The sequence below is a fragment of the Balaenoptera borealis genome (genome assembly GCF_965194805.1).
Source record: "Balaenoptera borealis genome assembly, chromosome: 11".
NCBI lineage: Eukaryota > Metazoa > Chordata > Mammalia > Artiodactyla > Balaenopteridae > Balaenoptera > Balaenoptera borealis.
The window spans coordinates 8344632-9447980 of record NC_138868.1 but is presented as its reverse complement, the minus strand read 5'-3'; the positions used below and the strand labels follow the sequence as shown (position 1 = coordinate 9447980).

Sequence of the window (1103349 nt, the reverse complement as noted above, 5' to 3'; positions counted from 1 at the left end):
TGTAGAATGATACTATTATGGGCTGGTTTTTCTTTCTTTCTTTTTTCTTTTTTTTTTTTTGCCACACCGCGTGGCATGCAGGATCTTAGTTACCTGACCAGGGATCGAACCCAAGCCCCCTGCATTGGAAGCATGGATTCTTAACCACTGGTCCCCCAGAGAAGTCCCAAGGCTGGTTTTCTTATATTTGACACTCACCCCCTCCCCCCATTCATTCTCCACCTTTCCATGATCTACTCTACGTCCCTGGAGGCTGACCTCTAAGGGCCACAAAACTGGGGCTTCCTTGCTGGTTGATGCCAGTTGGTTAGGCCAATGGAAGGCTCTGGCTATAGATCAGAGGACAGGACAAGAGAGAAGCTGGGGTATTTCTTCTCTCTGGTCCCTCCCTGCCTGTTCGGATGGTGGCTGTGTTCTGCTATGGCCACAGCTGCAGATATTGTGAGGCCCTATTAGTTTTGATGTTTCTATCCCATATCATATCAAACACATTAAAATATATACTCTTCCCACAATAAATATAATTTTGGCACATTGGCCACAATAAATAAATATTGGCCACAATATTGGCCACAATAAATAAACTTTTGAAAGAAGCTTGTATAAATTTAATAATTCTGATCCTAAGACTGGATTATGCATTGGGTTCATACAACTTAAAGTTTACTGCATCCACATATAACTATATCATAGTTGAACAGAGTCCCAGTAAGCTAGTGGAAATAATGTTACCTAGATAAATATACATTAATAACAATTTTGATTTTCTTTTTATACTTGGAATCCAACAGATACATGACAATTTTTTAGGTGTTCTGAAAGCTCACAGGCCCTAGGCATCATGGCCAGTGGAGTTTTGTTCATTCTGGCTGGAATGTGCAGAAGTTGCCAGACCCCTCCTGGTAGGGCTGGGTCAAAGCAGGGGCCATCCCCAGGAGCCACTGAGGCAGAAAAGAATGAAGCAAAACCACAAGGGAAATTCCGCTCTGCTCAGGGGCTGTTTCCTGAACGGGCATGGAGCCAGAAGCCCAGGGTGGAGGGAGGAGGCTGAACATTCTACAGCTTGCCCCATGAGCTGACCCCATGAGCCTATGGCCTGACCAGTCCCAGTCTGGTGGCCCAGCCGGATGGATAGGATGAGCATGGCCCTCCCACAGCCTCCAACCTGTTTTCTGGGCCAGGCTGGGACTTGCAATAGGCCAGATGCCAGCCCAGGCTGCACCCCAGCTTCTGGCTCAGAGTCTACCCCAAGCACCAAGCCCAAGGGCGAACAGCAGGTCACAGTCAATACCTTCCCTGGGCCGCTTCTGGCCTAGGCCTTCCCACCACCATCCCTACCGGACCTCTAAGTGGGGACGTGGGCAGGCTCCCCAAGGGGCACTAAACAGAGCTCACCAACCTGGCAGCCACGTGTGCACACACACACATGCCGCTTGCAGGGGAGAGGGACCAGCATACCTTAAAATCCAGATCCCCAAGCAGGGCTTCCAGATCCCCTGGGTCCCTCCCTCCCTCGGGCCCCAGCGGAGGCTGGAATCAGGCACAAGGTGCTCTCACCCTCTGAGCTGGAGCCCAGGGAAGGTTGCACCCAGGGCAGGCTCCTTGGCCACTGCCCTAGCTGTGGCCAGGCCCTCTCCCTGAAGCTCCAGAGCCAGGCCCAGGCAACACAGGGTACAGTCTTTGCTAGGGGGACCCAGCAGGAACTGTGCCAACTCACTGCCACACCCATGGTGCTAATAACCAAGAGTCTTGTCTTCCTGCAGACAGTTTGTCTTTGCACAGTGACCAGATGACTGCCCACATGTGGCCAGAATTGGCTCTCACCATGTGCTACGGCGGGCTGCAGGTTCTGGCCTGGAATTCGCAGTGCGGGGGTGTTTAAGGATTTGAGGAGCAGTTGTTAGGGTCTAAGAAGCCCTGGGCTCTGAGCCTTGACTGACCCTTTTTGCCTAACTGCCCACAGGACAAGGCAGAGAAGCAGCTGTTCTGCAGGCTCCCGGGCGGGGGAGAGAAATGCCCCTCCCCCCGATCCCACCAAGGGCCAGGATGGAAGAGCCCATCTTGGGACACTTGGAACCAGGAACGGAGTATCCAGAGAGAGGAGCAGGAGCGACACCAGTACATTCACGATTCCCCACGACACAGCCCCGGAGAACGGCACACGGACTGCTCCGGAGGGATTAGATCAAGGTTTTTCACGAAGGCTGAAGGTTTTTGACCTGATGAACTGTCTTGATGACACTCATAGGGCCCTTCTCTGCACAGCCCCTGGGCGGTGTCACTAAGGAGACAGGCCATGTGTCCAGAAGGTCCTCCCTGTCTGACAGCCAGTTGGGGGGAGGCTTCATGGAGACACCCTAGTTCTATGGCTCAAGGATGAGGATAAGAGGGAACTAAGCCTCTTTACGTGGCTTACCTACCGGGGCACCTCAGAACTACTCTTTGTTCATGTAACCTTGCCTATCAAGCCCTGCCCTGGGGTCAGGTCAGGAACGTGGGAGTCAGCTAAGCCCACAGGTGTATGTGACGGACACAGCAGTGTAGTAGGAACAAAGGAAACACTCATCCTGGGGGCCCAAGCCCAGCGTGAAAGCAGCGCAGTTTACCCAAGATCCTCTGCATCCCTCAGAGTCACGTGTGTGCATTTGAACAAGGAAACTCAAAAAAAATTTTTTTAATACCATGCATTTTCTTTTTTTTTTTCTTTTATTTATTTATTTTATTTTATTTTATTTTATTTTATTTATTTTTGGCTGCGTTGGGTCTTCGTTGCTGAGCACGGGCTTTCTCTAGTTGTGGCGAGCAGGGGCTACTCTTCATTGCGGTACGCAGGCTTCTCATTGAGGTGGCTTCTCTTGTTGCAGAGCTAGGCATGCGGGCTTCAGTAGTTGTGGCGTGCAGTCTCAGTAGTTGTGGCTTGCAGCCTCTAAAGCACAGGTTCAGTAGTTGTGGCGCACAGGCTTTGCTGCTCCACGGCATGTGGGATCTTCCCGGACCAGGGCTCGAACCCATGTCCCCTGAATTGGCAGGTGGACTCCTAACCACTGCGCCACCAGGGAAGCCCAGGAAATTCACAATTGAAAGGACTTTCTCTTGTGCCTTCAACGTGGAGACACGCCAGTATGATACTCGCCAACATTCACTGAGCACTTTCTCCATGCCAGGCACCCCTTAACGTGCATCACCCAGGTTTAATCCTCATGGCCAGATGCAATAGATAATATTATTATGCTCATCATACAGACAAGGAAATCGAGGCAGAGAGGAGTGAAGTACTTTGCCCAAGAGAGTACAACTGGTAAGCGATGCGCCTGGGATTCAACTCAGACAGGCTCATTGTCTGAGCTGTTCTCTCCTTTTTATTATTATTCTTTTTTAATTATGGCAAAACACATACAACATGAAATTTACTATCTCAACCATTTGTTAGTGTATATACTTCAGTAGAATTAAGCACATTCACATTGTTGTGCAATCATCACCACCATCCACCTCCAGGACTTTTTATCATCCCAAACTGAGACTCTGTCCCCATTAAACAAAAATAGCTCTCCGTCCCCTTCCTCCCAGCCCCTGGCACCCAACATTCTTCTGTCTCTCTCTATGCATCCGACTACCCTCAGTACCTCGTATAAATGGACTCACACAGCATGTGTCTTTCCGTAACTGGCTTATTTCGCTTAGCTCTGTGTCCTCAAGGTTCATCCATGTTGTAGCAAGTGTCAGACCTGTTCTTCCGTTTTTATCAATAATATTTTTATATAATTCCTGATTCAAAGGGCACCAAAGTGTGTTACAGTGAAGTCTCCTTCTCTGGGTCCCCTCCATGCACCTTGTGGAAGCAGCCGGCACCATCCACTTCCAGAGATGTCTTCTGCAGAGACAAACAATTACATATGTGGATTCTTCTGCTCTTATATTCTGTTTATTACTCTGTTCCACTTTGTTTTTCTTTGTCTGCTTTCTTTATAAATTTATTTATTTGTTTATTTTATTTTTGGCCATGTTGGGTCTTCGTTGCTGTGCGCAGGCTTTCTCTAGTTACGGCGAGTGAGGACTACTCTTTGTTGCGGTGCGAGGGCTTCTCATTGCGGTGGCTTCTCGTTGTGGAGCATGGGCTCTAGGTGCACAGGTGTCAGTAGCTGTGGCACGCGGGCTCAGTAGTTGTGGCACACGGGCTTAGTTGCGATCTTCTTGGACCAGGACTTCAACCCGTATCCCCTGCACTGGCAGGCGGATTCTTAACCATTGAACCACCAGGGAAGTCCCCTGTTTGTCTGTTTGTTTGTTTGTTTGTTTTCCCCCTTTGCAGCCTGCCTCGGAGATCGTTTCATGATCAGTTCAGAAGACCTTCCTCTCCTGATCTTTCAGCTACACAGTAATTTACTCCATGAGTCCACATGATGGCAACTTCAGAACCTGTGCTTTTAACCGTGTTAAGGCGGCTCTGAGCCTCCAACTCTCACATTCATCGATTAATGCCACACGGACTCCTGTTTAGCAAACATTATGTAAGAGGTTAGAACAAGTAAAGAATTGCAAAGTTAAAGCACAAAACAGAGGGACGCAGAGGCTGACAGTGAGAGTGATGGCTGATGGGCACCGCAGGTTGGAGAACACTTCGCTCTGATCCCACCCCCATCCTATTCCTCCGGAGTCTTTTCTAGGTCAGGAAATAGCACCCCCGGCCCCTGGCTGCCCCAGCCTGATGCTTCCCTCCCCCACCCATCTTATTCTATCCAACGTCAAGCCTGTCCCTGGGTCTCTCACATCCTCACCCCACTGCCATCAGCTGGTCCAAACCAACTATCCCTTCTGAGCCGCTCAGTCACTCCCACCCCACCCCATCCTTTCCCCTCAGAGCAGTAGTCAGCGACATCTCACCAAAAGGGAAATCAGACCCCGTCACTCCCTATTAACACCTTCCAGACTGTACACCCCTGTTCACAGCAGCATTATTCACGATAGCTAAAATGCAGACACAACCCTAGTGTCCATCGACGGATGAATGGATAAGAAAAATGTGATCTAGACATAAAATGGAATCTTATTCTGCCTCAAAGAGGAAAGAATTCTGCAATATGCTACATGGATGAACCTTGAGGACATGATGCTGAGTGAAATAAACCAGTCACAAAAAGACAATTATGGCATGTATCCACTTTTATAAGGTACTTAGACTTGTCAAAATCATAGAGATGGACAGTAGAACGGTGGTTGCCAGGGGCTGCAGGAAGCGGGGTGGGGAGTTGCTATTTAGCAGGTGTAGAGTTTCAGTTTTACAAGATGAAAAGAGTTATGGGGGTGGATGGTGGTGATGGGTGCCCATCAATGTGAAAGTATTTAATACCACTGAGCAGGACACTTAAAAACGGCTCAGATGGTAAATTTTATGTTATGTGCATTTTAACACAATTTTTTTAAAGCAATGAAAAAGGAAACCCTTTCCAGAGCATAAAGAACTTCATTGGAGGCCCTTCGGGATCTGGTCCCCACTCCCCACTCCAGGCACAATGCCCCTCAGTGCTCCGGACAAGCCCAGGTCCTTCCCACCTGAGGGCCTCAGTGCTGGGCACCCCCTCTGCCCAGGCCCCTCCCCTGTAGATCTCGGCACCGAGTCACCTGCTCAGAGAGGACCGCCCCATCCCCCCACTAAGTAGTCTCACTCTCCTTTTCCACCATAGGGTCCCCGCTTCGTTCTCCCCTAGCGCTTAGCACACCTGCGAGTGTTTCATTTGTTTCACCGTCTGCTTGTCTGTCTCCCCACCAGAGTGAAGTTCCACGGCAGTGGGGACCTGGGCCCGCCTGGTTCATTCCTGCATCCCTGTTGTGGGTTGATGTTGTCCTGACAGCAGATGCTGAGTTGGAGTCTGGGGTACAAGATTATTACTAGGGATCAATAACTGTGAAGGGAAATGGGCGGAATCTGGGTGGGGCAGAGGGGAAAACCGGCCTACAGGCCACGCAGGCCCAACAAAGACTTGGCCAGCCAGGCACAGCGCTCTGGAGTAAAAGGACCACCTGCTGGAGCTGTCCCGCACGGCACAGAAGTGCCGTTCTTGCTCGGTCACCAGGTGCGAGCGCCCCGGGGAGGATGTGACCTTGAACAAGGTAGCTCCCTGCGGCTGCAGCAGACCCCCAGGGCCTGGGCAGACCCCTGGGACTGGTCACTGGCTGCTCTCTGCTGACCTCACTCCTCGAAGCCCAGCGGCAATTTCGTCTTGAAGGGGCTCCAAAGCAGGGCTGCTTCATGTCTAAGCCAACACCTAACTCCTAGCACAGGGCCTGAAACTCCTAGCAGGTGGTCAGCACTTATTGAATGAATGAATGAATGAACATTTGATTGAATCTTGAAGTACAGATAGGATTTGGAAGAGACAAGGCAGATGCATGTTCCAGGCACGAGGCACAGCTTGTACAAAGGTAAAAAGGCATGAAGAAAAACGAGGCATGTTCCCAAATCGGCAAATACTAAGATAGGGTTAGATCCCCACGCAGGTGAGCAGAGGAATAAGGCTGAAATGGTAAGCAAAGGCCAGTGGACGAGGGCCTTGTAATAAATCACACTTGAATTTTATCCCATCCGCCCAAGGAAGCTTTAAAAGGGCTTCAAGAAGGCGGAGGATGTGACCAGCAGGCTTTAGGAAGGTCATTCTGGTGGCCTTTCCCAGGATGGCCAAGGAGGACGAGTTAGGAGGCAGAAGGCCGTTTAGGAAGTGACTTTGACCCGGGCAGGCCTGTGTTCTAAGGCACGGGCACTGCAGAGAGAAGCAGGCAGCCTCTGATGTAGCGTCAGGAGGCCAGAAGGGGCCACGGCCACAGCCTGGAACCACCAATACGTAAGCTAAGTCAGTGAAGAATCAACGTCTAAAGAACAAGAAGGTCGGTCAGGGAGGAAAACAGGAAAGGACTGAGTCGTGGGAGCGCAGGCGAGAGAACAGTCCAAGAAGGAAACGGCAAGAGGGTCAAGGCCATTAAGAGGTCAAGTGCAATAAGGCCCAAAGTGCCCGTGGATTTGCCGTCAGGAGGGCAGGACTCCAGACCCAGCTGGTGCAGTGCGTCCTCCAGCCTGACCTGGGGCTTGGGACTCCTTCACCTGTCAACGTGCTTCAGTCCAGGGTCTCCCCCAAGTCTGACCACGAGATGCTCTGGACCGTGGGACCCTGGAAGCTTAAGGTCCAGCCATTTCCTTGGAGAGGAGCCCACTGAAGTATCAGGAGTCCCGAGTCCTAGTCCTGTTGCTGCCACTGCTATGGGGCCTTAAGCCTCAGTTTCTCCCAGGGTGATGGGCCCAGGTGGGCTCTACAATTGCTTCTGTCTGTCGATCTGGACTGCCCAGTGCTCAGGTTCAAAGAGAGTGGCACAGGCGGCCAGCTCTCCAGACCCTCTGACTTGGGAACCCTTGCTGCCTCCGCACTGGACCCTGGGTTCCCCCCTCCCAAATGGCCTAGTGTGTGAGCTCAGCTTCCATGGGGACAGAAACCCCATGGTTTCTGGGTCTGGGTTGAGAAAGGAGAATGTTTACTTTTTCCACCGAGCTGATGCCCATGTAAACAGTGTGGTCCCATAAGTGGAGCCCTCGCCCTGCCCTCCCCGCTCCAGGAGCATATAAGAAGATACCCGGATGGGCACATCTCCCACAAGACCACCAGATTCAGAGACAGGGACAGAGCCTCCCTCACCAGCCTCCCTCCCACCATGAAGCTCGCCATTGCCCTCACCCTGGTCACCCTGACTCTCTTCTGCAGCCCTGGTGAGTGTCCAGAGCCCTCTGCCCCAAGCCGAGCTCAAGAACTCTCCCAGTTCTGCTCGGGAGAGGGGACGGCTGTCCGTGCCCTCTGTTTAGCTGCCGGGAGCAGCTGGGAAAGCTGACTCCCAGCCAGGAAGCTGGGTCTAGCAAGCAAGCTCCTCTTGGGAACTTGGGGAGAGCCCCGAGGCTGTGGGGAAACCTGAAAAGGACCCCATCTTCCATATCCAACAACCTCAGAAGTGCAGGGAATGGAACAGACTGGAGGGAGGGATGGAGAATATCCCACCTAGATGCAATGACCAGCAGAATAAGAGTAACAAACAAGCTTCTCAAAGCCCAGGCCTGGACAGACCCCGAGATGCCAAGAGACCTGGGTGCTGCCTCCAGATTTGGGGTCAACACACCACTCTGGCAGCCAGAGGGGCTGGAAGGAGCCTCATGGTTTCCAAAGAAACCCAACCCAAGGCAAGGTCTCCCATTCTGGGCAGAGAGGAATATTCTAGAAAGGGCTCTTCCCTTTGGGAAGCTGCCAACTCAGAATGGAGATTTCTAAACATTTTCTGTCCTCTGCAAAAAAAGGGTTAGGAGTCTCTGAAGAGTTGCAGCTGTCACTAAGAGGAAAGGAATGGGGTGGGGGGTGAATCACACCTCCCCGGAAACCCCCTGATCTCTTGGGAGCTGGGTTACTGAACTGTTTTTTACTCTGTATCAGCCTCTTCTACAACAAAAAATTTTAAACAAATTCCTGTTAGTTCACTTTCAAAGTTTCCTGACAACCATGGAGATAAGTTTTATGACCTTGGCGAGGCGGGGGAGTTAGAAAACCAAGACCAAGAGGCAGTGGGAACAACTATGGTGCAGAGATGTCTATATCAAAGGGGAAATAACATCATTTGGACTGAAACGTATGTTAATTAGAAGATCTCAATGCCAGGTACAGAGGAGGGTGGCTCAGCAAGACAGGACTGAAATATGTTAGGAGGTGGGGCTGGAATGTGTTGGTATGTTCCTGTGTGTGCACATATAATAATACCAGTAATAAGGTCTAACATTTATTTAACACTTACAATGTGCCCATCACCGTGCTGAACCCCGTTCACAACAACCCTATGAAGTGGGGACATTATCCCCATATTACAGATGAGAAAACTGAGCTAAAGAAAGATAAAGTAACTTGGCTGATGACATAGTAAGTTGCAAAGCAGGGATCTAAGTTCTGGAGAGGGCCTGACTTGGAGTGGCCACTTTGAGTGGGGCCCTGGAGCCCAGGCAGGGGAGTTTGCACACAAGGCAGCTAATTCAAGGACGGGGATTTGAGACTCAGTAGGAAAACGGGCAAGCAGTGAGTAGGGGATGGTGACTCTCCCCACATTCCTGGGGGCAGGGACCTAAAAAGGAGCACAACCGGAGGTGGGGGAGGGAGAACTCTGGCGAACGGAACACGAAGGGAACACGGCAGGGCCAGGAATAGACGCAGAGGTGTGTCTCTGTGTGGATGAGACCACAAGGCCTGGCGCCCACAGCGGATTCCTCTTCTGGGCCAGGCTCGGGGGCTCATGCTTGGCTGGTACAAGTGCCTCTTCCTGCCAGAGCCTGACTTTGTCACGTGTGGCTCAGACCATCACTAACCATCGGTAAGAGGCATATTTCTGGTGGGAGCCAAAACCCTCGACGGCCTCTTCCCAGCCCCCGCACGGCACACCAAACAAATCAGATCAGCAGCTTTTTTTCTCAGTGCCCTGCCTAGAACTCTATCAGAAAGAGCCAGTAGCACCTTGCCCACCGCAACCCAGGAAGTACAAGGGAGGCTCAGGCAAGCCACGGAAAGCTGGCCGCAACCCAGAAGGCATCCACATGGCGTCGAAGAGTCAACTGCTTGGAGCGCCACCAGGTCTCACATTCAAGGCCGTCGATGAAAGGGCCGCTATCTCTTGCTGACAGGCCCAGCTATGTGCATCTGGGCCAGGCCCAGGCAGGAAGCTGGCCAGTGTAGACAAGGGCCTGGATACACGCGCTCTCTCTTTTCTGTGCTCCAGCATCTACAGAGGTCTGCCTGAACTTTCTACACGTCATTGAAAACCTCTTCATGGGCACGCTTTCCAGCTATGAGGCTGCCCTTGAACCCTTCAGCCCTGAGGAAAACATGAAAAATGCAGGGGCCCAGCTGAAGATGCTGGTCACACCTTCCCCCAGAAGGCCAAGGACAGCATGATAAAGCTCATGGTACACGGCTCCCTCCACTCTCACTACCCAGCGGGGCATTTCCCACATCCCTCAGCTGCAGTGTCACCTCCCTTTGGGGACCCTTTTCTAATCCAGAGAGGAGAGTCACAGTGCAAATGTCCCCAGGGAAGCAGGCACAGCCATCTTACCTTTTTTAAAGAAGCTTCTGGGCTTCCCTGGTGGCACAGCGGTTGAGAATCTGCCTGCTAATGCAGGGGACACGGGTTCAAGCCCTGGTTTGGGAAGATCCCACATGCCGCGGAGCAACTGGGCCCGTGAGCCACAACTACTGAGCCTGCGCGTCTGGATCCTGTGCTCCGCAACAAGAGAGGCCGCGATAGTGAGAGGCCCGCGCACCGCGATGAAGAGTGGCCCCCGCTTGCCACAACTAGAGAAAGCCCTCGCACAGAAACGAAGACACAACACAGCCATAAATAAAATAAATAAATAAATAAAATTAAAAAAAAAAAAAACCACTCTTAAGAGCCCACTCTTAGGAGGAGTTCCCCACACTTTAAAAAAAAAAAAAGAAGAAGCTTCTGAGGGACTTCTCTGGCAGCCCAGTGGTTAAGACTCGGCGTTTTCACTGCAGGGGGTGTGGGTTCGATCCCTGGTCAGGGAACTAAGATCCTGCATGCCGTGCGGCCAAAAAGTAAAAAAAATAATAAATAAATAAATAAAATAAGAAAATAAAAATAAAGAAGCTTCTGAGAAATAGTCTAAGCTTAGCTCCTCCCAGAAATACCGAACCTCTTAGGTGACATTAAAGTTTCTGGGTCTGACTTTGACGTTCATTCACTATTGTACTGGGTTTTTTGTTTGTTTGCTTTAGGACAAAATAATCAAGAGCCCACACTGTGCTTAGGATTTAGAAGCTGAAGATTTCCACCTGCCGAGGCCCCGCCACTCCCCGGATGTTTCCTTCACTCCATCCCCACCAGCCCTGCCCGGCTCCCTGCAATAAAGTACAAGCATCACACCTCTGTGTCCCCATCTCTTTTTTATTCACCTGCTAGAGTGAGAAGGTGTCCCGTTGCTGGGGTAGGTTTAGAGCAAAAAAAAGCAGTGGCCATGGAAACACATCCCCAAGGGGCCCAGGCCCTGTCTCACTTCCGGTCCGCAGGTGGCCAGACCAGCTTCTAGCACATACTCCCTTCCATGGGCAGAGAGCTGGCCTGGAAACGTTCCCAGAGCCTTGCTCAAACTTGATCTATGGGGGAAGGCAGGGGGAGGTTAGACAGGGTGGCAGCTGACCTCAGGCTGACCCCCCTAACACCCATTTCATAATGAAATTAAGTGTTCTGTTTCTTCCAGACCCTTTGGGATCCCACTCTTGGGTGGAAAAAGAAATATTTCAGGTGATTATGCTACCCAGACATGCCTGCAAACAAAGATGGAGCTTTCCAGAGAGTTCTGTCTCCCAAAGATAAATGGTGGACGTTTCAAGCATTTTGACAGAGCAGTAGGGCGCTATGAGGGGCTGAGTGGCCCTGTGACAGTCCTGCAAATCACACCCAGCACACGACGACGCCCTCCACCTACAGAAGGATCAGATTCCTAAGAAACTTAGGAAACAAAGGCTGGAGGGAGGAACAGACTCGATTCCTTGATCAGGGATCCAGGGTCCCTGGGGGTGATTTCAAGGAGCAGCAGACTCTGAGGAGCGTCCCCAGAGAAGGCAGGTTGTTTCGCTCACTTCATATTTGCTACATGAAATTATTTGTCAAACTATTGTTTAAAGCAAAAACCCTCTACTCATGCATTTTCTAGATCCTTTATCAGTCATCATTGTTAGGACATCCTATTTCCAGGCTGAAATTGCAGAGGCCTACGTGTCAAACTGTCCATTCACGTCAGTCTCTGCCCAGAAGAGGAGGCTGGGGGGTGGGGGTGGGGGGTGGGTCGGGACCAGGCTGGTCGGCACCTAATTACTGCCGTCCACTGGCAATGATGCTCTTGTTCGACCCCGAAGCCCCTCTCTGACCTGCCCCCGCCTCCCGCCGTTCCCCGAGTCCCCTCCCAGCCAACTTTCAGGCCATCCCCTTTTTTTCTTGTGGCGAAGGAGTCTTCAGGCGTGAAATCAATCCCTGGGTATTTACCGGCACTCGCGACGTGTTCATAGTGGTGCTGGGTGCTCTGAGGAACCCGGGAGCAGATTTCGTAACCCAACAAATATGCATGAAGCCCTTGCTCAGCGCCAGAACCACACTGAGGCCCAAGTAGAGCAGAGTGAAGAAAACACTGGTCTCTGCCCTCAGGGAGCTGGCAATCTAGCAGGGAAGATGGTCAGCGCCCTGCAAATCAACAAGGAAACAGACAGATAGACAGAACTCTGATAAAAGCATAAAAGAAATACAGGGAGTGACGCGAGCAAGAGTAGCATGGACAGGCCAGCCCGGGAGCCCCCCTGCTCAGGGTCTGAGCAGGGATAGGAGGAATTCAATGAGATGGGGGGAGGCGGACAGAGCATTGCAGGCAGAGGGTGAAGCAAGAGGGAAGAGGGGAGGCTGCCTGGGCTTCTTCCCGAGCCCCTGCCCTTCTTGAGACCCCACTGAGCCCTGCCCTTGGACCCCAGGAGAAAATTCAGAACCTTCTAAAGGGAGTTCCCTGGTGGCCTAGTGGTTAGGATTCTGGGCTTTCACTGACAGGGCCCAGGTTCAACCCCCGTTGGGGAACTGAGATCCTGCAAGCTGTGTGGTGCAGCGAAAGTAAAAATAAAAAAGGAAAGAAAGAACTTTACCTCCAGGTTTCTATCACCTGCCACCAAAACAGCCCAGACCTCTTCCCCTTATATCCTACCGTCTACCCAACATCTCAAACTCCTCTTGTCCAACAGAAGTCTGATTCCCCCCACCCCACCCCACCCCCATCTCTTTCCAATCTCTGTAAATTCTATCCCTAGCCTCCCAGTTGCTCTGGCCTGAAGTCCGAGGGGCATCCCCGGCCCTTCCCTCTCCAGCACTGTCACGTCCAGCCAAGCAGGTTACCTCCAAAGCACCTCTGGGAACTGTCTCCATGTCCACAGAGGCCCCCTGGGCCACACCACCCGTTCCTCCACCGCACAACTCGGGGGAGGGGAGCCTCCTTACTGGCTCCCAGCTCACACTCCAGCGCCCCTGCCGTCCACACTCCACACTGAGGCCAAAGCAGTTTTTATCAAATGAAAACCCCCTTCCTGGGCCACTTCCCCCACCCCAACCAAGTAAAGCCCTTCACAGCTTCCCAGCACTCTTCTCATAACTCCAAATGCAGGTGCTCATCGCTGGCTCTCATCTCCCACCCTCCTCCCCACTGTTCACTCCATCTCTGCACTCCACCCCTCTGGCCTTTAGTTTTTTTAAGAACCAAGCCACCAAGCCCCTTCCTACCTCAGGGCCTTTGCACAGGCCACACAGCATAAACTGCTCAAAAACTATTGATGATTGCTGTAAAAATTCCCCCTAGGGACTTCCCTGGAGGTCCAGTGGTTAAGACTCTGCGCTTCCAATGAAGGGGGTGCGGCTCCCATCCCTTAGTTCCATCCCCTTAGGGGGAACTAAGATCCCACATGCCTCCTGGTGTGGGGGAGGGGGGGATTCGCCCTAGAGCAAAATGGGCAAAGGCTAGAACTCTTCCTAAAGATGGGTCCCATGGGGATATAAATATTCCCCCAAACATCCCCCATCCCTGTGGCAAATGGTATCTGTCCAGGCCACACCATCCCCAGCAATTGAATGAAAGTGGAGGACACGCACAGGGGAAGCGGGAATGGAGAGGGCATAAGCAGAGAGCACGCAAGGAGAGGTCTGAAGAGAGAGAGAAACCTCTTCCGTCCGGATTTTTCCAAGAAGCAACGTGGTCCCACGGGGACGCGCCTTCCCCGCCCTCGGCGGCCGGTGCCGCCGAGGCCACTGGGGGGCAGTGTCGACCAAGGTGTCCCGGAGCGGACGCGCTGGTCCGGCCCTGGAGCTTCTGAGCCCTGCCGCTCCACACTGCCCGGCTCACTCCGCGGGACAGATGATGAAGCACAGTTCCTTTCTAGGGATCTTTTCTTTGATTGCTTTAACTTGATTTTTCAGGGGTTTTTTTCATCAGAATTCTGAGGAAAAGCAAGGGCAGTCACACAAAGTTGCTGCCCGCTGAACCCTGCCAGTGATGTGTCAGCACTTTTGGAATTAGTAATAATTCCATTCCCAAACAATTCCACTGGCAAGTCCAACGTAATCTACAATGATGTCCCCGGAGGTACAGAGGACCGCGGGACGCTGGTGGAGCTGACCTTTGACCTGCATCCACCCCATTTTTAAAGTCTCAAGTAACCTAACAATTTCTTTTATTGATCGCTTACTCGCTGGCAGGCATTTTTGCAATTTCTTGTTTATTCCTCACACAACCCGGATTCCAGAGCCCAGGCCCCAACCCCTGCCCTACAGAGAGTAGGATCCCAGATGCAGGAATTTCCTGAGCTAATAACTGAAGTGATACCGGTAAGAAATGTCCACCCACCCTGCCCCAAACACACACATGTGTGCATGCTTGTGCAGACACACACACACAAACCGTAAAGCCATTGCACCCCTCCCTCATTGTCTGCCACAAAAGAGGGCCTGTGACTGTAAAAATTCCAGAGCAGGTCAGGGGGATTGGCAATTCTAGAAGATTCTTGGTAGAGGGTGGGGCCTTGGTGGGGGGCCTCCTGCCTCCCCCTCCTCCCCCACTTCCTCACTGAGGAGTCCCCGGGGCTCCTCTGAGCCATCCACCTAGATAAGTATTGTTCAAACAGATAAGGATCCAGGGTCATAAAAGGTTCAGAATTTTAATTACCTATTCACAACTGGGGAAATATTTACCTAGGGCAAATACAACAGGTATCTTCGGATAAAAGGGAGTCTCCACCTCAAGGGAGCTGCAGAGGCAGGCAATCCAAAGAATGTGAGCTGTCAGCACACAGAAACATACATTTAGTTTTAAAAGAGCAGAATGCAAGATGAACTGATCACAGCCACAGAAAGAGCACGTATCTGTGTGACGCATGTTGCCAGAAAGCAGAAGGAGATTAGAGAAATGAAGGTATGTCACTGGGTTTCTTTTTTGTCTTTTTTTTTTTTTCCTGGCCTACGTTATAGCGCGAGTCTGCAAACTATGGCTGGCAGGCCACACTCAAGCCATGGCTTATTTTTGAACAGACCTCAAGCTAAGAATGATTTGTACATTTGAAGAAGGAGGAGGAGAAAAAGTGTGTCCAGCCCTGGATCATATAAATATATAATTATATAATCAGCCTTTTTCACTATGAGTCTGCCAAACTCTAAAACACAAGGAGGCCAATGTATGAATATAAGCTTCCTGCATTTGAGAAGTATTATGCACAAACTGTGTAAAGAAAAAAATGTAAAATGCATCTCAATAAAGCCAAAAAAAGATTAAAAACAAGAAATGTATTTTTAGCACTATATTACTTTTAGCATGTTTTAGCATTCATACCTCTGAGGAACCCAGGGGAAAGACCACATTTTTTCTTGATCACGTTGTCAATGAAACCGTGAATCTGGGTGAAATTGATCTTTGAAAAGTATATTACTCCCGCAATCTGCCACCAAAGGGACATTTACTCTTCTTTTTTTTTTAAATAAATTTATTTATTTATTTTTATTTGTTTATTTTTGGCTGCACTGGGTCTCCGTTGCTGTGCGTGGGCTTTCTCTAGTTGTGGCGAGCAGGGGCTACTCTTCGTTGCGGTGCGCAGGCTTCTCATTGCGGTGTCTTCTCTTGTCGCGGAGCACAGGCTCTAGGCACGCGGGCTTCAGTAGTTGGGGCACGCAGGTTCAGTAGTTGTGGCTCACGGCCTCTAGAGTGCAGGCTCAGTAGTTGCGGCGCACGGGCTTAGTTGCTCCGCGGCATGTGGGATCTTCCGGGACCAGGGTTCGCACCCGTGTCCCCTGCATTGGCAGGCAGATTCTTAACCACTGTGCCACCAGGGGAGCCCGGAACGTTTACTCTTGAAGAAAGCTAAAGATATATGTATGCATATAGCTGATTCGCTTTGTTATACAGCAGAAACTAACACAACATTGTAAAGCAATTATACTCCAATAAAGATGTTTAAAAAAAAAAAAAAGCTAAAGAGGAGTGGTCATTACCAAACATTGCCACCACGTTACAAAATCCAAAAACTTGCCCTTGCTATGTCAATGCCTAAATTGATGGATCAGTAGGAAAGCTGCAGTTTTACACCCCTCAACATGTGAGTGGATTGATGTTAGCCTGGCAGAAAAATCTATAAATGATTCACAAGGCAGGAAGAGGAAGTGAAACCAGCCCTTACCAACTTTATGAAGATGATGTGGATAAAATGATGTCTAGTTTATGGCTAATGCAAGCGTGCTGTTGGCGAATGCCAGGGTATTTGTGGGTAGTAATTCACCGTAGGGTGATTGCTGTTCAGAATGGCTTCAGACAAATGATAAAGAAAACCTTGATTGATGAGGAAGGGGCCACACAAACAATGCCTTCTGCAACGTGTAATTAGGGAACGTTCCTCCCAGGCACTTACGGAACACACCAGCGGGCACGTGGAAACAGTGTGAGCATGAATCATTAGGAGTTAGCCACCCAACGTATTTCTGTGAGCAAACTAAAATTATAAAGCTATAGTACGTGCAAATATAAATAAATCTGAAAATAGATTCAGCTTAGCATGCACGGTTGCAAGCATCAGAATGGATAAACCAGGCGTTTGGAACTCAGATTTGTCCCCCATCAAGTGAATGGATTCCTAGTCTATGACAGTAGCCTAGATAACTCCTAAAATATCTGAAGTTATGTGCCTGCAGCACCCAAGTATCCTGTGTGACTGCGAGACATGTAGCTACAAAGAGTCCTTTAAAATTCCCTCTTATGGCCCTGGTGACATATGTAGATACTCCTCCAGCTCTGGGACAGGATGGAGATGCTGGTCAGGGACTCCCTGGGAGAGATAAGATGAAGGCCAGGCCTCGGGGCACTGGGGCCAGAGGAAGGATCTCTTGACCTCTGGCCCTATGCGTCCATCGGTCTCTGAGTCCGTCTCTTCTCAATTTACCTTGAATGTGTCCCCTTCTCCCTACTCTGATTCCAATAGCAGGTCTTTACCATCTGTGGCCTGGAGTATTGCAAACAGCCTCTAACCTAGTTTCCTATGGCTCCTATAACAAATCATCACAAACTTAATGGCTTTTTTTAAAAATTCACATTTATTATCTTACAGATCTGGAGGTCAGAAATTCAAAATGATTTCACTGAACTAAAAATCAAAGTGTTGGCAGGCTGTGCTCCTTCCGGAGGCTCTAAGGGAGGTCTGTTTCCTTGTTTTTTCAGTTTCTAGAGGCCACCTCCATTCTTGGCTCGGGGCCCCTTCTCTCACCTTCAAAGTCAGCAGTGCAGCCTCCTCTTCTGCCTCTGGCCTCCTCTTCTGCCTCCTTCTCCCATGCGGAAGGACCCTTGTGACTGCACTGGGCCCACCCCCGTAATCCAGGATGATCTCCTCATCTCAGCATCAGCTGATTAGCAACCTTAATTCCATCTGCAACCTTCATTTCCCTTTGCTAACAGGCTCCTACAGGATAAATTCCAGACTCTTCGCCTGGCCCAGGAGGCCCTCCTGAGAGCCTGGCCCTCCCCGGTGCTCTGGACTCAAATCCTGCTGCTTCCCCCACCTACGCTGCGGGTACAGCAGTGGACAAGGTTTGGAAATAAGATTGCCCTCCAGGAAATGCAAATCAAAACTACAATGAGGTATCACCTCCCACCAGTCAGAATGGCCATCATCAAAAAATCTACAAACAATAAATGCTGGAGAGGGTGTGGAGAAAAGGGAACCCTCTTGCACTGTTGGTGGGAATGTAAATTGATACAGTCACTATGGAGAACAGTATGGAGGTTCCTTAAAAAACTAAAAATAGAACTACCATACGACCCAGCAATCCCACTACTGGGCATATACCCTGAGAAAACCATAATTCAAAAAGAGTCATGTACCACAATGTTGATTGCAGCTCTATTTACAATAGCCAGGACACGGAAGCAACCTAAGTGCCCATCAATAGATGAATGGATAAAGAAGATGTGGCACATATATACAATGGAATATTACTCAGCCATAAAAAGAAACAAAATTGAGTTATTTGTAGTGAGGTGGATGGACCTAGAGTCTGTCATATAGAGTGAAGTAAGTCAGAAAGAGAAAAACCAATACCATATGCTAACACATATATATGGAATCTAAAAAACAAAAAGGGTCTGAAGAACCTAGGGGCAGGACAGGAATAAAGACGCAGATGTCGAGAATGGACTTGAGGACACAGGGAGGGTGAAGGGTAAGCTGGGACGAAGTGAGAGAGTGGCATGGACATATATACACTACCAAATGTAAAATAGATAGCTAGTGGGAAGCAGCTGCATAGCACAGGGAGATCAGCTCAGTGCTTTGTGACCACCTAGAGGGGTGGGATGGGGAGGGTGGGAGGGAGACGCAAGAGGGAGGAGATATGGGGATATATGTTTATGTATAGCTGATTCACTTTGTTATAAAGCAGAAAATAACACACCATTGTAAAGCAATTATACTCCAATAAAGATGTTTAAAAAAAAAAAAAAAAGATTGCCCTCCAGGTTAGGCTGGTAAATTCACAGATGGTGGATGGGGTGAGCTATCTATGGGGATGAACCAAGAGATTGTCTCTAACTAGGAGAAAAGAATGCAGCCACACCCTACACTCCAGCAAGGTGATGCGGGAGTCATCTGCGGGGCAGGACCAGAATCTGGGTGTCGTGTAGGACGTGGAAATCTAACCTGATATCCTGTGCCAAAGAGGAGGGGATGGATAGCAGTGCGAGGGAGGCACAGAAGTCCTGAGCAGGGAGAAAAAGCAATGGAAGAACGCTTACTGGTTCTAAGTCTGTTCTCACTTCCCCACCTTCCTGACGCTCGTCCACAGGGGAGGATACGCCGTCTGGTCCACCAGCCTCTGATTGATTAATCCACCAACGTGCTTCTCGTTGAAGCTGTCAGTGTGGATGCTCAGTTAGCGTGCAGCCGCCTTCGGGACATGGAGCCCTTCTCATTGTGTCCCTCAGGCAGGTCCTGATGCCACAGAACCACAAGGCAGACCCGGGCAGTGCTGTCTAGGGACAACCAGGACCCACTTCTCATCTGTCTCCCGCCAACCCAGAGAAGGGAGAGCAAAGGGTCAATCTCCTGATGCCACCGGCTCAGAACAGACCATCTTCCTGGCGGGCAGACCTCCTTCCTCGGGTGACACTTCCCTGCATTACCATGAGGCACACACATTAATATTTAAACAGGCAACAAACCCATGCTGTTCCCACCTCCACAGACTATAATGTCTCCCCTTCCCAAAGTCACTTGAAGACCCAAGCTCCATCCTCCGTGCCCTATGCAATGTTTGGGACATAGCTATACTTAAAAAAAAAAAAAAATTCATTATTTATCTAAAATTCAAATTTAGGGACTTCCCTGTGGTCCAGCAGTTAAGACTCTGATCTCCCAAGCAGGGGGCCTGGGTTCGATCCCTGGTCAGGGAACTAGATTCCACATCCCGCAACTAAAGATCCCACATGCCACAACTAAGACCCAGTGCAGTCAAATAAATATATATATTTTTAAAAACCTAAAAAAAAATTCAAATTTAACCTGACATCTTGTATTATCATCTGCTAAATCTGGCAACCTTAAGATTCCTTCAAGACTCAGCTACTAGGCTCTTCCTCTAGTGGCTAAGTTAAGACCCATCTGGAAACTAAGACAGTAGATTAAGTACATTACAGTACTGGAGAGCCTTTTTATTCCATCTCTCTACTTCCCGGTGGGACCACATCAATAACCAAGTGGTCCCAGGGAGATAACCCTGACTCCCAAAGATCTGCCATCACTCTCTGGCCAACCCATTGGAAGAAGGCAAGCACTTCATGGGCAGGAAGTTCTAACCAAAGTCAACACATTCCCAAGAGTTAGAAGCTCATTGTTTCCCATTGCTCCCTTCTTCATTCGTGTTTCTCATAAAGATGAGATCAGCTTATGAAACTGGATTCTCTGAAACCACAAATCCAGCTGAAATGTATTCATTTCACGATCAATAAATTTCAAGACCTGATTATTTTGCAATTATATTGACGCTGAAAATGTTAAATATTAACCAGATAACCAAAAATTTATCTTTCGCTATCTAACACCATAGACAAGAATTTCAGACTGTACCCCAGTGACCGGAAACTTTGAAAAATCCTTTGCCTGGAAATTCCCTCGCTGTCCAGTGGTTAGACTGCAGGGGGTACAGGTTCCATCCCTGGTGGGGAAACTTAAGATCCTGCCTGCCGCGTGGCGTGGCCACAAAAAAAATAAAGAAGAAGAAGAAAAGAAAAGAAAAATCCTTTGCCTAAAGAAGTGTATTGACTGACATGTTGAAAATAGCGGTTTTACTTCTGTTGACTAATAAAGAAAGAAGAGAAAGGAGGGAGAGAGGGAGGGGAGAAAGAAAGGAGAGGAAGGAGAGAAGAAGCTGATGTTCTCTCTGGCTCCCATCATCTGGGGGCAGAAGTCAAATACTGACTCTGAAAAACAGTGTCAGAAAGTCGCTGCCTGTAGCCAACGCTCCCAGTAATTTTAACAACACCAGGGAAGGGAGTAGTGAAAACCACCAAGACTGACCCAGCACAGATGCTTGATAGATGTTTACTGAGTGAATAAGTGAAGGACCATCACCCGAGCCCCATCGTTGCCAAAGCCCACTCTGGTTACAAACCCGATTCCCTTAGAAGTGAAGAAATGCACCAAAAAGAACTGGTGCAGCAGCCCTTCGTCCAGAGCTGGCTGGGACTCTAAAAGCCACCTTGTGGAAGGTATTCCTTTAACTGCAGGTGTTTGTTTCCTTTGGCACAGTGATATGTAATTTCCCATTTTTAGAACAATGCTCCCAAGAACAGTCACAAAAACAACCTTCTGAGGGGGCGGATTTCTTCCTGGCCACGGCTACAGCTCTGTAAAACAACAATAACAAAGGGATTTTTATTCAAAACACTGCATCTCTCCATAAAATCGGACGCCTTTCGTTAACTTTTCACAGGCTGAATAAAAAAGGTCCCCCCACCCCTTGGAAGAGCACCTCAACAGACTCTTACTTTGGGAAGGGGTCTATTTGGAAACGATTCTGCTGTGGGATCTGTTTGGGTCTTGACACGCCTCCCTCTGTGGGTTCCCGTGTGGCAAGGGTGGAAAGGAAGCTTGTAGAAAGCCAGTGTCTGTCCTTCGGGTGTCCTGTGCAAGTCTGAGGCCAGAAGAGGACAGTGTGTTCTTGAGAATGTGCCAACAGCAGGCCGAAGGAGGTGAGGAACCAGGGCGAGATGAGATGCACGCCCTCTGGTCTTAGCCATTAAGGAATCCCTTTCATCATCATCTCCAAACTGACTTTCTCCCTGCTTCGTAAGCTCAGAAGAGTGGCTCCCAGATTTGAGGAGTCCTTCACCCCCCCTTCCCCATCTACCTGCACCTTCCTTCCATCCCACCACCTCCACCCTGAGGTGCACCCAACTCATCTCCACCTGGACCCGCACGTTTCTCTCCTCACTGGCCTCCTGACCGAGTCGATTTCACCTCCCATGTGGGTGTGCACGTCCGGGCTTCCTCGTACACCTCCCTACTCAAAAATGTTCCACGACTCCAGGTCCTATAGAAAATGTCCACATTTCTTGGTGGGACCTCACCTGGAGCCAACCTGATCTTCCACAAGTCCCAACATAAATCTTAGGTGCCAACCAAAATGGCAGGCTCACCATTCCCCAGCCCCCACCTCCTCTAGGTACCACCTCCTCCCCTTCCCCCAACTTAGAATGACCTTCCTGGTCCTCTCTCTGGGACGAAATCCTACCTATTTTTGAAGATCCACACAAATAATACCCTCTCGCTGATACCGATCTACTTGAAAATGACCTCCCTCCCCTCTCCCTCACTGAAGCACTGAGATTCTGCCCCCTTCCTTCTGCATCTCCACTTTCTGCAGAAATCATAAGCATAACTTTTTTTTTTTTTTCAAACATGTGTTGAACGTTTAGAGGAGCAAAGTGCTAAGTGTTTTTAAGAGTGTCGGGGGACGTCCCTGGTGGCCCAGTGGTTAAGACTCCGACCTTCCAATGCAGGGAGTACAGATTTGATCCCTGGTTGGGGAACTAAGATTCCACATGCTGGCGTGGCACAGCCTACAAATTTTAAATAATAATAATAATAAGAAGAAGAGGGTTGGAAGGAATTGGGCATCAATAAAGGGAAAGTCCTGACATTTCTACACCACCCTTTTCTGAGCACTTGCTATGGGGCTGCCACAGAGCTGAGCACTTCTGACGTAGGACCTCATTTTACCCTCACAATGAGACTGTAAGGTAAGTACCACTGTCCCCTTTGTACAGACAAGGAAACAAGGGCTTTGAGAAATTAACTTCCTGAGAGCCTCACTGTTTAAGGGGAGCAGAGTTGGCGTTCAAGCTTGACTCACAACATTGACCGCTATAGCCAATACTCAATGCCTCATTCTCAGAGAATTTACAACACAGAACGATTAAAATGAACGGGTTGGGTAGGAAACCATGAGTTCTTCTGATTGGAACAAATTCATGGAAAGGATGCATAAAGGGGATTTTTCTTTTTTTTTTTTTAAAGAAGGTAGAGGGATTTGTGTTCCTGGAATATCAGGATACACGATGAAGTTCTCTTTAAAATATGGTATCTAAGGCTTCTGTGTTTGGGAGGAGTAACAGGTGAAACAGAGAGCTTTGATGGTGAACCAAGAATCACTCTGAGATCTCAAGCCGAGTGGCAAGAGCTTGGATTGTGGAGCTCAAGTCCTGGCCCCTGCACCTACTAGCTGTGAGTCTCAAACAAGCTAGTGAACCTCTCTAAGTCTCAGTTTCCTCACGTGTAAAATGAGAATAGTACCTGGCCGACAGGTGAGTTTCGGTGGATGAAGTGAAATAATCTGTATAAAGCACCTGGCACATATAAGGTATTCAATAAATTATTATTGTTGTTATTACTTCACTTGGACATAAGAATCTGCATCTTTTCATTTTTTTTTAATCAAAGCATAATATATATACAGTAAAGTACATAAAACTCACTCATCTTAAATGGACAGCTTGATAATCATTTACATTTATATGCATGTATATACCCACCACCCCAGTCCAGATATAGACTATTTCTGCACCCCAAAAAGTTCCCCCTTCCACCATCTCAATCCATATGCCCGCCAGATACGACCATGATTTGACTCATATTTTTGCTTTGCCTCTTCTTGAACTTCACATGAATGGACTCAGGCAATGTGTATTCCATCATGGTTGTGTGTGTAGCACTCCACTGTATGAATATACCACAATCTATGTCCCATCTTCTGTTGATGGGATTTGGAGACAACTCCTTTGAACATTCTTTTTTTTTTTTTTTAATCTTTTGTCCGCACCACGTGGCACGCAGGATCTTAATTCCCCGACTAGGGATCGAACCTGTACCCCCTGCAGCGGAAGCACGAAGTCCTAACCACTGGACCGCCAGGGAATTTCTCCTTTGAACGCTCTGTACATATCTTTTTGTCAGCTCAGGCACTGGGTATGTGTACCTGTGAGTGGAATTACTGGCTTCTAGAGTGGGAAAGCTTTAGCTTTACTAGAATCTGCTAAACAATCTTCCTAAGCGGCCGTGCCATTTCTACACCCCGCACGGCAATGCATGAGGGTTCCAGTGGCTCCTTATCTTCAGTGACGCCTGGTGCTCGCTCTTATTTTTGCCATTCTGGTGGCTGTGTAGTGGTAGCTTCCTGTGGTTTTAATTTGCATTTTCCTGATGAGTAATGATGTTGAGCACCTTTTCATAGTTTATTTGACCATCTGGATATGCTCTTTTGTGAGTGTCTGTAAGGTGTTTGCCCAGTTTTTATTGGGTCATTCGCCTTTTTCTTACTGATTTATAGTGGCTCTTCATTTGCTCTGGAAATGAATACTTTGCCAGTTATATGTATTGCAGACATCTTCTTCTGAGACTGAGACTCACCTTTTCATGTTTTTAATGGTGCCTTTTAAAATTTATTTTTTATCGAAGTATAGTTGATTTACAATGCTGTGTTAGTTTCAGGTGTACAGCAAAGTGATTCAGACACACACACACACATATACACACATATATATTCTCTTTCAGACTCTTTTCCATTATACGTTACTACAAGCTATTGAATATAGTTCCCTGTGCTATATAGTAGAGCTTTATTGTTTATCTATTTTATACATAGTAGTGTTTATCTGTCAATCCCAAATTCCTAATTTATCCCTCCCCTCCCTTTCCCCTTTGGTAACCACAAGTTTGTTCTCCATGTCTGTGAGTCTATTTCCATTTTGTAAATAAGTTCATTTGTATCATTTTTTTAGATTCCACATATAAGCAATATCATATGATATTTACCTTTCTTTGTCTGACTTCATTTAGTATGATAATCTCTAGGTCCATCCATGTAGATGCAAATGGCATTATTTCATTCTTTTTTTATGGCTGAGTAACATTCCATTGTAAATATATGCATATATACCCACATCTTCTTTATCCATTCATCTGTTGATGGACACTTAGGTTGCTTCCATGTCTGGGCTGTTGTGAATAGTGCTGCTGTGAACACTGGGGTGCGTGTATCTTTTTGAATTAGAGTTTTCGTCTTTTCATGTTTTTAATGGTACCTTTTGATGAAGAGAGCCTTCTAATTTTGATAAAGTCCAATGTATCCATTTTTCTTCTATGGTTAGAAGTGCTTTTGGTGTTCTCTTTTAGAAATGTTTGCCTACCCCCGCGGTCATGAATACACTCTATGCTGATTTCTTTTCATCGTGTCTTCGTGGTGTCTTCCTCTCGAGTTGGAGAGAACTGAGTGGTTGTTAATTCAATGAGAAGCAAAGGTCTCACAGAAAAAGCGAAGCATGACCGACTCACATGATAATGCTCACATGGTAGTGACTGCCTAAGTCTTTGGACCATCCAGCCTGTTACCTTAAAGCCACTCGGTGGCATTACCAGGCACCATTGCTGACTGGCTGCACTGCTGAAATTCCACAGGGGGGCCTGCAGAGGAGTGGCACCTTCCAGAGTGACCAAGGAAGGGGGATGGCAGTCCCCCCAGCGCTGGTTTATACTCTCAGGCCAGCAGCTCGCTTTCACAACCCACACCGTGATCGCCTTACAAACACCTCCTTCTCCACCCTAGCGATGTTTTCTCTCCCCATTTATAAACCTTTTTCCCGTGCATTTCCTTTGCTCCCTGAATTTTCCCTTTCATTATCATTTGTCTAATCACTTATCATCTGGGGGGCATTTGTTATACATTTGCGTTTTAAATCATTTCTTCCCTTCTGTCTCTCCTTCCCTAAAAAGCAGGGTTTCTCAGCCTCAGTACAACTGACACTTTGGACCGGATACTTCTGTGTCGTGGGGGCCGGTGCCTACACTGTAGGATGCACGGCTCTCCCTGTTTCTCTCTTTTCCTTCCTACCTTTCTTCTCAGTGTCAATCAAGAGGCCCGCGGGAAAAGTGAGGGGGTGGCTGAGAGGTGAATCATAGCTTTCTCAAGCTCAAAGGGGCCTCAGATACGATCTAGTGCAACCCCCACTTTTACAGATGAGGAAACGGATTCGAGAGGGGGAGGGAGAGGATGCATCGGAGAGGAATATGTGGTGGGCTGGGGGAGGGGAGGACAAGTGCCAGGCCAAACAGGAAAGTAAAATTCCAGGGCCTGAAGCAGTATTTCCAGTCCCACCGGGGAACCTGGGATTGCTTCCCACAGCTCCTTTCTCTCTCCAAGCTGTGAGTCCCATTCCAGAAACAACACGGGGCTGCTCAGATGGAGGTGCAGACCCAGATCCAACACGAGAGCCCTTCCCTGGGAGCCCATGCCAGAGCCTCCAGTGGACATAGATGACCACCAGTTCCAACGGGGATGTTTCATGATGACTAATGCCATGACTGCATCCTAACTTAATCCTATAATCATGAAGGAAATGATGGTCAGGCCACCCAGCCACGCCTGTCCCAGTGGAGAAGTTACAGAGCAAGAAACCATGAGAGGGGGAGGAAACCCCAAGACCATGTCAGTCCCGGCCCTGTCTCCAAGAAGACAGGCGATGGGATGCCCAAGGCAGCCGAGAGCCCTCAGCCAGAATCTCCCAAGTCATGGTGGGCGTTAACACTTGTTGAGCCCTTACTATGCACTGGACGCTGTTCTAAATACCTTGTAAATACATGAATTCAGTCCATCCTCCCCCGGAGACACTGTCATTCTCCCATGTTGGAGATGCGATATGGGGCCTGGGGAAACCTTGGTCAAGCAGCAGGACGCTCTCCTGGAGCATCTTTATGGGGTCACAGGTCAACACAAATCACCCTACTCCTTACTTGTAGCTAATGTCAACCTCACCCCCATCAGACACGCGTGGACCCCCTGGTGTGTAAAAGCCTACACCAAGATATATATACACACAGTGGAATACTACTCAGCCATAAAAAAAAGAATGAAATAATGCCATTTGAAGCAAAATGGATGGACCTAGAGATTATTATACTAAGTGAAGTAAGTCAGACAGAGAATGACAAATATATGATATCTCTTACATGTGGAATCTAAAATATGACACAAATGAACTTATTTACAAAACAGAAACAGACTCACAGACATGGAGAACAAACTTATGGTTACCAAAGGGGGAAGGGGGGAGAGGGATAAATTAAGAGTATGGGATTAACAGGTACAAAACAGATATAAAATAGATAAACAACAAGGCCCTACTGTACAGCACAGAAAACTATATTCAATATCCTGTAATAAACCATAATGGAAAAGAATCTGAAAAAGAATATATATATATATATCTGACAAAGAATCTGAAAAAGAATATATATATATATATATATATATATATATATATATATATGACTGACTCACTTTGCTGTACACCAGAAACTAACAGAATACTGTAAATCAACTATATTTCAATTAAAAAATTGTTAAATAAAAATAAATTTCAAAAAGAAAGCCTACACCAAGAACTTACACAAAGCTCTGGGTGGCAGTCAAAATTTTAGTGGTACACGATCAATATTTTTACTTTAACAGTTATGAACTTGTTTCAGTGCTTATTAGAAAAATTCTGGGTTTCATTTATGGTAATTACATAAAGATTTTTTTTTCTAATTAAATGTAAGGTTTTTTTTTTAAAAAAAAAAATAAGGTTTTTAAAATAAACCTACTTAAAGACAGTTATTAAACAAATAGTATACGATGGCATGTGAATGTGGCAGAAATTGTGATGATGACACTGGAGTGACTTAAGCTTGGGCAACCCTGCTCTGGTCTTGTCTCATCCTGAAGACAGCTGACCCCTGCCCTAGTCCCTGCAGGGCTGTGTCGCCTCCTCCCTCCTCTTATTCTGACCTGCCATCCTCAGAGCCTCTTTCTCAATAGACTTGAAGATCATAATCCAATAGCCCTCCGGCTGTCTCTGCCCCTTTCCACATGTGGGTCAGTCACTTTTGGATTCTCTCTGCTTTCTGGTGATGAAAGAGTAATCCAGCAAGGCCGCTAAATGTACTAAAATCCACAAATAAGAGGCCAAGTGTGATGATAGAGAGGAATGAGGAAACCCCACCCCATTCTTTGGACACAGTCCTGGGCCTTCTACCCCCAGCTGGCCTTATGAGGCACCAGCTGGGGAAACGCCAGCCCCGGGGTCCTCCGCAGAGGGTCCCTCCCCGGCTCTGGTCTGTGAGCTGGACGATGTGCTCGAGGACCCTGCACTCTCCACCTCCTGCTGGGGACACAGTGGCAGGGAGCAACCTCGTGGCTCCAAAATCAAGAGCCCACAGGGAGTCCCATGTGTTCGACGGCCCCCTCTGCTCACCCAGCCTCTGATGGTACTGCCTTCCTGGTGGTACAGGAAGGACTGCTCTTCCTCAGCAAATAGAGAAAGTTTTAAAAGAATACTCGTAAATGAGATTGGGAGGACTCACTCAAAGCCCCAGGGATATAGTGATAAATAATAGGCTGGGATTCGAACCAGCCACCAAAACCCAGTGTCACCAGAGATTCTCAGAAGACGGGAATCAAACGCCACCTGCCTGCGAGTGCCCAGCTGGCTGTTGCATCCTTCTGGGCGCTGCCTCCCCCAGAGCTTGGCGGGTACCTGGCCAAGGAAGCCTGAGCCTCTTGGGCCATTGTCCTCCCTCAGAAGAGGATCTCAAAAGCAGAAGGAAATCAGAAACAACCACACAATGAATACCAGATTCTCCTTTCTCCCTGCCTCGGCTGCCAGGAGGTTAAGCAGGGCCGGCTGACAGCGCACCCCACCCAGCAGCTGCTCGCCCTCCAGGACGTCCTCGCCACGGGAAAGGCTGTTCCCCCAGGCCTCACTGTTCTCTACTGATGTCCACAGTGTCCAATTTTCCTTCTCCAGCTAGATGCTGGTTCCTCGAGGGCATAGACGCATCTGGGGCTTTCTTCCCACAAGTCACAACAGGGACAAGTTACAGGCACTCTGTGTTGGTTGATTGAGTAACTGATTGCCTCTGGGCACCCTCCTAAACACTTCACAGGTATAAACTCATTGACTCTCCACAGCCATCCCGTGACAGAGAAACTATCGTTAGTCCCATTTTACAGATGACGAAGTGGGGTCCAGGCGACCCAGCCAATGGGCAGGACTGATCCAATGACAGCAGCTTTAATGGGATCAAATGATCCTGCTCCCCACTTCTTACCCACATCAGCCTCCCCCAGCGACTCCGTGAATGTGTGTGGAGCCCGAAGTCCTACCGCACGGGCTGGATAGAGAGGGTGACCACATGGCAGACATGTCCCCTTCAGAACCCACACCCCGAGGCAGCACATGATGGGGATGGACGGGAAGGAGATTTTGAAGGGGAGACACACAGAACTAGTGTCAGTCTTACCAACTCAGCATCTGAACATTCCTGCTAAGAACTTTTTCTTAAAAATGCATTTTTTTTTTCTGTTGGGGCTATTAGTCATTTCAACATAATATTGTGTTCTATGCCTCCTACGTAAGCAGACACGAGCTTCCAATGTTGTGGAATATTGAGCTCATGCATCTAGTCAAACTGCTGTTTGCTTTTTGCTGCAGCCATAGCTACGATCTGAGTAAACAGAAGAGAGGGTTTGGCTCCCAGTTCTACGAGCTGGGCGCTGTGCCATCATCCCGCAAAACAAAAGGGGAAAGATGCCGGAAGTGACAGGCCAGGGCTAATGGGGAAGAAAACTGCCATCCTATTCCAGGGGCTACTGAGCAGGGTCAAAACTCCCCATAGAGGGGTGGTGACGGGGCAAGAAGGCATTCCCTTAATCCCTGTGAGGAGCCAGCACGTTTTATAACTGTGGGCAGTGGAGGGAGGAGACAAGCACCATAACCCACCCACCCCTGCAGATGAGGTCAGGCTTGGAAGATGCCAGCGAACCCCAGCTTGTAAGTGGTGGACCTTGACCTGGATCCCAAGTCCTCTCTGTACAGCCCAGGACTCTCCCTCTCCACCCTGCTGCCCGTCGGCTACAGGATCTGGCAGCTCCATGCTGTGTGTGAAGTGACCTCCACCCTCTGGATTGCATCATGTAATAGCCACGCCCCTGACCATGTCCTGGGTGGCTGCGTCCATCTGAACAAGAAAACTCAAGGATAGGTTTTGTCCTTGGACTTTCCAGTGTACGACCACACGAACGTGATCTGTCTCTTTAGAGTCTATTATATCAGATGTTAAAATGATGGGTTGATGGAAAGATCAAGATCATGAATTCAATCTCTAAGTGAGCCCATTGTCACATCAAGGAAAATAAGGAATCTTTGTCCCTCCTGGGGGTCTTCACCGTCCTGCCCTCCTTCCCCCCAGTCTCAGAAGGCATCTGAGTCTCTTCAGAAAAGCCTCCCCACTTGTTCCAGTAACAGCCACCAACTCTTGTGCACTGATCCCATTCCCATGCTTCTTTCAGAGCACAGGAATCAACTATCCCATCTTGCTTCAAAATCCCTACCCTCTCTCTCCTGCTGGCTTCTTTTGCTCCGCCTATAAACATCTTTATGTCTGTCCTGGATGAAAAGTCAGACCTCCTGTGTCTGCCTCCTGTGCCCAGAGACCGTCCCATCTCTCCTTTTAGCTTTAACTCCAAACTTCCTGGTAGCCCACTTTCATCTCCTGAACTTCTCCCAGGGATTCCTAAGCCCCTGCCGGGTGCAGCACGGCCCGGCCAATCGATGGAAACTGCCTCTCAAGGGCCACAAATAGTCTACAAGCATTGAATCCAGCGGCCACTTCTCAACACCCATCCCATTTGACCTCCCTGCAGCAGTGAACCCAACGGAAAAGACTCTTTCTTGTGAGATGTACTTGGGGCCAGCACTGCTTGTTGCTTACTCAAAGCCATTTCCCTTCTCTTTAGCTGGCAGAATCCCAACTTAGTTCAAGGACAGGAAAGAGATTCTTTTATTTCAGCAAGATGGGCACAGCTACTGGTCCAAGGGCAGCATGGTCCCTTTCTGACCAGTGGGATATAGGGGGAGATCAGTGGGGGTCTTCTGGGGACAACCCCTCTATCACCACCCACCCCCACCAACAAGAGGGAGCTGTGAGGACAATGTCTGCCCAGGCTGCTCCCTTTTCTGTCTTTGAACTCAGTCATGTGAGGATGTGATGCCTGAAGCTGAGGGAAGGTCAAAAGGACCTCAGTGACACTGACCAGCGATTTGCTACCGACCATCTCAACCACGAGAAAAATAATCCCTCTTACTCACAGACAAAGAAAACAAACTTATGGTTACCAAAGGGGGAAGGGGGTGGGGGGAGGGATAAATTGGGAGGTTGGGATTAACATATACACACTACTATGTATAAAATAGATAACCAACGAGGACCTACTGTATAGCACAGGGAACTACACTCAATATTATGTAATAACTTATAAGGGAAAAGACTCTGAAAAAGAATGTATATATTCTGAATTGCTGTGCTGTATACCTGAAACTTACACGATATTGTAAATCAACTATACTTTAATTTTTAAATTTTTAAAAATAATCCCTCTTGTCTACATCACCACTGGACACCTTTGCTGTTACCTGCAGCCAAAAGTATACCCTACCAATGTGGCACTCCTCTCTTTTTACTGACACTACCTTCCTATCCCTTGGTCTCAAGTCCCCTTGACAGCCCCTCTGCCACCCCTTGACTATCAGCGTTCTCCTGGCCCCCTGTGCTCCTTAAGTGCATAGCCCCATCAGCCACCTGTTCCTCGATTCAACAAATACCTGTTGGCACCTTCTATGTGCCAGGCTGCCCTATAGGCTTGACACTGCAGTGGGGGAGACAAACAGTAAACAAGATGAACAAATGAAAATGTCAAGTTGTGAACAGTGAGGGCTCTGAGCGAAATGATTGGCTAAAGGGGATGATGAGAAGGATGTGGGGCCTCTTTAGGTCTTGGGCAGTGAGCTGAGAGGGAACACTTAGGCTGAAGTTTGAAGGACGAGAAGAAGCTGGCCATGCAAAGATGAGGCAGAGCATTCCAGACAGTGGGAACCATGATGGACCCAAAGAAGGAAAGACTTGGCGCGTCATGGGGACCCCAAGGAAGCCAGTGAGGCCAAAGAAGAGTGATGGGAGGAGGGAAGTCAGATGAAGCCGAGATCCAGGATAGAAAAGTGTAAGCCATGGGATGGTGGTGATTGTCATGCTAAGTGCAGTTGGAAATCACTGGATAAGAGGATTAACGATCAAATTTGCGTTCCTAAAACAAATGGCTGGAATTTGGAGCCAGAGTGGAAGCGGGAGTCCAGTGTGGACTCACGGTCTCCCAGGTGAGAGATGGTGGTGGCTTGGCCTTGGATGGTGGCAGTAGAGATGGAGAGAGATGGTGTGTCTCCTTTGTGATGTAGTCCCAAGATGCACATGATGGGACTTGCTGGTGAGTGGAATACGAGGGATGAGGAAGAGGGAGGCATGGAGGGTGACACTCATATGTTCTACCTTGGACACAAGGGAGAGGAGCACAATTTACTGAGATGGAGAAAAGAATTTGGGAGTGAGGGAGGCAAGCCATTTTTGGAGTTTCATTTTGGAAATGCTGAGTTTGAAATGCCTCCAGAGACATCCAAGTGAAGGGGGCAAGGCTGGAGTTCAAGGAGTTGAGAATTTGGAGATTATCAGCCTAGAAACGGTCTTTAAAGTCACAGGATTTGATGAGATCCATTGAGTGAAGCATAGAAAGAATAGAATAGGGCTTTTCAAGTTAGAAGTATCATTTATTTTTCACTTCTTCTCTTCTCTTCATGTGTTAGAATGCCACATCCTATCAGTTCTAAATTCAGAACACTTCTTAAAGCTGTCCTCTCTCCCTTGCCATGGCTGGTGCCCTTCCAGCCTTCACCGTGCCTCCCCTGGAGATTTTCAACCAACACCTGGCCTTTGGTCCCTCCAGTTCACCCTTCACTCTGCCACCTGTGGGGTCTGCCTCTGCTCAGCTGGAGCAAAACTGAAACCAGAGCGTCCAGGAGGGGACCACAGAGAAGCAGTCATGGAACGACACCAGGTTGGAATGGGGTCACCTAGACCTGAGCTGGAGAGGCACCAGCAACAGAGAGAGAACCAGGTGCCCAGGTCAGTAACCACGGCAACCGGGGAGGGCGCGGCAGATGCTGGTCATACATCCTATTAAGCATCCATCTCTGGCCGGGGTTGGCTTCACTGGCACAGTTCACCCGCACCAGCCAATACCCAGCATGCCAGGGGGCCCTCTCTAAAGCAGACAATAGCAACAGTAACAAAAATAGCAATGGCTAATGTTTATTGAGCACTTACAACGTGCCAGGCACTGTGCCAAATGCTTCACGTATGCTCCCTCATTTAATAATAAGACAACCCTATCTAGAAGGCAAGGGGAAAACTGAGGCTGAGGAAGAGCAGCTTGTAGCGGGTGGGGGGGCTGGCACTGGATGCGGGCAGCCCCCCTCTGGAGCCAGAGGTCCTACCCACGGTGCTGCACAGCCTGTTCCTTTGCACTGTCTGCAGAAGGGGTTAGTGGACTGGGGGTCTGTTAGATTCCTGCAGTTTCTTCCTAGTTGCTATTATTTGGGGGGTGGGGAGGGTGGGAAGGAACTGGCAGAACAGCCTCCCAGCGACTCCCTCATTAGAGCCACCACAGTCCCTGCCGTGTTTTTATCTTGGAGACCCAGCTAGTCAACAGCAGAGCCAGGATTTGAACCCAGCACTTGAACTTGGCACTGCACCACTGTCTTCCAAGAAGGTCACAGTCTGGTGTCCACAGGAGGGGAGAGAGCCCTCAGGGGGGTTTCAGCTCACCCAGAGGAGTGGAGACTGGAGGAGACCGGAAGCAGGAGTTGGAGTTTGAATTGTAGGTCCGGACGTAGGGGCTCTGCTCCCGGAACACATCTCAGCGAGAGGACTATGTCTAAACGCACTGCCATGTGCACAGTCAGAAGCTCTAAGTTAGGGCTTCCCTGGTGGTGCAGTGCTTAAGAATCCGCCTGCCAATGCAGGGGACACGGGTTCAAGCCCTGGTCCGGGAAGATCCCACATGTCGCGGAGCAACTAAGCCCGTGTGCCACAACTACTGAGCCTGCGCTCTAGAGCCCGCATGCCACCACTACTGAGCCCATGTGCCACAACTACTGAAGCCTGCGCGCCCAGAGCCTGTGCTCCACAACAAGAGAAGCCACCACAATGAGAAGCCTGTGTACCGCAATGAAGAGTAGCCCCAGCTCGACACAACTAAAGAAAGCCCGCACTCAGCAATGAAGATCCAACGCAGCCAAAAATAAATAAATAAATTTATAAAAAAAAAAAAGAAGCTCTAAGTTAACTCTGAGGCCACCAAAGGATTTGGAAAGAATATCGTCTTCCACCACCAACCATCACCCTCAGAATGACCATGGACAGAGAGACTCTGGAAAACCAAACCATTGAAATAACAACGCAAGGTGTGAATAAGAAGACATCAGGAACTATACTCAATATTTAGTAATAAACTGTAAGGGAAAAGAATCTGAAAAAAGAATATATATATATATCTGAGTCACTTTGCTGTACACCTGAAACTAACACAACATTGTAAATTAACTGTACTTCAATTAGAAAAAGAAAAAGAAGGACATCTCTGCCACTTTAGCCTTTGGCATCAGGGACGAGGGAGCATCCCCGAACCCAGAGAATAAGTGAGCCCCTTACAGCCACCCGACCTCCAGGTCCTGCTCCATCATCCCTATCACTAAGGGCCCTTGAGGACACCGGAGCGTCACTTCACCTTAGTATAAGGCTTAGCTTGTAAGCGACAGCAGTGACAGCTGCCCACCAAGAATAAGGACAGGGCTACTTCCTCACCACCCGGGGCCAGAACGTCAGAGCTGCAAGTGGCTTTAGTGATGGTCCCCCGCAGTCCCCTCACCAGAGGGGTCACCCGGTGCAGGGGTGTTTTGAGACAGGAGAGTCTGATGTGAGCCTCAGGCAATGGCCATTTCATGCAACTAACTCACCCTCTGTGCAGGTCCCCTGCCAAAAAATGCCACGTCAGCCCTCATAATGAACAAAGCCAAGCTTTGTAAGCACTGAATGACTTTGGAGGGTGGGAGGAGGGGGAAAAATTGGCCAGTACTCATGTTACTCACTTGACAGTTCTGATTTCATTCCCCTGCATATCAGAGGGAGTTCTGGCTCTACCTGGCTCCTGCCTGTGTCAGAAGAGCAGGAGCTGGCTCTGTCTCCTCCATTTCCCCAAGCCTAGCAGGTGTGGTACCTGAACCACCTGCCCCAGACCCACCTGGGGGCCTGATAACATCAAATTCCTGGCCCCCACTTCAGATCTACTGACTCAGACCCTCCAGGATGGGGCCCAGGAATCTGTATGTATCCAGAACCCCAGCTGATTCTGAGATTCACTGCCCTGCTGGCTCCTTTATTTAACCGTGGCCCGTGCCACTGAGGAAATCAGCCAGGCCCTGATGGGGACCACAGGGAGGGGAACCAACCATCCTGGTGTGGACTGAGGGGTTTCCTGGGACATGGGACTTCCAGGGCTAAAGCCAGGACAGTCCAGGGCAAGCCGGGATGGTTGGTTATCCTAGCCCCTTCAAAACCCCACTCAGGGACAAAGAGCAGGGGTTCCCAAGCTCACAGGTGAGAGATTATCTCCCAATCACACGTACTTGGGATTGGAATGGCGTTGGGATGCACTCAGAGCCGAATGTGCGCGTGGGTGATTATGCTGAGATTTCACAACACTTCAAAGGAAAAAAGGAAGTCAGACCATGAGGAACTGACTCAGGGGCTCTAGAAAAGGGTCCATCTTCCCCAGACTGTCCCCTCCCCAAAACCTACCATCGCCACCGTGTGCTGAAAGCAGCAAACACCTACGCTGAGCTGACTCTTCCCTTAGGATCAGAGGGGTCACCCTGGGCAGGAGGAGGTCGTGAGAATCATGGGGTTCAGATGAGAACCAGAACGTCTCCTGGAGATCAGACAGCCCTGGTCCCCCATTTCTCAGATGAGAAAACTAAGGTCCAGTGGACCACATGATTGGCAGGGTCACACAGCTAACAGCCCAAAGGAGACCTCAGCCTTCCTGTTCTCCACACTGCTCCACAAGCCCTTCTGCTGGGCAACAAAATGACCCGTGCAGGAAGGGAAACTAGAAATATTAATTGAGGAGGAGGCTGGACGCAGAGACTGATCAGAGCAAAAGAGTGTGTGAGGGATCATGGTGTTCTAACCCACGTTACAGATGAGGAAACTGAGGCACACAGAGGTCCAAGGTAGTTCCCACGGTTACATACAGGAAACCTGCCTTGCAGGTCACTTAAGGCCTGTCCACAGTGGCTATAGAAGTGGATTCTGCCAGCACATCTTAAGATTCGCTGTATCTGAAATGAGGGACTCTCGTGACAGTGTCCAGCAGAAATGTGGGCTGGACCACAGGGAGCTGGAGCTGGACACCTGGATCCAGAGACCCTGTCCCGAAGCCTTCAGCCTGGGAGAGCTTTCCCAGAAAGAGTGCCTACCCAGGCCAAGTGGGGCTGACCTCGGAGAGGGCATCGGGGGTGACGTCCACCTTTCCCTTTCAACAGTTTTGAGTTGTCTGAAATAATTGGTAAAAGCTTGGCTTTTTTGTCATATCTTTAAAAAATGATCGTATAGCCCAGGGAACTATATTCACTATCTTGTAATAAACTATAATGGAAAAGAATTTTTTTTAATACATATGTGTATATGTGTAACTGAATCACTTTGCTGTACACCTGAAACTAACACAGTATTGTAAACCAACTATCCTTCAATAAAAAAGAAAAAAATGATTCAAGGGAAAATAAGTCTTTCTTTAGTGGATAGAGAGGAGCAGGAGGCTAAGCCCTGAGCTTTGGAAACAGAGAGGTGAGGACAGTGGGATTTTAAGGTCGAGGCTGAGATTACAGAAAGAAGATCAGGGCTTCCCTGGTGGCACAGTGGTTAAGAATCTGCCTGCCAACGCAAGGGACACAGGTTCGAGCCCTGGTCCGGGAAGATCCCACATGCCGCGGAGCAACTAAGCCCCTGCACCACAACTATTGAGCCTGTGCTCTAGAGTCCGCGAGCCACAACTACTGAGCCAGTGTGCCACAACTACTGAAGCCTGTGCACCTGGAGCCCGAGCTCCGAAACAGGAGAAGCCACAACAATGAGAAGCCCGCGCACCGCAATGAAGAGTAGCCTCTGCTCACTGCAACTAGAGAAAGCCCGCACACAGCAACAAAGACACAACACAGCCAAAAATAAAAACAAAATAAATAAGTAAATTTATAAAAAAAGAAAGAAAGAAGATCAAAGGATCCCCCACTAACTGGAGGGAAGGTGGTTGGGATGTCCTGGAGAGGGGGTGTCTGTATCGCAGTAGGGTTGGAATCTAAATTGCCTTTTTAAGCACATTAAGATTATTTAATCTGGAGATCATAAAACATTTCCAATTTTCATACTCAAGAGTAAGAGAAGGACAATACCTAAGGATTTTAGAACTAATTTCTAAAAAAGTGTTTTGAGTTCTCCATAATTAAGAATTCAAAAATATTCCCTCCAAGTCCATGACAAAATGGGAACAATCTTCCAGGAATGGACGTCTCTGTGGTTGGCCCAGTAAAACCTTGGCATTGTGGAACCCTCGGGGAATGAATGAGTCACTTTATAGAGTAGAATTTCCTGAATGGCTGAAGATGAAACCTTTAAGGGATAGACATTTAAACTTTTAAGTAGAAGTCTTTCTAAAATGGCCTCTTGGCCTCCTGCATTCTAAAACAGGGTAGCTGGGACCTCGTTTCAGCAACCCCATTTCTAGGCGGCACCCTAGGGCTTAAGAGGGCCTGAAACTACTCCACTTTCAGTATCTTACATGCAGAACCTTCCCTCTATAACCCTCCTGCACTGCTGGTAGGAATGTAAGTTGGTGCAGCCACTATGGAAAACAGTGTGGAGCTTCCTCAGAAAACTAAAAATAGAATTAACATATGATTCAGCAATATTCCCGGACAAAACTATAATTCAAAAAGATACACGCACCCTTGTGTTCATAGTAGAACTATTCACAATAGCCAAGTCATGGAAACAACCTAAATGTCCATCGACAGATGAATGGATAAAGAAGATGTGGTACATATAGACAATGGAATACTACTCAGCCATAAAAAAGAACGAAATGATGCCATTTGCAGCTACATGGATGCAACTAGAGATTATCATACTAAGTGAAGTAAGTCAGAAAGACAAAGACAAATACCATATGATATCACTTGTATATGGAATCTAAAACATGGCACAAATGAACCTACCTACAAAACAGAAACAGACTCACAGACATAGAGAACAGACAGGTTGAGACATAGAGAACCACAGGTTGCCAAGGGGGAGGTTGGTGGGGGAGGGAAGTGTGGGATTAGCAGATGTAAACTATTATATATAGGATGGATAAAAAACAAGGACCTACTGTATAGCACAGGGAACTATATTCAATATCCTGGGATAAACCATCATGGAAAAGAATATTAAAAAAAGAATGTCTGTGTGTGTATAACTGAGTCACTTTTCTGTACAGCTGAGATTGCCACAACATGGTAAATCAATTATACTTCAATAAAATAATTAACAAAAAAAAAAAAAATAAGAGCTTTCCCTCTATAACCACAGCTCCCCGGCCGGCCACTGGCTGTTCCTCACTCCCACCACCCCTGCCCTCCCCTCTCATTTCATCTCTGGCCTCTAGTCCTGCACCTCATCCTTCCTTAGGACTGACAGTTATTGAAAACTCAGCTGCCACGTCCAGTGGGTCAGCAGTTTTCTCTGTCCCTATTTATTAAAGCTACAGAACTGAAAACTACTGAAGAAAGTCACGGAACTGTGTTATAAATTATCATAGCAACAGCCCACGTTCATTCAACATAGGACACTTTCATTTATAAATTATTATAAAGCACTTACACCCCCGAAGTAACCAGCACAGGCAGTTTTAGCCACATTTTTATGATGAAACTAAGGTCTACAGGTTAGAGGAGTTTCATAAGGTCACCTGACCAATAAATGGCGGGTGGATAACGTGAATCCAGGCCTTCTAACTCCAAATCCATATATTTTGCTACTTTTTGAATCACCAACTCTGAAAATATCTGGTATCTAAAATCTGCCAAAAGAATGGGCAGAATAAGTAAAAACTGGCAATCCAGCTGAGCTCCTTTGATATGAAGATCAGTGGAATCAAGCCTGACAATGACTTTTTACTCCCATGAGTGTTAAATCGTTGCTCATGCAAATCACTGTAATTGTTAATTGCAAAGAAGTGTTGGGTATAAACAAGCCACCAACGCATTTCTGCGGATGAACCAAAGGGTGATGTGGTTTTAAAGGGTTTGCACTAAAAGTATGAGCAGTCCCTCATGGAAGAAATCCAAGGTGAGAGTGAAGGTGTCATTCTCTCTGTTTTTATCTCCAAGTCCTATAGACCAGGAATGTGTTTCTAATGATGTATCCATCTTCAGCTATTCCAGGACAACACAAAAGTGCCTTACGTTGAAACAAGTTAATTATACAGAATATTAGCCATTTGGATTTTTGCAACCCTTATCACGCCTCACCTCACTAGAATGTTCCAAGAAGACAAGGACTTGATCTTGCTCAGTGCTATCCCCAGGGTCTGGAACATAATGGGCTTTCAATAAATACTGGTTAGATCAATGAATGAAACAAAAACTTATCAATTCAAACATGCCAGGACTTCCGTTGTGGCACAGTGGTTAAGAATCCGCCTGCCAATGCAGGGGACATGGGTTCAAGCCCTGGTCTGGGAGGATCCCATATGCCGCAGAGCAACTAGGCCCGTGAGCCACAATTACTGAGCCTGCGTGTCTGGAGCCTGTGCTCCGCTACAAGAGAGGCCGCGATAATGAGAGGCCCGCACACCGCGATGAAGAGTGGCCCCCACTTGCCACAACTAGAGAAAGCCCTCGCATAGAAACGAAGACCCAACACAGCCATAAATAAATAAATAAATAAATAAATAAATAAATAAATAAATAAAATAAACCCAAAGTTTAAAAAAAAAAAAAAGAATCCGCCTGCCAATGCAGGGGACATGGGTCCGAGCCCTGGTCCGGGAAGATCCCACAGGCCACGGAGCAGCTAAGCCCGTGTGCTACAACTACTGAGCCTGTGCTCTAAAGCCCGCATGCCGCAAGTATTGAAGCCCGTGCGCCTAGAGTCCGTGCTCCGCAACAAGAGAAGCCACTGCAATGAGAAGCCCCCGCACCCCACGAAGAGTAGCCCCCACTCACCACAACAAGAGAAAGCCTGAACGCAGCAACAAAGACCCAACGCAGCCAAAAATAAAAATAAAATAAAAATAAAAAATAAAATTTTTTTTAATGTCCCTGATCCAGTATTTGTGATCGTTTAAACAGAGGCTATTAAGCAAATTGACAGTATATCTAAAATGAGGAAGCATTTAAACTATATGGGATAATAAACTATTTACAAACAACATGCCTGTTAATTATGAATCATTTGTATACTCATTACGGTCCCCAAGTTTCTCTTCTAAAAGACCTAGTTTAGTTGGTGGTTATGCAAAGCCTAGGTCCTTCCTCGCAGCTTAGTTCAATTACACTTAGTATAGTCTTCAAAGTAATATAATTGCATTTCTTTAAAAGAAAATACATATTCTACAATTCAGACTTTTGCAGTGATCTCACCAGAAAGCATATCCTACAAACATCTTAAATTCTCGATGGCTAGCCCAGTATTCCAAAAATGCATCTTGAAACACTCAAGCCTTTTGACACTGAGGAATGCATGCTAGCAGCTGTAGTTGGTTTGAAAAAGAAAGATGGACACGCTCTCAGGCAGTTTCCAACGTACCCTGCTAGAACTTGCAGCAGTGTCTTTCTTTCCTCCATATATATATCGAGTGGCCCAGATCTGCCATTTTCACCATCAAATTGTTGCATATGTTTAACTCTTTTGAAGTTCAGTTCAGCTCAGCAAACACTTCCTGCAGCTTGATCCTGGGTCAGATGCAGCCCCTGTACTGAGGGCTCAAGGATGAGAAAACATGTAGTCCCTCCCCTCCAGAATCTTCTTCCATTGGGGAGAATTGTATGAGTTATATTCATTATATTGGGATTATATTGACATAACCAGACTATAATGAGAGCTATGGGCTCTCACAGCATAACGGGCTGTGTGGGTACAGGTAAAGGAACAGGTCATTCCACAAGAGGGAGAGGTGTCAGGGACAGAGAAGGTGACATGTGAAACCATTCAAGTTTACAAGGCGGACAACACGGGGAAAGCAGAAAGTACAGCTCAACCACATATGAACGCTGGATCATAAACAAAAAATTATGTGGAAAAACCCCATAGAGATTAGAAAACACTCCCGTAACTAGGGCTCTGGTTCCTAGCCACCAAAACCACAAAAGTTGAGAAGTTTAAAACTCATCTAATCATCCAATTGCTTTGTCATGCAGCCACAGAGTGAGGCTTGAGTGCTGAGTAAAGGGTCCAATGAGTGGCCATCGCAGGCGGGCAGGTCAATAACTTGGTGAATGACCCTTCGCAGCAGATCATCATCTCCTGACAATCTTCAACTCATCTCTGTTCTTTCCGAGTGGGGAGGGGGGAGCAGTGGGACGTCTAAACAGCCCCGTTATCCACAATAACCCTGTGCCAACCCAGCTGGTGAATGTCAATTCAGTACATAGATAATACGAGATAATGGGTCTGTTGCAACCCCTCGGGCCTAACCCTCCCTGCCACGCCCCAGATGCCCACTCCACCTGTGGTCTACCGCTGCAAGTTAAAGAACTTCTGAGTTTATTTGCACCACTATGGGAGAAGTTGGGCATGAGCTTCAGCCCCCTGCAGCCATAGGGATGAGGACCAAGGGGTCACTATCTGGAGCCATGGGGAGGCCGGCAGTCCTTGGAGGAGTGCTTTCTGGCTGCAAGCACAGCTTGAGCTACCCTAAAGCAGGACTTCCCTGGTGGTAAGTGGTTAAGACTCCATGCTCCCAATGCAGGGGGCCCAGGTTCAATCAGGGAACTAGATCCCGCATGCCACAACTAAAGATCCTGTGTGCTGCAACTAAGACCCGGTGCAGCCAAATAAATAAATATTTAAAAAAAAAAAAAAAAAGCCACCCTTGAGCAGAGTTTCTCGAAGCGACATTCCGACATTTCCTGCTGTGACTTCCCTGGTGGTCCAGTGAGTAAGACTCCGCGCTCCCGATGCAGGGGGCCTGGACCCAGTTTCGATCCCTGGTCGGGGAACTAGATCCCATATGACACAACTAAGAAGTCCGCACGCTGCAACTACAGACCCCTCGTGCCATAACTAAGACCTGGCACAGCCAAAATAAAATAAAAAATAAAAAACATTTCGCGCTGGATAATTCTTTGTTGTGGGAGACGGGTCTGTGCACTGTAGGATGTCTAGCCCCATCCCTTGTGTCTCAGTCGGTTTAGGCTGCTGTGACAAATACTGTAAACCATAGACGGGGTGGCTTAAACGCCAGAAATCTGTCTCACAGCTGTGGAAGCTGAAAGTCTGAGATCAGAGTGCCAGCATGGTAGGGTTCTGGTAAGAACCCTCTTCCCGGTTTGCCGACGACCTCTTACTTGCTATATCATCATATGGCTGAGAGAAAGAGAGGCTGAAACGAAGCAGAAGACGAGGCGCGGGCTCAGGCTGGCAAGGGGACCACCCACAAGCGCCCACCCTCACCACCCATGTTATCAGTACACTCTGCGGCTACAAGTCCTCCACCTCCTCTCTGAGTCTGTATTTGCGTTACTATGAAAAAAACAAACAGTCGGGGCAAATCACACCCCCCACCAGAAACCTGTGCGTTATGATGGATATTTATTGGCCGCTTAATCTGTGCCAGGCACTGTTCTAAGCCCTTGCAGGAATTCTCTCATTTAATCCTTACGACACACCTATGCGATTGGTACTGTAACTATAAATGTCATAAATGGGGAAAGAGCGATACAGAGACGGAGGGAGACCTGCCCGGGGCCAGGCAACCAATAAGAAGCCAGGCAGACCGCAGCCAGGTCCGCGGTTTGGGGGCGGAAGAGCGCGATGCGCGCGCAGGGGCAGTGCATGCGCGCCTCGCCTCCATCCTCCGTAGCAGTTAGGAGAAAGAGAAGCTAAGAAGAAAGGGGGAGCCAGAGAAGAGAGAAGAGCATGAATAAGGAGAGATGAGACGGGAAAGGCCGTCTGGCCATGCTCCTTGTGGTGGGGGGAGGGGTGCCCTCCTTGCCACTGTCACGCCCCACGAGGGCCCCGGACAGCTCCCTGGGGTCAGGAGTCTGCCTCTTCAAGAGGAAGGAGGCAGGGGCTTCCCTGGTGGCGCAGTGGTTGAGAATCTGCCTGCTAATGCAGGGGACACGGGTTCGAGCCCTGGTCTGGGAAGATCCCACATGCCGCGGAGCAACTAGGCCCGTGAGCCACAACTGCTGAGCCTGCGCGTCTGGAGCCTGTGCTCCGCAACAAGAGAGGCCGCGATAGTGAGAGGCCCGCGCACCGCGATGAAGAGTGGCCCCCGCTTGCCGCAACTAGAGGAAGCCCTCGCACAGAAACGAAGACCCAACACAGCCAAAAATAAATAAATAAATAATAATTAAAAGGTGTTAATAATTTAAAAAAAAAAAAAAAAAAAGAGGAAGGAGGCACAATCTCCTGGTTGAGGCACAGGGTTGGCTCCGTATCAACTCCTTCTCCTGTGCCCACAGGCCCCTTTCCCACAAATCCTAAGCCTGTTTGGCCTTCCCACGTGGTCCAGACCTGGAGCGGATCTGGCGCCTGCTTCTCTGGGTGTCTCCACTTGGCTTGGCCCTCGTGGCTCTCGCACACCAGCGCCCCTGATTTTTCTCACCGCTGTGGACCCCACATACCCCTCCCCACCCTGAGCCCCTGCCCTACTCTGGCCTCCCCTGGTGGGCTCCTCACCCTGGCCTGGGGCCCATGGCTCATGAACCCTCCCTGAACTGACCAGTCCACACAATTGTCCCTCCCGTCCTCCCGCCCTGAGCTCTTAGGCCTTGGTCAACACCCTACCCTAAGCAATACCTGCCAGAAACCAGCCACTGCCCACCCCAGGGTCCCTCTGACACCATACAGTCACCCCTCACTTCCTACCTCTCAACCAGCACTCCCTGACTCATCCCAGCCCTCCCGTGCATCTAAGCTCAGCCAGCACGGCCTGTGCCAGGAAGGCATTTCCCCTCACCCTCCTCCCAGCCTCTGCCAGAATTCCTCAGAGAGGTCCAGACCCCTACATGAGGATTGCCAGGGGCCCTTGTTTAAAATACTGTGACAGTGAAATAAGCCAGACACAAAAGGACCCACAGTGCATGATTCCACTTACAGAGGTCCCTAGAGTAGTCAAATTCAGAGACGGAAAGTAGAGCGGTGGTCACCAGGGACTGGGGGAGGGGGAGGGGGCGTGGTTGTTTAATGGGGGCAGAGTTTCAGTTTGGGGAGATGAAAAAAGTTCTGGAGATGGTTGGTGGTGATGGCTGCAGAACACTGTGAATGTACTTAATGCCACTGAACTATGCACTCAAAATGATTAAATGGTAAATTTTCTATTCTCTATATTTTACCACAATTTTTTTAAAATGCTGTGACAAAATCAGAATCTTGAGAGTGGTGCGGGGAAACCCACGTTTTTAACCAGCTCCCCAGTGGTTCTTATGCCCCCTCAGCATGAGAGCCGGGAATGTCATGGCCTCTTAGCTGTGCGACCTCAGTCAAGTCACAGAACGTACAGATCCCAAAGTCCCTTGTCTGGAAATGGACATGAGACTTTCCTCACCTGTTCTTGTGCGGATTACACGAGATGAGGAATACAAAGTGCCAGGAGTGTGGGAGCTGCCCAGCAAAAGTGAACTTGACAGTTGGTCCACAAACGCTTACTGAGCAGCCTGGGTACCAAGCTGAGCCGGGACCTGCCCTCAGTCATCCCTCAAGTCCCAGCGCCTGCACACCGCGGGGCTCTCCCTTCCCCCATGCTCAGGCCTCCGAAGAGTTACCTGCCAGAAACAACATCTGGCAACAGGTAAGGAGGTTCCTGACTTCTCAGAGGCCTCGGCTTGGCAGGTCCGATCCGCACACACATTCCATTTCTCCCAGCAAGAGCCCAGGGGCTGGGAGGGGCGGGGCAGGCCCCAAGGCCTCCTCACACCAAAGCTGGACCCCTCCAGCCCTGCCACTGCTCCTCCCGGCCTCCGTCACCGACCCAGGGCACTTGGTTCAGCTCTCACTCGGGCCATTTCTACCAGCTTCTAGACCTCAGGAGAGCACTGGTAGGAAAGTGCCTCTTCTTTTCTTTTTTTCTCCTCTTTTACTTTTCCCAAATTGACCACCTCTAGCCATGTTTAGAAAAGAAGAAAGTCTACACTAGTACAAAAATAGCTTTAAAATAATACCTCCCAGGCCTTTTGGGATAAAAGTGTTTCACTAATGTCGACAGCTAAGATTACAAAGTGCATCTACTTCAGCACTTACCGTAATAAAATAGTTGGATGTTTTTAATATCTTTATTTTTTTTAAAGAGGTCCATTTACTTGCGTAGTTTGCGGTCTGTAAAGGAGTAAATGTGCTAGGAAATTACCTAACGAGTCACATCAGGCCAACACTTTTGTCTTGGGTACCAGGAGGGTCGGAAGGCTGCCAGGCTGCTCGTGACCCCTTTATGAAGGTGTCTCCCCAAGGGCCTGTCACGTCCAAGGAGGACACCCTGGAGAAGGGCCATGCCTCCAGCCCTCCAACCCAACCCTCCCGCTCCCTTCCTTCCCTCTGCGTGAGGCCGTAGCATAAAATCAAAGTCCTCTTTCTAGAACCGGCTTTCCAAGTGGGTGATCCAGCCCTGTGTGCAATCTTGTCCTTTTCCCTGTTTTGCCTAAGAAACTATTCTTGAAAATTTTCCAAAATGGCATTGGAGAATATTCGTATCTCGAATATTTCACTTCAGTGAAGTGTTTTTCACTTTAATAAAAAGCGATGGCAACTTTGGCAGGTGCCAGGGAGCTGGAATCCAGAGAAGAGGGAGTAAGATGCCCGGTGCCCTTGTGGCTTGATTCTGCCAGATCTGTAGAAGGCTGTCACCCGCTCTCTCCCCATTTCCAGCAGGAGGACAGTAGGCAGGGCTTGGGAAGCCTTGCCTCGCCCAGACCCCCCCTTCCTGCCAGGCAGGCAGCCCTCTGGCCCCCACTGGTGCCCGCTGGGGGAGCAGACTGGACCCAGTGGCCTGTCCTGGACCCTGAGAGCCACAGAACCCTCCCCTTTGCCAATCTTGCCTCTCTACTCCTTTCTAGATCCCCCAGTGACTGATACTCTAAGGGTGGAAGAAAAAAAAGCTCAAGGGTTACATTAAATCATTGGTTGTGACAAAGTGCATCATTCTAGGTACATCAATTCAGAGGCTAATCAAGCAAACAGGATTAGTGAGAGGAGGGCCTAACCCTTTCTCAAAGGGTTAAGCCTCCAAAGCCTTGATCTCTGGCCCCAAAGAGGGCTTTCCTTCCTGAGCTCTCTGCTATGCCAGGAATTCTGCACACAGTAAAAAAAAAAAAAAAAAATCTCCCCTGGATTTACTACTTTCTGATCTGACCAAGTTGGAATGCCTGCATGGAGAAACGCTCCTGGCCTGGAGAAGGGCAACACTGCGAAGGAAACCGGACCTCAGTAAATAACACCCTTCACAGAAAAGCCCAGAGGCTGTCTCCCATGAGGGACTGGATGTAAGAACAGCGCAGCCTGGGTAGTTGCTGGGCTGACTCTTCACCCTGAGGTAACTTGGATGAGAAGGAAGGTGTTATGGGCTGAATTTGTCCCCTGCCCCCCAAATTCACATGTATAAGTACCTCCAGTACCTCAGAAAGTGACTGTATTTGAAGATGGTCTTTAAAGAAGCAGTTAAGTTAAAATAAGATCATTAGGATGGGCCCTAACCCCATAGGACCAGTGTCCTTATAACAAGAGGAAATAAGGTCACAGACAGTTACAGAGGGACGACCACATGGAGACAGGAAAAGACCATCATTTATAAGCCAAGGAGAGGGGCCTCGAGAAACCCACGCTACCACACCTCGATCTTGGACTTCTAGCCTCCAGGTTTGTGAAAAAACAAATGTCTGTTGTTCAGCCATCTGGTCGATGGCACTTTGTCCTGGAGGCCCAAGCAAACTAGTACAGAAGATGCAGCTGTAGAAAACTACGTGCCCCGGATGCGAGTGGCACAGATGAAACTTCAGGAAGTTCAGAGAAGAGGTGAGATTTATTAAGAACTTGCAGGGAGGGTGGGAGATCCTCAGATATGATGTTTGGCTACAACTGATTCACTGAGAAAATTTATGCTGCATCTGTGGAAGTCCTTTCAGTCAAATCGCTGAGGAGGAAAAGAGAAGAATGAAAGAAAAGTGAATCTGCTCTGTATGTGGAATTTCCAGAATTCCCCTCCCTGTGGGGTCCTGGGTTGGGGTGGCCACGAGGAAGGTGTGCAGGACTTGGAGGGTGCAGGGGAAGCACAGCCCTTTTGTGCTCTGAGGATGGAGCAGGGCAGACAGATGCGGGGCAGTTCAGGCATACTTCTTAGTGTTGGGGCAGCCACTGGCCCGAAGCCCCTCCACTCCTGGGCCAGGTGTGTGCAGCTCTGGGGTGCGGGGCCCCTGCTTGCCCCGAATGTCACTGCATCATGGTGATCTCAGGTGGTGAGAGCCCTTCCGGTCTGTCCCCCATCTTTCCCACTCTGCGTGCATCTTCCCTCCCAAGCTGGCCCAGCTGAGACCAGCATTCTAGGCTCGACCTTCCAGCGCCTCGTTCCTGTCTCCGCACCTCCTACCCTCAGACCTACCACTGCCACCAAAAAAACCTCCCCAAACCTCTGCTTCTAGCAAGTCATCCTTCAGCACACTTCAAAGGCTGGGTCCTTCCAGATCAAGTCTAAACCCTCTGACTAGATGCTAAGACCTTTTATAACCTGTTCCCAACTTACTGCCCCGCCGTCTTCCCTGCTGCTCCCCAGTACATGCGCTCTGCCGAGTGAGGCCAGTCCCTTCCTCCCTGTTGGGGTCTGCCATGCCCACTCCATCACTCAGATACGTCCCCACGCTGTCAGACCTTTCCTTCTTCAAGGTCCAGCTCAAGTCTCATCTCCTTCACAAAGCCTTCATCAAGGCCATTGGGTGCAGTATTTAAGAGAAAAGACCCAGAGCCAGGCTGTCTGGATTCAAATCCTGGCTTTGCCCTTCCAGCTCTGTATGACTTTGAACAAATTACTTAATCTTTCTGTGCCTCAGGTTCCTCCACTGGAAAATGGAGATGAACAGGGTTCACAGGGTTATTGTGAAGATTAAATGAGTTAAGTCACGTAAAGCATTTGTATTGTGCCCCACACATAGAAAGCACTTGATAAGGGTTAGTTCTTATTCCATTTTTATTATTACCTGACCATTTCATCCCTCTCCAAGACTCTTTCCCCTGAACTTCTACACCTGGTATAATAGAGACCACATCATTCAAGTACTTAATTATAGTCAGTCTTGTACTGTTTGCTGCAATTTCATGTGTAACAAACAGGAACAAGAACATTTTATCTGTGATCAGAACATCAATAAGCAATAGCTTATTCATGAACATAAACTATTCCTCATTCTTTACTTGCAGCGTAAGGGGGAGAACTTGCCCTGCTTCTTCCTGGTAGCATTTAACCCCTAAGAGACCCAGGAGGAAAAATATAGGGACAAAGTGTCAGGAACAGGAAGACATGAAAATGCCCACAGAATGGTCCTGAAACCCATCCTCCTGGAACATTTGAACACCAAGAAGATGACATTTTGACAGACATGGTTTTCACATCAAGAAGAACTGTCTGGGGGGTGGTCTGACCAGAGGCAGGGCCCTCAGCCAGTGTCTGCTCCCTGGAAACTGAACAGCACCCAAGTAACAGAAGACCCCGAAGGCCCAGGGCCCAAGGGGCCAGCAGATGGCCATAGTATCAAGGTAGGGTGGGCCCCTGACGCTGTGCAGGCTCCCAGCTTTGCTGCCAAGGGCCTTCTGGTTTACCACCCAAACCACTGAAAGCTCATGAATCAGTCCATAGATCAAGACAATACAGGAGTTATGCAGCACTCAGCTGTTTCAGGTCTCTATTTCTTCCACTTTAAAATGAAGGGATTGGTGGAACCAGAGGATAGCTAACAAACCACCCAGTTCTGCAGTTCTGCACAGTGAGTTCTTTGCACAGTCAGAGCAAGCAAAGGCAGTCAAGGAGGACTCTGAGAGTTTGATTTCCATCAATACTACCCAAAGCACTCTATAGATTCAAAGCAATCCGCATCAAAATTCCAAAGGCATTTTTCACAGAAATAGAAAAAAAAAATCCCCAAATTTTTATGGAATCACAAAAGTCTCCGAATAACCAAAGAAATCTTGAGAAGGAAGAAAGTTGGAGGCATCACACTTCCCGGTTTTAAACTATATTACAAAGTTGTAGTAATCAAAACAGTATGGTATTGGCATAAAACAGACACATAGATCAATGGAACAGAATAGAGAGCCCAGAAATTAAACCATGCATTTATGGTTAATTAACTTACAACAAAGGAGTCAAGACTATACAATGGGAAAAAGATAGTCTCTTCAATAAATGAGAGTTTAATTTCCCCTTCCCCGTACACAGAGCTGCACAAAAGAAGGAAAAAAAGAGCCACAGAATAGCTCATCTCTGCTTCACGCATTTGGCACTAGAGCCCTCCTGGCTGAGAGGTGCCAAAGCTAGGGATGAATACAACAAGGTGTGCAACTTACCCAGGTTTAAGTTTCAGCTCTGACACTTACAGGCAAGTTACCTGGTTTTTGTGAAGCCTCAGTTTCTCAGCCAATACACAAGGCTAATAATAATACTTACTTCATGCACTTATTGATTAAAATGTAAAGCACCTTGCACAGGACCCAAAGCAGAGGAGGTGCCCAAATCATTCAGAAAATGTTGATCAGGTACCCACTAAGGGACAGACACCATTCCAAGGCACTGGAGCACAGTCTTGCACACACACAAAAAAACTCCCCCTTATAGAGTTTACTTTTAGAAGGAGAAGACAGATAATAAGAAACAACCTTAATAAAGGTCAGATTTCCTCAAAAGCACAGGAGAAGAATATGAAGAAAAATCAACTAGGGTAAATAGGATAGAGAAGGAGGTGTGATTTCTGGGTAGAATCCTCAGCAAAGTCCACTCAGAGAAGACGAGCCTTGAATGGACACCTCAGTAAATGTCACTATTATCCTCATGGCCAGTCCTGTTGGCGCCAGGGTTTGGTGCCAACAATGTATTTTTCCTGGTGTCCAAGTGGGCATTTCTCCCCAACATATCTCACAAAAGAGAGTGTCAGAGTTGGAAGAGACTCAGATTCTCTGGTTCATTTTATAGAGGAAGAATGAAACCCACAAATGCGGGCCGACAAACCCAAGGTCACACGGTTAGTTCAGAGACCGAGATTGGTGCCACCTCCAGTCTCCTGACACTAAGACCAATATTCTTGCCTCTGCTTCATACCCTGTTGCCCTAAGCTGACTCAGACCCATGTAAAATTGAGGCCTGGAGCCTGGAAGATTTCTAGCCTGGTGTTGTATTTCAGCCTGCACAGTAGCTCATGGTTATTAGCTGTGCAGCCTGAATATATCTCTTTCAGACACGTTTACAGGGGAAAAAATTTATCATGGATTTGCAAGAAGACATCCACGAACCAGTGACCCCAGTTTGAACAAATAAAAATTAAAGACGATCTATTCAGGGCATCCCTGGGCACCAAGAATACCACACACGCAAATGCAACCACCCTGGAACCACTTATATGACACTCCTCAGCTGTAAGGCAGTCATCAAAAGACCAAGAATTTGTTGCCTTTTTTTCCCCTCAGATTGTCATCAAAATGTAAAAACACTATTTGATTTGTGTAGACTCTTTGAGCCCCTGAGAAGATACCCACAGAGTCCAGTTTGGGGAACTCAAATATGGCACAGGTTTTTGAAGGGCTGTTTGTTATAGGATAAATCCTTGCAGTGATCGGGGCCTTTACAAGAACTACTAAGGCTAAAGGGAGCTGCAAAAAGTGATCAACCCAGTTTGCTTCATTTTGAAGCTGCCCTGGGCCAGAAGGATGAGACTGGAGCCTGGTAGTCATGGGACTTTCATACGTCTGCATAACTCTCAGAGACTAGGAACATCTGTGGGCCGTTAAGGGGGGGACCTCAAAGCACCATCCATCCATTCATTGAACAGATACTAATTGAGCACCTAGTGCGTGCCTGGCACTGTTACAGGCACTGAGGCTATGACAGGAAACCAAACAAAGCCCCGGACATCATGAAGCTTACATTCTAGTGAGGAGGAAGGAAAGGAACAGATTAGGGAGTGAATATGTGTCAGACAGTGATAAGTAAGTGGGTAAAAGGCGTGGGTGATGCCTGGAATCAGGAGAGCAAGGGCTTGTTACTTTAAGTAAGTTTTCAGAGAAGGGGTCTCTAGAGAGGTGAAATTGGAAGGCGAAGAGTTTGTCAAGGGAAGAACATTCTAGGCATAGTTCTCCGCAAACTCAAAAGCCCTGAGGCGGAACAGCAAGGGGACACTTGTGGCCTGAGCTGATGAGAGAAGGAGAGCTAGGGTCAGAAGAGCAGTGAGGGCTAACAGACCTTAGCAAGCACTTAAACTTTGCCTCGAGTGAGATGGGGAGTGAGATGCTGGAATGAGGAATGACATTATTTGACTAATGTTTTTAAAGGGTTGAACCTATTGCTGTGCTCAGAAGAGACCAGAGGGGAACCAAGACTGAAACAGGGAGAGCAGTTAGGAAACAATTGTCATAATCCAGATGAGAGGTGTGGTGGCCTGGATCCGGCAGCAACGTTCGGGTTGGGGAGAAGTGACTCAATTCTGGATAGGGAAGATGGAGCCGATGGGAATTGCTCATTGTCTAAACATGAGCTGTAAAAGAATTCGAGAAGTCCAAGATGACACCAGAGTTTTAGCCTGAAGCACCTGAGGGTAGAGTTGACATTGATGGAGATAAAGTCTGTGGGAGGGCCTGGGGTGGGATGGGGGTGGGGGAGAAGGGAGGTAAAGAGAAAATTTTCCCACCAGGTGTTCAAGCTCTGATCTTGATTTATAAAGTCAACCTTGCATAAGAGATGGACCATATGATCCCACAATTCCACCACAGGGCATAACACCCAAAAGAATTGAAAGCAGGGACTCATACTTGTACACCAATGTTCGTGGCAGTGCCATTCACAGTAGCCAAAAAGTGGAAACAACTCAAATGTCCATCGACAGATGACTGGATAAGCAAAATGTGACCTATACATACAATTCAGCCTATAGAAGAAAGGAAGTTCTGACACATGCTACAGCATGGATGTACGTTGAGGACATTATGCTATGTGAAGTAAGCCAGCCATCAAAGGACAAATGTATGGGGCTTCCCTGGTGGCGCAGTGGTTAAGAATCCGCCTGCCAATGCAGGGGACACGGGTTCAAGCCCTGGTCCGGGAAGATCCCACATGCCACGGAGCAACTAAGCCCGTGCGCCACAACTACTGAGCTTGCGCTCTAGAGCCCGCGAGCCACAACTACTGAAGTCCACGTGCCTAGAGCCTGTGCTCCACAACAAGAGAAGCCACCGCAACGAGAAGCCCTCGCACCGCAACAAAGAGTAGCCCCCTCTCGCCGCAACTAGAGAAGGCCCGCGTGCAGCAATGAAGACCCAACGCAGCCAAAAATAGTAAATGAATAAAATAATTTTTTTTTAAAAAGGACAAATGTATGACTCCACCAATATGAGGCACCTAACGTAGTTAAATTCATAGAGACAGAAAACAGAATCGTGGTTGCCAGGAACTGGAAGGAGAAAAGGGGAAGTTATTGCTTAATGGGAACAGAGCTTCTGTTTGGGAAGATGAAAGTGTTCTGGGGACAGAGAATGGTGATGAGTGCACAACAATGTGAATGTACTTAATGCCACTGAACTGTACACCGAAAAATGGTTAAAACGCTAAATCTTATGTATATTTTACAATCAAAAAAAAATAGATGGCAATCTCACAGGTTAGTCCACTGGCAAGGGCTCTATAAAGCTTTAGAGGGACTTCCCTGGAAGTCCAGTGCTTAAGACTCCACACTTCCACTGCACAGGCCACAGGTTTGATCCCTGATCAGGGAACTAAGATCCCGAATGTGCAAAACATAAATAAATAAATAAATAAATAAAGGCTTTAGAGATTTATAAATACAAACTCAAAAAAAAAAAAGAAAACATCATCCTAGAGTTTCCCCATGGTTAGTGGTGGTTGCAGGAATATCTGCACCCAATCCACCAAGAGGGCTTCAACAGGGAGAGACAGAGCACTGGGGGAGGGGCAGAGGTGAAATAGAAGCCAATTCCAGGCAGAAAGAACAATATGAAAGAGATATGACTGGGAATTCCCTGGTGGTCCAGTGGTTAGGGCTCGGTGCTCTCACTGCCAGGGGCCCAGGTTGGATCCCTGATCGGGAAACTAAGATCCCACAAGCCACGGAGCACAGCCAAAAAAAAAGAGAGAGAGAGAGAGAGAGAGGACTTGAATAAGACGGCCAGAGAAGCAAAGAAGATTGAAACAACGGGAGCAGGGATGCTGTGAACCACCAAAGGTGGGGAGATCTGATGACGGCTTTGGGACCCAGAGAAGGTCATCGTGCTTAACATCCTGTGTGAAGCTGATAAAGGGGCATAATTACAAGAGCTCACATTACTGAGTACTTACTCTGTGTCTAAGCCCTGCACAGCTACTTACTGGCTTAATCCTCACAACCACCACACAAGGGAAATACTCTAATCATCCTGATTTCACAAATGGGGAAACAAGAACCCATCCCATCAGAAGGTTAGAGTAGCAGAAACAGGATTGAAACCCCGGCAGTCCAGTTCCGGAGTGGAGCTCTTAACCACTAGGCTACCCAGCTCCCAATGCCAGACAGTGTGACGTGCAAACATTGTGACTTTGGGGGTGGACATTTATAGATTCAACTTTCCAGCATTTCATCTTTCAAAACCCTCTTAGGCACTTAAGACACCACGTGGCCAGAGAGATGTCTTGAGCAAAAGCCCCACTGGTCTGAACGTCACAGTCTTATCTCAAAGTCCAGCCATGGCTCTCTGATCAAACGCACTGATTTTCTGCTTATTTACCAAAATGGCTCTTTATGACAACAGCTGACAGCAAGTGTTGCTGTGAGAAAGCCGATCCCAAGCTCTGTTCTGTTTTTTAACTATTAAGGGACACGGCAGAATCCTCTTGAGAAACTGAAGTAGAGAAAGCCAGAGGCCAATGGCAGGGGCAGGAAATGTTCGTTTCTGCTGAAGTCACGTTTACCTGAAATTCCGACTTCAAAGTCCATGAAAGTGAGGGCCATGAAAGAAGGTTTCAAAGGAAACATTTGTGATCAGGGAAAAGCCTGTGACCTGGCCAGTAGAGGAGTCCCAGCAAGGATAGCTGTAATCTTTCTCCTGCCGTTTAAAGCAAAGCTTGTGAAGATGAAAAGCCACAGCAAGTTCTTCTAAGCTCCGCAGACTTTATGTGAAGCCCCGTGCCTGGCTGCATTAATTCTACCTCCTTCTGTGCTGGCTGTTGGTAAATGCTTACTGAATGAATAGATGTGACGCATCCAGTGTATAACAAGTCCTCTGGGGAAAGGGGTCAAATCCCAATCATCTTTAAATCTTGAGACACTTAATAAATGTTGAAGTACGTCGTACTAGAAAAAAGTGCTGCGTTGGAAACGCAAACACTGTGAGGGGCCAGAAGCTGCTCCCAAAAGGACGAGAGAGGAGTATGCAGCCGCATGAGCGCTGGGAGGCCGGCCAGAAGCTCCTGCCATCATCTCTCTATTTTATGTGCCAGGCATGTTGTGCAGGGGACCTTCCCGGGTCCCCAGGGGATGTGAAGTCTCGCAGAAGCCCAGTACTGTGGGAGTTGAAACGGGGGTGCCCGACACCACAGGAGGGCACTGAGCCCAGACCCAGAGGCTCAGGGGGTCTGAGGTAGTGACTCAAAGGCCCAGAACAACGAGGGACAGAAAGAGTGTGGGGGAGAATTGTGAAGACAGGAGCAGGGACCAACATCATGAATTTGGGTACCAGCAAGCACTTTGGTATGCCTGGGGCGAAAGGTGCACATGGGAAAGCCATGGGTGCTGAAATGGAAGCAGGTCATGGCAGCCTTGGGTGCTAAGCCAAAGACATGAACTTCACCCTGAAAGCCAAGAGGAGCCTCTGAAGAATTATAAGCAGGGGAGTAACATGATCTGATTTTTATTTTAGAATGGCCTCTACTTAAAGCTCACTCCCTCTGTGGAGGAAAAGGTCTAAGACAGGCGGACCAGTAAATAATGGTGGCGACTGCAGTAAATAATGAAAACCTAAGATGTCAGGGATGTTAAGGAGAGGGGGTGCTGGTGTGGCGACCAGATGGTTACAGAGCTGATCAGAGACAGACAAAACTCGACGGGGGTCCGGCTGGCAGGGTGAGGGGAGGCGGAGGTGGGTCCAGTGCTGGAAAACAGGCTTGAGAATCAGCGGCCCCAAGAGGTTGCCCAGAGAGTCCAGAGCGAGAAAAATAAAGAGCCCAGGACAGGTCCTCGGGAAATTCTGCTATTTGTGAGCTCGTGGGAAGAGAGGGGGCCATGAGGGGCCTGGGAAGAGGGGGCAAAGTGATCCTAACCATGCAGACAAAAGAGAAATCACTAGGGAATTCCCTAGCGGTCCAGTGGTTAGGACTCGGCACTTTCACGGCTGCAGCCTGGGTTCGATCCCTGGTCGGGGAACTGAGGTCCTGCAAGCTGTGCAGTGAGGCCAAAAAAAAAAAGAAAAAGAAAAAAGAGAGAAATCACTAAGCCAAGGGAGGAGGGGGATTCCAGGAGGGAGAGGACACAGCACCAAGCGCCCTGAGACTACCCTGGGCAGAAGGAAGGCTGAGCAAGAACAGGTCTGGGGGGAGACGGGGGAAGCCCCATGGCAGTGGGTGGGGCACTGGCACGAGGAAGAGGTGATAGAGAAAGCAGGCGACCTTTTCAAGCAGGTCGGCTCTTCAAGGACAACACCACGGCAAGAAGGGGGGGTGGGCGCTGAAGGAGGGTTGCTTTAAAGGGGGAAGGGAGAGAGCATATGTATCTGCCGAAAGGAGATGCCAAGATAGAGGTGGGGTGCCGAGGAGAGCAGGGGTGACTGAGGGAGGTGAGGGAAGTGTATGCACAGAACTCCTGGGGGGATTAGCCTCGGAGCCAAGATGGGGGGGGGGGCGTCTGCGGGGGCGAAGGGACAGGAAACCCCAATTCCCCAGAGACGAACAGTGGCTGCTCCAGCTGGTGGTGCCATGTGAGATGCAGGCTGGGTGAAGATGTCAACATTTCAAGAGAAGCTAGGCTATTCCTCTTGAATACGTTCCCGATTTTCTGGAAATCTCCTGATTTTTAAATGTTCGCAACTACCTCAAATACAGTAAGCCCAAAACCTGACTACGGCCCAAATTAAGATCCTTATGACCAGGATTTCCACTTCCCACAGTTACTTCTCCCTCTCATCTCCCCCTTCATGTGGGCGTCTCCCCTCCGGAGAAAGCATTTCCTTTACAGGATCCAAAATACTTTTTCCTAAACTCTGTGGATCTTCACTAGAAGTAGCTACTAACCCTGAAGTTCTAAGTCTCTGGTCTCTGCCCCACCCTGAATTCAACAGATACTGTCCTATAAGCCATGTAAATGTTCCACATATGCCACAAATGTTAACAGCCCTACATACAAAGAAACCCTTGAGACTCCTTTGGAAGGAGTCAATTATTCTTCTATATTCTTCTAATTCTTCTGTGCATTTTCCACAGGCTTTTCAAACAGCTGAAAGGAGAGAGGAAGACTTGAATTTCTCGGTCCTAGAGAGGAAAGGGCAGGGCCCCTGGTGTTCCGAGCCAGCTCCCTCCTGAGTGTGACTTCTGGTCCAGGGAGGCAGGGTCATCTGCAGAGGTTCCCATGAGCCTCACGTCTGGATGGAGGTATCATTATTACAGTTAAAGTTATCATTCTTTTGGTCCCCACGAAACTCCTCTCACCTGTTTTTGGGGTGGAGACTGACTCTGCCAGGGCTTGGCTGGTGGCTTCCTCAGGTTTATTCTGGTCTCTGCATTCCAGGGCTGATGGCTGTGGTGCATTCTAACAAGGACAAGGATTGTTACCAATCACCCAACCAATTAACGTTTCCCAAATGCCTAATATATAAAAAAATGAGGGGTCCCACATTTACGCCCCACCGCATCTCAGTCCAGCCCACCCATCACTTGGAAGCTCTGCCTGTAGAAGAGATAACAGGATCTTAAGAAGGGAGCTGGCATCAGCTGAAAGACATCCTTCTGTGAAAGTCCAGTGACCCTCGTACAAAGGGGACAATGCCATCTCAGGTTCATCAGTACGGCAGACCCAGTCCCTGGCCTCAAGGATTTGGCGGTGGCAGAAGAAAAGAGATAAGGTGCAATTCAATACTGAGGAACAAGATGCTGTCAAGTGAGGAATGTGTAGAAAGGAGGGTGTGAGTTACTATCCACTGTGCATCTTTTCTCTGTACCACAACTGACCTGGATTCCATGTGGCAGGAGCTCTAACCAGTGGACTGAATTCCACTAAGAGTTCCTGAAGCCTATGTGGTAGATCTCCAATGCAGGGGTCACCACCATGGCAGAGTAGGCGGTCCCCTGGGGAAGGAAAGCCTACCTGAGCACGGGATTCCCTGGCCAATGCCGGAATCCTGTCCCGCAACAACATGGAAACCGGTTTGTGGAGAACAGAGTTACTATCAATAGCTTCCACAGGCTGTTCTTTTCATGTGTTTGCTCAAGTTGAACATCATCCCAAGAAATTACTCTTTCTCAGGAGAAAGTAACTTGGAGATTGATGTATGGAATGAGTCTGGATCTTCAACTTCAAATTGGTAAGTTTTCTTATTCATGCTTTCTTCTTCCAGGTGCTCTATCCTCACCATAAGTAACAAGAAAATCCCTCATTAGACTTTCCTAAGGGCCGAGACCATGGATTATTTGTCTTTGTATCCCTGTTTATAGAGCCTAGCACATTGTCCCAGGCACTCTGGAAAAGTCTGTGGCTTGGATAGATGACTGAAGAAGGAAGAAAGGAAGGAAGGAAGGAAGGAAGGAAGGAAGGAAGGGAGGGAGGGAGGGAGGAGGAAGGAAGGGAAGAAAGGAGTATTTTTTCGACTGAATGATACTTGCATTTCTTTAACAACCACTGACATGAAAACTGAGACACAGAGAGCTTAAGTAACTTGCCCAAGATCACACAGCTAGGAAGTCACAGAGCTGGGATTTGAACCCAGGCCACCTGGTTCATGAACCCACAGTCAAAACTATTCAACCATCTACTTATGTTTCGCAGCATATACTAGAAAATATGAAAGAAAAAAAAAAGTCCAAAGCAAAGTTACCAAAATATCCAAAAGAAGAAGTTATCCTAAAGAAAATATGGTTCTTAGCTACTTATATAGATTGCCTCACAGTGTCCTGTTGGCAAAACTCATAGCCAAAACTAGAGCACTTTAGAAACAAGAGAATAATGTTACTAAACTAGCAAAACAAAGATTCTGTAGTAGTTGGACTGGATAAAGGGGTAAAAACCAAATTCGGTTTCAATTGACTTTAGGAAAGGAAATAATCAAATCATCAAGCAAATGGTTTTCTGATACAAATACGAAATTAATCTGATACAAATAGGAAATTAATCTGAAACCATCAGAACAAGTCACCCTGCCTTAAAATCCTATGATTCCTCTAAAAATGTAAACCTCGGAAGGAAGTCATTATTAAATCCAGCCATACTGAGTGGTGAGTCCAATTCAATCCCCAGAGATTAATATTAAGGCACTAAGTGATTCTAACGTGTATCTTGTTAGTAACAGAGAACAGTGCCCAGAGGAAATTTTCAGGGAGAAAAATCCTTTCACAGCCACCATTTTGGTGTCTTCCTGAATACAGAGGATGAGAAAAATAGAAGAAAGAACCCAAGACATCGAGGTGGGGATGGGGAAGAGAAAGAGTCATGAAATTAAATGGTGTAAAAATTTAAATGCTCTTAAAGCTTTTCCTTTTAAAAGGGACTCCCCGGCACTTCCCTGGCGGTCCAGTGGTTAAGACGCCATACTTCCACTGCATGGGGCACAGGGTTCCATCACTGCTCAGAGAACTAAGATCCCGCATGTTGCACACCGCGGCCAAAACAAATAAAAAATAAATAAAAGGGACTCCTCTGTGGAAAACATTGTACTAGATGACGTGTGAGCTTGGAAAAGATTAAGGCAGGATCCAGCCGGTGGTACAGCTTCTGATGTACCAGAAGATGGGCCTGGTATCATCTAAGTCAAGCAAGGGACAAAACCAACGACTTCTGCTGACGTGTCCCACGCTGATCAAAGGAGAAACCCAGCGGCCGGGAGCCGAGAATGCACTGCTGTGTCAGACCAGACAATTGGCTTCGTCATTCCAGGGCATGACCACTGTGTGGCAGGAACGGACGTGAAGGAAGGGCAGGCTGTGGCCAAAGAACTCATTGGAGCCATTCCAGAGAAGAGAGGATGGGGGGCTGGGTGGGGCATTCCCCAGAGGCCCTCCAAGACCCCCACACGCTGGCGTTTTACATCTAAAAGGTACAGTGAACTGTGTGGAGAAAACTGATACATAACGAGATTCCCCTGCAACAGGGTAGAGACCGGCTTAGTTACTCACTCCGTGTAAAACAGTAACAAAGCACATAGTGGTTAAATAGTGTTATTACTATACATGTTATTATGCTACTAATGTGAATCACTCACAGTTTCCTGGCCAGGAAGACTGAACTGAAATTTTTATTTTAACAATGAAATCATGTTTTTTTTACCAACAGATTGGTAAAAAATAAAAGAGCTCAATAAAAACAAATAAGGGTATAGAGAAAGCAGGGGCTTTCATACCCAGAATGTACATAGATACTGCCTTTTGGGAGGGCGATTGGGAGCAGCTATTAGAATGTTAAACGCATGTGCTCCTTTGCCCAGCAATTCCATTGTTAAGTATCTGAGTGAAATCCTTGTACATGTGCTCAAAATGGCATGTGCCGGGATGTTCCTAGACACGGGAAACAACATGCAACATACAATATTTCATCTAGGCTATGCAATATTTCACAACAGTGAAGGAGAATGAAGCAGATCTGTATTTACCTACACAGAACATCTCCAAAACATATTGTTAAGGGGAAAAAAGCAAATTGCAAAACAATATGCTATGGTCTTATTTATGATTTCTTTTAACCCACCAGACTATAGATGTCTGGGTTACACTACAGGTATGCCCAAAAGCTTCGAGCAAAGTCTGCAGCGGGCATGCCAAGATTATGGCAGTGGTTAGCACTATGGAGGAGCGTGCAGGTGGGCTTGGGACAAGGAGAACAGCCCTTTTTTAAATTTTTTATAAAAATGACTTGCTATGAGGTGTAATTAAAAATTAAATCTTTGAAAATGTTAGCTGTAAAAATGTCTACCTGCCCAATCGAGTGTCCATCAGGGTTGGAAGTATTTTACCAGCTGTAATTACTTCAACAAGAGGAGGTTCATTCAACAGATATTTATTGAGCACCTACTATGGGCCAGGCACTGTTCTAGACTCTGGGGAATATTAAAAATATCTGCTTTCATGGAAGTTTATATTCCAGGGGAGTTTATGACATCATCTCCTTGGGGCGGCAGGGGGCAGTGTCTCTGGGAGAGAAGCTGGGGGGTTGATAAAATATGCCCAGAGACAGGGTCAGCTCTTCTAGGCCAGGGAAAGAGGAAGAGGTGTCTGCAGTTGGGCAGCTCCAGTGCCACTCCCCAGGCCTTGTGAAGGGATTGAGAACCAAGTATGGAAGGAGGGAAGGGGACAGCCAAGCTCTGGTCTGGCTTAGGAGGCCTGGGTCCTCAGGGCTACCAAGGAGAGTTCCCTTCCTGCACGGGGCCACTTAGAATGATGATGGCTGAGAGCCAACAGGTAGGGGGACAGAGGGACAGAGAGTGAGAGGAAAGTGAGTAGAAGGAAGTAAGATTAGAGAGGAAAGGAGCTCGTGGAGGAGGAGGCGTTGCTCCACCTTGGTCAAAAGCGGGGAGACCATCTCTCCCTTCAAGTGTCATCTGGCGCCAGAGCAAGGCCCAGCAGCCCTGAGTGTGCTGGGAGCTACGTGAGAGGCTGCCATTCCTCAGCATCCTCACTTCCCCCCCTTCTGCCCCTCTGTCCCCCACACCAGGCCACCTGGCTTCTGCTTTGTTTCCTGTCTGAGCTGAATGGAATAGGGAATAGGATAGGTGAAGTGACTCCAGAGAGGTTTAACCTGAAAAAGCAGAACTGAGACTAAGCTTACCATAGTGATCATTTTGCAGTATATACATAGATCAAATCATTATCTTGTACCCCTAAAGCTAACACAGCATTATGTGTCAATTACGTGTCAATAAAACTGGAAAAAGAAAAAGTGGAACTGAATTTGTGGTTTACTCAAGAGATTAAACATACAGTTGAAGGAGAGAGGGTTAAGGGAATCCTGTAACCCAGAACAACCTGCATCCACAGAATGATGGCAAGGAGGGGGCCCTGGGGTACACACAGAGGAATGACTCAATAATAGTGAAATGGCAGACATCCTTAAAAAGCCAGTAAGGGAGAGATTTCAGGCTCGGGCAGCCTCTCCTGAGGCCTTCAAATCATCCCTCAGAGGCCCCAGGGATGCCCCAACTGACCCTGACCCAGCCAGCGTCATGTGATACCAGTTCACATGGGTGCTGGGAGGCAAAGGTAATCTGATTGTTCTGGAAAGTCATGTTTGCTAGGGAAGACTGGCTCTGTTAAAGATCAGTGTCAGGTTTGAACCTGTTCTCCCCAGACCCACGTGCTGTACCTCAGAGAGCAAGACGGGGAGAAACGCAGGGCGGTGTGAGCTGCTTTGTAGAGGTCTGATGATTTATAAGATCCAAGTGGGTTTAAAACTGCCATGCCCAGTTGACCGGACTGGACCTCAAGCTAAAGAATCACCTCCACTTCATTTCTTTTCCACTTTGAACTCAGAGAATCAACCGGGAGATTCCTGACCCACCACTTCACATAGTAAATAATCCTTTCAATAGAGAATGGATAAACAACAAGGTCCTACCGTATAGCACAGGGAACTATATTCAATATCCTGTGATAAACCATAATGGAAAAGAATATGAAAAAGAATGTACATACATGGGGCTTCCCTGGTGGCACAGTGGTTGAGAATCTGCCTGCCAATGCAGGGGACACAGGTTCAAGCCCTGGTCTGGGAAGATCCCACATGCCGCGGAGCAACTAAGCCCGTGTGCCACAACTACTGAGCCTGAGCTCTAGAGCCTGCGAGCACAACTACTGAGCCCATGTGCCACAACTACTGAAGCCCACGCGCCTAGAGCCCGTGCTCCACAACAAGAGAAGCCATCGCAATGAGAAGCCCGCGCACCGCAACGAAGAGTAGCCCCCGCTCGCCGCAACTAGAGAAAGCCTACATGAAAGCAGCAATGAAGACCCAACGCAGCCAAAAATAAATTTATTTTTTTTAAAAAGAATGTGTATATATATATATATATATCTATAACTGAATCACTTTGCTGTACAGCAGAAATTAACACAACATTGTAAATCAACTATACTTGAATAAAAATTTTTTTTTAATTTTTAAAATAATAATGCTTTCTTCTCGCTCTCGGCTGGCAAGTCCTTCCCAGCTCAGAAGTCTGCTCTGTGAACAAGGAACCAGCACAGGACACCTGGGTCAGCTACCATTTGCACAAGTCTGCATGGGGCTGGCAATGGTGTTTCTCTCTTGGCAACTCGAGGTGTACATTGCTGAAACACATGGCATTGCTTTAAAATACACAATTCCCCAGGAGATTTCTGATCTCAATGCTTCCAAATCTTTCTTTTCGTTTTTTTTTTTCTTTTTTCAAATCTACTTTCTAGAAGGACTTTGCCCAAACCTGAGAAAGATAAACACATTTGGCAAACCCCAGCCTCACTGTCCTCAACAGAGGCTTGGAAACGCCCTGAAAGGCGTGGATGTGACTGCCATGTGTTCAGACACCGCATATGCTCCCCTGCTCACATGTCACTATTTCACAGCCAAGTGCTTCCCAGCAAAATACACAAGGGCTTTGTCTCAATCTGCAACAGTCTGCACTGGCATCGGAACCACTGTCACTGTGTCTGTCCAGCTCAGAAAGAACAGCTGGGTGGAGGGTGGCAGTGAGCTGCCATGGAGAGAGGGTCAGCCCCACCTTGCTTCAGGGGGAAAACACAACTCTGCACATCCTGGCTGGGATTTCTGGTCACAAATCTCACTAGGAAGGAAGGGATGGGGGAGAAAAATGAAGGTGATTTTTTTTGTATTACTCTCTTAATAAGACAAAGCCTAGGGACTTCTCTGGTGGCACAGCGGTTAAGAATCCTCCTGCCAATGCAGGGGACACGGGCTCAAGCCCTGGTCCAGGAAGACCCCACATGCCACAAAGAAACTAAGCCTGTGTGCCACAACTAACTGAAGCCCGCGCGCCTAGAGCCCGTGCTCCGCAACAAGAGAAGCCACAACAAAGAGTAAACCCCACTCGACACAACTAGAGAAAGCCCACGCGCAGCAAGGAAGACGCAACGCAGCCAAATAAATAAATAAATAAATAAATAAATAACAAAGCCTGGTCAGGGCATCAGAATCTCACCCGAGGGACTTCCTTGGTGGTCCAGTGGTTAAGACTCTGTGCTCCCAATGCAGGGGCCCCAGGTTCGATCCCTGGTCAGGGAACTAGATCCCTCATGCCACAACTAAAAGAGCCTGAATGCCACAACTAAAGATCCCGTATGCCCCAACTAAAGATCCCACTTGCTGCAACAAAGATCCCGTGTGCCCCAACTAAGACCCGGCACAGCCAAATAAATAATTTTTTTTTTTTAAGATTTATTTATTATTTATTTATTTTTATTTTTGGCTGCATCGGGTTTTAGCTGTGGCACGCGGGATCTTCGCTGAGGCATGCGGGCACTTCGTTGCAGCGCGCAGGCTTCTCTCTAGTTGTGGCCTACAGGCTCCAGGGCGTGTGGGCTCTGTAGTTGTGGCGCGCAGGTTCCAGAGTGCGTGGGCCCTATAGTTTGCAGCTCGCAGCCTCTCTAGTTGAGGCGCGCGAGCTCAGTAGTTGTGGCACGTGGGTTTAGTTGTCCTGCGGCACGTGGTATCTTAGTTCCCTGACCAGGGATCGAACCCGCATCCCCTGCATTGTAAGGCGGATTCTCTACCACCAGACCACCAGGGAAGTCCCTAAATAAATTTTTTTTTTTTAAAAAAGGATCGCATCCGAAAGATGCATTTTTTAAATAAAAACAAAATAATCAATTGGGAACAGAATAATCAAAAGTCACATTTTCCAGACTTAATTGACATTTCAGATGTCAGTCACCGGTACTGGACCAAACTGATCAGATTTGGGGACCCCCCTCCTCCTCCACACCCCAGCTTTCTTCCCCTCCCCCTTCGTCAACTACAATTCTTGGCCATCAAATCTCTGCTGTAATTCTGGTGGGGGCCATCTCCAACTCACCCCTGACCTACCTGCGTCTCCCACCAAAGCCCCACAGGTCTCTTCCCCACTCAGCACCCCCTCTGAAGCAGCCACCCCACATTTCTTAGATCAGCTCTTCACTTTTTCAGTCTCCAAGCTTTTTTTTTTATTGAAGTATAGTTGATTTGTATACAATGTTGTGTTAGTTTCAGATGTATAGTTAAGTGATTCAGTTACATATATAAATATATATATATATATTTCTTTTTCAGATTCTTTTCCATTATAGGTTATTACAAGATTGAGTCTCCAAGCTTTTGCTTTACCTCCTTTTCCACCCCAACAAGGCAGTCCCACATGCTGGAAAAGTGTGGGTTTTGAAGTTTGCTGACTTTCCATCCTTTACTGAAGTTAAATCAGGCTCGTCAACAGCTCAAGGAGAGCAGCTGATTTGCACAACTTGCGTAGTAACTTATTAGGGAATCATTTCTGGTGTTTGTTTCTTTTGTTTGCTTTTGGATTTCATTTTGTTTGTTTTTGTTGGATCGTTTTTACCCGAAGTCTAAGGGAATGCATTGGAGATCAGAGAACTATGCAGTAATGGACAGAAGGAAAATAGGAGTCCATGTCGCTAAGGGGAAGTGTATTAAATGATAAGACAGGGATAGGAGGGCTGATGGAGTTTCTGCCACAAGCTGTGCACCATGTGCCCGGCACTGCGCTGGCGATATGATGGTGGATGAGCTGACCGCCTCCCTCCCTCACGGAGCTGACAGTCTGGTGCGGAGGCAGCTAGACAAGCAACCAGTTACTGATGATCTAATATGAAGAGTGCTGAGAACAGGAACGTACAGAGCAACGCGGGTGCACAGACTGTGGGGGGAGCATGTGGGGGGTGTTTGTGTGTCAGGGGAAGAAGACTTCCAGGAGGAAACGCTCCCTAAGCTGAAACCCGAAGGATTGCGGAAGAGAAGCTTGTTGAAAGCCAGTGGGCCAGAGAGCAGGAGATGAAAGAGCTGGGTGTGGCTGGAGAGGCCGGGCTTGAGGCTGCAGGGGCTGACAAGGACCAGAGTTAAAAAGAGGGGAGTGCCAAACTGGAAGTAACCCAAATGTGTTTCAACAGTTTAATGGATAAACAAACTATGGCAGCATTCATACAATGGAATACTACTCAACAATAAAAAGGAATGAATTATCAATATACACAACTTGGATACATTTCAAGTTCATTATGCTGAGTGAAATAAACCAGTGTTAGGTTACCTACCACATGATCTGTGTGATTCCTTTAATATGACATTCTCAAAAAAACAAAACTATACTGAGGGAGAACAGATTTGTGGTTACCAGGGAATCAAGGGATGGTGTGACTATAAAGGGAGAGCTCAGGGTCTCAGGGGGTGAGGAGGTTTTCCTGATTGTGGTGGTAATTACATGAATCTATACATGTGTTATTGAATAAAATTCATAAAAGTATAAAAAAAAAAATAGGGGAGTGCTTGAGGACTCCCTGGGGCCTTGGGTGGAGCCGGAAAGGCTGAGACACGCCCAGAGCCACCTCCAAGACCTTTTCTTCCCTCTGTGAACCTACATGCTGTCTCTATAAAGCATCCCTAGCCAACTCTTCACTCACTTAGTGAGAAGCGGCCAATCCACGTCAGAGCAAAGGGAGCGGGAGACACGCCCCACTCCCCATGTTTTTTCCTGTACTTATTTCGGCCGCCAGAAAAGCCCTAGCAAAGGTTCTCCATGATTACATAACAAGAACAGGGCAAGCAAGCTTTGGGGGACACACGGAATCCAGCCGTTTCCCCTTTAAAAATCGCAAAACACCGAAAGTGTGTGTGAGCAAAACATTCAGTGCAGGCTGTTTCCCTGGGTCGCTGGCAAGGTCTGGAATCACCATCCAGCGGCAAGAACCCTGTTAGCCCAAGGTGTTTATTTCCTTTTGATAAACAGTAACGTGTAATTTCCCATTTTTAGGGACAATAATTACTTCAAACAAAGGGCAGTTACCAAAGGGCGGTTACATTATTTAGAGGGACAGGTTCTCCTCCGTAAGAGAACTGCAGCTCAGCTTTTTAAAATAATAATAATTTTTTTTTAACTTTAGCTAAAAGCATTCATTTCTCTCTTAGATAAGATTCAAGAAACAAGTACTTTTTGGAACACAGGGTGTTTAAATAGAAGAAGGAAAGGAAAAAACCACCTCTTCCCCTCCAGGCCTCCTGGACCACCAGCTCTTACCCCAGCCACGCTTGGCACCGACAATGCCCACCTGGCACTTCTCCCTCCCGCAGCTAAATTCCTAGAATTTATTTTCTAGGAATTTAGTCAATCCACACCGAATGCCTCCACTCTCTCACTTAACATCCCTAATCTGCCTGAAGGGCCCACTTGAAATTCAAGTTGTGAGCGAACTTGTACTCTTACAAGCAGAAAAAGCCCTGGTATTATTCTCTCCTGCCTGTTCACATTCCAGCCCTCCCCACTGCCTGGCCACTAAGCCAGATGATGGAGGCCAGGATGATGGCCCTGCGCCCCGGTGGAGACCACACCCCCAGATAAGACCCCAAACCCAGGCCACAGGGCACTGGCTAGAAAGCCAGGGGTTGTCAAAAGCCTTCTCCCTCACCTGGCCTGGAGTGGGGGACCTTAAGACAGGCAGGGGACAGGAATTCCCTGGCGATCCAGTGGTAAAGACTCTGGACTTCCACTGCAGGGGGCATGGGTTAGATCCCTGGTCGGGGAACTAAGATCCCATAAGCCGCGCGGCGTGGCCATACAAAACAAAACAAACAAAAAGACAGGCAGGAGTCTGAAAGCCGGGCTACAGACGAGGGGCCATGTCAGGCCCCCAGAGGGGAAAGCAAGGCGGGCACCTACCCATGCTGTTTGTGAGGCTTTGCTAAAAGGCTCTCCAGGCCCAAAATACCCAGAGCTGGCCTGCCCAAAGGCCTGAAATAACCACCAAGAGGGACCCACATCTCAGGGCCCAAAAGTCCTCTTTTTAAATGTAAATATCCCAAAGAATTAACATACAGGGCCCTGGCACTCTCCAGCACAGCAGTTTCTCAGAGTACAAAGCTGTCGATTGACTAAGGGAAAAGCTTGTGTCCCTGCAAGGCTTAGGGCTTAGGGACCCACCGGGGTAAGGTGGCTAGCTCCCACGGCCGCGCCCTCCCTGGGAGGTGTGAACCTGGCCTCCAGCAACTTCCCGACGCACCGCCCCCCTCACCCACCCCCGGTCTTCCTTCCCCTCTTTCCTCCCTGCTGTGCCCCGCGCCCTACCCCACTCGGCCAAAGCAGGGCTGGTGGCTCGCAGCAGCCCAGAGGTGGATAGAAATCTGCCTGGCAACGAGTCACGGGGACCTGGATGCGGCCTGGCAATTGGCAGTTCGGCCGAACGGGGCGTGGCGTCAGATGCTCCCTAGAGACTGTCCTGGGGGGGGGGCCCTCCCCCCCCCGTCCCTCCCTCCCACGCTCCCTCTCACTTCTCCGGGACCGCGAGTCTCCGGAAGGCTCTCTTACTCCCTGGAAAATGGCGGCCCCACGATTACATTATGGGGGGCTTAAGGGTGTCACCTGGTTTCTGGTTGGAGCGGAAGAGCTTGAAGTTGCAAGAATGCTGTTTTATTTAGGTGGTAAATTCATTTGGGGCGCTAGGAGGGACTTAGATAGGGAGCGGGGCTAAAGTCCCCTCAGAGCCCTTGGGCGCAGCCCCTGCTCCCTGTAGGTCCTCTCTCCTGTCCTTCCCTCCGCACGCCCTGACGCGCTCCCAGCTGCTCGTTCCAAATCGTCCGCCTTCCCGGGGCTTTGCTCCTCCCCAGCTGCCTTCTCCCTCCCGGCACCGGCCACGCCGCATCCACCTCTGCCCGGTCCCGGGCTCGCTTTTCTGTTTTCCCCATAGATTGCTTTTTACTTCCCTCTCCCCTCGGGCCCCCATAATCTCCAGAGCAAAGAGCCAGTGGTCCAAACTCGTGGAGGCCTCAGTTCCTTCCCCTTGGGCGGGGCGCCGCTGGTGGGTGGGACAGAGCAAGTGCTCCGCTCAGCCGCTCACACCGCTGATGGTTAGCGAGTTCCCAAGCTGGGCTCCGATTGGCCTCAGCTGTGGAGACCAGGAGGCCGGCAGGCGAAGGGATGAGGGAGACTGTCCACGGTTGGGAACAACTCTCCTGCCCAAAACTCCTCTCTGGGGCCCCCTCACATTCCCGGGTTCTCCCCAAGACAGGATCCCCAGAGGCCTCAGCTGGCCTGCATTCCCGCAGCTGGGGGACAGCCAGCCCAGGGAACGGGGTGGTGGAAGGGGCCTCCAGGCTTCCTGGACGGCCGTCAGGGACAGTGGGTGAGGTAGTTATAATGCAAGTGTTTTGACTGTCTTCTCCCATGTTTATCATCATCCTGGAAGAGTGAATACTCAGGAGGGGAAAAGACCCAGGGTAACACTGGGGAGGAGGGGCTGGCAGCAGCTGACAAGGTTGAACCTGGGCCAAGGGTTCACTTCACTTCAGGCCTGGAGCCTAACCCCTACCCCCCAAATGGGCAAGTGAATAAGAGCCTTTTCTGGGCTGGACCAGAAACCAGCCAAGTTGCCGGGGTCTCCAGTTTCTGCTACTTACTAGCTGTGTGACCCTGAACATAATTGCTTAACCTCTCTGAGCCTCAGTTTCTATGTCTGAGGAAAGTAATACCCACCTCATAGGGTTGTAGAAATCAAAAGAGATAAAGTGCGTACAATACATATACAATGCCTAACACAAAGTAAGTATTCAATAGAAATGGCTAACACTTCCAGTACTTACTATATGCCAAATACATTATACTGTATGTGTTAACTTACATCATCCTCACAGAACTGCTATGAGAGAGATAATGTATCATCCCTATTTTATAGATAAGGGAAGTGAGGCACAGAGAGGTTCAATAACTTGCCCAAGATCACACAGCTAGGAAGTGGCAGAACTGATAGCTACCATCATCATCATCTTTATCATCATCATCATCATCATCATTATTCCCTTATTCCATCATCATTATTCCCTTACTTATTCCCTTGTAGGCTCCTTGAGGAAACGGGCTTTGCCCATAAGTATTTATTAACTGCCTCAGTTCTCAAAAGGTCAAGGCCCTACAAATTTTGAAAGACAGCTTCCATTTCCTAAAACCTCCCCAGAAAAAAATTCCCGGGTTCCTCAGGGAAGCAGCAACGGCATCAGGGAAAGGGGGAAAAATGCTTTTTTAAATTTTTAAAATTTTTAAATTTTTTTTTTTTTTTGGCCGCACCCTGACATGTGGGATCTTAGTTCCCCAACCAAGGATGGAACCCCTGCGGTAGAAGCATGGAGTCCTAACCACTGGACCACCAGGGAAGTCCCAAAATGCTTTTTTTTTTAATTAGAAAGCTTGGATTGACCTAGAGAGAGTCACCTCTTCCAGCTCTAAGGGTGGAGACGGATTGCTTCACTTCTCTGAACCTCACTTTTCTATAGCCTTCTGGCCAGGGGCCGAGTGAGAACTCAGCATGAGATCTCAAGAGATGGGCACCTTGTGGACCACCAGGCCCTGTCCCGAGAGAAGCTCTTCATTCTTAACCCTTTCCGATCCTCGGCCCCGCTGCTGGGAGGTTTTTCCATTAAGGCCAGGTCTCAAGTTCGTGGTGGAAAATAACAGAGATTTTTAAAGGGAATTGAAACCACCAGCCTCAGCAGAATGTTCCACACACATTTGCTCTGGCCCATGCACGGCAGCACCTCTGCTGGCATCAGTCAGCCTTGGGAAGCGCTAGCAAATGCCTGACGCCACGGGGCGATTCAGAGGCCGGTAAACAGCTCTGGCATTCCCAACCCGTGGCAAGCATTCATGCACTGAATTCTTTGTCCTGATGAGGACGGACAGAGAGCTGCTCTGTCCTGCAAAGCCCAAAGCCAGAACTCCCGTTTCCAAACCCCAGCCGTAAAGCACACCAAGGCCGAGGCATGCAGGCCACCAGCCCTTTCAAGTGTGCTTGCAGAATAAACTTGCCCAAACTTGGACTTCTTTCTTGAAAACTTGGGTTTACTTGTTAATTCCAAAGGGGAAAATAACACGGCGCTGTTACGATGGAGAAACTTGGCAATCTCCTCCTTCACCAAGGGATCCAAGTCATGAGGGTCCTGAGCAGTGACCCCACTCCACTTCTGTGGGATCCCTGCCCCAGAACACATAACCTGAACCCAAGCATGAGGAAATATCCTCAGACAAACCCACACCGAGGGATGTTTCTGCAAAACAACTGGCCGTGTACACTTTCAAAAATCTCAGTGTCACAAATGACAGCAAAAAGCAAAGGAACTGTTTCAAACTGAAGAAGCTAAAGAGACCATGACAATTAAATGTCACATGGGATCACAGATGGTTGAAGCCTAAATGGGAAAAAAGACATTGATACAAGGAAATTGTAAGTACTGGGGCAATTGGTAAAATTTAAATATGGGCAATATGTCAGATAATAATAACAATGTTAAGTTTCCTGAATTTGGCTCTTATCTTGTGGTTATATAAGAGAATGTCCATACCTGCTGAAGGATTTAGGAGTAAAGGGTCATGATGTTTGCAATTCACTTTCAAATGATTCAGCAGATATAATGATAATTATAACATCTAGAGAGAGAGAGATTAAAACCAACAAGGTAAAACTGGGAAATCTAAGTGAAAGTTATATGGATATTCACTGTGTCATTCTAGCAACTTCTCTGTAGGTTTGAATTCAAAATAAATACACTGTAAAAAAAAATAGGAACGTCAGTTACAAGCTGAGCAGCATCTCTCACGTCACAGCTAATATGCAACGCCAGAGAGCTAAGATGGGACTTGAGAAATGAGACGCACGTGCCAGCAACATGCAAAGTCCTGGGGGTGCAGTGCCTTGGCTTTGGGCCACTAGAGACATAGCAGTATTTCAACAGTTCTGTTACTCAAAACATTTGAGTTGGCTTACCAGCCACATGGGAAAATTAGTTGCACTACATTATAATCATGCCTTGCTTTTGACCCCAAACAGCCCCAGCCACCTAATTAACCAGCCTTGCTTCTGAAAATATCATAGACTATTGGAACTGGCAAGGACCTTAGAGAATGCGTGCCGTATCCATGTTACAAATGAGTAAACCGAGGCTCAAAGAGGGACCTTCACTTGTTCAAGGTCATGGCGAATCCCACTGACTCCCAGGCTAGTGGTCTTTTTCAGGGTTTTGTCCTGGGAACCCTGGAGGATCTTCCAGGCCCTTTGGCTATTTGCAGGCCTCAAGAGAGGAAGATTTGTGCTTCCCCAAGGAAATTGTTACTTTTTTTTAATGCACAAGTGATGTTGAGGGCAGTTCCAAAAGAGAGGGGACAAAAATATTCTTAACAGTAAAATTTTCACAGAAGTAAGTGTAGCACCTCCTAGTATAAGTGTGTTTGTTTAAAACAAAAATTGTCATATTACTTTATGATCATACCTTAGATACATCCCACATAACTGTGGCTATTTTAAAAAACCTCAGTACATAGAAAGTCACACTTGCCAAACAGAAAAATGAGGATGAGGGCATTGTCCTGGTCGTTCTCTATCTCGCCATCCACCCTGAGGCCCCTTCTCCCTGCTTCTCTGCCCTGCTGTGTGCCTCCAGAAGGCCGATCCCTCTACCCGCAAGTTCTGGGATTGGGACTTCCCCGGTGGCGCAGTAAGACTCAGTGCTCCTAATGCAGGGGGCCCGTGTTCGACCCCTGGTCAGGGAACTAAAACCCACGTGCATGCCGCAACTAAGAGTTCACATGCCGCAACTAAGAGTTCACATGCCGCAACTAAGGAGCCCGCCTACTGCAGCTAAGACCCCACACAACCAAATAAATAATTTTTTTTTTTTTAAAAAAAGACCTGGGCTCGCTTGCCCTTCAGCGCAAGGCACCAGCAGAAGGAAAGGTCAGGGTGCTTATTCCTGCTTCTCATGGTGGGCAGTTCTGGCAGATGCTGTGGCCCCTCGTGGCTAGATTCCAGGAATACCATCTCTTCCCAGGGCCCTTCAGGCCCAGGGGTAGCACCAGCCTCCCGCTGTCCCTGGGGGCCTCACCACCCCTTGTTGGCTGCTTGGTCCTGGCCCACTACTGCATAAACAGCCACTGTTAAATTCTCTGTGGCCGAGTTGTCTTCACGAACATTTCCTGTAGGGACCCTGACGTACAGAAATAAGTTTGAGTTGCTGAAAAACATACACTGCCTTTTGTGAGCATGGGGTGCATTTCAACATAATTGAATTTGGGACTTCCCTGGCGGTCCAGTGGTTAAGACTCTGCACTTCCAATGCAGGGGGCTCAGGTTCGATCCCTGGTCGGGGAACTAAGATCTCACATGCTGTGGGGTGTGGCCAAAAAAAGTAAAAAAAAAAGAATTGAATTTGCCAAATGTCCCCTTAGCCACGCCCACAGTCAGTCACACTGCTTAAAGCAAGGTGCACTGCCAGACGGCAGGCCCTGCCGTGGCTCCGCGCTGGAACTCCAAGGAAGGACCCTGAGGAGCCCAGCCCAGCCCCCTCCAGGTCTCCTGAGACCACTCCCACCCTCAAATGCAGGAACTGGGACCTCAGAGTATTAAGACCTCCTGAATCTGGGCCCTGCAGGACTTTGGGGAATAACTTGGACCATCCCCATCAGGTAGGCGGTGAGAAGGCGTCAGGAAGAACGGAGGAAGGGGGGAACTCAGAGTGGGTGGGCAGAACAAGCAAAGGAAAGCTCGCTGGGATGGGCCCTCCATATGCATCTCCACCCCCTGGCACCTCCTCCATGTTTCCCCTTCCGGTGGTGACAGTCATTGCAGCAGGGAGGACTCCTGTCCTGTGGTCACTGCCTCCAGCCTGGGTCTGATGTGGGAGGAGGGCAGCTGGGAAGTTTCTCACATTTGAATGGCCCGTTGCCATGTTCCTGATCCACCTGACCCACTACCCCGACTGTCCCAGCCAATGAGGTCTCACCCTGAGGGTCCAGGAAACATCACCATCATCCTCATCATCCCCGGTAGAAGCGTCACTTACACGTGTGTATTTCCAGTCTTCCAGTGTCCCACATCCATCACATCATTTGGTCTGTGGAGGTCAGCAGAGGAGGATTCTGAGACCGGGGGTGGGGGGGGGGGGGGGCAGGGACAGCATCTAACCACGTGATGCTCTAAAAATACTTGTTGAATGAATGGACGCTGAGGGCCACACTAGTGTACATCACCCCTTCCTCAAGCTAAAAAAAATTTTTTTAATTGCCATATTATTGGACAACCTGGGTAGTTCTGCCCGGGAGATCTTTCCAGCGTCCCAGTGGGCATCCCCCTGGCTGTGTACACAAGTGCACCGCACTGTCACCCACTTATCCCCCCTCCAGATGCCAGGACCACACATCTCAGGCAGCAGGCACACTCTGTCCCACTCCACACTCATCAGCTTCAGAACTGAGAACTGGGATTTGAGCCGTGGTTGAAAGAAGCACACTTGTGGGGAGCCCAGACCTGGTTAGGACGGAAGGCAGCTGCGTGTAGGCACGTGTGCCAGTGGGCGTGTGCACACTCTAGCTTTTCAGTGTGTGTGCAGGGGCTCACACCCACCTCTCTAGGACTCCATGCGCACCCTCATGCTCTCAATAAACAAACATATGGCTGTGACATGAATGCTATACCCTTAAATGCGACGCCCTTGCACAACAGACAACCCGAATACCTGGACAGACAGACTCTGGTCCTGTGGGTGCTACCCCTGTTTTATGGGTGAGGAAACTCTTGCCCAATTCACACAAGCAGCTTTTAAAAAGCCACGGGGGCTGGGGGAGGGATAAATTAGGAGTATGGGATTAACAGATACACACTACTATATATAAAATAGATAACCAACAAGGACCTATCGTATAGCACAGGGAACTATATTCAATATTTTGTAATAACCTATAAGGGAAAAGAATATATATATATATATATATTATATATATATTTATATATATATATATATAAATATTTATATATCTAAAACCGAATCACTTTGCTGTACTCCTGAAGCTAATACAACATTGTAAATCAACTATACTTCAATAAAAATATAAAATTTAAAAAAATTTTTTTTAAAAAGCCACAGGGGATCAAGCACCTCCCTTGTTACCTATCTCTTTCCAAAACCAAGAGCCACCCGTGAGCTCCAAACCCCCCCCAGGGACACAGGCTCTGCTGGCTGAGGTGGGAGTGGATGAAGCTGGCAAAGGCCCGTCTGAAATCCAAGCAAGGGCAGGTGCTGCGCTGAGACCCGCAGACAAGCTGGCTCTGGAGAGGGCAGGAGGGGGTTGGAGCTGGTATCTCCGCTCCAGGGCTGATGGGAGAGGTACAGAGCTGCTTCCACTGGCAGAAAGGAAGCAGCTCTGGGGAATGGCAAGGGGGATGAGCTTGGTTCTATCATTTTGGCCTAAGAAGGCACTGCCCTCTGCCCAGCAATGACCAACATCAGAAGCCAGTTTCTAGAAGGCCCCCCCCCCCACTGTGTATTGTCTACAGAGCTGGAAATCAAAAGGGGACTTTTGGACTTCCCTGGCGGTCCAGTGGTTAAGACTCTGTGCTCCCAATGCAGGGGGCGTGGGTTCGATCCCTGGTCGGGGAACTAAGATCCTGCATGCTGCCAGGGGAAGGCCAAAAAAAAAAAAAAAACGGTGGGGGAGGGGACTTCTGTCAGAAGAGATCTTTCATAAAGTTTAGCGCTCACAAGGACTAGAAGGAACCAGAAACACATGTAATTCGAGATCAGCACCCTTATTTCAAAGAAGAGGAAACTGAGGCCCAGAAGGGCAGGTAACGAGGCCAGCCAGCAAACCTACAGCCAAGTTCGGAATAGCTGGCAGGCCTGTGACCCACGGCCAGATCCCTTTCTGCCATTCCAATAGGCCTTTGTTTCCATTCATGTCTGAACCATTTCTGAATCATATATTCCTATCTGAGGATGCCAAATTGGTGGGCAGGTCCTGGGGCTCGGGCTGCCAGTGTGCCCAGCCTCTCTTGATTTCTCAGCAGTGGTGCAACCAGCCTCACCATGAGAATCGAGAAGCAAAGAATCCCTCCCATTACCCACTAATGCAACTAGCAATGCCCCTGAGCGGACCCAGTCTGACCTGTCAGGGCTGGATGGGCAGCCTCCCTAAGCCTCGTCCTCCCATCACAGAATAGAAAAGGCCCAGGACATCCGGGTTAATAAACAGCTTTATTTGCCCTTGACAGCATCAATTTTCTTACATTCTCAATTAATTTGCCATTAAAGTGCTGGAAATTTTCTTAATCACGATAACATTGGTTAAAAGAAATCAGAATTAATATCAGGAACGTGGCGATCACAAAGAAAACATTTCTCTTACAACACACAGAATGGAAGGCCCTCGTGTTGAGTTGGTGGGTTGGCTAATTTGCAAACAGATTCTAAATTCCCTCTCACCTGTGAGCACCAAACGGGCTGGGACCGCCACCCCTGGGGAAGAAAAAGCAACGCTAAAGAGTTCTAGAAACACCCACACGCCCTGCCTGGCGGCTCCTCGCAGCCATCTTTGGGTGTTTCCTGTTTGAGTAGATCCGACGGTAGGAGAAATGAAGGTCTGGCCCCCCTCTACTGCCTTCTCCACCCCCCACCCTTACTAACATAAGCCCCAAAAGTCATTACAATGAAAAAGTGGGTTTCCATGACCCCAACACTAACAATGTTCAGTAAAAATGAGGATAATAAACACAAAAGCTTGCTTAGTAAACAGGAGCTCTCAGCGTTCGATGCAAAAAAAAAAAAAAAAAAACGGAAATCTTAAGGCAAATACTGTTGACTCTGCACACGGGCTGGACGAAGAACTTAGAACTCTTTACCTATCCATAAAGCTCCAGGAGGCGCCTAAAGGCGGTTGGCTTTTCAGCGCTTGCCCCTGCCAGAGGCCAGATGTTTGCGTTATTGCTGAGGCTGTCGGCGTGTTTCTCTTTGGAGTTTATATACAAACACACCCAAGGCTGATGTATTTTTATACATATATGTACACACACACACACACACACACACGGAAACCTGCTACTCTTTCTTTGTGGAAACTGCCAGCTCCACCTCGGGAAGCTGGATGCCAACCTTAGTCCCACTGTCACTGCTAGAAGAAGATGACAGTCGGGACTTCTTAGAGGCCAAGGACACTCCACTCCCCTGTAACTTGCCTGCCTCATCATCACTCCCAGTCACCTCATAATGACCTTTGCTCTTTGACCCCAATCCACCAAAGGTACCAAATTTCAGCTTCCCATGTTTCCCTTTGACTTTCCCGCCTTCCAGCAACACTTCCCCACCTTCGAACTCCAAAGTTCCCGGAGGGGTAGAAGATGCAGAGGGCTCCCTTTCTTCACTGAAGGAATTTGAGCGGTGCTGTGGCTTCTTGCTTTTGAATAAGGAGAATTTGCCTTTGGGCGAAGATGTTTCGACTTCTGCCTCTCCTTCCAGAGAGCCTAGGCTGGCCTTGGAGCTCTTCAGGTCACCTTTGGACACTGAAACGGATGCTTCCGGTGAGCCGGTGACACCAGCTTTCCCTTTAGGTTTGGAAAAGCTGAACTTGGGCATTTTGATTTTGGACTTTTTAAGTTTTACATCAGACTCTTCCCACTCGCCCTCTCCGGCACCAGACTGGACACTGGCCTCCGCTTTAGGGAAGTTAATATCCACCCCTACTTCTCTGCCAACCAGCTCACGGCCAGAGAAGGTGAACTTGGGGATCTTCATCTTGGGGAATGTTACTTTTCCAGATCCGCTTTCCAAGTGACCTTGAGGCCCAGACACGCTCAGCCCAGGACCCTGAAGTCCAGTCTGGCCTCCTTTGACACCTCCTTCTATCTTTGGTCCTGAGAAATGAAGTCCTCCGGCAAACTTAGGTGCATCCAAGTTGAGAGCAGAGGAGACCTGGGGTCCTTTCCACTCTACCCCGGAACCTTTGACGCTCACATGCCCCTCGCCCAGGCTGATATCTGGGGCACTGACACCCCCTGAAACGTCCATGCCTCCTTTGATTTTCGGGCCCTTCAAGCTGACACCTAAATCTGACTCAGGAGATGCCACGTTAAATGAAGGCCCTTTCATGCCAATGTCAGGAAAGGCCCCGTGGAAACCCATTCCTGAACCTTTCAGATCACCTTTGATTTCAGGACCAGAAATTTGCCCGGTTGGGAGTTTCACATTCACACCTGGCAGCTCCACCTCACATCTGGATGACTTAATTCCAGGCATTTGGAGGTTTCCTTCTAGGCCTTGAACACTGATGCCCGGAAGACCTCCTCCAACCGTGGGGCCTTTCATCTCACCACTGGCCCCGAGGCTGCCTTTTACTTTTGGTCCTTCCAAGTTCAAGTCCACATCTGGTGCTGAGATTTGAGGGCCAGAGATCTGAGGCCCTTTCAGGTTCAGGCCTCTGAGGTTCAAATCTATGCCGGGCCCCTTTAGTTCTCCAGCAACTTGTGGCCCCTTGACGCTGATGTCCAAGTCGGACCCTGGAGCGGAGATGCCAAACTGGGGCAGCTTCATCTTAGGAAGTTTGATACCACCTTCAGGTGCCTCCAAGCTTAGATCAGGAGCACCTACTGATACTTCAGGACACTTGATGTCACCAGAGACAGCCAGGTCTCCCTGCAGGCTTGGTCCCTTCAGGGTCACATCCGGCGCACCGACGTCAAGCATTGCTGTGGCATCGATTCCAGGCACTTTCACACCATCACCTTCCACCTTCACCTTTCCACCGACACCTCTGAGGTCAAGCCCGGGAGCATGCACCTTCATGCTGGGAACAGATACATCCAGGCCTCCCTTCAAACTTGGTCCTTTCAAGTTCAGGTCAAGGTCAGGTCCAGAGACTTTCGGCGCAGAGAGGTTCACTGAAGGCAAGTCTACTTTTGGCCCTTTCAGAGACACATCGGGCCCTTCAAGCTTAACATCCGGTGCGCTCAAGCCTCCTTCTAGAGAGGGCAGCTGGACCTCAGCTCCCCCACCCTCCATCTTCACACCAGGGACGCCGATCTTGGGCACTGAAAACTTGGGGAACTTAATTTTCGATGCTGGACCTTGCAGATCTACATCTGGTCCTTCCAGTCCCACACTGGGGACATCACCCTTTATCTTTGGTCCTTTCAAGTTAACATTCACATCAGGGATGGAGACTTGAGGGGCAGAAATGCTGAATGACGGTGCTTTGACTTTAGCATCTGGGCCTTCAATGTTGATGTCAGATGCATCCAAGTTTGCTTGCACCCTGGGGCCTTTCAAGTCGCCCTCTATTTTTGGCCCTGAGACATCCACACCTGGCACCTTGAACTTGGGAGCCTTCAGCTTGATGTCAGGACCTTCCACATTAATCCCTGGTGAGGAAATATCCAGGTCAGGTGCCTGGATTTCACCCCCCATTTTGGGGCCAGGGAGGGAAGCTTCAGCTTTAAATTTAGGTGATTTAATGTCAAATTCTACATCTGGAAAGTACATTTTTCCAAACATAGGTTTCTTGGTCTTGGGAGATTTCATGTCGACTTTAAGTGAGGCATCCGGCCCTGCAACGTTGACATCTGCATCAGGAGACTTGAGACTGGCATCAATCTCACCCCCAGGAGCATTCAAATCAAATCCTTGTTTTTTGGCCTTAATTTTAGGACCACTCATGTGAATTTTAGGCATTTTAAACTTACTTTTCTTGCCCTTGCCACCAACACTAATTTCAGGAGCCTCAACATTCAGCTCTGCCTCAGGAACTGTCACATCAAGCGAAGGTGATTTGAAGTCAGCTTTGGGGCTTTTTGCCCCAAACCCAAACTTGGGTTTCTTAAATTTGGGAATTTTCACATCTGGCCCCTCAGTGTTAATATCTGGGCTCTCCACGTGTACATCTAAGCTTGGAGCTTCTAAATCAACTTTGGGTCCCTTGAGGTCCAGTTCACCGCCTTCTAATTTGGGACCAGAAACTCCAATTTTGGGTGCCTTGAGATGCAAATCAAGATCAGGAGCAGTTACTTTAGGGGCAGATATATCCAGTGATGGCATCTTCAAATGTGGGCCACTGAGTTTGGCATCAGGGCCTTCAAAATCCAGACCTGGACCTTTAAGGTCTACTTCTGGGCCTTTGAAAGTCCCTTCAATCTTAGGGACAGACACATCGAAATCTCCTTTGCCTGTGGATCCTTTCAAATCCAGGTCGACATCAGGCATGGAGATTTTGGGAGCTTTGATATTTATCTCCGGCATCTTGAACTTGGGGCCTTTCAGTTTCGCATCTGGACCTTCAATATTCACATCTGGAACATCAACGTCCACCTTGGGTCCTGAGACGTCAATGTCAGCTTTAGGCAGGTTCACATCCACTTCGGGGCCCTCTCCTTTGAAGCCAGGCATGCTGAACTTGGGCATTTTCACCTTAGGCATCTTCAGGTGCCAGTCTGGGCCATGCACGTCCACATCTGGGACATCAATGTCCACTTTGGGGCCCTTGACATCAACTTCAGGGCCCTTGAGGTCACCTTCCATCTTAGGCAGAGAAACATCCACATCTCCCTTTACTTTGGGTCCTTTCAGGTTTAAGTCAACGCCAGGCATGGAGATCTTAGGAGCTTTGATGTTCACCTCTGGCATCTTGAACTTGGGGCCCTTCAGTTTCGCATCTGGACCTTCAATATTCACATCTGGAACATCAATGTCCACCTTGGGTCCTGAGACGTCAATGTCAGCCTTGGGCAGGGTCACATCCACTTCAGGGCCCTCTCCTTTGAAGCCAGGCACACTGATCCTGGGTGCCTTGAGATGCAGGTCAGGCATTTTAAACTTGGGGCCCTTCAGTTTCCCTTCTGGACCATTAATGTCAAAATCAGGAGTGTCTATGTCCAACTTAGGGCCTTTAACATCTATTTTCGGGCCTTTCAGATCTCCTTCCAGTTTAGGGATGGAAGTGTCCAAATCTCCTTTTATCTTAGGTCCTTTCAAGTTCAAATCAATGTCACTCATGGAGATTTGTGGGGTTTTAAAATGGACATCAGGCATCTTAAATTTGGGTCCTTTGAGTTTCCCTTCAGGACCTTCAATGTCCACCTCTGGCCCTTTCAGATCGCCTTCTACCTTAGGCAGTGAAAAGTCCACATCCCCCTTTACCTTTGGCCCTTTCAGATTTAAGTCAAAGTCAGGCATGGAGATCTTGGGGGCTTTAATGTTCATCTCTGGCATCTTAAATTTAGGCCCCTTCAGTTTTCCATCTGGACCTTCAATATTGATATCAGGAGTGTCAATGTCCAGTTTGGGGCTCTTGATGTCCACCTCAGGGGCCTTGAGATCACCCTCAACTTTGGGCAGAGAGATATCAACATCACCCTTCATTCTGGGGCCCTTCAGGTTAAAGTCAAGGTCAGGCATGGAGATTTTAGGGGCTTTTATGTTCACCTCTGGCATCTTGAATTTAGGGCCCTTCAGTTTCGCATCTGGACCTTCAATATTTACATCTGGAACATCAACATCCACCTTGGGTCCTGAGACGTCAATGTCAGCCTTAGGCAGGTTCATGTCCACTTCGGGGCCCTCTCCTTTGAAGCCAGGCATGCTGAACTTGGGCATTTTCACCTTAGGCATCTTCAGATGCCAGTCTGGGCCATGAACGTCCACACCTGGGACATCAATGTCCACTTTGGGGCCCTTGACGTCAACTTCAGGGCCCCTGAGGTCACCTTCAACTTTGGGCAGAGTAACATCCACATCACCCTTGACCTTGGGGCCCTTCAGATTCAGGTCAACTTCAGGCATGGAGATCTTGGGTGCCTTGAGGTGCAGGTCAGGCATTTTAAACTTGGGGCCCTTCAGTTTCCCTTCTGGACCATGAACATCAATGTCAGGAGTGTCTATGTCCACCTTGGGTCCTGAGACATCAATGTCGGCCTTGGGCAGGTTCACATCCACTTCTGGGCCTTCTCCCTTGAAGCTGGGCATGCTGATCTTGGGCATTTTTATCTTGGGCATCTTCAGGTGCCAGTCTGGGCCATGCACGTCCACATCTGGAGCATCAATGTCCACTTTGGGACCTCTGATGTCAACTTCAGGGGCCTTTAGGTCACCTTCCACCCTAGGCAGAGAAACATCCACATCTCCTTTCACCTTAGGACCTTTCAGGTGCAAATCAAAGTCAGGCATGGAGATCTTGGGGGCTTTGATGTTCATCTCAGGCATCTTGAACTTGGGGCCCTTCAGTTTCACATCTGGACCTTCAATATCCACATCTGGCATACTAACGTCCACCTCGGGTCCTGAGACATCAACGTCAGCCTTGGGCAGGTTCACATCCACTTCTGGGCCCTCTCCTTTGAAGCCAGGCATGCTTATCTTGGGCATTTTTATCTTGGGCATCTTCAGGTGCCAGTCTGGGCCATGCACGTCCACATCTGGGACATCAATATCCACTTTGGGGCCTTTGAGGTCAACGTCAGGGGCGTTTACGTCACCTTCCACCTTAGGCAGAGAAACATCCAGATCTCCTCTCACCTTAGGACCTTTCAGGTGCAAATCAACGTCAGGCATGGAGATCTTGGGGGCTTTGATGTTCATCTCTGGCATCTTGAACTTAGGACCTTTCAATTTTCCCTCAGGTCCTTCAACGTTAACATCAGGGCCTTCAATGTCCACCTTGGGTCCTGACACATCAATGTTGGTCTTGGGAAGGTTCACATCCACTTCTGGGCCCTCTCCTTTGAAGCCGGGCATGCTGATCTTGGGCATTTTTATCTTGGGCATCTTCAGGTGCCAGTCTGGACCTTGAATATCCACATCTGGAGCATCAGTGTCCACTTTGGGACCTTTGATGTTGATCTCAGGGCCTTTCAGATCTCCTTCAGTCTTTGGAAGGGAAACATCTATATCACCCTTCACCTTGGGCCCCTTCACGTTTAAATCAATGTTAGGCATGGAGATCTTGGGCGCCTTCAGGTGCATCTCTGGCATCTTGAATTTGGGCCCCTTCAATTTCCCCTCTGGGCCTTCAATGTTAGTATCAGGAGTTTCAATGTCCACTTTGGGGCCCTTGATGTCCACCTCAGGGGCCTTGAGGTCACCTTCCACTTTTGGCAAAGACACATCCATATCACCCTTTAGTTTGGGGCTCTTCAGGTTAAAGTCAATGTCAGGCATGGAGATTTTGGGAGCTTTGATATTCATCTCTGGCATCTTGAATTTGGGGCCCTTCAGTTTCGCATCTGGACCTTCAATATTCACATCTGGGGCATCAATGTCCACTTTGGGGCCAGAAATACCAATGTCAGCTTTGGGCAGGTTCACGTCCACTTCAGGGCCCTCTCCTTTGAAGCCAGGCATGCTGAACTTGGGCATTTTCACCTTGGGCATCTTCAGCTGCCAGTCAGGGCCTTGAACATCCACATCTGGGACATCAACGTCCACTTTGGGCCCTTTGATGTCCACACCTGGCACGTTCATTTCACCTTCTATCTTGGGCACAGACACATCCACATCCCCTTTGACTTTGGGGCCTTTCAAGTGTAAGTCCACATCAGGCATGGAGACCTTGGGAGCTTTGATATTCATATCAGGCATCTTGAATTTGGGACCTTTTAAGCCTCCCTCTAGACCTCCCACATTGATTTTTGGGCCCTCAATGTCCATTCTGGGACCCTCTATGTTGAGATCTCCTTTTGGCAGATCCACAGCCATATCTGGCCCTTCTGCTTTTAAGCCGGGCACACTGAACTTGGGCATTTTCATCTTGGGCATTTTCAAATTCCAGTCTGGACCATGAACATCCACATCAGGTGCATCAAGATGAACTTCTGGTGCCTTAATGTCCACTTTGGGTCCTTTAAAATCACCTTCTAAATTAGGACCTGCAACATCTAAGTCTCCTTTGACTTTAGGACCTTTCAGATTTAACTCCACATCAGGCATAGACACTTTAGGAGACGAAATACTCAGAAAAGGCATTTTGAACTTGGGTCCTTTCACTTTTCCTTGGACCTCAATATCGGGAGCATTAATGTCAACTTTTGGACCTGTTACATCAATATCTGGCTTTTTGACTTTGACATCTACCTCAGGTGTCTGAACTTTGGATCCTGAAAAATTAAATTTGGGAAGCTTAAAACGAGATTTCTTTGACTTGCCTTCAATATTGAGCTTAGGACCAGAAATGTCCACTTCTGGGCCCTTTATATCTAACTTGGGAGCTTTAATGTCACCTTCCAATTTGGGTCCAGAAACATCAACATCTCCCTTAAGTTTTGAGCCTTTCAAATTCAGGTCAATTTCTGGCATGGAGATCTTGGGCATGTTTGCATGCATATCAGGCATCTTCAGCTTTGGACCTTTTAATTTGCCGTCTGGGCCATGAATATCAATATCTGGCACATCTACATCTAACTTCGGGCCTTTGATGTCAAGAGAAGGCCCTTTCAAATCACCTTCTACATTTGGAAGTGAAATATCCACCTCTCCTTTCATTTTAGGGCCTTTAAGATTAAGGTCCAAATCTGGCATTGATATCTTAGGACCTCTGATATTCATCTCTGGCATCTTGAACTTGGGACCCTTCAGTTTCGCATCTGGACCTTCAATATTCACATCTGGAACATCAATGTCCACCTTGGGTCCTGAGACGTCTATGTCAGCCTTGGGCAGGTTCACATCCACTTCTGGGCCCTCTCCTCTGAAGCCAGGCATGCTGATCTTGGGCATTTTTATCTTGGGCATCTTCAGGTGCCAGTCTGGGCCATGAACGTCCACATCTGGAGCATCAATGTCCACTTTGGGGCCTTTCATGTCAACTTCAGGAACTTTAAGCTCACCTTCCACTTTTGGTAAAGACACATCCACATCACCCTTCACTTTGGGGCCCTTCAGATTAAGATCAAGGTCAGGCATGGAGATCTTGGGGGCTTTGATGTTCATCTCTGGCATCTTGAACTTAGGACCTTTCAACTTTCCCTCTGGTCCTTCAATGTTAACATCAGGGCCTTCAATGTCCACCTTGGGTCCTGACACATCAATGTCAGCTTTGGGCAGGTTCACATCCACTTCTGGGCCCTCTCCTTTGAAGCTGGGCATGCTGAACTTGGGCATTTTCATCTTAGGCATCTTCAGATGCCAGTCTGGGCCATGAACGTCCACATCAGGGACATCAATGTCCACTTTGGGGCCTTTGATGTCAACTTCAGGGGCCTTTAGGTCACCTTCCACCTGAGGCACAGAAACATCTACATCTCCTTTCAACTTAGGACCTTTCAGGTGTAAATCAAAGTCAGGCATGGAGATCTTGGGAGCTTTGATGTTCATCTCAGGCATCTTGAACTTAGGACCTTTCAACTTTCCTTCTGGCCCTTCAATGTTAACATCAGGGCCTTCAATGTCCGCTTTGGGTCCTGACACATCAATGTCGGCCTTGGGCAGGTTCACATCCACTTCTGGGCCCTCTCCTTTGAATCCAGGCATGCTGAACTTGGGCATTTTCATCTTAGGCATCTTCAGGTGCCAGTCTGGGCCCTGAACGTCCACATCAGGGACATCAATGTCCACTTTGGGGCCTTTGATGTCAACTTCAGGGGCCTTTAGGTCACCTTCCACCTTAGGCACAGAAACATCTACATCTCCTTTCAACTTAGGACCTTTCAGGTGTAAATCAAAGTCAGGCATGGAGATCTTGGGAGCTTTGATGTTCATCTCAGGCATCTTGAACTTAGGACCTTTCAACTTTCCTTCTGGCCCTTCAATGTTAACATCAGGGCCTTCAATGTCCGCTTTGGGTCCTGACACATCAATGTCGGCCTTGGGCAGGTTCACATCCACTTCTGGGCCCTCTCCTTTGAATCCAGGCATGCTGAACTTGGGCATTTTCATCTTAGGCATCTTTAGGTGCCAGTCTGGGCCTTGAACATCCACATCAGGGACATCAATGTCCACTTTGGGGCCTCTGAGGTCAACTTCAGGTACTTTAAAATCTCCCTCTACCTTGGGGCATGTGATATCCACATCTCCTTTCATCTTTGGACCTGTTAGATTAAGATCAATATCTGGCATGGGTATCTTTGGAGTCTTAAAATGCATTTCAGGCATTTTAAACTTTGGACTTTTCCACTTTTCTTCTGGCCCTTCAATGTTAACATCAGGGCCTTCAATGTCCACTTTGGGTCCTGACACATCAATGTCGGCCTTGGGCAGGTTCACATCCACTTCTGGGCCCTCTCCTTTGAAGCCAGGCATGCTGATCTTGGGCATTTTTATCTTGGGCATCTTCAGGTGCCAGTCTGGGCCGTGAACGTCCACATCTGGAACATCAATGTCCACTTTGGGGCCTTTGATGTCAACTTCAGGGGCCTTTAGGTCACCTTCCACCTTAGGCAGAGAAACATCCAGATCTCCTTTCACCTTAGGACCTTTCAGGTGTAAATCAAAGTCAGGCATGGAGATCTTGGGGGCTTTGATGTTCATCTCTGGCATCTTGAACTTAGGACCTTTCAACTTTCCCTCTGGTCCTTCAATATTAACATCAGGGCCTTCAATGTCCACCTTGGGTCCTGAGATGTCAATGTCAGCCTTGGGCAGGTTCACATCCACTTCAGAGCCCTCTCCTCTGAAGCCAGGCATGCTGAACTTGGGCATTTTCATCTTGGGCATCTTCAGGTGCCAGTCAGGGCCTTGAACATCCACATCTGGGACATCAACGTCCACTTTGGGGCCTTTGATGTCCACATCTGGCACTTTCATTTCACCTTCTATCTTGGGCACAGACACATCCACATCCCCTTTGACTTTGGGGCCTTTCAAGTGTAAGTCCACATCAGGCATGGAGATCTTGGGGGCCTTGAAGTGCATCTCAGGCATCTTAAACTTGGGACCCTTAAGCTTTCCTTCTGGCCCCTCCAGGCTCACATCTGGGGTTTCAATGTCCACTTTGGGTCCTGAGACATCAATGTCAGCCTTGGGCAGGTTCACGTCCACATCTGGGCCTTGGCCTTTGAAGCTTGGCATGCTGAATTTAGGCATTTTCATCTTGGGCATCTTCAGGTGCCAGTCGGGGCCCTGGACGTCCACATCTGGGACATCAACGTCCACTTTGGCACCTTTGATGTCCACATCTGGCACTTTCATTTCACCTTCTATCTTGGGCACAGACACATCCACATCCCCTTTGACTTTGGGGCCTTTCAAGTGTAAGTCTACATCAGGCCTGGAAATCTTGGGGGCTTTGAAGTGCATGTCTGGCATCTTAAACTTAGGGCCTTTCAACTTCGTATCAGGACATTCCAGATCAACGTCAGGCACCTCCACATCCACACTAGGACCTTTGATATCAACTTGTGGACCTCTGAGATCACTTTCTAGTTCTGGCACAGAAGCATCCATCTCTCCTTTCAGTTTGGGTCCCTTCAAATTCAAGTCCACATCTGGCATGGATATCTTGGGAGCTTTGATATTCAACTTAGGCATCTTAAATTTAGAACCTTTTAATTTTCCTTCTGGTCCCTCAATATCCAAATCAGGAGTATCAATGTCCACTTTGGGGCCAGAAACATTAATGTCAGCCTTTGGTAGGTTCACATCTACATCAGGGCCCTCTCCTTTGAAGCCAGGCATGCTGAACTTGGGCATTTTCATCTTGGGCATCTTCAGATGCCAGTCAGGGCCTTGAACGTCCACATCTGGGACATCAATGTCTACTTTGGGTCCTCTGACTTCAACATCTGGCACCTTCATTTCACCTTCTATCTTGGGCACAGACACATCCACATCCCCCTTGACTTTGGGGCCTTTCAAGTTTAAGTCCACATCAGGCATGGAGATCTTGGGGGCTTTGAAGTGCATCTCAGGCATCTTAAACTTGGGACCCTTAAGCTTTCCTTCTGGACATTCAACATCTATATCACCAACATCCACATCCATTTTAGGGGCTTTTATGTCAATTCCAGGACCTTTCAAGTCTCCTTCCACTTTGGGAAGAGAAACATCTACATCAGTTTTCAGTTTAGGGGTTTTCAGATTAAGTCCAACATCAGGCATAGAGATTTTGTGTGTTTGTATATGCATGCTTGGCATCTTGAACTTGGGACCCTTTAGTTTCCCCTCTGGACCTTCAATATTCACATCTGGAACATCAATGTCCACCTTGGGTCCTGAGACGTCAATGTCAGCCTTGGGCAGGTTCACATCCACTTCTGGGCCCTCTCCTTTGAAGCCAGGCATGCTGATCTTGGGCATTTTTATCTTGGGCATCTTCAGGTGCCAGTCTGGACCATGAACTCCCACATCTGGTGCATTAATGTCTACTTTTGGACCTTCGATGTCAACGTCAGGAGCTTTAATCTCTCCTTCTACTTTTGGAACCGTAACATCATAATCTCCTTTCACTTTATGGCCTTTCAAATGCAGACTAACATCAGGCATGGATATCTTCTGAGGCTTTATATTCATTTCTGGCAACTTAAATTTAGGACCTTTTAGTTTTGCATCTGGACCTTCAATATTCACATTTGGAACTTCAACATCCACCTTGGGTCCTGAGACGTCAATGTCAGCTTTAGGCAGGTTCACATCCACTTCAGGGCCCTCTCCTTTGAAGCCGGGCATGCTGATCTTGGGCATTTTTATCTTGGGCATCTTCAGGTGCCAGTCTGGGCCATGAACATCCACGTCGGGGACATCAATGTCTACTTTGGGACCTTTGATGTCAACCTCTGGCCCTTTCAGACCCCCTTCAACTTTGGGCAGAGAAACATCCACATCACCTTTCACCTTGGGGCTCTTGAGGTTTAAATCAATGTCAGGCATGGAGATCTTCGGAGGCCTGAAGTGCATCTCAGGCATCTTAAACTTAGGACCCTTGAGCTTCCCTTCTGGACCTTCAAGGCTCACATCTGGGGCTCCAATGTCCACCTTGGGTTCTGAGATGTCAATGTCAGCCTTGGGCAGGTTCACATCCACTTCAGAGCCCTCTCCTCTGAAGCCAGGCATGCTGAACTTGGGCATTTTCATCTTGGGCATCTTCAGGTGCCAGTCGGGGCCTTGAACATCCACATCTGGTACATCAACATCCACTTTGGGGCCTTTGATGTCCACACCTGGCACTTTCATTTCACCTTCTATCTTGGGCACAGACACATCCACATCCCCTTTGACTCTGGGGCCTTTCAAGTGTAAATCCACATCAGGCGTGGAGATCTTGGGGGCCTTGAAGTGCATCTCAGGCATCTTAAACTTGGGACCCTTAAGCTTTCCTTCTGGCCCCTCAAGGCTCACATCTGGGGCTTCAATGTCCACCTTGGGTCCTGAGACATCAATGTCAGCCTTGGGCAGGTTCACGTCCACTTCAGAGCCCTCTCCTCTGAAGCCAGGCATGCTGAACTTGGGCATTTTCATCTTAGGCATCTTCAGGTGCCAGTCAGGGCCTTGAACGTCCACATCTGGGACATCAACATCCACTCTGGGGCCTTTGATGTCCACATCTGGCACTTTCATTTCACCTTCTATCTTGGGCACAGACACATCCACATCCCCTTTGACTTTAGGGCCTTTCAAGTGTAAGTCCACATCAGGCATGGAGATCTTGGGGGCCTTGAAGTGCATCTCAGGCATCTTAAACTTGGGACCCTTGAGCTTCCCTTCTGGACCCTCAAGGCTCACATCTGGGGCTTCAATGTCCACCTCGGGTCCTGAGACATCAATGTCAGCCTTGGGCAGGTTCACGTCCACTTCAGGGCCCTCTCCTCTGAAGCCAGGCATGCTGAACTTGGGCATTTTCATCTTAGGCATCTTCAGGTGCCAGTCGGGGCCTTGAACGTCCACATCTGGGACATCAACATCCACTCTGGGGCCTTTGATGTCCACATCTGGCACTTTCATTTCACCTTCTATCTTGGGCACAGACACATCCACATCCCCTTTGACTTTAGGGCCTTTCAAGTGTAAGTCCACATCAGGCATGGAGATCTTGGGGGCCTTGAAGTGCATCTCAGGCATCTTAAACTTGGGACCCTTGAGCTTCCCTTCTGGACCCTCAAGGCTCACATCTGGGGCTTCAATGTCCACCTTGGGTCCTGAGACATCAATGTCAGCCTTGGGCAGGTTCACGTCCACTTCAGGGCCCTCTCCTTTGAAGCCGGGCACGCTGAACTTGGGCATTTTCATCTTGGGCATCTTCAGCTGCCATCCGGGGCCTTGAACGTCCACATCTGGGACATCAACATCCACTTTGGGGCCTTCGATGTCCACATCTGGCACTTTCATTTCACCTTCTATCTTGGGCACAGACACATCCACATCCCCTTTGACTTTGGGGCCCTTCAAGTGTAAGTCCACATCAGGCATGGAGATCTTGGGGGCCCTGAAGTGCATCTCAGGCATCTTAAACTTGGGACCCTTAAGCTTTCCTTCTGGCCCCTCAAGGCTCACATCTGGGGCTTCAATGTCCACCTTGGGTCCGGAGACATCAATGTCAGCTTTGGGCTGGTTCACGTCCACATCTGGGCCCTCGCCTTTGAAGCTTGGCATGCTGAATTTAGGCATTTTCATCTTGGGCATTTTCAGACTCCAGTCTGCATCCTGAACTTCCACATCTGGTGCTTTAACATCTACTTTGGGGCCTTTGATGTCCACATGTGGAGCTTTCATCTCACCTTCTATTTTTGGTGCAGACACATCTAGATTCCCTTTCATTTTGGGTCCTTTAAGATCCATGTCAACATCTGGCAGGGTCATCTTGGGAGCTTTGAAGTGCATCTCAGGCATCTTAAACTTAGGGCCTTTCAACTTCCCTTCTGGTCCTTCAAGGCTCAGATCTGGAGCACTAATATCTACCTTGTGTGCAGAAATGTCGACATCAGCCTTGGGCAGGTTCACATCCAATTCTGGGCCCTCTCCTTTAAGGCTGGGCCTGGTGAATCTGGGCATTTTCATCTTTGGCATCTTTAGGTTCCAATCAGGACTGTGAACTGCAACATCTGGGGCACTGACGTCTACCTTTGGCCCCTTCAGGTCCCCTTCCAGCTTTGGCACTGTAACATCATATTCCCCCTTTACCTTGGGACCTTTCATATGCAAATCTACATCAGGCATGGAGATCTTGGGGGCCTTGATATTCACCTCAGGCATCTTAAACTTGGGACCCTTCAGCTTTCCTTCAGGTCCTTCAATATTCACATCTGGAAGTTCAACATCCACCTTAGGTCCAGCGACGTCAATGTCAGTCTTGGGCAGGTTCACATCCACTTCTGGGCCCTCTGCTTTGAGGCCGGGCATGCTGAACTTGGGCATTTTCATTTTGGGCATCTTCAGGTGCCAGTCTGGGCCGTGAGTGTCCACATCTGGAGCATCAATGTCCAGTTTGGCACTTTTAAGTTCAACATCAGGAACTTTAATCTCACCTTCAACCTTCGGCACTGTGACATCATATTCTCCTTTTACACTAGGGCCTTTCAAATGTAAGTCCACATCTGGTATGGAGATCTTTGGGGCTTTGATATTCATCTCAGGCATCTTAAACTTGGGTCCTTTCAATTTCCCCTCTGGTCCCTCAATACTCACATCTGGAGCACAGACATCTACCTTGGGCCCAGAAATGTCCACATCAGGCGCAGGCAGGTTTACATGCGCTTCGGGGCCCTCTGCTTTGAACCCTGGCACAGTGAATTTGGGCATTTTCATCTTGGGCATCTTCAGGTGCCAGTCTGGGCCATGAACGTCCACATCAGGGGCATCAATGTCCACTTTGGGGCCTTTCAGCTCTCCTTCAAGTTTTGTTGTTGTTACATCATACTCCCCTTTTACCTCTGGGCCTTTCACGTGCAAATCTACATCAGGCATGGTGATCTTTGGTGTCTTGACACTCACTTCAGGCAGCTGAACATCAGGGTCTTTAAGGTTGCCCACCAGGCCCCCTATGTTGACATTTGGGGCTTCCACACTGACCTTGGGCCCTGAAATACTGACATCACCTTTGGGAAGATTCACATCTACATCTGGCCCTTCCCCTCTGACTCCTGGAGTGCTGAACTTGGGCATTTTCATCTTGGGCATTTTCAGGTTCCAGTCCGGACCATGAACGTCCACATCTGGGGCACTGACATCCACTCTGGGGCCTCTGACATCAACTTCAGGGACACTGACTTTCCCCTCTACTTTTGGAAGCATGACATCCACACCCCCTTTCACCTTTGGTGCAGCCACATTTAAGTCTACGTCTGCCACAGAGATCTTGCAGGTTCCTTCTTTCCCAGAAGTACCACTAAACTTGGGGTCAGTCACGGTCCCCCCTAGGCTGGGTGTCTCTATGTCCACTTTGGCGCCTTTAACTGCCACTTGAGGGCCTTTAACATCACCTTGAACCCCAGGAGCGGAAACCTTAATGTCTCCTTTCAGTTTAGGGGACCTGAGGCTCAGATCCACATCCTGCATGGAGATTTTAGGTGTCTGAACAACCGTTTCAGGAGTCTTGATTTTAGGACCTTTCATCTTCCCTTCCAGCCCCCCAGAAGCAACCTCAGGCAGGCCAACATCCCCAGAGACCCCAGGAAGTGTCACATCAATGCCAGCTCCCTCTCCCTTAGAACCTGATACAGAGAATTTGGGGGCCTTCACCTTGGGCATATTCAGTTTGCCCCCTGGCCCATGAATATCAATGTTAGGAGTTTGAACTTCCACCCTGGAGCCAGCGATGCTGCCCTCGATTCTGGGCACGGAGATGTCCACCCTTGAACTCCCCTGTGGCTTGGTACCCTTCAGGCCCAGGTCACCCTCAAGGGATGGCCCAGTGATTTGGGGGCCCTTCAGCTTCCCCTCAAGCCCCTTAATACTGGCAGAGGGACCACTGACTTCTAGCTGAGGGGTCTGGATGTCCCCGCCAATGGTCAAGCCTGGCTTGCCACCCTTGTGCCCCCCAGAGAATTCAGGGGCAGAAACACTCAACCCTGCCTCTGGGGCCTGACCCTCAAGCCCTGTTGAGACACCAAATTTTGGCAGCTTCATGGAGGGAAATTTAATTTTCCCATTATTGCCACTCTCAAGAGCTGGGTCCTGCCACTCTGCTGCCCCACCCCCAAGAGAAGACAAAACGTCCACCCCTGGGACTTGGACCCCTCCTTTGCTACCTAAGTCCAAGCCCTTTGCACTGACACTAACACCCGGGCTTCCCACCTTTATCCCAGGCACGGTGACCTGGACCTTCGAGTGGCCAGCACCTTGGAGCTCTGGTCCTGAAGTGGAAATGGACCCTGCTTGGATGTCCACAGTGGAGCCTGTGGTGGGGGACAGTGCCCCCGAGCCCGAGGGCAGTCTGATCACTGTCTTCCCAGGCTGGGTCTCCACATCCACAGTGGAGATTTCAGTCAGTTCGTGCCGTGGAATCTTGATCTTGAACTCAGGGCTGCTGATGTCGATGTCCTTGGCTCCTTCGCGGCTTGTCACATCCACGGTGTAGGCTGTGACCCTCCTAGTCACCGTGATGGTGCGGCTCTGAGTCTCCCCAGGTTCCCCTTCCACTCCATCCTCTGACTTCAGCCGAGGCTTGATCTTCGTGGCGTAGATGCGCTGGTACTCCTCGTCATCCCCGCTCTGCAGAAACACACGCCCCCCCACAGGTTGCAGCGGAGTCTGCGTGAGTGACAGCCGCCTGGCCGCAGCCCAGCCCACAGCGTGGTTGCCTGTTTCCCAAAGAAGCCGGGACCATAACGGAGGCCCACGGAGCCTCCTGGGACACAGCACAGGGGACTGAGAGAGGGGCTGACAGCCACACCACAGGAGGAAAACAGAAATTACTTGGGGAATCTCTGGTAAGCAAAAGCCATGGGGAGTGGGGACAGGCAGACTCCTGGACGGTGGAGTCTGGGAGAAGGATTTACAATCAATTTTAGATTCGAATCGGCCCAGCAGGTCTCATGGACACCTCCTGGTGACTAGTTCCGTGTTGACTGCACCTTCAGCTCTCACCTCTCACCTCTCACCTCTCGACTGCCTGGCTTGTTTGTTTAATCTGGAGGGGAATCCTCCCAGGGACCCTTCGGAAAGCACTTGTTGAGCCTGGTTGTGCCGGGGTTAACACTTCCACTTTGAGGACTCATTATTTGTTAAATAAACAAGCCATCAGAAGGAGCAGAGAAATGTCCCTCAGGCACTCTGATGCCCAGCCTCTGACTCACAGATGAGTCCAGGCCTCTGGAAGTAGAAAAATGATGTCTGTGAGGCAGAGCTGGGCACCTGTGAAACCATTTCAAAGATGCTTGCAAAGCAGCCAACTTCCTCCTGGCACCGAGGACCAGACCAATGAGTGGGTCCCCAGACGGGGACCCTCAGAAGAGACTGAAGGAAGACTTTTAGCGGCAGCCACACGTGAAAAGGAGAAACAGGCTGGCTCTACAGAGAGCAGGAGAGAAGCCAGGAAGGACGAGCGAGCAAGGTCCAGCAGGCAGACAGAGGCTCAGGAAGGGGGACCGGCCCGTCAGCGCGGTCGGGGGAGCTAAGGGCACGGCCGGCCAGCCAGGCACTCACCAGAACCACTTCAGAGCTGTGGGAGCTGAAGACTTCGTGGGTCCAGGTCTGGCCAGGCTCAGGGGAACGGTCCCCCTTGCGATGCAGCTTCAGGCCCACGGTGTGGTGCCCCATGGTGTTCAGCAGCTGGGTCACCTCTCCCGACTGCAGGTTGTCAAAGTAGATGGTGGCACCCACAATCTGGTCCCCTGAGCAGGGAGGAGCAGGAAGTGGGTAAGACCACCCAGGGTCTCGGGGAAACAACACACAACCACTCTGTGCTGGGCCCTCGGACTGACGTGCAGGTGTGGTAACACCCATTGTAGAGATGAGGAAACTGAGGCAGAGAGGCCAACTAATTTGCCCAAAGTGGCAGAGCTCATGGGTGGTGGAGTCAGCACAGAGGATGACGTGTCCACCAGCCCTCAGGACCACCTCCCGCGAGGACTGTGAGGGAACGAGGGCTAGAGAGGGGGCAGGGGAGGGCAGGGCTTAGGTACCGGCCACCCTGATGCCACTGGGACCCGGCCCTCCACAACCACCCACCCGCTTGTGCTGCCCCTGCCTTTCCCTCCACCACCCTCCCCCACCCCACCCCCGCAGCAGCCCGCACCCCGAGGCGACTCACCCTCCTTGACCACCCCAGTGCGGGCCGCAGGGGAGTTCTGCATCACCTCCTGCACAAAGACGCCGTCGTCCCTCTGGGTGATGGTCAGCCCGTGGGAGCCACTGCCCTGCCAGTTGGGCAGCAGCAGCTCCCGGGTCGTCTCTTCCTCCTTCTCCATCTGGATGAGGTAAGGAAACGGAGCAGTGGGGGCATGAGGGGATGAGGAAGCCAGGGATCCCCCTGGGCATGGGGCACTGTCTCCGAGGTGCCTGCCTCCACTGTGGGTGGGCTCCCAAGGTGGATGGTGGACACAACCGCAGCGGAGGTAACCAGCCCCTCGTCCTGTCCCCCCCGGCTCTGCCTCCCGATAGCACGTGCCTTCCGGGTCTCTACCCTCCCCATCCTCTCGCCTCCCCCGCCCTCGTCACCGTCCCTCCTACTGACCTTCGCAGGACGTGGTTCAGGAGCGGATGCCTTGCCAGAAGCCCGCCCCTCCTTCCTCTCCTCTCCTCGGAGCGTCTCTCTCTTGGGAATCTCGGTCACACAGCCTAGGGAGAAGGTCACAATCAGGCTCACACTCAGCAGTCGGCTTGTCGAAACCCCGACCAGCTGCTGTGCAAGAGATGGCTGGATGTTTTGCCCCCCGGGCCAAACCAAATCCCCAACCCCGCTACTGTCATCAACTCCATTCACACATGACTCTCCAGCCTGGGAACACAGGAAGGGGGTTTGGAAGAGGCAAGACTCAGATTCAAATCCTGGCTCTGCATCTTCCCGGCTGCGTGACCCGGGCCAAGTCACTTAACTTCTCTGAACCTCCATTTCCTCACCTGCGAAAATGGAGACGATAAAGAATTCCCATGAGGACTGAAGGAGCGAGAGAAAGCATGTGAGAAAAGCTCTGGCCCACCGGAGCCTCCCAACATCCACATTCTCATTAGGTCCTTTGTAACAGCTTCAGGCGGGAGATGTTACTGCCCGCATAGTGCAGGTGGGGAAACCGAGATTCGGAGAGGCCAGCCGGCCAGGGGTGCACCGTGAGAGAGCAACTATTATTGGGCTCTGAGCCTGTAACTCTTCCTCCGATGCCATATCAGGCCTGCCGCTCTAACCGGTGCGAGACCCCTCCTCAGAGTCTCCAGCACTGGGGGCCGCTGGCCACCTGCAAGCAGGGCTGGTGGTGCCCTCCCTCCCCCAGTGGCCGACGGTGAGTGACTCTGGGTCACCCTAACCCCGGCCTCAGAACCAGGGGGACGCTCGCCAGCTGGGAGCTCCAGGAGCCCTGCCACAGGCAGAGGCCAAACAATGGAAGCCCCAGGCCCCCCAGCACCGGCCCAAGCCCAAGAGGCTGCGGTCCAGCTGTGCTGCCTCAAGGACGTGGTGAGTCAGGGCCCATCTGGTTGCACCTGCTGGGCCCTGAAACCAGGCCCCCATAGGTGCGGCCGCTGAGGAGCAAAGACACCCTCCAGCCACAGGATGAACTGTCGGCTGCAGAGGCGCCGGGGAAGACACCAGGCAGGCCTCCAGCCTCCAGACACCCAGAAGTACGCCTGTGAAACCGTGCGGGGGGTGCTATAAATCGTGGAGAACCTCGCCCAAAGCTCCGCCCTAAGTCCGCTGACACTCAGAAATTAGCCAACCAATCAATAAATACATGCATGCTGATCGTCTCCTGTATGTCCAACGTTGTACAGGACACTCTGCCGAGGAAACTGGCAAGGGACGGACACAGCTCAGCCCAGCACTGAACTGTACACTTCATCAGGCTATTACCTAACTTCACTCATGCATCCTCCAAACATTTATTGAATGCACTCCACGTGCCAGATATGGAGAGTTAAAAGACTTAGCTCCTGTCCCGGATATAAGTTATGAGCAAGGTGCTCTGGGCGTGACCAATTTAGCCTCTGAATGTTCCGGAAGGCTTGGGAGACTTCTGGGGGAATGAAATCTACATGGAGTCTTGAAGGTGCTGAGTTTGCCTCTGAGGACGGGATTCATGGAAATTCATAGGCACTTAGGCCTTCCAGTGTCAGGCAGATCACAACACCGGTGAAGACAGCCGCAGACACCCTATTCGCCAACCACCTGCACTCGCTCACGCAGTATTTATGTCAGCACAGGTGCCGGCTAGGAGGCCAGCAGGCAGCCAGTAGGCACAGGTGTGAGCTGTGGAAATCACCTCCTCCCTTCCTACTGGAAGTCCCGCTGACCCTACCCATAGTGAAACAGCAAGCTGGAGCTGAAATGGTGCTTTCCCCCGGCGTCCAGCACTGAGAAGCCAGCCCTGCAGACAAGGAGCCAGGCAGGGCAGGGAAGGAAAGGGCTTCCACCCGAGGGCTTCTCAGATCTCCGAAGCCACCGACTGCACTGGCACGCCCCTCTTCCTCCTTGAGCAGGGCCCCTTTTTTTCAGCCCAGCATCCTGGTGCTGAGCCAGCAGGCGGCGATGGGGCAGCAAGCCAGACAGCTCACCCTCGCCCACATCTCAGCCCCACCTTCCCTCCTTCCCCAGTGAGTCACTGCGGCCGCAATAGCTCCAGACACGCCAAGGGTCAGGCCTAAAACCCGATCGACCAAGTGCTTCACGGGCCAGACCCCCGGGTGCCAGAGGGGCTGGGGCCCGGTGAGAGGCAGTGGGCTTCCCTGCCAGCTGCTCGGCACAGAGCCCCAGGCCCGGAGCCCCGGGAAGCACAGCTGGGAGGCTCAGGAGGGACCTGCCACATGCCTCAACCCCTGGGGCTAGTGAGGAGGCCATCGCGAGCAGAGAAAGGGCCACAGTCCGTGAGAAGAGGAGGCGCTGGGCCCAAGGCTGCAGGTTGGCCCTGGCAGGGCACCCGCTGGCTTCCCGGCCAGGCAGGGCTGCCAACCACCATGCCTGCTCTGCCTCAGGCCTCACCTCCTGGCACAGCCAGGAAAGACTCCCCTCCTCTTTCATTTGACCTGGCTGGACACGGGGGTGCTGATAGGGGATTAGAGGCCACGGTGGCAAGGGCCTATCTTCTGCACTTGGGTCCCAGCCCTCCATCTCGCCCACTCCTGGGGCCTGTACCGAGCCCAGATGGGCCTTCCTTCTCCTCTCGCACAAGTCAGGTTAAGCCAGCTACCCGGGGGGCTGGGGGCTCCGCCTCGCTGCTACCCAAAGCAGGGTCTCTGGAGCGTTGGGGAATTCCGCACATTCAGTCAAGTGGCATAAGCACTCGGAGTGGAAGAAACCTTAGGCCACATGTGGCTGCTTAAATGTAAGTTAATTTAACTTAAACATTTAGTCCATTGGTTATAGTAGCCGCACTTCAAGAGCTCAACAGCCACTCAGGGCTACCGTATTAGAAGCGCAAGTACAGAACATTTCTACCGCTGCAAAGTCCTGTGCGACAGCACCGCCTGCTATTTACAGACGGGGAGAGTGAGGTCCAGAGCCCTGAGAATGGGGGAGTGTTGGGGCCCTAGAACCCAGGACTGCTAGCTCCCTGCCCGCAGTCCACCTGACACTGGCTCACAGTAACCTTCGTGATGGGCTGGGCTGGAGTGGAGACCCTCTAAGACACAGGGCTGCCTGAAGGGCAAAAAAGGAGTGATATGGTGAGGCCACTCCAGCTTCAAGGCAGAGAGGACACGCACCTGAGGCTGCAGGGACAGAGTATAATTCAGGCCAGAAGCAGCTCGAGAAGAGCGAAGTTGCCCTGACAATTCAAAACCGCAAAGAGGATGTGCAGAGCAGCAGGGCTCTGCCCGTGCCACCTCTGCAGACTGGGGGCAACGCCCAGGCAGATCCGGGAGAAGGCCCAGGAAACAGACTCTTTGCCCCAGGAAGATGGTCTCCGCCAGGTGCTACCTCCAGAGGAACATGTTCTCCCACTGCTCCCAGGAAAGAGAGCCCCTTCTGCCCAAGAGCCAGTATGAAAACAGCCAGGGAGGGGGACCCAGCCTAACTGCTGCAGCAGCCAAAGACAACCTCGCAGCCAGCGTCAGTGTCAAGATGACAGGAACTGATACATACACACACCCGAGAGTCAGGCCCACGGGCCTCAAGGCCTCCGCGCACCGACCCTGAAGTCAAGATACACAGCAGAGGGACAGAAGTTGGTTCACATGCCCAGCACAGGCGGGACGTAGGAGGTGACACTCCAAGGCAGAAAGAAGCACACCCACCCACGGTGGAGAGGACTCTGACAGCAATGAAACTTCCACCCAGCACACGAGCAAACCGACCCACCACGCACACAGGCCAGGGAGAAGCAGTCCCCAAGCTCAGAACAATGAGATGACTCACAACCAGAGCCAGAGACTTCCACCAGCGGGAAAGCTGTGAACACTTATAACCAGGACCAGGGGCTGGGATATTCGGAGAAAAGAGAGACACACCCGGAGAGGCCATCTACGCTCCTGAACACTCCCCGGGCAGTAAAAAGGAAGAGAAAGCTCCACATTAAAAGAAACCGCCACCGCCAGCCCCCCCTGCCCCAGGGGGAGTGAAAGAGAATTTTGCAGAGCTCCTATGGTGCCCCAGGACTGTGCTTGTTCCATGCCTGGGGCACCAAGGGGTCCCCTTCCTTCCCCAAACAACCCTATGTGATTAAGAATTGATATCCTTATTTTAGAGTGCGGAAATAGGCCCCAAGGTAAAATGACTTGCCCGAGTATGAGACAGAGTTGAAATGCAAGCCCGGGGTTCTCTGAATCCATGGCCTCTTTACCCCCTGACAGGAACAAAGGCACAAATAAACACACACAGAGGATGAGAAACCACAGAGAAAGATGCACAAGGGAGATACACGGGAGGGAGAGACCGAGAGACCCATACTGGAGGGGGGCAGAGTGAGAGCTGGAGAGACACATCCACAGGAAGGCGGAGAGGCCTCCATGCTCATCCAGAGGGAGGCAGACATGGTGCGAGGAGGTGTCTCCGAGGGACAGAAACACACAGAAGGAGAGGGGCTGAGATTCGGGTAGGGGCGCGGGTAGAGACCCCAGGAAGCAGTGACGCGCATCAAGCTCCACAAGCACAAGAGGAAGGGTGAGTGGCCATCAGCTTCCTTGCCCACACACCAGCCTTGTCCCAGCCCAGCTTGGAGACAGCTAACCCAGAATGGGCAGAGTCCCGGGCATCCCGGAGCCCAGGATCTGAGGGCCCTTTTGGTTCTGAGGTTCATCAACGCTGTGTCCCCAGGAGTCAGAAACCCTGAGCCACCCAGAACCCAGCTCACCTGTAGACTCTCTGGACCCCTGAAGACCAAGAGAATCATCCCCTTCTGGGGCTTGGCAGGCACCAGGCCCACTCTAGAGACAGGCACCGGCAGGGCAAGGCAAACATTTCCACTCACTGGGAAATCCCAGGTCCAGAGGAACAAGGAGGAATACAGGGGCGCCCCTCTTCCAGGGCCGAAGCCTCCAAATGGACCTCCACATACGCAGCCGCCAGACCTTGGTCTGGAAAACAATCTGCCCCATTCTAACTGGAGTAGCACTGCGCCAGTTATATTCAGAGTCTAAGCTGGCACCAAGAACTTTGAGGTCAGCTGATTCTGGACGGCACACCCCCAGGGGGCACTTTCAACTTGAATGGGATGTGTGTGTTGGGGAGGTCGAATTATCAGGGAGAATTTGACGAACATGTTGCAAGACACGGGCAACATGGGCACTGGAGAAACAATCAAAGAAAGACACACAAGGAAGCACCCACAACCCGGGCGCGCAGACACACTCCTTAGTCCCCCCTCCTCACAGCCCAGAGCAGGCCCACAGCCCCTGCCTCCCCCAGCTCACCACAGACACCTATCTGGGCAGCCCCAGGCCCTGCGCATCACGGAGGGAGCCTATACCTGTTAACCTGGTGCCCAGATTCCGTGCCTCCCGCTACCGCGTGCGCCCGCCTAGCTCCTCCCTGGCTACCAGGGCTGCTGGCCCCGCCCACACCTCCCACCTGGAGGAAGTTTTTCCAGCCTCATCACTCCAGCCCTCTCCTCCGCGTCAGCCCCTTCCCCTGGCCCCTCACCATCACGCTAGAGTTTCCTGCCCCTCGACTTCCAGGGCAGCCCCCCACCCCCACTCCAGCCAGCCAGCCAGCCAGCCAGCCAGCCGCTTTCAGGGCTCCGCCCAGCCGCCTTTCTCCACCTCTGTCCCCTGGCCTCTCCCACTCCCGCAGCCCCAGCGCTCCAAGTTCAAGCTTCCAGCAGGGAGAGAGATTCCTTCTTCCTCCCCTGACCAAGATGGACTCCCCTCTCCTTGTGGCAGGGACTGGGGGCAGCTTCCATTCTCCAGCGGGCAGTCCCCACACCTGGCCACCTCGCCAGGGAAGAGTGGGCCTTGACCCTGGATGGCTGGGATTAAGACAGCAGCTTGGGGATGGGGGATGGGGGGGCGGTGCTCCTGACTGGGGCAAGGGGTGAAGAAGAGCTCGCTGTCTCACCGGGTCTCGCCCGGGAGGTAGATTACAGTTTGGGAGCTGCCCGCGGACAAGACCAAGGCGGATCTCTCCGCCCAGCGGTCGGGTCACGCTAGTGCAGGGGCTCGGGGCCAGGCCACTCGGCTCAGCTGCCAAAGAGCCAACCCCCCCAGCCCGGCCAGGACGCAAAACCAGGCGCTTCCCCTTCCCTAGAACCTCCGCTCCAGCCCCCGGGGACCGGGCAGGATGCCCCTCCCTGACCGGCCCTGTGCGGCGCCTCGCTCAGCCCGGATCGGCTCAGCCCGGAGCCTCGCTCAGCCCGGATCGGCTCAGCCCGGATCGGCTCAGCCTGGAGCCTCGCTCAGCCCGGATCGGCGCAGCCCGGATCGGCGCAGCCTGGAGCCTCGCTCAGCCCGGATCGGCGCAGCCTCACTCCCACGGCTGTGCTCAGCCTCCCTGGGGCCTCTGGACACAAACTCCAGGGCCTGGAACTTGTCCAGGACGGAGAAACTTACTTGAGTCCTTACCTACAGCCCCTGAAGCCCCCATGAAAGCTCCACCACTGGGACAGAGTCCCACTGTTGTCCCCTGCCCTATAAACCCCAGACGCAAGCAGAGGTGACACATCCAGGACCAGTGAGCACAGCCAGAGACACCTTCTCATAGGTCATAACACATATCTCTCTCTGCTGTGACACTAGCGGTCACAGGGATTCAAGGCCACAGTGAAACAGGGACCCCGGACCCAAGACCTCCAGTACCACAGCCCAGCGGGTCCCCGGGTGTGGACTGAGGCCAGCAGGGAGGAAGAGGGGCTCAATCAAAACACACGTTCCTGCTGAGCCCGCTGTACCCCCTCCCCCCAATGTGGTCCTCACAACTCCTCCGGCTCGCCCAGGCCTGGAGGAAACCGCTTGTTCTCAGGAAGGCCTGGGAGCCCAGCGGGTGGCGGGAGCCCAGTGGGTGGTCGGAGCCCAGGGAAATGCCAGCTCCCTGGGAGCCTGGATAAAGCCCATGGGGGTCAGAGGGAGAACAGAAGGCCCTAGACACCCACCAGCTGAAACGTCCCATTCTCACCGCTCTCCAGGGGCCACCTCCTTTCCTCGTGTGCACACGTACCTGGTCAGCCCAGCTTCAGGGAGAGAAGCTTGGGGCTTCCAGGTGTGGTGGGGAGGACACAGCCGGCATGGGAGAGTTCCCAGCAGGAGTCAGACTAGCTCTCCCAGTCTGCCTCTCTGTCCGTCCCCCAGCGGTTCCCAGGTTCTGAGCAAGGTGACGGCCACACCCCAGAGCCCCACACACTCCTCCACTCCCACAGCTTTGCCCCAACCTCTCAAACAAGCACCTCAGGCTCTGGGTGGCGTGCTCTGCCAGGGCCAGCCAGCCAATTCCAAGTGAGCCTAAGAATCCAGCCCAGCGGTGCCCGGGCACCTCCACCCACGGCCTTCCTGGGACTAAGGTGACCCCGGGGACCCCCAGCCCATTCCCTGCCCTTGACTGATGCTGGCTTTCTCCTTCCACAGGTCTCCCATGGTTCACTCTATTGGGTCCCACTTTGAGCCCTGGACCTGTAGTCGCATGCCCCTCAACCAAGTCTGGCTGGTACAAGTTCTCAGCTCTGTGGGGTTAGCTCTGCAAGAAGTTGCCCAAACCAGGACCCCTGAATCACTGCTGTGGGCCCACAGCTGCAGCACTAAGCCCCACATGACTTCTGTGGCTCCCTCTGTGTCCTGGTTCTCTGAACAATGTCCCTGCATATAACCTTTAAAGACAGGGCTTTGGAGAGGGGCTCAGACACCCTCCAATCCCCACTGCCAACACTCCAGACCCTTTGACTTCTGCTAGCCCAGCTCTCACGGTCCCAGGTCCTCTCCCCCCTACCTCATCCCACAGCTCCCAGCTCAGAGCAAGGAGGTACCCCCTCAGCCTGGGGTTCCCTTCTACTCCCCACTCTGCACACACACCAACCAAGTGCTGGCCCAACCCATCATCCCTGGGTGCCAAGGAGAAGGAAGCTGCCCCATTCAGCCTCAGAAAGGAAGTGAGTGCCACACCCTGCCCCAGGGATTTCCCTCATGGGGGGCAGGGGAAGAGAGGGGGAATAAAAGCAGAATCTACTCCCTGAATTTAGACCCATTACAGGTGAGGAGGCCCTAAAATGCCTTCCAAGGCATCTTCAGTCTCTCCCTTCTTTCCCCGAAATCCCTCACCGTCACCTGTCACCGCAGCCCTCCAATGCGTCACTGTGTCCCACAAAATCAATCCAATCCCTATCATGTGCTAGGCTGTGCACAGGGCATGCGATCCCTGCAGTCAGAGGTTGGCTTCCAATAAACTGTTTCAAAACCAATTATTGGCAGCCCAGCGCTGTGCTGGGGACCCAGAGGTAAATATCTGGGTCCCTTTTCCTCCTGAAAGTCCAGGTCATTCTCTAAGGACCTCACTGCCATGGGAGGATCCCACTTTGCCTTTCCACAAATCCACTCCACAGAGCAGGGCACCCAGCGGCAGGCTCCCTGGGGGCGCCTCACCTCCTCCTCGGTGGCAGCCACGCCCTGTGAAAGGCACACACACAAGGCACACAATTCTCCGTGGCCACGACGTGCAGAGGCGCCAGAGCTGTCCCCACGTGGTGCTGGGGCCCAGCTAGTGCCGTGAGATGCCCCACTGCCCACTCGGCTCCCCTCCCACGCATGCGGCACAGTCAGCCCTGCTCAGAGCCCACGTGTCCCTCGTGGCCGGAGACGCCAAAGGGCTGCGCCCCCGCCTCCCAAGGCCCTGGCACTGCAGGGGGCGCCGAGCCCGCCAGCGGAGGGCCGGCCCTCGCACACTGCACACCCTCTCCCTGCATGGGAAAGCCTTACATAACACAGTTCTCTGAACACACCCTAAGCCCAGTGCCTTTCCAACTCCACGGCAGGACCTCGCCCCCCAGCCGCCTCTCCAGGAGCGCGTCTCTGGAGAAGAGGGCTCCAGCCAGGGAGGGCAGCTGAGCCCTCCTCCCACGCCAGCCGGGCTCCTGCCCCCGCCTCCCTAACCAGCCCCTTCGCCCCCCTCCCCTTTGCCCCTCACCACTCCTCCCCGAGTTCTGGTTTGAATTAGTCACCGGCTCCAACCACCACATTCCTCAGGCTGCTGGCGCCGAGCCAGGCGCTGGGGCGGGGGCCGTCCCACCCGGCCGGGTCTGGGAGTGGGGTTGGGGAGAGAGCACCGCCTCGGAAGGGGAAGGGGCGGTCCCGAGGGCTATGCCGCGGCACAGCCCCCCTCCCCGCCCACCCCAGTGCAGGCATCTCCCCAATTATGTCCCCCCGCCCCAACTCCCACCCGTCCCGCTGCCGGGCGAGCTGCAAACTCCTAGGCTCAGCGGCCCCAGCGGAAGAAGAGAGTTTTCTGGAGCTGGGAACACAGAGGGGCAAGACTAGGGCGGGGCAGCTGGAGGGAGGCTGAGGGGCCGCCCGGAGCAAGAAAAGGAGAGGCTAGTGGTGCAGAACTGGGTGGGGCCGGGAGGACCCGGGACGCGAAGTCAGGGGCGGAGGTGTGGGGCGCGGGGAGGGACGGCGGAGGGGGTGCGCGGCGCGGGGGCGCTGGGGCGCCGGGCGGGGCCGAGGGGCCGCGCCGCGATCTCGGAAACTTCTCCAGTAAACATGGAATAGGAACGGAGCAGCGCGCTGAGCCACCGCCCCACAGAGAAGGAGGGGGTGGGACAGGGGCCACCAGGCCAAGAACGGGCGCCTGGCCGTGCAGCAGGGACCACAGTCAGCCCTCGAGAGAAAGACAGACTGGAGCAAAGCGCACCTCGGAGCGATTTTCCAACTTTGCCCAACTTGCGCCCCTAGCAGCGCCCCAACTCCGGAGGCAGAGCTCGGCTCCCAGGGCGCGACGCGTCGCCTCCCCGAGCTGCCCGGGGCTGCCCACCTTGCGCCGAACTGAATCTTCCCAGTGACACCCGCCAAGGCGCCTCGCCCAAGCCCTGCCACCCACCTCCCCTCGCGCGTTCCCGGAGTCCCGTTCCCCGATCGCGCCGAGGTGCGCCCGGCGCCCCTACCTGCGCGCTCAGCCCCAGGGCACAGCCATAGCCAGCGCGGGGCCCGAGGTCGCGGTGCTGCGGCTGCTGAGGGCGGCGAGCCCCGGTCGGGGCGGGTCCGGCAGGGCGGGCGGTGCAGTCCCCGCGGCGGAGCTGCTCCGAGTGGCCGGCCCCCGCCCGCGGAGGCGGCTCTTGTAACTACGGCTGGGGCGGGCGGGCGGGTCTGCCCTGAGCGGTGGGGAGAGGGCGGGGCCGGGCGGGGCCGAAGCGGGGCTGGGACTGGTGAGCGGGGCCAACCCTGGAGGCACCAGGGAACGGCCTGCTGGGAGGGCACTGGGGGCCGCGGGGACCCGGGGACGCCGCACGTCCGAGGTGCTGCCTTCCCCTCCCCCCATCCACTGCCCCCCGGCCTGGCCCGGGCCTGGATCTACCCCGAAAGGATGCGCTATGTGGCTTCTTCGGCAAGAAACTCCTCGAAGCTCCCTGAGGTTCATCCTCACAGCTGGAACTGCGAATCAGCCCATTTTTTCAGGAAGGACCAAGGGGTTCAGGCTGCGGCTGGGGGGCTTGGGTGATTCAGCCGCGACCGCCAGCCTGACGCGGACCTTTGAGTTTTCTCTCAACACGGGCAGCTACCCTTCAAATCCTCGGCCCCAGGCTCCTCACGGTTCCCAGGCTCCACGCAGCTGCGCGCATTTCTCGCCTTCCCTCTTTCTGGGGGCCCCTAAGCCCCTCCCCCCCAACAGAACCGGTCTGGAGACGCTCGCCCCACCTGCTGGAGTCAGGGTCACCAGTGCCCCCCGTGCCACCGTGCTGCTCCGGCCGCTGCAGCGACACCGGAGTCAGGCCTGCACCCCTTGGAGGAGCAGAGCCCGCTGTCTACCTCCCTGTCCCCCGCTTTTCTCTTCCTACCTATTTCTTCTCCGATCCCCTCCCTCCACCGCCCCACTGGCCAGACGCTGAGTTTCCAAATTTAAGCCATTTCCCACAGGCACTTCTAACTACACGGAGATTTTATTAAACGCTTAATGACGGGGTGCAGGGGCGTTCTGGCTACACCCTCAATCGCTTCTCCCCCGTGAATTCTCTTATCCTCCTTCCTGGATGGCCACCCACTACCCACGCGAAGCCAGTCTTCCTTCCTTCTGGAATGCTGCGTGCAGAAGGGAGACCCCAGGCTGGGGACCTGAGAAGACCTGGCCCCGGCAGGGAGCGCCCTCCTCGCTGTATGATCATGAGTGGGCTGGGGCTGAGACCAGCGGCCCTGTCCTCTGAAATGGCAAACATGTTTACAGGCTAAAAATACCCAGCAGCCAACTCTGCTGCCAGCCCTGGGGGCTGTGTCCCAGGTCCAGTTACCAGCACAGGGTACAGGCGTGGGGGAGGGAAGAGACAGCCAAAGGAGCCACAGACAGGCAGACACTCAGATAATGGACACAGAAAGGTGGAGACACATGTGTAGACATTCGGACAGGCATAGACATGCAGAGACACATAGTCAAAGCACAGACTTGGGCACCAGCATTCTCTCATTCTCTCTCTCTCTCTCTCTCTTTCACACACACACACACACACACACACACACACACACACACACACAGTGACTCAAACCCACAGCAGAGGCGGTTCCACCACCCATATCACAAGCACACAATCAGAAACCCAGACTTTCTGAAGAATCACCTCCACCTCCATTGTGGTCTGCACCCCTTTCCCAGCACCTACTTTATTGAAAGAAAAAATCTAAACTTTTCAACTTTGGGATGCTTTAAAAAATAAAAATAGAGATCAAGAGCTAATTATTTCCTATACTAATGGCTTTTTAAAGTTTATCTCATTTTAAATAACATTTACTCAGTTTTTAAATATGAACCAAGAATATAAAGTGGCCTGTGATCCTACAAGTCGGATAATCCTTGTTGCTGTTTCTGAAACAAAATCAATACCTCTGTAGGGTGAAGAATGTCAGTACAGAAAAGCAGAACAATAAAAAGTAGACATCTCCCCCCCACACCCAGTCCCTCTCCCCAAAAGTAATCACTGTTAACAGTTTACCAGAGGATTTTAACTTTATGAAATGAATCATTTGGTTCCTTGAAAGTACAAAGATTTCCAGTGCATATTAAGATGGGAGCTGATTTACAGCTAGGTTTTTCAGAAAGATAGCTCTGAAAAGATGGCCATGGGAGTTTGGAGGGAGGGGCTGGAGCAGGAAAGGAAGAGTGGGGAACGGTGTGGATATTGTCCCCTCACCTCATCTTGGGGGCCATCAGCACCCCAGGAGTGAAAGAACAGAGGCTAGTGTCCTGGGCTCAGAGCCAACTTATCTGCTCCATTGTTTGTTCTGGCCACCCTCTTGGTCAACAGAGAAGGCGGGAGAGGATGGTCTGGGGAGCAACCACAGAGCAGGGATTACTGGCCAGGTACTTCATTCAGGGGTAGGAGGGTCAGGATACCTGCTGGGAGGTGGTCCTGGGGACTGGCTTCTGCCCCATTCTAGGCTAGGACGGTAGATAAGGGGTAACCTAGGCCCTGCCCCCTAAAAAACCATGATCGTGCCTGCCAGACGAAAGCTGGGGTTTCTTAGGGTCAGCCTCCTCAGCCCAGGCAAAGGGAATATTGTCAACAGTTTTCAGTGGTGCAACTGGAGACACACACTTTTAGAAATTTCTGCCAACCCTGCTTCTCCTGCCCACTGCTGTAGCCCCCAGCTTTCACTCCCCAAAGCTACCTCAATGGTGATTGTGCCTGACACTGCTGCAGGGACTTGACGTGTCAGCTCGTTTAATCCTCACATGCAGGAAGGAGAGGGTCTCAGAGAGGGGCCGTGATTTACCTAAAATCACACAACCCTCAGAAGCAGGAGTCAAAGCTCCCACCAGCATCTAAGCTCCACGGGGGCAGGAATTCTTTGTTCTCTGCTGTGTACTCCGTGCCTAGAGCAGTGGCTGGCACCAAGCAATCACTCCAGAACACTTCGTTAAATGAGTGAATGAATGAATGAACTACAGGTATAACTGGCCCCAAAGCCCCTGTTCTTTATACAACAGCATCCTGTACCCCATGATTCCCATGAGGGGAAGTCAGCTTCCCCTTGCTCTCAGCCCCAGGGAGCACTTCCCCCCCATGTAGTTCTCTCATGCAGCTGCACAAACATTCACTGTGTCCAGCACTGGGTCAGGGGCCGATGGGGGTGGTGGTGCTGGTGCAGGTAATGGAGTACTTGGCAAGATGGAATCCCTGCCCTCAAGGCGCTCAGTCCAGAAGGAACTATCCTCTGATGCCACCTTACCTTGTACTCTGAGTCCTAGGCTTTGGAAAAACAGGACATTATCTTTTCTTACAGATCTTTTACACCCCTACCTTACTTCCCCCCACACAGACACACTATTTTTTAGTTATGAGTCCCCTCAGTTGGTTCCAACATCGCAAAGAAAACCTTGTTTCAGACTTCCCTGTCAAAATAAGGGCTACCCAGGGATCTGAGAGAATGTGAGCCCTCCCCTGCCACTACACCATCCTTCAGAAGCATCCCACGCCACAGTCCTCCAGACTCACTGGAAAAGCTAGGTAAGCTCTAGGACTCCTCATCACTGGGATACCCCAGCTTCCCCAGAAGTGTCACGCCCTCCCTGGGGGTTCCCTGATATGTATGTAGTATGTGTGTGATGAACCCTGGGCTCCTTTGTTGCCAGGCAACGTGCCTCTGTTTTGTTCTTATTATGCCTGTTTCCATAGCAACCACAAAGGGGAGCTCCAGTGGGCAGGCCCCATGCCAGGGGATTCCCCTTCCCCTCCCTTCTCTCCACAGTCCTCTGAAATCAGTGTGTTACGAGGAGGAAGAGAAGCCAACTGCTCAAAGAGTCATCATGGCTTTTAAACTCTGATCCCAGAAAGGAAGTGAAGTGTGCAGTCTGCTTGCAGTCTCTTTAAAAGCAGACTTTTTCCCCGGATGAGGGCCCTTTGGCATGTCAGCCTTAGAAGCACAGAAATTACTGTTACCCCTTCTTCGAGCCATCTGGGATCTCCCAGACCCCAACTCTACCCCATACCCACACCAGCCCAGAGATGAGCAACGCTACCAAGCACCAGGTCCTTCTCCATTCACTTCCATTGATTCTAATCTATCATCTTCCCTAGTGGAACAGCAAAATTATTGGGCGATTCTGGGATCCAAACGTTATTTTCTAAGCAATTCTCAAACCCCAAACTCCTAACCCAAACCCAAAATAGGAAGCCAAATCGAACCATCCTCCTCCAGCTCAATTCAAATCCCAGCCTGTGTTAAACCTCAGGCTTCAAATAAGGAGTTCCTGAACTACGCAGATCAGACAGATAGGATACCGGAAACCCTCCCGTTACACTCAGTCCTAATTGAAATCTTCAGGCCCAAGCAGAACCCAAGTTAAAGCTGACTAGAGAACAACAGATGAGACACAGGGCCCTGAGTAGAGACTCTGGGATGTAAGAAGGCAAAGAAAGGCTGTCCAGGCAAGAGAAGGGGAACAGATGTGAGCAGGGCGAGTAGGGCAGGTGGCCACATCAAGACAGCTGGATTCCCAGCGGCAGAGAGAGATGGCCTAGAGGCACCTGAGCTGTGGGTGCCGGGATTCTGAGGGAGCAAAAAGATAATAGGAAATGGGGACCCAAGATTAAGGAAAAGAAGTGGCAAAACAGGACTGAATGAGGCTGTACAGGGAGGGAGGGAGAGAGAGAAAAAAAGAGCCCAGAGCTGAGCTAGGGACTGGGCGGATGGACTTGTAAACAGGAGCCGAGGGAGGGAGCTGGAATGAACAGAGCAGCCAACGCCCCAGGCAGCTCCCCTCCCCAGCAGGGAGGGAGGGGCTGGGAGAGGGGCACACCAGCCTCCTCTCTCCTTTTTTGGGATCTGCCTTTCTGCCGTCCTTTCCAAATTCCTCTGCTTTTCCCCCAGTTCCCCAGGGAAGGGAAGACCAGCCCAGGGTTTCTCTCCCTCCTGTGCCCATACTTCCCAAGTCCAGTTTAAGGAGAATCAGGCTGAGCAGGGAAGGAAGGGCCTAGGCTGCCCAGAGCCTGAGTCACCACATAGCTGAGGTTCCTGTCACTCGAAGTCCCGCCTCTGCTACACTCTGTGCCCTCTGCCCGCCCCAGGACTTGGATCACCCCAGGACTTGGATCGCTGGGCCTGACCCTGCCCCAGGACCTGCTCCACTTCCATGAGCCTTTCCCGGGTCAGGGCTGTCTTACTCGGGCTGCTGGCAGCCTTAGATACAACCCTCTCCTCGCTTCCGAAACTACTGTACTTTGTCCACAGCTTTTTTTTTTTTTTTTTTTTAGTTTTTTAAATTGTATTTATTTTTTGGCTGCATTGGGTCTTTGTTGCTGCACACGGGCTTTCTCTAGTTGCGGCGAGTGGGGGCTACTCTGGTGCGGTGTGCGGGCTTCTCATTGCGGTGGCTTCTCTTGTTGCGGAGCACGGGCTCTAGGAGCACGGGCTTCAGTAGTTGTGGCGCACGGGCTCAGTAGTTGTGGCTCGTGGGCTCTAGAGCGCAGGCTCAGTAGTTGTGGCGCACGGGCTTAGTCGCTCGTGACATGTGGGATCTTCCCGGACCAGGGATCAAACCCATGTCCCCTGCATTGGCAGGCATATTCTTAACCACTGCGCCACCAGGGAAGTCCCTGTCCCCAGCTTTTGAGGGAAGCGTCCTCCTGCTCTTCTTAGGAGCAAAAGTGACTCAGTGAGCGGCTGCAAGAACTGTGGAAAGAGAAGCATGCACCCTTGATAAGTCACTTCCCCTCTCTGGCCTCCAGTTTTCTCTTGGGTAAAAGAAAGGGACTACTTGCTGTGGTCTCCCCGAGGTACATTCTGTAAGACTGAGTCAAAGAGATGGAAAGTTGCTATTGAAGAGAGTGGGATAAAAGGGGCGTGTTTGCTAACTCCTGTCCTAACAGTAGGAGTGGATGGGGTACGGGCACAGGAACCGCCACTATAGGGCAGCCAACACTCTAGGCAACTCGGTGACTCAGGTCCCGAATCCAGGCCAATGGGCAGGAAAGCACCCCGTGGCTCTCCTGCGAATCAGGGGAAATGCAGATCTCCCTGGAGAATGACTGGCCAGGGTCCCGCTATAACCAACTCTCCCTTACACCTAGAAAGCTTCTGATCCCAGTGTGGGCCCCACGTCTTTCGACGAGCACCCTAACCTCCCTGGCCTAGCTTCCACTCCTCCTGCCTGGCCCTGGCAAGCCCTCTGCCCTCAACTCCGTAGCCCTCCCTACCCTCCAACGGCTCCCCTGCCCTGCCGTGTCCCCTCATTTACCCCTTGGCTCTGCCCATCCTCACTATCCACCCCCATCCAGGCAGAGCCAGCCAAATGATTGCAAAAGGGCTGAGCCAGCGGGAGAGGCCCTCACATGACAGCTGTTCCTGCTGCGGAGGGGAGGGGGCAGCTGGAAGTAGAGGGAGGCACATTCCATGGGAGATCTGATCAGAAATAGCCCCAAACCCTAAATGACCATCCAGCTCCGGCTCAGCGCAAGGCCTGCCCATCGTGTAAAACAAAGTAAGGTCAATAGGCTCCCTTGGGAATCCTGAGGAAATCAGCAAAACAAAAGGGAGCGGCTACATGAGGGGAGAGGGCTACAAGAATGAAAAAAATCCAGGAACATGTAGAGATCCAGGGTCACCAAGGATACCTTTGCCACTGAACCAGCCCCACCTGCCCAAGGCATTCTCTCTCTTACAAGAGATTCAAATGAATACAGGGCTACTCCCCAGCAACCGCCATTATCCCCCCACTCCACCCACCCCTTGCGTGCTGAGGCACCGGGACACCCCAGTCATACCACTGGAGTAAAACAACAGCCTCCTTGGGGAGCCATGCCAGCCTGATTAGAGCAAACAGACAAGAGCAGGTGGCATAGTTTCTCTAACCTTTCTGGAGCGCCAATATTTTAGCTCCATGGCGTTAGGGGAAGAATAAATAAGGTGGGTGCCCCAGAATTACATTAAAACATACAGAGAGGGGGCTTGCCTGCTGGCACAGTGGTTAAGAATCCGCCTGCCAATGCAGGGGACACAGGTTCCAGCCCTGGTCCGGGAAGATCCCACATGCCGCGGAGCAACTAAGCCTGTGCGCCACAACTCCTGAGCCTGCGCTCTAGAGCCCACGCGCCACAGCTACTGAAGCCCACACACCTAGGGCCCGTGCTTCGCAACAAGAGAAGCCACCGCAATGAGAGGCACGCGCACCACAACGAAGAGTAGCCCCCCTCGCCGCAACTAGAGTAAGCCTGCGCACAGCAGCGAAGACCCAACGCAGCCAAAAATAAATAAAATAAATTTATCTTAAAAAACCCAAAACCAAAAAACATAGAGGACCAAAGCAAGTTGGAGAAGTTACAGTGTCCTGCAGGTACTACTGATGGGGTGAGCCGGGGAAGCCACAGTCACCCAGGAACACCCATCTGATGTGTGGAGGGAAAGTTCGGGTTCTGAAGACATGCCATGAAAGGTTGCCATGAAAACCACGGTATTAATTTCAGAAATGACTGGGTGGAGTCTTCAAAGCACTTCATTCCTCTCCCTTCAACATTCTAGACCCTTCCCCCACCCTTCAAAAGGGGAAGTGGCACATTTGGGGCATGTGGGCAGCTGGTGGGCTGGATGCGTCTGACCCAGTGTGAGCAGCAGCTGTCCAGCTCCAACCAGGACGTGAAGAAAAGACAACCTAGGTCTTTCTTGGAAGAACTTTAAAGGCTTTTGACTTTTTAATAAGTGACTTAAGCAGAAACGCCAACAAAGCTAAAATAAACAGCCGCTTATAACCAGTATCTACTGGTTTATCTACGAGCTAAACCAAGTGTCGGCCTCCCATTCACACTCCAGCCTCTGTGAAGATTGTATCTGCAGTCAAACGCACGTCTGAGCCCCGAACCCCTCTCCAGTTTCTCACCCTCCGTTTCTGGAGGCTCTGAGATTTTGCTCCGTAAGTGGGTGAAATAGCCTCCTCCTTCCCGCATCCTATCCCATTTCTCCAAGATCCTGCCCTGTCCTCAGCTCTCCACCCACTCGCAGCAGCCCCTTTCCTTTCCGCCCCGCGACCCCAGCCCCTGCCGGTCCTGAGCAGCACCGTGGGCGCGGGGACGCCAGCTGCAGCATGAGCCTCCCCGGCACGTCTGGAAAACGACCCCACCACGGGGGACGTCCCCACGGCGCAGGCTCTCACTGGCTGCGGCGAGCGAGCCGGGCGGGGCCGAGAGCGCCCCCACCCCGCACTGGGAGGAGCGGGGGGCGGGGCTCTAGCTAGCGGCGCGGAGGGCGGGGCGGGCGCCCGGTCGGATCATGGAGAGATCCCGAGTCCTCAGGCGGTGCGATGGTGACTCAGGGCTCCCCGGGGTAGGGCGGGGACCGACCCAACTACAGCTGTACTCCCCCTTCCCCCGCCCCACATCTGCCCTAGAAACTCCTGATGTTAATCTCTTTCTTGCCCACCCCGGCAGGGTAGAGGCCCTCCCTTCTCACACCGCCCCCCACCCTTTGGAGGCCAACAGCAAACCTTCCTGAGGCCACAACCCCCTCTCCTCTGGGCCTCCCACCCAACCTCCTGCTTGTGGGTCCTGGCCCTCCCCCAAGCGCAGGCCTGGCCTCAACCAACCTGGCCACACTCCTCGGCACCAAACCGCCAGAGCTAGAGGCACAAGAAGCAGGACGTGTGGATGAGTCACTCTTCCTGCAGTCTCAGAGGGAGGCTAGGAGGCGGTCCAGCCCCCCCCAGGCCAGAACCGCACCCCCAGGCACGTGGGCTGCCAGGCCCGCCGCTGCCCAAGCCGCCCCCTTTTCCCCGGGCCTCTCAGGCCTAACCCTGCAAACCTACTTGCACAGCTCAGTCTCTCCTGCCTCCATCTTCAGGTCCTGGGAAGATTAAGGATACCAGGAAGGTCGTGAAAATTACACAAGCCAAGGAGCAGAGGGTGTGGAGGGAAATGGAATCCGGGAGGGGAGTCTGACCGGTTCTGTGAGGCCCAGGCAACCAGCGAAGGGCACACCCTGGCCAGCACCTAGCACTTTTAGCTCTTATCCTAGAGGAGCCCAGAATGCGCAGAAGCAAGACAGGTGGCAAGTCTGGAACCAACTCAGAACTACCAAGGAGCAAATTCTGAGCAAGAATCAACCCATCCTCACCCAAGTGGATTCCAAATCACCACTCTCCCCTTGCCCATTTGTTCACAGAACCCCAACTGCAGTTAAGGTACCAGCGAGATTACAGTCCTACTCCCTCAAAAGCTAGCAGCCCCCACCTATACTGGGAAAGATCACCTTCTTCCCCTCCCAAGCCAAGACCCCCTGCCCTTGCTTTGTGCTTGGACTTCAGGGATGGCAAAAAATAACCACTCAGAAAACCACAACCTGGAGACCAAAGCCTCAAAATGTGAATCAAACCAGGTTTCCAACTTCATCTGAGCTGTTAAATTTACAGGGAGATCCTTAATGCTCTTCAGAAGACACAGAAAAGACGATCAGAGTAGGGGCAAGTTATCTGTGAAAAGGGTATAATAAGAAATTAAGCTCAAAGGAGAAAAAATAGCAACCACTGATCTGAGCAGGGTTGTTAAAAGACATTTATGACTGCTCTACATTGCAGGAAGCGCTAGGGCGTGTTTAGGGTACAGGCTCCAGTGACACCCACTGGGTTCAAAATCCTGTCTCCACCACCTAAGATGTGTGATCACAGGCAAGTTGCTTAAATCTCTGAACCCCACTTCCTTGTTGGAAAGTAGGGATACCCCAGAGATGATCCACAGCCAGGTTAGGGGGCCACAGGCCAGTATCTGTTCCAAGGAGTCTCTTCTCGCTGTTTGTCTGAAGTGTTGAAACTATGACTCTTGGATACGGCTGCTGCCCCACCGCACAGGGCAGTTGCGGGAAGCAGTGTCAAGTCGCTCTGCATGCTGTGCTCTCACCCCGTCGGCAGGTATTCTCCCCCTTCACGCGGGAAGGTCTGGAGTTAGGTAGTTACAAAGCCCCGTGTCACCACCTCCTAACTACATCCAATCTCTCCCAGCTAGGCTAGAAGATGGTCATCACAGGAGAGGCAAGGCAATTAAAAAAAAAAAAATCAAAACTGAGGAGAGGCCTCTCTTTCTGCTCTTCTGAAGACTTCTCTCCTACACAGGGAGGTCCTGCAGGTATAGACAACACCCTGCTTCAACATATCTACTCCCCTTTGAAGAAGCCATCACCCACAAAGGAGGCAGGGCAGGAAAGGATTCAATGTTCAGTTTCCTTTAATGACCCCCATTCTCCCTGAAGGGCAGGTGCAGGCAGCTAGGCGATGGCAAGAGACGTTCACTTGAAGATCTTGCCCTGATTGAAGGCTTTGCCCACATGCTGGAAGGCCCCATCCCAGGAAAAGTATTCTCGAACCAGCGTCTGGGTCTCCTCGCTGCTGGGATCCAGTTTCCGCCACGTGTATGACTCATAGTCCACCTGCCAGTCTGGACTCAGCTGGGGAGAAAAGCCAGGTAGAAGCATGCGGTCAGGTTACTGGCCGCTGTCCCACACATGGTACTTCCAGCTCAGACACCCGTCATCAGACCCCAGGACTCCTGTGAACATGACAGCTCCTTCATGGACACATTCCTTGAACTCTCTGGAATGCCCACCGGGAGTGCACTTCCCAAATCCTCGCCCCACCCTAAAGAGGCAGACCCCTCCCCTGCACCTTCCTCACCGGAAAGGCAAGCTCCTGGCCTCGGAAGACCCAGACTCCAGAAATGGAGCTGCTATTGTTGGTTCCAAACAGAATGACACTGGCAAAGGCATTCTTCCTCAGTTTGTCCAATCGCTGGAACATTCCTGAAGGGCAAGAAGAACATTCAGCCTTTGAAATCATGTCACCCACTACCTTGTCTCCTCCCTTCCCCTTCCCAGAGCCCCCCTCTGCTCACCGGTGATGAGGTTGCAGCTCATGAAGGTCTGGGTGAGCTCTTCAGGGAAGCGGTAGTCAGAGTACCACAGGGACCAGCCATCTTTATCAAAGTGCTCCCAAAAGTACGGCAGCGCCACGGAGAGTGTGTCCTCGTTGGAGTACTTGCGCTTAAATTCATCCAACACAAAGGTACTGAATGAAGGAAAAAAAGCAAGGAGATCAAGGTGGAGAAGGTCCTACTGCGGCAGCGGCAACGTTGCCTTGCTAAGAGAAGCTAAGGGTGTTTCCACTCAAATTTACTGCTTTAAAGGTAGAGTCTCTGGATTGGCAGATGTGTATCACCTTCCAAGGGAGGAGAGCTGGGGGGAGGAGAGCTGGGGGGTATGAGAGGCGCCCAGGGCATTCCCTTATCCCCCCACCCCCAGCCTAAATATGCTAGGCACGTGGAGGGTGGGGCCCAGGATCTGCCCCAAGAAAGGCATGGCGAGCTGCTGCCCCCTGGTGGAGACTCACAGCGAGGACTCCTTTTTTTTTTTCCTGGCCGGCCCCTCCCCGGGCTCTTTTCCATGAGTCACACTCAGTTCCTGACTCACCCAAGTCACCGCCCCCACCCCTCCCCATCACACAGGCCTCTTCGGGTTACACACACTATAATATGACAGCAATGTAAGTGAATGTTTGCAAAGGGCCTCCACCCCAAATCCTACACCCGTGTCCTTTAGTTACTCTGCCCAGAAACAAGTTCAAGTGATCTTTGAAGCAATCTGGCACACTGAGCCAAGGATGCCAGCATCAGAATAGGAGAGGTGCCTCCCCCCATGGTAGGGCTTCTGTTTTTTTTTTTCTTTCCTTCCAATTATAAAAACACATACTGACTGAAGAAAAACACTCACTATGCCAGCAAAGAAGGTAACTAATATTTTAATGTATTTCCCACTGGCAATTTTCCAAAGATGATGCATGTAATTCTGTGCCTTACACAATTTGCTCACTTACTACTGCCTGGCTATCGAGAATGTTTTGCAGATGTTTTAATGGCTAAATAATCTTCTGCATGAATGTGCCATAAATCTATTAAACCCCCTTATACTGAATGTTTAATTGGTTCAATTATTCATTAGTATATAATTAATGTCAACAAACCCTAGAGTCAGAGAATGTTACCATCTCACTGCTGCAACGTAGCAAAGCAGAGAATCTGTCCTTTAACCCAAGGTCCTAGGTTCCTTCCCAAATGCACATCAGAGACCTCATCTGAGGTGCTTTACTTCCTCAACCACACAAAAAGTAGGGCTGGGGAGTTTTTCTTCACTCTCTCCTGAGCTGTTATTATTTATGACCATGTGTCCATTTTTCTCCCAAAACTGACCACAGGTGGGAGATTGGGATTGATATATGTATAAAAGGGATAATAAGAACCTGCTGTATAAAAAAAAATAAAAACAAACAAACAAAAACAACTGACCACAGGCTCTTAACAGCTCCCAAAACAAGTTTAGCTGGAAGGCCTTAAAAGGACTAAAATTAACTCTGGACAAATGAGTCTTGTCTTTGAAGACATCACCTTTGAGTCATTAAGAATCCTGGGGAAAATCATCTTGGCAGCCCAGGAGTGCACCATGGTAATGCAACAAGTAAGTACTAATAAGCATTCCCAAATGATACAAAAAAAAAAAAAAAAAAGTGCTGGGGCTTCCCTGGTGGCACAGTGGTTAAAAATCCGCCTGCCAGTGAACTTCTGTAGTGTTGGAAATGTTTTAAAATTGATTTTTTGTGGTTACACAGATCTATAAATTTAGTTAAAGGCATTGACCTATGTAATTATAATGACTGAATTTTATATGGAAAATTATACTTCATAATGGAAATTATACTTCAATAAAACTGTTTAAAAAAAAAAAGAATCCACCTGCCAATGCAGGGGTCACGGGTTCAAGCCCTGGTCCGGGAAGATCCCACATGCCGCAGAACAACTAAGCCCGTGCGCCACAACTACTGAGCCTGTGTGCCACAACTACTGAAGCCCGCCCGCCTAGAGCCCATGCTCCGCAACAAGAGAAGCCACCGCAATGAGAAGCCCGCGCACCGCAACGAAGAGTAGCCCCCGCTTGCTGCAACTAAAGAAAGCCCGTGTACAGCAACGAAGACCCAATGCGGCCAAAAAAAAAAAAAAAAAAGAAAAAAAAAGAAAAAATTTATTTTTTAAAAAAATGCTAAGTTTATTAAAGATTTTAAGTTTACTGCCTGATTTATTTTATGCCCAGTGTACAGACCCAATATATGTGAATATCTCTAGCTATTAGCAGTACCTGTGTTACGAGGGCGTACCTAATTTGGGTTGGTTATCATAGCTTACTTACAGATACCAAAAATCCTGCTCACTCTTGACCTGCCCCTGTGCTAGATTCAAGGTAATCACTTTGGTTCAGAAAGAAATATATCCTTAAAAAGCAGCTGCGTTAGGAGCCTTCTTGTATGAAGTGCCTGGGAGTAAGAGCTCTCAGCTACACCCCAAGTTGCTCCCCAAATGGGGAAGCAGCAGTTCCTAACGACAACCATCCAGTACTATGTCGCTTACAACTCCACATACTTCTTATGCCTACCACCAGTGTGTGCTCCTTCATCCCATATACAAACCACTACCAAATGGGGAGGTCAAACACTGTTGCACCCCAACAAACCAACTAGTGAAAGGATAGATGGCTTTAGGAAAAGCAGAATGGGCAAGAAAAACAGAAAAGAGAACTAAGTGACGTGACCATGGAAAAGACATTTCTCATATTGCTTGAAATTCGAATAAGGTGACCCGGAGCAGTGACTGAAGAAAGATTTGATGGTAAACAACTGGGCAAGTACTGGCTGTCCCACTTTTTTCACACTAAAAATCCCCCCTTTACTGTATTTTTCTTCCAAGAACCCCTATGGTGACTGAGAAGAGGACACAGACGACCACCCCATTTACTTCCTTCTCCTTGCGGGGTTTAACTCCCCCACACTGGGAAACAATAAACCAGACAGGCACTACGTAGCCATGGTCATCATCCTTTCTCTTAAAGTGAGCAATTTTTATATAGGCTGATGCATCAAAACAGCAAAAAGACAATCAAAGGATACTGACATGGTGTCTGCTGCCTCAGCAAAGCCAGCAAAGCAGAGCAGGTGGAGGCTCTCTGCATTTTCTTCCTTCCTGCACCCCTCAGTGTTATTAGTTCCGAGCCTTCTCAATCTCAAATCCTAACGCGTGCACACAAGACCAATCAATTCACCTCCACACCGAATTCTGGGCCCTGGGCCCATCTGCTTTCCTTGCTAGAAAGGCAGTTCTGATATCCTCAAATACCAGATGCATTAGGAACTTTTCTACTTTCAAAAGTCACCCAACTCTTGATGGTAAAGTCAGGAAACTGCTGTATTTGCAACTAAAATATATCTTTCAATTTTGTATGGACAACCTAAAGTCCTAGGCCCTAGCAGTATGAGGGGGGATGCACACAGGGGAGCACAGGCCTTCCTGGGTCCCATGCCCTCTACCCTCCAACATCCGTACCTCTTGGGCAAGTGAGCAAAGGGGTCCTTGGCCTTCGGCTCCGCAGCCAGCGCCTGCTCACATTCGTCCAGCTCCTCCTCAGGAGCAGGGGCAGCTGCCTTCTTCTCCTCTTTCCGCTCGGCCTGGGGCTTCTGCTTCTCTTCTCGAGAAGCTTTCTCTTTCCGTGGGGTGTCCTTTTTAGGCTGGCTCTCTGCAAACTTTTTAGCTGGTGCAAAGGGAAGGAGAAAAGTCAACGTCTGGCCTCTTTCCACAACCCTCCCAAGCCAGGCACAAGCAAAGTAATGGAGGAAAACTGCTGGGTGGGACAACTAAGGGATCTAGACGCTACACTGCCTGCCACCGGTTCACAGTACATCCTTGAGCAAGAATGCAACCCTCAGCAACAAATACATGTGCATCATGATTCTACATATTAACACAAATGAGTGGGAGCGTGTGTGTGTATAAGACAAGTATCACAAAACGCTAGCTGCTACGTGCGATGCCCTACGTTCTGTGGGTCCACATAACCCAAAAGCTAGACGGGAAATCAAGGGGTTAAGACTGAGCAAACCAGTCCCCTGACCCTGCCTGCATGCTCCCCTACCTCCTCAGACTTACCATCAAATTGGGCCATTTTCTCACAGAGTTTCACCTCCCCCAAGACCGCCCGGAACTGGGGCTGGTTAATGCAGGTGAGGAACCAGCGGTTTGTATTAGTGAAGGCCTGGCGGAAAGAAGGCTCCAGAACCTGCCAGGATGCAAGAGTGGACATAAAGTCAGTGGAGGGAAAAATGCTGACGAGTTTCCAGTCAGAGCCCCTTGTTTCTTTCTACACCAAATCTCCAACTTCCTTTCAGCCCCCAGAACACCAGCTTTCCCTGGAGGGCCACTGCCCACTTACCTTCCTAATCTTCTCTCCTGCAGTCCAATCCAATTTAATGGATGCTTGGTCCCACCCTCTATTCACTATGAATCTACCTGGTAGGAATATTTATATTGTGCCTTACTCCTTTTACAAAGCCATTTCATACCTATAATTTCACGTGTCAATAAAACTTAAAAGGTTGGGACCAACAGAGAGCTATGAACTACTCACTTTGCCAAACAAATAATGAAAACTATCTATATGAACTATGTGATACGTGAGAGATATATACATGCATCATCAAACTTCAGAAAGTAAATATTCAACAGCAAAAAAGTTTATTTCAGAATAAGAGTGCTTAAACTTAGCTTCATGAAAAATTCATCTACCATATTTTCAGTTTGCCAAAATCAGAGGGAAAATAATCCTGTCAAGGATACATCACAGTCAGTTCTGTAGTGCTGGTTCTGCAGTACATGGGTTCAAATCCTACTCCACAACTTCCGGGCTACATCTCTTTCACCCACACAACAAGCAAAGACTCACTAAGATTGTCCTTGTTACGCCCTGGCACAGGCTCTGACACAAAGTAGGTGCTTTTTTCTTTGCTGTTATCACATTACTATTCTGGTCCAGCATCAGTCCAAGAGCTGCTGTTTAGCAACCAGCAATATGCCATCTTTAACCCAATAACCTCAACAGTGATTATTACTACCTTGGTTTTATAGCTTCCACAGGGGAAAAAAAGAGGACTAAATGAATCCACATACACCCTCCCCCCAACAACCAGTAAGTACTGAAGCCAAGAACTGATCCTAGTTTTGCCTCCAAAGATCTTGATGCTGAAGCTATCACCTCTACCTCTGTCTTCACAACTAAGCACAACCAAGCAACCTGAGAAACATGGGAACAAACTAAACATATTAGCTGGCAAACAGAAATTAAGGGCAACAGAACAGGACCAAACTTCTCAGGAGGAGGGAAAGCAGTCATGGTGTAAGAAGACAGGGTAGAGGGTCTGTGGAAAAAGAGAACCAGGCACTTTCTTGACATAAGAGAAGCCATTTTTGGCCTAAGCCATTTTGTGATCTGAACCTGGCTGTAATACTTGTCCTTAAACAGGTCTTTGTAATTAATGATCTTAAGGGAACAAAAGAATGCAGAAAACTGGGAATTCCCTGGCGGTCGGGTGGTTAGGACTCCGCGCTTCCACTGCAGGGGGCACGGGTTCGATCCCTAGTCGGGGAACTAAGATCCTGCATGCTGCATGGCGTAGCAAAAAAAAAAAAAAAAACACAAAAATGCAGAAACAACTATTATCAGGCAAGAGAAGTAACAGCAGCAAAGACAGTGTATCAGTAGTAAAGACTCCCAGTTGTTTCAGTAGTAAAGATTAGCCTGAAGCCCTCAACCACCAGATCAACTGGAACCTAAGGGATGATGATGACGACATTTTCTGACCCTCATGACTTCCATCAGCTAAAGCTCAGACTCTGTCAACCACCCAAGGCCCATCATGAGTATGCATGTACCCTTAGCTTAAAACTTCCCCAGTTTTGCTGTTGAGAAAGATCCCTGGTGTTTTCCTTACTTGTTGAAAGTAATAAATCCTTCCTTATCCTCATCTTTTGCTTGGTTGGGTCTTTTGGCTCAATGCCCATCAAGAGGCAAGCCCAGTTTTCCAGTAACAGTGGTACTCAGTCCTGCAATTCCTAAAGACTAGCTGTTGCCTCAGACTCTCTCACATCAGCAGGATACTGATAACCTGGCAGACCTGTCACTCTGTTGCTAATCCCCACCTACCCTCTGTCAACCCAGATTCTTTATAAACTTCACCTGTTTATAAAGCCACAACAGGGTGCAGACAACTGTGATGTCAGCCAGCGTCACACGTTCGCCCACCAGAAAAGTCCTGGTCTTCAAGTGAGCATCCAGCAGCCCCAGAATTCGCCTCACCTCCTCCTTTGCATTCTCTGTGGCCTATTGATTTAAAATTATCAGACTTGGCAGTGGGTACCAACCCTTGTCCCTGCCCTTCTCCCCCAATAATAGAACTAAGGTAGCTATTCCACTGCGTCCTGGCTCCTTCCAAACGTATCGCAAATGAAGCTCTCAATGTTAAATTTCTTCATGGCGCAGTCTGGCTTCATTTCCCACTGTACTGATCGTAGGCATATATCTTTGAATTTTAGAAGGAACCTTAGAGGTCATCTGGTCTAACCACTCCCTTACCATTTGGTACAACCTTTCTAGAGCAGAGGTCTCTCGTCTGGCCACTCAGACCTCCCACCTCCACTGGGTCTGTCTGACAAAGAATCCAGATACCATCAACAGCCCAGCGCTCCAAACTGAAAGCTCAAAGACTAGGTATTTATTAGCCACATATTCTTGGCATCACCCTTCCTCAACCTTTCTTATTTCTTCCTCCCTGATACTGAGGAGCTGACACCACCCCTGCTCTTGGTTTCTCCCCAAGTTCCAAGGCTCACCTGCTTGTTGTGGTGCATGATGCCCAAGGTGGGGAACACCCAGGTACTGGCTGGGGGAACTATGTCGCTATCAGCAAAGCTCACCCACTGCACCACCTGGGCTGCTGCTTCAGGAGTACTTCCCCGCAGCTCCTCGTTGCTCACTGCAGAGGCGGAACATAAAGGTCAGAACTTTGGGGCTGTATCAAAGCCAGTGCAGGTCCCTGAAAATTCCTCTCCTTGCCCGCTCCAGCTCCCCTCACTCTCTCCTGCACCCCATCACCTCCAGACCTTCCCATCCCCCAGCCACTGCAGGTTACCATAGTAGGCAATGGCATTGCTCTCGAACACACAGAACCCATCGTCACCCTCAAAGGCTGGAACCTGGGGACAAAGCAGTCATAAGTAAATATACAGCAGTTTCTCACTAGTCAAGCCCAGGGACTCAAATCGTTTTGAATAAAATTTTTTATATAAGGCTGAGAACCCTTGCTGACCAAACTCTTGACACTATCCGAAACTCGAGAACCAAAATTGTATGAGTAACTTACCATCCCCTACAACCTGAACTCACATAAGAGACCTCCAAAATTTAGATATTAGATATTTGTATATAATCTCAAATAAGCAAAAGGCAAGAAACCCGAGTCCTATATTTCTGTCTATATTATCCCAAGTATTATAGTACTCCCCCACTGCACTTGATCTCTTCTACATGTAGCATGGTTACTCATCTATCTCTGTTAAGCCTCTTGGGGCAAGAATTCTACTCATAGCAGATATTTGATCTATTTGCCCTGAAATCAGTCAAAACTGATCCTCTCTCCCACAAATACAAAAAAGCCTGTGAATTTCATAGGAAGTGACTGAACAGCTCTGTACTATTTTTAACAACAAATAAATCACAACTGTCTCAAAAAAAAAGTTTTTTTAAGTCTCTGAAACGTGAAAAAAAAAAAGTAACATGGAAAGCTCCCTTTTAAAGATGGAGGTCATCTTCCCAGTGATGGAATCTCAGTTCTCCTTGGGTTCTCAGGACCAAAGGCCCCTCTCCACTTCCCTACTCACCTTGCCAGCAGGAAATTTACGGAGAAATTCGGGGGTGCGGTTGGTTTGGCCAAAATGGAAGTGGGGTGGTGCGGAGAGCACGCGGACCTGAGCCCCGCTGTACTGAGCGGCAATGAGGGCCTTGAAGGCCCTCCAGTTTTCAGGATATGTGTACAGGGTCTGTGGGGAAAAGGCGGGGAATAAACCATTAATGACTAGAAGGGTCCCAGTCCTAAGTGTTACTCGGGAACAACTTCCCCGAGTAGTCCCAATCTGTTTCGACTCACTCTTTTACTCCCTTTGGTGAACCAAGTTAGTTCTTCAGTATCTGCAGTCCTGTGTAATCAGAGTCCTCCAAAATACAAGGACAGAACTACACACCAACGGCTAAATAAAGCTTGTTGACAGATGTGACCTTCCCTAAGGACGTCTCTGGAAGCGTTCTCTTCCCCTCAAATACATCTCTAAGAAATGCAGAACTTCTAGATCCCTCACACTCCGTCGGCCGACAAATACACACCCCTCCCTTCCCAGAGCCCTTGTTCATTCATTGCTGGTCACTGAGCGCCTGCTTACTCTACTGAGCCGCTCACCCTTCAAAAGCATCACCCTTGTTTCCAAGACACACACACCAACCAAGACATTTCTAAGTCCCCCTCCGAACAGCCACGAAGAGACCGAATGCCATCTTCTCTTCCTAAGCCAACTCGGTCTCCCTGAAAAACCTTTCATTCCTTGTCACGCGTACCATCCCTCCGGTCCTGTCCCGCAGTGAGTTCCCAGGGGTTTCCTTCTCTCCTTCTATTAACGTGGCCAGCGGGGTCCAACTGGTCTGACTCCAGCGTCCGGAGGCTCCTCTCGCTCCCAAACCTCCCCGCGGGACGACCCTTAACCGTGGCCAGCCGTACGTGCCCACAAAGACCCTCCTCTTCCCCTGTCTCTCCTGTTGCCCCACAAAACGGTCGCAAAAGTTCTGTCAACCTGCCCGGATCCCACGTCTCGAAAAGGTAACGAACCGAACTCCGTTCTCAGGTCCCAGACTGCCAGGATCTGGCATCCCTGTTCTCTTCTACCCCAGACCCTTCCACCTCTTTGGCCTCCCAGAGCCCCAGCCTCAGTTCCCCTCCTGGGCCTGGAATTCCTACTCTCCAACAGTACGGTCTCTAGACCCCGGATCAGTTCCCCACTCGGCTCCAGAAACCCTCTGACGCCGGCTGGACCCACTCCGGCAGAGGATGGCGTCGGATAGGGTGACCTGGATTGCCAGAGCCGGCAAACTTACCCCAGCCGCCATGGTGATTCCGCAGAGAAAGGGGGTGGGGCTCTCCGCGCTGCCGCAAAGTAAGCCGTCAGGGAGAGAACGGGGGGTGCGGGGGGAGGGGGAGAGCCGTGGAGAAACAGCAGCCGGAAAGCGAGGACGGCATAGAAGGCTTACGCACGACAGTTCGGTATCCCGCGGCAGCTGAAAGGAAACAGGAGGTGGGGCCTGGGGCCTGCGCGGAAAAAGCTCGCGCCTGCGCGGTGAGGGATGGCCAATCCGAGTCCCGACATGGAGGTAGAAGGCGCGGAGGGTGGGGAGACTGTGAGAACTAGCTGGAAAGCCGCCCCTCTGCAGCTACGTGGCAGAGCTGCCAGCCCGGCATCGCGCCGGGCCCCAGAGGCGTTTCCTTCCGGGTCGCGGGGCCCGCGGTGATTTGATGGAGGTCCTGCCAGACCCCTAACATCGTGGTTGTGTGACACTCATAGGAGCGGAAGCAACTGCGTGGAGGTGGCGGGGTGCCACGTTCCTTTTGTTCCGGCTCTTTCTAGAGGAGAGCTTGTACATCTAACCCGAGCCCAAGTCCGAAGCCCTCTGTAAAAGTGAGGGTTTTTTCCATTAAACGGCCTCACAGCTCAAGGAGGCTGTTACTGCTTAGAAGAGGCACTAGTCCTCGGGCCTGCAACAGGGGAGGGGCTGAGGGAGAACCCAGCCACGTCCTGCCTCCCCGGAAGGGCTGACAATTCAATGGATGGTTCGCCCTTTACCCATGCTCAGATCTGAACCCAATTTAAGAACAGGATGAATTCCATTAAGTGAGAGAATGAAGAACCCTGAATCCAAATTTCAAGGCGTCACCGTTCATAACTCTGGGCAGTAAGGTAAATGTGGAAACAAACTTGGTACTTCTCAGGTGCTGCTCAAGCCACCCACCCAGCACTCCATCTGTCCAGAACTCTACTGAGTGGGTCCAGGTGCCAGACGCACACTCCTCCTGGGCTCAGAAGGAAACATACTGAGAGACCTATTTTAGGGTGGCGAGAGAGGGTGCCTGTGAGAGGCTGCATTAAGCACTGGGGGGAAGCAGGATTATTACCAGGTGGAAATTAGCAGAAACTAGTGTTTAATAAACTAGCAGCTTTATTGCCCTTTAGGGTCCCCATCTTCACTTGAGCAGGTTTCGAAGTGCTTGAGGGAGGAAAACCTGCAAGAAATGATGGAGATCAGGGAAGAGGCCTTGAGAATCCCGGAGTGGGGTCACAGTGAGAGTCTGGTCAGCCTGGGAGACAGACACCACGAAGGTCAGGAGTGGCTCGGCCCCTGGCGCCTGTTCAGTACTGCTCAGGCCTCTCAGCTGCCGGGTGACCCGAGCCTCAGTTGCCAGCCACTCTGCTCCTGTGCCAGCACCAGCTCCACCTCCTTCCTTGGTTTGCTGCTGCAAGCGTCTTCGGGCACGCCGCCGCCCCTGCCACACTCGGTGGCACAAGGCACAGCGCCAGCCCACCGAGGAGAGCGACGCCCCCTTCCCTGCCTCGGCCCGAGACCCTTCTCGGGCTGCCTCAGGTCCTCTGGGCCCCTGCTCGGCCAGCGCTGCGGGGCCTGACTGCCCCTCTTCTCCAGTGCCTAGATGCCTTCCGGCCATCGGGGCCGGCTCCCCTGGCTGCCCAGGGCTCCTCATGGCGCAGTCTTGCACCGACTCTCCAACCTCTATCACCATTTCTTCCACCCCCTCTTCACCGTGGTCCCTTGCACATCCCTGCTGCTCCTCCTGCCCCTCCTCACAGCTTTTTTTCTGTCCGTCTAGTTTCAATCTTTTGCTTGTCCCTCCCTGGGGAGGCTCCCCAGTTCCACCTCCCTCTGACCGCAGTCTCTTGGTTCCCTGTTCTATATGGCACCCCAAAGCTTCCTGTAACACCTGGGCAAGGGCAGCAGTGAGCTGGGTGAAGGGAGCGGGGGGTAAGGGGATGGGTGTTGCAGACAGCAGGGAGCTAGGGGAGCTGGGCTGCAGAAGGGGAAGCAGCCCCCAGTCCCGACCCCGGGAGGAACGGCACTGGTACTGAAGGCTTCGGCAGTAACTGGCTGCCGCTTGGCAGCAGTTCTGTAGCCGCCCGGCCACCCGGCTGGTCACATTGGCTGCCACATTGTGACTCAGGTCAAAGGGGTCCTGGAGATTCATGGGACCGAGGCGCAGACCCTCCCAGAGATTAGAGGGCAGGCCCCCTGCCACAGGCAGTGCCTGACCCTCCCGCAGGGACAGCAGTGAGCCACGAAGATCCCAACAAGAGACGCAGGAGAAGAACTGGGCCAGCAGGGAACCTGGAGGAGGAGAAAGACCAGGGAAAAGGGGTCACTTGGAGGCCAAAAGTGAGATCAGCCCTGTGCCAGAGCCATTCCCTTAGCTGGACTTTCTTTTTCCCTCCCAAGCGGCTCAGAAGAGCGCCAGAGCCAGGCTCCTCTGATCCCTATAAACAAGAGGTCAAACTTCTCTCCCGTGGTGCCCCAGATACTGCCCCTTCCCCTTGCCAGCAGCATGACCTTGGGCAAGCCACTTAATTACTCCAAGGCATGGTTTCTTCATCTGTAAAGTAGCAATAACAATATTAGCTATCCCACGAGGTTGCTGTGTGCCAGTAACTGTGTCATTAGCACCATCTATTAGTCCTCTCCCAGGCTCCCCAAACTCACTCAGGGACTCCTTATTGGTGCTGGGTTCCAGTCTCGAGGCATCCCTGGGGAAACTACAGTCCCAGCCATCAACCTCCACCTGTTCGCCCTCACCTATGAACGTAAAAAAGGTGAGGGTGAGCCTGGAAGCAGGAAGATTAAGGGGGGCGGGGGAGGGTGGATATGGGAGTGATAGCAGAGATCTCATTCCCAGGGGAGCTCAATATGTCTAAGTGAGATGAAGAAGAGAGACGAAGCTCACGAGACACAGCGGGTGGAGGCCGGGCTACTGTACCTGCTTTCTGGGTGAGCTGGGACACAGTGGGCAACACAGGAGGGTCCCTGGTCTGAAGGAAATAGATCACGAGCAAGGTCAGGGCGTAGTTATTGAGAAGTGGGCCACTCCCTGGGTAAATAATCAATTCCGGTTAGATTAGAGGCGGTTCTGATACCCTCCTTGGCAGTTTTCGCAACCCCGGTTCCTGTACCTGCCGCCTTCCTTCTCTCCCTGAGTCCCTGCCTTTGCCCCGACACGAACACAGCCCCAAGTCTGTCCTGATTCATTCTCACCTGACAGCCCTCGACCCTGAGCCCAGCAGCGCAGAGTGTACACAAGGGGCCGTACTCGCCCATCCAGCTCAGAGCAGAGGCTCAGGAAGCGGGAGTTATGCAGGGCCAGCCTGGGACAGAGGGGGGACAAGGGTGTTAGGGCTCAGGAACCTATCACCCCCAGCTCTCATTCCAGGCTTGTGTAATGGGGGCCAGCTGGAAGAAGGCCAACAGAGGGTTTCCCGAGGAGTTTTCTGACATGGTTTGGAGAGAGTATGTACAAAAGAACATCAAATGTGTCTGGGAAACACTACATCCTATAAATGTCTTAAGACAGTTACAGAGCATGTTATTGTAAGACTGATCAGAGCCTTTACTATGCAAAGAAACAAAGATAGGAAGGGAGGGAGGAGGAGGAAAGAGGAAGTGGGGGAGAGGGAGGGAAGGGAGAAACCTGCCTGTGTTTAACTTAGCATTTCCCAATGCTAAAACTTATTCAACCATGGAACTCTTTCCTAAATCCTTAAAAACAGTATCCCAAGAAACACACTTTCCAAACATTGAAATGAAAGCCAGACATGAGATGAGCATCAGAAAGAGAGACAGGACCAAATAAGGACAACCTCAAGGCTCAGCTGGTGCAGGGCGCCCTCCTCAACCTCCCCAGAGTGCCCATCTGGCCTTCCCCGCCGCTCCCCAAACAAAGGCACCTGTTACTGAGGGAGATGTCACCGTGGAGACCTGAAGGCCGATGGCAGAACTTGACCACAGGGCGTCGGGCAGAGGGCACGGTTTGGACTCGGTACACTCCAGGGACACAGCCCCGAAGAATGGATCCCACCAGCTCCAGCATGGCTCCCCCTTCTGCTTTCTCCCCCTTCAGGGCCTCTGCCGGTTCCATGGCCTTCCCCAGGCCCCCCTCTCCCCGGTCCTCCTGCAGTGGCGAGGATGTGGGCAGAGACTGGGGAGAGGCGAGGGTCTCAGAGGCCAAAGCAGAGTCTGGAGTCCGGGGTGCCAGGGAGGAGGAAGGGGCTTCACAGTCCAGGGCTTCCGAGTCTTGGGGAGAAGCTGGAGGCTGTGAGTCTGGAGGGGAGGCTGGGGTGCAGGCCAGGGCTTGAGGGTCCAGTGGGGATGCAAGGGCCGAGTCCAAGGATGGAGATTCTGCAGCCTTTGGAGCTGGCTGTGGATGGAAATGAGCTAAGTAACTGCCTCACCTGCGGTCCCCTAACCGGGGAACATTCCATCCCTAAGATATATCTATTACTGCTTATTATGTGCCAGGCCCTATTCTAAAGGCTTGATAAATATTAACTCATTTAACCTTCACAAGCCTTTTTTAATATTAACCTTTTAATGCCATAAAATAAACGGTCAGTATTTTACAAAAACATTATTGTCATGAAAAACAAAAAAAGGCAGAGGAACCGTTCCAGATTAAATAAGACTAAAGAGGGAATTCCCTGGTGGTCCAGTGGTTAGGACTCCAGTGCACTTCCACTGCAGGGGGCACGGTTCGATCCCTGGTCGGGGAACTAAGATCTGCAAGCTGTGAGGTGCAGCAAAAAAAAAAAACAAAAAACCTTTTGTGGGCGAGAGATATATGGGAATGCTGTACTTTCTGCTCAATTTTGTTATGAACCTAAAACAGCTCTAAAAAATAGTCTATTTAAAAAATAATGACCCTTTCCTATTCCCAAGGCAGGATCTGTACATTAGATGTTAGAAAACACAGATAAGCAAAAACATAACCCCTTATCTCCCCAAATAAGATATTATGCATGCTATTTTGAAATCTGGTATTTTTCCTGTTACAAATGCCATTTATCCCATGTTGATTCATTTTATCCTATCCAATATCCATACACATTCACATTTCTCCAATTATAATAACCCTTTCAGGCAGGTCCTATTACCCCCATTTTATAGATGAGGAACTAAGGCACGAGAGGTCAAGTGCTTGCCCAGAGTCACATGACCATTTCCACTGACTCTTCACAGCTGCCTCCATGGTCACATACCTGGGGCTCGTCCAAGTCCCCCAGATCCAGGAAGAGGTCAAGATCACAGCCATGGACGTCAAAGCTGTTTATGGAAGAGCCAAAAGGATGGACCACACAGCCTGGGTGCCGAGCAGAGAATAAAGGTCAAGAGACTCTGCAGGGAGTAAGTGGTGGAAGAACAAAGTGGGGCACAAAGATGGAAAAGCAGGCAAATGAACACCACTAGCTGAGGGAGGACTGGGGATGCAAACACAGGGGAGGAAGGACAGGGAGGGCTCAGACACAGTGAGGGAGGTGACTCACCAGGGAAGAACTCTGTGAAGACCTCCTGCACCAGGGCCACCACGAGGCTCCGAAGCTGCCGCTCGGCCTCAGACAGCTCCCTCAGCCCCACGAGCTTCACCATCTGCGCCTCCACGTCCGGGGCCTCCGCTAGTGCTTTTGCCAGCTGGTGACTGTCGGGGGCCACTCCTTTGGGGGACTTGGAGGCTGGGCTCTGGAACTCTTTCTGCTCCCGTGGCCGGACCCTCAGGCGATGTCCTCCCAAGCTGTGCTGGGGCTGTGAGAGGACAGCTTCCCGGGCACCCACGTCCCCCATCTCCACAATGGCAAACACTCCCTGTCAAACCACAACAGGGACAATGATGATGGTTTTGGAACCTAGAATCCAAACACATGGTCTGACAGTGGGTGAGAATCTTTAAAATGGGGACCACCATATAAATTGGGAGTATTTGTTTGCTGTTTCCATAACATCAGGGAACTTATTTATTTATTTATTTATATTTAGGCCACGCCTCAAGGCTTATGGGATCTTAGTTCCCCTACCAGGGATTGAACCCACGCCCTCGGTAGCGGAAGTGTGGAGTCCTAATCACTGGACCGCCAGGGAATTCCCATCAGGGAACATATTAAGAAAAGCAATTATCTCCTTCACTCAAATCGCATACATTTTATTCTCACCCAAGCCTGCCTCTGAAAAACCTCATTTTACCTATTTTATAAAACCCCAGTCTTCCCAATGACGTTTCACTGGTAATACCATGACTCACCCCCTAACTTTTCCTGCTTTAATTAGACTCTTTTAATATTAAGAATCCATGTAATGATCACTGTGTTAGGCATAAATATAAACACATAAACCCTATCTTTGACGAACTTACCAGCAATGTGACCGCAGTGCTGCTATGATTTGGTTGAGTTTAATGATATGCATTGGGTCATTTTTTAAGGTAAAACGTTAGCAGGAGCAGAAAAAATATAACTGCTCTGGCAAAAGGCCATTTTTTTTTTTTTTTTAAAACGTCTTTATTGAAGTATAAAAGGCCATATTTTTTTATATTCTCTTCAGTGGTAAAGCTAGAACCTCATCCTGCTTATACAAAGGTACTCTCTACAGTAATCAAGACAGTGTGGTACTAGTGACAAAACTTTAGCTAGACTCACTAAGAAAAAAAAAAAAGAGAGAAGCCTCTGATAAATAAAATCAGAAATGAAAGAGGAGAAATAACGATGGATACCACAGAAATACAAAGGGTAAGAGAATATTATGAATATGAACAGCTATACACCAACAAACCTACAAAGGGACAACCTAGAAGAAAGGGACAAATTCTTAGAATCACACAACCTTCCAAGACTGAATCATGAAGAAATGGAAAACCTGAATAGACTGAGTACGAGTAAGGAGACTGAAACAGTAATCAAAAAGTTTCCCAAAAAACAAAAGTCCAGGACCATCAAAGACTTAATACCTATCCTTCTCAAACTTCCAAAAAATTGAAGAGGAGGGAACACTTCCTAACTTATTTTTACAAGGCCAACATCACCAATACCAAAACCATACAAAGACAACACAAAAAAAGAAAACTACAGGCTAATATCTCTCGGGAACATAGATGCAAAAATGTGCAACAAAGTATTAGCAAATCCAATACAATAATACCTTAAAAGGATCATACACCACCATCAGGTGGGATTTATTTCAGGGATGCAGGGATGGTTCAACATCCGTGAATCAATCAACAAGACACACAGTTAAACAAACTGAAGAATAAAAACATCATCTCAATAGATGTAGAAAAAGCATTTGACAAGATCCAATACCCATTTATGATAGAAACTCTCAATAAAATGGGTAGAGAAGGAATGCACCGCAACATAATAGAAGTCATATATGACAAACCCATAGCTAACATCATACTCAATGGTGAAAAACTGAAAGCTATCAGGAACAAGACAAGGATGCCCACTCTCACCACTCTTATTCAAAACAGTATTGAAGTCCTAGCCAGAGCAATTAGACAAGAAAAAGAAATAAAAGGCATCAAATTGGGAAGGAGAAGCAAAACTATCACGATTTGCAGTTGACATGACTTTATATATAGAAAACCTTAAAGACTCTACCAAAACCCACTAGAAATAATAAATGAATACAGTCAAGTTGCAGGGTACCAAAATCAACATACAAAAATCTGTTCTCTTTCTATATGCTAACAATCAGCCAGCAGAAAGAGAAATTAAGAAAACTATTTACGATCACAACAAAGAGAATAAAATACCTAGGAATAAACTTTAAGGAGGTGAAAGACATATACACTGAAAACTATAAGTCATTGTTGAAGGAAACTGAAGAAGACACAAATAAATAGAAAAACATTCCATGCTCATAGATTAGAAGAATTAACATTGTCAAAATGTCCTAAGGCAATCTACAGATTCAACGCAATCCCTATCAAAATCCCAAGGACATTTTTCACCAAAACAGAACAAAAAATTCTAAAATTTATAGGAACCACAAAAGACCCCAAATAGCCGAAGCAATCCTGAGAAAAAAGAACTGGAGGTATCACACTCCCTGATTTCAAACTATATTACCAAATCATAATAAGCAAAACAGCATGGTATTGGCAGAAAAACAGACACACAGATCAATGGAACAGAACTGAGAGCCCAGAAATAAACCCACATGTATACGGACAATTAATTTACAACAAGGAACAAAGAACATACAATGGAGTAAGAACAGTCTCTTCAATAAACGGTGTTTGGAAAACTTGACAGCCACATGCAAAAAATGAAACTAGATCACTATCTCACACCACACACAAAAATCAACTCAAAATAGATTAAAGACTTGACTGTAACACTTGAAACCATAAAACTCCTAGAAGAAAACACTGGCAGTAAGCTCTTTGATACTGGTCTTAATGTCTTTCTAGATATGTCTCCTCAAGCAAGAGAAACAAAACCAAAAATAAACAAATGGGACGACATCAAACTAAAAAGCTTCTGCACAACAAAGGAAACCATCAATAAAATAAAAAGACAACCCACCAAATGGGAGAAGATATTTGCAAATGATATATCTGATAATGGGCTGATATCCAAAATATATAAAGAACTTATACAACTCAACCAAAATTTTAAAAACAAAAAGACTGGACTTCCCTGGTGGCCCAGTGGTTAAGAATCCACCTGCCAATGCAGGGGACATGGGTTTGAGCCCTGGTCCGGGAAGATCCCACGTGCCGCGGAGCAACTAAGCCCGTGTGCCACAACTACTGAACCTGCGCTCTAGAGCCCATGAGCCACAACTACTGAGCCCACGTGCCACAACTAATGAAGCCAGCATGCCTAGAGCCCGTGCTCCACAACAAGAGAAGCAACCGCAAGGAAGAGTAGCCCCCGCATGCCACAACTAGAGAAAGCCCGTGCACAGCAATGAAGACCCAACACAGCCAAAAAGATTTAAAAAAAAAAAAACTACAATGAGATATCACCTCATGCCTATTAGAATGGCTATTATCAAAAAGGCAAGAAATAAGTCTTGGCGAGGATGTGGAGAAAAGGGAACCCTCGTGCACTGTTGGGAATATAAAGTGGTGCAGCCACTATGGAAAACAGTATGGAGATTCCTCAAAAAAATTAATACTAAAATTACCATTCAATCCAGCAATTTCACTCCTGGGTTATTATACAAAGAAAATGAAAATGCTAATTTGAAGAGATATATGCACCCCTATGTTCACTGCAGCATTATTTACAATAGCCAAGGTATGGAAACAACCTAAGTGCCCCTGCATGGATGAATGGATAAAGAAGATGAGGTGTATATATACAATAGAATATTACTCAGCTACTAAAAAAAAATCTTGTCATTTGCAATAACATGGATGGACTTTGAGGGTATCATGCTAAGCGAAATGAGTAAGACAAAGAAAGACAAATACCATATGATTTCACTTATATATGGAATATAAAAAACAAACAAAAAACAAAATAAATGAACAGGGACTTCCCTGGTGGTCCAGTGGGTAAGACTCCACGATCCCAGTGCAGGGGGCCAGGTTCAAGCCCTGGTCAGGGAACTAGATCCCGCATGCATGCCGCAACTAAAAGATCCCACGTGCCGCAACAAAGATCCCGCGTGCTGCAACTAAGACCCGGCGCAGCCAAAATAAATAAATAAATAAATAGTTTAAAAAAAAATAAAATACTATATGTACCATAAAAACAACTATTAAATAAATAAATAAATGAACAAACCAAACAAAAACAAACACATAGATACAGAGAGGAGTAGTGATTATCAGAGGGGAAGGAGCAGAGCAAAATGGGTAAAGGGGATCAACTGTATGGTGATAGATGGAAGCTAAATTTTTGGTGGTGACCATGCTGTAGGGTATACAGAAATAGAAATATAATGTTGTACACATAAAATTTATATAATGTTACAAACCAATGTTACCTCAATTAAAAAAAAATTTTTTTTTGGCCGTGCCACACAGCTCACGGGATCTTAGTTCCCTGACTAGGGATTGAACCCAGGCCCCGACAGCCAAAGCACCGAGTCCTAACCACGGTACCACCAGGGAATTCCCAAGCAATTTTTTAATTAAAAAAAAAACAAAACAAAAAAACACTGTGGTACTGGCATAAAGACAGACATTCAGGACTTCCCTGGTGGTGCAGTGGTTAAGCATCCGCCTACCAAGGCAGGGGACACAGGTTCAAGCCCTGGTCCAGGAAGATCCCACATGCTGCAGAGCAACTAAGCCCACGAGCCACAACTACTGAAGCCCGCGCTCCTGAGCCCATGCTCTGCAACAAAGAGAAGCCACCGCAATGAGACGCCTGCGCACCGCAACAAAGGGTTAGCCCCTGCTCGCCACAACTAGAGAAAGCCCGCGTGCAGCAACGAAGACCCAACGCAGCCAAAAATTAATTAATTATTTTTTTTAAAAAGGACAGACATTCAGATGAAGAGAATGTAATTGAGACTCCAGAAATAAACTCGTACATCTATGACCAACTGATTTTCAACAAAGGTGTTAAGACCATTCAATGGGAAAAGAACAGTCTTCTCAACTGGGATAACTGGATAACCACATGTAAAAGAATGATGCTGGACCCCTACCTCATGCCATATACAAAAATTAACCAGGGGGATGGCTTCACCAGCACACAGGCCTGAATCACAATTGGAGAATGACAGATAATAGGTTCACAGTTTCTCTTTGGGGTGATAAAAAACATTCTGGAATTAGATCATATGATGGTTGCAGAATCTTGCAAATATACTAACAGCCAGTGAATTATATATCTTAATAATATATGATATCAATTGACAATACAAGGCGGGGAAAAAGAAAAGGGGGTCCCCTGTCTACCCTCACTTCTACCCTATGTCAAACAGCACAAAGAACCAAAGTGAAACTAAGGAGAAAGGCAGCCACTTGGGCCTGCCCTAGCCAATCTTCTGATTCTCTTCTGATTCTGAGGAATCACACAGCTCAACAGACTGCAGTGCAACACCAAGTTTGCAGCCGAAGCCTCAGCTAGCAATTAGGTGTCTCTTTGCCTGGCCTTGTCTGTGTGCACATATTTCTCTCAAGAACTGCACAAAAGGCATCAGGGAGGGCAGCATAAGCAGATTCAGAAGGATGTGTCCCCGCCATTTTTCTCCTCTCAATACCGGCATCCCCAACTAGAGCCACTATTTACTGAGGACTTTTTTTTTTTTTTTTGCAACTTTTTTGTTTTTTGTTTTTTTTAGGCTGCGCTGTGTGATATGCAAGATCTTAGTTCCCCAACCAGGGACTGAACCCGTGCCCCCTGAGGGCTTATTATTAACCGAACAGTTCATGTAAGCTGTTCTCGAAGTCTCATAAGATTCCCACAACAAGGTATGTATTATTATTCACTTTTTACAAATTAAGAAACTGAGGGGCTTCCCTGGTGGCGCAGTGGTTGAGAATCTGCCTGCCAATGCAGGGGACACGGGCTCGAGCCCTGGTCTGGGAGGATCCCACGTGCCGCGGAGTAACGGAGCCTGTGAGCCACAACTACTGAGCCTGCGCGTCTGGAGCCTGTGCTCCGCAACAAGAGAGGCCGCGATAGTGAGAGGCCCGCGCACCGCGATGAAGAATGGCCCCCGCTCGCCGCAACTAGAGAAAGCCCTCGCACAGAAACGAAGACCCAACACAGCCAAAAATGAATGAATGAATTAATTAATTAATTAATAAAAATTAAAAAAAAAAAAAGCAACTGAAACTCAGAGAGGTTAAGTAACTCGTGACTGCCTCCCAAGTAGGGACTCCCCCAAACCTCCAATTTTCCCAGTGATGATCTCAAGGAAATGTTGTGGAAATAAGATATACAGTACTTAGCATATAATTGGTGCATAATAATTGCTCAATAAAAATTTTAGTCATTATTGTTATAATTATTGATAGAAGCCTCAAAAACTTGAGGTTTAAGTTCAGAAAAAGATCTTTCTTTACAATTGAAATAAATATGAACAAAAATGGTGGCATTGAGCTTTCTGAAGAAGTCACTTGGGACAGACACTGCCAATTGCCCACCCAATATACATTCTCCTAACTTCCTTACTAACAGAACCCTGCTTTTTGCTCAGAGGGGCAAAGTGCCCAGCTAAAAAAACTTCATTTCCCAGGCTTCCCTGTAGCTAGGAGTAACCAGGCGATAGACAGAGTTCTGGACAATGAAATATAAGGAGATGTCTGCTGAAGAGGCCTCTGAGAAATACTTTCCTGGGAAATAAAGAAAGCGGGGGAAGAGATCAGACTCAGATGACCCTAGCCTTTGATAGTCTGCCCTTCAACCTGCTTCTTCTTGCCGGAAGATGTGGAACCAGCATAATCACAACTAAGAAGTGAGAGCCATATGCCAATAATGACAGAGCAGGAAAACAGTAAAATCTTGGACGGCCCAGGTCTGGACTTCTTGTTATAAGAGAACAATTGAACCCTGTTTGTTTAAGCTATTGTGAGTCCGTTGCTGAATGCAATTTCTAAGAAAAACAGACCCCATGGCGCGGTAAGAGAAGACCTGGGCTGCTAAGTAGATTTGGGGTCATCTAAGCCCACAAAACCAGAGTGTAGCCTCAGAGCTACAATATGACCACGGAGCACAGCACCACAACGGCAAACTTTTTCCAGGGGACTAGAGAGACTCTGACAAAAGGTCGGCATGGAAGCAAGACAAAAAGGACCACAAAGAACAAGTCTGTTTGTCTTGCATTGTCCAGAGGACAGGGTGTTCTGACCGATGACCTCAGTACCTTTCAGCATAACTTAATAAACTGCTAGCTGGTTTATCAACCAGTCTCTTGAAGGGTTAGGATAGATCTCCCAATGGTGTGGTCTTAAAGCACCCACTTCACTGTAGTAGTTACTCATTTAATTGTCTACTTCCTCCACTAGACTGTACGGTCTATGCAAGCAGGCACCATGACTACCCTATGCACTACTCAGAATGCAGTTCTAAGCAGTGCCTAGTACAAAGTTAGCAGCTAATAAATATTTGGCAAATAAAAGACTGACTGAATAAACAAATGACCAACAAGTTCCCCAATGACTAATTCTGACAAACTGATAAAATCCAAGCAGGGGTGGGGGGCGAGGGTGAGAGACTCACAAAGCTGGACTAGCCCAAGTACTGGAGTGTCCACCAAGGGCAAGCCACATTAGGAACCAGCAGAAACAGGCTGCTGGTCTCCCTCCCCCGTTTCTTTTGGTGTGCAGGACATCTGACTCATTCTTTACCCCCAGAGCCACTCACTCTACCTTGTCCTTGTCCATGACAACACTGGCCACAGGTCCAAATGCCTGGAAGTACTCAGAGAGCTGAGTAGAATCCACATCCCGGGGAAAGCCACTGACAAACACGCTTCGAAGTCCCTGGGCCTTTCGAGCAGCTCGTAGTTCTACCAGGTGCCGGTGCTTCCGGCCTCCCAGGTGGGCCTCTAGGCTGGGTCCTGCAAAGACAAACGTGAGGACAAAAACATCCGAATTGCACTTCAGTGTACCTACCCCGACTTTGTTCTCGGCATACCTAGATCCTACTGATGCTTCCAAGCCATAGAAAATGTGACCTTTGAATGACAAAGTCCTGGCTCCTTGCAGCTTCCTCTCTTGTCCATTTGTCTATATAAAGCATTTTAAGTGGTTCCCAGGAGAACTGGCTGTACACAAGTATTTCTTTTTTTTTTTTTTAATAGAAACACATTTCTTTTTTTTTTTTCAATTTCATTTATTTTTTTTTTTGGCTGCATTGGGTCTTCGTTGCAGTGCGCGGGCTTCTTATTGCAGTGGCTTCTCTTGTTGTGGAGCGCGGGCTCTAGGCGCACGGGTTTCAGCAGTTGTGGCACGTGGGCTCAGTAGCTGTGGCTCGCAGGCTCTAGAGTGCAGGCTCAGTAGTTGTGGTGCACGGGCTTAGTTGCTCTGCGGCATGTGGGATCTTCCCGGACCAGGGCTGGAACCTGTGTCCCCTGCATTGGCAGGCGGATTCTTAACCCGTGCGCCACCGGGGAAGCCCCACAAGTATTTCTTAAACTATCTACAAGTGCTAGGTAGAGCAACACCTGCACACTGCAAAGAAATTAACAGGTAACTTATCTAGGTCATTTATAGAAGAACTAAACAAATCAGGACCCTAGACTATTTCCCATTTATCATTTCTGAGTATAGTATAGAGATTACAAGTGCAGGATCAAAAGTCACACTACCCAGAATCAAATCCCAGCTCCGTCAAGCTGTGCGAAATCTTGGGCAACTTACTTAACCTCGCTGTTCATGTCTCCTCAGGTATAAAATGGAGATAATAATAGTACCTACCACATTGATATTATTCATATATAGCACTTGCCTGAGAGTCTGGTACATGGTGAATGCGGGAAAACTTAGCTGATTTTTAAATTTTTATTACATTTTGAGTCAGCTGCTTGATGTCACCAATGTATATGTGGGGCCAGAGAAGACTATCCTGGATTTCTGGCTTGCCCTACTGGACAAGTGGTAGTGCCATTCACAAAGGAAAAGGAGAATGAAAGATCATGTTTAGGGGAGATTATGATTCCAGACTTCAAGAGTGGAATATGAGGTTTCATTGAGCCTCTTGCGCTGTCATAAAAGGACCTTGTTTCCTTTTCCAAACCCACGTTCCAAACATGCATACCATGCTACTTCCCCCATCTCTGCCTTTGGGAAGCTCCTCTGTAGGGCTTCCCTCACTTAATTACTACCTTCTCTGTGATCCTGAAGCTTTCCAAACACATCTATAGGGTACTGAAATTGTCTCCATCTCTAGGTGGTGGGCTCCTTCATCTCTAAATCCCCTCTCCCCGCGCTAGAGCCCAGCGGAGTAGCAGGCACAAAGGGAATATCCAGTAGATGACGGTTAAAGAGGAAATAACGAAACTTCTGTCGTCGAGATTTCGGATACTGGGAAGCTGGGGTGTAAGGTGGTGGGACTCTCCCCCACTCTGTAAACCCTTCGGACAGCGGAGAGAAAACGGAGGTGAGACCCTACGAACCGACTTGGCAAGAACTATGACCTATAACCCTAACCTTCGCTAGGACCCAAAGACGAAAGCCCATAAACACCCCCCTCACTAGCCACCGCTTACGGTTGGCCGTAGTGACGTGGCAGAGGCAGCAGCGGAAACCCCCGCGAGGCAGCGGTTCGACATCCGAATCCACCGCAGCCATCACAACCGTCCGGTACTAACAAAATGCAACCACTTCGGCCACGACCGGAACTCACTTCTACAAATTGCAGCACGCTGGGAAGCAACTTCCGCCCGTCCGATAGGAAGTGACGTAGCCGCCGCCCAATCGCGCGGTACACTCCTCCGAAAACCGAGCTCTTTCCGCTCGAGGTTCCGTTTCCAGCCCGACTTAAGTCTCTACGAGCTTTAGGAATACCATCTACGATGCTTATCTGCATGCGGTAAGCCAATTGGTGTGCTCGGAGCTGTTCAGACGTTGATTGGCCCAAAGGTCGTGAATATTCATAAGGCAGCCACAGAGTGTGCTGGGTTTCTTGCCGGGCCCGCTGCCTAACGGCCGGCGATTTCCCTGCTGGGCGGTCGAGAACATGCTGTGTCCTCCTTCAAGGGGCAGTAGAGACTGTATCCTCAACCCCATATTTACCTAGTGAATAAAGGCGGATCCTCCACGAAGCCCGCACTGTCCCTAAACTCCCAACCTCCTCAGGGCTGTTACCCTCTCCCTCTGCCGTCGGTCCTCTCCCGGAATGGGAGTTCTGCGACCTCTTCCTAACCCTCGTTGGGGAGCTCTGCCCCCACCGGGCACATTCCGGACTCCACGGGCTACAGCCAGATCGCCTCTCTTCCGCGTTAGCGGGCTGCGTGGAGTGCACCCACCAGGAGACAGAGCCACCGGCCCACTTAAAGGCATGCGGCGGAACGTGCTACGGTGGCAGCTGAGTGAAGACACTGGAGGGTGCTGCTTCCCCCTAGACTGTTATAGTGGTCAGTTCCTCCCGACACTATCGAGGTGTTGGCTCAGGCCAGGGAGGGAGTAAGAGAGCTAGGGAGGCCCCAGGGACAAGGACCACGAGATGGAGGGGCCTATCAGCTGGGCTAAGCAGCTCCTGCTGTGTTTGATCAACCCACAGCTTTCCACAGCTTCCGGCTGTGGAAAGAGCAGCGGACCTGAGGCAGACATCTCAGGATCTAACCTTGAGCAAGTCACAACTGAGGCTTTTCCCCATCTCTAAAGAAAGTGCTCAAGGAGCACACAGTAGGCTTAACTTCTCCTTCTCTCTCCTAAAGTGCTCCTCTTGTTGGGACCAGCTCAAATGTCTAATCTGTCTCCCAAACCTAAAAAGGGAGGAAACAGCACTAGAGTTGGCCCCAATATCAAGGCAGTTGCTGAGGCTGCCCTTGGGGATCCTTGAAGCAGCAGTCTGTGCAAATACACCACAGAGCTAGGTGATACGATCCTACAGTACACCCCAAAGTGGGCTACATCCTGCTCTGGCCTCTAACAACTCCCAGAATCCCCTAAGTAAAAAGGAGAGGGGAGTAAGAGTTAGGAAATAAAGAAGCACCTTCACACACACACACACACGCACACGCATGCACACGGCAGAGAATAGCTGAGCCAGGAGGAGCTGAAGAAAACAGCTTTTTATTTGTTACTATAAGAACCAATTACAGAATCCGAGGTTAAAAAAACAGACAAAAGGTCTTTATTTCTGAGAACTGGCGTACAAAAGGCAGAGGGGACAAGGGGAGGGAAGGAAAGAGCGAGCATAGGCTGGAGTTGATACCAGCTTAGGGACCTCAAACTCCAATTAGGAAAGTCCGGACACCGGACAGGAAGAGAAACCCTCAATTAGGAAAAAAAAAAAAAAAAAGACATGGCAGTCATGGCAGTGCACGCCCCCCCTCCCCCAACCAGATACCACCACCTGATATCTGTTTACTCCTCCCCTCCCCCATCCCCTTTCACAAAGGGAGGCAAAATTTTTAAAAAATTTAAAAACCCTCCCCCCAAAACTGTCCAAGACAACTGTGGGTCCTACCCCCCAAAACAGGCTAGGTTCCCACAATGGGCCAGTTCCTGCAGTCTGCCCTCCACCATCAGGCATGGAGAAGCACTGGAGGGGGACAAGCCTCCAAGTGCTAACACCAGAGGGCGTCCAACCCCTCCAAGGACACACTCACTTGCTCCCTCCCTCCTTCACTCCTCATTCCCTTTGATACTAAAGGGAAGGGAGGCTAGGTGCCCTGTGCACCCACCCTCTAGCTTTCAGCCCACCTCCCTTCCCCACAGGTGCTCAATCTTCCAGGACAATGGGCTCACTGGTGCTGGCAGGATGTGAGGATGGAGGAAGAGGGACTGGGGGCCGCACTGCAATCAGTGGTGGCTTCACCTTCAGGGGCAAGTTGGGCCGGCGGGCAGCTCGCCGCATTTCCAGGTGGGTCAGAGCCTTCCGCAGGGCTCTGGCCAGGAAGAGAAGGGGGCAATAAAAAAAGCAAAGACCTTCAAGATGAAACCCCACATTCCACTACAATTCTACCTTCCAGCCCATTCCTTCCTAACATCCCCACCCTGCACCCAGTCTTCGTGGAGCTGGTCTTGCTCAGATACTCCTTCCTATTTCCTTTCCCATATCCACCAATCTAGGTTGTCAACCTCTCAGCCCCTCCCATGGAGGGCTCCCTACCTGGTATCTTTTGTGGCCACAAACACCACAGGATTGGGTGCATCAGCTGGGTTTAGTTTCTGACGCTTGGCTGCTGGCTGTGAGCTTGAGCGAATCCCTGAGGCCAGAGGCCTTCCATTGGCAGAGAAAGGGACTCCTGCCATCTGGAAAAGGATGGGGCAGCACAATGAGAGAGGGGACTCTCAGACACCTATCAGATATAAAAGCCCACCCAACTCAACTTGGCCCACTCCAGTCTGTCAACTCACAGTCTCATAGGCCCGTTTCACCATGATGCCCCCCAGTCCCCGGTTCTGGGTCAGCTGGTTCCTGTTGATCGGTGTCTTGGTACCCCGAGGTGTTTTTGGTTTCAGAGGTGCCTGGGCCACTGTCAGGGAAAAAAAAGAAAGGAAACCTTAGAGAATGTTCACACTTTCTCTTCTGTATGCATCCCCAAAAGCAGTGATAGGGGAGGGGTCTGGAGAGTAATCACCAGTATTTCAAAAGTCACACGTGAGTATGATCTTATCAATCAGTATATAGTTATACTGGATAGCTTGTGAAAAATAACATTTTTAACCTACAAAAGTACAGTGTTAGACTAAACCTCTTTGGACTCAATGGGAAAGACAAAAGCAGGGGAAGAGAAGGATCTTGATGATACAAGGACCGGGAGCCGGACACCACCCTAAAGATTTCCCATCCTATACCCACCCTTACCCAGATCTTTGACGATAGTTGCCAGGGGGAGCCGCACCAGAGGGTGAATCTTCAGTGGAGTCTTGGCGGCCTTAGGGAGTCGAATGGAGCCTGGAGAACAAAGATGAACGCTTTTGAAGGGGCTTCACTATTCAGGCCTCCTCTGGGGCCAGGAACCATGCCTAACCTCGTAACAAATCCTTGTGACGTACTCTCTCTACTACTGTCCTTAAACACCCAGAGAAACACTGGTCTCTGGCCAGAGCAACCCCGAACCTGCCACCAGCCCCAGCACTCCTGCCCTTACACTCTGCCTTGATGGCATTGGCGTTGATAGGGGCATAAGGTCGTCGGGCAGCCCTCCTCGGTTGTAACAGGTCCCTGCACATGCGTCTGGCAAGACGGGTCAGCTTCGTGGTCTGGAGCAGGAATGTTTGCCTGTTCTTAGCCAGCAGCTTGGCCCGGTTGGCGCTGGTCGTATAGGGGGAGAGACTTTGGGCTTCGGGTCTGGACAAATGACCCCTCGAGTGTGGCTCCTGGAAGAAGGACATAGGAAAAGGGGAGAACACAGTCAGTCACCAAGGCTCCCTTCTTCCATTCTTGATGGAGAGTCTTTTATTCCTGCCTGATCTCTTTGCTGCCACCCCAACCTGCCTGGCTCCCCAACCACTGTCTAGTACCACCCCACCCCCACCCCCAGTCAAGCCATCACCTTACTGGAGCTGGGTGTCCTGGCCTTCGCTTAAAGCTCACATCAATTAGCTTACTGCTCTCCCCAACCTGTCCCTCATCATCCATCCTTACTGTGGTGCCCCGAGCAGCCCCCTCAAGCTGGGTTGGGGTCTTCAGTCCCCCGTACTTCTTCCAGTAGATCCAACAGGAAGCACAGAGGCGGCACTGCATGTTGGGTGGGCCCCAGGCATACCACTGGGCAGACTGTGTGGCTGCAGGAGCATGGAGAGGAGGGAATGGTCCGGAGGCTACCTGAGCCTCTCAGGTTGCTGGGCCAGAGCAAACGCCCGGCTCACCCCCGGCATCCCTGTCCCTCCCTGGAACTCACTGTGGCAACTCTCACAAGTCAGGCCCTTCTGGAATCCAGCCCCATTCATGCCAGGTTTTGAGCCCACAGAGATGATCTGGTTAGGGTTTGGTTTGGTGCTAATGGGGGAGAAACCAGGAACTGGTCAAGGAAAAGAATCCACTTCCACTTTGTCTCTATAATTTGACCACGTCTCCGGCCCACCTCCCAATCACTTAGGAAAGCACAGGTTAGGGGCAGAGAAGGGAAACATGCCTGTCTCCCCTACCCATCACACTTACTAGGTGGGGATGTAGACTTGTTTTAGTTTGCTGTCTGCTTCAGCAGCTTTCAATCTTTTCTGCAGGAAGGAGAAAAAGAAAAAAGGATCAGAGCATCTCAGCAGGGAGGATGTCATCAACTTCAAAGGCAGAGGTGAGCAGGAGGCCTCTGGTCCAGCCTCCCCAGCCCAGACCTTACCTGCTGAATGTATCGGTCTGTGGTTTTCCACATGTAATAAAATTGAACTATGCTGGCCAGTGACTTCCAGGGTAGCTGAGGAGGCATAAGGAAGAAGGTGAGCTGCTCTCTGGCCACTGGTCCTGGTGCCCTCACCTGTCACCTCTTCCACCTCTCCTCCTAGCCCCATCCACTTACAAAGTCCTGGCGAATATCATTGAAATCCTTCCCGTACTTCTCCAGGGCCTCCTCAAATAGCATGGCCTCTGAGGCTGACCATTCCTCCATCTCATCCCGACACAGCACCGGGCCCCCCTGGGGCACCAGGGTCGACATGGCCTTAGCCAGGTCGTAGCCGTTCCTTTGCAATGTATCCATGGCGTGAAACTACAGGAAAGGTGGGAAACAATGCTGATGACCTGAAACCCTCAGCACCACTCCCCTGTTGCTCTTTAAATACTCCCACTCCCTCAGAGATACCCTCCTCCCTGCAGAGTCCCAAGGCTCTGCAGGTCCCCACAAAGCCCAGCCTACCCAACTACCCACCAACTTCTGCTCACCAGAGTGATATCTCGGGAAGCGGCGGCTGCACTCATGTGCAAGCTTGGCTGCCGAATGGAGCTGCTGCAATCTAGGGCTCTTGCGAAGGTCCCCACAGCTCTAAGGGAGAGAGTGAGAAGTCAGGGAAAGAAGAAAGCACGAGTGGGCTGAGGAACCAAGCCAGATGAGAAAGAAGGACAACACCCAGGCCAAAAATAAATAAAGTCCATCTCTACGAACATGAATCAGAACTATGTCCACACCACCCCCAGCCCATCTGCCCCATCCACCCACCGCTCACCGGGCCACCACGAGAAACTGGTCAATCTGCCGGTCTGTGAGAGGGTTGTCCGGATCCCAGACTTTCATCTCCATCTTCTGTTGGTTCCGATTATCAGATTCTCCTGAGGAATGGGGAAATGGTATCGTCAGGAAGGATAATAGATGTCTTGACAAAGTAACACCTCGTCTCCTCCTTGGATTCTGTCAGCCACCTCAACTCTCAGACTTCTCTTCCCAATGTGCCCATTTGCCCCTTTCCGGTTCCTAAGGTCCCATTCTGCCAGGGTCACAACATAGAGCCATGCAGACTGTACACCACACAACGCCAGGGCACACCGTTCAGAGACTATGATGTTACACAACCCCGTAGCCATAATACAGTGTCTCCTGCTGCATACCCTCTGCCAGGCGATCTGGGATCTCAGCTTGGTATTTGCAACCAACTCGAATCTCCCCCTGATCAGCTAGAAGTGTCTTCTGCACAGGGTCAAACACCAGTGAGTAAAAAAAGCAGTCCTGGAGATGGAAAGAGAGAAGGTAAGCAGGGCAGCAGTCCTCATAGGCAGGGGGCAGTGGGGTGTATCCAGAGTTCCCAAGACAGGCAGCCTGTCAACCTGTACCTCATCCCAGTCAGACCTTCTTCTTGCCTTTCGGGGCAATACCCACTTCCCTCCCTCTTCTCCCGACACCTCTTTCTCACCTCCTTTTCCAGGTACTGGCTCAAGATATCTGTCTCATTCAAGAGGGTCACACTGCATTTCCCCCTACAGGAGAGAGGTCAGAAAACCCTGGGTGAGCTCCTCATTTCCTCTGTACAGCAGCTCCAATACACTAGCCCCTCCTTTCCTCCTTCTAAATAAGTGCATGCAGGCCACAGTGGCCCTGATTGTCCTATACCTTATGTGGGTGGCTGGTAACGATTCGAATTGCCGAGAAAGAAAAAGCTCCCGGTGCTTCAGTTGATGTCGCTGCTGTTCCGACACCCCTGGCTGCTTTGATTCCTCCTCAAACTCCCCTGGGAGATTTAGGAGGAAGACGCCGAGTCAGAAACTAATTCAGAAAGAAGCCACCTTAGAAGCTCTAACCCAGGGAAAATATTTCCTGTCTCACTTGTTTTTCTCACATTCCCGAGGCACCTGCCTCTCACACCACCAGCTTTCCCTCTTAGCTTCCCCACCCCCACCCCCGTTACAGATACTCCCAACTCTCCATTACTAACGAATGTTTTTAGGGAAGAGCTGCTGAGAGTACAAAGACTGCCACAGAAATACATCACAGACCCAGGTGCCAATGCTCAGACACCACTCATACAGCACAGATCTGCTCACATGACGCCCAGCAAGAATATCCCACCTGTCTCTTGCTAAACTAGCCTGGGGTCCAGAAATCCAAATAAAATAAATAAATAAAAGCACCACACGGGAGTGTGTTTACCAGTTCCTCTTTGCAAATCTCAGGAGACTTTGCTCTTAAACGTCACATGCGACCCTAACTATCCCTTGTTTTCTACTTGGCTAACAATCGTTTGTTTGTGGGGCTTTCAAGGACAGTACCTCTCAAGCCAGTGCCAACACCTTCCTCCCCAAGGAGCTGCAACTTGCCCTGAAACCTTGGTGGAAAGGGTTAACTTGGCTGGGTGCCAACCAAACAGGGAGGGGGCAAAAGAGCCACAGGCCCAGGCTCATTGGTGCATTGTTCCCAACCTCAGGGAGAAAGGGGGGGTGGGGCGGGGGTGTGCAATAGGCTCCACCCCTCGCCTGTGTGCTCCGGAAACGCGCTAAGGCAAGGGGGACCACACCCCCCACACCCTTTCTGATTGGACAAGGCCAAGGTCAGCCCCTGCCAGATGGGACTGGAAACCCCAGAGGGCCGGAGAACTTGGTAGGCCCAGGTCCTCATTAACCCCTTCATGTCCAAGGCCCAAAAAAGCCCAAAATGAGAAAAATAATTTAGGAAGAACAAGAGGAAGGGGGAAGAAAGCCAAAGCAGAAAAAGAAAAAGAAACTAAGGGAAACGGGAAGAATATGTATCTGAAAAGATGATGAAAGCATAAAGAGAAGTAGAATAAGGCAAAAAGAAACGGGAAAGATGTAAAGTGGAGTAAAGGGGAAGCCAGGATAGGTGAGAAAGAGGAAAAGTGCAAGAAAACTTTCCTGGCTTCCTATTTATTCTCTCCCATCCATGTATCCTTACCACCTCATGACCACAAAAAAAAAAAAAAAAAAAAAAAAAACCTGCTTCCCTGTTATGCAGGCTTCTAAGTACGATCTCTTCCTCTTCACCTGACCTTCACAGTCACCACCCATTGTCCCAACATAACCAAAACTGTCCCCCAAGAGTCCTGCTTCTCTAAAGCTCCTCCTCATCCCCTATTTAAATACTATCATCTCTTAAATACACACTCACACACAAGCCAAATTCTGGCTTTCCTTATCATGGCCTCTCCACCCTGCTTCCAACCCAACGTGTAAAAACAGGCCTCCCTCTGCAGACCAGGCATTTCCCACCCCCAAACTCACACCCCTGCCTTGGGCATGCTACCAAGAGAAACACCTGCAGGGACATGCGCAGGCTTCAGATCATGGGCAGGGGGAGACGGGGGCGCCGGGGGTGGGGTACAAAGACACTTACTGGCATTACTATCAGCCAGGCTGTTGAGGCTACTAGAAATGTCCCTTCGCCGGAAAAGGCACACAACCTTTGCCTCCACGTTTCCATTTGCAGTCTAAGGAGAGAAAAAATGGTGGTGAAAACTAGTCATTTGAAAGTGGAAATGCGTAAAGAAGAGACTAACAACAGTGAACAAGTCTGAAGAATGTAAGAAAAGCTCAAGAAATTATGAATCAAGAGATTTCCATTTAAGGACAGACTTCCAAATCCCTTTCCTTGGCCCCCAAGAAACAGAATAGCAAAGTTCCCACTAAGCTCTCAATAGCCTTTCCTGAATGTGTGGAATGAATGAATAAATGAATGAATGAATATGAATGGGTACTTAGGATAGGGTTTGTGTTATCTCTCTCTCTCTCTCTCTCTCTCTCTCTCTCTCATTCACCTGAAGTTAGAGACCTCAGAAGAAAGAGGAGGTTGCGGGGGGTGGCGGGACTCTGCTCCACTCACCTTGTTGAGCTCTTCAATCCTTCTAACCAGGTAAGGATTGCTGGAGGAGTTCTCAAAATAGACGTAATCTGTAGGAGGGGGTGGGGAAGAACCGGGAAGATCAGAGGAGTAGATGGGAGAGCCGAGCACCAGGGTGGGAGGAGCGAAAGCAGGCCCGAGTAGACCAAAAGGAGATAAGGGTCTAGGTAGAGAGGACGCTGAAATGTGGAAGTGGAAAGACTAACAGAAAATAAGGGAAGGATGCCCCACCCTCTACCCTTAATCACCTAGCTCTAAAATCAGATCCTTCACTCAAAAGTGAGCCTTCAGGAGGAGACAAGAATCAGGGGGTTCCCCAGCAGTCCCCACCACTCAGCGATGGAGTTGCATCCCAGTCTGGGCCAAGCGAGCAATTGTTCACTCCTGCGCAGGGCCCCCACCTTTGCGAACCGAGGCGCACAATAACGCCTGGGAAGAGGAAACCTCCCAACGGCTCCCCCGCAGGTGGCAAAGCGGTCGCCCCGGCCCTTCGCGCCCCCTGCCTGCCCTGTCAATTCCTTCAGAACCACTTTCCCAAGCCCACTCCGCGACACCGGCGGCCCCAGACTCTGCCCCGCGAGTGCCGTCGGGCCGCCCGAAGCCTCTCCGGGAGTCTCGGTGCCCAGCCGAGTCGCGATCCCCGCGCCCTCCCTCCCCGTGCTCCCGGTTCCGGTTCCGGTCCGCGTTCTAGACCACGCCGCCCCAAACGCGGCTCCCCGCGCCACCGGGTGCCGAGCCTCTCCGATCCCGGCCCCCAACCTCTCCCGCCCCGGGCCCCGCAGCCCCTACGCCCGGTACTTACCCCCCACTCGGTACATGTTGGCCGCCATGGCCGTTCCCGCCGCCGCCTCCGGCCGCACAAAGGGGTCCGGGAGGCTCACTGGGTCAGGGCTCGAAGCGAAGCCCGGAGCGCGGGGCTGGTGCTTCGCAGAAGTCTCAGTCGGGCCCGCGCAGCCGGCACCTCCGCCGCCTCAGCCGTCGCGGTTCATCCCGGCCCGCGCTGTCGCCGCCGCCTCTACCGCCTCTAGCCCGGGACGCCGAGGCCGGCGCCGGCCCGCTCGGCTTCTTCCGGAAGGAGCTCGGCTCCCGCCGGACCGGAGCCAGGCTGCAGCTCCCCCCGCGCTCGCCGAGCCCCGCCAGACGTTGGACTCTTGAGGGTCGCCGCGAAACCTTGCCCTGCCCGCCTGGGGGTTCGCCTCCTTCCGGAACACCTTCGGCGGATCCGCAGAACAAGGCCCAGCGCTCGGCTCCGGTCGGAGAACGAGACCGCAAAGCTCGGCTACTTCCGGAAGAAGTTCGGCTCCCTCCGGCCAACCGCGGCCCGGCGCTCGGTTTTTTCCGTTGCGGCTCGGCCCCGCCCCCGAGGGCGGGGAGAGGAGTTGGGCTTAACACTTTCCTCGCCGGAGTGCTGCAGCTCCGCATGCGGCCGCGAAAGACTCGAAGCGGCTTTGCGCTTCGCGGAGTTATTTGCAAGCGGCTTTGCTTGTTATTTGCATGAAAGGTCTACGCTCCCTCACCCTTTCCGCATTCCCCTTTTCCTTCCTCCCCATCCCCACAAAGGCCCTAGGCGCCCAGCCGCGCCCCACAAAAGGACCGGGAGGCGACTTTGCTTTTGGTTTATTGCCCCTCAGCAGGCAGCGGGAGTCAGGGCCCCGGCTGGGGCTGCCCGGCTCAGCCAGCGGGTCTATACAGTGTGTGCAGGGGTGCCGTTCGCCCCCTCCAGGGAAATGCGCTTTTGGGAATGTCTCGAAGTCGAGGACAGGGTCGGCCCCGGTAATGGGGAATTTGGGTGGGGCGGGGCCACGCTGCAGGGCCTCTGGGTCCCGTCGGACAGCGGTCAGACGTCGAGAGAGGAGGCGGGGGACAGGGAGGGGGTTCGAGAGGGCGTTGCGGGCGGCGGCCCCGCGCCCCCAGGGCCCAGCACTCGCCACTGGAAGATGCTGGCGTCCTTGCCGCCCAGCGAGACGAGGTGCGAGTCGTCGTGCGTGAACCGGACGCTGGTCACGTGGCTGCCGTGACCACCGTACACGAGGCTCGGCGCCTGGGCAGGAAGGAAGGTTGAGCTACAGCGGCCGCGGAGCCCTTGGACCCCTCCCGTCCGGCCCCGGAGGCCCCGGGAGGCCATACCTTGGCGCGGGCGCATGGGTACTGGAAGAGGTGTACTTTGCAGAAGTCGTCGGCCACAGCCACCACGCGCTCGTTGTGGGAGCGGCACAGGGAGTTGATGTCGGTTCCATCCGAGCCGTCAGGCCACACGCCTAGCACAGCGGCCAGCCTCAGCCCGGCCTCCCGGCCGCCACCCACGGTTCAGAGCGGCACCATTTCCGGCGCTCAAGCAGCCCGGCCACCCACCCACCCACCCACCGGCCGCGCGTTCCAGGCAATCCTTCCCGGTCCCGAGGGCCGGCCGGAGGGGCCTCCTGGGCTGGATCTGCCAGTTTCTTGACGCCCACCCCTCTACACCTATCCAGCATTGCGAACCCGGGAAGGGCTGCACCTTGTCCCCGCACCTCTCCCGCAGGGTTCCGTGGCCCTGGGCCCCTGCTCACCATAGACATGGAAGCCCAGCACGCAGGTGTAGGTGGCCCACTCCCGGTCTCGGCTCTCATAACGATTCCTCAGCAGCTTACAGCCTCCAGCCACGTCCCCTGGGGAGAGGGAGCCCACCCAGCTCAGCTCTCACCCTGCCCTCAGTGGGGAAGATGCCATGGAAGGGTTGGAAAGACTAGCTTGAGGCGGTGGCACGTGATCTGGTCCGGTTGGTAGCCCTCAGCCCAGGGCAACACCCAGCCCCATGTGCTTCCTGAGTTCTCAGCTGAAGTTCTCCTGTTTCTCATGAGTTCCTCCTCCCTTGATAATCAATCCCTCCACACCTCTCCTGAGAAACTTTTCCAAAACAATCTTTTCTTGGTGCATTTTTCAACTCCCCCAAGGCCTTGTGGGAACAAGACATGGTGCAAAACTGTGTGTGTGGTTTTTTTGTCCAAATGACAACATTTCTCCTATGTGTATAATTCTGACTCCACTTCAAACCCATCTCCACCTCCCTGTCTGACTGCCCCTCCACCTGGAGTTCCCCCACATCTTCTCCTTCATCCCCTCCCAACCATGAGCCCCCTCACATAAATAAAACCTACCCCAATTACCCTCTCCCCATGCCCTCCCCTAATGTCACTCACAGTAAAGGATCTCATAGTCCCCAGAATTGGACATGATGAAGTTCCCATCCTTGGACCAGTCAAGGTGAGTGATGAAGCTGGAGTGACCCTGGGAGCAAGGGTCAAGAGACTAACAATGTAGCCACCATGTCCCATCCCCTCACCCTCCTAAAGTACATTAGTTTACCTGCTATGGCAATGCCCCGCCCTCCACCCCAGCTTCCTCACCACACAGCGGCCAAAGCGGCTGGACTTGGCACCATCACTGGAAACGCTATAGATGTAGATCATGTTGTCATGGGAACCGATGGCCAGGTACAACCCATCTACAAAGACAGTCACTCAGAAAGGGAAGGGCCAGGGATGAGTCTAGGTCCGGGGTGGGGGTGGCTCCCACCTGGGCTGTACCGGACCACTGAGAGCTGCTCATTGCCATCGGTGATGTCGGACACGATCTCTCTGGTCTCTGTGTCCAAAACTAGCCACCTAGAAGGGAGGGGGGTGGAAAGCAGGTGTGAGGACACCTGTCCTGAGCAGGGTAGGGGTTGGCAAGTCAGAGAGCCTCAGAGACACCAAAAGAAAGGCTATGATGTAGACAGAGAGGTTATCTATCATTGCACTCTTATGCTGGGAAGTGGGAAGGGGCTATGGGCAGATAAAAGCTGAGGGGCTCCTGATGCCGTCTGAAACGGAGAACAGGGGCCCAACTACCAGGGCCTTGTGGAGTCTGTTAAGCTTGTCACTTCCCTGTGTTAGTCTCCCCTATGCCCCTCCCATCCCCGCTGCTTCTCTAGCCTAAGCTGCCACCTCCTCCACTCCCAGGCTTGGAGGGGAGAATGGATGGGGGAGGGTGTGATGACAGCTGCCATAGGAGAGCAGGGGAGACCCGGGCTGCAGGGAAAAGCACTGAGAAGAGGGAGGGTGCAGTTGGGGCTCCTGAGCAGGCAGCGATCACATTCCTCCACCCCCGCCATTACCAGAAACCCTTCCCATACCTCCTGCTTTCCCCTCCCAGGAGTCCTGGCTCCCTCTCACCTCCCTGTGTTCAGTCCTACGGCCACAACTGCCCCACTGGGGTGGAAGTCAGCACAGAGACCAGTCTCCTGGGAGGGGGGAAAGGTGAATTCAAGAAGATGCCTTTCTAGTGAGGGAACTAAGATGGATACCTTGTCATCTTGATAACAATGTCAAAGCCTCCTCCTCTCAAGGATGAGAGGGACAGGAAACCTGGGATGGAGGCAGGGTATCACTGGAGCCTAAGCAGACGTGCTACTCAAAACACTTAACAAGCAGAAGTGACACCCCCCAGCTGTGCCGGAGATTAACCATCAGTCGCTGGATCAAGAGGACATCTAAGGGCTGGGGGGAGGGCAGTGCTCAGGGGGCACTGGAGGCATCAGTACAGAAGAATGAATACTTTAGCAGCCAGTACAGCCACACCAGTACAAACGGGCTGCCTCTGGGAGCAAAAGGGAAGGGGGTGTTGGGGAAGGAGTGGCGGCCACAGGAGTCATGGTGGGCGTGACACTGAGGATCCGGGGACACAGAGCTCTACCTTGAGGTCGATGCTCCAGGCCAGCGCATGGCCCTCCCCATCCCACAGGCAGAGCTGCCGGTCATGGCCACAGGTGAGGAAACGGTTCTGGAAGGGATGTGTGCAGAGCCCCCAGAGCTCATCCGTGTGACCCTGCAGCAGAGCATGCGCTGTCACCTCTGCCCCTCCCCGACAGCCCTTCCCTTCCTGCTCCCTCGAATCCTTGGCACCCCCCCCAACCTGGATGACAGGGGAGAAGCCCTGGTCCAGATCTCCCCTCAGCAACGCATTCTTCGTGGTTCCCACCAGCAGCTCAGAGCCAGGCCCCTCTGCAATGGCCCGCACGGCCCCAAAGTGTTCAGGAATCTGCAGAGTGATGGCAGAAAGTCAGGGGCCCACTGACCATTCCTCTTCCCTCGCCTTCCCTTGACCCCAGCCCAGCCCTCACCTCAGCTTCCTGGAGGGCCACCAACCCGGGCTCCCACTGGACCAGCCGGCGGTCCCGCCCACCACCACTCAGCACGGTCCCGTCCCGCCGGAGACACAGGGCGAAGATAGAACCTTCGTGAGCGTGCGCCTGGGCCACAATCCCATAGGTCTCTGTTGGCAAAGTCCTGGGTGGGTCATGCTTTTGGGGTGCAGGGAAGTAGGGAACAGGAGCAGCCCAGGCCGTCACAACAGAGTAGTAACTGCCAGCTGCTGAGTGCTAGTCGGATCCTCGGCTCTTCTCCCCAGTTTACAGACTGGACCACCAAGGCTCCAAGAAGTGAGGTAACTTCCTAAAGGCCAGACAACTAGGGGCGAAACTGGGATTTGAACCCAGGATCTGGCACACTCCAAAGCCCCAGCCCTCTCTGCCATGCTGCCCCCTGCCCTCCTAGACTAGCCCCCCAGAGGGCCCCACCCTCTGACAGAGCACGATCAATTCTCAAGGGAAACCCTCTCCTTTGTTTTCACAGACCCTCTGGGGAACTAGCCTTCCCAGGTGCCACCCCCAATCACATACCTTTGGCCCCGCCCCTTCCTGGGGTCCTGGAATCTGAGAGGCTCCGCCCCCAGGTGAGAATGTTCCCCTCTGAGTCCCCTGTGAGAATGTCTCCATCCGGAAGGAACACAAAGCAGGGGATAAACTTGGGTTTCTTGTATTTCTAGGGGCCAGGCGAGCAGAGAGCAGAGGTCAAAGACACTACAAGTCTCGGGACAGTTGGGAGTTGGGTAGCATCAGGGTCCACAGTACTCAGACCAATACTTCCATTGCCACTCTGCCCTCCCCCACCACCCTGCACCCATCCACACCTCACCCCAAAGACACCCTGTTTCCTGGTGAGGGTCCCGTTCCCAGGAACCCCTGCTCCACCACTCCAGTTCCAGAAGTGGACGTGGGATTTCCCGCTGGTGACAATACAGCTGCTGTCGCGAGGGTTGAAGCCAACGGCCAGGACTGAGTCATTTGTACTCTGAAGGGAAGATACTAGATTCAACCACCCCAAGCCCTGTGCACCTTCGTGCTACCAGACTCTCTTCAACTGGCATCCTGCCAACTGGTCTGCTACCAGACTCTCTTCAACTGGCATCCTGCCAACTGGTCTGCAGAAGTCCAGAACCCTCAGGACAACCCTTCCTCCAAGGCCCTGGTCCCCCAAGAGCACTGCTGTCAGTCACTCACTAATGCCTAACACGGTGTCTCTCACGAGGTCAGAACCTCCGTGGTCCCCACTTCATAGCCTCAGAGAGGGTAGGAGGCTTGCTCCAGGGGACCAGGCCAGAAAGGAGGTACATGTACGGGGAAGTCTGGAGCTCTCTGCGCTCCACCACTCCCAGCACCTCAACCTCAGCGCCCCACCAGGCCACCTGGACACCTCACCTTGATCTCAGCCAGCTTCGTTCCCCGGCTGCAGTCCCACACAGACAGCATGTGCTCATTGGAATCATCCACCACACAGAGGAAAGCGCCCAGATCCTGAAGATGGGGGACACATCAGAGGGGCCGAGTAAGGTCTGGAGGTCTCAGGGTTCATGGTCTAAACTAGGCAAGGGGTGCCACGACAGGCTGAGAGAGCACGAGAAGGGGCCACATTGTCTCTTAGGAGAACCGGCTGGGTGGGGCTCAGGAAGGCCAGGACTTCTGAGGCTTCCTGGTGAAGTACAAGGAGGGGGTTCCCGGACAAGGAAGATGGGAGTCTCGAGGCGCCAGGGCCAGCTCACCGCAACTGAAAAGGCCAGGGCCCCCACACCCCGCTCGAAGGCCCCCAGTCCAATCTCCTGCAGCTTCAGCAGCGTCTCTGAGTCCCAGACGTGAACCACAGGCTGCAGGGGCTGGTGGAGGAGAAGGGGTCAGGGGTGTGAAGGACAGCTGGGCTGGAATTTCATCCTGTCTGCCTGGCGTTTGACTGTGGCCTTACCTTTCCATCCTTATCCACTCCGGCTGTCTGTCCTGAGGCTACACGCACACCATCAGGGTGAACAGCCAGGCTAAGTGGGGGAGGAGACACTCTAGGGAAGGGGGTCGGTCTCCCAAGACCACCCAGGCCACTCTCCTCTCCTGCTCCTCCACACCCACCCAGACCCTCTTCCTGCCAAGCCCACCATCCCCATGCCTAGAGCTGCCCACTCCCAAGCCTCCCAAGCCTCACCATCGAACGCAGTCCGTGTGCCCCCGGTAATGTCTCTGGCCGCCACCTCCAGGACCCCCTGGGCCTCCCCCGGGCCGGTACAGCACCACCACACAGGCGATAAAGTAGACCACCTCCCCAGAGCGCAGCACAAACAGATTAGAGCGGGAGTCACGACCCCGGTACCCGTAACTGGAGTGGGGATCATGGTCAAGGAAAGGGTCAGATCAAGGGCACCATGAGGAAAAGGAGAGAAAGACAGAGCTCTGGCTAGCAGCGCCATTGGCAGAGGATGGAAGGGGAGGATTCAGAGGTCTCACTCTCCTTGCAGACCCAGGAGGAGCAAGGGGTGGGGACGTTCCATGATGGGAAGGGTGGTTCCCATGGGACTGGAAGGGGCAGGATACACCCAGTCAAGGCTGAGGGTCTCCGGGGGTGGGCCGCTGGGCAGCTCCTCGAGGCTGCGGATGCCAGACGGGATGTACATGGTAATGGGGCGGCCGCGAAGGAACATCTTCACTGAGATGCCTTCTACAGAAAAAAGAAGGGGGTGTCAATCACCACCCTGTAGCTTCCCTTCCAGGAAAGCCAGAGCAGAACTCAACCCGCCATACCTCACAGGTCCCCCAGAATAGGTCCTGGGGCTGCAGCCCAAACCCTAACCCCATCATCCAAGTTCTTCCAGATCCCTCCATACGTACCTAAATTGTAATTGCTCCTCCGAGATCCAGGACCCCCAGGGCTGGAGAGGGGGTCTTTTCCCCCACGGCTGTTGCGAAGAAAGAAAAGCACAGGGATTGGGGTCAGGTCCCAAGACATAATCGTGGAGGGGCAGGACATAAGAAAGGAGGTTACCCTAGAGATCACAGTCACCTCTGCAGACTTTCAGTTTGTATCGTGAGCAGTCAGGGCTCAGATGGGGACTTTTAGCTCCATTTAAGGCATGAGAAGACTGAGGCTAAAGAGGCTGAGTAAGCCTGTAAGAGGCAGGGTGGGGTGACACTTTCCTCCAGACCACCAGGCCTCTGGCTATCAACCGCTTCATTTCCCCATCTGTAAAATGGGCCTTTAGTGAATCCAGAATGTACATCAGCCCTGCCTTTCAGGGATCTGAAAGGTGAGCAAAAATAGTCCTTATCTCTCAAGGGGAAAGTGACAGGTGAATTCCAGAAATCACTGCCTTTAGATGATAATAAGGTGACAATCTCTCTTCAGAGAATAAAAGAGAGGCCAAGGATAGGGCTAGAATGAACACTTAGGTGTCCTGGAGCCTGTACACACTCTGAGACAACTATGCTAAGCCACTAGAATTTCCCCTTGCTCTCTAGAAGTAAAGTTTGGTACGTTGGGGTGTGGGAGAAGGCTGAGACTCTGAGGACCGTCACCCATGAAAATCATGGGTGCTTTTGGAAAACCCTCTTGGAATCTTGGAAGGTATGTTGTGATATGGTGGAAAGGGCAGGGGAACTGGAGTCAGGAAGAGTTGGGTTGGAATCCTGGCTCTAGCTGTGTGACCCCAGGCAAATGACTTACCCTCTCTGAGCCTGCTTCCTCACCTGGGCAATGATCAGCATGAGACCACCTACCCCCCAAGGATGTCGTGGGGACTGAATGAGATGGAGGAGGTCGAGGGCTTAGCACAGTGCCGGGTACACAGCAGGCGCCCCAGAAGTGCTTGTTCCTTTCTTCCTGTTGGGCAATGAGGTCCCCCCACCCCACCCAGGGAAGTGAGGTGAGGGATGTGGAAAGTCAAGAACCTGAGCCTGGGGTGGGGCGGGTTGGGGGAGGGGAGCCTCGCCCACCTCTCTGTGCTCCCTGACCGCAATAACAGGTTAGCCGAGGAAGCTGCCTTCCGGGAGAGTTTCTGGCGAGGCCGCTCTGAGGGGGATGAGGAGGAGGAAGAATTTCTCCGTGGCCTGGTCGGAGCACAGTGAGCAGGTGAAAGTCATTCCCTCTGATCGTGCTCCCCACTCCTCCCTCCCCTCCCAGCCTCTGCCGCAGGACACTTACGTGTCAGTACGCTGTGGGGGCTGCACCAGCCTGAGGAGCCCTGGGGGGCCAGGCGAGCCAGTGCCGCTGCTGCTGCTGCCCCCTCCTTCAGACTGGGTCCCACCAGGCTCTTCACCGCCCCCCTGCGGGGCTGCGGGCCCGTTGCTCAGGCCAGGGGGGCCAGGGGATGGCTCCGTCTCCACCTCTGTCTCTGTCTGGGTGCCTCGGCTCACCGAGGAGGGGCTGCGTGTGGGTGGCAGTCCCGGGGGAGCTGCAGGGCTGCTGGGGAGACAGTGCATCAACCCGATGCCCCTGGAGGCCCCAGCAAGGGGGAGGAGGAGGGTTTGACAGCATGCATACCTGTCCCTTGTAGGGCCTGGTGTGCCAGGGTCCTGCAGGGAGGTGGGAGGCGCCTGCAGCCGCAGCAGGCGAAGAGCTTCTGCCAAGGCTGCCTTTACCAGCTCCATCTCCTTCTCCTGCACCTGAAGCCGCCGGCTCAAGGACTGCAGGGCCTCCTGAGCCGGGCCCTCACCTGGGAAAGGGGCAAGAAGCAGTCAGAATGTACCCACCACCTGGGGAAAGGCTTGAGGGGATTCTCTCTGCCCCCAGCTGTGCATTTGTCCAATAGGACCTGCCCCCTTCGAGCAGCTCCAGGCTTGGATGCGCTCCCAGACGGGAGGAGACGGGTGGTAAAGGATCAAGGGCCTCCTTGTGGCAGGGCAGGCGAGGAACCTGGCAAAGCTCCCTTCCTGCTGCCGTCCCAGCCTCCGCAAAGACAGGGAGTACCATGGAGTACCAGGGGGAAAATATGGAGTACTGGCGAGGAACGTGGGGACCACAGGCAGAGGCGCAGTGCTGGCGAGGGACGACAGGGCCCAGCCCAGAGCAAGCTCAGGTCTCCAGAGAAGGCAGAGAAACTGAGAAGAAGCACCAGGAGAAAATAGGGGGGGACACAAGAGTACAGTCATCCTGAGGACTCAGAGAAGGAGAAGACATCTAGAGTGACAGGAGAGGGTATCAGTGGAGAGAAGAGTCATAGTGAAGGTCCCAGGGTAACACTGGGGGTCAGAAGTAAAAAGACCCAAAATACCAGGAAAAGAGGCCCAGAGTAACACAGGAGGTAGGGAAATTTTCGAGGGGCCCAGAGTAACACGGGAGGTAGGATGACGTTGGGGAAGTCCGAAATGACAGTTGGAGGACCCAAGTAACTAGGGAGCGCGACCTGAGGAACAGTGGAGGATGCTCAGAGCCCCCGGGGCCGAGGAGCACGCGGGGACGCCCCGGACAGCCGTCGAGCAATGGCAGCGCCCGACCGGCCGGCGCTCCGGGAAGGGGCACGCCGCCCGTCCCTCCCCGTACTCACCGGGCCCCCCGGCCCCGTCCATCCTGCCCCCGGCTTGCTCCGAGCGGCGGCGGCGGAGGAGGAGGCGTCTAAGCCGCGGGGGCCATGGTCAGAGAGAGGGGAAGGGGAAGCACCCCGGGGCGCGCGCGCAAGGGAGCCGAGCCACCCCCGGGGGCGCTGTCGGGCGCGGGGAAAGGGCCTGGAGGGGGCGCTGTGGGGCGGGGGCCGCAGGCTCCGGGGCCCGCCGGGGCCTCGGACTCTCCCGGGGCCGCTCTCGGCTCCCGGGGGAGGGGTGGCGGGGCCGTCCTGGGCCCCAGCGCCGCAGCACAAACAGGCGCCGGACGCGGAGCCGCCAGGAAGCGCGGGAGGGGGGGCGGGACGACGGGGGGGGCCGGGCCGCCTGGTAACCCCTCCCTGTCCGGGCCTCGCAGCTCGTTTCGGGGGCGGGGCCAACCCTCTGACCCCCCCCCCCGGCCCCCTCCGGCCACCGCCCTCCAGGCCCTTCCGGGATCCTGGCCCTCGGAGTCCCTGGGGACCTGGGAAGGAGCGGGGGCCGTGAGGTCTCCCGCCCCCAGCCCCTAGCCTGTCGAGGCAGAACCGACCAGCCCCTCCCCACTTCCGCGAGGAGGCAGGGGCGGGGTCACGAAATAGGCCTTTTGCCCGGGGGCGGGGCTTTTCCTAAGGGGCAAGGCCAAGGCATCCCGAATTGGGACTGGCAGGGGACAGGGCAGAGGGTTATTAAGGCTGTGGCGGGAGGATGCCCAGGGTATTGGGGTCAGGGTGGCATTAGCCCAGCTCAAGCCGGGCTGGGCTGACGCAGCATCCTGCCGCGGCCAACCCCCGTCCCTGACAGCTCCGCTGTCCCTTGGGCAGAGATGGGAGATGGCGCCGGTGCTGGCCCTGGCGCTGCCCCTCCAGCCCCGCATTCGTCTGGCGCAGGGCCTCTGGCTCCTCTCCTGGCTGCTGGCGCTGGTCGGTGCCCTCACCCTCCTCTGTAGCGGGCACCTCCTGGTCCAGCTGTGGCACCTTGGCACCTTCTTGGCTCCCTCCTGCCCGGTCGCTGCCCTGCCCCAGGTTGCCTTGGCAGCCAGTGCAGTGGCTCTGGGCACAGGACTGGTGGGTTCAGGAGCCAGCAGGGCCAGTCTGGATGCAGCTCACTACCCTCCCTGGCGAGGGGTCCTGGGCCCGCTGCTGGTGGCTGGCACAGCTGGTGGCGGGGGGCTCCTGGTTCTTGCCCTGGGGCTAGCCCTGGCTTTACCTGGGACTCTGGACACAGGACTGGAGGAGGGCCTGGGGACTGCCTTGGCTAACTACAAGGACACAGAGGTCCCCGGACGCTGTCAAGCCAAGCGGCTGTTGGATGAGCTGCAGCTGAGGCACCACTGCTGCGGGCGCCATGGGTACAAGGATTGGTTTGGGATCCAGTGGGTCAGCAGCCGTTACCTGGATCCCAATGACCAGGACGTGGTTGAGTGAGTGATTTGCTTCTCCTCCTCCCTCTTCCTTCTTCTCCTCCTCCTCCTCCTTCCTTGAAACCCCACCTCACCCAGACAGGCAATGAATAGAGTCTAGTGATTGAAAGAATGGGGCACAGCTCTGCCATGTTTTAGCTGTGTGACCCAGGGCACGTTTCCAAACTGCTCTGGGCCCATTTGCTCGTCTGTAAACTGGAGATGATAAAAGTACCACCTTACAGAGTTGTTGTAAGGATAAATGAATTATGCATGCCTGGCACATAGTAAAGCAGTCGGTAAATGTCTCACTCGTTTTTTCCCTTCTCAACTCCTGTGCCCTGCAGCTTCTCCCCCAGGCCTCTATCACCAGACATCCTAACGCCCCTGCCCCTCCCTTTGCAGCCGGATCCAGAGCAATGTGGAAGGCCTATATCTGATTGATGGGGTCCCTTTCTCCTGCTGTAATCCCCACTCACCCAGACCTTGCCTGCAAAGCCAGCTCTCAGACCCCCATGCCCACCCCCTCTTTGATCCCCGACAGCCCAACCTAAACCTCTGGGCCCAAGGATGCCATGAGGTGCTGCTGGGGCACCTGCAGGGGCTGTCGAGCACACTGGGCAACATGCTGGCTGTTACCTTCCTGCTGCAGGTGAGTCAGCAAAGTGTCTAAGGCCTCCTCTGGGCCTCCTCACCGCCTCCAACCCAGGGGCCCCTGGAACTGCTGACGCTCATTGACCTCTTGCCCCTTGCTTTCCCCACAGACTCTGGTACTCTTGGGCCTGCGGTACCTGCAAACGGCACTGGAGGGGCTCGGAGGAGTCATCGATGGGGAGGGAGAGGCCCAGGGCTATCTCTTTCCTGCTGGGCTGAAAGACATGCTGAAAACAGCATGGCTACAGGGAGGGGTGGCCCGCAGGCCAGCACCTGAGGAGGCCCCACCAGAAGACGAACCTCCCAAGGAGGGTCTACCTGAGGCCTAGCGGCCTGGAGCTTGGGGTGGGGACGAGGGGTGGGGGGAAGGGGAGGGATGGACAAGACTGGAAACCTCACAACTCCTTATAGGCTCCAGGTTGGGGAGGGGGGATCTCTGGGATTAGAGGGTTAAGGATAGTCAGTGAGCTGGACTGGGGTAGGAGAGAAAACCAGGTGTCCTAGGGCCTAGCCCATGGCCAGAACCACCAGGGAAGAACAGAAAAAAAACAGCGTGGTGGGAAAGTGACATGGGAAGGACTGGAGGCTGCTTCTGGTGCCCAGACTCAATAAAGCTTTTGGACTGAAGCCACTCATCTTTCTCTTCAAGGGGGTAGGGGCCCTGAGAGAACTGATTTCTGTCTGATGGAGAAGCCAGGACTCCAGGGTTTTGACCTGGTAAGGATCAAATGCAAGAAACTGACATGGGACGTGAAGGAAAACAGAAGCCCTTCCAGGTTGAGAGTTTTTATTCTGGAGGTGGGAGGGGGGGGGTCAGCATGCTCAGGTGGGGAGGGTCCAGCCCAGCTCCTCCAGCCCCCCAGTGCATGCCCAGCCCCAATAAGTTACGCAGTCACTCAGCCGCCCTCCCTCCCGAGACTCTCTGTTTTCTGCTCCGCCCCAGACAGGGCCGATCTGGCTCAACACAAGGGCCGCTTGTCCCTAGCCTGTGGGCAGTGCCACAAGGCAGGCTGGGGGAGGGGAGAAGCAGCTGGGCCACGCCCTGGGGTTGAAGGGGCAGAAGGGCCGCCCCTGGCTCTGAGGGGTCAGGACTTGGAGAACCACATCCTGGGCAGGCCAGGGATCCAGTCCCACAGATCTGTGTCTGATGAGGTGGTGGGCAGGGTAGGGCCGCCATCACACCTCGACAGCTGGGTCTGAGCCTCGGCCCTGCCGCTGTAGCTGCTCCTCCTGCTTCATCTTGGGCTTCTCTGTCCGCGTATGCCACACCAGAACCTGTCCCGAGAGGTTTCAGTTAGAGCCGGGCCCAGCCACAGCCAAGCCTCTGGGGCACTCGGTGTAGAACGGGTTCTCCAACCCCCTCGACACACACCGGGTTGGCTGCCCAAGTATGAAGGGCGGGTGGGGGGAGGCTTTAGTGCCTCTAAAATGGGGCTTAATCCCTTACCCTCTCTGTGTCACATGGGTGCCAGGAGACAGAGTGGCAGGAAGACCACTTTCCTTCCCTGCCTCCCAGCTTCCCCTTCAGGAGAGCAAGCAAGGTTGAATCTGAGCCCTGGAGGGTCTCTCCTGGTTCAAACACCCATCCTTGATCCTACTCCCCAGGGCCTCATTCCACTTCTCCCATCACCCGTCCATCCCACAGTCAGATTTCTGTGCCCACCTCCATCCCCTTACCCGAGTGCAGTTGGCAGCCCGCGGCTCCAGGTCCTTGGGATCTACGAGGTGGCTCAGGAGACTGCTCTCCAGGTGGCCCCGAGGAGCAGTGGCATCAAACCGGGCGTTGGGTTTAGCCAACAGCAAGGGCAGGGAGACAGCAAATCCCGCCATATCCACTGGGAAGGGCCTATTGGGCTCCCATGCCGTGTGGAAGCCCACAACCCGGCCATCCTGTACGCGAGGGCCCTCGAATCGCAGGCCGCCCACCAGCCCCACTGGCCACACTGAGACTCCACGGGTCCAGCGCATCTAACAGAAGTCAGGAAAGAAGAAACAGACAGGAGGTGGCCCAGAGGAACGGGAGCAGCAGGAAGGACCACTTGAGTCACTCTGCCCCACCGCTCCCCACTCCTCACCTAGGGAAATAGATGACGCGGGCCCCACTGGCCTGTCTCCCCAGCCCCGTGTCAGTGCTCACCTCCTCGAAGAGCTCCCGGCTGTAGGTGTTGTCATCGTCAGCAAAGTACACAACTCCCCGGGTGCCTGGTGGGGGTGGATCCTTCTCTCCCGCCACAGCACCCCCTCTGCTCCGGAGCCAGTCCAGGGCCCTGTTCCGTTGCTCTACACCTCGGGGCCGAACCCAGCCTGGCTCGCCCTCCCGGAGTCGCTGGGCCTTGGGGGTGAGGACCGCCAGGTGTGTGAAGAGGAGGCCAGAGGCAGCCAGCAGCCCCGAGACCAATGGGGTGGGGCCCTCAGCATCCTCTACCAGCAGCCAGTGCAGCCGGGGCACCAGGCTTAGGGTCTGGGACAGCCGCACCAGCTCCGCCTTCTGCACCAGCCTGCAGGGGGAAAGATGCAGGAGGGAAAGGGGTAGGCACCATTTGCCCACTCCAGAGGGTACATATGGCTTCTCCTGGGCCACTCCTAGCACCCCCACACACACCCCCCACCCCGTGACCTTTCCCCGACCAGCACCCAAACTCCCTGTTCTTTTGTCTTGTTTTGTTTTTTGACCGAGCCACTCAGCTTGCAGGATCTTAGTTCCCTGACCAGGGATGGAACCCATGCCCACTGTAGTAGAAGCGCTGAGTCCTAACCACTGGACCGCCAGGGGATTGACTCACCTGCCCTGTTCTTAATGTCCATGTCTGTCACTCACCTCAACCCCAGGGATCTGACTATAAATTAAGGGCACAGGCTTTGAAATCAGATCTGGGTTTGAATGCCAGTTTTGTAACTTATTAGGTGAGACATCTGGGGAAATGGCTCCATCTCCCCAAGCCTCAGTTTTCTTGGCTTTAAAATAACAGTACTTTACAACAATGTTGTTTTAAAGATTAAATAAGATCATGACTTTTTAGAATACCAGTAGGACCATGTTCTTTGCCGCCTATGCTTGGATTTCCAGGTAGAAGAGTTTAGAGGAGCCCTTTGGCTCATTCCTCTTCAGGGGACGAAGATTTATCCAAGTTTAGACAAGAAACAGGGAAGGTAGGGGCCCAGTCTCTTGCAGGCTTCTTTACCCTTCAGATGGGCCTGCCCACCCCAGGCTGATGGTGTGTGTAGGGAGGTGGAGAGGGTCTAGAGATGCCCTGGCGTAGGTGGGTCAGCCATCTGATTCCAGGCAGATGTCAGCAAGCCCTTTTGGCTACAGATTCAAAACCACATTCCCCAGTTGGTTTGTATCACTAATAACGCTATGTTTTATTAAAAAAAAAAAAAAAAAGGAACACACTTAGCACAGTGTGGGGCAGAGAGTAAACACACCGCAAATAATAGCTGGCGTAACTATTTCTAGACCCCCGTATGACTGTAGGGCCAAGTCCTTTTCTACTTCGATTTAGTCAAGGGGTTCCCAAACTTTCTCACCAAAGGCTCCCTAAGGAGAGAGAGTGAACTCACTGGCAAGTTCAGAATTTCTTTGCGACTTTATTGTTCTATCTTAAAATTTCTCAGGAATATTGTATTCTACTTCACAGCACATCCCTGTCTATTTTAATAGAAAAACATTTTCCCACAAATCTTTGAGTAATGATGTGGTTCATTTAGCCTGTCATTTGGCATGCCTTAGCTTGAGGAACATCCCCTGGCCCAGCGCCTCCCGAAACTCATCATCGACCCCAGCCTCTTGGTCCATGCAGATCTTGGGTGCATCACAGCCCATACCTGGCATAGGTGGGGGTAACAACATAGATAGTAGGCAGAGCCTCAGGTTCAGGGGGCTGGGCAGGGGCAGGGGGTGGGCGGCGGAGATCGGCTTGCAGCTGGGAAATCCTCAGATCCTTCTGCCGAAGCTGCTCTGCTGCTGCCCGCAGGGGAGAGAGGCAGTCACATGGCTGGCCTGGTCCCGGGAAGCAGGGATGGGGGCAGAGAACCACAGTACGTTCAGCATCCCAAAGGGCCATAACCTTCTGTTCAACTAGCCAGTGCCGGGCTCTCTTTACAACTTCTCTAAACAGCTTTTCTACGCCTTGGGTGGTGGGGAGCTCACTGCCTCAATTAGCAGTCCCTCTCTGACTTCAACAATTCCATCCATTACAGTTTTCATTTGGCTATTGAGCTGATTATCTGCCTCCATCCTTTCTACCTGCTGGTCCTAATTCTGCCTTCTGGAACCATAAAGAACAAGTTGATCTCCTAAAACAGGACAGTCTTTCAAATACCTGAGGATCATGCAGTGGCCCAGTCTCTAAATCCCTGCATAAGAGGCAGGGTTCAATCTGTTCCGCTGGCTGTGTGACCAAAGACTCATTAAATTCATTGATTCCATCATTGGATAAATATTTATTGAATGCTCCTCCTGGGAGGCACTGCCTTAGGTGCCCGGGATGCAGCAGGAAACCAAACAGACATGGTCCCTGCCCTCATGGAGGTTTCAGTTTAGTGGAGGAGCTGGACACTAAGCAAAGAAACAAATTAATAAAATTATTAGAAACCGTGGTAAGGGCCATGAAGGAAACAAATAGGATAGAGACTTAAAGAGAATCCAGATTAAGAGAGTTACTTTAGCTAAGGTGGTCAAGGAAGGCCTGTGAGGTGGTGACATGTGAGCTGAAACCTGAAGGATGAGAAAGAGGCAGCTGGGAAAGAGCTGGGAGAACAGCACCACAGGCAGCGGGGACAGGTTAAGTGCTTGGAAGCAATGAGCGTGGGGTTTTCAAGAAACTGTCATGAAGCCAGTGTGGCCGGAGCAGAGCGAGCGAGAGGGTTAGGAAATGGGGTTAGAGAGGCAGACCGAGGCAGGATCCTGCGGGGCCTTGCAGGCTCTGGGAAGGAGTCTGATTTCACCCGAGGTGCGGCGGGCAGCCGCGGTGCGTTCTAGAGAGGGGACTGCGCCCGGCGGCCGCAGAGGGCTGTCGGAGGGCCGAGCCGGATGAATGCGGTCTGCGCGGGGGTTCATCCCCAGGGCGGGATGCTCGGCGGCGGGTGCCCTCGGGCCGACCCGCCGCACCCCCGCCCCGCCCCGCTCACCGAGCTGCACCAGCGCGTAGAGGAGGCCGGCGATCGACACCAGGAAGTAGGCGAGGAACACGTTCTTCAGCTTCAGCTTCATGGCCGCGCCACCGCCAGCGCCTGGACAGGCGGGGGCCGGCAGGCACGAAGGTCCCCGCCCCCAGCCCGCAAGCCCCGCCCCTGCAGCGGCCCCGCCCCTTGTCCCGCCCTCCTCACCCTCCTCTCGCCCGGCTCCCAGGAGCTGGAGCTGGCAGCAAACGTCGCCGCCCACTTCCGGTCAGTCTGCACACTCCCTCCCTCCGGGTTAATTTCCGCTCCCACCACCTAGTTCTGGGAACCACGGGAGTGGGTGACGTCATATCCGGCGTATCAAGCGCACGTGGCCGGCGGTCAGAAGCCAGGTAGGGTACTTGGGAGTGGCTTTGAGACCCTCCCCTTGATCTCTAGTCCCTCTGCGCAGATTTTCTCCTGATATTCATTCATCCATCAGTCACTGCAGGTAGTAACAGTAGTTCAATACACACTTGTTACATGAATGAGTGAAATCTAGGGCCTATCATGTGCCAAGCCTGTGCCCTGGGTGTCTCATACAATCCTCACTATAATCCTTTGATTATAATTTTAATACAATTTAGGATAGTACCACTCTAAAAATTGATGTTGCAGAATTTTGATATTTAACAAGATACTCCTGGCAAAAATGCAAAAAATACATAGTAATCTAATAAATTAAACCAAAAAATAGTAAAGGGGTATTTTTGATATTTCATTAATTAATCAACCTCTTATATTCTAATATTTCTTGGAATTTCTTTTTTTTTTTGGAATTTCTAGTATGACTTGGAATCAGGTCCCTTTCTGGGATGAAGAGTTTATATCCACAGTGTTTCTCCAGCACATCTGGCAGTAGTTCAGGAGCAAACTGCTATTCTTCAGGGTTGTCACAGTATCTTGGTCGACTTTTGTGTAAGAGATAGGTATTGTCCCCATTTTACAGATAAGTAAGTAAAACTGCGCCAAATCATGTAATTCCTTCCCATTGTACAATTTTCTATGTCCCTTCTAGATACCTGACTCCAGGATCTGTACTGTCTCCTCTGACCCACACTGAAACAGGTGACAGTAGGGGTGGGGGTAAAATGCCAAGGCAATGAGCTATCTCCCAGGGAATTAACTGGAAATTTCTTTTTTTAATAAATTTATTTATTTGTTTATTTTTGGCTGCATTGGGTCTTCGTTGCTGCCCGTAGGCCTTCTCTAGTTGCAGCCAGCGGGGGCTACTCTTCACTGCGGCGCGTGGGCTTCTCATTGCAGTGGCTTCTCTCGTTGTGGAGCATGGGCTCTAGGCACGCGGGCTTCAGTAGTTGTGGCACGTGGGCTCAGTAGTTGTGGCTCGCGGGTTCTAGAGTGCAGGCTCAGTAGTTGTGGCTCACGGGCTTAGTTGCTCCGCGGCATGTGGGATCTTCCCGGACCAGGGCTCGAACCGGTGTCCCCTGCACTGGCAGGCGGATTCTTAACCACTGCACCACCCAGGAAGCCCCTGGAAATATTTCTTGAGCTGAGGAATTCCATGAACACATCCCCTAACTCCTCACAGGCATAAACCATCCTGAGCAGTAATTTTTCCAAACAGACAAACCTAGTTTCTTGTTAAAATAATCTCTAAGACTTGTGGTCAGTCAACAAAATGGAGGAAACTATTTCCTGTCACTAACACAATGGGAAATTTTTTTAAATGCTGCTAGCTAAAGAGAAGCAGTCTTTAGTATGAGAACATCTGACATATAGCTATTTCTATTCAAGAGGGACCCCATTAGCTCTGGTCACCACTATTAACTAGGCCTACTAAAATCTGATGACCTTGCTGGGCTCCTCTATGAAAATACTGGCATCAGGGACTTCCCTGTGGCGCAGTGGTTAAGAATCCGCCTGCCAACGCAGGGGACATGGGTTCCAGCCCTGGTCCGGGAAGATCCCACATGCCGCGGAGCAACTAAGCCCGTGTGCAACTACTGAGCCTGCGCTCTAGAGCCTGAGAGCCAGAACTACAGAGCCCACGTGCCGCAACTACTGAAGTCCATGCACCTAGAGCCCATGCTCCGCAACAAAGAGAAGCCACCGCAATGAGAAGCCCGCGCACCGCAACGAAGGGTAGGTAGCCCCCGCTCGCCGCAACTAGAGAAAGCCCGCGTGCAGCAACGAGGACCCAATGCAGCCAAAAATTAATTAATTAATTTAAAAAAAATATTGGCATCAAGCAAGCTGAAGGAGGCTTGCACTCACTCATTTTGCTCAACCAATGAGGCTTAATGCTGAAGCTAAATGAAAATGTCAGGTCCTCGGGCTTTTAGGGGTCTGTGGTTCAGGCCAGAACTGGAATCCAGACGCCAACAGTTATTTATGGTTTCTCTCTTTATTGTTTCTCCTTTTATCAAAACCTGTCACAGCTGGGGGCCAAAAGGAAGTAAAAAAAATTCCCACAAACATTCCCCATCGTCCCCAGTTAGTCCTCCCCCACCCCCCACCCAGGGCCCTGGGCCAACCCTGAGCGCACATGGTCATCTCCCCCACCCTCAGCCTTCCCCCAGCAATAAATACAGGTGACCATGATTCGATGAAACCACAACTGATTTCTCCATCTGGAAATGCCCCTCAAGGGGACAAAATTTTAGGAGGCAAAAGAAGTCTCGCTCATCCCCTCTTAAGGAGTGGAAACTTCTTTCCCCCAAGGGACAGGGGAGGTAGAACTGCCCCTGTCAGAACCGCAGCTGCTCTAGAGAGAAGCAGGGAGAGGAAAGGCTGGGATGCCAGGGAAGAGGATGTTTTCCAGCAACCTCACTCCTTTGATCCATTCATCCCTTCTCAGGGTAAGGGGTGGACCCAGTGCATCAATGGGGCATAAAAAGGGGAGGCCTGATAGAGAAGAGCCAGGAGGAAGAAATAAAAGGAGGGAGAACAGTTTGGTGGGGAGGGAAGGGGAAGGAGAAAAGGAGCCCTAAAGCTCACTGCCCTCATCTTCTTCTAAGAAATGGCATCAACACACAAGAGACATGAATGGAGAGGGTATGGAGGAGATTCAGGGCCCCCAGAAGAAAGAAAAGAGAAGGGAAAGCAAGGGCCCTGTGGTCCCCTGGTCTTCACAGGTGAATGTGCTCCAGTCAGAGCAACAGAATATTTGGGGATGAAGGGAGATTTGGTGTCAATGGGGTGGGAGAGGTCAGGAGATCACAAAATGAATTCAGAGCCCAGGGAAAGCCCTCTCATCCTGCCCAGATGTTGGCAGAATGTGGATCTTGAGATAAGAAAGGTGAAGTCTGGGGAAGGTCAAGCTCCAGGGCAGAAGGAAGAGTAACTATCATGACCATCACACCCCACCCCAACATCCCTTGGGTTATCGCAGGTGAATACTCCAGTCGGATACCACACTGACGCCAGGCTTGCGCAGGATCAACACAGAGGTCTCAGGGTCATGCTGGAAGGACAGGCGGCTTTCAGGAGATCCTGGTGGAGGAAAGAGAAAGAGTGCCAGAGTCAATAGCAACTACTTTCCTATACGCAGGGGGTCCCCAACCCTGCCCCTGCTTCTCCTCTTTCCCCACCTGGGGGCCAGATCACTCACCTTTTGTCTGGAGTACCACGGTTGCTGGCTTTCCAGCCCCTATTATCACCACCCGCTCAATCCAAATTGGTGTCTCAAAGTGGCCTTTGGGGTCGGCTGAGCTGGAGGAAGCAAAAATGGATACCCGTCAGGAAAATAACTGTCAGAGCAGAAAGGAGGAGAGCAGAGCAAGGCCATGATGTAAGAGCACAGTGAGCTGTAAGCATCCCAGAGGCTGCCAGGGAAGAAAGGGTACCTCCTCACCTGGAGACAAGGGTGTTGCCAGAGAATGAGAATCGACGCAGCAGGAACTCATGGCGAGTCTGATAGTTGAACGTGTGCCCATCATCTAGAAAGAGCTCTCCTTGGGCCGTACCCTGAGCAGGAAGTGGGATAGGCGAGAGCCTGAGCCCAAGAGGGAGTGAGGGGCACATCCCCAGGGGACTGAATCCTAGGAAGGTAGGCAGATGGTTGAGGAGGCTCCCTGCCTATGCGCTCACCTGGAGGCTGAGTGCAACGTAGAGAGTGATGGGGTCATCCTTCATGCAGTCCGAAGAACGCCGCACTCGCATCCATCGGGGCACAATTGTCCCTCCACGCTGGAACACAGGGATCTAGGGCAAGAGCAGCGCTGGGATGAAGTAGCCCTGTTGTTCAACCCTGGGCCCTGCAATATCTTTTGCTCGTGCATATCTGTGTCCCCTTAGGAACTGGACTCCAAAGTATACACTCTCTCCCCTTCTGGAAACCTACAGGGAGATGGAGCTGGCAGCTGGGCCAGGCATACTCACACTGCTTAGAGTTACAGGCAGATACAGGGTCTGGGGACCATGATGCTTCTGGTAGCTATGAACGTCATACCACACCTGTGGGTGCAGAGGATATACTCGGTCACTCGCTGCACAGAGGACCCCCACTCTTTTTACCCTCTCTGACCTCCACCACCTTTCCCCACCACACCCTTCCTTAACTCACCTCCCCTTGGCCAGGCAGATAGACCTGCACGCCATGAGCCTCAGAGTCTGATACAGGGTGAACCAGCAATGCATCCCCTAAGACACAGCAGAATCAACTCTGAATTGGGGAGATCAGTTCCCAAAGAGGGAGCCCTAGAGCACCCACCCCCTTGCACCCCTGGCCTCGTTCACTCCTCCCTCCCTGCACATCCACAGACGTATCTCTCACAGTGCTTGCTTCTTCTCAGCCCTATCCCAACCCACCACTAACTGTCCCCCTTGTTTCTCACCAAGCAGGAACTGATCATCTATACTGAAGGTGGTCACATCCTGAGGATAATGCACCCACAAGGGCCTAGGAAGGAAGCAGGACAAGAAAGGAAGACACTTGCTGTTTGGCAGAAGTCAAAGATGCTACCCCAGGAACTGGCAAGAAGACCAGCACAGGGGAAAGACCCGCGAGCTGGCAGCCAGACAGCCCAGCAGGCTTAAGGACTCAGCTCTGCACTCTGACCTTGGTCTAGACATTTAACTTCCCAACCCGTCTCCCTGCCTCTTCCCACCTTGCTCCCTCTGGAAACTGCTCTGCATAGCTACCTCCCAGCGGCCACTGCATTATCCTGGCCTGAAAAGCCCTCCAGTTCAGGTTGAATTTTCCACTCCACCTCATCTACCTCTCCCTCTGGTTCTTTACCCCTGAGACACACTGGTTTGTTCCTACTCCTGGAACACAACAAACTCATTTCCATTTCATAATTTTTGCACTTGCAATCTCCCCTGCTTGGAACATTCTTCCTCTGCATCACAAAAGTCTGTCTTACTCATCAGTCAGGGCTCAACTTTACGTGGCCTGTTTGTGGAACTTAACTCCGTTACCCTGTTCTGTTTTTTTCAAAAAGTCTGTCAGTTTTGGCAGTTTTCCTATTTCCATATTTGTATACATGTCTCTCTGTCTTCCTCCGAAGAATGTAAGTTCCACAAGGGGAGGACACTTGTCTGACTTGTTTCTGGCTCTGGGGATAGTGATGAGTAATGCCTGGCACGTCATAAGCACTCAGTAACGTTTACTGCTCTTCATCTCCCCACTGGTCTCTTCTTACTCTTGACCTTGCAGTCAGATTTCCCTCCTTTACAAGGCCCTGGCGAATGAGGCAAGAGGCCCGGAGATGGAGCCCCGTCTCCCAGCCATCTCAGTCCACTCTACACAGACCCAACTGAATGCCTCACCTCATGATAGGAATCCCTTCACGATGGGCCTGATAGAAGAGGGTGTACCAGAAGGGCAGTAAGGAGTATCGCTGACCCAAGGCATCTCGGATTATGTCATGGTACTGAGACGGTAACAACCACGGCTCTCGCCGACCAGTGTCCAAGTGGGCATGTGCCCGGAAGAATGGCTGGTAGGCACCCATCTGGTACCAGCGCACAAGCAGCTCTGGCTCTGGATTTTTGAAGAAGCCGCCCACATCCGCTAGAGAGGGGAGGGAGGAAACCGGTTGGAAAAGAGGGTGAAGGAGGGCTGCTGCCTAAGGAGCCCCCCAAGGCCCCATCGTGGACTGTCAGTTCTCTGCTCAGGCCTAGGTTTTATGCCCTCTACCTTGCCCCTCTCCCGCCAAAGCAAGGCTCCAAGTTCCTTGCCCTCTCACCTCCACAGAAGGAAAGTCCCACCAGCCCCAAGCTGAGACACATAGGAATAGAGATCTTCAAATGGTCCCATTCGGCAGCATTGTCGCCTGTCCACACGGCTCCTGAGGAAGAAAAGAGGGAGGGAGCTTGCAAACAGTGAAGGGGCTCAGCCTTTTACATAGCTGACCTCTCTAACCTGCCACATCTCCTCTGGGGCCCCCAGAGTCCTGCTGAAGATGGCAGAGTTCACAAGAGCACTTCAACAGGGACTGGCCCTCCCACTCCCTGCCTCGCTTTTAGTGAACAGCTGGAAGGAAGCACGTAACTCTCAGAGGATGGACAGACTTCTCCAAGAACCAGGCCCAGGTCCCTCTGCCACGGCTTTATTCTCCAAATCTTACCAAAGCGCTGGGAGCCAGCAAAGAAAGCCCTGCTCAGGACAAAGGGGCGTTCTATGCCCCCGGAGCGCAGCACCAGCCCATCAGCAGTCGCCATGTGCTGCGTGGGAACAGGAAAGAAGGGTAGTGAGGAGCAAAAGCCAGCTGTCATCGGTGCAAGTTCTCGGCCCTTGGTCTCTCCTCTCTCAGTCCCTTACCACGTAGAGGCCATAGATGTTATGCACGTCTCGGTGCTCCCAGCCCCCATAATGCTGGGCATCCTTGAGCATGGTGACCTCAGGACCATTGAACACGGATGGTTCATTCATGTCATTCCAGACATAGAGGCTGGGAGATGAGCCCTGAGAACACAAGGCAGAAAATGGGGACAGACGACAGAGGGGAGGAAGAAGACAGTGTCAGAGCAGAGAGCTCCTAGGAATCCAGAAAGATGCATTTCTCAGGGCCCTCCCAGGGTCATCAAGGCCACCTGACATCTTATGAGCAACCAACCATAGCAGGGCTAGCAGGCAGAGAATGACTGATTCCAAGAGGTAGAGTGGGAAAGACAGAGGCAGGTCGGGAGGGGCTGCCATACCTCATAATTGTCAAAGCGAAACATGTTAGCCCACCAGGCCCTCATCTTGGGATTGGTGAAATCAGGGTAACCAGCTGCGCCTAGACGAAATCAAGGATGGCTTTCAACCCCTGAGGGGCAAAACAGCCTCCACTCTAGCTCCCTGGTCTCCCAACAGCCTCCTTCAATTCCGGGCCCACCTACCTGGCCAGCACCAGCCTTCATAGTCAGAGCCATCCCGGGTTTTAACGTACAGACCCAGGTTCTGCAACTCTTCATGTACGCGGTAGCCAGAGTCCACCTTGATGTGGGGGTCCACGATGGCCACCAGCTGGGGGCACGGAACATGGGTGGTCAGAGTTCTCCAGGGATATCATGCCTGAGAAAACCAACCATGGCTGCGGCCTTCTTACCTTCCGCCTCTTGGAGGCCAAATGCTCAAGCATGGTGAGGGGCTGGGGGAAACGGCTGGGGTCCCAGGTGAAATACCGCTTGCCATCAGCATGCTCAATGTCCAGCCAGATGACATCGCAAGGCAGGTTGTGATCATCGAAGCCCTGATCGACTTCCAGAACGTCAGCCTCATCCCGATAGTTCCAGCGGCTCTGGTGGTAGCCGAGGGAGAAGAGCGGGGGCAATACCTGGGTCCCTGCAGGTTCAGTGAGGGATGGGGGTCACAATGGGGTCAGGCTCAACCTGGGGCCAATGGGGATGCCCAGAAATTGAGGGAGATGAAAGGGCACAGGGCTAGAGAACAGGCCGAGGCACAGGATTTCTGAAAACGCAGTCATCCCTCTCGAGAAGCCAAGGACCAGAAAGGGAGGCTGCAGGCTGACAGAGTAGGGACACCGCGTACCTGTGAGACTGGCGTACTGCCGGAAGACGTCAAAGACAGACGGCCCAAGTAGCAGGAAGACATCGATGATGCCACTCTCCGATATCCAGCGAACATCTGTCTGTGGGGTCTCCCCAGAGCCCTGCAGGTAGTCCAGCATCTTCCCAAACAGGGTCTGCAGAGGGGACCAGGGAGAGGTCTGACACCACCCTCTTGCTTCCCAACCCAAAGACAAAGTAGCAGTGTTCTCCTCAGAGTCCTCACGCAGCTGGCTCCTTGAGTCACTTCGGGCTGAGATTAAACGTCACCTCCTCAGTGAGGCTTTCCTGGGCCCCATCATAAGCAGCACTGCCCACCCCCATCACATGACCGCTGCATTTCTTTCTTAGAATTTACCACCACTGAACTCATCTTCCCTCTGTTACCTGTTTCATCTCTGCCTTCCTCCTTTCCTAACTCAGTGAGCAATATATCCCCAGCACCTAGAAAAGGGTCTAGCTCCTAACGCATACTCAATAACAAACGTATTAATAAATGCAGAAAAGGAAGTACCTTCCCCATGAGTCTGTGTCTTCTGGGAGTGTCCGGGGAACTCATATGCTGCTCACAAGGCCCAGGGCCTGTCTGTCACCCAGTCCCCAAACAGGTATCCAAATAGGCCACCCTACCAGCCTCTTCAAAGCAAATGCCCCTAACACACCCATTTGTCTCAAGGCCTGACGATTCCCTCCCTTATTGCTCCCCATGCCTGTGCTCTCACCTTGCCTGCAGTGTTGGAGGATATATCAACCCAGGTCTCCGCGGCGTTGAGCCAGAAGATGCCCAGGTCCCGATGAGGGCTGTGTGCTAGGAGCACAGGCACAGACCCATACAGGGCCATGCGGTTGTACAGCTCATACTGGAACACGTCCAAATTGTACAGGCGATATGGCTCCCCACCCCTGCAGGCAGACAGACAGACTGGCCCCGGGCCATGGCACGCACAGCCCCAGCCCCACAGACACAGATGAGGGATAAAAACTGGCCCCTCCGCCCTTTCTCAAAGCAGAATTTTCTGATGACCAAAGGTCCTCTGGCACAGGAAGTGAGCCACGCTTGTCTGCAGTGCCTAATCTGTATGCACATCTCCCACAGCCCTGACTCCTGACCCCTTCCCTCCCCCCATATCCTGATGTCACTGTAGGACTCACTCAGTGACTTTCAGCCTCAGGTTGTCTGCATGCTCGGGGATCCCATACACATGCTCCATGCCTGGCAGAGAGAAGTCCAAACTAACAGACGTGGGGCCTGGAAGAAAGGCAAAAGATGAGCTCCAGAGCTCCTGCTTGGCAAGGACTCCCTGTCCCCCTGCCCAAGGCTCTCCCAGCCGCTCACCATAGGGCTTGCTGTCAGTGTGAGTTTTAAATGTCTCTTCCCAGGCTCCTGGCTCATCTTGCTCTGCCTTCCCCTGGGTCTCGTCTGGCTGGAAGGAGAAAGCAGACCACTACTCAATCACACACCAGGTCCTCTCTCTTCCCTTGCCCATTTTCTAAATCCCATCCGTGATGGCAAGACTAAGCTCAAATTTCTTGTGGGCCTTTCCCCTCCAACCTCCCAGCCAGCCCTGTGCTCCAACCACCCACCCCCACCAACTTGCCTTGTCACCATCCCCAGGTGTTTCCTCGGGCTGGGCCCCATCGCCCTCAGCTGGGTCTTTTGATCCTTGCCTGGAAGGTAGGAGAGCTGTCTGCTCCAATCCAGAGGGGGCAGGGACGAGGGGCTAGTGGAAGGAGGGGTGAGGGAATAGAGAGCCAAGGGTCCAAAGGAACGAAGGCATTGGAGGAAGGGACTGAATGTTAAAGCTTGGAAAGGGACCCCCAGTGAGCAGATAAGTGTCCAAAGGACAGGGAGAGAAATGAGAAAGGGAAATGAGAAGTAAATGCCACTAAGAGGTGCCTTCCAAACACAGGCCCAAACCACCAGCCTCTGCCAGCATTCCAGAAGAGACAGGCAGACAGGTTCAAGGGCCTGGGTTCGGAATGCCAGTCCTAGCCCTGCTGCCTCTACCAAGAGACTCTGGCCCCAACTTCCGTCACTGGGCCTCAGCCTCTTGGCGTGACACAGGGTTTTGCAAAGGCAAGTGAGTCATAACCATGGTCAAGCCTCTATACGGGGACTCAAACAAGAGGTTCTGCCAAAGGATGCTTTCAAGGGCAGCTGGCAAGCAGCTCTGCCCAGAGCCTCAGTGCACGCCAGCTGAGAGCCAGGAACCCCAGCAACAGGCAGCATCTCTCCACCCCTTGGCAAAGCAAGAAGCTCCCTACATTCCTCAAGGACATCCAACATTTCATCTTCCTTCTCCCAGGGGGCTCCTAGCCAGGGGAATGGGGAACAAGAACCAGAGACCATATAGCTGGGGAAAAAGAGGTGAGTGAAGGACAAGGTATGGAAGGGTCTGGGGCACCTTCCCTGGGGGCCAGTGTGAAGGGCGGGTAAGGGCAGAGGAACAGATACAGTACCAGTGGTCATGGATTTACCTAGAGAAAAGGTTCTTGATCTTATCCCAAATGCTACCGAGCGTGAGACTAACTTTATCCGAGAAACTGGGGCAGGAGGAGATGGGTAGGGAAGGGGAAAAGGAGGCACAAAACCAACACAAAAACAGAAACATAAAAGTGAGTTTCAGTCGACAAACTTCAAGAGATGGGGTGGGGGAAGAAATTAAAAACAAAAAACAAAACAAAACAAAACAAAAAAAAGGAAGAAAATAAATCTGGGAAATGTGATGGTGTGAGAGGGGGAAGAGGGAAAAGGCAGACCCAGGCAGGCCTCTCAGGGAGGAGGTGCCCAGGGTACAGCTCACGGACAAAAGTGACTGCCTCCTGGTCTGTACAGGAAGTGGAGAAAACTTCAACCCAGGTCTGCTTGCTACCCTCCCTGATGGTCAGCTTCTCCCAGCCCCCAGCCCCGACCTGGCTCTACTACCATCCTGTCTCCTCCCAGGGACCCAGTCCCAGACCCTACAACACCCCTAGGTTCCTTCACACTAGGTCCCCTTCACTCCCGAGCCCTGTACTCACGAGACCCTGGGAGCCCTCTGGTGCTCAAAATGTAAGAGTCCTCGGGCGTTGACACTGAGCAGAAGGCTGCGGCCCTCCAGGAGGTCGAGGCGGAACGGCCGTGCCGTCAAGATGATTTTATAGGGTCCCTCAGCCATGGCTAGCTCCACGCTGTTGTCATCCCGGCCAGAGACAGAAAGCCTGGGAAAGAGATCAAAAGGGATATAAGGAAGTGCAAAGTGCCAGGAGTAGTCATGACACTTAGAAGACGGGGGACCTGTTAAGAGCTACACAGGCAGTGTGGGAACAGTACAGGGACAGATAAGTTGACCAAAGGAATCAAATAAAGAGCCTGGAAACAGACCCAAGCATCTTAGAATGTTGAAATGTAACAGATGGCATGGCAGTTCAGTGAGGTCAGGAGGACTATTCAATAACAGAGTGGAAAAACACATTTTCTGTATAGAAAAGAAATGGTATCACATTCTTACCTCATACCAGATACAAATATCAACTCCAGACAGATTATGACTTAAAATTTTAAAGTAAAACCTTTAGAAGAAAATATAAAAAAATATTTTTCTGACTCTGAGGTAGAGAAGGATTATTTAAACACAACTTAGAAAACACTAACACCAAAAGGTAAGAGACTTATCTACCTGACAACATAAAATTCAGAATTTCTATTTATCGAAAGATAAACCTTAAGGGTATTCAAAAACAAGAAAAGTCTGAGAAATTGTCCCAGTCTAGAGAAGCCTCAGGAGACATGACAACTAAATATAAAACAGTATCCTGGATGGGATCGTGAAGCAGAAGAAGGACATTAGGTAAAAACTAAGGAAATCTGGTACCTCCCTGGTGGCGTAGTGGTTAAGAATCCGCCTGCCAATGCAGGGAACTCGGATTCAATCCCTGGTCCGGGAAGATCCCACGTGCTGCGGGGCAACTAAGTCCGTGCGCCACAACTACTGAAGCCCACGCGCCTAAAGCCCATGCTCCGCAACAAGAGGAGCCACTGCAATGAGAAGCCCGTGCCCCGCAACTAGAGAAAGGCCGCACGCAGCAACGAAGACCCAATGCAGCCATAAGTAAATAAATAAATAACAAAAAAACTAAGGAAATCTGAATAAAATATGGACTTTAAGCTACAAGGATATATCATACAACGCAAGGAATGTAGCCAATATTTTATAATAGCTATTAACGGAGTACGACCTTTAAAAATTGTAAATCACTATGTTGTACACCCATAACTTACGTAATATTGTACATCAACTACACTTCAATTAAAAAAAAAATGAAATGGTGGCGCAGTGGTTAAGAATCCGCCTACCAACGCAGGGGACACGGGTTTGATCCCCGGTCCGGGAAGATCCCACATGCCTTGGAGCAGCTAAGCTCGTGCGCCACAACTATTGAGCCAGAGCACCACAACTACTGAAGCCCACGCACCTAGAGCCCATGCTCCGCAACAAGAGGAGCCACCGCAATGAGAAGCCCACGCACCGCAATGAAGAGCAGCCGCCGCTCGCCGCAACTAGAGAAAGCCCGCACGCAGCCAAGAAGACCAATGCAGCCAAAATAAATAAATACATAAAATTTAAAAAAATGAAAACACTCTAAAAAAAAGGAATGAAAAAAAGAAGAAACATGAACTTTAGTTAATGATATCAATTCATTATGTATGACAAATATACCATAGTAATGTTAACAGAGGAAAACAAGAGTGCAGGGTATACAGGAACTCTCATAATATTCTTGAAACTTTCCTATAAATCTAAAACTATTCTAAAATTAAAAAATCTTTGGGACTTCCCTGGTGGCACAGTGGTTAAGAATCTGCCTGCCAATGCAGGGGACACAGGTTCGATCCTTGGTCTGGGAAGATCCCACATGCCGCGGAGCAACTAAGCCCTCGAGCCACAACTACTGAGCCTGCGCACCTAGAGCTTGTGCCCTGCAAAGAGAAGCCCGCGCACTGCAACGAAGAGTAGCCTGCACGCAGCAACGAAAGACCCAATGCAGCCAAAAATAAATAAGTAAATATTTTTTAAAAATAAAATTAAAAAATCTTTTTTTTCAAGGCACCTTTAGAAAAGTAAAACGATAAGCTACAATTTGGGAAAAGATAGCTGCAATACATGTAAGTAATAAAGAATTGGTATCAAGACTAATGAATTTCTACAAATCAGTGACGACAAACAACATAAAAGGAAAATGAGCACAGCAGTGAACTTCCATTTCACAGAACAGTAAACCAGAATGACAGATAAATATATGAAGATATGCTCAATATCAGTAATAAACTGGGAAAGACAAGCAAGCCAAGACCACCACATGGTATCATCCTACAGCCATTCCACTGACAAAAATTAAGTCCAATAGTACCAAGGGTTGGAGAAGATGCAGTTCAATAAGCCTCTTATATATTGCTGGTGGAAGTGTAAATTGGTAAGCCACTTCGGCTTTATCTTGGAAAGTTGATGATTTCCATATTCTACAACTCTGCAGTTCTTCTCTTAGCTATACACCAAAGAGAAACTCCTGCACAGGGAGACAGGAGACATGGACAAGAATGTTCACGCCAACACTGGAAACAACCCAAATGCCCATCAACACAGAAATGGAGAAGTAAATCGGGATATATTCATATAACATAATATTATATACAGCAGTAAAAATGAGTTTCTGAAGCTACATGCAACAAAGTTAAATCCAGTTAAGTGAAAAAAGGAAATCCCAGAAGACCACATTCACTAAGATACTTTCCCTATAAAACTCAAAAACAAAATCACATAATTTATTGCTTAGGGAAATGTACGGAAGTGTGTATATGTATATACGTTCCCACGATATAACTGTGAGAACAAAAAAACAAGGGAATAATAAACTTCAGAATAACAATCATCTCTGAAGGAGTCAGGGGTACAGGACAGTGAGATGTATATGTTTGGGTTAGGTGAAGGGTTTATCATGTTATTTTCTAAGTTAAATACTTAACAAAGAGCCATGCGTGAAATAATGATGACGATGTGTCATGACCCGAGTATGTAAATAATCCTATCCTGAATATCTGAGGAGAAATTGAGGAGGGAGGAAGGGAAGGAGGGAAAGAGGGAAGGAAGGGAGGAAGGGAGGGAGGAAGGAAGGAAGGAAGGAGAGAAAGAAAGAGAAAAGAGGGAAAAAAAGAAAGAGAAGAAAAAAACAGACGAGACAAGACGGGGGACAGGACAGGAAGGGAAGGGAGGAACCAACCACAGAGACACTGTATTCCTGGAAGGCGAGCTCCATGCCCTTGCTGACTCCCTCTTGTATCTCCAGCACCTAGGCCAGGCCTGGCACAGAAGAGGAAGCAGTATTTCTTTGCTGACTGAATGAAGATAAAGGGTGAAAGAGAAAACAAGTGAGGGAATTCCCTGGCAGTCCGGTGATTAAGACCCTGTGCTTTCACTGCCGAGGGCGCAGGTTCAATCCCTGGTTGGGGAACTAAGATCCTGCAAGCCAAGCAGCTCGGCCAATCAATCGATCAGTTGAGAAAACAAGTGAAACAGAGGAACAGATGAGGGAAGGCTGAGGAGAGCGGCCGGGTGCTAGTCAGCTATTATCCCAATGTGGAAGAGAAAGTCAGCTGCCAAATAAAGGTTCATTAGGAAGGAGAAAAGGGCCATGGAGATGGATATGTTTCTCAGGAAAAATTTACCCAGCTGTGGGGGGATCAGCCACCAACACGTCTGGCACACGGTATCGGGGCCGCCGGGGCTCTAGTTCATCAATTCTGATCCGAGTCATGTTCTTTCGAAGCCCCTGGAGCTCCAGCACAAGCAACACCTGTGGAGGCAGAGGTCTGGGTCTGGAGAAAGGAGAGGGCTATACCAGGAAATGCCCTCTGAACCCATTTCTCTCCCGAGGGGGTCTCCTCCTTCTAGCCCTTTGCCTAAGGGATCTGAAATCTGAATTCCTCACAAAGTAGAAGTCCCAAGGTTAGATGGCACAGGATGTTGGCTATAGGTTTCCCCTTCCCGAATTACCCCTTAGCCATTTCTCCACCCCCACCAGACTCCTCCTTTCCTCCCCTGACCTTAGTGACTTCGTTGATCAGATGGACAGTGAGGGCATCAGGACCAAGCTGCAGAGAGTCCAGCAAGGCTCGGTATGGAGAATGGCCTGGCCGTATGCTTCGTTGTCTCCTGCCAATGTGAAATGACTGAGAACGGGGGAGGGTTCCCCAAGGCCCCTAAGTCCTTCTATCAGCTGCAGTGCCCCAAGCTACCTCATTTGCCACAGACACCTCCCACATTACCCTACTTTCCGTTCTAGTCTCCCAGAAATATCATACTTGCAGAAGGAACTCTCTTCGCAGGTCTTAAAGTTGCTTCTATCCACAGCAAGGCTAATTCCCAGGCAGACCCCTAAACAAGCCAGTACCAAACCAGTCCAAGACCTAGGGGGGAAAAGGACAAAGAGGACACTATCAGCACAGGGTCAGAAAGGGCCCCACCTTCTGAGGTAAAGGCCTCTTCCCACCACAACCCTAACAGGGGAGAAAGATAGAGTCCCATTAAACAGAAAACAAGGCAGAGTGGACGCGGGGTTAAGTGTCAGGCCTGAGGAGTTGGCTCACGCACACCTTTCCTTCAAAAGGCAGAGGAAGTGGACAAAGGATCCTTGGCCTTCAGAGGCCTGGTATTGACTCAGGTTACATCAGCCTCTCAGAGGAAAGGAACAGCAACAGCCAGTCCCAGGGGAAGTGGTGGCACCGTATGTGTGCAACAGAGAAACAAAGTAAGCCATGCCTTTTCACTGGCGAGACACTGGGGGGACCTACAGTGAAGAAGTTCAAGATGCACCCTCAGCTAGCCTGCCGGTCACAGGTTCCTGGGGTCCTGACCTCCCTATAGCACTCGAGGCACCCTGCTCCTCTCATCTCCACTCCTGTATCTTTGACATAAGTCACCACTATCGCCACCTAAGCTTGAAAAGAATAACAACAGCTAACCTGTATTGAGTCCTAATCCCCCCACCCCACCCCATCTCGGGGGGCCTGGCTAACTGCCTTATACTAGTTTTCCACTCTCCCTGCAGTTTTCAGTAGTGTCTATGCCCAGGTCTCCCCCAAAGATTTCAATCTAATTGGCCTGAAATGGGACCTGGGAATCAGATTTTAAACTCCCCTGAACAATTCTAATAGGCAACCAGTGTTCAGAACCAATTCTTTATACACACTAATAACTCTTTTCCCTTTCTTTCACTGTTTTCTTGGTGAATGTAGGATGGGGATTTTTCCCAGATGGGAACACTGAGGCATAAAAGGTTCAATAATTCATCCAAGATTGAACAGCCAGTATGAGGTGACACTGCTGAACTCAGCTCTGCCTAACTCCAGGGCCCAGGTACTTCAGGATGTACAGCACATTGCACTAACCACCAGCAGGGCCTGCCTCACTGAGGACCATCACACCAAGGTTACCACAAACTTGTCACTTCCCCAACACGCTATCAAATGACAGACAAGGGACTAACAGGCTTATCTGAACAAGTTAGTTTGTTAAGGATATATTCATCCATTCTGAGTAAATGCTAAATAGGGATTCTCACACTTTAGCGTCTGTTAAGAGTTACGTGCAGTGCTTACTAAATGAAGATTCCCGGGTCCCAGGGAATCTGCAGTTTAAACATGCTCTCCCAGTGACTGATTAGGAGAACACTCTGAGAAAGTGTTCCAAATAAGGGAGAATAAACAAAAACACAGACTTCTCAGCATTAAAACTTTGCTACCTGCCAATAGGGTAACCAAAGAGTAGGGCCTACAAACACATTGTATCCAGCATATCCTCAGTATCTGCTTCAAAGCTAAAGGTAAAGAAGATCACTAGAAAGGAGATCACAGAACACAGTAAGCCCTCCAGTTCCAGAAGAATGTGCAAGGCAAGCCAGGCCACACAGAAAGATGAGGAAAACACCAGGCTTTGTGGTTTAATAGGCCAAGCAAGAACAAGTAGTAGCAAAACAAGCAGAAGAAATGCTACCAGAAAACTCAAAAGTAAGGCATGTGGCCCAGGTCCTGAGGAGTGACTGCAGCAGACACCCCGAGCAACTGACCCCGTGTCCACCAGCCCAAAGCAGCAGTAATCAAAAGTACAATGAGTTAAATACTCTCTGGAGTCCTACTTGCACAATCTATAAAATGGGTTTGGAGAGACGCCAATGGGGATAGGATTTCTGAAAGATTTTTCAGATGTGACCTGTTGGAAGGCCCTAAGAACTCAGGAATGCCTTGAACGCCCCTGGGCAAGAGGTGGTCACAAGCCAAGGTCAGGAATGAGTCGCAGGGAAAGGTGCACCCATTTATTGTTTCAGGTCACAGGCTTCTGGAGTCGGATTTACGATCCACGCTTTTTTCACCGCTGCCGGCAGTACGTGCCTCTCCCACCCCGATACATCCGTTAGGTCCTGGTAAACACTCTGTGGCGCTGACGACTGTTTCGAACCGTCTTTTCAGTAATATAAATGCAGAACAAACCACTGTTGTGTTTGAGCAACATCATCCAGGTCGACTGTGAACTTACGGGATCCTGCCCCAGCCGTGCCCAACGACCGTGGACACCAAACAAGCCAGGGCTGGTGTCCACGTGAAGACAAGGGCAGGGCAGGGTCCGGGGCTCTCGAGGGGAGGGCGAGAAGGGCAGTGGAAGCAAGACTGCCGGCCGCGGTGCTTCCAGCGCGGCTGAGGGGCCGCAGGGCGGCAGGCTGCATTCCCGGAGGCCAGGCCGCATCTCGTCCTCTGCCCCGATGGCCCCGCGCACTGCAGGAAAGAGGCGGCAGCGTTAACCGCCGCAAGCTGCCAGGGAGGGCGGCGGCTGAGAGCGGACAAGGCCAAGAAGAACGCAAGGCTGCGGCCTTCTAGAGCCACCGGGCCGGAGCGGAGAGCCCCAGAAACAAGGGCCCCCCCGACGCGGCGAGGAGGCTGGGGGCACCTGAGGCCGCCTCCAGAGAGACAAAGAGTCCTCACGAGGCTGGGGGTGGCGGAGTCTCAGGAGAACATACAGGAAGGAGAGATACGGGATTTGGGGGTCTGGGGGCGTCCCGGGCGCGCCCCCGGGATCCGGGCTCCTCACCGCCTCCTACGCGCCGCCACTGCCGCTACCGCCGCCATCTTGTGCCGGGTTTGCTCCCTGACCCGGAGCTTCCCCTCCCCCAGCGCGCGTTGAGCCACGTATCTTAGCGCCCGCCCCTTCCGGCTTCCTGATTGGCCGGGACACACTGAGGCCTGGCGTCTGTCCCATTGGCCGAGAGCGTACTCTAAATGCTCGTGGGGGCGGGGCCAGGGCGGGGCTTGAGGAAGGGGGCGGGATTGTTCAGACCCAGGCGCTGTCCGAATTTGCCGGCTCTCCGCATCAGACAGAGGCACTGGACTCTTTTTCTCAACTCGGCAAATTTTATTTAGAAAAAAAGGTGGGGGAGGAAGAAAGTGACAGCGCTCTTTTAGGCCAAGGTCTCAGCAGAGAAACCTCCACCTTTCTGCAGCACCTTAGCCCCCTGTCTCTCCTGGCTCAACCTCCCTCGGCTTCTGGAGCATGGAAAGGCTATGTCCCCTGCCGAAGGAGATTGGACGGTGAAGGTGCCTGGAAACGGCCAGAGAAAAGGCCCAGGCGGTCAATGTTGCGGTGGAGGACACTGTGCAGAACAGCCAGATGGGCTCCACCTTCACCCCCACCCTCCCTGGAGAAGTCCCGGATGAAGCGGCCACGCTCTGACTGGAAGATGAACTTCTGGGGCAAGGGCCCGTGCTCCCGGAGAAAGCCCCAGACACTGAGCAGCAGCAGACGCACTTCAAAAGGTGCCAGTTGGCTAAATACCTCGTGCATATTCCCCAGGGCTGGTGGCAGGAGGCTTCCCTCAGCCATGACAGCCACCAGGGTGCAGGATGCCTCCAGGTGCCAGGGGGAGTGGGCTGTATCAGGGTGGCGAGAGGCTTCCCAGTGGCCCAAGAGGGCGGCCAGCAGCCCCCGCAGCAGCACGGAGCAGTAGCACAGGGCTGGGGGAGCAGCTGCTACCAACTTTAACAGCTCAAAGAGCAGAGGCTGTTCCCGGAAGCGCCGGCCAATGCGGAGATCCCGCTCCACGGTGGCTCGGGCATGCTCCTCAGGAGGCCAGGCTAGCTCAGCACCGGCTGCATCGGGACACACACTCTCCACCAAGGTCACTGCCACTGCTTTGGCTGCCTCCGGGCTCAGGGTGGGAGCCCCCCAGCAGCCCACACATTCAGTCCCCCCAGGGGCACTGCAGCAGTGCACTAGGAGGCTGAGGAGGCTCTGGGTGTTATACATCACTTCTTGCTGATTGCGTGATTGGGCAAACTTGGGTGGCTTTAGGCCACGGCCGATGACTCCAGCGTGGAAAACAGACCAAATCCCTCCAGGGCCCGGCACAGCTGCAGTGTGCCGCCGGTTTGTGTCCAACAGGGAGGCCGAAGCCAAAGGAGCTGAAACAACTGAGAGAGTCTCATTGTCCCCATCCACTTCCCCACCAAACAGTTCTGTGTTGCCCTGATGTAAGGCTCCCTCAACTAGCAGCTGCAGGACAGCCTTGAGCCCAGCCGGGGAGGTCTGGGAGAGGCGGGTAAGAAGCTGGGAGGCGGAAGCCACCCCTGGGGGACCATGCAGCCTGAGAGAGGCAAAGAAGCGATGCACTCCAGCTCTCACCAGTCCCAGGAGTTGGGAAGGGGACAGGGCTTCCGGAGGAAAGGGACAAATGGCCAGGAGGGAGGCAGAGGCTTCGGCTACTTCCTCCTCAGGATGGAGCAGGAGAGGAGCCAGGTCAGACAGATGAGCTGAGGCAGACTCCCCAAACCGGGCCCCTAGGGCTGCAGGGCCCTCACCACCCTGCTGTTCCCACCCCACTAGCAGGGCCAAGTTACGCAGGAACCGGGCCGTGAAGGGAGGCTGCAAAGTCCCTGCATGTACCCTAGCCAGGCAGCTTCGGAAGGCCAGGGGCAGGAGGCCAGAGAGACTGACCACCAGCCCTGCGTATAACTGAGTGGCCAGACTCAACTCTTCAGGGCTTCGGGCCCGGCTCAGGAGATGGCCCAAGGCCTCAGGTCCACAGCTAGGCCGGGTATAAACAGAGAGCAGGCCAAGGAGCTGGTGTTGCCAGAGGAAGCGTTTCCGTTCCAAACGTAACGTCTCTCCACACAGCTCTCCGACGTGGTTTCTTAGCGCATCTAGAAAGGGCACAGGGCGGGGAGGCGGGGGTGGGCCCAGCACCCCTTCCCCAGGAGACCCTCCCCGGTGATGAACCAGCTTTTGCAGGTGCAGCAGCAGTAGCTGGATCAGCCGGTCACAGGCCTCGCGCACGGTGTCTGGCACAGCCAGGCCCTGGGTGGTAATGACTGAGGCAGGCATGGCTGTGTCCACCAGGAACTGCAACAGGCGGTAGGCACCTGCCCCAGAGGCCTGGCTCACCAGGTGCACGGCGAGGTTCAGCATGTTGTCCAGCTCCTCTCGGGGGAATCCCTGCAGGTGTTGCTGCAGCTGACTCAGCACAGCTGGGGGCTTCAGGCAATCCACCAGCTCTCCAGAGACTGTGCCCAGCAAAGCTGGTGACATGACTGCCAGCTGCAGGAGGAAGGGAACTGTGGCCTGAAGGGAGGGATCCCCACTCCGGCCGCCAGCGCCCCCTGCCAGACTGTCATGAAACATTCGCAGGAGCTCCCGTCGGATGCTGTCTCCATGGCGGGAGGCCAGGTGCCCTAGGATGCCTACAACTGAGGCAATCTTGGGCACCCGTTTCTCCCCAGGGATAGCAGGAGATCCAGGGAAGGGGTCTGTAGAGGGGGTCTGAGAAGAGCCTCCACCACTGCCACCAGCTCCACCTCCAGCCCCACTGTGAACACAGAAGTCCTTCAGGCCACAGGAGAGAACTCGGGAGATGATGGTGCCGGGAAAAGAGGAGCCAATATGCGCCACAACCCAGTCGAAGTGTGGGGAATGCTGGACAGAGGTATCCAGCAAGGCGTCCACGCAAGCATCCGGGCAGCTACCAATGAGAGCCGAGAGGCACTGAACATAGATGTCCATTAACGTGCGTGTGGCCCGACAGCCCATCCACAGCTGCAGCAATTCGTTGAGAGAGCCAGTGGCATGGGGCACACGCTGGTGCTGGCCCGAGTAAGTGCTGCTCAGTTGCCCCATGAGGTCAATGGACCATGCACTAATCACAGGTGCCCAGGCCTTCGGGTTGGCCCGGATAAACTCAGACAGCACCTGCTGCACTTCCTGCACCACATCCTCTAGACCAGGTCCCCCAGCAGGGACATGGGAGGGTGGCGGTGGACGGAGGTGAGGTGGACCAGTCACAGGGCTTTCATCCAGGGCAGCCAGGTGGGCCCGGACACTCTCATCAAAGACACCTCGCAAGTGGTCAAGCACAGCAGCCCGAGCAGGTGGCAAAGAGCGGAGCAAGAGAAGGCCACAGCGAGCATGTTCCCGAGCAGAGAGTTGGTGGCCCAGAACAGGGTCTACACCGGTCAGAAAGGCCTTGATTTCCTGCGACAGCTCCTGAGCACTGTAAGGAAGCAAAAGAAGCAGAGTTAGAGTGTTGGGAGTTGTTGAGCAAGTTACATTCCCTCTGTGAGCTTCAGTTTCTTTCTATGTAGAAAAGGGATAACTGTACCTCCCTCAAAAGATAATGTTCGTAAAGCACGTAAGCACCATATCTAGGTCACACTAGTTACTCAGTAAATGCTAGCTATTTTTCTTTTAATAAATAACAATAGTATCAATATTAGATAACTCTTGTAATACGTCAAGTTCTCTTTTAAGTACTTTACTTGTATTATTTCAATACAGATAACAGCCCAATAAGGTAGGTACCATTATGATCCCATTTTACAGAGAAGGAAACCAAGGTAAGTAATCAGACTATAAACTCCAAGAGGGTAATTAACAGTTCTCTCCTTTTCAACACTGGATCCTCTTCTACTGGGGTGCCTGGAATATGGGAAATAATAAATATTTGTTGAATTGAGTAAGTATATTTTGTGTTCCTGTAACATCTGCTTTGAACACACCTTTCTAGCTTTACTGCACTCCCTCCTACATACAAACAAGAACGCTGGATTTTGCTCTTAATGGAAAGAAAATTCTAAGCCCAAATTTGCCCCTTATTAAGAGCTCTCCCTCCCCAAACCTGCTTCTTCCCATATTCTGCAAGCATCCTAACCACCAACCACTTGGACTCCACCACAGCAACAGCCACCACCTTCTCAGAACCCTCAGTATGCCCCAGGAATCAAGGTGCCCCAGGGCAGAGACAAGCTAATGCCCTTCAACCCTTCCCCTCCTGAAACATATGGGTTCAGTCTCAGAGGTTCAGAAGCCAGTGTTATGGGAAGAGGCAAAATCCCCTTGCTCTTATTGCATTTTCTGCCAAAGAAGACAGCATCCTCTAGAGGTTGATAAGGCTCTGACTGTGCCATCCATCTCTGGTTCCTCCAAAAAAACCCCACTCTACGGTGAGGGGAGTGTCTCCGTTGAAGAGTAAGGGAAAGGCTAGAAGAAAGCATTCTGTGGGTTTCTGGGCCTGGGTGCTCAGGGAGTCTCCATGAAGTCAGGGGACCCTGGGTTCCCTCGGGTCTAAGGGACAGGGCACCTGGGTTCCCAAGAGTTCTGATAGTCCCAACTCTTGGAAGAGCAAGGCCAGGATCTGGGGTAACTGGGCATTGGCGTTTAGGGGGAGGCAGTACCGAGATCTTGGGAGTGCGGGCAGTGGAGCCCAGAGTTTTGGTGAGGCAGTCCCTGAGTTCTGGGAAGACCCGACCGGGAATCTCTGAGAACCCTGACGCGAGTTCTCGAGGTGGGATCCGGGTTTCTGCCGAGAAGGCTGGTTATCGGCGCGGGACCCCGCGGTAGGGAAAGATGCCAGGGGCTCTGACTACCTGAGCGGCGCGGGACCGTGGGAGACCGGGGCAGGCCCGGGAGGCCCTGGGGCCCCGGGAGGGTCGCACAACGCGGACATCCCGGAGCCCTAGCCCGAGCCCGAAGCGGGAGCGGCGGAGCGCAGGGAGCGCATGCGCGCTGCCGGGAAACCCGAAAGGAACCAGCGACAAGGCCTCTCAGGAAAACCAATCCGGCGACGTCCATGACCCTCACACATTGGTTCCGAGATGAGTCGGCGTCCCAGAACGGGGCTGCACCCATGACAGCGGGAAGCCGACCCACCCTCAACACAGCTATTTCCCCCCCCTCCCCAGAGGGCCATTGACACAGGCTAAGGCTAGCTGCGACCACTTAATTGGATTTAATTAATTTTTCTAAAGCCGAAACAAAATTTTCAACTCTCGAGGTTTTAAAAAAGGAAGCACCTTAGGAAACATTTTGATCAATAACCAGTGACAATGTAAAAAGCAGTTAAAAGAGAGAAGGGAAGAGGGAAAGCGGAAGAGAGACGGAAAGAAAGGAGTGAAAGTCCGTAAGAGAAGATGAAGAGAAGACAAGGAGAGAGAGGGAGAGGAGGAAACCTGAAATAAATTGGGCTGAAGGTGTTCTCCCAGTCCTAGGTTGGCACTACGATCTTTGTCAGGCTCCCCAGTCTCCCAGTGCAGGGGGACCTTCCCCAACCTTACATCCCCATAGCTGCAGAGAGAGCTTGGTAACCTTATGAGGACATAATAGACCTCATCAAGAGCCCCCGCTCCAACCAGTCTATCTAGATCAGGTTCCAGCTATTCCACTAACCGGCTGTGTACTTCATTTAACCCCTCTCTGCCTGTTTCTTTTTCTGGAAATCGGGATGTTAATAGTACAATTACCTCACAGGCTTGTGAAAACTGAAACCAGGTAATATGTTTACTGTATAGCACTTGGTGCCTGCAATGGTAGGTAAGCACTATATAAGCAATAGCTGTTTTTATTATATTTGTTGAATGAACTCCAGCTCTTTGACAACAGGGATGTTGCCAGTTTTGTTAAAGGTTTTATCATCATCACATGCATACAACAGTGTCTTCCTGGCATGTAGCAGGGTCTTAATAGCTGGTTGGATGAATGAAAAGGAAAGTAGGTTCTGAGGCCTGTATTAACCAGAGGGCTTACTGTTCTCAGTGGAAATGTGAGTTAGAATAACACCAGATGGTAGGTTCTAAAGATATCTTTGAAGTGACTGTGTTTTAAAAGCTAAATGATTAATTAGGGTGGTTCTATATTTATTCTTAAATTTTAGAAGTTCGATCACTCCTGAAGCATATATGCTCTAGGACAGTAAATATGAGACAATTTCTGCTCCTAGCTCTGCTTCAAACTTGGACCCAACACTTCCCTTCTCTGGGCCTTGACTTTTGATCTATGAAAAGTGGCTTTTGGGGACTTCCCTGGTAGTCCAGTGGTTAAGACTCTGCATTTCCACTGCAGGGGGCATGCGTTAGATCCCTGGTGGGGGAACTAAGATCCGCATGCCTCTCGGCATGGCCAAAAAAATAAAAGTGCCTTTTGAACCCGATAAATTCTTCCAGCTATGAGACTATTATGTGGTCCTTGCCCTTAAAGATTTCACAATCTAAGGGTGTTTGTTTTGGAGTTAGACAGATCTGGATTCATGTCTGCTATTAATTAGCAATGTAACCCTGAGCAAGTGACTCAGCTGCTCGGAGCCCCTTTCCTTATCTGTAAAATGGCACATGCTGTATCGTATCTCACAAACTTTTTGCAAAGATCAGTTCAGATTATTCACCTATTTCTTTCTCTCTTTTTTTTTTTCTTTTTATTTTTTTGGCCATGCCATGCAGCATGCAGGATCTTAGTTCTCCGACCAGGGATCAAACCCGTGCCCCCGCAGTGGAAGCGTGGAGTCCTAACCACTGGACTGCCAGGGAAGTCCCACTTCAGATTATTTGTGTAAAGAATTTAGCACAATACCAGGTATAGAAACTCTTCTTTGAACACAGCAAGCTCCTTTCTGCCTTAGGCACAGGGGTAGAACAAAATTATGAAAGGTGATGGGGATCCCAAGATGTTGAAAGTCCTTCTCCCTGCAGCTTCTCCCCTCCTCTCCTTACCACATCTGAATATAGTTCAGTTTCACACAAGTACTTTTTCCTTTCTGTGTTCAAAACTGGACATAATATTGTCTCCATAGAAAAATAGCTGATACCAAGTTTTAGCCCAGGGGAAGTAGCAGGTGAGCCTGGAACATATTGTGCCAGACAGCAAGGAATTGCTCAGATACTGGTGGTGCTGTGTCAAAAGGACACAGGACCAGGACTTTCTTGGTGGTCCAGTGGTTAAGACTCTGTGCCTCCATTGCAGGGGGCACAGGTTCAATCCCTGGTTGGGGAACCAAGATGCTGTATTCTGTGTGGCCCCCCCCAAAAAAGACACAGGCTTTGGCTGGCCAGTTTGGTATGACGTGGAGCATGAAAAAGTGATAGTAACAGATGTTTAACAACCTAAATGAGATTTTTAAAAGGAAGTAGGGGTTTCCTTTACAGAATATGTAAAATGAGTAACATGGATGAATGAATGATACAATTAGAAAAATCACCATTTTGCAGCAGTAACAATTCAGATACGGATCATCATGGATGCTAAAACCATTGTTGAGAGGTCATTGGGGAATAGGGTATTCATACAATCTCAAAGTATCACTCCATAGATTGCTTATTAATTACAAAGGGAAAGAATACCTTAACCGTGGAGAAATCTGACAGACACCCACTTAACACTAGGAATCACCAATAATGAGACAAACTGATATTATATGTGTGGACAAAAAATTTGCCTGCCTGCTATATCAGAAAACAAACAATGTTGTGGCCATCAAGCAATCAGCCACCACAGCTGTCTCCGACGGTCTCCAAACAGGCTGCCCTCCATCAAACCATCAACCACTGCAGCCATCCCCAGCGGTGCACCCAGAGGAGATTCAGGAAGAAAAAGAACAGGATACTGGCCATAGGTAGTTAAGGAGCGTATCAAAGGAATGATTTCAAAGAGCCGAGACTCTTGCGTCTTCCCGTACATAGAAAGGCTAAATTAATTAACTTGAGAAGTTAAATTAATTAACTTGAGAAGTCTGATTTTCTTTAATTAACAATAATCTTTGATGTTCCGACTACCTGGTTTTTTGTTGTTGTTTTTTTTTAAAGTTTATTTATTTTTGGCTGTGTTGGGTCTTTGTGGCTGCACGTGGGCTTTCTCTAGCTGTGGCGAGTGGGGGCCCCTCTTAGCTCATTGCGGTGGCTTCTCTCGTTGTGGAGCACGGGCTCTAGGCATGCAGGCTTCAGTCGTTGTGGCACGCAGGCTCAGTAGTTGTGGCACACGGGCTTAGTTGCTCCGCGGCACGTGGGATCTTCCCGGACCAGGGCTTGAACCCGTGTCCCCTGCCTTGGCGGGCGGATTCTTAACCACTGTGCCACCAGGGAAGCCCCACCGACTACCTGGTTTTTGTTGCAAAAACTCCTCTATCCTGGCTCCTCCCTTACCTCAGAGCTATCCGAGAGGCTGTTTTCCAGGTTTAAGTTTTCAGCAAGTCTGCTGAATCAAACATAATTCTCAACCTTTAGGTTGTGTATTTTTTTTTTTCAGTCAACACTTACTTCCTAATGAAATGCAATGGGAAAAACACAATATTCTCTATGTAGAATTTTTCCCAGAAATGCTTAACCTACATCTATTGATGAGGAAACATGGAAACACTCAGACAAACCCAGGCTGTGAGATATTCTTTAATTAATTAATTTAGGCTGGACTCTTCGAAGACACCAAGTCACCTAAGACAAGGTGGGGTACTGTTCTGGATTGAAGGAGACTAAAGGGACATGACAATTAAATGCTACGTGTGATCCTTAACGGCTTCTGGATTGAGGAAACAATAAACAGCTATAAAAAATATTACTGGAACAGCTGAGGAAATGTGAATATGAAAACCTGAATTTTAGCTATTCCACCAATGTTAAATGTCTTAGGTGTTTTGGCTATATAGAAGCATGTCCTTAGGGATAAAATCTCATCTGCAATTGACTTTCAAATGAGTCAGCAAAGACAACAATTATACATACTTGAACACATACATATATATGCAAGCGGGTAAGGAGATCAAGTATAGCCAAATGTTAAAAACTCGTCAATCCAAGTAGAGTGCATATTTAAGGGCTCAGTGTGCTAATCTCTTAACTTTACTGAAGGTTTGAAAATGTCCAAAATATAAACTTGAGGAGGGGGGGGAGCACAACACTGTACCCAAACCCTCCCTCTTCCAGGAAGCCTGCACTGATTAATAGAGCAAGGAGAGAATATGCTTTTCTCCAGTTGACCACATCTCTGCACACACAGCTTCTCACTTTAATTAACCACCCCAGCCCTGGCTTCCAACAAACAGAATTTCTGAACGTTAAAAGGGAAAAATAATCTTCACTTTATTAAAAATATAATCCAGCAAAGGAAGCAGAGACAACCACGGTCACTTGCCCACCCTGCTCACACAGGGGAGCAGGCAGGGCCAGTATCAAGACCCTTACCTCCTCTGCCATCTCTACAGAACACCTTATTTTTGTCAGAAATGGAAAGTTGGAGTGTCACTCATCGGGGAGACAGGGCCATCATGGAGGATGGCTTCTTGTTGCCTTTGGTCAAGTAAGAACTGTGGGTCCTGTTTCCCAGTTGTCTTGTTTCCACACTCACAGCCCCTTTTCATGGCCTATCCCCATTCCTACATTTAATCACACACATCTCAGTGAGAATGCTAGGGCTTTATCACAAATGGAGTTGACTGCTTAGGACCCGCTCTCCAATCTTTCTTTTCTACCCTCTTCCTCTCAATACATCCCTCCAGGGCAGGTCACTAGGCCATTAGGGAAGAGGAATCTGGGGACAGTGAAAAGGAGCAACGCTTTCTCCAAAGTCCTCTGAAATAACCATCGAGTCCTCCTGGCTCCAGCTGAGAATCTTCTGGTGGAAGGGGTGTGAGATTTAGCTCTTATCTTCAAGGTCCTCCATGTCTACATCCTGGGGGGCTTTTGTCTTCTTTTTTGATTTGGGCTGTGGTTCACTAGTCCTGGCTGACTTGAGGGGGGCTTCCACTGAGCAAAGGGAAAGAGGAAGCATTAAAGAACCCAAATGAATCCAGGCTGCCCCCCCACCCCAACTTCTGTGCCCTAGCCTCACCCTCCATGGCTGCTTTCTCTTTCTGGGCAAGCCGGATCTGCTGGAGGAGTTTTCTGCGCTTCTTCCCAGACAGAGTAATGTTGGCACGTGCACTGGACCTGAAGGATTGGTAAGAGCAAAAATATCCAGGTTAACCTGAACCAATACAGACCACACAGTGGTTCTGGTTACTGAAAAGGTCTTCGGATCCAAGTCAAAGAACTGTTACTTTACCTAAAACTAGTCTTAACACATACATAAAGTAACAATAATTGCTAAAATTTAGTACATGATAGAAACGTTTCCTTCTCTTATTTTATAAATATATATATGTATATATATCTATATATCTATAGCTATAGATATAGATATATATATTTTTTGGCCATTCGACATGCAGGATCTTAGTTCCCTTGACCAGGGATCGAACCCATGCCCCCTGTATTGGAAGCACAATTGGTCTTAACCACTGGACCGCCAGGGAAGTCCCTTATTCTTGATACTTCTAACAGCAGATGTGGTGGGTGGGGGAGGTTTCCCACATCAAGTAATTCTCCAAATTCTCAATGGACATTGACTGGGTGTCCTACAAACTTAACTCCATTTGGACACTATCTACCAGGACATAGCAACAGATACCACAGGTTAAGGCTTCCCCCACTTCAAATGCCAATCACAAATCCAGGTTGTTACCTGTACTTCTGATTGATCAGCCATAAATTGGGGTTCTCATGATCCCCTTCTCAGACTCGATAATTTGCTAGAACAGCTCACAGAACTCAGGGAAACATGTACTTGCATTTACTGATTTATTATAAAACGATGCAACTCAGGAACAGTCAGATGGAAGAGAGGCATAGGGTAAGGTATGGAAGGGGCCAGAGGTTCCATGCTCTCTCCAGGTGAGCCAACCTCCCAGTACCTCCACCAGTTGACCAATCAGGAGCTAGTTCAAGAGGTTGTGTAGAGCTTAATCTACAGCACCCACCCACCCTCTTCCTACAGGCAGTGCAGAGGGAATTAAATTTCCAATTCTCTAATCACTTCATCTTTCTGATGACCAGCCCCACGCTAAGTCACCATTTGCATAAATTTAGGTGTGCTCAAAAGGGGATCCTTAGGAAATAAAAGGCACTCTTATCACTCAGGAAATTTAGCTCTTCCACAAAGCAGAGACAAGGACCAAATATATTATGCCGCTTCATAAACTAAATATTTATAATAAGTCAATGAAAGAATGGGGTGGGAACTCTGCCCCAAGACTCAGGAGGCCTTGAAACTTATATGCAAAAATCTCACATGTGCCCTTGTGAAAATTCATCGAATGGTTCACCGCACACTTATGTGTGTGCTTTTAAATTTACTTATAAAAAAATCTGTGTGAATGTATAATGTTACTTGGGGGAGGTGGGGGAGTCCACAGCTCTCCTTAGATTCTCAGCAGAGTCCAAGAACCGAAGAAAGGTTGTGAGCTACAGGTACAGTGAGAGACTAGCAGAGTTTAGGCACAAACGTTCCTTGCATAAACGTGAGTACGCAAGGAAAGCAAAAAGGTGTTAGCTGCTCCGGAGCTCGACAAAGAGGAGGGAAGGAGGCTTGGTGGGGAGGACCAAGAGGGAGAGGGCCTGGCACTCACGCCCGCTTCTTGAGGTGGTGCCTCGTGATCAGCCCTTCGTCTATCACAGCCCCGACCACCTGGTGCTTCAGTCGCCGCTCCCGGTTCAACACCCGCCGTCGCTTGAACAGCTTCTTCTTCAGCTCCTAAGGGGGAGGAAGATGCTTAATCAGAGCGGTGCCGTGCACCGCGACCCGGGACCCCGCACCCGGCGACACTGGCCCATCGAGTCCATCTCGGGCGAGGGTAAAGGGCTCCGGGACGCTTGGGAAACAGGGTCGGGCTCCCACACAGTCACCGTTCGCGGCCGGTTGATCTTTCCCCCCGGAGCACCCATTGCTGCGTTGCGAAACCAGCTCAGCGTCGAACGTTTCAGCTCTGCGCAGGGTCCGTGTGCGCCCCACCCCTCAGCCCTCCGTTAGCCAATCGCAGCTCGGGGAGGGGAGGGGGTGGGGGGGGGCGGGTCCTAGAGCTATATAAAGGAGCCCGGCCGGCTCTTTTGCCTTTTCGAGGACGGCGACCGAGTGAGTGTCGGCTCTAGTATTTTCACCGGCTGGCCGTACGGGGGTTCTGGGTGGGGTCTGTTGACCCTCCTTTTCTTGGCGGGGATCGGGCGTGCGGTCCCGGTCCGCGTAATGTACGGAGGTAGAGGGAAAGGGCTCCGGCCCCCTCGGCGTCATGTCTTCGGTACCGGCGGCTTTCAGTCCGCGGGTTCTATCCTCAAGCGCCGGGACACAGGGCTCCAAGGAGCAGGGCAGAACCGAGGTTCAGCAGACTCCTCCCCGGGGTGCTCACACCTTCTCCTTTGATTTCAGGTCTGTGGAGCCGCCCCAGGAGCCGGAGCTGTCGCATCCCCTCCTCTTCCACTTCCCGTTGCAAACAATAAAGGCCGTTCGTACCGTAGTAAGTTTGTGTCCGCGTTCTTTTTTTCCGAGGCTGCAGAGTTAGGGAGGCTGTACGCGTGATTCCGCACAGCGGATTTTGCAAATCTTCCCTTGGACCTCAGGCCCCTGCCGGAGCGCGGGCGACATTTTCACAGAAGTTTCTCTGGACGACCTTGCCGGCACCTCCGGATGGCAGCCCTGCGCCGAACCCTCCACCTGGCGAGCCTGGCGGCGGGGGCGCGTCGCGCCGTGGCGGGTAGGGAAGGTGGACAGAGGGAGGGCAAGTTGGGTTCTTCGCTACACAGGAAATTAGTCCCAGAAATTGTGCCGCTTAAAGCCCCAGGCCACATTGGTGCGGGTTTTGTCGCGTTTTGCTAGAACTGGGCGCTGGGTGACGCAAGTCCTCCACTCGTCCACAGGCTCCCTGGCTGGTAGCTGCCTGGCAGACCGCCGCCTCTGGGATAAGCTCCCCGCCCAGCCCCGTCAGGGCAGCGCCGGCACCTTCGACTGGTTCTTTGGATACGAGGAAGCCCAGGGGCTCCTACTGCCGCTGCTGCAGGAGGCACCAGCTGCCTGTCCGCCGCGGGTGTTGGACGTGGGCTGTGGGACCTCCAGCTTGTGTACAGGCCTCTACATCAAATGCCCGCACCCAGTGGACGTGTTGGGGGTGGACTTATCTCCTGTGGCTGTGGCCCACATGAACAGCCTCCTGGAAGGTGGCCAAGGCCAAACACCCCTGTGCCCGGGGCACCCTGCCTCACGCCTCCACTTCATGCAAGCTAATGCCCAGAACCTGCAGCCAGTGGCTTCCTCAGGCTCTTTCCATCTAGTGCTAGACAAGGGCACCTGGGATGCTCTTGCCCGGGGTGGTCTGCCTGGGGCTTACCAGCTGCTGTCAGAGTGCCTGAGGGTCCTAAGCCCTGGGGGGACCCTGATTCAGTTCTCAGATGAGGACCCTGATGTACGGCTGCCCTGCCTGGAGCAAGGGTCCCAAGGCTGGACTGTGTCTGTGCAGGAGCTGGGCCCTTTCGGGGGCATCACCTACTTTGCTTACTTGGTTCAAGGCTCCAATTAAAGACTTCTAAAGCCTGACCCTAGTGTTTCTGTTGGGTGAGGAGTTGGAGAAAGCTTTTGTCTTGGCAAGATGACTGGAAAATGAGGATTTGGATCCTGGCTTCCATATTTATTAGCTGTGTGCACACAGTATTGAATATTTCTGTGCCCCAGTTTACTCATCTGCAAGGTTGGAATAATACCTGGAGTTATGTGGATTCCATACAACAACAGGTGAAACATTTAGCAGTGCCAGGCACAAGATGAGTGCTGAATAAAGAAGGTACAAGTGGATCATTCCCCATCCCCAGTTAACTGAACTCCTAAAAGCACAGATAGGAATTCTTAATCCAAATTCTTTGGATATGACTTGTGTGACCCAGGGGCCTAACCTGTAAGCCTTCATTTTTCTCAACTTGTAAAAGGGGAAGATTGTGAAAGGACAGGTGGAAGGGCTTCATAAACCTAGGTAAAATGTTTGAGGGAGAGTGATACTTAACCCTCAAAGCTCCTGGGAGGCAGGAAATGGGAATATTCCACAAAGCAGCTTCTGCAGACACGGGAACCTGATGCTGAGTCCCAGAGAGGACAGGGATTGGGGGCTTCCTGACAATCTCCTCTGGAATCCAGGAGGCATCTTGATCTACCTGTTCCTGCCCCCAGCTGAGTTCTGGGTTAAAGGTTCTTAAGGGAGATTTGGGGTCCAGTGAGCTCCAAGTCCAGCCTGGGGGGTGGGGAGGAGGGAGTTAAAGAGCCCATTAACAGTGAAAAATATACCTGATATATTACTGGATATTTTTTTAAAGATAAAACATTCATGTAATTTCTTTTGCTTATAAAAATAATACAGCAATTATAATGAAGAGCCTAACTTAACAGCTTCAGTTTCCTCATGAGGGAGAAAGTATCCTTCCTCACTGGGTCCTGAAATATATATGTAAAAGTGTTCAGCACAGTGCCTGGCACATGGTAAAAGTAGCTTCTATAACGGTATATAGACATGAAGAAAAATCTGGAAGAGAAGGCATCCAAAATGTTAATCTCTGGGTAGTCGGATTTGGGGTGATCTTATTCTTTTCCCCCATGACAAAAATATCTTAAAGTATTAAAAATACATATTAAAAGGTGTCACCTATCTGACATCACAACTGCCTTTTAAAGTTCATCAACTTTGCCAACCACCTTGACTTTTATCTCCCACCTCTACATTTTTCTTCACTGTGTTTACTGAGCACCTACTGTGTGCTGCTTAATGCAAGAGACACAACTAAGTTGTCCTGCTTAGACCATCCCATTCACAACAGCCTCACCTGAACCAGCCACCTCCCTCACCTGGTTCTTCACTTTGGTCCTGGAAGAAGACCTCAACCTCCTCTTCCTCATCATCAGTGAGCAGCTGCAGCTCCTCGTGTGGCCACCGGAGCTCCCCACTCTCTTTACTCACCTCAGCCTCAGAGGCTTCCACCACGATGGAGGGGAGGCGGGTCTTTTGACAGACAACCGGGATGGGCACAGCAGGGGGCTTGGGCCAAATTGGAACATAAGCCAACAGCAAGACACAAGGTGGGGAAGTACTAACCTGAACATCCTGGCGACCTTCAACCTGGCCAATTTCTCCTCTGTCCTCCCAGAGAGGGTTGGTCAGTCTAGGACTTTCTGGTTGCTGGGAGGAGCCTGGGCTATCTCTAGGCCAAGGCCCATCCTCGCTGCTCCCTGGCACAAGGGCCATGGGTGCTGATTCTTGGAGTGCAGGGTGGTTGAACTCAGTAGAGTACCCCTGCCCAGAGCACCCCACAGACTGTTCCTTTAATCTGCTTTGCAGTCTGGCCCCTTAATCACTTCTGAGGAGAAGAGGCTGACATGCAAGGAGATTATGGGCCTTCCAGGGCAGGGGACAATCCCAAGAGGTGGGATAGGAGCTTTATTTCTACTCACTCCCTGGTGACACTGGGAAAGGCAGAAGTAGGAGTTAACGAGGGCATCTGGATTAAAGCCCTGTGAGTGAAGAGCTTTGATAACAAACTTGGAATTTCCTGGTTCTTACTGGGTCTCCCACATTGACATGTTTCTTTGTATCTTATTTAATGAATATTTTTATGGTGTATGCTATTTGCCAGGAACTGTTTTAAATGCTTTTCATATAAACTTATTTAATTATCCTAAAACTATGAGATAGATACTGTTATTAGCCTCATTTTCCGATGCAGAAACCGAGAAACAAAGAACTTAAACGATTTGCCTAGGGTCACACAACTAAGAGGTGTTTTCTTCTCCAAACTAGAATTCGGTATGTTACACAAAATCCATGGTTTTCATGGTTTAAAAACAAAACAAAAAACCAAGGTTATATACCATGAAGAGAAAGGTAACGTTTACTTTCAACAAGTAAAATAAAAGGAAAACATAAATATACCCTTCTCCCCACCCGGTACACTTGGCTTTGAGTTTTTGTTCAGGAGTTGAAGGGATTGAAGACAGTCAATAGATTGATGTTTATAAGTATCTGGATGTCCTCATGTACTGTACTGAAAAAGCACAAGTAATTGTAGGAAACTACAGAGCACAGTCCTGACCCTCTATTGATCAGGACATTGCGGAGCTGGGCAATTGTAAAACTCACAGCAACAATGAAGATACTTACTCTCCCCTTAGCAATCCTCCTCGGGATTTCATGACAAGGGGCCCCACCCTCGGCTCTAGGTGCCAACACCTCTTGACGTGGTCAACCTCCTCAGTTAAACCTAGTCTTAACACCCACGAGCTCTAGCTTCGACACGTTTCTCTGGCCAGGGCCTCTCTAGCCCGGCCTCGTCTCTATGGTTTCCTGTGTGAGGCGCTCTAGCCTGCGCAGATCGAGACGTCGCGGCGGCCTTGCTAGGCTACAGGAGACTCCGGAAAGCGCCTCGCTGGTCGCGCGGTCGGCCATGGAGACCCTGCGCAAAGTGCTGATCGCGGGCGCAGTGCTGGGCGCGGGGGCTGGCGTGGGCACCGCGCTCTTTGTCCTCGTGGCCCCGGGAGAACAGCAGAAGCAGGCGATGCTGAAGGTGTGAGCAGTTGGGAGGTCGAGGTGGGGCGAGCGGGCGGAGAACCGCAGGCTGGTAGCCCGGACTACGAACCTCCCTTCCTGCCCGCAGGAGATGCCGGAGCAGGACCCGCATAGCAGGGACGAGGCGGCCAGGACCAAAGAGCTACTTCTGGCCTCTCTGCAGGAGGCAGCGGCCACGCAAGAGAACGTCGCCTGGAGAAAGAACTGGATGAGTGGCGGCGGCGGGAAGTCAGCCTGAGGTCAAACCTGCCCCCGTGCGCGCCGGGACCTCCGCTGCAGCGCAGGAACCCGAGCCGGCCTTACTCCTCTATGGGCCGGCGGGGAGTCCAGACACGCGCAGACCTCTTCGGGACCTGGGGAGCTGCCGCCGGGTGAGCACGTTCCCCCCCAAACCCTGCATTGACTGCGTTTTAACGTCCACGTCTTGTGCCAGGTCATCGGATGTGGCTAACTGAAGGAACCAATAAATCATGTTCCTCCATCCAGAGAGTGAGCGCTGCGGCTGGACGCCCATAAGAGCCTAGAGTGTTATGGGGGTCAGTGCTGCGGGCGGGCTTGAGTGCAGCTCCTGCCTGCCCCGCCCCTCATGTGACGCTGAAGCCCTATAGGCAGAGCGACCACGTTTTCAAAACACACGTCAGGTCACGTGGTTTGCGTGAGTGTACTTTCGGGGATAACCGACTGACGTTCTTGAAATCATTAACTATCCTGGAAACTCTTGTGCAGTAAATACCCATAGAGGACACTCTGGGTGCCTGTCCTTCGAATGAGGTTGGAGAGGGGCTTCTAGCAATTAACATGTGCCATAATGCCTTCTGTGACCTTAATTTAACCTTCGGAGGCCACCGTGGCAGGAGCGGTAAAAGGAGTGTGCTTTGAGTCAGATCTTGTTTCAACTCCTGCATGTTAAAAAACCTCTGAGCCTTAGTCCTGTTCCATAAAAGGTGATAATTGGGAATTTCCTGGTGGTCCAGTGGCTAAGACTCCGTGCTCCCAATGCAGGGGGCCCTGGTTCGATCCCTAGTCAGGGAACTAGATCCCAGGTGCCGCAACAAGAGTTCGCATGCCGCAACTAAGAGATCCCGCATGCTGCAGTGAAGATCCCACTAAGACCTGGTGCAGATAAATACATAAATAAATAAATAAATGGTGACGATTATCTTGAGAGTTGTAAAAAGGTGAACTTAGGAATGTAAAGTGCAGTGCCAGGCACAGGGCAGCCTCTCACTAAATGCACTGGGGTTTTCCTCCCACAAGGTTTTCACTGTAGTGGTTTTCAATTTCTGAATCCGTCATAGGATCTATTGGCGATGCCACTGATGGGATGAGGTAAAGCTATCAGTGGGGCGGCCGCCCTACAGCGAAGTCAACCAATTCACTCCCCTTTTGTCTATTTTATGTCCTGTGGTTCCAAACAAGATTGCAATTGATCGGGGGGGGGGGGGGGCTGCTTGTATTAAGTAAAGCCGGAACACACTAAATAAAGCTTGGTAACACTGAGGTGTAAACCGAGATAAGAGCATTGGTGCAGTTTTCAGCTACTAGATGGTGAAGTCGTAAGCTGAGCACATTTGTCATGTGTGGGATGAGAGGAGGGGGGTCAGCAGCTGTTTGAGGGAGCACTAGGACGAGGGGAGCAGCCGCAGCACGAGGGGAGCTTGGCAGTTCAGAGCCTGAGCCCTAGAGTCGGGCTCCCCAGAGATGTGTCCAGGTTCTGCTACTTGCTAGCTGGGTCAGTTTGGACAAGTCATGTGCTTTGGTGTCCCAATCTCTAAAATGGGATCATTGTACCTACAGCTAGATGATACTGCCTTCATATCTCAGTTAATACATACAAAGCACTTAAAACTGTGTGGTATATATTAAGTACTCAATACTTTTTAGTGCAGAAGAGATGCAGTTGTGAAGCAGCTCCTACGGCTCCTCTCACTGTGAATGGTCACATTTTAAAAACTACCCTTCTAGTAGCTAATACTTAATTGGGGACTTACCAGGTGCCAGGCACGGTGCTAAAGCACCTTACATCAGCATTGCGTAAGCCCCCACAACCCCAATTAACAGGCACTATTATCCCCGTTTTACTAAAGAAGAAACTAGGCTTAATTAAAGAAGTCAAGGCACATAGCTACTAAGGATTTCAGGCTTAGGTACTGCCTTACCCACAGGAGCAAAAGATGCTATCCAACGTACACCCCACACTCCAGCACCTCTCCCCTTCAACCTCCCAAGCAACTCATCAGACCCAGAGAATAGAAACATGTCTCCCGTGGAAATTTAAGAGGAAGCATAGGGTCTATTCTAAAAGCCTTCCTTTTGTCCCTCCCGGCCATTCACGAAGGAGTCAGTCACATACAGAACTCAGAGGGTCTATTTATTAGGAAGGTGATGTCAGTGCTTTATCAAAGATGAAGAGAGGTCAGAGAAGGATGGTGGGATAAAGGCCTCTCAGCCGGGACATTTCTTGGCCACAATGAGGACAGCAGAAGGCACAAGTCCTGAAGATGGAACGAAACAGGTTTGAACCAAAAGATCTGCTTTTTGCCCACCCCCCCCCCACCCCAAATCCCTGGCCTCACACTATCTCCACAAAGTCCCGTCTTTGCATCCCTTCCTTTCTCAAGCATGTCCCCTATCCCCCTCCTGGTTTCGGGTCCCACGTGTCATACCCAGCTCCTGCAGAGGCCGCTCCATGTCAGCCTCTGAGAAGGCCCGCCGGGGGAAGCCACTAAGCAACTGCACAGGGTCCTGGCCCCCTCCTAGCTCCTCCCCACGGTGGAGCTCCACATAGAGCCTCACAGCTGCCAGCTGTTCCCGTGCCCGGAATGTCTGGGTCAGTGAGCTCCCATCTGGCAGCCTGACCTAGAAGGCAAGACAGAAATACAGAATTGTGAGTGTCAAAACTGAGTGAAGTGCCCAGGTAAGGAAAAGAAAAAGAGCAAAGTTGGCTTCTCCTTCCTCTTAGACTAAACCAGCATAATTACTATTTAAAGCACCTAATGAACAACCACTTAGGCTTGGCTTTACTGAACACTGAAGAGAGAGACTCCTAGCTCCCTCACAATTTAAGGAAAACAAAGACAAGATTACACAAAATATCTGGATAGGTACCACATCATGCAAACAGCTGTATAATAAGCCAAATGAAAATAGGATGAACAAGTAAGAAGTTAACTGCTGAATAAGAAGAGATAGATTTATATAAGACTGGGGCAAGTAAAATTTGATATCTTTCCTAAGAGCAGAGGAGGTAGGATTTCAAAAGTCATTTACAAAGACGGGAGAGGTTTGGCAAAGGGAACATAACTGAAAAAAGCTCTGGGCTGGGCTGGGCGCCTTACAAGCCAACAAAGGGTCCCAGGAGCAAGTCAGGAGTCAGAATCAGTACCTGTATGCGACACTGGTCATACTCTCGCTTCGTGGGAGGCTCCTTGCTGGGAGAGGAGGGAACAGGGCCTGGCTCTGTTGTTGGTGGGCATGGCTGAGAACCCACATGACCACCATACTGGAGGACAAAGTTAAACAATCAGGCACTAACCCAACCTTTCCCTCTGAAGCTAGAAAAGGGGATTTACTAGCCCCCCTACTTCATCACCCTCAGTATCTACCCAATCACCTACCTTCTTGGCTCTCTCTGCCTTGTCCCTTTCGATCTTTTCTCGGACTCTTTGTCTGGAACGCAGACAGAACAAAAGTAGGTCAGACACTGACAAAGCAAATCTTGATTCCTTTCTCATCTCTTAGCCAACACCCCCAGCACCCAGACCTGGCCGCTAACTCTTCAGCCTTTTCTCTCCTCCGCTCCTCAGCAGCCCGGCGCATCTCATCTTCCTGCAGCCGCTGTCGGGCAGCTGACAACTCTTGCCCTTGTCTCCTGCGCTGCCGTTCCCGTTCCAGTGCCTCCCGCTCCTCTCTTTCTTCACGCTCCCGCTGCTTTTGGGCCACCAGCTCCAACATCCTGTATTGCAGAGAGGAAAGAGTTCAAGAGAAGTAGACATAAATTGGGAAGGTGCGTTTATTAACAAGGGATTCAGAAAACAGAATCCGGGAACACAGTCCCAAAACACGTCTGGGGGGAGGTGGAGAATGAGCCTCAGAAACGTGACCTTGTTCCTCATACCTCTTAGTCTGTTCCTGTCTTTCCTCTTCAGTCAAAATGGGTTTGCTTTCTCCCACAGCAGACCCAGGTCCTACAAACAAGCAATCAGTATTATTACCCGTTCATCCTCCTCCTCAGGCCCTCCTGAATAATCACACTGGGTCCCTCCGTCAGGACCTTCAGGGCCACCTTGCTCAGTGGGGGTGGGTTCCCGTCCCAGGATATGTCCAAGGGGGGTCGCGAGTGGCTCGTCCACGTCTGGGTCGTCTTCATGCTCCATCAACCTGGCAGGGAAAGTCGGGAGGGAGGTTAATGTTCAGGCTGCCCCTCCTAGGAGTCCCCAGTCCCCTGCTACCCGGTCTGAGCGCTCACCAGTCCATCGCAGCCTCGATGCCCTGGTTCCCTGTGAGGGCCAGAGCCTTCTCCCTGGGGGCAGAAACACCGTGAATAGCGCCCACGAGCCATGGCGATGGTCAGGCTGGGGCGTAGAGCCTGAGGCCAGGCTGGGGTAAAGGCCTGGACAGGTCGGCGACCCCCGCGGACGGGTGTTAGGGGGCTCCCTTACGCGCGTCCCTTGGGGAAGCCCATCTCGAGGAGACTCTCCAGAGCCGTCAGCTCCGCCATGACGCCGCCACCGCCGCTTCCGCGGGGACCTGGAGGGGGCGAGAAGGCCGGAGAGGGTCAGCGCGGGGCGTCCCCCGCCGGCGCGCTATCCCGCCCCCAACGGCCCCAGCCGGACGCTCGCTCACTCACTGGCTTCGGACCGGCCCTGGACACCGACGAGAAGAAAGCCTAGGGGAAGCGGAAGTGCCCGAATCTGTTTGGGTCACGTGGAGGCGGACGTGGACGGGTGCCGCGGAGAGCCAGAAAACACAGGCCTGGCCCGGCTGCCAGGACCTGGCGTTGAGGGGACAGGCGGGGCGTGGGAGTAGCGGCCCGGGAGGCAGCCCACATTCCCCCGCCCAAGCCCGGGCGCCCGGCGGCGGTGTAGAAGAAGGGCGATGCCGACCTGAAACCCTTGGGCGAATCAAGACAGCTCTCGATATGGCCCCTTAGCGCGACCGGTTGGAAAATTATTTAGCAGTGTTTATCAGGAGCCATAGAAATGTGCGCACCCTTTGACCTGCTCATCCTCTCCGGCAATTGAGCTATCCTCCGCGCGACTGCCAAAGGGATCTTTGCAAAACACAATAACTGATCCTGTCATCACCTCCCTGATTAAGACTTCTCCATGACACCTCAGTCACCTAGGACGAAACTTAAATGTTGGTAGTCTGGCTTCCTCCTACCCTTTCTTTTGTTAATGCCCCATTTATAAAGTGAGGATAACAATAGCACCAACCTTAGGTGCCTGGCAAGACTATACTGTGTAAATGTTGGTAGTTGGTGCGGAGTTCATCTCTCACCACTTGAGGGTAACGTGCAGATTGCAAAACTCTCCCTCCTCCCGGTCTTTGCACATACCCGTCCCTCTGTGTCTGGGATGTCCTGCCTCTTCTGTGGGCTTGGTTAACTCCCAGTCGTTTTTTGGACTGGACCCTGGGTTTGCTTTCTGTCTTTTCTTTCCTTTTTTTTTTTTTTGGCTGCACCGCATGTGGGATCTTAGGTCCCCAGGGATCAAACCTGCGCCCCCTGCTGTGGAAGCGCGGAATCTTAACCACTGGACCACCAGGGAAGTCCCTGGGTTTGCTTTCTAAGGGAAGCCTGCCTTGACCACCCCCTCTCCACCTCCCAGCCCCGGTATTTACTCCATTAGCACTTGTCCCCCTGGTGTGTAGTCTTGTTGATTACTTAGCTCGCCGCCACTACCTAGGCTGTTAGGTCCCTTAAGTTAAAGCTCACTTTAAATGTTTTTTAGGAGGCAGAATAATAATAAGTTGCTGATATTGATAATATATGCACTAGAGAATTTTATATGGTTAATTCATATTTAATCATCACAATCCATATGATGTAGATACTATTATTAGTCACTGGAAACAGACACAGAAAGATGAGATAATTTACCGAAGGTCGCAGAGCTAGGATTCAAACCCATGCAGTGGGCGTTCTGGAACCGCTAGGCTGTGCTGCCTCTCTGCGGTGGAATGAAGATCATCAGCTTTGGAGTTGGGCAACTTGGGTCGAGAAATCCTAACTCACCTCCTTACTTGTATTGAATAGCTTCAAACCATTTAGAACCTCAAACTTCTCACCTGTGAAAAGGTGATACCATCTCTTAGAACGACTGTGATAAGAGATTAAGTAAGAATGCATGTAAAGCGCGTCTTTAATATTAAGACAGTAAGGAAGAAAAAGTACAGAAAAAAAAAAACAGAACGAAAAAGTGAGGTAGTAGGCCCTCATTATTTGTAAATGAATAAATGCTGAGGAAATATAGGAATCAAACTAAAGACACAAAGTATTCACGGCAATGTGGTGTGTATTCTAAATAACAAATGTGTTCTAACTTTATTCTAGAGTCCCAATAATAGAAGAATGATTAAATTGTATAGTACTGCCTCTCTCACCTACTTCAAGGTAAGTACCCTATGGAAATACACAAACATGTGAGGATACACAAACAAACAAGGATGTCCACAGCAAACGCTGAAGACAAATGTTCTAACAAAGAGCCAAGGCTATTGTCAGTTAAGGAGCATCCTCCAATGGAAAGTTATGCCTTTCACATAAGTAAGAAGGCTGTGATTTACCAACATGGAACACTGTCCATAATATATTGAATGAAAAAAGAATATATTTGCATTGCTTAGAGAAAAATTTGCTCTGCTACAGGCAATTACCTCTTTTTTTTTTTTAATTAATTAATTAATTTATTTTTGGCTGTGTTGGGTCTTCGTTTCTGTGTGAGGGCTTTCTGTAGTTGCGGCAAGTGGGGGCCACTCTTCATCACGGTGCGCAGGCCTCTCACTATCGCGGCCTCTCTTGTTGCGGAGCACAAGCTCCAGACGCGCAGGCTCAGGGGCCTAGTTGCTCCGCGGCATGTGGGATCTTCCCAGACCAGGGCTCGAACCCGTGTGCCCTGCATTGGCAGGCAGACTCTCAAACTCTGCGCCACCAGGGAAGCCCCCAGGCAATTACCTCTTGAGGAGAAGGGAAACTTTCATTTTATCCTCTTCGGTACTGAAATTTGTATGTGTTACTTTTATAATTTAAAAAAAGGTTGTAAGATCAGTAAAAGTGAGGAATAAACTGTGTAGCAACTTAGACTTTTCTACATCCAGTTAATTTAAAAATAAACTCTTAAGTATGTATACTACTCCGACAAATCGGTGTGTGGACAGGGAATTGAAAAGGATCATGAAAATGGAAAATGTCTTCCTTTTACATCTCCTTTAATGTTGTTACAGTGAATATACAATAAACACAAATGGGGGAGGGGGAGTCCTTTGTTATTATTGTATTATTATTATTATATTTTTACTAGCAAAACCGCAAGCTTGTCCCAAACAGCAGCTTGGGCAGTCCCTCTCTTCTCCACCCCATGTCAGTCATTTATTCCCACCCGCCTCAGACACAGGTACATTCTAACTCAGTGCGCATCCTCACTATCTAAACAAAAAGGCAGAAGGAGAAGGAGTGGTCTCTAGCCCCAAACTCCCATCCCGCAGCAGCTTATTCTCAAAACCCCACGGAAGCCACCCATAGTGGCAGGGCCCTTTTGAGGCTGTACGACAGGAGTAGACTAACCGTAGCCAACGGGCCGAAACTGTCCGGGGCCTGACTTGTAAGGCCCAAGAGCTAAGAATGATTTTTACGTTTTTAAATGGTTACATGGTTATGTAAGAACTACATGATATCTTCGATTTTATCCCCTGGAACCACAAAGCCTAAATTATTCTGGTCCATTAAGAAAAAATTTGCCGACCTTCTCTACTATTAAACCTAAGCTCGGAGCAGAGTGGAAAGTCTGGGGCCTGAACCGACTCAGCGGGGGGCCAGCGCCCGGCCTTCCATCCCGCCGTCTGGTCTGTCGGGGCGCCACCTCCCCCGGAGCGGCGCCGGGCTTAGCTTGGCCGGAGAGGCCCCCGGGAGGCCTCAGAGTCCCGCGCCGCTCGGGCGGCCTCGGCGGGGGCAGCCCCAGCGCTCGCGCAGGCAGAAGTGCCAGACCAGGGCGGAGCAGCCGAGCAGGGCCAGCGCCGAGCCCACGCCCACGGCCCCGTGCAGCAGCGTGAGCGGCCTCGGCAGCACGGTCAGCCGGCCGCAGGGCCCAAAGGCGGGGCCGCCCGCGCCGTCGAGGCCCTCGGCCCCGGGCACGCTGCTCTCCCCGGCCGCGTTGGCGGCCACCACACAGACGACGTATGCGCCCCCGGGCTTCAGGCCCTTCAGCTCCGCTCGGCGGACCGTCGAGTTGAGGGGGGGCCCCTTCTGCGGAGCCCCGGCGCCTTCCCAAAGCAGCAGCCAGTACTGGTGGACCGGGGAGAAGGGGGCGCACCAGTGCACCACGGCGCGGCCCGCCTCTGCCTCCATGCGCACTTCCCCCAGGCGTGGCGGGTCGGGCGGCTGCGCGGCGCTGGAGAGGCCGGGGCACAGGCACATCGTCGGGCCGGCCCTCTGCAGCTCCTGGCAGGGCACCTGCAGGTGGCGGCAGCGGTCGTAGTCGCAGGGGACAGCCGGCAAAGGTGTCTCATCTTGCTCCTCTTCTTCCGAGTCTCCCGCCAAGGGCTGCGCTCTGGGAACCAAGGAGAAGGTGACAGCCAGGAGCCACACAAGGCAGGGAGAGCCCGGCATGGAGTCTGGAAGGGAAGGAGGGGGAAGGGTAAAGGCCGGTCAGCCCTCACACCTTGCAGGCCCCCCTCCCTCAACAAAAGCTCTAGAGACAGGGAAACACGACCGGGGACCAAGAGAACAGGAAGGAGGTGGAAATGAGACGATACACCCCTTTGTCATCCAACTTCTGAACAGCCTATGTGCTTGGTTTTGGGCGAAAAAGAATAAAATGTCGTCTGACCCGACAGAAGTGCGCAACCAGCAATTCGTGAAGCATGAGAAACAGTTAATGAATAAACTGAGTGCTGAGGGGAGAAGAGGAGTAAATGATTTACGCAGCCTGGGGAAGGAAGATGGAATCGTTCCCAGCGGCCACCCAGAGAAACCATCTAAGTAAAATAAGTATCAATCAGTCAGCGACACATGCAGAAACCCAGAAAGGAGATGGAAGTGAGAAAGGAGAAGAGATGGGACACAGAGGCCCTGGAACCCTCCCTCCCCACCTATCAAAGTCCTGGTCCCTGCCTGCCCCCCACCTCCCTGACTCACAAGCAGCACCTTACCAGTGGGTAGGCCTTGATGCAGTGAGTAGCAGGCCGGGGGTCCTAAGAGGTCCCCAGGAGCACAGGCTGCACAGTCGGGTTTTCTCAATGTCTTCAATTTCAATTCTGTTTTGGCTCAAAGCTTTTATACCCTCAACTGTGATGTCACCACCTGGCCCCCCTTCCCCTGTCCCCCTCCCCGGTGAGTGCCAAGAAGAGGGCTGGTGCCTTCAGAGGGCCTGAGTCACGGGGCCAGGGGTGGGGGAAGCCACATGCAGCGGTTTCAGCTGGAGGCCGGGATGCCTGGGTTCTGAAAGAGCAGTGGAATGTGGAAGGCAGCCAGGAGCTGAGAATCCAAAGGCTGAAGTCACGTGAGGGGGTGAGGAGGGGAACACAAAGGACGGGGCCACCTGGCTGGTATCAGAGAGAAAAATAGCTGTGGACAGCATGGGGCCTGGGCTACAAAATGCTGTTTCAGTAAAAAATCATACCACATCCATGGCAGTCATTTCCTGTCTTCCGCCTCCCAATGGACTGAGAAAGGGAGGGGTGCGGAGGCCAGAATGATGTATCCCGGCTTTCCAGACCCGCCCTATGCTATCCCCCTCCCCAGAGGGAGATGAGAGTCACATGGATGGAGTGGGCAGGTTTTCGCTCCTTGGACGTCCTAGGCTGTGAATGGAAACAGCTGTGCCTAAAACAGTCCAGGGTCTGGAGGTCTTCCCCATCGGTAACCCCTGACAAGACAACCTCCTCCAATCGGGGTGGGGGATGCCTGGGGAACATCAGGTTTTCAAATGGCCCTGAACCCACTTCAGAGTCAGGGAGGCAGCTGGCACGAAAATAGTTTATTGGGGGAGCCCCGGAAAGGGAAAGGGATCAGGGGGGAGAGGGCTGGAGTGTGGGGACTCTGCCCTATTCTCTTCAGGAACTAGAGCAAATGGGGCGCTGGCGGACAGTGCCTGCCGAGGGTTCGGAGCTGCCCACGGTCTCCGGGGCAAGGGCAGGGGCAGAAACAGGCAGGTTGGCCTCCGTTAGCAGAGCTGCATCTTCCCAGGAGCCTGAACCTGGGCCAGGGGAAGGAGAAACAAAATCCCAGATGGGAAATTCCAGACCAGGGGCTCCTGCCCCCACCCAACGTGGCCTTCTCCCTATCCACAGGCCAACCCCAGTCCACCCAGGTCCCGCTGCAGAGTGCCCCTCACCGTCACTGGCCTCGGGCTCTAGCTCCTCCTCGCCACTCAGGGGCTGTGGATCTGGTTTCTCCTCCTCAGACAGCTGGCCTTCTGCAGCCCCAGGGGGAAGGCAGAGGTCAGTCTGGAGGAGGCTGAAGGGGAGGGCTGAGAGGAGTCAGGAAGGAGGTCGGGCTGCTGCACCTTACCTGGCTCCGAGGGATCTGCGCGCCTCTCACTGTCCTCTGTAATGGGTGACAGCTGAGTGGACTCCTCCTGGCCTTGGGGCCCTGTGCCACCAAAGGGGGTAGAGGACAGGGCAGGGCTAGGGCAGCTGTGCCTGGATGGCAGTGCCGACTTCACCCCATTCAGCCTTTCCCTTGACCTTCAGCTTGGTATGTGAGTACCTAAAGCCTCACACTGGACGGCGCAGGAGCCTCCTCACCCAGCCCCCAGCCATCACCTTTACCTGGCTGATGGGCAGAGATCCTCCGCTGGACTTCCTTGCGGGAACTGTCTCTGTTTCGGATGTTTACCTGTAGGGGGGAAACTCCTGAGCAGCAAGGGCTGCCTTCCCTCACCGGTGATCAGGGCCCTTCAGCCCCAGCCCCCAACATGCTCCTGCCCACTCCCCAAAGAAGGATCATGAGGGGGAGAGGAAAGGGGTCCTTTGCGACCTGCAGAGAGAGGCGGTGTCGGGGCCAGATGCCCCGCCACACCCACTGCATGTAGCTGAAGAGCACGATGACGCTGAGGAAGGTGAAGTTGCTGGCGACACCAACGAAGGCGCAGGTCATCGGGAAGTTGTACAGCAGGTACCTGAAGCAGGAAGCGGAGACAGGAGGGGAGTAGCAGCTACCAGGGGGTACCAGCCTTCTCATTTCCCAGAAATAACTTCTAGGGCGATTCACCAGTTTGGCTAGAGCTGGGCCCCATCCCCTGCCTCCCACCCACTGAGCCGATGTGTTCGAGAGAGCAGTTCTCAACACCGACTGCACCTGGCCTTTCCCTGGGGTGCTTTCAAAAAGTCTGACGGCCTGGTATGACCCTAACAAATCCTGGTCTTGGCGTGGGGCCCAGGCATCAGTATTTTTTTAAAGTTCCCCAGGGACCTGATATGCTGATGTGCAGTCAGGGTGGAGAATCTGTGGCCTAAGTAAAACCCGTAAAACCCGTCGCCTCTGCTTAGGACCCTCTTCACTTAAGGACAGCCCCACGAGAGCTGCCCAGGCCACGTCGGCGCTTCCTCACCTGAGCCCAGTGAAGTGGGCGTGGATGCGGAGGTAGGCTCCGTACAGCTGGACGCGCTTGCTGTGGATCTCGATAATGGCTCCGGTGGTCGGCACATACTGCAGGTGGGTGGGCAGCGGTGGCAGCACATCAGGCCAGGATCCTGCCGCTGTCACTCTTACGAGGCCAATCTGAGGCCCGCTTCCAGCCTCTACTGCTGTCCCTCCTGACCGAGCCCAGAAGCTCCTCAGGTAAAATTCTGGGCTTGTGGGGAGGGCTGTCTCCTAGTCCTCCTTCCCCCCTTACCGAGTTCTCCCTGTATTCTGGGTACAGCTCCACCTCCAGGACCTGCTTCTGCTCTGCAAAGCCAAACAGCAGGAGGCTAGAGAAGACCAGGGTGTCAAGCATCTGGAGCAGGTTTGAGCGGTAATGCAGCATCACCTGCCAGGGCCAGGAGGGAGAGGCTGGGGACGGGTGCCCGCCCCTCCACCACCCCTGAGCAGGCTAGGAAGGCTGCTTCTTCCCCGGTCCCTGCTCCCTCACTTTCACTTCCTACCACGCCCCCAAAACGCAAGTCTTGACCCAACCGTTGCAAACACTTGAATGACATCCTCATCCCTGCCCTGCCCTACCCGGCCACGTGTCTCTATTCCAATACAACAAAGCCCCCTTTTCTAAGAAACCCTCCTAGGTGAAGCCCCACACTGTCTCTGATCTACCTTCCCCCCAAATGGTTCTATAATCCAGAACAGACTGGATATGTTCCAGTGTACCATCTGAAGCTTTTTCCCCCATGTGGACGTTCGGGGATTTGCTTCATGATATGGTTCTGTTGATAATTAAGAACAGAATCTAACATTTACTGAACACCCACTATTTCCTCATTGAATCCAAAGTAGTTTTGTTACGAGGGAGTTACTACTATATTCACTTATAGCACTTGATAACGAAGGGGTTAAGTAAATTGCCCCTCAGCTAGCATGTTTCTGAGTGAGGATTCGAGGCCAGGTTTGCCTGGCTCCAAGGAACCCCCGTGTTCAGGGCGGCTCCGCTCTTCAGACTTTACCCCAAAGCTGGACATGCGCATCAGATGTTAGGGGGTGTTCGTCTGGTGTGGTAAACTGACACCTCTTGCCTATCCTGATGTGTCTGTGACTTCAGAGCTGGGATGTTTTCTCCTGAAGCCCTACCCAGATACTCTGACGTCTGTCATCATTCTCCACACCCTCCTAGACAGGCTAGGAATGAACACTCACGGAGCGTGAAGAGGTGGAGATGATTCGGCCGCCTCTGGTGTAGCATGAAATGGTGACCAAGAACATGCCCAAATCTTGATTCACAGGAGACTCTGGCAGCTCAAGCTCTAAGGTAACGCGGTACGGCTGTCCATACATCAGCACCTGCCCAAGGTAGCCCCGTCTCTTTAAAAAAAATTTTTCTTAATTGCGCTGCCCCTGTACCACCTCCCCCCTTCCCCTCCAAACACTCTGCCACAACCCTCCGCTCTCAAAACAGGCCTCTCAATCTCTCTGGTCCCAAGAAAGTGCTGCCCCCTTCTGGTGGCTGGATCCCTCCCACTTCTGAGATCTTCAGTATCCTGTCTGCTCTACTGAATCACTCTTTTCGAGAAAGGCTGTGTCACATTTCTTTTCCAAAAGTGAACCGTCATGTTGCCAACTGGGCCATCTGTGACTCAGGTCTCTCTGTCCCCGTGAGGCCATCTCCCCAGACCCAGCCTACCTTCACTTACATTATTAATTAACCGAGTGCCAGAAGTGCTCACCATCTCCCTAGCCAGCTGTCGCACAGTCACTGTCACTCAACACCATCTTATGTCATTCTGGGTCCTTTATCTTGGTTCTGTTGGTAGAACCCTGAGACTCACAGCAGGAAGGCTTCTTCACTGGGATTAACCTCAAAAGGTTAAAGATGTGCCACCAAACACACCCTAGTTTTTCCTGACTGTTCCTATATTCCTCTAATCCTGTATTCAGCTATGCTTGTTCTATGCATGACCCCCTCAGGGTGATACATAAGGATCACAGGGGTGATGGTAAAGTTTCTGGTTTTAACCAAAGAGGGAGTGGATTAAAAAAAAAAAAAAAAAGTTGAAAAAAACTTTGCCCTAACCCTAATAGTGTACTTGCTCCGAAATCTAGATATGGCTATGAGGGTACTTTGAGCATTTTATCCATAGGGTAATAGGTGAAAAACCACTGATCAAAGTCTTTCTTTATACAGATTCTTATTTTCGGTCTGAATTACGTCTTGACAAAAATGGATTCCATGAGATTCCTACCCCCCTGTAGAGGCCAGATGAATCTAAGCCAGTTGCTTCACTGAATTCTTTGAAACATTAAAATCGGTAGTTCTCTGGATGGGCAGGAGGGAAATGGGGAGTGACTGCTAGGTAGTGGGTATGGGTTTCTTTCTGGGGTGATGAAAATGTTCTAAAATTGATTACGGTGATGGTTGCTCAACTCTGAATATACTAAAAACGACTGAACTGTACATTTTGAATGGTGACTTGTACACTATGTGAATTATACCTCAATAAAGATTTTTATATATTTTTTTTTCTTTTTAAACCAGTAATTATGTCATCTCCTCCAAGGGCATCCACAAAATCTAATACCAGAATCTTGTGAATGAGTCCTGCCTTTGTTCGCCATTTGTCTGCCTGGTGGGCAGGTTCTCCCTCTCCTCCGTTCCCACACAGTATTCACTCTTCCTTAAAAGGCCCACTTTGAGCCTCACCATCTCCATAGTCTCACACCTGTCTAATTCTTCACAAATTCTTCTGAAATGCAGAATCTGCGTCTTTGCTACTTAATGCAATGTATAGATTTCTGTCAATCCTGTGAGATCCTTGAAAGCAGGACCACATCTTCTATTTCTAAACAAGGTGTTACACACAGAGTAGACCCATTATTTCATGCATTCATTCAAAAATGTCCACTAGAAATGAATGAAATGATCCATCTGCTTTAATTATCAGGGACTTGGGCCTCACCCTTCATCCTTCCATCCCTTCCTCATCCAGCAGCCTGGTACCCGACTGTTTTAGGCTCGTTGCGTCCCCAACCATTATGATATACGATGGGCAGCCACACAAATGCATGCAGCATCCCAGGTGCAAATGTACTGTGGCTTTGTTTCTATTCCCCTCTCAATATATTCCATTTATTATTATTATTATTAAGCCACAAAAACACATTGAACAAATGGTTTCACAGAACATTCTATGATCATCTCCAAGTTACTTTCCTGAGTAGCAGAACTAAAATGATAATCCTCTGTCTTGCAATGCCCAACATTCCACTTCACCACTGTTGTTTTTTTTTTTTTGGTCACACCTTGCAGCTTGCAGGATCTTAGTTCTCCCCCCAGGGATTGAACCTGGACCCTCAGCAGTGAAAGTGTGGAGTCCTAACGACTGGACCGCCAGGGAATTCCCTTCCCCACTTCACCACTTTGAAATCTCCATTTGGGATCCACTCATCCCACCTGGTAAGCTTTCTGGATAGTGTTACCCTGGCAGTAAACTGGAAGATGTCACAGGATACAGAATACACAGTCTCCCAGGTTATTTGTATTGTCAACCCCAGGGGGCCCCAGACTCTACAGTTTACACTCCTCCCTTCAGAGTGACCATTTATTTCTATCCTGTGTTTTTTATCTTTAGGTCAGTATTCTCCCAAGTACAATTTTTGAAAAACCATTTTCAAATGATATTTAAACTCTTAGTAAGTCTGATTTCTGATGACTTCTCATTACACTGCTGACAACTCAAAAAACTCTGGTGATCAGAAATGCTCTTGATCCTCCAAGATCCTTCTGAAGTGTTCTGGGATCCTACCCTTTTTCAGAGCCTCCAGCAGCTTGCCTAACAGAGAAGGATGCATTCCCATTCTGCATTTCCCAGGGTTTCCAGGTTTGTTGAAGGCATACTGGCATTCGGCCAGTCCTCTGGCACAGTACCCTTTGTAATGGCAGGTTACACATATCTGTCAACGGTTTCATAATTTAACATACTTTCAAAACTCTTGGGTGGATTCCATCCCAGTTCTGTAAGATAGCTGATCTGTTAATTTAGGTTCATTTACATCTAAAATACACCTTATCTAGTAGATATGGCCTGGCTGAAACAATTTAAGAAGGAGGAAAGAATAATCCACACAATTCATTTGGACTTTAATTTTTCTTTAACCTCCCTTTCCTTGAAAGCCTTCCTTTTAGTCTCTATTACTCGGTCCCTGACGTCCAGGTCTTTCTCAAGCCTTCCTGTTTCAAGTCATCAAAGCTCTCATGAAACCTCTCTTCAGCTCCCGTACTCACCCGATCACGTCCACCCTTAGCCAGTGAGACATTGGCAACAGGGAAGGAGCAGAGTAAGGAGGCGGAGGAATCGCAGTCGGTCCTAAATGAGAACGGGGATGATACTCTGCTAAGTTACAGAGTCTGCCTTACTTGTTCACACACCTCCTTGGCCCCTAGGGCTCCCTTTCCTATCCCCCATCCCTTCTCCCAGAATGGGCATGCTTCTCTGTTATAGAGAGAGATGGAGAAGAAATGCAGCCAGGAGATTCAAGACAACAGAATGAGTCTTTAATTCTCTTCCTGCTACTTACATTTATTTCCTTTCATTAGGGCAGACATTCTTAAATGGGAACCTATGGACACTTAGTTGAACAGTTTTGGACTTAAGTGTTTCTAAAGACTTACTTGGGGAGCTGATAAAAATGCAGATTCCTGGGTCCCACTCCTCCAGATTCTGATTTAGGAATTCTGGTCTGGGGCCTAGTTTGAGAAAACTCCTCCAAAGGGATCCACAGATGATCTTTAAGAGGCTTATGAACCCTTCGAATTGTAGGCAAAATTGCACATGGGCATATATATAGGTTTTTATGGCAGGAAGGGCCATAGCTTTCATAAGATCCATGCTTCTTAAAAGTTTAAGCAGGGCTTCCCTGGTGGCGCAGTGGTTAGGAGTCCGCCTGCCAATGCAGGGGACACGGGTTCGAGCCCTGGTCCGGGAGGATCCCACATGCCGCGGAGCAACTGAGCCCGTGTGCCACAACTGCTGAGCCTGTGCTCTTCAGCCCGTGAGCCACAACTACTGAAGCCCGTGTGCCACAACTACTGAGGCCTGCGTGCCTAGAGCCTGTGCTCCACAACAAGAGAAGCCACTGCAGTGAAAAGCCCTCGCACCGCAAAGAAGAGTGCCTCCCGCTCGCTGCAACTAGAGAAAGCCAGCGCACAGCAACGAAGACCCAACGCAGCCAATAAATAAATTAATTAAATTAAATTAATAAAATAAATAAATAAATAAATAAAAGTTTAAGCAGCTCTGCCTTAGAAATTACAGCTCATGACCACGGACTCAGGACAGGGGAAAAAAAAAAACAACTTTGGACCATTGATAATAGTGCCCTTATCAGCACCTCTTGATTGGTCCCGTAGTCATTGTTAAAAGAAGGGGAGAGAATTTGGCAGGGTCGGTAAAATGGGAAGGAATTGAGGCCCCAGGCAAGAAGTAGGACTCTGGGAGTTTATGTACCCAGACACCCTGTGTTTCCATAAATTCTCTTGCAGCAGACTATCCAGGAGTGGGAAGAAGTAATGTAAAAGGCAAACTACTGCTTTCCTAATACCTCCTCTACTGAAGGCCAGATTAGTTCTGAGATGACCCAAGGGGTTGGGTTGGCTCAAAAGTCTACATTGGCCCTCATCATGACAATCTAGGAGAGGGATTTTTTTTTTCTTCTTTTTAACCAGATTCCAGTAACCAGAGACAGGACTAGGACCCTAGAGCCCTACCAGCCCAGACCTGCTCCAACCTTGGGTTATAAAAGAAATCAGTATAAGGACACTGGGCTCAAGTGTCCTCCTCCGTAAATAAGGGGGTTGACCTGAATAAGCTCCAAGGGTCCTTGCAGCAATTCTCTCACAGGATTCCTCTACTTTGATAGAAGACCCCTCTCACCTGTAGTAGAAATGCACGGGGCTGAGGTGGCTGACCGTCGGCATGTAGGAATAGTAGAAGGAGCCATAGAGGAAGACAGACACCCAGAGCAGGAGGAGGATGGTACAGAAGAGCACCCCAAACTGCAGTAGCAGCTTGCGGGCACGGCCTGCCAGGACGTGGCCCATCTCCTGGGCCCACAGTAAGGCAGGTACTGGTGGGTCATTGACCATGATGGGGAGTGCAGGGGGTCTGGCCCCGGGTTCAGGCCTTGAGTTCCTAGGTGCTCTGCCACCTGGACGCCACCCCTGGCCATGGGATGAAGCAGCTGGTGGTTCCTGGAAAAAGACAAAGAAAGGGGAAAGAATGGCTCTTTTCACGGGGGAGGTGGGGACAAAAAGGACAAGCTTACCGGACTGGCTTTGAGGAACCAGAGATAGCAAGACATAGCAAAGTCTTTGTTTCATATGGCCTTTCTCCAGTTGATTGCGTTTCTCAGCCAATTATCCCTTCCTTTCCTCCACTGTGCTCTCTCCACCACCTGTGCTAGAGTTCCTCAGCTGAACCCATCCTCGGGTCACCTGATTCTGGGACAGCCACCTTGACAGTCATTCATAGTAATACGTAACATACAGAGGATGAGCACCTTACAATTCTTCCAAGGCAGTTTTACACACACGATGACACGATTCCACACTGCGAGGTGGCTGCACGGAGAGCGCGCGCGACTTGCCTAAGGTCGCACAGCCGGACCCAAAGCCAGCAGCCTCAGCGCAGCCACAATTCCCTCCCGAATTGAGAGCGGTCGCTCTCAGACAGGGCCGCGCCCCACTCCGGGCAGGGCGTCCTGCAGCCAACGGCCGCTCCCCGCCAGCCTCCTCTGGCTCCGCGGTGGGCGCGGCGCCCGGGGCCCCCACCCAACCTCAGCAACATAGAAACTAGCCAGCGGGCCGCCACAGCGGTGCAGACTCACCAGCCGCGCGCTGCCGGGGCAACGGCGAGAAGGTACTTCCGCCTCCCGGGGGAAGTCCCTCCCCCTTCCGCCGGCCCGCCCCCTCTTTGTCGCACTGGGGGCGGGGCTCGTCCGGGGCGGGGCCCGGTGCAGGGGGCGGGGCCTTCCGGGCCGCCAAATTCCTACCTCCTGGCGCCCGGCACTGTCCGTTCCTGCGGTCCGTTACCCTCCGGATACCAAAACCAAAGGGGACAGGCGCCTCCCTCCAGGCCCCAAGATATGCTCCAGATATGAGTCAGCAGGATCCCTCAGCCCGCCCCTCGAGGCCGCAATCACGGCCCTCCGCCCACACCTTCACTATCCGCCATTTAACCCCCGAAGATGGGGCGAGGCGGGCATCCAGCTGGCGCTGATTTTCATTGCCCACAGCTCCTTGGATCTGTGGGCTTCCAAGGCAGAGAGCATTCGCCCCGAGAACGCTGCAATCTGCGGGTACCTGTGCATCTTGCGCGTTGCGCCAGCGGGCTGGCTGTCCCCTATTCACAAGAGCGGTAGCATTTCAGGCCCGTGTTTTGTCTCCAGCTTTTACGATGCGTGATCGACCTCCTCCGACCCTAACTAGACTTTCCCTCCCCCACAGCGCATTATCTAGACTAGCTTTTGGCGGGTGGCACTTTCTATTTTGTATATGTCTATTCACCCCAAGTAAGATCCCTCAGAAGGATCAGTGTTGTGTACATCTTTGCGTACATCTCACAGCACCAAGCACAACACTGCAGACGTGGGAGGCAATCTCAAACCAATACACACACACACCCAGGAAGCCCATCCATTTCCAGAAACACCCACCGACTCTCCCCTACCTCGTCTTTGTCCGATTCTTTGATCTGATCTCTGCACGCCTCTTTTCCCCCAGCTGCTCCTTCTTCTCTTCGGTCTGCCATTTCTTTAGACATCTTCCTGATGGACCTCGCCGCCCCTGGATCTTCCACTCGAGTCACTTGTAGCTAGAACGTTAAAGTGGTGATCTAGAAGCTGATACCTGTAGCTCATCACATTTTCCTGGATATGGGGAATGGAGGGTCCCTGGGAGAGAAATGAAGAGTCAGGTGTTAAATGCTGTGTCAGAGTAGAGGGAGGAGGGATGGAGGGGGCGACTTGCCCAGCTGATGTCAGATTTTCAAATGAGCAGGGTCTCACGCAGTCAGTACTGACTCCACTGCAGGGGCTGTCACAGGTCCAGACCACCCCATTTGAGGGGGGGAATCTACCTGGGACTCAGCTACTTCCAGCTCCTTTGGGGAGGTCTCTAGCCCAGACCCTGGATGCCCGCAATGGGGGAGGGGCAGGTAGTGAGACAGGAACAGTGGGGGTGTGCACAGGGGCTGCGGGCAGCAGCCAGGCTCCCCCACTGGCCAGAGAGTTGGTATGTGCCAGGATCTGAGCAGCTCCTTCTAGCATCCTTCATCTTTCAGGTAACAGCCAGTGCTGGAGCTGCAAAAACTGGGACCAGCCCTCCACTGGCCTCTGACTTGACCCTCCCCAGTGGCCTTGTATTAGCTGCTTCTGCTGCTGCGTCAGATATTCTCAGCTGCAACTCCCTGCAAGGTGGGGCACCCATCTCAGGCAGCAGGTTTTGGTGCACCCCACGATCCTTCTCCCCAGGACTGTCGCTGCCCGTGGCCTCAGGTGAGTAGCGAGCATTCTGCTTTTCTCCCTTTGGGGCTCAAGGGGGCAGGTGGGGGTTCTGTGCTCTCCTCATTAGGGCGGGGCTCTTTCTAGTTGTGGTTTTCAGAGCTGGGAACACACATAACTTGAGGGCTCTGAAGCCTTAAGTCATTTGTATGTTTAATGATCTGTGGCCCAGGCCATGTAGGAGTTTGGGGAGCATCTCATCCCACTTCTCCATTTCCTTAGCTGAGGAAGACAGGAATGGGAAAGACCACGGAGGTTGGGGATAAAAGGGGAGTAAAATATTGGGGCATATGACCCGGCCTTGTAAAGGTTGATGAGGAGTAAGCACAGAGGGGGGCCTTCAGCTGAGATTGTGCAGGGCCCCCCTATCATGCTCTGAGCTCTCTCTTTTCTCCAGGATGAAAGGGGAGACCCCTGTGAACAGCACTATGAGTATTGGGCAAGCCCGCAAGATGGTGGAACAGCTTAAGATTGAAGCCAGCTTGTGCCGGATAAAGGTGGGTGGGGCCCTGGATCCCATTAGTTGGCAGCCTGTACCGTAGGTTCCCAAACCTCAGGGTAAGAGATGCTTTCTTTCATTGACTCCCTGAGATCACAGGAGGAGTCTTGGGATCTGTAAGGAGAGCTGGCCCCAGGTCTCTGTGGGTGATGAGGGAAGAGAAGACTGTCTTAAGGAGCCCTAGAGATGGCAAAAGATTATCCATTTGGGGAGGGAGGCTGCAGCCCATTTAGGGTTTCTGGCTAACAGTTCCCCTCCCGGCTGTGCCCCAGGTGTCCAAGGCAGCAGCAGACCTGATGACTTACTGTGATGCCCACGCCTGTGAGGATCCCCTCATCACCCCTGTGCCCACTTCAGAGAACCCTTTCCGGGAGAAGAAATTCTTCTGTGCCCTCCTCTGAGCTGCCCTGTCCCTCCTCACAACTCTTCACCTTTCCCTCTCCCGGGCCCTTCCTCATTTTTGTCAGGAACTGTGGTGAGCCCCCTAGGGTCCCTGCATCCCATCCCTAGCCCTTTCCCAACCCTGTGAGGTTATCTGAAGCACAAGGCCCTCCCTCGCCTATCTGCCGACCCCATTTCCTCACCCACTGAGGCGGACCCAAAGCACCCCGTGACTCGGGGCACCCTTAGCTCCACCCACAGAAGGGCTGTCAGACTCTGCCAGCGTCCTGCCCGCTTCCCTCTGTGACCCGCTCAGACAATGGAGAGAGGGATGGGCTGGGTGCTTGCTCTCAGTCTCACCTGGAACTATTGGAAGTGTAAAGCCATTTGAAGAATAAAGTCATCCAGAGTCTCAGAGGACAGCTCCTGTGTTACCGTTCTTGGGGGATAGGATCATCAGTCAGTTGATTTGGGAGTGGGTGCGGCAGGTGGAAAAGCTTGCCATAACCAGGGAACAGGGCCAGTCAAAGAGGGTTAGACATTGTCTAGGATCGGAGATCCGCCGGGTTAGGGTGGATGGCGGGCAAGAGAGAACGTCTCAAGTGGAAGAATTAAGTTACAGACAGACACTCAGAGGCTACGGAGAGCATACACACACACACACACACACACACGAGAGCAATGAAGACAAGTGAAAATGAAAACAGACCGAACGGGGTGGACTTAGGGAGGGATTCCGAAGGGCAGTCGCAGACAGGAGGTACCCAGTGAGAGGGGAGGAGCGTGGTTCCAGTTCCTGGGAAGGGGCCGTTTTACTTCTAAGATGGCGACGCCCACAGCAGGTCTCCGTCCAAGATGGCCGCCGCCAAGGGGATCCGCACCAATATGGCGGCCGCATGTCACAGCGTTTCACCGTACAGGGCTTCTCAGCTGGGCCCATACTTAAAATGGCGGCCCCAGGCATCCAGAGTTCTCAATATGGTCCCTTCCGTGCTCATCTGTCTCAAAATGGCTGCTCCTTCCCTCGTCAACTCGATACCCACTCCTACCCACCCCGGAGGCCGGAAGCTGACGTCCACCCGATCCAGGTGAAGGCACACTGGCGGCTACTGCCAAGGATCATGGGACAAGGGGGTCCCAGCAAGCACGCCAGCAGTAGGCGCCGGTCGCGTGGATCTTATGAGAGAATCTAGATCTCTATATCTTGCCTAGTAGAGACTCCTTTGGAGCGGAAACAGAAGTGTGAGGACAATGCCCGGCGCCGTTCGGCTCGGGGCGCTGTTCCTAGGTCGCTTCCTGTTCTCCCTAGGAGTTGGATAAGCCCTAAGTTGTTCAGTTTGGGCTTCCTGTTAGAACTGGGGCTTGCTGTTCTCCCACTTCCCATTGAGGCCCCTTCTGTCACATCCGCCAGGAGCAGTGTCCCCGCCCCTGGTGCGCCTACCACCCCTCGTAGTGGTCCAGCAAGCTGCCCGGCCAGAGGTTTGTCTCACGAGCGCCTCCCGGACTCAAACTTGGCGGAGGTTTATAAAGACCCAGAATACCTTTCTAGAAGCCGTTACCTTCCAAGGGAAGGAAAGACACATACGGAGGTGGGACCAGGGCCAAGGCAGAGAAAGTAAGTCTCAGGATGTCTGCTCCTCATGGGTTGTCAAGATTCCCCACCCCCTACCCAGTGATACATGCTTCCCGGGGCAAGCCTGGGCCATGCTTTGTCCTGGGATACACTTGCGGGTAGGGTCGGCTGCCAGAGGCTGCCTTGCAGAAGGGGGTGACCTGTTTTAGAGACAGCACATCGCCCCCAGCTTCCCCACACCTTCACACAGGAAGACAGCAGGGGAGGGGAACAGAGAGGAAACCAAAGGAATTAAGGGGGTTCTACCAGGAACTGAACTTAAGCTTCCTATGGACGTCTCCACAGGCTCCAGGAGTACCCAGTGAACTTGAGGCACCTTCAGGAATAGCAGCTTCCCTGCTGTTGATGAATTCCTGAGCCCTAACAGGCCCTAGAGATATTTAATTCCCTCATCCTAGAGAGGAAGAAACCAAGGGAAGTAACCTGGCTGCTCTCCTGAAGTGGGGACCTACCCCCGTTCTGTTCAGGAGCCTGCTTAGTTCTTCCTTAGTGCCCGTTGAAAACTCCTCTAAGGGTCAAGTCTGTTTAATCCCTGCATCCTGTCAGTATCTGGCATATGGCAGGCATTCAAATATCCAACGATTGTACTATACATGCTTAAATGGCAAGCAGGGCACAGAAGGCACTAAAAGAATCTTTCTCTTTTCCTAAGGTATCACAGTGTTGGGCAAATTCCAGAGGGGTAAGTGAAAATGTCCACATCAGCTCAGACTTGGTAAGAAGTCAGAAGTGCTCAATAAATGTAATCTTGATATTAGGTTATTTAAAAAAAAAAAAAAAGCAACCTCTGCTCAGTTTTTCTACACATTCAATTTTCATACTTATCAGATTAGTGGTGAATGGCTGCAACCCTAGCTGGGGGCAAAGGGGGGGGTCTAGAGGTTACTAGAGACAAGGCATGAGCTATAAATAACCATTTAAAATGATTAGCTATAACACTGAGTAACTTTAAATATCCTAGAGAATGAGCAGACACTGAAATCAAGGATAGCCTTTGGGCCCAAAGCTGTAAGCCCCTAGGGTGGGAATCTCTAACATGTACAGAGGGAGGAGTTAGAGCAGTAACTATATCTGTATCACCACTACTTCAAAACACTAGATGTCATAAGCCTGTGGGAGCCCAGCCTTAGTAAGTCCTTGACCATTTATCAGAAGTTACAATCAATATCAGTTCGGTGCTAGTAATGCAGTAGTGCTTTTGTCAATTAAAGTTACCTTCTCATTCTACATATTCACTAGGAAAGAATCCCCATCAAACATCTTCTGTTGAATAAGCAGGCTTTTCCTCTTAAGTGGTAATTACGAATAAACTTAATCTGGCTCCTAAATGGAACCCTACATTTAACTTCAAGCATCCAACTGGTTTTAGTATAGGCCAAATACACAGAGGTCATGAGTTATAATTTATTTTCTTCTATTCCAATGGCTCAAGCTCTTAGTAAAAGCAAGCACTTAAGTAAGCCAACAAACCCCGAGTGAAGGTATGGCTGGTTCCCAAGTGAAAGCATGGCAGAATAGGAAGGGAGAAAAGCCATGAAAGAGGAAAGCCGACCTTGGCTGGAACCCAGTACGACTTGAGGAGGAGCGTCAGAAATAAAGCAAGCCCCCAATGACACACTCTATCCAGTCAGTGCAGCCACAGGAGAGGGTGAATTCAATCCAAATGGTTATTTATTCTAAAACTGGAAGCTACGGTGCCTACATTTTTGCCATAATGTTGTAATGAGAACAGGGGAGGAAAAAGTTACAGATGTAAACAATGACACAGTTACATTTTTTTTAAATGGTAAAACCCTTTTTTACTGGCCACTTCCAAGAATGCTTTACAGGTTGTGCAATAACATTTACAGGCTCCATGTGGTGGTTGTTTTTCTCACAAGCTTTTCCATCTACAACTACAACAGACATCTGATAAGACACTAAACAAGTCTTCTAAGGAAAACAAGGGTAGGGATCCCGCCTGTTAATCCACATTTTCCCCCTTAACATTGTTTTTTCGTAATAAAAAAACAGACAGAAACAAAACCCAGACATCTACTGTTGTTGCGAGTGATCTCTTGGACTAAACCGACAAGGACGTGGCAGTTTCACTCTCCACCCACCTAGAAAAAGCTTTTTTTAAAAAAAATGACTTTCTAGTGTCAAAAATTAACAGCAAGTACCTCCCCTCCCCCCAAAAAAACCCAAAGCGGCTTAAGCTTTGTCCCCCTGGTCCTGAGGGCCTAGCATCCCCGAACCGTGCTGTAGACTATAAAAAGATGCTATTTGCTGGAGAACTAATGAACGTTTGAATAGGGGTGGCAGCTTCTGCCTCAGAGTCAATTTTCTGTTATAACATAATCTTGCCCTAAGGGAATTTCTTTGGGCTCCAGTTTCTACCTCCTCCTTTTTACCTCCCTGACACTATGAGCAAAGCTTTCTCAAAAACTCCCCTTAATGATAATAAAAAGTTAGTGGGTTACAGAAAAATTCATGCAATCACTTCACCCACTGCCACACACAAATCCATTTGATGGCACCACAGTAAAAGCAGGTGCCCAGAGAAAGGACATCATTATGAGCAAGCAAACGTATTGCCTATCAGCCCCCCATTCCAGCCTCCGGCTCAGAGGTCCTTGTGGAGCAGAAGGGCGACAAGAGGGCCAGGACGAGGGCCTGTGCACCCTCCTGGGCACGGCAGTAACCGTGGGAGAGGGAGAGAGAGGTCAAATCTCAGCACAACATTTTCAACAGAGGACTGCCCAGGTAAGGAAATGGAAGTGAAGTACCTTCTAGTAGCACAACCCAGGGCTCCCCTCGCCAGGAAGTGCAGCAATGTGTGGTGTTCGCTGAGTAAGCTCTTGGCTGACACAATGCTGAGCAGGAAGGTGAATGAAAACTGAAGCTCAGTACTGAAAGAGCATTCCCATAACCCACCCATATTCTTGAACCAGCAACCTGAAGCTGTCTGTCAAGAACTGGGAGGGTGCTGGTAAAGTTACAAACAATAACTCTCCCGACTGAAGTCTCTTGGCTAGAGGCCTCTCTGGGACACACAGGGAAGGCACCCCAGGAGGAATCCTGTTTCAACAAGTCGGGAAGGGGTGCTCCCTTTCATGCACACGCTGCACACGCTCACATTCATGCTCTTCCCAAGTTCCAGCAGCCCCACGGAGCTGCCTCCCACCCCCCCACCCTACCCTTTTCTATTCACTCTCTATCTGTGTATCAAAAAAGCCAGCAGGGCCCCGGCCCTCCACACTGTAGAAAATAGCTGCTATTCTCAGCGCCTGGGCCTGGTAGCCCACACCACAGGATTCACCTATATACATATCCTGCTGCAGTGAAAAGAATCCTGCTTCGTTTCTGTGTGAGCTGAAACCCTGAGAAACGTTCCTTCTCTTGAACTATAAGAGGACAGATTCTCTAACAGAGATGATTTCAGAGACTTCCCACCTGTCTCAACCTTGGAAGACAGAGAGTAGAGACTGGCAAATCACAGTCTTCAGGCTGAGGGCTGCAACCCCAACTCTTCCCCCGGATTTTATGGAAATCCATTAACAGATACAGAGAGGCTGCAAGCTATTCTGCTCTGCAATCAGGAACAGTCCCCATGCCTCCTTGGCGTGGGGATCCTATGTAACAGAACCGCCCAACTGGTAGTCTCCATGCCTCAGCCAAACAGCACAAAGGCACAGGAACGTGGAGATAGGGACAGTATGGCCTCCCAGCCCACCGGACCAGATATCCCAAGAGGGAAAGGTCGGTAAAGAAAATACAAACGGTTAGTTGGTGCAAGTGATTGATAAGAGCTGATCGTTTATTTTCACTGCCCCAGTCACAAGCTCTCCCTCTGTCCCCACTCCTGCCTGCTATGGAGAGCGCCCTGGCTCGCACGCCTCCCCACCCTCTCCGCACCACCTCGCCGTCACTCTCCCTTACTCGGCTGCCGGTCCAGCTGCCTTAGAATGTCAGAAGGGTGACATTTTCAGTTCTCTCTTCCTGTCTGACTGCAGGGTATAGGACAGGCAGCCCTAAGTGCTGCTTTCTGAGCAAATGTTTTTTTGATTACAAATATCTAACTAGGTTTGAAATGTTTTATAGAATAAGACAATATTCTTTTCAACAAACTTTAAAAAAAAATGTACAGTTTTGTTGTTTGTTTCCACCCCCCTCCCCCCACTGCTTGCGCACCCTCCCCCCACCGCCCCTCCCCGGCAGCTCAGCCCCACCCCGGCAGCCCCTGTTTTCCTTGGTTGTGTTTTGGGGGGTGCTTGGCACCCCCAGAGATTCAGCTTCATGGCTGACAGGCGACAATGGCAGGGGCTTCACCGATACCCTTGGTAACCGTAGTAGTTCCTGTAGTATCGGTCTCTGTCCTGGGGATGGTGGTAGTAGTAATTCTGCCACTAGAAGAAAGGGGAAACTCCATCACTTGGAGCCACAGCTGGCTGAGGACGGAGAGGCATGACACTCATCCCTCTGGTCCTGCCCCCCTTCATCTCTCTATCCCCAGATGATACTTACATCCCGACTGTATTGTCTGTAATAGTCTCTGTATCTGTTGTACTCATAATCTCGCCCATAGAACCGATCGTAGTCTCCCCTGTATCGATCGTAGAAATTACGGTAACCCTGAGAAAGGAGAAAGAGAAGGAGTGAAGATGTGTGGGTTTTCAGCATCACAATCCACTGCTATCCCCCGTCTTAAATGAGACACATCTTCACTTGATATTATAAACAAGCTTAACCTTCCCAGGATAAAGTCTTCCAGAGGAACAAATTAAATGGGCAAAACCCTAAGCCCTGAGAAAACAGCCCAAACCACTCTGCTCCCCCAAGCCAATAGGAATGGCTGTCACGGCCCAGAGGGAGGAGCAGAAGGAGAGCTGCACTCACCCCTCTGTTTCCAGACTGCCCCCAGTACTGCTGCCCGTAGGCCCGGTTGTCGTAGCCTCGGCGCTGCCCGCCCACTGGAAGAGAAATGGAGAGCGCGCTCAGACAGCTGGCATGGGGTCCTGGCTCCACATCTGAGTGGAAATCAAAAAGTCGGAGCCAAAGGCAATTCTGGGGGAATAGGAGGCCTGCTTCTGCCAGGCTCACACAATGTTAATTAAAGCACCAGCCAGGATCTTTTAAAAAGTCTGAGGGGGGGTAGGGCAGAGGAATAGAGACACAAGAAAACCAAGCCACCTTGGTTTCACCTTTTGAAGCTCCCCAATTCCTGCAAAACATTTAAGATGCCAAAAGCATACATGGCAGAGTTAGAAACATGAGTAAAAACTGCCATTCGTAGAGTCACAGACTTTCAGCCTTGGAAGGGATCCTGGATATCATATAACCCAGACCCATCATTTTATACAAATGAACAAAGTCTACATGATAAGCTCTTCCAGGGTAGGAACTGTTGGTATTCCCACTGCCCAGCACGTAGCAGGCACTCAAGAATTTTGTTGACTTACACTTATAATTACGCACACACACACACACACACACACACGCATTTTTAATGCACAGTGAATGCACACTGTGGCGGGGGTTGTTAACTGACAAACTAGACATTCAGGAGGGAAATTAATTCCACTAATAAGCTAACTTACTGTCTAACGCCCGCCCCAGATTACTGAATAATGCATTCACTTTCTGCTCTATACAGTTGGGTTGATCCAATAGACAAAGTAGCAAGGAAAAAGATAATCTGATTTCACTGCACAAATCCTTCATATAGACTACAACAGTGAAGGGGGAATCCATATGTAAAAATGAAAACTAGATAAATGAACAGGCTCAAGCATTGCTTTTCAAGGAAACAAATATTTTTGTTGAAAAATAACTACCTTTTGTTGAAGGATTATGGAAAAAGCACAAGAAGCTGGGAGTAAAGAACACAGGAGAAAATAAGCTCCGTAAAGAAGGGACTTCCTTATTGTTGGTGATCTGACTTGGTTTGCCTGGCCTTTCCTTGTGGGTCCTGCTGCACTCAGCACAGAGAACAGACTGAGGCTCGGGCTGGCAGGTCCCCAGGACTCACCGTAGCCTTGGCCTCTGCTTCGGTTCTGCCGGTTTCGCTTGTTTCGATTGTTTCGGCGGTTTGTCCGCTTCTCGGAGGGGGGCAGCAGCTTCCTTGCCTCCTCCTTGTACTTAGTGACAATGGGCTGAGCTTCCTCCTTCTCCAGCTCCCCGTATGTCACCTCATCCATATAGTCGCATTTTTCAGGCAGAGAGAAGTTGGCTGTAAGAGTAAGAGAGAAGCTTGTGGGCCTCCAAGTACATAGACGGGTAAGATCTCATAATGAAAACCCCACTACAAGAATAGGATTTTCTAAGCCTCATCTATTAATGCACAGAAGTGTGCTGGGTTCACTCTACGGGTTTTCCCTAAACTGTAACAGCCCCAGGCAAAGGGCTATCTGCAAACTGTAGATTTACAAGTTCTCAAGTGATCCATAATAAATTAAGAGTGAACTGGGTTAAGGTTTCTTATCAGGACAGAAGCAGGCAGCCAGAGGCTAAAAGTAACTGAGAAAGTTTTGGTGTTGGTTAGATAAGAAATACACTTTTAAAGAGACTCAAGAAGAAACTGACCCCAGCCTAAAGGCACTTACTCATCTATACAAGGAAAACAGTTAACAAGAGTACGGGGTCCTCATTAAAACCACCTGTGTATGATGGGAGAGCACACTTGCCAGTCTCTAGACATCAAGTTTAGAGGCTGAGTCCCAGCAGAATTCAATTCAATGAGGCTCTCCTGATTCTTAGATGAATCCAGTTAGCCCTCCGTTTTATAAAACTGAACTAAATTCCTCCAAGTGCTTGAGTACCAGTTATGGACTGGCTTAGTTCATTCTAAGTAAACTCAGAGAATCCAGCTCTTAAATGTGTAACCAGCTCCCATGCCTGGGCATTATCAGAATTCAAAGAGCCAGTAGTTGATAGCTCAGGTGGGATGCCAGGCGCTGAAGGCAGCAAGGGGAAAAACCAAACTCTGAGGTGAACAGCAAAAAACTAGATCAATCAAGATAGTTAATTTTGCCTTGTAGGGAACCTTGCTGTAAGGCTTTGTACCACACATATCAAAACCCAAAACAAACAAACAAACAAAAAAACAGGCCTGTGATACTAGAAATCAAAATATACTGATGAGATCATTCACCCCAACCACTACCATTTTAATTTGAACCACAAGAATGTCCCATCTCTAGAATATAAATTCAGTGAAGGCAGAGCTTCATTTCATTCATTCTTTCCCTGTGTCTAGAACAGTACTGGACAAATAGTAGACACTCTTAAGTATTTACTAAATGAATAACTGACTCATTGAAGCCTCTGCCTTAAGGCTATCACCCTGTGGTCTATCACCATTTCTCTTTTTGCATTTTATCAGAATGAATCAAGGGGTTATTGCTTCACCATTCACTCTGCTCATTCATTAACCTTCAAGTGATCACACCCATTAATTTATTCCACAGATTTACACTTTACATGTGGAGAATCCTCCAGGTGCTAAGAGGCTCTAGTGAGGTGTGCATGGACCAAGGACAGGGCCCCTAACTTGCAGCGTTTAGCCCACCTTTCATCTCCAGCATTATAGACTCAGGCACATCGTCTCCCTCCACTTCCTTCCTCAGCTCCAGCCTCTTCTTCCAGTCCTCCTCATTAGGGACGACCACCACCACTTTCCGAGAGAAAGTCTTGAACAGCAATAGCTTCCGCCGTTGGCCAGAGTTGTACACGTTACACTAGGGACAAGAGGAGTACCAGACGTTTTAGGAATAAAAATTAAACTCTGATTCAACCAACAATTACTGAGCATCTTTCACAAGTGAGGCACTAGATTAGGGGTCTTATTTACACAATCTCTTTGAATTCTTCCAAAGCTACATGATGTTATCCTGTTTTACACAACATGAAAATTGAGACTCAGAGAGGCCAAGACTTGTCCAAGGTCACAAACCTAGTAAGTGGTGGAGCCATGAATCCAAAGCACCAACGCTCTTTCCATTGCCTCTAGAATGTGTTTTATAGTCTGGGTCCATACACTCTCTGGTAAAAACACTAAAAGTTGTATCTCTGAGTTCAAAACATATTACAACCGTAACACAACCACTTGGTCATAATCAGGTAACCTGATTCTGTTACTTAATTCAGTCTTCCTCTATATACGCACCCTATTTTGACTCTGAGCAATTTATTTTAATGAGATTTTTAAAAAAATTATTTATTTTGGCTGTGCCGGGTCTTAGTTGCAGCATGCATGCAGGATCTAGTTCCTTGACTAGGGATCGAACCCAGGCCCCCTGCATTGGGAGCACGGAGTCTTACCCACTGGACCACCAGCGGAAGTCCCTGAGCAATTTTATCAGATTAAGTGGATACCAAATCTTTTATCTTTGGACCTACTGTTAAATTAGGTTTCTTTTGAATGTTTGAACAATACCTGATCAAGAATGAAGTTCCTCTTTGTCCGGGAAGCAATCTGGACCAGCTTACTAAGGCACTGGGAGGCTTGCTGAACTAAAAGGTCTCGGCTTTTGGGGTCCATCTGTGGCTCCTCGAGCCCCTTCATCTAATGAGTTTGAGAGGAAGAGAAACACAAGAAGTTACACAGTAAGTTAAAGCCCAAGAATCACTGGTAAATGCCACACCACCACCACATCAGTTCACTGACATTCCTCAGTGCTGGGAATGTTGTCCATTTCCTACAGAACTCATTTCCAGTCTCAATCTGGATATACTCCAGACTTTACCAGCTTTCAGATTTGACAACACAGCAAAGAAAACAAATCTACCATAAACACATACTGAGAACTCATTTCTTTATTTGTGGGGCCCTTGTTCTCAGACACCTGAAAGACCAACTCCACTGGGAAAAGATTATATAAGTTTCTTGGTACCTCAAGAGCTAATATCACAGCGGACTAACCCCTCCCAGCAACTCACCCTCATTTGATTGAGCACAGTCTCAGCTCCCAGGACATTGTATCTTTTCTCAGGGTTTTCTTTTGTGTATTTCAGTGCCCACTGGGTCTTTCCAGATCCAGGCAGTCCCACCATCAGAATCACCTGCAAGTAAACCAGGAATGCTTTAAAAAATAAGTGAGGGTCATGTTTACAAAGCCCAATTTAAGAACATCCTCCCCTTCCCCCAGCTGGGTAAAGTTTTCAGAAGAAAAGCGACCCACCCACCATTCCAAGCATAAGCACCAAGGTTCTGCACACTCTCCGGCATACCTCACACTCCTCTATGGTCTTGGGAGGGACCGCAGTGCGCACGCGCTCCTCCACAGGCACGGCATGGATGAACACAAACTCTTCTGGCGGTGGGAAGAAGGGCTCCTCCTTCTGACCAAAATTTAATTCTACAACACAATTTTTGCAGAGGACATGGGGTAGGAGGGCCCGGTCAGCCAGGGATTCCTTGTTGATACGGAATGCCACACCAAGGTCTTCTCCATTCTTGGAAAAGGAAAGTTCTACTTCTTCAGCCTCAAAATTCTACAACGACGAAAGACAAGAGCATTTATGGGCACACAGAGCTTGAGGTTGATTAATCTTACAATTTAATCTTTTTTTTTCTCTACTCCAACTGCTGTACTAAACAACTATGTGAGCAATGCATCAAACGCAGAAAAGACAGCAGCTGATGGGAAGCAAATTGATCCCTAGTGCCCTCTATTTACTCCTTGTTACAAATCTACAACTTTCAGGAGCACTTACAGCAAAGCAGCCAATGACATCATTCTCCCCAAAAGTCTGGCCAAATTCCTCAAACTGCCCATTCTCTGCCTTGAGTCCTCGTCCATCGAAACCGTAAGAGAATTCATCCTCACCTAGAATAATCAGCAGATTAGTTACCTACACTCAAACCTCCCACAGAGCAGCAAACACTAAAATGATTAAGTTAAAAATAACTTTACCAAGCTGTGGATGGGAAAAATCAACAGACCATCCAACTCGAAGGAGAGAAACCTCTGTGCAGCCTTCTTTCATTGGGAGATTCTGGGTTATCTGGCCAAGTCAGAAAAGGAACTTTCAGATACTCGAGCAAAGTCTGAGTTAGACAAGATTTTGATACAAACCGAAAACGACAACTATCACAACTCAACATCAGAAAAACAACTGTCAATGAACTTAAACCAAAGCCATGAGGGTCAATTTCTTGGTTACTGGAGCTACGGTTGTCATTCAAGTGTAGTGCCTTTTTCTGCACTAATAAAATACTGGTGGGCGGTAAACTACTATGTACTAGAGCCCAGTACATAGTAGTTTAGTGACTAATTTAATAAATGAATGGTCCTAATGAGCTGTACACACTACCTTGGCCTCAAAGCAGACTTTCCCCTTTGTCACTCCGTAAGTACTTCTTGCCCCAGACCAAAGGGTGGGGAACTTCTCTGAGAAAAGTGGCTGCCCTCCATAGCGGTCTTTGCTCACTTGAAAATGGAGATCCGAGGTATCTGTTAAGAAAGAAGCAATCTGTTTACTCCAATGCCCAACACTTGAAGCCACCAATAGAACACAAATATACCCAGTTCTCAAGAATGGATACAAAGTTTAAATCTCTTCAAAGTTGCAGGCCATGAAGTTTCAATCTCCAAAATCACTTTTGATTGGTTTAAAACCTCAACCTGTCTGCCTTATACATACACGTGTCCAGGTTCACAAGAGTCTGATCCTCTTCCTCATCTTTTGCCTCTTCTTCCGGGGGTGGTGGAGACTTTGAACTATACATATGAGAGAAAAACAAATACAATGTAACCAAAGTCCTCTAATTTGAAAGGTGTCTGCATGACATCAGGTCTGTTTATCAGCAAATATAAAATTCCAGCAGACAGCTTCTTTCAACAAATGTGAAAAGGGCAACAGGAGCTTTCAGGGTAGATTTAATCTAAAACTTAGGCCTGTAAAAACCTATTCCATTTTTAATCCACCCCTCTTTCCAGACTCTCTGGTCAACATCAGGTATACCAAAATCAGAGCAGACACTCCCTTCAATGAAAGGGACTATTTCCCTCACCGGCTGTGGTAAGCCTCCTCTCGGAATTCATAGTAAGCTCGGCCATGTTCATCCTTCTCATCCCGCTGTCTCTTTACCCCCCGCCGCTCACCATCTGAGCCTGCTGGTTTTGACTTTTCACTATCTTGGTCATCTCCTACAAAAAGGAGGGAAAGAAAATCAGCAGTTTTCATACTGGAGTGTAGAATAAGCTCAGAACCAACAGAAACTAAAGGAAGACCTGCATATCTGTCTAGTCAGAAGAGCCAGGTTTTTCCCATTGCATTCATAGAATGTTTTATTTCCAAAGATGATCATCTTCCTGTCATTGGTTGGGATTTTATTTAAAAAAAAAAAAAAAAAAAAAAAAAAAGGGACATTATGGGCTAATTACAGTCAAGCAGTAGATTAAAAATTTGGCAATTTTTGCATTCTAAATTTATCTGCTTAAATCAGGTCAAGCTTGCAGATTTTCCCACCAATATGACATAAAAGAAACATCCCATAAGTTTTTTAAAAACTTCATAGCTTAACTTCGATTTCTATCAGATTTGGATTTAAGCTGGACACTTAATATATGTTTTCCAACACTTTTCCACAGCTTCATGTTACAGAAGCCTCAATTTTTTTTTTTTAAGAGTTTGCCTTTCCAGCTTTGAAACGCACAGCCATCCACAGCTTTACTTACATAGCTAATGGACTATGGTGTATATACAGAGCTGTATTTTTATCACAGATTTTTACTGAAACTTGCAGGAGCAAACCATTAAGTCACAAGAGACCCATAAATAATACTGCATCTTTACTGCACATAATTTGGGGCACAAAGGTGCTGTCATACAGTTAGCAACATTCTTCACAAGAGGAGAAAAAAACCCCAGATTTTCCTTGGACTTTTTTTGGTTTGTAACACTAAAGTTTTTAATAATAACTTCTTTAAAGAAGTCCTTTATCCCTCAACCTTTTTTATCTGCTATCTGGCGGTACACGTTAAGTCAAAGGTTATGTAATGGGATTTTTGTTCCAGGACATAGGACAATCTGCAAGTTGCATGTGACTGTTGTAGAATGGGTTCCAATTATACCATCACACCAAGCAGCAGCCTAAAAAATGTATTATAAAAGGAACTAAAGCAAGCCACTTCATATTAAGAATGGGAAGCCGCTCTAGCTTTCCTCCCTACCCTGACAAGACAGTTATGGATCAGCTCCAACCATCCAATTACTTCAAAGAGAGAAAGGTCACTAACTCCCTAGGGCAACTCTATACAGTCTCTTCCACAAGGTTACTCAATGGACCCACCAACACCCCAATCATTTCAATTCAGGAAGTCAAGGACCCGAAATGTAAAAAGCTAGCTAAGTGTACAGCAATTATACAAATTTGCCCATCCATCCACTCAGATGAAAGATTAAAATTTAGTCGTAAGAATTCAGACAAGGTTAAACCCCTAGCCAAATAATGTTGATTAACATTCTAAATGCTGTGGATTAAAACTTTTTCTTCCGTAGTTAACGATTAAACTTGACACCCTCACACCACAGGCTGCTGAAGCAGGAGCTGCTGCTAAAGCAGGAGCAATGTTAGATTTCCAGATTTTCGCTGTGGCTCAAACTCTAATACTGAGCTTTCGATGGGGCGAACTTTGACGAACTGAGCTTATTGCTTAATTTCATGGCGAAAAAGTCAACAGTCGGGCCGAAGCCTCCAACAGTCGGTCTGGCTGTCCGTGTAATCAACAATTCCTCAGTGCATTCTCGGTTTAGGAAAAGATAACCAGCACCGCGGGAGCCTGCTCCAACAGGTAGCTCATAAGCAGTTCGCAAGCAACATCGCTTACTTCCATCCACTACCACCAAGCAACCAAGTTAGGCAGGAACCTCCCGCCTGCAGAAAGTGGGGCCACCAGAGGTAGTCAAACCCCCCAAAAAGGTGGGTAGAGGACGAAAGCCACCTCCCCTGGGGAGTCCCACAGAATGGCGATGGGAATCGAACCCCGCGATGCAGGGCTTGGTGCTGGGTCAGGGGCGCACCCGGCAGATTGGAGCCGGGCTCCGCTGCCAGCTCCTCACCCTGTTCCTCTGCGGCCTTGTCACCCGGCGCCTCGGATCCCGGCGTCTCGTCTCCGCTCCGATCCTCCGGCTCATCTTCCTCCCCCTTGCCGGTGCCCTGCTCTTCGCCACCGTTCACCCCACCTGACTCGGCTGTGGCCTCCTCCTCCGGTTTCTCGGAAGCATCGGGCTCGGCCGCGGCCTCCACGGCTGCCGCCTCCGGGGGCTCCGGCGGCGGCTGTGCGGCCTGGCCCGAGGCCTGGGCAGGGGGTGGCTCTTCGTCTTCGTCCTCAAGCAGCGCCTCCTCGTCCTCCTCCTCCTCCTCCTCGTCCTCCTCCTCGTCCCCGCCCGGGCCGCCGCCCGACGCGGCCACAGGCCGAGGCTCCGCCTTGCAGGCCCCGCCGGGCCCGGCCCCGCCACCGCCGGCCTCGTCCTCGAGCATCTCGGCGTCCAGCGCCTCCTGCAGCCGCTGCGCCAGATCCACCTTGAGGCCGCGCGAGTCCAGGCCGCGCCGCTGCAGCTCCGACCGCAGCTCGGTCACTTTCAGCCGCTTCACCTCCATCGCCGCCGCCGCCTCCTCCGCCTCCCGCCGCCTCCTCCCCTGCGAACCGTCGACCGAGCCCGACCGCGCAGGCGCCGCCGCCGCCCGCCTCCGCCTCACGCGCCAGCACTGAGCCCGCGCGAGCGAGTGCACGCACGTAGGCACGCAGGCAGAAGGCCGCGCGCAGCCTCCGCTACGTAGTGTTTGTTTCTCGCCCTTCCTCCCTCCCCCTTTCGGCCCTCGGAGCCCAAAACAACGCAGCGGGGAGCTGCTTCCTCTCCAGCCACCTTGGTTCCCCTGCCGCGGGCGGGCGGGCGGGTGGGCGCGCGCCGAGGACGACGGACTTCCCTCTCTTTACCTCCCGCCCCCTCTCACCCCCTGGGCCAATCGCCGCCAGCGGCTTCACGGCGCAGTCGCACCGGAGCCGGAGACGGGAAAGGCTGGCTTCGGCTCAAGTGCCTCGTAGTACCGAGGTGTGTGCGCACCCGTCTCTCCGTACTTCCAGCCGGGGCTCCGCGCAGCCGCCCGGAGCTCCCTCGCCACACGCCCCTCCCACCCCGTCACCACCCTTACTTCCGTCTGACCCGATCGCTCTGTTGTCGTAGGGCTTGCTCGCTAATCTCTGTTCCCTAGTGTCTGTTCGTGCAGCCACTTCTTGAGAGAGAAAAAAGCCAGAAGGAAAGCAGGGAAGCTCCTGCAACGTGAATGCCTACTGGCAATTGTCTTTCTGGTTAGTCAACAAAAGGGCTCTCCAAAACCTTGCAAGGACTGCAGTAACTAACCCCGGCCCTCTTTTTTTCCCCCCCTCAATCCTTCAACTTCTACCCAGCAACAGACACCCTGACCTCGCCGTATTGGCCAACTTGAATCGTCATCTGCAATTCTGATTGGTCCCTCAAGATCTTTCGGATTTTTTTTTCAATTGGCGAAGCTGCCAGAGGATTTCCGCCCACCCCACGGTTGGTCCACTGGGGAGGCTGGAGAGGCGGGGTCGTTTCTGCGGGATTACTTTTCCGGGGCCGCTTCTGATTGGGCGGCGTGGAGCAATGCGCGCCACCCTTTAGACACCAAGCTGTCGGGAGGCTGACCCTGCCTTCTTCGTACTCCCCGCCGGTAAATCGAAGCCCAGCGGGGAGACTTCGGGTTCGGCCACTTGCTGGGGGCGAGGGGCTGGCCGCGGGGCATGCGAGGCTTGCATGAGCGGCGGTTGCGGCCGCGTCACCCTCGGCCTGTGTTTGGGGTGCACGGACCGCATTCACCTCGGTTCCCCAACTCCTGGCCCGGAGGTCAACAAATGCTGGTTGAATAAGTGCGAACAAAGAGCTGGGATGGAGGCAAGCCCTCTAGACCTCTTTTAGCAGTTGTCCCCGCCTACTCCCTTCCACTTCCAGGTCAGGGAGGTGTGTCCGAAGGAAAGGAGGAAGCAAATTCCGCCGGCGTTTGTACGCCGGCCACAATTTTGTAGTACGGCCTTCGCTTTCTCGTGGGGTCTCCTCACCCCGGAGTCGCCGCTTTAGGAAATCAGTTAATCTCTGGCCTTACTCTTACCACGTCCTCTCCCTGATCAATCCCCTGCACTTCTAGAGATTGAAAAATAACTGCAGAGAGGAAAGGAAGGGGCTGTAGTAGAATCAAGGAAACCTCATTCCCTGAGAGGGCTCCTGGAGAAGGAGAATTTCCTGCTTTTTTAAGTCGGCTACCAAAATCGGTTATTTCGCTCCTATTCCCAGAGCTTCGGTTGCTCTTTCACTTCCCAATTCCTCAAGAGCACTGGGCGACAAAGTTATGGAGAAGCGCCTGCAGGAGGCTCAGCTGTACAAGGAGAAAGGGAACCAATGTTACCGGGAAGGGAAGTACCGAGATGCTGTGAGTGGGTACCATCGAGCTCTGCTGCAGCTGCGGGGTCTGGATCCAAGTCTGCCCTCCCCGATACCTAATCTGGGACCCCAGGGCCCGGCCCTCACACCTGAACAAGAAAACGTACTGCGCACCACCCAGACAGACTGCTACAACAACCTAGCTGGTAAGAACAGGGCTGAAGGGTGGGTAGAGTGTCAAGGCCGGGACATGAAAGTCTGAGAACACTGGGAAAAACACTGACGTGCTTCTCTGCCGTCGTCTAGTTATTCTGCCATGAACTGAAATTTATTTTCAATCTGTAGGGTCTAATTGAGTTTCTGTAGAGCCGTACTTCTCAGACTTCACTTGGAGAGTTTGTTAAACACAACTTCTTGAGCCCTGTCCCCACGATTCCGATTTAATGGGTCGGTGGTTTGTGTGTTGGGCGATGTGTGTACCAATTTGCATTTCTAACAAACTCCCGGTTGATGCTGATAGGTTTAGGGAATTTCGCACGCTATAGAGAAAATACTGAACCTACGTTTAGAGTATTGTTTCTTTAATATTTAAAATATAGGAAGGAAGGCACTTGCTTTAACTGGTGGTGTAAGTTATCCATCTTAGATATTTTGGATAGCTTTTCCTCATTTTCCTTCTTCCTATAAATCAGCTAGATGGTAACCTGGGTAACCAGTATCTTCCTTATCCAGCTGGCCTTGAATGAAGAGGTGGATTCCAGAGTTAGTATCGCTAGGATTAATCTGCTAAAAGAAGGGAGACTTCTTAGGTCTGTTTTATAGCAGGCAAAATAACCATAGAGCTAATTAAGTTATTTTGAAGTATATTAAAATATGCTAATGGTCCCAGTTGAGGCCACAGAAATTATTAGGAGTAGTTTTTATACTTTGTAATAGTTGTTTAAATGATTTTTTTTTTTTTTGCTTACTACACCACTCATCAGCTGTGATTTGGTGAAAATCTAGCTTTTTTACAGTGTGTGTCCAGAGCTCCTCTTAGACTCAAGTAACAGTAGTTAGAGTAGCTAATATTTCAGTTCATTCAACAATTATTTATTGGGTACTGAGGATACTGCAGTATTATAAAACAGATAAAGATCCCTGCTCTCATAGGGAGATGAACAAATAACAAAAGAGGTAACATGTATTAGAAGATGATAAGTAATGCGGAAAAGAATAAAGCAGAAAATGGGGTTAGGGACTTCCCTGGCGGTCCAGTGGTTAAGACTCCATGCTTCCAATGCAGGGGGTGCAGGTTCCATCCCCAGTCAGGGAACTAAGATCACACATACTGCGTGGAGCGGCCCAAAAAAAAAAACAAAACAGAAAAGAAAATGGGGATAGTGAGTGCCATAGGCATGGAAGTGTTAGGTAGTGGTCAGGGAAGGCTCATTAAGGTGACATTTATGAAATGCCGTGTTTAAGCCCTTTATACACATATACATGTAAACCTATTTAAGTGTCACAGCAATCCTTTGAGGTAGATTTAAGGAAACATCTAATAAGTGGTGGAGCTAAAATTAAACCTGGGAAATCTTAATTGCAGAGCTTAAGCTCTTATTGCAGAATACTGTACATTATTAGAGAATAGAATACACATTGGGGAATTGACTAGAAATGAAGGAAATGAGATGGGTACTTGTAAATATCGTGACTCTCCAGGTGGACTTGAGGGCAGAGACTGTGGCTTATCCATCTATAGACCCTCTGCTTGGGGGTGCTTGGTAGATGCTCCATAAAGACTCACTAAAATTAACAAATTTCACTTACATGTAAGTGAAATTTACATGTTGGGCAGTTTATTTATAGTATCTCTCATCTTTATAAAAATTCTGCAAGGTAGTTATGATTTTCCCCATTTTACAGATAAGGAAATCAGACCATGTCACTGTCTAAAACCATCCAATGGCATCACATTACACTTAGGAAAATATTCAAACTCTGACCTTCCCCGGCACGGCCTGACCTGATCTGGCTCCTCCACAGACCGAATTCACAAAGCATGCGTCCACCTTCCAGCTTTGTAGAATCTCTTCTGTCAGCTAGAATGCCCTGTCCCTTGAATGACCCTTGTCATTCAGATCTTGGCCCAAAAGTCACTTTCTCAGGGAAGCCTTCTGTAATCAAACATCACTCTGACCTCATTCACTCTCTGTCCCAGCACAGTTCTGTTTTCCTCAAAGCACTAATAAATAAGTGAATTTCTTAGTGCATTCCTCCTACCTGGGAACTGGGATGCAAGCTCTATTTACTCGTCAAGGTGTCTGTCTCGTTCCTCTCCTCTCCTGCTCCTAACTCCGCCTAGCACATGGTCAGTTCTCCATAACTAATTGTCGAATGAATGAATGAAGCTCAGGGATGGGTTAGCTGACCGCTTGGAAGTACCTAAGTATTGTTATAAACCATATGGCCACTTGGTGGGGATGTTGTAGAAGGGATGCAGACATCAGCCCTGATTCTCCTTCCTTCTCAGCACCGTGATTTAATAATGCTGTGTTTAATCCCACAGTTGTAAAACAGGGAATGCATTTCCCTTCTTACTTATAGAAAGGCAGAACACTGACCTGAACATTGCCTCCTAAACAGATTTGTGGTTTGAGGTCCCATTCTTTCATCCAAGGGAATAGTGAAGTAATATATCGTCATTGAGAATGGTGGTAATTTTTGAGTTAGAGAGTCCTTGGTTCAGATTTCTTACTCATTCCACCTAGAAGCTGTGGGATCTTGGACAACTTACTTGACCTTTATGAACCTTGATTTCTTCATCCATTAAATGGAGATGGTAACACATACTGACTTCAGAGGGTGGATGAGAAGATTAAACAAGCACATAGCACAGCGCTTACTATTTCCTCACACAATTAATGGCAACGGTTGTTGTTAACAGAGCTTCAGTACAAGCATTGTGGTGAAATGGGAGATTCAAGACAGAGAGCCTCGGGTAGAAGAGATACACTGAAGAGTTTGTTTGTTTGTTTGTTTGTTTAAAGATATGGCAATTTATTATTTATTTTTATTTATTTATGGCTGTGTTGCGTCTTCGTTTCTGTGCGAGGGCTTTCTCCAGTTGCGGCAAGCGGGGGCCACTCTTCATCGCGGTGCGCGGGCCTCTCACTATCGCGGCCTCTCTTGTTGCGGAGCACAGGCTCCAGACGCGCAGGCTCAGTAGTTGTGGCACACGGGCCTAGTTGCTCTGCGGCATGTGGGATCTTCCCAGACCAGGGCTCGAACCCGTGTCCCCTGCATTGGCAGGCAGATTCTCAACCACTGCGCCACCAGGGAAGCCCCCAATGAAGAGTTTTAATTAAATAAATTTTTTTTCTTGGCTGTGCCACGCAGCATGCAACATCCCAGTTCCCCGACCAGGGATCGAAGCCGCACCCCCTGCAGTGGACGCGCGAAGTCCCAACCACTGGACCACCAGGGAAGTCCCCATAAATAAATTTTAAAGTATGTTCTTATCAACTTTTATAGCTGGGCCTGACCCACACTAGGTACGTGCTAGGCATTTGGTAGATAGTGAAGTAAACTGTGAGGTATGTAAAGCTTATATTCACTGCTGTATCCCCACTGGCTAGAAGAACGTCTGGCACATGGTGGACACTTGAATGTATTTGTTGGATGAGTGAATGTTGACATCATCCTAGGTTTGGTACTGCCTTGAGTTGGGCAATGGAACTTAGTGTAATAAGGTCCTCCTCCCTCTTCTCTCTTCCTTCCATTTGGCCCCATTAGCCTGTCTTCTTCAGATGGAGCCAGTAAACTACGAACGGGTGAAAGAATACAGTCAGAAAGTCCTGGAGCGACAGCCTGATAATGCCAAGGCCTTGTATCGGGCTGGAGTGGCCTTTTTCCACCTGCAGGACTATGACCGGGCTCGGCATTACCTCGTGGCCGCTGTCAATAGGCAGCCAAAAGGTGAGAGAAGGGGACTGAAGCAGTAAGTACAAAAAATTGTTCCACCGAGGTAGTATCTGTGGGAAGGTGTTTTATTTTATCTTTCAACTTACTGAATTTTGAAAAGAGGTAATAATACAGTCACATGTTCAAAATTCAAAAAGTATAAAAAGATATATGACAAACAGGCCTTCAACTCCTGTATTCTTGCCTCCACAGGAAAGCAATATTGTACATGCTCGAGAAATAATCTTACAATGTTGTTTTTCAAGTTTCAGTTCCTAGATGGGGCCAAAAATAGGATCTGGATTCCAATGAATAAACATGATAATCCTCATTTCTACCAGTTCTCCAGCTGGGGTCTGGCCTTTGCTTAACTATCCATTTATCCTTTAGCTCAGCTAACCCCAGGTATGACCTAGAAGAAGGACAGGCCTCCTGAGAGAAAATTTGAGGCTTGTTTCCAAGGGCAAAAGAATATTGTGAAGAGAATGACAGACTCATTCCTGTGTTGGTGGTTCAGCACTGAAAATTGTCTCCCATTTTGCATTCTGGCTTAGAGCGGCTACTGAAGTAAGAGGGTCCCCAAACATACAGTAATTCAGCAAAATCTCTCTAATTGAACGGGAAAGCCATTATGAATTAATAAAGATATATGAGCCGTTGTTCACATTTCTTACCTTCAAGTACATAGATTAACTGCCAGCCATATATAGTAGCTTTAGAGACTTGCTCTGACAATAACTATTTCTTCAAGCTCCTTTTCATTATTAAGTTAGCATCCCTGTACAAGATTTTTTAATAATGCAAATAATGAATGAATGAGATTTACTATTGCATAGAATTGTTGTGATCTATGCAAATGGAAAGATTTTAGGAAATGGAAGTGTGTTCGTAATCCTCTTCTGCCCAGAGGTACGATTATGGCCTGTCTCTAATTGCCTTCTTTGCCCTGTTCTAAGACGCCAGTGTCCGGCGGTACCTTCAGCTAACGCAGTCGGAACTCAGCAGCTACCATCGGAAAGAGAAGCAGCTCTACCTGGGCATGTTTGGTTAACAAAGAAGAAAGATACCCCTCCACTGGAACTTAGGTGAACCATTAAAGACCCATCAAGGGGAAACCTGAGCCTCAGCAAGAGAAATTAACCCCATACCTCTGACCGAGGTGAACTTCTATTTTGTTTCTAGTTCTGCACGAACTCTTTATTGCTTACATAGTCTGTGTCTGTTTTTGTTTCTCCATCTATGTATTTATACGGCTTTTAATATGTGGTATTATTAGGGATATTTGCCTTGAGAAATACAACCAGAAAACATTCATCAGTTATGGGTGGAATTAATCATACCTTTGGCATAGATTTTAACGATAGATGTTGGTAGATGTAGTCATATACAAAGGAGAAGACTAGCAGAGGATGAAGTAATAAGGAAGGCAGAGAGGAGTTTCTTCCTTTGTTTCCTCAGATGCCCAAAGCCAAACTTACACAGGCCACAAACTGGCAAATATACGTACTGTGAAACTAGACAATTATAAATTGGGCCCACACGGCTCAGAATGAAAGATTTGAAATTAACCATCTTGATTAAAATAATTCCTTTGTCTTAATGTTCCACATACATTCAGATTCTTTTTCCCCCACAAAAGTATCTAGTTCCTCTTGTTTCTCTTGGTAATTTCTAGTCCTTGCTATTGTTCACACTCAGATCATTAATATAGTATACTTATTTTTTTTTTTTATTAAACCCTTCTGTCTTAAAACTTCTGGAGTCAAGCATTTAAGTATATATTTTGTAATCTTTTAAAAGCCCTCATGCCAAAAAAACACTCATAAACATTTTAATTTTTAATAGGTGCATATCTATAGTATGCTCATTTCTCTAAAAAAACATAGGAAAGACAGTTTACCAAGTCTTCTAGAAACAATACCATAAAAGAACAGGATAAAAACATAGATCTGTTCTTTACTTGTTACCTGCCCCCTTGTATTTTGCAGGAGCTCACTTCCTTAAAGAGGAGGGAAACAGTGAGGAAAGGTTCTCTTTCCTTAGGGCCTTTTAAGCACCAACGAACTTTCTGGAAGATTTGTTGGGCATGGGTGCAGGCGCAGATCTGGTGCAGTCATGGCTCAGTAGGAGGCTTCATCAACCAGGAGCTCCTTTGTCATTCTGCTAATGTCCACAATGTATGAGTTGTACAGAGTAGATAAGACCATAATAGCACTGCTTCTACCTTTATGAGTGAAGGTAATAAGCATGTGTCATTAGCCATCATACACAGACAGATGTCAGACAGAAACCCCTTAGTCTTGCCAAGTGTACACAAGCTCTTCTCCCTTTATCAGTAATGCCTCTCTTTCAATGAGCTAGGCTCATCTTTGAGTCTCCCTGTACCCTTAAATAATACAACCATCAACTTACAAACAAAAAGTTTTCATACCAAATGATCTTTTAAGTCCAAGGACAGAACTAACAAAAGTTGAATATTTTATTCCTCTTCCAAGCTTCTTAAATTTCTAAGCCTAGACTGTGGCCAAATTATGTCATGGTTGTGTGTTATGTTTGTTTGGGGTTGGTTTTGCTTTGTGATTTTCTTTTTTTCCCCTAAGACTTGATGTTACAGTAAACTATGTTCTGCATCAATGAGGAAAAAATAAAACTGATATTTAAAAATATATTGTAGAAATTTATTGCACTAACCCTTTTTTAGCACTACTAAGAGACAAAGTGGTCAGACTTACATTTCGGTCTTTAATTTGAAGGCCAGCTCCTAACAGAGATGTTAATGAACGGGAAAGTGGACAAAGGTAGGCAGTCAGATGTGGGTCTGGAGGAGGTCTGGCCAGCCCACATGCTGAAGGAATCAGCCAGAGGTGCCTCAGTCTCTGTACTCAGAAGTTTGTGGAGGGGGGAGGCTGCTCACCTTACCAATCCTTAATGGTTTCCACACAGGATTTGAGGGTTTGATTGAAGAGAAAGCATTCATGGTGATGTGAGGATTCATACTGCACATAAGGGACAGTTTAGAACAGTGTTTCCCTCCAAACCAATACCCACCATCTTTACAGTCTTGCCAAAATCACATACTACCTATACTACTTTTTAGTCAATATTTTATTTAAATATATATTTTGAAAGGAATTTTTGGACAGAGGAATATGTTAAATGATACCATGGGGCCGTAATCAGCAAACCCTAGGCTGAAACCATAAGATGAATAAACCAGTTTCTTCTATAAATTGCAAGGAAAAAGAGAGGGGAACCTATAAATTAAAAGAAGTTGAAGAGCCACCAACCAAATAAGTGTGACTCTACTTTGGATTCTGATTAGAAGAAAACAACTAAAAGTTTTTATGAGACTGTGTGTGAAATAAGAAAAAATATATATATTGGTCTCTTCCCAGGTCCTGGCACAGATCTCCTAAAACCCTTGGAATTTGGATTCTGATTTGAAAAAACAACTAAAAGTTTATGAGACAATCAGGGAAATTTGAACAAGAATTATTATCAGTTTTGCTGAGTGTGATCATGGTATTTGGTCTTTTTAAGGGTTCTTTTAGAGGTGCACGCTGAAATTGCTTACTGATAAAATTGGGGAGGGGACTTTAGAGCACTTCATATCATTTGCCAAGAAACACAAAAAACCCAAAACAAAACAACCAATCAACCATAAAAATAAATGTATTTTACAGTAAAAAAAAAAAAAAAAAAGTATTAGTGTATATTGAAGTAAACCATCTTTGGAAACACTGGCTTTGGAGAAAGGGAAATCCAATGTGAAGGGCTAAAATGGTGAGTTTTGTGAAGCTAAGAGCAAGTGAAGGCATACACTTACAAAATACCAATTAAGAAATGAAATCCTAAACTAGGAATAGGTCTCTAAAACTGGAGAGCAAAGGGTGGTTGTCTGAAAACTAAATCAGCTTGTAGCTCAAAAGCAAATAACTTCTCAGGGTTAAACTCTTAATAGCCTGGGGCCTGGCCCATCCCACCATAAAAGGAGGCCGATTTTGGCTCAGTAGAAGGAATAATTATCCAACAATTAGGGTTGTCCAACAGTAGAATATGTTTCCTTTGGGAATAGTGAGTTCTCTTTCAACACTTGGCAAAAGGAGGATCCAGTGTTGGACTAGAGGTTAGATGAGCTGGCCTGTGGTTCGTTGAATCCATGGTTGGGACTGTCAAGAGTAGTGGAAACCAGAGAAAGTTCTCTATTGATCACACCTCTACAGACAGGCCTAAACTGTTCTTGGTGTCCAGCAGATAGATAAAGTGAGGCAACTGTGGCCGTAATTGTGTTGGCTGCTGCTTTAAACATCTTGCAAATTCTTGGCTGCCACCTCCATGAAGAAAGCATTCCATGCTGGGAACTAAAGGCAAATGCTTGCTCTTCAGGAGAATCTCACCAAGTAACACATCCTCTTTAGTTAAGTATTGCACTTGGCCGAGACAGTAACAAGGTTCCTGTGTTCCCCAGATGGTCCAGAGAAATTATATACATTATATATACATGTACACATATTTATTATGCCTTGCTTTTAGGAACTGATGTTCTGAGGCAACCGATTTCTTTTTTCCCCCCTCCTTTTTTAAAAAAATTGATAGATAATTCACATACCATAAATTTCACTCTTTTAAAGGCAACTGATTCTTTTTTTTTTTTTATTAATTAATTTATTTATTTTTTATTTTTGGCTGTGTTGGGTCTTCGTTTCTGTGCAAGGACTTTCTCCAGTTGCGGCGAGCGGGGGCCACTCTTCATCGCGGTGCACGGGCCTCTCACCATCGCGGCCTCTCTAGTTGCGGAGCACAGGCTCCAGGGGCGCAGGCTCAGTAGCTGTGGCTCACGGGCCTAGTTGCTCCGCGGCATGTGGGATCTTCCCGGACCGGGGCACGAACCCGTGTCTCCTGCATTGGCAGGCGGATTCCTAACCACTGCGCCACCAGGGAAGCCCGGCAACTGATTCTTATAGGCGTTTTGATGTGATTCTTACTCCAGGAAAAGGTGCTCCAGTCAGCTAAAATAACTCTTACTGTATGTATGTATATCTTGTCTTGTTTCACCAAGGAGTTAAGGCAGTAATGTATTTGCATAAATAAAATTAGCCATTTGAAAAATAAAAGATTATTCCAACACAAGAAAAATGAAAAGCGTAGAATTCAGTCTCTCAGCCATGGAAATGTTAAGCGTCAACTTTTGCTTCCCATAATAACCCAAGTAAGGAGCTTTCTTTGGCCAAATCTTTGATGCTCAGCTCTGTCTCCTTCCTATGACTCAAAAACAACTTGCTAGTGAGAGTTCACAGGGCTGAATGTGACAAATCCAAAGAGAGAGAAGAAATTCAGAACATTCACTCATATTTTCATCTTTTTCTAAATACTCCTTCCTGCTTTTTTTGCACTCAGTTCCTTATGTGCCAAAGAGAGAGAGTTTGTGGGGAGCCCTCTGGTCCATCCTACAGACACCACTCTTCACCACAGGCAGGGGCAGACCCTTCTCTTACATTCCTAGAATGCTTTTTCCCCCCATGCCACATCAACACCCCAAATTCCCATTTCTTTGCTATCTCTACTGTCAGTAACTACCTGTGTGACCGTACATGAGTAATTTGACCTGTCTAGGCTGTCATCACACCTTTTAAGTGAGGGAGTTAGACCAGATGAACTCTAAGATTGTCTCATCTAGAGTTTCTTGCTTTAGTTTTCCCAAGCGCCCATCATTTCCATTTCACAAGTCCTCCAGCTGCCCCCACACGCCTACCACCGTGGAGCTTAGTGTTTTCTGCCTTGCAGTTTGTCATCTTCAGAGACCTCAATGCACATTTAAGACATGCAGGCAAAAATTTCAAGCCATCAATACGGTATCTGTTGTTGAAACAGTCAATCAAAGGCCTTTCTACATGGAAAGCAGAGGGAAAGGGGTAAGGCAACAAAACCAAACAAACACTCAAAAGGTCAAAAAAGAAAACAACTTCTAGTTCAAAGTTAACCATCTTCAACAGTGTTTTAAACCAGCATGGTATCTGAAGTCATAAGCCAGGGTTCAAATCTGGCTTGCCCCTTAACTAGCTCTGTGACCTAGAACAAGTTAACGTTGATTGTTCAGTCTCAAGTTTCCTTGTCTGTGGGGAAAAAAGCGGGGAGAGGGATAATACCTCATAAAGTTGTTGAGGATTAAATGAGTATTTATGTGAAGTGCCCAGTACATCCCAGGACACAGGAGGAGCTCAACTACAACAATAAACCATAATTGTGTGAAATTCCCTAATTTGTACACTTTTCCTAAGTCAAGTCTACACTGCCCTCTGCCTCTCTCACTTTTTTCCTCATAAACAACCTGACCCCCACCCCTACCCCAAGTACAGGTATCAGATTCCTAGAAGGTCTGGAGGAGAGCTGTGAAAGAATCAGCAGGCATGCAGGTTTGTGGAAGAAACCAGCCAAGACCAGTTCAGAGAGATACTTTTCACTGCTAGCTTTATGGGTCCAAATGCAGAGTGAGAAGCGATTACACCTCGGGAAAATTCCCGGTGCCCTTGGTGAGGAGTTGACTGAGATGCGATGCCCCATAAAGTCCTGCTATCTGGCTGGGAAAAGAAAAGGGTAGGAACCTACAGCCTGGGCAGAATCTTCATTCTGTCCCCAGCAGGGGAAATGAGATGCTTCCCACCTTCCGTGCTGCCCCCTAACAGTGGCAACAGCAGGCCTAGCATCAGGGCGTGCTCTCACAGATGTTAGTTTTTGGGGCCAAGTACAAAATTTTTGGGTGGCCCTCCAGCACTGCTGTTCTGTCTGTCTGCTGTCGGGGAGCCAGGGATGGGCTGCACTCCCAGGAGGGGGCCAGCCTCTGGATCCGGTTTGCTGCGTTTGGCCAGGTCCTCATTGTGAGCCTTACGGATGTGGCGGTACAGGTCCCCTGACTGCGTGTAGCTGCGCAGGCAGTAGCGGCACTCGTAGGGTCGCTCACGCGTGTGCACTGTGGCATGGCGCCGTAGCGTGTAAGAACATGAGAAGGTCTTCCCACATGTCTTGCAAGTGGGAACATCCTCAGTAAAAACCCCAAAGCTTCCTGGGGCTGCTTCATACTCAGAAGGCAGGTAGAGTGGCTCGTGCAGGGTGGGCGGAGCGGGCAGGGGTGAGGTCACCAGTCCTCGATGATACTGCCCTGGACCTGGCAGCAAATGGTAGGGTAGGTGAGGATCTGGCGGCAGGAAGTGGTCACTGGCCCCCACCTCCTCCAGTCCTGCTGCCCTTGGCTCTTCAAAGGCCTCTGGCTGTGGGGGCTGTTCACCATACATTGCTGCTCCAGGTGGGAACAGTCCCTCAGGACCCTGAGGCTGTTCCTCCGAGGCATCGGGCTCCTCATCGGAAATCACAATAGCTTCTACTTTCACCTGGACCAGCTCCGCTTCTGCTGGGGCTGGAGCCTGCGATGGAACTGGGGCTGGGACTGGGACTGCAGCCGAAGCTGGGGGATAGAAGCCTTGCAGTGGTCCTCCAGTTCCCCTTGGTTCCACCACCCTCAGATTCTCAGAAACCACATCAAGGGGAGCCAGCGGCTCCACTGAAACCGTTGGGAGGCCCGAAGAGAAGTAGTTCGCAGGGTTGGTCTCTGTGGAGCTACTGGGGCTGGCAAGAGAGACATCAGCCACTGGTGGAGGAGGTGCCCGCAGATGGAGTGAGTCAACCTCCACGCCAGGCTGTGTAGTATCAGCCCCAGCCGGCATCGGTGGCTCATCTGGAGGACAGACAGTAGGTGAGGGAGCTGCTGAGCTTTTCCATTCCCCTTTGCCCCAGTGGCCTGATGTCTCTGCAGATGCCAACGAAGGTTGGGGGCCACGGGAAGTGCTGGACAAAAACTCCAAATTAGGGTGCTGTGAGTTGGTTTCTTCCTCCTTCTTGGTACTATCCGCCTCTGCCAGGGCCCGGGCTTGCAGCCGCCGCTTACACACCTTGACAATATCATTCATGTGCAAGTAGCTGGCAGCTGCCAGCACATCCTCCACAGGGGTATCCCCCCTCAGGACCAGCTGGCCAGCATACATAAAGTCCAGAAGCAGCCCAAAGGCTGGGGCTGTGACAATCTCGTTGTGGATACACACCAGATCCCTCTTGTCCAGTTCCCGCTCTTTATAGAAAAGCTGGAAAAATGGGCTGCAGGAGGCCAGCACAGCCCGATGGGCCAAGAACTGGGTGCTACCCACCATCACCGTGCAGTCACAAAGGAAACCCTGCGACCGCTGCTCTCGGAGGCTCTGCAGCAGCTGCTGGCTGTGTTCTGGGAACTCCATAGCACCCCACGAAGGGAAAGGGACCCTAGGAAGGTCCCCACCAGTGGCTCCCTGGGAAAAGAGGACAGGGGGTTAGGGCAGGTGACCCTCCCATAAACCTTAACGTCACCTCTGAGCTATTACTTGCCACCCCAAAGCCTCTGGCAGCACCGTCCTGACCCCAAGACGCTCGCTTAAATTACTACCCTTCTTTCTCCCAGGTCACACCCAGTGGTCTACTTTTAGCCCCGCCCCTTCGGCCCAACCTTAGCAGCAGGCTCCGCCCCGTCCACAAAGCCCCTCCCCGGAAGTCCCGCCTCCTAAGCAGCCTCCGCTTCCTCGATGCCCACCCGGTAGCTTCCAGCACCTCCTCCAACTAGAAGTCTCGCCCCCAGGCCTTTGCGGGCGATACCTCTACGCCCCACTCCGGGAACTCCCTGAGCCTCTCTCGCATTCCAGGGGCTAAGAAGTCCGAGGGTGGGAACTAGCAGAGAAAGCTGATCTCTTCACTCACCGCCGATCAGCCACAGGGAGAGCTCCGCCCCTTCCCACCTTCTCAGTTATCATTGGCTCAAATTTGCCTTCCCTCGTCACGGATTGGTTCACTCTCCACTAACCATCCCCCCGGCTCGGGGCGGCGTCTCCAAATGGGTGCTGGTGGCCGTCGCTCAGGCAGCTAGGCGCCCGATTGGTTAGCGCTCCTGTCCTAAACTTTTCCTTTTCTAACCTCCTTCTTTGCCTCAGATCCCTCTGGATTGGCTGAGCTTTTCCAGCTACCTGAGGCAGTAGGAGTGCGACGCCCTCCGGATCGGCCGCGAGGCCCGCCACGGCGCAGAGCGTTGGGTCTTAGCGGACAGCATGTCACCCTCGCTGCTGGGTGACCGGGAAAAGGAGAACCTACAAGCTGGTGTGGTACCCAGGAGGCCCGAGTCTTAGACCCGGCTCTGCTGTAACCGTGGGCGATAGCTGCACCTCTCTGAACTGCAGTTGTTTCTTGTAGGTCCCTCCCTCTCTCAAAAACTCCAAGATGCCCTGCTGCCTCACTCCCTCCAGTCTGATGGTTCTGGGCTCCTGGCTCAGCAGTGGTGGTGTCAGAGAACTAGCAGCTGCGCGAATGCAGTCGTAGTGTCCCTAGCCTAAACTCTATAGCCAACTTACAATAGAGATGAGTGGCCTTCTCTGTCTGGAGCGTAGGGGGCAGTAGCTGGTAGGAAAGGAGGGAGTGGGCCAAGGCCCTAAAATGTCCCTGGGCGGGAGAATAAAGAGCGTGATTACTTCTGAAGAGATCTTCCAGTGTTCCTAGACAACAGCTAGTTGTCTAGCCACAACTACTGAGCCCGCGTGCTGCAACTCCCGAAGCCGGCGTGCCTAGAGCCCGTGCTCTGCGACAAGAGAAGCCACCGCAATGAGAAGCCCGCGCACTGCAACGAAGACCCAATGCAGCCAAAAATAATTAATTAATTTTTAAAAAACCCCGACATAAGTAACATTTTCATTTTCTAGGAAAAATAATTCTGTTTTCCAAAATCAAAAAAATATGTAGTGAAAATAGTGGCATTGTTTTACATTTTTCCAAATTTCTTTAATGTCTGGCTTTATATTAGACAGCTGGATTCTCACATCTGTTTCTGTTTTCGAACTATTATGAGATATTGTTTTGATTATATGAAGATTAAAATCTGACCTCATACAAATGGGTGGGCGTGGAATTTCATTGGCCGTGGTGAGAAGTTTGTATTGTATTCTGAGTGTAATCGGGAGCCATTGGTGGGTTTTAAGCAGGGGAGTGTTCTGATACGATTCTTGCTTTTAAAGACTTATCCTGCCTAGTCTGGAGAAAGGAGCATAGGGGATCAAAGTTGGAGCAGGGAGAGAGCTGTGGAAATTGTTCTGCAAGAGATGATGGTGGCTAGACAAGGGTAGTGATGGTGGAGCTGGGGAGAAGTGCTGGGTCAACAGAATTTGCTAAAATTAGGATAGGAGATGAGAGTCAAGAGGAAAAAGGAGTCAAGGATGGCTAAAATCTTTGAATGAGCAATGGTGTGGCTGACAGCCATTTTCTGAGATTGGGACAATGAGGTAGGAAAATGGAGAGTTCTGTTTTGACGCTTTAGGTAGAGCTTCCCCTCAGCCAGTTAGACTTGTGAGCTTGAAGATCAGGGGAAACACTGGGGCTGGAGATATACATTGGGAGTGTCATCAGCATACAGATGGTATTTAAAGCCAGGGCACTGGAGGGAAAACCCTTGTAGGAGAGAGGGCTGTGGAGCTGCTAAGCAGTGAGTAGCATAGGCTGTGCAGGAAGCTTAAGTGATCATGTTTCTACAGGTTCAGAAGAGATCAGAATGAAGATGAATCTGAGATTGGGCACAAAGACTGTGTGCTTGACACACTCTGGGGTTGCCAAACATACTGGACCTAGATTTTTAAAATTATAGTTATTTTGGGAATTCCCTGGCGGTCCAGTGGTTAGGACTTCACGCTTCCACTACAGGGGACACAGGTTCCATCCCTGGTCGGGGAACTAAGATTCTATATGCCGTGTGGCGCAGCCAAAAAAAAAAAAGATTACATTTATTTTAACCTCTGTATAAACCCCTTTGGTCAACACAGACTAGTGGCCACTGTGGCTTAATAAGCCTAGTGTGTGCTAGATTTCAGCCTCTCTCACACCCAGGTGCACCATTAAGCAGGGCACAACTTGTTGGTTTTGCTTCTCAAAACTGGAATATACAAACCCCCACCCTGGGGTACACACAGCTACAGGATGCCAGGAAGCATCTTTCTAGAGCACCATTCAGTCAGATTTTTTTGATAAAAGTTTTTATCTGGGGAATAGGCATATTAAACTGGCATAGATAGACTATGGCACATGAAAAAAAAAGTATGTAAATTTTATTTTATTTTATTTTTTTATTTTTTTATTTTTTAATTTTATTTATTTATTTATGGCTGTGTTGGGTCTTCGTTGCTGCGCGCAGGCTTTCTCTAGCTGCGGCGAGCGGGGGCTGCTCTTCGTTGCGGTGCGCGGGCTTCTCATTGCGGTGGCTTCTCTTGTTGCGGAGCATGGGCTCTAGGCACGCGGGCTTCAGTAGTTGTGGCATGTGGGCTCAGTCGCTGTGGCTTGTAGGCTCTAGAGCGCAGGCTCAGTAGTTGTGGTGCACGGGCTTAGTTGCTCCGTGGCATGTGGGATCTTCCCGGCCCAGGGCTCGAACCCGTGTCTCCTGCATTGGCAGGCGGATTCTCACCCACTGCGCCACCAGGGAAGCCCAGTATGTAAATTTTAAAGCTAAAACAGAAGAAATTTCATACTTATTGCAGTAACTTTCCCCCAAGGAAAAAGGTTGAAAAGCTTTCTTCTATGCGTTTTTGTATTAGTAGAAATTAGAAAAATACCCACCATATATTTAGTAGCTGTTAACTGCTAGCAATGTGCTAAACATATGATCTCTAATTCCATTATAGCCTTTCTTATCCCCATTAGACAGAAGAAGAGACCTAGGTTCTTGTGAGACTTGATTAAGTAACTTGGCCAAGGTCACAAAGCTAATAAAAGGCAGAGCTGAAATTGAATCTAGGTCTATCTATCTTCAAAGTCACACCCTTAACCACTTTGTAGATTTGTCTTCCTGGAGTGTCCCCGAGGTGGTCCTCAGGGTTGTTGTACCCGTGGCCAGAGGATTCAGACTCAGCTGGGGGCAGGATTATCCTAGCTGTTGGATGAGCTGGTGGCACAGAAGCAGGAACCTAGAACCAGCGAGAGGCACAGCTAGGACGGATGAGCCTTGCTCAGAGATCGCCCTCCGGGGCTGGACCTGCTGCTTGTGTATAAATCTTTGGGAGACAGGTGACAGACATCATCACAAGGGCTCCTCTCTACTACTGTGTAGGTTGGCAAGACCTATCCTTGCAGCAGACTGTGTTCTCCAAGGTGGCCTTAAGAAGATCTTCCCTCCCACATGCTCCTTTTACAATATGACATTGATGCTCCTTCCATCCGGTAAGGTCTCTCACCTTGAGCCCGGGAGGAACTGTGACCCTCAGAGAGATGTGATGCTGTGTGACTTCTGAGGCCAAGTCATAAAAAGGGATAGAGCTTCCACCTGGTCCTCTTGGGATGCTTGCTCTTAGAACCCAGCCACCATGCTGTGAAGAACCCAGGCCACACACGAAGAGGGCACCTGTAAGTGTTTCAGCCATAGCCACAGCCAGGCTTCCAGCTAACAGCCAGCTTCAACTTGCCAGCCATGTGACTGAGCCATCTCAGAAGTGGATCCTCCAGTCCCCAGCGGAACTGCCCAGCTGATGTCGCCTGGAGCAGGAGTACACCTTCCCCACGGGAGTCTTGCTCCAATTGTAGATTTATGAGATAAATAAACTACTGTGGTTGTTTTAAGCCACAAAGTTTTGGGGTGGTTTACTGTGCAACAAAAGTTAAATAAAACAATCCTTCAGTAGACTTTCTTTGTACTCCGAATCTCAATACAGCTGATAGTTCTCCATTGCTATTTTGTTTCTGTTCTAGCTTGTCTCTGATTCTGGAGCTTTGGAGGCAAAGAGATCAGGGCTTGGGGAGGATTTATCATGGCCAAACCATGCCTGGGGAGCTTGAAGAGATCATAATAGATTCAATATGAGAATGAGGTTCAGTCAACCCATATTTGTTAAACTCCATTATTTGCCAAGCACACTGTTAGGTGCTAGAGATTCGATCACTGATGCAAATAGATCCCAAGCACCTGTCCTGTGCCAGGGGCTCTTCTAGGCGTCAGGGATATAGAGGAACACAACAGACAGGAATCCCTGCCCTTCTTGAGGGGAAACAGGCAATATGCACATGCATAAATTAATAAGATGATGCTAAATAGGGCTAAGTTCTATGAAGATAAACAAAATAAAGATAAATAAAACAAAGCAATACAATAGGAGAGTGACTGGGGTGTGGCTACTTGAGTCAGGGTAGTCATGGAAGGCCTCTTGGAAGTGGTGATATTGAGCTTATAACTGAAAAATGAGAAGGAGCTCCCCCATCCCCATCAGGTGAAAATCAGAGCCAATAGCGTTTTAGGCATAGGAAGTAGCAAGTGCATTGGTCTCAAGGTGGGAGAGGAGGCCAAGTGGCTGGAGTGGAGGAAGCAAGAGGAAGAGAGGCAGAAAATAGAGTTGGCTGAATCTGGCCCCTGCCTCGTTGGTCAGTGATGGTTTTATTCTAGTGCCCTGGGAAGCCATTGGGTCTTAAGTAGGGGATTGACAAGATTTGACGTGAGTTTTGAAAAGATCACTCTTGGCAAATAAGCACATGAAAAGATGTTCAACATCCTTAAGTCATTAGGGGAATGAAAATTAAAACCACAATGAGATACTATCACACTTATTAGAATAGCAAACAAATAAATAAACCCTGCTGACAATACCAAGTGCTGGTGAGGATATCAGAGCAACTGGAACTGTTATACCTACATAGACAATTATATAACATTTACACCACACAGACACAGTAGGTGTAAATAACCTCAAGAGCATTGATAATAGTAAACTATGTTAAATAGGAAATGATGAGTTTTAAGTATTTATTGCTAATGATTCTGACTCTAATTACAATGTGTGGTTTTTTTCCCCCACACTTCCAAGCAATTCTCAAACACCAGCTGAGTGTCCTACGATTTAACTCAATTCTGACACCATCGACACGGAGATAGCATCAGATTCCACAGGTTAAGGGCTCAGTCCTACAAGACTGCCCTCCACTTCAGATGGCGATAGTAGGTCCCGGTTGTCATCTGTCCATCTGACTGGCTATAGATTGAAGGTTCCAAAGACCACCCCCCTGCCCACCTCCTTGGGTTCAATTAATTTGCTAGAGTGGCTCACAGAACTCAAAGAAACATTTCACTTACTAGATTACCACTTTATTATAAAAGATCCTAACTCAGGAAGAGCTACATAGAAACGATGCCTAGGATGTGGGATGGGGAAAGGGCGTGGAGCTTCCATGCGCTCTCTGAGCTCACCACTCTCCCCAGTTCTCCAGGTCTTCACCAACGCCAAGCTCTCTGAACCCCATCCTTTTGGGTTTTTAATGGAGATTTTCACTCCATAGGCAGGGTTGATTAATTTATTAGTCAGGTCAGGGAGTTGAGACTGAAAGTTCCAACCCTCCAGTCACTTGGTTGTTTCCCCTGGTTTAGGTGCTTTCCAAAAGTCGCCTCATTAACATAAACTCGGGTGTGGTTGAAAGGGGCTTGTTATGAATATCAAGACACATTCATCATCTTATCACTTAGGCAATTCCAAGGGTTTAGGAGCTCTGTGACAGAAACGGGGAAAAAGACCAAATATATATATATATTTATTGTAAATCACAGTATCACACTTTTGTTTCTTCTAACTTTTTATTATGAACAATTTCAAGCACACAAAAGTAGTAGGAAAAGTGTAAGAAACCACCGTTATCCATCATCTGGCTTCAAAGATTATCAATATATTGTCAAACTTGTTTCATCTACACCTCTGCCTTTGTTTTTTAGTATAATTCATTTAATTTTAAGTTGACAATTAAATTATTGTTAACATTTTTAAAATATCTATTTATTTATTTTGGCTGCGCTGGGTCTTAGTTGCGGCATGCAGGATTTTTAGTTGCAGCATGCAGGATTTTTAGTTGCAGCATGCAGGATCTAGTTCCCCTACCAGGGATCGAACCCGGACCCCCAGCATTGGGAGCGCGGAGTCTTACCCACTGGGCCACCAGGGAAGTCCCAAGACAATTAAACTTTTAATAATGGTTGTGTTTACCCACTGGCTTGCAAAATTCCTGAAATATTAACAGCTGGCTTTTGTAGGGGGCTCCAGCACACCACTGTCAGCAGGTAAGGTTGCTTTTGCGGGGAGGCTGGCTTCGAAAAGAGGAAAGGAGGGAGTCGGGGCTGTTGAGGCCCTGCCCTCCGTCCCGCCATCTGCTTCCTTATGTGGTTGCAGGTGCAGGGGATCCCCAAGGAGTCTGAGCAGCTGACTGGTGACCTCAATCATTCTAGGAAATGCGCAGCGTCAATGGAAATTGGTGTGTGGCAGCTCTAAGAAAGCATGAGATCTCTGTTCGTGCAGGAGGGAAGGTCAGGCTTTCTTACAACATACAAAAACGTAGGCAACAGGGAGTTTGCTCAAGGTCACAGAGACTGTCTGGGCTTTAGAACGAGCTGCTCTTGCTGAGCCTTTATCATAGGTCCGCGTCTCATGGTGTTTCTGCCTTTCTTCCCATGGCCCTTTTATCAGTCAGGGTCTCAGCAGGGCACAGACCGCATGCTCACTCTGGTTAACTGAGGTGAGTTTAATAATGGGACTATCTACAAAACTGTGAGCAGAGCTGAAGGAACAGACAAGGCTCACCAGTTCTCTAGGTCCTTGGGCGTAAGGGGGCGGGCGAAGGGGCGAGAGGGGGGTTGAGAGGAGTGCAGTGACTTGAGGTTCTCTTCACACCTGGAGGGGGCGCTGCCTTCTGGGCTCTGACTTTGCGGGTTTCATCTCTAAACTACCAGAGCCAGGCAATGAATGCCTGAATATGCAAGAGTCTTGGGAGTCAGGCATCCTGAATTTGAATCCCGACCCTGAGTGACCTCAACCTTCTGAGCCTGGGACCTTCTTTGTAAGTGGGAGTAATAACAAAGCCTGCCTGGTGGGGTTGCTGTATGGATTAAATGAGATAAGAACAGCTACTTACTATGCTTACTATGTGATAGCAGTCTTCAACTATTTGCTGAATGAATAGATTCTGCTAAAGCGCTTTATTTATGCCATCTCTCATTAATTAATTAATGCCTTTTAAAAGGATTTACTGAGCGTCCAGTCTACGCCGGACACTGATAATCTGTGGGAGTCTGGCATTTCGACCGCTGTTGGGCTGGACAGAGGGGAGGAGCTTCACGGATTCCCCGCCCACGACAGCGAGGCTCAATGGGGTCCGTGGAGGAGGCGAGTCCCTCCCACTTCTCCGGGGGCAGTCCCGGAAGCGGGCTTGGGTAGTTGCTGTGTTTCCGGTCGGTCTGGAGGCTCCGCTCCCGCCGCAGCTGTAGGCCCGGCTGCTGTCCAGCCTCCTCCGGGAAGATGTTCTACCACGTGAGCAGGGCACGGGGTGGCGGCGAGGGCAGGGTCGAGAGGAGGAGAGAAGCGGAGGACCGGGACTAGGGGCCGCTTCTTGCCTCACATTCCTGCCGCTTCTAGCCTGGTCTCCATCCCCGTTTCCCCGCAGATCTCCCTGGAGCACGAGATCCTGCTGCACCCACGCTACTTCGGCCCCAACCTGCTCAACACGGTGAAGCAAAAGCTCTTCACCGAGGTGGAGGGGACCTGCACCGGCAAGTGAGTGTCGCGCCCTCCGTGCCGCCTAAGCAGTGAGCACACGTCTCCCTACGCCTGCATCCCCTCCCCAACTCCTACACATCCTGAAAGGTTCTGCTACCTACCCTGGCGAGCCCTCTCACCCTCCCAGGAGCCCCAGGCAGTTAGATGCTTCCTGGTTTGGGTTCCCACGATTCCCTCTGCGAAGCTGGATAACGGAGCTCTCTTCCTTCAGCCAAGATTGGTCATTCATTTACTCTGCAAACATTTCTAAAGCTCCAGCTGTGTGCCAGGCTCTGTGTCAGGCACTGGGAACAATGCAGTGAAAAAGATAGAATGAGGTCCGCCCTTGTGGAGCTCACAGTCTCTTTTGATTCTGCTCTTTTTCTCTATCCCAGGGACCTGGCATGGCACATCTTGGGCCTCACTAAAGGTTTGTTGAATGAATGAGTGAGCAGGAAAAAGCAGATTGAGAGTTAGGGGGAGGAAGGAAGAGGACTGAGACTTGACCATCTCTGGGCTCTGCACGGAGGAGCCTCGCACACCGTGATGTAAATGAGTGAGGATGAGCAGGGCTATAGAGTACTTGGGCCTCCAGCATCAGAGTAACTTGGGGTGTTCTTGGAACATACAGGTTCCTGAGCCTCATCTCATCCCTACAGCATCACGACTTTCTGGGGGAAGGCCTGGGAACATGCATTTTAATAAGTTTCTCCCAGGTGATTCTGAGGCATCTCCAAGATTGAGGTCTCTTGGCTCAAGGACTGCAGCCCTTTTGGACATTTATTGTGAAATTACGAGAGCAGCATTTGGCATTTTAGATGCTGATCATTGTCGTGTCTCCTCTCTTGATTATTAAGCTCTGTGGGGCAGGGGTGCCATCTATTTCCCCTTTGTGCCGCCCCTTTACCCGCAGGCTCAGTGTCTCTTGTGGCAGATGGTTTTAGAGGCTTTTCCACACACAGTGCCTTTCTCTTTCTCATCCTCCTTGCAGGTATGGCTTTGTAATTGCTGTCACCACCATCGACAATATCGGTGCTGGTGTGATCCAGCCAGGCCGAGGCTTTGTCCTTTATCCAGTTAAGTACAAGGCCATTGTTTTCCGACCCTTTAAAGGGGAGGTCGTGGATGCCGTTGTCACTCAGGTCAACAAGGTAAGACCATCGGGGGGGTAGTGGAAAGGTCCATCCCTTAGAAGATCTGGGATGGATCCCAACTCGGCTTGTTAATAGCTCTGTGTCTTTGGCCACATCACTTCTTTGTGCTTCAAGCTTCCTCACCTGTCAAATGGTATGGTAATCTTGCTCTGCCTCACTCAGGGGCATGTAAGTCATTATTGATAGTCAAAACAATAGTAGCCTCCATTGACTGAGTAGTTCCTCTGGGCCAGGTAATGTGCAAAGCCTCACAGTGACTCTGTGAGGTGAGTGCTTTTATCCCTGTGCTTTTTTTCTCCAGGCTGAAGCTTGGAGAAGTTGTCTGCTGGCCAAGGTCATGTGGCCAACAGGTGTTCAAATCCCAAATTCCGACAAGTTCTAGGCCTCAGCTGTTTACCACTACACTTCCTTAACTTAAAACGAAAGCTTGGAAAAAAGAAAGAAATGAAAACAAATGCCAAACTTCAGAGTGGTTTCAAAACATGAAGAATATTATTGATATTAGGGACCAGATAAGGACGGGAAGCTTAGAAGACTTTGGGGGACAAAAGAAAAAGCAAGGTCACTCATTTCCCTTCTAGGTTGGACTCTTCACAGAAATTGGGCCCATGTCCTGCTTCATCTCTCGACATGTAAGTCTAGGCACCCTGGCTGGGTCTAAGGAGGAGATGGGTATTATGAGCATCTGTTGAAGCATCCTTTTAAAGTACTCTTACCCAGTTTCACCTTCCTTTCAGTCCATCCCGTCAGAGATGGAGTTTGATCCTAACTCCAACCCACCATGTTACAAGACAATGGATGAGGTAAGTGGGTGGGAAGAAGTCAGTGAGAGGGACAAGAGAATGAGCCACTCCGAGGGAGAGTACTGGCCTGAGGGTGTCTGAGGATACTGTTCCCTCCTCCCCAGGACATTGTGATTCAGCAGGACGATGAGATCCGCTTGAAGATTGTGGGGACCCGTGTGGATAAGAATGACATTGTGAGTCTCTTGCCTGCCTCTACCAGGCAGAGCTGATGATTTCTGCCTACCCAGAGTTCCTGGGGGTTTTGTGCTCTTCTGCCTGGAAGAAGAAATGGGTGGGCAGAAGGCCTGAGGCTGAGGGTTAGAGGATAGGTCTGTGCTTGCTCTGGCTTCATTTCCTTTTTACCTTTCCTTCTGCAGTTTGCTATCGGCTCCCTGATGGATGATTACTTGGGTGAGTGTCAGGGTCATTGCCTGGAGGAGGGGTTTGTGGGTGCAGGGGGTGGATATGGGATTTAATGCCTGAACCACAGATGACAGAAACTCTCCTGTTATCTGCTTGGGAGACCAAGGACATGTGCCTCTTGGGATGGGAAGTCGATGGTTAGGGCTGCCCCAAGCTCTGGGTCTAACCAGTGTGCTTTTCCTGTTCTCGGCAGGGCTTGTGAGCTGAGCACCATGACCTCCTACCTTGTTTGGTCCTTATCCAGGAGGTGTGACTGTCACACTTCCCGTGTTGTCCAGAGGCCCAGTCTGGCTGCTGTGGAGGAGGCAAGGAAGGTTTCTTGTCCTCAGAAGACATCTGGCTCTTCTTGTGGCTTAGCAGCCACTCCCAGATTTCTGACTCTGTGTTCTAACCGTAAAAGGTCCTTGATTCTCATGGAAGTGTCATCTCCTTCTTTCTTTGGTAAGAACAAGTCTGGTTTTTTTTTCGGCCACGCCGTGCGGCATGTGCGATCTTAGTTGCCCGACCAGGGATTGAACCTGCGCCCCCTGTAGTGGATGCGCAGAGTCTTAACCACTGGGCCGCCAGGGAAGACCCAGAACAACTCTTTTTTTGAAAAGGCTGGAGGACCAGTTGCTTGCTAGCCCCTCTTTTCTTGGCCTGATGCCTTAACTAGCTTCACCCACCAGGGGATCTGACTAACCCTTTTGCCAAGGTCTAAAGTTGACCTCACTAAAGGGAAGGCGCTCGTGTTGGGTCTTTGGCTTCCAGCAAATGATACTATCATTAGAGCCACTCTAAGCCCCAATCTATTTATTTATTTATTTATTTTTGGCTGTGTTGGGTCTTTGTTGCTGCGTGCGGGCTTTCTCTAGTTGCGGAGAACGGGGGCTACTCTTCGTTCCGGTGCGCGGGCTTCTCATTGCAGTGGCCTCTCTTGTTGTGGAGCACGGGCTCTAGGTGCATGGGCTTCAGTAGTTGTGGTTTTTGGGCTCTAGAGCGCAGGCTCAGTAGTTGTGACGCACGGGCTTAGTTGCTCTGCAGCGTGTGGGATCTTCCCGGACCAGGGCTCGAACCCGTGTCCCCTGCACTGGCAGGCGGATTCGTAACCACTGCGCTACCAGGGAAGTCCTAAGCCCCAGTCTAGTTTCAGAGTATTTGCCCTTTCCCCAGCCTTAAAAATAACCAAGAGTATAGCTGAGGAGAGGGAAGAGGAGACAGTAGGTAGGGAGAGGTGAATAATAGGACAGTAATGATACAGATTGTGGGGTCCCAGCCCTTCTTAGGATGGGCACATAAACTACAGCCTTTATTTGCTTATCAATTATTATACTAAACTGAACTGAAGATATGAAAGGGCTCATAATCTCCTTAGGGTAACACAACAGAAATACACGAAATAAGAAGATTAAGCAGACAACGCTACCCTCCCTCACACTATGTCTTTGCAGTACTATTTGTCTACCTTGGAATGCCTTTTCCCAACCTACCTGCTTGCTGCCTAGGAATCTATCAAATCTCAGTCAATTTTTTTTTTTTTTTTTAAGCTTTCCTTGACTTCCTTGGGAAACAGAGCTGTGTCGTAGAAAGCACAGTATTTGGGTTGATACAGAGCTGGGTTGCAGTCCTAGCTGGGTGACCTTATGTTTCCTCATTCTAAAATGATCATATAACCCTCTTTGGATAGTTGCTGCTAGTATCAGAGATTGTATGTGCGAGTGGCTGGCACAGAGCCTGGCCCACGATAGGTACTCAACTGTTAATTATAATTATTGTTATATGGTGCATATAAAGCCGTGATTATCACCTGGGGTGATCTTGGCCCCCAGGGGACATTTGGCAATGACATTTTTTGTTGTCACAACTGGGTGGGGATGCGACTGCCTTCTAGTGAGTAGAGGCCAGGCAGGCTGCTAATATCCTACAATGTGTAGGACAGCCACCCCACAACAAAGAATCATCTGGCCCCAAATGTCAACCGTGCCAAGGTCCAGACCTGTTATGAAGCATCCAGAATACTGCCTTTAACCTGGTAAGGAAAAGGCATTTGAATGTGTTTCCCTTCCCCTCGCCTCACCACTCCTGGACGGAGGTAGGCTCTTCCATTCATACCTCTAAAGTATGTCACAAAACACATTATTTCCTTCTTGTCTCCCTTTCCATTTTTTTATTACATAAAATTTCAATTATTTTATTGAGATAATTATAGATTCATATGCATCCCTTTGATTTTTGTATCTCCAGTTCTCAGCACTGTGCCAGTTTTCCCAAGTGTGTTGAACCCAGGAAAGTTTCTGTGCTGGATTTGTAATGAATTTTGCCACGGAAACAATGTTCAAGTTGTGAAACCACTTCCCAACACTGAGTTGATTACAGAGTTGCTTACACAGGTTGCAGGGATTTTGCCTAGGCCCTAAACGTGTCTCACTGAAAGTAAAGTTCTTCCCAAGTTCTCAAATGGAATCATGCATCCGTAAATTGTGTCGGGGATACCCCAGTAGTAAAACCAGGCCAGAAGGAAGAGACTGATGGACAGAGAAGCAGCTCATGGAACTGCTGGTGAGGATATGGGGTGTGGCACTGAGAAGGCTGGCACTGGATGGGGAAGCGAGTAAGTGGGGATGGCCTGGAGATGGTCCTGGACTCTTCTGATCTTTTAAGGTTTGGTACTAGGCGAGTCTGGAAGTTACAGCCTCTTTTTTTTTTGGCCATGCAGCTTTGGGATCTTAGTTCCCTGACCAGGGATTTAACCCAGGCCCTCAGCAGTGAAAGCACAGAGTCTTAACCACTGGACCACCAGGGAATTCCCAGGAAGTTACAGCCTCTTAAAGAGGTCATAGGCTTAATAGTGACAGGAGTATGTGCCTGGTAACGTGTTAAATCCTTTACACACATTATTGAATTTTCACAACAGTTCCATGTAACATTCTGTCACCCCACTTGACAGATGATAAAACAGGTCGGAGGGATGAACTAAACATGCCTAAGGTCACACAACTAATGAGTAGTGTAGCTGTTATTTAAAAAATTTTTTTTAATCGTCTAACTCTAAAACCATCATAGCTTTTCTTGCCAGGCATTGGGTGGCTGGGGAGTGAGTGGGAGCCACCTTTCTCCCATCTATGGCCATGTGGGTCTCATTACTGCTTTGACTCAAGCTGGAGGCACATCAGCCCCAGACAGCTTGCATACAGCTTTACTGCATCCTACAGGCCTGCAGGCCATCCTCTCTTCATTGTCTCACGCTGCCAAGGTTGCCAGTGGCTGTCCCTACCAATAACACCTTTGCAACGAGGTCTGCCAGCAGCCAGGAGATCTGAGCTGATCTCAGACTCAGAACCTTAGAGGAGCCCCCCCTTCCCTTCATGCATAGGTGAGCAGACACTCCAGTGACCAAGCACAGTCCTGAAACTACTCCAAGTATCATTCTGAATATGACTGGAAGAGACTCATCAGGGCCACAGTCCCCTTAGGTGGTGTTTCTATGGCAACCCCAGTCCCGTCCATCTGGCCTTCTCAGCTCTGGTCTCAGAGGATCTTCTTTTCTAGAAGCAGCAGCATCTAACCCTGAGAGGGAGAAGGGCAAGGATGTATACATTCATGCTCCCCTACAGAAAGCTCCTTTCTATAATAGACCATTGCAAATGGTCCCATCTTGGATGAACATAAAGGAATTAATTCACTGTCTGCCCCGTGATGTGTGAGTGAAAATTCAACTACCAACTGTCAATCTACATTTTATCTCATTTAATCTACAATAACCCTGTGAGGTGGGTATTATCACTCCATTTTGTAGATGGGGGAAATGCGCTTAGGTAATTTGCTCAAAAGCAGTATCAGAGTTTGAACCCGTGTCGGTCTGACTCACTAAGCCCACTGCTTTTCAATTGAGAACTGTCCCAATTCGGGAAAGCGTGTGCGTGTTAAGACGGTCAGGGAAGTGTGCGAGGTAGGTGAGGGCTTATATTTGGCTTATTGGACAGAAATGGGGAGGATACGAGGTAGGGTGCCCGAATGGGTAGAGCCCTGGAGTCTAGAGCTTGCAAGGGGTGTGTTTGGCCCAGTCAGAAGACTCTTTTGCCGGCAGAGAATACCTACTGAGAGCCCCATCCAACCTTCCGGAAGGGGAAGTGGCAGGTGATGTGGGAGAGGTAAGCTGATCCCCACCAAGCGGGCAGCAAAACTAACGCAGACGCCGAAGTCTAAAGCATCAATGCATTCGTGTAAATGCAAGTGCTCTGAAACTCAGGAGTAGACAAGGGAATGCGTACACTTTCCTCGAGAACATGGTTATTAAAACGTACACCGAACCATACACACCCCGCAAAGCTCCCAAGAGCTGTTGCTTTAAGAAGCGCGAGTCTTCAGCATCACGTGACCTCTGGCGCCCTGAGCCTTTTACAGCGCCATCACAGTGGCCAATCGGGTAGCGGGTAGTCTTCTGGTGGGCGGGAACTCCTCAAGGCGCTCGTCGATTGGCTGTGTTTGTAGAGGGCGGAGCCTGAGCGCCGAGAGAGGGAATTAGTGCGAGCTGGGTGAGTGGGAGCCAGTGCCGCTGCCACCACCGTCACCGTCACCGTTACCGCCGTCTCGGTAACCGCCTTCGCCGTGCCGGAGCCCTCAGGTGAGCAGGCCCTCGAAGGCCCGTCCTGCTGTGGGCCGCGCGCTCACCGGCCTGGGAGCCAGCTCCGCTGGGGGCCCGCCCCCTTCGCTGACCACGTGACCCAAGTTCGGTAACCTCTGATCTCCTCCCCCGTACCCCACCACCTCTAGATCTAGGATGAAGCGAGGCTGGGTGGGAGGATGCGCATCACGGAGACCGGTAGAGGTCAGTTCCCACGCCTCGTTAACAGTATGGCTAGTGGCTGAGGATGTGGAGGAGAGGAGGTTGAAGAGCGGGAGACCTTGGTCGGAGCCCGGACTTTGTGGATTGTAATGTGGGCACGTAACAGGGAAAACCCCTCGGCGCCTTCCGTGTGGGCAGGACTTCGTGCTCCCATTTTACAGGTGGAGAAAGAAGCTTAACAATTATCCATTGGCGGGTTTCCAACGCCAAGTCTCCTGGCTGGGAATCCAGGCCTTGTTCCCCACACAGCCCGCCGCTCCTCATGATTAGAACGATAGTTGAGTTCTTGCTCCCTACCCAGGTAGTGCTCGCCAGATGATTTTGGGAAAGTCATTTAACATTTAACCTCTTTGAGCTTTGATTTCCTTGGCTGTGAAATAGACATAATACTTACATAATACCTATCTCATTGTTAATGTGGACAAAATGAGGCGTAAGCCATATAAAGCACTTAGCTCGATGCCTCAGGCATAGCATGTGCTTAGAAAAATCGCTATTCTTTATTCGTTTTTTCAGCAAGTGTTTATTGAGGGCGTGTTATGTGCAGACGCAGTGCCTGACAGCTGGGGATGCAAAGGTGAGCAAAAAGGCGTGATCCTTGCTGGCGTGGAGCTTACAATCTAGTGGGGAGGTAGGTGTTAATCGGAAAGTTACACAAGTATATAATTACAAACTGTTAACTGCTTTGGGAGGTAAAGTACTGGCCCATGGTGGGGGTCTGAGACGAGTTCCCTGAGCAAGCGACATTTGAGACTGAGATCTGAAGGAGCGACTAGGAGCTCACTGGACAAAGGGATTGGGGGTAGAGGAGGAGAGCGTTTCAAGTGCAGGAAACAATGTATGAATGTCCTGAAATAAGGTGTTTTTGAGGAAATGGAAAGAGGCCACGGGTATGCAGAACACGAGAGAGTGGAAAGAGGTGTTTGCAGATGTAGCCACACATGCGGGGCCTTGGAGCCATGGGGCACAGGTTAGTTTTTTATTCCAAAGGCAATGAGGAGCCATTGGGAGAAATGCTGCAGGGAGACCAGGTAGGGTGCCCACTGGATTTAGGGACCTGGAGGTCACTGGTGACCCACTGAGCCTTGTCAGAGAGGAGTGGTGGGGCAGTGCCTGGGTGGGTCACTGTGAAGCTGGGTGGGCGTCGCTGCCCATGGTGCTGATGCCTCACTTTGGTCCGTGAGGGCCAACCTTCGAATTGTGGGCTGTGCTGTTGGAGTAGTCACCAGCTGCTGTTTTCGTGCCTTCTTATTCTGCCATATCCTGTGAACGGAAGAGCAGGTTCCTGCGTTTAGGGCTCATAGCCAAACTGGGGAAGACCAGACACATGGGCGGAAAGCCCAGCTACTAAAAGCCTGACAGTCCCAGATGGCACATAGGGCAGGAAGACCTCAAAGGACAGACTGCTTCTGCTTTAGGAAAGAAAGAGGAGGGTGTGCGGGCTTGGAGTAAGGTGGGGGACAGACCAGCCCAAGCCCTGGCAGTGGGGCGCAAGGCAGGTTGGAAGACACGAGGCGGCCTTACTGGGGGGACGGGTCAGCTTGATCAGCTGTGGGGATTTGGGACCAAACACGGTATGCTGAGCCAGGGAGTTGGGACTTTCCTTTTATGAGTGGTGGAGAAGTATTGAAGACTTTTGAGCAAGGGACTGTCAGGGTAAAAGTAGTCTTTTCATCAGTGTTTAGTCCGTAGCGGTTGCAGCAAGGATCAGAAGGAAGAAGGCATGAAGTTTTTGTTTATTAGTAGTGATTGTAACATTTTCCATTTGTGTAGCTTTCTAGACCCTGAGTGTCTCCTACCTCATTTCCTTTCATCCTCACCTCAACCCTGTGAGTTAGGGAGGGCAGGGATTATTGCCACTATTTTACCAGGGCTCAGGCTGATGAGGGTCTCAGCCAGGTTCACATTGGAGGTGGTAGAGCAGGGCTGGGACCCAGTTCTGTGCAACCCAAGGCCAGGCAGTTTCTCAGGTGGCACTGTTGTCTGCCCTCTGGTCCAGCTCAAGTCTGTTTCTTGCTCTGAGCCTCAGGTTTCCTCACCTGGACACTCAGAGCCATTGTGACTCCTTGTTCAGGGATTCTGGAGCAAGAGCAGCAAGACTGGTTTCGAGGGCCTTGAGTCAGGCTCCCAGGCTCTGAGGGAGCCTGGGCTGGCCTTTCACACCTCCCTCCCCGCTCCCAGCTCCATCGGGGCCATGTCGGAGCGAGAAGAGCGGCGGTTCGTGGAGATCCCTCGGGAGTCCGTCCGGCTCATGGCAGAGAGCACAGGCCTGGAGCTGAGCGATGAGGTGGCGGCCCTGCTCGCGGAGGACGTGTGCTACCGTCTCAGAGAGGCCACCCAGGTACACTCCCCCTCTCCTTGTCCCTCCCTTTGACTGCCCCCTCCCCCAGGGGTTTATTCAGCAAGTACATGTCAGGCACCTACTCCCTGCTCAGAGGGAATGCAGTGGAGGCGGTGCCCGCCCTCTCCAGAGCCCGCTTCCAGCCAGCCGGGCTTCCGGCGAACAAAGCGCTTGCTGGGCACCTCCTCGTGTGCTGGGCACCTCCCCGTGTGCTGGGCACCTCCCCGTGTGCTGGGCACCTCCTCGTGTGCTGGGCATCTCCTCGTGTGCTGGGCACCTCCTCGTGTGCTGGGCACCTCCTCGTGTGCTGGGCTCCTCCTCGTGTGCTGGGCACCTCCTCGTGTGCTGGGCAGGCCAGGCAGGTTCATAGTCACATCCTGCACGTGAGAAACTGAGTCACAGGGAGGAGATGTGACGTTGGGAGTTGTTTGCCCCCTGTTCCCTGTCGCTTGACTGACTCTGTTCCTCCCCTCCCAGAATAGCTCTCAATTCATGAAACACACCAAACGGCGGAAGCTGACTGTCGAGGATTTCAACAGGGCCCTCAGATGGAGCAGCGTGGAGGTGAGTGGGGTGCCAGCTGCGGAAGGCTCAGTTGGCACGAGCCCTCCTGCACGCCCAGCTCAGGGCTGGCAGTGCAGCGAGATGTGAAGACCCAGTGCACACACGAGGGAAGGTCACAGCCACCACAGCACATGTGCCGGGCCCAGCCCCCAAGGGCCAGGAGTTCAGAGAGGGAGAGGCGGCCACGGAGGCCAGGAGGTTAGGGGAGGTTTCTTGGAAGAGATGGAAGTTGAGCTGAACCTGAAAGGGAGGCTGGGATTAGACTAAGTCACAAGGAAAAGAGGGCATTCTGGGTGAGGGAGGGGCCTGAGCACAAGTGTAGGGGTTAGAATGTCCTGCATAGCTGTTCCGGGGCGGTGGGTCCAGGGAGGAAGATCATGTTTAGAAGAGAAGAGGGTTTTCAAAGTTGGGCACGTGTGAGGTGGAGGACCAGCAGCCTGGGGGTGGGGTTCTGAGTCCCTGTGGATCCGTGAGGAGGGACCGCATTCTACTCCTTGACTCAGCGAATACCGGATGCTCCAGCCAAGTTCCCAGTGAAGGGCCTGGATCCCCGGGCATCCCCCCTCTTCTCAGGACCTCTGGACTTCCCGCAAACATAGGCTCCGTGCCCTGGTCGGTAGAGCACCTCTTCCCTCCCTGGATTCGGCCCAATCGTCTCTTCACTCAGGCTGTGTGTGGTTATGGGTCCCAGGAGGCGCTGCCCCTGCGCCCTGCCAGGGAGGGTGAGCTCTACTTCCCCGAGGACCGAGAGGTGAACCTGGTGGAGCTGGCCCTGGCCACCAACATCCCCAAAGGCTGCGCCGAGACAGCTGTGAGAGGTGACCGCCGGGGTCCTGCATGGGGTGGGCACAGGAGTTGGGTTGTCGGAGGAGTGGTGATGGGCTGGCTGGTGGATGGGGCGGAACTCAGAAGGGTGGGTGGTATCACAAGGGGCAGAACCCCAGGCTGACCCATCTCTCCGCTCTGGTTCTAGTTCATGTCTCCTACCTAGATGGCAAAGGGAACCTGGCCCCTCAAGGATCGGGTAAGGGGCAGTGCGGGGAATGGGCCCTCTGCCTGGACGTCCCTCCCTTAGGAGCTGAGGGTGGTGCCTCTGCACCTCTGAGTCTTCACCTGACAAGAATTTTCCGTGCCTGAGGGGTGCCTGCCCTGCGTGGGCGCTGCTCCCTGCCCCGAGGCCTCAGAGTTGGAGGTAGCGCCCCAGACTTAGGACCGATCGTGATGCCATGTTGGGTGCTAGTACAGAAGTCTGGGCAGCTTGCTGGGGTCCCTGCGGTGTCACACTTCCAGGGTCTGCTGAATGGAGCTTCACAGAGCCTGAGGCTTATGACCTTGGAACTCGGGGACTAAGCAGGCGTCTGCCCAGCAGAGGGCAGGTGGGAGGCAGCGTACAGAGCTGGGCGTGGAGAGCTTGCAAGGTCAGGGCTGAGCGGGCTGCTCGGAGGGGCTGGCAACTCCGTGCTCCGGGCGTCCTGTCGGGACGGGCTCCTTGTGGGGGTGTGGGAATGGCGGTGGTTGTTGGGGGCAGGCGGGGAGGCTGGCAGAGGGCAGGGCTCCACCCTGACCACCTTCTGCCCACCCTCTGGCAGTGCCCAGCGCTGTGTCTTCACTGACTGACGACCTTCTCAAGTACTACCAGCAAGTGACTCGGGCTGTGCTGGGGGATGATCCACAGCTGATGAAGGTGCGCACGTGGGCCTGAATTGGGGCACAAAGTCCAACCTTCAGGTCCCCATGGAATTCCTTCAGGTGCCTCCTTCTGTCCTCTGAACGCCGAGTGACTGATGTGGGCAGAAGCTGCTCTTGGTGGCGGCGTGCTGCTCTGCGGCTGGCCCTCCGCCAGCGCTGACTCCTCTGCCTACTCTAGTAGGAACCCTTGTTCCTTAGGGAATGGGCAGCTCAGCAGGGCCCTGTGGGGGGCTCAGGTGGTCAGCCTCCCCACGCCTTAATCCAGAGCCCACCCTTTGGGGCATCTGTTGACCTGGAGCCACATGGGGCATCCACGTGGTAGCTTTCATTTGCCTGGACTTGAGAGGGAAAGGAGAAGAGGAAGTAGAGGGGGCCAGGTTAGGGTGCCTGGCCAGACCTCATGCCAGCCCTGCTGCTTTAGCCTCTTGGGCTCCACAGGGCCCGCTGGACAGTGCCCGTGCCAGGCCTCTTCTGTCCAGAGTCAGACGAGGACTAGTTTGGTGGTCTGCTTGACCATGTGGCCTCTCTCTGTTTGAGGGTTTTACATCTTCCATGTCTGGCTGCTGCTGTTACTTCCCTTGCAAAGTTAGGACTGTTGTTACTATACTTCCCTGCCTTAGAAACTTGGCTGCTGGTCCCCAGGCAACAGTGCAGTGGCTGGATATGGGGCCTGGGAGCTGAGCTCCTTCCTCACTAGCTGCTGTCCGCTTTCACAGAACCTGAACTTAGGGTCTTTATCCAGAGGAGTTGGAAGGGCACAGGTGGTGGAGGTTCAGGGCTAAGATGGTTTTACTCATTTACCTACTCTCTTTTTTCTGCTTATGAGAGTAGTACCAGGGGACTTCCCTGGTGGTCCAGTGGTTGAGAATCCGCCTTCCAATGCAGGGGACGTGGGTTCGATACCTGGTCAGGGAACTAAGGTCCCACATGCCACGGGGCAACTAAGCCTATGTACTGCAACTACTCAGCTCGCACGCCACAACTAGGGAGGAGCAGTTACGCCACAACTAAGACCCAACGCAGCCAAAAAAAAAAAAAGTAATACCAGCATATGTTTATAATAGAAGTACTGTAATATAAAATCATACAAAGTAGAAAGTGAAATTCTGTAGAATCACCCACTCACCTTTTTTTTTGTATGTATAAACTATACATAGTTTACCATCAACCAGTGGTATTATACTAAACGTCTGGTTTTAGAATAACTGCTTTACTCAGTTAAAAATATGTTGGACATTTAGGTTGTATTCAGTTTATTATTACATTACAGATAGTGCTATCTGTATGTGGGTATGTGTGAGTGGGTTTCTTTTGTAGTGGGTTAAATTTGTAGAATTGCTGAGTCACAGAGTTTGAACGTTTAATAAAATTTTACTACATAGGTGCTAAATTGTTCTTTAAAAAAAAATGTCAGTTTATACTTGGGGCTGGTGGACCGTGCAGTGTGGCCCCTTCCATTTCAGGTTGCTCTCCAGGACTTGCAGACCAACTCGAAGATCGCAGCGCTCCTGCCGTACTTTGTTTATGTGGTCAGTGGGGTAAGTGACCAGACTGCAGGGGAGGATGTTTCGTGGGGAGGAGATGATGCAGCAGCCTGTGGGGCTCACGGGCAGGTGCCACCAGAAGAGCAGGCTCTTGTGCACCCTTGTGTCCCCCTAAGCAGCCCTCTCCTCCCGACAGGTGAAATCTGTAAGCCACGACCTGGAGCAGCTACACCGGCTCTTGCAAGTGGCACGGAGCCTAGTTCGGAACCCACACCTCTGCCTGGGGCCCTGTGTCCGCTCCCTGGTAGGCAGTGTCCTCTACTGTGTCCTGGAGCCACTGGCTGCCTCCATCAACCCGCTGAATGACCACTGGACTCTGCGGGATGGAGCTGCCCTCCTGCTCAGCCACATCTTCTGGTAGCTGCTGGGCCTAGTGCTGATCAAAGGGCAGGACTGCTGCAGAGCTGAGTGGGTTGGGGTAGATGGGGTGAAACTTCTGGCTTTGAGGCGCTCTGTTGAGAGGTCGGGAGCCTCTTCCCTTCGATCTTCCGAGCTGGTGTGCCGTGGCACCCGGGGATTCTACAAATGGGTGACGAACGTGCCAGGGGTTTGGTCCGTCAGCCCTCAGGTCCTGGGCCTCTCGGCCCAGACGCCTCTTTCACTCACCCCAGTGTGCCATACAGGTGCTGTTTGCTCTGTGTGCTGGGACTTGAGTCCAGCTGGGCAGTGCTGTGCCTCATTCCCCTGACTGAATGTTGCTCCCGCAGGACTCATGGGGACCTTGTAAGTGGCCTCTATCAGCAGATCCTGCTCTCCCTGCAGAAGGTCTTGGCAGATCCTGTGAGGCCTCTCTGCTCTCACTACGGGGCTGTGGTGGGGCTGCACGCCCTTGGCTGGAAGGTGAGGACCCTGGCTTTTCTCGCAGAGCTGTAAGAGCTCCCATTTGTAGTTAGAAAGTCTTTCTTGTCCAAGAACCTGTCATCTCTCTCCATTTTTTTAGGTCTTTCACTGTCTTTCAGGATCCTTTCATAATTTTCCCTGAAGAGAACCTACAAATACTTTATTCAGTTTATTCCTAGATTCTTGCTATTTTTGACACTGTTGTGTCTTCTTTTCATGGTATTAATTTCTTACTGGTGTATAGAAACACAATTGACTTGTGTATTGATTCAGCTACTTTATTAAACTGTCATTTTTAACTGTGGATTATTCTGGGTTTTTAAGGTGGATCATATCATGTGCAAATAATGACAGCTTTGTCTTTTTTAAAACCTTATGCCTTTATTTATTTTTTTGAATTCTTTTTTTTTTTTTTTTTTTTGGGCCACACCACACGGCTTGTGGGATCTTAGTTCCCTGACCAGGGATCGAACCTGGGCCCTTGGCAGTGAAAGTGTGGAGTCCTAACCACTGGGCCACCAGGGAATTCCCAAACCTAATGCCTTTAATTTCTTTTTATTATTTTATTGTTAGGATCACTAATATAATTTTACATATGATGATAATGGGCATCCTTGTCTCATTTCCAATTTTAAAAAAAGTGTTAACAGTAACCTTTCCTATTTAGGCTGATGTTTACTTTGTGTGTTTATAGATAGATACCTTTCTCAGGTTAAGGAAATTATATTCTTAGTTTTATTATTACTTTTTGTTAACTTTTATCAAATGATCTTTCTGTATCTTTTGAATTGATCCTAAGGTTTTCCTGCTTTTATCTGTTAATGTGATTAATTGTATACATAGTGTTTTGTTTTGTTTTTTTTTTTGGCTGCATCACACAGCTTGTGGGATCTTAGTTCCCCAACCAGGGAATGAACCCCGGCCCCGGCAGTGAAAGCGCTGAGTCCTAACCACTGGACTGCCAGGGAATTCCCTATATAGATTTTCTAATAGTAAACCATCTTTACATTTCTAGGATAAACTCAATTTAGTCATGGTATAGTCTTTAAAAAAATGCAAAACTTTTATTGGAATATAATACATTTTTTATATACTGTTGGCTTTACTAAAATTTTATTATTATTATTTTTAAAATTATTATTTATTTTTGTTTGCATTGGGTCTTTGTTGCTGTGCATGGGCTTTCTCTAGTTGCGGCGAGCGGGGGCTACTCTTCGCTGCGGTGCGCGGGCTTCTCATTGCGGTGGCTTCTCTTGTTGTAGAGCACGGGCTCTAGGTGCGTGGGCTTCAGTAGTTGTGGCACATGGGCTCAGTAGTTGTGGCTCGCGGGCTCTAGAGCGCAGGCTCAGTAGTTGTGGCGCACGGGCTTAGTTGCTCCGTGGCATGTGGGATCTTCCTGGACCAGGGCTCGAACCCGTGTCCCCTGCATTGGCAGGCGGGTTCTTTTTTTTTTTTTTATTTTTTATTTTATTTTATTTTTTTGGCTGTGTTGGGTCTTCATTGCTGCGCGCGGGCTTTCTCTAGTTGCGGTGCGCAGGCTTCTCATTGCGGTGGCTTCTCTTATTGTGGAGCACGGGCTCTAGGGTGCGCGGGCTTCAGTAGTTGTGGCTCGCGGGCTCTAGAGCGCAGGCTCCGTAGTTGTGGCGCACGGGCTTAGTTGCTCCGTGGCATGTGGGATCTTCCTGGACCAGGGCTCGAACCCGTGTCCCCTGCGTTGGCAGGCGGATTCGTAACCACTGCACCACCAGGGAAGGCCCCAGCAGGCGGGTTCTTAACCAGGGAAGCCCTTTACTAAAATTTTAAATGATTTATCTCTATTTATGAGCGAAATCAATCATTAAGTTTCCTCACATACTGTCCTTACATGGTTTTAGTATCAGGGTTATACTGGCTTTATGGGATGAGGTAGGGAGGGAGTATTTATTTTTTATACTTTATATTTTTAAATTAAATTTTATTTTATTTTATTGAGACGCTCTTTTCCTTGAATGTCTGTAGACTGTAAATTCTGGCATGGTGTTTTGTGGTTATTTTTAACTACTATGGTTACAGAATTATTTGAGCTTTCATATTTCTTTTTTTTTAATTTCTTTCTTTCTTTATTTTTGGCTGCGTTGGGTCTTAGTTGTGGCAGGCGGGATCTTTCGTTGCAGCACGCGGGCTTCTCTCTAGTTGTGGTGTGCAGGCTCCAGGGCGTGTGGGCTCTGTAGTGGTGGCACGTGGGTTCCAGAGCGCGTGGGTTCTAGTTGAGGCGCGCGAGCTCAGTAGTTGTGGCACAGAGCCTTAGTTGCCCCGCAGCATGTGGGATCTTAGTTCCCTGACCAGGGATCAAACCCGCATCCCCTGCATTGTAAGGTGGATTCTGTACCACTGGACCACCAGGGAAGTCCCAAGCTTTCATCTTTCTTGAATCAGCATTAAGTTTTATTTTTCTAGGAACTTGTTAATTTTATCAACATTTTCAAATTCTCAGTCTGTGGCTAACCAAAGAACTTATCCATCTAAGCCTGTCACAGACATCACCTGCTCTGTGAAGTCTTAATTGCTTTCACCTAAATTAAACATAGGATTTAAAATTATATAATCAGAGTCCAGGTCTCTGATCAGTTGTTTGTTTTTGCACGAGTGGTTTGAACTGAGTTCCAGGTTACATCTACGCCAGGACATTACTTGGCTGTATAGGGTAGCAGTTGGCCACTAAATTTCTCTGTTACCAGGGGGCATTACTTACACCCTCTTAGCCTTTGGCACACATGTCAGTGATAGTGGGGTCACTTTGTATTTGTTTTGTATGTCTTTGTACCCGATCTTTGTTCCCAGTGCTTAATTAAGGCTTGGGCATCCAGGAGCTTCCAAACGTTGGCTGAATATGCCAAGCAGGGAATTTAGGATTGAGCCCTAAATTCAGTACCGGAGATAAAAGTAGATCTTTCAGGGGAAATGGTACTTGGGAGGCAATAAGCAAAAAAGAGGCACTCACTGCATTCTTCTCTCCCTTCCAGGCAGTAGAGCGAGTCCTGTACCCACACCTGTCCACTTACTGGACAAATTTGCAGGCTGTGCTAGATGATTATTCAGTATCCAATGCCCAGGTTAAAGCGGATGGGCACAAAGTCTATGGAGCCATTCTGGTGAGTGCCCGCCCCTTCCAGCCTCTCCTCCCTGCGTGAGCACAGCAGCTCAGCTGGCTTACTCTGGGACACTTGACAGGCCCAGGGTCCTCGTATCCTAGTCCCTCTGCTCTTGTAGGTGGCCGTAGAACGACTGCTGAAGATGAAGGCCCAGGCAGCAGAGCCCAACAAGGGTGGGCCAGGCAGCAGGGGGTGCCGGCGCTCAGACGACCTGCCCTGGGACAGCCTTCTCCTGCAGGAGTCTCCCTCCGGGGGCAGCGCAGAGCCAGGCTTTGGGTCTGGTCTCCCGCTGCCGCCAGGAGGCGCGGGACCGGAGGCTCCTTCAGCTTCGGTGACCCTGGCGGACATCTACCGGGAGCTCTACGCCTTCTTCGGTGACAGCTTGGCCACCCGCTTTGGCACGGGTCAGCCCGCGCCCACGGCCCCGCGGCCGCCTGGGGACAAGAAGGAGCCGGCGGCCGCCCCGGACTCGGTGCGGAAGATGCCGCAGCTGACCGCCAACGCCATGGTCAGCCCGCAGGGCGACGAGAGCCCCCGAGGCGGAGGCCCCCCGTCGGCCTCTGCGCCCGCCGCCTCTGAGAGCAGGCCGCTGCCGCGCGTGCACCGGGCGCGGGGGGCGCCCCGGCAGCAGGGCCCGGGCGCCGGCACCCGCGACGTCTTCCAGAAGAGCCGTTTCGCCCCGCGGGGGGCCCCTCACTTCCGTTTCATCATCGCCGGGCGGCAAGCAGGGAGGCGATGCCGCGGGCGCCTCTTCCAGACTGCCTTCCCCGCGCCGTACGGGCCCAGCCCGGCCTCTCGTTACGTGCAGAAGCTGCCCATGATCGGCCGCACCGGCCGCCCGGCCCGCCGCTGGGCGCTCTCGGACTACTCGCTGTACCTGCCGCTTTGAGGCGGCGCTGGCCTCTCTGAATAAATCCCGCGCCCGGAAGTGACGTCTCCACGCTCGTGGGTCGCGCCGGATGAGGCGGGGCTTGGGCGGTTGGCTCCCACAGCGGCGCTTCCTGGTGGCGAGGGAGCAATGGCTCTGCCTTGGCTGCAACGCGTCGAGCTCGTGGTCTTCGCTACCGCCTTCTTATGCGGAGCCGTGGCGGCCGCGGCGCTGACCCGGACCCAGGTGCGGCTGCGGGACGGGGCCGGCCGTCGGGCCGGGTAAGCGGGGGCGGGCAGGCCGATCCTGCCACGGAGAGTCCGCTGCTGTCCGGGCCGGCGGGGTTCTGGCACGCTGCTCCTCTCAGCCGGTGGGCCGGGTGAGGCTGGTCGGCGGCGGCGTTGCATCGGCGGTAAACGCGCTCTGTCGATCCGTCCGCCCAGGTGATACTCTGGGCAAAGGAACGAGTCCTCAGGAGAGTCTTAACAGCATCAAATATAGCCCGGCCTGGTGACTCCCTCTGCATAACCTCACCCTGGCTGTGAAACAAGTTGGCCCAGGCCCCCCTAAATCAGACACTATTGTGCTAAGCTACTTCAAGAAATAAAGCTTAGTGTAGTGGAGATGATCAGACTACCAAATGGTTGCAACAGAATGTGTTAAATGGCAAAATAGTGATGTAGCAGAAGCCAAAAGTTTAGGCTGAGTGTTTATCGCAGCCAGGCAATCATGTTAATAAACAGGCTCATTTAATCCCTATAAGTAGGCGCTATTACGCCTGTTTTACAGATCAGAAAACATCGGAGATAGCTGAAGGTCACACAGTTCTGGTTCTACTCTAGGGTTTCTGCAGGAGGGGAGACCAGAACTTGTGAGGCACCTGTGAAGCTCTTTGTATTTTATAACTACCGCCTATTTCCTGATCCTTCTGGCCACTCACTGCAGGTTTGATTTCCCCAGCAGACTCATTGATCTACTGGCCCAGAAACAGGAACTGACAATGCGCAAGTAACTCCCTAGGGCGGCCCTGGTCTAGATTATCCCCAACACCTGCCATGAGCCTGCATCCAGAGTCAGTAGCCTGAAATCTAGGACTCAGCAGCTTCTTTCCACAGGGCTCCTTCAGTGGCAGCTGTCCCCTGTATGGTGTGGCTGCCCTGAATGGCTCCTCCCTGGCCTTGTCCCGACCCTCGGCCCCATCTCTCTGCTACTTTGTGGCTGGGGCCTCTGGCCTGCTGGCCCTCTACTGTCTCCTGCTTCTGCTCTTCTGGGTCTACAGCAGCTGCATCGAGGATTGCCACAGGTGACTGCCCACTCTGAGGGCCGGGGGCTGTCGTGGGAGGAGTCCCACCTCAACCACAAGGTTTATTCTCTCCCTCCTTATAGAGGCCCGATAGGGCTCCGCATTGCACTGGCCATCTCAGCTATAGCCATCTTCCTGGTCTTAGTGTCGGCCTGTATCCTTCGATTTGGCACCAGTTCCCTCTGCAAATCCATCATCTCCCTGAACATAACTAGGTAATGGGAGGGGGAGGGAAGCCTGGCTGGGGCTGACTACCTTCCCTCTGTAGAGGGGATCCTTTACACCCCGTTTTTATATCCCCATCAGTTCTCAAAGGGGCACTGGAGCACAAGGGTATTTAGGGTATGTCTCCCCTTTCTCACAACTGTCTCTTTGACCTCACAGCTGCTCTGATGCCCAGAAAACTCCATGGATACCCCCTGGAACCACTCTGCAGTTTTACTCCAACCTACACAATGCTGAAGTGAGGTCCTGGGATATGAAAGACTGGGTGGAGATTGAGGGATACACAGATTCACATGATGAATCATATAACACAATCTGTAGTTGTAAGAGTGCTCACCAGTGTACTCTGAGCTTGGCCCACCAGTGAGGGGCTGAGAAGAGCTGAAGGCTTGACGGCCTGACAGTGAACAGCTAAGAGTGGTATGTGGGTGGAACTGGATTCGAGATGGGCCCACTCCTCACACTCCTGTTCCTGTCTCCCACAGACCTCTTCTTGGGTGAATCTGGTTTTGTGGTGTGTGGTCTTGGTGCTCCAGGTCGTGCAGTGGAAGTCTGAAGCCACCCCATACCGGCCTCTGGAGAGGGGGGCCCTGTATGGAGCTCTGAGACAGATGCTCTTGTTGGGTCACGCCTTTCCCATTCCTGAAGACTAACCAAAGAGCACTCCTGCCGCCAGACTCCGTGCCCAAGTGCCTGCAGTCCTCTTGCCCCCACATGGCCCACACGGCTGGGAGCCTGAGTTTTCCCTCCAGGAGGGAAACATGATTAACAGACCCCCTCTTCCTACAGCTGTTTTTGTACCAAAGTATTATATTACTTTCTTTCTTCATCTCAGTACTGAGTTCTTGGTGTAAAGCACTGTAGGTAGGGTGGATGGGAGTAAGGAGTGAAGGCGAAACAGACACGGATCAAAACTCTGAGGTACTGACAGGTAGCTGCCCTTGGGATGACTGCTCCTTTATTTGCTGTTAATGAATTTTTCGCCTCTTGTGTGACCCTGGTTGTCACCCCATCCCTAAGGTTCAGTTTTGATTCCCCTCTGGGAGGGGTGAGTGACCTGAGGTGGTTTCTTCACAAGCTACGGTAGGCACCCACAGTGTTGTCAAAGAGTTTCGTGTTGGGGAAATGTCCAGCTTTGTCCAAGAGGAAGTAGAATCGTCGGCCTTTGACCTTCAGAGGCAACATGGCAGGGACTTCACCCCGGTGGGCCATGCAGGATACTTGGTTCAAGGGCACTGTAAAATGGGCACCCCAGCCAAAGGGGGCATGAGTGGTGAGGGTTACTTGCTTCCCTCCAGCCTGCAGCATCACTGAGCGCACAGAGCGGAGGGAAAAGAGAAGACCAGCACCAAGTACCAGAGTACCTGCAGGAAGAGCAAAGATTGGGGTTTTCCCTGGAGAGCTAAGAAGCAACCCTTACAGTGTGCCCCCGAATAAAAAAAAAAAAAATTGTGATGATAGTAACATTTACTGAGCTCCTCTTATATCCCAATCATGTATTAGTCATTCCTCCCAACAGCCTTAATAGATGTTCATCCCCATTTTAAAACAGGGTCCAGAGCGTAAGTACTAACTCGCTCAAGGTCACAGAGTGAGAGGCAGACTTCAGCCTGAACCTGTATGAGGGCTTGGCGCTCGGGGACGTCCAACTCCAGTGTTACCACACACCTATGAGGGTGGCCTGCCCATCCTGGAGGGTCGGGAGCCCCTTAGTCTTCTTGCCCAAGCAGAGAGGATTGTGCCCGCCCTCCTCGACCCATGCCGGGAAGGCAGCCCACACCTTACCGATGGCGCCGCAGCCGACGGCAAGGCCGTAGCGCCAGAGCGCGGAGCGCAGGTCCAGGCGGCCACGGCCTGGGGACTCGGCGTCCGGAGGCCGAGTGGGGGCCGGGGGTCGGGCCAAGGCGGCAATGGCTAAGGAAGCCCAGAAGACGCCCTGGCCAGCGCAGAACAGCCCGAGGACGGCGAAGAAGCGACCCCCTTCGTGCTCGAAGAGCAGCACGTCCCGTGACGGGGCCGCGTCATGCAGGGCCCGGCGCGCGGGCAGGGACTGCAGCGTTGAGAACAGCCGCACAGCGCACCGCCGCCCGGGAGCCGCCATGGCCCTGAGCAGCGCCGCTTCCGGGGCGGGACTTCCTGCCGCTGGCCCCGCCCCGCCCCCTCGGAGTCCATCTGTCAGCCCCAGGCGAGGCGAGGCGAGGCGAGGCGAGCCGAGCCCCGGCCTCGGCCCCGCCCGCGCTTGCGAAGGGCAAGGCTAAAATAACCCAGCACACTCGACACAAAATACAATATCACTCTTTATCTTAAAAAGTAGGGAGGATCCTGGGGTTAAGTACACAAAGCACCTAAGTCCTTCGGGTAGTTTAGTGTCAGTTCTACAAAGTAAGCTTTGGCTTCCTGGCACCAGGGAGGCTCAATCTTCCCGAAGTCTTCCAGAAGGCAGGTGAGGAGAGGGATCCAGCAGCACCCCCTCCTCGGTCACAGTCACAGGGTGGCCTTGGGGCCGGAGAGGAGACATCACTACATCCAAGGGTTATTTACAGGGATCTTCTGGGGCTTGACTATGGGTCACTTTAGGAACGCCACTTCTGGGATCTCGCCTTTGGCCTTAGAAAAAAATAAAAGGTCAGTAGAGCCAGGTGGCCCATGCCCGTGTCCCAAGCCTACTTGACCCTCTTGAAGGCCTGGAAATCTCTTTTCGCCACCTATTCCCAAATCTTACCTTGAGATGAGTAAAGGCCTGGGCAGATCTGGTGTAGTCCCAGTTGTTGTCCTGAAGGCACCTGGAGTAGGGCAGGAACAGGCACCCCATGAGAACCAAAACGCAGTCACCCTGATCACTAAATGCCACTTCAACATCCACTCTATGGAAACACTCACCAACAGTTACATACATTCTTGCACTCTTTATACAAAGGAAAAATTAGTAAAAATCCATCTATCAATGGTCTTTTGAATACAAAGAAATATTAAATAGCTATCTATTTCTATTAAATAGCTAACAGAAATGAGACTAAGGTGAGTTTTATACTAATAGGGAAAGATGTTCATGGGATAAGTAAAGTAAGTTGCAGAACAGTATAAAAGAGGGACTTCATTTTGACTTTAAATGTTATGCTAATGTATGCATAGAGAAAATGTTTTTATGGACCATCTTTTTTTTTTTTTTAAGTAATAAAAAAAGTTCTGGTTTAAAAATTTTAGGGGCACTCATTATTCACCACCAGCCCTACCCCAGTTTACCCTTATTCCTTCCTACACATGACCAGTACTCACTTCTGGGACCACTCAAGGTTCATGCCAGACTGGGTGGAGAATGCCTGCAGCATCTCCTGCTGCTCCGGGGAGAGGGTGGGCACTGGGCTGGAAGACGGCGTGGGTGCAGGCATGGCAAAGGCCCTCCGGGTCTCATCGGGGCCGGCATTCCGCACAAACAGCTCATCGTTTACGATGCACAACCTTGGGGACAAAAAGCACCTGAGACGGCTGGACAGACAGACAGGTGACCTCATCCTCCCAACATCATTCCTATTCTCACTTGACACTCAGATCCTTTCAATACCCACGAGGTCCCTTTATCATTTCCTCCCTTTCCCATGGACTCCATGTATGGGATTATCTACCAAACACACGAGAATTATACATTCTCCCCCAACCCTCATTTATCTTCACAACAGACTTAGGAAGTGAATATTGTTAAACCACTTTTCAAATGAGGAAACTTGCCCTTAGCTAGAAGTGGTGGAGCCAGGATGAAAACCCCAGACAGCTGGACTCCAGAGCCAAGCTCGTCACCACTATGTGACCCTCCTTTGATCCCCCCCTGCCTTTCTGAATGTCTGAATATACCCAGAGGACCGACTCTACCCTCCCCAATTTTCACAGTGGTGGCCATGGATTGGGACTGGGACCCCATACAGTAAGTCACACACTCACCCTGAATTGCTGGCAGGAACAGCGACGAACGTCCGGGTAAAGGCTCGCAAAGAGTCCCGAGATTTTCCATCCACTGCAATGATACCAATGGTGACAACCTGTCAGAGTCACTCATGTTTTATGTTTTCAAACAGCTTCTCAAAAATCATGGTCTTATTTGATACAAAGAACCCTAAGTGGGCCAGACAGGGATGATTATGTGTGCACAGGGGAGCACAGTGGGGAGGAGTATCAGAGGTCAGGGAGGACACTAATAGTAACAACACTGTCATCCCACTAGTGGAGTGTGTGTGTGCCAGGCCCTGTGTCAAGCATTTTATACATCACTTCATTTACTCCCCACAACACTATGAGATGGCTATTACTAACCCCCTTCCTTTCACAAATAAAGACTCAGGCTCAGAGGTAATGTAAATTGCCCACAGACACAGAGGACCAAAGCTGGGATGGAAGCTCAGACCTGCCTGACTCCAAAGTCTGTGTCCTTCTAATCCTCAGGCTTTTCCCATATCCCAGACAGGAAAAGACAGGTGGAGAGGGTAGGCTTGGGGAGCAGAATGAGAGAAGGAGGTCAGGGAAGAAGAGAGAAGGTAGCTGGGAAGCTAAGAGTGCCGAGAACGACTGGCTGGGAAAGGGGCCACTCTGCAAACTCGGGGCCCCAAAGATCCCCACCTTCTTTGAAGACTCCATTGACAGAAAAACACAGCAGCGTGCTCTGAAAGAGAAGCAGCAGCGTCAGGTACCCCGTCGGCTCCCAGCCAGCGCCTGCGTCCTCCCTGCCTCTTCGCTGCCCCCTCCCCAATTCCACGCTTCTGCCAAGGAAGACACAGGTGCTTACTGTCTGGGCGCTTATGTCTACCACGAAGGAATTGACGTCATGCTGAGTTTTGGGCAGCTCATTGAGGAAGGCCACGACGTTGAGACGTGTGTGCTTCAGCAGCCGGAACCGCAGGGCTGTGGGAGGAGGCACAGCCAAGGTGAGCAGCTGCCACACTCTGAGCCCAGACTGATTCCTCCCCATCCCCTTCTCCCAACCTGTTCTGCTCACGTCACACACTTACTAGGGTCTTTAAGCTTCTTCACATTCCTACTATCCTTGAAGTACTCAGCTAAGTTGCTTCTGGGGGGAACAAGAGAAAAAGGAGGCAGTGGTCAGAGCGGTGTGGTTGCTGCACGTGCTGGCCTGTCTTTGCTGAGCAACTCTGGTCCTGGGCAGGTTCTGGAGGTGACACTCACCGGGCAGGGTTCTGGGGGGTGAAAGGAATACTCAGGGAGCAGCAGGCCCCATCGTGGTAGGCATCCAGGAGCCGCTGCCGGTCCCCGGAGTCATATATCGCATAGTACCTATGAGGAAAACAAAAGGGAAAGTCTGAGCTCCACAGTCTGGAGCCACACAGGGACCGACAGCTCCCGAGAGTGAGCTGTGCTGGGGCTGGCCCACCTCTCCCCAGCCTGAGGGGACCTGAGACACTTACTGCTGCAAGAAGTGCAGGACCAGATTCTTCAGGGTCTCTGTTCCAAAGTAGCTTCCCTGGAATCAAAGAGATATTAGGACCACGTAACCAGGACTCTCCTCCCAACGTGAGCGCTAACTCTGTGCCCCCAGCCGCGCCCCCCTCCACTCACCTTGCAGGGCGGTAACACTGTAGGGGCTTCAACGTCAAAGGCAATCGGTGGGGGTAACTCATGGCCGTCCTGCAGAAAGGAAGTCACAGCCGACGATATAAACCAGACAGAAAAGGCTGGATGAGCACTCAGATGGGAGAACTAAGAGCGAGGGGTCACAGGTCAAGTGTAAAAGAGAAATGGCAAGGGTTCATGAATCCTGATAGATGCAACTTTTGTCTACAGGTGTTTTTCTGGGAAGAATGATCATATTTTCAGCGACTGTGAAGCTGGGGAGATCCCAGCTGGGAGAAGGATGTCAGATCTCATTGTTCTACCAGCCCTTCAACCCTCCCTCAAAGGTCCTCAATAAAATGGCTTGATTCCCCCTACCCCGCCACCAGGGAAAAAAAAAAAAAAAAAAGGATTAGAGACTTTGTCAGATTCTCAAAGGGCTCTATGTCCCCAGATTAGTGATCATACAAACATGTTAGGCAAGACTTTGAGGGTGCGAGATGCTATGCTCCTCAGAAGAGAATGAAAAAAGTTAGGTACTTACCAGGCGTAATAATTTGGGAAATCGCTCTCGAACGGCGCTGTCAAGAACGGGACAGAAGTGAGTGATGTTTCAGAGCCACCGTGCCTCCTGGGCTGCTCTAGGGGCAAATACACCAATGCCCGAGGGACAGCCCATCCCATCCTCCTTGTCCTCACTCTTTCCTGGCCTCTGAGCTCCAGGAAAAACGGCCCCAACTCCCCACCTCTGCTGGGGCACCCAGAAATGACTGCCTCGGAGGACGACTCTCTCCTCTCTGCCTGCCTCTGAGTGCGCCACTGGAGCAGCACTCCCAGCCCAGGCTTTAAGCCAGGACCTCCTTTCCCTCCCTGTCCCCCTTACCTTCCACCTACTCACCTGTGCAGCCCCCAGGAGGAGGGAATGGGGTGGGAGCCCAGGGGCTCCGCTGCCTCAACAGGTATCCATCACTTCTGCCAGGTCTGGCCGTGGCCAAGACCAGAACACACCACAGAAATGGCACAGGATGTTGGGGCAGGGAGATGAGCAAGGCAGGGCTCAGGAGGGGATGAGGCCAAGGAAGAGGAGAGGGGACGAAAAGGAGAAGAGAGAGAAAATGTAGGAGAGGAAGGAGCAAAGGAGAGCTGGGGGAGATACTGGCGAGGAGAGAGAAAAAGGAAAGAGAAAGCAAAGAAGAAGCGAAAGCACTACACGGCAAGAGTCATTTAGAAAGAAGAGGGAGAACAAAGGGAAGAAGGCACCTGACACAGCCCTTTCTTTCAGCTCCCTCTTCCCTGTGATCCAAGGAGGAAATGGGAAACAAATCCTTGCTGTGGCGAGAGGGCAGCTGCTATTGGCCAGGTCTCTGTCTGCCACCTGGGTTCCGATCTGAGCTGGGCGTGGGAAGCGAAGCAGCCATGGGGGCAGGAGACCTCCCTCAGAAGGGGTGAGGGTTCAGGCCCCTGCAAAGTTGGGGGGGGTGAGGGTCTGTGCCCCACCTCTGTTGGCCCCCAAGTTCTCTCCTGATGGCCCCTCTGCGACTGTGCCTGTCTTAGGTTGTTCCTTCCCTGAGGAATCTTACCCGTCTCTGGCTAACCAGCCATCCTCCGGGGCCAAGCAGGGTGATGTGAGGTGTGCGAGTGAGCGAGGGGCAGCGCCCCCAGAGAGGGTCAGTTCTCTGTCTCCTTGGTAGCCTATGCCCCCGTGGCCTCCACGCCCAGCACCTGCCTTGGGATTCCCTCGCCAACTGGCGGGGCCCCGGCTCTGATCACATGTCTTAGGGAACCCAGGTTTCTCCTCCAGGGAAGGCCCAGCTTACAGCATTGGGCAAGAGAGACCGATTGCATGGCACCAGCCACCAGGAGGCCTCAACCTCAGCGTGGGCAGGAAAGCCCAGGCAATAGCCTTGGGCAAGGAGATTGTGAGAAGAGAGCCCCTCTTGGCAAAAGGGCAAGAGGGGCCGTTGCAGGACAGAGGAAGGAAGAACTTCCATCAGCAGGAAGTCCCAGGGAGGGAGGGCTTTCTCTGCCCAGGGATACCAGGCTCTTGGCTCAAAGCAACTCAATGTATGGGGCATAATATACAAGATGACCCCTAGTCATGGTAAAAAAGGGACATGCTCTTCTTGAAACAAAAGGGTAGGGGGAGTGTAGAAAAGGCTGTGTTCAGGAAGGGAGGAGAAAGGCCACAGAACCAGCAAACAGGCAGACAGGTGAGAAGAAAGGAAAGGAGGCCTGGGGCAAAGCTGGGTGTCACGGACAGACAAAAGGGAGGAGCACATGATCCTCCCCAAGGACAGGTGATTCCAGCTCAGGGCTGCACATCTCCTGCAGACGGGCACTGGTCAGGGTGCATCAGCTCAGCCTCCCAGGGGGTGAAGGTCCCCAGGAGGGGAGACAGAGGTTAACACTGACCTGATGTAGGTGGACTGGTCTCGAAAGGTATCACACAGGGTGTTTCCTTCAAGCCACAGCTCTTCTAGCTTCAGCCCTTTTATCTTGTCCAACTCCCGCTCAGACTTCAGCTGCAAAGGATGGGGAGAAAAGGCGGGAAAGACATGCTGGTAAAGGGAGCCAACTAGATTCCTCCCACCCCCAAGCCCCACCTCACCCCTTAAATGCCCTCCCTCACCTCTTGCTGCCACCAGGCAAGTTCTCTCCACCCTCTGCCCACCCCGTCCAAAACACAAACAGGCTCTCAATCTCACCTCATTTCCAGAAAGATTGAGGATCTTTAGATTGGGTGCTTTCTGCACAATGCTGGACAAGTCATCCAGCCTGTACAGCTTGTTATTGCTCAAGTTTAAGGACAACAGCTGTGGGGAGAGAAGAATTTAGAGGGAGCACCAGCAGCAAGGGAATTTGAAACAAACCTGCCTCCCAACCCCATCCTATCTATCTGTCTATCCCACCCTGCTTCCTCCCACCTCGTGGGACAAAGGCCTCACCTCAGGGATGTTCTCTTCAATGATTCGCAGGGTGGCTGCCATACAGCTTCTACGATTCAGGACAACATCAATGTTCTGCGCCACCAAATCTTCAGGAAGGAAAGGGAAGTCTGAGAGGGCTTGCCCAGGCCAGCGTTCCCACCAAACCAGCCTCAAACGTTCGCTGCCTGACAGACCGCCCTCTGCCTCCACCGATCTAAGACTTGCTGCTATCAACGGTACCTGGGTCTGAACGGAGGCCCTTGAGGTCAAGTGCTTGTTGGGAGCCATCGTATCGTTTGCTCATGATCAGCTACAGAGGAAGACAAAGGATTCAGCGGTCACTGGAGTTGCGTGTGGGCGTGGGGGGAGGGTGAGAACTGGCAGGACGCGGGTGGAAGCACCCATCCCTTGAGGCTGCTTCACCTTTAGCTGCTCTACTTGTTCTGGCTTCAGTTCATTCTGCACAGTATGGGGTGGAGGAGAGGAGTTGATGATGATAGATATCTGCAGGGGAGACACGCATGGGCACGGTGAACTCCAGGAAGGCCTAAGCCCCAGGACCAAGACCCAGTCCATGCCCTGAGCACCAATCCCCACCCCCAACCAAGCCAGGCCCTTCACACACACCCTGCGGTTCTCCCGATCCAAAATCTTATAGTTGACAGCCTTCAATGCAGAGGCAGTACTGGCATCCTCAACAAAAAACTGGGCCCGTGTGTTTTCATAGTGAAACTGCAAGAAGAGAAAACAACAGCATTGGACTTGAGAGCCCAGAGCACCCCCGTGCAGCTGGTACCTCCACCCGCTCCTTGGTCCCCAGCCACACACTTGGGCCTTCTCTTACCTCAATGGGAGTGAAAGGGACACTGCACTTGCTCTGAATCATGCTCAGGAGCCATGACTTGTCGTATTTCCTGCCATAAGGAATCTAGATGAGAGAAAGAGAAGAGAAGGGAACAGCACATAACTAATACTGAACAGCAGACCCACTCTAGTTCTCCTTTCGTATCATCTGCCAAGCTCTAAAAGACTTTCTGAAGAAACGGTCAATTAAAGGTTTTCTGGAGGGACTTCTCTGGTGGTCCAGTGGTTAAGACTCCTCGCTCCCAATGCTGGGGGCCCAGGTTCGATCTCTGGTCGGGGAACTAGATCCCGCATGCCACATCTAAGACCCGGTGCAACCAAATAAATATTAAAAAAAAAAGCTTTCTGGGAATTCCGTGGTGGTCTGGGTTCAATCCCTGGTGGGGGAACTAAGAAGATCCCACAAGCTGCGCGGTGTGGCCAAAAAAAAGGTTTTCTACTCAAGCCAAACACGAACTCCTTAACCTCCTTTCTGTCCATTTATACTTACTATTCCTCAAAAGATTCAAATCGTTTGATTCTAAAAGTTCCAAGACATCATTTATAACCTGCCTGCCCCTGAGAGAACTCAAGGGACCCCCAGCTCCACACTCGGCTTGAGTCAGATGGCGACATGTGGAGAGGTCACTCCACCTCCCAACCGCAGTTACCACACTTCCCTTTAGATGGCCTCCCCACCCTACCTGTCCCCTTCTCCTTTTCTGAACCTGCTCTTAGGTGTCCTAAGATATTGATTCTTAGAAGAAAGAATGGTTACCTGATTGTGGAGTTAACAGCTGAGAACACTGATTTTTTTTTTTTTAAGAAATTCACGTTCTTTTATTTATTTATTTATGACTGTGTTGAGTCTTCGTTTCTGTGCGAGGGCTTTCTCTAGTTGCGGCAAGTGGGGACCACTCTTCATCGCGGTGCGCGGGCCTCTCACCATCGCGGCCTCTCTTGTTGCGGAGCACAGGCTCCAGACGCGCAGGCTCAGTAACTGTGGCTCACGGGCCTAGTTGCTCCGTGGCATGTGGGATCTTCCCAGACCAGGGCTCGAACCCGTGTCCCCTGCATTGGCAGGCAGATTCTCAACCACTGCGCCACCAGGGAAGCCCAGAACACTGATTTTTTAATGTGAAAAGTAAACACCTTAACTCTGAGCCCAGCCCCCTAGCTCCCCTGCACCATGTACTTTCCAAGATACTCACTGTAATCTTAAACCAGTTCTTTGAGGTCCCATCCTGGCTGGTGCCAGCCCCTCCCCTCTCTGGAGCAGCTCGATCTCTCCGCAGAGGCACAGTAACATGAATTCGAGACCGCTCGTGCCAACTCTCACCCCGACGGTTGGGTCGTGCAGCATAGGGGTTGCTGTGGGGAGGGAGAGAATAAAACACTCACAAAGGTTAGGAATGTCTTCTCAAAGACCTTCCTGCACTGTTACCAGGACCACAACTAAGACTGCTCAACCATTAAGCGGGTCCTGGCATTTCTCTCTCTTCCAGGTGGGAAGAGAAATGACATGGACAGTAAGAGGGCTACATAAATGAGGGGGTCGATAAATTCAAACCAGATCAATTGGTTACTTACTATCGTACTCGGGGAACATCCTGGGCATCACTCATCGCCACATCTCTGTCATCTTCCTCCAGGCGGGAACACCGAACGACAGGACCTCCTCTTCCAGACCTCCGGTTCCCCTCACCATACTTCCACCGGAAAGGGCCCCGGCCTTTCTTTCTTCTTTGAGGGAAACTAACTCGATCATCGTGCTCTGGGGTTGGGAACAGAACATAAATGAGAAAACACATCACTGGTTCAGCTACCTAGCTTGGCAACCACAGCATCCGGCACGCCACACTATCAGACGAGCTACACAATCACTACAGAGACCACCTCCGTGCAAACTCTTCTGCCTGTCCAGGGAAGGAACCCTCTCCGTGGGATGGCAGCATCAGGGGAAAATGACTGGAAAACTGTGTAAAGTCTTTAGAAAAATGAAGCAGAAACTGGAACTACAGAAAGGAGAAGCAGAATGTGGAAGTGCGAGTGTCCCAAGTTTAACTGGATACAACTCAGAGCCCCTAAAAGTCACCTGAAGTCTGCTTTTCTCAGCCTCCCAAATCTACTTAATCCCACTCAAAATTTTTTTTAAATTATTTATTTATTTATTTTTGGTTGTGTTGGGTCTTCGTTTCTGTGCGAGGGCTTTCTCTAGTTGCGGCGAGTGGGGGCCACTCTTCATCGCGGTGCACAGGCCTCTCACTATCGCAGCCTCTCCCGTTGAGGAGCACAGGCTCCAGATGCGCAGACTCAGTAGTTGTGGCTCACGGGCCTAACTGCTCCGTGGCATGTGGGATCCTCCCAGACCAGGGCTCGAACCCGTGTCCCCTGCATTGGCAGGCAGATTCTCAACCACTGCGCCACCAGGGAAGCCCCAAAATTTTTTTTAACTTCTAATTTTATATTGGAGTATAGTTGATTAACAATGTTGTGTTAGTTTCAGGTGTACAACAAAGTAATTCAGTTATACATATAAATGTTATCTACTCCTTTTCAAATTCTTTTCCCAATTAGGTTGTTAGAAAATACTGAGCAGAGTTCCCTGTGCTATACAGTAGGTCCTTGTTGGTTATCTTTTTTTTTTTTTTTTTAAATGAAGCTGCTATAAACATCCGTGTGCATGTCCCTGCTTTTTTTTTTTTTTAATTAATTAATTAATTTATTTTTGGCTGTGTTGGGTCTTCGTTTCTGTGCGAGGGCTTTCTCCAGTTGTGGCGAGGGGGGGCCACTCCTCATCGTGGTGCGCGGGCTTCTCACTGTCGCGGCCTCTTATTGCGGAGCACAGGCTCCAGACGCGCAGGCTCATTAGCTGTGGCTCACGGGCCCAGTTACTCCGCGGCATGTGGGATCTTCCCAGACCAGGGCTCGAACCCGTGTCCCCTGCATTGGCAGGCAGACGCTTACCACTGCGCCACCAGGGAAGCCCTGGTTATCCATTTTAAATAGAGCAGTGTGTACACATCAATCCCAAACTCCCTAACTATCCCTGCCCCCCACCCTTCCCCCCTAGTAACCATAAGTTCATTCCCTAAGTCTACCCTCACTGAAAATTTGATCAGTGACCTCTCACATCTTGGAAAGCCAATCACAATAATTACATCAGCACTCAGTAAACAATACTTCTTTTGCCTACATAGCACAGACATCAGTTACAAATATGACCAATTTAAGGGCTTCTTTTAAGTCTTGTTCTCTCTTCAAAAAACTAAAAATAGAGCTACCATATGATCCAGCAATTCCACTCCTGGTTATACATCTGGAAAAAACAAAAAATACTAACTCAAAAAGATACATGCATAAATTAGGAGGTTGGGATTAACATATACACACTACTATATATAAAACAGATAATCAACAAGAACCTACCATATAGCACAGGAAGCTCTACTCAAAACTCTGTAATAACCTATATGGGAAAAGAATCTGAAACATAGATATATGTATAACTAAATCACTTTGCTGTACACCTGAAACTAACACAACATTGTAAATCAACGATATGCTAATGTAAAATAAAAATTAAAAAAAAAGGAAAACATCAAAACTAAGAAAAAGGGAAGAATACATATAAGCTTCACTTGTTTTTTTTTTAAATCTTTTAATTTTTATTGGAGTTTAATTGCTTTACAATGCTGTGTTAGTTTCTACTGTACAGCAAAGTGAATCAGCTATATGTATACATATATCCCCTCTTTTTTGGATTTCCTTCCCATTTAGGTAACCACAGAGCGCTGAGTAGAGTTCCCTGTGTTATATACCATATGAGCTTCACTTGTGTTCAGGGGGGAAAAATAAAGATACATGCATCCCAATGTTCATAGCAGCACTATTTACAGTGGCCAAGATATGGAAGCAACCCAAGTGTCCATCAAGAGACTAATGGATAAAGTAGATGTGGTATATATATACACAACGGAGTACTACTCAGTCATAAAAAAGAATGAAATCTTGCCACTGCAACACCATGAATGGACTTGGAGGGTATTATGCTTAGTGAAATAAGTCAGACAGAAAAAGACAATTATTGTATGATAGCACCTACATGTGGAATCTAAAAAATAAAACAAATATATTCAGCAAAACAGAAACAGTCTCACAGATACGGATAACAAACTAGTGGTTACCACTGGGGAGATGGAAGTGGGGAGGGGCAAGATAAGGTTATGGGATTAAGAGATACAAACTACTAAATATACAATGGATAAGCAACAAGGATATATTGTACAGCATGGGCAGTGACAGCCATTGCTTTGTAATAACTTTTAATGGAATCAAATTTATCAAATACTGAATCACTATGTCATACACCTGAAACTAACATAATATTGTAAATCAACCTTACTAAAAAAACTAAATAAATAAAATTCTTGTTCTTAAACTGCCACTCTGAAGTGAATGTGGAAGTGTGAGTGACCCAAGTGTAACTGGACACAACTCAGACTCCCTGAAAGTCACCTGAGATCAGCTGTCAGCCCACCCAAATCTACTTAATCCCAAGGTGACCTCTCTCACATCTCGGAAAACCAATCACAATGATTACATTAGCTTCCAGTAAACAATACCTCTATTGCCTATACAGTACAAACATCAGCTACAAATATGACCAATTTAAGAGCTTCTTTTGAACGTTTTATTCTCAAACTGCCACTCTGAAGTTTAGGGAGTGAGCTCTTTGTTTCCTTGGTCAGAAACGCCTCTTAACTCAGGAGACAACTCCTAAATTCAGGTTCTAGTGGCAGCTAGGGTGCTTCACCACGGGTCCTCAAATGTTCTCCAGGAATACGATCCTCTGAATCCTGGTGGGTAGGAATGGCTTCTTAAAAAAGACGCATGATTCCCCAAAAAGGTCTGTCTAATGAGTAGTACTCTGCAAACAATGAACCTCAAGAAATGACCCTAGGGAAAAAATAATAAATGATAGAAAGCGCAGCCTACGTTCTTTGAGGGCCTTCTCCAATGCCAGGCACTATGCTCCAGGCACTTGACACGAACAATCTCGTTTTAACGCACACACGGAGACAAACTCAGGAGGTAGGTACTGTTTCTATCCTCATTAAAGGGGTGGAAAATCAGGCCTAAGTGTTCAACTCACTCAAGATTGGCAAGGCCAACTCAGGATTGAAACCTCGGCCGTCGTGTGCTCTTAACCACTACTCTGGACTAAAACCCAATGTAGTGTTCGGACTAGAACATCGAGTTAGTGTGTAGGTCTAAAATATTAAGCCAAAACCGCAGCGGGGTTGGGGGGAGGGGGCAAGACCGACTGGACGCGCGGTAGAAAATAGGGCACTGGCAGCCCAAGAGCAGGGCACCGACTCACATTAAAGAGTCTGGTAGCCAAACTGAACTGACAGGTTATCAACCACCCACAAAGTTCAAAGGAATCTCGTCACCCCGCTGCCGAGCCACCGGCTTCGAGCCGCAGGTGCTCGCAACGCCAGGATTCCGGAGTTAACAAGCCGGGCACCCGCCCTCAAGTTCAGCCAGGCCCCCGGGCTGCCTCGCCCCGGGCCCGCGCCGCGCAGTGCCGCTCACCGCGGACGCCGGGCCCCTCGCGGCCTCACGCCCCGGCGCTGCGGCCTAGGCCGGCGCTGCCCAGCTGAGCCCAGATCGTCCCCTCCCCAACCCAAGCGCCGGCACTGACCATTGTACGACTTCCCCTCGTCCGCCATGGCACACCAAGAAAGGGAGGGCTCTGTCGCGAGCCGCGACACAGCTTAACGTCCGAACGCCCAGGCGTTCCAGGCCGAAGTGCTCCTACGCCGGGTACCACTGCATTTATGCGGCGAGAGCGTCACACGCCGCCGACGTCCCACAATAATAGGCGGAGCCGCTGGGAGATGCGTGTGCGCATCCGACGAGCCGACGCGCCGGGGGCGGGACTTAGCGCTGCACGCCCCGCCCAGCACCTGAGCTCTCGAAGCCCAGAGCTACCACGAGTTCGCCCCGCCCCCTACTTTCATCCGTCCGCCGCTAGACCAGCACCTCAAAGGTAGGCTCTCAAGCAGAGAGCTGGGCGCTACAGCCCAGGATTCTAAGAGGAACAGGGAAGAGGAGCCACAAGAAGGGCTGCGGAGGAATGGGAGACCAGGGCCTTGGAGAGGGAGTGACCACTCCTAGACCCCTACGGGGATCCAGCCAGGGCTTAAGTCTCAGCTCAGGCCAGCCCTTTGCCATCTGCCATAGCTATGCCTCGCTTTCCTCGCCTATAAAAAGAAATAGAAAACTAGAAGGTAAGCTCCAAGAGAACAGGGACTTGACTAATTCATGGCTTTTTTTCTCCAGCACCTGGCTCAGTACCATACCTAGCACATAGCGAGAACTCAACAAATATTTATGAAATAAGCTTCCTATCTATGCGTTCCCCCAAGAAGAGTTGCAGAGTCAAATGAGAAAAACTGCATTTGTCAGGCTTTGGTTGTCTTCACAGACCGCCCCACCCACCACCGATGTGCTGTGCTAAACCCACATCGTGGGTCAACTGGGCAGTGAAGATGCAACCAAGAGCACCCCCTGAACACAGGCCAAGGGGAGAGGAAATATTACACCACCAGGCCTAGGAAAGACCTGGGCTCTCCTAGACAAATCCCCCCCAAAGTGCTATGGCCAGCCCAGTGTATGGTGATTGTCCTCGCTATAGCTTGAGCTTCCTTTGGGTGTGTGAAATGGGGGAAATCCGGTGACCTCGGCATGATGTGGTCGTGGGTCCTGCTCAGGACTGACAAGCATATTGACCTCCCTGGAGGGTAGGTGTTCCAGGCAGGTCTCTACTTCATTCTCCTGTGACTGGCTTGGATTTGGTGAGGGGCTTCGAGGGGACCACGAGCCTCAGCTGAAGCTGCGAACAAACACTTCTCTTCACCTTTCACTCCTGGCAGCAGGCATAACTCCTGCTTCATCCAGCCCAAGGCAAACGTGGGGCCAGCTGGTTGGAGGATGCAGATGAAACAGGTCCAAGTACTTCTGGAGATGGTCCTGGAAGTTGCCACCGATCAGAGACCCACTCTGGGATCCTGCTCCCCCCTTTGAAGGGAAGTTTCCATGCTAATTAAGTGCTGCTGCACTTGGTTATCCCCTGCTGGAGACAGCTTGTGCATGGAGCCCAAAGCCTGGCCCCTTGGGGCCATCAGCCCAACCCTTTCAGTTATAACATTGGGCAGTGGGCTCACTCCACTTGCTGCCTAGGCCTTTTGACGCTCCCACCCAAAAATGACGACATGGCTAGTGAGGCTGACAGTCTTGTTGTAATTGGGAAAACAGGCTGCAGCACATTTGGCAGATTGAGAGTCACCTGCAGCCAAAGTTGGGGTTATGCAGGCAGCCGGGGGGCTCAGGGCCCCCTGCCTCACATGGTGAAGAGAGGAAGAAGAGGTCAAATTCTAACCCAGATGGGAAAGTTGGTCCCTGGACCAGTTTCACTTCCTCTCCTCACTCTCAGGAAGGTGGGGGAGGACATCACCTCCCCTTGCTGCCGAAGTTTCTTTTGCGACAGGCTGGGGAGGGTTTATAAAAATCTCCTAGTGGAGACAACCTGCGCGTTGAGCCCCCCAGTTGGCCTCTGCTCCCTTCCAGCCACTTCACAGCAGAGTCCAAATCCAGAACCGTGTGTGTTTCATGGGCTGGAGGGTGGTGAGGGGAGGACGGGGTGGCCAGAGGCAAGGAGTGGGGGATTGGGGGCAGTGGCCATTCTTAGCAGTTCGAAGGAAACAGGGCCTTTCTCCCAAGCACCCTGAATAGGCTCAGTGGCAGCTCTGGCCACCTGCCCTCCCTGGAGGGTTCCAAACCCCCATGGAGTGCCTCAGAGTGGAGAGGGTTCAGGCAAGGAAGACCACAAAGATGATGAAGAAGACAATGAGGATGAGGAAGATTTTGACCATAAGCCACCGGTTGGAGGTGACCGACTGGAAGTACTTGAGGATCTCTGAGTGGGCGGCCTCAACATCCAGCTGGGCTCCCAGCACGTTCTCGTCGATCCTGGGGATAGGGCCAGGAGGAGGGGAAAGAGAATGACACTGGATTAAAAAGAATGCTGTTGAAGTGTATTTTCTGCATGTATATATATTTGTATTGATATATAGAAAAAGCTCTGGAAGGGTAATATAAACAAGTCTTGGCTGTGGTTTGAAAATCAACTCTGCAACTTATTAGCTTATGACCCTAAGCCAGTCATTTAACCTCAAGTCTCATTTTCCTCAACTGCAAAGGAAGGAAAAATGAGGATAACACAAATCGTAAGTTTGTTGTCAGTCTTAAATGAGTTATATAAAGTGCCCAACCCATACTAAGAGGATCCAAAATGTTAGTTATATTTTTTTGCTCATTGGTATTTATTGATTTTTGTCTAATAAACAGTATTGCATTTGTAAAAAGAGGGATAAGTTCACAGACCATTATGGTAAGGAAACCCTGGTTCTGAGTGAGAAAGGAAGAAAAAGTTGATGATATGGACAGGAAGTCAAGGGATAAGAAAAGCCCTATATTAGGAGAACATGTCTCTCAGGATATAGAGAAGTTCTCAGAACAATGGCAATCTCTTGAGACACTGCTGAGGAAAATCAAACATATCCCAGCTAATCTGAATATGCAGTCCTAAAAACCAAATATAAACCCTGGTCTTTGCAGGGAGTCGCTGGGAGCAGGCACCTGTGGGAGCTGTGAGGTCAGAGAAGTTGGTGGAGCCTGGTAATCAAGTAGGTAAGTGAGAGGAAAGGCTGGGCCAGTGGCTGCAAGCCCAAGGTCCTGGTAAGGTGGTCAGGAGGACGGTGAGCTAATCTCTGTCCAAATACAGGAGCCTGGATTGTACATGACTCCCTGTTTATGTCAGGGAGGCTAGTTGAAGTATCAGGTTTCCTAGCTTTTGGCTATAATTACATTTCTCAGTGTGGATGCGTTTGTCATCTCATACCCAATTAAGCTCATGCATATTGGCAATTATAATGGCTTTGCTTAACAAAAATGGGAAAACAATGAATGCAATCTGGCATATAAAAGATTTTAAATGGGAGTCTGTGAATGAAATCTAATACAAGGAAAGAAATTACTATTATTCTATAGTAATTTTAAGACAGAAAACTTCTTTAAGGAAGAATGTCAGCTAATAAATGTAGAAGGAATGAGCAAATTAGAAAATTACCATTTTGCAACACACACTCTCACAAACGAATCAGGCAAGGACCATCAGGGGGCTAAGGAGCTGGAAATTTCACAGGGACTCAAAGCATCACTCCACAGATGACTCAGTCTGATGGTCACCACCTTGAACAAGTGGCCAAACTTGGTATCACCAATAAAAGAGATAACCTCATCAAGTGCCTACTGATATGATCATCTTCGTAGCCAGCCAAATACATGGAACTTAAATTTAATCATAGGGAAAACAGTGGACAAATAAACATGTAGGACCTCGTACGAGAGACACTGGCCTCTTCAAAAAAAAAGTAAGTATCACACACACACAAAAAACAAAAGCAGACTAAAGAGACACAACAATCAAATGAAATGTGTGAATGTTGCCTGAATCTTAAATTGAAGGAAAAAAGCTAAAAACTTGTTTTTTAGAACAGTTGGGGAAATTTGAGTATGGACTGAGTACTGGATTATGTTGGAGAATTGTTCATTTTCTTAGGCTTGATAATGGTATTGTGGCTGCTCAGGAGAATACCTATTTTTGGCAGATGCTTGCTGAAGTAGCTGGGGATAAAATGTCATGATGTTTGCACCTAATTTTAAATGATTCAGAAAAAAAAAAAAGGTGAGAGGAAGCAAATGTGATAAAATGTCAACAGTTGGTGAATCCAGGTGAAAGGAATATAGGTGTTCCTTATGCTATCCTCCCAACTTTTCTATAGTTTGAAAATTTTTAATTTACAAGTTGGAGGTAAAAGGAAAATGACTGAGTAACACTAGATCAGCAGTTTTTCTACCTTAGAAAAAAATAAGAATCACCTGTTGAGCGTCTCAAAAACGCAAATTCTTTTCCTTTTTTTTTTTTTCTGCCAAGCCAAGTGACTTGTGGGATCTTAATTCCCCGACCAGGGGTCGAACCTGAGCCCACAGCAGTGAAAGCGTGGAGTCCTAACCACGGGACCGCGAGGGAATTCCCTGGCGGTCCAGTGGTTAAGACTCAGCGTTTTCACTGCTGTGAGCCGGGGTTTGATCCCTGGTTGGGGAACTAAGATCCCACATACCACAAGGAGTGGGCAGGAAAAAAAAAAAAGCAAATTCTTAGGTCTCACATTCAGAGATTCTAGGGTGGGGCCCAGAAAACTACATACTGAGAACTTTGGACTAAATCAGTGGTTTCTCAAGAGGGTGCTCAAATCCAGATCCACTGGCATTTGCAGGAAGCAAACACAAGAATATCTGAGTCTATTTTAAAAATATCATCCTTTCAAAATTTCAGTTTCTTTTTCATATCATTGCCCACAAATTTTCTCTCCTTTGTTATTTCCCTTTTATGTTTCAATCTACTGCCAGATTGCTTCTGAGCCACTCAACTGAAATTGCTGGCACTGATCCAATTAATCCAAGCCCCCTGATCCAAGTAATGCTTGAGGATCCTTAATTCACACTTCCTTTCTCAGGGGCACCAAGAAATAACGACCTCTTTCTCCCTAAAATTCTTTCCACCTCAGTTTCACATCTCTTTGCTTTTTTCTCTCATCTCCCTAAAACTTCCTCCTCAGTCTCTTGGACAGATTCTTCCCTTCACCACATATGCCTGGAATCCATGGGGAGCTGTCCTGTCCTTATTCTCACTTTACCCATTGTCCCTGGGTAGTCTCATCTACCTCCATGGTTTCACCAAGAAGCTGCTGACTCCCAAGTCCTTATCTCTAGCTTAGGCCTCTCTTCTAAGCATTTAGACCATGCATCTCATGCCTCTCAGCTGTCCCAGAAAAAACCTCATTCTCCTCACCCAGCACCAGTCTGCGGCCTCTTGCGTTCTCTCCCTATCCCCAGATCCAGGAGGACTAGCTCACAGGAGCAACGACAAATGTTTGCTAAACCAATGAACAAATGAGTACTAACACCGAAAAATACTTATGACACTTTTTCAAGGAAGACTAGAATGTAAAGTTGTATACATACTATATAACTCTAACTTTTTTTAAAAAATAAAAGGCTTTCAGTTTTGTTTTCCGTTTGTTTGTGGGGTTTTTTTTGTTTGTTTTTTGTTTCTTTTTGGCCTCGCTGCGTGGCATGCAGGATTTTAGTTCCCTGTCCAGGGACGGAACCCATGCCCCCTGCAGCGGAAGTGCAGAGTCCTAACCACTGGACCGCCAGGGAATTCCCTAACTCTATTTAAAACACACATGCAGGGGCTTCCCTGGTGGCGCAGTGGTTAACAATCCACCTGCCAATGCAGGGGACACAGGTTCAAGCCCTGGTCAGGGAAGATCCCACATGCCGCAGAGCAACTAAGCCCATGCACCACAACTGCTGAGCCTGTGCTCTAGAGCCCGTGAGCCACAACTACTGGAGCCTGCGCACCTAGAGCCCATGCTCCGCAGCAAGAGAAGCCACCACGATGAGAAGCCTGCACACCACAACGAAGAGTAGCCCCCACTCGCCGCAACTAGAGAAAGCCCACACGCAGCAACAAAGACCCAACGCAGCCAAAAAAATAAATAATAATAATAAATAAATTCTTAAAAAAAACACATATGCATTGGGGAAAGAACACAAAGCTTTTATTGATACAAATCTGTTTCTTTGAATCTATAATATTCTAATATTCAAAATACACTGTAGGGCTTCCCTGGTGGCGCCGTGGTTGAGAGTCTGCCTGCCAATGCAGGGGACACGGGTTTGAGGCCTGGTCCGGGAAGATCCCACATGCCGCAAAGCAACTAAGCCCATGCGCCACAACTACTGAGCCTGTGCTCTAGACCCCACGAGCCACAACCACTGAGCCAGCGTGCCACAGCTACTGAAGCCCATGCACCTACAGCCCATGCTCCACAACAAGAGAAGCCACCACGATGAGAAGCCCACGCACCGCAATGAAGAGTAGCCCCCGCTCGCTGCAACTAGAGCGCGCACAGCAACGAAGACCCAATGCAACCAAAAAACAAAAACATTGTAGCCTGAGAAGCTCCAGTGTTTATGGCCTAACTCAGCAATTCAACTGAATTCCCTAGGTCTCAGTTGAACCAGATAAGAATCAGTCAATCCTCCTGGTTCTAGGATCAAGACTGCTGTCTTCACAGTGCCGTTAAATTGCCCATTTAAATATGTGAGGCTGCTTAATGCATTGGTGTTGGGAAACCTGCTTTATACAAATGCAGGTGTTCAGGCAGTTTCACTTGATGAACAACCAAGAGTACAAGCGCTCTGCTTGCTAGGTGCTGTGGGGAATAAAGAACATCCAGGCCTGGACACTGCCTGAAGGCATCAGAGCAAGTGGGCGGGAATGTGTGAACCTGTGGATTCCTCAAAACTCCCACACCTCCTCTCCTTGATTCTCTCCACTAATGGCCTTTCTTCTTACCGAACTGAGAACATAGAAGTAGTCTGAAGAATTGGGCAAGGTAAAAAAAACAGGTTCCTGGCCTCACACTTGGAGATTCTGATTCCACAGATGTGAGTGCAGTGGACTGCCAGGAACCTTCATTTTTTTTTTTTTTTTCCAGGAGAAAATATATTTTTAAATTAGGTATAGCTGATTTAAGATACTATAGTAATTTCAGGTATAAAACATGGTGATTCAAAACTTTTATAGATTATACTCCATTTAAAGTTATTATAAAATTTTGGCTATATTCCCTGTGCTGTAAAATATTTATATTCTTGTAGCTTATTTATTTTATATACAGTTTTTATCTCTTAAACCCCTCCCCCATCTTGCCCCTCTCCCTTCCCTCTCCCCATCAGTAACCACTAGTTTGTTCTCTATATCTGTGAATTTGTTTCTGTTTTGCTATATTCATTCATTTTTTTCTTTCCATTTTTTTAATTGACGTATTGTTGATTTACAATATTATGTTTTAGATGTACAACATAGTGATTCACAATTTTTAAAAGTTATACTCCAATTAGTTATTATAAAATATTGTCTGTATTGTCTGAACTGTACAATATATCCTTGTAGCCTATTTTATACACAGTAGTCTGTACCTCTTAATCCCCCACCCGCATGTTGCCCCTCCCCCTTCACTCTCCCCACTGGTAACCACTAGTTTGTTCTTTATATCTGAGTCTGTCTCTTTTTTGTCTCTTTCAGTAGTTTGTCTTATTTTTTAGATTCCACATATAAGTGATATCATACACTATTTGTCTTTGACTTATTTCACTAAGCATAATACACTCCAAGCCTATTCACTGTTGCAAGAGTTGCTGCAAATGGCAAGATTTCATTCTTTTTATGGCTGAGCAGTATTCCATTGTATACATACACTACATCTTCTTTATCCATTCACCTGTTGATGGACACCTAGGATGTTTCCATATCTTGGCTATTCTAAATAGTGGTGCTGTGAACACAGGGGTGAATGTATCTTTTCAAATTACTGTTTTCGTTTTCTTTGGATATATACCCAGGAGTGGAGTGGAACTGCTGGACCATATGGTCGTTCTAATGTTTTTACTTTTTTGAGGAACCTCCATACTGTTTCCCACAGTAGCTGCACCAATTTACATTCCCACCAACAGTGCACAAGGGTTCCCTTTTCTCCATATCCTTACCACCATTTGTTATTTGTGGTCTTTTTGATGATAGCCAGTCTGACAGGTGTGAGATGGTATCTTATTGTGGTTTTGACTTGCATGTCTCTAATGATTAACAATGTTGAGTATCTTTTCATGTGCCTGTTGGCCATCTGTATGTCTTCTTTGGAAAAATGTCTATTCAGGTTTTCTGCCTTTTCTTTTTTTTTTGGCTGTGCTGTTCGGCTTACAGGATGCCAGTTCCCTGACCAGGGATCGAACCTGTGCCTCCTGAATTGGGAGCACAGAGTCTTAACCACTGGACCTCCAGGGAAGTCCCTCTACTCATTTTTTGATCGGGTTGTTTGATTTTTTGATGTTGAGTTGTATGAGCTGTTTATACATTTTGTAAATTAACCCATCAGTCATATCATTTGCAAATATCTTCTATTTTGGTAAGCTATCTTTCTGTTTTGTCAGTGGTTTCCTTTGCTGTGCAAAACCTTGATTCGGTCCCAATTGTTTATTTTTGGTTTTGTTTCCTTTGCTTTAGGAGATGGATGCAAAAAATATTGCTATGATTTATGTCAAAGAGTGTTCTGCCTGTGTTTTCTTCTAGGAATTTTATGGTTTCTGGTCTCACATTTCGGGTCTTTAATCCACTTTGAGTTTACTTTTTTTTTTTTTTTTTTGATGCACCATGTGGCTTGTGGGATCTTAGTTCCCTGACCCGGGCCCCTGGCAGTGGAAGCGCAGAGTCCTAACCACTGGACCACCAGGGAATTCCCACACTTTGAGTTTACTTTTGTATATGGTGTGAGAAAATGCTCCAATTTCATTCTTTTACATGTAACTGTCTGGTTTTCCCAGCATCACTTACTGAAGAGACCGTCTCTTCCCTACTGTATATTGATGCTTCCTGTGTCATAGATTAATTGACCATAAGTGCGTGGGTTTATTTCTGGGCTCTCTATTCTGTTTCATTGATGTGTCTGTTTCTGTTTCAGTACCATAGTGTTTTGATTACTGTAGCTTTGGTACAGTCTGAAGACAAGGAGCATGACACCTCAAGCTCTGTTCTTCTTTCTCAAAATTGTTTTGGATATTGCAAGTCTTTTGTGTCTCCACAAAAGACTAAATGCCATTACTTCACAGGTGAATTCTATCAAATATTTAGAGAAGAGCTAACACCCATCCCTCTCAAACTCGTCCAAAAAACTGCAGAGGAAGGAACACTCCCAAACTCATTCTATGAGGCCACCATCAGCCTGATACCAAAACCAGACAAAGATACTACAAAAAAAGAAAATTACAGACCAATATCACTGATGAATATAGATGCAAAAATCCTCAACAAAATACTAGCAAACAGAATCCAACAACACATTAAAAGGATCATACACCATGATCAAGTGGGATTTATCCCAGGGATGCAAGGATTCTTCAATACACACAAAGCAATCAATGTGATACACCATATTAACAAATTGAAGAATAGAAACCATATGATCATCTCAACAGATGCAGAAAAAGCTTCTGACAAAATTCAACACCCATTTATGATAAAAACTCTCCAGAAAGTAGGCACAGAGGGAACCTACCTCAACATAATAAAGGCTATATACGACAAACCCACAGCAAACATCATTCTCAATGGTGAAAAACTGAAAGCATTTCCTCTAAGATCAGGAACAAGACAAGGATGTCCACTCTCACCACTGTTATTCAACATAGTTTTGGAAGTCCTAGCCACGGCAATCAGAGAAGAAAAAGAAATAAAAGGAATACGAATTGGAAAAGAACAAGTAAAACTGTCACTGTTTGCAGATGACATGATACTATACATAGAGGATCCTAGAGATGCCACCAGAAAACTACTAGAGCTCATCAATGAATTTAGTAAAGTTTCAGGATACAAAATTAATGCACAGAAATCTCTTGCATTCCTCTACACTAATGACGAAAAATCTGAAAGAGAAATTAAGGAAACACTCCCATTTACCACTGCAACAAAAAGAATAAAATACCTAGGAATAAACCTACCTAGGGAGACAAAAGACCTGTATGCAGAAAACTATGACACTGATGAAATTAAAGATGATACCAACAGATGGAGAGATATACCATGTTCTTGGATTGGAAGAATCAATATTGTGAAAATGACTATACTACCCAAAGCAACCTACAGATTCAGTGCAATCCCTATCAAATTACCAATGGCATTTTTTACGGAACTAGAACAAAAAATCTTAAAATTTGTATGGAGACACAAAAGACCCCGAATAGCCAAAGCAGTCTTGAGGGAAAAAAAATGGAGCTGGAGGAATCAGACTCCCTGACTTCAGACTATACTACAAAGCTACAGTAATCAAGACAATATGGTACTGGCACAAAAACAGAAACACAGATCAATGGAACAAGATAGAAAGCCCAGAGATAAACCCATGCACCTATGGTCAACTAATCTATGACAAAGGAGGCATGGATATACAATGGAGAAAAGACAGTCTCTTCAATAAGTGGTGCTGGGAAAACTGGACAGCTACATATAAAAGAATGAAATTAGAACACTCCCTAACACCATACACAAAAATAAACTCAAAATGGATTAGAGACCTAAATGTAAAACTGGACACTATAAAACTCTTAGAGGAAAACATAGGAAGAACACTCTTTGACATAAGTCACAGCAAGATCTTTTTTGATCCACCTCCTAGAGTAATGAAAATAAAAACAAAAATAAACAAATGGGACCTAATGAAATTTCAAAGCTTTTGCACAGCAAAGGAAACCATAAACAAGACGAAAAGAGAACCCTCAGAATGGGAGAAAATATTTGCAAACGAATCAATGGACAAAGGATTAATCTCCAAAATATACAAACAGCTCATGCAGCTCAACATTAAAAAAACAAACAACCCAATCCAAAAATGGGCAGAAGGCCTACATAAACATTTCTCCAAAGAAGACATACAGATGGCCAAGAAGCACATGAAAGGCTGCTCAACATCACTAATTATTAGAGAAATACAAATCAAAACTATAATGAGGTATCACCTCATACCAGTTAGAATGGGCATCATAAGAAAATCTACAAACAACAAATGCTGGAGAGGGTGTGGAGAAAAGGGAACCCTCTTGCACTGTTGGTGGGAATGTAAATTCATACAGCCACTATGGAGAACAGTATGGAGGTTCCTTAAAAAACTAAAAATAGAACTACCATATGATCCAGCAACCCCACTACTGGGCCTATACCCAGAGAAAACCATAATTCAAAAAGACACATGCACCCCAATGTTCATTGCAGCACTATTTACAATAGCCAGGTCATGGAAGCAACCTAAATGCCCACCGACAGATGAATGGATAAAGAAGATGTGGTACATATATACAATGGAATATTACTCAGCCATAAAAAGGAACGAAATTGGGTCATTTGTTGAGACGTGGATGGATCTAGAGACTGTCATACAGAGTGAAGTAAGTCAGAAACAGAAAAACAAATATTGTATATTAATGCATATATGTGGAACCTAGAAAAATGGTACAGATGAACCAGTTTGCAGGGCAGAAATTGAGACACAGATGTAGAGAACAAACGTATGGACACCAAGGGGGGAAAACGGTGGGGGGGTGGGGGTGGGGGTGATGAATTGGGAGAGTGGGATTGACATGTATACACTGATGTGTATAAAATTGATGACTAATAAGAACCTGCTGTATAAAAAAATAAATAAAATTAAAATAAAAAAAAGACTAAATGCCATTAGTATTTTATAGGGATTGCACTGAATCTGTAGATTGCCTTGGGTAGTATGGTCATTTTAATAATATTAATTCTTCCAATCCAAGAACATGGAATTTTGTTCCATCTGTTTGTGTCCTCTTCAATTTCTTTCATCAGTGTCTTATAGTTTTCCAAGTACAGGTCTTTTACTGCCTTAGATTTATTCCTATTCTTTTTGATGCGATTGTAAATGAGTTTCCTTAATTTCTCTTTCTGATAAGTTTGTTGTTGGTGTATGTATTAATTTTGTATCCTGCAACTTTACTGAATTTATTGATGAGCTCTAGTAGCTTTTTGGTGGCATCTTCAGGGTTTTCTATGTATCATGTCATTTGCAGTGACAGTTTTACTTCTTCCTTTACAATCTGGATTCATTTATTTTTCTTCTGATTGCTGTGGATACAACTTCCAATACTATGCTGAATAAAAGTGGTGAGAGTGGGCATCCTTGTTCCTGATCTCGAGGATATGCTTTCAGCTTTCCACTGAGTATGATGTTAGCTGTGGGCTTATCATATATGGCCTTTATTATGTTGAGGCATGTTCTGCCCACTTTGTGAAGAGTTTTTATCATACATGGATGTTGAATTTTGTCAAAAGCTTTATCTGCACCTATTGAAATGCTCTATAATTTTTATTCTTCAGTTTGTTAATGTGGTATATCACACTGATTTGTGGATTGAAACATCCTTGCATCCCTGGAATAAGCTCCCACTTGATCATGGTGTGTATTTTTAATGTATTGTTGGATTCAGTCTGCTAATATTTTGTTGAGGATTTTTGTATTTATGTTCATCAGTGATATTGGCCTGTAATTTTATTTTCTGTGATATATTTGGTTTGGTATCAGGGTGATGCTGGCTTCATAGAATGAGTTTAGGATCACTCCTTCCTCCACAATTTTTTGGAATAGTTTGAGGATAGGTGTTAACTCTTCTCTAAACATTTGGTAGAATTCACCTGTGAAGTGATCTGGTCCTGGACTTTTGTTGGAAGTTTTTTAAAATTACTGACTCACTACTGGTAATTGGTCTGTTCATATTTTCTATTTCTTCCTAATTCATCTTGGGAGATTATACATTTCTAGGAATTTGTTCTCTGCTTCTGGGTTGTCCATTTTATTGGCATATAGTTTTCATAGTAATCTCTTTTGATCCTTTGTATTTCTGTAGTATCAGTTGTAACTTCTCCTTTTTCTGATTTTATTGTCTTAGGCCCTCTCTCTTTTCTTCTTTATAAGTTTGGCTAAAGGTTTATCAATCTTGTTTATCTCTTCTTACTTTCATTGATCTTTTCTATTTTTTTTTTAGTCTCTATTTCATTTATTTCTTCCCTAATCTTTATTACTTCTTTCCTCTACTAACTTTGGGTTTGTTTGTTCTTCGTTTTCTAGTTCCTTTAGGTGTAAGGGTAGGTTGTTTGAGATTTTTATTTCCTGAGGCAGGCTTCTACTGCTATAAACTTCCCTCTTAGAACTGCTGTTGCTGCATCCCACAGATTTTGGATTATTGTTTTCATTTTGTCTCCAGATAATTTTTATTTCTCCTTTCATTTCTTCAGTGATCCATTGGTTGTTTAGCAGCATATTGTTCAGCCTTCACTTGTTAGTTTTTTTTGCATTTTCTTCTTGTAGTTGATTTCTACTCTCATAGCATTGTGGTTGGAAAAGACGCTTGATATGATTTCAGTTTTCTTAAATTTACTAACACTTGGTTTGTGGCCTAGCGTGTAATATATCCTGGAGAATGTTCCATATGCACTTGAAAAGAATTTGTATTCTGCTGCTTTTGGAGGAATGTTCTCTATATAAACCCATTTGGTCTAATGTGTCACTTAAGGCCAGTGTTTCCTTATTGACTTCTTGTCTGATGTGTCCATTAATAGAAGTGAGATATTAAGGTTCCCTACTATTATTGTGTTAGTGTCAATTTCTTCCTTTATGTTTGTTAATATTTGCTTTATATATTCAGGTGCTCCTATGTCTGGGTGCATGTATGTCTACAATTGTTATATCTTCTTATTGGATTGATCCCTTGATCATTATGTAATGTCCTTCTTTGTCTCTTGTTACAGTCTTTGTTTTAAAGTCTGTTTTGTATGATATAAGTATTGCTACCCAGCTTTCTTATGATTTCCATCTGCATGGAATACCTTTTTCCATCCCCTTTCAGTCTGTGTGTGTGTCTTTAGATCTGAAGTGAGTCATATATAGGCAGCATATATATGGGTCTTGTTTTTGTATCCATTCAGGCACTCTATGTCTTTTGATTGGGGCACTTAGTCCATTTACATTTAAAGTAATTATTGATAGGTATGTACTTATTGCCATTTCGTTAGTTGTTTGAGGGTTGTTTTTGTAGTTCTTTTTGTTCCTTTCTTCTTTTGTTCTCTTCCCTTATGATGTGATGACTATCTTTGGTGTTATGTTTGAATTCTTTTCTCTTTTTTGTATATCTATTATAGATTTTTGGTTTATGGTCACCATAGGTTTATATATAGCAATCTATAAATATACATATGTGGTTATTTTAAGTTGCTGATCTCTTAAGTTCAAATGTATTTTTACTCCCCTCCCCCACAGTTAGTTTTTGACATCATATTTTACAACTTTTTGTTTTGTGTACCCCTTACTTACTTATTGTAGATATAGGTGATTTTACTCTTTGTCTTTTAATTTTCCTACCAGTTTTATAAGTGGTTGATTTACTACTTTTACTGTATATTTAATTTTACCAATGAGCTTTTTCCTTTCATAATTTTCATGTTTCTAGTTGTGGCCTTTTTTTACTTAGGGAAGTCCCCTTAACATTTCTTCTAAAGCTGGTTTGGTGGTGCTGAACTCTTTTAGCTTCTGCTTGTCTATAAAATTTTTGATTCCCTCATCAAATCTGAATGAAAGCCTTGGCAGGTAGGGTGTTCTTGCTGTAGGTTTTTCCTTTTCATCACTTTAAATATATCATGTCACTCCCTTCTGGACTGCAGAGTTTCTGCTGGAAAGGTCAACTGATAGCCTTATGGGAGTTCTCTTGTACATAACTTGTTATTTTTCCCTTGCTGCTTTTAATATTCTCTGTCTTTAATTTTTGCTATTTTAATTACAATGTGTCTTTTTGTGGTCCTCTTCAGGTTGATGCTGTTCGGGACTCTCTGGGTGTCCTGGACCTGGATGTCTGTTTTCTTTCCCAGGTCAGGGAAGTTTTCAGCTATAATATTATGTCTCCCAATACGTTCTCTGTCTCTTTCTCCCTTCCCCTCTGGGACCCTTATAATGCAGATGTTAGTACACTTGATGTCCCAGAGGTCTCTTAAACTGTGCTCACTTTTTTTTTTTTTCTTTTCAGTTTCAGTGATTTCCACTACTCTTATCTTCCAACTCACTGATCCATTCCTCTGTATCATTTAATCTACTGTTGATTCCTTCTAGTATATTTTTCATTTCAGTTATATTCATCCGTTTGGTTCTTCTTTACATCTTCTAACTCTTTGTTAATCTTCTCACTGTGTCCATCCATTCTTCTCCCAAGTTCCTTGATCATCTTTATGATCATTACCTTGAACTCTTTATCAGGTAGTTTGCCTATCTCCACTTCACTTAGTTCTTCTTCTGGGGTCTTAACTTGTTCCTTTGATTGGAACATGCTCCTCTGTTACCTCATTTTGCCCAATTTGCTGCTTTTATTTCTATGTACCTGGTAGGTTCGTCAAGTTTCCTGACCTTAGAGAAATGGCCTTTCGTAGGAGATGTCCTATGCATCCCAGCAGTTCACTTCCCTCGGTCACCAGAGCTATATGCTCTAGGGCTGCCCCATATTGTGTGGGCCCTTCTGCTGTGGTGGGGCTGACTAGGCGTAGGTGGCCCAGTAGGCATGGCTGGCCCCTGGTCTGGTTAGTTGCCAGGCTCTGCCTTGTGCAGCGGCTGCCAGCCACTGGTTGGCAAGATCTTCATTTTTTATAAGCTCTATAGGGGGAGGGGGTTCCTATGAACACCCAGGTTTGGCAACCAATGGTTAAAAGGATGTTTGTTTATTTATTCAACTACTAGGTGCTGAGTCCCAGGCATTTACACAGTGCCATGAGTTCAGCTATCTTGGTCCCTCCCCCCAGCATCTGCTTTCCCAGCTCTCACCAGCTCGTCTCAAAGCCAAGTCCTCTACTTATCCACTGGATCCCACTTCCTCTCACCTTCTCAAAGACATAACTTTAAGATTCTTCCCCCTGCCTGCTATATTATCAATTTTTATTTCTCTGCTGGATCATTCCCATTAGAATACAAACATATGGGGCTTCCCTGGTGGCACAGTAGTTGAGAATCTGCCTGCCAATGCTGGGGACACAGGTTCAATCCCTGGTCTGGGAAGATTCCACATGCCACGGAGCAACTAAGCCCGTGCGACACAACTACTGAGCCTGCGCCCTACAGCCTGTGAGCCACAGCTACTGAGCCACGTATCACAACTACTGAAGCCCACGCACCTAGAGCCCGTGCTCTGCAACAAGAGAAGCCACCGCAATGAGAAGCCTGCACACCACAACAGAGAGTAGCCTCCACTCACTGCAACTAGAGAAAGCCCGTGCACAGCAACGAAGACCCAATGCAGCCAAAAATAAATAAATAAAATAAATTTATTAAAAAAAAAAAAAGAATACAAACATACTTTAATTTTCTCCCATTCTTTAAAAAAACAAAACAAAAACCTCCTGTCTTCCACTGGACAAATTGGGAACAATCTGAACATTGAAAATAATCATTATCCTAACTAATTGTAATATAAAACATAAATAAAAACCTTAAGCCCGTAATGATACTCAAAAACAAGGAAGAAATAAAACAAAACAAAAAACCTCCTTGGTCACTACTATGGCACCTACTCCATAACTATTTACTCTGAAAATACAGGAAAATAATTAAGGTTTATCCAGCCTAATTAAGATGAACTTCAGGGGCTTCCCTGGTGACGCAGTGGTTGAGAATCTGCCTGCCAATGCAGGGGACACGGGTTTGAGCCCTGGTCTGGGAAGATCCTACCTGCCGCGGAGCAACTGGGCCTGTGAGCCACAACTACTGAGCCTGCGCGACTGGAGCCTGTGCTCCGCAACAAGAGAGGCCACGATAGTGAGAGGCCTGCGCACCGCGATGAAGAGTGGCCCCCGCTTGCCACAACTAGAGAAAGCCCTCGCACAGAAACGAAGACCCAACACAGCCAAAAATAAATAAATAATAATTTCTAAAAAAAAAAAAGATGAACTTCAGCTCATGCAGTTAATAAAGGAAAGCTCTTCTTTACAGAAAAAACACACCCAAATTAGATAAATTGATTCAGACCAGAGAAGCATCATAACTGGCTACTAGAAACATTAGGTTAAAGGCTTTTTGGGAAAAAAGCCTTTAACCTAATGTTATGGGATAAAGGGTATCCCATAATCACTTGCTGATCGCAAAGAAGAAAATGTACTTTTAAAAGGAGAGATTATCTGTTACTACCTTAATCAAGTGATCAAACTTGTTCTAGATAATACAGGGTCAATCTGACATTAAATGCCTCCTAATGAGATGTAATTTGTTGATATATATATATCAGCAAAATAAATATATAGTTATAGTTGATTTTTTTTGGCCGTGCCACGTGGCTTGCGGGATTTTAGTTCTCCAACGAGGGATCAAACCCAGGCCCTTGGCAGTGAAAGTGCTGAGTCCTAACCACTGGATCACCAGGGAATTCCTACAGTTGATTATATATATGTATATATATATATATATATATATATATATATATATATATATATATTCCTAGAAGACGAAAACAGAAAGAGAAAGAGGCAGAAAAAAATCTTGAAGAAATAATGGTCAAATATTCCCTAAACTTTGTGAAAGACATAAATTTATAGATTCAAGAAGCTCAGAGAACCCCAAGCAGCATAAATTCAAAGAAGGGGCTTCCCTGGTGGTGCAGTGGTTAAGAATCCGCCTGTCAATGCAGGGGACACGGGTTCGAGCCCTGGTCCGGGAAGATCCCACATGCCACGGAGCAACTAAGCCCGTGAACCACAACTACTGAGCCTGCGCTCTAGAGCCCATGAGCCACAACTACTGAAGCCCATGCGCCTAGAGCCCATGCTCCGCAACAAGAGAAGCCACTGCAATGAGAAGCCCGTGCACTGCAACAAAGAGTAGCCCCCGCTCTCAGCAACTAGAGAAAACCCATGTGCAGCAGCGAAGACCCAATGCAGCCAAAAATTAAATAAATGAATAAATAAATTTATATTAAAAAAAATAAAAGTAAAAGAATTTGTCATCAGCAGAACTGCACTACAAAAAGTACTAAGGAAAATTATCCAGGTTAAAGGGAAGTGATGGAAACTGGGTATTAGGGAAGAAATGAAGAGCACTAGAAACAGTAAATATATGAGTAAGTATAAAAGACTATTTTTTCCTCTTAATTTCTTTAAGATAAAAATTATACTATCATATTGTGAAGTTTATAAAGTATGTAGATGCAACAAATATGACAACTAAAGCATAAAAGATGGAGGAGAGGGTTGCAAAGTTCTCACATTTTATATGAAGCTGACTGTGAAAAGTTAATGATGCATATTGTAATCCCTAGAGCAACCACTGGAAAAAAAAAAAGCAATTACATATAGCTAAAATACCAACAGACAAATTTAAATGGAGTTAAAAATTTTTTTTTCCAACTGTTCAAAAGACAGGAAAGAAGGAAGAGAGGAACAAAAAACAGAAGGGAAAAACAGAAAAAAAAATAGTAAAATGGTAGGCCTAAATCCAACCTTAGCAAAAATTATTAACTATTAATGAACTAAACACTCCAATTAAATTCTCAGCTCTCATCTTGCTTGGCCTATAAGCAAAATTTGTCACAGCTGATTCTTTCCCTGAATCATTTTCTTCTCCTGGCTCCTAGGACACCACATTCATTTATTTTTCTTCCTACCTCACAAGCTGTGCTCCTGTTCAGTGCGCTCCCTCAGAACTGAGAACTGAGTCCAGAAATAGCCCTGGGACTCAGTGCTTGATCCTCCTCTTAGAACTCCCTTGGCCTAGTTTCAAAGTCCAATTCTGCCCACTCTTGGCCCAGACCTGTCTCCTCAACTCCTTATATCTATCGGCCTGTTCACTATCTCCACCTAGATGTCTAACAAACAACGGTCCACCTCTTGCTGGACGTGTCCAACACAACTTATTTTGCCCCAAATCTACTCTACCCTGCGTAACCAGCCCTATTTCAAGTGAAGAGCATGAATCCCTCTGATTGCTCACATCAAAAGCCTGGAGTTATCATAAATTCTTTTTCTCTCACGCCCTGCATTCAGTTCATCAAGTAATTGATCCTATTGCTTCTACCTCCAAAATACATCCAGAGTGCAACTACTACTCATACAACCTTGGTCCCAGCTACCATCACCTCTTGCCTAGATTACTGAAAAGGCCTCTGCACCCATCTCCCTGCATCTATCCTAGGTCCTTACAATCTGTTCTGACTACAGCAACCAAATGATTCTTTTAAAATAGAAGTCAAAAAAAAAAAAATAAATAAAATAGAAGTCAGAGGGAATTCCCTAGCAGTTCAGTGGTTAGGACTTGGCGCTTTCACTGCGGTGGCCTGGCTCAATCCCTGGTCAAGGAACTAAGATCCCACAAGCCACGCAGTGCGGCCCAGAAAATAAATAAAGCAGAAGTCAGATAGTATAACCGTTCATCAAAACCCTGCAGTGGCTCCCCATGTCACTCAGAGTAAACGCTAAATCCTCACACTGGCTTTAAAAGGCCCCACATGATCTGGTCTCCCATTTCCCTTCTAACCTCACCCAGTACTACTCTCCTTCTCACCTGTCCCCAGATGCAGTGGCTTCTTTGCTGTCCTTTAACTCATCAGACATATTCTTGCCTGAAGGCCTTTACACTGGTTCTTCCCTCTGCCTGGTACTCTTCTCCATATATCCACATGGCAAACTCCCTTACCTTCCCCCTTCTTGGATAGACGTCATCTTCTTAATAGGGCCTCTCTTAATAACCATCCTATTTAAAATTACAACTTGCTCCTCCAAACCTAGAACTCCTGATTAGTTTACCCTACTCTACTTTTATTTATGGGTTTATCACTGGGCAAAAATATATACTGGACCATTTACTTATTATGTATATTTTAACTTATCTATCTCCCCTACAACAATGTATATTCCACAAGGGGAGGGTTCTTTGTCTCTTTCATCCTTGACTGTATCTCCGTAACTGACTGAATGAACGCTAAGTGCCAAAGAGGAGCAGATAAAATGCCTCGTGCAGTAGCAGGGGGCCCCAGGGGAGCAGAGAGGCCTTCCCGTGCGTGGGCTCTGCCTACCTCCCTCCAGTCTTATCCTGTACCTTTCTCTTCCTGTTCATTGCTTTCCAGCTGCACTGGCCTTCTTGATTCTTTTTTTAAAATTTTTTAAAAAATTAATTAATTTATTTGGTTGCGTTGGGTCTTCCTTGCTGCACACAGGCTTTCTCTAGTTGCATCGAGTGGGGGCTATTCTTTGTTGCAGTGCACAGGATTCTCATTGCAGTGGTTTCTCTGGTTGTGGAGCTCGGGCTTTAGGCGCATGGGCTTCAGTAGCTGTGGCACGTGGGCTCAGTAGTTGTGGCTCACGGGCTCTAGAGCGCAGGCTCAGTAGTTGTGGTGCACGTGCTTAGTTGCTCCGCAGCCTGTGGGATCTTCCTGGACCAGGGATCGAACCCGTGTCCCCTGCATTGGCAGGCGGATTCTTAACCACTGTGCCACCAGGGAAGTCCTTTGATTCTTTAATACAGCAAGACTGTCCCATCATAGGGCCTTTGCTCTAGCTGTCCGCACTGCCTAGACAACTCTTACCCTCTCCTTTGCATGGTTGGATCCCTCTTGTAGTTCATGTCTCTGCTTAAATATCAAGTCTTCAGAGCAGCCTTCCCTGCCGCCCAATCTGATATACCTCCTCCATCACTTTCTGAACACCTCATCCGACTTTAATTCTCAGTATAGCCCTTATCAGTACCTGAAAATTTCTTCTCAATTCTTTTTAACAGCTGTTCTCACCCACACTATTAAATTCCATACTACAAAGTAAGCTCCACAAAATAGACTTAACTGTGCTATTCATCACTGTATCCCCAGCACCTAGGACAGTGCTTGACAAGGAACAGGTGCTCAATTAACACTTGTTGAGTGGATGGAGGCAGGTGAACTTGACCCTATGGGTGGACAGGATTCACTCTTCTCTTTCAAAGGGCATCAAGCTGTCCCTGGGGACCTTTAGGATGCCAATCCACAGGGAAGAGAAGGCTCCTGTTTTTGAAGTTAAGGAGAGAAAGAATCTCACCTCTGAATGGTTTCTTCCTGTTCCTTAACCATGTGTGCCAACTGCTGGAAGATGGAGCCCAGCTCAACAATTGTGGACTCAATATTCTGCATGGTGTCTGCCCGGCTCTGGATGTAGGAATCCTTCAGAGGAGAGACAGCATACATGAGCACTGGGAGCTTCTGCAGGGTAGGGCCTGCCTCTTTAGGACCCTCCACTTTGCCATTCCACCCATGGCACATTCCAAACGCTTGCTTGTGACCACAGAGGAAAACAGAGGAGCAACTCCTCCCAAGCTCAGAGCGTGGATACCTGCTCATCAATGAGCTGCAGCTGCTGGCTGGTCCTAGAGTCCATCATGTTAATGGCCACGTCCCCAGAGGCTGGAGACTCCGCCCCCAAAACCACAGCACTGCCCCCTGGGGGAAGAAAGAAGACACAGCACTTCTTAGTGGTTAAAAGGTTCAAAGCCCACATGCTCTGGATTTGAATTCCAGCTCTGGCACTTACTAGCCTTGTGACCCTGGACAAGTCATTTAACCTCTCTGAGTCTCAGTTTCCTCACCTGTAAAATGGGGGATAATAATAGTTGCTTTCTCAAAAGGTGGTTGTGAAAATTAAATGACAGAATGGGAATACAACGAGTAAGTGCAAAAAAAATTAGAAACTGTCATTCTTCTGAACATGATTGAATTCACCCCCAACACTGAGAATGCTGGAGACTAGGTATGGATCATAAATCCCAGCAATCAGGTCTGACCTCTGAGAGACAAAGCCTAGCAACCTCCTTGGCCCTCCATTCTCCTACCAAACCCCTGCCTTTGGAAGATACCAGAACCGGAGTAACTAAGCCTTATCCATCAGGGCTCCCTGTATTGCCTGTGACTTACCTAGGTGGTTGGGGGCAAGGGGCAGGGCTGACACGGGTGCCCGGGAGAACTGCTCCCGCCGGCTCCTCTGCTGCTTCAGGTTCTAGGGTTGGGGAAGAAATGCAAAGGTCCTGAGGCCGCTGGAAAGCGGGCACATTAAAGAGATTTCTCCTGGTGCCCGTGACCCTGTTGCCCTTGCCCTTCCACGTGTCCCCTTCCCACTTCCCTCTGGGGCCCTCACCCCGATTCCTATCCCTCCTACACAGATTCTTCTCACCTCTGTCCTCACTTCTAAAACTGATTTGAAGTCATTGGACATGGAGGCCAGTTTTGACTGAAAGAAAAGGAGAGAGGGTCAGCCAGAGAAGACAACGCCTTCCTCCCTTCTGCCTCTCCCTCTCCCGGGTCCCACCTGCAGGGAGACCACGATGGTGTTGGAATGGGTTTGCAGGTGCCGGCCGCTCTGGCTGCCCTTGGCTCTCACGAAATCTTGAAGCTGGGCGATTTGTTTGTTGAGGCTATTGATGTCCTGGTGAAAGAGCCAACAGAAAAACTGAGTATCAACCATGGGGTCCTCAGCCAGCGTGTCTCCCACATGGACATCTCTGGCAGGGATGGCAGGGTGGACATCATTAGCAGGGGTGATGGTATCTTGTACAGACCGGAAGGGCCTGCTGGGATAGTCCAAGCTCTGGAGTTTGCTCAGGCTCAGTCCCTGCGGGGTAGAGCCAGAAAGAGGTGAAATATGGCCCCGTCCATTCGTAAAGACCTGAGGTGTTTACTCCCTCCACCCTGCTGTCCTACCCCCACTGTGAGGCCATGCTCATGGCCATAGAACCCTTCAAAAGGCCAAAATCTCAGACCCAGAGCATGCTGAGCAACAAAGCATCTGTGCTGTACTCAGGAGACGGGAAGAGTCAAAGGCACCATGGCTTCCCAGAAGCATCAACGAAATGCTTTTTATATACAGAATTCCTTTTAAAAATTACTACTGCAAAAGAGTGAAAGATGTGACTTGTCTAACGCTATACACGATGAATTAGTAGCACAGCCAGGCTTTCTACACCAGGCCAATGGATCACCTGCTTCCCAATCCTGCCTGCCAAGGGCCTCGTGAGACAAGGGAGATGAAGGAGGCGGCTGGGAGTGGCAGAGAAAGCTTGCCGCCCCAGGACAGCAAAGTCCAGGGAAGGACCAGAGGAAGAAGGAGGGAGAGGGGGAAGAGTTCAAAAATAGTGAGCTCAAGGAACAGGCTAGGAAAAAAACTAGATTAGGGACTTCCCTGGTGGCACAGTGGTTAAGAATCCACCTCAAGCCCATGCGCCTCAACTACTGAGCCTGCGCTCTAGAGCCTGAGAGCCACAATTACTGAGCCCACAAGCCACAACTACTGAAGCCCGTGCACCTAGAGCCCGTGCTCCGCAACAAGAGAAGCCACCGCAATGAGAAGCCCACGCACCGCAACGAAGAGTAGCCCCTGCTCGCCGCAACTAGAGAAAGTCCGCGTGCAGCAACAAAGACCCAACGCAGCCAAAATATAAATAAATAAATAAAAGTTAAGAAAAAACTAGATTAGGCAACTTCTACAGTCCCTCCAATAGTACCCCCAGGTAGTATCCCTCCAATTAGTACCCTAGCCCCCAAAGTTCTCTTGAGACCCCTGGACAATTTCTGCTGCTGGCTGCTCTGTCCCTCTGGAGTTAATGGAGCCTCCTCACAGCCATGTGTCCAAAATTGCATGCCAGGTTTTCCCCCATAAAATCTCCTCCCCCAGGAACTTAGAAAATGGCACCACTCCCCACTTAGTCGCCCAAGCTAGAAGCTTCTAAGTCACATACTGACATCTCCTTAACCCAACCTATATGCCACAGCACAACCATAACCTACACTGAGCGTTTACTACATACTCAGCACTTTGTGAACAGAACAGCGGCCTCGGGTTTGATTACTGTGCGCCATGCAACCTGCTAAGCAGCTTACGACTTTCTCTTAACATAGAAAATAACTCTTAATTTCCCCCCCAGAGCTATTCCCCCTTCCTTCTTTGCCATTTTGGTAAATGGCACCACCGCTCACCAGTTGCTCAGAAAAAAACCTTAAGAAATCATCCTCAATTCCTCTCTCCTTCCCTTAATCCACAAAGAACCCAGCTGATTCCAACATATACTCTGAATGTGTCCACTCATCTCCTTCTCTAACAGAGCCACCCTAGTCCAAACTGTCCTCTCTCTAAAAATTGCCCAGAGCCTCCTAAGTGATCTTCCTTTTAGAATTTGCCCCCTACAATCCACTTTCTACACAACAACCAGAGTGATCTTCTAAACCAAAAATAGTGCATGTCATTTCCCTGCTTCAAAATCTTCCAAGAGCTTCCCACTAAACTTAGTACACGATCCAAATTCCTTACCTAGCTTACACGGGCTATGTGGTCTCGCCCCACTCACTCCTCTGACCTCACCCCCCCAAAGCCCTCCTTCTCACTGCCTGTGCTGCAGCCACGCTGGCCTGTTTCACAGCCTTTCACATCAAGGTTGCCCAGGCCTCGGGGCCTTTCCCTTTGCTAGTCCCACTTTCTGGAATGTGCCCCCGTCAGATCTTTGGATGACCAACTTTCTCCTTACCATTCAGGTCTCCGTGTCCCTTCCTCAGCCAAACCATCCTAGATCACCCCATATAAAGTAGGCCCCTACCCTGAGGAACTCACTCACCTCATTTCTTTAATAGGATGTGCCACTACCTGAAACTGTCTCTTCTGTCTGCTTGTATAGTGTCTGGTTCACCCATTCAGCAAGGAAGTTCCCAAGGGCAGGGACTGCATTTGTCTTGTTCACTGCTGAAGCCCCAGAACCAGGCAGCCAAAGTCACTCAATAACGTGAGTGATTGAAAAAATAAACTAATAAATCCTCATAACAACCCTGTGAGGTGGGTACTGTTATTATGCCCTTTTTATTTATAAGTGAACTGAAGCTCAGAGTAGTTAGGTAGCTTACCCAAGGGCACACCATAATTGGTGAGCCTGGGATTTGAAGTCTGTCTAAATCCAGTCACTGGTTCTTAAATGCCTATGCAATGATGCCCCAGTAGTTAACGGAACCCTCTCTTTTCTACTCAGCACAGCATCTCCAGAATGTGTCTGCCCTTTGGCCTCTGCCGTAATCATCTTCATACTGGAGGACTGCACAAGCCTAGCCTCTCTGACCGTTCGTGCTCCAGGGTGTTCCTTTTTCCCCCATGGTCATTCAGTTTCTCATTTTATTCTTATTACATTGTTCCAGGAAAGAAACAAATAACACTGTTAGAACTGCTATACTAGGGTCTTGCAGACAAAATTGGAATCCAGGTTCTAATCGTCTTTGCAGCCCACACACTTCAGAGTGATTCCACACTCCTTAGCAAGCCCCCATGATGATCTTCACAGATAGCTACCAGTCTACCTTTTCAGCCTCATCTGCTGCCAATCACTCATTCGATCAACAAATACTGAGTACCTAATACACGCCAGACACTGTTACAGGCATCTGGGATACATCCATGAACAAACAGAAAGAAAAATCTCTGCTCTTATGGCATTAGCACTTTTTTTTTCCTTTTTTGAGGAAGATGAGGTAAGTGGGAGGAAACAAACAAACATAAGTTAATTATAGAGACCATTAGAATGTAACAAGTGCTATAAAAAAGAAACTAGAGCAACATAAGGGAGATGAGAGTTCGGGGCGCTGGGGTATTAAACAGCATGGTGACAGCAGGCCTCCCTGGGCAGGTGATATCTGAGCAAAAACTTAAACTTTCCCTTTTATAAGACATGCCTCTGCACACACTGTTTCCTTTGTCTGGCATGTTCTTCCACTGCTTCTCCACAAGCCTTGAAACCAGCTCAGATGTCACATCCTCAATAAAATCTTTCCCAGTGTCCCCAGACTATCTCATTCATCTTTTCATAAGATCTTTTCTGTACCACTTGCCTCCTATTCATTGTAAGTGTGAGTTTATGGGGCTGGATACCTCTTCTAGACAATAAGCCCTCGAAGGCAGGTATCTTGCCTCGTAATGTTTGTGTGGCAAGTGCCCAGCGCGGTGCTTTGTACACAGTAGATGATCACTGACACAATGGATGAGTGGGATGTTTGGGGCTGGCTCTAGAAACTTTTCTCTGGGACTTTAGAGCAAGGGAAAATGATGGAAGTGATCCAATTGAAATGCTGGGCTCTCCCGATTGCTAGTCGCTCACCTGTTTGATAATATACGTTAGCTCCTCAATTTCCACTGCTTTATCATCAAAGAGGGACTTGCGCTTTGCCACTGCAGAGACAAACAAGAAGCCACGACAGGTGAGGTCGAAGACCAGGCTCAGGAAGTATGGTTCCTCCGCCCTCCCGGGTTCACTGCCCCAGTTCTGAAAGGCCCCGGGAACACTCACAGATTGTCAGCTTCTCCAGCTTGGCAAATGTGTTGCTGAGGTCTTTCCCAATGCGCCTGCAAACGAGCATTAATGGGAACACTGCGGGAAGGGAAGGAGAGGGCCTTTCCCACATTAGCACCAGCACAACCAATCCCAGTCCTCACGGCCAAGGTCACCACAGGCAAGGCTACCTCTCCTCAGACACTGGTCATCCCACCACATAACTTCTCTCAACTCACTTGGCCATGAGGGTGAATTCACTGCGCTGCCGGACAGCACGCAGAGCTGGCTTGTTTGTCTGGATTCCATTCTGAAAAGCAACGTCAAGAGGTAAAACTTTAGTTTTCCCTCCCCATTTCCAGCTTTCACTGTTCCTCAGGTGTCTACTAAACTCACCCTCTAACACTAGCGGCATCCTCCACCAGACGGTCCATACAGGTAGACCTGGGTTCAAATCTAGGTGCCACCTCTTACTACATGGGGGGTTTGGGGCAAGTTGCTTAAACCATTCTGAATCTCTACTTCCTCTTCTGTAAAATGAAGACAATCCACACACCTCTTGTTCTTGCTAAGATTAAAAAACCTAAGGGTTGGGACTTCCCTGGTAGTCCAGTGGATAAGACTCAGCGCTCCCAGTGCAGGGGGCCGGGGTTCGATCCCTGGTCAGGGAACTAGATCCCACATGCTGCAACTAAGAGTCGCATGCCGCAACTAAGACCCAACGCAGCCAAAAACAAATAATAAAATAAATATATAAATTTAAAAAAATTAAAATAAAAAACCCTAAGGGTTGTAAGTTATTTTAGCCAAATACCAGGTCCATTCTAAGCACTAAATAAATGGTAACTAGTATTACCATTCTATTCCTCCAATCCGGGAATCAGAGAGGATAAACTTAAAACTCATGGAGATCGTACAGAAGAGCAGCTAACAAGAGCTGACCAGTAAAAATATTTTAAATTACATTTATTCAGGTTCCACTTGGATTCAGAAAGTCTGGACCAAGACAAATCTAATTTTTAAAAAAGCACTCCAAAGTGGTTTTGATTAGAACTACTTATTTAGAAACCTTCCTTCATTTTACAGATACAAAACCTGGGGTCCAACTAGATTAACTTCTGTGTTGTCACAGAGCAAACGTGGTAAAATTATACTGGAACTAGAATTCAAAGGGCTTGTCTCTGAGCTAAAAGCTCTTTCGAGAACCTGTTTCTTATCCAAACCAAATATACTTGCAGCCACCTCCTGCCCTGAGATATTCCTTCCGGAATACCAACCCTACGCTCAGGGAATTCCTGATTTAATAATAATAAAAAAAAGCCTAGATCCTTGCCTCTAGATTAGCTAGCCCACATCTTCTCTGTTGCTTGGTAGATCCTACCACCCTCCCCAAGATGGACCAGTTCTCCATCGGGCTTCCCCAAGAATTACTTCAAACAACGGTGCTAGAGCACCGCCTCTCCCAGGTCTGAGTAAGAGTCGCTCTTGCCTTTCCCACTCCAGGTCCTTACCTGACGGCTCTGCAGGGACTTGCAGGCAGACAGGAACTCCTGGGTCCGATCCCGGCAGGACATGGTGTCGGGAGGGGGAGGGACCAGGGCCACTGGGGGGGGCAGAGGGGCGATGTCGCTGCTGCTACTGCCAGCAGTTGCAGGGGACAGGACCTGTGTCTTTGAGAGACCCAGGTAGACACCCTGATCCGTGTTCTTAGATCCGTAGCGTTTCCGCGGGATCATTGAGACGCATAACCTTGGACTGTGGTGGAGGGGAGAGTGTCATTCCCCAGGCAGCCTCCTTCCCCACAAATCCCCCCCAACCAGCAGATCCTCGGGGCCCCTCTGCACTTGGCACGGACTTTCGCGCCCGAAGCCTCCCGCAGATCCTGGGGCCGAACCGCAGCGGGCAGGACCCCGCTTCTTCTCTGGCCCAAGCCGTCCCGCTCCTCAGACTCTTCTCCCAACTTGGTTCTGGCGGCCAGAGCGCGGGCCGGGCCCTGAAGTAGAGGCAGGGCCAGAGCCAGGTCCTGTGGCTCCGAAGCTCCAGCCCGGCCCGTGCAACTGCCCTAGGCCCTAACTGGGCCCTCTCGTATCCACGGGTTCCTCCGACTCGTCAGGGAGAAACGGTGACGGACCTCCTGAGAGGGACACACTTCGGTGGGCGGAGGGGGGAAATCTCTAGGTGTTTATTAGAAGCAGGAAGTACCACCCTCGATTCGCCTAAGTCCCACCGTCTGGAGGACTGCAACCACTGATTAGCTAAGGCCGACGTCTTTCTCAACAGGGGCTTTCCTGATTGGACGGCGACGTATTCGCTCACTTCGAGCCGGGCCGGCAGGACTTGCCCGCTTGCCCCTGGTTCCCTTCCCCCCAGCCCGCGCCGTCCCCGGAAAGAACTGTCCAGAGCAGACACTGCGGTCAGACTCCTCTTAGAGCGTGTCCTACCTCCTCTCTGCCGCCTGGCGCCGCCGCCGCCACCGCCACCGCCACAATCCCTCGGGTCGTCACCGCCTTCTCCCCGGGAACCGAAGCCGCCGAAACCCGACCAAAGACTAGAAGCCGCCACGTCACCCACACGTAACCCCACCCCCGGAGACGAGAGGGCGGTGCCACGCCTTTTCAAGCCCGGCGACCCGAGAGACACGCCCCTCCACCCAAACGCAAGCGCAACTCCGCTCTCCCATTGGCTAGGCCGCAACCGTGGCCCCGCCCCCAAGGAACGGGGGCTGTGGGCCCAAGGGGCTGGGCCAGCCTCGGGGGAGGAGCCTTAAAGAGCCCGCAGCACTGGTGGTGCCCGCGCCCTGTGCGCGCAAAGCGAGCCTTGGAGGCAGAAGCTCTCAGGCAGGTACAAGTTAAGAAACTTTATTCTCTGGAGGGAGGCTGGGGCGGACTGAGAACAAGGCTGGGGTCACCCCTTCTCCGGCTCCTCCTGGATCCCCTCCCGGTTGCACTCCTGGAACGTACACGCCTGCTTTGGATTCTGGACTGATTGCTTCTTGTTTGACCGCGAGGAGCCCCGACGGCTGAACAGGGAGAGCCGCCGCCACAGCACAGTGATCAGAAGCCTTTCGTGCGACCTGAGATTCCGGTTTTCCGCCGAGTCTGCATCGACCCATTCTTTGCCTGCGAGGATGCGAGGCCGCTGAGCTCTACCCTCCCCAGTCCAACCTCCGGGTGGTCCCTCCCGCACTCCCGGCTCCCTGGGCACCCTTGTGTCTCCGGTCCCACCTTCCTGAACTTCCTCTGACCCGGCCTCCTTGGCCTGCTCATCCGAAGTCTGAAAGTCCTTGCCTTGGCAGCAGCCCATGGCCCCACGCGCGGCCTCCGCACTCGGTTCCACCCACGCCAGCCCGCCGACTCCCGGCGCTGCTTTTGTGACGTCAGATACCCCCCATCACCCCAGCTCAGGGAGCAGCCTTCACTCTTTCCTTTCTGCCAACACAAAAGGCTCAGGGTCGTGGTGCGTATTAAGCTGTTTATTTACAACGTGAGCACAAGCTCTTCAGGAGCTGGTGGACCCAGGCCGCTTCTTCTTTCTCTGTCTGGTTTGGAGGGCGCCTTGGGACTGCTCCAAATCGGGGAGTTTCCGCTTGGCAGCTGCCTCCAAGGAAGCCCAGAGTTCATCTGTCTCTGTGTCTTCTGAGGGCACCTTGTTGGGCTCTTGAGGCTCTTGCGGTTCATCCTGGTGAGTGGGAGAAGAGCTTAGGAGTCAGACCCACAGGGAAGGGGAATAATTCCTCCAGGCACCACCCCTTTTACTTCCTGCTCCTGGAAACCATGTCCATCCAAGCGCCCATTTCACCCTTGGCAGTAACTCTTCTAGGACTACACTTGGCAGATGGATGGACAGTCCCAGGTCTGAGTTCCAGCTGCTTCCCTTTCCTCTTCACAGGGAAGTCCTCACACCTGTGCCCTTAGCTCCCACATTCCCAGACCCAACTGCTTACCTCCCAGTTATCCCTGCCTGACAGCAGGAGGCAGTTCAGTTGAGATTTGAGGTAAACCTGCAAAAGATGAGGGACCTTAATGGGCCAAGCCTGCAGAAATAGAAACATGAATCCGGGGCACAGGAGGCAGCAGGCTCTCACCTTATGGTCCAGGCCCCGTGGATTCCGGATCCTGTGTACCCTCAAGACTCTGTCCAAGCCACAGGAGGCTAGAAGGGGCTTTGAAGGGTGGCACTGCAACCCTCGGACGCTGCCCGCCAGCCCCTTCAGACAGACCAGTAGGCGCCCTAGAGAAGGCGGTAGGAATCAGTGCTAGCTGGCCAGCCAACAACCATTTATTGAGTGTTTACTGTTCATATCACTTTATGTTTCAACATTTAATCCTCGTTTAACATAACGCTGAGATGGCAATTACCAGTAATATCTCCATTTTTCAGGTGAAGGAACTAAGGCACAGGGAATTGACAAAGTAATCTAAGGTCACACAGCTTTTGGCAGAACCAGGATTTGAACCCGGGCAATCTGGCACCTGAAAGAGGGCTCAACAGCTCCACTGCACCTTGTCAGAGGGAATCTTGCCCTTCCTCCCCACCCCTTCCCCTCCCGCAAGGCTCCCTAGTCCACTCACCCTGCCGAAGGTCAATTTCTGCCAGCTGCCCATGAGTGTTCCCCACAATCACCGAACTGAGGAGATCAGAGGCACATGGGGTCAGCAGGGGCCCCCTGGAGTCCTTCCCAACCCTCACTTTGCCCTCTAAACACTCACTTGCCCCCAGGAGTGAGGGTCATGGCTGTCAGTGGGTACTCTCCGTAGGTGGCCTCGAGGACCGGCCTGCGCTGGGGGGAGGCTGGATCATAGACACGGACCTGGAGGAAGACTGAGGCATCACCAACAGTACCCTCACTCCACATACCCCCTCTGGCTCCTCCACATCTTCATCCCCTCCTCATACACTGCTTTGTTGACAACCCACTCTTTCAGAGAAACTCTCATTTGAAATGCACCCCTCTTCTCTGTGTGTTGGGGGGTAGAGGAGAGACAGCTGCTAAGGAGCATGAACATACAGGGCTGAGGAGAGAGGTCCCCCAGCCTGGAGGCGGCAGCATTCCCATGGTCTGCATGCATGAGCATTCCATCCCCCCGTACTCCCCTCTCGGGATGGAAAAGCAAGTCAGTCCAACTGTCAGAGTTGCTGAATTTCAAGCAGAGAAAGACGTTAAGTCTGAACAGGGAGGAGACAGGAAGCCCTCATATGTGTTCTGAGCAGAGGTGTATCACCAATAGCAGACTTCAATATGCAGGAGCAAAGGAAACAGGGCAAATACAGCCACCCAGGCCTGCCTGGGTCTTAGAACTTCAAATAAGACCAGCTGGGGGCTTCCCTGGTGGCGCAGTGGTTGAGAATCTGCCTGCCAATGCAGGGGACACGGGTTCGAGCCCTGGTCTGGGAAGATCCCACATGCCATGGAGCAACTGGGCCCGTGAGCCACAACTACTGAGCCTGCGCGTCTGGAGCCTGTGCTCCGCAACAAGAAAGGCCGCGACAGTGAGAGGCCCGTGCACCGCGATGAAGAGTGGCCCCCATTTGCCGCAACTAGAGAAAGCCCTCGCACAGAAACAAAGACCCAACACACCCCAAAATAAATAAATTAATTAAAAAAAAAAAAAAAAAAAAAAGACCAGCTGGGAATTCCCTGGCAGTCCAGTGGTTAGGACTCCGTGCTTCCACTGTAGGGGGCACGGGTTTGATCCCTGGTCGGGGAATTAAGATCCCGCATGCAGCGCAGGGCAGTCAAAAAAAGAGAGAGAGAGAGAGACCCATTGAAAAGATCCCCATGTGGACCTTTCCCGTAAAGCTGAGGAGCTGAGGCCAGTTAGTAGAGGGTCAGGCTTGGGTCCGAAAGCAAATCAGAGGCTGCATCAGGACCAGAACTCAGTTCTCTTGATACCCAGCCCACGTCTTCTCATGACACCTGAACCATGTGATTCTACTATGAAGGGGACACTCCCTTCTTTTCTCTTCCAGGTGGGAGTTAAAGGAAGAATGACAGTTCAGGGAGCTCCTTCCTAGAATGTAGTAAGAGAAGGTCACCGGCTCAGCCATTGGGCTGGAACAGACGGGGGAAGTCGTCCCTCTTCTGGGAGCTCAGGGATGGAAGAAGGATGGCAAGCAGGGTGGCTGTGCCGAATGGTGGGGACCGAGCCTGCACAGCAAGGCTGTTTCTCCAGGAGGCTGCTTAAGCCCAGAAAGAGATAGGGGTGGGGTGGTGCCTCACCTGGTGGTACCCTGTACAGGTGACGAGCTTCTGTGACTCAGGGAGGAACTGTATGTCCTGGTCCCAGATGGGAACCCGCAGGTCGAGCCAATCATTCCGTACCTGGTAGGGTGGGTAGACGGGGGACAGGGTTGTGAAGGGCTCAGTGTGCCCCCTCCTCCTGCCTTCTATCATTATCCCCTAAAGCCCAGCTGGTCTCTGACATAGTCAGTGGCCTCAGACTCCCTGGACCTCGGAACCAGCCCCTCCCTGCCCCCCATCACTCACGTTCTTGGCCCTGAACACAGGCTCCTCAGAGCCCTGCAGGTCCCACACCTTCAGAGCATTCTCCTTCCCACCTGTGGCAACAATGTGGGGGCGCGCTGGGTCTTGGCGCATCCTACACACCCCAGGGCCCACCCTCAGTTCCAAGAGCTGAAAACAATGGAAGATGAGAGGGGAGATGAGAGTCGGTTCCAGATCCTTACTCCTCCTCCCGCAAAGCCTTCAGTTGGCTCCTACCCTGGGCACCACCTTCCCCAACCATCAGGATCAGGACAGGGGAACCTCACAGGGTCAGAGGATGCCTCCTTGTCATTGTCATGCCAGACTCGAAGAATCCCAGAATCCACACATGTGATGAGGGTGCTGCTGGCAAAGGGAGGATAGAGTTAGGGTTAAAAAAAGGAGCGGGGTTGTTCTCTGGCCTCAGTCGGCCCACCCCTAAATTCATATGAACTAGACTCCCTCCTACCAGCCCTGTTCCTTTTTTAAAAAATATTTATTGGGCTTCCCTGGTGGTGCAGTGGTTAAGAATCTGCCTGCCAATGCAGGGGACACGGGTTCGAGCCCTGGTCTGGGAAGATCCCACATGCCACGGAGCAACTGGGTCCGTGAGCCACAACTACTGAGCCTGCGCGTCTGGAGCCGGTACAGCAACGGGAGAGGCCACGACAGTGAGAGGCCCGCACACTGCGATGAAGAGTGGCCCCCACTCGCCGAAACTGCAGAAAGCCCTCGCACAGAAATGAAGACCCAACACAGCCAAAAATAAATAAATAAATAAATTTATTAAAAAAAAAAAATATATATATATATATATATATTTATTTATTTGGTTGCCCCGGGTCTTAGTTGCAGCAGGCGGGCTCCTTAGTTGCAGTCCACAGGCTCTTTAGTTGCGGCATGTGAACTCCCAGTTGAGGCATGCACATGGGATCTAGCTCCCCGACCAGGGATTGAACCCCGGCCTCCTGCACTCGGAGCGTCAAGTCCTATCCACTGCGCCACCAGGGAGGTCCCATACCAGTCCTGTTCCTAAGGAAGCCTCTAGGTTACTCGGGTCTGGGCAGGGCTTGATGGCTGTTATTTAATTTCCTCAACAAGGTAAGGGTTTACCAGCCTCATAAGTGAGGAAACTGAAGCTCTGAGAAATTAAAAGATTTGCCACTCAGCTATAAATGTCAGAACCAGAGCTGGAAATCAAGTCTGATACTCCAAAGCAGAGAGCCTTTGCTATTCCACAGCTACATCTGGGGCACCTGGCCCTGCTGGTCTTTCTGAACCTTGAGTCAGTCACCAGAGGTCAAGATTAGTAGCTCTGAAAGGATTGAAAGGGGACTGTTCTGGATTTAGTGTTTGGCCAAAATCAAACACCAGCTTCTTCTCTCAAGTTCCCTGTTCCGGCTTCCAATCTCTCCCTCAGAGTATGCGTCCCATGAAGCCCAAGCAAGTCCCAGGATCTGTACAGTTCAAGCCCATACTCTTTCTCATATCTGCCCACCCTTCTCAACTCGGTTCAGGCTCTGGGCTTGCCTGGGCTGTGGCAACAGTCTCCCAACAGCCCTCTCTTCAATCCATCCTCCACATTCCTGCAGGCTCATAGCTCTGACCACAGCATTTCCTGCTCAAAAACCAGTAACTCCCCACCACCTACAGAAGTGCAGATCTCTCGGCCTGGCACTTAAAGCCCTTTACCTTTAATCCCAACCTACCTCGCCTATCTCATATTAAAATGCTTCCTCACAAATAATAAAAAAGAAAAACAAAAAAAGGAAAAACGTTTCCTCAGCTTCAACTCTCAAATGCTATTTATCTTCCTTGTGATGTACCCTGTAGCCTCACACCAATCCTTGGCCTCTGCTCAGGCAGGAGCTTCTTTCTAGAATGCCCTTATTCTTTTCTCCACATTTCAAAATTTTACCCATGCTTCAAGGGCCAGTTCAAACTTCTCACCCCCACAGAGCCTTCTACACCTCACCCGTCAGGATTAACATCACCAAACCTACACAGCCTGCTCACAGCCTCTCTCTTCATCTTCGGAAGAAAGCTAGGCCTGCAACCTAGCACTTTCCTATCTTTTACTTTGGGAGCTTCACCGCCTTGTTGGTGGTTGTTAGCCCCCACTGAAAAACATACTCGAAACTATTAAATGACTTGCTCAGGGTCATCCAAAATGTTATGGAGCCAAAAGAAAAACCCTGGCGGATGCAAACTCTATGAAGGCAGGTACTGTGTCTGGTTGACCTGAAGCCCTTGCGTTTCCCCCAATGACTATATACAACCCAGTAGGTGTTCAGTTAATGTTTGTTATAGGAATGAACGCACTTAGGCAGGACAAAGGTCCCTGTCACACAGACCAGGCCCGTGTCACCTCAAGGTTGATCGCCATTATTCGGCCATCCTACGGGAACCTCAATGCTCTCCCTACGACCTGAGCGTTTCAGCAAGGGGCTCTCGGTCTTACCCGTCGACCTGGGCGAGGCCTCGGAACATGCCCTCCCCTCCGGGGCAGTGCCTCTGACCCTGGAACCTGCCCTCCTCGGTGCTGAAGTGCTTCACTGTCCCATCCGCACAGCCCACCAGGATCTGCGGGCAGAGGAGGGCAGGATGGCGAGGAGAGTGAGGCGGCCGCGCGCGAGACCCCCCGCTCCGGCTGCCAGCGGCCGCTCACCTGAGTCTCGCCGCCCGCGCCCCAACACAGGGCGCTCACCGCCTCCTCGCGCCGCGGCTGGCCCGACGGCGTGAAGTTCGCCGCTTGTTTGCGCTGAAGGTTCACGCCTGTGGGACACGGACGTTAGTCGCGCCATGTCCCCAAACGGCGACCCCCCTGGTTCCCGAAGCCCGGCCCCGCCACCCACCTTTCAGGATGCCGGTATCGGTGCCGACCCACACATGGTTCCAGCGTGCTGCCGCAGCGGCCATAGCTGAGTCCCGGAGCCCACGGCTCGCACTTCCGGCGCAGCAGCTGCGTCACCAGCCCGCGCGCGGAGTCCGATCGAGTGGAACGCTGTTTTTGGGAGTTTAAAGAGCCGCAAGAGTGAAAAAAAATCCCTTCCGCGCCAGTTGGTTTCGCTTTTACGAGAATGAAACCTGGAGATACTTACTGGTGGAGATCTAAACAGTAACTTGACCATTTTACGCTTCGAGTGAAACGCATCCTAACTGAACCGCGGTGCCGGGTCCAGTCAGCCGTAGCCCGTTTCCCTACCCCAAAGCATCATGTTTCCTGCACCAGACAAGGTAAGAGACCATTTCAGAAACGATTGAAACGCTAGTGCAGCGCAGGGCTTCAACTTCGAGTATGAAAAGAGAAAACGGGGACTTCCCTGGTGGCGCAGTAATCAAGCAGCCGCCTGCCAACGCAGGGGACACAGGTTTGAACCCTACTCCGGGAAAATTCACACAGGCTGTGGAGCGACTAAGCCCGTGTCCAACAATTACTGAGCCTGCGCTCTAGAGCCCGCGTGCAACCACTACCTAAGTCCGCCGCCTAGAGCCGGTGCTCAGCAGCAAGAGAAACCAGCGCAACGCGAAGGCCACGCACCACAGCGAAGAGTAGTTACCGCTCGCAGCAACGGGTGAAAGCCCGCGTGCAGCAATGAAGACCCGAAGCAGCGTAAAAGAAAAATTAAAGAACGAAAAGACAACACGAATTAAGTTGGGGAAAATGAAACCATCTTACGTATTTCCTTTTGGATAAGTAAGGTGGGGCATTATTCTTCTTCACGTTGAGGTTTGGTGATCCTAAAAATCACCACTCACAGTTAAAAAAAAAAAAAAGCTGCAGAATTAACAGTACTAAGAACAAGACGCAATTTTTAAAATATAACAACAAAAAAAAAAAATCAGAACTACCCCCTTCCTTGAATGACTTATTGAGAACTGTTGTTCCAAGAAATCAAAGCTTCTCGGAAATCTTTGTTTTAAACTACGTCAGTAAAAATAAAGCAACCCACTCTCGCCGGGCCGATTTGAATCCTCAAGAGAGAAGCTAGCTTGATTTTCCACTCCGGTGCAGAAGTGGCGGTAGGACTTCACCGAGTAACACTCCCCCAGTGCTCTTGACTTCGTGTTAATGAGGAAACGACACTCTCAATCTAGCTCAGTCCAGACCAGACGTCGGTCCTCTGACTTCTCCACTCTCTCTTGAGCTTACCAGGGCACTATTCTTTCTGAAGACTTTTTATACACCTTACTTCATTTATTTTTGATTGCGTTGCGTCTCTGTTTCTGCACGCGGACGGCGAGCGAGAATTACTTCTTGTTGCGATGGTGGTACGCGGCTTCCTCATCACGGTAGTTGTTCTTGCTATTGAGCACGAACTCTTAGGCGACGAGATTCAATAGTTGCGGCGTTGAAATAGAGTACTTACGGGCTACCACAGATCGAAGGGGATTAAGACTCAAACCCGTGTCAGCTGCAGTACCACGTGGATTTTTACCACTAGAACCACTGAAGCCCTGAGAACATCATTTAAACGAGGAACATAATGGTTCTTCTGGTTCGGTGGGACCACGCGGGTTTTCTGTGATACTAAGATTCTTTTAATGGCACTGTAAACAGAAACCTAGAAATCTCCAAAAAAAACAAAAACCCTGGAACTGTCAGAGCTCATAACATCCAGCTAGTTTTTCCCCATATTTCGTGGAAACTTCAGCGCTTCCACTGTGGAAACTTGAAACGGTATCATGGACCATCTGTTTGTTAATGCAGGGGACACAGGTTGGAGGCTGGGTGTGGGAACATCCCGCATCTCAGAAGCAATTAGCCATAACTAGTGAGCCTGCGGAACCCGTGCTCCGCATCGAGACAGACGACGATAGTGAAACGCTCCCTTGCCGCCACTAGAAAAAGTTTTCACAAATAAGAAAACCGAACGAAACCAGAAATGAGAAAATTAAAAGTAAAAATCATGTGTTTGTTCTTCACCCCCCGCTAATAGATAAAACTAGCAAAAGAATATCCGGTCCTATAAAGAAACACAGCTTAGGAACATACAGTACATAAAACTACGCGATACACATTGCAAATAAAGAAAAACTCCAATTTACATACGTTCTTCTTCATCGTTTACTGAAACAAGTTACCCCCACAAAAGCTTAACACTATGTATTTATACAACCGAAAATCTGAAATACTGTATTCTTATTTTTGTTTACCAAAATGTTCCCCCAAAGGGGGGTGCACCGTTCCTGGAAGTACTGCAATACCAGGTCGATGCGTGGAGTGGACGGAGCAAGCTCCTATTCCATCTCCTAGTTCCAAAAATCCATTTAATATATTGTCCTCGGATAGAGGACGTATCAGATATTAAACTGATAAGAACAGATACTACACTTGATCTTAGCCAAAAGGCCGAGAAGCGATACCGGTAACTTTCGCTGCCGGCCAGCCTTACTCTTGCTATAGCTTTTACGGTTGTGGTGACTTTTATGGTGTAACCATTAGACTTTTCTTAATGTGTAATCTTGCTTAAAACCAATTCTTCATTATTTTTGCTTCATAATAATAACTAAATTTTTGGAAATAGACCTTAAATAAGGTTTTTACTGTTTAGCCTTCCTGCTCAAGCTCTGTGTTTTGCGTAAACCCGCCCTTCTGCTCTTTCACTTTCTGGGGATTGGTCCACATGACTAGACGTGGTTTCAATGGCCGCGTCGTCCCTTTGCTCAGAGACTGTGGCGTCCGTCTCCAGCCTTAAGGCTTTTAGGCGCTCCCTGGGGCGGCAGGGCGGTGGTGGTCGATAGTCTGTGGAAGAAGATGCAGGGCGGGGCCCTTCTCCCGGACATTTACTTGGAAAGGCCGCGGTTCCTGAGCACAGACCGGAGTTCAAAGAACCGAGTTGGAATCCACGCTTGCCAGTTCCTGATTTGATGACTCGAGGCATGTTGCTTAGGCTCCCGTCTTCTCCTCTTTTAAATGGAGGAATAATAACCCGCACTTAAGCGGTGGTTGTGAGAACTGAGGACACGTTGCTCTCGGCAACGTGGTGACAGTGGAAGTTGGCTTATAGCCTGTGTTCCCCTCTCATCCTGGGGCTCCCGGCTCCCTTCTGCCCTCCCGCCTCCCCGGCTTGTAACATCCACCCCCACCCCACTTACCTCTTGCCCTTTGTACCATCCATCACCCACCGTCGGCCCCACAGCGGAGAAAAGATGGCCTGAGAAAGACGTTTCGGAGCCGCTTGATTCATAAACCCAGGAACCTGCGGTGGGAGTAGGGGTGAGGCAATGTAGGTCAAATTTAAAAGAAGCGGTACTTTAGAGGCTCACAGCAAAGCCCAGCTGTATGAAAGGGATTAATGTCAGACTCTGGCTGAGAACGGGACTTGAAGTCCTGTTTTCTTGGAAACTGTGTTAATCTGAACGCGGAACGTTCTGTTTGAAACCTCCTTAACTGAGCACTACAGCTGTTTCTGTGTCAAAGTGACCGGCCTGGCTGAGGTCCTTCAGGCAAGAGTGGGATGTTCTATTCTCACTGATATGATTTCAACTAGCAAAGTCTGATAATCCATGATTTTAGAGAATATGGTTTCTTACAATGTGTCCCTGTGAATAAACAGAAGCAGTTTCTACAAACTCCCAAAATAAATCCAGGATCTCCAGGGAGGGGCCAAATTAAGGGGATGTGGTAGGCAGATTAATGCCCCTACATGCCCATGTCCTAATTCGTAGAACCTCTCATTATGTTACTTTACATGGCAGGCAAAGTGTACTTTGCAGATACGATTACATTAAGAGTTTTGAGAAGGAGAGATCATTCTGGATTATCTGGTGGGCTCCATGTACGTAATCACAAAGATCACAGAGGGAGACAGGAGACTCAGTGTCAGAGTGATGATTTGATGAGCCATCACTGGCTTTGAAGATGGAAGGGAGTCATCAGTCAAGGAATGGGGTGGCCTCTAGAAGCTAGAAAAGGCAGGAAAACATTCTCCCTTGGAGCCTCCAGAAAGAAATGCAGCCCTATTAACACACCTTGATTTTAGCCTATTGAGACCCATTTAGGACTTCTGACCTCCAAAACTGTAAGATAATATATTTTTTTGTTTTAAGCCATCAAGTTTGTGGTAACTTGTTACAGCAGCAATAAAAACAAAAAACAAAACAAAACAAAAAACTAATACAGAAGCAAAAGCAAAATTCAATTTCTTTCAATCCCAACCTTCTCTAAATTCTGCAGGACCCAACCTGGGGCAGGCCATGGCCCCCTGGTGGAGCAGGCTTCAGTCTGTCCAGGCAGGCTGCAGCCAAGCATCCTGAGCGCACAGATCTCTTGGCGGACTTTTCCCTGTTGGGTCTCAGCTGTCAGGTCCTCCTCTGAAGCAAAGGCAAGTGAGGAGAGCTCTGTCACTCTCATCTACTGCGACCCCCGCCTCTTGCTGCGTGGGTACAGGAGGCTGATAGTGAGGACTCCACAGGAACTTGGAGATCTATTTATTCACTGGGAGGCCATTTGTCCATTTGTTTATGCTTTTTGAGCAGATACTTTACAATGATGAGCAAAATCAGACATGGACCTTGCCTTCATGATGTTTAAGGTTTACTGGGGAAAAGTGAGAGAGAAGGCTCCTGTGATCCTCCAGGCAAGAGATGAAAGTGGCTTAGGGAGTGGGGATGGGGTGGCTGTGGTGGCAGAGATGGAGAGAAGTGGAAGAAGTCACAGCGAGTCCCTGGCTTTGAAAACAAGCAAAGCAAGGCCAAGGGAATATTCTTTCCATGTGGGTACATTTAAATTTTGTAAGTTAATGTTTTATTTTCATGAAAATGGTATAAATTGTCAAGTAGTGTTCAAAGGTTTATAACAACAACTCTCCCCAATTTACAACCCCCTTTTAACTCTTTTTTTTTTTTTTTTTTGGCCACACCTACAGTGGAAGCTCGGAGTCTTAACCACTGGACTGACAGGGAAGTCACCCATATTTATAAATTAATTGAACAATTTTAGACTTTTTTTTGGTGTTCTTGAGAGGAAGATGTTATAAACTTAAAAACCAACATAATATGAAGCAGGTTGAAGAAATGCTTAGTCAGTCTGAAGAGGTGTTTAATTTTTATTGCATCACCCAACCCTTCTGAGAATCTGTTGAAGCTTTTCCCAAATAAATGCATAGTTGCCTTATACAATTTTGCATACAATTTCCGAGGAGATTCTTAGAGCACCCTAAAGCCTGTTCACTAATCTACAAGTTAACAACCACAGCCCAAAAAAGATAGGAGGACCTGTCTGAAGGCATCCAAACACCTAAAAAGAGGCCACATCAAGTGGAGGAACAGGATCTGGAGGTCTTGGAAGGCCCTGTGGGCAGGCCCGTCCAAGGGCTGTCAGAGAGATAGCCTCGGCTGCACGACTTAAGACTGGCTGCTCTGGGCCTACATCCCCTTGTGGCAACTCTAGGTTGGAGTCGGGCCAGAAAAGAGGGACCAGCTGTCCTCTTGACCACCATCCCTACCCTCTTTGCTGATTTGTATTAGCTTCCTGGCTCCTAGGAATTCAAAATTTCTACTCCTATTTACACTCTCTGCTGAAATGATCTTATCCCGTGCCCTGGCTTTCCCTCCCATCCATCACCTGGTGATGACTGATTCCCAGCCTGACTAGTCTATGGTTTCATGTCATGCATGATTCCAGGTGCTTTATATGTATTAACAACATTAATAAGTAGTACTATCATCTTCCCTCTTTTACAGATGGAGAAACTGAGGCACAGCAGGTTAGGTGATGTCATTTTTTTTTTTAAGATTTTTTTGACGTGGACTTCCCTGGTGGCACAGTGGTTAAGAATCCGCCTGCCAATGCAGGGGACAAGGGTTCGAGCCCTGGTCCGGGAAGATCCCACATGCCGGGGAGCAACTAAGCCCGTGAGCCACAACTACTGAGCCTGAGCTCTAGAGCCCGAGACACAACTACTGAGCCCGCATGCCACAACTACTGAAGCCCGCGTGCCTAGAGCCCGTGCTCCGCAACAAGAGAAGCCACCTCATCACAACGAAGAGTAGCCCCAGCTCGCCGCAACTAGAGAAGGCCGCGTGCAGCAATTAACACCTAATGCAGCAAAAAAGAAATAAATTTAAAAAAGATTTTTTTGATGTGGGCTGTTTTTCAAAGTCTTTATTGAATTTGTTACAATATTGCTTGTTTTATGTTTTGGTTTTTTGGCCGCGAGGCATGTGGGATCATAGCTCCCCAACCAGGGTTCAAGCTTTTTTTTTTTGGCTGCGTTGGGTCTTCGTTGCTGCGCACGGGCTTTCTCTAGTTGCGGCGAGCAGGGACTACTCTTCGTTGCGGTGCGCAGGCTTCTCATTGTGGTGGCTTCTCTTGTTGCAGAGCACGGGCTCTAGGCTCACGGGCTTAGTTGCTCCGCGGCATGTGGGATCTTCCCGGACCAGGGCTCGAACCCGTGTCCCCTGCATTGGCAGGCGGATTCTTAAACCACTGTGCCACCAGGGAAGCCCGATTCCTCTTCTTTGTCGGCATTTATTATCTCAGGGTGCCTGAAACCTCAGCACTATTGACATTTTGTGTGGGGAGTTGGGGAGCTGTCCTATGCATTGTAGGGTGTTCAGCAGCATCCTTGGCCTCTACCCACTAGATAGCAGTAGCATAGCCCACCCACCACCCCCCACAAAAAATTGTGACAACCAGAAGTGTCTCCAGACATTTTTTAATGTTCCCCAGGGGGCAAAATCACCCCTGGTTGAGAACCACTCTATTTCAAATAATCTTGTTTGTTGGCTCTCATTCTGCCTCCTCCTCTTCCTCTAGAATGTAACCAAACATCAGTCAGCAAAGGCAAGGGCAGGGCCTTGGCTCTCCCAGTAAGTACACTGCTAGGTTGGGGATGGAGCAGCATGTTGGCACTGTTGACATGTACTGAGGTGGGGAGACTGGAGAGGAGCAGACATGGAATCAAGGTCTGAATGTCCGACTTGGTATCAGGTCAGGGGCAGGTTGGAGAAGTCCAGGCTAGAAATATCACAGACTGAGTCATCACTGTGTGGAAGGACTATGAGGGATTCCCTCATTTTGGAGCTCTCCCCCATTTCTCCAGATTGTCCCAGTCTCATTTCTTTCATCTCTTAGCTTAAGTAACTGGGCCTTAATTTGAATTCCTTATTTGCCACATGGTGAAAGTATTGCTTGCAGAAGGCTTCATTACCTACCAAACACTCCCATGGTGCTCGCTTCCCTGGGGTTTACAGGTCAGCACTGCAGGCTCTCTTACTGCTTGCAGTGCCTCGTTCTGGGTTTGTCCTCTGCTGTTCCTCCCACCTTTAAATACAGGTGCCTCCCCAGGGTTCCTGGGTGTGCCTTCTCTTACTTGGACCAACCCTTTCATTCTGTGGCTGATTACTGTGTTGACCACTCTTATTACTGTATGGCTACCATTTAATTAGCAAAAATGCACTTTCTTTCAGTTAAATCGCCTTTTACTTTACTATATTCCTGACACAAAACTTTTTTTTTTTTTTTTTTTTACAAACTAAGGAGATATGTTGAGTGTTCGACTATCAAGTTTGACCAACTAAGTGTAAATACTGCATGAATGAGGACTCATGAGTAGTCCTGACAACTTAGGCCCTGGTAATGAGAATATTAATGTTCTTTTTAAATTTATTTATTTATTTAATTTTTGGCTCTGTTGGGTCTTCATTTCTGTGCGAGGGCTTTCTCTATTTGCGGCGAGCGGGGGCCACTCTTCATCGCGGTGCGCGGGCCTCTCACTATCGCGGCCTCTCTCGTTGCGGAGCACAGGCTCCAGACGCGCAGGCTCAGTAGTTGTGGCTCACGGACCCAGTTGCTCCGCAGCATGTGGGATCTTCCCAGGCCAGGGCTCGAACCCGTGTCCCCTGCATTGGCAGGCAGACTCTCAACCACTGCGCCACCAGGGAAGCCCACAAAACGTATCTTATTGAGAAAAGTCTAGTAAAGTTTTAGGGCACAGCTAAAGGTTAAAGGGTCACCCAAACCCAGCAAACTTTCATACAGAACTCCTCAGCTAAGTACAGAGAGAAGGGAAAACTCCTTAAAGGTGCAAGGAGGCTCCCTGAATGCTTCCCTGGGTTAGACAGTTCAGCAGTAGGCAAACTGCCAAGCTTAAACAGGGTAAAGCCAGTAACAATCTTTCTGGGATTATCTCCTTCTGTCCAGCTAGACCCACTCAAACACAGGAATCAGTGAAGGTTTAAAAAAACAAAAAGTTTTATTTAGAAAGGCTGAAATGATTGTATGCTAATTTGAACAGGTAGGTTGTATAAGAAAATTCCATTTTTGATATCCTTCGAGAGTTGGATTCCTGTAGAGAAAAAAAAAAAGTTGAGTTTTCTTACCATATGGAAAAGTATATACCATATGGGTTTAGAAGGGCTATCCTTTAAACCAGCTAACATTAAAAGGATTGCTTCCAGATACTTTTCTATTTATCATGGTTAGTCTATTAAATATGTAACACAAGTACATGAATAGATACTTACCATTATGTGTGCTTTGTTCTTTCTTCAGACCTGAAGAAAAAAAAAAAAAACACAACCGATTTTCAACCAGTAATTTATTCCCTCCTTTGCCTTGTTGAGAAATTCTTATGATCCCTCAGACAGTTCCTTCTGGAACAAGCTTTCCTCTTCTCCCCCAGCCAGCCCCAGTGGGTTCACCTTTACAGGCTCTGGGACTAGGACAGGAGGTAAGACATGTGAATATTTCTTCACTGGGAAATTTTAACTTGACCCACCTTGTGTTTACATTTACTCACCTGTTAACTTCAGACTGGAGTTGAACAGAAATATGGCTTACTCCTTTCCCCTACGAAAGAATGATTGGGAACTAAGTCTCTGAACCACCCTCAGACAAAAGGCACATCTATGTAGGTCTCAACAGACATTTTTATAGAAACCACCACCTAGTCCACAAAGCTTCCTATTGGCTATAAAGCCCACCCAACTTCCCACTATTGTCACCTTTCACTCCAAGCCAAACTCACAGCTCAGAAAATACCTTTCAGTCATAGTGATCAGACTGGGGCGGTACTGAACTCATCACTGGTGAGTGGAAATCTGTCTGTCACAGGTGGTTCACAAATGGCCAAAGACAAACTTTGGATTAAACAAGTAATGTCTGCACAGCTATCCAAAGTGCCACAAAAAACGCTGGCAAATTCTATATAGCAGCCACAGATGACAGATTTATTTACCTCAATTCATTCTCAGGCTCCAGACAAGGAGCTGGACCTAAAACAAAAACAAGACTGAATCAGTAAGCTTACTTCCTGCATTAAAAGTTGTTCCCACCTAAGCTATGGTTCCTAGAAAATCAGATTTCCGAGTCTCAACAGCAAATCATCAGCCGAACGAGATTCCTTGTGAGTCATCATACAGACATGCCTAAAAAGGCATTTTTTCCTACTCAATACACTGTATGCACCAACGCATATGGAAAACACTCACCTTTGAGCAAACAAGCAGGTAATTGGCAATGGTACCTAGGGAAGGACAAAGCTGTGAGTGATACAAGTTCCTTACAGACAGTATCCCACTGCTGCCTTCTCCAGTTTCTCAGGTGTTCAGGTCTTTTCATTGTTTAAATCATAGTGAGCTAGTTTGATTCATCACAGAAACTGCTTACTTGGTGGTATATGCCATACAGACATTAATCAACTAACCTTTCAACTCTGGAGGCTTTCCATGAGTATACAGGAACAAGGAACAAGCTGCTCCTGAATGAGAAGATCATGTAATTAGCAAAATAGCCAGAATTATTCTAGCTAGGGTTAATGGATAAACCAAGAAAAGCTAAGCAAATGATATCCTCAGGCATTTGCTGCACCTCAGACACTTCCTTATGGAACAAGTTTTCATTCCCTCTCCCAGTTAGCCCCAGTGGGTTCACCATTACTGGCTCTGGGGCTAGAACAGGGGTAAGACAGAACGCTTGCTCTCCTCACTGGCACTGGAAACAAGCTACAACCAGCAAGGTTACAAGTACTCACCGCTCTCAACTCTTTCCAGGAGTTTGACCCTGAGCAGATGAAGAGGCATCTAGGAAATCAAGAAAGATAAAATAGGGGACTTCCCTGGTGGTCCAGTGTTGAGAATCCGCCTTCCAATGCAGGGGACAATGGTTTGATCCCTGGTAGGGGAACTGAGATCCCACATGCTGTGGGGCAACTAAGCCCGAGTGCTCTAGAGCCTGTGTGCCACAACTAAGACCCGACGAAGCCAAAGAAGTAAATATTAAAAAAAAAAAAGAAAGATAAAAGGTCAAGAAACATCACTAGAAGGAGCAAAAGAAACCAAAAAGTTACATGGACCAATCAGGGCTTTTACAACAACCCCCCCCCCCCAGATAGTTATCCAGGCTCACATATAACCTAATTTACCACAACATTGGGAGAAGTAACTTACTGTAAGACAGATGTATACATCACCATGGGAACAACCTGCAAAACGGGAGCAAATGGTTATTTCAAAATACTAGGATGGAATAAAATTTCTTCATTAACAGAAACTGCCATCAGAACTCTAACATGCTATTAAGTGTCGTACCTCACAGAGAATCAGCATTATCATTCAAATCATCTGACAGTGACATGCGGGTGAGGGAAGAGCACACCATCACAAGAACCAACCGTGCCGCCTGCTGGGTTGCCATCTCCCTCCCCAGGAAAATCATTCCAAGAGGAACAAGCTGGAAGGAGCAAAAAGGCAACACTGCTCCACTGACCATTTGCTCTCCAGGTTGTGGGGAACACCAGACAGACGACACCCTAACCCCCCATTTGCAAAATTACCTGCATTCACCCCGGGAGGCAGCTGAATTCCTTAGGATTGGTGATGAGATGCTGGAAACAGAAAAGGGAGGCATTATATGTACCTAAGAATAGCCATTCAAAACCCTTGAGTATTTGGGGCCCACTTCTCAGTAGTAAGATGACATCACTTTTGAGTTCAGGCATATGCTTGTCATTTTACGTTCATCATGGAGTGGCCACCGCAATCTGAAGCAGCAAGTCCCACTCAGATTCTGTGCCCCTACCCATGATTGCATAAAGCATCGTATACCCACCTGGAGCACCGCCATAATGCTCGATCCACACAGGGACAGGTCTTGTCCCATCCTCCCACCCGTAAGGCCTTTTGGTTTAAACCACATCTGAAAAATAAAAAGACCAAAGGACACCGTTCACTTTTATGTCTCGTAGCCTAACTGTCCCACGTCAGTCCCTTAACACCTCAGGGCTAAAGAGCCCAAACATTTGCCACAGACAGTGCTACTCAGAATTTTTATGTTTTCTCCACTAATTCATCAGAAAGAGAGAGTTCAACTTTTGAGATCATCCCCGTAGCACATCCCGGTGGACTTCCGTATATCCAACAATGAAACCAAAAAAATAAAGGCGGTAAAGGCACGCCACGAGCACTTACTGTAACGAGAGCTCTTTGCTATCCTTTAGTGTTCGACGCGCGCCCGAACCCTGAAGACAAGAGAACATCAGGTCAGCACTAGCCTATCTCGTAAACGCTTTGTTTTCCGGAGCTACGACTGCGTCGGCCGTTCAAGGCCTGTCTCCTCAGAGTCTCTTATCCTCACGGAGCTCAGTACAGGTCTGTGAAAAGATTCTCATCACAGAGAGGCCCGTCGGCACCGCCCCCCATCGCCATGTTGTCCTTCACAAAGCCCCTGTCGCTTCAAGGCCTCAATGCCATGGCCATGTTTTTCTCTCCCCTGCCCCACGAACCCAATAGATGCAACTGAGAAAGGCCAAGGCGCGAGCACGTTCTCGTGGTCTTTTCTTTTTTTTTTTTTTTTTTAAAGTGCAACCAAAGACACACACTTACCGAAATCTGTGGAAGAATGAGACCGAAAAACCTACCGCGAGACACTTAAATAGCGTCTCGCAGAGGTCCACGGGATTTGGGGGCGGGACTATGACAGGCGCAAGCGCAGAAAGAGAGGGCGTGCGAGCCTGGTGGCTCGTGGGTAAAGATTTCCAGAGGAAGCCCGGGTCGGGTGGGAGGAGGAGGCTGTGCGTTCCCTGACGCGGCGGCGCGAAAAAGGTGCGCATGCGCCTTAGGGAGTGTACAGGCGCGCCTAACGTATCGTGGTGGGGTCTCTACTGCGGCTACCTGTGGGACTGAGGCGACGAGTTCCCGGTTTCCCGCGGATCCTGGACTGACGCCCTGTCTCGGTCACAGCCGCCTGCCCCCTCTCCCTTGCCTGAGACACCCCCCCCCCCCCCCTGCGCACACACACCCTAAACCCGCGTGCAGGGTCCGACACCATGGACCGCGAACCTCATGAACCCTCGGTCGGCGTCGTTTCGGTTCCACACCAGCCGCCCAGCGAGCATTCTGGGTCTGGTCCTCAGGGTCCCAGCATGGGGGGCGACTCAGGTACTACTGGGCCCCGGGCCGAGCTCGAGTGGAGGGCCCTTGCATGGAGCCGTTTCGGGAAAGTGAATCAGGCCGTAGGTGCTTTTGAAATTTTATAACAGTCTTAGGATGTTTTCCTCAAGTGGCCACCTCTGTCCTGCTGTCCAGTCCGATTTTACTAGGAGCTTGGCTTGCAGTAGGGCTAATATTAGCTGACATTTGAAGCGCCGTTTTAAGCACATTACGTGAATTGATTATACTTTAGTTCTTCAAATCCCAAAAGAGAGGTTGGTACAGTACACGCATTTTATAGATGCGGGAATCTAGGTGTAAAGACCTCTTGCACAGCAGCCTACAACTCCCGCCTGATTGGCGAGGTAGTTCCAGTCACCTGTATACACTTGTTATTGAGGCCAACCAGCATCAATTTATTCATCGTTTGTGGTGAACACCTAGGGTACATGTGCGTTTTTAAAATTTTTTATACATGTACATTTTATAGTCATTTATTAAGGTTTTACTGTGTGCTCTCCTGTATGACCTCACCTAATACTACAACCCTAGGAGGAGATATTAGGTAATGTTAGGGATGAGGAACCTGAGGTCTAGAGAGGTTAATTAACTTGCTCGGTGTTATCCAGCTAAGAAATATCAGAGCCCACGTACAAATCCAGGCAGTCTGATTCCAGAGCCTGCACTTTTTATTTTTTATTTTTGGCTGCGTTGGGTCTTTGTTGCTGCACATGGGCTTTCCTCTAGTTGCGGCGAGCGGGCTTCTCATTGCGGTGGCTTCTCTTGTTGAGGAGCACAGGCTCTAGGCACGCGGGCTCAGTAGTTGCGGCTCGCAGGCTCTAGAGCACAGGCTCAGTAGTTGTAGCGCACAGGCTTAGTTGCTCCGCGGCATGTGGGATCTTCCCGGGCCAGGGCTTGAACCCGTGTCTCCTGCGTTGACAGGCGGATTCTTAACCACTGCGCCACCAGGGAAGCCCGAGAGCCTGCACTTTTGATCACTCTGCTTTACTGCTGTCCTCACGCTCTTCTCTGGGAATTTGGGGGGCAAGCAAATACACAGGAAACAAATGGCATGATCCCTGGATACTGTTTCAGTTTTTTTTTCATTGCTGTCTTCCTCTCTCCAGGAGCCTCAAAAAGACATTTTCCCCTCTAATCCCAACCATGAAGTTGTAATAACACTGATATACTGTATGTCTGTTTATGTTCCACGGACCTTTGGAGGGCCAGAAACCTTTTTTTTTTTTCTTTTTTTTAATATCTAGGGTTTTTTGCCCTCTCCCTGCTCTGCAGGAATCCATTTTCACTCCTTTGGGGGCAGTGTTGTCCCCATGCATGTCCCAGTGTAACACAAGTGACAAAAGAAGTACTGAAAGAATTCCAGTATGAACAAAGTTATTATAGATGGAATAAATTCATTTATTCAATAACTATTAAGTGCTTGTGCAAGTACATGATTGGAAAGTTGTAACAAAATGTATAGAATATGGAACAGATAAGTTATGGAAAATTCAGAAGGTCCAGAGTAGGCAGATAGGTCTAGGGAGGTTGTGTGTGGGCATGGGAGTTGGGGAATGCTTTATGGAGTGCCTGGACCTTGAAGGTTAGATAAACAGAACCAGGGAGGGAATTCAAGTTAAACAATTTGAGCAACAGGATTGGAGCTGGAAAAGGAAGTGTATGAATATAGTTCATGAAAGATGGGCTGAAGGGGAATCAGAATATAAAATTGGAAAAGATTTCCTGAGGAAGGCCAGATGAGGAGGGCCTGGAATGCAAAGCTAAATAATTTGAACTATAGATAGAAATAAACAGTGAAAGTTTTTGAGTAGGGAGGTGATGAGAAATTGAGGGATAAGATGAGACAAGGACATTAATTAGATTGTCACAGTAGTTTAAGCAGCAGGTAAGTGGATTCTGTACTAACAAGTGTAATGAAAGGGAAATAGGAGAGGATTTACATCAGAAGTCTTCAACTCATAGCTACAGGAATATAAGTAATGCAGTAAGCCGTAGGAACCGGGTGGGGACTCTGGCGATCTAGGTAGCTCTGTCTTAGCTCCAGCAGATTGTTGCCTTCCTAGAATATTGTTCTCTGAAAAATCTGATCAAGAGAATCCAGAAATCCAGAATTGTTTATTAATTTGCCCATTGAAAAAGTTGGCATCGGGACTTCCCTGGCGGTCCAGTGGTTAAGACTCTGCACTTCCAATACAGGGGGCGTGGGTTCGATCCCTAGTTGGGGAACTAAAATGCCACATGCTGTGTGGTGCAGCCAAAAAAACCCAAAAAAACAAATAATAAAATGTTGGCATCTAACTTAAAAATTTTAAGCATTTTCTATGAGCCAATCAAAATATGCCTGTGCACCAAGAGTGTGAATTTTCAGCATCTTTTGTAGTGATATAGAATCCACTAGAAAGGGGGGAATGTCAAAAACTGGATATTCTTTTTGGAAGCTGTAAGTGGGTTGAGGGGCTTAAGCACCAAAAAAAAGCCAATGTTCTTGGCAGTTGGAGATCACGGGCACAACCTTCACTTAACGTTTAGTCTACCAATATTTATCTGTTGAGTATCTACAAGGCACAGGAGATACAACGGAACAAAGCAGACAGTCCCCTTATGCTCCCGTGGAGCTTATATTCTGGTGGAAAACACAGACAAATAATAGGTCAAGTGCAGTTAAATGCTGTGGTGAAAATTGGACTTCCCTGGTGGTCCAGTGGTTAAAACTCAGCACTTCCACTGCATGGGGCACAGGTTCGATCCCTGGTTGGGGAAATAAGATCCTGCATGCCATGAGGTGCGGCCAAAAACAAAAAACAAAACAAAACAAAAAAACAAAGCTATGGTGAAAATTAAGTAGGGAAAGAGAGAGGGAGTGCTGGGGCAGAGGGGGAGGAATTGTCATTTCACTCAGAGAGGGCCTCTCTGAGAAGGGACATTTGTGCAGAACTCTGAAAGAAATGGAGGAGAGAGCCGTGTGAGGTAGAATGCTCCAGGTAGGACTGCAGCACTGGACTGTGCTTACTGATTTATAGGTTGTGGTTAGGATTTTAAAAACAAAACTGGGGAGGTTTTATATACGTCAAGGTGAAGTTTGGTGGAAATAATGCAAGTTTCATTACCCATGAAATAAGTGAATGCTGGACATTTTTTCCTTTGAATAATAAGGTAAAAAGAGGATGTTGCACAAGTGAAGAATGTAGTAGTCAAATTAAGTGAAACGTGTGCATGTGTGTGTAAATATACTTGCTAGAATGGTGCAAAAAGTCTGGGGTGTCAAGTAATGGGAAATGAGATAAACAAGGTGAAGCAATTGGTGGAGGGTGTTAACATCTATTAAGTGCTTTTTCCATGACACCTTCCAGGCACTGTACTGAGTGCTTTATATATATTACCTCAGTTCAAAAAATAGTAGTTTTTATGGCTACCATCCCCTTTTTACAGATAAGAAAACTGAGTTTTTTATAAGTTACTTATCCAAGGATTCATAGCTAGTGTGGCAGAGCTGTTATTCAAATCCAGTCTCTACTTTTGACCCTGTTAAGAAAAATTATCCAAAACTTGGAAATAGGCAACAGTTATTACTAGGTGTCCGTTTGATGTAAAGCAGGCCCACCTAGCTTGGGGATTATCTGGTTTTCCAGGGTGTGTGTACCTTTATTTGATGTCCTTTTTACTATTGCTTTGGGTATTTTACAATTTGGTAAGTTTGCCTTGTAAGACATTAGGTGATTTTATATCTATGTATTAGAATGCAAATTCATATCATTCTTGCCTGGACTCTTGACTGATGATACTCTTTTTCTAGAATTCTCTATTGAACCAGTTTTAAATCTTATTCATTCTCTTATTAATTAATAGGTTGAATAAAATCTTTGACATGTGTTTACTTTATATTTTTATGAGTCATGTTTTCATTTTTAAAAATTACACTTTAACAACCCCTGTGGTACACTGTCTTTTGTTGATCCATTTATTTATTCATTCAAAAAATATTTATTGAGAGTCAGAATTTAAACTCAGGAAGTCTGACTCCCGAATTGGAGCTTTAGACAGTGCGCTAGCGTGGTTCTAACACCGTGCCTCCCTCTGGCTAGCATCGTATCTTGCTTCCTCTTTCCAGCAAATGTCTTTTACTTTTAAAGAGCTGTCTACACCTGCATTACCTGGGAGCCTGTTAGAAATGCTAATCTCAGGTCTTTTCACAGGCCAAATGAATTAGCATTTGCATTTACACAAGATCCCCAGGTGATCTGAATGCAAGCTAAAGTTTAAGAAGCACTTGTTCACACAGTGCTGCCCACTTCTTTCTCAAGACACTTTTCAGTCATCCTACTTGATCTCTCAGCAGCACCTTACCCTATTGACCCATTTCCTATTTCTTAAAACACTGTTTCCACAGTGCTTGGGACACTGCCCTCTCCTAGCGTTCCTCTCATGTTTCTGCTAGCTTCTTCCTGATCCTTTGAGGTACATCTTCTGGCCCATTCCTCAAACATTAATGTTCCTCCAGTTATGTATCAGGCCCAGCTTTTTACTTACTCTGCCTGGGCCACCTTATCCACTCCCATGATTTTAATGACCACCGTTATGCCTATAGCTCCAGCCCACGATCTTTTTCCTGAGCTTCAGAGCTGTGCATCCAGTTGCCTCCTGGATGAACATTGTCACTTGGATGGTCCACCAACTTCTTAACTTTTCCAAAATGAATTCAACCTGCTTCTCCTATTTCACTCAACTGTCCAAGCTCCCCCACTGCCACTACCCTAATTGAGGCCTTTGACCCCAAGGTTTTTACAACAGAGACTCCCTGACCCTGGTTTCCTTTCTTTAGTCCATTCTCCATCTTGAAACTGGAGTGATCTTTCTAAATAAAAAGTTTGGTCCAGTCTCATGTCTCAGTTCATAACTCTTTAGTGCCCCTCCATAGTCTTTAGGTTATCGTCCAGATCATCATGATAGCCACTGAGACCCCTTTGCCCCTTTCCTTACTGCCACTCCCTCCCCAAGACAGATCCGCTCTGCCTGTCCACCATAAACTCCCTGAGTTTAGAGATGGTGTCCGTGTAAATCATCATTGTATCCCTATTGCCTAGCAGAGTAGAGGGCACAAAGTCGGACTCAATATATACTAATTTATCCCTATAAATTTTTGAATGTTCTTTTTCTAGCCCCAATTCATTGATTACCCTTCTTATCAAATGAGGTGCTTAGAGAGGTCTGGTGATTTTGTCCAGAGAGCAACCCTGCCCCCACCTGGCAGCAAGAGGCACTGCCTCACTTAATGGATGAGGAGGTATGCAAATAACCGGTTCTTTGCCAGGAACTGGGACATAAGACAGTAACTTAAGTTATTTGATAACAGAATTTCCTGGTCTCTGGGGAAGATGAGGATGTTGATGATTGTAAGGACAGGCTTACAAGCTGTGTTTGTGGACCTGAGTGAGGAAAGTTTGGGACAGGAAGAGATGATGGGGAGTTAATACAGATAATATCAATTCTAGGCCTTTTGGCTAAAATGAAGTGTGGTATCTGTTCTTATCAGTTTAATATCTATGTCCTTTACCTGAGGACAACGTATTACATTGAGTTTTGGAACAAGGAGATAGAATAGGAGCTTGTTTTGTCAGCTCCATGCATCAACCTGGCATTGCAGTACTTCTAGGAATAGTGTACCCCTTTGGGGATATTTAGTTGTTAAACAAGAGATTTGTTAGCTATAACTTTGGTGAAATTATGTTTCCCTTAGAAAGAATAAGCATGATAAACTATGGCAACTGGATTCATTAGTAAAGGATTTGGTTATGGACTTGTAAGAGGTACTATAGACCATATGAAGTAGTCCAGAACTAGGCTAACAAGCATATATGTTAATTCAACAACCAGTAATTACTTTATGTAATGGCAGAATATAGCAGTGGTCACCAAACTATTTTTTTAAATTAATTAATTAATTAATTAATTAATTTATATTTGGCTGTGTTGGGTTTTCGTTGCTGCTTGCAGGCTTTCTCTAGTTGAGACGAGCAGGGGCTACTCTTCGTTGTGGTGCGCGGGCTTCTCATTGCGGTGGCTCCTCTTGTTGAGGAGCATGGACTCTAGGCGCGCGGGCTTCAATAGTTGTGGCACGCGGGCTCAGTAGTTGTGGTTTGTGGGCTCTAGAGCGCAGGCTCAGTAGTTATGGCGCAGGGGCTTAGTTGCTCCGTGGCATGTGGGATCTTCCTGGACCAGGGCTCGAACCCATGTGCCCTGCATTGGCAGGCGGATTCTTAACCACTGTGCCACCAGGGAACTCCCACCAAACTTTTTTGATTGCTCTCTATCAGTTAAGAAAAAAACTAGAGGGAATTCCCTGGCAGTCCAGTGGTTGGGACTCTGCGCTTTCGCTGCTGAGGGCCTGGGTTCAGTCCGTGCTCCGGCAACTAGGATCCCGCAAGCTGCACAGAGCAGCCAAAAAAACCCCCAAAAAACAAAAAAACTAGAACACCCTAATAGATGAAGATTTTTTTAGGGTAAATTACATTTTATGTACATTATCAATTATTTGAAAAGGTAGAAAATTTTTCAAAGGATGAAATATAAATAGAAGTTCACATGTTTTCTTTATAAATCATTGTATTGGCTAAGATGATGCCTGAAATTAGAATCCTGGGTTCATCTTACGCTTTCTGATGAAGGCTAAGTCATTTTGTCTGTTTGGTGGTTTAGTGCTTCTTTCATGGTGGATTCTTTTTGGTGGCCTTTAATGTGTGATGCAGAAATCTTCGGCTCTGTGCGCTCTCCCGTATGTCTGTCACCATTCTCTGCCTGAGGCCTCATTGCCTTTGATCTTCTAGTCCTTTCCCTTCCGGTCCTCTAATCAGATGGCCAGGCCATTGGCCATCGACCTAGAATGTGTATATATTCTCACCTTGGGTTATTTCTCCTTCTACACAAGGTGGATCATCAGATGTATAGCTGGCAGATTTTCTGTCTCCACTGTCTTTCAAGACCACTTCTGAATGTGACTGTCATCCATTTTCAGTTGGCACTCATAAGTTAACCCATCTGTAAATCATGCTTGGGCTTTTACTTCCTCCCTTAGCATGTTATACAAGACATTCCTTATGACTATGGGTTCTTTTGCACAAGGGGTGGGGATGCTTTTAGATGTATGGTGGGTAGCAAGAGGTCTGGGCTACCTGCTCATGCAGTTTGCTTGTGTCCTCTGGTTCTGCTTAGTCTTGATTCTGGAGGTACCCTTTCCATCTTTTGAAAGACTGCTGCTGGTCTGGTCTGATTGACTTAACAGGTCCAACTTATAATGGCAGCAGTTCTGACATAACTCATAACTCATAATGGGAGCAAGTCTGACAACCGACTCATAATGGGAGCATTTCATGGTTACTTAGTGTTTCATTATGAAGTATTCCAATAACAGGCTAAGAGTTTTTTCTCAAAAGGCATGTATTTCTCTGTTGTGGACAGCCTGGCCTTGCTCTAGAACTTCAAGCCCCTGCTTTGCCCATTGGGGCTTGCCATAGGCTCCACACTGCATGTTTTTCCACCCTCTTAGGTCTCTTGGATGTTATGGCCTAAGCGGCAGGGCTTCGTGCATTGCAGCTTGGACCTGCTGCAGAGCCCTTTCCTACTCTGGGTTGCACTCAAAGTTGGCAACTTACCATGTCATCTGGTGTATAGGTGGGAGCTTTATTTCTAGGAGTGGATAAGATAGGCACCATCCACACATCCTTTCTGTCTTTTATGGTGGCACTAATCTCTGTCCCTCTCCCCTTACTCCCTAGGATATGGTCATTTCTTTTTATTTACTATCATGGCTGAAGAGTGGGGGAATTTCAAAGATTTCTACCTTGACTTTCCCACTATGATAGCTCTTCTCTCTTAGGTTAAGGACCCAAAGTAGAGGTTATACCAACTCATGAGTATATTAGTTCCACTAAACACTTGGGGACTGAAGAAATTACCTCTTCTGATGGGAATCATGATGATGCTTTGGGTCTCTAGGCATCAGTGTCAGCTCAGATCCTGTGTCTAAAATGCTGAAAATATTTGCACATTCTCCTTTTCCAAATGTATAGTCATCTCAATAGATGATGAGTTCCCTTTTGGGAAGAACTGGGAGAGTCATTATAGTTTCATGATCCTTCCCCTGGGGACTTGGTTATCTCTTCAGTAACTGAGTTTTGGATGTGAAAATTGGCTCAGATCCAGGAACTAAGGAAGAGATTTTGGCACCATTTATTTATTTATTTTATTAAAAAAATTTAATTTAATTTATTTATTTACACAGCAGGTTCTTATGGTTATCTATTTTATACATATTAGTGTGTATAAGTCAATCCCAATCTCCCAATTCATCCAACCACCACTACTCCCCCCGCCACTTTCCCCCCTTGGTGTCCATACGTTTGTTCTCTATATCTATGTCTCAACTTCTGCCCTGCAAACCGGTTCATCTGTACCATTTTTCTAGGTTCCACATATATGTGTTAATATATGATATTTATTTTTCTCCTTCTGACTTACTTCACTCTATATGACAGTCTCTAGATCCATCCACATCTCTACAAATGACCCAGTTTTGTTCCTTTTTATGGCTGAGTAATATTCCATTGTATATATGTACCACATCTACTTTATCCATTCGTCTGTCGATGGGCATTTAGGTTGCTTCCATGATCTGGCTACTGTAAATAGTGCTGCAATGAACATTGGGGTGCATGTGTCTTTTTGAATTATGGTTTTCTCTGGGTATATGCCCAGTAGTGGGATTGCTGGGTCATATGGTAATTCTATTTTTAGTTTTTTAAGGACCCTCCATACTGTTCTCCATAGTGGCTGTATCAGTTTACATTCCCACCAACAGTGCAAGAGGGTTCCCTTTTCTCCACACCCTCTCCAGCATTTGTTGTTTGTAGATTTTCTGATGATGCCCATTCTAACTGGTGTGAGGTGATACCTCATTGTAGTTTTAATTTGCCTTTCTCTAATAATTAGTGATGTTGAGCAGCTTTTCATGTGCTTCTTGGCCATCTGTATGTCTTCTTTGGAGAAATGTCTATTTAGGTCTTCTGCCCATTTTTTGATTGGGTTGTTTTTTTAATATTGAGCTTCGTGAGCTGTTTATATATTTTGGAGATTAATCCTTTGTCCATTGATTCGTTTGCAAATATTTTCTCCCATTCTGAGGGTTGTCTTTTTGTCTTGTTTGTAGTTTCCTTTGCTTTGCAAAAGCTTTTAAGTTTCATTAGGTCCCATTTGTTTATTTTTGTTTTTATTTCCATTACTCTAGGAGGTGGATCAGAAAAGATCTTGCTGTGATTTATGTCAAACAGTGTTCTTTCTATGTTTTCCTCTAAGAGTTTTATAGTGTCCAGTCTCCAGTCCATTAGGTCTCTAATCCATTTTGAGTTTATTTTTGTTTATGGTGTTAAGGAGTGTTCTAATTTCATTCTTTTACATGCAGTTGTCCAGTTTTCCCAGCACCACTTATTGAAGAGACTGTCTTTTCTCCAGTGTATATCCTTGCCTCCTTTGTCATAGATTAGTTGACCATAGGTGTGTGGGTTTATCTCTGGGCTTTCTATACTGTTCCATTGATCTGTGTTTCTGTTTTTGTGCCAGTACCATATTGTCTTGATTACTGTAGCTTTGCAGTATAGTCTGAAGTCAGGGAGTCTGATTCCTCCAGCTCCGTTTTTTTCCCTCAAGACTGCTTTAGCTATTCGGGGTCTTTTGTGTCTCCATACAAATTTTAAGATTTTTTTGTTCTAGTTCTGTAAAAAAATGCCACTGGTGATTTGATAGGGATTGCATTGAGTCTGTAGATTGCTTTGGGTAGTATAGTCGTTTTCACAATATTGATTCTTCCAATCCAAGAACATGGCATATTTCTCCACCTGTTTGTGTAATCTTTGATTTCTTTCATCAGTCTCTTATAGTTTTCTGAGTACAGGTCTTTTACCTCCTTAGTAGGTTTATTCCTAGGTATTGTTTTTGTTGCAGTGGTGAATGGGATTGTTTCCTTAATTTCTCTTTCTGATTTTTCGTTGTCAGTGTATAGGAATGCAAGAGATTTCTGTGCATTAACTTTGTATCCTGCAACTTTACCAAATTAATTGATAACCTCTAGTAGTTTTCTGGTGGCATCTTTAGGATTCTCTATGTATAGTATCACGTTATATGCATATAGTGAGAGTTTTACTTCTTCTTTTCCAATTTGTACTCTTTTTATTTCTTTTTCTTCTCTGATTGCCGTGGCTAGGACTTCCAAAACTATGTTGAATAATAGTGGCGAGAGTGGACATCCTTGTCTTGTTCCTGATCTTAGAGGAAATGCTTTCAGTTTTTCACCATTGAGAATGATGTTTGCTGTGGGTTTGTCATATATGGCCTTTATTATGTTGAGGTAGGTTCCCTCTATGCCCACTTTCTGGAGAGTTTTTATCATAAATGTGTGTTGAATTTTGTCAGAAGCTTTTTCTGCATCTATTGAGATGGTCATATGGTTTTTATTCTTCAGTTTGTTAATATGGTGTATCACATTGATTGATTTGCATATATTGAAGAATCCTTGCATTCCTGGGATAAACCCCACTTGATCATGGTGTATGATCCTTTTAACGTGTTGTTGGATTCTGTTTGCTAGTATTTTGTTGAGGATTTTTGCATCTATATTCATCAGTGATATTGGTTTATAATTTTCTTTTTTTGTAGTATCTTTGTCTGGTTTTGGTATCCGGGTGATGGTGGCTTCATAGAATGAGTTTGGGAGTGTTCCTTCCTCTGCAATTTTTTGGACGAGTTTGAGAAGGATGGGTGTTAGCTCTTCTCTAAATGTTTGATAGAATTCACCTGTGAAGCCATCTGGTCCTGGACTTTTGTTTGTTGGAAAATTTTTAATCACAGTTTCAATATCATTATTTGTGATTGGTCTGTTCATATTTTCTATTTCTTCCTGCTTCAGTCTTGGAAGGTTATACCTTTTTAAGAATTTGTCCATTTCTTCCAGGTTGTTCATTTTATTGGCATAGAGTTGCTTGTAGTAGTCTCTTAGGATGCTTTGTATTTCTGCAGTGTCTGTTGTAGCTTCTCCTTTTTCATTTCTAATTTTATTGATTTGAGTCCTCTTCCTCTCTTTCTTGATGAGCCTGGCTAATGGTTTATCAATTTTGTTTATCTTCTCAAAGAACCAGTTTTTAGTTTTATTCATCTTTGCTGTTTTCTTTGTTTCTATTTCACTTATTTCTGGTCTGATGTTTATGATTTCTTTCCTTCTTCTAACTTTGGGTTTTGTTTGTTCTTTCTCTAGTTCCTTTAGGTGTAAGGTTAGATTGTTTATTTGAGATTTTTCTTGTTTCTTGAGGTAGGCTTGTATTGCTATAAACTTCCTGTTAGAACTGCTTTTGCTGCATCCCGTAGGTTTTGGATCATTGTGTTTTCGTTGTCATTTGTCTCTAGGTATTTTTTGATTTCCTCTTTGATTTCTTCAGTGATCTCTTGGTTGTTTAGTAACGTATTGTTTAGCATCCATGTGTTTGTGTTTTTACGTTTTTTTCCCTGTAATTGATTTCTAATCTCATAGTGTTGTGGTCGGAAAAGATGCTTGATATGATTTCAATTTTCTTAAGTTTACCAAGGCTTGATTTGTGACCCAAGATGTGATCTATCCTGGAGAATGTTCCATGTGCACTTGAGAAGAAAGTGTAATCTGCTGTTTTTGGATGGAATGTCCTATAAATATCAATTAAATCTACCTGGTCTATTGTGTCATTTAAAGCTTGTGTTTTCTTATTAATTTTCTGTCTGGAAGATCTGTCCATTGGTATAAGTGAGGTGTTAAAGTCCTCCACTGTTATTATGTTACTGTTGATTTCCTCTTTTATGGCTGTTAGCAGTTGCCTTATGTATTGAGGTGCTCCTGTGTTGGGTGCATATATATTTATAATTGTTATATCTTCTTCTTTGATTGATCCATTGATCATTATGTAGTGTCCTTCCTTGTCTCTTGTAACATTCATTATTTTAAAGTCTATTGTATCTGATATGAGTATTGCTACTCCAGCTTTCTTTTGATTTCCATTTGCATGGTATATCTTTTTCCATCCCCTCACTTTCAGTCTGTATGTGTCCCTAGGTCTGACGTGAGTCTCTTGTAGACAGCATATATATGGGTCTTGTTTTTGTATCCATTCAGCGAGCCTGTGTCTTTTGGTTGGAGCATTTAATCCATTCACGTTTAAGGTAATTATTGATATGTGTGTTCCTATTACCATTTTCTTAAGTGTTATGAGTTTGTTTTTGTAGGTTCTTTTCTTCTCTTGTGTTTCCCACTTAGAGAAGTTCCTTTAGCATTTGTTGTAGAGCTGGTTTGGTGGTGCTGAATTCTCTTAGCTTTTGTTTGTCTGTAAAGCTTTTGATTTCTCTCTCAAATCTGAATGAGATCCTTGCCGGGTAGAGTAATCTTGGCTGTAGGTTCTTCCCTTTCATCACTTTAAATATATCATGCCACTACCTTCTGGCTTGTGGAGTTTCTGCTGAGAAATCAGCTGTTAACATTATGGGAGTTCGCTTGTATGTTATTTGTCGTTTTTCCCTTGTTGCTTTCAATAATTTTTCTTTGTCCTTAATTTTTGTCAATTTGATTACTATGTGTCTCGGCATGTTTCTCCTTGGGTTTCTCCTGCCTGGGACTCTCTGCACTTCCTGGAGTTGGGTGGCTCTTTCCTTTCCCATGTTAGGGAAGTTTTTGACTATAATCTCTTCAAATATTTTCTCAGGTCCTTTCTCTCTCTCTTCTCCTTCTGGGACCCCTATAATGTGAATGCTGTTGTGTTTAATGTTGTCCCAGAGGTCTCTTAGGCCATCTTCATTTCTTTTCATTCTTTTTTCTTTATTTTGTTCCATGGCAGTGAATTCCACCATTCTGTCTTCCAGGTCACTTATCCGTTCTTCTGCCTCAGTTATTCTGCTATTGATTCCTTCTAGTGTATTTTTCATTTCAGTTATTGTATTGTTCATCTTTTTTTGTTTGTTCTTTAATTCTTCTAGGTGTTTGTTCTTTAATTCTTCTAGGTCTTCGTTAAACATTTCTTGCATCTTCTCGATCTTTGCCTCCATTCTTTTTCCGAGGTCCTGGATCATCTTCACTATCATTATTCTGAATTGTTTTTCTGGAAGGTTGCCTATCTCCACTTCATTTAGTTGTTTTTCTGGGGTTTTATCTTGTTCCTTCATCTGGTACAGAGTCCTCTGCCTTTTCATTTTGTCTATCTTTCTGTGAATGTGGTTTTCCTTCCACAGGCTGCAGAACTGTAGTTCTTCTTGCTGGTGGACGAGGCTAAGAGGCTTGTGCAAGCTTCCTCTTGGCTACTATTTATTGTGGTGACTGTATTTAGCCTTCTGCTCCTTTCTTCTTTCTTTCTTCAGGTTGTAGATGTTCAGCAGCATTCTCGGCTTCCTTGGCTTCCCATCTATTTTCCCCCTAGGGATACCTTTGTTTATTATATCTACAACTGTCTTTGATGGGTCAAGGCCCCAAGGCTAACCCTCCAATCTTGCCATTCCTATGGTAATTACAGCTTTCTGGCTTCTGGCAGTTAAGCAGTGCTTCTGTTTAACCTCTCCTGTTTTACTTGATTGGGGATGGGCAGGGAGTACCATCCCCATACATCTCATCTTAAGTAGCTCAGCTCTGTGACTTCCTCTCCTCCACCATAGAGGAGAACCACCCCTGAACTTCTTAGTGATGCTGATACCCCTCTCAATAGATGGCCTTGGTGAATATTGTGTCCTCCGGGCCCTTTCTTGGAACACAATTCTCTGGTGGGTCTTCTGGCCTCACCTGATATATCCATTCTGGCATGCCTGCTTTCTTCAGCCTGTTTATTCCTTCCTCTACCACCTACTAGGGCAACTCAGGCATATCTCTTTCACTCAGCATAGGCCATTGCTTTCTCAAAGCTTCTACGAGCCACCATAGAAGTGATTTTGCCCCACCCACTGGAATCCTTGCCAGGGGTTGAGTCCTGGGTCCCAAGAAAGTTCCCTGAAGTCCTTGGATTCTTAACCAGTGATCATATCCCTGGTCCCCAAGTGCTTAATGGGATTGATATACTTGGAGTTGGAGTAACCCCCACATTGAGTCTTTGGCCTGGGAAAGACAAAGTAGAAATCTTTGAAACTGCTCGGTCCCTACTCCAGCGACTTTCTTACTACCCATTCTCTCTTCAACCCATTGCACTCAGGGTTCTGTCCTGGATTCACTTGTTTTCTCACTCTGCCTAGACCAATTTATCCATTACCATGACTTCATTAACTATACATATTCCGCCATCTCCCAAACTTCATCTCAATCCAGGATCTCCTGAACTGCAGACCCTTGTATCTGACTGCCAGACATGTTCACTGAGATGGTTCATCAACATCTGGCTCAACTTGTCGAAAACTGAATTCATCATCTTTCCCCACAAATCTGTTCCTTCTCCAGTGTGCCCTCTTTTACTCAGTTGTCCAAGACAGACATTATCCCCACTGCCTCCGTACTGTAAATGCCCTCCAGCTGAAGACTATCAGGAACATACTTGTATCAGAGCAGTTTGGATTTATTACTTGTTACAGGAGGAAGAACACACACCATGGGGGGGAGGGTGTTAGAAAAACTTACAGGATTTGGGCTGGTGTTAGGTGATTTGGGTGAGGGTTTAAGCTCGTGGGGCTTTACTCTGGGTGTTTTCAGGAAGTGGGATCATTTTATTATTGGATATCTTAATAAGTCTTATCTAGAAAGAGGGAAGACTACAATGAGGCTAAATCTGTAATTGGTAAAGTAGCAGCAGTCACTTATATTAGCCAGGATAGAGAGATGTTTGGACTTTGTGATTTGGACAGTGTTCACGTTTTCGTTTGTGTTTAGACATGATTATGTGAATGATCTTGTTCTGGTTTTTTCTTCATCCACCATGACCACAGAGTAGCCTTGTCTGATGTTATGTTCAACATGAGAACACCAAGGCCTAGCAGTGAGGGCCAGGCCAGCTTCTGGACATTAGTAGCTACTTTCCTCTTTCTCAGTACCCTAGTTCAAGCCCTTCACCCCTGGATTTCTGCTAGAGATTCCTAACCAGGTTCCCTGGCTCTGACTCTATCTACCCTCTTCTAATCCATTCTCCACATGATAGCCAGAGTGATCTTTCCAAATAAAAAAGCTGATCTCAGCTCAAAATCCTCCTCCTTTGCTCTTAGGTTAAAGTCTGTTCCTACTGTTACCAGGCCCTTTCCAGACTCTTGGACAGCAGTACTGTAGAAATGAATATCGTTTCCACAAGACTCTCAGGCAAGCAAAGCTTTTTATTAAAAGAGATAGCTTGTGCACAAGGGAGAAGGCAGGAAAAAAAAAAGAGCCAGCTCCCTGAGTAGAAGGGGCGAGCTGCTTTTATAACAAAAGGGAGGGTTTGTCTCATGATGACTGATAATTTCCAGAAATCATCAAAGCTCTTTGATCAGCAGCAGGTGGCTCCAGGTTGGCTGTCAGGAATAGGGAGTGCTTCTGTGAGGGGAAAGAAATGCATGAGAATTTTCTGCAAGAAGGCACAGGAACAGATAAGGTTAAAATTTATAGTTGAGCTTCTTGTCTTGTGGCAGCTAGGTTAGTGTAACAGAGATAAAGTTAATCTTTTATTCATGCGAGCCTGGTGTTTGTCTCTGGGACTCAGGCCCCCAGGGCCTTTGTTCTTTAGCTTGCAAGGCCTGTTTTGCCCAAGGCCGTTCCTCGGTTCTTTTCCAAAATGGCTGTACCCTTGTCTTTCTGTCTCACTACCAACAGAGCCAGCAAGGCCCAGTTTCCCTTTTCAGTTTCAATAACACCACTCCTTCCCTCCCCCTCGCTCTACCTGACCCCTTTCTGGCATATACTCCCTGAAGTCAGAAATCTTGTCTGAATAATTTATTACTTTATCCCCATCATGTATAACAAGGCATGTCACTATAATTCATTGATTACCTGCTCTGTGCTATGAAGTAAGCTCCTGAAGAGGTTGTTAGAAGAAATACTTTTGAACTTTAAACAGGTTCTTCTAACAGGAGTCTTTCTGGGAGGATGGCAGCTGCTCCAGGGAATTGGTCTGCCCTCTCCTGGCAGCAAGAGGCACTGCCTCTATTAGTAGAGGAGTAGGAATAAGCCAATGAGCAGTGCTCTGCAAGGAGCAGGCGTAGGATGTTCACCTGTAGGGCAAAAATTCAATCTGAGAACAGAATTTCCTTATTTCCTGAACCGTGGAGGAATGTGACAGTGGGAAGCTCTCCCAGAGAAGGATTAGATTGGTTTTTGGAAGAGCCAAATATGTGGAATTTTAAAAGGAACAACTTTAAGGCTGCTTCTATGGCCTTGCGTGAAAGTTTGGGAAGCAAAGCCTGATGAGAATTTTTCACTTTTTTAATTGAAGTGTAGTTGATTTACAATGTTGTGTCAGTTTCAGGTGTACAGCACAGTGATTCAGCTACATGTATACACACACACACACACACACATATGCGTAGATACGTTCTTTTCAGATTTTTTCCCTTACAGGTTATTACGAAATATTGAATATAGTTCCCTGTGCTATACAGTAGGTCCTTGTTGGTTAGGGAATCTTAATTATAGGTTGTTTCTTTGGGTTTTGGCCTAAGATCAAGGTTAGTATCTGTTCTTATCATTTAACATCTCATAAATCCTCTACCTGAGGATACTTTATTTATTTTATTTTATTTTTAAAAATAATTTATTTTATTTATTTTATTTTTGGCTGCATTGGGTCTTCGTTGCTGTGCACGGGCTTTTCTCTAGTTGAGGCGAGCGAGGGCTACTCTTTGTTGCGGTGCGTGGGCTCCTCATTGCAGTGTCTTCTCTTGTTGTGGAGCACGGGCTCTAGGCGGCCGGGCTTCAGTAGTTGTGGCTCGTGGGCTCTAGAGCACAGGCTCAGTTGTTATGGCGCATGGGCTTAGTTGCTCTGTGGCATGTGGGATCTTCCCAGACCAGGGCTTGAACCCGTGTCCCCTGCGTTGGCAGGCAGATTCTTAACCAATACACCACCAGGGAAGCCCTGAGGATACTTTATTAAGTGAAATTTTGGAACAGGGAGATGAACCAGAGGCTTGCTCCATCCGTTCCACAAATCAATCTGATGTCGCAGTTCCTCCATGAATGGTGTGGTTCTCCCTTTTGGGATAGATGTCAATTAAAGTGCAGACTGTTGGACTTCCCTGGTGGCACAGTGGTTAAGAATCTGTGGTTAAGAGTTCACTGGCCATTCTTTTATGTATCCAATTTTGTGAAATGACTGTTCGTAGTCTGTAAATTTTTTTTTTTTTCTACCAGGTTGTTGGCCTTTTCCTTACTGGTTTTCAGTGATTTATATGTTTTATGCAAGACTCTGTTGTTTTATTAGTTTCAGATACTATGTCTTCTCCCGTTTGTGGCTTGTCTTTTCAGTTTGTTGTGGTCTCGTGATGCACAGATTTTTCTTGCAGAATTTATCAGTTCTTTTCTTAATGTTTTGTGCCTTTGTGTCTTGTTTAAGAACTCCTTCCTTACCTTGAAGTCAGAAAGATATTCTAATTTTTTTTCTAAAAATTTTAAATATTTGCTTTTCATACTTAGGTCTTTTAATCACTTGGAATATATTATTGTGTTTACTTTTAAATAGTGACCTAATTTTATTTTTTTCAGCACCATTTGGTGAATAGCTATTCCTTCCTCCAGTGGTTGTAATATTATCTCTGCATATATTAAGGTTTCAAATATGCATGAGTTTCTTTTAGATTTCATATTCTGTTCTATTGGTCCGTTTGTCCATCCCTGTGGCTATAGCATGCTATTATTATTACTTTAGCATGCTATTATTATTACTTAAGAATATAAAATGTTTGGTATATGGTAGGATTTGTCTTCAAAAATATTACTTTTAAAAAAAATATCTTTACTGTTTTTGGCCCTTTTCTCTTACACATGTTATAGAATCATAAAGTTCCCAAGAACAGATATTCAGATTTGTATTGGAATTGCAGTGGATAGACAGATTGTTTGGGGATGTCAATGAAAAAATTAACCAATAGTCAATCTAAGAAAGAACTGGAAAATTTTATTTAAGCCAACCTGAGTATTATAACCCAGGAGAGACTATTCCTCTGTTAGAGGTCAAAGCACAGTTTTATAAGTTTTTGAGACAAAGGGTCATACATCAAAGTAACATAGTCCAACAAGGCAAGTTGTGAGTTATTGTGACCCCTTACAGAATTGAGAAAGGAATGTTATCTTCTAAGGAGTTACCTTCCTGGTGCCAGGAGGAAATTGCTTTGTTTGTTTGCTTTTTGTTTCTTTTTGCAAGTAAGCATTGCTGTGTGTTCTAAGGGGATCTAATTAATGCATAATGCAGATGCACAATGCACACTAAAGGGGCGGGGTAGTGGCTCAAACTGCAGAGAAAAATTTTATGTTAAATTTTTCTTATCTGTCTTGACTTAAAATAATTTTATTTCATCAGGGAGCATTAATTTCTTTATGACATCAAATCTTTCTATTCATGAATATGTGACATTTCTCCTTTTGGTCTTTACACTTGCTATTCCCTCACCTAGAAAACTTTCTTTTAGAAAGCTCCCTTGTTCCTTTACCTCCTTGGGTCTTTGCTCAAATGTCACCTCATCAGAGATGACTTCCTTGAATAAAGTAATCTCCTTCTCACCCTCCTCTATCTTTTCAAAGCACTTGTAATCATTTGACATATTATGTATGTTTGAGTATTTTTTAATTGTCTTTCTTTCACTCAGTGGAATTAAGCTTCATGAAAGCAGGGTCTCTTTCCTTGCTACCACCCCAGCTCATAGAAAAGTGCCTGGCACATACTAGGTACTCAGTGTTTTTTGTGTGAATGTGTTTCTGTAGGATATTATCTTTTCCTTCATAAAGAAGTTATCTATTTACTGTTAGATTTTATCTTAGCTCTTAGTTTTCATTGCTAGTGTATATGGCAACTTTAAAAAAAAGACATTTTCTAGTTGTTTCCTACTGGTGTACAGAACAGAATTTTGTTTTTTTAATTGAATGCAAACTAAGACCACTTGACTGTTATTGAAATGAATAGCCCAGTTTGCTTTTTTTTTTTTTTTTAAAGAAATTCACGGTCTTTTATTTATTTATTTATTTATTTATGACTGTGTTGAGTCTTCGTTTCTGTGCGAGGGCTTTCTCTAGTTGCGGCAAGTGGGGACCACTCTTCATCGCGGTGCGCGGGCCTCTCACCATCGCGGCCTCTGTTGTTGCGGAGCACAGGCTCCAGACGCGCAGGCTCAGTAATTGTGGCTCACGGGCTTAGTTGCTCCGTGGCATGTGGGATCTTCCCAGACCAGGGCTCGAACCCGTGTCCCCTGCATTGGCAGGCAGATTCTCAACCACTGCGCCACCAGGGAAGCCCCAGAATTGTTTTTGTATATTATTTTATGACTAGTATTTTATTGAACTCTTATTCTAATAATTTGTCTAGGTTCAGTTTGATTTTTCTGTACAGAATTTTATTTTCTATAAGTAAGAAAAACATTTAGGTATCAGTTTTATTCCCCAAATCAAATTTTAGTTACCTATACAAGTGTTTTGTAAATTATTGATATAACTATTTTAAAGAAACTTGCTATATGGTAACTCAATTCTAATGCTGCTTTCTAATTTGAGGATGAAAAAGGACTCTCCTTTCCAAACTTGCTATAAGATCCATTTTTCTTAGACTTTTGAGTTTTAATTTTCTCTCTCGTCAGCACCTTTAGTAGTACAAGTTTTTGTTTGAGATCATTTACTCTTTTCATGGAAGTGTGATAACCAGAATCTAGATTTCTGCTATTTAAAAATCTCTCTCTAAATGTCTACATTTCTGTAGATATTTTGTACCTTTTCTGTTGAGTGAAATGAGTAAGAAAAACGCTTCCTTAAATAACATTTCCAGATTTGAGTGCAAGGGTCTGTGAGAAGAATCTGCTTTAATGGCCTGTTTACTGCTAACTACCATGATGTTTTCTGCACAGAGTACTTCTGACACTAAATGTGTGGGTTTTCCACCAAGCAGTTCTCCAATGCTGTGGGGACACCAACTGGATGTCCTACAATTTCATTCAGTTCTAAAACTACCTGGGGTTGCACAGACCCCACAGGTTAGGTAAGGGCTCAGTCTCACAGACTGTCCCCCACTTCACACAACAATCTCAAGTAGTGGATCCGCAAGTTACCCACACTTCTATCTGAGTTGGCTAAAGATTGGGGGTTCCCACAACCCCCTCCTCAGGTTTGAATTTGCTATAACATCTCATAGAACTCAGGGAAATACTTTACACACTATTATCAGTTCATTATAAAGGATACAAATGAACAGCCAGATGAAGAGGTACATAGGGCGAGGTTCCAAGCACAGGGTCTTATGACCCTGTGGACTTGAGGTGTGACATCTGCTTGGCAAATGGATGTGTTCACCAACCTGGAAGCTCTCCAAACCCTGTTGATTAGGATTTGTATGGAGTTTCCATTATATAGGCACGATCACTGGCCATTGGTGATTACTCAGCCTTCAGCTCCTCTCCCCTCTGGAGGCCGAGGGGTGGCGCTGAAAGTTCCAAACTCCTAATTACTCAGGTTTTTCTGGCAACAAGTCTTCATCCTGGACGCCGCGCCCCGCCCCGCCCCGCCCCGCCCCGCCCCGCCCCGCAGGTCAGCCCCGCAGGTCACCTTGTTAACATACAAAATGACACTCTTTACTCTAGAGATTCCAAAGGTTTTAGAAGCTCTTGTGCCAGGAAAGAGGGATGAAGACCAAATTCCGTCCTTCCTTCCTTCTGTTTGCCGCACCGCATATGGGTTCTTAGTTCCCTGACCAGGGGATTGAACCCGCGCTCCCTGCAGTGGAAGTGCGGAGTCATAACCACTGGACCACCGGGGAAGTCCCAAATACATATTTCTTATATCGTAATATCACAGCCTGGTATTGCAGCTCCTCTGGGAACATGTGTTATTGGGGACTTATAATGGTTCAAAAGAAGCTGTGAAAATCAGGCTGTGGTAATCAGTGATTGTAAGGAAAAAGTTTATTTCCTTTCTCAGACTGGTTACATTCTAGTTACCATTTCATTAGTGTAACAGTTTCTATTTTGAAATAGAAAAGAGGGTTTCCCTTCTTAGTGATGTATTTTACTTTTTTTTTTTTAAATTTGTCTTTAGTTTATCTGTAGTCCAAATTATTTTACAGAGGGTTGTTGAAATTAACCCCTTTAGGTCCAGAGTGAGTGGTTATTTCAAATTCAGGTTTCTATTATATTCCATACTTGTCCCTAAATGTCTACTTCTCAACACTATATACCCCCTTTTCACCTTACTGAATATAAAAAAAAATTTTTAAATGTAGTCAGGCATCTATTTCCCTGCATGGAGCCCTAAGAAGATTTTTCCTATAATTGACCCAAAAAGGAGCATAGGTAGGAGCAGGGGCAGATGTGGGCGGAGCTATTCAAATACTGAGTCACTTGCCTTGAGGGAATGAAGGAAGAGTTTATGTGCAGGAAGCGCATATTGAAATCTAAGATCCCAACGTCTCATTATGTGTCTTTAGGATTGTATTTTTGGAAAGCTCTGGTAACATTTAGCCATTTTGAATGCCTGTGAAAATCAAAAGTGCTTGAGAGCTTCGTTTATTTATTAATACATTTGCTTATGCAAATATATTAATACATTGTCTTATATTAAATACAAATATATTTATTTGTATAAATACGTTTATAAGACAGGATTTGAAATACTGAATGCAGGAGCAAGAACTGGCACATTTTAAGTCTGGATGGAGACTTGGAACCATTTCCAACTTGTTTAGAGGATTGTGTGGTAGCAGGCAGCAGAAGTTTCTGTTTTTCTTTTAGTGGAGATACTGTAATTATATTAATCAGGCTACAGAGTTTATACCAGCATCTAGCTGGGCAGGGAGGATAGGGAGATGTAAGAGCTAAGAAAATTGCCCAAGTGCTTCTGGCCTAGAAAACTGGAAGAATGACAGTGTCACTCACCGAACTGTGAAACTGAGCAGGGGGACTGAGGAGGAGAGGCTACAGGGGATTGTGGGAATGGCAAGATAAGATTAATTCTGAATAATTAGAAATATGGAACTAACTAAAGATGAACAAAGATTTGGGGGTCATTTAGTAGATTTGAGAATAAATGGGGTCCTTGAGGAACTGAGGAAATGTACAGCGTTTTACTATTACCAGTTTATTATGAAGGATACAACTCAGGAACAGCCAAACGGAAGAATGCACAGGGCAAGGAGTGGGGGTGTTTGTGCCACCTCACCAGCACCCTGATGTGTTCACCAACTCAGAAACTGTGAACCCTGTCATTTAGTGGTTTTTAATGGAGGTTTCATTATGTAGGTATGAGTGATTAAATCATTGCCATTGGTGATTAACCCAATCTCTAGCCCCTCTCCCCTTCCCAGAGGTTGGGGGGTGGGACTGAAAGTTCCAACCTTCCAATCATGCCTTTCTGATAACCAGCCCCCATCCTCAAGCTTTCTAGAAGTCCACCAAGAGTGGCCTCATTAAAACAAAAGACATTCCTATCACCCACGAGATTCTAAGGGATTTAGGAGCTCTCTGTCAGGAACTAGGGACAAAGACCGAATATATATATGTATTTTAATTGTGTTACAGTTATCCATGTGGAAAAAAAATGAGACTGGCTCTCTACCTTATGCCATAAGTAAACATAAACTAGAGATTGATTAAGGATTGCAATGTCAAAAATAAAACCTTCCTTTTTTTGTGTAGAAAAACCTTCCTTTTTTTGTGTAGATGAGTATCTTTCAGGCCTTGAAGTAAGGAAAGATTTAAAAAATAGGACATTAAAGTCCATCGACAGATGAATGGATAAAGAAGATGTGGCACATATATACAATAGAATATTACTCAGCCATAAAAAGAAACGAAATTGAGTTATTTGTAGTGAGGTGGATGGACCTAGAATCTGTCATACAGAGTGAAGTAAGTCGGAAAGAGAAAAACAAATACCGTATGCTAACACATATATATGGAATCTAAAAAAAAAAAAGGGTTCTGAAGAACCTAGGGGGAGGACAGGAATAAAGACGCAGATGTAGAGAATGGACTTAAGAACAAGGAGAGGGGGCAAGCTGGGACGAAGTGAGAGTGTGGCATTGATATATATACACTACCAAATGTAATATAGCCAGTGGGAAGCAGCTGCATAGCACAGGGAGGTCAGCTCAGTGCTTTGTGACCACCTAGAGGGGTGGGGTAGGGAGGGTGGGAGGGAGATGCAAGAGGGAGGGGATATGGGGATATAAGTATATAGCTGATTCACTTGGTTATACAGCAGAAACTAACACAACAATGTATTGCAATTATACTCCAATAAAGATGTTAAAAAAAAAAACAGGACAGTAAAAAGCCCCAAAAGCAGAGTATACAAGAAAAGACTGAGATATATATAGATATAGATATATATCTATATCTATATCTATATCTATATCTATATTTAAAAAAAAAAATTTTTTTTTGGCCGCGCCGCGTATCTTGTGGGGTCTTAGTTCCTTGACTAGGGATCGCACTCACGCCGTCAGCAGTGAAAGTGCAGAGTCCTAACCACTGGACTGCCAGGGAATTCCCAAGACTGATATACATGTATATATTTAATAATATATAAATATATAACTGATATATATGTTTAATATATACATATATTTATTAAATAATACAGGCCCTTTATTTATTTGCTTTTTTAATATTTAATTAATTTATTTATTTGGCTGTTCCAGTTCTTAGTTGTGGCACGCGGGATCTTTTAGTTGCAGCATGTGGGATCTTTAGTTGCAGCATGCAGGATCTTTAGTTGTGGCACACAGGATCTAGTTCACTGAGCAGGGATTGAACCTGGGCCCCCTGCATTGGGAGTGTGGAGTCTTAACCACTGGATCACCAGGGAAGTCCTGAGACTGATATATATATATTTTTAAAATTTATTTTATTTTATTGATTTATTTTTGGCTGCATTGGGTCTTCGTTGCTACACATGGGCTTTCTCTGGTTGCGGTGAGTGGGGGCTACTCTTCGTTGCGGTGCAGGGGCTTCTCATTGCAGTGGCCTCTCATTGTGGAGCACGGGCTCTAGGCGCGTGGGCTTCAGTAGTTGTGGGTCGTGGGCTCAGTAGTTGTGGCTCGCAGGCTCTAGAGCGCAGGCTCGGTAGTTGTGGCGCACGGGCTTAGTTGCTCCGTGGCATGTGGGATCTTCTGGGACCAGGGCTCGAACCCGTGTCCCCTGCATTGGCAGGCGGATTACCGAGGCTGATATATTTTTGATGTATAACTTTTGTTCATCAAAGGACATCTGGGGGACTTCCGTGGTGGCGCAGGGGTTAAGAATCTGCCTGCCATGCAGGGGATACGGTTCAAGCCCTGGTCCCGGAAGACCCCACATGCCGTGGAGCAACTAAGCCTGGGCACCACAGCTACTGAGCCTGCGCTCTAGAGACCGCGAGCCACAACTACTGAGCCCACGTTTCACAACTACTGAAGCCTGCGTGCCTAGAGCCTGTTCTCTGCAACAGGAGAAGCCACCCAATGAGAAGCCCGCGCACTGCAACGAAGAGTAGCCCCCGCTCACCACAACTAGAGAAAGCCCGTGCGCAGCAACGAAGACCCAACGCAGCCAATAAATAAATAAATAAATAAATTTATTTAAAAAAAAAAAGACACCTGAGTGCCCATATCTTGATTTCTAATACCATTCTCCAATAAAAGGGACCAGGGCTCCTTGGAGAAATGGCTGATTCTAGGGCTGGGGCCCTAGAGAATATACAAGATGAACCTGGAGCATCTTGCAGTGCCAGAAAGCAGAGAAGTGCTACAAAAAGAGGGGGGGGAAAGGGGGAATGTATTAAAAGGACACAGTGGCCAGACTGGAAGAGCTCACAGTGGCCAAAGCTGGAATAATTTGAGCAGCAAAGCAATATAGTGTTGGATTCTAACCCAAAGTATAAAATAAGTATCCAAGAATACATACATATGTTGACTTATACTGATATAAATAAATGAATAGATAAATAAATAAATGAGGGAAAAGAGACAAATCTTCCATACAGAAAAATCCCAAATAAGTTATGAAGATACTCCTAGCTCTGGGAGGCAGAGCTTAACTTCATACCTCTTGAGTGTGGCTACACTTAGTGACTTTCTTCCAAAGAATGTGATGATAGAAAGTTTTGAGAGCACTGGAGATGGGGAAGATGACAATACCCACCAGTATTGTGTGACTAGGACTGCAGAAGGAGCTGATGTTGGAGTACTTTGGTGATCATTTAAGGAATCATTTAATCTCTTATTACCAATTAGCCTTTTGATGAAATCAGTATTCTGTCTCTGATCAGTTGAATATCTTTTTTAAAGTTGAGATTTATTTTTTTTTGAAGTTGAGTTTGTTTTTTTGTTTTTTTTTGGCTCCGTTGGGTCTTTGTTGCTGCGTGTGGGCTTTCTCTAGTTGCGGGCGGGGGCTACTCTTTGTTGTGGTGCACAGGCTTCTCATTGTGGTAGCTTCTCTTGTTGCGGAGCATGGGCTTTACGAGCACGGGCTTCAGTAGTTGTGGCTCGTGGGCTCTAGAGCGCAGGCTCAGTAGTTGTGGCGCCGGGCTTAGTTGCTCCACGGCATGTGGGATCTTCCTGGACCAGGGCTGGAACCCGTGTCCCCTGCACTGGCAGGCAGATTCTTAACCACTGTGCCACCAGTGGTTAAGAAACTGATCAGGGAAGTCCTGATCAATTGAATATATGATGTCATCTATCCAAGGGTAATATGTTAAAAGTACTTCTCTAACTCTTCCATAACTTGATCTGCTGTATCTCTGGTGTTTCTCTTTTTTTTTTTTTTTATAAATTTATTTATTTATTTATTTTTGGCTGTGTTGGGTCTGGTGTTTCTCTTTTAATACTTGGTTGCATTAGAGAGAATGGCTTGCTGCAGTGTTGTTCATTTGTCCATTGTGAGTATGAGATACTTTTCAGATATTTTCATTTCTCTTCTTCTAAGAGAAGGCTTTGGTTGCGTTTCCTTTACTCTTTCTGGCTTTTATCCCCCCTCATGTTCCTCACCCTTCACTAAGACAGCTCTGACAGTTCTCTTCAGCAGCCAGTGTCCCTTCTGCAGGATTTGTAGTAAAGTAATATTTCAACATCGCTTCTTCTAATAACAGCTGCCAAGTGGGCCCCTTCGGTTGGGGTCAGCCTCCTTCTCTGCTTTCATCTCAGCTGCACTTTGGCTTCCAAATGCTTGGTTCCTTCACTTCAGCCGTCATCCACTTTTCAAATGGCTAAACTCAAGGCTGATGGGTAGTTTAGAGGCAGAGCCTGAATGCTTTTTTTCTGGGCTTTTTGGAATCATGCCTTCAGCTTTGGCAGCATTGCCGTGTCTGTTGGACAGTCTCCTAAGTTTCTAACTATCCTCCCATCTTTGCTCTGTCTTTGGAAATCTTCTTTTTACACGCTGAGGGGAAAAATCTTCCATATCTTTTGGCTAAGATCAAGTAATCCTCGCTTGTTGGGAAACAGGTGTCATGAATTTTTGCAACAGGTGATTAGAAAGGAACTTCCTCTGTACACTTGGCCCTGTGAACTTCAGGGCCCCACCCCCATCTTCTGAGTGAGTGTAAAGTCCTGAAGACTTGTGGCCTCATTATTTGTCCTTATTGGCCTCTGGACTCTTGAACTACTTTTTTCTTTGCTTTGTCCCAGCCTTCTCTTGAAGGCTAAATTCTTCTTGAACACATTATATACTTTGAATTCTATAGTAAATACTAAGTTTTATATTTAGCAACATACATTGTAGGATCTGAGGATCTCTAGCCACCTTCAGCCCTCTTTCTCTGCAGTCTTGCCCTGTTGCTTTTCTGTCCTCTCCTTCACCCAGATTTATTCTTTGTTTTATTTGGTTGAACAGTTACAAGTTTGGGTTTGTTTTCCTACATAAACAGCTTCATCTTGATACCATACGGTGTTGTTTAAATTCCTTTTCACTTTTATCCCTTTATCTTCACATGCTACTTTTGTTTTTGCATTTTATTTTTTTAATTAAAAAAATTTAATACAATTTTAAAGGTTACTTTCCATTTCACTTATTACAAAATATTGGCTATATTCCCCATGTTGTATAGTACATCCTTGAGCCTATCTTATACCCAGTAGTTTGTATCTCCTGCTCCCTCACCCCTATACTGCCCCTCCCTGCCACTGGTAACCACGCTTGTTTTCTATATCTGTGAGTCTGCTTCTTTTTTGTTGCATAATATTTACTAGTTTGTTGTATATTTTAGATTCCACATATAAGTGATATCATACAGTATTTTTCTTTTTCTGACTTATTTCATGTAGCATAATGCCCTCCAAGTTCCATCCACGTTGCTGCAGATGGCAAAATTTCCTTCTTTCTTATGGCTGAGTAGTATTCCATTATGTGTGTATATATGTGTATGTGTGTATATATGTATATATCACATCTTTTTTATCCATGTATCTGTTGATGGCACTTAGGTTGCTTCCATATCTTTGCAATTGTAAATAATGCTGCTGTGAACACTGAGGTGCACATTTCTTTTCAAATACATGCTACTTCTGTTGAATTGTTTCTAAGAAGGGAGCAATTTGGGTTGATTGATAATAGTTCATCCACTCATTTACCAAACACTTATAAAGTGCCTACTATGTGCTACCCCTGAGCAGGCACGTCCATCAACAAATAGCACAAGGCCCCTGCCACTTGTCTTGAAGTGCCGACACTCAGACAAGGAAATGTAATGAACAAATGAGACATGAATTGTAGAAGAGATAGGTGCACAGTGGATGGAAAGTAATCCTTTTGGGGGAGTTGAGAAAAGCTATCATTTGAGCTAGGTCTGGAAGGAATAGGAGCTTATGAGGCAGAGTGGCAGAACAGGAAGGGCAGAACACAGAGGGAATGGCATGTACAAAGATGCAGAGGCCTGACAAAGCTGGGTGTGTTGTGGGACTAACAGGTGTTTGAAGGCTGATGTTGCTGGAGGGTGGTCCCTGTGGCAGGTGTGGTGGGTGATTAACTTGGGAAGGTAAGTTGTTAGCTTATTTACCGCATGCAGGAGGGATTTGTTTCATCTTTCTGGAGCCATGGGGGGCTGTGAGTGAGATACTATGTGTATGTATGGGGGTGTTATGTTGGACTATCTCAAGGAGAGTGTCTGACCCCACAGTTCTTAACTTTGAGCTTTCATGCTGGTGATAAAGTCTGTTCACAGTCCCTGGTTGGCACTTACTGGCATGCCCAGGGCACCCTGGACTTCTTATCATCATTGAGCACAGGTCTGAACTCCAACCTCTACCCGCTTGCCTGGGGTGAGGGATGGGGATGGGCTCTGGTACGAAGAAGGCAAGGGGAATGGCACAGGATGAGCCTTTTCACTCTCTTGGCTCTCCTTTGGTACCTTTTCTATTTCTTCAGATCTTGGCTTCTGCTTTCTTCCAAATACACAGCTATCTTGGCTTCCAGCCCAGGTGGGAGAGGGAGAAAGAATTTATTTCCTTCAGTGCCTCTCTGAAAATAACCCAGCTGGCACTGCTCAGGAACAAGAAGTTCCTGAGAGTGTTGGCACCTCATGGTGTTGATGTCCGGCAGTCCCTGCTGTGAATTGTCTCACTCTCAATCCAAGGACCTCTGTGGGGAGAAGTTGGGTGGTTTTCAAGGCCTCTGCAGTACCAGCTGCCTCCGAGGCCTAGCATAGTGAAGGGGTAAGGGAGGTAAGGGAACCATGTCACTGTGGGGAGATTGGGCTAATGTGTGGGAGGCCCTGCAAGGTGGGGAAGATTCTGGCCATGGCATCTTCTTTTTTTTTTTAAATTTTATTTATTTATTTATTTTTGGCTGTGTTGGGTCTTCGTTTCTGTGCGAGAGCTTTCTCTAGTTGCGGCGAGCGGGGGCCACTCTTCATCGCGGTGCGCGGGCCTCTCACTATCGCAGCCTCTCTTGTTGCGGAGCACAGGCTCCAGACACGCAGGCTCAGTAGTTGTGGCTCACGGGCCTAGTTGCTCTGCAGCATGTGGGATCTTCCCAGACCAGGGCTCGAACCCGTGTCCCCTGCATTAGCAGGCAGATTCTCAACCACTGCGCCACCAGGGAAGCCCCATGGCATCTTCTGATCTGGTGTAAGGAAAAGGTGGGTGCCTCTAACTGAGGCCCAGCCCCAGAGTGTTGTCAACCCCGAGGTTGTCCATCCGTCTCTTCTGGATGTCAGATTCCTAGCTGCCCGACATCCTGGGGCCAGAAAGTGGGGGTGGGGTAGGGTAAGATGGGGAGTGTCAGCAACTGTCCTGTCCAAACAGATTTATCATAAAATACCATGGGGAAGACTAGATTAGGGTTAATTCACTAAAGTTAATAAAGCACAGTACTGTAGTGGGCACTCAGTAAATAGTTGCCGCATGATGAATTAATTGAACTAAATTCAAGATATCTTGAAAGACTGGGAGTAGCCCTGCGGGGAATCGGAGGTCTAGCGCCAAGTCCCAGAGGCCTGAGAAGACAAGGTCTGGTGGGGGAAAGGGCTGAGTTGAGTTTGGTTGGCTCTGAGAGTACAAGTGGCCATGCGAAGTTGGGAAGACCAGGCGGTGGCCTGAGCCCTGGGCCAGGGGCAAATGGAGGGTGGTGTCCAGGGAAGTCACAAACTTTCGGAGTGGGCAAAGAAGGGCCTCGGGACCCCCCGCAGTGCTGGATATCCCCTTTACGCCCACTTTCCGGCAGCGCGAGGGGCCAGCGGCGACCTGAGGCGGGACAAAGCACAGACCCCGCCCACCTAAAGGTGGCTAAGTGCTCAGCCTTCTTTGTGTCTGAACCTTAGGGCTAGACTGTTCGAGGTGAGGAATTGGACCACACAGCCGTCAGAAGCGAGTTCCCAACACTATTCCCTCGGCCGCCGCCCACTCTTTCAGTCCCTGGAAGACCAATCCAGGATGTTCCACTTTAAGGGGCGGGCCGGGGCGGGGCTCCCGTGCCCAGTCCCGGAGACCGCGCCCGCCCGGCCGCAGACGCGGTGGCGGAAGCTGAGCGGAGTCAAGGAAGCCTGGGAGACTGTTCTGGGGCCGGGAGGTCCGGGCAGGTGTCCAGCCACCAGCTGACCGCAGGCTGCGTCTTGTTGCCGGTTTCGCAGGCACCATGAGCCAGGACGCCGAGGTGGACATGAAGGAAGTGGAGCTGAACGAGCTGGAACCCGAGAAGCAGCCGATGAACGCGGCGTCGGGGGCGGCTGTGGCTGTGGCCGTGGCGGGCGGCACCGAGAAGAATGGTCTGGTGAAGATCAAGGTGGCCGACGACGAGGCGGACGCGGCGGCCGCGGCCAAGTTCACAGGCCTGTCTAAAGAGGAGCTGCTGAAGGTGGCAGGCAGCCCCGGCTGGGTACGCACCCGCTGGGCGCTGCTGCTGCTCTTCTGGCTCGGCTGGCTGGGCATGCTGGCGGGCGCCGTGGTCATCATCGTTCGGGCGCCGCGCTGCCGCGAGCTGCCCGCAATGAGCTGGTGGCACAAGGGCGCCCTCTACCGCATTGGCGACCTTCAGGCCTTCCAGGGCCGCGACGCAGGCGACCTAGTGGGTGAGTCCGGGGCTCCCCCACCCCCACCCCGCGCTACCCTGGTTTAACTGGTCACCGGCTTCGACCCCTGGGCCGATTGACCCAGGTGGTTCTCCACCCTTACTGGTACTGGTGACCGCCCCCTGGGACGTAGCCCCTCCTTCTTTCTTCGAAGGAAACCGCCCCCCACTCCCTCTTTCCTGAGGGTGGCTGACTCAGCATCCTCCCTTCCCCCTCCCGGCGCCAGTAGCCTATCGCAGCAGGTTTCTGAAGCAATGTGCTAGTCTCCTTACATCAGCTTCTCTCGTGATCCAGCCTCACCGCCCCCCACTCCTTTCGTCTCGGGGAGAATAGGGGCGATCAGGGGCCTCAGAGAGGCGTCACTTTAAACTCTGCTTTTCCGTTTCAGGCCTGAAGGGGCGGCTTGATTACTTGAGCACCCTGAAGGTAAAAGGTTTTGTGTTGGGCCCAATTCACGAGAACCAGAAGGATGACCTCACAGGGACCAACTTGGAACAGATCGCCCCCACTTTTGGCTCCAAGGAAGATTTTGACAGTCTCCTGCAATCGGCCAAGAAAAAGAGTGGGTGTCCTAGAGCTCGCAAGGAAGCAGCTAGGAAGGGCTTGGCCTTCTGGCCAGAGGAAAGGCCGGATAGCTTTATTGTCTGGTTTATTGCTGAGTGGCTCAGAGTTTTCCTAGGGCAGGTACAGGGGAGGCTTGTTAGGCTTCAGCCTAAAATGGACTTGTCAGGTGGTTCAGAGACTTTCTATACTTGGATGTGCAGTTATTTAACTTCTGGGCTTCAGTGCCCTTATTTGCAAAATGTAGGTTTTTGCTAAATCAGTGGTTTTAAAACTTGTAAAAGAGTGGATCCTTTTGAAAAAAAATCCAAGTAAAATCTTTTCTTACATTGAACAGGGTTCGCTTTGGGGGTGAGGGGCCCAGGGCCTCATAAGCTCAGCCTTCTCTGTTACTCTACCCTCCCCCCGTCTCCCGCCCCGCCACTTGCTCATATCTCTGTTTCAGTGGAATGAGTTTTGCCAGGGTTCAAATCTAAGCTTTTGTACCAATACACAGGGAATACTCTGCCGACTTGTATTTGTCGATTTCCTCCTTTCCCCTCCCCCCCCCCCTCCATTGTCCTAGGCATCCGGGTCATCCTAGACCTCACTCCCAACTACAAGGGCCAGAACTTGTGGTTCCACTCCACTCAGATTGACACTGTGGCCACCAAAGTGAAGGTGAGTGTGTCGGTGCTTACGGCATGTGGGAGCGGGACGCTGGGGCTGTTGGGTCCTTTCACAGCAAGCTTTATAAACGCAGCCCGGTGCCAGCCAAGGGGCCCCTTGCTCCTTGGAGCCAAGCAGGCATGCTCCTCCCACAGGCAGAAGGATAGGCAAGCATTGCACCCCTATTTTTGTTTGTTCCTTTGCTGACCACTCATTTTCCTTGTTTCCCTGACTCTGAGGGTGACAGTGCCAGGAAGGGAATTTCTCAGATGTGAATTTTCTTCCTTTTGGGAGAGGAAGCCCTTTCTCTATGGGAATTCTGTCCTGTCTGGTTTCCCTTTTCTTATTTGATGTGTTTTGGAGTGGAGCCCAGTCTGAAATTGTAAGCACTGGGGTCTTCCTAAGTGTCTGGGAGTATGCTGAGTACTTTGTATAACCTTCTTTAATCCCCTGTGTAACCAAACAAGGTCCCTGTCAGTATCCCTAATCTGTAAGTGAGGAAGCTAAGGTTCAGGGGTCTTTAATGTGCCCCGGGATTTGATGTTCCAACTAACCTTATCTCTCTAATCTGCCTACTCTGAAGGCCTAGGCTCAAACTCTGTACCCTGCAGGCTGGGAGTGGGGCTTTGAATGTCATCCCAGCTCCTAATGCCTGGGTTCTAGGACACTGACCAGTTCAGAAAGGGTAGAACAAAAATGGAGGCAGACTCTGACGCTTTGCTGGCAGCCGTGATTCTGAGGTAGAATTCTGTAGTCCCAGCATTTCAGTTGACTCTTGGGGTCATTCGGTTCATTCCTTGCTACTTGCTGGAAGACCCTCTAAAAGTTACTGAGAAGGGAATGTTTTCAGATGGTGTGGCATGAGGTGTGGTAGCCTCAGATGAAGATGGAGACTAGAGGCGAGAGCACGTGGATCAGAGAGAGAAAGGGGAAGAGAGGGGCAGCAGGAGTGGGTTCTGTGTCATGTGCCCCGTGAATGCCAGGGCTTCAGGCCTGGGCCTGTTCTGCGGAGCTGTCTTCTCTTTTCAAATCTTTGGCTAAACTGCCCTGGGGCTGTGCTTTGAATTTCACTTCCTTATCCTTGGTCTTGGCTCTGACTAGCTCTTTTACTTACACCCTCCCCAGGCTCCAGGAAACTGGGAGAGGAGTAAGTATACTCTTCTTGGGATCTTGGTTAACATTTTAGGTCCCATCTCTGCTGCTCTCTGATTGTGGCCTGGGGCATGCCTCCTTGCTTCTCTGACATTGTTTCCTTATCTGTAAAATGAGTATACTAGCATTCCACACATGCGAAGTGTTAAATGAAGTTACATGTATGAACACACTTTGCTCATAGGTCTTTTCTGTAGGGGTCAAGGGTAAAGCTTTGTGATTCACCATGAGGAGGAGTAGAGAAGTAGAGCACTATATCACTAAGAGAATCAATGATAGGTTAGAATGGAAGGGAACTAAAGGCTACAGGTTTATAATAGAGGCAAGAAAGTGAGACTGTTCAAGGCAAGTGACTCTCCAGAGGCCACGGGAGAGTGCGTGGTAGGCAAGATTTAGTGTGGGCTGAGCCTTTGCATCAGAGTGTTGATATCTTTCCTCTGTTCTTTTGCCTCCCTCCTACAGGAAGCTCTGAGGTTTTGGCTGCAGGCTGGTGTGGATGGGTTCCAGGTCCGGGATGTGGGGAATCTGACAGTGAGTACCCTTTCCACGCGAGAAGCAGAGCCTGGGTGAGAACAGAAGCACCCGCCAGGGCCTGATAGTGTTCCCTGCTTCTTGCCTCTGCTCTTTTCCTTCTAGGATGCGCCTTCATTCTTGGCTGAGTGGCAGAACATCACTAAGAGCTTCAGTGAAGATAGGTGGGTACCAGGCCCTGGCTTCCCTAACTCAGCTCCTTTGTGGGAACCCCTCAGTGGAGTACTAGCCCCAGGAAGCGGAGCGTTCCTAGTCCAGAAAGCCTTCTTCCTTTCTTGCCCTGTGCTGACCTTGACTCCTGCCCTGCTCTGTGCAGGCTCTTGATTGCAGGCACAGACTCCTCCGACCTTCAGCAGATCCTCAGCCTGCTCGAGTCCACCGAGGACCTGCTGTTGACCAGCTCTTACCTGTCGACTTCCACTTTCACTGGGAAGCATACAAATTTCCTGGTCACCCAGTATCTGGACGCCTTTGGCAGCCGCTGGTGCAGCTGGAGTGTGAGTACCACAGTGGTAGGAGAGGGGGCAGGAGGCCTTTGGGAAGAAGGGAGTGTCGGCAAGTGGAGGCAGAGGCGGGCCTTGAGGTTCACCAGTGATTCCATTCCTGCAGCTGTCTCAGTCGGGGCTCCTGACTTCCTTCGTGCCACCTCACCTCCTCCGACTCTACCAGCTGCTGCTCTTCACCCTGCCAGGGACCCCAGTTTTCAGCTACGGAGACGAGATTGGCCTAGAGGAAGCTGCCCTTCCTGGACAGGTATCACTTGCTGCCTGCCCAGCACGGTGGGGGAGGCTGCGTTCGTCCGTCACGGTGGTTCTGTGGCTGGTGGTGGACAAGCAAGAGCCTTGGGGAGGCACGTGCGTTGGATTGCTAGTCGGCCACCTGCTCAGCCGCTGTGTGGCCTTGGCAGGTTATTTCACTTCTCTGACTCTTGGTCATCTCTGCCGTGATACTACTTTTTTTATAGGGCAGTTAGGACTGAACGAGGGCGTATTTTAAAATGCAGTACCTGGCTCCTGGTAGAAGTTTAGTATGGTAGCCATCGCCTGGTAATTCGTTCATTCACTGGACAGCGGGTACTCTGTGTTGGGCTCTGCTCTCCAGGAACTCAGAGTTGCGTGGGGGAACCAGATGAGTAAGAGAAGTACACGCAGCGAGTGCCTTGGTGGGGTAAGACCATGAAGGCACCCGGTTAGCTTTAGCCACGGGGTTGGAGGTTGACACCTAAGCTGATATTTATAGAACGCGTCATTCACTTATTCCACAAAGCTTTATGCAGTAATTCCTATACGCTATGCTTGGAGGATACAGCGGTGCACAAAAGAGCTGGAGGTGGTGAAATTAGATAGTAAGCACATATGATAAAGATGCCAGGTGCTGATATATGCAAGAAAGCAGGGTAAGGGGCCTAGAGAGTAGGGGATGTGGGCGGTTTTATATCAAATGGCCACAGGAAACCTGATGGAGGCACCTGAGCAGGGACCAGAGGGCAGTGAGGGGCTAGCTTGTGGCTGTCTGGGAGAAGCGCCCTCTAGGCTGAGGGGGACAGTGTGTGTGAGGCCCTGAGGTGGGGGAGGTTATACTTCTGTGGGGCTGGAAGCGGGAGGAGGAGTTGGAGAGCGGCCCAGGTCTTTTCCAAGTCCTGTTTTCCCTGCCTTTTAGCCTGTGAAAGCCCCGGTCATGCTGTGGGATGAATCCAGCTTTCCCAACACTTCAGGACCTGTAAACACCACCATGACTGTGAAGGTAAGGGTTTTAGATGGGCAGGGCCTGATCGGCAAGGGGTGAGGGCAGGTGGTTGGTAGGAGTTTGCGCCCGGGGGAGCCCTTCACCCCTTTCTGCTGTGTCCTTATCACTTTACCGTTCGCAGGGCCAGAGTGAAGAGCCTGGCTCGCTCCTCTCCCTGTTCCGATGGCTGAGCGATCAGCGGGGTGAGGAGCGCTCCCTGCTGCACGGAGACTTCCACGCGCTCTCCTCGGGGCCTGACCTCTTCGCCTATATCCGGCAATGGGACCAGAACGAGCGTTTCCTCATAGTGCTCAACTTTGGGGATGTGGGCCAGCCTGCCAGGCTGGGGGCCTCCAACCTGCCTGCCGGCACCAGCCTGCCAGCCAGTGTGGATCTGCTGCTCAGCACCCAGCCAGGCCGCAAGGAGGGCGCCCCTCTTGAGCTGGAGCACCTGAACCTGGAGCCCCACGAGGGGCTGCTGCTCCGCTTCCCCTACGTGGCCTGACCCGGGCCCCCCACCCTTCCCTTCCCCTCCCCAGGCCCTTTGAGTTCTGCTTTCTCTCTCTCTCTTTCTCTCTCTCTCTTCTTTTTTTTTTTTTTAACTATTACAGATGAACCCCAAAATAGGGTGTTTTCTGGTTTCAAATAAAAGTCACCCCTACCTGGTATGGCCTCGTCTTCCCTCAACCCGCTGTCAACGGCAGGAAATTCTCTCCCCTTCTTCCCCTCTCCCCCACTGGACGCCCCCAGGTGACCAGGACCAGAGAGGAAGGGGCCTGTCGAGGTCATAACAGCAAGGTGGTGTCAGGACGAGCTAGCATCCCGCCTCCTCACCTGGCCTGGAGGTCTCGGCTCCTGCTGACTCTTCCTTACCTCCTCAGCAGTGGTCTCCAGCCAAGCATGGTCACTTTTCCTGTTTTGCAGACTTCACCTTTCTGGGAGAAAAAGTGGGAGTGGGGTGGCCTGTTTTCTAAAAGGTACTTATAAAAGATGCTGCATGTTCTTCATTCAACAAGAATTTATTGTGTGCTCAGCATGTGCCAGGAGCTGTTCTAGTCCTGGGGTCACAGGAAGGAACAGTACAAAGATCCCTGTCTCCTTGGGGCTTATATTCTCGTGAGGAGATGGAGAAGAAAGAAGATGTATAAAATTAAGAGTATGGTGGGAAAAAAAAAAAAAAAAAAAAAGAGTATGGTGGACATGGTGGTAGTGTTCAAAGAGGAAAAAGTAGAGCAGGGAAAGAGGTAGGTTTGTGGCATGGGGGGAGTTTGGGTGAGGGCTAGAGGAGGCCTCAACAAGGAGGTGACATTTGAATAAAAGGTCTGAAAGAAGGGAGGGAGTTAACTTGCTAGATGTCTGGGAAGGAGCTTTCCAGGGCCCTGGGTGGGAGGACACCTGACTCTTGGTGAGGAATGAGGTGGGGGCAAGGTGGAGAGTCCCAGGGATGAGGTCTGGTTGGCAAGGGGTGGGCAGGTGGTGAAGGGTATAGTAAGGCACGTAGTCGGCGAGTGGCGGGGGGGGGACAAACAGTTGGCAAACTGCACCGTTGGAGGGCACGGTCCCCAAAAGACTGCCCTCATTTCAGACACCAGCTGCAGGTTCTGGGTCCCCATGACCATCAGTGGGTTATTTGCTAGAGAGGTTCACAGAATGCAGGAAAGCACTAAGATTATGGTTTTATTATAGAGAAAGGATACACATTCAAAAACCAAGGACGGAAGCACAGGACCCATCTGGGATTGGGAGGGGTCCCAGCGTGAAGCGTCTGATGGTCCTTTCCCAGTGGAGTGGAGTCCTGTCACAGACCTCCTGACTATAGCCCACAGAGTGTGGCCAAGCAGGGAAGCTTGCCTAAGCCTTTGGTGCCCAGAGTTTTTCTTGGGGCTTAATCACATATGCCCACGTGGCTAATGTTTATTCTCCAGCCCCTCCCGGAGGTTCCGGCCAATAGCTTTAGTCTCCAGCCCCTCCAGATGCCCTGTGTCCTAACGCCCTCATCATAAATCACATCATCAGGGACTTCCCTGGTGGCAGTGGTTAAAAATCTGCCTGCCAATGCAGGGGACATGGGTTCGAGCCCTGGTCTGGGAAGATCCCACATGCTGCGGAGCAGCTAAGCCCGTGTGCCACAACTACTGAGCCTGTGCTCTAGAGCCCGTGTGCCTAGAGCCCGTGCTCTGCAACAAGAGAAGCTACTGCAATGAGAAGCCCACGCTCACCGCAACTAGAGAAAGCCCGCGTGCAGCAACGAAGACCTGACGCAGCCAAAAATAAATAAATTTATAAAAAATAATAATAATAAATCACATCATTAGACTGTCTGATGTCTGAAGGCCCCAGACTAACAAAGACACTCCTATCATCAGGCAGGACATTCCAGGGGCCTAGATATCACCTCCCAGTAACTGAGGGCAAAGGCCAGACTTTGGTGGTGGTAAGAAGTGTTGGGATCCTGCATTTGTTTTGCAGGTAGATCCACAGGATTTGCAGTCATAATGATTTTTAGGTTGGCCTCACAGCCTCAGGTTGAGCTTGGCCCTCTTAGGGAAAAGAACACTCGTTCCTGTAGGATGGGGCTTGGGTCGGGACTGGGTGTCTTTTAAGGGTGTCTTGATGTAAGGGACAGATCAGAGGATTAGATGCCCCGAATTAAGGTCCAGTCCTTGTCTGCTGACCTTTGGCCTGAGGGCTGTGAGGGAAGGCGTGCACAGGGCATGTACTCTGAGACTTCAGTTCCTGAGAAGACACACTGCAGCCTGCCAGCTGGACCTCAGCTCTCTTCTGCCTGGGATTTGCCTTCCCCTCCTCACGGCCCCTCCCCCTTCTGGCCCACGTCTAATCTGGGCCTCTCCTCTTGCGAGGCTCCCCACCCCTTCCCTCCTTGGTCCGTTCCCAGGGTCCCAGCTCCAGCCCTCCCTTTCCCCCTCTCCCTCGGCCTCCTGGCTTCCCCTCTGATCCACAGTTTGTATCATGGGGTCACTACAGTTGGAGCCTCCTCATGATTGTGTGCTTTGCAACTTACTGTGGACTTAACACTTAAAAAAAATTGTGGTAAAATATACATAGCATAAAATGTACCATTTTAACCATTTTCAGGCATACAGTTCAGTGGCGTAAAGTACTTCACAGTGTTGTGCAACCATCGCCACCATCCATCTGCAGAACTTTTTCATCACGCCAAACTGAGACTGTCCATTAAACAATAACTCCCCCCATATTCTTTTTTTAAAAATAAAATGAATAAACCAAAAATTAAATGAAGACATTCACATTTCCAGCGGTGCTGAGTAATCCTGGTAATACTCTGACCTCTGTGCTGTGGAGGAACAAGTGAGAACATGAACTTGCAGGCCCTCTGAGATCTGCAAGAACTGTACCATTACGTATTTCTCCCTGACTGCTCACGTTAAGGACGGAAGGAAATAGAGCCAGATGCAGTCGTAGAAACTATCTCGTCAGCCCTGCAGCTACCCTATGACGAAGGATTTCTCACCCTTATTATCACAGATGAGGAAAGTGGCCAGAATGCCTCTCCCCAGGGCAGTCGGAGCTGACAGCACGACTCACCTGAAATGGGGGCAGAGGGCCAAGGGCAGGTGGCTTCCACAGAAAGGCGCCTCTGCTATTCATTCACTCAACAAACAGTTTTTGAGTTACTGCTCTGTTCCTGGTACCATCCTCATTTCCGGATTCAGGATGAACAAGACCCTGCCTGAATACGGTTTCCAATCTCCAGAGGACCACATACTTGGCCTCCTAAGCACTGGAGGCCACCTCTTAAGGGTTAAGCACACTTGTGTTTAAATGAGATAATCGGTTAAATAAGATTTCACTTTTTTTTTTCCTTTTTGAGTCATTGTGATACATCTCTGAGGACTGTGGGGACCTTGTTTATAGGGTAAGGGACCTCCCTCCACTCTTGGACACAGCAGTGGAGCTGCCATGTAGACCCAGGCCTTAACCCCGTAGTCAAGCCCCCGTGCCACCAGACTCGGTCTCTCCCCAGGGCCTCTAGCCAGTTACCTGCGGGTCGGGGAGGGAACTGACATTTTCCATTGGTCTCAGTACCAATCAATGTGCTATGTGTTGGGGCATAAAGGGGACTAAAAGACTGCCACTGTTCTGGGCGTCACCGATTGGAGTGGAAGCAGATGTGCAAATAATCGCAGTTCTGAGGTAAAGGCTGTGGGGCAGCTGTGAACTGGGCCCCGTGGAGTACAGACAAAGCGTTTAACCAAGGAGAGATCAGGGAGAGCCTCTTGGAGCCTTCACTTGAGCTGAGACTGAGGCACGAGCAGGCATTCATGTGATGCACGTAGAGGACAGGGCCACCTGGCTAGAGGGGACACTATGTACGAGTCACTCAGCTGAGACACCATGGTGAGTGCGGTTTTGGACCACGCTAGCTTGGGAGAGTGGTGACAGCCAACCGGAGGCTGAAGCACCAAGGGCTTTGACAGCCATGCTCAAATTAGCTATACTTTGCCTGTTTGTAGATTAGTGCTTCCCACCCTGGTTATGCAGAAGCCTCTGGAAAAGTCTCTCCCATTCAACATTCACTGCATTGGAAGCTCCAAGGGAGTGAGCCTGGGAGGCTATTTTTAATTAACTTTCTGAAATGATTCCCACAGCAGTTTGGGAATTACTAGTGCAACGTTTGCCTTGCTTAGTTATGCCCAAGGATGATGATTAGAAAGAAAAGTCCTGGTTTTTCTCCTGAATATTCTGTTTCAGAAGGTCTGGGATAAAACACGAGAGTCTATAAGAAGCTCAGATAAGAATGAGAAAGGAAACCGCCGAGATGTGCTTGGTAGGGAGTGACGCGGTCAGGACTGAGTTCTAGGAAGCTCGCTCTGGCTCGGCTGCCGTGGAAGAAGCTGAGGGTGGTCAGGACTGGACGCCGTTTAGGAGGCTGGTGGAAGCTCTGGAAGAGAGAGGAAGAGGCTGCGGGGTTGCAGAGGAGGGGATGGCTTGGACAGGTGTTTCGAGAGAAGAAGCTCCAGGATTTCATGATAGCCTAGGAGGGATGGACTTGATATGAGGGGAGAAGGTTGCTGTGTGGTGACTCCTGAGTTTCTAGCTTTAGGAGACTGGAGGAGCAGGCTGGGGCCATAGAGCTAAGCGGGGGAGGCAGGAAGAGAAGCAGCCGTGGGTGGGAAGGTGATCAACTCCATGCACATGTGCTGCGTTTAAGTGCCCTTGGACTTGCAGGTGGAGGTTTCCAGCGGAGGAGGGTCTACAGCTCAGCAGAGCGGTAGAGGTGGGGGCACCTACGGTGGGTGTGAATGAGGTGGTGGTGAGTGTGTGGGGTGAGAAGGGCAGAAGGGGGAGGCTGGAGCCTTGAGAACTGGCAACGTTCACAGGACAGTGGAAGAGGGACCCGCGGAGGAGGAGGAAGAGAAGAGAACAGAGCCCTGGGGTGGGGGGATGGGAGGGCAGGAGAAAGAGGCCAGGTCAGGGTCAGAGCAGAGCTGCCCCTGGTGGCCTGCAGTTTGGTGACAAGGAGATCACTGGTGGTCTTCTCCAGAGCCCTTCCAGCGGAGGGTGGAGAAACGGATTTTTCTAATGTTAAGGGTGGGAGGTATTGGTAAAAGTTTCGAGATAGTATCTGTCAGAGTTCCTGGTTTTCTTAAGCAGCAAAAGGACCCACTGAAAGGCTGTCCGGACCTGCCAGGAGGAGGCAGGACCAGATTTGGAAAATGGGCAGGAAGCGGGCGCCAAGCAGCAGGAAGTACAATTGTCCTCTAACTGGAACTGCCTGGGAGGCTGCCACTGGGGACGCGCTGCCAGTGCGTGTGCGGTTGGGCACAGAGCCACCGGACGCGGGCGTTGCTGAAGGGCAGAACGTGCTCCACCTGCAGTGGTCCTGAGTCCGGGATGCTGGGGGATCACCTTCTCCTTCTCACAAAGGGCTCCGTCTGGTTGCCACGTCACCCACGTGGTCCTGTGTCTGCACTGAAGGGCCGCCCTCTTCTAGTTCACATAAGGGTGCTGGTGAGCCTGGGGGCGGGGGGCGCCCTAGCTATAGAAGAGTCAAGGATGCTTTTAAGGTTTCCGGCCTGAGGAGCTAGAAGATTGGATTTGCCACTTATTGAGGTGGGGAAGATGGCCGGAGAAATGGGATTAAAAAGGGAACTGGCAGCTCAGTTTGGGCCCTGATGCTTTTGGGATCTAGCAGACATCTAAATGGAAGTGTCAAGATGTTAGTCAGACATGCTGCTCCGGTGTTCATGGCGTTCTGGGCTGGAGATGGGGATTTGGGAGTCATGCGCACGGCTGGCATTTCAAGCCACGAGATGACAGGAGATGACCAGGGCAGTGAGTGTAGGAAGGGAAGAGAAGAGGACCAAGGACTGAGGGCCAAGCCCTTCAGAGGGGAGAGAGGAGGAGGAGCCAGCAACAGGGGCTGAGAAAGAGGGGCAGTGAGGTAGGTAGGAGAGTGTGGCCTCGGGACGAAGCAAGGAGGAAATGTCAAATGCTTCCGGGGACCAAGTAAGAGGACAGAGCCTTGGCCATGGTGTTGATCAGCGTGAGGTCTTTGGTGACCTTGACAAGAGCAGTTTTGGTTGAGGTTAGGGCAAAAGCCAACTGGAAGGGGTTTAGGAGGATTAGAGGAGGGAGTTTGGAGTCAGTGACTAGACAGTGTAGCTGTTAAGGAAGAGAGAGAAATGAGGCACTAGCTGGAGGAAGAAGAGGGCCAAAGGCTTTTAAAAATTATTACTATATTCATTTCACTATTTAATTTTTTTTAACATCTTTATTGGAGTATAACTGCTTTACAATGGTGTGTTAGTTTCTGCTTTATAACAAAGTGAATCAGTTATACATATACATATGTTCCCATATCTCTTCCCTCTTGCGTCTCCCTCCCTCCCACCCTCCCTATCCCACCCCTCTAGGTGGTCACAAAGCACCCAGCTGATCTCCCTGTGCTATGTGGCTGCTTCCCACTAGCTATCTATTTTACATTTGGTAGTATATATATGTCCATGCCACTCTCCCACTTTGCCCCATCTTACCCTTCCCCCTCCCCATATCCTCAAGTCCATTCTCTAGTAGGTCTGTGTCTTTATTCCCATCTTGCCCCTAGGTTCTTCATGACCATTTTTTTTGTTTGTTTCTTAGATTCCATATATATGTGTTAGCATACGATATTTGTTTTTCTCTTTCTGACTTACTTCACTCTGTATGACAGACTCTAGGTCCATCCACCTCACTACAAATAAATCAATTTCATTTCTTTTTATGGCTGAGTAATATTCCATTGTATATATGTGCCACATCTTTTTTATCCATTCATCTGTTGATGGACACTTAGGTTGCTTCCATGTCCTGGCTATTGTAAATAGAGCTGCAATGAACATTGTGGTACATGACTCTTTTTGAATTATGGTTTTCTCAGGGTATATGCCCAGTAGTGGGATTGTTGGGTCATATGGTAGTTCTATTTTTAGTTTTTTAAGGAACCTCCATACTGTTCTCCATAGTGGCTGTATCAATTTACATTCCCACCAACAGTGCAAGAGGGTTCCCTTTACTCCACACTCTCTCCAGCATTTATTTATTTATTTATTTATTTATTTATTTATTTATTTATGGCTGTGTTGGGTCTTCATTTCTGTGCAAGGGCTTTCTCTAGTTGCGGCAAGTGGGGGCCACTCTTCATCGCGGTGCGTGGGCCTCTCACTATTGTGGCCTCTCTTGTTGCGGAGCACAGGCTCCAGATGCGCAGGCTCAGTAGTTGTGGCTCATGGGCCTAGTTGCTCCGCGGCATGTGGGATCTTCCCAGACCAGGGCTCGAACCTGTGTCCCCTGCATTAGCAGGCAGATTCTCAACCACTGCGCCACCAGGGAAGCCCCTCCAGCATTTATTGTTTGTAGATTTTTTGATGATGGCCATTCTGACCAGTGTGAGATGATATCTCATTGTAGTTTTGATTTGCATTTCTCTAATGATTAATGATGTTGAGCATTCTTTCATGTGTTTGTTGGCAATCTGTATATCTTCTTTGGAGAAATGTCTATTTAGGTCTTCTGCCCATTTTTGGATTGGGTTGTTTGTTTTTTTGATATTGAGCTGCATGAGCTACTTGTAAATTTTGGAGATTAATCCTTTGTCAGTTGCTTCATTTGCAAATATTTTCTCCCATTCTGAGGGTTGTCTTTTGGTCTTGTTTATGGTTTCCTTTGCTGTGCAAAAGCTTTTAAGTTTCATTAGGTCTCATTTGTTTATTTTTGTTTTTATTTCCATTTCTCTAGGAGGTGGGTCAAAAAGGATCTTGCTGTAATTTGTGTCATAGAGTGTTCTGTCTGTGTTTTCCTCTAAGAGTTTTATAGTGTCTGGCCTTACATTTAGGTCTTTAATCCATTTTGAGTTTATTCTTGTGTATGGTATGAGGGAGTGTTCTAATTTCATTCTTTTACATGTAGCTGTCCAGTTTTCCCAGCACCAATTATTGAAGAGGCTGTCTTTTCTCCATTGTATACTCTTGCCTCCTTTATCAAAGATAAGGTGACCATATGTGCTTATTTTTACTTTATCTTTTAATTGAGATATAATTGACATAAAACTTACCAATTTGATATTTTTTGTATATATTGGGCAGTGATCACCACAATTAGTCTAGTTAACATCTCTCATCATACATAGCTAAGAGTTTATTTTTTCTTGTGATGAGAACTTTTAAGATGTACTTTATTAGCAACTCTCAAATATGCAACACAAAGCTTTTTATTTATTTATTTAAGATGGGTGCAGGGCTTCCCTGGTGGCACAGTGGTTAAGAATCTGCCTGCCAATGCAAGGGACACGGGTTTGAGCCCTGGTCCGGGAAGATCCCACATGCCACAGAGCAACTAAGCCCGTGTGCCACAACTACTGAGCTTGCGCTCTACAGCCCGCGAGCCACAACTACTGAGCCCACGTGCCACAACTATTGAAGCCCACACGCCTAGAGCCTGTGCTCCACAACAAGAGAAGCCACCACAATGAGAAGCCCGCGCACCACAACGAAGAGTAGCCGCTGTTCATGGCAACAAAGACCCAATGCAGCCAAAAATAAATTTATTAAAAAAAAAAAAGATGGGTGCAATCACAGCATATGTGCTTCAGTGGAGAGGGGAAAATGCTGGAGACAGGAGCCTTGCTGGATGGATGCCTTTGAGGTCCGGAGAGCTGGTGGGATCTAGTGTGGGGATGGGATGGGGTGGGGCTGGCCTTTACTGGGAGCTGGTCACAGAGAAGGCGGAGTAGCGAGTTTAGAGTTGGTGGGTAGATGGGGGAGGGGTGGGGTGAGGGGTGGAGTTTGTGGAATTCCACCGCACATTGCTTTTATTTTCTCAGCCAAACAGGAAACACGGTCAATAGCTGAGAGTTCAGACTGGGGCCTCCTAAGTGTTGGAGATTTGAGGAGTGGGAGGAAGTATGAATAAATATCCAGGACACTATTCCCAGTGTCTGTTTGGGACTAAGTACATCATCTACTTGTTGGAAATGCAGAATCTCAGGCCCACCCCAGACCTCTTTTTTTTTTTTGGCCACACCATTCGGCTTGTGGCATCTAAGTTCCCTGGCCAGGGATTGAACCCAGGCCACGGCAGTGAAAGCCTGGGATCCTAACCACTACACCATCAGACAACTCCCCCACCCCAGACCTCTTGAATCGGAATCTGAATCTGCATTTTAGTGCCAGGTGACTCATGCACACTGGAGTTGGGCCAGCCCTGATGGAGTGGAATGGTAGGGCCACCGTCTGAGGGAAATGTAGATGGATTGCCAGGCAGTGTGAACAGTCTGCTTCAGACCTGACTTTGTTTCTCTTGGTGCTAACTAAGGAATTTCAGCACTTGGCCTTGAAAACTCCAGGCCCCTTAACATGGTGGCAAAAAAAAAAAAAAGAAAAGAAAAAAAATCTCAGTATGATAAGGAGAAGATGTTCCTCTGTCTTCTTCTGAAGCAGCAGAAATAAAAGTAGATTCTTTTCTGAATCATAAAACCATCCTTGCAAATGTTATTTCTAACAATGGAGTCTTGTCAAACAATCAGATTTAAGAGGCTGTTGCTTTGTCCTGTGAAAGTAACCTTTAACTTTTAAAAAGCTTGTAATTCTGATTGCTTGTCTTCCTTAATAATGTGTTGCCCTGGCAATAATATTTAAATTCACATCTCTGTTTTGTAAAAGGTATAAATTACCTGTGAGTTTTTTGTGAAGCCAGAAGGGGGGCACTGGCACATGCCTATTCTCCCACGTGCGGGAGGTAAAATAATTGCTGCAGTGACTGCAAGATTTCTTAAACAGAGTTTGAGTCTTAGCTCATTTAAATGAACACAAGGGAGGCAAGGTCACTTGTGAGCACGGAGGGTAGGGAAAGAGGAGAGGAGAACGAGGAGAGAAGGGGAAAGCTGAGAACACCTTTGGGAATAAGGCAAGGGAGCTGACTGAGGACAAGTACCAGGGTGGTTAGATGGCACCATGAGGACCATTGGCTGAGGTCAGGAACCCTGCATTGATTCTGGTGCCAATCTGCAAGGTGGCAGGACTTTTTTCCCAGCAGTGCTTGACTGCCCCTGTGTAGGACCAGGGAAGATGGATGGCTGGTGGGGTTGGTCCGGGGTGGTGAGTTTGCAGTGGAAGCAAGGGGCTGGGGGATTGTGGATATCTGTGGTGTGGATGAAAGAGGGCACGGTTCAAGGAAAAGTCATGGCAGGGGAGAGGGTTGAAGGACTGGGAGAAAAAGGACAGGGCCTGGGGGGGCCGGGGAGCAGGAGTGAGGATGTTGGAGGTTAAGCTCTGGAAGAGGGGGCAGCTGAGGACTGGGTGTGGATGACGTGAAGTGGAGAGTGAGGTCCCTGGGGCTGAAGAGAGCATGCCAGCAGCGCTGATAAGTTGAGTGAGTCACCCAGGTGGGGTGACAGTCAGGGTTAAGAGGAGGAGAGAGTGGGTTTGAAGATCCTCTGGGGGATGGACTCCTTGCTCTATCCAGATGAAACATCTTAACCTCAGTTTCCTCATTTGTGATATAATCTGAACTGTTTTTACACAACACTTCTGACACCACGCGCGTGTGTTTGTGTGTGTTTATGTGTTGTTTCTTCCCCCCTCACTCCAACCAATTCTCTGGACACTAACTGGGGGTCCTACAATTCAATTCAACTCTGACACTATCTACCAGGAGTTAGCACAGACACCACGAGTTAAGGGCTTGTTCCCCCAAGACTTGTCCCCATTTGAGGTGCCAGTTGCAAGTCCCAGGTTGTCACGGGTACTATAAATTCAGAGTGTTCCCACAATTCCCTCCTCAGGTCCAGTTATTCTTTAGGACAACTAGAGACAACCAGGACCACTCAACTCAGGAAAGTGCTTTACTTAGTACTACCAGTTTATTAGAAAGGATACAACTCAGGAACAGCCAAACAGAAGAGATGCACGGGGCAAGGTATGGGGGAGGGAAGGTGTGCGGAGCTTCTATGCCCTCCCTGTGCGAGTCACCCTCCCAGCACCTTGCTGTGTACACCGACCTGGAAGCTCTCTGAACTCTGTTGTTCAGCGGCTTTTACCGAGGTTCCATTGCATAGGCGTGATTGAAGACGTCATTGCCCATTAGTGATCAACTCAGTCTCCCCGGAGGTCAGTGGTGGGGCTGAAAATTCCAACCCTCTATTCACATAGTGGATTCTTCTGGTAACCAGCCCCCATCCTGAAGCTATCTAGCCCCCCCCCCCCCAACACACACAGAGTGCCCTCATTAGCACAAACTCAGGTAAGGTTGAAACAGGCTCATTGTGAATAACCAAAGACACTCCTCTCACCTCTATCGCTCAGGAAATTCCAAGGGTTTTAGAAGCTCTGTTTCAGGAACTGGGGACAAAGACCACATACATATTCCTTATTATGTCACAGACAGGGGTGGGGGTGGGGATGACACGGGACAATAACATCCATCTCGAGGGATTTTTAAGATTCAATAAGAGGGACTTCCCTGGTGGTCCAGTGGTTAAGAATCCGTCTTCCAATGCCGGGGATGCGGGTTCGATCCCTGGTTGGGGAACTAAGATCCCACGTATCGTGTGGAGCAACTAAGCCTGCGCGCCACAACAAAGACCCAGAGCAGCAAAAAAAAAAAAAAAAAAAAAAAAGATTCAAAAAGAGAGTTTGTTCACATGTCAGAGGGGAAGAATGCTAATAGGAGTCAGAGAAACCTATGGGCTTCCTGTCTGGTTCCCAGTTGTCTAAGGCAAGATATAATAATAAGCAGAAATATAATATACTAATGATCATTTATTGTCTACTATGTCACAGACAATGTGTCCAGTACTTTACTGATCCTGAGGGGCTGTGGTGTAACGTGTGTCCCCCCCGCCCCGCACCCCCCTCCCCCGCCCCCCGCCACTTGGCTGGGCAGAGGCAGAGGAGCATGAGAAAGGGAAAGTGAAATGCTTTTACCCACTGCAGGCGGTGGGGAGAAAGCCAGTGCTTCCTGAGTGTTTCATATGCGACAGGCCCAGCATGACTATATGTCTTTTACAGATGAGGAAACTGGGGATTGGAATAATAAAGCGATTTGTCCAAGTTCACAAACTCTGGCTCCCAAACTCTTGCCTTGTAATTTCCTGAGTGATGGGGGTGCTAAGAGCATCTTTTGTTCTAGTATTTGGTTTTCGATCCTGGTTCCTGACACAGAGCTCCTAAATCCCTTAGAGCTTCCTGGGTGATAAGGAGGAGTGTCTTTTGTTCTATTGAGGGGACTCTAGACAAGTCCTGGATGGCTCTAGGAAGGGGCCTGCTCATCAGAAAGACCAAGCCGTGATTAGATGCTTGGAACTTTCAGCCCCACGCCTCATCCTCCAGGGAGTGGAGGGGGGCTAGAGATTGAGTTAATTAACAATCGATCACACCTACATGGTGAAGCCTCCATAAAAATCCCTAAAATTTGGGGTTCGTAGAGCTTCTGGGTTGGTGAACACATCCATGTGCTGGGAGGGTGGTACATCCCAACTCCACAGATACAAATGCTCCCACACTTGGGACCCTTTGGATCTCGCCCTTTGTAACTCTTCATCTGGCTGTTCATCTGTATCCTTTATTATATCCTTTATTATATAACTGGTAAATGTAAGTGTTTCCCTGAGTTCTGTGAACAGCACAGCAAATTATGAAACCTGAAGTGGGGTCATGGAACCTCCGATTTATAGCCAAAGCAGAGAGAAGTGTGGGTAACCTTGGGACCCACTACTTGGGACTGGCGTCTGAAGCGTGGGCTGTCTTGTGGGACTGAGTCCTTAACTTGTAGGATCTGATGTAAATTTCAGTTAGACATTTTCGGAATTGAATTGTAGGACACCCCCGGCTCATGCTGGAGAATTGGTTGGTGTGGGAAAAACCCCCCCACATATTTAGTGTCAGAAGGTTTGTGAGTAGAGTGTAAAGGAAACAGAACTTTTTCCTTTTTAGGGTGAGAATACTCCAAGCAGAGGAGTAAACACATGGAATGAGCTTGAGGCCTGTGTGAGGACCAGGAGAATTTCAGAGGCTGGGAGTAGGGTCTGTGGGGTGAGGTGTCACAGACAGAAGCGGCTGAAGAAGGAAGCAGGTCTTAATGTGAAGGTTGTTGGAGGCTAAGGAGCTTGCTTTTTAATCTCAAGCTGTTGGGACTTCCCTGGTGGCACAGCGGTTAAGAATCTGCCTGCCAATGGAGGGGACATGGGTTCGAGCTCTGGTCCGGGAAGATCCCACATGCCACGGAGCAACTAAGCCTGTGCGCCACAACTGCTGAGCCCGTGTGCCACAACTACTGAAGCCCACATGCCTAGAGCCCGTGCTCGGCAACAAGAGAAGCCACCACATGAAAAGCACACACAACGCAACGAAGAGTAGCCCCCTCTGGCTGCAACTAGAGAAAGCCCATGCACAGCAACGAAGACCCAACGAAGCCAAAAAAAAAAAAGAAATCTCAAGCTGTTATTGGCTAGCTGTTTGACAGTGTCAGATCTGTGTGTTGGCAAAAGCCCTTTGGCTGAAGCATGGCGAATGGATGGGGGTGGGACCGATTTAGGCAGGGGTGGGCAAACTATGGCCAGTGGGTCTGTTTCCCCTGTGAGCTAAGAATGGATTTTGCATTTTTAAATAGCTGAAAAGCAAATCAAAAGAAGAGTACTATTTTGTGTCATAGGAAAACTATATGAAATTCAAATCTCAGTGAAATTCACATCAAGTTTTACTGGAACGCAGCCATGTTCATGTACTTATGTGTTGTTCATGGCTGCTTTTGACCCGAATGGCAGAGTTGTGACAGAGACTGTGTAATACACAAGTACCTAAAAAATATCCTTCGTTTTGCCTCTTGGCTCACAGAGCCTCAAATACTTACTATCTGGCCTTTTATGGAAAAAATTTGCTCACCCCGGAATTAAGTGATTATTAGCATTTCAGGCAAGAGGCCTGCGTTAGGATAGTGACAGAGGGGAGAGGGCGGATGGAGAAAACTGAATGAATTTGGGAAATATGCAGATTTCTGGGTTGAGCACTGCATGAATGGTGGTGCTAGTCAGGCCAGAAATACCAAGATGAGGAGTGGAACTGGGGGGCAGGGGAAGTACAGGGGCCAGGAGGGAAGAGTGAGAACAGTTTTCAGACCTACTTTGTGTGAGTGTCTGATTCGTGGAGTTACACAGTTTGTGTGTGTCACCAAAGATGCTAAGAACAAAGGCATCACCTCAAACTCTTTAGAGGCTGGAGGCTGGTGTGGGGCCCCTGGCATTCAAAAGGCTTTTGTGCTATAAAGGTGAGCAGGGGACTTCCCTGGTGGCGCAGTGGTTAAGAATCCGCCTGCCAGGGCTTCCCTGGTGGCGCAGTGGTTGAGAATCTGCCTGCCAATGCAGGGGATGCGGGTTCGAGCCCTGGTCCGGGAAGATCCCACATGCTGCGGAGCAACTGGGCCCGTGAGCCGCAACTGCTGAGCCTGCGCGTCTGGAGCCTGTGCTCCGCAACGGGAGGGGCCGCGATAGTGAGAGGCCCGCGCACCGCGATGAAGAGTGGCCCCCGCTTGCCGCAACTAGAGAGGGCCCTCGCACAGAAACGAGGACCCAGCACAGCCATAAATAAATAAATAAATAAATAATAAATAAATAAATAAATAAATAAATAAATAAATTAAAAACAACAAAAAAAGAAAGATCCAACATGTAGTCAGATTTGGCTCTTCCCTGTAAAAAAAAAAAAAAAAAAAAGAATCTGCCTGCCAGTGCAGGGGACACGGGTGCAAGCCCTGGTCCAGGAAGATCCCACATGCCACGGAGCAACTAAGCCCGTGCACCACAACTACAAAGCCTGAGCTCTAGAGCCCGCGAGCCACAACTACTGAGCCTGCACGCCACAACTACTGAAGTCCACGTGCCTAGAGCCCATGCTCCACAACAAGAGAAGCCACCGCAATGAGAAGCCTGTGCACTGCAACGAAGAGTAGCCCCCGCTCTCCACAACTAGAGAAAACCCGTGCATAGCAACGAAGACCCAATGCAGCCAAAAATAATTAAAAAAAAAAAAAAAAAAAAGGTGAGCAGCTACCTGGGAGAATTTACAATTTGGTCAGCACCAGTTCTGGGAGAGGCCCAGGAGAATATGGCGTTGTCCGTAGATGCCAGTCTTCCCTCATCCATCTCCTAGTTGCCTGGTGAGGTTGGCATACTGGACAGAGGTAGGGCCTGCCTCAGAGTAGTATCAGCCAAGTGAGCTGATCCTTCGGGGACCTAGGGTTCCTGCTGAGGTGTGGAGGTAGGAGCTGAGGTGGCCAAGACGATCTACTCTATCATTTGTCCTGTTGTCCTTCCTATTCTCTGGGAAGCAGTCCAGGCTGGTTCTAAGTGCCTCCTTTCTTGGCAGGGCTATTCCCTTGACTGCCTGCAGATGGCGCTAAAGCGACACGATGGGAATGGAGGGGTGGGGGCCGGCGGGAGGAGAAATACTCCTAACTCGCCCGCTTCTCTAGGCCTGCTCCAGCCCGGTAGCGGGAGGAGGTGGCATTCACAAAACCACCCTATTCTTTCCCTACTGCCTGCTCTGGCACAAAACGCCCTTGTTTCTGGGGCAGAGAAGTATTCCCTCAAGGCGGGAGGGGGTGCAGTGTTTGGGGTGGACGACGCCATGTCCAGCCATCCTCTCCTGTCGGGCTCCAGCCATCTCCTCCAACTTCTGGCCGCTGGCTCTGCAGGAATCTTGCTTCAGAGGCTTTCGGGGCACAGACCCCATCTCTGGGAAGCCTTCTTGGATTGCACACTCTCCCCCACCCCTATTCCTTTCTCCAAGCCCTGTTTCTTCTCCCTGGGCTGGGGCGATGGGACTCTGGACTCTTTTAGAAACCCATGCTGGAGAAGAAGGGAAAGGTGTGGGCCTGAAAATGGACTTGGTGTCTGGCCTTCACCTGCGAGCAGCCTGGTCCTATGGTAAAAGCCACTGAGGTGCTTTTCCTACAGTCTGTCTCATCCTCTTAAGGCTCCTGGAGGGCTCCTTCCCCTTTCAGGGCTGAGGACCCTGAAAGTAAGAGACATGCTTGAGAGGAGGGGGCACAGGCCTGTGCCTGGGACAAGGGACACATGTGACCTGCTAGCCCCATTCCTCACCCGAATACCAGCTTTGACCGCCCCTCCCCCCCAACTCCTGGCCTCCACTAGAGGTCAAGCCAGTCTGATTCCAACACCCCCGCTCTCCCAATACTGCTTGGCTTCCTCAGTCTCCCCTGCAACCCCTCACCCGCGTCCCAGGACCAATGCCTTCAACACAGGGCAGGGCATTGAACACGAAAGGGGGCTCAAGGCTCAGCGGTGGCCAGGGAGGGACTCTCTTAAGGTCTTGATCTGACAGCCCAGGAAGCTGTGCTGTGGGAGAGGGGGATGGGCTTTGTATCCTACAGTCATTCTCCACAGTGCTGTGCACCTGGCAGCCCTGGGCTGGGCTGTCCCGTCCACCTCTTGAGTGGATTGCCCCTGCCCATAGCTTCGGAAGCTTCCTTTTCAAAGGGTTCTGAGAGTCCTGACAGCTGTGTGTGAATCTTCACACTCTCTCTCTCTGTAAGGGTTTAGCCCCACCTGGGACCTCCTTCCTCTAGGCCAGCATTTCTCAAACTTCAGCCTGCATCACAATCACCTGGACGGCTTGCTGAAACAGATGGCTCGGATCCACCCCTAGAGTTTCTGATTCAGTAAATCTGGGGTGACCCTGAGAACTTATACATCTAATTAAGTTCCCAGGTGATACTGATGCTACCGGACAGGAGTGCTGTGCACTGAAGGATTAACTCAGCAGGTCTGGGTTGTCCAGACGCCGCACATTCCAAAGAAAGGTTTGGCCCTTGCCTGGCTCCTGGGAGACAGCCCCTAAACCCTTGGAATATCTTGCCTGATAAGAGTGTCTTTGCTTATCTGGGGGCCATGGGCCTCTCGGTATCAGTTTAGCCTCTGGAGGGGCTGGAGACTAAGTAAGGTCAGCTATGTGAGTGGTCAGGAGCCTCCATTAAATACTGGACACCAAAACTTGGCTCAGCTTTGCTGGTTGGCAATACTTCATGCAGCTGGAAACTGTGTTTCCTGGTTGGTGACTCATTGTTGCTGGGAGAATTAAGTGCTGTCTCCATAACTCCACTGGGAGAGGACAGTAGAAGCTCGCAGCTGCTCTCTCCTGGACTCTGCCTGTGCACCTTCATCCTTCGCTGACTCTAATTTGCATCTTTCACTGTAGTAAAATATAACCACTCAGCAACTTTGCTTCCGGGAGACGGCTCTGCCCACTACAGCCCTACTCACCTGAGCCGGGGACCCTAGGTGCTGGGCCCACAGGTTTCAATAGATCCAGCCACTCTGTGCTGCCCCTCCTGAGACCACTCTCAGGGCAGTGGCCCGTTTCTTACGGTGCTTGGACCCTCCCTGCCCCCTCCTGCCCTGGCTTAAGACCAGGTCCTCGAGGGAATCCCCTGGTGGTCCAGTGGTTAGGACTCCTCGCTTCCACTGCAGGGGGCATGAGTTCCATCCCTGCGGGGAACTAAGATCCTGCAAGCTTCGAGGTGCGGCCAAATTAAAAAAAAAAAAAAAAAAGAGCCAACACAGGGAAGAAGGCCCCTTAGCGCCTGCTGGTTATGTGGCTTTATTCACAGACTCAGCAATTGCTGAGGTCAGGAGGAAAGAACATTTGGGACCAGGCTGGGCCTGGAGATAAGGGTGGCTGGGAGGCCATGCATGGGTCGGATTGGGGAGCTCACAGGAGAGAACCTGTTGGCTGGGCCAGGCCGGTTGGGATGGGGCCGGAGGCAGGCAGCATGCGGGAGGCCTGGCTAGATCTGATGGAACAGATCTATCCAGGTGGCATCTGTGAGCCAGGGAGGGCGGGACTGAGGGTTTCTCTGGGGCAGGGGGTATAGGTGTGGGGCTGGACAGCAGGCACCCCTGCCCCTCACTCCCAGGGAAACGACATAGTGGGACAGTGGGGACACCTGGTGCCTGGTCCTGCTGCTGCCTCGGGACTTGGATGGGGTGACTAACCATGCTGGTCCCCTCTGGTGTCATTGTCCTGCTGATGCTTGGACATTTGCCTTGGGGGTGACCCACCTAGGGACACTCTGGGGACATGTGTAGGGAGGCTGGATAATCCCAGAGAGTGTGCCTAGGGCCCAGCAGAGTGGGCTGTGCCTGGGGAGGGAGGGGGTCCCCGGGGAGGGCGGGGGATGATCCCTTTGGGCCCAGCTTCTGACTCAGTGATTGGTGTCAGTTCCCTGCTGGCAGGGGGTGCCGCCTCCCACTCAATCCAGGCCAGCCCCTGGGCCAAGGATGACTGCACGGTTAAACCTCCTTTCTCCTGGCCCGCACTGCTGGCCCAGGACAGACTTCCTGTCTAAACACAAACAAGGAAGCCAAAGCCCGGATCCTCCTCCTGGGCCTTCTTCCTGGTGAACAGCCCATTCCCACCCCGCAGGGAACAGAAAAACCAGTTCCCCGGGTGCCCCTCCCTGCCTGGGAACAGCAAAATTTGGAAAGTTGGCAGGGTCTCCCTGGGCTGTGCAGGAAGGTGACCTAGGGGCCTGGCAAGGCCGGTGGGGCCTGAGCAGGGCCCTGGGTCTGAGGTCACAGCGCCTGCCCGCTTTCCACCGGGGCCTGGGGTGGAGGGACGCAGGCGAGGGGCCATCAGCATTGGCGGGAGGGGGTGCGGTGCACAGAGCCGGGGCGCTTGGGGATCTTGCGCCAGCGACGCTTGTCCCAGCGGCAGAGCAGCAGCAGGCGGAAGGTGTCCCGGAAGGCTTTGTTGCAGAGCGCATAGCACATGGGGTTGATGGTGCTGTTGACGTAGCACAGCCAGTAGCCCAGCTCCCACAGGGTCTCGGGAACACAGTCCTTGCAGAAAGTGGACACCAGCACCATGATGTTGTACGGTGTCCAGGTGAGGATGAAGGCCAGCAGGATGGCGCTCAGGGTCCGAGCCGCCTTCTTCTCCTTGACCAGCGAGAAGGTCTTCCGCTTGGCCAGCTGCTCCTTACCGCGGGGCTTCTGGCCCTTGCCCGCTCGCTCACGCCCCTTCCGGGTCGGCCTCTTGACCGTATTCGGGGAGCTCCGGGGCGGCTGCTTGGCGGGGGCCTGCGCCTCGGGGTCCACCATGGGCATCTTGATCACCACCTCGGAGCCGGGCTCCTCACCCTCCGAGGACGTGAGGGACTCCATGGAGCCCTCGTCCTCCTCCTCCTCCTCCTTCCAGCTGTAGGCCTGGAGTAGCCGGGGCGCTCGGCAGCAGCGGCAGCAGCGCCCTGGAGGGGTCTCCGGGGAGCCCTCAGCCCCTGGCTGGGACCTCTCTGAGCTGCTGCTGCTGCCGCCCCCCTTCCCCGGCGTCTCGGAGCCCTGCAGGGCCGCCAGCTCCCGGGCCCGGTTCTCTGTCTCCCGGTAGATGCGCCAGTAGAGCGTGCACATGACCGTGACAGGGAGGTAGAAGGCAGCCATGGCTGTGCCAAAGGTGATGATGGGCTGGGAGAGGAACTGGATGTAGCACTGCCCGGCCAGCACCGTCCGCTCCCCTACCAGGTACTGCCAGAAGAGGATGGCTGGGGCCCAGAGGACGAAAGAAACCAGCCAGGCTAGGCCGATCATCAGGGCCGCCCGGCGGGGTGTGCGCTTGGCGCGGTAGCTCAGGGGCCGGGTCACGGAGAAGTAGCGGTCAAAGCTGATGAGCAGCAGGTTCATGACCGAGGCGTTGCTGGCCACGTAGTCCAGGGCCAGCCAGAGGTCGCAGGCCAGCGTGCCCAGAGCCCAGTGGCCCATGAGCAGATACGTGGTGTAGAGGTTCATAGAGAAGGTGCCAATGATGAGGTCGGCACAGGCCAGGCTCAGCAGGAAGTAGTTGTTGACCGTCTTGAGCTCCGTGTTGACCTTGAAGGAGATGAGTACCAGCAGGTTGCCCGTCACCGTGGCCAGTGACAGGAGGCCCGTGGTGATCCCAATGAAGGCCACTTGCCAGGGACCCTTTCCCGGTGCCAGGACGGTGATGTTGGGGCTGACGGCGGGTGGGGCTGAGGTATTCATGGTGGCTGGGTGGGGTCGATGGGGGGCAGCCCCTTCCTCTAGTCACAGTACAGGCCTTCCTTGGGGGCGGTCATCACCTGAAAAGAGAGGACACGGGCTTGGGTTGGGCTGCTGGACGTCTCCCAGAGTCCAGAGTGGGAGGTGCTGGGAGCAAAGCCTCTGCCCTCTCAGAGCTGCAGGCCAGACAGCGTCACACCCCCCTTACTGGTGCCCACACCCCGTCACTTATAATGCACTTTCCCAGGCTTTAATGGATTTACCAGCAGCACGGGGCGGGGGGCGGGGATGGCTTTGGAATCCAGAGATCTGAGCCCTCATTCCCACTTCACCATTCAGACCCCGAGCCTCAATTTTCTCATCGGGAAATTGCTACTAATGCTTGTCTTGCTCATGTGGCAGGAGTGGGGGAGACTCGCTTTGTATACGGGACTGCCAAATTTTCAAAGCATTTCACTCAATTTTATTAAAGCTCTCATTTACTGAGTAGTTACTACATGCCAGACACAGTGTTAAGCACTTAACTGAATTACCTAATTTAATTGTTGAACATTTGTAGGAGGAAGGTCTCTCATGGACCCCATTTCACTGAGGCAACCGTGGCTCCGAGCAGCTCCAAGACCTGGCCGTGGCGACTCAGGTGGTGAGTGTGATCAGAGCCCACTTCCCTCGCTCACTCTCGGAGCACGTGAAGATCCGGTGGGATTCTTCCATCAAATACGGAGAGATGGGAAGGCAGGGGAGGGCTCCAGGGAAGACAGGGGAAAGAGATGGGAGCAGAGGGGTGCTGTGTGCGTGCGCCTGCGTGTGCGTGCTTGTGCGCGGTTTGGGGCTGGATCGGACCCTCTGTGCGGGCAGCAGGGGACGTTGTGCTGGGCCCGGACACTTGCCAGTGGCTGACAATCCGGAGTAAAAGCAGGCAGCAGGGGCGAGGGCCTCAGCTCCCAGATAAGCGGGGCTCTGGCCCCAGACGAGGCATGGGAGGACTCCTCCACCTCCCCACTCGGCTCCTGGGCCCCAGCTGAGTGGAGGGCAGCAAGGGGAACCAGAAGATGCCCCAGACTTTTCCTGAAGCTGGAGTCCAGCTCAGGCACTAAGGGTGGGAAGAGAGAAAAGCCACAGCTCTTAGTGACTACTGGCCGGGCAGGGGCCTCCACCGCTCAGCCATGGCCTTGCTGCTGTATGTTTTGGCTGCTTCCTTCCTGTTCTGGGCTTCAGGCATTCTTCTGTTTGTTGAAGAGATTGGGGTCTCCTCCTACCTGCAGCTGTGGCTTCAGGGGCTGTATTGTTGGAAAAATTCCAAAAGAGAGACGTTGGGCAGGGACCCAGCAAACCCTGGTGTTTCTTGGGACCTGGTCTGTGACAGAGAGACTAGAGTCTGTGAGGGGGTCGCTGCATGATGGATGCCTCGGTGGTGTGTGACCTGGGGTGTACTGTCAGTGCGTGTGACAGCGACTCTCAGCATGAGTTCGGAGTGTGACAGAACAAGCAAGAAAAGCCGTGGCTGTCAGTGCTTGTGTGTCTGGGACAATTTGCACGTGAGGGGGCACAGGTGACATCCCGGTTGAAGGACCCAGACTCTGGAGTCAGACTGTCCGCATTTGAATCCACGCTACACCACGTACTGTGTGTATGGTCTCCGCTAGCGATGTAACTGCTGTGTGCCTCGGTTTCCTCAACTGACAAACGGGGATAAAGTTAGTCCCTAGCTAATACATCGAGGAATTATCGCGAGGCTTAAAGAGTCAATAGATATAAAGTACTTAGAACAGCCCTGGTCCATGGTAAACACTAAGTTCCCATTGACTCTTAGCACGGGTAGTAACGAGGGCTCCCTCCTGCCTAGCAGTGTCTGCTTCTTTGATTAAAAATTTCTAATACTATGGGGAATTCCCTGGAGGTCCAGTGGTTAGGGCTCTGAACTTCCACTGCAGAGAGCATGGGTTCGATCTCCGGTCGGGGAACTAAGATCCCGCATGCCGAGTGGCATGGCCAAAAGAAAAAAAAAAATTCTAATACTGGGACAACAGTAACTAATAATAACGGTCATTGCTGTTATTTAGCGTCCCTGAGGGCCAGTCGCTGCTCAGAGTACTTATGTGCCCTATCTCACTTAACCTTAATGGGGAACCTATGACCTAGGGGTTGTTTTTCTCTCCATCTTACAGATGTAGAAACTGAGGCTGAGAAAAGCACGAGAATATGCACAAGATCACACAGCTAAGGTAGGAACCAGGATTGGAGCCCAAGCAGTACGTTCCAATGAAACTTTATTTATAAAAACTGATGGTCGGCCTGGGGGCCATAGTTTGCCAATTTGAACTAAGAAATATTACATTAAAATATGATTTATCTTGCTTACTGAGTTCTGTTGCATCCTCCTCCGTTAACCAAAGTCAGGCGCTGGGCGGGAGGCTGAGATCAGACTGCGGGTGCTGGGGCTTTTCCCCGTGAGGCCGCTGGTGGAAACCACCCTTGACAAGGTGACCCTGAACAACTCTTGTCCCTTTGATCTTCTGGACTCAGTGCTGTTTGTGCCCATTGCAGAAATCTAGCAACTGAGGCCCAGAGAAAAAAGGGAAGAAGGCGTTGTGTAGCCCAAGGTCTCCCGACTCCTAGACTGGGTGCTGCCTCACCCCCCCAACCCCTGGGTGCCCTGGAGCAGCTCTGTAGCCCCCAGCGGCTCCCTGGGTCAAGATGTGCAAAGGCTGGGTCAGAAGAGGAGCTTTAGGGCGTGTGAGGCTATACCCTCCACAGCTGTAGGGGCCTCCCGTCTGTCTGGGCACGTTGCGGCCAAGCGTTCTGCCATTGTACTTGGTCCTTACGCCACAGCAGGGCTAGGACTAGGGCGGGGGGAGTGAGGCACTTGCCTTGGGTGCAAAATTTAAGGAGATGCCCCAAACTCAGTCAATCAAGAAAATAACATTTTAATGCAATATTTAAAGAATAGAAATCAATGCAAAACATCCATCATGAACACAGTTTTAAACCAAGACAGGATCCATCACCCATGCCTCGCACTAATCCTGGCCCTGGTTCTGACAAAACTTGATTTACAAAAGCAGACTGCCTGTGCGCTGTAGTTTGCTATTTGATTTTTAAAAATATTACATTAGGGCTTCCCTGGTGGCGCAGTGGTTGAGAATCTGCCTGCCAATGCAGGGGACGCGGGTTCGAGCCCTGGTCTGGGAAGATCCCACATGCCGCGGAGCGACTGGGCCCGTGAGCCACAATTACTGAGCCTGCGCGCCTGGAGCCTGTGCTCCGCAACAAGAGAGGCCACGATAGTGAGAGGCCCGTGCACCGCGATGAAGGGTGGCTCCCGCTTGCCGCAACTAGGGGAAGCCCTCGCACAGAAACGAAGACCCAACACAGCCAAATAAATAAATAAATAATAATTAAAGGTGCTACTAAAAAAAAAATATTACATTACAATATTATTTATCTTGACTAGTGAGGTATTTTTGTGAGCCCCCCACCTTGAAATTTTGCTCCAAGGCGAGTACCTCACTTGCCTCACCCTAATTCCTGCGTTGCGGACCACAGCCCTAGGTTTGAATCTCCAAGCTGTCCCTTCCTAGCTGTGTGATCATCGGCTACGACTTAACCTTTCCTTCCCTGCAGCCCTGCATCCCTGAGCTGATGGGGATAATAGTATCCAAAGTGCCTGGCACTGAAATGACACTCAGTCAAAGGCCTCTGTTATTATTCCCATCTCCTCATTCCGACCCACTGCTCAGCGAACCCTCACCTGCCCCTTCCCCTCCAGACCCCAGGCACAGCCCCTCTCTGGTCCCCAGACTGCTCATTTGTACAGTGGAGGAGTTGGACCGGGCTGACATCTGGGGAGATTTTACAGGCTCCTGAAACCAAGATCTCAAGATGGCTCGAGAGCACCAAGACCTCAAAATAGCTTGAAAAATAGCCAAGAATACCCTCATCTGTGAAATGGAACCATGTCCCAGAGGTGAGGCTGCAGAGGCTGAAGGCTCACTTAGCTTCTCTCAGCCCGGGACCTGCAGGCTCCAATGCCTGCGCTCTTTCCGCTTGGTGGACCCTCTCTGCCCCACCTATGGGCTCCCATCGGGGACAGCTCGGGGAAGGAGAAGGGCAGAAGTTCTGGGGAACTGGACCCTGGTTCTTGCCACCCCCTGGACCTTCGGAGCCCCTGGGATTCAGCCCAAGAACAGGGCTGTCAATGACTCTGCCCTTCCTCCACCATCAGAAGTGGGGGTCCTCCCCCTAACCCCTCTTGGACAGTAATTTTCTCCAGAGAAGGTTCCTGCTCTGGTCCTTGCTGTGTGACCTTGGGCGAGTCTCCTTAACTCCTTATTGGGGGCAATCCTCTGCCTCTTCAAGGCTACTGAAGGGTCAGCGAGTTGATGGCTGAGAAGGAACATGGCTTCCAGTGATTGTGGCTGATTCCCCTGCGGGGACGAGCTCTGGGCTGAAAGTCAGGGTGCCAGGGTTCAGCCGCAGCTCCAGAATTTCTACGAAGGAGGGGCTTAGGGTTAGCCGTCTGGTTGAAAGGGGGGCTGGAAGCTGTATTTGCATAGCATATTCTGTGAAAACATCCATGGGGTTGGGGGAGTTGGTAAATGAGGATTGCAGGGCCTGGGGAGGAGACTCCTCAAGGAAGTCCTTGCACTGCCTCTGCTTCAAGCCCCGTCTCTGCTCTTGTCTTGCTGTGTGACCTTGGGCAAGTGACTGTCCCGACCTGGTCACCCTCCTGTAGGATGAGTGTTTGTATGTGAGGGTGTGTGCATTGCTGAGTGAGAATAAGAAATGATAAGGGTGAGTCTTTGTGAGGATGGGTTGGGACTCATCCTCTGAGGGTGTCTGGGGTACAGGAAGGTGGAAAGGAAGCAGGAGGTGCTTTTCTGCCCAGGGCTGTGGCTTCCTGATGAAGGTTGTTGGGAGCTTTTAATAATATTATTAATATTATCACAGCAACTAATATTTACAGACTGCTTCCTATAACCAGACATGGCTCTAAGCATTACATACATGATTTAATTGACCTGTTACAAACCCTTGGGAAGTAGGTTCTATTATCTTCAACTTGCAAAAGGGGCAATGAGGCTTTCAGATCTTAAGGACCTGAGAGCTCATCAGTGATGCAGTCAGGATTTGGACCCAGGTAGTCTGCCTCTGGGGCTAACCTCTTGGGCCCCTACTCTAAACTGCTGTGGGGATTGGGGGGGTGCTCAATGGCCTCCTTGCCCACTTTGACCAGCTAGATTGGCCAAACCCTAGTTTGAATCAGCCAATAGGGAGGAATCAGTCCTTCCTTTAGAATCTGGCCTGTGTGTGTGTATGTGTGTGACAGTGTCTGTCATCTCTCTGGGTGATGTATGATCACAGTGCTATGGGAAGTGGGTGGTCCAGCTGTAGCTCTTTGCTTGGCACACATCAGTGGCTCAGTAAATATCTGTGGAATAAACCCATGAATGTGTACACGGAATCCTCCTGATTGACTTCAGGACTTCGGGCATGAGGATGGGCCTGCGGTGGCGGGGGTGAGGGGATGGCAGTTTGAACTGGCTCCAGAGTGTGGTCTCTGCTCTGTCCAGTTCCTGTATCCCTGCACCTGCCAGGTCCCTGTCCCCTCGGTGAGGCCCTACCTGGCCTGAGAGCAAAATACCCAAGAACATCCTTATCTGTAAAATGGACCAAGGAAACCCTGCCTCACCTGCTGCAGGGAAGTCGAGTGAGGTAACAGGACAGGCGCGGGCGTGGGATGGCGCCTGTCAGTGTTGGGGAGGAAAACATCAGCCTGGGCTCAAAGAGTTAAGGGATGAGGTCAGAGCCTCTAGCAGAGCAGGCCAGATTGTTGACCGCCAGCGTCCTGGACCAATCCCCGGGGGCCGGGCATCTGGTTGGTGAGAGGAAGGGGGAGGGGAGAGATTGCTGGGGAGAGGGATTCCTGAACACTAGGGCTTCCTGAATCTTACCACTGGCCAAGGAGAGCAGAAGGGGAGGCAGAGAATGAGGGGGTGCTGGGCAAGAGATTCAGGAGCGGGGAGTGAAGCCATCTTGTGATTCTGGACGTGGAAGTCGGCAGAACCCTGGCTGGAGAGAACGGACGATATTGGGGAGAAGGAGGTACGAGGTGAGAGCTGTGGGGCTGGGCACCTGGGACCTCACAAGTGCATCGAGGGCGCTCCTCCGTCCAGGCCTCCTGACCCGTCCCTTCTGCTGGGGCCTTAACCCAGAAGCCAGCTTGTCAGAGGTGGCTCTCTCCCCCGGGGGTTAATTTTTCTCTGAAGGTAGCACCATTAAAGGTGCATAAAACTTCCACCTCTGATGTCTGGCCTTGGAAAGGAAGGGGTGAACTGATACAATTTATCACCTTTTCAGGCTCAACAGTCACCACTGGGAGTGCCAACTAGCCCTGCGGAGGGCAGCAGCCATCAGTTAAATTTTCATAAATGCAGGGCTGAACCGGAAGAGGAGCGTCAGCCTTAGAATCAGTGCCACATACTCTCACTGTTGATGGACCTTAACCAGTTGCCCAACTTTAGCCAGACCATGTCAGAGCCTGGCAGTTAGCAGGCTGGGCCCTAGACCTCACTTTGCCAGGTGGCATCAGAAGCGCCCTGCCCCTCGTCTACACTCCGCATGCCCCCTGCTCATGACTCCTTGCGCTCCCCTCCCCATTTCCTTTCTTGTCTCTCCCTCCCTCCCTCCCTCCTCCATCTTTCTAGGCATCACCATGGCATCACAGCAGAACGGAAACCTAGGGAGATATTCACCCACCTCTCCCCCCCGCCCGCCCAGGAGCCCAAGCTCCCGTTCACAGAGCTCGCTGCTTCCCCCACCCTGTCATCCTGCTCAGGGAGGTAGGAGTTCAGCGCTGTGCTGAGGGTGAGGAGAATGGGGTCCAAGCCCCAGCTGCACCCCTAAATATCCCTTCTGTGACCATGAGCATGTCCCTTCCCCTTCCTCAGCCTCAGTCTCTCCATCTGTACAATGGGGAGGTTCCTTTTTAGTCTGACATGACCTCTACCTACTCCCTTCTTGACACTCTGACTCCTCTTTGCACTTGGGAATCTAGTTCTCAGACCTCCAGGCCCCAGCCGAAGAGCCAAGAGTCACACCTTCTGCAGCCCCATTTCCTCCCCTGCCTTCTGTAATGCAGTGGCGATCACAGCTTGCCTAGTGGCTGAGGTCAAGGGGCAGAGAACTAACTCGTACCTGACAGCTCAGTGAGCAGCTGATTTCTCAGGGGCAGGAGACTGTCCGGCTGCTTCCGGCCAATTGGGCAGGAGGCCCTGGGTCAGTCCGCAGGTATGTTTTGTGGGAAGCAGTGAACCCCTGTCCACTGGCACTGATAACCCCCAAGCAGCATTTGTCTGAGCGACCCAATGAATGCCGCCCAAACCCTCCCCAGCTGCCAGCTCAGGAGCTGGCACTCTGCAAGAATCAGAGCTCTTGGCCTCCAGCCCATCCCCACGTTGTGCTCTGGGGGTCCTAGGATGGGTACCTGGCGTGGGTGCCCATTAGTAACTATGCATTACCTGGACTTAGGGTTGAGACCTGCCCTGTGGGAGCCCAAGGTGCTGTGGACACAGGGAGGGCCCTCTGGGTGGCTGCACACATCGGGACCACGTCCCCTGGCTGGCATGGCCACCCATGTGCCCATATCCCCCAAGAGCCCGGGAGCTCTTGACCTGGTCTCCTGCTGGCTTCTGGCCCGGCACCCACCTTGGTATCCTGCTTGTCCATCGGGCCAGCAGCCTGGTTCAGTCCATCTTGGAGGGGTTGAAGGTGGATGGGGGTGGTGGGATTCAGGGTTCCCTGAGGGAGGAGAGGAGGAGGTACTGGGACTGGCACCCCTGTTTTGGGGGGGGTCAACCTCCCACAGCATCCTGGTGGCAAGGGCTACCCCCTGGCCCCCTGCCCTCCTCACTCTGTCCCTGGGATTTGGAGACTCTGCCTGCTGTGTGGCAACCTAATCCCTTCTGGGCTCCAGGTCCAGTTTCCTAAGGGGGTTTCCATCTCCTTTCCCAGCTGAATCCCAGAAAAACATTAGGTGTATCCACTCGAAGCCAGGAGATGGGGTACTTGGAGCAGCCAGTGTCCAAAGCTACAGAGCCCCCTGGGCCTCTAGACCCCTCCCCGGCCCCCTCCTCTGTCTGGGGTCCATCCCCATTTCCTTCTGGTTCTGGTCCCTGCCTTGCTCAAGGACCCTGCTTCTCCTGCCCCCACCTTGGTGGAGCCCCTCCCAAATGTACTCACCATGGGGCTGGAGAGAAGTCTGAAGGTTCCTCAGCTCCACTGCCTGTCCGGGGGCCGACGGTGTCTCCAGGGACCCAAACACCTGGCTCCTGGGGGGAGCTGCGCCCTGTGCTGGCAGCCGGAGAGGCACAGCTAGTGATTGGCATGTCCCACCCCCTGGCACGCCAGCCTGGGGTGGGGGGGAGGGAGGAAGAGAAAGAGAGGGAGGGAGAAAAGAGAGGAAAGGAAGGGAGGGGGAGCTGGAGGGAAGCCTCAGGCAGTGTCCGGGGTTGGACCGGGTCCTGGAGCGTGGCCCCCTTCTCTACTAGGGCACCAAATTCGAGTCCTGAGAGGGAGGGTGTAGGACATGAGGAAGATGAGCCCAGGAAGGCTGAAAGTCCAGAACGGGAGAGAAGGCAGATACAGGGAGACAAACACCCACACCCAATGCACACAGACTCGGCGACACACAGACACCCTCACAAAGGCACACTGTTTCCGGGGCTCCTTCCCCCACCCAACCTTAGAGACCCCAGGCAGCGTGCACCATGCCCCGCCATACACACCCCGGCATTCACATGCCTGTTTCCCTCCACATACGCCCTGCCCCCTGCACATGCCCACGCGCCCACCCACCCAGCCCCACACCCTGCTCTTCCTCCCTGCTGCGAAGGAGCTAGATTCCTTCTGTTTGGAAATGACACATTGGGCCTCACGTGAGAGGCTCCAACTTGGAACAGACCCAGAGGGCTGGCTCACCCGCCCCGCCCGGGGCTGAACGGCTGAGCCCGCGTGCTGGGCGGTGCGCTGTTTTCTGTCCCTGCCACACAGCTGGGTGTGAGGGCACACGGGTGTCGGGTTTGCGGGGACAAGTGGGGGGCCGTATGCCTGCTCCACACGTCGCTGAGTGCCCCGCACATGTGTGTCCCTGAGTCGCATGTCAGCATGCAGCCGGTGTAAATGCAGGTGTCGCCCTGTGGGTCTGGAGCCAGGACGTGTGTGTGTCTGTATTCGGTGTGTGTCTGAGTGTTGCCCAACTGTGGAACTTGCTAATTTTGACAAGGGAGGCAGCCTCTACCACCCTGCCTGTTCCACCCCCAGCTTCCACTTGGAAGACAGACAGACAGGCAGACAGACAGCTCTCCTCCCAGCTTGTCAAACTCTGTCTCCCTGACTCCCACTCGGGGCTCACAGGTGTGCACCTGGGAAGTGATAAGCCTGCCCTTCCTCTCCACATCCCTTAGCGCAACGGCTTGGCCGGCACCCCTCTCCCTGAGGCCGGTTTGGATTTCTGTGCTGAGTTTCCTCAGAGATAGAACCCCTGGGGGCCTTTAGCCATAGAGACCTGGGTCCTGCCCCACCCTCACCTGGCCCTTGAGACCTCCAGGGGAGCTGACCGTGGAGCAGACATGGGGAGGCTGCCGCTGGGCTGCCGGGCCTTTGCTTCACTGGGCCATGCTGAAGCCCTGGGACGGAGGGTAGGAAGGACCAAGATCAACTGTTATCCCCACTATGTAGACGAGAAAACCGAAGAGCAGAGGCGTGTTGAAAACGTGGTTGGCAAGTGTCTGCACTCAGGTCCCTGGCTCTGAGCCCACGGCTCTGGAGTGGGTCAGGCGGTTGGGACCTGCCCCACCACTCGCCCCCTGCCCTTTCCCCCACCCAGCACCCCCTCTCAATCCTGATGCCTGAGGGTAACCTGGGGCTTCCTCAGGCTGGAGCCCAGTTGCCAAGGGAGTCCGGTGGAGCAGAAACTGGAGTCCCTGGGGCGTGGCCAGCGGCCATCATGCCAGCGGTGGGCACACGTGGCAGGTACATGTGGGGGCATCTCTGCTTCTCGAAGCCAGCTGAGGCTAGAGCAAGCGCCCAGTACCCCTCCCTTCTGAAGTCCAGGAGACGCTGCCGCTTAGAGAGGACTCTGAGCAACCCCCTCCCACCCCGGAGTCAGCTGGCGGGTCAGAGCTCGCCCAGTCCCTCCCCGCGGGCGCGGACTTCCGCTGCCCCTGCTGGGTTGTGCTCGGTTTGCGGCTGCGGCTTGCGCGCGCGGTGGGGCTGCGTGTACTTGTGCGCGTACACGTGGCTGAGTGTGTGGGTGTTAGGCCTCCACGCTCAACATCCATTTCCGAGTCTGAATCAGGCTCTCTCCTTGCCCCCTCCCCCCAGTCTCCTTGGTCTCCCTTCTCTTCTCCCACCGCCTCTGCACACGTCCCTTTAGAAATAAAAACACTTATTTTGTAGGCGGGAGAGGAGGGTGTCCAGCTTTCCCTTGCCTCCTCCTGAGCGCCCCTCTTGTCCCAAGAGGTTTGTTTGCGCCTTAAGTCCGTGCAGCCGCGGAGGCAGGGGGATGACGCCCCCCGCCCCACCCCTGATTGCATGGCTGTTCTAGGCCCAGGCTTGGCTAGGTCCCCTTACCAGATGGGGAAACTGAGGCAGGAAGGGAGAAGGGAGGTAGGGCCGGGAGAAGCTCTCCCACCCGGCTCTCTCACCGCCCCCGCACCCGCGCCGGATTTAGCCGCAGGGAGGCTGGGAACATTGTCTTTATTTTAAGCCACCGAGTGCGGCACGAACGCGGCTGCTCCCGACAAAGGGCTCGGCTAAGCAGCGGCAGGCGGCGCACGTGGGGGTCCAGCCGCGCCCCCGCGCGCCCCCCAGCCGCCCTCGCGCGGCCCGGCCTGACCCCAGCCAGTTCTCTTTTCTCTCCGGCCGCGTGGGACCCCGGTTGGTACAGGACCCCTGGGCATCGGCTCCTGTCGGCTGCTGTGTTTGGTCGCTGGGCGGAGGGGTCACTCCTCCAGGCCACCGAGGGAACACGGGGTCGCCCCGCGTGGCTGGGCCCCTCTCTCAGCTTCCTCGCGTGGGGGAAGAGAGAAACTGCCTTGGGTGCGAATCCAGGTTTGCCTCTTCCCAGTGGAACCGCGCAGAGCAAGTTGGTGCCCCTCTCTACGACTGTTTTATCAGTGACGGCACTTAGAACTACTTTCCTGACAGCGCTGTTTGATCGTTAGTTGCAGGTTAAACTTGGCACTGGCATTTGCTACAAGTGAAAACCATTATCATCGTTATTTATAACTCGTATTGAGCACTTACTACGTGCCAGGCGCTGCTAAGGGCTCTTAATTCATTAACTAGTTTGTTTCTCACAACAGCTCTCTGAGGGAGGTTCTATTATTATTCCCATTTTACAGATGAATAGATGTATAAGCGGCGCGCATCCCCCGGGGGTTTCGTGTGGGGTGCGGTCAGTGTGCCTGGGGGCATCCTGGGACTGGGGTCGGGGTGCGAGCGTGGAGGCTGCAGTTTCAGGGATGCCAGAAACCTGTGACAGCATTTTTAAAAGGTCGGGGATCCTGTCTGAATGCCGCGCGGGGGTGGGGAAAGGAAGTGAGCGCGCTCGTGCTGCGCGCTCGCAGCCCCTCAGTTTAACCCTCATCCTCGGCTTGGACCCCCTTTAGAACCTCAAACCCAGATAAACGTGCCACTTCTTAGTGCTGCTTCCTCCGTTCTGGGAGAAGGAGGCGGGAGTGGGCTATCCTCCTGGCCCCCAGCAGACCTATGAAGCTGAGCTGGTTGGTCCTCAGTGCCCTCTGGAATGGGCCTGGGTTGGTGGTCTCACCCGCGGTGGGAAGTGACATCCATTCCCAGCCCAGGAGGGAGGCAGCCGGTTGTCCTCAGGGCACCCTTCCTTGATCCGCCCCCATCCCGCCCCCCACCCCCCAGCCCCCATCGCTTTAGGCCCTCAGTCTCGTTACCCCCTCGGTCTCACCTTCCCGACGGCGGGGATTCCGGGAGGGACTAATTCCCAGATTTAAAAGGAGAAACTAAAATCCAGGGCGGGGCTGCGGATAGAGCAGGCCTAGAAAGGGGCTCCCGCAGTCCCTGCTGCCCGAAGGCCGGGACGAAAGTGGCCACAACAAAGGCATCATCTTGGACAGGAAATCGGGGTTTTCCGAGTCTAGTTCCGAAGTTAAGCCTCTTAGAAACAATCTCCCCTTCACCTACCGGGCGCTTCACCTCCCCGGCCTGGCTCTGTGCTGGGAGCCTCCGGGCACGTGGAGAGCCCTCAAGAGCCCGGCTCCACCAGCCCCGAAGCCTCGAGGTCAGCTTCCGAAGAAAGGATGGGTTCGGGCGGCCCGGAGAGGGGCTCCTCGCGCGGCCTGAACCTGCGGGGCGCTGCGTAGTCCTTATGGCGGGTGGGGCTGAGTTAACAGGACGCCCGGGGTCGGACCGTGGTGGTGATTGCTGCGAACCGAGGCAAAGCATCCTGGACGAATCTCTGGATCCCGGCCGGACTGGGCCGCGGGGAGGAACTGTGTTCCCACAGGGTTCCCACAGGCCCCCTGTCCTATGAGGACAGGACCTCGGAGTCCAGGTCACTTGCTGCCGCCTAGGAGTTGGACGCACTGTGGACGTGCGGCCCGGAAGGAGGGAAGGCGCACTTTTCCTCGCACTGTGGAGGCCCGTGCTTCTCGCTCAAATCTCTATGGCCAAAAACAACTCGAAAAATCTGATTAACAGAGTCGACTTTGCTACGCTTGGTCAGTGGACATTGGGCACCCATGTTTCCCGCCACATGGTATAGGGGCTCCGGCCCAGCACTAGGACGACATGAGGCTGCTGGAGAGAAATCGTATGGAGCTTTGGGCGGAAACTTCAGGCGGGATCCCGGCCCTGAGGTCCGGATGCCCAAGGCTTCTCCCAAACTCTCTGTAGCTGAGTCCGCGCGCCCAGGGAGTGACCGGGGGAGGCAGACCTATTTCGGGGTCCCCTGCCCCCGACCCAGCTAAATTTGCTTCTTTTCCTGGTAACACCCCTCCCTCCGACTCCCGTGGGCGTGTACGCTTTGTCTTCGAGTTCCCCACCGAGGCGGAGACCGAAGCTCGGAGCCCACGAAGGCGAGGAGTGGGACGGAGCCAGGCGAGTGGAGCCTAAGCCGGCTCACTCTCCCACCAACCTCTCGGCGAGAGCCTAGCCCCCGCGCGGGCGCAGCACGTCCGTCGGTGGGCAGGGGGCTGCCTCTCACCCTTCCCGCCTGCCGCATCGCGGACCACCCAGGCTCGGCTCGGGGTCCTCCCCTCCGTGCCGGCTGCCCGGGACGCGCCAGCGGTACCCACCGCGCTCCGCACCTCCCGCCGCGCCCCCTAGCGGCCCGCCCAGCTCCGTGCCCGGGAACGGGGCAGCGAGAGGCCGGGGTGCCAGGGGCTGGCGTGTGCCTGGTGCCCAGCGCCCATTTTCCTTCGCAGGGAGAGGAATGATAGTACATATTCATCCTTCATGGCCTACAGTGCGGGCCTTTCGTTGGCAGGGGTGGGTAAAGGATGGTGCAGACCCAGCTCTAGGAAGAAATAGGAGCTGGCTGTCCTTCCTTGCAGCGCTTGCTACTGGCTACCGCATTTGTAAAGGCTTTCATGAACTTTCTCATTTGATCCTCCTAACAACTCCACGCTATAGGCGCAGTTATGATCTCCATTTGACAGTTAGAAAACTGAGGCCCAGAGAGGTTAGGTTAACTCATTCTGCCCTCCTGACTCCTCCAGAGTTTGCAGGTTTTGCAGTCTAAGTAGATGAGAACTCTCTAGGCCATTTATAAGGCAGAGGAGGATTGCCGGAACTTGCTAAGCCGGTGTCTCTCCCAGTCATTCATTGTGTCGTCCCATTTATTTAACAAAACACATAGCCCCAACTGTGTGTGGGCACCGTTCTCAGTGTTTTACATGTTTTCACTAATTTAATTTTCATAGCAACCCGAGGAAGTAGGTAGAATTATTATCCCCATTTTATAGACGAGGAAACTGAGGCACTGAGAGGTTCTGTAATCTGTCAAGGTCAAATGGCTAGTAAGTCCCAGAGCTAGGCAGTTGATTCCCAATCACTGCTTTTGCCCCTATCTTAAAGATCCCCCAAATGTCAATGTCAGTGTACCCACATCTCTCCTTTCCTCCTCACCCATATCCCTGGACTGTGGGGCAACCAGGCTTTCTGCCAGGGTCTAACACGACCCTGGTTCCATGGCCCCCCTTCCCCGCCCCCTTGGCGCCTCCTGCCAGCCCCAGCGCCAAAGGAGGTCTGACCAAGGCAGGGATTGATGAGTTTGAGTGGACCTCGGAGGCCGCCTGTTTACTCCACCGGCTGGCACACGCTGTGATTAACGGTGCACAATCGAGTTAGGGGCCATAGCTCCAGGGCTGAGGCCAGGGCGGGGGAGGGGCCTGCTGGCTGGAGCTGCCTTTCCCTCGGGCACATCAGTGGTTTGCTTGAAGCTAGAGTCCCCTGGGGAGATGGAGAAGGGGATGTGCCCAGCCAGCAGGGGTAGGGAGCACACAGCCCTCAGCGGTGGGGGACCAAACTTCCCCACCCTTCTTGCCCTTCTTTCCCTTCCCACAGAGGACCAGAGGCTCAGAAAGGGAGGGATTGGGTGCATATCAGAGGAAGGAAGCCCTTGTCTGAAGGGAGACCTCCCAACAGAAAATGGCGGCAGTGCAGGGAGGGAGGTAGGAAGCCAGGCTGGGTCTGGGTTTTGGATGGTGGGAAGCAGCCTTGCTTGGGCCTCAAGCTGCCTCACTTCCGGGGTGAGTATTTATCTCTGTGTTTTTCTCCCAGGGATGTGAACCTCTTCCTTGAGCACATGCTCAGCCTGCTCTAGCTTTCCTGCCGCCAACAGCCAGTGGGCTGACTCTGCAAACCACCTGGGGTGGGGGGAGGACAGGGATAAAAGCCCACTCCAGTTCAGCCCTCCTCCTGGGGATCTTTTGCTCCCTTGCCCTACATTGCAGGGATAGGCCTCCAGAGCTGTCAACCAGTAGTCCCTGTTTAAAAACCACACAGTGCAGCCTATAACACATCCTACTTCCTCCAGATTGATAATGCAGCCCCATCCTGAGGGAACAGTCTGGAATCTATGCCCAGCACTGTGTTCAACACTGGGGAGGGAACAGGAGAAACCAGAACCCAGAAGCCGTGGGGTTGGTGAATGAGCTGAGGAGATAAAATGATCCTGAGAAAGGTACCAGGGCAGACCAGAGTCCATGAACTTCCTAAGAATAGGAAAAAAGGTGAAGAAAGGTAGAGGGATGGTCAGTGGGAGCTGGCCCTAGTGGGGCGAGTGTAGGTCTGGCTGGGGAGGATGATCTGGTTCCAGAGTTGTCAGGGCACCGGACTGAGTCAAGTTGGGGGCCCAGTCTAGACCCTGTGGGAGAGAAATAGTCATGGACCCTCTCCCAGCCTCAGTCTACCCATCCGTGAATGGAACTGAGGACAAAGGCAAAGAGAGACTTGATGCACTAGATGGTCCCAGAGCACTTTCCCGGCTCTGATGTTCTTTGAAAATGGGACACCTGGGGTTTTACTCAGCTCTGCCTCTCCTGGTCATGAAACGCTGGGCACATTACTCTCCTTCTCTGAGCTTTGGTTTCCTGGAAGTAAAATGGGAGGCTAGTCTACTGTTCCTCAAAGTCTATGTTGCAGGACATTAGTAGGTGTAAGTTATAAGAAAAAAGACTTCCGTGATAAAATAGAAAATTAATTAGGCTTTCTTTACTGTAGGAACCTATCAGAACCTTTAAATGGCAAATGCACACTAAAAATCTCTGAGAGGCAGAGAGAACATACAGTTTTCCAAACTTACTTCACCACAGAACCATTTTTCTGTAGAGCACATTTTAGGACCGGCATCTGAGGAACATACTTGACTCACTCTGGACTAGCTTATCTAGAAACCCTCCAGCTCCAGTATGTGATCATTTTAGGCATTCCCTCCATCGTTCAGTCCCCTGGACTCCTGCCCCTTTGAGGACTTTTTTCCTTGCCCCAGCCTTTCCTGGATACTTCCATCTCTGGGCCCTTGCTCTACTCACCTTAGTGTGTCCTTCTTTGTGCGTGACCTTCTGTGACTTTCCCTGGCTCAGCCCTGGAGAGCTCAAACTCCATCCAACTGCCCCTTCTCTGATCTTTTCTGGTCGCCAGAGGCCTGAGGGGTGCTGTCTGGGCCATCCTGGCAGGGTTCAATGTGATGGCTTCCCATAGCCCCAAGTTGTGTTTTCCTGGTTCCCAATCCCATGCCCCAGCCTCAAGTTTCCCCCACCCAGCCTCCAGCCTCTAGTCCTCAGTCAAGAGACCTTATTCCCCAGCCCCCTATGAGGCCTCTGGCCCCAAGTCTCCTGGTTCCCAGCCCCAGACCCCTGCACCTTGAACCTCAGCTCCCAGCCCTAGTCCCACTTCCCACCCATGGCTCCCAGCCTTCCTCTCTAAAGCCATGTCTGAGATTTTGGGTTCTAGGGAGTTGAGGCAGCACTTTCTCTCTCCCTAGCTGCATCTCTTGAGTCTTTGGGCCCGAGCCAGGGTCAAACGAGAGCCAGGGCCCAGAGGAGAGGCAGGATGGGAGGTGAACCCTACAAGTATTTAAAGTAATTACCCTCCTCGCCCCATCATAAGCCTGGTTCAAGATGAGGGAACACCTTGGAGGCAAAAATATAGATTATGAACTAGAACATTCTAGTGAGGCAAGTGGCAAGGGGTGAGGGGATGGTGGGAAGGTCAATGCAGAGGGATGAGGGTGGTAAGCCTAACTCAGCAGGTGGTCCTGGGATGAGACTGGGGATAAGGACCAGTCACAGGGTGTAAAGATCCATTTTCCAGGTGTGGGAGCTGATTCCCTGTGACTTGCGGTAGGCTATATAACCATTCACTGGCTAGTGACTAACCCAAAATTGTCTCCTTGTATTGAGATCTCAATTTGCAGTTTCCAAAGTGCTTTCTCTTCATCACTTCCTCCTTCCAGAAATAGTTTCTGTACAGAGCCTCTGAGGACCCCCCATTTTTTCTCCTGCTACATCCCTGGCTGTTGTTCCTCAATCTCCTTTGCTGATCTTCCTCATCCTCCCACTCTCTAAACTTTGGAGTATCTGGGCTCAGTCCTTGGACCTTCACACGCACTTCACAGGTGACTTATGCCACCCACACATTGATAACTTACACATTTATGTCTCCAGCCCAGCCTCTCCTCTGAACACCAGACTCGTATATCCAATATTTCCTCATCTGTAAAATGGGGATAATAATAGCTCAACGTCACAGGGTTGTTACGAGGATTAAATGAGTTAAGACATGTAAAGCGTTGGAAGAGTGCCTGCCTCCGATTAGTACTACGGCTGGAGCTATGATTATTGTTATTGCTGTCATTATTGCTGGCTGCCAGCTCCACTTGGATATCTAGAATCATCTCAGACATGACTCATCCCTAACCCAAAACTGCTCTATCTTCAGCCTTGCTTATCTCAGTAGATGCCAACCCTGTCCTTCCAGGAGCTCAGGCCTCAAACCTTACAGTCATTCTTGACTTTCCTCTTTCCCTCACATCCTGAATCTAATTCATTAGAAAATCCTGTTGTCTCTTCCTTAAATATATCCAGGGTGCAGCCACTGTGGTCTCGGTCAGTGTCATCTCTCACCTGGATAACTGCCTCCACACTGGTCTTCCTGCTTCTACCCTGACTCACTGTACAGTCTGTCCTCAACGTAGCATTCAGAAGGTTCCCTTTGACATATAAGTCAAATCATATCCCTCCACCATTTGAGATGCTCTATCAACTTATCTTTTTCAGAGTAAAGCTCCAGGCCTTATAAGTACCTGCAAGGCCCCTGTGTGATCAGCCTCTTCTCCCTCCTTGATCTAATTTCCTTCCACTGCTTCCTTGCTACTCTGCTCCAGCCACATGGGCCTTGTTATTCCCAGAACATGCCAAGCACTTTCCTTACTAGATGACTTCGCACTACTGTTACCTTTGCCTGGTAATAGTAAACAAACCATCAAGTTTCTGCAAGATAAAGATGATAAGGAGATCATACAAAGGGCTAGGGCTTGGGGCAGTGGGCACAGAGAGAGGAACCCAGAGACCTTGGCAGGGGCCAGATCATGAATGTCCCTGAATGTCTCCCGAGCAGTGGGCAGCCAAGGAAGGTGGCGTGTGCAGGGCAGGGCTGGATTCCCCTCAGGTGCAAAATCTCAGGGGTGCCAAAAAACTTAGTAATCAAGATATGTAATATTTTAATGTAATACTTAAAAGAATCAAAATTAATGCAAAAAGAATCTACGATGAACAAAATGTCAAACTTAAAAAAAAATTTATTATTTATTTATTTATTTTTGGCTGCGCTGGGTCTTTGTTGCTGCATGAGGGCTTTCTCTAGTTGCGGTGAGCGGGGGCTACTCTTTGTCGCAATGCGCGGGCTTCTCATTGCGGTGGCTTCTCTTGTTGCGGAGCCCAGGCTCTAGGCGCGCGGGCTTCAGTAGTTGTGGCACGCAGGCTCAGTAGTTGTGGCTCACGGGCTCTAGAGCACAGGCTCAGTAGTTGTGGCGCACGGGCTTAGTTGCTCCGCAGCATGTGGGATCTTCCCGGACCAGGGCTCGAACCCGTGTCCCCTGCATTGGCAGGTGGATTCTTAACCACTGAGCCACCAGGGAAGTCCCAAAGTGTCAAACTTTTAAGGGAAGACAGGCGCAGGGCGAGGCAGGAGAGGTGAGTCCAAGTGCCTTTCATCCTAGTCCCAGCCCTGGACTCAGAATCCTTCTGGGAGGATGAACTGGACATGGATACCACTGGGAAGGTCCAGGGAGAAAAAGAGGTGCAGAGACCCGGCCCAGGGACTAGACAGGACTTTCCTGGCTTGTAAACTGCGGGTAGCAGGTCTTGTCCCGCAGGAACCCAGGAGGATTAGTGAGATAATGGAGAGAAACTCTGAGTTGGTGGTGGTGCAGGTTGGGCTGGGAGGCAGGTAAAGGCCAGAGAGGGGTGGGGCATGGCACCGGGGCGGGGCTGCGTGGGGGAAGGGGCACTCACCTGGCTCACTCAGGTGAGGACAGTCCCGAACCAGTCATCCGGCCAGGAAGGGAGGAGTGCAGCAGGTGAAGGAGCTGAGAGGTGGGGCCAGGTGATGAGACTTTGCGAACCTGGGGCCAGGTCTCAGGGGCAGCGCCAAGGCCGAGAGGCGGGGCCAGGGTCGGAGACGCAGCTGAGGCTCTGAAGGCTGGGTTGGTAGAAGGAGGGGGCGGGGCCAGAAGCCGGGGGCGGGGCCAGAAGCCGGGGTCGGGGCAGGGCCAAGGCTAAGGGTCTCTAGAGTCAGAGACCAGGACCAGTGGGATTCCGGAGGGTACCTGCGGTTTCGATGCGTGGTTGCACATTTGCGCCAGCAGCTTGAGAGCCAGGTACAGGTCGCACGGGCCCTCCTCCGGCCCTCCCTGGGGCTGGGGCAATAGGTGCCTGTCTGTGGATGCGGCAGGAGGCAGGCTTCCTGGGCCAGTGTAGAATCCCACTAGCTCAGGAAGGAGCCAGAGCAGGCCTTGGGTAGGCAGCTGAGCCTGGATGAACTGTTAGCTTTCCGGGCTGGGCAGCCACAGCTTGCGTCCACACGCTCCTGCCTCTCTGCAGCCGCTGCCAGAGCCCCTCATCGCCTCCACCCCCAGCCCAGAACGGGTACAAGGACCAGGAATCCTGGGTTCTCTTCTGGACTGCAGATCATGCCATCCTCCATCCCTCTTTCACGTGGTCTTCCCAGTGCCATCAGTACTGGTTCCTGCCATCCCAGGAGAGGCAGGCAGAGGTTGAGGAGGAGGAAGGGCCTGAGGGATGGAAGGATGAGACCAGATCTCAGTGACTCCTCTTGCTGTGTTTTGCCTTCTTGGGCCTCATCAGTGCCAACCCAAGGCTCACTGGAGGCGGAGAAGAAGAGAAGAGCCTGGAGTCCAGCAGGAAAGCTTGGATTAGTTTGGAGGCTGAACTTCCTGGACAAGAGCCCAAGTGTAAGTGGCACACTGCTCCAGCAGCCAGGATCCGGCCTGGAGGGCTGAGACTAGCCTGCTTCAGCATTCTTCTCCCCTTTCTTCTTTTCTCCTTTGTTTCTAGATGTTAGCATCTGCCTCAGGGAGGGGGAAGAGTTTCACAGCCTCCTGATTGGCTGCGTTCATTTTAGTCCCTTCTCTGCTTCCAGGAAAGACTGAATAGGGAGGTGGGGGGAGCAAGATGCATAAAGGTTTTCAGTGTAACTAAAAGAAAGCCGTGAAGGGAGCAGAGAAAACTGGCGAGAAACGTGGGAGCACGGTGTGTGTGTGTGTGTGTGTGTGTGTGTGTGTGTGTGTGTGTGTGTGTGTGTACACACACATGAATTCTGCTGTCAAGTCAACTGAGTTCAAGTGTAGGCTCCGTTATTTCTTAGCTGTGTCTCACGACCTTCCTCAGCCTAAGGATAATAATACTACTTACCTTGTAGCTTATCAAGCATTTTGGCACATATAATGACATTATAGTGTCATAGAATAGTTTTCCTGCCCTAAAAATCCCCCGTGTCCCTCCTATTCATCCTTCTTCCCTCCCTCTGAGCCTCGAGCAACCACTGATGTTTTTACTGTCTTCATAGATTTCACATTTTTGATGCTACTGTAAATGGTATTCTTTTTAAAATTTCAAATTCCAGTTGTTTATTGCTAGTATATAGAAATACAATTCTTTTTTTAAAAAAATGAATTTATTTATTTATTTATTTATGTTTGGCTGCGTTGGATCTTCGTTGCTGCGTGCAGGCTTTTCTCTAGTTGTGGCGAGCGGGGACTACTCTTCGTTTCGGTGCGTGGGCTTCTCTTTGCGGTGGCTTCTCTTTTTTTTTTTTTAAAATAAATTTATTTATTTTATTTATTTATGTTTGGCTGTGTTGGGTGTTCGTTGCTGTGCGCAGGGTTTTCTCTAGTTGCGGTGAGCACGGGCTACTCTCCGTTGTGGTGCGCGGACTTCTCATTGCGGTGGCTTCTCTTGTTGCAGATCATGGGCTCTAGGTGCACGGGCTTCAGTAGTTGTGGCACGTGAGCTCAGAAGTTGTGGCTCGTGGGCTGTAGAGCGCAGGCTCAGTAGTTGTGGCGCATGGGCTTAGTTGCTCCGCGGCACGTGGGATCTTCCAAGGCCAAGGCTTGAACCCGTGTCCCCTGCATTGGCAGGTGGATTCTTAACCACTGCGCCACCAGGTTCTGCGCCAGCAGAAATACAATTCTTTAAAAATATTGATCTGATAGCCCACAACCTTGCTAAATTTGTTTTCATTGTGGTAGCATTTGTGTAGATTCCATTGGATTTTCTACATAGACGATCGCTGCATGAGTTTTTGGACAGAGGGTTAGCTGAAGTGGAGTGACCTCTGTGGGAACAGTGGGAGAAGTTGTGCATAGCTACTTTTAATGAAATGGTAGGGTGGGTCTGGCTAGGAGTGGGGGGCCCAGGGGAAGTATTCTCTGGAACCACAGGTCCAGTAGAGGTCCCTCCCGTCTTCCCCTGGCTGCCATTTCTCCATTCCTCCACTTGGTGTGGACGTACAGGAGATGCAGGGGCTCTGTCCACTCTCTGCCCCTTCTCAGTTCTCAGGAGGACTGGAGTGGGACCATCTGCTGCTCTGCTGCTTGTGCCCCGATTTCTCTTTCCACATATGGGGGAAGGAGAAGCAGGGCGTGGGAGTAGAGATGGGGGATCCTTTTTAGGTGTTTGTGCTCAGCTGTCCCATTTTATGTCCAAATCTCCCACTGTTTCCAAGAGTCCCAGAAAGGATTCTAGGGGACTCAGCCTATCTGTGAGAACAGGACCAGGAGCCAAAGGAAGCAGGAGGCCTGGATTCTGGCTTTGGCTCCACCAGAATCCAGCTGAATGACCCCAGGTAAGTCCCTGCTCTCCCCTGGGTCTGGCCTTTTTTTGTTAAATGGGGCTGGATCAAGGATTTGTGAGGGCCTGATAGCTCTGAGTGTAGGGAGGGTAGGGGAGGGTGCAGCGTACCTTCTCTCCAGGTCCTGCAGTGTGTTGGGCAGTGGCAGCCCCAGAGTCTCTGGCAGGAGAACAGTGATGGGGCAGGCAGCCACAAGGACCACACCATAGATGAAGAGAGGCAGGGAAGGGTAGAGCTCGGAGGTCATGCCCACCAGTGGGCTCAGAATGCTGCCTATGTTGGCCAAGGTGGTTGTCACACTTGGACCTCTCTGCCCATGGAGAGGAAGAGCACCTTGGTGAGGCCGGTGAGGCTTGTGGGTGCCCTAACTCTGCCTGCCAATGGTGTTTTCTCTTTTCACTTTCTGTACAGGGCCAAATGCTTGCACTTACCTTGGCTACAAGGAAAGTTGGAAGCAAATGGTTTCGGAACCAGGAAGCCTGGGTTCCAGTTCCAGTTTGAACCTGCTGTATAACAGAACAAGTCCCCAACCAACCTCTCCCCCAAACTCCAGATGCTATATCTAGCTTCCTACTTAACATTTTAATTTGGATGTCCAAAAGGCCCCTCAAATTTTATATGGCCAAGAACTTTTCGTTTCTACCTCCAAGTCTGCTCTTTGCTCAGATTTCCCCATCCTGGCACAGGGCACTTCTAACCACCCAGTTGCTCAAGCTCAAGTATCTGTAATTATCCCCGATACCTCCTGTTCCCTTATTTCCCCACATCCAAAATATGAATTTGGTTGGCTCTTCTTCCAGAACACATTCAGAATCAGTTCCTCTTCTCCATCTCTACAACCACTGCCCACCAGTTCATGCAAAGCCATTTTCACCTCTATTTTTTTTTTTTTAATTTTATTTATTTATCTATTTATTTATTTATTTTTGGCTGAGTTGGGTCTTTTGTTGCTGCGCGCTGGCTTTCTCTAGTTGCGGCGAGCGGGGGCTACTCTTCGTTGTGTTGCGCAGGCTTCTCATTGCGGTGGCTTCTCTTGTTGTGGAGCACGGGCTCTAGGCACGTGGGCTTCAGTAGTTGTGGCACGTGGGCTCAGTAGTTGTGGCTCGCGGGCTCTACAGCTCAGGCTCAGTAGTTGTGGCGCACGGGCTTAGTTGCTCCGCGGCATGTGGGATCATCCCAGAGCAGGGCTCGAACCCTTGTCCCCTGCATTAGCAGGCAGATTCTTAACCACTGCGCCACCAGGGAAGCCCTCTATTTTTTTTTTTTAAAGATTTTTTTTGGATGTGGACCATTTTTAAAAAAAAATTATTTATTTTATTTTTATTTATTTTTGGCTGCGTTGGGTCTTTGCTGCTGGGCGTGGGCTTTCTCTAGTTGCGGCGAGCGGGAGCTATTCTTCGTTGCAGTGCACGGGCTTCTCATTGCGGTGGCTTCTCTTGTCGTGAAGCACGGGCTCTAGGCGCGCGGGCTTCAGTAGCTGTGGCTCGCGGGCTCCAGAGCCCAGGCTCAGTAGTTGTAGCGCACGGGCTTAGTTGCTCCGTGGCACGTGGGATCTTCCCAGACCAGGGCTCGAACCTGTGTCCCCTGCGTTGGCAGGCGGATTCTTAACCACTGTGCCACCAGGGATGCCCGGATGTGGACCATTTTTTGGGGGGGGGGTTTTTTTTTTTTTGGTTTATTTATTTATTTATTTATTTATTTATTTATGGCTGTGTTGGGTCTTCGTTTCTGTGCGAGGGCTTTCTCCAGTTGCGGCAAGCGGGGGCCACGCTTCATCGCTGTGCGCGGGCCTCTCACTATCGGGGCCTCTCTTGTTGCGGAGCACAGGCTCCAGACGCGCAGGCTCAGTAGTTGTGGCTCACGGGCCCAGTTGCTCCGCGGCATGTGGGATCCTCCCAGACCAGGGCTCGAACCCGTGTCCCCTGCATTGGCAGGCGGATTCTCAACCACTGCGCCACCAGGGAAGCCTGTGGACCATTTTAAAGTCTTTTATTGAATTTGTTACAATATTGTTTCTGGTTTATGTTTTGTTTTGTTTTTGGCCACAAGACATGTGGGATCTTAGCTCCCTGACTAGGGATTGAACCCGCGCTCCCTGCATTGGAAGGCGAAGTCTTAGCCATTGGACTGCCAGGGAAGTCCCCATTTTCACCTCTTGACAGTACTATTGCGGTAGCCTCCTGACTGGTTTTCCCATTTTCACTCTTGGCCCTTCTATCCCTAGCCTATTCTCCATGAGGAAGCCAAAGTGATCTTTAAAACTGTAACTCAGATATTTTCACCCTCTGCTTAAAACCATCCTGTGATATCTCATCATGCTAGAATAAAATCTGACCTCCTTCTAAATCCCTACATGATTGATCCCTGCCTACCAAGTTCTTATCTTGTGCCCTATCCCTTTGTTTCCTCATTTATTCCTTAGTGTTTGCCTTTGATCTTTACCAAGGAGACCTACCCTGGTCATCTTATCTAAAGCTACCCAGTCACTCTCTTTTTCTACTTTTTTTTTTGGACCTCAGAGGCAGAGGGTTGAGTTACTCATAACCCTCAGTTCATGACCCTCACCCTCTATTATCATTTGTCCTTGAAAGGCTCCCTTATTCCCCCCCCCCTTAATTGTTTACTCCTTTTATTATCGTTACCCACTCCTAATGCCCTCCTTGCCAAAGTCAACCATTCTATTGTGTTTGATGTGCATTTTTTTTTTTAAGGTTTATTTATTTATTTATTTATTTGGCTGTGTTGGGTCTTCGCTGCTGCATGCGGGCTTTCTCTAGTTGTGGCGAGCGGGGTCTACTCTTGGTTGCAGTGTGCGGGCTTCTCATTGCGGTGGCTTCTCTTGTTGCAGAGCACGGGCTCTAGGCACGTGGGCTTCAGTAGTTGTGGCACATGGGTTCAGTAATTGTGGCGCACGGGCTTAGTTGCTCCAAGGCACATGGGATCTTCCCGGGCCAGGGCTCAAACCCGTGTCCCCTGCACTGGCAGGCGGATTCTTAATCATTGCTCCACCAGGGAAGTCCCTGAATTTTTTATTTGTATATGTTCTTGTAAAATATATATTGTTTTGTGTGCAAATATTTTAACTTACCTAAATGGTAGAGGTAATAGATCATTCTATTTCTCATTTCACTCAGCACTCTGTTTCCTGACCAGGGACTGAACCCGGACCTGGCAGTGAAAGCGCCGAGTCCTAACCACTGGACCGCCAGGGAATTCCCCTCTGTCTTTTAAATTTGTCCATTGTGTCCTTCAATAAGCAGAAGTCCTTTTTGATATAATGAAATTGATATAGCTGCCATGTTTCTCTGTTCCTCTTCCTCCCTCTCCCTTTCCTTCCCCCTCCTTTCCCCGCTCCCCGCTCCCCTCCATCTCCATCTCCATCTGCGTCTGCATCTCCATCTCTATCTGTCTATCTCCAAGCCCTCTCTTCAATTCTGTTTGTCTCTTCTTGCACCAAGAAAGCCATAGACATGCCATGGCTTTGTTGTATGTCTTAATAGATGGTAGAGTGAGACTCTCTTCTTTGCTTTTCTGTTTCAGAATTGACTAGCAATTGTGGTCTTTTTTCTTCCATATAAATTTTAGAGTAAGTTTTTGGAGTTCCTAAAAAATGATCTAATTGAAATCCTGATTAGATTCTGTTGAATTTCTATAAATTTCTAAAAGTTAACTTGGAGAGGATGGATATCTTTATCATGTCATTCTAAACAAGAGTGTGGAATGTCTCTCCACCTACTAAGATAATCTTTGTGATCTTAAAAATGTTTCAGAAATTTTCTCCATGGAAGTCTTGGATGTCCTCTGTTAATTTCCTGATAATATCTAGCTTTTGGTGTTATTCTGAATGGTGTCTTCATTTTCAAAGATTTTCTATGTTATTTTCTGGGTTATTTCTCTAGATTATTGCTTCTAGGTTATTGCTATTGACATTTTGGTAATTTGATTTTGTATCCAGCATCCTGCTGAACTCTTTTATTAGTTTTAATTGCTTATTGATTTTATTGGTTTATCTGGGTAAATGATCATATACTCTCTAAATAATGGTGTTTTAAACGCTTGTCTTTTAAATTGCTTATTTCTTTCCCAGTAGAGCAGTGTTGTCCAGGACCCCCAGTACTGTGTTAAACAGTTGATTCTAAGGTCAAAGAGAATGCACATGACTTTCTTCATTATGTATAGCGTTTGCTCAGGTGCTCTGCTTACCTCTCTGGGCTCCCAATTTCCCGTAGATGGTTGGCCTAGTTTTCCCTTACTCTTATTCCAGCTCTTTGGTGGATATTTAAAAATACTTTAAGGATATTTAAAAATACTTTATACTTTTTGGGGGTTATTGTCAATGTTATTTTTTTATTTTAATGGAAATAGAAGTCCTTTTTTTCTAATAGATTTCCAGAAGTTCTTTATAAATGCTGCATACAAATCCTTGTAAATACCTTCTTTTTCTCTTTTCACCTTGTTTATAGTGAAACAAATGACCAGGATTTAAAAAAAAATCCAACGTAGAAAACTTTATCAATGTTCCTTTTTTGGTTAGCCTTTTTTTTAATGTCTTCAGAAATCCTCCCCTCTTCAGCAGAAATTAATTTTTCTTTAAGGTTGAAATATGATTGCATTTTATTTATTTCCCACATGGGTTAGTAGATGTCCTGGTACTATTTGTTAAATAGGCCACGTTTTATCCTATCATCTGCAGTGCTTCCTCTGCAAGTTTTTCCTATGTGTGGGTCTGTTTTGGAGCTTGCTATTCTTTTCCATTGAACAATTTGTTCTTTCCTGCTCCAGCATCCACTATCTTAATTACTACAATTTTATAATAAGAGTTTATAATATGCCTTGATCTCTGGTAGGGCAAGTCCTTCCCCTCTGTCCTTTTTAAAAAAGTACCTTGATTATACTTGGTCCACAGCACTTTTATATACATTTTAGAATTTGCTTGCTAGTTTCTTGAAAATATCTATCGGGATTTTGATCAGAATTACATTGAATTTATAAATCAATCTTGGAATCACAAACATTTTAATATCATCTTATGTCAATTATGAGTTGACATATTATGAGATTTCCTCTCCATGCACATAATACATTTATTTACATTTTCTTTAATACCTTTTAATATAATTTAAAAATTTTCTTGAAAAAACTCTAATTTTTAGAAGAGTAGAGAATGCAATTGATCTTTTGTTTATTGACCTTGTATCTAGCCACCTTGCCAAACTTTACTATTTCTAATAATTTTAGATTTTTATATAGATTTTTAAAATTAATTTTTATTGGAGTATAGTTGATTTACAATGTTGTGTTGGTTTCTGCTGTACAGCAAAGTGAATCAGCAAAGTTATACCTATACATATATCCAGTCTTTTTTAGGTTTTTTTCCCACATAGGTCATTACAGAGTATTGAGTAGAGTTCCCTGTGCTATACAGTAGGTTCTTATTAGTTATCTATTTTTTATACAGACAGTTATATCCTCTATAAATAATAATAGTTTTGATTTTTCCTTTCCAGTCCTATTTCTGTTATTTGTTTTTCTTATCCTAGGCACTGACCACACTCTCCAGGATAATGTTGAATAGAGGAGGAGACAGCAGGCACATTGGTCTTATTCCCAAGTTTAAAGAGAATGCTTCTAGGGCTTCCCTGGTGGTGCAGTGGTTAAGAATCCGCCTGTCAATGCAGGGGACACGGGTTCGAGCCTTGGCCCTGGAAGATCCCACATGCCGTGGAGCAACTAAGCCCGTACGCCACAACTACTGAGCCTGCGCTCTAGAGCCTGTGAGCCACAACTACTGAGACCGTGTGCCACAACTACTGAAGCCCACGCGCCCTAGAGCCCGTGCTCTGCAACAAGAGAAGCCACCGCAATGAGAAGCCCATGCACCGCAACGAAGAGTAACCCCCGTTCGCCGCAACTAGAGGAAGCCCGCACGCAGCAACGAAGACCCAACGCAGCCAAAAATAAATAAAATAAGTTAAAAAAAATACTAAAAAAAAAAAAAAGGCAATGCTTCTAATGTTTCGCCATCAAGAAATAATATTTACTGTGGATTTTTGGTAGATGTTCCATATCAACTTAAATTTCCTTCTATTGTTGTTTTACTAAGACTATTTTTAATGGATGTTAATTTTTACTAAAGACTTTTTGCTTTTATTGGGATGATAATCTATTAATGTGGTGATATTAATATATATATATATTTTTAATGGGATTTATTTATTTATTTATTTATTTATTTATTTATGGCTGTGTTGGGTCTTCGTTTCCGTGCGAGGGCCTTCTCTAGTTGCGGCAAGCGGAGGCCACTCCTCATCACGGTGCGCGGGCCTCTCACTCTCGCGGCCTCTCTTGTTGGGGAGCACAGGCTCCAGACGCGCAGGCTCAGTAATTGTGGCTCACGGGCCCAGTTGCTCCGCGGCATGTGGGATCCTCCCAGACCAGGGCTCGAACCCGTGTCTCCTGCATTGGCAGGCAGATTCTCAACCACTGCGCCACCAGGGAAGCCCAATATATTTTCTAATGTAAAACCACCCTTGCTTTCCTGAGATCAGCTCTCCTTGGTCATAATGTGTTATCTTTTTTTATACACCACTGGATTCATTTTTCTAATATTTTGTTTAGGATTTTTGTATCTGTTAATGAGTAATATTGGCCTGTAATTTTATTTCACAACTATCCTCCTTTGGTTTCAGTATCACCTGATCTCACAGAATGTATTTGACATAATTTCCCTTTTTCTCTTTTTTGGGGAAGCATTTGTATAACATTGGAAGATTTGTTCCTTAAAAGTGTGGTGGAACTCACCTGTATTAATATCTGGGTCTGGTGTTTTCTTTGAGGCAAGATTTTAAAGTTTACTCTTCAGAATTTTTATTTATTCTAGAATTAGTTTTCCTATATTATTTTTTTAGGAATTTGTCAATTTCATCTAAATTTAAAATTTATCGCGACTTCCTTGGTGGTCCAGTGGTAAAGAATCCGCTTTCCAATGCAGGGGACGTGGGTTCCATCCTTGGTTGGGAAACTAGAATCCCACATGCCATGGGGCAGCTAAGCCCACACGCCTCAACTACTGAGCTAAGGCGCCTCAGTGAGGGAGCCCGCATGCTGCAAACTGCAGAGCCCACATGCTCTGGAGCCCATGTGCCACAACCAGAGAGAGAAAACCCACACGCCACAACTAGAGAGAAACCTGAGCCACAATGAGGACCCGATGCAGCCAAAAAAAAAAAAAAAAATTTATCAGTATAGACTGGTTTATAGTTTTTTGCATCTTTAATTACTTAATTAAAAATTTGCATCTTAATTACTCTAGATCTATAGTTCAGTTTTTTTTTTAATTCCTAATATTTATTCCTGTCCAGTTTTTAATTTTTTTATTATTATTACCAGGCATTTGTCCATTTCACTGATACTTTCAAAGATTGACTTTTTGTTTTGTTGACCCTCTTTTTTATACATTTGTTTTCTATTTAATCTGTTTCTGGTACTATTATTATTGTGTTTTATAGATAAGATGACTGAGCATTTGGACTAGTTACCTTTTATACTAGAGCCATGTTCTTTTTTTTTTTTTTGGCCATGCCCTGCAGATTGTGGGATCTTAGTTCCCCAACCAGGGATTGAACCTGGGCCCCAGCAGTGAAAGCGCCGAGTCCTAACCACTGGACCGCTGGGGAATTCTGAGCCATATTCTTAACCATTGTACTTTTTTTGGTCTTAAAGTCTATTTTGGCTTCTATATCTACCTAACTTTCTTCTGGTTAATATTTGTCTAGTATAACCTTTTCTATTTCTCCACATTTAAGATTTTCATGGTCTAACATTTTAAATGGGTCTCTTGTAAACTTCATGAACTAGACTTAAATAAAATCAACTTGGACAATCTCTGCCTCTTAACTGGTAGGTTTAATCTATTTATATTTATTGTAGTGACATATATTTTGAGTTATTGATACCATCTTACTTTTTGTCTTTAATTTGTCCTAATTTCTGTATGTTTTTGTTCTCCTTTGTTGCCTTAAAAAATAATTGATTGACCTTTGTGCCCTTTCTGGCTGGAAACCTTCTGGCTCTAGGACCTCATTGTTCCATTCCAGGACTCCTCCCCAACACCCCCACTCACTGCATTACTATGGGGTACAGCTCTCCTGTGTACATTAAGAGGCAGTTCATGAGTCCAGTCAAACAGCCTTTTCCTAACAGTGCCATCACGATGCGGAGGAATACCTGATCTGGAATGAAAAGAGGTAATGATAAGGTGTTGGGAAAAGTTTGGAGGAGGCTTGGGGTTTTCATACCCTTCCAGGTAGTTGGCTTGGGCCAGATTGGGAACTGGGCTTGGGAAAGGACCAGGACAGGAGCAGAAATGGGTCTACTCACCAGGGGTATCATTGCACAGGTCAGAATGAAGTTCCCTGACAGCAGCAAGGAGCCCATTTGGGTATGCTTGCAGCCAAGTGATTTGGTGGTCAGAAAGCCCAGGAAATAAAATGGTAGGTCCACAGTTGTGAAGAGCACCTGGGTCAGGTAGATGTTAATCCCCAAACTTTGCAGACCCATGATCAAGCCATAGAAGCTGAAAAGGAGTACAAACCTGGGGCAGAAACAGAGGGGATATGATTTGGGTAATAGCCATGCCACGTCTATATAGCAATTGCAGTAGGCAAACTGCTGTCACATTTGTTCTTTCCTTTAGGCCTTATATCAATCCTGTGAGTGGGATTTTTATATTTTGAATGCGGATAAGAAAGTCTTTCTTTAATTCTAAAAAACAGAATGTTAGCTATCATACATTTAAAAATTACCTAGGAGAAAACAATGTTTTTACCTTGCAATAGGTCCTTTTCCCCTCCTTCCAATTCCCTGCCCTAAGGGACCTGCTTTTGATAGGCGCATACTTTGATTAGTTGATTGCATTGGGAGAGGGTGTTTTGGAGAGACCCCTCCTCATGGGGAGGCTTAAGTAACAATTGATGAATTATAAGAAAGAAGGATTCATTAATGCCAGGAGTTTTGCTTTGCTGAGTGATATATGCAGATTTACAGCCAGAGATGAATTCTTAGGAGGAGATTTTAGCAGTTATGTGGAGGAAGTATCAGGAGAGAGAAAGAGGAGAAGAATAAGTGACTGTTAGCCAAGAATGGATTTGAGGGACAACAGAAATGCCTATTAAGTGTTTTGGCTGTGTGGTATGTGATATAAGCATCTCTTCTATCCCCCAAGGAGTCTTCATAAAATCAACAATGTTCAGTGACACTTTTTAGGGCAGCTTTGCTCCTTAGAGATGTGCCGAAGTACAGTGTCCTGTCTCAAGGTTGGTAAAGGGCACAGTGAGAAGCTGTCCACAGAAGACAATCTTATATGAGCTACACTGTAATTAAGAATTAAACAGAATATTATTGGCACCAGAATAGACAGACAAGTCAATGGAACTGAATAGTCCAGAAACAGTATAAGATAAGGGTGCCAGCCAGGAAAGGTTGGGCTACTCATTAATGGGTTTGGGACAATTAACTAATCTAAGAAAAAATATAGAATCCTACTCCCTTCCATATGTTCAACTAAATTTCAGATGGACTATGGTAAAATATAAAAGCCCAAACAAATACGAACATGTTTGAAGAAAATTTAGGTGAATAGTTTTATACTCAGGAGGAGGGTAACCTAAATGAATTAAAAAAAAATAGATGTGATTATATAAAGCAATAAAAGATTTCATTTTTAAAAAGTGATAAATTTAAAGGACAGACTTGAGAATGCAGATGCAAAAATACTGATCTTATATGGTAACAGTATCTTTTTTTTTAAACATCTTTATCGGAGTATAATTGCTTTACAATGGTGTGTTAGTTTCTGCTTTATAACAAAGTGAATCAGCTATACATATACATATATCCCCATATCTCCTCCCTCTTGCATCTCCCTATCCCGCCCCTCTAGGTGGTCACAAAGCACCGAGCTGATCTCCCTGTGCTATGCGGCTGCTTGCCACTAGCTATCTATTTTACATTTGGTAGTGTATATATGTCCATGCCACTCTCTCACTTCGTCCCAGCTTACCCTTCCCACTCCCTGTGTCCTCAAGTCCATTCTCTACGTCTGTGTCTTTATTCCTGTCCTGCCTCTAGGTTCTTCAGAACCATTTTTTTTTTTTAAAGATTCCATATATATGTGTTAGCATACGGTATTTGTTTTTCTCTTTCTGACTTAACAGTATTTTTAATGTAAAAGAGGGTTCTTTTTTTTTTAATTTTTAAAATTTTTTTAAATTTATTTATTTATTTATGGCTGCGTTGGGTCTTCGTTTCTGCACGAGGGCTTTCTCTAGTCGTGGCAAGTGGGGGCCACTCTTCATCGCGGTGCGTGGGCCTCTCACTATTGTGGCCTCTCTTGTTGCGGAGCACAGGCTCCAGATGCGCAGGCTCAGTAATTGTGGCTCACGGGCCCAGCTGCTCCGCGGCATGTGGGATCTTCCCAGACCAGGGCTCGAACCCGTGTCCCCTGCATTGGCAGGCAGACTCTCTACAAGAGGGTTCTTAACAAGTCAACAAAAAGAAAAAATGGGCAAGGGATGTGAACAGGAAGATTACAAGAAAGAGAAATTATAAACAGATCAAAATCATATGAAGAAAGTATTCAACTTCCTCCAGAATAAAATAAATGTGAATTAAAACAGCAAGATAGGGGACTTCCCTGGTGGCACAGTGGTTAAAAATCTGCCTGCCAGTGCAGGGGACACAGGTTCGATTCCTGGTCCGGGAAGATCCCACATGCCATGGAGCAACTAAGCCTGCATGCCACAACTACTGAGCCTGCTCTCTAGAGCCCATGAGCCACAGCTACTGAGCCCGTGTGCCACAACTACTGAAGCTCGCATGCCTAGAGCCCTTGCTCTGCAACAAGAGGAGCCACCTCAATGAGAAGCCCACGCACCGCAACCAAGAGTAGCCCCTGCTCGCCACAACTAGAGAAAGTCCGCGCGCAGCAATGAAGACACAACGCAGCCAAAAATAAAAAAAAATAAAAAATAAAACAGCAAGATACTAATGAGAACCTGCAAAAAAAAATATATATATAATATAAAAAAATGATGTTGAAGATGAATAGTTAGCGATATTTTTAAAACCTATTGTTGAGTGAATAAAAGGCACATAACAAATCAAAAAAAAAAAAAACCAGCAAGATACTTTTTCTGTTTCTCAGAGCAAGTCTTTGGTGTTGATGAGGGTATCTTATACAATTTTTTAAAACGTTACTGTAGAGTATGCGGCAATATCTGTGAAAAGCCTTACATCGTTTCATACCTTTGGCCCAGTAAGCCCATTATTATTATTATTTTTTGGCTGAGCCGCATATGGGATCTTAGTTCCCTGACCAGGGATCAAACCTGTGCCCCCTGCAGTGGAAGTGTGGAGTCTTAATCCCCGGACTGCCAGGGACATCCCTCAGTAAGTACACTTTTGAGGTTTATCCCAAGGGATATAAGACAGATGCATAGGGCTGCATGCATATGGATACTTGTTTATGATTGGGAAGAGCTGGAAAGAACCTATGTGTCCACTACTGGCAGTATTAAAATAAATTAGAAAATTATGGAATACTATGTAGTCTTTAAAAGTTCTGATTGGGGGTGGGGACAAATTTATTATAATAATAAAGGGAGAGGGGCTTCCCTGGTGGCGCAGTGGTTGAGAATCTGCCTGCCAATGCAGGGGACACGGGTTCGAACCCTGGTCTGGGAAGATCCCACATGTCGCGGAGCAACTAGGCCTGTGAGCCACAATTACTGAGCCTGCACGTCTGGAGCCTATGCTCCGCAACAAGAGGGGCCACGACAGTGAGAGGCCCGCGCACCACGATGAAGAGTGGCCCCCACTTGCCACAACTAGAGAAAGCCCTGGCACAGAAACGAAGACCCAACACAGCCATAAAAAAAAAAAAAAATAATAATAATAATAAAGGGAGAAACTTCCAGGAAAGTTAATATGTCCAATAGAAGTTCGTAAGAGAGTCTGTATGAGGTCTTACATGTTTGGCAATATTTTTTGCGTGATGTTTTGTTAGAAAGGGAAGACAAATTTTTATTCAGTACAATTGGACAAACATAATCATCTCTGTCAACAACGGCCACAAAAACCTGGGGCACAAAATGCTTGGAGACGTGTAAATGACAAAGAGGAAGTGACAATGTTTTTTAACATACGTGTGTGTGTGTGTGTGTGTGTCTCGGGAGGAGAAGAGAAAAATGAGAAGGAGGTGGAGTTGGGATGTGTTTGTGTGGAGGACAGGAATAAAATAATATGGTGGAGCACTTGAGTGGTGGATAAAAGGAATATACTCAACTTATGTGCCCCGGAATTTCTAGCGTCTGCCTGTTATTTCTGCTGCTGTCATGGCAGCAACTGGCACAAAAGAATCACACGCCTGTGATGCCCCACCTCTCCTATCTCTCAGTACCATTGCATGGAGACAACCTGGACTGGAAACAGGTAGAATCATTGTCCTGACGCCGTTCATAAGTTGGTTTGAGTTGCTAGTCACTGTGACAACCTGCTGCCTTCAAAACTCTCCCAGCCCCTTGCCATAGCCAAAGAGAATGGAGCCCGCTTGGAGGGAGTGAATCAGTGAGAACACAGGGTCAATCGTGTAGGTCTACATTTATCAATATTTATCAGTATGGAAAGAAGTTTGTGAAATATTAAGGACAAAAAGATTCTAGAACCGTAGGAGGAGTATGATTGAATTTTTGTAACTACGTGTAATGTAAATTACTGTGTGTTTGTGTGCCTTCAGAGCACCTGTGTCCTTTTCCACTGGCTGTGGGGCCTCCCTCACCTCCCACCTACACAGCCTGTCCTGTTTTCTCAGTCTGCTTATCTGCCCATCAGTTTGTCTGCCTCCTACCTGAGTGCAGATGAACCTACCACCGTGGCACGATACAGAGGAAGAGCTGGCGGATGGCAGGGGAGCGCAGCAGCTGCAGCGTCGAGGGCCAGGCTCGGCTCATGGTCAGGCCCTTCTGCAGACTCATTCGGAGCAGCTGCTTGGATAGATGGGGCTCAGGGCTTGGGTTCCCCTGGGGACCCCTCCCTCCACTCTCTGCCTGGGAAGCACCAGGTGTCCTGGCTTCTAGGATGAGGGTGGGGGCAGGCAGAGCTCTGGTGGGGTATCACAGAGGGTCCTGGGGGGGGTCTCACCTCCACACTCAGCTTGACACCCTCTTTCTGTTTACCTTTGATCTGGGCCACTCTCCGCAGGGCCTTCAGGGTGAGGTCCAGGTTCCCCAAGGAGGAATGCCAGAGGGCAGACTCAATGAAGAACCTGTGGGTGGGGGGTAGGGATGGGCATGACTTCAGCCTTGGTTGACAGGGTTGTGGCTTTCTGAGAAAAGCACAGACCAGAGCAGGAAGACATTTGGGAGGGGTGAAAAGAATTCTGGGCTGGGGGCTAGGAGCCCTGGGTTCTACTTCAAGGATTACCACTGTCTTCTTGGGAGACCTCGGATAAGTCTGGCTCCTTTCTGGCCATGGTCTTCCCACTTATCAATCTGGGCATTGGTTCTTTTTGCTTTGCTTGCTCCCCTGCCCCATGTCCCTGGCTGTCTCATCCTTGGTGCCCTGGGCAATCTAACAGCTGCTTGTAAGGCTGCCCGCCTGTGCCCTCAGGTAGATGCTGAGATGGGAGGTAGGGAATAATCGGGTGAGGGCTGGCATCTAGGGGACCTGGTGTTGGGAGGATCCTTGGGTTGCTGCTGTCCAGGGTCCTGATGCATCCCAGCATACCTCTGTGGAGAGAGCCACGCGCCTTCATCAGAATCATAGAGGGTGTGTTGGAAACAATCCGGATACCAGAGCCCCACTTAAGGCCTGTTGGATATCTGGAAGGTAAGCTAGAAACCTGATTTTTAACAAGCTCCCAAGCTTTGGGAACTACTGCTCTGGGGTGTGGTTGATTCTTTGACTCTTGGTCGATGGTGACTCCTGTTAGGAGACAGCCTTTTGTGATTTTTTTTAAAAAAATTGAGGTGTAATCAACATACAACAGTATAATAGTTTTAGGTGTATAACATAATGATTCTATATTTGTATACATTGTGAAATGATCACCACAATAAGTCTACTTAAAATACACCACCATATATAGTTACAACAATTTTTTTGTGTGTGTGAAGGGAACACTTAAGATCTACTCTCTTAGCGACTTTCATATATGCAATACAGTAATTGTCACCATGCTGTACATTATATTCCCATGACTTATTTAGCTTATAACTGGAATTTGGACTTTTTGACCCCTTTCATTCATTTTGCCCCCCCCCTTACTCCCTGCATCTAGCAACTACCAATCTGTTCTCTGTATCTATGAGCTTGGTTTATGTGATTTTTATTTCTGGGAAACCTATGCAAGGTTTATGATTTTGCAAAATGCATATGATTGTGGCTTAGATTTTATGAATAATAAAGCTGATTTTGTGTCTTTGATCTGCTATGACATTTATAATATTTTCAGATATTATTCTTTAGAAAATTGCCTCCTATTATTCATCCCATGATCTTTTTATGGTCTTGGCCTGGAAGATAGTCAAGGTTAGGGTATGAACACTGAGTTGCAGCTACTAATTTAACCCTCACCATAACCCCTATTTTATAGATGGCAAAACCAAGTCTAAGAGAGTTTGTATAACCTCCTCATGGGCACACAGTTATGGCTGATCTGAGACTTGTCTCTAGCTGTTATTGATTCCTAGGTCTTTTTTTAAATTTTTTTTATTAGCACCTTTAATTATTATTTATTTATTTATTTGGCTGTGTGGGGTCTTCGTTTCTGTGCGAGGGCTTCCTCTAGTTGCGGCAAGCGGGGGCCACTCTTCATCGCGGTGCGCGGGCCTCTCACTATCGTGGCCTCTCTTGTTGCGGAGCACAGGCTCCAGACGCGCAGGCTCAGTAGTTGTGGCTCATGGGCCTAGTTGCTCTGCGGCATGTGGGATCTTCCCAGACCAGGGCTCGAACCCGTGTCCCCTGCATTAGCAGGCAGATTCTCAACCACGGCGCCACCAGGGAAGCCCGATTCCTAGGTCTTTGTTTCTGTGACACTCACATGTCACATACAAGGCAGAGTGGTGGGAGGTGACTTCTTCAGGATGTCAGAAAATCTGGATTCTTGTCCTGCTTTTGCCACTTATTAGCTATGTGAATGTACTTTTTAAAAAACTAAACATTAAATATTTACTTTATACAATTATAAAGGTAATGAATTATCATTAAAGTTCAAATAATATAGTAATGAAAAGTGAAAAGTTCTCTTCTTTTCAATTCCACTCCTCAGAATTAACAACACAATTTTCTTGGGTTCCTTCTAGGCAGTTTGGGCAAGTTATCCAACATCCCTGAACCTAAGTGTCCTCATTGGTAAAATGCAGTTAATAGTACCATTCATGCTGGCTTCACAAGGGTAGTGTGAGGAGGAACTGAAATGAGGCAAGACATGGAAAGTGCTGATGGACGGTTGTGTGATTCCTGCAGACTTTCCAGACATGGTCAGGCTTGGGTGGATCAGTCCTGTGTCCCTCTCTGGATTCTCAGGGATGCCAGTCTCCCCTCTGTGTCCAGCCTAGAGGGCTATGCCTTCGCTCCTTGATCCAGTTTTGTTCACCACTGACCTGTCTGCCATGATCCCCAACATCAAGTTTCCGACCAGTACTCCTGCCATGATGATGGACTGACTCAGCTGTGGCAAGGTCTTGTGTGTGCATATGAGGTCCCACTGTGAGGAAGGAAGAACTGGGGTCAAGGAGGGCTGGGCCGGCCCCACAGCAGCCCATTCCCTCTCTCCTCCTGGGCTGAGGGTCTTGGATTAGGACAAGCACATAAGGAGGGCTTGCCTCCCTAAGTCACACAATCTTTCTCATCATCTTCTCCTGGTGAGAATGATTCAAGTTATTTCAAAACATGTAAGAGGTATCTTTTGGGATGACTGCTCAGACTACTCGCCCTTTTCTGAGCACTAACCCCTCACCCTCTTTCAGGGCCCTTTAACCTGTCCCTCCTTGGGTGCAGCTGAAGAAAACTGACCCTGGAGCTGGACAGAGCTAATTAGGTTTTTTTTTTTTTTTTTAAATATTTATTTATTTAGCTGTGCCGGGTCTTAGTTGTGGCATGTGGGATCTAGTTCCCTGACCAGGGATTGAACCCGGGCCCCCAGCATTGGGAGCACTGAGCCTTAGCCACTAGACCACCAGGGAAGTCCCCAGGTTCTTTTTCTTACAAATTTGGAAAAGCGACTCAGAGAAGCAAGCTTTGTAAGGACACCCAAAGTTGGGGTGGGAGGACCAAGTTTGGAATGACGTGGAAGTGGAGCTGAGAAATCATGAGACAGAGAGAGAGTGGGAAAGAGAGAGGGAGAGGGAGAAAAAAATGAGGGAGGGGGAGAAGGAGGGAGGGGAGAAGGGGAGGGAAGGAGGGGCATAGGGGAAAAGAATGCAGTAATTTAGTCAGAGGGAAGTCGGGGTGAGAGCTTAGTGCCAGAGAGGTAAAGATAGAGTGCAGCTCCCCTGGTTCTCCTCAACCACCTGATTCCAGTCTTTCATAAGGCTGGGCTCAAGTTCTTGACCTTGGGTTCTGTGAAATACCTTTGCATCCTTCCATTAACTTTCCATAAGCAAATTTGAGAGGGTTGTAGTTATTTGCAATCCTGAATAAGTGGCAATTGGATACCTCAACTAATAGTTTAAATTTTTTGCTCTTTTTAATGAATATAAGAAAAAAAAATTCTCCTTTTAAAAGTACTTCCTTTCTAGGTGGAGTAAAACAGCTCTACAGCCTGCAGGAAAATCATACTAAAATCAAAAGTCACACTGACGGATGTGACTTAAAGGATGTGACTTAAATCAAAATGACAAATAGGTGTGGTATTTCCTTTACATAAAAGCTAATTTTTGTATACTTTTGAGTGGACTTTAAAGCTCATTTCTTTTGTTAACAGAAGAAAAAGGAAAGGGGGCAGGGATGACCAGGACGTTTAGGGAATGCTCCCTAAGATGTGTTAATATATATGCAAATGAATTCATCCTTCAAGTGTAATTACTTGATAATCTTGATTTGATTGGAGAGAAATCCTTATTTGTGAATTTCATTATTACTGTGAGACTTTTAATACCCTGTGCACACACCATATGATGTAAAATTTGGGTGGTTGGCATTTGAACGCTTTCTCCAAAGAACAATGGACTTTATTGCTGTTTTATTCAAATAACTGCTATTCTGTAGTTCTCTGTGTTATCTGATATAATTTTTATTTTAAAAAGATTTTGGGGCTGTGTCAGACTGGGAGTTCATTTTTAACAGTAATTTAATGGAAACCTGTGAATGAAATACTACTGTGGAGATGCATGTGGGACACACTGTAGTGAGGAGTTAGGGATATGATAGACCAGAACTGAGGAATGGAAAGCTGAGAAGCAAGAGGATGTAGGAAAGAGGTAAGAAGTCAGAGGAGTCCTGGAGGAGGGATGGATTGGGAATCTGGGATTGGCAGATGCAAACTATTGTATATAGGACAGATAAACAACAAGGTCCTACTGTGTAGCACAGGGAACTATATTCAATATCCTGTGATAAACCATAATGGAAAAGAATATGAAAAAAAATATACACATGTGTAACTGAATCACTCTGCTGTACAGCAGAAATTAACACAGCATTGTAAATCAACTCTACATCAATAAAATTTAAAAAAAAGGGTTTATCGATTTTAGAGAAAATGGAAAAATAAAATAAGGATTTGTTAAAAAAAAAAAAGAACTAAGGCGTGCAAAGAGAACAAAATCTGTATGCAGTCTGGTGATGAAATCTGGGTGTAGTCCAGAATAGAAATTGATAAATGAGTATAGAATACGTACTCAGAAAGAATTTTTCTGCCTCTGTTCTGCCCTAAAGTGCTTGTCATCTGTAAAAGCAACAATTGGATGGGGCTTACATCGCCTTAGGTTTGGCACTGGCTTTTACTATATATATTCTCTTCATGTGCACCTGAGACTCTTGAGGCTCGTATATTTGTGTGCTCCTGGGCCTCATGTATATAGAATTACTTTATCAGTAACAGGAAACAAAGTCTAGGAATAGGCAGTGGTAGATTTGAGGGAGACTCAGAGAATTGCTGCCTAGGAAAGCTCTGCACTGCTAACTTGATAAAGGCTGTGATACATGACAGATGCTGTGAGACTGGCCTCAGGGGAAAGAAAAAGAGAAAAAGAGAAAACGAACGACAGTGGCACCAGGAAATAGAGCAGTGAAGTGGTAACTGTTGTTCATCTGCAGAACAGAAGCGAACTGGAGACTCAGGCTGGTCATTCATAACAACTCACGCCCTCCCTGCCCTACAGTCATTGGACCCAGGGGTGGACACCTGACCCAGGACAGCAAATAAGTCTTTCCTAGAATTTTTCAAAGTTGAAGCGGAGAGACAGTTATTAGGAGTGAGCCCAGAATGGTCAGTGGCCACGTCGTGAAGGATCCGTGGCAGAGTCACATGCCCAGCAGGCAAAGAAAAGTGAAGATGAGAGCCAGCAAGGGTCCTGCTCGCATGGCCCTGGGTCCCATTGCTCCTAGAGCAAGCGCTGTCTCTGCTCATCTTGTGGTTTGGTCATGGGAGCCTTTATACACTCTTTTCATGCTCAGATTAGCTTGAGTTGAATTGCAGCCACTTGCAAACAAGAGTCCTGACTAACATGGTTCAGATAGAAGCTGCTAGTTATTACTTAGGATACCTTAATTCAGAAGAAAATAAGAAGAGCTCAGACAGAGTTTTTATTAGAACCCAGAGATAACATCTTTTTCTTATTATATTTATTTATTTTTTGCTTTGCATTTAGAGTGCGGAAGTATCCCTTTGGGATACTGGGCCATTTGGGAGTGCTTTCCAAGGGGCAGGCTGGGACTTGCCTTTCTCAGGTGACCTGTGCCATTGTGCCGACCAGATACAGCCCTGTGGCCTGGGTGGAGTATCTTCACTATGACTAAGCTTCTTGCTGAAGCAACCCCTGATAACTTGCGAGCCGTTTCATTTGCTTCACAACTCAGAAGGCCCAGCTTCACGTTAGGTTATGCATGTAAGCTGCCTATTATCCTAATGAAATGGTCTCTGGTGCAGCCTTTGGCATTATTGGCCCAAGGAAGAAGTATCCTGGTTGTGTTTATGAAATACGTCTTTTAGTGCCCTATGTTCATGCGTGGTGGTGGATAATGGTCCCATTCACAGTACCTGTTGGAAGAGGATTGGATTATTCTTGCCATCTCCCCACAACTCAGGAAAACTGTGTGCATCTGGCTTTGTCAGTCATTGAAACCAAAAATGATGAGATTACCACCAAGTCTCCATTTAGAAGGAAAGCTCAGGTGCACACTTACCCAGATTCTTTGCTCCAGAGGGCAAGAAATCTGAGCTTTGGATCAAACTGCCTGCTGTTTTGAACAGAAGAACAACAGCTAGGGTGATAGTTCCCGGAGCATTGTCGAACTTGGAAAGCAGAGTGTAGAGTTTCAAGAAGGGAAGTGGAAAAGCAGAATTGGAAGCCTTGATAACATACAAGTGAAGGTGGGTGGAGGGGAATGTCTCAGAATTTGGGTTGAGGCTGGAGAATAATGAAGAAGGTCCTTCCCCAACTCTGCAGGGAGGGGATGGCGTATGATGCCTGCATGCCCAGAGGGAGGAGGACTAGCCATCCTTTGTCACCTTCTGCTTCTGCATCTTGGGTCTGTCTAGTGGGAAGTATGGCTTAACTTTTATCGCTTTCAGACAGATGCTGCATCAGGCAAGTTTGGGGGCTCTGCTCGACCACAGCCTCTTCTCAAGGCATCTTTTCTGCAGAGCCCTGACTAAAGGGCAAGGGGCCACGTAATCCCACTATATTGTCCTTTGGCATGATGATTAGATGAGGTATGGACACCTGAGCCACTTGCCGGGTTGGGGGTGGGGCTGCTCATCAGCGTGTTGGGCTGAGCCAATTGAAGCCTTTTCTGAGAATTTGAATTAAGATTCACAGAAATGTTCTGGTTGGTGGTAGGCCCTAAATCTGAGGGGTAATGGATCAGAGCTGGGACCAGTGGTTGTCTTGCAGATGGGCACACAGACGAAATGGGTTGAGGAGAGAGTTACAGAGTAAGTGTATAGGGATGTCTCTGGTGCTCCAATCCCTGGTTCCAGTTTCCATGAGGCCTGGACACACTTTGTTTCCTGCCCTTGGATTCCCTGAAATCCCTTTTCTCATGAGCTGCCTTGAGAGAGCTTCTCTTCCTTGCAACCAAAAGATCATTGACTAGAACAGATGTTAAGAGCACGATCCATGTGACAGCTACAAAGTGCAGAATTCAGCCGGATGAACCACTTAGCAGGCCAGGGAGACTCTACAGTCGACTGTGTGTGCGTTTCGGGGGAGGGGTGTTAAATCACTAGAGATGAAAGGACCCTCCCATAACCCTGTTCTCTTTCCCATCTTAGTTCCTTGGCTGCTCTCCATCTCCTGGCCCCAGCTGCCGAGAGCTATTTCTAGATGAAGTCAGGAAATTGTTTTTGTCTCTAGGACTCTGAGCCCAGAATCCCCAGCTCAGGAATACCCTCTTTGCCCTCCACTATCTGCCTGCCTCCTGTCTAGCTTCCTCTGTACCACCGCCCCTACCCTGTGGAATTGCAACCTCTCAGGGAAACCAAAGTAGAATATCAAACTCCAGTAATAGTATCTCTCTCTCTGGTGGAGGTGGAGGGGCAGGGAGCAGCTTTCTGCAAGGAGTTCCATAACCTCCTCTACCAGGAAGACCTCAACTCCAACCCTGGTTCTCTTACCTGCATTTAGGCAGAGCTCTTCATAGCTCCAGGGTCTTCAGACAAACTCAGGTCAGGTTCACACAGTCTGTGTGTGTGTGTGTGTGTGTGTGTGTGTGTGTGTGTGTGTGTGTGTGTGTGTGTGTGTGAGGGGGGGGATGGTAAGATGGGGACACAGGGGTTGGAAGGAGGAGGTCCAGGTCTCCTCACGTCAGTCACGATGGTGGAAGGGAAGGTGCTATTGTCATAGATCCAGCCGTGGGTGCAGGGCTCTGTGGCCCCCGTGCTGCTGGTCTCTGTGTCATTGGGAAAGGGTGGTCCCTGCTGAGGGGGAGGTGAAGCGGAGGCAGGACTCGGGCCGCCCCTGCCCGTCCCGGGGCAGCCAGGCGTCCAGCTTCCCGTCCTTGCTGAGGTTGGTGTCGGCAGGTGGGCGGCAGTGGTGGGTGGGGACAGCGGCGGTGAAGTTCTGCAGGGTGTTGTGCAAAAATGTTAGGAGCAGGGGCAGAATCAACAGAGTGCTCTGGACCTGCTGGCAGTGGCCGATGCCCCCCAACCTGCAGCAGGAAGTCATTGAAGACCATGGGGCAGGATCTCGTAGGGGCACTGGAGCTGAGGCCTCTCCCTCCCACAACCTGTTTCCTGTCTTTCGGTGCAGGGGGAGGAGACAGACTGCCCTTTGCCTCCTCAGCTCATCAGTTCCTGGCTCTGCTGTGGCCCTAAGTCACCTGAACTAAAGACTAGTGTTTATAACTTCTTTCGAGGCACCAAGTTAAACTGTGACTTGAAAGTGAGACGTTCAAGTATTAAGACTCATCGGGTCAGTGATTTGTTCAAGGGGATCTAAAGGGCAGGTAAAGTTGGATGGGGTGGAAGAAACCATCTTCTTGTGAAGGAGGGATATGCGTGACGCCCCAAAGTTTGGTGGTTTGAATCTCCCCGCCCCAGGCCAGAGAAAGCGACCTCCTTCTTGGAGGAGATAGGAAAGAGCAGAGGGAGGTCCAAGCTGGTTTGAGCACAAAGCCCCAACTGAATTCCCTTTTCTCAAGGCCACTTGGGCCAGATGGAGTTGGGTAAAGGCTCTGAAGAGCTCACACAGAAATGCCACTGTGCTGTGGTTGTCAGCAGCCCCCAGCCTGTGAGCACTGCCTCTGTGTTAATCCCAGAACCCGGGCCTTCGGCTAAGCCACAGCTTAACCTCCACTCAAAGAGTGAACCCTGGGAATTCTCTGGTGGTTCAGTGGTTAGGACTCGGCACTTTCACTGTCAGGGGCCAGGTTCAATCCCTGGTGTGGGGAACTAAGATCCAACAAGCATGACATGTGGCTAAAAAAAAAAAAAAAAAAAGTGAACCCTCCTCAGAGGTAAATATAAGCAGGGCCTCTTTTCTCATTATAATACAATCCACTCCCAATTTTTCTCTTTCCCTCAATTGTTAACAGCTAAAACCAAGGAAATGTCCACCACCGTCTATCCCATTAGCTGGTTAACCATCCACAAAACTGGGAAAAAAAAATCTTTATTGAGATTTAGTATATGCAATAAAATGCATCAATTTGGGGGGCTCATTTTGACAAGTTTTGACAAATTTATACGCCCATGTAACCACTATATAGAACATTTTTATCACCTCCAAATTTCCTGGTACCATACTCCAGATAGCTCTACCTAGTCCTAGGCAATAGATTTGTCTTTTCTAGAGTTTCAAATGAATGTCATACAGTGTATACTCTTTTGCGTCTGGCTTCTTTTATTGAGCCAAATGTTTCTGAGATCCATCCATGTTGTAGTGTACCAATAGTTCATTCTTTTGATTGCTGAGTAGTATTTCAGTATATGGACATACTGCAATTTGTTTATTCATTCACCTGTTGATGAACATTTGTGTTGTTTCCAGCTTTGGGCTGCTGCAAATAAAGCTGCTTTGATCATTTGTGTACAATGTGTGGACATAACATTTTAATTTCTCTTGGGTAAATGTCTAGAGGTAGAATTGCTGGGTCATATGGTAAGTGTATATTTAAGTTCATCAGAAGCTGTCAAATTGTTTTCCAAAGAGTTTCCAAATTATATATTTCCATTTGCAATGTGTGAAAGTTCCAGTTACTTTATGTTCTTTCCAACACTTTGCATGGTCCATCTTTTGAATTTTAGCCATTTTTAGTAGGATGTGTAGTAATATCTCATGGTCTAGTTTGCATTTCTGCATGACTAATGATGGTGAACTTCTTTTCATTTGCTTATTGGCCATTCCATTTATTTTCTGTGGTAAAGCGCATGTTCAGGGACTTCCCTGGTGGCACAGTTGTTGAGAATCTGCCTGCCAATGCAGGGGGCATGGGTTTGATCCCTGGTCCAGGAAGATCTCACATGCCGCGGAGCAACTAAGCCCGTGCACCACAACTCCTGGGCTTGCACTCTAGAGCCCACGAGCCACAGCTACTGGGCCCGTATGCCACAACTACTGAAGCCTGCACGCCTAGAGCCCATGCTCCACAACAAGAGAAGCCACCGCAATGAGAAGCCCCTGCTAGACACAACTAGAGAAAGCCTGTGCACAGCAACGAAAACCCAATGCAGCCAAAGGTAAATAAATAAAATTTAAAAAATTAAAAAAACATAAAGCGCACGTTCAAATTTTTTTTTTTGCCCATTTTTGAATTGGAGTACTTGACTACTTTTTATTGAGTTGTGGAGTTCTTTATATACACTACAGATTTGTGAAACTATTTTTGCATAGCTCTCTTCTCTCCAGAAGTTTGTCCCGCAAATTCTAGCTGCCTTGGCCACTCTTAACTTTTTTGTCCTCCTCAACTCAATGAGATTGCCAGGCTTTCTTTGGATTCCACTTCTCTACACTAATGTCCGGAAACTGCTTCCAGGAAGAAAGCCTGGGTGATGATAGGTAGGTCTCACATCATTTGTTTCTATTATCAAAGAAATTACAATTCTGCATGGCCTGTTGTTCAAAGGCTGACTATGGTTTCCCACATTTCCTTCAGTTTTCTAGTTGTAGTTGTTTACAGCGGGAGAGTTACTTTGGACCCTGTTATTCCCTCATGCCTGGCATAATTTCTTTTCCATTCTTAATGATTTTAAAACAACAGTGCTCCTAGTGTAATTGGAAGTGGACTTTATCCCTCCCTAAGGGGAGATGCTAGGTAGGGAGTGTTGGAGAAACCTCCATTCTTCTGGCTTCTTGTTTCTTTGTGGAATAAGGAATGAGTTATCTGATTGGTGAGTTTGGGAGAAGAAACAGGGCATGTATGAGTTCTTTCCTTCTTTCTCTCTTTTGGGGTATCCTTGCCCTCAGAGAGCATGTATTTTGCTCACTTTTGACCACACAGAAAGGTATTTGACAGCTGGGTCTATCTCTCAATAGTTTCCATACTTTGGTGCAGAAAAGATGGGTGTTTTGATAGTTTACTTCATCCAGCTCAAAGTTCAGTATTTCTGAGTAACGTTGTCTTCTTTAATTCTGTTGCTCTCCTGTCTTCATGGTATGTAGAGAAATCAGAAAATATTGTTTTTTATTTCTTCAGTTGTTCCTGTTTATAGAAATGTATCTGGCAAGAAGTCATGAGGACTATAATAATGTGTCAGTTGTCAGGACTTCCGCTTCCAGTCAAGAAGGAGCAGCACAGACTAGATTTACTCTCCTGTCTCAAACTAACAAAAAGCCTATCAAATTATATACAACAGCTGTTTTTAGACATTGGGCAACAGGAAGCACAAGACAGTTACTCCCTAAGAGAAAGAAAACCAATAAAATGAACCTTATGAATCAACTTATTGACTAGAGAAAATTTCAGGTCTGTAGAACAGTGGGTGTGGGGAGGAACCTAGTTGAGGCCTGAAGTCTCCTGGAGCTAAGGGAATGGATTTGGGAATTTGGGATATCTTGTCAGAAATCATACAAGCCAGCAGATAAAGGAGAAATATCTTTAAAGAACTGAAAAGGAGAAAAACTATCAAGTTAAAATTCTATACCCAGCCAGAATATCTTTCCAAACCATAGAGAATCAAGACTTTTTCAGGCATATACAAGTTGAAAGAATTCAGAAGCAGCAGACCTGCAGTACAGGAAATGTTAAATGAAATTAAATTTGTACTTAAAAACCATCTTGCAAGGAAAATTCCAGGCACATGTGACTTCACTGGCTAATTCTGTGAAACATTTAAGAAAGAGATAATGCCAAATTCTACACAGACACCTACAGAAATTTCAAGAGTAGACAATACTCCACAAATCATTCTATGAGGCAGCATTACCCTGTGTCTTAGGCAGCTCTGGCTGCTATAACAAAATGCCATAAAATGGGTGGCTTATCAAAAACAGAAATTGGTTTCTCACAGTTCTGGAGGCTGGAAGTGTGAGATCATACTGCCAGCATGGCTGGGTTCTGGTGAGGATCTCTCCTGGGCTGTGGATGACTAACTTCTCACGGTACTCTCACATGGTGGAAAGAGGGCTAGTTCTCTGGTCTTTTCTTATAAGGACACTAATCCCATTCATGAGGGCTCCACCCTCATGACCTAATTTTCTCCCAAGGGCTCCACCTCTAAATGCCATCACATTGGGGATTAGATTTCAACATATGAGGGAATTTCCCAGTGGTCCAATGGTTAGGACTCCATGCTCTCACTGCTGAGGGCCTGGGTTCTATCCCTGGTTGGGGAACTAAGATCACACAAGCTGCGTGGCACAGCCAAAAAAAAAAAAAAGATTTCAACTTATGAATTTTGGAGGGACACAAACATTCAGTCCATACCACTCTGATGCTAAAGCCAGACAAAAACATTGCAATAAAAGAAAACTAGAGACCGATATCCCTTATGGTGATAAATGCAAAGTTCTTACTATAATTTTATCAAATTTTAGTCAACAATACATAAAAAGGATAATGCATCTTGACAAAGTAGTGTTTATCCCAAGAATGCAAAATTGATTTAACATTAAAACATCAAGTCATGTAATTCACCTTATTAATAGACTAAAAAAGAAAAACTATATGATCGTCTCAATAGATGCAGAAAGATCTCTTGACACAATTCAATACCAACGACCTCCATGATAAAACTTCTCAGCACACCTGGAATAAAAGGGAATTTCTTCAAATTGATGAAGGACATCTATTGGAAAACTGTAGTCAACATCATACTTAATTGTGAAAGACTAAATGCTTTCTTCCTAAGTTCAGGAAGAAAACAAGGATATTCACTCTCACCACTTTTATTCAACATTGTACTGAAGGTTATAAGCAGTGTAATAATGTAAGTAAAAGAAATGAAAAAATTCCAGAAAAGGAAGAAGGAAATCTGCTTTTATTTGCAGACAACATGATTGCTTGTATAGAAAACCCGAAGGAATCTACAAAAAAGCTACTAGGACTAATAAGTGATTTCAGCAAGTTTGCAGGATGCAAGGTTAATATACAAAAATCAGGTCAGTTTCTGTATAATGGCAACAAACAGTTGCAATGAAATAAAATATCATTAATAATTGCATAAAATATGAAATGCTTAGGGATAGATTTGACAAAATGTGTGCAAGATCTATACACTTAAAAGTACAAAACATTGCTGAGAGAAATTAAAGAAGATCTAAAAAAATGGAGAACTATATCATGGATTGGAATACTCAATATTGTTAAGATGACAATTATTCCCAAAATGATCTATAGATTCAATGTAATACAAATCAAAGTTTTAGTAGTTTTTTGGGTAAAAATTTACAAGTTGATTTAAAAATTTATATGGAAATGCATACGATCTAGAGTAGCCAAAACAACTTCGAAAAAGTTAAAATTAAAGGATCTACACTGAGTTCAAGACTAGTTATAAAGTTATAGTTATTAAGACAGTGTGATATTCATGTAAAGACACATAAACAGATCAATGGTATAGAAGAGTCCAGAAATAGAGCCACACACGTAGCCAGTTTACCTTTGACCAAGATACCTAGGCAATTCAATGAGGAAAAGAAAATTTTTCAACAAATAGTGCTGGAATAATTGGTTACAATATGCAAAAAACAATGAACCACAACCCTCTTTACAAAACCAACTCAAAATGGATCATAGACCTGAATATGAGTTAAAACTATAAACTTACAACAACAAAACATAAGAGAAAATGTTAGTGTCCTTGGGTTTGGCAAAGATTTAAAAAATAAGACACAAAAAGCATGAATTATAAAAGAAAAAAATAAAAAATTGGACTTCATTAAAATTTAAAAACTTTTGCTATTCAAAAGACACTCATAAAAATGAAGAGACAAGCTATAAACTTAGAGAAAATATTTGCAAAACACATATCTGGCAAAAGATTTTAAAATTTAAGTGGAAACACAAAGTATCTAAACTAGCCAAAACAACTTTGAAAAACTTAAAATGAAAGGAGTATATTCTTGTTTCTAGAATACATTAAAAAACAGCTTCCAACTCAATCATAAAAAATCAACCGAATTAAAAATGTGCAAAAAGTTTTGAACATATGCTAAAGAAGAGATCTAGATGGAAATAAGCACATAAAATTTTCTTAACATCATTAGTCATTAGGGAAATGTAAATTAAGACTACAATAAGATACCACTACACATTCCCTCCAATGGCTAAAATTTAAAATATCAATCATACCAAGAGTTGGCAAAGATGTGGAGCAACTGGAACTCTCACATACTTGGTGAATTGTTACAACCACTTTGGAAAACTGGCTATTTCCTAAAAACTTAAACATACATCTTGCATACTACTCAGCCATTCCACTCCTTAATGTTTGCTCAAGAAAAATGGAAGCCATGTCCACACAAAAAGGGGCATGAAGAAACTTTGCTGGCAATGGCTATGTTCATTGTCTTGATTTTGGTGATGGTTTCATGGGTGTATGCATCTGTCAAAACTCATCAAATTTAACACTGTAAATATGGGCAACTAATTGTCTATTATATTTTTAAAAAGCTGTAAAAATATATTAGTTATCATGTCTTTGGCTGCAAATCACAGAAAAGCCAACTAACAATGGCTTAAAGAATCAAGAGGATAAGGAGGACTTAAATTTAAATTCTTACCTTCTACCATTAGAGTAGAGGTAGGTGGCTCCAGGATTGGTTAAATCAGTGGCTCAGTGACACCATCAACCCCCTAGGTTAGTTCCATCTTTCCACTTTGTTACTCTTAGTTACTGCCTTCATCTTTGTTCTGGTTTCCCTCTTGGGTCACAAGATGGCTGCCACAGTTCCAGACATCCCATCCAGACTCAGCATTGTCTGTCAGCTAAATCTAATCTAGCCCTAACAGGCTATTTGGTTTCTTCTCTGGGTGTGGCTTACATGGAACTTGCTACTGGGGTGTGGGTTTCTCTTGGGGGAGACATTTAGGAGAAGCAGGAGCAGACCTTACTAGAGCTGGTCAGGGAAACCGAGGCTCAAGGTCATCTAGCTTATTACTCCAGCTTTTTGCAGTGGAGTCAGCTACTGTTCCATGATTACAGCATGAACTACATGGAGACAGTCACATCTCAGAGAATAACATTAAGTGGTTTTCTTGAAAGAGGAGGAACAATGGGGCAATGGGGCCCACCCAGTGTTTTTCTTTTGCTCTCTATACCTATAACAAAAATCTTTCCTTCAACAATTTAAAAAATGTGAAAGTAAGGTAGGGGTTAAACAGAGAGGGGTCTAGGAGTCCTAAACTTAACTGGCTACAAGGGTCAGAGGGTAACATAAATATGTGAATCTGTCAGATGTAAGACAATAGGCAATGGTGAGGCCTTTGGTGATTTGGACAGTACAGCCCTATCCCCACCAAAAACATAATGCATGGGAAAATAAAAGCTCTATGGGCCAGCTGGAAACTCCTGGAGGAGTCTGAGAATAAGGGATGTGTATTTGTTTCCTACTGCTGTTGTAACACATTGCCACAAACTTAGTGACTTAAAACAGCACACATTACTTTTCTTATAGTTCTGGAGGTCAGAAGTCTAAAATCAATGTGTTGGCATGGCTACATTCCTTCTCGAGGCTTCAGAGAAGAATTCATTTCTTTGTCTTTTTTATCTTCTAGAGGCTGCTTGCATTTCTTGGCTTGTGGTCCCTTCCTGTATCACTAGGACCTCTTGTTTCTGTTGTCACATCTCCCACTACCCACTCTGATCTCCTGCCTCTCTCTTAAAAAGACTATTGTGTTGGGACTTCCCTGGTGGCGCAGTGGTTAAGAATCTGCCTGCCAATGCAGGGAACATGGGTTCGAGCCCTGGTCCGGGAAGATCCCACATGCCGCGGAGCAACTAAGCCTGTGCACCACAGCTACTGAGCCTGCACTCTAGAGCCCGCGAGCCACAACTATTGAGCCCATGTGACACAACTACTGAAGCCTGCACGCCTAGAGCCTGTGCTCCACAAGAAGAGAAGCCATCGCAGTGAGAATCCCACGCACTGCAACGAAGAGTAACCTCCGTGCGCCGCAACTAGAGAAAGCCCATGCACAGCAATGAAGACCCAACGCAGCCAAAAAATAAAATAAAATAAAATAAAATAAATAAATTTATTAAAAAAAAATCACTATTGTGATCACACCAGGCCCACCCAGGTAATCCAAGATAATCTCTCCATCTCAAGATCCTTAACTTATTCACATCTGCAAAGTCCCTTTTACCATGTAAGGTAACATGTTCACAGGTTCCAGGATCAGGATGTAGACATCTTTGGGCATCCATTATTCAGCCTACCACGTGAAATGAAAGCTTAACTGGCTGGGCATCTGCTCTCCAAGGGGCCATGTAACTACTGGGAAGTGGGGAGAAGAGCCTGATGGAGGAGCTTGGTGTGGACTGAAGCTTGAGTTGTTGGGGTGGGACATGGGATGCAAGGGTGGGGCCCTGGGAAGGTGGCTTCTGGTGAGCCCTCTACCAGCATCATGCAGGTGAAGAACCTCTTGAATGTGCCGTCCTGCCCAGGAAGTGCTCAAGGCTGTAGGCCGAGAAATTGAGGGTGGCCTCAAAGGCTCTACCTACTCTGGCTGAAGATAGGACCTTGTGTTCAAAACTGGGGACAGCATCTGTGGCCACTGGGGTGGTGCATGACCGTATTAGAACTTGGCCTTCCAAGGCAAGAGGATGAGATGTGAGCCAGTGTTTGGGGGCTGACTCCTTGGGGAGAGCGGGTCAGAAGTCACATACTGGTGACTTAAGAGTGGGAGGAAGGTAGAATTCCATTTGGTCAAGGGCATGGGGTGAGTGCAGGAAGTCTCAGGCCAGGAGCTGGGGAAACGGAGTCCGTGCAGATGGTGTAAGCCACCTGAGTCAGCACCAGGTCTTTACCAGTTGGGGGTGTATGCAGCTGGGACGGGCCAGGGACTGGCTCTGGTTGAGACAGATGCAGGTACCAGGTGATCTAAGCACAGAGATGAGAGACCTACAGGAATCAGAACATGTCAGAGCTGCTAGCAGGGTTTTGAGGCAGGGGTAGGGCAAGTCCCTGGTCCCCCAAACCCCTACATCTGCAGAAGCAGAAGATGCCACCCTAGGTGCCCCTCATCGGCCACGAGGGCAACACTGCCTGAGAAATAGCAGCAGGGGTGGGGCTGGTGGCGCTCTGGCATCTACTGGGTCCTACAGTGGCCAAGAAATTCTTGGGGAGCATGGGAATGTCAGCACCATCGGGGAACACCAAGGTTTCAGATGTTCCAGGATGTGGGGTGGGTTACGGTGATTTCAGCTCTGCCCAGTCTGTCCTCTGGCTGTCTGAGCTGCCTTGAGCTCTCCCAGGGCTTTGTGGCTTTTTCAGGGGAGCTCCAGGCCACCTCCCCTCTCCAGGTTGCCCTGACTCAGCTCGAGCCCTCGGGTCCCACCTGGAAGGCAATGTGTACAGCTTGAGAGTGTGAACTTTCCCCAGGGGATGAGGGTCTGGGGGGCTGGGTCGCTTGCAGGGGAAAGAGTAAGGGGCAGGGTGCCAGCAGACAAGCATGACTAAGCAAGTACATGTACTAGAGGGCACTGCTAGCCCCCTCCTTCCTGCCACCTGTGGGTGTTAAAAGGACTATCTTTTCCCATGGCCTCCCCACTCCAACCCCCCACCCCCACCCCCACCCCCAGCTTCCCTGAAGGGAGCTCCCTTGCTGATGCAGGTGATTGGATAGTCCTCTTTTCCTGGCTGTGATCCCTAAACTGCCTTCTATCCCTCCTTTCACATGGTTCCTACCATGTGATCTGGTCTCCTCCACCGCCCCCCCCCTTCTCTGTCTCCTTTCAGCTCAGGAGCGAGGAGTAGAAGCACAGCCCTGGGGGGTGGAAGAGGCCAAAGTCTCAGTGCCTCACAGCCCCCGGGGAGTTGGTGGGGGAGGGGGGATGTCCTGGCACACACATTCCACGTGGTCTGTTTCTAACCCTGACTCTGCAATTTAATAGCTGTGTGAATCTGGGCAAGTTACTTAACCACTCTGGGCCTTGATTTCCTTACCTGTAAAATGGGGATAATACTAGCACTTATCTCTAGAAGGTTCCTGGGAGGATTGAATGCGTTAATACATGCAAAGTGCTTAGGACAGTGCCCGGCACCAAATTAGCACTCAGAGGTGGCTCTCTGGCTGGGTTCCACCCTCCCCTTTTCCTCCTCCTTCCCCTCCACCAGCCCAGGGCCCGCTGGAGGCTGAGCAGCAAAGAAAGGCCAGGAAGTGCAGTGCGGAGGATTAGGGTAGCTAGCAGGCTGAATCTCCAGGTGCGGAGCTGCAAGTGGCAAACTGCTTTTGAGTCCAGACCCTGCTGGAATCCAGAGGAGCAGGGATCAGCATCCTGACGTCACAGCTGCTCTCTTTTCTCTCCTCCTTCGCTGCCAGAAGTTCCCAGGAGCTTTCACCGAGAGGGAGGATCCTGAAACAAAGCCTCTGATTGGCTGCTTTCATGTTAGGCCCTTGTCAGTTTCCAGCCTGATAGGGAAGGGGTGGAGAGTAAGGGATTTAAAACTCAGAAATAGCAGTATTTAGATAGGTTAGAGAAGGAAGGAGGGAAGAGGGAGGAAAGCAGGGACAGGGGAGGGGGCCGAGGTAAGAGGTTCTCCTCCAGTTGCCTGGGATGGTTTGTAAAGTCCTGGGGATTGAGGGCGGGGACTGGATTGTACGCTCTTTTGGCCTGGAAGCTGGCTGAAGCGGAGCGGCTGTTACTTTTGAGACAGGAGAGACAAAGGGAGATGGTGCGCACAAACCTTTTAATATGCGGTCTTCGTGGCGTCTATTCAGAGAGGGGGGCCCCTGGGGAGTGCTCCCTGAACCATAGCCCCAACACTTGGGCCACCATTCCCCCTTCCCCCTTCTCCTGTGAGCGGCCCAGGACCTGTAGGACCCTGTCTTCCTTCAGGGCTCCATAAGGCTCCTTTTCAGCCCTCAGAGTCCGTCCTTCGCTTGTGCTGAGGCCTGGAGCGGGACCATCTGCTTTCGCTCCTGTCGCTGCTGCCTCCTCTTCCCTCTCCTCCTGTGGCAGGTCGGGGTGGGTGGGTGGGCAGGAGAGTGGTGCCCTCGGTATGCAGCCTCCAGGCCAGCTTGGGGCTCCCAGGGGGTTCTCCATTCAGCTGTGCCCAGCTACCAGCTCTCTGCCCCAAACATCTACCACTCCCTGGAGCTGCGAGCCCCAAGAAAGGACTCCAGGAGACTCTCAGCCAACTGGGGACACAGGGACAAAGAGCCCTGGCCTGGAAGAGGAGGCCTGGGTTTGAGTCTTAAAGCCGCCCCAGCCTGGATGTGTGACCCGGGGAGAGTCCCTGCTGTCTCTGGGTGGAGGCCCACCTGTTTTCCACGTCCTGCACCGTGTCTGGCAGTGGCTGGCTCAGGGTCTCCGGCAGGAGGGCAGTGGCAGCGCTGGCAGCCACGGGGACAGCGCCGTAGATAAAGAGAGGCACGGAGGGGTAGATCTCGGCGGTCATGCTCACCAGTGGGCTCACAATGCTGCCCACTCGGGCCAGAGTGCTGCCCATTCCCAAGCCTGTCTGCCTGCGGGACCCAGGGGGATGGGTGCCGGTTAGTGTTCTGGCATGAATGCTGAGGTTCTGGCTGAATTTGGGGCCAGGGCAGCTCGGGCCCTGCCCCAGGAGACCCCCTGGTGCCTGCTCTGTTCCCCATTTGATTAGCTAACCAATTTGGCATTTATTTTGGAGATTAAAAAAAAAAACCAAAACAGGTTGGGAAAGGCTCTGGGCAGAGAATCAGGAGATTGAATTTTGACTCTGCCTTTAACTTGCTATGTGACCTTGGGCAAGTCTCTTGCCCTCTCTGGACAGTTTACTGAACTGTTGAGTTAGCTTAGTTCGGCCAGTTGTTCTCAGATCACCTGAGGGATTTGATTTACAGTTGCCCCAGCTCCATACAGACCTGTTGGATTAGAATCCCCAGGGGAAGGGACCTGGACTCTGTATGTTAAGAATATGTTAAGAACATTCTCTATGAGAGCAGAGGTTAAAAACTTTGACTAGGGAGATAAACTGCTTGGGTTCAAATCTAAGCTTCCTGACTTATAAGCTGTGTGACCTTGGGCAAGGCACTTAACCTCTCTGTGGCTCAGTTTTCTCATTTGGAAAATGGGAATTATCATAGTACCTACCTCATAAGCTTGTTATGAGGACCAAAAGAGTTGATATTTGTAAACAGTTTGACAGTGCCTGGCACATAGTACTACTTTATACTATTGTTCTTTCAGCTGAAATCCTTTGAAGGTACAGGGCAGTAACCATGACCCCTTGGGGTTCTCATTCCAAGTAGCCTAGGGAAGCCTGGCATTTCTTTGACATGTCATATGAATTTTGCACCCCATTCTTTTTTTGTTGTTGTTGTTGTTTTGCATCCCATTCTTAAAATAGATATGTGTTTCTGGTGTCTTAATGCAAAAATACCCCCTCCCTGCAACCTTGGCACTCAAAAAAGCAGTGCTGTATTTATCCATACAACTCCCAGAACCACCGTTATTAAGTGGTTGCTCTGTGATAAAAAATTACTTTCATGTTTGTGGTCTTTGGTTTCAGACATACTACTTGGTTAAAGATGGAATTTAGATTTTGTGGCAGCTTCTAACTTATGCTTTGGAGATCAAGGGGGGACTTCAATTAACTGCCTCTGAGATGTGTCTTCTTGGCCTCCAACCCTGTCCCAGTTGGTGGCTCAAATCTTCCCCTCAGATCAGGTAAGAGCTTAGTGGGCAGCCTAAGCGTGTACTGAGCGGCTGATATAGACCTTTCACTGTTAGGTGCTGGGAGGGGGCCTTGGGCTGGGGCATACTGGCCTGTGCTCTGGGTCTGACCTGTGTGCGGGGGAATGTCTTGCCCCAAAGCCCCTCCCATTAAGCTCCCACTCACCGGATCACTGTGGGGTACAGCTCCCCAGTGTACAGGAAGATGCAGTTGAAGGAGGCGGCCAGGCAACCCTTCCCCAGCACAGCCAGGGAGGTTCGGACAATGGACTGATCTAGAGAGAAGAGAGGGGGTCAGCAGATCTCGGGATTGCGGGCTGAGAAGTTGGGTCGTGTCTGGGGGTGTGGCCAAGGGTGAGGGACCAAGATGTTCATGGGTGCTCACCCTGGGGTACCACCCCATTGATCAGGATGCAGATGCCTGCCAGCAGCAGTGAGGCCATCTGGGCAGGCCGGCGGCCCATAGAGTTGATGACAAGGAAGCCCACAAGCTTGGCAGGCAGGTCCACAGCACCAAAGATCACCTGGATTAGGTAGATGCTGACCCCAAAACCCTGCAGGTCCATGACCAGCCCATAGTAGGCAAAGCTAGTGGCAAACCTAGTGGGGAGGGATGAGGGGTATGGAGTTTGTTAGGAAGATTAAAGGGGGGGGGGCAGGTGCTGATCCAAAACAAGGGTGAGCTGCACAGGTTACCCTGCTTAAGAATCTGGAATCTACCTCGCCTGATATTTCTTCCGTCATTTAGTATGCACTTTGCGTATTGGGGTAGTCCTCCAATGCCCCAGATTTCTCAGTCTTCTGATAGTGTCCCCAGTGTATTAGGGAATCTTCACTTAGTTGCCATGTAGGATGTACACAGTTTTAGTCTTTATTTTATCTATTGATACTGGACTGAGGGAGGACAAGTGGATATCCAAAGCCATATCTTTAGGACCAAGGTGTTGGGAGAGGCCAGAGTTTTCCGGGACCTGTCCGTGGTCCTGGGATGGGTGTTGTGCTTCTTAAGATGTCAAGAGCCCAGAATATAAAGCTCAGGTTGTTGGGCAGAACCCACAACCTGGAGTAAATCCCAAATTGGAAGCAAAGAATTCATTGGCAGGATTGTTCCTTCTGACCATGTTTCTCTTAACTGTCATGGGATTGCTATGATGATGGAGTTGGGAGGGTAGCACGTAAGAGGGGTAATGGGTAATGTTGCAGTGGGAAGGGAAGATTTTTGACTGGTCTCAACCCTGGCCAGAGTGCACTTTCAGAGATGAGTTTTGCCTGTGCCTGTGTTTCTGGCAGGCACCACAAGGCCAGTAATGTCTCTCAGTGTTTTGCAAGCCAGCCTTGTCTCTGCCTCTGTGATGTAATTCTGTTGACTCTGCGGGCCATCAGTACCGATGAAGTGTTTCCATATTGGAACAGAGCTGATAAAAGGAGAAGAATATGGAGAGACTGATGCCCAGTTTGGGGATTGGAGGCAAACTGAGGCTGGAGGTCATCTGGTTCTTTAAGACTCTCTCTGGTGGGGGATTCCTGCCCCTCATAGCTGGTCTGCTGACTTCCTCCCTCTTGTCTCCCTTCTTCCATCCCCTGCGTCCACTCTTTCCCCAACCAGTCTTTTGTCTCTTGGTCTGTCTGTCTGTCCATCAGTCTGTCTGTCTGGGCCTACCACAGCATGGAGAGGCAGAGGAAGAGGCGGCGAAGGGCAGGACAGCGCAGCAGCTCCATGGCCGAGGCCTGGCCCTTGCCCAGGGTCAGCTCCTTCTGCAGACTGGCCCGGAGCACCTGCTGGGATGGACGGGGCTCAGGGCTTGGACTTCCATAGGAGCTCCTCCCAGCCTAGCTCCTCACTCAGAGAAGCCCTGTGAGTCCTCGGTTTAGGGATGGAGCCCTGGTGGGGTGTCATGGGAGGTCTCAGGGGTCTCACCTCCATACTTAGACTGGCCCCCTCTTCCCGCTTCCCATTGATCCAGGCCACTCTTTGCAGGGCCTTCAGGGTGAGGTCCAGCCTCCCAGAGGAGGAGTACCAGCGGGCCGACTCGATGAAGAACCTGGGAGCAGGGGTGAGCGTGGGTGTTGGCGTGGCTTCAGTTCCAGTCACTGGGGCTGGAGGTAGGGCGTGGGCTTTCCAGAGGTCTGCAGTGGGATTTTATGTAAGATTGGGAACCCAGGACTTTGCCACACCCCAATCTCTAGGACCATAAGGCAGTGCCCAGCTTGGCGATGACTTATTCCCCAACACGGGAGCTCAGCCCTTGGGTGCTGGGTAAAGGGAGCAGGGCAGGCAGGCCGGAGAGCTGGGGGGAGCTGGGGAAGCCAGAGAACCGGACACGCTGGGGCAAGTCTTTCCGCCCAGAGCCTCAGTTTCCCTCAGTTTCCTCAGGTCACACTGAGTCACTGGCCTGGGTTTGACCTTCTCTGATTCTGTGGGCGAGATCTGGGGGAAGTCTTGTCCCTCGCAGCCCTCTGGGCCCCACGCACCAGGAGTAGATGAAGAAGGCAAAAAAGGGCACGGAGACCAGCAGCTGCAGGTAGCGCCAGTGGGGCACAGCATAGGCCACACCAGCCAGGAGAAACTGGCCCAGGCTGTAGACGTAGCCGATCAGGGTGCCCACGCAGGCCCGCGTGTGGGTGGGCGTCCACTCCACATCTGAAAAGAGGGTTAGGACGGAGCAGTGGAACTTACTGGGTGCCAGGTGGGTGGAGACCCGTGGAGCCCACCAAGACCCCTCTCTCTGTTCAAACCTTGGTCTGTCCCAAGGCTCAGTGGAAGATAACATCAAACGAGGTTGGGGGCCGTGGGAGGGGGAGTGGGGGACTTGTGATGGAGGTGGGGATGGGGAGGTCCCCAGGACTTGTCCCCTCCACTCTCCTGCTGTGTGTTTTTGCTCCTCTGCAACCTACTGTCCTGGCCAGGGTTCTCTTTCCCTTCAGAGCACCTCTGACCACTCATTCCATCCTCAACAGCTCCCGCCCCTCTGGTCCTTCTCAGTCTGGGCTGGATTTCAGCCTCAGTGGCCAGAGCAGCTCAGAGGAGACAGTAGCTTTCCTCTACTCTGGAGAGTTGAGGTGGGAGTGGGACCACCTCTCTGCTTCTGTCTGAAGAAGTCCAGTTTCTTTCCTTGTGCGCTCCTGATTTGGCAGCTGGGGCAGTGGCTTGAAGACTTAGATTGGCCTTTGGGACTGGATTCTCTAGGTGTCCTGCCCCAGCCCTAGCCTTGTCCTGGTTAATTCCTTTAGTCTGGAGAATCCCAAATCCTTAGATTCCCTTCTGGGCTTGAGGAATGAGCTTGGGTAAATCCTTTCCCTTCTCCCCAGCCTCAGGTTCCTCATCTGAGAAACAGGGAGAAGGGAGGTGACTTATCCAAGGGTGCGCACTGGTGCCTCATGGACAGGCCATGCTCAGTCCATAAATGTGTTTGGTCTATATGATGCTGGCTTGCCCTATGTTAAAAATATGAGAATTAATTGCAAATGTTAAAAAAAATTGGGATATTTTACACTGATAAAAAAGGGTGGGGGAAGATCTGACAGCCCTGAGACTTCTTGGCTGGAGCAGCTGAGTGGCTGTGGCCCCTCTGGATGGATGTGACTATCTTTCGGAGACAGTCCTCACCACTGCCTAATGCCTGTTGTCTGCTTCAGTCATTTAGGGGAATTACCTGGCCCTAACAATGGAGTCTGCAATTACATGTCTAAATGAGAGGTCAGGATGGTGTGAGCCCCGGGAAAAAGGCTGCTATGTTGGCTGGAAGGGCAGGACAGGCTGAGTGCAGGAGGGGTGGGCTGGGAGAGGAGGCTGGAAAGGGGCTGCAGGGCTGGGTGGTCGGAGGGGAGTGGGTAGGGGCCTGCCCTGCCCTTCCGGCCTCCCTCACTCAGTGTCATGCAGTTGAGGGAAATGCCAGCCAGCGACATGCCCGAGAGGAGCCGGAAGGCACAGTAGACGGGGAAGTTGGGAGCAAAGGCGGCGCAGGTTCCTGACACAGCCGTCTGCAGGTAGTTCAAGATCAGCACCTTCCGGCGGCCCAGCCTGTCGGGGGAAGGAAGACCTGCAGCAGGGGTCCTGAGGACCAGCAGGGGCCAGGCTAAACTGGGAGAGGGGCGCTTGCCCTGGGTGAGTCCCTGGGGTGGGGGTCTTTGCAGGACCCGTGACTTATCATGAGGCTCTGCTATAGGTCCTCAAACGAGCCCCAGCTGGTGATGCCAACCTCCCACCTAGGCCCCCCAAGCCCAGCTGAGGAGCCCCCAGTCCCAGCCCGGCTCCTTGGCCCTGCCCAGGACTGACCTGTCTGCCAGGTGCCCGAATATCATGGCTCCGAGAAGCACCCCTACCATGTACAAGGACTGAGCCAGCTGGCGTAAGGCCCTACGAGAACACACGAGGTCCCACTGTGGGGAGAGGGGGCAAGGGTCAGGCCAAGGTGAACCTGGGCTGCAGGGGAGGCCCTTGCCCTCCTTCCGGCTGGCCCTCTGAGGCCTGTGTCACCCTCTTCCCACGACTCTTCTCTTTGACCCCAGGAACTGAGAGACTCTTCTTGACCCCTACAACTCCCACCTCCCCCTTTCCTACAAAGACCCCCATCTTGAACCCCTTTCTCCATTTTCCCATCTTGGCCTCTGGAGAATTTGAGACAGTCTGTGTGTGTGTGTGTGTGTGTGTGTGTGTGTGTGTCTCAGAGGGGAAAGCACACTCTGGATGGTGCACAGAGGGGCCCAGGTCTCCTCACCTCCATCACGATGGTGGAAGGGAACGTGCTATTGTCATAGATCCAGCCGTGGGTGCAGGGCTCTGTGGCCCCCGTGCCATTGGTCTCTGTGCCATTGGGAAAGGACGGCCCCCGCTGCGGGGAGGTGAAGCGGAGGCAGGACTCGGGCCGCCCCTGCCCGTCCCGGGGCAGCCAGGCGTCCAGCTCCCCGTCCTTGCTGAGGTTGGTGTCGGCAGGCGGGCGGCAGTAGTGGGTGGGGACAGCGGCGGTGAAGTTCTGCAGGGTGTTGTGGGAGGCCATCAGGAGCAGGGGGAGGACCACCAGAGTGACCTGGATCTGCTGGAAGCGGCCGGCGCCCCCCACCTGCAGCAGGAGGTCATTGAAGGCCATGGGGCCAGGCCTGGCCGAGAGGCTGGGGGCTGAGGACTTCCAGTCCCGGGCCCTCCGTCTGTGTGCCGGTCCGCCTGCTGCCCTTCCCTGGAGGAGAGGGACTGCCGTTGCTTCCGCAGCCAAGCTGCTCCTGGAACTGAATCTGAGCTGGCTCTGTAGGGGGGACAGCAGCCCGGCCAGGCGGCCCCTCCTTTCTTCTCTCTCCTTGTTCCGTCCCTCCCTTTCCTTGGCAGCCTCTCCCCACTTGGTGTGAGTGTGTGGGGTGTTTCTCAGCTTTCAGGGTCTGCTGTAGCCCTGACCCCTACAGGGGCAGTATTTAATCCTTGGCCTGGAGGGAATGAGTTAAAGTGTGACTTGGTATCAGAAGGATTAACCCTCCAAGTATCCTTGTATCAGTGGAATTTCTCCACGTGGGTATAAAGGGCAGGAGAGGGTGGACTGAAGTGGGGGTGATGGGAGCAGATCGTACTGGGCATCTGGGGGCAGGAGGGGCATCTGGGGGCAGGAGGGGACAGGGTGGGACCTTTTTGTCTTCCTTTTAGTGAGGGGATTGGGCTCTGGGAAGTGTGCTGGCCTCTTGTGGGGCTTCTGTCCCTTTTAGTGGGCAGGATCCAAAGGGACCATCTTGGGGAGGGGTTGCCAGAGAAAATACAGGTCGCCCAGTTAATTTGAATTTCAGATCATCAAAGAAATTTTTTTCTTTAGTGTTAAGAATGTCCCTAATATTTACATGGGACATACTTCTACTAAAAAAGTATTCATTGATCTGAAATTCAAATTTAACTGGGTTTCCTGTATTCTTTTTTTTTTTTTAACATCTTTATTGGAGTATAATTGCTTTACATTGTTGTGTTACTTTCTGCTGTATCACAAAGTGAATTAGCTATATGTATACATATATCCCCATAAACCCTCCCCCTTGCGTCTCCCTCCCACCCTCCCTATCCTACCCCTCTAGGTGGTCACAAAGCACCGAGCTGATCTCCCTGTGCTATGCGGTTGCTTCCCACTATCCTGTACTATTTGCTAAAATTGGCAGCCCCGGTCTTTGGTCTTCTGGGGACAGCTTACATCTTATAGGACCACGGCTTTGTTCAATTGGAAGACACAATAGAGGTCAGAGGCTGCTTTTGAAGCAGTGGGACCTAAGACCAACATCTTATGTGATGTAGATTGAGTCTTCCAGTATCTCAGCTTTTACTTTCTTGCTCGTCCTGATTCAAAATTTCCCTTTGTCTTGTCTTCTGTCTATAGCTTCTCCTCCTCCTCCTTCTCCTCCTCTTCTCCTCCTCCCCCTTCTCCTCCTTCTTCTTTTCCTTCTTCTCCTCCTCTTCCTCCTCCCCTCCCCCTCCCCTTCCTTTCCCCTCCTCCTCCTCCCCACCCCTCCTCCTCCTCCCCACCCCTCCTCCTTTTTCTTCTTCTTCTTCTTCTCCTTCTCCTCCTTCTCCTCCTTCTTCTTCACAATGAGTGTGAACGTATTTTACTTTTAGCCACAACTCTAAGACATTCACTTGATTTCCCCAACGGTTTGGTTCCTGCGTCCAGGTCACTCCTGCTCAGGGCAGTACCAAGCTCTGATTGGATGGGTTTCTATGGGATCCGATTGGTTGGATCATGGGTTGGGCATGTCAAGAGAGTGGGTTACAGCTTCTTGATTTTACTTTCCATAATATATATTATATAAACCGTGGGCTCAGTTTACTTGGATCCAAATCCTCACTCCACACTTGCTGGCCATGGGCAAGTTGCTAAACTTTCTGTATCTCAGGATCCTTGTTTGCAAGATGGAGATAATGGTTGTGTATGCCTCATTGGGTTGTTGGAGGGTTAAATGAGCAATTACAGGTAAAGATCTTAAGGTGGTCCCTGCCCTGTGGCTCAGTGATCATGAGCTGTTCTTATTATTTGTTTCTGGTAAAAAGGTGACACTATCACACTGATTTTAGAGAGAAAATGTGCCTAGGCACATCTTACCCTCAGAACAGTGATTCCCGATTGGGGGAGATTTTTTCCCCAGGGGACATCTGGAGACATTTTTGGTTGTCACCACTGGGGGTGGTGGTACTACTGGCATCTAGTGGGTAGAGTCTCAGGAATGCTACTCAACATCCTACAGTGCACAGGACAGGTCTCCATAACCAATGATTTTCTGGAGTTATAATGTCAATAGTGCTAAGAAACCCTACCCTAGAAGATGTCCTCAAACTTCTTTTGTATAGTGATCAATCCCATACCTGCTTGGCAAAGGACAGTGCAGTCAGATGGATGACTCCTACCAACATATTTCTAAGAATCCCCACATGCTTATTTGAATGGGCAAATGTTTGCAAGGTGAACATGAGAACTCCTCTGCCTCCCCAGAATAACAGCAGCCTTGCAGGCTCCAAAGTGCTGCAAGTCTTCCCCTAGCTGCGCCTACCCAGCCAGTTTTGCCACTGGAGTGGCTGAATCAAGACCCTGGTCTCCCTGTGTCCAGGCCAACAGCCTTTCCCACCATGTTCTAACTCAATCGCTGGGCTTGGGTTACCATATCAGACTCTTTTTTGCCCTTCGTGGTGTGTTTCCATTTGAGGTCTCTGGCTGTCCCTCTCTGTAATCTGCCACCTGTTGACTGCTCCTCTAGCCCACTTCAGAGATTTTGGCATATGTCTGAACACAATGGATTATTAGGGTTCCATAGTTTTACAGGAGGTATGCCAGGCCCTGTACAAATTAGCTGATGCAAAGGGCCGTGAAGGGAAGGGGCATTTCTCAATTCTTCTGGGCACAAATCTCCAAGTCTTACTGAGGGGAAGCAGTTTGACTTCCGACTTCTCTTGTAAGGAGTCAAGATGCTCTGTTAATATCGCACAGTTTACACAAACTACACTTTTGTGTATGAAGTTGGGGGAGTATTTATTGTCTATCGAAGTCCTGGGTACATAAAATCTTACGCTAGTTCAAACCTATTCTAACTTCAAAGGCAACGAAGTTCTTAACTAGTACTCTGGAGGTGTGGACTGCCCAGCTAAAGAGCTCTTGGTGACCATCTGACCTCATATGTACAGAAGAGAATAGGGGAGGCCCAGAGAGGTATGAGACTCAACCAGCTTCCCTCCTCCCACCCTGTGTTGGTTCTGGGCTGGGACCCCATGGGTGTCCAGATGCCTGACAACATTTTCCAGGCCAAGGTATATAAGAACCTTGTGGCCTGGGGATGTGAGGACAGCTGGACAAACAGCTTGGGGGTTCTGGCGCCAGTCTCCTGCCAGGACTTGGTGCCCTCATGGGGGAGTGGGTGGAGTGCCAAGTTCAGTGGGGGAGATTGTGGGCCCCTACAAGCACCCTTCTTCTCTGAGTCTGTGTCCAATCCTGCCTGGGAGAAGAGCTCCCTTCCTAGTGTCTGACCAGCTCCAAGCCTGCCTAAGTCTGGAAAAGGCTCAACTGGAAATTCTAGGGACTGAACTGTGGTTGGCTCCTGGAATTATCTGGTTAGTGAGGGGATTCCCCACCAGCCTCTCAGCTCATGGAGAGTTTCTGGATGGAATTGCTCCTGTGGCAAATGATTTGTAGAGCCAGGAACTATCCTTTAGGGACATTCTGGGTCATTAAACACCCAGAGTTGGACTCCCCTGTGCTCACTGGAATGTGGACTTAAGTTCTGGCCTTGCTCACCGAGAAAGGGTCAAATCTGAGGACTTCCGACTGGCCAAGAGCCACAGAACCACGTGCCATTAGCGATGAACACCATCACACAGGTGAAGACTTCCATTGTGCAGATGAGGAGACCAAGGCCCAGAGTAGGCAAGGGATTTGTCTAGGATCACACAGAAAGCAAATCTAGAACTCAGCCCTCTTGATTCCATTGCTTTTTCTACTATGTTAGCAGCCATCACATATCCCAGATCTTCTGAGACATCCAGATTTTGTATAATTTTATTCCATTAAATAAATGGGATTTAAGGTGTGTGACTACTTATGATTTTGATGTTGATTATTTTGTGAGACTTTTCAAATAAAATAATTTACAGATAAAGAAAACACTCTTGCTCAGATCACATGCCCTAAGTGTGAGTTTGAAATGATTGACCTGGAGAGAAGTCTGGCAGACTCCAAGTGCCTGCCAGGTCTACAACAACATTTGGAGCAAGGAGCCAAATTGTGAGCTTTATGCCTTGTGGCCTGGCTACTCTGGCCAATGGGTAGTATATAAGTTAGAAATTAATCCAAAGACTGCCATTTAAAGGCTGGATATGAGTCTAGTAACCAATGAAGTGGCTCAGTATGAGGACGCCCCCCAAGTGAGGTGCTCCACATTGGGTGGCAATTCACTGAGCCAGTTCAGGGACAGAGAGAAGCGAATAGGGAAAGCGGGAGGAGCTGGAGTTGTCGAGGAACAAGCAGACATGGAGAGAGGGTGGAATCCAGATGGGGAGTCGGGAATGGCCAGAGGAATGGCGTATATGGGGGGGGGGGGTCAGTACATCCTGACACCAGCATCCCAGGTCACTAGGAGTCCTGAACATGTGACTAGGAGCTGCTTTCCTGGGCATCTTCCCTTACCTTCCTGTGTGTCTTTGCAGTAAATCCCCGGATACAGCACAGGAACAGCTAGGACATCCTGGGAGCCACCCTGAATTCTGGACAACTGAAAGATGGGGATGGGGTGAGAGAGCCAGTGTTCTTCACTGAGCCCAATTCTTCTCCCTGCAGGTTGAGACCCACTCAAGCCAAGGGGAGACGTTGGTGGTCCCATTGTCAGCTGACCCTAAGTCAAATGTTGTGGAGGTGGGATGGGGAGAAGTCAGGTGCCAGGCAGGGATGAAGGGCAGGCCTAATAGGAGCTGTTGCAGTCTAGGAACCGAAAGAAGTGAAATGCGGCTAGATTTCAGGGTGCAAGGTAGAGGGTGTGAAAAGCTGAAGCCATTGGGGCAGGTTGGGGCCTGATCATGATGGGCCTTGTAACAGAGTTTAGACTTCATCCCGATGGGACGTTACCAAAAAACTGAAGCGTGGGGGCAATATGATTTAGTTCACGTTTATTAAGTGCTCTCTCACAAATATCTAAATACAGACTTGAGAGCAATTAGCTCCGTGGCTGATAATTGAAGCCCTGCTGTGTGTCTGAGTTGTCCAGTATCGTAGCCACTAGCTACTACTGGGCGCCTGAATTGAGCTAATCCTAATGGAGATATGCTGTTAGGGTAAAATACATATGGATTTTGAAGACTCAGTATGAATTAAAGGCTATAAAATATCTCATTGATAACTTTTCTATTGATTACATGTTGAAATGGTAATATATGGATATATTGGGTTAAATAAAAATATTATTATAGTATTAAAATTAATTTCATCTTTTTAATAGCTACTAGGAATTTTTAAATTACACAAGTGGCTTGCATTATATTTTCACTGGACATTGCTGGTAAAGAATCCTAGAGGAAGAGGTCCTAGGAAGAGTTTTGAGAGATGATCATTAAGAGCTGATAAAGGAATTGCTTTTGGAATTGTTTGGTTATAAGGAACAGAAACACTTGAGTTTATCTTTGAAAAAAAGGAGTTTATTCAGAGAATTCAAAATAGTTGATAGAACCCAGGGGCAGAATGTGCATCCAGGGCTAAGAGGGAATTAGGACCTGGAATCCATTAAGAATCAATGCAGGGACTTCCCTGGTGGCGCAGTGGTTAAGAATCTGCCTGCCAATGCAGGGGACACGGGTTCGAGCCCTGGTCCGGGAAGATCCCACATGCTGCAGAGCAACTCAGCCCGTGCGCCACAACTACTGAGCCTGCGCTCGAGAGGCCGCGAACCACAACTACTGAGCCTGCGTGCTGCAACTACTGAAGCCCGCGTGCCTAGAGCCCATGCTCCGCAGCAAGAGAAGCTACCGCAATGGGAAGCCTGCGCATCGCAATGAAGAGTATTCCCTGCTCGCCACAACTAGAGAAAGCCCGCACACAGCAACAAAGACCCAACATAGCCAAAAATGAATAAAAAAAAAAAAAAATGCAAATGGTCTCACCATTTGTTTATCTGTTTATCTGAGCCCATGTCTTTTTTTTTTTTTCCCCCTCTGTGCACCTGCTTCATTCTTTCTCTGCAACTGATTTTCTCTGCTCTACTTTTAGCTGGGCCAGCCCACCTTCATACTAACCTGCCTTCTCAGGACAAGAAACAAGAGATGTACTAGAACCTCCATGACCCAGATTCCAGCCAGGAGGGAACGTGTGATTAATGAGATTTGGATCTGAAGTGCCCTCTGGTCCAGTCAATCATGACCAGAGGTGCAGGGTCATGTTAACTGTTCAGTTAGCAGGTTCTGGGAAATGTAGACCCTTGAGGAAGGTGTGGGTGCAGGACAAAGTGACCACTGTAGCATTTACAGGAAACCCCAAAGGAGACTGAGAAGGAGCAGCCAGAGTGTGGGAGGGAGCTGTAAGCACGTGGCATCTCAGAAACCAAGGAAGGAGGCCATGACCGATAGAATGAAATCTGCTGTGAGGTCAAGTAAGACAAGGGATGACAAGTGACCTATGGATTTGGCACAGGGGTTGATGAGTGTTGTTGGTGAAAACAATTTCAGAGAAGGGTGGGAGCCAGTGCGCAGTTTGGATGAGGTTAGAGAGTGGAGGCAGGGGAGGCAGACAGGAGCTTTGTGAAGTTTGGCTGTGAAGTGGAGAAAGAGACAGTGTGGCCCTGGAGGGAGGCGTGGCCACCAAGGAAGGTTGGTTGGTTGGTTTGTGTTAAGATAGGAGAGCCTTGGGTTTATTTAACTGGTGATGCGAAGGAGCCAGGAGAGAGGGAAAGGGAAGAGACCCAAGGAGACGGCAGATGGCTGCTAGTGGGAGAGGCTGGATGCAGAGCCCCAATGGGAGGACTGGACTTTCTGTTGTGATTGGGGGAAACTTGGGAAACATGGTGGCAGACGTCGACAATGTTCAGTTACGGTTGCAGTTTTCTCAGTTAAATAGGAGACAAAGCTGCCTGGTGGGCGCAGGGTTGGGACATGGATCAGAGACTTGGGGTGAGCAGGGAGAAGGAGGTCGGGATTGGAGGAGCCCTGGCTTCCGTCTGCAGCCACTCTGGGCTTATCTAGTCAAGTGCTCACACGCATGACGGGACATGTAGATACACACGTGGTATTTCCAAGGACAGGACTTGCTATAGACTGCTTTGTGACCCCCAATGTGATGGTACTAGGAGGTGGGGCCTTTGGGAGGTAATTAGAGTTAGATGAGGTCATGAGGGTGGGGCCCTCATGATGGGATTAGTGCCCTTAAAAGAAGAGAAACCAGAAAGCTCGATTCATCTCTCTCCGGCCATGTGAGACACAGTGAGAAGGTATCTGACCATCTGCAAGCCAGGAAGGGGGCCCCCACCAGGAAGTGAGTCTGCCAGCACCTTGATCTTGGACTTCTCAGCCTCCCAAACTGTGAGGAAGAAATTGTTTAAGCGATTCTGTCTGTGGCATGTTGTTACAGCAGTCCGAGTCGACTAATATAGGCTTGGCGTATACACACGTCAGTGTGCTCACACTGGACACACGTGTTCACATCAGCCCAGCTTGCATGTACCTGTGTGCCTGTACCTGTATGTCCATGCCAGTGTGGATGGGCAGGTGTGCATGCTCACACGTCCATACCAGGCCCTGCCCCCTTTCCTACCCCTGTTCCTGAGCAGCATGGCTTGAGTTCTTCACTGCTGTTTATTGAAACCTCCCATTGAAGAAAGGGGTGGGAGCAAGAAGGGGAAGGGAGTGGGAACAATGGGGGAAGTGGTCAGTGGGGAAGGGCTGGACAGAAGAATGGCAGGGCCTGGGCTGCAGGGAGGGTGAGGGCAAGGTGGGGTGTGCGAAGGCCTGTGGCCAAACTTTTGAACTGGCCAGGGCTGGGCTGGGGAGCTCCGGTGGTGGTGGAGATACCTCCACCAAGCTCTCAGAAGACTGTGTCCTAGGAGCATAGATGCACCCAGGGCCCTTCCCAAGGTGCCTGAGGAGCCCAGAGACAGGCACAGACCTGGCTGGGATTAGTCTCTGGAGGGCAGGGAAAGGAGGGTCTGTTGCCTTCAGTTGGGGCCCAGGCCCAGTTCACAAGGCTGCAGAGGGATCCTCTGGGATGCGTTTTCCGCTTCTGGTTCCTGCTTTGGCTCCTTTGCCTGCAGGGACCTAGGGAAAGAGAACTCAGGAAAAGCCCTGGGGTTCCCCAAGGAGGAGGACTGGTGGGGCCAGAAACAGGGGACTAACCAGTTTTCTAAGTCTTCAACAGTCTCTGGCAAGGGCCGATTGAGTGTCTCAGGCAGGAAGAGGGCTGCACTGCCTCCCAGGAGGGCGATGGTCCCAAAGATGACATTGGGGATGAAGGGCTTCAGCTCCCCGGTGATTTTCACCAGTGGGGCCGTCATGCTTCCCACGCGGGTCCACAGGTTATTTAAGCCCATACCTGTTTGCCTGGGAGAGTTCAGAGCAGAGATTGGCAGCCTGTGTGTGGGTTCTCAAAGAACAGCTCTGGGACCCCTGGACAGGGGCCACAATCCCACCTGCCCCTGTATCCTTTGGCTGGACCACTTCCAGGCCCAGCACCTACCTACCGGATGACTGTGGGGTATAGCTCGCTCGTGTAGAGGAAGAGGCAGCTGAAGGAGCTGGACAAGCATCCCTTCCCAAACACAGCCAGTACTGTCCTCAGGGTCAACAAGTCTGCAGAGGGAAGAAAACGCAGTAGACCTTGGGGCTCAGGAGCCCCTGAGTGTTCTCACTCCTCAGAGACCTTGTCTCCCTTTTTGCTTTGGCTGCCGGACAGCTCAGATCCAAAGTTAAAGCTTGTGTCCTGCTGCATTTGGGTTTTTCCCTGGCTCTGATTCCCTATTCTCATATTTTGTTGTATCTGTTTTTGTCCTAAAATATCTCCAGTTCCTTTGGAAGGATATAGGTGTATCAACACCCAAACATCTATATAAAGTAAAAGTGGCTTTTCCCAGGTCATGGTGGAGTAGGTTGTGGGGTGTTCCTTGAGCACTGGACTCTGATGTTTCCCCATCCAAGCTTGTCTTCTGCAGCGATGTCACCCAGGCCACACCCAAATCCCGAGCAATTCCTCTCACTGTGTAGACACCACCATACTTTGCCCTGAGTCAGATCTGAAAAAGGATCTTTGATATCATCTAGCCCACCTGTGTTATTTTCTAGACGAGAAACCTGAGCCCCAGAGAGTACAGGGAGCTGCTCAAGGTAACACAGTGAATTAGAGGCAGACTCAGCAGATCTGGAGTCCCTGGAACCCCACTTCCCAGCCTGTGAGGCCCACAGACACATTGGTCTCACGGGTCAGCCTCTTTCGGAGGGTTCTGGGGGTAGCCCCAGCTTCTCACCCGAAGGCACAAAGATGAGAGACAGGATGCATCCTCCTGCCAGGAGTAGAACAACGGCCTCCGTGGTGTGCCGGCCCAGATAGCTTATGGAGACCATAGTGATGAACTTGGCTGGGACGTCAACCCCACCAAAGATGAGCTGGAGAACATAGAGGTCGACGCCGAATTCCTCCACACCCATAGCCAAACTATAGTAGGCAAAACCGGTGGAAAACCTGAGGGTCAGAGAGTGATTGATTAGGACACACAGCCAGGTGGGGGCCTCTCCCCATACTGCTCATTGGGTCACCAGGATGATGAATAGTTTCATTTCTTGTCCCAACTGCAACAGATTGATAGGGGCTGCTTCAGTGCTGTTTTGAGGCCTCTGAGATTGTGTCTGGGCTCAGTGAGAGAGTGCGGGGATTGAATGGTTATGTCTGACATGGACATGGTCTAGGGTATGGTGACAAAGTGCCATATAATTGATTCCAGAGAATATCGGTCCTGGAGGGACTCTTGGAGACCAAAGGAGGCAGTAAACAATCTCTCTTTGTTGGGTAATGGTTTAACATTCAGATGGGGGAGGTGAAAGTCCCCAGGGCTGCACACACATGGGTCAGATGCCTCCCCTCCCCCTCTCAGAATTGTGGGATCCCTTTTGAAGAGTTCCTGGATATACTGAATCCTTTTCACATGGGGATGGCCAGGATGAGAAGGGCGTCAGAACCAGGTCACGGAAAGGGCTTTGAAGGAGATGTGGGATGTCGGGCAAAAGAGAAGACTTAGAAGAATCACAATTTCTGTCGTTAAATCTTGAAGCCCTGAGGGCCAGGCTTGTTCTGCGGGGTCCCAGAGGGCAGAGCTGGACCAGTTGGGGGCAGGGACAGAGAGGCACAGCTCACATGGTAGGGATGTGAGCTGGTGAAGGTGTTTGGAGCATTTGCCCTGTGGGTGAGGTGGGTGTGACCCCAGAAGGAAGCAGACCCTTACGGCTGGACCCGGGTGTGGGGCAGGGATGCCAGAGATTTCTGGGGTTGGGGCTGGACTGGGGCAGCCCTGAGGAGGGGATCCCTTGACTCTTCTTGCAGGTATTTTAGGCCTTGCCCTTAGGTAAGCCTGCCAGAAGCCTTGTTCATGACCCCAGCTTGGCAGGGGTGCTAGGGTGTGGGCAGGGAGGGGTGGTGGGTTACCAGGCCAGGGAAAGACAGAAGGTCACACGGCGCAGGATGGGTGTCCGGAACAGGTCAGCTATGCTGTGCTTGGCCTTGGCCAGGGTGATCTCCTTCTGCAGGTTGAGTTTGATCTCCTTGGGGCAGAGGAAGGGGAGGGGTCCATTAGCGACCAGCTGGTGGGCAGAGGAAGAAGACAGGGAGGTGCAGGCCTGGTGCCTTTAGAAAAGCTTGCTTAGGGCATCAGATGTAGGCTTGTGAGCAGGGGAAACAGAGGCAAGAGGAGGGGACAGTCCAAGAGCAGAGCCCAGGTTCGTGCCCTAGACTACAATCCCTCTGGGTCTCTACCTCCAGGCTGAGTTTTTCTCCTTCCTCCTTCTTGCCATTGAAGGCCGCCACCTGCCGGAATGTCTTCAGGGCCTTGGAGGACCTTCCAGACAGGATCATCCAACGTATGGACTCTGGCAGCCACCTGGGGGTCAGAATCAAGTCACAGTGGCTCCCAACCCCCCACCTCCCAACACCAGAAGTTCTCCTGAGAGGCTGGAAAAAGATCAAGAGCCAGGGCCAAAGGCTAGGAAGACCAGAAACCCGAGCTGCCTTGTTGCAGGTTTCATGGAATTTAAACTTGGTCAAGCTCTGCACCTGGGCTGCCTGCAGCCGGCACAAATTCCAGAGATCTCTTCTTCCCTTTCCAGAAGAGCCTTTCCCCTGCCCCCGACCTTGGGCAGCTTGTTATCCTTGGGTGTTGTTCTTAGCTAGGAGCTTCGGGCCCTAGGCCAAGGCAGGTGGGGCCTGGGGAAGGGTTGGCATGCTCGAGGCTGGACAGCTGGAGGGTCCTGCACGTCCACATCCCCAGCCGTCCTTGGGCCGAATTCCAGGTCCTGGGTGAAGGGGGGCAGGGCTGCAGTCCCAGGGCAGCTTAGGAAGGGGGCTAAGTTTAGGGTTGTGGTCTAGGGAATGGGTCCGAGGACCCTTTGATCCTCCCTGCAAAAGGCCAACTCTGCTGGGTCGGGGGACGGTTTGCAAGTGCAACATGGGGCCTTGGGGTTGACAAGTGTGTGGCCAACCTCACTCTCCCCTAACCTTGGGCTGTGCTTTTGGGGTTGGTTCACCCCTGAGCAAACCCTGAGGGTCACAAAGTGAAGGGAAATGGAGGAGGCAGAGGTGTGGGGAGAAAGGAGGGATGCTTGGAAAAGTCTGGTCCCAGGTGGGGTCCGTTCTGGCTGTGGACCCCACAGGCACCCAGGACCTGGCTCCAATGAGACCCTCAAGGGAGTGGACGCGGGTGACCTGGCCTCAGACCTTTGGTCCTGCTGGTAGTGGCAGCTTCCTGGGCCCATTGCTACCTGCCCTTCTGGCCTTGTGGTCTTATTTCTGCCCTGACAGTCTTCTCAGCCTGTGCCTACCAAGATGATGGGTGACTTCCTCCCAAATCCCATAGCCAGGGCCTGGATTCCATCCTCCTCTCCCTGAGAATAATGACAACAGTGGCTTCCAATTAGTGAGCCTTCCTGTGGACCAGGCACATGTAACTCTGGGAGACAGGCACCGGTATCTCCATTTTGCCTAGAAAAATCTTGAGGCTCAGAGTGGGTGAAGCTTGTCCCAAGTCACACAATGAAGGGGTCTGCTGACCATCTGCCCTTATTTTGCCTCCCAACTCTCGGCTCCCATCCTAGGCTGTGGACATGCCAAACTCCACTCTGGACTCTCTGACCATCTCTCTCACTGCAAGATTGCCCGTCCCCTTGGGAGCTTATTCTCATTTTCAAATGGAGGCCCCATTCCAGTCCTGCGTCTTTTTGTGTAACCTTGGAGGATTGCTTCACCTCTCTCATCCTCAGTTTCCTCATCTGTAAAATGGGAACACTAATGTCCCCTTCACACAGAGATGCCGTAAGCGTTGGTATGATGTGGGTTGATGCCCAGAACAGGGCCTTGCACATAGTAAGTGCTGGATAAAGGAGCCTCCAGGACTTCATTTCTGCTCCGGAGCTTCTTCATGATTTCCTGTTCTTTGGGCCCAGCTATCAACTACCACCTACAGATTGGTTTCCTGTCTTCCACATGTCCTCACTCAGGGTCTCTGCCCCAGACCCCTTGATTCTCCCAGGTTCTCAGGTTGGAGCTTTCCTTTCCTTTATACCTCAAATCCAGAAGTCCCCACACTCTGAAGATTTCTCCTTCAAAATGCCCCTCAGACTCATCCCGCAGGCTCCTCCTGCCCACACGGTCACTTCCCTTTGTCTCTCGTCCCCACCCACTTGGGTTTGTCCTTCTGTGTGATTATGTCATGAACGGAAGTTTGGTCAGGCCTCTCAGCACCCTGGGCACCTTCAGAGGCGTTCTCTGTCCCTCCACGTGAAACCGAGGCCTCTCTGGCTTTCTGTGCTCTTCACAGCCTGACCCAAACCCCCTCACCAACCCCCCCAGCCGAGCGCTCCCTCCCGCGGCATGCCCCGGTGTGTGGTTCCTCCTCCCTGGAATGCCCTTGCTGACTCTGGGATGGGGTGTCTCGGGACAGACAGAGTCAGCCAGCCTGGTCAGGCGTGGGCTCCTCCTGTTTGATCCCGGTGGCTCTAAGGAGGGAGCTGAAGAAGAGAGGGTCACATACCAGGACAAGAGGAAGAAGGCGAAGAAGGGAATGGACACGGTTAACTGGAGCCAGCGCCACTGGGGGATGGCGTAGGCCAGGCCAGGCAGAATGAACTGGCCACTGGTGTAGAAGTAACCGAGTGAAATCGACTTGATGGCCCGCATCCGGGTGGACACCCACTCGACACCTGCAGGAGGAACCCAAGGACCAGATTAAGACCCTACTGGGTGGTGGGCACCTCCTGAGAAGGGGCACCAGCTCCTGCCCCTCCGTTGGCTACTCGATCTGACCCTGATCCTAAGGTTTCATCGCCCCCATTTTAGAGATGCGGCGACTGAGGCTCAAGAAGGTAGGACTCAAACGTCGGTGTGACTGACTCCCAAGCCTGCAGTCTTGACTGCCTCTCCAGTGGCAGGTGACTTCCCTTGTTTTACCTACTTGTGTGTATGGGCTGAACGAGATCATGTACCTGGCAGATGCCAGGCCCGGGGTGGGTCCTCAGTATTGAAGCTGCTGCTATTATGCTTGTTGTTATGTTCAGAGGGGGCCTCTGGGGTCCCGAGAGGGGCAGCGCCTTGCTTGACCAGGGTCGCCCGGTGCCTGTGGCTGAGCCACACTCTTGGCTTCGGGCTGGTGCTCCCCAAGCTCCTGGTCCCCGTCCCCTCCCCCTGTGGCTCACTCAAGATCGTGGTGCTCAGGGTGATGCCTGAGATGCCGCAGCCACACAGGAAGCGGAAGACGCTGTAGATGGGGAGGGTGGGGCTGAAAGCTGCGCCTGAGCCGCTGGCTGCCAGCAGCAGGTAGCTGCAGGTCAGGATGGGCTTGCGGCCAAACCTGCAGCTCGAAAAAGAAGAAGAGGGGCGTTAGCTGCTGTGAGCCAGCCGAGGAGAGTGACTCTGCAGGCCTCGGGGCAAAGGGCTGGACCCTCCACCTCCCAAAGGGCCAGGCAGGGTGTGTAACTCCCTCCCCAGACAGAGCCTTGCTGGTAATTGCTTTTTTTTGTTGACAAGTTTGCAGTTAGACGTTTGAGTTAATGAGTGATCGATCTCCTCCACCCCCAGCTTAGCTACCTGAGCAGGGGTCAAAGGACCACTCCTCTCCAAGCCGTTCATCACCCACCTCCACGGCCATGCAGCCGCTACTGTGTCTGAAAACCTTGAGGCCGTTGCCCCAGGTCTGGGGAGGCTGGAAGACTCAAGCTGTAGGGCTTTTGGGGGCTACAGGGAGAAGGCTGTGGCCCCGAAAGGGGCTGGCCACACAGCAAGGACCATCTCTCCCCCCTCCCCCAGCTCTTTGCCTCTTTGGGGGTGCATGGGTGGAATGGAGAGGGGCGGGGGGGGTCTCCATGGGTTGTGCCTCCCCTGGCGAGGCCCCCGCGTCTCACCTGTCAGACAGGTCTCCCAGCACGAGCCCCCCAATCAGTATGCCCGCCATGAAGATAGACTGGGCCATCTCCTTCAGCTTGTTCGAGTTGCACACCAGGTCCCACTGCGCAGGAGAGAGGGAGAGCCACTCGGCCACCCGGCCACCCGGCTCAGTCCAGCCCAGCCTCTCAGCCGCGCTCAGCCTGTGCCCCCATGTGTGTACTCCCTCTCCCAGCACCCGCGCTTGGCTTCCCTGAGCCTGGCCCTTACTCCCGGTGCCGTTTCCCCCGTCAGGCTGGCCTGGGGCTCCCTGGGTCCCTGCCCTGTGGTTCTGTGATGACAACATCCCTTCAGCACACGTGGCCTGCCATATGGCTTCCGAAGTCTGCTCAGCTGTCACAGCCAGGTCTGTCTTCGAGCTCCTCCAGGCTCACCTGCGTCCTGAGGTTACCTGTGTGTCTGTTCCCCAACTTCACTTGTGCAAGGCTGGTCTCTCTGCTTGCACCCTCTCTCCTCCAGGGGACATTCCTGCTGCCACCTCCCTCCATCCCACACCTTCAGCCTCTCTCCTGACTCCTCCCCATCATCGTTTGCTTGTGTTCCAGTCTCTCCACTTAAAGCCTCTTTCCCTTCCACATTTGCTTCACTTCTCTCTTCCCTTCAAAGCCAGATCTCTGGAACAAGGAACCATCCTGGCTGTCACCCCGTCCTCGTGTCCCACTCATTTCCCGAGTCTGCCCCCACCTCTCCACTGAAACTCTGCTCCCCAAACCCAATGGAACCTTCTGTTTCCTGACCTGACTTCCCTTCAGCAGCCCGTGACCCCGCTGACCTCTCCCTCCTCCGGTCTTCCTCCTTTCCCTCCCTCTGTGGTATTCTTTCTCTCTATCCCTTAAAAGTTCCCCAGGCCTCTTCTTGGATCTTCCTCTTTTTATTCACTTTCCCCAGGAAATGCCACCTGCTCCTATGGCTTCAATGACTATTTTATGGTGAAGACTCCAAATCCCTCTCTTTAGCCCAACCTTTCTTCTGGCCTTGAGACCCATCGATTCAGCAGCCTACTTGAAATCTCCCCCTGGAGGGTGTCTTTTGGGCATCTCAGAGTCAACGAGACTTGCCACCCCCTCCCTGTAAAGTCTGAATCACGGTGACTGGCGGCCCTTTTTTGACTCCTTCCTCTCCCATGTTACAATCACTTCATCCTCCAGTTTCTAACTTTTTAATTTTTCTTTCTTTTTTTTCTGGCCACCGCTAGCGGCATGTGGGATCTTACTTCCCCAACCAGGGATCGAACCCATGGCCCCTGCAGTGGAAGCCTGGAGTCTTAACCACTGGACCGCCAGGGAAGTCCTTTAATATTTCTTGAATCTGGATTCTTCTATTTCCACTATTGCTATCTTAGTGCAGGCCTCATCCTCTTATGCTTGGATTAAGAATAACAGCCAATATTCAGTAGAAATAAAAGCAATGGGACCTAATGAAACTTACAGGCTTTTGCACAGCAAAGGAAACCATAAACAAAATGAAAAGACAACCTATGGACTGGGAGAAAATATTTGCAAATGATGAGACCGACAAGGGCTTAATTTCCAAAATTTACAAACAGCTCATGCAACTCAAAAACAAAAAACAAACAACCCAATCGAAAAATGGGCAGAGACCTAAAGAGACATTTCTCCAAAGAAGAAATACGGATGGCCAACAGGCATATGAAAAGATGCTCAATGTCACAAATTATTAGAGAAATGCAAATCAAAACTACAAGGAGGTATCATCCCACATCAGTCAGAATGGCCATCATTAAAAAGTCTACAAACAACAAATGCTGGAAAGGGTGTGGAGAAATGAGAACCCTCCTACACTGTTGGTGGGAATGTGAATTCGTGCAGTCACTATGGAAAACAGTATGAAGGGTCCCCCAAAAATAAAAATAGAGTTGCCATATGATCCAACAATCCCATTCCTGGGCATATATCTGGACAAAACTATAATTAAAAATGATACATGCGCCCCTATGTTCATAGCAGCACTGTTCACAATAGCCAAGACATGGAAACAACCTAAATGTCCATTGACGCATGACTGGATAAAGAAAATGTGGTACATATATACAGTGGAATACTACTCAGCCGTAAAAAAGAATGAAATAATGCCATTTGCGGCAACATGGATAGACTTAGAGATTATCATACTAAGTGAAGTAAGTCAGAAAGAGAAAGACAAAATACCATATGATATCACTTATATGGGGGATCTAAAATGTGACACAAATGAACTTATCTACGAAACAGAAACAGACTCACAGACATAGAGAACAGACTTGTGGTTGCCAAGCGGGAGGGGAGCAGGGGAGGGATGGATTGAGAGTTTGGTATTAGCAGATGCAAGCTACTATATATAGCATGGATAAAAAAACAAGGTCCTACTGTATAGCACAGGGAACTATATTCAATATCCTGTGATAAACCATAATGAAAAAAATATGAAAAGAGTGTATATATGGGTAACTGAGTCACTTTGCTGTATAGCAGAAATTAACACAACATTGTAAATCTGCTATACGTCAATAAAATAAATTAAAAAAAAAGAATAACAACCAATATTTATTGAGGGCTTACTCTGCACCAGGCATTGTTCTAAGTAAGCACTTTCCATGCCTTAATTTTTTCAATCATCATAGCAACCTTATGCTGTAGAGCTGCTGTCATCCTCATTTTACAGTTGAGGAAATTGAGCCCAGAGAGGATTATCGCAACAATCTTCTGACAGGTCTCCCAACCTTCGACCTCAGTCCTTCCTATCCATTCTTTCCCTGATAAGCTGAGTGGCTTTTCTGAAGCACCTCTCACATCAGCTTGCTGCCTTGCCTAAGGCACCCCCTGGCTTCCTCTTGCCCTCTGGGTAAAGACAAAGCTCTGTTAACACAGATTTATAAAGCCCTCAGGCTCTGGCCCCTGCCCACCTGTCTGGCCTAATCTCCTGCTAATCTCCAACACGCACCCTTTGTCCAGTTGTCCTGAATTACTTGTGTAATGAAGTGAAGAATCTCATTCACTGGAAATGCCTTACGAGAATGTTTTGGAAGCAAAACAGCGCGGGGAAAGAATCACACAGCCCAGGGAGCTCTTTCTGCTTTCCTCCCGGGAAGCGAGGGGGATTGGGCAAGGGGGAAGCCTCCAGGTCCTCCAGCTTACTCACAGTGGCCCAGAGTGGCCAGCAAACCCAGGGCTCTATCTGGCTGGAAAGGGAGCCTGCATGGTACATGTGTGGGGATGGGGGAGGGAAAAGAGTAAAGGAGGAAGTGAGGTGGTGTGAAAGGAGAAGGCCAGTGGGTGTCTAGAGAGACTTCCTGTACTGTGTAGCATGCGCTGTAAAGGGACAGGCCATCCGGGAGCGAGATGGGGCCATGTAATTCTTGACAATGACATGTGAGTGGAAGAAATGGATGCTGCTTCCACTTCATTTAAGTAAGAGGGAATCCCTGGCCTGGACGTGCGTGCTTTCTCCCTTCCCGTTGGTTAGGAATTGTGATAACTAGAGCAACTCCAGAAGCCACGTGTTGAAGATGGCGGAGCTGCTGGGTGTCTCGGTCCCCGGATGACCTAGGAAGGGGGCTGGGAACACAGGAGCACGGCGAAGAGCATGGGACCAGATGTAGAGAGAACTGGAGAGATTTTTAAAGGCATCCTGGAATTTTGGGGGGGAAAGGAAGATATTTTGAGGGATTTTTGGCATGCTTTCCGTGTTAAGAAAACCTGTAACTGAAGTCTCCATTCTTCAAGGTGTCGAGAGAGTGATTTATGTTTCCTTTGACTCTGACTCCATGCATAGGCCTGGCCACATGGGGTCCATGGTTGTAATCCGGTTACACTAGAGATCCTACAAAAGCTTCAGGCTATTGTGTTCTTCTTTGCTTTTGTACTTGATATCTTCCCCTACTCTAGCAAGGTTGTCAGTCCTTCAAAAGACATGTCAAGATCACTTACTCTGAGTGCCAGAAACATCTTTTCTGGCTGCTGGCACAAGCAGCTAGTCAGTAAATAGTCGTGAAATGGATAAATGGCTGAGAAGCACATCCAGACTCCCAGCGTAATTCCTCATTTCTCCTTCCACACTCAGCATCCTGTTCTTACCTCTAAGAGGACACATTACATAGCATGCTACCTGCCTATTTGCTTGTCCATCTCTCCTGTATTCCGTAACCTCACCGAGGGCGGAGACGTCTCATTTGACTCTTTATCCCTAGCAGCTAGCAGAGTAGTTGGTGCACAGGAAATGTTAAATGTTTGTCCAATGACTAATTAATGGGGTTGCTATACATATTTAACTGATGAGGCCCAGAGAGGAAGAGGTAACCAGCTGACTGGAGGGAACCGGTCACTCAGCTTCTATCTAGCCCATGGCATGGTCTGGGCTGACCTCTTGTCTATCAGCTTTTGGCAGCTCCACATAGAGTTCTGGCTCCCAATATCCTATCCAACGTTCTTGGCCTTCTTTTTCCTTTCTTGGAATGTTTACTCCTTAGGGAGCTGGGTTCAGGAAGGGAAGAACAGGAAGCCCACTGCCATGTCTTCCTGAGTGATGACATACCAGGAAGGTGGTGGGGGAGAAAGAGAGGGCTTACTATGCTCAGGAGCAAGCTTTGCAAATGATGCCATAATAATCCTATGAAGTGGGTACTATTATTATCTCCATTTTACAGACAAAGAACCTGAGGCTCAGAGGGTAAATAACTTGCCCAAGCACAGCTTGGTTCATTTCAAGGCAGAGACTCAAACTCAGGTCTTCTGGACCCCCAACTAGTGCTCTTGACCATGGCTCCCTGATGTGTGCTTTGCTCTGAGTCCTGAGCTGCCAGAGGGAAGGCTCAGCCCACGGGAGCTGTAGCCATGCGTCACTATAAGACACAAGCTCAGGATGGGCTGGAGTCATGGTCAAGGAGGCAGCCAAGGCCAGAGCCAAGTGGGCTGATCTGATGTCAGGCCCAAAGGGTGAGGGACAGGCTCAGGAGCTGTAGCAGCAGCAAAATCATAGGCCAGGAGGCCCCTCAGAGGGCAGAGAAGAAGGCGTGACATAAAAGGTCAGGGCAAGCCATGTGCGATCAAGGATGCGGACCCTGCTCCGCGCGCGTGTGTGTGTGGTGTGTGTGTGTGTATGTGTGTGTGGTGTGTGTGTGGTGTGTATGTGTGTGTGTGTGTGGTGTGTGTGTGTGTGTGTGTGGTGTGTGTGTGTATGTGTGTGTGGTGTGTGTGTGTGTGTGTGTGTGTGGTGTGTGTGTATGTGTGTTTGGTGTGTGTGTGTGTGTGGTGTGTGTGTGGTGTGTGTGTGTGTGTGTGTGGTGTGTGTGTGGTGTGTGTGTGTATGTGGTGTGTGTGTGGTGTGTGTGTGTGGTGTGTGTGTGTGTGTGTGTGGTGTGTGTGTGTGGTGTGTGTGTGTATGTGGTGTGTGTGTGTGGTGTGTGTGTATGTGTGTGTATGGTGTGTGTGTGTATGTGTGTGTGTGGTATGTGTGTGTGGTGTGTGTGTGTGTGTGGTGTGTGTGTGTGTGTGTGTGTGTGTGTGTGTGTGTGTGTGTGTAGGCTGACTCTGCCAGGGGACCCCACACATGGTCCATACTCCCTCCAGAGCAAGGACAAGGGAAACAGACTTCCCTAGATTTGGGGCCTTTTAGATCCAGTTTAGAACTTGGGGAGAATTGCTATGCCTCTGTCTACTCTCGGACCTCTGATGGAACCAAGGCTGGGGCACAATGGCCAGAGAGCCAGGTACCTGGGAAACCTCAAAAGGGCATGAGTCTCTAGCTCTGCCACTTAGTAGCTGTGAGTTCCTGGGCCAGTTGCTTAACCTCTCTGTGGCTCAGTCTCTTTATCTGTAGAATGGGGGTAATACTAATACCTGCTTCTCAAGACTGTAAATAAAATAGGGAATGAAGAGCACCCAGCACTATACCTGGCAAACAGTCGGCGCTCTATGTGATAGCTGTTTTATCATTATTGTCACGTCGTTGTAAGGCCTGTGCTCACAGAGACATGTGATGCAGTAGAAGGGGCATGGATTCTGGAGTCAGGACCCCCATCCCTCTTCCTACAAACACTTGATTTCACCATCATGGCTGAGAGAGCCACCTTCTGGATCTGAACCCAGTGTATTCCTCTGTAAAAAGGGGCAACATTCACAGTGGTCATAAAAGAAGATTCGCAGGGTGGTGAAAGAAGGAATGCAAAGCACCAGCCCAGGGCCCTGCACACAGTAGATGTTCACTCTGACCCTGGAGAGCCCAAGGGATGGCCCCGGGCTCCTCCTGCCCGGGATCACAGCTTCCTAGGTGAGGGCTGCCACAGGGCGGTGGGGGGGTGGTCAGGCTGGCCCAGACACGTGGCTGAGCTGGGGCCCCCAGGTCATTAGGCAGGAGTCAGATTGGAGGCTAGGAAAGGGGAGATGATAGGAGGGGTGCCCAGGGCAGGGTCCAGGGTGAGCAAGTAGGGGTGATGCAGGAGCTCAGCTGGAGACAAGAGATGGACAGATGGTCTGGGAGGTGGGCAGCCTGGGGATTTGGGGGTGAGCGTGGAGGGAGACCAGACACTCGGCAGGGGAAACTTCCAGGGTGGAGACCCACTTCTGGGAGGACCACTGAGTGGGTTCTCTGCTTCTCCAGTGGCTGACTTGGGGCCTCCAGGGACCTGTGTGGGGAGACAGGATTTCTGTGGCCCTGGAGACAGGACGGGAAGGCTCAAGGCCCAGAGAGGACTCACAGGGGCCTCAGAGGGGAGGGCCTGCTCATCCAAGGCCAGGCCCGGGCCTTCGAGGGCTGTAGGGTTGGGTTTCCGGAGCCCCCAGACTGAGCTGGGCCCCCACAGGGCTGTGCTCTGTGGTGTGGAAGCTGTGGGCTCCTCTCCAGGGAATTCAGAGTCCACAGTCCTCACTCCTCACACTTTCCAGACTTAAAAGAAAGGCCTTTGTTTCCTCTTAATGTCCTGGTAAAGCTCCTTCTGAAAAATTCCTACCTTGTCTCTGCTGCACCCAGAGAAAGGAATGTGTGGTCACCTCTGCCAGCAAAGCTTATGGGATCAGAAGGGGGAGGGAAACTCCCCGTGCTCCTGGCTGGACCCAGCGCAGTCCTCCCACCCTCGCCTCCTCTGCAGGGAAGGTCCTTATTATCCCATTCTACAGATGAGGGGACTGAGGTGGGGAGGGAGATGACTCACCAGGTCCCCGGCTGTGGGGGTGGTGGTGGAGCTGGGCCCTGCGTGCTGGCCTGTGCTGGGTTGGGGGTGGAGTAAGACAAAGCCCTGCGGCCTGGGTGAGCCGGGAAGAGCTGTGACAGCTGATTCTCCTTTTACCAGGAGTCCCCCTACTCTTCTGGGGGGACTAACCCCCTACTTCTCAGGGCATCTCTATTAATCATGACCACCATAACAGCAACAGTGGCAGCAAACATTAGTTGAACACCTTGTAGGTGCCAGGCCCTGTGCTAATGCTGGCCTTGCATTATCTCTTTTAATGGTCGTACTTGTTCTCTTACCCCATTTTACAGATGAGGAAACTGAGACTTCTGGGGTTGTAACATCCCGAGTAAATGGCAGAGTCAGAATGTGAACTCTGCTGCTTGGCCCTGGCTCATGGTGGCACGCTGTCCACCTGGGAGATGGCTCCTTGCCTACTAACCAGGGTCACCTGGACTGAGATGGTTGCCAGGTGCTGTCTTCCTCATTACCACCCTTCCCCCCAGGGCCGGCACACCCAGGTCCCTGCCTCCACGCCAGAGACACACCCCTAGGTGAGCCAGCCACTGTCTTACCTCCACCCCCTGAGGGACCGGAACCCCACCCCACCCCAAGTGATGGAGCATGGATTTGCCATGGCTTGAACCACAAACAGAAAAGTCAGAGGGGGTTTGACCTTGCTGCGCTGCTAAGAGCACCTGGCTGGGTCTGGCCACTGACATTTCCCTGACTGGGTGAGGACCCTGATCAGGGGTTCTCATGGCTGAGAGTCCTCAGGGAGCCTGGGCCTGACCAGGACCCGACCTGGAGAAGGGGGCAGACCCCGAGGCCTGGTGAAACCCTGTGTTTATTTGGGATGTAGATTCACCTGGCTGCAACTGCTGGAATGGTGACTGGGTGCTCAGCTGGCACAGATGTGAGCTGATGCTTGACGGGGTACAAGACCTGCAAGCTGGGCTTCCCTGGTGGCGCAGTGGTTAAGAATCCGCCTGCCAATGCAGGGGACACAGGTTTGATCCCTGGTCCGGGAAGATCCCACATGCCACGGAGCAACTAAGCCCGTGAGCCACAACTACTGAGCCTGCACTCCAGAGCCCGCGAGCCACAACTACTGAGCCCTTGTGCCACAAGTACTGAAGCCCATGCACCTAGAGCCTGTGCTCCGCAACAAGAGAAGCCACCGCCATGAGAAGCCTGCACACCGCAACGAAGAGTAGCCCCTGCTCGCGGCAACTAGAGAAAGCCCACGCGCAGCAACGAAGACCCAACGCAGCCAAAAAAAAAAAGACCTGCAAGCTCTGCTCTTGGCCAGGTTCCCTGGAGCTCAAGGTGCACCCTGGAGGGGAAGACACTTCCCAGCAGTCAGCCCTGTCTGAGTCCCTCCTGCCGGGCTCTGAGGGCATATGGCCTTCATCCAGCATTAACTGAGCGCTTCCTAGAACCTAGCCCAGGGTGCAGTGGTCGGGGGATGCAGTCCCAAGGAATACAGGGTGGGGAAGTGGGGGGAGGTGGCTCTGGAGCTCTGCTGCCTGGGTTTGACTCCCAGCTCCAGCACTTATAAGATGTGGTGCCTTGGGCCACTAACCTGTACCTTGGTTTCCTCATCTGCAAAAACGACATAATATAGGTACTAACCTCAGAGAGTTGTTGTGAGGATTAAATGAGTTCATATGAACAAACTGATTAGGGCCGTCTGGCAAGGGGTTAGCACGCTGTAAGGGGTAGCGATGGTTATTATTTCATTGCTCCTTGTAGGATTTTTGTTTCCTCGTCTAGGTTCTGTATTCTGGAGGACATGGATGGTGGCTTTACCCCTTCTCTCTGTCTTCCAGGGACCAGAGGTACAGCAAGTTGCCCACACACCTGGAAACTTATTTACAGATATTGGGGCATTTCCACTACCCCTACCCCCCGCCCTGTTCCTCGCCCCTACATCCATTTGGTTCCCGAGTCCCAGAGGTTCTGACTCCCCAACCTCTCTGGTATTTATTCCGACTGCCCCTGCCGTCCGTCATCTTGGTCCTGGGTCCCTGTGGCAACCTGCTAACTGGTCTCCCAGCTGCTGGACCAAAATGCTCCACAAGTTACTCTCCGCTCTGCAGTTGAGGCAGGAGATAGATGGGCCCCAGGCTGAGCAGCTGGAGTTCGTCCCCTGTGGACAGATCCTCCAAAATAGCAGGAGGGAGGAGAGCTGAGCCCTGTCCAGATAAGAGATAAAAGACTGCATATGCCTCATTCTTGAAGTCAAGGGGACCTTCCCAACTACATGTGCTCAGAAAGGCTCCTTGAAGGTCAACAACGGAGGGGGCGCCACTCCATAGTAAGTGACATCAACCTACCCACAGGCCTCTTTGCTCGAATCCATCCTGGCTAAGAGAGGCGCGCGCACACATGGGAGGACCCCGAGATAAACAAAATATGGACACAGAACCAGGCAAAGCAAGATGATTGGCCAAAGGAAACCCGGAAGAAATGCCCCATATAAGTGATTCAAACTACCACAAGGGTGCCACTCTCTCTGAGTCCGCCCACGTGTCTATCCACACGTACCCTTTTACATCCTAATAAATACTTTACTTGTTTCACTACTTTCTGTCTTTGTGGGAATTCATTTCTACAAAGCCGAAGGGCCAGGGCCTTGTCAATGGCCACTGGTCTAGTGGCCAGGATTCAGCGCTCTCCCTGATGCGGCCTGACTTCAACCTCTGGCTGGGAATCGAAATCCCACTTCAAGCCGCCGTAGGCCGAGGCCACCCGAGACCACCCGAGACCACGGTCAGAGTGCAGATCCTTAGAAGGTAATCTGAGTACGTCGCACTCCTGCTTAACACCATGCAATGGCTCCCTGTCACCTTCGAGACAGAGGCCAGTCCTTTGCCCCGGCGTCCACGCCAGGCCCTCCTGCTGGCCCTCCTCCTCCCTGTGTCCCTGGCCTCCGCACCCCGCTGCCCGCCTCTCCAGCCTCCCTCGGTCTCTTGCCGGCCTTACTGCTTTGCTCTCTTTATGCTTCTGTGACTGTGCGTCTGACTCCAGGCACACTGTTCCTTTCGCCTGGGGTGCGCTTGCCCGCGTCAGCCTGCCCCCTAACCCTGACCCCTCTTTCACACTCAGCTCAGGCTTTGCTGACTCCAGTGAGCCCTCCTGGTTTCCCCCGCCAGGCGGATTCCACGCCCCTCCTCTGGGCTCCCAGGGCACCCTGAGTTTATAAAGCTCGTATCCATTCATTACACAAATATTGATTGCACAGAGCGCCTCCTCTGTGCCAGGCACTGTTCCAGCTGCTGGGGATATAGCAAAGCAGCTGAAAACCCCTGCCCTGGGAAGCCTGCATACCCCACCACGCTGCTGGTGAGTTTCCTCACTAGAGGTGAGCACCTGGACGACAGGCGGGGCTCATGAGTTCTTTGACTCTGTGTCCTCAGTATTATGCGTGTAGCTGTCAATAAATGTTGGATGCTGGATGTATTTCAGGCACTGGGCTGGGTGCTGGGGAGAAAAAGTGCATAGGACAGGGTTGGAGTATCCGGGGCCATGAGAGTCAGCAGATGTGATGGTTAGGAGCACGGCTCTGGGGCCAGGTGCCTGTGTTCAGATCCTGAATCTGCCTCTTACTAGTGGCGAGATCTTGAACAAGCTCCTTATCCTCTCTGTGCTTCAGTTTCCCCATCGCAACAATGGGCTTATCATACTATCTTATAATGTTGTCAGGAAGGTTAAAAGGGTTAATATTTATTAAGCACTTAGGACAGTGCCTTGCGCGTAGTCAGTGCTTTATACAGAAATAAATACTCACTAGACAAATGAATAGCAATCATAGATTCTGAACATAGATAGTCCTGGATTCAAATCATTTCTCTGCCAGGTCCTAATCATATGTACTCCTGGGAAAGTCATTGAACCAGGCTGAGCCTCGGTTTCCTCATCTGAAGGTACTAACAATACTTCCCTCACTGAGATACCATCTCCAGGGATTCCAGGAGCCCACGCTCATAGTGTGCCCAGCACAGGACTGGCACCAGGTAAAGATGTTGAAATGCATCTCTTCTAAGGCGGCAAAAGCAAGATCCTGCCCTCGAGGGGCTCATGGTCCCCGAAGGGAGAATGAAAACATTGGCTTCTGCTCACTGCTCACATGTCACCCCCTCCAGGAAGGCTCCCTAAAATCCCGTGGTCCCCCCACTCTTTTGTACTGCCATGAATGATTGTCCCCCTGTGCCTAGTATGGACTTTTGCTTTAAACTCCAGCTCCAAAACTGACCAGCTGTGTGGCACTGGACCTTCACTTCCCTCCTCTGAGTCTTAGTTTTTTTTTTTTTTTTTTTTTTTGAATGAAAAAGGAGATAAAATCACCTTCAACAGAATATCATTGTGGGAATCAAAGTGTGGGAGACAATGTCTGCCAGACACCAAGACGTGACTGGCTATTTGTGGATCCTCAATAAATGCCAATTCCCATTTCGTTCTCTTCATCTGACCATGGTCTCCAGGTCATTCGAGAGCCTGATTTAACTCTGTAACTCCTGGAGATGGTGGGTAAAAGAATCAGTGAATAAATGAGGGTGTGAATGAATGGGAGATGAACACAGAAGTGACTGCGGGAACGGATGAGATGTTTTCTGGGTCTGCTCAGGCATGTTCCAACCCTCACCTCTGTCCATCCCCTCCTGCACACACTGTCCCACCTTGAGACCTTTGCCCAAGATGGAATTTTCCTCCTTTTCCCCATTGCCTGGCTAACTCTTGCTGGACTCCCTTATCTCCGCCCAGGGTCACTTTTTAAAGGAAGCTTCCCCTGGCCCCTTGCCCCCAGCCCAGGGGTAGGCTGTAGTCTAAGGTCACAACATTAAGTACTTTGAAGTTGTAATTTAACATTTCTTTGTGTGGTCCTCTCATTAATTGATGTTACCCCTGCTAGGCGGTGGACCCCGTGGGAACAGGGACAGTGCATTTTTGTATCCTCAGAGTTTGGCGCTGCGCCTGGCATAGAAAGGGCTGTTTGCACTCTGAATGTGAAGAGATGGAACCTTTTGGTTGGCGCGTCTCTGCGCCCAGGCCCTTCCTCTCTGCCTGCCCAGTGCCCTGTCCCTGGGTCCTTAGGGAGACTGGGCCCCAGCCTGCTCCCCTGTCCATGAGTGTGGGGTTGCTGCTGTAATCGGAGGGAGAGGGCTGGCCTCAGGGCATACCTCAGTCACAATGGAGTCCCTGGTGCTGACGTCGTAGGTCCAGCCATCCAGGCAGGGCTCGGTGGCCCCCTGGGTGTCATTGGGCAGGCTGGCGTTGGGTGGATATACAAAACGGAGGCACGGCTCAGGCTTCTCATTCGGGCCCATGGGGAGCACCCAGGGCCCCGCGGAGGCGTTGGGTGGCGGGCGACAGTGGTGGGCGGGGGTGGCCGCTGTGAAGATCTGCAGCAGGTTGTGGTTGGCCATGCTGAGGATCGGGAGGCCGAGCAGGACCGTGTGCAGGAACTGGAAGGGCCCTTTGCTGGCCACGCGGTCCACGAGCTCGGCGAAGGTCATGGCACCGGGCAAGATGAGCCAGAGCTATGGGTGGGGCACCAGGCCGGGGAGAGGGATGTGTGCATGGGGGTGAGGGGGGCAGGTGGATGGGTGTGGAAGCACAAGCGGGGGGGTGTGCCCAGGTGTATGTGTAAGCCTGTGTATGTATAAGCGTGTGATACAGCCGTGCGTACCCACAGATTTGCGTGTGGATGAGGATGTACGCAACTGCGCATGCAGACGTGGGGTCACAGGTGTGGTGTGTGTTCACAGCAGTGTCTGCTGGGACGTGCACATTTAGGCTGGAGTGTAAGGGCACAGCTGTGTGAGCGCGGGTGTGTCGCTGTGTGCGTGTGGGGACTTGTGGGTGTGAGTATGTGTTCAGCCAGGCTGGGCACACGTGCTGCAGGCGTGGGGCAGTGCAGGCAGGCCGCTGGGACCAAGGGGCCCCGTCTTGGACGTTGTCCCCACAGGATGGATGTCAGGAGTAAGTGGGCGAGGTCCCTGGCTGCCTTGAGCAGACACACGGGACTGGCAGGGCTCAGGAGGCCTGCTGGGAAGGTCTCCCCAAGCCCAGCGCCTCCTGGTTTTGGCTGTCCCCTGGGGCTGGGTGCACCATACCAGGGCAGCAGAAAGGGGCCAAGCAGATCCCAGAGGGCATAAGGGACTCGGTCAGTTGCAGTGAGGAAGCAAGGCCCGGCCTTGGGGGCTTCCCAGGGGTCCCTCCTCACCTGGTAGCTGGGCCTGGCTCCTCCCTCCGGTGGGGTTGGTGGTCGATGTGTCTGAAACCCTTGCTCTGTCCCAGGGTCCGGCAGCTGCTGTAGTTTGGCAGCTCAGCTCCAGCAAGCTGTGTTTGTGCCTTCCCCAGGGGGGCTTATATAAGGCATAAGCTGTTTCCCAGGCTAATGTTTGACTTTCCTTTGGGGATTAATGACACTGGCAGGGCCAGGGCTGTGGACCCACTAAGCCCAGCTTTCCTCAAAGGGCTGCCTCAGCAAAGGCTGGTGTGGTGGCGTGCCTGAGCCTAGTGGGGCTGCTGGGGGGACAGAAGCCTAGGTGGTCTGGGCAGGGGGAGTCTGGGGAGGGGGTGGGGGGCTGGCTTGAGTCCTGAGGGCCCAGGGTCCTCTGTGAGCTGATGGTCTGAAGACTCGGAGCTGAGAAGAGCCAATCAGAGAAGTGCTGCTGCCTGTGAGTGGACAATACTCTCCAGGGCACCGACTTCCCCTGCCTGGTGCCTCTTGGTAGGGCACAGGAAATAGTAGGGCACGTCCAGGCCGAAAATGTCCCCTGTGTCTGTCCCTGAGGGCTCCGGGCTGTCACCCCCTGGGCCCCTAGGGCAGCCAGGGCTCCCCTGTCTGAGTCTCAGACCCAGGGGAACGCCCACGCCCCCTTCCATCCCCACGCGCAATGGATGGGCTCCTCTTCTGATCAACTGCTTCCCTTTAAGGAAAACTTGCAGTCCCTATGGTTCTGTTTTTTCCTCTGAATATTATTTTAATTATATAATAAACTGTTTCTCGCATAAAGTACAGGAAATACAAACAAGCCAAACAAAACAAAACGCCCTGTCTCACCTGACAGCCAACCCTGTGAGTGATCTGATGTATGTGCTTCCAGCCCTTTCCTCATGAGACCGCGATCTAAGTCCCCACTTTCTTTTTTTTTTTTTTTTAATAAATTTATTCATTTTATTTATTTATTTTTGGCTGCGTTGGGTCTTTGTTGCTGTGCGCAGGCTTCCTCTAGTTGTGGCGAGCGGAGGCTACTCTTCCTTGTGTGGGCTTCTCATTGCCATGGCTTCTCTTGTTGCGGAGCACGGGCTCTAGGCGTGCAGGCTTCAGTAGTTGTGGCACGCGGGCTCAGTAGTTGTGGCGCACGGGCTTAGTTGCTCCGCGGCACGTGGGATCTTCCGGGACCAGGGCTCAAACCCGCGTCCCCTGCATTGGCAGGTGGATTCTTAACCACTGCGCCACCAGGGAAGCCCCCTAAGCCCCCACTTTCTAGCAGCCAACGTGAGTCTCGTTTAACCCTCACAGCAGCCTTGTTATTACTATTCTAGCATTATCCTAGGAAATTGAGGCACGGAGAGGTTAAGTAACTTGCTCCTGGTTCCCCAGCCAGGAAGTGGCAGGGCAGGGGCAGTGTGGCTCTAAGCCCACTTCTGTCTCTTGGAGCCAACATTTCTGCAAAGTCCGTGGGGCACTGTGCTGCCTCTCCCTTAGCAAGGTCCCCTAGCCTGGCCTTCAGCATCACTTTTGCCTGCCTTCAGCTCTCGGGTTCTTCCTCCAGGAACCCTAGGAGCTGCCCCTCCTGCCTGCTCTGGGGGCTAAGAAGGAGCCCACCTAGGGCTCCCCTTCTCGGTTGGGGAGGGGGCTCCGCATTCTCTTCCTTGGCCCCCTTCTCCACCAAGGCAACATCCAGCTCCCTGGGCTCAGGCTGGGCTCCTCCCCCTGAAGTCTCCTCCAGCTCTTCCTCCCCTACCGGCCTCCCCAAGGGCAGGGTCAGCTGTAACCCGGGTCCAGCCCCTCCTCTCCGCTCCCCACCTGGGCCCAGCAGTAATTGATGTTCTTAAAGTGGCCCAAGGCAGGGCAAGATCCGGAGTCATCAAAGGAAGATTAAATTATTCTCCGAGGCAGCCAAGGGGTTGTTTTAGGAAGGTTTTCGACTGTGAAGCTTGCAGAGAGCTGGGCCCCCGCCCTGAGCCCCCCTGTTCTGGGCATTCGCCCTCTGTGAGATTTTCCGGTTCCTAATTGGGCCAGGGTTATCTGATTGTTCCTGTCCTAGTGGAATGTTGTTTAAAGGAGCCTGGTGACTTCCCACTGCGGCTGCTGGAGCCGAGCCCGAGTATAGCCCAGTCAGGGGCAGTGCCCCCGACCCCCATGGATGTGCTTGGATTCCTGAATCTGAACTGAAGGAATGTGTTGATGCACTTGCTGTACGACCTTGGGCAAATCACCTCCCTCTGGGCCTCTTGTTTCTCTTTATTAGTTAAGTGGCTTAAAACACACACACACAGAAACCTTTTATTCAAACAATATAGTGGGTTCCTAAGGTCAACATATAAGTCAGATCCTAAAGGAGGTGGTCTGCTTAAGTGGTGAAGGGGGTGGAGAGAAGCCCCCTCCACACCCCCAGCCTCCCAGCCCATCCTTCCCTTTGGCACCTTTTGCCCCAGGCCATCCCAGCCTGAGGCAGCTCCATTATATTAGAGGATCCATCTCTTCTTACATGCTGTGATCCTAAGTTCAATATGTTGAAATTAACATTTTTTTTTAAAGAAATGATGCATTTGGGAAATCTTACATACTAGATGCATTTTTTAAAAATGCATTTTTAGGGCTTCCCTGGTGGCGCAGTGGTTGAGAATCTGCCTGCCAATGCAGGGGACACGGGTTCGAGCCCTGGTCTGGGAAGATCCCACATGCCGCGGAGCAACTGGGCCCGTGAGCCACAATTACTGAGCCTGCGCGTCTGGAGCCTGTGCTCCACAACAAGAGAGGCCGCGATAATGAGAGGCCCACGCACCGCGATGAAGAGTGGCCCCCGCTTGCCGCAACTAGAGAAAGCCCTCGCACAGAAATGAAGACCCAACACAGCCAAAAATAAATAAATAAACAAATAATTTAAAAAACCAAAAACAACAACAACAACAAAAAATAAATAAATAAATAAATAAATTCTAAAACAGGAAGGATGAAGATTAAAAAAAATGCATTTTTAATTTGGGACATGGGAATCGATTTTCTTCCTTCTTTCCTCCCTTCCTTCCTTCCCCCTTCTTTCTTTCTCTTTTTCTTTCTTCCTTTCATTTTTGCCTAAACTCTTCTAGAGCCTTTAAGCTGAACTAGGTTCAATCAGTTGCCCTGTTCTTTGCTGGGTCCCAGCACTGACATGTGTTTTGCTCTGGAAAGGCCCAAAGAGTCATCTAGTCCAATGTCCTCATCTTATATAAGGGAGGCTGAGGTCCAGTGAGGGAAGGAACACAGATCTGACTCCCCGCGTCCCTTTGCAGCTCCACACAGCACAGTCTCTAAATCTTCAATTCACTGAGGCAGGGGAGGGGCTGTGATAAGTGAAACAGGGAAATCTCACTCCCTTGGAGGGGGAGTTCTGGCCAATTATGGAGGCCATACTGAATCTCTGTGGGCCATCCACTCTCCTACCCACTCATTTGTTCATCTGTTTATCTGGTCGTCTCCCCATCCTTCCTTCTTTCTTTCTTTCCTTCCTTCCTTCCCTCCTTCCTTCCTTCCCTCCTTCCTTGCTTCCATCCTTCCTTCCTTCTGTCCTTCCTCCTTCCTTCTTTCCTTCCTTCCCTCCTTCCTTCCTTCTTTCCTTCCTTCCTTCCATCCTTCCTTCCCTCCTTCCTTCCTTCCTTCCCTCCTTCCCTCCTTCCTTCCTTCCCTCCTTCCTTCCTTCCTTCCATCCTTCCTTCCTTCCCTCCTTCCTTCCCTCCCTCCTTCCTTCCTTCCTTCCATCCATCCTTCCTTCCTTCCTTCCCTCCTTCCTTCCTTCCTTCCCTCCTTCCTTCCTTCCCCTTCCCTCCTTCCTTCCTTCCCTCCTTCCTTCCTTCCTTCCTTCCCTCCTTCCTTCCTTCCCTCCTTCCTTCCTTCCTTCTTTCCTTCCTTCCTTCCTTCCTTCCCTCCTTCCTTCCTTCCTTTGATCCTTCCTTCCTTCTTTCCTTCCTTCCTTCCTTCCTTCCTTCCCTCCTTCCTTTCTTCCTTCCTTCCCTCCTTCCTTCCTTCCTTCGATCCTTCCTTCCTTCCCTCCTTCCTTCCTTCCTTCCTTCCTTCCTTCCTTCAATCCTTCCTTCCTTCCCTCCTTCCTTCCTTCCTTCCATCCTTCCTTCCCTCCTTCCTTCCTTCCTTCCCTCCTTCCTTCCTTCCTTCGATCCTTCCTTCCTTCCCTCCTTCCTTCCTTCCTTCCTTCCTTCCTTCCTTCCTTCCTTCAATCCTTCCTTCCTTCCCTCCTTCCTTCCTTCCTTCCATCCTTCCTTCCCTCCTTCCTTCCTTCCTTCCCTCCTTCCTTCCTTCCTTCCTTCCCTCCTTCCTTCCTTCCTTTGATCCTTCCTTCCTTCCTTCTCTCCTTCCTTCCTTCCTTCTTTCCTTCCTTCCTTCCTTCCTTTGATCCTTCCTTCCTTCCTTCTCTCCTTCCTTCCTTCCTTCCCTCCTTCCTTCCTTCCTTCCTTCCCTCCTTCTCTCCTTCCTTCCTTCCCTCCTTCCTTCCTTCCTTCCCTCCTTCCTTCCTTCCTTCCCTCCTTCCTTCCTTCCTTCCTTCCCTCCTTCCCTCCTTCTCTCCTTCCTTCCTTCCCTCCTTCCTTCCTTCCTTCCCTCCTTCCTTCCTTCCTTCCCTCCTTCCTTCCTTCCTTTGATCCTTCCTTCCTTCCTTCCTTCCTTCCTTCCTTCCTTCCTTCCTTCCATCCTTCCTTCCTTCCCTCCTTCCCTCCTTCTCTCCTTCCTTCCTTCCTTCCCTCCTTCCTTCCTTCCTTCAATCCTTCCTTCCTTCCCTCCTTCCTTCCTTCCTTCCATCCTTCCTTCCCTCCTTCCTTCCTTCCTTCCTTCCCTCCTTCCTTCCTTCCTTCCTTCCCTCCTTCCTTCCTTCCTTCCTTCCCTCCTTCCTTCCTTCCTTCCATCCTTCCTTCCTTCCTTCCATCCTTCCTTCCTTCCCTCCTTCCCTCCTTCTCTCCTTCCTTCCTTCCTTCCCTCCTTCCTTCCTTCCCTCCTTCCTTCCTTCCTTCCCTCCTTCCTTCCATCTATCCTTCCTTCCCTCCTTCCTTCCTTCCCTCCTTCCTTCCTTCCCTCCTTCCTTCCTTCCTTCCCTCCTTCCTTCCTTCCTTCCCTCCTTCCTTCCTTCCATCCTTCCTTCCTTCCCTCCTTCCCTCCTTCTCTCCTTCCTTCCTTCCTTCCCTCCTTCCTTCCTTCCTTCCCTCCTTCCTTCCTTCCTTCCATCCATCCTTCCTTCCCTCCTTCCTTTCTTCCTTCCTTCCCTCCCTCCTTCCTTCTTTTCTTCCTTCCTTCCTTCCTTCCCTCCGTCCTTACTTCCATCCAATGTGTCTCACGCTCTGTGTGCATGAGGCCCCGCGCTAAGAGCTAGGGTGCCTGCTGAAACTTCCAGTCCACTTGTCAGAGAAGACCGTGTTCCAGAAACAATTACAGCATAAAGGAGACTGACCTCAGTGCCACAGGAGAGGTCCACACAGTTTCAGTGGTCTCAGGAAAGGGAGAAAATGACTAGATCTGAGGGATCAGATCAAGGTGGGCTGCCCATAGAAGGAGGCATTTACGCAGGCAGAAATGAGGAGGGACTTGCAGACCCAGCGGTGTGAGTGCAGGGCATGGTGGGAAAATGGGAGGTAAACTGGGTGAAATAGCATGGACAGAACCTCTCATCCTACCCAGGGTGGTGGCCTTGGTCACATCGCTGTGATAGTCGCAGAGGGGCTGACGATCCCTGGGCTTCTCTGTCTCCCTGTAGGTGGGAGGGGGGAGCTCCTGAGGTTGTGGCTCATGAGCTGACCGAGGCATGCTCAGCGGTGCTTAAGCTCACCTTGTACAGACTCTGGGTCTCTTGCCCCTCATCTAGGTCCCCTCCAGCCGAGTTGGCCATTTGAACTGTCCAGGTGTCTCTGTGCCTGGCGCTGTCTGCTCACCACCCCTCATGGGTTCAAGGCAGAAGCTGTAGCATGTGTGGGACCCTGTCCCGCTGCTCAGACTATAGCCCCAGGTGGGGATCGTGAGGCATTCAGTAAATCCCCAAGGGCCAGGAGCTGTTCCTCCCTGGTGGCCGTGCTGAAGCCCTGAGCCTTCATCGCTGGTTTAGGGGCCCCAGATTCTGCCCCTGTCCTTGGGCGGCTCCAACAGGATAGGTGGCCTGTGTGGGGTGGTTTCAGGCTGGACCTGGGCAAGGGATTGTCCTCTGCCCTCAAACCCTAACCAACCCCTCCTCCTCCACGGGCTGATTCTAAAATTTCCTTCATGGGAACAAAGCAGTCCAGGGAAGAGGGGTTCCACAGGCCTGGATTTGAATCATGACTCCACCACTCGCTAATTGGTTGGCCCTGGGCCCGTGATGTCTCCTGTTTAAGCCGCAGTTTCCCCACTTGTAAAATGGGGATTAATACCTACCTTATGGGATTGTTGGGATTTTAAAGTGCTAAGCACATAGTACTTAATTTGAGGGTCAGCCCTGAGGGACCAGCAAGGCTGAGCAGTCCCAGAAGAAGAGGAGGAAGAGAAGGTTGCTGGGAGAAGGGAGGGCAGAAGGGGTGCCCTTTGGCCCCTGGGTCACAGGCTGGAAGGGCTTCAAGGTGGGTTGTGGACCTCTTGAGGCTGTCCTCGGGCACCTGGAGTATGTCCTGGCCCAGCTAATCACCGCTGAGCCCATCATGTTGTCAGGCAGGCTGGGCCTCAGCTGTCACCCCAGGTGAGAAAATGCAGGGACACAGGATCATTCCGAGACCCGGGATGACTGAGGGACTGCTTTCCAGCAGCTGGAGCCCTGGCTGCACCGTCAAGGCTGGGAGTGGCACCCCCCCCACCCCCACCCCCACCCCTACCGCCCTACCGCCCTACCGCCCTGCAGCTCTGAGGACGCAGTAGGGAGAGACGCCCCCTGCTGTTGCACATCGGGAACTGCATCTCTCGCCTCGACTGAACGGCCGAAGGTTTAGAGCCCTCCCGGCACCCGAACCCGGAACACAGCACAGCGAACCGATTTAAGTGGACCTGGAAACCTCCGCACACTGGACAACTGCCGTAAGAACCTGAGGGAGGGGACCTCAGTCTGACTCTCCTTAGCTGCAGGCTGACACGACAGATGCCATGGTCCCCATGCCCCCTGCACGACTTTCTGCTCATCAGATCTCTTAAACCGGGGTTGTCCGATGCAGGTGCCCACGGGGCCAGTGATGTGAACGAGTGGGGTGCGTTAAGTGTCTGCAGCAGTGAGCCGCCTGTCCGCGGCGAAGTGCAGAACGCATGTCCAGTCACCAGGGCCGCTCAGCACCAGCTGGCGTTGCCATGGGGATATGCAGGCTCGGGGTTGCCAGATCTTCAAATATTTTAAAAATAGCTTGAAATCTGGACTTCTGTGCGAAAATTTCCAATTGTGTAGGCGACCCCCTCCTCCCACCTTCTGGAATCCCTTTGTCTTTTCTGCTTCTACCACCGACAGGAGCCACAAACTCCATCAAGTGATTCCTTGTAGAAGAAGGTAGGATTTCCTCGGGTTTGTCCTCACACTTCCTCCTTGCTGGCCCTCGGGATTTGGTGAGCAGGGCCTTCTGGAGGTTGTTCATTCGGCAAAGTTTATCTAGAGCCTGCTTTGGGCTGGGCCTTGCGCAGAAAGGTGTTGAAGATGGGAGGAAACGAAGACGACACAGAGCATCACAGCCCCACATTCCGGGCGGGGGCTCACAGACCCCTGGGGGGAGAGTGGGGGCGTCCATGGAGCCCGTGCCAGGACTCGGGCATCCTGAGGACACCGGCCCACATGCTTCCCCACTGAGGCCTCACATCAGAGCCATGTGGTTTCCTCTCTGTAATCATCCATGGTGGGGGTGGGTGGATTTGGTACCACACTGCACTCATTCTCTTTCTGCATCTTTATACTTGCTGTCCCCAAGGCCAGCTCCTTCTTGGCTCCGCAAATGTCACCTCGTCAGAGAGACCTTCCAGGACAATGCTAGCTGGAGTAGCATCCTTAACTCTAGTGACACCTACTGACATAAAGCTCTCCCTGGCTTTATGCTCTTCGTAGCATTTATCACTGCCTGAAATTATGGGCTGGCTTTATTATCTATCTCCCCTGCCCCCAAACGTGAGGCCATAAGGGCAGGGCCTGACTCTGACATATTTGCCGCTTACTGGGCTTATGGCAGGAGCTCGCTGGGTTCTTGTTCAGCAGATGCATTCTGTCCACAAGTCCCTGATCTCTTTTCAGGAAGCAGTCTTAGCAGAGGTAGTGTCCAGGCCTGGATCCCACTTGCTGCACCTTTGTCTCCTTGCCTGCAAAATGGGCACAATGATAATATTTCCGATCTTCTGGGGCTGTGAGGAGGGTGGGTGCCTGTGGTCCTGTGAGGTGGTAAGCTCAAACCCTGTCATGGGGTACGGTGTCCCTGGGTCTGGCCGGGAGCTTGGAGCCCATCTCAAACCTCGTCTCCCCCGCGGAGCAGTGCTTTATTCTGCTCATCTCCTTTCCTGCCCCCAGCCCTCGCACAGGCCTGCTCTGCAGTTGGTCTCCGTCAGCTTGGCGGAAGAGCTGAGCGAAAAAGATGGGCTGAGCCTCTGGGAGCAGACAGTGCGGGACAGCAGAAGCCTCAGGTGCAAGAGGGGGTGCTCAGAGCCTGAGAAATCCCAGCTCAACTGCCCTCTCCCGGCCTTGGGCTTCAAGTCTCCCTCTTGGGGAGGGACATTGGCAAATGGAGCTTTACCATGATTCAGGCAAGGGCCAGGCACAGCTGGGCTCCTGCATGTAGAGGACTTGGCAGTGGGGGCTGGTGTTTTGGCAAAGACGCCAACAACCAGATACATAGCTGCTTGGACGGGGAGGGAGCCCAGGGCCTGGGGTGGAGGGAGGAGAAGGGTCAGGGGGCTTCCAGTCGAGTGCATTTGTATCTGCTGAGCCCACAGGGTGCAGAGTCATAGATGGCTGTCCCTCTGGGGTAGAGGGGCATTGGTGGCTCACCCCAGGTCTCTGACCTCATCTTAGTTTCACCAGTGCTGTTGATGAAATTCAGAGAGGTGAAGTTTATCAGGTTTGCAGAGAACCCAAAGCTGGGAGAGAGGGTATCTATGTAGGAGGACAGAGCCAGAATCTAAAGCGATTGAAGGGTTGAATGCTGAGCCTGCCACTTTCCAGGTATGCCACTTCAGACAAGGCACGAAAACTTTTTGAACCTCGATTTCCCCATTTGCAAAATGGGAGCAATGCCACCTATACTGCAATGCTTCGAGGGTCAATGAGACAAGCTACATGCAGCCCCAGGACAGTGCCTGGCACACAGCAGGCCCTTGAAAACTATGGCGGCTGCTGTGACTAATGACAGTGTGAGCTCCTCAAGGACAGGGGGTCTGTCTTTCTGTGCTGCCAGTTCTTGGTATGGCGTGGGCACCGAACAAATGTTTGTCAGCTGAATGAACAAGATGAAATCTGACGGGGATAAATGTCAGCTCCTGGACTCAGATCCAAAGACCCAGCTGCACATGGACGCAGTGGGGGGAAGAAAAGGCTTAGCAACAAACAGCACACGGGAGAAAAGTTGAGGGATTTAAGCTGATGGAAATTTTGGTCAACATGAGGTGGCTGCCAAGACCAGCCACGACAGGCTTGGGTGGCATTATTAGAGGCCTAATGCTCAGAAGGAGGGAGAGCACGGTGGTCAGAGCAGCTTCAAGAGCCGCACCCCATTCTGCGCTTCCCCTGCAGAGAGACTGGCCAACAAGATCAAGTGGGGAATGAGGCCTAAAACCACACTGGGATACGGTTGAAGAAATCAGGGCACTGAGCCTGGAGAGGAGAAGTTCACAAGGCCCACCTGGCGGCAGGTGTTCGGACCTTGCCTCCTCCGCTTGCTCTGGACAAGCGGTCAATGGCTCCGAGCTTCAGTTTCCTCATCTGTGAAACGTGCAAGCCTTAGGCTGGAGCTCACGGGGCCGCTGGAGGCGAGCAGGACCGGGAGCCCGAGGCTCCCTGGACACAGTGCCCCGCCTGCTTCACTCAGCTCCTCAGCCGGAAGCTAGGGGTGCCCAGCGTTTGTTTCCTTTGCGGGTTGGACCAGGATTGCAGGGGCGACACTTCCCACCCCGACCTCCTCCCTTTCCTCCCTTTGAGGCCAATTCTATAGTTGGGTCTCTTTTCCCGCAGCCGGCTTCCCTGTCATCTGCATGTTCCTTGGTGTGGGATGTGCGTGCAAGAGGCTGAGCTACGGCTTCCTCTTCCTCCCACAAACCGCCAAGTGCCCGCAGCGCGCCCGCCTGGGTGGGTGGGGAGGGGGTAGGGGTGGGAGTGGTCTCTGTGCGCCCTCTGGTGGCCGCTGGGGGCACTGCGCTGGACTCAGCGCCAATCAGACATCTTGGTAAAAATCCTGGCCCTCCAGCAACAGACGAATGGTTAAACACAATGTGATATACACACAATGGAATATTATTCAGCCTTAGAAAGGAAGGAAATTCTGATACATGTTACAATATGGATGAACTTTGAAAATATTATACTGAGAATTCCCTGGTGGTCCAGTGGATAGGACTCATCACTTTCACTGCCGAGGGTGTGGGTTCCATCCCGGGTCCGGGAAATAAGATCCTGCAAGACACTCGGCGTGGCCAAAAAAAAAAAAAAAGCCAAAACCAAAACCAAAACCAAACAAAAAAATGTTATACTCAGTGAAATAAGCCAGATACAAAAGGACAAATATTATATGATTCCACTTACAGGAGGTACCTAGAGGAGAACATTCATAGAGCCAGAAAGTAGACCTCCATTATGGGCTACCAGGGACTGGGGTAGGGGGACAGGGGAACTATTGGTGAATGGGTAGAGTTTCTGTTTGAGATGATGAAAAAGTTCTGGAAAAGGATAGTGGTGATGTTGGCACAACATTGTGAATGTACTTAATGCCACTGAATTGCACACTTAAAAATGGGTAAGATGGTAAGTTTTATGTTACGTATATTTTACCACAATTAAAAAGAGTACCCTCCCTCCCCCTCCAAAAAATAACCCTGGCCCTGCCACTTAAAGGAAGCATGATCTTGGTCAAGTCACTTAACTTCTCTGAGCCTCAGTTTCCTCATCTTTAAAGTGGGGGCAATAATGCCTACCTCGGGATACCACTCTGATCCAAGCCACCAACCTCCCTGGCCTGGAGGATTGCAAACAGCCTCCTTCGTGGTTTCTGGGCTTCACTCTTGGGTCTCCCCCCAGGTCTTTTTCACCTGAGCAGCCAGAGTATCTAAAACCATAAGTCCAATCAAGTTACTCTCCTGCTTAAAATTCTCTCCAAATTCCTCCCCTTGGCTGAGAGAGTGGGGTCCCCATCACTTCTCCTCTCTCTGTACTTTCCATACTCCTTCTCCGCAAGCTGTCCCTCCGTGCTCCTTTATGCCTCCGGGCCCTTGGCCTTGCTCTTGACTCTGCCTTGAACACCATTCTCCTGACTGTCTGGTGTTGCTGACTTGAGGTCTCAGCTCAAAAGTCACTTTTTCTTCCTGAGGGGTTGACTCCTTACCACCCCTATGTTGTCTCGCCTCCTGGTCTTACCCTCATCACCTCTACCCTGTTTTATTTTTTTATAGCACCTGCCATTACCTGAAATGGTCTTATCTTCTTCATGTAACTGTTTTTTGTCAACTGGCTGGACTTTGTAGGGTGCAAGCTGGAAACAGCTTAATTTGTCTCCCACCACCATCCTAGCATTTGCTCTGTTGCTTCTCTAATCCCTCTCCTTGAAAGTACTTCAACCAAATAGAGTTTTACCAATTCCTTTCAGGTATTAGATCACTTTCAATTTCAGGCTTTAAAAAGTGATTCTTTTTTTTTTTTTTTTTAATTGAAGGCAAGCTTTTTTTTTTTTTTTTTTTTTAATTTATTTTATTTATTTATTTATGGCTGTGTTGGGTCCTCGTTTCTGTGTGAGGGCTTTCTCTAGTTGTGGCAAGCGGGGGCCACTCTTCATCGCGGCACGCGGGCCTCTCACCACCGCGGCCTTACTTGTTGCGGAGCAGAGGCTCTAGACGCGCAGGCTCAGTAGCTGTGGCTCACGGGCCCAGCTGCTCTGCGGCATGTGGGATCTTCCCAGACCAGGGCTCGAACCCGTGTCCCCTGCATTGGCAGGCAGACTCTCAACCACTGCGCCACCAGGGAAGCCCTAAAAAGTGATTCTTTAGGAGATGTACATTGAATGATCCAAGAGTAAAGTGTTGTGATGTCTGAGGCTCACTTTCAAATGGTTCAGTCAAACCAGGTCACACACACACACACACGCACACACGCACCCCACAATGTCAAAAATTTTTGAATCTAAGTGGTGAGTATATGGCTTTATTGAATTATTCTTTTGACTTTTCTGTGAGTTTGAAAATTCTTATCAAAAGTTGGCTAAAAAAGAAACTGTTTTTGCCAAGTTAAAAAATAAGCCCAGTCCCATCGAAGTTAAGAATATTCACCTCCCATCCAACATGTGTCTCCTATTCCAGCTGACCCAGTTTCACGTGGTGGGAAAGGCAGGCGGCGGCAGGTGGGTGGTCTTGGAGGGTGCCTTGGCTCTGTTTGATTCACCTCCTCTCCCACTGCGAGCCGCTGCTTCCCGGCTCCTTCGGTCCGAGAGGGAAGGAGGGATGAAAAGAAACGGTTAAGGGCTCCTTGATGATGGGACTGTCACGCACGTGGGGTGTGCAGGTAAGTTAGCCCCTCCACAAACTCTGCCCGCGCCCTTTCCTGACACAGGTCACACCTGCTCCGGCTGCCCTCTCACACCCTGCCCCGTCCTCCCGCAAAGCCGCTTTCTGTGGGGTCGCCTCGTGCCCACAGGCAGCCCCCCGGGTGAGGTCCTGTCGAGATTGCTCTAGCTCAGCTCTCTTGCTGAATGTCCACTTTGGCCATGGGAATTTGGCTCCTGCCCTGCCAGTGGTGGCACGCTGGTCACCCCCCCTGCAGCCCTCTGTCCTTCATCCTGCCAGTCTTGACACTGTTCCAGGTTTCTGGTCCCCTGCTCTCCCCTTGCCCTGCCCTGGTAGCAGCAGTCGCAGGCCCCTGAGTGTCAGCGGCTCAGCAGTGAGGGTGGGGACGAGGTGCCAGGGTCCCCTCTGGCGACCCCCTGTCCTCCAAGCAGCAGTCTTGAGTCCCCCTCACCTGGCTTGAGGGGTGTTTATTTTTGGGTGTGTGTGTGTGTGTAAGCCCTTCTCCCTCCTGGGCTGACAACTCTCTAGGAAGAAATTCTCATTTGGAACAGTCTTTCTTGAATTTCTCAGCCTCTTTCACGTGAACTGGGCTGAGTTAAAGGGCTAGGCTTTGTTACCTCACAGTAAGTCCAGCACAGAGCCCTGAGGGCAGGAAAGGTCCAGTTCGAGGTCCCGTCCCCTCTATTTACTTGTTACAGTCTCTGCAGAAGGCCAGCACAGACCAGGGAAGAGTTTTATTATGGTCTATCAGTTGAAGGTGAAGCCAACAGCAGCCAGGGTTCGGCAGGGCACGGGGGTGGATACACGAATCAAGAGTTCACAGCAAAGAAGCCAGATGGGCCCAGGTCCCTGGTCCCGCCCAGACTCAGCCTCACCCCTGCTCCTCCCACCCCGGCAGAACTGGCTAGACCTACTCTTAACTTTTGCTGAGTTGAGTCAGCTCAACCTGGAGGGTTAACCTGGAAAGGAAAATAGTCCAGAAAGCAAAGGCTAAGCAGAGAGTGGGTGAGCACGTGTGCACGCATGCTTGTGCACACGTGTGAGTCAGTGTGTGCATGTGTGTGCATGTCCTGCACTCGCGCATGTGGTGGCTAGCTTACAGGGTCTGTGGTGGGGCCGGCAGAGGAGGTGGATTTGAGAGGTAGTGAACGTTTGCCGTGGGTGCGTAAGGGCAGATACAAATTAAAAATAAGAAAGAAGAGAGTTTAATTCTCCCTGTAGAAAAAAAGGGAAGAGACTTCTCTTCCCTTTTCAGTTTAGAAACCTTATAGTTGTAAGCTTTGCCTCTTTGAAATGTATGTAAATCTTTTCAAATGCTAGATAAGCCTCTTGCCAGTTTCCCATCCCAGGAATGTCTCCTCAGGGATGCGCAGCTCTCTCTCTGAAATGGATCATACAGAAACTCATCTCCCACTTTCTGTGGGAAAGCAGGAGCCTAACTTGAGCTGGTGCCGGGCCCCAGGTTGCAAACCTACCTCTGGAGGTAGGTATTTTTCCTCGGCATAAAGGCAGTTAGCAAACACAGGTGGCCACTGTACTTGCCAGGCAAATGTAGCATACACGTGACAGTGGTGCCGTCCAGTCCTTTTGCTGGAGGACTAGCTGTGGTTGATCTTGAGATGTGTATGACGTGTCGTTATCTGCCTGGCTATATGAAAAGGTGAGAGCTCTTTGTAACCTCCTAGCGGATAGCCTGTGATGTGCCGCACATTCTGGTCGAATGCTAATTCAATATAAAAAGGTTCTTTCCCTCTTAATTTTTCGGAGAGGTTTTCTGGGTTGGCAGGAGATTTTGTCTCTAGTTTGTATTTCCCCAGCAGGTGTCTGGGCGCCCTCCATTTTTTTTTTTGGTCCATGCGTGTGCATCTTTACCAGACAGAGAGGTGGCAGCAAGTCTCCCGGCCTGGGTCTCCTGGACCACGGGGGCTTCCTTGGGCCAGCCATCCCGGAGGCATCTCTCTCAGAAGAGGGTGAGGGGCTCGTCGCCCAGGGAAAGGGGACGCACTCTGAGCATTCACAGCGACGGCTGCTGACCCTCGGCAGGCCTGGGGCCCTGGACAGCAGCCCCGTGTGGAATCTCAGAGTCCTCGGGGGCCCACGGTGGGGCGCTGGGGTGGGCGCTCTGCCCAAGCCGGGGCTCCGAGCCCCGCGGCCCCTCCCGCATCCGGAGCCGCGCCGGGCTGGCTCAACAGCGACGCCGTGTGGCCGAGAGAGGCAACGGTGGCTGGCCTGCTGCTTCTCTCTACCCAGCGCCAGGAAGCCAGACTGACCGCCGCCCTCCTGACAGCATCAACCTCTGGGAGAAAAGAACGACAGTAAGGCAAGCGGGGGCTTGATCAACTGATTGGGAAAAAGAATAGGAGTTATCATCTAATATTTCCCGAACACCAACGAGTTATAATGCAACAGGCATCCCGGAGCCCTGCTTCATCCCTGATCCACGCCTGGGTAGGGGTCAGGGGTAGGGAGGGTCTTAGATTCGGCATCAGGGTGTCTGTTTCCCACATTACTTAATAATAAAGACGTTGACTGTTTAGTGGCTTGTCTCTTAGGCCGTGTCAGGATGTCCCCGAGACAAAATGACAGCATCGGAGCAGCTGCAGTGAAGTATCTCACACCCAGTGGCTGCATCACAAGTTCAGGGTGGCTCATCCTCACCCCCATTCCCCCTCCGTAATATCTGGTTCTTTCTCTGTCGTTTCCCAGGAAGCACCTTTCACACAGAGAGTCAGGGAAGTGGTGCCCCAGACTGTGTAATGTGGTGGACCCTGGGAACACAGGCAAGTGAGGGCTGGACCCACCCAAGGGAGAGGGTTCCTCTGATGTGTCCAAAGGTTCCAGCTCTAGAGGGCAGGTGTTCATGACACAGGGATGGTACATGGGTAATTCCTTGGGTACCAATTCCTGTCAATTAGCACACGTTTGGAAGGATTCCATCACGATGCCTGGGTTCAGTGGGTAAGTGTGGCTGATTGATTACTGTAGGTTTCCTATTGTTGCTGCAGCAAATTACCACAAACTTAGTGGCTTAAAGCAACACAGATGTATTATCTTCCAGTTCTGGAGGTCAGAAGTCCAAAATGGGTTTCACTGGGCTTAAATCAAGGTGTCAGCAGGGCTGCATTCCTTCTGGAAGCCCTAGGGGAAAATCTGTTTTCTTGCCTTTTCCAGCTTCTAGAAGCCGGCTGGCTTGTGGCCCCTTTCCATCAATTGCATTGCTCTCACCTCTGTTTCCATGATAACATCTTCTCTGACTCAAATGCCTCCTTCTTATAAGGACTCTTGTGATTACACTGAGGCGACACAGATCATTCTGGATAATCTCCCCATCTCAAGATTGGCAAAATCCCCTTTTTCCATGTAAGGTAATGAAATGGAGCAGGACCCTATCGTCCTTCCCCCCACCTGTCCCCATGTCCTCCTCCTGCCTTTTGTCTGTGGAAAAACTTTAGCCAAAGAATAAGTTTAATCAGAGAAGTGAGAAAATGCAGAAACAAAGGAAAACAGTCCAACAAGACTAAATAAGAATAGTTTAGTCAAGGATCTTCTGTTCCCTCTCAAGGGCTATAGGTAATATTCTGAGCCGTATCCTGGGAGCTGTCTTGTAGATACTGAAAACCTTCCCAGGTGGAAGAAGTTAACTACGTGATGACCAGACTGTATCCATGATGTAAGCTGCCACAATTCCAAGAATTGTCCTCAAAGAACTGGGAACAAATTGACCCTGGAACTGAAGATTAACTGTACTTGAAACAATCAAGGTGACGCTGGTCAGACCACTGATAACCAATTTCAAGATGCCTGTCAGAGCTGACTGTGCTGTTTCTGCACGTAGCCCCCTCCCTCTGCCTATAAAAGCTCTTGCCCGCTGGTTGTGTGTGTGTGGGAGGTGGGGTCTGCCCCTCCCTTCCGCCCCGGTTGCCGACATCCAAAATAAAGCAAACTTTCCTTTCCACCAACTTCGCTTCTTTATTGGCTTTTGAGAGGTAAGCAGCCAAACCCCACTTTCAGTTACAGTAACATATTCACAGGTTCTGGGGATTAGGATGTGGACACCATGGGGGGAACATTATTCTGTCTAGCACAATTACCGTAGTCTGTATCTTGGTTTGGGTTCCCCCGTAAGCATGCTGATCCTGAGACGAAGGTCTGAGTGCAAGTGGTTTATTAGGAGGTGATCCCAGGACACCCAGTAGGGCAGTGGGGAAGTGGCATAGGGAAGGGAAGGGGTCGATAAAGGGTGTGTCATTGAGCCAGATGTCCCTGTGGACCACTGGAGCTGGACCTCGCTGGGGAACTGAGGGAGACAGCATGCAGCACATGCCTGAGTCACCCCTGCACCCCGGCCGGGGGAGCTGGGGCATTTTTCCCTGAACTCTGGTCAACCATGGGTCGAGGGCTATTGTACGGTAGTTAATTCCCCTGCACTTCCAGTCTGCCATACTTGGGCAGAGCAGGATCTGGTGGCCAGGAAATCCGTTGGCAAAGAGTTGCAGGTTCTCGGCAACAGGAAGTCAGGCTGTCAATCACTAAAATGGTAAAGGCCAATGGGATGTGCTCTGGGATTTGATGGTCTCTGCTGGCCCATCACAGGTATAGGGGGAGGGTGTGGTGGCAGTATAGCAGGTCCCTGTCCATCTCTATATTGACAGGACTCCTGGAGGGGCATGCGGCCCAGGCCATCGGGCCGTCAATCCACCTGCTTTGCTCAACAGGTGGGAGGATAGGCAAGGGCAGGCAGCCATCCCCTCCCTCAGCCTGTTCACAGCCACATTCTCCTCGGACCTCCCGTGAAATAGAGAGCCCTGATATGACTTTTTCTCACTTGCAAGTCAGGGTGAAAAAGTTTCCCTTCCAGGACCCAGGGGAGAAGGGAGGGAGTTGGGGCAGGGGGGATATTGCAGAGAGAAGTGTGAAGAGGTTGTATTGCCGGTGTATGAATGGCATTTACTGAGAGCCTACTAAGCTCTCTCTGTCTGCATGTATCTAATTTCCACAGCAACTCTTCTTCTTCATCTTCTCCTTCCCCACCTCCTTCTTCTCTACTTTATTTTTAGAACTGCCCTTTCATCCACTTTAGAATTAAAACACACACGGATGCATATACAAACACCATCGTGACTTACTTGCACCATCATTTACTAAACTGTTTCTTATGGAAATATTCAAACATATACGAAGATCACCCAGCTTCAGCAGCTATTAACATTTTGCAAATTTTGTTTCACTTATATCCTCTCCCACCCAATACCTTATCATTTCTTAAAGGACAACTTAAAAACATTACAAACATAAGAAGAATATGATCTGAAAATAAAGAACAGTCCTTTAAATGGAAGAATTCTAGATTAAATAGGAACTTTAAAATGTCTTATTCTTTCTTATTTTAATGCATCCAGTTGTGAACTTTGTCTTGAATCAGCGTTTGAGAACCACTTGTTAAATCCATTGTCCTAATTGTACAGATGAGGGAACCAAGACCCAGAGAGAGAGGGGGTTGGCCAAGATCATCCAGAGAGGAACGGCAGGGCAGACCAAAGGTCCTCCTTGGCACATAGGTCCATCTGAAGCAAGACTATGAAAATCTATTTTTTCCCTGGAAAAGAGAAAAAAATCAGGAAATGGCCCATGATAGTATCAGAGCTTTACCCCCTGTGGATGTATACATTTATCACGGAATTGAGGTGACCTTAGGAACTGTATCAGTTATCTACTGCTAGGTAACAAACAACTCCAAAACGTGGTGGTTTAAAACAACAGCCATTTATTTGACTCCTGAGCTTGTGGTTCTTCCTGATCTGATCTCTGCCTGGCTTGCTCAAGTGGATGTGGTCAGCTGGTGGGTCAGTTGGCAGGCTGGTTGGTCTAACAGAAGGTCCCTCAGGTGGTTTGGCTCACCTCTGCTCTGGTGGTCTCTCATTCTTATAGGAAGCAAGTGAGCCTGGGCTGCCAAAAAGCAGCAAGAGGGAAACCCTATGAGCAAGTACCTTTCAAGCTTCTGCTTGTGTCGTGATTGGTAATATCTCCTTGACCAAAGCAAGTCACAGCCAAGGGGTGGAGAAATAGATTACACTTCTCAATGGGAAGACCATGTCACATACAAGAGTATAGATGCAAAGGGGATGGGACAAGGGCTTGTGGCCATTTTCAATGTACTATGATGTCTTAGCCTGTGTGGACTGCGGTAACAAAATACCATGGACTGGGTCGTTTAAACAACAGAAATTTTTTTCTCACAGTTCTGGAGGCTGGGAAGTCCAAGATCAAGGTGCCAGCATATTTGGTGCCTGGTGAGAACTTGTTCTTGGCTTGTCAACAGCTGCCTTCTCCCTGTGGGCTCACTTGGCTTTTCCTCTGTGTGTGCACATAGAGAGGGAGATCGCTCTGTCTTCTCCTTCTCAAAAGGGCACTAATCCTGTCATGAGGGTCCCACCCTCATGACCTAATCTAAACCTCATTATCTCCCAACGGCCTCACATCCAAATGCCATCACAGTGGGGGTCAGCACTTCAACGTATGAATTTTGGGAGGACACAAACACACACACACACGGGAACCACAACACACGGGAACCATAGAGGATGTCTGTACATGGAAATAGACTGGGGTATTAGTTTCCTGAGGCTGCTGAAACAAATTGCAATAAACTATGTGGCTTAAAACAACAAACATTTATTTTTTTATTTTTGTTTTGTTATTGAAGTATAGTTGATTTGCAATGTTGTGTCCATTTCTGGTGTACAGCAAAATGATTCAGTTATACATATATGTATATTCTTTTTCATATTCTTTTCCATATGGTTTAATCACAGGCTATTGAATATGGTTCCCTGTGCTATACAGTAGGACCTTGTTTATCTATCTTATATATAATAGTTTGCACCTGCTAATCCCAAACTCCCAATCCAACCCTTCCCCACTCGCCTCCCCCTTGGCAACTACAAGTCTGTTCTCTATGCCTGTGAGTCTGTTTTTGTTTCGTAGGCAAGTTCATTTGTGTCGTATTTTCGATTCCACATATAAGTGATATCATGTGGTGTTTGTCTTTCTCTTTCTGACTTAACTTCACTTAGTATGATCATCTCTAGGTCCATCCATAGAAATTTATTCTCTTACAGTTTTGAAGGCCAGAAGTATGAAATCAAAGTGTCAGCAAGGCCACACTGCCTCTGGAGTCTGTAGGGGAAAACCAGTTCTTTGCCTCTACCAGCTTCTGGTGCCTCCTGGCATTCTTCGACTTGAGGCTGTATCATTCCAACCTCTGTCTCCTCCTCTTCTGTCAGTGGAATCTTCCTCCTTCTCACTCTTTTAAGGACACTTGTCCCCCTGGACAACCCAGATATGCCCTTCCTCTCAAAATCCTTAATCACATTTTTAGTCATATAAGGTAATATTTACTCTTTTATCATATAAGGTAGTTTTGAGGATCAGGATGTAGACACATCTTTTTGGGAGCTACTACTCAGTCGAAGATGATTTTGGAAAACTGGATTTACCTAGCTCAGTTTAGTAAGAGTGGAAGTAGAGGGTACAGGTGAGTACGTGAGCAGGTGCTAGGAAAGTTCAAGAGGGAGTAGGTTCGTCATGAGCCTGCTGATGGCCGTTAAGAATGTGAGTCAGGAACTTTCTTTAATGGAGGAAAGCACACAGACTCAAAAACGCATGCCTCACCACTTTGCTGCCTCGTCCATCCCCTTAATTCCCACAGCATCAGAGGGAACTCCAAACTTCAGCCTCCGAAGTACACATTTCAGATCCTTCCACAGACCCAGATTCCTGTGGAACATACTCTATTAGCTATTTATTACCTTGTAACAAATCACCCTCCAACTTAGTGGCTTAAAACACATGTTTAGTAGTTCACAGTTTCTGTGGGTCAGGATTCTGGACCTGGCTTAGCTGGGTGCCTCTGGCTCAAGGTGTCTTGTGAAGTTGCAATCAAGCTGCCGGCTAGGACTGGGGTCTTATCTGAAGGCTCTACTCAGGGCAAGGCATCTGATTCTATGTGGTTGTTCTGAGGGAGCCTTTCCACATGGTCACCTCACAACACGGCAGGCGGCTTCCTCCACAATGAATGAGAGAGAGAGAGAGAGAGAGAGAGAGAGAGAGAGAGAGGGATTAAACGGACATCAAGTGCCTCAGCAGGGTTTTGAGTTAGATGGCATTATCCCCTCCTCCCTTTGTTTTTCTAGATGAAATAGGGCTTGGAGAAGTTAAAAACGTTTCTTAAGTAAACACAGACAGTAAGCCAGCATTCAAACCCGGGTCTACACTGTTCCACCTCCTAGATGTGCCCTTTCCATTGGGCCATGATGATTCTTGAGGGGAGAGAAGATTGTATGAGGGACCCTCAGCTTCTTCTCCACTCAGTTGACTCCTGTGTTAGTTTCCCAGGGCCACTGTAACAAGGTATCACAAACTGTGTGCTTTAAAACAACAGAAATTGTCTCACAGTTTTGGAGGCTAGAAGTCCAAAATCAAGGTGTCAGCAGGGTTGGTTCCTTCTGAAAGTTCTTAGGGAAGGTCTGTTCTCTCTCTTAGCTCCGCGTAGCCCCAGACATTCCTTGGCTTGTAGGTGGATCACTCCCATCCTCCGTCTTCACGTGACATTCTCCCTGTGTGTCTGTGTCTTCTTATAAGAACACTAGTCATATAGGGTTGGGGGCCCACCTTACTCCAGTAGGACCTCATGTTAATGAAATACATCTGCAATGATCCTTTTTCCAAGTAAGGTCACATTCTGCAGTACTGGGGATAAGACTTCAGCCTATCTTTTTTTGGGAGGACATAATTCAACATAATGGACTCCCAGTGAATGGAAAAGAGTAGCATTTAGGACCCCTGGGCTCAGGTTAGTTAGAAGAACGACTTGTGTTTTACCAAATAAAGGAGGAATTTGAAGTTGTTGATTCAGCTTGACGTTTTTAAAAACTTTTGACTCCAGGGTTTGCCCGACAGGTTAAAGTCTCTCCCAGTTTTAGCCAAAGGAGGGATTTAATTGGGCTGCCACACTTGGCAATTATTCCACCTGGGCCCTTCTTGGCCCTTGAAGCTGGAGGGGCAATTCCTTTAGTAGTTGTTCCTGTCACAAAATACTGAGCTGTTGCCTGGGCATCACTGGGAGGCGGGTATGTCCCTAGGACTCCTGGGGATGACTTATTCCAAGGTGGCTCTAAAGCCTCTTGGGTAGTGGCCTTTTGGGATGAGGGACTGATGGCACCTACATGCCTGGAGGGTGCTGGAACGCTGTGGACACTTTCTCTTCCCTCTCTAACCTCCCTCCACCCCTGTCAGTGCTTTGACTCAACGATTATGTCAAGTACCAGATCATTCCACTAGAGGGCCGTAGAGTACAGTGTTAGGAGTTTGGGATTGGAAGGCAGTTCTTTAAGTTTGTCTTTTCCCTTCCAGGTGAGTAGAATGCAGACAGGAGAGTGAATCATTTTGGATCATGATGATGAAGACAACATCCTAGGGATAGCGGAGGAGCAAGTTGGGGCCAGTAGCAATATAACACATATAACACGATGGTTAAGAACAGGTTTTTAGACTCAGAGAGAACAGACTTATGGTTGCCAGGCGTGGAGGGGAGGTGGGGGAGGGATGGATCGGGAGTTTGGGATTAGCAGGTGCAAACTATTGTGTACAGGATGGATAAACAACAAGGTCCTACTGTATAGCACAGGGAACTATATTCAGTATCGTGTGATAAACCATAATGAAAAGAATATGAAAAAGGATGTACATATATGTATAACTGACTCACTTTGCTGTACAGCAGAAACTAACACAACGATGTAAATCAACCATACTTCAATAAAATAAATTTAAAAAAAGAACTTAGATTTTTGTTTGTTTGTTTTTGGAGGTAGGCTGCCTGGGTTCAAAAGCGGAGGGAAAGGACACATCTCTTCCCTTTAAAGACAACCTAGAGGTTGTGCACATTACTTCTGCTCACATCCCACTGCCCAGAAAACACTGCTGCTAAGGATTCATACGGCCAGACTCTTCTGCAAGAGAGGCTGTGAGGTGTAGCCTTTCCTCTGGTGGCCAAAATTCTGTATTATGGAAGAAGGGAAAAATGGATATTGGCAGTTAATTAGCAGTTTCGACCACAAATCCTCAAACCAGCTTAGGTTAATTAATCTGGATTATTAATGGACTGATTTTTGGTTAGGGAAGGAGACTTCCAAGGTGACTGAGACCCAAGCTTCTGGCTTAGCTTCCTTCTTCTGTTTGTATTTTAACTTAATTTGTTACATCAAGAAGATTTTTGGATATTACAACCTGGATCCAACCCCAATGTTGTTCTTTTAGAATCCTCTTTGGCTGGTGTCCTGTCACTACGATTATGTTGAACTGGTCTCTTAGCATTGTTAAAGACTTTTGTTTGCCCTATTAAAGTCTTTCTTAACACTCAACTTTTTTCAAACGACCATCTTTCCCCTTTATTCTTTCCATCTGCTTCTTCCTTCTCCTCGTCCTCCTCATGCATCTTCTTGAGGCTAAATGATTTCAACACTGCAAAAGGGAGCCCCTATAAAATGGCCTGTAGGCTTTTTAAGCATTGCTCTAGTATTTTGACAGCATCTTAGTTTCATAAATCTTTTCTATTGTTTTTTCTTGTGTCTGTATAATTTTTTTCTGCTCTGTCTAATTTGCTGTAATTTCCATGTCTGTATAATTGTTATTTCCTTCCTTCTGCTAACTTTGGTCTTAGTTTGTTCTTCTTTTTCTAGTTCCTTGATGTGTAAAGTTAGGTTGTTTTTTTGAGAATTTTCTTTTTTCCTAATGTAAGCATTTATTGATATAAACTTCCCTCTTTGAATTGCTTTTGCTCAGTCCCATAGGTAGTTATGTTGTGTTTCCATTTTTATTTGTTTCAAGATCTATTTTGATTTCTTCTTTGACCCACTGGTTGTTCAGGAGTATGTTGTGTAATTTCCACATATTTGTGAGTATTCCAGATTTCTTCTTCTTATTGATTTCTAGTTTCATGCCACTGTTGTTGGAAAAGTTTCTTAGTATGAGTTCAATCTTTTTAACTTTACTAAGACTTGATTGTGACCTGTCATATGATTTATCCTGGATAACGTTCCATGTATGCTTGAGAAGAAAGCATATTCTAGTGCTGTTGGATGGAATGTTCCATATATGTCTGTTTGGTCCATTTTGTCTCATAGTTCAAGTCTAATATTTCCTTATTGATTTTCTGTCTGGATAATCTATCCATTATTGACGTTGTGATAGTGAAGTCCCCTACTATTATGGTATTATTGTCTATTTCTCTCTTCAGATCTCTTCAAGTCTGTTATATGTTTAGATCCTCTGATATTGGGTGCATATATATTTATGACTCATATCTTCTTGATGACATGACCCCTTTATCATTATATTTTGATCTTCTTTGTCTGTTGTTACTGTTTTGGCTTAAAGTTTATTTTATTATAAGTATAGATATCCCTGTTCTCTTATGATTTCCACTTGCATGGAGTATCTTTTTCTATCCCTTTGCTTTGAGCCTATGTGTGTTCTTAAAGCTGAAGTGAGTCTCTTGTAGGCATCAGATATTTGGGTCTTGGTTTTTTTGTTTTGTTTTAATCCAGTCAGCCACTCTATGCCTTTTGATTGGAGAATAAATCTATTTACATATAGAGTAATTATTCATAGTTGAAGACTTACTAATGCCATCCTATTAATTGTTTTCTGGCTTTCTGTAGTCTCTGATTCCTTTCTTCCTCTTTTTTTGCTTTCTTTAGTGAATTGATGATTTTTCATAGTGGCAAGCTTTGGTATCCTTCTCTTTATCTTTTGTGAATCTGTTGTAGCTTTTGCTTTATGCTACCATGGGGCTTATATTAAACTACTTATAGATACAACAGTCTATTTCATGCTGATAAAAACTTAACTTTGCATACAAAAACTATCCTTTTACTCCCCATTTTATGTGCTTGATGTCACAATTTACCGTTTTTTATATTGTGTAATCATGAACAAATGATTGTAGCTATTTCTATTTTTAATACTCTTGTCCTTTGCCTTTAAATCTGAATTAAGTAGTTAACATACCACCATATTACAGTATTAGAGTATTTGGAATTTGCCTATATACTCTTCTTTGCCAATGTGTTGAATATTTTCATATATGTCCATGTTACTAGTTAGTGGCCTTTCATTTCAGCTTAAAGAGCTCCTTTCAGCATTTCTTGTAAGTCAGGTTTGTGGGGATGAACTCTCTCAGCTTTATTTCATCTGGGATAGTCTTTATTTCTTTGGGTAACTGTGTCAGATAGAATATTCTTTGTTGGCAGTATTTTTCTTTCAGGGCTCTGAAGATATCATCCCTCTCACTACTGGCCTCTAAGGTGTCTGCTGAGATATTCACTGATCACCTCATGGGGGTTTCCCTTGTAATTTACAAACTTCTTTTCTGTCGCTGCTTTTAGGATTCACTCTGTTTTTAACTTCTGACAGTTTTATTATAATGTGTTTTATAGAGGATCTCTTTAAATTGAGTTTAAATGTTTAGTGATCTATGAGCTTCATGAACTTGGATATCCAAATGTCTCCCCAGATTTGGGAAGTTCTCAACTATTATTTCATTAAATAAGTCTTCTGCCCCCTTCTTCCTCTTTTCTCCTTCTGGAACATCAATAATTGGCAAATTGTTCCCTTTGATGGTAGCCCACAGATCATGTAGGCTTTCTTTACTCTGTTTTATTCTTTTTTCTTTGTTCTCCTCTGATTAGATAATTTCAAAGTTATTGTCTTTTAGCCCACAGATTCTTTTTTCTGCAAGATCCATTCTGCCATTGATGCTTTCTATTGCAATTTTCATTCCATGCACTGTATTCCTCATTTGTAGAATCGGTGTGGTACTTTCTTTGTGATTTTCATCTCTCTCTCTCTCTCTTTTTTTTTGGCTGTGCTACACAGCTTGTGGGATCCTAGTTCCCTGACCACGGATCAAACCCGAGCCCCTGGCAGTGAAAGTGCAGAGTCCTAACCCCTGGATGGCCAGTGAATTCCTGATTTCCATCTCATTTTTATTTATTTATTTATTTTTTATTATTTCTATTTTTTTACCATCTTTTTTTTTAAGGCTATGACATAAATTATTGCTTTTTAAAAAAATCTTTATTGGAGTATAATTGCTTTACAATGGTGTGTTAGTTTCTGCTTTATAACAAAGTGAATCAGCCATACATATGCATATATCCCCATATCTCTTCCCTCTTGCATCTCCCTCCCTCCCACCTTCCCTATCCCACCTCTCTAGGTGGTCACAAAGCACCGAGCTGATCTCCCTGTGCTATGCGGCTGCTTCCCACTAGTTATCTGTTTTACATTTGGTAGTGTATATATGTCCATGTCACTCTCTCACTTTCTCCCAGCTTACCCTTCCCCCTCCCCGTGTCCTCAAGTCCATTCTCTAGTAGGTCTGTGTCTCTAATCCCATCCTGTCCTTAGGTTCTTCATGACCTTTTTTTTTTTTTTTAGATTCCATATACATGTGTTAGCAGATGGTATTTTTCTCTTTCTAACTTACTTCACTCTGTATGACAGACTCTAGGTCCATCCACCTCACTACAAATAACTCAGTTTCGTTTCTTTTTATGGCTGAGTAATATTCCACTGTATATATGTGCCACATCTTCTTTATCCATCCATCTGTCGATGGACACTTAGTTTGCTTCCATCTCCTAGCTATTGTAAATAGTGGTGTAATGAACATTGTGGTACATGACTCTTTTTGAATTATGGTTTTCTCAGGGTATATGCCCAGTAGTGGGATTGCTGGGTCATATGGTAGTTCTATTTTTAGTATTTTAAGGAACCTCCATACTGTTCTCCATATGGCTGCATCAATTTACATTCCCACTAACAGTGCAAGAGGGTTCCCTTTTCTCCACACCTTCTCCAGCATTTATTGTTTGTAGATTTTTTGATGATGTCCATACTGACTGGTGTGAAGGGACACCTCATTGTAGTTTTGATTTGCATTTCTCTAATGATTAGTGATGTTGAGCATCCTTTCATGTGTTTGTTGGCCATCTGTATATCTTCTTTGGAGAAATGTCTATTTAGGTCTTCTGCCCATTTTTGGATTGGGTTGTTTGTTTTTTTGATATTGAGCTGCATGATCTGCTTGTGAATTTTGGAGATTAATCCTTTGTCTGTTGCTTCATTTGCAAATATTTTCTTGTTTATGGTTTCCTTTGCTGTGCAAAAGCTTATAACTTTCATTAGGTCCCATTTGTTTATCTTTGTTTTTATTTCAATTTCTCTAGGAGGTGGGTCAAAAAGGATCTTGCTGTGATTTATGTCATAGAGTGTTCTGCCTATGTTTTCCTCTAAGAGTTTGATAGTGTCTGGCCTTACATTTAGGTCTTTAATCCATTTTGAGTTCTTTTTTGTGTATGGTGTGAGGGAGTGTTCTAATTTCATTCTTTTACATGTAGCTGTCCAGTTTTCCCAGCATCACTTATTGAACAGGCTGTCTTTTCTCCACTGTATATTCTTGCCTCCTTTATCAAAGATAAGGTGACCATATGTGCGTGGGTTTATCTCTGGGCTTTCTATCCTGTTCCATTGATCTATATTTCTGTTTTTGTGCCAGTACCACACTGTCTTGATTACTGTAGCTTTGTAGTATAGTGTGAAGTCAGGGAGCCTGATTCCTCCAGCTCCATTTTTCTTTCTCAAGATTGCTTTGGCTATTCGGGGTCTTTTGTGTTTCCATACAAATTGTGAAATTTTTTGTTTTAGTCCTGTGAAAAATGCCATTGGTAGTTTGATAGGGATTGCATTGAATCAGTAGATTGCTTTGGTTAGTATAGTCATTTTCACAATGTTGATTCTTCCAATCCAAGAACATGGTATGTCTCTCCATCTGTTTGTATTTTCTTTAATTTCTTTCATCAGTTTCATAGTTTTCTGCATACAGGTCTTTTGTCTCCATAGGTAGGTTTATTCCTAGGTATTTTATGCTTTTTGTTGCAGTGGTGAATGGGATTGTTTCCTTAATTTCTCTTTCAGATTTTTTGTCATTAGTATATAAGAATGAAAGAGATTTCTGTGCATTAATTTTGTATCCTGTTACTTTACCAAATTCATTGATTAGCTCTAGTAGTTTTCTGGTAGCATCTCTAGGATTCTCTATGTATAGAATCATGTCATCTGCAAGCAGTGACAGTTTTACTTCTTCTTTTCCAATTTGGATTCCTTTTATTTCTTTTTCTTTTCTTTTTTTTTTTTTAACATCTTTATTGAAGTATAATTGCCTTACAATGGTGTGTTAGCTTCTGCTTTATAACAAAGTGAATCAGTTATACATATACAATATGTTCCCATTTCTCCTCCCTCTTGCATCTCCCTCCCTCCCACCCTCCCCATCCCACCCCTCTAGGTGGTCACAAAGCACCGAGCTGATCTCCCTGTGCTATGCAGCTGCTTCCCACTAGTTATCTGTTTTACATTTGGTAGTGTATATATGTCCATGACACTCTCTTACCCTGTCCCAGCTTACCCTTCCCCCTCCCCGTGTCCTCAAGTCCATTCTCTAGTAGGTCTGTGTCTTTATTCCCGTCTTGCCACTAGGTTCTTCGTGGCCTTTTTTTTTTTTTTTCCCTTAGATTCCGTATATATGTGTTAGCATACTGTATTTGTTTTTCTCTTTCTGACTTACTTCATTCTGTATGACAGACTCTAACTCCATCCACCTCATTACAAATACCTCCATTTCATTTCTTTTTATGGCTGAGTAATATTCCATCGTATATATGTGCCACATCTTCTTTATCCATTCATCTGTCGATGGACATTTAGGTTGCTTCCATGTCCTGGCTATTGTAAATAGAGCTGCAATGAACATTTTGGTACATGACTCTTTTTGACCTATGGTTTTCTCAGGGTATATGCCCAGTAGTGGGATTGCTGGGTCATATGGTAGTTCTATTTGTAGTTTTTTAAGGAACCTCCATACTGTTCTCCATAGTGGCTGTATCAATTTACATTCCCACCAACAGTGCAAGAGGGTTCCCTTTCCTCCACACCCTCTCCAGCATTTATTGTTTCTAGATTTTTTGATGATAGCCATTCTGACCGGTGTGAGATGATATCTCATTGTAGTTTTGATTTGCATTTCTCTAATGATTAATGATGTTGAGCATTCTTTCATGTGTCTGTAGGCCATCTGTATATCTTCTTTGGAGAAATGTCTATTTAGGTCTTCTGCCCATTTTTGGATTGGGTTGTTCGTTTTTTTGTTATTGAGCTGCATGAGCTGCTTGTAAATCTTGGAGATTAATCCTTTGTCAGTTGCTTCATTTGCAAATATTTTCTCCCATTCTGATGGTTGTCTTTTGGTCTTGTTTATGGTTTCCTTTGCTGTGCAAAAGCTTTTAAGTTTCATTAGGTCCCATTTGTTTATTTGTGTTCTTATTTCCATTTCTCTGGGAGCTGGGTCAAAAAGAATCTTGCTGTGATGTATGTCATAGAGTGTTCTGCCTATGTTTTCCTCTAAGAGTTTGATAGTGTCTGCCCTTACACTTAGGTCTTTAATCCATTTTGAGTTTATTTTTGTGCATGGTGTCAGGGAGTGTTCTAATTTCATACTTTTACATGTACTTGTCCAATTTTCCCAGCACCACTTATTGAAGAGGCTGTCTTTTCTCCACTGTATATGCTTGCCTCCTTTATCAAAGATAAGGTGACCATATGTGTGTGGGTTTATCTCTGGGCTTTCTATCCTGTTCCATTGATCTATATTTCTGTTTTTGTGCCAGTACCAAACTGTCTTGATTACTGAAGCTTTGTAATATAGTCTGAAGTCAGGGAGCCTGATTCCCCCAGCTCCATTTTTCGTTCTCAAGATTGCTTTGGCTATTCGGGGTCTTTTGTGTTTCCATACAAATTGTGAAACTTTTTGTTCTAGTTCTGTGAAAAATGCCAGTGGTAGTTTGATAGGGATTGCATTGAATCTGTACATTGCTTTGGGTATAGAGTCATTTTCACAATGTTGATTCTTCCAATCCAGGAACATGGTATATCTCTCCATCTATTTGTATCATCTTTAATTTCTTTCATCAGTGTCTTATAATTTTCTGCATACAGGTCTTTTGTCTCCTTAGGTAGGTTTATTCCTAGATATTTTATTCTTTTTGTTGCAATGGTAAATGGGAGTGTTTTCTTAATTTCACTTTCAGATTTTTCGTCATTAGTGTATAGAAATGCAAGAGATTTCTGTGCATTAATTTTGTATCCTGCTACTTTACCAAATTCATTGATTAGCTGTAGGAGTTTTCTGGTAGCATCTTTAGGATTCTCTATGTATAGTATCATGTCATCTGCAAATAGTGACAGCTTTACTTCTTCTTTTCCGATTTGGATTCCTTTTATTTCTTTTTCTTCTCTGATTGCTGTGGCTAACACTTCCAAAACTATGTTGAATAATAGTGGTGAGAGTGGGCAACCTTGTCTTGTTCCTGATCTTAGAGGAAATGGTTTCAGTCTTTCACCATAGAGAACAATGTTGGCTGTGGGTTTGTCATATATGGCCTTTATTGTGTTGAGGTAGGTTACCTCTATAACTACTTTCTAGTGGGTTTTTATCATAAATAGGTGTTGAATTTTGTTTAAATCTTTTTCTGCATCTATTGAGATTTTCAAATGTTTTTTATCTTCCGTTTGTTAATATGGTGTATCACATTGATTGATTTGTGCATGTTGAAGATACTTGCATTCCTGGGATAAACCCCAGTTGATCATGGTGTATGATCCTTTTAATGTGCTGTTGGATTCTGTTTGCTAGTATTTTGTTGAGGATTTTTGCATCTATGTTCATCAGTGATATTGGCCTGTAGTTTTCTCTTTTTTGTGACATCTTTTTCTGGTTTTGGTATCAGGGTGATGGTGGCCTTGTAGAATGAACTTGGGAGTGTTCCTCCCTCTGCTATATATTGGACGAGTTTGAGAAGGATCGGTGTTTGCTGTTCTGTAAATGTTTGATAGAATTTGCCTGTGAAGCCATCTGGTCCTGGGCTTTTGTTTGTTGGAAGTTTTTTTTTTTTTTTAATAAACTTATTTTATTTATTTATTTATTTATTGGCTACATTGGGTCTTCGTTGCTGTGCGCAGGCTTTCTCTAGTTGCAGGGAGTGGGGGCTACTCTTTGTTGCGGTGTGCACAGTCTTCTCATTGCGGTGGCTTCATTTGTTGCAGAGCATGGGCTCTAGGCGCGCGGCCTTCAGTAGTTGTGGTGCACGGGCTTAGTAGTTGTGCCTCACGGGCTCTAGAGCACAGGCTCAGTAGTTGTGGCTCACGGGCTTAGTTGCTCTGCGGCATGTGGGATCTTCCTGGACCAGGGCTCGAACCCATGTCCCCTGCATTGGCAGGCGGATTCTTAACCACTGTGCCATCAGGGAAGCCCTGTTGGAAGGTTTTTAATCATAGTTTCAATTTCAGTGCTTGTGATTTGTCTGTTTAAATTTTCTATTTCATCCTGGTTCTGTCTTGGAAGGTTGTGCTTTTCTATGAATTTGTCCATTTCTTCCAGGATGTCCATTTTATTGGCATATAGTTGCTTTTAGTAATCTCTCATGATCCTTTGTATTTCTGCAGTATCAGTTGTTACTTCTCCTTTTTCATTTCTAATTCTGTTGATTTGAGTCTTCTCCCTTTTTTCCTTGATGAGTCTGGCTTATGGTTTATCAATTTTGTTTATCTTCTCAAAGAATCAGCTTTTAGTTTTATTGATCTTTGCTATCATTTCCTTCATTTCTTTTTCGTTTATTTCTGATCTGATAATTATGATTTCTTTCCTTCTGCTAAATTTGGGTTTTTTTGTTCTTCTTTCTCTAATTGCTTTAGGTGTAAGGTTAGGTTGTTTATTTGAGATTTTTCTTGTTTCTTGAGGTAGGCTTGTATTGCTATAAACTTCCCTCTTAGAACAGCTTTTGCTGCAACCCATAGGTTTTGGGTGGTAGTGTTTTCATTGTCATTTATTTCTAGGTATTTTTTTGATTCCTTCAGTGATCTCTTGGTTATTTAGTAGCATATTGTTTTGCCTCCATGTGTTTGTATTTTTTATACTTTTTTTTCTGCAATTGATATTTAGTCTCATAGCATTGTGGTTGGAAAAGATACTTGATATGATTTCAGTTTTCTTATATTTACCAAGGCTTGATTTGTGACCCAAGATATGATCTATCCTGGAGAATGTTCCATGAGCAATTGAGAAGAAAGTGTATTCTGTTGTTTTTGGATGGAATGTCCTATAAATAGCAATTAAGTCCATCTTGTCTAATGTGTCATTTAAAGCTTGTGTTTCCTTATTTATTTTCACTTTGGATGATCTGTCCATTGGTGAAAGTGGGGTGTTAAAGTCCCCTACTATGATTGTGTTACTATCAATTTCCCCTTTTATGGCTGTTAGCATTTGCCTTGTGTATTGAGGTGCTCCTATATTGGGTGCATAAATATTTACAATTGTTATATCTTCTTATTTATTTATTTATTTTTCACACACACACACACACACACACACACACACACACACACACTGTATTTTATTTTTACAAGAGATAAATAAACTGACACCAAGCATTATAAATGGATGACCACAACAAAAGTAACAATGATTGCAATTACCAAACACGAAACACACTCATACTATGTCATAATATTGACTTTCAGTCCAGTAATCAATCATCTACTGTAACAGCTCCTTTACTTTGCAGTGAAAATTCATTTGTATATTTTTTGCCTCTGAGTCCTTGTGGGATTTTTAAAAAAAATTCAAACAGAAAGTCACAAAAATTATAATCATCCTCATCAGTTCACTCAGTCCCATGTAATTAATTTTTTTTTTCATCTTGATCTTTTGTTAGCACTTTTATGAATTCATCAGTTTTCCATTAGAGTTCTGAAAATGCTTATTCATTCTGTTCAGCAGTATAGTCAGTTACCAGAAACCTGTACTTGTCAGTCTTTTCCATGAATTCCTTGAAGATGAAACCTTTTTATAGGAACATTTTTGCAAAAGTATCAGAATACACCCAGAACTGTCTGTAAATGACAAAAGACTTTAAAATGACCACGGTTAAAGATTGATGAAAGTTCATAATAATGCAATTGACAAGGAAATTTAGTTATTTCTGAGATATACATTTTAAAGTAATAACTAGAATTATGACTTATAACATTATACCAGAACATATAAGATTTTTAGAAATTTCATGTAATGTCTGAAACATTTATATTAACATATTTCCATACAAATAACCCAAAGAAAGTTTAGTATTAGTTGTTTTTTTTTTTTTATACTGCATGTTCTTATTAGTCATCAATTTTATACTCATCGGTGTATACATGTCAATCCCAATCGCCCAATTCAGCACACCACCATTCCCACCCCACCGCGGTTTTCCCTCCTTTGTGTCCATACGTTTGTTCTCTACATCTGTGTCTCAACTTCTGCCCTGCAAACCGGTTCATCTGTATGTGTCTCTAGGTATTTTTTGATTTCCTCTTTAATTTCTTCTGTGATCTCTTGGTTATTTAGTAACGTATTGTTTAGCCTCCATCTGTTTGTGTTTTTTACGTTTTTTTCCCTGTAATTCATTTCTAATCTCATAGTGTTGTGGTCAGAAAAGGTGCTTGATATGATTTCATTTTTCTTAAATTTATTGTGGCTTGATTTGTGACCCAAGATGTGATCTATCCTGGAGAACGTTACATTAGCACTTGAGAAGAAAGTGTAATCTGATGTTTTTGGATGGAATGTCCTATAAATATCAATTAAATCTGTCTGGTCTATTGTGTCATTTAAAGCTTCTGTTTCCTTACTTATTTTCATTTTGGATGATCTGTCCATTGGTGTAAGTGAGGTGTTAAAGTCTCCCACTATTATTGTGTTACTGTCGATTTCTTCTTTTATAGCTGTTAGCAGTTGCCTTATGTATTGAGGTATTCCTATGTTGGGTGTATATATATTTATAATTGTTATATCTTCTTCTTGGATTGATCCCTTGATCATTATGTAGTGTCCTTCCTTGTCTCTTGTAACATTCTTTATTTTAAAGTCTATTTTATCTGATATGAGTCTTGTTACTCCAGCTTTCTTTTGATTTCCATTTGCATGGACTATCTTTTGCCATCCCCTCACTTTCAGTCTGTATGTGTCCCTAGGTCGGAAGTGGGTCTCTTGTAGGCAGCATATAGATGGGTCTTGTTTCTGTATCTATTCAGCAAGCCTGTGTCTTTTGGTTGGAGCATTTAATCCATTCATGTTTAAGGTAATTATCGATATGTATGTTCTTATGACCATTTTCTTAATTGTTTTGGGGTTGCTTTTGTAGGTCTTTTTCTTCTCTTGTGTTTCCCACTTAGAGAAATTCCTTTAGCATTTGTTGTAGAGCTGTTTGGTGGTGCTGAGTTCTCTTAGCTTTTGCTTGTCTGTAAAGCTTTTGATTTCTCCATTGGATATGAATGGGATCCTTGCCGGGTAGAGTTATCTTGGTTGTAGGTTCTTCCCTTTCATCACTTTAAATATATCATGCCATTCCCTTCTTGCTTGTGGAGTTTCTGCTGAGAAATCAGCTGTTAACATTATGGGAGTTCCCTTGTATGTTATTTGTCATTTTTCCCTTGCTGCTTTCAATAATTTTTCTTTGTGTTTAATTTTTGCCAGTTTGATTACTATGTGTCTCGGCGTGTTTCTCCTTGGGTTTATCTTGTATGGGACTCTCTGCACTTCCTGGACTTGGGTGGCTATTTCCTTTCCCATGTTAGGGAAGTTTTCGACTATAATCTCTTCAAATATTTTCTCGTGTCCTTTCTCTCTCTCTTCTCCTTCTGGGACCCCTATAATGCGAATGTTGTTGCATTTAATGTTGTCCCAGAGGTCTCTTAGGCTCTCTTCATTTCTTTTCATTCTTTTTTCTTTAGTCTGTTCCGCAGCAGTGAATTCCACCATTCTGTCTTCCAGGTCACTTATCCGTTTTTCTGCCTCAGTTATTCTGCTATTGATTCCTTCTAGTGTATTTTTCATTTCAGTTATTGTATTGTTCATCTCTGTTTCTTTGTTCTTTAATTCTTCTAGATCTTTGTTAAACATTTGTTGCATCTTCTCGATCTTTGCCTCCATTCTTTTTCCGAGGTCCTGGATCATCTTCACTATCAATATTCTGAATGATTTTTCTGGGAGGTTGCTTATCTCCACTTCATTTAGTTGTTTTTCTGGGGTTTTATCTTTTTCCTTCATCTGGTACATAGCCCTCTGCCTTTGTATCTTGTCTCTCTTTCTGTGAATGTGGTTTTTGTTCCACAGGCTGTAGAATTGTAGTTCTTCTTGCTTCTGCTGTCTGCCCTCTGGTGGATGAGGCTTTCTAAGAGGCTTGTGCAACTTTCCTGATGGGAGGGACTGGTGGTTGGTAGAGCTGGCTGTTGCTCTGGTGAGTAGAGCTCAGTAAAACCTTAATCTGCTTGTCTGCTGATGGGTGGGGGTGGGTTCCCTCCCTGTTGGTTGTTTGGCCTGAGGCAACCCAACACTGGAGCCTACCTGAGCTCTTTGTTGGGGCTAATGGCAGACTCTGGGAGGGCTCACGCCAAGGAGTATTTCCCAGAACTTCTGCTGTCAGTGTCCTTGTCCTCATGGTGAGACACAACCACCCCCCGCTTCTGCAGGAGACCCTGCAACACTAGCAGGTAGGTCTGGTTCAGTCTCCTATGGCGTCACTGCTCCTTCCCCTGGGCCCCAATGCACACACTACTTTGTGTGTGCCCTCCAAGAGTGGAGTCTCTGTTTCCCCCACTTCTGTTGAAGTCCTGCAATCAAATCCCACTAGCCTTCAAAGTCTGATTCTCTAGGAATTCCTCCTCCTGTTGCTGGACCCCCAGGTTTGGAAGCCTTATGTGGGACTCAGAACCTTCACTCCAGTGGGTGGACTTCTGTGGTATAAGTGTTCTCCAGTTTGTGTGTCAGCCATCCAGTGGTAATGGGATTTGATTTTATTGTGTTTGCGCCCCTCCTACCGTCTCACTGTGGCTTCTCCTTTGTCTTTGGATGTGGGGTATGTTTTTTGGTGTGTTCCAGTGTCTTCCTGTTAATGATTGTTCAGCAGTTAGTTGTGATTCTGGTGTTCTCGAAAGAGGGAGTGAGAGCACGTCCTTCTACTCCACCATCTTGAACCAATCTCTCAATGCAAATGTATTTTCATGGGGTGGTAATATACTTTGATCCTTTTCTCTTTACCTTTTAAAATCTACTGTCATCTTTTCCCTTCTGGTTACCATAATGCTTGTATAAAATTTTTATGATTTTAACAGTCTTTTTGAAGCTGATAACAACACATTTCAAACACATTCAGAAACTATAATTTTACTTCCACACATGCACAGTATATGTTATTGGTGTCAGAATTTACTTTTTTTTTTTTTGGCTGTGTTGGGTCTTTGTTGCTGAGCACAGGCTTTCTCTAGTTGCAGTGAGTGGGAGCTACTCTTCCTTGAGGTTCGTGGGTTTCTCATTGCAGTGGCTTCTCTTGCTGTGGAGCACAGGCTCTAGGCTCGCGAGCTCCCATAGTTGTAGCTCGTGGGCTGAGTAGTTGTGGCTCACGGGCTCTAGAGCACAGGGTCAGTAGTTGTGGCGCATGGGCCTAGTTGCTCCATGGCATGTGGGATCTTCCCAGACCAGGGCTTGAACCCATGTCCCCTGCATTGGCAGGAGGATTCTTAACCTCTGCGCCACCAGGGAAGCCCCTACATCTTATTGTGTACTTATAAAACAAATTTTTATGGTCATACTTACTAATATTTTTGTATTTAGTTCCTATGTCAGGACTGAAAGGTGATCTATGTACCACCGTCATAGTATTTCATTATTATTTGTCCATATATTTCCCTTTACCTTACGAGATTTGCACTTTCTTATGCTTTCATGTTGCTCCTTAGCATCATTTCATTGCAACTTAAAGAACTCCCTGAACTTCTCTGAAAGGATTATTTGAATTCTTTGTCAGGCAATTCATAAATATAATTTCTTTAGGATCAATTATTGGAGCTGCATTTTGCTTTCTTGGTTGTATCATATTCCCCAAGTCTTCATGATCCTTGTAGCCTTGCATTTCTGTCTGCCCATTTGAAGAAGCAGTCACCCTTTCCACTCTTTACAGATTGGCTTAGGCAGGGAAAGCTCTACACCAGTCAGCTTGGCCAGAGACTCTGGACAGGCCAGTTGTCAGGGATCCTGGGTGGGCTTGTTGGTGAGGTCCACAGTCGTAGCCTGATGCCAGAATCCACAGAGAGGCTTTCTCTCTCTTTCTTCCATGAAAGAACTTGTGGGCCTAAGGGATCTTTCTCAGTGCTGCTCCGTGACTTGTTGGGAGGAGAGTGACAGGAGGAAAGTGGAACTTTTCTATTCACCCTCTTAAATGGGTCTTTTCTCATTTCTGTGCTGCACCAGTGTTCTGTAACCTCTCACCTGCAATCCAGATGTCTCATAAAGGAATTTTCATCCACGGAGAGTTGATAAATTGGTGTTACTGTGGGGGAGGAGGGCTGGGATCTCCTATTCTGCCATCTTTCTGGTATCAGTCTCTTTTTTTTTTTTTTTGCTTCTACTCTTTTATTAGCATTTTAGTTTATAAATATAAGCTTTGATTTTTTTTAACATCTTTATTGGAGTATAATTGCTTTACAATGGTGTGTTAGTTTCTGCTTTATAACAAAGTGAATCAGTTGTACATATACATATGTTCCTATATCTCTTCCCTCTTGCATCTCCCTCCCTCCCACCCTCCCTATCCCACCCCTCTAGGTGGTCACAAAGCACCGAGCTGATCTCCCTGTGCTATGCGGCTGCTTCCCACTAGCTATCTATTTTACGTTTGGTAGTATATATATGTCCATGCCACTCTCTCACTTTGTCACAGCTTACCCTTCAATCTCTTTTATCATTTGTTTTCTTGTGTCATATTTAGGGTATCATTTCCTAACCAAAGTTTTATCTCTTGCATTTGTCTCTGTTTCTTTCTTTTCTTTTTTGTTCATGGTGTCAAAAAGAGGTCCAAAAACTTTTTGTATGTGTATATCTACTCGTCCAAGCATCATTTCTTAAAGACTTCATTGCTCCCACTGAATTTTTTGTCCCCTTTTTTAAATATCAATTTACCATAACTTTAGGGTTTATTTCTGTGCTCTCAAGTTTATTCCTTTATTTTCAAATCTATCCTTATGCCTGAAGCACCGTATACTATAGCTTTGCAGTAACCTTTGAAATTGAAAAGTGAAAGTCCTCTAAGTTTATTCTTCTTTTTTGATATTGTTTTGACAATTTGGGTCCTTGACTTTCCATATGAATATAATGACAGCTTATCAATTTCTGCCAAAAGAAAAAAAAAAACAGCTGAGATTTGCATAGAAATTGTATTGGATCTGTAGATCAATTTGGGGGTATTGCTTTTTTGACAATATCAAGCCTCCTGATACAACCATATGAGATGTCTTTCCTTTATTTAGATCTTCTTTATTTTCTTAAAAAAGTGTTTTGTGGTTTACAGTGGACAATTCTTGCACTCCTTTTACTATTTTTCTATGTATTTTATTCTTTGTAATACTATTGTAAATTGATTTGTATTTTTAGATTTATTTTTTGGATTGTTTACTGCTAGTGTAGAAAAGTATGATTTATTTTTGTAATTTATTTTGTAATCTTCAAAGCTCGCAAACTCATTTATTACTTGTAATAGATATTTAGTGGATCCTTGGAATTTTCTACATACAAAATTATGTCATCTCCAAATAAACATAGTTTTGCTTTTCCTTTTCCAATATGCATGTCTTTTATTTATTTTCCTTGTCTAATTACCTGCACTGGAACGTTCAATACATTATTGAGTATACATGATGATAGTTGACATCATTATGTTGTTCCTGATTTTATGGTGAAGAAATCAGCATTTCACCGTTTAAGATGACAATTTCTGTATATTCTTCATATATGCTCCCTTTTAGCTTTATTGAGGTGTAACTGATATACCAAATAATTGCACACATTTAGTTTATATATTTTGTTGTGTTTGTACATATGCATACACATATACCATCACTACACTAAGATACTAAACGTAATGACCACCTCCAAAAATTCCCATATGTTCTTTTGTAGTTTTTTAAAAATGAACCTATAACATAAGATCCACCCTTTAACATATTTTTAGATGAACAATACCATATTGTTAACTATAGACTCATTCAGCTTGAATAAAAGAAACTTTATACCCATTGGAAAACAATTGTCTACTTCCCCCTCCCCACAGTCCTTGACAACGACCATTCATTCTACACTCTGATTCTATAATTTTGACTATTTTAGAAACCTCATATAATTGGAATCATGCAGTATTTGTCCTTCTGTAACTGGATTATTTCATTTATCGTAATGTCTATATGCTTACCCATGTTGCCCCAATGGCAAAATTTGCTTCCTTTTTATGGCCAAATAATTTTCCATTTGTAAGCAAGACTTAAACACAGACTTGGAATTCTAAAACTCCTCAAAAAATAAGTAGGGGAGGGAGGATTCAAGATGATGGAGGAGTAGGAGGACACAGAGTTCATCTATCCCCACAAATGCATCAAAAATACATCTACAAATGGAATAATTCTCACAGAGCACCAACTGAACACTAGCAGAGGACCTTGGACACCTGAAATGACAAGAAAGATCCCTGAATAACCAGGTAGGATGAAAGAAAGAAGGGAAAAGGAAGAGGAGTGGAAGCGGGACGGGACCTGTACCCCTAATGGGGAGCTGAAGGAGAAGAGAGATTCCCGCATCCGGGGAAGCCTGCTCACTGCCGGGATCAGCTGGGACAGAAGGGGAGCGTCAGGGGCTCAGAGGAGAGCACAGCAACAAGTCTGTGCAGGCAGGACAGAGAGTGACATACACAGGGGTCCGAGACACAGCCCTGCCTGTCCCAGCCTGAGACACTGTATCTGCTGGTGCAGACGGGTACTGGGATGCGGGGTTTGGCGAGCAGAGCCGAGGAGAAGACTGCTGTTGGCTGCAAGGGAACAGCCTCAGGGGATGGGAGAGAGGAGCTCCACAACCAGGAATGCTCGTGGAGGAAGCCCGGACCACCATAGCAGCAAAGCGCCATTGTTGAGTGATGCACAGAGGGCGGGGCCACCATTGCAACCTCTCACCCCACACGTCCTCCCCCTGCCTCCGGAGCACTAGGAAGGGCTCCCACCAGGGCTAGCCCTCTTGCACCCACAGCCACAGGCTCTCCCACATACCCCGTCTCTGCTGGGGCTGGCTCTCTAGTGCCCATGGCCATGGGCTGCCCCATGCAACTCATCCCAGCTGGGGCGGGCTTGTGTGCTCGGGGGCATTTTCGGGAGCAGATGCCTGTGGGTGGCCCACATGCAGAGGTGGAGCTGAAACCACAGCTGAGCCTCAGGTGCCATGCAAATAAGGAAAAAGAGCTGAAATCTCTCCTCGCTGCTGCACAAACCATAGAATCAGAACCTCACGACCAGTTTTGTAAACTCAGCACCTGCAGAACATCTGAATGGACAATGAGTGCTCCTGCAGCCAAGATGGGTCTAGCTTTAGCAGCTCTAGACTTTGTGGGCATGTACACATGGGGGATGGGCCAGGCCAGAGTCTGAGCTGCCTCCATACACCCACAGTGGGTCTAGATCCATGATTACTGCAATCCTGGGACCTGACTTCAGTGGATCTATGCTGGTGGCCTGGTGAAAACAATGCCAGAGAGACACCAGGACCAATTGCTGGCATACCCATGGTGAAGGTGGGGCCGAGAGCAGTGCCAAAAACAGAATAACTTGTGAGGTCACACAATGGGTGAAAGGTGACACAACAGAGGACACTCACAGGTGAACAGCTCCAGAGAAGGAATACTCAGTGGCTTCTCTCACAGTGGGAGTGCTCCAATCCCACCTACCTCACACTGCAGATCAGAAACACAGCTAAGAAACAGATCTGGGCACTTCTACTCCAACAACTAGGGAGAAGACACCACCCCTGACAGGGCAGTGACAACCACAGAGCAAATGGGAGGCCCTGTTCAATATTCAGGGCAGTCTCTAGTTACCACAACAGCAGTCAAGGGGATAATGGCTAGCATACACTGATGAAAGAAGTGACAGACATCCATACTAAAAACAGCCCTTGCACCAAACCAAATCAAACAAAAATTTGAAATTTTTTGTTCTAGTTCTGTGAAAAATGCCAGTGGTAGTTTGATAGCGATTGCATTGAATCTGTAGATTGCTTTGGATAGTATAGGCATTTTCACAATGTTGATTCTGCCAATCCAAGAACATGGTATATCTCTCCAGCTGTTTGTATCATCTTTAATTTCTTTCATCAGTGTCTTATAGTTTTCTGCATACAGGTCTTTTGTCTTCTTAGGTAGGTTTATTCCTAGGTATTTTATTCTTTTTGTTGCAATGGTAAATGGGAATGTTTCCTTAATTTCTCTTTCAGATTTTTCATCATTAGTGTATAGGAATGCAACACCTAGCCTACTCAAACTCTTCCAAAATATAGCAGAAGGAGGAACACTCCCAAACTCATTCTATGAGGCCACCATCACCCTGATACCAAAACCAGACAAAGATGTCACAAAGAAAGAAAACTACAGGCCAATATCACTGATGAACAGAGATGCAAAAATCCTCAACAAAATACTAGCAAACAGAATCCAACAGCACATTAAAAGGATCATACACCATGATCAAGTGGGGTTTATCCCAGGAATGCAAGGATTCTTCAAAATACAATTGATATTGATTCTTCAATATCAATCAGTATGATACACCATATTAACAAATTGAAGGAGAAAAACCATATGATCATCTCAATAGATGCAGGAAAAGCTTTTGACAAAAATCAACACCTATTTATGATAAAAACCCTCCAGAAAGTAGGCATAGAGGGAACTTACCTCAGCACAATGAAATATTTCTAACTATAGTCAAAATGCTGTGCATTACATACCCAGAAGTTATTAAATGTGTAACTGGAAGTTTGTGCCCTTTGAACACATCACCCATTTCCACCACACTTGGCAACCACCAATCTGTTTTCTCTTTCTATGACCTCAGGCTTTCTAGATTCCAAATATAAGTAAGATTATACAGAATTTGTCTTTCTCTGTATGACTTATTTCAGCATAATGCCCTCAAGGAGCCATCCATGATGTTGCAAATTGCAGGATTTCCTTTTTTTTTCACATGGCTGAATAATATTCTCCATATTCTTTATCTACTATACCTTTATATATTATATTTACTCTATCTATATTTCATACCTGGCATATATATATATTTAATTTACCCATTGGTGGATACTTAGGTTGTTTCAGTATCTTGGTTATTATAAATAATGCTGCAATGAACATGGTAGTGCAGATATCTCTTTAAGATAGATAAAGATAGAGATTTCTATCTTTTGGTTAGGTATCCAGAAGTAGGATTGCTGGATTATATCATGGTTATGTTTTTAATATTTGGAGGACCCTCCATACTGTTTTCTTTAGTTGATGTTCTAATTCACATTGCCATCAATTGTCTACATGAGTTCTTTTCCTCCACATCCTCACCAGCACTTAACATCTCCCCTATTTTATACAATAACTGTTCTAACAGGTGTGGGTAGTATCTCATTGTAGATTTTATTTACATTTCCTTGATGACTAGTGATGTTGAAATCCTTGTCATGCCTCTGTTGGCCTTTTGAACATCCTCTTTGGAGAAATAAATGTTTATCCAGTTCCTCTGCCCATTTTAAAATCACGTTGGTAGGGTTTTTTTTTTTTTAAATATAGTTGAAGTACAGTATTGTGTTGGTTTCAGGTATACAGCATAGTGATTTAGTATTGTTTTTTTAAGATTTTTTTCCATTATAGGTTATTGCTGGGTATAATTTCCTGTACTATACAGTAAATCCTTGTTGGTTATTTATTTTATGTATAGTAGTGTGTATCTGTTAATCCCATACCCTTAATTTGTCCCTCCCCCCTCCCTCTCCCTTTTGGTAACCATAAATTTGTTTTCTATATCTGTCAGTCTGTTTCTGTTTTTTATATACATTCATTTGTATTATTTTTTAGATTCTACACATGACTGGTATCATATAGTATTTGTCTTTCTCTAACTTATTTCACTAAACATGATATTGTCTATGCCATCCATATTGTTACATATGGCAATCTTTCATTCTTTTTTTATGGCTGAATAATATATATTATATATATATATTTATATATTCCACATCTTTTTAATCCAATCATGTGTTGATGGGCACTTGAGTTACTTCCATGTTTTGGTTCTTGTAAATAATGCTACTATGAACATTGGAGTGCATGTAACTTTTCCAATTAGAGTTTTGTGGTTTTTTTTGGATATATATCCAGGAGTGGATTGCTGGATCATATGGTAGTTCTAATTTTAGTTTTCTGAGGTACCTCCATACTGTTTTCCATAGTGGCTGCACCAATCTACATTCCCACCAGGTGTGTACAAGTGTTCCTTTTTCACCACATCCTTGCCAACATTTGTTAATTGTGGTCTTTTTCATGATATCCATTCTGACAGCTGTGAGCTAATACTTCATTGGAGTTTTAGTTGGCATTTCTCTAATGATTAGCAATGTTGAGTTTCATTTCATTTGCCTTTTAGTCATCTGTACATCTTCTTTGGAAAAATGTCTATTCAAGTCTTCTACCCATGTTTTGTTTGGATTGTTTGTTTTCTATGTTGAGTATTATGAACTGTTTATATATTTTGGATATTAACTCCTTGTCAGCTGCATCATTTGCAAATATTTTCTCCCATCTTGTAGGTTGTCTTTTCGATTTGTTGATCAATTCATTTGCCGTGCAAAAGCTTTTTAAGTTTGATCACGTCCCATTTGCTTATTTTTGCTTTTATTTCTTTTGCCTTAGGAGACAGATTCAAAAAATATTGCTATGATTTATGTCAAAGAGTGTTTTGCCTATCTTCTCTTCTAGGAGTTTTATGATGTCATGTCTTACATTTAGATCTTTAAACCATTTTGAGTTTATTTTTGTATATGGCATGAGAGAATGTTCTGATTTCATTGATTTACATGTAGCTGTCCAGCTCTTCTGGTACCACTTGTGGAAGAGATGGTCTTTTCTCCATTGTATGTTCTTACTTCCTTTGTCATAGATCAATTGACCATAGGTGCAGAGGTGTCAATGCCATGTTGTTTTGATTACTGTTGCTTTGTAAATAGTATAGTCTGAAGTTGGGCAGTTATACCTGAATTTTGTTCTTTTTTCTCAGGGCTGCTTCGACAGTTTGGGGTCTTTTTTAGTTCCATATGAATTTTAGGATTATTTGTTCTATTTGTGTGAAAAATATCCTGTGTACTTTGATAGAAATTGCATTAAATCTGTAGATTGCTTTAGGTAGTGTGGGCATTTTAATACTAATGATTCTTCCAATTCAAGAGCATGGAATATCTGTCCATTTCTTCAAATCATCTTCAATTTCCTTTATCAAGGTTTTCTAGTTTTCAGCATATAAACATTTCAATACCTTGCTTTTGTTTACACATGTTTCTTGATGCGATTTTAAACATAATAGTTATTATTTTTACATTTTATTTCTGGTATTTCTGTTAGAAATGCAACAGGTTTCTGTATATTAATATTGTGTCCTACAACCTTGCTGAATTCATTTATTATCTCTAATAGTTTTTTGCTGGAGACTTTAGGGTTCTCTATAGAGAGTATCATGTTATCTGCAAATAGTGATAATTTTATGTCTTCCCTTCCCATTTGGATACACTTTATTTCTTTTCCTTGTCTGATTGCTGTGGATAGGACTTTCAGTACCATGTTAAATAGGAGTGGTGAGAGTGGGCGTCTTGTCTTGTTCCTGAATTTAGCAGGAAGGCTTTCAATATTTCACCGTTGAATATTATGTTGGCTGTAGGTGGGTTTGTCTTAAGAGGCTTTTATTATGTTGAGATTTGTTCCCTCTGTACCCACTTTGATGAAAGTTTTTATAATGAATGGATGTTGAATTTTGTTAAATGCTTCTTCTTTATTTATTGAGGTAATTATATGATTTTTTTGTCTTTCTTTTTGTCTATGTAGTGTATCACATTAATTGATTTGCATATGTTGAACCATCCTTGTGATCTTAAATAAATCCAACTTGATCATGGTAAATGATCCATTTTATGTACTGTTGGATTTAGTTTGATAATATTTTGTTGAGGATATTTGCATCTATATTCATCAGAGATATTGACATGTAATTTTCATTTTTTTCTTGTCTTTGGTTTTGGCATCAGGGTAATAATAGCCTCATAGAATGAAGTTGGGAGTGTTACCTCCTCTTCATTTTTTGGTAAAGGTTTGAGAAGAATAGGTTTAATTTCTTCTTTATATGTTTGGTATAATTACCCAGTAAAGCTGCCCAGTTCTGGACTTTTTTTTTTTTTTGCAGGGAATTTTTCAAAATACAGATTCTACTTCACCTATAGTGATTGGTCTGTTCAAATTGTCTGTTTCTTCTTGGCTCATTCTTGGCAGGCAGTATGTTTCTAGAAATTTGTTCATTTCTTCTAGGTTGTCTAATTTGTTGGCATATAATTGTTCATAGTATTCAATTCAGTTTTTTTTTTTTTGGCATTTCTGTGGTGTCAGGTGTTATTTCTCCTCTTTCCTTTCTCATTTTGTTTATTTGGGGCCTCTCCCTTTTATTCTTGGTGAGTCTGGCTAGAGGTTTGTCAATTTTGTTTATCTTTTAAAAAAATTAGCTCCTTTGATTTTTACTACTGATTTTTAAGCTCTATTTTATTTATATCCTCACTGATCTTTATTATTTCCTTCCTTCTGCTGACTTTGGGCTTTGTTCTTTTTTTCCTGATTATTTTAGGTAGTAAGTTAAGTTGTTTATTTGAGATTTTTCTTGTTCCTTGATGAAAGCCTATACCGTTTTGAACTTCCATCTTAGAACTGCTTTTTCTGCAACCCATAGATTTTGTAAAGGTGTGTTTTCATTTTCATTGGTCTCAAGGTATATTGTGATTTCCTCTTTGATTTGATCATTGACTCATTGGGTTTTTAGTACCATGTTGTATAGTCTTCATATGTTTATTCTTTTCTGTTGTTTTTTCTGTAATTGATTTCTAAATAGTTTCATAGCATTGTGGTCAGAAAACATGCCTGATATAAGTTCTATCCTCTTAAATTTGTTGAGGCTAGTTTGGTGACCTAGTATGTAGTCTATCCTAGAGAATGTTCCATGCATGCTTTAAAGAATGTGTATCCTGTTTTTTTTTGTTGTTGTTTTTGTTTTTTGGATGTAGTGTCCTTTAGATATTAATTAAGTTCAATGGGTGCATTGTGTCATTTAGGACCTCTGTTGCTTTATTTATTTTCTGTCTGGATATTCTGTCCATTGATGTCAGTGGGGTTTAAAGTATCCTACAATTACTGTATTATTGTCAGTTTCTCCCTTTATGTTTTTTAGTATTTGCTTTATATATTTAAGTGCTCCTATATTGGGTGTGTGTATTTTAACGAGTGTAATATCCTCTTGTATTGATGCCTTTATCATTATATTATGCCCTTCTTTGTCTTTTATTTTATGGTTATGTTTTAATGTCTATTTTGTCTGATATGATTATTGCTACTCCCCCTCTCTTATCATTTCCATTTGCATGAAATATCTTTTTCCACACCCTTGCTTTCAGTCTATGTGTGTCTTTTGTCCTAATGTGAGTTCTGCATACTGCAGGTTCTTATGTTTTAATCCAATCAACCACTCTGGCTTTTGAGCTGAGTATTTAATTTGTTGACATTTAAAGTAATTGTTGATAGTATGTACTTATTGCCATCTTAATCCTTGTTTTCCAGTTGTTTTTTGTAGTTCTTCTTTGTTCATTTCTTCTTTTTGTTTTTCCTTTTGTAGTTTGATGATTTTCTTTTGTTGTATGCTTGAATTTCTTTCTTTTTAGTTTTTGTGAATCTATTGTATATTTTTGATTTGTGGTTACCATAAATTTCTTGTATATTGACCCATAACTATATCTTCTTTCCTTAACCTAGAGTCATTTAAGTTTAAAAATATTCTAAAAGACTTACATTTTTATACTCCTCCCTCACGTTTTGTGGTTCTGATGTCTTATTTATATTTTCACACTTATCCTTTTACTGTTTATTGTATTTATAATTGCATTTATAATTTTTAAATTTTCTTTTAATCTACATATTGATTTATTTTACCGATCTTCAACCCTTCCTATATATTTGCCTTTGCTATTGTGAGTTTCTCTCTCCTATAGATTCTTGCTTTTTTTCTATTTAGAGAATCCCCTTCAATAGTTCATTAAATTTAGGCTTAGTATTGCTGAATTCTTTTAGCTCTTGCTTGTATGAGAAATTCTTTATCTCTCCTTCTATTTCAATGATGATCTTGCTTGGTAAAGTATCCTAGGTTGCAGGTTTTTCCCTTTCAGCCCTTTGTATATATCACACCACTCCCTTTGGATCTGCAATGCTTATGCAGGGAAATCAGCTCATAGCCTTATGTGGGTTCCCTTATAACTGACCCTTTGTTTTTCTCTTTCTGCCTTTAGAATCCTCTCTTTATCATTTGTTTTTGCCATTTTAAATATCATATGTCTTGGTGTGGGTCTATTTGAGTTCATCTTGTTTGGGACCCTCTGTACTTCCTGTGCCTGTATATCTGTTTCCTTCTTTAGGTTTGGAATGTTTTCAGCTATCATGTCTTCAAGTACATTTTCAATCCCCTTGTCTCTTTCTTCTCTTTCTGGAACCCCTGTTATGTGTAGGTTGACACTTTCTATATTTTCCCATAGATCTCGTATGTTGCTGTCATTTCTTTTTGTCTGCTTTTCTGACTGAGTGATTTCCATTTTTCTATTTTCCAGATCACTTATTCATTCTTTTGTATCATTTAGTCATCTATTCACTGCTTCTATATTGTATTCAAATTATCTATTTTTTGGTTCGTATTTACAGTTTCTGGTTGCTTGCTACATTGATCTGCATTTTTATTGATAATCTTTCTTAATTCCTATAGTGTTTTTATTGTCTCCTTTTTGAACTTGGGTTATAGTAGACTGGTGAGGTTTGTTTCATTATTTGCTCTTTCAGGTGATTTCTCGTGTTCTTTTAATTGGGAGTAGTTCCTCTGTCTTTTCATTTTACTTAACTTTCTTTATTTCTATGAATTTAGGAAACACTACTTCAGTCTTGAAGGGGTGTTTTTAGGTAAGAGTATCTCTGTGCAGACTTTGTGTGTCCAATGTCTTTGGTGCAAGGGCTGGTTTTCATATGGATGCCAACCATGTCTTTCCTCAGCGTGTACTCGTCCTCATCACCTTGATAGGTGGTGCAATTGGTTTGGGGATATCTAAAGCCTGTTCACAGTGTGATGTGGGAATTTCTTTCTGCTCCATGCCTGCCATCACTCTTGGAGTAGAAGTTCTGAGGGTCAGGTTCCATCAGGTTTCATTACTCTTGAGTGCATGCCCTGCAAAACAAAGGGGAGTGTGGAAGCAACTGAGGCCCAAGTGCTCACAGAGGATAAAACCGCTGCCTGTGTAAGTGTTTGCAGCTCTGCTTGGATGCAACCCAACGATGCCTACTTTTCCTCATGTGTTTGTCCTAGATCTAGTGCAAGGCTGGGATGTTCATACCTGGCATTCACTAGGCTGGGGCTGAGGCTTGAGGCATTGTGGCTGCAGGAATTGAAGTGGCTGCACTGTCATTAGATATATGAGCTCCCTACCCATTTTCTCCCAGGACCTCTGTGTTCCAGATCCAGCACTAAGCTGTGGTGTGGAGTGAGGGTGTTCACCTCATTCAGATTAGGGGGTGCAAAGAGGCAGTCACTGCCAGTGCAAAACTTGCTCTATCCTGATTGTTGCAAGCCAGCAGGTGTGCTCTCCTTGCAAATAGTGTCAAGGCTTCTCAAACCCATCTAACTGTCCCATCAGTTCTCCCAGCAAACAAGGGAGCTTATCTCCTCCACACAGGACCTTGGACTGGGATTCCCAGTCTGTGGCTCGACCTGCTTGCTCCCCAGGGTGAGGTTCTACCCTTGCAGATCTTCTCTTATTTTCAGATCCCTCTCAAGCGTGGGAGTTCTGGCTTTACACATTTTTTCCATCCTAGCCGGTTATGTGAAAATCTTTCTTCCGAAGTAAATGGAAACATCTTCTGACAGTTTCCATTTAGTATTCAGTGAGAATTGTTCTACATGTAGATGTACTTTTGATTTTTTTATGGGGGTAGTTGAGCTCCATGTCCTCCTACCCTACCATCTTGATCCCTCCCTTCTATAAGATAGTTTTAAATGACAGAATTTAAACAAAGGAAAACTGATTAATTGTTGCCAAATTAGGAAAGGAAGTGATAGGAGCAAGGGCAGGTGGTATATTTATATCAGTACAACAAGAGAGATGCCTGTGGAGAGGGAAATCTTTAGTATCTTGACTGTGGTGGTGGGCACGTGAAGCTATACAGATGATAAAACTATATGGTACTAAGTACACCACACACACACACAAACACAAGTACAGGTAAAACTGACTGGGAAAATCTGAATAAGATCAGTAGATTTTATCACCCTCAAAAAATTAGTAGTAATATTATACTATAGTTTTGCAAATATTACTATTGGGGGAAACAGGGTGAAGTGCATGCAGTTTCTCATTATATTATTTCTTGCTACTGCATGTGAATCTGTAATAATCTCCTAAAGCATCTCAATTAAAAATATAAATGATTGGAATGGTATAGCATGCAAATTATAAGCATAAGAAACCTGGAATGTTTATATTAATATGAGAAAGTACATACTTGAAATCGAGGAGCATTACTAGAGATAAAGAAGCCAAGTTCATTATGAGAAAATGATCAATTCATCAGGATTCTGAACACTGGCACATAAATGATTCTTAATATATTCTGTAAATGAATAAATAAACCTGAGAAAACAAACCCTTATGTTAGCTTACCATTACCTTTCTCCTGTATCTTTATTTGAAGGAATTAAAAATTATTGTGAGGTGCTGGTGTGATTTATACTAAAGCATAATATCAGTTACCAAAAGTTAGTAATGGCACGATATTTCACTTTGCTTTAATTAAAAACAAAGGATTGTATTTTTTTAATTATTGTAGTCTAAAGTCAGTATAAACCAGAAAACACTTGCTTTCTCTTCTTTCCACAGGAAAATCATAAAGCAGTTCACTTCTGTGTGTCTCAAATTCCACTTTCTGGAAATGACTGAAGACCCTGTAGCAGGTTTGTTTTAGCTTGTTTAGAGAACGTGTACATGCCGAAGTCCAATATTGATTTTACAGAGTAATTGAGGAGAAGCACATTCAGAGAGTAAATCTTTAAACAGATTTAATGGTCATCAGATAGAAGTATCTTTGGTAAATTATTTTCTCTGTGACTTTACTACAAAAAGTAATACCTACTGATTCCAGCAGGACTGGGGAAATTGCTTCCACTGCTCTCTTGCAGTAGTGAGGTGATGGGACCCATTGATGAGAAACTGGTGTGAGGTCACATGGACTTAGTGTCACCTCTTCAGAATGACATTTGAGGAGCTCCTGGATGAAATTGGTGGTCTGGGGAAATTCCAGATCCTTCAGCTGGTTTTAATTCTTCCTTCTTTCATGATAATAGTTTGTCATATACTGTTGGAGAACGTCACTGCAGCCATTCCTTGTCATTACTGCTGGGTCCACATCCTTGATAATGACACTGTCTCTGATAACGACACTGGGGTCCTCAGCCCTGATGTCCTCCTGAGAATCTTCATCCCGTTGGATTCTAACTTGAAACCAGAGAAATGCCATCACTTCCTCCTCCCCCAGTGGCAGCTCCTTCACCTGAATGGGACCTTCCCCAACATGACTGACCTGGACACGGAGCCCTGTGTGGATGGCTGGGTGTATGACTGAAGCTCCTTCTCCTCCACCATCGTGACTGAGGTAAAGGCCCCATTTACCTTTTTGTGAGTATATGGTCTGGGTGTTTAGAATAACATAAAATCAACAAGGTTCATGTCTTCAGTTACTGAGTAGATAGTGTAGCCAGCTCTCTTTCATTCTTTTAGGAAAACTGATTGCTTATCTATTTAATGCCAAACACTTACATTACAATTGATGACAGCAAAATCAACAACTGGGTATGAATTTTACTATCACTAAGCTTTAAATTTAATGTGAATATTGATGGTTAGATAAGTACTTGATATAAATTGTGGAAAATTATTCTTGGTCATTTGCTCTTAACTTAGTTGCAAATTATAAATATTTGTATTAATTTTTAAAAAATGCCCTACCCTGGATACTTGTCAGAGAAACAAATCAAAGTGCATTTCACTCTAGGTGTGAAATCCAGGCATCAGTGTTGAAAAAATAACCTCAATGTTTTCAATACATGGTAAGGATTGAATACCACTGAGGTGTGCAGTGTTAAGAGAATATGAAGATTGGTCCTAATATAATCTAAAAGATTTTGTTGAGGATTTTTAGAAAAAAAACATGCTTAAGCTGAGACATGAATGATATAGATCAGTAAATGTAGTAAAGGGAAACCCAGAGGACACACATTTCACTGAGGGTTTTCTGAGTGAGTGAACATTGAGGGATGTAAGATGCTGTGAAGCTCCTCTGTGCTGGTTTCCTTCTCTCCCAGTGGGACCTAGTATGTGATCATCAGTCACAGAAACCAATGGCTCAATCCCCATTCATGGCTGGAATGCTGGTGGGGGACTTCATATAGTGCCATCTCTCAGACAGGTGAGTGTCTCTAGATCATTGTTGCCCTACTGTGTGGTGTTTTCACAGTTCATGATTAATTGTCTCATAAAGAAGGTTTTATTGAGTTTCAGTAGACAATATCTACTGCTGTGGGTTGCCTTGGTTCCCAAGGAGCTATAGATGGAAATGTAGAATTAGACTCATTGTGATGAATGTCATTTTGTTGCCACGGAGCTCTCTGTACTGGGCACAGAAATGATATCTCCATAAGATCTGGGGGCATTTCAGAATAGTATTTTTTTATGAAACTGCTTTACTGGAAATGGAAGAGTTGCTAGAGAAAAAACATTCAATTTGAAATTCTGAAGGCAGGAGCGGAGAGGTTCTTCCAGTGTCAGAACGCTGGGAACTGTAGTTGGGAAGTGACTCAGAAAAGTATTTAGAGGTAAGTTACCATAAGCTTCATTTATTATATAAAGAGGAGGAGTTATCAATGAGAAGGGAAAGGAAGTTGCTCCAAGATAAGAGTCCAGCCTGTTTTAGGAAACAGCAATGCAGGCCTTTGCCATAGCTTCTGTGTTAAGTCCCTCACAGATTCAGTGAGCTGAATGCTTGTGGGTTCCCACATTGGTCATGATGTCATGGTTACCCCACTGTAATTAGTATTCATTTCTATAAAACCTGGTGTTTGTTATATGGTATTGAAGTTGAATTAAGACATAATTGTGACTATAATCTGTATGTTTGATTTTGTAAAAAAGAAAAAAAAAGCCTCATTAGAGGTAATACTTGCAACTGTGTAAGATAATTAATCTACAGACCACAGGTGTTATTGTTTGTGGTGTGAGAAGTTTGGGTTATTCTGTGCCTGGCAGTGGTCATTTAAAACTAAGAGGACAACCATGGCAGCCATACACACAAGCCTCCCATGGGGTATGGGAGGCTTAAAATGTTCCTTGTCATTCGTAAGACTAACATCATTTAATCTTATAGCTGAAAATTGTGAACTTTGAATGTGTCACCCCAATATAATTCATAAAAGATTTCAGGGTCATAGTGCTCATATGGACCGTTTTCTGACTGAGCCCTTTATAATGATTCACAATTAAATGCTGATTGATCAGTTTACATGGGCATAGGGTGATACATGTGTGTGTGTGTGAGTCTGTGTGTGGAAGTGTGTTATGACAGGAGATGAGAGAGGAAAATTAGGTGAAGAATAGGGAGCCTTATAGTGAAGCTAAAGATTTTGAACTAAAAATAGGCAAAAAGATTCCATATATATGTGTTAGCATACGGTATTTGCTTTTCTCTTTCCGACTTACTTCACTCTGTGTGACAGACTCTAGGTCCATCCACCTCACTACAAATAACTCAATTTCGTTTCTCTTTATGGCTGAGTAATATTACATGTATATATGTGCCACATCTTCTTTATCCATTCATCTGTCGATGGACACTTAGGTTGCTTCCATGTCCTGGCTATTGTAAATAGAGCTGCAATGAACATTGTGGTACATGACTCTTTTTGAATTATGGTTTTCTCAGGGTATATGCCCAGTAGTGGGATTGCTGGGTCATATGGTAGTTCTATTTTTAGTTTTTTAAGGAACCTCCATACTGTTCTCCATAGTGGCTGTATCAACTTACATTCCCATCAACAGTGCAAGAGGGTTCCCTTTTCTTCACACCCTCTCCAGAATTTATTGTTTGTAGATTTTTTGATGATGGCCATTCTGACCGGTGTGAGGTGATACCTCATTGTAGTTTTGATTTGCATTTCTCTAATGATTAGTGATGTTAAGCATTCTTTCATGTGTTTGTTGGCAATCTGTATATCTTTTTTGGAGAAATGTCTATTTAGGTCTTCTGCCCATTTTTTGATTGGGTTGTTTGTTTTTTTGATATTGAGCTGCATGAGCTGCTTGTAAATTTTGGAGTTAATCCTTTGTCAGTTGCTTCATTTGCAAATATTTTCTCCCATTCTGAGGGTTGTCTTTTTGTTTTGTTTATGGTTTCCTTTGCTGTGCCAAAGCTTTTAAGTTTCATTAAATCCCGTTTGTTTATTTTTGTTTTTATTCCTATTTCTCTAGGAGGTGAGTCAAAAAGGACCTTGCTGTGATTTATGTCATAGAGTGTTCTGTCTATTTTCCTCTAAGAGTTTTAGAGTGTCTGGCCTTACATTTAGGTCTTTAATCCATCTTGAGTTTATTTTTGTGCATAGTGTTAGGAAGTGTTCTAAATTCATTCTTTTACATGTAGCTGTCCAGTTGTTGCAGCACCACTTATTGAAGAGGCTGTCTTTTCTCCATTGTATATTCTGGCCTCCTTTTTCAAAAATAAGGTGACCATATGTGTGTGGGTTTATCTCTGGGCTTTCTATACGGTTCCATTGATCTATAATTCTGTTTTTGTGCCAGTACCAGACTGTCTTGATTACTGTACCTTTGTAGTATACTGTGAAGTCAGGGAGCCTGATTCCTCCAGGTCCAATTTTCTTTCTCAAGATTGCTTTGGCTATTTGGGGTCTTTTGTGTTTCCATAAAAATTGTGAATTTTTAAATTCTAGTTCTGTGAAAAATGCCATTGGTAGTTTGATAGGGGTTACATTGAATCAGTATATTGCTTTGGGTAATACAGTCATTTTCACAGTGATGATTTTCCAATCCAAGAACATGCTCTATCTCTCCAACTGTTTGTATCATATTTAATTTCTTTCATCGGTGGCATAGTTTTCTGCATACAGGTCTTTGGTCTCCTTATGTAGGTTTATTCCTAGGTATTTTACTCTTTTTTTGTTGCAATGGTAAATGGGAGTGTTTCCATAATTTCTCTTTCAGATTTTTCATCACTACTGTAGAGGAATGCAAGAGATTTCTGTGTATTAATTTTGTGTCCTGCTACTTTACCAAATTCATTGATTAGCTCTAGTAGTTTTCTGGTAGCATCTTTAGGATTCTCTATGTATAGTATCATGTCATCTGCCGACAGTGACAACTTTACTTCTTTCCTGATTTGGATTCCTTTTATTTCTTTTTCTCCTCTGATTCCCGTGGCTAAAACTTCCAAACCTATGTTGAATAATAGTGGTGAGAGTGGACAACCTTGTCTTGTTCCTGATCTTAGTGGAAATGCTTTCAGTTTTTCACCATTGAGAACGATGTTGGCTGTGGGTGTGTCATATATGGCCTTTTTTATGTTGAGGTAAGCTCCCTCTATGGCTACTTTATGGAGGGCTTTTATCATAAATGGGTGTTGAATTTTGTCAAAAGTTTTTTCTGCATCTATTGAGATGATCAAGTTGTTTTTCTCCTTCAGTTTGTTAATATGCTGTATCACATTGATTGATTTACATATATTGAAGAATCCTTGCACTCCTGGGATAAACCCCTCTTGATCATGGTGTATGATCCTTTTAATGTGCTGTTGGATTCTGTTTGCTAGTATTTTGTTGAGGATTTTTGTATCTATGTTCATCAGTGATACTGGCCTGTAGTTTTCTTTCTTTGTGACATCTTTGTCTGGTTTTGTATCAGGGTGATGGTGGCCTCATAGAATGGGTGTGGGAGTGTTCCTCCCTCTGCTATATTTTGGAAGAGTTCAAGAAGGATAGGTGTTAGCTCTTCTCCAAATGTTTGATAGAATTCACCTGTGAAGCCATCTGCTGTTGGACTTTTGTTTGTTGGAAGATTTTTAATCACAGTCTCAATTTCAGTGCTTGTGATTGGTCTTTTTATATTTTCTATTTCTTCCTGGTTCAGTCTTGGAAGGTTGTGCTTTTCTAAGAATTTGTCCATTTCTTCCAGGTTGCCCAAATTATGGGCATATATTTGCTTGTAGTAATCTCTCATTATCCTTTGTATTTCTGCAGTGTCAGTTGTTACTTCTTCTTTTTCATTTCTAATTCTCTTGATTCGAGTCTTCTCCCTTTTTTTCTTGTTGAGCCTGGCTAATGGTTTATCAATTTTACTTATCTTCTCAAAGAACCAGCTTTTCGTTTTATTGATCTTTGCTATTGCTTCCTTCATTTCTTTTTTATTTATTTCTGATCTGATCTTTATGATTTCTTTCCTTCTGCTAACTTTGGGGTTTTTTTGTTCTTCTTTCTTTAGTTGTTTTAGGTGTAAGGTTATGTTGTTTATTTGTGATGTTTCTTGTTTCTTAAGGTAGGATTGTATTGCTATAAGCTTCCCTGTTAGAACTGCTTTTGCTGCATCCCGTAGATTTTGGGTCGTCGTGTTTTCATTGTCATTTTTTTCTAGGTATTTTTTGATTTCCTCTTTGATTTCTTCAGTGATCTCTTGGTTATTAAATAGTGTATTGTTTAGCCTCCATGTGTTTGTAGTTTTTACAGATTTTTTTTCTTGTAATTGATATCTAGTCTCATAGCGTTTTGGTCGGAAAACATACTTGAAGCAATTTCAATTTTCTTAAATTTACCAAGGTTTGATTTCTGACCCTTGATATGATCTATCCTGGAGAATGTTCCATGAAAACTTGCAAGGAAAGTGTATTCTGTTGTTTCTGGATGGAATGTTCTCTAAATATCAATAAAGTTCATCTTGTTTAATGTATCATTTAAAGCTTGTGTTGCCCTACTTATTTTCATGTTTGATGATCTGTCCATTGGTGATAGCGGGGTCTTAAAGTGCCCTACTATGATTGTGTTACTGTCAATTTCCCATTTTATGGCTGTTAACATTTGCCTAATGTATTGAGGTGCTCCTATGTTGGGTGCATAAATATTTACAATTGTTATATCTTCTTCTTGGAGTGATTCCTTGATAATTATGTAGTGTCCTTCTTTGTCTCTTGTAATAGTCTTTCTTTTAAAGTCTCTTTTGTCTGATATGAGAATGGCTACTCCAGCTTTCTTTTGATTTGCATTTGCTTGGAATATCTTCTTCCATCCCCTCACTTTCAGTCTGTGTGTGTCCCTAGGTCTGAAGTGGGTCTCTTTTAGACAGCATATATACAGGTCTTGTTTTTGTATCCATTCAGCCAGTCTATGTCTTTTGGTGGGAGCATTTAATCCATTTACATTTAAGGTAATTATCAATATGTATGTTCCTATTACCATTTTCTTAATTGTTTTGGGTTTATTTTGTAGGTCTTTTCCTTCTCTTGTTTTTCCTGCCTAGAGATGTTCCTTTAGCATTTGTTTTAAAGTTGGTTTGGTGGCGCTGAATTCTCTTAGCTTTTGCTTGTCTGTAAAGGTTTTAATTTCTCCATCGAATCTGAATGAGATCCTTGCTAGGTAGAGTAATCTTGGTTGTCGGTTTTTCCCTTTAATCACTTTGACTATGTCCTGCCACTCCCTTCTGGCTTGCAGAGTTTCTGCTGAAAGGTCAGCTGTTAACATCATGGGGATTCCCTTGTGTGTTATTTGTTGTTTTTCCCTTGCTGCTTTAATATTTTTTCTTTGTATTTGAGTTTTGATAGTTTGATTAATATGTGTCTTGGCATGTTTCTCCTTGGATTTATCCTATATGGGACTCTCTGCTCTTCGTGGATTAGACTGACTATTTCCTTTCCCATATTAGGGAAGTTTTCAACTATAATCTCTTCCAATATTTTCTCAGTTCCTTTCTTTTCCCCTTCTTCTTCCTGGACCCCTCTATAATTCGAATGTTACTGCGTTTAATGTTGTCCCAGAGGTCTTTGAGACTGTCCTCGATTCTTTTCATTCTTTTTTCTTTATTCTGCTCTACAGTAGTTATTTCCATTATTTTATCTTCCAGGTCACTCATCAGTTCTTCTGCCTCAGTTATTCTGCTATTGATTCCTTCTAGAGAATTTTTAATTTCATTTATTATGTTGTTCATCATCGTTTGCTTGCTCTTTAGTTCTTCTAGGTCCTTGTTAAACGTTTCTTGTTTTTTCTCCATTCTATTTCTAAGATTTTGCATCAACTTTGCTATCATTACTCTGAATTCTTTCTCAGGTAGACTGCCTATTTCCTCTTCATTTGTCTGATCGGTTTTTACTTTGCTCCTTCATCTGCCATGTGTTTCTCTATCTTCTCATTTTGCTTAACTTCCTGTGTTTGGGGTCTACTTTTCGCAGGCTGCAGGTTCGTAGTTCCCATTGTTTTTCGTGTCTGCCCCCAGTGGCTAAGGTTGGTTCAGTGGGTTGTGTAGGCTTTCTGGTGGAGGGGACTGGTGCCTGTGTTCTGGTGGATGAGGCTGGATCTTGCATTGGTGGTGGGCAGGACCATGTCTGGCGGTGTGTTTTGGGGTGCCTTTGACCTTATTATGATTTTCGGCAGCCTCTCCACCAATGGGTTGCGTTGTGTTCCCGTCTTGCTAGTTGTTCGGCATAGGGTGTCCAGTACTGTAGCTTGCTGGTCGTTGAGTGGAGCTGGGTCTTAGCATTGAGATGGATATCTCTGGGAGAGCTTTCACTGTTTGATATTACATGGAGCAGAGTGATCTCTGGTGAACCAATGTCCTGAACTCAGCTCACCCACTTCAGAGGCACAAGCCAGACACCCAGTCGGAGCACCAAGACCCTGTCAGCCACACAGCAGGCTGTTTTTGTCCCTCATCTTCCAATCCTCAAGCCACCACACTTCAGCCACTTCCACACCCTCAGAGTTTCCCAGTGGCATCTGCTTACCTGATCTGCAGGTGGATTCTTAACCACTGCACCACCATTGCCTGGTAATTTTTTTAAAAAACATCTTTATTGGAGTATATGCCTGGTAATTTTTGCTGGAAGCCAAGTATTATGACTCTTCACTTGCTGGGTGTTGCATATTTTTGTATTCTTAAAAATGTTTTTTAGCTGTATGGGATGTGATTAAGTTATTTGCAGACACTGACTTTGGGTGTTCTTGCTTTTAAACATCTTTAGGTACCACAGAGCAACATTTAACCTAGGGTTAATTTTTCCCCCTAATGAATGAAAATCTTCTGTGAATACTACCAAAAAACTCATGGGAATTATTAGGCTTTTCTACTTTTGTTGATAAGAGTTGGCACTATTCCCATCCCTGTATGAAATTCAATGAGTTTTACCTCTAACAATCTAGGATAGGTCTTTCTCAATCTTTTGTGTTTTTTCCACATGCATAAATACTTGAATAAATTCAGTGAGGGATGCTCTGCCTAATGCTCAATGAAATCTCTCTACAGATCTCAGAATCAAAATAATTTCTAAGAAAGCCAATTGAACAAGATAGCTCAGGAAAAAAGGCATAAAGTATGTAGGAGAATTTATGATATAGTTGAAGTTGAAAACAGTGTGGAAAGTAATATAGTTCTAGAAAAAATATTTAAATATTTTGGGTAAGTAATATTATAGCTTTACATTACACCAGAAAAAATTGCAAATAATTTAAAAGTTAAAAAATTTAATGTATGTCATAAAATACTATGAGAAAATACAGAAGAACATCAAGGTTGCAGAGTGTGAAGAGTTTTTGTATCATAAATCCAATTTAAGTGATCAAAGATGTAAAGATCAAGATTTTGCTTACAGTAACATTTAAATATTCCTAAGGAGAATACATCTAATTACAGATTAATTAGAAAGAATAAAGTATAAAAATATTAATTTAAATTTCTGGATCATTGATATTTAGGAAATTTTTATATTTTTTGGTATAGCTTCTCTTAATTTCATGACTTTTAAAAACATATGTATCGGGGGACCTTCAAGATGGCGCAGGAGTAAGACGTGGAGATCACCTTCCTCACCACAAATACATCAAAAATACATCTACATGTGGAACAACACTTACAGAACACCTACTGAATGCTGGCAGAAGACCTCAGACTTCCCAAAAGGCAAGAAACTTCCCACGAACATGGGTAGGTCAAAAGAAAAGAGAAAAGAGACAAAAGAATAGGGACAGGACCTGCACCTCTGGGAGGGAGCTGTGAAGGAGGAAAAGTTTCCACACACTAGGGAGCCCCTTCACTGGTGGAGATGGGGGGTGGGCGGGGGGAAGCTTCAGAGCCACCGAGGAGAGCACAGCAACAGGGGTGCAAAGGGCAAAGCAGAGAGATTCCCACACAAAGGACCAGTGCTGACCAGCACTCACCAGCCTCAGAGGCTTGTCTGCTCACCCGCTGGGGCAGGTGGGGGCTGGGAGCTGAGGCTCAGGCTTCGGAGGTCAGATCCCAGGGAGAGGACTGGGGTTGGCTGTGTGAACACAGCCTGAAGGGGGCGAGTGTGCCACAGCTAGCTGGAGGGAGTCCAGAAAAAGTCTGGAAACGCCTAAGAGGCAAGAGAGCATTGTTTCAGGGTGTGCGAGGAGAGGGGATTCAGAGGACCGCCTTAATGAGCTCCAGAGACAGGCGCGAGACGACTATCAGCGTGGACACAAGAGACGGGCATGAAACACTAAGGCTGCTGCTGCAGCCATCATGAAGCCTGTGTGTGAGCACAGGTCACCATCCACACCTCCCCTCTTGGGAGCCTGTGCAGCACGCCACTGCCAGGGTCCCATGATCAAGGGACAACTTCCCTGGGAGAACACATTGTGCACCTCAGGCTGTTGCAATGTCACACTGACCTCTGCCGCTGCAGGCTTGCCCCGCATTTTGTACCCCTCCATCCCCCTGTCCTGAGTGAGCCAGAGCCCCCTAATCAGATGCTATTTAAACCCCTTCCTGTCTGGGCGGAGAACAGACATCCTCAGGTGACCTACACATAGAGGTGGGGCCAAATCCAAAGCTGAACTCCAGGAGCTGTATGAACAAAGAAGAGAAAGGGACATTTCTCCCAGCAGCCTCAGGAGCAGTGGATTAAATCTCCACAATCAACTTGAGGTACCCTGCAACTCTGGAATACCTGAATAGACAATGAATCATCCCAAAATTGAGGTGGTGGACTTTGGGAGCAACAGTAGACTTGGGATTTGCTTTCTGCATAAAATTTGTTTCTGGTTTTATGTTTATCTTAGTTTAGTATTATAGCTTATTATCATTGGTAGATTTGTTTATTGGTTTGGTTGTTCTCTTATATATATATATATATATATATATATATATATATATATATATATATATATCTTTTTTTCTTTTTTACTTTTTGTGAGTGTGTATGTGTATGCTTCTTTGTGTGATTTTGTCCGTATAGCTTTGCTTTTACCATTTGTCCTAGGGTTCTGTCTGTTCATTACTTTTTTTTGTATAGTTTTTAGGACTTGTTATCATTGGTGGATTGGATTTTTGGTTTACTTGCTCTCTTCTTTCTTCCCCTCCCTCTTTAAATTACTTTTTAATTTTTTTGTTTTTAATAATAATTTAAAATTTTTTCATTTAAATAACTTTATTTTATTTTTTTCTTTCTTTCTTATTTTTTTCCCTCCCTTTTCTTCTGAGCAGTGTGGCAGATAGGCTCTTGGTTCTCTGGCTGTGTGTCAAGTCAGAGCCTCTGAAGTGGGAGAGCTGAGTTCAGGATATTGGTCTACCAGAGACCTCCCAGCCTCACATAATATCTAACAGCAAAAGCTCTCCCACAGATCTCCATCTCAATGCTAAGACCCAGCTGCACTCAACGACCAGCAAGCTACAGTGCTGGACACCCTGTGCCAAACAACTAGCAAGACAGGAACACAACCCCACCCATTAGTGGAGAGGCTGCCTAAAATAATAATGAGTTCACAGACACCCCAAAACACACCACCAAACTCTGTCCTGGCCACCAGAAAGACAAGATTCAGCCTCATCCACCAGAACACAGGCACCAGTCCCCTCCACCAGAAAGCCTACACAACCCACTGAACCAACCTTAGCCACTGGGGGCAGACACCAAAAACAATGGGAACTATGAACCTGCAGACTGCAAAAAGTAGACCCCAAACACATTAAGTTAAACAAATGAGAAGACAGAGAAACACAGAACAGAAGAAGGAGCTAGGTAAAAACCCAACCAACCAAACAAATGAAGAAGAAATAGGCAGTCTACCTGAAAAAGAATGCAGAGTAATGATAGTAAAGATCATCCATAATCTTGGAAATAGAATGGAGAAAACAGAAGAAACCTTTAACAAGGACTTAGAAGAACTAAAGAGCAAACAAACAATGATGAACAACACAATAAATGAAATTAAAAATTCTCTAGAAGGAATCAAGCAGAATCACTGAGGCATAAGAAAGGATAAGTGACCTGGAAGATAAAATAGTGGAAATAACTACTGCAGAGCAGAATAAAGAAACAAGAATGAAGAGAATTGAGGACAGTCTCAGAGACCTCTGGGGCAACATTAAATGCAGCAACATTTGAATTATAGGGGTCGAAGAAGAAGAAGAGATAAAGAAAGGGACCGCGGGCTTCCCTGGTGGCGCAGCGGTTGAGAATCTGCCTGCCAATGCAGGGGACACGGGTTCGAGCCCTGGTCTGGGAAGATCCCACATGCCGTGGAGCAACTGGGCCCGTGAGCCACAACTACTGAGCCTGCGCGTCTGGAGCCTGTGCTCTGCAACAAGAGAGGCCGTGACTGTGAGAGGCCTGCGCACTGCGATGAAGAGTGGCCCCTGCCTGCCGCAACTAGAGAAAGCCCTCGCACAGAAACGAAGACCCAACACAGCCAAAGATAAATATAAATAAATAAAAATTAAAAAAAAAAAAAAGAAAGGGACCGAGAAAATATTTGAAGAGATTATAATTGAAAACTTCCTTAATATGGGAAAGGAAATACTCAATCAAGTCCAGGAAGAGTACAGAGTCCCATACAGGATAAATCCAAGGAGAAACATGCCAAGACACATATTAATCAATCTATCAAAACTCAAATACAAAGAAAAAATATTAAAGCAACAAGGGAAAAACAACAATTAACATACAAGGGAATCCCCATAAGTTTAACAGCTGATCTGTCAGCAGAAACTCTACAAGCCAGAAGGGAGTGGCAGGACATATTTAAAGTGATGAAGGGGAAAAACCTACAACCAAGATTACTCTCTCTAGCAAGGATCTCATTCAGATTCGACAGAGAAATTAAAACCTTTACAGACAAGCAAAAGCTAAGAGAATTCAGCACCACAAAACCAGCTTTACAACAAATGCTAAAGGATCTTCTCTAGGCAAGAAACAAAAGAGAAGGAAAAGACCTACAATAACAAACCCAAAACAATTAAGAAAATCATAATAGGAACATATATATTGATAACTACGTTGAATGTAAATTGATTAAATGCTCCAACTAAAAGACATAGACTGGCTGAATGGATACAAAAAGAAGACCCGTATATATGCTGTCTACAAGAGACCCACTTCAGACCTAGGTACACCTACAGATTGAAAGTGAGGGGATGGAAAAATTATTCCATGTAAATTGAAATCAAAAGAAAGCTTGAGTGGCAATTATCATATCAGACAAAAAAGACGTTAAAATCAAGACTATTACAAGAGACAAAGAAGGACATTACATAATGATCAAGGGATCAATCCAAGAAAAAATATAACAATAGCAAAATTTATGCACCAAACAAAGGAGCATCTCAATACATAAGACAAATGCCAACAGCCGTGAAAGGGGAAATCGACAGTAACACAATCATAGTAGGGGACTTTAACACCTCATTTTCACCCAAGGACAGATCATCCAAAATGAAAATAAATAATGAAACACAAGCTTTAAATGACACATTAGACAAGATGGACATAATTGATATTTATAGGACATTCCATTCAAAAACAACAGAATACACTTTCTTCTCAAGTGCTCATGGAACATTCTCCAGGATAGATCATATCTTGGGTCACAAATCAAGCCTTGGTAAATTTAAGAAAAATCGTATCAAGTATGTTTTCCGACCACAACACTATGAGACTAGATATCAATTACAGGAAAAATATCTCTAAAAAATACAAACACATGGAGGCTAAACAATACACTACTAAATAACCAGGAGATCACTGAAGAAATCAAAGAGGAAATCAAAAAATACCTAGAAACAAATGACAATGATGATGGCCCAAAACCTATGGGATGCAGCAAAAGCAGTTCTAAGAGGGAAGTTTATAGCAATACAATCCTACCTCAAGAAACAAGAAAAATCTCAAACAACCTAACTTTACACATAAAGCAATTAGAGAAAGAAGAACAAAAAACCCCCAAAGGCAGTAGAAGTACAGAAATCGTAAAGATCAGATCAGAAATAAATGAAAGAGAAACGAAGGAAACGATAGCAAAGATCAATAAAACTAAAAGCTGGTTCTTTGAGAAGATACAGTAAATTGATAAACCATTAGCCAGACTCATCAAGAATAAAAGGGAGAAGACTGAAATCAACAGAATTTGAAATGAAAGTGGAGAAGTAACAACTGATACTGAAGAAATACAAAGGATCATGAGAGATTACTACAAGCAACTATATGCCAATAAAATGGACAACCTAGAAGAAATGCACAAATTCTTAGAAAAGCACTACCTTCTGAGACTGAACGAGGAAGAAATAGAAAATGTAAACAGACCAATCACAAGCACTGAAACTGAGACTGTGATTAGAAATCTTCCAAAAACAAACAAGCCCAGGACTGGATGGCTTCACAGGCGAATTCTATCAAACATTTAGAGACGAGATAACACCCATCTTTCTAAAAGTCTTACAAAACATAGCAGAGGGAGGACCACTCCCAAACCCATTCTATGAGGCCACCATCACCCTGATACCAAAACCAGACAAAGATGTTACAAAAAAGCAAAAACTACAGGCCAATATCACTGATGAACATAGATACAGAAAACCGCACAAAATACTAGGAAACAGAATCCAACAGCACATTAAAAGGATCATACACCATGATCAAGTGGGGCTTATCCCAAGAACGCAAGGATTCTTCAATATATGCAAATCTATCAGTGTGTTTTACCATATTAACAAACTGAAGGATAAAAACCATATGATCATCTCAATAGATGCAGAAAAATCTTTTGACAAAATTCAACACCCATTTATGATAAAAGCCCTGCAGAAAGTAGGCATAGAGGGAACTTTCCTCAACATAATAAAGGCCATATATGACAAACCCACAGCCAACATTGTCCTCAATGGTGAAAAACTGAAACCATTTCCACTAAGATTAGGAGCAAGACAAGGTTGCCCACTCTCACCACTATTATTCAACAGAGTTTGGAAGTTTTAGCCACAGCAATCAGAGATGACAAAGACATAAAAGGAATTCAAATTGGAAAAGACGAAGTAAAACTGTCTCTGTTTGCAGATGACACAATACTATACATAGAGAATCCTAAAGATGCTACCAGAAAATTACTAGAGCTAATCAATGAATTTGGTTAAGTAGCAGGATACAAAATTAATGCACAGAAATCTCTTGCATTCCTATACACTAATGGTGAAAAATTTGAAAGAGAAATTAAGGAAACACTCCCACTTACCATTCGAACAAAAAGAATAAAATACCTAGGAATAAGCCTACCTAAGGAGACAAAAACCTGTATGCCGAAAACTATAAGACACTGATGAAAGAAATTAAAGATGATTCGTACAAACTAATGGAGAGATATACCATGTTCTTGGATTGGAAGAATCAACATTGTGAAAATGACTCTACTACCCAAAGCAATCTACAGATTCAATGCAATCCCTTCAAACTACCAATGGCATTTTTCACAGAACTGGAACAAAAAATTTCACAATTTATATGGAAACACAAAGACCCCGCATAGCCAAAGCAATCGTGAGAAAGAAAATCGGAGCTGGAGGAATCAAGCTCCCTGACTTCAGACTATATTATAAAGGTACAGTAATCAAGACAGTATGGTACTGGCACAAAAACAGAAATATAGATCAATCAAACCGTATAGAAAGCCCAGAGGTAAACCCACACACATATGGTCAACTTGTTTTTGATAAAGGAGGCAAGAATATACAATGGAGAAAAGACAGCCTCTTCTATAAGTGGTGCTGGGAAAATTGGACAGATACATGTAAAAGAATGAAATTAGAACACTCCCTAACACAAAAATAAACTCAAGATGGATTAAAGACCTAAATGTAAGGCCAGACACTCTAAAACTCTTAGAGGAAAACATAGACAGAACACTCTATGACATAAATCACAGCAAGATCCTTTTTGACCCACTTCCTAGAGAAATGGAAATATAAACAAAATGAACAAATGAGACCTAATGAAACTTAAAATCTTTTGCACAGCAAAGGAAACCATAAACAAGATGAAAAGACGACCCTCAGAATGGGGGAAAATATTTGTAAACAAAGCAATGGACAAAGGATTAATATCCAAAATATACAAGCAGCTCACGCAGCTCAATATCAAAAAAACAAACAACCCAATCCAAAAATGGGCAGAAGACCTAAATAGACATTTCTCCAAAGAAGATATACAGATTGCCAACAAACACATGAAAGGTTGCTCAACATCACTAATCATTAGAGAAATGCAAATCAAAACTACAATGAGGTATCACCTCACACTCGTCAGAATGGTCATCATCAAAAAACCTACAAACAATAAATGCTGGAGAGGGTGTCAAAAAAGGGGAACCCTCTTGCACTGTTGGTGGGAATGCAAATTGATACAGCCACTATGGAGGACAGTATGGAGCTTCCTTAAAAAACTAAAAATAGAACTACCATATGACCCAGCAATCCCACTACTGGGCATATACCCTGAGAAAACCATAATTCAAAAAGAGTCATGTACCACAATATTCATTGCACCACTATTTACAATAGCCAGGACATGGAAGCAACCTAAGTGTCCATCGACAGATGAATGGATAAAGAAGATGTGGCACATATATACAATGGAATATTACTCAGCCATAAAAAGAAACGAAATTGAGTTATTTGTAGTGAGGTGGATGGACCTAGAGTCTGTCATACAGAGTGGAGTAAGTCAGAAAGAGGAAAACAAATACTGTATGCTAACATATATATATGGAATCTAAAAGAAAAGGTGGGGTTTGAAGAACTAGGAGCTGGACAGGAATAAAGACACAGATGTAGTGAATGGACATGAGAACATGGGGAGGAGGAAGTGTAAGCTGGGATGAAGTGAGGGAATGGTATGGGCATACATACACTACCAAATGTAAAATAGATAGCTAGTGGGAAGCAGCCACACAGCACAGGGAGATCAGCTTGGTGCTTTTTGTCCACCTAGAGGGGTGGGATAGGGAAGGTGGGAGGGAGTTGCATGAGGGAGGAGATATGGGGATATATGTATATGTATAGCTGATTCACTTTGTTATACAGCAGAAACTAACACAAGATTGTAAAACAATTTTACTCCAATAAAGATGTAAAGAAAAAAATTAAAAAGAATTTTGAAAAATTAAAAGATAAAATTTATATTTCATATATATTAAAAAACATGTTTAGTGAAATGTAATAATTTAATAGCTAAAAGCAAACAATTAATTATAAAACTCTTTGTAACATTTATAGAGTCTATTTTTTTTTCTAACATCATGAGTCTTTTTAAGGAAAGAAGTATAATAAACACTGGAGTTTTAAAGAAATTGCTCAAGGGACACTGAGCAGTTACTGAGAGAAATGCAAGAGACTAAAAAATATGAAAAGATGGTCAAACTCAATAATAACAAAATTAGAAAATTAAAATTTTTATGTCACTTAAAACTTATAAGGTTCATCAGATTAAAGTCGAACAGTATTATAGAGGATGTGGGAAAACCAAAATTTCTGGGGATACTTGCTGTAGTATAATTTGGCACAATCTTTATGAGGCTATTTTAAAAATACAACTAAATTTAAAGGGCATAACCTTTATTTTAGAAACTGAATGGGAAGAACTTAACCTTAAAGAAATAAATAATGAAAAGGAATAGAATGCATGTATTAGGCTGTTCATAAATGAAAGTTTCAAAGTAAAACTGAAAACGACCTTAATTTTCTGATTTAATAAATTCAAATATATCCATCCAAACTGCTTCCACTTCTGTTATTACAAAGGATAACTGTATGCATTGAAGAGGGGGAAAAAACAACGTTAAGTTAGGAAATGAGGAAAAACCCAAAATGTATAACAGGACACTATTCTTACAGTGAGAAATAAATGTCTATATATTTAGCCAAAATATTAACATTAGTATCTATGTGTGTTAATACAGCCTAGATCTTTTGTGAAGTAAAATTTTATTTCCAACTTTTTCTGTGAAGAATTTTTAATTCTATAGTGAAAGAAAATAAAAAAACTATTTTCCATAGTGGGAAGAAAAGATTATTTGTGTATATTTGCAAATTTCCTTGTCCTAGGGGAAAGAAGTAGTTTTCTATAATGGGGCTGTGGGACTTACAGGAGCCCCATCTCACCACCCCTTCCTGCCTCTATGAATCTAAAGCTGGGACCTTCCAGAACCCAATTTATGGCAAGTCCTGGCCAAGCTGGCAATAGACCTACTTCTTCCAACAACTACTCATTTCAGCTTGTGGAGGCTCAACAGCCCCTCCTAACCCTGACCCCTCTTCCTTAGGCACTCATCAGACCCCTCCTTGAATCAAGCTCGCATTCCTTATCCTGCCAAAGTGCCCCTCTGGGGACATCTACTCTAAGGCCAGGGATCACCCAAAGGCTCCCTGAATATCCCCCCTCCCTGAAAAAAAATTTTGAATAGACTGGCCTTTCTCTACACAGGACCCTTCTCTGTGAGACTGGGAAGTGCATGGAGTTGTGCAGGCAGGGGAAGAGGTTGCTGAGCAAGATGTCAATCCCATCCCATCTGTGCTCCTTGAAACTGCCACGTGTCACCTACACAACTCAGTGAACTCAGGTATGTGGTTTGAAGTAACTTCTCTCCATTTTGCACTTTGGACTCAAGTCACTGACTGTGGTTGCTCATTTTTCCCAGTAAATGTGAGACTGTAACTACAAAGTGAATCCTTGGAATTCCCTGGCAATTCTACTATATTTGCAGGATGATTTAACCCTGACTTTAGAGCAGGACCAGTCTTCCAGTTTATGTACCCAGTCCTCTCTCCTGAGACTTACAACACTGCTTCTCCTACAGGTGTACTACCTGATGGGCACCCAGTTAGTTATCTCAATAAGGGGAAAAATAACAGAGGAGACCTCATTTTTACACATGTCTTTACCACAAACGCTGCATTTTTTCATTTGCACAGCATGACCTTCTCCTGACCAAAGCCAAACATTTCATTTTTTAAGGAATCTCATTTCCCCACATCTACTCAAAGACTTGGCTTCTATGAATATCTCTATTCTCTCTTCAACATCCCTCTTTCTCTGGTTACTAAACTTTATGAGTTTTGTTCATCTCCATCTTGTCCAAGTTTTTACTTTTCCTTTTTTAAAAATTTAATTATAGAACTTACTTATCTACAGAAAACAATTTTTTAAAAGACACTCATATATACACCATATACACAAAAATTAAACAGTTATTACTAGTTCATAGTACAGAGCTTTCCTTAAGAAAGGAGGAAGGAGGAAGGCTCTGATACTGGGGATGAGAGACTAAGCATACTTCCTCTGGTCTCTGACTAAATGCACCTTGAAACCTGAAAGAAAGCAGTGCAGGAATGCCCCAGGCTAAACAAACCACAGGGTCAGCACAAGGCCCCACCCATCAGCAAACAGGCTGCTTAAAGACTTCCTGAGCCCACAGCCACTTCTAAACACGCCACTTGACACAGCCCTGTCCACCAGAGGGACAAGACCCAGCTCCACCCACCAGTGGGTAGGTACCAGCCTCACCCACCAGGAGGCAAACACCAGAAGCAAGAAAACTACAATCCTTCAGCCTATAGCACTGAGTTTGCAAACACAGGTCAGAGACGACCCTGGGGCCAGCTGGTCCCTGGCCCTAGGTTGATGAGAAAGGATTGTACTCCTGGGACACATAGGACATCCGCTAGAGAGGGCCACTTCTCCAAGTCAAGAAATGTAACTAAGCTACTACATACACAAAATGCAAATACAATTTTAAACAAAATGAGACGCCAAAAGGATATGTTCCAGATGAAGGAACAAGATAAAACACCAGAAGAACAACTAAGTGAAGTGCAGATAGGCAATCTACCTGAGAAAGGGTTCAGAATAATGATCAAAGATGATCCAAGAACTCAGGAAAAGAATGAATGCAAAGAGTGAGAAGTTACAAGAAGTTTTTAGCAAAGAGTTAGAAAATACAAAGAATAACCAGAGTTGAAGAATACAATAACTGAAATTTAAAATACACTAGAAGGAATCAATAGCAGAATAAATGAGGCAGAAGACCAAATCAATGAGCTGGAAGATGGAGTGGTGGAAAGACTGCCACAGAACAGAATAAAGAAAAAAATTGAAAAGAAATGAGGATAGTTTAAGAGACCTCTGGTACAATGTCAAACACAACAACATTCGAATTATAGGGGTCACAGAAGGAGAAGAGAGAAGGACCTGAGAAAATTTTTGAAGAGATAATAGCTGAAAACTTCCCTAACATGGGAAAAGAAACACTCACCCAAGTCCAGAAAGCACAGAGTCCCATACAGGATTAACCCAAGGAGCAACACGTCAAGACACGTAGCAATTAAACTGACAGAAATTAAAGACAAAGAGAAAATATTAAAAGCAACAAGGGAAAAGCAACAAATAACATCCAACAGAATACTCATAAGACTATCAGCTGATTTTTCAGCAGGAACTCTGCAGGCCAGAAGGAAGTTGCACAATATAGTTAAAGTAATGAAAGGGAAGAAACTACAACCAAGAATACTCTACCCAGCATGGCTCTCATTCAGATTTGACAGAGAAATCAAAAGCTTTACAGATAAACAAAAGCTAAGAGAATTTGGCACCACAAGACCAGTTTTACAACAAATGCTAAAGGAACTTCTCTAAGTGAAATACAAAAGGCCACAGCTCGAAACAAGAAAATTACAAAATGGGAAAGCTCACCAATAAAGACAAACATGCAGTAAAGGCAGGCAATCATCCACACACAAATATGATATCAAAACCAGTAAACATGAGAGGAGGAGAATACAAATGCAGCATATTGGAAATGCATTTCAAATTAAGAGATCAGCAATGTAAAACAATCTTGTATACTTATAGACTGCTATATCAGAACCTCATGGTAACTGCAAATGAAAAATCTATAATATACACGCAAAAAAGAAAAACGAATCCAAACAAATCACAAGAGAAGAGAACAAAAGAGGAAAGGAAGAAAAAAAGACATACAAAAACAAATCCAAAACAATTAACAAAACGGCAATAAGAATATATATATGGATAATTACCTTAAATGTAAACAGATGAAATGCTCCAAATAAAAGAGATAGACTGGCTGAATGGATACAAAACAAGACCCGTATATATGTTGTCTACAAGAGACCCACTTCAGATCTAGAGACACAAACAGACTGAAAGTAAGGGGATGGAAAAAGGTATTCCATGCAATTGGAAATCAAAAGTAAGGTGGAGTAGCAATACTTATATCAGACAAAATAGACTTTAAAATGAAGACTGTTAAAACTAAAGACAAAGAAAAACATGACAAAATGATCAAGGGATCAATCCAAGAAGAGGATATAACAACTGTAAATATATATACACCCAACATAGGAGCACCTCAATATATAAGGCAAATACAAACAGTCATAAAAGGAGACATTGACAGTAACACAATAATAGTGGGGGAACTTTAACACCCCACTTACATCAATGGAAGTTCATCCAGACCCCCCCAAAAAAAAAAATCAATAAGGAAACAGGACTTAAGTGACACATTAGACCAGATAGACTTGATATTTATAGAGCATTCCATCCAAAAGCAGCAGAATACACATTCTTTTCAAGTGCAAATAGAACATTCTTCAGAATTGGTCACATGCTGAACCACAAAGGAGGTCTTGGTAAATTTAAGAAAATTGAAATCATATTAAGCAACTTCTCCAACCACAAGGCTATGAGGTTAGAAGTCAACTACAAGAAAAAAATCGTGAAAAACACAAACACATGTAGCCTAAACAATATGCTACTAAACAACAAATGGATCACTTGGAAATCAAAGAGGAAATTAAAAAATACCTAGAGACAAATGAAAACAAAAACATGACAATCCACCACCTATGGGACACAGCAAAAGCAGTTCTAAGAGGGAACTTTATAGTGATACAAGTTTACCTCAGAAAAAAAGAAAAATCTCAAATAACCATCCTAACCTTACACCTAAAGCAAATAGAGAAATAAAAACAAAACCCAGTGTTAGTAGAAGGAAAGAAAGCATAAAAATCAGAGCAGAAATAAATGAAAGACTAAGAAAACAATAGAAAAGATCAATGAAACTAAAAGCTGGTTCTTTGATAAGATAAACAAAACTGAAAAACCTTTAGCTAGACACATCAAGAAAAAAAAGAAAAGGCTTCCCTGGTGGCGCAGTGGTTGAGAATCTGCCTGCCAATGCAGGGGACACGGGTTCGAGCCCTGGTCTGGGAAGATCCCACATGCCGCAGAGCAACTAGGCCCGTGAGCCACAATTACTGAGCCTGCGTGTCTGGAGCCTGTGCTCCGCAACAAGAGAGGCCGCGATAGTGAGAGGCCCGCGCACCGCGATGAAGAGTGGCCCCCACTTGCCGCAACTAGAGAAAGCCCTCGCACAGAAATGAAGACTTAACACAGCCATAAATAAATAAATAAATAAGTAAATAAAAAAAAATAGAATGAACACTTTAAAAAAAAATTATCCCCAGTGATTGTTTAAAAAAAAAGAAAAAAGAAAAAAAAGAAAGACAGCCCAAATCAGTAAAATTAGAAATGAAAAATGAGAACTTACAACAGACACCACAGAAATACAAAAGACCATAACAGAGTACTACAGGCAACTACATGCCAATAAAATGGAAAACTTAAAAGAAATGGACCAATTCTTAGAAAGGTACACTCTCCCAAGACAGAACTAGGAAGAAATAGAAAATATGAATAGGCAAATTATAAGTATTGAAATTGAATCTGTGATTTAAAAACTCCCAATAAACGAAAGTCCAGGACCAGCTGGCTTCACAGATGAATTCTATCAGACATTTGGAGAAGAATTAACACCTATCCTTCTGAAATTATTTTTAAAAATTGCAGAGGAAGGAACACTTTTATACTCATTCTATGAGGTCCCCATCACCCTGATACCAAAATCAGACAAAGATACCACAAAAAAAAGGAAATGACAGGCTGATATCACTGATTAACATAGACGTAAAAATACTCCACAAAATACTAGCAAACCGAATTCAACAATACAATACAGGGATCATACACCATAATCAAGTGGCATTTATCCTAGGGATGCAAGGATTTTTCAATATCCACAAATCAATCAGTGTGATACTCTACATTAACAAACTGAAGAATAAAAACCATATGATCATCTCAATAGAGGCAGAAAAAGCTCTTGATAAAATTCAACATCCATTTATGATAAAAAAAAACTCTCCAGAAAGTGAGCATAGAGAGAACCAACCTCAACATAATAAAGGCCATATATGACAAACCCACAGCTAACATCATACTCAATTGTGAAAAGCTGAAAACATTACCTCTAAGATCGGGAACAAGACAAGGACGTCCACTCTTGCCAATGTTATTCAACATAGTTTTGGAAGTCCTAACCACAGCAATCAGAGAAGAAAAAGAAATAAAAGGGATTCAGACTGGAAAAGAAGAAGTAAAACTGTCACTGTTTGCAAATGACATGATACTATACATAGAAAATCCTAAAGATGTACCATAAAACCACTAGAGCTCATCAATGAATTCGGTAATTCAGCAGGATAGAAAATTAATACAGAGAAATCTGTGGCATTTTTATACACTAACAATGAAAGATTAGAAATAGAAATTAAGGAAACAATCCCATTTACCATCACATCAAAAAGAATAAAATACCTAGGAATAAACCCACGTAAGGAGGCAAAAGACCTGTACTCTGAAAACTATAAGACACTGATGAAGGAAACCAAAGATGACACAAACAGATGGAAAGATATATGGTGTTCTTGGATTGAAAGAATCAATATTTTCAGAATGACTATACTACCCAAAGCAATCTACAGACTCAATGCAATACTTATCAAACTACCAATGGCATTTTTCACAGAACAAGAACAAAATATTTTAAAATTTATATGGAAACACAAGAGACCACCAACAACCAAAGCAATCTTGAGAAAGAAAAACAGAGCTGGAGGAATCAGGCTCCCTGACTTCAGACTATACTACAAAGATACAGCAATCAAAACAGTATGGCATGGGCACCAAAACAGAAATATAGATCAATGGAACAGGATAGAAAGCCCAGAGATAAACCCACCACCTATGGTCAATTAATCTAAGACAAAGGAGGCAAGACTATACCATGGTGGAAAGACAGTCTCTTCAATAAGTGGTGCTGGGAAAACTGGACAGCTACATGTAGAAGAATGAAATTAGAACATTCTCTAACACCATACACAAAAGTAAACTCAAAATGGATTGAAGACCTAAATGTACAACAGGATACCACAAAACTCCTAGAGGAAAATATAGGTAGGACACTCTTTGACATAAATTGCAGCAATATCTTTTTGGGTCCACCTCCTAGAGTAATGGATTTAAAAACAAAAATAAACAAATGGGACCAAATTAAACTTAAAACGTTTTGCACAGCAAAGGAAACCATAAACAAAATAAAAAGACAACATACAGAGTGGGAGAAAATTTTTGCAAATGATGCAACCAACAAGGGATTAATCTCCAAAATATACAAACAACACATACAGCTCAATATCAAAAAACAAACAACCCAATCAAAAAAATGGGCACAAGATCTAAATGGACATTTCTCCAAAGAAGACATACAGATGGCCAAAAAGCACATGAAGAGATGCTCCACATCGATAATTATTAGAGAAATGCAAATCAAAAGTACAATGAGGTATCTCCTCACACCATTCAGAATGGCCATCATCAAAAATGTCTACAAATAGCAAATGCTGAAAAGAGTGTTGAGAAAAAGAAACCCTCCTACACTGTGGGTGGGATTGTAAATTAGTACAGCCACTATGGAGAACAGTATGGAGGTTCTGCAAGAAACTAAAAGAGCTACGATATTATCCTGCAACCCCACTCCTGGACATATATCTGGAGAAAATCATAATTTGAAAAAATACATGCACCCCAATGTTCATAGCAACACTATTTACAATAGGCAAGACATGTAAGCAACCTAAATGTCCATCAACATATGAATGGATATGTATGTGTATAAACATATATATATGTATGTATATAAACATATATATAATGGAATATTACTCAACCATAAAAAAAATGAAATAATGCCATTTGCAGCAAAATGGATGGACCTAGAAATTGTCATACTAAGTGCAGTAAACTGGACAGAAAGATAAATATCATATGACATCGTTTATATGTGTAATCTAAAAAAAGAGATACAAATGAACTTATTTCCAAAACGGAAAGAGACTCACAGACATAGAAAGCAAACTTATGGTTACTGAAGGGGAAAGGGGGTGGGGGGAGAGATAAATTAGGAGGTTGGGATTAACATATACACACTACTATATATGAAATAGATAACAAACAAGGACCTACTCTGTAGCACCGGGAACTATATTCAATATTCTGTAATAACAGATAAGTGTTATTATATAGTTTCTAGTCCCTTGCTACAGTGATCTGTGTTTCTATTGATATTTTTTCTTAATTCCTTTAGCATCTTTATTACCTCCTTTTAGAACTGGGTTTGTAATAGACTGGTGAGGTCTGCTTTGTTATTTCAGAGGATCTCTCATGTTCTTTTAATTAGGAGTAGTTCCTCTGAATTTTCATTTTACTTAACTTTCTCTATCTCTGTGAATTTAGGGGAAACAGTTATATATTGTGCTGTTGAAGGGGTGTTTTAGATGGGAGCATCCTGGTGTAGACCGTGTGTGTCCAATATCTTTGGTTCAAGGGTTGGTTTGTAATGGAGGCTAGCCATGTCTTCTCTCAGGTTGGTGCGGCTGGTTTTGGGGGATCTAAAGCCAGTCCAGAGTGAGGCAGGAATTCCTCTCCTCTCCATGCCTATCACCATGCTCTCATGGGCGGGTCTGCTCCCCAGATTTTGGAGTAGAAGCTCTGAAAGTCAGGTTCCATCTGGTTTCTTTCCCCTTGAGTGCATGCCCTGCCCAAAAAGAGGGGAGTATGGAAGCAATTGAGGTCCGTGTGCTCACAGAGAACTGAAGCGCTGCCTGTGTTGGTGTCCACAGCTCCACTCAGATGCACCCCATCCTTTTCCCTGATGTGTTCATCCCAGATCTAGTGCAAGGCTGTGGTGTGGAGTGGCCAGGCTGGCGCGTTCACTAGACTGGGGCTTGGGGTCAGGGCGCTATGGCTGCAGGAATTGAGGTGGCTGCACTTCTGTCAGGTATATGGGCTGTCTCACTGGCAGTATTCTCCCAGGACCTCTCTGCCCCAGATCCAGCAGTAAGATGTGCTGTGGAGTGAGTGGGGGTGGGATGTTTGCCCCCTCAGATTGGGGAGTGCAGCAAGGCGGTAGCTGCCAGTTCAAAGTTCTGTCCACCCTGATTATTGGAGCCAAAATGTGTGCTCTCCTTGTGTGTAGGGTCAAGGCTCCTCCAGCTCATCTATCTGTCCCAGAGGTTCTCCCAGCCACCAAGAGGTCTTGTCTCATCCACGCAGGAACCCAGATTGCGATGTACAGGCTGTGACTCAACCAGATAGCTCCTCAGGGTGAGGGTCTGCCCCTGCAAAACTTCTCTCTTACTTGAAGATCCCTTTCCAGGGCTGGGATCCTGACCATAGGCATTTTTTCTGTCCTCCTCTGTTATGTGGAAATCTTTCTTGCAGCTTTGTTTGTATAGGAGTTCTTCTGACAGTTTCCATTCAGTATTCTGTGAGAATTATTCCACATGTTGATGTATTTTTCATGTGTGTTAAGGATTGGTGAGCTCCACATCCTCCCACTCCATTTTGATCCCTCCCCTCTTTATAACAACTTTTAAATGACAGAGGTTAAATAATGGAAAACAGATCACTAGATGCTAAAGGTAGGAAAGGGAATGACAGGAGCAAGGGTTGGTGGTACATTTATAAGAGTACTAAAACAGGATTTCCTGTGGAGAGGGAATTATTTAGTATCTTGACTATGGCGGTGGGCACAGGAAGCTACAGGTGATAAAACTATACAGTTCTAATTACATGCACACACAAACACAAGTACAGGAAAACCTGACTGGGGAAATCTGAATAAGATCAGTAGACTGTGTCACTCTCAATATCTTAGCTGTGATTATTATACTATAATTTTATAAATATTATTATTGGGGGAAACTGAGTGAAGTGCACGTAGATTCTCATTATATTTTTTCTTGCTACTGCATGTGAATCTTCAATAATATCAATAAACATTTCAATTAAAAGTATACCAGATTGGAAGTTGTAGCATGTAAACTGTAAGCATAAGAAATCTGGAATTGTTATATTAATATAAGTAAAATACATACTGGAAATCGAGAAGCATTACTAGATGTAAAGAGGCCAGGAGCATCTTGATAAAATGGCCAATTCATCAGGATTCTGACCAGTAGCACATAAAAGATCCTTAATATATTCTGTAATGGAAAACCTCAGAAGATAAATCCTTAGGTGAGCTCACCTCTGTCTTTCTCCAGTATCTCTATCTGAAGGAATTTACAATTATTTTGAGTTCTGGGTGTGACTGAAACTGAAGCACAATATCAGTTGCTAAAAGGTAGTAATTGCACCATATTCCACTATGCTTTAATTAGAAACAAAGGATTATATTTTGTTAAATATTGTAATTTAAAGTCAGTATAAACAAGAAAAACACTTGCTTTCTGTTCTTTCCCCAGAAAAATCATAAAGCATTCACTTCTGTGTCTCTCAAATTCCATTTTCTGGAAATGACTGAAGACTGTAGCAGGCATATTTTAGATTATTTAGAGACCATGTACATGCCAAAGTCCAATGTTGATTTTACAGAATCACTGAGAAGAAGCACGTTAAGTGAGTAAACCTTTAAACAGATTTAATGTTCATCAGATAGAAGTATCTTTGGTAAATAATTTTCTCTATGACTTTACTTAAAAAACTAATACCTCGTGATTCCAGACAGATTGGGGAAACTGCTTCCAATGTTCTGGTGCAGTAGCGAAGTGACGAGAACCATTGATGAGAAACTGATGTGAGGTCACATAGATTTAGTGTGAGTTAATGAAAGGAAACATTTTTCTCCCTTTGAACTTATCTCTACAAATTCATTGTGAGTTTTCTTGAAAATTGCCTCTTCACGATGGCCTTTGAGGAGCTCCTGAATGAAGTTGGTGGCCTGGGAAAATTCCAGATCATTCAGATGGTTCTCGTTCTTCCTCCGGTCATGATAGCAGCCTGTCACATACTGCTGGAGAACTTCACTGCCGCCATTCCTGGTCATCGCTGCTGGGTCCCCATCCTTGATAATGACACTGTCTCTGATAATGACACTGGGGTCCTCAGCCCTGATGTCCTCCTGAGAATCTTCATCCCGTTGGATTCTAACTTGAAACCAGAGAAATGTCATCGCTTCCTCCTCCCCCAGTGGCAGCTCCTTCAACTGAACGGGACCTTCCCCAACATGACTGACCTGGACACGGAGCCCTGTGTGGATGGCTGGGTGTATGACCGAAGCTCCTTCTCCTCCACCATCGTGACTGAGGTAAAGGCCCCATTTACCTCTTCTGAGTACATGGTGTGGGTGTTTAGAATAACATAAATAGGCACTGTTCAAATATTCAGTTACTGAGTAGATAGTATAACCAGCTCTCTTTTATTCTTTCAGTGATTGTTTATCTTTTTAATTGCCAAACACTTACATTACAACTGAGGATGATGAAATCAATAAACTGGGTATGAATTTTACTATCACAAAGCTTAAAATTTAATGTGAATATTGACGTTTAGACAAGGACATACTTAATATAATGTGTGAAAAATTATTCTTGGTCACTTGTTCTCAGTCTAGTTGCAATTGAAAATATTTGTATTAACTTTTAAAAATTCCATTTCCTGGGCTTCCCTGGTGGCGCAGTGGTTGAGAATCTGCCTGCCAATGCAGGGGACACAGGTTCGAGCCCTGGTCTGGGAGGATCCCACATGCCGCGGAGCGACTAGGCCCGTGAGCCACAATTGCTGAGCCTGCGCGTCTGGAGCCTGTGCTCCGCAACAACAGAGGCCACGACAGTGAGAGGCCCGCGCACCGCGATGAAGAGTGGCCCCCACTTGCCGCAACTAGAGAAAGCCCTCGCACAGAAACGAAGACCCAACACAGCCATAAATAAATAAAATAAAATAAATATAAATAAATAAATTAATTAATTTAAAAATTTCCATTTCCTGACTGATTGTCAGAGAAACAAATCAGAATGTATTTCACTATAGGCGTGATCCAGGCATCAGTGATTAAAAAAAATAAACAAACCTCAATTTTTCCAATGTGTGACAAAGATTGAGAACCACTGAGGTATGCAGTGCTCAGTCAATATAAAGATTGGCCCTGGTATAACCTGGGAGAGTGAGCTGAGGATCTAGAGAAAGCCATGCTTAAGCTGAGACATGAATGATACAGATGAGTAGATGTAGTAAAGGAAATCACAGGACGTGTTCACTGAGGGCTATTGGAGTGAGTGCACATCGAGTGTTAAAAGATGCTGTGAAGCTCCTCTGTGCTGGTTTCCTTCTCTTCCAGTGGGACCTTGTATGTGATTATCAGTCACAGAAACCAGTGGTTCAATCCTTATTCATGGCTGGAATGCTGGTGGGGGGCCTCATATACGGCCATCTCTCAGACAGGTGAGTGTCTCCAGATCACTGCTGCCATTCCTCTGTGGTGTTTTCACAGTTTATGATTAATTCTTTCATAAAGATTCTTTATTGAGTACCAATATACAATTTATACCGTTGTGGGTTGCCTTGGTTCCAAGGGAGCTATAGATGGAAATGCAGAATTAGAATCATTGTGATGAATGTCATTTTGTTGCCACAGAGCTCTCTGTACTGGACACAGAAATGACCTCTTCATAAGATCTGGGTGCATTTCAGAATAGTAGTTAGAGGTGAGTTACCATAAACTTCATTTATAAAGGTGAGAAGGAGTTACCAATGGGAAGTGAGAGAAAGGTGCTTCAAGACAGGAGGTTCTGCCTGTTTGAAGAAACAGCATTGTAGGCCTTTCCCAAGGATTCAGTGAGCTAAATGCTTGTGGGTTCTCACATTAGTCCTCATATCATGGTTACCCCACTGTAATTAGTATTGATTTCTATAAAATTTGTGTGCTCAGTGAGATGGTACTGAAGTTGAATTAGAACTAATTGTGGCTATAATCTGTATGTGTAATTTTGTAAGAGAAAAAAAGCCTCATTAGAGGTAATACTTTCAACAATATAAGGTAACTAATCTATAGAACTCAGGAGTCATAATTTTTGGAGTGATAAGTTTGGGTTATCCTGTGCCTGGCAGGGGTCATCCAAAAGTAAGAGGACCAGCACGGCTGCCACATACTCAAGTCTCCCATGGGGGAAAGTATCCCTTGTCATCTGTAAGCCTAACATCCTTTAATCTTACAGCTGAAAATTGTGGACTCCGAATGTGTCACCTCTCGAATCATGATTCTGTTCTATTGGTTTATGTGTCTCTTTATATGCCAGTACCATACTCTTGATTATTATAGCTTTGTAATATAGCTTGAAATAGACAATGTTCTGCTTCTAGCTTGGATCTTCTTTGTCAGGATTGCTTTGACTATTTGGGTTCATTTGTGATTTCATATAAATTTTTGGACAGTTTTTTTCTGTTTCTGTGAAAGATGCCACTGGAATTTTGATAGATATTGCACTGAATCTATAGATGGTTCTGGGTAGTGTGGACATTTTAAAAATATTAATTTTTCCCATCCATGAACATGAGTTCTTTCCATTTATTTTTGTCCACTTCCATTTCTTTCATCATCTCGTTTTTTTCAGTGTCCAGATCTTTCATCTCCTTAATCATTTTATTGTTTTTGATGCTATAGTAAATGGGATTGTTTCTTTTATTACCCTTTTCAGATATTTCATTGTTGGTATATAGAAATGTGTTTGATTTTCATAAGTTGATTTTGTTTCCTGCAACTGTACTGGATTTGTAGATAAGTTCTAACAAAGTTTTTGGTTGAGTCTTCAGGGTTTTCTATATACAAGTTCATATCATCTGTAACAAAAAGAATATAATTCCTTCTTTCCCATTTGCATGCATTTTACTTCTTTTTCTTGTCTGATAGCTCTGATTAGGACTTCCAGGATTATGCTGATAGGAGTGGTGTGAGTGGGCTCCCTTTATTCCTTTGAACTTAGAGGAAAATCTTGCAAACTGTCACTACTGAGTACGATGTTATCTGAAGGCTTGTCATATATCACCTTTATTGTGTCGAGGTATGTTCCTTCTACACCCAATTAATTGAGCATTTTTATCATGAAAGGATATTGTATTATGTAAATGGATTTTTCTTTATCTTTTTTTTCACACACACACACTGTATTTTATTTTTACAAGAGATAAATAGACTGACACCAAGCAGTGTAAATGGATGACCACAACAAAAGCAACAATTATTGCAATTACCAAACATGAAACACACTCATACTATGTCATAATATTGACATTCAGTCCAGTAATCCTCCACTGTAACAGCTCCTTTACTTTGCAGTGAAAATTGATTTGTATATTCTTTGCCTCTGAGTCCTTGTGGGATTTTTTTTTTAATTCAAACAGAAAGTCACAAAAATTATAATCATCCTCATCAGTTCACTCAGTCCCATGTAATTAATTTTTTTTTCATCTTGATCTTTTGTTAGCACTTTTATGAGTTCATCAGTTTTTCATTAGAGTTCTGAAAATGCTCATTCATTCAGTTCAGCAGTACAGTTACCAGAAACCTGTACTTGTCAGAGTCTTTTCTATGAATTCCTTGAGGATGAAACCCTTTTATAGGAACATATTTGCAAAAGCATCAGAGTACACCCAGAACTGTCTGTAAACGACAAAAGACTTAAAAATGACCACAGTTAAAGATTTGATGAAAGTTCATAGTAGTGCAATTGACAAGGAAATTTAGTTATTTCTGAGATATACATTTTAAAGTAATAACTAGAATTATGACTTATAACATTATAGCAGAACATATAAGATTTTTAGAAATTTCACATAATGTCTGAAACATTTATATTAACGTATTTCCGTACAAATAATCCAATGAAAGTTTAGTATTAGTTGTTTTGTTTGTTTGTTTTTTTATACTGCAGGTTCTTATTATTCATCAATTTTATACACATCAGTGTATACATGTGAATCCCAATCGCCCAATTCTGGATTCTTCTTTATCTTTTGAAATGATCATATGATTTTTAACTTTCATTCCATTAATATAGTGTATCACGTGTACTGATTTCCATATGTTGAACTCCTTGCATCCTAGGGATGAATCCCACTTCATCATATTGTATGACCCTTTTAATGTGCTGTTAAATTTTGTTTGCTATTATTTATTTATTTTTTAAAAATAAATTTATTTATTTATTTCTTTATTTTTGGCTGTGTTGGGTCTTCATTTCTGTGTGAGGGCTTTCTCTAGTTGTGGCGAGCGGGGGCCACTCTTCATCGCAGTGCACGGGCCTCTCACTATCGCGGCCTCTCTTGTTGCGGAGCACAGGCTCCAGACACGCAGGCTCAGTAGTTGTGGCTCACGGACCCAGTTGCTCTGCGGCATGTGGGATCCTCCCAGACCAGGGCTCGAACCCGTGTCCCCTGCATTGGCAGGCGGATTCTCAACCACTGCACCACCAGGGAAGCCCTGGTTTGCTATTATTTTGATGAGAAACTCTTTGCATCTATATTCATCAGAGATGTTGGACTGTAGTTTTCTTGTTGTGTCCTTATCTGATTTTGATATCTTGAAAATGGTGGTCTTCTAAAATGAGTTTGACCATAATTCAAAAAGATACATGTACCACAAAGTTCATTGCAGCACTATTTACAATAGCCAGGACATGGCAGCAACCTAAATGTCCATCGACAGATGAATGGATGAAGAATATGTGGCACATACATACAATGAAATATTACTCAGCCATGAAAAGGAACGAAATTGAGTTATTTGTAAGGTGGATGGGCCTAGAGTCTGTCATACACAGTAAAGTAAGTCAGAAAGAGAAAAACAACAGGAAAATGTATGCTAGTACACATGTATGGAAACTAAAAAAATGGTACTGATGAACCTAGTGGCAGGGCAGGAATAAAGATGCAGACATAGAGAACGGACTTGAGGACACAGGGGGAAGGGGAAGCTGGGACGAAGTGAGAGAGTAGCATTGACATATATACACTACCAAATGTAAAATGGATGGCTAATGGGAAGCTGCTGCATAACACAGGGAGATCAGCTCGATGCTTGGTGATGACCTAGAGGGGTGGGATAGGGAGGGTGGGAGGGAGGCTCAAGAGGGAGGGGATGGGGGATATATGTATACATACAGCTGATTCACTTTGTTGTACAGCAGAAACTAACACAACATTGTACAGTAATTATACTTCAATAAAGATATTAAATTTTAAAAAATAAATAAATAAATAAAATGAGTTTGAGACTGTATTCTCCTCTTCAGTGTTTTGGAAATGTTTGAGAAGAGTTGGTGTTTATTCTTCTTCAAATGTTTGTAAGAATTCACCTGTGGGGCTTCCCTGGTGGCGCAGTGGTTGAGAATCTGCCTGCCAATGCAGGGGACACGGGTTCGAGCCCTGGTCTGGGAAGATCCCACATGCCACGGAGCAACTAGGCCCGTGAGCCACAATTACTGAGCCTGCGCATCTGGAGCCTGTGCTCCGCAACAAGAGAGGCCGTGATAATGAGAGGCCCGCGCACCGCGATGAAGAGTGGCCCCCACTTGCCACAACTAGAGAAAGCCCTCGCACAGAAACGAAGACCCAACACAGCCATAAATAAATAAATAAATAAATAAATAAAATAAACCCAAAGTTTAAAAAAAAAAAAAAAAAGAATTCACCTGTGAAATTATCAGGTCTTTTTAAAAAAGTTTAAATATAGTCAATTTATAGTATTGTATTAGTTTCAAGTACATAAAATTGTGATTCAATATTTTTATAGATTATATTCCATTTAAAGTTATTACAAATTAACAGCTACATTTATCTGTGCTCTACAATTTATCCTTGTGGCTTATCTATTTTATTCATAGTAGTTTATGTCTCTTAATCTCATCCCCTATCTTGCCTCCCCCGCCCTTCCCTTTCCCCATTGGTAACCACTAGTTTGTGAGTCTGTTTCTGTATAATTACATAATTCATTTGTATTATTTTTTAGATTCCACATATAAATGAAAACACAGAGTATTTGTCTTTTTCTGTCTGACTTTTTTCTCTAAGCATAATACTCTGTAGGCCCATCCACAGTTTTGCAAATTGTAGAATTTCCTTCTTTTTTATCATTGAGTAATATTCCATTGTATGTATATATGTATATATATATATAATATCTTCTTTATTCATTCATCTGTTGATGGACACTTAGGTTGCTTTCATATCTTTTCTATTGTAAATAATGCTGCTATGAACATTTGTATGCACTTATCTTTTTGAATGGTGTATTTTTTCTTTTCAGATATGTATCCAGAAGTGGTATTGCTGGATCATATGGTAGTCTATTTCTAGTTTTTCTTCCATTGCAAGAACATGGTATATCTCTCCATCTGTGTCATCTTTGATTTCTTTCATCAGTGTCTTACAGTTTCCTGAGTACATGTCTTTTACCTCCTTAGGTAGGTTTATTCCTAGGTATTTTATCCTTATTGTTGCAAAGGTGAATGGGATTGTTTCCTTAATTTCTCTTTCTGATCTTTCATTGTTAGTGTATAGTAATGTAAGAGATTTCTGTGCATTAATTTTGTATCCTGCAATTTTACCAAATTCATTGATTAGCTCTAGTAGGTTTCTGGTGGCATCTTTAGGATTCTCTATGTATAGTATCATGTCCTCTGCAAACAGTGACAGTTTTACTTCTTCTTTTCCAATTTGTATTCCTTTTATTTCTTTTTCTTCTCTGATTGCTGTGGCTAAGACTTCCAAAACTATGTTGAATAATAGTGGTGAGAGTACACATCCTTGTCTTGTTCCTGGTCTTAGAAGAAATGCTTTCAATTTGTCACCATTGAGAATGATGTTTGCTATAGGTTTGTTGTATATGGCCTTTATTATGTTAAAGTAGGTTCCGTCTATGCCCAGTTTCTGGAGAGTTTTTATCATAAATGGGTATTGAATTTTGTCAAAAGCTTTTCCTGCATCTATTGAGATGATCATATGGTTTTTATTTTTCAATTTGTTAATATGGTGAATCACATTGATTTATTTGTGTATATTGAAGAATCCTTGCATCACTGAGATGAATCCCACTTGATCATGGTGTATGATGCCTTTAATGTGTTGTTGGATTCTGTTTGCTAGTATTTGGTTGAGGATTTTTGCATTTGTATTCATCAGTGATATTGGTCTGCAATTTTCTTTTTTTGTAGTGTTTACCTGTTTATATTTTCTATTTCTTCCTGGTACAGTCTTGGAAGGTCATACCTTTCTAAGAATTTGTCCATTTCTTCCTGGTTGTCCAGTTTATTGGCATAGAATTGGTGTAGTTTCTTATGATGCTTTGTATTTCTGCAGTGTCTGTTGTAACTTCTCCTTTTTCATTTGTAATTTTATTGATTTGAGTCCTCTACCTCTTTTTCTTGATGAGTCTGGCTAAATATTTATCAATTTTGTTTATCTTCTCATAGAACCAGCTTTTAGTTTTATTGATCTTTGCTATTGTTTTCTTTGTTTCTCTTTCATTTATTTCTGCTCTGATCTTTATGATTTCTGTACTTCTACGAACTTTGGGTTTTGTTTGTTCTTCTTTCTCTAGTTCCTTTAGGTGTAAGGTTAGATTGTTTATCTGAGACTTTTCTTGATTATTGAGGTAGGATTATATTTGCTATAAACTTCCCTCTTAGAACTGCTTTTGCTGCTTTCCATAGGTTTTGGATCATGGTGTTTTCTTTGTAATTTGTCTTTAGGTATTTTTTGATTTCCTCTTTGATTTCTTCAGTGATCTCTTGGTTATTCAGTAATGTATGGTTTACCCTCCATGTGTTTGTGTATTTTACTTTTTTCCCCCTGCAATTTATTTCTAATTTCATAGAGTTTTGGTCAGAAAGATGCTTGATATGATTTCAACTTTCTTAAATTTACTGAAGCTTGATTTGTGACCCAAGATGTCATCTATCCTGGAGAATGTTCCGTGTGCACCTGAGAAGAAAGTGTAATCTGTTGTTTTCGGATGGAATGTCCTATAGATATCAATGAAATCTATCTGGTCTATTGTGTCATTTAAAGCTTTTGTTTCCTTATTAATTTTCTGTTTGGATGATCTGTCCTTTGCTGTACATGAGGTGTTAAAGTCCCCAACTATTATTGTGTTACTGTAGATTTCCTTTTTATAGCAGTTAGCGTTTACCTTATGTATTGAGGTGCTCCTTTGTTGGGTGCATATATATTTATAATTGTTATATCTTCTTGTTGGATTAATCTCTTGATCATTAAGTAGTGTCCTTCCTTGTTTCTTATAACATTCTTCATTTTAAAGAGTATTATGTCTGATATGAGTATTGCTACTCCAGCTTTCTTTTGATTTCCATTTGCATGGAATATCTTTTTCCATCCCCTCACTTTCAGACTGTATGTGTCCCTAGGTCTGAAGTGGGTCTCTTGTATACAGCATATATATGGGTCTTGTTTGCATATCCATTCAGGCAGCCTGTGTCTTTTGGCTGGAGCATTTAATCCATTCACACTGAAGGTAATTAACAGTATGTATGTTCCTATTACCATGTTAAAAATTATTTTAGTTTTGTTTTTGTAGGTCCGTTTCTTCTCTTGTGTTTTCCACTTAAAGAAGTTCCTTTAACATTTGTTGTACAGCTGGTTTGGCGGTGCTGAGTTCTTTTAGTTTTTGTTTGTCTGTAAAGCTTTTGATTACTCTGTTGAATCTGAATGAGATCCTTGCTGGCTAGAGTAATCTTAGTTGTAGGTTCTTCCCTTTCATCACTTTAAATATATCATGCCACTCCCTTCTGGCTTGTAGATTTTCTGCTAAGAAATCAGCCGTTACCTTATAAGAGCTCTCTTGTATGTTATCTGTCATTTTTCCCTTGTTGCTTTCAATAATTTTTCTTTGTCTTTAATTTTTTCGATTTGATTACTATGTGTCTTGGCATGTTTCTCCTTGGGTTTATCCTGCTTGGGAGTCTCTGGCTTGGATGAACAATCATCCAAGTGCTTTCTGGACTTGGATGGCTATTTCCCTTCCCATGTTAGGGAAGTTTTCGACTATAATCTCTTCAAATATTTTCTTGCATCCTTTCTCTTTCTCTTCTCCTTTGGGGACCCCTATAATGTGAATGCTGGTTTGTTAATGTTGCCCCAGACATCTCTTAGGCTGTCTTCATTTCTTTTCATTCTTTTTTCTTTATTCTTTCCATGGCAGTGATTCCCACCATTCTGTCTTCCAGGTCACTTGTCCGTTCTTCTGCCTCATTTATTCTGCTATTGATTCCTTCTAGTGTATTTTTTTCATTTCAGTTATTGTATTGTTCATCTCTGTTTTTTGTTCTTTAATTCTTCTAGGTGTTTGTTCTTTAATTCTTCTAGGTCTTTGTTAAACATTTCTTACATCTTCTTGATCTTTGCCTCCATTCTTTTTCTAAGGTCCTGGATCATCTTCACTATCATTATTTTGAATTCTTTTTTCTGGAGGGTTGCCTATCTCCAATTCATTTAATTGTTTTTCTGGGGTTTTATCTTGTTCCTTCATCTGGTACGTAGCCCTCTGCATTTTAATTTTGTCTGTCCTTCTGTGAATGTGGTTTTCCTTCTACATGATGCAGGATTTTAGTTCTTCTTGCTTCTGCTGTCTGCCCTCTGGTGGATGAGGCTATCTAAGAGGTTTGTGGAAGCTTACTGATGGTAGGGGCTAGTGTGGGTAGAGCTGGATGTTGCTCTTTTGGGCAGAGCTCAGTAAAACTTTTCTGCTTGTCTGCTGACTGGTGGGGCTGAGTCCCCTCCCTGTTGGTTGTTTGGCCTGTGATGACATAGCATTGGAGGCTACAGGCTCTTTGGTGGGGCTAATGGCAGACTCTGGGAGGGCTCATGCCAAGGAGTACATCCCAGAATTTCTGCTGCCAGTGTCCTTGTCTCCGTGATGAGCCACAGCCCTGGCTTCTGCAGGAGACCCTCCAACACTAGCAGGTATGTTTGGTTCAATGTCCTATGGGGTCACAGTTCCTTCTGCCTGGGTCCTGATGTGCACACTACTTTGTTTGTGTCCTCCAAGAGTGGAGTCTCTGTTTCTCCCAGTCCTGTCAAAGTCCTGCAATCAAATCCTGCTAGCCTTCAAAGTTTGATTCTCTGGGGATTCCTCCTCCCATTGCCAGACCCCCAGGTTGGGAAGCCTGACATGGGGCTCAGAACCTTCACTCCAGTGCATGGACTTCTGTGGTATGATTGTTCTCCAGTTTGTGAGTCACGCACCCTGTGGTTATGGGATTTGATTTTATTGTTTGCGGCCCTCCTACCATCTCATTGCAGCTTCTTCTTTGTCTTTGGATGTGAGGTATATTTTTTGATGAGTTCCAGTGTGTCCCTGTTGATGATTGTTCAGCAGTTAGTTGTGATTCCAGTGCTCTTGCAAGAGGGAGTGAGTGCACGTCCTTTTACTCTGTTATCTTGAATCCAACTCCAATACTTCTTGAACTCTTCCATAAAACAGAAGAGGAGAAAAACTTCCTAACTCATACTATAATACCAGTGTTCTTATGATATCAAAGCTAGATAATGACATCAGAAAAACGAAAGTTACAGAGCCATATCCCCTCTGAATATACACCTAAAAATATTCAACAAAACGCAAGCAAACTGAATCCAGCTACATATTAAAATGTTTATATACCGTAAACAAATAGGATTTATCCCAGAACTGCAAAGGTGGTTCATCATAAGACAATCATCCAATATAATATACCACATCAATACAATGAAGGAAAAAAACCTATATAATGTCAACTGATGCATAGGAGGCATTTTATAAAATCATACAATTTTCTTGGTGAAAATAATATAGGAATTAAATGTAACTTCCTCAATATTTTAAAGGGTGTTTAGGAATAAAGCTACAACTATCACTACAGTCAATGGTGAAAGAATATTAACTTTCACACTAAGATAAGGAGAAAGATAAAGATGTCTGCTTTCATTGCTGTTATTTAACATCATACTGTAAACCTATGTAGAGCAATTAGAGAGAAAGAGAAATAAAATTTACCCAAAGTAAAAAGGAAGAATAAGAATATAATTATATATATATATATATATATATATATATATATATATATATATATGACATGATCATATATATATAGAAAATTCCAAAGAATGCCCAAGAAATTCATTAGAACTAATAAACGAATTTAACAAAGTTGCAGGGTATAAAACGAACACACAAAAATCAGTTGTTTTTCTATATATTTGAAGTGAACAATTTGAAAAGAAAATTAGGAAATGTATTACCCATACATCATCTTCTAAAGGAATGAAATACTTAGAAATAAATTTAACCTAGGATGTAAAAGGCTTGCACATTGAAAACTATACAGCGTTGTTGAAAGAAATTAGAGAAGACCTAAATAAATGGAAAGTATCCCATGTTAATGAGGTAGGAAGACCTAATATTATCAATGAAGTCAATCATATTTAATGCAACTACAGTTTCAATGAAATCACTATCAAAACTCCAATGTAATGTTTTTCTAGAAACAGAAAAGCTGAAACATATTCATATGAAATCAGGGCTCCAAATAGCCAAACAATTTTGAAAAAGAAGAGTAAATTCAGGGGACTCATGCATCTCAGTTTCAGAACTACAATAAAGCTACAGTTACCAAATATTATGGTACTGGTATAAGGATTGACATACAGACAAATGTAATAGAACTGAGAGTTCAGAAATAAACCCATACATTTATAGCCAACTGTCTTTTGACAGGGGTGCCAAGACCATTTAATGTGAGAAAGAACAGTCTCTTCAGCAGATGGCATTGAGCAACTAAATGTCCACATATAATAGAATAAAGTTTTCTCTTCTAAGTTATTTTCTTGATGATGATAGTGATTATGAACATGATTATTTGGTGTCGTGTTTGTTCTTATGTATCCCATTTTCTGTTTGGGGGAAATTATTTGATGCTATTTTTAAATATTGCAGAGGAATTCCTAATACCAAACACTGTCTGTCTGTTTTTATTACAGACAATGGGTTTATATTTACATTAGCGCATCTCGTTTAGTCCATGTTGTCTCTACTAAGACCCTCTTTTCTTCATGCCCAATGAAAGACAAAATTCACTTTTCCTTATTTGTCTTTCACCTTCTTTTTCCCTTCATTCTCCATTTTACATACTTCTTTCCTGTGAGAGATTGATATAATAGCCACTGTCTGGGTTATGGTGCTCGTATATTCTATTCTAGGAAAGCACATTACTTGAGGTTTATAAATACAGATTCAACAAAGAGTGACTCTTACATAAATCTTCAACCACTTTGATGCATTGCTTCACTGATCATTTGCATCAGTTGCATCTTCACCTGTCTGGTGCTAGAGACCAAAGTACACTTTTAGCTCTCTTGTGTTCTACACACTATACAGACTCTCCACTATGCTAAATACATATGTTAGTACAATGAATGCTCATGGTATATTCCAATTTCCAACATTGTAGTTTCTTTTGTATGGTATCACTTCCCGTCAGAGTCCTCCTGGGGATTGGATGATGAAGTTTTAGTAATATTAGTTTGTAAACCAGAGTGTTAGTATGAAGCTATTTCTGTTGCTGATTTAGCTCTTGTTTACTCAAGGTTTCAGGTACAAAGAATCACTTGTTAAAACATTGTCTAAATTTCAAAGTATGCTTTGTTTTCTTAATTTTTTTTTACCACAAATTATCATTGCTCCCATAATCTAACCTGCCTCTCTGTTTCTTAGGTTTGGGAGAAAGTTGATTCTCAGGTGGTGTTTGCTCCAGCTCGCCATCTCTGGGACCTGTGCAGCCTTTGCTCCCACCTTCCTGATTTACTGCTCACTACGCTTCTGGTCAGGATGTTCTGCTGTGGTCATTATAACAAATAACTGGATGCTCAGTAAGTCAACAGTTTTGATTTTCTTGATTTTCCAAACCTTGAAATTTCACCCTTATGTGACTTTACTATCCCAATTGGGTTTTCTTTCAGTTGTAGAGTGGACAAGGTCCCAATCAAAAGCCATGGTAATAACACTGATAACCTGTGCCATTAGTATTGGACAGATAATGCTGGGAGGACTGGCTTTTGTCTTTCGAGACTGGCATACCCTGCAGCTGGTGGTGTCTATACCATTCTTTGTCTTCTTTTTCTCCTCAAGGTATGAGCCTCTCTCTCACTCCACTTAAGGGAACCTAGGATGAAAATGCATATTGAATTGGGATATACTGATTTTCTTATTCCCTGGACCCTTTCCTGTTGTTTTGACCTAAACCAGGGTTTCTCATTTGTTCACTCTGATCAATTTGAGATTTGAGAAGCAGAACAGGGAGTAACAGTGATCTTCCTTCCAGGGAGCTCTAGGTGTTTTCTGCCATTTTGCTTCCTAAGTCTTACCCAATATTGTGGTCATTGAGTTATTCCAATATTATTTTTCTTATAGACTTGAAGATATACCTTCAATTTTTTGGCTTTGGAATGAAAAAGGTACAATAAAGTTTTCCATGATTTTCCATGTTGCAGATGAAATTGGATAAAGAAGAGGCAGAAAATTTATTCATAGAGCAATTTAACAAAATAGCAACAGAATTTCTCCAGAAGTGAAAATGACATGCAGATTGGATGACTTACATTACGTGTTCAACACTCCCTCTTCCCTTAAATAATTTTAACAAATATTTATTTATGGATAATTCCATCCCTACACTTAAAACCACTCTAAGGGGCTTCCCTGGTGGCGCAGTGGTTGAGAGTCTGCCTGCCAATGCGGGGGACACGGGTTCGAGCCCTGGTCTGGGAAGATCCCACATGCCGCAGAGCGACTGGGCCTGTGAGCCACAATTGCTGAGCCTGCGCGTCTGGAGCCTGTGCTCCGCAACAAGAGAGGCCCGCGCACCGCGATGAAGAGCGGCCCCCACATGCCGCAACTGGAGAAAGCCCTCGCACAGAAATGAAGACCCAGCACAGCCATAAATAAATAAATAAATAAAACCCAAAAGTTAAAAAAAAAAAAAAAACACTCTAGGGAGAATTAGCTTTAGTAGATCACAGAAAGATGACTACAGGCTTAATATAGTGAGAAGAGCACAGAGAGAAAGAAGAGTGTAATCCATGTCAGACTCATCTGCTAAATCATTCTATTCTCATAACAAGGAAGATGTGCTTATTGTTTCCATTTATTTATAAGAAAACTAAGGCAGATGTAAACAAGTGACTCATTTATGTAGTTAGTTACCAATACTTCTGGTAGTGGCAGGAGTATTCACAATATTTGTTGGCCTAAAAGTTTACATAATTTGGGGACTTCTTTTTTCAAAATAATATACATTATGAATATATACTATGGCACAAAGTTGCCAGATCTCATGCTAAGCTTTGGAAGGGAATTATGCAAGTGAGGGACTCTCAAACTTAAGCTTCATAAGCCCCTTGGAAAATCTCCTGGTGAATAAGCAGAGAGGCAACTTGAAAGCAAAGTCTGTGATCCTATGCATGTAGTACATTTTTTGCCTTCCATCCAATATCCACCACTTCAATTGGTGGTGGATATTGGATGGAAAGTAAAAAGCATATGTTGTAATTAACCATAGGACAAATAAGCAAGAGATAGTTGACTGCACTTTTGTGCCCTTCTTTCATCAGGTGGCTGGTGGAATCTGCTCGGTGGCTGATTATCACCAATAACCCAGATAAGGGCTTAAAGGAACTTAAAAAAGTAGCACATAGAAATGGAATAAAGAATGCTGAAGCAGCCCTGAACATGGAGGTGAGCAGGAAGGGGAAGGTGGTTATTGGGTTGGAGAGAAGACACAAATTGACACTTGCCTTCTCCTTATTATAGATAGACAAACTGCTTTTCTAACAAGGGCAGCTAGTTGAGAATGCAAATTCCCTGGTCTTTCATGGCCATCTCATAGAAAACAAGCTGTGAGCACTGTACAGAGCTTCTTCCTATAGCTCAATTCCTGATCTGACTCTATACCTTATGTACTCTCCTTGGTGCCCTGCCCACCTCTGTGGCCTCATTTTCAAAATATCATTGTTGCCATTTAATTTCCTGGCGTCTCCCTTAACTCCCTGCATCCTTCTTCACCCCATGTTCACTCCTGTGATTGCATGTGTAATATGTTACGTTATAAAGAAAGGGAACACATCCCTCCTGTCCTATTGGGTGCCAGTGCTCATCACAATACCTGGCACTGTGTTGGCAAATGACACGTTTGTCGTTCTTGAAGGGTTTCAAAGCGACCATGCAGGAGGAGCTGGAGGCCGCACAGACCAAAACTACTGTATTTGACTTGTTCCGCACACCCAACCTGCGTAAGAGGATCTGTCTCCTGCTCTTCGTGAGGTGGGCTCCACGCAGTGCATGACAACATTCAAAGAGTGGGGACATGAATCTATGTATTTCATAGGTTTTAACAGTGCTGTGAGAGGGAGGCGCTGATTTGGAGAAAAAATGAGGAAATCACACCAAATAACACTCACATGAAACTGATTATATGATGAAAAGTTAGTTAGGTCATATCACACTATCAGTCTTTCTCTGGAGATTGATGTTGAGAACTTCTATCATGGTACAGATTGGAGAAAAAATGAGGAAATCACACCAAATAACACTCACATGAAACTGATTATATGATGAAAAGTTAGTTAGGTCATATCACACTCTCAGTCTTTCTCTGGAGATTGATGTTGAGAACTTCTATCATGGTACAGATTTGGGCACTTAATTTTCTTCGTTTTTCTTTCAATTTTAATTGAAGTAAACGTTGCAAACAGAAACATGAAGAGGTCAGAAATATATACAAATCAATGAATATGTCAGTATGTAAAAAGTTAGCCAACATACAGATCAAGATAGAAAATCCTAATTCCCCAAGACATCCCCTCAACTATCTGGTACAGCAATATTCGCCACCTCCACACCATTGCCTGACTCTGTTCTCTCCTTACAGCCCTCTCCTGTGCCAAATAAAACTTAACAGCGGTTCTGATCTCCTTCCCTGCAGATGAGTGTTGCCTGATCTTGACCTTCACATAATACAAATGATAGAAGTGTTCTGTGACAGGCCGCCTTTCCTCATGCTCATTCATGAAGAGCCATCCATTCTGTTGCATGTAACAGTAGGTTGTTCTCCTCCCTAGTGCTTTAGTTTCCATTAGATGAATACACTACAATTTCTCTATGTACTTCAATATTGATGGACTTTTATTTGTTCCCAATTTGGATACAGTTTTTTGTGTGTTAGCACAAGGGCTTCTGTTAAAGTCTTGCTCCTTATCTCTTGAGGGGATATAAGTATTTACTTTGGTATAGTCAGGAGGAGAAATTTTAAATTCTGAATTTTTGAAGATTTACACACATGGACAAAAAGCACACAGGACCATAAACACCCACCGCCAAGCTTAAGAAAGTGACTACTGAATAGTATAATTTATCTTTCCCAGACATATCCTAGTAGACTGCTTATTCATTTAACTACATTGTGCTTTTTGACCTTTTCATATCCACTAGGACACAGACTTACGTTTCTGAATTCTAGATAATCAGAGTGGAAGGAAAAAGTACATATAATGATAAAGAGAAGACCTGTTTGCAATTGCTGTGTTCTGTGATGGTTTTTTCTATTTTCTTTTTCTTTTTTAACATCTTTATTGGAGTATAATTGCTTTACAATGGTGTGTTAGTTTCTGCTTTATAACAAAGTGAATCAGTTATACATATACATATGTCCCCATATCTCTTCCCTCTTGCATCTCCCTCCCTCCCACCCTCCCTATCCCACCTCTCTAGGTGGTCACAAAGCACGGAGCTGATCTCCCTGTGCTATGCGGCTGCTTCCCACTAGCTATCTATTTTACGTTTGGTAGTGTATATATGTCCATGCCACTCTCTCACTTTGTCCCAGCTTACCCTTCCCCCTCCCCGTATCCTCAAGTCCATTCTCTAGTAGGTCTGCATCTTTATTCCTGTCTTGCCCCTAGGTTCTTCTGACCATTTTTTTCTTTTTCTTCTTTTACATTCCATATATATGTGTTAGCATACGGTATTTGTTTCTCTCTTTCTGACTTACTTCACTCTGTATGACAGACTCTAGGTCCATCCACCTCACTACAAATAACTCAGTTTTGTTCCTTTTTATGGCTGAGTAATATTCCATTGTATATATGTGCCACATCTTCTTTATCCATTCATCTGTCGATGGGCACTTAGGTTGCTTCCATGTCCTGGCTGTTGTAAATAGAGCTGCAATGAACATTTTGGTACATGACTCTTTTTGAATTATGGTTTTCTTAGGGTATATGCCCAGTAGTGGGATTGCTGGGTCATATGGTAGTTCTATTTTTAGTTTTTTAAGGAACCTCCATACTGTTCTCCATAGTGGCTGTATCAATTTACATTCCCACCAACAGTGCAAGAGGGTTCCCTTTTCTCCACACCCTCTCCAGCATTTATTGTTTGTAGATTTTTTAATGATGGCCATTCTGACCAGTGTGAGATGATATCTCATTGTAGTTTTGATTTGCATTTCTCTAATGATTAATGATGTTGAGCATTCTTTCATGTGTTTGTTGACAATCTGTATATCTTCTTTGGAGAAATGCCTATTTAGTGTGATGGTTTCTTTTATTGCAATACCTAAATCTGTCTCTCTCTGGGTGAAATAGATCTTTTAGGTGGACTCCTTTCCCTTAGATGCTCTTTGGGTAAAAGGTAGATCCACAGTGGGAATCTTTGCTTCCATTTCTGATGGCACAGTTGGTACATATTTGCTTTCCTGAATTCTTACATTTTCTTTTAGCCCCAAGGACTCTGATATGAACTTTAAATTTCCCAGAACTGTGTTTGAAACCAGGACACTATGCGTCCAGTCAAGGGGACACAGGTAGTTTCTTTGCAGTTTCAGTCACTAGTTGAGAAAAGGGAAATGCTTTACAGTATTGGGGTTGGCGGAATAGAGGGAGGACTCACAGCATACAGACAACTCTCAAAAAGAAATGATTTCCCTAAATTTTAAGTTTTAATGCTCATATATTCAAATTCTCTATACCATCCAGTTTGGTGATTGAGTCAGGTTATGTTTTCCCGTCACTGCCAACTCTATGCTTAGGGACTCAAAAAAAAGAAGGACAAAAGGAATATCGTTTTCCTTTATAGCCATGTTATTTTAATGGTAACTTTATCACCCTAAAAGGAAGTGTTATACAAATCAGACTAGACCTTTATTCTTAAATATTGATCATTGGCTGCCTGGGTCAATATAATAATCGACTGCAACACGTTGGCTCTAAATCTTACAGCTTGTGTCTTTCCTCTTTTGTTCACTACAGATTTGCAAGCACAATACCCTTTTTTGGCATCTTTATCAATTTACAGCACTTTGGGAGCAATATTTTCCTGTTCCAGGTAATCTTTGGAGCTCTCACTGCCTTAGCCCGATGTCTTGCACTTCTAGTATTGAATTATATGGGCCGTCGACCAACCCAGATGCTTTTCATGTTCCTGGTGGGACTTTCCATTTTGACCAACACGTTTGTGCCCCAAGGTGAGAGAAGACTGGACTTTGGGGAAAAAAGTGTCTGTTTCCCACCCTTCAGGGATTGTATTGGTCACACTTGTCTGAAGTCAGGTTTGAAAAGAGGTACCAGTTATGCGCTAAGTATTCCCCTAAACCAATCTGATGGTTTATGAGAAATTCTGCTAAAAATTTTTGGGAAAAAAACTAAAGGTCAGCGAGGGGCAAATCAGGCATATGTTCGTCTCATCACATTGTGAAGTGTCTTAAATTGGTACAATTTATCCCAGATTATTTCTCTAGGACAACAATTGTTTACCTGCCTTTTGTCCATTCACACTTCAAATAACAAACATGGAGGGCTGAGGCCTTGCAGTGATCCCCCAGGTGAGGACACAGCATGGTCACTCCCTCTGTTTGGGCTCTTCATTACCAGCTTTGATGACTAGTCACTTCCCTGTCTCTACATACCCACACAAGAGTGTGGTGTTAAGTCACCATGACTGCAGCTCTTGCTCATGAGAGTCTCCCAGGAAATGAAAAAAATCCCCCTTTTTCAAGGAATGAAGGAGTGAACAGTAGGAATAGAATTTAAGCAGATTAAAAGCCTTGTCCATTCCCTGTTAGATTACTTTACAAGTTAATAGAAAGATGGTATGTAATGATTAGTAGAACCTTAGTGGGCACTATGCTTCACCATCTCCCAATGCAAGAATATGCTTCACAGCATTACAGATGGGTGGACTCTGCTCTTTAGAATATCATTAATGATGCAGGCTTACTCCCTTACACGAGAGTTCTTTCCAATATTATAAAGCTATAATTAGATTTCTTTTTATACTGTGCAGAAAACCGTTTCTCTGAAATTTTTTTTAGTGGTCCCAAATTCCTTTTTTCCGAATAGAAGTTTCCATTCTTGGTTCCTCATGTCTAACATTGATGTAGATCCAGCTTCTCTTCAGCCTGTCCACTAACAGAAAGGCCCTGTCCGTCTATTACTCTCTTGTGCCATATTCACCCTATGGCAGTGCTGTATCTACACTAGGTTGACTGACTCATTGAGGTTTGTCTGGGACTTTCCAGGTTTTATTAATGAAAATCTCACATTGCTAAAACCTCCTAATTCCCAGGAAAACCAGGATGACTGGTCACTTTAAATTCTGCATTTTAATTGTAAAGTCCTCAAGGTTAGAGCTGAGACTTAGACCCAGTAATTGTCCACATGACAGTCCTACCTTCTATAATAAGCATAGAGCAAGTACTGGACAGAATAACTAAAAGCAAGTTTCTGCCACACTCACCTTTTCTTCTTCTTCTTTGGCAAATCTCAGATATACAGAGAGATTTGCTACAATTAACCGAGATAATTTTATGTACATTTTACAACCTATGTTGATAACTTTATCTTTCTCAGTTTATAAAAGACTCCATGATCCTGCTGCTGTAATATTTTCTACAATCTATTTCAAACATACAAATAACCTGTAGAGTTGTTTGTCCTGAATAAATTTGGTGGATGCTGATTCCTTGAACACAGCTTTCTTAATCTCACTGGTCTTCCTCTCTCTAGAAATGCAGACCCTGCGTGTGACTTTGGCAAGTGTGGGAATCAGCTGTGTTGCCGCTTCTATCACCAGTTATTCTGTCCACTGTAATGAACTCATCCCCACTCTCCTCAGGTATAAGGATTTTTTTATATCCTTCCGAAGCCTGAGTAAAGATTGATATAAAGTGTCCAGTAGTTTAATATAATTTGTGGTTTAGGAAAGGGACCAGGAAAATGTTCTAATTCCACTAATAATAAGGTAGTAGTTGCCCATTTGTAAGTTCCAGTTATGAGTGTAAAACAGAAATATAAAGCACCAAACATATTAGAAACTAAAAACAAAAACAAAAAGTGGATTTAACCTTAATTACTGTGTACTTGAGGTTGGCTTTGGATATGGATTTTCTAAAAAGTGACTTTTTATTGTTTATCATCTAATAGCTGTAAACTGTACTACTAGAATAGAAAAATGGAAAATCAAAAATAAAGAACTTTGAATATCCCTCCAGGGCCAAAAAAATAGGACTTTCCCAGCTAATTGATGCTTATTGTGGAATAACATAATAAGAAATGTTAATTATAAAGCAATTTTTTGTAATAGTAACAACATACTAAAAAACAATTATCACCAAAGTTTATCAAAAAAGCTGACTTGGTGCCAGGTACTGTGCTAAGCAGTACTTCAATACATCTGTTTTTATTAAAATGATGAAAATGGGTCTTAACACATTTTGACCTTGTCAAAGGCAGCTAGAAAATCACAGAGCAAATCACAAAAACAAGTGTTTTCGTAAAGCCCACATATGTAATAATTGTGTTTTAGTGTGTTCCATAATCACATCAAAGTAATAGATCATAAGTTACATGTGTGGATTTTTACTGGATTATTATGTATTCTTGTTTACCCCTCAGGGCAAAAGCTTTGGGATTAGATGTAATGGCTAGTAGGTGTGGGTCAGCTCTGGCTCCCCTCTTGATGACCCTGGTGGTGTATCTACCCACTCTGCCCTGGATCATCTATGGAGTATGTCCCATTATTGCTAGTCTTGTTGTCCCTTTCCAACCTGAAACCAGAAATCTGCCTCTGCTTGACACCATCCAGGATGTGGAAAATAAGTGAGTAATGCTTCTAGCCATCCCCTGGGAGAGACTGTGTGCTTTGGATCTGTGAGTGAGAAAGACAAAACACAGAGTGGGTCCCTCAGATCACTGGGAAGGCTGAGCCTGCCTGGGATACTTCCATCTTGGGTCATTGCCTTCACAAGTAGCAAGGTCATTTCTAACCATTATGAGTTCCAGTCTAGACTGCAGAGATTCCTCTCTGCCTTGTTCTCATTGGTAGTTTTAGTGCTGAAGAGACAGTAATTAGCTCTGTTGTGAGGGCATATCCTACCTGCCCTCATGATAGTATTTCATGATCCTCAGATCCATAAGAGTAGGGGATATAAAGGGAAAAGAAATGGGATGACCAGTGAAGGAACAATGTTAGGAAGATCATGTTGAGTTAAAGACTCTTTGGTGATGGCCATTCTGAAAATCTACAAACAATAAATGCTGGAGAGGGTGTGGAGAAAAGGGAACCCTCTTGCACTGTTGGCGGGAATGTAAATTGATACAGCCACTATGGAAAACAGTATGGAGGTTCCTTAAAAAACTAAAAATAGAACTACCATACGACCCAGCAGTCCCACTACTGGGCATATACTCTGAGAAAACCATGATTCAAAAAGAGTCATTTACCGCAATGTTCACTGCAGCACTATTTACAATAGCCAGGACATGGAAACAACTTAAGTGTCCACCGACAGATGAATGGATAAAGAAGATGTTGCACATATATACAATGGAATACTACTCAGCCATAAAAAGAAACAAAATTGAGTTATTTGTAGTGAGGTGGATGGATCTAGAGTCTGTCATACAGAGTGAAGTAAGTCAGCAAGAGAAAAACAAATACCGTATGCTAACACATGTATATGGAATCTAAAAAAAAAAAAAAAAAGGTTCTGAAGAACCTAGGGGCAGGACAGGAACAAAGATGCAGACGTAGAGAATGGACTTGAGGATACGGGGAGGGGGAAGTGTAATCTGGGACGAAGTGAGAGAGTGGCATGGACATATATACACTACCAAATGCTAAATAGGTAGCTAGTGGGAAGCAGCCACACAGCACGGGGAGCTCAGCTCGGTGCTTTGTGACCACCTAGAGGGGTGGGTTAGGGAGGGTGAGAGGGAGATGCAAGAGGGAGGAGATATGGGGATATATGTATATATATAGCTGATTCACTTTGTTATAAAGCAGAAACTAACACACCATTGTAAAGCAATTATACTCCATTAAAGATGTTAAAAAAACTTTTTAAAAGAAAAAAAATAAAGACTCTCTTTGAAAAGATAATAAAGAAATAAATCTTGTGTAGGTGCTTGCAAGATTCAGGCAAATTTTGTCACTACAAGTAATGGAAAGTATCAAGGATGGGGAAAAAAGAAACTGGTAAAAGTCTTTTAATATGAGGAATATGCTATCTTCGTAACCTAGGGCTTCAATAATAATGTTCCACAAACTGAGTGAATTAAACAACAGAAATGTATTGTCTCACAGTTCTGGAGCCTGGAAGTCTGAGCTGAAGTTGTTGGCAGGGCCATGCTCCCTCTGAGGGCTCTAGGGAAGGGTCTGTTCCAGGTCTCTCCTGGTTTCTGGTAGTTCCTTGGCTTGTGGCAGCTTAACTCCAGTCTCCACATGGCATCTCCCTGGCATGTCTCTACGTCCAAATATCCCCTTTGTATAATGACACCAGTCAAATTGGTTTAGGGGCCCAACCTAGTCCAGTATGACTTCATCTTAATTAATTATATCTGCAAGAACCATGTTTCTAAATATGACAATCTCATATTCTGAGATACTGAGAGTTAAGGCTTCAGCATATGAATTTTTGAAGGGACACATTTTACTGCATAACAAATGGGGTTAAGATTTTCAACTCACCCCTTGACTTTCCAAAGGTGTCTTTGGTCAGAGGTCTAAAAAGACCAAGTGAGAGCAGCACTTTCTAGCTGCTTTCTTGAGTCTGCACAGTCAGCAGAGCCTTTTGCAGGATGAGTGTCAATCTCTCATGGATTTTACTGGATTATAAAAAGCTGATGGGGCTTCCCTGGTGGCGCAGTGGTTGAGAATCTGCCTGCTAATGCAGGGGACACGGGTTCGAGCCCTGGTCTGGGAAGATCCCACATGCCGCAGAGCAGCTAGGCCCGTGAGCCACAACTACTGAGCCTGCGCGTCTGGAGCCTGTGCTCTGTAACAAAAAGAGGCCACGATAGTGAAAGGCCTGCGCACTGCGATGAAGAGTGGCCCCCGCTTGCCGCAACTAGAGAAAGCCCTTGCACAGAAATGAAGACCCAACACAGCCATAAATAAATAAATAAATTAATTAATTAATTTAAGAAAAAAAGCTGATGGTTAAGGATCAGTTTGTACTTGTGCAGGGATGGCATCCAAACTTATTTTTATTTTTTTCTATTTTTTAATGTGTGTTTTTATTTGCTAATTGGTTGGTTGATTTGGTTGTTTCTGTTTTGTTTTTCCAGCAAAAAGTTCTCAAGAGAAGCAAATGAAAAAGATTTCTACATTAAAGTGACAAAATTTTAAGTGGATTTCATGAGATGACTGGTGAGGAAAATAAAAATATGAAGAAAAAAAATGGGAGTTTTCCTTTATCTTTACATACTAGCAAGAAAATATACTGGAACATGAATCTCATTTACAATCATGGCATTAATTTGCAATTAAACATATGATTTCTTGGAACATGTAATTCCATGATCAGAAAAATGGTACCCACATAGAACGTTAGGAAACATTTTTTCCTCTTCTATTCCTGAAGGAGTTGGTGTAAAATGGGTAATATGTCTTCCTTAAATATTTGGTAAAATTTCCAGTGAAGATACCTGTAGTTTTCTTTGTGGGAGAATGTTTAACTATAAATTTATTTTATGTAATAGATATAGGACTATTTAGTTTATCTTTTTCTTCATTAATAGTTTCTCTCCTTATCATGGATTCTATTTTCCTATAACTTTACTTACCTAATTTTTGATGGATGCCAAACATTGTTTCTTAACTTCTTGGGTGCTAGATAGTTTTTATTCCTAAAAATATTATTGAGTTGTTTGGGTTATGCCAAAGTGACTTGAAAACACTGATCTTTTTGGGTCTGGGGGAAATCCTGTGGAGTGTCTACCAGGCAGCTCTTTGGACTCATCCACAGGCTATCAATACTGGAGGGGCTGAAGAACCATGGGCAAAAGGACTGTCTGGAGTTATCTCCTGGCTTGCTCACCAAATATGTAAGAAAACCAGGTTTGTTTGCCCATCGAACAGCAAGCCAAACACTGAGTCACTGACATTTGCAACAGAGAAAGTGTTATTTGTGAGGTAGCCAAGTGAGGGCACAGGAGAATAAATCTCAGATATGCATCTCCAAAGGCCAGAGGCTTGAGATATTTATGATATAAAGAAGCAGAGTGGTCTCAGGCATTTGGAAAGGTGATTGGAGATTGGGGAAAGATGAAGTAACTCATTTCTGTGCAGGTCCAGCTTTAGGGTCAGTGGGCTCAGCTAGTCTTAGCCAGGTGTATTGGGCAGGAGCTGACTCCAAATTTTTGGAAAACAACTTAAGCCCCCATTACTATAGTGACTCATACATCAGAAGTATTATCTATAGGGGTGGTTAGAAGTCTGATGATAAATTATGTAGGGTTCATGAAGTTTGGAGGGTTTGCAGTTAGAGAAAGGGGAAAAAATACAAATGAAGTAGGCTTAATCAGTAAAGGCAGGTTACAAGCAAAGGGTTTTCTAAGAAACTGTTCCCTTATCTGCTGCTCTGTTAGATGCATTCAATGATTTCTGTTAAACACCAGCTTCCATTAATCCTATGGAGCATGGTTTCATAATTTCTCCCTCTTCATCATCTTTTTCTCTCTTGCTACCAAACTTTATGTGTTTCTCTGCTTCCTGTTCATTTCCCTTTTGTCTTATTCTTTATTTTTTCTTTTTAAAAATTTTAATTATGGAACTTAATTATCTACAGAAAACAGTTTTTAAAAGACACATATATACACCATATATACCAAAATTAAACATATATGACTAGTTTGCTGTGGTACAGAGCTTCCCTTAAAAAAGGAGAAGGGTTCTGATCCTGAAGAAGATAGAGTAAGCATACTGAATCTGTTCTCTTTTGACTAAATGCACCATGAAAGAACTCATGGGGTAACTATTTTAGACTGTGAAAGTATATATAGTAATATATTAACATGTCTAAAAAATAATAGCACAAAGTAGATGGGGGAGGAAATAGAGCTCTATAGGAGTAAAGTTTCCATATATTATGGAATTCAGTGAGTATAAATATGAAGTAGGTTCTGATAGCTTATGCTGTGTATTATAAGCTCTAGAGCAACTACTGAGAAACCACTGAGAAAAAAAAGAGTTTAAAATACCTAAATGAATTAAATGATACACTAGAAAATATTTACTTTAAAGGTGGTATTAAAAGAGGACCAGAGGCATAAAATAGTCATGAGACAGAAAGAAAAATAAGATCAAAATAATTGATGTGATTCCAACTGTATCAATAATAATATTTACAATCTAATTAAAAGCAGAGACAGGCTGGATGAAAAACAAAAATATCCAACTACATATTGGGAAATATACTTTAGACCTGATACCAATAGACTGAAAGTAAAAGGATAGAAAAAGAAATACCATTCAGACAGCAACTGCAAGATAGCTGGTGTGACTATATAAATATCATAAAAAATAGACTTTAGGACAACAACTGTTACTAAAGCAAAATCTGCACATTTTAGGATGATAAATAGGTCAATTAATCAAGAAGATATAGAATTATAAATGTGCATAAATGTAACAACAGAACCCTAAAATAGATGAAGCAAAAACTGACAGAACTGAAGGTAGAAATAGAAAATTCAACAATAATAGTTGGAAATATCAATATCCTGCTAAACATAATGGATAGAAACTTTGTTAGAAGGTCAGGAAGTGTAAAGAAGACTTGAACAATGCTATAAATAAACAAGACCTAACAAATATAGAACACTTCACCTAAAACATCACAATACATATTCTTCTCAAGAACTCATGGAACATTCTCCAGAATAGACCATAAGTTAGTCCATCAAACAAGCCTTTATACACAGTAAAGGATGGAAATAATGCAAAATATGTTCTTTGACCACAATAGAATTAAATTAGAAAACAACAATATAAAATTTGAGAAATGTACAAATACGAGGAAATTAAGTTATACACTTCTACCTAACCATTAGTTAAAGAAGAAATCACATGGAAAATTAGAGAACTTTTCAAGATGAATGAACAGGAAAACATAACATACCAAAACTTATAGGATGCACTAAAGCAATGTTTAGGGGAAAAGACATGGAAAAAAATGACTATATTAAAGAAAAAGAGCGCAAATCAGCAATCTAACCTTCAATATTTGAACTTGAAAAAGAAGAGAAAACTAAATCCAAAGAAAGCAGAAGGAAGGTAATAATATTAGTACAAAGATAAAAAAGAGAGAGATAATAGAAAAACAATGGAGAACAACAAATGAAACCAAATTTATTCTTTGAAAAGGTGAACAAAATAGGGTGAATAAACTTTAAGTACCTTAACCAGGAAAAGAATTAGAAGAGACTCAAGTTTCTAAAATCATAAATAAAAGAGAGCAGATTGGCAATCCTGTGAACAACTGAATGCCAAGAAATAAGATAATTTGATGAAATGGACAAATTCCTAGAAGGGCAAAATTTACCAAAACTGACTCAAAGAAGGAATAGAAAATCTGAATAAGGCTATAAAAATTAAAGATCTTAAGTTACTAATTTTAAAACTTCCTACAAAGAGAAGCTCAGTCTAATTTACCTTCACTGGTGAACTCTACCAAACATTTAAAAGGAATTAACATGAATCCTTAACAAACTCTTTTAGAAAATAGGTGAGAAGTGAGCAAAAGAAAGGGAGTTCACCCTGGTAAACGGCGTATATGCCTTTTCATTTTGTTGATTATTTCCTTTGCTTTTTGAAGCTTTTGAGTTTTATGTAGTCCACTTTTCTATTTTTGACCTTGTTGCCTGTGATTTTCATGCCAAATCCAAGAAATCATTGCCACCAACAATGTCAAAGAAGTTTTTCCCTAGCTTTTTCTCTGAGGAGTTTTAGAGTTCCAAGTCAGTGTTTACATCTTGCTTAAAAGTGGAATATTATTTGTCCATAAAAAAGAAGCAAATCCTGCCATTGGGACAACATGGATAAGCATACAGACATTATTATAAGTGAAATAATCCAGTTACAGAATGACAAATATGGCATGATTCCACTTATATGAGGTTTTTAAAATAGTCAAAGTCATAGAAGCAGAGAGTAGAATGAATGGTAGTTGTCAGGGGCTGGGGGGAGAGAGAAGTTGGAAATTGTTTTCCAATGGGTATGAAGTTTTTTTATTCATGATGAATAAGGCTATAGTTAACAATATGGTATTGTGCATTTTATAATATGTTAAAGGGATGGATCTTACGTTGTGTTCAATAAAAAAAGACTACAAAGGAACAGAAGGGAATTCTTCCAGATGATCAATATGGTTAGTACCTTAGTTTAGTGATGGTATCATAAGTGTATGCATATGCACAATCTCAACAAAATGTGAATTATTTGGTATATCAATTATACCCCAATAAAACTAAAAAGGAGCAAATACAAAGAACCTACAGAAATTCTCACCCTAAATGGTGAAAGGCTGATTTCTTCACCATAAATTCAGGGAAAATATAATGATGTCAGCTATCATCATGTATATTCAACAAAATATTAAAAGTTCTAGTGAGGGTAATTAGAGAAGACAAATAAATAAAAGATAACCATATTTGAAAAGAAAAAGCAAAACTATCTTTATCTGTAGATGACATAACTTTGCATGTAGAAATTCCCAAGGATCCACTAAATATCTGTTAGAAGTAATAAATGAGTTTATGAACTTTGCAAAATACAAAATAAATTGCAAAAATCAATTGTATTTCTTTACACTAGCAATAGACAATCCAAAAACAAATCTTATAAAAATCAATTTACAATAGTATCACAGAGAATAAAATACACAGAAAAAGTTAATAGAAGTGCAAGAATTGCCCAGTGTAAACCAAAAAAACAGTGTTCTGAGAAAATAAAGAAGATCTACATAAATGGAAAGATAGCTCATATTCTTGTATTGGGAGGCTTAGTGTTGTCAGTAAACCAATACCCCCAAGTTGACCTATAGTTTCAACAAAATTTCTATCCAAATTTCAACTGGCTTACTTTTGGGTGGAAATTGACATTAATGTCAATTATATCATTAATTGTCAATTTATAATATCATTGTCATTAATATTGATATGGACTCAAGGACCCAGATTGCCAAAACAATATTGGAAAAGAAAAATAAACTTAGAGGACTTTCACTTTACAATTTCAAAGGTTAATGCAAAGCTATAGTACAGTGTGATTCAGGCATTAGGATAGACTTTTACATAAAGGAATAAAATTGAGAGCACAGAAATAAACCCTGAAGTTATGGTCAATTGATTTTTAACAAAGGGGACCAGAAAATTTAGTGGGAGAAAGGAAGTCTTCAAGAAATAATGCTTGGAGAAATAGATATACACACACAAAAAGTTTCAGGACCTCTATCTTATACCATAAACAAACAAACAAACAAGTCTCAAAATGAATCATAGACTTAAATATAAGAACTAAAACCATTAATTTTCAGAAGAGAACATAAGAGCAAATATTCACAATTTTGGTTAGACAATGATTTCTTAAATGTGACACAAAAGAACAAATGGTAAAAGAGATTGACATCAGAAAGACAGCAGGATAGGAGGTCCCAGCCCTCCTCTCCCACAGTAACACCAGTTTAACAACTGTCCATGGATGAAAATTCCTTTATGAGATACCTGGAATCCAGGTGAGAGGGTTCATCAACGTGGTACAGCACAGAAATGAGAAAAGACCTGTTTGAAAGGGTGAACAGAAAAGTTCCACTTTCCTCCTGTCACTCTCCTCCCAACAAGTCACGGAGCAGCACTGAGAAAGATCCCCTTGGCCCACAAGTTCTTTCACTGGCGAAAGAGAAAGAAAGACTGTCTGTGGATTGTAGCATCAGGCCACAACCATGGATGTCACCAGGCAGCCTGCCCAGGGTCTCTGACAACTGGACTGTACAGAGTCTCTGGCCAAGCTGTCTGGTGTAGACATTTCCCTGCCTAAGCCAGTCGGTAAAGACTGGAAAGGGTGACTGCTTCTTCAAGTGGGCAGACAGAAATGCAAGGCTGCAAGGACCATGAAGACTTGGGGGAATATGATACAACCAAGGAAACAAAATGCAGCTGCACTAATTGACCCTAAAGAAATGGATACCTATGAACTGCCTGACAAAGAACTCAAAATAATCATTTCAGAGAAGTTCAGGTAGCTCTTTAAGTTGCAATGAAATGATGCTAAGCAGCAATATGAAAGAATAAGAAAGTGCAAATCTCACTGGTAAAGGTAAAGGGAAATATATAGACAAATAATGATGTAATACTGAACCAGTGATATGTAAATTACCTTTTAGCACTGACATAAAAGTTAAATACAAAAGTATTAATAATTATGACCATAAAAGTTTGTTTTATAGCTAACAGCCATAAAAAGGGAAACCAACAGTAACACAATCATAGTAGGGGATTTTAACACCCCATTTTCACCAATGGACACATCACCCAAAATGAAAATAAATAAGGAAACACAAGCTTTAAATGATACCTTAAACAAGATGGACTTAATTGATATTTATAGGACATTCCATGCAAAAAAATCAGAATACACTTTCTTCTCAAGTGCTCATGAAATATTCTCCAGGATAGATCATATCTTGGGTCACAAATCAAGCCTTGGTAAATTTAAGAAAATTGAAATCATATCAAGTATCTTTTCCAACCATAACGCTATGAGACTAGATATCAATTGCAGGAAAAAATCTGTAAAAAATACAAACACATGGAGGCTAAACAGTACACCACTAAATAACCAAGAGATCACTGAAGAAATCAAAGAGGAAATAAAAAATACCTAGAAACAAATGACAATAAAACACGATGACCCAAAACCTATGGGATGCAGCAAAAGCAGTTTTAAGAGGGAAGTTTATAACAACACAATCCTACCTCAAGAAACAAGAAACATCTCAAATAAACAACCTAACATAACACCATAAGCAATTAGAGAAAGAAGAACAAATAAACCCCAAAGTTAGCAGAAGGAAAGAAATCATAAAGATCAGATCAGAAATAAATGAAAAAGAAATGAAGGAAACGATAACAAAGATCAATAAAACTAAAAGCTGGTTCTTTGAGAAGATAAACAAAATTGATAAACCATTAGCCAGACTCATCAAGAAAAAAAGGGAGAAGTCTCAAATCAATAGAATTAGAAATGAAAAAGGAGAAGTAACTACTGACACTGCAGAAATACAAAGGATCATGAGAGACTACTACAAGCAAATATATGCCCATAAAATGGACAACCTAGAAGAAATGGATAAATTCTTAGAAAAGCACAACCTTCTGAGACTGAACCAGGAAGAAAAAGAACATATAAACAGACCAACCACAAGCAATGAAATTGAAACTGTGATGAAAAATCTTCAAAAAAGTCCAGGAGCAGATGGCTTCACAGGTGAATTCTATCAAACATTTAGAGAAGAGCGAACACCCATCCTTCGCAAACTCTTCCAAAATATAGCAGAGGGAGGAACACTCCCAAACTCATTCTACAAGGCCACCATTACCCTGATACCAGAACCAGACAAAGATGTCACAAAGAAAGAAAACTACAGGCCTATATCACTGATGAATGTAGATGCAAAAATCCTCAACCAAATACCAGCAAACATAATCCAACAACACATTAAAAGGATCATACACGATGATCAAGAGGGGTTTATCCCAGGAATGCAAGGATTCTTCAATATACGCAAATCAATCAATGTGACACACCATATTAACAAATTGAAGGAGAAAAACCATATGATCATCTCAATAGATGCAGAAAAAGCTTTTGACAAAATTCAACACCCATTTATGATAAAAACCTTCCAGAAAGCAGACATAGAGGGAACTTACCGAAACATAATAAACGACATATATGACAAACCCACAGGAAACATGTTTCTCAATGGTGAAAAACTGAAACAATTTCCACTAAGATCAGGAACGAGGCAAGGTTGTTCACTCTCACCACTATTATTCAACATAGTTTTGGAAGTTTCAGCCACAGCAAACAGAGAAGAAAAAGGAAATAAAAGGAATCCAAATCGGAAAAGAAGAAGTAAAGCTGTCACTGTTTGCACATGACATGATACTATACATAGAGAATCCTAAAGATGCTATCAGAAAACCACTAGAGCTAATCAATGAATTTGGTAAAGTAGCAGGATACGAAATTAATGCACAGAAATCTCTTGCATTCCTATACACTAATGATGAAAAATGTGAAAGAGAAAGTAAGGAAACACTCCCATTTACCATTGCAACAATAAGAATAAAATACCTAGGAATAAACCTACCTAAGGAGACAAAGACCTGTATGCATAAAACTGTAAGACGCTGATGAAAGAAATTAAAGATGATACAAACAGATGGAGAGATAGACCATGTTCTTGGATTGGAAAATCAAAATTATGAAAATGACTATACTACCCAAAGCAATCTACAGATTCAGTGCAATCCCTATCAAACTACCAATGACATTTTTCATAGGGCTAGAACAAAAAATTTCACAATTTGTATGGAAACACAAAAGACCCCGAATAGCTAAAGCAATGTTGACAGAGAAAAACGGAGCTGGAGGAATCAGGCTCCCTGTCTTCAGACTGTACTACAAAGCTACAGTAATCAAGACATTATGGTATTGGCACAAAAACAGAAATATAGTTCTTTGGAACAGGACAGAAAGTCCAGAGATAAACTCACACACATATGGTCACCTTATCCTTGATAAAGGAGGCAAGAATATACAATGGAGAAGAGACAATATCTTCAATAAGTGGTGCTGGGAAAACGGGACAGCTACATGTAAAAGAATGAAATTAGACCATTTCCTAACACCATACACAAAAATAAACTCAAAATGGATTAAAGACCTAAATGTAAGGCCAGACACCATAAAACTCTTAGAGGAAAACATAGACCGAACACTGTATGACATAAATCACAGCAAGATTCTTTTTGACCCACCTCCTAGAGAAATGGAAATAAATACAAAAATAAACAAGTGGGACCTAATGAAACTCAAAAGCCTTTGCATAGCAAAGGAAACCATAAACAAGACAAAAAGGTAACCCTCAGAATGGGAGAAAATATTTGCAAATGAAGCAACTGACAAAGGATTAATTTCCAAAATTCACAAGGAGCTCATGCAGCTCAATAACAAAAAAACAAACAACCCAATCCAAAAATGGGCTGAAGACCTAAATAGACATTTCTCCAGAGAAGATATACAGTTTGCCAACAAACACATGAAAGAATGCTCAACATCACTAATCATTAGAGAAATGCAAATCAAAACTACAATGAGGTATCACCTCACAGTGGTCAGAATGGCCATCACAAAAAATCTAGAAACAATAAATGCTGGAGAGGGTGTGGAGAAAAGGGAACCCTCTTGCACTGTTGGTGGGAATGTAAATTGATACAGCCACTATGGAGAACAGTATGGAGGTTCCTTAAAAAACTAAAAATAGGACTACCATATGACCCAGCAATCCCACTACTGGGCATATACCCTGAGAAATCCATAATTTGAAAAGAGTACCACAATGTTCACTGTAGTTCTATTTACAATAGCCAAGGCATGGAAGCAACTTAAGTGTCCATCAGCAGATGAATGGGTAAAGAAGATATAGCACATATATACAACGGAATATTACTTAGCTATAAAAAGAAACAAAATTGAGTTATTTTTAGTGAGGTAGATGGACCTAGAGTCTGTTATACAGAGTGAAGTAAGTCAGAAAGAGAAAAACAAATACCATATGCTAACACATATATATGGAATCTAAAAAAAAAAAAAATCATTCTGAAGAACCTAGGGGCAGGATAGGAATAAAGACACAGACGTAGAGAATGGACTTGAGGACACGGGGAGGGGGGAGGGTAAGCTGGGACAAAGTGAGAGAGTGGAAAGGACGTATATACACTACCAAATGTAAAATAGATAACTAGTGGGAAGCAGCCGCATAGCACAGGGAGATCAGCTCGGTGCTTTGTGACCACCTAGAGGGGTGGATTAGGGAGGATGGGAGGGAGACGCAAGAGGGGGGATATATGGGGATATATGTATATGTATAACTGATTCACTTTGTTATAAAACAGAAACTAACACACATTGAAATCAATTATACTGCAATAAAGATGTTAAAAAAATAAAGTGAAATATAATAAAAAATTTGTTTTATAAATACAGAATAAGAAATGTAAATTCTGACACAAATAGCATATACCATGTGTGTTTTGTGGCAAGTAAAATTGTAGAGTTTTTGCATGCAATCGAAGTTAGTTGTTATCAGATTAAAATAGACTGTCCAAACTATAAAAAGCTTTATGCAAGAATATGGTAACCAGAAAGGAAACACTGACAGTAGATACAAAATGATAAAGAGGAAAGTATCAAAGTATATTACCACACACACAAAAAGACATTCTCATTGATTTGTTCCAAAGTTCAATTCATTCCTTTGATCTCATTGAAACCCTTCAATATTACAAGGGGGCAAAATTAGGGTTCATATCCATGTTTGCTTAGTGGAGACATACAGTGCCTAGACCACATGAGAAACTTCTGTAAGGCAAGGTTGCGCTGAAAACTGAGGTCTTCTCAAGGGGCCTCCCAAGAAAGATGCCCTTGGAAGATGCTGTCCTCAACCAAAAGACATATTCTTCTATATCAATGGGATCAGAGCTGTCCCAAATTTTGGGGAGACAAGAAAATAGGACATAGACAGAAGAATTCTGTGGTATGAGATAAGCTTTCTCTAATCACCAGGGCCCTGAAGTACAAACAGGGAGTGAAGTATTCCAACTTAAACAGAAAACAAAATAAACTTCTTATGAACCCACTTTCTCCTTCAGCTACTGCCCTATTCTCTGATTTCTTTCTTTCCCATTTATATTTTTACCCATTCCTATAACATATTCAACCCCACCAAATTTCTTAAGATCCTAATGTTTTCCATATTTTCACATCCAAATGGTTATTTGTGGTAGCTGGTAAATTCCTCTTCCTAGAAACTTTTTTTGGCCACCAAACCCTACTCTGTTTTTGTTTTACTAACTCATTGCAGGCTTCTCTTTCTCATTCTCCTGTGCTGACTCTTCCAACACTGGAGTGCTGAAGGGCTCAGGTCCTGAATATTTTCTCTTCTTTATGTGTACCCACTCTCTTCATCTCTTTACTGATGGCTCCTAAATTTACATCTCCAGCATAGCCTCTCCTGTAAACCCCAGGTTTTAAAACTTGCTCCACCTTCAAATGACATCCAGAATCTGGCTAACCCTAACTATCTGCACTATAACTTCCCAAGTCTAAGTCGCTCTCATTTCTCATCTGGACTATTGTCCCCTCCTCAATTTCTCCGAATAAATCTTCATGTAAATCTTTTAAAATTTATCATGTGATGTCAAATCTCTGCTCAAATATCTCTTATGGCTTCCAACTCATCCAGAATGAAAGTCAACACTGTTACACTCAAGTCCATGTTAGATTTAGTCCCTCTCTGTCTCTTTTATCTTTCTTGTGTTATCTAACTTTGTTATAGACACACCAGTTTCCTTTATGTCTCAAAAGATACCGGGCATACTCCCACTGCCTTTCTTTTCCCCACAAAATACTTACTTCAAAAATTTTTTAGTTCTTTCAGTTCTCTAGCCAATTGTTACCACATTTGAGAGAATTTCCCTATGCATTCTCCTTACATGTTAATATTTCCTTGTTCTGCTTCATCTTCACACCACTTAGTACTCCCAGCTATATATTTGAATATTGTCTATTTCCTCATTATTCAAATAGAAGAGGTATGTTTTGTTCTGTGTTGTATCACGTTGAAGAATTCTTGGCACATTAAGAGTTTTGGAAACATATTAAGTGACTGTGGAATATTGAATAAAAGGAACATGAGAAAGCCCGAGGTATTGGGATCCAATCATATAACCCACAAAATATCATTTATTTCAATAAGAAGGATTTAATATGGGGAACTAAGTTGCAAATTTTCCAACAAGTGGTGGCAAGACAATTTAGGTCATCAGTAACAAGAAGCTGCTACCACAAGTCTAGACAACACATAGAGGAGTTGGTGCTACCAGAGGAGGTTCAGGTTCCAGAGTCACCCAGAGGAGCCTGGAAGAAATGGACCAGGTGGTGGTTGCTGGAGAAACAGAGGAGATATTGTCACTGGTGAAGTCACTGCTTCCCTTCTCCTTTTGCTCTCCAATCTTTCACCATCACCTCCTACTGCCCGAACCATAGTCCAATTGGCAAGGCCATCTGGAAATGTAGTTTGCAAGGACACCAACCTGGTTATTAAGTTCTATTGGGGTTCAACTCTAGCAAAAGCTGTGATATCCACCTATATTTGTGTTCAGAATGGGATATACTTCCATCACAATCTTTTAAAACAAATCCTCTAACCTCTCTATATGTTATGCTTTCTGCATTGTATAACAGATCCTTTGTTTTCAGAAACACCTATTCTGTTTTATTGGTCAGCTTGTCTCCTCCTGTTCCTATAACTCAGTGTTTCTTTAACTTCAGTAACTCACTTGTTTTATGTATCTTTAAAATCTGGGTGAGAAAGTCACTTACCTTTGTTCTTTTTCAAAATTAGCATAGCTATCAGCAAAACATTTTTATTCCACGTACACTTTTAAACTTGTGAGCACTGAAATTTACATACAGAAGGGTATATTAAAATATAAGTATATTTTAAGAATTATTATAAAGACAACAACTGTTTAACCACCACCCAAATTAGAAAATATACTAGTAAATAAGATGATACACATTTTCTGTACAAAGTAATATTCCTTCTTACCATTTTATTAATAATGACCCTCTAAATGTTTATAGTAATCATTTCAATTCATATCATTTTGTTGTTGTTTATGGTTCCTTTATTAGATAAAATTTACACATGGTCAAATGTACAAATCCTAAGTTAAAATTCAATGTATTTGCATAAATTCATATACTAGTGTCATCTACAATCCTTTCAAAGGGCAGATTAATTCCATCATCCAGAAAGCTCTTTTGTGCTCATTCCTCAGTCAGAATTGTCACATAGCCCTCACTTCTCTTCCAATATATATTTCACTAGGTATTAGGTTTATTATTAACCTATAATTAGAATTACAGGTTAATATTTTTGTATTTGGCTTTTTCTCAGTATATTGTACATGAAATTAATGTATGTTTTGTTTGTATCAATATTTTATTCCTTTTTATTGCTGTGTAGTATTACATAGAACGGACTTGGAAGTATTCCCAAACCACATTATCTGATAAGGGTTTAATACTTAAGGAACTCCTACAACTCAACAGCAAAACCCAAAATACTACTTTAAAAATAGGCAAAGAACCTGAATAGACATTTCCCCAAAGAAGACATACAAATTGCCAGCAGGTATATGGAAACTTGCTCAAATTCACTAACCATCATGGAAATGCAAATCAAAAATACAACAGGAAATCATCTCAACCTCTTAGAATGGCTATGATGGAAAAAAATTTATGTTTTAAGGCAGGATGAGAAAATTTAAGCATAGCATATTCCCTGCCCATATTGAACTCTCCTTAGTAGGCAATGTGCTTCTGCATTATACATTAACCAGACCTCCTGAAAGGAGGGAATGCATGCTTGATTTAACAGGTCATGGTGACCTGCTCCTTGCTTGGTATGTGCAGAACTGGACTATGTATCTTTGGTGAACTTGATGTAAAATGTCAGTGTGTCATTTTGATGTAAAATTCTTTGTCTCAAAAATGTATGTGACTGTGCTTTTGACTTCTAACAAACGGGATAGGCTTCAGAATTTTCTGGAAGGCTTTCTCCTGGGTTATAATGCTCAGCTTGGCTCGAATAAAATTCTTTATTTCTCCCTTTTGATTGAAGATTGATTAATTTTCATCAGCAGCTATCATCTGAAAATGAGAGATAATAAGTTATGTTCAGTAAAGGGGATACTTGTACACTGTTGATGCTGATGTAAATTGGTACAGTCACTACGGAAAACAGTATGAAGGATCCACAAAAAAAAATTCTTTTTAAAAACACCATAAAATCCAGCAATCTTACTTCTTGTCATATATCCAAAGGGAATGAAAACAAGATAATTAAAAGTTACCTGCACTCTCATGTTTATTGCATCATTATTTACAATAGCCAAGATATGGAAGCAACCTAAGTGTCCATCCACAGATGAATGGACAAAGATATGATATATGTATAAAAAATGGAATATAATTCAGCCATGATAAAAATGGAAGTGCTGCTATTTGTGACAGCATGGATGGACCTTGAGGACACTGTGATAAGTGAGATTAAGTTAGACAGAGATTGACAGATTCTGTAGGTAACTTAGATGTCCAATCTAAAAAAGAAAAAGGAAATTCATGGAACAGAGAGTAGGATAGTGGTTATCAGGGGATGGGGGAAATGGGGAAATGTTCAATGTTACAAACTTGCAACTAGTAGATAAATAAAGTCTGGAGATGTAATGCACAGCTAGCGATTATAGTCAACAATACTATTTTATAAATGTCAAACTTGATAAGTTAGATCTTAATTGTTTTCAACACAAAAAATAAATAATAATTTTGTGACATGAGTAAAGTGTTAGCTAACACTATGCTGGTAATCATATTGCGATATACAAATGTATCAAATCAACATGTTGTGTACATTAACCTTATACAGCTTATATGTCAATTATATTACAATAAAGAACAAGCAAACAAAAACTTGAAACAATCCAGATGGCCTTCCCCAGAAGATTGGTTAAACTAACTTTTGCATATACATTTTGTGTACTCACCAATAAAAAGAAAACAAACTATAGATAAACATAGCAACTTGGATGGATACCTGTATAATTTTGCTTAGTGAAAAAAGCCAATTCCAAAAGATTACAAATCAAATTATTTCTTTTTTAAAATTAAAAAATTTCTGCTTATTGAGATAAGATTTATATAAAATTGTGTACGTTTAAAATGTACAACATAATGATTAGATATATGTACATGTTGTGAAATAATTACCACAATAAGGAATGTTAACATATCCATCACCTCACATAGTTATATATATTTTTTGTTGAGCACTTTAAAAATCTAATTTTTTAGGAACTTTCAAATTTACAGTAAAATATTGCTGACTCTAGTCAACATGCTGTACATAACATTCCCAGAACTTATTAAGTGTATAACTGGAAGTTTGTGCCCTTTGAACACATCACTCAATTCTGCTACCCGTGGCAACCAACCTGGTAATCACTTCCCTGTTTCTATGAGTTCAGGCTTTTAAGATTCCACATATATGGAAGGTTATACAGTGTTTGTCTTTCTCTTTATGACTTATTTCACTTAGCATAATGCCCTCAAGGAGTCATCCGTGTTGTAAATGGCAGGCTTTCTTGATTTTTCACATGGCTGAATAATATTCTTCATATTATTTATCTATTATATCTGTATCTATTATATTTCATCTATCTATATCTCATAGGTGGTATATACATATATTTTTCTAATTCTCTTATTGGTGGATACTTAGGTTGTTTCCATGTCTTGGGTATTATAAATAATGCTGCAATGAACATGGTAGTGCAGATATCTCTTTAAGATAGAGATTTCATTCTTTTGGTTAGGTACCCAGAAGTAGGATTGTTGGATCATATTGTGTTTATATTTTTAATACTTGGAGGACCCTCCATACTGTTTTCTTTAGTTGCTGTTCCAATTCACATTGCTATCAATTGTCTACATCTGTTCTTTTCCTCCACATCTTCACCAGCACTTAACATCTCCCCTCTTTTATACAATAATTGTTCTAACAGGTGTGAGGTAGTATCTCATTGTAGATTTGATTTACATTTCCCTGATGACCAGTGATGTTGAAATCCTTGTCATGAATCTGTTGGCCTTTTGAATATCTTCTTTGAAGAAATGTCTATTCAGTTCCTCTGACCATTTTTAAATAAGATTGTTAAGGTTGGTTTTTTTTTTTTTGTAATTTGATATATAGTTTATGTGCAATATTGTGTCATTTTCAGGTGTATAGCATAGTGTTTCAGGGATTTTTAAGATTTTTTCCATTATAGGTTATTACAAGATATTGGGTACAATTCCCTGTACACAGTAAATCCTTGTTGCTTATCTATTTTATGTATAGTAGTTTGTTTCTGTTAATCCCATACCCCTAATTTGTCCCTTCCCACTCCCTTTCCCTTTTGGTAACCATAAATTTGTTTTCTATGTCTATCAGTCTGTTTCTGTTTTGTATATACATTCGTTTGTATTATTTTTTAGATTCTACATATGACTGATATCATATAGTATTTGTCTTTTTCTGTCTAACTTACTTCACTCAGCATGATATTCTCTACATCCATCCATGTTCCTACAAATGGCAATATTTCATTCTTTTTCTTGGCTGAGTAATGTTCCATATATACTTATGGAATATATCTTCTAAATTCAGTCATCTGCTGATGGACATTTGAGTTGCTTCCATGTTTTGGCTATTGTAAATAATGCTGCTACAAACATTAGTGTGCCTGTATCTTTTCCAATTAGTGTTTTGGTTTGGGGGGGATGTATACCCAGGAGTGGAATTGCTGGATCATATAGTAGTTTCTTTTCCAGTTTTTTTTTGAGGAATCTCCACACTGTTTTCCATAGTGGGTGCACCAATTTACATTCCGTTTGGCAGTGTACAAGGGCTCCCTTTTCACCATATTTTCAGCAACATTTGTTATTTGTGGTCTTTTTGATGATAGCCATTCTGACAGCTGTGAGCTAATACCCCACTGTGGTTTTGATTTGCATTTCTCTAGTCATTAGCGATGTTGAGCATCATTTCATTTGCCTGTTCGTCATCCATTTGTCTTCTTTGGAAAAATGTATGTACAGGTCTTCTGCCCATTTTTGTTCAGATTGTTTCTTCAGTATTGCAAGCTGTTTATATATTTTGGATATTAACCCCAAGTCAGCTGCATCAATTGCAAATATTTTCTTCCATTTTATAGGTTGTCTTTTTGGTTTTTGATTGTTTCATTTGCTGTGAAAAAACATTTAAGTTTCATTAGGTCCCATTTGTTTATTTTTTATTTTATTTCCATTACTCGAGAAGGTAGGCCAAAAAAGATCTTGCTGTGATATATGTCAGAGTGTTCTGCCTATGTTTTCCTCTAAGAGTTTTATAGTATCTGGCCTTACATTTAGGTCTTTAATCCATTTTGAGTTTATTTTTGTGAATTGTGTTAGGAAGTGTTCTGATTTCATTCTTTTACATGTAGCTGTCCAGTTTTCCCAGCACCACTTATTGAAGAGGTTGTCTTTTCTCCATTGTATATTCTTGCCACCACTGTCAAAGATAAGGTGACCATATGTGCAAGGGTTTATCTCTGGGCTTTCTATTCTGTACCACTAGATCTATATTTCTGTTTTTGTGGCAGTACCATACTGTCTTCGTTACTAGCTTTGTAGTATAGTTTGAAGTTGCAGAGCCTGATTCCTCCAGCTCCGTTTTTCTGTCTCAAGATTGCTTTGGCTATTCGGGGTCTTTTGTGTTTCCATACAAATTGTAAAACTTTTTGTTCTAGTTCTGTGAAAAAATCCATTGGTAATTTGATAGGGATTGCACTGAATCTGTACATTGCTGTGGGTAGTATAGTCATTTTCACAATGTTGATTCTTCAAATCCAAGAACAAGGTATATCTTTCCATCTGTTTGTATTATCTTTGATTTCCTCCAGCAGTGTCTTATAGTTTTCTGCATACAGGTCTTTTGCCACATTAGGTAGGTTTATTCCTAGGTATTTTATTCTTTTTGTTGCAATGGGAAATGGAAGGGTTTCCTTAATTTCTCTTTCAGATTTTTCACCATTAGTGTACAGGAATGCAAGAGATTTCTGTGAATTCATTTTGTATCCTGCTACTTTACCAAATTCATTGATTAGCTCTAGTAGTTTTCTGGTAGCATCTTTAGGATTCTCTATGTACAGTATCATGTCATCTGCAAACAATGACAGTTTTACTTCTTCTTTTCCGATTTGGATTCCTTTTATTTCTTTTTCTTCTCTGATTGCTGTGGCTAAAACTTCCAAAACTATGTTGAATAATAGTGGTGAGAGTGGGCAACCTTGTCTTGTTCCTGATCTTAAAGGAAATAGTTTCAATTTTTCACCATTGAGAACGATGTTGGCTGTGGGTTTGTCATATTTGGCCTTTATTATGTTGAGGTAAGTTCCCTCTATGCCTACTTTCTGGAGGGTTTTTTATTATAAATCAGTGTTGAATTTTGTCAAAAGCTTTTTCTGCATCTATTGAGATGATCATATGGTTTTTCTCCTTCAATTTGTTAATATGGTGTATCACACTGATTGATTTGCGTATATTGAAGAATCCTTGCATTCCTGAGATAAACCCCACTTGACCATGGTGTATGATCCTTTTAATGTGCTGTTGGATTCTGTTTGCTAGTATTTTGTTGAGGATTGTTGCATCTATGTTCATCAGGGATATTGGTCTGTAGTTTTCTATCTTTGTGACATCTTTGTCTGGTTTTGGTATCAGGGTGATGGTGGCCTCGTAGAATGAGTTTGGGAGTGTTCCTCCCTCTGCTATATTTTGGAAGAGTTTGAGAAGGATAGGTGTTAGCTCTTCTCTAAATGTTTGATAGAATTCACCTGTGAAGCCATTTGGTCCTGGGCTTTTGTTTGTTGGAAGATATTTAATCACAGTTTCAATTTCAGTGCTTGTGATTGGTCTGTTTATATTTTCTATTTCTTCCTGGTTCAGTCTTAGAAGGTTGTACTTTTCTAAGAATTTGTCCATTTCTTCTAGGTTGTCCATTTTATTGGCATACAGTTACTTGTAGTAGTCTCTCATGATCCTTTGTATTTCTGCAGTGTCAGTTGTTATTTCTCCTTTCTCATTTCTAATTCTGTTGATTTGAGTCTTCTCCCTTTTTTTACTATAGAGTCTGGCTAATGGTTTATCAATTTTGTTTAACTTCTCAAAGAACCAGCTTTTAGTTTAATTGATCTCTGCTATTGTTTCCTTCATTTCTTTTTCATTTATTTCTGATCTGATCTTTATGATTTCTTTCCTTCTGCTAACTTTTGGGGTTTTTTTCTGTTTTTTTATTCTTCTTTCTCTAATTGCTTTAGGTGTAAGGTTAAGTTGTTTACTTGAGATTTTTCTGGTTTCTTAAGGTAGGATTGAATTGCAATAAACTTCCCTCTTAGAACTGCTTTTGTTGCATTCCAAAGGTTTAGGGTCATCGTGTTTTCATTGTCATTTGTTTCAAGGTATTTTTTGATTTCCTCTTTGATTTCTTCAGTGATCTCTTGGTTGTATAGTAACATATTGTTTAACCATGTGTTTGCATTTTTTGCAGTTTTTTCCCCTGTAACTAATATCTAGTCTCATGGTGTTGTGGTTGGAAAAGATGCTTGATACAATTTCAGTTATCTTAAATTTACCAAGGTTTGATTTGTGACCCAAGATGTGATCTATTCTGGAGAATGTTCTGTGTGCACTTGAGAAGAAAGTGTATTCTGTTGTTTTTGCATGGAATGTCCTATAAATATAAATTAAGTCTATCTGGTCTAATGAGTCATTTAAAGCTTGTGTTTCTTATTTATTTTCTGTTTGGATGATCTGTCCATTGCTGTAAGTGGGGAGTTAAAGTCATGTACTATTATCCTTTTTTTTTCTGAATTTTTGAATTTTATTTTACTTATTTTTTATACAGCAGGTTCTTATTAGTTTTCCATTTTATACATCTTAGTGTATATATGTCAATCCAAATCTCCCAATTCATCACATCATCACACACTCCAGCCACTTTCCCAATGATGTTAAAAAAAAATGTAAATTGTGAAATAAAATAATTTAAGAATTCAAAGGCAAGCATTAATGAGAAAACTATTCATAATGTTTATAATAAATGACATATTTATTTTAATATTTTAAAATTTTATTTTATTTATTATTTATATGGCAAGTTCTTATTAGTTATCTATTTTATACGTATTAATGTATATATGTCAGTCCCAATCCTCCAATTCATACCCCACCCACCACCCCACCACTTTCCCACCTTGGTCTCTATACGTTTGTTCTCTACATCGGTGTCTCTATTTCTGTCTTGCAAACCAGTTCATCTGTACCATTTTTCTAGATTCTACATATATGCGTTAATATACTATATTTGTTTTTCCCTTTCTGACTTACTTCACTCTGTATGACAGTCTCTAAGTCCACCCACGTCTCTACAAATGACCCAATTTCGTTCCTCTTTATGGCTGAGTAATATTCCATTGTGTATATGTACCACATCCTCTTTATCCATTCACCTGATACCAAAACCAGACAAAGATGTTACAAAAAAAGAAAACTAAAGGCCAACATCACTGATGAACATAGATGCAAAAATCCTCAACAAAATACTAGCAAACAGAATCCAACAGACATTAAAAGGATCATACACCATGATCAAGTAGGGTTTATGCCAGGAATGCAAGGATTCTTCAATATATGCAAATCAATCAATGTGATAAACCATATTAACAAACTGAAGGAGAAAAACCATATGATTATCTCAATAGATGCAGAAAAAGCTTTTGACAAAATTCAACACCCGTTTATGATAAAAACCCTCCAGAAAGTAGGCATAGAGGGAACTTACCTCAACATAATAAAGGCCATATATGACAAACCCACAGCCAACATCATTCTCAATGGTGAAAAACTGAAACCATTTCCCCTAAGATCAGGAACAAGACAAGGGTGCACACTCTCATCACTATTATTCAACATAGTTTTGGAAGTGTTAGCCACAGCAATCAGAGAAGAAAAAGAAATAAAAGGAATCCAAATCAGAAAAGAAGATGTAAAACTGTCACTGTTTGCACATGACATGACACTATACAAAGAGAATCCTAAAGACGCTAGCAGAAAACTACTAGAGATCATCAATGAATTTGGTAAAGTAGCAGGATACAAAATGAATTCACAGAAATCTCTTGCATTCCTATACAGTAATGATGAAAAATCTGAAAAAGAAATTAAGGAAACACATTCCATTTACCATTGCAACAAAAAGAATAAAATACCTGGGAATAAACCTACCTAAGGAGACAAAAGACCTGTATGCAGAAAACTACAAGACGCTGATGAAAGAAACTAAGATGATACAAACAGATGGAGAGATATACCATGTGCTTGGATTGGAAGAATCAACATTGTGAAAATGACTATACAACCCAAAGCAATCTACAGATTCAATGCAATCCTTATCAAACTACCAATGGCATTTTTCACAGAACTAGAATAAAAAATTTCACAATTTGTATGGAAACACAAAAGACCCTGAATAGCCAAAGCAATCTTAAGAAAGAATAACGGAGATGGAGGAATCAGGCTCTGCAACTTCAAACTATACTACAAAGCTAGTAACGAAGACAGTATGGTACTGCCACAAAAACAGAAATGTAGATCAAATGGTACAGAATAGAAAGTCCAGAGATAAACCCTTGCACATATGGTCACCTTATCTTTGACAGTGGTGGCAAGAATATACAATGGAGAAAAGACAGCCTCTTCAATAAGTGGTGCTGGGAAAACTGGACAGCTACATGTAAAAGAATGAAATTAGAACACTCCCTAACACCATACACAAAAATAAATTCAAAATGGATTAAAGACCTAAATGTAAGGCCAGACAGTATGAAACTCTTAGAGGAAAACATAGGCAGAACACTCTATGACATAAATTACACAAGATCCTTTTTGACCCACCTCCTAGAGAAATAGAAATAAAAACAAAAATAAACAAATGGGACCTAATGATACTTAAAATCTTTTGCACAGCAAAGGAAAACATAAATAAGATGAAAAGGCAATGCTCAGAATGGGAGAAAAAATTTGCAAATGAAGCAACTGACAAAGGATTAATCTCCAGAATTTACAAGCAGCTCATGCAGCTCAATATCAAAAAAACAAAAACCCAATCCAAAAATGAGCAGAAGACCTACATACACATTTCTCCAAAGAAGATATACAGATTGCCAACAAACACATGAAAGAATGCTCAACATCACTAATCATTAGAGAAATGCAAATCAAAATGACAATGAAGTATCACCTCACACTGGTGAAAATGGCCATCATCAAAAAATCTAGAAACAATGAATGCTGGAGAGGGTGTGGAGAAAAGCGAACCCTCTTGCGCTGTTGGTGGGAATGTAACTTGATACAGCCACTATAGCGAACAGTATGGAGTTTCCTTAAAAAACTAAAAATAGAACTACCATATGACCCGGCAGTCCCACTACCCGGCATATACCCTGAGAAAACCATAATTCAAAAAGAGTCAATTACCACAATGTTCATTGCAGCTCTATTTACAATAGCCAGAACATGGAAGCAACCTAAGTGCCCATCAACAGATGAATGGATAAAGAAGATGTGGCACATATATACAATGGAATATTACTCAGCCATAAAAAGAAATGAAATTGAATTAATTGTAGTCAGTTGGATGGACCTAGAGTCTGTCATACAGAGTGAAGTAAGTCAGAAAGAGAAAAACAAATACCGTATGCTAACACATATATATGGAATCTAAAAAACAAACAAAAAAATGGTCATTAAGAACCTAGGGGCAAGACGGGAGTAAAGACACAGACCTACTAGAGAATGAACTTGAGGATACGGGGAGGGGAAGGGTAAGATGGGACAAAGTGAGAGAGTGGCATGGACATATATACACTACCAAATTTAAAATACATAGCCAGTGGGAAGCAACCACAATGCACAGGGAGATCAGCTTGGTGCTTTGTGACCATCTAGATGGGTGAGATAGGGAGAGAGGGAGGGAGACGCCAGAGGGAGGAGATATGGGGATATATGTATACGTAAAGCTGATTCACTTTATTATACAGCAGAAACTATCACACCATTGTAAAGCAATAATACTCCAATAAAGTTGTTTAAAAAAAAAAAGACTGTTACAAGAGACAAAGAAGGACACTACATAATGATCAAGGCATCAGTCCAAGAAGAAGATATAACAATTGTAAATATATATGCACCTAACATAGGAGCAAGTCAATATATAAGGCAAATGCCACAGCAATCAGAGAAGAAAAAGAAATAAAAGAAATCCACATTGGAAAGAAAGAATTAAAACTGTCAGTGTTTGCAGATGACATGAAACTATACATAGAACATCCTAAAGATGCTACCAGAAAACTACTAGAGGTCATGAATGAATTCAGTAAATTTGCAGGATACAAAATTAATACAGAGAAATCTCTTGCATTCATATACACTAATAATGAAAGATCAGAAAGAGAAATGAAGGAAACAATCCCATTTACCATTGCATCAAAAAGAATAAAATACATAGGAATAAACCTACTTAAGGAGGCAAAATACCTGTACTCTGAAAACTGTAAGATGCTGATGAAAGAAATTGAAGATGACATAAACAGATGGAAAGATATATGAATGTTCTTGTATTGGAAGAATCAATACTGTCAAAATGACTATACTACCCAAGGCAATCTACAGACTCAATGCAATCACTATCAAATTACCAATAGTATTTTTCACAGAACTAGAACAAAAAAATCTTAAAATTTGTATGGATACACAAAAGACCACCAATAGCCAAAGTAATCTTGAGAAAGAAAAATGGAGCTGGAAGAATCAGGCTCCCTGACTTCAGACTACACTACAGATGTACAATAATCAAAACAGTATGGTATTGGCACAAAAACAGAAACAGAGATCAAGGGAACAGGATTGAAAGCCCAGAAGTAAACCTACGCACCTATAGTCAATTAATCTATGACAAAGGAAGCAAGAATATACAATGAAGAAAAGATAGTCTCTTAAATAAGTGATGCTTGGAAAACTGGACAGCTCCACGTAAAAAAATGAAATTAGAACGTTCTCTAACACCTTACACAAAAATAAACTCAAAATGGATTAAAGACCTAAATGTAAGATCAGATACAATAAAACTCCTAGAAGAAAACATAGAACACTCTTTGACATAAATCATAGCAATATTTTTTGGATCCACCTCCTAGAGTAATGAAAATAAAAACAAACATAAACAAATGGGATCTAATTAAACTGAAAAGCTTTTGCACAGCAAAGGAAACCATAAAAAAAAAAAACAACTGAAAAGACAACTCACAGAATGGAAGAAAATATTTGCAAATGAAGCGACCAACAAGAGATTAATCTCCAAAATATACAAACAGCTCATGTGGCTCAATATCAAAAAAGCAAACAACCCAATCAAAAAGTGGGCAAAAGATCTAAATAGACATTTCTCCAAAGAAGACATACCGATGGCCAAAAGCACATGAAAAAATGTACAACATCACTAATTATTAGAGAAATGCAAACTACAATGAGATTTACAATAGCCAGGACATGGAAGCAACCTAAATGTCCATCAACAAAGGGATGGATAAAGAAGATGTAGTACATATATACGGTGGAGTATTACTCAGCTGTAAGAAAGAATGAAATAATGCCATTTGCAGCAACATAGATTACCTGGAGATTATCATACTAAGTAAGTCAGAAAGAGAAAGACAAATATAATATGATATCTCTTATATGCAGAATCTTTTAAAAAATGATACAAATGAACTTATTTACAAAACAGAAACAGTTTTACAGACTTAGAAAACAAACTTATGGTTACCAAAGGGGAAAGGTGGGGGGAGGGATAAATTGGGAATTTGGGATTGACATTTACACACTGCTATATTTAAAATAGATAACCAACAAGGACCTACTGTGTAGCACAGGGAATTTTGCCCAGTATTCTGTAATAACCTAAATGGGAAAAGAATTTGAAAAAGGATAGATACATGTGTATGTTTAACTGAATCACTTTACTGTACACCTGAAACTAACACAACATTGTTAATCCACTATACTCCAATATAAAGTAAAAATTAAATATATATGTAGAAAAATAATAAAGTCAAATTAATTGCCATAAAAAGAATTAATTAGTCATAAAAAGGAATGAAAGAATGGCATATGTTACAACATAGATGAAACTTGAAAACATTATGTTAAGTGCAAAAAAAAGCCAGAAAGAAGCCAGATACAAAGGCCCACATATTTTATAACATGATTTCTATGAAATACATGAATTAGGCAAATCCATAGAGACAGATGTAGATTAGTGGTTGCTAAGAGTTAGGGGTAAAGTGGGGAATGGAGTGTGACTCCTCGTGGGTACAGGTGTCTTTTGTGGTGACGAAAATGTTCTGTAATGAGAGCGTAGTCATGGATGCACAACTGTGAACAAATAACATCCATGTAAGTGTATATTTTAAAGAGAATTATGTGTTATATGAATTATACCACAATAAGGCTTCAAAAGAATTTTCAATGGAAGATTTAGTGTTAACAAAGGTGATATTTTTCCTATGTTGCTCTTCAATTCTTCCATAGCACATTGTGCATTTGCCATATATATGTTTTATAATATCAGATTGTAGTTATTTACATACCTCTCCCTTACTCACCATAGTCTTACACTTAGAGACCTTGTGTAGCACAATGCTGTGTTCCTAGGACAGAAAAGGTCCCTCACAAATATTATCTGAATGAATCTGTGAGCCTGTAAAAAATAAACTTCTCTATGCACTTACCACTGACTTAGCCCTCTGCCCTCCATCACTACCCACCCTGCCCCCATTTTGAGTAATTTATTTTCAATGTGAAATCATGGTTTGATTTGACTTTAAGCAGAATAATGTCATTTACCAAAAGAAAAATATTGTATCATATTTCACTTGCTTTAAATTAACTCAGGACTATTTTCATTAACTCTTTTGATCAAAATTCAGTACTAAGCAAGCAAAGCACTTACTTTCAGTACTTTTCACAGAAAAACAAAAAACGTTTCACTTTCGAGTCTGACAAATGACATGTTCTGAAAGGGACTGCAAACCATGTAGCAGGTTTATTTTATTTTATTTACAGATGTGTAGCTCAAAGTCCGATGTCACTTTGGGACACTGCTGACAAAAAGAATTTTCACAAAGTAGACCTTTAAACAGTTTTGTCAATTGCTGGAAGCATCTCAGCAAAATATTTCTCTGTGACTTTAAAGAAGACAGTTACCGACCTGATCCCCAAACAAGTTGGAGAAATAGCTTCCATGGCCTTGTTGTGAAGGTGAGACAGGGCCCATTGAGCTTACACTGAGATCAGGATCAATACACACTTAGTGTGTGACATAGTGAGAGGAAACTTCTCCTCCCTTTGAACTTCTCTAAACAGTCATTTTGCCTCCCCTTGGGGATCACTGCTCAGCTCAATGGCCTTTCAGGACCTCCTGGATCAAGTTGGAGGCCTGGGGAGATTCCAGATCCTTCAGATGGTTTTCCTTTGTATCTCCAGCCTCATAGTGTACCCTCATATTCTATTGGAGAACTTCACTGCAGCTGTTCCTGGTCATCGCTGCTGGGTTCACATCCTTGACAATGACACTGACTCTGCTAATGGCACTGGGACCCTCAGCCAAGACACCCTCCTGAGAATCTCCATCCCACTGGACTCAAACCTGAGGCCCGAGAAGTGTCGTCGCTTCCTCCTCCCCCAGTGGCAGCTCCTTCACCTGAATGGGACCTTCCCCGACATGAGTGATCTGGACACAGAACCCTGTGTGGATGGCTGGGTGTATGACCAAAGCTCCTTCTCCTCCACTGTGGTGACTGAGGTAAGAGGCCCCATTTACATCTTATGAGTGCATGGTCTGGGTGTTTAAGGGTAACAGAGTAATGAACAAACTTCTAGACATTTTAGTCACTATTAGGGGCTCATTCTTCATTCTTTCAGCAAATATTAATTACTTCTTTACTGAATGCCAGACACCTATATATTTAATGAGTCTAATGAACTCAAAAATAGATGTGGCTTTTTATTTTTTAATATTTTTAAATATGGCTTTTATTTTTAAAAGACGAAAGGTTAAGCAAATAATTTATGCGATGTGTTTAAAAGGTCAGTAATGCTCAGCCTGGCTTGAAAATTAGAAATATCAGGGATATTGATCAAAATCTCCAAGCACTGTACCCCAGAGCAACCATATGAGATCTGTAATGAAATTCTGGCATCAGTAAATTTTTAAAGCTCCTCAAATGATTGCACTCTGTGGCCAAGTTTGAGAATCACTTATTATGGAATTAAAAAAGGCATCAATATAACCAACAGGTTTAGAGGAGGCTTCCTAAAGGAAGTTATGTTTAAGTTGATACCTGAATGATAAAAGTCAACTAAAGTAAAAAAGGAAGCTGGAGAGGAGGAAAAAGGGGCTGAAATAAAGAAACGTGTAAATCATTTAAACTGTTTCAATCAGGTTTCCACTGAGGGGTTATAAGTTGTGGAGCTCTCCTTTGTTGGTTTCCTTCTCTTCCAGTGGGACCTGGTATGTGAATCTCAGTCACTAAAATCAATGGCCAAATTCTTGTTCATGGCTGGAATGCTGGTGGGAAGCATCATATATGGCCATTTATCAGACAGGTGAGTGTCTCTGGATCACAGCTCTCTTTACTCAGGTATTTTCATGAACTCATGAATCATTCTTCCATTAAGAAACACTTATGGCAAATTACACTGCCCTGGGGCTTCCTTGCTCCCCAGGGATCTAGAAACACAAACAAAGGGAGAATTACAGTCCATGTGGTGAGGGCTATTTTATCAGCTGTGAGCACTGTGTATGGGATACAGAAACAACATCTCCATCAGATATGGGAGCATTTTAGGATGAGGTTTAGAACAGAGGTGCCACAACCTGTGGTTTATAAAGATGAGAAAGAGGTACCTATGGGAACAGAGAGAAAGATGTGTTTCACATCATGAGATTCAACCTGTTCAATGATACAATATGGAAAACAGTGTTGCATGCCTTAGCCAGGGGGCCCTGTTCAGTCTCTCTTAGCTGAATGCTTGTGGATTTTCAGAGCAAGGTCATCATGTCCCTGTTTCTCAAGTGTGATGGGTAGACATTCCTAAGAAACCTGTGTTATACATAGCAAAGTGTCTTGGTGGTGTATTCCAATGACTTTGATTTTTATTTTTGCTGAAACATTACTTTAAAGGTAAAATTTTCAACCATGTAAGGTAATTAATCTAATGACAATTTCTGTCACCATTTGTGGTATTAGAAATTGGAATACCCTGTGCCTGACCATACCACTTCTGAATTAGACAGCCAACCATTGCCACCACCCAAGCCTGTCTCCTCTAAAGGGTATGGGGAATTAAGGTGCCCCTTACCACTACTAGCATAATGCCATCTGTTATCTCAGGTGAAAACTGTGAATTCTGAATTTATGACCTTATAAAAGGTACCTTATAAAAGTGTTCAGAGTCAGAATGTTCATTTCTAACAGTTCTGTAACACAGAACTACTCATCTTGCAGAAATAAAAATAAAACAATATATCTATGCTGATTGATTTTTGAAAAAGGTTCCAAGACCATTCAATGGGTAAAATTCGGCCCACTTAACAAATGGTGCTGTGACAATTGGATATCCACATGCAAAAGAATGTGATAAAACCTAAAACCATAATAAATATTAACACAAAAATATAAGATCTAAAACTATAAAACTCAAGAAAAAACAGGTGTAAATCTACATGACTTTGGGTTTGGCAATGTACTCTTAGATATAACACCAAAAGCCTGAGTAACAAAAGAAAATATATATAGATAGGACTTCATCAAAATTAAAAACTTTTGCACATCAAAGGACATTATCAAGAAAGTGAAAAGATAACCTATCTGATGGGAGAAAATATTTGTAAATCATATATAAAGAATAAAGATAGGCAAATAGACCAAGGGAATAGGGTTTAATATCTAGACTATACAAAGAACTCCTACAACTCAACAACAAAAAGACAAAAAACTCAATTTTTAAATGGGCAAAGGACTTGAATATACCTTTCTTTTATGAAGTTATACAAATAGTGCATAAGTACATAGAAAGATGCTCAACATGATGTCATTTAAAAAATGCAAGTCAAAAACCACAATAAAATGCCACTTCACACCTACTAGGATGGCTATAATTCAAAAAAAAAAAAAAAAGGAAAATAACATGTATTCACAAGGATATAGAGAAATTAGAATCTTGTACATTACTGATGGGGAGGTAAAATGGTGCCACCACTATGACAAATACTTTGGGAGTTCTTCAAAAAGCTAAATTTAGGGAAACCACATGACCCAGCATTCCATTGCTAGGTATAAAACAGAAAGAATTGAAAACAGGAACTCAAACAGATAGCTTATACAACAATGTCATTGCAGCATTATTCACAATAGCCAAAAAATGAAAACAACCCAAGTATCCATCAACAGATGAATGGATAAAATGTGATATGTACATACAATGGAAATTGTTCAGCCATAAAGGAAATAAAGTTCTGAATCATACTAAAACCATGAAAACATGTAAAGTAAAATAAGACAGAAAAAACAGGACAAATATTTATGATTCCACTTATATAAAATATGTGGAATAGGAAAATTCATAGAGAATAATGTAGAATATAGATACCAGAAGATGGGGAGAAAGAGGAATGGAGAGTTATTGCTTAATGGGTACAAAGTTTCTGTTGAGGATTTTGAAAAATTTTGGCAGTAGCTAGTGACAATGGTTGCACAACATTGTAAATGTAATTAATACCAGTGAGTGATCTATACAATCAAAAGTGGCTAAAATAGCAAATCATATTTTATATATTATACTGCAATTAAAAAGAAACTTAATCAAGAGCATGAGAAGACAAACCACAGACTTGGAAAAAATACTTGCAAAAGACACCTGAAGGGCTTCCCTGGTGGCGCAGTGGTTGAGAATCTGCCTGCCAATGTAGGGCACACGGGTTTGAGTCCTGGTCTGGGAAGATCCCACATGCCACAGAGCAACTGGGCCCGTGAGCCACAATTACTGAGCCTGCACGTCTGGAGCCTGTGCTCCGCAACAAGAGAGGCCGTGATAGTGAGAGGCCCACGCACCGTGATGAAGAGTGGTCCCCACTTGCCACAACTAGAGAAAGCCATCGCACAGAAATGAAGACCCAACACAGCCATAAATAAAATAAATAAATAAAATTTGAAAAAAGAAAATGCTCCCTATTTAAAAAAAAAAAAAAAGAGGGAAAGCAATATTTAAAAAAAAAAATGACACATTAAATCAGATGGAGTTAATAGATATATATATAGAATATCCCATCAAAAAGCAGCAGAATACACATTCTTTTCAAGTACTCATGGAACATTCCCCAGGATAAGTCATATGATAGGGCACAAAACAAGTCTCAGTAAATTTAAGAAAATTGAAATCATATCAAGCATCTTTTCTGACAACAATGTTATGAGACTAGAAATCCAATACAAGAAAAAAACTGCAAAAACCACAAGAATGTGGAGGTTAAACAAATGCTACTAAATAACCAATGGTTCACTGAATAAATCAAAGAAGAAATTAAAAAATACCTAGAGACAAATGAAAAGGAAAACACAGCGATCTGAAATCTATGGGATACAACAAAAGCAGTACTAAGAGGGAGTTTTAAACAAGCTTACCTCAGGAAACAAGAAAAATCTCAAATAAACAATCTAAACTTACACCTAAAGGAATGAGAAAAAGAAGAACAAACAAAACCCAAAGTTAGTAGAAAGAAAAAAAATCATAAATATCACAGCAGAAATCAATAATACATTAAAAGTATCACAAACCATGATCAAGTGGGACTTATCCCAGGGATGCAAGAATGGTTCAATATCTGTAAATCAATCAATGTGATACACCACATTAAAAAACTGAAGAATAAAAATCATATGATCATCTCAATAGATGCAGAAAAACCTTGAAAAATTGAATATCCATTTATGATAAAAAAAAAACTCTCAACAAAGAGGGAACATACCTCAACACAATAAAGGCCATATATGACAAACCCATAGCTAAGTAGCATCATGCTCAATGGTGAAAAATTGAAAGCATTTCTAGTAATATCAGGATGAAGACAAGGATGCCCACTCTCACCAATTTTATTCACTTTTATTTACATAGATTTGGAAGTCCTAGTTACAACAACCAGATGAAAAAAGAAATAAAAGTAATCCAAATTGGAAAGGAAGAAGTAAAACTGTCACTGTTTGTAAATGACAAGATACTATTCACAGAAAATCTTAAAGATGCTACCAAAAAACTACTAGAACTCATCAATGAACTTGGCAAAAGTTGCAGGATATAAAATTAATACAGTAAGTTGCAAACTTTCAAAGATGTGAATGTGCCCAGAGAAAGGACGAAGAGAGAGAAGAGGAAGAAAAAGTAACGGAAGAACCAAAGAGATTCATGACGCAGGAGATGGCAAGGGGATTTTCTTTCTTTGAGGAGGCACTGTTAGTTTTTGAGACACAGGACCAAAATGTAGAACAGTACATGAAGTTTGCAGCAGCCATTCAGAATGCAATCCAGTGCTACTGTGTCATCTATGATGAGAAATAAAAAAAAAAAAAAAAAGATCTCCTACCAAGACATCACTGGATTGGTTTTTCAAGAGGGTAGATAGAATTGAATCTATCAAGGAACCAGAAGCTGTGCCATCAACGTCATCCATGAGTGCAATTGCAGCTTGCACTCAGTCTCCTATTGCTGACGATCTTTCAGCTCTACCATCTCCCACCTCCCTTCCCTCCTCCAGTCAGTAACTCTTCTTGCCTGTTCACTTGATGCCAGCTCCTGTATGCCAGCTGTTTTACTGTACTGCTGTACTTTTCAAGGTACTGTACTATAAGATTAAAAATGTTTTCTTTATTTTTGTGTTTGTTTTTTATGTATTATTTGTTTGAAAAGTATTATAAACCTATTACAGTACAGTACTGTACTGTACAGCTGATTGTGTTAGTTGGGTACCTAGGTTAACTTCATTGGACTTACGAACAAATTGGACTTACGAATGTGCTCTCAGAACGGAACTCATTCATATATAGGGAACTTACCGTATACAGAAATCTGTCACATTTCTATACACTAACCAAGAAACTATCAGAAAGAAAAATTAAGAAAACAATCCCATTTACAATTGCAACAAAAAGAATAAAATTCCTAGGGATAAGTCCAACTGAGGGAGTAAAAGACCTGTACTTGGAAAATTATAAGGCACTGATTAAAGAAACTGAAGACAACAAAACAAATGGAAAGATAAACCGTCCTCAAGGATTGGAAGAATATTGTTAAAATGACCATACTGCCCAAGGCAATCTCCAAATTCAATGCACTCCCTATCAAAATACCAGTGGTATTTCTCATAGAACTAGTACAAATAATTCTAAAATTTGTATGGAAACATGAAAGACCCCAAACAGCCAAAACAATCCTGAGAAAAAAGAACAAAGCTGGAGTATCATGCTCTCTGGTTTCAAACTATACTACAAAGCTACGGTAATCAAAACAGTATGATACTGGCTCAAAAACAGACACATAGGTCAATAGAACACAATAGAAAACCCAGAAATAAACCCACATTTATATGGGCAATTAGTCTCATCAAAGGAGGCAAGAATATACAATGGAAAAAGACAGTCTCTTCAATAAATGGTGTTGAGAAAACTGGACAGCTACACGCAAAATAATCAAACTAGACCACTCTCTCACACCAAGCACAAAAATAAATTTAAAATGAATTAAAGACTTATATGTAAGGCCTGAAACCATAAAACTTCTAGAAGAAAACATAAGAAGCACACTCTTTGACATGGGTCTTAGTAATTTTGAGGGGGGGTGGTGTATGTCTCCTCAGGCAAGGGAAACAAAAGTAAAAATAAACAAATGGGACTACATCAAACTAAAAAGCTTTTACACAGGGAAGGAATCTATCAACAAAATGAAAGGTTACTACTTAATGGGAGAAGATACATACAATAAGGGGATAATATCCAAAATATACTGGAATTCATAGAACTCAACATCAAAAAAGCAAACAACCTAATTAAAAAGTGGGCAGAGGATCTGAATAAACATTTTTCCAAGGAAGACATACAGATGGCCAACAGACACATGAAAAGATGCTCAGCATCAGCAACCATCAGAGAAATGCAAATCAAAACCACAATGAGAAACCACCTCACATCTGTCAGAATGGCTACTATCAAAAAGACAATAAATTAGTGAGGATGTGTAGACAAGGGAACGCTTAGGTACTGTTAGTGGGAATGTAAATTGGTGAAGCCACTATGGAAAACAGTGTGGAGATTCCTCAGAACTTAAAGATAGAACTACCGTATGACCCACAAATTCCACTCCTAGGTATTTATCTGAAGAAAACAAAAGCAATAATTCAAAAAAATATATGCACCCCTAAGTTCATTGCAGCATTATTTACAATAGCCAAGATATAGAAGCAACCTAAGTGCCCATCAATAGATTAATGGATAAAGAAGATATGTTATATATATATATATATGAAACATATAAAACATATGAAAGAATGAAATCTTGCCATTTTCAACAACATGGATGGACCTAGTGGGTATTATGCTAAGTGAAATAATTCAGACAGAGAAAGACAAGTACTGATTTCACTTATATGTGGAATCTAAAAAAGAAAACAGTGAACAAACATAACAAAACAGAAACAGTTATAGATACGGAGAACAAACAAACAGGTAGTTACCAGAGGGGACAGGTGTGTGGGGAAAGAAATAGGTGAGGGAGATTAAGAGGTATAAACTTCCAGGTGCAAAATAAATGAGTCAAGGATATGAAATGTACAGTGTGGGGAATATAGTCAATAACAATGTAATATCTTTGTATGGTGACAGACTAGACTTATCGTGGTGATCATTTTGAAATGTATAGAAATATGGAATTACTATGTTGTGTAATAGGAACTAACACGGTGTTGTAGGTCAATTATACTCCAAAAACAAACTCATAGAAAAAGAGATCAGTTTTGTGGTTACCAGAGTCGGGCATGAGGGGAGGGGGAACTGGATGAAGGCAGTCAAAAGGTAGAAACTTCCAGTTATAAGATAATAAGTACTAGTGATGTAATGTATAACACAATAAATATAATTAACACTGCTGTGTGTTATATATGAAAGCTGTTAGGACAGTAAATCCTAAGAGTTCTCATCACAAGGAAATTTTTTTTCTATTTCTTTAATGTTGTATCTATATGAGATGACGAATGTTCACTAAACACTGTGATAATCATTTCATGATGTATGTAAGGCAAATCATTATGCTGTACACCTGAAACTTGTCCAGTTCTGTATGTCAATTATATCTCAATAAAACTGGGGAAATAAAGAAAAACAGAAAACATTTTAAAATGAAATAAAAATAACAAAACATCCCCTCAATTTCAAAGTGTGTCTTCTTTTTGTTCATTTCTACAACAGGTTGTTACTATTACTATATCTAACCTGTTTCCATTTCTCAGGTTTGGGAGGAGGTTCATGCTCAGATGGTGTTTGCTCCAGCTCGCCATTACTGACACCTGTGCAGCCTTTGCTCCCACCTTCCTCATTTACTGCTCCCTACGCTTCTTGGCTGGGTTTTCTACCATGAGCATCCTGACAAATATTTCTGTGCTTAGTAAGTCAAAACTTTGGGTCTTTGATTTTTCCAAGCCTTAACTTTGACTTTGAAATTCTAACTTTGTTTGAAGTCAAAATCCTGTTTGTGTTTTCTTTCAGTTGTAGAATGGACAGTGCCCCGATTCCAAGTCATGGGAATGACCATGTCAATCTGTGCTGCTTGCATGGGACAGATCGCCCTAGGAGGACTAGCTTTTGCCATTCGAGACTGGCACACCCTTCAGCTGGTGTTTTCTGTACCATTATTTGTCTTCTTTCTTTCCTCAAGGTATAAGCTTTCTTACTTCCTTTGTCTTAGAGGATCCTAGATGCAAGGTACCTGAAGGTAGGATGCAAGAATTCTGGTTGGTCTTAGTCAACACTTGAGCATATGCTCTACTAATCTGTGCCCTATGTACACTTAAAGAAGCAGAACGGGTAGGGTTGCCAGATAATATCAAGGGCATTCAGTTAAACTTGAATTTTAGATAAAACAATAAACTTTTCGTATAGTATGCCAAATATTGTATGGAGCATAGTTACACTAAAAATTATTCATTGTTTATATGAAATTTCTATTTACCTAAGAATTCTGTATTTTTATTTACTAACCAGATAAAATAGTGTCTCATTAAAGTAAAATTTCAAACAAACAGCAAATACTTTTTAGTGTATGTCCAAAATATTGCATGGGACATAGTCATACTCAAGAATTACCCATATTCACTGTTTATCTGAATTCAAATTTAACTAAACACAGTGGATTTTTTTGTTGTTTGTGCTTTTTTTAGTTTTTATTTATTTATTTATTTATTTTTGGCTGCCTTGGGTCTTCGTTGCTGCGCGCGGGCTCTCTACAGTTGTGGCAAGTGGGGCTACCCCTCGCTGTGGTGCACGGGCCTCTCATTGGGGTGGCCCCTGTTGTTGCAGAGCACGGGCTCCAGGGCGCACGGGCTTCAGTAGTTGTGGCACGCAGGCTCAGCAGCTATGGCTCGTGGGCTCTAGAGCACAGGCTCAGTAGCTGTGGCGCATGGGCTTAGTTGCTCCGTGGCATGTGGGATCCTCCCGGACCAGGGCTCGAACCCGTGTCCCCTGCATTGGCAGGCGGATTCCCAACCACTGCATCACCAGGGAAGCCCAAACACAGTGTTTTATTTGCTAAAACTGATAATATCCCCCTGAATAATGGGGGGAGGGCACTATGACTCCAACTCTATATTCCCGGCAGTGAAGGTGTACTGCATGGAGAGGTCATCTTCAAGGCTTCTTAGTTATGGTACAAAAGAACATTAGTTTATATTTCCTGGTATAACAACACAAGAGATGGGTATTAGATGGGAGGGGAGAGGCATTTCAGGAAAAAGCCTATGTGAAAAAAAATGGGCAAATGAAAGTTGATGGCACCTCTGTCCTCTTCTTTGATCAGGTGGCTGGCAGAGTCTGCTCGGTGGCTGATTATCACCAACAAACCCGAGGAGGGCTTAAAGGAACTTAGAAAAGCTGCTCACAGGAATGGAAGGAAGAATGCTGGAGACGCCCTAACCATGGAGGTGAACAGGAGAGGGAGTTGGTTATGGAATATAGGAAAGACATGACCTGACATATACACTGGTCGGTGTCCATAAAGTGAATAAAGGGTGGGAACACTGGTGTGGTTTGGGGTCTTCTTACCTCATTGTCCTGGTCTTCAATAGCTGTCAACATGGTTTGAGTGTACATTAGGATGCTGATGCCAAAAGGACTGGATGCAGATATTTTACTCAACAGAGGCAGATAACGCATGTATGTGGAATCTAGAAAAATGGTACAGCATTTATGATTGTAAAGGTTGTTATTGTTCTCACTTTGTATTAGAGAAAGTAACAAAAACTAATCCATTTCTTTCCAATTAACATTTCAATGGGTTTTTTTTTTCAGGATAGTAAGGCAAGTTGAAGGGCAGCTTAGTGACCATGCAGAATAGAGCATAAGGAGGCTTATTTGTCAAGTCAATCATATATGCTTCCATTCATGGTATATTTACTGAAAGGGCATTCTGTTCTATATAGGAAATATGGTAATGATCACAATAGTCCAAATCCCTGTTTTGTGGAGTTTACATCCTACTTATTACAAGTTCCAAGAGCATGACTGAGTGGAAATGCTTCAAAGAGGTCTTTCTTTTTTTTTATTTTCCACCCCAGGTATGGAAGGCAGACGCTGCTGTATGTCATAAAGTAGACCATTCATCATGTCATGAACATATAAATTATTTATTGAAAAAATGTAGTAGGCATGGTGCTTGGTCATGCATAGCAGTATGAGTCAGAATTCCATTTTTCACAGAGCTTTAATATTAATGAGAGAAATTTTAACATATGTTTTAAAATAACTTTTATTGTGGTCAAAATGCATAGAATGAAATCTAAAAATTTTAACTGTACAATACAGTATTGTTAACTATAAGTACAATGAGCTCTAGGACTTTTTCATCTTGCATGACTAAAACTCTATACCCATTAAACAACAATTTCTCAGTTCCCTTGTCCCCAGTCCCTGGTGACCACCATTCTACTTATTGTTCTATTATTTTAGTATTTTAGATACCTCATATAAGTGGAATCATGCAGTATTTGTCCTTCTACGAGAACTATTTATCCTTTTGTGACTGACTTACTTCACTTAGCAAAATTTTCAAGATTCATCTATGATATAGCATATGGCAGGATTTCCTCATCTTTATGGTTGAATAATATCCTATGGTATGAATATGCTACATTTTCTTTATCCATTCATCCATTGATGGGCATTTAGGTTGTTTCCATATGTGAATAGTGTGGCAATGAATATGAGTATGCAAATATCTCTTCAAGATCCTGTGTACAATTCTTTTGGCTATATAACCATAATTGATATTGCCAGATCATATGGTATTTCTGTTGTTAACTTTTTTGTTTGCAATGATAAGAGAATGAAAAGAATGCTAATAGAGACAAGGAGAAATCATCTGCCCTCATTTAACAGGAAAAAGAGAGTGCTAGGAGCTAGACAGCCAAAGAGAAGCAATAAAACATTTCTGCAAATAAGTTCAATTGCACGTGTGATAGATTTTTAAAAAAACACTTTATTGAGGTATGATTAACGTACAAAGAGCTGTACATATTTAATGTACACAACTTGATGTATTTGCAGATGAGTATACATCTAAATATCATCACCACAGTTTATGCAATAAACATATCCATTACCTCCTAAAACTTTCTCTGCCCTTTATTCATTATTTTTTTGTGATAACACTCAACATAAGATCTACCCTCACAGCAAATTTTAAGTATACGGTACAGTATTATAACCCTAGACACTAGACTGTAAAGTAGATCCCTAGGATTGACTTATCTTGCACAACTGAAACTTTGTACTCTATGACAAATATTTCCCCATTTCTCACATCCCCCAGCACCTGGCAAACACCATTCTACTCTCCGCTTCTTCGAGTTTGACTCTTTTAGATTCCTCGTATAAGTGGTATCATGTAGTATTTGTTCTTTTGCACATGGATTATTTTACTTAGCATAATGACCTCTAGGTTCATTATGCTGTGGAAAAGGGTGGAATTTCCTTCTTTTTATTGCTGAATAATATGCCATTTTACATATATATGTGTATACACACACACACATATATATATTTTCTATTCATCCATGGATGGACATTTAGGTTGTTTCCATATCTTAGCTATCGTGAATAATGATCCAGTGAACATGTGAGAGCAGATATCTCTTCAAGATCTTGATTTCAATTCCTTTGGATATATACCCAGAAGAGGGATTACAGGATAATATACTAGTTCTATTTTTAATTTTTTGAGGAAACTCCATACTGTCTTCATAGTGGCTACACCACTTCACATTCCTAGCAGCAGTGTACAAGGGTACACTTTTCTCCACATCTTCACCAACACTAATTACTTTTTTTTATAATTGCCATCCTAACTGGTGTGAAGTGATAACTCGTAATTTTGATTTGCCTTTCCTTAACAACTAGTGGTGTTAAGCACTTTTTCATGTACCTCTTGGCCACTTGTATGTTGTCTTTGCAGAAATGTGTATTCAGTTCGTATGCCAATTTTTAAATTAAGTTATTTGGCTTTTTTACTATTGAGTTGTACGAATTTCCTATGTACTTTGGATATTAACCCTCTATAAGACATATGGCTTGCAAATATTTTCTCCCATTCTGTAGGTGCTTTTTCATTTTGTCAATTATTTCCTAGCTGTGTAGAAGCTTTTCAGTTTGATGTATTTAGTACGATTTGTCTATTTCTGCTCATGGCCTGTGCTTGTGGTGTCACATCCAAAAAATTATTGCTAAGACCAATATCAACAAATTTTTCTCCTATGTTTTCTTTAGGAATTTTACAGTTTAGATCTTGCGTTTTAGTCTTTAATCCATTTGTGTTGATTTTGGGTATAGCGTAAGTTTCCAGTTTCATTCCTTTGCATGTGGATATCCAGTTTTCCCAACACCATTTATTGACAATATCCTGTCCCCATTGTGAATTCTTGGCTCAACTGTCAGAAATCAATTGTTTGTATATGCATGAGTTTATTGCTGGGCTCTCTATTCTGTTCCATTGGTCTATATGTCTGTTTTTGTGCCAGTATCACACTCTTGGTTACTGTGGCTTCATAATATATTTTGAAATCAGAATATGTGATGCTTCCAGCTTTGTTTCTGTTCAAAAATGCTTTGACTGTGAGGATCTTCTGTGTTTCCATATGAATTTTAGGATTGTTTTTCCTATTTCTGTAAAGAATGCCATTGGGATTTTGGCAGGGATTTATTGAATCTGCATATTGCTTTGTGTTGTATGGACATCTTAACAGTATTAATTTATTTGTTTAATCCATGAACATGATGTCTCTCAATTTTCTAGTATCTGCCTTAATTTCTTTCTTCAGGGATTATGGTTTTCAGTATACAAGTCTTTCACCTCCTTAGTTAAGTTTATCCCTAAATATTTTATTATTTTGATGCTATTGCAAACAGGATTGTTTTCTTAATTTTATTTTTAGACAGTTTATGGCTGGTGTATAGAAATATAACTGATTTTATATGTTAATTTTGTATCCTGAAACTTTACTGAATTCATTTATTGGTTCTAACAATTGTTTGGATATGTATTAGGGTTTTCTACAAATTAGATCATGTTGCCTTCAAACAGATAACTATACTTCTTCCTTTCTGATTTGAATGTCTTTTATTATTATTCTTCTTACCTAATTGCTCTGGCCAGGACTTCCAGTCCTACACTGAAGTGTGATCCTTGTCTTTTTCCAGATCTTAAGGGAAAAGCTTTCAGTTTTGCACCATAGAGTATGATGTTAGCTGTGGGCTTTAGATACATGGCCTTTAATGTAAAGTTCTTTCAATACTTAATTTGTTGAGAATTTTTACCATGGAAGTGCATTGAATTTTGTCAGATGTTTTTCTGCATTTATTGGGGTAATCACATGATCTTTAGCCTTCATTCTGTTAATTTGGTGTATCACATTGATTTGCTTATATTGAACCATCCTTGCATCCCAGGAATAAAGCCCACTGGGTAATGGTGCATGATCCTTTTAATATGCTGTTGAATTTGGTTTGCTAATATCTTGATGATTTTTTCAACTATGTTCTTCAAGAATATTGGCCTGCATTTTTCTTTTCTTTTCTTTTCTTATGGTATCTTTGTCTCACTTTGGTATCAGGATCATATTGGTCTGACAAAATGAGTTTAGAACTGTCCCTGTCTTCTATTTTTTGGAAGAGTTTGAGAGGATTGGTATTAATTAATTAATGTCTAATTAATTAATCTTTAAATGTTTGGTAGAATTCACCTGTAAAGCCCTATGGTGTTAGGCTTTTATTTCTGGAATTTTAAAATTACTGTCACATACTCTTTATTAGTTATTGGCCTATTGAGGCTTTCTGTTTCTTCTTGATTCAATCTTTGTGGGTTATATGTCATATCTTTGTGTTGCAGTGATCCTTTTATCATTATAAATTACCTTCTTTGTCTCTTGTGACAGCTTTTGATTAAAGTCTGTGTTATCTATACAAGTTGACTATCCCTGCTCTGTTTTGGTTATCATTTGCATGGAATGTCTTTTTTTATCCATTCACTTTATGTCTACTGTGTTTTTAAATCTAAAGTGACTGTCTTACAGATAGCATAAAATTGGATCTTGTTTTTTTTTTTTAATTCATTCAGCCACCCTATATCTTTTGATGGATGAGTTTAATCCATTTACGTTTAAAGTAATTATTGATAGGTAAGTACTTACAATTGATAAATTGTTTTCTCTCTGTTTTATAGTTCTTTTTTCCTCTCTTCTATTGCTATCTTCCCTTGTGATTTGATTTTTTGTAGTGATATACAATAGTTTGATTCTTTTCTGTTTTTATTTTGTATAGCCACTGTAGGTTTTCTCTTTGTTGTTTCATGAGACTTGCATAAAACTTCTTATAGTTATAACAGTCTATTTTAAGCTGATAACAACTTAAACTATATTTTTACTTTCCCTAAACACATGTTTGATGTTATTAATGCCAGAATTCATTTCTCTCAAATCATATATCTATTAATAATTTTTGTGGTTCTAGTTATTCTTAACAGTTTTGTCTTTTAATTTTTATACTAGTGTTAAAGAAATTTACATGCCACCATTACAGTATTATATTATTCTGTATTTGTCTTATATTTACTTTAACCATAGAGATTTTTACTTTCATATGCTTTTGTGTTTCTGTTTAGTATCCTTTTCATTTCAACTTCCTTTAGCCCTTCCTGTAAGGCACATCTATTGGTGACAAATTCCCTCAGTTTTTCTCTGGGAAAGTCTTTATCTTCCTCATTTTTTTTTTTTTTTTATAAATTTATTTATTTATTTATTTATTTTTGGCTGTGTTGGGTCTTCATTTCTGTGCGAGGGCTCTCTCCAGTTGCGGCAAGTGGGGGCCACTCTTCATTGCAGTGCGCGCGGGCCTCTCACTGTCACGGCCTCTCCCGTTTCGGAGCACAAGCTCCAGACGCGCAGGCTCAGTAGTTGTGGCTCACGGGCCTAGTTGCTCCGCGGCATGTGGGATCTTCCCAGACCAGGGCTCGAACCCGTGTCCCCTGCATTGGCAGGCAGACTCTCAACCACTGCGCCACCAGGGAAGCCCTCTTCCTCATTTTTAAAGGACATTTTTGCAGGGTACTCCATTCTTGGTTGGCAGGTTTTTCTCTCAGTACTTTGAATATATTATTCCACTCTTTCCTTTCCTACAAAATTTCTGCTGAGAAATCCACTGATGGTCTTATGGGAGTTTTGCTGAGTGTGGTGAGTCACTTTTCTCTTGCTGCTTTCAAAATTATCTCTTTATATTTCATTTCTGAGTGTTTAGTTATAATATGTTTCCATGTAGACCTCTTTAGGGTCTACCTATTTGGAGTCCTTTGAGCTTCGTGAATCTGAATATCCACCACTCTCCCCAGATAAGGGAAGTTTTCATCCATTATTTCCTTAAGAGAGCTTTCTGGTCCTTTCTCTCTCTCTTCTCCTTATGGGATTCCTATAATGTGTATATTGATTTTTTTATATTGTTCCATAAGTTCCTTAGGCTGTCTTCACTCTTTTTCATTCTGTTTTCTTTCTGTTCCTCTGATTATATAGTTTCAAATGGGCTGTCTTTGAGTTCATAGGTCCTTTATTTTGTTTGATCAAATATGCTGTTGAAGCTCTTAATTGAATTTTTTAGTTCATTTATTATATGCTTCAGCTCCAGAATTTCTGTTTGGTTTTTTTTTTTATGGTTTCTGTCTCTTTGTTGAACTCCTTATATTCTTTATGTGTTGTTTTCCTAATTTCATTTTGTTGTCTTTCTGGGTTCTCTTGCAGCTCACTAGCTTCTTTATGATTATTGTGAAATCTTTGTAGGCAGTTTGTAGATCTACACTTCTTAAGAATTGGTTACTAGTGCTTTATTTTGTTCTTTTGGTGATGTCATGTTTTCCTGATTCTTTGTGATCCTTGCAGCCTTGTATTGGTGTTTGTGCATATGAAGAAGCAGTTACTTCTTCCAGTCTTTACAGTCTGGCTTTGGCAGGGAAGCTCTTCACCAGTCACTGGAAATTCTGGGCAGGCCAGTTGGCAGAGACTACAGGTGGGTCAGTTAGCAGGGTTCATTAGTGGTCCTACTGCCTCAGTCCACATATGGCTGTGCCTTCAGCCAGGGTCTGCAGGTGGGAGGGTCCACTGCTAGCGTCCATGAAGAGGCAGAACTTGTTCTGGGGTCTGTGGCCAGGCCCGGTGCCATTGTCTGTGGACAGGCTAGATGCCAGTGTCCACAGGTGCTGTTGTTGGTAGGCAAGTCTCATTTCAGGGTCCCTGGATGGGCCTGCTGCTGGTCATGGGCCAAGGGCAGGTCTGGTGATGGGATCCACAGGCAGGCATGTTGCTGGGGTCCTGAGAAGGGTGGCATGGTGCCTGGGGTTATTACACAGAGGCAGTGGCACTGAGAGGCCCTGAGATGATAAAGAACCATTGGCATAGTCCTTTTTTTAAAGAAATTTTGAAATTTAGGTGGAGCTCTATGGCACTCTGAGACTGTGTCAATATATACCTGACTTATAGGAAATTATTTTGGGCCAACTAACATCTTGGAAGTATCTTTAGTTCCAAGCCCGCACCTAGTATTTTGTCTACCAGGTTGGCCCAATCCAAAGAATTAAAGCTTAAATCTTACAGGAAAGTTATTTGCCAGGTAAATAACAAAAATAAGTGTTACGAGCTGGAAGAAAGAAAGGAACAATGCATTATCAGGGTAAATGGCAACTGACAATCACCTCAGTGCCAAGAAGAAAGACAACATTGTACAAGAGGAACAAATGAAATTTGGTTTAGGAACTGGATTCTATGCATGAATGAGTACCCAAAATTGCCTTAATTTCATTTTTTAAATTTTATAAAGATTATTCAGAAATTTGTGGTCTTAGTCATGTTTAACCTCCATCTGACAGATTGCCAAACACATTCACTCCAGACAATCCTTCTAACTTAAAGCTGTTCCCCTTTTTATCAATAACAATCCATTGATTAATCCAGTTTTGGCTGTCTTGGAGTCCAGTAAATGATAAACATTTCCTCTGCCTAAATCACACCCAACTGAGGGATAGTTAATGTGCTCAGAAAGATTACAATAAAAAATTATGTTTTTCACTACAGTGAAAACTGAAATAGAGGAAATGTCTAAATTTCAAGCAACAATAAGTTTGCTAACGCTTCAACCCACAACTGAACTTATTCACAAGTGCCAGGTTTTTCCACAGATGCAGAGCCTGCATTGTTAAATATAAGGTGTAACCCAGGCAGCAAATCTGAATGAATTTTTGTTCTAAAGGCATTCTGGGTCACTGAAGCATATCCATTGCATTCTCCTAATTTACCAGTCAAATACCTCAGTCCTCCAGGGGCAGTGAGGGTAGGTATAAAGTGGTCTGTAGTATTACTCTTTCAAAGTCTTTCTTCTTGGAAACATGAAGATTATGAAGAAAGTGTGCCTACCCCAAGCCACCAGTGTTTCTCAGGCAACTTCTTTTTGGTCAGTTCTTATTTCAATCATCCTTTGGCAGATTCATTTTTCCATCTTTTCCTTCTTTATCTTTTAATAAATTGTCCTCCTCCCCTGCTCATTTCATTCTACTGGTTCTGGTATTTCAATGCAGTTGTGGTCTTATCTACCTTCCTTCCTGCTCTAAACTCTGTACATTCCAAATTCTGATACTCTCCTCTCACCTCTGCTCTGTCCAATTTCCTCCTCCCATTCCTGTGTGACATGTACAGTCTTTTTCAGTCTTCTTTTCTATTGTCCTAATTGTTTCAGACCCAGTAGAAACACAAGAACTCATGCTCCACAGTAGCCCAGCCCAAATTACACTTCAGGTTGTATAAGGAATACACTTTCTTAAAGGATCCCAAGGTGCACTGTCCAATCAACCATAAAAAAGTATTCAATTGAAACTTGATTCTCACAAACTCAATGATGGCACACTTATGTGATGGTAAGTGACATGGCAACTATGAGAGAGCAACACAAATTTCTCCCCTGAATCCTCCACAGGTTTCTCTTACATCCATAAAACTTCAGAGTTTTCCCAATGATTCTACATTAAGAGACGTTTCTTTCTAAATATCATAAATTGTAATTTTGAAGAAATAAATGTCCATTTCTGATCTCATTGACAAACATCTTCTCAAAACTCTCCAAATCAATGTTTTATACCTATATTGGTTCTTGAATTTCAGATCTTTCAGCTTCTAAATGCATTCCACCTTCAGCCAGTTTCTTCCACCCTCCCTGTCTTCCCTCTTTCTTTTTGTCTTCCTCTTTCCCTTCCAAGTTTATTTCAGGACTACTTGATGACAGATCCTGTGACAGTCGCTGAGTGGAAAAGTCTACTGTTTCTATCTTCAGAAAGATCACACTCAACAAGTAAAATGGGCTTGATAAAGTCTCTTTGAATTAAAGCAAGGGTGGAATGTGAATGTCAAGGAGGGACATATAATCTGAACTGCAGGTATGTGGGCAATGAATGCATCTTGGAAGTAGTTATATCTGAAATGGGTCTTACAGGTTAAGGTAGAACTATCCAGGTTTAAACCAGGCAGAGAGATGATTAAATTTGCAGTTGAGAGCAGTCCAAATGACTTGCAGAGGGGTCAAGCCAGTGGTGTGTTGGTAAATGTTTAACACTTAACATTACAAGAGGAAAAAAAGCCATAGATCTCAGATTTGTGGTAATTATCAATTTCCGTGGTGTGACTATTACCACCACAGTGAGTTTCATGCCACCAACAAGATGGCAACTGCTTTACAAACTATCTAAAAATTTAACAAAGGGCTTTTGTGAATTTTTACACACTGATTCCAGAACGCTACTGGGCAAGGGTTCAGACGAGGGCTGTTTCATGCTTTTTACCCCAGGATAGTGTTATGAGTGGTACAAAGCATTTTTTTTTTTAATAAATTTATTTTATTTATTTTTGGCTGTGTTGTGTCTTCGTTGCTGCGCGCAGGCTTTCTCTAGTTGAGATGCACAAGGGGGCTACTCTTCGTTGCGGTGTGCAGGCTTCTCATTGTGGGGGCTTCTCTTGTTGTAGAGCACAGGCTCTAGGCGCGCAGGCTTCAGTAACTGTGGCTCACGGGCTCTAGAGCACAGGCTCAGTAGTTGTGGCACACGGGCTTAGTTACTCCGAGGCATGTGGGATCTTCCCAGACCAGGGCTCGAACACGTGTCCCCTGCATTGGCAGGCGGATTCTTAACCACTGCGCCACCAGGGAAGCCCGGTACAAAGCATTTTTTAAGCAAGAAAATGAAGTGAAGATCAGAGAGAAAAGTGTCTTTTAAAAAGTGAAGATACAGCAGGCTCCCATTTGAATATGGGCCTCTTTTCCCCTGAATAAGGATTTTACCAGGTAGGAGGAGCTCCTTGAGTTCCTGTAAGTGATCTGGCATCGCCCCCCAAATACATCTGCTAACACTATTCACATCTCTGCTTGCTCACCAAAAATGAACGGCCAGTGTAAAATAACCACACCATATCCCAAACTTTAACTTTGATATTGAATGTAACTTAAGGCTAGTCTTGCAGGCATTGCATCCCTCATCTGGCCCAAGTTTAAAGTATTATTTGAGCACATTCTGATATTATCATCCATGACAATGGCCTGTGGTCATGGGATTCTGGTGTTAGATGCAATCCTGACTCCTCTCTTCTAAAAATGTAAGTCCAATATTTCACTATTTAGGCTTGTTCTTTAAATGAAAGGACATTCTTGCATGTGTAGGTCCTCAGTTAGGGTGGCCTTTCATTTCTCTGAATTCCTCATGGAATTATTCCAATGGACTTCATGGTACGTTTTCATTTGTAGAGGTGGGATAAGAATTAAGACTATATTGTTTGAATAACTAATAAGTAAGTATCTGAGGTATGCTGGATATAATTCCTTATGCATATTTTTAGCCTCATGTATGGACCAGGAAATCCTTGTGAGGGAAATGCTATTATTTTTCTCCACCTACTCTCCTCCTACTCTGATTCTTCTACTTATTCTTCTTTTTAATGACAAGTAAATTGAGTTTTAGAAATATTTAATTACCTTCCTCAAGGTATATACTTAGCACGTCGCAGGGCTATTAAGTAACTCCAGATTATAACCAACTCTGGGTTTAAATCATTCTATACCAAGATCTCTCCTAATTTCATCCTCAGTTTTAATTCTAGGCATCTCATTCATGGAGGCATAACATGCCAGGATTTCTCCCAAAGTGACTGAGAAAAGAACCAAAATAAAGATTCTCAGGAAATGTTCTTTTTCCTGAGATAAACAGTTTCTCTGCAAAGGACAGCCAGCTGATAACCAAGCTTAGTTCTCAGGTCTTTCATGCCCATCTGGCACAAATGGAGCTTTGGAACATAATCCAAGCAACTCTGCATTTGATTCCCTTTCTAATCTGAGTATCTAAGGTACACTCCCTTTCTGATGCCCTGTAGCCCTCTCGAATCTTATGTTTGAATATTTTTGTTGCTACATCATTTCCTTCTGTCCCCTTTAACTCTGTAATTCTCTATTCATACCACTTTTACTCCTGTCATTACATCCTCAGTGGCTATATTTTCCAGTAGACAGAAAGGGACATCACCTATCTTGTCATCTGTTGAGGGCCTCACAGTGCCTCCCATTGTGTGACAACTGAACAGTCTGTCGTTGTTGTTGTTGAAGGTTGTGAGATCCATCCTGCAGGAAGAGCTGGAGGCCGCACAGACCAAACCTTCTGTGTTTGACTTGTTCCGCACACCCAGCCTGCGTAAGAGCATCTGTCTCCTGTCCTTTGTGAGGTGGGCTTCTCAGAGTGCATGAGGGACGTTAAAATAGTGGAGACATGAATCTATCCCATATCAAAGGATACAACATGTTGTGGGAACAGATTTGAGATAAAATACAGAGGAAGCCATAATGATAATTGCTGTGTTTAGAGTAGTCAAAGGGTTATGAAAATACTGACCCAGAGCTATTTATACAGCAGAGAGTTTTGTTTATCATATCACCCTACCAATCTCATCACTGGAAACTGAGACTGAGAACTTCAGTCATGGTACAGACATTGGCTTTAACTTTCTTCACTTGTTTGTTTCCATTTTAATGGAGGTAAAATTACAAGCAGTAAAGTGCACAAAAATATACAGCTCAATGAATATTTCCATATGTAAATATGCAACCATCACCCAGATAAAGATATAGAAAAAAACTCTAAAACACTAGAAGGCTCCATCATGCATCCTCCACAAAAAACACTCCAAACCCTCCCCCAAAACTTAACAATAATTAGGGCCTCCAATTTTAGAATTTTAAAATCATCACCTTGCGATGAATTATTCCATAAAATATACCATGTTTTTATACTTTAAAACCAACCACTGGCTGCCTGGTTAATATTTATTATCATCATTTGTAAGACAAAGGCTCTAAACCTTATGGTAAGTGTCTTTCATTTTTGTTCACCACAGATTTGCAAACTTCATGTCCTATTTTGGCCTGATTCTCCACCTCCAGTACATGGGGAGCAATGTTTTCCTGTTCCAGGTTCTTTTTGGTGCAGTCAACCTCCCAGCCAATTATGTTGCATTTTTGGCACTGAATCACCTGGGCCGTCAAGTAAGCCAGACGCTCTTCATGTTTCTCCTTGGAGTCTCCATTCTGGCCATCACATTTGCACCTCAAGGTGAGAAAAGAGCACAGGTTGAAATAAGAAAATGTCTTACCTCAGAGATTTGAAAACAGAATCTGAAGCCAGAAGGAAGTGAAGACTAGGATTCTAAGGATTTTCCAAAACCAATCTGAGGATTTAGGATAGATTCTGTCACTAAGTGGCTGAGAAATAGTCAAAGGTCAGGAAAAGTCAGTTCAGACATATGGTTGTCTTCACCATATCTGAGATGTATTTGGTAATTGGTGCCATTTATTCCTGACAGTTTCTCTGGGAGAGCAATTGATCACTTTCTCTTTGGCCAATCACACTTGTAACTGTAAATGACAGTATTATGTCACTATGTATAATTGTATCTCATGTGAGGACACAACTGTCACTTTCTCTGTCTGGTCTCTTTCTTATAACTACAGTTTCAATGAAAATTTACTCCCTGATTCTATATATCCACTCTTGTGTCTGGAATTAGGTCGCCATAACTGTAACCCTGGTCCCAGGGTGTCATCTTGATTCTAAGGTATTTTTAATCCTTTGTCGTCAAGCATAGGTACAGAGAGTAGCAAAAAGGCATTAAGCTGTTAACAGCCTCTCTTAAAATCAATTTTACTAAATTAAATGACCATATGTAATGAATAGGGGAACCCAGGTGGTCACCATGTTTCAGCTAACTCCCAGTGCAGTGATACACTTTACAGGATCCCATCTTGAATATCAGCATCAACGTGAATTTGCTGCCTTACAACAGAGCCCACTCCCATGTTGTAACGCTTTCATGATTTTTTTAATGGAATAGAAAACTGACTTTCTGAAACTTCCTTTCAGAGGTTTCCAAAGTCTAACTATATTTTCCCTAAAACAGATCCTTATTCTTGAATCTTCAAATATTATTCTAGATCAAGCAATTCTCCAGCTTATCCATTAATATGAGCCCCATTCTTTTATTACTCTCTACTGCATTACTAGCCCCATGTCAATATTGTGTAAACACCCAGGTTTTGAACTCCTGGAGGATATTGATGAGTCTTACATCCATCAGTAATTGCTCATATGATAGTCCTATGTTATACATGAAAGGTAGAGGAGACACTGGACAGAGTAAATGAAAGCAAACTCTTGCTGGGCTTTTGTTCCCCTCTCCATCTTTGGCAAATTTCTGAAATCTCTGATATGTAGGAAGAGTTGATGCAATAACTCAGGTTTTTAATTTCTTATTTAAGCTGTAATATACAGATGTCACATTTCTCAGCTATTAGGCTGTGCACATTCTTTGCCCCTGTGTGCTGTCTCTACCAGGTATTTAACACATGCAAATGTCTCCAACTGTCTTTTTCTTTTTTCTTTTTTTAAAATATTTATTTATTTACTTAATTATTTATTTGGCTGCACCGGGTCTTAGTTGCAGCACGCGGGACCTTCATTGCCGTGTGCGGGATCTTCAGATGCGGCATGTGGGATCTAGTTCCCTGACCAGGGATCGAACCCAGGCCCCCTGCATTGGGATCATGGAGTCTTAGCCACTGGACCACCAGGGATGTCCCCCAACTGTGTCTTTTTCACTTATAGTTTGGTGGATGGTGATTTCTTCAGCTCAGATTTCCTGAGTCTCACTTGTCTTCTCCAGAAATACAGACCTTGCGTGTGGCTTTGTCAACTTTGGGAATAGCAGTTTCTTCTATGGCTCTCATGTGTACTTTTGTCCATGGAAATGAACTAGTCCCCACCATTATCAGGTACACAATCTCATGGAAGCTCTATCAGGGTCAAAACAGACCTTTCCCAGCTAATCAAGACTTATAGTGGGAAGAAAACTAATCTGATTCATTATCAAAAGCATTGCTTATAATAGTATTAATAATAACAAAAATTATAGCCAAAATTTTTGTTAAAATCTCACTTTTGTCAGGCATGAGTTAAGCCCTTTAATGTATCATCTCCCATAATCTGCTGAACCATTAAAGGGTAGGTGCTGTTGGCAAGAGTATTTTTTAAATGATGAAAACATGTCTTAATGCACTTGTGCACTTGAAAAATTTGTGAGCAAATAAGAGCATATTTTAAATGTAAGAGTACGTCATCAGCCTTCATGTGTCTAAATACTGCTGAGGTGTCTCCCATAATCAAAGCAAAATAATAAATTACAAATTACTTGTATGGATTTACACCAGATTATTTTTGTATTGTTGTTTGCACTCCAAGGGTAACAGCCTCAGGATTCATGGGAATTGCTTCCAATGTTGGGGCAGCCCTGGCTCCCCTCCTGATGATCCTAACAGTCTATTCTCCCCACCTACCCTGGGTCATCTATGGAGTCTGCTCCATCCTCGCTGGCCTTGTTGTTCCACTCCTTCCTGAAACCAGGAATAAGCCTCTGCCTGACTCCATCCAGGATGTGGAAAAGGAGTGAGTAAACCGCTGGCTCTCCCTTAGGGTTGCTGTGTGATATAGGTTCGTGCTGAGGAGGGCAAGGCACCATGCAGGGTCATTGTCCCCAGGAGAAGGCTTACACCTAGACTACTCCAGGTGGTCAGTGCCTTTGGTTTAGCTACAGCCTCATCCCTCCTCACAGTGACCTCAGACTCCCCCAAGCCTCCCTAGATCGCACAGACCAACACCAGTAGGCACCAGTAGGTTTAGTGATGAAGAAGCCAAAATTAATGCCCTAGTGTGACATACATACCCTTGAAGGTGTTTCACAAACATGCACAGATCCAGACACCAGATTCTCATCCCTCAGATCCTGGCAGCCCTCAGCCCAGTGAGGGCAGTAACCTCTCTGAGATTGCTGGTGTCTGTAGGTCTGTGACCTGCCCTGGTCACTGAAGATCTGAGGGAGATCAGGGAGAGGACAAGAGCCCCTTCCACAGATGACAATATATCTCAGGGGAAGGAGTCCTATTGTGCTGCCTGTAAGATTCAGACCGTCTGGTTTTCACTGGGAATGAAAGTGTTAAGAAAAGAGAGGAAAAAGGTGGTAGTTATTGGTATTTTTAAGTGACCAAGAATTTGAAAGGGTTTAAAAACTTTTATATACTTCCCTTTCCTCTTCCAAAGACCCCATTAGCCAATACCATGGTGTCCAAGGGTGAGCGCTGAAACTATCACAGCTGCGTCTCCAGATCCTGCCCTGGGAGCTTGGCTTTTTTCTTCACAAAATTCACTCAGATTCTCAGGGCAGGTGTCATGGTTTTCATCAAAACTCATGGACCAAGAATCAGCTTGCTCTAAAGAATGCAGGACATAGATGTTTTTCCATGTTTTTAAAATTTTGTTTGTTTGTTGTTTTCATTGTATTTGCTCTAGGAGAAGAGGCTCAAGAAAAGCAAAGCAGGAAGATACCTCCATGAAAGTGACACAGTTTTAAAGGATTCCAGGAACTAACTGCTAATCAAAGAGCAAGATAAACAAGAAAAATTGAGATCATTCCCAGATATTGGCAAAATTTGGAAAACAAATAAATAAAAAGATATAAAGGAAAAATGGACCCCATTTACAATTGCAGTTCTAAATAACTATATATAAAATGCCTATGACTAATCATCATAATAAGAAGTTTGAGGAAAGTCATAATACTTTTAAAGGAATCATAATAAAATATGTGTATAATTGTAGAACCCTAGCATGTTTCTGGAAAGAAAGCTAGAATAGTATTTAAAACATTGATTCTGCTCTAATTAATGACTGAGTAATTGATGTAATAATTACTTTGGGGACAATTTGAAAAAGTTCCAAATATATCTACAAATTAATTATAGACAAGATCCAGAAAAATGAAGTTTATGGAGGGAAGGTGGTGCAAGTATTTGGGGCAGCATATGCTGAAATGAAACGCAGATGCATTTACAAATCAAAAGAAGTCCAGAATTAGACGGTGGTGTGTAGAACACTTAAAATTTGATAATTTGGGCATCATAAATCACTGGTAGAAAAAAATGATTATGTAATAAATATCATTAACTAACTTTAGAAATAAATGACTAATAATTTGATTTCATTCTCTAAACCAAAAAAATATATATTCCATATGGTTAAAATGACAAATGGAACAATTAAGCCGTGTTATTCAATAGAAAATGTGGGTACAAAATCTTGGGATTAAGAAAATGTTCTGATAAGTAAAGCAAATGCCAATGATTTAAATACAGGTAGATTTGACTAAATACTCATTTAAAACCTCTATTGGACAAAACTCTAAAAACGTATGGGAGAAATCTAGAAAAAATATTCACCAAAATGATAAAAGCTGTTAACTTTTAGTGGTGTACCTTTATGAGATTTTACTTTCTTCTTTGTAAGTTTCTGTACTCTAAATTTTAAAAGGATAATGCAACATTTTAAAATATTATAAGATACTATCAAAAATAAACTGCAAAAGACAAATTAACAATTTTCAAAATGATTATATATTAATATGTAGGATTCTAATATATATTCATGAAAAGAATACATAATTCAATATTAGATGGTCAAAAGGCAAGAGCATATAATTTTCAAAAGAAAAAAATCCTATGACTAATAAATTTATGAAAAACTGTACAAAACCACTGGAATTTAAAGACATAAAAACTAAGTAAAATACCAACTTTTATTTTCCGAAGAATGTAAATGGAAACTTGTTAATTGATGGTGGAGTTATAAAATAACATATGCCATACAATTGCATAAAACAGAATGGTGTCATTATAAAGAGCTTTAAAAATCTTTCATTGATTCAGCAACCATTTATTCAGCATGTAATAGTCACCAAGCAGTATGATAGGAACCTTGGATACAAAGAGGAAATGAAAAAAAAGTTATAAAAACAGATGTAGCAGATATTACTCTATGTGTACTGGCGTGGCATCACATTTTTATTTTCTATGGGCAAAGAAAATTTATTTTAAAGTCCTCATTCCCTCCAGGCTGGTAGAAAATTGCAAATCAGTTACTTTGGGAAATTATTTCCACAAGTCTTCCACACCAGAGCTATCTAGATTCCAGGAGTATATACGGTTACAAGGAGGAGCTGCACTGGTTATCAGTTACCTGTTCAAAGAGGTTACTACTGGACCAGTGGACACTCAGGTGCAGCAATTCTGCCATCCACACCACAATGAAATGTTGGAATCTGGGGCTTCTCATCTGACAGCTCAGCTCCTTTTACAGCCACAATGGAAGGGGTCTTCTGTTTCCATAGAGTGTTGCCAGGGCTCAGGACTGGGTCCCTGCTCCCCCAGAACCTACAAGCACTCCTCCATCCTCAGACTTCCTAGACACTCAACTTCTTTCTCTTATTAGCTCGTCCACACATACCTTCTAGTTACCCCATGGGCTTTAGTTTTTGAAACACAATCAAGTCAGTCTTACAGTCTTCTTTGTTTTAAATTTCAGTTCTTTTTAAAATAAATTTATTTATTTTTTATTTTTATTCATTTAGTTTTGGCTGCTTTGGGTCTTCATTGCTGTGCACGGGCTTTCTCTAGTTGCAGCAAGTGAGGGTTCCTCTTCGTTTGGTGCACACGCTTCTTATTGCGGTGTCTTCTCTTGTTGCAGAGCTCAGGCTCTAGGCGCGTGGGCTTTAGTAGTTTTGGCACGTGGGCTCAGTAGTTGTGGCTCAGGGGGTTAGTTGCTCCATGGTATGTGGGATCTTCCCGGGCCAGGGCTTGAACCTGTGTCCCCTGCATTGGCAGGCGGATTCTTAACCACTGCACCACCAGGGAAGCCCCAGTCTTACGTCTTCTTTTGCCTTTTCCCTGCCAAATGACTTCCAAGAGATCAAGAAGCACAGAAATTACCACTTGCAAAAAGTGGGAAAGAGAGAAAGGAAATGCCAAGGAATTATCAATAATGAATGTCATTGGTTTATTCGGTCTTCTTCCTAATGAAATGTTTGATATCCCATCATGGGAAAGACGAGACAGCATCTATTGTACATCACCCCAAAGGTTAGCTGCCAGTCCATAAAATCTGATGTTTCATGGCAGAAAAAGTCCCACAGGTCCTCATGGGTCTTTGACGTTACACCAGCAGTTGTGGCCCAGCAGATGCTCTGTGATACAGAGAGTAGAGTGACGTATATTTTGGTGGAGAAGTATAGTATGCACAAGTATAGTAAATTGTGGTGAGAGGCTTGGGGAATTTTCCTTTCAGTCTGACACAGAGTTGCAGGGTCATTCTTCAAAAACGTCCAATCTGCCATTGTTTTGCAACAGGATTATCAGTGAACATGGTCCATTGTTTCCAATCTGTCACTGTTTTGCAACAGGATTATCAGTGAACATGTTTCATTTACTCTGTATTTTGTAGTATTTCTTAAAAGGATTTTTATAAAAGGAAAAACCAAATTCAGATAACTAATGACATTTAAAATCAAGTGAGGAAATGCTATATGGCAAATCGTGTCTCCTAATTGTAATATTAGAGCTTCTTCCTGGACATAGACACAGACTACCCACTAACAGAGGCCTTGGCAACCATACCTTTTTGAACCATGAGGCTGTATATAATTTTTGACAATCGTTATATAAAACCTGATTCTATTAATTATTCAGAAATAGTATCATGGAATCTAGTCAACGGTTCCTAAAGAAGGATAGTACATAAAGCAAGTGCAGCTATTAGTAGGACAGCAGGTGACTTATGGAATGAGATGGCATGGAAATCTCTGCTGAAAGAGGCTTCCATTGGTACCCTCTCTAAGTTATTACCCTTTATTATTCTCAAAGTTATTATGACATCACTGAGTGGAATATAGTCTTGTAGTGAACCTGAGAAAAGGAAATGTGTGAAAACTAGAGACCTGCAATTGCACTCATGCAATTTAGTAAAGGTGGGGTTTGTTTATTTTTGTTTTTTACCATCCTATCATCCTTCTTTTCAGAAAACTCAAAGATACATTAGTTGATCCCTGTTTCCCAGAATCTATTTTCTCCAGAGTCCATGAGTTGCTGTTGATCACAAGACAGAGACTAAGTGGCTTAGTCACCATAAGCCATTGTCTGTATAGCATGTTCTATAGGAGCTGAAAACTCTTATACAAGGATATCTCAACTAAAGAGCTGCTTTTTGTCATTTATCAATGTGTTTCACTTCCTAGATATAGCAGATACTGTTCCATTTTAGATAACTTATGGCAATGATAAATAAAGCATACCATCCCTATGGGCAAGATAGATGGGCTACAACAAGAGTATGACTTAATGCACACATTTATTCCTTGGACTGGTCCTTGGTCAAAGTGATGTACATCCTTCAATGTTACACTCCTGAGGGACTGCTCATACACAATAACTCGTCCTTGTCGTCTTAACTTGGCTCATTCTGTGACTCGATACCAGACATTTCTGAAGGGCTCTTCCATCTCTACCTCCTCCCATAGATTGCCTGGGCACTCTGTTACAACAATACTGGTTCAACATTTAGCTGTAACCAGTCATGCCTTCCTCACAAACTTATAGATTGTAGTTCTAATAAATCTCCTGCATGAAAATTAATGGCTAAGAGGTTTTTTTATCCCAAAACACCAGATGCAAAACAAAGACTAATCTGTTGATTTACCTTCACTGAAGTATCCCAAGAGTGTTGGGGGTCCCCAAGAACACATTTGAGTTTCCTGATTTACTGGAAGGAGTAACAGAATTCTGAAAAGCTGTTATAGTATGCTTATGGTTTATTACAGTGGAAAGAAAAATTAAAATCAGAAAAGGAAAAATGCCTTAGGTGGAATCCAGAAGAAATCAAGCACAAGCTTCCTGTTGTCCTTTCCTGTTTGGAGTTACATACACTGGTTAATTCTACCAGCAACACGTATGTGGTATATGACAAGATGTATGAAGAAATTCCAGCTACAGAAACTCACCCAAGCCTAGGTGTCCAGGGTTTTTATTGGGTGTCTGTCTTGTAAGATGGACAGGCCCAAGTGACTGCCCTTAACTACTCAGTTATGGTCCCCCAAGAGGTCAGACTGATATAAAATGACCCATGGCCCCAGGTTAACAAAAGCACTCATTCACCATAAATCAGATTCATAGCTAAACTATCTGTCATAGCCCAAGTCCCAAATATACAAATAAACCCTTATCAAATCAAATATTCAAAAGGCTTATAGGTTGTCTCCCAGGAGAGAGAAAAAGGCCAGCCCTTTCCTCAGATAGAGCAGGTTTTGAACATCCTAAGCCATTGAGTTAAAATCTTTACTGCACACCAAGAGACCATGAATACTGTTTCTTCATTTGGGGCTAAAATTGTATTAGGTCAGGAAATGTTATGATTTTCATTCTGATTTCATTATGATGATAGAAATAGATTTAGTAGATAGAATTGACCGAATTTGACATTGTTTGAATTTTGAGTGAATGACAATAAAGAGTTAAGGGAAAACCAGGCATTTTATTTGGATGACTGTATGGATGAGGGTAAAATTTACAGAGATATCAGGAGAAGCAAGCAATAATAAGTAAAAGAATATCTGAAGTAGACAATATCTAAAATAGATTTTCTAGCTATTCCTAATATCTCTTTTGCTGGTTATATTTCCTCCATGCTCCATTTTTGAACCACAACTCCAAGAGCTCATCCTTAGTCTGTCAAGATCACATCAAAAGATCAGGGCCTTAACTAATTCAGAGAGTACAGATAAAACAAACAATTTTTATTTATCTACATAGACAGTGAAGTGAAGAGTAGCCAAGGATACAAGTTCTTCATAGTCTTTGTCCCACAAACCACAAAGGAGGTCACAAAAAGGGGCCAGAAGACTACAATCTGAGTTGTGGGACACCCCACTGATGAAGAGCTGATGCTAGTCTGCAGCTAAAGTATATATTTTATACTCGGCAGCTCCATTCTGAGGGAGGCAGGGCAGGAAGGCTCATACCTCACTAGAACCCAAATGGCAACGAGAAACTGTCTCTTAACAGGCATTAGCAATGTCATCACTGCTTAACACGTGCCCTCGGTCTGCACAATGGACTCCATCACGACTCCACAACTTCATGATATCACAACTGCAGTTGCAGAGGAGATAATGCCTCCCTAAATTTCAGGGGTCCACAGTGGAGCACCAAGCTTCATTGGACTTTTTTGATTGATCACACAAAGCTATTTAATAATGTGATATTTTTATTAAGCTCTTCTTCCTCCATTATCTCCATGATTACTGTAGTAACCTGCTTCCCTCTACAATGCTATCCTCTACTATCACAAAGGAACTACGTGACAATGCTGGGGAAGATAGATGGTTCCTGGTGTACACTTATCTTACTAATCTGCTTCGAATTACAACATTTCCCCATTGGGAACATCCCTTACAATAACCAGAGTACTACACATATATAACATATCTATTCCCACAATACATTCAGCAGTATCAATCACCACTACTTGATGTGAAATAGCCCTAAAGTTCCCACCCACAAAATTATAACAGTCCATTGTCCAATCTGAAAGTTATTTCCATATCCAGTTAAAGTAATTTCCCAATGTAACATGAGTACCTCCTGGCAGCACCGTGAATTATTCCTCAGTATCCAAAAATATGAAGAGATTCCTTTGTTGCCATAAGTTCCCCAATACACCTTCATCAGTGCATAATGTATCTGCTGCTCCTTAGGAACTGATGAATTTTAGACTTTGCCCCAGTTCTGTTTTTCCTTGAACGGATAAAGTATGACTATATGTCAAAGTCATTGAATCAATACCAGTCCACACAGCACAGGCGGGAGGGAGCCAGATTGTGCACTATAAATGAGAGAGCTCACTGATCTTCAATCTGGATCTTAAAATTTTGTTGCCATTTGCTGGCCTGTTATCAATAGGTAATATCCATCATGAGAACATTAACAGTCACTCCTGTGGGTACCCCCTAAAGTAATCATCAGATACATAAGAGTCCTACAGTATGTATCTTCAATTGGCCTGTTTAACTGCCCAGTAGCCTAAAGAGCATATACCATAGTTTGTGTTCAGGCTTTAATTCTGTGGTTTTTATTGCCCAGGAGTGGAATCATTTTCCAGAAACACAAGAGAATATGTTACTGTCCAAGGAGCAAGAGAAAACATAATTGTCCCTAGTAGCTTGATGCTGCAAATTGAACAAATTGGTCTGTCTGAATCTGGATGAATGTCTCATTATCTTATTTTCAATTACAAATCCAGGCCTGAATTACAATACCCATAATGGAAGTTTATAGCCTTCCATATTCTCATCCATAGCAGCTTATCAGATGACATAAACTCATCCGTAGCAACACCTTGATCCTTGTGAGGTCTTATCAAATGACTTTATACTCACGTCTCTACTTGATGTGTAAAAATGTTTTTTCTGATAATAGCCTGGATTTGGTCTTTCCTGAGAATCCAATGCTAATTTTTAGCTCACCTGCTATCTAGAAATAAAACCAAAACCCATCATGTCCTCATTCTTCTTACTTTAGTAGTTCTTAATTTATCTCTCTCCCTTCATTTTTTTGTAAAATCAGCAAGAAAAATCAAGTGACATCTTTGACATTTTGCTTGATAATTTTCTTAGCTATATCACCCAGTTTATTAAGCCCATTTTCCACTTTCCACATATTAGTAAGGACAGTGTTGTTAAGCTTTCTGCAACTATATAATATGGATCCTCACTTCTCCAGGTTCCAATAGGATTTTTCTCACTTTTCCTTAGGTACTCACTGGCAACCAATTCAAAGTAAAAATTCTATTAATTCTGGGAGTGACATTAGCAAGATGGCAGAATAAGAAGCCCTAGACCTTCCTTCCCCACAGATTTAACAACAAGAAGATGACAAAAAACTTCTGTGAGAAATCCAGAAGCCAGTTAAAAATTCATGCACCCCAGATGAGCATGAAGCCAACAGCATCAACCAGTAGGGAATTCCTGACACTCTCCACTCTCTCTGGTTAGAGCCCCTCCCCACACCTCACACTGAGGTGCATCGGATTGGAAACCACCAACTCCTATCTTCTTTCTGGGGAGGAAATTAGAAGATTGTATGTCCAAGTGATTTATTGGGGGGGGGCCACTTCTGGGGAGACCATCACCTATACAAATAAGAATGGATGCCAGGTTGGGGGGGGCATCCTCTGAAAAAAAGACATAAACCCTGCACCAGAATGTGCAATACCACAAACAGACACTAGGTGGAGACCCCGGACAGTGATTTACTACAGTGTCTGCTAGGTCTCAATACTACAAACAATAGGGAGAGGTCCTGAGTAAAAATCAGCCAACTTCTTCAAATTGGAGATTACACACAAAAGCCAGAGAGGGCACATACCAAGAAAAGGCTTGAGAGGTCTCCAGAATCTCTAGCCAGGCTTTGTGAAGAAAGTCCTCCCTGTATGAGACGAGAGTACAAAGTTTGGAAGAGTTAGCTGGTTCTTCAGATGCTAAAAACCTCAATAACAAAAATAACAAGACATAAGAAGAAACAGGCAATCATGACACATTTAAATGAACCAATTAAACCTCCAGAAACTGAACCTAAAGGAAACAGAAATACATGAATTGCCAAAGAATGCAAAATTACCATGATAAAGATGTTCAATGAATTAAAGAGAGCAAAGGCAACTAAACAAAATCAGGGGGGAAATGCATGAACAAAATGAGACTATCAACAGAGATGTAAACTATAAATGAAAACCAAACAGAAATTCTGGAACTGAAGAATACAAGAACTAAATTGAAAAATTTATGGGAAGGACTAAGCAATAGACTTGACCAGGCGGAAGACAGAATCAATGAACATGAAGACAGAACTTTTGAAATTACCAAGGCAGAGGATCAAAAAGAAGAACAAATAAAGAAAAATGAAGAGAGCTAAAAGGACTTATGGGACACATCCAAGCAAAACAGCATGCACATTATGGGAGTCTTGAAAGGAGAAGAAAGGGAGAAAGGAGAAGAGAAACTATTTGAAGAAATAATAGCCAAAAAATTCCCAAGTCTGAGAAATAGACATACAAGTTGAAGAAGCACAAAGAACTCCAACTGGGATAAATCTGAAGAGACCTTTCCTGAGATACATTATTATAATCATACTGTCAAAAGCCACAGATAAAGAGAGAATCTTGAAAGCAACAAGAGAAAAGCAACTTGTTATACACAAGAGAGTGCCTATTAGACTATCAGCATATTTTCTACAGAAATCTTGTGGTCTAGAATGGAATGGAATGATAAATTCAAAGAAAGAAAAAAAAAACTGCCAACCAAGAATACTATATCCAGCAAAACTATCCCTAAAAAAAAGAAGGTAAGACTTTCCCAAACAAAAGATGAAGAAGTTTATCACCACTAGATCAGACTTACATGAAATGTTAAAAGGAGTCCTACAAGTTGAAGCAAAGAGACAATAAACAGCAACACAAAACCATGTAAAAGTATAAAATCCCTGATAAAGGTAAATATAGAGACAAATACAGAATCTTGTGGTTTGTGTTGTAGATGAGTGTGTCTTTCCAGTTGTTTGTATCTACTTCAGTTTCTTTCATTGATGTCTTATGTTTTCCAAATACAAGTCTTTCATGTTCCTGGTTAAATTTTCTTTTGATGCAATTTTTAAGGGGATTGTTTTCTTAATTTCTCTTTCTAATATTTTTTAATGTATAGAAATGCAACAGATTTCTGTATATTAGTTTTATATCCTGCAACTTTACAAAATTAGTTAGTTGTTACAGTTTATTGGTGGCCTCTTTGGGATTTTTATATATAGTATTACGTCATCTGAAAACAGTGACAGTTTTACTTCTTCCTTTCCAATTTGGATCCCTTGAATATTTTTCTGTCAATTTCTGTGGCCAGGACTTCCAGTACTATGTTTAATAAAAGTGGCAAGAGTGAGCATCTTTGTCTCTTTCCCAATGTTAGAGAAAATGCTTTCAGTATTTCACTATTGAGTATGATGATGGCTGTATGTTTATCATATATAACCCTTTATTATATTCCCTTTCTACTCACTTTGTCAACTGCTTTTACCATAAATGGATGTTGAATTTTGTCAAAAGATTTTTCTGCATCTATTGGCCTGATCATATGATTTTTATTCTTCAGTTTGTTAATGTGGTATATCACATGGATTGATTTATGACTATTGAATCATCCTTGCATCCTTGGGATAAATCCCACTTCATCATGTTGTATCTTTCTTTTAAAGTATTTTTGAATTCAGTTTCTTAATATTTGTGGAGGATTTTTGCATCTATTTTCACCAGTGGTATTAGTCTGTATTTTTGGTGTGTGTGAGTGTCTTTGTCTGGTTTTGGTAACAGGGTGATGCTGGCTTTTTTTAATAAATTTGGAAGTGTTCCTTTCTCTTCAATTTTTTGGAAATTTTGAAAGGATAAGTATTAAGTCTTCTTTAAATGTTTGATAGAATTCCTCTGTGAAGCTGTCTGATCCTGGACATTTGTTTTGGTGGAGTTTGTTACTGATTCAATTTTATTACTGCTGATTGGTCTGTTCTTGTTTTCTATTTCTTCCTGAATCCAGTCTTCCAGTTTTCTGACTGAATCCAGCCTTGGTAGATTGTACATTTCTAGGAATTTATCCATTTCTTTAGGTTGTCCATTTTATTGACACATAATTGGTCACAGTAATCTCTTATGATTCTTTGTTTCTGTGGTGTCAGTTATAATTTCTCCACTTTCATTTTTTTTAACATCTTTATTAGAGTACAATTGCTTTACAATGGTGTGTTAGTTTCATTTATGATTTTATTTGAGCTCTCTTTTTCTCTTGATGAGTCCAGCTAAAGGTTTGGCCATTTTTTCTCTTTTCAAAAATCAGTTCTTAGGGCTTCCCTGGTGGCACAGTGGTTGAGAATCTGCCTGCCAATGCAGGGGACACGGGTTTGAGCCCTGGTCTGGGAAGATCCCACATGCTGTGGAGCAACTAGGTCCGTGAGCCACAACTACTGAGCCTGCGTGCCTGGAGCTTGTGCTCTGCAACAAGAGAGGCCGCGACAGTGAGAGGCCCGTGCACCGTGATGAAGAGTGGCCCCCACTCGCCGCAACTAGAGAAAGCCCTTGCACAGAAACGAAGACCCAACACAGCCAAAAATAAATAAATAAATAAATTAATTAATTAATTTTTAAAAATCAGTTCTTAGTTTTTTTGATCATTTCCATTGTTTGGGGTTTTTAGTCTCTGTTTCATTTTTTGATGCTCTGATCTTTATTCTTTCTTTTCTTCTACTAACTTTGTGTTTTATTTGTTCTTATTTTTCCAGTTCCTTTAGGCTAGATTATTTCTTTGAGATTTTTCTTGTTTCCTTAGGTAGGCTTGTATTGCTATAAACTTCCCTCTTAGAATTGCCTTTGTTGCAGCCCATAGATTCTTTATCATTATGTTTCTATTTTCATTTGTCTCCAGGTACTTTTTTATTTCCTCTTTAATTTCTTCAGTGACCCATTGATTGTTTAGTCGCCATGTGTTTAACCCCCACATGTTTGTGTATTGTACAGTTTTCTCTTTTAGTTGATTTTTATTCACATACTATTGTGCTCTGAAAAGATGCTTGATATGATTTCAAACTTCTTAAATTTACTGAGATTTCTCTTGTGGCCTAGCATGGGATATGCTGAATAATATTCCATGTGCACTTAAAAAGAATGTGTACTCTGCTGCTTTTGGATGAAACGTTCTCTATATATCAATTCCCTCTGCTCTAAGGTATCATTTAAAGCCAGTGTTTCCTCTTTGATTTTCTGTCTGGATAATCTGTCCATTGATGTAAGTATGATGTTAAAGTCCCCTAATATTATTGTATTACTGTCAACTTCCTTATGTTTGTTAATATTTGTTTCATGAATTTAGGTGCGCCTATGTTGGATGTATATATGTTTACAATTGTTATTCTTTCTTGTTAGAATCATACCTTTATCAATATGTAATGTCCTTTTTAGTCCTTTATTTCAGTATTTGTTTTTAAGTCTATTTTCCTGATATAAGTAATGCTACTCCAGCTTACTTTTCTTTTCCGTTTGCATGGAATACCTTTTCCATCTTCCCCCTTTTGGTCTCTGTGTGTCTTTAGATCTGAAGTGAGTCTGTTGTAGGAAGTATATGTATAGGTCTTGTGGGGTTTTTTTTTTTCATAAATTCAGCCAATTTTAGTCCATTTACTTTTTTTATCATTTATTTTATTTTATTTATTTAGTTTTGGCTGCATTGGGTCTTCATTTCTGCATGTGGGCTTTCTCTAGTTGCAGCAAGTGGGGGCTACTCTTCATTGCGGTGTGCATGGGCTCTAGGTGCTCGGGCTTCAGTAGTTGTGACATGCAGGCTCAGTAGTTGTGGTTCACAGGCTCTAGAGTGCTTTGTGGCACATGGGCTTAGTTGCTCCATGGCATGTGGGATTTACCCGGACCAGGGCTTGAATCCATGTCCCCTGCATTGGCAGGTGGATTCTTAACCACTGCACCACCAGGGAAGTCCCTCCATTTACGTTTAAAGTAATTATTGACAGGTATGTATTTATTGCCATTTTGTTAATTGTTTTCTGGTTGTTTTGTAGTTCTTTTTTGTTCCTTTCTCTTCTTCGCTCTCTTCCCTTGTGATTTGATGATTATCTCTAGTGTTATGTTTGGATTCCTTTCACTTTTTTGCATGTATATCTATTATTTTTCTGTGTATCTAGGTTTTTGTTTTGTGATCACCATAAGATTCATATATATATATATATATATATATATATATATATATATATATATGTATATATGATTATTTTAAGATGATGGTTACCTACATTTTTACTCCCCCCCACCCCACATTTAATGTTTTTTACATCATATGTTGCATCATTTTTTATTGTGTATCCCTTAACTACTTATTATAGTTATAGATGATTTTACCACTGTTGACAAAAAAAATAATCTAAGAAAGAAATGAAAGTTTTTATCCATACCAAATTAATGATTGTTTCCAAGGAATAAGCTCTCAGAATGTTCCAAGAACTGTTCCACCCATCTGAGGTCAAAGAACGGTTATATAGGTTTTTGAGACAGTGGGCTGTACATTCAATGACATAGTTTGCATAATCCCAATCTGTAAGTACAAAGTGGTGGGTCATGGTGACCCCTTACAAGATCAAGAAGAAATGTTATCTTTTAAGGAGTTGTCTTGTTAATGCCAGGAGAATGTTACTCATTATGGTTGAGCAAGTGTTTCTGCCAATGAGGAGCTTTGGTGGATGCAAAATGCAGATATGTGATGCACAGTGGAGGGGAAAGAGGAGGCCAAAGAGCAGAGAAAATTCTTTTGTTTTAAATTTTCTTTGACTTGCCTTAGAATACAAATTTTTATTTCATCATTACTTTTGTCCTTTAACCATCTTACAAGCTTTATGGTTGATCTATGTCTTTTACTCTGTTTGCCTTTACCAGTGAGATTTTTACTTTCATAATTTTCACATTACTATTTGTGGACTTTTGTTTTTGGCTTAGAGAAGTTCCTTTAACATTTCTTGTAAAGCCAGTTTAGTGGCACTGTACTCTTTTAGCTTTTGTTTGTCTGTGAATCTCTTTCTTTCTCCTTCAAATCTGAATGATAACCTTGCCTGGTAGGGTATTCTAGGTTATTGATTTTTTTTTTCCTTTCATCACTTTGACTATATCATGTCACTCCCTTCTGGCCTGAAAAGTTTCCGCTGAATAGTCAGCTTATGGTTTTATGGGAGTTCCCTTGTACAAAACTAGTTGCTTTTACTCTTGCTGCCTTTAGGGTTGTCTCCTTATCTTTTCTTCATTAAGGTATAGTTGAATTACAATATTATATTAGCTTCAGGTGTACAAAATAGAGATTTAATATTGTTACAGATTATATTCCATTTAAAGTTATTACAAAATAATGACTATATTTCCCTATACTGTATAATATATATATTTACTTATTTTATACATAGTAGTTTGTATCTCTTAATCTTCTACTTCTATCTCACCCCTTCCACCTTCCTTCTCCAAACTGGTAACCACTAGTTTCTACTCTGTATCTGTGAGTATGTTTCTGTTTTGTCACATATATTCATTTGTTTTATTTTTAAAATTTGACATATAAGTAATAACAGTATTTGCCTTTGACTTATTTCACTAAGTATAATACACTCTAGGTCCATCCATGTTGTTGCAAATGGCAAAATTTCATTCTTTTTTATGACTAATACTCCATTGTGTATGTGTATGTGTGTGTGTGTGTGTGTGTGTGTGTGTGTATAAAGATATATCCATTTATCTGTTGAAGGGCACTAAGGTTGCTTCCATATCTTGGCTATTTTAAATAATGTTGCTATGAACATTGGAGTGCATGTATATTTTCAAGTTACTGTTTTCATTTTCTTCACATATATAGCCAGCAGTGGAATTGCTGGGGCATATGGTAGTTCTACTTTTAGTTTTTAGAAGAACCTCCATACTGTTTTCCATAGTGGCTGCACCAATTTACAATCCCACCCGCAATGTACTAGTGTTCCCTTTTCTCTACATCCTTGCCAACATTTGTTATTTGTAGACTTTGATAATAACCATTTTGGCAGGTGTGAAGGGATATCTCATTGTGGTTTTGATTTGCATTTTTCTGATGATTAGCGATGCTGAGCGTTTTTTCATGTGCCTGTTGGACATCTGTACTTTTTTTGGAAAAACGTCTATTTGGATCTTCTGCCCATTTTTAATTGGTTTCTTTGTGGGGGGGGGTTATACTGTGTTGTGTTCACTATTAATTTTGGATATTAATTGCTTATTAGTCATATCATTTGCAAGTATTTTCTCCCACTCAGTAGGTTGTCTTTTTATTTTGTCGATAAGTATCTTTGCTGTGCAAAAGTTTTTGAGTTTAATTAGGTCCCATTTGTATATTTTCCCTTTTATTTCTTTTGCCTTAGGAGGCAGATCCAAAAAACCATTGTTATGATTTATGTCAGAGAGTGTTCTGACTATCTTCTCTTCTAGGAGTTTGATGGTGTCAGGTCTTCCATTTACGTCTTTAAACCATTTTGAGTGTATTTTTGTATATGGTGTGAGGAAATGTTCTAATCTCACTGTTTTACATGTAGCTGGCAAGTGTTACCAGCACCATTAATTGAATGGTTAATATTTACATCTTTTCTCCATTGGATATTCTTGCCTCCTTTGTGGTAGATTAATTGACCCTGTGTGTGTGGGTTCATTTTGGGGCTTTCTATTCTGTTCCGTTGATCAATATGTCTGTTCTTTTTTTTTTAATTTATTATTTTTGACTGTGTTGGGTCTTCGTTTCTGTGCAAGGGCTTTCTCTAGTTGCGGCGAGTGGGGGCCACTCTTCATCGCGGTGTGCGGGCCTCTCACTGTCGCGGCCTCTCTTGTTGCAGAGCACAGGCTCCAGATGCACAGGCTCAGTAGTTGTGGCTCACGGGTCTAGTTGATCCGCGGCATGTGGGATCTTCCCAGACCAGGGCTCAAACCCATGTCCCCTGCATTGGCAGGCAGATTCTCAACCACTGCACCACTAGGGAAGCCCTATTTTTAGTTTTTTAAGGAAACTCCATACTGTTCTCCATAGTGGTTGTATCAATTTACATTCCCATCAACAGTGCAAGAGGGTTCCCTTTTTTTGACACCCTCTCCAGCATTTATTGTTTGTAGATTTTTTGATGATGCCCATTCTAACTGGTGTGAGGTGATACCTCATTGTCATTTTGATTTGCATTTCTCTAATGATTAGTGATGTTGAGCATCCTTTCATGTGTTTGTTGGCAATCTGTATTTTTTCTTTGGAGAAATGTCTGTTTAGGTCTTCTGCCCATTTCTGGATTCGGTTGTTTGTTTTTATTGATGTTGAGCTGCATGAGCTGCTTGTATATTTTGGAGATTAATCCTTTGTCAGTTGCTTTGTTTGCAAATATTTTCTCCCATTCTGAGGGTGGTCTTTTCATCTTGTTTATGGTTTCCCTTGCTGTGCAAAAGCTTTTAAGTTTCATTAGGTCCCATTTGTTTATTTTTGGTTTTATTTCCATTTCTCTAGGAGGTGGGTCCAAAAGAATCTTGTTGTGATTTATGTAATAGAGTATTCTGTCTATGTTTTCCTCTAAGGGTTTTATAGTGTCTGGCCTTATGCTAAGGTCTTTAATCCATTTTGAGTTTATTTTTGTGTATGGTGTTAGGGAGTGTTCTAATTTCATTCTTTTACATGTAGCTGTCCAGTTTTCCCAGCCCCAATTATTAAACAGGCTATCTTTTCTCCATTGTATATTCCTGCCTCCTTTATCAAAGATAAGGTGACCATATGTGCGTGGGTTTATCTCTGGGCTTTCTATCCTATTCCATTGATCTATATTTCTGTTTTTGTGCCAGTACCATACTGTCCTGTTTACTGTAGCTTTGTATTATAGTCAGAAGACAGGGAGCCTGATTCCTCCAGCTCCGTTTTTCTGTCTCAAGATTGCTTTGGCTATTCGGGGTCTTTTGTGTTTCCATACAAATTGTGAAATTTTTTGTTCTAGTTCTGTGAAAAATCTCATTGGTAGTTTGATAGGGATTCCACTGAATGTGTACATTGCTTTGGGTAGTATAGTCATTTTCACAATGCTGAGTCTTCCAATCCAAGAACATGGTATATCTCTCCATCTGTTTGTATCATCTTTAATTTCTTTCATCAGTGTCTTGTAGTTTTCTGCATACAGGTCTTCTCTCTCCTGAGGTAGGTTTATTCCTAGGTATTTTATTCTTTTTGTTGAAATGGTAAATGGGAGTGTTTCCTTAATTTCTCTTTCAGAATTTTCACCATTAGTGTATAGGAATGCAAGAGATTTCTGTGCATTAATTTTGTATCCTGCTACTTTACCAAATTCATTGATTAGCTCTAGTAGTTTTCTGGTAGCATCTCTAGGATTCTCTATGTACAGTATCATGTCATCTGCAAACAATGACAGTTTTACTTCTTCTTTTCCGACTTGGATTCCTTTTATTTCTTTTTCATCTCTGATTGCTATGGCTAAAACTACCTAAACTATGTTGAATAATAGTGGTGAGAGTGGGCAACCTTGTCTTGTTCCTGATCTTAGTGGAAATGGTTTCAGTTTTTCACCATTGAGAATGATGTTGGCTGTGGGTTGGTCATATATGGCCTTTGTTATGTTGAGATAAGTTCCCTCTATACCTACTTTCTGGGGAGTTTTTATCATAATTTGGTGTTGAATTTTGTCAAAAGCTTTTTCTGCATCTATTGAGATTATCATATGGTTTTTCTCGTTCAATTTGTTAATATGGTGTATCACATTGCTTGATTTGAGTATACTGAAGAATCCTTGCATTCCTGGGATAAACCCCACTTGACCATGGTGTATGATCCTTTTAATGTGCTGTTGGATTCTGTTTGCTAGTATTTTGTTGAGGATTTTTGCATCTATGTTCTTCAGAGGTATTCCCCTGTAGTTTTCTTTTTTTTTTTTTTTTTGTAACATCTTTGACTGGTTTTGGTATCAGGGTGATGTTGGCCTCGCAGAGTGAGTTTCGGAGTGTTCTTCCCTCTGCTATATTTTGGAAGAGTTTGAGAAGGATAGATTTTAGCTCTTCTCTAAATGTTTGATAGAATTCGACTGTGACACCATCTGGTCCTGGGCTTTTGTTTGTTGGAAGATATTTAATCACAGTTTCAATTTCAATGCTTGTGATTGGTCTGTTTATATTTTCTATTTCTTCCTGGTTCAGTCTCAGAAGGTTGTGCTTTTCTAAGAATTTGTCCATTTCTTCCAGGTTGTCCATTTTATTGGCATATAGTTGCTTGTAGTAATCCCTCATGATTCTTTGTATTCCTACAGTGTCAGTTGTTACTTCTCTTTTTTCATTTCTAATTCTGTTGATTTGGGTCTTCTCCTTTTTTTCTTGATGACTCTGTCTAATGGTTTATCAATTTTGTTTATCTTCTCAAGGAACCAGCTTTCAGTTTTATTGATCTTTGCTATTGTTTTCTTCACTTCTTTTTCATTTATTTGTGATCTTTATGATTTCTTTCCTTCTGTTAACTTTGGGGGTTTTTGTTCTTCTTTCTCTAATTGCTTTAGGTGTAAGGTTGGATTGTTTATTTGAGATTTTTCTTGTTTCTTGAGGTAGGACTGTATTGCTATAAACTTCCCTCTTCAAACTGCTTTTGCTGCATCCCATAGGTTTTGAGCCATCATGTTTTCATTGTCATTTGTTTCTAAGGACTTTTTGATTTCCTCTTTGATTTCTTCAGTGATCTCCTGGTTATTTAGTAGTGTATTGTTTAGCCTCCATATGTTTGTACTTTTTACAGGTTTTTTTCCTGTAATTGATATCTAGTCTTATAGTGCTGTGGTTAGAAAAGATACTTGATATGATTTCAATTTTTGTAAATTTACCAAGGCTTGATTTGTGACCCAAGATATGATCTATCCTTGAGGATGTCCCAAGAGCACTTGAAAAGAAAGTTTATTCTGTTGTTTTTGGATGGAATGTCCTATAAATATCAATTAAGTCCACCTTGTTTAATGTGTCATTTCAAGCTTGTGTTTCCTTATTTATTTTCATTTTGGATGATCTGTCCATTGGCGAAAGTGGGGTGTTAAAATCCACTACTATGATTGTGTTACTATCGATTTTCCCTTTTATGGCTGTTAGTATTTGCCTTATGTATTGAGGTGCTCCTATGTTGGGTGCATAAATATTTACAATTGTTATATCTTCTTCTTGGATTGATCCCTTGATCATTAGGTAGTGTCCTTCTTTGTCTCTTGTAATAGTCTTCATTTTAAAGTCTATTTTGCCTGATATAAGTATTGCTACTTCAGCTTTCTTTTGATTTCCACTTGCATGGAATATCTTTTTCCATCCCCTCACTTTCAGTGTGTGTCCCTAGGTCTGAAGTGGGTCTCTTGTAGACAGCATATATACGGGTCTTGTTTTTGTATCCATTCAGCCAGTCTATGTCTTTTGGTTGGAGCATTTAATCCATTTACATTTAAGGTAATTATCAATATGTATGTTCCTACTACCATTTTCTTAATTGTTTTCTGTTTATTTTTCTTTTCCTTCTCTTTTGTTTCCTGCCTAGAGAAATTCCTTTAGCATTTGTTGTAAAGCTGGTTTGGTGGTGCTAAATTCTCTTAACTTTTGCATGTATGTAAAGGTTTCAATTTCTCCGTCGAATCTGAATGAGATCCTTGCTGGGTACAGTAATCTTGGTTGTAGTTTTTTCCCTTTCATCACTTGACTATGTCCTGCCACTCCCTTATGGCTTGCAGAGTTTCTGCTGAAATATCCGCTGTTAACCTTATGGGGATTCCCTTGTATGTTTTTTGTTGCTTTTCCCTTGCTGCTTTTAATATTTGTTCTTTGTATTTAATTTTTGATAGTTTGATTAATATATGTCTTGGCGTGTTTCTCCTTGGATTTATCCTTTATGGGACTCTCTGCACTTCCTGGACTTGATTGACTATTTCTTTTCCCATATGAGGGAAGTTTTCAACTATAATCTCTTCAAATATTTTCTCAGTCCCTTTCTTTTTCTCTTCTTCTTCCGGGACCCCTATATTTCGAATGTTGATGCTTTAATGCTGTCCCAGAGGTCTCTAAAACTGTCCTCATCTTTTCATTCTTTCTTCTTTATTCTGCTCTGCAGTAGTTATTTCCACTATTTTATCTTCCAGGTCACTTATCTGTTCTTCTGCCTCAGTTATTCTGCTATTGATTCCTTCAGAGAATTTTTAATTTCATTTATTGTGTTGTTCAGCATTGTTTGTTTGCTCTTTAGTTCTCCTAGGTCCTTTTAAACGTTCCTTGTATTTTCTCCATTCTATTTCCATGATTTTGGATCAGCTTTACTATCATTATTCTGAAATCTTTTTCAGGTAGACTGCCTATTTCCTATTCATTTGTTTGGTCTGGTGGGTTTTTACCTTGCTCCTTCATCTGCTGTGTATTTCTCTGTCTCTCATTTTGCTTAACTTACTGTGTTTGGAGTCTCCTTTTCACAGGCTGCAGGTTCCTAGGTCCTGTTGTTTTTGGTGTTTGTGCCCAGTGGGTATGGTTGGTTCAGTGGGTTGTGGAGCCTTCTTGGTGGAGGGGAATAGTGCCTGTGTTCTGGTGGATGAGCCTGGATCTTGTCTTTCTGGTGGGCAGGACCGCATCCAGTGGTGTGTTTTGGGGTGTCTGTGAACCTAGTATGATTTTAGGCAGTCTCTCTGCTGATGGGTGGGGTTGTGTTCCTGTCTTTCTAGTTGTTTGGCATGGGGTGTCCAGCACTGGAGCTTGCTGGTCATTGAGTGGAGCTGGGTCTTAGCATTGAGATGGAGATTTCTGGGAGAGCTCTCACTGATTGATATTACATGGGACCGGGAGGTCTCTGGTGGTCCAACGCCCTGAACTTGGCTCTCCCACCTCAGAGGCTCTGGCCTGACAACAGGCCGGAGCACCAAGACCCTGTCAACCACAAGGCTCAGAAGAAAAGGGAGAAAAAAAGAAAGAAAAAAAATTTTTAATTATTAAAATTTTTAAAAAAATTTAATATTAAAAATAAAAAAACCCAGAAGAGAGCAACTAAAGCAATAAACAAATCCACCAATGATAACAAGCACTAAAAACTATACTAAGATGAACATAAAAATCAGAAACAAGTCAGTCACAGACAGCAAACCCCAAGTCTACAGTTGCTCCCAAAGCCCACCACCTCACTTTTGGGTTGATTCATTGTCTATTCAAGTATTCCACAGATACAGGGTACCTCAAGTTGATTGTGGGGATTTAATCCACTGCTTCTGAGGCTGCACAGAGAAATTTCCTTTTCTCTTCTTTGTTCTCACAGCTCCTGGGGTTCAGCTTTGGTTTTGGCCCCACCTCTGCATGTAGGTCGCCCTCAGGCATCTGTTCCAGGCCCAGACAGTAGGGGGTTAAAGCAGCGGCTGATTAGGTGACCCTTGCTCATTCAGGCTGGGAGAAGGGAGGAGTACAGTAGTTATAATTGGAATGTGGGGTGAGCCTGCAGCAGCAGAAGCCAGCATGATGTTGGAACAGCCTGAGGTGCACCATGTGTTCTACCGGGTAAATTGTCCCTGGATCATGGGACCCTGGCAGTGGCAGGCTGCACAGGCTCCTGGGGTGGGGGCATGTGAATAGTGACCTGTGCTTGCACACAGGATTTTTAGTGGCAGCAGCAGCGTTAGTATTTCATGCCTGTCTCTGTGGTCCAAGCTGATAGCCACAGCTCGTGCCCATCTCTGGAGCTCGCTTAGGTGGTGCTCTGCCTTCTGTGGGCACATGGGGAAGGAATCCCTTATCCTCGGGCACCCTGAAACAATGGTCTCTTGCCTCTTCAGCAGGTCCAGACATTTTCCCAGACTCCCTCCTAGCTAGCTGTGGTGCACTAGCCCCCTCAGGCTATCTTCACACAGCCAACCCCAGTCCTCTCCCTGGGATCTGACCTCCGAAGCCCAAGCCTCAGCTCCCAGCCCCCACCCACCCCAGCGGGTGAGCAGACAATCCTCTCAGGCTGGTGAGTGCTGGTCAGCAGTGATCCTCTGTGTGGGAATCTCTCCACTTTCCCCTCTGCACCCCTGTTGCTGCATTCTCCTCCATGGCTCCAAAGCTGTCCTTCCACCCACCCCCTGTCTCCACCAGTGAAGGGGCTTGCTAGTGTGTGGAAACTTTGCCTCCTTCACAGCTCCCTCCCAGAGATGCAGGTCTCATCCCTATTCTTTTGTCTCTGTTTTTTCTGTTTTCTTTTGCCCTACCCAGGTACGTGGGGATTTTCTTGCCTTTGGGGAAGTCTGAGGTCTTCTGCCAGTGTCCAGTAGGTGTTCTGTAGGAGTTGTTCCACATGTAGTTGTATTTCTGATGTATTTGTGGGGAGGAAGGTGATCTCATCTTACTCCTCCGTCATCTTAAAGGTTCCCCTGCAAGAAAACCATAATATTTTTAAAGGACTTTGAATATTTGTATAATTGTAGATAATGAGCATGTTTCTGAATAGGAAGTTTGAATGGTACTAAAAATAATGTTTTCCCCTAATTAATTAGTAGAATAATTGATGTAGTAGTTACAAAGAAAAACCACAAACTTTTGGAAGAATTTGAAAAAATAGTCACAAATTTATCTAGAATTTAATAATAAACAAGATGATTCCAAAAAGAGAGGCTCATGGAGTGAGCAGGGGCTGGCCAGTCTATACAGTAGCATATGCTGGATTTTACTATAAATGCAGTAGTCAAAACAGTTATAGAAGATGCGTTTAAATATCAAAGGAAGTCCAGAAACAAACCACAGATGTAACACTTAATATATAATTTTGGCATTATAAATCTTGGGCAAAATAATTATGCAACAAATAGCATAACTATTTAAAGATAAATGACTAATAATGTAACTTCATACCCTAAGCCAAAAAATATTCTACTTTAATAAAAATTTAAATGGAATCAATAAACCATAATTTTCAATAGAAAATTTGGCTACAAAATCTTGGAATACAAAAAATTCTGGGGGAGGAGCTTCAAGATGGCAGAAGAGTAAGACGTGGAGATCACCTTCCTCCCAACAAATACATCAGAAATACATCTACATGTGGAACAGCTCCTACAGAACACCTACTGAACGCTGGCAGAAGACCTCAGACCACCCAAAAGGCAAGAAACTACCCCACGTACCTGGGTAGGGCAAAAGAAAAAAGAAAAAACAGAGACAAAAGAATAGGGACGGGACCTGCACCAGTGGGAGGGAGCTGTGAAGGAGGAAAGGTTTCCACACACTAGGAAGCCCCTTCACTGGCGGAGACTGCGGGTGGCGGAGGGGGGAAGCTTTGGAGCCACGGAGGAGAGCGCAGCAACAAGGGTGTGGAGCGCAAAGTGGAGAGATTCCCACACAGAGGATCGGTGGCGACCAGCACTCACCAGCCTGAGAGGCTTGTCTGCTCACCCGCCAGGCCGGGTGGGGGCTGGGAGCTGAGGCTCGGGCTTCGGAGGTCGGATCCCAGGGAGACGACTGGGGTTAGCTGCGTGAACACAGCCTGAAGGGGCTAGGGTGCCACAGCTAGCCGTGAGGGAGTCCAGGAAAAAGTCTGGAGCTGCCAAAGAGGCAAGAGACTTTTTCTTGCCTCTTTGATTCCTGGTGCACAAGGAGAGGGGATTAAGAGTGCTGCTTAAAGGAGCTCCAGAGACGGGCATGAGATGCTAAGGCTGCTGCTGCAGCCACCAAGAAGCCTGTGTGCAAGCACAGGTCACTCTCCACACTGACCCTCCCGGGAGCCTGTGCAGCCCGCCACTGCCAGGGTCCAGTGATCCAGGGACAACTTCCCCGGGAGAACACACGGCACGCCTCAGGCTGGTGCAACATCGCGCTGGCCTCTGCCACCGCAGGCTCGCCCCGCACTCCATACCTCTCCCTCCCCCTGGCCTGAGTGAGTCAGAGCCCCCAAAGCAGCTGCTCCTTTAACCCCGTCTTGTCTGAGTGAAGAACAGACGCCCTCAGGCGACCTATACACAGAAGTGGGTCCAAATCCAAAGCTGAACCCCGGGAGCTGTGCAAACAAAGAAGAGAACGGGAAATTTCTCCCAGCAGCCTCAGGAGCAGTGGGTTAAATCTCCACAATCAATTTGATGTACCCTGCCTCTGTGGAATACCTGAACAGACAACAAATCATCCCAAATTGAGGAGGTGGACTTTGGGGGCAATGATATATATATATTTTTCCCTTTTTCTCTTTTTGTGAGTGTGTATGTGTATGCTTCTGTGTGTGATTTTGTATATATAGCTGTGCTTTTACCATTTGTCCTAGGGTTCTGTCTGTCCGTTTTCTGTTTTTTTTTTTTTTTTGGTTTTTTTGTATATTTTTTAGCACTTGTTAACATTGGTGGATTTGTTTTTTGGTTTGGTTGCCCTCTTCTTTCTTTCTTTTTTTTTTTTTACTTTTTAAAAAAATTTTAATAACTATTTTCTATTATTTATTTTAATAACTTTATTTTATTTTATTTTACTTTATTTTATTTTATTTTATCTTCTTCTTTCTTCCTCCTTTTTTTTTCTTCTCCCTTTTATCCTGTGCCATGTGGATGACAGGCTCTTGGTGCTCCAGCCAGGCATCAGGGCTGTGCCTCTGAGGTGGGAGAGGCAAGTTCAGGACACTGGTCCACAGGAGACTTCCCAGCTCCACGTATTATCAAATGGTGAAAATCTCTCAGAGATCTCCATCTCAACGTCAAGACCCAGCTCCACTCAGTGACCAGCAAGCTACAGTGCTGGACACCCTATGTCAAACAACTAGCAAGACAGGAACACAACCCCATCCATTAGCAGAGAGGCTGCCTAAAATCATACTAAGTTCACAGACACCCCAAAACACACCACCAGACGTGGACCTGCCCACTAGAAAGACAAGATCCAGCATCATTCACCAGAACACAGGCAACAGTCCCCTCCACCAAGAAGCCTACACAACCCACTGATCCAACCTTAGCCACTGGAGACAGACACCAAAAACAATGGGAACTATGAACCTGCAGCCTGCGAAAAGGAGACCCCAAACACAGCAAGTTAAGCAAAATGAGAAGACAGAGAAACACACAGCAGATGAAGGAGAAAGGCAAAAACCCACCAGACCTAACAAATGACGAGGAAATAGGCAGTCTACCTGAAAAAGAATTCAGAATAATGATAGTAAAGATGATTCAAAATCTTGAAATAGAATGGAGAAAAGACAAGAATTGTTTAACAAGGACCTAGAAGAATTAAACAGCAAACGAACAGTGATGAACAACACAATAAATGTAATTAAAAATTCTCTAGAAGGGATCAATAGCAGAATAACTGAGGCAGAAGAACAGATAAGTGACCTGGAAGATAAAATAGTGGAAATAACAACTGCAGAGCAGAATAAAGAAAAGAGAATGAAAAGAATTGAGGACAGTCTCAGAGACCTCTGGGACAACATTAAACGCACCAACATTCGAATTATAGGGGTCCCAGAAGAAGAAGAGAAAAAGAAAGGGACTGAGAAAATATTTGAAGAGATTATAGTTGAAAACTTCCCTAATATGGGAAAGAAAATAGTTAATCAAGTCCAGGAAGCACAGAAAGTCCCATACAGGAAAAATCCAAGGAGAAACATGCCAAGACACATATTAACCAAACTATCAAAAATTAAATACAAAGAAAAAATATTAAAAGCAGCAAGGGAAAAACAACAGATAACGCACAGGGGAATGCCCATAAGGTTAATAGCTGATCTTTCAGCAGAAACTCTGCAAGCCAGAAGGAAGTGGTAGGACATATTTAAAGTGATGAAGGAGAAAAACCTACAACCAAGATTACTCTACCCAGCAAGGATCTCATTCAGATTTGACGGAGAAATTAAAACCTTTAGAGACAAGCAAAAGCTAAGAGAATTCAGCACCACCAAGCCAGCTTTACAAAAAATGCTAAAGGAACTTCTCTAGGCAGGAAACACAAGAGAAGGAAAAGACCTACAATAACAAACCCAAAACAATTAAGAAAATGGTAATAGGAAGATACATATCGATAATTACCTTAAATGTAAAAGGATTAAATGCTCCGACCAAAAGACATAGACTGGCTGAATGGATACAAAAACAAGACCCGTATATATGCTGTCTACAAGAGACCCACTTCAGACCTAGTGACACATACAGACTGAAAGTGAGGGGATGGAAAAAAATATTCCATGCAAATGGAAATCAAAAGAAAGCTGGAGTAGCAATTTTCATATCAGACAAAACAGACTTTAAAACAAAGACTATTACAAGAGACAAAGAAGGACACTACATAATGATCAAGGGATTAATCCAAGAAGAAGATATAACAATTGTAAATATTTATGCACCCAACATAGGAGCACCTCAATACATAAGGCAAATACTAACAGCCATAAAAGGGAAAATCGACAGTAACACAATAATAGTAGGGGACTTTAACACCCCATTTTCACCAATGGACAGATCATCCAAAACGAAAATAAATAAGGAAACACAAGCTTTAAATGATACATTAAACAAAATGGACTAAGTTGATATTTATAGGACATTCTATCCAAAAACAACAGAATACACATTCTTCTCAAGTGCTCATGGAACATTCTCCAGGATAGATCATATCTTGGGTCACATATCAAGGCTTGGTAAATTTAAGAAAATTGAAATCATATCAAGTATCTTTTCCGACCACAATGCTATGAGACTAGATATCAATTACAGGGAAAAAATCTGTAAAAAATACAATCCCATGGAGGCTAAACAATACACTACTTCATAACCAAGAGATCACTGAAGAAATCAAAGAGGAAATCAAAAAATACCTAGAAACAAATGACAATGAAAACACGATGACACAAAACCTATGGGATGCAGCAAAAGCAGTTCTAAGAGGCAAGTTTATAGCAATACAGTCCTACCTCAAGAAACAAGAAAAATCTCAAATAAATAACCTAACCTTACACCTAAAGCAATTAGAGAAAGAAGAACAAAAAAACCCCAAATTTAGCAGAAGGAAAGAAATCATAAAGATCAGATCAGAAATAAATGAAAAAGAAATGAAGGAAATGATAGCAAAGATCAATAAAACTAAAACCTGGTTCTTTGAGAAGATAAACAAAATTGATAAACCATTAGACAGATTCATCAAGAAAAAAAGGGAGAAGACTCAAATCAATAGAATTAGAAATGAAAAAGTAGAAGTAACAACGGACACTGCAGAAATACAAACGATCATGAGAGATAACTACAAGCAACCCTATGCCAATAAAATGGACAACCTGGAAGAAATGGACAAATTCTTAGAAATGCACAACCTTCCGAGACTGAACCAAGAAGAAATAGAAAATATGAACAGACCAATCACAAGCACTGAAATTGAAACTGTGATTAAATATCTTCCAACAAACAAAAGCCCAGCACCAGATGGCTTCATAGGCGAATTCCATCAAACATTTAAAGAAGAGCTAACACCTACCCTTCTCAAACTCTTCCAAATACAGCAGAGGGAGGAACACTCCCAAACTCATTCTTCGATACCACCATCACCCTGATGCCAAAACCACACAAAGATGTCACAAAGAAAGAAAACTACAGGCATATATCACTGATGAACATAGATGCAAAAATCCTCAGCAAAATACTAGCAAACAGAATCCAACAGCACATTAAAAGGATCATACACCATGATCAAGTGGGATTTATCCCAGGAATGCAAGGATTCTTCAATATACGCAAATCAATCAATGTGATACACCATATTAACAAACTGAAGGAGAAAAACCATATGATCATCTCAATGGATGCAGCGAAACTTTCAACAAAATTCAGCACCCATTTATGATAAAAACCCTCCAGAGAGTAGGCATAGAGGGAACTTTCCTCAACATAATAAAGGCCATATATGACAAACCCACAGCCAACATTGTCCTCAATGGTGAAAAATTGAAACAATTTCCACGGAGATCAGGAAAAAGACAAGGTTGCCCATTCTCACCACTATTATTCAACATAGTTTTGGAAGTTTTAGCCACAGCAATCAGAGAAGAAAAAGAAATAAAAGGAATCCAAATCAGAAAAGATTTGCAAAAGATCTGCACTGTTTGCAGATGACATGATACTATACAAAGAGAATCTGAAGATGCTACCAGACAACTACTAGAGCTAATCAATGAATTTGGTAAAGTAGCAGGATACAAAATTAATGCACAAAAATCTCTTGCATTCATATACACTAATGATGAAAAATATGAAAGTGAAATTAAGAAAACACTCCCATTTACCACTGCAACAAAAAGAATAAAATATCTAGGAATAAACCTACCTAAGGAGACAAAAGACCTGTATGCAGAAAACTATAAGACACTGATGAAAGAAATTAAAGATGATACAAATAGATGGAGAGATATACCATGTTCTTGGATTGGAAGAATCAACATTGTGAAAATGACTATACTACCCAAAGCAATCTACAGATTCAACACAATCCCTATCAAACTACCAATGACATTTTTCACAGAACTAGAACAAAAAATTTCATAATTTGTATGGAGACACAAAAGACCCCGAAGAGCCAAAGCAATCTTGAGAAAGAAAAACGGAGCTGGAGGAATCAGGCTCCCTGTCTTCTGACTATAATACAAAGCTACAGTAAACAGGACAGTATGGTACTGGCACAAGAACAGAAATATAGATCAGTGGAACAGTATAGAAAGCCCAGAGATAAACCCACACACATATGGTCACCTTATCTTTGATAAAGGAGGCAAGCATATACAGCAGAGAAAAGATAGCTTCTTCAATAAGTGGTGCTGGGAAAACTGGACAGCTACATGTAAAAGAATGAAATTAGAACACTCCCTAACACCATACTCAGAAATAAACTCAAAATGGATTAAAGACCTAAATGTAATGCCAGACACTATCAAACTCTTAGAGGAAAACATAGGCAGAACACTTTATGACATAAATCACAGCAAGATCCTTTTTGACCCACCTGCTAGAGCAATGGAAATAAAACCAAAAATAAACAAATGGGACCTAATGAAACTTAAAAGCTTTTGCACAGCAAAGGAAACCATAAACAAGACGAAAAGACAACCCTCAGAATGGGAGAAAATATTTGCAAATGAAGCAACTGACAAAGGATTAATCTCCAAAATTTACAAGCAGCTCATGCAGCTCAATATCAAAAAAACAAACAACCCAATCCAAAAATGGGCAGAAGACCTATATAGACATTTCTCCAAAGAAGATATACAGATTGCCAACAAACACATGAAAGACTGCTCAACATCATTAATCATTAGAGAAATGCAAATCAAAACTACAATGAGATATCATCTCACGCCCGTCAGTATGGCTATCATCAAAAAGTCTACAAACAATAAATGCTGGAGACATGTGGAGAAAAGGGAACCCTCTTGCACTGTTGGTGGGAATGTAAATTGATACAGCCACTATGGAGAACAGTATGGAGGTTCCTTAAAAAACTAAAAATAGAACTACCATACGACCCAGCAACCCCACTACCGGGCATATACCCTGAGAAAACCATATAAAAAGAGTCATGTACCAAAATGTTCATTGCAGCTCTATTTACAATAGCCAGGACATGGAAGCAACCTAAGTGTCCATCGACAGATGAATGGATAAAGAAGATGTGTCTCATATATACAATGGAATACGACTCAGCCATAAAAAGAAATGAAATTGAGTTATTTGTAGTGAGGTGGATGGACCTAGAGTCTGTCATGCCAAGTGAAGTAAGTCAGAAAGAGAAAAACAAATATTGTATGCTAACACATATATATGGAATCTAAAAAAAAAAAAGGTCATGAAGAACCTAGGGGCAAGACAGGAATAAAGACGCAGACCTACTAGAGAATGGACTTGAGGATACAGGGAGGGGGAAGGGTAAGCTCGGACAAAGTGAGAGAGTGTCATGGACATATATACACTACCAAATGTAAAATAGATAGCTATTGGGAAGCAGCCGCATAGCACAGGGAGATCAGCTCGGTGCTTTGTGACCACCTAGAGGGGTGGGATAGGGAGGGTGTGAGGGAGGGAGACGCAAGAGGGAAGAGATATGGGGACATATGTATATGTATAACTGATTCACTTTGTTATAAAGCAGAAACTAACACACCAGTGTAAAGCAATTATATTCCAATAAAGATGTTAAAAAAAAATTCTGAATAGTAAAGCAAATGCCAAAAATTTAAAGACAGGTAGGTTGAATAATACTCACTTAAAGCCTATGCTTGACAAAAGTCTAACAATTTATCAAAGGAACTAGAAAAATAGTCACCATAATGATAAAAACAGTTAACTTTTTTTATAAATTTATTTGTTTATTTATTTATTTTTGGCTGCATTGGGTCTTCGTTGCTGCACGCAGGCTTTCTTTAGTTGCAGCAAGGTGGGCTATTCTTCGTGGCTGTGCATGGGCCTCTCATTGCAGTGGCTTCTCTTGTTGTGGAGCACGGGCTCTAGGCACACAGGCTTCTGTAGTTGTGGCATGCAGGCTCAGTAGTTGTGGCTTGCGGGCTTAGTTGCTCTGCAGCATGGTGGATCTTCCCAGACCAGGGCTCGAACCCGTGTCCCCTGCATTGGCAGGCAGATTCTTAACAACTGCACCACCAGAGAAGCCCCAACAATTCCCTTTTAATGGTGGACTTTTAAGTGATTGTTATTTTCTTTTTTATAAGTTTCTGTATTCAAAGTTTTAATCAAGGAATATGTAAAATTTCAAAATATTATAAGGTTTCAAAAATGAAAGCACAAATGACAAAATAAAAAATTTTCAAAGTGTATTTTAATATGTAGAATTCTCATAAATATCTACCAAAAAAAGATAATAAGTCAATAGAAAAATGGGTAAGAGCCAGAACATAACAGTTTTAAGAGAAAAAAATGCCACATGGGTAATAAATGTATGAAGAACTGTACAAACCCACTGGAAATTAAAGACCTACAAGTTAAAATGAAATATCAACTTTTATTTTCAAAAGACCAAAAATTAAAGTGTGTTTATTGTCAAGACTAGTGAGAGTGCAGTTCAATGGAAATGTATTAATCGATGGTGGAATTATAAAATAATTCATGCTAGATGGGTGCTAAAAACACAGTTTGGCATCATTATCAAGAGCTTTAAAATAAACTTTCATTAATCCAGCAGCCGTTGACTGAGCACATAGTAATTACCAAGGAGTGTGGTAAGCAATCTATGTACACAGATGAAATGAAAAAGATGGGCTTAAAGCAGGTGTAACAGTATATATCTCAGTACACAGTTACAGGTGTGGTCTCACATCTTTATTTTCTACAGGTGAACATAATTTTAAGTTCCCTTTTCCTCCAGGTTCACAGTCAATCACAAGTCAGTTAGTTTGGGGGATTATTTCTATAATCCTTCCCTACCAGGACTGTCTAGATCCCATGGGCATATGCAATGCCACAGTGATGAGTTAAGAACAAGATAGCTGATTGTCAGTTATCTGTTAATACTGGCCCTGTACACACTTGGTTGCTACTACCTTGCCATTCACCGCCACATCAGGCACTGGAATCTGGCCTACTGATCAACAGTTTATGCAGCCACTCTGTTATGGGTCTGTTGTTTCCCCAGGGCACTACTGGGTCCTTCTCCTCCATAACCCACAGAATCTCCCCCATTTTTCTACCCTTCCCAAACACTCAGTGTCTTTCCCCTTCTTTCATTACCTCTTCCAGAGACATTCTAGTTATCCCCATGGACTTCAGAGTTTTAAAACAAAGTCAATCAGTCTTACAAGCTTCTTCTGTTTTTCACCTGCAAAATGCCTTCCAGGAGACAAAGAAGCACAGACATGACAAACTATAGGAATGTGGGAAAGACACAAGGGTAAAAAGGCAGGGGCTGATATATTTATAGTTCTCACTGTAGAGCCAAAGAGACAAATAGGTTGAAAGTGAAAGGACGGAAAAAGATATTCCATGCAAATGGGTCTGGGTTGGCTATACCAGTATCAGAAAAAATAGACTTGAAATCTAAAAGTTTACAAGAGACAAAAGAGAACATTATATATTAATAAAAGTTTCAATGCAGTATGAACATCTAACAATTACAAACATTTACACACCTAATAAGAGACCTTCAAAATATAAGAAGGAGAAAGATGGCAAATGAGGAAACACAAAGCACTCATTCCCCCGTGGCAACATTAATTAAAAAAAAAAAAAAAAAAACTAGAGACTGCCTAAAATAATTTTATAGGAGATCTGGAAAACAATCAAAGGACTACAGCAACCAAGAGAACACCAATCAAGAAAAAGGACATTCAAAAGGGTAAGAAATTTTTACTCACGTTTACTCCATCCCTTCCCCAGTGTAACACAGTGATAATCCAGGGAAAGTAGCAGCCCAGCTCCCAATCCCTTCTGCAGAACCGGAAGGAGCAAAGACGACCTTATTTGCAATGTTCTAATTGATTTGGGGGCTGCCTGAAGTACTGGTCTCTGTTTCACCAAAGAGCTCAGGGCAGGAAAAGGTGCATAACTCAGATCTCAGGCTGAAAAAAAGAAACTAAAAGTAAGGGGCAATGGTTATAAAAACTGGGCGGGACCACAGATCTACAGAAGCCTCGGGCAGAGATTACTGGTGGAGAAATACAATAAACCATGAAAGCCCCGAGGGGAAGCTGAGGTGAGACTCTTTGCAAAATTAAGAAATTCAAAAGCAGCAGTGTATACAGAGGAATTGTAAAAGCCACATGAAGACCCACACAGGATGCATTCTCAGAAAAGACCTGGGAAGACCTTAAGCTTCACCTTGAGCTGATTTTAAGGCTCAAAACACACTCTGCTAACTAGTGAAGGACATTCCCAGCAGAAAGCCAATGTACAAAGATTAGCAGAGGTGGCTGTTTCTTCAAATGCCCAATTTTCAACCAAACAAAGTATACAAAGAAACAGAAAAATATGGCGCAATCAAAGGAAGAAAATGGCAGCAGAAAACATCCCTTTGTAAACATAGGCCTCAGACATAATAGACAAGGACTTTAAAACAACTGCCTTAAATATGCTGAAAGAGCTAAAGGAAAACATGGACGAAGAACTGAAAGATATCAGGAACACTGTATATGAACAAGATAAGGACAAGAGATAGAAATTGTAAAAGGTTCTGGAGCTGAAAAATACAGTAACTGTATTGAAAATGAGGAATTCATGAAACCATAGCAAAAAAAAATCCAATTAAAAAATGTGCAAAGGACCTGAATAGATATTTTTCCAAAGAAAACATACAAATGGCTAATAGGGATATGAAAAGGTGCTCAACATTACTAATCATCAGGGAAATACAAATCAAAACCATGCCTGTTAGGATGGCTATTATCAAAAAGAAAAAAGATAAACGTTGGTAGAAATGTGAAGTTATCTATTGCTGCAAAACAATCACCCCAATATTTAGCAGCTTAAAACAAGAAACATTTGTTTTCTCTGACAGTTTCTGAGGATCAAGAATTCTGAAGCAAGGGACAAGCACAGGCAGGGACAGAGGACACAAATAAGTTACATAAGAGTGTAGTTCAGAGTCCCTGCTATCTACTAATATTACACTTCATCTCAGTTCACACCAAGCCCCCCTGGGTATCTGTCATGACTAGAAGACAGCGGAAGAAAATAATTGAGCTAGGTTCACATGTGGAATGACTCGGTATATGCATAGAAGTCACAAACTGACTGTTTTCTGAACTATTGGCCCACTCTGGGTGACCTTGAATGTCAGTGCTTACAGGAACTTCTCTAAATGGGCAGAGATTCAGGCATGACATCTGATCATCTACTTTGTATAAAAAGAGAAGTAGCCTTCCATCAGATATATATGGATTAAAGAGATTTTCAAATGGCTTAGCTTGTTAGTCTGGGCCTAAACACAGAAAGATTGGATAATAGGGGGATAGAAGGCCTGGGCAAGAGGCATGTGGAGGCTCCTATGGGAGTGGCATGAGTTGTGAAGGTCTTTGTGTCATATTTATCACCCACTAGAGCCCACAGAGGATAGACGAGGCACTAAACAGTGACATAACCAAAATGACTTAGAGTTGATGCCCACCATTGTCTGTCATCAGCCTCTCCAGTGTAAGCAAAATTGGCTTCTGATTGGAGGCAGGGATTGAGGTTAGGTACAGGTCCCATGGCATGGGATCCCACCCACTACCTCTGAACTAGCTGTCATTGCTGCCAAATGTCTAAACTGCAAGCAATAGAGATAAGCGCTGTGTCACAAATATGGCACAATTCCTCAAGGAGACCAACGAGCACCTTGATGACAAATTGATTACATTAGATCCCTTTCATTTCCAAAGGGGTAGAGGTCATCTTGAATAAAATTAACATATATTCTGGGCAAAGATTTCTCTTTTTTGCCTTCATGCCCTCAACCAGTCCTCAACTATCCAAAGGCATTGAGAATGTATGGTCAACCAAACAGGATTCTTCATAACATTTCATTGAACCAACAGACGTGGAAGGAAAAGAGCATGGCAGTGGATTCACAACCATGGGATCCCCTGGTTCTATCACACACTCTACTACCTAGAAGATGCCAATCCCAAGAGCAATGGAGCAGCCTTGTGAAAGTGCAGTTGAGACTTCAGTTAGGAGATGATACTCTGCTAAAATGGGAAACTTTTTTCAGGATGCAGTATATACTCTAAATCAATGACCAGTATATGGTGTACTGTTCCCCCATAGGTAGAATTAAATAGCCTGAGAACAAAATGGTAGAAGTTGAAATGGCTCAATTTTATCAAACTCTCAGCGCCCCATTTGGGAAGTTTGTTCTTTCTCTCACTGCAAATCAAGGGTCTCTGAGTACAGAGATCCTGGTATACAGAATGGGAACATTTCCACCAGGAGACACAGGGAGAGCCTCAAACATTAAGCTATGCCTACCTTAATTCACATCAGATTTCTAGAAGGGAGTCACCAATCTGACTAGATTAACAGACCCTGATCAGCAGCAGGAAGTAGAGCTGATCTTCCCAGTGTGCCTGACATCAATTTTCTCTGCTCTCAGTGTTCCATTGGGACATCTCTTGGTACTACCTTGCATGATTTTGACAATAAGGGGACATGAGAATTTGCCAGGACCTGAAAAAGCCATGGTGAATAGGACCTCTGATGCCTCAGGGATTGGATTTGTGTCATTCCTCCTGGTGTGCAGACCAGACCAGGAGACCAAGAGATATCTAGAATGGATCTTGCAGGAGAGAGATGATAAGTAACATTTGCAACACTGAGACCAGCTACAATGGTGGGATCTGTGTGTAGATCACCACTCTAACTCTCTCTTATAAGTTTTCCCTGAAGGAGCTGTTCCCTGGTGGGATGAATTCATACAAGTCAAGTGGATCTGTGTGGCACAAATCGTGGACTGTAATGGAAACTGTGATAGCTTTGATGTACCACCCAAATCTCCCTTTAAGGATCAAAATACTAATCCCCCATTGCTGTGAGTTTTGGCAAGTGATGGCTCATAGCTTCCGAAAGAATTGCCCTTGGTCAAAGGGAACTACATTTCCCAAGGTTACATCCCTCCAGTGAGGGGCAGCCTGTATCTATTGACTAGTCAATGTGGGGTTACAAAGGTTCCCACTATGGCTTAATTCCAGACACTTCTGAAGGGCCATTCCATCTCCACACCTGTGCATGAAATGGCTTAAGGATTCTCTATCATGATTCAACATGTACCTCTCAACAATCAGGCTTCCATCACATACTTACGGAATGTAATTCTAAGAGTACACTGTAATAAACCTCCTGTGTGCACATTTGTGCCTCAGAACTTCTTTTCCAGGAAACCAACCCGAGACAAATACTAAAGTGTTCACAGGTCTGCAGTGAAGCAGCCCAAATTAAAATGAATATCATTTCTTCAGTTTTGGCTAGAACCATATGAAGTCAGGCAACACTACAATTTTCTTTCTGATCTTATTGTGATGATGGAAAGATGTTTAGTAAGTAGGATTCACTGGATGTGGAACTGACTGAGCCTTGAGTGAGTATAAAGGAGAGTCAAAGGGTATTGTAAAGGCTTTGACTTGGGTAACTGGGTGAAGGGGAGTACGATTTACAGAGATAAACAAGAGGAGCAAGTGGTAGCAAGAGGTAGAATATCAGAAGGAGATAGTAGCAAGATACATTTCTTTTTCTCTTGTAGTTTGTCTAGCCACTCTTAATATCTACTTTGCTGGCTCTCTCTTCTCAATGCTCTACTTAAAATCAGAGTTCCAAGAGCTTATCCTTAGCCCTCTTCTCTTCTCCTTTGACATGACCTTCTTTGGTACTCCTGACACGGATAGGGACTTAGTGTGCACCTGTACATACTATGTCTACAACCTAGACCCTCTAGTTTGTCTAAACGTATATTTCAAATACCAACTAGAAAACCCTACCTAGACATCCCCAAAAAAATAATAGAAGGAAAGCATAAATCTGCCCTTCTTGTATTCTGTATTTAGAGAATGTCATTCTGATGCAGAAGAAAGAAATCTAGGAGTCAATTTGATTTTTTCCCTTTTCCTACTCCTAAATTCAATATTCAGTGATTTGGCAGGTGACCAATATGGTGGAGTAGAAAGACCCAAAACTCACTTCTTACCATGGACACACCAAAATTACTACTTACAGAACAGCTATCTATGAGAACTAGCAGAAAAGATTTTCCACAACTAAAGACATAAAGAAGGAACCACAATGAGACAGGAGGAGGGACAGAGACACGATATTGTCATGATCCAGACCCCCAGGTCAGTGACCCACAAATGGGAGGACTATCACAAGTGTAGAGGTCCTCCCCAAGGAGTGAGGGGTCCAAGCCCCACATCAGGCTCCCCAGCCCAAGGGTGCTGCACCAGGAAGACAAGACCCCAGAAAGTCTCACTTGAAAACCAGCGGGATTATATTCAGGAGAGCCAGAGAGCTGCAGGAAACAGAGTCCACTCTTAAATGGGGCACGCAAAATCTCACAAGCTCCAAGTCCTAGCACACAGGTAGTAGTTTGAAAGGAGCCTGGGTCAGACCCACTGGCTGATCTTGGAGAGCCCCCTGGAGAGGCAGAAGGGAACTGGGACTCCCGCTGGAGACGTTGGTAGCAGCCAGTTTGAGGAGCTTGTTCTACCTCAATAACGCTGGAGCTGGCAACATCAAAGGATTTTGGAATCCTTCCTCTAGCCTATTGGCACTGGGGACCTGCACCCACCCTCCAGCAAAAGGAAGACCAGCAATGGACAAAGAGGGGCCGTATTTCTCCTACCCCATCTCCCTGAACCCTGGGCTTTTTTTGGAGCCCCTAAAGTTTGGTGGGGGGGGTGGAGGGCTTGTGGTAACTAAAACTTGACTCTCCAGTGAGAGGAGAGTCCTGACGCACAACACCAAGGTCTCCTCCCTTCAATTATCTCGCAGTGGTTAAGAGGCTATTCGGGGGCTCAGGCAATGCCCTGAGTTTCATGTGCCGGACCAATAATGTCAAGGTTTGGCTCTGTTGGGCTCCATTTTAAGGTATGCAGAGCAGCTAGAAGCCACTACCCCAACCCAGAGTCTCCCGTTCCTCATCCTCTGTACCTCTGGTCTAGACAGCACCTTCTTTCTCACCGAAGACATAGAACAGACAACCACAAACTGATTCCCCACCGTGTGTCACAGGCTACAGTTTTCCCATCCAGTAGTAAGGAACGGAAGTCTCGCTGACTTTTGACCCATCTTAGCCTGAAAAACAATTCCTGACAATCAAACAGGGTTTCTGATTTTTTTGGTGGGTGGAGGTGGCTCTTCAAACTTCAAGCAATAGAGCCAGCTAGCTTACGCAACAAAAGGAGGGTTCTTGAAAGGATATTGGGGCAGCTTAGAAAATCAAAAGAAGATTTGAAGAAACAGGTCTCAGAAAGGCAGGGATGAGGGTACCTCTGGCGCCCAGGCAGCAGGAATCTGGAACTTGTACTCTGAAGCCATTAAAATGACTCAGCCCAACAATTTCCCTTCTGTGCATCTCTTCAGCCAAGTTTCAAATTCCCAGGACAGAAATGTTTGCTCAGAAAGATTCTCCAGCAACCTCATACATATTTCACATCCAGTCGACCCTAGCTGTGAAAGACTAATCCAAGGGCAGAGATACCCCATTTAAGATGGTCAGTTTAGTTCAAATGTATTCATCCATGGCCATGAATAAATGGCTCTTTTATCAGTAGGCAGGGAATAGGCTCTTCTCTGAAGAAGTGCCCTTCCCTCACTTCCTGTCTTTTGGAAGACTAATGCATTTCTGGGTAGCTATTGTGATACTGCATTGACCGGGGCAAGGAACAGCTTCGTCTTCCACGCACTTGAGTTTCATACAATCTTCATCTCTATGTGTTAGTATATTAATGCACCTTTGATGGGCTGCTCTTCATACACCAATGGATAAACATTTGCAGTTACTGAGCAGTTATATTGCCCACCAGATTAACGGTTCCATTGTGGCAGCACCACCATCTCTGACTACATAGCAGAGTTTGGGCACTTACACTTGATGTATTTGACACTTTTATCTGTATAAACAAAAGCTACCTTCTGTCTGTATATAAAAACATCACACAAAACTGCTGGATGGATTTCACTAAATTTGGAATTTATTTGGGGGGTGGTCTGCCTTAAAATCTAGACCATTCATAGGCTCAAAACTTTCTTGGCTAGACCTTCAAAGCACCTCAAGAGCACGAGCAGTCACCCTCTAGAGCAGCAGGACCTAAAGTCCCAAAGGAGGCCAAAGACAGAGAAAACAATGTGATTTCAAGTATAACTTAAAATACGGTCCCCAGGTGAAGGGCACAAGAACAAATGCTCTGAATGACAAGGGCTGGAATTTGGAATCCAGTTGCTTCGCACAGGGACAAATCCCGGTAGTGAACTCCAGGTTGAGTTACATCAGGGACTGATTTATTAAATAGTTAATGACTTTTCTGAGCAATGCCGGGAAAGCAGCAAATAATTTTACAAAATAACTGGAAAATGTAAAAATGAAAGCACCACATTTTTTTAGTAAAAAAGAAACATACGGTCTCAGAAAATGATTGCTGAGGAAAAGAAAAAAATTATCTGGCATTCTTAAAAACTAGAAACCTTTTTTTTTGGTTACATTAGGTGATACTTTGGCTTAAGCCAGAAGACTCTGTATTTAGTGCAAAGGGAAAGAACATAATTTAAAATAATATATGCAATGCTAGAATTATATCATCAAAAATTTATCTTAAAGGCCTGGGGTATTTATCCATGCTGTATGTTATATTTTTACATGAAACAAGATAATATTTTTAAGTACTAACCGTTATGTCTTATGTTTTCTCCAGCCCCAAATACACACACACAGACACACACACCCCCCTCCATTTAACTTCTTCACTTATGCACTAGGGTGGATACATCCTGGTTTGCCCAGCCTACACCTGTTATCTTGGAATAATTATTCAGAGTGTCTCCTTTTACTACCGAAAGTGCCTGTTTCATTTTTATGATCATCCTACCTAAGACCTTTCTTTTCAGGTCAACTAGCTAGAAATGAATTTTTTTTCAACATCTTTATTGGAGTATAATTGCTTTATATTGTTGTGTTAGTTGCTGCTGTATAACAAAGTGAATCTGCTATATGTATACATATATCCCCATATCCCCTCCCTCTTGCATCTCCCTCCCACCTTCCCTATCCTACCCCTCTAGGTGGTCACAAAGCACCAAGCTGATCTCCCTGTGCTATGCGGCTGCTTCCCACTAGCTATCTATTTTACATTTGGTAGTGAATATATGTCAATGCCACTCTCTCACTTCATCTTACCCTTCCCCCTCCCTGTGTCCTCAAGTCCATTCTCTACGTCTGCGTCTTTATTCCTGCCCTGCCCCTAGGTTCTTCAGAACCATTTAGAAATGAATTATTAAACCTAGAAGCAAGTCACCATGTCATAGGAGGGAAACTGTCAAGGTGAAGTGAGCAAATTTTTTACTTTGGGTTCAAAAATCTTTGTCCAAGTGTAAGAAAGATTTAGGAAGGCATTGTATTTAGCGAGTCCTGTCCTCTATGTCATTCCCTCAACCCCAAAACTAGCCAAAGATCTTCTAAGCTGGAGAAGGAGTGTCTGAGAGGAAACAAGAGGGTAGGAGCTTTTAAGACTCAAAAAAAAAAAAAAATTGAGAGAGAGAGGGAGTAGGAGCTGATAAAGAACTTTGGTCAGGGTACACACCCCACCATCCACAATGGAGACAATGAACTCACCCATTCAGTAGGAAACAAAGGATGTAAGGAGGTGCATTTACATAGAGAATTTGAAAACAATAATAAAACTTAACCCAAAGTCAGTCTGTTTTATTATCACCAAGCATCGGTAACTTTCATGTAAATGATAAGCTCCTTCTAACCAACCAAAAACAATATTTTGTTGGTCTAAGTTCTAAATAATTGATGTGATTACTGTTGTTTGTTTTTTGTTTTTATTTATTTTTCCTTGCTGCCTGCAGGCTTTCTCTAGTTGCAGTGAGGGGGGGGGTGGGGGGGGCTACTCTTCGTCACGGTGCGCGGGCTTCTCATTGCGGTGGCTTGTCTTGTTGCAGAGCACAGGCTCTAGGGCGCAGGCTTCAGTAGTTGTGGTGCTCGGGCTCAGTAGCTGTGGCTCACGGGCTTAGCTGCTCTGAGGCATGTGGTATCTTCCTGGACCAGGGATCGAACCCGTGTCCCCTGCATTGGCAGGCGGACTCTTAACCACTGTGCCACCAGGGAAGTCCCTACTGTTAAGTTTTAATAATATATCTGCAGGCTTCAAATTAGCACATTTTGTTACTTATCACTTAATAAATATTGTACCCTACATGGACATTGATTTGGAGAACTCCCAGTTTTCCAGTTGGTTTCAGGCATCTGTGGGCCCAGCTACACACATTCATTTCAAGAACAAGTTCGTGAGGATTCAGAATCATACCAGCTCACTTTGGACACTCTTGTGTCTGCAGTCCCTGTGGTATGACATATTCCTGACTTTAAATAGAGGATTCAAAATAAACAATGAAAGCATAGTGATTGGAAAGATAGAGAACCTGAACTTGAATGACTTTGACTATGTCATTTTATGTGACAACTTGAAGTTTTATCTGTGTTTAAAATTTAAAACAGTAAAACAAAAACTGTGAGATGTAAATTTTTGTTTGGTGAGTGAACATTTCATTTTGCATATGAAATATTTTACTGAATTTGAATACTATTTTTACATTGAATTTTACAGTTTTTAAGTGATTAACCCATTTAAAACTAAAGAGAAAAATTAAGAAAACAAAATATTATATCAGTGGTACAATTTAATAGTTGCCTAGATTGTACCTTTTGGTCATGTTTCCTTTTTTTTTAATTTGCTTACTGGACAGTTATTTACATAAAATGTTATTATACAAGGCTGTAGCTAAAGAACTAAAGTTCAAGCTGTAAGGTAGAATTAAAACTTCTGAGTAAATAGTTGTGCTTTGTAATATTTTTTTTACTTTATTCTGTTGTTTTTGTTGCATGGTTATGTATATGAAGTTTTAAAATTTTTTTCACTATATATTTTATTCTGGCTATTATTATTATGTTTCATTTCATGACTATTACCAAAAATAATTTTGACATAGAGGATAAAGTGCTTAAAATATGACCCATTCCAGGTGACATGTACGCCAGGTTCTGTCCCCCTCAAATTAGGGAAATGAGAGCGAAAGGAATCTGTGCCCCACTCCCAAGGGAGGCTTTTGTCAGCTGACTGCATTCTAGTCTGGAATTTTTTTTTTTTTTTTTTTGGCCGCACCATGTGGTTTGTGGGATCTTAGTTCCCCGACCAGGGATTGAACCCAGGGCCACTGCAGTGAAAGCGCCGAATCCTAACCACTGGGCCACCAGGGAAGTGCCCTGCATTCTAGTCTGGATGTTCCCCTGCCCCAAGATAAGGAAGCAGCAGAGTAAAGGCAACTATATGTCAGAAAGGGCGTGACGACAGACCCAAGACTCTCAAGGCCTCCAAACAGGCCAAGAGAACAGCTAAAGCTAAGAACTGATGGCTTGAAATAAGTGAAGCGGATTAAGAGGTACAAACCTCCAGTTATAAAATAAGCCACAAGGATGTAATGTATGGCATTAAGGAGTACAGTCCATAATATTATATTTAACTTGGTATGGGGACAGATGGTTACTAGACATCGTGGTGATCAGTTCATAATGTATGCAAATGTCAAATCACTGTGTAGCATACCTGAAACTAACATAATATGCACGTCAACTATATTTCCATTTTTAAAAAGGGGGTTGGGGGCTGATGGCTTGAAGAGTTTCAGAGTCTTGAGGAGGGTGCGCCCTACTGGAAAGTGGTATGAACTGCACCTTTGGGAAAGGAACAAACCTGCAAGTTCCTCAGCAAGATGCTGGGTCAGAGGGACAGTCACAGACAGAGACAGGATAAGTTCAATTGGGGCAGATGCAAGCATAGGGCAGAGGGGAGTAGAAGACTGGACTCCAGCCTCCTCCCGTGTCACTTAGGTACCATTCTTGGGCAAAAGAAAGAGAAGAAAATATTCTGAAATGGCTCAATTTAAACCTGAAATGACTGAGTTTACCAGCACTGTCTGCTATCAGACAGAATTGGGACTCCAGGTAGAGGTGAAGTTATATTCTTTTTTTCTAAGTTACACTTTTGCACAAACTAGTTACCTGGCTGTAAAGAAAGTCCCATCTGCAACTTTTACATTAGTGAGTAAAATCCAAACACCCCTAACATGGAAATCATTTTCACATTTGCCGACAGGATCCCATTGATAGCATATGCGAGGGCAGGCAACCCTGTGGTTTTCTCTCTTGTGGGTGTCTCTTCCAGAGGCTGAATTTCTCAAGGAGTCTCTATCACTGAATTTCCAGAAACTGACACACTGCCCAGAAAACGGTAGGTGCGGTGAAAAGTGTGTGCTGCCCGGTTCCCCGTCTTTAGGTCTGAGGGGCAAATTCCCCCAACTGCTAAGATTGGTGGTGGTTGACAGCTCCCAGCTGAGTCCCTCTCTTGGAAGGTCATCCCCGCATCCTTGGCAGCTGGCAGCCACACGCTAATAAATGGAGAGGTGGAGAGGACTGGCCCTTTTGCCTCAACGCAGGACCACTCTGTAAGGCCATCCCAGCCCCAGAGCTCCCTTTAGGCTGGCTTGGGCCTCTGCTGGGACCACATCACAGTTCAGCTTCTCCCTCCGCCCCAGCCTGCTTCCTCCACTTTCCCCCAGTAAGCTTCCTGCCCACAAACCTCCACCTCAGAGTCTCTGTTTTCCACGGAGCCCGATCTGTAACCATAGATTCTCTACGATGCTGAATTGAACTAAAACCACAAAAACTGTATACCCCAAAACACACATTTCCTATGGAGTAACCTAAGGGGGGAAATCTGTTAACAAGTGCTACCCGTGCATCTCACTACATATAAAGCTTCTCTAAGGAATCCCAGCCATGAGTCTGGACAGAACGATCAGCTTCTGTGCACTAGGTCATGTTTGGGGTCCTACTGGGAGCGGAAGAGCAAAGATGTAAGATCATAAGGTGTACTGTGGTCATTTGCTGTTTCTGCCCGCCTGGCTCCTTCACTTCCTAATCCACAATAATCACACAGTTCTGGAGAACTGGCCCATCAGGGTATTTTGACGCTGATGTTATGAAGCCTAAATCCAGATGTACTCTTTTCTGCTCCAGGATTTGACAGTCACTTAAGCCAGTAAGTTCGTCACTTTGCTTAAGCAATTTTGTTGTTGAGCATTCTGTCCCTTGAAACTAAGAGAGTCCTAACACAGGTCTACTTGTGGCTCAGGGAATATCCAGAGGTGAGACTTCAACACGTCTCTAACAGGTTATTTCCCTGTATTTGGAGGGTGACAGCTCAACCATGCCAAATATCCTTCTTTCCACACTTTTCTTGATATTATATATCTGGCCGGGTCCTCGTGTTTGGGGTCTGGGTAGTGCCCTTAAACAGACAAGGCTCAGGGAGCCTCTCCCGCCCCACCCTTCCGGAGCCCAGCCTTGTAGAGTAGAAGTCCTGAGTGTGAGCCCCCAAAAGGCAGTTTCATCAGTTTAGAGCACTGTTTTCCTATTGCCCTGCGAAGCCCCAGGGCTGCCACCCATGGGGCACAGAGGAATGGAAGAACAGAACCCTCAGTGTCTGCATGTGAGTGAGAAATACTGAAACTTCTCGTTTTATCCCCCTGAGCCGAGATGGTGGTGAAGGCTGCTCCTGCTACAATGTGCCAGACTGGGATACCTGAGACGCCAGAGCTGCCCTCCCGATGGGTTTCAGCGTCCGGGCAAGCTCTGCTGCAGCCACTGGTGGGTGGCCCTGTGCAGCATCAATCCTGGAAGTGGATTCGCACCAAAGCGGTTCTGATGATCCATGGCTCCCGAGTTCCTCCCGGGATCGAGTTTTTTCCCACCACCTCCCGGTAAAGAGGACACACCTTGTTGCTTCAGCCCTGTGAGAGACACTGCATTTGGGTAATCACAATTCAGTGTCTGTACCCTGCAGGGGCTTTCTGTCCCAAAGGTATCATAGGTCAGCTCGAAAGCTTATCCTACTCATGAATATCTATTGCTATTCACCCAAAAGCCAAGGTCTGGTATTAGGATTATATGCAATTAATTCTGCCTCTGCTGTGAGCCCCGTGGATGACTAGCCTTTTCTCCCTGCCCACATTTCCCTTTTCAATTATGCATCTTCAGGCCTTAAATACCCTCTTCCGGTACTTATCTCTGGGTTCATGATAAAGCAGCTCTTGATTTTAAAGTCCTTATTTTGCCAAGTGGAGACATTACTGCTATAAACATTTACCCAGTTGGAGCACTGTGTAAAGCTGGGTGAGTGGGTGCTACTTGTTCACGGGGGCCAAGTCTGTAATGGAGATAATGAACACATAGAGCCACAAGGTGACTGAAGGTCGTCCAAAAGTGTTTAAAACAGCACAGGGATAAATTAGGAGGCTGGGATTAACCTATACATGCTACTATATATAAAACAGATAATCAACAAGGAACTACTGTATAGCACAAGGAACTCTACTCAATACTCCGTAATGACCTATATGGGAAAAGGACCTGAAAAATAATGGGTATATGTATATGTATAACTGAACCACTTTGCTGTACATCTGAAACTAACACAACATTGTAAATCAACTATACCCCAATATAAAATAAAAATTACATTTAAAAAAATTTTTTTAATAAAACTCACTATAAATTTTAAAAAAAGAAAGAAACAGTGCCTGGAACAGTGTGAACGCTCCGCGAATGTCACTGCTGTCCTTGTCATTATTACTTTATTCCCCTCAACTGTTGGCAGAGCCTGTCCGCCAGGTCTTCGGGTCTAGCACACGCCCCCCAGGCTGCCCAAGTGAAGCTCTGGGCCCTGCCTAACCCAGAGCTGCTCCATTTTTCCCGTTTCACTCATCAGGCAGCTCGATGATATTATGCCTAAAGGGAGGGTTCTGATGCTCATGCAAAGTGCAGAAGCCAGGGCTCTGGAAAATCCACTAAAGCCAGCCAGACCTCCCTTGTCTTTCCAACTCAGAACTCTCCCTGCCACCAGGCTCACGGCTCGCAGGATCAAGCAAAGGTTGGGGGAGCCATCCTGCATCAAGATGGAAATGCCAGGAACCTGTGGCCTCCATTGATTTCTTTTCAAACGCCCTTCTTTTGAAACGGAACTGGAAGAACCCCAAATTACTCATTTACAAGGCACCCCCCCATGTTGCTACAAACTCAAATATGCTTTAACTTTGAAGTTGAACTTTAAGCAATCTTTCTGAAAACGCACAGAAAAAATTAAGTCTTTTTATATTTAACCTAGCAAACCGAATATATTTTTTTTAATACCCACCATAATCAAACAAAAAGAAGAAGAAAAAAAAAAAAAAAAACAACGAACGACTTTGCAACAAGAAACATCATGTGGTCCATAAATAGTTGTCTTCTGGTTAAAGCATCTGCCCAGTTAACGATGGGCTGGTGGGCTTCAAAAGCACTGGGAACAGACACTTCAAGAGAACAGAACTTTGAGTGGCTCAGAAAGCATTCTTAGAGTTTGTATTGTTCGGCTACAGTGATAAAAGAAGTGTCAGTAGGCACAGTGCAGGGTCAGAAGGCTCTATTGGCATCAGCATGCCATGCACCTAACAGCCCCTCCCCTGTGCTGTGCTTGACCACGTGTGACATAAAAATCCCAGTCCTGCAGAATCAGAAGTCATGATTCCCTTTAAAATCTTTCCTTTTTTGAACAAGCTCCCCTCCCGCCTGACTGCGGGAAATCCTGTTCTGTCCCAGAAGATTCCAGAGGACTCCCACACGGAAACTCTGGTCTGCTTGCTCCCAGTGGACTCCCTCTGGGGGTCCCTGAACCTCTTCTCCCCGTAGCTGCAGCCCTCTCGGGTGCTAAAAGCCATGCACACTGGCCCCTTCCTTTATCCCCCCCCCGCCCCCACACAGCAAGCAGGAGGCTTGTGGCTAACAAAAGGTGATTATAAGCATAAGACAAACACATGAAACTAGGAACTGGGGAGCAGTTCATCCCTACTCCCAGTGTCAATAGAGGGTCCCCTCTGTCTGGTTCTCCCCTCAGCCTCTGGCCTGCTGCCCCAGGGATGGGGTTCATTCCCCTTGTGTCAGTTGGCACGCCTGACTGGTATATTTTCCCCTCGTTATCTCCCACTCCTGGCCAGCAAAACCAGATCCCTTTGTCATCACAATAATCTCTGCAGAGGTTACTCAGGGTTTCCCGAAGTCCATCTTTCCATCATTAAGTAAAACATCTGGGTTGTACGTAGCACCTGCCGGGCCATGTGTCACTTAGACTGGGCCTCCCTAATTAAGGAACACAGCACGTTTCTGTTCTCTGTTCCCTGTGATATGCCAAGCGAACCAATGCCACCACTGTCCCCATTCACCCATCCCCCCCAAAGCAAAAAGGAATAAACACTAAAAAAAAAAATAAGAACACAAACAAGAGACCAGTATTTAACATCTCAGAAACATTTGCATTCAAATGACTTTCCCTTGGGATCTCCCCTCCAACAGTGGGTATGTGCCTTATATCTACAAGACTAAATAGGCTCACCAAGGGGTCCCACTCAAAGCAGAGTTGTTTTTACCCTAGGAACTGCTACAGGTTTTTTAGTAACACTTTAGGAAACGCTCCCCTCCTCATCTGCAAAGTGTGGTGTGTGCATTCCAGAGCTCATGACTTTATGGACAGCTTGGAAGCAGGGGGAGACCACTGTCCAGCAGGTAGTCTCCACCCCATGCTCCACTGTGTCTTGCATCCCCCCAACCATCTCAGAACTGCTCACTGCCAGCCCTGACCGCCACCCGTGGGTTCAGGCAGAGGTGGGCGGAGCCAGCGCTTGGCACGTGGCACACACTCCAAAATGTCTGTTGGATGAATGAGTGAACATAAGCCCTGAAATGCTCCTGAGGGTCTCTGCCTCACTGGGTACAAACCAGAAAGGACCCAGGGAAGTGTCTTTCTGTCCCAAACATAATAAGCGAGAGACAGATGAGGGCTGTATTTCGAAGTTACTACATACGCCCTGGGGTGGGGGAGTTGTTGGTCTGTTAATCAAACAACACCTGGTTACCTTGATTAATGATTAATATGGTCTATGAGTTCAAAGTGATCTTCAGGTCAAAAGGTTTCCTAATCCATGACTGAGTTAATTCAAAGCTAAAATTTATAAAGTATAAATTCCCGGCACTTGGGCTCTCCTCCAAAGGAAGATTCCAACCTAGACCATATCATGAATAAAGAGACTGAGGGAGGGGTATTGGGAACTCCAGTGATTTTGTGGGGTAGGGAGAGGGTGATTACGGGAACTAGGGACAATGGCTTTATCCTAGTCGTGATTCACAGAAATGGGGGTGAGCTCCACCTACCAGCACCTGTAACTGCTGTGCAAAGCAGAGAGAGGGGCCGCTCGGGATGGACAGAGGGAAGACAATCAAAGAGACACACCCAGACTCCAGCATCTAGGAAACAGGAAGAGGCAGTCAAGCTTGGATTGCTAAGAACAGAACAGAGTGGGGGAAACTGAAGAGTTTCCCTGCAGGTCTATTTCCTCCAAACAGGAGAAAGACTCTAGAAGATCCTAACAGATCTTACATGAGATGCTCAGGGGTTCCATCCTGCTCTCTTCACGTTCCTTCACGTTCCTCATGTTTCCCCAGGGCATTTCAAGAGCCCTTCTCTGGCTTTCTGGGGTGGCTTCAGCTCTCAGCTGGCACTAACAATCTCCAGCCATCATCTTAGATCTTCCATCATGTCCACATTCTTCAAAGCACAAAAACCACTCCTTTCTCTCCCTCATTCACACCGAAGTCCATTGATTAAATTATTTTAAGTATTCCTCTGAAATCGGTGAAGATAGAAATTTCTAATTTTCTGGAACTTATGAGGCAGAAAAGCAAGATAAATGCTCTCGTTGATTAAACTTTAAGTGGGGAGGTTTTTTAGACAATAAAGAATAAAGCTATGGATAAACAACAAGGTCCTACTGTATAGCAAAGGGAACTATATTCATTATCCTGTGATAAACCATACTGGAAAAGAATATGAAAAAGAATGTATGTATGTATGTATAAGAGTCACTTTGCTGTGCAGCAGTATTTAAGACAACATTGCAACTCAACTTTACTTCAATAAAAAAATAAATTAAAAAAAATAAAACTCATGTATAATTTTTAAAAGAAAATATTTCTTGGGAAAGGTGTTCCTAGATGAAGGCACAGGTGGCCCTGAGCAGCGAGTTACAGGTTTCCTAAAAGGCCTCCTCCCCTGAATCGCACTGTGGGTCTGAAAGGGCAATAAAAAGACCTTCTGAAAAGAGCTCTTCATTCCTGGGAACGTTCAGCAGAGATTTCCAGGATGTTTCAAGCGCCACAGACTAGGTCGAGCCTAAAAAGTAAGTAAGGCTCCTTCCTACAAAGAGAGTAAGATGAAGTATGTGAAACGCCTAGCACAGTGTCTGGCACCTAATAGATGCAGAATAAATATTAGGTTCTTCCCACCTTGAAAGTCCAGGGGTCGATGAGCACATATATTGGATGTATTTCTGGAGGGGTAATTGGTTACATTCTAGATTCTTCCAGAAACTCACAATTTTCTTACACGGGGCGGTGGAGAGAGCAAGGCAGGGGAGGGAAGGAGGCGCGTTCTCTCTGCCGCTGTCAGTAGCTCTTCCTCTTCTTCAGAGCCTTCGGGCCATTGCTGGTTTGGGCCTTAGGCTGTCCACCACGGCTGAAAGCACCGCCCCGGCAGCCTTCGCTCCCTCCATCAGCATGTGCTCTACCTGCAAAGCAGACCAGTTCATAGGACCCTCCGTGAGGCTCCTAGGTTCGCACCCTGCCCCACCCCCACCTCACCACACCCCGTCAGGAGCTGGCCTGCCTAGGAAGCAGCCACCCTCGATTCCCAAAGACCCTAGAGCTGCAAGAGACCTGGAGAAGCCAGGACGGCCTGAGGTGCACATCGGAGGCAGGAGTGAGCCCTTTTCCCAGGAAGCATCCAGGGCTCCTGGTCCCCTTCCTCCCCGAGAGCCATTCAGCCCACGGTCTGCCACTAGCATGGGGCTCAGAGGAGCACAGCCACTGAGTCCCTTATTCTACACACAGGGAACCTGAGGGCCAGGGAGGGGAACTCACTTGGACAAAGTGACACAGTGAACAGCATCCGCACTTAGATCTGGGCTTGGGTCTCATGAACGCCAGGCCCAGGCTCCTTAGCAGGACCTCCTATAACCCCCTTGCTCCCTGGGGTCTTCTTTCCCTGCACAGATGCTCAAGAGACAGGAGGTCCCACATACCAGAGCCCACCAGGCCCGAGCACTAGTACAAGGTCTCACAAGCATGGAATGGCGGGGAGAAGAGGCAGAGCAGGAAGGAGGGAGATGCAGAGGGTGGAGGGGGGCGAGTGGGCGGGGCTGCTAAACCTCACTGAGAAACGGGAGAGGGACAGTAGAGAGACCAGCGCTGGGATTCGAGCCCCGTAGGTCAAGAGAACACAAGTAACATAGAAAAGAAAATGGGAAAATTATGTTCCACCTTTAAACCTTGATCTTTTTAATCTATTAAAAAGGCAACAGGGGGCTTCCCTGGTGGCGCAGTGGTTGAGAATCTGCCTGCCAATGCAGGGGACACGGGTTCGAGCCCTGGTCTGGGAAGATCCCACATGCTGCGGAGCAACTGGGCCCGTGAGCCACAATTACTGAGCCTGCGTGTCTGGAGCCTGTGCTCCACAACAAGACAGGCCGCGATAGTGAGAGGCCCGCACACCGCGATGAAGAGTGGCCCCCACTTGCTGCAACTAGAGAAAGCCCTCGCACAGAAACGAAGATCCAACACTGCCATAAATAAATAAATAAATAAATAAAAATTAAAAAAAAAAAAAAGGCAACAGTACACACTTCCTCCTCTCATCTCATGGGGTTTTAGTAAAAGGTCCAAATAGTAACAAGAGCAGCTCAACTTGTCACAGGTATTTAGGTTTCCAAAGCTTTTTCACATGTAGTGTACCGCATTTAATTTATCACCATCCTATATGGCGGCGGGGGGGGGGGCAGCGGGGAGGGGGGAAGGAGGCCAGACCCAAATGCACACAAGCCAGGCAGGGAATGTGGGTGAAGCAGGTAGTGACACACCGATGCCCCACACCCTTCTAAAGGGGGAGCTCCTACTCGGCCCTATGGGGTGTTAGCAAGCTGGAACGAGGGCCCAGTGGCCTTATCAATAGGTTGTCCAAGAGAGGCTGGGAATCCAGATCTTTTTATATAAAATTTCTATATTCTTAAATGTTTGCAAGTCATTCAAATTAAAAAATAAATAAATAAATAAATAAAATAGGGGCTTCCCTGGTGGCACAGTGGTTGAGAATCTGCCTGCCAATGCAGGGGACACGGGTTCGAGCCCTGGTCTGGGAAGATCCCACATGCTGCGGAGCAACTAGGCCCACGAGCCACAACTACTGAGCCTGCGCGTCTGGAGCCTGTGCTCCGCAACAAGAGAGGCCGCGACAGTGAGAGACCCGCGCACCGCGATGAAGAGTGGCCCCGGCTCGCTGCAACTAGAGAAAGCCCTCGCACAGAAACGAAGACCCAACACAGCCAAAATAAATAAATAAATAAATAGCGTTCCCTTTAAAAAAAAAAAATACTAGTCATCCAAGCAAAACACGTCTGTGGGCCAGATGTGGCCCGCGGGCTGCTAGTCTGCGACTTTAGCTCTGAGTATCTACCGCAGTTTTTCCCCTTTTTGTAAAGGAAGAAAACAGCTTCAGAACTAAGATGATCTGACCGAGGAGACCATGCCAGCTTAAGTGGCTGGGGAGGGATTCCACCTGGTGGTCTTCCTCTGCAGCCTGGTGCCCCCTCTACTCCTCCATGGGTCAGTAGAGGAGAAAACACCTCCTGAGCCGCCCTGGAGCAATGGAAGGCCCCACAAATAATAATGGAAACACCGATCACCGATTGGACCCCTGAGGCAGCAACAAGCGCCGAGACCCCGAGTCAGAGCCGGGCGGGGGCAGGGGCTGCCACACCTGCTGGCTCCTGGGCACGCCGTATCTCAGGTCGTTGACAAAGTGTTCGCAGTTCCCTTCGATCAGGCTGTACTGCACTATCTTGTTGACCATCTTTTTCGTCCGCTGGACGATCTTGTCCACGGGCAGGGGCAGGTATGTCCCATCCAGCTTGTTGTTGACCTTCCAGGAGCAGCCACGTAGCACGTCCTCCAGACGGCTGTATGTCACCACCGCCCGGTTGCTGAAGACGGACGCGATGCCGCTGGCCTCAAATTCCTCACCTAGGGGCCAAAGACAAGCCAAAGTTGCAAGCTGGAAGGAGCAGCGGGGCAGAGCACCGGCTCACTCCAGGCGCTGGATCCGTGGCTCCTCTTGGGGTCCTGGTTTCACCGTCTCTAAAAGACACAGCAGAGGATGGGGAGTTGGACTAAATGAACTGCAAAGGGCCAGCTTTCCGCACTCCCCACTTTCAACCACCACTGCAATCTCTTTCTCATCAAGCTCCAGGGGTACCTTATGGTGTAGGCCCAGACTCTACTCCGTGTACTGACCTCACCAAGTCCTAGGACTGGAGTCTTGCTTTCCTAACCAGACTCCAGTAATCTTCACAAACATGTGACGAATACCCTTACATGTAAGAGTCAGTTCCTGGACAAGGGGCTGTCGTGCGGTTCCAGGATAGGCCTCCCTCTGCCACCACTGCAGGGGCGCAGGTGAGGCCACGCAGACCCGCTCCAACCCGCTTCCACCCAGAGGCACTCTGCCTTTCTCTCTACTCAAGTATCAGAATTCTCACTGAGGGTTTGTTTGAAAACAGGGTTCCACAGCTTGGAAAAACAGAAACGTTTGAAAACTGCTGTATTATCATATTCAGTCCTTAGAGGAGAGAGAGCTCCAGAGAAGGTCTGGAAGCTGCCCAAGGCCAGGTGGGTGGTAATTTAATATCAGGACTGTTTTCCTGCTACAACCATATGGATAGGCAAACGTGGGAACCCTCCCCCTCTGTAAGTTGTCTGAGTGCAAGAAATGTCCCTTGTTCCTTTCTGAAGTATTTCAGGACTATCTGCTGATTTTACAAAAGCTGGCAGTAGGCAATTCGGCTCTCAGGAACAAAGATGGCAGAATTCATTTTTGGAGGAAGATCTGATGGGGGGGCGGTGGTGACAAAACTGTTAACTTGTACAACTCTTTGGTTACACAAGAGGAAGGCTCCTAGGCTTAGTCTGGAAAGGAGAGGTGGAGATGAATGCAATGTGAAGCAATTTTTCATTCTTCGTGTAGGCATCCAGACAGGAAGCGGGACGGGTGTGAGTGGATGGGGTGGGGAAGCAAAGCGAGGGGAGAGGGGCTCTGCTCTGCAGGAAGGTCTCAGTCAGGTGAGAGGCGGGGCCAACCGAGGGGGACAGGAGACAAGGATGAGAGCTGTGAATAAGGTGCGGCCACAGGCATTTGGTACCAGTGCCCTTCTGTAATCTCATCCTGAACGGGCAGTACTTGCACAGGAGGCAAAATCCCAAAAGCATCAAAGATTACACAGAGGAGCCCCCGCCTCCCCTTCTCCAAGCTCCCCCATCTCCTGAGGCCACCATGTGACCAATGGTTCCGGATGTCCAGTTTTAAGCTGTTTCACATTCTGTGCTGTAATCTTCCACTATCACCACTTCTGCCCCCATCAAATCTCCACTAAAATTTAATTAGTCACCCCTTTAATCTCAGCCCTGTGTTAACGCTGCAAGGAAAGGAGAACAATGTCCACACTGGGGGCGGAGCAGCCTGGGACGGGTTGGAAAAGCGGGGAGACAAGGTGAGGATGGAGGTGCCAAAGGTGACCAGGAAGCCAGGTGGATGCAGCATTTGGGGACAATAGGAAGTGACAATCAGAACACATAAGCATCTGCACCCCTCCCAGGGGACCCTCAGAAACAGAGGAAGGATACTGAACTGCTGTCATTACAAAATGGAGGCTCCGGTTCTTATGTTTCTATTTTAAAAGAAAGAGTGGTCTAGGTGGTCAGGGAACTTAGGAATGATTTTTTTTTTTTTTTTGGTGTTTTAAATTTATTTATTTATTTATTTATTTATGGCTGTGTTGGGTCTTCGTTTTCTATGCGAGGGCTTCCTCTAGTTGCGGCGAGTGGGGGGGGGGCCACTCTTCATCGCGGTGCGCAGGCCTCTCACTGTCGTGGCCTCTCTTGTGGCGGAGCACAGACTCCAGACGCGCCGGCTCAGTAGTTGTGGCTCACGGGCCCAGTTGCTCCGCGGCATGTGGGATCTTCCCAGACCAGGGCTCGAACCCGTGTCCCCTGCATTGGCAGGCAGATTCTCAACCACTGCGCCACCAGGGAAGCCCAGGAATGGTCTTTATACTTTCATCTGTCTTAGGGCTGGACACTCAGTGGTTTTTGGCGGACAGAGACCAAGCTGTATCACACAGTAAATGAAGGTTCAGTCATGCTTTGGGTGTTCTGTTGCTAAAGTAAGGCAGCAGCTGAGCAACACGGTAATTAACTGCCCTTCTTTTTACTTTGCTAACTTCAATATCCATATTTCAATAGAGCATCACTCTTACTTGTGGGAGCCAGGTGGACCACACAGCCATCTTCCACATAGACGGCCCAGTGCTCGTAGCCAGTCCGGAAAATCTCAATCAGGTCTCCAGGTCTGGGTCTTGGTTTACCCTATGATGGAAGTGGAATGGAATGGAATGAAATTAAATTAAATGAAATGAACTAAAACAAAATAAAATAAAGGAGACTTCACATGCCCAAGGAACTCCAGAGACCCTGTTTCGGGATCAGCTACAGCTCAGCCTGAAGACACTGCCTTTCATCACTTTACAGAAACTCAGGCTGCAAAAAGCTCTCTTCACACAAATGGTCGAGGGAGCCGCCCACTCCTGCTACCACCCTCATTATTAAAGCCACCGAGGCTGACAGTGCCAGCTCCAAAGGCACAGCTCCGTATGTATACATGCCCTGTGATACGTGAAGGAGCTCCCGTAAGCATTTCTCCTTGAAACTCAGCACCATGCGAGCTTTCTCAATAGAGGGCGCTAGAGAGACACTGCAAGAGGAAAAGGTTCTCCTGCAGGTTCTGGCTTTGGGCTGGGGAGTTACACCAAATTCCCATTCTTGGGATAAATCTCATTTTGTAATGATGTATAATCCTTTTTATATGTTGCTGAATTCAGTTTGCTACTATTTTGTTGAGGACTTTCACGTCTACATTCATAAGGGATATTAGTCTGTAGTTCTTGTCTTTGCCTGACTTTAGTATCAGGGTAACATTGACCTCAGAATGAGTTGGGAAGCATTCCCTCCTCTATTTTTAGAGTTTGTGAGGGATTGGTAATTCTTCTTCTTCAAAGGTATGGTAGAATTCTCAAGTGAAGCCCTCTGGGCCTGAATTTTTCCTTGTGAAAAGATTTTTATTTACTAATTCAATTTACCTGTTATAGGTCTGTTCAGATTTTCTAGTTATTCCTGAGTCAGTTTTGTAATCTGTGTCTTTCTGAGAGTTTGTTCATTTCATGTAAGTTTTCTAATTTGTTAGCATAAAGTTATTCATAGTATTCCTTTATTATCCTTTTAATTTCTGCAAGACTGGTAGTAAGCCACCTCTTTCATTCTTGATTTTGGTAACTTGAGTTTTCTTTTTCTTGGTCAATGAACGTAGCCAAAGTTTTGTCGATTTTATTTATCTTCTCAGAGAACCAACATACGGCCTCACTGATTTTCTCCATTTATTTCCGTTTTCTATTTCATTGATTTCTGCTCCAATACTTATTATTTCCTTCCTTCTGCTTGCTTTGGGTTTAGTTTGCTTTCCTTTTTCCAGTTTATTAAGGTAGGAATTTGGATTATTGATTTGAAATCTTCCTTTTTTTTTAAGATTTTTTTGATGTGGACTATTTTTAAAGTCTTTATTGAATTTGTTACAATATTGCTTCTGTTTTTTATGTTTTGGTTTTTTGGCCACGATGCATGTGGGATCCCAGCTCCCCGACCAGGGATCAAACCCGCACCAGCCTATATTAAATTTTCTTCTAAGCACTGCTTTAACTGCATCTCATAAAACTTGATATGCTCTGTTTTCATTTTCATTCAACTCAAAATATCTTCCAATTTCTCTGTTTTTTCTTTTACCCATGGGTTATTTAGAAGTATGTTTTTTAATTTCCAAATACTTGTAGATTTCCCAAATTTCACTCTGTTATTAATTTCTAATTTAATTTCATGTGAACAAAGAAATATTTTATATTATTTCAATCCCTTTAAATTTGCTGAGACTTGCTTTATGGCCTAGAATATGGCCTATCCTGGGGAATATTCATGTCTGCTTATGAAGAATATGTATTCTGCTATTGTTGAGTGGACTATTCTGTAAACATCAGTTAGGTCAAGTTGGTTAATATCGTTGTTCAAATCTTCTATATGCTCACTGATTTTCTGTTGCATTGTTCTATCCAGCGTTGAGAGTGTAGTATTTAAGTCCCCCAACTACTATTTCTGAATTGTCTATTTGTCTCTTCAATTCTATCAGCTTTTGCTTCATGAATTTGGGGATTATGTTGTTAAATGTGTGTGTTTATAATTGTTATATCTTCATGATGAATTAACCTTTTATCATTGCAAACAGTTTCTCTTTTTTCCTAGTAATACTTCTTCCCTTAAAGTCTATTTTTTCTGATATTAGTGTAACCACTCCAGCTGTGGTTCTGCTTGCATCTTTTTACATCCTTTTACTTCCAACCTATTTATGACCTTGAATCTAAACTATGCCTCTTGTAGGTGGCATATAACTGGATCTTGTATTATCAAGTCAGGTGATCTCTGCCTTTTCTGGACTGTTTAATTGAGTCACATTTCTCCCTGTTGATTTGAGTTACTGTCTAGTGTCCTATCCTTGATCCAAAATAGCTCCATTTCAGCCTCCCTCCCTTGTGCTATTATTGTCATATTTGTTACATCTTTGCATGTTAAAAGGCCAATAATAACATTTTATAATTACTGTTTAATTCAATTGTTTTTTAAATTAGTTAGGATAAAAGCTAAAATATATATTTATACTCTTTTATAATATAATAATAACCAATGTAATTACCTTTATGGGTGCTTTTTTTCTTTTTCTTTTTGCCACACCACATGGCTTGTAGGAGCTTAGTTGCCTGACCAGGGATTTAACCTGGGCCCTAAGCAGTGAGAGAGCAGAGTCTTAACCACTGGACCACCAGGGATCTCCCATGCTTTGTATTTTTTCATGTGGATTAGTTACTATCTGGTGTGACTTCCTTTCAGCCTGAAGAATTTTCTTTGCTATTCCCTTTAAGGCAGTCTTCATTTATCTGAGACTACCTTTATTCTACCTTCATTTTTGAAAGACAGTTTACTGGATATAGGATTTTTGGTTGACAGCTTTTTTTTCTTTCGGAACTTTTCATATGCCATTCCACTGCTTTCTGGCCTCCGTCGTTTCTGATGAAAAGCCAGCTATCAATTTTATTGTGGTTCCCTTGTACATGATGAGTTTTTTTTTCTCTTGTTGCTTTCAAGATTTTCTCTTTGTGTTTGGCTTTCAGCTGTTTGGATTCTGATTCCCCCCCAGGGCTGGTGGTTGCTGTTGTTTGTTTGTTTAGAGGCTTGCCTGGATTGATTCTGTGATGTCTGTTTCCCTCAGAGCATGCAACCACTGGTGTATCTGCTTCAGTTTTGTTTGTTTGTTTGTTTTTACTTGCTCTTATTTTTAAGCCTGGCATAAAAATAATGGTCAGCCAGTGACTGGTCAGAGGTTAAGCCACATCTTGGGCCAATAAGGCATCACTCTTTGCCTACGGAGCTCGGTGTGGTTTGGAGAATTCATTCAGGTTCTAAAGTTTAAAAGTCTGGCCCAGCTGTTACTTTCTGCATTCACAAGGCCTCATGTTCCTCCAGGAGCTAGAGACTCACACAGGCCTCTCTAATCTCTCCCAAATGTGTGTGCAGCCTTGTGCACCCCTTAGAGAACAGCAGCTTTTCTAGACCCTCTTTAGCTGTCTCATTACCTGGGTTTCCGTATTAAAGTTCTGGCTGGTCTGTTAGTCCATCACTTGTCCCAACCAGTATTGCAGCCTCAGGCTAGCTGCAATTTTGGCCTTCCATGATGTTTGTCACTGAGATAACTACTGTTTTCAACAACATCTCTGGGCATGGAATTTTCCACACTCTGCTCCAAATAAAGTTGCCCTCTGCTGCCACTGCCAGTCCTCCTGGTATGTCCCACCCACCCAGGTACAACTTCCCCACCACAGAGCTGGGGGAGGTGGGGGACTTACTAAGACACTACAGATCTCCATTGTTCTGAGATTCCAAGATTCAGTAGGCTTTCTTGATTCAACACTTATCAATTTGTTGTATGCTTTTGGTCAAATTCCAGAGTCTTTAAATGGTTGTCTTTGATGGTTTTGTCCAGCTTTATTTTTGCTGTTTGGGGAGATTTTTCTGAGATGCTCAGTTAGCCACTCCAGAAGTCCTGCCCACCTGACGGAATAAATTTTTATGGGCAAAAAGCAGACCATCTACTCAGTGATATTACATGGGAGGAACTGAGGCCAAGAAAGATGAAGTGCTTCGTCCAAGGTCCTAGGCAAGTCAGTGGCAGAGCTAGGACCAGAAATGGGGTCCCTGACCAAACCAACTCCTTCTGCCTTAAAGAGAAAAGATGGTGGCAACTGAGCTCCCACTAGAGGGCGCCCCAAACTAGCCTTCTCATCTGGAAAGCAGAATCACTATCCTTGCTGTTTTCCCCTCGAATTATCTGCCAGGAGGAAGACAGCACAATTCATTGTGATGCTAGTCTAAGCCAAAAAAAAAGAAATCCACGTGATGGTCATCAAGGATGTTGAACAAGCTTTGTGGTACAGGAAACAGAAATTTCTGGGGTTGAGGGGAGTGGATTTTTGAATTTTAAGTTGTCTTTTGTTCCTCAATACTCTCCACCTGCAATATTGCCACTGGATAGGGGTACTCAGGTGAAAACTTGAATGGGATTCACAACAGACTTAATAGTCACCTGGAGTTACCTGCTCTCTTGCTGAAGTTTCTCCCACTATAAATTGATGGTATTGAGCTTTGGGTTTCAACCTTGGTTGCACATGGAAATCACCTGCGGAGCTTTTAAAAATTAAGATTGATGTGGAGTATGGTCTGGGAATCAGAATTTTAAGAGCTCCCCAGGTGACTCTAATGGCAGCCAAGGTTGTAGCCATATTGGGAGCTTTTCCAAGGTCCCATCCTTCCTTTTTCCTTGACTTTACCCTGTCCCCAGCATTTCATGAACCTTAGGGAACCTGTCTATATCCTCCAGGGTGAACTCCACTCCCAGCTGATGCTCCAATCTTCAAATCCAGATTAAGGTTTCCCTGCCCCTTTTTCTCTCTTTGGAATAAGATATGGCTTCGAAATCCTCCATCCATCTGCTATTTATTTCCTTTGCACAAGCTGGCAACCCAGCTCTGGCCCTTCTCCCAGAAACAGGCACCTGGTTGGAAAAACCAGTCTTTCATAAGTCCCCTGGATGATAACAGTTTCTGAAAGTCTTATAACTATGACAGGGGTGGTGCAGGGAAGTGGGTGGAGGGCTCGTTCCTGCCTGCAGCATGTGGCAGGGAGGCAGGAACAAAACCACAAAGAAAGAGCTTTATTTTGAACTCCTGGGAGTAAAAATGTAAAGTCCCTAGCTGTTTCTGAAACACACTGATTCTTGGGTCAGTCCCTGACCAGGCATTGGAGCAGATGTGGGAAGCTAGGAGCAGAAGAAAATCATCATGATACAGGAATTAGGAATTACACTTTCAGCTCTGACCCTAACCCGGATGATATCTCAGAAATAAAACCTGAAGCCTCAGACACTGACATGACACCAAGGAGAGATTCGAGTTAGAATGGTAGGCAGCTACAAAGTCATAGAAAGAAGACAGGTTTTGTTGTTAGGAGACCAGGGTTCAAATCCAAACTCTGCCACTTACTAGGTGTTCGACACATTCTCAGTAGAACTTCCGAGAGAGCAAAGATGTTGGTCTTTACAAAAGAACATTTTACAAATGTCAAAAGATTATTGTATGCCCCAATGGAGTGCCTCACTCCTAATTACTCTGTTATGAATCTGCCATGGTGAGCTTTTTTCTAATTCCTTGCAGTGAATACGATGGTTTTATTCCCCCCAGAAATTCTCCCTTTATGTATTCAATCAACAAATATTTATCAAGCACCTACTAGTTTAAGCATTGGGAATACAGTAGTGAATAAGGCTGACAAGAGCTCTGCCCTCTTTTGGAAGGAGACAGACAGTCAATAAGCAAAATGACTATATAATGTGATACATCTATTAAGGCAATAAATGGGGTGATATGATGGAATGCTAAGACTACTTTAGTACCATATGTACTAAAGTGTAGCCATGGTAGATGGTTTGGATTCTTCTGATAGCAGCCCTCTCATTTCTCTTTGGGTAATTTCTCCCTTCCTCTCCATCCCTGTGATCCTCGTGAGGATGCCAATCATTGCACCCTTTCAACTCAGGCCAATCCGAGCCTTTCCCTTGGGATTTTTTTTTTAATTATTATTGAGGTAGGTATAACTGGCATGCAACAGTATATTAGTTTCAGGTATCCAACATAATAATTTGATATTTGTGTATATTGCAAAATGGTCACCACCACAATAAGTCTAGTTAACAGCCATCACCATACATAGTTACAGAATTTGTTTTTCCTTGTGAAGAGAACTGTTAAGATTTAGTCTCTTAGCAACTTTCCAATATGCAATGCAGCATTATTAATTATAGCCGCCATGCTATACATCACAGGCTGTTTGGTTTCATAACTGAACATTTGTACCATTTGACCCCCTTCATCCATTTTGCCCACCTCCCACCCCCTGCCTCTGGCGACCACCAATCTGTTCTCTGTATCTATGAGGTCGGGGGTTTTTGTGTGTGCTTGGTTGGTTGGTTGGGGTCTGTTTGTTTGTCTGTTTTCAGGATTTTTTGTGTTTAAAGCAAGGGAAGAGATGCTGTCTATTTCTTCTGGGGTTGCTAAGCGGGGCCTCCCTTCTCCAAACCACATGGAAGAAGCTGTTGATGCAGAAGAAAATTGAGGTCATCGATCTGAAAGAAACCAAGGGGAGAGGTGGCCAGACAGACAGGATCCCCTGGCAGCGGCAGGGGCCCAGATCCTGGTTCCAGCCTCTAAAGAGCCCAGATCTGCCCAGGTTCCTACAGTGAGTCCTCCCTGACTCTAAGTTACCCTAGTAACCTTCCAATTTAAAAAATCTCTTCTTGACTTACACTAGCTAAAGCTGGTTTTCTATAATCCAACTGAAAGGGGGTGGTGTGGTAGCGGGTGACTGTGGATACATTCTGGGCCCCAAGGGCAGGAGAGACCTCTATGAAGAGGTAAGATTTAGGCTGAGAAGGTAAGGGCACGAGGAAGAAAATTATGTGACCATCTGGAGGGTCATTCCAGGCAGGGGCAGGACAAAGACTCTTGGGCAGGAGGGTTTAGCGTGGCTGAATATGCAGGGAGAGAAGGTTGGATGAGACTGTAGAAGAAGAAAGGGACCCCATCGTGGTGGAGGTGGAGGTCTTTCCGACACCAGTTATAGACAGGAGACCATGAGGGCAGACGAGTCCTTCAGGATACTGGTTGTGAAAGGAAGGAGGGGCACCAGGTGGGAAATGGACAGAAACAGGGGTCCAGGGAGGGCATTTTCAAGACAGGAAAGATGACAGCACATGTGAGTGCTGGTAGCACGGCTCCAGCGGGAGGGAGATGTTGAAGGCGGCAGAGAGAGAAGATTAATCAGCAGCAAAGGGTCCTGAAAAAGTGGGAGGGGCTGAGATCAAGAGCCCCTGAGGAGGGGCTGGCCTTCCCATAGAGAGGTCAGGGAGGGCCTTTCTGACCAGAAGACACGCACTGGTCTGCTTGGGCTGCCATAACAAAATACCACACACTGGATGGCTTAAACAAGGGAAATTTATTTTCTCACAGTTCTGGAGGCTGGCGAGTCCAAAGACCAAGGTGTCAGCAAGGTAGGTTTCACTCTGAGGCCTCTTCTCTTGGCTTGTAGGCAGCTGCCACCTCACTGCAAGCTCACGTGACGACACATGGGAGATCTCAGTTCCCCAACCAGGGACTGAACCCTGGCCACAACAATGAAAGCTCTAAATCCGAATCACTAGACCACCAGGGAACTCCCAAGTGACTACTTCTTTGTGTGTGGAGAGAGAGAGCTAGCTCTCTGGTGTCCCTTCTTATAAGGGCACTAATCCTATCATATTAGGGCCCCACCCTTATGATCCCATTTAACTTTAATTACTTCTTACTCCAAATAGAGTCATACTGAAGATTAGGACTCCAACATATGAATGTGTTGGGAGGAGGGAGGGACCCACATACACTGAGTCCATAACAACATACGTGAGCTGGATTTGCAAAACCAGGAAAAAGCAGTCTTGGCAACCCAGTGAGTGCAAAGGCGCTGAGAAAGGGAGGACTTCGGTTCATGAAATGTACAGAAAAGAGGCAGGGATGGCTGGTACAGAGTGATCAGGGGGAGGAGAGAGATACAAGATGAATTTGGAGATGATATACAGATCCAGACGATAGAAAGCAAAAAGGAGAGAATGTGGGCAGGGTGGGGGTGGACGTGTGTCCATGGTGAGCAATCTCTGAGGCCTCATTTGAGTAAAAGAGCTGGCGCTCCTCATGTGCTAGGACCTCAAGATGCATTTATTTCATCTGTCCTATCTTGGCATTAATTCACCCCTGTCACACAAAGCAGTAAGTCGTTTCATGTATTTTAAAGGGTATGTACATGTCTTGATGAAATCAGCAGAAATAGGAGTCAAATGATAGAAGGGATGTATCCAGAGCCTCAAAATCGCATGAGGTTAGTGAAGGTGAAAAGTAAGCATGTCCGTCAAAGACCTACGCGCAGACCTCAATCAGGTTAAGATGAAAACAGAACAGCATGAAGTGATACATCCCAGCAGGTTTTTGTCCTGACTCTCTGAAACGGGGGCAAGTGAATGAAAGCATGTATTAATGTTACACAAAGTTTCATGTGGGGAGCTGGTAATGATGTTGCTTGTCATATTAAAACATAAATTCCTCTCTTCCTCCTATTACCCAAATAGTCCATGACCACCTTGAGGCCAGGGACAAGACTATCCTCCCAGATCTCTGCTGAGTAAAAAACTGTAGAGAAGCAATGCTATATACTCCTTATTTCGCTATTATTAAGTAAAATCCTATTCATCTCATATTACATTTTTGCCAGTAACACTGAGTTCTACAGACCTGCTTTTGCTTATAACGTTATCAAAAGAAACTCCAGAGTGCTCACTTCGGCAGCACATATACTAAAGAAACTCCAGAGCCTAATCTTAAAAAATGCAAGTCCTTATAAATTTCCATTTAAAAGGAGTCTTCACTTTGTGACCACCTAGAGGGGTGGGATAGGGAGGGTGGGAGGGAGACGCAAGAGGGAGGAGATATGGGGATATATGTATATGTATAGCTAATTCACTTTGTTATAAAGCAGGAACTAACACACCATTGTAAAGTAATTATATGCCAATAAAGATGTTAAAAATAAATAAATAAAATTAAGTGTTTAAAGTGATGGCCACCCTGCAGCTGCAGAGATACCTGTATCTTTCCGCAGCATCAAGCTTGCTAAAGAATCTGACTTGATAAAGTATCAAATTGAAAACACTTACAAGAGTATCAGGCTTGAGATACTGTGCAATATGGAGGCTTCCTGAATATTCATAACTGTCACCAACTTGTTCTGTTCTCTGTTAATATAAATCAGTCCTTAGAATATCATCTGAACAAAGTGGTCTTGAGACATCCTAGAAATTGTTGTAGTTCAAGGAGAAACTGAAATTCCTTTTGGTGGTTGGGCTTGATAACTCACCGGCCTGGTAATAATGTTGGAATCTTGACGCCTCTATATTCCTAAACCATACAACTGAGACCAACTCAATCGGCGCCTTCCTCTCCTATCATAGAATGAGAAATAAAAACCTTTGACTGTAAGGATTATTATTTTACTAAAGAGATTAAGAGTCTCACCTCCATTTGAACAAGTACAATGTAGCGAGTCATAGTGAGCCCAGCAGTAACTGTAATGGCCAAGCTCTCTAGCAGACCCTGAGTACCTCGGATCACATGACACTATAATCACTGCTAGAAGACACCTTCAAAACTTCGGATCAATCTACTCATCTTTTCTTATAATTTAAATTCTTTTAGAAGATAACTGTATATATCCAAGAGAATCGAAAGTGTGGACACAGGTCCACCCTTGTACATGAATGTTCGTAGCAGCATTATTCCTAACAGCCAAAGGTGGACGCAACCCAAATGTCCATCAGCTGATGAATGGCTAAACAAAATGTACTGATAGTATATCCATACAATGAAACACTACTGGCCAATAAAAATGAATGAAATACTGACACGGGCCACAACATGGATGAACCTTATAAACATTATGCTAAGTGAAAGAAGCCAGATACAAGAGATCACAGATTGTATGATTCCATTCACGTGAAACGTCCAGAAGAGGCAAATACTTAGAGACAAAAATCAGGTTAGTGGTTTCCAGGGACGGGGGACAAGGGAAAATGAGGAGACTGCTAATGGATGTGGAGTTTCTTTTTAGGGTGATGAAAGCATTCTAAAATTAGACCATTATGATGGTTGCATAACTCTGTGAATATACTAAAAACCACCACATGGTACACTTTAAAAGGATAAATTTTAGGTATGTGAATTATATCTCAATAAAGTTGTCATTTTTTAAAAAGGTAACTGACAGCTTAAGCAAAAATACAATAACAACAATGTATGTTGGGATTTATAACATATGTAGAAGCAAAATGTATGTTAACAATGCAGTGAGGCCAGATATGGAGAAATGGAACTACTGTAAGCTTCTTATACTATAAATAAAGTGGTATAGTATCACTCGAAGGTAGACCATAATAAGTTAAAAATGTAGAATATAAAAACTAAAACAAGAATTAAAATTACAAAACACACGGAATTATAGTCAATAAACCACAAATGAAATAAAACTGAATCACAAAAAACACTCAATCAAAAAGAAGTCAGGAAAAAAGGAGAAAGGAAACAAAAAACCAGATAGGACAAATAGGAAATAAACAGTGGGATGGCAGACCTAAATCTAAGCCTATCAATAGTCACATTAAAGTACACAGTCTAAACGTCCTAATTAAAAGGTAGAGATTGTTGATTGGATAAAAAAATAAAACCCAACTCTATGCTGCCTACAAGAAACACATTTTAAATATAAATGCATAAATAGGTTAAAAGTAGAAGGAAGAAAATGCCATACCATGCTAACACTAATTGAAAGAGCTGGAGTGACTATAGTAATATCAGACAAAGTAGATTTCAAAGCAATGAATCTTTCTAGGAATAAAGAAGGTATTATTTGTAAAAATAAAGGAATCAATTCATCAATAATGAATAACAATACTAAATGTTTACATATCTAATAATAGGGCCTTATGATCCATTAAAAACAAACTGATAAAACTACAAAGAGAAATAAACAAATCTACAATTATAGTCAAAAATTTCAGTACTCCTCTATGTAATTAATAGAAAAATATAAACAGAAGACCTGAATAACACTATGAACCAACTTGACCTAATAGATATTTATAGACTACTCCATCTAACAATAGCAGAATACACGTTCTTCCCAAAAACTAACAATATTTACGAAGATGGACCATATCTGGGGCTGTAAAACAAGTCTCATTAAATTGAAATGGATTCAAGTCATACAAAATACATTCTCTGACCACAACAGAATAAATTAATAACCAAAAGATATCTTGGAAAATCTCCAAGCATTTGGAAACTAAATAACATTTTTCATAACCCACAGGAGATAAAAAGGGGGGGGAAATTACTTTGAATTGAACAAAAATGAAAATACAACATGCCAAAACTTGTGGGACACCACAAAGCAGTGCTTAGGGGGAAGTTTATAGTAATAAATGCCTATAATAGATAAGAAGAAAAGTCTGAAATCAGTGACCTCTACTTCCACCTTAAGACATCAGAAAAAGAAGTGCAAATTAAAACCAAAGTAAATAGAAAAAAGGAAATAATAAAAATCAGAACAGGATCAGAGATATAGAAAACAGAAAAACAACAGAGGAAAATCAATGAAATCAAAAGTTGGTTCTCTGAGAAAATCCATAAAATTGTTAAAACTCTAACCGAATTGATCAGGGAAAAAAAAGAGAAGACGCAAATTACTAATATCAGGAACAAGAGAGGTGACATCATTACATGTCCTACAGATACTAAATGGATAACAAGGGAAAATTATGAACAACTTTATGCCAATATATTTGACAAAGCTCACTCAAGAAGAAAGAGATAATGTGAATATCCCAAAATATATGAAGGAAATTGATTTTGTAGTTAAAATCCTTAAAACAAAGAAAACACCAGGCCCAGACAGCTTCACTGGTAAATTCTAACCAACATTAAAGGAAAAAATAATACCAATTCTTCACAAGAATTCTGTGGAGGAGGAATACTTCCAAACTCATTCTATGAGGCTTGCATTACCGTAATACCAAAACAGACAACTATGAGAAAATAAAATTTAACAAATTAATATCCTTTATGAACATAAATGCAAAAATTCAAAGCAAAATTTTGTAAATTGCATAAAACAATATATAAAAAGAATAATACATCATGGCCACATGTGTTTTTTCCCCCAGGATTTCAAGGTTGTTATAACATCTGAACACCGACCAATATAATTCAAACTAAAAAAGAAAAATTATATGATTATCTCAATAGGTACAGAGAAAGCATTTGTTAAAATTCAATGTCTATTCCTGATTTTTTTTTTCAAAGAAACTCTCAACAAACTGGTAAAAGAAAGGAACTTTCTTAACCTAATAAAAGGCCTCTATGAAAAACCTACAGCTTACATCATACTAAATGGTAAAGTCTGAATGCTTTCCCTCTAAGTTAAGGAATTAGACAAAGACGTCTGCTCCCACCACTTCCATTAAGCATTGTACTGAAGATTCTGGCTAGTATCAATACAATTTAAGACAAAAATAAAGGCATCCAGCTAGGAAAGGAAAAAGTGAAACTGTCTTTATAGGTGACATGATATGTAAAAAGTCTAATGGAATCCACCCAAAAAAAGTTACTCAAGTAAATAAGTCAGTAAATAAGGTTGAAGGATACAAGATAAGTATCCTTATCTAAGTACTCTGACAAAAGTCAATTGTATTTCCAATTACTAGCAATAAACAATCAGAAATTGACATTTTTTTTCACTTTAAATGTTCAAAATTGAAATTTTAAATTTTCTAAAATACCATTTCAATAGTATCAAAAAGTATGAAATACTTTCAAAAAGATGTGTAAGATCGGAAGCTGAAATTTACAAAACACTGCTGAGAGAAATTAAAGAAGGCCTAAGTAAATAGAACACCTTGTTCATGAGTCAGGAGACAATATTGTGAAGACACCAATTCTCTTAAAGATTTGATGTGATTCCAGGGAAAATCTCAGCAGGCGTTTTATAGAACCTAGGATAGCCAAAACAACTTTGAAGAAGAACAACAAAATCGGAGGGCTAACATTCTTGACTTCAAGAGTTATTACAAAGCTACAGTAATCAATATAGTGTGGTATTGGCCTTACAATAGACAAATAGGATCAATGGAATAAAATAGCCCAGAAAGGGACCCACTAGTATGTGGATAACTGGTTTTTTACAAGGTGCAAAGGCAACTCAGTGGGAAAAGGATAGTCATTTCTAGAAATGGTGCTGGAATAGCTTGATAGCCACGAGGAAAAAAAAATAAATGTCGATCTATACCTCGTGCCATATACAAAAATCAACTCAAAATGTATCGAAGATGTAAATGTAATGTGTAAAAACTAAATGTAAAAACTAAAACTTTAAAATAGCCAGAAGAAAAGAGGAGATAACCTTTGTGACCTTGGTTTAGGCAAAGATTTCTCAGATACAACACCAAAGGCACAATTCATAAAAGAAAAACTTATAAATTGGACCTCAACAGATTTAGAATTTTTTGTTCTTCAAAAGACACTCTTAAGAAAACAAAAACACAAACCACAGACTGAGAGAAAATATTGCAAGTGATGATGAACTTCATCTGTACTTGTATACAGAATTTCTGAAGAACTCTCAAACAGATAAACCAAGAGAAAAAATAGGCAAAAGATTTGGATACTTCACCAAAGATTATATATAAATATAAGGAAAGCAAATAAACACATGCAAAGATGTTCAACATCATTAGTCATTAAGGAAATGCAAATTACAACAGCCAAGAGATACCTACATACGTATTAGGATAGCTAAAGTTAAAGAGATTGACCAAACCAAATGCTGATGAGGACGAGGAGGAACTGGAACTCTCACATGCTGCTGGTGGGAATGTAAAATGGCACAACCACTTTGGAAAACAGTAAGTTAAACAAACATCTACCAAATGATTTAGCCACTATATTCCTACGTATTCACCCAACAGAAAATATATGTCTATACAAAGATCTGTACACAAATGTTCATAGCAGCTTTATTTGTAACAGCCAGACACTGGAAACAACTCAAATGCCCATCAACGGGTGAATGGATAAATAGTGGTCTATCCATACAATGAAATCCTGCTCAGTAATAACAAGGAATAAACTATTGATAACCTGCAACATGGATATAACTTGAAATAATTACGTGAAAGGAGACAGACAAAAAAGAGCACATACAATATGATTCCATTTATATAAGTCTCTAGAAAACGCAAACTAACGCATAATGACAGAAAGTGCATCAGTTGTTGCCTGGGGATGGGAGTGGGAAGAGGGAGGGGTTTACAGAGGGAACAAAGAAAGCTTTGGGAGTGATGGAGATGTTCGTTATCTTGATTGTGGTGATGGTTTCACGGGTGAATACATATGTCAAAACAAATCTAAATGTATACTGTATATTCTGAATATATGCAGTTTATTGTATGTCAGTTATACCTCAATTAAGCTCAATAATCAGCTCCATAAAGCTGTTTTTAAAAAATTTTAAAGGCATAAGCAACATCCCAAATCAGTGCGCAATTCAACCTGCCACAGTATAAATAAAGTAAAATACAATATTATGTAGGGAAGAAGTCGCCAGGAAGTTAAAGATATGCCTGGTCTGAGAATTCCCGAGATACCCACCTCTGCTGCCTGCTTTATTAACCTTCCCGCACTCCCAGGCTCCGGGGCTGAATTCCACTCTGCTCTCTTCTGGTTGGGTGTGGACTCCAAGGGCTTCTCCCTAAATGAATTTTGTGATCATATAGTTAATAAACAAAACACTTTTTCACAATTATTCTGTATTACTTCAGATTTACGATTTTAAGATATCGTTTAGTGTTCAGATTATAGGAAACATTCCCCCCACCCCCCACCCCCGAAGCTTGTTTCTGTGATGCCATTTGCTGTCATACAAAATAATGGCTGTTTTTTGCTTTTCAGACAATTGTTTAAAATGCTAATGACAGCAATGAGTTGCTTTCAGGGGCTTTTTCCCCCCTCTGATAATCTTTTTTTTTTTTTAAATATTTATCAAAGTGATACTTGGACATAGCTTTTTTAAAAATGGTAACTGTACATAATGACTTATAAAGAAATTGCAACAGGCTTCTGTTCTTTCCCTTCCCCTCCCAGTCCTCCTGGCCAGAGGCAAGCCCCTTGAACTCTTGAGCTGTTTCTTCCAATAATTAGCTCCATATTTCTGAGAAATCTTGTTGACAACACTGTAACTGCAAGTAATGTGAAAGAAATCAGTATATTTTGTCCCTGGAAACAAAATGTTACAGGAGAGGATTGAAACTAAAGGCAGGAATATGCTTTTGGGGTAGAAAAGCAGAGTGAGATACATGGGGGCCAAAAAGACCTGGGTTTGAATCCTGGCTCTTATGCTTTTGGGGTAGAAAAGCAGAGTGAGATACATGGGGGCCAAAAAGACCTGGGTTTGAATCCTGGCTCTTATGCTTTTGGGGTAGAAAAGTAGAGTGAGATACATGGGGGCCAAAAAGACCTGGGTTTGAATCCTGGCTCTGATAGGTGCTGTTCAACCTTGAGCTAGTAAACTAGTCTGTCTGAGCCTCAGTTTGATTGCCTATAAAATAGAGATGCTAACATTTTTCTCACAGAGTTGTCAAGAGGGTTAAATGAGAAAGCATACGTACACATCTAACACATTACCAACCCCAAAATGGCATTTTCTTTACCTTCCCCAAATTTTAACTCTTCTCCAAAAGTACAGTATATGGGAGCGGGGGAGTGGGGGAACCCCTCATTTTCCACATTGCTCTTCTCCAAACTTTCAGCTCTCAGAATTTTAAATAGAATCAACTATCATGTTTTTAATGAAAGCGAATTGCAGAAATTGGCAAGAAGGTTGCACCATTCATTAGTTACCGAGCCCAGCTGGCAAAATACTGTAAGCACTCTTGGAAAGCAATTCAGTTCTCAGGAGTCTGCAGAATGGCCTTGCGGCTAGAAAAACTGCTACAAGGTAGCCTCCCTCCAGCAGGTCCCAGGACTGCCCTCTGGCTGTTATTACCAGGAGCACACCAGCCTTCCTTAGTGGTAGGTTGGTTCACAAAACCAGCTCAGGATTTGTTTTACAAAACTGTCATCAAAGTCGGTTCTTCAAAAGGCTTCTAACCACCCAAAGACCCAGTCCTTCCATACAGAGAAAGAATCTTACCCCTGCTGGACGCTGCTTCTGCCCTGTCCTAACGTACCCTGCTGTGGCTGCTTGGGCAAGAGCTGGACCAACTCTTGAGATCCCACATGTTCTTCTAATTCAAGGGGGGAAAAAATGTTATTGAATATTTAAACCACAGCTGCCTTCTATGGGGCGTGAAACCCATGAAAGGAGGGTTGGAGCGAGCACCTTGACAGCTATGCAAAGGTGAGAGCTCCCGTCTAGAACCAAGCCTGGCACCTGGTTAGCCCTCAATAAACTGTGGGATAAAGGGGGTTGTGAGACCATCCTGGAGAGGGCTCAGTTCCTCCGGGGAAGACAGGCTTTGGAATTCCTGGGTACAGACTCGGGAAGAGGATGCTTCTATCCCAGATGGCAGAACCCTCGGGGCTAAACCCAACGGCAGAAGCTTCTGCGGAGCTAGAGCTGTTGTTATAACTCTACCTGCCCGGCAGCTACCCCGTCTGTCCCATTTCCACCCTAAATACAACAGGAAGGTAAATACTCGAGAGAGTCACCGGACGCCTGGCTCGCTTCGATTACATTAATAACCAACGACCATTCCGAAATATTCACTCATTTCGGTTAACAAGCATTTCGCACAATGAACAAATATCTACGAGAAGGAGAGTTGAAAGAAATCATGGTGACCTTTCTGGGGGTCCGACGGCCTGCTGGGGCCTGGAGAACGACCCCGGAAGGTTCCAGGCCCGGGCGTGGGGGCTTGGTGAGGAGGAGCCCCCCTCCCGCGGCGACCCGACTGGGGCCCAGGCGAAAGCCCAGGAGCCGGCTGGGTGTCATTCGTCCGCACACTTGCGGTTCTCGAGGGGGGCCTGAGGCGGGGCCGGGGGAACCTAGGGAGGAGGCGCCCGCACTCGCGCTCGGCGGCGGGGCTCAGGCCCATCCCGCTGCTGCCGCCCCGCCGGTCCCCGGGCCTCGCAGGGGGCGACGCGCCAGGCCAGCTCCCAGTCGGCGCGGCCCCGGGTCGGCAGAGCCGCGGGGTCCGGGACGCTGCTCGCGGGGAGGGCGGAGGGGGTCGGGCTGGGCACGCGGGCGCGCAGCGAACGGCGGGGGCGCGCGGCCAGAACGCGCGGGGCGAGGGCGGCGCGTGCGCGGTGAGCACGTGCCCGAACACAGCCGGCGCTGATGGGGGCGCTTGAAAGCCCAGGAACCTGCGCGGGACCGGGCAGTGGGGGGCGCTTTGAGAGGAAAGGCAGGGAAAGGCGGCGTAGGAGGCGATTGGGGTGGAAAGTAACAGAACAGTTTCTGTAAGACTCAGAGGTGGCATCTGATGCGGCTGGAGAAGCTGAAGGTCCACGGAGCAGACAGAGGAGCGACCTCTGGAGATAGGGGTTGAGGCCAAGTTAGGAGGGCTTGGGGACGTACGCTCAGGAGTTAAAATCTTGGGCGATTCAGACCAGATCGAGCGATCGATAGATAATCTTTTATATGTTTTTATTAAAATTATATACATAATATGTAATATATATACAAAAGAATCCATGGAATACATGTAGTTATGAAACAGGACGATAAAATTGCCACCCGTGAAAACACCATCCTACGTGAGAACCGCAACACACCTAGCACAGAGGCTTCTCCTACCTGTGTGTTCTTCCCTGATCCCATCTCCCTGCCCCACCCTCACCTCCAGCCCCATCCCCCAGAGGTCACCTCTCTCCAGTCTATCATGCTCTTGCTTTTTAAAACTTTTTAAAAATCTCCTCTTTGTAGTCCTAACACGTTATTTCGTTTTGCTTATTTGAAGCTTGTAATAATCGTATCACACACACACAAAAAAAATCGTATCACGCTGTATTATCTTCTGCAATCTGCTTCTTTTAAAGTTGTCTCTGTAATACATACACATTGCTGTACAGATCTGTAATTTGTTTCCCGTGCTGGAAAATATTCCATTATGTGAATAGACCACATTTTATTGATATGGTGATAAAACCACTTGGTTTTGTTCTGTTTTGTTTTCTAATTTGGATTTAGAAAACTATTGAAAAGAACCCAAATTGTGTCCTGGTGTATGCATGCAAGAGAGTCTATAGGATTTAATAGCTAAGAAGGTATGAAAATGTTCCACTTTACAATAGAACACTAAAACGTTTTCCCAATTGTTGGTACCAATTTCACTTCCACCAGCAATGTGTAAGAATTCTTGTTGATTTACATCTTCACCAACACTTAGTACCATCTTACTTAATTTTTCCAGGTGAGTGGATGTAAAATAGTACTTCACTGAAGTTTTAATTTGCATTTAACTGATCGCTAATAAGATTGAGACCTTTACATATATTTATTAGTCATTTAGACTTCCTCTTTTAAAAAGTGCCTGTTCGTGTCTTTTGCCCATTTTTCTTTGGAGTTGCTTTCTTACTGACTTGTAGGAGCTGTTTATATATCCTTGATACTCAGCTTTAGTCGGTTGTATTTGTTTACACGTATTTTCTTCCAGTTCCAGGCTTGTCTCTTCACTCTCTTTATGAAGTCTTTCGATGAAGAGAAATTATGGACTTTAAAGAAGTAGAATTTACCAATTCTTTCTTTTGTGGTCAGTTCTCTGTGTCTTTTCATGAAGTCCTTCCTTGCCCTGCAGTAAGAAAAATATTCTCCTGTATTTTCTTGTAAAAGTTTTTAAATGTTGTCTTTTTCGTTTAATCAACCTGGAGTTGATTTTTGTGTATGTGTGCGGCAGAGATCCAATCTGATTTTTCCCTACATGAATAATCATTTATCTCAGCATCACTTACTGATAGTTTCTCCTTCCCCCCCTCTGTGATGAGCAAGACCACCTCTGTCACGTTTCAGGTTTTCATGGACAAGCAGGACGTTGATGGCTCTATTCTACCCCACTGGCAAATGTGTCTGTCTTTGTGCTACTATCATACAATCTTAATTACTATACCTTTATGATAAATCTTAATATATGGATATCTTCAGATTCCCCCTCCTTATTCTTCCTCAGGAGTGTCTTGACTCTTCTTGAGCTTTTGCCCTTCCATAAATATTTCAGAATTAGCTTGTCAAGGTGCTCAAAATACTCTGTTGGCATCTTGATTGACATTACACTGAATCCAGAAATCAATTTGGCAATTTTGACATCTTTACAAAATTGAGTCTTCGATCTATGACATATTATGTCTCTCTATTTGTTAGGACTTCTTTAATGTATTTCAATGGAGTTTTGTAATATTCTTCATACAGATCTGATCTTAGGTGTGTATTACATTTTTCTCTCTATTCATTTGGAAGTTTACACTCTATTCTTTTATTTATTGCCCTTGAAATTTTAACATTCATGCTCAAAGTCCAAAAGTAATATCCTAAACACCTCTCTGAAACAATGTGAGGACCTTGGAATGCTTTTACTCCAATCTGCCCCTTCCATGCTATTTTAGTTCTGCCCTTTTTTAACCCCAAATTCACATTATTATTATTATTATTATTATTATTATTATTAGCATTATTATATTATACAGATATTTGCTTAGATTTGCCCGGTGGGTCCCTCTGAGGTCATCTTTCTTCTTCCTAAAATATAGCCCTTTGAAGTTCCTATAGTGAACGTCTGTGGGTGATTAACTCCTGGCTCTCATGAGGTTCCTGGCATCATGTGAAGGAGCTGAGGTGGAGGAACAAGAGCCACAGGGCTGTTCAGGCAGCCAGGCTGGGCAGGAGGGCTGGGGGAGGATGGGCTCCTACTTCTGGAAGGGCCCAGAGGGAGATCCAGGTACCTCTCTGAGGGGGTCCTCCATGGCAGAGAGTGCTGGAACACTTTCTACTACTTGGTAGAAATAGTGCACACTATTTCTACCAAGGCTCCCACCCCTAAGACTAGAACTGCCCAGAGCTAGAGCGAGTCCATGACAGCCCCCATAGCTTGCCTGGGATCTGTCAACCTTGTTCCTCACCCCTGCCCCCAACTGCAGTAGCTCCCACCACCCCTGCCATTCAGGGTACTGTAGTAGGACGGTGCCCACTGGAGCAGACTGTGCTCCCGTACTTCCAGGCCATGAAGCCATACATCTCTCCCCAGGTGAAAGGATAGGAGATCAAAAACTGTGCACTGATTGAGCTGTGGTTTTGGATTTGGGGTTTTTCATTTGGTTGATGTTGGTTTTGGTCTGGTTTGGGTTTTTTCACTTTTTATTATGAAAATGTTCACACACAAATAAAAGTAGAGGAAACAGCATAATGGATCCCCATTTACCTTTCACCCAGCTTCTCCAGTCATCAGGACATGGCCAGTCTTGGTTCATCTATATCCCCCACCCACTTCCTCTATACCCAGATTATTTTGGAGCACATGGCAGATGTCTTATTCTTTCATCTGTAAATATTTCACCACATATTTCTAAAGGATAAGAAATAAAGATGAACACAATATCATTAGCACATTTTAAAACATTTTAGCAGTTCCATGTCCTCAAATAGGCAATCAATGTTCACATCTCCCTGACTGTTTGTACGTTGTTTAACTCTTTTTTGTTTGAACCAAAATCCAGATAAAACCATAAGTTAGAACTGGTTGATGTGCCTCATACTTTCTTTTAACTAAAGCAGGAGTCAGCAAGCTACCCACGAACTACCACCCGCTGCCCGTTTTTGTGTGGCCTAAGTGCTAAGATTGGTTTTATACATTGTTAAATGGTTTCGAAAATAAAAGAATATTTGTGTCATGTGAAAATTATATGAAATTCAACTTTCAGCATCCATAAGGTTTTATTTGAACATAGGCATGCCCATCGTTTACGTATGGTCTATGCAACTTTCCCACTACAAGGTCAGGGTCGCATAGTTGCTGTGGCATCTGAGACTTCATGGCTTTCAAAGCCTAAAATATTTACTCTCTGGCCCTTTACAGAAAAAGTTTGCCAAGCTCTGATCTTATGGGTTTCTCCTCCACCTTTTTTTTCCCCTTTTAATTTTTTAATTGAAGAAACTGGGTCATTGGTCCTGTAAAGTCTCCCAGGGTCTGAATTTTGCTGCTATTGTTCAAGATGATCATTTGTGCCCTGTATTCCTGTAAGCTGGTGGTTAAGTCTAGAGGCTCAATCAAATTTAGATCAGATGGCTTTTTCTTCAAGAGGATTTCATTAGTGACGATATGTTCTACCATCAGGAAGTAAATATGTCTGCTTCTCTTTCTTTGTGTGATGTCAACAACCATTGACGATCAGTGCTAAACAGGGTTGAGTTTCAGTAACCAAAAGTGATTGGAAAGTGATAGGAACTGCCTGGGATATTATGGGGTCTTCAACCCATCAGGGAAGAGAGAGTCAACATATATGGTCAAAAGCAGTGGTTGGAAAAAAATCAAGCTACTTCAGGTTTCGAGTTGAGATTCCGTAATAAATATATGATCCGCGGGGGAGGGAAGAAGTTCAGTAGGATATACATCAAAGTAACAAGAAGCGACATGTTAGCCTACTGAGGTTATGGGTGAGGCTTGTTCTTTGTCTGATTTCATATTTCTATCCAAATGGTTCTATCTCTTTGGGGGGAAAAGATAAATAAAAAGAAGCTGGCTTTGTCCTATTGGTTCTCCCCTCCAAGTGTATGTCTTCTCTCTCCAATTAGACTGGAAGCTCCCTGAGAGCAAGATTGATTGTTGATCCCTTTAACGGCCACAGCACCCAGTTATGAAAAATTGTTGCAGCCACTAAAACTCACTTACAGGGCAGAATAGCACCGAAAGAAATTGAAACTGTTTTCTCAAGAGTATATGAACTAGGCTTCCCTGGTGGCGCAGTGGTTGAGAATCTGCCTGCCAATGCAGGGGACACGGGTTCGATCCCTGGTCTGGGAAGATCCCACATGCCGCGGAGCAACTGGACCCGTGAGCCACAACTACTGAGCCTGCGCGTCTGGAGCCTGTGCTCCGCAACAAGAGAGGCCGCGACAGTGAGAGGCCCGCGCACCGCGATGAAGAGTGGCCCCCACTTGCCGCAACTAGAGAAAGCCCTCGCACAGAAACGAAGACCCAACACAGCCAAAAATAACAAATAAATAAATAAATAAATAAATAAAAATTAAAAAAAAAAAAAAGAGTATATGAACATGCTTTTAGGCAACAGCATCCATTCCTTCAAAAACACTGACTGGACATCCCTGGTGTCCGGGGTCCATCCAGACTGATTCCTGTACGCCCACTTCCTCCAAAATGGTCTTGGCTGAAATTAGCCAGCTTGCCACCCGCCCCAGATTATACCTAGATCTTCCCTGTTTTTCCAGAATCTTCCCAATCATTTGATTCAAGATGTTGGAGTCACTTTTTGGGGCCCTTTCTCCTTGTCTCCCTTATCCAGGCAGCTGTCGGGCTCTGTCAGTTCTTCTTGCCTAGTACTTCTCCTAATTATCCTACCCTCTGTTCCAGGATGATGCAAAACTGGTCCCAAGAGAAAGAGGATCCATGAGAGTTTCCAGATAGAAGGAATCAGATAGAAGAAAGGGGTGGAGATGTAGACCAAAGTAGGTTAATCTATGCATTAGTCCCTCCCTAGGCCCAGAGAGTTATACCAATTCAGGAGCAGGGATTGTGAAAGAGGCTGCTGGATCATAGAAAGGGGGAGAGTGGGGCACCTTGAGATCCCTGATCATAGATTATGTTTCCCAGGCTATTAACTGGTAATTGACAGATATCAATAAAATTGCCTCATTTACAATCTGTGGCCAGCTAGAAGAGTATATGGACAATTTTGTGCTTGGGCCACAATTCCACACCTGCTGGGGGAGAGACAGAGAAGGAGGCAGAGACAGGACAGGAGCCATAAACCATCACCTCTTACAGTCATTCAGTCTTTAAATAGATTTTGAGCACTTCCTCTGTGTCAGGCATTTGCTTGGTACTGAGAGTGTAAGAATAAATCTGCCTCGTGGAACTTATAGGTGGGGAGTAGGGGGAATGGGAGACAAACATTAAACAATTCTTTTTTTAAATATTTATTTATTTATTTATCTATTAGGCTGCACCAGGTCTTCGTTGCAGCATGTGGGATCTTTTATTTTTTTAGTTGCGGTATGCGGGATCTAGTTCCCTGACCAGGGATCGAACCCGGGCCCCCTGCATTGGGAACACTGAGTCTTGACCACTGGACCACCAGGGAAGTTCCAAACAATTCTTCAATATATAATGACAAGTTATGCTAAGTGCTCTGAGGAAAAAGTACAGGGTGGAGGGAATTGGGAGGATGGGGTGGGAGGGTGCCAGTCTGGGGCAGGGGAAACCCACCTGCCAGTGTCAGGGTCACCATCAGCCCTTTCCTGGAGCTCTCCCACAAGTCCCCCCCTCACTCTGGCTCAGGAAGAGGAATTTACCCCCCCCCTCATGCCCACCCCAAGACAGACCAACAGACACTAAGACCCTCACTTATTCTGGAGCCTCTTAGATCAGATTCAACAAGTTCTGGACATGTGCTTTAAGCCAACCAGGTCCCTCCCAGCTGTCAAAAGCTGGGGTCACCTGAAAAGAGAAATGAAATGCACCATCCGCCTTCCTTCTGCTGCCTTCCCAGTGCAGGCCCTCAGCATCCCCCTCTCCTGACTGCTGCAATACCTTGGAGCTTCAGAAAGAGAACAGTTATAACTACTCTTCTGTTACGGGCTGAGCTGAGTTCCCCACCCCCAAGTCATATGTTGAGTCCTAGCCCCCAGTACATAGGATGTGACTGTATTTGGAGATAAGGCCTTTAAAAAGATAATTAAGGTAAAATGAGGTCAAGTGGGTAGACCCTAACCCAATATGACCAGTCTCCCTACAAGAAGAGATTAGGACACAAAATCAGCAAGCCAAGGAGAGAGGCCCCAGCAAAAAACAACCCTGCTGACATCCTGATCTGGGCTTCTAGCCTCCAGAACTGTGAGAAAATAAACTCCTGTTGTTTCAGCCACCCAGTTCATGCTTTTTTGTTGTGGTGGCCCTGGCTCCTCAATTCACAGAAGAGGCACTGAGGCTGGGATGGGAGTGGGGGAGGGGCACCATTTGGGTGCTGCCAGGCTGGGAACAGGACCCAGATCTGACTCCCAGTGGCAAGGCCAACCTTGTCCCTGCCCAACTGGTTTCTCCACCTTTCATTTCTCCTCCTTCCTGAATGCACCCGCTGATCAAATTTCCCCACATGAAGAAACACTTTCAGCCACGCAGCTCCACCTACCCAGCAGGATCTGAACAAACACCTTGGCTCTGTATCCCAAGCCCTGCCGGTTAGGACCTAAGTCAGTGCTTCTCAAACATTAACATGCATCAGAATCACGGGGAGAGTACGTTAAAATGCTGTTTCCTGGGCTCTGCCCCCCCAGTAGTTCTGGGGTGGGGCCCAAAAGTTTGCATTTCTAACAAGCTTCCAGGCAGCCCTTCAGTAGCACGGCTAACACACGTCTTTCCCCAGGACTGCCCAAGTACTCGCTCCACCATCAGAGCAGCTGCTTACTTTTCCCTCACCACCCCATGCCCTTGAGCCTTTGCCCAGCCTGGTCCTGCCAGCAATTCCCTGCTGCCACGTCTGACGCTGTGGTCAGATCCTGGGGCCTCCCAACTCAGGATAAAGTTGAGAGGTTGTGCTGCTTTTTAAAGGGAAAGGCTTATTGGAATTTGAACCAGAACCAGAATGATTCCAGTCCAGAGGATCATAGGGGAGCTTGAAAAAAAAAAAGACAGAAATCTAGACCCACCCCCAGATACAGACCGCCCTTCGAGACAGGAGACACGCTACTGTGATCACCCTTTCTATATACAGATAATCAAAGGGAGCCCCAGAGAGGGTAAGTGACTTGTCCCAGGGCACACAGCACAGTAGAGCAGAAGCTGAGCAAGAACCCAGGTCTCCTTCGGTGCAGCTGTGTGCACCCCACTGCCCACCACTGCCTTTTCTGAGCCTAAGAGGGTCTTCTCTCTCCCTGCCTTTTCTCACCTCTCCCCATCGCACTTTCTTGTGACCCCAGCTGGGCCCTGGCATTTCCACCCAGTGCTGAAATGGAGCCCCAAAGGACTGTAAAATTTGCCAAAGGGAGAAGAGTGGGGAAAGGGGCAGGGAAATGAGGGAGAGAGATGGAAACCTTTGTGGGGAGGGTAGGGGAAGCCACTCATTTGGTGTCCAGGAAGCTGGGGGCGGGGCTTCTCCTGGGACCTGCCCCCGTGTACCATCACCCCTGCCTCTGACACCTGGAGGGCTCAGGCTGCAGCCCCGGAAACCACAAACCCCCGCTGGCCCCAAAGGAGCCAGCCTCTGGCTTCCCTCTGCAACGGGCTCTGTGCTTCAGACCCTGAGGGTTAGTTAGTACAAGCTTCGCGCCCTTCAACACGGATTTCTTCTGACACCCAGTCCAGCCGGTGGGGCTGGAGCTGGGGTGGGGCGCTGGACAGCTGCCCTCCCAGACCTGCTCCAAGCACCATTAGGAAGGACCCTGCCAGGTGCAGGTGAGACTGACAGCTGGGAGAGCTGCCCCAGGCATTTAGGATCTGTCTGGGAAAGGTGAGTCAGTCCACTGGGGGCAGGGCTCCTGGAATCAGGATCTGCAGCCCAAGCTGGAGGCGCCCGCCCCCCCCACCACCATGTCACCTGGAGAAAAACTGGACCCGCTTCCTGACAGTTTCATCCTGCAGCCGCCAGTCTTCCACCCGGTGAGCAGCCGCTCGGGTCTGGAACCTCCTGGGTCTCAGGGCTCTCCCTTCCAGCTGGGCCCAGTCTCCCAGGTGGGGGGCTGGAGGGGCCCTCAGTCATGGGTCCTGTTTCCCTGGCCCCTGCCCATGGGCTCTGGAAGGCCGTCCTGAGCTTAGCAAAGTGGCTGACAGCTCCTTCCCACTCGCGTGTCAATGACTGTTGTGTTCACAGGGTCCTTGCGTTTTAACAGTAGTAGGGCCTGGAGACAGAGTGGTGTCCCCTTCTGTACGATGGGTGGCTAGGAGGGTCTGGGGGAGTGCGGAGTATCAGTGGGGGGACACTGACCACTAGGAAGGGCAGGCTCCTCTCCAGCCTGGGAGTCAGGTCGGAACCCCCAAGTGAGAGATGGTGTTGGGGTTTCCTCGATTCCTCCTTCAGCTCAGTGCCCTGCGGATTTCCTGAAGGCTGACAGTGCTTTACAGGAGGCTGAACTCCCAGCAGACTCCACCCTCCCACTAATGAGCACTAATTATCACTTTCTCTTTACTTGGTCCTCGCCTCCCAGGAGAAGCGCTTTGGCTCAGTTAATTACAGGCCAGGCCCAGGGCCTGGGAAGCAGGAGGGACTGACATGCTGAGCCTGGGTAAGCTGTGAGTGCCCTGACAGCCCAGGGTCTCCCACACCTCCCCAGGTGCCTGAGTGATGGGATCAAGCAGCCGCCCTGGTTACAGTGGCTCCTTGCTTTGCAAGTTGCGAAATCCCACCTGGAGGGCAACACGGTTGGATCTCAGCTCTTTCTGGGCAGTTCAGGCTTCTGAAGGCTGCTAGGAGCTGGAGAACACCGCATGAGGCCCAGTCTTGTGATACTGCCCAATGTGTACCTGCTGCACGTTCACATTTATTCTGCACATACCTCCTCAGAGTCCGCTCTGTGGCACGCCAGGCACTGAGCCTGTAGAAGCGACAGACAGGGCTTCGGCTCTGAAGGGCTTGTGCCTTCCAGCATGAAGAGCCAGCCACTCTGCTCCCTCTAAGCCAGACGGCCAAGGGCCAAACTAGCCATGCCAGTGGAGAGCACGGTGAGGGAAGGAGTAATTCAGGCACCAAAATGGGTGATGCTTGGAGAAGGTGTCAGAGCCTGGAAAGTCAAGTCAGATTTCACAGGGTAGAAGGAGCGCAGAGGAAGCAGCCCCAGAAAGGGTCAGGAGTGGTAAAAGTGTACGCTGTATTTTAGGACTGCCAGGGGAAAGGTGAGCTGGGAAGGTAGGCTGGGTCATTATCAGGTATCTCTCCAGGCGTCCATATCAGGGTCTGCGCTCAGATCCCAATTTGTCCACCCTTCTGCCTCCCACTTCCCAGGCTCTGGCCAATAAACAGTCCCTGGGAAGCCTTGACACCAGGCTTCTAGAGGCCAGGGTGGCAGCCAGAGGACAGTAAGCCTCACTGGGGACACTACTGTGCCCTAGGAGCTGGGGTAAGGGGCTGGGCTGGTGCTCCAAGGGGGCAGTGGGGCTGAATCTGGTTTGCCCGTGCGGTGTGGCTTTGATGTGTGATGGTCCAGGAAAGGGGAGTAGGTGGAAGAGAACACTTCAGAGAAAACTAATTTTTCCCCATTAGGACATTTTCTGTTTGGGGTGGGAGAGCTGAGTCTTCTTGTTCCTCTTCCCTCCCCACCCCGCCCCCGACCCAGGGGTCCGTAGGCCCTTTCTTCAACCCTGTATGGATGGGTTTCTCCCCTTGTTCAGGTGGTTCCTTACGTCACGACAATTTTTGGTGGCCTGCGAGCAGGCAAGATGGTCATGCTCCAGGGAGCGGTCCCTGTAAATGCACGCAGGTAAGGGGAGTGCGCCACAGGTCTCCCTCTCTACCTTCAGGGTCTCTGGGAGTCTCTGACCGGAGGTGCCCTTTGAGGGCCTCATCTCCGCTAGGTTCCAGGTGGACTTCCAGTGTGGCTGCAGCCTGCACCCCCGGCCAGATATCGCCATCCACTTCAACCCTCGCTTCCACACCACCAAGCCGCACGTCATCTGCAACACCCTGCACGGTGGGCGCTGGCAAGCCGAGGCCCGGTGGCCCCATCTGGCCCTGCAGAGAGGAACGAGCTTCCTCATCCTCTTTCTCTTTGGAAATGAGGAGATGAAGGTGAACGGAAGGGGAAATCAGGGGGTCTAGAACTTGTGTCCTTCTGCTTCTCTTTCCTTCAGCCGAGTTCCCCATGTCACTGTGTTAAGGGGTATTTGGGGGGATGGGGCACAGAGTCCAGTACCCAGAGGACCAAGGAGCTGCCAAGCCCGGTTCCAAGCTGCCCTGGGCCCACTTGGCCCGATACGCATGGCAGCATTCAGCAGGCCCTATGGTGCCGGCCCTGCAGAGGGCGCCACTGCCACCATCGCGGGAGCATCTAGAGAGTGCCTGCATATGCCGGGCGCTGTTCTAATCCCTTAAATATCAGCTCACTGCATCCTCACAGCAATCCACGAGGAGGGCACTTTCATTCTCCCCATCTCACGGAAGAGGAGGAAGGGACAGAGAGGGTGAAGCCTCAAGGCTTTCACCGCTGATGTGAACTCCTGCCAGGAAGATCTTCAGACTTCTCCAGGGGAGAGGGAGCCGGTGGGAGCCAGCAGTGGAGGGAGGGACCTGTGGGACAGGGGTCACACAGCCTCCTGAGGGTCCTCACCTGTGGATGGTGGGGAGGGCTCGGGGGGCTGCTGCTCCAGCTGCTGGTGGGTCAGCTGAGAGGCAAAATGGGGCCAGCATGGGGTGTCAGGGGCCAGGAGGGGCACTGAAGTTGCCAGCTCCCCAACCTTGGGAAGGCTACTTAAGCTCCCCAAGCCTCGGGCACCTGGTCTGTAAAACATGCCTGCCTCGTAGAGTTGGTGTGAAGTTAAATGAGGAAAATTCCAGAAAGGATGCTCATGATGCCTGGCACATTAGTGTGAACTCAGGAACATCAGCTGCTGCTGAGCCAGCCTAGTCTGTCTGTTTCTCTAGGTGAGTGTAAATGGACAACACTTTCTCCATTACCGCTACCGACTCCCGCTGTCTCGTGTAGACACCTTGGGCATATATGGAGATATCTTGGTGACGGCCGTTGGATTCCTGAACATCAGCGTAAGTTCCCTTGGGGTCAAGTCCTGGGTGGCAGCAGCCTCTGACTTCCCCTGATGCCTGGACAGGCCCAGGACCCCCTCCCGCCCCAGACAAGCCCTGTCACACCAACTATAGCCAAGGTGGAGGGCATCCATCCAGGTGCTGGACATGAGGAGGGGTGAGGTGACCACAGAAGGTGGGTCCGAGAGCCTCGGGCAGAATCCTGTCCTGGGCATGGGGTCTGGTCAATGAGGAGCGGTGGCCAGAAGGCAAATGACTTGGAGTCTTGGACCGTGGGGTATCATTCCCAGCTGAGGAGCTGATTAAAAATGCAAATTTCTGAGACCCGCCGCCGTCAGAGATTCTGATTCAGTAAGCCAGAGGTGGGGCCCAGGAATCAGCATGTTCAAAATGCCAGGTTTGAGAAGCCCTGACAAGGCCTCGGGGGAGAGGAGGAGGTATCAAGGCCAAAGCTGGCCTCTGCCCCGCCCAGGCACAGGAGGGCAGGTGGGAGCCAAATCAATCAAGCTCTGGGACTTGCAGTGCTCCCGAATCTGGCCTGTTGCTTTTTCTGTCTCCTAACAGCCATTTGTGGAGGGCGGTAGCGAGTATCCGGTTGGACACGTGAGTCTCCTGGGAGCAGGGTTGGCCCTCGCGGTCCCAGCCACACCAGCTGAGCCACTGGCTCTCCCTCCTCCCCCAGCGGGACCTGCCCCTCGCTGGGCTGCTGCTCATTTTGCACAAGGCCCAGCTGCCCCCTCCCTCACTGGGCGGTTGCCATGGAGACGGCTGGCCCCGCCTCAGCCCCTGGGAGCCTGGATTTGCCTCTCCCAGCGCCAGGGCCAGCTCGGGAGGATGGCTGGGGTGCGCTGGCTTCTCGGAATGGGCAGGGCCCCAGTCTTCCTATCAGAAGATCCGTCTCAGTTGGAGCTTTCACTTCTTAGCCTCCCTGTGAGGTAGCGGGTTGGCCTGCAGGGCAGAAGGGGAGCTGAGGCCCAGGGACTTGCTCAGAGCCACAGAGTGAGTGAATAACAGGACCGCCCCCACCCCTCACCACCCCGTCCAGTTCTTCTGCATTATTCCAGAGCTGGTGTCCATCTGAATTCAAGAGGGCCCCACTGGGGTTCCAGTCATTTCCCCGTATTATCTCTGAGAGGGGCAAACCCCAAATATCCCCATTTTTTAAAGAATAATATCAAGAGGTTCCCTTTCAATGAGCAAACACCATGTGGCCTCCATGTCCCCTCTTTCTTTCCTTGACAGCCTTTCCTGCTGAAGAGCCCCAGCCTGGTGAGTGACTTCCTCCTCGGCCTGGCAGAGGGACAGTCCCTCACCTGCTCCATCAGGAGTGGGAGGGCACCCCCTCCCACTCATATCCCAGACGCTGGTGGCATATGGGCTCAGCATCAGGGTCTCCCCTTCTTTATAGGAAACTGCAGGCTATGGGTGGGCCAGTCGACTTCAGGCTGAAGCTCCAGCTTCGTTTTACCTTTTCTCCATTTATTCCGCACACAATTATCTGATACTCTCCTGTGCTAGGCCCAGAGCCAGGCTCTAGGATGGAGGGACGAATCAGTCCCAGCCCCCCAGCTGCCCACAGGCTGGTAGGGGGGCAGACCAATGAATGAGCCATTACAGTTTGGAGCACAGCATTAGGGGCTCCCAGCACAGGGGCTGGGCGGGTTTCGGGGAGGCCAGAGAGAGCAGGGTACTGGAGACAGGCCTGCAGTAGGTGTTTAATAACTGAGCAGAGCTGTCTCCTCCTGGCTGCAGGCCTAGAGGCAGAGATTAACCTGCCCCGGGGCTCCCTGGCCCCTGAGGGCAGCCCATGAAGCAGCTCCTAGGGGCAGTATCCCTCCCCGAGCCCCTCTGTGAGACCCCCTCTCAGTCATCTCCCGTGTTCCTTCAGGAGGTGCCCTGCTCGCGTGCCCTTCCCCAGGGTCTCTGGCCCGGACAGGTCATCATAGTGAGGGGGCTGGTCTTGCCAGAGCCAAAGGAGTAAGTATACAGAAGGAGGGAAAGGAGGAGCATCTCTGTGCCAGGCACAAGCTTGATAAACATCACCGCTTTAATCTCCAGCACCACTACTTAATCCCCAGCACCACTACTTAATCCCCATCTTCCAGATCAGGAAACAGAGGAGCAGAGAGCAGAAGTAAGTTGCCCAAGGCCACAGAGCTTGTGAAAGTCTGATCTGGGATTGGGTCCAGGGCTCAGGTGCCTTCGTGGCACCAGCAACTCCCACTTCTGGGCGTATCTTCCCTGCCTGTGCATGTGGTCAGGCCAACCAGCCTCTCACCGCAAGTCCCAGCTGGAGCCTCAGGAAAGGCCCTTTAAAGGCACAGGCTGAGACCCAGAGAGAGGATGTGACCTCCCACAGTGCTCTGGTTTAGGAAACACAGCCAGGCGACCCCAGAGAAGAGGCCCAGCGCTGGGAGGTGGGGACTTGGAGGGACTCAGTAACGCAGTGGGCGCTGCCTGACTTCTCCCATAGTGGGGGCTCCTGCCCCATTTCCCAAACCTGCGGACTGCAAGCCAGTTAGACAAGTGTCTTCCTCATTCCCTTTCTTTGTTTCTTTCCTTTTCCTTCTTGCCTTTCCTTCTTCCCCTCCATCCTTCCTTCCCTCTTCCCTTCCTTCATTCTGGAATTGCATGGGATTTCATGACTTTTCTGGGCCAGATTTCCTGGGTTTGACTTCTGCTGAGGACACTTAAAACCTGTGCAACTTCACAGCAGTTACTTTTCCTTTCTGTGCCTTAGTTGCCTTGTCTGTAAAAAGGGATAAAAATAGTGCCAGCTTCAGGGATGGTGTAAATACGGAGAATTGTGCCAGGCACATAACAAGTGGTCCACAAATGTGGTGATATCAGAATTCTTTGGGTGGAGGGCCAGGGAAGTAAGGTTAGTGCCCTGTGTTCTCCCTGCCCTACCCCCTTCTGTTTTGTTTTTGTTTTTGAAGTCACTGACCTCACTAACCCTTGCCCTGCATGCTCTTGATCAGGCCTGTGAATTATGGGCAGGCGTGCAGCACAGACCTGGATAGCGTGAGCCTCCAAAGCCGGGCATGACAGGATTGGATTCCTGGTTTTGCCTCTTAAAAACTGTGGTCTTGGGCAAGTCACTACACCTCTCTTAGCCTGGAGTGCTGAGTTCCCCCATCAGAAAAAAAGGAGAAAGATAATCCCACTCTACAGGGAAAATGAAAAAGTTCCCAGTGAAGGAAAGAACCCCCACTCCTCCCCAAGCTTGGAGACAGGAGACCAGGTGCTTATCTTAGCTCAATTCACATGGTTATTATTAGTGACACAGCGAATGATTTTACTGCTTTCTCTCAAGGGCCATGAATTCACGTGTCCTCAGAGGCCAGGCAGGTCACATAAATAGTGAGGCACCAGGTTGGGAATGTGGTGAAGTGGAAAGAATATTTCCATAGATCTTCTGATGCCAGATCTTCTAATTATTTTAAAAGAGAAGCTGAAAGCTATCTTTTATATAAACTTCCTCAATTTTTGAAAATGGTATTACTTTAAAGTTGAAGAATACCGTGGACCAGCCAGAACATTTCTACAGGTTAAGTCAGCCCTGGGCCACCGACATCAAGGCTTAGCACCGCACCTGGCACTTAGCAAGCCTGCAAGCCCCTTCTCCGGCCCCTTTCCGCAGTTTCACGCTCAGTCTGCTGGATGAGGCCGCCCACGTTCCTGTGACGCTCAGGGCTTCCTTCGCCGACAGAACTCTGGCCTGGGTCTCCCGCTGGGGCCGGAAGAAACTGATCTTGGCCCCCTTCCTCTTCTACCCACAGCGATTCTTCGAGGTGGGTCGGAGCCAAGATGCCTGGTCCCTCTGGGGTGGAGTGCAGAGCTGCATTCCCATCCGGGAGACTGGGGGTGCGTCGGGGAGGCAGGGAAGCCAGTGCCCGCTGGGGGAGAGGAGATCTGGGCTGGGAATCCCATGCCCAGAAACCCCTCTTTAATTAATCAGGGGGGGCCCTGGCCTCAGCATTATCAAAAAGCCCCCCTAATGACTCCAGTGAGCTGCTGAGGTTGAGACCACTCGTCCAGGGAGAGCAACGACCCCTTTTACAGATGGTGAAACTGAGGCCAAGGCCTGGGCAGATCCTTGTGGAAGGGCTGATAACGAGCTGGGCCCCTAGTCCTGGTCTTTTCCACCACTGGGTGCCCCATGGGTCCAGTCTTTGTGTCCTTGCCAGGTGGGGCATCCGGCAGGCAAGGGAGGGTCTGGAAGCCTGCAGAGCCCCATGCCCTCCTTTCCCAGGTTCTGCTCCTATGCCAAGAGGGAGAGCTGAAGCTGGCGCTCAGTGGGCAGGGCGTGGGGGCCACCAGCCTGGGCCAGCAGGCCCTGGAGCGGCTGCGGGAGCTGCGAATCAGTGGCAGTGTCCAGCTCTACTGCGTCCACTACTGAGGAGGGATCCAGAGGGCCCAGCCGGAGAAGAAGAGGGCCAGCCTATAGCCGGGGCCCCACCAAATGCCCCCACTCTCCTATCCTCGTTAAAATCTCCACCTGTCACCACGGTGTCAGGCCTGGCTCACTTCTGGAACCAGGAGCCCGAGTCTGCAGGTGCTTTGGACCCCACAGCAGAAAGGGGGCACAAGAGTGTGAAGGCTCCGGAAACTCTGCAGTTCCCTCCACCAGGAGCCTGGGATTTGGCTCTGCCTTCCTTCAAGGCCTAGACAAGGAGGCAGGCTTTGTAGCCTAATGAAGATACTCTAAAATACAGCGGCTTTAAAAATTTAGAAGTTTATTTCCTTCTCATCTAAACAGAAAAATCGTCCAGGTCAGTGGGGCAACTTTGCTCCTTATGGACCTTCTGGGTCATCCTAGTCATCACCCCACCACCCCCAGGGCACCAGCATCACCTGCGTGGCAGAAGCTCAGTAACCACCATATCTAGGTTTCAACCACTGAGAAGGCAAATAGAGGATATGGACAAGGCCCATCTGATGTCATAAGCCCAGACCTGGGATTAGCACACGCTATTTACACTCGCATCTCATTGGCAAGTACTCAGTCACGCAGCCACATTATCTGCAAGGGAGGCTGGAAGTGTCCTCCACGGGATGACCACATGCCTGGCCATAGCTCTACTCCTGTGATTCCTGGAATATTTGGTTTTATTTATATTATACCATCTTATTTTGTGTTTTCTATTTACCATTGCTATTTTCCCTCATATTTTCAGCTTTCGTACTTGCTATTGGATTGATAAAGTCTTCTTTATCACCCTCCCCCTTTTTTTTCTTATGCTGATTTGGAAGTTGTAAATTCCATTTTATACTTCTAGTGGTTATCCTTACTTTTTATTTTATTTCTTAGTTAACACAATAAAATTGACTTTTGGGGGTGGGTAAAATTCTGTTTTAACATATATGTAGATCTGTGTGGCCACTACCACAATCAAAATATATAACAACTCCATCATTCCAAAAAATTCCCTGGTGTTACTTCTGTGTAATTGCACCTCCTCCACCCCCTCCCTTAACCCCCAGCAACTCCCTGATCTGCTCTCCACTACTATATTTTGTGTTTTTGAGAATGTCATATAAATGGAATCAGGTAGGATGTGACCTTTTGAAACTGATTTCTTTCAATCAGCATTACCCTTTGGAGATTAATCTAAGTTGCTGCATGTATCAGTGACTCATTCCTGTTTATTACTCAGTAGTATTCCATTGTACCACAATTGACCCACTGAAGAACATTTGGGTGGTTTTCAGTTTTTGACAATTAATGAATAGAGCAGCTAAAGTCATTTGTATACAAGTCTTTGTATGAATGTAACTTTTCATTTCTCTTGGGTTAATACCTACTGGTGAGATTGATGGATCATATGGTAAATGCATGTTTAACTTTATAAGAAACTGTCACAATTTTCCAGAGCTGTTTCAGAATAGTTTTGGGAATTTTGCTTTCCCACCAGCAATCTAGGAGATTTCCAGTTGTTCTGCATGCTCATCAATACACATAATTGGGGCCTCCCTGGTGGCGCAGTGGTTGAGAGTCTGCCTGCCAATGCAGGGGACACGGGTTCGAGCCCTGGTCTGGGAAGATCCCACATGCCGCGGAGCAACTAGGCCCGTGAGCCACAACTACTGAGCCTGCGTGTCTGGAGCCTGTGCTCCGCAACAAGAGAGGCCGCGACAGTGAGAGACCCGCGCACCGCAATGAAGAGTGGCCCCCGCTTGCCGCAACTGGAGAAAACCCTCGCACAGAGACGAAGACCCAACACAGCCAAAAATAAATAAATTAATAAAAGAAAAGAAAAAAAATTAAAAAAATAATACTCATAATTGTCGGTATTTTTTATGTTAGCCATCTTCACTGGTGTGTAGAGGTATCTCATTGTGGCTTTAATTTGTATTTGCCTAGTGGCTAAAGATGTTGAGCGTCTTTTTATGTGCTAATTTTCCATCTGTGTATTCTCTCTGGTGCAGTGCCTGTTCAGATCTTTTCTCCATTTTTAATTGAGTTGTTTGTTTTCTTATCACTGACTTTTAAGAGTTTCTTTATATAGGCTGGATAAATGTCCTTTGTCAAATATGTGATTTGTAAGTAATTTCTCCCAGTCTTAGCCTATCTTTTCATTCTCTAAACAGTTTCTTTCGCAGAGCAAAAGTTTTTAATTTTGATAAAGTCCAATTCATCAATTTTTTCTTGAATTGTATTTTTGGTGTCATATCTAAGCAGTTTTTGCCTAATGAAAATTTTCTCCTTTGTTTTCTTCTAGAAGTTTTATACGTCATAGTTCACATATAGATCTATGATCCTTTTTAAATTAATTGTTAATTATGTTGTGCAGTTTAGGTTGAAGTTTTATGAGGTTTCTTTTGGTTTGGTTTGGTTTGGTTTTTGCATTTGGATGTCCAGTTATTCCAGTAACGTTTTTGAAAAGACTATCTATCCTCTGTTGAAGTGCTTTTGCAACTTTGTCAAAAATCAATTGGCCATATTTGGGCAAGCTTATTTTTGGACTCTATTCTGTTCCATTAATCTATGTGTCCATCTCTTGGCCAATACCACACTGTCTTGACTACTGCATAAATCTTGTAGTAAATCTTGATAATGGGTAATGTAATTCCTCCAACTTTATTCTTCTTCAAAATTATTTTGGCTCTTCTTGATCCTTTGCCTTTTCTTATAAATTTTAGAAGCAGCTTGTCCATACCTACAAGATATCCTGCAGGGATTTTGAAGGGAATTGCATTAAAATTTATAAAGCAACTTGGGAAAAATTGACCTCTTTATTATGCTGAATCTTTCAATCCATTAGCACAACAGGTCTTAGCATTTACTTAGGTCTTTGATTTATTTCATCAGCATCTTCTAGTTTTTAGTATACAAATCCTATACATGTGTTGTTAGATTTATAGCTAAGTATTTCATCTTTTTAGGGTTATTGTAAGTGGTATTTTTTAACTTCAGTTTGCAATCGTTTATTGTAATTATATAGAAATATGGTTGATTTTCTATATATAGAAGTGTTTTTGTCTACTACATAGAATCTGTTACATAAATCTTTTACATGTTGTCTGTGAAAAGGGACAATTTTACTTCTTCCTTTCCAATCTATAAGGCTTTATTTTTCTTGTCTTATTATGCTGGCTAAGAATTCTAGTGCAATGTTGAGTAGGAGGATTGAGAGTAGACTTCTTTGCCTTGTTCCCAATATTAGGGAGGAAGCCTTATGATATTAACCGTAGATTTTTTGTAGATGCCCCTTATCAAGTTAAGGACATACTCTTCTATTTTAGTTTACTGAGAGTTTTTATTATTATTACTATTATTATGAATTTATCACAAATTATTATGAATGGATGTTGAATTTTGTCAAAGGTTTTTTCTGCATCAAATGATATGACCATTTGTTTTTCATTCTTTAGGCTATAAATATGGTGTATTACATAATTGATAATCAAATATTGAACCAGACTTGCATTTCTGTGATAAACTCTACTTTGCCATGGTGTATTATTCATTTTGAAAATATAGACATACCTCGTTTTACTGTGCTTCATTTTACTGTGCTTCACAGATATTGCATTTTTTAACAGATTGGAGGTTTATGGCAACCCTGTGTCATGCAAGTCTATCAGTGCCATTTTTTCCAACAGCATAATTTTTTAATTAAGGTATGTATGTTGTCTTTTAGATATAATGCTATTGTATGCTTAATAGACTACAGTACAGTGTAAACATAACTTTCATGTGCACTGGAATACCAAAAAATTCCTGTGACTCTCCTTATTGTGATATTCACTTTATTGTGGTAATGTGGAACCAAACTCACAATATCTCTGAGGTATGCCTGTAGCTGGATTTGATTTGCTAAAATATTTTTGAGGATTTTAACACCTGGTTTATGAAGGATAATGATCTCTAATTTTACTTTCCTGCACTATCATTGTCTGTTTTTGGTATCAGGGTAATGCTGTCCCCTCCTCTATTTTCTGGAAAAGTTTGTAAAAATTGGGGATATTTCTTTAATCTTTCATAGAATTTGCCAGGGAAGCTATCTAGACCTGGATATTTCCATTTGGAAGATTTTTAATTTAAAATTCAATTCCTTTAATAGGACATAGAAATAGGCTATGTATCTATTTCATCTTGGGTTGGTTTTGGTAGTTTGTGTTTTTCAAGAAATTGGTCCATTTAATCTTAGTCATCAAATGTATATATGTAGGTAGAGTGCATAATATTATTTTCTTATCATTTTAATGTCTGGGGGATCTTTAGTGAAAGCCCTTTTTTCATTTCTGATATTGGTAATTTGAATCTTTTTCCCTTTTTTTAATTGACCTTTTCAGGAAAACAGCATTGGCCCTGTTGATTTTCTCTTCTGTTTTCAGTTTCCAATTTTATAGATTTCCACTCTTATCTTTATTATTTCCTTCTTTCTGCTTGCTTTGGTTTATTTTGCTCTTTTTTTCTAATTTCTTCAGTTGGAAGCTCAGAATACTGATTTTAAACTTTTCTTCTTTTCTAGTATAAGCATTTAATACAATAAATTTCTTCTTGGCACTTTAGCTATAACACACAAATTTTGATATTTTGGGTTTACATTTTGTTCATTTTAAAATATTTGCTAATGTCCATTGAGACTTCTTCTTTGACCAATGGATTATTTAGAAGTATGTCATTTAATTCCAAGTGTTGTAGATCATTCTGATATCTTTCTGTTATTGAGCTGTAGTTTAACTCACACTTTGTATAATTTCAATTATTTAAAAATTTTTAATATTTTCTCATGATCCAGAATATAAGCTTTAGTGAATGTTCTGTGGACACTTGAAAAGAATGTGTACTCTGATGGTGAGTTGAGTGTTCAATAAATGTCAATTAGATCCAATTTGTTGATGGTGTTTTTCAGTTCTTCTATGTTATTGCTGGTTTTCTGGTCTACAGGTCCTATCAGGTTTTCAGAGAGGAATATTAAGTCTTCAGTTACAATTGCATATTTATCTATTTCTCCTTTCAGTTCTGTCTGGTTTTGCTTCCTTTATTTTGAAGCTCTGTTGTTCGGTGCATATCAAAGTGTGTTTTAGATATGATACTGTTTCTCCAGGGAAGTGGGGATATTTTGTATATTACTCATGTAGAATAAAAAAAGTACTGTGCAAAAAACTTTGGATTATTATGTCGTGCAGAAAAAAAATTACCATGCTAGTCCTGAAACAGCGATTCTTAGAAAAGCCTGCTTGCAAGGTTGGCTCTTGGCTAGTATCTGGGAACTAAACTGGTAAACAATTCCCTATACTGACATAAAACATTCCTAAATATTAAGAGTGGCTCACTGTGCCTAAACTGTTTATATAAAAAATATAGTTTATGCTGAATACCCAGTTTCCTTCTGGGAATCTAGAATTTTGGTACATGCTAGGCAGAGGGTGCCTATATTACTTACCCTTTATAAAAAGCCTGAATTTCTAGACTCAAAGAACTTCCCTGGTAGACAACACTGCACATGTCACAACTCATCAATGGAAGAATTAAGCACATCCTGTGTGAATGCACTGGAGAGAACTTTGGAAGTTTACCATTGGTTTTCTTCTGGACATCACCCCATGTGCCTTTTCCCTTTGCTGATTTCACTTTGTATCCATTACTGTAATAAATCTTAGCTGGAAGTATGACTATATGATAAGTCCTATGAGTCCTTCTAGTGAATCACTAAACCTGGGGGTGGTCTTGGGGATCCCCAACACAAATGTCTTCTTCTTAATGAATTGACTCTTTTGTCATTTTGTAAAGTCCCTAGTTATCCCTTTACTCTGAAGTCCACTTTGTCTGATATCAATATAGTCACTCCAGCTTTCTTTGATTAGTGTGTGTATGTTGTATCTTTTTGGCATCCTTTTACTTCTTTTTTTTTTAATTGGAGTATAATTGCTTTACAATGTTGTGTTAGTTTCTGCTGTTTGTGGATCAGCTATATGTATACATATATCCCCTCCTTCTTGGACCTCCCTCCCACCCCACCCACCATCCCAGCCATCTAGATCATCACAGAGCACCGTTTTACTTTTAACCTATCTGTATCATTACACTTGAACTGAGTTTTGTGTATATAGCACATAGTTGGGTCATGGTTTTAGTTTTTGTTTGTTGGTTGGTTGGTTTTTTTAATCCATTCTGACAATATCTTTCTTTTAATTGGTGTGTTTAGACCATTTACATTTAAAGTAGTCATTGATAGGTTTGGATTTAGGTGTACCATTTTATTGTTTGTTTTCTATTTGTTCCCACTGTTTTTTAGTCCTCTGTTTTTCCCTTTCCTGCCTTTTTTTGGATTATGTGAACATTTTTGGCATCCAATTTTAATTAACCTATTGTCTTTTTTTACTATATCTCTTTGCATATTTTAGTGCTACCTCTAGGAATAATAATATACATACTTAACTTTCTTTTAAAAATTGTATTGAGATATAATTGACATATAACATGATATTAGTTTCAGGTGTACAACATAATGATTCAATATATGTATATATTGTGAAATGATCCCCACAATAAGTCTAGTTAACACCCACCCCCATACATAGTTACAATTTGTTTCTTGTGATGAGAACTTATAAGAACTTATAAGATCTACTCTCTTGGGACTTCCCTGGTAGCACAGTGTTTAAGAATCCACCCGCCAATGCAGGAGACACAGGTTCGAGCCCTGGTCCAGGAAGATCCCACATGCCATGGAGCAACTAATCCCGTGCGCCACAATTACTGAGCCTGCGCTCTAGAGCTTGCTGTCTCGTTTCATCCCTCCCCTATCCCAAAGGGTGACAAGTATTATCATCTCCCCTTAAGAAGTTGTCTCTTGAGCCTCAGGGAGATGGAGTAGCACCCAAGGACTCTGCTGAGATATGGTGGAGCCAGGATTTGGAAGCAGGACTTGCAAGCTCTGAAGGCCCTGCCCTCTCCTTGGAGCCAGACTGACGCTGTGTGGATCTTTTGCAAACAAGTTCCTCTGGGGACATGTGAGAGGGTTTACCAAAAAGTGCAACTCAATCAATGTACAACAAATTCCATCCTATAGAGAATAAAGTTTCGGAGTCTTTTACAATATGTCCAAAGAACTCAAGGTGCTCAGTGGGAAAGAACACAATTCAGTGTGCACATGTTCATGCTTCCAAACTCAAGGGATGATATTTAGACAGAAAATCCTTCCCTTCTTGCGGGGGCCAGATGTATCACGTTCTCATCTCATAGCCACTTTGAAAAATCTCAACCAGGTCTCCAGGTATAGTGTTTGGCCTGCCTGCCCTAAAACAGCCAGATGTACATGAACCTGAGCCCCACCGCCCAGAGAGTGGCTTCTTTGGGGGTAAGGGGGGATGCTTCAGCTTCATCAACTGGTGGGAAACTCGGAAGGTGCAAGCAGTTGTCTCGGCCGGCACCCTCACCACCACCACCCCCCACCGAGAAATGGGAAAGGAGGGAGGGTCCAGGGACTGTGCTGGCTGAGTACACGTTCATTCAGATGTGCCTTCACATGCACAGGGCTGTGTGGATGTGTTTCTGCACATGTGTACTCATGACACGGTATGTACAGCATCTTTCCAACATGTCCAAGAGCCAGGCCCACCCAGGACGACACTGAGCAGTCAGTCTTGAGTCCCTGCCCTTCTTGCACACTGACCCTCGAGCCCAGCACCCCCTGCTCGTGGTGTTCAGGGTCACACTGAGTCCCCCACTTAGATCCCCTCCTGGCCTCAGGATGCCCTTCTCTCAGAGCTGATGTCCTGAAGATGCAAGTTGAAGGGATCTTAATGTGACCCAACAGGCAATTCGGCCAGGGACCAGGACCTTGTGGGATCACACAGCTGTCTGCAGTGGGGTGGACACCTGCCATGCAGCCCTCGAGGGCGATGACTTGCTCAAGGTCACTTGTGTGAAGAGCTCGAGCTGGGTCTTTCCTCTGCCCACGTCTCTCACTAGGCACCCCATGGTCCTGACTTTCTTCCCTTCCTCACCCCATTCCTCACAGCCCATGTTCCACCCCAGGGCACCCCGGCTGCCAGAACTAATACTCTTTCTACTCCCTCTACATTCCTGATCTGGGGAATGACATCCCCCCTTCCAACCCCTCCTCCAGGTTTTCCAGTCCCAAAAGAGGGCCATACTAAGTCTTCCATCTATCTCCCTAGCACTTCCTTTCCCTCTGCCCCTCCTTCACCCCAACTCCTGCCACCTGCATCCAATCACGAAGTCCAGTCAATGCCAACCCTGGAAGTTTCTCCTGCATTCACTGCCTCGTCCGTCTCCCATCCACTGACTTGGTCCAGGGCAGCCCCGTCCCTGCCTCTGTGACCCCCTCGGCCCCCTGACTGCCCCCCCCCGCCTCCTGCTCCCATCACTCCACATCCAGTCTCCCCAAGACCCTCTGTGACCTGCCTCCTAAGGGCACGTCTGCCCGTGACCTTCCTCTGACCTCAGAGCACAGGGCAGGTCCTTTGGGCAGCTCACAGCCCTGTCTGACCTGCCCTCCTCACCTCTCCTCGCCCTCCCTGCTCCACCCAGGCTGACTGGATGACTTGCCCTTTCCCTGACCCACTGCTTGTTGTTGCCTCTGCTCCTGTGCACATCCAGTTCTCTCTGACCCCACACCCTGCCCCATACCCCCCTTCCTCTTCTCCCCCATCAGACGCCCCACATCTGAGAAGCTGCCCTGCAGGCCCCAGCCTGGTCAGCTGCCACCCTCTGGGTCCCCAGGCGCCCAGGACCTCCCCGTCTCCCCCCTGGTTGTGTCGTGCTGTGATTCCCTGTTCCTGTCTGCACCCCTCTGGGCTTGGAGCTCCATTCAGGCAGGATTCTGTGTGCTCGTCCCTCCCTCTCTGCATCTCCAGCATCCAGTGAGGGGCTTGGCTTGGGACAGGAGCAAAGCAATTGTGCAAGCAGGAGGGCTGGGGGCTCCGCGGGGCCAGGACTCCTGTGCAGCTCCTCTGGTCTCTCATCCCAAGGCACCTTGTCAGCCAGGGCAGGGCCAGAGATGGTCTCCATCCGGAGAACATGTAGGGACTATTCACTCCATCCCTAAATGTCCCCAGATGTCTAAGACCATGGCCAGGGCGCTGTCAATAGCAGTGCTGAGCTGAAGTCTACACTTGGCCCCCATCTGGATGAAGAAACAGGGGATCGTCACTAGGGGTGGGGAAGTTCCCTTCTGGAACGAGGCCAGACAACCTCCTTTTTTTAAGATTATGATACATGCCTTCCTGGAATTGTTCCGTTTCCTGGAATAAATGTATAAACACAGCTTATCTTTTTCAGCTGCACACCACTGAGCTGAATCCAACCCCGCCTAGAACTTCAATCACACAAAAAATCAAGGCTGCTGGATATTGCACAGCTTAAACTAGAATGGTCTTGAACTGGGAGGAAAAGACTGTGAAAGGAAGAGGGGAGACAGAGGTGCTGTTTGGGGGCTGAGAAGGGTCTAAACCCTCACCGGCAGCCGAGGGAGGCAAAACAGGGATTAGTTCGCCTCCCAGAGACCCAAGGTTTCCCCCATAGACTCAGTATCGAGGCTCCTCTGTGAACTGGGTGTGAGCAAGCTGGGCCCCAAGACCCAGACAGACACAGCTTCTAGAACAAGGACCAGGTCCCCGCATGTATCACTCACAGTGCCTCCCCCTCCCCATGTGCCAGACGTGTAGTCTGCGGTCACAGAAAGGAGATATCCACTCTGCAGAGACCTCATGGTCCCCCAGGGAAAAGAGGCTCTTATATAATAACAGAATCCTTATACAAGTTTTCAAAATAGCAGCTGGTGCCCACTCTTCCCAAGACCAGCAAAGGGAAGTGAGGGAGCCAATCCACTGTGGATTTTCCCTTATCAATCAAGAGGACACAGCGTAGACATCATGGAGCCCAGGCTGAGGGTGCTCTCCTGCCCGGCCTTCTAGATGGACTCCAGCACCTCATTCTTGGTTTCATCTGCACTGCTCAGGCTATGATTCACTGACCAAACTTGGATCAAAACTCCAAAGCCGGGACTCCCTGGTGGCACAGTGGTTGAGAATCTGCCTGCTAATGCAGGGGACACGGGTTTGAGCCCTGGTCTGGGAAGATCCCACATGCCGCGGAGCAACTAAGCCCGTGAGCCACAACTACTGAGCTTGCACGTCTGGAGCCTGTGCTCCGCAACAAAAGAGGCCACGATAGTGAGAGGCCCGTGCACCGTGATGAAGAGTGGCCCCTGCTCGCCGCAACTAGAGAAAGCCCTCACACAGAAACAAAGACCCAACACAGCCAAAATTTAATTAATTAATTAATTAATTAAAAAAAAAAAAAAAGCCCTGGGATTAAGAGGTACAAATTATTAGGTATAAAATAAGCTACAAGGATATACTGTACAACACGGGGAATATAGCCAATATTTAAAACAAAAAACAAAAAACTCCAAAGCCTGAGAAGGGGACCACAGTATGCAGTTGGCCCATCACACACAGAAGCAGGAAATTAAATTTATGTTCACATAAATACCTGGACACAATTGTTCATGGCAGCTTTATTTGTAATAGCCAAAAACTAAAAACAACTAAAATTATCCTACAACAAGTGAACTGTTAAACGAACAGTGATACATCCATATCGAGGAATATTACTCAGCAATAAAAAAAGGAACAAACTGTTGCTGCAGGCAACAGCTTGGATGGATATCGAGGCAAATATGTTGAGTGAAAAAAGCCAATCTCAAAACTTCACATGTGTGATTTTATTTATACAGCATTCTCAAGAAAGACAAAATTGTAAAGGACAGATGAGCATTTTCCAGGGGTTAGCAATGGTAGGAGGGAGAGGAAGAGCTGTGATTATAGAGGTAGCTTGAGGGAGAGCTTTGTTGTAACGGAATTGTCTGTCTCCTGATGGTTATGGTGGTTACATGAATCTATACATGTGATAAAATGACATAAAACTATACACACACTTGTACCGATGACAATTTCCTGGTTCTGATATTGTACTATAGTTTTTTGTTTTTTGGGTTTTTTTTTTAATTAATTTATTTATTTATTTATTTATTTATGGCTGTGCTGGGTCTTCGTTTCTGTGCGAGGGCTTTCTCTCGTTGCGGCAAGTGGGGGCCACTCTTCATCGCGGTGCACGGGCCTCTCACTGTCGCGGCCTCTCTTGTTGCGGAGCACAGGCTCCAGACGCGCAGGCTCGGTAGTTGTGGCTCACGGGCCTAGTTGCTCCGCGGCATGTGGGATCTTCCCAGACCAGGGCTCGAACCCGTGTCCCCTGCATTGGCAGGCAGATTCTCAACCACTGCGCCACCAGGGAAGCCTGTACTATAGTTTTGTTTGATGTAATTATTGGAGGAAACTGGCTGAAGATAATAGGACTTCTCTGTATTATCTTTGCAACTTCCTGTGAATCTCTGAACTATTTTCAAAAGGGTTTGTAGCCACTGGACAGCGACAAAGATCCTTGATAGAACGGACGTGTTGGAGGCAAGGTTCACATGTGCCCAGACTTATGCCTGAGGGTATTTCCCAAACCTTGGTGCAGGTAAACAGCGTCAGACATAGACTGACAGTCTCATTAAGGGCAGGAAGCAGATCAGAGTTCAGGGATTTTCTAAGACCACTGGGATTCAAGGATCAGGGTACCAGAGAACAGGGAGCTGCTGAGAAAGAGGCCCCCAAAACTTCATAAAAATGTCCCTTGGAAGAGTGAATGTGAATGTAAACTATAGATTTCAGGTGATAATGATGTGTCAATGTGGGTTCATCGATTATAACTATAATATAATACCTAGAGCAACCACCAAAAAAATCTACAAAAACACTATAGATAATAGAATTCTAAAAATGTTCAGGTAAGACATAGAAAGGCGAGAAAAGTGAAGCAGAAGAACAAAAACAGAAGGAACAAAGAAAGTGTTTAAAACAGTGTAATGGCAGACCGATGCCCCTAACATATCAACAATTACATAAAATACAAATGGTTTAATAAATCAATTAAAAGAGAGATCGATAGGATGGATTAAAAAAAAAGCATGTTGTCTACAAGAAACTCATGTCAAGTATTGATATAATGATATGTGTAGGTCAAAAGTAAACAGAGAGAAAAATATACACACACAAACATTACTCAGAAGAGAGCAGGGAGACCATAATAATATCAGAAAAAGTAGACTTCAGAGCAAAGAAAATGACCAGGGACAGAGAGGAACATTTTATAATAATACAGGGGTCAATCCACCAAGAGTACTTAGCAATCGCAAATATGAATGTACCAAACAACAGAGCTTCAAATACATGAGGTGAAAACTGATTGAGGTGAAAGAGGAAATATATTTCTTATAGTGCAAGAGTGCTGGCAGTGAATTCTCCTAAGTATTATTTATCAGAATCCATTTTTCTTTCACCTTTGCTCTTGAAAAATATTTTAGCTGGATACATACTCTGATTTCTCATTTTATTTTTCATCACTGTACAGATGTTTAATTGTCTTCTGGCTTATTCTGTTTCTGGTGATAAACTGTTCTACTGTATTTAATGTGTCTTTTTTCTCTAGCTGATTCTAAGACTTTTTAACATTGCTTTTCAACAATTTGGTTATGCTGTGCCTTTCTGTGATTTTCTTCGTTTTTATCCTGCTTGGGATTTGTTGAACTTTGCAAACTTTGAATTTATATTTTTCCTCAGATTTGTAAAATGATTGGGTCCTTGGTGGCCTTGGTGAGCTGCTGAACTGAATCTGAGTCACCTGCCTCTGTCTTTTTGTTACGGAGACAGTGATTATCCAGGCTGTCAAAACCCCTTTTAGGTAAGTTCTGCTTCTTGCAGCCAAATGTGTCCTACAGGGGCAATGAACTCCTGGGACCCACATGCTCCAAGGCACCCACCTCCTGAAGGCTTGCCCTGTGGAGTGCAGCACCCCATCTGGCCTGCCCCATGGCTTCTGACCCAATATTTCCTGGAGTTTTTATGATGGCCTAGGTAAGTGCACTCGGGGTTGGCACCTCTGTGCCTCTAAATGCCCCCCTTCCTGGAGTAGGAATAGTTGTCCAGGTTTTTGTTGAAAGAGACCTTGGTTTTCTCAAGCAGGAGCAGATTATAAGGCCTCCCTCCTAATCTGACTGCTTTCAGGTGGCTTTAAAGCCTCGGTGATTCCATGTTTTGATGTAGGTAACTATTGACCTTTCCAATTAAAGCAAATCTTTAGTCTCCCTTAAAAAAAAAGTTTAGTGTTGAAAGCTTTTCAACAGTGTCAGAAGGAAAATGAAAGCAAAATTCTTAACTTTAACATAAAACTGGGTTCAGGAGTAGGTGAACTCCAGACACAGCCTTGGCTTCCAGATGGCTTCGGTAAGTGCCCTGAAAGCTCCCATCACTGACTCTGTGGTGAGAGGGCAGCTCCGCTCGTATTAAGGCCTCAGTCTGGCTGCCAGAGCCTGTCTTGAGAAGGCTTTCATGCGAAAATATATTTGGTGTCTGAAAGTCCCTTTTCCTGTAGGACCGTGAGGTCACTGGGCAGAGAGAGAGTGTCCTCTCTGCATCCAGTGCCGTGAGGGGCAGCGACCTCCGCGGGGAGGAACGGCGGGTGCTGTGGGCGACGTGGGGGAGAAGCTGGGGGGGGGGTGGTCGGGGGATGAGGGGGGGACCCTGGGACTTGGGGAGTGAGCGCATCCCACCTATTCTGCCTCAGCCACTGGCTGGAGTTTGGTGCCTCCTCCATCCCCCAAGGCATTTGTCCTGCCCTGGAAAGCGCATTTGCATTTCAGTATTCTGACTCTGAAACCTCCCCTCCCAAGTAGCCCAGTGTTTCTGAATGAGAGGAGTTTCAGTGGGCGGCAGGCTCCTTTCCTGGTGTGCAGCTGGGAAGGAACAAGCCAGACTCCTGCCATTACTGAAAATCAACCAGTTCCGGGGAGAGGTGTCTCAGATTTCACAGGAAGGGGGGTGGGTGCGGCATCTAGCCTTGCTCTGTGCTGCTCTGTGCCTACATCCTGCCCCATTTCCTTTCCAAGTAGAGACACAGCTGAAGTCTTGCCTTTCCACCGGCTGCTGTTGTCAGTGCCCTGGCCATGGTCTTAGACATCTGGGGCCATCTAGGGATGGAGTGAATAGTCCTTACATGTTCTCCGATGAGGACCGTCTCTGGCCCGGCCCTGGCTGACGGGGCGCCTTGGGGTGAGAGAGCAGAGGAACTGGGCAGGAGTCTTGGCCCCTTCAGCCTCCAGGCCTCCTGCTTGCGCAATTGCTTTGCTCCTGTTCCAATCCAGGCCCCTCACTGGATGCTGGAGATGCAGGGAGGGAGGGCCGAGCACATGAGATCCTGCCTGAGATCTAGTCCTCACCCCTCTGGGACTACCAGATGGAATGACACTATCTTTCTATGACCAAATTGCCCATGGCTCAGCTGCCCCTGGGTTGAATGCTGAAAATTAGCCACCTCAATTGTTAGGTCAGTGAAACTACTCTGTATGATACTATAATGGCAGATACATGTCATTATACGTGTCCAAATCCGTAGAACGTACAACACCAAGAGTGACCCGTAAGGTAAACTATGGACTCTGGGTGTTTATGCTGTGTCTGTGTAGGTTCATCAGTTGTAACCAAATGTACCATTCTGGCCTGGCATGCTGATAACGGGGGAGGCTCTGCATGCTGTGGGCATGGACAAGGGATGAACGGAAATCTCTGTACCTTCTTCTCAGTTTTGCTGTGAATCTAAACTGCTCTTACAAAATAAAGTTGTTTTTGTTTGTTTTTGTTTTTTTAAATTAGCTGCCTCAGACTATTCCTCTGCTAATTCCCGGCATGTGCTGGGTGTGGTCTCAGAAGGGCCCGATCCCCATGTGCTCCTGCTTCCTCAGTGGCCTCTGCCACCAGGGACCCTCCTGAATGGCCACTCTATCTGGCCATCCTCCATGGTGTCACCACAGCCACTACCACTCTGGCTTGAGGATTAGGGACATCACCCTTCCCTGGGCTCTACCTTCCCAAGCCTGCAAAAGCTGGTGGGTCCCTTGATCCCCCAGTGCAGTGGAGACCAGGCTGGAACAATTCCCAAGACTCCTCCGGAAGCTCAGGGCTATAAGAAGGTTGAAGAACAAGGAGAGTCACTTACAATTGCTGCTTATCAAATGGGGCCCTGCTCAGATCCCCAGGCTGAAATGTCAGCCTCCATTTGGGGGTTCCAGAAAGGTCCGTGCCTACCTTGCTTCAGGGCTCCCTTTGGCTCAGCGGGCCCTGCTGCTCTAGGCAGAGCCCAGGCCCAATAACCAGACGAAGGAGAGAGAGGAGGAGGCCTTCCCGCTTCTTACAGTCTAAGGCTCACCTCCGCAGACCTCATTTCCGGTCCAGGATCTATGGTTCCAGCGTCATGGACAGTGTGTGCTTGGTCTGCACGACCAGGTCACGTCCCCATTAAGAGTCTCAAGTGTCCATGTATCTGCCCTTCATGGGGATTCTCACAGTTACAATTGAACATTGATCCATGTGGTTATTTTACTTATATCCCACTCCCTGCTACAACTGCAGGGGTCCCAAGAGCTGGGACTGTCTAAGCTTGTTACCATCAGACCCCAGCATCAGTCACAATGTCTGGCCTACTATAGGTGCTCAATAAACAGTTGTTTCCTTTATTAATAAATTTACTAACCAATACATTAAAAACACAACTATTCTCTGCAATTGTGAGAAAAATTTTGATATGAAAATTTTAAAAATTTAAGCCATCATTATACAGGTTACCATCCACCAGATGTGTGTTGCTGTGAAGCTTAAAAATATGCTGGACTGGTTCCAGGGCCCTGCCCTCTGGACTGACTTCCATGAACTGGATTCCATTAAAATGTGAAAAGTATATATGTACATATAAGTAATAAAAAGCATGCTTTATTTTTTCATCATAAACTCATAAAATGTCTGAGCTATCTCTGGACAATCCTTGGTCTCAGCAAAACTTGTTTTTAAGACTATAACTTGCTTTCAAGAGCGTGCATATATTCCACAGCCTGATTTTTACGTCAAGAAAAGTTTAAGACCATGGTGATTGGTGCTGGAGAAATAGGAACCTTGGGGCCTGCATGGTATGACTAGGGTTGCCCTTCTGACGTCATTCTGTCACTTTTGTAAGACAGCATGTCCGTCCCCACTCTGGGGACTGTGGGACAGCTGGCAGGTCACCTGGAGCTTGATCCCCAGCGTGCCTGTGCCGGGCTCTGGATTGGATTCTGGTTGCCTGATGCTATCTGGGCACCAGAATCCTGCCTTGAGTGAGCCTGTCATGCAAGGTGTGGTCACAGCCCCTGAAAGGACGAGGGCTGTGTCTTCATTCTGCCTTCAGAACAGGCTGGACGGACGGCTCAGCGCCTCTTTGGTGAACACATGTTTAATAAATGCCTAGGTGTGCGACGGAATTTGGTCTGAGATTTGCTTTCATTATAACCTGAGGGGGAGGCTTGGGAGAGTATCTAACATGAGCTCATGGGAACGTTCCAGTGGTTTCCGCTATTGACCAAACAGAAGCCCAAGAGCTGTGCCTGAGCTGATAGCTCAGCTGGATTTGCTCAGGGAACCGGTTCTGCACCCACAGTGGGCCCCTCACAGGTGCTGGAGCTCTTCCTCTTCACCTTGCGGGCCCTCAGCGCAGACAGGACATCTGGCCCGGTGAGGGGTGGAGGTGGAGGGGACAGAGCCGTCTTCTCTCTCACTGCTCCTGATGGCTTCTAAAGAAACAGGCATTTGAGACATGAAAAAAATAAACGAAAAGTTTGGATTCAAAGATTTTCTTTTCCAAATAGTAGTGGTAGACTGGAGAATCAGATCTTATGAGAGATGTGAGCTCCAGTCTCTAATGCCAGTCAATGAATGTCTCCTGGGACAAGACCCAGGACCTCAGCAGCTTTCCAGGGGCCAAAGCTTGGTGCTGGCCCTGCCCCCTCCCGTGGGTGCCCTGAACCAGTCATGCTTGTCTCACCCACAAATCCCTCCGAGTGAAACTGCCTCTCCTGTCAGGTTTGAACTATGTGATCACGCTGCGTCCCGCAGAGCTGATTGGCCTAGTGGGATCACCTGACCCAAGGACAGCCAATAGGTGGGCGGGGCTAGGATGTGGCGAGCTGAACCAATCAGATTCTCTCTCGGGAACTTGCACTGGGAGCCGCAGGCAGCTTGAGAGATGGAAGTGAGTGGATGCAGGAAGAGTAGCCACAAGAGGGCATGCGCAATCAGACCTTGTGGGAAGACGGCTAACCCACGTGGTGAGGAGCAGGAGCGGGGGCGTGAAAGTAACAAGGCACAGGAAAGATGTGGAGAGCAGAGGGAGGTCATGACGCTAACGGTTCCTGGAATCCAGAGAAACAGGGAGTTACCGGAGGAACTGGGAGCCAGCAGTCACTGGTGGCTGAGTCACGTTCGTGGTTGAGAATCTTCAGCACAATTCCAGCTGCTGAGGTCCCGGGCTCTGGCAGGCGGACGGTTCTGGTTCTTGTTCATCACAGGTGTGTCTCCCCTGCCCCTCCTGTACCCTCACACCATAAAAAGAACACAGCCCTCCAAGAGGAAACCTGAGAACAGCAGTGAACAGCCCAAACGCACCTCAGTGTAGCGGGGAAGGAGCCTGTGTTAGTCAGCTCTGGTGCCATAACAACACACCACAGACTGGGTGGCTTAAACAACAGACATTTATTTCTCACAGTGCTGGAAGCTGGGAAGTTGAAGATCAAGGTGCTCCCGCATTCAGTTCCTGTGAAAACCCTCTTCCTGGCTAGCAGATGGCTGCCTTCTCACTGTGTCCTCACAAGGAGGAGAGGGAAAGAGAGAGCTCTGGTCTCTCTTCTTCTTATAAGGGCACTAATCCCATCATGGGGGGGTCCAACCTCATGACTTCATCTAAATGTAATTACCTGCCAAAGCCCATCTCCAAATCCCATCACATTGGAGGCTGGAGCTTCAACATGTATTATGGGGGGACACATTCAGTCCATAACAGAGCTGAACTGTGTCTTTAATAGAATTCATGCTAGTCTGCATTTCCCCAAAAAACTCTTCCTGTGCTTTTATTTAGCTCCATTAAAATAAGCCTAAGGACTTCTCTGGTGGTCCAGTGGTTAAGACTTCGAGCTTCCACTGCATGGGCCACGGGTTCCATTCATGGTCAGGGAACTAAGATGCCGGATGCCTCACGGTACCGCCAAAAAAAAAAAAATTCTTTTTAAAACCTAAAGGATGACGAAATAGTGAAATTAATAAAGCAAACTCCATGCCTGCTGGCTAAGTAAGATTCCTCTATATTAAATGGCTGCTGTCAGGACAATTCCTTGAACTTAACTGCTTTTCCTGCTTGCTTCTGGCTGGCAGGATCCCAATGAGCTGGCGGCCAGGCACCTACTGTCCCGCCTACAGTCATGACCATGTGAGTGACCTGCAGCAGAGGAGAAGGGGAGGTCACACTCACCATCAGGAGTCCGACCATGGATATGTACGCCAAGAACCTTCAGCTCCGGAAAGACCCATCTGGCCCTTGTCCTCTTCAGAGCAACCACAGAGGAAGCAAATATTGGCAGGGAAGGGGCCATCCGAAGAGGGCAGGCCACCCACAAAAGAGGGGAGAAGGTGGCTGGTGGGGAAAGAATGAGTGGGAGGAGGAGCTGTAGGTATGGAGTGCAGGGAAGGGAAACTCAGTAGCCCTGTGGGTACAACAGATCCACAGGGGGTGGGAGCCCAGATGATGTAGATCAGGGCTGACCAACTGGGAGCCTGGAAGCCAGTGTAGAGTGCGGGAAACCAGCCCTGGGACCTCTGACTCCCCAGAGCTTGAGGGCAGGGGGCTCGCCTGGATTGTTCTCTGTCCCAGGTGCTCAGCCACCGCCAGGCACATAGTAGGCTCGTGATTCATCTGGTGAACAAATGTCTTGACTCTGAGTAGCACTGAGGCTCTGCGCTTATGAGATAAGATTACCTGGCTTGTATGCTGTCGGGGAGGGAGAAATGCCCGCCCCCCTCTATCCCTCTTGAATTCTTGTGGCTGAACTAATAATACAATTGACTCAAGACAGACTGCCGGAGAAAAAGAAATCTTAATGCGTGCACACGGAGGCCTCGTGGAAATGGGACCGAAGAAGTGGCCAAAGCAGGCCGCTTTTATACTTTTTTAGACAAAGGAACAATAAATTTGTGAGAAATTGACAGGACAAAAAAACTTAGGTTTTGCAAACTATGGCATGTGGGTCAAATCGAGCCCACCACTTGTTTTTGTAAAAAACACTTCATTGGAACACAGCCTTGTTCACTCCACTACATATTGTCCACGGCTGCTCTGGGGGCTACAAAGCTGCAGCAGTAGAGACAGAGACCGCCTGGGCCACGAAGCCTGAAATATTGACTATGTGGCCCTTTACGGGAAGAGTTTGCCTGCCCCTGACATGACCCAGGCTTTTTCCTCCTCCTGGCTCACACTGTTTGTTTCTTCTGTCTATAGTCCTATCACCCCTGTTTCCCAGTAAGCCTCAGCTCATTTTCCAGTTTCAGATTAACCAAAAGAATTAAATCAGACTCAGCTCAGGTGTCAAGGTGTCCTGTGAAGCCTTCCTTGATCAGGGCCTTTGGAGCAGAACCCACCTGGGTTCCAATCCCACCTCTGCACCATGGCTGTCATGGTCTAGAGACTCAGCACCTAAGTGTTGAATGAGTGTGGACAAGCTGCTTCAGTGCTGTGAGCCTCCGATTCTCCATCTGTAAAGTGAGGATAGTAAAACCTGCCTCTGGGGCTGCGGGAAGGGCCCGTTTCAGGGCCTGGTGGCCAAAGAGGGCTCGCCAACCGGACCAAGCATCATGGCCATGCTCACGCCCTCGGCCACGCCACCTAACCACACTGGGTCTGCAGAGCCCGTCTCCCCACCCCCGTCCCCTTCGACCGTGACATCGAAGGCAGGGGTTCTGTCTCTGCTACTTAGCCTTGTTTATGCCTCTGTCTCCACCCCAGCCCAGGATGCCCAGCCACTGTCTGCTGAGGTTCCGGGGGGCTCATTCTCTGTGTGGCCTCAAGCAAGTCCCTCCTCTTCTCACCTGCTTTTATCATGTATAAATTGAAGGGATTGGGCCTGGTGTTGTCCACGTTCTCCCAGCTCTAAATTCTCTGCTTCGCCTCTAAAGGGGGCCCTGGCCTCCTGCCTCACCCAGGCTTCCGGGAAGCTGGAACGAGAAGGCCAGGTGATGGCGCCTGGAACCCTCAGGGAGGGGCTGATGGACCTGCTGGAAGCAGCAGGGCTCACAGGAAGCCTGTGGTGTAATGCCAATCTCTGAACAGCCAGTTCATCTAATGACCAGCTTCTAAATTCACTTGTGTGTGTGTGTGTTTAAACTTTAGTTCACCGGTTTGATTTTCTTTGCAAAAGGGCATTTTTAAAAGTCTCTGCCCCAGCTCAATCCAGCTGTAGGAGCAGGGATGGGGGCAGAGAAACCCTCTTCTGAGTCAAAACCAGGAGGGGCAGCACCAAGCTTTGCCGGGCTGCAGATCATTAACGGGAAGGGGTGGGTGGAGGAAACAAGATAAACATAGGCATGAAACTATGTCACCAAGAATGTATTCTTTTGCATGAGAAAAACACATTGTCTCCTCCATCTCCGCTCCCGGGGATCCCCCAACCCCGAGTCTCTCCTGGGTTCATTTTCCCTTTTCTGCCTCTCAGCTCTGAGATGGGCATCTTCCTTTCCTGGGTAGAGGGCGACCTCTCCTACATTGCTGTGAGGTACTTGGACAACAGCTGGGCAATTTCTCATGATAAACATTCACCTCCCATATGACCCCACAATCCTACTCCTAGGTGTTTACCCAAAAGAAATTAAACTCTATGTTCATGCATACAAAACAAACCTGAATGGGAACATCTGTAGTGGCTGTAATCATTATTGTCAAAAATCAAAAACCACGCAAACGTCCTTCAGGTGGTGAATAACAAAGGGTGGCGCGTCCAACCAACGGGATACCACTCAGCAGTGAAAAGCAACAAAGAAGCCCTGTCACTACTGTATTTTGCTACGATATAAATGAACCTCAAACGCATTCTGCTAAGTTAAAGAAACCAGACACAAAAGGCAACCTTCTGTATGATTCCGTTTATATGACATTCTGGAAAAGGCAAAACTATAGGGACAGAAAAAAGATCACAGGAGCTGGGGGTTAGGGGTTGGCTGACAACAAAGGGACGTGGGGGAACTTTAGGGGTGAGGGAACTCTCCTATATCTGTATTGTGGTGATGGTTACACGACTATATGTGTTTGCCAAAAGTCAAAGAACTGTATAATAAAAAGGGTAGGGCTTCCCTGGTGGCACAGTGGTTGAGAATCTGCCTGCTAATGCAGGGGACATGGGTTCGAGCCCTGGTCTGGGAAGATCCCACATGCCGCGAAGCAACTAGGCCCGTGAGCCACAATTACTGAGCCTGCGCGTCTGGAGCCTGTGCTCTGCAAGAAGAGAGGCCGCGATAGTGAGAGGCCCGCGCACCGCGATGAAGAGTGGCCCCCGCTTGCCGCAACTAGAGAAAGCCCTCGCACAGAAACGAAGACCCAACACAGCCAAAAATAAATAAATAAATTTTTTTAAAAAAAGGGTAAATTTTACTGTTCATAAATTGTTCCTCAATAAGCCTAATTTTTAAAAATTTATTTGAAAATAAACCTACATATTTACACATATGCATACGTGTGTATACACACCTGCTGTACAGCTGTTTTAATGGTTACATAACGCGCCGTTAAATGCAGCTATCTATTTTATTTGGCCAGCTCCCTGCTATCGAGTGGTTTCCTGGGTGGGGCATCTTCGTTAATGCTGTGATGTCCCTGAAGGAAAGGGGGCTGGTCCAGCACCTGGCCCAGCGCTGCACCAGCGCCTCCCCGGGCCCTCCTTCAACCGCTCCTTGCACGGCCCGGGAGGTAGAGATTCTTACCTGCTCTGCAGAGGGTGCAGCTGGACTAGCGAGGGGGAGTCGCCTGTGCAAGTGGCACAGTCAGTGAGCAGAAGACCCGGGATTCCAAACTGGTTCCTCTAGTTGGGAGGCCCACGCGCCTCCCCTTACGCTGTGCAGCCAGTTGTAAACTATTTGAAGGAAATAGCTGTTCCTCGCTCTTGTTTGTCCCTCCAGAGCAGCTAATAGACGTAGGAGATTGGACCCATGAAGGGGTGCTTCCCAGGTACAGCGGGTTGCCTGGAACTGAACCCCACTCTCTGATGGAATGAAGGTCAACAGTCTCTCCACGAACTCACTGCTAACGAAGACTAGCCGATGGTACACCCTGCAGGGGAGAGCACGATGCATTCAGGAAACGGCGGTTGAGTGCCCGTTGTGCCGGGCACTGAAGTGAGAGCCCGCACACGATCGTACAGCTGTTCCCACTCTCCACCTCAACGCTGGTGGTGCTTAAACAGAGCATCTGTCCTCACCTGAGGGAGCCAGATGGACCACACAGCCGCATCCCAAAGAGAAGGCCCAGGGCTCACCACCAAAAGCAGAAATCCCCAACCGGTCTCCAAGTCTCAGTCTCAGCTTGGCATGAGACAGGAAAACCAGAGACAGGGAGAGGTGAGCCCTCGCAGGGAACATTCTAGAACCTGACCCTCAAGGAGCCCCAGTCCAGCCTGCAGGCTCCCTGTGTTCATCACCTGTAGGAGACGGGGCAGGGAGCTCTTCTCACACCGGGGAGAAGCCACTCTCTTTCCTGAGACGGCTGGGCTGGAAAGGAGCTCTTCAGAGGACAAAGAAGAGAAGGACGGGGGTCCAGGAGGTGGTATGGGTGGGCGTGCAGCATGGGAGTGGGTCAGAGTGATGTACACAAGCTGGGTGTGAGTGCACTGTATGCACAGAGCATGTGTGTGTCAGCGAGTGAATCTCTGACTCTCAGGACGTCTAAAATGTCTCGTAAAGGGCCACCCGCCTCGTACCCAGGCCCGTGTCTCTCGTGAGGGATGGAGCTCCGAATTGCACAGCTCAACGTGTCAGACGCAGTGCTCAACACTTGACCCACTTTATCCATCACTCCTTGGAGTAAGAACTGTCACTGCCCCACTTGACAGATGAGGAGACTGAGTCCCAGGGAGGTAAGGTAACTTGCCAAAGATCCTTACCTAGTGAGTAGAAGAGTAAGACTGAAACCTAGGTCTGAACGTTTCCAACGTTATGCCCTTAACGATCCCAGAACATTCCAGGCAGTCCTGGGGCAGCTCAGGTCTGGGCTCCAGGCCAAGATCTGGGCTGGGGATCACAGTGCGGTTAGAGTTGGCAGTGGGGCAGCGCCCTTCTGGAGTTTACAGGAGCAGGAGGTAGGTGGCCCTGGTCACACTCAGAATGCGAGATACGCCCTTGACGCAGGAGTTCTATTTCAGGAACACTCTGAGGCCAGCCAGCACCCCACCTCCCCATGACTCAGCTGAGCCAGCCGCACCCGAGCGGGGGGGCTGAGCTGCCGCGGGGGGGCAGAGAGGAGACATGGTTGAGAGCAAAGCCTTTGACTACAGAAATGACTCAACTTGGCCCAAGATGGGACAATTTGAACATCAAAAAGAATAACTACACGTAGATGGAAAAAATCCAGTAATTGAAATCTGTGTGCTCATCATGATATTTTTAAAAAATTTGTCACCTTTGGAGGGTGCAAAAGACTCACCATGTCATTTGAAAATCTGGTAAACAAAGGAAAAGGTTCAAGCATTTCCTAAATGAACTATACTCAGGGAACCAAATTAAAAACTACAAGAAAATGCAAAGTCACAAAACAGCGCTGAAAAGGGAGCCCTACCTATGTATGCAAATGAGCAGAAAAATTATCTGGAAGGACACACACCAGGCTGTGTAAAGGAGGAAGGAGCGTGGAAAGAGACTTTAGCCTTAATGCCAGCAGTTTTGATTTGGGTTGGGTTGGGTTGTGTTGTTCCTGTTGTTAACAAGGAAAATGTATTCACATATTTCTTGTGGAATTAAAGAAATTGATCGTTTTTAAGGTAGGGTTTTGGAGCCGGACTCCCCTAAGTTCAGATCCCCGCTCCGCCTCTTGGGGAAGTCCCTTTACCGGAGCATCAGTGCCCTCAGTGCACACCTGGGGGTAATTATGCCTGCTTCACAGGGTCGTTGCACAGATTCGAGAAAAGCCTTTCTCGTGCTGCAGGCTGCAGCGAGCACTCAGGAAGTGTGGCTAGTTTTTGAGCCACAAGGAAGAAGGAGCACGTGGAAGGAGGATGAAGGGATGGAGGGAAAAGCAAAGGGGCGGCGATGTTTGGAGATGAGAGGGAGACAAGGACGCCTTCTGTGAACCATTTCCCTGGTCGCACCGACGAGGACAGTGAGACGGAGGAGGTGGGCCTGGGCACTGGGCAGAGGCTGCCCTCCCCAAGCCCACCACTCCTGCCCCCTCAGGACGGCCCAGAGGAGCGCTCCTCCCCCCACCCGGCCCCGCAGGCCTCAGCTTGTGCCCGCGCCCCTCTGTGCCAGAGCTGCAGACCAACAAGGAAACCCCACACAATCACCACCAACAGAGCTATTTTCAAAATAAAAGCTTATTGTAAGTCTGGGCTGACAGAGGCCATCCTTCTGTCAAGATGGTGTCTGTGTGTCGCTGCCGGGATGCCCAGCCTTTATCGCTTTAAGAGTTTGCTTTTCCCTCTCATGCTGCCCAGGCATACACATATTTAGAAACGTGAATCAAAGTTCACGTGAAAACTGCTCTGTCTCGAAGCAGGGCAGGGTACAGGCCGGGTCGACAAGCAGGCCTGGAAGAAGAGCCATCGGAGTTTGAGAGGAGCTGGTGGTGGGTGAGGTCAGGGTCACGGTCAACACTCACCAAGTCTCAGGGCAGAGTGGAGCGGGGACGAGGGCAACGAGCCAAGCCCGGGGGGCGGGGGGGGGGGGGGGGCGGGGCCAGGCAGGGCGGAGTGGCAGAGCCCGAGGGGAGGACTTTCACCAAGGAGGAGGAGCCCCAGGGAGACCCGAAAACTGGGACTGCTCTCCACCAGCCTCAAAGCCGATGGAACAAGACAAAGCAAGTCATCAGAGGCACCCTGCCCCGCCACACACGGAAAGAGAATGAGCCGCGCAGCCACCAGTATGGCAGGGGATCACTCCCCTTCCTCCCTGCGGCTCACAGTTCAGATACCTATTCTAGACCAAAGGGGAACCCCAAATCCACGACTGCCTGGGGATGGAGGGGCTGCCCTTTTAGGCACCAGAACGCTATCCTACCCAAAGCCTCCAATAAGTACCTCTCATACGACATGCACCTATGGGCTGTTACATCCTGGGCAAACTGGGCAGGGGTGGGTGGGAGCGGGGACCCTTAGCATCCTCACTGTGGGGCACGTGGTGGGGAAGCAAGGACCAGTAACCTACATCCTTCAGGCTTTCAGCAAAAAGGGGGGCTTTACCGTCAGGATACAGGTAGACTGGAATGAGACTGGACAACGATTGACGATCCGCCCCTCTCTGCAGACCATCTGCTCTCACAGCCCACGTGGTCGTGTTCCCGAGGAGACGCAGCCCCTCTCAGGATCTCCACTCCATTCTCCCCTGGTTTCAGGGGACAATCTTGGAAGTATGTCTCATCCTCCATTCTGGAAGGAGATAGCGGGGTTGGCTTAGCTAATTACCTCCCGGACCGTTGGCCAGAGCCCTTTGGGCCAGCCCCCACTTGAGGACACTGGACACCTTTTGAGTGGCCAGCCTGGAGTCATGTGATCTTGCTTCATCCAATCAGTGCCGTCCCCTTGCCATGACGTCACAACCCTGTTTCCCTGAGCAGGAGGGCTCGCTGTGCCCTGTCAGCTAAAGGAGCTTCAGATGAGGCCAGCATAGTGAGTAATGCAGTCGTGCATGGTGGCAACAGGAAGAAACGTCACTGTAACCGTGCTGCGGCTTGTAGCTTCTCACCTAATCCAGTCTGTTCAGGGTGTCAGAAAATCAGACCCAAGTGCCATATGACAGTCATCAAAGCCAGGGCTGGCGGGCTGGGGATTCTGCTTGTCCCTGTACTGTGCATGAAGCTGCTGGGCAGGAAAGAGGCCAAAATGCCCCCCAACTGTGCAGAGAGTGGGGCAGGGGCAGGCCACACACCAGCCTGCTGGCAAGCAGGACCACAGCCTGGAAGACATACCTTTTTGGTCTTAACTGTGTTTGTGTTTATGTATATGTAATTTTTTAAATTTATAAAAGGATATAAAATGAAAGATAAGCCTCTATACTCCCCACCCCCATCCCCTAGCCACCCAGGTCCCCTACCTAGAGGAAACCTTATCAATTTCTTTCTTTTTTTAATAACTTTATTTATTTTATTTATTTATATTTGGCTGCGTTGGGTCTTCGTTGCTGCGCGCAGGCTTTCTCTAGTTGCGGCGAGTGGGGGCTACTCTTCACTGCGGTGCACGGGCTTCTCATTGCGGTGGCTTCTCTTGTTGTGGAGCACAGGTTCTAGGCGTGCGGGCTTCAGTAGTTGTGGCATGCGGGCTTCAGTAGTTGTGGCTCGCAGGCTCTATATAGCGCAGGCTCAGTAGTTGTGGCACATGGACTTAGTTGCTCCACAGCATGTGGGATCTTCCCGGACCAGGGCTCGAACCCGTGTCCCCTGCATTGGCAGGCGGATTCTTAACCACTGCGCCACCAGGGAAGCCCAACCTTATCAATTTCTGATATCCTTCCTGGAATATCTTAGACTACATATACTTTTTAATGAGTTTTCTTAAATCTTATATCTATATAAAAGAACAGTCATAAGTGTAAGACATAAGAAATAACAATAAAATACCCATGCACCAACACCCAGTTGAAGAAATAGAAAATCACCAGTATCTTAAATAAGCCCCACGACACAAAAAAAGTCTGTACACAAATGTTCACAGCAGCATTATTCATAATTGCCAAATGGTGGACACATACTGATGAATGGATAAAAAACATGGGTAGGGACTTCCCTGGTGGTCCAGTGGTTAAGACTCCGTGCTCCCAATGCAGGGAGCCCAGGTTCGATCCCTGGTCAGGGAACTAGATCCTGCATGCCACAATTAAGAGCCCGCAGGCTGCAACTAAAAAGGTCTCGCACGCAGCAACGGAGATCCCACATGCCACAGCTAAGACCCAGTGCAGCCAAATAAATAAATAAATATTTTTTAAAAATGGGTATATATCCATACAATGGAATATTACTTGGCCATAAAGAAGAAGGAAGTAATAATTCATGCTACAACAGGGAGGAAACTTAAAAGCATGCTGGTGAAAGAAACCGGTCACAAATGCTACCTATTTTAAGATTCTATTTATATGTAATGCCCAGAATGGACAAATATATAGAGACAAAAAGTAGATTTATGATTGTTTAAGACTAGAGGCACAGGCAGTGCTCGGAGGTGATAGCTAAGGGGTATGGAGCTTCTTTTTGAAGTGGTGAAAGTGTTCTAAAATTGATTGTGGTGATTGTTTCACAGCTCTGTGAATATACCAAAAACCACCGAATTATAGACTTTAAATGGGTGAAGTGGATGGTATGTGAATTCTATTTTAATAAAGCTGTTATAAAAAAATTAACCCAATTTCTCTCCCTCCTAGTACTGTTGTAGCCACTCTCCTGAATTTTGTGCCTATTAATGTCTTGCTTTTTAAAAGTTTTTACAAATAAAAAGGTATCCCTTAACAATATTTTTTTTTAATTTGGTAAAAACAGAATCAAACATCATACATTCTACAACTTGATTATTTTTGCTCACGATTAGGTTCCATGCTGACGGATTGTAGCCATTGTTCATTCACGTTCACAGTATTCCCTTTGTAGAATGCAGCACAGCTAATCATCCTGTCTCGGGTCAATGGACATTGGGGGTGTTCACTGTTGCTGACAAAACTGCCACGAGCGTCCTCATGCAAGCCTCCTGGAGCACCGGGCGGCTCTTCTCTAAGCAGAGGCTTTCAAACCTTTTTGACCAAGACTCACGGTGAGAAACACACTTTACAATGCATCAGGATATTGATGTATACAAGCAAAAGTCTTATCAAAAAATTTGCCAAAAAACAAGATGAAATTCACTCTGACAAATCCTATTCTCTATCATTGTGTTTCACTGAATGATTTTTAAAATATTGACTGTGACCCACTAAATAGAAGTTATCACTCACTAAAGGAGCACAGACCAGAGTTACTGGGTTGTAGGGTATGACCTTCAGCTTTATTAGAAAAAGAATGGAAAATTAAGCTTCCTACCAGCAGAATACCAGAGATGTAACTGCTCAATATTTAAATATTTGTCAGCATGGTAGCTGTAGATTAGGATCTTTTAATTCACATTTCTATAATTACTTATGAAGTCCCCCATTTTGTCATGTGTTTATTTGACATTTGTATTCTCTCCTCTGTGGAAAGCCTGTTAATATATTTGTCCACCTTTCTGTTGGGTTGTCTTTTCCTTATTTATTTATTTATTTTTAATAGATTTATTTATTTATTTATTTTTGGCTGCGTTTCGTTGCTCCCCGCGGGCTTTTTCTAGTTGCAGCGAGCAGGGGCTGCTCTTCGTTGCAGTGCGCGGGCTTATCGCGGTGGCCTCTCTTGTTGCAGAGTATGGGCTCTAGGCACGCGGGCTTCAGTAGTTGTGGCACGCGGGCTCAGTAGCTGAGCCTCGTGGGCTCTAGAGTGCAGGCTCCGTAGTTGTGGCGCACGGGCTTCGTTGCTCCGCGGCATGTGGGATCTTCCCGGGCCAGGGATCGAACCCGTGTCCCCTGCATTGGCAGGCGGATTCTTAACCACTACGCCACCAGGGAAGCCCTCTTTTCCTTACTGATTTGTATGAGTTATTTATATATACTAATCCTTTGTCAGTTTTTGTGTTACAGGTATCTTCTCCCAAGTGTTGCCTATCTTTTCATTTACTTTATTATTCTTATTTGATGAATCAAATTCACCTTTTGGTGCTTTACTTTTTTCTTCTGTATTATTTTGTGCTTATGAACTACAGAACGGTCATAAAAGTGTTCTCCTATATTTCCTTCTAAAAATTTTGTACTTTTGCCTGTGATGGTGAATTTTGAGTCAACTTGACTGGGCCAAGGTATGCTCAGATAGCTGATAAATCATTATTTCTGGGTGTGTCTGTAAGGGTGAGTCTAGACGAGATTAAGCATTTGAATTAGTAGACTGAGTAAAGATCAGCTCTCACCAATGTGGGTGGTGTGAAATGTGAAATAAAATGGGGTCACTTATGTCAAGGGGTTTTTAAATGGAACCAGGAGGCCATTAAGGAGGTGGACTTTACCCACATCCTCCCTGAGCAGAACCTGAACTTTTGAATTGGGTGAAACCACAAATATTCCAAGGACTCTGCAAAAACACTTGCAACTTGTCATAGCAACGGGTTATTACCTCGCTCTAGTGATAGCCTTAGCAATCCTGTTCAACCAAGACTAGCTTCTGCGTCCAGCTCCAATTAAAATTCTTTGCAATGCAAACCTTCCTTCTTTGCCTTTAAAAACCCATGACATTAACTCCCTGGTAGGACACTGTTTAGGTTGCTATCCAAATCTGTGTGCCCTGCATTGCAGTTCTTTGATCCCAAATAACTGCTTTCTGCCTGAATATGGCCTCCTAGTTTTATTTAGGTTGACAGTGAGCATCAACCCATCCGCTGAAGGCCTGAATAGAGCAAAGAAGGTGGAGGAAGGACAGTCTCTCTCCTTGAGCTGAGAGGTCCATCTTTTCCTGCTCTCAGATATCAGAGTTCCTGGTTCTCTGACCTTTAGACCCCAGGACTTACACCAGCGCCCTACCCTCCATGTGCTCAGGCCTTCACTGGGACTTAGACCATCGGCTCCCTTGGTTCTCCAACCTTCAGACTTGGACTGAATTACATCAAGAGCTTTCTGTTCTGTGCTTGCAAATAGCAGATGGTGGGATTTCTCAGCCTCCATAGCCATGTGAACCATTTCCTATAATAAATCTCCTCTTGCATCTATCTATCTAGCTAGCTATCATCTATCTATATCTTCCATCCATCCGTCTGTCTATCTATCTATCTGTCTATCTATCTATCTATCTATCTATCTATATCCTATTGGTTCTGTTTGTCTGGAGAGCTGCAACTTATATATTGCCTTTCACATTTAAGTCTGAAATCCTCCCCAAACTGACTTTTTCTGTACAGCGCAAAATCCATATGATTATGCAGTTTTTTGAGTACCGTTTATTGGTTGAGGATCAGCAAACTATGGCCTACAGGTCAGATCCAGCACTTTCCCTGTTTTCATACAGCCCAGTAGCTAAGGCTGGGTTTTGCATTTTTAGATGGTTGAAAAAAATCAGAAGTTAATATTTCATGACCCATGAAAAGTACATGAAATTTAAATCTCAGTGTACATAGATAATGTTTTTATTCTTTTACAAATACAGTTTTATTAGATACACACCCATGTATTACAGTACATAGATGTGAATTGACTATGGCGGCTTTCCTGCTACAACAGCAGAGTTGAGTAGTTGCATCGCTTTGAGGCCTACCAATATTTACTCCCTGGCCCTTCACAAAAACTGTTTGCCAACCCTGAATAGTTCATCCTTCCCCACTGATCTGCAGTGTCACCTTTGTTGTAAATTAAGGTTTCATATATTTGTGGGGTCTGTTTTAGAGGTTCTACTCCATTCCATTAGTCAGCCTAACTATCCCTGCACCAAAAATGCACTATTTTGATCACAATAATAATTTATAATAAATCGATATTTGATAGTGCAAGTCTATCTGCCTGGTGTTTCTTCTCGGTAATGAAAAAGCTAACCTTGCCTCTTTACTTTTTCCAGGTCCATTTTAGAATCTGGTTGCAAATTTCAGGAAAGACCCTGTTGGAATTTGGTTTGGAATTGCACTGAATCTAGAGATGAATTTGGAAAGAAACTGACATATTTATGATATTGAGGTTTCCTAGCCATGCAAAGTCCTTCGATATTTTCTCCAGAGAGATCTCATTCATGTATTGCTTGAATATTTGGGGAAACTCCTCTGTAAAACCATCCAGGAATGCCATTTCTTTGTGGGACAAATTTTAAATACTGATTTAATTCCTTTAATGGTAATAGGACTACTTAGATTTTTTTACTTATTCTTGGTTCAATTTTGATAACATGTTTTCCTTAGAATGTATTAATTCCATCCAAATTTTCCAATTTATTGTCATGAAGTTATTTATTGATTTCTTGTTTTTTGATCTCCTTAGCATCTGTAGTTATATCCCCCTTTTAATTCCTAAAACATTAACTTGTGTATTCTCTTTTATATGCTTATTTTGATTCATTTCTTTTGGTTCATATCTTTTTACTTTCTTCCTATTTTTTTCCTTTTGCCTCTTTCTCTCTCTCTCTTTTTTTTTTTTTTTTTTTGGTATAATTGACATACAACATTCTCTTAGTTTCAGAAGCACAACATAATAATTTGATATTTGCATATATTGCAAAATGATCACCACAACAAGTCTAGTTAACATCTGTCATCATACATAGTTACAAAAAATTTTTTTCTTGTGATGAGCACTTTTAAGATCTATTCTCCTAGAAACTTAGAAATATGCAATACAGTATTATTAACTATAGTCACCATGTGGTACATTACATCCCCATGACTTATTTGTCTTATAAGTGGAAGCTTGTACTTTTTGACCCCCTTCACCCATTTCACCCACCCCCAACCCCCAGCTCTGGCAACCACCAATCTGTTCTCCATATCTATAAGCATGATTTTTTTGAAAGATTCCACGTATAAGTAAGATAATACAGTATTTGTATTTCTCTGTCTGACTTATTTCGCTTAGCCTAATGCCTTCAAGGTCCATTCGTGTTGTCGCAAATGGCAAGATTTCATTCTTATGACTGAATAATATTCCATTCTATATGTATACCACAATTTCCTTATCCATTTATCCATTGATGGACACTTGGCTTGTTTCCATATCTTGGCTGTTTAAATAATGCTGTGACAAACATGGGGGTGCACATATCTTTTCAAGTTATGTTTTCCTTTTCTTTGGATAAATATCCAGAAGGGGGATTGCTGGATCGTATGGTAATTCTATTTTTAATTTTTTGAGGAAACTTCATGCTGTTTTCCATAGTGGCTGCACCACTTTACATTCCCACCAACAGTGGACAGGGCTTGTCTTTTCTCCACATCCTCACCAACACTGGTCATTTCTTGTCTTTTTGATAATAGCCATGAGGTGATATCTCATTGTAGGTTTGATTTGCATTTCCCTGATGATTATTCCTGTTGAGTATCTTTTCATGTACCTATTGGCCATCTGTATGACTTCTATCTTCTTCAATTGGATGATTAACTCATTAATTTGTACCTTTTTCTTTCTTAATGTAAGCATTCATGCTACACATTTCTTTCTAGGTATCCCTTTACCGGAATGACCCAAGTACTGACCTCTAGTATTTTTGTTATCCAGTTCTAAATATTTTCTAGTTTCCATCATGTTTTCTTCTTTGACTCATAATTGATCTAACAATGTGTTCTAAAATTTCTAAAAGGATAGAGTTTTTCTAGCTATCGCTCTCTTATTAATTTCTAACTTAATTTCATTATGGTTAGAAAAGATGATCTCTATGTTACCAGCCCCTTGAAATTTGTTGCGACTTGCTTCAAGGCCAAGGGCGTGGTCAGTTTTCATGAGCATTCCTTTGTGTGTGGTCAGAAAGAATCTATATTCGACAATTGTACTATATGTGTTCATTAAATCAGCTCGTTGGTTTTTCAAAATTGCTGTATCTTTTGTGTCTCCTTGATTTATCAGTTCCAGAGAGAGGTGTATTTAGATCTCCCACTGTCATGGGGAATTTGTCATCTTCTCCTTGCAATAGGCCAAAATTTTCAGTATCTATTTTAGGACTTTTATTAGGTGCAAACAATTTTAGAAGTATTATACCTTCCTAGTGAGTTGAAACTTTTTTCAGAAACTTTTTTGGAGCCTTTTTCAACACCAGCAACTAATTCTCTGATTTCCCAGATACCAACTGGGTGTTCAACAATTCAGTTCAGTTTTGACACTAACCACTGGGAGCTGGCACAGACCTCAGAGCTTAAGTGCTCGGTCCCCTAAGACTGCCCTCCTTCACCTTTAGACACCTTTCACCGTTCGCAAGACCCAGGCCACCTGTACTTCTGTCAATGGGCTAAAAATCAGGGGTTCCCACAACTCTTCCTGAGGTTCAATAATTTGCTAGAACAGCACACAGAACTCAGGAAGGCACTTTAATTATGCTCACCGCTTTATTATAATGTACGGAACTCAGGAACAACCAAATGGAAGAGATGCATAGGGCAAGGTGTGTGGGCAAGGAGCTTCCATGCCCTCTTCAGGCAGCCACTCTCCTGATACCTCGATATGTTCACCACCAGGAAGCTCATCAAGTCTCCTTGATCAAGAGTTTTTATAGAGCTTAATCTTCAGCTTGCCCACCCCTCACCTCCCCTTCTTAGAGATCAGTAGCCTGAAAGTTCCAACCCTCTAATCACTTGGTCTTTCTGATGACCAGCCCCACCTTAGGGTTATCTTAGTGTCCCCACCCTAAGTCACCTCATTAGGACAAACTCAGGTTGATCAAAAGGGGCTCCTTAGGAACAGGAAAAGACATGCCTATCACTCAGGAAATTCCAAGGGTTTTAGGAGCTCTGGCCAAGAACCAAGGATAAAGACCAAATGTATTTCTTATTATGCCACACCTTTTATCTTTTTTCTGTCTAGTTATCATTTTTGGTTTAAAGCCTATATTGTCTGATATTGATATAGATATACCAGCTTTTAGTTAATTCGTATTAACTAATTAACCAGTTTTTAGTTAGTATTTGCCTAGTATATCTTCTTTTAATTAAAAAAATTATTATATGATTTATTGAAATAATTTCAAAAGTTTCATTTTATTTAAATTTTCAAGTTCAAATTTCAGATACTTTTAAGATGCTTACTAGGTAAAAATTTTAATATACAAAAAGTACTAGAAAGACTAGTACAGTGGTTACCCATATACCCGATGCATAGATTAAAAACTTGTTTTGTCATATTTGCTGTATCTGCATCTATTTTGTAATAAGGTCATGTGTTGTACATAAATCTCATACCATTTTCACACTTCATAAGATTCATAATTTCTTAATATTCTTTTTTTTTTTTTTTTTTTTTTAATTTATGGCTGTGTTGGGTCTTCGTTTCTGTGCGAGGGCTTTCTCCAGTTGTGGCAAGCGGGGGCCACTCTTCATCGCGGTGCGCGGGCCTCTCACTATCGCGGCCTCTCTTGTTGCGGAGCACAGGCTCCAGATGCGCAGGCTCAGTAATTGTGGCTCACGGGCCTAGTTGCCCCACGGCATGTGGGATCTTCCCAGACCAGGGCTCGAACCTGCCTTGGCAGGCAGATTCTCAACCAGTGCGCCACCAGGGAAGCCCTCTTAATATTCTTAAATACCCAGTCCATATTCAAATTTTCCCTATTATCCCGAATTGCTTTTATAGTTGTTTTTCACACTTAGTTGTTTTGTCTCCAACATGTCTTTCAGTCTAGGACAGTTTATACACACCGCCAATTTTTCTCCTTGATAACATTAATGTTTTAAAGACATCAGGTGAGTTATCATGCACAATGTCCATCTTTTTAACTTCAGTCTTTGTGTCCTTATATTTCAATTGGATCTGCTGTAGACAGTATTCCCTGGATTAGTTGTCTAATCCAGCATAATGTTTGTCTTATACTTGGCAAATTTAGTCCATATATACTTATGGTCATTACCAATATATTTGGAATTAGTTCTTCCGTCTTCTCTGGTCATTTCTACACACCCCACTTTCTGTATGTAATGTTTATTTTTTAATTGAACTGGGTGTTTTAGTTTTGCTTTCTTGTGTTTATTCTACTTCATTCTTTTTTACTCGATAATTAATTTGGAGGTTTATGCTCCACGCCTCTGCATCACCTTATGCCATGCGACAGAGGGGGCTTCAAGAAACCCACCCTTTAATTTGGGCCTGTGTCCCTTGGGTTTGGGGAGCTTGAGAACTGGCACGACATGTGACATCAATAGAACAGAAACAAAAAGAAAGAAAACTACACTGGGAGACACTACTCTTACATCAACACTGGGACATGAACGGGCACAAGCTTATCCTGGACCAGGTGTGGGCCAAGCAGGAGGGAGCTGGCCAGGAGCCATTTGTAAGTCCTGTCCAGGATTCCAAAAGACTGATGGTCCCCAGACAACCAGGGCTGACGAAGGAAACATTCGCAAGCAGACAGAGGAGAAGACTTGCCCTGTGGAGGGAAGGACAATCGGCCCCAGCAGGGTACTTCTGAGGAACCCACAAAAGCCCCTTTCAGGAAAATGGTCACTTTGAACACCTGCCAAGCCCAGCGAGCAGCAGCAGGAAACCTCAAGCGACCAACCACGAAGGGTCGTGCCTTCTCCCCCAGACCCTCCCCCGAGGGCTCAGCAGCACCTGCATCAGTCATGGGACCAGCCACACCCCCAGCCCGAAAGCCCCGAGGCAACCGTGTACCAGGGGACCTGGCCCCACTGGGCAGAGCTGATTGGCCTAGTGGGGCCACCTGACCCAATGGCAGCCAATCAATCAGTAGGCTGAGTTAAGTGTGGTGAGCTGAGCCAATCAGATTCTCTCCCAGGAGCTTGCGCTGGGAGCACCTCGCAGGCCACGGGGAGGGATGAAACTGAGCAGATGTGGGGAGAGAAGCCGCAAGAGCGGGTGTGGGATCAGAGACTTGACGGGGAGGGGAGGTGGGGAGGGGTGTCGTGACAGCCCAAGTGAAGAGGACGCAGGAGTGCTTCGGGGTGGAAGTGATAAGGCTGAGAAAAGCTGTGGAGATCAGAGGGAGATAAAGGAGGTTTTAACAAGATTGGCAAGAGCATATAGTCTTTCCTTATGGCTGAGGTTTGAACCCCGCGGACATAGACTCCACTACTGAGTCCTGGAAGCCAGCCTGGGTCTAGCTCCAGGCCAAAGGTCCTGGGTGTGCAGTGGTCCCTGTTCTTGCATATCAATCGGGTTTGTCTGTCTCCCTTGCTGCCCACCTGTATCCTCACCACTAGAAACCCCCATTACTTGAGATAACCGGAGTTGGACTTTGTTTCCTGCACGTAAAGAATGCAGCCCACAAATAGAAAGTGAGAGAAAATCACCAAAGAGGCAGAGAACAACATGGCATCAGCAGGAACAGAGCGCAGCTGCACCCTCAACAGACTTCACGCCAGGCAGTTCTTGCTGCATTTCCCCCAATAAAATCCTCCTTCATTGGGCTTTATTTTATTCTGTGAAAATAAGCCTTATTGTAAAACAGAATAAATCCACAAACCAAACCTCAAACCCTCTAGCAAAGAAGGCCCCCTTAATGTATAACTTCACTGCTGACAAGAGAGTCCCTTCAAGTCATTGTTTTTGTTTCTTGTTTCTTGAGAACATGATTCCAATGAGGCCCATGGCTGCCAGGCCCACTCCTGCAATGCCAGCTACCATGATGGCATCTTTGACCTGGAAGAGAGAGGAGGGTGGATGAGGTTGTGTGTCAGGAATCTGAGTACACGCCATACATTCAACAAGAACATCCAGCTCAGGGAGCCTCCTGTGCCCCTTGGCCTTCTTGACAAACTCAGGAGTCAACTAATATTGGCAGGGAAATGGGGAGAAGAGGGCAGGATGGGGAAGGAGTGGTGGATGGGGCCAGCTGGCCAATGACATACACAGGTCTGAAGCGGGAAACTCACTTCACCCTGTGAGTACTTAAAGCACACATCCCCAGAGGGTGGCTGTGAAAAGGACAGGGAGATGAAGCCAGATGGCTGAAATCCTGGCTGGCCAACAGGGAGCTCTCGAAGTAAGTGTGAAGTTGAAGAGTCATTGCTATTGAATCCTCAATAAACTGTGACCTCCACGTCAGAGCAAAACCCTCACTTGCCTTCATCTTCGCTGTATCCCCAGCACCCGGTCCTGCCAGGCGCAGAGGTGCTCTTTGCATGTTCTTAAATGACTCAACTATGAAGAGTAGTAATGTTATACTTTAAATTATTAAGATATCTGACTTGTATTGTTAGTACTAGAAAAAAAAAAACTGTTGCAAAAGTAAGAGTAAGTTTCAGGGTAAAAATTGAACATGTATCAAATTTCATTCTTTCTAAATCCAACTAAAAGTAAAATAAGGCATTTGTTTTAGGCATAATTCCACTAGGACCCAGAGAACACTAAATGCAGTGAAGGCACAATGCCCGAAATCATGAAAACTGTACTTTTTCCCACTAACGGTATCATGAACATGGATCAAGAAATCTCACCCTAAAACCAAGCCAAGCATTTAAGCAGAACCAAGAACTGCAAAGGAAAAGATTCTTAATGATTTTACGCCAAGAAGTCCAATGAGACAGTGTACTAAAAATCCCAGTAATAAAAAGGATGAAAATGTGGACTTGGTACCCCAAACCCACATCCTTACATGACACCGCCAACTCTGCCCTTGGTACCCTAAGCACAGAGCTTGCATAGGTTGTGTATGTTGTGGCCGAAAAATTCCCACATGCCCACCATAGAGAAGACTTTGAAAAACTTCAGTGGTTAAAAAGAATATATGTTGGCACTGCCCAGGCTTATCTGAGCCATAAACGTGTCCAGCATAGCTGTGTGAAATGCCAGGAAATACACCAGTGTAACTAACATCACAAGGTACCCAGAACCCATGTCGACAAAAGTTTGAATGAAGCTACTGACCTAAGGTTTGACTGCCGGTCAGTCTTTAGACCTTCCTGTTAAATTAAAGGTAATTAGGCTTGGCTTTGCGGCAACCGTGGTCCTGTTGGGTTCTTGCTAGGAAGCCTGCATAAAACCACTTGTACCCAGTGTTTTCCTTGCTAAGCTATGTGTCAAGGTGGGAGAAATGGTTTGCAGATAATGGAGTAGGAACAATAAGCCCCCAGTTCTTTACAGAACCTCATAGTGTGAGGAGAAATGCTGATGGAGCCGGTTCATACAAAAGGTACTTTGTCAAGGAAAACAACAATAGCCTCATTGTTTGTGCTCATGCTTTGTACAGAGTCAAAGTGTGTAACTGAATACAAGAAAGTAGTAATTTAGTTAGTCCTGAGAGTGCAGATTTTATGGAAAGAATGATCTTCCCAGGAGAGACAGAGCTACCTGCAGATGCCATTGATGATTTTCTTGTTGTAAGGCTGCTGGGTCCACCCCGGCCACTGTGCTGAAATTACAACAGTTCTGATCAAGAAAATGGGCTACATGGTGTGCACCAGAGGTCTTCAATCAGAATATTATGAAAGAGAAAAACTGCCCCTCATTATCTTTTCTTTAAAGTGGGCAAACAGTAATCCTATCAGACTGCGGACAATTAGCTGTTTATGCTACACGTCTACTATGAGTTAAGCCCTGGAATTGTTTCTGGGAAAAAAGACAATTCTAATGTGCTTTCTTCACTTTCAGCAATGTTCTAAGTGGATATAAGAAGAGTAATATTATTCAGAAAGCAATTGAATTCAGACTATGAGAGGTTATAAAATAACAATGGTTATAAAATATGTGTACAGAAAGTTGGCTTTAATATTTACAGTAATTTTTAAATAATACCCTGTAATTTATCCAGGTTTATGTAATATACACAATACCATTGGCCACATCTTCAATTTCTATTTATCTTAAAATTTTATCTGACGCAGAGTAGACTTCAGTATGAGTGTAGCTCCTAGTTGCTTTTTGCTAGAGTACTATTCAGTACAAGAGCTTACTAAGTATACATTTTTTGAAGCCTGAGTATTTTTAAGTAGGTAGGTGGAAAATAGGACCATCTTGATTAGAATACTCTTAGGCATGGAAAGCACAAACAACATTTTAGTTTAAATCCATTGTTTCCTTTTCTAACTGGAAACTTAGATGAGTCACATATAGTCCGTTGAAGGAAAATCTAGTCTGCTTCAAAGAGCTGAACACAAATAAACATAATGACCAATAAGATCCTTTTCACACAGAAAAATATCCTCATGAGTTAAGTGAAAAAGAGAGCTGCTGCTTTGATGGCTCTTACAAAAAAAAGTACTGCTGGACGTTATCCAGCACCCACTAAATCCACCCTCTCTAGTGAGATGGGAGAAGTGCAGAAGCTACATTATAATTTGGCCACGCCGTGTATTATGATCATTACTCACCTCGGCCAGTACTTCCCAAGGGGGTACAGGCTTGCCCTCTGGGGGAAATTTGGCAATATCTACAGACATTTTGGTTCTTACACCTGGGGGCGGAGGGTGCTACTGGCATCTAGTTGGGAGAGGCCATGGATGCTACTAAACATCCTGCAATACACAGGGCAAGTCATAACAATGAAGACTTATCTTCATTGTTAATGACCCAAAATGTCAATAGTGCTGAGGCCGAGAAACCCTCATCTAGGCCAAGAAATGAAAGAGGAAATCTTTGGAAACAGTATAAATGGCACCTCTTTTTGTTTTGTAGTATGTTCTGGTTTCATGTTCTGTGAGGGGGTCCAGTAGAATTGTTGATGCTGTTTTATCATTGTTGTGTTGTCATGGTTTTGCCTCTTTCAGGTGGCTAGCTAGTGCATCGGGCTAAAGCCTCAGGAAGAGAATGGGATGTGCCCAATTTGTATTGTTTCATTCTGCAAGAAGGTGCTTGTAGAAAGAGGAAATGATAAAAAATATTTCTTGGTTCTTTCAGTATCTCAAGGTTTGGAATTGTATTTAAATGCTCTAAATATTATTTGTGCAAAATGGATTAAAGACCTAAATGTAAGGCCAGACACTATCAAACTCTTAGAGGAAAACATAGGCAGAACACTCTATGACATAAATCACAGCAAGATCCTTTTTGACCCAGCTCCTAGAGATATGGAAATAAAAGCAAAAATAAACAAATGGGACCTAATGAAACTTAAAACCTTTTGCACAGCAAAGGAAACCATAAACAAGACCAAAAGACAACCCTCAGAATGGGAGAAAATATTTGCAAATGAAGCAACTGACAAAGGATTAATCTCCAAGATTTATAAGCAGCTCATGGAGCTCAATAACAAAAAAACAAACAACCCAATCCAAAAATGGGCAGAAGACCTAAATAGACATTTCTCCAAAGAAGATATACAGATTGCCAACAAACACATGAAAGAATGCTCAACATCATTAATCATTAGAGAAATGCAAATCAAAACTACAATGAGGTATCATCTCACACCGGTCAGAATGGCCATCATCAAAAAATCTGGAAACAATAAATGCTGAAGAGGGTGTGGAGAAAAGGGAACCCTCTTGCACTGTTGGTGGGAATGTAAATTGATACAGCCACTATGGAGAACAGTATGGAGGTTCCTTAAAAAACTAAAAATAAAACTACCATATGACCCAGCAATCCCACTACTGGGCATATACCCTGAGAAAACCATAATTCAAAAAGAGTCATGTACCACAATGTTCACTGCAGCTCTATTTACAATAGCCAGGACATGGAAGCAACCTAAGTGTCCATCATCGGATGAATGGATAAAGAAGATGTGGCACATATATACAGTGGAATATTACTCAGCCATAAAAAGAAACGAAATGGAGGTATTTGTAGTGAGGTGGATGGAGTTAGAGTCTGTCATACAGAGTGAAGTAAGTCAGAAAGAGAAAAACAAATACAGTATGCTAACACATATATATGGAATCTAAGGGAAAAAAAAAAAAGGTCATGAAGAACCTAGTGGCAAAATGGGAATAAAGACACAGACCTACTAGGGAATGGACTTGAGGATATGGGGAGGGGGAAGGGTAAGATGTGACAGGGTGAGAGAGTGGCATGGACATATATACACTACCAAATGTAAAATAGATAGCTAGTGGGAAGCAGCCGCATAGCACAGGGAGATCAGCTCGGTGCTTTGTGACCACCTATAGGGGTGGGATAGGGAGGGTGGGAGGGAGGGAGACGCAAGAAGGAAGAGATATGGGAACATATGTGTATGTATAACTGATTCACTTTGTTATAAAGCAGAAACTAACACACCATTGTAAAGCAATTATACTCCAATAAAGATGTTAAAAAAAATTATTTGTGCATACTGACATCTGTATTTTACTAAGTTACGTAACAATTTTGTGAAGAAATGTTCTACTTATATTAACTTGTGACTCTCTTCTTTAGTCTATTAATAATCACTAAAGGATAACTAAAAATGAGATGATTTGGAGATATTTTATAAATCTACCAAATCTTCTTAAAATAGCACCCTGAATTTGGTATCTTATACTTCCCAAATTGTATAGTAATCTCTATTTGGAGTTTATTGCTGCATAGCAGGGTGGACATTTACCTGAAGTAGAAGCCAGGTGTAATCAACACCTCAATTGTTATGCAGGATCACCCATGAAATCAGATTTATTTAGCATATGTTTCTCTGTTTTATGCTGATATCATCACTGCTACTTTTTAAAAAACTTCTACTGTACCCAGATCTACCAATAAGTGTTAGTTTTCTCATTGAAAAAGATAAATAATTGGAAAACAGGAGAGAGAAGAAAAGAAAATCAGAGGAGCAGTCTAGGGGTACAACCTCTGAATAATCAGTGTTCCCGAATGAGAGAAGAGAAAATGGAAAATTTCCCAGAATTGAAGGAATAGGGTTTCCCCATTGAAAAGTGTCATCAAGTGCCCAGCACAATTCATGAAAACAGATCCACACAAGGTTTATCATAGTGAAACCTCAGAACACTGAAGATAAAGAGAAGATTCTATAAGCTTCCAGAAAGATAAAATTGATCACATACTAAGGATCAAAAATCAGAACCAATTCAGACTTCTCGTAAACAATAGCATAAACTAGATGACAATGGAGCAATACCTTCACATTCAGCCTAGAATTCCATACCCAGCCAAACTATCAATCAAATACGAGGATAAAATGAAGACATTTTCAGGCATAAACAGTCTTTTTAAAATGCATCCTTTCTCAGAATCTATTAGAGGTGGTATTCCACCAAAACAAGAGAGTAATCCAAGAAAGAGAAAGATGTGAGTTGCAGAGGATAAAAGCATTAATACAGGAGAGAACTGAAGGGCATCTCTAAAGGATGCTAGTAAAGAGAGATACCAGGATGACAGTATGCATCAAATGTGACTCAAAACAAATGTTTTGAAGGCCATTATCCCCCCTAGATAGATATGTTGAGTGTCATCATCACCCAGATTCCTTCTGGTTGCCTCACACTTGTAATCTGAGTCATGAGGTTCCTCTCATGGACCCGCCCACTGACTTTCCCAGAAGGAGCCTCTTATAAACTGTCAGAGAAATTGAAACTAGACTCTGACTCAGAGATTCTGGGACTCTTCACCAAACATTGGCAGTATTGCCCTATCCTTCCCTAGCTAGGTGTGTACTTGCTACTAGTCAATTTTTGTATTAATCATCTTTCACATTCATATACATATATACACACACACACATTTATTGTATGTATGTACATATATGTATATGTAAATATATGTATCAAATATACATGTACTTATATACATTTTTATATATTTACATGCATGTTTATTGAATAATAATAACATGAGTGATTGAAGAAAAAAAATAAGAGAATACCCATTGGAAGATATCTACTGTATCATCACAGAGCATAGGATGAACTAACCAACATGCAGGTCAGGGTAGTAAACACAGCTGATTATCAGCAGTATGAGGAAGGCTGAGCATGATCCTTGTAGGGGGTGTTGGTGGGTGCCTCCCCAGCAAGTCACTGTGGCCCAGACAGGCCAGTGGACAAGACACTGGGTGAACCAAGAAAAAGAATGAAGATGAGGACCATTATGACTACTTCAACTATTACAATTTATTAAGTGTATTTTCTGAGTTGCCACTCTGCTAGCCTAAGGATGCTCTTATTTAATTCACACAGTAACCCTCCTAGATCAGTATTATCACTTGTACTTTACCAGGGTTTAGAGAACATGAATCAATCTGTCTGCCAGGCCATGCCCTTGACCACCACAATGACCAAGGAAGAAGAGACCGGATCTCAAAAAATTAAAAAGTACTGAAAATCAACAACCTGATGGATCTTAAACTCATCCTTTACTGAAAGAAAAAAAAATCATACTCTTTGGCATCAACAGGCATCCAAGAACTTTTTCAAACAATTTCTCACACACACACACACACACACACACACACAAATGAGGGGGCTTCAGGGAAGGGCCAGAAAAGGAGAGCAGAAAGTGAGAGAAAATGGGAAGGAATTTACTTACCCAGGTGAAAAAGCAATTCAAAGAAGAGAGTGGCCATGGCCAAAATCAACTAAGTAAATAAACACACCTGCATCCCCTGGGGCCTCCTGGACTGCCCCTTGGCTTAAGGCAGGGCTAAGCACAGGGCTTTTTATAAGTCCCGGCAGACCTGGGCTTCAGATCCCACCTCTGCTACTTATCAGCACAGTTGGAGACAACTCTCAGGAAAAGAGACAACACAGATTTGTTTGATGAAATGAATGGCCATCAACAAGTGCTGTGAGCCTCAGTTTCCACATCTGTAAAGCGGGATAGTAAAACCTGCCTCTGAGGTTGTGGGAAGGGTACATCTCAGGGCCAGGCAGCCAGGGAGGGCTGGGCACCGGGCTGACAGTGAAGGCTGTGCTCACACCCTCGGCCATCATCCCCCGACCACACTGGTCCGCGGTGCCCATCTCCCCACCCTCCTCCCCACCCCAATTGTGACATCCTTGAGGGCAGGGTTCTGCCTCTGTTATTCTGTCTTGTTTGTGCCCCTGTCTCCAGCCCAGCCCAGCCCACACTGATGCCCAGGTCAGCTGAGGAAATGGTCTGGTTCCCAGGGATGGGGACACACTGAGGACGCACCTGGTCACTGCGGGGGACCCCGTAGCGCAGCTCGTTGACGAAGTGCTCGCAGTTCTCGCTGGTCAGCTTGTAGAGAACTTCCTGGCCCACCAGCTCCTCCGCCCGCTGGACAATTTTGTTGGGAGGCAACGGCGCGTACTTGCCATCGTGCTTATTGTTGACCTGGTACCGGTCTCTCCCGGCCACGTCGCACAGCCGATCCTTCTTCACTATGGCCTTGTCGGCCAGCGCAGACATGACACTGGCCATACCAGCTCCCGCGATTTCACCTATGGATTCAGGATGAGAAACAGCGGGACTGGTCCTGAGCCGGCCCACAGGGGCTCAGAGCAGCCCCAAGCCTGGCATCCACCACATCCACAAGGGGATGAGCAGATGTGAAAGGGCCACAGCTGTGTGGCTATGAATAAGGCGCTTATGGTCTCTAGGCCTTGGTTTCCTTATCTGAAATGAGGAGGAGTAAAGTTCCATGATTTGTTGTGATTATTTTTAACCTAGAGAAGCTGGCCTCGTACACCCTCTTGTTTGTGCAAATATGGGCCCTGAGCACACCCACCTCCTGGGAGGAATAGAGTGTGAACTTTTTGTGATCCTAAAAATGCTACACTTCCTTGACACATACAAAGCTGATTACTGCAGAAAAGGTAGATGGATTTGCAGAAGTGGATCCCATCCTTCTTGGAGCAAAGGGACCAAAACCCCACAGCTGCTTCCAGAGGTGTGACACCAGGGAGGTCCACGGGGAGGGGCTGGAAGAGGCAACAAGTTTCCAGAAATGAAACTGCCTTGAAGCAAGGGATTTTGGCTCAGTGGAAGGACCAGGATAGCTGGGAGGGAAAGCTGATGCCAGCACAGAGATTGGGCATAGCTCCTGAGGCAGCCAGCCTACCCCGTGGGGGGAGGGGCAAGCTTTTGGTATGATGGCTGAAGAGGTGGGCTTGCACTACAGAGGCGGACCCCAGGGAACATCGCAGAGGAGGCTCACTGTTCCTCAAAGAGCCTCTGTGGCCCTGCCGCGATCGATCGGGAACCCCCAGGGCTCTTCTCAGCAGGGGAAACATCCTATTACACTGGGCAGGACCCATCTTCCGCTGTGACACCATGTGACAGCAACAAGCAATGGCAAGAGGGTCTGATCAGAGGCCAGGTCCTATTCTGCTAGGCTTTCCAAAGAGGACTAAACCCCTCTGCCCTGAGCATAATCCTGAGATTTTAGAAAATCAGAAGAATTCAGACTTGCTACTAATAGGGCACGAGGTGCTTGAGGATTCAGTGAAGTAAATAAAAGATGGTGCTGTGTTTGAGCCCCGAGTTTGTGGAAAGGCTCAGTGTGGTGATTGGATTAGGGGAGCTCCTGAGACCCAGCCACCTTCAGCCCCTAGGCGCGTGGGTGGCAGGGCTGGGACTGGGGCGAGGCAAGCAACGTGCCTGGAGCACAGAATTTCAGGAGGTACCAACTCTCAGGGATGCAAGTTCAGAGTCAACACCTAAGAGTGAGGGCTTCCTTACACTTCACACCCTGGGTGCCACCCTGGTGAGTGAGTGCACAGGCTGACAGTCAGAAGCTCTGGGATCTGATTCTGGCTCCATCACTGAATGGTCTTGACACGTCACTTAACTTTGCTGAGCCAACACTGGGAATCCACAAATACCAGCTAAGATGGATTCACGGACACACATCAATATAGGAATTTAAAGTTCCTTTTAAAAGAATTATTTTACTTTTTAAAGTTAGTCTATTAAAGAAAATACCAATTAAATAATTGGAGAGAGGACACAAGGATATGGTAAGCAATCAGTGACTAAATTTTGGGAAACCTCAGACTTGACAGTATAGCAGCATGTGTAAGGGCAGGGAACAGAGAGTCAGATAGCCAGGGTTTGAGTCCCACCTCCACGACTTTCCTGCTATGTGACCTTGGACAAGTGGCTCAATTTCTCTGAGTCCACAATTCCTTGTAGAATAGGGTCAGTTCTACCTGTGCCTACAGTACTGGACGGGGAGCTGCAAGGATTAAAGAAACTGACTAGGTAAGGTGCCTCCACCAGTGCCTGACACAGGGTGAGTGCCCAGCAAGTGTCCGCTCTCATTAGTATTGGGTTGTTCTCTAAGCTTCCTTCCAACTCTAATTTCCACCGTTTTCTCAGTAGCAGGAGGTCAGTCCTCCTTGCCTCACCTACTTCACGGGGCTCCTGTGAAGCTCGAGTGAGAAGATGCAGATAGAAGCATATTTCCCTCTAAGGAGCATCACTCACCCAATGAAGGGTGTCACACCTGTCCACCCAGATCCCCTGTCATGCCGGTCCCTGCCTCCTGTCCAGCAGTTACACCCACTCAGCGCAGTCAAGCAATCCTGAGGCCCTACTACGTGCCGGGCCTTGTCCAAGGTGCTGAACACAGACATGAACTAGACAGCGCACCTGCCCTCAACTAGTTTACACTCTAGTGAAAGGACACTGACAAGGAACAAATAGAAAAAATAACACACTTTCAGGTACTGGAAATGCTATGGAGAAGATTACATGAAGTCACATAGGAGAGGATGACCAGGGCAGGCTGCTCTCACTCGGGGTGGGGAGGGCCACGCCCAGAAACAGGCATTTGAACTGAGACTTGAACGATGAAGAGGCGGCCGCTGTGCTGAGAGCCAGGAAGGAGCGTCACAAGCAAAAGGCAGAGCAAAGGCAAGGACCTCAGGAAGAAAGGCACGTGGCATGCTTGAGGCTGCAAGGAGGCCAATGTGGCTGAAGTCTAGAGACCCAGGAGGAGAGAAGAGGAAGCTTCAGGAAGGTCAGAGAGGCAGGCAGAAGCCAGACCACGCCAGGCTCACAAGCCACAGCACAGATCTGAAACTTATTCTACGTGTGATGGAAAAGCCAGTCGAAATTAAAAGAAGACGAGTGACATAATCAGATTTATACTTTGGAATGATCACGCTGGCTGCCCAGTGAAGGAAGGACTGACCGTAAGTAGACAAGAGGCAGAGAGACCAACCAGAAGCTGCAGTAGCATCAGGTGAGAGAGGATGGTAGCTTACCCCAGGGCACAGCCGTGGACATGCTGAGAAGTGATCAGATTGGCGGTCTGATTTGGAGGTAAAGCCAATAGGATTTCCTGATGGATTAGACGTGGGGTGAAAAGGATCAAGGATGATGCCCAGACTTTTGGCCTAAGCAACCGGATGGTATTGTCCACTGGAGCCCTCCATTTGGGGTGTGTCAAGTTCAACATGCCAACTAGACACCCAAGTGAAGATGCCAAGTCGTCAAGAGGTTACACACGTCTGAAGCTGAGCAGGGTTAAAATCAAGTTAAGGTAATGGTCTAAGGGAGACACCGACAAATAGAAGGTGTTAGAAGCCAGGGGACCGGATGAGGGAGGAGTAAGGATTAGGGGGATGGGAGAGGAGGAGCCCCACACACACAGGAGGCCAAGAAGGAAGGGCCCAGCGGGAAAGGAAGAAAGGCAGCGCCAGGTGAAGAAAAGAGAGAGGCCACTCGTGTTAAATGCTGCAGAGAAGCCAAGTAAGCCGTGACCAGGATATTGATTGTATTGATGTAGCCTTGATAAGAGCTGCTCCAGGAGGGGCGTAAATACTCCCTGGTGGAGGGAACAGAAGAGAGGATGGGAAGTGAGGAACCAGCAGGGGCCACGGCAGACAAGAGATCTGCTCCATGGGAAGTTAGCTAGAGAGGATGTGAGGTCGAAGGGGTGTTTGTTTGTTTTATCAGTGGGAGATATTCCAGTGGTTTCTAGGCCAATAGGAATAATACAGAATTATTATTAATTTGAGGGCACAGTGCTTGTGAAAGTAAGAGAAGGGGGTCCAGGGCCCACACCTAAAGGCTGGCTTTTAAAATAAGGGCAGGGGCACATTTGCACTGTAACAGAAGAAAAGGCAGATTATGTGGTTCTAGATGTTGGTGGTTTGGTTGATTAGGGGTGGGGATGGTGACATCTACCCTGGTTACGTCTGATTTCTCTATAAATACAGGGTGAGGTCATTCATTTTGCTACCATTCTTGGTCAGCAAAAGACACATCCAAGAATGTCCACAGCAGCTGCACACAGAGCAGCCCACTAATGGAAGCATCTGATGCCCATCAGCAGAAGAACAGATAACAAACTGGGCGATGTCCATATAACCAAGGACACGCAGCAATGGAAAAGTAAGAACAACACAGATGACCTCACGGGCCCAGGGAAAGAGCCGGACACAAAAGAGCACAGGCTGTGTGATTCCTCTGCTCTGAAGTTCTACAACAAGCACGGCTAACCGACGGCAGGAGAACCTAGAAGAGTGGTTGCCTCTACGGAGGGAGAGAGCACATTGAAGAGGCACGAGGGGGTCTTTTCGGGGAGTGGAAATGTTCTAGATCTTGATCCGGTCATTGTCACATGGATGAATACATTTTTTTAATTCACTGACTATACACTTGACGATATTGTGCCCTTTACTGTATTTCGGTTATACCTCAGTTTAAGTAAAACGTGTGAGAAAACAGGTGGGGAATTCTCCCAATAATCCTCCACATAAAGAATTCTTAACGTCAGTTTACAGATGAGGAAACCAAGGCCGGAGAGTGAAAATGGATTCACAGCCAAGTCTGCTGCCCAAACACCAGTGCTCTTCCCAGGAGATTTGCACTTCAGGATCGAATGTGTTTTATACGAAGTCATAATACATAAAATACATGAAAAGCAGAACTGCCCCCGTGGAAGCCCACCTCAGTCTCTCTGCATGGCCCTGGTGTTCCAAGGTGCAGAGTCTGAAAACCACTGCCCCACACCGAGCTGTCTTCTTGTAGCACCCAGGAACCAACCGCCAGTTGGGGGCGAAAGAAGAATGTTGGGGTCCCCTGTGAACCCCAGCTCCCCCATCTCCCTCTGCTCCCAGCCCCAGCACAGTGGAGCCCTGGGCACCCTTACTTGGGGGGGCCAGGTGGATCACATATCCATCGCCAACGTAGACGGCCCAGTGTCTGTAGAAAGGGCGGAAAATCTCGATCAGGTCTCCAGGCTGGGGCTCTGGCTGCAAAACCAAGAAGAGGACTGTTTCAGGTGATACGAGTGCTTGGAACCAGGGGCAGGGCTCAGCTAGGAGGGTGCAGCTCCGCGGCCTCCAGCTAACAGCTCTCCAGGGTTTCCTCCTGAGCCCCGCCCAGCCAGTCCAATGCCAGTCCGACTTCACAAGCCTGTGTCCCAGACCTGCAGGGACTACGGGCCTGCCCACCTGTCATTACAACCTGCAAAGTGCACGCCTAAAGGGTTTCTTCATTAGCTGGGGTTTCTGCCTTATTGCTCCTCTTTCTAGGAGTATTATTTATTGAACTCTTACTCAGAGCCAAGCACTCTGCTAAGTGTTTTACAGGCGTAGCTCAATAAATTCACACAACCCTCCTATGAGGTGGGCACTGCTGTGAACCCCATGTTATGAACGAGGAAATCAAGGCTCAGAGATGCAAAGGAATGTTCTCAAAGCCACACAGCCCCTGAGTGACGTGGCCAGGACTCAACGCTAGGCTGCCTGATTCCCAGGCCCAGCGTCTTGACCACCACACTGACCGTCAGGCAACACCACAGGTTATTTGATTAGAGCTGTGCATCTGGAGACTCTGCCAGGGGGGTCAAATTGGGGGGTGTCACACAGACACTCCCCGACCTGGCCCAGGGCCTGGCAGAGAACTGGTGTCAACCTCTGGCAGTAATGTCCCCCTGACTGCTCATCCCAAGGATAAGAGGGTGTATGTGTGTGTGTCAGTGTGTGTGCGTGTGTGTGTGTGTGTGCGTGTTGGGGTGTGTGTGTGTGTGTGTGTGTGTGTGTGTGTGTGTGTGTGTGTGTGTGTGACAAGCAAAGGAAGACTCTCCCTGCACTGTGCCCGCACCAGTACTCCTGACACTGGATGTGTGGGTTTTCCACGCTAAACGATTCAATCCTCGGTGCACGCTGACCGGCACCCACAGTTTACCTCAGTTCTGACACTAATGGCCGGGAGTCAGCACAGACCCACAGGCTTAGTCCCAGAAGACTGAGGCCCCCACACACACTTTAGACGCCAACTGCAAGTTGCAGGTTGTTAGCTGTGTTCTGAACAACCAGCTGTAAATTGGGGACTCCCACAGCCCCCTCCTTGGGTTCAGTACTTTGCTGGAACACCTCATAGAACTCAGGAAAACAGTTTACTTGCTAGATTACCAGTTACTAGAAAATATACAACACAGGAATAGCCAGAAATGCAGAGGGCAAGCTGTGGCGGGAGGGGCACAGAGCTTCCATTACCCCTCTGGGGACCAGCACTCTCCAGCACCCCCGTGCTTTCACCAACAGCCTAGGTTAGGGGTTTTATGGAGGCTTCATTATGTAGGCACGATTGATTAAATCATTGGCCATTGGTGATTAATGCAACCTCCAGCCCTCTGATCACCCGGTCGGTTGAAAGGGGCTTATTCTGAATGACGAAAGACATTCCTCTCACCTCTACTGCTCAGGAAATTACTCGGGTTTTAGGAGCTCTGTGGCAGGAACCCGGGACCAAGACTAAATATCCATTTCTCATTATATCACAGTGAGCGTGTGTGGGAGTGAGGGTGTGCACGTGTGTGCAGGGGAAGGTGGGAAGGATGCTGAAATGCTCCTCGGAGCCCCGCCCTGTTAGGGGAGCACAGCAGCCCAGAGCCTGAGAAAACCTGGGGAGGTTCAAGAACACTTTCATTCAACCTATTGAGGTCCCAGTGCCAGACACTGGGCTAAGTACTGCGGGTAGGGACACTCTGACCTGGACCAGGATCAGGGCTGATGAGCTTCTGTGGTCCAAACCAACCTTAAATCTCTTTAGAACACCTGGAGACAGAGCCCATCAGTGGTCGTTCCAGCCCTCTGTCCTTTCCTGCTCACCTGCTTGCTCTTAGGGGACAGACCCATAGGGGTTTGCCCACATCCCACTGCCAAACTCTGTGGGCCTGACTGAGAGATTCCATCAAAGATGAGGGGGGAGCATGGACTCCCCCTTGTATGGCCTCCCCTGGGATAAGAATGATGGGCAGTGGAAGAGCCAATCACAACTCTATAATGGCTAGGAAGCAGGGTCAATGACAGTTCATTTCTACTTATAGAAACAATAAAACTGCAAACAAACATCCCACGTGGTAGGAAAAAAATCTTTTCACAGGAATTTTACAGATAAATCATATTGTCTTATTGCAGTGATTATAATTTATCTTCCCAGAAGAAGGCGACCAGAACTTACTGGGAAGCTTTCAGAACACTGGACAATGGTCACAATTGATGAATCCCATTTGTTTTCCAGAATAAAAGAAAAAGTATATATTAATTGTTTGGTGAGAGTTATGGGATCTTCAAGGATCCCCAAAGGGCAATTTAACTGGACATTTCCATGAATAAGCCAGGACATAAAAGCAAGGCAGAGACCCAGCCCTCAGGGAGGCTACTGATTAGAAAAGGAGACAGTTGGGACATCAGTAATATGATGTCAAGTAATAAGCAGCCAGTAGGTACACAGACCCAAGGAGCTCAGGAGCTCACTGTGTTCCAGACAGATATCAATGAAAGATATTGATATACAGAGAAACATGCTTGCAAAAATAAATAAATAAATATAAATATATATATATATATATATATATACACACACACACACACACACACACACACAGTGACAAAAATATCTACAAAGAAACTCAGACTTTATAACACTAAATACTGATGCTAAGTGAAAGAAGCCATACCAATAATCTACATACTGTGTGATTCCATTTACATGTCATTCCAGAATAGGCATCACCATAGGACAGTAAAGTAATCAGTGATTGTCAGGGGGTAGGAGTCAGGAGAGGGGTTGACAAGAAAGGGGAATGAGGAAATTTCAGAGCAATTAAACTTTATGTACTGTGCTGTATTTGATGGCGGTGAATGGTTACTCAGTTGTCCATGTTAATCAGAACTCATCGAACTGAACACTAAAAGGGTAAATTAGACCTTAACTTTTTTAAACACTAATTTTTTTAATAAATAAAAAATTTTAACTTTAAAAAAATGGATATCCACAATTTGAAAGCAAAAAAGCTGTGATTTTTTTTTTAATACTCAGTCATGTTGCCTGTCCCTTGTAAGGGCAAAAGGCACATATTTCCAAATATGCACTAGCTTAAAACATGACACCACTCAAGGAAACTTCTTTTAAAAAATGAAGCGAAAGGTGCTGGACTCGCCCACGGAGCCCTGTGCACTAGTTAGAAGCAAGGACTCGATGTTCACATGACCATGCGGATAATCTTTTAGATACAGTGCTGAGTGAAAAAATGAGATTGAGCTCCGCAAAATACCACTTATACATATTAAAGATATCCACACACAAACCAATAATACATGTCTTAACCAGAACCATACCCAAAAAAACAATTTTTAAAAACAACAACAAAAGAATCTAAAGAATACATATTAAATATATTACAATGCTACATAGCCATTGGGAAGATGGAGAGGGAGAGGAATGATGATAAAAGGGAACTTAAAAAAAAAAAAAAAACAGAAGACAAGGGGTCTTGCAGGGACCAGTGAGAACAGGGTGCCATGAACAGGGATATAAATAATTCACACCCTTTCACTAAACTCTAATTGGAGAAACAACTGCTTAATGATACACACAGCCAACTGAGCTGAATCAAAATTAAGAACTCAAGAAAGCATGTTATAAAATTAGAAATATGAGAACAAAAGTCCTTGGGCCAAATTTGTGCCTCTGCTTATTTTTGTATGCAGGCAAAGAATGATCTTTACATTTTTCAGTGGTTGGGGGAAAAGTCAAAAGAAGAAGAATATTTTGTGACACATGAAATTATACGAAATTCAAACTTCAGTATCTATAAAGCTTTATTGGCACAAAGCCACCCCCATCATTTACCTTGTGGCCGAGGCTGCTTTCTCTCTACAGCAGTAGAGTAGTTGCAACAGAGACCAGAGATAGTAAAATATTTACTCTCTGGCCCTTCAGTTTGGATCAACAGTGATCCCTCTCTCACTCAGCTTGATCCCCAGTCCCAGAAACCTAGTTGTACCCTGTTGTCAGGTGGTTCTTCCCCCAGGAACAAGGTGAGCCAGCAGGAAGCCAGAAACTCTCCAGAGCACAGTAACCAGGGCTCTCCCACACAACACAGCCAATGACAGTGGCAAAGCAGAGACTCTGCACCCACAGGATTTCAGAACAAAAAGTCTTTATCCTCTCCACAAAAGCACAGTTTACAAAGAGCTGTGTAACAGCCATTTGCCTTAGCAAGCAAATGGAGAACAATATCTGACCTCTGCAATTCACACTGGAAAAACCACCTAAACGACCATTAATAAGGACCAACTAAATTAATTATGTTATATTTATATGTACAAACAGCCAATAGAGAGAACAAGTTGGATTTACGTAAGCAGACATAGAAATAATCAAAACAAGTAAGTTGGAAAACATTATCCCATTTTTGTTTAAAAAACATTGTTATACATTCACATGCAAAATGTATTATACACTATGTATGAGCTGAGGAAAATACACCAAACTGTTGTGTATTATATACAGTGGGGGTTGGGATTCAGAGACTTTTATATTTTGCTATATTATTTTATTATTTTCTTACCAATGTGAATTATTTTTATAATAAAAACTTTTATTAAAAGCTCCATCTCCCATCTGGAGCCTGTAAATATTACCATGTTAATGATGCTTAAAAATCATTAACACTTAAATGTAACACATAAAAGCATAAAATAAAATTTAAAATAATATAGATGGATATGTTTCAGATCTTAGAATAGAGGAAGAAATTCTAAAGTCCAAAGAAAAAGGCATAAAGTAAAAGATTGAGAGTTTTTACAATTGAAAAATGTTACTGTTCTTATTAAAGGTTTCTATCATTGCCTGTTACGTTCATACTCCCTTTTAAGAGAAAATGACCACCCACAATCCCGACTGCCCAGGCAGCCATATTTTATATCATGTGACCACTTCATCCCAGCCTCCATCAGCTGGACTAGAAAAAGGCACGGTTCCCAAGCAGGTCACCATCCTATGATCCTCCATGATAAGTGGACCTGGGCCAACCAAATTTTCTCTCTCTCTCTCTCTCTCTCAAAAATCTGAACCAAGTAATGAAAAAGAAAATAGCTTTTGGCAGAGAGGCTAAAATTGAAAAGTCATGACAAAGAGGAGGCAAGGGAGACCCCAGTGAACCACAGGCCAAACCAAGGGTTGGAGTTCTCACACCCACTCTGACCAAGTAGAAGACCCCTGTTGACAGTGGGAGAGAAGGAAGCAGGCACATCAAGAAGAGCTAGCTGAGTCACACCAGTGGTGGAGCACTAGAGGAGAGATGCACAAACTCCAGCTGCTGAGTGCCTGGAATCACCGTGATCCTGAACTGCCTCCCAGCCCCTGGGAGGCCCAGCCTTAATACAGCTCCTATACTTAAATTTTCAAGAGAATCCCCTTACCGCTCCACATGTGTCCTTAGAATAAACTTTTTTCACTTGAGCTAGCTTAAGTGGGCTGCTGGTTACTTATAACCAAAAGAGCCAGACCAACTGGAAGAAAATGACAGCTTTAATACATAAAGAGTTTTTATGAATCAATAAAAAATGTAAACACCAAAATAGAAAAAAATGGAGAAAGGGTATAATAAATAATTTTAAAAGGAGAAATACAGTTTACCACTAATACAAGAAAATACATTCTATCTCACTAGTAATCAAATTAAATTAAAAACTGGTTTGGGGGAAGATTAAAATACTAATACTAAATATAGGAAAAGATGCAGGTAAACAGGCACCCTCAGTCACTGCTGGTAGGAGTATAAATAAATACAACTTTTCTGAAGGTCAATTTGGCAATCTGTATCACTAACCTTAAAAATATTCATATCCTTTGACCCAATTTCTATTTATAGACCAGATCTTAAGGAAATAATCTGAAATACCTACAAAAGATGTCACAAAGTCACATCTAATGGCAAAAAATTAGATACCTAAATATCCTACATAAAGAGATTAGTTAAATATTGCCATAATTATATACTAATATACAGTTATGTTTTAAAAGTTATATTTAAAAGAATACTTAAGGACAAGAAATGTCCATAATATAATGGTAAGTAAAAAAGCTTTACAATCAACGATAACTCAGTTTTTTTTAAGTAAAAATAAAAAAAGCTTTACACAAAACGGTATTTTTTTTAAACTTTGTTCAAAAAAGATAACCAACACATTTTTTTTTGAAAACTGTGGAAATACACCAAAACGTAAACAGTGTTTATTACTAGGTGGTGAAACTTGGGGTATTAATTTTCTTTTTAATTCTGTTCTAGTTTTCCAAATGTGTAAATACATATATATTTGTTTTAGAATCAGAAAACAATGTAAGGCTTGACAAACACCAGTGTGTTCAATCTGGGGTAATCCGTACAATTACTATTATGTAACAAAATAAATACACACAACAAAAAACTAGAAAGATGTATACTAACATCCTAACAGAGATTCCCGCCAGGGGCTGGGGCTAAGTGTGGTTATTGTGATTATTTTGCTTCCTTCTATTTTTCTGCATTTTCCAGCTTTTCTGCAATGAGCAGAAAAGTTTATAACATGCTTTGCAACACTGTTATGAAAATTATTCAAACATTAGTTTGAATTTTCAAATGTTCAAAATTGAAAGCATTTTTCAGTAAACATCTGTATACCCCACCACCTACATCTACTGTTATGCTACTGAATTTGCTTTATCACAAATATGTCCACCTACTCCACACAAATTACAGGAGGGGAGGTTGCTGGCATGCGTGCAGAATCACCCTGCCCTTAGCAAACACCCTCCCCCACCCCAGGGAAACAGTGTAACTGGTCAACGACACTCCTTGAGAATCCCTTCACTTTGGAGATACCCACCTCTGCCTGAGAGGGTCAAGGAACTCTTTCATTTGCTCATTCATTCTACAGATGTTCACAGAGCCGGGCACCTGGGCTACGCCTATGAACAAAAGCCGAGATACCGGACTTCACGGAGCTTTTGTTCAGCATCAAGGAGAGAGACAGAAATTTTTTTTCAATTTCTTTAAAGCCTTAGTAAATGAGTAAATCATACAGAATAGTAGAAGAGATACCAAATAAAAACAAAAAGAAAGAAAGAAAAGGTAGGGCAGGGTTAAGGGGCTGGAGTGGGATGGGAAGGGGGAGGGGATTGCAATAGTAAAAGGGGGTCAGGGAAGGCAGAGAGTGGGCCCTGCAGATGTTGAGAAGACCCAGGCCGAGGGGACAGCCTGAGCAAAGGCCCCAGGTAGGAGTATGTTAGGGGAACAGCCCGGAGGCCAGTGTGGCTGGAGTGGAGTGGGGAGTGGAGGAGGGGAGGATGGAGGTTGGAGGAGGGAGAGAGAAGCTGATGGCTCAGACAAGATGGGGGGAGCAGGGGATGAGAAGTAATGCATTCTGGATTTCTTTGAAGGCAGAGCCAACAGGATTTGCTGTTGCAATGAGGTAAGGTGTGAAAGAAAGAGGAGTGAAACGTGACTTCAAGGTTTCGGGGAGGCTGAATGGGCAGGCTGCAGACACGGAGGGCACGCTGGGTTGAAATAGCCACCAGGTAGCCACCTGGAGAGGCAGGGAGGCAGCTGCATGCGCGAGTCTGGAGGTCAGAAGAGGGGTCTGGGGTGAGAGTCACTGTCGATCTTTAGGAGAACAGCTCCTGTTGGGAGTTGGAGGCAAAAGCCGGCTGAAATGGGTATAAGAGAGACTAGGAGAGGACCTCCTCCTAGAAAAGGGAGCAGCTGAGATTTTGCTGAAGTCTTAAAAGATGACAGGGAGCGTGTACATGGTAGACACAGAATTCAAACCCAAATCCTGCACTTTTGTTTTGTTTTGTTTTGTTTGGCCACACCTCGAGGCATGTGGGATGTAAGTTCTCCCACCTGGGATCCAACCCGTGCCCCCTGCAGTGGAAGCGTGGAGTCTTAACCACTGGACCACCAGGGAATTCCCCCAAATCCTTCACTCTTTTTTTTTTTTTTTCCATATATATGGAATCTAAAAAAAAAAAAAAAAAATGTTTCTGAAGAACCTAAGGGCAGGACAGGAATAAAGACCCAGACGTAGAGAATGGACTTTAGGACATGGGGAGGGGGAAGGGTAAACTGGGACGAAGTGAGAGAGTGGCATGGACATATATACACTACCAAATGTAAAATAGATAGCTAGTGGGAAGCAGCCGCATAGCACAGGGAGATCAGCTCGGAGATCAGCTCGGTGCTTTACAGTCCTTCACTCTTAACCCTCACACTCTCCTGCAATCAGAGGAGGCAGTGGGGAGGAAGCGGCCGGAAAGGGGAAATATGGAGACGGGGCAGACAGGAGCAAAAGCACAGCGGTGCGGGTGTCTCCAGGTGATCTTGCGGTTGGGTCAGAAGCAGGATCCCTGGGGTGGAACCCAGGCCTGGCAGTTTTATAAGCTTCCAGGTGATTCTACCGTGCAGCCCAGAGAACCACAGGAGAGACGGCTTAGGCAGAGAGGGGCAGTCATACCTCACTTTGCAGGTGGGGAAACTGACGCTAAGGGAATGAGGTCACTTATCCAGGGTCAGCCCGAAAGTAGCAAAGCAGGAACTTGAACCACAGCCTGGTCCCCAGCACGAGGAGAATCTGCCAGCCTTCTGGCAGATTTCACCATCTGCCCCTGCATGTTAATCCACATTCACTCCTGCAACTCTGAGCCAGTGTGAGACCCTCAGCCGTGGGCAATGGACAGGACCAGATGGAAAAGTAAGGGCACTTCCAGAAGAATTTTCAACCCAAGGGTTGAAACAAAACAAAAAGAATGTTTTTCTTTATTTTTTTTAAATTTTACTTTGAATGGGGTACCTATATTTTTAGTTAATTTTACTTATTTATTTTTTTAAATATTTATTTATGTATTTATTTTGGCTGCGCCGGGACTTAGTTGCGGCGCATGGGATCTTCGTTGCGGCAATGCAGACTCTTTAGTTTCAGCATGTGGACTCTTAGTTGTGGCATGCATGTGGGATCTAGTTCCCTGACCAGGGATCAAACCCCGACTCCTGCACTGGGAGCGTGGAGTCCTACCCACTAGACCACGAGGGAAGTCCCTAGAATGTTTTTCTTTCATTCAAGGCCACTAAGGAAGCATTCCAATCTGCCTACACATAGCTCCATTTAGCCTCCTCATCAGAAGTTTGCAATTTTTTTATTTTAATGAAATATTTCAGGCATACAAAAAATACAGAAAGTAGGCTAATGAGCGTTACTGCTCTGCATTTAAATTAGGATGCATTTGGTTTTCAGAAACTGCATACTGATTACAGCCATGGGGCTCTGAAGCCAGACAGCCTGGGTTCAAATTCTGACTCTGCTACTTAACTAGCTGGATAGCCTTGGGCATGTTACCCAACTTCTCCCAGCCTCAGTTTCCTCAGCTCTAAAATGAGGATAATTATAGCACCTGATTCATGAGGTTGTCCTGAGGATCAAATAAATTAGTACCTATAAAACACTCAGCAAATACTACCTGGCACATAGGTAAACAGCAGTATTTGCTACCACTGTTCTTGGGGGTGCTTTTATTATTTTGGATTTGGAAAGGTCAGAGGCAGCTCCAGGAGTAGCTGGAGACACTATGGAGGTTGTGAAACCCAGCCTGAGAGCAAGTTCTTGTTCCCAAATCACATGCTGTGGTGAGTGTGGAAATCTCCCCACCTCACCCACTTCATTTCTGATACTCTGGGGAAAGCATCTACAAGCATGTAATTCAAAAACCTGAAGTCCAGGGAGGGTGCTGAAAAGGGACTTTTCCAGCAGAGAGTTGGGAGTTTTGATGCCAAGGCTTTAAGAAGAAAAGAAACCCCCGAAGAGCCCACCATCAATCCTGTCTATCTGAGGCTGTGTTGTCAGAAGCACGGCCCAGGCCCCCTGCAAGTGAGGCCCCTCTGCTCTATTGCTGTGTGACCTTCAAGAATCATTTAACCTCTCTGAGCTTCTCTGGTAAAACAGCGCCATTAAGATCCATCCAGCAGAGTTTGTGTGAGGAATACGTGAGATAATGGGGGTGAAAAGCTGCAAAACCCCTTAACGCTTATTAGAGGGTTGAGACACTGTGCGCCAGGCTGTGTGGGTCCGGGGAACTCGAGGTGGGGGGCAGATTCCCCAGCCTTGGGCCCAGTGAGAAGGTAGAGGAGGGGTTGGGCTGACACATCACCTCTTCCCTTGCCAGCCTCTGGGAGAGGGACAGTGGCAGCTCCAGTGGGTACCAGGTCCAGCCACAGCAACCCAAAGGTCATGTGTATCCTGGAAAAAGGAGGCAAAACTCATTCGCCCTCCCAGGCTCTTGACCTCCAAGCCTCAGACCTGTTCTACATGTTGAACCTCACCCCACGGGAACCAGGATTCCCCCTGAACTCATGTGGGAACCACCACCGCTGTCACCATGCACTCCTTGGGGTTTTCACAAGTTACCTGGAATCCTTACAGCAGCCCATTTTACTGACCAGAAAACAGCTCAGAGGTAGGAAGTAACTTGCCCAAGAGAACTCCCTGAGAAGCAATGCCAGGATTACACTGCAGGTCTTCCTGCATCCAAAGGCCAAGTTCTGTTCACGCACCCAGTAATTCACACGAAGCTACTGAGATCTGATCAGCATCCCCATGGTGAGCTTTGCCTCCACATCACTGTGTTCTAGTCCTGAAATGCCCCTGACTGTTCAATGCCAAATTCCTACTCATCCCTCACGTCTCCACCTCCTCAGTGCCTCCTCCAGACTCCAGGGCAGACAGTGTTTATCAGCCGCAGCCCTGTTTATCCGATGATGATAATTGTTGGGCTGAGCCCCTGGGAAGGAATGATCAGTTTCCCTGCCCAGCTCTCCAGCTGGACTGAGCAACCAGCCAGGCACATACAACATTCTCAGCAGAGGTTTGTGGGCAAGAGGGACACACTGCTTCCTCCTCAAGCCCCTCCCAGCCTCTGGCCCCACCCCCTCCCTTTTGCACCTTAACTAACCCCACAGAGATCTGTCAGATCATCCGGCAAACCTAGAGGGTCATAAAGAAGTCAATAAGTGAGTCTAGAGTCAGAGACCAGAGCAGGCCCATCGATTTCTGCATATCTGGAGCCTCAGATACCCTTTGGAGCTTCACGTCCCCAGCAGCCGCTGCTCAACAAGCCACAGGTTTAAGGGCAGGGTGGGTGGAGAAGGGAAGGCAAAGCTCCTGGCCCACGAATTCTAAATAAATTTAGAACACAGAGGGGAGGGAAATGGTCAGTGCTGGCCCTGACCAGGAGGACTCAGGGCTGGGCTAAAGGGCTCAGAGAAACGTGGGCCCATATGGTAGACACACAGCCTCTCCGTCCCAGGGAGGTCCAGGCAGCTGCTTTAACAACAACTAACATTTGTCAAGCCCTAAGAGCCAGGGAGTGGCACACCCAGAGTGGGAAAGTGAGAGCCAAATCCTCTGGGTGCAGACAAATAGGGGAGAGTTGTCCATAGAGAATTTTAAAACCATAAGACACACCAAAAATCAGTCTGCTGTTTATTATCACCATGTGCCAACACTTTTAAACAATATCAGTGATATTGGTCTAAGTTCTAACTCATGCAATTCCTGTTGAGAGTTAATAATATAGGGACTTCCCTGGTGGCACAATGGTTAAGAATCTGCTTGCCAATGCAGGAGACACGGGTTCGAGCCCTGGTCCAGGAATATCCCACATGCCGCGGAGCAACTAAGCCCGTGCGCCACAACTACTGAGACTGCGCTCTAGAGCCCACGAGCCACAACTACTGAAGTCTGCGTGCCACAACTACTGAGCCCACGTGCCACAACTACTGAAGCCCGCACGCCTAGAGCCCGTGCTCTGCAACAAGAGAAGCCACCGCAATGAGAAGCCCGCACACCGCAGCGAAGAGTAGCCCCCACTCAACGCAATTACAGAAACCTGCACGCAGCAACAAAGACCCAACACAGCCATAAATAAATAAGTAAATAAATTTATTTTAAAAATAATAATAATAATATATATGTGAGCTTTAAATTAGCACACTTTCATTTCTTATTCTTTCAGTCTTCTCTGTGGAAGTTTAATCAGAGAACACCCAGCTACACGGTCAACCTCCAACACACACAGACTCAGCTACATGTGTCTGTTCCAACAGTAAGTTCTGAATGGCTCAGAATGGTTCAAGTTCACTTTCAGCACAGTCTGGGCTGCCAACCCCTGTGGTCCTACATTTTCCTGTGTTTAAACAGAAGACAAGAGTCTGCTCTCCCAGCGCCAGAAGAAAAGTGTTTGAAAGAGAAGTGTTTGGAAGTCTGGACCATTTTCACCAAGAACTAGACTCTCATTCTAAAGCAGTGGATTAAATAAATGTCAAAGTTCACCATCATTCAGCCATTTTCTCTGATTTTTGCCAAGGAAGAAAAACTGGGGAGAATTTTGCCGAATAAGATAAAAGCTTACAATGAATTTTCTGTTGAATATGTTTCAGTGAAAATGTTTTAAATGTGGATATATTTAAAAGTCACTAGAATGAGGACTTCCCTGCTGGTCCAGGGTTAAGACTCCACGCTCCCGATGCAGGGGGCCCGGGTTAGACCCCTGGTCAGGGAACTAGATCCCGCATGCCGCAACTAAGAGCCTGCATGTGGCAACTAAGACCCGGCATAGCCAAATAAATAAATAAATGTTTTAAAAAATAATAATAAAAAATCAAAATTAAAAAAATTAAAGCCATTTAATTACAACAAATGTCCTACTGTATAGCACAGGGAACTATATTCAATATCCTCTGATAAACTATAATGGAAAAGAACATGAAAAAGAATGTATATATGTGTATAACTGAATCACTGTTCTGTACAACAGAAATTCACACATTGTAGTCAACTATACTCCAATAAAATAAATTTTAAAAATAAAAATAAAAAATCGGGAATCCCTGGTGGTCCAGTGATTGGGACTCCACACTCGCACTGCCGAGGACCCAGTCCAATCCCTGGTCTGGGAACTAAGATCCCATAAGCCATGTGGTGCAGCCAAAAAAAAAAAAAGAGAGAGAGATCTAGAGATCAGCAAAAATAAATAAAAATAAAAAATAGAAGCCACTAGAATTAATTTTTTTAAGACATAGGCAGTGTTGCAATTTCTCCAATTTATTATGAAATGGGATTTTTATGAATTTCTGACAAACTTATCCTAATGTTTAAGGTTTTTCCAATTTGTATATCTGTTGTTTCATATGAGAGAAGCTTTTGAAATTAAGATTAATAAAAAGTGTCTTCTCGACATATACACACTACTATATATAAAATAGATAACTAATAAGGACCTACCGTATAGCACAGGGAACTATACTCAATACTCTGTAATGACCTATATAGGAAAAGGATCTAAACAGTGGATATATGTATATGTATAATTGATTCACTTTGCTGTACAGCAGAAAGTAACACAACATTGTGAATCAACTATACTTCAATAAAAAAAATTTTTAGTAAATTTAAAAAGTGTTCTTCAACTGTGAATAAAGGTAAATGGACAAATCGAGCTCTACTGAGTGTTGAACATGAATATGCAAAGAAGATCAATTTTGTCAAAGTCAAGGACAACTTTTCAGAAATTAAAGTTCCAAAACAGAAACTGTAATGGCATTATTATTCACTACTGTGACCAACCTATATGTAAGAATACGTTTTCTTCAAAAATAAACTAATGCAATTAAAAATTATTAACCCATTACTTCTATTTTTCTCTATAACACCTACTTTATTTTTCAGTTTTTATTTTTTCACTGGCATGATTTCATATACAAAGCTCAACAGAAGAAACTTGACTGTGTTTCTTTTCTGGCCATTATTACTATTCATTTCATGATTATTACTGAAAATAATGTTGCTAGATAAAGGAGAGGATGTTTTCAAATGACCGCTCCAGACATCAAATATTCCAGGTACACCCTAATACCAGGCACTGTGCTAAGCCCTTTACATGGATTAAATCATAATCATAATAACAACATAATCATAATCATAATAACAACAATGAATTACAGTTGAGCACATAATATGTGTGTGAAGCACTGTTCTGAGCACTTCATAAGTATTAAGTCATATAATCCTCACTCTGGGGAACAGAGTGGATTTGAAACTTGGTCAAAGTGCCACAGCTAGGTGCTCAGCAGGAACACAATCCCAGGGGGAGACTACCTCAAAAGCCGGGCTCAGAACCTCTCTGGAGTAGGTCCAGCTAGGCTGAAAGGAAGCATTTGCTAAGCCCCTTTGTGATTTCTGAACCATAGGAAAAGTGAGAGTTGGGAACTTGCTGGCAGGGCTGGTCATGAGGTGCATCAGCTGAGGCCAGAAGAAGCACCTGTTGCCAGACCCAGGCGCGGGGGCAGCAGGTGCAGCCCCAGACACTCAGCCCCAGGAGCCCATCCAGGTGTTCTGGTCTGACTCGGGAAGGCAGCACAGGGCCTTGCTGGGGCAAATTTCTCCTTGCTGCCTCCCCGCTCCTGGGGGCCTGTTTCAGGCAGGGCGGCCTCCCAACCCACCCACGCAAGTACTCACACTGAGACAACTCCAACGGATACCCACCGACGCGCATCTCACACCTGATGCCCACCGGCCAGTGGGGCATCCACATCTGGAGGCCACATCCTCAAGAACCCTCTCTCTGAAGTGATGACTCAGACCCACCGAAACACGGCTCCCACCCCCAGCCCACTCGCGCCCCCCCCAACTTACCATGGGGGCGCGCATCTTCTTCGGTAATGAAGGCCCTCAATTTCACGCTGGAGTTGGCTTTATCAGCTGCGTAAACGCCTGAGGCAGCGGGGGAGCAGGGATTCATGGTCAGTAGCAGGAAACAGCGTCCCCAAGACCCCAGGGGACTGTGGCTTCTGGCGAGGGAGACCGTGCCCGGTTGGTCTCTAACCCCTCCGAGAACAACGGGCTCACTCCCTGCCAATTCCTCGCCCGCCCCCTCCCTGCCCCTGCACTTGGTCGTGAACGGATGAATCCCTTGCAGGGGGCAGGGAGGTACACCTGATACCGGAGAGCCGGGCGGCACAGCGGCGGGGAGCGCGAGCCGCCGTGTCACCTACCAGGGCGCGCTGCGCCCCCAGAGAGTCAGCGGGGCCGCCCTCGCGCCCGGCCCTCCCTCCCCGGCCGCTGCCCTCAGCTGCTCCCTAACTTGTTTACTCCCGCCTCACCCAAGCTCTCCATCCCCCACACAGCCTGGAACACCTGAGAGCCACCCCAAGCGTCTCACCCTTCCTTAAGCTCCGGGAAGTACCGCTCCACCCACCTCGAGGACTTGGAATGCAGTGCGGCCTCCACTGCAAAGGGAACCGGCTAAATGGCCGCAGAGTCCAGGCCAGCGTGAGGTCACCCGGCCCCTCCCCGTGAGACTGACTAATTAGAGCCTCGCAGAGCTCCCTGCCCCGGCGACAGTGACAGCCTGCTCCCGCCTCTGGGGCAGACAGACCAGGACGCTCCCCGCTCACCCCGAAACCTCTCAGCACACCCTCCCCGCGCGGAGGCGCCTCCAGAACCCAGCGCAGGGCCACCGCCTCCTCCCCTCGTCTACGCACGCGCTGCGGCCCGCTCAACTTAAGTTCTTGTATACACATCACACTGGCGTGTCATCAATCTGCTTATTTCCTCCACTCAAGTGGGCTTATACTGTAGTTTAAAACTACAATAGGCCCCCGTTATCCGCGGTTTCTTTCTCTGCAGTCCGCTGGGTAACAAACAGGGAGACAACAGCGTGGATAAGCGGGGACTATCTTAACGGTTGCGTACTTCCTGCGGTTTCAGGCATCTGCTGGGGGCCTTGGAACGTATCCCCCTAGGAAAAGGGGGGACTACTGTAGATTAAGCTTTAAAGCCATTTAAAGGCAAGGGCATACCAGAGAGAAAGTACTTTTAACTATTGGGTCTTAAGCCATTAGATATCCCCAAAACCTGGCACCCACCTGGCACACAGTAGGTATTTCATGAATGAATGAATGGATCAATGAATCAATGAGTGAACGAGTGACCAAAGACAGGCCCTTCCTGTGCACTGGTCTGTGACTCCGCAAGGGTAGAAGCAGCTCCTGTTCATCTCTATTTTCCTGCCCCCTCCCGCCGGCACTGAGCTTGGAATCAGGACGCGTGGGCCAAATCCTGTCCCTGGCTACCTACAGGGTCCAGGGCACCCTTCCCTCTCTCAGCCTGTTTGTTCATCTGTCAGTGGAGTGGTGATGATACTGTACAATATATAAGATAATATAAAAAAAAATACATTCCCCAAAGGGAAAGCAACAGATGAAATGAGGCTTATAAAGTGGGAGCCCGATGTCTGGCTCGGGTCAAGTTCTCACTCGGGACCCGTTGGCTGTTGTTAACAGGAAGAAGGAAATGTTCATCAATCACGTTATTCACCAGCTTCCCAGCAAGGAGAGTCAGAGGCACTGTAAATAAGCTTTATATGCATTACTACTCACTCCACAAATTGTTACGTGTATTGAGCAAGAGACTACCTGTAAGGCAGTCAAACCCAGGATGGAAAGGTTCGGTTTTGAGGAAACCACACTGATTCTGCCTCTTCTTACTCTCTGCTTTCAGTATTGCCCAGATGTCACTTCCTTTACTTTCTTATTCTTCCTTCCTTCCTTCCTTCCTCCCTCCCTCCCTCCCTCCCTTCCTTCTTTTTTTCCTGTTGCTCTGCCAGGAAAAACAAAATAAAAAGAACACTGAGGGGCGGGGATGTCAAGGAAGTGATTTTGACCTTTCACACAGCTCTCAAAAGTGGAGCTCTGTAAGAAAATCCCCGAGAGAAGATACCATGTGATGCCACCACCATCCCCAGCAAGACAGTCTGCCCTTAAGCCCCATTCCAAGTCTAAAACAACGATTTGGGTGGGGAGCCAAGATCAAAACAGCCAGGATCAAACTGCTATCTGCCCACGAAGCCTCCAGTCTTTTCTGCAACCAGCTGTGGAGCCCCGGTCCTCTTCTTGTGACAGGTGGAAAATATTAATTTTTAATTCTTTGCAATCTCTCCGTTCTCTGCCTTCTGACGGTTCTCCTCCAGGAGATCCATTGTCGTGCTGCCTCTGAGGAAGAAGTAACTGAGAAAGTGGGAGGAAATGGCACGAGGCTAAATGCCGAGCAGGCCTAAGAGAACCTGTGGGGATTCTGAGCCGGTGGGGGGCGGGTCTGAGAAGCAAGGCCAGGCCAAGAGGAAAGGGGGCGGGGGAGGAAGAGTGGGCAGCAAACCGCATCTAAGGGAGCCGAATCCACAGGAGGAGCATTTCATGGTAACATGAGGGCTCTGACGCTTAACAGCAACTCAAACCTGGAGCGCCCCTCAGGGGAAAGGTGCTCCATCAGCCAAGTGAATGCAGGCTTTTTACGTGTATCCAGGCCACTCTGGGCAGGCTTTGAGAATAGGCCGATTTTGACAGTTCATCCTGGCTGGAAAAATCAGGCTTTTATGAAAGGAAGGTGAAGTATAACTCCCTTGTGAATTGCCTCTCTCTGCAACCCCTCAAGCCCTACTGAAGGGGTGAGAATAAACCCCTCTTGAGAGGCCCTGAAGAGCTTCCGCTGCATAAACGCGCAGTATCACCACGTCTATTTCCCCTTAAAAGCACATTCCCGAGATGCTGCAGGCTCTCGTTCCACTATGCTTGTTAAAAGGCCAGTCTGGGGAACTGAAAACTGCAGTGGACATTCGTTTCTGTCCAGCAGTCTCTCACCTGGTCACTCCATGTGGTTCTGGTGGAGCCGCCAATCACAGTACCCCCATCACCCCGAGTAGGGACACATGTGACCTACATATGGCTGGTTATCATTCCCCAGCCCTCAGGTTAGGCAGTGGCCCTGGAAGGAGCGTATGACCCAAGCCAGACCAGTCAGTATCTTTCTCTAGGATGGAGGTGTGTATATACATATAAAATACACACTTTTGAATAGGCAGTGGGTCAAAAAGCCTCTTTCCTCTGGGGACTTAAGAGAGAGATGATGCAAGCCTGGAGCCATTTGTTCCTGCCCTCCCCAGCAGCACGGAGGAGATCTATCCGCAAGAGCAAATAATGCAGCCACTGCGCACAGGAGATAATAGTCCTGTTGACATTTGAGTCCTTCCAGGGCCTCACGCTAGCTTAACTTCTAGGCAGCCAATTATAAGAAACTTTTTCCTAATTACTTTTTTTTTTTTTTTTTTTTTTTTTAGTTATTAAGCTAGTTAGAGTTGGACTTATCTTTGGCAAACTGTTTATGGTCATCAAAGGCAACAATGCCAATGCACCAAAGACAAGCCACGGTTTGCTTGACGTCTCCCCACACACACATGACCACTTTTCCCACCCTGGCCCTTCCTTCCCCCCAGCCTGATGGAGGAATCATCACTCCCCATACTCTTCGTATCACATCTACTTGTGAGTTTGCCCCTTCCCTACTAAACTGCGATGAACTCAGTGCAACACCCAGCCTGGTAAGATCAGGGATGGATGGATGGATGGATGGATGGATGGATGGATGGATGGATGGATGGAGGCTACTGACCCCACCCAGTGTATGTTTCAAACTAGGAAATAAATCTTTTTATTGTAGGGCTAAATTGGGTATGTAAAGTGATTAGTCAATATTTGAGAAGTTCAAACCAACTTCCCCACTGCCTCCAAGGTCGTCAGTGAAAGGGAAAGCTTTCAATAGAGCTTTCTTTACCTCACCCCACTCCCAACAAGGAACCATTAACCAGTTAGCTCCATTTTACCCAATACCTCCAACAGCACAGCTTGCTCCAGCATTATGCTAGTAAGATACTAGTTCAGTATTGTTTTGCAGGACAGAGAAAGCTGACTCAAACCACGTTACCACTGCCGCCTTTGACCCAAGTTTTCATCCCCTCAGAGATCCTATTTGCTTTGCCAAGCCCAAATGTACTTCACAGATCCTCCCATGTTAAAGAACAGAGAAAGAAGAAACACAAGTAACATGGTGCTGTGATCTTTATTCCATTAAATGACCTTAAAACTAAGAAACAGAAACATGCTTTTAATACACTAATAGCATAATCTAATCCATTGCACTTTTTAAAAAGTATATTAAATTTTAAAGCCATTCAAAAAGGGTCTAGGAGAAAGAAAGTGCTTTGAACAAATCTTTTTTTTTTTTTTTGAAGAAAAAGAAATCGGAGAGGAAATTCTATATATGCTCAAAATTAATATTAACTCCTTTAAGGCTTAAGTCCATGATAGCATTTATTCATCTAAATTGGAAACTTTGGGAATCAAATGCAACCTTCCCTTGGTCATAAAACACTACATTTAAATTTTAGTTCTGGCACCTGAAATTCCTTTCCCAGGAAGAAAAATTTCTTCTAAAATCTTTCTGCCCTTAGATCTATCTTGAAAGTCCCTGGTAAGGCCTATTTTGTGGCTAATTTTCAGAGTTAGGATCTTCTCCTTCCTTTTTGTTCATTTTTACTCAGGCTTAAGGTTTTCTGTGCATAAAAGATTTAGAGGTTCAAGTCACAGTGCTGAATTTTGCTTTTTAAAAGAAAAACAACTTTCAAAATAGTTTTTTTTTTTTAAATCCTAATTACACCCATTAGTAAATAGGATACTTGTACATTCACTTCTCAGAGAAGGCACTAGGGCTTCCTAATCTAGAAAAACATTTTCACAGAACTTAGATAATCCTCTAGACTAAAGGCATCCTTATTACTCTGAACACTGTAAACTCTCAGTGATTGTATCTGGCAGTAGACCACCTATTCTGAACCTCAGGCAAAAGCCATCCACTTGCCTCCAGACAATACTGAATTGCACTTTCCCATCCCTCTGAGCAGTCTCTCTCGCTGTGGTCTCTGAACCACCTGTGATGCTGTTTTTAAAAGTGGTGATTCCAGGGCCACAACCCAGACCCAGACCCACTGAGGCAATCCCTGGGTATAAAGCTGGGAATTTGAATTTTTTTTAAATATGCCTCCCAGGGGTAAGTTTTATGCATTTCGAGATAGACGAGAACCACTATCCAAAATAGGACTTAACAGAAGGAAAACAATTCAAATGCAAAATGGTCTCTTACAAATGGGCTTTTGAATGTCATTTTAAAACACCACCTACACAAACAGTTTGTGTTTTAGTAACTGAAGCTTGTCTTCATTATGCCCTTATTCTTGACTGAAATTTTGTTGGATCTAAAGGTAAGCCAGAATGATGCAGCCCATGTTTGCGACCTTAGATGGCAGCCATCCTAAATAATCCTAAATTACATTTCAATAGTTCTATGAAGATGTCCATATAAGTTACATTATTTTAAAAAAAAATACTCTAGGGAAAAGTAAAACTGTTTTTTAATCACTTTTGCCTGGACTTAAATCAACTACTTAATTTCTCTGTAACTCATGCATACGTACACACTCATCCAAACTCACCCTATCCAAGACACCATTTTCATAAGCCAGGTGGAACACTGGGTATGACCTGTTAAAGAAACGCACTGCCAGTACAAGGCAGTTTGTCTGTTTGTTCGCATAAAGCATTTTACTTCATGAAAGAGAAAAAAAAAAGAAAAACCAGGTAAAACAAAAACAATACTCACAGGCAACTCTACCAAGTATGAAGTAGCTCTTACTATATAAACCTCTGCGGGACAAACAGATCTGCTGGTATACTGCTAAAATAAGGTTATGACTCTAAGGATGTTTTATCACCATACATGATCGTTTTCCCTCATTTTGTCTACACACCTCAGTGAAACAATCGAAATTTTGATTCTATTATTTTTACTTAGAAGCTAACTGGAAGTATTAAGAAAACAAAAAACTTAACAATATGTAACCTCTCCTAAAATGAAGTATTTTCATAGAAAATTCTGAAAACCTTTTATATGTTAATAGGAATGTGCCCCATATACTGTTTGGAATGTGCAAATTAAAAATGCTTGCATGGGAAGGCAGGAGTGGCAGAGCAACAAACACCAAGCAAAAACTTAGTCCTAAGTAATGTCCCTGACCCACAAACTAACGGCTGAGGGGAGATATGGGGTAAAAGACATTCTTTTCAACCTGGTTATAAACCTCCCCAGGACTATTTATAGCCAGCAATGAGAATGTACCTTTTATTGGAAAAGCTGACATAAAATCATCAATTTTCTGTTAAAAAAAAATGAGGCCAAAGGAAACTCATAAAAATCCTCACTGAGAAAAATTTATAAACAATTTCCAGAGGCAGAATAAGTTAACTGATAAAGACAAAAAAATAAGGGTTCTCCAGGGTAATTAAACAAAGTTATTCCTTTAAGATCAAAACAGAAATGGTGGATTTAAACAGTAACTAAATTCTAAGATTTCATTAAATCATACATCATATATTTTTTATTTTAAAAAATCTAATATTTTAGTATTAAAATAAAATTTAAACACAGCATCCTTTTCTCACCATTAAAAGTAGGATAATTCTAGACAATATTTCTGAAATCTATAAATGTGCTTATACAAATGCATTAAAAGCTAAGTATCTCAACATCTGTAAGGCCTTTAGCAAATAAGTATCAACCTTCAGGAAGATGAGAGGCCACCTGAAAATGCACCAAAATTTTAAAACTAAGCTTTTAATTTATTGATAATAAAGCTAAGTACCACTGATATGCAAGTAAACAGTTTTTAGGACAAGCTGGAATTTTTCTAAAATTTAACCACGGTTGAATAAAATAGCAAGAACTTCAGGGCAAGATGGTATGTAAATATGAAAAAATACATAAAACACTTGGAATTAATTCATAACTTGTAAAAATACTTGAGTGGTAAAGTGTTAAAACAGTCAAGAGAAATATTCTTTGACAAAGAGATTACATGCTAGAAGAGACTTTTTCTACCTTCCATTCATACTTCGTGTATAAAGAATTTACACTCAGAATTTGCCTAAACCTCCCTACCTCCCTCCCTCCCACAGCAAAAGTTAAATTATCTTAAGAATTAAGGCTCACATACCTGAATGTTTATATAAATACCTGCAGGCAAGTTTTATGAAGTTTTAAAATCCACAACAATTCACCATTATAAAACCAAAAAGGCAACTGATAAAATTTTTTATCACATGATCAAGGTAAATGAAGAATTCTTAGATACTTCTAGATATTATATGTCCATATTTGGGTGGGACTTTGGTCCTTACTAAGCCAAAGCTATTTTAAAGCTACCAGACTAGTCATGTATAAAGTTAAATAAGGGATGATTCACTAAATAAAACTGACAGTTTTAGCTCCATTATTAAAAACATTAGACAGTGAATAGGAGAATGCAAATAAACATTGTGGATAAAGACCTGATTTACTGCTAAACCACATGAAATAGGATGTCAGTTAAAGGCAGTATGTTTGGTAAATGTCTTTCCTCTAATCCTTGATAAAGATCTGTTCTCATACAGAAGTCTAAAAAACAAAAACTCTCAAATGACAATTGTGTGTGAGTTATGTATAATACATACATGTATATAAACCTACAGTGAATCTGACCAAGGCACAAGTTCAAATGACTTATCAGAGGTCACATGGTTCATTTAAACTCAAGCTTTTTTCTTAAAGTATGAAAGCTCATTCCTTTTATTACAAGCTGCTCTGGTTTCTCAAGCCACGTTTGTCTCTTTTCTAGAAAGAAGCTATAGGAATGAATGAAGGCAAAAAAAAAAAAAACAGAACAGAATATGTTCTAACAAAACTGCCAGACTGTCAGGAAACAGACCTTAAATTTCAGTGTACGGTAGAGTTAAATACGATATAATTTTTCCATACTATGTGGCAAAAACAATTCTCTAATATTGTAAGACTTTAAAAGTGTAATGGCATCATTTTTAGTCAGTCTTTAGTTCTGAAGCTTTTGCAAGTTTTGTAAACTTTAAAAAAAAAAAATCCTTTTCAAAAGAGTAAGGGACAAAAGAACTGATAATTCACCAAAACAGCATCTTTCATGTGGTTATCCTCAATCCCCTCCCTATTGTGTCCTCAAAAGCATGGATTCAACCTTAAAAGGCACTAAATGGCACATATAGGACAAAACCGCATTTCCATTTTTTCTTTTAGCTTTTTCCCCATAAAGTGCACAAAGCAGTGAGTAATAAGAAGACAGACATAGGCTTGGATCTACACCAGCAAGGAAAAGAAATGCTTCCAAGAGAAATGGAAGTGTGTTTAAGAATTTGAAACCACAGGAAAGGTCTGTTCATTTATTAGTGCCGTGTTTCAGCTCTTCCCAGATGGTCCCAGGTCTGCGTTCCTTGGGACCTGGACCTGTGGCCGTGGCAGAAGCCCAGAAATCAGAAGGGGCTGGCCGGGGTCTTGTTGGATCCTCTTGTTAAGATGCTACTGAGCTTTTTTATCCGAGGATGGCCTCCCAACAACTGCGTCCCTCACAGCAGCCTGAGTGGAATTACCAACGTGAGAAGTGGCCTGCAAAAGTCCATTTATTCAACATGTCAGTTAATAAAATACAGCACAGCATCAAAAGAGTAAGCCATTGGAGACAAACTTTCGAAAATCTCTGTCTACATTGTTAGTATGTTATAGAAAATAAGGGAATGAAAATGCAGGGGTCGGGGAGCCTGTGGCAGCTGCTAACTCCCCAGAGAGTCCGTCAGCTGAGCCTTTGCTACCTTACTGGAATGGGGTGGGCAGCTCTCCTGGCTTTACCACAAGCTTCTAACTTAACTGATATGTTCCTGCTACTCAGAAAGAGAAAGCCGAGTCTCAAGGATCTATAAACCTAGAGATCATGTCAATGTCAAAAGCCACTGACTTACTGAATGATTTAAGTGAAAGACATGCCATCCATTAGTAGGTCTCAAAATAGAACAGTTTGTTAAGTTCATATTTTTCATAGCTTGTGACTTTCAGTGAAGCAAACTAACCTTGGATGTGGGAGAGACTCACACAGGAATTATGTCTGATGAACACGCAGTTAAAAGTTTCCCATGAAGAACACAACATATGTAAGTTGGAAATTTTTTTGCATTAAAGAGCAGTTTTTAAGCATGGAAACAAAATATTACAAATAAACATTAATATCCTAAAGAAGGATAATAAAACGTAAGGCCTATTAGAAAAAAAAAAATGGCCAGGGGAAGTTTCTCATGCCTTCTTTCACTATTGAACTCTTCCAAATGGAGATATTTTACAATAAAAGCACAAATATCTGTCCATTACCAACCGTCAGCCTGCTCAGCTGGCACCACTTACCTGCTCTAATACATATGCTGCACCAGAATCGATAGCACCGCCCAGCTCACGATACTGACCAGAGTACCTGATGTACCCCCAGGTGAGAAGCGCTATTAACAGCAGTCCAACCATACAGTTGAACAGCTGGGCCACCACCTCAAGACCAATAAAGCCAGTGAGGCCTGAGGCTATGTACAAAGCCACAATGCCTGTGAAGAGCACTGCAGGGGTTCGGAAGGTGCTGAAGACATTCTTGCTACCATTGTGCTTGCAGAAGTTCTCATAGAGTTCCTTGATCTCCTCCTCCAGCTCCTGCTGGTAACGAAGGCTAAAATCCTTCCCACCCATCTTTTTTATCTTCTTAAAATGGTCCAGAGCAAGTTCTTTGAATTCACAGTGCTTCTCCTCTAGAATGTCTGGAGACAAATAAGGTTTGTCGCCCCCAGAAACCTAAAAAGAATAAAGACACAATGTGAAGGGTGAAGAACCCTTCAAAAACAAATGCCAAATAAAACAAGTGAAAACACTGAAAAGCTTAGACTATTTTAAGATATTAGAAATTAACTTTAAAATGATGACCAAGACCAATAGAGGTCTGGCTTCAATTCCTCAGAAAAGCACACTTAGTAACCAGGGTGATATTGATTAGTGAGAGTGGTGACACTGTAAGAAAGCCTTGCTTAGAAAGGGCCATAATTAAAAGGCCCCAATAAGCAGGAAGACCTGAATGTTGCCTCATCATCATAAGATACACTAAACGGGATCAAGTTTGGACTCCTGAAGTCAGCAACATGCCCAGTTATAGATATTTCAGAATAAGACAACTGCCCAGCACACCTACCTCTTCCATGTTGTTATAGTACATGTCCTTGGCAGAGGCTGCAGCTGCTAAATTGTTGGCTTCAGCAGTGGCCTTTTAAGAAATGAAAGTATAAACCGTAAATCCTTTCTCTTTTAATATTCCTCCACAAATAACCAAGTAAAAATTTTCTCTCACCCTATTCCCCATTCCCCCTTCTTTATTATTCTTCTGTTTTTCAGCTTTCCATATAGCCCAATTTATGAATTAAAATATATCTTTTCTGCCAAATTTTCTGCCAAAAAATGTTCTCATACATAAGAATCTTCATCATAAAATTAAACCTCTGAAAGTACTTCCTTTGCTTCGATTTTATGTGTTAAAAAATAGATGTAACACAGAAAAGAAGAGGAAAAATTTATCTTTACAACATCAATCCCAATCTCTAGCTCCCTTTGTGAAAATGTTATCCTACTAAAGAAATAAACATTTGGGGCTTCCCTGGTGGCGCAGTGGTTAAGAATCCACCTGCCAATGCAGGGGACACGGGTTTGATCCCTGGTGCGGGAAGATCCCACATGCCACAGAGCAACTAAGTCCATGCGCCACAACTACTGAAGCCCACGCGCCTAGAGCCCATGAGCCACAACTACTGAGCCCATGCACCACAACTACTGAAGCCCACGCGCCTAGAGCCCGTGCTGCACAACAAGAGAAGCCACTGCAATGAGGAGCCTGTGCACCGCAACGAAGAGTAGCCCCCGCTCGCCGCAACAACTAGAGAAAACCCGTGTGCAGCAACAAAGACCCAACGCGGCCAAAAGTACTTAAATAAATAAATAAATAAATAAAAAGAAATAAAGATTTGGCAATAAATGGCCTTATCTTCAGCACATGAAAGTCAGAAATTATATGTTTTAACAAAATGACATCTTGGAAACATCAAAATGTTGGAAATAAAACTATTTGCAAATTAAAAACCTGATTAGTAAACAGGAAATATTTAGATACATCGGACATGTTCTATGAAAAGAGACAACAGGTAACAGGAAATGATGTGTCTAACAGAACTGGGTATGTTTAACCTGGGAATAATAAAACACTGTTTTCCACAGTATGTTTTGGGGGAAGACCAGGCCCAGCAAGAAGCCATTCTGTTCTAACTTCACCAGCATGAATACAGACAAGAAAACCGGAAGGGAGTCACACTGCTGGAAAATGTGCTAAACATGAACGGACCTCAGCATAATAAAAAGGGGGGGGACCAACAGCATTCTCTTCTTAAAGGACTCTGCTTACTGTATACGGGTCAACTCAAGTAATCAAAGGATATCATTTAGGATGCCAAAGAACTGCTTACCTGAAGCATGGATTTGGGGTGAGGCAGATCTTCTCCTTGGTAAATTTTAATATATGCCTTAGAATATAAACATAAAAACAATTATGAAAAATGGCATTCTGTCATATTTAACTGGACTTTAATTTTTAGAAACAGTGACCATACAATTGCATTTTCCTAAAGACCTAGATCAACACCCAGGAATTAGCAAAAACACAGCACACCTCTGAGTGCATGTTAGCATTTTTTAGTTAACTGAAAATGTTCTCAAAGCAGCACAAGTCTAGGACTCCCACCAGGCTCCCCATGCACACTGGCCTCACCACTACCTGTGGGCAGAGTGACCATCCGCCTTGAGGTAGTCGTGTCACATCTAGGTGCCGTCTCCTCCTACTCACAGCAACTTCCTAACCACCTCCTGTCCACACCATCTTCCTTGAGGAACAATCTTCCTTTAGCCACAGTAATTACTCCTCTAAGAGAGTGCAAACAACATCCATTTGGTTCTTAGACCGATACTGCCACCCAGTGGCCCACTCCTGGGAGGACACTGGAGTCTCTCAAAACGCCTCTCACCATCTCCCCCTTGAAACTTTCCCCCAGGCTTTAAAATATTGAAACCAAGTTAGTTTATAACCTAGATCAGTTTAACCAAAAGTCAAACATTTTAATAATTAAAACCCACATTTACCTTAAAATATTCCAATAGCCCCCGACAGGTGACTTTTGAGCCATTGATCTCCTTTTCCATTAAGTTAGCTGGGTTTAATACATATGGTATCAGTGTCTGTAACTGCTCTTTGAATTCACTGGCAATATCTGTTCACAGGACCAAGAAAAAGGAAACAATAAGCCCAACAGATTTATCCAACCAAGGGGAGCATAACGCACAATCTTCACACTCTATCTAGTTGTTCTAACGTTTGCTAGCTGAAAGACAGGGGCGGGGGTCCCAGACTGTGAGTCTGACACTTTCTGACAATGACCAGATTGCTGACGGGTTTCTGTTCTCATGTACCTGTATTGTCTCCTTCCCTTCTGCAGTATTAAGTCCTCTCTAGTCCAGAATAGAATATGCAGAATGTCCCTACCCTGCTTTCCATTCTGGGAGATTCAGTCTACTCCCTAGACTTTCAAGAAATTTCACTTTTTAAAGAATTTCATTAACAGGTCTTCAAGAAAATCAAGTATCAACCCCTCAGGTTCTCCCAAGCCAGGCCTTTGCTGTACCCTCACTCTCCCCCTTAAATCCATTAGATTTCACTATTCATCCACGTGCTTTATTTTTGTTCATTTTCTAATGTTAAAGGAAGTAAAAGCACCTGGACCCCATGATATGTATTTTCTATTATCTCCTCAGAGAGGCCTCCTCTGGGCCACCCCAAAGGGCAAAGGGAAGGTGACAGCTTCTACAAAGTTCTCACAGAGGGTTCAGGAGAACCATTAAATAGAGCTCTTTCCTAAAAGTGAGAATTCGCTGGCCCAACTATGAAAATGCAAGGAATCTGATTTATATGGTCCAACTTCTTCCTAGGTTCCCAACTAATTCAGACTATCAACTGAAAAGAAAGTAGATGGGACCCCACATCAAGATAGGAACTCTTTCAACAGTCCATAACCCAAATTTACAAAATTGAGACATTCTTATTTATTCATTCAACAGTTTTGGGGCACCCTTTTGTGGCAGGCATTGCTGTAAGAGTTGGGGATAGCATAGTGAATAAAACAAAAGTGGTTTATAAATTTTTCCAACTACAAATATCACCATAAAAATCTCCATAGAAAAAACTTCAGGTTACTTTTACCTCCTTAGATTATAGGGTCAACTAAGAGAAATTACTAGGTATGTGACAACAATGTAGACTCCTGGAAAACATTCAAAACTATTTTTTAAAAAACCACCATACATAAAGCCCACCATCAGACAATCACAATTAACATTTAAAATATCCTCCTTCCTTTTTAAGGCTCTTATATATTGCTAAACTGCTTCTGTAGAAGACTGTACCCACTTATACCCCTACCACCAATGTAGGAGAAGACTTGTTTACTACTCTGAACACACCGAGATTTTTATTGTTTTTAAAACTTTTACTGACTTGATTGGTGAAAAATAGTATCTTGCAGTTTTGCTTTGTTTTGTTTTTAATTTATTTATGTTTTGGCTGCATTGGGTCTTCATTGCTGCCTGGGCTTTCTCTAGTTGAGGCAAGCAGGGGCTACTCTTCGTTGTGGTGCGCAGGCTTCGCATTGCGGTGGCTTCTCTTGTTGTGGAGCACGGGCTCTAGGCACACGGGCTTCAGTAGTTGTGGCATGCGGGCTCAGTAGCTGTGGCACACTGGCTTAGTTGCTCCACGGCATGTGGGATCTTCCCGGACCAGGGCTTGAACCCATGTCCCCTGCATTGGCAGGTGGACTCTTAACCACTGCGCCACCAGGGAAGTCCCTATCTTGCAGCTTCTGCTTCTGACAGTACTAAAGACTAGAAAATCTGAAGGGACCTTCTTCCTAACAAGATCCTGCACACAATATATTCCATTACAGTGTAGACTTCGAAGTAAAAGAGAGCTGCAAGGGGCTGAGCAGGTAGGCAGTGAGCTGAAACCAGAGCACTGAGCTAAGTACATGTGAAGCTGTGGCTCATTTGAGGCCATTCACTGCAATGCGGTGACAAACTTTGGGCAAAAATAACTCCTAAATTAAGTTGGATCATGAAATGGGGCTGGAATGGTCCCAGGTGGGTAAGCCCCTAGCTCCCCAAAGGAGCAAACACAGATCTCCTCTGGAGGAAAAGAGATCTGAATAACGTACCAAAGAGCAGCACAGAGAGATGATGATGGGAAATAAGGAAGAAAATTAAGATATGGAAGACAGAATAAGATTATTTAATATATGTCTAACAGGAGTCCTGGGAGATGAAGGAGAGTGAATCAGAGGCAATAAGAGAAGGGATGATGGTTGAGAACTCTCTAGAACTGATGAAGTACATGAATCCACAGCTTCAGAAACCACAGCTTATAACAAGCAGGTTAAATAGAAAGAAATACACATATAACAGTAAAACTGCCACACGGCAAAAACCTTCTGAAAGAAGGAAAATGTTTCCAGAAGGAAGGTGTGCAGGACAAGAAAGTGAACAAAGAAATTCTTTAAAAATGTAAGAAAAGCTAAACAAATATTATCTTATATAGTAATAATGACAGTTAATTGATGAGGTTAAAAAGAAAACATAACTGAAACACTAGTTGGGAGGAAGGTAATCAGGTAATCTGTTCTGAAGCTCTGTATTGTTCAGGAAGGAGATTAAGTTATTTCTTTACATTTTAAATAAGTACATGTGGTAAAGTTTCAAGGGTAACAACTGAAAGAATTTTTATAGGTGGTATAACGTCTATAAGAGGAGGGGACTGGAATAAGAAAACTAACACAATTTGTTTTAAAAAGACAAATAGGAGGGGGAAAAAAGCATAGAAAGAGTAAAACTAATAGAAACCAAAAGGCAAGATAGTAGCTCTAAAACCAAATATTTCAGAAATCAGAAAATGGACTAAACCCACCAATTAAAAAAACAGAGGTTATCAAATTGCATTTTTGTTAAATCCACGTATATGCTGTTTACAAGAGACACACACACCTAAAACATACAGTCACAGAGAGGTTGAACATGACAGAAAAAGATATACAGACAAATACTAAGGAAAACAAAGCTAGAATCGCCTTATTAATAAAGATAAAAATGCTCAAACAACAACAAAAAATGGTATTAGGGATAAAGAGGGCTACTATATATTGCCTCAATTTACCAAAAAGATGTATCAATTCAAAACTTTATTAAAATAGCCTCAAAATATGTGACAGAACAAAAGGGAGCACTGACAAATCCACCAAAACAGTGGAACATCAATACATATATGTTATTGATACTCAAGGAGACAAAAATTAGTGAAGATTTTTAAAATGACATAATTAACAAGTATGATTTAGAGATAAAAATGAACCTTATACCCCAAAATTAAACAAAATGTCCACTGTGCTCAAGCACATACGGAACATGTATAAAAAGTCTAGGTCATAAAATACATATCAGCAAATGTTTAAGACTCAGTGTCATAGCATTCAAACACTATCAAAGTATTCGATAAAATGTGTCAATAAACGCATCACCAAAAGCTTAAGTAGCAGAGAATTAAATTTAAAGTTTTTTAATTCACATAACATTTGGAAGTTAAAAATCATACTTCTAAATAACACATAGGTCAAAGAAACCATAAAAGAAATCAAATACTACATATTTAGAAGTGAATGATAATGAAAGTGTCACCTAACACAACCATCTAAACTGCACTAAGAGAAATTGACAGCCTTAAAATCTTACATTGGGACTTCCCTGGTGGCACAGTGGTTAAGAATCCGCCTGCCAATGCAGGGGACACGGGTTTGAGCCCTGGTCCCGGATGATCCCACATGCCGCAGAGCAAATAAGCCCGTGCACCACAGCTACTGAGCCTGTGCAACAGAGTCCACAAGCCACAACTACTGGGCCCATGCACCTAGAGCCCATGCTCTACAAGAGAAGCCACCACAATGAGAAGCCTGCGCACCGCAACGAAAAGAGTAGCCCCCGCTCACTGCAACTAGAGAAAGCCCGCGCACAGCAATGAAGACCCAATGCAGCAATCAATCAATCAATCAATCAATACGTAAATAAATAATCTTATATTAAAAACAGAAAGAAAACTAAAAAACTAATGACTAAAACTGAAGATAATGAGTTTAACTGAATCAACAGTGAAAAATATTCACACACACACACACACAGACCTGAGGAGTTTCAGAGGTTTCTTCTACCACTTTTAAACACCTTAATGTGATGTGAACTCTTCCAGAAAACAGGGTGAGGAGAAAGGGTGAGACCAGTATGCCAAAACCAGACAACGGCATTTGTGACCAGAAAATTATAGACCAATCTTGCTCATAAACTTAGATACCAAAATTCCATGCAAATTATTAGGAAATCAAATCCAGCGACAGATACTTATTTTAAAAAGAAAGAAAAAAGATAATATATCAGGACCCATTTATCCCAGAAACTCAAAAGTGGTTTAGTTTAGCATTAGAAACATCTGTATCATTCACCACATTAACAGACTAAAGCAGAAAAACCACATGTTCATTTCAATAAATGCAGAAGAAACATGTGACAAAATACAATACCAATATATAATTTTTAAAATATTTTTGGCAAAATGGGAATGGAAGGGAACTTCCTTAGTCTAAAATGGATATATACTAAAAACCTACTGCAAACAATAATGGTAAAATGTTAGAAGCATTCCCTTTAAAATCAGAAACAAGATGAAGATGCCTATTATCATTGCTTCTATTCAACACTGTACTGGAGTCCTAGACCTACAAGTCAAGAACAAAATTAAAAAATATAAAATCCGATGTGGAAAAAAGCAAAAACTCCATTCTCCATAAATTACGTAGATAATACCTAATATTTACAGATATATTACTAGCAATAATGAGAGTTTAGCAAGATGGGTGAATTTATCATATAGAAAAATCAAATGCATTTCAACATACCAGCATAATTAGGAAAAATAATTTTTAAGATTTCTAACTTCTAAGGAAACTTCTAAAATAAATCTAACAAAACATGTATAAGACCTTAATCAAGGTTTTATATTCTTCATAAAGAAACTAAAAAACCTGAATAAATGGAGAGAGATTACTCTGTTCAGGATAAGAATACCTTCCCATTGTCATAAATACATGCCAATCCCCATCAGACCAATTTATAGATCCAATGCAATTCCAATCAAAAACCAAACAGAGACATTAATAAACTTGATAAACTGATTCCAAAACTTACACAGAAGAGCAAAGACTAAAGCATAATTAAGACACTCCTGAAGATGACTACAGGTAAAAAAGGGAGGGAATCGTTCTACCAGATATCAACTCTTATTATAAAATAATAGTAATTATGATAATGTAGTAATGGCACAGAGCTGGACAAAATGACCAGTGGGACAGAATTAAGAGCCTAGAATCTGACCCATGCATTTATAAAAGGATTTTTTTAAACATAACAGAAATTGCAAACAACGGGAAAACAGAGTATTCAATCAATGATGTCAAAAGTATTGGCATCTATGTACAAAAATAGAAAACGGATCTCCACCTCACATACACAAAAATTAATTCCCAGTCGACTAAACACAAATGTGAAAGACAAAATTTAAGAGTGTTTGTATGCATGTGTGTGTGTGTAGAGAAAGGAAAGGATTTTCTAAAACAAGACTTAAAAAGTACTACATAAAATCAAAGGTGAATGAATTTGACCACATTAAAACTAAGACCCTACTACTAAAAAAAGAAAAGGCAAGACACAGGATGGGAGAAGATACCTGCAATGCATAACCAACAAGGCTCATATCTTTTTTTTTTTTTAATAAATTTACTTATTTCATTTATTTATTTTAGGCTGCATTGGATGTTCATTGCTGGGCGCGGGCTTTCTCTAGTTGCAGAGAGTGGGGGCTACTCTTCGTTATGTTACGTGGGCTTCTCATTGCGGTGGCTTCTCTTGTTGCAGAGCACAGGCTCTAGGTGCGGGCTTCAGTAGTTGTGGCTCACAGGCTCAGTAGTTGTGGCTCGCGGGATCTAGAGCGCAGGCTCAGTAGTTGTGGCGCACGGGCTTAGTTGCTCCGCGGCATGTGGGATCTTCCTGGACCAGGGCTCGAACCCGTGTCCCCTGCATTGGCAGGTGGATTCTTAACCACTGTGCCACCAGGGAAGCCCAAGGCTCATATCTTAAAGTAGACATACAGGATCTTTACAGTGCAGAGAAAGACAACCCAATTAAAACTGGACAACAGGAATTTCAAAGGAAAGGAAACATGAATGGAAATAAATACATGAAAAGATATTCAATCCCATTAGTAATCAGGGAAATGCAATTTAAGATCACAATGAGATATTTTATATCACTAATTTAGCAAAACTAAGATGTCTGATAATACCAAGTGCTGCCAAGGATATGGATCAATGGGAATTTTTATATACACTGATGAAGGGACTATAAACTGGAACAAGAACTTTGGAAAACAATTTGGCATTATCTAGTAAAGGTGAAGCTATATTACATATTCCAATATCCATCAATCCCGCTTTTAAGCACATACCCTTGGGAAATTCCCATATATCCACACATACAAGAATGTTCATAGCAGCACTGTTCATAACAGCAAAAAAACTGGAGAAAACCATTGAGAATAAACTGTTATATTCACAGAAGGCACTATTATACTACAATGAAACTGAATGAAATACAACTACATGCAATAATACAGATAACCTTAAAAATAAAATGCTCAGTAAAAATTCAAGTTGGTCACATATTATATTTTTATAAAGTTCAAAATTAAAGAAACTTAGCAATAGACTGTTAAGTGAACCAAACACAAGTAATAACTTTTTTTTAATTCAAGGACAGAAAAAGCAAAATTTACAATAGTGGTTATTTCTGTGGAGAGGCAGGGAGATGGGAAGAAGCATACAGGTATAGAAAATAGTACTTGTAATGTTCTGTAGTTCTGGAAAGCTACAGCCCTTGGGCCAAATACGACCTGCTAACTATATTTGTAAAGAAAGTTTTATTGGAATACAACCGTGTACATTCATTAATACAACTGTCTATGGCTGCTTTCTTGCTACAACAGCAGAGCTGAGTAGTTGTAAGGCCCACAAAGTCTAAAATATTTACTATTTAGTCCATTACAGAAAAAGTTTGCCAATTCTAGTTCTAGATAGTAAGTTGGGTAGTGGGTTGATGATGTTCATTAAGTGATGTTTCATACCTTACATATATACATTACGTGTATCCTTTCTTACATGTAATACTTATGCTTTCTTTTGGATATCTAATAGCATATTTAAAAATTTAATGGTAGGTCATTATTTTAATTTGCTTTTATTTCTTTTATTACTAGTTAGGCCAAACTTTCTCCCATATTTGTTCATCAGCTGATTTCCTTTTCAGTGAACTATTTATTAGGGCCTTATCTTAGAATACAGTCACTCTTCAGCAAGTAAATAAATATGTTATCCTTATGTGTACCATGATAACTAAAATATTTTCTCCAGTTTGTTTGCCTTTTTGTAAATATGCATAAGATTAATTATTATGTATTCAAAACTACAGCACTTTTTTCCTTGATAATTTCTTTTATTCTTTCTAATTTTAATGAGTCCTTCCCCAATTCCAGAGGTCTAATAAAATTTACTTTTCCCCCATGCTTTAAATTTTATAATTAGAATTTATTTATGGCTCCTAAATTGAAATCTACATGAGATTTTTCTCTAAATAGTAACATATACTTCTAATCACTGATTTCCACCCCATCTTAAATAACTAATCAATCATAAGATCTCTTGACATCAAAAATTTTTTTAAGTTTTTCAATGTCCTACCTAAGTAAATGGGTACCAATCTCCATCTAAATACTCTTAATTCTATAGTCTTTTCAGGATGGCGCCAAAATATGGCCTATATCAACTTTAAAAAGGGATTGATCCCTATATTACACATTGATTAGTAGCCTTAACATTTGATAAAGGTGACATTTCAACCAGTGGGGGAAAGTTGGACTATTCAACAAATAGTGTTGAGACAAATAGGTGCCCATTCAGAAAATAAGCTGGATCCAAACTGGATCATAAATTATAATGTGAAAAATGGAACCGCAAAATTTCAAGAAAAAAAAAGTGGGACAAATTCTTTATAACCTTGGAGTGAAAAACACATAGGGTACATAAAATGCTATCCCGTGTATATTTATATTTGCTTTGCATATACTAAAAGAAACTCTGGAAGCCTACAAAAATGGAAGAGAGACTTTTTACTAAATACTTACTTCTTAATCTTTTCTGGGATTTTAAACATGTGAGTGCATTACCTATTCAGAAAAAAAATTTTTTTTATGGTTTCAACGTTCATCACACTGAAAGAATGAGAGCTTCAGCAATTATTTCACAAAAGACGCAGCAGGATCTAGACACCACAGACTGTATTATCCATGTTTTTACCCAGATTTCATAGACCCTCAGCTATTAATGTTTCTATGAAGGCTGTACCAAAATATGAGTTTTAGACTCAGAACAGACAAGAACCCTCTCACGACTGAGACAATCTCAGTATCTCATGGCATCCAAGAAGACTGCTCCCTACAATCTCTTCTGTTTAATTTCTAAACAATTCAGTAGTTACTGTATTAGGTCTCTCTGCCCTAGTAAAAAGGAAGACAGTTTTCTTTATGGTGAAGACAGTCATCCTGTGTCGGATGAAAAGGAGTCTCAAAAATGAGCTCATCTCCTAGCTAACTATTGTAGGAACAGCAGCTTAGCACTGATTATACCAAAACTGTCTGGCAGGTGTTCACCTCTGAATAAATGGTTATTCTTTTTTAAAAAAAATAAAATAAAACCACTAAAACAATCCCTAAAGTACTTAGGGGAACATTTGCAGAAAATAGCTTCAGAATGTAGTTCTTAATAAATTTAAATGTCCTACAGAAACTACATGAAGATCCTCTTCTGGATTAACCGTAAACATTCTCAGGCTAATGGTGTCTTGCCCAGGTTATATGGGGTGGGGCTGCAGAACCTCAACCAAGTCATTGTACAAGAATATACTTGAGAAAATATATTGAAATGTCTAGGTATTTTTCTAACTCTGAGAAATGTATCAGCTCTACTTAAAGATCCCCCCCACAATGAAGTTTATGTGGTTCTCAATCAAGCACTTGCCAAATATTCACAAGTCACCTACTATTTGCAATATAGCATCCTAAATTTACTCTTCACTCAAAACCCTTCAATATCTTGTTTAAAAGGTTCCCTAAAATTACAAACTACCCAACTCCAAAGCTAAAAAGTACATACATGTTTGCAGAGCTAAGAAGAATTCTTCATGAACAATCCTCCTAATGACTATAGTTCCCTAAATAGACACACAAGGGCAAACTAATATTTTTTTTCCTAAGGTGTTTTTTTTTTTTTTTAATTTATTTACTATTTATTTGGCTGCTCGGGTCTTAGTTGCAGCACACAGGATCTTCGCTGCAGCATACGGGATCTTTCACTGCAGCGCATGGGCTCCCTGGTTGTGGCGCGCAGGCTCAGTAGTTGTGGCACTCGGGCTTAGTTGCCCTGCAGCATGTGGGACCTTAGTTCCCCGACCAGGGATCGAACCCGCATCCCCTGCATTGGAAGGCAGATTCTGAACCACTGTACCGCCAGGGAAGTCCCAGGGCAAACTAATATTAACATACTTTTAAAGTGAAATAAAAAAGGAAATTTTTATTTTTCAAATCTTTCCTTTTAAAAACATCCTTATATGTACATATTTTTAGGATCTTACAATATATGCTACTCTGCAATCTTTTTACATTTAATAACATATCATGAATATCTTTCTATGTAAATACAAATAGATCCATTTATCTATCTTATCTTTTAAATGACTTCTTTTCATTCCTTTGTGTGATGTACCATAATTTAACCAATTCCTCAAAAATACATATTTGGGTTGTTTCCAATTATTCACTATTATAATAATAATGCCACAGTAGTATCATTCTTGTCCACATATTTTTATCTACTTACATATGGACAGTCCCTTAGGGTAATCTCCTAAAAGTGAAATAGTGGATCAAAAGACGTGAACATTTAAAATGTTGATACTGTCACATAAAGACTGTGTACCAATACACTTGTACTTTCTTGATTACTGTTATGCAACACATATTTTCATGAATATGTCTTAACCATTTGTATTTCTTCCTTTGGGACTTGCCTTTTCATGTAGCAAAGGAAAATTTTTAACCCTATAAATGTGTTTTATAGTTCAATCATGCATTGGGGAAGCAAATAGTACATAATTATGAGACTAAAGTTTGCTTATATAGAATTTATTCCTTATTTTATAAATAAAATATGAAACTTAGCACACTTAATATTTAGTGATAAACCCTTCATATCTGTAAATATGTGCATGGGGTTGAGCAGTGTCCCCCGCCTAAAATGCATGTCCACTGGAATCTCAGAATGGGACCTTATTTAAAAATAGAGTCTTTACAGATGTAATTAGTTGAGATCATACTGGATATGGGTGGGACCTAAATTCAAAGAGCAGTGTCCTTGTAAGAAGAGAGAACACAGAGAGAAGGTGGCCATGTGACCACAGAGACAGAGATCAGAATGCTGAAACTAAAAGCCAAGGAATGCCAAGGATTGCCAGAAACCACCAAGAGAAACACAGGACAGATTCTCCCTCAGAGCCTCCAGAAGGAATCTACCCTGCCAACACCTTATTTTCGGAATTCTGGTCTCCTGAGCTGTTAGGGAATGAATTTCTTTTCTTAAGCCACCCCGTTTGTGGCGCTTTGTTACAGCACTCCTAAGAAACTAATACAATATGCATATTGTATTACAATATGCATTACATATTGTATTGCAATACAAAATTTCAAAAGTCAGGGTTACAGAACTTTAAAAAGCTCTTCCTATTTCCTGGAATACCATGACAAAAATGAATTTCAAAACAGAATGTTCTGGGGGCTTCCCTGGTGGCTCAGTGGTTGAGAATCTGCATGCCAACGCAGGGGACACGAGTTCAATCCCTGGTCCGGGAAGATCCCACATGCCGCGGAGCAAGTAAACCCATGTGCCACAACTACTGAGCCTGCACTCTAGAGCCTGTGAGCCACAACTACTGAGCCTGCGTGCCACAACTACTGAAGCCTGCGTGCCTAGAGCCCGTGCTCTGCAACAAGAGAAGCCACCACAATGAGAAGCCCGTGCACCGCAACAAAGAGTAGCCCGCGCTCCCCGCAACTAGAGAAAGCCCACGCACAGCAACGAAGACCCAACACAGCCAAAAATAAATAAATTTTTAAAAAAAAGAAAAAAAAAGAATGTTCTGAAATATTTAAATGTTTAATAATACAGAGGAATGTCATTCTGCATGTTTATGCCCGATAACCTGAGACCACCCTAAGACAAGAGGAAAGGCATGAAGAGTCATTCTAACCCACCCTCTCCTAAACATCCTCAGTTAAGAATTCCACTGGGGGCCTTCCCTGGTGGCCCAGTGGGTAAGACTCTGCACTCCCAATGCAGGAGACCCAGGTTCGATCCCTGGTTGGGGAACTAGATCTCGCATGCATGCCACAACCAGAGTTCGCATGCTGCAACTAAGACCTGGTGCAGCATGAATGAATGAATGAATTTTTTTTTTTAATTCAAATGAAAATCAAGTACTTAAAAAAAAAAAAAGAATTCCACTGGACATCTTCCCTACCAGTGATGAACAAACCAGAGCTTAGGTTTGGTAAAAGTATGTCTAATAATGGAACGTTATAACCCTAAAAGAACACATCACCTACACACTCAACTTTCTCTCCTACCTAACTCACAAAGTGTTGCCTAAGCAGATTTCTCTCCAAAGCCAGGCCCCAACCTTGGATTTCTGAATTGCCAACCAATAGGCTGTGGAAGTTTCCTGCTCAAGAAAGCTGCCAAACACATAAAAATATCACACAGGTGACAAATAGAAGGTAAAGGTAAGTCTCTCAAACTCGGTTTCTTTTGCAATATTAAGACCAGGTGGAATGTAAATCTTAGGTTGGACAAGCATATTAACTTTCTTGAATCAACTGAACCAAATAAACTGAAAAAGATGCATTTTACGTTTAATATGAGGCTATGAAAAATTCCCACTTCAAAAGGCAAGTTCTCCTACTAACTAAACAGTATATATCCTCTAAATGACTTCCCCAATGTAACAGAACTTCTAGTTTAGCACAGTAAGGCTTTGAGGCAAGAGGGACGGGGATGTGAATCTCTGCCCCACTACTTACTAGCTGAGTACTTTGAGCAAGTTGCTTAACTTTCCTAAGCCAGCTTCTTCATTTTTAAGATAAAGGAAATACCAACTCCATGGAATTACTGGGAACATAAAGTATAAAAGTAACGAGCACAGTGCTGGTGCTATTGTCTGAATGTCTGTGTGCCCCTAAAACACATATGGTTGAAATCCTAACCCCTAAAGGTGATGGTATTAGTAGGTGGGGGCTTTGGGAGGTGATTAGGTCACGAAGGTGAAGCCCTCAAGAATGGGATTAGTGCTCCTATGAAAGAGATCCTACAATCAGAACTCTTGAGACCAGAAAGAGAACCCTCACCCAACCATGCTGGCACTCGGATCTTGGATTTCCAGCCTCCAGAACTGTGAGAAATGAATTTCTGTTGCTTATAAAATACCCAGTCAATGGTATTTTGTCATAGCAGCCTGGAGAGACTGACAGTTGGGAACACAGCTGGCCTCTAAAAACGGCAGCTATTATTATTTCTACTTTACTCGGAACCTAAGAAGCTCAGATAAGTTTATAAACAAAAGCACTTAGTTTAACACATGTGTAAACTGAGGACTAGCCATTAAATGACTCAAGGTCTCAGTGAAAAAGGAACAAAAATAAGGTAATGGAACCCAAGTGTCCCACCTCTGATTTCTCTAAGCTACCATCTAGTCAGCACTTCCTGATATTAACTCATGACCCAGCATCAAGTTTTGCTATAATCACAAATAAGACGAAAACAATAGCCATGCCGTGCATCATGCTACCTTTGAGAATTTAATTTTACATCATAAAAATGAGCTAATGATAAGTTTTCCCTTTTTTAGCACTTTTATCTCTTGTAAACCAGTAATCATAACATCTCTCTTAGAAAGATCATTAATGGGTATTACCACAACCATTTCAGATGGAGAAACTATGGTCACAGTAAGGCAGGAGCAAAAACTGAACTAGATTCTAAATACTGTTCTTTCTAAGAGAACATACTATTTCTCTTAGCATTTACTATTCACAATTGATATTTTCTGGTCACTATTTAATCCCCAACATAAAATCACATGTATAAAATAACATCATTTGAAACACACCTTTCACTTTGCCATCAAAGTCAGGGCTTGTGGCGACCTGGAGCCCTGGATGCGGTAGCAGAAAACAGGTGACACTGGAGAAACATGAGTGAATGTGATTTCGGACATTCTGAATTTCTTCATGTTGATGTTCTTTCACCTGCCAATAAAGGCCGACAATTTACAAAAGACCATTTGATTTTCCTCACCAGCAACCACTAGTATATGACAAAGGAAAAACTTCCCAATTCTAATGGATCGTAGTGGCCTAGGTGTTATCCAGTGAGAAAACTCAGAACCCTAAGAAGCAATAAATGCATAAAATCGATTAACCATGGGTTGGCTCCTAGAGCTATCAAAGAACAGCAACCAAAGAGTTTCTTAAAAAAGAGTATTGCACAAGACTTAGGAAGAATAAGGGAAGGTTTGTGGGCATGAAGCAGGGTCTAACCAATTAGCAGTGATTGACAGAGGCCTCCTGTGTTTTTTTTGTTTTTGTTTTTTTAATAAATTTATTTATTTTATTATTTTTATTTTATTTATTTATTGTTTCTGGCTGCGTTGGGTCTTCGTTGCTGAGCGCGAGCTTTTTCTCTGGTTGCGGCGAGTGGGGGTTACTCTTCGTTGCAGTTCCCGGGCTTCTCTTGTTGCAGAGCATGGGCTCTAGGCACGCGAGCTTCAGTAGTTGTGGCACGTGGGCTCACTAGTTGTGGCTCGTAGGCTCTAAGCGCAGGCTCAGTAGTTGTGGTGCACGGGCTTAGCTGCTCCGTGGCATGCGGGATCCTCCCGGACCAGGGATCGAACCTGTGTCCCCTGCACTGGCAGGCAATTCTCAACCACTGCGCCACCAGGGAATCCCGACTTCTGCGTTTTGAAGCCTGTTTGTATCCACACCAGAAACAAAAGGCACATATGGACCCACGTGTAAAATGTGAAACGGAAATTGCAATCAAAGCTTGGGCCTTTGCACGGGGCTCTGCTCTCCAATCCCTGTGAGTTATATACATGGGTTCTCTAATCTTACCATGAATAATATTATTGTGTGCTAATATTCCGGAGTGTTCAACACACAGGGTAATTTTCCATGATGTGCTTTAAATACAATAGCTAAAGGCAAATGAGAAAGTTATCACCACTTTAGGTAATTCCTCAGAAGATTATATTTCTATTTACCTGTAGACGCTTTTCCAAAAACGACATTCCTCCCTGTAGTCCATAGTTGTATTCATAAGGGAAACTCCAGTCTCGAACCAGAAACATCAGTGTCTATTTAGAAAGACAGCAGAATGTATTATAATACTGCATAAATGTATTTTCAAAATAACCATTCAAATACTTCTTTGCATAATGCCAGCTTCTTCAAAGGGGGCAAGAAAATGTGCTAAAGGATTTATCAACTCTGTAATGTCTTAGAAACCTTATAAACACTAGCAGAACATGTATAAACCATATGTGAGGTCAATATCCCACCTGATATTTTTGTTCTCATGGGTTAATAGGAAGAGACTGATGAGAAAATGTTAAATTCGGGGCTCTGCTCGAAACACAAGTATGAGGAATGTGGTGGAGCACAAGAAAAACATATGGCACTAGCTACTCATAAAATGATATCTACTTCTAACATCAGAAAGGAAAAGAAAACTAAAACAATAATACTTAGAGATCCTCTAATCTTACTGAGGTTACTATGCATTCTTACCTTCATAAAACAATTAGCTAAAGCAGAGGTCAGCAAACTTTCCGTAAAGGGCCACAGAGTAAATATTTCAGGCTGCTGTAGCAAGAAGCAGCCATGGACAATACAAATGAGTGTAGCTGTGTTCCAATAAAACTTTCACTGTGGACACTGACATTTAAATTTCAAATAATTTACACATGTCATGAAATATTATTCCTCTTTCGATTTTTTTCAACCATTTAAAAATGTAAAAAAGAACATTCCTAACTCACAGGTCATATGAAAGCAGGCAGCTGGCCAGATCTGGCCTGTGGATTGTAGTTTGCTCATCTCTGAACTAAAACAAAGATATGACTTAAATTTATAGTTAATATTCTACCTGGAAGGGTTTTTGGAAAATTTCATCCATCGCCAGACGACCATATTCTGTGAAGAGCTTTAAAAAAGAAGAGTTATGGTTTGTAAGGCAATATTACATAAAGTATTTCTATGGCTATTCTATAGCAAATAATTCATTTAACAGACTGAACAGTACTTATATGAGACCAAAATTCTACAGTTTCAAAAGCCCGCAGGAGTCATGAACCTTAAAATAATCTTGACTATTCCTCTCTCACACATTTCTTATCCCAATTCATTAGCAAACCCAAAATCCAACCACTCACAACTTCCATGTGGCTTACAATATTGCAATAGCTTCTCCCGCGTCAGCCCTTGCCCCCCACAGACTCTTCTCACTACAGCAGCCACGGTGGCTCTGTCATACACAAGGTTAGTCAGACCACATCATACCTCTGCTCAAAACCCTCCAACCTCATTCAGGATAAAAGCCAGTCCCTACAGTGTGATCCAGCCACACTGGCCCTCCTTGATGTTCCTCTAACCTGCAGGGCACACTGCTGCCTTAGGGCCTTTGTTTTCACTCCTCCTTCTGCCTGCACTGTTCTTCCCCCAAACATCTGCACAATCAGCTCCCTCACCTCTTCAGGTCTTTACTCCAACGACTCCTTCTCAATGAAGCCTCCCATGGCCATCTACCTAAAAAGATTACAGTTTTCCACATAATATTTCCTACCCCATGCCCTTGTGAAATTTTTCTCCTTCACCTGTCTCACTACCTAACATAATATACCTTTATTTATCTTGATTAGTGTCTGTCTTCACTACTAGCATTTAAACTTCGTGAGGGCAAGGACGTTTGTCTGTTCTGTGCACTACGGGACCTCCAGCAGCAACAGTAGCATGTACTGGGCCTGTAGGATGCATGCCATTCAAGTGACCCAATGAATGAATTCTTTAAAGTCAGGGTTTACACATACATTTACCTCTATTTCTTCATGAAGCCTCACTAAAAAGTAAAGCAAAACGAAGTTTAAAAATTGTAAACTCGGGGCTTCCCTGGTGGCGCAGTGGTTGAGAGTCTGCCTGCCAATGCAGGGGACACGGGTTCGAGCCCTGGTCTGGGAAGATCCCACATGCCGCGGAGCAACTGGGCCCGTGAGCCACAATTACTGAGCCTGCGTGTCTGGAGCCTGTGCTCCGCAACAAGAGAGGCCACGATAGTGAGAGGCCCGCGCACTGCGATGAAGAGTGGCCCCCGCCTGCCACAACTAGAGAAAGCCCTCACACAGAAACGAAGACCCAACACAGCCATAAGTAAATAAATAAATAAATTAAAAAAAAAAAAGATATAAAGCGGTAATCTTTAAAAAAAAAAAAATTGTAAACTCAAAAAAAAAAATTTGTAAACTCACAGGACAGAGAGGATCAGAAATGATATGAAAAAGAGGAGTTGTCACAAACACGCTGGAAGGAAAACAAATGAGAACTGTCTCGGGTTTTGGCTTTCTCCGCCCTGCTAAGAAATCTGTGAGGCAGGGGCCAGAAAGGAACAAGCAGAGTCTCTCAGCAGAATCCCTGAAAGGCTCAGAAATTAGAAGCACCAGTCACCCTGAAGGAGGGCGTGAGGGAGCTGGGCTGACAGCTAAGGAAATGGCTGGAAGTCTTTGGAGAGATCACCGACACTCCCAGATCCTGCTCCCTCCCCCTGTTTCAATCCCCTTCCTGCCCCCACAGAAGATGGGAAGTGAACCAAAAAGAATTTAGACTTTGAAACCAAACTCAGCTGAAGATGGGAGTAAGTCCCCTACCTTACTGGAAACAGGTACTTAAGTCAAGTCTACATGTGCCACAGTGAGACTCCTTGGGCCTCTCACCCTGCTGGAGCCACAGCAAGCTTTACCTACCCAGGCAGGAGTTTAAAGATGTCTCTGGAGAAACTGACAACCCAAGAATAATAGTCTGCAAATACTGACATTTAGGGGCTGCAACAAAATAACTAAATAATCTTGCCCAATGATCGCACTGGTGATCCAAACCAGTACAAAAGGCCCACTCTCTTACCAAAAGCTCCCAGTTGGTATTTTAGTGGCTCACTCTTAAATACAGATGACCAGGGACCACCACACCTTTGAGAAAAGCTTATAGCAGGGAAGACAAAAAACTCATGTCTTTCAATTCTAGAACATCATCTTAATCCTTTTATAATTTCTTTCCCTCCATTTTCTGTGTTCTGTTTTACTAATATCGATTACCAACATGTTAAACCTCTCCTGAATTGATCCTCAAATTTTCCTATTTTTCGGTGCCCTCCATTTTCCCTCTCCTCCACCCCTCCCTCTCCTCTCTTCCACCCCTTTCCCTTCTCTCTCCTCCCCCCTCTATCTCTCTCCTCTCCTCTTCTCTTCTCTTGATGCTCCACTGCCCCCCTGCTACTGATTTCTACTCTCTGTCTTTTTAGTCAACCTGTTAGGAAAATTTTCTCCAATTTACCTTCTAACTCCTCCTGTACTGAATTTTCCATTTTTGCTGTCATAGTTGTAATTTCCAGGAGCTCTTTCTGGTTTGTTTTTTTTAATTAATTAATTTATTTATTTATATTTTTGGCTGTGTTGGGTCTTCGTTTCTGTGCAAGGGCTTTCTCTAGTTGCGGCAAGCGGGGGCCACTCTTCATCACAGTGTGTGGGCCTCTCACTATCGTGGCCTCTCTTGTTGCAGAGCACAGGCTCTAGACGTGCAGGCTCAGTAGTTGTGGCTCACGGGCCTAGTTGCTCCGTGGCATGTGGGATCTTCCCAGACCAGGGCTCGTACCCGTGTCCCCTGCATTGGCAGGCAGATTCTCAACCACTGCGCCACCAGGGAAGCCCTCTGGTTTTCTGAAGGTTGCTTTATACCAGCATCCTGTTATTTCTTGGTTGTAACAGTTGCAACATCTTATTTTTCTGAGGACATAAGTGTACCAAGAATGAAGAAAAAGCCCACACTAAGGTACATAACCATGAAAATTCATGCCAAGAAACAGAATATCTTAAAAGCTTCAGAGAGAAACAAAAAGGTCACATACAAAGGAATCAGATGATGTGGGACTTCAGCTGAGACACTGGAAGCTGTAAAGTAATGAAACGATGCCTTCAATTCTAAAACAAAATTATTTCCTATAATTCCAGGATAAAATTAACACATGCTCAGACTTATTAGACCTCAAAAATGTTATCTCCTATGCAGCCTTTCTCAGGAAGTTACTGGAGAATGCATACAATGATGGACAGAATAAACAAAAGATTAAATGGGATCCAACTGAGAAAGGAATTGAAAAGAAATTGCCCGGCCCTGATTTCAAACTATATTACAAAACTATAGTAATCAAAACAGTACGGTACTGATATAAAAACAGACACACAGATCAATGGAACAGAACAGAGAGCCCGGAAATAAACCCTCATATATATGGTCAATTAATTTTGGAAAAGGGGGACAAGAATACACAATGGGGAAAGGAGAGTCTCTTCAATAAATGGTGTTGAGAAAACTGGACAGTTACATGCAAAAGAATGTAACTAGACTACTATATTACACCATACACAAAAATTCACTCAAAATGGATCAAAGACTTGAATGTAAAACCTGAGACCATAAAACTCCTAGAAGAAAACATAGGTGGTAAGCTCCTTGACATAGGTATTGGCAATGATCTTTGGATTTGACACCAAAAGCAAAGGCAACAAAAGCAAAAATAAACAAGTGAACTACATCGAACTAAATAGCTTCTGCACAGCAAAAGAAACCATCAACAAAATGAAAAGGCAATGTACCAAATGGGAGAAAATATTTCCCATTCCCAAATCATATGTCAGATAAGAGGTTAATATTCAAAATATATAAAGAACTTATGTAACACAACAGCCAAAAAAAAAAAAAATCTAATTAAAAAACAGGCAGAGGATATGAATAGACCTTTTCCCAAAGAAGACATACATGTAGCCAAGAGACACATGAAAAGGTGCTCAACATAATTAATCATCAGGGAAATGCAAATCAAACCCACAATGAGCTATCACTTCACACCGGTCAGAATGGCTATTATCAAAAAGACAAGTGTTGGGCTTCCCTGGTAGCACAGTGGTTGAGAATCTGCCTGCCAATGCAGGGGACATGGGTTCGAGCCCTGGTCTGGGAGGATCCCACATGCCGCGGAGCAACTAGGCCCGTGAGCCACAACTGCTGAGCCTGCGCATCTGGAGCCTGTGCTCTGCAACAAGATAGGCCGCGATAGTGAGAAGGCCCGCGCACCGCGATGAAGACTGGCCCCCGCTTGCCACAACTAGAGAAAGCCCTCGCACAGAAACGAAGACCCAACACAGCCAAAAATAAATAAATAAATTTAAAAAAAAAAAGACAAGTGTTGGAGAGGATGTGGAGAAAAGGGAGCCCTTGTCCACTCTTGGTGGGAATGTAAATTAGTGCAGCCACTACAGAAAACATTATGGAGGTTCCTCAAGAAATTAAAAATAGAACTACCATATGATCCAGCAATCCAACTTCTTGGTATATATCCAAAGGAAACAAAACCATTATTTCAAAGAGATATCAGCACTCCCATGTTCATAGCAGCATTATTCACAATAGCTAAAATACAGAAACAATCTAACAATCTAAGTGTCTGTCAATGGAAGAACAGATAAGAAGAATGTTATGTATATTATATATATATACATAGTGGGTTATATATACCACAAGGGAATTTTTTTCAGTCTTTAAAAAGAAGGAAACCTTGTCATCTGTGGCAACATGGATGAAACTTAAGGGTAATATGCCAAGTTATATGCAGATTAACCCTCCATGTTGTTCAAGGGTCAACTGTAGTTAATAATACTGTACTGTATACTTGAAAGTTGCTAAGAGTTTTAAAAGTTTTTATCACACACACACAAAAATAATAAAAATAATTTTTTATTAAAAAAAAGAAAATAGGGACTTCCCTGGTGGTCCAGTGGGTAAGACTCCATGCTCCCAATGCAGGGGACCCATGTTCAATCCCTGGTCGGGGAACTAGATCCCACATGCGGGCAACAACTAAGAGTTCACATTACGCTACTAAGAAGTCCACAAGCTGCAACTAAGGTTCTGCATGCCGCAACTAAGAAGTCCACATGCCGCAACAAAGATCCCGCGTACCACAACTAAGACCTGGCGCAGCCCAAATAAATAAATAAACAAATAAACAAATAATTGTAATAAATAAATAAATACATAAATAAATTACTAGGATGACGGCTATGCCCCAGGTCTAAAAGAAGCACTCCAGACTAAAGGAAGAAAACACAGGCCAAGAAGTCATGCCTCCCCAAGGAAAAATAAAACAGAACCTAAAGTATTAAGATCAGACTGAGACATTTTTTGAGTCTCTCCTTTGCAGACACATTACTGATAAGCACAGAACACTAAACTAATGAAAAGAGTGATATAAGACACCTCAGTTATGAAGAACATATACATATATCCATATAATAAGGCAAATACAAATACTTTTTTTTTTAATTTATTTATTTTTATTAATTTATTATTTTTGGCTGTGTTGGGTCTTTGCAGTGCGCGGGCTTCTCGTTCTGGTGGCTTCTCTTGCTGCGGAGCACGGGCTCTAGAGCACGGGGGCTTCAGTGATGTGGCATGTGGGCTCAGTAGTGTGGCTCGTGGGCTCTCTTAGAGCACAGGCTCAGTAGCTGTGGCGCACAGGCTTAGTTGTTCCATGGCATGTGGGATCTTCCCAGACCAGGGCTTGAACCCGTGTCCCCTGCATTGGCAGGCGGATTCTTAACCACTGCGCCACCAGGGAAGCCCACAAATACTTTTTTAACCAAAAATTGCAACGTTAACTACTGGGAAGATGAGAGGAAGGAGACTGAGCGAGGGGTAGGAGTTGTAAAGAGAGAGAAATCCTAATTTTATATAAGAAATAATACTTAAGTTTTTTAAATCCAGAAGGAACAATATAAGCACGTTCTTTAAAACTGTAGACACAAATAGCAGAAGACACAGCCAAAAGGAGTACAAGTGGCTGCCTCTGGAGAAAGGGAATGGGACGTAGAAAGGATGCTCATTATGAACACTGCAAGACTACTGACTTTTAAACTATGAATACAGATCACCATGTTAAAAATAAATGTTTTTTTAAAAAAGTACAGGTTTCCCTGGCAGCGCAGTAGTTAAGAATCCACCTGCCAATGAAGGGGACACGGGTTCGATCCCTGGTCCGGGAAGATTCCACATGCCGCGGAGCAACTAAGCCCGTGTGCCACAACTACTGAGCCTGCACTCTAGAGCCTGTGAGCCACAACTACTGAGCCCATGCGCCACAACTACTGAAGCCCGTGCACCTAGATCCCGTGCTCTGCAACAAGAGAAGCCACTACAATGAGAAGCCCATGCACCGCAATGAAGAGTAACCCCCGCTCGCCACAACTAGAGAAAGCCCACACACAGCAACGAAGACCCAATGCAGCCAAAAATAAATAAATAAAATAAATAAATTTATTTTAAAAAAAAAGTACCTGGTAAATTAAAATACTATATATAAAAAAAGACAAACACACACTATAAAACTATATACAACTATGATTTCCTATCTGTAATTCTGAAATCCAAAAAGCTCTAAAACCCCAAGTTAAGCAGCAAACTCATTTGGAGGAAAGTCTGCCTTAAACTGATGTAAGGCTTTAAATAGGTTTTATTTATCCTATTTCATATAATTAGTCACACATTTCACTGCAGAAATATTAATGTGTTTAATTAGAAGGTATTAACCAAATGCCCATTCCTATCCTAGACATCATGCTATAATATATGCACCATTTAATCTATCTAAACTGCAAAAACGAGACTTCCCTGGTGGTCCTGCGGTTAAGACTCCGTGCTCCCAGTGCAGGGGGGCCGGATTCGATCCCTGGTCAGGGAACCAGATCCTGCATGCCGCAACTAAGAGCCCACATGCCACAACTAAAAGATCCCACATGCTGCAACTAAAGATCACGCATGCTGCAACTAAAGATACCGCACGCCACAACCAAGATCCCAAGTGCCACAACGAAGACCCAGTGCAGCAAAATAAGTAAATTTTAAAAAATTTTTTTAATTTTAAATCCAAAAAAATTTGAACTCCAAAACACCTGTAGCCTCAAAGCGTTTGGATAAGGGCTTGTTGTCACATGTCATATATTTCCTATAGGGATACATACCTGTTTACAGAAACGCAGGAAAAGAATAGAAAGGATATATTCAAAACTGATCGGCATAGTGGTTACCTCTGGGAAGGGGGAGAGGGGGACTTCAGCCTTATCCAAAGTGCCCAATTTTTTGAAAGGATAATATTTCTAATTTCATAAGTAATATTATACATTATTAACTTTTAAAAAGAGAAAAAGTATTACAATGATAGATATCATCTTACCCATTTAGAGAGCTTAATTCTAGGCTCTATGAAGAAGGCACAGAGTGAAGGGAGTATCTCCACCAGGAAACCTTTCCCAATCCCCCAGGCTGGGACCTCTGATACCTGGGCATCTCTCTCCCTCAGCACTTAATAGGTAACAAACTCCTGTTCAGAACCCTGTTTTTGTAATTTACATGGAATCAAATCTAGCCACTTTTTTTCTTTTGTCTTCTTCCTTTGACATCTTGCTTAAAAAATTCTCCCTCGGGACTTCCCTGGTGCTCCAGTGGTTAAGAATCTGCCTTCCACTGCAGGGAATGTGGGTTCAATCCCTGGTCAGGGAACTAAGATCCCACATGCCGTGGGGCAACTAAGCCCACATGCCTAAACTAGAGACTCCACGTGCCACAAAACACAGAGCCCACGCGCCCTGGAGTCCCTCGCACCACAACTAGAGGGCCCGTGTGCCACAACAAAAGATCCCACGTGCCACAATTAAGACCCGATGCAGCCAAATAAATAAGCAAATAAATATTTTTTTAAAAATTTCTCCCTCAGGGCTTCCCTGGTGGTGCAGTGGTTAAGAATCCGCCTGCCAATGCAGGGGACACGGGTTCGAGCCCTGGTCCAGGAAGATCCCACATGCCGCGGAGCAACTAAGCTCATGCGCCCCAATTACTGAGCCTGCGCTCTAGAGCCTGCGAGTCACAACTACTGAAGCTCGTGTGCCTAGAGCCCGTGCTCCGCAGCAAGAGAAGCCACGGCAATGAGAAGCCCATGCACCGCACGGAATAGTCCCTGCTCACCGCAACTAGAGAAAGCCCGCGTGCAGCAATGAAGACCCAATGCAGCAAAAAATAAATAAATTTATTAAAAAAAAAAATTTCTCCCTCGATATTGCATATTGGCCTATTTTCTCCAGTTATTTATGGTTTTTTTTTTTTACATCAAAATATTTAATCACCTGGAATTTATTTTCATATATAGCACAAGGTAGGCATCTAATTTCTATTGTATCTAAATACATAGGCAACTATCCTAACATCATTTACTGACTGATCCATCCTTTATGTATTATATATTCTTAAGTAGAATGAAATATATGAAAATGTACTGTATCATAAGTATATATCACATTAATCTATTTTTCCCTGAACCAGTGCCCTGTTGCAGTAATTATAGCCTTATAAGATGTCCTAAGTCAGTTTTCTCTTATTCCCCCCACCCCTTGTAACATTCTTGGCGGTTTCACAATTTAACTTTCCAAATGAATCTCAGAACAATTCTGTCAAGTTCCCAAAAGAATACCTTTATGATTCTGTTTAATGGGAAAGAAGTAACAACTTTATAATACTCAGTCTCATATGAGGTAACATTTATAAAATACACAGCAGTGTCTGGTACAGAGTAAGCAATAAACGTGTTAGCTCCACATATAGAAGATACATATGAAATATAGATATTTACAGAAGAAACAAAGTGTATTCCTGCGTGTGGTTAAATCTTTTATATGCCTCATACAACACTGAAGTGCTTCATACAGGTCTCCTTAAATTTATTCCAAGTTGTTAATATTTTGCTGCAGCAAATGTTTTCCATTACATTTTTAAACTGGTTAATGTTGGTAGATAGGAAAGCCTACAGATTTTTGTATTTGTACTTTGTGATTGGTACCGAATTTTTTTTTTTAGTTCTAACAGTTCACCAGTTGATTCTTGTGAATTTCCAGGTACACAAGAAAACTACTGTCTCTTTCATAAAATTTATATTTATTCAACTTCTAGATCTACCATCAATCAGCCTTGTCCAATGAGACAAGGCCTCTGGCCATTAGGCCCAGTGGTCACCCTTCATAGGCGTAAAATCCATCCGACCCACCATTCCTGTTCTCACTGAACAGTGCCTTAACCCTAGTCACATCCCCTCTCCAGCTTCACAGTCGAAGGCACTGGCACGATCAGCCACTTAATTCTCCGGTCCCCTCTCCCCCACCCTCAGACAATTCCACTGTTTCTCCTGCAACTTCAGAGCCACAATGAACACTCTCCTAAATTTCCAGCTCCTTCTCTGAGAATTTCTTCTACCTCCCTGCTTTAACAAAACCTGAGGGCACAATTTTCCCCATAAATATCTGAAGTAGCAGCTGTTATTCTCTCACATCCCATGTGTCTCCAGATCAAAAGGTGGGGTTGGTGACTTCCCTGCTCCCCTTTATCACTTCTCAACCATCATCCTCCATCTTCTGGTAAAAAGCCCTACTCCTTTAGGATTTGCGCCATTCTGTAGAATAACCTCTTTCCCCATTCTTTATTGCCATCCCTCTGCAAACCATGTGGTCATTCCCTATCATTCATCAAGCACTTTGACACCTGTCCCAGTCCTCTTCATCAAAGCAGGCACTTCCATTCAATCCCTGCTTCAGCCAAGAACCTACGATGAGTAAAGATTTTTTCCTCCCCTACAGTAGGACATAATTAACAGAATCAGGAATGTTTAGTTTTGAAATGATTATGGGAAAGACATGTTTAAACACATCTTGGGTTTGAGGAACCAGAGGATGGTGGAGCTCTTGAGAATAGTATCAAAGGAGAATTACGTAACTGCATCATAATCCTTATCACCTGTTATGGAGTTGTGCCCACCCCCCAAAAAAATAGGTTGAAGTCCTAATCCCTGGTACCTGTGAAATGTGACCTTATTGGATGAAGGGTCTTCTCAGATTATTCAAGTTAAAATAAGGTCATTAGGGTAAGACTTAATCCAATATGACTAGTGTCCTTATAAGAAGACATAACAGAAACACAGGGAACAGAATGCAACGGGAAGACAAAGACACACAGACACAGGGGGAAGACAGCCACATGAAGACAGAGGCAGAAACTGAAGTGTTACAGCTGCAAGCCAAGGAATGCCAAAGATTGCCAAAAAACCACTAGAAGCCAGGAAGAGGCAAGAAAGGATTCTCCCCACAGGCTCACAGAGACTGTGGCCCTGTCAACCACTTCATTTTCGACTTCTAGCTTCCACAACTGTGAGATGATACAGTTCTACTGTTTTAAGCCACCCAGGTCGTGGTACTCTGTGACAGTAGTCCCAATACATCACCCATGCCTAGTCATTTAGGTACCCTCTCACTGACTGGACTACAAAATCCATAAAGAATCATGTCTACCTCACATACTATGGTATCTACAGCACTTGGTCCACAGCCTCACACAAATTAGGCACTCCAAAAAAAGGAGCTTAGAAAGGAGTAAGTTTCAGGTGAAAAGGTGTCAAACTCAAGTTTTGAAGGATATGTACTATGGAGCAACAGCTCTCAACCACTGAACGATGGCATTGGTATAGAACCACCAATTATGAAGTACAGGTAACTGCTAATAGTAACATTAAGAACCAAAATTTAGGAATTATTTCCTTTTTTTTTTTAAAAGAAATAGAAATTAGAACTAATTCAAGGTAATTTCTATAATAAAAGACACCCCCTCTCTGGTATTGATATGTTTCTTGAATGCCGGTGGGAGGAGTAGAATTAGAGAAGCATGCCAAATTGCATCCAACTCTGGAATAATCAATGAAGAGGATTTTACAAGAAAAATGTAATAGAACTGCTACCATTGGGACTTCCCTGGTGGCAGAGTGGTTAAGAATCTGCCTGCCAACGCAGGGGACACGGGTTCAATCCCTGGTCTGGGAAGATCCCACATGCCGTGGAGCAACTGAGCCCGTGCACCACAACTACTGAGCCCGTGTGCCACAACTACTGAAGCCCGCACGCCTAGAGCCCGTGCTCTGCAACAAGAGAAGCCACCGCAATGAGAAGCCCGCGCACTGCAACGAAGAGTAGCCCCCACTCGCCGCAACTAGAGAAAGCCCGCGCGCAGCAACAAAGACCCAAAGCAGCCCAAAAAAAAGAACTGCTACTATAGAGAAGAGGAGACAATGACTAATAACAGTAGCAGTGATAGGTATAAATAATGGCTAGCAGTTATTAAGCACATACTGTTTTCCAGGCACATGATCCTATGCATTTTATAAATATGTATTTATTTAACCTCGCCTGAATTATTGCAATAGCTCCATAACCAGTCTCACTGAATGCGCACTTGTGCCTCTAAAAATCTATTCTAAACACAACAGCCAGGGTGATCCTTTCATAATATGTCAAATAATATCACTCCTCTGATCAAAACATGGTTTCCATCTCACCCAGAGGAAAAGCCCAAGTCCTTACAAAGGCAGGGCATCACTGGAAGCTGAATGCCTCTCTGACTTCATCACTTGGCCTTCTCCTGTCTCACCCTCCAACCCCACCCACTGGCCTCCTTGCTGTTCCTGGATCCCGCCAAGCACACTCCACCTCAGGGTCTTTCTTCCTGCTGTCCCCTCCCCTGCACCACTCCCCATACCCCTCCCCCCAACATATCTGCAGGACTGACCCACCCACTTTCTTCTGGTTCCCAGCTCAACTCACTAAGGCCTTCCCTGACCACTCCAGCCACAGATACAGAGGGCAGGATTACCATGAACCCCAAGCCTTCCTCCAAGTTTCAATCTTTGGCTGAAACTACTCAGTTGTAAAACTTATCTTAGTCTTAAAACTTTTAAATGATATATTAACAACATTTTTATGAGAAATATATACCTGTAGCTGTTGAAGATCATCTTCCTGAATGTTCTGGGACAAATTATAAATCTAGAAAACAAAAGTCCAGATTTATTCTACTCTAGCTTACTTCAAATGAATCCCAAATAAGCCTAAAGGACTGAACAGAAGCTTTGTACAATTAAAGATCTGCATATAAGAATATGAGGTCTGTTTAAACAGTAATAACATCTGTCTTTTGGAAAACTATGCATATAATGTTGAAATCACATAATCTTTCCTTTACACTTTAAAATATAGTTTTCTTCAATTTTTACCAAATCTACATTACATCTATGATGTAAATGATATAATTTCGATTTTCACTTTTCAGACTTTTCTTGGAATATACTACATATATTTATGACCAAAATGGAAAAATAGTTTAGGCTCCTTCTTAAGCTTGTAAGAACTTAACTTATATCTGTAGTCTAAAAAGAACATTTACATATCACCATAGGAATGCTGATAACAGAACAATAACTGAAACTAGATGTATTCTCTTCATCTTATTTCTTCTACAAACTTTTTTCCTAGTCAAATGGCCTTACCTGAACAGAACTAGTCATGGTACTTAGAGCAAAGATGGTAGCACAATCTTTCACAGTGGACTGGCTGTCAAATGCCCCCTGGGTATCCATCAGAACAACTGCAACCTATGAAAAAAAGGAAACACAAACAAAATATGTAAAAGTGAGAAGGGAAGGCATGCAAGGAGAAATTGAAAAGTACAGGTAATATTTAAATGAGGCTTAAGCACCTGCTCGTAGGTTCTATCAGAAAAGTACAATTACAGTTGACCCTTGAACAACAGGGGTTTGAACTGCGCAGGTCCACTTAATACGTGAATTTTTTTCAATAAATGGAAGTAATCAGCTGCCTTCTATTTTTGAACAGAGAACTTTGCTGGAGAAGATTATCTGCTCTCACCCGGTGATATGATACAAAATAGAGGTATACAAAGCAATATGAAAAGAGGGGAAAATCACCCTAACAATCAAAACAGCCAAATGTTGAAGTCAATTAGCTCACTTTCGAAGCCAGTCATTTGGACTGGCTAAGTCAATTAACTAACTGACTTAGTTTAAACTTAGGCATAATCCAAAAATAAATAAATAAAACATATGGTGTGGGATATTTTTGGCATTTACCTGCAAGGCTGCATTCTTCTCTCAAATTTCTAGAGTTTTCTGGTTGTTTGATAAAATAAAATGAACATTTATTTCAATCTTTATGAAAGAGAGACCACACCACAGATGCCAAATGAAAGCAGGAGAAACTAGGCTATCATTCACTCTATGTAATTTGGTTTCATGAAGCCTTAATGAACGTTCCCACCTTAAAAGTTAGATGTATGCAAAATGTTAAATAAGATATAGTACCTTATAATCCTTATACAACTTGCTATAATTTTCAATCATATAATTTAAAAATAAAACTTTTCAAACTCATGCATAACTGGTTCCAAAAGAGGACAGGGTTTAACATGTTCAGAAAAATAAGTAAATTCATCAGCAAGTGCCTAGTTCTTTACCAATACCGAAATTATTGCAAAGGCCAGAAGGGAAGCTTTCTATGAAGCTCTATTGAATACAAGAAGAGAAATGCCATAGTCAAAAACATTTTTACGTAAGATTTATGATAACAAATACAAATCAAAATTTTTATTCTTAGAAATGACATTTTTATTACTTAGAAAAGTATTTTTATTCTTAGAAATGATAATAAATCATTTTATATAGTTTATATATCACGGCCCATTAATAACATATCTTTATGGATTTTCATATACCCAACACACTACTGTGATTGAATACATATGATATAAATTCAACCAAAAGAAAGCACTATTCAGAAAAAAAAGATCAATTCAAATGAAATGAAGTTTCTAGCCTGAATACACTGAAACCTAATGATAAAAGACTTCATCTACCCATACTTTAGCGGTTTTGTGAAGAGGATACTGTCAAACTAAACGACCAATCAAGACTAATCATGGGGACTTCCCTGGTGGCGCAGTGGTTAAGAATCTGCCTGCCGGGGCTTCTCTGGTGGCGCAGTGGTTGAGAGTCTGCCTGCCAATGCAGGGGACACGGGTTCGAGCCCTGGTCTGGGAGGATCCCACATGCCGTGGAGCAACTGGGCCCGTGAGCCACAACTACTGAGCCTGCGCGTCTGGAGCCTGTGCTCCGCAACAAGAGAGGCCACGATAGTGAGAGGCCCGCGCACCGCAATGAAGAGTGGCCCCCGCTCGCCGCAACTAGAGAAAGCCCTCACACAGAAACGAAGACCCAACACAGCCATGAATAAATAAATAAATAAATAAATAAAATTTAAAAAAAAAAAAAAAAAAATCTGCCTGCCAATGCAGGGGACACGGGTTTGAGCTCTGGTCCAGGAAGATCCCACATGTCGCGGAGCAACTAAGCCTGTGGGCCACAACTACTGAGCCTGTGCTCTAGAGCCCGCGAGCCACAACTACTGAAGCCTGCGTGCCTAGAGCCCATGCTCCTCAACAAGAGAAGCCCGCGCACTGCAATGAAGAGTAGCCCCCGCTCACCGCAACTAGAGAAAGCCCGCACGCAGCAACAAAGACCCAATACGGCCAAAAATAAATAAATAATAAATAAATTAATTAAAAACAAAAATAAAACTGAAGGTTTAAAAAAAAAAGACTAATCATGGCTGGAACAAGTGGATTTCCACATGTGAAAGAATGGTTTTGGATCCCTACCTCACATCATATACAAAAATTAACTAAAACAGATCAAGACCGAAATATTAGAGCAAAACCCACAAAACTCATAGAAGAAAGCATAGGTATAAATCTTCATGACCTCAGATTAGGCAATGGTTTCTAATATATGACACCTAAAGCACAATAAACCAAAAAAAAATACACAAACTGGACTTCAAATAATTGCAAATCACATACCCGATGACAGTCTAGTATCCAGAATGTGTAAAGAATTCAACAACAAAAAGACAACCCAATTAAAAAATGGATTTGATTTGAACAGACATTTTTCCCAAGAAAATACACAAATGGTTATGTGAAAAGATTCTCAACATCATTAGTCATTACTAGTGTTACATCATGGATGGGCCTTGAGGGCACCGGGCTGGGTACGAGAGGCTACACAAACGACCCATATGTTATGTGACTCCATCTGTAGGAAACAGCCAACATGGAGGAGGAAAGTAGATCGATAGTGGCCATGGGCTGGGAGAAGAGGGAAATGGGGAGTGACTGAGTTTCTTCTGGGGGTGATGAAAATGTTCTGGAATTAGATGGTGATACCTGCACAGCCTTGTGAGTGTACTAAAAACTGCTGAATTATATATTTTAAAGGTTGAATTTTATAGTATGTGAATTATACCTCAATGAAAAGAGAACATCATGGCATCTGCTAATGAGAAAACTGAGGCCAAACAGAGGGAAAAAGAAGACATACTAAAGAGAAGCTCTTTGAGGAGTGGGAGTCATAAGCATACTTAAAGTGCTGCATATTTCGGGGAAATAGTATTCTCATATCATGTAGTGGAATAGTAAAATACCATAACTACCTTCAAGAACAATTTGGCAATAGCTAGAAAAAGAGGAAATGGGCATTCTCAGACCCAGTAATTCCACTTGTAGGTGGCTTTCTATTTAGACAAGCTCTAAGCTAAAACCTCACCAAGTATAAAATAAGACAATCTTGCTAAACTTTTATTTGGCTAACTTCTAAAGAACTGCTTATCAGTATAGCGTTTATCCAATATTAATTTTTTTAAATTGAAGTATAGTTAATTTACAATGCTGTGTTAGTTTCTGGTATAGGAATATTGATTTTTTTTAAAGCACTCCTGATCCTGCTAGATGTCTGAACGTAATTTTTTTTAAAACACATTAGAAACACAACAAGGTATCCCTACACACCAGAAAATTGACAATACCAAATGCTAACGAGAATATGAAACATCAGGACCTCTCACTCATTGCTGGAGAGCATGCAAAATGACACAACTAGTTTGGAAGACAGTTTGGCAGTTTCTTACAAAACTAAGCATAATCTTACCATACAATCCAACAGTTGCACTTCTTGGTATTTACCCAAATGAGTTGAAACTTATGTCCACACAATAACCTGCCCATGAACATTTACAGAAGCTCTACTCATAATTACCAAAACTTGGAAGCAAACAAGATGTCATTCAGTAGGTGAGTGGATAAACTGTGGTCATCCATATAGTGGAATACTATTCAGAAATAAGAAATGAGCTATCAATACAAACAGATGTGAGGAACCATAAAAATATGTACATTGCTGGGCTTCCCTGGTGGCGCAGTGGTTGAGAGTCTGCCTGCCAATGCAGGGGACACGGGTTCGAGCCCCGGTCTGGGAAGATCCCACATGCCGCGGAGCAACTGGGCCCGTGAGCCACAATTACTGAGCCTGTGCGTCTGGAGCCTGTGCTCTGCAACAAGAGAGGCCGCGATAGTGAGAGGCCCTCGCACCGCGCTGAAGAGTGGCCCCCACTTGCCACAACTAGAGAAAGCCCTCGCACAGAAATGAAGACCCAACACAGCCAAAAATAAATAAATAAATAAATAAAATTAAAAAAAAAAATATGTACATTGCTAAGTGAAAGAAACCAATCAGAAAAGGCTATATACTATATGATTCCAACTATATGACGTTCTGGAAAAGACGAAACTATGGGGACAGTAAAACAATCCAGTGGTTACCAGGATTTCAGGGAGGGGAGGAGGAACAAACAGGTGGAGCACAGAGGATTTTTAGGGCAGTGCACTTTCTCTGTTGATACAGTAATCGTAGCTACATATCATTATACGTTTATCAAAACCCACAGAACGTGCAACACAAAGAGTGAACCTTAATGTAAACCATGGGCTTTAGTTAATGACAACCTATCAATACTGGTTCATTAATTATAACAAATGTATCACACTGACAAAAGATGTAAATAATAGGGAGAAACTGGAAGGGGGAACTCTGCACTTCCTGATCAATATTCCTATAAACCTAAAATTACTCTAAAAATAAAGTCTATTAAATTTTTTTAAAGGGCAGGAAACCAAAATGATGTCAATAAACATGGAGCTCTATAGAGGAGTCAATTCAACAAGATAAAAAAATGAGGGCACTATAAATGTCAGATAACTAAAAGCAAAGCCTGCTTACTACTAACACTGTAGAGATTTCCTAAACTCTTAAGGAGAATTAATACACCACATTCCCCCAAAATTAAAATGAGGCCCACCAGTTCTGTACAAAGGGATCACATAGTCAACAATAATTATTTATTCCTAAAAACAAATTAAGAAAGCATCTACCGGGGGGTGGGACGAATTGGGAGATTGGGATTGACGTATATACACTACTATGTATAAAACAGATAACTAGTAAGAACCTATTGTTTAGCACAGGAAACTCTATCTGTGGTGACCTAAATGCAAAGGAAATCTAAAAAAGAGTGGACATATGTATGTATAACTGATTCACTTTACTATACAGCAGAAACTAACACAACATTGTAAAGCAACTATACTGCAATAAAAATTTTAAAAAAAAATGCCTACCACACATTACCAGAAATGTAGAAACAGAACATGATACAGAAAACAAGAACTGAAATGAAGGTCATAGGGCCTTGTTGTGGTGCCGTCTCTAAGAGTCGCTATGTTACCCACGGCAGGCCCTTAACTCACTGGGTCATTTTACAGTATCTCTAAAATGAAGATTCAACTTCCATTTCCAGTCAAAATGGAATAACAGACTGGATCTACCCTCCCACCTAAAACCAAACATAACAGACGAAATATATGAAACAACAGTTTCAAGACATTGGACATCGGGTAACAAAGGATAATGATCCTTGAAAGAAAGGAAACAGATGAGGTGAGCTTTACAGTTGACCCAGCTAACTGGCCAAGGCACAGGGAGGGGGAACCCAGGCAGAGCCACCAGATTCTGAGTCAGGAAATACAGCTGAGAGTCAGGAAGACCAAGGAAACAGGAGTTCTTAGGCAGAGCACCTGAGAAGAGAGCTACAGAGACAAAGAACACCAGGGATCTACAGAGGATACCCATCAAGTGTTCAGCTGAGTCCTGACCAGCCCATGTGAATAAGTAAATTACCTGAGGCTGGAGAAAGAGCCATTCAAAAGGGTTAGAGGGAACACTACCTAACGCTCACAGAGGGCCAAGAACAGCACCTGTTCCCTCCAGTCAGACTACAAAAACCCGATAAAAGCAACTAGACAAAAAGACACGTTAGACACACAAGAACAATGATAAGGATAACAGCAATTTCTCAGCAGAAGTAATGTCAGCAAAAAGGCAGGGGAGGGACTTCCCTGGTGGCGCAGTGGATAAGAATCAGCCTGCCAACGCAGGGGACACAGGTTCGATCCCTGGTCCAGGAAGATCCCACATGCTGTAGAGCAACTAAGCCAGCGAGCCACAACTATTGAGCCCATGTGCCACAACTACTGAAGCCTGCGCGCCTAGAGCCTGTGCTCCGTGATGAGAAGCCACCATAATGAGAAGCCCATGCACCGCAACGAAGAGTAGCCCCCGCTCGCCGCAACTAGAGAAAACCCGCACGCAGCAACGAAGACCCAACGCAGCCAAAAAAATAAATAAAATTAAATCTTTTTTTTTGGCTGCGTTGGGTCTTCGTTGCTGCGTGTGGGCTTTCTCTTGTTGCGGAGCACAGGCTCTAGGCACACAGGTTTCAGTAGCTGTGGCACACGGGCTCAGTAGTTGTGGCTCGCTGGCTCTAGAGCACAGGCTCAATAGTTGTGGTGCACAGGTTTCGTTGCTCCACGGCATGTGGGATCTTCCTGGACCAGGGTTCGAACCCGTGTCCCCTGCGTTGGCAGCTGGATTCTTAACCACTGTGCCACCAGGGAAGCCCTAAATTAAATCTTTAAAAAAAAAAAAAAGGCAGGGGAGTGACATCTTTGAGGCACTGAAAGACAAAACTGTCAGCCTAGAATTCTATACCCAGCATAAATATTTTCAAAACAAAGGCAAAATACTTTTCAAACATAGAAAGAAAGCTAGAAGAATTCTGCACCAGAAGAGCAGCACTACAAGAAATATTAAAGAAGTCCTTCAGGCTGAAGGAAAAATGAATACAAAAAATAGATAAAAATCTGGACACAAAAAGTGAAGAGCAGTTAATGGTAACTGCATGGGTAAATATATGGCTTTTTTCTTATTATTTAAATATCTTTAAAAGATAACTGACCATTTAAACAAAAATAAAAACAATGTTATTAAAGTAAAACAGTGACAAAAGCACAAAAGCTGGGAGGGGAGAAATGGAACATCAATTAAATTTCAGTAAAGCTGTTAAAAAATTAAAGGCTGGATAAAATAATACCTAAAGATCCTTCCATGCAAAAGTTTCTAATGTTATATTCCAAAAACTCCTTATTCTCCTACATTCTCTTCTCTTAAAAAAAAATGTGTGATAATCTCCCCATTTTGCTACGCATTTCTGCATGTGTATCTATGCTAAAAAAAAAAAAAGGAGGGTTTTCCAATATACCTTTCTCCTGAAACTTCACTAAAAAAAAAAAAAAGAGAAACAAACAAAACATTAAAAGAATAAGGAAATTTATAAGGAAAAAACACAGAAGCTGTGGAAACAGTGATCAAGAGTCATGCATCAGGGACTTCCCTGGTGGTCCAGTGGTTAGGACTCCTAGCTCCCAACGCAGGAGGCCCAGGTTCGATCCCTGGTCAGGTAACTAGATCCCGCATGCTGCAACTAAAGATCCCGCACACAGCAACGAAGATCCTGCGTGCCGCAACTAAGACCCAGCGCAGCCAAATAAATAAATAAATAAGTAAACATTAAAAAAAAAAAGTCATGCATCAACTGTCCAGCTCTCAAATATTTAATTACTTAACATCAAGGAAACGGCTGAAGCTGAACAACCTGAAGGGGGGATATGAAACCTGAAGCCCTGGAAAGACTCAAAAATGAGAGGCACAAACAGCTGTGAAGGCATGCTTTAGGGTGAGGCTAAAAACAGAAGGAATGGGTTAAAGTCTGTTGAAGAAACAGTCATAACCCCAAATCCCCTCTTCCACTTTAGGAGACACATGACTTGCCCCTGCCGACCCTTACAAAGAAACCTGGGGAGAAGCTCTACAACTGAAGCTTACTAGGCTCGATGAGGTGGGTAAGATGCCCTGCTGACAGCTGGAGGGGTGGGGGGAGTGAATGCTCACAGGAGTAAGAGTGTAAAGAACAGAAGTAACATCTGAACAGCTGAGAGCATTAGCCTCTGGGAAGTGAAAATGAGCAGACGGAGGACTAGGGCACCTGACGGCTATTTTTCGTTAGAAGCCTTATGTTACTCTTTGACCTTTTAAACTATATTCATGAATTAGTTTTAAACGTGCACTTATATCATTCTGATAAAAATCATTTTTAATTGGATTATCAGGCTACACATTAAAGTTCTCATTTTGTTCTGTTTGTTAGTTTATAAGTCTTTTTCTTCCTTACCTTCTTCCCATCTGGCTTCTCCACAGTGAAAACCTCACTCCAGATCTGAATCCCAGTGGTTTCTGGGTCGGAGCCCCCTCTCCATGAAAACCCTGTTAACGGTTCTTCTGGGTCACCCAACCAATTTGAACGGCCACCTTCCTTCTATAGGAGAAATAAGAAATTTCCATTAAGTCTAAAATTTCGAGTAACTTTACACATCAAGGATAATTCATGAGCTTAGTTTGCTCTTTTGGACATAACAGTCTCACTTTCTAATTTGAAATGAAATAATTCTACTTTACCTGGAAATATAAGTATCGTAGCATGAAGTCCAGAAAGAAGGACTTGCCCTTTCGGAAGGCACCAGCCACTGACACCACCACCACATCAAGGTCTCGGATGTGTTCCTGTAAGAGGATGCTGGCCAAGGCTTTCTCTTCTAGCTCAAAGGCATGTTGGTCTTTCTGAACCAAAACAACCTGCACTGGACAAGGCTTTGCACTCTCCATAGCATCACCTATGTTGTTGTAGAGAAAAAAAATTAGTTTCAAATATTTTTAAAATATGTATTTTTTAACATGGGAAGAGTAAAAACTTCTTAAACACGGCACAAAGCACCAAACCATAAAAGAAAAAAATGACAAATTCGACTTCATTAAAACTAAGAATTTTTGTTCATTAAAAGACATCCTTAAGGGAGTAAAAATGCAAGTCACAGGCTAGGAGGAAATATTCCTAACACCTAAATCCAAAGGACTCATATCCAGAATCATTATAGAAAAAGAAAAGAAAAAGACAACCATTTCACCTTTAAAAATAGCAATGGGTAAAAGATTATGAACGAGCATTTCATTGAAAAAGGATATCCAGGGCTTCCCTGGTGGCGGCGCAGTGGTTGAGAATCTGCCTGCCAATGCAGGGGACACGGGTTCGAGCCCTGGTCTGGGAAGATCCCACATGCCGCGGAGCAACTAGGCCCGTGAGCCACAACTACTGAGCCTGCGCGTCTGGAGCCTGTGCTCCGCAACAAGAGAGGCCGCAATAGTGAGAGGCCCGCGCACCGCGATGAAGAGTGGCCCCCGCTTGCCACAACTAGAGAAAGCCCTCGCACAGAAACGAAGACCCAACATAGCCAAAAATAAATAAATAAGTAAATAAAATTTAAAAAAAAACAAAATACTACAAAATTCCATGTCCAAATAAAGGAGATTTAAAAAAAGGGATATCCAGGACTTCCCTGGTGGCACAGTGGTTAAGAATCCGCCTGCCAATGCAGGGGACACGGGTTCAATCCCTGGTCCGGGAAGATCCCACATGCCGTGGAGCAACTAAGCCCATGTGTCACAATGACTGAGCCTGTGCTCTAGAGCCCGCGAGCCACAACTACTGAGCCCGCGCACCTAGAGCCCGTGCTCCGCGACAAGAGAAGCCACCGCAGTGAGAAGCCCACGCACAGCAACAAATAGTAGCCCCCACTCGCCACAACTAGAGAAAGCCTGCGCACAGCAACGAAGACCCAATGCAGCCAAAAATAAATAAATAAATAAATTACTTTAAAAAAAAAAACATAATGAGATACCACTGCCCAACCATCAGACTGGCTAAAATTTCAAAGACTGACAATATCAACTGTGGGAGAGACTGTGGTACAAACTGTAATTCTCATACATTCTGATAGGAATAGAAAAAACCGTTAGGCAGTATCCACTAAAACTAAACATAACTATGATAAAGCAATTCCACTCCTAGGTATACACCTAAGAGAAATAAATGTGTATATCCACCAAAAGACATATATACAAGAATGTTCACATCAGCTTTACTCAAAATGGTCCAAAACTAGAAATAACCCAAACGTCCACCAATAGTAGAAAGGGTGACTGCCACTGCTAAGTGTCTTTTTGGGGTTTTTTTTGGCTGCAACACGTGGCTTGTGGGATCTCAGCTCTCTGACCAGGGAAACCCTAACCCTAACCCTAACCCGCAGCCCCTGCAAGGGAAGTGCAGTCTTAACCACTGGACCACCGGGGAAGGCCCTAAGCCTTTTAAATACATCATTTTACTTAATCCTCAGAACCCTACGAGGTAAATAATACTGCCCCATTTGAAAAATAAAGAAACTAAGGCTTACAAAAGTTAAGCATCTTTCTCAACAGGTTCTGGAGAAAAGCTTGAAAAGATCTTTAGGTGGCTATGTTTTGCAAATCACTCTTAATAACCTAGTCAAGGTTTTAGGGACAATTAATTCTTTAGTTCAAAATTAAGCACTAACCAGTAGTTTCTCTTCTAGAGTTGAAAGCACAAAGATATTAATTCTTTGAAATTCAGAGCCACTTAGCTATGTGGATTTATGGAAGGTTTACAAAAAAACAGCAGTGGGGCCTATGAAATGAGGCAAAGCACTATTTCCCTTCCCTAAGTGTATGTACTAAAGGAGATGTTTTTAGGTAGTTAAAAGGACACTTGTTTTAATAATTACGTATTTTAATGACTATTAAACATTAGGAAACAAAACCATGTTTTAATGGATTATTGCTTAGAAGGAGGCTAAGTTTTAAAAACTAATCAATATAAAGTAAATTGAAGGACAAATATTAAGTTGAGCATAGAACAGGTAGGCAGATTTGGCCAAAATCATACACATGGTCCCAGAAACACTTTCATCTGGGAAGCACTGAAGGCTGAATGATCACAGCAGGCAAAGTCGACAAAACAGCTTGACTGCCAGACTCTAATCTTTAAGTATGGGAATTGCTGCTCACTTTTTATTTTTTTATTTTTTTATTTTTTTTTTGGCTGCATTGGGTCTTCGTTGCTGACCATAGGCTTTCTCCAGTTGTGGCGAGCGGGGGCTACTCTTCATTGCGCTGCGTGGGCTTCTCATTGCGGTGGCTTCTCTTGTTGCAGAGCACAGGCTCTAGGCACGCGGGCTTCCGTAGCTGCAGCACACAGGCTCAGTAGTTGCGGCATGCAGGCCCTACAGTGTGCGGGCTTCAGTAGTTATGGCACGTGGGCTCAGTAGTTGTGGCGCATGGGCTTAGGTGCTCCGCGGCATGTGGGAGCTCTCCGGACCAGGGATCGAACCCGTGTCCCCTGCACTGGCAGGCGGATTCTTAGCCACTGCGCCACCAGGGGAGTCCCGCTGCTCGCTTTTTATACTTACTGTATCAGACAGCAACAAAAGGGTTCTTGCCACTTTTTAATTTTTTGCAAACTGTTGGAAAACAATTTATAAACATTGATTCAATGTCATTCTAGCATTATAATACATATATACTAATACTTTTCTTTCCCATTATTTCCTATTATAAAAAGGAAACATTTCTGTAAATAATCTCTTAGAGTTCTTATTGCCATAACAGCAGGTGCATCCAGGACCTGAAGACCTTCAGTCTTTTATATCAAAGAAGAAATGAGAACAATTTATTCACACCTTATGGATAAGCCACAAGGTTAAGTACTGTGCAGTACTCAAAGCAATACCAAAGTCCCTGAGATGGCCGGTTGCTCCCCCAATATTCATTTTCTCCTCCTGCTATGGTAATATATTTTTAGCAGGGCATATAAATGCTCAGAAGAAACACATTTCCAACCCAACCTTGTATGTAGGGTATCACTGTGTGACTAAGTTCTGACTGGAAATGATATAGCAACTTCCATATCATGCATCTTCCCCCTTCCTGCTCGCTATATGTGAAAGTGGGAGCGAGTCACCCTGGACCAGGCACGTGAGGGCAACACCCTAGGAATACTGGAGCAACAAGAGAGGTAGGGCTGAGGACTTGGTGTAGCAGAACTGCCATGCTGGCTCACTTTCATATGAAAGAAAAATGTCTACCTTGTTTAAATTACTTATTTGGAGGCTCTATGAGATGTAACCAATACAGTAGTCCCCCAGGACTTCACAATTAAGTTCATGGTACTGGCTCTTTCAATTTTATCTATTTCACTATTAAAGTTTACTGAGCAGTGTGAATGTACTGATACAAAGCAGGCACACAATAAACAACTGTAAAAAGGATGAATGATATGTACCGTAATACAGTTGAAAGCTACCACCCTAAGGATGCAGGTGATGTTGTCAGGGCAACAGGTATGGAAGATAAAGTTACCTGGGCTACAAACAAGATAGAATAATCACATGACAAAAATGTATGCAGTTGTAGACAACAAATTGCACTTCAAGAGAAGATGAAGACCACTAAGAAGGACAGTTTAAAAAAAAAGTGATAAAGCCTTCCCTCATCTCTTCCTCTTTCTGCCTATAGCAAAGTGAAAAAGAAGAGAACCAGGCTATATTTAGTTGAGGGAGCTGGGGCGATCCTGCATTTCTCTCCGAGTATACTGGCCAGTATACTGGGCACACCGGATCTTAAAAGATCTTGTTCCTTTGGTTTGGATCCACTTAAGGGAAAAATCATTTTAAACTGTACACATCACTAATAATTTAATTTAAACAAATAGAGCTGCTCATTTTTCACCACACTATCTTTATCTCTCACTTCCTAAGACAAGAGAACTATATTATTGATCATCCAAGTAAAAATCTTATTTCCACTCACCCTTTTCTAGATATCATGTAAATTTCCTTTGCTGATTTATCCTCGCATCTCGGACAACCTGCCCCCCAATTTCATAGATCCCTTAATCAAAACCTCAGGGCCCTCTCCTTTAGCCATGTCACCTTCCAACCTTTCCTGCCTGTTAGGTTGATCACGCAAGTCAACATCCCCGAGTGTTGCTTTAAGGATGTTACCTCATCCTTCAGGGATGAATGCCTTCATTACAGTACATAAACATATCATGACAGCAACTACATAAAAAAAATCAAGGACTTCCCTGGTGGCACAGTGGTTAAGAATCTGCCTGCCAATGCAGGGGACACGGGTTCAAGCCCTGGTCCAGGAAGATCCCACATGCCGCAGAGCAACTAAGTCCGTGTGCCACAACTACTGAGCCCATGCTCTAGAGCCTGCGAGCCACAACTACTAAGCCCGCGTGCCACAACTACTGAAGCCCGCATGCCTAGAGCCCATGCTCTGCAACAAGAGAAGTCAACACAATGAGAAGCACGCGCACCGCAACCAAGAGTAGCCCCCGCTCGCAGGAACTAGAGAAAGCCCGCGTGCAGCAACAAAGACCCAACGCGGCCAAAAATAAATAAATAAAATAAATAAAACGAATTTATTAAAAAAAAACTACAAAAACATTTTATGGATTGATGGCTGAAAGCTAAAAAATCTCCATCCTGTAAGTCAAAGCCTTTCACCATTCGCCCTACTGCCTTCGTTCCTCTAATTCTTTATTCTCCTCATCCTCCCAGGTAAATTTATACTCATTGGTCTTCCTCCTAGGAGAAAGTTAGGATTCACGTCCTGTCCTGTCTTGATTCCAAATTTTCAAATATACAGCCTATTCAACCATTTGTTCTCACAGCCTGAAATGTTTCTTCCACTTGATTCCAGCAAACACTTGCTCATCCTTCAACAATCACCTTCACCCTCCCTCTGTCCTGATCGCCCACCCCATCCTCTCAGAGTCCATCACTTTGCACGGTACACTAAAAGCGATCAAGAGAGACAGCAGGGCTTAAATCCTTTCTTTCTCACCTCTAGAATGTAAGCTCCATGAAGGCAGAAATTTTTGTCTCTTTTGTTCAATGCTATATCCCCCAAGAACCAGAACAGTGCCCACAGAGAGTAGACATCCAATAAACAGTTGGGGAATAAATGAAAAACTCCACCATTTAGTCACAATGTGACTGTGGATAAATTTCTAACCATTTGTAGCTCCATTTATTTATAAATCTAATACCCATCTCAAAGCAGTGTCTGACACATATTAGGGACTCAATAAAAAGAACCCACTTTCCTATTTCCACTAAAACCTTTACTATTATTCCACTCATTACAACATAATAATATTGTAATGAGCTCCTGGGAGCCCCTGGGGAGTAGGGAAACCACCACATTCAGCCCCAGTATCTACCATAGAATAATAGCTTCCTAGTACTGTAAACACTAAACCCTACAGTACATGTAAAGAACCTCAATAAAAGTCAGTTTCTTCCCTTCCTCCTCCCAGTCTCCTTTCTTTGTCAACCTCCCTGAAAGTGTGTCTTCATCCACTTATCTACCCATTCCCTTCTTATCACCTTGCAATCTGACTTTCCTCTCAGTCTCTCTGTTGAAACCATTCTCTAGTTCATCAATGACCTCTCCTGCCAAATCCAATAGGCCTTTCTTGATTCTCATTCAACTCTGCACCTGAGATATAACACATTGGCCAACCACTTCTAAAACTTCTTAAAACTTTTGGACTCCACAACAGTGCCCACTCCTAGTTCTCTTCCAGCCTCTTTATCATCCCCTTTCACCGGTTCTCCTTTTCAGCCTCCTGTGATACCCACCAACGCCCTGCTTTAGCCTTCCGCAGTTCTCAACCTCTCCCTGAATAAGCTCTTTATTCTTATAATTTCACTACACCCTCTATTTTGGTGATGCAACTTCATTAATTTCTAACCTGCACTTAGGTCCAAATGTGCAATTGCTTAAGGGACAGATTCACCTGGATATTCCACCATCAGCTCACTCTCGGAGGAGTATTACGGAGAAATATATGGGTATAAGAGTCAGAAGAGGGCTTCCCTGGTGGCGCAGTGGTTGAGAATCTGCCTGCCTGTGCGGGGGACGCGGGTTCGAGCCCTGGTCTGGGAGGATCCCACATGCCGCGGAACAACTGGGCCCGTGGGCCACAACTACTGAGCCTGCGCGTCTGGAGCCTGTGCTCCGCAGCAAGAGAGGCCACGATAGTGAGAGGCCCGCGCACCGCGATGAAGAGTGGCCCCCACTTGCCGCAACTAGAGAAAGCCCTCGCATAGAAACGAAGACCCAACACAGCCAAAAAAAAAAAAAAAAAAAAGAGTCAGGAGACAAGTTCCTGTTTCAGTTCTACCACTAACAACCTGTGTGATTCTGGGCATGTCTAGTCTTCAGTCTCAACAGTAAAATGAGTCAAGATTTAACCTCTAGCAACCCTTTCAGTTCTAACATTTTATAAGTCTACATTTAGCATCATCAAAATGAATCCTCTCAGCTGCTCCACTTCTCTCAAATCTCCACCTTTCAGCCTTCACATCTTCCCTGACTCCATCTTCCTATATGAAACATACCACCAGACCCTATCATTTCTTCCTTCTATGACTTAAGCTCCTGGTTTGGCAAAGACTGTTATAACAGTGAAGGAGTATCTACAGGACAAAGGCCTTCCCTAACAATCAGGAAAGACCAGATTTCTGGGCCCAGTTTCGTACTAACCGTAACAGCGTGAGTAAATCACTTTACTTCTCTGTGTCTCAGCTTCGTCCACAAAATCAGGCAGTTAGGTAAAGCCATTTTATAGCTCTAAAATTCAATCTCTCTTGAACAACTGAAAATTTCCTGAATATCTAAATTGGCCAAACTTGCTGGGTAACGTATTCATGCCTTGGCTTAATTTAAAATTGTATAGTCCTGGCTAAAGAACAGATCAAAATTTACGATGATAAAAACATTAAAGCAACTTGCTCAGCAAGGACCCCACCAAAGACTTGGGGGTTTGTTTTAGGAGTTTTTTAAGGGGGAGAGATACTCCATTTGCAGTGAAATTACTCCCATGTCTCAGTAATCTTATACTCTGGAGATCTAACCTCCAGGGACAGTACTAGAAAAACCTTTAAGTGGCAACCTTGTATGCCTTCTCCCTTTAGCGAAGCAATCATTTCCCAAGGTCTAGATATGCATTCTGCGATGACAACAACAGTAAGGCTCACTTACATGAACAGTTAATGTTCGATATGAAGAGGTAATGCTCTATTATGTTCATTTACATGAATACCAGATGTGACATTTTATACACATACAAAGATATGGCCTGACCACAGTCACATCTATCATCTGTATTTTTGGCCGCACCACGCAGTTTGTGGGATCCTAGTTCCCCGACCATCTGTATACATTTAAGTGAACTTAAAACCTAAGTTAAAAAAAAAAAAAAGTGAGTGGTAGAACTATATCATACTGCCAATTCTGATTAGTGCTGTAAATAGCTCATAGCAATACTGCATCAGCCATCATTTCGAAGTATGTAGAAATGTTGAAATATTTGCATAATTAAAAAGGACTCCAATAGTTGATGTGGAAGCTACAACATTTTTTCTAATTACTTTTAAAGTACTGACGTATCCTTTACTTTGGACACAACACACCTTAACCCAGACTAACCAATAGGTTTAAGTATGCCTATTCAAACAATCGTTGTATCATTGGATTCAACGGAGAAGCTCTGCACTAAAACAAAAACAGACAACCCAAACAGAAGGGCTGAAAGACTAACAAGTGAAATTAATTATTATAGGGACAAATTTGTAGAGATCTGAGCAAATTACAGCGCTGATTCTTCCTAGAATTATTTCTGAATTTTCAAAGGGCTGAAAGACTAACAAGTGAAATTAATTATTATAGGGACAAATTTGTAGAGATCTGAGCAAATTACAGCGCTGATTCTTCCTAGAATTTTTTCTGAATTTTCAAAGGACTGAAAGAAAAAAAAAAAAAAAGTAGCTGCACAGGCTAAATAAAAGTAGATGAGACTTCTGAATTATAATTGGCCTTCCTGCTCCTATGGAAAATGTAAATTTTAAGAAATAAGTTCTATCAGAAAAAGCATTATGGGGAAAAAAGTTTAAATGTCCCTCAAATACTTGAGAAGACCATCTGAACAGTGATAAATTCAATGAAACTAGTTATTTGGAAGCAATTACAATTGCTATTTCAGATAATTCAGACAGAATTTAGTAGATCAAGTCAACAGTTTAGACCAGGGTTTCTCAACCTCAGCACCACGGATATTTGGGGCTGGATAACTCTTTGTTGTGGGGAGCTACCCCATTCACTGCAAGATATTTAGCTGCATCTCTGGCCTCTACCCACTGGATACCAGTACAGCTACCTCCTGATTGTGAGACCCAGCAATGTCTCCAGACATTGCTAAGTGTCCCAACCAGGCAAAATCGCCCTGGGTTAAGAACCACGGGGGTAGAGCCAGCCTCAGTACTCATCCTTACTGTCCAGAGAGTTTTGAAAAGCAAATCCTAACTACAGTTATAGAAACATTTCACTGAGTAGCGTGCATGACTCAGGGTAAAGTTATGACCTGAGTTTTCCACTCTCCTTTTGAAATACCACATTTTCTAAAGGGCAAAAGCAACACACCCAAAAACAGAAGCATACCATTTTCATGCCTTGTTCTTACTGGCAGTCTTTAAAGTTCCTAATTCACAGAAAAGGCCAAAGAAAACACATCATCATATGTAAGGCTAAGTACACTAAAGCCCTCAGCCAACTCTACAACTGCTGGGTGTGGCTCTTTTTTGGTGATGGTGAGGGAGTGCTTTTATACACTGTTTTGTCTCAAGGCAGTAAGCATGCCGGTAGATACACGTATATTTTTAATGTTGTTTCAGTGAAAATTCTATTTAAATGCAACTTAACAGAATAGTAGGGGAAATTTGTACCTTAGCACAGAATGCTGAACAAAACCACATTTTCTTTGTCAATTTAGAATTCTGTAGTGTTTAATGGATTTATGAAGATCAACTATGACTAAACAGTATTAAAGATTCAGAAATGCAGAGACTGGGCTGAATCTAAAAATGATGCCAGGCTATACTACAGGCATCTAATTTAATACAGCCATTTAATAGAATAGATGCCAGGCTATTCTATTAAAAAGATAAAAATCTTTTTAATAGAATGAATTCAATATTCATCTTATTTGACTTTACCCTAAAAATAAGAACACCACCAAAATCAATCTGGTTACCTGAAGGTTTTAATTACCTGTATTCCAGTTGAATAAGACTTTCTTAACTGGCAATATTTGATTTGGAGTCCTTATCATTTCAAGACAAAAAGAGTTAATCTACTTCTTTGCTTAGTCACCTACTATACCACTAAAACCTATTTTCTGATTTGTAATATATTGATACTTTATCTGTGAAACATATGTAACACATTCTAACAATCAAAACATATTCTAACAATCAAAACACATACCAATAAAAGGCATTCTTTAGATATTTGCATGGAAGAGTATCAACTCAATACAAAAATACTGATATTACAATTATACTTCCTATAAAGTAATAAATCAATTCAAATTAAGCAACCACCTATAGAGAAATTTGTATACATTAGTATAGAAATTAAATTACTTGCGTTTTGGGGTTTTTTTTTTTTAAACTGTTGCTTGGCCCCTCAATATATTAAATCAGAATCTGTGAGTGGGCCCCAAGCATTGGCAGGTTTTAAAAACCCCAAGTTATTTTAATGTGCAGCAGCAGGGCTGAGAACCACAGCTCTACAGCAATTAAAAGACTTATTTCGTTTAACTAAAAGCTTTCCCCTCACCTTTCCCCCTTGATATTTTTTTAGAGAATATGCTCCTAGAATCTCAAAGATAAGTTAGGAAAATGTTCTAAAATTCAGACTAACTTTAAACTGTAGTTTTGTTAAACAATTTCTCAGTATAAGACACAAGGCCATAGAAAGTTTAACAGGCATGCCGAGTCACTGCGGGTAAATTTTAAACAAGTTCACACAACCTAGGGTTCCCTAAGGTACTTGAAAGAAATCTTAGAATATATGACCAAACTGTGAGTAATGACTACCACTGGGGAACTGGGGAAGTAGAGATGACTTTATATTTCTTGCTTCTTACAATTCCCTATTATTTCATTTTAAATAATCAGTGTGAGTATACCTTTTATTTTATGACTTAGGAATCATAAAAATGAAAAATGCATGTGCTACTCCATAGAGAACCAATTCTAAAAAAGCCTAATCTAAACAAGTCCTATTTAGTGAAAACTAAGACAATTATGCTAGTACACATCATCACATTTATCCTCTACTTTTTACTACTTTTCTTAATTTTATGATTACTCCAATAAGACAGTAAACAACAGCTAATAAAACAACCTGCTCTACTAGTGTAATGCTTCATTAGGTAGAGGTCTTTTTCAATCAAGCGTTTTCTTTACAGGTGTTAAAGCAGCAACAGAGATTTCTATACGATGAGCTGGTTTCTGTGGGGATTGAAAGAAAACACTAATTTGAAATTCAGTACACTGCAATGCTGAATACTTGTCGCGGTTTAAAACTACGTAGGTTTTGCTTCTCCAAAAGCCAGCCAAAATGTGAAACCACGTTTTTGGTCCGTTAGTTTTCTCTCCTTCCCAAAACATTCCATCCAACTTCGTATTCAAATTTGAGGACTAGGATTATATTAAAAGAGTCTTCAAACAATGTTCTTTTCTTCTTTTTTTTTTGCCTTTAGATTTCACAAGTGAAAACTTCCGGCCATTTCAACAGCACACACAGCAAACAAGAATAAAGTCAGGTAGAATGACAGATGAAATTAAAATCCATGAATTAATGGTGACTTTTGTTTTTTCTTTAATACTTTCACTATGCTTTGTGTCTTAAAGAAAGCAAACGAACAAAGTACTGTACCAAACGTACTAAAAGAACTTCCTAAAAATCAATTTGGGCCACATTCTTTTATCTCCTTTACGGAGATAAGTGCGGGTTGAAAATCGACTTCCCTAATACCTCCTGTAACTCAAGGTCTTTAGGATAAAAATAAAGCTTCCAACTCAAAGACGCTTCGCAGCCCTCTAGAGCTTTTTAAAAGGCTGAACAATAAAGCATCTACCTTCCCCACTCCCTGGGCCCGTTAATACGGCCAGAGCCACTCGGCCCGAGGTTTCCCGGCCAGCGAGCGAGCGAAGCGCCTAGGCAGGGAGAGGGCAGCAGCCCGGAGCGCCCAGCTCAGCCTCTAAACGCCGCCCCAGGACCACCGACCCTCGGGGTCCGCCCCAGGTCGGGAGGGGAAGGGCCAGATGGGCGGCGGCACCCCCGAGGGGCACTAACGGCCTCCTCCGGGCCCAGGGCCCGACCCCCGAAAGCGGCCGCTCCCAGCCGGTAGCGGAGGAAGGCGCCGCCCGCGTCTGACTGGTCCGGCCCCGCGAGCAGCCCCCGGACCCGAATTCGTCGGCCAAGGGACCCCAGCGAGAGGCGCGCGGTCCCAACACCGGGACGAGGAAGGGCGGCGGCGCGGGCCTCCGGTCTCCTCGAAACTATAGCAGGGAGGGCAGCGGGGGTGGCCACGGAGCGGGCTCGGGGGAAATAGCGCGCCTCACCTGCTCCTCCCGATGCAGCCGCTACCACTCGCTGAGGGGACAACATGGAGCCTCCGCCTCCAGCAGAAGGAGCAGGGGCTCAGAGAGGGGCGGACTGGGGCGGGAACGAACCAGGCCCTGGAGGCGGGAAACGGGCGTGGCCTGGGCTCTACAAAAAACTAGGGAGAAGGAGAGGCGCGCGAAACCACGAGACAGCGCGTAAACAGCGGACTGGCGAGGATCAACCGGCACCCCAAGGTGCAGGGAGCGCTGAGCGGGCTGGAGCGAGAAAGCGCACGCCGCCGAATTCTGCCACCGCCCGACGCGTGTGCGCGTGCGCTGGAGTCCGACACCCGCTGCCGGCTACCTGGGGCTGCGCCCTGGGGGCAACCGTCCGTTGGGAATTGTAGTCCCACGCTCTTTGGGTATCCTCCAACGGTTCCCATTCTGCGCACTCATCCGGGCGGGGAGGAAGCGGAAGAGAGGGATGGGGATTGCCGCGGCTCTTCGACGACTGAACTACAACTCCCAGCAGGCTGTGCAGGGAGCGGTGGGCCGCCCAGTCATCCCCGCCCTGCCCTCACTTAGCCTTGAGGCCAGGCCCCCCAGCGGAGGCGTTGGTGGAACCGGCCTCAGACCCTTGCCGGCCCCGTTTGAGACGGTTTCGGTGTTTAACGCTGGCCGGAGCCGTAGGTCGGCGGCACTCTGCCCTAAGGACCGAAGGGAGGCCTCAACCCCGGGTGACGTGAGCATCGCTGTTCTTTTAAATGATTTTGACTTCACAAGGAGAGGAGGTCGTGACTTCATCATCACCATCAGCAACTTAGCCCCATGTTCCCGTCCCTGTCCAAGCCTGATGGCGCACCATAGCCACTCTAATAGCTAACGTAAGAACTTCCAGGCAAAGTCCTTCCACTGGCTTTGTCCAGTCTAAGCCATGGCCATATTTTGTAAATCTCCGGCTTAGAGGAGCTTGTTTCGGAGCTGCTTTGGCAATCACACTCTTACTTAAACTGTATGGTAGATCAATACAAAACTGGGTTCTCCAAAAATGCTTTTATTCACGCTTCACGTGTGATTGAGAAAATCTCAGTTGTCACAATTGAAGAATATTGTTATTTTGGATTCGTTGGGGTAGGGGCAGTTGTCTTGGGGCTAAATAGCTGGTGGAGCTTATGAGAGGCTAAAGCCTCTATCTCCCTCCCCCCCACTGCTACCACCTCTTGGCATCACCATTGCCTCATTCACTCGACAAATTATTCCACTTTCTTTCTTCTGCCTCTACCTTAACTATTATAACCTACCCAGAACCTCCTTCCAGCTATCTCTAGGCCCTGCCACGCCCTTGAGCTGTTTTTCACTCCCCGAATGATTAGGCCAGAAGTGAAAAGGTAAAGATAATTCTACCTAATCTTACCTGAAGAGGTCCTGTTTTGGTTTCTTTTCCCCTGCACCTTCTGATTCTCTGCAAACTCTCAAGATTATTTGAATACCCTCGTCCGGGCTTTATATTTGAGTCTAGGTTAGATCTAAATTAACTCTGGCCAGCAAGAAACTAGATGAGAACCTCAAGACAAGTGGTTCCTGGGGTTTCGCATTGGGTGTGCAGTAAGCAGGACCTACAGGATGTGACACAAATCCAGGGCATTATGAGGCATGCTCAGAAGAGAAAGGGGCCAGAGGCTAATGACTTGTCACAATTGCAACATGCAGTGTAAGAATTTAAAATTGAGCATACCTCCCAGCATTCTATATTCCCCTTCCCCATCCTTCTCCATAAGACTTCTCACCATCTAACTTTAAGTTTTACTTTTATTTTTGTTTGTCTCTTCCCACTAGAATATAAGTTCCAAATGGACAAGAATTTTTGTTTTGGTTCACTGCTATATCTCCAGTGCCCCCAGACAGTGCCAGGCAGATGGTAGAAACTCAAATATTTATTGAATGGAAGAATAAAGAAGGTATACGTTAGGGACTTCCCTGGTGACGCAGTGGTTAAGAATCCACCTGCCAGTGCAGGGGACATGGGTTCAATCCCTGGTCTGGGAAGATCCCACATGCCGCAGAGCAGTTAAACCCGGGTGCCACAACTATTGAAGCCCGCGTGCCTAGAGCCCGTCTCCGCAACAAGAGAAGCCACCACAATGAGAAGCCTGTGCACCGCAACGAAAAGTAGCCCCTGCTCGCCGCGACTAGAGAAAGCCCGCGCACAGCAACAAAGACCCAGTGCAGCCAAAAATAAATAAATAAAATAAATAAATGTTTAAAAAAATACATTGCATCTTTCTCAATATAACATCAAGGTCAGTGCCAGCACATCAGCCTCCCCATACACTGTAGAAGTTTTGGGCACTTAGAACAACACTACAAATTATAGGTACACTTTAGGATTAGTCACAGCTTAGAAAACAACCCCTGTAAACAAGAAACCTGTTTTGTTATTGTTGTTTCCTTCTCAAGTATCCAGGGTCATCAAAACAGTGGAGGTTCAAAGTGCTAAAAATTGATGAGACTGATTTGAGCCTGCCTTCAACCATCTCACTCTGAATTGAGTCATGTGGTATGACCAGAGGCTGAGCTTTCCTTGTGGTTTTCCAGAGTAGGTGACATGTAGACATGCTTGAATGGTCAAGGCCACTGGCTTTGTGGTCAGACTGAGCTGGCTCTGAATTCTAGCTCTGATGCTCACTAGCTGGGCAAACCTGGGTGAGTTAGTTAACCTCTTTGAACTCGTTTTATCATCATCTGCCAAATGATTTGAATACTCAAGTCACAGAGTTGTAGGTTAAATGAGATGTAAGTGTTTGGCAATTAGAACTGATGCATAATTAGTGCTCAAAAATTGGTAATCATTATATTCATTCCGGAAAAGCAAAACAAAGTCATAAATATTCGAGATACTGAATTATGTTACAAAGCACAAAAATAGAAAAATTGTTTTCTGCAATAATACCCACTGTGACTCAGGACCCACAGCTTTCCAAAAATAGGGTGTTTATTGCGTGCCAGGCACAGTGCTAGGCAGTAATGCTGCAACAATGCATAAGACACATTCTTGTCCTCCAGAGACTCACAGCCTCCTGGGGTAAACAGCCAAGTAAATAATTGTCACTCACTGACTGTGCTGACAGCTCAGCCTCCTCTCCTACCACCTACTTGCAGGATCCACATTTAAGCAACAGACTGGGCACTCAGAAAAGACAGACTGGACTACTGGCCAGTCTGGGTGTCATTTAAATACCTTACTTTGCTCGTGTATAAAATGGTGTATAGGGCTTCCCTGGTGGCACAGTGGTTAAGAATCCGCCTGCCAATGCAGGGGACATGGGTTCGAGCCCTGGTCTGGGAAGATCCCACATGCCACGGAGCAACTAAGCCCATGCACCACAACTACTGAGTCTGCGCTCTAGAACCTGTGAGCCACAACTACTGAGCCCGCGTGCCGCAACTACTGAAGCCCGCGCGCCTAGAGCCTGGGATCTGCAACAAGAGAAGCCACCGCAATGAGAAGCCTGCGCACCGCAACCAAGAGTAGACCCCGCTCTCCACAACTAGAGAAAGCCCGCGTGCAGCAACAAAGACCCAACGCAGCCAAAAATAAAAATTAAAAAAAATAAAAAAGGATATAGATTTGCTATATTCACCTGTGCATTTGCCACAAAAAGCTCCTAACAGTAGTTACCTATGTGAGTGTAGAGGGGGAGACCAGTGGGTGGAGAGGGGTTGGTGATAGAATAAAACTTTATAGTATATATACTTGTGAATATAAACACATATATGGCATGTGACTATATTAAAATTTTTAATTAAATAATTTTTTTTCTAAAAGTCAAGAAAAAAAAATAAACTGGGTAATAAGATGGCCTAGAAAATGATGTGGGAAATTAGCTTTGTAAATACCTGTCCCATAAGGATAGGAGCAAGAAAGATTTCCCAGCTCAGTGCCTCAGCAGTAAAAATTGCTCAGAACTCCTGAGAAATGGCTGTACTTCAGTGAGCACTTTAACAATCCCACCTGAGCCCTTCCCTGCCTGAAAACTTATGCTGAATCCCCATTAGCCTTAAGATGAACCCTCAGTTCTTTAAGGCTCTGTTACTGCTTCTCCACACTCTGGCCCCAACCCATCTTCCCCATTTTATCTCCCTCTTGTCCTAATTCAAGCCCTTGGCTCTAGCCAACCTGGGCTAACCGTACCCAAAACATCTCACACTTCTAGGCCTCCAGCCACCACAGAAGGCTGTGTTGTGTTGTGTTGCACTAATGCAGCCTGTGGAGGGGAGGGGCAAGATGGGATCCAATCTAGGCCAAGTTCTGCTAGTCAAGCCAACATTGACGTGCATCATGGGCTGGGATGGGAGGAAGGGGTGCTTTTTTGTGATTGGTCTGCCCAGAAGGAGGTGTTATTGTATACTTGCACAAAAACAGCCCATGCATTTGCTTCACACCATTCTCCCTTGCCTTTAGTGACCTCCTTACCACTCCAAACTCCTGACTTAGCTTCTTCATAAAACCTCCCCAAGTCACTATAACTCCATAGTGATTCCCTATACTCTTAAATTCATACAATTCACTTGTCATCTAATCATAGCATTATAATTTTGTGTTGTTTGGGGGTTGTTTTTGGTTGCTATTTAATTTGTATTTTTTTAACTTTATGTATGTTCTAAGCCCCAACTAGCTTGTAAGCTCAGGATAAACATATTTTTTGGATCCCTCCAAATTTCCCAGGATACCGTCATACACACAGCAAGTGACCAGTAAACATCTGTGGAACAAACCATGTATACAAATAACATCCCAAGCAAGAGTCAGTCTCAGGGAAATTTACTGGTACAGCAAATGAGAGCAGGAAGGAAAGGCAGCTTCAAGAATTGGATCTAGCACAAAGGCCTCTTATGTAAAAAATCTGAAGGGTTTGAAGAGACCACCAAGACCACACCAATGTCTTGATTTTTATCTTCTTTTCTCTCTTTCTAGATATGGAAACAAGATTCCTTTCCAGCCAGGGTCTGCAGATCCTAGCAATTGCTGTCAGAGTTAGGGACTAGCCTCATTCATTTCCTTATCCAGCACCTAATAATGTAAATTTTTAAAATTTATGCATTTATCAGAATGGGTAGATAACTGGCTTGGTTATCAGATTGGATTGCATTTCTCTTTGTCATCTAAGAGACAGGTTGCTGCAGTGTCAACTGATGCTGTTAAGTGCCAGAGTTAGATATTTGCCACAAAGTTATTTTGGGAAATATTCTCTGTGCCTTTTTTCAGAGTGTTTCAATGGCCAGGAGTTTTTTTCCTGTCTGGGCTTTACCTGACCTTAAAAACTGTCAAGGACAGATGTAGTCCACTGACTGTTCTAGATTTCCTCTGGTCAGATCACTTTTCCTCTCTGTGGCTGCTTGGCTGGCTACCTCCCCCTTCATGAGGTTGCATCTTTACAGGATCTGCTGATCCTGCAATTGCCCTTCTGGTCATCGATTGCTGCTTTAGTAATAACAAAGCCTACAGTCTTCATCTTTATTACTTCCAGTTTACATTTCCGTTTTTAAAAGAATCAGGCACATTTCAAATCACTTGACCAGACGTAGGGAGAAGGCTTTGAATTTTGCAAGCCGACCAAAGAGAAGCCAAAAAGTGAACAAAATCCAGTATAAGCTAGATATCTGGTTTCAAATACAGTTTTCACTAAGGACCTCTTTTAGGCTACGAATAAAATTCAGTTACGTGTCTTTTGTGCCATATTCTCAATTTTTAGTACCTCATTTTACCATCCTCCATAACCACAGCCAGGTTGTCTCCTGGCTCTTCCTTTTTCATTAGCTCAGCTTGTTTTTCATTCAGAATGTGTCTTCTCTATCTGTTAGTCTATTTAGAGGAAAGGACAACCTTAAGACCCAAAGTGGATACCTCTTTCGGAACAGTAAAGAGATAAGAACATGAAGCAGGTTCTGCGGCTGCATTGCAATGTGATTGGAATAAGTTATAGTTTTTCACTCTGTACAGCATCTTTCTCCACCTACCAAATGGGAGATCGTGCCATTTCTGCCTCATGGTGATGAGATATTATGACACATCCAGAAAAATTCATAAAGCACCTTGCAGAGTGGGCCTACACTGTGGTTTTCACCATTGGGGTTAAGAGTGGGAACGCATCAGACAAAAAACATCGGCTCTGGAATCTGTGGGAAAGATATTCTCCACTAATGGAAGCAAAAAGAAACTTCTATCGTTAAAACACATAATCAGCCTACGCTAAAACATTCACAAAAAGAGCCGTGAAGCAACAGTAAGCCGCAGGCCCCCTCCCACTTCGGCCGCAGTGGTGGGCGGGGCTTGATTCTTGGCCACGCCCCTTGCGCCTGGTCCCCGAGGGGCGCGGCCCACCCCAGCCACCGGCCCGGGCGCTGGGCGAAGCCGGTTTTGCCCCTCCTTCCCTGCTAGAGCGCGGAGGGACAGTTCTTGCGCCTGCGCTGGGCGCCTCAACTCGACCGCCTCCCGCCCACGCCGCCAGCCCGAGGGCCCTTTGTGCGCCTGCGCGCTCGCGCTTCCGCCCTCTCGCGGCGCTCGGCTAAGGCAGTCTGTCTGTCGGACTCTGTCCTTGGAGCACAGAGAGGCAAGGCGACTTCGGAGAACCAGCCGCCCGATTGTTTTCCTTTCCCTCCCTCTCTCCCATCCCACATCGCTATTCACCCCTCTCCCGCCTTTGCTCGCGCAGCCATGGCGGAGCCGTCGGCGGCCACTCAGTCCCCATCCGTCTCCTCGTCATCCTCCGTGGCCGAGTCCTCTGCGCCCGGTGGCGGCGGCGGGAGCCCGGGAGCCTGCCCCGCCCTGGGGGCGAAGAGCTGCGGCTCCTCCTGTGCTGGTGAGGCGCGCCGGGGGACCCCGACCTCGGGAGGGGGTGTCCTTCGGGGTCAGGGACTGCAAATCACCCTCGCGTACTGGAGGCTTCAGCCCCCGGGAAGGAGCGTTTGGAAAAGGGGGTAAGGGGGAGGGGAGCGTCAGGTCTTGCAGGCGGTGAGGAAATAACGGGGTGTGAGGAAAACAGGTTGGGGGAGGGGAGATACTCTCGAGAGTGGGCGTTAACGCCGAGACTGGGCAGGTGGGGAAAGACACGGGTTCGGGGGGAGCCGTCCTCTGAACCGGGGTGATTTAGTGGAGGATTAGAGAGATTGAGCGGATTGGGGCAGGTTGGTGGTAGGAGAAATGACTCCTTACGATTTTGAGGGGATGGTGGTGAAAGGGTTGGGTTGCATTGCAGGTTTTGCAAACAGGTGTTGACATAATCAGCCATTCGTAGTCTTCCAAAAAGCATGGATTTTTTTGGTTGCCCGTGGGAAAGATGAGGAAGTTTAATGGAAACACTGAGGCCGTTTTCTATACTGTTTTCATCTGCCTTTAATTTTCTGTGGTCAGACACCGAATGCCCGATTTTTCTGAGGCGTGATGAGAATAGCTCAGGGAAGATTTGGGAGGGAGCTGCTGATGGTCCAAGATGGATCCGTGGCTGCATCTGCAACACAGCCTGCTCTTCACTGGCGCGGCGTGGGGGTGGGGACACGAGGGTAGCTGCTTATATTCTAGGAGATAATAGGTAGAGTCATGCCAAGCCATCAACATATTTTAATTTCAGGCTTTTTGTCGGCTATTATTGATCGAAGTATAACAAAAGGGGGTGTTTCCCGCAGACAAGGGGGAGGGGGAGAAAAGTCAGACAAAGCAGGGGCTGGTTGAACCCCCTTCTCCTCCCATCTCTGTGAAAGACTAGGAGGGAAGCTGCAGGCCGCTTTCAGTTTCCATTGTATAACGCGTCTGCCTGGTGGTGGGAGCTGGCTGGCAAGCTCCCCTCGTGCAGAGATCTGCAGTGCAGATGCCTTCCTGAGGGGAAAAAAAAAAAAGCACCACGAGCAGGTGGTGGTTCTTAAAGGAACTCAGTCTTCCAAGAAGAAGACAAAAAAAAGCTTTTTGTCAAAAGAAGGGCCATAAGCTTGGCAGAGTACAGATAATTTTGCTGTTTATTTAGTTACCTTAAAGGATTTTGAGACGTTTTAAAATGCTTCATCGTCTCCTTTGCCAGAATCTTGGGTTGATTGTTCTAAAGAACAAAATTGATCTTAGCTTTAAATATATTCTCTACGTGTTTTTCGAACAGTGGATTTCCACGTAAGAGCTTTGGTACTCATTTGGATTTTCCAGTGTGGTTATGGCCATTTCAGTCGAAACAGTATCAGAGGAAGCTTCTGCAAGGCCAAGATTAGCTGTCCAGATAAAGGAATGAGGCAGCAAATTTAGAACCCTTGTCCCCTTTAAACTACCACTGTTTCTCCTCCAAATTTTTGTGTTCTGGGCAAAGGTCCAGATGAACAGCAGCTTCCTTATATATTTAGCAACTTGGTGTTTTGGCTCTAATCATGTGTCATTGGTTACTCTTTGGTCGTTGGCCCTTTTGTGCCTACCTTTTGATTTTTCTTGGTTTTAAATTTTTGATACAGTTGAAAAATAAATTAGATACTCTTTCCGCCTTAAAGTCTTACCCACTGCAAATATGTATTAATATTATGTGAAAATCATTAATACGGTTTTAGTGGGTTCAGTGCAAGACCTCATTTGTCAGGTCACTACTGGAAAAGTTTAGCTTAAGATACTGCAGTGTATAGTCATCATTTCATTGCAGAAGCTCTTCCTCCTTGCAGAATGCTTTCTCCATCTCTCAGAGGAAATGTCTCAAGCTTTTGCACCATGAAAATTGAGATGAAGTCTGTTATTCCAAAATTTGACTCATTTAAAATGGATTCTTGAAAAATATACCTTGTTTTAAAAATCTGTAAGTGTTGATGTCAGCCTTTAGCTTCACTTTCATTCACCAAGCTCCTCTTGGTTTTAGAGACTTTAAAAAATAAAAAAAGAAGAGGAAGTGGTCACTTGGTGCCTGCAGGAGACAATTGTGTCTTGACTGACCTGTCCAAATTTTAGAGATTTAGTTCCTACCTAAAGGTGATTAGCAATAGCACTCTCTCTTCCAGTGCATCGGGTGTTAGTGCAGCTGGCAATGATGTACGCTTGGAGAAGGTCGGGGCCAGGATTGGCTTCCCAGATTTCTGCCTTTGAAGTAAAGCGAGGATTTCAAAGGCAGAAATTTGAGGTTGAGGTAGAAAATACGTAAATAATTAGTGCTCTTTTCAGGATGAGGGTTGCCTTATTAGGCATCAAGTATAGATACCTGTCTATTGTCTGAAGTTTAAAAGTGCTTTAATAGCTTGTTGTCTATAGCCTTTGAAATTCTATAACTTGCTAGAGACTGTTCTTTATTACTGCTCTGAAAATCATGGTGTCAAAATAAAGCTACATTTCTTGTGTCTGTTTGTGGAAGTTAGCTTAAAGCAAAAACAGCTTGGACAACTAAAAAATATTTTAATGCTTTAAATACTTCTTTTTCACTCATGAAACTGAGTTGTTCTGTGTACTTTTTAAGGCATCATTTTTACGCTTTGTTCTAACACGTCAATCAATCATATGATTATGTAACTTGTATTTTCAGTCTTAACTCAAGTAAAAAAGAACTCTGACCACCTGTTCAACACTGACATCTGTATTGTATTCATGTCAGATTAGCAGTGACAGTATAACATCGTGATAAACACACAGACTTGAGCCCCAGAGACACCTAGATTTCAATTCTGTCTCTCTCGTTAATTGTATGACCTTGTGCACATCCTAAACCTCAGGAGTGTGACCTAGACAAATTTGCTTTGCTGCCCTTAGATCCTAACTTTGATTGAATAATGATACCTAGTACTTGATACATCTATTTGCAGGTTTGAAACACATAGATACAAAAAACAGTGGAATTACAAGTGAGAAGTCATTTAATCTTCCTCCCAGTAAAGGATGCTCTTATATCTTTTTCTGTTTTCTAAAAGCGAGTCAGTTGTTTCAGCTTTTGATCCCTCATATTAATAAGAGCTGCGACTCCTTTCACTCACCTGATCTGTTAAAGACATTGGGAGGGAGCCAGGATGTTTCATAGATCGCTTGGCATCAGTATGCTTAAATACTTTCTGCAGCATTCTGACCATAAGTATAGTATGATACATTGTGAAACTCCTATCAGTGGAAGCAAGAGTACAGGAGACAGCAAGAATGGTCATGTCAGTATGGTTCACAAATGACTGCTGACTAAGGTGGTTTTTATTCCCCAGGAATAGAAGATTTCTTTTAATGCTGTTTTCTTTTAGAGTCAATTCACAAATAGTTTAACGACTATGATCAAACAAACCAGTCTACATATATTTAACACTTACACCTTCCTTAAATTGAAATCTCTTGGGAATTGTTTATGTAGTAGCTGGTAAGAACATCAGTGTTTTTATTTTTATTATTTTAGTGATGGTCTGAAAACAAAATAAAACTAATATTATTGCTTTTATTGTATTCTGTGGTGAGGAAATTATATACTGGTCCTGATATAGGAGGCACCTGTTTAATCCTGTGCAGGTTACAAGCATTTGTAAACAAAGCTTGGCAGTGAAGGAATTGGTGACGTGCCATTGAAGGGCCAGGGGAAAGTTAAGGTTTCCAGTTTTGTGTGAGCCAAGAGGTTGTTTGTTCTTTAGGAGGGCACTTCTCTTTAGACTAGCCATAAACCTAGAATTTACCATTTTTGTAATTCTGAGCAGAATTACAAAAGCTCCAAATAAATGGTTAGCTATGCATATTTGTTGCGTGTACCTAGCTTATAGTTTGTGTTCAACTTTATTGTTAATGATGAATTTATAACTGCCTCCTAAACTGTACAGACTTGTGAAAAATATATAAATTTCATAGTAAAACTTTTAAAATAAAATCTACCAAGTCGATATTATGTTCATATCATTTAAGACATTCAGGAGTTGTGCAGGAGACTGACAGCTTTTATTGTTTATTCATAACAGCTATTCTAGAATTAATTTGGATCATTGGGTATGTTATAGGTGTTTTGAAAAAGTACGTATGCTACATAAGTTTAGCTGTAATCAGTATTGCTTGTGATTACATCACTGAAGTCTTTTACTGCATATCTGACTAGTAACATCTGTTATTAGAGTATGACATGTTACTCTGTAATACTGCAATTTCAGAGAGAATCCCTTTATTTCTTTTTTTGGGGGGGGGGCGGCGGGGGAGGCTGCACTGCACGGCTTGTGGGATCTTAGTTCCCCGACAAGGGACTGAACCCGGGCCACGGCAGTGAAAGCGCCGAGTCCTAACCACTGGACCGCCAGGGAATTCCCAGAGAGAATCCCTTTAAATACTGTATAGGATTTGCATTTCTGTTTTACGTTTTGTTGGGGGGGGGTGGTGGTAATTGTTACCAGTTAGCCTCCTCTTGTGATGGTCTCTTTAAATTTAAAAGAAATATTCGTATCTGTTTTTTCCAATCTATTGGTTTAGTTTTGCCTGTAAGCACATCATCATAACCTAGTTGGGGAGGCGGGTGGGGGAGTGGCAAAAGGAGCTGTTTGACTTGTTCCTCACTGGCAGTTTGCCCTTGAGGGTATATTGAAGGGTATTCTGAAAAACATATTTAGCAAAACTAATACAGAGCCACCTGAAGGCATTTCAGCAGTGAGCATTGTCTTCTTTTTACATAAAGGTGGAAATATTTGATTTTTTATATCTTACCTTTGTGTATTGCTTTATGGTTTAATTTGTGCCCATACATTAACTTAATTCAACAAATGTTTGAGCATACATTAAAGCTCTTTGTTAGGTGCTGTGCATACAACATCTCTCTAAGAGGCTGTATTCAATAGGAGAAAGACTTATATTTTTTATCTGTGAGGTGGGTAGTGAAATAAATCTCACTTTACAGATGAGGAATCAGAGAAATTAAGTGATATGCCCAAAAGTTTGTGTCTGTGAAGTTGAAGATAGGATAAAACAGGGATTGAGGACCAACTCAGTTCTTTCAAATATGTATACTGCCTCTCTTTGAAATTTGAAACAACATGCGATAAAAACGGTTCAGTCACCCTCTTGAATTCAGTTACTGGTTAACTGAGTCCAGTTAACTTAGAAACCGTCACTTCTGGTCCCATGGTTCCTAAGCCGGGTGCCTTTTTGCTCCAAAGTTCTACAGAAACATCTCTGGTCAAGTTCACCAGTTATTTTCCACATTGTTAAATCCAGTGGTTACTTCTCTTCCTCATTTTATTTTATTTTATTTTTTTAAATTAATTAATTAATTTATTTATTTTTGGCTGCGTTGGTTTCTTTGTAGCTGTGTGCGGGCTTTCTCTAGTTGTGGCGAGCAGGGGCTACTCTTCGTTGCAGTGTGTGGGCTTCTCATTGCAGTGGGTTCTCTCATTGCGGAGCACAGGCTCTAGGCGCGTGGGCTTCAGTAGTTGTGGCACACGGGCTCAGTAGTTGTGGCGCGCAGGCTCAGTAGTTGTGGCGCACGGACTTAGTTGCTCCACGGCATGTGGGATCTTCCCGGACCAGGGCTCGAACCCGTGTCCTCTGCATTGGCAGGCAGATTCTTAACCACTGCACCACCAGGGAAGCCCTCTTCCTCATTTTAAATGCCCTTGATTCCTCTCTTTCCTTCATACAACAATCAGCAAATCCTATTGGTTCTGCCTTCAGAATATATTCAGTGACTACTAGTTTTCTCAAGTTCCCGTGCTACCACCCTGGTCCAGGCTGTTATCATAGCTCTCCTGGATCAGGAGAGCAGTAGAGGCAGTTGTCTCCTAAGTGGTCTCCAGACTTTCTCCCTTGGCTCTCTTCAGTCTTTTCTCTGCACAGCAGCCGGTGTAAGCCTGCGAAAAATATAAGTCAGATTATTTCACTCATTGGCAAATGCTCCAGTAGCTTCTGATCCCACTCAGATTAAATGCTGAAGTCCTTAGAAGACTTATGAAGCCCTACAATATCTGGTCCCAGCCTCCCCCTTGCTCACCCAGCTTTAGCCACACTGATCTTGCTGTTCTTCACACCAGGAATACCTCTCTACCACAGTCTTATTTGCTGTTCACTGTACCTAGAATGCTCTTCCCTCATACATTCTCGCAGCTCTTCACTCTCTCACCTCCTTTAGGTCTTTTCCTGGCCACCTGATCTAACTTGCACAAGAGAAAACACACCTTATAGGCCTTTCCTGCTTTATTTCTCTTACCACTTGTCATAATCTATCTTACGGTATTTGACTTATTTATTTTGTATATTGTCTGTCTGCCACGGTAGAATATAAGTTCCATCAGAGTGGAGATTTTTGCTGCTTTATCTATAACCCTGAGCCTATTTATATTGGTAAACAGTTTCCTCTTTGATATGCCTTAGACAACTTATTTTTTAGTGGAAATTAATATAAAGAATTTCTTCTCTGTTTCATTCCCCAACCAAGTGGCATTTCATGTAGTCCTTCAGTCCTTTGATTTTTGCTTCTCCAGTCTCCGACATCCAATGACCAAGTCCAGGCCATTCTGTCCTGTCGTATCTATCCCCTTATTCCCATCCTCACTGCCTTAGTTAAGCCCTCATGTCTTGCCAAGATTATGTAGTAGCTTTTCATTTAAGTCCATACTCTACCCTGCTGCCAGAGTTCTCTTTAAAATACATGTGATATTGTGAATCCCTTACCTTCAGTGACGCCTCATTATACATAATATAATCTAAATTTCATTACATGACATTTAAAGCCATTTGGAATCTGATCAGTTGTTCCTTCTCTCCAGAATGCCTTCCCCTGTCTTGTTCACGTGATGAACATCTCTTCTGCCTCTGCTGCATTCCCATAATGCATACAGTTTTACTGGTTTGTCTTTTTCAGTTGCTGTGCACAACCATCATCTCTGTGCTAATACAGTGCCTAGACCTAGCTACTTGAAGATAACGTTTGATTTAATTAATAGTATTTGAGCATTAAGGTTGCCTTTTTTGGGTTCAGTTGCCTGTAGCATAAATATGGCATATGAATACAACATGGTTGTGTAAGTTAGAAGACCTCATGCAATATTGTTGCAAACTACTACTGGTTATCTGTGTTCTGTATCAAAATAGATGCTATTGCATAAAACTTTGTATGTCGAAATTTTCCATTAGGAGGGGTGTCAGGTGGAGATGAAAAGTTCATAGGATCTTTTTTGTCATCAGGCTTATTTATTAGCATTTGGATTTTCAGATTTGTTCAGTTGGCAGAGATTTAATGTTGCAGATAATTGCATACAGAAGTTAAACCATCTGGGGGGCTTCCCTGGTGGCGCAGTGGTTAAGAATCCGCCTGCCAATGCAGGGGAGACGGGTTTGAGCCCTGGTCCAGGAAGATCCCACATGCCGCGGAGCAACTAAGCCCCGTGCACCACAACTACGGAGCCTGCGCTCTAGAGCCCGTGTGCCACAACTACTGAAGCCCGAGTGCCTAGAGCCCGTGCTCTTCAACAAGAGAAGCCACTGCAGTGAGAAGCCCGCGCGCCACAACAAAGAGTAGCCCTCTCTCACCGCAACTAGAGAAAGCCCACGCACAGCAACGAAGACCCAATGCAGCCATAAATAAATAAATAAATTTAAAAGAAAAGAGATGAACCCATCTGGAAACATTAAAGAAATAGATAGAAATGCTTGCTTTAACAAGGAAAGGCGAACTGTTTTTCATTTGTAGGAGTAAATGTGATGCTTCATTTTAGGATAATTAAAAAGTAGTGAATTTTAAAATTCTGGTCTTGAGTTACTGAATTACTGCCTCTTGTCCACTAAATTCTGCCTTGGTGTTAACATGTTCCATGTCTGTTGACTAAATAGTTTGCTTTTTTTAACTGAAGTATAGTTGATGTTCAATATTATGTACATTACAGATGCACAATGCAGTGGTTCACAATTTTTACAGGTTATACTCCATTTATAGTTACTATAAAATATAGGCTATATTCCCTGTGTTGTATTTAGATTAGTACTTACAGATATAGTGATGGCCCAGTCCTTTAAAGCAATCTCCTCATTTTAAGTATATTTCTAATATTTGTGAAAACATTTTTATAATTGCAAGAAAAAAGACGTTAAGTGAAGATCAGTATATTTAGGGGCACTTTTGGAGGGTTTTGTTTTTCACGTGCTGTTTTAATTTTTTTTCCATTTTTACCAATGGCAATTTATATTCTGTTTGATTATTTTTCTTTTAAGGCCAAAGGTTGTAGTGAAAAGCAAATCTCCCTCCTGCCCCAGACCTCAAAGTCCCTTTTGTTGCCAGTTAACAAATGGAGGCACATGGTATGCACTAAAGTACTTTGGGGTTTTTTTGTTTTTAATTAATTTATTTATTTTTGGCTGTGTTGGGTCTTCGTTTCTGTGCGAGGGCTTTCTCTAGTTGCGGCGAGCGTGGGCCACTCCTCATCGCGGTGCGCGGGCCTCTCACTATCGTGGCCTCTCTTGTTGCGGAACGCAAACTCCAGACACGCAGGCTCAGTAGTTGTGGCTCACGGGCCCAGTTGCTCCGCGGCATGCGGGATCCTCCCAGAACAGGGCTCGAACCCGTGTCCCCTGCATTGGCAGGCAGATTCTCAACCACTGAGCCACCAGGGAAATCCCCAGTACTTTGGTTTTTAATTTAATATATCAACATATATAGCTGTACCTCATTCTTTTTCATAGCAGCAAGTATTCCATTATTTGGATGTAACTATATAAGTAGACGTTTATTGATGGCCGTTTAGATTATTCCTAGATTTATAACCAGTGCTCTTATGAATATCCTTATATACGTGTCTTTGTACATGTATGCAAATATATCTGCCAAGTTAAAGAATATGTGCAGGAGGTGTCAGAGAAAGTTTATGCATTTAAAATTTTGATATATGTTGCCAAATTTAGAGAAGTGTAATTTAAGATATGGAAGATTTCCCATGTTGGTCCTATTTTCCCAGTGGATTAATTGTGATTAAAAGTATTTAATCATTAAAAGTATTCAGGGTCAATTTTACATGTTTGCCAACTATAATGTTTAGTACTCATGTTCGTGACTGACTCCTCAAAATGAAGTTGAAAATGGTTACAAGCAAAATCAGTACACAGATCCCTGTTTTTCCTTTCCCACATGAAGTTGCAGGCGAGCATTATCTTTCTTGAGGTTATACTTGTTTAAAAATGCTAGGGGTTCCTCTTTTCTTCCTTTGCAGGTGAGAATATTTGACCAAAAAATTGAATTGATTACCTTTTAGAAATGCATCTTGAAAATGAAATAAGGTTTTGTTGCCAGGTGAGTGAAAACAGTAATTGGAAGTATAGATTTGGATTTTCTCATCTTGCTTAAACCCAGTGAAATTAAGGTGCTTGGCCAAAAAAAAAAAAAAAAAGGAAAGTTAAAGTTCAAATTCCTGTGTGAGGTTGTCAAATTCTCACGCTGTATATTTTCTTTCAGATTCCTTTGTTTCTTCCTCTCAGCCTGTATCTCTATTTTCGACCTCACAAGGCAAGTCTGTCATTTTTTGTGTGCATTAATAAAAGAAAAATGTTGAGAAAGAGGCTGTAACTGGGGATATGAGGCGCAGGTTTTCTGTTACCCCCAAATCCCCTAAAATAAAAACCAAATCCAAGCCAGTGCTTTCTATTTAGCAGTTTCTAATGGATTTCCCGTAAAGCTTAATAAAATAGAATGAGGCTAGGTGGACCCTTTAACATAGCGTAAGCTTTAGGTGTAGTTTTGAGTATTTCTTAAAAATTAAAAACTTGCCCACAGAACTTGGAGTAGATAGAATTGTGGCTCAGAAAACACACCACATCCAGAATGCATTTGACCCATAGATTTGCGGTTATGTAACTGGTTTGGATAGGTAGTAGATTTGAAAAAACTTTTAAAGTGTGCTTCCACTGAACTAATACAGTGTCCTAGCTAGAATACTTTAGTGTGAACCTATCTGAGATTCGTCCCAAGAGGTAGGCCAATTCCAAATTGCCTAGGAACATTGAACAAGTCGGTTGAATTTTTGGCAAGCAGGACTTGTTTTCCTAGAGATTAAGTTGTGGTGTTTTGGGGGGGTTGTTTGTTTTTAATCTGTCAACCAGTGAGGAAGGGAATCAGAGTCGTTAACTCTATGTTTGTAGGGGAAGCACTGCCAAGAACCTGGAAGAGAGAGTGTGCTTCTTTGATTTGCGCTAATAATAAAGTGCTGTTTCATTTGTGCTGTTGTGCTCCTCCTCGAGTATAGGTCAACGGAAAAGCATTATCTGAAAAAAGGTAATTAAACTCACTAGATAGGTCTAAGAAGCCTTGTGCAAAGAGTTTATTGTCCTAGCTGGAATGCAAAGTCTGGGTGCTGGTTTGTTGGGAAGACTTTGACTTTATAGGAATAAAATCATAAATGGGATAAAATGAACATAGTAAATGTTTTTCAGAGTTTCTGCTTCTTAGGAAACATGATAGATAATTTGTTGGTTTTAATTCAGACTGATGACATTCAGAGTCCCCAGCATTTTTATAATGTGCCTCATTGTGTGAATTTGGATATCTTCTGGGTCAAATCATGACCTTTGAAATTAAAAAAAATTGTTTACATTAAAAGATATTTTGTGAATGTTAGAAAGTAACTCAAACATACAAATTGATCCTTGACATCTGGAACCCAACCAGATTTATATTTCTAAGGGTTCTTTTTTTTTCCTCATGAGAAATTCAATAATTTAGGCAAATAGGTATTACATTTATTCTACTCTGGAAGATAAATCAGTAAAAATATCATAGTGTAAATAGAACAAATAATTGTATTTTCTCTGTTGTATCTCAGATCTTCTAAAATACATTCTTCATAGTCACTTTTTTCATACAGAAAGGGAATAATTAATATCCTAAATAGTGTAACAGTACAACCTAAGCACAACATACCTAATGTATAGAATGTTGAGAAAGATAAGTGTCAGAGTTTAAAAAATTACTTTAATCCCTGTTAGGAGAAATTACATATACACTCAGGTAAAATGGAGGTAAATAAAGAGGATTTTTGTAATTAAAAATGTTTAAGTAGGCTTCAGTTTCAGTGAGTATGAGAGTTTGTTAAAGAAAATAGATTTGTCATTCTTCCTTTTTCTTATAGTTATTTCGACCAGTGCAGATTCAGGGTAGTGTTATTGTTAAAAGGGTATTGCATTGTAAAGAAGCATTTAAAAATGTCATATCCCTGAAGGTGTTCCAGTGTAGCCTCTATTACCAACATTTTCTCCTGCAAAAAAACATAATGGAAAAGCAACCCAGTTGGTGCTCTACTTCATTGGCAGGTCTAGAGATCAGCCTATTCAGTTTTTTGAGGGTACTCCTTGGCAAGTGATTAGGTGTGTTCTAAGGTAGCCAAGTCTGGTAGCTTCTAGTCTGCCTTAATAAAACTAAGGGAAAGGAAGTTGTTGGTATACTTGGTTAACTGGATTAAAACCCCTGGAGAGAATAGCTAGGACCAGTTCCACCCAACCGCAGGCCTTTCAGAGTGACTGTCACCAGCAGGTACCTTGAGTCCATCATTGGCACTAACCCAACTAATCTGTCTCTGGCTTCCATATCCCTTAGCCATTTAGCCTTGGAGGATTGTGCCTTACTTTTATATATCTAAACCATATCAAGCAATATGTAGCAGTAATTAAATAGGACATTTTCATATTTAAGAATGACATTTTTAATCCTGAAATATATACTTATCATTATTGAGCTTTAAGGAGATGCATGTACTAAAAGTTGTCTTTTTTTTTTTTTTGGCCACACCTTGCAGCTTGTGGAATCTTAAATTCCCCAACCAGGGATCGAACCCAGGCCCACCGCAGTGAAAGTGCTGAGTCCTAACCACTGGACTGCCAGGGAATTCCCAAAGTTGTCATTAATTTGGACTGAGAAGAAAGGGCAGTTAAATCTTTCAAAAGGAAATTATGTAATCTTTATTCAATTGTACTACCTTGAAGTATACAGCTACTTAAGCTAGTAAATTAAGCTTTTTGAAAACTAACAAATAGATTTGTGATGAGAATATCAATGGAATAATCAGTTCCTTCTTAAATAAGTTGTACTCCTGAGTAGGTGCTTTGCAGTCTTTTGCTTATTGAGTCCTTTTTTCTCATCAAGCAGAGTTTAATTTCAGCTTAATCCCCAGGCATCTCAAAATAGGGGAGTAAATTTTAATGATGTTTTCCTGTACTGTTAAATAAGGATATTAACAGAGGTATAGATGTGGTATGTGGCCAATTTTTTTTTTTCCCGAGCTTTTACTGTGCTCAGTACTTTATGTGAATCATCTCATTTAATCCTCACAGCCAATTTTATGGAGGAAAGGTACTGCCTCTTTTACTAATTGAGGAAACTGGGGTTTAAAATGGTGAAATAACTTGCTCAAGGTCACGAAGTAAGTGACACACCTAGGACTCCACCGTCCATGCGCATAACCACTACCTACAGTAAAGATGATATATTAGTTGTATTTTAGGGTTTACAGGTATTTTTAGAGATGTCATTTTGAGGTTAATGTTAAAACCATGAGAGCAGAAGAGGCAGAAATTACTATTTTAACCATATTATTGCTATTAGTGATGTAATTTAGCATCATCTGGGGGATGTACTCCATCAGACACAAAATCAAACTGAAATTTGGTTTCTACTTTTGAAATCTTTGACAAAAAGTGGAGGCTGGAAAATACTACAATTTTCTTTAGAAAACATTGGAAGAAAAGTGGGTGAAAATAAGATTAGAAAGAGAGGATCTACCCACCATGTAGAATTGGAAGTACATTTGCAGTAATGAATATTTGCGTTCAGTTTGAGTAATGCAGTAGGCATCTGGAATAGGAAGTTAAGCACTGAACTTTGGGGCAAGCGTTGAGGAGAAAAAATATGCCAGTTACAGCCTTTTTTTAAACAAAAGCAAAACATTTTTCTTTGTACAAAAGAGACTTTTTGTTTAGGATCTAGCTTGGCTGCAAAGTGTCTGCTGGCTAACTTCCTATTTTGATGCTTTGGCTGAAAGTTGCTGATACTGTTTTGCACGATAATTTGTCTTTCCCTCTTGTTTTGTGAACATGAGAAAATTCAAGTGTAGAAAAATCTATACCTGAATATTTCAAGCCTCCCTTGTATGAATATGCATAGTATGTATGTGAAAAAGTAACTTAGTGGTTTACTATAGGCTGGCACCCTTTCTTCGCTGATGTGTATGCTTTTTCCTTGTTACAGGTATCCTTTGAGTTAAAAGAAATGAATTTCCTGAGGGGGGTAGTAACCAAATGGTAACTCCAGTATAGCATAATTCTAAGTTATTCACTCTTTTAAGGAAGAAGTCTCATATAACATTCATTATTGCTTACTTGTTTCTAGATCACATTGTGTTTTCATTATTAAGTTATAAAACACTTGAATAAAAAAGTACTAAACCTTTTTCTGAAAGACAGTTTGGGGAATAAGAAACAAAGTAAAGAGAAGGGTGTTTTTTGTTTGTTTTGTTTTGTTTGTTTTTTGCCACGCTTGTGGGATTTTAGTTCCCCGACCAGGGATGGAACCCAGGCCCACGGCAGTGAAAGTGCCGAGTCTTAACCACTGGACTGCCAGGGAATTCCCTCAAGTTACTGTACTTTAAAATTAGTATATGGAAGTATTTAAAGCAGGCACAAAAGGATCACCCCTGCCCCATGCCCTACTAACCTGTAAGTTGTGCTCCTGGACAAAGAGAATCTGTGGTGAGTGAGAGTGAAGAGTGCCAATCTCTACGCCTGTGGAATTTTTACAGGGCTAAAGTTCTGAAGTACAGCTTGGCTTTTCTACCCCTCGAAAACTAATAAAACGCTGTAAAGCTGTGGTTCCCAAACAGGGTTCATTACTGGCAAACTTGTAATGCAGATTCCTGAGCTCCATCCTACTCAGTCAGAGAGATAGAGCCCATGAAGTACTAGTAGTTGTTCTAAAGTTTGAAAAGGACTATAAAAGATCGTGCCAAGGGCTATTTTTATACTAGGTTGTTAAATTGTTCAGCTAGTTGTACGTTGAACTAAAATATACTTTGATGATAGTAAAGATCATTTGCTGAAACATTTTGTTAAGGAAAAGTTCTTTTATCTTTCAGCATTGACTTAGAATTTTTTATATGTTGGGTTGTACTAAATGTCTTTATCCACATAGTACTTTGCACAGTTCTTGGAATGTCATAGGCATTTGGTTTGTACTAGATGATTCAGAAGTTTCATCACCCCAAATTTTGAAGTAGATAAAAGCTCTTTAAATTACTTCCTTTTATTTATGGCTGGTTGGAGGGAAGTGTCTAAAACTCTAAATGAGGATTTTCTTTATTTTATACCACGTGAAGGTGGTTGTGATTTGGCACTATGCCTTTTTTCTCTCCCCAAACAAAAAGGCATATGGTCTGGAGTCTCTATGTTAGGAGATACTTTTTGGAGAATATGGTGTTTGGGGACATTTTTTGAAGATTTATGAAGTGCCAGATCCTGTTCTAAGCACTTCACATGTATTAACTCATTTAATCCTCACAGCAGTTCTCAAGTTAGGTGCTTTAGTATCCCAATTTTCAATTTTCAGATGAGATTAAGCAACTTTAAGATTAAGGAACTGAGATTAAGGCCACACGATTAGTAAGTGTGATGAAAGGATTTTGCATCTTTTTGGTTTGGTTTTTTTTTTTTTTTGGCTGCATTGCGTCTTTGTTGCTGCGCGTGGGCTTTCTCTAGTTGCAGCGAGTGGGGGGCGGGGGGTGCTCTTTGTTGTGGTGCGCGGGCTTCTCATTGCAGTGGCTTCTCTTGTTGCAGAGCGTGGGCTCTAGGTGTGCGGGCTTCAGTAGTTGTGGCACACAGGCTCAGTAGTTGTGGCTCGCAGGCTCTAGAGCACAGGCTCAGTAGTTGTGGCGCACGGGCTTAGTTGCTTGGCAGCATGTGGGATCTTCCCGGACCAGCTCTCGAACCCATGTCCCCTGCGTTGGCAGGCAGATTCTTTTTTTTTTTTTTTTTTTTTTTTTTTTTTTTTTTTTTTTTTAGTTGTTTGTTTGTTTGGTTTTTTTTTTATACTGCAGGTTCTTATTAGTCATCAATTTTATACACATCAGTGTATACATGTCAATCCCAATCGCCCAATTCAGCACACCACCATCCCCACCCCACCGCAGTTTTCCCCCCTTGGTATCCATATGTCTGTTCTCTACATCTGTGTCTCAACTTCTGCCCTGCAAACCGGCTCATCTGTACCATTTTTCTAGGTTCCACATACATGTGTTAATATACGATATTTGTTTTTCTCTTTCTGACTTACTTCACTCTGTATGACAGTCTCTAGATCCATCCACGTCTCAACAAACGACTCAGTTTCGTTCCTTTTTATGGCTGAGTAATATTCCATTGTATATATGTACCACAACTTCTTTATCCATTCGTCTGTTGATGGGCATTTAGGTTGCTTCCATGACCTGGCTATTGTAAATAGTGGGCCGGCGGATTCTTAACCACTGCGCCACCGGGGAAGACCGGATTTTGCATCTTTTAATAGGAATTTTTGGTTTGGTAGTGGTCTAGAAATTTAGAATATGACTGCCAACTTAAATTCCTAGTCTTATTTAAGATAATATACTTAAATGGAGACTTCTGAATATTTAGAGTTTAAGAAGAAATTGAGTAAGCAAGGAGCTCAGTACTGAATACATTTGGGAACATTCTCATGATTGTTGTGGGGTTATGACATTTTTCATCTCTTACCATATATTGATTCCCTTTTTGACAAATCTATTAGATGTGTAACTCTTGCTTGTATAATTAGAATAATGCTATATTTTTAAGTAATTAGACTTTTTGAAAATGAATGTGCACATTAAATTGCATTATAGCAAATAACTAATCTAGAAAATATTCATAATGAGGAGATTTTTGGCAGACATTTGAGTAATGTTGAAAATATCTTGTAGTGCATGTGAAGGGCTGGATGTTTTGAAAAAGGAAAGGTAGTAGACATTTTCTGAGATGTAAGATAATCCAGAGTTATTCCATCAGGCAGTTTTGCAGGGTATAGTATTTTTAAAAACTAACACCCTTCAAACTCCCTGGAGTTTTCTGCTGTTTTGCCAGGTACAGACTTTGACAACACTAATGACTATTAAGTGTCATACTGACTAATTGGAAGAGTCTTTACTTATGGGAGCTTAGTTTCTAAAGGCTTATTAGATTCTGGTCTTTGTTTTATTTAATGTTTTCATGCCATTATAAGTTCTTTACTTCCAGACCAGTTTTTTCCATTGTCTTTGTACAAGTCAGCTCTGTTCAAGTTTGTGAGGGTTTCAACTAGCCAAATAAACTTCTTTCCATTTGCTGACATTCTAAACAAGATAATTATTAAAATTAAAACAAAGGTGAAGATGCTAACTTATTTTGCTACATGTGGGAAACCTTGATTGACAATCATGAGAGCTAATATCTGCATCTCACAATCACTGAGGAATGAATGCGACATCATACTCTGTTTACCCCCTAAACCTGTGCCCTGAAAACACTATCCACTGCAAGTATTAGGTCACAAAATTGTTAGGGAACATGATTAAAGTTCTTTTGTATATATAATAGTTACATCATATTGACAGATCTTTAGTAAAATGTTTGAAGTCTGTCAAGCAGTCATGGCATTCAGTACAGAACTTGTTATTCTGAGAATATGATTTCTAACCTAATCTTCTAGCTTTACCTCAGATTATTATATACCTAACTCGAAACTTTTGGAGTATTAAGAGTTCAAGGAGGGACTTCCCTGGCGGTCCATTGGTTAAGACTTCACCTTTCAATGCAGGGGGTGCGGGTTCAATCCCTTGTCGGGGAGCTAAGATCCCACATACCTCTCAGCCAAAAAACCAAAACATAAAACAGAAGCAATATTGTAACAAATTCAATAAAGATTTTTTAAATGGTCCACATCAAAAAAATCCTTAAAAAAAAAAAAAAAGAGTTCAAGGAAGTTAAAAAAGAAACAAGGCTTACTTAGAAAACGGAAAAGTTTGTGTCCTGACAAAGCAAAACATTTCTACCATGCTTTTTTTTTTGGCCGCACTGTGTGGCTTGCGGGATCTTAGTTGCCTGACCAGGGCCCACGGCAGTGAAAGCACCAAGTCCTAACCACTGGACCGCCAGGGAACTCCCTACCTTGCTTTTTTGGTTTGTAGTACTGTGTGCATTCTTTCACTAGCATTCAATGTAGGTTGCTCTCTTTTTCATTTCATCGAATCCACCTCCACGTCATCATCATTTTACTTATTGATTTTGCTTATTTTCTGTCTCCCGCTCTGTATTGTAAGCTCCACAAAGGCAAGGATTTTTTTCTGTGTTGTTCACTGCTTTTAATCTAGTTTCTAAAACAGTGTCAGGCACGTGATAATGGCACTCAGTAATTACTAATGAATTATTACTAATTCATTTTGCCCACTTGTTTCTGTAAAATGACAGGTCTAAATCTTCTGAAATCTCAGTCTCTATAAAACATAAGCTGAGCCTTCCCTCTGAGGTGGAGTCAGTTTTGCTCACCTCAAGGTTCCATTCCTGTTTGTTTGTTTGTTTTTAAATTTTGGCCGCGTTGGGTCTTTGTTGCTGCGTGCAGGCTTTCTCCAGTTGCGGCGAGCGGGGGCTACTCTTAGTTGTGGTCCACAGGCTTCTCATTGCGGTCGCTTCTTCTTGTTGTGGAGCATGGGCTCTAGGTGCACGGGCTTCAGTAGTTGTGGCACATGGGTTCAGTAGTTGTGGCGCGCGGGCTCTAGAGCACAGGCTCAGTAGTTGTGGCGCACGGGCTTAGTTGCTCCGCAGCATGTGGGACCTTCCTGGACCAGGGCTTGAACCCACGTCCCCTGCATTGGCAGGCGGATTCTTAACCCCTGTGCCGCCAGGGAAGCCCTGTGGAATATTTCTGATTTAAATGTAGGCCACAGTTCTTTAAATTTCAGGTTTTTTAAAACATTTTAACCTACAGTGGTGAGCTTCATTTATCCTTAATCCAATCTTGCTGAGTAGCCATACTGTACAGTGATAGCTGCAAGCCATGTTTACTGCATTAGAACTAAATATGAATTACAGCTTACTTCTGTCTCACTGGTACAGTTCGTACCACCAAACTTTATTTTTCCTCAATTTACAAAGACTTTCCCTCCCCCTCCCCCCTCCACCCCGCGCCGCCCCCCCCGCCCCCCCCGCCCCCCCCCCCCCCCCCCCCCCGCCTCCGATGATTACAGTTACACTGTTCTAAAAGTCAGAGATCCTATTACATCAGATTTCAGTGATGTGTTAGAATAGGGGAACTTTATCTGGCATTTGGAAACATTTTTATAATAGTGGAATTTTATTTCTTGCAATAAGATATTATTTCTTTTCATCTTTATAAAATGGTTTTGAATAAATCATAATTTTGCTTTTGTCTGGTTATTATTCAGCTTCTCACTGAAAAAGAACATAAGCTGAGTAAAAGTAATCCCAAAGCTTTTTCTCTTTCACATCTTCCCAATTACTCATTCACACTCAAGGAAGGCATTGCTGTCCTGAGCCTACTTAGGTCTCATCTGACCAAGCTGAATCTTTGATTCATTCATTTGGAACTATTTATTTAAGACCTACTTTGTTCCAACTCCAGAGATAAAACAGTGTGTAAGAAAGATAGTGCCTGCCCTTGGGACAGTTGTTTTGAGCTTTTCCCCAGTAAAAACTTCCTAGATTGGTTAGTTGGAAAACAGTGTGGTAAATCAGTGGCTACTGTGATATTAAAAACTGTTAAGACTTCATTAATGTATTGCTTTTAGGGAGGTATTTTCTGTTTTAAAAGGATTTCTGAAGTTTACTCTTCTTCATAAAGGAAACCAATTTACACAGTTCAGTTTTGTTGGAATTGGCAAGGTGGTGCAAGAGATTTTGGAACAGACCAACCTTTTCAGTGCCCTTTAGTTTAAGACATTGAGGCCATCTGTACCTGGGGCCCATCTTCCCTGTGGATGGAATAGACTACTTCTAGTCTGATTTTTAGGCCTAGGAGGGGTCCGCTATATCTCTGGTGGTGGTGGGGGAACTCTGGTCACTTCTTTTTTTCCTTTTCAGACTGTCATACTCTAACAGTGGTTTTATAGAAGGTGTGTGTCCTGAATTGTTCCCCCTACAGATGAGAGCATATCAGTACTTCATAATATCAAGTTGTTTGTTTTATATGGATTACATTGTTTCTGTTGAATAGCTATACCAAATACCAAAGGAAAGACACTTCCCCAGATTATCCATCTTATTATACCCTTCTTCATGCTTTACCATTAAAGGGAAAAAGTAAATTGAAAAGTATTTTGTCTTGAAAATTTTTTGTCTTTTGCAATTTGTGGCATGATAAGCCTTTTCTGTTTCACTGCTGACAATTTTATGCATGTCTTATAGGATAACTGTTGATCATTGTTTTGTTATATATTTATGTGTGTGTGTATATACATCCTGTGTGTATATATACGAATTTAAAAATAAAAAGCATGCTGCTTGGCCTGACCAGCTAATGTGTAATTGTACCTGGTAAACAATTGTTTTTTCTTTGAAATTCTGACCATAGAGGGATTGAGCTCTCTTTGCTCTGATGAGCCACCTTCAGAAATTATGACTTCCTTCTTTTGTTCATCTTCTGAAATATATAATACTGACCTTACAATACTACATGGAGAAACAAGCAAAGTGTTAGGCAGCCAGCCTATTTTAGCCAAAGAAAGAAAAGACTGCTTGGCTCTTCTAGATGTGAAAAAGATGGAAAAGCCTCAGGAGACCAGTAAAGACATAGCAGACTCCCCAGTTTCTGTTGCAGAAGGAGTTCACTGTAACCGTCCTTCCATTCCAGACAGTTTCCCAGATCATCCTGCTTTTCTCTCAGAGGAAGTTGGTCAAATGCAACAGCAGATAAATAAAGATCAAGAGTCCAAGAACCCAAATGAGGTACCAAGTAGGGACGATAGAACTGCCTTGGATGCAGATGACAAATTCACTTTGCTAACAGCCCAGAAGCCACCCACCGAGCAGTATAAAGCAGAAGGTATTTGTACGTATTCCTTGTCCCCCTCTGAAGTTTCAGGAGGTGGTATTATGGAAAAGGATTCCCCTGAATCACCATTTGAAGTAATTATTGACAAAGCAGCATTTGACAGAGAATTTAAAGACGCATATAAGGAAAACATAAATGATTTTGGTAGCTGGGCAGTGCACACTGATAGAGAATCACCTGCAGACATTTCTGAGTCTAATGACAAAGTATTTCCACTGAGAAATAAAGAAACAGGGCTTTCCCCAGCTTCTGCCTTGCTCGCTAGGCAGTTTTCACACACAACTGCAGCATTGGAGGAGGTATCTAGATGTGTAAATGATATGCATAACTTTACTAATGAAATATTGACTTGGGATTTGGTTCCCCAAGTAAAACAGCAGAGTGATAAATCTGACTACATCACAAAAGCTGCAGGACCTGACATGGGTGAATATATTTCAGAAATTCCAGTTGTAAGTCTTAAAAGTAACACTCATCAGAAAATTCCTGTATGTTCTATTAATGGGAGCACTACTATCCCTAAATCAACAGGTGATTGGGCAGAAACATCTCTCCCACAGGAAAATGCTATGCCAGACCGTCTCAACTCTACACAGGAAATCAGTATCAAAGGTGTGCGAGGCAATGTGCAGAAAAGAGATGACACACTTTCAGAGTTACCTGGATCTCCATTTGAGAAATGTGTCTCTCTTGGTTCTGGAGTGGCCACAGTGAAAGTGGTTTTACCTGATGGCCACCTGAAAGGTGCAATGAACTGGCAGACCTCTGTGTTGGGAGAGGTGACAGAGGCTGGTAGTTCTGGTGAATCTGATGACACGGTGATAGAGGACATCACAGCAGATACTTCATTTGAGAGCAACAAAATTCAGGCTGAAAAACCTGTTTCCATCCCAAGTGCTGTTGTAAAAACAGATGAAAGAGCAATGAAAGAGATTCTTAATTGTAATAGGGAAGACAAAACATCTGGAAACTTTGACGGGTCCATCAGTGACTCTGCGCCACGACAAGTTCAGCCTGATGTTCTTGGAAGGAGTCCAGCTGGTGAGGCAGAATGTTCACAAGTACCTAATATGAATGTCACGTCAGAAGATGTGAAGCAGTCAGATAGTATGAGTGTAGTTGCTCCTGAAAAGCTTGTTGCAGCTGAGAACCCCAAACTTCCTTCAGAAGCATCTCCAAAGGTTTTTAATGATAAGACAGAATTCTCACGAAATGTGACAACCTCTGCCTATTTGGAGTCATTGCATGAAAAAAGTGTTAAAGATACAGATGATTCTTCCCCAGAGGACCTGATAGCAGCCTTTACAGAAACCAGAGAGAAAGGAATAGTAGGTAAAGGTGAAGGAAATACCTTCGAAGCAACATCAGAGAAAACTAAGGACTTTAAAACAACTCTTCCGGTAGATGTTTTACATGAAAGTGAGTCAGGTGGTTCTGAAATTGAAAACATAGAAGGCAAATACAGTGAACAAAGCAAAGAAACAGATGGGAGTGAGCTTCTGGATGTTTTCCCTACCCAGGGTACCCCAGTGGCATCTCTTGATTTAGAGCAGGAACAGCTCACAATCAGAGCACTGAGAGAACTGAGTGAAAGGAAGGTTGAGAAGTCCGCTTCTGCACAGGATAAAGTAGAATCTCCCAAAGAAATACTCAAGCAGACTTTAACATTTGCTCCAGAATCTTGGCCACAGAGATCCTATGATGTCCTAGAACACAAAGATGTCAAGACTGGATCTGATCTCGGGATTTCCAAGAAGCCCACTATTACCAAAGAAGCTACTAGGGTAGATACCACTTCCAGCCTTAGCAAGACTGAACTGGTAAACAAGGATGTCCTAGCAAGACTTCTGACAGAATTCTCAGGTAACTGTTTACATTAGAAATACTGCATGTGGTTAATTCTGCTATGATTGATTATTTAGAGTGCTATTTTTTTAGTCTCTGATTTATATCACCAAAATTATAGCTAGAATAAAAATATACAGTAAAATGGGGAAAGGTAGATTTTTTTTTAATGGTTGCTTGATTTGGTTTTCTTTTTTTTTTTTTTTTTTTTTTGATTTGGTTTTCTTATACAAATATTTTCCAAAGCAGTAGACTACTTGTTAAAATTAATATTCTCCTAAAGAAAAAATTTTATGGTCCAGTTTTTTCAAGGTTCTGCTTTCCTTATACATTGGCCCTAGGGGAGATGGCTGCTTTTAAGAATATCGCTAGGCTCTTATTTATTTACAAAGCTTATTTTTAAATCTCTGTAATAGTAGCACTGCTTGGCACTTGGGTTTTTTGCTATGGGCCTTGGAAAATCTATTTAGCAATCAAAGATAAAGGAATCCCTGCTGGGAAGATAGTAAATGAAACTTTTAATTAATTTGATCTTACACCACAGAGATTTTATGCTCTGAAAGTAGGTAACCAGTATCGTAGTACAACTTTGTGAGTAATACTTAGAGAACTCATGCATTCTTCTACTTTGGACCTTGTTTATCGTGCTTTAGGCCAAAACCCAATATATGGTACTAGAAGCCCTTCCCCTTGTCTTCTATTTATTTGAGTGATTACTTTCCTAGCGGTTGGCCTTCAGTTAAATTATTTCAAATGCTCTCTGTTCTGGTGTCTTAGAAAGTGTGATGAAAAAAAGGATATATAAAACCCTCCAAAAGTGACCCCCAACCTCTAATCTGATACCAAGTTCTGCACTAACTGTATGGTCAGTGTTAGGTGCTATGTAGGACTCTGTGATTTTCCAAACTTTATAAACAATAGATCGCTTCTTTCAAATGAAATCATATGCAGAGTTATAATATTTAAAACAAAAATGAGATTTTTGTTAGGATAAATTTATAAGTGAGATTATACCATTTACCTTTTTTTTTTTTTCTGTTAAGGTTTTATTATGCAGAGTAAGGAGGGAGGCTCAGTCCTTAGCAGCCACTTTCCTCTCCTCATAGTATCCAGAACACTGCCCAGCTCCTCCAGCAGGGCCACTCCTTGTAAGGAGTGAAGCCCCACACCTCTCAGAGCTTGTCCCTCACTAACTTGCTTTGCTTGGTAAGGTGCCCTGCTGGCATCTGTGGGTCATCTTCCTTGCTCACGTTCTGGGTCACCTTGAAGCCCATAGCCATGGGCTGCTGCAGAGCCATGGCCGCTGCCCTTAGTGCCTGCAGCAGAAAGGCACTGTTTACTTTTTATAAAGACATTTCCTTACTGAAGACCATGGGCAGATTATTTAATCTTACTAAATTTTAATCCTTAAAATAGAGATAATAATGGTGCTTACTTTATAATAATAGTGAGAGGGTTACATGTGAAAATGCAGGTAATGCAGGGCCTAGTATATAGTGAATATTCATTTAGCACCAAGTACAGGACCTGGCATATAGTAGGTACTGGATAATTATTTGTTAGTGAATGAATTGTTAGTAATTATCAATGAAAACATCGAGGCTTTTTTATAAACTCAAAAATTTGAAATGGCAGTTACAGATAGCTGTTATACTCTAGTAATTGAAGATTGTTGAACTTGGATAAAAGAGAGCTGAATTATTGTTGCTTTACAGTGCCTAGAAGTGTGACTTTAAACAATTACATTAATCACCTTTTGGGACCTCAGTTGTAAAGTGAGGATGTTAAAGTAGGTGATCATCAATATCATTTCAATAATATGATTCTCTGACTCTGGTATAGTCTAGCTTTCTTCATGAGTTGTTGTCAAAATTCTTAAAGGTAATCCTTTTGAATGATGAGACATGTAGAAATTAGGCAACAATCCAGAGTCTAATTCTGGCAAATACCTGCTTTAGTGTGACCTTAGACAACTGGCCAGATTGGTTTGGCATCTTCCTGTGTTAATATTGTGGTAGTTATTTTGCCCTGCTTCATAGTGCTGTAGTAAATAAAGTACTGTGTACTAATTATCAGTAAATCTCAACTGAGTTATTTAATCTAGTGTGAGAGGTAAAAAGGTATGGAAGTTTAGGATATTTGTCACTGACCAAATTCTGTGATTAGTAGATATTTTTAGATGATAATTAACGAAGACTAGTATAATTAGACCAAGAAGCTAAAAGGTCTTCCTTAAGGTTTCAGAATTGAAAACCTTTTAAAATTGTCTTCATGAATAAATCTTTTAAAATATAAACTATAGCAAAATATACCAGAGTCTAGTTCTCAGTAGTATATCTGAGTAGTCTTCCTTTCTAAATTAAAACCAGTTCTGTAATTATGTCCTGCCTAAAGTTGTTGGGGAAAATAGGCAAAAGAAACAATGGAAACATTAATGGTATTTTATTTTTCTTTTGCTGTTTTATGGTATATATGACAGTATATAACAAAGAACTAGAAATGACCTAGCAGTTTTGTTTCTAGGTATGTATTCTAAGTTAAAAAAAAAAAAAGCATTTATGTGCAAAAACAACTACAAAGATGTTCTTTGTAGGGCTGTTTATGATAGTGGCAGATATCTCAGTATCTTAACAATTAGAGATTGTTAGAGTATCTTTTACTATATTTGTGCAGTCGAATACTGTATAGCCATTGGAATTGTTATAGGTTGGTGTTTCTTTTTTTTTTTTTTTTCAGAAATGGAAAAATATAGAAAAGTACAAAAAGACATACACTTGTATTTCTACATTTTAGAATTAACTCTGTTAATTGTTAATTAGTGATAATATTTGCTTCCAAACTAAAGGACCCTTTGATTATCACATGACCCACTCCTTCCCCTTGGCCAGAGGGTAACTACCGTCAATGGAGCTGATAACATCCTTCCACTACATTTTAAATTTGTGCATGTGTGGTATTGTTTTGTACTTTTAAAGCTTTGCTAATATTATTTTTGTTATGCAACTTGTTTCATTCAACATTAGGTTTTTGTAACTCTTTTCATGTTGAGATATGTATAATTCTATTTAACAGCTGTGTAGTAATCCATTTTATTACTATGTTATTTCCCTTTTAATTAAGATTTGGATTATTTTCCATTATTTACTATTATAGACAGTGCTGAAGTTAACATCCTTGTACTTGCCTGTTTTTACACACATGCACATATTTCTCTAAGGTCGTTGTGCCACTGCTTATAAGTTTCACTTCTGGGTATGTGCATTATTTTTCTAGTTACTGTCAATTTGCTGTCAAAGTTGAAGTTTCTTCTGTTATGTGAAAATGTTCATAATTTATTAATAAAAACTATATTATTGAATATAGCAGAGTTTTTATTACATGATGAATGCTTAAAGTAGAAAAAAACAACTTAGAAAACAAGGTTTTCAGAATAATACCTACTTTGGTATCATTAAAAGTGAATCTGTATACCTACACACAGTGATTCTGAAGTAAATTTTTAAAAACAAGATCACGATGCCTTTTCTTGCAATACGGCCAAGTAGGCTTTCACTGGACCTGATCTTTCTGCATGTAACTATGTCCTCTGGATAAAATTGTTGGGGCAGTGAGGGAGACCTGAAAACACTGGAAAATGAGCAAAAGCAGACAGAGTCTGAAAAAAGGCTGACACTTTCAGGAAGAGATAGCATGAAATTAATTTTCCATTTTTACTGCTTTTAGCCAGGGGAAGGCTGAAGTTGGCACCTGGCAGCTTGGTTTAAAACTTAATAGAAGGGCTTCCGTGGTGGCGCAGTGGTTGAGAATCTGCCTGCCAATGCAGGGGACACGGGTTCGAGCCCTGGTCTGGGAAGATCCCACATGCCGCGGAGCAACTAGGCCCGTGAGCCACAATTGCTGAGCCTGCGCATCTGGAGCCTGTGCTCCGCAACAAGAGAGGCCGCGATAGTGAGAGGCCCGCGCACCGCGATGAAGAGTGGCCCCCGCTCGCTGCAACTAGAGAAAGCCCTCGCACAGAAACGAAGACCCAACACAGCCAAAAATAAATAAATTAATTAAATAAAATTAAAAAAAAAAAAAACTTAATAGAAGGGCTTCCCTGGTGGCGCAGTGGTTGAGAATCTGCCTGCCAATGCAGGGGACACGGGTTCGAGCCCTGGTCTGGGAAGATCCCACATGCCACGGAGCAACTGGGCCCATGAGCCACAATTACTGAGCCTGCGCGTCTGGGGCCTGTGCTCCGCAACAAGAGAGGCCGCGATGGTGAGAGGCCCGCGCACCGCGATGAAGAGTGGTCCCCACTTGCCACAACTAGAGAAAGCCCTCGCACAGAAACGAAGACTCAACACAGTCATAAATAAATAAATAGATAAATAAAAGAACGTGAATTTCTTTAAAAAAAAAAAAACTTAATAGAAAACTTATCAGAGGACAGAATTCAGGTCAGCCACAGCCATTCGACCACTGAAAAGTGAGGGGAGGAGGAGTCCTGGAAAGGAGAGATCTAGAGAGTGACAGCCTAAAATTCTGAGTATAAGCTCTCTATATAAGCTTCTGTTTAATCCCTGCACCACAAAGATAAAAGAACTGAACTAAGATTTGAGGTATTGATTGCCCAGAGAGTTTGCAGTTTGGGTCTAGCCAAATTTAATTGCATATTGAAACAGAAATATCGGTACTCTCCAGAGGAATATAACAGAGTCCAGAGGCTATACAGCATAATATTCACAATGTCCAAGATATAATCTATAACTACACAACATTTTTAAAACCAGGAAAATATAACTTAGTCTGAAGAAAAAAGACAGCCAACAGAAGCGAACTTCATATGTTAGAATTGAGAAACAGGTTTTTTTTTTTTAAATTAATTTATTTATTTATTTATGGCTGCATTCGGTCTTCGTTTCTGCGCGAGGGCTTTCTCTTGTTGCGGCAAGTGGGGGCCACTCCTCATCGCGGTGCGCGGGCCTCTCACTATCGCGGCCTCTCTTGTTGCGGAGCACAGGCTCCAGACGCGCAGGCTCAGTAATTGTGGCTCACGGGCCTAGTTGCTCCGCGGCATGTGGGATCTTCCCAGACCAGGGCTCGAACCCGTGTCCCCTGCATTGGCAGGCAGATTCTCAACCACTGCGCCACCAGGGAAGCCCGAGAAACAGGTTTTAAGGCAGCTATTATAACTGATCAGTTGAAGTAAAGAAAAATATTCTTGCACTGAATGAAAACAAAGGAAATCTCAACTGAGAAATAGAAACAAAAAAGAGCAAAGTGGAATTCTGTAATACAGCAGCTAAAATTAAAATTCACTGAGTAGCCTTAACAGTAAAACAGAGATGATAGAAGAGTCAGTGAACTCGATCATAGACGAACAGAAAACTACCCAACCTGAAGAACAGAAAGAAAAAAATATTACCAAGCTTCAGGGACTTTTGGGACAATATTATAAGAGCTAACGTGTATAGTTGGAATCCCAGAAGAGAGGAAAGTGAGAGGCTGGAGAAGAACATATTTGAAGATAAAATGGCAGGAAAAAAACCCCTCAAATTTTATGAAAAACATATTTACTGATTAAAGTAGCTTAGCAAACACCTACTAGGATAAGGATGAAGAAAACCATACCTCGGTACATGTGTCAGAGGTTCCCAAGACCACTGTCAGGCTCAATGATTTGCTAGAAGGACTCCCAGGATTCAGAAGCTGTTATACTCACTGTATACAGCAAAAGGACACAGATTAGAATTGACAAAGGGGAAAGACACATGGGATAAAGTCCAGGAGGAACCAGGTGCAAGCTTCCAGGTGTCCAGTAGAGTCGCACAGAGCTGTCCTTAATTCTCCCATCAAGGACACATGACAGCATGGGCAAAGTGCTGCCAACTAGGGAAGCTCACCCAGTCCTGGGTGTTCAGGGTGGCACGCAGTACCCCCATGACTGACCTCAGCTACTCAGACCCCAGCCACCTAGAGCAAGAACAGGTGTTTGCCATAAATCATATTGTTCAGGTAGACTTAAGTGGTCATGCTGGTACAGCATGGCCCAAGGCCCCAGGTATGCAAAAACACTTATCAGCCAGAATATGCCAAGGGCTCAGAGTTCATCTCCCAGGAGCCAGGCAAAGGCCAGTCCTGAAGACAGACCTTTCTTTGGCATGTTCAGGGTTTGAGCATTCCAGAACTGCCAAGTTAATCCTTTCCTTCCCAGTATGTCTTAGTCAAATTGCTGAAACGAAAGATAAGGAGAAAACTGACACATATAAAGGAATGACAATTATAACTAGAGCTTACTTCTTACCACTAACCACAGATGCCAGAAGACAGGGAAATAACATCTTTCAAAGTGCCAGACGGGGAAAAAAGTCAACCAGGATCTCTGTTGAGCAAAAATGCCTTGCAAGGGCTTCCCTGGTGGCGCAGTGGTTGAGAGTCTGCCTGCCGATGCAGGGGACACGGGTTCGAGCCCTGGTCTGGGAGGATCCCACATGCCGCGGAGCGACTAGGCCCGTGAGCCACAGCTGCTGAGCCTGCGCGTCTGGAGCCTGTGCTCCGCAGCGAGAGAGGCCGCGACGGTGAGAGGCCCGCGCACCGTGATGAAGAGTGGCCCCCGCTCGCCGCAACTGGAGAAAGCCCTCGCACAGAAACGAAGACCCAACGCAGCCATAAATAAATAAATAAAAATAAAATTAAAAAAAAAAAATGCCTTGCAAGAATGAAGGCAAAATAAAGACATTTTTAGGTAAAAGAAAACTAAGAGAATCTATCACTAGAAGACCTGTACTACAAGAAACAGTAAAAGAAGTTCTTCAGGTTGAAGGGAATTGATACCAGATAGAAACTTAGACCTTCAGGAAAGAATGAAGAGCGTTGAAAATGGTAACCAGCTGAGTAAATATAAAAGACTTATTTTTTTCCTCTTCTTTAATATACGTAAGACTGTTTAAAGGAGAAATTATAATGTGTGCGGAGATTATAATGTTTATTTCATATGACAATTTATAACAAAAGACAAGAGTATGTGAATCTATACTATAGCAGGGGTTCCTACATTTTTTATGAAGTGGTACAATATTTTAAGTAGATTGAAAAGTCAAGGGTGTATGTCTCCCAAGAGATGGGAGACTTGGTGCAATCACTGTGTTAGTGGACTGAAGACTACAATCAGAGTGACAGACTGCATAAAAATGCAAGACTTATTTATATGCTGACTATAAAAGATATGTATTAAATGTAAAGACACAAGTTGAAAGGAAATGGATGGAAAAAGGTATACCAAGAAATATATAAATGTATGCCATGCAAAAGTAAGCATAAGAAGACAAAGGGTATTACCAGAAGTAAAAAGTGACGTGTTATCATGATAAAAGATATCAAGACGTCTTGACAGTTATAAATGTATATGTGCCTAATAACAGCTTCAAAATAAATGAGGCAGGACTTCCCTGGTGGCGCAGTGGTTAAGAATCTGCCTGCCAGTGCAGGGGACACGGGTTCAAGCCCTGGTCCGGGAAGATCCCACATGCCGCGGAGCAACTAAGCCCACGCGCCACAACTACTGAGCCTGCACTCTAGAGCCTGTGAGCCACAACTACTGAGCCCATGTGCCACAACTATTGAAGCCCATGCACCTAGAGCCTGTGCTCTGCAATAGGAAAAGCCACCTCCATGAAGGTGAAGGAAAAGCCACCTCCATGGGTGAAGCCCATGCACCACAGCGAAGAGTGGCCCCTGCTTGCCGCAACTAGAGAAAGCCTGTGCACAGCAATGAAGACCCAATGCAGCCAAAAATAAATAAATAAATAAATAAATAAAATAAAAAAATAAATGAAGCAAAAATTGACAGAATTAAAGGGAGGAATAGGGAGTTCTTTAATCATAATTACTGGTTTTAATACCTCTTTCTCAGCAATTGATAAGCCAACTACACAGAAACACAAAGATGTGAACAGCACAATCAACGACTTTGGCCTGCATGATACTTACAGAACACTGTGCCCTACAGTGGCATAATACACATTCTTTTCCAGATGCACAAGGTATACATTCACCAGTATAGACAATATGCTAGGCCATAAAACAACTCAGTAAATTTAAAAGATTAAGGTCATACAAAATACGTTCTCAGACCATAATGAAATAAAAACTTTAAACAATGAAAATAAGGATATCTAGGAAAATTCCCAAATATTTGGAAATTAAGCAAGTCACTTTTATATAATCTATAGCTCAAAAGAAGAAATCATGAGAAAAAAATGTTTATGTTTTAAACTGAATGACAGTGAAAATACAATATATCAAACTTGTGGAATGTAGTGCTGAAAGGGAAATTTATGGTTCTAAGTGCACGTATTAGAAAAGAAAAATATCTAAATTCAGTGATCTAAGGTTTCAACTTAAGCTGGAAAAAGCAAAGCACATCCAAAGGAAGTAGAAGGAAAGAAAGAATAAAGATAAGAGCAGAAATTAAAAGAATAAAAAACATTAACAAAGCCAAAATTTGGTTCCTGAAAAAGATTAACAAAATTGATTTCTTGACTGATCAAAAAAAAAAAGCAAATACAGATTACCAATATTAAGCATGAAAAGGGGGTTATTTCAGATCCTACAGATATTAAAAGGACAATAGAATATTATGAACAACGTTATGCCAACTTAGATGAAACAAATTCCTTGAAAAATACAATTTACCAAAGCTAACACAATTTCTATTAAATCCATTATTAAAAATCTCACCAAAAAAAGTCGAGGCCCAGTGGTTTTACTGGGGAGTTTTTTCAAGCATTTCAGGAAAAAGGAGGAGAGAACACTTTCCAACTCATAGACTAGTGTATGTATATTAATACCAAAACTGGAGAAAGACACTACAAAGAAAATTATAGACTAGTATCCCTATGGAACATAATAAGATGAGAAATCCTTCACAAAATATTAGCAAATCAAAAAAAAACAAGTTAGCAAATCAAATCCAGCACTCTGTCAGATACAGAAAAGGTATTTGAAAAAGCTCAACATCCTTTTCTGACAAAAATTTTCAGCAAACTAGGAATAGAAGGTAATCTCCTCAGTCTAATAAATGATATCTATTGAAAACTATAGCTGACATTATGCTTAATGCCAAAATATTGGACACTTTCCCGTAACATTGGATACAAGGCAAAGATGCTCACCCTCACCATTTGTATTCAGCATCATACTGGAGGTCCTCCCCTTTGAATTAAGACAAGAAATAGAAATAAAAGGAATGACTATTGGAAAAGAAGTTGTTAAGCTGTCTTAATTTGCAAATTACGTGATTGTGTACTTAGAAAATCCTAAGGAATCTGTTGATACAAAGCAACTACTAAGACTAATAAGTGAATTTAATTTAGCAAGTTTACAGGATTTTAGGTTAATACACAAAACTCAGTTTTGTTTGTTATATACTAGCAACAAATAATCAGAAAATTAAAAAGTTTTAAAGTTCCATTTACAGTAGCACCAAAGCATAAAATAGGAATAAATTTAACCAAGAGAAAAAAATGTGTAAGACGTCTATACTGAAAGTTACAAAACTGCAGAGAGAAGCTCAAGAATTGTCTAAGAAGAGAACCATGCTGTGTTCATGGATTGGAAACCTCGATATCGTAAAGAAGTCAGTCCTACCCAGATTCACCTATGGATTCAGTACAGTTCAAAGTCCTAGAAGAATTTTTCAATAGAAATTGACAAGCTCATTCTAAAATTTCTTTGGAAGTACACAGACCTAGCAAATCCAAAGCAATCTTGAAAAAGGACAAAATTGAGGGCTTGGAATAGTCCAAGACATTATAAAACTCCAGTAATAAGGACTGTGGAACTTGCAAAAGAGGCAAGAAGTAGATCAAAGAAACAGAGAATCCAGAAATAACACATTGCCAAAAATTTGGCAACTTAGCACAACGTTATTATCTCACAGTTTTCAAGGGTCAGGAGTCCAGGCACAGGTTAGTTAGCTGGATTCTCTGCTCAGGATCTCACCAGACTGAAATAAAGTGTGATTCTGAAATCACCAGGTGTGAACCAGGGTTGGGATCTCATCTGAGGCTCAGGGTTCTCTTCCAAGCTCACTGATGGTTGGTAGAATTCAGTTCCTGGAGGTTGAAGGACCGGATCCCTCTTCTCTAGCTTGCTGGCAGTGGGGCGGGGCTCGTGCTCAGCACCAGGAGGCTGCACTCAGATCCTGGTCTTGTGGCCCTCTCACAACACGGTAGCTTGCTTCTTCAAAGCTGTCAGGAGAATTTCTCTCTAGTCTGCTGCAGGATCTTATATAGCTGAAACTTAACCACGAGAGTGACTATCCCATCATATTCACAGGGTCTGCTCACATTTGGGGGTAGGAGGAAGTATTATATCAGGCATGTACACCGAGGAGTAAGAGTCTTGGGGCCATCTTAGCATTCTGCCTACCACAATCCCTACTGCATATGATATGCAGAAATGAACTTAAAATGGAACATTAAAAACTAAAATCATGAAACTTTTAGAAGAAAGCGTAGGAGAATATCTTCATGACTTGGAGGTAGACAAAGGTTTCTTAAGTCACAGAATGCACTAGCCATAAAATAAAGGATCGCTGAGTTAGACTTCATCAGAAGTAAAACTTGCTCATTAAAAGACACCACTAATAGGCAAGCCATTGACTAGGAGAAAGTATTTGCAAAACATGTGTCTGATGAGGGACTAGTATCCAGGAAATATATAAAACTACATTTCTACAATAAAAGTGCAGACAACACAATAAAAGAAATTGGGCAGAAAAGATTCTGGCACTTTACAAAAGATATACAAATAACCAATAATCCAATGAAAATGTGTTCAACTTCACAAGTCTTCACGTAATTAAAATAAAAATAAGTTATCACTACACATCCACTTGAATGGCTAAAATTAAAGACTGACAACAACTAACTCTCAAACTATTGGTAAGAATGCAAAATAGTACAGATATTTTGGAGAAAGGTTGGCCAGTTTCTTAAGAGAACTAAACATGCATGTGTCCCATGACCTAGCAACTCCACTGCAGAGAAATGAAAACATTCATACAAACACTTGTATATGTCCATAGCAGTTTTATTCATCACAGCTCAAAGCTATTCATCGATAAAGGAGTAGATAACCTGTGGTATAGCTAGTTATCTTTTGATACTTGCAACAAATACGGATGAATCTCAGAAATTATGAATAGTGGAAGCAGCAGTACAGAAAGGATTCATACTGCATGATTCCATTTATATGAAATCGTAGAACAAGCAAACTATTCTATGTAGGGAAAAGAACCAGAGCAGAGCAGTGGCTACTTCTTGGTGTGTTGGCTGGGAAAGAACATGAGAAAACTTTTTGGAGTGATGATAATGTTCTGTAGTTTGATAGCATTACATAGGTGTGTGCATGTGTCCAAACTCAGCGAATGTATTATATATTTCATCGTGTGTAAATCTTATATCAAAAGAAAAACAGTAAATATTGAACTTTGTTAATGATATGCAAGCTGAAGATGATTTCCTGATATTTGTTATTTACTTTGAAATATATTTTTAAAAATTGGGCTAGTGGGTAAGAGGAACAGATACATAAGTATAGTAAAACATTAATGATCATGGTGATGGTTACACAACAATGAACGTACTTAACGTCACTGAACTATATACTTAAAAATGGTTAAGATGGTAAATTTTATGTTACGTATATTTACCACAGTAAAAAAATTAAAGTAAGACATTGCTAGTATTGAATAAAAATCTAGGTAGTGATTATATGGGTGTTCACTCTAAACGATTTCCAATGTGCTATATGTTGGGAGGAAGTTAAATGTTGGGGGGAATAAGGCAGAGTGGAGAGAAGCTGTCCCAGTTACCGACCAGATTCCCATTTTTTCCATGAGGGAAACACTCAGTAGAGCTCCGAGGAAAATAGAATGAGATCTCAGAAGTCAAGGGTTTGTATATTACCTAATACTTCATTTTTAAATTTTCTTTTGCTTATTACTGGTAAAGATTTTAGAGACTATGAGCTGTTTTTAGAAGAAAATAATTTTATCACTTATTATGATAGTCTGAAACCATGTCACTTATCTGCATTAACAGACTGTCAAAGAAGCATACAAGTCCAAGTGTATTGTAACCATACAAGTGTCATGTTACCAATAACAAGACTAGCATTGGAAGATTGAATTAGAAATAAATGTGTGCAAAGGGCATAAAATCACTTTTTAAGTTTGGGCTTTCACAGTTATTAGCAATTAACTACTGTTTTGTTTAATTTTAGATTGGATCTGGTTATCTTCTGCGGACTTAAGTCTAGACTTTCTTAGTTGGAGAATTAAGTAGTTGTCAAACATGTGCAAATAACCAACTGTACCTAGAAGAAAAAAAAAGGATAGAAAACTAAAGCCAGAGTTTTGTGCCTTTATCCTTTCCATCATGATTCAGCACTGCATTTATTATCTTTAATCATATTCTTTAGATAACTTAGTTCTAAAGTTCACATTTTCAGATCCACCTAGTTATTCTGTTGGGCAAGGGTAGTCAAGGCCATTTTGTCTTCTGTGCTTTTAAAATCTGAAATTGAAAGCAAGTGGGGTTGTTAGGTTATTTTAATGAATGAAAAACTTTTTTCTTGACAGTCTTTGAGAAGAATGATAGCTTGAAAGGGGTTCCTACAAATTTCTTTGGCCTGCTGCCAGGTGCATCCGTGGCCAAAAGCATGTATGTTTGTCTTTGACAGTGACAGTTTTGTATTCTGCCAGTGATCCTTCTGTGCCATTTTGAGCGGAGTGTCTTTGGTAAGCATAAATCTGTAGTAGAGCAGACTATTAACCCATTTCAGCAGCCACAGAATTTGGATCTGAGTTTATAAACACGTTATCCACAATGTCTTTTGCAACTCAAAAAGTGGCTTCACTTATTATGAACTATTAATGCAAAAGTGACCAAAGAAAAGAACTAATCAATGTGAAAATGTCTGCATACTTTTCTTTACATAAGTAATTATTCATATAAAAAACTGAACTGCCCATTTCCATTTCCCCTTTTATTACTGAACAGTTTCCCTTTTGTGGTCATAAATCCTTTTTTTTTTTTTTTTTTCTTTTAGCTCTTTCAGTTACATTTAAATCTTAGAGATATATATTTACAAATTTTGAAAGTGCACAGAAGATAGAACATGTTGTATGGATCCTTAGTTGGTGACTTATTCTTGAAAATGAAAAAGCTGATAGACTACTAAACCTTGAAATTTCTTGCACATTTATTCCTTTTCAGAATAAGCATTTGAGCAGCCTCTCTTTTCTTCCTTTGAGGTGTATACTTGGGAGAGTAAAGTTTGAGAATGGCTTTGGGAATGGTTGAAGTTGTCATGAAGCTAAGAGATTTCCCCAAATTTAGGAATGAAAATCAATGGTGCTGCTGTTCTTTGAATTGGCAGGAACCAATTTTTTCCCCTCTTGCCTTGAGATTACCTTTGGATGTGTTAGTGCCCTCTTTTGGTGTAAGGACGGTACTGCATCTTTAAATAATACGGGCAAGAGATAGACATCCTTAAAAGTTTTTAAAATAAAAAGTATGCTCACATTATAGAAGATTTGGAAAATAAAAGGAAGGAATGAATCAGTCATAATTCTACCAGCAATATAAACACTCTTGGTGAATACATACCTTCATTGTCAGATGCTTTATCTGCCATTAGCAAAATAATTAAGGTAACTGAGAAATTATTGACTTTACTTATATAAACTTATACAAAAAAGCTGTATTATATATTGATGGATTCTAAGAAATACTTAGTACAGCACAATACTTTAAACATATTGAAACATAACTAGAAAAAAGGGTCTTTCAAATGAAAATAAATTCTAGGTCATGTGATAATAATGATAAAGTTATAACTGGAAAGTAAGGAAAACACTGACTTTGCACTTCTGAGAACTTTTGGCTTTCATTTTTTTCCAGTACCTATTGAACTAGCTTGGGTCAGTACTCAGGACTTTGGAAGAGGCTAGCCAAAGCTTAATTCTGTCTGTCAGGTAGTGTACTAGAGTGGCAGTTAGCCCACTGGCTCTCAATTAAGATATTCTTTTCCTGTGGATAGGTTCAAGGAGGTAGACTTTGTCAGGCCACGGTGTTTGGATGTGGAGGGTGAGGGAGAAGGAGTGGTGAGCCCTGTTTCTGTAACTCTGTCTTGGGTTACTGCATGGAGGGTAGAATAAATGGGGTTTGAGGTGTTATGAGATGCCTCTAAGTGATCTCTTCTGTTCCCATGGCTTTAGGTTTCCACCTCTATGTTGAAACCTCCTGAATCTGTGCTGGTCCAGCCTGCCCTGTAGGCCCACCTGTCGTATTGCATTTACCTCCTGGCCCTCTGCCGCCCTCTGACCTTTCACAGGCCTTTCTCTTTATTTAATCATAGTGCTGACAGTGCAACTTCTTTTTCATTGGAAATTTTATGTGGAAGCTTGGTCTGTAAAATAGATCAAAGGAGCTGATTTGGTTGAAAGGGTCCCTAGTAATCCTCCAATCTTAATTTCTTAGTATCATAGCAACAAAGAGGAAAGGAAAAAAACTTCACTTCTCTGTAGCAGATTTTAACTTTAGTTCTTCCATTTTCCATTTTAATCGTAGCAGGAATTGACAGTCAAATGAATAATAATAATAATAGCTAACATTTGTATTACTACCTAATCAATAGTGTTCTGAGCACTTCTACAGATTAACCCATTTAATGCAGGCAACATCCCTAAAGACCAGATACTGTATGATTCCATTTTGCAAATGAGGAACCCAAGGCACAGAGAGGTTAAGTGTCTTGCTCAGAATCACACAGCTAGTAAATGGAAGAGGATGCAAACCCAGGCAGTCTGGAGCAGAGTTTGTTCTTTGCCGTACTGACTCTAAAGCTGGGGATAAAGCGTGTCACCAAGTAGGGATCTGGAGCCAAGTGGAAGCCAGGAGGCATGAAGGGGCTCCAAAGAGAAAACTGGAATAATTCCTAAAATAAACATCGCTTAATTCACAATTGTACCTAAAGCTGGATCTAACTAATGCCTTTCATAATCATCTCTGATGTTGCCTTAGCATCCAGGACCATAGGTTGCTCATCTCTGACACAGTAACCAGATTTCTAGAGTAAAGTTTTCTTTGTTGGTAATTTTTAAATAAGATTTAATCTTTGTAAGTATGTGTACATTTGTTGTTTATAAATAGTACTTCTGAGTCGTTTAAGGGGTTGGGAAACTGTTCTGTTATTTATCAGACATTTATAGACGATACAGAGGTAAGCTTGGTTAGATTATTGTGAAGTCTGAATTCATAGTAAAAGACTTCAAATTAAAAAGGTTTTACTGTACATTAGTCTTCCTTTTCCTTTGATTCTGTCTCGTGCATAATTGTTAAGTTTTTAATTTGTTAGGATAACCACTTGAAGACCAAAAATGATATATATTACCTCGTGGTCATTTACGTTTTTTTAAAAAAACAACTTTATTGAGGTATAATTGCTATGCAGTAAATTGCATATATTTAAAATATACAATTTGATAAGTTTTGACATATGTATACACCCATGAAACTATCACCACAATCAAGATGAACATCTCCATCACACAAAAATTTCATTGCTCCCTTTTTTAATCTCTCCCTCCTGTCAGACAACCGCTGATCTGCCTGCTGTCACTAGATTGGTTTGCATTTTCTAGAATTTTATATATATGGAATCATAAAGTATGTGTACTGTTTTTTTTAATCTGGCTTCTTTAACTCAACCTAATTTTTTTGAGATTCATCCATGTTGATGAGTGTATTACTGAGTAGTTTTCCATTGTATGGATATACCATTTGTTGACAGACATTTGGGTTATTTTCCATTTTTGCTGAATTTTTGAATTTTCAGTTTTGCTTATTTATTTTACAAATAAAGCTGCTATGAACATTCATGTCTTTATATGGACACAATGTATTCTTTTCTCGGGTAAATACAAGTGAAATGGCTGGATCATAGGATAGTCTTATTTAACTTTGTAAGAAACTGCCAAATTTTTTTCCAAAGTGGTTTGCATTATTTTATATTCCAGCCAGCCATGTATGAGAGTTGCGGTTCTTCCATGTCCTCACCAACATTTGGTATGGTCAGTCTTTTAACACTAGACATTGTGCCAGGTACATAGTAGGCTCTCATTGTGGTTTTAATTTGCATTTCCCTAATGACTAATGGTGGTAAGCATCTATTCATGTGTTGACTTGCTATCCATATATCTTCTTTGATGAAAAGTCTGTTCAAATTTTGACTAGTTTTTATTGTGTTTGTTTTTGAGAACGGGTGTGTGTGTATGTTTATACACATTCTGGATACAAGTTGTTTATCAGATACATTCTTTGCAAATACTTTCTCCAATCTGTGGCTTATCTTTTTATTCTTTTAACAATGTCCTTCAAAAAGAGCAGAAGGTTTTAATTTTGATGAAATACAGTTTTTCAGTTTTTTCTGTTATGTATCAAATGTTCATTGTTGTATATAAGAAATTTTTCCCAATTCCAAGGTCACAGAGACTTTTGTTTGTTTTCGTCTAGTAGTTATATAGTACTAGGTTTACATTTAAGTCTGTGATTCTTGTGTGTTAATTTTTACATGTCATGTGAGGTATTGATAAAAGTTTGGGGGTTTTTGCATATGTATATTCTGTTGTTCTGGCACCATTTGTTGAAGACTCTCATTTCTCCCCTGAATTGACTTTGCAACTTTGTCAAAAAATAGTTTGTCCATATATGCGTGGGCCTGTTTGTGGACTTTGTATACAGTGTCATTGCTCTGTTGCCTGTCTTTAAGCCAATACTACACCATCTTGATAATGGTAGCTTTATATTACCCTTGAAATCAGACAGTGTTAGTCCTTCAACTTTGTTCTTCTTCACAGTTGTTTTGGCTCTTCTAGGTCCTTCGTATTTCCATAGGAATTTTAAAATCAGTTTGTCTATTTCTATTTTAAAAAGCCTACTGGAATTACTTAGAATTATAGATAAATTAACACCTTAGCAATTTTGAGTCTTTTAACCCCTGAAAACAATATAGCTTTCCATTAATTTAGGTCTTCATCTGTTTCTCTTAGCAGTGTTTTATAGATTTCAGTGTACAGGTCTTACACATCTTTTGTTAGATTTATGCCTAAGTATTTCGTATTTTCATGCTATTTTAAATGGTGTTTTTAGCTCAGTTTCCTATTGGTTAATACTAATATATGGAAATATAGTTAATTTTGTGTCCTGCAACCTTGCTAAAACTTATTACCTTTTTTGTAGATTCTGTCAGATTTTCTACATAGGCAGTCAAGCCATCTGTGAATAATGACAGTTTTACTTCTTCCTTTCCAATTTGATGCCTTTTAATTTATTTTTCTTGATTTACTGCACTGGCTAAAACCTCTAATACAGTGTTCAACAGAAGTAGTAAGAGAGAATATCCTTGCCTTCTTTCATTAAATATGATGTTAGCTCTATGTTTCTTGTAGATTACCTTTATCAAGTTGAGGAGATTACCTTCTATCACCTAGTTTGCGGAGAGGTTTTATCAAAAGGGATATTGGATTTTGTTTTTCCGTATGTTTTGAGATGATCATATGGTTCTTCTTCTTTAGTTTGTTGATATGATGAATTATACTGACTGATTTATGAATGCTAAACCAGTCTTGCATTTTTGCAAAAAAAACACTTGGTCATGATATACTCTTTTTACATATTGTTGGGTTGCATTTGCTAAATTTTTGTTAAGAACTTTTGCATCTATGTCCATGAGCAATATTGGTCTATAGCTTTCTTTTCCTGTAATGTCTTCATCTAGTTTTGGAATCAGGGTAATGCTGGCCTTATAAAATGTGTTGGTAAACATTACCTTCTCTTCATTTTCATGGAAGAATTGTGTAGAATTGCTATTATTTCTTGTTCAGTGTTTGGCAGAATTCCCCAGTGATGTAGAATTCCCCTGGAGTTTTCTGAATGGGAAGTATTTTATCTATAAGTTTTGTTTCTGCAATAGATATGGGACTATTCAGTTTATCTATTTCTTGAGTGAGCTTTGATAGTCTGTGTCCTCTTCATCTAACGTGTCTAGTTTATTGGCATAACATTGATCATAATATTTCCTTATCCTTTTAATGTCTTTAGAATCTGTAGTGATGTCACCTCTCTGATTCCTGATATTGGCAATTTGTGTATTCTTGCACTTTTTTTTGATCAGTCTAGCTAGAGTTTTATCTATTTTATTGATATTCTCAAAGAACCAACTTTGGTTTCACTGATTTTTCTCTGTTGTTTTTCTGTTATCTGTTCATTGAGATCTGCTCTGGTTTTTACTCTTTCCTTCCTTCTGTTTACTTGGCGTTCAAGTTGTTCTTTCTCTAGTTTTTTAAGGTTGAAACTGAGATCACTGATTTCTCATCTTCTTTTCTAGTATAGGCACTTGGCTGGATCCCACTGATTTTGATTTTCATTCAGTTCAGAATACTCAGTAATTTCCCTGTTGATTTTTTTCTTTGGTCTGTGAGTTGTTTAGAAGCATATTTAGTTTATACAAGTTTATTATTGGTTTTCCCAGTATCTTTCTGTTATTGTTTCTAATGTAATTACAATATAGTCAGAAAACATGAAAGCGTCTTGAATCCTTTTCAAGACCCAGAATTTAGTTTATCTTGGTAAATGTTCCAATGTATTTGAAAAGAATGTATATTCTGCTGTTATTGTGTGGAGTGTTCTTTCAAATGTCAAGAAGATCAAATTGGTTAATAGCGTTCAAGTCTTATATTCTTACTGATTTTCTGTCTACTTATTCTGCCAGTTATTGAGAGAGGTGTTGAAATCCCTGACTATAATTGCAGGTTTGTCTGTTTGTTTTTTTAACACCTTTATTGAGATATAATTCACATACTATACAATTCATCCATTAAGGTGTACAGCTAAATGGTTTTCTGCCGTCACCACTATCCAATTTTAGAACATTTTAGTCCCCCCACAAAAAAGAAACCCCATACCTGTTAGCAATCACTCCCCATTTCCCATCACCACCACCACAGCCCTAAACAACCACTCATCTACTTTCTCTCTCTACAGATTTTTTTTTTTTTTTTTTTTTAATGGCTGTGTTGGGTCTTCGTTTCTGTGCGAGGGCTTTCTCTAGTTGCGGCAAGTGGGGGCCACTCTTCATCGCGGTGCACGGGCCTCTCACTATCGCGGCCTCTCTTGTTGCGGAGCACAGGCTCCAGACGCGCAGGCTCAGCAATTGTGGCGCACGGGCCTAGTTGCTCCGCGGCATGTGGGATCTTCCCAGACCAGGGCTCGAACCCGTGTCCCCTGTATTGGCAGGCAGATTCTCAACCACTGCGCCACCAGGGACGCCCTCTACAGACTTGCATATTCTAGATGTTTTATATAAATGGAATCTTACAATATGTGGTCTTTTGTAATCAGCGTCTCACACTTGGCCTAATGCTTTCACGTTTTGTCTGTGTTGTAATATGTAGCATCAGAACTTTATTCCTTTTTATTGACAAATAACTATTGCATTGTATGGATATACTACATTTTATTTGTCCATTCATCACTTAATGGATGTTTGGATTGTTTCCACTTTTTCCCTGTTGTGAATAACGCTTCTGTGAACATGGGCATACACAGATTTTTGTGTTGTATGTTTTTATTTCTCTTGGCCATTTGCTTAAGAGTGGAACTCCTGGGTCATATAATAACTCTATGTTTAACTTTTGAGGAACTGCTAAATTGTTTTCCAAAGCGGCTGCACCATTTTTCATTCCCACTAGGAATGCATGAGGTTTCTAATTTCTCCACATCCTTGCCAATATTTGTTATTGTACTTTTTATTATAGCCATTCTAGTGGGTTCACCGTGGTTTTGATTTGCATTTCCCTAATAACTAATGATGTTAAGCCTCTTTTTATGTGCTTATTGGCCATTTGTATATCTTTGGAGAAATGTCTATTTGGATCCTTTCTCTCTTTTTTTTTAACATCTTTATTGGAGTATAATTGCTTTACATTGTTGTGTTTGTTTCTGCTATACGTATACTTATATCCCCATATCCCTTCCCTCTTGTGTCTTCTCATTTTTATTATGTTTTTTATTTTTTTCATTCAGACTGTTCTTTTTATTATTGAGTTATAATTCTTTATTCTTATATATATTTTGGACACAAATACCTTATCAGATAAGTAATTTGCAAATACCTTCTCTCATTCTATGAGGTTTCTTGTCATTTTCTTGGTACTACTTATAGCACAAAGGTTTTTAATTTTGATATAGTCCAATTTATTTTTTCTTTTGTCATTTGTGCTTTTGGTATCATATCTGAGGAACCATTGCCTAATCCAAGATCAGAAAGATGTGCTCCTGTGTTTTCTTCTAAGAGTTTTAAGACACTTTCTCAATTTTCTGAAACAACCATTTCATATCTTTTTCTCTCTCCATAAACCGTCTTCACCCCCCTGCCCTCTTCCAGCTGATGACCTCAGCTCCCTTTTGTTGAGAAAATAAAAACATTCAGACAGGAGTCCCTCCTCTTCCATTCTTCAGATCCGTGAATGGGCCTGCGTCTGTGTCTCTTCATCCTCTTCACTACGTTGCCCTAACAAGGATCAGTCCCTTCACCTGGGCTCTGGATCGCCATCCCTCCTTTCTCGGGGACTTCACTGCCTATCTTCAGTCTCCCTTTGCTTGTGACTGCATAGAAGTGTGCTTTAGTGTTTCCCATCTGTTAAGCCATCCCTTGGCTCTGAATGTCTCTACTCCCCTTCACAGCCAAACTTCTTAGGCATTTTCTTTCACACCGCCTGCGTGTCTCACCACTGATTCCTCTTCAGCCCCCACCAGCTGTTCACTGAACAGCTTTGATCAGATCACCAACTATCTCCATATTGCTAAGTCCATGATCACTTTTTTCCTTATTCAACCTCAGCAGAATTGGCCCGTTTCCACAAAGCACTCCTTTCTCAGCTTCTATGATGCCATACTCTCCTAGTTACCCCCTGCTTCCTTGGTTATTTCCTCTGTTTCCTTTCTCTAGTTCTTCTACTTTTACTCAGCTACTAAATATTGGAGTACCTCAGAATTAAGACTGAGCCTTCTTCCCTATCAATACTACATAACCTCTTCCATTTCTGTGACTTCCTTTTTTTTTTTTGGCGTAGTCGGCAGTCTATGGCTCTTAATATTATTTGTGTGCTGATGATTTCCAAATGTGTATCTCCAGCTCAGACTTGTCCTGTTTGCTCCCCACTGGTAGATCTAACCACCTTCTTTATGGATGTCTCTAGATATCCATCCCAAAACTAACATGGCCTATACTCTGCTCTTTCTCATCTCAGTAAATGACACCACATCCATCCATTTGCTCAGGCCCCAAAACTAGGTCTCATCCATATTTCTTTCCCCCATCACCTCCCATATCCAGTTCATCACCAAGTTCTGTCTGTTCTGTCTCCAAAATATAGCCTGTCCACTCTGCTCTATCCTGACCTAATCTAAATGACAATCATTTCTTATTTGAAGCCCTGTGTTAGCCTCCTAGGGAGTCTCTCTGTCTATACTCCTGCCCCATCCCAATCCATTTTCTATACAGCAGTAAAAGTGTTCCTCTTTTTAAAATACATCATGTTGGGACTTCCCTCGTGGCGCAGTGGTTAAGAATCCGCCTGCCAATTCAGGGGGCACGGGTTCGAGCCCTGGTCCGGGAAGATCCCACATGCTGCGGAGCAACTAAGCCCCTGCGCCACAACTACTGAGCCTGTGCTCTAGAGCCCTCGAGCCACAACTGCTGAGCCCGTGCGCCTAGAGCCCGAGCCCGTGCTCCACAACAAGAGAAGCCACCACAGTGAGAAGCCCACGCACCACAAGGAAGAGTAGCCCCCGCTCGCCGCAACTAGAGAAAGTCCGTGTGCAGCAACGAAGACCCAGTGCAGCCAAAAATAAATAAATTTTAAAAAAAAATATATATATATATATATCATGTTATTCCCCTGCTTGGCATTCTTTAGTGACTTCCCATTTCACCTGAGGTAAAAAGTCCAAGCTCCTTACTTTGCTCTGTGAAAATACTCCATGATCTAGTCCCTGCCAGTCTCTCCAGCCTTATTTCACGCCGCTCTCCCCTTCACTCACTACATACCATCTACACTGGCCTTCTGCCCTCGCCTAAGGAATGCCAAAGCCCACCACCACCATCCCCAAGAGCCTGTGCACATGAATCTTCTAGCCTAGAATACCCTTCCCCTGGCTTTTTGCATGGCCTGCTTCTTATCCTTCATGTCTCACCTTTAGTGTCAACTCCGCAGAGAGGCTTTTCCTGACCACTCTACCTACAGTAGTGCATGTGTGCACACACATTACTCTCATCATAGCACAATGGGTTTATATTCTTACCAGCCTCGGTTACAAGTGACATGTATCTTGTTTGTTATTCCTTGCTTCTCTTCCCCACTGGAATGTGAGTAAGGACCTTGTTTGCTTTGTTTACTGTTGTGTTGTATTCCCAGTTCCTAGCACTTGCCTGGCACGTGCTAGGCACTAAATTAAAGCTTACTGAAAGAGAGAAGGATGGGAAAGGAAGGAAAGAAAACACATTAAAAATAAGGAATTTCCTGTTTTAAAAAGTCTTACACTGACGTAGTAAGAGCAGGTGAATAAAAGTAGAAGAGAAAAAGAACATTTCATGGAATCGAACCATTGCAACCTCTTGCTGGTTTCCTGGTTATGAAATAAACACTAAGTCTAGTGGCTTCACATTTTAAACTTTTGGCATCTGTCTCCTTTCTTGCTTTTCCTACGTGTGCTTCATCCTCCTAACTCTCCCTCAAGGATCAGAGAGGAAAATGTTTGCAGACTATGCCTGTTTCCTTTCTTTGATATTGTGTACTCAGAATCCTTGGACCACTGTACTTGGTAGGAGTTAGGTGCAGAAACTTGACTACATTGAGAGGGATTATCAGAAAACAAAGTTGTGATTATGCCATCTCTTGGTCATTAGCTTAGTTTAGCTCATGTTTAAGTATTCAACAACAGCTCTGAAGAGCCTGCTATGAGTAAATAAAGTGACAAGTGCTCTGAAGAAAAATAAGGCAGAATGAGGTGATAGAGAGTGATGAAAGGAGAGGATGTGAGACAGGGTGGGCATTCTCTGAGGCGGTATCCCATGCACCAGGACCTGAATGGGGTAAAGGAGCAAATTGTGGGAAGTTGTGGACAAAGAGCATCCCAGAGGTTTGTTGTACTGAACCATCTTTTCCTAGCTTTCCCTCTGTTAGCCCCCTTCTAATCAGTGTGTTCCTGCTTCTAGCCCAGACCACAATTCTACCGTTGTTTTTAAGGCCGAGCCCAGGGCCTTCCATACTGTTATGCAGTTTGTATACTGCACACCTATAGGGGGCACCAGTCACATGTGTTATCATTGTAGGTTTGACTGTTTCGTCACAATTTTCCAGCAGATGGCAGTAAAGTTCCCGAGGAAGGGTGGCTTTTTCTAATTTGCACAAAGGTAGATTTGCATTTAGGCTAACGTTTTTATGCCTTTTTCCTTCTCTAATACGTTAAGGTCTTTTTCTCTCTAGGCCCAGCCTTATCCTCTAAGCTTTTCTCTTTCTGTCCTTCTTTCAAATATTTCAAACTTAAAGAATTGTAAGCATAGTACAAAAAATTCCCATATAACCTTTGCTCTAGTTCACCAAATGTTAACATTTGACCACTTTTACTTTATCACTCCCTCCTTCTCTCTATAGAACATGTTTTTTCCTGAACCATTTAAGAACTGCTTGCAAACGTCCTTCCCCTTTACCCCTAAATATTTTGGTGTGTGTTTCCTTCAAACAGAAATTGTTTGGAGTTGTTCTGCGTAGCCACAGTATATTTATTGAATTTAGGAAATTCAACATTGATACAGTACTTTTATCAATTATATAGTGTACATTCAATTTTTTTCACTTGTCCCAGCGATGATCTTTATAGCTGTTTTCACCCGCTTATCCAGTCTATGATCACACTTTGCATTTATGTGTTGTCAAGTCTCTTTACTCTCCTTTAATCTGAAATGAAAAAGTTCTTCAGCTTTTTCTTGTCTTTCATACCATTGATATTTTTGAAGAATACTGGTCAATTGTTCTGTAGACTTTTCTCAAACTGGTTTTATCTGGTGCTTTCTCATTAGATTCAGGTTATATGCTTTGGCAAGAATACCATTGAAGTGATGTGCCGTTCTCAGTGCATCACATCAGGAGGCACATGGTATCTGTTGGTCCATTACTAAGCATTCTGTGTTGAAACGGTTCTTGTAGTCATATGAACTGTGACATACATATATGGATTATAGTTAAAATTTGAGTGTTTACCATGTGTTGTGTACGGTGCTAATAAGCGTTCTGCATACGTTAGCTTTATATGTTCCTTAAAACAGCTCTAAGAAATAGATGTCACTTTCTTCATTTTATAAATGAGAAAACAAAGGTTTAGAAGGGTTAATTAAGGTAACATGGCTAAAAATTACCAGAACTCAAACTCCTGTCTCTCCAATTCCAAAGTCCTTACTCTTCTTTAAAAGGAAAGAGTAGCACAGAAGAAACTTGCATAGGGCTATTAGTGTTGAAGTTAGACTTCATGGATTGAAATTCAAATGTTGTGTCATTGCTAGATTGGAGGTAATTGCTAGCCCTCACACTCGGAGTTTTTGAGGTGTCTTTAAGGAGAGGAACTTAGCTTTTTCCAGTTTGGATTTACCAACCATAAGACCCACTTGCCTGAGACAGTCTTGGTTTATACCTATTTCCTAACAGTTATTAATAGTGTCCCCATTCATTTTCAAAAGTATCATCGTTTAGTAATTATATGGTCCCCTACCCATAATCCTTCCTTGAGTTCTCTTCAGATGAACATAGAGACTGGTGTTTCATTGTAACCAACACTAACAGAACTTGGTATGTTTTTATAAGCATGGTTTGCTTAATTTAGTCAACAGTTAGCAAGATTTTCCCACAGTTGCTCTACTGAAACATTTAAAGTAAATGATATTTTACCCCATCGTACTTCAGTAGCCATGACTAAAAAATCCGTTTCTAAGTTTCTGTAAACCTGTCCAGAAACCAGAGGTACCTTTGGCAGTGTGACTCATCACCCCGGATGTAATTTGATTTCCATTTATCATTGTCTTAAGGAGGGGGTGCACCTGTGATTGCACGCTAGTGTAATGCTTCTCCAGTGTGCAGGACACAGCCAGGGAGAACAGTCCTGGCCTTGTGGCTCATGGGTGTTCATATAACTTATGTTCCGTTTTCTTTTGGCAGTGCACGACTTAATTTTCTGGCGAGATGTGAAGAAGACTGGGCTTGTCTTTGGCACCACACTGATCGTGCTGCTCTCCCTGGCAGCTTTCAGTGTCATCAGTGTGGTTTCTTACCTCATCCTGGCTCTTCTGTCTGTCACCATCAGCTTCAGAGTCTACAAGTCTGTCATCCAAGCTGTACAGAAGTCAGAAGAAGGCCATCCGTTCAAGTGAGTTGAAGTATCACAAGTAACACTCTACGATTTAGGGAAGGGATTCACTGAGGCTGGTCAGATCTAAATCAGACCTGTTTAAAAATTAAGAATTACAGGGCCTAACGCAGCCGATCAGTGGCATGAAACGTCAACTTGAGACCGCCTTATGAAGTGAACAAGTTGGGAGCCAGGAACTTTTTAACCAACTAGAGGCTCACCAAAAAGGACTGTCTGAATTCCTGAGCAGGGTCAGTAGGGAAAGCAGAGCATCTAGGACAGCACTCAGATGGGGTCCCAAGTACATGTTTAAGCCGCCACATAGTTAACTCTTAAAACAGCCTTGAAATCTTGGTGTTGAGTCTGCATTCTTGGAGATACCAGAACTCAGTGTGTTTACTCTTGGTTTTATTACTGATATCCTTCCTATCTCTCCTTTAGTTTCCTTAATACCAGGGGCAGGTCTTGATTAAGTCAGTAGGTCATGCATTTCTAGAATCCAGTTGCTAACCTTTCCTGCTGTGCTATGACTTTAACAAATGTTTTCCTCACACTTTTCCTCTTGAAAGTCTTAGGCCATAAAAACTTTAACATCAGCAAATGACAGGTTTTTTTTGTTTGTTTGTTTTTAATTTACTTTCAAAATGACAGTTTTTTAAAACCCCTTCTCATGGATAAAGAAACACTTCTATGATCTCTCAGAACTGTGACAGAATAGGTGTCTGGCTGCAGCTCTGGTCCTTGTATTTTCTCCTGGTGAAAATAGAAGCAATAATTTAAACTATATATGACATTAAAAAAGTTATTTGCAAATTAGTTTTAACAAATCAGTAGTTGTTGGTTGGTTGGGTGGATAAATTTTACTGTTTTGCCACAAGTTCCAATGTGTTAGCAGGGTTTTTTTTCCCTTTTGCGTGACACTGTTATGGATTTATAAAATGTGTTTTGCTAAGTTGTATTAATTACAGCATCTAATTTTTATAACTTTTATATTTGGTAAATATTTTCTTAATAAATAGGAAAGAAAAACATGTCTGTTACTCTTCTGTTTTTCCCACAAGACTATCGGCTCTTTAAGGCAAAAGCAGTTTTATCTTTCCTGATATCCCTACACCTAGCAGAGGGTCTGGTGCTCAGTAGGCGCTCAGCACGTACTGAGCGAATGAACAGATTATGAGCAGATGGTTATATCTCAATTCTGTAATGCGTCTGGGGACAGAACCCAGGTCTTTTTGGTTTTTTAACAAATATTTTACAACGCCTCCTTTATCATTTTGAAATGAAATTCATAGATAATATACCATATAGTATAATGTTATATATAATATACCATATAATATACCATTATAACAACATTTTAAAAATTGATCATTATTATAAAGAGTGATAAATAGAGAGCCATTGACAATAAAATAATATATATTCCAGTCAATATTTAATTGCTTGGACATAACTACACCAAAAAAAAGCCCCATAATAAAGACTTGCACATACATGTATAATCTCCCTTACAGGTGTGATTTTCTAAAATGATGGAAAAAAATCTTAGTAAGGTTTTAGCGTAAACAAAATACAGTTTTAGACAATTCAGGATATGTTAAAACTGTGGGAAAAAAATATTTTGCTTTTATATGTTCTGGGCTCTTGATAATTATAAATAGGTTCACCTTCATGAATATCCTATGAGGCAGTAAAAGTTATGCAGGACATAGGACAGTTCTTTTTTGTGCATGACACTCCCACACTGCAGACATCTGGCAGCTTTGTCTCTGCCCACTAAATGACAGCGGTGCCCCCACCCCACCCCATGGCAGCAAAAAATGCCTTTGCAGATTGCTAAAACACACCCTTGGGGGAATTTCACACTCTAAAGAACTTCTGTGCTAACAGAAAGAGATCTTCTCCTGCCATGTCAAATGTGTGACTGTTGTTTCTTCTTCTGGAAGAGCCTACCTGGATGTAGACATCACTCTGTCCTCAGAAGCTTTCCATAATTACGTGAACGCTGCCATGGTGCACATCAACAGGGCCCTGAAACTCATTATTCGTCTCTTTCTGGTGGAAGATCTAGTTGACTCCTTGAAGGTTAGTTGCCTCTACAGCTTTTGGTGGTGAGGCTGAGGAAAACCAGGGACTAGGTTATAATTCAGAGGAAAAGCAGTTAATAGGGTTTTATCAGACAAAAGCAAATGTATGCTTTTCTCAATCAACCTGTAAAAATGGGGATAGGAGTTAGTAAAGGAGGTACCTCTGCGCCTGGAGAACTAACATCAGAACAAGGCTAATGTATTGATAATTGACAGAAATGCAGTTACAGTCTGTTTGGGGGCCTGAGAGAACTATAGAATTCTCTTATGCACCCTCAAATGTATAGTACAAATGAGGTAACCTTCATTTTGAAATTATTTATGGCATACATCACTAAATTTATGCAGACTCAGTTAGCTAGAGAAGAATGGCATCAACTAACCTGGATTTTGCATTACGATTATTCCTGCTTAACCCTCTGATGTTGGCCTTCACAGCTGGCTGTCTTCATGTGGCTGATGACCTATGTTGGTGCCGTTTTCAATGGGATCACCCTTCTGATTCTTGGTAAGATGGCAAGGAAAACGTCTCCAGGCTCTATGAAGTAATTGGTAAGAGTAAGAGCAAAGAGAGTTCTCAGCATGGCTCCAGTCCTTCCACATTGGCCCAGCCTTTAACATCCATAGAGACCTTGACCTCAGAGGAATCTGTGTGTATGGCCACAGGTTTATTAAATGGTCCTACCTATAAAGAAATATCCAGACAGCTAGAAATAAAGGAGAGTTTTCTAGATTTGGTTTAAATATGGGGATCTTATTTGTAGAAATCATTTTCATAATTTGGAAATTATTTGTGGTACAAAGAAGGAAGCCTGTGTACCTGTATCTAACTGTCCTTAATTGAGAGCTCTGGCCAGGATTTCTCATATTGAAGAAGATCTGTGTTTCCCTATATTTTATGAGGAAAAATGCTCCTGTTACTTGTGTCTTGAGACTTTGTGACCATCTCACATTTACACTTGCCATGTCTCATGATTCTGTCTTACAGCTGAACTGCTCATTTTCAGTGTTCCAGTTGTCTATGAGAAGTACAAGGTAAGCATTTGTCTGTTTCTAATCAGATATGCCAGTTGATGTACGACTAATTTTAGTTCATTTTTTAGGCATTGAAAGTTCAGAGCAATCCTTTTCTAACCATTTTTACAGTCTGATTTTATAAGTCAGGTACCTGTAAGAAACTGGTAATAGTGGTTTCCTTTAAGGAGAGAAGCTGAATGTCTAGGAGAGATAAGGGCAGGAAGGGAACTTACACCTTGCTGTGTGCCTTCTGAGTTTTTTGTTGTTGTTGTTGTTGTTGTTTTTATTTGGTTGCACTGGGTCTCAGTTGCAGCAGGCAGCCTCCTTAGTTGTGGCATGAGAACTCTTAGTTGTGGCATGCATGTGGGATCTAGTTCCCGGACCCAGGGATTGAACCCAGGCCCCCTGCATTGGGAGCGCAGAGTCTTATCCATTGCGCCACCAGGGAAGTCCCCACCTTTTGAGTTTTTATCACATGGATCTGTTCCAAAAAAATAAGCTGAAAAAATGCTTAAATAAAAGCTGGTGTCTAAAAAGAAGCTTAAACTGTTAAGGCTATTGTGGGAATCCATCAGTATGAACAGATGTTTGCATCGTAGAGTGGTGTATACAGAGTATACTAGATGCTATGAGGTTATTCTTGATAGATTAAGTCATGCATCAGCAGACTTTTATTCATGGCTTTTTTTTTTTTTAATTTATTTACTTTATTTTATTTAGTTTTGGCTGCGTTGGGTCTTTGTTGCTGCGCCCGGGCTTTCTGTAGTTGCGGCGAGTGGGGGCTACTCTTCGTTGCGGTGCACGAGCTTCTCATTGTGGTGTCTTCTCTTGTTGCGGAGCACGGGCTCCAGGCACGCAAGCTTCAGTAGTTGGGGCACCCAGGCTCAGTAGTTGTAGCTCGCAGGCTCTAGAGGGCAGGCTGAGTAGCTGTGGCGCACAGGCTTAGTTGCTCCACGGCATGTGGGATCTTCCCGGACCAGGGCTCGAACCCGTGTCCCCTCATTGGCAGGCAGATTCTTAACCACTGCGCCACCAGGGAAGCCCTATTCATGGCTTTTTGATATTAAATGAATTAGTCTCACCCAGGAGTCAAAACACATTTTTGATTACAGAATATAGATTAGACACACAGTTTCTAGTATTCAGAAAATGCTATATACTCCAGTGTCTCTGAAGGAAATACCTAGCAAGTACTTTTTTTTTTTTTTTTAGCAAGTACTTTTTAAAACTGGGCACTATTTTCATTTTCCAGAATATTCCATAGTGTTTTTTAAAAATGGTTAAACTAGACAAAAAAAATTACCTTCAGGAAAATTGTTAATCTGTGTGTTGCCACAACTGAGTCGCTTTTCTTCGTTAAAGATCCAGATTGATCACTATGTTGGCATCGCCCGTGATCAGACCAAGTCAATTGTTGAAAAGTGAGTATGCTTAGGTTCCACATTTCATCATGACATGTGCTTTTCTTCCCCCAATTATTTTTAGTCTCCTGTGTAAAATGCTAATGCCAAAGAAAGTAAATTTTTAACCTGGGGAAAGAGAAAACCTTGGTTAGTAGTTTGATTTTACTAAAAATTATTTCATCTGCTTCTTTGTAAAGCATGCCTTGTATCTTAGATTAAAAAGGATCAATGGAGTTAGGACCACTCTGCCTTTTTGAACCGGTTTTTAAATGTTCGTGGTTGTATACTCACCTTCATTTATTTTCACAAATATCAATTTTATTTTATTTTATTATTTTTTTTTTTGGCCGCGCCACGCGGCATGTGGGATCTTAGTTCCCCGACCAGGGATCAAACCCACAGCCGCTGCAGTTGAAGCGTGGAGTCTTAGCCACTGGACCAAGAGGGAAGTCTCCAATTTTCACAAATATCAATTTTAAGCCAAACTCTTCCCTCCCTTTTCAGAAATAAAAATTTTAGTAAATCAATGTATTAAAGTTCAAAGCTACTTCTTTTTTCTAAGACTACCAAATCCTTCTGTTTTAACCGATTTAATATTTAAATCAAGTAATAAAATGTTGGTAGACATTTTTATGACTCCCTATATCACGGAACTGTTTCTCTTTTTTATTTTCAATTATTTGTAACAAACACTGTGGAACCCAGCACTTTGAATTAAAATGTTAATATTTTTCTATATTTTCCATATTTTCTTCAGATATTCTTTAAGAGAAAAAACATCACAAGCATTTAAATCCTCTTTGTGCCCACTCCCACCTTTCACACCCCAAATTTTAGTGCTTTTTCCAGCTTTGGTAAGAGGAAATCTTGACTATATCCAGACAGCTCTGGCTTGATGCCAGGATCTTTACCTACTCTTTTGCTTTCTTAGGTAGACATTGGAGCTCAAGCCAGACAAGGGCAGTTAGGACAAATTTGTGTATGGTTGCTGTTTATTCCTTATTGTGAAAGATGATCATAACTTAGCTTTAAACCTAAAGTCTTGATTAGCAGTGTGAGCTGATTTGGCCCACTCTGTGTGATGTATCGTTTGTGGGGAGTAACTTTGACATTAGCTGAGGGATGTGAATGTCGCTTGGTACCCTTAGTGATGGGTAACCTCAGTGCACAAAATAAAGGACAGCTTTAGTGTCCTGTGAGGGGCGGGGAACTATTGCCAGCTCCTGTAGTTTTTTTATATGTGACCTTGACCCTTGACTCGTCGTTCCTTCTGTGACACTAATGGGTAGGTAACCTGGCATTCCAAGAGAAATGGGCTCTTGCACTGCCATCATGTAGAGCACAGTCAGCAGGCATTAAGCCTAGATACATCTCATTCTTCTCTGGAAGCCCCAGTGGAGGAGCCGGGAGGTTCAGGCAGAGGAGGACAGGCAACAGGCGCGGCGGCAGGCAGGGGGACGGGTCTCGGTGCACTCAGCTCATCCCAGGCCAGGCCCAGCCCCTGCCGCTTGTCATCCGGAGGAAGCCCTGCGGAAATGGGAGTGTTTTTCACATGGCTCCGGTAAATCCAGGAGTGTGTCTTCTAGCATCAGTGTTAAAATAAAAACGTAGAACTAATGTCTATGTTTTCACCCTTTTTTTTTTCCTTTTCCTCAATAGGATTCAAGCAAAACTCCCTGGAGTTGCAAAAAAAAAGGCAGAATAAGTACATGGAAACCAGAAATGCAACAGTTACTAAAACACCATTTAATAGTTATAATGTTGTTACTTGTACTATGAAGGAACCGTGCTCAGTGTCAGCTTGAGCCTGCATTCCAAGCTTTTTTTTTTTTAATTTGGTGTTTTCTCCCCTCCTTTCCCTTTACCCTCAGTATCAAGAACAAGAATTGTTGGACTTAAAAAAGAACTGATATCTTAGAACCCAAAAGAATAAAGAAAGAATCAAATTAATAGGATAAATCAATACCTTAATGATGGTGGAGCTTTACCTGTAGCTAGAAAGGAGGGGAAAGATTGGAGGTAAAGGAGAAAATGGAAAATAAAACACATCTCTTGGGTTCTTCTATTCAAATTTCAAGGACTAGTCAGTCTTACATAGCTTTCCATCATAGTTTTGCCCTTATTTTTAAGTTAAGAAATAATGATTAACTTATGAAGAAATTATCTGGGGACAAGAATGGGATTCTTTCCCTCTTTTTTGTTGTTGTTGTTGTTGTTTTGTTTTATTTTGTTTTTTGCAGCCCTGTGATCCCATCTTCCTGCCCCACAATGTGAGCAGCTACCCCTAATATTCTTCTTTTTCATTTAACGATATAACTTTCAACTCTATGAATAACTTATAGTTGATAGTGATAATTCCTGATTCTCAGAATGCCATCCGATAACCAAGAATGGAAAGTAGGATGAGCAGGAGCGCACAGGAGTGCTTCTGCGACTCCCGCTCACCCTTAGGAGAGGACAGGCTCCGCCATGTGGGACGGTGGGGTCTGTGTCATTTCTTCCGGACACCAGTTCTGAGCTTTAGTTTGAGAGCTTATTCCTGAATGGGCTTTCCTCCCTCTTTCCTACCCTTAAGTTTAATAAATATGGTTGTACTTTTCTTATTATAAAATGTCTGTAACTGCTGTACACTGCTGTAAACTTGTTAGAGAAAAAAACTAATCTGCATGTGGGCTCCTCAGTTATTGAGTTATTGTAATCCTGTCTCAGTCCTTGGTGGGGAGACATTCTCAAGGGGTGAACTACAGAAACACAAAGGCCTTTTTTCTCTTTTCTCTTTTCCTCCTGCACATGGTACATCTTTAACCTGTGCTCATCGTTTTCCCCTAAGGACCAAAGCTGAGCTGGCTTGAGAGGAGATTGTGTCTGTGGTTAAGAGATCACAGATTAGTGTAAGGAAGTGCATTTTGTGATTCATATGGAGTTTTAACTTGGAGGCTAGCTTATTGGGTGTGTGTTGTTTGAGGGTTCCTTTCATTTTCAGGCACATAAAATGTCTTGGCACCTCTACCATGGTACAGGGTGCTCCTTTTGAGAGTGTTTTCCAAGAAGCTTTAGGTAAGGGTGATCAGGCAGGGCCAGATTGTGTTGACAGGCTCCGTGCACAATTAAAAGACAACAAAACAGTTCATGTTGACATCAGATGGAGGGCGTTTGGGAATCTTTGATTCCCATTGGAGACTTACAAGTGTCTTCCTCCCTTTCCAACATGAAAATTCAGTAAATTTGAAAGAAAATCATCTGTGAGTTCCTTCAGGTTGTAACTCATAGTCGTGATAATCCAGAGGGAATATGCACTGGTGACTTTAAAGGCTACAATCTTTGACAGTCCCAAAGTAGTGCAGCTCTGTAGAAGGTAGTGGAAGGAAGTTTTCCTTCTATTTTGTTGAGGAAATTACTTAGGAATTTAGATGGGTAAAAGGTACCCTTGCCTTACTCCACTCTCTTATTTTCTTAGCCCCCTTTCCTTTTGAAATGTTTAACTGATTTCATGTCATAGTAGGGAATGCATTCTCCATCCCCATCCTTTGCCGTCCCAGGAAGTAAGTGTACTGATCATCTTTTTGGGCTTCCCCTCCAAAGGACCTTTTTCTGCACTGGAAGCCTCCACACCTAGCTCTTTGTTTTGTTAGTGCTGTGTTTAGATTAATTTGGACAGATCTTTGTGCCACACAAGAATTTTTTGTTTTTTTAAGAAAAATCTATAGGTGAAAAATTACTAATGAAACTGTGTGTGCGTGTATGTGCGTGCAACATAAAAGTACAGTAGCGCCTAAGGAGCTTGAATCTTGGTTCCTGTAAAACTGCAAATTGATGTGGTATTAATAAAAATAATAATAAAAAAAAGAACACAGTGACTGTGGTGTCATTCTGCTAACTTTATTCTTTATACACAGTTTGGGTAAAGTAAGAACCAAACAAGGCTTCCACTGGCCCCCATTCCCACTCCACTTTTGAGGCTTTAAAAAGCGACTAATAGTTGATACTGGTAATGATTTCCAAGACTGTAGAATTTCCATAGTAGAGCAAAACTGTGCATTTGGTTTCTGAAAGAAAATAAGAGACCCTCTAAGAGGTGACCTTAGGAGAAATATGATGAGTGGAAGGGGGCCAGAGGGGTCTGTTGTCCCAGTTTACACCAACCTAGGAAGGTTCCCCCACCTGCAACATGAAGCAGCCTATAACTCAGTCACAATGTACTTAAAATGAGAGTCAGTCACCATGGCAAATGGAAACTTTTCCATCAGGTTTTTGCTGAAAGAACTTGTGTCGGATTAGCTCTTTCCCAAAACTAAGGCTGCCATGACCCTTAAGCTGGATTTTTAAAGTTTATTCAACCATACCTCTTAGAAAACTTAGGCTGAAATTTTTTAAAAATAACTGATGCAAACAACTTCACAAATACGCATACAAATGTTCAAATAATATCACTAACATGGTATATAAATATGTATTCAGAGTAACATTTACATATTGGCCATAATAGCAAGCATACCATTAACAAAAAAATTCATGAAGAAACTTCACCTGTTCATGTCAGACTCCCAAGGCAAGGAGGAGGCACCTAGAGATGGGGACCACCTCATCTCCTAACTCATGAGGCTATAGCTGCAAAGTAGTCATCACTACAGTGGCACTTTCTAGATCAGTGGTGCTCAGAACTTCAGCGTGCCTCATGATCACTGGAGGGCTTTTCAAAACGGACTGCTGGGCTCCACCCCAGTTTCTGATCTACAAGGTGGGGCCCAAGAATTTGCCTTTCTACTAAGTTCCTAATGGGATGATGCTGTTCTGGCGGCCACTTCTGAGAACCAGTGGAGTGCTTGGGGCTGCTGCTTAATAAAGACACCCACTCCTGCCCTCCCAAGTCCTCTCCCTATCAAGGGGAGAAACCGTTCCCACCCTGCTCTCTGCCCTGGCTTACCTGAACTTCGGCAGAGGGCTTGGATGACTATAATAATTGCCCCAGTTTGCCTACTGTTTTTGAATAGGCAGAGTAGCAAAAGTGGCAAAACACTCCTTCTGGATCTGAAAACAACATGCATGAAGGAAAGTAAAAGAATGGCAGTATCCAACCTGGTGCCATCCATAATCCCTGTTCTGAAGCTTTTAATACTGTCTCAACAAACCTGGAGGTTCAGACACTCTAGGAATTCACTTTTCAGTCAACTGACAGCCCATGCAGTATTTCCTGAACCCCTGGTGGCATCAGCAACACTACACCAGAGCCTTGCCCAGTAGAGAGGCCTTGGGCCGGGCGGCAGTCAGCCCTACTTCGGGAGTTCTGATGGAGAAGGCTGCTGCTGGTGCCCTCCAGCTGAAGCCAGTGGTGGCAAAATTGCCCTGTAGAATACTCATTCGTTACAAGGAAGTGTGCTGTTCTTTGCCATCCCCCGAAGGCCACAAATGCGCTGAGGGCCTGCAGCACCCAGCACTGGTCATCCTTCGGCAGGCCTAACGGTAAAAGAAATTTTAACTCACCAGAGATTGGGAGGCCGTGTAGTGTAGTGCAAAGAACACCGAATTGGGAGTTGAGATTTTTATTCTAGTCCTAGTACTATTCCTGCCTGGTGTGTGATAATTTCAGTTTCCGGGCTTCATTTTACCTATCTGTGAAAGGGGTGGGGGCAGGTACTAGATCTCCAAGGTCCTTCCAACTCAGACAATCTTGAGTTATATAAAAATGCTATAAAATCCGTGGTATAAAATTCAATTCCCAATCAGGAAGAGTCAAAGGGACTGGGCCTGAGGCACTTGAACCTTGGGCTCTGGCCTGGGGGCACTGGGATGAGAGGAAGGGCTTCTTTGCTGTCTGCTTTCCCACCCACAGAGGCAGCTCCTGGCCCCAGGTGCCAGGGCCCCTTCCCCTCCAGACCCAGCCCTGAAGTCCCAACCCGCTGACCTCCCCACTCTCAGGCTTTAAGACCAAAGGAACTGGCCTATGTGAAGAGCAGACAGTGGGTACCAGAGACTCCGAGGAGGGGCCCGGTGAGGCACACATTAGTCTGTGATGTTTGGGGGTCCTCCCATCCGCGCCTCCTCGCACCTCCTCCCTTTAGGTCCTTCCTCCACCACCTCACAGCTTATCTCTGATACACGCATAATAAATAAGACATTTGCACATAAGGGTGACGGACAGCTCTCTTCCCGCCCCTCCCCCTCTCATATAAAAGCATTAAATACAGTTTCAAAATAAAATACAAAGAGCAAAAAGGGCCTGATCTTGGGGCCACCTGTTCTCCACAGGAGAATGAATCTACACATCCCTCTCGGACCTGCCTGGGAGATCGTGGGGCCCACTCCCGGCCCCTCAGGACCTGGCGCTGCCGCGGGGAAGAGAAACGAAGGCCGAGGCCCGGCCCCAGGCCCTGGGGGTGGTGCGTCCACCGCGTACAAAAGGGGACAGGAACAGAACGCCAACTGCCGGGACCTCCAGTGCCCCGGGCTCGGACTGACGGGCGCTGAAGCACGAGCGCCTGACTGAGCTCAGGGTAAACGGAGGCCCTCGGAGCAGGAGAGGAGCAAAGGAAAAAGTGCTAATCCCTTTACAAGATCTCGGTGCGGGCGGCCGTGGTAGGGGCCGGGGAGGCGGGTGGGGCGATCCCCGGAGAGCCCGCCCCGGAGGCAGGCACAGAAGGCGGGGACCGGCCCAGCCCCGCCCCCGCCCCGGGCCACCGCCCCGCCCGACCACCCGCGGTACTACGCGCCTTCACCGCGGGCTGGCTCCGCAGCCCCGTTGCCTCTCCTCCCGAGGAAGGCCCTCGTCCGCAGTCCTGGCCCCGGAGCGGTCGAGAAAGCCAGTAACGACCGGGCAGCAGCCGCCCCGACCCGGGAGCCGTGCCTGCCGACGTGCAGCTCTGAGAGCTGGACCCCCGGCCGTGAAAAGGGGTCGGTGCGTCCTTTCTGCCTCCCCCACCTACTTGGGGCCCTAATACTGACTATCGGTGCCCCCGTCCCGGCCTGGCACAGGATCGCCTCGCGGGTGCGGCCGGGGCCCAAAAGCTCTCCGTGCAAACGCTGTGGCTTCTCAGGAACGTGGGGCCCTGAGCAGCGAGGGCCTGGGCTCCGGGTCCGAGAAGAGAGCGCGATTCCTGCGGCGCCCCGACTAGCCTGGGGAGCTCTCTGGAACCCAGCGCAAGCCGGAGACCCCCACCCAATCCCGAATCTCCGCCCGGCCCGGCCAGCGGGGGGCAGCGGCAGCGGCCAGGGCCGCGGGAAGCTGGGGCTCCCAGCCGGACAGCCAGCTGGGCACGGCCCCTCGAGTGCGAGTCCTCTACGCCCGACACACGGCGCCCGCCTTGAGGTCCGCGCCGCCGTCGCGCGGCGCCGGGGCGGGCGGTCCAAAGCCCTCGTGGCCGTAGCAGCGTAGTGCCGCCTCCTCGTAGGCCTCCAGGATGGTCTGGCGCTCCTCGGGCGTGAAGTCCATGGAGAAGGGGTGCACCTGCAGAATGTGCCGCTTGATGGTGCTGACCTTGAGCGTGGCCAGCGCGCCCCCGCACACCATGCACACCAGGCCGCGCCGGCTGCCGTCGTAGTCCATCAGGTACTCGCCCCGCCAGCGCGGCTGGTAGTTCCGCCGCTGTTCTCGGCTGCGGGGCGGGGGCGGCGGCGGCGGCGGGGGAGGTGGCGGCGGCGGCAGCGGTGGGAAAGCGAGTCCCCCGGGCTCTGGGCCGTCCTCATCGTCCTCCTCTTCCTCGGCGGGCCGCTCCGACGGTTCTCCAGGGGAAAGCGGGACATCGCCTAGGACGGATCAAAGGACCTCATTGGAGCGTCTGGGCTTCGTAACCCCCCACCTTTGCCCTGTCCCACCCTCCCCTCTCCCCTTCGACCTTCCACTCTCCCCACCCCCTTCTACCCTGGCCCCTCTCCCTCTCCACCTGCTCTGGCCCTCCGCCAGCTCACCCCACCACTCCTCCTCCTCCTCTGGCTCCTCCTCCTCTTCCCCTCCCCCCTCCTCGGAGGCTGCGGCTGTGCTGGGGGCGGCAGGGTCCCTGGGGGACTCGGGGCGGGGCAGCCCCAAGGCCAGCAGGTGGGCGGCCTTCTCGCTCCACTCCTGGGCGATGAGGGCCCTGACTGGCCCGCTGAGGCGCGTGGAGCCCGGGTGGCGCTGGCGGATGTGCCGCTTGATGGTGCTCATCTTGAGCGAGGCCAGCGCGCCCCCGCACACCATGCACACCAGGCCGCGCCGGCCGCCGTCCAACTCCATGAGGTACTCCAGCCGCCAGCGCTCCTGGTAGTGGCGGCGGTGGTCGCGGCCCCGCGGAGACCGGCCCGGGATCCCCACCCTCTCGCCCTCCTCCAGCTCCTCCTCCTCTGCCGGCCCGGGCCTCTCAGGGACCCAGCCAGCCTCTTCCTTTACGTCTGGGGGGCTGAGATCCTGAGAGGAGGGGGCTCCAGCAGCGGGGGCCGAGTCCCGGCTCTTTCTGGTCAGGTCCTGGGGGACGAGGTCATCGTCTGTTGGGGAATGGGTGAGGGAGAGGGGCTCAGCCTGCTGGCTGGGTTGCCCTTACCCACACAGAGGGGGTCCCTTGCTCCTCACCCCAGCCCTAAGCTAGAGGCCCCAACCAGAGAGAGGGAGAGAGAGGGAGAATGTGTGTGTGCGTGTGTGTGTAGGGGGGGGAATGAGTCCTCCGGTTGTGTGTGTGTGTGTGCGTGTGTGTGTGTGTGTGTAGGGGGGGAATGAGTCCTCCCGGTTGTGTGTGTGTGTGTGTGTGTGTGTGTGTGTGTGTGTAGGGGGGGATGAGTCCCTCCCGGTTCTGGCCACAGACCTCACTTTGCAGCCCTTATATGGAGGGGTCCTGGCCCTAGGATGGGCCTCGCACCTGGTGGGGAGGGCTGGGTGAGCTCAGACAGTGCCTCAGGCTGGCCACCCCAGGCTTGCAGCAGGGCGCTGCGCTGGGGGCCGCTGAGCCCCAGGGAGCTGGGGTGCACCTCCAGCACGTGGGCACGGATGTCATCCAGGTGCAAGCTGGGTAGCGCCCGGCCACAGGCCATGCACACCAGCCGGTTCCCCCGCGGGTCATAGTCCATGAGACACTCTGCCCGGAACCAGTTCTGCAGGGACTCCTTCAGCCTCCGCTCCAGGCGCCGGGCACCCAGCCCCCTGCTGCCCCCAGCCCTCCGGGAGGCAGACAGGCGCCGACGCCGAGCCCGGGGTGCCCCTGGGCCCCCTCGCCGCTGGCGCCGGCTGCCCCCACCAGCTGGGGCTTTGCCTGAAAGGGTTGGAGGAAGGGAAGGAACTGAGATGCTGGCCCTCCGGGGGAGCCCCCGCCACCGCAGCCAGGTCCTCCATCCATAAGCCTCTCCCTCACGCTGACTCTGAGCCCTCTGCCTAAGCTTTACCCTTCCTTCCCTTCCTCTCCCCTCAAGTCTTAACTCCGCCACCTCCTAATCCTCCTGAACACAAACCCTCAGCCCACCCGACTCCTCCCCCAGACCCAGATTCTAGCCCCTTCCCTAGACTTCACGGTACCCTCTGCTCCCAGACCTTCCCCTGCCTCTCTCCCCAGCCTCCACTCCCTGGATCCTTCTAAAACCACAGAACGTCAAAGCTGTCAGGGACGCTGGAGACCCCCTCATCCCACTGTCTCTCCCCCACTATTGTCCAATAAACAGACCTCACCCCAAAAAGGAGCAATAACTTGCTCCAGAAAACCAGCTAGTTGGCTAAGAAGCCCAGGCTGTCCCCACCTGGCCCCGTCCACCACCCAGGCCCTTGCTTCCCCATGTCCAACATTACCTGGGCCCTTGGGAGGGCAAGCCTGGAGGCCGGCCCCTTCCTCCTCCTCTTCCTCCTCCTCCTCCTCCTCCTCCTCAGCCCCCTGGGCCCCTAGGCCCTCAGCCTCTCCACAGGCCCCCAGCCCCAAGTGGGCATCCCAGCTGTTGCTGATGACTTCCTTCTCCCGGGGACTCCAATGCAGGGAGTAGGGGTGCTTTTGGCGGATGTGTCGCTTGATGGTGCTGAGCTTGAGAGTGGCCAGGGAGCTGCCGCACACCATGCACACCATGCCGTGACGGGCAGGGTTGAAGTCCATCAGGTACTCCAGCCGCCAGTGGTCGTGGTAGTAGCGCCGGTGGTCACGGCCAGGGATGCGGCTCTTTCCAGGCCTCGAGGCCCGGGCCTCACAGTGGTCTGAGTATTTCCTGCCTGAGGATGCTGGTCCCCTGGCCCTGGAGGAGGGCAGGGGGGCACTCCCCCAGGTCCCCAAGGCACCCCCTTCCAGCTGAAGATCTTGCCCTGAAGAGGGGGAAAGGGAGACAGTTTTTCAATCTCCGATTTCCAGGGAAGGAACCTAGGGCTTCGATTTTGCAAGAGAAGGGAGGTGGGAGAGAGGTCATTCAGGGGCAGGAAAGGGATGGCAACAGCAATAAAAGGGAGGTGGTAGAGCAGGGCGTCAAAACATCGGTCCTTTACAAAGAGCAAGACCCCTTTAAGAGAGGATCAAGAACAAAAGAATGCAGGGCACAGCTCTGACTTTTTAAAAAATAAGGTGAAGGCCAAGGAGGCAGCAGGCTCTGCAAGGCACCCTTTCTGGATGAGGGCTGTAGGGGTACAGCCAGGAGAGCAGCATGCCGTGGCGGTTACAGCCGCAGCAGGGTGAGAAGAACAAAGGGGGCATCTGTCTGCATCCAGGGCTGCACACAGGACCCACTGCCCAAGGCCCCAGCCAGGAGGGCCCCACCCAAAGATGATCTTCTCCCTTTTTCCAATAATGCCTCAAATACACCCTCCTGAGAATCCCATTTTAAGGGGCACTAAGCAATGTCAGTTCCCCAAATTTAGAGACCCACAGGAGGGATCCCCATGACAAAGCTGTCAGCACCTCCAGAGAAAGGAGTTTTTAGGACTCTGACTTTCCTAGAGTCTGGGAGAGCTGATGACTGAAAGGGGATGACGGCAGGAGGGCCACCAGAGTGGCTACTGAAGACTGCAGCAGGGAGTGGCCACCACCCACTGGAGTCCATTAAGTCTTTCTGGGGATTTATTTTTTGCTCTGGCCGGGAGCCGGCCACTGCCCAGCAATCAGAGGGCAGTCAGTGGAGAGGCCACCAACCCAGTGGTGCTCCCTGTTGCCAAATAGAGACACTGAGCAGTCCCCCACTTTCCCTACAGTTTGGACCTTATTTTATTTAGAAAAGGGTCTCCTGGACAAATAGGCTGAATAGACAGGTGTGGTCATTCTCCCAGTGGAGAATCCCCCGGTCTGGGAAACAAAAGGCAGGATCAGAGAGGGCTCCTGTCATCACTGTGTTTTTGTTTGGTTTTGGTGTAAGTAGATCCAAAGAAAAAGAAAACACTAGTTTCAGAGTCAGAAACCTGGGTTCGACTCCTGGCTTCACTGGTAACTTGCTCTGTGACCTCTGACAGGTCATGTCCGCTCTCTGGGCCTAAGCGTCTTTGTCTGCTAAGGCACTGGATAGCTAGCTGGTCTCTGAGCATCCTTCCAGCGCTGGATCTGTTAGTCTAAGGTGGACTGGCGCTTTAAGAGCGGAAAAAAGGGGAGGAGCTGGGATTCTTTAAAAACAAAAGGGGATGGGGAATTTCTGGGAGGGGAGCTCAGGGATTAGGGCTGAGTCTCCCTAGCCTGGACAGAAGCTTCATGGGTCTTAAGGCGTTGACCCTGAAGCAGAGGGATGAAGAAAAACAGTCTCCTTTGAGAGCAAACTAAGAGGACTGGCTGGTCCCCCTATAGCTGACAAATTGTGGCAAAATTTTTGAAAAGAAGGGAGGGGGTAACGCGCGGACAGGAGGGGGTGTATGCCTTTGTGGGCGAGCCCATCCCTTTAAGAACTGCCCGCCGTGGGGAAGGTACTGGTAGGTCCCCAAGAGGCGCAAGCCGTGCTCTTTCCCAGGGAGAACGTAGGAAAAAAGAAAAAGGGTTCCTTTCTCTAAGCAAGGCCACAGAGGAGAGGACAGCCCAACTTAAAACAGCGGAGTCCCCAGCTCAGTTCCTCTGGTGGGAAGCCCGGAAAGGGACCCAAGGTCTGGGCAGACTTTTAAGAGACAGCCGGATAAGGGAGACCACCTGGGAGTCTGAAAGAGAAAGGGGCGGGGGCCGCAAGTCCAAGAGCCTAGAGCGCGAGCCCCGCGGCGCCAGGCCAGGCCCTCTGGGGCCCCTCCAGCTGGGCCTCCAAGGCGGGGGCCTCGGGGCCCTTTAAGGGGGAGGGGATCCGCCCGAGCCCCGCGGGCCAACCCCGGGAGCTGGGCGGGGGGCTCCCCCGCTGGCCCTGCAGTCGCCATCCGCGCCCGCCAGGTGGCGCCCCCGGCCGCCCTGCCCGCGTCCCCCCCTTTGTTCGGCGGAGGAGAGGGGCCCGGAGCCCGGAGCCGCAGCCCTCCCCTCCCCCATGCCGGGGCCCCCGCCCGAGCCGCCGGCCCCAGCCAACTCTTACCGCCGTCGTCCTCCTCGGGCTCCGCGCCGCCGCTCGATCCGGCGGGCGGCAGCCGTCGGCCCCGTGCCGAGGCCGCTGCTGGCCCGGGGCCGCCCCTGCCGCCGCCGCTCCGGCTCCGGTGGTCCCCGCCAGGCTCCATGCGCTGCGCTGCGGAGCGGGGCCCCGGGGCGGCAGGGCGCGGGGCCGCGGGGCCGGCGGCGGCCCGCGCGCGGCGCTCGGTGCGCGGGGCCCCGGAGCGCGGGGTGCATGCACTGGGCGGCCGGCCGCACGGACGGCTGACTGCTAGCTCGGCGGCGCGGGCTGGACCGGGGTGGGGATTCCTGTCTGGGGCCCCTGGGGCTCCTTTAAGGGCTCCTGGGTAAATTTAAAGGGGCCGCGCGCTATTTCCTCCTGCCAGCTCGCGGGGGGCTGGGGGGAGAGGCGGGAGGCGACCAGCCCGACCAAGGCTCCGCAGCCTTCGCCCGCCGCGGACGTTAGGAGCACGGACCTCGCCGTCCTCGCGGGCCCGCGCCGCCGCCTCCGGGGCTCGGGTCCCGGCTCCTGAAGGGTCACCGAGGCGGCCAGGGGCGCCGCGTCCGTTGCGACGCGCTTCCACCCAAGTCGGCTCACAGCCACTGCCCCCTCGGGGCATCTAAGCGCCCGGCTCCCCGCACCGGCGCTGGCAAGGGGGTCGACCGGTGGGGAGGCCCCGGTCCCTGCCAGGGACTGCCTCCTCCCGCGCGAGCTAGGCGCGGGCCCCAGAGCGGACACGACTGGCAGGGGCCCCAGATGGCCGCGTCCCCGCAGAGAGGGTGGAGCCGCGGGGGCGGCCGCGCCCCCTCCCGCGGGAGCCGCCCGGGAGCGCTGGGAGCTCGGGCTTCAGCACTGGAGGGCGGACGGGCCAAGCTCCCCCGGAGCTGGCCGGGGCGGGGACCGCGGCCGCGGAGACTCAGGCGGAGGAGAGGGGGCGCGCAGTAGACCGCGGAGAGCGGGCTGCGCCGGGGCCCGACGCTGCCGGGCGGAGGTGGCCCCAGGATGGAAGCCGAGAGGGGAGGGCGTGCGCCGCCGTGACTCAGGCTTCTGCCCCCGCAGGCCTGGGGGTGCGACACGAGGCCCTAGACGCGGTCCCGGACCCTCTGCCCCGCACGAGGAGGGGAAGAACGCTGACCCCGGGCGGGGAGTCGGGCATCTGGGGACCCGCGCCACCACGGCTGGGAAGCTCTGGGGCGGACCCTGGTTGCGAGCCCTGGGATGCCTCGGAACCCCCAGGTCCCAAGAAGCGGAGAGAAGGGACCTGGAGAAGCAGCCAGGGGCACGGCAGCCTGGGGTCCTTCCTCGAGGACCGGCTGGAGAAGCAGGTGCTTTCTGTGCCTGTGGTTGGTCGCCCACAACAAAGGCGATTCCTAGAGATCCAAATTACAGGGTGCGGGAGGCCATACAGGGTCTCATTATTTAGAGGTGGGTTTTATTCTCTTTTTCGGGGAGCTGCCCAGCAACCCGTTAAAGAAGTCACTCTTGACACATTCATTTGCTCACTCTACACCTATTGTGTGCCAGCATGCTCCCAGGCGCTGGGCAGACAGCAGTGAGCAAGATGCGCGAGTCTGATACTGTTTCTGACTTAGCACCCACAGCTTATAAAAAGGAAACGATTCCAGTCCTTGGGGAGCCATGGGAAATATTAAATTACTTGGAACACAGGAAGCCTGCTTCCTAAGTGTTCGTGAAGAGGGACCAGGAACTAAAATTTTTGAAGTGTCTAAAAGGTGACTGTCCCATTGGAGATGTTGTCCCATCTCTTCCTCAGTCCCCATGATGGCCTGCGAGAGACATCACCCTGGGTAAACAGAGTCTCCGTTCTACAGCTCTGCTCTCTCCACTACTGGCCTTGCTGCACTCCACCCACTTGGGTGCCCACCAGGGGCCCTGGTGCTGATGTGGTGCCAGATGGGACCATGAGATGGGGGATTCCCTTATTCATATGTCCTTCACCTACGCCCGGCCAGGGACACAAAAGGAAAATAAGACACAGACCTGGCCTTCACATGTTCCTAAGTATGTTTTTTAAACAATTACAAAGACAACCCATGTTCAGAGCTGGCCACTGAGAGACACTTTTGGTAAATGTCCTTCCGGTTCTTTTTCTCTGTGTATAAATAGGATAATTTTGCTTGTTACCAACAAAAAGGTATCGACACCACCTAGAGCCATTTTTAACAACCTCTGGCTCCTCTCCTTGCTCACATCCTGCGTAGCTTCAGGACCGGCTCCAAGCTCCACAGGTCCAAGGCATCTTCCACTCACCATCTGATCCTCACAGCCACCCTACAAAGATGAAGCTTTGCTTTGCAGATGAAGAAACGGAGACTCAGAGTCAAGAGTCTCACTCAAGTCCATTCATTCATTTACTTATCCACTTATTCAGAAAGCATTGACTGAGCCAGTCCTGAGTACGTAGCACTGGGCTGGGGATACAGAGGTTTAAAGCTTACATAGCACAGCCCTGGGAGGTTCCATTCCCCACTTCCTAGGAACTCTCAGTCTACTGGGTGGACAATGGCAGTCAGGGTCACATTAAGACTTTTCATGGATCCTAGGTACTTTTGCCTCCATGGGCATCTTCCTCTAAAAAAAAAAAAAAAGAAAAAGGAAAGGAAAAATGATTTAATGGATTTTTATGGGCCCTACAATTTTTTTTTCTGGTGTGAGAAAAAATAACACATTTTCTTTGACCCTTAAAGTTCTTTTTTTCTTCTGATTTTTAAATAAGTTAAAATAGTTTCATGAGCCCCTAAGATTATCAAGGGCTCTAGGCACTGTGCTCCCGGTGCCCAATGTCTAGCCAGCCTTGATTGCAATACAGGGTGACAAGTGCCAGGGGAGAGGCTACCCAACCAACTGGGGAAGACTTCTTAGGGAAGGTATGGCTTGAGCCAAGTCTTGAAAGGCCAGGAGGTATTGCCAGGATGAGAAATAGAGGCAGGGAAGCTCTGGGGTGAAGGAAGATTTCCGGTGGGAGAGGCAGAAAAGGAAATGGAAAGAGCAGGGACAAGAGTCTCGGGTGCCTTGCTGAGAGTCCGCAATTGTCCCGGAGGCCTGGGGAGTGCCTGGAGCCAGTGTGCAGGGCAGTCAGCAGGCAGCCCTGAGAACACAAGGGAGGAGGACGAGAAGAGAGAGAAAGACTGGACGCAGTTGGAGCCGTCCATGCCAGCCACAGAAAGGCTGTAAGGCAGCAGCTACAGGGTGGATGGAGAGGAAGCCAAAGATTTGAGCAGGGTCCGAGCACATTGTGATGCCATCTTCATTGCACACAGAGACACTGGAGGAGGGTGTGAAATGCCACCTGTGCCCCCAGCTGAGCCAGGAGGAAGGTGCACCTCATCTCGCCCACAAGCTATTTGTTAGCCAAGCGTGTACCTGAAAGCTGCCTCCACCTAGAGCGAGCGTCTTTTCCTATTTCACTAGCGCAGAGAAGCACCGCACCCTTTTTAAAATGAATGTGATTTTTTAAAATATTTATTTATTTTGGCTGCGCTGGGTCTTAGCCGCGGCACGCGGGATCTTCGTTGTGGCATGAAGGATCCTTCGTGGCGGCATGCGGGATCTTTAGTTGTGGCGTGCGGGCTTCTTAGTTGCAGCATGCGTGCGGGATCTAGTTCCCCGACCAGGGATGGAACCCGAGCCCCCTGCATTGGGAGCGTGGAGTCTTACCCACTGGACCACCAGGGAAGTCCCCAGAGAGGGCCCTTTTAACTAATTTCTAACAAAGGCCCTGTAGATGCCAGCAGTGGCCCTAGATTGAGCTATATTAAGAGGGTAGAACCTACAGGACGTGGTGACTGACGGAATGTGATGGCAAGAGAAAAGCCTGGCTAGCTCCCAGTGTCTGCACTGGAAGGGCAGGGTTAGAAAAAGAAAGACAGATTTGCGGGCAGAGACAGAATGAGGTCACAAGTGGAGACCTTGGAGCCTGTATGGAAACCAGAACTCCTCGTTTTTGCACCAGGCCACTTCCCCTCCATTCTCTGACACAGATGCTTAGGCCACGGTCTGTGGTCCTCAGCCGGCAGCACCGCAGGCTCCTTAGGGTGGCTGGTCCCAGGCTGCAAGAGCCAGAGTCTCTCGGGGCAGAATCGGAGTGTCTTTCCAGGGCCTCGGTGGCCCCTCTGGAGTCCCGTTGAAGGAAGGGCCTCCCTAGTGACTAGCAGGGGGTACTGTGGAGAGCGTTCCTAAAGGAAGTTTTTCAGGCCGTAAATACCATCCACCTCACTAGACCCAAATTTGCCACAAATTCTAGATTCTACTTTTCGAAATGTCTCAGAACTGTAAAACGGGTTCAGAAAAGTAGGTTTTCAGTGTTCCCTAGAGGGCAGACCTAAACCCTTTCAAAGAACAAAAGTCAATGGGTCATATAGCCTATGACTGTCGAAGGGACTTTCCATGTAGACTGTACATTACATCATCCCTTGTAAAACTCCAAAGGAATTTCAGACCTAAAGATTATCTCCAGGGCTTCCCTGGTGGCGCAGTGGTTGAGAATCTGCCTGCTAATGCAGGGGACACGGGTTCGAGCTCTGGTCTGGGAAGATCCCACATGCCGCGGAGCAACTAGGCCCGTGAGCCACAACTACGGAGCCTGTGCGTCTGGAGCCTATGCTCCGCAACGAGAGGCCGCAACAGTGAGAGGCCCGCGCACTGCGATGAAGAGTGGCCCCCGCTTGCCGCAACTAGAGAAAGCCCTAGCACAGAAACGAAGACCCAACATAGCAATCAATCAATCAATCAATCTTTAAAAAAAAAAAGATTATCTCCAGGTGTAAGGTAAACTTCAAACTTTATATGTGCATGTTGAGGGGAGAGAGAGGGGAGGAATTTCAACCCCAGGCACTCAAATTTGCAAATAAAACAGCCAATGATGTCTCTGTTTTTAGAGAAGAGAAAATTGGCAAAAGCTGTTTCCCAATGTGAACTTAGTCGAGTGTTCATTGCAGGTGAAGAGGATGTGACATATCCCAAGAGGGAGAGTCACAGGTGGGAAAGGAAGTAACTTGTCCAAAACACAGCTAGTAATTGGTGAAAAGAAGACTTAAACTCCAGCCTCCCGGTCTCTAAAACCCTGACACTTAAAAACACTTTTTTTAATTATAAAATATTTCAAACATACAGAAAAAAATTATGTAAGTACCTATGTACATATTCTCATACCTCCCAGCTTTAACAACTCTAAACATTTTGATGTATCTGCTACATAACATTTTTTAAGAAAGAAAATATCACAGAGACAGTTGAAGCTCCAAGGCAAGCCTTCCTGCTCCATCTCCTCCCTCCCTCCCCAAGTTCACCCTTCCTGAAGCTGGTGCTTAGCCTTCCCATACAAGTTCCAGTACTTTCACTGCCCACGTATTCATAAACAATATAAATCAATAACTTACATGTTTTTAACTAAGCTTTAACTAAGTGGAATTACTCCATACGTATCATTCTGGAACTTTCAAAGTTTCTTGTACTTACCCACACTACACAGTTTATTCTCAAACACATTCATTTATTCATTCATTCTTTCATTCAACTCTTGTTTATTGAATGTTTGTTACAGATATCACCACTGAGGTTGACTCACAGATGAAAACCCTAGGTCTCACCTTCTGATTTCTGATTCTGATTCTGGAGGAGCTGGTCCAATGAAACATTCTTTTATTTGTTTGTTTTTAAGTTTAAAAATTTTTTGTCTTTATACAGTGTTTAAAGGTTACTTTCCATGTATAGTTATTACAAAATATTGGCTATGTTCCCTGTGTTATACAATACCTCCTTGAGCCTGTCTTACACCCAATAGTTTGTACCTCCCACTCCCCCCACCCCCAGTGAAACATTCTTAATGCCCAGGCTGTATAACTATTTACTGGGGTGACGTGATCACTCAGAAAATACAGGATAGCATTCGTGTTCTTACCTGTTGGTGCCAAAGGAAGAATAATTCTAAGGACCATGGCTCAAGTGGCTTGAGTTCCCACTAGCGCAGAAAACCATAGATGCATCAAAAGGTCCTCAGAACCAGCCTCAGATGCTGGCCTGCTGCTGGGTCCCCAGCTCCTCATTGTGGGGATGTCTTCAAGATGGTCTCAGTGTCCTACCCTCCTGATCTGGTATAAACATTTGAGGATTTTAGTCTTCCCTCTACTTCACCCCACTAAGGAGAGACAAGTCTCATAATGGTCCAACTCCCTGACCCGGCCATGAGCAGAAACAGGCAACAAGAAGTAACTGAGGGACTTCCCCGGTGGCACAGTGGTTAAGAATCCGCCTGCCAATGCAGGGGACACGGGTTCAAGCCCTGGTCGGGGAAGATCCCACATGCCGCAGAGCAACTAAGCCTGTGCGCCACAACTACTGAGCCTGAGCTCTAGAGCCCACGAGCCACAACTACTGCAGCCCGCGTGCCTAGAGCCTGTGCCCCGCAACAAAGCGAAGCCACCGCAATGAGAAGCCCACACACTGCCACAAAGAGTAGCCCCTGATCGCCGCAACTAGAGAAAGTCCGCATGCAGCAACGAAGACCGAACGCAACCAAAAACTAAATAAATAAATAAATAAAAAAGAAGTAACTGACCAGCAAGGCCTTCATCCCTGTCCCTCTTTAAATGTGTCAAAACCAGACATGTGGGAAACTTCCCTGGTGGTCCAGTGGCTAAGAATCCACCTTCCAATACAGGCGATGCAGGTTCGATCCCTGGTCGGGGAACTCAGATTCCACGTGCCACGGGGCAACTAAGCCCGCCACAACTACTGAGCCCACACGCCACGACTAGAGAGAAGCCTGCACATTACAACGAAGAGCCCCCGCGCCACAATGAAAGATCCCATGTGCTGCAACTAAGACCCGACGCAGCCAAAAATAAATAAATATTTGCTTTATAAAATGCTTGCTTTATAAAAAACAAACAACATCAAACATGTGGGATTTCTTTGTCCCTTTTCTATAACCTGTCATCCAACACAGAACATTCCAGTGGTTACTTAATGTTTCATTAATCCTGTCTCAGTATGAGTCAGCACACTTTTATTGGTAAATGATGGAAAACACAACTTAAATTTGTTCAGTATTTTTTTTAAGGCGGGGAGAGGGTGTATTTGTTCATGGGACTGAAAACTACAGAAGAGCTGTCTTCAGATGTGACTTGACCCAAAGCTCAGTAGTGTCACCATGATCTTAGTGTCTCTCTGTCTCTCCCCCTCTTTGTTTTTATTTTTTTATTTTAAAAAAAACATTTATTTATTTATTTGGCTGCGCCGGGTCTTAGTTGCGGCATGCGGGATCTTTATTTATTTATTTATTTATTTATTTATTTATTTTTAGCGGAACTGCTGGGTTTTAAGTTTTTGAACTGCTTTTGGAAGTGGCTACACTATTTTACATTTCCAACAACAATGTATGTTCCAATTTCTCCACATCCTCACCAACATTTTCTATTGCCCATCTTTTTTATTATAGCCATCCTAGTGGGTGTGAAATGGTATCTCATTATGGCTTGACTTGCATCTCTAATGACTGATGATGTTGAGCATCTTTTCTTGTGCTTATTGGCCATTTGGATATCTCTGGAGGAACTTCTGTTCAGATCCTTTGTCCATTTTTTTTTTTTAATTAATTAATTTATTTATTTTTGGCTGTGTTGGGTCTTCGTTTCTGTGCGAGGGCTTTCTCTAGTTGCGGCGAGCGGGGGCCACTCTTCATCGCGGTGCGCGGGCCTCTCACTATCGCGGCCTCTCTTGTTGCGGAGCACAGGCTCCAGACGCACAGGCTCAGTAATTGTGGCTCACGGGCCTAGTTGCTCCGCGGCATGTGGGATCTTCCCAGACCAGGGCTCGAACCCGTGTCCCCTGCATTGGCAGGCAGATTCTCAACCACTGCGCCACCAGGGAAGCCCATGCGGGATCTTTAGTTGCAGCATGCGGGATCTTCGTTGCGGCATGCGGGTTCTTAGTTGCGGCATGTGGGATCTAGTTCCCTGACCAGGGATCGAACCCGGGCCCCCTGCATTGGGAGCACAGAGTCTTAACCACTGGACCACCAGGGAAGTCCCTCTCTCTTTGTTCTTACCCTGCTTCCCTGGTTCCTTTTCGGACAGGTCTTTCAAATGATGGCCCCTAGCAGTTCCAGACCTGTTACTTCGCCACTTCAAGGCCCTCAGAAAAGAAAGATCTTCCTTTCTCCAGCAATGTGAACAAAATCCCAGGTCTAACTCTCATTGGCCTGAATTGGATCACATGCTTAATCACATGTTTATCCCTCAACCCATCACTGTGGCCACACACATGGGATGTGTCACCTCCCTGTACCTGGGGTCAGATGCCCTTTCCGGGAGGAGTCAGCATGGGGACTGAGAAGGGTGGATGCTGTAAGGAAAAACCATATGAAGTTAACAAAAGAAGGGATGCCGAATGGCAGAAACAAGATGTCTAGTCACTCATGTTGAGAATCTATTGTCATTCCAGCTACTAACAAGACACCAGTAATACAGGGGCAAGGCACATTTGGGGGGTCATCGCTCCTATTCTATCCATCACAGTCCTGCAGGAGCTGGCTGTCCTCTGGCTCTCTGCCCAGCTCACCCCTCCCCACCCAGAGTGGGAGCCCCCAGCAGCCACCTTTCCTCCATACATTCCAGCTTAAGAGCCTAGAGGTGACCGTCCAGTGGAAGTGTCACCCTGACCCATGCAAAGCCAATCAGATCCTCTCTCCTGACACTTTTTGGAATTTCATAGACAGCTAGATGATGGCTGAGGGTGGGTGGCTGAAGCTGCATCGATCAGGACCAGGCCTCTCCCACTATGCGGAACAGAGTGAGGAGACCCAGACTGTGGAAAGGGGAAAAGATGCTGCCTGCCCTTCCTGCTTCCAAACCCTGAAGAGGCCTCATTACACGCATACCTGGGTCCCCTGGGATACATCCCCTTTTTCATTTCCTTAAATTAATCTCTGATTCTTGCAACAAAAAGCACCTACTATGTGCCAGCAGTGACTATGACATAGCCTTTCCCCTCACAAAGTTACAGGGTCTTACAATTCAATAAGAAAAACTCATCATATACTTAAAAAAAAAAAAAAAAGGTCAAAGGCTAAGAATAGGCAGTTCATAGCCCAGGAACGACAGGTGGCCAGCAAAGCGTAGCTCAGCTTTCCTTGTATTCAGGAAACTGCTGATTAAACAGCAAGATACTGTCAGTCACCCAATTGATTGGCAAAGATTTTAAAGTTTGATACTATCAGGAATGGGGAGGGTATGAGGAAAGGGGGACACACAGCTGGGAATGTGTCAACTACTAGGGCCAATTTGTTTTTGTTTTATTTATTTATTTATTTATTTATTTTTGGCTGCACTGGGTCTTCGCTGCTGCGTGCGGGTGTGGGATTTCTCTAGTTGTGGCAAGCGGGGGCTACTCTGTTGCAGAGCACAGTCTCTAGGCGTGGGGGCTTCAGTAGTTGTGGCTCGCAGGCTCTAGACGGCAGCCTCAGTAGCTGTGGCACACGGGCTTAGTTGCTCCGCGGCATGTGCGATCTTCCCGGACCAGGTCTCGAACCCGCGTCACCTGCATTGGCAGGCGGATTCTTAACCACTGCGCCACCAGGGAAGCCCCACTAGGGCCACTTCGGAAAGCAATTTAACCAAATCTATTGAAATCTAAAAATGCACAGACTCCTAAAGGCAATGTGGTATCCTGGATTGGATCCTGAAACAGATAAAGGACATTAGTGGAAAAGCTAGTGTCATGGACTGAATTGTGTCCCCTCCTAAATTCATATGTTGAAGACTTAACCCCCAATGTGACTGTATTTGGAGACGGCCTTTAGGGTGGTAATTAAGGTTAAATGAGGTCATAAGGATGGGGTCCTAATTCCATAACACTAGTGTCCTTCTAAGAGGAAGAGATACCAAAGAGCTCTCTCTCTCTCCCCATGCAGGTGCGCACAGAAGAAAAGCCGTGGGAGGACACAGGGAGAAGGTGACCATCTGCAAGCCAAGGAGAGAGACCTCATAAGACAACCCTGTTGGCGCCTTGATCTTGAACTTCCAGCCTTCAGAACTGTGAGAAAATAAATTTATGTGGTTTAAGTCACCCAGTCTGTGATATTCTACTATAGCAGCCTGAGCAGACTAATACAACTAATGAAATCCAAATAAAGTCTAGAGTTTAGTTCACAGTAATATGCAAAAGTTGTTTTCTTAGTCTTGACAAATGTACCGTGATAATGTAAGATGATAACATTAGAGGAAACTGGGTGAGGGATATATGGGAACTCTCAGTACTCTTTGCAACTTTTCTATAAATCTAAATTTATTCCAAAATTTTAAAAAGTTTATTTGCAAAATGCACGTACTCTCTGATCCAGAGATTCTACACTAGAGAAACGTACATGTACAAGAAGACGTGGATAAAGGGTGTTCCTTGCATGTCAGGTAATGACAACCCAGGAGTTACCTCACTGTCCTTCAGCAGGGAAAGAGCTGAATAAGCCAGAGAATGTTCATGCTATAAATACTATATGGCAGTAAGAAAGAATGAGGTAGAGCTATGTGTATTAAAGTGATAAAAGTAAGATGCAGAAGGATTTAATTTATTCAATAAAATACTGTCATGAGAAAAAGAGGAAGAGTTGGGGGGAGATGGAGCAGCTTGGAGGCTGCTGGGGCTTTCAAGTGGGTGGGCACCTCTGCCCCCTTGGCCACTCGGTGCCCACTGCCCCTTGGGCACGTCTCCTCCTTCCTGTTTCTCTGTCTTCTTTCTTCCCCCTAACTGTTCACTAAAAACAGTCATTGTATTTCATTAGGTTATATTTGCCCAATTCTTAGGGAAAGACAAACACTTTCCTGATTATCTCCCCACTTATTCATGCAATATATACACAATTACTATTTCTTGTATGTGGCCTTCAGGAAGTTCTTTGAAACAGCAGCCCTGAAACGTCATGTTCTCTATAATCAAGGACTCGCCCAGTGTGCAAAGCTGGCAGCAGGGTAGGGATACATAGAAGCTGCCGCCTGAACTATTGGGACATTTACATCCTTTGGGGGGTCCTATCGGTTTTATAATGTTGGGGAATGTGAATGGTCCCCAACATTCCATGTCCAATCACACAAATGCCTTTAGATTCTAACTCCTAAGCGTCTCTCCCCTGCTGACCGAACTTTCAGAGCCTGTTGTTAAAAGGTATTGAGGCGGGACTTCCCTCGTGGCGCAGCGGTTAAGAGTCCGCCTGCCAATGCAGGTGACATGGGTTCGAGTCCTGGTCCGGGAATAACCCACATGCCGCGGAGCAACTAAGCCCATGCGCCACAACTACTGAGCCTGCACTCTAGAGCCCACGAATCACAACTACTGAGCCCGCGTGCCACAGCTACTGAAGCCACACACCTAGAGCCCGTGCTCTGCAACAAGAGAAGCCACCGCAATGAGAAGCCCGCGCACCGCAACGAAGAGTAGCCCCCGCTCGCCGCGACTAGAGAAAGCCCACGCGCGGCAACGAAGACCCAATGAAGCCAAAAATAAATAAATAAATGAATGAATAAAAATTAAAAAAAAAAAGATACTGAGGCACATTAAAATTTTAGGAATTTATTTGAGAAAAAATTCATCCAAATTGGTCATCATCAAATGGGAAGTGGTTAGAAGCACTCCACAGATGGGAGCTTGGGAAAAACTTTTATAGAGAAAAGGTGGAAGCAAAGGAAGGAAATTACTGATTGACTATAGCTTAAACGCTATTTGGCTGTTAATGACTGGTTGTTAGGTTTTGCTTTCATAACCCCGAGGTATTTACAGGTTAACATTTTGGTTTGCTTACGTAGGTGCTGAGGCACTAGAGCCACCTCAGTCTAATGGTCTCTTTGTTTAATTTAACAATTCTCCCTTTTGATCATCCAGAGGATGAACAAAAGTTTAGTGTTAGCCCCATTCTCAGTCACTATGAGAGTTAAATTGCTCTTATCAGGTTATGATGTCAGATCCATAGAAGAATTGCTTTTGCTGTTTATCCCATTGTACATCTTGTTTCTGTTTTCTCCAAGCACAGTGAGACGATCTGATTTGCTGCTGATGGCTGCACACATGCATTTGAGATCTTTGAGGCAACACAGCCCACCAGGGAGACTGCGATGATGACTACTGGGGGATAATACCAAAAGGCTGAAGTCTACTCCTTAGCCGGGGCCCCCACAAACCAAACCAGTTGGTATCAAGTAAATCAAGGAATGTACCTGACGTGGTACCGATCTGTTTTAGCCAAGTAGCTTGTTTGTTAATTTCTTGTATTTGAGTTTTTACAACACCAGAGGTGTTAATTCAGGTACAGCAGGAGGTGTTAGCTATGGCACAGACCCCTTGTTCAGCCAACAAATAATCTAAAGCGATTTTACTATCTAAAACCACCTTAGCTAGAGAGCCTAGGTACTTTTGTTGTGCAGCCAAGGCCTTAGCGGTAGACTCAGCTATGGTTGCCAGAGTTAAGAATAAGTTCCTAAACATATGTTTGTTTGTACTAACTCCAAGCCAAGGAAGAAGGGACCATCCAAATGATGCCCATCCAAAGGTGTTAACATCTGCTGACAAACTTCTTTTTGGTCCATAGTATAAATTCAAGGGAGTGGCCAACGTTGAGTTTCTGAGGTATTATGAAGGGACAATGGAACACTAAATGCAGCAAGAGCACAGTGCCCTGGGACTTCCCTGATGGTCCAGTGGTAAAGAATCCGCCTTCTAATGCAGGGGACGCAGGTTTGATCCCTGGTCAGGGAACTAAGATCCCACATGCCGCGGGGCAACTAAGCCCACGTGCCACAACTAGAAAACCCACGTGCCACAACTAGAGAGAAGCCCGCGCACCACAGCTAGAGAGAAGCCCGTGCGCCCCAACGAAAGATCCCACATACCGCAACAAAGATCCCGCATGCTGCAACTAAGACCTGACGCAGCCAAAAATAAAAATAAAATATTTTTTTTAAAAAAGAGCACAGTGCCCTTTCATCCTCCAGCTGTCAAGACAATGAGTTGCTCAAGCATAGAGGCCAATACCAAAACTTCCACATATAAAGCCATAGCCAGGAAGTGTACATAGGGCTCCCTCGTAAGTATTAGCATCTGTGGGCTCATTGGCTGGTACAGAGGCGTTAGCACCATCCTACCAAGACCCAACATGCTGAAAGACCACCTAAATACATGGGCCTGTCAGCAAGCCTATAAATGGTCTGATTTACATTGGCTGCTCTGCAGTGTTTTATATATATATATATATATTGAGTGAATCTCATTTTCCCATCCCAGGGTTGGATTAAATTGAAGCAAGGAATGGGGATATGTAGATTTAGTATTTTTACCTTTATAAAAGGGAGCTGCCGAACAATTTAGGCACACGGTGGCATTTGGGATTTCAGTGAAATTACTTATAGGGTAAACTAAAGGGTCTCTCCCTTCATGTACTGATTTTGGTTTAGCATGACAAATCCAGCAGTTAGTTAAGTTTCCTGCAGTAGCTATTGTTTGTGAAATCCTAATTATAGTGTTGTCTTTCCATGCATTAATGAAGAGAAAAAGGAGATAGCAAGTAGGTGAAAGGGATAAAGATTTCATATTGGAGATAAACATCTTGATCTGTGATCTTGAGCGAGCTGTCCACCTCAAGATGTCATTTGTTTCTGGGGAGGAATCTCCCAATTTTAACTTTAGATTTCCGGCTAGTATGCAGTTCCAAGAGTTTGGAGGAGCCCTTTACAACTGGGAGGTGTGGACCCAAGGTTCAAGTCTCTGAAGTTTGGCTGCCATCTCGGTAGTGAGGAGAACCTGAATGGTCCCTTCTTTTTTTTTTTTTTTTTAATAATTTTATTAATTTATTTTATTTTTATTTTATTTTTGGCTGTGTTGGGTCTTCGTTTCTGTGCGAGGGCTTTCTCTAGTTGTGGCAAGTGGGGGCCACTCTTCATCACGGTGCGCGGGCCTCTCACTATCGCGGCCTCTCTTGTTGCGGAGCACAGGCTCCAGATGCGCAGGCTCAGTAATTGTGGCTCACGGGCCCAGTTGCTCCGCGGCATGTGGGATCTTCCCAGACCAGGGCTCGAACCCATGTCCCCTGCATTGGCAGGCAGATTCTCAACCGCTGCGCCACCAGGGAAGCCCCCTGAATGGTTCCTTCTAATGAGGTTCAAGGGCAGTCTTTCTCAGGTGTCGTTCCCTGAGAAGAAGACCCACTCTCCAGGTTCTAAGTTGTAGAACGCTCGACAGTCTGTAGGAGGGTCATGGAAAGCTTCTTTTACCTGGTGGAAATACACTTTGGCATAATACGTTAAAGCTTTACAATATTGAATCATATCAGAATTTGAGTACAGGAGACAGATATGGTTCTATCACCAAGGGCAGAGGTTTTCCTGTCACTATTTCATAAGGTATTACTTTATCCTTTCCCATAGGTGTTGATCTAATCACCATTAAAACAAATAGTAGAACTTTAGGCCAGGGCAGTCCAGTTGATTCTGTTAATTTAGCTAGCTTTAGTTTTAAGGTACCATTTGTCTGTTCAACTTTACCAGCTGACTAAGGACAACGATAATGCCATTGAGTCAACAGTGCTTTATTTGTTTAATTTTTTGTCTGGTGAAATGAGTTCCCCTATCATTGAAGATTTTTCTGGGGAAGCATCATGAAGGAAATATATTTTCTAAAAGTTTCTCGGCCACAGTTGCGGCATCAGCCTTTCTGCATAGGAAGGCTTCAATCAATCCTGAGAACATACAAGCAATTACAAGAACATATCAGTAACCCATTGAGGGAGGCAAGTGAATGAAATCCATCTGTAAGTGTTCACATGGCCTGCCCAGCAGGTGGTGAGAACGCTCCATCTAATACCTTAATAGTCTTTCCAGGGTTATGGGTTTGACAAATCAGGTATTGGTGGTAAACCAAATTTGTGACCTTGGAGTAGTCATTCCACCAATACTTCTTTATAATTTGGATCATTTTATCTGTGCCATGATGAGTTGCAGAATGTAGAGCTTTTAGTAATGGCACTTTCAAGGATTCAGGAAGAACCAGGCAACTGTCTTGGCCCTCAGTGAATTGTTTAATATGAAATTTGCACCCTTGTTGGTCCCAACATTGTCGCTCCAGCTCAGATGCCTGATTTTGTCTTTTATATAAATTATCATAAATAATTTGGTTAGAATCAATCTTGTGGAGTTCATTCAAGTTGCGTATTGGTACAGTTTTAGTGCTGGCTGATTTAGCATGGAAGTCTGCTAGAGCATTTCCCTGATACTCAGGTTCTGTCTTTCTAGTATGAGCTTCAGTTTTAATCACTGCAATTCAGTTAGACAATAGAATGACAGAGAGCTGTTCATTTACTTGGGGCCGTGGTTTGTTTTTTTCTTTTTTTTTTTGGTCACCCTGAGCAGCATGTGGAAATTCCCCGACCAGGGATAGAACCTGCACCCCCTGCAGTGGAAGCACAGAGCCCTAACCACTGGACCACTGCGGGAGTGCTACTTGGGGCCCTTTTTTTTTTAAAGATTTTAATTTTATTTATTTAGTTTTGGCTGTGTTGGGTCTCTGTTGCTGCATGCGGGCTTTCTCTAGTTGCGGCGAGCAGGGGCTACTATTCGTTGCAGTGCACGGCCTTCTTACTGCCGTGGCTTCTCTTGTTGCGGAGCACGGGCTCTAGGCGCACGGGCTTCAGTAGTTGTGGCACACAGGCTCAGTAGTTGTGGCTCGCGGGCTCTAGAGCGCAGGCTCAGTAGTTGTGGCACACGGGCTTAGTTGCTCCGCAGCATGTGGGATCTTCCCGGACCAGGGCTCGAACCTGTGTCCCGTGAATTGGCAGGCAGATTCTTAACCACTGCGCCACCAGCAAAGCCCTGGGGCCCATTTTTGATCAGACTTCCACCAGCAGTGAGGAACCTCTCTGTTTCCATAATATACCAAAGTCATGGACCACCCCAAAGGCATATTTACTATCTGTATAAAGGTTTACTGATTTTCCTTTGAATAGCTGACAACTCCGAGTGAGAGCATATTGTTCTGCTGGTTGAGCAAAGTTAAACTGGGGAAGGCTTCACCTTTCCAATAATTCCTATTGAGCTGTCATAGCATATCCTGATTGATTTTTCCCTTCCGCATTCTTAGCACAGGACCCAGCGACAAAGAGTATCAAATCTTGGTTTTCTAACGATGTGTCCTGTAAGTCAATGCAAGGGGTCAATAACCATGACACCACGTCTACACAGTTACAGTGATCTGTACCATTATCTGCAAGGGCAGCAGTGTTGAGAAAGTTGCAGCGCTCAAGAAGAAGCTTAGATGTATAGCACAGGGAGAACAGCTTGATGCTTTGTGACAATATCGAGGGGTGGGATAGGGAGGGTGGGAGGGAGGTTCAAGAGGGAGGAGATATGGGGATATATGTATACATATAGCTGATTCACTTTGTTGTACAGTGGAAACTAACACAACATTGTAAAGCAATTATACTCCAATAAAGATGTAAAAAAAATATGTATATATATACACACACATATATGGGAATGAAATAAAACTATAAAAAAAAAAAAAAAAAAGATGGTTTAGAAAGTGAAAGGAGGGACTTCCCTGGCGATCCAGTGGTTAAGACTCTGCGCTTCCACTTCAGGGGGGATGGGTTTGATCCCTGGTCAGGGAACTAAAATCCCACATGCCGTGCAGCTAGGCCAAAAAAAAAAAAAAAAAAGTGAAAGGAGAAGGATCTCATGTTAGTCGGCTTGCTGAAAAATGTTGAGTCTGATGGGAGTTTAATAGACTCTCAACAGCATGAGGTATAAGTCATATCCTAATATGAAATGGAAAAATTCTTAGAAAAGTACAACCTTCCAAGACCGAACCAGGAAGATATAGAAAATATGAACAGACCAATCACAAGTAATGCAATTGAAACTGTGATTAAAAATCTTCCAACAGGGACTTCCTTGGTGGCACAGCAGTTAGGAATCCACCTGCCAATGCAGGGAACAGGGGTTCGAACCCTGGTCCAGGAAGATCCCACATGCCACGGAGCAACTAAGCCCATGCACCACGCTACTGAGCCCGCGTGCTGCAACTACTGAAGCCCATGTGCCTAGAGCCTGTGCTTTGCAACAAGAAAAGCCACCACAATGAGAAGCCCATGAATCACAAAGAAGAGTAGCCCCCACTCACTGCAACTAGAGAAAGCCCTTGCACAGCAATGAAGACCCAACGCAGCCAAAAAAAAAACAAAAACCTTCCAACAAACAGAAGTTCAGAACCAGATGGCTTCACAGGCAAATTCTAGCAAACATTTAGACAAGAGCTAACACCCATCCTTCTCAAACTGTTCCAAAAAATTACAAAGGGAGGAACACTCCCAAGCTCAGTCTATGAGGTCACCATCACCCTGATACCAAAACCAGACAAAGATATCACAAAAAAAGAAAATTACAGACCAATATCACTGATGAACATAGAAGCAAAAATCCTCAATGAAATACTAGCAAACAATCCAACAACACATTAAAAGGGTCATACATCATGATCAAGTGGGATTTATCTCAGGGATGCAAGGATTCTTCAATATACGCAAATCAATCAATGTGATACAACATATTAACAAATTAAAGAATAAAAACCATACAATCATCTCAATAGATGCAGAAAAAGCTTTTGACAAAATTCAACACCCATATATGATAAAAAAAAAAAAACTCTGCAGAAAGTGGGCATAGAGGGAACCTACCTCAACATAATAAAGGCCATATACAACAAACTCACAGCAAACATCATTCTCAATGGTGAAAAACTGAAAGCATTTCCTCTAAGATCGGAACAAGACAAGGATATCCACTCTTGCCACTATTATTCAGCATAGTTTTGGAAGTCCTAGCCATGGCAATCAGAGAAGAAAAAGAAATAGAAGGAATCCAAATTGGAAAAGAAGAAGTAAAACTGTCACTGCTTGCAGATGACATGATACTATACATAGAGAATCCTAAAGATGCCACCAGAAAACTACTAGAGCTAATCAATGAATTTGGTAAAGTTGCAGGATGTAAGATTAATACACAGAAATCTCTTGCATTCCTATACACTAAAAATGAAAAATCAGAAAGAGAAATTAAGGAAACAGTCCCATTTACCATTGCAACAAAAAGAATAAAATACCTAGGAATAAACCTACCTAAGGAGGCAAAAGACCTGTACTCAGAAAACTATAAGATACTGATGAAAGAAATCAACGATGATACAAACAGATGGAGAGATATACCATGTTCTTGGATTGGAAGAATCAATATTGTGTGGGACTTCCCAGGTGGTCCAGTGGATAAGACTCCACGCTCCCAATGCAGGGGGGCCAGGTTCCATCCCTGGTGAGGGAACTAGATCCCACATGCATGCTGCAACTAACAGTTTGCATGCCACAACTATGGAGCCCTCCTGCCACAACTAAGGAGCCCACCTGCCACAACTAAGGAGCACACATGCTGCAACTAAGGAGCCCTGGAACTGCAACTAAGGAGCCTGCCTACTGCAACTAAGACCCGGTGCAACCAAATAAATAAATAAATAAGTATTAAAAAAAAAAAAAGAATCAGTATTGTGAAAATGACTATACTACCCAAAGCAATCTACATATTCAATGCAATCCCTAGCATGTTACCAATGGCATTTTTCACAGAATTAGAACCAAAAATTTTACGATTTGTATGGAAACACAAAAGACCCCGAATGGCCAAAGCAATTTTTTTTTTTTTTTTTTGCCTGTGTTGGGTCTTTGTTGCTGTGCGTGGGCTTTCTCTAGTTGCGGCGAGTTGGGGCCTACTCTTCGTTGCGGTGCACAGGCTTCTCATTGCGGTGGCTTCTCTTGTTGTGGAGCACAGGCTCTAGGCACGCGGGCTTCAGTAGTTGTGGCTCGCGGGCTCTAGAGTGCAGGTTCAGTAGTTGTGGCGCATGGGCTTAGCTGCTCTGTGGCATGTGGGATCTTCCTGGACCAGGGCTTGAACCTGTGTCCCTTGCACTGGCAGGTGGATTCTCATCCACTGCGCCACCAGGGAAATCCGGCATTCACGCACTTCTGAGAGTTAAGGGCTTTCATACTTTAGAGTCTCAATTTCATCAATTCCTGCTTGCAGAGAGCAGAACACCTCAGGTTCAGGAGGGTCAGGAAATTCCTTCTGAGTTAAATTTTATGTAACTCTTTATTTTAGAATGCAACTCTCATCCTAACAGGCTTACTGGGGCCACGTCACACAGAAGGAAAGTATGGTTTCCCAAAAATGGCCCTAGTGTCATCTGGGCTAGTTTAGTTTAGACACAAATACCCTTTGCCTTTGGCTAGAAACCCCCAGTATGGAAATACTTTACTCCAAGGGATTTGCTGTTTTGTGAAAGTCGGTTTTAATATAGATAAAGTGGCAATGGTAAACCCCAATACTGTGCCGTATTCTGCATTGTTTATCTTAGTTTCCCTTTTCTCATTTAGAGGAATCCTGGGGAGCAACTTACCAAAGGATCCCTCAGAGCCCCATCAATGCTTATTATTTCAGTAATCAAATTTTTTGACTTCCCCCAGTGGAAAGGCAGTCTGGACTAATAGGTGGAGGTCTCTTAAACGATGGGTTCAGCAGGGGGCATTGCTTTTTTCAGTGCCCCACTTGTTTACAGCAAAGGCAGACACTTCAGGGCACAGTATTCCTGAGTGGAGAATCTCTAGGTTCTGGCTTGAAATGTGTTCGTGGAGGTCCCCTTGGCCCTTGGAACTATTGTAACTTCAGGGCTGTAAATTGGTTGGCTTTTTGAATTTCATCTTGCTCCAAGGTTTTTTCAAAATGCTTAGCTAGGGCTATTAATTCAGCAAGAAAGGTGGCTTCCCAGCACAGCTTGTGTCTCTTTATTAGGCTACTTAGTTCAGCCAGAGCTTGCTAATGAATAAGGAAGTGAAGGTGTTTTCTGAGCCTTCGTTTAATAAAGCAAGCCCAGAATTTCACAAACAGGGCTTCCAATTTTGTCTTATGATCTGAGACTGCTTCATTCTTTTTTTGTTGTTTGCAAGATTGACTGATAGACCCGTCAGTCTTTTGAGGAAATATCTTATCAATACTTTCAAATAGGCACTTTCCTGGTGGCTCAGTGATTAAGAATCCACCTGCCAATGCAGGGGACACGGGTTCGAGCCCTGGTCCGGAAAGATCCCACATGCCGTGGAGCAGCTAAGCCTGTGTGCCACAACTACTGAGCCTGCGCTCTAGATCCCGTGAGCCACAACTACTGAGCCTGCAGGCCTAGAGCCCATGCTCTGCAATGTGAGACGCCACCGCAATGAGAAGCCTGCGCACCTCAACAAAGAGTAGACCCCGCTGTCGCCGCAACTAGAGAAAGCCTGTGCGCAGCAGCAAAGACCCAACGCAGCCATAAATAAATTAATTAATTAAAAAAATTTTTTTCACGTAGGTCTTGGGCTATTTTTCTAGAGCCTTTTGGGCCATCCCTGGCAGAGCAGTTTGCATGTGGGTCTTTTTTTTTTTTTTTTAATTTATTTAATTTATTTTTATTTTTGGCTGTGCTGGGTCTTCATTGCTGTGCGCGGGCTTTCTCTAGTTGCGTCGAGCGGGGGCTACTCTTCGTTGCGGTGCGTGGGCTTCTCATTGCGGTGGCTTCTCTTGTTGCGGAGCATGGGCTCTAGGCACGCGGGCTTCGGTAGTTGTGGCACGTGGGCTCAGTAGTTGTGGCTCGCGGGCTATAGAGCGCAGGCTCAGTAGTTGTGGCGCACGGGCTTAGTTGCTCCGTGGCATGTGGGATCTTCCCGGACCAGGCTTGAACCTGTGTCCCTTGCATTGGCGGGCGGATTCTTAACCACTGCGCCACCAGGGAAGCCCTGCAAGGGGGTCTTTAATATCACTCTTGGGGTCTTCCCACTGGGCTTCAGTCATTTATTTTTGGGCATTGCTAGGTCCTAATGTCATATGAATAAACTGGCAGCAATCTGGGAGCCCATATCATAGGCTGCAATTAGAATTCTAAATTCCTTATAAAAATTTTGAGGATTCTCTTGAGGATTTGGAGAACCTTTTATGATGGCCCTAATTCAGCCTTTGACCATGAGAAAAGATGGTTACATTTAGTATTCAAGGCTCAGCAGAGGGCCTCACTTTAAAAGGCAATTGAGTGGGACTTCCCTGGTAGAGCAGTGGTGAAGACTCCACGCTCCCAAGGCAGGGGGCCTGGGTTTGATCCCTGGTCAGGGAACTAGATCCCACATGCATGCCACAACTAAAAGTTCACATGCCTCAACTAAGGAGCCCATGAGCCGCAACTAAGGAGCCCATGAGCCGCAACTAAGGAGCCCGCCTGCCGCAACAAAGACCCAGCACAACCAATAAATAAATAAATTTTTTAAATAAAATAAAAGGTGTAAAGGGATTGGTAGGTTCAGAAAATTTAGGGAGGGGAGGTTTAAGGGAAGGAGCAGTTGGAGTCAAGTTAGTCAGTGTGCACTTTTTAGATTTTTTTAGATTCACTGTCAACTTGTTGCTTAAACTTTTCATTTGTGTTTTGTAAAGAATCTTTTAAAGAAGCAATTTTCAATTCATTGAGTTTCTAAGATGCTTCAGCATACCAGTAAAAAAAAAAAAAGCACCCCATTGTTTGGGGGAGATTTGGGACCCTTTTTTTCTCTAGAGCACCTTGTAAAGATATGCTTGTCTAGGTTAAAAGTTCCCTACCGTGACCACTGCAATTTAAGGTTATCTTTGGTAAGGTTAACCCACTGGTTCAGAAAAACACAGATTCTGGGCCCATAATTTTATACATATAGTTAGCCAGGGTCCCAGACAGAGGAGTCCCAGATTTTTTGGACTCAGGGAACCAATTTTTCTCTTTTTTTCCCCCTTATTACCTGAGGCCTCACACTGGACCTGTTGCAGGAAGGGAGACCCCTTCCAGGGCCCAAGAGTGGGCTCTTGTCTAACATTCGGAAATGAATTGTCCAAGGAGCCACACGTGCTGACAAAGCAGGAGACATTATTGGGAAGGGGCACCCGGGTGGAGAGCAGGAGGGTAAGGGAATCCAGGAGGACTGCTTTGCCACGTGGCTTGCAGTCTCGGGTTTTATGGGAGTGGGGTTAGTTTCCGGGTTGTCTCTGGCCAATCATTCTGACTCAGGGTCCTTCCTGGTGGTGCATACATCACTCAGCCAAGATGGATTCCAGTGAGAAGGATTCTGGGAGGTTGGAAGGAGAAGTGGACTGGCATCCCCTCTCTCCTTTTGACCTTTCCTGAATTCTTCCAGTTGGTGGCAGCTTGTTAGTTCTGTGGTCCTTACCAGGACCTCCTGTTTAAAATAACTCATGCAAGTGGTTACTATGTTGCCTGGCCAGGGAGGGCAGTTTCAGTCAGTATTTCCCCTAACAGACCCAGTCCAGCTTAAGTCAGACCTAATCTGACCCTGGACCCAGTCCAGTTTTTTTTAAGTCAGCTGGCCCCCAGACCCAGTCCAGAGAAAGAATGTTCGAATAAATTCGGGGAGCTCTTTCAAACACAAAACCTGCAAACCTCAGACATGAAAGGAACTTACCCAACTTTCAGATGTAGCAAGAAAGCAGTGAGCTAAATGGGCTCAGTGGGTACCTCTGTCTGGTTGCTTGTTGCTCCTGTGGGCCATTTGGCATCTCCTTTGGATCCCACTTCTGACACCAGAACAGTTAAAAGATAAACTGAGGCATACTAAATTTTTAGGGAATTTATTTGAGCAAAAATCAATTCAAATAAGGCAGTGCCAAAAGTGGAAGTGGTTAGAAGTGCTCTGTTGATGGGAGCTGAAGAAAACTTTTATATGGAAAAACTGGAAGGAATGTATTGATTGGCTATAGCTTAAATCCTAGTTGGCTCTTTGTAGTTGTTTGTCTTTACATTTTGCTTTCATAACCTTGAGATATTCACAGGCTTAGATTTTGGTTTGCTTCCATAGGTGATGTAGCATTAGAGCCCCCTCAGGCTAATGGCCTCCTTGCTTAATTAATTTCACACTGTCATCTCTCCTGCACCACTGCATCAGCCTCCTCTTCTATCTCCCTGCCCCAGTCTTGTCCCCTGCAATCCATTCTCCACACAGCACTAGAATGATCTTTCTAAAGCAAATCTGGTGCAGTACCTCCCTTGCTTAAAGCCCTCTGGCTTCTCATTGCCCTTAGAATCAGAATCCATTCCTTCACAGCCCAGCTTACCCCTTATCCTCATCTCTAACTACTAGCACTCCAGGACCCCTCAAGGAGGAGGCTGTACACATACAGCACCTGGAATGCATTTCTCCCCCTGCTCCTGGTTCAATTGTCCTCATACTTTAGGTTTCCTGTAGGCATTTCAAGGACATATGGTGGTCTGCTGCAAAACCCAGTCAGGAAAACACAAGAATGTAATTACCTTCTTATTTGTATGTCAGAATAATGTACTGAAATGTTATTAATTTGTCTTCTGTTCTCACTGCTATGGAAGAATTAGCAGGTCATTGATTTGAAAGCCTGGGTTCACAGAAGCAAAGCAGCTGGATTGTTCCAGAGGGGAAGGATCTCAGCAATTGAAGGGAATCCTGGCAGGATTCCAGGGGAGGCAGGGAAGAGATACCTGTGGACATCTCCTAGGTCTTGAGAGCAATGAAGAGGGTCTCTGTGGACAGGAAAAGGCTCACCTGAGAAAGCCAGGATAAAGGAAAGATCTGAAGGCAGAGCAGGAGTGCGTCAGGAGAGTGGAGGTGGGGAAGATCATTCTAGGCATTCCAGCATGTGCAAAGGTCCTGTGGTGGAAGGAAACAGACTCACATAAAGAGGAAAGTGACATGGATGAGATATGGCTTGAGGCAGGGCCAAGCATGCAGGGTTTTAAAGGCTTTGTTAAGGATTTTGGTCTTTTTTCTAAGAGTAAGAGGAGGTAACCGAAGGGTGTTTAAACATTGTGGGGGAGGTTGACATTATCAGATTTATATTTTGAAAAGATAACTATGGAAAGATATTGCAGAGGAACAAAGAGTAGAGGCAGGAGATGGATAGAAAGCCTTTGAACTGGACCAGGAGAGAAAAGAGGAGCTGCTAGGAATACGACAGTGGACGTGGAAATGTAGAATGCAGGCAGATTCCATAGTCACTGAGGAAGTTCAACAGAAATGGGGGAGGGACAGGGGGAGGAGAGGGAGGCTCCAGTGATGACGTTGAAGTTTTGATTTGCATGAAAGGAAAGGTGATGGTGTTATTATTGAGCTGTGGGACATCGGGAGAAAAGCAGGCTCAGGGGAGGGAGCAGATAAGCTGGGGAGCATGTGGCTTCAAGTACCAGAAGGCAGAGGCTAAACAATAAGGCTGTTTACTGTTTACAGATGAAGCCCGGAGGTTGGAGTTTCCAGAGTTTTCTCAGACTCTTTCCACTCTTCAGCCCCGTCATTTTTTGCATGCTGGCTTTTTACTCCTACGTTTGTTGTCTCATGACAGACATAGCTCCATATATCATGTGCTTACACCAGCGTTCCAAGTAAAAAGTAGGGTGCAGGGGCACAAGGTCCTTCCCTTCAGGGGCTCTGTCTTTTTATCTGGGAAGCAAAATCCTCTCCAGAAACTCCCCAGCAAATTTCCCCTTGCCTCTCATGGGCCAGAACTGGCTGCATGACCATACCTGGACACAAAGGAAGCTAGGAAGATTTGTATCAGTGACAAAGATTCTTCCTTGACAAACTCCAGTCAGGCTCCTTTGAACTCTATTCTCAACTATGCCCTGACTTTTGGGCTTCTGTATTCATCTCTGCATCGTTCAGTTTTAGCAAGACTCTGTTAGGTCACTTTAGCCACAATCCTGCCCTCACCCCTGAGGTTTCCATTTAGTAAGTTTCCATCCACTGACCCCCACCCTGCTCCTTGGCTATAAATCCCCACTTTTCCTTATTGTGTTCGAAGTTGATCCAGATCTCCCTCCCCTAATACAAACCCTCACTGTAGTAGCCCCTTGAATAAAGTCTTACCGGATCATCGTCAACAATTGTCATGAATAATTTTCTCTTTAACACCAGTCATTTGGCAAAAAAGAAAAGGATTATCATTGGTAGTTTAGAGTAATCATAATTTATCCCCCGGGGCTGAGGGCAGAGCCTATATTCCTAAAATCAAGGGAGTGCTATCTACTTCCTGTACCAAATGGGGATCTCTCAGCAGGGATAAAGGAGCTGGGGAAGGGCTAATGGGTCAAAATGAACGGGGTGTGCACAGAGAGTATCAAGGTCAACTATCATTTGTGCAGTCCACATCCATGCTTCTTTCTGGAAACAGCACCTCCATTTTTCCTTCTGGAATTGGGCTTCTCACACTTAAACCAAGTGGTTTGGGTGTGGCTGATCTCATCCCCCACATTGTGGGACTGGTGTATGACCCAGGTAATGTTGCCAGATAAAGCACAGGATGCCTACTTGGGACATATGGATCTTCACATTTTATTTATTATTTATCTGAAATTCAAATGTAACTGAATGTCTCATATTTTTATTCATTAAATCTGGCAACTCCAGATCCAGGCCTACCAATAGGACACAGACATTGGTTTGGAAAAGGCCATGAGTCCTAAGCCAGGCAGATGAGAACCCCCTTCAAACATTTGATGGAGCGCTCAGGAAAGAGGCTTTTTTATTTCACTGGGTTGCAAAGCTAGCAGAACATAACTTCAGCTGCAGGAGTCAGCCTAAGACCTAGATCTGGCTCATCCAAAGATTCCTTCTCCAAATTACAATGACTGGTTCGTAGCAAGGCACAAAACCCAAGCAAAGTCAGCAAGACTCGAGCCTGGAGTTGATGATGGAATTATTGGGAAAGCAGAATCTCTGTCTGTCTGCTGGAGTCACTGAGCAGGAAGCATGTAAGCCTGTTGGTGCTGGTGACCATCTCACCCTAATGAGGGTGAGGAGGGTAAGCCTAGAAGTTAAGTCAGCAGAGGGAATTCCCTGGCAGTCCCGTGGTTAGGACTCCGCGCTTTCACTGCCGAGGGCCTGGGTTTAATCCCTGGCGGGGGAACTAAGATCCCACAAGGTAAGTCGGCAGAGAAAAAAAGCAGAAGCAAGAGATGGAAAAACAGATACTGTGTCTTGTCAATATTATTGAGCCTCTAATATCAATCAGCCAGGCCTGAAGTCATCCTACCCCTGGACTTTTCAGTTAACTAAGCCAATAATTTTGCTTTACGGCTTAAACCAGTTTGACGTGGAGTTCTGCCACTTGCCACCAAGGGAATACTGATTAGGGGAAGATCCCTGGTTCAATTTTGGACATGTTGAGTTTGAGATGCCTCTGATGTCAAGTAGGCTGTTGCATGTGTGAATCTGAGCTAGAGGTTTAAATTAGTAAGCCTCCTTTGTAGAGTTGGTGATTGAATTTCCCATGCCTAGAACCCAGCCTGGCATAACGTAGGCATTCAATGAATATTTGATGAATACGTGAATGAATGAATATAGCAGTCTGATAAATTCTTAGTAGCCCTTCAAAACCAGAAGTGCTGATCAGTCCAGGTAGATGGCATAAATAAAATGAATACAGCTGAAGAAAATATTAGTGAACTGGAAGACCAAATTGAATAACTTTCCCAGAAGGAAAATTCAAAAAAAATTAGAAAATATAAAAGAAATAATATAAGTTACAGAGTATTAAAGTAGAAGTAAAAATATCCGGATAATAAGACTTCAGAAAGAGAAACAAAGTTGGAGAGGAGAAAATATTTGAAGAAATAATGAAAGTAAATTATACAGAATTTAAGAAAAGATCAAAAGACTTCCGTTTCTAACCAGGATATAGAGGTTTTCAGCAGACCAATGCTCCCACTGCAGAAATTAGAAGAAAAACAAAAAATTGCAAGAACTGTTTTTTTAAAGTCAGCAGAGAGCTATGACTCAATGAGATGAACTAAAATTCCAAAGAGAGAAGAGCTTTCATTCCTGAATAAGCTGAGGATCACTGGTCAAATATTTTTCTCTGGAGGCATTTGCCAATTCTGGACACAAAAGCTTAGCTCAGGCAAAGGAACATTACTGGGAGAAAGAGAAACCAGCAAAGATTTTTTTGAGGAGCTGGAGGCTCCTGGAAGCCCCTGGAAGCCCCTAAAATGTGGAGGGAGCAAAATCTTCTGCAGTTGCGTGGTGTTTAGGAGACAAAGTCCAATTACAGAAAGAGGGCCTGCCTGAAACAAAGGGGCCAGATTTTGAAGATATGTGGGGCGGGAGGTGGGAGAGTTAAACTCAAAACCTCCAAAAGACAGAATAAAACCTCCCACAGCCCACAGGTTGAGACAGAGAACGTCTAGGCTCTCATTCAAAAGCCCAGAAGGCTCATGCCTGAGAAATGAGGATGAAACAAAGGTAGATAGAGTATTCATAAAACTGGACCTTATCCCCAATCCAGTTCAATCCCTAACTTCATGTGATCAATTTCTTAGTGCAGGAGCCCAAACAGTAAATGTAGAACATCCTCTGGTGAAAGATTAAAGTCATCTGGATAAACGATAATGGTCCTTTGGGTGCAGCACATAAGAAGCTTGGAAGTTGCTAGTCTGTCCTAACAGCAAATAAAAAGGTGAACAAACTGAAAAATCAGCAACTTTTCTTGATGTGTAAGAGAAGTGAGGTCACAAGTGACAGAAGGTCACAGAGGGCCAGGGACCTTTGACAGTGAGGTCACAGAAGTGAGGGCAGCAAACTGCCACGCCCAAAATTGGAGAGAAAGACAGGCAAATACGGAGAATCAGATCTACCCAAGCAGAAACCCACAAGCTGAAACGTCCATGGGCACCAGTGCTGGGTAGGGAAACCTGAATTATAGTTGATGAATTGCTTGCAGCTCAGAGTGGACACTCCGAGTTAAAATCTCTAGGGGGACCCTGTCATAGGAGGATCTACTTATGGGAGATTTTCCAAGGGCTCTACCTGGTTCTCACAGTGAATATCAGAGAAAAAACCCTCATGCTCTGGTAAGGGGAGGGGAAAAGGAACCACTCTGAAATATGCCAAATATTCTGTTCTTAACAAGGTCTGCCTTCAGGAGAAAATGTTGAACCAGAGCCTAACCTGCTGGGGTTTTATCAGAACCTAACTGACCTTGAGGAAAGGGAAGTACCCAACTCCAGACAATTCTAGCCATCCTGTCCCACCCTAGAGGGGTAAAAAAACAAAGAAACACATGTGAAGTTCACAGTCCAGAGGCACAGGCTCACTAAAAGAGTGAGACCTAATCATGAGACTATAGAATGCTTCCCCCCCACACACACTTTATCATCACATTACTAAAGGCTGATTTACAGCAGTTCCTTTTACCTAGTACATTATGCCTGGCTATCAAGAAAAAATGACAAGACATGCTAAAAGGAAAAAACAAAAACAAAACAAACAAAAAAACCCCACTACAGTTTGAAGAGACAGAGCAAGCATCAGAACCAACCTTGGCAGGGATGTTGGAGAGATCAGACCAGGAATCTGAAACAACTATGATTAATATGCTAATACGATGTCCAAAAGGGCTCTAAAGGATAAAGTAGACAGCATGCAAGAACAGATGGGCAATAATCAGAGAGAAGGAAATCCTAAGAAAGAACCAAAAGAAATGCTAGAGCTCAAAAACACTGTAATGTAAATGAACAGGCTTATTAGTAGACATGACACAGCTGAGGAAAGAATCTCTGGGGTTCAGGAGACATCAAGGGAAACCTCCAAAACTGAAAAAGCAAAAAGAACAAAGATGGAAAATAACAAAACAAACTACCCAAGGACCGTTGGACAACCATAAAAGTTATAACATACACATAATGGGAATAACAGGAAAAGGAGAAAGAGAAAGGAACAGAAGAAATATTTGAAACAATAATGACTTTTCCCAAATGAATGTCAGATACCAAACCACAGACTCAGGAATTTCAGAGAACATCAAGCAGGATAAATCCAAAAAAAATAATAAATAAAATAAAACTATACACAGGCATATCATTTTCATACTACAGAAAATTAAAGATAAAGAAAAATACTAGAGATCCTAAGCCAGAGAGGAAAAAAATACCTTACCTATAGAGAAACAAAGATTAGAATTATATCTGACTTCTCAGAAACCATGCAAGCAATAGAAGAAAGTAGAGTGAAATATTTAAAGTGCTGAGAGAAAAAAAAAAACCAACCTAGAATTCTGTACTCTGTAAAATTATCCTTCAAAAGTGTAAGAGAAATAAAGACTTCCTCAGACAAAAACTGAGAGAACTTTTTGCCAGTAGACCTGCCATTTCTTTTTAAAAATGGTAAAAGAAGTTCTTCAGAGAAAAGGAAAATAATATAGGTCAGAAACTTGGATCTACATAAAGAAAGGAAGAATATCGAAGAAAGAATAAGTGAAGGTAAAATTAAAACTTTCAGTTTTCTTATTCTTTTTTTAAAAATGCTATTCTATTCTATTCTATTTATTTATTTATTATATTTGGCTGTTTTGGGTCTTAGTTGTGGCACTCGGGATATTCGTTGCGGCGCGTGGGCTTCTCTCTAGTTGTGGAGTGCGGGTTTTCTCTCTCTAGTTGTGGCACACGGGCTCCAGAGCACGTGGGCTCTGTAGTTTGTGGCATGTGGGCTCTCTAGTTGAGGCACATGGGCTCAGTAGTTGTGGCGCATGGGCTTAGTGGCCCTGTGGCATGTGGGATCTTAGTTCCCTGACCAGGGATCAAACCCACGTCCCCTGCATTGGAAGGCGGATTATTTACCACTGGACCACCAGGAAGTCCCCCAGTTTCCTTATTCTTAATTGATCTAATAGATAACAGTTTGTTCAAATTAATAATAGTAACAATGTATACATATATAATGTATATTTATATATAAGTGACATGAATGACAGCAAAGGGACAGGAAGGAAGGGTTATGATTATTTTGCTATTGTAAGAAACTCATTACCCATGAGGTAGTATACTGTTATTTGAAAGTGGACCTGGATTAGTTGTAAATGTATATTACAAACTCTAGGGCAACCACTAAAAAAACTAAAAAAAGAAGTATAGCCTATATGCTAAGAAAGGAGAAAAAGTGGAATCATATAAAATGCTCAGTTAAAACCATGAGGGACTTCCCTGGTGGCACAGTGGTTAAGAATCCACCTGCCACTGCAGGGAACATGGGTTTGAGCCCTGGTCCAGGAAGATCCCACACGCCGTGGAGCAATGAAGCCCGTGCACCACAACTACTGAGCCTGCGCTCTAGAGCCCGCGAGCCACAACTACTGAGCCCAAGTGCCACAACTACTGAAGCCACACACCTAGAGCCCATGCTCCACAACAAGAGAAGCCACTGCAATGAGAAGCCCGCACACCACAACGAAGAGTAGCCCCTGCTTGCCGCAACTAGAGAAAGCCCAAGTGCAGCAACAGAGACCCAACGTAGACAAACATTAATTAATTAATTAATTAATTAATTTGAAAAAATAAAACCATGAAAGGCAGAAAAAGAGTGGAATATAAAAATAGGAATAAAAAAGAAGGGCAATAAATAGAAAACAGTAACAAATATGGTCTAAAGGAACCAATCAAAAGACAGACATTGTCAGAGTGGCTCACAAAAGACCCAGTTATATTTTGTCTACAAGAAACCCACATTAAATACGAAGACATAGATTAAAAGTAAGCAGATGGAGAAAGATATTCCATGTTAACACTAATCAAAAGAAAGTAAAAAAAAAAAAAAAGAAAGAAGAAGAAAGTAGTAGTAGCTATATTAATTTTAGACAAAGCAGGGATAAAGAGGGGCATTACATAATGATAACATAATATTGTACATCAACAACATTTCAATTTTTAAAAATTAACACAAAACTAATCAAAGACAAGTGTAAGACCTAAAACTATAAAACTCTTAGAGGAAAATACAGGGCAAAATTTTCATGACATGGCATTTGGCAGTGATTTCTTGGATATATCCAAAGTCACAGGCAACAAAAGAAAAAAAAGACAAATTGGACTTTACAAAAATTAAACATTTTGTGCACCAAAAGCCAATATCAACAGAGTAAAAAGGCAACCCACAGAATGGGAGAAAACATTTGCAAATCATATATCTGGTAAGGGATTAATATTCAGACTATATAGAGAACTCCTAAATCTCAACAACAACAAAAACTAAACAACCCAATTCAAAAATGGGCAAAGGACTTGAATAGACATTTCTCCAATAGAAATTTCCCCAACTAAATAACAAGTTAGGGACTTCCCTGGTGGTCCAGTGGTTAAGAATCTGCCTTCCAATGCAGGGGACGTGAGTCCAATCCTTGGTCAGGGAACTAAGATCCCACATGCCACAGGGCAACTAAGCCCGTGTGCCACAACTAGAGAGAAGACCATGTGCTGCAAGCAAGAGCCCACGCACAGCAATGAAGATCCTTCATGCTGCAACTAAGACCCGATGCAGCCAAATAAATAAACAATTTAAAATAAATAAATAAATAACAAGTTATTTAATGCGTATCAACAAACTGATTCTAACGTTTTTAATGGAGAGGAAAAGATCAGAATAGCCAACGTACTATTAAAGGAGAAAAACAAAGTTGGAGGACTGACACTACCCAACTTACCATAAAGCTACAATAAACAAGACAGTGTGGTATTGATGAAGGAACAGACAAATAGATCAGTGGAACAGACTAGAGATCCCATAAACAGACCCACATAAATGTAGTCAATTCATCTTTGACAAAGGGGCAAAGGCAATACAATGGATAGAAGCTAGTCTCTTCAATAAATAGAACTAGACATCCACGTGCCAAAAAAAAAAAAGAAAGAAAAAGGCACAAACCTTACACCCTTCACAAAAATTAACTCAAAATGGATCACTGACCTCAGTGTAAAATGCAAAAGTACAAAACTCCAAGAAGATAACATAGGAGAAAATCTAGATGGCCTTCCGTTTCTAAATGACTTTAGATATGACACCAAAGGCACAATCCATGAGAGAAAAAATTGAAAAGCTGGACATAATTAAAATTTTAAAATTTCTTCCATGTAAAAGACACTGCCAAGAGAATGAAAAGACAAGACACAGACTGGAAGAAAATATTTGCAAAGTACATATCCGACAAAGGACTGTTATCCAATGTATACAAAGAACTCTTAAAACTCAACAATAAGAAAACAAACGACATGATTAAAATATAGTCCTGGGGACTTCCCAGGCGCAGTGGTTAAGAATCCGCCTGCCAATGCAGGGGACGCGGGTTTGAGCCCTGGTCCGGGAAGATCCCACATGCCGTGGAGCAACTAAGCCCATGTGCCACAACTACTGAGCCTGTGCTCTAGAGCCCGCGAGCCACAACTACTGAGCCCGCATGCCACAACTACTGAAGTCAGCGCGCCTAGAGCCCATGCTCCGCAGCAAGAGAAGCCACCGCAATGAGAAGCCCACGCACCGCAAGGAAGAGTAGCCCCCGCTCGCCACAACTAGAGAAAGCCCACGTGCAGCAACAAATACCCAATGCAGCCAAAAATAAAATAAATAATAAATTTATTTTTAAAAACCCTCAACAATAAGAAAACAAACAACATGATTAAAATACAGTCCTGTCTTAGTCCACTTTGGCTGCTACAGCAGATCACATATTGGGTGGTCTATAAACAACAGAAATTTATTTCTCACAGTTCTGGAGGCTGGAAGTCCAAGATCAGGATGTGACTATGGTCAGGTTCTGGTAAGGACCTGATTCCTGGTTCATAGATAACCATCTTCTCACTGGAACCTCACATGGTGGAAAGGGAGAGGGAGCTCTCTGGGTCTTCTTTATAATGGCACTAATACCATTCATGAAGGCAGAGCCCTCATGACCTAATCATATCCAAAGGCCCCCACCTCCTAATGCCATCACATTGGAGGGTAGGATTTCAACATATGAATTTTGAGGGTATGCAAACATCCGGTCTACAGCAAGGCCAAAGACTTTAACAGACACCTCACCAGAGAAGATATAAAGCTGGCGAATAAACACAGTAAAGGATGATCTGCATCATTTGTCATCAGGGAAATGCAAATTAAAACAACAATTAGATAACACTACACATCCATTAAAATGGCGAAAATTCGGAACACTGATAACACCAAATACTGGCAAGGATGTGGAGCAACAGGAACTCGTATTCATTGCTGGTGAGAATGCAAAATGGTACAACCACTTCGGCAGTTTCGTACAGATCTAAATATACTCCTACCATATGATCCAGCAATTGCACTCCTTGGTACTTATCCAAAGGAACTGTAAACATATGTCCAGACAAAAACCTGCAGAGGGATGTTTATAGTACCTTTTATCATAATTGCCAAAACTTAGAAGTAACCAAGATATCCTTCAGATGAACAGATAAAAACTGTGGTGCATCCATACAATAGAATATTATTTAGCACTAAAAAGAAATGAGCTAGCAAGCCATGAAAAGACATGGTGGAACCTGAAATGCACATTACTAAGTGAATCTAAAAAGGTCACATACTGTAGGAGTCTAACTATATGACATTCTGGAATAGTCAAAACTATGGAGACAATAAAAAGATCAATGGTTGCCAGAGGTTAGTGAGAAGACAGAGGGGGATGAATAGGTCAAGCACAGAGGATTTTTAGGACAGTCAAATTACTCTGTATGGTACTATAATGGTGGGTGCATGTTATTATACATTTGTACAGCACCAGGTGGGAACTCTAATGTAAATTATGGTCTTTGGATGATAATGATGTGTCAATGTAGTTAATCTGTTGTAACAAATGTACCACTCTGCTGGGTGATATTGATAATGAGGAAGGCTACGCATGTGTGGGGACAGGAGGTATATGGGAAATCATGGTAACTTTCTCTCAGTTTTGCTATGAACCTAAAACTGCTCCAAAAAACAAAGTCTATTTTTTTTAAATTTATTTATTTGGTTGCACTGGGTCTTAGTTGTGGCAGGCAGGCTCCTTAGTTGCAGCAGGCAGGCTCCTTAGTTGTGGCTCCAGGGCTCCTTAGTTGTGGCATGTGAACTCTTAGTTGCAGCATGCATGTGGGATCTAGTGCCCTGACCAGGGATCAAACCCGGGCCCCCTGCACTGGGAGCACGGAGTCTTATCCACTGCACCACGAGGGAAGTCCCTGAAGTCTATTTTTTTTTTTTAATAATTGTTCTTTTGTACAAAATATCCAACACACAATCAATATTTACTAGACATGCAAAGAGGCAGGAAAATAAGACCAACATTCAAAAGAAAAAAAAAAAAGAACAGAAATTAGAAGCAGAGTCACAGATAATTCAGAAATTGCAATAAGTAGACATAGACTTTACCATTAATATGTTAAAGAAAATACAAGAGAAGAAGAGAAAATGGATGAAAAGATGTAGCAGAATTTCCCTAGAGAATCAGAATCTATTACCAGAAAAAGTCCAATGGACAGATATAATTTCTGAAATTAAGAACTCATCGGATGGACGTAGTAGCTTTGTGTTGTGTTTTTGGCTAAGATGGAAATACATGTTCCAAAATCCCCCTTTCTTTTGTGGTCCTGGGTCAGAGTTGGCCCAAAGAGACAACTGTGAGAGTTTGAGGAAGCAGAAGTAATGAAGCAGCCCTTGCACTTTGGTTAAAGATGCCGGTGGATCCCAGACTGTCCAGCTCTTCTTTCCAACCGCCGGCCCTGCGACCCAACAGCAACACCCAGCCCAGCACCAGATGCAGAAGCAGCAGCCTTCCCTAGACATCTGTACCAGCTATGCTTTCTGGTCCAAGTCTGGCAGCTGATGTGCCCGACTTCCCAGATTCCCATGGTGCCTACTCTAATACACTGCCTCTTCTCTCTCCCTATAGCCTGATAGGGTATTCCTATGAGCAGCTAACCAAGGAAGAAAAACTTTGGGCCTGGTTTACAAGCGGTTTGGCATAACATGTTGACACTGTCTGAACTTACACAGCTGCGGCACTACAGCCCCACTGAGGGCTGGTCCTGAAAGACACTGGTGAAGGGAAAGACTCCCAGGAGACAGAAACTTGAGAAGCACACTTTGTGGCTCACTTTTTCTAGAAAGAGAGATAGCTAACGGTACAGACCTACACTGATTCATGACGAGATAACCATGATTTAATTGGATGGCCAGGGACTTGGGAGAGATGTGATTGGAAAATTGGTAGCAAGGAGGTCTAGGAAAGAAATAGGTGAATGGACCTTTCTGAAGTGGCACAGAATGTGAAGATATTTTGCTCTGGATGAATGCTCACTGAGAAGTCAAACAGCCCACTAAAATGGGCAAAAGGCTTGAACAAGTTCATCAAAAAAGAGGACATTCCAGGGAATTCCCTGGTGGTCCTGTGGTTAGGACTCGGCACTTTCACTGCCAGGGCCCAGTTTCGATCCCTGGTGGGGGAACTAAGATCCCGTCAGCCGTGCCACACGGCCAAAAAAAAAAAACAATTGTGCACTTTATTGCACACATTTTAGCCTCAATTTTAAAAATTAAATCAAAACCTTACAGAAAGCATCATCCTAAAAAGAAAAACATTAGAATTATTCCCCTGGAAATCAGGAGTGTCTTAGTCAACCCAGGCTGCCATAACAAAATAATAGAGACTGGGTAGCTTAAACAACAATTATTTCTCACAGTTCCGGAAGCTGAGAAGTCCAAGATCAAGGTGCTCACAGATTCAGTTCCTGTGAAAACCCTCTTCCTGGCTTGCAGATGGCTGCCTTCTCACTGTGTCCTCACAAGGAGGAGAGAGAAACCTGGTCTTCTCTTCTTCCTCTAATAAGTACACTAACCCCATCATGAAGGCTCCACCCCTATGACATCATCTAAACCTGGTTACCTCCCAAAGGCTCCACCTCCAAATCCCATCATACTAGGGGTTAGGGCTTCAACATGAATTTTGTGGGGACACATTCAGTCCATAACAGAGCCCAACTGTGTCTTTAATAGATTCACTTAGGCTGCATTTCCCCCAATAAAATTCTTCCTGTGCTTTTTTTAGCTCTATTAAAATAAGCCTAAAGGATCACAAAGAATGAAATCAGTAAACCAAATTTCACGGCCTGCTGGCTAAGCAAGACTTCTGCATACTAACTGGTTGCTGTCAGGGCAATTCCTTGGCTTTATTGCTTTTCCCACTTGCTTCTGTCCAGCAGGATCCCAGTGATGCCTATGGCAGCCAGGCCCACTCCTAGGATGCCTGCTGCCACACTTACTATCATGACCATGTCAGTGACCTCCAGCAGAAGAGAAGGAAAGGTTCACACTGAACATCGGGGGTCTGATCATGGATACATACACTCATCCTAAAATCCAAATAGAATCTCAAAGAGCTCCAAATAGCCAAAACAATATATTTTTTAAATTTATTTATTTAATTTATTTATTTTTGGCTGCATTGGGTCTTTGTTGCTGTGCGTGGCCTTTCTCTAGTTGTGGCGAGTGGGGGCTACTCTCTTCGTTGCAGAGCACGGGCTCTAGACATGCAGGCTTCAGTAGTTGTGGCACACGGGCTCAGTAGTTGTGGCGCACAGGCTTTGTTGCTCCACAGCATGTGGGATCTTCCTGGACCAGGGCTCAAACCCATGTCCCCTGCATTGGCAGGCGGATTCTTAACCACTGTGCCACCAGGGAAGCCCAGCCAAAACAATACTGAAAAAACAAACAAACACACAAAAACAAAAAACAAAAAAACCTCAAAGTCCTAGGACTTATATGTCCCAATTTCAAAACTTACTATAAACCCATAGTAATCAAAACAGCATGGTATTGGCATAAAGATAGACGTACAGATCAATGGAATAGAATTGAGAGTCCATTAAAAAAAACATATATCTATGGTCAACTGATTTTTGACAAGGGTGCCAAGAACATTCAGTGGGGGAAAAAATAGTCTCTTCAAGAAATGGTGCTGGGGCAGCTGGATATATTCACATGCAAAAGAATGAAGTTGGACTCTCACTTCACACCATATGCAAAATTTAACCCAGAATAAAACATGTGGGTAAATCTTCATGACTTTGCATTTGGCAGTGGTTTCTTGGATACAAAACCAAAGGCATAGGGCTTCCCTGGTGGCACAGTGGTTGAGAATCTGCCTGCCAATGCAGGGGACATGGGTTCGAGCCCTGGTCTGGGAAGATCCCACGTGCCGCGGAGCAGCTGGGCCCGTGAGCGACAATTACTGAGCCTGCGTGTCTGGAGCCTGTGCTCCGCAACAAGAGAGGCCGCGATAGTGACAGGCCCACGCACCGCGATGAAGAGTGGCCCCCGCTTGCCACAACTAGAGAAAGCCCTCGCACAGAAACGAAGACCCAACACAGCCATAAATAAAAAAAAAAATAAACAAATACTTAAAAAAAAAAAAACCAAAGGCACAGGAAACAAAAGAAAAAAATAGACAAATTGGACTTCAAAATTTTAAACTTTTGTGTATCAAAGAACACTATCAAGACAGCGAAAAGACAACCCACAGAAGAGGAGAAAATATTTGCAAATCATACCTCTGATAGGTCTAGTATCCATAATGTGTAAAGAATTCTTACAACTAACCAACAAAAAGAAAATACTCAATTAGCAAATGGGCAAAGGACTTGAATAGACATTTCTCCAAAAAAGATATAAAAATGGCCAAAAAGCACATGAAAAAAATGTTCAGTGTCATTGGTAAGTAGGTAAATGCAAATCAAAACCACAATAAAAACCACTTCACATCCACTAGAATGACTATAATCATAAATACAGAAAATAGCCAAGTGTTGGCTAGGATGCAAAGAAATTAAAACCGTTCTACATTGCTGGTGGGGATATAAAATGGTGCAGCCACTGTGGAAAACACTTTGGCAATTCCTCAGTAAGTTAAACACAGAAGTACCATATCGTTCCACTCCTAGGCATATACTCAAAAGTGAAAACAGGTGTTCAAACAAAAACTCATACACGAATGTTCATAGCAGTATTATCCACAATAGCCAAAAGGTGGAAACAACCCAAATGTCCATCGCTGATGAATGGGTAAATAAAATGTGGTATATCCATACAGTGGAATATTATTCAGCCTCAAAAAGAAACGAAGTACTGATACATGTTGCAACATAGATGAACCTTGAAAACATTATGCTAAGAAGCCAGATACAAAAGGCCACATACTGTATAATGATTCTATTTATTTGAAATATTCAGAATAGGCAAATGCAGAAAATAGAGCAGGGATGGCCAGAGGCTGGGGCAAGGAGAATTGGGATTTCCTTTTGGAGTGATGAAAATATTCTGGAACTAGATAGTGGTAATGGTTTCATACATGGTGAACATACCAAATACCACTGAGTTATACACTTTAAAGTGGTTAGAAGGTCCCTGCTGGTGTGCCCCTGTGCCCCCCGAACCAGCTTCTGGGAGCTTGGCAGACACAGATGAGAGACACCACCGGAGCTTCATTGTTGTGCTCCTGGGGACTTGTTCCCAAGAGAGCAGAGCCCCTGAGGAAGAGTAGGAGAAGCAGGAGAAAGAGGAAGAGGAGGAAGAAGGAGAAGGAGCAGAAGAAGAAGAAAAATCCAAACAAAAGGCCAAGCTGCAAAGGACCGCTTGAAAAAGAGGATGTCACGACAGGAAAAGGCCAGCCACGAGCTAATTTCCCTTAAGGATTTTATCACGCCTGTGAAGTTCCCAGGGAAAGTGAGACACCGGCCTGCGGTGCGGCTCCCCTTGGAGGAGAGCGAGCAGAGAGTTCTGCTTCTGAAGAAGTGGTCGCTCTACAACATGGAGATGGAGAAGGACGCCGTCAGGTCCATGCTTGACGCCCAGCAGGGAGTCTGCAGGAGCTGCAGCTCACATCCCTGGAACGCCATGAGGCGGCCACCGAGCGGGACCCCAGTCTGTTCCCCTTTGAGAGACAGGGGCTAGAGTACACACCGCCGATCTCCAACTACCAGCCCCCGAAGGCAGGTACCACGACATCACCAAGGTGTACACACAGGTGGAGTTCAAGAGTTAAGAGCTGCAGGCAGCTGTCCACAGAACACGCTGGCCCTGAGAGCCGGAATGACCAGGGCTCAATGCTTGATTTGGGCCATTTGGACATCTCAGAACATATTGATCTATTACAGAGGGAGTCATTCTGATTGCAAGTCATTCTGATGAGCAAGAAATGTCTAGTACACTGGAAGCATGGTAAGATGCATGCAGTTTTTGTTGTTTTTTTAATTGAGGTGTAGTTGATGTACCATATTGCGTGGGTTGCAGGTGTACAGTATAGTGATTCACAATTTTTAGAGGTTGTGCACCATTTATAGTTATGGTAGAATATTGGCCGTGTTCCCTGTCTTGTACAGTATATCCTGTGGCTTTCTTATTTTCTTTTTTCTTTTTTGGCCATGCCACGTGACTTGTGGGGTCTTAGGTCCCCGACCAGGAATTGAACCTGAGCCCTTGGTAGTGAAAGAGGTACGTCCTAACTACTGGACTGCTAGGAAATTCCCTTCATCTATTTTTTTAAATTGAAGTATAGTTGATTTACAATGTTGTCTTAGTTTCTGGTGTACAGCAAAGTGATTCAGTTATATATGTATATTATATATATATATATACACACACACACATATATACATATTCTTTTTCAGATTCTTTTCCATTATAGTTTATTACAAGATATTGAATATAGTTCCCTGTGCTATACAGTAGAACCTTGTTTTCTAATCTATTTTATATATAGTAGTGTGTATCTGCTAATCCCAAACTCCTAATTTACTCCTCCTGTCCCCTTTCCCCTTTAGTAACCACGACATGAAAGCAACGTAAGTGTCCATCGACAGATGAATGGATAAAGAAAATGTGAGATAGATAGATAGATAGATAGATAGATAGATATAATGGAATATTACTCAGCCATAAAAAAAGAATGAAATAATGTCATTTGCAGCAACATGGATGGACCTAAAGGTTATCATGCTAAGTGAAGTAAGTCTGACAAAGACAAATATCATATAATACCACTTATATGTGTAATCTAAAAAAATGATACCAATGAACTTATTTACAAAACAGAAACAGACTCACAAACATAGAAAACAAACCTTGTAGCTTATTTTATACATAATGGTTTGTACCTCTTGATCCCCTGCCTTTGTGTTGCCCTTCTCCACTTCCCTCTCCCCACTGGTAGCCATCGGTTTGTCCTCTATATCTGTGAGTCTGTTTCTTTTTTGTTGTGTTCACCAGTTTGTTTGTTTTAGATTCCACATATGGGTGATATCATACAGTAAAAACAAACAAAAACAAATAAAATAAATTGGTTAAAATGGTGAATTTGATGTTTTGTGTATTTTAGCACAATTTTTTTTTTAAGTCAAGAGAAGGTACTAAGTCTGGGTAATTCAGCTTCTCAACAAAGGCAGATTGATGCGTTGGCTTCTCTGTGAATCTCACTTTCTCTTCATGGTTTCAAGATGGCTGCCACAGCTTTAAGCTTCTCATCTTCCCATGACAATATCCAAAGAAGGTAGGCAGAGGCTTCTCCTTGATGTCCTCACTTATTTTCTCAGGGAGGAAAATATTTCCCAGGAGCCCTCCAGCAGCCTACCCCTTAGATTCTCATTGGCTAGAGCCAGGTCACATGCAGACCCACAAACCAATCACTACAATAGGGATGGGATTCCAGGCCTTGGGTTAAACCAATTATGATTCATCCCGAGGCTGAGTGAGCGGCTCTCCTTCCCTTATCATCTTGCTGCCTAAAAAAAATTTGGACTCTGTTAGGAAGGAAGAAGAGGAACCCAGCTGGGACTTCCCTGGTGGCGAAGTGGTTGAGAATCCGCCTGCAACTGCAGGGGACTCAGGTTCGAGCCCAGGTCCGGGAAGATCCCACATGCCCTGGAGCAACTAAGCCCGTGTGCCACAACTACTGAGCCTGCGCTCTAGAGCCCGCGAGCCACAACTACTGAAGCCCACGCGCCTAGAGCCTGAGCTCTGAAACAAGAGAAGCCACCGCAATGAGAAGCCTGTGCACCGCAACGAAGAGTAGCCCCCGCTCTCCACAACTAGAGCAAGCCCGTGCGCAGCAATGAAGACCCAACAATGAAGACCCAATGCAGCCAAAAAGATAAATTAATTAATTAATTAATTAAAAAAAAAGAGGAACACAGCTATTTGTTAGGCGATGGTGTATGCCACATCCTCCTCTTACAATAATATCACCTTAAATATCCTTTGGAAATACCCATACATCACTCTCAAAAAAGTCGTTCATTTGGGGTGATCCCACCCCCAAAGCATCAGAAGTGGACAATAAGCCAAAAGGTTGGTCCAAGATGGGTATATGACCTAGCCTCACTAATAATAGGCATCCTCTGAACTTTCCTAGGATTTACTGGACAAGTTGCATTCACTCCCTGCTGAGCTTGATAAACTACCAGATTATAAACCTGAAGTCACTATGTGTTCATCTCTGCCACCACATAGTGGATTCTCCCTGGAAATGAAGCCAATACAGAGGACAGAGCCTGGAGATAGAGAGAAATGACATTCCCAAAAATATGTGTGCTTCTGAATCCAGCTGTGCCTGAAGCCAGTGTAGCTCAGAACTTTTCATATATATGGGCAAATACTTTCTCTTTTTCACTTGACCCAGTTTGCATTTGGTTTTTTATCATGTGCAGTTGAAGAGTCCTTAATAATACAGGAGACCGGCAGGGACCAGATCATAAAAGGCTTGAAAGTGAGGCTAATAATTTTGGACTTTATCCTTGAGTAACTGGGAACCATGGATGAATTTTAAGTAAGGGAAAGACATGACCAGATATGTGAGACATGGTCCCTATTGTGGAAACTGGGGAGTCCTTCCCTCTGCCCTAGAATAAGCCAAAGTCAGATCGGCCACATGTTATACTGTTTAAATCAGGAAGAATTACCAAATCCCCCAACCCCACCACTATCAACTTTATCAGAGGGAGACTCTAAATCAAAAGAACTTAATGAAAACTACTCCCTGGGTCATAAGTCAAGCAGCCATTGAAACTGGGTATGGATTGGGACTTCCCTGGCAGTCCAGTGGTTAGGACTCTGCACTTCTACTGCAGGGGGCGTGGGTTCGATCCCTGGTCGGGGAACTAAGATCCCACAGACTGTGCAGCGCGGCCATAAATAAACAAACAAATAAATAAAAGTGGGTATGGATTAATGATGCCCCCAAGACCCAAGCAGTGCAGGAAGGAATACTTTCTGAAAAGAGAGACAGCCATGCAAATGGGGAAAACATTTTTTTAGACATTTATCCTTACTGCTTCCAGAAACTTTTTGGGGGTCTTTGAAAGATGTGCATACCTAGGAATAAAATCTAATAAGGGAACCAGCAGGCCCTGCAGCTTTCACTCTTCCAACTGAGCTAATAAAATTGGTGGGCCCGCTATAGGCATCCTTGCTCTGGGTCCTAGAGGCCGTTCATCACCCATAGCTTGCTGGGCTGGCAGGAAGCGAACATCAGTGCCCTTCCGGCTGAAGCCCAGGACCCTGCTCTCTTTAGACAACAGGATGCAGGAAGGAACCCAGAAGGAAAACCTCCTCCTGTGGAAGAGGGCTGGAGCCTTCCTTAGGAAGAGAGAAGTCGTCTTACATAGAGACTAAGAAGGAAGTTCATGTATACATGCTTGGTGCACCTGAGGACGGGAATGCCAAGTCAGAAGAGGAAAAGCATCCATGAAGATGGAGACAGACAGTCATATAGTGCTTTTCTGTGTGATGCGAGGGAATGTTCAAGTGTGCCAGGGCTGTAATCTCTGCTCCTCTTATAATGTAAATTCCTTCAGAAAACGCCCTAATTCAGTGTTTTGCAAACTTGTTTAGTGTGCATAGGAGTCACCTATAGGGCTCGTTACACGTATAGATTCCTGGGATCCTTCTATAGATTCTTTTTTAGTAGAAAAAGTGGGTAGCTGTTGTTTATACCTGTTCAGTATCCTTCACCCCTTCTTTTGGTATCCTTGGGGAAACAAAGTGAAGGACAAATGTGTAAGCACTTATTCATTAGCTCCCATCCCTGTTGGTCAACGATGGCCCCAGGGGCATACATTCCACCCTCTTCTAGGGTGCGCATATATTAGTGCTGAGTGGGTCTCCAAGCATCCCACACTGAGGGGTCAGAGAAGCCCCAGAGCAAGAAGTGAGAGGTGCAAAGTATGGGCAAGGTGCAGTCGGGCTGTACCTGTGCGAAGTTGGCAACAGTGGCTGGTAAAGAGGTGTGCCTGAGAAGATGTGAAGTAATGCACCAGAGTTTCCTGTGTGGTCCACATCCTGAACTCTCAGATCTGTTCAGGCCCTCCATTAAGTCCAGTCCATTACAAGAGCATATACAAGATAAGCTATATTAATTATCCTCCTGGTCTAAACCCATTTCTCTCGCCTACACCCAGCATTGTGCTCACCTGGCAAGTGACCCTCAGGTGAAGAAAACACCACCATTAAGTGGTAGCACTAGTGGGCATTTGAACCCACACAGTTTGTCTCCAGAGCTTGGGCTTTTAACCACTACAATGCCTATAGCACAGTGTTGAGGAAAGTTTCCAGGTAGGTAGCATCCAGTTTCAGTGAGAAAAAAATGCCATAACTGCTTCGGGATGTCGACCACAAACAAGGAGGCTGGTAGACACACCACCAAAAGCAAAAGTGACCAAAGAAAAATAAATTGGACTACATCAAAACTTAAAACTTTCGGGGCTTCCCTGGTGGCGCAGTGGCTGAGAGTCCGCCTGCCAATGCAGGGGACACGGATTCGAGCCCTGGTCTGGGAAGATCCCACATGCCGCGGAGCAACTAGGCCCGTGAGCCACAACTACTGAGCCTGCGCATCTGGAGCCTGTGCTCCGCAACAAGAGAGACCACGACAGTGAGAGGCCCGCGCACCGCGATGAAGAGTGGCCCCCGCTTGCCACGACTGGAGAAAGCCCTCGCACAGAAACGAAGACCCAACACAGCCAAAAATAAAATAAATAAATAATTTAAAAAAAAAAAAAAAAAACTTAAAACTTTTGTGCTGCAAATTAAGAGAGTAAAAAGACAATTCACAGAATAGAAAATATTTACAAATCATATATCAGAGAAGGGTCTAGGTTCCAGACTGTATAATGAACCCTTACAACTCAACCATACAAAGAGTAATAACCTAATTTAAAAACAAGCAAAGAATTTGAATAGACATTTTTCCAAAGGAGATACACAAATGGGGAAACAGCACATGAAAAGATGTTCAACATCATTAGTCATTAGGGAAATGCAAGTCAAAACCGCTATGATATACCGCTGTGCACCCACTAGGATTGCTGTAATATAAAAGATAGACAATAACAAGTGTTGGCAAGGACGTGGAGAAATTGGATTCCTCTTACGCTGCCGGTAGGAATGTACCGTGCAGCAGCTGTGGGAAACAGTTTGGCAGATCCTCAATAAGTTAAACATAGAATTACCGTATCACTCAGCAATTCCACTCCTAGGCATACACCCAAAAGAACTGAAAACAGATGTGCAAACAAAGACTTGTACATAAATGTTCATAGCAGCACTATTCACAGTAGCCCCAAAGTGGAAACAACCCAAATGTCCACTACTGATGAAGGGATGAGTAAAATGTGGTCTATATATACAACTGAATATTGTCCAGCAATAAAAAGAAATGGAGCACTGATACATGTTACAACAAGGATGAACCTAGGAAACATGCTAATTAAAAGAAATCAGCCACAAAAGGCCATACTGTATGATTCCATTTATATGAAATGTCCAAAATATGCAAATTTATAGACAGGATGTAGATTAGTGGTTGCTGTGGGATGGGGGGTGGGGACAATGGCTAGTGACTGCTGATGAGTCTGGAGCCTCTTTTAGGAGGGACAAAAATGTTCTAAGATTAGATTGTTGTGACGGTTGTACAACTCTGTGACTATACTAAAAAAACATTGAATTGTACACTGTAAATGAGTGAATTGTATGGAATGTAAATTATATCTCAATAAAGCTATTTAAAAAAACCTGCAAGCCCCATGTCCTACGAAACCCCTCAATCACTCAGGCAAACCAAGAGGGTTTGTCCCCCTAATGCCACCCTCAGCCATATAAAATTTTTTTCAAAAAAGAGCAAGGGGATTGGGGAGAAAATGCAGGGTCTAGAGTGTTATTCAGCTTCTTGCTGTGGCAAGGCTGTGTAATAAACAACCCCAAAATGCAGTTGTTTAGAAAAGCAAACACTGGGGACTTCCCTGGCGGTCCAGTGGTTAAGACTCCGCGCTTCCACTGCAGAGGGCTCGGATTTGATCCCTGGTTGGGGAACTGTGATCCTGCATGCTGCGTGGTGCAGCCAAAAAAAAAAAAAAAAGAAAGAAAAGCAAACATTTATTTCTTGCTCACAGGTCTGTGGGTCAACTGTGCCTCTACTGGGCCAGCTGGACTTGGGTGTCTCCCATTCTAGGACCCAGGCTGAAGAAACAGCATTTCCCTGGGGCATGCTCTTCTCATGGTGGATGGCACAAGCAGAAAAGGCCAAGGCATGTCACACAAACATGCATGAAGCCTCAGCTAGGATATAGCTTACCTCATGCCCGCTTACACTCCATTGGACGAGGCAAGTCTGCCAAGCCCAAAGTCAGTGGGATGGATAAATATTCACTGCCTAATGAGAGGCACTAAAAAGTCTCAAGGCAGCGGGGCTGGGCCTGTAATCTTATTATGGGGGGAGTGGAATAGTTGGAAATAAGCCAATCTACCACAGCCAATGGGCCAAATACTTGCCATTCCTGCACTATGAGACGTTTGTCTAATGTCTGCTGCATTGGGAGCCTTTTTTCTTTAATAGAAATGACTGTATATTAAATTCTGATTGTAAAAGTAAAAAAATCAGACAATACAGAAAACTTTAAAATGTAAAAGCTATAATCCCACCATTCAGGGTTAACCAACGTTAACAGCTTAGTGTTTATTGTTATACAATTTCTTACATATATATAATCACACTGATGTTATTTTTAACATAATTAGGATTACGATATACATACCGTTTTGTAATCTCTATTGTCAGTTAAAATTTCATGAATACCTTTCTATATAAAAATATGTCATCGCAATTTTTAAAATAAATTTATTTATTTATTTATTTATTTTTGGCTGCGTTGGGTGTTCGTTGCTGCGCGGGGGCTTTCTCTAGTTGCAGCGAGCAGGGGCTACTCTTCGTTGCAGCATGCAGGCTTCTCACTGCGGTGGCTTCTTTCGTTGCAGAGCACGGGCTCTAGGCACGCGGGCTCAGTAGCTGTGGCACACGGGCTCAGTTGCTCCGCGGCATGTGGGATCTTCCCGGACCAGGGCTCAAACCCGCGTCTCCTGCATTGGCAGGCAGATTCTTAACCACTGCGCCACCAGGGAAGTTCCTATCATCGCTATTTTTAATGTTTATATTTTTTCACCAATAATTCTGCCATCATAGCAGACGTATTTCCATTTCTCATGTTTACTTCCAATCTGTAGCAATGTTATTCAATTTTTTGCTTCAACATAATCATAGTGTACAGGTGGTCCCTGGCTCACGATGGTTTGATTTATGATTTTCGACTTTATGATGGGCGGAAAAGGATATACATTCAGTAGAAACCATACTTTGAATTTTGATCCTTTCCCAGGCTAGCTATATGCAGCCTCTCTCGCGATGCTGGGCAGCGGTAGCCACAACTCCCAGTCAGCCACATAATCACAAGGGTAAACAACCATTCCGTACTCAGACAACCATTCTGCTTTTCACTTTCAGTACAGTATTCAATAAGACATGAGAAATTCAACATTTTATTATTAAATAGGCTTTGTGTTAAATGATTTTGCCCAACTGTAGGCTAATGTTTAAGAAAGGCTAGGCTAGGCTACGATGATCAGTAGGTTAGGTGTATTAAATGCATTTTCTACTTACAATACTTTCAACTTGAAACAGGAAGGAAGGGGGCAGGGCACGATCTTTATTTATTTATTTATTTATTTTAATTTACTTTATTTATTTTTGGCTGCGTTGGGTCTTCGTTGCTGTCCGTGGGCTTTCTTTAGTTGCAGTGAGCGGGGGCTACTCTTCATCGCAGTGCGCGGGCCTCTCACTATCGTGGCCTCTCTTGTTGCAGAGCACAGGCTCCAGACGCGCAGGCTCAGTAGTTGTGGCGCACAGGCTTAGTTGCTCCGTGGCATGTGGGATTTTCCCGGACCAGGGCTCGAACCCGTGTCCCCTGCATTGGCAGGCAGATTCTTAACCACTGCGCCACCAGGGAAGCCCACGATCTTTAAAAGAATGACATAGCCATAGGACATAACAAAAATTGGTTAGAACCAACTAGGTCCAAGATGGCGGAAGATTCGACTTCCAGTAGACCTTGAGCCTCATTATGTGCTCATTGTAATACATTAGCATATGCTAAATGACACACCCACCAGTGCCATGGCAGTTCTGAGGCTAACCATAAAAGGTCAAAAAGTGGGCGGTGTCCCAATCCCTGGAAATCTCTGCCCCTTCCCCAAAATAGTTGGAATAATCCTCCCTCTCGTTAGCCTATGAAATTACCCAGCCCATAAAAACTAAGCACAGCATAAATATTTTGGGGCCTCTCGCCTTCTAAGATGGCCCACACTCTGTCTGTGAAGTGTGTTTCTCCCAAGGCCCCTCTCACCTTTTCAGACAGACCGCGTTCGTCTATGGAATGTGTATCTCTCTAAATTAAGTCCACTTCTTAATAAATCGCTTTGTCTCTCACTGAATTCTTTCTGTGATGAGACATAAAAAACCTGAGCTTCATTAAGTCCTGAGGCCAGCTGTGTGATCTCAATTAAAAGACCGTGGGTTCAAGTCCGAATCTGAGTTGCACGGTTTCAAACTTAGGATGGGTTTATGGGGATGTAAATCGAGGAAGATCTGTGTATGTTTGTGGGTTTGCACACTTAACATTATTCCATAAATGATCTTCCATGTTGTTACAATCTGGAAATTTGTTCTTTGTGGTGCTACCACACCATCATTTAATTAGCCAATTCCTATTATTGGGCGTTGTGGTTATTTCTAGTATTTTACTATTATATTAATTCATTCCAAAAATTCCTGTTGCATTCGATTGGCTGAGTTTTTTCTCCCTTCTTTTCCACCATTCTTCCCCTCATGTCAAGTGGAGGAGGGATGGCCATTGGCAGTTCCCAACTGTTGAGTTCAGTAGCGGTGTAGTAGTTCAGCAGCAGGAGCTTGCTGGTATAGATGTGTATCGTTCGTAGCCACTTCCCTATACAGTTACTGATAGCTGTCCTGAGTAGGGATGGCTTCCAGAAATTCTCCTAGTGCCCACTAAGCTGACTCAGGTCACTTTGTGACACCAAAGTGCAAGCCCAGAAGTCACCTGGTGATAGGAGTGTGGTCCACAGCGCCTGGCACCCGAGGCCCATGTGGGCAGTGGAAGAGAAACAAGGTTTGAAATGTACTGAGCTAGAAGCTAGTGGATGGGAAATGGTGGGAAATCTCCTGCTAAATGGGAAAAAAAAATATCTAACAAGGAGAGAATAAGGCTGATGCACAGAAAGAGGCGGAGACCAAGATGGAAAGATCGTACTGGTGGCGTTTGCATCCTGCCTGTCTCCCTGCCCTCCCCATGATCAGGCGTTCAGCCCTTCCCTGAATTCATGAGCCAATAAATTCATTTTGTTTGAACAAGAGCTTTGCGGTGTAGACACCGAGCTGGTGCTAACACCATAGCTCCTGGAACAGTGCTGGAACTAGAAAGGTAGACGAGAAATAAACCTGCCCTCTGGGAACCCACAGACTGAGGAACTGGGAGATGCTGACAAGTGATTATAGCACGAGTTACACAGCAGAGGTGTTGAAGCTGACTCAAGAACCAAGAGAAGGGGACCCCGGGCTACACGCAAGAACTGAATAAGATTTCAGCAAGGAGTGAGAGTCTAAGTTTTAGGGAATGAATAGTTCAAGCAGTGACCGCTACTGTGACACCTTTGTTAGGTTATTTTTCTGCTTTCAGATGACTTTAAGGTAACCTATGGTAATAGGATTATTGAGCTAAAGAGCATGGACATATATTTATTATGGCTTTTGTAGACAGCTACAAAATGCCAAGGAAGTTAGGAGTGAAGCCACACCCCTCCTCTTAGCCTTCAAACAGCCCTCTCTTCATCTAGCTTCATTTCCCACAGCAGCCCGCCCCACCCGCCCCGCCCCGTCCTGTCTCATCACCAAGGCCCCCAATGCCAACAGTAAGAGCTGTATCAAAAGGAAATGCTTCCGAGAGGGCAGACAGCAGAAGCAAGAAAAACTACAATCCTGCAGCCTGTGGACCAAAAACCACAGTTACAGAAAGATAGAGAAGATGAAAAGGCAGAGGGCTATGTACCAGATGAAGGAACAAGAAAAAAACCCAGAAAAACAACTAAATGAAGTGGAGATAGGCAACCTTCCAGAAAAAGAATTCAGAATAATGATAGTGAAGATGATCCAGGACCTCGGAATAAGAATGGAGGCAAAGATTGAGAAGATGCAAGAAATGATTAACAAAGACCTAGAAGAATTAAAGAACAAACAAACAGAGATGACCAATACAATAACTGAAATGAAAACTACACTAGAAGGAATCAATAGCAGAATAACTGAGGCAGAAGAACGGATAAGTGACCTGGAAGACAGAATGGTGGAATTCACTGCTGCGGAACAGACTAAAGAAAAAAGAATGAAAAGAAATGAAGACAGCCTAAGAGACCTCTGGGACAACATTAAATGCAACAACATTCGCATTATAGGGGTCCCAGAAGGAGAAGAGAGAGAGAAAGGACCAGAGAAAATATTTGAAGAGATTATAGTCGAAAACTTCCCTAACATGGGAAAGGAAATAGCCACCCAAGTCCAGGAAGCGCAGAGAGTCCCATACAGAATAAACCCAAGGAGAAACACGCCGAGACACATAGTAATCAAAGTGGCAAAAATTAAAGACAAAGAAAAATTATTGAAAGCAGCAAGGGAAAAACGACAAATAACATACATGGGAACTCCCATAAGGTTAACAGCTGATTTCTCAGCAGAAACTCTGCAAGCCAGAAGGGAGTGGCATGATATACTTAAAGTGATGAAAGGGAAGAACCTACAACCAAGATTACTCTACCCGGCAAGGATCTCATTTAGATTTGATGGAGAAATCAAAAGCTTTGCAGACAAGCAAAAGCTAAGAGAATTCAGCACCACCAAACCAGCTCTACAACAAATGCTAAAGGAACTTCTCTAAGTGGGAAACACAAGAGAAGAAAAGGACCTACAAAAACAAACCCAAAACAATTAAGAAAATGGTCATAGGAACATACATATAGATAATTACCTTAAACGTGAATGGATTAAATGCCCCAACCAAAAGACATAGACTGGCTGAATGGATACAAAAACAAGACCCATATATATGCTGTCTACAAGAGACCCACTTTAGACCTAGGGACACATACAGACTGAAAGTGAGGGGATGCAAAAAGATATTCCATGCAAATGGAAATCAAAAGAAAGCTGGAGTAGCTATACTCATATCAGATAAAATAGACTTTAAAATAAAGAATGTTACAAGAGACAAGGAAGGACACAACATAACGATCCAGGGATCAATCCAAGAAGAAGATATAACAATTATAAATATATATGCACCCAACAAAGGAGCACCTCAATACATAAGGCAACTGCTAACAGCTATAAAAGAGGAAATCGACAGTAACACAATAATAGTGGGGGACTTTAACACCTAACTTACACCAATGGACAGATCATCCAAAATGAAAATAAATAAGGAAACAGAAGCTTTAAATGACACAATAGACCAGATAGATTTAATTGATATATATAGGACATTCCATCCAAAAACAGCAGATTACACGTTCTTCTCAAGTGCGCATGGAACATTCTCCAGGATAGATCACATCTTGGGTCACAAATCAAGCCTCAGTAAATTTAAGAAAATTGAAATCATATCAAGCATCTTTTCTGACCACAACGCTATGAGATTAGAAATGAATTACAGGGAAAAAAACGTAAAAAAGACAAACACATGGAGGCTAAACAATATGTTACTAAATAACCAAGAGATCACTGAAGAAATCAAAGAGGAAATAAAAAAAAATACCTAGAGACAAATGACAATGAAAACACGACAACCCAAAACCTATGGGATGCAGCAAAAGCAGTTCTAAGAGGGAAGTTTATAGCTATACAAGCCTACCTAAAGAAACAAGAAAAATCTCAAGTAAACAATCTAACCTTACACCTAAAGAAACTAGAGAAAGAAGAACAAACAAAACCCAAAGTTAGCAGAAGGAAAGAAATCATAAAGATCAGAGCAGAAATAAATGAAATAGAAACAAAGAAAACAACAGCAAAGATCAATAAAACTAAAAGTTGGTTCTTTGAGAAGATAAACAAAATTGATAAGCCATTAGCCAGACTCATCAAGAAAAAGAGGGAGAGGACTCATATCAATAAAATCAGAAATGAAAAAGGAGAAGTTACAACAGACACCGCAGAAATACAAAGCATCCTAAGAGACTACTACAAGCAACTTTATGCCAATAAAATGGACAACCTGGAAGAAATGGACAAATTCTTAGAAAGGTATAACCTTCCAAGACTGAACCAGGAAGAAACAGAAAATATGAACAGACCAATCACAAGTAATGAAATTGAAACTGTGATTAAAAATCTTCCAACAAACAAAAGTCCAGGACCAGATGGCTTCACAGGTGAATTCTATCAAACATTTAGAGAAGAGCTAACACCCATCCTTCTCAAACTCTTCCAAAAAATTGCAGAGGAAGGAACACACCCAAACTCATTCTATGAGGCCACCATCACCCTGATACCAAAACCAGACAAAGACACTACAAAAAAAGAAAATGACAGACCAATATCACTGATGAATATAGATGCAAAAATCCTCAACAAAATACTAGCAAACAGAATCCAACAACACATTAAAAGGATCATACACCACGATCAAGTGGGATTTATCCCAGGGATGCAAGGATTCTTCAATATATGCAAATCAATCAATGTGATACACCATATTAACAAATTGAAGAATAAAAACCATATGATCATCTCAATAGATGCAGAAAAAGCTTTTGACAAAATTCAACACCCATTTATGATAAAAACTCTCCAGAAAGTGGGCATAGAGGGAACCTACCTCCACATAATAAAGGCCATATATGACAAACCCACAGCAAACATCATTCTCAATGGTGAAAAACTGAAAGCATTTCCTCTAAGATCAGGAACGAGACAAGGATGTCCACTCTCACCACTATTATTAAAAAAAAAAAAAAAAAAAAAAAAAAAAAACAGAACAGAGTCACACGTTTAGAAAACACACTATGGCTGCTTAACGGGAAAGGTGAGGTGGGGTGATGCATAAAACAAGGGTTTCAAATTAGCTCAGATACCGTTCCATAAACCCAATATGTAATAGACAAGACCTACTCCTTGCTCAGTGAACTGGACTCAACACCCCCTATTCACCGCACAAGAATATATCTGACTGTAAGAATCTTAAAACCTATGTATTGATCTCTCTCTGTAAGTGAGTCAAGTGGGTGTAAAGTGGCATAAACACAGCCGTGAAAAGCAGCTAAACCCCATTATAAAAATAAATTACTTTAAAAAAAAAAAAAAAAAAAAAAGGAAATGCTTCCATTCCATGTCCTGTAACAACCTATCATGGAAAAGTATATAAATGTATATATATAGGGGCTTCCCTGGTGACACATGCCAATGCAGGGCGGACACGGGTTCAAGCCCTGGTCTGGGAAGATCCCACATGCCGCGGAGCAACTAAGCCCGTGAGCCACAACTACTGAAGCCCGCACACCTACAGCCTGTGCTCTGCAACAAGAGAAGCCACCGCAAAGAGAAGCCAGCGCATGGCAAGGAAGAGTAGCCCCTAATCACCGCAACTAGAGAAAGCCCACGCGCAGCAACGAAGACCCAACGCAGCCAAAAATAAAATAAAATAAATTTATTTTAAAAAACAAATAAATATATAAAAGTCACAACGATACCCATTTTAAAAAATATATACTGAACAATAAAATTTGAAACAGTTTGAATCACTTTGCTGTACACCTGAAGCTAACAACACTGTAAATTTACAATTTTTTTTTTTAAATGTTAAAAAAAAAAGGCAATGCTTCATCCCAGCTTGGGCCTCCAACCCAGGGGATGATGTGGGGAATGGGCTGGAGCAGCTAATTACTGCAACAGAGGCCATTGTTTTCAACTCTCCTATCTCTAGTCTGTCCTTCCCCTGTTTTAGGAATCTCATAATCCAAGGCCAAACTCACAAGTTGCAGACATACCTGTCTAGTAAATCTCTATCCTCTCTCCTCCACACGGGGCTAGCTCAGCAATTAAAATTCCAATTCCTTCAAAAAGGACTCAGCACGGACTACATAGCTGGGATGGGAACTGGTAACAACTCCATCTAAGATGGTCCAGAGTTTCCCCTCGGATGCTTGGTGCAGAGAGGGCTCCCTCAGCAGCAGGCATGATGGAAAAGAGCTGAAGCTTTGCAGTCAGAATCGCTCTGTGACTTGCAAGTCATTTGATCTCAAATGACTTATTTCTCTCGGATTCAGTTTGTGTGTGTGTGTGTGTGTGTGTGTGTGTGTGTGTGTGTGTGTGTGTGTGTATAAAAGCTAATAATATCTACTCTTTCATTCATTTAACAACTATTTAAAGTTCACTGTGAGGCAGCGTGGTGGTGCTGTAGTGGAAAGAGCAAGGCCAGGGAACTGGCAGAACCAGAGTTGAGTCCTGCTTTTGCAACTGATTGGATTACATTCAATCTAGGGAAAGATGCAACATGAACCATTATTTTAGGCAACCCTAACAAAAAACGCTGCCAAGTTCTGACACAATAATTTCTTATCTCTTGGAATTGTATTTTATAGTTATTAAAAGAGGTCTTTAGACTTACTGATATCTTGAGGTAGATTTTTATCATATATCATTCTTCATATATCTAAAAATAGAAAATGTAAGCAAAATAAATTGGTTAAGGTTGTCAAAGCCCTTGAGCAAAGACCACCACAAACACACTCATAGTCAAAAAAAGTCAGGTTTATTTAACTTGAAGCAGTAAGGAGAGTGCATCCTGGGGACACCCTTGTGTGTATCTCCTTAAATCTGGGCTTTTGTTCCACGGTTCTGCGGAGGGATTAGGGAAGTGGGGACCAGTTCTGGATTAAATGCTGTCAAGAGGAAGAGGCAATTCAGACTGGGTATCTTTATAATGCTTACCTAGGAGGCAGGAGGATTCACAGAGGGCTAGAGTTGTATCTTTGGTAAAGAAGCACCAATCGGGAATTCCCTGGTGGCCTAGTGGTTAGGATTCCGGGGGGACCCAGGTTCAATCCCTGGTCAGGGAACATCCCACAAGCTGCGTGGTGTGGCTAAAAAAGAAAAAAAAGGACCCAGTCACTCAGAGAAAGGCGAAGTCATTTTTGTGGTCACAAAGTGGCCCCATCTGAGCATCTAAGCATGTCTCATTCTAAGCACTGATAAATAACAAAATTCAACTGAATAAATCTGAAGATTTAACTGGCTTTATTTAATGATTCAGCATCCTATCCAGTAAGCAGAAAAGTGCTCCACGGAATTGTACAAAATGGAAGGGTTTTACAGAAGGAAGGATGGGTGGCTAGGGAAGTTATTAACAAAAGGAAAGAACTGTTTCAGGCCAGGTCATATTCTTTTTTGGGGGAAGGGGACGGAAGGGGTCTTTATGCAGGTTACCTCACTAGTGCTGATCAGGAAATTTCAGATTATCTGTTTATAGGTCACATTCCTGGGAGAGATTAAAACTGCAATTAAGTCTTGGTTTGCTGTCATGGGGGCAAATGACTCTGTTCTGGGGCCTGTTGTTTCTTCTTCTTCTTCCTTTTTAATAGCATGGTTTATGTTCTGCTGGTATCATCACTATCTGAATATCAGAAGGGCCATCTTACACTTTCTTAGCTCCGGACCAGGGATCCAACCCACGCCCCCTGCAGTGGAAGCACGGAGCCCTAACCACTGGACCGCCAGGGAAGTCCCCACCTTACTTTCTTGATAGTCTTAAAACTTCACATTGATGTCCATTAGAGAAAAAAGCACCCCCATTTCAAAGACGTTAAAATGTAGGGGAAAATGTTCATGCTAGATTTGATGAAATAGGATTCATGCTGTATTACCCTGGGCAAGTAATTTAACCCTTTAAGGCTCAACTTCCTGCTCTGTAAAATGGGAACAACACAATCTACTACATAAGACTTGTGAGGTCTAAGAAATAATGTCTACAAAGTGCCTGGTATAATACTGGCTGTATCGCTCAGGGTCCAACCAGGCAAACAGGAACCACTCTAAGAATGTAAAAACAGAGAATTTAATGCAGGGGATTGGTGACACGGGTGACAGGGGTGAGGGAAGGGCTGAGAAGCCCAACAGCAGACAATGAGGCAACCCAGAGATTAGCAAAAACCAGAAGCTGCCCACACTCCTTAACTGGAGGGACAAATAGAGGAGGTGGAATTAGTGGAGCCTGGCCGGGAGGACCACCATCGGAAGTTGGAACCACAGCAGCCTATCCAGTAGGAGGTGGCGCCACAGGGGAGCCTCGCCTGCTGCTGGAGACCTGCCAGAGCCTGAGCAAGAGAGAGAAAGAGAAGAAATAACCTGGCTTTTTCATACCTCCTAACTTCCAGTCTCCTGCCAATGTCTCCCATTGGCCAAACCCAAGCCTGAAAGGCAGCTGTCCTGGAAGCCTGAGAAACTACACCCTGCAAGGCAATACAGAGCAGAGTAAAAGCGCAAGGAAGGGATCTGCAGCAAAAGGGTAGAGAACAACCATTAGATAGAAATAGGTTAAACAGGCTTGGTAATGCCTTTATTTGTAAAACCTTTAAAGTACTGGATACACGTGAAAATAACAAAATCATTCACTTAAAACCATACCATAATCCACATAAACTAGTTCACATCTCCCCTCCCACCCCAACCTACTACATTATTCTGATTACTGCTGTGTCTGGTCTAATACAGTGGCATTTTAAGACGGATTTTCAGTGTCAGGCATGTTCTCCACTGAAATCTCCTGAGGGCTTCTACAGCAGAGGGAGATGCCCATTCTATGTCACAGAGGTCAAAGCTCAGCCACAGTAGAATTATGATGCAGCAGCGTCATGGCAACTGGACGCTGATCTTGGAGCTCTCAAGGACTTCTGCGAGACCTGTGGGAAGGGTCACAATCTCTGGACTCACTTTTAAAAAATGGAAATCACAACCCTCGGGGTGGTTTACGCGCGCCCACAACACTCCACTTGGCTCTTCATCTTTCCATTCCCTTGTCCAGAAGGTTCCACAATGTTCTTTGAAATAAAGGATAAACTTGTCTAAGAAAACAGATAACGTACCCAAGATCAGAGAGCTAGCAAATCGGAAGGAATTCATTCTCTACTCTTCCCACGCCAAGGCGCTTTCCGCTCCCCCACCGGTTTTTTCGCGCCCCGGACATCCTCTGGCGGTGGAAGGCTTGTTCAGGGAAAGGCAAGAGAGACCCCGCTCAAAATCCTGGGGCACTTGGTAGCGCTCTTCGTGCAGCCAACGTGCCCGACTGGCGTCTCAATAGAGGGCGACCCGCCAGGCTCGGCCGGCCGGCTCAGGACGCTTCCGGCTCGGGGGAGCTCAGGGTCCTCTCCCGCAGGCCCGCGACCCCCACCTCCGCGCCAGGGGGCAGCCGGAAGCCAGCTGCCCTGCCCGCCCCCTGCGGGTCGCGGGGTTTCTAACGGAGCCGCGTGCCAGGGGCGGGGCCACGTGCGATTGGCCGCTCGAAGTCGGGGGCGGGCCCGCAGCGGGCCGGTCCGGCGGGCGCCGACAATGAGCCTCCATAAAAGGGAGCGGCGGGGGGCTAGAGCCCCGGATTGAGCCCTCCCCGCCCGGGGTCCCGACGCTCTAGGTCTCGGGGAGGCCCAGACGCGACCGTCGCAGGCCGGGCCGGCGAGCGGCGGGCGGCGGGGAGGGGGCTGCACGGGGCGGGAGGCGGGAGGCGGCCGCCAGTTTGCGCGCAGGCCTGCGCGCCAGTCCTCCGGCGTCCGGTCACCGAGAGGCCCCCCCGGCCGCGCCATGGCCGTGAAGGCCGAGGGCGCCGCGCTCGACTGCTTCGAGGTGACGCTCAAATGCGAGGAAGGGGAGGACGACGAGGAGGCCATGGTGGTGGCCGTAATCCCGCGGCCCGAGCCGATGCTCAGAGGTGAGAATGGGAGGGGAATCCCACTTCCGCGTCATGGTCCGGGACTCGGGCTTCCCCCCCAACCAGTCGGGGGTCTGGGTACCCCCTCCCGCACCTCCAGTCTGGGGCCCAAGCGCCCCTACTCCACTCCGGCCTGGTGCCCGGGCGCCCCCTTCCCCCTTCTGTCTGAGGCCCTGGCGCCCTCTTGCTCCACCCCCAGCGGGGTTTGGAATCTCAGGCCTCCCCGAATTCCCCCTCCCCCGCCCCCGCCCAGGGTCTGGAGCCTTCGATCCACGCCCCGCGAGCTCCGGATCTTCCGGTGCCCGAGCGCCCCCTCGCCCGGGCCCAGCACGACGGCTTCGAGGTGACGCTGGCGGGTCCCGCCCCCCCCCGCGGAGGCAGAGGCAGAGGCTGGCCCAGGGGCCAGGCCGTGTTCTAGGCCGAGGGCCGAGGGGCTGCAGGGCCTCCACGCCGGAGCTAGGGGCCCCGCACCTTGTTGTCCGGAGCGATTCGGTGGGTGGAGGCAGGCGCCGCTGCAGCCCGCCAAAAGGTGGATTGTAAGGGCGCTCCGTGCAGAAAGCTTTCCTACGCCCCCCTCACCATCCCCGGACCTTGCACTTGCATAAGCCACAGGTGTCAGATTCTAGCGCTGCAAGGGTGAAAGGGGTTGCATACGACACCTAGTTTTGGAAAAGGAGTGCTTGCTACGGCGCCCTCAGCCACTCTAGAAGGGGATTGGCCTGGGGAGGGGGTTTGAGGAGCAGTCTGGAAGCACTCGCTTTCCCCTCCTCCCTCACCGATTTCTCCAGTCCTCAGGATCTTGCAAACCCTAAGAAAACAAAGAGCCACCTTAGTGGAAGACACAGTATTCATGAAAATGCAGAATCTTTTCGTTCCTAGATACCCCGTCCCTCAGGAGGACAGTACCCAAAAGGTTGAGAGCAAGGCCATTCATTTAGCCTCAGCAGACATGATGATGTTTCCCTGCACTGCCTCTCCTTTTTGGAATCAAGAGTGCTATAAAATGAGGGAAATAAAGGCCATTACCCTTCTCAGAGCTTTCAATCCAAAAGAGAGGTTCTTTCTGTACTTCTGCTAATATTTCTCGAGTGCTCAGTGCCAGGCTGTCTCAGTTAACCCTCTCAACAACCCTGCGAGAGTATCCTCCTTCCCCAGAGAAGTGAATTCATTCAACAAGTATTTGGGGGCACCTCTTATATGTCAGGCACTGTTTTAGGCTGGGCATGCTAATCGCTATAAACAAAGTCGAAACTCTGCTCTTCTGAAACGTATATGTAGACACTAATGACCAAAGATAGATGAAGATAAATAAATGTATAGCATGTCAGGTGGTTCAGAGAACAGGAAATCAAAGTAAGGAGAAAAGAGTGAGGGTGTTTCATTTGGAATATCAAGTGGTCGGGAAAACCTTCTCTAATAAGGTGAATTTCGAACACATACCAAAGGAAGCGAGGGAGAGAACCCTGTAGATAATTGGAGGTTAAGAATTTTTGGCAGAGAGACTAGCAAGTACAAAGGTCCTGAAGCAGAAGCTTCTTGAAAGATTTGGGGTGGGAAAGAAAAACAGACGAATTCAAGGGTTTTGGCCTGAGCGACTGGAAGGATGGACTTCCCATTTGCCAAGATGGAAAGACTGGAGTGCAGGCCTGCGGGAGATGGGGAGTTAAGGTTTGAACGTGGCAAGTTTGAGAAGTTTATGACACATTCAAGCACAGATGTCAGATGGTAAGTAAGACATGTGAATCTAAATTTCCTGGGAGAGTCTGGTTAGAGGTATAGATGTGGGAGTTGTCAGCAGGCAGGCACTGGGATGAGACCACCAGAGGAAGGAGGTACATAAAGATGGGGTCCCAGGACCATTGTGGAATGCTCCAGTGATTCCAGTGTGGAGACTGAGTCACTCCTCATCAAACACTGCTGAATGCCACTACATGCCAGGCACTGTGCCGAGTGCTGGAGATACAGTTGTGAAGGATCAAAAATCCATGCTGTCTTGGACCTACAGTGTAGTCAGGAGACAAAGGGAACGAGTAGGAAATGAAGCAGTGAGGGGAACAGGGAGCTCAGGTGGGGCAGATGGCAGCTTTCTAAGGGACGGCAGACAAGCCTTGGGTGAGAAGACAGTTCTGTTCCGGAGAAGAGACTGGCACGGGTGCCCGAAAAAGAGCCCCAGTGAAGTAAGAGAAGAACCAATAGAAGGTGGTACCCTGGAGTCCAAGTGACAAAAATCAAGATGGAAGAAGCCATCTGTCAAAGGACAAAGTTGAAGAGCTGACCGCTGGGTTTAGCATTGGTGACCTTGACGAGAGCTGTTTTGGAGGAGTGGTGGCAAAGAAAGCCCAACTGCAACCAAGAGATTCCTGCCCACGGTCACATGGGAGAGGGGTACAACCCAGCCTTGGAGCTAGACCTTCTGAGACCAAGCCAGTTCTCAGACCCATTTCAAATGCCACCTCTGCCAGGCAGTCCCCAGGTGTTAGGGTCTCCCATATTTGTCTTTCGCTCCATCTCCACAGGTGGGAGGGAGGTGCAGCCACGAGGGATCAGAAGCGCTGAGCTGCCAGGCTAACGTGGGTCTGAGCCTGCATCCTTTGCTGAGCTGAGAAGGGTTCCCATCCTGTCGGAGCTTATGGTCCACGTGCACAGGGAACAGGTGCCGTGTCGACCAGTAGGGACGAGCGAGATCACCGCTGCAAAGGCTTTGGGAGGGGAGGCTATTTCCGACAGGATGGGAGGCCTCTTGAAGGGGCCTCAACAAGTGGAGGAACAGGCATGGATGCCATTCACTGACCCGAGAAGGCTCATTGAGCGTCTCCTCTCCTACGTGCCAGGCCCTGCGGGGACAGTAAGATGACAACATTTACCATTCTTGTCTTCAAGGAAGTGCTTCGCCGTGGCCTGGTAGTCGCATATGGATATAATCACCTGCCAGGGGTTGGAGGTCAGGAAGGCTTCACAGGGCTGAGGATTTGAGCAGGGCCATGAAGGAAGTAGAGGAGTTTGCCAGACTGATGGGCTGCCAAGGCCGAAGACATGCAGGAACGCAGTCTGTTGGAATGAAATACCTGTTGGACCGAAATACCTGTTGGACCTGTGGTCCGAGACTAGATTGAGGTAGCAGGATGCCGAGGCGTGTAGGCTGTGTTTATCGTGGCTAGTGCCTTGTGGACTCCAGGGGAGGGGAGAAAGAGACTCTAGGTGGGAAAGTTCCTTCCCTACATACGCCACCGGGTTTGGGGAATCCTGTTCTCTATATTGTTGGTTGTGGGCACCTTCACTGACAATCCCCGCCCCCTCCTCTCCCTCCGTAGTGGCCCAGCGGGCGAAGTCCCCACCGCCAAGGCCCAGCCTGCTAGAGGCAGGTGGCGATGGCTGTGAGGAGCCCAGGCAGCAGATGTCTTGGGAGCAGGAGTTCCTGGTGGGGAACAGCCCGGGAGGCAGCGGGCGGGCGCTGTGCATGGTGTGTGGGGCCGAGATCCGGGCCCCCTCGGCGGACACGGCGCGCGCCCACATCCTGGAGCAGCACCCTCACACCCTGGACCTGAGCCCTTCCGAGAAGAGCAATATCCTGGAGGCCTGGAGTGAGGGGGTGGCCCTTTTGCAAGACTTCAGGGCCGAGCAGCCATCCCCGCCCCATTCAGGTAGCGGGGCTGGGGGAGGGGTGGGGGGGGAGGCAAAGTCAGGACTCTCGTTGCTCACTGGCGTCTGCCCCCTTCAGACTCAGGCCAGGAGGTCGAAGTGGACCCAGACTCCGACCTGGACCCTGCCGAAATGCCAGCAGAGATTGTCGTTCTCCTCGACTCCGAGGACAACCCCTGCCTCCCTAGAAGGAGCCGGCCCAGGGGACTCCGCCCTCTGGAGCTTCCTGGTCAGTCATCCCAAAGCCTTGGAGGCCGGGTTGGGGGGGAGGGGAAGCATGGGCCCTGCCATCTGGGTGGAGAGAGGCTGCTGGGCAGGCACCTTCAGCAGCCCTGTGCTCACGGCAATCAGGCCTCTTAAAAAGGTCTTGTCTCTTGCAGCGGCCCCTGTCCCAGAGCCGGTAAGCAAGAAGCCACGTGGTCAGAGATGGAAGGAGCCCCCTGGGGAGGAGCCGGTCAGAAAGAAAAGAGGCAGACCCATGACCAAAACCCTGGACCTGGACCCGGACCCGGACCCAGGTGAAGGCGAGGAAGGTGTGGGCTCCAGGAGGAAAGCTAGGACCCTGGGGGGGCTGGGGGGATGCGTGGCAGAGGGCACCTGCACCTCAGCTGAGGCCGTGGGCTCAGCCCTTGGGAGTCTGACCTCACAGTTCCATCCTGTCCTCCCTTCCAGATCCCCCCTCACCCGACTCACCCACCGAGACTTTTGCGGCTCCCGCCGAGGTCCGACACTTCACCGACGGCAGCTTCCCCGCTGGCTTCGTCCTCCAGCTCTTCTCCCACACCCAGCTCAGGGCCTCAGACAGCAAGGACTCGCCCAAAGAGGGGAGAGTGGCAGAAAGAGGCCTTCTCCAGCCGGAAAGCCCCTCCCCAGGTGAGCTCCTGAGCGGGGATGACAAGTGGGAGGTCAGGAAGGCCACATCCCGGGGGTCTGGCCTCCACGAGGCTGCTCGGCAGCAGAGCCCAGGGTAGAGGTGGCTGGTGCTCCAGTCCCCTGGGAGCGGGGCCGAGGGCAGGTGGATTTAAATACAGTGGCCAGCCAGAGAGCTGAGTTTTTCTGCGAGCTCCTTGGGAGCGTCCTGGCTGGTTGCTAGGTTGGGTTAGGCCAGTGCTCCCCAAAGCCCGACACCCATCACCACAGTTAAGGTTGATTCCAGCTGGAGCCTGAGGTGCCCTCCTTGGCCCCGGTGGACCAGGGGCCTAACTGGGACCGATAGCAGAATAGACGGGGCGAACACTCAGCAGACACCTCAGCTCAGTTTACGTCTAATAATAGCAGTAAGCGCTTGTGTTTTTATCATGTTCTCCGATTTTAAGAAACTTTCATATGCAGCTCATCTGGCCCTTATAAAAGTATCTTTTCCAGATGGACCGACTGAGTCTCAGAGAGACGGTTCCTCCTCTACGGTCCTTGTATTCATTTCCTGAGACTGCTGTAACAAACTACCACAAACTTCGTGGCTTACAACAACACAGATATACTACTTTTTAGTCCCGGAGGTCAGAGGACTGGAACGGGTCTCACTGGGCTACAATCAGGGTGTCAGCAGGGTTGGGTTCCTTTCTGGCTCCTAAAGGAGGAAGTCTTGCCTCTTCCAGCTTCTAGCAGCTGCCTGTGTTCCTTGGCTTGTGCCCTCCTTCCATCTTCAAAGCAGGCCGTGGCCAGTGCAGTCTTCCTCAGGATGCCATTTTTGGGTCTGACTCTTCTGCCTTCTCCTTCCCCTTTAAAGACCCTTGTGATTACACTGAGCCCACCCAGATCATCCAGATCTCTATTTTATTTTAAAGTTGGCTGATTAACAATGTCAGTTCCATCTGTAGTCTTAATTCTTCCTTGCCGTTTAAGATACTGTATTCACAGGTCCTGGGGATTAGGACTTGAAATGTTTGGGGGACCGGTATACTGCTACCACAGTCACGTAACCCAGCAGTAGCAGAATTGAGATGAGACTGGCCTGTGTTCCAGCAGGGCAGGGCTGAGCCTGGTTCCTCTCTCTCTTCGTCTCGCCAGGCCAGGCCCTGCTTGCAGCATCTCAGGCGCAAAAAATGGTTTTTCTTTTTTTTTTTTTTTTGGCTGCGTTGGATCTTCGTTGCTGCGCATGGGCTTTCTCTAGTTGTGGCGAGCGGGGGCTACTCTTCATTGCGGTGCGCAGGCTTCTCATTGCGGTGGCTTCTCTTGTTGCGGAGCACAGGCTCTAGGTGCACGGGCTTCAGTAGTTGTGGCTCGCGGGCTCTAGAGCGCAGCCTCAGTAGTTGTGGCGCACGGGCTTAGTTGCTCCGCGGCGTGTGGGATCTTCCCGGACCAGGGCTCGAACCCGCGTCCCCTGCATTGGCAGGCAGCCTCTTAACCACTGTGCCACCAGGGAAGCCCCAGAAATTGGTTCTTGAAGGAGTGAATGTGTGACACAGAGAGTGCCTCGTGTCCCGCCTGCCTGAAATGGGCGTTTGGAGTTGGAGCCCTGAGAAAGATGGCACACGGGGTGCTGGAGGCTCCCCAGAGCAGGGCTCTCAAAAAGGAGGTGTACTTTTTGCCTAAAGAAAAAGGCAAACCTGTCACTTCAGCCCACATCACTCAGTGGTGACCACTGTCAAAAACTTGGCTTGCATCCTTCAGACCTTTTACAAAGCTCTGTGTGCACGTCTCTGCACGTGTGCTTTCATCTATTTATCTTTTACCACTTTTTCTAGTCTGGAGGCAGGCCTCACCCCTGTGAGGTTTTAACTGTCTCAGGTTTCAGCTTGAGTCACCTTCCAGTCCTGCTTCCCCAGGACCGTGCTCTGCCTGGACTTTAGCGTTTCCCAGGCCCCCTCGTATTGTCAGTGGACCCCTGCTCTAAATGGCTGATCTCTTCCACTGACTGATGAGTCTTCTGGTTTCATTCTTGAAAGTGGGGCCTTTATTTTGACCCCTGGGGTACCCTGTGCCCAAACCCCACCTGTGTGGAGTGACCAATAGGTGAGAAGGGCATCCTTGAGATCTCAGGTTTATTTGGGGTGAATGGGCAAAGCCTGAGATTTGGGGTTCAGCAAGCTGATTGAATGATGTGAGAGGGATGGAGGGGGCTGAGAGGTGTTCTCGGCAGAGGCAGGGACCTATGGAGGTTGGAGACGGTCCAAAAACTGCAGGAGGTACTAAGTGACACAGCAGCAAGTGTTCCTGCAGCCCAGCTATGGGAAATGACAGGAGTGCCACAGCCTTTATCGCCACGAAACTCAGTCTGCCTAAGGGTACAAGTCAGCAAATAGAGAATAGTGTGGTGCCCACGATGGTTCTGTGCAGAGCACAGGCTCCAGACCAGTGGTTTCAGGTTGATTTGGGGTTTTAAGTAACCAAAGCTCAGATTTCTCAGGAACCTGTGAGGCTTCAACCAGAATGTCTCTACTTTGAGTTGTTTTATTTATTGAAGCTCTTCAAAGATCTTATTTGAGTAAAGATCCTACCACTTTAAAAAAGATTAAAAATCAAGGATATAAAAGTTGGGGGGCGGGGAGTCACTGTGGTCAGGTCAGCTGACCTGATGGATGTGAGTGTGACGCAGTCAGGGACGACTTGCTGGACTTCCAGGGGCCTCCCAGGATGGAGGGGGGGAAGGCGTCCCGGCCAGGAGAGGAGGTGAGCCCTGAGGGCCCACTCGCAGACAGTGGAAAAAAGCCTCCTGCTGGGGGTGTGTGTGTGTGTGTGTGTGTGCGCGCGCAAGAGAGAGAGAGCACCTAGAACAGGGCCTGGTGTGTGTGTGTGTCAGCACCTAGAACAGGGCCTGGTGTGTGTGTGTGTCAGCACCTAGAACAGGGCCTGGGGGGGGGGTGTGTGTGTGTCAGCACCTAGAACAGGGCCTGGGGTGTGTGTGTGTGTGTGTGTCAGCACCTAGAACAGGGCCTGGGGTGTGTGTGTGTGTGTGTGTCAGCACCTAGAACAGGGCCTGGGGGTGTGTGTGTGTGTGTGTGTGTCAGCACCTAGAACAGGGCCTGGCACCAAGAAAGCCCTCAGGAAAGATTTTTTGACAGATGAGTGGATGACGGCTGCCTTCACTTGTCATTCTGGTGGTAACATTTCCAGAGTCTCTGCTCAGAGACAAGCCTTAGTGAGAAATGAGAGAAGTGGGCCCCAGCCACCCCCTGGAGAAGGTGTACACATTTACACACACATGCACAAGTGTGGAGGAAGGGGAGGGGGATGAAGCTGGGGAAGCAGAGGGGTTGGGCCAGGAGGGAAGTAGGGGTGGTTCTGGGGTTGGGGTGCTGAGGGGACTCAGCTTGTCCCAGGGACAGAGAAGTCCTCTTGGCTTGCTCTCTGATGGCCCGGGGCTCTGCTCATGCACTGCTTCTGAAAGAAGATCTCTCTACCACACCTCAGGCCTCGCTCTCCTGAAACTCCCCTCCCCACCACCCACCCCTTTGCCCTCCCTGTTATCAGGAAGAATTGGCACTTAATTCCAATGTACTGAGTTCTTTTAATATATTATTTCCTGAAATCCACAGGACCACCTTATAAAGGATTATTATGTCCACTTTACAGAAGAGGAAACTGAGCCTTGGGCAGGTGTGTTTCGCCCATGCGGCACCCCGCCTGCAGTGAGGGCCAGGAATCAGTTCTCTGTCAGACCAGGAGCTGTTCTTTCCTCTGGGTCTTCCCCATCAGCCTACGCAAAGCTGTTGTTTCTCCCTTCTTGACCCCTCATCCCATCGTAGCCACTGTCCCATTTATCCCCAAGCCTTTTCAGCAAAGCTGGAGAGCTCTTCTGTACTGTCTCCAGTCTGTCTTTAGAAGCCACTTGAGTCAAACTCATGCTCACCACCCCACACTAAAATGGCTTTTTTGGCAACATTGCCATTGACTTCCATAAAGTTAGATCTGGTGGTCAGTTCTCAGTCCTTATCTTTCCTGACCTGGCAAAAACAAGGAACCCCTCCCTCCTTCCCTCCTTCCCTCCTTCCCTCCTTCCTGGAGACCCTTTCTGCCCTTGGCCTCTCAGGCAGCAGCATGCCTGGGTTGCACCTGCCTCTCTTGCTTGTTCTTTCCTAGCTCCCCAAATGGGGATCCTGTGGTGGTTTTTCTTCCCGTTTCTAGAACATATGCTCCTTTAGGTCAGGATATTTGCCTGTTTCATTTACTGTGATATCCCCAGTGCCCAGCACGGAATAGGTGCTGCTTCTGTATTTGGTGAATGAATGAATGACCCAGCCGTGGGTCAGGATCTGCACTCACGCCCTGGGTGATCCCGTCCAGGCTCACAGCTTGAAGTACGGTTCTCGTGCTCACGGTCCCACCTTTCTCCTCCACCCCAGACCTCTCCCTCCGGTTCCAGCCTCTCTCTTACCCATATGACGTGTCTGATTGGTTGCCTAAAAGATCCCCCAAACTCGGAGTTTCTGACGGCGTTTCTGAATGGAACCCCCAGTCTCCTCCCCTCACCTCCAGCCACTCTATTCCCCCCCAGTCTTCCCTTCCCGAGGAAGCTGGCAGCCCCGTTCTTCAGTTCGCTTGGACCAAACCCTCAGAGTCATCTTCTGTCTCTCGCAGACCCCACATCCGTCCATCAGCAAATCCTGTTAGCCCCACCTCCAAGATGCTCAGAATTGACCCCCCTGTCACTACCCCCTACTGCTGCTACTTTCATCCAAGCTTCCTTAACAACCTTTGAACTTGTCTCCTGGCTTCTGATATTTGCCCTCTGTGGTCGGTCTCATACAGCAGCCAGAGCCCCTGTTGAAAACCCAAGTGGGATCCTGGCACTGCTCTGCTCAGAGCCCTCCAGCGCCGTCGCTGTCGCACTTCAGATAAAAGTCAGAGTCCTCGTGGAGACCGGTGGTCCTCAAACCAGGATCTTCACCTCTTCTGCCCACCAGGGCATCTGCATTTGCTCTTCCTCCCGCCAGGAATGCTGTTCCCCAGCTAGACACGCCGCTGACTCCTCGCTTCCTGTACGTTTTGCTCACGCGTCAGCTCTGTGAGGCCCTCCCTGCTACCCCGTCCCCTTCCCTGGTGTACTTTTTTACTTTGCTTCTGTCTGTATATATCGCATTGCATTCTTGCTTTGCTCATCCTGTTTATTGGCTCTCACCACTGGAATGTCAATTCCAGGAAGGCCACTTGGCCTGCACCATGTCCTGGGGAACCCCCAGCAACTGGGCTAGTGTTGGGCACAGTATAGTTGCCCAGTAAGTTATTGTTGAATTAAGGAGCCAATGAGTAGGCTCCCCCTGCCCTCAAGGAGCTTAGAGTTTGTCAGGGAGACAAACCAGCTCGTGTGACTACAAAGCAGAATTTGTTCAGTCGCACGACCCAGTGGCAGCCATTGAGTCATTTTAAATCCCGGCAAACAGTACAGCAAAATTGTACCTGTTTTCTCTGCCAGATTTTAAATCACTGGGTCTCTAGAAACAGTGCAGAAGAAAACCACAAATAATATAGACACCGCAACAGTTACAATCACCATTTTCTGGCTTTGTTTTTTGACGTAACTTCTGCGCATGCCCATGCCGAACCGGACATTTTGGTACCTGAACGGTGGCTGTCAGCAGTTCACGTTCCCCTGTCTTAAGGCCTGGTTCTGCCCCTTGTGAGTAGCTTCTCCACGCTGCTAAGGTGGACGTCTGACCCCTGCGTGGTAGGTATTGACTCGGGAGGTGAAGAGCCTGGTTGAGGTTCCAAAGCAGAGCTGGATGTTAACCCGGGACTCTCCGTCCAGTGCTCTCTCCTCCGCCCTGCATATTCACCTGGGAGCTCCTTTGTGGGCACAGTCATGTCTTTTTCTGCTTTGGGGTGCTGCCCACCCCACCACCTCTGCCCACACAAGGCAGAACCCATCAGGCTAGGGTGCCCGGTAAGTTCTAGATGAAACGGAGTCAGCTGAATGTAGTTGAGAGGAGCGGAGTACAGCACTAAGCATCCGTGTGCCAGAATCCATGAGGGAGGAAGGCTGCAGAGGGCCTGCGCTGATGCCTGAGGAGGCGTGATGCCCTTGGGGTTGGTGCTGGTCCTTGGATGAACTAGGAGCACAGCCTACCACTGTCCCCGTGCTTCTCCTCAGACCGCAGGGTCTGGGCTATGGAATTGAAGGCCAGGAAATGGGGGTGTGGTTTACAGAGACCCTCGGGGGACATCCTCAAGGTGGATTGTCTGGAGGGCCCTGACTCTCTCTCTCTGCTCCCATCCTTGCCCAGCTCCCCCTCCGGGGCTTCGTGGGACGCTGGATCTCCAGGTTATCCGCGTGCGGCTGGAGGAGCCCCCGGCAGTCAGCCTCCTGCAAGACTGGTCCAAGCATCCCCAGGGCACCAAGGGTGTGGGAGCAGGTGACAGCCCAGACTGGCCCGCGGTTCTGTCGGAATCCAGCACCACTGTCGGGGGGCAGCCAGAGGCAGGGAGTGGCCTGTAGGTTCTTGCTTTTCGGGGGGGTGGGAGAGGAGGCATTGTCCCCCTTCGGCTTTTCACTCAGAGCTGCCCAGCTCGGCCACCTGATGGAGAGTAAAACCAGGTGCCAAGGCAGGATGGAGGAGAGGAAGGTGGGCAGCATCCGCTATGGCTCGGGGACGCTGGAAAATGCCTCCCCGAGGTGAGGCGTGAGGCCAGGCCCTGAGGGGGACGGGGGTGCCAAGGGCTGTCGTGCGGTAGGGCATTGGGCCTATGGAGAACACCCACCCGATCCTTTTGTTGACCCAGACCTCTCTGTCCCCCTGACCTCCTCCCACCCTCTCAGCCCCCCACCATTCTCCCTTGGCACAGTGCCTTACGCAAGAGGTGGTCGTGACGGTGTTGAACTGAGTCCCACTACCTCGGGGGACGCCTCTCCTCCCCCACCTGTTTAGGCTCCTAAATCAGGAGGCCTCCATTACCTCTTCCTGTTCCATCCCTGCAGGTGGCTGAAGCAGCCTACCTGGGGGCTCGGTCACTCACACTCTCCTCTTCACCCCTTTTCCTGTTGTATATATCTCCTTTGTTGACAATAAATTATTTTTTTTTATTAAGAGAGTTCCGTCTGGGCCATCATTGGGGGAAGGGGTTTGCTAGCAGGATATCCGGCCTCCTGGAGTGACCTTGAGGAGGGCTAAGAGGTGGTCCTGGGTGTGAGCCAGAAAGCTGCTGCCCCAGAGGCTGGAACAGGGTCAGGGCAGGCTTTGTTGGCCCAGCAGACCGAGGCTGAGTCAGTCAGCAGGGCACCTCGCCCCCTCCCCTTACCCGTGCCCTCCAAATGGGGTCAGAAACACCTTTAACATGTCGTACCTTCTGACTCACTTGGTAAGCCTCTGTCTGTCCAAGACAGGCCACGTTGGGGGGCCCAGGGGAGGAGCTGAGACTTAACATGACCTTTACAAAGTGCCCTGGCTGTGGCCAGCGTGCAGGGGAAGAGAAGCCTCCCCTCCCCCTGCCCCAGGAAAGGAAGGCAGGCGGCGGGGTCCTGAACGCCCCCAACCTTTCAGCGCTGAACACTCGGCCTCATGGTCTGCCCGCCCTCTCCTCGGCTTAATTACACCAAGCCTTTGGCTGGTTTTCCTGTTCCCCGACTCTTCACCAGACTCCTAACCCCTTATCCTCCTAAGTTAACCATCACCAGCCAAATCTGTGTAGGGTTGTGGTTTTCCCCTTTGGTGAAGGGGGCTCTCAAGAGAGGCACAGAGGGCTCTCAGATCCCAAACTTCACTGTCCCGTTCAGAGTCCAGGGGTGAGTGGGATAAATAGGGCCATCCACCCTCTGCAGCTGGACGGCTCCACTGCTCCTGCTGGATCCCGCGCAGCCGGGGAGAGGCGGGGCAGAGGCAGGACTCACAGGGCAGTTGTTCCTGTATGACACCAACCCTGTCAGGTTTTGAGACTGACCAGAGAGCTGGTCCCTAAATTAGGAAGGGTCTGGGCTTGAGCACGCTGTGCTGTGTGCCTGTCTGAGCTGGTGTCACCCGTGGGCTCAGCCAGGTGTGAGTGATCTCAGCGTGGTTGGCTCATGGGAAGTGGTCCTTTCTCCCCATCTGACGAGCTCGGGAGAAAGAGCCCCGGGACATCTGGGGCCCTCTTCCAGGGGAGACCAGAAGATTGGTGGTGTGGTGGGGGGAAAGAGGGCAAGGATTCAGGACCCCTCGTGTCTAGGGCGGCTGCACCAGCGCGTGATGTTGGGGGGCCATAGAACTACCCTGTATCTCTACCACCATTTCTGCAAATTGGCAAAACTTGTATCCTTCCTAATAGGAAGGAATGAGTAATGCTGAAAGTCTGACTCTGAAACACAGACTATGAATTGTCACAGGTGGTCGCTGTCCGTCCTTTCAATCGTGTGACTGTGTTTACATTTATGCCAATGTGCTTTTAAAACAATGTGGCTGTGTTGCTGGGTGGTGACAGTTGGGAGAACTTATATAAAAGCTCCTTGTGCAATTGTGAAGCTACATGCACCTTCGCAGCTGTTAATTATGATTGAAGGTTTGGCCCGCTAGACTGTGAGCTCCTTCTGGGCGAGGGCTGGATTGCATTGACTTCATTTTCCTAGCGCCCTGCATAGGGCCTGGCGCATAGTAGGTGCTTAATAAATGTTTGTCTGGTGCCCTCTTGGTGTGTATTCCTATGTGACGTTTTTGCAGTGCAGGCCGGTCCCTGCAGTGTGGTCCTCTGCACGAGGTGGCTGCCATGGTGACTGCTGGTGACGTGGTTGTTCCATGGCTTAAGCCCCACATCCTGGGTGGCAAGGATTTGTCCAGCCTCGGCCAGGACCCCAGGGACTCTGTGAGCATGTGTGGCTGGGAGCTGCCTGTGGGCACCTCTGGGCTTCCAGGGAGAGGCGGAGAGAGTGGAGCCCGGGGCGTGGCTCCACCCAGAGTGCAGAAGGGAGTTTCTGAACGTAGGTGAAGGATTGCTTGGGGTCCGCCGCCTGGGCCAGAGCCACAGTCCTAGAGCCTGTGACACCAAGAAAGCCTCCTTTGCAAATATCAGCGACCTGAGTGGCTGATGGTGGTGACGTTCTCCAGGTGTGATGCTGAAGTCCAGCCACGACCAAGTGAAGGAGCGGGGGAAGAGGATGCCGCCGCCGGACCCCTGAGCCGTACCCCCGCCCCTAGTCCCCAGTACTCCTTTGTGCTCTGAAGGCGGCCACCTGCCACCCTTCACAACTGCCCTCCTTGAGGTCCAGTCAGGGAGCTCTTTTTGGAGACCAGTGACAGCCCTGAGGGCAAAGCCAGTCCGAGACCAGGGAAGAAGCAGCCCCTTCCCTCCTTGAAGAGAAACTGCAGCGTGTACGGCCGTGGTTGGAAAGGAGGGAGCACGGTTGGAAAAGGGGGAGGCTCACTGGCTGGGCCCCCGTGCAGCGCCCAGTCCTGTCACTGCTCTGGTCCGGACTCCGCGGCTCCTCCAACCCGCTCGCCCTTTCCAGGGGCCCCCCACCCCATTCCTCACACACACAGCCGTGTGGCTGGAATGAGACTGCCTTCAGGGCCCTTTGTGAAGTCCTGCGCACCCCTGAGGTGTGGAGGAGGCTGGGGGCTGGGGTGGGAGAGCGTCTCTGAGGGGACTGCAGCCTCTGCGTCTGTCCCCACGGAGGGTCTTTCGGGAAGGGGGCACCCAGCTGACCTCCGCAAGGCAGGATGGAGGCTGCTGCTTGCAGGTGTGACAGGTAAGGTGACTCTACAGCACGCCAGTGTGTCTGTTTCCCACCTTCCTGGAACCAGGTGCCTTCATATCACCGAATCTGGCCCGTCCCTTTCTTCCCTCGAGCAAATAGCCTCACTCCGTGGACAGAGTGCACCACGAGAAAGGAAGAGAAAGGAAACAGAGCCACCTCTTTGGCCGCCCTAACACCAACAGCAAAGCCTCAGGTCTCCTCAGGCCCCGCATCTAGGAGGCCCGGGCAAGCAGGGGATGGGACAAGCACCCTGCAGGGTCAGCTTGCACAGCCGTGGATGAAGGCCCCTGGGCGGCCACGGTGCTGGGAACTGTGGGGTGCAGACAGGACACCTGCCCTGGTCTCCACTGTGGGTCACCCCACCTTGTGCCCGTGATACAGGTGAGGAAACTGAGGCACCTTGAGCTGCATGTGGTACCTTGCCTGCCATCCCAGAGCGGCTAAAGGAGCAGAACCTGGCTGAACCCAGGTCTGTCTGACTGCAGAGCTGTTGTCTCCGGCACGCCATGGCCTGTTTGTGCTTTAGGAAGACCCTGACACACCTTCCCTCCAGAGCCTGGGGACCCACGGTAGGTTCAGGGCTTGGGGCTGGAGTGGACGCAGATGGGAGTCGGGAAGCTCATTCAAGACAACAAGTGCTCACACCTCCTTTGCTCAGGAGCATGATAGTGGTGCCTAGTGCCCCTGCCTTGCCAACTTCCAGAGTCCTCCAGGGCCTGGCCCCTGCTGGGATCATGCCCTGTGCCTGGCAGTACCCACTGGAGGGGCTCACGGCAATGTGGACGGGTGCTCATCACACCTGTCTCAGGCGACGATGTCTGGGAACCAAGCTGAGGGCTTTGAGGGTGTAGGGAGTCCTGTTCCTCACCTGCCTCTTTCTCCTGAAAGGCTCCTGGGCCCCTGGTGGGTCCCGCCTGCTGGCCCTGGCCTCCCTCAGCGACCTCTGACCCTGGCTCAGGCTGGACTTGGTATTTGGAGGCTACAAAAGCAGTGCCAGGTGCAATGATGTCCACATGGGCTTGGGCTGCCCTCGGGGACAGGGCAGAGGGAGGGGCTTCTCCTTTCCAGACCCTGCCCTGTCCCTTCCACTCCTTCTCCTTGACCCGACCACTTGCCCACCATGGCACCCACATCTTCCTGGGTGAGCGGTTGGCCTCAGAGAGACTAGTCCATGGCCCTCCAAGGTTAAGATCACTGTGCTGTTCAAAGCTCAGGCTCAAGGGGCCACGCAGACCCAGGCTCACAGCTGCCAGCTGGATGAGAGGCATTCACGGATCAGGTGTTTTGAATATAGCCGTGAACAAGAGAGACAGCACCCCGGCTCTCCCCACACCCCCATTCCAGGGGAGGCAGACGGCAAACTAGGCGCTTCTCAGTGTGTCCAGCAGGGAAGAGCACTGGGCGTGACGGAAGGGCACTATTCTTTTTTCTTTTCTTTTCTTTCTCTTTTGATCATGGACATTTTTTTTTTCCCCCACACTGCGCGACTTGTGAGATCTTAGTTCCCCGACCAGGGATCAAACCCGGGCCCTCGGCAGTAAAAACGCGGAGTCCTAACCATTGGACTGCCAGCGAATTCCCAATGATGGACATCTTCAAACACACCCAAAAGGAGAGAGAGAGAGAGAGAGGAACAATGAACCCTGATGTATCCCAGCTTCAACAAATATGGCCAATTTGGGTTTATCTTTATCTCCCCACATCTCCTTCTCTTCTGGATTATTTAAAAGCAAATCCCAGACCTTGTATCATTTCGTCTGTAAATAGGTGTGTTTGTATCTCTAGGAAATTCAGACTCTTTTCAGTAAAATATATATCACACTTTAAAAACTAATAATCCCTTAATGTCGTTTAACATCCACACAGTGTTCACATCCCCCAATTGGTCCATGAATATGTTAAAAAAAAAAAAACCTTTTTTTAATTGTGGGAAAATACACATAACATGAAATTTACCATTTTCTTTTTTTTTTTTTTTAATTTAATTAATTTATTTATTTTTGGCTGTGTTGGCTCTTCGTTTCTGTGCGAGGGCTTTCTCCAGTTGCGGCGAGCGGGGGCCACTCTTCATCGCGGTGCGCGGGCCTCTCACTATCGCGGCCTCTCTTGTTGCGGAGCACAGGCTCCAGACGCGCAGGCTCAGTAGTTGTGGCTCACGGGCCTAGTTGCTCCGCGGCATGTGGGATCTTCCCAGACCAGGGCTCGAAGCTGTGTCCCCTGCATTAGCAGGCATATTCTCAACCACTGCGCCACCAGGGAAGCCCCAAAATTTACCATTTTCAAGTGTCCAGTTTAATAGTAAGCACGTTCACATTGTTGCGCAACCGATCTCCAGAACTCTGCCATGAATCTTTTCACAACTGATTTCTTTGAATCAGGGTCTAAGTACATTCCACACACTGCATTTGGTTGATGGGTTTCAACCTGTAACAGCCTTTCTTTCCTCTTTCTCCCTATTTCTTTTCTTTTTTCTTAAGAACACAGTGGCTTGTTCTGTGGACAGAATTTCCTCCGTTCTGGATTTGGCTGATTGCATTCCCATGATATCCTTGCATGTTCATTCGTCAAGGGGTGCAGTTTTGAGTTGGGGGCTAGAGAGGGCTTCCTCTGGAGACATTTAAGCACAGAGAGAGCCATGCAGTTACATAGGGAAAGGGAGTTCAGGGCAAAGGGGACAAGGAGGGCCAAAGTCCTGTGGCTTTCGTTCCCCAGGGATTCATAGACAGCCTGCTATGTGCCCAGCACTGTTGGAACCACCAAAGACACCGCCAGGGCCAGAAAATGTCCCTGCTGTCCTTGGGGCTGGGGACCTCAGCCACTGTCCTCCCTAGGGAGGATGGGGAGGTGGTAGGGAAAGTGGGAGTGTTCCCCCAGACACACCTGCTGCCGGCCAGCCAGGAGCAAGCATGCAGCTTTGGGTACGCGGGGACATCATCTCAGACACTGATGAGTCATTGGCCGGCCTCCCCCGCCCCTCGTCCTCCAGGAGACCAGTTACAGCCAGCTGGTACCGACTCCCCTCTGCCAGCTCCAAGTCTGAGGCTGCTCTTGGCCCATCCCCATGAGATGGGAACTCCTTGAGAGCCGGCCTCCTTCATGCCTCCACGGGCTGCTCCTATTTCTGCCGGTCCTTCCTTGCAGTCCTCTGCTTCTTCTTGGGGTCTGACTCTGCATCACCTCCTCTAAGAAGCCTTCCTTGCTGCTTCTTCCGGTCCCCATGCTCCCACAGGCCCCAGATCATCCATTTTGGGTATCCCCCCTCTGAGCCCCAGTAAAAACTGCCCACTTCTGCTTTCCCCTTTGCCTCCCACTGACATTGCTTCTGCCAACGTGGCAGCCTGGCTTTCCATCCAGAATGCCCAACCTTCTTAGCGATGGAGGTGGCAGAACTCTGCCTGTAGACAGTGACCCAGTATGGGAATGTGAGTTGGTCCAAATGGCACCTCCTCCCAGGAGAACAAACACTGAAGGTGGCCTCCCTGCCTGATGCCCCTTCCTCTCCCCCTCCCCCCTCCTCCCCCCTCCCCCCAAGTCAGTATACAGTGACCTCCATGGGCAGCTGGACTTTCCTGCTGCGCTAGGCACATATGAGCAAGACTGGCAGGAACACTGTCTCCTCCACCCCAGGCACAGTGCCAAGTCATGGGCGAAGAAGGACAAGAGTGACATTGTCGCTGGGTTAGGGTTTGGGAGATTATCTTAGTCTGTCCAGGCTGCCGTCACAAAATACCACAGACTCATGGCTTATAAACAACAGACATTTATTCCTCATATCTCTAGAGGCTGAGAAGTCCAAGTTCAAGGTGCCACCAGATTCAATGTCTGGTGAAAGCCCACTTCCTGGTCCATAGACAGCTGTCTTCTTGCTGTGTCCTCACTCGGTGAAGGGACCAGAGAGCTCTGTGGGGTCTCTTTTATAAGGCTCCTCATCCCATTCATGAGGGCTCTGCCTTCATGACATAATCACCTCCCGGAGGCGCCACCTCCAAATACCATCACCTCGGGGGGATTAGGATTTCCACATATGAATCTTGGGGGGCAGACACACATTCAGTCGACAGCATTATGGAAGACCCCACAGAGAGCAAAGAAGAAGCCTGAGGCCCCAAGTGGGCAAGGGGGTTACCTAACGGCCCACATGATCCGTTAGTGACAGAGCTGGGGCCAGGATGGACTCTCTTACATCTGATCCAGTGTTGTGCTTCCGGGACGTGGGGAGGATATAGTAGAGAGACTTAAAAGAAGCCTCAGGGAGGCTGGCTAGTCTGCCTGATAATAACAGCAGCCCACACAAAGCGCTGGCTGTCCACCAGGCTCTGTCCTAGCCTGTTTCATGTATCATCTCATTATAGCCTCACAAATCAGCCCTGTGAGGTAGGTACTTTTATTATCCCCATTTAACAGATGGGGAAATTAAGGCAGAGAGACGTTAAGAGGCTTACTTAAGATCACAGAGCTGCTAAGGAGCAGCCTGGCAGTAGGGTCTGTGTGTTTGCCCACTACCCTACACAACCCACCTCTCATGGGCCGGGAAGCCCAAAGTTCATTCCCCTGTTCCCACTCCCACTGGCAAGGGACCAAGCTTCTCTATGCTTCAATTTCCTTCTGAGAAAAATGAGGGAAATAACCGTGCCTCCCACTTGTGAGTGTGAGTATATCCACATAGGATGCAGCTCTCCATGTGGGTTAGCCCTGAGAAAAGGGAAGGAGCCTGGGAGTTCCTGTCCTAGTGTAGCTCACATCCTGGTGGAATAATAAACATATTCTATTCCATCAGTTCTAAGATGAACATCTGCCCACACTCTAACATCTCTGAAATGTCCTAAATTCAATATGGTGTATGGTAATGGCTATAAAGTGCATGATGGGGCTTCCCTGGTGGCGCAGTGGTTAAGAATCCGCCTGCCAATGCAGGGGACATGGGTTCGAGCTCTGGTCCGGGAAGATCCCACATGCTGCGGAGCAACTAAGCCCGTGCGCCACAACTACTGAGCCTGTGCTCCAGAGCCCGCGAGCCACAACTGAAGCCCGGGCGCCTAGAGCCCATGCTCTGCAACAAGAGAAGCTACCGCAATGAGAAGACTGTGCACTGCAACAAAGAGTAGCCCCTGCTCACCGCAACTAGAGAAAAGCCCGGGCATAGCAACAAAGAACCAATGCAGCCAAAAATAAATAAAATAAATAAAATTTTAAAAATAAAAAAACAGGGCTTCCCTGGTGGCGCAGTGGTTGAGAATCTGCCTGCTAATGCAGGGGACACAGCTTCGAGCCCTGGTCTGGGAAGATCCCACATGCCGCGGAGCAACTAGGCCCGTGAGCCACAACTACTGAGCCTGCGCGTCTGGAGCCTGTGCTCCGCAACAAGAGAGGCCGCGATAGTGAGAGGCCCGCGCACCGCGATGAAGAGTGGCCCCCGCTTGCCACAACTGGAGAAAGCCCTCGCACAGAAACAAAGACCCAACACAGTCAAAAATAAATAAATAAATAAATTAATTAGAAAGAAAGAAAGAAAGAAAGAAAGAAAGAAAGAAAGAAAGAAAGAAAGAAAGAAAGAAAGAAAGAAAGAAAGAAAGAAAGTGCATGATGGAAGTTCAGAGACATCAAGAGAGAGCAAAGCTCAGCGAGATGGGAGGGTCTCTGTGAGTCAAAGGGCATGTGTGGGTCTTGCCACACCCCGTTATCTGACTCTTGATCAGAGGGCAATTCTGGACCGCTCTCCTTACCCCCCAGGGTGGCTTGCCTGAGCAGGCTCTCTGGCTTCACTGGGTGGGAGGAGAAAGATGGAGAAGAGTTGCAATGGTTCACAGGGGTGAGAATGGAGGTATCTTCCATCCAGCACCTTGGGCTCCCTTTGGCTTTTCCCCTCCTGGCCCATGCAAGCAGGGGACTGCTACTCTAAGGCCCCTGTGCCTCTGGTGCCGGGAATCTGTAACCCCTGCCTTCCCTGATTCCAGTGGGCAACATGGCTGCCCTGGAGCACTGGTCCTATCCATTGGTTTCTACCTGGTCTGGGGCTTGTGGTAGAGCCTTTACTTTTGTGTTTGTTTTGTTTTCAGTTATTCAGGTTGGAAAGCTTGGAATTATCCTTAGCTCTTGTCTCTCACATACCTCCTAAACCAATCCAACAAGAAATCCTGTCGGGGGCTTCCCTGGTGGCACAGTGGTTAAGAATCTGCCTGCCGGGACTTCCCTGGTGGTGCAGTGGCTAAGAATCCGCCTGCCAATGCAGGGGACACAGGTTTGAGCCCTGGTCCGGGAAGATCCCACATGCTGCAGAGCAACTAAGCCCATGTACCACAACTACTGAGCCTGCGCTCTAGAGCCCGCGAGCCACAACTACTGAGCCCACGTGCCACAACTACTGAAGCCCGCATGCCTAGAGCCCGTGCTCTGCAAGAGAAGCCACTGCAATGAGAAGGCCCCGCACCTCAACGAAGAGTGGCCCCCGCTCACCACAACTAGAGAAAGCCCCTAAGAAGCAACGAAGACCCAATGCAGCCAAAAATAAATAAATAAATTTGTATATTAAAAAGAAAAGAAAAGAAAATAAATCCTGTCTGGGGACTTCCCTGGTGGCACAGTGGATAAGAATCCGCCTACCAATGCAGGGGACACGCGTTCGAGCCCTGGACCGAGAAGATCCCACATGCCACGGAGCAACAAAGCCCATGCGCCACAACTACTGAGCCTGCGCTCTAGAGCCCACGAGCCACAACTACTGAGCCTGCGCACCACAACTACTGAGCCTGTGCCCCACAACTACTGAAGCCCGCATGCCTAGAGCCCGTGCTCCGCAACAAGAGAAGCCACTACAGTGAGAAGCCCGCGCACCGCAATGAAGAGTAGCCCCCACTCGCTGCAGCTAGAGAAAGCCCATGCGCAGCAACGAAGACCCAACACAGCCAAAATTAAATAAATAAGTTTATTTTTAAAAAAAAGAAAGAAAGAAATCCTGTCGGCTGTATCTATCACAAATCTGACCAGTTCTCACTACTTCCACCACTGCTGCCTTGCTCCGAGCCATGGTCATCTCTCACTTGAATTGTCATAAAAGCCTCCTTCAGGGTTTCCAGAAGGAAACCCTGCCCTGCCCCTTCACTCTAATCTCAACCCAGCAGCCAGTCAGGTCATGTCACTACAGTGGCTCCCCACCTCACTACAAGAAAAAGCCAAAGCAGCGGCCCACCAGGCCTGGCCCCACATCACCTTTCTGCCCTCTTCTCCTACTGTTTACCCCCACACTCTCAAACAGCCAGGCCCGCACCTGCCTCAGGGCCTTTGCACTGGCCGCACCCTCTGCCTAGAATGCTCTTCCCCCAGACAGCGGCAGAGCTCACTCCCTCATCTCCTTCAAGTCTTTGCTCAAGTGTCACCTTCTCAGTGAGGCCTGCACTGACCACCCTAATACTGCAACTTGTTTTCCATCCCTTCACCTCACTTCTGCAATCCTGATCCCCCTTAGCTGACTCTAGTTTTTTTCCCATGGCACTTAATATTTACTATCATGTATTATGTTTGTTGTCTGTCTTTCCCCAGTCGAGATGTACGTTCCCCAACGGCAGAGATCTTTTGTTCACTGATATATCTGAAGAGCTTAGAACAGTGCCTTGCACATAGTAGATGCTCAATAGAGATTTATGAATGAATGAATTTGCAGATTAGAGAGAGGTAAATGTGTGGCAATAATTAATCTTTGAAGAGGACTAGGTGGGTATGAGAAGACGAAATTTGAACTGGATCTTGAAGGACATCTAGAATTCCAGGTGAGGTAGGTGACTGGCAATTGATCAGCCCGAACAAAAGCATGAAGGTGAGAGAGCTTGGTGGCAGGGCACGAATTGAAGGGAGGTGTCAACCAGTGATACCTAGTTGGAGAGGATATTCACAAGGTAAGTTGAGGCCAGATTGTGCAAAGGTTTCAATGCAGCCCGAAGTCTTTTCCTACCACCAGGACCAGGTACAAAATTTGTGGGGCCCAGTGCAAAATGAAAATGCAGGGCCCCCTTGGTAAAAATTTCAAGAGGGGTGACAGTAGAGCATTAAATCAAGCTCAAGGCCCTTCTTAAGTGTGGGGCTTTGTGTGACTGCACAGATCATAGGCCCATGAAATCAGACTGCCTAACCCACAGGGGAGCTGGTGAGAGCCTTCTAGCAGGGCAGAGATGTAATTGGAGCTGGACTTTAGGAAGATTATTCTGGCATGGCTGGTGGGGCAGGTTGGAGGGACTCTAGGCAGGGAGACCGGTTAGACAGCCTTGCGAGGAAGAGGAGAGAACAGGTAGGATGGAGGCAGGGGCTAAGGGGCAGAGTGCAGGGATGAGAACTTGAGTGAGTAGAAGCATGGAGGATGTAGAGTTTGCTTAGTCAAGTTTGCTTAGACAGGGGCCAGGGAAGACCCCTGAGTGCACCTTCCTTTGCTCCTCCAACCGCCTCCTCTTTTCCCTTATTCCAGGGACCCAAGCCTTGGAGGTTACACGGGGCACAGGAATCAACAGTGAATCTCCCTTTGGCCACCAGAGGGCACATCATTCTCATGGATTTTTCCGGATGAATTTGGGGTCGGGGAATGTCCTCTGGCTTCACCTCTTCCTCTTTTTTCCCTCTCACCTCCTTCTGTGTTCCTTCACCAACTTCTTCCTCAAGGGCTGGATGCCTGAATGGAGCTGAGGTGGGGCATGAGGAGGTGTCATGGAGTCCCGAGCATTTACTAGGACTGTAGGTCATACCTGTTGCCTTAGGAAGTATGTTCATACCATCCTCTCATTGCTTCTGTCTGGCTGCCTGTTTCTCTGGTTGACTTAGCCAAGGGCTCTGCTCAATAAGCTGTAGCTGGAGTTGGAAGTCAGGTGTCAGAGGTCCAACCAGCACTCTTTCCCCACAAGCCCTTGGGCCTCTCTCCTCCTGTACCTTTGGGAACTTGTTACTTGAGCTTCGTCTCTGGCTCTTGTGGGGACTCTGGCTTCTGCCTACCTTATCTGCTGTTGAACTTAGGGTAGGTTTGGGAGTGGTGGTTTTTCAACATGTCCAGGATACAATGGGTGGGGGCAGCTGAGAGCCCGAGGAATCAGACCAGCCAGCCTACTGCCCCTCCCTGGTGAGACAGTCTAGGAGGAAGTAAAGAGTGAACTCAGGTTGCCACATGGACTTCCTGTTAAAGTCAGGGGCTCTCCAGAGATGAGAGGGACCTCAGAGCTCATGAATCTAATGACCTCAATTCATTGCTGGGGAAACTGAGACCAGAGAAGGAAAGGAACCTCTCTAGGTGTCCATTCTTTGTGCCATCCTGAGGAATCCTCATTTTCAACCAGTTTCTCTTTTCTTTCCTATGAGTTCCTTGTCTTAGAAGGGATAACTGAAATGTGAATTAAGATAATGTCTCTCCTGCTCTACCCCACAGGGATAGTTAAAAGGGAACTGGCGTGACTCATTGCCATAGTGCAATGCCCTTTTGTGCTATTTTGAACAAGCAAAAGACTTTTTCTGAAAGAAAAAAAGGTAACAAATTCAAAGATGTTATTTAGAATGTCATCACTGGAACAAAGGCATGGATTCTGTCAATATAGGAACGTTGAGGAGTCTAAACAGAGATGTTATGTGATTTTTCCAAGATCACACAGCATTTTCACTACACACAGCTGGAGGTGGAATGCAGGGCTGGGGGGATCTCTGCAGCTTCCGGCAGCTGGGAGCCAAGGACGTTTACCTGGTGCTTGCCTGGGACCTTGAGGAGCCCTGTGGACTAGATGTGGGGTGCATGGATAGATAAATAGAAGGCAGGATAGATGACAGCTGGTGATGAACGGTAGGTAGACAGGTAATAGACTAACGCTGCATCTGACAGGTGACACACATGTTGATAGACAGGCTGGATGATAAACGAGATGTATTTAATGAGCTAGCTGAGAGACAAAAGGACACACAGACAGGATGTTGCCTTAGAACCAAAGGATGCCAACAGCAGGGATGGCTAACAGCCTTATTTTCTATTTAGTCAAATGGTAACACGCACACGTGATCCACGCTCCCTGTTCAAGGTTTGAAAATACCCGAAAACTGACGGAAAGAAACGAAGAGTCAGACTTTGGGTACCACCCGAGGGAATGACCCGAGGCTCGCCCGGCCTCGGGTGTTGCCGGAAATGGCCGACGACCGCCGGCGGCGGCGGGGCGGGATGGGGGCGGGGCCGGCTCAAGGCAAGCGGGGCGGCTTCGGGTGTTTCCGGAAACTGCCGAGAGCCAGTTTGAAGTGGGCGGGGAAAGGCCTGTGGGCGTGGCTGGAGTACCCGGAGTCCCTTCGTGGATTTCCGCAAACAGAGCCGAAGCTTGGTCTTCGGAATCGAGGAGGCGCGCGCGTCCCCGGGATTACCTTCTTCGGGTGTTTCCGGAATTCACCAGTAGTCCGTGGCCGGGAGGAGAAGGCGCGCCCCCCTCCCGTTTCTTGCCGCTTCGGATGTTTCCGGCTGCTGCCGGCGGAAAGAGCCGAGGGCCGGCGGTGGTGGCGGCCATGTTGGGAGCAGCAGGTCCGGCGGCGGCTGCCTGTGTGCCGGGCGCGGAGCAGTGCCGCTGAGGGCAGGGGAGGAGCGAGGCAGGCGGCCGGCTGCGGCGGCAGAGAGTAGGCGGAGCGGCGCGGCCCGGCCGAAAGGCGGCACAGCCCAGCCGGGGGTCGGGGGGGTGCGGTCTGGAGCCGCTCGGAGCCGGCGCGGCCTAGCCCGAGCGGCGCATCCCCGGGCTGGCGTGAGCGGCAGTCCGGCCTCCCCGCACCCCCGGCCGGGGCCCATGCGGCGGGTGCCCCTGCTGTGAGAAGCCCCGCCCGGCCGGGCTCCGCGCCTTCCCTTCCCTCCCTTCCTCCGAGCTTCTCGGTTCCCTCCCCTGAGATACCGGCGCCATGTCCAGCGCCCGGACCCCCCTACCCACGCTGAACGAGAGGGACACCGAGCAGGTAAGGAGCCCTAAGGGCTCCCCGAATTCTCTGGCTGGGCCCCTGCACCTTGCAGAGCCTCCTCCCTCCTCAGCTCCCCTCGTGCCCCTGCTGCCATCCTGTAAGCCTCGGCTGCCCTGTCATCTGGCTCCTGGCCCCGTACATCTCCCTTCCGAGTCCTCTCCTGGGACCCACCTCGTCCAGACTCCAAGCTGCACACTTGTCTTTCTGCCGACCCCCCCCCCCCTCTCCCCTCACCGCCCTCCTGCGCTCTTCCGTGTTACCTCCCCAGCTTCCTCTTCTCTTCCCTTTTTCTCTCGGGGGCCTTTCTGGTCTTCCTCCACCCACGCTTAAAGCAGCCACCCTCCTGTTCCTCGACTAGCACCCTGCGATTTGCCCCAGGTCGTTGTCCACCTCTTCCTCCATCCCTCCAGCCTCGCTTCCCCTCCGCCCGCACCGGTTCTCCCAGTCCCAGTATCACCCTCAGGGTCCTCGCCCCGGAGTGTGTTCTCGATCCCTATCCCCTTCCAGTTCCCCGGCTTTCTACCCTGCCGCTTGCAATTTTCCAGATTGTGCTCTCCCTCTTGCTTGCAACCCACCAGCTCCACCCTCATCACCTTTCCAAATCGTTCGCCTACTCTTTGCTCATCACTTTCCCTTCTCTTCTCCAGGAGCTCCCTGGAGCCTCGCGCTGGCATTTGTTGCTTCCGTGTTTTCCCGTACAGCTGTCATGCGCATAGTTTTCCCACAGGTTGTCTTTGGGGTTCCAGTCTTCACTCCCTTCAGAGTCTTTGGATCCCTCACGTTCTCTTCCTCTGGGGTTTGGGTTTTTTGAGTCTTGGCCTCCTGTTTCTCACTGTGAGTGCTGTACCAGCCTTCTCCCTGGGCTCTTCCTACCGAGGGAAAGACACTCACTATTTCAGCCCCACTCCCTTTACACAACCTGTTGCTCGGTCCTTTCCCAGGCCTTGCTGCATCCCCGTCCTTGCCTTTCTGTCCTCTTACTCCGCAACACAAACCGTGAGGCTTTCTTGTTTCTTCGCTCCTGGATCTGTCACTTTACATAGTATCTTCCCCCTTGCTTGTTGCCTTCTGGTTTCTCTCCCCTCACCCCATCTTACTTACTATGCCTCTTAATCAGGATTGCCTTTAATCTCCATATTAGTTTCCTGCCTTCTTCACATCATGTTTATTTTTCCCGCATATGCCCCTATCCATCCCCTTGTGATTGGCTAGTCTTTGTAACCCCCCGGGCCAGGAATTTTGCACGCTAGTTTCTTGAGCTACACACTTATCCCTCATCCTGGCAATCACTGCTATCATCTGTCACCCAAGCCTTAGCCTTTTCTGTGTCATCTCACCTCTTAGCCGAGAGGCGTCCACTTTCCACCCCTCCCCTTTCTTTCACCATCTCTAGTGTCCCTTGCTGCCTGCTCTGTGGAGAGTCCCCTGCCTGTCATACCTTGGTGGAGAACTTTACTAGGCCAAAAAAACTTGACTTGAAAAAAGAGCTCTTCTCCTGTGGGGCTTGAAATGCTTTTTGCATCCTTCTCCCTCACTACATTATTTATGTTTTCATCTTGTTTACTTCTTTCTCCTTAGTGCAATAGAACTGTTGTTATATTCTCTTGCATATTAACAACTTTCTCTGAAAAATCTACCCTCTTTTCATTTCTCTGATGTTTTTCTCTTTTGTTACCCCCTCACTCTCTGTCATCTGGGCAGTCAGGAACTCAAGAGGAGTTCTGGATAAGTTTTCTGCAGTGGTTGACCCTTTCATTACTGATGGAGTGACTGATTGCTTCTGGGGTTGAATTGGGTTGAGAGGGAGTGATGGTTGATTTCCATTTCATCAGCGGGTTTGGCAGCTGGTTCTGTATGGGACTGAGGTGTTTGGAAACTGGAGCATGGCCTGTATCTCACAGTCTTTCCCTCCAGTGCCAGCTGTTTTCTCTCCTTACCGGGAACCACTTTCTCGAGGCCCTCTTGAGGTTGCCTGTTCCATTCCTTTTCCTATCACAGCCTTTATTTAGCAGGTAAACCCTGCTTAACCAGAGGACTTTCCCAGACTGTTGATTCTGAGCTGTAGGAGGAGGCCAAGTGACTGACTGGCACCCTCAGGCATCTGGGGAGTGGCGGTGGAGTGCCTACTCTCTCAGCAAGGCTGTGGGGGGCATTGTATTCAGCAAAGTAGAGTAACAGAGTGCCTCAATGTGGTTTCTTTGTGCTCTTTACTCAGTGTAAATGTATTCTTGCCTCGGTCTTTTTCTTGTGATGTGTGCATTGATTTCCTCTCTTCCCTACAAGCCTCACATAATGCTGAGCGCATAGTAGGAACCCGGTGCACGCCTACTGATTTTGTGATAGCAGAACTCTGTGAACCATTTGGGAACGTAAGCTGCTCCTTGATAACTTTGTCCAGAGCACTGGCTGCATACGTTGTCATCCTGTTCCAAATTATGAATTACTCATCCTGTTTCCACTCTGTGGATTTAGGTTCCCCTGAGCCGCTTCATTGGTTCTTCTGTCATTCTCAGGGTAGCCGCACCATTGACTTGATATTAAGTCTCATTCCAGTAAAAGCGTGGATTTCGAAAAACATAACGGGCAGGTGCAGTATTTTTTAAAACAAGAAAAAAGACAAGTAGCAGCTCCTCTGGTCATAAGGCTAGAGAGGCCTGAAGCACTGGTCTCCTTTGGGCTAGATCATGCCACCAGGTGAGACCAGAAAGCTCTTCTCGGTCCTGTTGCGATTCTAGCTAAAGTGGTCATTGCATAAGCCTTAATGTTGTGAAATAAAAAGCAAGGGATTTGGTTGGTTTGATTTCTTTCCCCCAAAGGTCCTCTATTATCTTACTTAGATTTAAATTATTTAAATTGGTTTCACAAGAAAATAGGTAAACAAACTCTGCTGGTTGTCTTCGAGCTCCAACCTCTTGCTCTTTCTCTCCCCCTTTCTTTAAAACATGTGGCTGATGAGAAGCTGTTTCTAGGAGCTCTTTGATCACATCTGAATTAAACAGACATACACACACACAAAATGTTGAAGCGTAAAATAAACCTAGTGTTGCAGAGAGATTGCCTGTTTGCTGTCGACTCTGCTTCTAACAGTGAAAGTAGGAGATAAAAAGAAAGTTAAGCCCTGTCTTTATCGTGATTTTTGTGACACCTGATTGCAGATGTGCTTTTTCACAGTCATAGACTCTTCCTTTTGCAGAAGGAGGGTTGTGACCTGGGGCTGGTAGTTTTGGGCATTCTTAATCTGAGAGCTGAGCTTTCTGTTCACTTTTCCAAATGGCTCTGTTGGCCTGGAGGCTTGGCAGTGGTGAAAGCAATCAGCAAGATGACTGTTCGTCTTCCAGCCAGCAGCAGCAGTAATAGGCAAGTGGAGAGGGGTCCAACTTGCAGAGTCCACCTGCCGCTGGAGAAAGCTTCCTGTAACACCTGGTAGAGGGCCTACGTTGGCTTCATACCTGCCCCACCTCTGGGCCTCAGGAACCACAAGAGAGGGCTCCTGAGAGAAAGCTCCTGAGAGAAAGCACCTGAGAGAAAGCAAGGGGCTTTCACTGCCCACCCGCCTCTGCCTCTGCTGCAGTGGGCGAGGGAGGAGGCTGCTGTTGTCCTTCCAGGGAGTGAGTGGCATTGTTTCTTCTCTCAGGTGATTCTGGGAAGAGGAGTTTGGAAGTGTGGGTGAGAGAGCAAATCTAACTTTTAGAATCCTGTACAGAACCACTGAGCCACTCCAAACACACATATCCCTTGGATCCCAGTGTTGACTCTGGCTGAATGTTTCACTGAGTAATCTGGTTTTAGTGCTGTTTTGTAGAGAGCTCGGTTCGCTCTCGTTTCACTCCCTGTCCTGCAGGCTGTGTGCAGCAAGCCCCATGCTCTGGGTGCTGACTCCGACCTCTGCCCTTTGACCCTGGCCAGGGGCTCCTTGGTGGTGCTGCCTTCTGGTCAGGGGTGTGGGGGAATGTCAGACCATATAATCTTACTTTCTGCTTCACCCTCGAAACAGGAAAGAGGTATTGTTAGACCAAGGGCTCTAGGAGTCCCTGGAGTTCATACAGTTGCCATACTACAAACTTTGAACCTGGTAAAGGTAGCTACCTAGTAAATTGTAATAATTTCTCTCTAGTCTGTGGACTTTGGGAAATAGCTAAACAGATGGATACAAGGCAGTCATTGAAATTCGTCCTGCTTCAGATTAAAATCAAGTTTGCACAGGGATAACTGAATCTTTCGGATGGCGACCAAAGATTGGGCTTGAGTTTTCTTCAGCATCGATGTCTTAAACAGAGTTGATGCCTGTGAGGCAGGAAAAGACTGAGAATTTGTTTTCTGAGAGGTTTGCATGGTTAGAGCTCTTGGGAGTCAAAAACATCTCAGACTAGACTGCTTCCCCTTTGGACAGAACAGCCTAATTCTCAGTGGGCATTTGACCAGGACTAACCCATGCCTTCATGAACTCTTTCCCATTGAGCACTTAGCCACCTGGCTGGCATTCCTCTTCTCCCAGGAGCTTCCATGACTTTCCTTGTATGTACTATGTCGACTTAAATGAATATTTTATGCCTAGAGTGCAGCTAAGTGTCGGACCTTGTGGCCCATTATCGACAAGCGAGGTGGGGGCTGGGCGCCACCCTTGGCCCCATGATAGCGTCTCTGCTAAATGGACTCCCCCCAGCCGCACTTTGAAGCTCATTAATGGATTGGGATGAAGTAACCTCAGCAGATGGAAAGGGCAAGGAGGGTGGTCATCCTTCCTTCCCTGAGGCTGCCTGATGAGGCTTTCCTGCAGTAACCAGGTCCAGCCCCAGCTCCTTGCGCTGGGTTAAGCTGTAGACTGACCACTAGGCCTCTGCTTTGGGAGGAGACGTGGAAAAGGTTTGGTTCTCTCTTAGCCGTGGTGACGCTGCCACGTTCGCCGCTTTCCTGCGTCAAAGCAAAAATTGAGAGGGCTGTGGAAAGGGTGGGTGGAGTTTAAACCTGGCCCTTCCTCCTTCAGCGGAAGTTCAGCAAAATGACAAACCAGATAGGTGGCTGGGTTTCCTTTTCTTGATGGTAGATTCCAGTATTTGTACATTTTGCACCTGAAGCTTGGATTCTCCAGGCTTTCTCCCAGCCTTCATCAAATATGAGTCACTGAAGTGTTTGTTACCTATGCATTTTCTCCTTCTGTCTCAGCAAAGGGAAGAGTAAGGCTTTACAAACCTTGTGGGGGAGGAAACCACCCATTTCCCACTTGTGGCATGGGAAGAGGCTGTCTATCGCCATGTTAACTCTGAAAGTTCTAGCTCTCGGAGCAGAGCGTCACTACCCCACCACAGCCCTTCTAGTGCGAGCTATTGAATGTCTTTGCTGTTTTTTAGACTTTGAGATGGTACATCTGGTTCTGAAAAAGCTCCAAGAGAACATCTGGCCCCCTTGGTTTCCAGTTCTCTCTCAGAGGAGGAGGGATCCCAGGTCCTTCTCTGGCCCGCTAGACCTGCTTCTCCTTTGCCGGGTATAAATAGGCTAGATCCCTTCATCTGAATGTCCGTTTTGTCTAGAGTGTTTGAAGTTTTTTTGGTCCCTGTGGGGAGTTCTTTCCACAGATGTCTGTCTTTGGGTTGGCACTCATTCCCCATTACTTTCATTTATTCCTTCTCATTGGAAAAGGGCAAAAAACAAATATATTTCCTCTTGTGCAGCAAATGATTGATTTTAGGCTTATGAAGTCATAGAATCACAAGTAGGTAGGAGGGAGGGTGAGATGGACACTGGTCTTGGTGGCTAGGTGGATCCTGTGGGACAGTGAAGCGGGGGGGAGGGGTGGGTTCAACAGCTGGCTCCAAGCCACCTTTTTCTTTTTAACATAAGGAAGGCGGGGCAGACCAGCGGCTTCTCTGTAGAACCAGTCAAGCTAGTTTTGAGCCGCCTCGGCCTCTTTTCCTCTGTGCTGTTTGGGAAATTGGCAATACAAAGATCTGCCTCCTCTGGGGCTCTGCTCATTGAGGCATGAGTTTGGAGGATGTCTGTAAACAACCACCTTCCCTCCTAATTCTGAATGGGTCTCTGAGCTGGGCCTCTCCAGTGAGTGGGCTTTCTCCACACCTCATGCTACTCAAAGCAACTTGGTCTTACACACCTTTCACTGGAAGCTCTAAGATAGAGCTCCTTTTCTTTGCAGTTCACAGCTTGGCAAAAGGCCCTTCGCCTGGCCAGGAGGTCTGTGCTTGGCTCCCCACGTGTGAATCTGGAAGGGAATCGGGACTCCTGGCTGTCGTGATCTGGCTGCTAAATCCAACCAGACCCCAGACCTTTTGGATCGGTACATAGGTACTGTCTGTCCAGGCCCGCTGGAGAAGAAAAAAGGAGAGAGAATAGTTTTTGATCTTTGGCAGTTTAACAGGTACTTCAGCCATGGGGAACAGTTTGAGTGTCCGTGATCAAGGTACCTGTAGGAAAGGTGGGAGCCTTCAGTCACCACGTGCTGGCACTTCCTGAACACAGTAGGGAATCTTTCTCAGGGAGGGGACATAGCAGGATTCTGAGCCCCCTGCGACTAGACTGCAGGTGCTGCTGATGTAGCCAGATTGTTTTCTCAGTCTCCCACTAAGCAGAAAGCTCCCAAGTCCAAAAGCTTGGTGATTAATGAGTGCAGCTACCTGCAGGCAGAGTTCTAGCTTATGTCCTTGTTGCTGCTACAGTGGTTTACTCATTGCTTCTCCTGAGGACCATTTTACTGAAGGTTTTGTTTTGGTTACTCATATCCTATATGCAGGGTGGCCCCCTTTTTCCTTCACCTTCTTTAGACCCGAGTGTCTGCTGGTTTTCCCTTACCCCATCACTTCCCCACCTCCTCTCCACAGATGGCCATCTTTTGACTGCCTTGGCACATAGCATTGGCAGCATTTTTGACTTGTTACTTTGTTTTTGCCCAAAAGAGTTTGAATTACTGGTTCTCCAGTCACAGGAAGTGGGGTCCCTTAGGCCCTCTTGGTCTAGCATAGCATTCTGATTGAGTTGAGCTTATGGCAGAGTTGAAAGGAGATCCCAGCACTTTTGGACTTCCAATAAATGGTGTCACTGTGGTCAGAGCAGGCTCTGCAGCTAGAGTCCCTGTATTGGAATCTTGGGTCAGCCCCTACTGTGACCTTGGGCTTACTTTATCCCTCTAGGCCTGTAAAGAAAAAGGAGTAATAATAGTACCTATCTTAGAGATATAGTTGTTGTGAGCATTAAAAGAGTTAATGAATATAAAGCACTTACAGTAGTGCTGGCAGGATGTAATAATTATCGTCATCGTTGTTTCAGCTGAGCAACTTAGTGAATTTTCTCTGAGCGCCACACAACTCCAGGTCAGTATAAGGGACGTAGTTTGGAATGTCTCTGTAATGACTGGAAGAATCTTGGCCTCTTCCAGCCATTGGGGTTCCGTAGGTGCTTTTCCTAGCATTTCTGGGTTTTTAAATTTGTTTGTTTATTTTAGTTTTCTTTTTTAATCAGATATCTGAAAGAAAATAGGATGCTGTTGGAGAGGTTTATGTACTTTTGAAAGCACTTTTTAAAAAATGATACTTCGTTTATTTACAAGATATCAATATTAGGCAACTTTATTGATTAAAGGGAAAAAAAACACACCACCCTCTGCCTGCCCATTATTTCTGTGGTGTGAATGGTGGTGGTGGTGGTGGTGGATGTGCAGTCTCTTCATTGGCTGGAAGGCCAAATCCAAAGTTACTGGAGCGTGGGCTTTTCTGAGCTGTTGGGATCCGGGTGTTAGAGGAGGCCCCACCTAGTGCCAGGATTTCTTTCATTGTGTTCCTGTATTCACGTGCAGTGTTTACCCTTTGGCAACCGGAGAAAGCTCCCTGTTTCTCTTAAAGACCACATGGGAACTTAGCAGCTGATGATTTTAGGTTCCTTTTTCACTAGCAGAGGGGCCTTCAAGGGCAGGTTCTTGTTACCTTTGTTGGCTTTTCTGAAGTGAAAAGAAAGCCTCCCCTTTGTGAGGCCTGGGAGGGAGGGTGACAGTCATTTCTCAGCAGCTCCTGTGGATTTGTGGACTTTGAATCTTGGGCCGAGATTTTGGTCTCAGTTGGTTCCTGTTGATGTTCCTTGCTTGCCACTTCTAGAGCCTGAATGCCTTATCAGAACAGCAAGTAAGTTGCTCAGTTTTTTTCACACTGCCACTGTGGCCAGGGAGAAAGGTAGCAGTGTCGCCGCAGAGCTCATCAGGGAATGTTTCTGTCAGTGCATTTTCCTCTTCCTTTTGACCCCTCTGCTGACTTGTGTCTCACTTCCTTTTTTTTTTTTTTTTTTTTTCTGTTTGGTTTCTTTGAACTCTGTTCCTTCCTTTTCACTGTCCATCTTGGGTTTTCATCTCCATGTACCACTGCCTTACCTGTTTGTATGCCTGTATGCCTCTTTTTTTTTTTTTTAAAGGGAACTTCTAAAATTATTTATTTATTGATTTATTTTTGGCTGCGTTGGGTCTTCGTTGATGCGCGCGGGCTTTCTTTAATTGTGTCGAGTGGGGGCTACTCTTCGTTGCGGTGGGCGGGCTTCTCATTGCGGTGGCTGCTCTTGTTGCGGAGCATGGGCTCTAGGCACGCGGGCCCAGTAGTTGTGGCTTGCGGGCTCTAGAGCGCAGGCTCAGTAGTTGTGGCACACGGGCTTAGTTGCTCCGTGGCATGTGGGATCTTCCCGGACCAGGGCTCGAACCCGTGTCCCCTACATTGGCAGGCAGATTCTTAACCACTGCGCCACCAGGGAAGCCCAGTATGCCGCTTTTGTGGCATGGCTCAGGAGAGGAATTTTGCTAGTCTGAGATCGCCTTCCTGTATAAAATCCCAGAACCACCCAATCCTTTCTTTCTCCTATTCCTCTGATTTCTGTAAAGTTAAGGACTCACTGCTTTAGAAAACATTTTATTTTTGTGTCTCTGGAGCCACCTTCCTCAGTAAATCCAGGCTTGGCAACTTGACAACTTATTAGGGATGGCATCCCAGTTTCCCTGGTGACAGGGTCTAAGCTAGTTCTAGGCTGTTTCCTCTGACCAATCAGGAATGCCATAACTCTAGATCCTGTCTTGGGAGAGATCTGGGGAGGCACTTATTAATTTTGGTAGCACAATATTGAACTTGGTTCTCAAAGTGTAGTCTGGGGACCCTTGGGGTCCCTAAGACCTGTTTGGTGCTATACAAAGTCAAAATAATTTTCATTGTAACATTAATGCAGTATTTGCCTGTTTCACTCTCATTCTCTCACCAGTGTACAGTGGAGTTTTCCAGAGGCTAAATGATGTGTGTTGATGTCATCACTCTTGGCCAGTGGAATGTGTGCTTCTTTATTTTTGTGTTTCCTAGAATTTTTAAGGTAGTACTTTAAGGTATAAATATGGAAGTTTTCTGGGACTTCCCTGCTGGCGCAGTGGTTAAGAATCCACCTGCCAATGCAGGGGACACAGGTTCGAGCCCTGGTCCGGGAACATCCCACATGCCGTGGAGCAACTAAGCCCATGTGTCACAACTACTGAGCCTGTGCTCTAGAGCCCACGAGCCACAACTACTGAGCCTGTGTGCCACAACTACTGAAGCCCACACACCTAGAGCCCGTGCTCCACAACAAGAGAAGCCACTGCAATGAGAAGCCCGCGCACCACAACAAAGAGTAGCCCCCGCTCGCCACAACTAGAGGAAACCCATGTGCAGCAACAAAGACCCAACACAGCCAAAAATAAATAATATAAATAAAAATAAATTTATTAAAAAAATATGAAAAAAAAATATATGGAAGTTTTCAGTGATGAACTCGATTTGTTCTCAGTACTTCTACTGTGCTCTTACTAGTTTTCTTCGGTTATACCTGCTAATCTCTGTAAACCTCATTATTGTCCAATAAGTAGTTATTTTAAAATCTCAGCATTTTCCTTCACCTTTGAAGAAACACAAGAAGTAAGTACAACCTGCAACACTTACTTGTAAAAACTTTGGGGAAAACTAATAATTTTTAAAATTGTATTTATAGTTTATTTTAGCACTTAATTCTGTTTTATTCTAAAATAGAAGAAAATTTATAGTATTTTTCATATTTAAGGATTAATTGTTGGCTTAAAAAAGGGAGGTTGGAAGTCTTGCTTTTTCAACGTAGCTGCCAGCTCTGTTTACTGCAACTGGACATATCAACAAGTGAAAGGGAGGGATCTACTCTGAAGAAACTGGGCGAAACTGTAGACAAGAACTGAAAAAAAAAAATTAAAAGAAATGAAAATCATAATGAAAGTTATCTTCTCAGCTTTATAGATGCAAATAATTTACTTTATTGTATCTTATGCAACAGAGCATTTTCATGTAGTATTAGGGTGCCAGTTAAGTTGAAGCATCATTTCAAGACCAATCAGTCAGAGTTTAAAGAAGAAGGAATTACGTGTTTTAAGCGTACACACCATGGTCTCTTTAAAAGCCAAAATTTGTTCCAGCTTTTCCACCTAGAAATGACAAAGTCACTGAAGCCTCTTACAGGATGAGTTATTGCTTTGGCTGGAATAGCCCACCCAGTAGCTGAGAGACTAATGACGTTTTGAACAGCTGACGTTCCTGAATGCCCACTGAATGAAAAGTCAGTAAAGTTCAGGGTAGTGCTACTTCATATGTTACCGTGACTTGTCGAATTAAAGATTTAGCTGCAAACATGAAGACTGAGGTAATATCTTATTTATAAAATTTTACTTTCACCTTACAAATGAGCAGATTTATAGACATGGCTCAAGTTGTATCAGCACCAGGTATGCTTCAAAAAAATATTTTCTTTTATGTGAATGCTCAACAACAAACACAAGTTGTGATAAATATGCATAGGGTTGAGTAACTTTTTTGACTCATGGTTTATCCTGGAACAACTTCCTTTCCATTTGCACTGTTGGTGCAGAAGCAGTGACAGAGAAAACTGCTGGTGCCATAACATGAATCAGGGCAGTGGCACAAAACTCTGCTGGTGGTCATAGTCATGGACTTTCCTGCTACACACTTGTGGTTTAAAAAAAAGCCATTTTCACTTAAGAATGCCTTGGATGAAGCACTAAAAATTATATTTTTTAAATTAAATCTCAACCCTCCAATAATAAAGGTCTTTGATGTTCCAAGTGAAGAAATGCAAAGTATTCATGGAGCATTGCTGCTGTGTACCGTAGTCCAGCTGTCTGCAGAAAATGCACTTGTGTGTTGAAGCCGAACTATCTGCATGGATCATCATTTTTACTTGAAATAACAATTGATGGACAAACTATAGTTGTTCGTACTGCAGTATTTAGTGGACGTTTTATTGAAATTGAACAAAGCCTGTCACCATTGCCAGTGATAAAATTCAAGTTTTCAAGCACAATTTAGAATTTTGGAAAACTTGTATTTGTCAGACTTTTTTGATGAGATCGGTGATAAGATTGATGGAATGTGATTTTTTTTGATGTTGTATGAAATGCCAGTATTTGGAAATTCTGCATAATTCGGTGAAGGAATGTTGCCTAGATTGTCAGTGGGTAAAAGAGCCATTCAAAGTGCAAGATGACCAATGGATTTCAATGTAAAAGTAACACAAAAGGTTCATTGATAAAATTTCAGATTGCACATTGCAACTAGTCTTTAAAAACTACTAGTGGAGTTTTGGTCTAGTATCAAAGAAGAAAATCCTCAATATTTGAAAAGCTATTAAACTCCATTTTCCAACTACACATCTGTGTGAAATGAGATTTTCTTTATATCTTTCAACCAAAACAACATGTGGAAACACACTGAATGCAGAAGCAGATATGAGAAGCTGGCCCTCTTCCCTTAAGCTAGACATTAAAGAGATGTACAAAAATATAAAACATGTAACTCTTGTTGCAAATTTCATTTTGTTTTAGAAATAATTTCTTCGTTTAAAAAATGGGTTGTTTAAACAGGTAATAGGTTTATTGTTATTTTGAATGAATAAAAATAATTTTAAAAATTATCAGTTTCAATTTCTAATATGGTAACTGTTGATATCTATGACCCACATAAACAAAAGATCTTCGTAGTCCTTGATAAATTTTTTTAGAGTGTGAAGAGTTCTTGAGACCAAAAAGTGAGAAAACCTTTGTTGTAGACAAAACCTGAGTTGATTGTCCTCAGTCTTGGGCTGGTTACCTGTGATGGCTTCATAGGGAGCCCTTGTTTGCAGTTCCCAGCCCTTGTAATAATCCCTGCCTGGGCCTCAGAGACTTTGACCTGAGTGAGCTTATTTCCTTCTTCTAATACATATAGCATTGGCCTTGTGAGGTTTTTTGTTGTTGTTTTATCTGTGGTTTATTTCCCCTGTTTTTTCTCTTTATTCCCTAATTTTTCTTCTTTTTCTCATTTTCCCTTTCTCTTTATTCTTTTATTTGTCTCATTTTTTCTTTTTTTATTCTTTAGTTTGTTAGGTGTTTTTGGTTGGGGGGGGAGGTCTGGCATTGTGTTTTAATTACATTATAAAAATCAGTTCATCAGGTGGACTTCCTTTAGTATGTGTGAAGTTGTGGTTTGGAAAATATAGTTTTTTCACTAAAAATAAGTAACTTAGGTTTATATGTAATGGGTTTATTAATGTTCTTTTAAATGAGTGGAGACACTGATAGATATAACCCATATAAACAAAAGCTTTTGGGGGACTCAGTTATTTTTAATACTGCAAAGCCTTTCTGAAACCAAAAAGTGTAATAAGAACCACAGCTGTAGACAAAACCTGGGTTAATTCTCCCTGGCTTTCTTTGGTTGATTTCTTGGTTGAAATTTTTCATTAAAAAAAAAAAAAAAGTTTTGCAGTTCCCAGCCCCTATTTAGTCCTGACTGGGCCTCAAGAAGGCACTTGCTACCTTGGTTTGCTGTTGTTCTAGCTGAGGAAGCTGGTTCTCAGTGACCAGAGGGACTTTGACCAAAGTTGGCTCGTTTCCTCCTTTGAATACATAGCACTGACCTTGTGATTTTTTTTTTTAAACAGTTAAATTTGATTTTTTAAAATTTTGAGATAATTTTAAACTTAGAAAAGTTGCAAAAATAGTCCGAAGAGTTTTTGTACATTCTTCACCCAGCTTCCCCTTATATTAACATCTTATATAACCATAGAACATGTATCAAAACTGAGAATTAATCTTGGTATCATACTGTTAACGAAGCATCTTCAGATTTCATCAGTTTTTCCACTGATGTGCTTTTTCTGTTGAGGATACAGTCTGGGAGCCCACATTGCACGTAGTTCTCCTGTCTCTATAGTCTCCTTAGTCTTTCCATGTCTTTCGTGACATTGACAGTTTTGAAGAATGCTGGTTATTTTTATAGAATGTTCCTCAGTTGTGGTAGTCTGAAATTTTCTCATGGCCTTGTGCTTTAATTCTATTTTTTCACTGTGGTCAAATACACGTAACACAAAACTTATATTTTAATAAATTTTTAAGTGCATAGTCCAGTGGCATTAAGTACATTCATAATGTAGCCAGTGCCACTATTTGTAGAACTTTTTCATCATCTCAAATAGAAACTCTATATCAATTAAACAATAATTCCCCATATTCCCTTCCCCCAGCCTTTGGTAACCTCTTTTCTACTTTCTTTCTCTATGAATTTGCTTGTTCTGAGCACCTCATATAAGTGGAATCATACAATATTTGTCTTTTTGTGTCTGGCTCATTTCACTTAGCATAATGTTTTCAACGTTCATCTATGTTGTAGCTTTAATTACGTTTTAAAAGTTAACCTGGATTTTACTGTGATGATATGTATTAACTTGATATGTTGGAAAATATAGTTATTAAGACATATAGTTGTAATGGGTTTAGTAATATTATTTTAAGTGAATTAATAGATGAACATTTTTTTTTCTCAGTTTTAGTTATAATAACAGTAGCTATAATCCACATCAACAAAAGCTATTTGAGGTCCTTAATAATTAAGAGCATAAAGGGTTGTCCACACAGGAGTGTGAGAATTGCTTTTGTGGATCATCCCTGTCCTTGATTGGCTGGTTACTTGCTGTGACCTCATAATGAGCCTTTGTTTTGCAATTCCCAGAGTCCTGGCTGAACTGCAGGAAGGCACTTGCTGCCTTGGTTTGCAGTGTATCTGTATGAGGAAGCTGGTTCTCAGTGACCTGAGGGACTTTAACAAAATTTGGCTTATTTCCTCCTTCTAATACAGAGAACTGGCCTTTTTTTTTTTTTTTTTTTTTTTCCCGTTAAAAAATCCTTTGGCTTACTTGGATTTCATTATGACAGTAGATTTTTTTTTTTTAAGCTTATATGTAGGCTATTGGTCAATTCCAAATTTGAAAACTGCAAAGCTTGCTTAGTCTCTATCCTTGAAAAACCTTGGTGCCTATAATAGCTGAAGGCTGGTAGGCTCCAGGCACTCACTAAGGCCAGAACACCCAACAGTCTGTTCTCAGGGTGGCTGCAGAGCCTACACACTTTGTTCCTATTTCTTCTGTACTTAACTCTTTGTTAGCCCTGTTTCTTAGTGAAACACGCCTGCCAAATCCCGCTTTTATGTAAGTGCACTTCATTTTCTCCTGGAAGAGGTAAGCATATTTGTTGTGTATGTAACAGCGTGGGAACTTTATCTTTGCTTGAAGAGTCTTTAAGAGATACAGTTGCAGTAAATATATTTCTGAACTACTATATTATTTTCCACCTTGTTCTTTTGCTTGTATTCATTCTCCAGTTAACGTAGCGCCTCTTTTTTTTTTAAATTAATTTATTTTTGGCTGCGTTGGGTCTTCGTTGCTGTGTGCAGGCTTTTCTCTAGTTGTGGCGAGTGAGGGCTTCTCTTTGTCATGGTGCGTGGACTTCTCATTGCGGTGGCTTCTCTCGTTGCAGAGCACGGGCTCTAGGCACCCGGGCTTCAGTAGTTGTGGCTTGCGGGCTCTAGAGCACAGGCTCAGTAGTTGTGGCACACGGGCTTAGTTGCTCCGCGGCATGTGGGATGTTCCCGGACCAGGGCTCGAACCCGTGTCCCCTGCATTGGCAGGCAGATTCTTTTTTTTTTTTTTGAATTTTATTTTATTTATGTTTTTATACAACAGGTTCTTATTAGTTATCCATTTTATACATATTAGTGGATATATGTCAGTTGGCAGGCAGATCCTTTACCACTGCGTCACCAGGGAAGTCCGTACCTCTTACTTTTAAAAGCTCTTCTTAGTACCGCTAATAGTAGACCTTTGGGCCTCCTCTAACAGTCCCTCAGACCAGCTTTAAAGCAAATCTTTTTACACTCATCTTATTTGTTCAGAATCACTTCTCATCAGAATCATTAAAAAAAAAAGTTTAATCAAGTGCTTACCTTATATCAATTTGTGTCTACATATAGACTTGCAGGATTGTAGCTCCATTTCCCATCACTCAGCAAGTCCCATAAGTCTCTGCTTTTTACACAAAGCATATTTCTTTCCAGAATTCAACTTGATGTGCTTTTTTCTCTCTCTTCGGCCACTGGTCTGTATGGAAGATAGACTTGCTTTCAAAGGAGATTTGTTCACTATTAGCTAAGGCAGTGACTCAGTAACAGTGCCTCCTGGATGGCCCTCTAAGTACATTACTCTGTTCCCAGTGGTTGGGAAACTCTTAAAGGCAATGGACTGAGTACTTGAAGGGTAGACGTTGCCCCCACCCATTCTCACACACCCATTCTTACGGGACACGGTTTGCCCTGAGGCTAGTGTCTTCAGCTATAGACATAATAATAGCCAGCATTTATTGAGAACTTAACTTTGTCCCAGATACTTGTTTAATTAGCTGTTTTACATTCATTAACTCATTTAATCTTTGTGAGATAGTAGGTCTTATTACTTTCCCCACTTTGCAGATGAGGAAACAGACGCCCAGAAATGTTGAGTAACTTGTTTAAGGTAACAAACTCATGTGGTTCAGAGTGTTTGTTGGTGTCAGAACAAGACTTTCTTGACCGTGGAGAGCACTTTGGCTCTGGCTTCAGTTGTGTCCTAGCAGTAGAAGATAGATCCCTTAGGATTAGCTCACAGTCAGTGTGGGGCAAAACATGGCTCCCAGGCCGGCTTCAGAGTTGTGCGTGCTCTCCTCTGCCCCACGTTGTTTCTTTCTGCCCTCTGTGGCCTGTTGTAAAGGTGGCACAGTGCAGGAGATGCAGCTCTTTGGGTTTAGCTCCCTGGTCTTAACAGCTGTGGGAAACAGTTTTTTGACCTTATTGTTTAATCCTGGCTTCTGGTTTTCCTCTTCATCTCTTCTCACCTTCTGGAATTCCAAGAACTCCTTTAGAAAAACCAGACTCTTGAGACCTGAAATTGGTAACCAACAAGTAAGTACCTCACAGCACAGGACAGTTTGGATTCTTAGAGTTGACTGTCCTGCTCAGTAGCACCTCACTACCCCCCAAAAAGAAAACTTTTGTTTGTGGATCTTAACCATGTACATTTTATCCTTACGAAACTAAAATTTTCTTTTTATATACCATTATGTACACTTACACACGCAGAAGCCCAGAGCTACTTGCTTTTAGCCTTGACTGCCAAGGACACTGAGAGCACTGTAGCTGGTGGTGCCAGGCCTCTGTGTGTGTTTGGGACTTGCCAGTCCAATCCTGGGAGCTGAATTCTGTCCATCCTGCTGTGTCTCTTTATCCCGTTGCTTGTGTAATATGCCACTACTTCCTGTTTGCATTTGTCAGTCTTTCTTTTGGTTCACTTCTCTCTCCTGAAGCTATGCATGTGGTCCTCCTAGACATCTGGAGTTGTTTCTTAGTGAGAGTGAACCTCTGTGGAATTTCAGTTAACTTGAGTTTATGAGTTTTTGGTTTGATTTACTTGCTTGTCTACCCCTGGCAATATAGTGCCTTTTCTTTTATCCTGTTAGAGGTTTTGATTTTATTAGCAAAATTCTGAAATTTTGAGCTGATTTAAAGATGCCAGCATGGGGCATGGGTAAAGGGGGTGAGCTTCTGCCCTTGATTCAAGCATCACTTATCCACTTGCGCCCCTATTGCTGCCCTAGCAGAAAAAGAGGAGGAGTTGAACTTATATGATTGCATTTGTGTTCAAACCTGATTCACTTCTCTAAGATCACGGTTACATGCCATTTCTAAATTACTTTAGAATCCATCTTTTTGTTACAGTGGAAAAACCAAGGTCCATGTGAATTACTTTGAGAAGCACAGCCTGTTGGGTTTCTTATGAGTGGTTCTCCCCCTCCCCACTTCCCACCTCCAGCACATTTTTTTTTTAGTTTATTAATTAATTTATTTTTGGCTGCATTGGGTCTTCGTTGCTATGTGCAGGCTTTCTCTAGTTGCGGCGAGCGGGGGCTACTCTTCGTTGTGGTGTGTGGGCTTCTCATTGCGGTGGCTTCTCTTGTTGCGGAGCACGGGCTCTAGGCACCTGGGCTTCAGTAGTTGTGGCACGTGGGCTCAGTAGTTGTGGCTCACGGGCTCTAGAGCGCAGGCTCAGTAGTTGTGGCGCACGGGCTTAGTTGCTCTGTGGCATGTGAGATCTTCCCGGACCAGGGATCTGACCCGTGTGCCCTGCATTAGCAGGTGGATTCTTAACCGTTGCGCCACCAGGGAAGTCCCTCCAGCACATTTTTATCTCTTCAGAGGTGGCTGCTGTCACATACAGGTGTTCTTTAGTGATGCAGGCCACTGCTTCCTTGGAGAGTGCATGGCAGTGTTCTCTTGCTAATGAAAAGGCTGTCATAATGGGTTAGGTCCATAGGGGCTCTGCCCTTCTGTACTTGTATTCCTAGGGAGAAAAATCTCGACCTTAATTACCACATCATGCTGGCAGAGAGGTGTGGCTGCTAATTGATTAGATGACAGTCCTTTGCATTGGTGTGGAACTGTTGAGGTTGTTTTGTTTTTAAATGAAATAGATTTGAGCCAGGTAAGTTTATTTTGAAGAGATAAAGATTTCCCTTTATTAATGTCATGTCTTTTTTTTTTTTTTTTACAAACTGTCTTTTTTCTTTTTTTAAAATTAATTAATTAATTTATTTATTTATTTTTGGCTGTGTTGGGTCTTCGTTGCTGCATGTAGGCTTTCTCTGGTTGCAGCGAGCGGGGGCTACTCTTCGTTGTGGTGCACGGGCTTCTCACTGCAGTGGCTTCTCTTGTTGCGGAGCATGGGCTCTAGGCGTGTGGGCTTCAGTAGCTGTGGCACACGGGCTCAGTAGTTGTGGCTCGTGGGCTCTAGAGCGAAGGCTCAGTAGTTGTGGCGCACGGGCTTAGTTGCTCCGCGGCATGTGGGATCTTCCCGGACCAGGGCTCGAACCCGTGTCCCCTGCATTGACAGGCAGATTCTCAACCACTGAGCCACCAGGGAAGTCCCAGACCTCATGTCTTTAGTGCCATTTCTGTGTCCTTATCTTCTAACTCAGTAGTAAGAAGCACTAAGTTGGCTTTTCTTGCCATTTTGTTGCCGGTGGCAAACAATGTCTTTTCCTCTCCTGCACCTTTGGTGTGCTTCCTTTCTGTTTGGTAGCACCAGATTCCTTTATTTGTTTTGGTTTTCATTCTCTCCGCCTGTCTTGGAGTGGTTGAACCCTATTCTGAAATATATTTTTAAGATAGTGTTTAAAAGCAAACACCCTGCCTTTCTTGAAACCACAGAAACTGCTTGTGAAACAGCCGATAGAGCAAGCTGCCAAATCCACACTGTTAAAACCAACCCCTAACTGACAAAATGTCAGACACTGATGTTAAACCTTCCTTATGATTAGGGTGTGAGGGTTTTTCTCATTAATAAATGTTTAGGTGCTGAACTCCCAGTTTCACATTTGGAATGCTTTACATTATAAAATTCTGCATAGTAAACCATTCCAAAAGAATCCTGTGCAGCTAATCTGCTATCTGCTGTAGGAAAGGTTTTCAACAAAACAATTCCCATTCCCCTTCACCTACTTATTTATTTTTTATAATTTCAGGAAATGATTTTCTTTGGAGGTGATTTGGACCAAGTCTCACTAGCTTTACCATTTTTAAGATAGAACTATATATAAAATATATAAACAACAAGATCTACTGTATAGCACAGGGAACAATATAACTATATTCAGTATTTTGTAATAACCTATAATAGAAAAGAATCTGAAAAAGAATACGTATATATGTGTGTGCAGACACACACACACACATATATATATAACTGAATCACTTTGTTGTACACCTGCAATATTGTAAATCAACTAAACTTCAATTTAAAAAAAAAAAAATAGAACTAGCTTCAGAATTATTTTTCCCCCAACAGAGGAAGACTGGGGCCTTAATCTTTATCCTTAAGCCCTGAATTACCTTTTTTTTTTTTTTTTTTTTTTTTTTTTAGGATGGCACAGAATCTTTTGTTTGTCTAGGGAATTTCTTTCCAAGTACTTTCAGGAATAAGTATTCGTTCCTTCTTGCAACCTTCCAGAAGAACTCTGACAGTGCTGGTAGCCTGCTGAGTAAGAGTACAGTTTTAAAAACTGGTACTAGTTATACATCAAGCTATATAGCACTGCTTGAATGGGAGACCAGGCTTGACAACCAATAATTGGGGGGAAAAAAGGAAAAGTATATTAACGTGCCTCCATAGTCACAGCCAGCACTGAGATATGGGGCTCTGGATGCAGAGCTTTACGAAGCCCTTCCAGATTTTCCCCAAGAGCACCCTCTTCTGTTCTAGTGCTAAGGGCTTTTTTTGACTTCATTTCCATGACCTTAGCCCTGAGCAACTTTTCTGACTTTGTGCTTAAGCCCTTCCTGTATCATCTTTGCTTGTATATTGGGCCTGTCTCTGGTTTTTAGATGGGGATGAGACAAGGAAGGCTAAATGATTGATTCTTCAGTGAGTCTCCCTGGGTTGACTTCCTTTTATACCAGCATCTCACAGCTCTCATCATGGTCCACTCAGTGGGTGGGCATCCCCATTCATTGAAGTCTCAGGGTTTAATATTCTTTCTTTCTTTCTTTCTTTCTTTCTTTCTTTCTTTCTTTCTTTCTTTCTTTCTTTCTTTCTTTCTTTCTTTGGCTGCTCCGGGTCATGGTTGTGGCATGTGGGATCTTTTAGTTGCGGCATGAGGGATCTAGTTTGCTGACCAGGGATCGAACCCGGCCCCCTGCATTGGGAGCGCAGAGTCTTAACCACTGGACCACCAGGGAAGTCCTAAGTCTCAGGGTTTAGATAGATCCTGCTAGAACTCATGGTCGTAGCTAGAAGCGAGACCTGGGATCTTCAAATCTCTCAGCGCGTGATTCCTCTGAAAAATAACAAAAGCTACAGACGTCTAGTAAATTGGAGGGCATAGGCAGACTGTAACTTTAGTTAGCTCCTGGATTTGGTCCTACGTTGGATAGTGTGATTTGTGCTTATCTCTCCAATTAGGTAGTCAACTTTTTTGAAGGCTGGGCTGTATTTTATCCTTCTCTGTGTCCCTTCCTCCCCCAGAGTCTATTAGAGTGCTTTGCACATGATCATCTCTCAGTGAATTATTCGTGAAATAAAACAATAAGAAAAATTACAACATGGGTATTATTCTTCATTTACCACCACCCTTGGGGAAGTGTGTCCATATTGATTTGTGAATCAGACATTTGTCTATCCAATTTTTGGCCATAGAAGTCACAAGTCTTAATTGGTATCTTAATAGGTTCAATAATGACTAAAAAGAACAACTTTTTCAGGATGAGAGGATAAGGGGGACGTTTTACCCTATTACTGGATTGTGTTAAGAACTCAGAGACGAAACCACAGCGGGGGAGTGCACTGCTGAGGAAACCCTGTCTGGCTTCCTGAAGTGGGGAACAGAGTGGAAAAGCCAGGCCCTCCCGGTTTTGCTGAATTCTGTTCTTGTCCCTGACACACAGCATCTCTGGCTATGTTGTTGCTTTTGGTTAAATTGGCCTCATCTTTCCTGCTTCTGCAATGGGTGAACAGAAGTACACTGGGTGTTGGGAATTTTGTCCAGAGCTGGAGAGATCATGTGGTCTGTATCAGAAGGCTGGAGTTATTTATAGTGGGAGAGAAGCTAAGGAGCATGGCACAGAAAGAACTGATTTCACACCACCTCAGCACCTGGTGGTGGTGCGGACCCAGATTTCTCTTTGAGCATCTCGGGGGGAGATCAGGTGCTTTTCTGAATTGACCAAGAGCTGTGAGGTGTCAAGGACCACAATTTCCAGGACCATTATGGGTAGGGCAAGAATGCGATGACCATTTTCTACTTTCCTCTTGATTCCTTGGTCTTTGTGACTCAGGGTGTGAGAGCTCCAACTGACTTTTGAAGCTCCTGTTTTTGAACCAGTGCAGAAGGCACCAGCTGTGTAGGGTGGTGGAAAAAGGACCTGTTGGACTGGTCTGCTTGGACCCGCCTCCCCCTTCCCCCACTCTGGGCAGTGAGGCTGAAACTGCTGCTTGCTGGGCTTTGCCAAGTTGGTTTCTCCTCATGGATCGGCTACCGTGGCAGGCAGGCAGGCAGCTCCCCATCCAGGAGCCCTCCAAGGAGCCAGGCTGCTAGGGGGTCACGCTGCGGGCGCGGGGGGAGGGCAGGTGCTAGGCATCAGGTGTGCCACCTACCCTACCAGGGACTGTGCCTACTCAGAGCTGCTCAGACTAAGTCTGCAGAGCCCTGGGGCCTGCTGGAAGTAGACTGTGTGTCACGGTACCTTTTCCTGCACCTTGTGGCCACATTCGTGGTGTGCAGAGAGGCTGGGAGTGGTGAGGAGCTTGTAAATTGTGGGTAGATGAAGTCTAGAGAGGGAGAGGATTCTTGCCTAGGGCACACTGAGTGCAGGGTTGTAATGTTTCTAAGTCCAGAGTTGTCACCTAGCTTAACTTTAATTTTCTCAGCCCTAGGTGGAAGAGATTTTCCAGTGTGCGAGCTGGGTGTCCAAGACATGTTAGGTGAGGTTTACTTATGGAGCCAGACTTCTGGCAGGTTGACTCGATGTAAGACAAGGTCAGGATGTGGTCTTCAGGACGTGCAGACCATGCTCACTTCCTGCTGTGGTCTCAGGGACAGGGCTGGAAGGCTTATGAGCACAGAGGCACTGAGAGCCCTCACATCCACCTAGGACAGACCCTCAGAGCTCATCTCCAGCCCCTCATTATACAAGTGGGGAAACACAGGTCCCAAGAGGGTGAATGACTGGCTCAGGATATGTAACTTGTTTGGGTGGAGCTGGATCTAGATTTGCTCTCTCTTGAGGACTTGGAGCTGTATCCCCCGTTGCTTCCACTTCAGAAGCAGTCCTCTTGCTTAGAAGACCTGTGCGGGGGCTACCTGCAGCCCTCATGGCAGAGGGGAGGCTGGGGAAGGACAGGTAAAAGGGCAGTAGGCCCCAGCTCCACACACTGGCCATGAGCTCTGAAATCCTGCCAGAGTCTGCGTCCGTAGAGACACCAGAAGGCCCTCGAGAATGGATTAAAAGCAGTGGGCACCAGCAGTCTAGCCCTGGCCCAGGGTGAAGTAGTCACGTGGAGCAGCGATGTGCTAAGAGCTGTTGGGTAGAGTCAGTCCGAAAAAAGCAGGAAGACCCTGAGCTTCTCTCATGAATTAGGAAAGCATTGCTTGAAAGCCTGTTAGGTGCCAGGCACTGTGCCTGGGCACTGAGGACACAGAGTTGACTTAAGCCCTGGAAATTTCTCTTAGGTCGCTCCCGCTCTTGTGCAGTGGTGAACAAGACAGCCACCGAGAGTTGTGAAGGAGACAGGCCGTTCCGCAAGAGCGAAGTCCTAGTGCAAGAAGGCGGCTGTCTTTGGGACACCTGGAGTGACGTGTCAGGGACCCTGTGAAGTCAGAGAGGTGGAGCAGGGAAAACTTCCTGGAGGACGTGATGTCTGAGCTGAGGCTAACCAGGAAGAAGAATGGGAACAGAGGATGGAGGCAAAGCGTTCCAGGCGGTAGGAGGCCGTGGCAAAGGCCTGGAGGTCTGAGAGAACACTTGAAGACAGGTGGCAGGAGCTCAGAGTGAGACTCTAGGGAGGGACGAGGGCAAGGCTGGAGCTGCAGGCCCGGAAAGGGAGCTGCCAGCTGAAAGAAAAATCCAGAAACGATTTGGGTCTGCAAATCAGTTTTACAGTGTGTGTATATATATATGTATGTAGACATTTACCCCATGTATGTGTACGTATACATATACATCGTGTGTGGGTGTGTTTAAGGGGAGCTTTGAATATGAAGCCATCACTTCCTGTTCCCAGTGCTGGGCGTCCTGCTGAGGTGACTGTGGATGGCCCCCACATGTGGCAGAGTAAGAGGACTGGTTTTTCTACATGCAGGTGTGGGTGGAGGGTAGGCTGTCCGAGGTTTCCGTCCTGGCAGGTGGGACTGGTTTTAGCTTTGGAGCAGAGCTGGCTGAGGACACTGTGGGGCTTCTTCAGGCCCAGGGGCAGGACCAATTTCCCTCTTCTCATGGAGGAGTGACTCACAGGCCATTGCTGCCACCGGAGGTTCTGCAGGCTTTTCAGAGGCAGCCTGTGGCGGCTGATGGTAGCAGTTGGTGAGAAAGAAGTACTTGGTGGCCATTTCTCCTGCCACTCCTGACAGACATTTCTGTCGCTAAATAGCACCTCTCTGTGGCAGCCTTGGGCTCTGCTCTGGCAAAGGAGGAGCATTTCCTCTCCGTGAGAGGGGCCATCTGTGGCTTCTGCTCGACCCTGTACAACACGCCAGCGAGAGTCCCCCTTCCCTCCTGCCGCTGGCAGTCAGGGGCACAGGTCCTTAAGTGGTGGACCTTAACTTACAGGGTCATAGGAATGACCATGCTCCAAACTGCAGGGTTCAGGGCACAGCCGGCAAAGCCAAAGCATGTGAAAACCGACCTGAGGTTAGAGTGTAGACTGTCTGCCTCCGAAAGGTGTAACGGGGACAGTGTCTCCCCTGACTGTATGTGGCTGCTGCCTTGCAGACAGCTGGGCTGTCTGCTCTCCTGCCAGGGAGCAAGTTTTGTTCCCATGCTAGTCCGGCTTTTACTGTTTCCCCTCCTGCCTTTCCCCAGAGACCATAAACCTGCCTACCTCCTGTTATGTTCTAGTTCTGATAGGAGTACCATTCAGAGTTCTTGGCAGGAGACCAACTCACTTCTCTCCGGGTTGGTTTCCCCTCCTTTTCCCAGCGTGTTGGATGTGCATGTTCCCCAGAGTTCTCCGTATGCAGCTGTAGCGCCCAGAGATTGGAGCTCTCCTGCAGTGGGAACCCAGCTGCTTCCCTCCTCGGTTTTAGGGGCAGGGCTTGAAAATAGAGAATCATAATCTCCCTTCCTCCTCCTTCTCCTGCCCCCCCTCCTCCCCCCACAATACACCAAGCAAACTGGAGTGACCGGCTCAGGGGCTCAGAGCGGGACTCAGCCCGCCTCACTGCTCTGCATGACAGCAGCGATCTGGAGGAAGATTAATGGACGCGTGAGTATGTGAACCCCGGAGCACGTTACCATCTCAGGCTGGTCCTCGGTGGCAGGTGTGGACTTATTCTGGTGTTAGGGAGACCAGGGCTCCTGAGGGGAGATGATGACCCAGCCAGGTGTGTGTCTGCCCGAGGCCACCCTCCTCTCTAACACGTGGGGAAATGGAAAGCGCTTCTAAATACCCCTGCTCTTCAGAAGAGCTTGGTGGGCGGTTTGGAGAGTTTGTTCTTGGAATCCTTTGCAGCACAATATCCCTTTCTTCCCTAAGCCAGGTTCTTTAGCTCCTAAGCTGGACTTAACTACCTTCACTTCTTGTAGGATGAGTGCATCTCCCTGGCTGGGGTGAGACTGTGGGTGGAAGGTTAGGAAGGGGTAGCTGCTCCTTTGCTAGAAAGGGGAGCTTGGAGAGGGAGCACAGGTTGCCAGCAGGTATTTCGCATCCGCCTCTGGCTGGCTAGAGAAGGGTGCCACCCTAGTTCCCGTCTGCCGACCTCTCCAGACAGCCAAGGGAGCACCCAAATGGAAACATCCTCTTTCTGCCGAGACTTGAGTGCCTAAGGCAGAGACCAGATGGTAGCAGCCCAAGCCTGCTAAGAGGGGAAGATTGGTTATTTAGGGGCTGTGACAAATGGTTTTGCAGAAGAGCAGGGGAGAAAGGATCTAATTTAGCAAAGCCAGGGGCCAATTTCTACAGTAACCCTGTGGAGAGCCCAGACGGCCTGGAACCACAGGGCCACAGGCTCAGGTGCTGACTGCCTTCTCCCTTCCTTCCTGTGTCTGGTGGCTAGTGATGTCATTGTGAGGTTAACCCTCTGGTCAGAGAGGACGACCCTGACTCCCTGCTGCCTGAGCCCTTCTGCCCTGGAGCTGTACCTAAATGGCCTCCCAATTCTGATTTGGTATAGGACAAGAAATGGTCATAGGAAGTTTTGTTTTGATAGTTTGACTTCTGATTGGGCATTAAGCCATCTGAGAACTGAGTGCTTGCTTTCTTTTTTTAAAAAATAAATTTATTTATTTAATTATTTTTGGCTGCTTTGGGTCTTTGTTGCTGCGCGCAGGGTTTCTCTGGTTGCAGCAAGCGGGGGCTACTCTTCGTCGTGGCGCGCGGGCTTCTCATTGCGGTGGCTTCTCTTGTTGCGGAGCACGGGCTCTAGGTGTGTGGGCTTCAGTAGTTGTGGCTCACGGGCTCTAGAGCGCAGGCTCAGTAGTTGTGGCACACAGGCTTAGTTGCTCCACGGCATGGGGGATCTTTCTGGACCAGGGTTCGAACCTGTGTCCCCCGCATTGGCAGGAAGATTCTTTTTTTTTTGTTTTTTTTTAAATGCACAGATCTTTTTTAAAAATTTATTTATTTTATTATTTATTTTAGTTTTGGCTGCATTGGGTCTTCGTTGCTGCTTGGGGGGCTTTTCTCTAGTTGTGGAAAGCGGGGGCTACTCTTCGTTGCGGTGCGAGGGCTTCTCATTGAGGCAGCTTCTCTTGTTGCGGAGCACGGGCTCTAGGCATGCGGGCTTCAGTAGTTGTGGCACACGGGCTTCAGTAGTTGTGGCTCGCAGTCTCAGTAGTTGTGGCTCGCGGGCTCTAGAGCGCAGGCTCAGTAGTTGTGGCGCATGGGCTTAGTTGCTCCGCGGCATGTGGGATCTTCCCGGACCAGGGCTCGAACCTGTGTCCTGCATTGGCAGGCAGATTCTTTTTTTTTTTTTTTTTTAATTTTTTTTTTTTTTTTTATATTTCTGGCTGTGTTGGGTCTTTGTTTCTGTGCGAGGGCTTTCTCCAGTTGCGGCAAGTGGGGGCCACTCTTCATCGCGGTGCGCGGGCCTCTCACTATCAGGGCCTCTCTTGCTGCGGAGCACAGGCTCCAGATGCGCAGGCTCAGTAATTGTGGCTCATGGGCCCAGTTGCTCCGCGGCATGTGGGATCCTCCCAGACCAGGGCTCGAACCCGTGTCTCCTGCATTGGCAGGTGGATTCTCAACCACTGTGCCACGAGGGAAGCCCTGGCAGGCAGATTCTTAACCACTGCACCGCCAGGGAAGCCCCTGAGTGCTTTCTTTATGCAAAAGTACCCTGGAAACACCCCTCTTTCTTAAGCCCTATGCCACATACATTTCTTGGTGAGACAGAGAGCCTTTGCTTGGGTATTATTTTAATTTGGGACTCTTAATGGGGCCCTATGTTGCTCATCCTTCTAATCTCCCGGACCCCCCCCCCGAAAAAAAAAAAGTCAAACTTTTTATACGAAGAACTTTGGAAAAATGGAGCAGTGCCTCAAGGTCACTGGATCATAAGTGGTATTCGGCATAGTTAGCTGGTTTGGTGTTTGATGAGAGATTTCTGCTTTATATTTGAGCAAAAGATCTCTTGGCAGGAGACCTCTGTGTGGTGTTCCCAGTGCTTGCCCTGTGTACAGGGTTTGCCCCCTTCCCTCCCCTGACAGATTGTTTTAATCTTCTTGCCCATAAACAAGTGCAGCAGAACATGTCGGGCCAGCTCACATGACCTTGGTCATCTCTTAATGGGGTAGCCAGCATCAGCTTTATTTTTTTAATTATTTTTTAAAATTAATTAATTAATTTATTTTTGGCTGCGCTGGGGCTTCGTTGCTGCTCACAGGCTTTCTCTAGTTGCGGCGAGTGGGGACTACTCTTCGTTGCGGTGCGCGGGCTTCTTATTGTGGTGGCTTCTCTTGTTGCAGAGCACAGGCTCTGGGCGCACGGGCTTCAGTAGTTGTGGCTCGCGGGCTCCAGAGCGCAGGCTCAGTAGTTGTGACGCACGGGCTTAGTTGCTCCGCAGCATGTGGGATCTTCCCGGACCAGGGCTCGAACCCGTGTCCCCTGCATTGGCAGGCGGATTCTTAACCGCTGCGCCACCAGGGAAGCCCCAGCATGAGTTTTAGATACCACAGTCACTTGATGTGTTAGAGCTGTCAGGGTAAAAATGTGGAGATGCCAGGAGGAAGCCTGGGTCTGTCAAGAAAGGGAAACAGGAGTGCTTTGTGATTCCTTAGTGAGGACCAGGTAGGAAAAGTCAGCTCTTGTGGGACAGGAGTGAGAAAAGGACAGCTAGACAGTTTCATTCCTTCTTACCTTTATCATCCCTGAATTCCTCCTTCTGGTATCTCATTTATCTTTCTCCTGTATCTCAAATCCTGTCTGCCGGGGCCCATGACATGCAGCTGTTTCAGGAAACTGCCCCTGAGACAGATGCATGCCAGCTTATGGGATACAAAACCCAACACCGAAAATCCCATCTTCCCAAACAGTGATCTTGTTATGTTGTGTGAAGGACAGCTGGTGGTGGGAGCCTGGCTGCCACGAAGGCTGCCGAGTCTCCAAGCCAGAGACATTCAGGAGCTGGGAGTGCAGCTAAGTTTTCACCACCACGCTCACCCCCACTACCCTGGCTCTGAGTTTCCCTCGTCTCACTACGGAAGAGGCAGTGCTCTTCAGTACATAACAATCAGGGACTCTAGCCACACTGTGTGAGTGTGTGTGTGTTTCTTAAATACCGGTCACATTTCCCATTGTGACTATTAATTTTCAAAGTTTCCAGTTCCATATACCTAGAAAATCTTGGCAAGATTATTGACATTGTGTGTCTCAGGAGCTGTGGTGTGTACTCTGCATTTTCCTAGGGTTGGATGTGTGTGTTTAAAGTGCTTTTTATCAGGGACAAGTAGAGTGGCCTTTTATGGAAGGGATAAAACAGTTGAGCTGCTGGAGCCCTTTCTCGCTCTGCCAGAAACCCACGTCCAAGTCTGAGCTGTGCAAATAGGTGACCAGAACTTGGTCTTCGACTCTAGCGCTTTCCTAGGCCGGTTTGAAAGATCCATCTCTTTTCGGAGAATAGAGAATTTGTGGTAAGCAGTGGGTAAAGAAGTTGAAGCCAAAAGCCTTATCTGGGCTTCCCTGGTGGTGCAGTAGTTAAGAACCCGCCTGCCAATGCAGGGGACACGGGTTTGAGCACTGGTCCGGGAATATCCCACATGCCGCAGAGCAAGTAAGCCGGTGCGCCGCAACTACTGAGCCTGCGCTCTGGAGTCCCTGAGCCACAACTACTGAAGCCCACGCGCCTACAGCCCGTGCTCCACAACAAGAGAAGCCACCACAGTGAGAAGCCCGTGCACCGCAAGGAAGAGTAGCCCCCACTTGCCGCAACTAGAGAAAGCCCGTGCGCAGCAACAGACCCAATGCAACCAAAAATAAATAATAATTAATTTTTTAAAAATCATATTTTAAAAAAACATAAAAACTTATTCAAAAGCCATATCTTTTTCTGGCAACCTACTGAATAAGTTGGGAAAGCGTATGGAATTATAGTAATAATAGCTAGCATGTCATGAGCATTTAATATATGCCAGGCATTGTTCTAAGTGTTTTGGATGGTGTTGAATAATTTCTGACTTTACCCCTTTGTTTTCTCTTGATAGAAACCCCCTTATGACTATGGGGTCTTTGTCCTTGTACTCGCTGTTTGCATGGACTAGATAGAACAACAGGATGGGTAGCAGTGGCCTCCTGCTACCCAGCCAGATTCTTCTGACCGGAGGTATCCTGGGTGGGGTTTTTTCTCTCAATCTTCCGGTCTTTATTTAAGCCACCATGCCTGTTGGCAATTAGAGCTGCCCTTCAGGATTTGTTGGGGAGGATCTGTATTCCTTTTGCAGCCATCCTTTCTTCCCTGCCCTCTCTGAGTGAATTCGGAGGTGGAGAGCTAGAAACTTGGCTGCTTGCCTCCTTCAAAACAACCAGCATTCTCTTGTCTGCAGTCTGTGTAATAAATAGTGCATCTAACAATGCCCCAAAGTGGCCCCCTTCCTCCCCAGCACCACCGGTCAGTTGGTGGATCTAGTTCCTGAGGGCTTCCACCAGCACGTGAGTTAATCTGTACCAAAGGGCCCTGCTCCGTGTTCAAATCACAGACGTTAGAAAGCTCATAACCTCCAGCAATGAAGTCTGAACCCACATCTCCCCGTTGCCTTAGCCAGGGCTAAACTGGCCTTTTCTGGACCACTCCTTTCTCTTAGAAACCAGTACAGTCAGACTCTCTTCCTCAGACTCTGTCTCTGAGAAGATGAATTAAGTATAAAAGTGTTTTTTAAGAAGGCACTTATAATGGAAAATAGCTGTCATCTCATTTACCATGTTCTCTGCTCCTAGGTCATGCACACAAACAGCTAGGGCACCCTGGAGGAGAACTGCCATTGCTACCAGAAAATGAACAGTGTTTGGCTTCAGGGGCAACCTAAGCCTAAAGTCAGAAGCTGCCATGTACTCCGTCCCAGTGAGAAACTTGTGCTTTCCAATCTTCTCCACCCAGCTTCTGACAAATGAGCCCTCCTCCGTTTATCCGACAAGCTAGCCAAGGCACCTGCCCAGGTCATGGCCACTTAGTAACAGGATTCAGCAGTCTCTGCCCTTGGCCCAGGGTTGAGACTGCAGTGGTAGCGGCGGGCCCAGTGAGGTAGAAAGGAGGTACCCAGCAGGGAAGACAGTTCTAAAGAGTGTTTCCCCTGATATGTCAGGGGACTGTCCCAGGCTCCCTTCTCTCTCTCTGGAAGTTCTACTTGATCTTCCTTTAATTAACCCTTCTCTCCTGTAAGGCAGTATCCATTCAGAATTCCTTTCCTCCAGCCTTATTCTTCATCTCCACCTAGGTTCATATCTCCTTAGACCCTCCCTCCTACCCAGCCACCCCCAGATGCTCAAGTCCTTTTATGTCAAGCCCTCACCCAGAGTTTGAAGGTTAAGAAACCCCAGTTTCTACGGCCCACGCTCCTTGGAGAGCAAAGATACGTTCCTAGGTCCCATGTTGGAACACTGATTCATTTTCCTATTCTGAACTCTGGTTTAAGTGTTAAGTATGGTTAATACACTACTTCAGATACAGTGGTGGGCCCTGATGGAGTGGGCTGGCCTGAGAATGCAGCCATCATTTGTAACATGTTTCTATGGAAAAATAGTTCCTTCTCAGAACAGAACTTTTGGTAAGTTGAGGATTTCTTTTTTTTTTTTTTTTAGTCTTTTGCCTGCTTTTTTTTAAAAGATTTTTTATTTATTTATTTATTTATTTTTGGCTGCATTGGGTCTTAGTTGCAGCTCACAGGATCTTTGTTGAGGCATGCTGGATCTTTTGTTGCAGAGTGTGGGCTCTTCCTTGCTGTGCACAGGCTTCTCTCTAGCTGTGGTGCATGGGCTCCAGGGCTCCTGGGCTCTATAGTTGTGGTGCGCGGGTTCCAGAGCGTGTGGGCTCTGTAGTTTGCAGCACGCAGGCTCTCTAGTTGAGGCGTGCGAGCTCAGTAGTTGTGGTGTGTGCGGGCTTAGTTGCCCCATGGCATGTGGGATCTTAGTTCCCTGACCAGGGATCGAACCTGTGTCCCCTGCATTGTAAGGTAGATTCTTTACCACTGGACCACCAGGGAAGTCCCAAGTTGGGGATTTCTTGACTAATATGCTGCAGCAGATTTGCATGTGCCTTGTGGGAGCATTCTCATTACTTTGTAGTCATAGCACCAGCTATCACAAAAGTAAGTTGTCTTTCTAGATGCCAAATGCCAAAGATAAACACACACACACCACTTCCTACCCAAAAAGTTTGCTAGAGAGCTATGTGCAGCTCCTGTGATTGTTCTGGGAACAGGTGAGACTGAATTCTCAATTTTGACTGATTCGACCCATTGTCAGGTAGCACCGGAAACAGGGGCGTCCCTCATTCCACAGCTCGTGTGTCCTCACCTGCTTGGGTTTTTAGTGATCTGTTGTAGGAGGAAGATAACACCTCTCCCTGTTCCTGAGCAGGAACAACTCAATGGGGGTTTGCTCATGGAAAGAGCAGCCAGTTGGAGTTTTAGTGGTCACGTAAGTGGAAGAGCCACACTGTAGCCCGGCCAGGTGGAGACAGGTTCTGAGAGTGGTGGTGCCGGCCTTAGGTGGTTTCTGTTACTTCTTGTCCTGCTTGAGCTCTGATCTCTGACCATGGTGACTTCTGGGGCAGCAAACTTTGTCCCAATCTTTTTTCTGCTATTTCCTCCTCCTTCTTCAATTCCCTCTTTGAAACTGGAGGAGTAGGAAGGTAGTAGTTTTTCCACTTCCAGAGGAAGATGCAGTGGAAAGAGGCACCTGTCTTATTCAGCACCTTCCAGTGTAGAGCTGGAACCAGATAAGACCCGGAAGGCCTGTTTTCCAGCCTCAGCATAAAAACATTTTAAGGAAACTGCATTGGAAGGGGCAGAGACAAAGGGTTAAATCTGCACCCAGGTAGAAAGGCTGTTGCATAAATGCTGAGAGAGGGGGGTTTTTTTTGTTTTGTTTTGTTTTTTTTTCAGATCTCGTGCTTCTTTTTTATTTTGTGTTGGCAAAAACCCCAGGAGAAGATGGGAGATTCTGGGAGGAGGTGATTATGCTGGGTGAGTCACCTGAGCTCCCCAGCTGCCGTTTTTAGTCCTTCTGCTTTTCTGTAACAGGAGGCAGTTTGGGGAGGGTGGTGGCCAGGTGGGAACGCTGCTTGTGCAGTGGACAGAAGGCAGGTGTATATGGGTGAATTTTTTTGGCTCTCTAGGGTTGACAGGGCCTTGCAATCAGTACATTGGTTCAAAGAGGAAATATTAAAGCAGCTCTCAGTGTGGCAAACAGTAAGTAAATGTCTCCTAAAGTCACTGTCACTTCCCCAAATCAGTAGGTCTTAGAATGGCTCAAGCTGCATTGCATTGTCACAGCAAGACACAGTGGTTTTGGTAGCACGGCAGTGGAGGGATTGAATGTGGAGAGGCAGAGAGAACTGTGTGAAGTGGGAGGGCCTGGTGGTTGTTGGGCAGCAGGAAGTTCGAGGAGAGGGATCCCCCTCTGTGATGAAAGGAGGACTTAGGCTTGATTGAGGGGAGCCAGGGATGGGGGGGGGTGCTGCTGGTCCTCAGCTGTGGCTGTATTCTGGGCCTACCTCCAGTTCTCCTCGGTGACCACCTTTGCCTCAAGCTTTGTGACAGATGAGAGTGCCAAGGGGCTTGTCACCACCTGAGAGAAAGCTTGTTAGTAGAACTGACGCTCCATGGATGTCATCCATTTTGGGAAGAGGGGGGTCTCATGACCCACTGCCCACTTGGATGTTGTGTGCAGAGTACACTGATACAGGTTATTGGCGTGTATCCCAGAGACCGTCACGAAGATGCCCCAACATGTTTTCTTATTTATTCATTCGTTCACATTTATTCGCTCATTACCTTACTGAATACTTCCGCTCTGTGTTATAGACATTGTTGTGAGCCATGAATCAGACAGACCGGGGGCCTTCCCCTTATGGTCTAGTGGGAAGGACAGACAGTAACCAACCAACTTCAAAGGGCAGTAAATGCCCTGAAAGAGGGGAAAGGGGTCTTCTGGCCAGAGGTTTTGATCTTCCTTCCTCTGCCCTTGCTTATCTCCTTGGGGGAGGAGGGGAGCAACTTTAGGGATCAAAAAGTTGTACCACTTTTATTTTGTGTACATTCCGTAAGCATTGTAACGTGGGGCGCTGTTAGGCACTAAGGGCATACAACGGTGACCTCTGACTTCTCAGAGCTCAAAGAGGGGGTGAAGGCATAGAGGCACAAAGTCAGAAGAGCTGAATGGATACAGATAGGGTGCTGTGAGAGTCAGAGAAGGGAGGGATCACTCTCAGCTAAGAAGGTGTCTGGATAACTATTTGAACAAAGGGATTTGGGATAAACAAGGGATAAGAGGGTTTACTTACCTGGATCACTTAAAAGAAGGTATTATATGAGATCTGGAGCCTTTTAGTGTGTGTGGATCTGTGTAGCTCTTCACACCACCGTTCCAGTCCATTCCCTACGCAGCAGCCAGAGTGGTGGAGCTGGGGTCCCACCGCAGATCTGTCTGACTCCAGAGTGACACCCTTCACTACCACACCACATACAGCCAGACAATGAATGTGCTAAAAACAAACTACTGGGCAAAGAAAAGGAAGTTGGAGGGAGGCCCAGGCACCTCAGCTTCACTGGTTAGTCTCCCATCAGCTCCCCACAGTCCTCTGTAAAGCGAGCCAGACCTTTCTGCTGCAGGCTGCCTTCTGCCTCCCCCAGAGCCCTGGGCTGCTGGCAGGCAGGCTCTCCTGTGATATGGAGGAACTTGTTGGTCTCCATGGTTACGGTAACCCACTGGTAGGGAGGAGCCGGATGGAGTGCGAGGCTGGCAATGTGAGCTTCCCCCAGCCCTTGGCACCATGTGGTACTGGTATGTCGGCCGTTTCTTGGACCTTTTCTGAGAGGAAGGAGTTAAGGAAATGATGAGGAAGGGAAGAGTGGGCACACCTTCCTCCCGCTCTGGGCCGCTCAGAGGGCAGAGGCGTGGCTGCCTTCTCATTCACCCACTTCTCTTGGCAGGAGTGGTGTTAGGAAGGAGGGTCCTTTTTGTCTGACAGCCCAGCCATGGTAGAAATTTGACTTTCCTCATTCTAGAAGGAATACCAGCTTTGCTACACTGGTACTTGTAGTCAAGTTCTTAGAGATTTTTATAGCTCTTCTCAGGGCTCAGAGAACCCCTGTAGATGGGAAACAAAGGTCCCTACCTGAAAGTGAAGAGAGATCATAGAAAACATGGTTGAGACCTTACTGCGCACCAGCGACCGTGGTCAACGCTGGCGTGGATTTTCTCATTTCATCTTCGCACTAATCCTGTGAAGTGGGAACAGCTAGTGTCCTCATGTCCCAGGTGAGGAAACTGAGACCTAGAGGTGCCAAGTGATCTTGCTGGTGGTGTTCGGTGAGCTGGTAAGGAGCGAAGGCAGGGCCCCCACCGCCTCCGGCTGCCTCCAGAGCTCTGCTGTGCTATCCTGCCTGCCTAACAAGTAAGCAGAGATACCGTCGTGAGTCCCGTTTATGGTTCCCCTCCTCTCAGTCTCTAGAAGGCAGGAACCAGATCCCTCCGTACTTTGCAACAGGCTCCAGAGGTGGGCGCTCAATGAAGGTTTGCTGAACGGGCAACAGTAATTGGGGACTGAGATAGAGACCAGGCCCCAGTGAGCAGATTCTCAGGGATAAAGTGGTGTGGAAGCTTCTGAAGCCGTGGTTGCTCAGTAGAATCCACCCATTTTTGAAGAGGAGCCCAGCATTTCAAGTGGCTCAGAAGACAGGAGGTTCGAGGGGTGCTCCTTGCACCGCAGCTTCCATGCATGAAGGGGCTGTAGGTGGCTCAGCTCGGATCTCACTCCAGGTCAGTTCTCGCCTGCCGGACTTCCCAGGCAGGCACTGGCTCTGCTGTGGCTGCTTTGAGGCGCGTGGGCTCCCTGCATGGCCCAGGCTGCAGTGCTGGTCTCCCAGCCTTGGGGTGAGACTTGCAGCTTAGAGAGCTGGAGGGCAGCGAACCAGCTTGCTTTCAGCTTTGCTTCAGTCACAGGCTCTGCTGGCCTCCTTTGTCAGGGAGGCACCTACCCTGGTTGGAAAAAGGGAGCAGCCCTTTGGCAGTTTTACACAAGCCCACCTCCGCTCTTCGACGGAGTATTAAGGGATGGTGGGGGTTCCCCAGGTGGAGACATCACAGTTCATTCTGGGGCTGGGGGTGTACATCCAGACTCTCCACTGGTCAGTGCTTACCAAGCTTTACCAGAGCTCTCCTACCCAGAATGCTCCACTGGTGTATCGACTCCTGGCAGTTGAGAGTGACAGTTGCTCAGGATCAAAGGGTGCAAAGAAGGCTCCTGGATGCAATGAAGGAGGAAGGGTTAAAGAACTAGCGATTTGCCATGTGACGTTTCAGCTCAGTCCCATCCTGTCTCTCCCCAGCCTCTCTGAGGTCACTGCTTGGTACTTCCTCAGTTTACAAAGCCCCTTACTGCCTCCCACAAATAAGATTGAGGAAACAATCCTTCTGTCACATTGCAAAATCCTGGAGACTGGGAAATGAAGCCATTTGATCCCGCTCTGGCATCTGAGTGGAGGGGCAAGCCTGAGCCTAGGGTCCAGAATAAAGCCTGACATCTTCCACTGAGATGAGGGCACACTTTGGGAAGGAGTGAGAGCAGGAGGTGCTGTGGGACCACCTGGGTAGGCCTTTAAAACAGCCCCTGCCCCCCACTGGCCTTAACCCGGACGTTGGCCTTCCTGCTGTCCCAGGCACCTTTCCGGAATCTTCACATCTTTCCCCTCTTCCTAGTCTGTGGAGGAAGAGCGAGGACTCATTCTTCTTTTGGGAGAAATAAGAGCAGATTAGGCTTCAGAAGCATCGAAGAGGAGCTGGTGAAGGGGACCGTGAGGAACAGCAGAGTGCTGGAGTGGGCGCGAAAGCCCTGGGCTCCAGGCCCAGCTCTGCACGGGGAGGCTGACCTTGGGCAAGTCTCTTAACTTCTGTGCTTAAGTTTCTCATCTGTAAAATGAAGATGCTCCCTACCCTGTAGGTTTATGGTGTAGAGAACATGGGAAGTACGTGCCAGCAGATGGTAGTACCAGAAATGCCGAATCTGTTGACCAGGGTTCATACATAAGGTGAACACTGAGTAGCATGGTCTCCCAGGTGTCTGTGCTCAGGTGCTGTGAGGTCACTGGGAGGCTTTGCCCTTCCCTAGAGGGGTTTATGGCCTCCCAGCATGAGATCTTTAAAGAGCTGCCTAGTGGGAAAGACCCTAGCCTCGAGTAGTGGAATGAATGTGAAGTTGATCTGGCAGCCAGAAGAAAGGCCGAGACCAGAACACAAACGGGGAGGGCTCCAGTTTGCCACAAGGACAGCAGATGCCTAGACAGCAGGGGCTTGGCTGGAGGCAGGCGTGAGGAATGGCTGCGCCTGCTGCCCCCAGGCCCTCAAGAGTGATGGAGACTTGGAGGTGGGTGGGAACCTGGAGATAGACTCCCAGAATCAGGGCTGGAAGGGATGTAGAGAAGCATTTGGTTTGTTCCCAGCCTTTGGGCAAAATTTAGGATTAAGCATCTCATTCTCTATCAGTGACAGAGGTTCTTAGTCTAGAACCCATGGACCTAAGGGGCTCCAGGGTTCCTGAATCTCCTGATATTATGTCCAGAATACTATCTGTATAAGTGGAATGTGCATTTTTCTAAGGTTAAACACTGCTTTTTGTGAAGTAGGAGGTCCATGTGCCACTGTTGGACGGCTGGTTTCTGCTCCCGCCCACCCCATGGGTGGTTTGCTGGCGCTCTCTGGGTCAGCATGTCTGATTCACACGTACTCCTCCCGCAGATTTGAGCCCCTACCCAGGTCCCACCTGCTGCAGGAGAGAGAATGGCTTTATGACAACCTGGGCTGGAGTAAGTCTCCTCCTCACCCTCTCCCAGCTGTTACCCAGCAAAGCACCTTGGGGAGGGTGGGGCAGCCCACTTCCGGAGAGGGGGAGGGGAAGGGAGAAGGAAGTTGATCTAAACCCGCCTCTTTCTCTCTCTGTCTCCCTTCCTTCCCGTTAGCCCCCTGCCCCTTTCCTCTCACCTTGCTCCTGGGTAGTGTCCGAGGACTGCATGCATTTTCTGGCTACCAGACCCTGGCCCACAAGAAGCCGCAGGGCTTTGTCCCCGTTGCTCTCCTTGCCAAGCCTGGGCTCTCTCTGCTAGTGGTGGTTTCGGTTGCGACACAGTCCAGGTTCCCAGGCAGGAGCCGCTTGGCCTGGCTGCTTCGCTCCTTTTCACTGACGAGGTGGTGGAAGGTGTCGCCTGCTTCAGCTGAGTAAGGGAGGCTGACGGAGCCAGGAGCCCCCGCCCTGGGCCTGGCTCTTCCCGGCCTCTGTACTTTGCCCTCACTGCCTGACAGGTTCTGCCGTGGCCTCTGCTGGATGGAAGTCGCTGGTAGTCCTTGTCCCTTTCTCCAGCCGGGTATGTTTCCCCCCTTTTTTTTGCTGTGGAATTGCCCCCTCCTCTCTCATCCCTCTCACCCCAAACACAGGATCTTTGAAGAGTGGCTAAATGGAGCCAGGCAGCAACTAGCACAGGGAAGTGCTCCTCCTGGGAAGAGGCACTGGCTGAGAAGGGAAGAGGGGGCGAGTACCCAGAGGAGACTCTCCCCTTAGGTCGAGTGAGCAGGCCCCGCCAGAGTGAAGGGAACGGGCTGGCGACAGGCAGAGGCCCAGGGAGGGCGCACGAGTGCTGCCGTGAGGGGAGACGGATCTGGGGCGGCCGCCCGGGGCCGGTGCCCAAGGGACACTTTTCCTCCATTCCACGGTGCCCAGGCTCGCTCTGCCTCTGGCCAGGGCGTGCCTGCCTCTCCCCCTTCCCAGCTTGGCCCCCTCCCGGCCCCAGGGAAGTCTCAGGACACTCGAGACCAAACCTGAGTGCAGAGCCCCAAAGCGTGAGCTTTTCTAGGGGAGAACTGTTGGTCAGGGCCTCCAGCATTAGGGAAGGGGCGCTGCCTACCTGAGTCAGCGCCGGGCCTCTCGGGGTGGAGGCTGTCTTCCGGGCGAACGTGGCAACACGCCTAGGCCGAGTTCCGAGATCCAGGTTGAAGGGCCCATTGGATATAAGACTTTTTTTTTTTTCATCCTCATGTCCTGCCTTCTCTCGATTGAGGACCTCAAAGCTGTTTAGGCCCTAATTCTGAATCAGGCCTGCTTAGTAACCTGCGTGTTTTGCCATTTGGTTCCAAATACTGCCTCACAGGGTGACCCCTTGTTCTTTCTGAAAGCTGCCTGAGAGCCGTGGTGTCTGCTTTCAACAGACTGGCCTCAGACCTTTGGGGCCTGCCTATGGTGTGATGTCAGCCAGAGCTTTGAGGATGTCTGGTGTTCCATGTCTTACTGTGTGCAAGGAGGATGCAGGTGGGGGGCAGAGCATGGCTCTAGCTAGATCCTGCTTAGTTGGCCCAGAAGGGCAGCTAGTCCTCAGCCCCCCACCCTGTTGGTGAGACCTGGGTCCAGGTTACATGGGCCTAGTCGAGAACCAGGGATGGGACTCTCTCTCCATGATAGCCACCCACACCCCTACCTCCTCTTCAGCCTTCAAAGAAGCCGCCTCTCATGGGGCCTTGGTCCAAGGAACATTTCCTACTAGAGACTTTCTCCTTTCTCTGCTTCCTCACCCTGTCCCGCATCCCTGCTGTGGGAAATATCTCACAACATAGAAGGGGCAGAAGGGGTAAGAGAAGGACTGTGTCCTTTGAGTCCTGAGAGTTGGGTAGTTCGGTCCTGCAAGGGGAGTGTGTGACTTTTAGAGCAGGGGATCCAAGAGCACGCACCAGTGTCCTCTGCTTCTCTGGGTCCCGGGCAAGCAGAACCTTCTCTTTGACTGTCCTGGATACCTAGCTTGGAATCAGCCCTTCACAGCTGCCCTGTCGAGTCCCCTCCTGTGAAGGCTAAAGGGGCTGGTGTAGGCCAGGCGGCTGATGCTCAGCCGGGACCTCTCCCCAGCCGGGAGGGCCCATACATAGCATCTCTTGGCCTCCAGCTAGGCTGCAGCTGGCTTAGGAGGGCTTGACTTAGATGGCAGAAGTCTTGCTGACAATGAGACTTTTGGCTTTGCAAATAGGCTTTGTAGTATTGAGGAACTAAAAATAATGGCATTCATGGTTGTTCTTTTTTTGAGCATTGGATAAGGCATTTTACATATTTTCTGTCACCTAATGAATGTGAAATAGGGACTACTTTATCACCACTTTACAGATAAGGAAACTAACGCTAGTAAGTGGGGGAGCCAGGACTGGAACCTAGCTCTTTTGGACAGAGCTCCTCGGCACCCACTAGACCATCTCCTGACACCCATGTGTGGGATCATCCCGCATCGGTCTTCTTTTAGATGATTTCCTTCTTGCTTTGTAATAATCTCATCTCCCTCTTAAGGATGTTGTTGATAATAATAAAGTTAACATGTGTTGAGTAAGTGGCAGATTTGGGACTTGAACCCTGGCAGTTTGTCTCTGCATCTATACTCTTAAGCACCCCTCTCTGTCCCAGTAAGGAGGAGGGTTGTTGCTGTTCCTTGAAGTTCTGTGCGCAGCTGAGCCTCGCGGTGGGGGGCGGGGGGGGCGGGGATGCTGTCCTGTTGCGCAACACAGAGCAGCCCCTGGAGCGGGAAGCATGGCGAGGGATGGGCAGGGCAGAGCTCAGGATAGGCAGTGGGGTTCCCAGATTTGGCTTCAGGGAGCAAAGGACCCAAATCCTCAGGTAGACACTAAATTCTCATTGCAAACTTTGAGGACTTGGGGACTGTCAAGACCCTGCTGCCTTTGGCTCATATCCTCAGAAAACAGGGGAGTGACAAGAAATTTAGGAGGTGAATTAGAGGTTGCCAAGGAAACTTTTCCACCCATCTTCCTGTCTTGGAAGTTGGGGCAGAGGGAAGTTTTTCCCTATTCATAGCCCCTTAGGGCTGAAAAGCAACAGGCTGGGGAAGCACGCTTCTTGCCAAGGAACCCTGGACAGTTCCTTGGGTGGTAGCAAGTCATTTCTTTTCTCTGTGGTTTTTGAGGACTTCACTTAGAGCCAGAAAAGGACTGTGAAAGAAAGAATTTTGAGTCACACTTCTCTGGTCACCCTGCTCCCCTCCAAATTGTTTCCTTGAAGTTTCCAAGGCAGCTCTGGATGGTTCTGGGATGAGACTCTGGCAGCACTTTATCCCCATTATGCTGGAGCAATGGCATCAGGTATTCTGGAAGAGGCAAGTCAGTGCTCTTGACCAGAGTTAGACCAGACTCTTTTAACAGTTTGACTGAGATGTAATTCACATCCCATACAGTTCACCCGTTAAAGTGTACAATTTAGTGGCTTTTAGTAAATTCTCAGAGCTGTGTGTCCCTCACCACAGTCAGCATTTCATTAGAATATTTTCATTACTGCAGAAAGAAACTTCACAGCCCTTAGTTGTTACCCCTAAGTCCCCTCACCCTCTTCAGCCCTCCTCAGCCCTAGAGCAATCTCTTTCTTGTCTCTATGGATTTATGTACTCTGGACATTTCAAATAAATGTAATCATATAACCTGTGGTCCTTTGTGAACAGCTTTGTTCACTTAGCATAATGCTTTCAAGGTTCATCCATGTTGTAGCATATGTCAGTACTTTTTTTTTTTTAAGTTATTTTCTTTCTTTTTTTGGGGGGGAGCGCTGCGTTGGGTCTTTGTTGCTGCGCACGGGCTTTCTCTAGTTGCAGCAGGCGGAGGCTTCTCCTTGTTGCCGTGTGTGGACTTCTCATCGCGGTGGCTTCTCTTGTTGCGGAGCTCCGGCTTTAGGCGCGTGGGCTTTGGTAGTTGCGGCGTGTGGGCTCCAGAGCGCAGGCTCAGTAGTTGTGGCGCACGGGCTTAGTCGCTACGCAGCATGTGGGATCTTCCCGGATCAGGGATGGAACCCATGTCCCCTGCATTGGCAGGTGGATTCTTAACCACTGCGCCACCAGGGAAGTCCCTTCTTTTTTTTTTTAATTGCCAACGAATATTCCACTATGTGGATATTTCACAATTTGTATATCCACTTATCTGTTGGCAGACATTTGTGTTGTTTCCACTTCTTGGCTATTATGAATGTGTGATACTACGAATGTACATTGGTGTGCAAGTTGCTCTTGGGTATGTAGCTAGGAGTGGAATTGCTAGATCACATGGAACTCTACACTTAGATCTTTGAGGACTGTACAGGTCTTCATACAGATGTATGTTTTCATCTGGACCGTACCTTTTTTGTGTTATGTTTATATACCTGTTGGTGCCAGTTGTTGTCATTTCTGCTTCCTCACACCCTGATTTGAGCTATGGGATATCTAAGGAGGGCAGAGGGTGGCCTTGCGCAGACCCTGTCATTCCATTTTTTCATTGCACAAGTATTCATTGAGCATCTACCATAATCCAGTCTGTCTAGGTGCAGGGATGTATCAGTGAATAAATGATACATGCCTGCCTTCATGAGCTTCCATTCTTGTTGGATAGACAGCAAATTAATGTAAAGTGATACATAATACAGAGAAATGTAAAGTGTTGGGTGGCAGTGAGTGCTTTGCAGTAATTCTGATCATGCTTCTGCGACTTTGAGATGTAGCCTTATCAAAGTGTGAGCAGGCGACAGGGAAGACGGGAGACGGCGCTCTCCCACGTGAGGTGGAGGAACTGTTGGGTTGTTACAGGGGATGTATTGCCAGGCAGTGGAGCCAGTGATGGGACAGCTTAGGTCCTAAGCTCCAGCGCCCACAGGATGTTGACGTTGGACCTTAGGCTGTGCTCTTTTGGAGTGAAGGTGGGCGCTCTTCCCACCTCCTTTTATCCCCCTGCCTTATGATTCTTTCTTTGCATGCCTACCAGCCTCCTGGAGCCTGCCCCCATACCCCAGCCTCTTGCGCTTTTTGCAGAGAGCTAAGGGCAGTGGTATGGGGAACCGGAAGGGCAGCATACTCAAAGGTGTACATGTTTCCACCCTGCAGCCCGCCTTGGGACACCTCGACTCCAAGCCCAGCAGTAAGTCCAACATGCTGCGGGGCCGCAACTCAGCCACTTCTGCTGACGAGCAGCCCCATATTGGCAACTATCGACTCCTCAAGACCATCGGCAAGGGTAACTTCGCCAAGGTGAAGCTGGCTCGGCACATCCTTACTGGGAAAGAGGTGAGCTCTGGGGTGGGGGACATGGCAGCACCTCCCAACTGTTGATACCCCAGCAGGTAGTAGTGGGACTTCTACCACAGCCAGCCTTTTGTTTATCAGGCAGAGATGAGGTCTGAACAGATAGGGGTGCTAAGAGGGATAGGGCCAAAAGGAGGCAGAAATACAAAGGAGGAAGTAGATTCGAGTCCTGAGTTTAGCCTGGTCAAAGAGGTAATCTTGGGCTTTTTATCTCTTGTTCAGGTAGCTGTGAAGATCATTGACAAGACTCAACTGAACTCCTCCAGCCTCCAGAAGGTAAGCACACAGTACCTGCTGTCCCTTTCTAAACCTCTGTCAGGAGTTGATGATCTGCTGACCCCATTTGGACCTCCTCTTGAACCCCTAATTCAGAATCTCTGGTCGTTTCACTGTTCCCACCATCCCTTCCCATGGCTCTGCCGTCTTTAGGGTTTTGGTTGGATCACCTGTGTTGGCTCCTCCTGAGTCAGCTTCCTGGCCACAGGCACTGGCTCTTTTAGAAGCCTTTCTGCCCCTTTCCAGCCCCTTGGCCTACCTGTCTGACCTACTTCCTGCATCTTCTTTTCTTCTGGCCTGGGACCAGCCCTATGCAAAAACACATGTATATAGCCATTACTAGAAACACATGCAGTTAACTGTAAGATCTGAATGATCCAGGGGAGTGGCTCTAGAAGTACAGGGATAAGAGGAGGCAGAGAACCTGCCACTGGATTCTGTGCCAGCTACATTTCAGAGAATGGGTATGGAAGGCTGGGGTTTTTCGAAACTAAACTCCAGTTTCAAGCCTCTGACAGTACGTGCAGATTAATGACAGGTCCTCCCAGTTTTCCTTCTCACTTCTAGGCTTCTTTTGACTAACAGTTGCAGACTCCTTTGCATGTAGTCTTTGCTAGATGAGGTTGAACTTTTCCTTCCCTTCTTGACTTACAGTGGAAAACTGAGGTCTTACTTAGCTGGTCGGGGAACCCTCTAGGTGAGACCACATATGTAGGAGTGAGAAAAGAAGGCTTTCGTTTGCAGGAGAGGGACAGCTTACCAGTGACTGGTTGGTGTAGAACTAGAAACTGTCTGCCCTCTGCCCCCACCCTGGGCTCCGGCAGTTAGGGGAAGGAAGAAATCTCCCGTCAGGCTCCCAAAAAGCTGCCCCTATTCAGGTCAGTCAGATTTCCTCATACTCCAGCTGACCCTGGCTCAGATTTTCTGACCTTGATTAATCTAGTTCTTTGCATCTCGTGGCAGATTGAGTTTTTCTTTTCATGAGCACATTGTTACTTGAGTTAGGAGAGGGCATAACCTGATGCTAACAACCAACTACAGTGAGATTGGGAAGCTTGGGACTAGAGGTTGGGAGCTGTTACTGAGCGAGACACTCACAGAATTAGTGTGAGTTGAGGTACCCTGACATGCTGACAGCCAAAACCAAGGTGTTTCCTATTTTTTGTTACCCCTGGGATCCCCTCAAAGTTCTTTGACTCAAAGGAAACATGGCTGTCATCACCAGGGCTTCCCTGCTGCTGGGAGCTTTCCGGAAGGAAGGGAAAGAGGGCTACTCTTGACATGTTGGCTCAGACCCCACAGAGTAGAAGCCAGCTTGGTGTGGGCCATTTGGTCTTTGGAGCAGTTTAGCCTGCCAGAGTCAGCTAGGCCATCTTATTTCCCACCTCTTTTTTCTCCCTGCCTCTTCCTGACTGGCTGGAAGCACCAGCACCAGACAAATATAGCCATTTTTAAAGCCTTTAAACACACTCCATTGCCAAGGCCAGTCTGATTCTGGCCAAATCACTCTGTTTAAATTTGATCCCAGCAATGATCCCTAAAGGACAGGCACTGAAGAAGCTAACCTCTTCGGGGTTGTAGACAAGCCCAGAAAACTCCACGCTCTCCTAGGAGAATGCCCTTTCCAGGCCCATTATTGCCCCTGAGGTGGCATCCAGGATTTTTTGCCTCTTCATCCAAGATAACTATTGGGCCTGGGAAGAAAGCAAGAAAAACCTGGGCTCTAACAAGAAAAGGGAGCCAAGATCAGAATCAGGTTCTCGAAGATGGGAAAACCTGTCTCTTCTTTTCCTTTCCAGCTCACAAAAGCTCTGGGATCTCATTAAAGGAAAAGAAAGAAAGATGTGTTCACTTTTCCCCATAAAATATAGCCTAAATTAGGTCTCCATACCTCCCCTCTCCTTAAAAACAAAAACAAAACACAACACAACTAGTTCTGCTCCTCGTGCAAACGGTGAGGCCTAGAAGTTGCAAAAAACCCCACCTCCAGTTCTCTGGCCCCCGCAGAGGGGATGGAGTTCATTTCTGTCATCTTTCTTTATGGAAATGTATGGTTTGGAGTCCCTGATTTTGTTTCACAAAGAGAGCGTGAGTGTGTGGAGGTGGATTTGATTAAAATTGGCATCAGCTATATATAGGAGTGGCTTCTTCTGTCACCACCCCGAGGCCCAGGAGAGAAAGGCGTACCCACTAGTGCAGAGCCCTCTGACTTCTGTAAGTCAGAAGGTGGTGGGCCCCTTCAGAGGGGCCCCTTCAGAGCTCCCCTACCTCTTCACACAGACCAAGCTAGAGTCTGCTTTGTCAGTGAACTGTAGAAGCAGCTCAGGTTCTAAGTGTTCATGTACGTGGGCTCACGCTCCCTCTTTCAGAGGCATGCAGCCAAAACCCGTCTGCTGTTTGGGGGCTGGATTTGGGGAGACAACACCCAAGGGTGCAGCTGGCTCGTCCAGATGCTGCCCCTGAGGGTACAAGTCATGAGAGCCCAGCTTTCCTCACACTGACCCTTCTTGCTCTCCTTCCCCACCATGTCCTTCTCAGCCACTGGGGACGGGCATGGAGGATCTGGACAACTACTCTGTTTCTTTTCCCTGCCTGTTTTCTCTTTTGGAAAAAGAATCCTAGCAGTGGCTCTGTTTGGAGGGGACCTGAGGGAAGCAAGCTGAGCAAGCATGACCCCTGATATTTTATTTTCCAGCTGTTCCGTGAAGTAAGAATAATGAAGGTTTTGAATCATCCCAACATAGGTGAGAACCAGTCATCATTCCTTTCCTCTTCCCCCACGGCAAGGCTCCACCTCCCAGCATGTGGCCCTTCTCCCTGAGGCACATGGCCTTCTGGAGTCTGTCGTCTTCAAGGATGCCTCTGGGGAAGCCCAGCTCAAGATCCAGCGCTGCCTCTGGCGCACAGGGCTGTCCTTAGTGGTGTGGCTGCCTCGAGAGGAACCTGTCTTTGGGAGAGTAGGAATGGGAGAGGAGGAAACTTTCATTCCTAGGATGCCCCTGTACATGTTGGGGCTCGATGTGTGGCCCCTGCTGCTTCTCTGACTCATAGCTTGGCCTTTTCTCTTGTAGTTAAGTTATTTGAAGTGATCGAGACTGAGAAAACTCTCTACCTTGTCATGGAGTACGCTAGTGGAGGTAGGTATGGAATTGCCTCTTCCTACTGTGTCCCCACCTTCCCCAGCCCCAGCAAGCTCTGATGTAGACCCTGCCCCTGTCACTTGCAGGAGAGGTGTTTGATTACCTAGTGGCTCATGGCAGGATGAAAGAAAAAGAGGCTCGAGCCAAATTCCGCCAGGTGGGTGTGACTCCCTCCATGGAGTGTGGGCCCGACCTCTGCTTTGGGGGGTTTGGCATACAAGGAGGAGCTGCCTGTCTGTAAGCGGCCTCTGGAGGGTCCTTTGGGCTTTGCTTATCTATGTGGCAGCTTCGAACTCGGTCACAGGATCACAGCTCCACCAGCCCCTGTAGCCCACCTTCAGGTGCCCCTGAGCTGACCCCTCTTCCTTCCTTTCAGATAGTGTCTGCTGTGCAGTACTGTCACCAGAAGTTTATTGTTCACAGAGACTTAAAGGTAAGGCGTGCTCTCATCTCCAGTGTCTTTGAGTCAAGGCTGGGTCCTTCACCCTCTGTTAACTGTGACATAACCATTACACCCTGGGTGTTCAAGGAAACTCCAGCCTTTAATTGTTTGGAGATGATGAGGAAGCCCCTGGGGCTGCTTCTGACATAGGCCTTATGACTGGACTTAGGATCCCATTCCAGCTAGCGAGGAGAGGGTCTCTGCCATTTCACCTCTCAGCACTTCACCTTCCGGTGCAGCCAGGCGTGGCAGGAGGGCTGCAGGCAGCCTGGCGGCCGACCGAGGAAACAGCGTTGACTGTCCCGCAGCTGCATCACAGCTGCTTTGCAGACGCGCGGCACACTCCTCCCTTTCACTGAGCTGTTAGCACGTGAGACTACCTATGAGTCTTCCTGGCCCCTGAGTCCTCGCAGATGTGACCACGGTGAACCCGGCCTGACAGGGAAGCTTTGCACAGCTCACAGCGTCTCTGAGCCTTCAGATCCCAGCTCTCACGTGGCTGCCTGTGTGAGGAGCGGCCTGCGCGGCCCTCCTCCAGCCCAGCCCAGCCCAGCCCCCGCACACTGATCGGGGGCCGGCCCTGGAGTTGGTGGGAGAAGTTCTAACATTGAAGATGACTTCCTGTTTGTTCTTCCGTTCTCCTCAGCTCCTTCTGTCCGGTGCCTTCGTGTGATCCCCTTGGTTCCCTGACATTCTCCTTCTTACCTCCCAGGCAGAAAACCTGCTCTTGGATGCTGATATGAACATCAAGATTGCAGACTTTGGCTTCAGCAACGAATTCACCTTTGGGAACAAGCTGGATACCTTCTGTGGCAGTCCCCCTTATGCTGCCCCAGAGCTCTTCCAGGGCAAAAAATACGACGGACCCGAGGTGGATGTGTGGAGCCTAGGAGTTATTCTATATACACTGGTCAGCGGATCCCTGCCTTTTGATGGACAGAACCTCAAGGTGGAGTGAAGTGCAGGCTTAGATCATTTGTATTCTCATTTCTTCTCTTGGCCTCTGGTCTTGTCCCCGACCTCTCACCTTTGCTGCTTTTCTACATTTTTCCTGAGCCAGAGCTTCAAAGAAGGGCTTGCAAAAGGTAGCAGCTATTAAAAGCCCTCTGCACCCAGCAAAATAACCTCAGTTCCTCTCTTGAGGGCTGGGATAAATTGTATGTCCGTTCACCCCTCCAAGGTACTCAGGATTGCAAGCCTCGGGCTGATCAAGCCAGAGGGCGTGGGGTATTTGACATCACCGACTCTCTAGTGAGGTGCCTTGTCCCAGGCTCTCTGCCTCTTACCATATTTCATTTATATCTGCCTGGCCAGTCTTAAGCTGTCAGGAGCCTGGATATTAGGTTCCTTCCCTTGGCCTTGGGTGATTTAAATTTCCCTCCTACAGGAGCTGCGGGAGCGGGTACTGAGGGGGAAATACCGTATTCCGTTCTACATGTCCACAGACTGTGAAAACCTGCTTAAGAAATTTCTCATTCTCAATCCCAGCAAGAGAGGCACTTTAGAGGTGAGCAGCCTGAGCCCAGCTGGTAGGAGGTCCTGGGTTCCCAAGGAAACCTCCAAGCTGAGTCTCCCTCTCTGCCCTTCCTCTTCCCTTTACTCCCCAGCAAATCATGAAAGATCGATGGATGAATGTGGGTCACGAAGATGATGAATTAAAGCCTTATGTGGAGCCACTCCCTGACTACAAGGACCCCCGGCGGACAGGTGAGGCTGTGCTGGGCCATGAGGTTGAGCCTGCCTAGGACTCAGGACCAGCCTTAACTGTATGTCCCCCCACGCAGAGTTGATGGTGTCCATGGGTTACACACGGGAAGAGATCCAGGACTCGCTGGTGGGCCAGAGGTACAACGAGGTGATGGCCACCTATCTGCTCCTGGGCTACAAGAGCTCCGAGGTGTGTGCCCCCTGCTCCCTCCCCCGTCTAGCCAGCCTCTCTGTCAGTAGTATCCCCATGCTTCTAGCAGCTGTTGAGGGCAGAAGCTCATCTCTGAGTAGGTGTGCTCTCTACTGACTAATTTTAAGCCTCAGCTCTGGTGGTGCTAAGGTCCCCTGGCTTTTGCTTTCACTAATTTCCATTAGTAGTTCAATAGGGAAGCTGGTGGGGTATGGGCCTGGGTCTGGGTTTCCATACGGGTGAGTAGATCTGGCTCATTCTGTGTTGGTTAGACTGGGTCTAGGTCATTCTGGCTGGGTCAGTTCTGTGTTGGCTCTAGAAGTCTCTGACTGTTTCGATATGTTTGTGTCTCTCTGTATCTGGAAGTCTGGGTTCCTGGGTGCTCTGTGTCTGTCTTACAGGAATCTTGAGCCTGTGTGTTGCTTCTGCCTAGAGCTTGTGTCTGGGTATATGTATCTGTGTGCGTGTACATCCATCCCCCCGTCTGTGCATCTGGAGGCTTCGTGATTATTGTTCTGCTCGTATGCGTACCCATGTCTGCGCCTGCATCCCTGGGTCTCTGTGGGAGTAGGGTCTTGTTCACCATCTGTGTGTCCCCACATCCAGTCGTGGCCTCCCCGTCCTGCTCTCCCCCTGATGGTGTTGGACTCCCTTTCTTGATTCTTGACTTAGCCTGCTCAGGAGGTATTGGGGGGTGTCTCTGAGTCTGACTGTGCATTCTTATGTGTGTGGTGTGTGTATCCCACTCTGAGGCCAGGGTTCTTTGTGGGGAGGTTGGTGTGTCTTTGACTGTGTTTGTCAGGGTCTGTGTTGGGACTTGTCTCCGTGAGTGTTTATTTAGAGGCACGTTGGTCTTGCAGGGGGTATGTCTCAAGGGAGCCAGCCTGGGGTGAATTAGTGTCAGGCAGGAATGTGTAAGTGGGATCATCCATAGGCAACTCTTCATGACTTCTGCCCTCCCTTTTGTGTTCTTGCAGCTGGAGGGAGACACCATCACCTTGAAGCCCCGGCCTTCAGCTGATCTGACCAATAGCAGTGCCCCTTCCCCCTCCCACAAGGTACAGCGCAGCGTCTCAGCCAACCCCAAGCAGCGGCGCTTTAGCGACCAGGGTAAGTACTTCTGGGAGCTGCAGGTGGGGGACTCACCCCTCGCCTGATGGGTTCTTGGGGCTTTGGATGACACAGCTGAGTTTCCGTCCCTGTTCAGCCCTTATTAGTAGCATGTCCTTGGGCAAGTCACTTAACTTCCCTCCAACTTGCCCTTACCCATTCCCACTGTCCTCTGGCCCAGCAGCTGGTCCTGCCATTCCCACTTCTAATTCCTACTCTAAGAAGACTCAGAGTAACAACGCAGAAAACAAGCGGCCTGAGGAGGACCGGGAGCCAGGGCGGAAGGCCAGCAGCACAGCCAAAGTGCCTGCCAGCCCCCTGCCCGGGCTGGAGAGGAAGAAGACCACCCCCACCCCCTCCACGGTGAGCCACGCCCACCCCCCTCCCTCCTCCTGGCCAGCCCCACCTCCTTCCCATCCTCCCCGCTCCTGCTGTGGGGCCTGCCCTCTCCAGGCAGCTCTTTCCTTAATCCAGACCCAGCTCCCTTTGGCTGCGTACCTGACCTTCCGCCCGGGGCCACTTCTGCTTACTGTAGAAAACCCTGCCCCACAGAGTAAAAGCGAAATCCGTTCTTTTCCCCAGCCCGACTGCTCGTGGTGGAAGGTGGAGGGGGAGCAGGCCTTGTGAACCTGCCAGTAGAACACTTTGGTTTTCTGTGATACCACTCTGCCCTTTATTCCCCGCAGAACAGCGTCCTCTCCACCAGCACAAATCGAAGCAGGAATTCCCCACTTTTGGAGAGGGCCAGCCTCGGCCAGGCCTCCATCCAGAACGGCAAAGACAGGTGAGCAGGCCCGGGCCCTGCCTGCCATATTCCCCGGGAGCCACCTCTCCCAGCGGTGACGTCTGTCGGCAGCACCATCTCCCCTCCTGCTCCCTGGAGTCCCATCCTGGCTCTGTCCAGTCCAGCTTTCCACACACCAGCACCTCCTCCCTGCTCTCCCCACCCCCGCTTCTCCTCTTCCCTGTGCTCCTGTGACCGCTTCTTGCGGTGTACCGAGTGTGACTCCATGGTCATCTCAGCTGCCTTCTTGCTTCTTGACTGCAGCCCGGGCGTGGCATCAGTGCCTGAGGGGCCCCAGCTCAGGGCAAAACCGAGAGATGCCCACCTGAAGCGTGTACACATTGAGGGTGACTCTAGCTGTGCCCATGAGAGCAGAGCCCCCCTAACCTTGACCGTCACGTTGAGTTCCTGGCTCCTTGTCTTCTGAGCTTAATGAAAATTCCCTTTAGCAACCCGCTGCTCTTTCTGGCGACGACACATCCTTGTTCTTAGAATTCCTAGGAGACCAGTGCAGCCCGGAGGCAGTTGCCTCCTGTCGGCTTTCCTGCACTTTGGGTTTCCTTCCCTAGGCTCTGGCCTGCCTCGCCTTCCTTACTGTGCCCTCCACTTCCCAGCCCTGCCTCCCTCGGCTCTGGCTTGTGCCCCATTGCTGCTCCTGGGCCTGACCTGCATCCTGCCGAGGCTCCCCAGCTCTGGCCCTTCCCGCCCCGCCTGTGCTTCCTAACCGGAGCCTCCTGCCCCCCCCCCACCCCTAACCCAGGCCTCTCCACTGCTTTTGTCTCCTAGCCTAACCATGCCAGGGTCCCGGGCCTCCACGGCTTCTGCTTCCGCCGCGGTCTCTGCGGCCCGGCCCCGTCAGCACCAGAAATCCATGTCGGCCTCCGTGCACCCCAACAAGGCCACTGGGCTGCCCCCCACGGACAGTAACTGTGAGGTGCCGCGGCCCAGGCAAGTGTGCTGGGGCGGCTGGTGCCCCTGCTGCCCTCAGCCCACCACCCCCCCCCACAGTCTCCTCCCACCTGGGGTTCTGCTCTGTTCTTGGCATCTTAGCCACAAGAGATGGCTGTCCTCCGCAGCCAGGAAGTAGGGGACACAAAAAATAGCTTAATGCCCCTCTTTTCCTCCAGTTCTCCCTCTCAAAACAGATATGCAAGAAGCCGTCCCGAGGCTCCAGAAGGAAGCCTTTTTGTTCTGAGCCTTCCTGGACTCCTTAGGACCCCGGGGACAGTCCGCATCACAGGGACTCAATCCTTGAGGGTTGGTCACCATCGTCCCCTTGAGGTTCCAGCCTGCCGGGCTCCGAAGGAGCCTCTTCTCTCCATCCTGTACTGTTCTCCACACACGCACCCTTCCCTGCCTCCCCTCCCTCCCCCAAACCATCTCCTCCCCCTCCACCCAAACATCGTCCTTACTGGTGTCCTCAGTGGTCACACCCCTTCCTTCTGTGTCCTCTGTGATGGCTGCCTCTGCCCTAGCGTCCCCCTTCCCTTTCCCACGCCAGGGTGCTCCAGATGCTGGTGGTGAGGGCTTTCTCATGCCCTGATGCATTTCCCCGCCCCCCACCTCTTTTCTCACAGCACAGCCCCCCAGCGCGTCCCTGTCGCCTCCCCCTCCGCCCACAACATCAGCAGCAGTGGTGGAGCCCCAGACCGAACTAATTTTCCCCGGGGTGTGTCCAGTCGAAGCACCTTCCACGCTGGGCAGCTCCGGCAGGTGCGGGACCAGCAGAATTTGCCCTACGGTGTGACCCCAGCCTCTCCCTCTGGCAACAGCCAGGGCCGGCGGGGGGCCTCGGGGAGCATCTTCAGCAAATTCACTTCCAAGTTTGTACGCAGGTGAGTAGGGGGCCTAGAGCGGCAGAGAGCCTGAGGCCAGGCCTTCCACCTTGCCTGGGGGTGGGGGTGAGGACACCTGGGGGTTAGAACTGGGATCAGGTCCCAGGGTTAGAAACCTCAGGAAGCCTAAGAAATTGAGTCTTTGTTGGCACCTGAGATGCCCAGACCCATCCGTCCCTCTCAGGCCTCCCCAACTCCTCGTTCTCTGGCCCGAGCAGATGGCCGATGCCGCCTCCTCTCTAGGAGAGTGTGAACTCAGATGCTAAAATAAAAGCCCCCCTCGTCTCTCCTGGGTTCCCATGGAAACTTATATTTGGTGACGCAGCTGCAAAGTCATGAGGCCTGAGCCAGGCTGGGCCGGCAAGGAGAGTTTCTCCTGGTCTCTTGTCTTGCCCCCTTTGACCTCCTTTCTCCCCACTCAGTTGGTTTTGTCTGGCTGCAGCCACTCCCCTCTGCCTCAGCCATGTTCCTCTGCTGGGGGGCTGGGGGTTGGCGGGATGAAGGCCATAAATGAAATAGCTGCTGGGGGCCTAGGATGGCTCCCTTGCAGCCTGAGGCACTCTGACGCTTCCCTGCGTGGGACCCGGGGTGAAGGTTCTCTTCGTGAGGTTCCTCACTCCTGGCCCCTGATGACCCAAAAGGACAGCGTTGATTCTTGAGGTGCATCCAGTAATCTGGCCTCCTGGGCTGCTCCCTGTCTCCATCCCACCGCTTCTTCAACCATCTTAGTGTAGCTCAGGAAGCAGCAGGGGCCTTGGAGAGAACAGGTTTGCCTGCCCTTCCTCGTGCACTTCATTCCACTCAGCTAGAGCAGCCAAGCCATGCCCCTTTCCAGCCCCGGAATGCAGGTGTAGGGCTGCAGGGTGGGGTGTGAGCAGATTGGGATGTCTGGGACTCTAGTCTCGCTGAGCGGCTCTTCCACAAGTGGGGTGACCCTTGAACCTGTAAAGCCCACTCCCCACCTGCTTATCCACATACCGTCTTGTTGGTTTTTTTTTTTTATTTCTTTTTCTATTTTGTCTTTTTTTGTTTGTTTTTTTAGAAATCTGTCTTTCAGGTTTGCCAGAAGGTAGGCGTTGAGCCCGCTGTGTGTGCGTCTGTGTCCTGTGTCCTGCCTTCATCACTAACTCCCCTTTTCTGGCTCTTGCTCCCTCCTGCATCTGCTAACCATGTCTGTGGGGTCCTCTCTCTGCCATCTTAAAGGGATGAAGACGGCCTCTGCCTGGGCGGCCCACAAGGCCACGTTTGCCCACTCAGGGCAAATGACTCTGAAAACGATGGGCCTGTCCCCAAGCAAGGGGGACCTTCTCAGGGAATTCTCCCTTTAAGATTGTCTCCTTCCCCCCAGTCCCCTACCCTGGGTTTTGGTCACAAGCGCGTTGGGTTCCTTTTCCAGCCCTTTCCCGTGTCCGTGCATGCGCTCTGAGGAAGCTCCACTGGGGTCGAAAGTGCATCTGGGATGGGATCTCATTCTGGGTCTCCTGGGCTTCCCCTTCCCTGGTGCCCTGAACTTCAGGGCTCTGTGGCCTCTTGCCTCTGTTCTATGGGATGGCAGGACTTTGGAGGTACTGCAGGGACGCTGGGGTCTCAAGACTTCAGCCTGACGCCTCCAGGCCCAAGGAGCCTTTGCCTCACGAGTGGGGCACAGCACCCCCTTCTGGCAGCTCCTGCAGAACTAGGCCGACCCCACCCCCACCCCAGCATACCTCCTGCCTCCAGCTGTTTCTGGATGAATCAAGCCGCGTCCTCTCTGGGCTGTGTTCTCCAGTTATGGCCTGTGACTTCCGAAGAGCCAGAAGCTGGGGCATTCTAGGGCAGGGGCCGTCTACCCCTAAGCCCTGGCAAAACAGTGGGAGATCCCCCCTCCCTCAGGCGTCTCCCTTCCTAGGCCAGCTCCTGGCTCTGCCACCCCTGGCCCTGTCTTCCTCCTCTCTGGTGGCCTCGGTGGGCCAAATACCAAGCTGAGGACCAAGGGCCAGGTTGGGAGCCCTGGTTCCGCAAGGCCGTCAGCCCAGCCCCTTTGGTGCCCCAGCTGACAGAAGACGGCCAAGACAGGGTGTTCACGCTTCCCCCTTCCACCCACTGCTCGCCACCCAGCTCTTCACTGCATGGCTGGCTGTTGACTCATGGGGCCCCAGTGGGGGCCTGCCCTGCAGGGTACCTCCACCCACAGGGCAGGAGCCAGGTGGGGCCGGAGAGAGCCGGGCTGCTCTCCTGCTCTCCTGTTCCCCTGCACCGCCCAGGCTCCCGGCTCCAAGTGCGCCTGTTTGCATTCGTGTGTCTGTCGTGTCTTTGTGTTCCTTTTACATGTGCTGCTGCTGCCCTCTCTCACTCCTCCTTACATCCTTGCCCTCCTCTGCACTCCCCAATCTCCCAGCTCCAGGCACCCATCTTCCAGCCAGGAGCTGGAGAAGCCGCTCAGCGGGGCCAGACCTCTTCCCCACCCACCCTCCCAAGGTGTCTGCCCTGCTCTGCCCTCCGTCCTCCCTTCTGTGTCAGCAGATGGCCTGGCAGGCAGGGGAGTTATAAAAGAATGGGGGAGGTGGGCTTGTCTACAGCCGGCCTCAGGGCCCATCTCCTCCCCACCCAGTCCCAGGCACTGAGGCCCAGGCGTACTCAAAGCAGGTCCGGCCCTTGGCCGTTGGAGCCTCCTGAGAGAGACCTCTATTTATCCCCCTGCCCCTTCCCTCCAAGAGGACTACAGTTCTGAGACCCACTCAGGGAGCACTAGTGCAGAAGCCTCCCTCCGCGCGATCCCTGGCCATGGGCCGTGTGCTCCATGCGTGTGCCCGCACGTCCACACCCTCCTCCTCCCCGGCTCCTTCTCCCGGCACCCATCTTTGAGAGTGTGGGGAGGGGCAGGCCCCTTGTGTTGGGCTCCCCGTTGGAGAGGGACAGTTGAGCTGCCAGTGTGAGGTGCCGCGGAGCCATGTTGGCCTGCTAGGTGATGGGCAAGTGGCCTTTGGGCTTGGGTCCCGCCCACCCACTGGCGGCACCTCCCCGGACCCGCCCTCACAGAGGTCCCAGCACTAAACTCTCCCTCGCTCTGTTTTTTGAGGAACCTGAATGAACCTGAAAGCAAAGACCGAGTTGAGACGCTCAGGTGAGAGAGGGCTGGAGCCAGCGCCGGCCACCGGGCCACCGGGCTTGCCACGGGCCTCCTGCTCCTCTCTTCCTTCTGCCACCCGGCTCTTCCTCCACGCTTGTGCCCTGTCCTCCCCCTCTTGGGGCCTCCCTTTCCTCAGAGGACCCCCACAGCCCCGCTGCAGTGGGTGTGGGCCCTTCTCCTCAGGTCTGGTGTGTTCTGGAACAGGAGCCCTGGGCCGGGCGTTTGGGACTCTAGACTCCTACCCCTCGACAAGCTCACGTTCCTGTGAATCAGTCACTTCTTTCTGTCCAGTCTGTGACCTGCTCAGGACTACTGAGCGCATGCTCCCCTTTCTTCCCTGACCCTGCCCTCTTCCCAGGAAAGCATGGAGCTGTCACCTTGTCACCCCCTGCCAGGGGCTGGCTTCTCGCCCTCTCTGCCCTGAGAGACGAGACCGCCCACCCCTCTCACCCTCCCTCTGCTCCCTGGGCCAGGTCTAACGCTCCCTCTTCCAGCACTGCCACCTCCTGGGCACCCTCCCGCTCTCCTCTCTGGTCTCGGGGTCCGTCTGCCAGTGGGGCTGTCCCGTGGGTGGGGCGCCTGACGCCCGCCTGACGCCCGCCTCTGCCCTCTCCGCAGACCTCACGTGGTGGGCAGCGGCGGCAGTGACAAGGAAAAGGAGGAGTTTCGGGAGGCCAAGCCCCGCTCACTACGCTTCACGTGGAGCATGAAGACCACGAGCTCCATGGAGCCCAACGAGATGATGCGGGAGATCCGCAAGGTGCTGGACGCAAACAGCTGCCAGAGCGAGCTGCACGAGAAGTACATGCTGTTGTGCATGCACGGCACGCCGGGCCACGAGAACTTCGTGCAGTGGGAGATGGAGGTGTGCAAACTGCCGCGGCTGTCTCTCAACGGTGTTCGATTTAAGCGGATATCGGGCACCTCCATGGCCTTCAAAAACATTGCCTCCAAAATAGCCAACGAGCTTAAGCTATAACAGGCTGCCAGGAGTGGGGGGCGACGGAGGCGGCCAGCTGGACTTAGCTGCTGGGGCCGGCGCTCCGCCTGCCCGGGCGAGACTGCAGAGATGGATTGGTGTGTCTCCCCTGCTGGCACTTCTCCCCTCCCCGCCCTTCTCAGTTTTTTCTTCCATGTTTGTGGGGGTTGGGAGATGGTTCTCTCCCCCCCCCCCACATTTACCCCTGCCCAGATATTCCCCCTTCCCCCCTCTCTCCCACAGGAGGCAAAGGAAGGGGAGGGAGGGGTGGGGGGCAGGGCTCCCCCTCGGTACTGCGGTTGCACAGAGTATTTCGCCTAAACCAAGAAATTTTTTATTACCAAAAAGAAAAAAGAAAAAAAAAAAAATCCCAGCGGCCACCTTTCCTCCCTGCCCCATTGGGACAGTCGAGACTGGATCTGTGGGGTTTCCCGGGAGGGTGGCTCAGGGCTGGAACACTCTCAGGCAAGAGTGGTGGAGTTCCCTGTCAGGCCCTCCGCCAGGCCCACTTTGGGCTTCTCCCCTCTCCTCTCCTCCTTCCCCTCCAAGCAAACCACCAGAGGTGGCCTTCCCCTGACCTCAGGCCCCTGGGCTGGAGGCCTGGGCGGCTGGGGGCTGGGGGCAGGGGTGCCGCACAGCCCTGAAGCGGTGGGACGGACGGGCGGGCGAGGCGCGGGGCCCGGCCTCCCTCCACACTGTATCCTCTGCCCCTCCTTCCCCAGAGGCTGGGCATTTCCTTCCACAAGCTGCTGTGGGGACTTTTGTTCCCCTCCTCAAAAAGTCTGTGCCATCTTCTCCCACCCCCTCCTGGGTAGAAGGCGGGGCTGACCCCAGGGCTGGGAGAGGGGAGGGGACCGCAGGGCAGATGGGCTCCTCGGCCCCCAGGGGGCCGCCTGGGCTGCTAGTCTCCGGAACAGGGACGCTGGGCATTCTCCGTTCTGGGAGAGCCTTTGTCTGAAAGCACAGCCCCCCTCGCCGTCCCTCTCCCCACTGCTCCCCTTCATTGGCATTAATCTGGGCACCAGCTAGTTCCATAGCAGTGACTTCACCACTCATCTCTCGGCCTTGCCTTTTCTTCCTCACACCGTCGCCCCTCCTCTCAGGAGACACTGCCCGGGGCCCCCGGGGCCGGCCGCCTGGCGGGAGGCTGGACAGGGCAGCAGGGCCGGGAGCCTCTGCCCTCCACAGGGTGGGGGGACAGATAGGCCAAGTGACTCCCAGCTCGCTAACCTCTGCAGCCAGCGTGGGAGTGGCTGGTATGGGCGCTTGGCTGGTGGCAGCCGCTGCATCCCTTAATTTATTTCTCTGCTGTTTCTGTTCTTGAGAAATTGGGGGAGGGGGTCCTGAACAGAGGCTGCCTCTACCCTCACCTGAGTTGTACATTTTTTGTGATGGGTTTTATTTTTTATTATTTTATTTTATTTTTTTTTTGATTTATGATGACTCCACCCCTACTCATCATCCCACTCCCAGGCCTGGCTCCGTGGCAAGTCGAGCCCTTGGTTCCCAGGAAGGGGCCTCGCCAACCTCAGCCCTCCTGCCCCAAGCCCTGAATGCGGGCTCCGGCTCCCACCAAGGGCTCCCCCTCCCTTCTTCCCTCCCGCCTCCTGCCCTATGGAACAGCCCGGGTGCTCCGAGGGACCAGGAGGGCAAGGCTTGGCTCCCAAAGTGGGTGGTGGCCGGGGGGGGGGGGGGGCTCCCAGGCAAGGTGGCCCCTCCCCACCCAGCCCCCCCTTCCTGCACTTAGTTTCTCCTCTGGATCAAACACGTAATAAAGAGAATGTTTGGAATCTGAGCTGCCTCCTCCTGTTTCTTCCTACCGGGCAGGGACCCAGTCCCCATGGGCAAGATGTGGCCCAGCCTGCCTGCCTCGCAGGGGAGAACTGATTCCTGTCTGGGGCCTGGGGAAAGGCCGGTGCCGGGCGGGATCCCTCCCTCCCCTCCCTCCCCTCCCCACCCTCATGGCACAGACAGGAAGCAAAGCCCAAGACCCTTAAACCAAAAGGGAAAGAGGATTCAGTGAGCTTGAAGGTTTTATTTATTTTTTAAAAACATTGAAAAATAAACCCATGTCTGCATGTGTTCCCAACCCTCCTTTCTCTAAGCTTTTGGGCGGTGGGCACAGTGGGCACCCTCAGAGCTCCTCAGCACTTTCCACCCGGCCCCCTGAAGACTGGAGAGCTACCTCTTCAGCCTCTGCTGCTGTCAGGCCCCAAGGAACCTCTCTGCCCACTTCCCCCCTCCAGCTCCCTCCCCACCTCACCCCAGACTTATTGCTAAAAGAAGGGGAAGAGGAAGAACAGCCAACACACTAAACTGTCCTCTCCCCCACCCCCAGGCTATGGTCACTACCCCCTACGCACGAAGGGCAGGACCCCTAGGCCAGGCCCTGGCAGACTAGGAGGCAGCCATTCCAGTCCCAGCCAGGAAAAGTACCCTCGGGCCAGCTCAGAAGGCCCCAGACACTGGCTGGGGAGGGGGTGGAGACAGGCTGGCTGCCAGAAAGACGTGCAGAACCCGCGGGGGTCCAGGCTGTGCCCCCGTCAGCAGCGCTGGGTCTTCGAAAGACCTGGCGAGAGCTCTAGTCTCTTCTGTCCTCAGTGAAGCTGGAGGTCCCTAAGGACATCCGGCAAAGGGGTTCTGGAGCCTCCGGTTGGCGGAAGGCCTCGGGGCTCAGAGCGAGGGTGCTGGAGGCTCCAGGGGGGCTCCAGCCAGGGTGGGTGCGGGCTGAGGGCCCGGGCGGGCACCGTGGCGGGAGGCAGCCAGGGCAGGGCGGATGAGAGGTGGTGGGGGCTGGTTGGGGGCCAGCCGGGGCTGGAGGAAGCGGCCCTGCTGGAGTGGGGGTGGCTGGCGGAGCAGGGTGGGAGCCGTGGGCAAAGGTGGCCTCAGCAGTGGTGGTGGCTGGGACAGCGAGGTGGGAGGCGGAGGAGGGGGCGGCGCAGGGGGCCCCGATCGGGGTCCTGATGTCGACACAGATGTAATCTGGACCTGAGAGGAGCGAGAGAAGAGTGAGAAACCAGGCTCAAGCACACCCTCAGCCCAGTCTAAGGACGGAGGCAGTTCCTCTCTGTTCTCTGAAGCGTTTCGCTCTCTCTCCCCTTCTCACCTCATCGTCTTCCTCCAGGGCTGGGGCTGGCAAGGGAGCCCCTCTCCTAGCCTCCTCCATGGGGACCGGGGGGGCTCCAGGGGCCCCATCCTGCTCGGCCTCCCATTCCTGCAGCACCTCCTCCAGATTGAAGCGGCGCCGGTAGCTCACAAAGAAGGTCTTCACCTGGGTCAGAGTCTTGTTCCCAATCACCTCTGCAATAGCCCCAAAGTCTTTGCCATACCTACGGATGGCTGCAAGGGTCAAAAGGGCAGCAGGTGTGAATACCCACTTAGAACTAGTTACTTCCCTGATCCTTCCCCTCTGCCCCAGCTCCTTGGAGGGCAGGCGACACTCCTGGGGCCCTCTATTCTCCCGAGTCTCACCCACCTTGTACTGCCAAAAGCTGCTCATCCGTGGTCCAGCGGGAGTTGAACTTGGTGTTGGCCTGGAGAGCAAGGAATATATCCTTGAGACTCAAAAATATGGGAACAGAGGCCCTGCTACCCAAGGAAAACTCCCCTTTCTGCTGTGCCACCAGAAAGAACCCCCTCCTGCACTCAGACTTGAAGAGCAGCCTCACCTCAGGGGGGCGGAGTGGATCGATGCCCCCCTCCAGGGCTTGGCGGAGGCTGCTGTTGGTCTGCTTCATGCTTTGCACCTGGGAAGGCAAGGCAAGGAAGGGACATCAAATTCCAAGCCAGGGAGGCCATCAATACCAACCCTCACCAGGGCCCTACTTCCCAACAAAGCTCTTTGCCACCCACCATCTACCTCATCTCTCCCTCATAACCATTCACTAGGGGAGACACTGGGGTTTGCCCCTATTTCAAAGACCAGGTTTGCTTGTTTGTTTGTTTTTAATGTACAGAAAAGAACGCCAGGTTACCCAGAAGCCCAGAGGATGGGGCAGGTGCAGGCTTGGCATCCACACGACCTCCCTTACGCCTCAGCTGCCCCCAGTCATAGTTCCCAGCTGCCGACTGTCCCCTTTGCCTGGCCCCTTCTTTCCTCGGGCCCCCCACCTGGCGCTTGAGGGAGATGAGCTGGGAGTCGAGGCCTCGAAGTGTGAGGTTGGCAAGGTCCGGGCTCCCCGACACGGCAGTGAGGCCCTCAGGGCTCAGGTACATGCCCTTGGGAGGGCGCCGCCGAGTTCGCAGCGGATGGTGGCGGTACTGAGACCCCTGGGCCTCCTTCTTTCCTGGACCTGGGCGGGCATTCAGGGGCCGAGAGGGCAGAGGCTGCCAGGGAAAGGAGAGGAGGTGGGTGGTGCGGAGCCCAAGGAGAGGGCGGGCAGGCGGGCAGGGCCAGAGGAGCTCTGGGACCTCACCTCTCTCTTGGGGTCTCCAGCGTCCGGCTCCCCCTCACTCACGGCTCCTCGTCCCTCTTCAAGCTCATCACTGCTTACACGGGGGCCAAGGTGGGGTAAGGCAGGGGCCAGGGCCCCCAGGAGCTCAGTTTACCCCCACCCAGAGCTTCCCCGAGCCCCCCACCTGTCTTCTTTGTCCTTTCGGCCCCCCAGCCGCCGAGCCTGTCTGTCCATCACACTGGTCCGGCTGCGGGTCTTCTTCCAAGAGTAGTAATACTTCACCAGGCTGGGAATCAGCTTGTCAGGCAGCTGGAGGGGCAACGCCAGAGGCTGGGGCCCACCTAAGACTCTGGGCCTCGGGCAGGCTTAACAGAAAGAAGGGGCCAAGGAGCACTGGCGGGGGTGGAGGGCTTTACCATCTGCTGGATCCGCTGGAAACATTTGCCATGGAAGCCAAAGGCCTGTTCAAACAGCACCTTGTCCTCTACCGTCCACTCGTCCGGGAACGGGGTGAAGTTGGCCAGGTCAGCCAGAGACTTCTCTACGTCGTGCTTATGCCACAGGAGCATGCCCAGTGCCTGGCCCAGGAGAGGGGACAACGCAGGCTCAGCTGCCCGCAGCACTGTCCCGTCTCCACCCCAAATCCCTGCGGGGCCAAGGCTCACCTGCTCGATGTTGTAACCATGCTTCTCCTTGGCCATCGCAATGTACTTGTCAACTGCAGGGGCGGGAGGAGCCAGGTCTTGGAGGAGGGGTTACAACCCCTAAGCCAGGCCTCCTGCCCGGAAAGGGGTATGCCCCCAGGGGCTAGGCCCCTGAGCCTGAGCCCCAGGGCAGGGGCTGAACCCACATACCTCAGCCTCCAGCCCACTTCTGAGAAGAGCTGGCTGCCAGCTGGCATGAACCCCAGGCCCCAGCTCCCAAGGGTATGCATGAGCCCAGGGTCCCACCCCACTCACGCTTGGCATCTGACACACAGTGGTTGGGCGACCACACTAACATCCCCTTCAGCTCCTTGTTACTGTAGCGTGCGGGGCTCTCTGAAAGGCAACGGAGCAGAGGAGGGAAGACATCATCAGCCTGGTGGCGCTGGCCTGGACCCATGGCCAGAGGGCAGCGGAGGAGTGGGGCCTGCGAGGTGAGGCACAGAGGGGAAGGAGGAACAGAGACCCAGACAGGAAGGCAGAGCAGGAAAACTAACCATGCCACAGGGCCGGCCACCCACCCCCGCCTGTCCTTACAGTGGGCGCCAGCCAAGGGTTCCCCCAGGTGGGGCTCAGGGCCAAGCCATGGGCCCTCCAGTCCCCTCCCTTCACAGCCTGTCCTGCCACTCACCAGGCTTGCACTCCGGAATTACGGCCTGGTAATTGGTTCCAACGCGGATCATGCTGTCTGTGGAGCCGGTGGGGGGCGGGGGGAGGCAGTCAGGACTCCAGGGAGGGAGGGAGGACGGGAGGATGTGGCGGGGGAGGTGGCTGGCCTGGAGTTCTCCTTCCTGACCACCCAGGGCCCCCATCTTCCAGGAGGCTCACTTTTCCCTGATCTTCCCCTCAGTTACCCTCAGCCACAGAGGGAACTGGAAAAGGGAGAGACCTGCCTAGCCATAGCCATGGGGGGTGGGGGAGAGGACAGGGGCCAGTTTTCAAGCCCAGGCCCAGCAGAGCCCTTTGTTCTGACGGGGGGGGGGGGAGAGGGGGAAGGGGGGAGTTGGTGGGGGTTGGAGGGCTGCCCCTAGACCTGGACCACAGCCCTCCTGCAGAGAATCCAAGGCTCCTCCCCACCACAGGAGCCCCACAGCTCGGTGTGGAGGTGTCTTCCCAGCTCCTGCCCCAGTCAGACCTCAGTTCCCTGCAAGGTGGCAAGGTACGAGGAGCCCAAGCTGTGAAAGGGAGGGACGCCTGAGTCCCTCGGGGACTGAGGGCAGGGAGGGGGCAGGCAGGACCGTCTCCTCGGCAGCTAGGGGCCCAGCCTCCAGATTCCCTGTGCCGGCTTTGGGGAGAAGCAAGGCACAGGCTCCAATCCAGGCAAGGCAGGAACCATCCGTATAATACCGTGGTCGGCAACTCTCCCCCACGCCCTGCTCCGCGCCCCCCCCGGGCCGGTGCGCCTTTAACCCTAGGCCTCCGGGCTCACCGTGCGAGTGCTCCTCCTCGCTGCTGTCATCCTCCGAGTGGGGTTGTCCGCCGTTGGGCGCCGTCTTGGCCCGGCTGCGGGACAGGATCCCGGAGCCCGCGCTCGGCTTCTCCATCACCGAGGGCATTACCCCGCCCAGCTGCCCCGGGGGGCGCGGGAGCCTTCGGAGAGCAGCGGTCGTTGCCGCGCTCGCCTGGGATGCCGTGCCCGGCCCGGCCTGGAGAGGTCGCCACTGAGGCCACGAGAGGCAGGAGGTCAAGCGTGGCTAGGGTCCGGCGGGGCAGGAGCCCAACGGGCAGCCCAGCGCTCTCCGCGACCCCCACGGGTGAGGGTGTCAGAAAAGTTTGTGTAGAAGTGGGGTACGCGGGGGATGAGCGCAAGGTCCGGTGGGGCTGGCGCGCGCTCGCTCTGGACGCTCCACGGAATTGGGGCTCCCCGGAGAAGTCTGGGCACCCTGCCCTCGGAGCGCCCTGGAGCCCCAGTGCCCGCCTGCCCACGCAGTTCAGCGAGCGGGCGCTGCGGCGCGATTGCCGCCCCCGGCGGGCTCCGCGCCTCTCGGCTGCACCAGGATGCCCCAGTCCCCGGGAGGGGACCCCTGCCCGGACCAGACCCCTGCCTGCGACGGCAGCCGGCGGGGCCCCGGCGCTGGCGGCGGCGGCGGCGGCGGCGGCGGCGGGACGGCGCGCACGGCGCGCGGTGCTGGGGCAGAGTTGCCGGGAGGCGGGGGAGCGCAGCCGCGGGCGCCGCCTCGCACCCTCCCCGACGCGCTCGCTCTCCACGGCGCGCTCGGGCTGCTGCTCGCTCGCCCGCTCTCCGCCGCCGCTCGCTCCTCGCGCACACAATGAAGCTGCTGGCAGGGAAGTAGTGCCGGCTGCGGCCTCAGCACCCCTCCCCCAGCCGATGCCTCCGCCAGCTGAACATCTGGCCCTGGGGTGGAAGGGAGGGCCCGGGGGGCGGGGCCTGGGGGCCGGGGCTAGACCTCCAGGGGGTGGGGTCAGGACCCGGGTGGAGAGCGCTTTCCTCTGCGGGCCCCCCGAGCTCCCAGACTTGCCCCTGGGGGAGACCCCCCCCTACCCCCGAGGAGTAGCCGGGGGTCAGCCCCACCCACGCGCACACCAGCCCCACACACCAGTGGGCTCGGGTTACCGCCGCCTGCCCCGGGGGCCCTGAGGCCGCCTGCCCGCCCGGGTGGAGCCCAGCTTTTCCTTCCATTTCCCTTCCTGCCAAGGAACTCCCCGCCCCCCTTCCGCAGGGGGGACCCCCCCCTTCATGCGCCCTTGGGGGCCAGAGCGGATGGGAGGCCGGACAGGCGAGGAATGAATTCCTCCAAGAGCTACCGGGCCAAAGCCTGGCTTCTGGTGCATCTGTGGGTCCCCAGGGGTCACCTCAGTTCCCTTTAACTGCTGCAGCGCGCACCCCAAAACAGTGGCACAAGGGGTTGCGGGATGGGGTGTGGGAAGTGTAGGGAAAGATCTGGACTGCAGGGTGAGGGAGGAGCTGGGTGTCCTCCCTACTGGGTTCCCTGTCACCCCAGCTGGGAGCAGCATCCCCCTCCCCCAGGACGAGCACGGGCAGAGTGACAGACCGGGAAGCGGGTAGAGCGGCACAGACGGAGATGGGGGAGGGGGGTGGGCAGAGACTTTCAAAGCCAGACCCAGCCACCCTGCCAGGCACACAAAGAGCCAGCACACACACCGGCGACAAGCTGCGCCGGTGCCCGTCCCCGCCGCCGCAGGCACGTGCTGCCGCGCACACAGGCCGAAGCCCCCTCCCACCCGTCGCCCCTCCCACCCGAGCCCCAGACTTCTAGACACACCTCCACCCGGGCACGCCCCGCTGTGCCCAGACTGAGCCGAGCCTGCACTCGCACCCTCCTCTCCCTTCCCTTCCTCGGCCACTCAGTAATCAGATTCCTAAATTTAGAAGCAACCCAGGGCCCAGCCAGGGATGGATCCCCGCCCCCACCCGCTGCCTGCGGCCAGCCGGCCGGGGTCCTGCGGTCGGGCCACGACCCGGCTGGGGCCTCCTGGTCCTGGGGGCTCCTGCGGGCGGCCGGGCAAAGTCAGGCACAACCCCACCCAGCTGCGGTGCTGTCTGGCCACATGGGGCCACACTGGGGCCACCCAGCCGGCAGCCACGTTGCCCGCCACACCTCCGGTCAGAGCTATGGGGCCTTTTTCCTCCTCTTAAATCATGGATTGGGCACCAAGCCCCAGGGTGGGGAGGTCTGGATAGAGGAGAACGAGTGGGCCAAGGGCAGGTCTGAGCTAAGGGGTCTGCTACAAATGAAAAGAGCCTCCGCAGCCTTACTCCTCCTGAGTGGCCACCCTGCCCCCAGCACCTCCAGTCTTTAGGGAGCCTCTCATCTCTGTCCCCTCCTGCCTGGCAGGCAGCCATCGCTGCTCACAGCCCTCTCCTATGATGGAGTCTTCCATTTTGCCCACACCAGCCCCTCTTGAAGCAGGGCCTCAGCTGGGTCCCCCATTTCCCCCTTGCCACTTTTCCATACTCATGCTTAGGGTCCAGGGCCCAGCACCTCACCCCACCCCCAGGCCACAGCATCATGCTTATTCTGGCCTCCCTCCTCCTGGGCTGCCCCAGGTACCCCCAGCCACAGGCGTCCCTCCTTCCTTAGCACCCCTCCCCCCAATAAGAACCTAATTCTGTTCTCACTTCTCCCTAGGGCCTGGAGCTCAGGGCCAGAGGAAGATTCTGCTCTGGAGGAGGGGGCAGGGAGGGGAGGCTTATTCCTTGGCGTAGAGAGGAGGGGGGCAGTCCCTAGGCCCTGGTGTGATGAGGCTTCCGCCTAGGAGGTGGGACGCGACATGGGAGGGGTATCCTAGGAATTTGGGGATGACTCTGGGGGCCACAGTGTCCAGAGAGAGAGAGGAGGCACATTCCTAGTGAGCAACCTCCTCCCCAAGGGGCAACGGCGCAGGGTTAGGAGGGGGAGGGGCAAGGCCCCACCCTCCCACCTGCTGCAGCCGCCCCCTCCCCAGCTGGCCCCCTCTTTTGTGCAAAGCCACACAAAGGACAAGGGGCCCCGGCCGGCCTGGCCATCTGCTCCCAGCAGCCTGAAGGCTCTTAAAGAGACAGCACCCCCTCCCTGCCCTGGGGCTGTGGGGCGGGATGGACCGGGTGCGCCACCGGACCTGGTCTCAGCGGTACCCCACGTGCCACCCACTTTTCCCTCGCTCCCCCAGCCCCAGGTCGGGAATCATTCTCCCTCAGGCCAGGGGCACCGAGGTGCCACGTGGCCCAGAACAGGAGGCGTGGGAGGGGAGAGAAAGGAGGCAGCCAGGGACCAGCCCCTCCCCTCCTGCCTTAGGCAGAGGGGCCAGGGAAGCTCAGTAGTACAGCACTAGTACTGGGGTCCCTCACCTCCCTGAGGCCACCTCTGAGCTTTGTGAGCTGCTGCCGGCCTCCGGGAGTGCCCTCCCCGCCGTCCTCACTGAGGAGCTCACCCTCGGCCTTCCTCAGGGAGGATGCCGGTGCCTGCTTTTTGAGGGCTGCAGGCCGCTGGGCAGCAACCCCGTGATCCGGGCACATTTGCTTCCTGGGTTTTCCAGTTGAGGAAACTGAGGCTTGGCCAAGCCCCCCCACAGGCCTCCACAAAGCCAACGCCCCCGGCTGTGTCTGAAGCCTTCCTCCCGCCCCCAACTGCCACCCCCCCGCCCCCCACCCCTGGGCCAGATAAGGGTCCTCACCCCTGAGATCCCCCGGGAAGCCAGACCAAGGCGCTCAGAGCCTTTGCCACACTGCTGGGGACACCAGTTTACATTATTTGTGTGATTGTTTGTTTCTCGACTGTCTCCCTGCAGGGCGGCATGGCAGGGATTGGGTCCACTGTGTTCACTGCTGTGTTCTCAGTGCCTGGCATATAGTAGGCACTCAATATTTGCTGAACAAATAAATGCCAGAAGCCCCAAAAGCCTTCCTCTTCGCTGGGCTCCTCTGTCCCCTGCGTGTTGGGCATCTTGCCTCCTCACTCCTCGAGGTGAGGCAGAGCGGACAAAGGTCGAACAGGGATGCTGGGAGAGAAAAGGAGGGTGACCTTGAACAAGCCACCAGCCTCCCCTCTCCCTCCTCCCAAAGGCGGGGGCAGCTCCAGCCAATCCTGAACCCGTAGCCCTGCCAGACAGACTGGGACTGTCCTGAGCTCTGGCCAGGCAAGGCTGGCCGCTGCGGTGTGGTGCCTGGGACCCCGGCCAGGCCCTCAGTGGCCAGAGCCAAGGGGCTCAGCTTGGGGAGGGTGGCAGGCAGGCGGGCCCTTGGGTGGGGGAGGGAGGGTGGCAGGATCTAAGGAGAAACCTGGCTGAGCAGCGGGGGAGTCGGACTGGAGGCCAGGGGGAGATGAAGCTGGAGAAATGGAGAAGGTGGGCTACAGTGTGGAAGGAGCATGGGGGCGCTCCCTCCAGGGCCCTCACCCCCTCAGCCTGCCCAGATAGGACTTCAATTCCTCCCTCCCCGCCAGGCCCCCGGGGCTCACTGGCAGGCGTGTGGCCCAGGGCACTGCCCTCCTGGGCCCAGTTAGTAATCTCATGAACTGGCCCACCCTCCCACCCGGGGCTGTGAAGAGGCTGAGAGAAGGTGACAGAGGCGACGATCCGGTGCTTGGCATCGCCTCAGCACCGTGGCCACGTGAGGGGTGGGGGGGGGGGCGCTAAAGGAGCCCAGGCCAGCACATCTGTGAGTGGCGCTGGGGGCGGGCAGAGCAGAAGCAGGCGGGAGGTCAGCAAGGAGACCCCAGGCTTCCTGACACCCACGCCGACGAAAGCTGACTCCCTGAGTGAAGCAGGAACTAGGGCGGAAGGGTCAGGGAGACCTTAGCAGAGAGACACGAGAAGGTGACAGGGGCTCCCTGGAGCCACGAGGGGGCAGCTTCCAGACCTGGGAGCCCCCTCTGTTTCTCCGGAAGCCAGGAAAGGAACCTCCCCTCACCCTCACCTGGGCAATAGCTGGTGCCCTCTAGCGGTGACAGCGTGGACCAAGGGGTCCCACCTCAGCTTGGCCACAGATGTCCTCCCAGGGAGTCTGAGCACGGCACCGTGAGGAGCCCATTCTCCTAGGGCAAGTGCATGCAGTCAAGATCCTCTGGGGCCAACTGAGCTTTAGATCCAATCCCCAGCACGTCTCCTGGGCCCAGAGCCACCCAGAACCTCCCAGAACAAAGTCAGGTGGAGCGGAAACCCCTAGAGAAATGGCAGAGGAGAGGGGAACCGCAGGGAAAGTGCAGGAGCACTGCAGGCCAAGGAGCTCAGCCCTGGAGTGAGTCCTGGCTCTGCTTCTTGCTTGCTGTGTGGCCTGAGGTGAGTTACTTGGCCTCTCCGAGGCTGAGTCCCTCCATCTCTCAAAGGGAGCAATAACGCTGACCTCATCTGATTGTTGGGAGGATCCAACATCATCTCAGATGGAATGTAATTGGAGTCTCCATCAATGCTGCTTTCCTTTTGAAGCAGGGGTCCCCTCCTGAACACCCCTAGCTGGGCTAGAAAACCACCCTTCACTTCTCTGTGAGGCTGCCCATGCTCTGTGCACCAGCTGAAGGCCATTGCCACCTGCAGCTCCTGGTTCTGGCCTCTGGAGCTAAAAGCTCTTCCTCTGAGACATTTGACACTTGACAACCTCCCTCTGACTTGTCTACCGCTTCAGGTTCCTGCCTTCGGTCTGATCTCGCCAATCCATCACACAAACATAGCTGGATACAGATTCTCAAATACTGCTTTGATCAGGTCTCACTCCTGCTCAATAACCTTGCATGGTTCACTATTGCCTTCCAGGCAAAGTTGGAGCTTCTCCTCTCCCAGCCCAGTACTCAAGGCCTTTCTAGCCTGTATCTGATCCAGCTGAACAGGTCTGCTCACTACTTGCTGAGCCCTACCTGGTGCCCCAGAATACCCCATCCACCCTGCAGACCCTGGCCTGGCCCACTTATTTGCATGCCCCATACCTGGCCAGTCCCTTGGGACTGCTGGCTTCTGCTGGCCAGCTCTGCTGCGACAGGGCACATCCAGGGTTCCCGGCTTGGCTACAATCACCCTTCCTACTTCCCCCAACCTGCCCCCCTCATGCTCCTCCTCCACCACCCCATCTGCTGCATGGCTCTTAGCCCATGACCTTGCCTTCTGCTTCCAGAGAGAATAGAGGCCTCTGGGAGGAACCCCCTCTAAGGCCTGCCCCTGCACCCAGAGATTCACTCCTTCCCTCTCACCTCCAGTTGTAGGTGTACCTTCCCCCTTCAAGGCCAACCTCCCTCCCAGGCTCCGCATCTCTCAGCGACACACACACACACACAGACACACACACACACACACACACACACACGTTTGGTCCTCATTTACCTCTCCTCCCTCATTATTCTCTCCCCTTCGGCATGTCAACCTGCCTAAGGCCCTCCATCCCAAGACACTCCCATCCCGCATGTACACCAACACACACACGCACCCCTTCCTCCATCCCAAGTTTCACCTTTAGCTACTCCTTTCAGCTACAGCTACTGAAAGCTAGTGCTACCTTTTCTCTCTCTCTCTCTCTTCTTTTTTTTTTTTTTTTTTTTTAAAGCTGAGCTTCTCAGGGAATTCCCTGGTGGTCCAGTGGTTAGGGCTCTGGGCTTCCACTGCAGGGGGTCTGGGTTCAATCCCTGGTCGGGGAGCTAAGATCCTTCAAGCCGCACAGTGCAGCCAAAAAAAAAAAATTAAAAAATAAAGCTGGGCTTCTTAAAAGAGTTGTTCACACCCCTTCATCCTTGTCCTCACCTCCCACTCACTCTGCAACCCACTGCAGTGTTGTGTCACCCTCTGCCACTCCACGGAGACTGCTCTTGCCAAGGTCACTAGTGGCTGTCATCTCTAAACCCAAAGGACTTTTGACGGGCCTGGACTCAATCCACCTCTGGGCAGGACGGACAGAGAGGGCTACCCCTCTTCCTGGACATGAGCTCCCAGCTGGCGTCCATCCTCTCTGCCTCCAAACCCTTGCTGTAGATCCTTCGGTCCCAGGCTACATCCTTAACTCCCCGGGCTGTGGACACTGCAACCTCCATCTCCAGCCCCGACCCCTGCCCCTGGCTCTGGACCCCCATACCCAACCAACTGCCTTCTGGACATCTGCTCAGTTTTCTCTCAGACACCGCAAGCTCGGCCTGTCCGAAATGGATCTCCGCCTCTTGACTACCCGTTGGCTCTGCCTGCCCACCTCTTCCCACCAGTCCCTGACAAAGTACAGAAACTTAGGAAATGCCCTGGACTCGTCCTTCTGCTTCACTTCCGAGTCCAACAGCCTCCAATTTGCGTCAGCCTCTTCCCCCATGGCCACTCCCTCTCACCCCATGAATGAAACCGCCTCCCAGCAGGCCTCCCTGCCTCCTCTCTTGGTCCCTTCTAATCTATTCTTTATTCAGCAGCCAGGGCAATCTTTCTCACATCCAATCTAATCAAGTCAATCCGCTGCTTTTCATTATCCTTTGATAATCTCCTTCAGAATCTGGCCTCCTGATATCCCATCCCCCTTTGCCTTTCTCCTTCGGGGATCCAAGTGGTGCTGTGGAGTTGATCCCACCCCAATGTCAGCCTTTCCCAAGGCCCTGGAGATCATGATTGGTTCAGAAGCGGACTAGAGACCTAAGCCGGCCCAATCAGCATGTTACAAATATGGGATGAAGGCCAGGAAGCTGAGCCTGGAGGGCACCACAAAGAGATGGGAAAAAAACTGGCTTCCCAATGACATCAACTTTACCTGAAGCCACTGAACCTCTGAACTTTTTCGTCACGTGCGCCAGTACCTTCCTTTGATTGTTGGAGCCTGGTTGATTTCAGTTTTCTGTCACTTGCAACCAGAGCCTCTGAAATAAGACATCTCTCAACATTACCTCACTTGAAGTTACGCTTTAGCCACGCCCAACAACCTGCAGTTCGCTTGGAGTCTGTAGATGCGATACCTGATACCTGGGATGCCAATCCTTTCCTTGTTGACTAATTCTCATTTGCCTCACAAAATGAAAGTCAGTTTCACCCTGTCTAGGACATCTGCTCCTCCCCATCTCAGCACCGATCACACTCTAATGTAACCACATACCTGTTTACCTGTCTGTCTCCTCCTTGAGGCTGTGAGTCCTGAGAGGGCAGGGCATCTGTCTTACTCACCCGTGCACCCCCAGCCCCTCTCACTCCACAGGTACCTACACCGGCAGGTCCTGGGAAATCACTTCTGCCGAATCTCCCCTGATTTTACCAACGTATTAGGATCTCCTTGTAGGCAAAGATTTATAATAATAATAGAAAATGCCAACTTCTGTGAGTGCCTATTATTTCTTTTTTCACAGCTATATTCCCCAGACCCTAGATTAGCACAAGTACATAGTAAATGCTCAATAACTATTGTTGAATAAATTAATGGATGAGTAACAAACAAATTGAATGCTCATAGGTACCAACCACAGTGTGCAAAATGCTTGCCTAAATTATCTCATTTTCCTCCACAGTAGCCCTGTGAGGTAGGTAGTCTAATTATCTTCATTTTACAGATGAGGAGCTGAGGCTTCAGAAGATGATCTGCCTAAGATCATAAAGCTTGAAAGTGGCAGAACTGGGACTGGTTTCAAGCCAGCTGATGCCAGAGTCCTGTTTTTTATATTCCTGTGTCCATATCCTTCCAGTTAAGATGCATTTGGCTGTTCCAAGAGGCACCATCATTTGATGGTGCTTTGAGCAAAGTGGACATTTTATTGTTTCTCCTAAGAAGTGTGGAGGTCAGTGTCACCACTGACAGTGCTCAGTGGTCACCAAGGCCTCAGGTGCTTCTCACCTCTCAGCTCTGCTTCTTCCATGCATCAGAAGATTTCCCCTCATGGTCCCCAGATGGCTGCAGCTGCTCCGAGCATCCCACCCTCGGAGGACAATTTCCAGAGTGTGAGGGAAGGGACATAGAGCAGGGGCTTTCTCCTTGGCATGTCTCTTTTATCAAAGAGAAAAACCTTTTTCAGGAATTCCTGAGCAGGCCTGTGCCCCTTAAACCAATCCACTGCCATGACATCCAGGGATCTCCACCCATCACCTGAGCAGTTGGGGCTCTGTTAGCAAGGAAGAAGGAAACATGGCTCTTGGGTAGACAGGCAACCCTGCCCTCTGCTGCCCTCCCCATCCCCCTGGCACCCTCTGTGCACTAGAGTATTCAGAGATATTTGTTGGCTGAACTACAAAGAGAAGAAGCAGGTAGCGGGGTTCTCTTCCCTGGCAGACTTGGGTTATGGCCCTGAAGTCACGGCCTCCAGGTGCCCACATTTCTGAGGATGAAAACCAGCAAAGAGGGCTGCAGTTCCTGGTGGAAAGCTAGACCCAGTGGTCCAGTGCAGAGACAGATAACCTGGAACAGACAGACAAGTTGATGGATTTTGCGGGTTAGATGTATGCAATCATTCATTCAACAAGCGTTTATTGTCCATCATCTCCTCTGACTCCTCCCTCTCCTCCACAAAGTCTTAACCAGCTGATACTGGTGGACAGGTTGCCTGGAGACTGCTGATGAGGACTCTGAGTCTGCACCTTGCTTCAGCAGAAAGGATGCCAGGAGGGATTCGTAATGTCTGTCATGGGCACAGAATGAGTGGCAAAGAGGCAGAGAGAAGGAGAGAGTCCAGGAAACAACAAATTATGGAAAGACTGTGACCCTAAAGAGGGGACTCCAGAGTGTTATGTTAAGCTGTGTCCTCCCCCAAATTCATATGTTGAAGGCCCAACCCCCAGTACTTCGGAATGCGACTTTATTTGGAGATAGGATCTTTACAGAGATGATCAAAGTGAGGTCAATAGGTGGGCCCTCGTCCAGTACGACTGGTGGCCTTATAACAATGGGAAATTTGGAACAGATAGCCATAAACGGGGAACAGCATGTGATCATGAGGACGGCCACTTACAAGCCAGGGAGAGAGGCCTGGGACAGCTCCTTCTCACACAGCACTCAGAAGGAACTAACCTTGCCAACACCTTGATTTTGGACTTCTGGCCTCCAGAACTGTGAGACAATAAACTTCGGTTGTTTAAGCCACCCAGCCGGGGGTGCCTTGTTACAGCAGCCCTGAAAAACTACTACATGGGGCAACAGCCTCTGGGCTCAGGGGTGTGTGTGTTCAGATTGGGCACGACTTACCTGGACCAAGACCTGAAGAGGCCGTGGGCCTCCAAGTCAGGACATCTCACCCCCTTCCCACCTTTGGGCCCCTCTCTGGCCTTGGCGTCCTTGGCTGTCAAGGAGGGATAGACTAGATGACTACCTGGCCTCCTAAGCAGCCCTGAGGCTGATGAGACCAGCTGTCACTGTTAAATCCAGCCACCAGTTGTTGCCTTCTGTTGACTTCTAATGCCAAGGGTGGGGCCTGTGGACCTTGAAGTTGAGAGTAACAAGTATGACGTTTAACTGCCTTGTATTAGTTATGCCAGAGTGGTGCTGTGTAACAAAGGACCCAAAGCTTCTGGGAGTCAGAATCTCAGGAATGACTTCACTGGGTGGTTGTGACTCAGGGTCTCCCGTGGGGTTGCTACCAAGATGTTGGCTGGGCTTCAGTCCTCTGAAGGTTTGACTAGTGTGGGACAATCATCTTCTAAGGTGGCTCACTCACTTGGCCAGCAAGTGGCATCTGGCTGTTGGTGAGAAGCCTCAGTTCCTCACCTCCATGGTGCTGCTTGTGCATCCTGACAGCACAGCGGCCAGCTTTCCCCAGAGGGAGCAATGCAAGAGACCAAGGCAGAAGCTTGGTCTTAAGTTTTGATAACCTGACCTTGGGAATCACACCCTGTCACTTCAGAAGTATTTTATTGTCACATACGTCAGCCGACTCATTGTTGGAGGGGACTATGTAAGGGCATGAATACCAGAAAGTCACTGGGGCCTTTTGGGTAGCTGGCTACAGCAGGCCGGATAAGAGATCTGGTACCAGAAGGGATTATGGGGGCAAAGGGTCATGAAGGAAGAGTCTTACGCATTGAACTTGGGAAAGATGGAACCTTGGGAGTGTATTAGTGTCCCAGGGCTGCCATAACAAATTTCCACAAACTGACTGGCTTAAAACAACAGCAATTAATTTTGGCCAAAATGTCCAAATCAAGGTATTGGCTCGGTTGGTTCCTTTTAGAGGCTCTGAGACAGCTTCCATTCCGTGCCTCTCTTCTAGCTTCTGATGACTCCCAGAAACCCTTGGCATTCCTTGGCTTGCAGCTCCTTCCCTCCAATCTGTGCTTCTGTCTTCATATGGCCATCTAGCCCCTGGATGTGTGTCTCAAATCTTCCTCTGTTTTCTGTTATAAGAACGCTGGTCCTTGGATTTAGAAGCCAACCCTGAATCCAGGATGATTTCATCCTGAGATCCTTAACTTAATTACATCTGAAAAGATCCTATTTCCAAATAAGGTCACATTCACAGGTACCAGGGGTTGGACTCGGGGACACTATTCAACCCGCTACAGGAGGCATCCCCATGGAGGGGCTGGTTGATGCCACGACCTAGTGTCTCCATCTGCTTTGGCTCAGGTGTCACCTCCTCTAGGTAGCCTGCTACCTCTCCTTTGTGCCCCACAGCACGGGTGCCTGGTACCACCACTGCACCGTTATTCCTTCAATGAACATTTCCTGACCACCTGCTCTATATCAGGCACTGAGCTGGGTCCCGGGAGTTCAGAAGTTCAGGTTGCCAGATTTAGCACACAAAAACACGAACACCCAGTGAAATCTGAATTTCAGATGCAGAGTGAGTTCCAGTTTGCCCCCCCCCCCGACCCCGTATTGTGTATTGTATCTAGCAACGCTAACAGCAGCGGGGGAGAGAAGCACAGCCTTCAGCTGAAGGAAGCCTACAGTTTTGTGGGGGAGATGGCAGGGTGCAACAGGGGGAGAACAAGGCATCAGGAGACCCAGGGAGTGCGCCCGGGCCAGCAGGAGTGAGGGGAGTGAGAGGAGGCTTCTTACATCTAAGCTGGGACCCCAGGGGTGAGGAGGAAAAAGAGTTTCCAAAGGTGGGGAGATGGGGCCCTTGCCAAGCAGGCAACACCAAACATGCAGTCCCTAACCCTGAACAGAGCCTGCAGCTTCCGAGGGCTTTAACTGGCCCACCAGATGTGCATTTTAGAAAAAGGGCAAAGTATGGGGTCACACATGCCAAAGAAAAAGAGTGTTTCAAGGAAGGGGGAGAGAACAGGCCAGGTGTGGCAGGGAGGCCCAGAAGGATCTGGACTGAGACGTGTCCCTTGCAGGTAGCAAGGCTGCTGGAGGCCTCGGGAGAGGCTTCCGTGGGGCGGTGGGAACAGAAGCGAGGCTGCAGCGGCTCGAGAGCAGGCAGCGTAAGAAGCGAGGAGGAGGTAGAGACAGGGAAGGCCGCTTTCTCCAAAGGTTTTTGGGTGGAGCGAGGTGGAGAGCAGGAGAGCAGGGTTGAGGAAGGCTGGGGGAGGGCGGGGTGACTGAAGGGAAGGACCCTGAGGGGAGGAGGCTCAGCAGCTCTGCAGGTGGCAGGGAGGGGAGGGTGGAGTGCATTCAGATTCTTTTCTGGTCTTTTTGTCTTTTCTTCGTTTTGGGAAATGGAAGGACTCTCCTTGGCCAGCTGATCACAGGGTGCAAAGTCTGCCCATCCGCCCCCCACTGTGCTGTGAGTGCCGTGACAGGCCCCCTGCGGGGCAGGGCTACCTCCCAAGGCTGTTCCCCTGCACGGAGGACTACAGTGTAAGGCAGCCCCCAGGCCTCCGCTGAGCATGTGAGTGAATAGATAGTCGGCAGCAGTTGAGAGCCGTGGAGTGAGGAAGGCAAAGCACGGTGTTTGGGGGAGCGGCCGACTTGGAAGGAAGGGGAGTCCAGGAAGGAGGTGGGAGGGGTGCAGGGCCTGGGAGAGAGGGGAGACAGTGTCCCCATCCTGAGAGGTCAGAGGAGGGTGGAGAAGGTCGCCTGGGTTCCCTGCATGCACAAGAGCTGGAGGGCGTGGCTAACGAGTCAGGCCTAGACAACAGCCTGGTCACTAGGGGCAGAGGCTTGGCAGAGAAGGGAGGGAGGGTGGTGAAGGGGGTGGGGTGGGGTGTGTGTAGGGGTGGGGAGATGTACTTTTGTCCCAGGGAGGGGGTTCCTTTCCTGCCCCAGGCCATGCCAGGTGCCTTACAACATAATCTCATTTATTTATTTATTTTTAAATATTTATTTATTTGGCTGTGCCGGGTCTTAGTTGCGGCACATGGGATCTTCGTTGCAGCATGCGGAATCTTTAGTTGCAGCATGCAGGCTCTTAGTTGCGGCATGCATGTGGGATCTAGTTTCCTGACCAGGGATCGAACCTGGGCTCCCTGCATTGCGAGCGTGGAGTCTTAACCACTGGACCACCGGGGAATTCCCTCATCTCATTTAATCTCATGAATTCTCACCACCTTGCCTGGAAGATGATGCCGATGATGAAGATGACTGCTATTGGTGGTCTCACTATAAATAAGGAAACTTGATGCACCTTGACTAAAGTCACAAAGGACGGAAGTAGCACAAAGGACGTTTAAACCCAGGCCGGTCCGACTCCGAAGCAGGCTCTGTCCTCCACCCCATGAGACCAAGGAAGCCCTGAGCAGGAGAGAGCCCAGAATTGGGGGCAGCCCCCAGGGAGAAGGACACTGCTGTGGGGCAGGAATAGGGCATTGGGCCTTCTCAGGCCTCTCGGGGGCCTAGGTGATGTCACCTCCCCAAGGGACTACTGGGCTCACCTCCCGGGCCTTGTCTGGTGTCCAGCAAATTCCTGCAGCCTGGGGAGGATGGACCCAAGAGTGAGGAGTGGCAGAAGAGACAGGGCACAGGGCATCACAGTGGCGGGCATCTGTTCCCTGAAACAGCTGACCGTGAAGTTCAATGTGGGTGAGGAGACAAGAGAAGCCAAAATAGGGTGGGGAATTGCACTTTGCCCCTCCTCCCTCTGTGAATCCCCTTGCCCCACCCCTTCATGCTTCCTTGGCTGGCAAATACCATTTCCTCCCCTGGGATCTCCTTGCCTCCTCCTCCTCCTCCTCCTCCTCCTCCTCCTCCTCCTCCTCCTCCTTCAAGGGCAAGCTCAGAAGCCCCCTCTTTCTACCTTGGCCACGCTCCTCCCACCCTTAGCTCCCTCTTCTGGCCCCTGGCGTGCTAGCAACCAGATTTTCTGACCCAGGAATGGGATGTAGGCCAAAGAGTCATTCATTCTAGTCTACCTACATTCCCTCCACGGTCTCACCCAGTCTCATCCAGCTTTAAATACCATCCAGACCTGATTGCGCTGAAATTTGTAACTCCAGCCTGAACCTCTCCACTGAGTTCCAGACTCTGATTACTCCACATCTCCATGTGAATATCTAAAGAGACATCTCAAGGGACTTGCCTGGTGGTCCAGGGGTTAAGACTTTGCACTTCCACTGCAGGGGGCATGGGTTTGATCCCTGGTCAGGGAACTGAGATCCCTCATGCTGCGCGGTGTGGCCAAAAAAAAAAAAAAAAGTCTCATACCTGACGTGGCCAACACTGAAGTCCTGATCTTCCCCTCCTCCACCCACCTTGCTCCTTCCAAAGTTGTTCACATCTCAGTTGAAGTCACTCCATTTTTCCAGTAGCACAAGATACCTTGAAGTTATCTTGACTCTTCTCTTTCCCTCACACCCCACATCCAGTCCATAGGCACGTCCTGTTGGCTCTCCCTTCAACACGCATCCACATCCTGAACCTTTCTCCCACCTCCGCTGCCATCCAGCTGGTGCAAGCACCATCACTCTCGCCTGGGTTATAGCAGTGGCCTCTGCACTGCCTCTCCTTTGACCTTGCCCCTACACTCTTTTCTCAACCCAGCAGCCAGGGAGTCCTATGAGCACATAAGCCAGTCCTAATACTCCTTCCAAACTCTCTAATGGCATCCCAGCTTGCTCTAGTCCTGGCCAAGGTCTTTATTTTTTTTAAATAAATTTATTTATTTATTTAGGCTGTGTTGGGTCTTCATTGCAGTGCGCAGGCTTCTCATTGTGGTGGCTTCTCTTGTTGCGGAGCACGGGCTCTAGGCGTGCGGGCTTCAGTAGTTGTGGCGTGTGGGCTTCAGTATTTGTGGCACGCGGGCTTAGTTGCTCTGCGGCATGTGGGATCTTCCCCGACCAGGGCTTGAACCCGTGTCCCCTGCATTGGCAGGCGGATTCTTAACCACTGCGTCACCAGGGAAGTGCCCTGGCCAAAGTCTTTTAAAACATACAAGCCCTAAATGATTCTCTCCTTACCTGTCTGATTTCACCACCCACTCTTCTCCCACCGGCCCACTCTGCTCCAGCCACATTTGTGCTACGTGTAGTTCTTCAAACATTCCAATCATGCACCTGCTGGGGAGTATTGCACTAGCTGTACCCCCAGCCTGCAATGCCCTTCCCCCAGATAGCCTCACCTCCTTCAGATCTTGACTCAAATGTCACCTTTTGTTTGCCTTCCCTGAACATCTTAGTTTAAAACTATAAACCTGACTTTCCCCATCTGTCTCCCCTGCTTTATTTTCTCCATAGAACCTATATCATCTAACGTGTTACGTATTTTACCGGTTCATTCATTTAGTTTATTATCTGCCTCTTCCTTCTAGAATACAAGTTCTACGACGGCGGTGCCTTTTCTGTTTGGTATTTTCTTTGCTGCCTGCAACAGCGCCTAGCATATGGTTAGTGCCAGTGTTGCTTGAGTGGCTGTTTGGGGGCCGCCCCTGTGCTGAGCACTGATGATGGGATAATGAGTAAAACCTGACAAAGCCTGTGAAGTTTGTCTTGGGCAGCGTTTTTCTGAGTTTCATGAGTACGACCCTATCTGGGAAGTCCTAGAAGAGAAGACTCTGGCTCCACCCCTGGAGATTCTAGGGTAGGTCCCGGTGTGCGCAGTGCACAGGCTCCCCAGGTGATTCTGATGCGGGTCAAGTGGAGGTCACACTGGTCTGCTGGGATAGACTGAAGTTAATATTGTTCAGGACGCCTAATGTCTCATTTTCACAGCACCTTCCACTCTCCAGTATACAGTTGTTACATGCCTGTCTCACCTCTAAACAGTAAGTTTTGGACTGGGATGGCATGTTGCTCCTTTCTGTGCCCCCTGGGCTCTGCACAGCGTAGGTGTAAGTGCTAGTCAGTGTTTGAGAGAGCGAATGAATGGAGGGTGAATGAATGGTTAGAAGAAGGATGAATGACTCTGGTTAGAAAAGGAATTTCAAGAGTTCATGATCTAGAAGGTGGGAATTTTCCAAAGACTTCCCCTGTGCCAGAGGGTTGTAGGAGGGACTGGTATTTCAGAGGTCGTGACGCGTTTGGTTGTCTGGGAAGCTGGCTGCTGCGCAGGCTGACCCCGGCGGGCGGGGGAGAAGCGGAACAGAGCGCAGAGGCGGCGCTGCCACCCACCCAGCTGCCCAACGGCGCGCTTCTCTCGGGGCGGCGCGGCCGTTGCCATAGCTACAGACACAGCCAACCGCGGAGGGGGCGGGCCCGGGCTACGTCATTCCCAGAGCGACGCTGCTCCTCGCCTCCCGCCTCTTTCGGGTGCGAGACCCTCCGCCCGCCTCCCCAGCTCTCCACCTGCGCGCCTTCCCTCCCCGCCCCGTCCCCTCCACGGGCTCTGCGCCGGCGCGGTGCCCGCCGGGGCTCGAGGGGGAGCCCGCGAGGCGCATGCGCCGTGCGGGGACCGCCGCCGCTCTGGTGTCGCTGCCGCCGCCGTTGCAGCCGTTACCGCCTCCCTGCTGGCAAGTGTGGGAAGGAGGAGCTGAGGGCCACCGCCGCCGTTGCCGCCATGGGGGTGAGTGAGGGAGGGAGAGGAGACGCGAGGGCCGGGAGGGCTCCCCGCTTACCCCGTCCCCTGCGCCCCCATTGTTCCTTGAACCCCCTCTCACGTGACCCCGAACCCCTCCGGCCTCACGTGACCCCCAGCCCCCACATGACTCGACTCCCCCGGTCTAAGTGTCCCGATGCCCGGCCCAGCCCGGGAATCTCCTGGAGAGCCCCGTCTCCGGGCCCCACCCCCTCCGGTGCCCCCCGCCTCTCGCGTCGTGCTCGCCCTTGCCTTCCTCTAGGACGTGTTATCTTCTTGGCCTCCCCTCTACCCCCGCGCGGTCCCTGGGTATCCCCCCTGCCCCCAGGGGTCACCCATCACCCCGCTGTCACCGGCTTCGCGGCTTCCCATATCCTAGGCCTACATTGGGTTGGAGGGAACCGAGGCCCAGAGAAAAGAAGGCACCCAGCCAAGGTCACACGGACAGCGACTGGGCGCCAAACCCTGATTCAGGGCTCTCGAGACCCCGGCCGCCCGCCTCCCGCTAGTCGGCTTCTCAGCGAAGCTGGTTTCCCCAGTCTCTTTCGAAATCTTTCCACCAGGTTCCTCCTGCTCCAAAAACATTCTGTTCCTTTTCGACAGAGGCCTGCCTTCAAGGCCTCCCAGATGCGCCGAAGTGGGTCTTATTACTTGGGTTGTTAGTAGTCTTCCTACTTGAGGTGGCTTGGGGTGGGGAAGCTGTGCAGAAGGTGAGCAGGGGGACGATGGAGGAGTACTGGTGATGGCCCCAGCCGGGGATGGATAGTGACCACCTGTTTTGCACAAGGCAGCCTGGAGGTGCATTTTATGCCCTTCCTGGCATGTGCTGTTAGAGGGTTGAGCAGAAGTTATTCGCATGTTTCTGTGAGATCACCTTCCTAAGTCCCAATTAGAGTAGCACCAGTCACTCTCCTAAAAATGTAATTGGCCCTCCCTGGTACCATGTATCTTAGTTTTTACATGAAATTTCCACCACCTTTAGGGAGTCCTGACTTTGGAGCCAGAGAGACCTCAGTTCCAGCCCCACCTTCCCTGGCTAGCGGCATGATATTGTGCCAGTGACCTGGCCTTTGTGGATTTGAATTTCCTCATCGATGTAATGAGAATGATGATACCTCCCCTTTAGGACAGATGTGAGGATAAAATCAGAGAGTGGCTGTAAATAGCTACATAGGTGCCTCTTAAATAGTGGCTGTTATTTTTGCCTGTATTCTCAGCCTTTAGTCATCTAAAATAGATTTGTGCTATTTTTAACTCATTGGGTTTGTCCCTACTATTATTAATCTAGATTTTTTTCCTCTCCACTCAAATAGTTATTGACTGAATAAATCAACTTGTTAGACAAAAATAGTTGTCTTATCCATGTCAAAGCACTTTATGTAATCCATGTCAAAACACATTCATCATGTTTCAACAAGGACTTTTGGACTGTGTACTTCATGTATAGAAAATCAAGTCTGGAAACCTTAGGCATATTTAACCTAGATTTTAGTGAAAGGTCCCAGACCCCAGGTCTTGTTGAAACTAAATAAAATATTGAGTCCCTGGTATTACTTGGTAAACGTCTACCCAGCATCAGCCACTCCAGACTGAGCAGAAAACAAGAAGCATAACATGCCATTCTCGTTCAACACTTCCTCATTGGTTGAGTTGAAATAGCAGGCCTCAGAGATCCTGCGATCCTTGCTGCTTCCTTAAGGGCCCTGATTGATCTTATTACTCATACTTCACAGATGTGTTTCTCAGAACAGCCCCTACTTAGTCTCTGCAAAAGAGAAATTGAATTTTCCTCCCTGAAGCAGAGCTGGAACCCCCTCATCATACTCATTCCTTATGGGTGGGGGCTGTGGACTCCCCACCTCAGTGTCAGGAGCGTCATGGTTCCTAATGGTCACCCTCCAGAAGAGGGCCCTGCTCCATTTGACAGCCTGACCACAGGCTGAGAGAGTGCATCAGATGGAGCACTGTTCAGAGTTCTTGCACCCTTGCTGCCGCACGTGTTTTAGGAATTAGAATTTAGAGCTCTGTCTCCCTTTGCCAAAAACTGAGGGTTTTTTCCCCTGGATTCTGGATTCTTTGTGGGATGGAGGCATTGATACTGAAAAGCTAAGGGTTGCCAAATCCTTTTTCTGAAAGGTGCCTCCTGCCCCCATCTGGGCGTTTTTTGTTTTTTAATTTCTGTGTGTGACCCCTAGCAGTCATGGAACTACTGTTATGACTAGCAGTCAAAGAGATACTCCTTTGAGGGAATTCCCTGGTGGTCCAGTGGTTAGGACTCCACGCTCTCACTGCCGATGGTGCGGGTTCAATCCCTGGTCGGGGAACTAAGATTCCACAAGCCATGAGGTGCGGCCAAAAAAAAAAAAAAAAGAGAGATACTACCTTGATAGGAAAAGCAAGGGGAGGAGTTTGACAGCTGCATGTGAAAACAACATTTATATCACACTTGGTAACAAGTGTCATACACATTTAACTGATGTAGTGGAAGGAGCATGGACTTTGGGGTTCAGACCTGGATTTGAATCTTGGAGAATTCATTCAACAGGTATGAACTGAACACCTGCTGTTTGCTGAGCACTGGGTATACATCGGCAAATAAAGCAGATGTGACCTCTCCTCTACCTCATGGAGTGTACAGTCTGGTGGGAGTGGAGGGAGAGGGTGGCCAGAAGACCTCTTTGAGAATCCTGTTCACGGGCTCTGTGACCCTGAAAGTTATCTAATCTCTCTGGGCCTGTTTCCTCATCAAAGAAGTAGGCAGGCATTCCTTGCTGAGTTATTGCAAAGATTAAAATAAATCATCTTTATTAAAGCACTAGCAGAGTGTTTATCGTTAGTAGGTCCTTGTAAACAGAAGTCCTTACAGTAAGGAATTTTTATATCTAGTACATTGTATCATTTTGTCCTTACAACAGTCCTGTGAGGTGTAGGCATTGTTAGCCCCATTTTATGGATGTGGAAATTGAGATTCAGAGAAACTGAGTAACTTGTTGGAGAGAGAGTAAATAACTTGCTCAAAGTCACACAGCTATTAAGTGGAAGAGCTGAGAATCAAATGTGGGTCTCTTGACTCAAAATCCCACACTCTTTATTATATAAAGCTCCCTTGGGAAAGACACTTAACCACAATGAGCTTTACTGTTCACTGTGCTTATTTCCCATTTTAATTAGGAGAATTTTCCTGTGTCCCTGCAGGATAGTCTTACCTCCGCAAGGCAGGACAAAGCTAATTGGAACAGTAGGAGACTACTTTTCCTAGCGTGTGCTGGGTTTGAGGGAGGGCCCCTGCCTGTCTGGCCCCGCCTGCCGCAGCCTGCCTCGTACCCCGCGTGCAGGCAGCCAAGCGCTTCAGGGGCTCTTTCATTATCCGCAGTCTCTGGCCATGGCGGCCCCAAGCGTCACTGAGAGTTGCCTGGCTCACCTGTTCCCCTGCATGAATGAGCCCATAAATCTCCTGGAGGCCCGGGCTTGGCCCTCCTGCTGCTTGTGCTGAGGAACTACTTACTTCTGGTGCTTAGAAATGAGATGCTGCGGAGGGAACCTACACTTCAGTGCTTTCTGGGTCCTGGGAGTCGCGCTTTCCTCCCAGCACCTCTGATCCCTCAGCTCTGTGCCGTAGAGCTAACGTGCAGGGTGGGGGCAGGCAGCTGGCACCGACTGGGATGGTGTGCTGGCTTCTGACTGTCCTTGGCTGTTCTGTGAGGCCAGCAGTTGTGTTCCCATTTTCCTGGAGGTGGAGTTCCTTTCGCACACGGCGGGTGGCGGGAGGAACAGTGGCCTGGCCTGTTTGATGCCAGAGCTCATATTCTTTCTGCCCCATTGCACAGCCCTGGCGACCTTCCGTCTCAAGTTTCCCTGTCCCTTACCCCTACCTCAGTGTGGACGTAGGGTCTGGGGTGGCGCTGTGCGGGCATGTCACGCCAGCTGTTACCAAGCCAGAAGGGTAATGAGAAGTGAATCACCAAGTGGCTGCCTTGAGGCTCCTGAGGTCTTGTCTTGACCTTACCTTGGCGGAGCTGAGAAGGCCTTGGACGCTGGTGTAGGCTCTCCCGGAGGGAGGCAGGTTGCCTGGTGGGACAGACACTGAATCTGCGGCCCAGCCCTGGGGATGAGTCTCCCCTCTGCCGCTTACTCTCTGGGGAACTTCGAACAAGTCGCTCCAGCCCTTTGAGCCTCAGTTTCTTGTGTAAAGGGAGGTGATGGTTTCTGCCCTGAGAATTGAACCAGATAATGTTGGTGAAAGTGTTTTGCAAGATGAGTGTATCTCTCAGTGTTGTCTTGAAACCCAGATTCCCAGAGGAAAAAAGGTGGATGATCTAAAACCTCTTTGTGGTAGAGAGGGGCTAGTTCTGCCCCGAGATCCCAGTGTTATGAAGACAGGCTATTCTCTTCTGTTTGCTCCTCTAGGGAGGTAAGAAATGGGCGCTAGCTCTCGGCTTTCTGCACGGTGCTCAGCCTGCAGATAGTAAACAGCTGGTGCTGGGCGAGTCTATGCCTAGAAGGGCCATCCCTGTGAGTCCCTAGTATCTGAGCTCTTGCCTTCTGGTTGCTTGAAATAGGAGTTAAGCAGTGTCATGCCTTGAGGAACCGAGGGTAGAATTTATCCAGCAACTGGGTATTCAGCGCACCGTTTCCTGGGCCAGTCAGTGTCAGGGCTACTGTGGGATCGGAGGAGGCAAAACCTCTCTCCGGTGAGGTCAGGGAAGGGAGGGGTGGGGGCAGAAGAGGCAGTGCGGTTGGTAAAAAGCAGAGCCATCTTCCCAGTGCCTTTGGGGTACCTTCAGGTCTCGGGCTGGGTGGGCAGGCACCTCCGGATGCCTGTGCTGCTCTGCTCCTCCTTGGGAGTGAGGAGGAAAAGTGTCATTTATTGAGCACAGGCCATAGTAACCCTCATGGGCTTAATACTTCAAAGGAGGTATCAAGATGAGGGAAGGGGGCTCAAAGAATGGTTGTGTCTTGTCCTAAGACCCGAAGGGAATGAAGGGCAGAAGGAGGCTTTGGACAAGGTCTGTTGGACCCCAGAGCTTGGGCTCTTTTCCCTGTGCTACCAGTTTTTACAAGAGGGTAAGAGGGTCCATTTAGATTTGAGAAAACCTCACGTGAGCCTCCAAACAGGATCTGCTCCATTTGGAGTTACGGGCGGTTTGCAGTTTGCTTCTCTGTGTAAGGACAGCCTCCCTTTGCTCCTCCTCTGTTGCCTATGTGCCCTGCAACTTGGCTTTGCTGACCACGTGTCAGTATGGCCTCTGTCCCCAGATGAACCCCTTGGGGCCCTTCACTCTGCCCTGTCGCTACTAGGTGCTCGGTGTGTCTGCCACTCACTGGCCTTGGCTGAGCAGCCGTTTCTGGGAACAGCTCCGCCGCCTTAAGCCGGAGTGCCCAGCCCTAGCTTAGAAAGGAGACTCAGCTCCCAAAGAGGCTGCCCCCAGACCAGATCTTTGTTTTCTGAAGCCAGAATACACTGAAAAGGCTTACTGAATGAATTTATACTTAGAAACAGCTGTCAGCCGCTACCTCAGATGCCATCACTTCCCTGAAACCTGCCCTGAATGTGTCTAAAATTACTTGTTCCTACCTTAGGAGGGAATGAATGAGTGAATATTTATTAGGCAGCTGCTGGGGGGCCAGGCTCTGCTTCAGGTGTTGTCACGTGCTCTCACTGGGTCCTCACAGTGACCCGGTGGTCCCAAGGGTCAGTACTCTTCCTGATAGGGAAGCTGAGAAGTCTAGTGACGCTCCCAAGGTCTCACGACTGGGACGCGCTTGGGTCTTTCCTACCCTGCCAAGCAGGACCCGGCAGCCAGGATCCGGAGTTTCTGCTGTGGATTGGGGACTGACCCTTAGGGTCTCCAAAGGGAAAGTCAAAGTCAAGTCTTTGATTGGTCACAACCTTCCAGCCAACTTTGCTTTTCCCTGTTGCAGAGGAAGTCCAGCAAAGCAAAGGAGAAGAAACAGAAGCGGTTGGAGGAGCGAGCAGCCATGGATGCTGTCTGTGCCAAAGTGGATGCCGCCAACAGGGTGACTCTCCCCTCCTTCCTAGTCCCTTCGTCCTGGAACTGCAACTTGGTTTTTAATTTGATTTCTTTTGGCGCCACCCTGTGGCAGAATTGTGTTACTACGCATCCATACCTCTGCTGCCTCCTTGCTGCCGGGGAAAACTAGCCTGGCTGGCAGAGAGCTGCGAGGAGGGCCAGCGGATTGGCCCAGGCGTGCAGGGAAGTGTGGATTGAAGTGGAAGTGGCGTCTTCTCTCTGTGGGTCTCCTTCCTTAACACTAGAAGAGGGTCTGCAGAAATGTTTCATAGGGTTTTGCATTTTGGGGAGGAAACCTCCCTGGTAAAATGTGGTATAGTTTTCTCATTCTTTCCTTCAAACATTTATTGCCTGCCCATGAGGTACCACAGGTTGTGCCAGGGATGCAGCAGCCTGGTTTCGAGGGGCCACAGTCGGGGTAGGAGTAGCTGAGATTCTGAGCACCCGGTGGGCTTGACTGGGAGTGGCTCAGCTTTCCAGTGGAACCAGAGAGATTCTGGTCACCCTTCCTGCCCTGGTTCATGTCCCAGTTTTTGTTATTCTTTTAGTCCACTCAGTAAACATTCACACTTACAAGGATGTGGTGCAGGGACATGATTTTTCATTTTGGGTTTTGACCAGGGGAGGTTAGTTGGGGGCCTCTCAAAAGTATGTGAGTGGTGTTTCCCTAGTGGCACAGTGGTTAAGAATCTGTCTGCCAGTGCAGGGGGCACAGGTTCGAGCCCTGGTCCGGGAAGATCCCACATGCCGCGGAGTAACTAAGCCCGTGTGCCACAACTACTGAGCCTGCGCTCTAGAGCCCGCGAGCTGCAACTACTGAAGCCCGCGCACCCTAGAGCCTGTGCTCCACAACAAGAGAAGCCACCACAATGAGAAGCCCGCACACCGCATCGAAGAGTGACCCCGGCTCGCCACAGCTAGAGAAAGCCTGCGTGCAGCAACAAAGACCCAATGCAGCCAAAAATAAATAAATTAATTAAAAAAAAAAAAAAAGCTTATAGCATGTAGCCAAAACTAAAATCAGAAGAAAATATATCATTAAAAAAAAAAAATTATGTGAGTGGAGCAAGGGACCTGTCTTCTCTCTTGGGTCAGGTGGGTGCTGAGTAGGTTTTATGCCCAGAGGCCAGTCTTAGAATTAGGCAGTAAAGTCTCTTCTTACCCCGTCAAATGAAGCTAAAACCCTGTTGGGCTTTCTTCCCAGAGTCTCCCTCCTACGTGTGATTTCAGAGCTAAGGCAGGTGGAGGGTCCGTATATAAGGGCGGCTCCTGGCCCTGGGAGCTGAGCCTCCACTTGGGTCCGCACAGCGTGGTACTTCAGGGTGGAGCCTGTGACTCTGCTAGGCGAGTGTTTGTGCTACTCCTCTTTTCTTTCCCTCCACAGCTTGGAGACCCATTAGAGGCTTTCCCAGTGTTCAAGAAATATGATCGGAATGGGTGAGTGTTCAGCATTCCTAACTTGTCTCCTTGAGTCTCTTCAGGAATTCACCTTGATATAAAATCCCCCAGTTAAGGAGACAAAGGAATCTGCAAATGAGCAAAGATTGCCTAATCTCAGACTGATGTCTCTGTGGGACTTGTTATTCTCTCCGACGAAGAACCATAGAGCTGAAACAAACTTGAAAAATCATCTAGGCCGACTCCCTCATTTTATGCAGAGGGAAACCGAAGCTCCGAGAAGCTGAATGAGATGTCTGAGCTTATGGAGTTTCTCCCTGACCACGGCGGGGAGCTTTTAATTCCCAGTCCAGCGTTCTTTCCCTGGGTCTGTAGTATAATTGTTAAAAGCCACTTACTGGCTTTGTGACCCTGGACAAATTACTTAACTTCTCTGTGCCTCAGTTTTCGAATCAGAAATGGGTACCTTCCTCATGGAGTTGTCAGAAGGATTAGATGTAAAGTGTTAGTGCCTGGAACATATGAAAGGCTAGGTCAGTGTTAGTTGTTATTACTACTGTTCTTTTTACTAATCCAGTTCACTGCAGAATCTAGACTAAAGCCCCCTTCCACTTTCTGTTCCTTTGGTTTGTAAAATAGGTAGCATTATCTGTCACCCGAGATGCTGTTGGCTGAGGGAAAAACAGGGGCTATGATTTTACAGAGTCATTGCTATGGGTCTGAATCATAACAGTGCCTCTTATTAACTGTATTTGGTTAAGTCAACATATTCTTGAAGCCTCGTTTTTTATCTGTTAAATGGAATGATGATGCCAAACTTGGAAGGTTGTTTTAAGGAGGAAAGAAACTCTATCCAGCTCTGTAAGTTGCAACTGGTGTGAGTATTTTAATGAGCAAGATAAGACAAATGTAAATGCATGAATTATGAAGGAAGGACTATAGTAGGTAATACTACATTTGCCTTTCATAGCTGTGTCTGAATTTCATAGTATCATATTAATTAATTCTTTCTGTCTGTGATCAGATGCATTATGGTTCCTCTAGAAGCTTTGTCATCATTCAGCCTCTGGGAAGTCCTCTGACATAGTTCAGAGATTCCTCACTGTGATCTCTCTCAGTGTTCCCTATCCCACATTCCCACTGACTTCCAGAAATATGGACCAGCTCTGAAGCAGGCATTGTCAGCTGACTCTGGGCTCATTTGGTGCCTGGAATTGTGTGTGATTTGTGTGGCTGTGATCCTACTTTCATGTACTTAAGGAACTCAGATTAGTGGAGAATTTATACTTGCAAACCAGCCTTGAGAAAATTTATAGCTAAGACAGTTGCAGTGCTGTGTGTGGGCATTTCTGACCACTACATGGTCAGTACTTGGAAAGAAAGGAAGGCTGTTCAGAGCCAGGAAGTTCTGAATTCACAAGGCCACACACATGTGCAGCTCATATGACATACCAGACAGCAGAGGTGACCGTGGATTCCAGTGATGTCTTCTGAGGAGTCGAGTCAGTCCTTTCAGAATGTGGCACTACCTGGAGAATATGATTCCACAGTTTGGCCAAGGAGTTTAACTGTAATTTATTTAATTCATTTAGACCTAAATAGCAGATTGAGGGAGCTCCCTGGCGGTCCAGTGGTTGAGACTTGGCACTTTCACTGCCACGGCCCAGGTTCGGTCCCTGGTCGGGGAGCTAGGATCCCGCAAGCCACGCGGTGTGGCCAAAAAAAAAAAAAAAATAGGTCGATACCTGAACACCTACATCATTCATTAGTTTAGGAAAACAGAGCATGGGGTGAATCCCGATCTACCCTGTTTGATCAGCTGAGAGCACCCACTGTATCCTCAGAGGAAGCAGTGGGCAGGACTCCTCAGGGGGATGTGGTCCATAGTCTTCTTGAAGGGCCTGAGGTCATCCAGCTGCTTTTGCTGGCAAGATTGGTAGATAAGAAGGAAGAGGTCCCCTGGGAGCCCAGTGAAGACTTGATTCCAAATGAAAGCAACAGGAAAAATCCCTAAGGGCAGGAATTGAGGGAACAGAGAGGACTCCGGTGTTTATAACAAACTACAGAAGAGAGGGTGGAGAGAGCAAAGAGCTGGCAGAGAGGGACCGAAGTTTACAAAGTGCTGAGTCTGATAAGGGCTGTGCAGGGAAGGCAGGAAATGGGGCTTGTGGTCAGGGTGGTGGGCTGGTGATGACAGTTGTTAATCTCGGCTTGAACGGCCTAGTTCCTTCACAGGCACCTTCTGTAGTCACATCCGGGCTCGGCTTTTCTCTGTAGATTAACTGAGACCAGGCGGGCTTCGTTGTCAGGCTGTCAGGGCAGCGGGTGGTGCCGGGCCTGTAGCCGCCTCCAGACGCCTCCTTTTCCTCTTCTCAGGTTAAATGTCTCCATTGAATGTAAGCGAGTGTCTGGCCTGGAGCCGGCCACCGTGGATTGGGCCTTCGACCTGACCAAGACCAATATGCAGACCATGTAAGCATGCCCTCTCAGGCAGGGAGCATGGCCCTCCTCTCCAGAGTCCCTGTCCTGACTGCCCCCCACCCCCCACCCCTGTCTCCCAGGTATGAGCAGAGCGAGTGGGGCTGGAAGGACAGAGAGAAACGCGAGGAGATGACGGATGACCGAGCCTGGTACCTCATCGCTTGGGAAAACAGTTCGGTTCCCGTAGCCTTTTCTCACTTCCGGTTTGACGTGGAGTGCGGGGATGAAGTCCTGTACTGGTAGGGGCCCTGGCCTGGGGGTGGGCGCGGGCGGAGGAGGCACCCCAGCCGGTGGCAAAATGCAGCACGCCCATCTGGGTCTGTGGCAGGCCTCGCAGCCGCTCCACGCTCACTCTGCTTTCCTCCCCCAGCTACGAAGTGCAGCTGGAGAGCAAGGTGCGGCGGAAAGGCCTGGGGAAGTTCCTCATACAGATCCTGCAGCTCATGGCCAACAGGTGAGGGCCGTCCGTGCACCGCTCAGTTGGGAGGAGCTGCCTCTGAGGCATCCCCCGCGGGGGACAGGGCTCACGGGACTGTTCTGGAAGAAAGGTGTCTAGAACCCTCTCAGTAAGCTTCTCTCTGCCCTGCCATGACTCCAGATTTTGTACACTGGGCTCAAGGAGGCAAGCACCTCTGAGTGCCTGTTCCGCGCCTGAGTAATGGGGTGCAGAGAGGACCTGGAGGGGAAGCCAGTCAGGTGGGGGCCTGATCAGCCCTGTCACAGAGGGCGGCACCCAGTGCTGTGGGTGCCCAAGACAGGCTAGAGTCGGGCCTCAGGAATACTTCTTAGGAGCAAACGGGAGACAGCAGGCAGAGACACGAGAGAGCAAGCGGGATTTAGCACCTGTTTCTCTTTCTGGAAGGTTCTTTCTCTTTCTGGAAGGTTCTCTCTGCTTCCTTCTCAGCACACAGATGAAGAAAGTTATGTTAACAGTATTTAAGCACAATCATGGTGCCTACCAGTTCTTCAGAGAAGCGCTGCAGTAAGGAGCTGGGCCGCGGTGTGGGACCCTCTGGGTGGTAGCAGCTGCCTGCCCCAGTGTCCTTTCCCCCATCCTGGCCCCATTCGTCCTGACATTGAGCTCTCGGTTCTGAGGTCCTTGGGGTTGGCAACTGGGGAGATGGTGTGGGAGTGCCTGTGGCTTGGTCCCCTGCCCTGCTCCTGAACCCTGGCTCCTGGGGAGGAAGGCAGTCAGCTGCCCATAGCCAACCCTTTCCTCCTGCCTGCCTGCAGATTTGAAATCGACGACTCTTCCCCAAGCATGTCCGGTTGCTGTGGGGAGGACTGCTCCTATGAGATCCTGAGCCGGAGGACCAAGTTTGGGGACAGCCAGCACTCCCATTCGGGCGGGCACTGTGGTGGCTGCTGCCACTGAGCTCCCAAGCTCTCTCCAAGGCCTGTTCTCTCCCCGGTTTCAAGCCGCTTGCCAGGTGCCCTCAGAGCTGTGGCCTCCTCTGCCCCAGCCCTGGGGAGGAGTGGTCCGCGCCGCCCCTCCTGCTCTCTCCTAGAAGAGCGGGGTGCCGGAGGGAGCAGAGAGGAGAGGATGCTGCCGGAAGAGCCGGCGGAGGCCGGGGCACGAGGCGCATGCTCTCACGGTGGCTGCCTTCTCACTCAGCTCTCGGCCCTGAGCGTGGGTTCTCCGACTTCCCTACAGCTGGATTCCTGACAAGCCCCCCTCCCCGCCACACACACTGCCGGCCAAATGGAGTGTTTATTCCCACCTTCATGGAAGTCCTGGAGCCCTGGGTCAGGGTCTGGCTGGTTCCCAAAGAGGAATGGGCTCGGTGTAAGATGTGGGCATAGAGAGAGTCTTCAGAGAGACTCCTGTTTCATGGATGGGACGCTCCAGTGGAGACCTCAGGAAGGTCTTTTATGCCACGACACAGGGAGTCGAGGGAGCTCTTTCTGGCTGTGCCTTCGTGGATCCATTTAGAGTGGAGTCATCCCAGGGGACCAGCCGACTCTGGGAGAAAGGCTGCCCCCCTCTCCCCATTGCTGTCAGTCAGGGGCCGAGAGGACGAGGAACAGGTGTGAATGGGGTCTGCTATGGGGACTGTGGCTTCTCCGGGCTTTGGGACCTGGCTGCACCCTGAGCTTAACCTCTTGATCTCATGGCAGTGACTCAAGATTTTTATTCACAGAAAAGAGCTGAAGCCCTGCCTGCTCTTCTCCGTCACCTCTCACCACTGTTTCTTCCCCTGCCTCTCACCCCACTCGATACCCCTGTTCTTACTCTCAAGGGGGAATAACATCAGGGAGCCCCTTGTCTTCCCCCAGAAGGCCCCTTGCTCCTGCCGTATTTAGTGCCGTTTCCTCTCATATCTTGGTGCTGTTAGCTCTCTGAAGGTGGGTACCCCCCACCGCCACTCCCCCCTTTGGAGAGCCCCCAGCCAGCAGCAGCCCCTTCCTGCACTCCCCAGCCTGGCCGGACGCTGCTCTTCTCTCTGGTGTCACCTGCGGCGGGCGGGGGGCGGGTGGGGGCGGGAGAAGCTTCCTCTCCCCTCCTGGGATAGAGAGGGCGCAGGGTCAGAGCTTAGACTTGCCCTCATCCCCAGACCGTATACCCTTCCAGGGAAGAAAATGACCAAATCCTTATCCAGGAAGAAGCACCTACCGCCTCCCCTTGGTCAACCTTGAGCTCTGCCTTAGGGAGCGTCTCAAAGGCTCTGCCTTTGCGAGGTTGTTCCGGAGGAGGTCTGTCAGTCCTTCCGACCTCGTTCTGCTCACTCCCCACCCTCTGCCCTGACTCAGGCTGCCTGTGCCGGCCATCTCCCCGATCTCTCCCTGGAGCTGTTCTCGCCTCTCCCCCAGGGTCCTGCCTGTGCCGGGCCTGTGTGCACAGCCTCTCCGCTGAGTGCTCCGTGTTGCTCTTGACCTGCCAGCAGTGGACGTGGCACTCCCTCGGAGAGGGCCTTGCAGCTTTACACTGGAATAAGCCCACCTTTGCCCCTACCCTGCTGACTCCCAGGAGATTTTACCCAAGGGGGAGAGTTTTCATTGCTGGAAGGGCATTGGAGGGCTCCTTCCAAGAATCATGGAATGACGGAATCATATTTAGGAAGAGCTTTTCCTCTGATCCCTGCTGTCTGTCAAAGGACAGAGAATGATAAATATTTATTGTCTTAGATCATGGATTTCTGATACCTCCCACCCAAGGGGACCAAAAGGGACCCCAGCGTAAATCCCACATAAAGGGAGTTAAGTGTGCGTGTCTCCCCTCATTGGACACCTGGCACCGAGCCCCATTGGTAGATGGGCACTTGGTGTTGGGCCCTGCTTGTCCAGCCGCCTGTGCCACTTCCCAAGGGCTGCTGGGGGCTCTGGCTGGGTGGGGAGGCGCTGCCTGAGACCCGCAGGTCACCCTGTTGTTGGTGTTGAGCCCATTCAGTTCTCAACCATCAGTCTCTCCATTTCCCCAAGGTCTTGGTTTTAAGAAACATAGCAGGCCTTTTGTACCAGGCTTTTTGGTTTGTTTGGGGCATGTTAAAATATTAATTTTGAGATTTGTTTTTTAGTTGTATCCACCCTATTTCAGGTTATTTTCATTGATGTCAGATGTGTATATGACACGTGTATGGTTCTTTTTAACCCTTCCTGGTGTGTGTTTTTTTTTTTTTTTTTTTTTTTTTAGAGGAAACTGAAGATAAACTTCTTGATATATATATATATATTTTTTTTTTTTTTTTTTCCTTTAGAAACTTGTTATCACTGGAATCAAAGGGAAAAAGTGATCTCTTTTTGCATTGGTTGTATTTGTATGTCACAAATAAAAGACACTTTGTTCAGCTGCTGGGACGGCTTCCTGCTGCTGGGGTGCCATTGGCAGCGTGGGCTCAGACCATCCCAGCGTTGGGCCTAAACCCTGGGGGGCACATAGCTGTGACGCCCCACACCTCTTCCTGTGAAGGAAGCTTTGGGCTGAGAAAACCTCAGGGTGTCTGGGGCGAGGAGCCAGAGATGGGAACTGAGACCGAATGCATGTGTTTGTGCCACTTCCCAAAAGCCCTGGGTAGAGGTCACAAGTCTTCTCCTGAGGGGCACCTGCTCCGCTGCTGGAGAGAGTCCCAGGCCAGGTGTTGTGACATTGGACATATGTGGGTAAAGGTAAATTCCAGAACACTTGTGTGGGAGTTGAATAGACGAGAGTAGAGTGTTGGTGTCTCTTTCCTCCCTTTTACTTTATTGGCTTCCTCAGAATATTCTGTGTCTCTTAAAAAGACTCCAGCCCCCTCTTCCCTCCACTCACAAAAGACGAAGGCTCAAAGGAAGGGTAACTCACATCAGGCCTGACAGGGCAGGAAAGTTATGAGCTGGGGGAGGCTCTGGCCCCTCGAGTGTGACAGATGGAGCTGTGCACTTCTCTCCCAGGCCCGTGCCTGGCCCGGGGGAGCCGGGAGCAGAGGCAGGAAGTGGGCCGGGAGCCAGGGCTCAGAGCGCTTCCTGTGGACACCGGAGGGGCCAGCCTCCTTGTGCTGCTGCTTGGTGGTCACATCTGCCGGAAGGTGGAGAGGGCGGCCAGGACGGAGCCCCAAGCCCTACTGAGCCTTCGAGCTCTGGTGGGGCAGTGATCTGGGGAAAGAGGAGCAGGGTTAACAGCTGTCTTGTGGGTGCCAGCATGTTGTGGCCTCAGCCCCGTGGGTGGGGACACAGCCAGGGCACGGTTTGTGCAGCTGCCTTACCTTGGAGGCGGGAAGAAAGGCCTCCCAGTCCTTGGGAAAGGAGAGAGCATTTCAAATGCTGGCAAATCAGAATCATTCAACAGACGTCTCCTGTGAGGGAATTCTGCCCCCTCCCCACCCCGGAGCTCTTTGTTCCTTGAAGGCTGTCTTAATCCCAGGCAGGAATTCCTTGGAATGACCATCCCCTTGCCGCAGGGTGAACGGCCAGAGCCGGAAGGACTGGGGGCCCTGCCTTCCCCGCTGCTGGCCCCATCTGCGCCCTCCACGCCACCTTCCTACGTGGCGGGCTCCCTCTTGGGTCCTCCGAGGTGGCTGCCCCCACCCCTCCCTCCACCCGCAGCTCAGACTTTGTCACTCAAGCGGCACCGGCTGGAGTGCCACCCCGTCAGTGGCGGATGGCACAAGAGGCACAGTGGCTGGACGAGAGGGCCTCGGTTTCGGTCAGAGCCTGAGATGGTCTGAAAGGGACTGCGTTTCCCCAGTGTGAGAAACCTGGTCACCAGACGTTTCTACTGGCAGGCCTTGAAAGTGGTCAGTTCAAACAAACAGGTGTATTCTAGTTTTTTCTGCTTTTCCCTCTCCAAGTGCAACAGGTCGTTTCTCTACCGCCTGAGGTCAAGGGTCTGGGACGGTAGGGGAGGTGCTGCAGAGGCGGCTCGGAGACTGGACAGCCCCATGCAGGCGCGTTGTTACTTGGCTGCGGCGAGGAAGGAAACTGGCGTTTGGTGATTCCCTACTCCGCCAGCAACCACTCACACTTGGTCTTCATGGTGCTGGGTGCCAGGGCAGGATCTGCATCCGCCTGCGGTGCCCTGGCACGTGGTCATGCCCCCGGACAGGATGTTGTTGACATCCAGGTCCTTGTGGATGTCGATGTCACCCTTCATGATGCAGTCGTGGGTTGTCTTGTTGGTCCTGGTGGGCTCCATGCCTGGTCTTGAGGTCCTGTCTTCCCTCTCAGGGCCTGGCCAGTAGGGGCGCTTTCTCCTGAGAGAGGCCTGCCTTCTCTCCCATGCAGGGGGCTGCCCAGAAAGACGGGGACTGGAGAAGGTCAATATCAAGGCATGTCCGCCCTGCGGAAGCAGAGACTCACCCACAGTGGAGGGCTGGAAGAGGGTCTTAGGACAGGGGTGGGGCCAATGGTGATGACCTGCCTTCTCCAAGGGAGGAGGAAGCAGCCACAGTCATCTCATGCTCAAAGTCCAGGGCCACAGACCCCAGCTTTCCCTCCATGTCCCCGCACGATCTCCTGCCGGAGCCCTGGCTCCAAAGCCTGCAGCCCAGCTTAGCCCCCTCTGACCCAGGCCCTCTGAATCCCATCCTTGCCCAGGGTGGGAGAGCAGCCCCCGCGGGGGCCCCCGCTGCCACGTGCGCATGCGCACGGTTTCTGCAATGCCTGGATCCTACCTGTGCAGAAGACAAGGTGAACATGAAAGCCTGTCCTGGGGCTTTCGGGATCCCTGCTCTAAGAAGATGAACGTCTGCTACAGGCTGGCAGGGAAGGGCTGCCCTGTGCTCAGGGTAGGCCACCCCAAGGTTGGAGGGAGGAGGCCCTGAAGGAAAGGGACCAGGTGAGAGGGCTTGGAGCCGCCAGCAGAATGGGATTGGGGGGTGCAGCCATGAGCCAAGGTGTGGGAGAGCCGACCTGGAGGTGTCTGCAGCTGCCCGCGGGTGCCACCTGCCCTCCTCCGCACCAGGACCCAGGAGAAGGTTGGTGCGCCAGGCCCTGTGCTGCTGGGTGGTTCTGGCCTGGCACAGGAGGGTGCTATCGTGGGGAGTGGGCCAGAGGGTGCCTCATCCACCCCAGCCCCTCACCAGTGGTGACAAAGAAGTAGCCGCACTCAGTGAGGGTCTTTATGAGGTTGTCAGTGAGGTCCCGGCCCTCCCGGCCCAGGCGCTGGGTGGCAAGGGGCAGCACACAGCCCTCAGATGGGGTGCTGCCACCCCCAGGGTCCAGCATGATTCGTGGGGGGTGCGTTACACAGGGGCTTCAGGCGGAGCTGGGGAGGGGGCGCCAGGAAGTGGCCTGTACTCATGGGGCAACCCGTGTCCTGAATGCTGGATACAAGGAAGAGGAGGGGCGGGGACGTGGCAGGAGGGGTGTGGGGATCAGGGATGGGGCTCTCAGGTGCTGGGCCTTAGGGCCCTCTGGGGGTCTGGCTGTGAGATGGGGTGTGGAGAGCAATGAAAAGTTATGGGGGTTCGCCCAGGGCTGGAGGTCAGACGTCAGGAGTCCAGAGGTGGACAGGGGGCCCAGGGTTTGGAGTAGTGAGTCCAGGCTGGGGGCCCAGAGGTCAGAGGGCTCTGGACACGAGGTTACAGCACAGTAGGGGTGAGACTGGGGGCCTGGTCCTCACTGGCGCGGCCAGAGGCATATAGCCTCAGCACAGGCTTGGATGTCACCTATGTGGCAGGAAGGTTCAATGTCTTGAACATGACCCGAGCGGTCCTCATCTTGCTGTTGGCCTTCGAGTTGAGGGGGGCCTTGATGAGCAGTGCCCAGTGCTCCTTCCAGGCCACGCACAGCTTGTCGTAGAAGCTGTGGTGCAGATCTCCATGTCGTCCTAGCTGGTGATGATGCCACGCTCCGTGGGGTACTTGAGCAAAAGAATGCTGCACTTGCTCTGGGCCTCTTGCCCACATACGAGTCCTGGTCCAAGCCCATCGTGACGCCCTGGGGAGCTGGGGAAGGAGACCTTGGGTGTGCTGGGGGGGGTCATCCAGCCCAGCAGCCCTCCCCTTCTGTGGGTCTCCAGTTTACCCATCTGTAAGATGGGTGCCTGAGTGCCGTGACTGCACAGGTGTGGGGGACCTTCCCCAAGCCAGCACCATAGTCACACCCGAGCTGGCTCGTCACACTTGGCCGCTGGCTGTGGGCTGCAGGCAGAAAGGGGTTAACTACCACCTGGCTCCAGGCGGGCACCCTGCACCCCGGCCCACAGCCTCCTTGTGCCCTGGCAGCTGCACCTTTCCAGCCAGCTGCGGGATGCCTAGGCCAGGACAGCTGAGTCCCCCTCGGGAGGGCAGCACCCCGGCCCTGCCCCCTGCCCTCACCCTCCCATGTTGCTCCGCCCCCGACAGCTGTGTCCTGGCCTGCCCTGGATGTCTGGCTCCTGGTGACAGCTGTGCCCCAGGAAGAGCAGATGCCCCTTTGGGACCCTGCTCCGTTCCTGTTCCACCCCCGCCCTGGGGGCTCTTTGCTCCTTGTTGAGGACAACCCAGACCAGGGCCGGCTCTTCCTAACCCTTTCTCCCCTTTTTTGCGTGAAAGCCCCCATTTTTAATTTCTCTGTGTGACCCCTAGCAGTTATAGAACTACTATTGTGACTGGCAGTAACAGAGATACTACTTTGATAGGAATAGCAAGGGGAGCAGTTTCACAGCTGCATGTGAAAACATGTCACACTTTATAACAACAAGTGTCAGTTACATTTAATTGATGTAGTGGAAGGAGCATGGACTTTGGGGTTCAGACCTGGATTTGAATATTGGAGGATTCATTCAACAAGTATGAACTGCGTACCTGCTGTTTGCTGAGCGCTGGGTATACATCGGCAAATAAAGCAGATGTGACCTCTCCTCTACCTCATGGAGTGTACAGTCTGGTGGGAGTGGAGGGAGAGGGTGGCCAGAAGACCTCTTTGAGAATCCTGTTCACGGGCTCTGTAACCCTGAAAGTTATCTAATCTGTCTGGGCCTGTTTCCTCATCAAAGAAGTAGGCAGGCATTCCTTGCTGAGTTATTGCAAAGATTAAAATAAATCCCCTCCTTCTTGAACCCTCCTCTTTGGACACTGGGCTCTTCCTGAGGCTCTACAAGGGCGTCCTGCTGCTACCCCCACCATAGGGAGACAGTCCCCACTGGCCTATAGAGAGGCAGCAGCTGCCCTCAGCGGCCTGGGAGGGGTCTCTTCACCCTATAGCCCCGGGGCTCAGTGCCCAACACTCACTTGATGTGCCAGGAGGGGAGTTCAGGCCAGTGGGGAGACTGGAGACCCCTAGCTCAGGTTCAGACCAGCTCTGTGTCAGATGCTCTGTGAGGTGGCAAACTCCAGAAGGTGTGTGTGTTTGGGGTGGGGGGGTCAGGTCTGACCCCCTCCCTAGGTCTCACAGCTCCATATTTGGAGAGAGCAATGGTTGAGCCAGAGCCTTTAATGGATGGGGACCAAGCCAGGGGTGGGGTCACCCGGTGTTTCTCTAACCCATGTATGGCCAGTAGGTTCTGGGGGTCAGCCCTGGGATGGGGCACCTGGGATCTTCCCAGTCCATATATGACCATCAGGGACTGGGGGCCTGGATTGTGACACTGGTCTCAGGAGTAAGGACCAGCTCCTCCACCATCCCCAAGGCTTGGGATCTATTCCTACTGCTCCATTCAGGGAAGGGGATGGGGTGGGGGGACAGCTTGGGCCCTGGGATCAGAGCCAGGACCCAGGGTGGGATCTCTAGGCCTCATCATGACGCAGGAGAGACTCCCAAAAATGCGAGCGTAGTGGGCA

General features: G+C 46.4%; 44 protein-coding genes, 10 long non-coding RNA genes and 1 pseudogene across 159 annotated transcripts; 19 read left to right on the top strand and 36 right to left on the bottom strand.

The window, feature by feature from the left end:
- Positions 1-2667: 2667 nt before the first annotated feature.
- On the bottom strand, positions 2668-7086 carry LOC309606800. Its single transcript, XR_014232053.1, has 2 exons — positions 5721-7086; positions 2668-4493 (listed from the first exon to the last, which is right to left on the bottom strand). It is a non-coding gene; the product is annotated as an uncharacterized lncRNA (long non-coding RNA).
- A 15-nt stretch (positions 7087-7101) lies between these two features.
- On the top strand, positions 7102-10952 carry LOC309606795. Its single transcript, XR_014232049.1, has 2 exons — positions 7102-7753; positions 10806-10952. It is a non-coding gene; the product is annotated as an uncharacterized lncRNA (long non-coding RNA).
- Positions 10953-20665: 9713 nt separating this feature from the next.
- Positions 20666-114100, bottom strand: AHNAK (AHNAK nucleoprotein). Of its 4 annotated transcripts, none has more exons than XM_082344260.1 (6): positions 104812-104981; positions 94827-94930; positions 94404-94560; positions 93797-93984; positions 56752-56851; positions 20666-20986 (listed from the first exon to the last, which is right to left on the bottom strand). In XM_082344260.1, exons 3-6 carry the CDS (start codon positions 94558-94560, stop codon positions 20979-20981), a joined length of 453 nt encoding a protein of 150 aa, XP_082200386.1. In that variant the 5' UTR covers positions 94827-94930; positions 104812-104981; the 3' UTR covers positions 20666-20978. The 4 variants fall into 4 exon arrangements, with proteins under 4 accessions (XP_082200386.1, XP_082200387.1, XP_082200385.1 ...); XM_082344261.1 differs by lacking the exon at positions 20666-20986 and adding an exon at positions 46641-47004 and having other exon boundaries at positions 104812-104982; XM_082344259.1 differs by lacking the exons at positions 20666-20986; positions 56752-56851; positions 104812-104981 and adding exons at positions 75487-92863; positions 113646-114100.
- A 272-nt stretch (positions 114101-114372) lies between these two features.
- EEF1G (eukaryotic translation elongation factor 1 gamma) lies at positions 114373-125074 on the bottom strand. Of its 2 annotated transcripts, none has more exons than XM_082344293.1 (10): positions 124892-125074; positions 123631-123789; positions 122883-122946; positions 122584-122726; positions 121931-122074; positions 119848-119977; positions 119248-119452; positions 115720-115892; positions 115503-115627; positions 114373-115276 (listed from the first exon to the last, which is right to left on the bottom strand). In XM_082344293.1, exons 1-10 carry the CDS (start codon positions 124901-124903, stop codon positions 115118-115120), a joined length of 1314 nt encoding a protein of 437 aa, XP_082200419.1. In that variant the 5' UTR covers positions 124904-125074; the 3' UTR covers positions 114373-115117. The 2 variants fall into 2 exon arrangements, with proteins under 2 accessions (XP_082200419.1, XP_082200420.1); XM_082344294.1 differs by lacking the exon at positions 124892-125074 and adding an exon at positions 124358-124581.
- A 915-nt stretch (positions 125075-125989) lies between these two features.
- On the bottom strand, positions 125990-140147 carry TUT1 (terminal uridylyl transferase 1, U6 snRNA-specific). Of its 3 annotated transcripts, XM_082344286.1 has the most exons (10): positions 140012-140117; positions 138439-138874; positions 138171-138361; positions 130384-130699; positions 130099-130199; positions 128791-129260; positions 128102-128211; positions 127827-127937; positions 127553-127645; positions 125990-127183 (listed from the first exon to the last, which is right to left on the bottom strand). In XM_082344286.1, the coding sequence occupies exons 3-10, from the start codon at positions 138183-138185 to the stop codon at positions 126033-126035; spliced, it is 2367 nt and encodes a 788-aa protein (XP_082200412.1). In that variant the 5' UTR covers positions 138186-138361; positions 138439-138874; positions 140012-140117; the 3' UTR covers positions 125990-126032. The 3 variants fall into 3 exon arrangements, with proteins under 3 accessions (XP_082200412.1, XP_082200410.1, XP_082200411.1); XM_082344284.1 differs by lacking the exon at positions 138439-138874 and having other exon boundaries at positions 140012-140147; XM_082344285.1 differs by lacking the exons at positions 127553-127645; positions 138439-138874 and having other exon boundaries at positions 140012-140147.
- A 1430-nt stretch (positions 140148-141577) lies between these two features.
- On the bottom strand, positions 141578-150141 carry MTA2 (metastasis associated 1 family member 2). 2 transcript variants are annotated; one of them, XM_082344287.1, is made up of 18 exons: positions 149496-150141; positions 148676-148743; positions 148190-148283; positions 146456-146573; positions 146259-146322; positions 145957-146074; positions 145578-145680; positions 145297-145396; positions 144935-145123; positions 144758-144832; positions 144580-144638; positions 144320-144417; positions 144064-144203; positions 143567-143795; positions 143281-143370; positions 142830-142948; positions 142582-142724; positions 141578-142357 (listed from the first exon to the last, which is right to left on the bottom strand). In XM_082344287.1, the coding sequence occupies exons 1-18, from the start codon at positions 149521-149523 to the stop codon at positions 142192-142194; spliced, it is 2001 nt and encodes a 666-aa protein (XP_082200413.1). In that variant the 5' UTR covers positions 149524-150141; the 3' UTR covers positions 141578-142191. The 2 variants fall into 2 exon arrangements, with proteins under 2 accessions (XP_082200413.1, XP_082200414.1); XM_082344288.1 differs by having other exon boundaries at positions 145957-146035.
- Positions 150142-150295: 154 nt separating this feature from the next.
- EML3 (EMAP like 3) lies at positions 150296-159654 on the bottom strand. 3 transcript variants are annotated; one of them, XM_082344281.1, is made up of 22 exons: positions 159350-159654; positions 158347-158518; positions 158008-158268; positions 157800-157913; positions 156699-156766; positions 156405-156528; positions 156019-156189; positions 155788-155857; positions 155591-155701; positions 155250-155345; positions 154687-154842; positions 154392-154533; positions 153834-153985; positions 153626-153751; positions 153407-153538; positions 152887-152954; positions 152249-152337; positions 152080-152177; positions 151873-151960; positions 151243-151341; positions 150821-150951; positions 150296-150734 (listed from the first exon to the last, which is right to left on the bottom strand). In XM_082344281.1, the coding sequence occupies exons 1-22, from the start codon at positions 159369-159371 to the stop codon at positions 150531-150533; spliced, it is 2694 nt and encodes an 897-aa protein (XP_082200407.1). In that variant the 5' UTR covers positions 159372-159654; the 3' UTR covers positions 150296-150530. The 3 variants fall into 3 exon arrangements, with proteins under 3 accessions (XP_082200407.1, XP_082200408.1, XP_082200409.1); XM_082344282.1 differs by having other exon boundaries at positions 158008-158265; positions 159350-159653; XM_082344283.1 differs by lacking the exon at positions 157800-157913.
- A 160-nt stretch (positions 159655-159814) lies between these two features.
- On the top strand, positions 159815-162060 carry ROM1 (retinal outer segment membrane protein 1). The gene is made up of 3 exons (XM_082344305.1): positions 159815-160800; positions 161185-161431; positions 161544-162060. Exons 1-3 carry the CDS (start codon positions 160211-160213, stop codon positions 161760-161762), a joined length of 1056 nt encoding a protein of 351 aa, XP_082200431.1. The 5' UTR covers positions 159815-160210; the 3' UTR covers positions 161763-162060.
- Positions 162061-162203: 143 nt separating this feature from the next.
- B3GAT3 (beta-1,3-glucuronyltransferase 3) lies at positions 162204-166697 on the bottom strand. Its single transcript, XM_082344306.1, has 5 exons — positions 166564-166697; positions 165259-165433; positions 163571-163931; positions 163111-163401; positions 162204-162708 (listed from the first exon to the last, which is right to left on the bottom strand). The coding sequence occupies exons 1-5, from the start codon at positions 166643-166645 to the stop codon at positions 162610-162612; spliced, it is 1008 nt and encodes a 335-aa protein (XP_082200432.1). The 5' UTR covers positions 166646-166697; the 3' UTR covers positions 162204-162609.
- Positions 165849-184811, bottom strand: GANAB (glucosidase II alpha subunit). 2 transcript variants are annotated; one of them, XM_082344274.1, is made up of 26 exons: positions 184671-184811; positions 181892-181996; positions 181634-181742; positions 181256-181383; positions 177574-177753; positions 177031-177096; positions 176147-176220; positions 175889-175972; positions 175705-175801; positions 175275-175455; positions 174536-174689; positions 174093-174328; positions 173884-174010; positions 173701-173780; positions 173321-173464; positions 173127-173223; positions 172746-172847; positions 172327-172570; positions 171390-171454; positions 171119-171195; positions 170935-171009; positions 170644-170757; positions 170408-170520; positions 170165-170265; positions 166564-170046; positions 165849-165991 (listed from the first exon to the last, which is right to left on the bottom strand). In XM_082344274.1, the coding sequence occupies exons 1-25, from the start codon at positions 184706-184708 to the stop codon at positions 169937-169939; spliced, it is 2901 nt and encodes a 966-aa protein (XP_082200400.1). In that variant the 5' UTR covers positions 184709-184811; the 3' UTR covers positions 165849-165991; positions 166564-169936. The 2 variants fall into 2 exon arrangements, with proteins under 2 accessions (XP_082200400.1, XP_082200401.1); XM_082344275.1 differs by lacking the exon at positions 177031-177096.
- Positions 184812-184970: 159 nt separating this feature from the next.
- On the bottom strand, positions 184971-189661 carry INTS5 (integrator complex subunit 5). Its single transcript, XM_082344273.1, has 2 exons — positions 189491-189661; positions 184971-188118 (listed from the first exon to the last, which is right to left on the bottom strand). Exons 1-2 carry the CDS (start codon positions 189568-189570, stop codon positions 185139-185141), a joined length of 3060 nt encoding a protein of 1019 aa, XP_082200399.1. The 5' UTR covers positions 189571-189661; the 3' UTR covers positions 184971-185138.
- A 4277-nt stretch (positions 189662-193938) lies between these two features.
- On the bottom strand, positions 193939-196705 carry LOC309606766 (uncharacterized protein C11orf98). Its single transcript, XM_082344256.1, has 4 exons — positions 196604-196705; positions 196327-196451; positions 194712-194809; positions 193939-194626 (listed from the first exon to the last, which is right to left on the bottom strand). The coding sequence occupies exons 1-4, from the start codon at positions 196640-196642 to the stop codon at positions 194517-194519; spliced, it is 372 nt and encodes a 123-aa protein (XP_082200382.1). The 5' UTR covers positions 196643-196705; the 3' UTR covers positions 193939-194516.
- Positions 196530-198281, top strand: CSKMT (citrate synthase lysine methyltransferase). Of its 5 annotated transcripts, XM_082344250.1 has the most exons (4): positions 196811-196829; positions 197121-197208; positions 197312-197445; positions 197609-198281. In XM_082344250.1, the coding sequence occupies exons 3-4, from the start codon at positions 197379-197381 to the stop codon at positions 198262-198264; spliced, it is 723 nt and encodes a 240-aa protein (XP_082200376.1). In that variant the 5' UTR covers positions 196811-196829; positions 197121-197208; positions 197312-197378; the 3' UTR covers positions 198265-198281. The 5 variants fall into 5 exon arrangements, with proteins under 5 accessions (XP_082200374.1, XP_082200373.1, XP_082200372.1 ...); XM_082344248.1 differs by lacking the exon at positions 196811-196829 and adding an exon at positions 196530-196551 and having other exon boundaries at positions 197121-197445; XM_082344247.1 differs by lacking the exon at positions 196811-196829 and adding an exon at positions 196671-196692 and having other exon boundaries at positions 197121-197445.
- A 326-nt stretch (positions 198282-198607) lies between these two features.
- Positions 198608-200749, bottom strand: LBHD1 (LBH domain containing 1). The gene is given in 3 exon segments (XM_082344252.1): positions 198608-198857; positions 198860-198966; positions 199575-200749. Coding segments are annotated over 3 exon segments (624 nt in total). The 5' UTR covers positions 199972-200749; the 3' UTR covers positions 198608-198737.
- Positions 200750-200924: 175 nt separating this feature from the next.
- On the top strand, positions 200925-201769 carry UQCC3 (ubiquinol-cytochrome c reductase complex assembly factor 3). Its single transcript, XM_082344255.1, has 2 exons — positions 200925-201286; positions 201377-201769. Exons 1-2 carry the CDS (start codon positions 201059-201061, stop codon positions 201524-201526), a joined length of 378 nt encoding a protein of 125 aa, XP_082200381.1. The 5' UTR covers positions 200925-201058; the 3' UTR covers positions 201527-201769.
- Positions 201770-203638: 1869 nt separating this feature from the next.
- UBXN1 (UBX domain protein 1) lies at positions 203639-206276 on the bottom strand. Of its 4 annotated transcripts, none has more exons than XM_082344242.1 (10): positions 206138-206276; positions 205950-206037; positions 205757-205810; positions 205562-205668; positions 205406-205475; positions 205052-205243; positions 204906-204957; positions 204674-204790; positions 203955-204147; positions 203639-203783 (listed from the first exon to the last, which is right to left on the bottom strand). In XM_082344242.1, the coding sequence occupies exons 2-10, from the start codon at positions 206006-206008 to the stop codon at positions 203734-203736; spliced, it is 894 nt and encodes a 297-aa protein (XP_082200368.1). In that variant the 5' UTR covers positions 206009-206037; positions 206138-206276; the 3' UTR covers positions 203639-203733. The 4 variants fall into 4 exon arrangements, with proteins under 4 accessions (XP_082200368.1, XP_082200370.1, XP_082200369.1 ...); XM_082344244.1 differs by having other exon boundaries at positions 204085-204147; XM_082344243.1 differs by having other exon boundaries at positions 205574-205668.
- A 2426-nt stretch (positions 206277-208702) lies between these two features.
- Positions 208703-211321, bottom strand: LRRN4CL (LRRN4 C-terminal like). Its single transcript, XM_082344251.1, has 2 exons — positions 210658-211321; positions 208703-210120 (listed from the first exon to the last, which is right to left on the bottom strand). The coding sequence occupies exon 2, from the start codon at positions 210113-210115 to the stop codon at positions 209423-209425; it is 693 nt and encodes a 230-aa protein (XP_082200377.1). The 5' UTR covers positions 210116-210120; positions 210658-211321; the 3' UTR covers positions 208703-209422.
- A 148-nt stretch (positions 211322-211469) lies between these two features.
- On the bottom strand, positions 211470-223030 carry BSCL2 (BSCL2 lipid droplet biogenesis associated, seipin). Of its 9 annotated transcripts, none has more exons than XM_082344233.1 (12): positions 222891-223030; positions 220819-221041; positions 219025-219341; positions 217377-217458; positions 214295-214459; positions 213345-213479; positions 213060-213157; positions 212486-212627; positions 212272-212344; positions 212018-212098; positions 211842-211922; positions 211470-211703 (listed from the first exon to the last, which is right to left on the bottom strand). In XM_082344233.1, exons 2-12 carry the CDS (start codon positions 220909-220911, stop codon positions 211561-211563), a joined length of 1410 nt encoding a protein of 469 aa, XP_082200359.1. In that variant the 5' UTR covers positions 220912-221041; positions 222891-223030; the 3' UTR covers positions 211470-211560. The 9 variants fall into 9 exon arrangements, with proteins under 9 accessions (XP_082200359.1, XP_082200360.1, XP_082200361.1 ...); XM_082344234.1 differs by having other exon boundaries at positions 212278-212344; positions 222891-222969; XM_082344235.1 differs by having other exon boundaries at positions 214295-214438; positions 222891-222969.
- GNG3 (G protein subunit gamma 3) lies at positions 220288-222945 on the top strand. The gene is made up of 4 exons (XM_082344257.1): positions 220288-220447; positions 221431-221644; positions 222048-222147; positions 222422-222945. Exons 3-4 carry the CDS (start codon positions 222049-222051, stop codon positions 222548-222550), a joined length of 228 nt encoding a protein of 75 aa, XP_082200383.1. The 5' UTR covers positions 220288-220447; positions 221431-221644; position 222048; the 3' UTR covers positions 222551-222945.
- Positions 223031-223710: 680 nt separating the features above from the next.
- Positions 223711-226188, top strand: LOC309606768. Its single transcript, XR_014232046.1, has 2 exons — positions 223711-224145; positions 224816-226188. It is a non-coding gene; the product is annotated as an uncharacterized lncRNA (long non-coding RNA).
- Positions 226189-227927: 1739 nt separating this feature from the next.
- HNRNPUL2 (heterogeneous nuclear ribonucleoprotein U like 2) lies at positions 227928-237751 on the bottom strand (the record flags this gene model as incomplete). Of its 2 annotated transcripts, XM_082344231.1 has the most annotated exons (14): positions 227928-228551; positions 228670-228777; positions 229042-229115; positions 230174-230374; positions 231713-231881; positions 232580-232708; positions 233083-233205; positions 233374-233637; positions 233860-233972; positions 234060-234150; positions 234460-234599; positions 234790-234866; positions 235160-235295; positions 237211-237751. In XM_082344231.1, the coding sequence occupies 14 exons, from the start codon at positions 237749-237751 to the stop codon at positions 228471-228473; spliced, it is 2247 nt and encodes a 748-aa protein (XP_082200357.1). In that variant the 3' UTR covers positions 227928-228470. The 2 variants fall into 2 exon arrangements, 1 of the variants encoding a protein (XP_082200357.1); XR_014232045.1 differs by lacking the exon at positions 229042-229115 and having other exon boundaries at positions 228510-228551.
- Positions 237752-238069: 318 nt separating this feature from the next.
- TTC9C (tetratricopeptide repeat domain 9C) lies at positions 238070-246155 on the top strand. Of its 2 annotated transcripts, XM_082344253.1 has the most exons (5): positions 238070-238203; positions 238560-238689; positions 239461-239753; positions 243322-243504; positions 244446-246155. In XM_082344253.1, the coding sequence occupies exons 3-5, from the start codon at positions 239516-239518 to the stop codon at positions 244538-244540; spliced, it is 516 nt and encodes a 171-aa protein (XP_082200379.1). In that variant the 5' UTR covers positions 238070-238203; positions 238560-238689; positions 239461-239515; the 3' UTR covers positions 244541-246155. The 2 variants fall into 2 exon arrangements, with proteins under 2 accessions (XP_082200379.1, XP_082200380.1); XM_082344254.1 differs by lacking the exons at positions 238070-238203; positions 238560-238689 and adding an exon at positions 238706-238843.
- On the bottom strand, positions 245189-252289 carry ZBTB3 (zinc finger and BTB domain containing 3). Its single transcript, XM_082344232.1, is given in 3 exon segments — positions 245189-250231; positions 250233-251822; positions 252163-252289. Coding segments are annotated over 3 exon segments (1671 nt in total). The 5' UTR covers positions 252205-252289; the 3' UTR covers positions 245189-250192.
- Positions 252290-252659: 370 nt separating this feature from the next.
- Positions 252660-253574, top strand: LOC309606769. The gene is made up of 2 exons (XR_014232047.1): positions 252660-252746; positions 253034-253574. It is a non-coding gene; the product is annotated as an uncharacterized lncRNA (long non-coding RNA).
- Positions 253575-259707: 6133 nt separating this feature from the next.
- Positions 259708-262863, top strand: POLR2G (RNA polymerase II subunit G). The gene is made up of 8 exons (XM_082344202.1): positions 259708-259862; positions 259996-260105; positions 261079-261238; positions 261823-261873; positions 261979-262044; positions 262149-262220; positions 262404-262437; positions 262643-262863. The coding sequence occupies exons 1-8, from the start codon at positions 259851-259853 to the stop codon at positions 262654-262656; spliced, it is 519 nt and encodes a 172-aa protein (XP_082200328.1). The 5' UTR covers positions 259708-259850; the 3' UTR covers positions 262657-262863.
- Positions 262864-266913: 4050 nt separating this feature from the next.
- TAF6L (TATA-box binding protein associated factor 6 like) lies at positions 266914-278315 on the top strand. Of its 7 annotated transcripts, none has more exons than XM_082344101.1 (12): positions 266914-267052; positions 267791-267851; positions 269456-269615; positions 270093-270179; positions 270847-270997; positions 271153-271203; positions 271769-271863; positions 273332-273406; positions 273549-273769; positions 274120-274252; positions 277255-277383; positions 277502-278315. In XM_082344101.1, exons 2-12 carry the CDS (start codon positions 267844-267846, stop codon positions 278270-278272), a joined length of 1881 nt encoding a protein of 626 aa, XP_082200227.1. In that variant the 5' UTR covers positions 266914-267052; positions 267791-267843; the 3' UTR covers positions 278273-278315. The 7 variants fall into 7 exon arrangements, with proteins under 7 accessions (XP_082200227.1, XP_082200230.1, XP_082200231.1 ...); XM_082344104.1 differs by having other exon boundaries at positions 267791-267905; XM_082344102.1 differs by lacking the exon at positions 266914-267052 and adding an exon at positions 267104-267256.
- Positions 278316-278398: 83 nt separating this feature from the next.
- On the top strand, positions 278399-280608 carry TMEM179B (transmembrane protein 179B). The gene is given in 7 exon segments (XM_082344229.1): positions 278399-278532; positions 279094-279196; positions 279367-279554; positions 279638-279769; positions 279939-280017; positions 280265-280364; positions 280367-280608. Coding segments are annotated over 7 exon segments (792 nt in total). The 5' UTR covers positions 278399-278401; the 3' UTR covers positions 280426-280608.
- A 93-nt stretch (positions 280609-280701) lies between these two features.
- TMEM223 (transmembrane protein 223) lies at positions 280702-281912 on the bottom strand. Its single transcript, XM_082344199.1, has 2 exons — positions 281565-281912; positions 280702-281143 (listed from the first exon to the last, which is right to left on the bottom strand). The coding sequence occupies exons 1-2, from the start codon at positions 281878-281880 to the stop codon at positions 280851-280853; spliced, it is 609 nt and encodes a 202-aa protein (XP_082200325.1). The 5' UTR covers positions 281881-281912; the 3' UTR covers positions 280702-280850.
- A 151-nt stretch (positions 281913-282063) lies between these two features.
- On the bottom strand, positions 282064-296246 carry NXF1 (nuclear RNA export factor 1). Of its 3 annotated transcripts, none has more exons than XM_082344108.1 (21): positions 296031-296246; positions 290696-290879; positions 290317-290476; positions 289107-289190; positions 288890-288994; positions 288686-288766; positions 288503-288572; positions 288281-288369; positions 288041-288148; positions 287748-287857; positions 285880-285916; positions 285342-285410; positions 285191-285246; positions 284952-285059; positions 284777-284835; positions 284554-284669; positions 284388-284430; positions 283716-283788; positions 283056-283238; positions 282502-282562; positions 282064-282386 (listed from the first exon to the last, which is right to left on the bottom strand). In XM_082344108.1, the coding sequence occupies exons 1-21, from the start codon at positions 296065-296067 to the stop codon at positions 282348-282350; spliced, it is 1872 nt and encodes a 623-aa protein (XP_082200234.1). In that variant the 5' UTR covers positions 296068-296246; the 3' UTR covers positions 282064-282347. The 3 variants fall into 3 exon arrangements, with proteins under 3 accessions (XP_082200234.1, XP_082200235.1, XP_082200236.1); XM_082344109.1 differs by lacking the exon at positions 296031-296246 and adding an exon at positions 294813-295983; XM_082344110.1 differs by lacking the exons at positions 282064-282386; positions 282502-282562; positions 284388-284430 and having other exon boundaries at positions 283078-283238.
- A 147-nt stretch (positions 296247-296393) lies between these two features.
- STX5 (syntaxin 5) lies at positions 296394-323797 on the bottom strand. Of its 2 annotated transcripts, none has more exons than XM_082344155.1 (11): positions 323646-323797; positions 322716-322959; positions 321444-321514; positions 321223-321278; positions 321034-321104; positions 317217-317333; positions 317082-317138; positions 316826-316907; positions 316248-316354; positions 315957-316078; positions 296394-297142 (listed from the first exon to the last, which is right to left on the bottom strand). In XM_082344155.1, exons 2-11 carry the CDS (start codon positions 322938-322940, stop codon positions 296983-296985), a joined length of 1068 nt encoding a protein of 355 aa, XP_082200281.1. In that variant the 5' UTR covers positions 322941-322959; positions 323646-323797; the 3' UTR covers positions 296394-296982. The 2 variants fall into 2 exon arrangements, with proteins under 2 accessions (XP_082200281.1, XP_082200282.1); XM_082344156.1 differs by having other exon boundaries at positions 322716-322807; positions 323646-323778.
- A 92-nt stretch (positions 323798-323889) lies between these two features.
- On the bottom strand, positions 323890-324531 carry TEX54 (testis expressed 54). The gene is made up of 2 exons (XM_082344225.1): positions 324429-324531; positions 323890-324323 (listed from the first exon to the last, which is right to left on the bottom strand). The coding sequence occupies exons 1-2, from the start codon at positions 324505-324507 to the stop codon at positions 324109-324111; spliced, it is 294 nt and encodes a 97-aa protein (XP_082200351.1). The 5' UTR covers positions 324508-324531; the 3' UTR covers positions 323890-324108.
- A 130-nt stretch (positions 324532-324661) lies between these two features.
- WDR74 (WD repeat domain 74) lies at positions 324662-332327 on the bottom strand. Of its 5 annotated transcripts, none has more exons than XM_082344150.1 (11): positions 330544-332324; positions 330357-330463; positions 330150-330271; positions 327976-328054; positions 327692-327838; positions 327425-327526; positions 325914-326014; positions 325776-325831; positions 325289-325434; positions 325148-325204; positions 324662-324882 (listed from the first exon to the last, which is right to left on the bottom strand). In XM_082344150.1, exons 1-11 carry the CDS (start codon positions 330605-330607, stop codon positions 324703-324705), a joined length of 1161 nt encoding a protein of 386 aa, XP_082200276.1. In that variant the 5' UTR covers positions 330608-332324; the 3' UTR covers positions 324662-324702. The 5 variants fall into 5 exon arrangements, with proteins under 5 accessions (XP_082200276.1, XP_082200277.1, XP_082200278.1 ...); XM_082344151.1 differs by having other exon boundaries at positions 327976-328051; positions 330544-332321; XM_082344152.1 differs by lacking the exons at positions 327976-328054; positions 330150-330271 and having other exon boundaries at positions 330544-332327.
- A 6539-nt stretch (positions 332328-338866) lies between these two features.
- On the bottom strand, positions 338867-342605 carry LOC309606741. Of its 12 annotated transcripts, XR_014232027.1 has the most exons (13): positions 342518-342601; positions 342104-342153; positions 341745-341831; positions 341470-341520; positions 341225-341366; positions 341084-341118; positions 340669-340717; positions 340342-340395; positions 340127-340161; positions 339874-339910; positions 339436-339485; positions 339161-339190; positions 338867-338982 (listed from the first exon to the last, which is right to left on the bottom strand). It is a non-coding gene; the product is annotated as an uncharacterized lncRNA (long non-coding RNA). The 12 variants fall into 12 exon arrangements; XR_014232023.1 differs by having other exon boundaries at positions 340342-341118; positions 342518-342604; XR_014232017.1 differs by having other exon boundaries at positions 339678-339910; positions 340342-341118; positions 341225-341520; positions 342518-342605.
- Positions 342606-351851: 9246 nt separating this feature from the next.
- LOC309606754 lies at positions 351852-659962 on the bottom strand. Its single transcript, XR_014232044.1, has 2 exons — positions 659930-659962; positions 351852-355770 (listed from the first exon to the last, which is right to left on the bottom strand). It is a non-coding gene; the product is annotated as an uncharacterized lncRNA (long non-coding RNA).
- On the top strand, positions 373166-379028 carry SLC3A2 (solute carrier family 3 member 2). The gene is made up of 9 exons (XM_082344136.1): positions 373166-373745; positions 374134-374307; positions 374872-374966; positions 376569-376637; positions 376743-376801; positions 376954-377134; positions 377247-377390; positions 378297-378380; positions 378505-379028. Exons 1-9 carry the CDS (start codon positions 373313-373315, stop codon positions 378865-378867), a joined length of 1602 nt encoding a protein of 533 aa, XP_082200262.1. The 5' UTR covers positions 373166-373312; the 3' UTR covers positions 378868-379028.
- Positions 396465-407729, bottom strand: CHRM1 (cholinergic receptor muscarinic 1). 4 transcript variants are annotated; one of them, XM_082343018.1, is made up of 3 exons: positions 407149-407729; positions 406615-406707; positions 396465-398987 (listed from the first exon to the last, which is right to left on the bottom strand). In XM_082343018.1, exon 3 carries the CDS (start codon positions 398908-398910, stop codon positions 397528-397530), a length of 1383 nt encoding a protein of 460 aa, XP_082199144.1. In that variant the 5' UTR covers positions 398911-398987; positions 406615-406707; positions 407149-407729; the 3' UTR covers positions 396465-397527. The 4 variants fall into 4 exon arrangements, with proteins under 4 accessions (XP_082199144.1, XP_082199146.1, XP_082199147.1 ...); XM_082343020.1 differs by lacking the exon at positions 406615-406707; XM_082343021.1 differs by lacking the exons at positions 406615-406707; positions 407149-407729 and adding an exon at positions 403234-406113.
- LOC309605836 (solute carrier family 22 member 6-like) lies at positions 420219-445686 on the bottom strand (annotated as a pseudogene). The gene is made up of 7 exons: positions 441842-445686; positions 436441-436579; positions 434014-434336; positions 433741-433856; positions 428935-429409; positions 420927-421126; positions 420219-420583 (listed from the first exon to the last, which is right to left on the bottom strand). The product of its transcript is annotated as a solute carrier family 22 member 6-like (transcript).
- SLC22A6 (solute carrier family 22 member 6) lies at positions 452812-460184 on the bottom strand. Of its 2 annotated transcripts, none has more exons than XM_082341957.1 (10): positions 459514-460184; positions 459072-459175; positions 458662-458816; positions 457268-457436; positions 456714-456837; positions 456456-456574; positions 455181-455395; positions 454962-455070; positions 453403-453606; positions 452812-453091 (listed from the first exon to the last, which is right to left on the bottom strand). In XM_082341957.1, exons 1-10 carry the CDS (start codon positions 459880-459882, stop codon positions 453004-453006), a joined length of 1656 nt encoding a protein of 551 aa, XP_082198083.1. In that variant the 5' UTR covers positions 459883-460184; the 3' UTR covers positions 452812-453003. The 2 variants fall into 2 exon arrangements, with proteins under 2 accessions (XP_082198083.1, XP_082198084.1); XM_082341958.1 differs by having other exon boundaries at positions 456456-456571.
- SLC22A8 (solute carrier family 22 member 8) lies at positions 467810-487923 on the bottom strand. Of its 4 annotated transcripts, none has more exons than XM_082341956.1 (11): positions 487797-487923; positions 486751-486838; positions 474366-474469; positions 473451-473815; positions 473000-473168; positions 470731-470854; positions 470404-470519; positions 469232-469446; positions 468452-468560; positions 468108-468311; positions 467810-468029 (listed from the first exon to the last, which is right to left on the bottom strand). In XM_082341956.1, the coding sequence occupies exons 3-11, from the start codon at positions 474431-474433 to the stop codon at positions 467930-467932; spliced, it is 1470 nt and encodes a 489-aa protein (XP_082198082.1). In that variant the 5' UTR covers positions 474434-474469; positions 486751-486838; positions 487797-487923; the 3' UTR covers positions 467810-467929. The 4 variants fall into 4 exon arrangements, with proteins under 4 accessions (XP_082198082.1, XP_082198079.1, XP_082198080.1 ...); XM_082341953.1 differs by having other exon boundaries at positions 486751-487110; positions 487797-487903; XM_082341954.1 differs by having other exon boundaries at positions 473661-473815; positions 486751-487110; positions 487797-487903.
- LOC309606696 (solute carrier family 22 member 10-like) lies at positions 555282-789680 on the top strand. Of its 2 annotated transcripts, XM_082344115.1 has the most exons (13): positions 555282-565967; positions 566997-567100; positions 578421-578575; positions 578666-578834; positions 580316-580439; positions 580909-581024; positions 583480-583563; positions 584009-584223; positions 585764-585872; positions 586652-586855; positions 589325-598999; positions 784701-787751; positions 788254-789680. In XM_082344115.1, the coding sequence occupies exons 1-11, from the start codon at positions 565566-565568 to the stop codon at positions 589383-589385; spliced, it is 1743 nt and encodes a 580-aa protein (XP_082200241.1). In that variant the 5' UTR covers positions 555282-565565; the 3' UTR covers positions 589386-598999; positions 784701-787751; positions 788254-789680. The 2 variants fall into 2 exon arrangements, with proteins under 2 accessions (XP_082200241.1, XP_082200240.1); XM_082344114.1 differs by lacking the exons at positions 784701-787751; positions 788254-789680 and having other exon boundaries at positions 578421-578834; positions 589325-601801.
- Positions 570948-576752, bottom strand: LOC309606750. The gene is made up of 2 exons (XR_014232040.1): positions 571345-576752; positions 570948-571008 (listed from the first exon to the last, which is right to left on the bottom strand). It is a non-coding gene; the product is annotated as an uncharacterized lncRNA (long non-coding RNA).
- Positions 613445-647888, top strand: SLC22A9 (solute carrier family 22 member 9). The gene is made up of 10 exons (XM_082344134.1): positions 613445-615888; positions 616588-616691; positions 623638-623792; positions 623894-624062; positions 625200-625323; positions 636563-636678; positions 637348-637562; positions 639169-639277; positions 639744-639947; positions 640848-647888. Exons 1-10 carry the CDS (start codon positions 615487-615489, stop codon positions 640906-640908), a joined length of 1659 nt encoding a protein of 552 aa, XP_082200260.1. The 5' UTR covers positions 613445-615486; the 3' UTR covers positions 640909-647888.
- Positions 681117-711453, bottom strand: PLAAT5 (phospholipase A and acyltransferase 5). 2 transcript variants are annotated; one of them, XR_014232015.1, is made up of 7 exons: positions 711093-711453; positions 710442-710535; positions 708902-709001; positions 694172-694280; positions 691621-691883; positions 689097-689377; positions 687050-689007 (listed from the first exon to the last, which is right to left on the bottom strand). XR_014232015.1 is itself a non-coding variant. In XM_082344164.1 (6 exons), exons 1-6 carry the CDS (start codon positions 711343-711345, stop codon positions 689276-689278), a joined length of 921 nt encoding a protein of 306 aa, XP_082200290.1. In that variant the 5' UTR covers positions 711346-711453; the 3' UTR covers positions 681117-689275. The 2 variants fall into 2 exon arrangements, 1 of the variants encoding a protein (XP_082200290.1); XM_082344164.1 differs by having other exon boundaries at positions 681117-689377.
- On the top strand, positions 716503-732507 carry LGALS12 (galectin 12). 3 transcript variants are annotated; one of them, XM_082344162.1, is made up of 9 exons: positions 716503-720069; positions 721795-721883; positions 721978-722191; positions 723044-723163; positions 723728-723766; positions 724406-724432; positions 725052-725140; positions 726807-726957; positions 727419-732507. In XM_082344162.1, exons 1-9 carry the CDS (start codon positions 720001-720003, stop codon positions 727563-727565), a joined length of 945 nt encoding a protein of 314 aa, XP_082200288.1. In that variant the 5' UTR covers positions 716503-720000; the 3' UTR covers positions 727566-732507. The 3 variants fall into 3 exon arrangements, with proteins under 3 accessions (XP_082200288.1, XP_082200289.1, XP_082200287.1); XM_082344163.1 differs by lacking the exon at positions 725052-725140 and adding an exon at positions 725242-725297 and having other exon boundaries at positions 726807-727526; XM_082344161.1 differs by having other exon boundaries at positions 726807-727526.
- LOC309606753 lies at positions 743237-745119 on the bottom strand. Its single transcript, XR_014232043.1, has 2 exons — positions 744991-745119; positions 743237-744345 (listed from the first exon to the last, which is right to left on the bottom strand). It is a non-coding gene; the product is annotated as an uncharacterized lncRNA (long non-coding RNA).
- LOC309606745 lies at positions 745285-749553 on the bottom strand. The gene is made up of 2 exons (XR_014232034.1): positions 749242-749553; positions 745285-748943 (listed from the first exon to the last, which is right to left on the bottom strand). It is a non-coding gene; the product is annotated as an uncharacterized lncRNA (long non-coding RNA).
- LOC309606732 (phospholipase A and acyltransferase 3) lies at positions 763889-792022 on the bottom strand. Of its 5 annotated transcripts, none has more exons than XM_082344210.1 (5): positions 791885-792022; positions 791323-791400; positions 776457-776559; positions 771527-771795; positions 763889-764161 (listed from the first exon to the last, which is right to left on the bottom strand). In XM_082344210.1, the coding sequence occupies exons 2-5, from the start codon at positions 791335-791337 to the stop codon at positions 764060-764062; spliced, it is 489 nt and encodes a 162-aa protein (XP_082200336.1). In that variant the 5' UTR covers positions 791338-791400; positions 791885-792022; the 3' UTR covers positions 763889-764059. The 5 variants fall into 5 exon arrangements, with proteins under 5 accessions (XP_082200336.1, XP_082200335.1, XP_082200338.1 ...); XM_082344209.1 differs by having other exon boundaries at positions 791849-791953; XM_082344212.1 differs by lacking the exon at positions 791885-792022 and adding an exon at positions 791682-791782.
- Positions 792023-795560: 3538 nt separating this feature from the next.
- ATL3 (atlastin GTPase 3) lies at positions 795561-852219 on the bottom strand. 3 transcript variants are annotated; one of them, XM_082344127.1, is made up of 13 exons: positions 852111-852219; positions 839826-840040; positions 839542-839685; positions 831558-831662; positions 831007-831057; positions 818976-819032; positions 818092-818184; positions 816940-817078; positions 803617-803744; positions 802947-803003; positions 801629-801700; positions 800806-801237; positions 795561-800019 (listed from the first exon to the last, which is right to left on the bottom strand). In XM_082344127.1, exons 1-13 carry the CDS (start codon positions 852187-852189, stop codon positions 799933-799935), a joined length of 1659 nt encoding a protein of 552 aa, XP_082200253.1. In that variant the 5' UTR covers positions 852190-852219; the 3' UTR covers positions 795561-799932. The 3 variants fall into 3 exon arrangements, with proteins under 3 accessions (XP_082200253.1, XP_082200254.1, XP_082200255.1); XM_082344128.1 differs by lacking the exon at positions 852111-852219 and adding an exon at positions 851765-852079; XM_082344129.1 differs by lacking the exon at positions 852111-852219 and adding an exon at positions 842687-842736.
- Positions 852220-858219: 6000 nt separating this feature from the next.
- RTN3 (reticulon 3) lies at positions 858220-914469 on the top strand. 7 transcript variants are annotated; one of them, XM_082344024.1, is made up of 10 exons: positions 858230-858606; positions 868132-868182; positions 878275-878745; positions 879286-880617; positions 905924-906131; positions 908060-908198; positions 908639-908708; positions 909189-909235; positions 910580-910638; positions 912280-914469. In XM_082344024.1, the coding sequence occupies exons 1-10, from the start codon at positions 858462-858464 to the stop codon at positions 912323-912325; spliced, it is 2568 nt and encodes an 855-aa protein (XP_082200150.1). In that variant the 5' UTR covers positions 858230-858461; the 3' UTR covers positions 912326-914469. The 7 variants fall into 7 exon arrangements, with proteins under 7 accessions (XP_082200148.1, XP_082200150.1, XP_082200151.1 ...); XM_082344022.1 differs by having other exon boundaries at positions 858220-858606; positions 878554-880617; XM_082344025.1 differs by lacking the exon at positions 878275-878745 and having other exon boundaries at positions 858246-858606.
- A 14-nt stretch (positions 914470-914483) lies between these two features.
- ZFTA (zinc finger translocation associated) lies at positions 914484-923744 on the bottom strand. Of its 2 annotated transcripts, XM_082344088.1 has the most exons (5): positions 923011-923744; positions 920360-920857; positions 919443-919832; positions 918523-919074; positions 914484-918360 (listed from the first exon to the last, which is right to left on the bottom strand). In XM_082344088.1, the coding sequence occupies exons 1-5, from the start codon at positions 923147-923149 to the stop codon at positions 917894-917896; spliced, it is 2046 nt and encodes a 681-aa protein (XP_082200214.1). In that variant the 5' UTR covers positions 923150-923744; the 3' UTR covers positions 914484-917893. The 2 variants fall into 2 exon arrangements, with proteins under 2 accessions (XP_082200214.1, XP_082200215.1); XM_082344089.1 differs by lacking the exons at positions 918523-919074; positions 919443-919832 and having other exon boundaries at positions 923011-923288.
- A 20092-nt stretch (positions 923745-943836) lies between these two features.
- Positions 943837-979831, bottom strand: LOC309606743. Of its 5 annotated transcripts, none has more exons than XR_014232028.1 (5): positions 979487-979831; positions 978765-978896; positions 977337-977488; positions 977014-977058; positions 943837-946804 (listed from the first exon to the last, which is right to left on the bottom strand). It is a non-coding gene; the product is annotated as an uncharacterized lncRNA (long non-coding RNA). The 5 variants fall into 5 exon arrangements; XR_014232029.1 differs by lacking the exon at positions 943837-946804 and adding an exon at positions 960555-961494; XR_014232030.1 differs by lacking the exon at positions 943837-946804 and adding an exon at positions 960555-963744 and having other exon boundaries at positions 979487-979830.
- Positions 979832-979949: 118 nt separating this feature from the next.
- SPINDOC (spindlin interactor and repressor of chromatin binding) lies at positions 979950-991927 on the top strand. 10 transcript variants are annotated; one of them, XM_082344117.1, is made up of 8 exons: positions 979953-980322; positions 980576-980665; positions 983634-983963; positions 984041-984190; positions 984342-984494; positions 984634-984834; positions 989653-989882; positions 991125-991927. In XM_082344117.1, exons 1-8 carry the CDS (start codon positions 980196-980198, stop codon positions 991515-991517), a joined length of 1674 nt encoding a protein of 557 aa, XP_082200243.1. In that variant the 5' UTR covers positions 979953-980195; the 3' UTR covers positions 991518-991927. The 10 variants fall into 10 exon arrangements, with proteins under 10 accessions (XP_082200248.1, XP_082200243.1, XP_082200246.1 ...); XM_082344119.1 differs by having other exon boundaries at positions 979958-980322; positions 984342-984479; XM_082344122.1 differs by lacking the exon at positions 984342-984494 and having other exon boundaries at positions 979950-980322.
- Positions 991928-1004416: 12489 nt separating this feature from the next.
- MARK2 (microtubule affinity regulating kinase 2) lies at positions 1004417-1062742 on the top strand. Of its 15 annotated transcripts, none has more exons than XM_082344040.1 (20): positions 1004425-1005499; positions 1029761-1029856; positions 1047178-1047357; positions 1047598-1047651; positions 1050347-1050395; positions 1050723-1050788; positions 1050878-1050948; positions 1051168-1051224; positions 1051946-1052182; positions 1052621-1052740; positions 1052841-1052940; positions 1053018-1053130; positions 1054108-1054240; positions 1054422-1054603; positions 1054927-1055024; positions 1055811-1055972; positions 1056602-1056859; positions 1057902-1057928; positions 1059918-1059962; positions 1060587-1062742. In XM_082344040.1, the coding sequence occupies exons 1-20, from the start codon at positions 1005446-1005448 to the stop codon at positions 1060945-1060947; spliced, it is 2463 nt and encodes an 820-aa protein (XP_082200166.1). In that variant the 5' UTR covers positions 1004425-1005445; the 3' UTR covers positions 1060948-1062742. The 15 variants fall into 15 exon arrangements, with proteins under 15 accessions (XP_082200180.1, XP_082200176.1, XP_082200166.1 ...); XM_082344047.1 differs by having other exon boundaries at positions 1004436-1005499; positions 1054425-1054603; XM_082344049.1 differs by lacking the exon at positions 1004425-1005499 and adding an exon at positions 1028689-1028706.
- RCOR2 (REST corepressor 2) lies at positions 1062295-1068375 on the bottom strand. 3 transcript variants are annotated; one of them, XM_082344138.1, is made up of 12 exons: positions 1067475-1068374; positions 1066677-1066733; positions 1066301-1066381; positions 1066007-1066059; positions 1065758-1065919; positions 1065526-1065650; positions 1065363-1065432; positions 1065058-1065273; positions 1064616-1064693; positions 1064423-1064480; positions 1064054-1064247; positions 1062295-1063935 (listed from the first exon to the last, which is right to left on the bottom strand). In XM_082344138.1, the coding sequence occupies exons 1-12, from the start codon at positions 1067599-1067601 to the stop codon at positions 1063621-1063623; spliced, it is 1536 nt and encodes a 511-aa protein (XP_082200264.1). In that variant the 5' UTR covers positions 1067602-1068374; the 3' UTR covers positions 1062295-1063620. The 3 variants fall into 3 exon arrangements, with proteins under 3 accessions (XP_082200264.1, XP_082200263.1, XP_082200265.1); XM_082344137.1 differs by having other exon boundaries at positions 1064054-1064286; positions 1067475-1068373; XM_082344139.1 differs by lacking the exon at positions 1064054-1064247 and having other exon boundaries at positions 1067475-1068375.
- Positions 1068376-1083977: 15602 nt separating this feature from the next.
- On the top strand, positions 1083978-1097958 carry NAA40 (N-alpha-acetyltransferase 40, NatD catalytic subunit). The gene is made up of 8 exons (XM_082344195.1): positions 1083978-1084250; positions 1090185-1090280; positions 1091679-1091731; positions 1094069-1094164; positions 1094254-1094412; positions 1094544-1094627; positions 1095078-1095155; positions 1095407-1097958. Exons 1-8 carry the CDS (start codon positions 1084245-1084247, stop codon positions 1095546-1095548), a joined length of 714 nt encoding a protein of 237 aa, XP_082200321.1. The 5' UTR covers positions 1083978-1084244; the 3' UTR covers positions 1095549-1097958.
- The last annotated feature ends 5391 nt before the right edge of the window (positions 1097959-1103349 follow it).

What these genes read in the sequence shown, in the direction of transcription:
- UBXN1 (XM_082344242.1), bottom strand. Translation starts at nt 206,008, where the DNA reads ATGGCGGAGCTGACGGCTCTGGAGAGTCTCCTCGAGATGGGCTTCCCC. An exon ending in GGCTTCCCCAAGGGACGCGC is followed by an intron (nt 205,811 to 205,949) that starts GTAAGGGAGCCC and finishes TTCTGCCCCCAG; the next exon opens with GGAGAAGGCTCTGGCCCTCA. An exon ending in GCTGAAGAGTTAGCGGCCAG is followed by an intron (nt 204,958 to 205,051) that starts GTCTGGGTGCTG and finishes TCTGCGTTCCAG; the next exon opens with ACAAAGAGTCCGAGAAAAGA.
- RCOR2 (XM_082344137.1), bottom strand. Translation starts at nt 1,067,601, where the DNA reads ATGCCCTCGGTGATGGAGAAGCCGAGCGCGGGCTCCGGGATCCTGTCC. An exon ending in TCCAGCGGATCCAGCAGATG is followed by an intron (nt 1,065,651 to 1,065,757) that starts GTAAAGCCCTCC and finishes TTGCCCCTCCAG; the next exon opens with CTGCCTGACAAGCTGATTCC. An exon ending in CCCTGGAGGAAGACGATGAG is followed by an intron (nt 1,063,936 to 1,064,053) that starts GTGAGAAGGGGA and finishes CGCTCCTCTCAG; the next exon opens with GTCCAGATTACATCTGTGTC.
- STX5 (XM_082344155.1), bottom strand. Translation starts at nt 322,940, where the DNA reads ATGATCCCGCGGAAACGCTACGGATCTAAGAACACGGATCAGGGTGTC. An exon ending in GAATTCACCCTCATGGCCAA is followed by an intron (nt 321,279 to 321,443) that starts GTGAGTTGAGAG and finishes GCTCGTTTGCAG; the next exon opens with GCGCATTGGGAAAGACCTCA. An exon ending in CAGGAAGAAACCATTCAGAG is followed by an intron (nt 297,143 to 315,956) that starts GTGAGATTCTTT and finishes CCCTATCCCCAG; the next exon opens with GATCGACGAGAACGTGCTGG.
- POLR2G (XM_082344202.1), top strand. An exon ending in GAGGGGACCTGCACCGGCAA is followed by an intron (nt 260,106 to 261,078) that starts GTGAGTGTCGCG and finishes TCCTCCTTGCAG; the next exon opens with GTATGGCTTTGTAATTGCTG. An exon ending in TTGTCACTCAGGTCAACAAG is followed by an intron (nt 261,239 to 261,822) that starts GTAAGACCATCG and finishes TTTCCCTTCTAG; the next exon opens with GTTGGACTCTTCACAGAAAT.
- UQCC3 (XM_082344255.1), top strand. Translation starts at nt 201,059, where the DNA reads ATGGTTTCCTGTGTGAGGCGCTCTAGCCTGCGCAGATCGAGACGTCGC. An exon ending in AGAAGCAGGCGATGCTGAAG is followed by an intron (nt 201,287 to 201,376) that starts GTGTGAGCAGTT and finishes TCCTGCCCGCAG; the next exon opens with GAGATGCCGGAGCAGGACCC.
- CHRM1 (XM_082343018.1), bottom strand. Translation starts at nt 398,910, where the DNA reads ATGAATACCTCAGCCCCACCCGCCGTCAGCCCCAACATCACCGTCCTG.
- EML3 (XM_082344281.1), bottom strand. Translation starts at nt 159,371, where the DNA reads ATGGACGGGGCCGGGGGGCCCG. An exon ending in GAGGAGCAATTACAATTTAG is followed by an intron (nt 156,529 to 156,698) that starts GTACGTATGGAG and finishes TTTTTTCTGTAG; the next exon opens with AAGGCATCTCAGTGAAGATG. An exon ending in CGAAGCTGGCTGAGATCAAG is followed by an intron (nt 154,843 to 155,249) that starts GTGAGGTGTCCA and finishes TCTTCCCTTCAG; the next exon opens with AGTACAAATGACTCAGTCCT.
- INTS5 (XM_082344273.1), bottom strand. Translation starts at nt 189,570, where the DNA reads ATGTCCGCGTTGTGCGACCCTCCCGGGGCCCCAGGGCCTCCCGGGCCT. An exon ending in CACGGTCCCGCGCCGCTCAG is followed by an intron (nt 188,119 to 189,490) that starts GTAGTCAGAGCC and finishes GCTTCCTTACAG; the next exon opens with TGCTCAGGAGCTGTCGCAGG.
- LOC309606766 (XM_082344256.1), bottom strand. Translation starts at nt 196,642, where the DNA reads ATGGGTGCTCCGGGGGGAAAGATCAACCGGCCGCGAACG. An exon ending in AGATCAACCGGCCGCGAACG is followed by an intron (nt 196,452 to 196,603) that starts GTGACTGTGTGG and finishes CCTCCCCCTTAG; the next exon opens with GAGCTGAAGAAGAAGCTGTT. An exon ending in AGAGAAAGCAGCCATGGAGG is followed by an intron (nt 194,627 to 194,711) that starts GTGAGGCTAGGG and finishes CCCTTTGCTCAG; the next exon opens with TGGAAGCCCCCCTCAAGTCA.
- SLC22A6 (XM_082341957.1), bottom strand. Translation starts at nt 459,882, where the DNA reads ATGGCCTTCAATGACCTCCTGCTGCAGGTGGGGGGCGCCGGCCGCTTC. An exon ending in CTCTGCCTCTCCATGCTGTG is followed by an intron (nt 455,396 to 456,455) that starts GTAGGCCCAGAC and finishes CCTCCCCACTAG; the next exon opens with GTTTGCCACTAGCTTTGCCT. An exon ending in CAATGGGGTGGTACCCCAGG is followed by an intron (nt 455,071 to 455,180) that starts GTGAGCACCCAT and finishes TCTTCTCTCTAG; the next exon opens with ATCAGTCCATTGTCCGAACC.
- SLC22A8 (XM_082341953.1), bottom strand. Translation starts at nt 487,086, where the DNA reads ATGACCTTCGCCGAGCTCGTGGACCGCGTGGCCAGCAAAGGGCCCTTC. An exon ending in TTCTGTCTTTCCCTGGCCTG is followed by an intron (nt 469,447 to 470,403) that starts GTAACCCACCAC and finishes TCTGACCCTCAG; the next exon opens with GTTTTCCACCGGTTTTGCCT. An exon ending in GTTGAAGACTTAGAAAACTG is followed by an intron (nt 468,030 to 468,107) that starts GTTAGTCCCCTG and finishes CTCTTTCCCTAG; the next exon opens with GTCCCTGCAGGCAAAGGAGC.
- SPINDOC (XM_082344117.1), top strand. Translation starts at nt 980,196, where the DNA reads ATGGCCGTGAAGGCCGAGGGCGCCGCGCTCGACTGCTTCGAGGTGACG. An exon ending in CCCAGCACGACGGCTTCGAG is followed by an intron (nt 980,666 to 983,633) that starts GTGACGCTGGCG and finishes CTCCCTCCGTAG; the next exon opens with TGGCCCAGCGGGCGAAGTCC. An exon ending in CCCAGGTGAAGGCGAGGAAG is followed by an intron (nt 984,495 to 984,633) that starts GTGTGGGCTCCA and finishes CCTCCCTTCCAG; the next exon opens with ATCCCCCCTCACCCGACTCA.
- TEX54 (XM_082344225.1), bottom strand. Translation starts at nt 324,507, where the DNA reads ATGGGCTGCTGCCAAGGCAAGGACTTTCAGACTTCGGATGAGCAGGCC. An exon ending in GTCAGAGGAAGTTCAGGAAG is followed by an intron (nt 324,324 to 324,428) that starts GTGGGACCGGAG and finishes GCATCCTCGCAG; the next exon opens with GCAAAGAATGGGTCGATGCA.
- LGALS12 (XM_082344161.1), top strand. Translation starts at nt 720,001, where the DNA reads ATGTCACCTGGAGAAAAACTGGACCCGCTTCCTGACAGTTTCATCCTG. An exon ending in TTGGATTCCTGAACATCAGC is followed by an intron (nt 723,164 to 723,727) that starts GTAAGTTCCCTT and finishes GTCTCCTAACAG; the next exon opens with CCATTTGTGGAGGGCGGTAG. An exon ending in TGCTGAAGAGCCCCAGCCTG is followed by an intron (nt 724,433 to 725,051) that starts GTGAGTGACTTC and finishes GTGTTCCTTCAG; the next exon opens with GAGGTGCCCTGCTCGCGTGC.
- ROM1 (XM_082344305.1), top strand. Translation starts at nt 160,211, where the DNA reads ATGGCGCCGGTGCTGGCCCTGGCGCTGCCCCTCCAGCCCCGCATTCGT. An exon ending in AATGACCAGGACGTGGTTGA is followed by an intron (nt 160,801 to 161,184) that starts GTGAGTGATTTG and finishes CTCCCTTTGCAG; the next exon opens with CCGGATCCAGAGCAATGTGG. An exon ending in CTGTTACCTTCCTGCTGCAG is followed by an intron (nt 161,432 to 161,543) that starts GTGAGTCAGCAA and finishes CTTTCCCCACAG; the next exon opens with ACTCTGGTACTCTTGGGCCT.
- LRRN4CL (XM_082344251.1), bottom strand. Translation starts at nt 210,115, where the DNA reads ATGCCGGGCTCTCCCTGCCTTGTGTGGCTCCTGGCTGTCACCTTCTCC.
- NXF1 (XM_082344108.1), bottom strand. Translation starts at nt 296,067, where the DNA reads ATGAAGCAGGAGTTATGCCTGCTGCCAGGAGTGAAAG. An exon ending in AACAAGTAGAGCAGCTAAAG is followed by an intron (nt 288,573 to 288,685) that starts GTGAAGCAGCCT and finishes CTTCCTCTGTAG; the next exon opens with CTGATCATGAGCAAACGATA. An exon ending in GTTCCTGCCAGCAATTCAGG is followed by an intron (nt 283,239 to 283,715) that starts GTGAGTGTGTGA and finishes TTTGTCCCCAAG; the next exon opens with GTTGTGCATCGTAAACGATG.
- RTN3 (XM_082344023.1), top strand. Translation starts at nt 858,462, where the DNA reads ATGGCGGAGCCGTCGGCGGCCACTCAGTCCCCATCCGTCTCCTCGTCA. An exon ending in CTGCGGCTCCTCCTGTGCTG is followed by an intron (nt 858,607 to 868,131) that starts GTGAGGCGCGCC and finishes ATTTTCTTTCAG; the next exon opens with ATTCCTTTGTTTCTTCCTCT. An exon ending in ACCAAGTCAATTGTTGAAAA is followed by an intron (nt 910,639 to 912,279) that starts GTGAGTATGCTT and finishes TTTCCTCAATAG; the next exon opens with GATTCAAGCAAAACTCCCTG.
- WDR74 (XM_082344150.1), bottom strand. Translation starts at nt 330,607, where the DNA reads ATGGCCGCTGCGGCAGCACGCTGGAACCATGTGTGGGTCGGCACCGAT. An exon ending in ACCCTCACTCCTGGGGGCAA is followed by an intron (nt 325,832 to 325,913) that starts GTGAGTGTTTAG and finishes TGATCTCCTCAG; the next exon opens with TTCGGTGATTGTGGGGAACA. An exon ending in AGAAATTGACCTTCGGCAGG is followed by an intron (nt 325,435 to 325,775) that starts GTGAGTGGACTA and finishes CGCCTTCTCTAG; the next exon opens with GGCGCCTACTGGTCTGTCTG.
- SLC22A9 (XM_082344134.1), top strand. Translation starts at nt 615,487, where the DNA reads ATGGCCTTTCAGGACCTCCTGGATCAAGTTGGAGGCCTGGGGAGATTC. An exon ending in GTCTTCTTTCTTTCCTCAAG is followed by an intron (nt 624,063 to 625,199) that starts GTATAAGCTTTC and finishes TTCTTTGATCAG; the next exon opens with GTGGCTGGCAGAGTCTGCTC. An exon ending in CTAGTCCCCACCATTATCAG is followed by an intron (nt 639,278 to 639,743) that starts GTACACAATCTC and finishes TTGCACTCCAAG; the next exon opens with GGTAACAGCCTCAGGATTCA.
- GNG3 (XM_082344257.1), top strand. Translation starts at nt 222,049, where the DNA reads ATGAAAGGGGAGACCCCTGTGAACAGCACTATGAGTATTGGGCAAGCC. An exon ending in CCAGCTTGTGCCGGATAAAG is followed by an intron (nt 222,148 to 222,421) that starts GTGGGTGGGGCC and finishes GCTGTGCCCCAG; the next exon opens with GTGTCCAAGGCAGCAGCAGA.
- MARK2 (XM_082344040.1), top strand. Translation starts at nt 1,005,446, where the DNA reads ATGTCCAGCGCCCGGACCCCCCTACCCACGCTGAACGAGAGGGACACC. An exon ending in TTGTTCACAGAGACTTAAAG is followed by an intron (nt 1,051,225 to 1,051,945) that starts GTAAGGCGTGCT and finishes CTTACCTCCCAG; the next exon opens with GCAGAAAACCTGCTCTTGGA. An exon ending in CCACCCCCACCCCCTCCACG is followed by an intron (nt 1,054,604 to 1,054,926) that starts GTGAGCCACGCC and finishes TATTCCCCGCAG; the next exon opens with AACAGCGTCCTCTCCACCAG.
- ATL3 (XM_082344127.1), bottom strand. Translation starts at nt 852,189, where the DNA reads ATGGGAACCGTTGGAGGATACCCAAAGAGCGTGGGACTACAATTCCCA. An exon ending in TTTTGGAAAAGCGTCTACAG is followed by an intron (nt 817,079 to 818,091) that starts GTAAATAGAAAT and finishes CTTTATTGGCAG; the next exon opens with GTGAAAGAACATCAACATGA. An exon ending in CAGCATATGTATTAGAGCAG is followed by an intron (nt 800,020 to 800,805) that starts GTAAGTGGTGCC and finishes GGACTTTTGCAG; the next exon opens with GCCACTTCTCACGTTGGTAA.
- LOC309606696 (XM_082344114.1), top strand. Translation starts at nt 565,566, where the DNA reads ATGGCCTTTGAGGAGCTCCTGAATGAAGTTGGTGGCCTGGGAAAATTC. An exon ending in CCTCCACCATCGTGACTGAG is followed by an intron (nt 565,968 to 566,996) that starts GTAAAGGCCCCA and finishes CTTCTCTTCCAG; the next exon opens with TGGGACCTTGTATGTGATTA. An exon ending in TGTCTCCTGCTCTTCGTGAG is followed by an intron (nt 581,025 to 583,479) that starts GTGGGCTCCACG and finishes ATTTTCTTTTAG; the next exon opens with CCCCAAGGACTCTGATATGA.
- TUT1 (XM_082344284.1), bottom strand. Translation starts at nt 140,093, where the DNA reads ATGGCTGCGGTGGATTCGGATGTCGAACCGCTGCCTCGCGGGGGTTTC. An exon ending in CTTCACAGAGTTCTTCCCTG is followed by an intron (nt 130,200 to 130,383) that starts GTGAGTCACCTC and finishes CTCGGCACCCAG; the next exon opens with GCTGTGTGGTCCATCCTTTT. An exon ending in GACATCTCCCTCAGTAACAG is followed by an intron (nt 128,212 to 128,790) that starts GTGCCTTTGTTT and finishes CCTCTGTCCCAG; the next exon opens with GCTGGCCCTGCATAACTCCC.
- TTC9C (XM_082344253.1), top strand. Translation starts at nt 239,516, where the DNA reads ATGGAGAAGCGCCTGCAGGAGGCTCAGCTGTACAAGGAGAAAGGGAAC. An exon ending in CTGCTACAACAACCTAGCTG is followed by an intron (nt 239,754 to 243,321) that starts GTAAGAACAGGG and finishes TGGCCCCATTAG; the next exon opens with CCTGTCTTCTTCAGATGGAG. An exon ending in TGTCAATAGGCAGCCAAAAG is followed by an intron (nt 243,505 to 244,445) that starts GTGAGAGAAGGG and finishes CCCTGTTCTAAG; the next exon opens with ACGCCAGTGTCCGGCGGTAC.
- ZFTA (XM_082344088.1), bottom strand. Translation starts at nt 923,149, where the DNA reads ATGGAGCCTGGCGGGGACCACCGGAGCCGGAGCGGCGGCGGCAGGGGC. An exon ending in TTGCCCTCCCAAGGGCCCAG is followed by an intron (nt 919,833 to 920,359) that starts GTAATGTTGGAC and finishes CAACCCTTTCAG; the next exon opens with GCAAAGCCCCAGCTGGTGGG. An exon ending in GGAGGAGGAGGAGTGGTGGG is followed by an intron (nt 918,361 to 918,522) that starts GTGAGCTGGCGG and finishes GATCCGTCCTAG; the next exon opens with GCGATGTCCCGCTTTCCCCT.
- TAF6L (XM_082344101.1), top strand. An exon ending in GTCTCAGAGAGGCCACCCAG is followed by an intron (nt 269,616 to 270,092) that starts GTACACTCCCCC and finishes CTCCCCTCCCAG; the next exon opens with AATAGCTCTCAATTCATGAA. An exon ending in TGCACGCCCTTGGCTGGAAG is followed by an intron (nt 274,253 to 277,254) that starts GTGAGGACCCTG and finishes TCTCCCTTCCAG; the next exon opens with GCAGTAGAGCGAGTCCTGTA.
- MTA2 (XM_082344287.1), bottom strand. Translation starts at nt 149,523, where the DNA reads ATGGCGGCCAACATGTACCGAGTGGGGG. An exon ending in CCTGGCTGATAGTAATGCCA is followed by an intron (nt 146,574 to 148,189) that starts GTAAGTGTCTTT and finishes TAAATCTCCCAG; the next exon opens with GGGAGTTTGAGGAGGAATCA. An exon ending in CAAGTCTACATCCCCACCTA is followed by an intron (nt 144,418 to 144,579) that starts GTAAGTGTGATG and finishes CTCCCCCATTAG; the next exon opens with CACCAAACCAAACCCTAACC.
- PLAAT5 (XM_082344164.1), bottom strand. Translation starts at nt 711,345, where the DNA reads ATGGGCCTGAGCCCCGCCGCCGAGCGCGAGTGCGGGCGCCTCCTCCCT. An exon ending in GCCGTCGGACCCCCAGAAAG is followed by an intron (nt 710,536 to 711,092) that starts GTCACCATGATT and finishes CCCTTGAATTAG; the next exon opens with AAGAACATGTGGGATCTCAA. An exon ending in GGTCCACCTGGCTCCCACAA is followed by an intron (nt 691,884 to 694,171) that starts GTAAGAGTGATG and finishes TTTGGCCCCTAG; the next exon opens with GTGAGGAATTTGAGGCCAGC.
- AHNAK (XM_082344259.1), bottom strand. Translation starts at nt 94,560, where the DNA reads ATGGAGAAGGAGGAAGAGACGACCCGGGAGCTGCTGCTGCCCAACTGG. An exon ending in CACTGGGGTGGTCAAGGAGG is followed by an intron (nt 93,985 to 94,403) that starts GTGAGTCGCCTC and finishes CTCCCTGCTCAG; the next exon opens with GGGACCAGATTGTGGGTGCC. An exon ending in ACAGCTCTGAAGTGGTTCTG is followed by an intron (nt 92,864 to 93,796) that starts GTGAGTGCCTGG and finishes GTGTTTCTGCAG; the next exon opens with AGCGGGGATGACGAGGAGTA.
- SLC3A2 (XM_082344136.1), top strand. Translation starts at nt 373,313, where the DNA reads ATGAGCCAGGACGCCGAGGTGGACATGAAGGAAGTGGAGCTGAACGAG. An exon ending in CGACGCAGGCGACCTAGTGG is followed by an intron (nt 373,746 to 374,133) that starts GTGAGTCCGGGG and finishes TTTCCGTTTCAG; the next exon opens with GCCTGAAGGGGCGGCTTGAT. An exon ending in GCCGCTGGTGCAGCTGGAGT is followed by an intron (nt 377,135 to 377,246) that starts GTGAGTACCACA and finishes CCATTCCTGCAG; the next exon opens with CTGTCTCAGTCGGGGCTCCT.
- NAA40 (XM_082344195.1), top strand. An exon ending in AAGTGGATGCCGCCAACAGG is followed by an intron (nt 1,090,281 to 1,091,678) that starts GTGACTCTCCCC and finishes TTCCCTCCACAG; the next exon opens with CTTGGAGACCCATTAGAGGC. An exon ending in GGGGATGAAGTCCTGTACTG is followed by an intron (nt 1,094,413 to 1,094,543) that starts GTAGGGGCCCTG and finishes TTCCTCCCCCAG; the next exon opens with CTACGAAGTGCAGCTGGAGA.
- CSKMT (XM_082344248.1), top strand. Translation starts at nt 197,379, where the DNA reads ATGGCAGCCCTGCGCCGAACCCTCCACCTGGCGAGCCTGGCGGCGGGG. An exon ending in GGCGCGTCGCGCCGTGGCGG is followed by an intron (nt 197,446 to 197,608) that starts GTAGGGAAGGTG and finishes ACTCGTCCACAG; the next exon opens with GCTCCCTGGCTGGTAGCTGC.
- B3GAT3 (XM_082344306.1), bottom strand. Translation starts at nt 166,645, where the DNA reads ATGAAGCTGAAGCTGAAGAACGTGTTCCTCGCCTACTTCCTGGTGTCG. An exon ending in CTACGCGCTGGTGCAGCTCG is followed by an intron (nt 165,434 to 166,563) that starts GTGAGCGGGGCG and finishes TCCCGGGACCAG; the next exon opens with GCCAGCCATGTGACTGCCTC. An exon ending in GCCGGGAGCTCTTCGAGGAG is followed by an intron (nt 163,402 to 163,570) that starts GTGAGCACTGAC and finishes GACTTCTGTTAG; the next exon opens with ATGCGCTGGACCCGTGGAGT.
- EEF1G (XM_082344293.1), bottom strand. An exon ending in TCATGCACCACAACAAGCAG is followed by an intron (nt 122,075 to 122,583) that starts GTGAGCCTTGGA and finishes TTAAATCAATAG; the next exon opens with GCCACAGAGAATGCAAAGGA. An exon ending in TTTGCTCACTTGCCCAAGAG is followed by an intron (nt 115,893 to 119,247) that starts GTACGGATGTTG and finishes TCCTTCATTCAG; the next exon opens with TACCTTTGTGTTGGATGAAT.
- GANAB (XM_082344274.1), bottom strand. Translation starts at nt 184,708, where the DNA reads ATGGCGGCGGTAGCGGCAGTGGCGGCGCGTAGGAGGCG. An exon ending in TGATCAACGAAGTCACTAAG is followed by an intron (nt 181,384 to 181,633) that starts GTCAGGGGAGGA and finishes CTGCCTCCACAG; the next exon opens with GTGTTGCTTGTGCTGGAGCT. An exon ending in CTGAGGCTGAAAGTCACTGA is followed by an intron (nt 175,456 to 175,704) that starts GTGAGTCCTACA and finishes GTCTGCCTGCAG; the next exon opens with GGGTGGGGAGCCATATCGCC.
- LOC309606732 (XM_082344210.1), bottom strand. An exon ending in GATCCACCTGGCCCCCCCAA is followed by an intron (nt 771,796 to 776,456) that starts GTAAGGGTGCCC and finishes CTGAATCCATAG; the next exon opens with GTGAAATCGCGGGAGCTGGT. An exon ending in GGGTCCCCCGCAGTGACCAG is followed by an intron (nt 764,162 to 771,526) that starts GTGCGTCCTCAG and finishes TCTCTCTTCCAG; the next exon opens with GTCAAAGATGCCATCATGGT.
- BSCL2 (XM_082344233.1), bottom strand. Translation starts at nt 220,911, where the DNA reads ATGTCTAAAGAAATGGCAGACCGAAGAGAAGAAGGAGCAGCTGGGGGA. An exon ending in TCTCCACCTCTTCACGCTCC is followed by an intron (nt 213,480 to 214,294) that starts GTGAGTGTTCAT and finishes TGGCCCTGGCAG; the next exon opens with GTGATGCTGCATTACCGCTC. An exon ending in GCCCACTTCACTGGGCTCAG is followed by an intron (nt 212,628 to 213,059) that starts GTGAGGAAGCGC and finishes TTCCTGCTTCAG; the next exon opens with GTACCTGCTGTACAACTTCC.
- TMEM223 (XM_082344199.1), bottom strand. Translation starts at nt 281,880, where the DNA reads ATGGCGGCTCCCGGGCGGCGGTGCGCTGTGCGGCTGTTCTCAACGCTG. An exon ending in CGTCGGCTGCGGCGCCATCG is followed by an intron (nt 281,144 to 281,564) that starts GTAAGGTGTGGG and finishes CTCTTCCTGCAG; the next exon opens with GTACTCTGGTACTTGGTGCT.